This window comes from Dermochelys coriacea, chromosome 1 (genome assembly GCF_009764565.3).
Source record: "Dermochelys coriacea isolate rDerCor1 chromosome 1, rDerCor1.pri.v4, whole genome shotgun sequence".
In the NCBI taxonomy this organism is placed as follows: domain Eukaryota; kingdom Metazoa; phylum Chordata; order Testudines; family Dermochelyidae; genus Dermochelys; species Dermochelys coriacea.
This window is the reverse complement of record NC_050068.2, coordinates 302,523,631-303,677,063: the sequence shown is the minus strand read 5'-3', so window position 1 is coordinate 303,677,063 and position 1,153,433 is coordinate 302,523,631. Positions and strand designations below refer to the sequence as shown.

General features: G+C 41.7%; 9 protein-coding genes, 6 long non-coding RNA genes and 1 pseudogene across 30 annotated transcripts; 7 read left to right on the top strand and 9 right to left on the bottom strand.

Annotated features, from left to right (window-relative positions):
* Positions 1–17,831: 17,831 nt before the first annotated feature.
* SMIM30 (small integral membrane protein 30) lies at positions 17,832–20,696 on the top strand. Its single transcript, XM_043495157.1, has 3 exons — positions 17,832–17,895; positions 18,217–18,298; positions 19,473–20,696. Exon 3 carries the CDS (start codon positions 19,539–19,541, stop codon positions 19,722–19,724), a length of 186 nt encoding a protein of 61 aa, XP_043351092.1. The 5' UTR covers positions 17,832–17,895; positions 18,217–18,298; positions 19,473–19,538; the 3' UTR covers positions 19,725–20,696.
* GPR85 (G protein-coupled receptor 85) lies at positions 17,845–45,144 on the top strand. The gene is made up of 4 exons (XM_038369217.1): positions 17,845–17,895; positions 18,217–18,298; positions 33,811–33,993; positions 42,465–45,144. Exon 4 carries the CDS (start codon positions 42,645–42,647, stop codon positions 43,755–43,757), a length of 1,113 nt encoding a protein of 370 aa, XP_038225145.1. The 5' UTR covers positions 17,845–17,895; positions 18,217–18,298; positions 33,811–33,993; positions 42,465–42,644; the 3' UTR covers positions 43,758–45,144.
* An 85,588-nt stretch (positions 45,145–130,732) lies between these two features.
* On the bottom strand, positions 130,733–152,942 carry LOC119844459. The gene is made up of 4 exons (XR_005289272.2): positions 152,717–152,942; positions 144,253–144,325; positions 131,887–132,003; positions 130,733–130,806 (listed from the first exon to the last, which is right to left on the bottom strand). It is a non-coding gene; the product is annotated as an uncharacterized LOC119844459 (long non-coding RNA).
* A 49,935-nt stretch (positions 152,943–202,877) lies between these two features.
* Positions 202,878–285,779, top strand: BMT2 (base methyltransferase of 25S rRNA 2 homolog). Its single transcript, XM_038368614.2, has 5 exons — positions 202,878–203,162; positions 228,746–228,887; positions 241,774–241,947; positions 277,149–277,263; positions 282,354–285,779. The coding sequence occupies exons 1-5, from the start codon at positions 202,910–202,912 to the stop codon at positions 282,981–282,983; spliced, it is 1,314 nt and encodes a 437-aa protein (XP_038224542.2). The 5' UTR covers positions 202,878–202,909; the 3' UTR covers positions 282,984–285,779.
* A 2,222-nt stretch (positions 285,780–288,001) lies between these two features.
* LOC122456320 lies at positions 288,002–289,216 on the bottom strand. The gene is made up of 2 exons (XR_006275179.1): positions 289,134–289,216; positions 288,002–288,769 (listed from the first exon to the last, which is right to left on the bottom strand). It is a non-coding gene; the product is annotated as an uncharacterized LOC122456320 (long non-coding RNA).
* TMEM168 (transmembrane protein 168) lies at positions 288,783–327,180 on the top strand. 3 transcript variants are annotated; one of them, XM_038387359.2, is made up of 5 exons: positions 288,783–289,333; positions 298,085–299,352; positions 314,571–314,713; positions 316,821–317,095; positions 325,891–327,180. In XM_038387359.2, the coding sequence occupies exons 2-5, from the start codon at positions 298,216–298,218 to the stop codon at positions 326,436–326,438; spliced, it is 2,103 nt and encodes a 700-aa protein (XP_038243287.1). In that variant the 5' UTR covers positions 288,783–289,333; positions 298,085–298,215; the 3' UTR covers positions 326,439–327,180. The 3 variants fall into 3 exon arrangements, with proteins under 3 accessions (XP_038243287.1, XP_043351068.1, XP_043351053.1); XM_043495133.1 differs by having other exon boundaries at positions 289,326–289,635; XM_043495118.1 differs by having other exon boundaries at positions 289,330–289,421.
* Positions 327,181–353,541: 26,361 nt separating this feature from the next.
* On the top strand, positions 353,542–364,489 carry LOC119862920. Of its 3 annotated transcripts, XR_005295429.1 has the most exons (4): positions 359,750–359,887; positions 362,082–362,178; positions 362,384–363,296; positions 364,327–364,489. It is a non-coding gene; the product is annotated as an uncharacterized LOC119862920 (long non-coding RNA). The 3 variants fall into 3 exon arrangements; XR_006275168.1 differs by lacking the exon at positions 359,750–359,887 and adding an exon at positions 353,542–354,017 and having other exon boundaries at positions 362,082–363,296; XR_006275167.1 differs by having other exon boundaries at positions 362,082–363,296.
* Positions 360,866–364,332, bottom strand: LOC122456316. Its single transcript, XR_006275169.1, has 2 exons — positions 364,026–364,332; positions 360,866–363,887 (listed from the first exon to the last, which is right to left on the bottom strand). It is a non-coding gene; the product is annotated as an uncharacterized LOC122456316 (long non-coding RNA).
* Positions 364,490–419,410: 54,921 nt separating the features above from the next.
* LOC122456315 lies at positions 419,411–456,045 on the bottom strand. Its single transcript, XM_043495086.1, has 7 exons — positions 455,719–456,045; positions 455,213–455,302; positions 452,954–453,061; positions 450,915–450,999; positions 438,592–438,653; positions 432,205–432,396; positions 419,411–419,904 (listed from the first exon to the last, which is right to left on the bottom strand). Exons 1-7 carry the CDS (start codon positions 455,869–455,871, stop codon positions 419,836–419,838), a joined length of 759 nt encoding a protein of 252 aa, XP_043351021.1. The 5' UTR covers positions 455,872–456,045; the 3' UTR covers positions 419,411–419,835.
* A 43,129-nt stretch (positions 456,046–499,174) lies between these two features.
* LSMEM1 (leucine rich single-pass membrane protein 1) lies at positions 499,175–508,728 on the bottom strand. 2 transcript variants are annotated; one of them, XM_043495076.1, is made up of 4 exons: positions 508,353–508,728; positions 508,174–508,176; positions 502,344–502,475; positions 499,175–499,690 (listed from the first exon to the last, which is right to left on the bottom strand). In XM_043495076.1, the coding sequence occupies exons 1-4, from the start codon at positions 508,477–508,479 to the stop codon at positions 499,470–499,472; spliced, it is 483 nt and encodes a 160-aa protein (XP_043351011.1). In that variant the 5' UTR covers positions 508,480–508,728; the 3' UTR covers positions 499,175–499,469. The 2 variants fall into 2 exon arrangements, with proteins under 2 accessions (XP_043351011.1, XP_038233806.1); XM_038377878.2 differs by lacking the exons at positions 508,174–508,176; positions 508,353–508,728 and adding an exon at positions 502,594–502,854.
* Positions 508,729–517,433: 8,705 nt separating this feature from the next.
* On the bottom strand, positions 517,434–534,093 carry IFRD1 (interferon related developmental regulator 1). Of its 2 annotated transcripts, none has more exons than XM_038410603.2 (12): positions 533,752–534,093; positions 529,900–530,004; positions 529,133–529,214; positions 528,337–528,461; positions 527,766–527,923; positions 526,079–526,129; positions 525,807–525,985; positions 525,584–525,692; positions 523,099–523,233; positions 520,465–520,593; positions 519,772–519,867; positions 517,434–518,232 (listed from the first exon to the last, which is right to left on the bottom strand). In XM_038410603.2, exons 1-12 carry the CDS (start codon positions 533,795–533,797, stop codon positions 518,143–518,145), a joined length of 1,305 nt encoding a protein of 434 aa, XP_038266531.1. In that variant the 5' UTR covers positions 533,798–534,093; the 3' UTR covers positions 517,434–518,142. The 2 variants fall into 2 exon arrangements, with proteins under 2 accessions (XP_038266531.1, XP_038266537.1); XM_038410609.2 differs by lacking the exon at positions 533,752–534,093 and adding an exon at positions 533,000–533,637.
* Positions 534,094–555,844: 21,751 nt separating this feature from the next.
* On the top strand, positions 555,845–559,496 carry LOC119846972. Its single transcript, XR_005290041.2, has 3 exons — positions 555,845–556,108; positions 557,575–557,647; positions 559,289–559,496. It is a non-coding gene; the product is annotated as an uncharacterized LOC119846972 (long non-coding RNA).
* A 43,720-nt stretch (positions 559,497–603,216) lies between these two features.
* ZNF277 (zinc finger protein 277) lies at positions 603,217–693,020 on the bottom strand. 7 transcript variants are annotated; one of them, XM_038397481.2, is made up of 12 exons: positions 692,840–693,020; positions 644,640–644,838; positions 640,030–640,118; positions 638,651–638,733; positions 625,924–626,015; positions 624,095–624,205; positions 619,569–619,701; positions 610,136–610,203; positions 606,857–606,953; positions 606,291–606,333; positions 605,485–605,659; positions 603,217–603,589 (listed from the first exon to the last, which is right to left on the bottom strand). In XM_038397481.2, the coding sequence occupies exons 1-12, from the start codon at positions 692,880–692,882 to the stop codon at positions 603,418–603,420; spliced, it is 1,305 nt and encodes a 434-aa protein (XP_038253409.1). In that variant the 5' UTR covers positions 692,883–693,020; the 3' UTR covers positions 603,217–603,417. The 7 variants fall into 7 exon arrangements, 6 of the variants coding, with proteins under 6 accessions (XP_038253409.1, XP_043350979.1, XP_038253419.1 ...); XM_043495044.1 differs by having other exon boundaries at positions 692,771–692,986; XM_038397491.2 differs by lacking the exon at positions 692,840–693,020 and adding an exon at positions 667,287–667,655.
* Positions 693,021–693,084: 64 nt separating this feature from the next.
* Positions 693,085–1,090,424, top strand: DOCK4 (dedicator of cytokinesis 4). 4 transcript variants are annotated; one of them, XM_038397418.2, is made up of 54 exons: positions 693,160–693,352; positions 823,744–823,827; positions 827,459–827,499; positions 829,119–829,174; positions 831,397–831,493; positions 843,822–843,970; positions 853,071–853,155; positions 858,851–859,002; positions 889,890–889,971; positions 890,667–890,727; positions 893,299–893,431; positions 895,821–895,909; positions 923,614–923,739; positions 938,321–938,445; positions 940,717–940,879; positions 942,105–942,211; positions 943,481–943,637; positions 947,637–947,734; positions 947,856–947,939; positions 948,072–948,172; positions 949,910–949,991; positions 950,947–951,117; positions 952,905–953,097; positions 967,366–967,493; positions 972,382–972,516; positions 979,354–979,452; positions 997,244–997,338; positions 1,014,531–1,014,606; positions 1,016,428–1,016,528; positions 1,018,201–1,018,259; positions 1,024,483–1,024,631; positions 1,026,231–1,026,316; positions 1,034,416–1,034,442; positions 1,034,610–1,034,705; positions 1,035,766–1,035,826; positions 1,040,570–1,040,663; positions 1,048,970–1,049,118; positions 1,050,421–1,050,507; positions 1,053,385–1,053,489; positions 1,055,814–1,055,955; positions 1,056,546–1,056,712; positions 1,058,391–1,058,477; positions 1,060,123–1,060,299; positions 1,067,809–1,067,892; positions 1,069,769–1,069,888; positions 1,070,263–1,070,384; positions 1,070,684–1,070,804; positions 1,071,330–1,071,411; positions 1,071,639–1,071,748; positions 1,073,384–1,073,551; positions 1,078,458–1,078,530; positions 1,082,393–1,082,506; positions 1,083,564–1,083,625; positions 1,087,359–1,090,424. In XM_038397418.2, exons 1-54 carry the CDS (start codon positions 693,316–693,318, stop codon positions 1,087,776–1,087,778), a joined length of 6,069 nt encoding a protein of 2,022 aa, XP_038253346.1. In that variant the 5' UTR covers positions 693,160–693,315; the 3' UTR covers positions 1,087,779–1,090,424. The 4 variants fall into 4 exon arrangements, with proteins under 4 accessions (XP_038253373.1, XP_038253384.1, XP_038253346.1 ...); XM_038397445.2 differs by lacking the exon at positions 1,073,384–1,073,551 and having other exon boundaries at positions 693,085–693,352; XM_038397428.2 differs by lacking the exon at positions 1,034,416–1,034,442.
* On the bottom strand, positions 701,119–712,248 carry LOC122456297. The gene is made up of 3 exons (XR_006275136.1): positions 712,097–712,248; positions 710,321–710,327; positions 701,119–701,132 (listed from the first exon to the last, which is right to left on the bottom strand). It is a non-coding gene; the product is annotated as an uncharacterized LOC122456297 (long non-coding RNA).
* On the bottom strand, positions 944,985–946,852 carry LOC119861075 (annotated as a pseudogene).
* Positions 1,090,425–1,153,433: the final 63,009 nt, after the last annotated feature.

Below are 1,153,433 nucleotides of genomic sequence, written 5' to 3'. Positions count from 1 at the left end.
ATGGCATACTTCGTATGAAATATCACAACCACATACGAATGATGAATATAAGGGTTAGTGTTTTGAAGTACAGTGTGTCACAATACCACATCTGCTTCCCCCCATCCACAAGGCTTCTTACCCTGTCAAAGCTTCTAGGTTGGTTTGACATGATTGGTTCTTGACTGTTACTTAACAACTTATCTTCTAGGTGTTTGCAATGATTGCTTGATTATTTGCTTAATTGTCTTTCCAGGTAGAGAAGTTAAACTGACTGGTCTTCAATTCCCTGGATTGTCCTTTCCCCCTTTTTATAGATGGAACTATATTTGCCCTTTTCCAGTCCTCTGGAATCTCTCCCATCTTCCAGGAGTTTTCCAAGACAATCACTAATGGTTCAGATCTCCTCAGTCACCTCCTTCTAGGATGTATTTCTTCAGGGCCTGCCGATTTGAAGACCTCTAACTTGCCTAAGTGGTTAACTTGTTCTCTCCCTATTTTCCCTCAGATCCTACCTCATATTCATTGACAGTCACTATGTTAGATATCCAATCACTACTAACCTTTTTGGTGTAAATCAAAGCAAAATATCATTTAGCACTTCCACCATTTCCACATTTTCTGTTATTGTCTTCCCCCGTCAGGTTCCTTTCCCACTCTGAACACTAGGATACAGATGTGGGGACCTCCATAAAAGACCCCCTAAGCTTTTTCTTACTAGCTTAGGTTAAAAACTTCCTCAAGGTACAAACTTTGCCTTGTCCTTGAACCCTATGCTGCCAGCACCAAGCAGGTTAAACAAAACAGGGAAAGAGCCCACTTGGAGATATCTCCCCCAAAAATATCCCCCCAAACCCTACACCCCCTTTCCTGGGGAAGGCTTGAGAAAAATCCTCACCAATTTGCATAGGTAAACAGACCCAAACCCTTGGATCTTAAGAACAATGAAAAAGCAATCAGGATCTTAAAAAGAATTTTAATTAAAGAAAAAGTAAAAGAATCACCTCTGTAAAATCAGGATGGTAAATACCTTAACAGGTAATCAGATTCAAAACATAGAGAATCCCTCTAGGCAAAACCTTAAGTTACAAAAAGCATCTTCAGCATAGCTTATTTACCAGCCATTTAAACAAAAGGAAATCTAACACATTTCTTGCTAGATTACTTACTAAACAGAAGCTCTGAAGAGCATTCCTGACCTGGTCCTGGCAAAAGCATCACACAGACTCTTTGTTTTTGCCCCCTCAAGCTTTGAAAGTATCTTGTCTCCTCATTGGTCATTTTGGTCAGGTGCCAGTGAGGTTATCCTAGCTTCTTAACCTTTACAGGTGAAAGGGTTTTGCCTCTGGCCGGGAGGGATTTTATTGCACTGTATACAAAAAGGTGGTTACCATTCCCTTTATTTTTATGACACGCCCCCCCCCAAATCAGATAGGGTGAAACGCTGGCTGTGATTTCTTCCTGGAGCTCTAGGAGAAAACAGAGTTAATAAGACACAAGCACCTCTAAATATTCTACCAAGTGTATAAAGAATAACAATATTTTCCACATCTCAAGGACTATTTTAACCAATTGATTGGGAAACTTTCACGGGGGAGTGCATCACCCCTTTGTTAGAAGATCCTGAGGTGTGTTGTATGTCGAAATCAAAATCTTCAAGAGCTAAACTCCACCAAATAAGTGTTTTTGTTATTTCCCGTGGCAGTATGAAGCCACTGTAGCTCAGCATGGTCAGTTCGCAGGTGGAAACGCCATCCCCAAAAGTATGGGCGTTTCTTTTCCAGAGTGTAGACAATGGCGTAACATTCTTTTTCATTGACCAGTTGCTTTCCCTCTCAGACAACTTCTTGTTGAGAAACAGTACAGGATGGAATTCTTGATCCAGTCCTTCCTGCATTAAAACTGCTCTCATACCACTCTCAGATGCATCTGTGGTTATTAGGAACGGTTTTTCAAAGTCTGGGGCCCTTAGTACAGAGTCAGACATGAATGTCACTTTAAGCTGGTTAAAGGCTTCTGACACTCTTTGGTCCATTGAATGGCATTTGGCTGTTTCTTTCTGGTTAGGTCTATCAGTGGGGCAGCGATTTGGCTGTATTGCAGTTCAAATTGCCTGTAATATCCGGTCAAGCCTAAGAAGGATTGGACCTGTTTCTTTGACTTTGGGACAGGCCACTTTTGGATAGCATCCACTTTAGCCTGTAGGGGGTTGATAGTTCCTTGACCCACCTGCTGTCCAAGGTAAGTCACTCTGTTGAGGCCTATTTGACACTTCTTAGCCTTAACAGTTAGTCCTGCCTCCCTTATGTGCTCGAAGACTTTTTGTAGATGTTCCAGGTGTTCTGCCCAAGAATCCAAAAATATGATCACATCGTCAAGGTAGGTGACTGCATATTCTCCCAATCCTGCTAGGAGACCATCTACAAGTCTTTGGAAGGTGGTGGGTGCATTCCACAGCCCGAAAGGGAGCACATTAAATTCATACAGCCCGACATGTGTGGTGAAGGCTGACCTTTCCTTGGCAGATTCATATAACGGTACCTGCCAGTACCCCTTGGTTAAGTCCAAGGTAGAGATGAACTGGGCACATCCCATTTTCTCCAATAGTTCATCTGTGCATAACATAGGATAGTTGTCTGGGCTAGTCACAGCATTTATCTTATGGTAGTACATGGAAAAACATCTCCCCATCTGGTTTGGGAACTAGAACCACTGGAGATGCCCATGCACTACCGGAGGGGCAGATTACCCCCCATCTGTAACATATCCTGGATCTCCCATTCTATAGCAGTTTGAGCTTCAGCAGACACTCAGTAAGGTTGGGCTTTAATTGGGTGAGTATTAGTGTGTCAATGGAATGGTATGCCTGTTCAGCCAGTCCTGGGGTGGCTGAGAACGTCGGCATGTAGCTAATGCACAGCTCCTTGATCTGCTGTCGCTGCATACGCCCGAGGGTCACGGAGAGGTTCACCTCTTCCACGCCACCATCGCTTTTCCCTTCATAGTAGACACCTTCAGGCCACTCAGCATCATCTCCTCCCTGGGCTGTAAACTGACAAACCTTTAATTCTCTAAAAGGGCTTTAGAGAATTAATATGGTACACCTTAGGCTTTCGGTTGGAGGTGGGGAATGCTATGAGATAATTAACAGCTCCCAGGTGCTCTTGGATGGTGAATGGCCCTTCCCACGACGCTTCCATTTTATGGGCCTGGAGCGCCTTTAAGTCCATGACCTGTTCCCCTACTTCGAAGGAACACTCTCTGGCATGTTTATCATACCAGGCTTTTTGCTCTTTTTGAGCATCCTGTAGGTTTTCTTTAGCAAGGGCTAAAGGGGTTCAGAGGGTGTTTTGTAGGTTGGTTACAAAGTCCAGAATGTTAGTTCTGAAGAAGGTATAAACCCCTCCCATTGCTACTTCACTAACTGTAAAGACCCCTTAATCTCATGGCCATATACAAGTTCAAATGGTGAAAATCCTAAACTGGGATGTGGTACAGCTATGTAGGCAAAGAGCAACTGCTGTAACACTAGGTCCCAATCATTGGAGTGCTCATTTATAAATGTACATATCATAGCCCCCAAAGTTCCATTAAATTTCTCCACCAGGCCATTTGGTTGCCACCCCTTACCATCAAACAAATGATTCACCCCATGAGCTTCCCAAAGGCTTTCCATAGTTCCTGCCAGAAAATTAGTTCCTGCATCTGTGAGGATGTTGGAAGGCCAACCTACCCTGGCAAAAATGTCTGCTAGTCCCTGGCACACACTTTTAGCCCTGGTGTTGCTTAGAGCTACTCCTTCCAGCCATCAGGTGGCAAAATCCATGAAAGTCAATATGTACTGCTTTCCTCTGGGTGTCTTTTGTGGAAGAGGACCCAGAATATCCACAGCTACTCTCTGAAATGCAACTTCAATGATGGGGAGTGGCTGGAGAGGGGCTTTGACTTGGTCTTGGGGTTTTCCCACTCTCTGGCATATCTCACAAGACTGGACGTAGGTAGAAACATCCTTGCCCATTCCCTCCCAGTGGAATGACCTCCCCAAATGGTCTTTGGTCCTGTTCACCCCAGCATGGCCACTAGGATGATTGTGGGCTAAGCTCAGAGCTTTACTCGGTACTTAGTTGGACTGATTCTGAGGATGCCAATCTTCCTGGTATCCACCAGAAAGAGTTTCCTTGTATAAAAGTCCTCTTTCTACAACAAACCTGGATTGATTAGAAGAGCTGAGAGGCGGTGGGTTGCTCTGTGCTGCCATCCAAGCTCTCTGGAGGCTTTCAGCTGCTTCCTGTTCGGTCTGGAACTCTTCCCTTGATTCTGGAGACATCAGTTCCTCACTGGATTGTGGACCTAGACTTGGTGTCCCCCCCCCCCCGAAGCAATGCAGGTGATAGGGCTGTTTCTGTGACTGTGAACCGCTCTCTGCTGGTGCACTATGTTGGGGTTCAGGCTCCAGCTGAGCCTCTTATGTAGGGTTATCTGATGATGATGATGCAGGTTTGGTGGGGCCCTCTGGTGTTGGGGTTGCAAGCACTGTATTCAGTGCAGGCACTGGTTCTGGTGCTGGTTGTTCCCCCAGTTCCGGTTCTGGGACTGGGTCTCTGGGACTGGATCCACTACTGTTGCTGACGTTGGCATGGGGTCCGGTTCCATCACCTCTGACCAGGTCCTGGTAGAAGTTTCCAGAATAGAGCTAGGTGTGACAGCTTGCTTAGGCTGGCTGCAGGTGACCATTCCCACCCTCTTGGCTAGCTTCACATGATTGGCCATGTCTTCCCCCCCAACAGCATGGGGATGGGATAATCATCATAGACTGCAAAAGTCCACGTTCCTGACCAACCCTTTTACTGGACCAGCAACTTGGCTGCAGGCAAATCAAAAGAGTTGGAATTGAAGGTTTGAATCATCACTTGGATCTCTGGGCCAATTAAATTGGGTAAACTAAGGAAGCATGGATAGCCAACACTCTGAGGGTATCTGGGAGGCATCTGGGCCTGAGGACCTCTGGTGTGATTCTGGGGCAATGAACTGTAATCTGTTGGGGTTCTTGGGGCAGTTGGCCTTTACATGCCCCAGCTCATTACATTTAAAACATTGTCCAGCTGACAGGTCACTGGGGTGAGGTGGGTTCCTGGAGAACAGTGTGGCAGGACTATAAGGTGTCTGGAGTGTTCCTTGGTGTGTAGTTGGGGCCTTGGGCTGTACCTGGTAGGGTGAGGTTAGGGGTTGTCCTTTCTGATCTCCACTCCAACTGCAACCAGGATTGTTCCTCTCTCCTCCCTCCATCTGTTTTGTTCCAGTTTGCCCCTTCTGATGTTTGCCCCAACTGCTACTAGTTTTTTTTCTTTTCTGCCACCTCCACCCATTTGGCTCCAATCTCCCCCGCCTCAATTACAGTTTTGGACTTCCCATCTAGGATGTACCTTTCTAGTTCCTCAGGAACATCCTCTAAGAACTGCTCCATTTACATTAGGAAGGGCAACTCTTATGGAGATTTAACATTTGCTCCTGATATCCAGGCATCCCAATGTTTCACAATGTGGTAGGCATGTTGGGTAAATGACACATCTGGTTTCTAACTTAGGGCTCTGAACCACCAACAGGAATGCTTGGGTGTTAGCCCCATTCTGACTCTCTCTTTGGTTTTAAACGGTTCATACTGTTCATGTGTTCCTTAGGCATTTCAGCCACCACCTCAGCTTAGGGTCCACTGAGCTGCAGCCTCAGCTCTACCATGTATTGGTCTGTAGAGATGCTGTACCCAAGGCAGGTCCTTTCAAAGTTTTCTAAGAAGGCTTTGGTATCATCACCTGCCTTGTAGGTGGGGAACTTCCTGGGATGTGAAGCAGTATCTGGAGAAGGATCGCTAGGGTTTGTTGGTATATTCTGCTGAGCCTTTGCCTTCTCCATCTCCAGTGCATGCTTCCTCTTTTTTTCCTTTTCCTCCAGTTTTTTTCCCCTTGCCTCCGTAGCTCTCCTGTGGGCAGCCTCTTGGGGTTTTTTCTGCCTCCAGTTTTCTCCTGTGGGCAGCCTCCCTTTCCTCCTCAGCATGCTTCCATTCTTTCCTTTATCTCCATAGCTGTCCTGTGGGCAGCCTCTTTGGCTTTTTCCGCCTTGGATACTGTCATCTTAGCCTCTCCTGTTTTTAACTAACTTTACAGCCGAGAGTTAAAAAAAAAAAAAAAACTTGGCTTGTAAAATTTTGCTGTGCTGTAATATACCTATGTTCTCTGATAGCTATTCTCAGCCTACAGAAAAATCCTTTAGCTGCTCTTAGCTTAAAAAAAAAATTCAGGTCTGTGAAAAACTTGTGAACTTCCTGCAGGAAGTTAACTCCCTGCCTTTAGGTAGAGAGAACTCCAGCTCAAAAAGACAATTCCCTTGTTATGCCTGCTGCTTTGGCCCCCAGGCAGAGAACAAAAAACCTCTTACTGCTTTCAGCTTAAAACCTGCTTTCAAGCAGCCCAAAGGGGAAAAAAGTCCTTTTAAAATCCTACTGTGCTTCTGGTTCAAAATGATTTTCAAAAAAATCTCAGATTGATCCCACCACTCTGCCACCATGTCAAGGTTCCTTCCCCACTCTGAGCTCTAGGGTATAGATGTGGGGACCTGCATGAAAGTCCCCCTAAGCTTATTCTTACTAGCTTTGGTTAAAAACTTCCTCAAGGTACAAACTTTGCCTTGTCCTTGAACCCTATGCTGCCACCCCAAGCATGTTAAACAAAACAGGGAAAGAGCCCACTTGGAGACATCTTCCCCCAAGCCCTACACCCCCTTTCCTGGGGAAGGCTTGAGAAAAATCCTCACCAATTTGCATAGGGTGAACACAGACCCAAACCCTTAGATCTTAAGAACAATGAAAAAGCAATCCAGATCTTAAAAGAAGAATTTTAATTAAAGAAAAAGTAAAAATCACCTCTGTAAAATCAGGATGGTAAATACCTTGCAGGGTAATCAGATTCAAAACATAGAGACTCCCTCAAGGCAAAACCTTAAGTTACAAAGACACAAACAGGAATATACATTCCATTCAGCATAGCTTATTTACCAGCCATTTAAACAAAAGGAAATCTAACGCATTTCTTGCTAGATTACTTACTAAAGTTCTGAAGAGCATTCCTGACCTGGTCCCAGCAAAAGCATCACACAGACAGACCCTCTGTTCCCCCCACTCCAGCTTTGAAAGTAACTTGTCTCCTCATTGGTCATTTTGGTCAGGTGCCAGTGAGGTTATCCTCGCTTCTTACCCTTTACAGGTGAAAGGGTTTTGCCTCTGGCAAGGAGGGATTTTATAGTTCTGTACACAGAACTATAAACTAACCTTCCCTTTATATTTGACACCCCCTCAGTGAATAATGGGCCTACCCTGTCATTGGTATTCCTCTTGCTTCTAATGTATTTGTAGAATGTTTCTTGTTTCCCTTTATGTGTCTAGCTAGTTTAATCTAATTTTGTGCCTTGACCTTTCTAATTTTGTCCCTACATACTTGTGGTGTTTGTTTATATTCATCCTTAGTAATTTGTCCTCGTTTCTGGTTTCGTAGGACTTTTTTTTTTTTGAGTTTCAGATCATTGAAGATTTCCTGGTTAAGCCAGGGTGGTCATACCTTCTATCTTTTCTGTGAAGTGAAATAGTTTGCTCTTGTACCCTTAATTGTCATTGAAAAACTGCCAACTCTCTCAAATTGTTTTTCTCCTTAGACTTTCTTCCCATGGGATTTTACCTACTAAATCCCTGAGTTTGCTAAAGTCTGCCATCTTGAAATCCATTATTTTTATTCTTCTGTTTTCTCTCCAACCATTCCTTGGAATAATGACCTGCATTATTTCATGATCAATTTCACTCCTAGCCAGTTCCTTCCTATTTGTCAAAATCAAATCTAAAGCAGTCTCTCCCCAGTTGCTTTCTCCACCTTATAAATAAAAAATTGTCTCCATTCCAGTAATTTATTTGTTTTGTGCCCTACTGTATAACTGATTTATCTGGCTAAAAATCACCATGTAGATCATTGTTGCTACCACTGTTATATAATTGCAACAAATCTTGTACAAAATATGTTTGATCTTTAAATATTCAGGGTAAATAGGCCAATTCCCCTGAGATGGGATATTAGATGGATGGGATCTGAGTTACCCAGGAAAGAATTTTCTGTAGTATCTGGCTGGTGAATCTTGCCCATATGCTCAGGGTTTAGCTGATTGCCATATTTGGGGTCGGGAAGGAATTTTCCTCCAGGGCAGATTGGAGAGGCCCTGGAGGTTTTTCGCCTTCCTCTGTAGCATGGGGCACAGGTCACTTGAGGGAGGCTTCTCTGCTCCTTGAAGTCTTTAAACCATGATTTAAGGACTTCAATAGCTCAGACATGGGTGAGGTTTTTCATAGGAGTGGGTGGGTGAGATTCTGTGGCCTGCACTGTGCAGGAGGTCAGACTAGATGATCAGAATGGTCCCTTCTGACCTTAGTATCTATGAATCTATGTCATGTAAGATGTCAATGGAAAAGTTATGATTTGCTGATTATGATTATCCTATTTGTACGCATGTATCATTTTCATGTGAAATTATGAATATTGACTATATCTTTATTTCAAATGTGTTTGCTCCTCACTAACATACAAAGTAGCTTGCATCCAGTCTAGCCAGCACATTGTGAATGAATCAGTCAAGCTGATGGCCCATCAGTGAACACAATGGGCCATGGAAGAAGCTTAGCCCCACTTGATGGACTTTCCTGTGGACATTCTAGCCAGAATATGGGTAATGGCCCCTGCTACGACTTATCGAAGGGCAAGGGCATGTGACTAGATCATGTGGTACTCCATCTTTGTGACTGTACTTTTTCCACAAAATGTGCTGAGGGCTTTGCTTAGAACAATTAAGTTCCCGCCACATGCCAGAAGCTCTAAAAGTCCCTGGAAAGATCTCCTTTTTGCCTCTTTCCTGCTCTGATATCTGGACTATGGACTTGTACTAATGGGAGCATTCTAACCAAGGGACTGAGGACCCTCCACTTATTTGGAAGTAACCAGAGACTTAACAAGTCAGCAATTTATTCCATCACTACTTCAAGCCTGGTCCAATTTGCAATTGTATATATTTGATTTCTTTAAGCAATTTAAACTCTCACCCAGTGATGAGCTGCCAAAATCTTAACAACCAGTTCCCTCCTCACCCCATGAGGGGGTCATGGTCCACCCCTGCCCCCCAGGGACTCCTGCCCCATCCACCCTCCTCCCCTGTCCCCTGACTGCCCCAGAACTGGGCAGGAGGGTCTCATGGGCCACAGTAGTGGGTGCCCACCTCGCCCCTAAGCCAGAGGGACCTGCCAGGGGGCAAGATGGGGAGTCCCTCCAGTGCTTCCCTGGGACAGCTCCCAGGAGACATCCGGCAAGTCCCTCTGGCTTCTAGGGGCAGGGGAGCATAGCTGGGGAGGAGCAGGGGGAGTGGTCGCTCCCCCCACTGATCACATCAAAAGTGGCACCTTAGATGCCGACTTCTTGGGTGCTCTGGGGCTGGAGCACCCACGAGGAAAATTTGGTGGGTGCAGAGCACCCACCAGCAGCTCCCAGCCCCAGCTCACCTCACCTTTATCTCCGCCTCCTCCCCTGAACATGCCTCCCCACTCTGCTTCTCCGCCCCCTCCTCCAGCTTCCCACAAATCAGCTGTTCGCACTGGAAGCTGGGGAGGGCTAAGAAGCAAGCGGAGGCTTCATGCTCAGGCCCAGGGAGGTGGAGGTGAGCTGGGGCAGGGAGCAGTTCCCCTGTGTGCCTCCCCAGGTTAGCTGCTGCAGCACAAGTGGCCTCATGCCCCCCCACCCCAGCTCACCTCCCCTCTGTCTCCCTGGGTCTGAGCACAAAGCCGCCACCTGCTTCTCAGCCCCGGCTTCCCATGCGAACAGCTGATTTGCAGGAAGCCGGGGGGGGGGGCAGAGAAGCAGAGCGGGGTGGTGTGTTCAGGAAAGGAGGCAGAGCGGAGGTGAGCTGTGGGTGGGGCAGAGAGCTGCCAGTGGGTGCTCTGCACCCATCAAATTTTCCCTGTGGGTGCAGGGACGGAGTCGACATCTAAGGTGCCACTTTTGGACGCTTCTTAAATTTAGAAGCCCTCGCAGGATAACCGGTTCTAAAAGGGTTTCTAAATTTAACAACCAGTTCTAGCAAACCAGTGCAAACCAGCTCCAGCTCACCACTGCTCATCTTTCTTTTCTCTTATAAATAAACTTTTAGATATTAGATCCTAAAGGATGGGCAACAGTATGATTATTGGGTAAGATCTGAGTTATATATTGACCTGAGTATGTAGCTGGGATCATAAGAACCCTTTGGTTGATTAAATTGGTTTTAAATAACCACTCATTAAGTCTAGTATCTGGGTGTTGAAACAAGAACTGGAATACCTAAGAAGGCTCTGTCTGACTTGTTAGCCAGTGTGGTGAGACAGAAGTTTACTTTTGTTGCCAGTTTGGTATATCTTATGGAAGAATAACCACGAGTTTTGGGGTGTGCATGACCTATTTCTCACCAGTTTGTCCTGAATTTGGTATTCTCAGTTGTGACGCACAGAGGCAGTGACAATTACCATGACCCCAAGTCTTTTTCAGAATCCCTGATTCCCAGGATAGAGTCCCCCATCCTGTAAGTATATAGCATGCATTCTTTGTTCCTAGCTATGTAACTTTACATTTAGCCATATTGAAATACATATTGTTTGCTTGACCCAGTTTATCAAACTATCTAGGTGGCTCTGTATCAGTGACCTGTCTTCATTATTTACAGCTCCCCCAATCTTTGCATCATCTGCAGACTTTATTGGTGTGGATTCTGTTTTCTTCCAGGTCATTGATAAAAATGTTAAATAGCGTAGGGCAGTGGTGGGCAACCTGCAGCCCAACAGCCACATGCAGCCTATCAGGGTAATCTGATTGCAGGCCACAAGACATTTTGCTGATGTTGAGCATCCACAGGCATGGCCTCCCGCAGCTCCCAGTGGCCGTGGTTCGCCATTACCAGCCAATCGGATGCAGGGGGCCATGCCTGCGGATAGCCAACATCAGCAAAATGTCTCAGCCTGCAATCAGATTACGTTGATGGGCCATGTGCAGCCCATGGACAGCAGGTTGCCCGCCACTGGTGTAGGGCCAAGAACCAATCACTGTAGAACCTCACTCAACAATGACTTAATTTACAATTACACTTTCAGACCTGTCAGCTAGCCACTGAAATTTAAAGAATGATATACCTAAAGTTCAGGAGGAACCTGGTATGGTAAGTGTAATTTTGATTAGCTTTGTCACCTAAGCTAGTGGGCCTCAGAACTGTTCTCCTTGTTCCCTATAAGCAGATTTATTGCATCCTGCAATGTTGACAGGTACATACTGTGCTGCTCTGCAATGTCAAACATATTTCTTGTAAATTTCCACACTGTATTTGTTGACACCATCACCTATAACCTAAACTTTTCAATGTTTGTCACTTATTCCTACACAGTAGATGTGAGGTGATTGCACAATGGAGTCGTAATTCAGTCGATTACTCCCAAGAACAATAATCAAAATCACACAATGCAAACCCACTTGTGCCTTTTTATAGGGGAAGGGCAGGGGACTATAAACTCAGAGTGGCAGACTGAACAGAGTCGTCTTGCTTCCTCTCCCAACCTCTGAGCAATTTTAATAAATTAAAGACAACTGAAAAAACTGGGCAAGTAAGTTGGGGGGGGAACCTACCATCTTCCCAAAATCTGGGAAACCTGTCAAGTTGTTGTGCAGGCAGGAACACATGTAGTTGCAACAGAGGTACTTTTTTTTTTTTTTAGAAACTATCCGGAAGAGACTCAGATAGTCAGTCAGCAATACTTCCAGGTGTAGTGAGACCTCCAATATCTTCCATCATAGCACCATCTTTAGCCTCAAACTTATGAACCCCGAAAAGCTCAAGAAGGCCTGACTTGTCAGGAAGGGTGATCCAGCAGTTCGGGCCCTACTTTAGAACTTGGAAAATGTGGGTTCAGTTCCTAGCTCTGCCTGACTGACTTCCTATGTGACTTGGAATAAGTTATTTTGGCCTCCTGATGCCTCAGTTTCCATCTGTAAAATGGAGATGATAGCACTTCCCTATCTCACAGGGGTTTTGTGAGGATAAATACATACAAGATTATAAGGCATTCAGATATTACAGTAGTGGGAGCCATATAAGTATCTAAAATTGATAGAATTGCCAACTTGAATTGGAAGGCAAGGTAGACAACAGCAAGTTCCATTCTTGGTCATAAAATGGAAGAACTATTCTGACTTTTTATCACCATAAATTATTAAACCTGTTATGATGCTGACTTGTCTTAGAATTTTGGTTTTAACCTTTTGCATCACTACTGTGAGACTTGTTGACCATATCAGTCACCAGAACAATCTTCTTTCACTTACAACTGGCAAAGACTGTGTTCTTCCTATAAGATAGTTTAGCCTTGATCATTCATGTCTTAGTTCTTGGCTTAATAGCATGCCTTTCAATTCAACTATTGTTTAAAAAAAAAAAAACTACCTGTGACTATCTATGAAGTCTGCTCAGAAGCCCTAACTAATCTAGGATGCCCCCCTCCTGAGTGGTGTTACTAAAGGTGAACACCTCCTTATTGATCGATTGCATGTTCTGGCTCAAAATTGAGTCTCGGAAAAATGACTTCATATATTTGTTTCAGAGTAGCAGCCGTGTTAGTCTGTATTCGCAAAAAGAAAAGGAGTACTTGTGGCACCTTAGAGACTAACAAATTTATTAGAGCATAAGCTTTCGTGAGCTACAGCTCACTTCATCGGATGCATTTGGTGGAAAAAACAGAGGAGAGATTTATATACACACACACAGAGAACATGAAACAATGGGTTTATCATACACACTGTAAGGAGAGTGATCACTTAAGATAAGCCATCACCAACAGCAGGGGGGGGAAAGGAGGAAAACCTTTCATGGTGACAAGCAGGTAGGCTAATTCCAGCAGTTAACAAGAATATCAGAGGAACAGTGGGGGGTGGGGTGGGAGGGAGAAATACCATGGGGAAATAGTTTTACTTTGTGTAATGACTCATCCATTCCCAGTCTCTATTCAAGCCTAAGTTAATTGTATCCAGTTTGCAAATTAATTCCAATTCAGCAGTCTCTCGTTGGAGTCTGTTTTTGAAGCTTTTTTGTTGAAGGATAGCCACTCTTAGGTCTGTGATCGAGTGACCAGAGAGATTGAAGTGTTCTCCAACTGGTTTTTGAATGTTATAATTCTTGACGTCTGATTTGTGTCCATTCATTCTTTTACGTAGAGACTGTCCAGTTTGGCCAATGTACATGGCAGAGGGGCATTGCTGGCACATGATGGCATATATCACATTGGTAGATGCGCAGGTGAACGAGCCTCTGATAGTGTGGCTGATGTGATTAGGCCCTATGATGGTATCCCCCGAATAGATATGTGGACAGAGTTGGCAACGGGCTTTGTTGCAAGGATAGGTTCCTGGGTTAGTGGTTCTGTTGTGTGGTGTGTGGTTGCTGGTGAGTATTTGCTTCAGATTGGGGGACTGTCTGTAAGCAAGGACTGGTCTGTCTCCCAAGATCTGAGAGAGCGATGGCTCGTCCATCAGGATAGGTTGTAGATCCTTGATGATGCGTTGGAGAGGTTTTAGTTGGGGGCTGAAGGTGATGGCTAGTGGCGTTCTGTTGTTTTCTTTGTTGGGCCTGTCCTGTAGTAGGTGACTTCTGGGTACTCTTCTGGCTCTGTCAATCTGTTTCTTCACTTCAGCAGGTGGGTATTGTAGTTGTAGGAATGCATGATAGAGATCTTGTAGGTGTTTGTCTCTGTCTGAGGGGTTGGAGCAAATGCGGTTATATTGTAGCGCTTGGCTGTAGACAATGGATCGAGTGGTATGATCTGGATGAAAGCTAGAGGCATGTAGGTAGGAATAGCGGTCACTAGGTTTCCGATATAGGGTGGTGTTTATGTGACCATCGCTTATTAGCACCGTAGTGTCCAGGAAGTGGATCTCTTGTGTGGACTGGTCCAGGCTGAGGTTGATGGTGGGATGGAAATTGTTGAAATCATGGTGGAATTCCTCAAGAGCTTCTTTTCCATGGGTCCAGATGATGAAGATGTCATCAATGTAGCGCAAGTAGAGTAGGGGCATTAGGGGACGAGAGCTGAGGAAGCGTTGTTCTAAGTCAGCCATAAAAATGTTGGCATACTGTGGGGCCATGCAGGTACCCATCGCAGTGCCGCTGATTTGAAGGTATACATTGTCACCAAATGTGAAATAGTTATGGGTCAGGACAAAGTCACAAAGTTCTGCCACCAGGTTAGCCGTGACAGTATCGGGGATACTGTTCCTGACGGCTTGTAGTCCATCTTTGTGTGGAATGTTGGTGTAGAGGGCTTCTACATCCATAGTGGCTAGGATGGTGTTTTTAGGAAGATCACCAATGGACTGTAGTTTCCTCAGGAAATCGGTGGTGTCTCGAAGATAGCTGGGAGTGCTGGTAACGAAGGGCCTGAGGAGGGAGTCTACATAGCCAGACAATCCTGCTGTGAGGGTGCCAATGCCTGAGATGATGGGGCGTCCAGGATTTCCAGGTTTATGGATCTTGGGTAGCAGATAGAATACCCCAGGTCGGGGCTCCAGGGGTGTGTCTGTGCGGATTTGTTCTTGTGCTTTTTCAGGGAGTTTCTTGAGCAAATGCTGTAGTTTCTTTTGGTAACTCTCAGTGGGATCAGAGGGTAATGGCTTGTAGAAAATTGGTGTTGGAGAGCTGCCTAGTAGCCTCTTGTCCACTTCCTTGACACTACGGTGCTAATAAGCGATGGTCACATAAACACCACCCTATATCGGAAACCTAGTGACCGCTATTCCTACCTACATGCCTCTAGCTTTCATCCAGATCATACCACTCGATCCATTGTCTACAGCCAAGCGCTACGATATAACCGCATTTGCTCCAACCCCTCAGACAGAGACAAACACCTACAAGATCTCTATCATGCATTCCTACAACTACAATACCCACCTGCTGAAGTGAAGAAACAGATTGACAGAGCCAGAAGAGTACCCAGAAGTCACCTACTACAGGACAGGCCCAACAAAGAAAACAACAGAACGCCACTAGCCATCACCTTCAGCCCCCAACTAAAACCTCTCCAACGCATCATCAAGGATCTACAACCTATCCTGATGGACGAGCCATCGCTCTCTCAGATCTTGGGAGACAGACCAGTCCTTGCTTACAGACAGCCCCCCAATCTGAAGCAAATACTCACCAGCAACCACACACCACACAACAGAACCACTAACCCAGGAACCTATCCTTGCAACAAAGCCCGTTGCCAACTCTGTCCACATATCTATTCGGGGGATACCATCATAGGGCCTAATCACATCAGCCACACTATCAGAGGCTCGTTCACCTGCGCATCTACCAATGTGATATATGCCATCATGTGCCAGCAATGCCCCTCTGCCATGTACATTGGCCAAACTGGACAGTCTCTACGTAAAAGAATGAATGGACACAAATCAGACGTCAAGAATTATAACATTCAAAAACCAGTTGGAGAACACTTCAATCTCTCTGGTCACTCGATCACAGACCTAAGAGTGGCTATCCTTCAACAAAAAAGCTTCAAAAACAGACTCCAACGAGAGACTGCTGAATTGGAATTAATTTGCAAACTGGATACAATTAACTTAGGCTTGAATAGAGACTGGGAATGGATGAGTCATTACACAAAGTAAAACTATTTCCCCATGGTATTTCTCCCTCCCACCCCACCCCCCACTGTTCCTCTGATATTCTTGTTAACTGCTGGAATTAGCCTACCTACTTGTCACCATGAAAGGTTTTCCTCCTTTCCCCCCCCTGCTGTTGGTGATGGCTTATCTTAAGTGATCACTCTCCTTACAGTGTGTATGATAAACCCATTGTTTCATGTTCTCTGTGTGTGTGTATATAAATCTCTCCTCTGTTTTTTCCACCAAATGCATCCGATGAAGTGAGCTGTAGCTCACGAAAGCTTATGCTCATATATTTGTGTGAGGATCCAGGCAACAGTAAGGACAGTGACTTGGCAGGGATGTCACTTCCTGTTCTGCAAGGCTTTCCTGGAAGCAAAGGATGACTAGATGAATGGAGTAGTGAAAGTTTTTGGTTGAGGGTATCTGGGGAGGGCTTTATTTTTTTTGGAAGGAAGTTAATTGTGATTTTGTAGTTTTAATAAAGATTGTACATGCATCCATAATGACACTGGGTTAGCTCATTTTTAATATAGGGAAGGATTCAAAAGAGTAATCCTATGTCTCCTACATAGTACAAACAGCTACACCATAATGAAAGTATTCATTTTTAGGGAGATTAAATATTCTAAATATTAGAATATTGTGTGTTAGAATTGGCCTTAAAGTTAGGCTTTCTTTTAAAAAAACAAACAAAGCAAGTTAACCAAACATCAATAAAAACGTGTCCATCCATTCTTTAAAAATGCCAATTGAAACAATATTTTTGAACACACATCTTGCAATGTGCAGCGTTGCCTCAAGCAGCATTGTCCAATAGAGAAAAATCAGGACTAGTTCCTATACTTGACTCTTTCATAGACTTGCTGGATGACCACAAGTAAATCACTTAACTTTTTTGTGCCTTAATTTCTGTTTTTAAAGGATCTATAACGATTTTCACCTTTTAGAAGTGCTTTGAGATCTCTTGATGAAAAGTGATATTTAACTTCTAATTAGTACCATTATTATTTATTATGGCTGGTGCATGAAACTAAGTTGTCCTATTTTCTTTCGCCAAGTTGAGATAAGAGCAAACAGGGATTGACCAGCATGCCAAGATTTTTAAATTATTTCAATTTTAATAAACAAAGGCATTCTTATTTAGGGTTTAAAATGTGTGTCCCTTTAAATAGCTTGTACTACAGTTAGGATTTTTTTTAAATATTGATATTAAGAACTGCTCCTGGATTACGACTTCCATATGTACTTCATGTCTTTTAGCCCTCCCCTACACTAGCATTTTTGGAGAATTCCCCCAACAATACATTACAACACAGCAGCTGCACTGGTGGCAAAATGGTGAAAGTATGAGTGTAGACAGGGCTCTGTGGGCATGTGGAGCTATGCATTATCTTTCCGCCTCCCTTATTCTGTGCCCTGTAGTTTGGCACCCTTTTGCAGAATTGGGTCTAAAATTAATCCCTGATTCTTCAATCTGATCCTCAAAGGCAGACCCCTGTGTCTGTTGGGGCCTTGTGTTTTTGTGTTTCTAGGAGGCACCAAACACGCTTTTGGGTGCTGCAGAAAGAAATAATTATGGTAGTATTAATAGCAGCAATAATTCAATTCTAGTTATCAGGCAGTAGCAAAATTTCTGTTTTAATTATGAACGCTGCAGGGGAATAGTTAGGTATTGGTTGAGGAGATTACGCAAACAGATACAACATTTGCCTGGTATTTAGTTTTTATTAAATGAAAATTATTAATAAAAAGCCACATCCCCTATTAATCACGGATTCGAAGGTCCTGGTTCTTTCAGTTACACCGCTGCAAATCAGGAGCAAAAGTTAGTGGAGTTACACAGATGCAAGAGCCAAATCGGGTCCTAAGAGCCGTATAAAGCAACCCAAAGATTAGTGCTTAGCAGATGGCGTATAGATATAGTGACTGCTGGAGACTCAGTCGGCCATCCATCTGAATTTCTACCGGAAGCAGAATGCCTGAAATTTTATTTTATTTTTATTTTTTTAGAAATCTGCCCTTTATGTGCATGTAAAGGGTTAACTCTGCTCTGCTCTAATGCACTGTGGGAATTGTAGGCAGCACCCACGCTGGGAAACGTAGTCCGTGGGTCTTCCTCTTTCTCTTTCTTCCGCTAATGGCTGCCTCCAGGAAGGTAATGCGCGTACGCCTGGCTTCTAACACAGGGCGAGACTATAAACTTTGTAGGTTAAAGAGATCCGGGGCCGTTCACAGCTCAGGTTCCCCCTTTGCTGTCAGACCCAGAGTTCATATTTTGTGCAAAGTTGTCCGCAGAGAAGCCGATTGTTTGCCAGTCACATGTTGTTGCACATGACTCTTAGCTCTGAGACTTATTTTTTTTTTTTTTTTACACTCCCTTCAGCGCCTCTTCCTCTTTTTCCCTTCCACCGTCTCTAGCTAGCAGAGCTTTTGCATTTCCATGAACGGAACAAATAACTCTCTCTTGATTTGACAGGTGATGACTGAGTGGAGTTCATTGCTTTCTAGATTCCAATGCTAACCAAAAAGGAAATATCAGAGTAATTATAGAGGTTAAGGTAAGTTGCTGTTCTTCTCTTAATAGAAGACAAACAATTGTAGATAATTGACACCGTTGTCCTGTTTTCTCAATCTCTATGCTCATCTGCCCTTCAAACTCCAGTGTTTGGACAGAGGGAACGGAAATCGGGAAAAGTGTAAGCACAGGGACAATTTCATTCAGTTCAAGGTCCATTTTTTTAGGTGGAGTGGGATGTTAATTGTGGCAAAACATAAATGTTATATCACTGATAACGCTAATATTTATAATAATTTAATAATTTGTTAGTCTCTAAGGTGCCACAAGTACTCCTTTTCTTTTTGCAAATACAGGCTAACACGGCTGCTACTCTGAAACGCTAATATAATGCATGGATCACCCTAGCAATGCAATCCATTAGGGGATAATTATGGGAAAACTGAAGCACAGTGAGATTTTAGTGACTTGCCTCAGGTCATATAAGAATCTTTGGCAGAGCCAGGAAGAAAACCTAAGAGCTTGTCAGCATGGGGGTTTTGACCAAAATAGTTCCCCATGTGGACACACTTACTTACTTCAGAATAAGACTGGGTGGTGGTTTTGGGTTTTTTTTTTTTTGTTGTTTTTCTGATTTAGCTTTATCCACTTTGGAAGTAAATTAAAGCTAAACTGGAAAAAGGCTTCTTATTCCAGAATAGAACATCCACATTGGGACCAATTCCACAATAACTTTTCATTTTAAATTCCCACCCTCCCTTATTCCAGAATAATTTCCCTAAAGCTATGTCTTCACTGACCAAAAAGGTGTGTGTTTTCCTGCATTAGCTATCCTGCTGTAAAATCCTAGTGGAGACGAGTCACTTCAGTGTTACTGCAAAATCGACTAGGTCAGATCAACCCTGGGTGAGGAGTACAGTGCTGACCTTGGCTAGCTTCCTCATGATAAACACTATGGTGTCTTCACTTAGGATTTTACAGAGCGATCACTCTCTCTGGGTTTTTTTTATCTTACTCTAAAGAAAATCACTTTTTGTGTCGGTGAAGACCAAGCCTGAATCTCCCAAGTATCATTCCTGCTCTGTGGATCAATCCCACGACAATACATTTCCATACAGATTTGGTGATACTCCAGTCACATTTGTTGATCTAGAGTTCTTGGAAATAAATTTAAAGGAAAAAACCCTGTCATGTTCCTTTTTTTTTATTATTTTTAGATACATTTGAAGTACCAGCTTCTCGTCATTGTTTAACCTCCCTTCCAAGACCACCTGATCAGCAACATGGCTTTTCTTGGGAACACCTCACAACTCTTTTTGGTGTTCATTTCACTGGTGCTTATGCTGCCTGTTGTTGAAGCCCTGGACACTGGAGACGCAATTGCTCTCTTGCTAGGCGTAGTTCTAACTATCATTGGATTCTGTGCCTGTCTAGGCTTGTATGCAAGGAAAAGAAATGGACAGCTATGACTTTTTAAAGAGATGACCCGGTCAAGCATAATCCTAAACTCTGCTTGTTACAACTTTAGGGTTTAAAACTGAGCCTCAGTTCCTGACAACTTTCAAAACCATGGAGCACAATCCTGCAAACCCTTCTTGCTATGCCATCCTTGGTAATAAAAATTATTACTGGTAGAAAGGGTTTACAGGATCTGTCTCCATGACAGTAAGAAAATGATGATTTCATATTCCTTGGGATGAGGGGTTGCATTAAAGTAAAGATGGAAACAAGCTATTTGAAGGAAAAATTGCCCAGATTCATTCACAGTGAAAGTTCATATACTGAATGTAACGTTTCTACAATTCAATTTCAGGGGCTAGTCAGCAGGAAGGCAGCCATAAACCTCCTAGTCAGGGTAATAAAGATTTGGAAATATTGACGCACTCTTAATATGATAACTAAAGAACAGCCTACTTAGACTTCTGTGTGAGTGCAGATGTTCTTTCTAGTTAAAGTTAATCCCCCCCCCTGAAACAGCTCACTTCTGCTGTAATCAGGCTGAGACATGGGCAAAATAGACAAATGTGCAAAACCTTTTCTTCTGTATTTTTATCGTAGAATGTGCCTCTTCTGTAGCTTGGATACCTCTAACAAATTAGAATCAAATTTAATCAATAGCTATGCTTAAGGATTAGACCATGATTTTTCTTTAAAATGTGTATGATACATATGAGAATATATGTAATTAAATCGACCACTCAAACAAGGAAAAGATTTCTGAAGAAAAGATTGAAATGACCAAATATTTTGTGAATATATTTGTTGGTTCATGTACATTTGTTTTAGTTTTCTTTGAGATGCTCACATTTTGGGGGTTTGTTTTGCAACAGTGAAAACTTGCATATATTCAGTGACTGTCTTTTAATTCTGAACAATAGGGTATTAGAACCAGCTGCTTATGTAACTTTTCCCCATGTGATCAATAAACTCAGTACGCTCTTTGATGACATCTAAGTGCCAGTGAACAAGCCCCCTGGACATTCTTGAATGTGCACTGCTCAACACTTGAGTTTACACCCCCTTTCGCTACTCACCAAGGCCTAAATTCTGAACACAGTTGTCCACCTGATCTCTGTGCAAAACCGGAGCTGAAGCTTGTGCCAAAAAACAAAACTAAACCTGTGGTTAGAATCATACTGCAAAGCTAGAGTGTGTTTCTGTAAGCTTCAGGCATTCGCCACATGCTCAGCCAGCTCCTCTGGTATGTTTTGACTTTGATATGCTTTGTGCTGCTTGGCTGGAGGGCTCTGCTGAGAGAGCAACGTAGTTGGCCCTGCCAGACTGATAATGGTGAGGTAGGATCTCTTATGCCACACCCACCCTCTGCTGCCACCAGAGGGGACATCCTTATAGCACACTGATTGTAGTCATGGATTTGGCCCCAAATGTCTGTTAGCAGCTGGCATCTGGCTGCCCTAACTTGACAAAGGGGGTGTAGGCCTGCACAAAGCAGCAGAATGAAAAGTGCAAAGATGAGCTTTATACCATCTGTAACCTCAGCGCACGCACACTGCATGTTTAGGAAGCTCAGAGCAACGGTGCTAGTGTTTATGGGAAGCAGTAGAAAAGGCTAAAACAGAGATGCAAAGTTGTGCTTTTTACTACCTTTCTCTCCTCCCTGCCGCCACCCCTCCTTCCCCTTCTCCCAGTGTCTCTATCAGAGTGGGAGCATAGACAGGGATAAAATGTTCACAAGCCTCACTTGACAACCACAAATAATCAGGCAGGTCATATTTTGACACTTTGGAGTTGTAGGACTTCCAAATGCCATTTGTAAGTGCTTTGACCCTTATTTCCCTCTTCTAAGGAAAACAGACAAGAGAGGAGAAAATGTAATTGTTAAAGCCATGGACTTGTAAATTTTACTTTCTTCCCTTCTAACTGGGCTTCCAGGTACCATACAGGGCTGACATCACAGGAACAAATACAGCTGCTCCCATTAACATCTGACTCTAGGGAGAGATCCCCTTTGATTCCATGATTCCCCAGCTCAAGTGCTGTACGGCAATGCAGCTCACAAGGTTGTTCTATTGACATGCAGGTGTTTCTCTAGCTTCCCTAACATGAACCCCCCCCCAGCCGCGTTTCTACAAGTCTATTTCTGCACACGAGAGAGGTAACATAATGATCTAGGGCCCAAGAGAGGGGAACAAAGTGCTTAAAGCAGCTGCCACCCTCCCGGGCTTGCAGTGTGGGGCCCCTGCCTAGCAGTGATGGATGTCCCGAACATGGCTAGACAGTAGAGCGGATGCTACCACTTCAAACGAGCAAATTTCATTGCAGCTAGCTTTTCCCAAACCCCTCCATCATCACTTTAGCAGAAAATCTCTGATAGCTGGTTCTTACAAAGGAGTTTCACACAATTATGCCATAGCTTTTCCCTGTAGAGCAGCACAACCACCACACAATTCGTGTCATGCTATGGGATACCTCGAGTTTTATTCTTTTGCCTGTAGTGGTATGCGCCTAGCTAAAGGACGTTCACTGCATAATGGTGTGTTTACTGGGTTATAATGGAAATTAATTATTGCTCGAGAATTAATTTGTTAATGGTTTGACTAAGAGCACATCATGGCTGATCTTCCTGTTTTTCCTCAATTTTTAATAAACTCTTTCAAATAGATTCTACTGTTAATTTGATTATTCAATTCTTACAAGCGGGCAGGGGGGAGGATGAGAGAGAAGTGACTGAAAACTGTTTAAATAGATGATTCAGCTCTTGCAAGAAGGGAAAAGGGAGATGAAAAAAATAATCTGATTTAAACAGTTCAAATAAAGGTTTTTTTCCCACATTTTAGTTGATTCAGGGCATCTAGGTAAATATATTTTAGGTTTACTTGTCATAGTTCATGTTTGTCTTTGTCCTATTGCCAAGATACATCAATAATATTGCATTTCATTGTCCACTACCAACATCGAAGCAATTTAAATCCCCTTAAAGGCATGATCCTATTCCTTTGAAGTCAACAACGAAACTCCTGTTAAGTTCGGTGGGCCCTTAATTGGCCGTTGGTTCCTGAGAGACTCGAGTCATTTTTATAAACTCTCAATTTCCAGGATTGTAATGAATGGCTTTCTTAGTACAAAAAAACCCCAAAACCCAGCAGGTAATGGCAGCTTTTCTGATCAGATACCCAAGTAAAAAAGACTATTATACTATTTCCAAAGGAAATTATACAGTAATGTTTTATAAATATTATGAGATGTTTTCATAAAGCAATACAAAACAGGTTCTTGTATGTCAGCATTCCACGGTGAAAACTGTGGTCTAGTTATTTAAATACATTTTTTGACCTCAGTTCAGTGTATGGGGGCTGTTCCCTTTCTGCACACAACAAGTATCATTAGTATTTGTTTCTGTAGTGGAGAGCAAAAACAAACTGCAGGCTTGCAACACCCACCTCTTAGTACACACAATCTACCCCCTAATTAATGTAGAAAGGTTAGCAGCCAGGAGCTACCAGCTTCCAGCAGGTATTTTCAATCTGCCTTAGCAATAGTATCACTCAAGATCAGTAACTCCACCGACCTTTAACAATCTGCATGAAGCCCACCCTGCAGCTGGACAAGACAGAAAGGCCTTCACTCCTAAGGAACGTTGCTGGGGCAATAGCTTCCAGTGCTACATAAGAGCTAAGTATTATTATTACTCTATGCTTTACAGGAGCCCTTGAATATTGGATGCAAATCCTTCAGCTCACTTGCTTAGCACACTTGCCTCCCCTGAGGTGATAAAATGGACTAAGCCACTGCTGGAGCCTTTTGCCCACTCAGATAAGCATTGCTGCAACTGCTTCAACACTTACAATAATGCTTTGGACAACACTTTCTATATGAGAATCCTGTCCTGAGCATTAATGAATAAAGCCTCACAATGCCCTTTTACAGATGGGGAAACTGAGGTACAAAGCAAGACTTGGCATAGTGGTTCACAGGAAGTATGCGGCACAGGTTGTAATGCTGGCAAAGGTCGCTGGAGCAAAGAACGCTTTGGCCACGCCACCTCTTGTTTGTAGCCCGCACCCAACATGCTGCATCCCAAGGAGCGCTCACAGGGTACTATCCCTCTGCTAGCCTAGGGACTCATGCCTTTACTATTACTATTAATGTAATTACTATTACATTACAAGTAATGGTAATGGGGCTCCCAATTCCTACTGGTTCCCTGCATAGTGTTGTTTACCTGGGCTTTGTGGGAGGGAGGTGGGCTGACTTCACTGTTGATTTACAACAAGACAAAGCATGACTAAATAGAAGAACCATAATAAGTCTATTACTATGGTACAAGTGGTAATTATTACACTACAATACTAACAGTTCTATTCACATCATAACTGACAAAGGGTTTTTGGGTGGTGGAGGGAGAGCTTGGGTCTGATTCCCCTCTCTGTTACACAAGTAAATTAGGAGTAACTCCACTAATCAATTGGAGCTGTGGGTTGTTCAGCACTCCTGAAGATCAGGCCACTGATTTTAGAATCCAATTTGGCAAAGCAACTAGAGACGGATTTTTAATGGCATTTAGTCCCATTCAGAATAATAACTAAATTCCAATAAAGATTCAGGTAGGTGCCTACTGGGATTTTCAACAGCACCGGGTATTTAAGGCCCATTGAAATAAATCTTTAAATTCTTTAGAAGACAATTTTTTGAGACTCAAATATTTATTGTGGCAAGAACACTTAAACTGTTAGCATATATTGACAAGGGTGCATTTATGAAAAAAACGTAAGCAGCCTTTAGTTATTTAGGCCTCTTGACATGCATTGAAAAGTGATTAAAATAGACTGCTTAGAGTGCAACTTTCTCAAAGTGCAAGCTAGGGAGAGTACCACAATTCAGTGACATCTCCTGAGTCTGCACTCAGCTTCCAGGAGAGGGAGAAGTAGAAACCATCATAATCAAGGATGAAGTTACCTGGCCCAACACCCACCATCAGAACAAACCAGGCCCCTGCAGCTTTCAGGGGATCTGGGATGGTTGGGGTGGGAGCTTGGGTTCCCAACTAGGTTTTCTAGCCTTTCAGCTACAAGGGTGGGATTGGGAAAAATAATGGTAGCTCTCCAAAATGCCATTTATTTATGGCATAAAAATGAGCTATAATTCCCAAGAGACTGTGCAGCCCACAGACCCAACTTTAGCCTTAAGCCAAACTAGAGCTGAAAGAAATTTTCATAGAGAAATGTGCTTTCATCAAAATATGTCTGTTTTAGGTTCACAAACATTCTGTGAAATTAGAACAACTTTAAATAATTTCTGAACTCAATGACATTTCCCCCAAACTTTCTTTAGAATTAGGATGGTTGTGAAAATTATGCAGCAAATGCTTGTGCTCACTTTTCATACTTCTAACTGAGTTGTTCGTGATTGGTCATAAGTCACATGGTATGAGTTCTTGTTCTCGGATTGGCTGAGCCTCCGCAGGTGATCTGAAGGGTTAGTAGAAGTCATTTTGACTAACGTTCTCAGAAAGCATGGCTGAACTTAATTCACTCTCTCTGAATGTAAGTGGCAAGGAACAATTATGCTGTTCTGTAGTATAGTGTTGTGGAAAGGTCATTCACAGGCAACCTCCAAAAACCATCAAGGATTTGAGGAGATCAGTGATCTTGAGAAGACTGTAGAGGGTCAAGCACATCTACCAAAGATGCAAGGGGGGGAATAGCAGGCCATTTGCCCTTCCTGACAAGAAGAAATTGCCAGGTCAGGGTGATGGGAATTAGTAAGCTTTTCCACTGCACATGTATAGTAGTCAATTTTCAATCATTCCTAACTTAATTAACTAACAGTGTTAAGTGCTGATCAGAGACCTATAGTGGTTGCTGTTAGAATACCACATAGTAACATTATACTTATGGGAGAAACTGTGAATCTCAGATATCTTTGTATAATAACAATTGGCAAATAGTGACTTTTTAATTACAATTTGACTGTAGTCAATGAGGACTATGGTCCTGCTCAAGAAGCCAACTGAGGTCAATGGGAGGCTTTCTGCCTATATAAATGAGCACTAGATCAGGCTATGTTTCCCTGTCAAATTTTAGGTGTCACAAGTTCAATGCTTTTTGATTTATCTAAAAAAAGTGGAAATAATTGTATGAAACACAAAATGTGTGGGGTGGGAGTGGTGGCTGGGTTTGAGAGGAGTGGCAGAAAGGTGGTATCATTTCCACAGGACTCAGACTTGGCTCAAGGGATTTTCTTAAACTCTCCACCCACAAAAATTCACTGCTGGGAGATCAAACCTGGACAATGTAACAGCAAACTCAGATGCATACACAGCAAGTCAGTTTACTCGTACCTTTATGGAGAATCAGCCTGTATTAATGGTGAACAAATCGGATCACAGTGAAAGTCTGTAGGAAAGCTGGCAGCAAAAGCTGTGAATCTATTCAGTCATCATGTAAGACTATGGGGAAACCAGATGTGCTCGCATTCTCCCACTGAGTCTAGTCAGCCTCAGTCCCTGTGTCATTAAACTGTTATGGAAAAGGAAACAAATACAGCATACAGAGAGTAATCCTTTTTTTTAGGCTGGGATTTTGAAGGGGCTTATGGGGGCTGGGGGCTTAACTCCCAGTGAAATTCAATGCTTCAGTTTAAACCCTGAAATGCTAATATCTCATTCCTGACAAAATCAATTTTTTGAAAATAATAAAGGTTGCCAGTCTTGTCCTGCATCCAGAACTCCTACTGATAGCAGTGGAATGATCAAGGGCAGAATATGGCCCTTCACATGTGCCAGCTGAATCTTCTATTTTTAAAATCTCAGGGCCAGATCCCCAGGCAGTATAAACCATTATAGCCTCACTAAAATGGCAGTTATGCTGCTTTACATGAGCTGAAGATCTGACCCTCAGCCTTTAAATTCATTCTGGACAGCAATCGCACGAGGTCTGATTCTGATTTTATGCTGGTGTGTAACACCATTGACTTCAGTAGAATTACTCCTGATTTGCACTGCTGTGAGATTGGAGTTGGCTCTTAAAAGAGCTACTGCCATTTCTCTCTTATTTCTAATATGACCTACATTTTTACACATATTAGAAAAAATATTTCCCCTCACATATGCACACATTTCAGAACCTGTATATTCAGTTTCAATCTAAATGTTTCCCCACTTCCCAGGATTTATCATCCGGGAAGGTAGAAATAATCAGAGAAGCCCAGTATCAAAAACATCTCACTAATGTCTATTGTAAGTTGACCCAGAAATATACACAGATACATGGGTACTGCATATAGATGTACATTACATACTCAAGCTCCTTTTCTGGATTATATTTACTATACTCTCAATAACAAGCTAATTTTATTTCAGAGCTTTTCCACATCACTTTCCTTCACTCAGTCTACCTGACATTCTCTTCATTAAATCTGCAAAGCTTTTTTTATGAGCTTTCTTCTTTTTTCTTCCAGCTCAGATGTAATTTAATGAACTCCCAGTAACAAATAATCATGTGCACTTCATTCCAGATGGATGAACAAATATGTTATTTAAGTAGTGGATTATAAACGTATTGTACACAGAATCAGTACCTCACAGATTCCAAGGGCAGAAGGGACTATTATGATCACCTAATCTGAGCACTTGCAAAACACAGGCCACAGAACGTCCCCCAAAAAATTCCTAGAGCATATATTTTAGAAAAACATCCAATCTTGATTTTAAAATTATCAGTGAAGGAGAATCCACCACAATCCTTGGTAAGTTGTTCCAATGGTTAATTACCCCCACTGTTCAAAATTTACACCTTATTGCCTGCTTGAATTGTCTAGCTTCAACTTCCAGCCATTTGTCTGCTAGATTGAAGAGCCCATTACCAAATATTTGTTCCCCATGCAAGAATTTATAGACCTTAATCAAGTGACCCCCTAAACCTTCTTTGTTAAGAGAATGGATTGAACTCTTTAAGTCCATCACTATAAGGCATGTTTTCTAATCCTTTAATCATTCTTTTGGCTCTTCTCTGAACCCTCTCCAATTTATCAACATCCTTCTTGAACTGTGGGCACCATTGCTGGACACAGTATCCCAACAGCGGTTGCACCAGAGCCAAACACAAAGGTCAAATAACCTCTCTACTTTTACTCAAGATTCCTCTGTGTATATATCACAGGATCACATTAGCTCTTTTGGCCACAGCATCTCACTGGGAGCTCATGTGCAGCTGATTATCCACCATGATACCCAAATGTTTTTCAGAGACACTGCCTCCCAAGATAAAGAGTTTCTTCTGTCATCAATTTCCCAGGGATTTATGTGCTTAAATCCCATTAGATTTTATGGGAATTAACCATTAAGTCCCCTGTGCATCCAGGGGAGTACTGACCCTCCGAGTAGACTAAAAGTCTAGAATACCAGGAAAGCGTGATCACCTTATGCACATCACCTTGTTAAATTAATAGTATATTTCAAGATGAAATCCTAGGAATTTGAAATTGTCTGGTTGTGGCAGAGTTGTCAAAATGCTGCCTTAATGTATTATGTATTCAATTTTTAATAATAATAATAATAATAGTAAATAATTAATGTAATTAATAAGTTGTCAAATAACAGGCTCAATCATAATGTATTAATCAAGAATTATTAATAGAAAATCAATACATCACTATACAGAAAAGATTTTATATGTTACCAAACCAATCTGGTATAGTGATCCCACCGCTCGATCCACTCCCAACTAACTCCAAGAAACTTTCTACCTTATATACTATGTTCAAGATAAAAACTATTCCTTTTCCATAACTGATCTACCCAGGAGTTCCTTTTATGATATGTCATATTTCATAATCAATAAGCTAAAGACAACTGCAACCAAGTCATTATTTCAGAAAACATCCAGTCACAACAAGCAATTCCTATTGAGCTAAAAACCCCTTTCAATAACTCATTATCTCATAATTCACAGAACACATCTGTAATAACAAGTATTCCTTATCAATCACAAATGGTCTTTTCTTGGTTTCCTGGACTTTTGGTCATATTTTCTAAAAGTCAGTGGGGTCAGAGCAAGAGATTACACACCTTCCATCATTGATTTAATACATTCTACCATTTGGTCACACTCTAAGGTTCACCCTTAATACAGAGCTCTTTTCGATTTATAGGTATGGTGCATCAACACTTTGGTTCATTCACAAAAGGGTTCTAGGAACTTTCTGTACAAAGCATGATGGGAGTTTAATATCCACTAACAAATGTATTATTCTGCCAACCAAGCCTTAAGGGTTTAAGACAATAAGAATTGCTTGATCAAATGTTGTGTATGATTTAGCACACAAGATAGGTTCTTGGATTTGATGGCATAGGATAGGTACAGTATGAGTGGGAATACACACGAGCTCTGTTATGGGCAGTAGTAGTGAAGCCCTTTGTATACGGAGAACTCTATATACAGTTGTTGAAGGGCTGGGGTTTTGCTTTTTATTTTCTAGTGATGTAAAACCATTTTCTGTTTTTCTCTTTGTAACAAGCATACTCCGAATTCTCAAGAATTAAGCCTTGAGGAAGAAAATTTAACTGAAAGATTATTTTTCATTGTGATTGGTTGATCCGTGCCAACTGCTTTCAGTAACTGCTTATGGTCTTATTACCAGAACAAGTAAATGTACAGGTTACGTGAGAGTCAGAAATTTCTATAAGGTTTTATTAGTACATATGTTTCTGTAAATTCCCATAATATGTGTGTATGTAGAATATTTTCTCTGGATCATGGTAATAAAGAAAGCTCTAAACTAGAGCTTGGTGCAGTCACTGAGAAAATTCTCACACCACCTGCCAGTACAAACATTTCACTTTCCCCACTATGATTATGGGACAGACACCCAAAAAAAAGCCATTCCCAAGAAACTGTACAATTGAGTTCTATTCACATGAAACCATTCATTAATGTCAAATCAAAGTCTACTGTACTTTTACTTTCCTTTTCTTCATTTCAGCTTGTTGAAAGCAATTGCTGTAATCACAAACCCTCCTTTCATGCTTTCCAGCATTGTTCTAGTTCATAAGCCTTAAAGAGTGACTTGGCATGTAGGTTTTTTCATTAAAGAGAATGTTGGCATTTTTTTAATCACACACTGATTTTAATGTACTTTACTGTATTCAGTTGTTAGGAGCCATGTTTGAATATACATATGGCCCTGTTTCAGCAAAGCACTTAAGCATATCCTTAAGTACAACATTAAGGATGAACTCCTGGCCAAAGTGAAGTCAATAGCAAAATTCCCATTGACGTCAATAGGGCCAGGATTTCACTGTAATATGAAGCAGTCATAAATCTGAAAATGCCATCATTAAGGTAGCCTGTATAATGTTTACTTTGCCCCATTATAGCTCTTGAAGGCCTCCAGCCACACTTGCTAAATCAGTCCACATAGGAGCTAGACTCTGGCACTGCGTCCCTGCCAAATTTCTGGTTCCTATCACTTCCTGCAGATGTGCAAATGTTGTTAAAAAAAATCAGAAAAAAAATAGCAGAAAGTTTGCATATTTTTCACTCTCTGTATTTGAAAAAGGTCTGAACCATTTTATCTGATACTTCCTGGTGGGGGGGGGAGGGAGAAATCCCTCTTGCACTGAGAACAAATGTTCCACATTTTAGCCAAAACAATAAAGATTTGAGAAAGTAATAAGAAAAGGAAAAGGAAAATTTAGAATGAAAATGCTTGGGCAAACCTAACTATATGCAAAGATACATACTTCACCATAATGCAAATATATATGTGTGGGCAAGGGGGTATAAAATGATTAAATATTCTCTGATACCTCAGGTTTACAAAGCATGACACAATGACGCATTACATAATAGGGTATGTTTTACTGGGAGATTGCTACAAGTTGTGGATGTGCTGTGAGGAATCAGCATGTTTAATCATCTGATGAATGTATTTATGGCCAGACACATGTTCCAAAATGTCTGAAACTGTATTATTAAGATTATCACTAATTATTAGTATATAGATCCCATTTTTACATTTCATTTTTTAAGTTACTGAATGTGTCCCAGAGACGAAATATATTTAAGAATAGTGAAAATGTGCAAACAGAAATTTTCTTTTTCTTGATCCCTCCTTGTACACTAGAACCATCCCAAAGAGTCCCTCTTCCTGTCACTCAATGTGCCCGTGCCAAGTCAAATTCTACTTTCAGTTACACCACTGCTTGGCACCTTCTGCAGTTGTGTGCACTTGGGTAAAGTTAGTACTGTCAACCCCAAGAGTTTACAAGTCCCCCCCAAAAAAACATGAGATTGACAAAAAAATATATAATATTTGTGTTCAAAACCACTTGAGATTCTTTATATTGGCCTTATGGTTTCTGAGCCTTTAAGCCTCACATCGTCCAGATTTTCTTTGCAACCATGAGGGCTAGAACCTTGCCCAGTTTCCACCCAAAAAAATTAAGTTTCTTGCAATATCACAACATCCCAGGTGCTGGGACTTTAAGAAAAAGACCAAATATTGTGAGAGTTGTGATAAAATCACAAGAGTGGCCAACAATGAAAGTCATGGTAAAATACTACCATCTCTGGTGAATTGAGTATTCTTATTTGGTAGCATTTTACCTCCATTTTACACTCACTTTTTACTGTGTGTGTGTATGTATGGTACTAGAGACTCAGCTGTAATTTTGTATGTCTACACTTCAACTGGGCTATGTGATTACAGCCCATGTAGACATACCCAAGGTAGCTGTGACAGAGCCAGCTCATTAAAAATCAGCGTAGCCATGGTGATGCAGGCAGTTGCATGGGATAGATGCCCCAGTATGCGCCCAGGGTCCTGGGAAGGAGTGTACTAAGGATGCTATCCCACATTGCTGTGGCTATACTGCCATTTTTAATGAGTTAGCTTGATAAAATCTAGGTATGCCTATACGTGGGTATGCCTTGGGTATGCCTACACGTGCTACAGTCGCTCCTCCGGATTGCAGTGCAGACATACCCAATGCCGTTGGAGTTACCTCAGGATAAGCCACTGTAACTGAGGATACATCTACACTGAATAAGAGGCTGTAATTGCAGCACGTCGGCATACCCAAGCTAGCTTTAATCTAGATAGCTTGTGAAGCCATGGCACGACAGGCTTCAGCATGGACTGCACAAGCCTGTCCAGGACCCTGGGAATGGATTGAAGGCCGTGCTGTCACAGCTTTACTCATATTGGTACCCAAGCTAGCTAGATCAAAGCTCACTCAGGTATGTCTCCATATGCTGCAATTGCACCTAAGACTGCAGTGTAGATAGTAGAGTATGTAGGTTTTATAATACAGAAGTATTTAGCTAGACACCACCAGAAACCTGCCATATTGCTCCTGAGTACCAAAGAAAGAATATGGCTCAATCTTTATTTACCAGTTTGTCGTTTAAAATATCAGATCTCAGACTGGGCATTTTGAGCCTGATCTAGTGCCCACTGCTGCCAATGGAAGGATTTCCATTGATTACATTGGGCATGGAAACAGGCCCTAATCTGGCACTTGGTTAATCACCATTAAATTACGTAGCTCTAGCTAAATTTATGCTTATACTAGTCCAATTAAGCAGCAGTTATTGCCATTCACTATCATTAGGCTAGATTAGTTTCCTGAGTGAGGACCTAGTAAAACAGTTATCCCTTTATACCATGTCCAAATGAAATAGAAGATGCTGTACTATCATATTACATTGCTGTGGTCTTCTTGGAGCTGTGTGGATACAGTTCCTGATGTGCCATCTCAGCACTTCTCCGATGGCTCCACCAGCTTCTGCAGAATTTAATCTAACAGATGTCTAGCCCTCAGCCAAAGGGATTCTCTTGTTTTCTGCATTCCCAGCAAGCATAGTAACATCTAAAATTGTCTCTCCTTGGTTTGTGCTCTAAATCATCACATTTCACTCTTCATTCTGTTTGCAGAATATTAAACTATAGCTCCATGTGCCAGACCCCCCAAGTCTGGGACAGCAGGAAAGGCAGGCCTTTAACATGCAAGTGGTTTGTGACATGTCTAGAGCAGTGCAAAAGAGTGTCCAGGAGAATTCCCCACTATGTAGATCCTAAAACCTAAAGCCACAACATAGGGGATACAGCTGGTACTGGAGCCCAACATCCACATGCTGCCAACAAAGCTGTGGGGCTTGATTCTTCATCACCCTGGATCTTGTGTGGTCGTTTACTCCTGTGCAAACTGAGTGCCAGATCAGAGTGGTGTCCTTCTACTCCTACATTGCATTCCCCCTGCAAAGGTGTCAATAACAGCAGAAGGTAATGGGCAATTGGGTCTGTAGTGTTCTTAACATCCTGAAAACATCAGACAAACTGCCAGGGAACTCAGTTTTATCTAACACCTGGATCTGAACCACTGGCACCACTGAGAGTCAGGGTTTCTAACATGAAGTTTACACCTCCAAGCCTTTGCCATGAGTGGAGCCTGAAAGCCCTACCAATGCGGTGGGTGACAGTCTTCTCCTGGTCAATTGCCTTCTCTGGATACAGAAAATACTATTGCTAAATAGTCCTTTTCTCCAGTGACCTACAGTCCCTTCCCTTCCTTCTCTGCTGATATCCTGACCCTCTCCTATTCCCTGCCACCTCTCACCAGGGTTGTGTGGAAGGCAGTAGACCTAGGATATATTCCCCCTTGCAGTGATGATGTATGTGGGCGCAGAAGAAGCCAAGCACCACAACAATCCTTTGGAGCAGGGAGTACTCCCTTCCTAATTCCCCCCAGTGAGTAAATTGCTCAAAAAGAGATGGGGCCACCACCCCCCTCCCCCTGCCCCAGTTTGCCAGGTGCACTCACCAGGAGAAACACTCAGCCCCTATCCCGGTACACACTAGGAAGCTCCAGGATAGATTGAAGTGTAACATCTCCTCTGTGTGTGGTGTAGCTATGTGTTGCCCCAGACATAGGACTGTTTAGCCTCCAGTTTTTAAACAAAGCTCTTTCTTCATATAGTTAACTAGTGTCCACTGGGCCTATAGTGGTGTCACACTTTTGTCTGCTAGAAGTCAGCCTGTTCGTGTCTCACAACTATTTCTAGGTTCCTTTTTTAAAACCTGTTTTTGTTTCAGATTTGTCACCCCACTACTCACTGTCAACGGGGTTTCACTGGCATCTGAGCTAGTAACAAATGAAGCACCATTGAATGCTAGTGACTGGCACCCTGTAAGGCCATGACACTGAAGAGTGTACCAGCTGCTCTGTGCTTCATCAGTGGCTGGCTTACTTCCAGCTTTGACTTCCCATTTAGCAAGGTAAGCCCAGTGTACTTAATAGTCTCTGAGTAAGCATTTAATTGAAAACTCAATGTTACATGTGGCCTAAACAAAAAAGCTGTCAAACATAATAGTCAAGAAGGGGTGAGGTGGGCAGACGGAACACAAAACAACCAATTGCACTGTTCAAAAATGAAAATCTACTGGCTTTTTGTTGACCGTCTGTTTCTACAGTTAATAATTTAGGCCTTTAAAACCACAGGGACATATCCTCAGCTGATGTAAACTAGCGCAGAGCTGTTGAAATCAACGGTGCTGTTACCTTGATTGGCACTGGCTGGCATAGTATGTAAGTGAAAGAAGATGGGGTGAAATTCTGCCCCACACTCACTCATTCCTGTGCTGTGAAAAGACCAAAGCACAGCAGACCCACTGTGAGGGTGAGAAGGAATGGGAATGTGGACAGATCAGTGGAGATGTGTGGGCATGGCCAGTGTGTCTGACAGGGTTTGTCTAGCAGCATTGTAAACCTTGGGCTGTGGGACCTGGGCTTGCAGACTCTGTGTTTTCAAACCTGTGTTTGAGCACCCATACTGCATGGTAAACCTGGGTTTACAATTGCTGGACCCAGGTCTCACAGGCACATTAACGTGTCCATACTGCACAATGCAGACTGTCTGAATCAGGTCTGTGGCTTGAGCTGCATCCACACTGCAAAATGATAGGGCTTGGACCGGAATCTCAGCAGACTTGGGCTCTGACCCATTCTCCTAGCAGGGTTCTAGGACGTGGGTGATTACCAACTCAAGTTAGAATGATGGAAGCAGCCAGGGCTTGGGCTCAGACCTGAATCAGAGCCAGGATAAGTGTGCAGTGTAGACATACCCTGAGCCATGCATCAGTCCTGTGGGAGTGATGTCATTGGCTGCAGTCACTACAGCCTAGTATCTGCAATGTAACTATGGGGAAGCTCCAAGCCCAGTCTCTTGCCTACTTCCAGCCACCATTTTTTCACATCACCTATGAGACAGACTTTAGGCATGTGTGATGACTATCACCCCTGGGGATCCGGTAATGAACTCAGACCTGTGTTTTGTACAAGTTCTTTTATCTGTATCTATACAGGTTATGGTGCTGCACCCATGATGGTATACACACATTCCTGTATGACACAGAGAACAAAGCTAACCAGCGAATCAAGTATATTTATAGCACTCGAAAACCATGTTCTAATGAAGCTTGTACTAAAATATGTATCAGTAATTGGATTCATTAAACTTTAGAAGAAAACAAATGAAATAAATGAGTCACTCCTGCTATAAGTCTATTTTTAGTATGCATATGTGTGTTTCAGTGCCTCTCCGTTACTGAGTATGATACTGTGAAGAGTTTCTAGGGCTGGGGCAATTTTATTTTTCTGGGGGGAGGAGGAAATGGTGGGGCGAGGTTTTCCTGAGCCTCCTAGTCCTCCCACTACATCTTTAATTACGAATGCCTTAAATAGACTTCCAGACTGAGGGGACTAGATGCAGCATGAATGCTATTCTGAAGTTAGGTTCACTTGAGGATGATGTGAGGGTCTTCCTTCTTCCCAGGAGAGAGGTACCAATCAACATCCCTACAAGGTTAGGCACTCGAGACCTCAGTGCAGATCCTACTGCAGAGCAAGCTGGGAATTTTCCATCAGAAAGATTTCCCAACAGAAAATGCCATTTTTTTCAAAAATCGATTTTCCTTGGGGAAATTTCAGTTTTGCTGAAAAATGTCAACTGGACGTTGGGAAACATCAAAATGATGGCTCCCCAGCTCAGGGCTTGGAAGGCTCTTGTCAATTTCACTGGTGTGATATTTTTAACTTAATCTTCTAATAATTTAATGAGGTAGGCTCCAAAAGCCATATGCAGGCATCTGCCTGACCTTAAAAAGTACAGCGCACTCAACAACTCACACTGCGGTTGTTTTTCTGACATTTTGCCCTAATTTAGGATGATTTTTTGTTTTAAATGTGACATTTTTATGGGAGTGGGATTTCCACTTTCCAACTAGCTCTATCCTACTGTTTTGCAGCATGTTGAGCCATCACTATGCATTGACCATGTTACCTAAAGATAAAGGTTGGAAAAAGATTTGCAAAAATGGGAGCCTACAGTTAGGCTCCTACAGCCATGTTTAAATATATAGGCATCTCCCTCAAAAGTGCTGAGCACCCAACAGCTCCCATTGAGCTTAATATGAATTGTTGAGTGCTCAGTACTTTTGAATCAGGCAGGTGCCTGAATGTGGATGTGGGAGTCTACCTCATTGAATTATTAGCAACGTAAATACAAATATTATATCATTTTAAAAACCTTTACACATCTAATTGATCAGGAATCCAAAGTGGCCACTACTACAGAAATGTTGCAAAATTTGGCTTTTTTTTAAGTGTTGTTATTATTCACTTCAGGCCAGATCCTCAGCTGGTACAAATGTCCATTGCTCTGCTGACTTTAGTGGAGTTACACCAATGTGAAGATCTGGATGGCTGTATCTTTTAAAGACATGAATTTTGAATTATCACTCCAATGTGGCTTTGAAATCATTAGCAAGAGTAACTTTTCAATAAATCACAAGTGAGTTACAGACATTGTGGGCTGTTGAATTTTAAAGTGTCTATGTTGTATATAGACACAAGAAAATAAATATTTTGTTGAAAATAACAAGCCTTGTACTATGTGTGATACTCTGACCTTTCTGCATTTATGCATAACTAAGAGTACGTTGTAAGTTAAAATCAGGGCTTACTCTGTATGAACAGGAAGTAAGCTACAATGAGTTCTCCCTTAAATGTTTTATCTCAATGAAAAAAAAAGTTGCCAAGGCAGTTCTTAAACATTTTAAAGAAACTCATTAAATATTCTTGAGGATTTGATCCTATATTTATTTTTTAAAAACCTATTCATATCATGCAATTGCAATAAATATGTATATACATTTCCCTAGTGGACATGCATGTAAAGAAAGTAAAGGATTCTATAGGTAAGAATAACTTATGCTCCTGAAGTGGAGTACAGTAAGAGATTTTTAGAAAATAGCACAGGATCCAGTTGTGTGTTGCATGTAAAATGTTTGCAAAATAGCATCCCTTTCTGAAGCTTCTACTTCAGATATGTCTGAGACATATGCCTGGAGAGAGACACACTCTTTGAAGTATGTCAGACTGCAGCAGAGCCTTGCCTAGGCGTTTCAGCTTAGCTTACAATACACAAAGGCTGAAAACAGAGATTTGATGCCAGAATTTAGCCCACTGTTTAAAAAGTGTCCTTGTATTTCAGCAATCTCTCCCTTGCACATTGGGGCCACCTCACTGTCTGACCATTTGGCCTTGTCCACCTGTCATTTGTATTTGGATAAGTTCATCACTATTAGTCCCTCATGCTCCAAAACAGGTCTTTCATTGTAGAGACGATGCACATACACACCGACACCACAGGTTTTTTCCTTACACACCTCATGCATTCACCTTGATTTACAACTTCCCTGCCTTCTGCTGCTTGCATAGTTTTAGGATAGAACTGGTAAATTTTACTACACACAAGCAAAAAGTATGGCAAATACAATATAGTACAAGCAGTGTGGAGTGAAATTCATCCCTGTAGCAAGGCACAACACAAGGCCATGGCACTGCTAAGAGCTTACAAATACCAATCAAATACAATAGGGGTGAAATTCACCCCTGTGCAGAGAGCCCATGCAGTTCTATGTATCACATTAGGCCTGATTAAATCTTATTTCTACGTTTTAAACTGGGGCTTGAGTGGTACACTGAGTTTATTCTGGCCTTCTGCGCAAAGATAAAATTTCTCTTGAAATAATTCAATGAGTGGTTTGAAAAGGATATACTTTTGATAACAGCCTATCACAGTCACATAAGCAGTCACCTTGTGCTGGCCCTCTACACTGAGCTGGGTTTCACCCTTGCGGAGCATCTGTGCTATTCTGAAGAAACCCCACAAAATTGCTCTACAAACTGCATTATGGAGAATAAACAGACATTGCAAACATCCAGTTTTCAGGAAGATTAGCCAACACCTCAGTTATCCATATAAGCAAGAGAATGGTGGAATGAAGATTCTGCTGTTTGTGAATTGATAATTTATAGCCATTGAACTGAAATCCTGATCCCAGTGAAGTAACTGGGAGTTTTGCTATTGATTTCAATAGGGCCAGGATTTAACACCCACATTTTGATCCTTTGGCTCCATCTGTCATCTTTAGCAGGGTCTGTCTTCAGTACTGCCTCAGTTTCCACTTCTTCCCATTTAATGAGACTTCACATTGCAGATGGGATTTTTCCCAGTAACTCTCCTCTTTTCAGAAATCTGGTTTATTAACATTAAGCTCAAAACAACGTACCTTCCACTCAGCCTTCCTAACTGCCTCAGACCTTTGATATTGGGTTCTTAGTTCGGTCCCTAGCTGGTTCCTGCTCCTTGCAGACTTCTCTCCCAGGCCTTCCACCTAAGAGCTCTGGAGAGTTACTCAGCCTAGGTCTCCTCCTTAGCCCTTTCCTGACTTTCTTCCCACTTTTTGATGGACCACTCACTTCCAAATCTGCTCTTCTTAGAGTCTTCCCAGGACTGCCCTTATCTCCCAGCCAGCCAGGTTCCTAGTCACATGATCCAGGTACTTTGGTCCCTCTACTAAGGAAGCAGCCTAACCCCTTAAAAAGTCAGCTCACCTTGTGACAAAACATATTCCTCCAAGCATTGATGTTTGGATTCTGAAATTACACATGTGCACTAAGTAGTGTTAATTTGCATTAGACCATCTTTTTTTTATATATTTTCTTTTTGTGTGAACACATTACCAAATTGCTTCTATGAATAAATCCTACCTGTGCGCATATTATAACAATTATATTCAACAATGAGTTATACATCAGCCGACCTGCTTCCTAATCAGAATGTTGAAGATACAGCTGATATGCAATTACCAAAAGTACATCATTTTCAAGCTATTCAAGGAATTCTTCCAGTGTATTTGATCAGTCTATTGCCAGATCATAGCAGGCATTTATTTGTCTTTAAAGTTTCTTTAACCGTAAGTATAAGAAAAAAGTATTGTTTAACAATACGCTTGGGAACGTGTACTTGGATACAGAAAATTAGCTAAGGTGACTATGGAGTAACAATTGTACACCTTGAAGTGATATAACTTTAATAACCTTTTTAATCACCCACAGAGTCAATTATTGAAGGTTAAAATTAACCCCGTGTGCAGTGCACACACATGGTCTCTGCATAAATTGAGTATCAAAGTCCTCAAAATGGGACCGAAGTTGCACATTAGCTTTGTGCGGGCTCTCTTCACAAAGATGAATTTCATCTGAAGTGAATAATACACATTAAGGAGTGGGTTTTTTGTTTTGTTTTTGCTTTAAATAACCACACTTTTCAGTTCCTGCAGTCCCTTTGGGCCAGATAGTATTCCCACTGAAGTTAATGAATTTTGCCATTGAATTCAAGGTCACTTTAAAAGTGAAACAAATCCCAAACAATTCTGACAGCAGATTAACAAAAAGGGCTGCAATCTACTAATGATGTCAAGATAACTGTATTCTGAAAGGCCTGAGCTACAAATAATGAGCTCAACCCTACAAATCCATCCTAGAAAGAGTTCCCTTTGACTTGAACAGAAGTTCATCTCGCGGAAGACTTGCAGGATCAAAATTTCCCCACCAACAATGAGCTGTTCCATAACAGTCTTGAAATAAACTAAATTATTTTTGGTAGTTGTTTTTTTCCCCCCATGCTTCGCTCTTGTATAATCTTGTATAAAATTAAATATGCCAGAGGGCAAAGGGACACGCTCTACGAGGTTTAATCCAAAATCCTCATGTTTTTCTAGTTTTAAGTTGCGATTGATATCCAGCCAGTAGAGTGGATTGTACACCGCACAGGGAGAATGGGAATAAGGTATTGCAATAGCCTTTGGTCAGCAATGCCATCTCATAGCACTTGCATTTCATTCCAGCGGTTCCCGGCTGGGACATCATCAGAACCTCACCAAATGCAAAAAGAAAAGGAGGACTTGTGGCACCTTAGAGACTAACAAATTTATTAGAGCATAAGCTTTGCAGAGCCTTATAGCTCTGTGGTCAGTTTAATATTTCCATAGGCACTGACACGCACACACTGCTGTTTGGATGCTCTGGGGACATGTTGCTGCCCCTCCTAGACATTTGGGGGCCGGGGGCCTGTCGCCTCCCCATGACCCTGTGCTGTTGTCACCGTCAGGGGCAGTTCTGCAACTTTTTCAGGGGAATCCTCAAAACTTGCTCCACGACAAGCAGACCTACAGTGAGGTGAGGGGGGGGGGGGTATTTCCCAATCACCCCTCTGCATCCCTTCCAGCGACTGCCCTCGGCTTGGGGCCCCTCGACCCCTGCGAAAGAGCGAACCAACTGGGGACGGTGGGAGAGCCGGAGGCCTGGGCCTCACCCCCGGCAGCAGCCGCAGCGAACGACAGACCGCGGCCCCCCGCAGGGGCTGCCCCTGTCCCCGCCGGCAGCCGGCGGGCTCCTTCCCCGGCCCCGATCGGGGCGGGGCGGGGCGGGGCCCGTGCGAAGGCACGAGCGCGGAGCTGGGCAGCCCTGATGCCCCGCCCCCTGGCTGGCCCCGGCTCGCCGCTCAGTCCGGCGCGGCAGCCGCCCAGGGCAAGGGGCAGCGGCCTTGGGCTCGGGCGGGCGGCGCTGCCGGGAGAGACGCTGCCGCTGCCGCTGCCGCTGCGACAGGGGAGGACGAGGCTGGGCGCTGAAGGAGGCGCGGCGAGCATGCGCCGCCGGAGCCACTGACTCGGTTCCCGGTGCAGGTCCCAAGGCAAAAAAAAAAAACAAAAAAAACCCCAAACCTGCCCCCCCCAGCAATGTATAGCCAGCCGACGCCGTAGCGTGTGTGGCTCTCCAGCACCAACAGGTAGGAGGAGAGGGGCTGGAGGGGCGGCGTTGGGGGGGGGGGCGCCGTGCTGGTGCAGCTGCTGGTTTTGGGGGGAGGGGGAGTGATCTGCCTCCCCCAGGGTTTTTCTTCATTCTCCTTCTTCTTCTTCTATGATTTTTCAACTCCGCGGCATCATGGCAGTGCCCACAGACAATGCATCTTCAGCTGGGCGGGCTCGGGGCAAACGGGGCTGCAAAGCACCGGCAGCACCCAAGGCGCCCTGGCCACCCAGAAGCGAGTCCCCCCGCCCCGGGCATCGCTGGGCATGTGTGTGCATGTCCATCCAGCCGTGTGCAGGGCAGAGGGGAGAAGGAGGGGGAATCGGGGTGGGGGGGGGGGTTCATGGGTTTAAAACGTTGCCGTGATCCGATCAGCCTCTGTTTACACAGCAGTAATCAGGCGCTTTGTGGATGGTAAGAATGGAAGGATTCTAGTGGAATTCGGTGTGAATCTCCTTTGTACACCCGAGGTGGCATAGGAAGCACTTCGTGTGAATAGCGGAGGAGCCTGATCATACTTGCAGTGGCTCCTGTCCCTGGGCTTTGGAAAAGCAGCAGGCAATTTTTTTATTGAATTTCATTTTTTTTTCTTTTGCATGAAATGTATTCAGTTGCAATTCACCCGGAGAATTGGTGTAAATCGTGGAGTCCTAATTAACTAAAGGAAGATCTGTTCATTATACCTTTATTTAAGCACAGCCAAAGACAGCCATTTCAATGGAAGGGAATTATGTCTTGGGTGTATTTCCTTTCTCTCCTTCCCTCCCCCCCCCCCTTCAATGTTTACATTTACCAGGGTTTAATAATAATGTTGGGGCTTTAAAGATTTGTAATAATAAAAGGGGGAGAGGCAGAAGAAAGACGGGGGAACCTTTAAAGCACAGTGCCGTTGTCTGTCTAGCATCTGTGTTAATTTCAAACCTAAATGACAAAATCATGGTTTACAGGGGAAAAACAGTGAATAGCATTTTCTTTTACAATGTGCATGAGCTAACACTGTGATTAGTGTGCTTTGGTGACTTGGGTTAAAAAACATAAATTCTGCAGGGTTTCTTTGGGTATGATCCATACCAACACAGCAGCTGCCTCTAAAACATTGACAAATATGTAGATGTAAAATAAATGTAGGTAATGTGCAAATATAAGTGGTCTTTTAGGATTTTTTTTTTTAAGATGCCAATGATTATTTCCTGGAGTTATGAACTGGGGATCATTTTATTCATAAAGCCTTTGAGACATGAACTATAAAATTGTATATTCTACCAAATATAAGGTGTATACCAAATACGATATGTTTGATCAGTTCAGGGGCTATAAATACACCAAATCTATGAAATTACAAATAAGCCCAAATGTTATACAATACAAATGTTATACAATGCAGGTCATATAAAAAATGCCTCATGGTATATAAAAACAAATAGTACACAAATTTACAACTTCATTTGGGTCCCCATAAATTAGCATCTATGTTAGCACTTTCTCACATCATTACTTGTTAACTTAAGAACTGATAGCTCATTTTTTTTTTCAGATATTTTGATGACATGACAAGTCAGAAAGAAGAAAAGAGGATGTACTGTATGACTAGACACAAGATCTGTTCTGTTTGTGGATTACGTTTGCAGTAAGATGTATGGATCTATTTTTCCCTTGTTCTTATATATAGATCATAAGACTTGACTGAGGCAATATCCATATCATCCATCCATCTATGGCGAACTACAGCCATGCAGCTGACAACATTTTACAAAATCTCTCTCCTTTAACAGCCTTTCTGAAACTGACTTCACTGGGTTTCATAATAGGAGTCAGTGTGGTGGGTAACCTTTTGATCTCCATTTTGCTAGTCAAAGATAAGACCTTGCATAGAGCTCCTTACTACTTCCTGTTGGATCTTTGCTGCTCAGACATCCTCAGATCTGCTATTTGTTTCCCGTTTGTTTTCACCTCTGTAAAAAATGGCTCTACTTGGACGTATGGGACTCTTACTTGCAAAGTGATTGCGTTTTTGGGGGTTTTGTCCTGCTTCCACACTGCTTTCATGCTGTTCTGCATAAGTGTCACCAGGTACTTAGCTATTGCCCACCACCGGTTTTATACAAAAAGGCTGACCTTCTGGACTTGTTTGGCAGTTATCTGTATGGTGTGGACCCTTTCTGTAGCTATGGCTTTCCCCCCAGTTTTAGATGTGGGCACGTACTCATTCATTAGGGAGGAAGACCAATGCACATTTCAGCATCGTTCTTTCAGGGCCAATGATTCTTTGGGATTTATGCTTCTTCTTGCCCTTATACTCCTAGCCACACAGCTTGTCTACCTCAAGCTGATATTTTTCGTTCATGATCGCAGGAAAATGAAGCCAGTCCAGTTTGTTGCTGCAGTGAGCCAGAACTGGACTTTTCATGGCCCTGGAGCCAGTGGTCAAGCAGCAGCTAATTGGCTGGCTGGATTTGGAAGGGGTCCCACACCACCAACCTTGCTGGGAATCAGGCAAAATGCAAATACCACCGGCAGGAGAAGGCTACTGGTCTTAGATGAGTTCAAAATGGAAAAGCGAATCAGCAGAATGTTTTACATTATGACATTCCTCTTTCTGACCTTGTGGGGTCCCTATTTGGTAGCCTGTTACTGGAGAGTTTTTGCAAGAGGGCCTGTCGTACCAGGGGGATTTCTAACGGCCGCTGTCTGGATGAGTTTTGCCCAGGCTGGAATCAATCCTTTTGTCTGCATTTTCTCCAACAGGGAGCTGAGGCGCTGTTTCAGTACAACCCTTCTTTACTGCAGAAAATCCAGGTTACCAAGGGAACCTTACTGTGTTATATGAGGGAGCATCTGTAAATCTTTAGCCTTGTGAAACACTACCCTTTCTCTGCTAAGCAATTGTGGCCTGTAGCCATGTCTTGAGAAGAAAATCAAGAATGGGAAGTCAGCAGCTATAAGGATTTGGGAAACATTCTGCAGTCTTTGCAATAGCTCACCTATAATCCTATTTGAAACCCAAAAGTGTTCCTGCTGACCACTGGTGAAGGTTTGTAATTAAGAACAAAGGACTGAACCACTGCCCTGAATTTCTTTATGTGGTTGAAATCTAGATAAGGATTGCAGATGCTAAGTATCAGTGCTAAATGCTGTGTATATCACTACATAAAATAAGACCATCAAAACGATTAGCATTGGACATCTTAAGTTAAGTTGATATGAGGTTAATGTGTTGATAAAACTAATTTTAGACATCTGAAGACGTTTAAAACATTTCATACAATTACTGTTTTGCAAAGACTGAAAATTGGGGACTCATAAGTACCGTAATTAATTAAAGATGTGCCATGCATAATTGGATTATCACACTGACAAATCTGTTTGCCTTGTGAGTGAGTTTTGGGGAGCATTCCAAAGCAGTATTTTTGTTCAAATTAGACTTTACTCTTTTTTTCCAAATATATTACTCTTTCTAAATACCATTTCCTTAACAGTGAAACTACTAGCATTCAACTGTATTCTGTGATTTTTGCTGATTTGGTATAAAGTTTATTGGCATCTTATTTATGTTTTTTAAAAAGCTAGATATCAGTCTGTTAGGCAACGTTAGCCTAGGTAATACCCAGTCATAACTGAATGGTCATAATTATACAGAATAAACACATGTTGCCTTAAAGGGTTATCTAGTATCTTCCATTTTGTTTAGCAATGAAGCAAATAAGCAAGGAAAATTGAATCAGTAACTCTGGTCAGTCATTTGGGAGTGCATGAACGATCACATAATCCTCTCTTTCCATTTTACTGCTATGGTTCCCAAAATTGGTATGCACATCACTGGTATGATATATTTTTTCTAGGTGTGCTGCCCATTCTAGTTTGGCTCTGAGAAACACAGGCAGTTGATGTATGTTTATATTTTAAGACAGCTGTCATAGGGAGATCGCAGCCTTGGTATGATATCTTGCACAATTTGTGAAGCATTTATTCTACTGAAGGCACAGTCTTGTTTATACTTTCTGCACATTTTGGTGTATTGGTTGTTTTAAATTATTTAAGTTTTAACTTGTGGAAGCATATAATATGATTTCTAGTATTTTAGAAATACATTAGAGTCTGTGAGTCTTTCCTTCTTTAAGGTACAGATGTGTGGATTTCAATATAAAGTTGCATTTGCCAAAATTTACCCGTGTAGCCTGTTAATTTTCTTGGAATAAAATTTTACATTTTTTCCAGTTTTATACAGTTAACCTTTTTTATTTTGTCAAGTGAGCTAGCATGAGATTTGAGAATGTAGCCATTATGGATTATTATTCTTTGCGGTCACTGTATTTCCAAACTATAAATGCATGAATGATGGGGACCACAGGATTGATAAATGATATAATCTACAATAGCACTGTTGTGTAGTTTATCATAATTATCCCTTTATCTATTCTAAGATGTCAGTTATATTTAAAGGTACAACACAGTATTAGACATAAACTTCACAGTTTAATTTTGGTAAGCGTATACATTTGAAGTACAACATCATGAGTCTGTCAGACATAAAGAATGTTGGTTTTCTTAAGGTTTGAAAGAAAAGTCTAGTGGTTTTAATTAAATATTGGTGTACTCTGTCATTGTAGTTTTATGACCAGCCGGGTAATCCAAATATACACAAGCAGCAGTCAGTAACTGAAATGCTTAAGTTTGTATGATAACATTATACAGTGTGTATGCAGCAATTCAGAGAGTTGTGTCTATATATGATCAGACAACTTGATCACAGATTTTTAGTGAGCAATCTGTTTATTTGACCTCACTTACACTTTATACCAAGGTTGATTGGTTGTGAGACATAGTTTAATATACAGATTTGAAACAGAAAAATCACTACACTAATGATTCGTCATTGGTACAGGAATATTGCAGATCATAATTTGAAATGAGATCAAGAAACTTCTAGCAAAAAGGCTTTTTTATTACACTGAAAAATGCTTTGAAATTAATATAGCTAAAAATTTGTCTAAGATAGCAAAATGGAATTAAAAGTAAATTATATGTTGAGTAAAATTCTGGAAGTTGTCCCACTTGAGTTTACTAAACAGTTGATTGGCAATAACTTTAGTCTGATTTCTATAAAATAGTAACCTTTACAAGGAAAATTGATATTACATATTGTAATAAAGATGTACATATACATAAAGCTGTAAATAAAGTTAGAGTAGTACATATAATAGATTCTGAAGATTAGCCAGATAGTTTTCAAGTAAGATACTTTCAAAAACTGCAGATTCAGGCCTGGGCGTGGCTCTTAAGAAAGTCAATTGGTATTTGGCCATTAACATAATTTGGTAGCAGAAGCACACCCCAACATTTCTAGAACGCTCTGATTCTGGAATACTAAGAAGGCTGTATTTACTCTGCAGTGGGGAAAAAAAACTATTTAAAATTATTTCCCTGGAAATTTTGCAAACAGTAAATGATGTTAATTAAAATAACAAACAACAAGCAAGTCTGAAAGCAATGTTTTTTGCTAAATATTTTTCTTTTTGACATTAATATTTTTTGTTATACAGTTTGAAACAATTCTTTGGACTTTAACCAAATATACACAGTTGTGTTATTACTTAACAAGAAGCCAGAACTATTTTCAAAATTACATTATAAGAGGTCCTATGTCAGAGCCACTTCCTTTTATTCTGTCCCATTATAAAGAAACAAGGGGACATTCAGTGAAATTAAAAGACAACACATTAAGTTATGTTTTATGCAAGATATAATTGCTCTGTGGAACTCATTGGCACATGATGTTAATGAGGCAAATATCTTAAATAAGATTTCTATGAGGATTATATGCTTACATGAATTAAAATAGCATGCGCAGTTACTGTAATTCTTGTCATTTTGATCCTGGTTAATGTATCAACCTCATGCTCCAGGGTATAAATTGATTGGGCCAAGAAGATTCTCTCCATATTACTGCAGTTGTCAGGGTTCATTGCGGGGGCTTTTTGCTTTCCTCTGAAATTCAGGGTTTAGGCCACTGCCAGAGCTATGATAGTAGACTAGAAGAGTTACTGGTCTCTTCTGGTATAACAATATCATCCTATTGTACAGCTGCATTTACCTTTTATTCTCACACATTTAACTTAAAGTTAGCTGTTTTCATTTTAATCTTACTGATGAAGTAGTGGAGGAAATCAGCAGGAACAGGCCCCTTCAATCAAAGTGTCTCCAGCCCCACTCCCTTCCTCCCCCTTAATTGCCCTTCTGACCCCTAGGCAGCCTCCCTATCCACCCCATTTCCAACTGCGTTGTTTCATTTCCTTAGTTTCTCTCTGCTCCCGTTCCTGTGCTCTTTTAGGAGCATCCCACCCAGTCCTCCACCATTCTGCCTACCCCCATCCAAATAGTGGATTCACTTGCCGCAGCAACAGACCCCAGCCGTCTGGATTCCCTTCCTGAAGAAGAAGATAGCAGGCAGTAGGTTCCCTGCAGGTATTGCTAGTTTCGGAGCTGTCATTTCCCATTTCCTGGCTAACAGGATCTGGTCTCTGTGCCATGGGGCTTCATCCAAGAAGTAGGTGAAACAGAAAGGAAAAAGTTAAAATAAAAGTAACTTTTTTCCCCAAAATAAAGGAGACCATAATTATTGTTCTATTGCCCAGGAGACATCTGATTTGTGAAGTCTTAGTTTAAAAACACGTTAAATGGATAACAACATCCAGCTAGCAAAAGAAAGCAACATTTTGTACAACTACAAAATATTCTTATAAAACAGCTTTCAATCAATCTTTAGACCTGGAGGGCATAGGAGACCAGGTGGTGATCCCCTTTGAAGTGTGCTGTGTTTGTTCACTTGCATTGTCTTTGCTCTGCCTTTTATGCATAAGAACTTTTACTTTTATTAATACAAGTCCACTGCTGGAGCAGCATGTTATTACTGATGGGTAAAGAAGCTAGTTCGATGACTTTCACAGAGGTAAATTAGAATGTGTATTTTTACTAGAACATTTGTTTTTTTTATAAATGTTGACTAAAAGTTTTGGGTTATCAAGCCATTACATAGTTATACAATTTTACATATCATGTAGTGAACTTCCTTCTAAGTTATATTCATTGAGCACTATTTAAGTGCATGTTACAGCATTCCTCTAATTGACTTTTCAGAGGAAGAGGGAGGATGTTCATCCTAAAATATTGTTCTCCATTTTTACAAGTCAGTATAAAATCCTTTCCTACTAATTATTGAAGTGACTTTCAGTGAGAAGAGTTCAGTGGGCTCAATTTGATGAGTAAGGGTCATAAATTGCCCTCCACTGATGGGACGATATGGCACTGTGCAATGCATATCCCAATTCCAAATCAAATAGCTTGTATAATATACAACGATTTTCCTAGAATGACTTGGAAGTATCTCTTGTGCTTTATATCCAAAGAAAGGGAGCTTCTGGGTCACAGAGAGTCTTTGGCTAGGTAACATGGAGAAAGCATGTGTGTATGTTATAGATTGCCTCATGATACATAGCAAAGTTCTTTTTTTTTCTTATTTAGCTAAATGGTATCAGTATGTAAAAAGATGTTGACCAAAGAAGCGATGCAGTAAGTAACTTGGATCTTTCTTTATTGTCTAAACAGGAAACATGATCTTATGATAAAAACAATATTTAACCTTTTGAAATTAAATATATCTGGTTATCCATGTAATGCATACAATTGAGATATACCTAGTAACAGAAATAATAATGATCAAGATTTTCAAAAGTCACTAGTGGTTTTGGGTGCCTGACATGAAACACCTTAAATGGGCCTTGTTTTTAAAGGGGGGAGGGAGAGGAAGGGTCTGAATCTACTGAAGTCAAAACCTATACAAATATTAGGCAACCTTCTGTCTCCAGAGGTTGTGCCTAAGTATCCCCAAATGAAGTGAGTAAACTTCTGCTCCACCTTTGTTAGGAGGCCACTTTTGTTAAGCAACCAAATCTTGTTGATCCCTTCACTGGTTGCTTAAAACAAGTTTCACTTTAATGTGATATCTAAAAATCCTGAGTGTGAAATAATATTCTTGACTTTCTATTATTGTGTCACCATTTTGTTGCACTGTTATATTTAAAATCTAAGTCAGATAGCAAAGATAATGACTGAAGAAAGGAGTGAACCATTCATAGAATAAAAACACATGCTTCATGCAATCTCACTCTCCTCTCTCATTTTAAATGAATGTCAAAGTTACACATTCAAGATCAGCTCATACATTCTGTATTCAAGCAAAACTCCTAGTTACAACGGTTTTACTTCAGTGAGGAATGCAGGTTTAGGCTTTGAAAATATATTAAAAATAGTCCGGAAAAGCATAATACTCAAGCTCAGGTTCTCGTAGCAATGAAAAATAGGTTATCTCAGTCATATTACATGTTCTGTATATTAAAGCATGCATTTAAAAGCCTAACAATCCCAACTATCAAGTACCAGCGTGTATGTGCTGTATGGGACTTTAACGTTGTTATGAGAATCTTACGTTTTTTCTGACTCTTTATTTTAACCTTGCAAATTCAGGGCTTGCTAGTGTGAATAGTCAAAGAGGATTGTTCACAATAAAAAGCACTACATTAGTGAGCATTAGCAGGTCAGGCCCTTAAAATGGACACTGATTGAGGCTGCCCTGGCACAGGTGTGCAAGAGAGAAAAGAGGGTGAGGAAGATTTCACCTACACCCTCATCCCTTGTGCAATGGCCAGCCACAATCCCAATCCTGCTGTTCCCATGATGAAATTAATTCCTATGCAGAAGGCCAGCACAAGGCCTGTGCCCCACGTAAACCCCGTTTTGAGGGATTTACGAGGAGCATAAGTCTGGCTTTAGCTCTCTGGATATGGGTGAATGCTAATCTCCCCACAAAGCAACATCATCTCTCCCAGTCAGCCAGTGGCAATATGCTCTACTGTCTGTTGAAAAGTTGAAGAATGGATGCTTTGTGTGCTCTTGTATCCTTGAAACTGCTGGAGAGGACTGCCATCTTCACTGCTCCACCTGGTCCTGCCCTGCCCTGTCCTGCCCTGCTTAGCCCAGCATCACGTTAGCAGCAGCTATATATGTATTTGCTTTTACATCTAACCTCTTTTGCATGTGTGTGAGAGAGAGATGATTTGCCTTTTTGGTTTGTTTTGTTTTATAAAGAGTATAAATATGTATATCTATGGCACTAACTCTCAGGGTATGCGGTGGTGTGTGCATTTGCACATTTCGGTAAACTTCTGCTCTCTTACATACACCCACGCCCTACTTCTGAGACAGTGGTATTGTGCCTTTCCTTCCCTCACAGGCCATTCTCTGTAAGGGCTCCTCAGCTTTGAAACTTGCTCCCACTTAGGTTAAAACATTTCTTGTTTGTTGCTCTTAAGGGCATGCTGCAAGGCACTTTTGCTTCCTTGCCTGGGAGAACTCTGGTGGGAGATCATAAAGATCAGAAAAGGAGTACTTGTGGCACCTTAGAGACTAACAAATTTATTTGAGCATAAGCTTTCGTGAGCTACAGAAAGCTTATGCTCAAATAAATTTGTTAGTCTCTAAGGTGCCACAAGTACTCCTCTTCTTTTTGCGAATACAGACTAACACAGCTGCTACTCTGAAACCTGTCATAAAGATCAGAAATACATACTTAGCTGCTGAGTTATGTTTTATGGTAATTACTGGGTGCGGCATCCAGAGCAATCTGTTTGGTTCACTGTAATTTCATCGGTCAAAGGACACCTACAGCAGAGGATAGTGCTCCTTTTGATGCAATGAGTATATACACGGAAAGTAAACACCAAAAAGAAAAAAAAATCCGTAGGTTTTCAGCTTATGCACTCTGATACAACTGTAGCACTATGGACATAACATAACCACCAACCTAATAAAACAAAGTTTTACTGAGATGTAATTGCTTGCAACCTTTGATCCAAATCTGTTCTTGCTACTCAGTAAAGAATGCAAGATCTTTGTTATTTCAAAATAAATAAATAAAAATGTTCACACTTTCCAATCAATTAGTCCTCAGTGAGGACCAGCCACAGAAGGACTTTAAAAGTTCAGCCATTTTTTAATTTATTTATATGCAAAGATAGTTTGATTTGTATTCAGTGTGTATGTGTGTGTATGTACACAAACAACTAAATGGACTTAGCTGAAACTTTCCAAAATAATTCAGTTTAGCTGAGACCAAGCATGGAAGGTTTGAGCCCAAAAGGAGGACATATGAGCAAGTAAAAACAGTTGTAATGAAGGTTGAGGGGCAAGTTTACCTATAGCTCGGTAATGTCTAATCTGTAAATCATATTTTCAGGCTCTATTGTGAATCCTCCTGCTCCCCTGACTGGATGCCTAAGCGGGTGTAAGGGCTACTTGCATTGCCAGAGGCTGTGAGTGGGCTACGGGGAATGGCACCACCTAGCTGCTCTTCCCCATCCTGCACAGGTGTGTGGGGAGCAGAAATTGCACTCTGCTTCTTGCTTTATTCCTTGCTAAGCCATGCCATCTGAAGCCTTTCTCCACAAGCATTGTTAGGTCACAAAGCAGCTTTTTCAAATGGAATTTTTACAAGTTTTCATAGAAAACATTTCCAATTCTCTCTGGAATTTCATTGAATTGTTTCTATTTTTATTAAGAAAAATGAAAAGTGTGATTAAATAAAATGGGTGAAATTAGTCCCTTTTTGCACTTCAGTGTAGGGAACTTCCTGAGGGTTGAAAGATGGAATCCATCCCCACCCTCTCCAGCTGCCATATTGCAATCGCTCTTGTATTCCACCTCATAGGCACACCACACGTCTGCATAAGTGGGATCCAGTGACCTTTCCCAACAGCCCACTCTTATTTAGGGGTGAGGTGAAACCAAGATACCAAGACCTCACTGCCCAGCTGATCTGTCTTTGTTCCTCTCAAGAGGCACGTCACAGGGTGTAAATGGCAATGTGAGCTCTGCTTAGTTCTTTCATGCTGGGGTGAATTTCACCTATTTTGAATATCTGTCGTTAAAAGCTGTCACCACATAAGTCATCTCCACTCATAAAAACAAATTAATTTGTCAGGAAGAAGAGAGCATCACAAAAGAGTAGCTGGCCCATAATGAGTCACAGAACTGAAAGACTAACTGATAAACACAATCATGGTCGGGCACGGCAGTGTGGTTGAGAATTGATAAAATTCTTTAGGAAGCAATTAAATACTTGCTGATACATTAATTATTACTAAGACATTTTATTTAAAGGTTCAAAAGCTTGAAGAAATTGGATTTCCCCTTTTCCTTTACACTAATACCTTCCCTCCATGCAAGATCGGTTTGGCTAACGCGGACACTTTGCATGATATTGACATCTCTTAAACCATGCCATCTAAGGACAAATACTAACTGCTAAATAATTTATTACTTTAAAGCTCAAAAGAGACAATTACTTCCAAGTCAAACTAACTACAATGGAAACAAACCTCCTGATCTAAAATAACACATGTAATGCATTAAACATTGGCACTGGCACTCTGGGTGTTGTCAGAGTTAGCAAGTATGGAATTATAAGGAATCCAGACAACTGACAGAAGAAGTGAATTAAGCTAAACCAAATTAAGGCCACTTCAGTTCTGAATGAGAGTGACTGCCCAAGAGTTTAGGACAGTTTAATTGATCGACTTTAAGTTCACACCTTTACTGAATTCAGATTAATTTTCTCAAGTGTCTCCAGGTAGGCAAGCCTAGAGTGTCTAGAAACAGGCTATTACTAGGGGATGTTACTATTTTTAACAGACTATAATGAAGTATAATTGATATAGGTGCAGCATCACTGCTTTTTGACACAGTTGTGTTAAAAAGTCAGTTGACATGACCTCATTGAAATTATTTGCAAAACTCCAATGAATTTCAAAGGAACCAGGATTTCACCCGTAATGCCTGACGTTCAGAGATAATGAGTATTGCTACGGCTATAGATGCAGGTGCCCAGCACATCTGCAGACTGTGTCTATAGGGCCCCATATAGCCTTCGTGGAATTCTGGCAGTCTTATCTGTCTGTCTAGGATTTATACTCTGTCTGAGTTCCTATTATTATGATTTATTTGTAGTACCATCAAGCTTAGGGGATCCCTGCCTCCCTTAGGGGATCCCTTATTACACTCTAATAAGACACAAGACAATAACTGGATATAGACAGATAGACAGGGGAGTACAAGGAAACAGTGCGCTAATATGGGTCAGCATGATAGGCAGTGGTCTCAGCACACCAGCAGCCTAGGCATTGTCAAATTTTTTTGTAGGCCTCCTGGCAAAGGAGAGTTTTAAATTGGGTGGATAAAAAGGCTCCACCCAGGCACGAGGGGCAACATGGGAGAAAGCACAAAGGCTCTTGTTTGAAAAAGTAGCCAGTGGGCAATGAAGGCTGGCATCATGGGCCAACCGGAGACAGGACTCAACATCGTAATACTGAATGAGCGGTGACAGGTAGGGTAGGGATGTGCTGTGAAGATCCTTGAAAGTGAAGACAAACAGCTGAAGTTGGATGCAATAGAGAAGGGGGAGCCAGTAGCAGAATGACGGAATGGGTGATGCCGAAAGGGACCAGGTGATGGTTGAGAGATGAGAGAAAGAGAGAGTAGTGCTTGGCGAAGACCAAGCCAAGTGGCCTTATGGTGAGTGGGTGAGTTGCACCAGAGCTGCAGGTTTAATGAAAAGGTGAGGGCGATGAAAGGTGAAGAGGAAGAAGCAGCTAACAGGTTAGATGGGCTATTAACATGGAAGTTGAAATCACCAGGGGTGAGTGGGGGAGATTGTGAGAAGACGAAGAGATAGAGCCAGGAGTCAAATTCAGAGAGGAAGGCTGATGGGAAGGAGTTGGGTGGATGGTAGATTATAGCAATATGGACAGTTTTGGGGAGAAGAGTGTTTTTCGAAAGAGTGGGAAGGAGGATGAAGAAGGGTTGGAACCATCAGGAATGGGAGAGAAGAAGCCCAACACCTCCACCATGGAATGGGAAGTGTGAGAGAAGGAGAGGCCTCCATAAGAGAGCACAGCTGCCGAAGCAGTGTTGGATGAAGGAATCAAGGTCTCCATGGGAGCCAAGAGATGTAGGGAGAGAGAGATGAAGAGGTTGTGGCTGACCTGAAATATTTTTAGATGGGAGTGAGTGTTCCAGAGACAGCAGGAGAAGTAGAGGAAGGAAGGTGGGGGATGGGCATGACATTAGAAATTGTGGACCTAGAGATACTGGTGGGGACAGGTGTAGGTGGTGGAAGGAGGGAGAGAGAGCCAGGGAGAAGGAGGAGGATGCAGATGTAGGATCAGGATTGGGGCTGGCAAGAGCAGCAAGGAAATCGGGACGGAGAGAGACAGAGGAACTGGAAGAGATGGCAGGAGCTGTAGAGAGGTGAGGATGGGGATGGGGAAATGGAGCCAATGGGAGAAGGAAGGAAGAAGAGGACAGATGCTATGATGCAGACAGAGTATGGTGAGAGCCATTGGGGAAGGGCAGGTGGCCAAAATTAAAAAAAAAATAATCATCCGAGTTTGAAAACTGCTGGGAGGTGGGGGGCAGGGAAAGACACTGGGACAGGAGTGGCTTCCAGTGCTTGTAGCAGCTCCTCTTCCCAGGCAGCTAGAATGTGTTGCCTCAGGAAGGAAGAAAAGGTGGCCAAGAGGGAGAATCTGGGTGAGTGGGAGACTCCTGGACAGGAGCGGCTCGACAGCGCTTGAAGCTGCTCCCCCTGCTAGTTCTATATTTGACCTCAGGAGTTTTGGGAATTCAAGGAAGACAGGATTAGACCCATTATTTACTTTCTCTTTTTTCATTTATTACAGCAGGGAATGATATTTCTGTTCTTGCTTTTTGATGTGGTATAAACACTAGTCTACTGACAAACTACAGGTTCTCAGATAGGTGTTCCTATATATTTAGAAGGAGCTGGGCCTGTAATTTTGATACATTTCAAAGTGAATGATAGCTCTTCAGGGCAGTGAAAGTGCTATGTATTTTTGGTGCAGTGTGAAAGCACCTCAACGTTATATGATCATTATTTTGTATAACAGCAACAGTATGGTCCAGTGAACTGATCATTGAGATGAAAGCCAGCAACTCCTGGGTTCTAACTGCAGCTTTGCTACTGACCTAATTTCCAGTGTGACCATGGACACATCACTTAGGCTATTTTTGCAGCTGTCCACTAATTTTAGGCATCTCAGCTTTTGGGTTCCCAACATGAGTCACGTAGGACCAATTCCCAGGAGAGCTGAGCACCCATAACTCCTGGTTAAGTTAATGGGATCTGCAAGTGTTCATCACTAGGGCTGGTTAAATATCTCCTGTTGAAATTATTTTCCAAACTTTCTGCTTTCCATGCAAAAATTCAGCTTTTCAAGCCCCTTTTCAGATTTGATTTTTTGGACTAACAGTCAAAATTTTCTATGAAGAAAACCTATGAAGAAAATTTTCCAACCATCTCTGCTCACCATCTCTGAAACTCGGGCCCCAAGGTGCTTCAAGTTGGTCATACAAAAAATGAGTGGACCCTTCTAAAAAATTTTGGTTTTAGCTTTTTTTTGTATCTCAGTTTGCCCAATCTGTAAAATTGGGATAATAAAACTTATTTTACATGGGTGATGTGAGAATTCATTAGCTAATGTTTGTAAAACTCTGAAAATAAGAAGTACTTAATACTATCAATGTTATTATGGAATATAGATGATTTGGGATGTTCTGATAGTCCTGTCCTGTAAGGGGGTTTGTCAGTAAAATATGACAGCAACCTCATTAAGGTTGTCAAAGAATTGAAATGTATATATTGCTTACTCATCTGTAACATCATAATTGAACAACAGTCGAATTCCTGATCTCTGGGATAATATAAGCTTTTGCAGTTAGAAAAAAACTGATATATTTGCATAAGCAAAAGCTTTTGGAGTAAAAGTGCTTTTATAAAAGGACAGGCAAAAAGCATTTCTGAGAGCTAAAGGCGGCATTGATCCATGGTGAAATGCCCAAATATAAAAATATCTCTCATGGAAAAATAAAAAATAATACTTCAGTGGCACCACAGATTTTCAGCACATTTAATAAAGCCTTTCTCTAGCCTGAAGAAAGATGGCAGCAGTTGAAGTAGCTGAAATAGAGACACTGCCTTGATCAAAATGAGCTGTTTCTGAGGGCTGAAAAAGTAATCTGCATGATTTAAATTATTAAAAGCCTTTTTCAGGTTTCCAGATGTGCTTGCAAAAATGCAAGCTGGCAATTACGCATAGTTTAGGCAGAGTCATCTGGACAACTCCATATCTGGAAAATTGTTGTAAATAAAAGCAAATATCAATGCCTGATTTTTTAAAAATTATAAATATTCCTTTATCCAGGCAGCTATGCTCTCAGAATTTAGAAGGATTTGAGCCGCATTTAGTATTTTAATATTTGAAGCAAGATCATCATGGTGTTCTATTAAGAGCCAGACCTGCAAAAAAATGTAGATTTTTATAGATAATGGGCCAAATGCAATTATTTATTTCAGTCTGCCTTTACTCAGGCCTCTCTCTCTGAGATCCTCATCTCAGTAAGGTCTGAGTGAAATCTGAATGGAGGCTGAACAATCATTCTCCCTTTGTGCATGGGCACATAAAGCAGTGAATCATCTGACTCTGCAGCAACATCCCCTTCTGCCCGGAGGGCAGACTCCTCTTCAGATCAGGGGTGGTAAGGAGGGCCAGCAGGAGAGACTGGCAATGAGAACTCTGACTAGAAAGTAATGCAGTCCTAAACTGTATTAGCTTTCCTGCAGCCGCCTGCATGTAATGAAAGCCCTCGCTGGGGAGCGGGGGGAAGTTCTGGGGGCAGCCAATGGGAAGACACTCTGGCACTGAGGCTCTTGGAGAGGTGCCGCCAGGTAGCAGAAGAGAGCTGCAAGGGACCACAAAGCTGGTGTGGATGGTCCTAATTTCCTGTGGATCCTCAAGATCCATGTGCCTTTTAGTGGTTCCACAAAGTTTAGGGGCTGGACCTACTACTTCTGCCAGCCTCCAATGGAAGAATTTGAATGAAATTCTGTCCGAATGAGCTTGCAGTGTTTTGCTGTCCCAAGCCTCCTCTCAAAGGTCTTACCACAGGAGGACTTCAAGATTTGGCCAACAGGGACTCTTGTCTCTGTAAGAGTTTGCAGTGTCTGATCCTTACTCCAAGTGATTATGCTAGTTTCATTCCATGGGTTCTGCCAGCACCTGCCACAGAACCCAGGTTTCAGTTCACTTGCACCTGAGTGTGCACCAGGAGTCAGGGATTCAATGACACAAGCTGACCACAATCCCCACTGCTCCAGGGGAGCTAGTGTGGCTGGCTCATCCCCCAGTGTGGGCAGGGCCAGCCAGCCAGCCAGGGTGAGGGACCATACTTGAGGGAGATGAGTGATTCAGCAGCTCTCCTGTATAGCCATTGCCAGCCTGCTCCTACAGAACCTTAATTCAAGCTGAAAGCTACCTTCCTCTGGCAGAACTTCCAAGGGAGGAGGACGACAGCACTGCCTCCTGTCCTAGGGATGAGTTCCTCCTTCCCTGCCCATCATGCAGCAAAAGCCGGGTGATCAATATTGCATCCCATTAATTCTGCAAGGTGAATCTGGCACATTTTTACCATAAGCGGGAAGTTTCTTTACTGGATTTAAAAAAAAAATTGAATTCAATGACCTCATCAGCTTTCGACAAATCTTGAAAGTCATTTTATATGCATGAGCAAGTCAGTTTGTTTGTTGCAAGGACCCAGTCCTTGTATCCAAGGCCATTGTGGAATTAAGACTTAGGACTTTAAGCAGGTCTGCATGTGAATAAATAGCATTCATCCTTCTGATGCCCGAAAGGTACAAAGGCAAATCCCACAGAACCAACGCTTTCAGCACAACACTGCCCTCTGGAGCATTGTGAGTCACTCTCCTCAAATACCAAACAAAGGAAATAAGAGGGGAAAATACAAGCAAAAGGCCTTGATCTCTGCTGTCAGAAAGAATAGCACAGTAAGACAAGTAATGCAAATAAATACTGCAGAAGCTCTGGAAATATAAAGACATTCATCCAAGCCACGCATACTGACAAATGCATTTCAGCACTGTGTGAGGAGCAGCATGAACTAGGGCGTTTTGGATGCTGGAGAGAGGAACCTGCAGTAACATCAATGCTTTTAATTTGGCTTAAAGGTCTTTTGGCAGAAAACTAACACAGCAAAATCAAAGCCTGATCTGAAAAAAAAAATTGTTCTCCCAAGCCTGGTTTAGATGCAGCCCTTTTACAGCAATGCATCCCTTCACAGTTTGAAAGTGTCTGTGTCAACTCAAAAATGATATGTTAGCTTGTGCCAGCAAGAGCTTCCCAAAATAAACCTCATCAACAAAGCATTAAATAATATCACCTTTTCCCTGAAGTTTAGGTATTCTCTGTGATGTACTTATGAACATTTTTTAAAAGGAACATAAATTATTGATTCTCTTTCTATCAAATCTGTCTAACCAGTGAAGTGCATGTAGATTGCAGCCCAGTTCTAAGATGTATTAAGGAAAAAGCCACAGCTGCAAACAGAAATCATGAAATTATTAAGATCATGTGAATTTCTTGCGCTTATTCAGGGCCTGATCCTGCAAACACTACCATGAGCAGTAACACTGACTACAATATGATGTCAATGGCGCTGCTCCCAGTAGCCAACAACACACTCAGGCCGTGGTGCTGGAACTAGGGGTGCTCGGGGTACTGCCACACCCCCTGGCTTAAAGTAGTAATAACAAACACCAACTATATGGTTTCCATGGTTTCCAGCATCAGCACCCCTACTATCAAAATTGTTCCTGCACCCTGGCACTCAGACCAGGTCATCAGTATAACTACGTCACTCAAGGGTTGTGAGAAATCCACACCTCTGACTGACATAGTTACACTGACCTAACCCCTCATGTAGACAGTGCTGTGTCGATGGGAGAGCTTCTCCCGTTGATAGAGCTACCACCTCTTACAGAGGTGGATTCACTAGGCCGATGGGAGAAGCTCTCCCATTGGTGTAAGTCTTCACTAAAGTGTTACAGCAAAACCACTGCAGTTTTTTAAATGTAGACCTGCGCTCAGTAATAAGTGTGTGCAGCACTGGGTCCTAGGATATGAGAACCACATCAGAATATCTGTTTCCTCTTCAAACATTCATATATTAATTATTAGGGGAATAAAACATTATAAATAGATATTAGCTGCCAGCAGGAGGAAACAAAAGCCTAAATAATGGCTTGTGAAGAAATGGCAGGATGATTCTGCTCTTACCTCAGTAGAAACAGAGATCATCGGAGGACTATCAAGCTAAAGAGGATGCATAACAATAAATAGGAAAGGCTAAAGAGATGAAGCATTAGCTTCTTACAGAAAAAAAATCATTCTGGCGAGAAGAAGAAAACTCTATTCTGAGCAATGCACTGAAGATCTGATCCTGTGTCCAGTAGGGTTTTCCATAGGCTTCCGGGAGTCCTGAATGAGACCCTAAGATACCTGTATGATGAAAGAAAGCAGACAAATGTTGTTACCTCATGAGATTGAGACAAAAATAACAAAACTCCCATAGGTTTCAGTTGGGCCAGGATTTTACCCCCTGTGGTGATGTTTCTAAGGCTTAAAAATCAAATGAAAGTAATTAAAAAAACAAAAATTGTGACTTGAATAGTTTTGTGGGAGAAAAAAAGAAGGATCATAATGTTCCACTGAGATTTTGGCTTAGAAATAGAAGAGTAGAAGCAAAATACAAAGGACTCATCAGGAACATCATGTGCTTTACCTCTCCCTGTTGAGGTATTGTCTCCTGCATGGTGGAAGAAAGGCACAATAAAGTTGACTATGCTAACATCCTTATGCCAGCTGCATGTCTGCTTGATGGAACTGAGTTAGTGTAAAGCAACAGTACTCCAAAATTAGAATATGGCCCTTTGCTTTGACAACAGTATAGTCAAGGCCTGTACCTTTCTGGTATTGAGATGCTCAGAACTTTCTTGTAGGAGCAGTATTGTTTTGGGATCAATCTCACCAAAATGAGCTGATCAACAATCACATCAACTGGAATGTATTCCACTGGATTTAACTAAATTATCTCTTTGGCTGTGCTTTTAATCTATTTTTGTTAGTTTGATATGATTGTACTATTATTGTTGTGAAGTACAACCAGCTGGCTGAATGGAGTGCTATGTATACCACAGAAGAAAAACGTACATATCCCCTGAGCCTTTGGGAACATGCAAGGCCCTGCAGAATGGGTCGACCTTCCCAGGAAAAAGGACGGTCCCCTGCTCATGGTCAAAAGGAAAAGAGTGCTCATGGTGGAGTTGCTGAGTGTGAGGGAACAAGTTGCTCAGCTGCTGCAGGGGTGGATAGACGAGAGGACAGGATGTGGGAATGTATTGTTTACTCATCTCGTTATAACTCATTTATTGGATCTATTTCTGCACCCTTACATAGGGGCTATATTGATCCATACCCTCACTTCCAAAGGAGATGTGTGGGCTTCTGATCCTAGCTAGCAGGGCTCACTCTTTCGGTCTCTTGCTCTCTTGTTTTTTCTTTCTTTCTTTCTTTAATGAAACCATGCAGAGAGGTAGGTGGGTGAGGGGGAGCCCCTGTGACTAATCTCAGATCTTGGGAATGGCTGGATGCTGACACATTCTTCTGTTGGCTCCGGCTTGTTGTTTGAGGGGGGTATTTTCCCCATTCTAGTTCAATAAATCAATAAATACTTCCTGAACATTAGGACTAGGTGCCTGTAACAGCTGAATAGCCTCATTTTTAGCAAATATGCAACAATCCATTCAGCCATAGGCAATACACAATACATTGTAGAATACATACAGGAACAGGGTGACCTTGATCAGCTATGTTCAAGCAGCGCAACATCTGTCCTTGTCTCCACTTGTCTATGAGAGCAGCGCTTTTCACAGTATTTCGGCACTGGAGCTCAAAAGTGCAGTAGCTTGCGAACGGAGGAAAAATAGGAACTCTAAACCAAACTTTGTCATATTAAATAAGCCTCATCTGAGGTTTGGTTTGTAATTTGGGGAATGGTTCAGACTGACTCTCATTTTGACTGAAGCAGCTTGCCTATCTACCATCATTAGTCTGGAAGTGTCAAGTTCAAAGGGTAGACATTTGCAATGCAACAATCCATGGCAACACAATCCTGCCTTTCTTCCTGGCATTTCCTTTGAAGGCCATCTTGCAATCAATGCAAGCTGGATGGACTTGGAGCACTATGTAGCACCAGATGCAATGATTTCTCACAATAACTGACCTATTGCAACATGCCACCGGTACAGTGTCCTTTCCCCAGCTGTGGCCTGTAATAGAAGTTTTGGAAGAAGATTAATCTGGCAATGTTTTATTTTCTGGTTCATTAAATATAACAGCAATACTGGCAAAACTTCCACCTGATGAAAAGTTTGGACTCCAGAAGAGAAAGTTGACACAACATAGGATAATGTATCTTAATCTAATTTAATTACAGCTGGTGCACTTTTGAATGGAGATATTAGATGGCAAAAGCAAAGGCCAGTTCATAACTTTGAGGGCAGATCTACACTTGAAATGCTGCATTGGCGTAGGTGCACTGATGCAACTGCACTGGTGTAGCACTTAAGGGAAGATGGTCCTATACCGAGAGGCTGTGTACATGGGGGATTAGGTTGGTATAATTACATCATTCAGGGGTGTGGATTTTTCACTGATATAAGTCTGAAGTGTAGAGTAGACCTGGCCTCAGCCAGCAGGGCTGTCCCAGTTCCCAACCATACTATTATAGAACCTTCTACTCCCAACATTTCACACAGCCAGGCCCTCTTTTGGGAAAGCTTTTTAATCTCCCATTTTAAACCTTCATTATTCTAAATGTTGAGCAGTCTGAGGGAAGAGCAAATGGATCATCCTCTTCATGGCTCGCAATAAATCAGGAAGATTCCCTGAAGCACAGGGGCTGAAGTGTCTGCTGTTGATGGTCCATCCAATTTTAAAACGTCTGTTGTTCCCAGTTAAGTATTTTGTGTAGTCCACTTGACATTGAGCTAGGTTGATCTGCAGTGGCCGTTAGCCTCGTCTGGTCACTGCTTAGATATTTACTTCACTGTTTTAATATATTTTCTTTTTTGACATAATTTTATTTGTCTTTATATAGGGCCTTTTATCCTAAAGGATTTTAAAGTGCCATACAAACTATTAATTTACACCACTATACAGCTTTGGAGCTGAAACAGAGGGTGGTACACTGGTTTGAATACTAGCCCGGGATGAGGGAGATCTGGGTTCCATTTCCAGCTGTGCCACAGACTTCCTGTGCGGCCTTGGGTAACTTGCACAATCTCTCTCTGCTTCAGTTCCCCATATAATAAAAAAAAAAAAGTACATTTCCTCATTTGTGCTAAGTCTTTGCCCTCATAGAGCTAGAACGATGGTTAAAACCAGGGCTAATTCCAAGTCAAGGGTGAGCCTAAGGCCAATATTTTCAAAGTCCAACTGGGCTCCTAGAAAGGGAGGCATCCAAAATCAGAGGCCACTTTTGAAAAAAATGTGACCTAAATATCAAAGTTAAGGTTTGGCCCAGAAGCAGTTTGGGAAATATAGACATTTATATTGGCTGTAAATGGCAAGTCAGATCAAACCTCTTACATATTACTTTGCTTCATTGTGAAGCTATGACATTTGGTGATGTCCTTCGCCCCTTGGAAAAACCACTGCGATATTTGTCTGGAGTTTAATCCACAGTATGGGAATCATTTAGCTGTCAGCACTTTTAACTCATCCATAAATAGCTTTTGATGATTGAAATACATTTTTCTGTCACTGACATAAAATTGTTTCCAATAAAAGGCACAGGGTTTGGAGCAGACAAAACTTACACTTTTAATTTCTTATCTAAATAACTTGGGATTGTCTACTATGTAAATAAATTATTTAATATCCAACCAAGCTTGGAAAGAACAAATTCTATTTGTTCTAAGGCACTGGGAGGTGGCGAGGGTTGGGGAAAAGAGATCTGAAGAAAAATAGATACTATTAGTAATGATTCCAACATGGAGCATGTCTGCTTAAGCTAAAAGGAGAATAGTTTTAAATGTATTGTTTACATGTATCTATCTTAAAGACAGTCACTTATAAATTCATTTAATTTGAATTCCTACATGGCCTCTGCAAATAAAAAGAATGAATAACCAAATGGAAAATGTTCTTGCTAACTCCCAGCTCTAAACCTGATTCATTATTGAAAACATTACCATTAAAAATGAATTATTTCTACAGAGAAAATAGAAGAGAGAATTTGTTACAAGCATCCATACTACACAGCTCTGAAAAATGTTAATTTCTACTCCAATTTGCATGCCTGTGTAACATATCCTCAACAACAAACATACAGACATCACATTACCATCTATACCTCACTGTAGCCTTTGATTTTTATTTAAAGTGATTTAGTGATGTTGTATTACACCACTGTGCGTTTGGCTCTGGTGGCTACAGTCTCAAGATCAACAGTTACCTCTGCCACTTGTTTCAGATCTAGAGCTTCTAGGAACACATGAAGACCAGGGAAAGTAATACATAAAATCATAAGAACAATGTCTAATATCTTTTATCAATTTAATTAAAGTTACTAACAAAGTTATGAATATCCAAGCATAGATAAATCCTACATATATCCAAATTAAAGCTACAGTCATACTCACATCATCCTAGATAGTATTAGGATCTGATGGGGCTCGCATGGATTGATTACCAGTAGAGAGATGGTTCCTGCTGGAGTTTTCCTGTAGGGAGCTCAATTTTCCCAATCTGGCCATCCTTTTATAATGTGATTCTGACTATACCTCATATTCTGTGCATGTGCATGGAAGTGTCAACTCTCTTTCTCCTTATTTGTATTGTGTCTTCCAAGAATATTGGGGTACACCATTTTCAATAGGTTGTATATAGTTCCTTTTATTCTCATTAGCACTGACACACATAACCTATATCCTATGGTTAAGGCAGGTTAGAAAAAATGTGCCTCTAGACCATTTTCTGATCAAAAATTAATCTCACAGCAATTTTTTGCCAATTACACCCATTGGCTTATCTTTTTCCATAATCTTACGGTGTCAGGTTATTCTTCAGTCACTTACTTATGTCAAGCATTTCTTAACTCTAAGACCTAATACAGCTAAGCTAAAATCATTCAAGCCTCAGCCTGTAGGCCTTGCATTTCAACCCCACTTATTTAGATACCTAATACATACTTACCTCTTCTAACTACTAATCAATCTTATACTTCTATAATCCTATTACACAACACACAATAAATGAATGATAAAATAATCAACTACAGCTCACATGCAAAATGGGGATAGAACCCAAGACATTTGACTTCAAAATATAAGCTTCTATTTATTGCTTAATCTAAAGAAAATTCTCCTGTTTGACTATAGTCAGCGACAATTTGTCACTGCAACTACAGAGCCACAGAAGTTCGCAGGCCTTACAGCTGCAAAAGCTGCTCTATATTATGAAGCAGAATTACTTCCATAGAGATAGCCACTTAATGAGAGTTTGAGCCTTACACTGCTACCTAAAACTACCCCTTGCCCAAGAATAGAGTCTCTGAGAGCTCTGCTCAATTTCTATATAGAGAAATCTGACCTTCAGAGTGTACTTCTAACTTGCTCATTGCAACCTTTGATGTCCTACCTGAAGATGAGTTCTTACTTGGCTGACTACAATTTGTCAGTCAAGAAGACCTGAAGAAGAGCTCTGTAAAGCTCATAAGCTTTTCTCTTTCAGAAACAGAAGTTGGTCCAATAAAAGATATTACCTCACCCACCCTCTCTCTCAATAACTCAGTCAGTCAGGAAAGAATTCTTAAAGGAGCCACAAAGATTAACTGGAGCAGGGTCTCTCAGTCAGGGAGAGGGGAAGCCACCTCAAGCCACAGTAGTTCTTTCCTACCTGTCCACACAAGGCAGAAATTCTGATTAGAGAAGAGGAGAGACCCTGGCCACCTTCCATTAAGGGTATGGCCCCAACAGTGATGGGGAGTGGATACAAATATATTGGCATCTGTTAGAAAGACTGGTTATAAAACACATACTGGTTAAATTATTTAACAAGTTACCTCTACTAGGGTTCTCACTGTTCTTTGGGTCTGTGTTCCTTAACTAAAATACAGTCTTGGAGAATTATGATGAATCAAAATAGCTTCTAAAGCAGATAAGAACATTAAAGATGGTTAGATTATAGTGTTCACAATGTCAAAACTGAGCTCAACATGGGATGTTACAATTTTAAAGAGATGATAAATCAGTTCAATTCAAGGTGTCATCACAATCTTGTAGTCAAGGCAGGTAATTTTGGTACTAACATAGAACCATGGGTCCTTACATATAGACCCTTATTTACTTCCAGTTAAGCTTATGGGCCAGTGGAATTATTCAACTTCTCTTATCAGTTCTCTTATTCTATTTAAAATTTAGACAAGTTAATTAATTAATGTCCATTTGCTTCAAAATCACCCCTTCCTAATGTCATTCTCATAGCCACATTTTGCCACATATACACACAAACCTAGGACATCGTAAACCCAAAATATAACACACAGGTAATTATTTTTAAGTTATTCTAATTTGTCTGAATTTCACCAGTACTATAAGCTTTGATGCCACTTTGCTGAAAGGTTCAGACAGTGGCAAAATATTTAGCTTACAAGATGATTCGAACCTTCTTCCTGTTTTTATCTAGGAAGCTGTAGATGCTCTTGGCCACAAAATCTGTGCGAGTTCTAGACCAAAGTCTTTGAAATATTCAGGGGTTCTTTTTCATGTTGCTGTACAGAAGCACAGATTCTGTTACAAATAGTACCAAGTTTAGTTAGTATGATGAATTTTCTCCAGCGTCAACAATCTTAACTGAGTCAGTGTAACCTCTAGACAACTAAGACCAAATTTGTTAGTGAAACACAAGCACGCATCATACATTTTAGTCATTCAGAGTGGTTTTAACTCAAGTACAAACTCTTTGAGAAGCATTTAGCTTAACATAACCACATCATCAGGTAGATAAACAATACATGCACAAAAGTCATTTTTCTAAGATCAGTTGGAATTGGCATGAAGGTAGGTTCTCCAGCTTTAGTGACTGGTTTCTCATGCTAAGTTCATTCCAGTGATTCACTGAAGGTGTTATCACACCTGTTTTCCTCTTCTGTTTCTGGATTTCAAGGGGTCTCCCTCAATAAGACTTTAAAAGACAGAGTAAATAATAAACAGTTAAGTTGTTACCAAGCAGGGAGCACTCTCACTGCTAGGCAATGAGAGTTCCATGCACAATCTCTCTCATCCTAATGTCTGGCTTCTGGGAGCAACATATTGAACAACACAGGGCATTTTATACAGTTTCTGCTTGGCTGCATGGCCTGATTTCTCTTCTTGGCAAAGCTGATGTGGACCAATCAGAAAGCGACCCATGCTTCTGGCAAAGAATTGAAAGGTCCAACCAGGATATGAGTTGTGTCCCTTCTGATCACCCAATAAGAAAATGAGGTGTCTCTTTTATGCCTTCTTGAACTTTGTGTGGCCTCTATGCTATTTGCATCAGCACTTTCAATTTCTGCAGAAATGTCCATTTTGAAGTGAGAAAAGTATCTTTGTGTAACATCTCTTAACACTCCTTGATGGGATTGTCCTTGTTTAGTCGTTCATCATGCAGTATTATAATTTGATTCATTTGCTTGGTCAATCACCAACAGTAGATAGCAGTTAATGAAATTACACAAAACAGCCATACACACTGTCATAAATATAAAGGGAAGCGTAACCACCTTTCTGTATACAGTGCTATAAAATCCCTCCTGGCCAGAGGCAAAACCCTTTCACCTGTAAAGGGGTAAGAAGCTAAGGTAACCTCGCTGGCACATGACCCAAAATGACCAATGAGAGGACAAGATACTTTAAAATCTGAAGCGGGGGGAACAAAGGGTTCTGTCTGTCTGTGTGATACTTTTGCCGGGACCAGAGCAGGAATGCAGCCTTACAACTCCTGTAAAGTTAGTAAGTAATCTAGCTAGAACATGCGTTAGATTTTCTTTTGTTTAATGGCTGGTAAAATAAGCTGTGTCTTTTTGTAACTTAAGGTTTTGCCTAGAGGGATTCTCTATGTTTTGAATCTGATTACCCGATAAGGTATTTACCATCCTGATTTTACAGAGGTGATTCTTTTACCTTTTCTTTAACTAAAATTCTTCTTTTAAGAACCTGATTGCTTTTTCATTGTTCTTAAGATCCAAGGGTTTAGGTCTGTGTTACCCTGTACCAATTGGTGAAGATTCTTATCAAGCCTTCCCCAGGAAAGGGCGTGTAGGGCTTGGGGGGATATTTTGGGGGAAGACGTCTCCAAAGGGGGTCTTTGTTTAAAATGCTTGGTGGTGGCAGCATACAGTTCAAGGACAAGGCAAAGTTTGTACCTTGAGGAAGTTTTTAACCTAAGCTGGTAAGAATAAGTTTAGGGGATCTTTCATGCAGGTCCCCACATCTGTACCCTGGAGTTCAGAGTGGGGAAGGAACCTTGACACACACAGCTACATTTGTACCAATACTTGATTATTCCCTACACTTCAGTGATAAAGTTACTAGGATCACTTCATTTGGAAAACTCTCTCTATGCAACTGCCAATCATACAGTTAATGAGCCCTTAAGTTCCTTTAGGCCTTATAACATTTTGGTTGGTTCACTACAAAGATTGACACTTCACATTGGCTTCTCAACATTCCATTTGAATGTATCAGCTTTTAAAATACCAAACCAATACTTTGTAGACATACCTTTGTTATAGATTAGTTGTATATCTTATTGATCACATTTCTGTTTAAAATAGAAAGCATGGTCCAAACTATTTGCAATATTTTGTTATCAGGTTTGCTAAGCAATGAAAGTTCTTCAAACTAAAGGGATCTGTTAACGAATGCTTTAGATAGCTTCAATTTTCTGATATAGTTTCATAAATCTTACTTGACACCTTTTATATTTATTTTATCAAATAACATTATATCTTATACTATATCAAATATTATAGCTTGATCTACTCTATCTCTCTTACAAATTTATAAGCATAAAGCATATTGTTATGATCTGGGTAATTGTTATGGGTTGAGTTAAAACCCCATTGAAACTGGTAGGTGTGAATTCACCCTTCAATTCACATAAGCCCGACCTAATGTGAAAGCTGTGTGTGAACACACCCAGGAGCGTGTCTGTGTGTGTGTACAGAGAGAGCTCACAGAAACTGAGGTCAGACAAGAATAAACAGCATCAGAGAGGTACCTTGAAGGAGCAGCTAAAAAGCATGTGGTTGACCCTGGAAGAAACCCAGGGAAAGGTTTTTGCATCAGGGTACAGACTGAAAAGTGTGCTCTTGAAGATGTGAGGAAAGGAAGCTGTTTCCTGCTATATGATTCCTTCTGCGTTCAGAGACACAGGACTTTTTACATTCTTTTAAAAATAAAATTGTATCAAATAAATACCTGACTACTGACAATTTCTACTCCCAGCTGGAACACCGACAGGCCTCAAACTTTGACTAGCCTCTCAAGTTGCAAAGAGGCAACAATACTAAATAGAAGAAAAGGGTGAAAGAGGAAGGTACTTCACAATTCAGCAAGTGTTTGTGATTAAGCCTCTCTAGTTAGTTGTTTACAATTACTCAACCTACATTTCCTGTGAACCACAAAAGAAGCATCTGGTGTTTGACATGATTTAAAAACTTAGGCCTAAATTATACCAAGATTCAGACCTATGAGTGGATGTCTATAGCATTACTGACTAACAGATTTATTTGGCCATAAGCTTTCATGGGTAAAAAAACACTTCTTCAAATGCATCTAAAGAAGTGGGTTTTTTACCCATGAAAGCTTATGCCCAAATAAATCTGTTAGTTTCTAAGGTGCCACCAGACTCCTGGTTGTTTTTGTGAATACAGATTAACATGACTACCCTTTTGATACTGTATAGCATTACTGTTATTGAAAAGCTCCACATTTTCTGTATTATCACTACACATCTTGTTCACATGATGGGAGTGGGAGCTCCCTCCATCCGCACCCCTCTTTCACTGCATTCATTAACAGAATGTGTTTGAGCCCATCCCATGCAGTGATCACCACAGCAGTATCCCTCTCTTTTCCTAGCAGGTATATGATACTAGTTTTTTAAAGGATTGGGTAGAAACAGATCGGTCCTTCTATGTCCTTCTGGGACCATGGAGCTGGAATTAGGTGACCCTAGGTAATTAGTCATTTTAACAGGTTGTGTGGACCCAATGGTAGATGGAGGGACAGCTCCAAAACAGGAAGTAACACCTACATTAATTCCCCAACCCTACCCCCCGAGCAGCTCTTGGGTACATGAATGGATGCCTTGGGGGTGAAAGTGGGGGAGAGGATTGTTTCATTTGTGGACCTGGCCAGCCTTCCCTCTGAACAAATTGCTCTAGTGCACAGCTGGCTTACATGCCCAGAAGGCCACGCACATTTATTTTTTACTATGACCCTCAGATGCCAGTAATTTTTAAGCCTCATAAGGTCTCCATTGGACAGTTACTAGATAAGAACATAAGAACATAATAACGGCCATACTGTATCAAACCAAACCATCTAGCCAAGTATCCTGTCTTTTGACAGTGGCCAATGCCAGATGCCCCAGGGGGAATGAACAGAACAGGTAATTATCAAGTGATCCATCCCATCACCCATAGTCTTGGCACTCACAACATCCTCTGGCAAAAAGTTCCACAGGTTATCTGTGCGTTGTGTGAAAAAATGGTTCCTTTTTTTGTTTTAAACCTGCTGCCTATTAATTTCATTTGGTGACCCTTAGTTCTTGTGTTATGAGAAGGAGTAAATAACACTTCCTTATTTACTGTCTCCACACCAGTCATGATTTTATAGACCTCTATCATTTCCCCTTTAGTCTCTTTTCCAAGCTGAAAAGTCCCAATCTTATTAATCTCTCCTCATATAGAACCTGTTCCATACTCCTAATCATTTTTGTTGCCCTTTTCAGAACCTTTTCCAATTCCAATGTATCTTTTTTGAGATGGGACGACTACATCTGCACACAGTATTCAAAACGTGGGCATGCTAGGGATTTATACAGAGGCAATATGATATTTTCTGTCTTATTATCTATCCCTTCCTTAATGATTCCCAGCATTCTGTTAATATTCTGTTGACTGCTGCTGCACATTCAGTGGATGTTTTCAGAGAACTATCCACAATGATGCCAAGATCTCTTGCTTGAGTGGTGCATTACTTTGCATTTATCAACATTAAATTTCATCTGCGGTGGCTGGAGAGCTGCAGGAGAGTCCCCCGCCACCCGCAGGGGCCGGGGAGCTGCAGGAGGGTTCCCTGCCACCCGCAGAGGCCGGGGAGCTGCAGGAGGATTCCCCACTGCTGTGGTGGCTGGGCTGCTGTGGAGTGCCAATGTCACAGAGGTCGCAGAAAGTCACAGAATCCATGACTTCAGCAACCTCCGTGACATACTTGTAGCTTCAGACATAAGCAGATTAAGCAGTTGCTCAGGGCCTCAAGCAACGTAAGGGAGTCCCCTATTCACTTTTTATTATGGGCACTACACTACAAAGTTAAGTCAATGTAAGACAGCTTACGCCGACCTAACTATGGAGGTGTGCACACTGCAATGCTCCTTCTGCTGCTTTAACTCACCTGCTACACCAACCTAATAAAACTACCTGGACAAGAGGCATGGAGCTTTTCTCAATGTAATTAGAATGACACAGTTTCAAGGTAAACACTGTGTTGCGTACATCAGGTTAAGTGGCCTCAGAAGGTGTCTCACAATGCCCACCATGACCACTCTGGTCACTGTTTGAACTCCGCTGTCCAGGCACACAGGTGAACACCCCTTCCCCCTTTAAAGTCCAGGGAAGTTTTGAAATTGCTCTTCCTCTTTGCTAGGCTTGGAAAGCAACTGCCAGCTGACCAGGCCAGCTCCACAAAGCAAACATGCTCCTGCCCAGAGTACACAGACAGCGGTGGATCTCCTGGGTCTGTGGGTAGAGGGGCTGTGCAGGCACAGCTCTGCTCCAACCTCAGGAACTTGGATATCTACAGCAAGATCACTTGGGATATGGTGGAGAAGGGCTACGACAGGGACACACGGCAGTGCCACGTAAAAATCAAGGGGCTGAGGCAGGCGCACCAGAAGGCAAAGGAGGCAAATAGACACTCTGATGCGGAGCCACTTCTACAAGGAGCTGCATGCCATCCTCAACGGTGACCCCACCTCCACTGCCAAGAGCCCTGTGGATACATTGGGGGAGCAGGAGTCACTGGCCACTGGAGTGAACCCAGAGGACGACGTGCTGGGCAAGGAAGTGTAGGTGGAAGAGGAGGGTGGACAGGTGACAGGGAGATCCGGTGGCATGGCAAGCCAGGACCTCTTTTTGACTTCTGAGGAGTCTAGCCAGTCCCAACAGTCCAGCTCTGCTGAGCCTGATGCAGAGGAGGGAACGGCTGGTAAGTACTCAGTCTGCTTCAATACTGCAGGAACACATCTGGTCATGTACTGCTTTTTTAATCGGGCTACAAGAGATAATGAAATAACCAACACAGGAACAGTTTCTATCGACTTCTCATTACCCTATACGGCTAGACAGAGGGGACCCTGTGGAAAAGTTTGTTTATGCACAACAGGCTGTCCCGTGAATCCTCCATGGAGATCTCGGCGACATTTTCCTGGAGGTAATCTCCAATCCTCTGCCAAAAAAACAAGAAGAAGTCTGGTGGCACCTTAAAGACTAACAGATTTATTTGGGCATAAGCTTTCATTGGTATTTGAAGAAGTGGTTTTTTACCCACAAAATCTTATGCTCAAATAAATCTGTTAGTCTTTAAGATGCCACCAGACTCCTTGTTGTTTTTGTGGATACAGACTAACAGGGCTACCCCCTGATACTTGAATCCTCTGCCAAAGGTTTCTTGGCGTCAAGGTTCCTTCCCCACTCTGAACTCTAGGGTACAGATGTGGGGACCTGCATGAAAGACCCCCTAAGCTTATTTTTACCAGCTTAGGTTAAAACTTCCCCAAGATACAAACTTTTACCTTTTGTCCTTGAACCTTTATGCTGCCCCCACCAAAGCGTCTAACAAAAATAACAGGGGAAGTGCCCACTTGGAAACTTCCCCCCCTCCAAATATCCCCCCAAGCCCTACACCCTCTTTCCTGGGGAAGGCTTGATAAAAATCCTCACCAATTTGCATAGGTGAACACAGACCCATACCCTTGGATCTTAAGAACAATGAAAAAACAATCATGTTCTTAAAAGAGAATTTTAATTAAAGAAAAAGTAAAAGAAAAACCTCTGTAAAATCAGGAAGGGAAATACCTTACAGGGTAATCAGATTCAAAACATAGAGAATCTCTCTAGGCAAAACCTTAAGTTACAAAAAGACACAAAAACAGAAATATACATCCCATTCAGCACAACTTATTTAATCAGCCATTTAAACAAAACAGAATCTAATGCATATCTAGCTAGATTGCTTATTAACTCTTTACAGGAGTTCTGACCTGCATTCCTGCTCTGGTCCCGGCAAAAGCATCACACAGACAGAGAGGACCCTTTATTTCCCCCCCGCCCCCTCCAGCTTTGAAAGTATCTTGTCTCCTCATTGGTCATTTTGGTCACGTGCCTGTGACGTTATCCTAGCTTCTTAACCCTTTACAGGTGAAAGGGCTTTTCCTCTGTCCAGGAGGGATTTAAAGGTGGTTAGCCTTCTCTTTATATTTATGACAGGAGGGCTGCTTTGTTTCTTTCCACTTGGTAGGAAATTTTGCCAGGCCACTCAGCAATTACTTCAGCAGTCACCATAGCAGCACAAAGGGCTGCAGCATATGGTCCCAGTCTGCAGCCACACGCAAGCAAGAGCTGGAAGTTAACCTCAGCAGTGAGATATCAGTTGCAATCATCCCTGCCCCCCTACCACCTGCGGAAAATAGTGACAGTGTTCAGGACAGTTGCCTTATGCTCTGGTTCTGACACTGCATGACTAACCCTCCCCTTTGTACCAACTACCCACTCCCCCACCAGGCCATGCCCACCATGGCTGGGGCTACCACCGCATTGTGTGAATGACGAGGGGAAGTGAGAAAGATTTACTCGTTACGTGTTTGGATCAAGGGTGTAAGTAATAACACCTCTATCTACTCTATTGCTGTTTCTTTGGCAACTGCAGGTGTGCCCTTGAAGATCTCCCTTGAGATCAGCTTAGCGCCTCTCTCAGATAAGGAAAGAAAACTGGAAGAGTAAAGCAGACAAGTTCAAAGAGGTGCTACAGTCATCTGGTGCTTTGGATTGTGAACAGAGAGAATGGATTTCATAGTAGCAGCCGTGTTAGTCTGTATTCGCAAAAAGAAAAGGAGTACTTGTGGCACCTTAGAGACTAACAAATTTATTAGAGCATAAACTTTCGTGAGCTACAGCTCACTTCATCGATGCATCCAATGAAGTGAGCTGTAGCTCACGAAAGCTTATGCTCTAATAAATTTGTTAGTCTCTAAGGTGCCACAAGTACTCCTTTTCTTTTTATAGAGAATGGAGGGATGCAATCAGTGAGAAATTGCAGAGGGACAGTCAGGACAGGAAACTGGTGCAGGAACAGAGGACAGCTCTGCTCAAGGAGCAAATAGAAGTGCTGCGGTCCCTGATTGAACTTCAAGCTGAACACATCCATGCACGCCTCCCCCTACAACCCATACAGAAGGGCCTTCCTGCATGAATTTGTGAATTTTCTTTTCCTTCCCCTTTAAAGATACTTTCCTTGTGAATTTCCTATTCCTTCCCCTTTAAAGATGTTTTCCCCTGTATGTATGAAGTTTAAGTTACCAATACATGAATATGTTTTCATGGGTGTGGAATAAAACTGAACTTTTGGGAAGTGAATGAATCTTTATTATTCTCCAACATATGGTGACTACTGCTAACTTCAGAGACAGTACCACTGCCTTTGCAGTATTTTAGTAGTGCACACAGTAATCTTTACAAGGGGTAATGTGTGCCATCTATCATCCCACCGCAATTAGGGAATCCCATTTGCTGCAAAACCATCCACTATTCCACTCACATTGCCCAGAGTCACAGTCCTTTATGTGTGGAGGCAATTAATGACCCTGCACACTTCATCACTGCAACACCCCTGGTGGATTTTCCCACTCTAAACTGATTCGCAACTGATTGGTAGGAGTCTGGCATTGCCAGCTTCCACACAGTGATCTCCACTCACTTCTCCACCGTTAGTGATGCTCTCATTCTGGTGTCCCTGTTCCAGAGGGCTGGGGTGAGTGCTGCACACAGTACCAGGAAAGTGGCTTTGCGCACCTGAAAGTTCTGCAGCCACTGCTCATCATCCCATATCTGCATAACAATGCGATCCCACCACTCAGTGCTTGTTTCTTGAGCCCAGAACTGATGTGTGTAGCTGCTCTGTGAATGCCAACAGCAATCTTGAATTGTTTCTATCCATGGCACATAGCAAGGCAGACACCATGGTATCATCGTCATCATCTGAGTTGCAGCTCATGATTAGGCATGTTGTGTTCATAACGCTCACCACAATATTGGAGAGCAGTGCAGTATCCAGAGATGGTAGACTGGCAGTTTACAGGGGCTGTTGAAAAGCGGTGCGAAACATACTAGAAAGTCCATGGAACCCTGGGACGGAGAAAGTTTCATCATGGGCAATGAGCCTGCCCCCATGAGGCATTGCAAACCCTTCCCAGAACACCCTGAGGCAAATGGTGGCCAGTTGCACAGTGGGATAGTTACCTACAATGCACTGCTCTCTGTGTCGATGCAAGAACTGCTAGTGTTGACATGCTCTGCCAACACAAGGAGCATAGTGTGGACATGCACCAGCCCTTTAATTACAGCAGTGGTTGTATGTCGACATAACTTAAATAAACTTAAGTTTGTAGTGAGTCTGCCCCCTCCCTGCCCCTATTCCAACTCCTTCCCCAAATCCCCACCCTGGCCCCACCTCTTCCCCGCCTCCCTCCCTGAGCGTGCCATGTTCCCGCTCCTCCCCACTCCCTCCCGGAGCTTGCTACTGCTGTTTGGCAGCAGCAAGCGCTGGGAGATAGGTGGAGGAGCAGGGATGGGGCGCGCTCAGGGGACGAGGCAAAAGCAGAGGGGGAGGTGAGGTGAGGTGAGGTGGGGCGGGGCGGGGAGCTTGCTTGCCGGTGGGTGCAGAGCACCCACTCATTTTTCCCCATGGAGCTCCAGCCCTGGAGTCACTGCCTATGATGCCAGGCAGTAACCACACCCAGATATTCATGAAGCATATCGTGGGGAATAAAGTGCTCTCCTCTGTCTGACAGTTAAAGGTTTGTGTTTCTTTGTGTGAGAGAGTGGCTACCCAAAAGGAGGATAGACACACAGACCCAGCAGGCTGGGCCATGTGATCTCAGCGATCAGCCTTGGACTAGAGGTTTTTCCAGGTAGAAATGCAGTCTGAGAGAGGAAAAGGCACAAGGTTTGTTAAACAGAGAAGATTCATGAGAGCCTGGAGTGAAACAGAGGATACATCTACACTGCAAAAAACCCCAGGGCAGCAAATCTATGAGCCTGGGTCAACTGACTCGGGCTTGTGGGACCCATGCTACGGAGCTAAAAATAGTCATGTAGATGTTCCCCCTTGGACGGGACCCAGGTTCTGAAAACCAGCTAGGGGAGGTGGGTCTCAGAGCCCAGGTTCCAATCCAATCTAAATAGGGACCCCTACACTGCTGCTTCTAGCCCCATAGCATTAGCCCTGCAAGCCAGTCAGTTGACCCAGGCTCTGAGCCTCACTGCTGCGGGTTTGGTTTGTTTAGTTTAGTGCCATGTAGACATACCCAGAGGTGTAAGACAGCTGCTTCTGGGGGCAGGGTTGACGTGCCTTACCTGAGGCTGCTGCAAGTTCTCTATTTTATAAATAAACAGCATATGCTGAGAAAATATCTGATTCCGCGTCACCAATTTCTGCTCCTACAAGGCTGCAGATTCTGCTACTGTTTATCAAAGGAGCAATATTCTAAAACAAGCTAAAAGTGTTTTATACAACTGGTCACAGGGACATGAGTTGTTAACAGATTCTAGAATGTTACTCAGACTGATATTGAGAGGTTACTAGAAGCACATTTTGTGCAACATTGCACTTATTTTCTGCTGAAACCAAATGTATAATTAACTTCTACAAAGCTTCAATACTATGCATGATATTACATGACAAAGACCAATACTGTGCATGACACAACATACATTTAAAAAGATTTTGGCAGTGGAAATGGCTAATTTGTGGGGATTTTAGTCTCAGTCCACTTGCTATTCTATTCCCAGCAGAGGCAAAGGTTTGAATGGTTGTAAAAAGCCCTCTCACCCCTGCCGTCCCTCCAGAGCAGGGTAGAGACATGTTAGTAGGACGTAGAGCTGTGTCAAATCATCCTAATGAAACCTGAAACCAAGCAGTGATTGGCTTGTTAGAGTTTTGAACAAAGCTGGGCCAAATTTCACAGAGATCTCCCCATCACAGTGTACCTAGCAGTGACACAACTGCATAAGGGATGTTCAGGAGGGACCTGGAGAGAAGGATGCATGAGTCATGGCACAGATAGTCTTTGTGGGTCCACAGACTCTGTGGCTATGCACCCTGAGTCTGGGAGACCTAGAAATGTAAGGAGAATCTCCACACTCACGTCTTCTTTACAGTTAGTTACTAACCCTTTTCTTTATGAAAATGGCTTTGAAACCCTAACTGACATGCACTGATCACTTGGGCTGCTACTGATCAATGATTTTTCCTAAAGATTAAATATGGAATTTTTCATAATCCCCTCACAGCCACCAAGAGATGGTCTTTGGGGTCCAGAAAAATTAGTCATAGATCCACTGATTTCTGGAAAAACTACCAGAGCAGTTCACAGCTGCACGGGGCTGTGCCATCCACACTGTTTGGTTACCAAGCAGCTCATGAAGTAGAAGGGAAAGAAAGTCATTGCAATAAGACATTTTAAATACTCTGTTAGGTATTAATACTGAATAGGAGAGAATACTCATTGATACTTTTGTCCTTGGAAATATTTGTTGTCATACTCTTGCATCAGCGGTAAAATTTTAAAAAGCACCCAAGTGATGCAGGAGTCCATTGACTTTCAATGAGACTGAGTCTCCTAAGTGCCTAAGTCACTTTTGAAAATGGGACTTAGAGAAGTTTGAAAATGTTATCCCATGTCATGAATTACATTGTAAGCTCTTCCAGGCAAGAACTGTATCTTCCTGTACAAAAATGCATCCGATGAAGTGAGCTGTAGCTCACGAAAGCTTATGCTCTAATAAATTTGTTAGTCTCTAAGGTGCCACAAGTACTGCTTTTCTTTTTCCTGTACAATGCAGCTGTCATCCTGATTGGGGCCTTTGGGCACCATTGCAAAAGACATAACATAATAAATTTATCATTATTTTAAATCATGATTTTATCATCCTTTATTATGTACAAATAATATCACAAGACATGTTACCTTTAAAGACAACAGTAAGAAATGTCTATTAGAGACTCATAATAATTGTAAAATGTTTTAAACTTCTGAAGGTAAACATATAAATAAAGTATTTTTCAAATAAAATCTTACAATGAGAATAATCTATTTCTAGGATTGTGATAAATATTTGAGCGTGATAGGCACTGATTCATCACTACTCCAGTCCCCAGCATATTGTTTCTTTTATTATATCCATCAGCAGAAATTTCAGTAGGTTAGTTTTCCCCCACAAAATAGGTCTTTTCCATGTTGGATGAGATGTAATTAGAAAAGACAGACAGTTTCAAGGACCCAATCATGCAAGCTCTCTCCTGGCATAAGTAATCTCAATCATCGGAATTATCCCATTACTCCTAGGGAGAAGCATTTTCAGGATTGGGCCCTCTGTCTCCACAAAAACTGTTGCAAGCACTTGATTGTATATTGGGAATAGGTAAAAAGTTTAGTTTTTCAAAGATGGTTAAAATCACACATGCATTTTGCTTCCTGAAGGGAGGGGAGTAGTTTGCCACCTTCTCTGCAGATTTCTACTTGCTGTTGTATTAACTCAACCTTTAAATGGCCCATGACATTCTTCCATGTCTATGCTACACAATGGTTAAGATATGGTACCTTACATTATTTCCAGCATATTGGAGCTGAAAAAGCCTTTTCCACATCTTTTTTTGTATAGTCTTACAGAAAGCCCAACTATATAACAAACAGAACAAGTCCCATCTCCTCTGAAGAGAACAGAATTTTTTGTTCCATCTAACAATGTTCTCCTGTCATTCTGTTACTTCCAATAAAAGCAACTTAACATAAGACAAATAAACAATAAAGAGACAGTTTATATAAAATTTAATAATTCATGACAAATATCTTTCTAGATGTACTAGATAGGAATTCTGATTTGCATACTATCTACCAATTGCCATTTGCAAATCCTTGGGATGTTTTTCATCTGTGATAATAACAAACCTTTCCATCTGTGAGTGTTTCTATGAGAAATTTTTATCAGAAATGGTCCCAAAAGGCACTATATATATATGCTACAAAACTTGAAATGGGTTCCCCATTCCATTATGGAAAAATAGTATAGAATTTAATAGAAAATGATACCCTTTTTCTATAGGTTTGTTGAACCATCCTTCAAAAATTGACAGATGCTTATACCCTTGCTTTAGAAGTGTATTTTAAAATGTACAGAAAGGTAATTTCCATTAAATTCTACTAGTTTTTTAGAGTAGTTTCCCAGTACTGTGCTTTAATCACAAAACTATTACATTTTTTTAAAGATGAAAAACGAACCGACATAGTAAATCCTGAAATAGTACAAATTGATCTTCATTGGGATGTTCAGGAGGGACACTTTGTAGGACTCAAACAAACTATTCTTCTTGTGGACATAAATAAAGACTATTCTTTTTACATACCTTTAACACAGCAAAGAAAATAGTAGGGGGCAAATCCTGCAATCTCCATCAAAAATTCTCATTGAAGTGATAATTCAGCAAAGCACTTAAGTATATGTTTGAATCTCTCCCTGTTGAGCAAAATAAACGAGATGAGCTTCACGGCTCACTTCAAGACTCATCTTTTCCCAAATCATTTGAAAATAGAGGGGAATAATAACTGATGGGATAGGGGATTTTTCAGGAGAGAGAGAAATTTGTGAGGGAGCCCCTCAATGGCCACTAACAGGGGGCTTACAATACCATAACTCTCATATCAAGCCTGATTACGGTGACCACATGTCCCAATTTTATAGGGACAGTCCCGATTTTTGGGGCTTTGTCTTATATAGGTTCCTATTACTCCCCCATCTCATCCCGATTTTTCACACTTGCTATCTGGTCACCTTGACACACTCACTATTCACAACACATTGTTGTCATGCTATGTACCCAAAAGGTATTATATGTAAATTGATGAGCTGCTCAGCAATATCACTGCATGGCGTATGTAGGAGTTGCTTACAAAGAATTATGCATGTGTGCTAGAAATATGTTCTTAAAATATATTTTGGGGACAGCGTATAAATCAATCTGCCCCAGACAAAGGAAAGTTGATTTACTTATCTGACTGGTTTGATTGCATGCAGAGGACAATGAAAATACATTTACATATAAGGTGAGCAAAGCAATCAAGTTAACAAGCGTAAAAGTGTTTAGTGTGCCCAGCGGAGGACAAAGGTTGCAGCCCAGGAAGTCTTGCTGGCTCTTGAGACAAAGACCATGGACTTTGGGGAAATATACGGGAAGCAAAAAGACATTCTAGTTATGCATCACTTAGTGGACATAGGCTACAGCACCCTCTGAGTCTGTGAAAGTTGGATCCCCTAAACTGGAAGGCTAGAGATGCTGGTAACTTGATGTAAGTAAGAAAAACTCTTAGGCAAAGATTGTAACTTGCTAAAATTAAGTTTTAGGCACTACAAAGTGTGTTTTGCTTTGTTTGTAACCATGCCTGTCTCTTTTTCTCTTGTTTATTAACACTTAAATTTGTGTTCTTTGTTAAAAAACTTATTTTTAGTTTTACAATAAATCATTTCAGTGCTATTATACTGAAGTAGAGAGTGAGACCTCAGCTAACCGAACAGGCTGGTGTGTGCACTGTCGCTCTTTGGAAGCAGAAGAATAATTTCTGTGAGTGGTAAGTAAGAGAACTGGACACTGCAGAGAGACATCTCTAGGGAACTCAGGAATTGGGGTTCACTGAATGTTACCTGGACAAGGTTTTGACTGGCAGAGTCTTGAGGAATTTGCAGGAAAGACAGACAGACAAGATAGTCAGGGAGCTGACATACAGCTTAGCACCAGCAAAACTCTCACTTGCTGAGGCAGAGGGCAACATCGTGGGTTATGGTTCTGCAGTTCTTGTGGAGACCATCACAGGAGGGTTATCCTGAATGGTCCACTGGAATTTTTAAGTAATGACAAGGCCATATGCTGCATGTGGAGGGGTGGGTTTTTTTAGCATGTCCGTAAAATGAAATAGGTAAATCATAAATAAAACACCTAATCAGATTCTTAATTTTAACCATGTGCTTAAGCACTTTGCAGACTAGGGATGGAGTGCTGTTCAAAGGCCAGACTTGGGTGGGAGTTTGCCTGACCATGAACAGGAGGATTTGACTGTAAAAGTCCAAAGGTTGGTTCTAGGCTACTAAATCATGTGGGAAGATACACTTCAATCTGAAGTTGATTTAAAAAATCTCCATGGAGTCAGGCAAGGAAATATTTTCATGTCAGGTTTCCCCATTACAATCCTGTGAGAACATGTTTTCTTGTAATGTGTTGCGGAGATCATAATGACAAGAGCAATGTTAAAATGTACATGGTACCAGAGTTCTTACACCAAGTGCTATCACCATATTGATAACTGCAGAAAATCATTGTAGTAGAAGAACATTCAAATAACAAAAAAATGCTTAAGTATAGCAAAAGCTGGGAGACTGTGAGAGCTGATGGATCAGCTAGATTATCCAGAGTTAGTAAAGGGAACAATCAAGGATAATAATAATAATTAATAAGAATAATTAATAAAGTGCTTTTGATCTATCGATCTCACAGTGTGTTGGACATTGCAGAGAAGCTAAACAATTTCTTTGCATCAGACCTTGTTACAGAGATTGTTGGTACAAAATATCCAGTATTTTCAGGTACTAAAGATGAGGCGCTCTCAGAGAGTAAGGTGCGTGGGGGCGGGGATAGAATAGCCTCTGCAAAGGAAGATCATGCCTCTCCACTCTACTAGAATTATTTTGTATGTGAGTGTAAAATCATGGATAACCGAAAAATGGATGATACTATTTTGTTGGACTTGAAAAAACTTTTGATTAAAGCTACTCACAAGAACCTGCTAAGGAAACTAAATAGTGAGAATTGAAATTCTGTCATGGATTATATACTGGAAAATAGAGATACCTATGAGTATGAATGAATGGTCAATTTTCAACTTAGAAGAAAATTAACAGTGGGACACAACAGAGGTCCATACTAGGAATGTTGTTCAACACATTAGCTAATTATCTGGACAAGAGGCTGAGCAGAGAAGTAGCAAAACTTTTTGATAACAACATTATCTACATTAATCAGAGAGAGAGAGAAGAGACTATGAGGAACTCGGCTATTGGGCAACATGCTTGCACATGAAATTCATTCTAGGCAAATTCAAGGCAACGTACATTGGAAGGAACAATTTGGACTACTCATATACACTGATGGATTCTAAATGAACCGGAACCACTCAGGAGAAAAACTAGGTGTTCAGTTAAAAAATCTGCTCATTGTGCACTGGTAGTTAAAGAAGCAAATAAAATGTTAGGTTGTATTAAAGCAGGGGTGGCCAACCTGTGGTTTCGGAGCCACATGCGGCTCTTCAGAAGTGAATATGCTTCTCCGTGAACAGGCACCGACTCTGGGGCTGGAGCTACAGGTGCCAGTTTTCCAATGTGCTGGGGGACGCTCACTGCTCAACCCCTGGCTCTGCCACAGGCCTTGCCCCCACTCCACCCCTTCCCGCACCCACCCCTGAGCCTGCCATGCCCTCGCTCCTCCCCTTGAACCTCCTGCACACCACAAAACAGCTAATCGGGAGGTGTGGGAGGGAGGGGATGCTGGGAACAGGGTGGGGAGCTGATGTGGGTCTGCTGACATATTACTGTGGCTCTTTAGCAATGTACATTGGTAAATTCTGGCTCCTTCTCAGGCTCAGGTTGGCCACCTCTGTGTTAAAGCATAGAGAATAATACGGAAAATATTATAATGACATTATATAATACCATGGTGTGACCGGGGTCCTAGTGGGGAACCAGCCAGCTGTGGTCACTCAATTAGGGTGAACTGCAAAGAATGAGGCAGAGAATCTGCATAAAACTGGTGGATATTCCAATACCTAGATTTACCAAGCCGCATAAAACAGCTTCTTTATGACCTCACTGCTTACTTAGAAGTCCAAACAACACAGTTCCCTTAAAGTGATCCAGCCTCAGGCCTCCATCCAGATACCCACTTCAAATATGATGAACATTTCTGTAAATCTTATTTCATCATATAAAAAAAAGGTTCTACCAATCCCAAAGGATCAGACACATTACCTTCCAGGTTAATGAATATTTCAGATCTTACCCAAGTATATGCTGCAGCCAATTCTTATTAACTAAACTAAAATGTATTAAAAAACAAAAGAGAGAGTATGGTTAAAAGATCATTGTACATACAGACATGAGTTCAGTTTATTTAGGTGCAGATTCATAGGAGAGATGGTGAGCTTCGTAGTTGCAAAGAGTTCTTTTAGAATTCAATTCATAGGTCGTAGTCCAATGTCCAAATCTCATATTCAGGGCATACCAGCATAACTGGGACTTCAGTCTTGCAACTCAAACTTCCCCTGATGAAGTCTAAGCAGATCTGAGATGACAGAATCAGGACCTAAGGATCTTTTATACAACTTCATGTCTTTTGACAAGTTAGGAGTTCCTCAGGGAACAAAAGGTAATTACAAAAAGAAAAGGAGTACTTGTGGCACCTTAGACACTAACAAATTTATTAGAGGATAAGCTTTTGTGAGTTACAGCTCACTTCATCGGATGCTGTAGTTCACGAAAGCTTATGCTCTAATAAATTTGTTAGTCTCTAAGGTGCCACAAGTACTCCTTTTCTTTTTGCGAATACAGACTAACATGGCTGCTACTCTGAAAAAAGGTAATTAGGATGATTTTGAAGGAGGTCCATCATCAGCACTTAGCTATACGAATTAACATAAGGCCATTTGCTTTTTCCTCCACCATTCACAGTACATTTCAAAGAGAGGAATACTGAGATATCCCATGTTTACAATTCATTTACATGATAGGATGTTCTTTTGACCTTTTGTTCTTTGAATGATCAGAATACAGCATAGACAGGGACTGCTGATTACATTATCCACCCTCATACATATGTAAATATACAAAAACACAAACATTATCTCCCCACCTGTCTTCTGTGGATTGCTTATTTTGCAGGATGTTTAACCCTTTCTAGCCATGCATCACACATGATATACCTTCACCCTGACTACTTTTATTACAGAACCAGTAATTAAAACAACTTTAATTTTCAAATTCATATCACAGACCCTTTACAGTGAGAAATGAGTGTGCACATCAAAATTTCAGAATGCTGTACAAAACAAACTAAGGAGTTTTCTGTTAAGTCTGCTTACAGTAGAGCAATTATTGGCATTACAAATATTAATATAGAGCTGAAATTTAATGGGCTCATAATTCACTCTTGGAACTATTCAAAGTCAATTCCAGATCTCCCAGTGATTTCAGTGGGACAGGACCATAAACACTACATCGAAGCACAAAGAAAATCAAGAATTAGGGTGATCAACTATCCCCTATTTTAAGGGGTGTGCTTCATTTTATGGACCATCCTCTGGTGACTAATGTAATGAATCAAGTCAATACAGGATGCTTTCTGTTATTTCAGCAATAATCATGCAAAGGATCATGCCCTGTATTACAAATCAGACAAAGCTGTCCTCTGTGTCTTCCATAGGCCTTGGCTACACTTGCAAGTTAGAGCACATTAAATCAGCCCAGGGCACCCTAACTCCTGAGGTGTCCACACTGGCAAGGCACTTAGAGTGCCTGGACTCTGCAGCTGGAGTGCTCCTGGTAATCCACCTCCACAAGAAGCATAGAGCTTGCAGCACCCTGGCTGAAATGCCGGGGTGTCAGTGTGGATGACGTGTTGCATTACTGTGCTGTGATTGGCCTCCGGAAACATCCCATAATCCCTTGAAGTCAAGTGGCCACTCTGGTCATTGTTTTGAACTTGACTGCAAGCATGTGGATATCCCCTTTCAAAGCTTCATTTCTGACAGCCGGCATGCTTATCTGCTCCAGGACACAAAGCAAACCATTACTGTGAAATGCTCCTGCTGCAGAGGCAGGCATGTGTGCATCTGTGTGTGTGAGAGAGAGAGGCGGGGGTGCGGGCTGATGTCGGAGTTTCCCCCTTTCCCTCCGGCACTGTTTGAACTTACAAGTCAGCATGCTGACACACTCTCTGCCCCCCAAAACACACTGTCTCTTCCCCCACATACACACAACACACTCCCTGTCACACTCCACCCCCCCCCATTTGAAAAACACGCTGCAGCCACTTGCACACTGGGATAGATACCAAAATGCACTGCTCTCTGTGGTGTTGCAAGAGCTGCTAATGTGGCCACACCACTGCGCTTGCAGCTGACAGTGTGAACACACAGCAGCGCTTTCCCTGATGTGGTCTCTGAGGGCTGGTTTAACTCCTGGCTCTCTACATCTGCAGTTGTAGCCATGCCCATATAGTGAGTTCATAGGTTCATAGATTTTAAGAGCTGGAGGTCATTGTGATCATCCAGTTTGACTTCCTGCATAATACAGGTCATAGATTTCTTTGAAACATAGATTTTCTTGTCCATCATTTCCTTGAAACATAGGTGGCCACTCTACGATGTTTCTTCCATCCTTACTCATGTGAGCAAGTCCTTATTCACAAAGTAAAGAGACTCCAATCATAAAAAAAAGTGTCTGGATTATAATGAAAGAGCAGTTAATCAACCAGGAGTCTTCCAGTTTGACAGCCTCATAAAGCAAATGAAGACTATGAAAATTCATGTCCTATTAAAAGCCATTGAGAAGTTGTCTTAAAGACAATTCTACTATTATATTTTAATTGTTTTGGTTAATTTAACAGCTTGATAAACACTTTGTTGCATTATCTAAAAGCTTTTTAATTGACAGAATTGACCTTAAAACACCTTTGATTTCTCCAAAATCCTCTAATAGGATATGCATTTTTTCAGTCTTAATCTCTTTCATGAAGCTCGGCATTCTGCTGTAAAATACAATTCGGCATCCATGAGACAGAGGCTTCCAGTGAGTGAGAGACACTAGCCCCGTTCTCTGAATAAAAGCCCTTTCTATAAATCCCTATTGGAAGTTCATTTTTAATATACATATTCTTATTTGGCAGATATTTATTTAGTTCCCTAGGATTCTAACACACCACTGACATTTTCCTTTAAATGTTTAGTAGTGTCAGCATTCCAAGTTACTCTGGCTAAAACGCACTCATTTTGTCAGAATTTATTATAGCATACGTTCAAGTATGTCCAAAAAAATTGCTTAACTGAGAGGTACAGGCAAAGGGATTTAGCATGAGACATTCTCAAAACTGCTACCTTTCCCAGAAATTAAAAAAAAATGTTATCTTAGAAATTAGCACTTAATCTAAAAGCCTATATCAAACTGGCAAAAAGCTAGACTGAAGTCAGGTCCCCTTGTTAAAATAAAGCAATTAAATGTATATGCACTGCACAGAATAGCAGAATGACAGAAGGGAAACATGGTTACTTTGTTAAGCAGTCTGTTTTGCTTAACTGGGGCAGATCCACCCCCTTGGGTGCAGTGTGCATGCAAATTGCATCCCTCTGTGAGCAGCTGTGCTTGGTGGCGAAGGACTCATCCTGGAGAAGGGAGGCAGCAGCAGTTCCGTCACTACTCAATGGGGTTCCCCGGGGGGAGAATAGCTTCAGAATCTGCCTCAAGTTCCGTAGGAGTCCTGCCAATGAATCAGTACATCTCCCCTCCTGGGTTAGTAGCACCCCCTGGAATGATGCAACCTACTTTTTCGGCTGCACTAGGTATTTCTGGACCCCAGGCAGAGCAGAGCATGGGAGCTGCCAGTAACTTGGGCTATGCACCTCCTTTGTAGAGGACTTCCCACTGTCAAAGGCCCACAAATAGAACTGCTGGAGCCTATGAAATGAATCTGGCCTCTAATATGTAGAGCTGATTCTTAAATTTTAACCAATGGATACCTGCTTATCCAGTGTCATTCAGTTCCTCAGTACCTTTTCTCCTCTTTTGTCATCACAGAGAAAGGGCACCACTGCAATAATTGGTCAAAGGCAGTGTTTGTGCAGGTGTTGACTTAGCTTGAAAGAAGAGAGGCAAACTGTGTTAGCTACAGAAAGATTCACCTCAATCCCATATACAGCAGAAGTCTTACAATTCTTGCATTGAAACCGTGACTTTTCATAAGTGGACATTAATTAATGTTAAATTACAACAGAGCTCTGAAAACAGTACTTACAGTTAGGCAGACACACAACCACAATCAACATGATAAATGTGATCTCAGTGGATATAAAACAATTAAAATAATTACTAAAAACATCACCGTTGTACAAAATATTTTTGGAGTAACAAAAACAGCACAAAGAATTGGCTGCTGCTTTCACAAACAGAACGTATGGTATGAAATCTAAGCAGCCTGGAGTAAAGTTATTTTGAAGTCTTTGCCTCTAGGTAGGATCAGATTCAAAAATTTGTAATAAATGGAGAAAGAAACTACAACACAGCAACGTTTTCAAAAGCAGCCTCTAATTCTGGATGTCCCACTGTGTGGAAGCCCAGTTTTAGACACCAAAATGCCCATGTGATTTTTGATCCCTCCCTCCATGCCCCACCACTTTCCAGCTATCAGTCCATGTGTTCCTCCCCCATGCCAAAACTAAGTAGCATGGCTCCGTGCCACCCCCATGTGCTCCGAGATCTCTATACGCAGTCCATGTCCTTCTGAGACCCCTTTCCAAACTCCTTCCGAGGCTCCTGCCTCTCCACATTTTCCCCTGATCTTCTACCTTCCTGCTAACTCCCAAGCTCTGCCTAAGCCCAGTAACTGGAGTCAGAAGGTCAGCTTTTATTTATAAATTTTTCTGCAGTTAACATTGCTCTTTATACTCTTAGAAAAAAATCTTGAGATTATTTTACTCGGCACCATCCCCATTTGCCTTCCCGAAATATTAATCGGCACTTCTCAGAAAGGCCTACAAAAATAATTGGAGGCTACAGACCATGCCAGTTCACAGATATGGTGAAACAAAACACCATTACAATCAGTTGAAAAAGTAAACGACAACTACATTTGTCAGCACCAGGGATGAAATCCTGGCTTCACTGCAGTCAGTAGCAAAACTCCCCTTGACTTCCATGGAGCCAGGATTCATTCTGGCACTTTTTACAATGATTTTTCTAATTTTTACCAAACTTCCCAGGAAAACTGTTCTCTAGGAAGAGATGCAAAATTTTAGAAAAATCAGTTTCTTTTTTAGAGAAATGAGGCATGGGGTGAATGAAAATCAGGCTTATAGTGGAGAGCTGGCTTCAACTTTAACTATGAAGCAACTAGTACTGGCATCATGGGAATAATCTAACTGCTCTCTCAACTGATCAATTTTAACAAGCTATAAAACTCAAGTTATAAAATATATTATGCCAAAATGATAAGGGCTACATTTCATTATATTTTCAAAGAGTACATTTATTTTTAATTAATTTAATTAATGAGTTAATGTTAATGAAAGTGCTTTGAGGATTAAAAGTGATACGTAAGCACTCAGTATTATTATTTCTGTTAACAAGATGACTTTTTTTAATAAGAGCAAGATCATCGCTGTATGTGATACCAGATATGCGGAGGGCCAGTGGAGATTGCAGCTATCTAGTTAATTTATTTGCTTGTTTATAACTGAACATTAAAATTAAATTAAATTACATTTTTGATAGCCACATATTCCTGTGGCTGGGTTTCTCAATCTTCTCTCACATAATTCCTCCTGCAGGCTCCAATACAGGAAAGTATCCCCTTTCAGGATGGCACTTAGGCGTATGGTAAATTGAACTGAATGAGATTTCAGCACAGGCTTAAAGTTAACCAAATACTTATGTGCTGTCTTAAAGACAGGTGGATTTAAGCATGTGTTTAAGTGCTTTTATGAACTGGATGCTTTTATGAACTTGTTGGGTCTTGTCCTAGGCCCCGATCCTGCATTTAATCTCTCTGGGAATACCTATGTGCTACGGTGGGGCTCTGCATAGGTGTAAAGATTAGATTGTAAATTAAATCAGATTATAAACCTTTGTGACTGAGGTCACAGGTAAAATTCCAGTCCTATTGAAGTCAGTGACAATGGGAATTTTGCCATTGAGTTCAATCTGACCATTATTTCTCCCCATGAATTTCTTTATGTTTGAACATTACCAGTCTAAATGGGATCTCAATCCTGATTGAGGCATCTAGATGATACTGCAGTGCAAATATTTAATTCAACACTATTATTACTACAATATTATGAGATTTGTCCCATTCACTGTGTCTGTGATCTTTCTGACATTGAGAAGGATTGTCAAGTCCTATAGGATTTTTATAGGAATGAAACCAATAGAGATTACATAAAAGATAAATAGGGTTCTATAGACATTATTCTAAAATCCTTTACTATTAAATAGAGAATTATAACCCCACTCTAGAATTCCACAGGTTGGTTAAAAATGACTGTAAAGTTGATCATTGTCTATTTAATTCTATAGGACTTTTCCATAGGGTGCAACACTGGTCAGAGTTGCAGAATGGTAGTATTAGCATCTATTAATGCTCCTATACAAACATGGAAAAAGGCAAGAAGGGACACTGAAAATAGTCCTATTGATTTCAGATACAGTACAGCAGGTAGCTTTTAACTATATCTCTATACTGCATGATTGTAAATATCTGGTAACTCCCTTCCCGCACTCATATATGTCTATGAAACTCGTCCTTACAACATTCATCCAGAATCAAGTAGGTAGCTTTTATTCTGAGGATGATGCAGGGAAAATGAGTCATGACCAACATAGCTTTGCATTTTTTCCCTCTAGAGGACCAATCATTATCCATTGGTTCCTAGAAAAGAGGCAGATTGTGGATGGTCCTAACACAGACAAGCAGGGGTACAAAGAGGAGTGAGATGCCCCCTCCAACTCCACTGTACAGCCATCCCACATTTTGACTACAGTTGTGAGAGCTGCATGAGCACACCCGCTGCTTCCTCCTGTGCCGGTGGATGCGGGGGTGGGCAGAGCCTGGCGGGAAGTAATCTGAACCTGGTAACGGGTGGACTAGGTTACTCCCCACTGCAGCAAGGTAGGGGTCAGGGAAGTAATATAACTGAGGGAAATTTTATTTGCTGGGCTACTCCTGGGGAGCCAGGCTTAGCTGCATGCCCCTCTTTTGCAGAGGAAGATATAAATTCTCAGTCTAGCCCAGAATACAGGAGAGTCAGGCAACCCACAGAATTAGGTTACTATGGATCATAACAAAAACTTATCTTCCATTAGAATATGATATTCTCAGAAAAATGAAAAGATCCATTTACTTTCCAAACTGACTGTAATTTTCAGATCTGGCACATATTAAATTGGTTTATGGTATATATGTCATATTTAAGATGAAGAGACATCTGCAATATAAGCTGATTTGAACAGTTAAATATATGGCACAGAAGTTACAGACTTCATTTTATGCCACACAAGTTGATTATGCTTCTTTATCTGTGTGCCATAACTTTCATATAGAAAATATGGAATATGGTTGAATTTTTAAGGAGAAGATTTAAGCAACTGTAGTGCAAACAAGAAGGAATAAGCCTAACTTACTTCACTTATTTTTAATACTAAAAAGGAGACAGAAAGATGTATCACTTGAAAACTATTAACACCCACAGCCCACACCCCCACACGCATACATACACACACACAAATTCTAAGGCTGGATGTGTGAGACTAATCTAAAGCTGGACCTGATCCTCAAAAGTGCTAAGTACTTCTTGGATGGTGCTCAATATTCTTGACTCCTCCAACTAAAATCAGCTCTAAACAAGAAAGGTGTAAGAATTGTCCAGATCAAGAGACAAAATTTGTGGGAATGGAAATTGGCTTGTGCCCAGTGTAGTTGCTAACGAAGTAAACAGATAAAAAATATCACAGATTTGTCTGAATTTCCAAGTCTAGTTATGTTGTAACCTAGATCTAAAATGAATATTTATTCTTAGTTCTAAAAATAAGGAATCAAATTCCCACTAAGTGATAAGTCCACAGCAGTGCTTCTATTATGTACATAATAGACTTAAAAACATGAGAGTGTGATGATTTTAGCTTTTGCTCTTTTTTCTAATCCAAAATAAAATAGATATCAGCTTATTTGGTCATGAATATAGTAATAATAGACTCAGTTCTGCAGCCCTTTTGCATTCATTCAGGAAACGCTTGGTTTCATTGTTGAGTAATCATGCTCAAAGCACAGTTACAAGCACAGTTTTTAACCTATTTTGTAATCTCTCTGGATACCTTTTATAACATAAGGAAAAGTAAACTGTGAACTGGATTGTAAAATTCCACTAAAAGCCTCAGGCTGGGGGCTTTATCTCTATTTGAGGATTTGATGCGTTTTACACATTTTAGTAAAGGTAACTTCAGGTCTCTAGGTTCAGTTTTTGTTGGTCCTCGATACAAGCTAATGAAAAAACTTTTCAGTGTTATTATCTCTGTCTGCTACACTGCCCTTGTTATCTAACCTATAAACTAAGAGCTCAGGAAAGTTTTAAAACATTCTGAGTAAAATCCTGGTCCTGTTGAAGTCATTGGAAGTTTTGCTATTGACTTCTATGAGGCCAGGATTTCCCTCTTGTATCTATTGGCATTTTCAATGACAGTCTTCTTAACTCTACCTAGGTATGTTGTTACATTTGTATGTATTCATTTATATATATTAAAAATGAAGGTGTTTTATTGAACAATGATTGGCTAAGCTGTTGTGACACAGTTTTATCCTTCTAGGCACTGTTATGTTGCTCTCCAAATGGATTATCATAAATAGATTTCTATTTTTGAATTTCATCTCTTTTGTCTTGCATCAGAAGCTTAGCCAATCCCCCTTTTTCCATCTATGGTGCTTATATGGCTCTCAGTACTGTAGTATCAAAGCACATCACAATACCCTTGTGATGTAGGGACCAGGAAATACTCTTATCCCCATTTCACAGATTCATAGATTTTAAAACCAGAAGACACCATTAGATCATCTAGCCTGATCTCTTGTATAGAATCATAGAAATGTAGGGTTAGAAGGGACCTCCTGAAATCATCATGTCCAGCCTCTTGCACTGAAGCAGGATCAAGTAAACCTAGGCCATCCCTGACAGGTGTTTGTTCAACCTGTTCTTACAAACCTCCAATGCAGGGGAATCCACAACCTCCCTTGGAAGTCTATTTCAGAGCTTAATTACCCTTATAATTAGACATTTTTCCTCATATCTAACCTAAACCACCTTTGCTGCAGATTACGCCTATTACTTCTTTTCCTACCTTCAGTGAACATAGATTCATAGATACTAAGGTCAGAAGGGACCATTCTGATCATCTAGTCCGACCTCCTGCACAGCGCAGGCCACAGAATGTCACCCACCCACTCCTATGAAAAACCTCACCCATGTCTGAGCTATTGAAGTCCTTAAATCATGGTTCAAAACTTCAAGGAGCAGAGAAGCCTCCCTCCAGTCAACCATGCCCCATGCTACAGAGGAAGGCAAAAAAACCTCCAGGGCCTCTCCAATCTGCCCTGGAGGAAAATTCCTTCCCGACCCCAAATATGGCAATCAGCTAAACCCTGAGCACATGGACAAGATTCACCAGCCAGATACCCAGGAAAGAATTTTCTATAGTAAATCAGATCCCATACATCTAATATCCCATCTCAGGGGATTTGGCCTATTTACCCTGAATATTTAAAGATCAATTACTTACCAAAATCCCATTATCCCATCATACCATCTCCTCCATAAACTTATCGAGTAGAATCTTAAAACCAGATAGATCTTTTGCCCCCACTGCTTCCCTTGGAAGGCTATTCCAAAACTTCACTCCTCTGATGGTTAAAAACCTTCGTCTGATTTCAAGTCTAAACTTCCTGCTGGCCAGTTTATACCCATTTGTTCTTGTGTCCACATTGGTGCTGAGCTTAAATAATTCCTCTCCCTCTCCTATATTTATCCCTCTGATATATTTATAGAGAGCAATCATATCTCCCCTCAACCTTCTTTTAGTTAGGCTAAACAAGCCAAGCTCCTTAAGTCTCCTTTCATAAGACAAGTTTTCCATTCCTCGGATCATCCTAGTAGCCCTTCTCTGTACCTGCTCCAGTTTGAATTCATCCTTTTTAAACATGGGAGACCAGAACTGCACACCGTATTCTAGGTGAGGTCTCACCAGTGCCTTGTATAACGGTACTAAAACCTCCTTATCCCTACTGGAAATGCCTCTCCTGATGCATCCCAAAACCGCATTAGCTTTTTTCACAGCCATATCACATTGGCAGCTCATAGTCATCCTATGATCAACCAATACTCCACGGTCCTTCTCCTCGTCCGTTACTTCTAATTGATGCGTCCCCAACTTATAACTAAAATTCTTATTTATTAATCCCTAAATGCATAACCTTACACTTCTCACTATTAAATTTCATCTTATTACTATTACTCCAGTTTACAAGGTCATCCAGATCCTCCTGTATAATATCCCGATCCTTCTCCGAATTGGCAATACCTCCCAGCTTTGTATCATCTGCAAACTTTATTAGCACACTCCCACTTTTTGTGTCAAGGTCAGTAATAAAAAGATTAAATAAGATTGGTCCCAAAACCGATCCCTGAGGAACTCCACTGGTAACCTCCCTCCAACCTGACAGTTCGCCTTTCAGTAGGACCCGTTGCAGTCTCCCCTTTAACCAATTCCTTATCCACCTTTTGATGTTCATATTGATCCCCATCTTCTCCAATTTAACTAATAATTCCCCATGTGGCACGGTATCAAATCCCTTACTGAAATCTAGGTAAATTAGATCCACTGCATTTCCTTTATCTAAAAAATCTAAACATGGAGAACAATCGATCACAGTCCTTCTTATAACAGCCTTTAACGTATTTGATGACTGTTATCAGATCGTCCCTCAGTTTTCTTTTCTCAAGACTAAGCATATGCAGTTTTTGTAACCTTTCCTCATAGGTCAGGTTTTCTAAACCTTTTATCATTTTTGCAGCTCTGCTCTGGACTCTCTCCAATTTGTTCACATCTTTCCTAGAATGTGGCACCCAGAACTGGACACAGTACTCCAGCTGAGGCCTCACCAGTGCTGAGTAGAGCACGACAATTGCCTCCTATGTCTTATGTACAATATTCTTGTAAATACACCCTGGGATGATATTAGCCTTCTACACAACTGCATCACATTGCTGACTCATATTCAGTTTGTAATTCACTATAATATCAGATCCTTCACAGCAGTACTACCACCTAGCCAGTTATTCCCCATTTTGTAGCTGTGCATTTGATTTTTCCTTCCTAAATGAAGTACTTTGCACTTGTCTATATTGAATGTCATCTTTTTGATTTCAGATCAATTCTCCAATTTGTCAAGGTCATTCTGACTTCTAATCCTGTCCTCTAAAATGCTTGCATCCCCTCCCAGCTTGATGTCATCTGAAAATTTTATAAGCATTTTATCCACTCTATTACCCAAGTCACTAATGAAAATAATGGATAGTGCTGAACCCAGGACTGACCCCTGCTGGACTCCACTAGTTATGCCCTCCCAGTAGGGCAGCGAACCATTGGAAAATACTCTTTGAGTCAGATATGGGGTTAGATATGAGGAAAGATGTCTAACTATAAGGGTAATTAAGATCTGAAACAGGCTTCCCAGGGAGGTTATGGATTCACCTGCATTGGAGGTTTGTAAGTGCACCCACTTTATAGTAATTTCATCTAGACCTCACTTCCTAATTTGCTTATGAGAATGTCATGTGGGACTGTGTCAAAAGCCTTATTAAAATCAAGATGTAGCATGACTATTGCTTCCCCCCATCCACTAAGCCAGAAACCCTGTCAAAGAAGGAAAATCGGTTGGTTTGGCATGCTTTGTTCTTGGCAAATCCATGCTGGTTCTTCCTTATAATTCTATTATTCTCTAGGTGCTTACAAATGGATTGTTTAATCCTTTGTTACAGTATCTTTCTAGGTAACTAGGTATCCTCTTTATTTCCTTTCCAAAAAATGACACTATGTTTGCCCTTCTCCATTCCTCTGGGGACCTCACCTGTCTCTCAGGAGTTCTCGGAGATACTTGCTAATGGGTCTGAGATTGCTTCAGCTAGTTTCTAAAGTACCCTAGGATGAATTTCATCAGGCCCTCCCAACTTGAATACATCTAACTTATCTAAATATTCTTTAACCTGTTCTGTCCCAGTTTTGGCTTGCTTTCCTTCCCCCTTTTAATTCCCCAATATTAATTGTTTGAGTATCTGTTCACCATTAACCTTTTTCCTGAAGACTGAAGAAAAATAGGCATTAAACACCTCTGCCTTCTTGATGTCATCAGTTATTAGCTCTCCTTCCCCACTAAGTAAAAGACCTGCACTTTCCTTCATCTTCCTCCTGTTCTTAATGTGTTTAAAGAACCTCTTCTTATTGCCTTTTTGGTCCCTTGCTAGGTTTAATTCATTTTGTGCCTTAGCCTTTCTGATGTTGTCAACACATGCTTGTGCTATTCGTTTGTACTACTTTGTATATGAGGTATATCATAGGCCATTAAATTTAACCCAATTAAACCTGTATTTAGCCCAATAATTTGTCTGACTAAAGCATATCCTCCATAACGGCATCCAGTTGTGATATGAAGACACCAAGAGATAGAGAACTAAGGCACAGAAAGATTAGGTGACTTGTCCAAAGTCACACAGGAAGTCTATGATGGAGCAGGGAACTGAATGTTGGTCTCCCAAATCTCAGGGTAAGTATTCTAAACACTGAACCATTCTCCCTATTCTGACAGTGAGGCAGCTTCCCACAGACTAAGAGAGAAGTTCCTTCAAGAATTTAAAAAACACTGGAGTTGATTTCGTGTTCCTAATAAAACACCAAACTGGCAGGCTGGATGTTTAGGCCAAAATTTTCCAAGCTGGTTGCCTAAAGTAATGCTTCTAAATACAAGTGACCTAATTTTTAGAGGTGCTGAGCGCATGGAGCTCCCATGGACTGATTTTTAAATGATAAATTGATTTTGGGGAGAGCTACACATGCTCTGAAAATCAGGCTGCTTTTATTGAGAAGCCTAAGTTTAGACACCCAGGTTTTAAAATGTTGGCCTTATGTCTTCTGATTATCCACAAAATAGGTATGTAGGGTGAAACTTACCCCCAATGCCTCTGCCAACACGTAACATTCCAAACCTAGAAGAACCACTTCTGCAGGTCAGAAAGTAGTTCAGTTTTCATGCCTATCTGCATTGACTTCCATTTCCAATTACAAGAAAAAGATGTCAAATATAATCTTGGGAGTGCGAAGTTGTTTGTTATATGGGCATCTGTTATTAAATATTGAAATTAGAATATAGCAAGAGCATCATGCTGTATAGCTGACTATCTGCATCTCACACCCACATCCAGAACAACACTTCTTAGATGTATGAATCTAAGTGATTTGGAGCATGAGTGCCATTGGCAGACATGTGGGTTTTTTACCCACAAAAGTTTATGCCCAAATAAATCTGTTAGTCTTTAAAGTGCCATCGGACTCCTCATTGTTTTGTGGATACAGACTAACACGGCTACCCCTCTGATATTCACTCTTAGAATCCATTATAGCAAATTCACTTGGCTTGCACTAAGTACATTCAGGCTAAAAGAAGTAAATATGCAAAAAGTGAGAGGGAGTCATAATCTGGATTAGTATGGAAAAGGTTTTACCACCTTCAGTAGTGTTATGGTGTTACTATTATGGCTGCATAATCTTACTTCTTTCTCTCTCTTTCTAAGGCCAAAATCATCTGTGCACATAGCCTGAGAAACTCAGCTGGACCATGGAGACCTGCCAGGGGATGAGAGAAGACTCCCCTCAGAGGCTGCCCTGTAGCTGCTACTCCCACTAAAAAGCCCTAGCATTCCCCTTCACTGGGGTGTGGGAAGGAGGAAAGTCAAGCTGATTCACTCAGAAGTAGATCTTCTCACTTGTGGTTTCTCCCTTGCCCAAAAGTGTGCTAGGAGCCCCTGTGGAGATGGGCTCCCTGGCATGTCGAATTTGTGCTCCTATTGCTGGTCTCCTCAGTTCCTACTCCTTCTTGCCCTCAGTTCCTGATATGTGGGTGCAAGAATTCTAGCACTCTAATCTTCCCATCGGGTGACATCTGTAGAATGGTTTTTGGGTTCTGCAATTTGAGGATGGTGGATCACTAGCCTTAGATTGCCCTTTTCTTATTTTATTGTTAAACAAATTCAACTCTTACCAACAAACCACACTGGAACTCTGGATATGTGGCATTATAGCATGCATCTGTGTAGCATTTATTTTTATCTTGCTTTATAGCTCCTGGGTCAAGACTTTCTTTGCAGGCAAAGTCAAATGTGTAAATTTCCATTGTATGGGGGCCAAGTTTCATTTTGAGCAAAAATCCAGTTTCACAGCCCAGTGCATCAGACAGTGCAATCTGTCATAGTGGAGAGAGGATGAACCAAGTAGAGTCATTCTGGGCAAGAGATAGGTAGGGAAGAGATGCAGCCATTAACAACTTGGTAGGCTCACAGCAGTAAAGGGTTCATTCTCTGGATTGGGGTGCCAGTTTCCCCACTATTGAGCACTCAAAGCTGACACATTTCAAGTATCATCAGTTCACTGAGGTAAGCAGGCACAGGGACTGTATTCTTCAGTTAAATCACCACATATAGTTTAGGTTCACAAAACGGTGCCCTTTGAAATCATTGCAAGTAAGTAGATACAGGGAGAATTAAAACAGCTGAGCCCATATCTAGATGGCGGTTTTCCTCCCGGGATCCAAATGTCAACTGAGCAAATGAGTTTATAAAGAGGGTGAGGTGATCTGCAATTATCTACTCTCAGGACAGTAACAATATGGACAATGGACTTGATTCTCCATGCACTTACATAGGGTTCACACCAGTGTAGCTCCACTGACTTCAGTGCAATGACTCCTAATTTACATCAGCACAAGTGAGTATCAGAGCCAAGGATTTGATGTATCTGATTTCAGGAGTGATAACGATGATGCTTTCCAGGCTCTAGTCACAAGACTTGCCTTTCCACACTGATAACAAGGGGCGTTTTTTTACAGGGCATCCTGTGTAGCTGACTATATGTGGTATAGTTCCATATGACTTAGGTCGATGTAATGGAGGATGCTGAGATGCACAGTGCTTGTTAGATATATGAACTGCATTACATGTATCTCCATCTTGTCTGCCAGTCTCTTTTGCTATACTGCACAGTAAGGCTGCTCCTACAGTGTCTAGTACAGATTGCTGATCCTACCTTCTAGGTCCTCTCTGCCACAGATTCCACATCCCTCTGTCAAAGTACCCCACTGTGAAGTCTAATGCCGTGCTCCAGCCTGCCTCCTGGAAACCCTGAGCAGCTGTGGCCAGGAGGAGTCCCTGTAAACCTAAACTCCCAAGTTGCTGAAGGAGGCTAGATCCTCTGCATAAATGACCATGAGAGCCTATAGATCTGCCAGATCTGGAGATGGGTCCAAAGGCCTACTCCAGAGCTGCGTGACACCCAGCCCTCAATGGAAAGATAGGTGAGGAGCTCTTTGAGGGCATTCTTATGGAGATTTCTTCCTCCAAAGCTCCCTAATGTGGGTTTTACTGCAGGAGGGGATGATCCAGGCAGTTGTGAAACTTCTATTCTTCCAAGTGGGAATGTTTTTAAATTTTTTGAAGGTCTTCCTTCCGTGAAATATTTAACATATTATTGTTCACCCCACACCCGTGGGAAATACTCCGTATGCAGGAATTGTTCACTAGCCGATCTATTACTAGGTTCTTATCTCCTCCTATGAACACTCATATATCTTTTTTCTGCTGTTAGAATCTCAGTTAAATTTCCAATGAGATTAGAAGAGCGGCCCTGGAAATGATCAATGCTATTTAAAATAATGGGAGAAGGATTGAGAAGACAGTGCTATCAAAATATATCTACCCTCCCTATTCTGCTAGGATTTGGTTATACTGAAGGATACTTTTTTTGTCGATAAGAATAACACATCACTGGCTTTTCAAATGATCTGAAAGCATAATAGCTGCCTTCTTCTCAGTCTCTTCTGAGTATTGGTGTTTCATTTTCTTCCAAATGAGTTCCTTGTAAAATATGTCACATCCCAATGCTACTCAAAGGCTACTTAATATTCGTCTTTTCTTAACAGAGCTATGGATTCCTGACATCTGAGGTTTCTTTAATCAGCTCTGATGATAGCCTGTCTCCCATACTGTTTTCCTTACTACATTAAAAGAAAATGCACCAAAAGTGTATTGTCCGGCTGTACTGAAAGGAGGACAGGAGACATTTGATGGTTTTAATCAGGCCACAACTTTATTATTAGATGTCTGGGACTACCCAGCAGATAAAAGTTCCTTTGTTCCTTTAATCAACACCCTTTTACTTCCTTTTCCAAGCTGTTTATCCAGTCATTGTATACCTTTCCTATGGAGTACCTGCACTGGATATCCACCCCACACTTATATAATGAGTTGCGACATATGGCCTGCCACCCTTCCTGCCACACATGAACAAAGCCCTTCCTGAACCCGCTACGGGGAAGGAGAAGAAACCCCAACTGCACTGAGGCCAATCTAGTAGTAAGGGAAAAATTCCTTCCCAGCCCCGCTAAAAAAAGGGCAGCCAGTGCAATGCCCCACCTAGTCTTGACCAAACCTGGTATTTCACCATCAAAAGGGGAGGGACGGTGGGTGCTGCCTCAGTCTGCTCCGTATAAAAGGGGGGCTTCACGCACAGGGCTGCCCCTTTTAAACCCTTCCTCCCATCCAGTTCCCAGGGGATGAGTCAGTGTCACCCTTGTCCCCTTTTGCAGCAGTATGACCTCTCCCCCACACCACCCCCAGCCATAAAACACTGTTCCCTTCATTCAGCTAGCCAGTCAAATTCCCTCCTGGTTAAAGGTGCATTGTGGTCAATCTGTACATTTCTTATCTAAGTGAAACAACAAGCTTTAGTATGCAAAGTTTTTTCTGTCATTTCTAAATACATAGACACACACCCAAGATGAAATAAATGAGGCTACTTACATGTGTAAACAATATTCACAGAACTAAGGGTTTTGCAGAATCAGGCCTGATGATAATAAAAACAGAAGTAAAAGAATGAGGATTGTCCAGATATCTCACACAGTAATGCATTTTCTTACTTTGTCTCTCTTGTGACACTTCATAGTTTTGAAAGAGGAAAGTATAAGATAATGATTGTGGTTTTATTATTAATTATTATTATTAATTATTATTATTTAAACTAATTCAATATCGTGGAGCTAACAGAACAATAAGCAATTGATTATGGACTGTCTGTTAGTCTAATGCATCAGCCCCCGGCTTGCAATTAAATGTTAGTGATAGTCCCCAAAAAAGAAATAGAACTGGTCAGAAAACTGGGATTTTATTTTTGAAAATTGTGTTCATTCCAAATAGGAACAAAAATATACAAATTTTTGAAACTTCTTGTGAATCAAAAATTCCAAATCATCTTGATTCAGAACTGTTGAAACATTTTGCTAATTAAGAGCTGTTGAATCATTTTGTTTTGATAATGTTGGAAACAATATAAAATATAGTAAATATAATGTATGTTATATAATATATATATTAAAGTTAATATTTTAATCTAATATAAACATCAAATCTAAATTAATCAAAATGCTAAATTAAATCAAAATATTTTGACATTGAAACAAGAAAGCAGAAATGGTTCATTTTGGCTTTTTTCTGCCTACATTTTTGTCAAAATCAAAATGTTGAATCAAAATGTTGTGATTTCGATAAAACTGCATTTTCAGAGAGTAAACTTAAGTCAAAATATTTTTGAGTAAAATGCAAAGTAAAATGATCACACAAATATCTGTTCATCTACAAGTTTCAAAGGGTAAAGCCTGAACTCATGAAAGCTTGAACTCATGTCCACATGCATCATTATAAATTAATCTTCAATGGAATGGCCTTTATCCCTCTCAATGCATGTCTCAGGTTTATGAAAGGCAAAGTATTGCAATTTACAACATATCTGATATTCATTAGCAAAGGGACAGGCAAGGATACAGAGTATATTTGACCCTGCTTTATGAAGCAATGTAAGCATTGCTGGAGCTGTCCTTTCTTCTAAGGATTTGTAGAGACAAGTCTAACCAAAGAGTGCCAAGCTTTCTCTCGGTTCCACACACCTTCTGTGGTTGTAAATAGCATTGACTAGGACAATGAGTGATTGCTGGGCCTCCATACAGGCTGCTTACAGCCTCTAAGCATTGGGAGTTTGCTTTTAAGGGCAGCAGGATGAGTTCCTTCCTAATTGTTGAGTGAGATCGTTATTCTGAGGGAGGTTTGTAAAGGCATTTTCACATTACATAATATACCAAAAGTCATTTGAAGTCAGAGAGTGTGCTAGATTATTGTAACCCTTCTGCCGGGGGCAGTCAGCAGTAACTAGAGCCAGGTCCAATACCTAGGGGTTCCTCTTCACATTACAAAAGAGAACTGGTCAATCCCCCACCAAGTAATCGAGGAAAACTAAACATCACCCCTGGGCAGCTCTAAGAGACAATACTTCCCCACTCACAAGCACTGAATCTGTTTATAACAAAAGAAAACTTTTATTAAAAATTAAAGGAAACCCAGCATTAATTTGGGAAAACACTACAACCACCTTCAAAAGCATGTAACCATAAAGGAAACGCCCACCCTACAATAGGTTGGCAGTGTCCTGTGCCTCAGTTTCCCACCTTGCGGTGTGAAAGTCCGGTGAAAGAATATCTCTTTAACATACCACTCCCTGTTCCATCCATTGTACCCCTCTCAACACTCGCTTGTTACTGGGTCCCATGCACCCAGGGCTGCAACGATCAGTGCGTGTGTTTGAACCTGGTAAACCTTAACTCTCAAGGTTTTGGCCAGAGGGGTGTATTTCTCCACCTTTCAATCTCAGGCATTGCGGAAGGCCAGGGTCCTGTTCTTGAAGGGAATTGAAATCCAAAACCAACCAAAGTGATCACCTTGAAAAAGCAGGTCTGTCTACCAAACACCTAGGCAAAGTAGGTGTAAATGCAATCTGCTCCTGAAGTCTTTTCCCCCCAAGTGTTTCATTAGATGTCAGGGGAGAGCTCATTCAGACTCTGCTTACATCATATAGAAATAGATTATAGAACTAGATACAAACAGACTTCTTCCTTTTGTTGAAGAATCAAATCACATTGGGCTGAATTCTGGTTTATAGTAAGGCTCCTTTACACCTCTCTGGCAGTACAAAGGGCCCTAGTGTTATTTAGAATATGCCAGTTACCTGTTTAAATGTGGCATGGCCAAAACAGTAACTGTAAAAAATGGCAGTTATCTCATTTTCTACTCCTTACACCCTGTTTAATTATACAAACCAACTTATTCTTCTATCAGCATGGCAGAGACATTATAGCAATAAGACATAGTCTGCTTTATATATGATCAGAATAATTGGCAGGCAAATTCTGGATTTAAGTTTTTTTATACAGTTTGACAGTAGTTGTTGATAGTACCTGATGCAGATGAACTCATCTTTACTTTCTGATCTAAAGTTACGCTTGCAGTGCTAGAATTAGACAACTCTTGTTTTGTTATTTTGTCCTATAAAGTGAACAAATTTGACACACAAATTCTGAAGGTTAAATATGAAACACTAATATGTCATTTTTACTGTCATTTTGTAATTATAAACATACTTTGTCTGATTTTCATCAAATGTTGCATTCATATAGAATTTTTCATGGATGGAGAGAAGGCTTTATTTTGAGCATTGTATCTAAAATATTTAATTATCTTTTCTGTGCCAGTGCCAGACATTTGTATTGTATTCATGTGACTCCATCTGGTGGCTAATTTAACAATTCTAAATATGGTGTCAGATTTTTTTTGAACACTCTGTGTAGCTAAGTGGCTAGGCTACTAGACTATAATCTGGCATGTTAGAGGTTCAAATCTTGATAAGGTGGTTGTTTTCATTTTTTAAAAACTCATTTTCCTCTTTGATACCAAAGACTACATTTTGATAAACTGCTTTGCCTGAGTCAAATGGAAAAGTAAGTACTACCTAATCTGTTTTTCATTCAAAAGAACCCAACGTTGTCAGAAAATAATTCATTAAAGGTTCGTTATCTACACAAAATCAAAGCCTTCTTATGTATCTATTTATGTGGACCGTAACACAGTCCTCTATAAATGCATCACAAACATTCCTAAATTCATCCTCCTAACACTCCTGTGAGGTAGGAAAGTGTTATTCCAATTTTAATGGTAGGGAACTGAAGCTTAGAGCTAGGATTGAGAGCTTGGTTCTAATTTACCCAAAGGCCATTTTATACCCCCTTAGTCATGTAAGGAGGTTAACTGAATGAATTGAGAAGAGTGCTTATGATTTTGCTTTACCTTCTAAGGACAGATTAACACATTTTTAACCTCTTTTTTTATAAAACAGAATACTATTTCATAAAGGAAGAATTGTCATTTTTTCAAAATATTGTACAGCTATGCTCATTATGCAGTTTCAAGGCCTTATTCATTTATAATAAAGCATATACAAATAGGAAACCTTGGTTTTGATTTTTTTATACATGAATCATACCTACTGTGGATCCTATTAAATGCAGACACGCACACCCTCACTGGCATGGAGTCACAACGACGCAAATTGAACATAAGCATATTGTGTACTTCTGCTGTCTGGTATAGACAGTTCCAACTATATGAGCCCATACCACGCTCTGCTTTGTTGTTGTCTGACCTGTATTGGGCCTGCTGTGTCTTCACATTGGAGGCCAGACTGAAAATGAAAGCTGCGAGCACAAATGAAAGCTGCTTCGCATACAGGATCGGGGCATTGATTTATGAAACCTTTCCACCCAACAGTGTTCCACCTAAGACCTGATCTATAGCAAAGAAAGTGTGCATGAAGTGTTGCCCTTAGACACAATTGAGTCGAGTTGTGCCCATTCACAAATTCAAGCCAGGAATACAGGGACCTGCACAGCTTTGGGGATGCACCCGATAGCCTGATTTTCAAAAGCTGTGTGCCAACAATTTTAGGCTTAGTAACATCCACTCAAGGCTCATTGGTAGGTGATAACAGCTTGCAGGTCTTTGGGGGAAGATGGGGTGGAGTGACCAGCTAATAATATTATTCGGCCAGGTTCTTAGCAGGTATAAATCGATGTAGCTCTGTCAAAGCAGTAAAGTCACAGATATACAACAGCTGAGAATCTCCCCCATTGGCTCCCATGATTCTGTGGAAAAATCCTGTGACTATAAATCCTAATATAATAAGTGTATGGTAACAATAGGTACATCTACGCTGGAACTGGAGATGTAATTTCCAGCTCAGGTAGACATACCTGTGCTAGTGTTGATTGAGCTAGCACACTAAAAATAGAGTGTAGCTTTAGCAGCACAAAAGAGGGGATGGGCTAGCTGCCTGAGTACATACCTTGGGTCCTGTGCAGGATTGTACCTGACTGGCTAGTCCATCTGACTGCTGGTACTGCCATAACTACACTTCTATTTTTAGCACACTACTTCGATCAGAGTTAGCAGGGTATTACACATTTCAGCTCCAGTGTGGACATGCCAAATAACTATGGGAGTCATAAGAACATAAGAATGGCCATGCTGGGTCAGTCCAATGGTCCATCTAGCCAATATCCTGTCTTCCAACCATGGCCAGTGCTTGATGCTTCAGGGGGAATGAACAGAGCAATTATTGAGTGATCCATCCCCAGTCATCCAGTCCCAGCACCTGGCAGTCAGAGATTTAGGAACACCCAGAGCATAGGGTTGCATCCTGACCATCTTGGCTAATAGCCATTGATGGACCTATCTTCCATTTACTTATCTAATTCTTTTTTTGAATCCCGTTATATTTTTGGCCTTCACAACATCTGCTGACAACGAATTCCACAGGTTGTGTGTTGTGTGAAGAAGAACTTCCTTATGTTTGTTTTAAACCTGCTTGTTAGGATATTGATATTCAGGCCTGTCTGTAAAGGCCTATACTCTAAGAATTTAGGTGTATTCTTATCACTTAGCTAGTCATGGAGGTATAAAAGAAAAGAATCAAAATCACTGTCTGACTGTATAAGGCCTTTTCTCACTGTGACAGTCTTAGGCCCTGTTCTTAGGCTAAGGCCTCTGGCTAAGCAGCAGAGGCAGCCATAAGCTGGGAAGCGACCGGTCACATCCTCACATTCCAAACTAGTCTCATTGAAATAAGGTGCTATTGAACTGTTGGGAACACAATCCTGTCCTGATAATGCCTATCACCTCCAGAGAAAGGGAAGTGCCTAGAAAATGTAAAAGGAAACTTAGTTTGATAGCATCCTGTCTGGCAAGAACTCACTTATCAATAGACACAGCTGGGAAACACTTATGTCTTTATAAATGTAATAGTGAAATCCTCATTTCTGTGTTGTTCTATCATTGTAGTCCCCATTTCCCTATTGTTTGTCTGTATAATCTCTGTCTGGTTCTGTGATTGTTTCTGTCTGCGGTATAATTAATTTTGCTGGGTGTAAACTAATTAAGGTGGTGGGATATAATTGGTCACATAATCATGTTACAATATGTTAGGATTGGTTAATTAAATTTCAGGAAAATGACTGGCTAAGGTATAGCTAAGCAGAACTCAAGTTTTACAATATAGTCTGCAGCCAATCAGGAAGTAAGGGGGGAAATGGGAACAGGGAATAGGGGTGGGGAATTGAAATCATGTTTTGCTAAGGGTGGGAATGGAAACAGGGACACAGGTAAGGCTCTATGGTGTCAGAGCTGGGAAGGGGGACACTAAGGAAGGAAACTGGAATCATGCTTGCTGGAAGTTCACCCCAATAAACATCGAATTGTTTGCACCTTTGGACTTCGGGTATTGTTGCTCTCTGTTCATGCAAGAAGGACCAGGGAAGTAAGTGGGTGAAGGAATAAGCCTCCTAACACTGCTGCCTATTCCTTTCATTTCATTCACTTTCTCCACACCATTCATGACTGTATAGACCTCTATTATATCCTCCCTTAGTTGTCTCTTTTCTAAGATGAACAGTCCCTGGCTTTTTAATCTCCCCCTGTATGGAACCTGTGCCATACGGCTCATCATTTTTGCTCCCACTTGCTGTACCTTTTCCTAATTCTAATATATATATTTTTGCAATAGGGTGACCAGAACAGCATGCAATCATAGAATCACAGAATCATAGAACTGGAAGGGATCTCAAGAGGTCATCTAGTTCAGTCCCCTGCACTCATGGCAGGACTAAGTATTATCTAGACCATTCCTGACAGGTGTTTGTCTAACCTGCACTTAAACATGTCCAATGATGGAGATTCCACAACCTTCCTAGGCAATTTATTCCAGTGCTTAATCACCCTGACAGTTTGGAATTTTTTCCTAATGTCTAATCTAAATGTCCCTTGCTGCAATTTAAGCCCATTGTGTTTTGTCCTATCCTCAGAATATTCAAGGTTTAGGCATACCATGGATTTATATAGTGGGATTTATGATATTTTCTGTCTTATAGGGCCCTACCAAATTCATGGTCCATTTTGGTCAATTTCACAGTCCTAGGATTTTAAAAAAGCAAATTTCATGATTTCAGCTATTTAAATCTGAAATTTCATGGTGTTTTAATTATAGGGGGCTTGACCCCAAAAGGAGTTGTGGGGTGTCAAAGTTCCTTCCCCTCTCTGAACTCTAGGGTACAGATATGGGGACCTGCATGAAAGACCTCCTAAGCTTATTCTTACCAGCTTAGGTTTTACAAACTTTGCCTTGTCCTTGAACCCTATGCTGCCACCACCAAACGTTTTAAACAAAGAACAGAGAAAGAGCCCACTTGGAGACGTCTTTCCCCAAAATATCTCCCCAACCCCTACACACACCCTTTCCTGGGGAAGGCTTGATAAAACCCTCACCAATTTGTACAGGTGAACACAGACCCAAACCCTTGGATCTTAAGAACAATGAAAAAGCAATCAGGTTCTTAAAAGAAGAATTTTAATTAAAGAAAAGGTAAAAGAATCACCTCTGTAAAATCAGGATGGTAAATACCTTACAGGATAACCAGATTCAAAACACAGAGAATCCCATAGGCAAAACCTTAAGTTACAAAAAGACACAAAAACAGGAATATATATTCCATTCAGCACAGCTTATTTTACCAGCCATTAAACAAAAGGAAATCTAACGCATTTCTAGCTAGATTACTTAGTAACTAACAGAAGTTCTGAGACTGCATTCCTGGTTTGTTCCCGGCAAAAGCATCACACAAACAAACCCTTTGTTCCCCCCCCCGTCCCGTTTTGAAAGTATCTTGTCTCCTCATTGGTCATTTTGGTTAGGTGCCAGCGAGGTTACCTTAGCTTCTTAAACCTTTACAGGTGAATGGGTTTTGCCTCTGGCCAGGAGGGATTTTATAGCACTGTATACAGAAAGGTGGTTACCTTTCCCTTTATTTTTATGACACAGCCCCCAAATCACAGATAGGGTGAAAACACTGGCTGTGATTTCTTCCTGGAGCTCTAGGAGAAAACAGAGTTAATAAGACACATGCACCTCTAAATATACTACCAAGTGTATAAAAACTAACAATATTTTCCACATTTCAAGGACGATTTTAACCAGTTAATTCTGGGTAACTTTCACGGGAGAGTGCATCAGCCACTTTGTTAGAAGCTCCTGAGATGTGTTGGATGTCGAATCAAAATCTTGGAGAGCTAAACTCCACCGAATACGTTTTTTGTTATTTCCCATGGCAGTATGAAGCCACTGTTGCGCAGCATGGTTGATTTGCAGTTGGAAACGCTGTCCCCAAACATATGGGCGTAGCTTATCCAGAGTGTAGACAATGGCATAACATTCCTTTTCACTGATTGACCAGTGTCTTTCCCTCTCAGACAGCTTCTTGCTGAGAAACAGGATGGGATGGAACTCTTGATTCAGTCATTCCTGCATTAAGACTGCTCCCACACCGCGCTCGGACGCATCTGTGGTTACTAGGAACGGTTTGTCAAAGTCTGGGGCCCTTAGCACAGGATCAGACATGAGTGTCGCTTTAAGCTGGTTAAAGGCCTTCTGACACTCTTCAGTCCACTGAACTGCATTTGGCTGTTTCTTTTTGGTTAGGTCTGTCAGCGGGGCGACGATTTGGCTATATTGCGGTACAAATCGCCTGTAATATCCAGCCAAGCCTAAGAAGGATTGGACCTGTTTCTTTGACTTTGGGACAAGCCACATTTGGATAGCATCCACTTTGGCCTGTAGGGGGTGATAGTTCCTTAACCCACCTGGTGTCCAAGGTAAGTCACTCTGTTGAGGCCTATTTGACACTTCTTAGCCTTAACAGTTAGTCCTGCCTCCCTTATGTGCTCGAAGACTTTTTGTAGATGTTCCAGGTGTTCTGCCCAGGAATCCGAAAATATGGCCACATCGTCAAGGTAGGTGACGGCATATTCTCCCAATCCCGCTAGGAGATCATCTACAGTCTTTCGAAGCTGGCAGATGCATTCCACAGCCCAAAAGGGAACACATTAAATTCATTCAGCCCAACATGTGTGGTGAAGACTCACCTTTCTTTGGGGGATTCATCTAGCGGTACCTGCCAGTACCCCTTGGTTAAGTCCAAGGTAGAGATGAACTGGGCCCGTCCCAGTGTCTCCAATAGTTCATCTGAGCATGGCATTGGATAGTTGTTTGGGTGAGTCACAGCATTTAGCTTACGGTAGTCCACACAAAAACGTATCTCCCCATCTGGTTTGGGAACGAGAACCACTGGAGATGCCCATGCACTGCGGGAGGGACGGATTACACCCATTGTAGCATATCCTGGATCTCCCATTCTATAGCAGTTTTAGCTTGAGGAGACACCCGGTAAAGTTGGGCTCTAATTGGGTGAGCATTACGTGTGTCAATGGAGTGGTATGCTCGTTCAGTCAGTCCTGGGGTGGCTGATGATGTCGGCACGTAGCTAGTGCACAGCTCCTTGATCTGCTGTCACTGCATACGCTCAAGGGTCATGGAGAGGTTCACCTCTTCCATGCCACCATCACTTTTCCCTTCATAGTAGTCACCTTCAGGCCACTCAGCGTCATCTGCTCCCTGGGCTGTAAACTGACAAACCTTTAATTCTCTGGAATAAAAGGGCTTTAGAGAATTAATATGGTACCTTAGGCTTTCGGTTGGAGGTGGGGAATGCTATGAGATAATTAACAGCTCCCAGGTGCTCTTGGACCATGAATGGCCCTTCCCATGACACTTCCATTTTATGGGTCTGGAGCGCCTTTAAGGCCATGACCTGGTCCCCTACTTTGAAGGAACGCTCTCTGGCATGTTTATCATACCAGGCTTTTTGCTCTTTTTGAGCATCCTGTAGGTTTTCTTTAGCAGGGGGGTTGCAAGGGTATTGTAGCGGGGTGTTGCGATACTGCTACCCTTACTTCTGCACTGCTACAGATAGTGGCACTGCCTTCAGAGCTGGGCAGCTGGACAGCAGCGGCTGCTGGCTGGGAGCCTATCTCTAAAGGCAGCAGCACTGCCAGCAGCAGCGCAGAAGTAAGGATGGCATGGTGTGGTATTGCCACCCTTACTTCTGCGCTGCTGCTGGTGGAGCGTTGCCTTCAAAGCTGCGTTCCCAGCCAACAGCCGCCGCTCTCCGCTCGCCCACTCTGAAGGAAGCACAGAAGGAAGAGTGGCAATACCGCAACCTCCCTGCAACTCCCTTTTGTGTCAGGACCCCCAATTTTAGAAACTCTGGTCTCCCCTGTGAAATCAGTATTGTATAGACTAAAAGCACACAAAAGACCAGATTTCATGGTCCATGACGCTTTTTTCACAGCCATGAATTTGGTATAGCCCTGGTTATTACCTCTCCCTGTCTTAATGGTGCCTCATATTGTTAGCTTTTTTGACTGCCACTGCATCCTGAGCGGATGTTTACAGAGAACTGTAGATTGGGTAGATACCAGTGCATGTCATGTATTGCTCTATGGATATTTGCCTTTGCAGACTTGACCCAGTTCATGTGATTGGATTTACAAATAAAGCTTTTATTTCCTGATAGCGCTGCTATGTGTCGGATCTATATTACAGCAGTAACATTACCCACTAGAACCACTGCATCTGACTCCCAAGTCCCTTTCAGGTCTTCCCAGGGGTGATGGAATGTTTGTTTGTTTGTTTGTTTTACAAACCTATGCCTCTGGTTCACTTGCTCCTTAGTTATTTCTAGACAGTTGGTGTGTCACCTAAATTGTGTAAAGGCACAATTCTCTTCAAGAATGGTTAGAACACAGTTCATGCACATTCCCTTTGCAGGGCACAAGCATCTCATCTATTTCACCTTCACTCTATAGGTATATCTGTTGACCAGGGGTGCCATTTCAGATTTTGGTAGGGAGGGGAGAAACTTTAACCATGATTCTAAAGGCTACTTGGGCACCTGAAAACTCTTGGTTTTTTTGCAAATAATAACTTAGATACAGTGCTCCTGTCAGATAATAATTTATAATTCCTATATAAAGAAAGAAAATTATATAAACATTAGACCCACTCATCTCTAATACTTGTTCTGACATCTTGTGTCAACTCACTTAAGGGATATTGATTAGGTTTAAAAAAATAATGTATTTTCTTACTTTGTTACTCACACTTGAATACAACAATTGAAACAATTGTAGAAAAACCTAGATTACTTTCTATCACTTTTTTGCAGTTCACCAAGCTTGGAATAGATCATTTAATTTTTGGAAACATCCTATTAGGGCAAGGCTCCGTGAATTTATACTGCACCTGCCTGGAGCTCTAGGGGTGTAACCCCACTACAAATAATAGGCTGGAAAATGACTTTAAACAGGAGTGAAACTGATACTTTCATGTCACTTTCATAATATTGCCAACCCCAAATGTTCAAAAATCAAGAATCACGCTCACCAAAAATCATGAGATTTGCTTTAAAATAATGAGATTATGTAAAAATAATAGATTTCATATTTTTTTTGTTTATATTCTGCTTTTTGAGCCTTTAAGGTGTGTTGGGGGTCACATTTTTAAGCTTTCTTCACAGCCACAAAGGCTAGAAACTTCATTTTTTAAAGAATGAAGAGTGAAATCATCACATATCACTTGACTCCAGGAGCTGGGACTTTTAGGAAAACAATAATTATCATGACACTCATGACAAAATCATCAGATTTGGCAACACTGCTTACACATCAATTTAAAGGTTAGTTACTTTCCAGAAGGCTCTTAAACACCACACCACAGTGATTGAGTTGCAGTTTTCACAGGAGAATATTTTAAATCAAACACCAAGAAAATTCCACACTTTAAAGTTGGGGAAAAAATTGAGACTTCTGAGGTATATCAGGGCCACTGCAGACAGGAAAGGAAAATAAACAGGCACAGGAGCTCTGGGCAGCTCTTCCTCTTGAAAGAAAGTTGGAGGGTCAAATCTTCTAGTCCTTAATCAAGTAAAACTTCTATTGCCATCAGTGTCTCCACTCACAGGTATAAACATCACAGTGAACATGTGATAACAGGTCTGGTCAATAACTATACACTTCATACTTAAATATCTGAGCCATCTTATCCAGAGTTACACATCTTATATGTATTGGCTCAGGAACTGGATTTTCTGGCATATTCTGAACAGTGCTGAATACACAGATCATGCCCAGTGAATAATACAAATCATGACAATAATGGTTAACTTTATGGACTCTATGGATGCAATTTCTGTTCTTTGTTCTGGAATTAGTCTCAGTACAGCTGAAACCCTAAGAATTTGATGTATAATCACATCTGATACTCATATGACACTTTCTCATTCCTTCCTTTTCTCAAACTCAGAACAAAAATGACAAAACAAAATGATTTTCAGTTAAAATCGCATGGCAGGCATTGCTGTACAACTCAGCCTAGGGCAGAACCTGTCACCCATTGGCAGTTAAGTGCTCTCCTCTCATCTGACTCTCATTCTCTTTCTTTCTTCATCCTTCCTGACCTCTGTGCTGCTTTTCATACTGTCAGCCATGACATCCTTCCCAATCCCCTGGGACCAATTGCTGGAATCTCAGTGAACAGGCCTTCTTGGTTTTGCTCCCATCCATCAGAGGCCTCCTTTTTGCAGCATGCAGCAGAGCGAAAGGCTGGTCCAGTGGATGGGGAGTGAGACCTGAGAGACCTGGGTTCTACAACCCTCCCTCCCCGCCCAGGACTTCCTGTATGACCTCAGGTCAGTGCCTTAGGGACAGAGTTTCAAAGATTTTTAGGCACCCAAAAATGCAGCCAGGCTAACAAAGCACCTAACTTTCTAGGCACTTTTGAAAATCCCACTAGATGCCTAAATACCTTTTAAAATCTGGCTTAGTCTCTCTGTGCTTCAGTGCCCCATCTGTACAATGGGGATAATAGCACTGCTCTACCTCACCAAGGGGCTGTGATTTGAGGTGCTCATATACTGCAGTGATGGGGCCACATAAGTACCAGAGGTAGAGGGGAACTTCTCTATACCACTGCTGTCCCTTCCCTGGATTTTGGCCCCTTCTTTTCACTTATGTCCCTCACATCTTCCTCTTTTCTGAATGTAATGTTGGCTCAGAAGGCTTGGCTGTATTTCTTCTGAGTCCCCTGAGGTCTCTCTTCAACCTCCACACCTTCACTCCCACCTGCAAAGGGATTCCTGTTTTACAGGTTCATCTAAAGACTTCCAGATCCTTAATGTAATTACCAGCCTTTTCTTATTTTAATCACCCTGCCTCTGTTTGTAAACAAAACACTGACTCCCTGCCCCAGGGATCCAGGCTGGGAGAAGCACCTCTCTGCAGAACTCATATTCCACACTCATGCTGAGCAGTTCAGAGCTCTGCCTGGAAGCCCATCTCCTGTATGAAACTGCAGCCACCCCACCGCTTCCTAACTGGCACCCTTGCTATTGACCAGTTCAGCATTTCTCCTTGTGGGTAAGGATACTAACTCCCGTCTGTTAAATTCTCTGTGTGTTCTGTCTCAGGTCAATTTTTTTCTCACAGCCAACTGAAGGTGAAATGCACACCAATTGCAGCTAATCTGTATATTGTCCAATGATGACTAGCAGAGGGTACTCTATACATTTATGGTGCATCCCTATCTGCTTAGCTGTGACCAGAATGTCACAGTGAACCAGACAGCTATGGATCTGATGCATGAACCTAGGTTTAATTTGGATGGGTGCACAGCTGGATTTTATATACACAATCTTCTGAAACTCTAGCCCTCTACGTTCTTTTGGATATAGACTTATTTGTTTGGTACATTGCTTCAATTGTACACCATCATGTACATAAATAATAATAAGGGCACAAAGAATATCACTTGTGTGGAACGGACACACTTTCATTTACCAGCATGGAATCTATATTATTAACTATTATTTATCCATCCATGTTCTTAGAGAACCCATGCCACATTTTAGCTTAGAGTTTATACAAAAGAAGCGGCCACAACAGCATGTAGAATCTAACTGACCAGAGCATCCTGAAAGAGAAGAATGCCAGATACGCTGTTGCTGGAGAGCCTACTGCTGTACTGAAATAATATTATAGGAAAATAAGCCAAAAAAACGGCAGTGCAAAATATTCTTTGTTTTTACTGAAGTGAAACAAAATGCTGCATCAAATAAAAATAAACAGACAAATCAATAATTTAAAGACAGTAATTTAAATGAGCACAGGATAAAACAACTAGAGGGTGAAATAGAGCCTGTGTTATATTGTGCAGCTGTTCTGGTTATTGTGTGCTGTAGGGATTCAACCCTGCAAAATGTGCAGTACGCTCATCTCCCTGGCAGTGGAGGGTGCATAGCAACCTACAGAATCAGGCCCTTGACTTATGCACTGTGTTTTCATGAAGCCTTCTCCTCTTGGTCTTGCAGAAAGCTAGCAACATCATGAGGGTTTCATTCTTTTTGGTTTTTGTACTGGTTTTCAACCCAGCATTCCTAATCCTTTTGAGTCAGATTCAGTCCTCATACACGCAGTTGCAGTAGGGATGGATGGGTACATATATACATCCAAGAACAGAATCTGGCCTTTTCTCATTAATGCCCATCTTTTCATGGGCACTTTTGTCAATGACAATTTATTCACACAGGTTTAACTGCCATAAGGTCTGCAACTGGAGCAAAGAATTATAGTTACAGACAACGTTTTCTTTGTTATGCGTTTGCTGATCCAGGGATTCTCAACCTGGGGAGAGTATAGGGTTGCAACCACCCTTCCTTTCTTTATGGCTACTTGGGAAAGTGAGTCCCAAAACTTTTTTCTATTGTCACCTGGAGGCATGGTGTGGGAAAGGTTAACATGACTGATCACTCTCGTTACAGTGTGTATGGTAACACCCATTGTTTCATGTTCTCTGTGTATATAAATCTCCCTACTGTATTTTCCACTGAATGCATCCGATGAAGTGGGCTGTAGCCCATGAATGCTTATGCTCAAATAAATTTGTTAGTCTCTAAGGTGCCACAAGTCCTCCTTTTCTTTTTGCGGATACAGACTAACACGGCTGCTACCCTGAAACCTGTTAACATGACTGTATTCGTATGTTGGTTAATTCTGTGAGTGGGCGTGGCTTGCAAGCATGGTCAAGGAGGGACTTTAAAAAAAAGGATGTTTTTTTTAAAAAAATGCTTGGTTTGATAATGAAACCCAGGTCTGGTAGTATTACACAATGTAGTTATGCCTGGTAAAATCCTTAGCCATCAAACAAATTATGCAAAGGGAAGGTCAGGCGGTAAAAACAACCCCCATCATATATATTTTTTATATAGCCAGCATGTCCCTGCAGCCTGTGCTGCTTCCCGCAGCTCCCATTGGCTGGGAATGGCAAACCGTGGCCACGGGGAGCTGCGGGCGGCTGTGCCAATGTAAACAAATTGCTTGGTGGCCCGCCTGCGGATTACCCTGACGGGCTGTGTGCAGCCTGTGCATCTCAGGTTGCCCACCACTGGTCTAAAAAGCCCCAGACTTGTACTGCTGATTGCAGCTGTGGGACATTTATAGGTGCTGGTGTAATGTCTTCCAGACAGAGTTGCCAACCTGCAGGTTCACTCTGGGGAAACAGTCTCCAAGATGAATAGTACAGTTGTGATGCTGGTAAAGTAAAAACTGTCTATGCCAGTAATAACAAGTATTGAGTGGTGGTTGAAGATGCCAACTTCTGGTATGGACCCAGGGAACTTTATTTTAATTGGCCTATGTTCTGTTTCACACCTAAATTTCCCATGGTAATAAATGAAAAGATTTTTTTATATTGTATCAGTTTTTTATAATGTAATAAAAGCAAAGTTAGAATTGCAGATGGATGCTTTAAAGGCAAAGCAAGCTTATAATGTGAAATTACATCCTGGTGGACTATACCATAGGAGGTCAGCTTGCACCCCCTGGTTCGTACTTTGAGTCTAGTATTAATGGTGTTCAAATGATTACAACTACTATGGTCTTGGGAATGTATTGCTGCATAGTGAACTTAAAAAAAGAAAGCTCGGAAAAACAGGAATATAATGCAAATATAAAAAAGAAAAACAAAAGCAGCGGAATGTACGCCAGTCTTGACATGAGTAAAATTGACATGGGTGAGGCCTCATTTCCTGGGAGACAGGATTGGGAGGTAAATGGAGCCACAGGCTGGAAACAAAATGTTTGTACTAGTTAAGATAAGAGAGAACATCCAGGGAACCATTTACAATGGACAAGATAACAATGGATAAAATAAGGCTGGAATGTAAAATGAGGTAAAAGAGTAAATTGTGTACAGACAGTGCATGCTGTACAGGTGTTGGTTCCTACAAAGTGACCAAGGCTATCCCAAAACGTGACACAATGTATAGTAAATGCAATGTAATGTGTAAATGGTATATCAAAGAAGAGGTTTGCTGTGTAACTCTGGTTGTGTGGTATGCCCTATTCCCACCCCCTACGCTTGAGTCTGATCAACTCAGGGTAGCTTTGCTGAGTGATGAGAGTGGAGTCAAACTGAGCTTCTAGAGACCCAAGTAGAAGGAGTATCGGGGGAGCACCAATAGTTATGAACTCTTGGTCAGAGTAACATATAATTATGATGCCACATATGTAGGGGAAGATCCTGTTATTTCAGGTTGGAACCAGTCATACTGATCTAATTTCTAAACAGGAGTAGTTAATTCTGTTTGAAATATGATTTCATATTTGGAGAAATCACATCTGGACATAAAAACTAACATACAAGTCTATGATGTTTATAAGATGTGCTTTTCATTATCTCTCAGTGAAGAGAAACTGACAAAATTGTTTTGATGTGTTAAGCAGGGTGACATTAAAGGTGACTAATAAGAGTATGCTGCCATTACAAAGTTTCAGGTATACTTACTGAAAGCAACAGACTATCCTTTTAAGAATACCCCTCTGAAGAAACCCACCTAAGGCAAAACTTCAAAGGAAGAGTAGAAAAATATATTTCAGGCCAGGATTTTGGAAGTGAATCAAAGAAATATGGATAGCATTAAACCACAAAGAAGATTAAGGAAAACACAAAAAACAAACAAACTGGATTCAATATGTACAAAAAAATATTGCAATGGATATAGATGAAAAACAAGCCACACTATCTGGGGAAACCAGTGAAACAAAGAAGGCTTTAGAAACACCCTAAGGAAAAAATTACATACAATGTAAAAATATGTGGATGTACAACCTAACCATGAAACACTTTTAACGTCCTCTTTAGTACTTTATCACTCCCACTATCCTCAGCTATCTAGGCCCTTCCGAGCCCTTTTATTTAAATTATTCAATTCAGTTTTTCATTGTTTAAGACACTTCCCAAGACCTCACTAGCTACTAAATTTGGAGACTGTAACTCTTCTATTTTATCTTCCAGACTAACACATTTCTTTTTCTCCAAAGCTCTAAGCTTATCTTTTATGGTTTTTGCACTTATTTCTTAACTTGGTATACTAGGACTGCAAAGCTGTACTTGGTAAATACCGTCCTTGAAGGATGGCTGCTTTTTACTTTGAATTTATGCAAAATAGGTAATAGACACTGTGTTCTCTCCTGACCTTTCAGGATTTTTTTTTTTTTACTTTGTTTTTTCTTTACAACTTTGATTTGCTCTTTTTGCTGTTTATCTTCTTCTCTCAAGGTGGCACATTTTATTTGTAAAGTTTTAGCCATGAGAAATAATTCTTGTAAAACTGCTGCTTTGATTTGGGCTTTCTTTCCCTTAGAATCAACATGGTTAGTAAAATTTACTTTTACAAGCACAATTCAAGCAGGTCTTTCTACTAATTATGTTGGGGTTTTTTTCCCCCTCTGTAGTCAGGAATCACTGATTTTAAAGTATTTAAAATTGTAATTTCACCAGGATGAGTAGGTGTCTTCATAGCATATACAGGTCTCATTAGTCCAGAATCACTGTTACATTGTGTCACAGTTTAGAGCAACTGCACCATACTTCCCCTCAGTGGTCAAGAAAGGGCACCCACTCTGAAGTTACCAGATTCCCAGTCATTGCCTTTCTTGGGTGGAGATCCATGTCTCTCTCCCCCTCCTGACTGGAATATATCCAGGCTGCATAGTTCCCTGCCTTCACTCTGTTATTCCCAACAGAGACAGGTGACCTAAGCACACCTGCTTGCTTTCTCTTCAGAGGCTGATAACTTGTCAGCTGTCTAAATAGGCCATCTTGATCATCACTACAAAAGTTTTTTTCTCCTGCCGCTAATAGCTCATCTTAATTAATTAGCCTCTTACTCCACCTTTTCATGTTTTCTGTAATGTAATATATATATATACACACACCCACACACACACACACACACAATATACATATACATACGCACACACAATCTTCTTACTATATGTTCCATTCTATGCATCCGATGAAGTGGGCTGTAGCCCACAAAAGCTTATGCTCAAATAAATTTGCTAGTCTCTAAGGTGCCACAAGTTCTCCTGTTCTCTTTGCCGGTACAAACTAAACACAGCTGCTACTCTGAAACCTGATAACAGAATGATTCTCAACAGTTATAAGTTATCACACAGCTCTTTTTACACAAGCCTATTTTATTTTTAAGGTAAAAGCTTTAAAGAAAACATTAAAAATACAAGAACCTGCATGCATGCTAATAAGTTTATCAGCCAAATGTGAATCCCAAACGTGGTCTCTGGATGAAGCACTTCTTCCAACCCTTCCCCCGCAAGAGATTTCCTTGTGGTTTCAAATTCATCACAGCTTCAGCTCAGAACAAGCACACTATGTATATAAATCTCCCCACTGTATTTTCCACTGAATGCATCCGATGAAGTGAGCTGTAGCTCACGAAAGCTTATGCTCAAATAAATTTGCTAGTCTCTAAGGTGCCACAAGTATTCCTTTTCTTTTCACTCAGAAAATGGTTAGTCTCCCCTTTATACAGTTCAGAGCTCTTTGAACTGGACTTTCCAGGAGCAGATAATTAGCACACAATGAGTTTTCCTCCCCAGGGCATAGCTTCAATAGGGTCAATTCAAAGTGTGTGATTTGCATTCCTTTTACCCTGAGGAACTTCTTAGGAATTCTACTTCAAAAGGCATTGTTCCAAAAAGCCCTCTGAAGTTCCTAATACCTTCCAGACATTGCATTAGTCACGGTATGTCTACACTAGAAACATTACAGTGACATTGCTGCAGCACTTACTACAGCAACAGAAGGGGCTTTTCCATCCCTGAGGGCTTGTCTACATTTAAAACGCTGCACCAGCACCACTGTAGTACTTCAGTGATGACACAACCTACCCTGATAGGACGGGTTCTCCCATTGCATCCGATGAAGTGAGCTGTAGCTCACGAAAGCTTATGCTCTAATAAATTTGTTAGTCTCTAAGGTGCCACAAGTACTCCTTTTCTTTTTGTGAATACAGACTAACACGGCTGCTACTCTGAAACCACTTCCCTGAGAAGCAGGAGCTAGGACAATGGAAGAATTCTCCCATTGACCTAGAGTTATCAACATCAGGGATTAGGCTGGTTTAACTGTATTGCTCAGGAGTGTGGATTTTTCACACCCCGGAGTGACATAGTTATACCAATCTAATTTCCTAGTGAAGACCAGGTCTGCAGTAAATTCTCCTCTCAGTTTCAGAGCTGTAGCCAGGTTGATGGAAGAATTCTTCTATCAACCTAGCAGTATCTACATCAGGTCTTAAATTCGCTTAATTACATCACCCATGGTGTGACAATTTTTCACAGCTCTGAGCATGTAGTTTAGATGATTTAACTTTGTAGTCTAGAGAGTTAGACTACCCTCAGTGGCCTAGAGAAGTTATGTAGATACAATTCCACAACACATACACAATGGCATTTTTAATTCAATGGTCCCCAGAGGTATTACACCTAATTCAATAAGCTTTAACTGAATTCAGTAATGTTCATTCAGGATATTGCAGGAAATTATCAGTCAGTCACACATTATTCATGCTATTTCAGACCTGAAATAGAATAATCTTTCCCACAGGCAAATATCTCCCAATTGGAATAGTTCCACATCCAGAGCCCACAGAAAAGGGCACTGGTCAGAATGCTCCTTAAGGTTAATTTGTTTGACATTGTTTTGTCTGGCTCTATGCTGCAATGCAAGAAGCCTCTTGTGAAATCAATATATTCAACCATTTGCCATAGTGTATGGTACAACTCAGGCCAGTAAGAGATTTAGGAATTGATCCTGAATCATTTGGTACACCAAAACGCTTACTGACTTAATGTAAGTATGGGGGAATGCAAGAAATGCAGGTCTTGGTCCCAGTTTGGAAGTCTGGCTTTTTCTCTGTAAATGTACATTGAAATGGTAGCTCAGGCGGCACATAAGTGTCTGACATTTTCTGAGAAGGTAGTGCATATTTTTTCTACATGTAGTGCTTAGCATATATTTATAGATAGTGATCATTTTTCAAAAATAAAAGTTTACTCATCTATCAGAGCTGTTTGTAGTATTAGGTTTCACAAATGTGCACTGTTATAACTCATATGTGCATTTCAAAATCCTAAAAGGGAAAGCAACAATATTTCTGTCTCTAATTTTAGCATGATCTGCTTTTCTTCTGGTTGCCTTTCCAAACACCAAAGGCCAGAAACATGAGTAAATTAGATTATGCTAAAATGCATATTAATGAAGCTCAAGCAATGGTTCCCCAAAGGGACAGTAAACCTATATATAGCTCTTTTTTTTCCCCTCTTGTTAATATGCCTTTCAACACATTTAGCTCCTGCTAAAATCCTTCAGTTCTAGAACTGTAAAGGAAATACTGGGAAATGATCAAATAAATGAGCTTCTGATTTTTTTTTAAAGCATGTAAATGATCCCCTTGTATAGTATTCTTATTTAATGGTGTGTTATTTCAAAAGAAATATGCTAAAAATGACCTCTTTTTCACCTGATGTGTCCTACATGGGAAACTCAATATCAGTGCTCCAGGAGTGGGGAAAGAGGACATGTTCTCCACTAGTTCCTTACCCTCATTTCTGTATTTCCCCACAGTAAAAAATAATAGCTATTTTTGTAATTAATAATAGGAGGGTAACAACCACATAGCATATAGCACTCTGCACAACAGAGTGCAGAGACAAAGTTCTGGTGAAGGACACCGGGATAAATTCCCATTCTTAAGAAAAGAGACATGGAATCTTAAATATCCATGCAGTGCACACACAACCTCAGTTTTTTAAGGTTGCGTGTAAAAGACTCATATGCACTAAACAGGGAACTCAGTTTTATCAACCACATATGAATAGGGCAGAGTCAGCCCTGCCAGTATTCAAACCAGCAGTATAGGAAATCAAGTTGTTTCAAACCTAATACATGGACCGCTAATTTTGTAGTTGATTGTGCCAGTTGGTCTAAGTAGCTATAGTTAATCAGATTATAAATGGTTGTGGGGTTGATCACCTTTTATTGGTCACATATCTAACATTTGGGTTTGGGCTGAAATTTTTCATACTTGGCATTAGGGAAGTAATGATGGACCACTGGACCGGGACTTTGTGATCCAGTTTCTATTTCTGAAAATAGAAGAAATATTAGCACTATATAAGAGCTAGGTTTTATTATTAGACAAAATATAAATGAATTAGGCCATTTTTGAAGTGAATGTTTAAAAAATGTATGTATAGGTTCCAGTCTATGACTAGGGCTCCTAGGCTTATAGTAAAAAATAAATAAATAAATAATAATAGACCTCTCACTGTAAAAAAAACAAAAACAAAAACTGTTTTAGAATGAGGACTAGTGTCACTGCTAGGCCTGAAAAAGAACTGTTTGGAAATGTTGAAAGGAATGCTTATCTGAAAACAGCACACTGCATGTATACAGTAGAAATGTCCACTGTCCGTGCGGGGGCACTTGTAAATATGCAAACAGATTTCCAAACATGGCTACTGATTTGGGTGCCCAATTTAAGGCATCTCAAGATCGACACAACAACAACAGTAACATCCAAAAATCAGGGGCTGCTCTTGAAATTGTTCGCTGAAGGATACTTGTATGCACAGCTCAGAGCGGGGTGATAAGAATTCAACAAACAGCCACAACAGTATAAATACAAAATGTAAGATCTACCTCTATTTAATTAAAATTGTTCCTTTCTCTGCTCGCCATTTCTTTCCGACCAGCCCATTGACATTAAATTCCTTAGCATTTCAAATTCTTGCCCCTCCCATAATGCTATGCAAATGACAATGAAATGTGAATGTTTTTAAGTTTCATTCTCAATGTTTTGTTTTGTTATTTTTAATTATTTTCCCACAATTAAACACGCTAAATTCCTTTCCCTGTCCTCCCGCCACTGTTAGTAGTAGAATTATTATAACACCTAAGAGCTGTAGTCATGGCTCAGGACCCCATTGTGCTAGCGGTGCCTTCTCCACCCACACTGAGCCCAGCCCCCATTCCAGAATCATTGTGCTCTCCCCCCACCCCAAAACACATCCCCTTCCCAGGCACAAGTTTGCAGCCTGATGTTCTAGATTAGCACCAAGAGTTCATGGGTTGAGAAAGTGTGCTGAAAAAGGTCTATTGTTTGCTTCAGATATGTGAGAGGTTCAGTCCAAACCTCTTCCTCCCCCCAAGTCCTTCCTTTCTCTCCTATTGCTACTGCATGTCTAGGAGCAACCAGAGTCTCTCTCTTGCACGGGCTCAGGCTCCAGTTCAGTGGGGGTGCGGGGGGTGGAGACATAGAATTGTGTGGCTCCTGTCTAAGTAGCTCCAGGATGGGAATGGCTACTTGACTTAAGTCACTCCCAGTGCTTACTCTGGAGCCAAGGAGGTTGGGAAAACTTAGCCCAGCCCTGTAACTTCCATCTTCCAGCATTAACTCTGGCTCTGTGCTGGCACACACACCCCAGAGAGTAAAGGCTTTGTACAGATATAGGTGACACTGGCAGCAGTCATACTGATAGTGGGAGATGAGGAAGGGCAGTTGGCAGCCTGCGCATAGGGGTGGAGTTTCCATTCCAGGAATCTACGGGGGTTGGAGGCTACAAAAGGAGGTTGGTTCTATGACTCAAACTCATTCCCCTGAGAGGACTATTAGTTCATGGCTCTCACTTTAGTTGCCTGGGACCTCTGACCCTCTTCTCTATGATTTACTATAGGATGGTTCAGTATGGCCCTGAAAAGTTAAAATGCCAAAAATTAAGTTAACACATCATCAAGGTGTCAAATATAAAGGGAAGGGTAAACGCCTTTAAAATCCCTCCTGGCCAGAGGAAAAACCCTTGCACCTGTTAAGGGTTAAGAAGCGAGGATAACCTCACAGGCACCTGACCAAAATGACCAATGAGGAGACAAGGTACTTTCAAAGCTTGAGGGGGGGAAGAAACAAAGGCTCTCTCTGTCTGTGTGATGCTTTTGCTGGGAACAGAACAGGAATGGAGTCTTAGAACTTAGTAAGCAATCTAGTTAGATATGCTTTAGATTCTGTTTTGTTTAAATGGCTGATAAAATAAGCTGTGCTGAATGGAATGTGTATTCCTGTTTTTGTGTCTTTTTGTAACTTAAGGTTTTGCCTAGAGGGATTCTCTATGCTTTGAATCTGATTACCCTGTAAGGTATTTACCATTCTGATTTTACAGAAGTGATTCTTTTACTTTTTCTTCTATTAAAATTCTTTAAGAACCTGATTGCTTTTTCATTGTCCTTAAGATCCAAGAGTTTGGATCTGTGTTCACCTATGCAAATTGGTGAGGATTTTTATCAAACCTTCCCCAGGAAAGGGGGTGTAGGGTTTGGGAGGATTTTGGGGGGGGGGGGGAAGACGTTTCCAAGAGGGCTCTTTCCCTGTTATATATTTGCTAGACGCTTGGTAGTGGCAGTAATAAAGTCCAAGGGCAAATGGTAAAATAGTTTGTACCTTGGGAAAGTTTTAACCAAAGCTGGTAAAAATAAGCTTAGGGGGTTTGCATGCAGGTCCCCACATCTGTACCCTAGAGTTCAGAGTGGGGAAGGAACCTTGACACAAGGGTAAAAAGGTAACTAATAAATTAAGAGGTGAGAAAGTGAAAGTCATAGAGCCATGTTATGTTGTCTGCATGGCACAAATAGTATTTTTGTTTCCATTTTCCTTTTTAAATGTAATCCTTAAATATTACTTGACATTTTAAATGTTTAGCACAAAAAAAACAAAATATCTAAGTGAAGGTTATTTGTAAAGCCTTTAAATTTTCATCTTTTTATAATGTAGCATTTAATTGTGCAGTATTACCATGCTGATTAATTTTTGTGGGTTTAATTTTATAACAGTTTCCAAAAGTCAAACATGGTTTTAAAACCACACACCTTGCATAGCAAGCAATAGTTCCAAACACACAGCAGAGGAAGTTGCCACACAAAAAACCTTTATTAATTCTATTCTAAATTACTGATCTATAAGTATAGTTGTGATAACAAGTTATTGCAATGGCAAATGTAAAACTTTAGTTGTATGTTTACTTACTGATCATATATAACATGCACCTCAGCTAACATCTACCACAATGGGGTTGCTTAGGTTTAATCAGATTTTCCCATCAATCATATTAATAGTGTTCAAATTAAGAGGAAAAAAATCAATTTTGAACATTTTGGGGAATAAAAAAATTACTTTTGAATAAACATTCATTATTAAGGTCTTCCCTACATAGATGTCCAATTGAAAAATAAAGTGTCAAACCTGCACTTTCATTTAAGCCATGACACTTGCAGTATCTAGTTGTTTAAGATTTCCATTGTGGAAATAACCGAATGCCTTTTCTGAGTATGTGTTTGACTCTGAGGTGAGCAGCACTCTTTTCCTAAAGCATCAAGGTGTAGAAAACTACTACTACTTGTGTGTTTTTGCTTCTCAGTCTATCTATTGGTGACAGCATGGTAATTGTTTTTAGAATGACATACGGCTCTGGCAGTTTGAGCCACTACACAATGGAGACCATTCACTCAGTAGCTCCTGAGCATTTCTAATAGTAAGAAATATCTTACTTAATGGTATATCACTAATCATCTCAGACTGGGTGAATTTAAAGTAGATAAACTACCATGGCAAGTGTTAATTGAAAAGCCTCCGCATACAAAGACCTGCTCTGTTTTTGAGATCAGCTTATCCTCTCTCTCTCTCTCAAGACTCTAGTTTTAAAAGCAAGCATATTTGTCTTTTGTTTTGATCTCTGTGGCTTATTATGGAATAACTTAGTTGTTCAACATCCCACCTTCAGCTGAACAGCAGAAAATATGTAAAAAGGTTATTGATTCCTTGGATTTCATGTCACACTGGGAATGACAGTAAAAAATTAAAAGGGATTTTTACAGTGAAAAAAATCTATAGTAATGGAAGGATTCAGTTTCCATATAGTAAAAGCTCACATCTGCCATGTCACTATGAAAACGGCGAGTTAAACACACAACTAGTTTAAGCAGAACCATCAAGCTGTTACATATCTTTGTGTTAACACATGGTAACTGCATAGGTGCTGGAGGTGTTTCCATCATATACAGGATTTACAGTTTGGCTCAATGGCTCTCAGCACCCCGCACTATATAAATTTTTCCAGCACTCCTGGATAACTGTCCCCATTCTACTCAGCACTGGTGAGGCCTCAGATGGAGTAGTGTATCCAGTTCTGTGCAACACACTAAGAAAGATTTGGACAAATTGGAGAGAATCCAGAGGAGAAAAAAAAATGATAAAAGGTTTCCTATGAAGAAAGGTTTACAAAACTGGGCATGTTTAGTCTTGAGAAAAGACGACTGAGGAGGGACCTGATAACAGTCTTCAAATATGTTTAGCTCTATGTACGTGATGAGTTAAGGCATAAAGTTAGTGCATATATTTTTGTGACTTTTAGCATAGATAAGTGAGAATGAGCGAGTTAGAGCTTTGGCATAGACAAGTTCATGCCCTCTTTAACTTAAGAGGTACGCTGCAAAGAACATGGAAATAATTGATGTGAGAATGAGCTAATGGCCATTAATCATAGATCTGGAAGGAACCTTGAAAGGTCATCCTGCACTCAAGGCAGGACTAAGTATTATCTAGACATTCCCTGACATGCGTTTGTCTAACCTGCTCTTAAAAATCCCCAATGACCTAGAACCCTGTTTTCGACGTCTCCGACTCAAGGAATATTTCCAACACACCTCTGACCAACATATTAACCCACAGAGACCTTCCTACCAACACTACAAAAGAAGGATTCTGGGTGGACTCCTCCTGAAGGTCGAAACAGCAGCCTGGACTTCTACATAGAGTGCTTCCGCCAACATGCACGAGCTGAAATTGTGGAAAAGCAGCATCGCTTGCCCCATAACCTCAGCCATGAAGAACACAATGCCATCCACAGCCTTAGAAACAACTCTGACATAGTTTCAGAGTAGCAGCCGTGTTAGTCTGTATTCGCAAAAAGAAGAGTACTTGTGGCACCTTAGAGACTAAAATTTATTAGAGCATAAGCTTTCGTGAGCTACAGCATCCGATGAAGTGAGCTGTAGCTCACGAAAGATTATGCTCTAATAAATTTGTTAGTCTCTAAGGTGCCACAAGTACTCCTTTTCTTTTAACTCTGACATCATAATCAAAAAGACTGACAAAGGAGGTGCTGTCGTCATCATGAATAGGTCGGAGTATGAACAAGAGGCTACTAGGCAGCTCTCCAACACCACTTTCTACAAGCCATTACCCTCTGATCCCACTGAGAGTTACCAAAAGAAACTACAGCATTTGCTCAAGAAACTGCCTGAAAAAGCACAGGACCAAATCTGCACAGACACACCCATAGAACCACGATCTACTACCCAAGATCCATAAACCTGGAAATCCTGGATACCCCATCATCTCAGGCATTGGCACCCTGATAGCAGGATTGTCTGGCTATGTAGACTCCATCCCCAGGCCCTATGTTACCAGCACTCCCAGCTATCTTCGAGACACCACTGACTTCCTGAGGAAACTACAGTCCATTGGTGATCTTCCTAAAAATACCATCCTAGCCACTATGGATGTAGAAGCCCTCTACACCAACATTCCACACAAAGATGGACTACAAGGCGTCAGGAACAGTATCCCCGATAATGTCACGGCTAACCTGGTGGCTGACCTTTGTGACTTTGTCCTCACCCATAACTATTTCACATTTGGGGACAACGTATACCTTCAAATCAGCGGCACTGCGATGGGTACCCGCATGGCCCCACAGTATGCCAACATTTTTATGGCTGACTTAGAACAACGCTTCCTCAGCTCTCGTCCCCTAATGCCCCTACTCGCGCTACATTGATGACATCATTTGAACCCATGGAAAAGAAACCCTTGAGGAATTCCACCAGGATTTCAACAATTTCCATCCCACCATCAACCTCAGCCTGGACCAGTCCACTCAAGAGATCCACTTCCTGGACACTATGGTGCTAGTAAGTGATGGTCACATAACCACCACCCTATATTGGAAACCTACTGACCGCTATTCTTACCTACATGCCTCTAGCTTTCATCCAGATCATACCACACGATCCATTGTCTACAGCCAAGCTCTACGATACAACCACATTTGCTCCAACCCCTCAGACAGAGACAAACACCTACAAGATCTCTATCATGCATTCCTACAACTACAATACCCACCTGCTGAAGTGAAGAAACAGATTGACAGAGCCAGAAGAGTACCCAGAAGTCACCTACTACAGGACAGGCCCAAAGAAAACAGAACGCCACTAGACATCACCTTCAGCCCCCAACTAAAACCTCTCCAACGCATCATCAAGGATCTACAACCTATCCTGAAGGACGACCCATCACTCTCACAGATCTTTGGAGACAGGCTAGTCCTTGCTTACAGACAGCCCCCCAATCTGAAGCAAATACTCACCAGCAACCACATACCACACAACAGAACCACTAACCCAGGAACCTATCCTTTGAACAAAGCCCGTTGCCAACTCTGTCCACATATCTATTCAGGGGACATCATAGGGCCATATCAGAGGCTCGTTCACCTGTGCATCTACCAATGTGATATATGCCATCATGTGCCAGCAATGCCCCTCTGCCATCTACATTGGTCAAACTGGACAGTCTCTACGTAAAAGAATGAATGGACACAAATCAGACGTCAAGAATTATAACATTCAAAAACCAGTCAGAGAACATTTCAATCTCTCCGGTCACTCGATTACACACCTGAGGGTGGCTATCCTTCAAGAAAAAAAACTTCAAAAACAGACTCCAACGAGAGACTGCTGAATTGGAATTAATTTGCAAACTGGATACAATTAACTTAGGCTTGAATAGAGACTGGGAATGGATGGGTCATTACACAAAGTAAAACTATTTCCCCATGTTATTTCTCCCCCCCACTGTTCCTCAGATATTCTTGTTAACTGCTGGAAATAGCCTACCTTGCTTGTCACCATGAAAGGTTTTCATCCTCCCCCCCCCCCCCCCCCGCTGCTGGTGATGGCTTATCTTAAGTGATCACTCTCCTTACAGTGTGTATGATAAACCCATTGTTTCACGTTCTCTGTGTGTGTATATAAATCTCCCCTCTGTTTTTTCCACCAAATGCATCCGATGAAGTGAGCTGTAGCTCACGAAAGCTTATGATCAAATAAATTTGTTAGTCTCTAAGGTGCCACAAGTACTCCTTTTCTTTTTGCGAATACAGACTAACACGGCTGCTACTCTGAAACCCAATGATGGAGATTCCACAACCTCCCTAGGCAATTTATTCCAGTGCTTAACCCCTCTGATAGTTAGGAAGTTTTTCCTAATGTCCAACCTAAACTGCTATTGATGCAATTTAAGCCCATTGCTTCTTGTCCTATCCTCAGAGATTCAGAACAACAATTTTTCTCCCTCCTCCTTTTAACAACCTGTTATGCACTTGAATACCATTATTATGTCCCCTCTCAGTCTTCTCTTCTCCAGACTAAACAAACCCAGTTTTTTCCAATCTCCCCTCATAGGTCATATGAATACATATGAACATGCCAGCCTATAGAGTAAGCATATCCTGATATTTTGTGAGTGAGGAAATTAAGTTTGGATATGGAAGGTGGAAACAGTGCTCAGGTTCAGTAAGAAGAGCAATACACGATGTTAGTTTTAGTCAGGCTTTAAATTAGCTTCTATAGCCTTTCAGCTCTCTAGCTTCTCCTAAATTCTGTGCCTCTCACTCACTCGAGTATTGAGGAACCTGGTCCATCAGACTCTTGTCATGCCATAAGCAAGGCTGGTCCTTGGAAGAGTGTGAGTATATTAATATACAAAGTTTTATCATATATAATACCACATGCATCTCTAGAACAATGTTATTTCCTTTGTAATTCTGATTGATTACTTTCCCGTTAGATTATTATTTCATTTATCTCAATAAAAGTCTTTAAGGTTGTATTTTTGTTCAGTGTAAGTATCCTTGTCATATATCCCAAGGATCCTTGCAAAACTCTGTAGCCCAATTCTGAGACAAGAATATTCTCTTCTGATCAGATTAATCTGAGTCTATAACCCATATTATATAAACAATATTAATCCTCTAAAACCAGGCAACAGAGAGTTAAAAGGAAAGTTGTGGAATTCCCATCATTGGAGGTTTTTAAGAACCAGTCAGACAAACGTGTCAGAGATAATCTAGGTATGCTCGGTCCTGCCTCAGCACAGAGCGCTGGATTAGATGATCTCTTGAGATCCCTTCCAGTCTTACATTTCTATGATCTTACTTTAACTGTTAATCTTTCTGCCCTGATCTTCCAGCTCTCCCCCAACCCCCCTTTTCTGTTTAAAATACTCACCATGTGCCATGTCTGAATTTAGGCCATAAGGCAAATATTCTCAAGGATATCCACTGCAGGGGGTGCCTCCTTTTCAGATTTCTGTGGCCTGGATTTTTAAGATATTTGAGCACCTGCAGCTCACTGTTGATGTCAACAGGCATTTGGATGGCTCTGTACCTTGGAAAACAGGAGGGAGGGGGATGAATTGTCTCAAAGTGGACACCCAGGGGTGTTCAAAACTGGCTGCCACTTTGGGAAGTTGGTCTCTAAGCTGTTTGTGGGAGGGACTGTGTCAGTTTCTGTGCAACATCTAGCACACTCGTGTGTTCACTATTCAAACATGGATTCTTGGCACCACTTGCAACAGCTTTGTGCTGACAAAGCAGGGCAAAGAAGTCATAATGTTGTCTTAAGGGACAGTCAAGGATTCTCCTAGTAGAGGGGGATCTTTGGGTGGCACAAGCCAGCATAGCTCGTTTCTATCCTATCCACTTAGCAAAACACTCTAGCTGGTGTTCAGATATTCTGAAGATGGGCACTAGTATAAAATCTTAACAAAAATAACTGCTGGCTCATTCTGGTTTTGTAACAGGTTTCCCAGAGGTTGCTGTAAATAAGGACTAGAAATATGGCACACTTTTTAAAAGTGAGGGTAATTGAGCACTAGAACAATTTACCAAGGGTCATGGTAGACTCTCCCTCACTGACCATTTTAAAATCATGACTGGATGTTTTTCTAAAAGACAAACTTCCCCATATTAATTCCTAGAGTGTATGACCTGTGTTATAGAGGAGGTTAGACTAAATAATCACAGTGATCCTTTTGGCATTGAAATCTATAAGTCTTATATTTGATACATGGAAAGTGTTTTAATTTAATGAATTACACACACACACACACACACACACACACACACACACCCACCCACCCCATGCCTCAGGTCAATTATTGCATCTTTCCTTTTAATGCACCGGCAGTTAGTTTGTTTATTAAAGCTTACTCTTTTTTCCCTTTAAGTTAATGCCTGTATTTCTACATGTGCTTGATCTCAAAGAACTAAAGATGTGTTTTAATACATTTAATTCAACAGCTTCTATTCTGTCCTTGTTTCATCTAGTTCTAGGCAGGGGGAAGAGAGAAAGGAAGTTAGTTAAGGAAAGACTCATCTCCAGGAGATCCAAGAAGAGGATCTGTCAAGACTTCATGCTTTCCACATCTTATATTTTATTGCAAGCCACTGGGGGCTGAAGCAAAGCCTTTAGTTTCAGAGCTCAGCCTTAAAGTTCCAGAATACTCAAAAGTGGATGGGAGCTAATGAACGAGTCTATAAGCTGGAGATTCACAGGAATAATAGGAGAATTAGGAAATGCAACATATTACGCACAACTGCACTTGATAGCATGGGAAAGGGAAGATAATAAAATGATGTGTGTGGATAATTAGCTAACACTGTTGTAATCTTCAATAGAAAAATAGATCCTTTAAAAAGAACTCCCACCTGATATCATCCTGCAGTATTTATCACTGCATGTTGTATTTAATGTTCCTTTATGTGTTCAGATACTTTATGTACACTTAAGATGCAACTGGTATTTAAAATATGTGAACGAATCATCCATTTTTCTTTAGCACTGTAAGAAGCTCTGAGGACAAAGGCAATTTAATCAGAAATATGGGATGATGAGAAGAGGCAGCAAGGGAGTGCCTCTTCATTGCTGCATAAAGAAATAATTACTCACAGAATGTCTATTAAATGAAACAATTAATTGCTAAACAGTGCAGCCATATATACCAATTTCTGTACCATGCTGGTATTACTGTACATTGTTAAGCAAGATGACAAGCTGAAATTCACTGACAGTGAGTAGGGGAGCAAGAATTTCAAACACCTTTTTTGCTTTGTTAGATCCCACACCAAACTGCTGCAAGTCAATACTTCACTTACATCAATGCTTTGGGGGTTTTCTTCTTCCCTTTTTAATTTCTGAAAGTGTTTATGTCAACAAGGCAATTTATACAGCACTGGGGAGTGGATCCTATTTCAGACCTGAAAAATAAAGAATTGTTAAGAAGTTATTAGTCAGGTGCAAAGTTCTTAGAAACTTAGTTTTTCTGCTGGAATGAAATACACATCATCACAAAAGACCAAATAGTTAAATAACCGACAGACAAACACTGTACTAAATACCATAGTGACAGGAGGAAAGAGGGACAAGCAAGAAGTGACAGATTAGATACATACAGTAACGGAGGCTTTTTGAAAACCTTTTGTTTCCATAAACTGGATATTCAGTTACATCAGGGTTGGCCTTAGGGAAAATGGTGCCCTGGGACAACTTGTGTTTTGTTGCCTCAAGCCCCTGGTGCCCCCCCCCCGTATCTATCTTCCCATCACTGCTGACCCCAGCTCCCTGCCTGGGCTTCCCACCAACCCTCTTGCTCCCTCCCCAGGCTTCCCACCCATTCCCTGGGCTCCCTTCACATCTTCCCAACCCCCGATGCTTCCCTGGACTCCCCACCCACCTCCCTACCTCCCCAGTTTCCCCACCCATTCCCCCTGCTGCCTCTCCAGCCCCCATCACCCCTAGACCCTGCTATCTCCCTGGGCTCCCTGTAGGGGAGAAAAAACAAAAAACAAAAACAAAAAAACAAAAAAAAAGAAAAACACCACAACTTTGGTGTGCCGTTTTGAAATGCCCAAACAACTAGGAATCCATTGTGGCTGCCCTTCTTCCCCCTCCTCAGGTGCAGTTTCCCACCCTTTCTGCTGAATAGTGGGAAACCAAGCAAATCATGTGACCTATGATCTGCCCTGTAACAGCAGGGCATGCACTGCTGAGGGAAGGGGCTGCCCTTCCAAGTGTCAGAGTCTGGAGGTGCTGCTACTGCAACCGTTGGGAAGCACAGCAGACACCTCAGCCCTCTAGATTGCCTCAGAGGAGTATGCTGAGCACTGTGAGCTTTCATCTGTTGCAGGAGGGTAATTCTCACTTGCATGCAGAGAGTGTCACCAGCTGCCACTCTTCCACTTAGGACAAACACACCCCCATGACATCGCAGGGGGAGTACAAGCTAAGTCATCATTGGGGAAGAGCTGTCATTGCCTTATCCGGAGGTCCCTCCTTACCTGTGGGTTCCTCCTACCTGGACAGAGTCCAGAGCTGTCCTGTTGTCATGAGGGTCCTTGGAGCTGCAAGATATGGTAGTGGTCTGTTGATCCTCCATTCTCTTACAGGGTCCCATCCTAGGGGAGGAAACGTCCCCTCAAATCACAGTCAGCACGCTGCCAGTCCTTTATTTACCTTATATCAGTTGTTGTGGAGGTCCTTATCTGTGTTCTTATTCATTTGGTTTACCTCGTTTAGAATTGTTGATAGTTTAAATAAATACCTTGATTGTTTACACCCACACATCCTAGTTGATTTTAATTTTTTTAAGGGGCTAACAACAACCCTGATGATAGATGCAGGTATTGGGACATTCTTCTAGATTGATGTGGGATGGGTGGAGATGTTTAAACCACTCACAGGCCCCACTGCATTGCCTCAAGCTCCCTTCTGCAGCCTCACACCCCAGGCCCACCCTACTCCTTGCTTCTTAACCACAGCACCCCCTAACAGTGACCAGGATGGTTGCCCATGTCACCCATCTGTAAGGCTGGTCCTGGAGGTCTGTGATACTTTAGAGTTTTCTGTTTCTCTCCCTTTCCTGGGAGCTCTGTGCATAATGTTTTTAAATCATTCTGGTTATGATGGTGAACCTTTATCAAAGATGTATTACTGTCCAAAAGAACAGAAATCCACAACTGAAGGGGAATGGGCTGTCAGTGTTGTGGAATAATGCAACCTCCTATTCATTTATAGTAAAAAATACATGGCATGAACTATGTAATACAAAACCAAAGACAGTTCTAACACTGCAAGCAAAGGCACTAGTTTATCCTGACAGTTTAATAGCTGACATAACAATGAAAGCCACCTGTAAGCAAGACAAAGGGTATAGGGAAGCAGATATCTGATGATTACCACATAATGATAGCTAACAAAGAGCAGGGAGTGATTCCAAATGCAGATCCTATAGTACTGAAAAAAAAAAAAAAAAAAAACAAACAGTCTCAGCTCAGGCTGATAAGGAGACATTGCAGAAAGTGGAAACCGCATGCTAAGGTGATTATCTCTAAGAATAAAATTGCTGAAACACAGTTATGTGTTAAGGATAGGAAGTGTTGCAAAACATCAGCAAGATTTTGAGTTTCTGTGTATTTACATTTCTGGGGATCTACTATCTAAAGAGGCAGCTGCATGGTCATTATACAAAGTAAAACTATTTCCCCATGTTTATTCCCCCTCCTCCACCCCTCACTGTTCCTCAGACGTTCTTGTCAACTGCTGGAAATGGCCCACCTTGATCATCACTACAAAAGGTCTCCCCCTCCCCCCCCCCCGCTCTCCTGCTAATAGCTCACCTTAAGCGATCACTCTCGTTACAGTGTTTATAGTAACACCCATCGTTTTGTTTCATGTTCTCTATGTATATAAGTCTCCCCACTGTATTTTCCACTGAATGCATCTGATGAAGTGAGCTGTAGCTCATGAAAGCTTATGCTCAAATAAATTTGTTAGTCTGAGGTGCCACAAGTACTCCTTTTAACACTAAAAATATAGTTTTCTATTTTTCAGCACGACCACATAACAAATATAGAGCTACCATCAATTTTGAGCTACGATTCACATTCATTCATTTTTGAGAGCCTGCATAGATCAAGAACTGTCTGAGTATGTTGATGTATGAAAAGTAACTTGTTTGTACTAAAAGGTACAAAAGTTGGCACTCTTAAAGTGACTTAGAAAACCTGAGAAGCCTGCAGTTGAAATGTATTCTCTCATGGAATGAATATTTCTCCTTTATTTTATACTGCTTTGTTATTTTAAAGGTTGCTTCTGAAGCCTAGGGATTTTTTTCTTTGCTTGTTTTCAGAAACATTTGTTCTGAAACCACCAACACCAAATGACGTGAAAATGAAAACAGGTACGAGTGGTTATATTTTGGGCCTGCAGCTTCAACAAATCTCTAATCATATGCTAAAGAGAATAAAATTAGATGATAGCACAGTAAATCTGATATACATAAAAGACTTATCCATATTGAATCACTTTGGAAGAAGACAGTAAGGACTTGACTACACATACAGTGCTGCAACAGCGCAACTGCAATTAATGAAGATACTACTTACATCGGCAGGAGAAGCTCTCCCGTCAGTGTAAGTACTCCATCTCCTTGAGAGGTGGTAGCTAAGTTGATAGGAGAAGCCCTCCAGTTGACATATTGCTGTCTATGCCAGCAGTTAGGGGTGTGAATTTTCCACACCCCTGAGCAACAGTTAAAACATAAGTCTGTAGTGTGGACCAAGCCTAAGTACACCCTTTGGAAGGAGATGAATTCCACATCTAAAGCAGACCGAGTGCTTTATGAAAAGGAGTATGTTCTCCCCAGTTGAAATACAACATCCAATTTTGAGATGAAATAAATATCAGTTTTCTTCTATAAGATATGAAAACCATAGCAATATTATATAGTTTTATTACTACTGAAATATTACATTTACTATATAAAGAGACTTTAGGGACATTGTTAAAGGTATTCAGGTGCCTTAATTGCAGAGAGGCACCTAGTGTAATTTTCAAACACACCTGGACCCGACTGCTGTTGAAGTCAATGGCATCCACTGCTTTTTAAAATCCCAGCAGACTTTCATCTGCATCTTTAGGCACCTGAGTACCTTTAAACAATCTGTCCTTAAGACAACTTGGGAAATGTGTTATATATGAAGCCCAATGTCATTGCATTCAGTTTTTTTCATCTTCTAGTTTATCTACTTTTCTTTGTATGCGCTTGCATGGTTGAAAAGAAATGCTGACCAAGTAACAGACAGACTAAATATGCTCAGTCTTTTTCCTCTGAAGAATATAGGGCAATAAAGATTATTAAGGATGACACTGAAAGTGCCCATAAAATGAATGAATTGATAGAAAGATTACAAATGAGTAAGAGGCATACGTCTTTACACATTAGTACAAATCAGACTAGGCCTACACAAAACAAGATTTTTTTTCCCTTCATCTCATTAGTCTGTTTTAGCTCTCAATTCCTTAAAGGAAAAGGAAATTATAGCACTCTACATTTTAGTAGAGGATTCTAGATTAAAATTTTCTTAATATCCACTTTTAATGTTAGCTAGAAGCAGAAAGAGTAGAGGCACTACAGTTGTCCATTTCATTTCTAATAGGGCTCATTTTCCCACCATGCAAAGAAATTACCAGAACGATTTGTTTCTTCATAAAGAATAATTTTATGCAATTAATTTAATCTGTTTCTGTTTGCAAATTGTCTGAGAAGAGCTATTTTCTTTAATGTGTTACTCAAATTATTCAGGGATTAATTTCAGATAATAATTCACACCCTGAACTTCATTAGTGAGTAGTTTATTGCCAGTAGTCGATATTAAAAAAAATTAGCTGTTTTGATTGAAGATGTATCACATGGTGTTCTTCTGCCTTGATTGCATTCATGTAAATCTGACAATAAATTTACCCATGTGCAGATGAAAAAAATCAGCATTTACTTTCCACTAATGTTTTGCAATATTCAGTTAATTCTCCATTCCTGCAAGTAAACTCATTTGCTAGCTTTGCAGAAAGTGGACACCAAAGTGCACCTGTGTAAACTGAGTGCAGGCCGACTATAAGGCAGTACCAAATCAGAATTCTTGCCACCAATGGTGACAGCGTTTTTAATACTCCTCCCACATACCTTTTATAACCTCCTTCTTGCACAAGAATAAGTTACCACATACAGAGCAAGCTAATGGAGAAGCATGCTCCTAGGGTCTACATTTGCAATCCACGAAAGAATTATCTAAAGCTGAGCACAGCTATGTTATTAGGACCTCAAGGGCAATGAAGGTAGCTCTGCAGTAATAGTAACTCCCCAGTAGCAACATATTCTATGAAATCACTTTTAGTTTACAGAAACAACTTCTGCATGTAGACAAAAGAGGCAGGAGTTAAAGTACTTCTCCCCACCCCGTTGCTGATCCAAAGGGATAAAGGAAGAAAGGTCATGCTGTGTCTTGATGGCATGATCTGGCTCCTGAAGAGACATGGAATATTTAGAAGGACATGCCATTATGGACTTAATAGATTCTGGATCAGGGAACCAGAACCTGAAATGTGGAATTTATTAACAGAAATACAGTGCGGTAGCTTCTATTATATATGGACATTTTACTCATCAGTAAGTCATGGCTGGATTAATACATATTGAAACAAACCTGACTTTTCAGATGGAACAAAGGTCTTAGTATCGATCTGTGGGCTTCACAAATTATAAAACCACAAAAAAATTAGGCTAAGTGAAGATTTTGATCATACAGAGGTTGTTTATGTAGCTAATGAAAGGATCACACCACACAACTGAATGTTCATACTACAGTGTATTTTCCTACCTGTCAACTGGCCACATTTCACACAACTTAGAGATTAGTATGATCACTGAGGTCTTGCAAGCTTTAAACACAGTGGTTGCTTTGTCTTCTCATAAAAAGAAGTTAAAAAGAAAAAAAGGAAGGAGGTTAATATGATCTTGCTTAAAAGATTACCACCATCTAGCAATCTGTAATAGGGCAGAGGTTTAGATTTCAAGGCTAACAGACAACGAGAGTGTTGCCAAATTCTTAGCAAAAGAGCAGTAAGGTTCTTTGTGTATCTCCAAATTAGGCAAGGGCCCGAACCAAAAGATCAAATTCTAGCATTCCTGGATTACTGGAATGTAGAGAAAAGATGTCATCCTGGCTTCAGATCCCGATTTTGCAGCTCAGCACATCTCTATTTATTAGAGAGGAGCTGCAAAAACAGTGTTTTGATCCCTTATTCCTCCTTTTTGATAGTGACCATCTTGCTTCCATCCCTATTTTGGTAGAAGATACTGGCAAGATCTCTGGAGAACCTAAATACTGATGTCATACCAAGCTGAAACCCGAGTTACAGTTTCTCCTCCACACAAAAGAGAGGCTGTCCCCCTCATGGGGGAGGAAGGGAGAACCGCAGTCCAGGTTACAAGACTCATTTGCCACCTCTCACTTTGCTAAAGGGCTGCAGTAGCGAAGCAAGTATCCGACCTTTCTAATTTAAAAAAAAAAAAAACGACAATTTCCTTTGATGAAGGAAGGGTCTGAAATTTGACAGGAGAGCACCTCACTTGTTTGCCTGTCAATTATGCATGCAGGTAGAGTCTTCTGGCAACTACACATCATGTATCCTTCAAAGTGATCTCTTAAATTAATAGCATCAAGGCCTTAATTAGTAACAACCCCTTTCTGCCTCCCCCAGAGGATTATAACAATTCAATTAGTCTCAGGTAAATCAGTGAGATATGTTCATCTTAACCCGGCACTTTTTATGCAGGCAAAGCTTCCAGAGAGATTAGATGAGTTTGACAAGTACAGGATTGGGCCCACTTGATTCAAGTCATAAATCAATCATAGTCTTCCCTAGGGCCGGCTACCATCACACAATGCCTTGTCTCTTGGGTCTGGTCTATACAAGAAATGAGCACCTATTTAACTAAATAGATTTAAAAATAAAATTCATTCATCTGGTCCAAACTCTTACTGTAGATACCCTTGAACCAGTTTAAATGCTTGCCTATATTGATTTTGTTTAAGTCAGTAACTTACTAATACAAGCAAAAAACTGATTGATTCTATATTAAGGGTCTGCACATATAACTAGATTGACTTTTAAATTTGATTAAAACAGGTGCACATTTCTAGTATAAAAAGAAAAATGAGTATTTGTGGCACCTGAGAGACTAACAAATTTGAGCATAAGCTTATTTTCTTTTTGCAGATACAGTCTAACATGCTGCTACTCTGAAACCTGTCATTTCTAGTACAGATAAGGCCAACGACTGACTGACTCCTCCAGACATTTAACAGGTTCCCTCTCAACAGCTGCATTATTTCACATACCATGACTTTCCAGGAATGTCAGTTATAGTGCAAGCTGCACTGCAGACACTTTTCAGTCCCTCTCAAGTGCACCCTTTTGGGGACAATGTTTCACTATTGTCATCCCTCTCTGCTGAGAACTACACCAGTGCTTAATTTGTAATTAATTAAAGAGGTGCCCAGACTCAAGAAAAATTTAAAAATCATAACTGATGCAGCAAGCCCAGAGGTGCTGGGGCTATGAACTGCCAAGCCAATAGGTGCTGGGGCTCAGCCTGGGCAAGAATTAAGCACTGAACTACATGGTCCTTCCATGCAGACTGGAAGTCTGAGCTGCAGTTCCTGATTCTCAACCATGCTAAGCCGACTGACCCAATTGTGTAAGCCCCTTTCTCCGAGAGCCTGTGACTAGCAACTGATAATGGTGATTCAAAAACCATTTCTTCACCCAATGGTACATACCATGCAGATACAACACTAATGGCCTATATGCATATTTCTCCTTACTTAAACCTTAATCTTTCCTTGCAAACTGTAGCAAATTCCATTCAGTTCAGATACATCCAGCTCTGGCTTAGGGGAAGCAGACTGACAAGAAGCAGCATGCTCTCCATGCGTCTGTCAGCACCACCTAACGCTCCCTGGGCTCACCCTACAAACTCACTCAGTGTCTCTTCTTTTCTGAGGCCCAGTGTCCTTTAGTGGTTTAATATCCCTTCTGTAGCACCCCTATACACCCAGTTGCCTCCTTTAGTGCTAATCCCTTTACAAGTTTCAGTGGGCAGGCCTGCGTTCATCTAGATCCCGCTTCCAGCTCAGCATGACATAAATTTACTTGATGGTGCCTCCCCCACACTTGCTCCTTCCTGGCAAGGTCACCAGGGCAGCTTGGAAGGAAAAACTAAGCACTGGGTAACCCCAGATAGTTGGAGACTCTGAAGGAGTCACATAACACAATATAATCACAGGAACTGTATTAAACAGGAAGTAAATGACATCATAGATTAAATCAATACTCTCAGGGTCATCAGTGCTCACCCCATGCTGGCAATACCCATGAATTTCCCCACATATCTGATAGAGTAGGAATAAAATTTAGTTCTGTTGGTATGCTTACTTCACAGGGGCTCTTGATGACCTATGACAATGATCTCTTCTGTAGCAGCAATAGGCTGGCAGTACAACTCAAAAAGACTGATGTGGGATAAGATGGCAAGTTCCTCCACAGGTTTAATAGACAATAGGTAACTAAAGCCCTTACCCCATGGCTTGGAGGGCAAAATTCAGGGAATCTGAGGTCTTCAAACAATTTCCCTGACTATCTGACCAAAATATGGTGCATTCCCAACTCCACGAAGGATCCTCAGGTTCAGAGCTGAATCAGGACTCCCCAGCAACTGTGGAGGGGCTGACATTCACTGTTGGCAGGTATCTTCTTCATGCAGAAGACAGGCTGCTTCTAAACCTGAGATTTCCCCTCACCATAAAGGGATGCAAGGATCTGTTAACATTTTATTCTACTTTGCATGAGTGTAAAGATTTATGCATGGTGCACAGCAGTGAAGATTCAAGCCCAGTTATTTTAGTTGGAGTTAGAACTCCAAACAGAGTGATAAAATACATTTCTCACCAGGTCCCATATAGAAGCCAGGATTATCTTACATCTGTGGTTGCATAGACTGAAGAGAGCCAAGTCAGGTACTAGTGAAGCAGCAGAGCATGAAAGTATGGGGACTCAATCCTCAGCTGTGCCAAGTTCATATTCAGCCCAGAGAGGAGAACAGTAAAGAAATATGGGTCTAAGACACCTGTCTACTCTCCTGGGCCATCCAGGGGCCAGAATTGTCTCCAGCATAATTTAGAGCAACTTTAGGGAGCACTGTGCAAACCAAGGAGTAGCAGTTTGCTTCTCCTCTTATATTGAGGCAGAGCTGAACCTGGTGATATAAAACCAGCTGTCTACCATCTCTTCTGTGCTATGGAGACATTGACCCCCATACAGGCTTTGCCACTGATTCCAGATTTAATTACCCATTTGTCACATTTTCAAAAAAAAAAAAAAAAAAACCACCTTCACTGTGACATTGCAGTCATTCCTATGCTGCCTTTTCTCTTGATACCCTTCATGCATAGGAGGAGCTCCACATAAACATCTGCAAAGCCACATTATCCACCTTCAAATACCTCCCAAAACTCTTCCACTGTGAGGCCTCCAAAAAGCTTAACATTTAGACAGCTGGTATGCCAAGACCACTTCCTATCATGCCAACTAGCATTTTCTCATTGGTAACCTGCAGTCTTATATCCACCTATTTAATCTTGTCTCATACATAGATTATAAACCCTTTGGAGCAGGAATGTATTTGTTATGAGTTTGTATAGCATTAAGCACAGCAGGATCTGGTATGGCCAGTGCAATACAAATAAATAAAAATACACCAGCTCTGTACTACCCAAAGATTTCCCTATGTAAATAGGAATACTCAGCTGCTCCTTTAGTACCAGAGTTAGGCCTGAGGAATGAACCTTTACAGTCTAAGAACAGCAGCAATTGTTCACACAGCTTTTTGCAGGAGAACTGTATGCCAAGTAAGAAGTCACTAAGTAACAGTTCTTGTATATCCACAGTAACATCACTCTGACCTTGACACACAAAATATTAACTACAGGATACTGGTAAATTCAAATTTGCCTGCATGGTTTCATCAAGGTTCCTCCCCAGAGACAGGCTCAGAGCTTCCATTTTGAATTATTGTACGGTAAGGCAAATGACCATATTTGTAGTTGCATTTCTGATCACTGCCCTTCCCAAACAGCCCCCCAAATAAAAGCTGACATATATACTGGAAGGTCACAAAGACAAACTCACCATGAGATTTCACACAGCAAAATATATTTGGTAAATCAAACAGTGAACTTAATCTAAACCTTACTAGTCATAGATAGCCCTGCCACAAAGCTGTTCAGATCCCTGAATTCATCACAATGATTACACTGATATGTTGCCATTGCCAAACTGGCCATCTCACTACAACTCAGACACTAATGTTGCATATTTATCTAACCTAACTGCTGATTTCCAGTGCTCTGATAAAGGTCAGGAAGAGTTTTCTAATATGATCCAAGAGAAATCTTTCAAAGAAATACACAAGCAGCCTTGTTTCTTAACTTTATCCATTTGCCTTGCCCCCAAATAATCCCAGTCTCTCCCTACCCCAGCCTCCTCAGAGATGGCTTCCCTCAGCATCCCTTAAAGCACTGAGCCTTATTCTCTTGCATCAGTTTTACACTCATGTCACTCTGTGGACTTCAGTGGAGTTGCTATTGATTTACACCAGCATAAATGAGATGACAAGCAGGCACAAGCCCTCTAACCAGTGACTCAGGTGTTTTTGGCTTGATGTCCTGTGCTGGAAGTCTTCCCTGGGCAACATCCCATGGGCAGTTTCTTTTCAGAGCAGGCCTTTGGAATCTAACCACAATCTCCCCTGCTTTTGAGACCCTCAAAATGTTAAATTTTTTTTTTGGTCGTCTTCAGTATGTTCATAGAAATCATCAGTATTTAATTCCTTGCAGATGTAAACTGATCCCTTGGGTACAAAGTGTGCCACTTTAGTTTTCCTTCATACAGTTGCCCAGGGCTGATAGTGAAATTTATGGCTGCAGTTCTCTCCATTTTTGGAGACAGCTTCTAAAACAGTTAACACCAATGAGAGATGCTGCTCCCTGGGTCCCACCATGAGTTCCCTAACCCAGCGGCCAATGAGCTGCTTGCAACTAAGTCAGCTCCTCTGCATTGGCTTCTGACCAGAAAGAGCTCTCAATAGTATAAGCAGTAGCACAGCCTAGTAGTACAAGCCTGTCTTTAGACTAGAGGAATCCCTTATTCCTAATCTCAAATTTGACATTGACCATGACCAAAATACTGAAATCACCACCTCAAATTTCCTCATAAAATATGATTAGCAGCTATCAGTTTAACTGTGGTGTTGTGACTTGTGACAGGTTGGGTCACAGAAACCCCCTTTGGGACTGCCACCTGATGTGTCTAGACTACCTCCGAGCCCGTTTTCCCTGCCAGCTTGGGACTTCAGTCCCTGCCTGGTTTGAGCCAGACACTCTTGCCTGCTGCAGACACAGATCCAAGTCTGAACCATGTCCCGCACAAGCTGCAGGCTTAACTGAAAACAGTTTAAGTGCTCCTGTCTCCAGCACTCAGATACCCAACTCCCAATGGGGTCCAACCCCCAAAATCAATCAGTTTTACCCCATATAAAGCTTATACAGGGTAAACTCAAATTGTTCACCCTCTATAACTGATTTTATTAAAGTATGTACAGCTGTGCATACCTCTTATCAATCAACCCAGATACAAAAGTAGGATTTAAGTGGTTCCAAGTAATGACAGAACAAAGTGAATTACCAAGCAAGGTGAAATAAAAATACACAAGTCTAAGCCTAATACAGTAAGAAAACTGAATAGAGGAAAATCTCACCCTCAGAGAGGTTTCAATAAGCCTCTATCACAGACTGGATGCCTTCCTAGTCTGGGCCCAATCCTTTCCCCGGGACAGGCCTTGTTCCAGCTCAGGTGGTAGCTAGGGGATTTTTCATGACTGCAGCCTCCTTTGTTCTGTTCTACCCCCTTATATATCTTTTGCACAAGACAGGAATCCTTTGTACCTTTTTGGGTTCCCACCCCTCCTTCTAAGTGGAAAAGCACCAGGTTAAAGATGGATTCCAGTTCAGATGACATGATCATATGTCACTGTAAGACTTCATTACCCACTTGCCAGCACACACGTATACAGGAAGACTTACAAGTAAACAGACCCATCTACAGTCAATTGTCCTGGTTAATGGGAGCCATCAAGATTCCAAGCCACCATTAATGGTCCATACTTTGCATAATTACAATAGGACCTCAGTTATATTTCATATTTCTAGTTTCAGATACAAGAATGATACATTCATACAAATAGGATGAATATGTGCCAAAAAACAACTTTTGCACAGATGTTACATGGCATATCTAGCATAAGACATATTCGAGTTATGTCATTTACATTCATAAGCATATCTGTATAAAGCATTATGCGGTGCAACATCACATAACTAAATATGGTAGATGATGGATCAAAATCTGCCCTGACACACTCCCAGCAACTTGAAAGACTTCAACAGGACTGCAAAAGGTGTACATCAGGGCAGAACTTAATTTCACATTTATAAAATATATATAAGGGCTAAGTATTATAATTAGAAAAGAAAATATCCAGACCTGATCTTGGAGAGAAGGTGAAAGATGATTAAAAAAAAGGGGAGGTGGTGTTTTTCAAAGAGCATAAAAATAAGAACATGGCATTCAAATGAGAAAATGAAATTTGGGAAAGAGAAATTGTTTTATAGAGGTCTACTCTGAATCACCAAGGTCAGCTCTAATAACTCCTCATGCCCATTCCTGAAAATACTTTTAAAGTTTGCTATTTTAACTAACCTAATATAGGTCAGCCCTATGCTAAATGCATCCAACAAAGACACCCCCTAAAACTCATAGGACTGATCTGACCCGACACACAGTAGCCCCCTAAACGCTAGGTAGTTTAGACTTTGTACAAATTCGGCCCATAATTATTCTCTTCTTTGCTTACTACCTGACCTGTGCCATGAGAATCTTTTACTCTTTATTCTGAGCAATCCTTTAAATACAGCTTACTTGGTAAGATACCTCTATTAGCAATTGCTTTAATAGCTTAACTGTGCTGAACTCTCAGATATACTGGGTTAATATTTGATGCTAATGCTCTATAAGGAAGAAATTTATCATTTTTAAATAGTCGCTATGAGGTTAATATAGAAATTGGAGTTGTCCTCCCAATATTAAATGATGAGGTTAACATTTTCCATAGCTCCTCTTGTTACCCACTTACTGAATGTGGGCTAATAGTTGTGACATGCCATAGATATCGTGTCCTACTTTCTATTCTATGTAGTAATTCGTTTCTTCCCCTAGTGACAAAGTTATCTTTGAAAGTTACTGATCTATACAGTACATTGCACACAAGTCAAAACAATTTTCAGTTTAGGTTGCAGGCTCCAGAGGACCCTGCTAGCATCTGCCAATTGCACACAATATACATGAAATATACATTGCAGCTATTGATATAGTGCACAGGGTTTTTATAGCTTATTAACTGCTTATAGAGTACTCCAAACGTGCATAGCGCTTAACATGTGAAGTGACTTGATCCGTGCCTTCTTGGAGGATATAATCTAATTTAGACAGGATAGCTTCTCCAGAACAAAGAAGAAGGTGTGGATATGCTGTTTGCAAAGAGATAAACAATGGAAAGCTTCAAAGACATGTTTAAGATCTATGCTTAAGATGTGGACATTGATAGCCAGCAGTGAGTGTAGCTATATCAGTGCAGACACCCAAGTGTAGAAAAAGGAAAGTCATGATTTACACCATTTGAGCTTACTCACCAGTGTAACTTGATGTTTACATGGGTGCTGCAACTCCAGTTGCTGGCCACCAACAGCTGAACTGGAGCTAGACCTAAATATAAACAAGGCCTAAATTACATAGGATACAAATCTTACGAGCTAGAAAACAATGACCACAAAGATGCCTTTTTGTTTCACTGTAAAGAATGGATTGGCATCAGGGAAATTTAACACAGTAAGAAAGGTGTTGCATTCCAAGAAGCAAATTTTGGGGGACTTTGGAAAACATAAAAAAATTTGTTAATGCCAAATATGTTAAGATTATCATCAAGGGCTTTATCAAGTACATTGGGGAAAAAGTAGGTTCAGGGAGGGGGAGGAAATGAATGATAATTCAAAACTGACAGATAATGAACACTGTTTGAACAATTGGTAAGAAAGGATGACTGTATAAAATAAATATGATAAAAGGTAAATAAGAGTATACCTGGAAAATGTTAGCACCCATATATAAATTGGTCTGGTTGATAGGATGGATTAAGAACATTATCCAATGCACCAAACCCTCTCAAATCCTGAGTCTATAGCAAAATAATAAACAGGCTTTTAAAAGTTAGTGTCTAAAGGAAAGTGACAATGGTAGCTATAATCCCATTTCTATCTTTATTATATGGTTATGCTGGAAGGTATTAACAGCTGCCATCAGTCACAGGCCTGGTTAAAACTGATGGGTGAATTGAACACTCTTCATTCAGGCTAAATGAAGATGCAGTTAAGTGTCCCTTTGTGTGGTGATGGCTTCTGTTGGTTCAGCTACCACCCAAAGCTTGGGCAGCATGGGCTTAACAGAAGCTAAGGTCTTGTGGTCTGAGGGATTTCCTTGGACCAGGGTTGTCCCTGCCCACGTGGAAAGTATGCACCTGTGCAGCTGCATGCTGCTCCAGCCCCTGTTCCACCTCTTCCCCATGGCCCCTGCCCCACCCCAGCCAGCCCTTCCCCTGATCAGGCTCCCTACACTCACCAGTAGTGGTAAGTAGAGCAACCCTGACCCAGCCTGCTCCACTCCCCTGGCTCTCAGTCACACCACTGGCCTGGGGCTGCATAGGGCACCAAGATGGCTAGGAACGGCCCTGCCTTGGAAACAGATTGCAAATGCAGGGCTGGGGAATTGGTTACAGCTGTGTCTGAAGCAGAAAGGAAACAAAGCCAAGAGAGAGTGAGCAGATAGAGAGAAGCAGTATAGAACATGGCTCCGATAGGGAGTAGAGACAGAGCTCCTGGTGGCAAAGGACCCACTGGAAAGAAACTGCCTGCAGTTGTTTGTTCCTACTGAGTTCTGGGAACAGGACTTTGTGTACATTTTTTGTTAAATGAACAGGATTGCACCAAAGAAATACCTGGCTCCTAATCAATTTCTCCTCCTACTGGGAATAACCTGACAAGGCCCTGAATATTAACTAACTCCTCAGGCTAAACAATATTAATGTTATTAAGCTGGTCCTTGAGACACGTGTGGGCATTAAATCAAAGAAACAGAATGATGTGGGCCCTGATACTGAACATAATAGGCCTCCCAGGCACACAAGGCCCCCTGTAAACCCTCTCTCCCAACTACAGAATCTGAAGGAAAACAAACTTCCCTGGGGCTTGGGCCAGCCCTTGAGGGGAATAAAGTGCTCCATCAGCCGCCACAGCTATTCTGCTGTATTCAGAACCATGCCCATCACCACAGTATGAATGCTCTCTAGCTATGCCTCAAACAATAAGGGGTGTGGGGAGGAGTTGTGTATGTATTCCTTGTCAGAGAAGGCAAGATCAAAGTGCTTTTTGCTCTTGGAACAGAAAGTTGTGAGATTAAAGGTGGCTTGTCATTCCTTTGAGAGGCAAATAGCATGGACTGAGACCAGCCTCCAAGAAAGCTTTTTCTCCTGCACAGTCTTTACTCTTTTGATGATAGCCAGATTCGTTGTGCCAGAGCTGACATCAACTCAGAAAAATGTAGTGATTTTTGTAGTCTCCTAGGCCAAGATCTTTAAGAGCCCTGAAGATGAGAACTGAGATCTTGAATTTGACATAGTCAGTGAGGACCAGGTATAATGAAGGAAAAACAGGTTCAATGTGCTCCCAGTAACTTGTATTCCTGAGGATTCCAGCAGAAGCTCTCCCTTTGTCTTTTCCACCGCTGGACAAATATATCACTGGGACTTGACATTTTACAGTTTTGCTCCTGGGTTATCTGTGTGTGTGTGTGTGTGTGTGTGTGTGTTTGTTTTGAGGGAGGGGAGACTGGTATAAGATAGCAGAAGGATCAAGAGGCAGCATGCATCTGACATTTAGTATGGTTTCTCTTTTTGCCAATTAAAAAAGTTTTATATTCTTCCCACTACTGAGCTACATTTTCCCTCTTGCTAGCCTCTATTACGTTAGCAAAAATCCAGTAAACTGAATTGTTAAAAGTTGCCTCCTGAAATTTCATTCCAATGTGAAGTGTGCCGAGGACTGCTGCTTTTCTAAGGTCTGGTCTACGCTCCAAAGTTAGGCTGGCATAAGATACCTTGCATCAATCTAGTTGTGCATGTGTCTATATTAAAATTTGTCTCCCACTGACATAAGCACCCCCTTACAGCGACATAGTGACTACCTCCCTGAGAGAAAAGGAGTACTTGTGGCACCTTAGAGACTAAAATTTATTTGAGCATAAGCTTTCGTGAGCTACAGCTCACTTCCTCCCTGAGCAACATTGAGCCACGGTTGATGTACTGAGGACGATACAGTGCAGATGTAGACACCATGTTATGCATGTCAATCCTAATGCTCCTCCAGCTGCTGTCCCACAATGCCAGACACCGACTGCTCTACTCACGATTGTGCATTCTACTGGCCAGGTGTCATGCAGACCAGAAGACCCTTCCAATCCCTTTTAAAGCCCTGCAAGTTTTTGAAATGCCTTTTCTTGATTGTCCAACTTGGCAAGCACACCTAGAAGTTCTCTCGTGTATAACTGCCCAGCTGACCATGCCAGCCACATGCTCCAGCTAAGAGTAGACAAAAAGATATTAGATCTCCTGGGCCCATGGGGAACAAGAGGCTCTGCAAGCCTTAGAAAAGTGGACATCTCTGAGCAGTTTGCACACAGAGGATGCAGGAGAAGGGGTACTACTACAGGGACCAGCAACATTGCCACATGAAAGCAAAGAAACTGAAGCAGGCTACCAGAGGGCCAGGGAAGCAAACAGTCGATCCAGTACCAACCCTTAGGCTGGCTGCTTTTACAAAGCGCTGCGTGCCTACTTGGCAGACAACCCATCACCATACGACAGATCACATTATCTGTCTCCAAGGAGCGTGAGTCACAGTCCCCTGTGGTCAAGGAGCAGAAGAAAGAGCCGGAGGATGGGGGACATGCAACCCAGAGGGTGTGGATCCAGCTAAGCCAGGACCTATTTGAGACTCGACTGCAGTCCATTCAGTCCCAGCAGTCAATCACAGGCAAGTCTGATGCAGGGGAAAGAACCTCAGGTAACTGTGCAAATGTATTTCCCATTACAGTGATGTACAGTTGGCACCCCCCACTTAACAGCTATTGACTTTTCATTAATTTACTCATACCAGAAGAGTTAGCAGTACAAAGAGATGCAGTTGTTTGCTTTTCATCCCCCTGTACTGTTGGCAGTGGGGTGCAAAAAATTTACACCGGGATCTTCCCGAGAGCTCTCAATGATGCTTTGATGGAGTTTCTTGGCATCCTCTCTCAAAAGGATCGAGAGATAGCAGCCTTATTTCTTCCTCCTACATCAGTCAGCGATAACTTCAGCAGGCACCATTGCGGTATGCAGGCTAGCACAATACAGGCCTGGGTGGCTTTGGGATGACAGCAGCAGCTGTGTTCTGTGCTTTGTCACCCTCAGGAGTGACAGATCAGCCAAAATCACCTCAGCCTGTGGAAAATGGGGCCAGTATTCAGTGTCATTGCCCTGTATTCATAGAGTCATGCACCTGAGAAATTCTCCTCATTTCCCTCACCCCAGCAGACTGCTCACTCTGGCTGGTGCTGTGCACAGCCCTGTGCACGCGCACTCCAGAGCAGAAGTGTTAGGAATCATGTCATGGTTAAAGCTTTAGGGGAGCAAGGGAAGGGAATCCTGAATTTTAAGTTTCACTTTTTGTTGTGGCTATACTGACAGTGGTACCTCTGTGTTTATTCTCCAGCTGTTGCCTTTGCAGCCCCTCCACACCCACGGAAGGTCTGAGCCAGATACCGAGGAGAAAGGAGGACTGGGGATGACATGCTCAGCAAGATCATGCAAACTAGTGCTGCATCAGACCAGGAGCAGAGGGCCTCAAGGGTGAATACTGAAGACTGTATGGCAAAGAACGAGCAGACACAAGAAAGGTACAGGAAAAGGAGTGGTAGATGCACTGGGACATAATGTGACTTCTCCAGGAGTAAACAATGATATTGCAGACTCCTGTGGAACTACAGGTTCAAAAATCCTGGACTTGCCTCCCTTTGTAGTTGTGATGGGATCCCCAGGATTCAGCCTGTAACCGAGTACTGCTTTGCCCCCTTATCTGTCTCTCACAATGCTTTGCCAGTGACATGTAGCAAACCCCTCTAGGTGGTTATCACTTAGCTGGATGTGGGGCTCCACATGCTGTTGTGTTTAGTGTGAATGCTCCCTGAGCTACTCACAAATCACAGAGAAAGGCACTAACAAATGTCCCAAGCCCCCAGCCTTGCACCCCAGAACTGTACAATTTTGCACTAGTCCTGGTCAGAAGCCTGACAAGTTCATCACCCAGTCCACCATCTCTCGATGGGAGAGGCACACACTAGCCTTTGTAAGTGGAGCTGAGTTTTTCAAATCACTTCAACCAAAATGCACACTTTTAGGTAAAAGATAAAATCTTTCTGTAATCTGTTTTAAGAGATAAGTGGTAGGCACAAGAGGTCAGAGACAGTTACCAAGTATGTAGTCTAAATTTTAGATATTAGACACGGCAGTATTTGGATCAAGCAGTTTCTCACCCCACTGGATGTTGCAGGTAGGTTAGTTCTTAATATAGGCTTCCCTTTTAAGCCTGGAACCAGTCTCCTCAGTTCAAAGTCTTTGTCTTCCCAGCATTCTTGTTGCTTCCAGTTTAGGTGGTGGAAAAGAAAGGTAGAAGCATGCCACTGTTCCTTATTTTATATTCTCAGTCCAGGTGCCAGGAAAAACACTAAGCCAGACCTGTCCTGGTGGGCTTTGCTGGGTCAGAGTTGAGCAATCCCTCATTGTGTGATGCTTGCGCAGCACTTACAGCATTGTAAATCCCTTGTTTACAACCACCCTGCTGATTAATGGTCATTTAACAACCTCCTGGAAGTGGATCCCCTCCTTTGGGGTCACTGGAGAACTGGCAGTGGACAACTCTCAAACTTACTGAAATATGTTGTAACAACCAGATGGCAAACTCATAACTTAATACACACTAACGATAAACCTACATGGACAGAACAAGGGATTTCAGCAGATCATGACCTTTCATACATCTTATATTTCATACAAAGAATGCTATGCATCATTATATGACAGGGTTAATACGGGAGTTCCAGGGTGCTGCTTTGAAGTAGAGTGCCACAGTAGTCCATGGAGAACTCTATTATAGCACCTCCGTAACATTCTATGTGGCATCAGGGGCTGCATCCCTATCTATATCACTACACCCCAGGGGGGCATTAAGGACAACCACAGATTCATATGTATTGGCCTGTGAAAGCCCAGATAGTTTTATTTGTAACTAACATTGACATGAATGTTTTCCCTTTGTTAAGTTGCATTCCATTAATTTCTTAAATTAATGTTTTGCTTTTAAGTTGCATAAAAGTTTCTTTGCAGTGTGTTTGTTACTCAATTGAATTATCTTTGTTTGTTCACAACATATGCTGCAGAGTACATAGCAGTTTTGAAAGCAACCAATTATACAAGAAGAAAAGGAGTACTTGTGGCACTTTAGAGACTAAAATTTGAGCATAAGCTTTTGTGAGTTACAGCTCACTTCATCAGATGCATTTAGTGAAAAATACAGTGGGGAGGTCTATATACACAGAACATGAAACGATGGTGTTAACATACACACTAACACATAACCCATCATCAACCTCAGCCTGCACGAGATCCACAAGTACTCCTTTTCTTTTTGCAAATACAGACTAATACAGCTGCTACTCTGAAAATTATATAGTGTGACAACTCAGAGGATCAGTGACAGTGTAATAAACATAAGTGTACAGAAAGCACCACAACATTAATAGGTGCATTGACAGTGTTATCTTCATAGATGCATACCAAGCACCATACAATTCCTAACAAGCCCCAAAACAGCATGGTTAGGTAAGCACAGGTCACCATACTGCATTCCTATGGCTCACTGTTAAAGAGTCTTTCAAAGCCTCCCCAAGACCAATAGCTCCACACTGAGTTCTTCTAACAGCCCTAGTTTCTGGCTGTTCAAACTCAGCAGACAGCTGCTCCACCTCCACAGCAACTCCTCTCCTTGCCCCCCTCCCCCCATTCCTTGACAAATATTATGCAGGGCACAACAGGCAGCTATAACCATTGGGATTCTCCCCCCCCCCCCACACACACACTGAGATCAAATTTCATGAGTAAAGAACATCTACCAAAAGTACATTCAACTGTCATTTTGCACCTGCTGAGCCACTAGCTGAATCTTTCCTTGGTGCTGTTGAGGTGGCTGGTGTACAGCTTCATGAGCTAGGAGAGCAAGGGGTAGGTTGGGTCCCCCAGGATCACTACTGGCCTTTTAACATTGTTTCCTGACTGGCAGATTGCCAATGGCAAAGTCCCTGCTTGTAGCTTTCTGAATAGTCCTGTTCTCTTAAAGAAGAGAGATGCACCTTCCATGACCAGCCAACACTGATGTTGGTGAACCATCCCTGGCAATCCACCAATGCTTGCATAATCATAAAAAACAGCTGCCCTTTCATTTGATAGGCTCTGTGGCAAAGGTGGTCTTGTGCCAAAATAGGAACACTTATGCCTTCTGTTGCTCCACTGCAGTTTGGGAACCCCACAGCTAAAAATCCATCCGCTATGTCCTGTACATAGCTGAGAGTCACAGTCCTGTGTAGCAGGAAACAATTAACAATCCTGCATACTTGCAGAACAGGCCCCACAGTGGATTTTCCAACTCCAAAATGATTTCCCACTGACCAGTAGCAATCCGACATTGCAAGTTTCCACAGTGTTATCACCAATTGCTTATCCACGGCCAGCGCAGTTCTCATTCTGACATTCCTGGCGGAGGGCTGGGACAAGCTCAGCACACAGATCCAGCAACGTGGCCTTGTGCATCCAAAAGGTCTGCAGCCACTACTTATTATCCCAAGCCTGCATTATAATGAGATCCCACCAGTCAGTACTCATTTTTTGGGCACAGAAGCAGTGCTTCACCATTTGAAGTTACTTTGTAAATGCCACCAACAATCTTGAATTGATTCTCTGTGTCCCACAGCAATCTATCCTCTAGCAAATTGTCATGTTCCTTGCGGCTCTTCTTGCAGCTTTGCAAAAAATGCAGGATTGCGAGTCCTATGCTTGCAATGCTTATGACAATAGCGCAGACCTGTGCAGGCACCAAGCGTCTGTCAGAGATGAAGAACAGTGAAGAGGAATATATGGATTCATGGGATTTTTTTTAAAGTAGCAAAAATTATTGGATACAGAGGACCTTATGGGATGGAGACAGTTGCATGCTAGGATATTAACCCCTTCCTCCCAGTCACCCATACATGACTGGTTTTTGCCCCACCATCATTGCCAAAACTTTCTAAAGAGTGCACTGGACAGTGGCAGGTTGCACATTGGGATATCTACCCATTGTGCACTTCACTGTGCATCCACACAAGGACTCCCAATCAGAGGCCAATTAAGGTTTATTGGGGCCCTCGGCCCAAACAACATTTAACTCACTCCACATCCTGCCACAGGTACCCACCCCCGCCAGAGAACCCCACACTCTGTACCTCTTCTTCCCTCATAGCCCTGCCTCCTGGCCTGACCAGAAGCTGAGTGGTGGTAAGAGCTGCCCAGGGAGCCTGGACTACTCAGTGGAGCCCTGGATCCTCCACCTGCCCTGGGCAGCATATCCCAAGGGGCAGGGACACAGGCAGGTGGAGGGTCTAGGGCTCTCCAGAGTTACCTGAAGGGCTGAAAGTTGTTTGTAGTAGGGTGTGACAGAGCTCAAACCTCACCACCATGGCACCTCCTGCTGGCGGTTCTGGAATTAGCTCACATCCTTCTGCAAGGTGCCCTCCTCCAGTGGTGTCTCACTCACCATTACTCCCACTTTATGGTCTCCACTACTCTGGGAAACATCACACCCCCACCCCCCCTTTGTCCTCTTCTGGGTACAGCCCTCTAGCTGTGCCCTGCTCCGCTCTCTCCCTGGCTTTTGGGGGGGGGGAGAAGAACCAGCAGTCTATAATCCAGCCACTCACCTCAATGGCCTGCTGCAGTCACTAGTCCCTCACTCCAGGTGCAAGCAGCAGTCTGCATTAGCCACTTCCCTCAGGGCAAGTGCAGGCAGCCCTAGCACTTTATTTGCTTTTCCCCCAGGGCCTCAATCTAGCAACAGCCAGCCAGCCAGAAGCACCTACTGCTCTAGCCATGATACTCCTAGGCAGCCAATCCTTCTCCCTCACAGACCACAGAGAGACTGGCCTCTGCTCTGTTGAGCAGCCCTTTATATATGGCCCCTGCTGGCTCTGATTGGTTGCTGCAACAAGCCACCTCCCGATTGGCTGACTTAGTGAGCCCTCCTCTGGTTGGAGGGTTCTGCACAGGCTCTCTCTGGCCTGCTTTAACCCTTCCTCTTCCTGGTGTGGGGCAACTGCTCCACTACATGGGGGCTGATTGAACCTAAAGACTACCTACTCTCTAAGAGCCTATTTAGCCAACTTCCATATGTATCATCCAAAACTAGGGTAGTAGCTTATCTAGCTGCTTTTGAAAGCCTTCTATTGTTGCTGCCTCGGTGTATGGCTACACAGAATTTTTTAACTCAAGTTAATTGCCAGTTAATTCAAATTAGTTAATATGTTTGTATGTGCTAGTCTGGATTACACAAACCTTTGTTCCTGGACACAAATGTTTAGGTAAACCACAAATGTTTGTGTCCTGGATTCCCAAACATGTTACCTTACTTCAGTTAATTGGGAATTGATTAATATGACTTAAAAACTTCTAGTATAGACAATGCCTTAGAGTGCATCTTCACTTGAAAAGAAAAGTGTGTTCATAATTTGTGTTAGCTGGTAACTAACATGAGGTAAAATCCTAGACAAGGCAGTTGGTAGTTTTAACATGAGTTAGCAGATGAAGGTAAAGATTATGGGGAAGCCTAGGGTGTATCTCAACCTGCTCATGCATCTGACAACCACAAATCTTTTCTCCTAGTGAAGATGAGGTCTCATTGGCCTGTCATAGCAAGTCTGGTCTTTTCTGAAATGGAGCAAACAAACAACCAAAACATATTTAAAGTTGGGTATTAGGAAAAGTACTTTGATTTCAGGGCACTTCCCCTAAGTTTATTACCAGTAACCATCTTCAATACCTGAAGAATTACATAGACAATCACAGCCTCATCTTTGTAATCTTTTCTCTGCAATATGCATTTTAAATTCCTTTATTCTCCCTTCCTTAATCATATCCTCTAATAGTTAATCATCATTGTCACCTTCCTTTGAATTCCATCCAGTTTATCAGTATCCTCATAATGGGAGCCCAAGTCTGTATACAGTACTCCCAAGTGTAATTTAAACAAAGTTGTATTAAGTAGAATTACCTTTCTTGTCCATATATATAATAGCCTATTTTGAGGTCCCAGTTAAACCCTTGCTTTTTGCAAGCACATTGTGAGCTCCTGTCTAATTTGCTGTCCATCATCTGCAAGTCCTTGTCTGTATAACTGAATTTTTAATCTGGGCCTTAAATAAAAAGAACTGTAATGAATTAGACCTTTCCCAGGATTTTTAAATTAAGACAATATACCTCTTTCCCCTCCATCTTCTCCACTATCTCCAGCTGGATTCACAAAGGGATATAGGTGCCTAGAAAGTCACTGGAACAACAATGGGATCCACAAAGCCTGAATTAGGCACTAAGGCTCCCCATACAATGAATGAGGAGAGATAGGTGCCTTAGAACTTGAACCCACAAAAGCCAGCACACTAGCGGGGAGCTGTTTAAGCTAGCCAGTGGGAGATGCCAAGGAGTGTGGTGTATGCTAAACCCAGTCCCTCTTATAGAATTCAGTGCCTAAGTTTGGGCTGCAGGGAGGTGCCTATCGCTGCTTGCGATCCACAGCCAAGAAACCCTCTCCTGGAGCTGAACAGCTTAGACACCAAAGCAATTCTTGCAAAAATTGCCAGAGAAGGCACCTCCCTTTCAAACCAGTGGTTAAAGCATGCACGCATAATGGGCAAGACCAAAGTTCAATTTCCCCTCTGCCTGATGGGGAGAAAGGATTTGAATAGAAGGCTCTCACCTCTCAGGAGAGCACCCTAACTACTGAGCTATAGAATAGTCTGATCCCTCACTCTCTCCTGTTGAAGTGGTTCCACTTTTTATAAATATTTAAATAGTTACTGTGTCAGAGAACAATTAAGAGTGACTCTCTAGCCTGATGGTTAGGTACCCACCTGGGAGATACTGTAGACCTGGCTTGGCATTAGTTATTAAACATAAGAGAGGCCTCTTTTTTTTCTTTTTTTCTTTTTTTTTGAAGACAGTATTAGGGAGGAAAATAGATTAGCAGGCTGAAAACAGAAAGTGTATGCTAACTAAGATAGGTCAGGGAGCTAAGAAACAGAATGTCTGAACTAGCTAAAATAAAAGGATGGAATTCCCATGGAACCGTTTACAAAGAACAACATAACAATGGACAAGGTATGTGGGGAATGTAAAGATGACTTAAAGAGTAGGTCGAACATGGACGGTGCATGGACAGAGCATGCTGTAAAGAGATTAGTTCCTAGAACATAATCAAACCAATTCCAAACTGTGTAATGCAATGTATAGAAAATGCAATAAAATGGGTAAATGTATATGAAAGGAGAGAGTTTCTATGCAACTTTGATTCTCATGTACACTGCACCCATCCTCTTCATTTGAGTCTGATCAACTCAGCCTAGCATTTCTGTATGCCAAATAAAGATACCCTAGTGACAAAGCCTGAAGTCAAACTGAGTTCTTGGGAAAACAAGTAAAAACAGGTCTTAAAAGGAATCCAAATAGATATGAAACCAGCATCCAGTCTTCTTCATCCAATGGCTATTTATCCAAAATGGAATGGCTTCATAGAATCATAGAATCATAGAATATCAGGGTTGGAAGGGACCCCAGAAGGTCATCTAGTCCAACCCCCTGCTCAAAGCAGGACCAAGTCCCAGTTAAATCATCCCAGCCAGGGCTTTGTCAAGCCTGACCTTAAAAACCTCTAAGGAAGGAGATTCTACCACCTCCCTAGGTAACGCATTCCAGTGTTTCACCACCCTCTTAGTGAAAAAGTTTTTCCTAATATCCAATCTAAACCTCCCCCATTGCAACTTGAGACCATTACTCCTCGTTCTGTCATCTGCTACCATTGAGAACAGTCTAGAGCCATCCTCTTTGAAACCCCCTTTCAGGTAGTTGAAAGCAGCTATCAAATCCCCCCTCATTCTTCTCTTCTGCAGACTAAACAATCCCAGCTCCCTCAGCCTCTCCTCATAAGTCATGTGCTCTAGACCCCTAATCATTTTTGTTGCCCTTCGCTGTACTCTTTCCAATTTATCCACATCCTTCCTGTAGTGTGGGGCCCAAAACTGGACACAGTACTCCAGATGAGGCCTCACCAGTGTCGAATAGAGGGGAACGATCACGTCCCTCGATCTGCTCGCTATGCCCCTACTTATACATCCCAAAATGCCATTGGCCTTCTTGGCAACAAGGGCACACTGCTGACTCATATCCAGCTTCTCGTCCACTGTCACCCCTAGGTCCTTTTCCGCAGAACTGCTGCCGAGCCATTCGGTCCCTAGTCTGTAGCGGTGCATTGGATTCTTCCATCCTAAGTGCAGGACCCTGCATTTATCCTTATTGAACCTCATTAGATTTCTTTTGGCCCAATCCTCCAATTTGTCTAGGTCCTTCTGTATCCTATCCCTCCCCTCCAGCGTATCTACCACTCCTCCCAGTTTAGTATCATCCGCAAATTTGCTGAGAGTGCAATCCACACCATCCTCCAGATCATTTATGAAGATATTGAACAAAACGGGCCCCAGGACCGACCCCTGGGGCACTCCACTTGACACCGGCTGCCAACTAGACATGGAGCCATTGATCACTACCCGTTGAGCCCGACAATCTAGCCAGCTTTCTAGCCACCTTATAGTGCATTCATCCAGCCCATACTTCCTTAACTTGCTGACAAGAATGCTGTGGGAGACCGTGTCAAAAGCTTTGCTAAAGTCAAGAAACAATACATCCACTGCTTTCCCTTCATCCACAGAACCAGTAATCTCATCATAAAAGGCGATTAGATTAGTCAGGCATGACCTTCCCTTGGTGAATCCATGCTGACTGTTCCTGATCACTTTCCTCTCCTCTAAGTGCTTCAGGATTGATTCTTTGAGGACCTGCTCCATGATTTTTCCAGGGACTGAGGTGAGGCTGACCGGCCTTTAGTTCCCAGGATCCTCCTTCTTCCCTTTTTTAAAGATGGGCACTACATTAGCCTTTTTCCAGTCATCCGGGACTTCCCCCGTTCGCCACGAGTTTTCAAAGATAATGGCCAAGGGCTCTGCAATCACAGCCGCCAATTCCTTCAGCACTCTCGGATGCAATTCGTCCGGCCCCATGGACTTGTGCACGTCCAGCTTTTCTAAATAGTCCCTAACCACCTCTATCTCTACAGAGGGCTGGCCATCTCTTCCCCGTTTTGTGTTACCCAGCACAGCAGTCTGGGAGCTGACCTTGTTAGTGAAAACAGAGGCAAAAAAAGCATTGAGTACATTAGCTTTTTCCACATCCTCTGTCACTAGCTTGCCTCCCTCATTCAGTAAGGGGCCCACACTTTCCTTGGCTTTCTTCTTGTTGCCAACATACCTGAAGAAACCCTTCTTGTTACTCTTGACATCTCTTGCTAGCTGCAGCTCCAGGTGCGATTTGGCCCTCCTGATATCTTTCCTACATGCCCGAGCAATATTTTTATACTCTTCCCTGGTCATATGTCCAACCTTCCACTTCTTGTAAGCTTCTTTTTTATGTTTAAGATCCGCTAGGATTTCACCATTAAGCCAAGCTGGTCGCCTGCCATATTTACTATTCTTTCGACTCATCGGGATGGTTTGTCCCTGTAACCTCAACAGGGATTCCTTGAAATACAGCCAGCTCTCCTGGACTCCCTTCCCTTTCATGTTAGTCCCCCAGGGGATCCTGGCCATCTGTTCCCTGAGGGAGTCAAAGTCTGCTTTCCTGAAGTCCAGGGTCCGTATCCTGCTGCTTACCTTTCTTCCCTGCGTCAGGATCCTGAACTCAACCAACTCATGGTCACTGCCTCCCAGATTCCCATCCACTTTTGCTTCCCCCACTAATTCTACCCGGTTTGTGAGCAGCAGGTCAAGAAAAGCGCTCCCCCTAGTTGGCTCCCCTAGCACTTGCACCAGGAAATTGTCCCCTACGCTTTCCAAAAACTTCCTGGATTGTCTATGCACCGCTGTATTGCTCTCCCAGCAGATATCAGGAAAATTAAAGTCACCCATGAGAATCAGGGCATGCGATCTAGTAGCTTCCGTGAGTTGCCGGAAGAAAGCCTCATCCACCTCATCCCCCTGGTCCGGTGGTCTATAGCAGACTCCCACCATGACATCATTCTTGTTGCACACACTTCTAAACTTAATCCAGAGACACTCAGGTTTTTCCACAGTTTCGTACCGGAGCTCTGAGCAGTCATACTGCTCCCTTACATACAGTGCTACTCCCCCACCTTTTCTGCCCTGCCTGTCCTTCCTGAACAGTTTATAACCATCCATGACTGTACTCCAGTCATGTGAGTTATCCCACCAAGTCTCTGTTATTCCAATCACGTCATAATTCCTTGACAACACCAGGACCTCCAGTTCTCCCTGCTTGTTTCCAAGGCTTTGTGCATTTGTATATAAGCACTTGAGATAACCTGTTGATCGCCCCTCATTCCCAGTATGAGGCAGGAGCCCTCCCCTCACAGACCTTCCTGCCTGTGCTTCCTCCCGGTATCCCGCTTTCCCACTTACCTCAGGGCTTTGGTCTCCTTCCCCCGGTGAACCTAGTTTAAAGCCCTCCTCACTAGGTTAGCCAGCCTGCTGGCAAAGATGTTCTTCCCTCTCTTCGTAAGATGGAGCCCGTCTCTGCCCAGCACTCCTCCTTCATGGAACACCATCCCATGGTCAAAGAATCCAAAGCCTTCTCTCCGACACCACCTGCGTAGCCATTCGTTGACCTCCACGATTCGACGGTCCCTACCCAGGCCTTTTCCTTCCACGGGGAGGATGGACGAGAACACCACTTGCGCCTCCAACTCCTTTATCCTTCTTCCCAGAGCCACGTAGTCCGCAGTGATCCGCTCAAGGTCATTCTTGGCAGTATCATTGGTGCCCACGTGGAGAAGCAGGAAGGGGTAGCGATCCGAGGGCTTGATGAGTCTCGGCAGTCTCTCCGTCACATCACGAATCTTAGCCCCTGGCAAGCAGCAGACTTCTCGGTTTTCCCGGTCAGGGCGGCAGATAGATGACTCAGTCCCCCGGAGGAGAGAGTCCCCGACCACCACCACCCGCCTTCTCCTCTTGGGAGTGGTGGTCGTGGAACCCCCAACCTCAGGACATCGCATCTCATGCCTCCCAACCAGCGGAGTCTCCTTCCGCTTTCTCCCCCCAGACATATCATCTGGTCCACTCTCCGCATTGGTACCTGTGGAGAGAACATGAAAGCGGTTAGTTACCTGTGTCTGTGTTACTGGAACCCGGACATTCCGCTTACCTCTTCTGGAGGTCACATGTTGCCAAGCTTCTTCACTGGCCTCTTGGCTCCTCTGTGCAACCTGCTCTACATCTTTAGAGCTTTGTGCCCCTAGAAGGCTATCCTGAGTTTGGTCCAGAAAATCCTCAGTCTCTCGTATACAACGCAGGGTCGTTACCTGTTGCTCCAGACCTTCAATCTTCTCTTCCAATATGGAGACCAGCTTGCACTTTGTACAGACAAAGTCGCTTCTGTCCTGTGGAAGAAAGACAAACATGGCACATCCAGTGCAGGTCACAACAGCTGAATCCCCCCCTTCCATATCACCTACCTACTATGAGCTTCCTCAGAGACGTTGGCAAGATGTAAGCCTCACTGGGCTCACTCCAGGCGAACTCCCAGGCAAACTCCTGCTGTGAGCTGCTCTGCTGTCCCCGCTGCTCAGCTGCTCAGCTGGTTCGCGAGGCTCTGGCTATTTTTAAACAGCCAGGCTTCCCTGACGCAAACACACAGACACCCTAATGCCCGCCCCCTGCAGGCTAGCAGCCAATCAGACACTCACTCAGGCTCCCTCCCAGCAAACACACGCTCGGATACTTCCTCAGCAAGCAAACACACACACTCGGATACTTACCAGTCCCAGGCAAACTCCTGCTGTGAGCTGCTCTGCTGTCCCCGCTGCTCCGCTGGTTCGCTGCCGCTTCAATAGGAGAGACTTCAATATGAGAGGCCAGTGGTTAGGGAACTCTTCTGAGATGTGGGAGAACCCTTCTCAAAACCTCTTGCCTAATCATGCAGTGGGGGGAATTGAGCCTGGGTGTCCCACATCCTGGCTGAGTGCTCTAACCACTGAGCTAAAAGTTGAAAAGGAGACACCTCCCTACCCAGCCAGATTTTGAATGGGGCCCCAGGTCAGGCCCCACAGGAAAGTTAGGTGGAGGAACACCTGTCTTCTCCTAGTTTGAGAATCATGTTGGGCTTAGGCATGAGATAGGCTAAAGAGGGACAGCAGTGTGCATGTTCCAAAACAGAAACTTAGGCACTTAGAGAACTTTTACAGCAAAAATTTAGGTGCCAAGTGAGTTTACGCACCTACAGAGTTTAGGTGACAGCCAAGTGGAGGGGCTTTGTGGACTGCAGTGGCGCTTAAAACTAGGACTTAGGCACCTAAGTCTCTTTGTGGATCTGGGACTCCTTCCCCACACTCTTGATAATCCCACGGTAACTACCTCTGAAAGATGCTGTTGTTGATTGAGCAGAGAAGATGAGGGGGGATTTTCCAGCATTGTTTCCTCTCCTCTACCAGGGCTCCTGAAGCACTATGGAGAAGGGACAAAGCTGATTATCCCTCAGAAGTTCATGTACAAGTCCACCAGTTCTTCAGGCTGCCTGCTGGAACCATGGCTTGATTCTTCTTCCAAATTACACCCACTACGGCGTTTCTCCATCAGAGGCTGACAGTACTCATGGGGGCATTTCTTCAACCTCTCTCCTTCCTTTCAGAAACTCACATTCTCCCACATAGCTTGAAAACTCCATTCATTACTTCCCTAGTGGGAAGCTTTTCTGGACTAGAATGGGTCCCTAAGCTATTAATTTATGTGGAATGTAAGATTTCATTGAAAAACAATTAAGTTTGTAGCCATTATAATATTGCCAATCCCAAGCATGCAATTATTATGTGAACCCCCCCAATCCTAAAATTGGCTTGAACATCAAGAGATTTTAAATAAGTGCATTTAGTGCGGAGGTTAACCCTTTCCTTTTTGAACCTTCAGAATATACTCAAGTCACAGTTTAAAGCATTTCTCCACAACCATGAGGGCTAGGAACTTATTTTTTTTCATCCATGAAAGCCAAGATTCTCATATTCACATGAATCCAGGGGCTGAAGCTTTAAGAAAATGCCCCAATATACTAAGAGTTGGCAACACTGGCAGATCATTTATTTCAAATCTGGAAGGTCAACTGATGCAACTGATGCAATATTGTCTTTCTGGTGGCTCCAGTCTATCCATTGCTGCTCCTACCCTTTCAAAGCAGCAGCCAGTGAAACCAAGACATGGATCGGTTTCTCTGTTGTTGTTCAGAACCACACAGGCAGCTGTGGAACTGTCAGGAAAGTCAGTTTTATCTTGTTGCTGCTTGGGGAAACAGGCACTGGAATTATTCGCAAAGAAGGAAAACCAAAAGAAATAAAAGTCTGGGGGATGGGAAAAGTAGAAGAGACCTTATTTATCCCTACCTCTAACAGCAGCCACAAAAATCAGAAGAAGACAGAAAGCAGTTCCTCTCTGCCCCCCTTTTCAGTTGTATGGGGTGGATGAGTGACAATGTAGTTACTGGATACTGATCCATGTCAAAGCCAGGTACATTTGCTAAATAGGCCAGATGTATTTGCCTTTAGGGTCCTGACCCAGGCCATGTTACTGTGGCCAAGAAATAGTTTAAATTTCTTTCCCACAACCCTGTGTGTACAACAGGATGCACGAGGGAGATGACTGGAGCTGCAAGTTTGTAATACACTGATTAATCATCTGGAGAAAAAAAACATGTTGATGGAAATCCCATCACTCTCCCCCTTCCCAGCAGTGTGGGTTGCAGGAGAGGGGTTTTTTCCTCAGGGCACTGACCCTGCAATCTCACAGAGCACCTATTTCCCATTTGTCTATATCTATCTACTTCCAGTTAGTAGGTTTTGGGTATATATCCTTCCATCTCTCTTCAATCAGCTAAGTTCAACACTCCACTATTGTAAGTTGCAATAGTGATAGTTCACAAATAAAAAATAACATTAAAAAAGCAGAGCTATCATAAAAAGTGTACAGAAAACAGAACCTGAGATGGTTCTGATATAACCTTTGTTGCTATCTTTAGCCATGCTATGGTTTCATGTAACCTTTAAGGAACTGATGGCATACTTTATTTACCCTGTATGCCACTGTACATACTTATGGTACTGTATATATAACTAGAAATGCTGTTCATACACTTTCAGACTGATGGGAAGGTGAAGTCTTTCATGAAGGACTGGTCTTCTGAAACTTCCAGCTGTGTCTTGTAGATCCCAAGAGTTTTGGATAATCACCCGCATGTGGTATTACATTTGCTTATAATGGGTAACATGGAAGGTCCAAAAAAGTTAAAATTACACTTAATTTGACCCGCAGCCATGGATAATAAGCAGATGAGATGGTTCAGATACCTCCATTTTAAACATTTGCTTCTCTATTTAAATGGATTTTTTTCATAGCTCTTGTACCTAAAGACGATGAATATTCTGCCTGTAACATCAGCTGCAGAAGCAGCTGTGACTCCAACTGATTTTCTTCCCAGAGGTAAGTATAGCAACAAGATATTTAGATTTGGTTTTTGTTTCACCATAAGCACTTACAAATTCCTGACTTTTAAATAAGTTCTATTTCTCAGGACACAACATTTGAGTAGTATCGTTAAGATACTAGCTTGCTTAAAGAACAAGATGTCTGATTTTCCAATATCTCTTGTACCTGGTGTCTTTATTTATGCCTGCGCAAATCAGAATGGTAGATTTCTACACCCACTTTGCATAAATGTAAATGAGGACATACAGTTCGAAACCATGAGGAATCAGTCCTGTTGCATCTGTTCCTATACCACTGAAGTCAGAAGGAGTTTTACAATTGACTTCAACAGGAGAAAGATTGGGGCAGTTGTTCATTTAATAGTAAATTTAGGACTTGTGGATGGTGATATGTTCATAAAACACTGGAAACAGGCATTTTCTAAGGGAAAATCTACACTACCGGGCTACATTGATGCAGCTAGAGCAATGAAACCGTGCCACTGTAGTGCATCTGGAGAGAGAGAGCTCTCCCATCAGCGTAATTATTCCACTTCCGCGAGAAATGGAAGCTATGTCGACGGGAGAGCATCTCCTGCCGACCTAGTGCAGTGTGGACAGCACTTAAGTCAACGTAACTTAAGTCACTTGGGGGGTATCTTTTTCACATCTCTGAGTGATGTAAGTTAAATTTACTTAAGCAGTAGTGTAGACCAGACCTAACCAGATAATAGGGACAGTACAGGCAGTGGCAGTCCAAGTTCCCCCACATTTTGCTGTTTGTGTGCCTCAAGTGTTCTAAAGAGTAAAGTGTTTCAGGAGTGAGAAAGTGGTTTATTTTCCATGCTGATAAACCCCTTGCTGAGACAACTAGAGATGGCAATTGTTCATCTTGGTTTGCAATACAGACACCTGTCTAGTAGGAATCATCATTACTAGCTAACATCAAAGACCATTATAGAGCTATCATGAAAAAGCTAATTTAAGTTAATATTTATTAGGAATAAATTTGAATGACTGACCTCAAGATGAAAGGTAGTAAATCCCCTAACATAGTCAGTCCTGGGAATGGCTACCTTAGGTTAACAGTTGATATTTTTTTTACATGAGATTCTTTTCTAGATCAGAAAAGAGGGAGCAAGGGAACAGGAAAACAAAACAAAAAATAGGGAAACTGCTTAGGGGAAAAAGAGAGACAGCATGGACAAAACTACATGATCCTTAACTGGTATGAAAGGAAAAGTCTGCCCTTATCTCAATCAATAAAGATGCAAACATTACATTACTAATTAGATGCATCTGTCTTCTATATTCTGCTCTATTACTTTGTCACTGCTCCAGATTCTGGACTGCATCCCCTAAAGGTGAAACTATCAATACATCTCTCTTTCCTATGCCCTCTAATTGCTCATCTAATTTGCTGGCTAGTCTAAAATCTATGTTCCCAATACATGCTTTTCCATGTTTTGGTCCCTCAGTTTCCACTCCTTATAGTCTTAAAAAAAATATAAGAGAGCAATTTAGAATTCTCCACTTTTCTGATTTCTTACAACTTCATTAGTATCACACCCTTTTCATGTTTTCTTAACATATTGTGAGTTTTTAGCAAAATATTTTGTTCCTCTGTCACGATGTGTAGAATAATGACCTTTTTGATCTGATTAAATGTTGCAATCCATTCCAGTGGATTGGTAGCTGGTTCCTACAAGAAATCCAGACACCTGCTAATTGACCTATTATCTGCAAAACTCCTCCAACTTACTAATATTCAGCTTGAGACACTTCTAAACCAAACAATCGTTGAGTAATTTCCACCTCACTGATCCTATCTTATGCCTTAGGGCTGGTCTACACTAGAAAGTTAGGTATGAAAAATTCAACCCCCTGAGCGACATAGTTAAGATGACCTAAGCCCCAGAATAGACAGCTCTAGGTCAACAGAAGAATGCTTCTGTCACCCTAGGTACCACCTCTCAGAGAGGTGGATTTATTACAGCAATGGAACAACCCCTTCCGTTGCTGTAGTAAGTGTCTACACTACAGCATTACAGCTGTGCCACTGTAGCACCTTTAGCGTAGGCCTACTCTTAGCATGTAGTTAAGCGTTAAAACCAATTTGCTGAAACCTGAGAAGATAACTATTTAGTACTAGTTTCAATTTTTGGTTATGTTATGTGATCAACTTCATGCACCTACCTCTTCCACCATTATATGTAGGTAAATCTACGCAAAGAATTTTTTTTTTTGGTCAACTGAGAGTAAATACTAGACTGAAATTACCATTTAAAAGTACTTATTCTTCAATTAGTAAGCATAGGAAGAATGATCTTGTGGTTAAGATATTGGAATGAGAATAAAAACATTGGTTTCTATTCTTCACTGTGCCACAGATTTATGGCCTGATTCTCCACTGCCTTGCACCTTGTGGGGCAGATTTACCCCTGCGCTGGCAAACAGACATAGAAGAGGCAGTTTGTGTCTCTTCTATTCAAGGTCGAGGGTGTGTGTGTGTGTGTGTGTGGGAGAAGCAATCCGGTCCTCATTGAGGCTAGGCCCCCAGGGAGCTTTGCAGGAGTGAAGAATTACTGGAGCACTCCAATCCAGAATAGCTCCTGTGCCCAGGATGGCTGTGGAGGAAGCCTAGAACCCTCCTGCACCACAGATATTCTGGGCACCTACATTCAATCTAGCTAGATACAGGGACTGCAGGGAAACAATAAATTGGTTCTAGATTATTTATATCCACTTGTGAAAAGTAGGTATAACACACTACAAAATCAGAAAGATAAATTGTTTTATACCACTTTGCACAGGTGGAAATGAATACACAAATGTACCAGACCACAGAAAATCAGGCCACCTGTGTTTCCTTGACACAATAATGTGACAGATTTTTGTTACCAGTTTGCCTGAAGCGTCAGGTGATCAGGCTGAGGCCACAGGATCGTTAAGGGAGGAGATGACGGAACACACCAAGTGTTTTAATTTTAAAGCTTTATTGATAAAATAATAAAATAACAGCAGAGAGTGCTGGAAATGCTTCCACCTCACTTAAAGGAAGGAAGAAAGCATTAGTGCCCCAAGCCCTAACCCACTTTCATACTCACATACGCCCAATCCAAAGCTGGCCAAGTCTGAGTGCAACGTAAGAAGAAGACAGGGGGAAGGGTGGACAGGAGAGCTGTACTGGGCCCAGGTCGTCTGAGTATCTGCTGTGATCTTCAAGTTGCTCCAGCTTTCAGGAGGGTTTTAAGTCCCAGGCTCCTTGGGGGGGGGGGGGTGCTTAGTTCAGGGACCTTTGCTTCTGGTGCTCTCTGTGCCAGTTCAAACTGGCTTTCCATGGGTTTTTTAGCTTTTTTAAAACACCCCAGCTCCAGGGACGCAAGACTTGGCTCCCCCTCTTGCCATTTTGCCGGTGTTTTTAATTTTTGCAGTTTTAGACCTTGGTTTTTTTTTTTTTTTTTTTTGCTGGCCTGACTTGCCTTGCTTGTTATGGGCTGGCTTTGCAGGCCTGTTTAGTTTAATTTTTCTTTTTTACGGCTGATTGGTGGATTCCAGGCCCCCCTCTTTCTTGGCAGGCAGCCGAGAGTCAGATGTGTGCCGTGGCCTTGAGCTGGCTGGAGTCAGCGTCTTATTTTCGGGCCTAGCAGGAGCGTGGAGTTAACCTGTTTTTTGCTCTTTTCCATCCCCCGTCTCCCCCCCCACCCCCCGGCCTCTCGTGACCTGCAAAAAAACATTTCACACTCACTCACACCTTTGACCCTTTTCAAAATATCCTACAATGCTTGCAACAGCGTTAGCCATATACAATGCTGATCTGCCTTCCCCAGGGAACCCTCTGAGGGAAGGGGCCATCAGGATGTGACAATAAAAGGTTAAGGCTTAGACCCACAAAGAGACTTAGGCATTGCAATGTTCAGTGTTTCAGCATATAACTTTTAGGTGACTTGAAAAACTCTGCAATCCAAAAACCCTGTGTTAGGCACCTCGGCTCACTATACAATGCATGAGGAGAGAGAAGTGCCTGAGAATGGGATCCACAAATGCTAGTACGCTAGGCAGAGAGTCTGCTACACTAGCCAATGGGAGATGCTCATGAGAGGGGTGTGACCTAAGCACCAGCCTTCTCATAGAGTTAGGGACCTAAATCCAGGCTGCAGGGAGACATGTATCTTTGCTTGCGATCCACAGACAGCAACCCCCTTTCCTGTAGTCAGATAGCTTAGGTGCCATTTCTTACAAGAATGAATTAGATGCCTGCCTTACTTGAGACCTGAAGCAAGGCAGGCATCTAATTACTTCCCAGAGCTTAAGAAGAGCTTTGTGTAAGCTCAAAAGCTTGTTTCTCTCACCAACAGACATTGGTCCAATAAAAGACATTCCCTCACCCACCTTGTCTCTCTTATTTCATACAAAACAGCTGCGGGAGGGAGGAGACAGTCTCCTTTATAACTAGGGGTCTACTTCAACTGAGGAGAAATCACACATTTTTTGCAGGTTGGACACAACATAAATAGCAAATTTCGCAGATGTTTTCATACAGCATACATACACAAGTATTGTACTTTAATACTGTTACCTTTGTAAGTCACCCTGAACAAGGCAGTCTGGTAAATAAATATATTAACAATTTATTTATTAATAAAGTATAATACTCAAAATTGCATGTAACGCTTAGAAATAGACACTTATGCTTACCTAAATAAAAGTATGTTTTATTTGTTAAAAGTCAGCATGCAAAATCCACCAGCAGTTGCAGTTGACAGCTTCTGTCTCCATGGGGTGATACCTATCCATACATTGAGATCATATGTTTTGCATACATGGAATTGGTAGGAATTGTAAGGCAGCATTGTGCTGGCTTGTAGAGATTTGGGAACTGATCAGAAACAGGCATCTAAGCATTCTTTGACAAAGGTCAGAAAAGCAGTACGTTTGTTGTCATGATCTTTCTTCCATCCAGGAGATGCTTGAATTAGCTCAGGGCCAAAACACAGAAAAGACACCCGATTTGGGTCAAAAATACAAATAGCACTCAAAAAATAGGCAGCTGGTTGTTTAAACCGAGGTTGTGACTGATCATACCTGTAGTATTAGTTTAACTTTTCTGCTATTGACTGGAGCACTTCTGATCAGCTCTATCACTTTGTTTTATGCTTTGTGAATCAAAACCTGCCAACTTTCAAACCATGTTAGAAGCTGTATGAACTGGATTGCATTCTCAGCCATGAACTTCACCTGGTCTTCAATGATGCTCTGTTTTAAACAGATCAGGGACTTTAAGCAAAGACTGTACCTGGTGTGATTTCAAGCTCCTTAAACACAAAATTGCCAGTAGTATTTAATATTCTTTGCATGGTAAACAACTGCATGCGTCCGATGAAGTGAGCTGTAGCTCACAAAAGCTTATGCTCAAATAAATTTGTTAGTCTCTAAGATGCCACAAGTACTCTTTTTCTTTTTGCAAATATAGACTAACACGGCTGCTACTCTGAAAAAAATTCTACCCTGTAATCACTGGTTCAGGTGGAAGCAACACTGATTGGCTACCATTTGATTGTCCATTGACTCCTTGAATCATAGTTTACGGCTTGGACAATGCTTGAATATTTTTTTGAAAGAAGAAACCAGCATATCCACATCAGGGAAATGTGTGTGCCGAATATCACTGGCCATTGAAAGAATGAGTGCATTACAGGTAACTAATTTCATTGGGCATCATTCCTTGTAGTACATGAGAGAAAGTTTTGCACACGTATATTGCATTGTCAGAGAGAAATGCAGAGACCTTGTTGAAATCTAAGCCATAGTTTACAATAGCCTTTATTACAGCTTGCGATACAGTTGAAAAATTTACCGACTAGGAAAATGGGCGTAATCATCTTTCCAGGTACAAATAAAATATGGAGTATGCATTTATGCTTTGTCAGCTACAATTGAAATGGAATCATGTTCAGCCAGCACAGATTTTGTAGACTGAACATGCTTTGCAATTACTTTTGTTAGATAATCTTGGTGAAGTCTGTTTGCACACAGGAAAGTGTCAGCATTTGGTACATCACTTAGTTTTGGTTTATCCATTTTTTCTAAAGGTATATTGGCAGCAGCGACCAGTAGCTCCACTGTAGCTTCTGTTTTTGGTAAACTACTTTCAGTTGTTCTTTTAAACGTTATGGACACTGTCTCTTGCTTTATGTTCTCCTGTAGCCTTTGCACATGCTTTTCATTCAATATGCGATTCAGACTCAAAATGGAGATCGGTCGTATTTTTCAGAACAAATCCAGAGTCACGTTGCAAGACGAACAAAACAAGTTACCAGCGTCTGCATGTAAGGTTCTTACTTGGTACTGCTTCACATGATCCAAAGCTGAAATGTTTTTTTCTTTTTTGATTTATTGTCAGCCATCTTTATATGCAACGATCCTTTCATTCAACCTGATAACTGTCATGCTCACTTATCTTCATAAATGTTGACACACTCTCAATCAACGATCGACTGTAATGACTGCCGTGCCCTCTTTAGTCTATATCATGCAACTTGGCAAACACTCTCAATCAGCTATCCACTATGATGATTAGAGTGATATCACATGATTATAGTAAACTGTTTTTTCATTGTGGTAATCACAGAAGTTTTGCAGCATATTTTATGAATAATACATATTTTTATTTTGAAGGTTAATTTTGCAAATGATCCCATATTTCATGAATTCCACAAAATCCATAAAATCGCAAATTAGGTAGGCCTCTACTTATAATCAGTAGACCAGTGATTAAAGTATTCACATGGGATGCATAAGACCCTGGTTCAATTCCCCTCTCTAGCTGCTGAGGAGAAGGGAGTTGAACAGAGGTTTCCCACCTCTCAGCTGCACTATAGTAATTCGCTCTCTCTCTCTAGCCCAGTGCATGTTTAAATTAATGATTAATTAATTATTTATACAAAGTGGAACGGCTTCAACAAGAGACATTGAGAGGACCCACATCTGAATATCCTATAGCCTGGTAGCTCTGAGCATGCCTACCAAATCAGGCCCACCTATATCAGCAGGTGAAATAGGTTGGTCAACACCTATATCCTCCTGGTTTGAGGAGTGCACCAGTGTTTAGGCATGAGATAGGCACCCAGATGCAACTGAGCAGCATTTTCTCAATCACAGTAGTACCTAAATCTGGGTTATAGGTGTGACGGGTTACCCCCCATTCCGGGGTGCCACATGATGTACTGGGGTACCACTGAGCCCATCGGTTTCACCAGTCTAGGTTCTCTTACACTGCTCTGCTGAGCCAGGCCTTCAAACATTCTCCAGCACACATGCAGGTAGGGCCATACTCAGCTACAGAAAAACACAGACACTGAGATCAGCTCTGCGTGGGAAGACTCAGCTTGGGAATTACCCAGCACTCAAGTGCACACAGTCTCTGGAGTGCAAACCCAAAATTGTATTGTCTTGCGCTGCACAGACAATGGTACAGTGTAAGCTCATGAAATGTGCTCCCTCCCTCAATGTGGAAGAAGATATGCACAGCTTTCCCCCGCCGTTATGAATTGCACAAACTGGTTTAGAGAAAACAAAAACAAGTTTATCAACTACAAAGGATAGATTTGAAGTGATTATAAGGGATAGCAAACAGATCAAAGTAGATTACTGAGCAAATAAAGCAAACACGCAAACTAAGCTTAATGCACTAAAGAAACTGGCTATAAGTAAAAAAATGAAGAGTACTTGTGGCACCTTAGAGACTAACTAATTTATTTGGGCATAAGCTTTCATGGGCTAAAAGCCACTTCATCGGATGCATGCAGTGGAAAATGAAGTAGGAAGATATATATACACAGAGAACAGGAAAAAATGGGTCTTACCATACCAACTGTAATGAGACTAATTAATTAAGGTGGGCTATTATCAGCAGGAGAAAAAAAACCTTTTGTAGTGATAATCAGGATGGCCCATTTCAAACAGTTGACTAAAAGGCGTGAGTAACAGTAGGGGGGAAATATTAGCATGGGGAAATAGTTTTTATTTTGTGTAATGACCCACCCACTCCAGTCTTTATTCAAGCCTAATTTAATGGCGTCCAGTTTGCAAATTAATTCCAATTCTTCAGTTTCTCGTTGGAGTCTGTTTTTGAAGTTTTTTTGTTGGAGAATTGTGACTTTTAGGTCTGAAATTGAGTGACCAGGGAGGTTGAAGTGTTCTCCGACTGGTTTTTGAATGTTATAATTCTTGATGTCTGATTTGAGTCCATTTATTCTTTTGTGTAGAGATTGTCTGTCTGGTTTGGTCAACCCTGTAGTGTCAAAGCAGCCATAAGTTCTCAGGAAGACTTCCCAGGAAGATGGGAGATTAGCATCTTTAATGTCCTATTGTTCTCCCTAATGGCCCATCCACACTGATTGTATTCTGTCTAGTGAGCGTTCCCCAGATGTAAACCCACTTGTAATTGTTACATAGTCAATATTCCTAACTTTAGATACATAAATGATACAAGTTGCAGAGTGGCAGCCATGTTAGTCTGTATTCGCAAAAAGAAAAGAAGTACTTGTGGCACCTTAGAGACTAACTAATTTATTTGGGCATAAGCTTTCATGGGCTAAAAGCCACTTCATCGGATGCATGCAGTGGAAAATGAAGTAGGAAGATATATATACACAGAGAACAGGAAAAAATGGGTCTTACCATACCAACTGTAATGAGACTAATTAATTAAGGTGGGCTATTATCAGCAGGAGAAAAAAAACCTTTTGTAGTGATAATCAGGATGGCCCATTTCAAACAGTTGACTAAAAGGCGTGAGTAACAGTAGGGGGGAAATATTAGCATGGGGAAATAGTTTTTATTTTGTGTAATGACCCACCCACTCCAGTCTTTATTCAAGCCTAATTTAATGGCGTCCAGTTTGCAAATTAATTCCAATTCTTCAGTTTCTCGTTGGAGTCTGTTTTTGAAGTTTTTTTGTTGGAGAATTGTGACTTTTAGGTCTGAAATTGAGTGATCAGGGAGGTTGAAGTGTTCTCCGACTGGTTTTTGAATGTTATAATTCTTGATGTCTGATTTGAGTCCATTTATTCTTTTGTGTAGAGATTGTCTGTCTGGTTTGGTCAACCCTGTAGTGTCAAAGCAGCCATAAGTTCTCAGGAAGACTTCCCAGGAAGATGGGAGATTAGCATCTTTAATGTCCTATTGTTCTCCCTAATGGCCCATCCACACTGATTGTATTCTGTCTAGTGAGCGTTCCCCAGATGTAAACCCACTTGTAATTGTTACATAGTCAATATTCCTAACTTTAGATACATAAATGATACAAGTTGCAGAGTGGCAGCCATGTTAGTCTGTATTCGCAAAAAGAAAAGAAGTACTTGTGGCACCTTAGAGATTAACAAATTTATTTGAGCATAAGCTTTCATGAGCTACAGCTCATTTCCACTGAATGCATCCGATGAAGTGAGCTATAGCTCACGAAAGCTTATGCTCAAATAAATTTGTTAGTTTCTAAGGTGCCACAAGTACTCCTTTTCTTTTTATAAATGATACGTGCATACAAATAGGATAATCATATTCAGTAAATCGTAACCTTTCCAATGTTAACTCACAAGACCCATCTTCCATAAAATACATCCTAGATATGCTATAATACTCTTATAACAATATTTCTCTGAAGAATATGGGGAGTAGCATCACAATAGGCCTAAGTGATTGGTGCAGTTACCCATCTGTGCAGTAGGGATAATCTTTTTACCTCATACCCATGTTCTGAGGAGAGTCAAATTAAGCCAGAGGTACTATAGGCCGCCTTACACAGAGTCTTACCTCCTGGGGTCATGTGAATGGATCAGAATTTAAGCTTTCATTTAAAAATTTATTTATTTTTCATTTAAAAAAAATTCTAGCCCTTATTATAATGAAGAAAAGCCTCAAAATGTGAGTGAAGCACAATCAATATATTGATGTTTGCCTGTGCTGCAAATAACCTGAAAGAGTAGCTCTGAAGGGGTGAATTGCCTCCTGGAGGAGTCTCTCAGGGACATGGTATGCTTACAGTCCCATTTGCCTTTGTCAAGCCCTAGTTACGAGGCTACATTCATCAGAGTTTGTGAAGTGTTCCAATATGAACACCACAAGACACCTAGATAAATGAATTATTAGAAAATTCATTATATTACAGTGATGAACTCATCATATTATAGTTAAGGTTGTGGAAATGATACTTTATGTTCAGGCTTTATTAATTCGGCTGCAATATCTGCTTTGGTTTGAGGATTCAACTATGGGGAGATGTTTAGAGAGAGAGAAATGTACACATACCTACTGGTGTTTTTGTAAGAAGGTCAACACATACAGTGAGAGAGGAATGAAAAAAGTCTATTACAGACATACTGACTGATATTGCTGCATCCAAAACTGTAGCCATTTTCAAAAACTACTCAACCATTTTACTCATTCATCAGTATTTCCACACTGACATGTCAGATGCTAACATTTCAGAGTTACCTAAGAGCTATTAGTGTATTTGTATTAAAGAGATAAAGACCTGAAATATTAGATTAGAACCAACTGCGCATTTGTAAAATTACTGCAGAAATAGTGTGTGCAAAGCAATAGTTACTGAAAATTGCTTACTATGTGTATTGACCCATATCTTGCCACTGAGCATAAAAGAGTCAAAATCAGACTTGATAAGCAACTACTGTCAGAAATTATAGCTGCTTATGCCATTCACTTCTGGGACATAGCAAGTACATATGCATTCAGCAATCCCCAACAGTGAAAGCCAAATTCAGATTATAGTAACTTGCTTGTCATCTTCACTTAGAGGACAGGTTTTATAGGAAGAGAAGACTAGTCTTAAAGAATTCACCCATGGCTTGTTAACTTGAAATTTCAGAACAGCAAGCAAGACAGAGTCACTGAGCAATCCTTACGTGCACTCAAGTACGAAGAGGATATAGAAATTTATTTATTTTAAATAAGCCTTCCCAAAACAGTGAAATGAACCAAGTTAGGCACCTAGGGGCCCAGATCCACAAAAAGAATTTTAGGTGTCTAGAAATTCCCTGGAACAATAGTGCAATCCACATAGCATGAGTTAGGCACTTAGCCTCCCTATACAATGAATAGGGAGAGACAGGTTTCAGAGTAGCAGCCGTGTTAGTCTGTATTCGCATAAAGAAAAAGAGTACTTGTGGCACCTTAGAGACTAACATATTTGTTAGGGAGAGACAGGCTCCTTAGAATGCGATCCACAACAGCCTGCATGCTAGACACAAAACCATCTAAGCTAGCCAGTGGGAGATGCTGAAGAGAAGGTTGTGTCCTAAACCCTTTTTCTATCATGGAGTTACGCACCTAAATCCAGGCTGCAGGAAGGTGTCTATCAAAGGCGGTGCTAGCCCACTGGGGGCCGTAAGCAAGAATATTTATGGGTGCCTCCTCACACAACACATACTAAAAAAGCAAAGGGGTGGGGGAAGGCTTGAGCTGCTTGGGGCCATAAGAAATCGCTTAGTCTGCTTATGCCTAGTACCGGTTCTGATGCCTAGCTTTGCTTGTGATTCATGAACGGGAACTCCCTCTTTTGTAGTCAGGCAGATTAGGTGCCTAAACTGTTTCTTATGAGAATGAGTTAGGTGCCTGCCTTACTCCAGACAAAATAGCTTGAGGTGATAGTGCTTAATTCTCCTCTCTGCCTGAGGAGGAGAAAGGGTTTGAACAAGGTTTCCTGCCTCTCAGGAGAATTACGCTAACGACTGAGCTACAGGATAGTCTGAAAGAGAAGGGGGGCTCCATCAGTCTCTCTTGTTGAAGTGGTTCCACTGTGTATAAATAATTAGAGTCATTGGACTGGACCCTAGGTCATCTACCTCCCGGGGGATGCCCTGACCCATGAACTATAGATACATTTTCTCTCTTTCTCTCAGGGCTAATGACTTTTTTATTAGACAAAAAATGGTCTCAACCACTGATATTATGGCATAATATCATGCCCACTATACATTTATTATGGCCCACTATACATTTAAGTGCTAAAGACGTGATGCGGAGATTACCATTTTAGAACATTTAAAATTCAGCTTCTTCTAATAAGAAAAGGAGTATTTGTGGCACCTTAGAGACTAAAATTTATTTGAGCATAAGCTTTCGTGAACTACAGCTCACTTCATCGGATGCATTTGGTGGAAAATACAGTGGGGAGATTTATATACACACAGAGAGAACATGAAACAATGGGTTTTATCATACACACTGTAAGGAGAGTGATCACTTAAGATGAGCCATCACCAGCAGCGGGGGGGGGGGGGGGGGGGGGAGAGGAGGAAAACCTTTCATGGTGACAAGCAAGGTAGGCCATTTCCAGCAGTTAACAAGAACATCTGAGGAACAGTGGGGGGTGGGGGGGGGGGAGAAATAACATGGGGAAATAGTTTTACTTTGTGTAATGACTCATCCATTCCCAGTCTCTATTCAAGCCTAAGTTAATTGTATCCAGTTTGCAAATTAATTCCAATTCAGCAGTCGCTCGTTGGAGTCTGTTTTTGAAGCTTTTTTGTTGAAGGATAGCCACCCTCAGGTCTGTAATTGAGTGACCGGAGAGATTGAAGTGTTCTCCGACTGGTTTTTAAATGTTATAATTCTTGACGTCTGATTTGTGTCCATTTATTCTTTTACGTAGAGACTGTCCAGTTTGACCAATGTACATGGCAGAGGGGCATTGCTGGCACATGATGGCATACATCACATTGGTAGATGCACAGGTGAACGAGCCTCTGATAGTGTGGCTGATGTGATTAGGCCCTATGATGGTGTCCCCTGAACAGACTCCAAAGAGAAACTGCTGAATTGGAATTAATTTGCAAACTACCCACCACCCTACCCCCCACTGTTCCTCAGATGTTCTTGTTAACTGCTGGAAATAGCCTACCTTGCTTGTCACCATGAAAGGTTTTCCTCCTTTCCCTCCCCCCGCTGCTGGTGATGGCTCATCTTAAGTGATCACTCTCTTTACAGTGTGTATGATAAAACCCATTGTTTCATGTTCTCTGTGTGTGTATATAAATCTCCCCACTTTATTTTCCACCAAATGCATCCGATGAAGTGAGCAGTAGCTCACGAAAGCTTATGCTTAAATAAATTTGTTAGTCTCTAAGGTGCCACAAGTACTCCTTTTCTTTTTGCGAAGACAGACTAACACGGCTGCTACTCTGAAACCCTTCTTCTAATAGTTATTCTGCACATTCAGCATGCATATCAAAGTGGGATTCAAAACAACAAGAGCACAGACATCTTCTTTGCATCCCTCTTGACAGACACCCCAAAGATTTCACACCACACTTGATCATGGAAAGTCTCCCTCCAGCATAAGATAATTGGCTGGGACTTTTAACAGAGCGACAAATTTCTCCTTTTGTCCCACCCTATTAGAAGTCTAGGACCCTTACAGAGATTTTCAGGTTAAACTAAAGCTAATTTATTGGGGTAAGTGTGGATTGATAGACTCCACCCTGGCTCTAAGGAAAGGAGCGTCACCCTCTACCATAAGGAACTAGAATCTGGAATACTTTCAACTATAAATTACAAAATTCCTTTTCATGTATGTTTTTAGTACTGACAACCTCAATGATTCATATTCATGAGATGGGCTTAAAAATGAGATTCTTTAAAAAAATAATAAATTTGAGGGCTTCTTAGTTACTGGCATGGGGGCTTGTAGGGATAATATTATCAAGCATTTCTCCACAATTGAGAGGCCTGGAAACTTACCATTTTAAAAAAAATAAAGCTGAGATCCTCATGTAATAACATGAGAAGCTTTAAATACTATGAGACTTGTGATAAAATTGTGAATAGGCAACACGGCCTTTTCTTTTCACCTCTGCTTGGTATAGACATCTTTTTCTCGAATATTGCCTTGAATGATTGTTTGACTCCCAAAAGCATTCGAAGTTGTGAAAAGGGGAGGAGGAGAATACTTCCATGACAAAGCTATTAAGCTCTACAACATGGGTTTCATTTGCTAATGCCATACTAAAGGTTCCATGCTAAATATCAGAATTGACTACTTCCCAACACAGCCATGCAGCACAGATCACCTAACATGTTTTGATATGCTGATATTTGAATGTAGTGGGGAAGTAGGGAGGAAAAAAAGAGGTGGATGTGATCCATGGATTCTGGGAGATATATGTCATTGACAAGTAAGCGGCAAGTTGACATAAAGAACATAAGCATACAATTGCTATGTTATGGGGGCTCGAGGACTGCCTTTGGAAGACCAGCCTCCTTTGTTTCAGCTATCTGTTTTATCTGATTCGCCATCTTTAGGCCTGATCTATATTACCAAAAGAATGTGCTAGGAAAAAATTTTGAAATAGGGTCAGCCAGCACAGTTTTGTCCCCTTCCAGAGTATATAACAACAGTAGGACTGTCAAGCGATTAAAAAAATTGTGATTTATCTTGCGATTAATTGCACTGTTAAACAATATAATACCATTTATTTAAAATATTTTTGATGTTTTCTACATTTTCAAATATATTGATTTCAATTACAACACAGAAGACAACATGTACAGCACTCACTTTATTTTTGATTAAAAGTATTTGCACTGTAAAAAACCAAAAGAAATAGTATTTCTGAATTCACCTCCTACAAGTACCGTAGTGCAAACTTACAAATGTAGAATTGTGTACAAAAAAACCTGCATTCAAAAATTTAAAAAATGTAAAATTTTAGAGCCTCCAAATCCACTCAGTCCTATTTCTTGTTCAGCCAATTGCTCAGACAAACAAGTTTGTTTATATTTTCAGAAGATAATGCTGCCCGCTTCTTGTTCACAATGTCACCTGAAAGTGAGAACAGGCATTTTCATGGCACTTTTGAAGCCGGCATCACAAGATATTTATGTGCCAGATGCGCTAAAGATTCATATGCCCTTCATGCTTCCACCACCATTCCAAAGGACATGTGTCCATGCTGATGACGGGTTCTGCTTGATAACAATCCAAAGCAGTGCAGATCAATGCATGTTTATTTTCATTATCCGAGTCAGATGTGATCAGCAGAAGGTTGATTTTCTTTTTTGGTGGTTCAGGTTCTGTATTTTCCGCATCCAAGTGTTGTTCTTTTAAGACTTCTGAAAGCATGTTCCACACCTCATCCCTGTCAGATTTTGGAAGGCACTTCAGATTCTTAAACCTTGAGTTGAGTGCTGTAGCTATATTTAGAAATCTCACATTGCGTTTTATGAAATCTGCAGTGAAAGTATTCTTAAAATGAACAACATATACTCGGTCATCATCCGAGACTGCTATAACATGAAATATATGTCAGAATGAGGGTAAAACAGAGCAGGGTACATACAATTCTCCCTCAAGGAGTTCAGTCACAAATTTAATTAACACATTTTTTTTTAAACGATCATCATCAGCATGGAACATGTCTTCTGGAATGGTGGCTGAAGCATGAATGTTTAGGGCACGCATGAATGTTTAGCACATCTGGCACGTAAATACCTTGTAATGCTGGCTACAAAAGTGCCATGCAAATGCCTGTTCTCATTTTCTGGTGACATTGTAAATAAGAAAAGGATAGCATTATCCCCTATAAATGTAAACAAACTTGTTTGTCTTACCGATTGGCTGAACAAGAAGTAGGACTGAGTGGACTTGTATGCTCTGTTTTGTTTTTGAGTGCAGTTCTGCAAGAAAAAAATTCTACATTTGTAAGTTTCACTTTCATGACAAAGAGATTGCACTACAGTACTTGTCTGAGCGGAATTGGAAAATATTGTCTTTTGTTTATCATTTGTTCAGTGCAAATATTTGTATTAAAAACAACATACAGTTTAATTTCACAAAAAGAAAAGGAGTACTTGTGGCACCTTAGAGACTAACAAATTTATTAGAGCATAAGCTTTCGTGAGCTACAGCTCACTTCATCGGATGCATTTGGTGGAAAAAACAGAGGAGAGATTTATATACACACACAGAGAACATGAAACAATGGGTTTATCATACACACTGTAAGGAGAGTGATCACTTAAGATAAGCCATCACCAGCCGGGGGGGGGGGGGAGGAGGAAAACCTTTCATGGTGACAAGCAAGGTAGGCTAATTCCAGCAGTTAACAAGAATATCAGAGGAACAGTGGAGGGTGGGGTGAGGGGGAGAAATACCATGGGGAAATAGTTTTACTTTGTGTAATGACTCATCCATTCCCAGTCTCTATTCAAGGCCTAAGTTAATTGTATCCAGTTTGCAAATTAATTCCAATTCAGCAGTCTCTCGTTGGAGTCTGTTTTTGAAGTTTTTGGTTGAAGGATAGCTACTCTTAGGTCTGTAATCGAGGGACCAGAGAGATTGAAGTGTTCTCCAACTGGTTTTTGAATGTTATAATTCTTGACGTCTGATTTGTGTCCATTCATTCTTTTACGTAGAGACTGTCCAGTTTGGCCAATGTACATGGCAGAGGGGCAATGCTGTCACATGATGGCATATATCACATTGGTAGATGCGCAGGTGAACGAGCCTCTGATCGTGTGGCTGATGTGATTAGGCCCTATGATGGTGTCCCCTGAATAGATATGTGGACAGAGTTGGTAACGGGCTTTGTTGCAAGGATAGGTTCCTGGGTTAGTGGTTCTGTTGTGTGGTGTGTGGTTGCTGGTGAGTATTTGCTTCAGATTGGGGGGCTGTCTGTAAGCAAGGACTGGCCTGTCTCCCAAGGTCTGTGAGAGTGATGGGTCGTCCTTCAGGATAGGTTGTAGATCCGTGATGATGCGTTGGAGAGGTTTTAGTTGGGGGCTGAAGGTGATGGCTAGTGGCGTTCTGTTATTTTCTTTGACAGAGCCAGAAGAGTACCCAGAAGTCACCTACTACAGGACAGGCCCAACAATCTGTTTCTTCACTTCAGCAGGTGGGTATTGTAGTTGTAGGAATGCATGATAGAGATCTTGTAGGTGTTTGTCTCTGTCTGAGGGGTTGGAGCAAATGCGGTTTTATCGTAGAGCTTGGCTGTAGACAATGGATCGAGTGGTATGATCTGGATGAAAGCTAGAGGCATGTAGGTAGGAATAGCGGTCAGTAGGTTTCCGATATAGGGTGGTGTTTATGTGACCATCGCTTATTAGCACCGTAGTGTCCAGGAAGTGGATCTCTTGTGAGGACTGGTCCAGGCTGAGGTTGATGGTGGGATGGAAATTGTTGTAATCATGGTGGAATTCCTCAAGAGCTTCTTTTCCATGGGTCCAGATGATGAAGATGTCATCAATGTAGCGTAAGTAGAGTAGGGGCATTAGGGGACGAGAGCTGAGGAAGCGTTGTTCTAAGTCAGCCATAAAAATGTTGGCATACTGTGGGGCCATGCGGGTACCCATCGCAGTGCCGCTGATTTGAAGGTATACATTGTCCCCAAATGTGAAATAGTTATGGGTGAGGACAAAGTCACAAAGTTCAGCCACCAGGTTAGCCGTGACAGTATCGGGGATACTGTTCCTGATGGCTTGTAGTCCATCTTTGTGTGGAATGTTGGTGTAGAGGGCTTCTACATCCATAGTGGCTAGGATGGTGTTTTTAGGAAGATCACCAGTGGACTGTAGTTTCCTCAGGAAGTCAGTGGTGTCTCGAAGATAGCTGGGAGTGCTGGTAACGTAGGGCCTGAGGAGGGAGTCTACATAGCCAGACAATCCTGCTGTCAGGGTGCCAATGCCTGAGATGATGGGGCGTCCAGGATTTCCAGGTTTATGGATCTTGGGTAGCAGATAGAATACCCCAGGTCGGGGTTCTAGCGGTGTGTCTGTGCGGATTTGTTCTTGTGCTTTTTCAGGGAGTTTCTTGAGCAAATGCTGTAGTTTCTTTTGGTAACTCTCAGTGGGATCAGAGGGTAATGGCTTGTAGAAAGTGGTGTTGGAGAGCTGCCTAGTAGCCTCTTGTTCATACTCCAACCTATACATGATGACGACAGCACCTCCTTTGTCAGCCTTTTTGATTATGATGTCAGAGTTGTTTCTGAGGCTGTGGATGGCACTATGTTCTGCATGGCTGAGGTTATGGGTTAAGTGATGCTGCTTTTCCACAATTTCAGCTCGTGCACGTCGGCAGAAGCACTCTATGTAGAAATCCAGGCTGCTGTTTCGACCTTCAGGAGGAGTCCAGAATCCTTCTTTTTGTAGTGTTGGTAGGAAGGTCTCTGTGGGTTAATATGTTGGTCAGAGGTGTGTTGGAAATATTCCTTGAGTCTGAGACGTCGAAAATAGGATTCTAGGTCACCACTGAACTGTATCATGTTCGTGGGGGTGGAGGGGCAAAAGGAGAGGCCCTGAGATAGGACAGATTCTTCTGCTGGGCTAAGAGTATAGTTGGATAGATTAACAATATTGCTGGGTGGGTTACGGGAACCATTGTTGTGGCCCCTTGTGGCATATAGTAGTTTAGATAGCTTAGTGTCCTTTTTCTTTTGTAGAGAAGCAAAGTGTGTGTTGTAAATGGCTTGTCTAGTTTTTGTAAAGTCCAGCCACGAGGAAGTTTGTGTGGAAGGTTGGTTCTTTATGAGAGTATCCAGTTTTGAGAGCTCATTCTTAATCTTTCCCTGTTTGCTGTAGAGGATGTTGATCAGGTGGTTCCGCAGTTTCTTTGAGAGTGTGTGGCACAAGCTGTCAGCATAGTCTGTGTGGTATGTATTTTGTAATGGATTTTTTACCTTCAGTCCTTTCGGTATGATGTCCATCTGTTTGCATTCCTACAATACCCACCTGCTGAAGTGAAGAAACAGATTGACAGAGCCAGAAGAGTACCCAGAAGTCACCTACTACAGGACAGGCCCAACAAAGAAAATAACAGAACGCCACTAGCCATCACCTTCAGCCCCCAACTAAAACCTCTCCAATGCATCATCAAGGATCTACAACCTATCCTGAAGGATGACCCATCACTCTCACAGATCTTGGGAGACAGGCAGGTCCTTGCTTACAGACAGCCCCCCAATCTGAAGCAAATACTCACCAGCAACCACACACCACACAACAGAACCACTAACCCAGGAACCTATCCTTGCAACAAAGCCCGTTGCCAACTCTGTCCACATGTCTATTCAGGGGATACCATCAGAGGGCCTAATCACATCAGCCACACTATCAGAGGCTCGTTCACCTGCACATCTACCAATGTAATATAGATTCATAGATACTAAGGTCAGAAGGGACCATTCTGATCATCTAGTCCGACCTCCTGCACAGCGCAGGCCACAGAATCTCACCCACCCACTCCTATGAAAAACCTCACCCATGTCTGAGCTATTGAAGTCCTTAAATCATGGTTCAAAGACTTCAAGGAGCAGAGAAGCCTCCCTCAAGTCAACCATGACCCATGCTACAGAGGAAGGCGAAAAACCTCCAGGGCCTCTCCAATCTGCCCTGGAGGAAAATTCCTTCCCGACCCCAAATATGGCAATCAGCTAAACCCTGAGCATATGGGCAAGATTCACCAGCCAGATACCCAGGAAAGAATTTTCTATAGTAACTCAGATCCCATCCATCTAATATCCCATCTCAGGGGATTTGGCCTATTTACCCAGAATATTTAAAGATCAATTACTTACCAAAATCCCATTATCCCATCATACCATCTCCTCCATAAACTTATCGAGTAGAATCTTAAAGCCAGATCGATCTTTTGCCCCCACTGCTTCCCTTGGAAGGCTATTCCAAAACTTCACTCCTCTGATGGTTAAAAACCTTCGTCTGATTTCAAGTCTAAACTTCCTGGTGGCCAGTTTATACCCATTTGTTCTTGTGTCCACATTGGTGCTGAGCTGAAATAATTCCTCTCCCTCTCCTGTATTTATCCCTCTGATATATTTATAGAGAGCAATCATATCTCCCCTCAACCTTCTTTTAGTTAGGCTAAACAAGCCAAGCTCCTTAAGTCTCCTTTCATAAGACAAGTTTTCCATTCCTCGGATCATCCTAGTAGCCCTTCTCTGTACCTGCTCCAGTTTGAATTCATCCTTTTTAAACATGGGAGACCAGAACTGCACACAGTATTCTAGGTGAGGTCTCACCAGTGCCTTGTATAATGGTACTAAAACCTCCTTATCCCTACTGGAAATGCCTCTCCTGATGCATCCCAAAACCGCATTAGCTTTTTTCACAGCCATATCACATTGGCAGCTCATAGTCATCCTATGATCAACCAATACTCCAAGGTCCTTCTCCTCCTCCGTTACTTCTAATTGATGCGTCCCCAACTTATAGCTAAAATTCTTGTTATTAATCCCTAAATGCATAACCTTACACTTCTCACTATTAAATTTCATCCTATTACTATTACTCCAGTTTACAAGGTCATCCAGATCCTCCTGTATAATATCCAGATCCTTCTCCGAATTGGCAATACCTCCCAGCTTTGTATCATCTGCAAACTTTATTAGCACACTCCCACTTTTTGTGCCAAGATCAGTAATAAAAAGATTAAATAAGATTGATCCCAAAACCGATCCCTGAGGAACTCCACTGGTAACCCCCCTCCAACCTTTCAGTAGGACCCATTGCAGTCTCCCCTTTAACCAATTCCTTATCCACCTTTTGATGTTCATATCGATCCCCATCTTCTCCAATTTAACTAATAATTCCCCATGTGGCACGGTATCAAATGCCTTACTGAAATCTAGGTAAATTAGATCCACTGCATTTCCTTTATCTAAAAAATCTGTTACTTTTTCAAAAAAGGAGATTAGGTTGGTTTGGCACGATCTACCTTTTGTAAAACCATGTTGTATTTTGTCCCATTTACCATTGACTTCAATGTCCTTAACTAATTTCTCCTTCAAAATTTTTTCCAGGACCTTGCATACTACAGATGTCAAACTAACTGGCCTGTAGTTACCTGGATCACTTTTTTTTCCTTTCTTAAAAATAGGAACTATATTAGCAATTCTCCAATCATTCGGTACTATTCCTCAGTTTACAGATTCATTAAAAATTCTTGCTAATGGGCTTGCAATTTCAGGTGCCAATTCCTTTAATATTCTTGGATGAAGATTATCTGGGCCCCCCGATTTAGTCCCATTAAGCTGTTTCAGTTTCGCTTCTACCTCTGATATGGTAATATCTACCTTTATATCCTCCTTCCCATTTGTCATGCTACCATTATCCCCAAGATCCTCTTTAGCCTTATTAAAGACTGAGGCAAAGTATTTGTTTAGATATTGGGCCATGCCTAGATTATCTTTAACCTCCACTCCATCCTCATTGTTAAGCGGCCCCACTTCTTCCTTTTTAGTTTTCTTCTTATTTATATGGCTATAGAACCTTTTACTATTGGTTTTAATTCCCTTTGCAAGGTCCAACTCTACTCGACTTTTAGCCTGTCTCACTTGATCCCTACATGTTCTGACCTCAATTAGGTAGCTTTCCTTGCTGATCCCTCCCATCTTCCACTCCCTGTATGCTTTCTGCTTCTTCTTAATCACCTCTCTAAGATGCTTGCTCATCCAGCTTGGTCTACAACTCCGTCCTATGAATTTTTTCCCCTTTCTTGGGATACAGGCTTCCGATAGCTTCTGCAGTTTTGATTTAAAGTAATCCCAGGCCTCCTCTACCTTTAGATCCATAAGTTCTTCAGTCCAATCCACTTCCCTAACTAATTTCCTTAATTTTTGAAAGTCAGCCCTTTTGAAATCAAAAACCCTAGTTGCAGATTTATTTTTGTTAATCCTTCCATTTAGTTTGAACTGAATTAGCTCATGATCACTTGAGCCAAGATTGTCCCCTACAACCATTTCTTCTATGAGGTCCTCGCTACTCACCAAAATTAAATCTAAAATGGCATCCCCTCTAGTCGGTTCAGCAACTACTTGATGAAGGAATCCATCAGCTATCGCATCTAGGAAAATCTGAGCCCTATTATTATTACTAGCACTGGTCCTCCAGTCTATATATGGGAAGTTAAAGTCTCCCATGATCATGCAGTTTCCATTAGTATTTACTTTATTAAAGACATTAAAAAGGGCTTTATCCATATCCAAATTAGATCCCGGAGGTCTATAGCACACCCCAAGCACTATCGTAGGAGAGGCTTTACTAGTTTTCTTCCCCAATGTAATTTTTGCCCAGACAGACTCTGTCTTATCCATTGCATCGCTTCTTATTTCTTTACATTCTACCTCATCATTGATATACAATGCTACTCCACCCCCTTTACCTTTGTTTCTGTCTTTCCTAAAGAGCACATACCCTTCAATACCTGTAGTCTAGTCATGACTACTATTCCACCATGTTTCTGTTATCCCTATAATATCTGGTTTCACTTCCTGCACCAGTAGCTCTAGTTCCTCCATTTTGTTACCTAGACTCCTCGCATTGGTGTACAAACATCTTAATTTTTGCCGTTTAGCCTCGCTCACATTTTGTACCCTATTAGGCACAGTCATTCTACATCCAGTATAACCTATTAGACTAGTATCCACACCGCCCTCACTCCTTATATACATTCTCCTACCCACAGCTGTATCCATTCTTACTTCATCTTCTTCCCTCTCAATGCTAAAATCTGGCGTGGAGATTTTCTGGACATCTCCCATCCATCTCCCCCCAATTCCTAGTTTAAAGCTCTCTTTATCAGTTGTGCCAGCCTCGATCCTAGAAGTCTATTTCCTTCCCTACTCAGATGAAGTCTGATATGATATATCATATGAAGACAGCTGCAGCGGCACAGGAGCTAGCAAACAGAGCTCTAAACAGGGGAGTTTGAGTGGGAGTTCTGTTGGAGGAGAGGGTAGTTGTACTTGGTTTTGTATTTTTAGTATTTTTAGTATTTGTGTGTGTGTGTGTGTGTGTGTGTGTGTAGGGGTTTTGTGGACACAAAATGTGGACACATTGAGGATGACTGGATGTGGAAGCTGTGGTATGTACATGATCCTGGAGGGGGGAACCGGTAAGAGTTTTTTCTGCATGAAATGCCGTCTGATAGAGCTGATGGAGGAAAAGATCCGAGGTTTGGAGATGCAGGTGGAAAGTCTGGTTGAGTTTAGGAAGGGGTTTGAGCAGATGATGGAGCAAAGATATGAGGTATCTGAAGGGAAAAGCTCAGATTCACAGATGGAACCAGGGCTGGGGAATTTTGAGGAGAGACTGGATGAGGAAAGTGGTCAGTGGAAACATGTGACTCAAAGAACCAGGCAGAGAAAAAGACGGGCTAGTGAAGGAGAAATAGAGCTTAGGAACAGGTTTGCAGAGTTGGAAAACGAAGAAGGGGCTCAGCAGGTACTTGTTGAAGGTGGAAGGGTAAGGAAGAAGAGAAGAGAGGCTAGTCCTATAGAAAAAGGGGAAGAGTCAAGGGAGACTACACCAAATATGAGCCCCAGGAGGATACAGGATGGGTTGAAGAAGATTGTAAGGGAAAATAGGAATGGAAAGAACTTGCAGCCAGAGGGAACAGGGGAGAGATTGGAGAATAGCACTGTCACCAGGAAAAGGCAGGTCTATGTGATCGGGGACTCTTTATTGAGAAGAATAGACAGGCCTGTAACTAGAGCTGATCCTGAGAATAGAAGGGTGTGCTGTCTTCCGGGTGCTAAGATACGGGATGTAGACCTGAGGTTGAAAAGGATCCTAAAGGGAGCGGGAAAGAATCCCCTAATTATCCTTCATGTGGGAACAAATGATACGGCTAGATTCTCGCTGGAAAGTATTAAGGGAGACTATGCTAGGCTGGGGAAGACGCTTAAGGAAATTGAGGCTCAGGTGATCTTTAGCGGGATCCTTCCTGTTCCTAGAGAAGGGCAACAAAGGTCTGACAAGATTATGACTGTCAACAGATGGTTTAGGCAGTGGTGCTATAAGGAGGGCTTTGGGATGTATGGCCACTGGGAGGCATTCACGGACAGAGGTCAGTTCTCTCGGGATGGACTTGATAGATATATGCCATCATGTGCCAGCAATGCCCCTCTGCCATGTACATTGGCCAAACTGGACAGTCTCTACGTAAAAGAATGAATGGACACAAATCAGACGTCAAGAATTATAACATTCAAAAACCAGTTGGAGAACACTTCAATCTCTCTGGTCACTCGATTACAGACCTAAGAGTGGCTATCCTTCAACAAAAAAGCTTCAAAAACAGACTCCAACGAGAGACTGCTGAATTGGAATTAATTTGCAAACTGGATACAATTAACTTAGGCCTTGAATAGAGACTGGGAATGGATGAGTCATTACACAAAGTAAAACTATTTCCCCATGGTATTTCTCCCCCCCACCCCACCCCCCACTGTTCCTCTGATATTCTTGTTAACTGCTGGAAATAGCCTACCTTGCTTGTCACCATGAAAGGTTTTCCTCCTTTCCCCCCCTGCTGCTGGTGATGGCTTATCTTAAGTGATCACTCTCCTTACAGTGTGTATGATAAACCCATTGTTTCATGTTCTCTGTGTGTGTATATAAATCTCACCTCTGTTTTTTCCACCAAATGCATCCGATGAAGTGAGCTGTAGCTCACGAAAGCTTATGCTCTAATAAATTTGTTAGTCTCTAAGGTGCCACAAGTACTCCTTTTCTTTTTGTGAATACAGACTAACACGGCTGCTACTCTGAAACCAGTTTAATTTCAGTTACAACAAAGAATAGAATATATATGAAAATGTAGAAAAACATCCAAAATATTTAATAAATTTTAATTGGTATTCTATTTTTAACAGTGCGATTAAAACTGCAATTAATTACAATTAATTTTTTAATTGTGATTTTTTTTGAGTTAATTGCATGAATTAACTGTGATTAATTGACAGCCCTAAACAATAGCTTTCAAAATTGTGCCCTGCTCACAATGGGGGCAAAGCTACCAGCTGAAACAGCTTTGTTTTTATTAAAAATGGTATATGCTTTGTAGTGGAGTCATCCACACATGTCAAAAGGTTTTGCACCTGCTGGAAAGTCTTGCTGACAAGGAACATCTATAGATGATGCATTTCAAGCAGCATGGCTGCAAATAGAGACTGATATTCCAGTTGTGGGCTAAAAGTCTCCTCATTAAGCATGCCTTAATTTCCAGGTCCAAGATGGGTATAATGGCTATAGTGCTTTAACAAGTTTGGCAGTGCCAAAGCCTCTAGCATCTGGCAGACCAATGCTAATATCTGATCAAGTAGTAGTCGTGCTTGTAACAATCTTGGGGTTCACTAAATAAACCAAATGAATGAGAAAGGACTAAAAATTTTAATAAAACAAACTGGAGAACTTCTGCAGTGAGCGGCTACACACAGCCATAGGATGTTCCCAACCCCTTGCACATCTCCAAATTCCCACACTTACAACACTGTCTTTTATGAGGAAGCATCTCCAACTCACAATCTTCCATAAACATATCTCTGCATCTTCCCTCTTAAAGAAAAATGAATTAACTCTTATATGCATATATATTAACAACTATCTAATAAAAATAGAAACAAAAAAACATAGAAAACAAAACATTAAATTCTCAACCCATCTAGCAGATTTACATAAACCTAATGTGTCAACTATTTAGAAAGGGGAGGTGACCAGCTTGAGGATCTCCAGCTTGCTGATGGAATGCTGTAGTGTTGTGCCTTTGTTGGTGATCGGTGATTGCACATACTCAGGTCCTCCACTTTGCTGGACATGGTGTACAGCAGAGGTGGGCAAACTACGGCCCACGGGACACATCTGGCCCGTGGGACCGTCTTGCCCGGCTCTTGAGCTCCTGGCCAGGGAGGCTAGCCCCTGGCCCTACCCCTGCTGTCCCCCCTCCCTCATAGCTACGCCACCGTGCTGGCAGCTGTGGGCTGCGAGCTCCTGCCGCTCTAAGCAGCATGATAAGGGAGTGGCGGGATTGGGTAGGGGGGTCCCGTGGGTAGTCAGGGGACAGGGAGCAGGGACGGTTGGATGGGGCAGAGGTTCTGGGGCAGGGTGGTCGGGGTTGGGGAGCAAAGGGGGTTGGATAGGTGTGGGAGACCCGGGGGGCCTCTCGGGGGCAGGGGTGTGGATATGGGTTGGGGCAGTCAGGGGACAGGGAACAGGGGGGATTGGATTGGGGTGGGGTCCCGGGGGGGCAGTTGGGGGCAGGGGGTGCTGGGAGGGGACGTCAGGGACAAGGAGGGGGCTAGGGGGTTGGATAGGTCTGAGGTTCTGAGGGGGGCAGTCAGGGGGGCGGGAAGTGGGTGGGGGCAGATAGGGGGCAGGGGCCAGTCTGTTTTGGGGGCACAGCCTTCCCTACCTGGCCCTCCATACAGTTTCGTACCCCAATGTGGCCCTTGGGCCAAAAAATTTGCCCACCCCTGGTGTACAGCATGTTCTGCAGCTCTATCTTGTCTGTCTGCAACACAGACTCTTCATCAACCAACTCATCTGATTCTGCCAGCATCTTGATAGCCTTGGGCTTGAGTTTGTCACAGAGTGCAAATGGCACTTCTCTACATGGATGGATAACTGGAGGGGCCTGTGTGTTTATCCGGATTGTATTTTCACCTGCATGCAACCCAACCCTTGAAACAGGTCATGATATTCCCGAAAGAGTGCCTCATAGCCAGGTTCAGTATGACTTTGTAGTGAGAGCACCCATGTTATCAGGTTGAATTTTTCACATGAAGCCAGGCCTAAAATTGGTGTCACCTCTTTTGATACTACAATGAAAGGGAGACCGTACCTGATGTTTTTATGGTTTATGCTAGCAATGCACCTCCCCTTCGCTGGTATATTCATTCCAGAATAACCAGTTACTTTTATTTTTGTTGGTCCCAGTTTTGGTCTTATTTTCAGTCTCTCATAATCTTGTTCAGAGAAGAATATTAACCTGAGCTCCTGTGTCCCATTTCAGTGGAATAATTGTTCCATTCACTGTCAGAGGCAGTATCCAGTCCCTCTGATTGGGCTTGCTAGATCCCAGTACATCTATGAAAAACTCCTCAACCAGATTGCCTTTAACTGAATGCACTTGACTTTTCTGCATTTTGCAAAATGATTATTTTCCCCAAATTTGTGACAGTTTCCCAAAGGCAACACACGATCTGAAGCCATGCTGTGATCCACCCTTCCACATAACCGTCTGCACCCCGGTCTTCCCCTTTGCTGTGGTTTTCATAATGAGTGGTTCCACTTTCTGATTTGACCTGTTCTGGCTACAGTCTTTAGTATGTGGATAACCCTTTCTGGTACATTCAGCTCTTTTGCTTGTGCTTTCACAGTTTCTAATGCCCTGCATATTTGGAGAGCTTTTTCTAAAGTTAAATCTCCTTCATGGAGCAATGTCTCTCTTAACACATTGTCTTTAATGTCAGAAATGATTCTCTCTCTCACCAGAGAATCTGTCAGCTCACTAAAGTCACAGATTTTACTGAGTTTCCTTAATTCTGTGACATATTGCTCAATCATCTCATCAGTTTTTTGCATGCATGTTAAAAATTTGTGTCTATCAAAGGTTTTGTTCCTTTCTGGCATGCCATGTTCTTCAAATTTATTCAGTATTTTACTTAACTTCATGCTTTCACCTTCTTCGAACTTAAAGTTGTTATAAATATCCATAACAACATGCAAAAATATTGATGATTTCACTTCATCATTTTTCTCCTCTACCCCTATCGCTGCAAAATACAATTCAAAACTCTGTCTGGAATTTTTCCAGCTCTCTTCAATGTTGCCTGACAATTGCAGACTAGAAGGAAGTTGCAACACACCCATTTTGGGCTTTCCCTCCCTCCCCTATTGTGCTCACCAAATACATGCAAAAGCCTCTGTGACCGCGGCTCCACTTGCTTCCCTGGTGCCTCCCTTTGTTTTTGCTTTCAGTTGCATCTGATGAAGTGAGCTGTAGCTCACGAAAGCTTATGCTCAAATAAATTTGTTAGTCTCTAAGGTGCCACAAGTACTCCTTTTCTTTTTGCGAATACAGACTAACACTGCTGCGACTCTGAAACCTATCACAGGAGTTAACTTCAAAATGTCAGCAGTTTCCTTCTCACTTCTGACACCACGTAATGATTTTGGGGTTCATTAAATAACAAATAAAATGAATGAGAAAGGAACAAAAAATTTAATAAAACAAACTGGAGAATTTCTGTAGTGTACTGTAGAGTTTTGAATTGTAATGGCTGCACAGAGCCAAGCAATGTTCCCAATCCTTACTTCCAGGGCACATCTCCAAAATCCCACACTCACAACACTGTCCCGTATGAGGGAGTGTCTAATCACAATCTTCTCTACAGTTCTCCTATCATTGTAAATTCTTTTTAGCTAAACCGTTTAATCTGAATAGGAATATGAATGTCTATGATGCTGCTATTCTTAGAGACACACTCTGTACTGTTTTAGGTACTCTCAGATTTATTGGCAGCATGTGACTGAATCAATCACAGTATTCTTGATAGCTCCAAATATATAGTTATTTTTCCCACCATTCTATATGGTAAATGTTCCAGAATACTTGGCATTCTATTCTTCTACAGTAAACCAAGATGTTATATTCTCTCATCCACACGTCAGGGCTGCAGCTATCAGAACAGTCTTAAAGCACACAAAGATTCTAATCCATAGCAATTGGGGATCAAAGAATTGTAGGAATGAGTCTAGTGTGGAGAATGCTAAATTAATTGTCTCCATTTGTTTAGTAGAAGCAAAAAGAGATACTGTTCTTCTAACCCTAACATGAACATTCTATAATCCTGCATGTGGTGCAGTTACAGGAAAACGACAATGATTCTCTATGTACATATAACCAATAATCCTGAAGTACCACTCCTACTTGCTGTTTCATTTGTCATACCACCATCCTTCACTGTCATAACTCCCAGTCTCTTAAATCTATTAAGAGAATAACATCTGTCCTTGAATGCATCCGATGCATCTGAATGCATCTGATGAAGTGAGCTGTAGCTCACAAAAGCTTATGCTCAAATAAATTTGTTAGTCTCTAAGGTGTCACAAGTCCTCCTTTTCTCCTTCATCCTGTCCTTGGACATTACAATTTGTTTATTCTCAATAGCTTACACCTTAAAGTGTTAATGAGGGCCAGAATTATCCAACTTTTAAAAAGCTGATCACAGGAATTTTCCAAACCTTCTAAGACACTGAGTTCCTCATGTGGGGTACAGTATGTAGGAGATATGTAAAATAGCATTTCTGTAATTTTTTTCAAAACATATTACCTTTTACTTTCCTCGAATGACCCCCTTTTTGATGCTATATAAACAGAGCAGTCCTGCTTCTATTTTTCCTCTCTCCTTTTCAGCATTAATAGGGAACCACTTGCACCTCGCTAGAGTTCAGAGCGCCAACACTCAATATCATATAATAGAGGATATGAAAAGGAATTGGAGAACCTGAGAGGAAAAATCAGACAAAGGAATCATTAATGCATACCAGTGGCAGGCATTTCTTATGAAGCCCATCCCTAATGAAAGCCAAAATATATTCCCACATACCTCTTGAGGCTCAGGGAATATAGACAGTGGATCTACACCCACCACACTTGCTGAATCTTCTCTCTAGAACCACCAATAGTTTGAAAGCTATCAGAGGTCGAGCTGACACTCAGCTCCATTTGTCTCTCAGTGGTTACTGCACCTGCTGGAAAGATTCCCTCTCCCAGTTCTTTCTGGCACTTGTAGTTCCCAAAAATGTGTAAGGTCAACTTATTCAATGAGTCCAGCCTGTCATATCTGCAGTACAAAAAATGATGCAGTACACAATAGTAGAGAGATCCCAAATTGTACTGAAACAGTGGTTGTCACTAGTTGTAAATTGGTACCAGTCCTAACATTTCTACACAGGTGTACCTGCTTTTCTACACTGGTGAACCGGAGTCTGTATTAACTGACTCACACAACGTGCCTACAATTTAAAGATGCTCCCAATTTTTGGGATACTAATGCTGTCAACTCCATTATTCATTATTTTAGATATTTTTATGCTCTCTCTTATTCATCTCATTTCAAAGTAAATAATCCAAATCTTTTCAATCTCTCTTCATATGAGAATTTTTCCATGGTTCTAATAACTTGCTGAAATCCATCTATTTCTACACTATCCTTTTTTGAGATGGGATGACCAATACTACACACTATTCTAAATGAGGCAGAACCATTGATTTATGTAATGTATTTGTTTAATGCCTTATTGACATACAATATACCTTTACAGTTTCAAAGCTTAAAGAAAAGCCAGAAACTAAAAGCATAAATAACACAATAGACTTATGTTTACATTCTTTGACCTGATGTCAATAGCAAATTGTTCTATTAATTTACATGTCTTATTCTTGTTCTTGTATTTTTTTTAATTAATTGAAAATGAGAATATCTGACATCTTCTCACCAACAGAAAATATAATGGTACTGGTGAGAAACCTACACTAGTCGATTCAAAATACCTAAGCAAGACTGAAACTTTTTAGACATCTACTGAGTAAATCTAGATCAACGCCTTGATCTATAAATCAGCACCCTATCTTCAATGGTGGTTGGGTGCAGGTACATGGGTCTGCCTTGACAGCCCTCACTGTAGGATCAGGCCCAAAAGGAAGAAACAAAGGATGTCGCTGAATTATGAGACACTTGCGATGAAGGAATTCCATTTGGGCAAATTCAATTTGGTATCCATTCTTCCAGCTTTGTTAATGCAGAAGTTTATCACCAATACTAAATTATATTGACAGGTTTCAGAGTAGCAGCCGTGTTAGTCTGTATTCGCAAAAAGAAAAGGAGTACGTGTGGCACCTTAGAGACTAACAAATTTATTTAAGCATAAGCTTTCGTGAGCTACAGCTCACTTCATCAGCACAAGTACTCCTTTTCTTTTTACTAAATTATATTGTCTTCAGTGATTAGTTTTAAACTAATTCCAATGTGCTGCCAGAGTGCTGATAAGAGACCAATAAACCATATCATATGGAGTCTATTTCATCTCTAAGTTAACATTAGGGGTGAAATCTTGGCTCTAATGAAGTCAATGTAACTTTTGCCATTGATTTCAGCGGGGCCAGGTTTTCACTTTGATGTTTAGAAGCATTCCCAAGTAAGAAAGATAGCTTATCCATCACAGCCGGTGACCCGAAGGAGGAGATATGAAGCAAACATAAGAGGAAAAAGTTGAGGACAATAGGCAGAAAAGCCTAGTTATAAATCCAGAAACATGAAGGCAACAAAGAAACAAAGGGGCTTTGGGACAGATATTTCTCTGCTATAATACCAGACTGAATGTAGTTATTTTAGTAATTTTTTTTTGTTTACTATTTTGAGGCATCTTGTTTATTATTTCTTTTTCAATTATGTAAAAAGGAAAAATTTAAGAATAATCAGGATAGTTCTGCAACATCAGAAAATAATGACCTTGATTCTGGGTTCTGCAATGGCGTTTTACACTAGCATGAAAAGGCCACCAAGCCAGCAGAACTGGATAGTAGGAAATATCCTGGCATAGGCGGTGTCTCCTCCTCCGCATGCTTCCTCTCTTTTTCCTTCTCCTCCAGTTCTTTGTCCCTTGCCTCCATTTCTCTCCTGTGGGCAACCTCCATTTCTTTTTCTTTGGCCGCGTGTACATCCATCTCCATTCATCTGAGTTCTATCCATCTTTCATGTTCCTTTTGTCTTTTCCCAGCCTCAAAGCTGGCTAATTCCAGCTTCTGTTGAACAGTGCAGTCTGTTATCCTAACCTCTCTGTTTTTAAACTAACTTTACACACGAGAGTTAGACAGAAAACAAAAAAAAACCCAAAACTTGGCTTGTAAAATTTTGCTGTGCTGTCCCGATACCTATGTTCTCTGATAGTGATTGTCAGCCTACAGAAAAATCCTTGAAAAAAAAAAAAAACCTAACATCTTTGTCTCCAGGTAAATAGGCAGAAAACTCCTCTAGTTGCTCTTAGGTAAAAAACGACTTCAGGTCTGCGAAGACTTGTGAATTTCCCTGCAGGAGGTTAACTACCTTACCTTTAGGTAGAGAAAACTCCAGCTCACAAAAGACAATTCCCTTTTGTCTCTGCTCTGGCTCCCAAGCAGAGAAAAAAAAAAAACCTCTGCTTTCAGCTTAAAAACTGCTTTCCAGCAGCCCAAAGGGGGAAAAAATATTTCCTTTTAAAATCTGTGCTTCTGGTTCAAAAAAATCTCAAATTGATCTCAAAATGATTTCAAGTTAATACCACCGCTCTGCCACCATGTCAAGGTTCCTTCCCCACTCTGAACTCTAGGGTACAGATGTGGGGACCTGCATAAAAACCCCCTAAGCTTATTTTTACCAGCTTAGGTTAAAACTTCTCCAAGGTACAAACTATTTTACCTTTTGCCCTTGTACTTTATTGCTGCCACCACCAAATGTCTAACAGATATATAACCAGGAAAGAGCCCGCTTGGAAATGTCTTTCCCCCCAAAATCCTCCCAAACCCTACACCCCCTTTCTTGGGGAAGGTTTGATAAAAATCCTCACCAATTTGCATAGGTGAGCACAGACCCAAACCCTTGGATCTTCAGAACAATGAAAAAGCAATTAGGTTCTTAAAAGAAGAATTTTAATAGACGAAAAAGTAAAAGAATCACTTCTGTAAAATCAGGATGGTAAATACCTTACAGGGTAATTAGATTCAAAACATAGAGAATCCCTCTAGGCAAAACCTTAAGTTACAAAAAGACACAAAAACAGGAATCTACATTCCATTCAGCACAGCTTACTTTCTCAGCCATTTAAAGAAAACAGAATCTAACGCATATCTAGCTAGATTACTTACTAAGTTCTAAGACTTCATTCCTGTTCTGTCCCCGGCAAAAGCATCACACAGATAGACAGAGAAAACCTTTGTTTCTCCCCCCCGAGCTTTTGAAAGTATCTTGTCTCCTCATTGGTCATTTTGGTCATGTGCCAGCAAGGTTATCTTAGCTTCTTAACCCTTTACAGGTGAAAGGGTTTTTCCTCTGGCCAGGTGGGATTTTAAAGCTGTTTACCCTTCTCTTTATATTTATGACAGCTTCCCTCAATATAGGGCTAGCAGAACTGCCCTGTGCTGCTACACAGTAGTCTCAGATGCAGAGAACCAAGGGTATGAGGTTACATTGTTGGAGCACACTGTACGCTAGCTACTCACTGCTGCTGAATGGCACTTAGGGAGTTATTGCAGGCAGCCATAAATCAGAGCAGCCCAGGCAGCTGCCTACAGAAGCTGCCTACAGAAGGTGGGGAGGGATGGGTTGCCTACAGACATCTTGACTTCCACTGTCCTGAGCTGCACTGAGCCCTGAAGCAGGAATGTTAGTTCTATAAAGGCAGAATGGATATTTGCAGAGTGTTTATGATGGTCAGAAGGTTCAGAGTAAGGAGACAGACCTGCTAAGGCTTACTCTTTAGGAGAGAGATTCACTTATTTTGAACTGAATTATTTTTAAAGGAGTTTTTACAATTTTCTCCACTGGGGAGGACCAATTTTACCAGGCCTATTTCAGTGAGATGTAAAATTTGACCCATTTAAATTGTCACCGCTAAAGAAGCCTGCTTGTCTGATCCTTGGCACTTGGGTACAATCTGAAAAGTCAACGGTGATGTAAAGAAAAGAGGGGAAGAGAGCCTAGGGAGAAAGAGACAAGGTCAAATCTGCAGAATGCAATTTGTCAGAGTGTATTCACTATTATGGCCAACATTTGTCATCTGCTCTCTCTGGCTAGGCTGGTAAGTATCATGGAAAGATCCTCTCCAGAAGATCTGAGTGTACTTGTATAGAGACAAACCTAAATCAGTCAACATAAGATTATGCCTTAGAGTTGTAGGTTCTCTCAAGCTATGACCACATACAAAAAAGGTGCTGCCTTTGGGATGGAGGGTAGAAACCAGTTTGGCCACAGTAAGCCGCAAGAGTTAGGAAGGGGTGGTGGGAGTGCAAAACTTAGCCAAGGAGCTCAGAGCAAGCTCCACCTCTTGTGAAAACTGGTTTGGGATCTTTAAAGTCTCTGTAGAGCAGTCAGTACAGTGACTACAGAGGTCTTGTCATCAGAAAGCAGACGCACAAGCTTCATGAAACATGTTGTATCTCCCTTGGAATTTGAGGGGCTTCTGGAATTTGAACTTGCAGCTCTGGGAATTTTACAGCTGATGCTGAAACAAGTAAGTTATTCTCAGGGGCCCCAAGAAAAGCCTTCAGATGATTGCCTGAAAGACCCGGGCATTCCCACTGAAGTCAGTACAGAACTCCCACAGGGTGTGATGGTGCAGGATCAGGCCCCACTGAATTCAGTGAGTTAGGCTGGCTTGAGAGACAAGGTGCATGAGACAATATCTTTTATTGGACCAGCTTCAGTTCATGTGAGAAACAAGTTTTTGGGCTACACAAAACTCTTCTTCGGGTCTGAAAGGTACTAAGGGCAAGCCTACACTTAAAATGCTGCATCAGTGCAGCTTCACCACTGTAGCGCTTTAATGAAGACTTTATAAGCCAATGGGAGAGCCCTCTCCCTTTGGTTTAGTTAATCCACCTCCCTGAGAGGCGGTAGCTATGTTGGCAGGAGAAGCTCTCCCACCAGCATAGCACTGTCTGCATGGATTTTTTACACCCCTGAGCAATGTAGTTATACTAACATTGGTCTATAGTATAGACCAGACCTAAGAGTGTCAGAGCTAAATACAAGATTGAACAAAAAGTGTAGTGTAAGTAGCTAGCACGTATTCTAAGGCAGCGTTTCTCAAATGTGGCCACCGTGACTGTATGCGGCCACCAGGGGCTTTTCTTGCAGCCACACCTTCCTGGTCAGTGATGGGGGGGGGCGCAGCTGCCCCCCTCCCCCCAAGGGCCACCAGCAGTGGTTAGGCCAGGGATGGGCAAACTTTTTGGGGTGAGAGCCACATTGGGGTGTGAAACTGTATGGAGGGCTGGGTAGGGAAGGCTGTGCCCCCAAAACAGCCTGGCTCCCGCCCTCTATCTACCCCCACCCACTTCCCACCCCCTGACTGCCCCCTTCAGAACCTCCAACCCATCCTACCCCCTCCCCCTGCTCCTTGTCCCCTGACCGCTCCCTCCCAGCACCCCCCACCCCTAACTGCCCCCCCAGGATCCCACCCCCATCCAATCTCCCCTGCTCCCTGTCCCCTGACTGCCCCAACCCCTATCCACACCCCTGCCCTGACAGGCCCCCAGGGTCTCCCATAACTATCCAATCCCCCCTGCTGCCTGTCCCTCTGAGCCCTATCCACACCCCACCCCCTGACAGGCCCTCCGGGACCCCACCCCCTATCCAACCACTCCTGTTCTCTGTCCCGACTGCCCCCCCGACCTCTATACACACCCCCGCCCCCTGAGAGGCCCCCCCAGGACCCTGCCCCCTATAGAGCCCTCCCTTCTCCCTGTCCCTGGACTGCCCTGACCCCTATCCACACCCCTGCCCCCCGACAGGCCTCCCGGGACTCCCATGCCCTATCCAACCCCCCCGTTCCCCGACCCCTGATTGCCCTGCCCCAGAATCTCCACCCCATCCAACAGCCCCCTGCTCCCTGTCCCCTACCCACCGGGACCTCCTACCCAACTCTGCCGACCCCTTACCATGCCGCTCAGAGCGGCAGGAGCTTGCAGCCCTGCTGTCCTGACGGAGCCAGCCATGCTGTCCGTGCGGTGGGGTAACTATGGGGGTGAGGGAACAGCAGGGGTGGGGCTGGGGGCAAGCCTCCCTAGACAGGAGGTCAAGGGCCTGGCAGGATGGCAGATGTGGCCCGTGGACCGTAGTTTGCCCACCTCTGGGTTGGGCCCTGCCTCCCTCTGGAGACACACAAGCTGGAGCAGCAGGCAGCCAGTAAGTTCCCCACCTTCCTGGTGTTGGGCTTTAGCTCTGGGATGGCTGGTGGAAGAAGCCATGGAGATTCAGGCTCCCTTTCCCAGGCTGTGTGACGGCGGGCTCTGGCCCTGAGCTCACTCGCTACCCCACATCACCCCTGGCCTCTGCTGCCTCCCCCAGGGCCCGATTGCCCCTGACCTCTGGTGCCTCCATACCCCCCTCCCCCATCCAGGGCTTAATTTGTCCCTGGACTTGCCGGGACTGAGTAATTCTGCTGTGAAAAGTGATATTTGTATGTTTGCTAATATCACTTTTCACAGCAGATTTAGTACTTAGCGAGTTTTAAAAAAAACAAAAAAGCAAAAGAAACAACAAACAAGAACATGCAAACCACCTTATTTGTGTTTCTATTCTTTTTAGGTCCAGTAAAGAATAGCGACAACTGTACATTATTTTTATTATTGAGTCTATCCTACATAAATAAATTACAATGATTTGGACACGAATATGTGCATATTTGTTTTTCATAAAGTTAATTAAGTATTTTGGGAAAAATTATCAGACTGGCCACTAGCAAGAGTTGGTAGCCACCCTCTGAGGTCATCAAAAATTTTATTGTGAGAACCCCTGTTCTAAGGGACCATACAAGGTGAACTGGCCTGTTAACACCCCTGTGGTCACAGGACAAAAATGGGGGTTAGTGAGTTACAGATTGTTATAATAAGGCATAAATCTAGTGTCTTTATTAAAACCAGGATTCTTAGTGTCTAGCAAAGTTATGAATTTAAGCTCCCAGGCTCATCTTTGAAAGTGTTGTGCAGGTTTCCTTTGAGGATTAGGACTGAGAGGTCAAATATAGAGTGATCACTTTGTGAAAAGTGTTAACCCACAAGTGATCATTTTCTTGTGCGAGATCATTCAAGAGTATAGTGATTGTCTGGTCTCACCCACATTGTTCCTATTGGGGCATTTAGAGCACTGGATGAGGTACACACATGTTGTGATAGGCACTTATAAGACCATGGCCCATACTCCATGGGGAGCCTTGTGACCGGGTGCTGGGGCTGGACCACACTGAGAATGCTCTCAGGGCAGACAGCAAGAAATAGGAAAGACAATATCCAAAGCTGGTGATTTATTCTATAATTAGATTCACCAAGCCAGTAACAAAAGAGCTTCTGCAGTACTACACTGGTTAACCAGAAGCCAAATGCAATCCCCTTTAGGCATTCCAGCCCTTGGCTCCAATGCAGACAACCAATATAGTGAGATGTTATTAAAAACTTATTTCACCATATGTGAGGTTCTTACTAATCCTAAAGGATCAGATACTTACTTCAGGTCATTATGTATTTCAGATCTTTCCAATATCACGCTGGCAGCCAATCCTCAGTAAACTAACTAAAGATTTATTAATAAAAGAAAAAAGTTATAAATAGTTAATAGATCATATACATACAAATGATTGTAAAGTCCTTATATCAAGGTTTGTAGCAGTATGGAATAGACAGCTGGCTTGCAAAAGTCTCTGGTAACTTCCAAAAGATTGGAAGGTCCTCTGTCCATAGTTCAAGATACTCCTTTTAGTTGTAAATCCACACTCCAGAGAATGAGAGCAGGAAAGAGACAAAATAAAAGTGCTACAGTGGTCTTTTATATCCTTTGCCATATGCACAGAAATTTACAGTCCCAAACAGCCCCTGTATAGAAAGTTACAGGTCAAAGATGGAATCCAGGGTCACATGAGCATAAAACATGCCCCTAAATGTTTTTGCTAAATTACAGGGGGTAGCCATTGGCTCCTTGCTGTCTGAGGCATCTGGAAGAAGAACTGTCTGGACAGGATGAGTTTCTTCAATGACCCATTGTAAGAGTGGAATGTCCTTAATGGGCCATCAACACATAGCTGTCTAGTTCTGATGTAAATCTATGGGGGACGGGAGGGTGCATCATCCAAGCAAATAACACATATGTGAGATACAGATACATAACCAATATTCATAACTTCAGATACATAGATAATATAAGCAAAAAAACAAAAAAACAAAAAACAAGGAGTACTTGTGGCACCTTAGAGACTAACGAATTTATTTGGGCATAAGCTTTTGTTGGCTAAAACCCACTTCATCAGATGCATGCATTGGAAAATACAGTAGGAAGATATATATATACACAGAGAACATGAAAAAATGGGTGCTGCCATACCAACTGTAACAAGACCAATTAAGGTGGGCTATTATCAGCAGGAGAAAAAAACCTTTTGTAGTGACAATCAGGATGGCCCATTTCAAACAGTTGATAAGAAGGTGTGAGTAACAGTGGGGGAAAAATTAGCATGGGGAAATAGGTTTTACTTTGTGTAATGACCCACCCACTTCCAGTCTTTATTCAAGCCTAATTTAATGGTGTCCAGTTTGCAAATTAATTCCAATTTTGCAGTTTCTCGTTGGAGTCTGTTTTTGAAGTTTTTTTGTTGGAGAATTGCGACTTTTGGGTCTGAAATTGAGTGACCAGGGAAGTTGAAGTGTTCTCTGACTGGTTTTTGAATGTTATAATTCTTGATGTCTGATTTGTATCCATTTATTCTATTGCATAGAGATTGTCCGGTTTGGCCAATGTACATGGCAGAGGGGCATTGTTGGTACACGATGGCATATATCATATTGGTAGATGTGCAGGTGAATGAGCCTCTTATGGCGTGGCTGATGCGATTAGGTCCTATGATGGTGTCCCTTGAATATATATGTGGACAGAGTTGGCAACAGGCTTTGTTGCAAGGATAGGTTCCTGGGTTAGTGTTTTTGGTGTGTGGTTGCTGGTGAGTATTTGCTTCAGGTTGGGGGGTTGTCTGTAAACGAGGTCTGGCCTGTCTCCCAAGATCTGTGAGAGAGAGGGATCGTCCTTCAGGATAGGTTGTAGATCCTTGATGATGCGCTGGAGAGGTTTAAGTTGGGGGCTGAAGGTGACAGCTAGTGGCGTTCTGTTACTTTCTTTGTTGGGCCTGTCCTGGAGTAGGTGACTTCTGGGTATTCTTCTGACTCTGTCAATCTGTTTCTTCACTTCAGCAGATGGGTATTGTAGTTTTAAGAACGCTTGATAGAGATCTTATAGGTGTTTGTCTCTGTCTGAGGAATTGGAGCAAATGCGGTTGTATCTTAGAGCTTGGCTGTAGACAATGGATAGGGTGGTGTGGTCTGGATGAAAGCTGGAAGCATGTAGGTAAGTATAGTGGTCAGTAGGTTTCCGGTATAGGGTGGTGTTTATGTGGCTATCGCTTATTAGCACTGTATTGTTCAGGAAGTGGATCTGTTGTGTGGACTGGTCCAGGCTGAGGTTGATGGTGGGATGGAAATTGTTGAAATCATGGTGGAATTCCTCATCTGGACCCATGGAAAAGAAGCCCTTGAGGAATTCCACCATGATTTCAACAATTCCCATCCCTTGTGCTCCTTGGTTTTTTTTGCTGATACAGACTAACATGGCTACCACTCTGAAATTGTCACCATGATAGATAATATATGCTTATAAACAGGTTAATCATATTTAGCAAATCATAACCTTCAACTTTGTATAAAGATACACTTTGTATAAATTTTGTTGCGATTGTATACATAGATAGCAACACTGATACAAGTGGTCATTTTCAACCATACAGCATCACAGACCCCGCCGTGAAAGAAATCTTACCTGAACCATCTCTTCTGCCCTTCAACCCCCTAACCTCTCCAAACTGATCATAAGAAGCAAGCTCCCCATAGACCAGGACACAGCAACTCAAAGTGACAGCAGACCCTGCCAGAACAATAGATGCAAAACCTGAAGACATATCTCCACAGCTACCATGAGCAACACTCTCCCCCGCCTCCACCACAACACACCTTTCAAGATCCATGGGTCCTATGCATGCCTAGGTGTGGTGTACCTCATACAGTGCACTAACTTCCCCAATAACAACTATGTGGGTGAAACCAGACAATCGCTAGGCTCTCCAATGAACTCTCACAGGAAAATAATAGAAGACAAAAACTCTACCCCCTGTGTGTGAACACTTTTCACAAAGCAATCACTTGATAGCTGATCAGTCCTCATCCTCAAAGGAAACCTGCACAACACTTTCAAATGATGAGCCTGGGAGCTTATATTCATAACTCTGCTGGCCACTAAAAATAATGGACTGAATAGAGTTTTCGGATATATGGCTTATTACAACAATCTGTAGCCCACTAACTCCCCCTTTTTGTCCTATGACTACAAAGGTGTTAATGGGCCACTTCACCGTGAACCATCCCTTACACCATGTGCTACCAATCTGTTCCACTTTGCATTGAGCTGTGACCTCGGAGTACCTGTCCCAGACCTGAAGAAGAGCTCTGTGGGGCTCAGAAGCTTGTTCCTCTCACCAACAGAAGTTGGTCCAATACACGATATGATCTCACCCACGACGTCTCTCTAATGTCCTGGGCCCCACACCACTACACTGCAGACCAGGCTGGCTTCAGGCAGCTCCGCCTCCGGCCCTGGCTTGGGAGAGCCCCCGCGCTGCGCTGTCAACGACTGAGGACTACACTTCCCAGCAGGCAAGGCGGGAACATCACATGACCACGCATGCCCAGTGCTTGCTCGGACCTGCCCTAGAGACAGAGCGGAGCACTCTCGCCTCCTGGCCGGGCTGCCCGCGGAGGGGGAGGAGCCGCGGCAACACCATGGAGCCCGAGCCGCGGCCCGGGGTTGCCGCCGCCGCCGCCGCCGTGACCCAGCCCCCGGAACAGGAGAGGAAGCTGGAGCAGGAGAAGCTCTCCGGGGTGGTGAAAAGCGTCCACCGACGGCTGCGCAGGAAGTACCGGGAAGGTAAATGCCGGGGCACGGCTGGGCCCGCCCCCTCACCGAGCCCCTCGGCGGCCGCGGGTGGGCGGTTAGAGCTGCCCGTGGGGCCCAAGCAGCCGCCCCCTGCACGGGGCCCGGGGGAAGGGAAGGGAAGGGAAGGGGAGCGGGGCGGGGCCGGGCAGCCGCCCCCTGCTCGGAGCCCGGTCTTGGGGAGCTCCCTCTAGGTGTAGCAGTTGGGGCCTGGAAGGGGGGGGAGCTAGATCCTCCCCCAATGCGGGGAACCGGGTCCCGGTTTCCTGCCTCTTTTCGTGGCGCCCCCCCCTTCCCCAATAAACAAGGGGGCGGGGAGCTGCAGCCTTTGCATGCAGCTGTAGGCGCTGCTCAGAGGCTGGAGCGTTGTGTTTGTGCCCGTAAGTGCCCACGGTACTTCATCCTGCAGAGCCCCGCTCCGCTGCCCGTTGGGCTGCTTACAGCTGGCAGTGTCCCTTTGTCCAGCGGCCTGTCGTGTCTCTCGCTCCCCTCCTTACCCCCCACCACAAAGCTGCTTTTCCTGGCCCAGGAGTGCTCAAATTTCTGAGCTGCTTCCTTGGGGTGTGCAGACAATAGAAGTGCTATAGCAACTTCCACTTTCTCTCTCTCTCTCTCTCTCTCTCTCTCTGTGTGTGTGTGTGTGTGTGTGTGTGTGTGTCTATATATAAAATCTTATTATATGTTCCATTCTGTGTATCCAATGAAGTGGGCTGTAGCCCACGAAAGTTCATGCTCTAATAAACTTGTTAGTCTCTAAGGTGCCACAAGTCCTCCTGTTCTTTTTATGTAAATGATACCCTGTGATGTAAAAACAGACTGTTATATCAATAACCAAGTGCATTATAACCTGTCTAATCTGCATATCATCAGTCCCGCTCATCGTAAGACTTAATAGCTGATGTTGTAGTGAGCTCTTGCAACAAACTTTTATATTATGAAGTATATTATCTCACCTGACCCGTAACCCCGGACATATGATCCAGGAGGTCACTGGTAAGAATGCTTGCCATCAGAGTTTCAAATGTATGCACGCTGTTGCGTGGGATTGGGATAGCAGAAGCATCCCAAAAATTAGACATACCAGTTTGAAGATTTAAAATATGGCAAACTGTAAAGTTGAGATTAATAGATCTTCATAACAAAAAGGACTATTATCCTCTAGTCTGACCTCCTGCAAAACAGAGGCCATACTATTTCATCCAATAATCCTTGCATCAGGGCCATAATTTCTGATTGAGCTACAGTAAATATCTTTTACAAAAATATTCATTAATTTATTTGAGCATAAGCTTTCGTGAGCTACAGCTCATTTCATCGGATGCTCAAATAGAGCTGTAGCTCACGAAAGCTTATGCTCAAATAAATTTGTTAGTCTCTAAGGTGCCACAAGTACTCCTTTTCTTTTTGCAAATACAGATTAACATGTCTGCTACTCTGAAAAATATTCATGGAATGGAAACTGTTCTTATAATAATAAATAATTATAATAATTAATACTTAGCTCTTATATAGGATTTTTAATTGTTAGGTCTCCAAGTGCTTTACATTTCAAACTAATTCCTGCCTTTTAGTCCGTGGCTGCTTGAAGGCCATCTTGCTGCAGAACTGATACTATGCTGCTCTCTGTGGGGTCTCCCCAAATTCTGAGAACACGTTTCTTCTGCCTCTTAGCCCAAATTTCCATGTGATTTGGTCTTAGCTATCCACTGGATAGATCTGTCAGCTCTTCATGCTGGAGACCAAGGAGCATTGGTTACTCCAGCCCTTCTGGGCATGTCTACACCACATCTGGGAGTGAGCCTCTCTGTCTGGGTCTACAGAGTAAAAATAGCTGTATGAATGTTGCTTTGACATTAAGGCTCAGGCTGGCACTCGGGCTCTTGAGCCCACACCTATTCCCCTCAGTCTAGAAAGCCCAAGCTCCAGTCCAAGCTACAGTGTATATAGCTATTTTTGGTACACTAGCGTGAGCCCCATTACCATAAGTCTGTCAACTGGGGCTGGGAAGCTCATTCCCAGATACAGTGTAGGCATACGCATAGTGGCCACACAAGCTTGAAAGGATTTCTCTCATCTTCCAGGCTGAGGAACCATTACCAACACATACAGCTTAGTTGCTCAAATTGTGTTCTGTTGCCAGGACTTGTGCTTTTGGCAGTTCACGCTTTTCTGTTATTTCAGCCTGTCTGCAGATTAAGAAAGACAATGCTGGATCACACTTAGGGCTTTTCTACATAGAAACGTCATGGGGAAGTTCGTGTAAAATAGCTAGGTTGTGAATTTTAAGTGCAATAATTATTTGGCACTTAGTCTCTGTGTGGACACTCTTATTCTGCACTAAATGTGCCTTTTTGTGGATTAGTTTGATCCATTCAGCACTAGCTATTCTGCAGTAATTATTCTGGGCCTTTTCCCTTGTGTGGAAAAGCCCTTAGCTAGCATTTTAATAATTGTCATAAAATAAATTTTTTTTATGAAAGCTTAAATTCTGCAGAAATCGGGGTAAGCCTGCCTCTGCTCAGGAAAAGATTATTGCTTGCCACTGGCAAGTGAATATGTTGGGAATAATTTACTGGTATTAATACTGGTGGTCTTATTCAGAATGCACAGTTATTGTTTGATTTTTTTCCTCATGTACTGTATCTTGCACATTACTGAGAACTTCAGTGTCTTGTATTTTGGGGTGGGAGTGGGGAATAATAAAACTGTTCAACAAATCATACTTCTACAGCATGGAGCCTTCCCACCATTATAATCTAATCAGTTGTAATCCTCATGAGTTACTAGCTATCGGTAGTACTGATTCAGTACTATTAGTTTTTCACATTGAAATTGGAATAATTATCTTTTGTTCAGTTATCTTCTCCACTACACCCTAACCTTCCAAAAACATGCTTGGGAATCTTCCTCTCTAGAGTTTAACATCTTATTGAACTTACAGTACCTGAAAATGCTTGCTTTCAGAATTCTATATTGCCTTCTTAATCTGCATTTTATTCTGTATAACTATCTTTATGAAATCCAAAATGGCAGTTTACTAAAGAAGCAAAAGGCTACATTTATTTGGTAGTACGCCAGCATTTCAGTTGTCATGTAAGTGTGGAACATTCAGAAAACAAGGCAAAAGTTAAATCCTTAAACATGTACATCCAACAGGTAGACACAAGGTAGTGCATCCAGCTGGCTTTATGCAGGAAATAATGAAGGTGCTGATCTTTTTGATAAAGGCATTAAGATCTAAGAGTGACTTGGCTTTTTTTTTGTATTTTTTTACTTACATTTGTCAAGCCTTGTTCTGTAAAGCTAATTTCCATCTCATCTGAATGGTATCTAGCAAACCACGCCAAAGTTGCTGTTTCATGGACTTTCCAACAGTACTTGACTTTTAATATATGAAATCACAAGTGGCGCTGTACTATACAATGAACTACCAGTGAAAAAGGGAGTATGCGCAACTTCCTCAGAGAGAACTGTATAATTACTTGACATAATACAGGTGATTCTCAGAGAATGCACTTTCATACTGTCCTTGCAATTTTAATAGTTACTTTGTTCTGAGAAAAGTATTGAATTAGTACCTTCCCCAAGGTGTTTAGATGAAATTTTTTGCAGTTATACAGACTTATTTCTAATAAGCAGATTTCAGTGCTGATGTGACTGAGACCATTACTGGAATTACTTACTATTGGGTGAATGTAAAAGGCAAGTTCATGCCTTACCTGATTTGCTTACAGCTGGCATCACAGACCTCACTTTGATTTATTGTCCACCATGACTTCCCCCTTTTTTTTTTTTTTTTTTTTTTTTTTTTTTAAAGAATGAGTCGGTGTAAAAATGACGTTGGCATCCTTTAATACTACAGGCTAATGCAGGTCTCAACCAGTTGTAAATGTTTGTGTTTAAATGTGAAAGCAATGTTTGTTTTAATGTGCAGTTCCTAGTTAAAATATAATCTGGTCTAATAGGATGAACATAACTGAAGAAAGGCTCATTTAACAAAAGGTCGTCTCGAGAGCCAGGCAGTTCTTTCAAAAGTTGATACTGTTCTATGAAGTCACTTTGCTCAAAGTTGAATCTTGGCTTATTTCCATATTTTCTAGGCTTCTCCCATCTTCAGCAGCACAATTGCATGTTAGATCACCCACATTTTGGCTATTTTATTTGTAATGTGACTAACCTCTAGGATGGTTTACCATATTAGTTCTAATTTATTTAATTTTCTTTGTGGCAACATGTCAACCTCTCATTACCTAACTTGTGTTAAAACCTGTCACTTTAATCTGAAAATGAGACTGGAAAACATGGTGGTTTCTCTACTGTAGCTCTGAAACGTTCACCACAAAAAATGCATTTTAATTTTATTTCCAGATTATTACTTTGCATCTCTTCACCAGTACTTCCCTTTTCTGTTTACAGGGCATGGTCAGTCTGACCCACTTCTAGTGCAAGTGTTGGGTTTGCCTTTGGCTTTCATTTGGTAAATGAGAGGGAAAAGTTGTTTGCAGAAAAATGGATAAGCAAAAATGGTCATAAGTCTGCTTTGTGATTTATACTACCCTTCATCCCTGTCCACACTCATCTCTGAACCATATTTTCTGGTTCATTATTAAACAAAGCTTAAAATAGCTTCAGTCTAAAATGGCTTTTTAATATTGGATAGTATCTTGTTTAAAATTCTCTTTTTAACAGTTGTTACGTGGTTGAATCCTATCAACAGTAGTTAAACACTTCAACCAAATTATCTTAAATTCTTAATAAACTATTTCAGGCCAGTGACTTTTGCACAGTGTAGATAATTTTTTTGAAGTTTTTAGATGAAAGAGCTGATAGATGAAATCTTCTTCTGAAACATCAGAGATGACCAAGGCTGGAGATGGGATGAGGAGGGCCAGGGCTTTGAGGTGGCACCAAGCATTTTCTGCCAGCTGCTTAGTTGGCTGGTTCTTGCTCATGTGCTCAAGACCTGCCTGTTAACCTTTATGGGATCAGAAAGGAATTTTCCCTATAGATCAAATTGGCAGTGACCTGGATTGGCGAGGTATTCACCGCCTTCGGCAGTGTGTGGGTTGGATCACTGGCCAGGATTATCTGAGTTTCTCACTTAATCATTTTCCTGATGTTGCAGGGGCTTCGGGCACTGGTTCATCTCGGTCCCTCCAATTCTTGCCTGTGACACATAATAGTCTAGTCTTTGGGTTGTGATACTTTGGTCTAATTTTGGTTGTTGGATTTAGTATACAGGTGCTGGATGATGATGCTGACCTGTGAAATACAGGAGGTGAGACTACCTGATCAGGCCTTAAACTCTGTCTCTAAGAAAATCTAAAACTTCTAACATGTTTTCTCCTACAAAAAAAGGAAAAATAAAATTAGATACAAAACACTTGCTTTCAAAAAGCAATATAAATAAAATAGAAAATGAGGAATGAACATTATATATGCATAAACTTCAGTTATTTTATAACTTCATTTTGTATTAATGTAATCTTGTCCTTAAACTCTTCTTCTGTTCCCTGTCTGAACTGTTTATCTTAGATCAGTGGTTCTCAACCTTTCTAGATTACTGTATCCATTTCAGGAGTCTGATTTGTCTTGTGTACCGCAAGTTTCACCTCACTTAAAAAACTACTTAATTATAAAAGGAGTACTTGTGGCACCTTAGAGACTAACACATTTATTTAAGTATAAGCTTTCATGAGCTGCAGCTCACTTCATCGGATGCATTCAGTGGAAAATACAGTGGGGAGATTTATATACATAGAGAACATGAAACAATGGGTATTACCATACACACTGTAAGGAGAGTGATCACTTAAGGTGAGCTATTACCAGCAGGAGAGTGGGGGGGGGGGGGAAGGAGAACTTTTGTAGTGATGATCAAGGTGGGCCATTTCCAGCAGTTGACAAGAATGTCTGAGGAACAGTGAGGGGGGAGAATAAACATGGGGAAACAAACATGGGGAAACAGTTTTACTTTGTGTAATGACCCATCCACTCCCAGTCTTTATTCAAGCCTAAGCTAATTGTATCCAGTTTGCAAATTAATTCCAATTCAGCAGTCTCTCCTTGGAGTCTGTTTTTGAAGTTTTTTTTGGTTGAAGAATTGCAATTTTTAGGTCTGTAATCGAGTGACCAGAGAGATTGAAGTGTTCTCCGACTGGTTTTTGAATGTTATAATTCTTGACGTCTGATTTGTGTCCATTTATTCTTTTACATAGAGACTGTCCGGTTTGACCAATGTACATGGCAGCGGGGCATTGCTGGCACATGATACTGGCATATATCACATTGGTAGATGTGCAGGTGAACGAGCCTCCTTTTCTTTTTGCGAATACAGACTAACACAGCTGCTACTCTGATACTTGATTATACAATCAAACATAAAAATACAGAAATGTCACAGCATGCTCTTATTGAAAAATTGCTTTCTTATTTTTATCATATAATTATAAAATCCATTGATTGGAATATAAATATTGTACTTACATTTCAGTGTGATACTTGAGCCTGTTTTTCACTTGTGAGCCTTGTCTGAAGCCCAAACCGAGGCCGTGGGACTGAAGCATGTAACTTAGCTTAATGGTCAGTTGCCCTGCTTGTCACCCCTAATGCCAGTCCTGCACTTGTGACCCCCCCCAAACCAATCTCTCAACACCCCTCCCCCCCCGGAAAACCTTTTAATACTCTCTGGTTGAGAACCACTGTCTTAGGTCCTTAGAATAGGAATGTATTTTGTTACATTCAGGTTTTAATACCATGCTACTCACTGTAGTATCGGAGCACCTTGCAGTAGTGTAGTAAGCAATGTGCTTACACATCTGTCACGTCTGTTCTCTCATCCTCTTACCAGAGGGAGAAAAATGGAATGGAGTTTCTCGCTATGGTTGGGTAGTGGTTGCTCAATATACCTGTTGCTATGTGTTTATATTTGAGAAGGTCAAAGAAATGCACCTTGCACTTGGAGGTGAAAGTGGTGAGGTTTATGATAGTCCTTAGTTCCTGGGGGAGTTGATTCCACAGTCTTGGACCAACCTGAGGAAGATTCTGTCTTCTGCCCAGATGAGCTTTACTCTTATAATGGAACTCTCAGCAATGCCAGAGGAGCAAAGTTGTTGATCAGCATCTTTATCCTGAAACTTTAAATGGTCTTTTAGGTATCCTGGGCCCAGGCCAGAAAGCGCTTTGAAGATAACAGCTAAACCTGAACTTGATACATAATACTATGGGAAGCCAGCATAGAGAGCGGGGGACAAATGTGATTTGCTTATGATAGCCTGTGTTGCTGTGGAGCGCACTGCAGTATTTTGTATCGGTTAGAGTTTCCTAAAACCTGAAGGTTTCACCCCCAGGTATATTGGATTGCTGTAGTCCAGCTGAAAGGTGATGAAGGCATGATTAACTAAGGCCAGGCCTTTCTGCCAGAAAGGGATAGTGTCTCCTAGCTAACCAGAGATGGTAAAAAGCATTACTCATGTTGGTTGCTTTGTGAGAGTTTAAGAGTCAGCGAGGATCCCAAGAGTACTCCTAGACTGTAGACTGAATTGACCAATTGTGGATGTGAACTTTTGATCAAACAAGATGACACTGTGGCTGCAAACTCCTCAAAATACTTTCCTCTACCCACCAACATCAGCTCTATTTTGCTCAGGTTCAGCTTGACCCAGTTGTCTTTCATTTATGAGCTAATTTCATCCAGGCACTGGGCCATCTTGATAGTGGTGATGTGGTTGTATGTGATGAAGGATAGCTGGAGCTGTTTCATTATCTGCATATTGCTGGCTCTTGAGTCCATACCTGACCAATTTACCTGGTAATTAAAAAGTAACATCTACGTGCAACTATCCTAGACCTCTGTGGTTCAAATAAATAAATAACTATGAATAAATCAAACTGATAACTAAAAACACCCTCAGCTCTAATCTGTGAAATTTAATGTATAAACTGCATCCCCAAAAACTATATTAAAAGAATGCTAAGGTTGCAAAGTCAAGGCACTCAAAAGTTAGGAAATAGAACTAGGGTTACCCATGTGCTCTAATTCTGCCCCCTCCTGATTATGCATTCTGATCTTAAATCACATGATCACCTACTTCTTTTTCCACAGCAAAGAAAGGAGGGGACAGTGAGAATACAAGAGAGACATTTTTCCTGTTCTCTTTTCTGGTATCTGGCACCACAGCCAGGAGGAGCAGTTGTAGGGAAAGTCCTGCTCAACATTTGCATTCCTCAGTTGCTCCATGAAACTTCACAAAAAAATTCAGCCTCAGGCAGTCACTAAGCATAGAAAAATTTAGCCCAAACAGTTTGGCGCAGTTTTATAAGCTGCTGCAAACATTGCTTCTAAAGGAAAGTGTTGGGCAATCTTAACTATAAGTGGCACTACCAGCGTCACCTATAATTAATATAGCGCTTCTTGGCAATGCTGTATAGAATCAAAATGTCATCACTTCTGTTTGAGTTCATCTATCATTCACTGAAGCTTTTTTATAGCTCTGTAGAGCTTATCTTCACCCTTCAGTTTGACAGGTTTCAGAGTAGCAGCCGTGTTGGTTTGTATCCGCAAAAAGAACAGGAGTACTTGTAGCACCTTTAGAGACTGACAAATATATTGGAGCATAAGATTTCGTGGGCTACAACCCACTTCATTGGTTGCATAGAATGGAACATATAGTAAGATATATACATACAGATAAGTTGGAAGTTACCATACAAACTGTGATAGGCTAATTAGTTAAGAAGAGCTATTATCAGCAGGAGAAAAAAACTTTTGTAGTGATAATCAAGATGGCCCATTTAGACAGTTACTAAGAAGGTGTGAAGATACTTAACTTAGGGAAATAGATTCAATATGTGTAATGACCCAGCCACTCCCAGTCTCTGTTCAAACCCAAGTTAATGATATCTAGTTTGCATATTAATTAAAGCTCAGCAGTTTCTCATTGGAGTTTCAGAGTAGCAGCCCTGTTAGTCTGTATTCGCAAAAAGAAAAGGAGTACTTGTGGCACCTTAGAGACTAACAAATGTATTTGAGCATAAGCTTTCGTGAGCTACAGCTCATCCGATGAAGTGAGCTGTAGCTCACAAAAGCTTATGCTCAAATAAATTTGTTACTCCTTTTCTTTTTTCGTTGGAGTTTGTTTTTGAAGCTTTTCTGTTGCAAAATTGCCACCCTGAAATCTTTTACTGAGTGGCCAGAGAGGTTGAAGTGTTCTCCTACCGGTTTTTGAATGTTATGATTCCTGATGTCAGATTTGTGTCCATTTATTCTTTTGCATAGAGACTGTCCGGTTTGTATGGTAACTTCCAACTTATCTGTGTGTGTGTGTGTGTGTGTGTGTGTGTGTATCTCTTACTATACGTCCCATTCTATGCATCCAATGAAGTGGGCTTCAGTTTATCTGTTTTTTCAATCTCCTGACTTCACAATAAAATCAAAACATTTTCCCCATTTTTTTAAAAGGATTTCTTTTAACAATGTTAAGTCTTTAACAAAGAATATAAAGTGTATATTTTACCATTTAAAAAAAATACTAACAGGAAGGAAGGATTATGTGTACATGCTAGAATCTTTCCTCCTCCTCCCCCAAAAAAAACCCAACCAGCCAAAAAAACCCCAACCCTAACCAAAAATCACTTTTGCAGTACAGATCATTCTTTCCGTATCTTCCCCAAAATAACTGTGGGGGAGATCTCCTCTTTAAGTGAATTGTTCCTTTTGTAGCAGTACAGTCATGTGAAGCTTCTTAAGTAAGTGTCTTCTGTGCGACGTTATCCGTGGACAAGCAGGTTTTATACACAGTTTAGACGGGAAATTTACAAGTGCCTTACTTCCATCTAAATCCAGTGGAGTTGAGTGCCTTTGAAAAACTCCCCCTAGATACTCTTTGAAGAATTAAAAAGATATTTGACCATGGTAAAAAGCAAAACAGGAAATTGCACTAAAATACTGGGCTGTCTGACTTTCTTTAAAAAGAAAGAAAAATGTCTGTAGAAATCACCAATATCAAAGCCACTTAAATTTTCTATAGCTAACATATAACATCAATCTAATAAGCATTACTGTTTCTATATTCTTTTAAAAAAACTTAATTTAAATATCATTATAGAGCCAGTGCTATTCATCATTTTTTTTTAAATCTCACACTAGAAAGAGGGAAATACTTGTAGATACCAACAATTACATTTTCAAACAGTAATAGTCATCGGATTCAGAAGTTCGTTAAGGCTTTAATTTTTTAGTAATAATGTCATGTAATTAGCCCCAAAATGTGACTGACCTTACAACAATAAACGTTTGAGAGCTGGAAGGTGCTTTCCTAAGAAACAAGTTGTTGTTTGTTTGTGCTTTGCTTGTACCCCCTTTTCTGGATCTGTAGAAGTTAAATAACAAACTATGTTATTGGGTTTCTACCAACCTGAACAGTGGCATTACAGATATAACTGCACAAAAAAGGAAGTGACCAAACAAAAAGCCTCTTTGAAAACGGAGGGAAAGTACATCTGTAACTGTCAAAGTATGTTTGGTAGAGAAATGTATTCTAAATTGAGATGGAAAAAAAAGCACATATATCTGTGATTCAAACAATTCTAAAAAATCCCCCATACCTCCTGTTAAAGACTCCAAAAATGGACAATAGGTGATCATATGATCCTTTATGTACTTTTCAAGCATTACTTTTAAATAACAAAGATTTTTTATTTTTGGTATATTTGTATTGTTTCATATATAGTATATCCAAAACTGATGTTGCATGTCAATGCATGATATCAGTTTAACAAGTGACATCATTTGCTTTTGTATTCTTGGGTCTGTACTGTACACTTATTTATGCAATGTGAGCTGAATATGCATTTGAGGCCCAGCATAAAGTAGTCTGACTAGGTCTCTCGTTCAAATACCTTCCATTTGAGCTTATAAGTAGTCTATTATGAGACATTATAAACTAGAATTTGCATCAGCCTTGGATAACATAAGCTGTGCAAAGTTTTTAGCGTTGCTCTAGTAGTAGCAGAGCTATTGTATGTAGGGATGTAAATAGCACTTTAAAAAGTTGATCAGTTAAAAGATTAAAATTATATTTAATTGTTTAACTGTGTACCGTGGTAGCTCCGGTGAGCCTGGCACGGATCAGGCTGGAGTCACTCTGGCTGGGCCTAGGTGCCCACTCCGACCGCTGGGGTTAATGGGTTACCGGTTAACCTTTTACATCCCTAATTGTATGTTTAAAGATGAAATTTTTGCTCTTCTTTCTATGAAGATCAAATTAAAAATAAATAAAATATTACGTCAAATTTAAGTGAGGGAGTTAAGTAATGTGGTCATATCAGCTATGAATTTTCTTCTGAAATTTATGGGATAACTTACTGCATAGCCTCAAAAGAGTTTTGTGTTGACAGACGGAGGAATGTATAGCTAAATGGTAGTTTGCTCATATTTCGTTGTCACTATTAGTGGAGTCATCCTTTTTTCAGATTGGATCACAAAATGCAAGTTAAAGTTTGTAAAGCAAATTATTTCACTTATGAGAAATAATCAATATCTAATTACCCTTACTTTTCATGTAAATAAGTCTTAAAGTATATTCCGTTTTGGACAAATATAAAATTAGACAAACTAGTCTTGCAAAATAGTTTGAGCTCCATTGAAATAGTAAGTATGTTGTGTGAGAAGAAGGCAGATGATTAGTAAATTTCTAGAATTTTGAACATGCTGAATGTTTTAAGTGGAATAAGATAGTGGGTAGCATTCCTAATTTAATTAACTTTTTTTTCTGCTTAGCAACAGCCACATCTTCAAGTACTGTAGCACCAAGAGGACATACTTGTTGCATAATGCAGCACTGGGTATTTTTCCATCATCGCATACCAGAGTCTTACAGCAGAGAATTGGATAAGTTGTATGTTATCCAACTTATGTTCCTCTGATAATGGGGATAGGATGAGAGAGAGTCAATTAGTGGACTATAATGTAAGAATATATTCCATTTTAATTATTTAAATTGTATAAAATGGTGTTGGTACAGTAGGTGGATGTATCTGAAGTCTAGAGTCTGATTTGATAGTTTGGCAATAATAAAATGAGTTGTCCGCTCAGACATTAAGAACAGTGTGGAATTTGTCATTTGGAGTTTTTCTAGGAATTTTTTAACCTAACATTGCCCTCACTCAGTGGTTCCCCACCTTCTTTCATATGCAGATCTCAAAAAAATTTCTACGGGAGGTGCGGATCCCTTTGGAAATCTTAGACATAGCCTGTGGACCCCCAAGAGTCCATGGACCACAGGTTGAAAACCCCTGTTCTATGGTAATGACAAACTTTTGTGGACCCCTTAGATAATAGTCTGAGGTCCCCCAGCTGAGAACCACTGCCCTAGTTGACAATGTTTGTTCCCATTTATTGCTGTTCAGCATGTTGTGTAAACTGATATACTATTTCAGTGAGGAACCAGAGGTATTTTTACGAACACTTAAATTGTTCCTTATGTGGAACACTGAGGCATGTTAAAAATTAGTCTATTGATTGCAACATATTCTAGTTAAAATCTAAGCAGAACTTTTACAGTACAAATGGGATGTTGCCATAGCTAGGCTTTTGACGTTTGGAATCTTCCAGCAGTGTCATTGTATCCGTGCAACTAACAGATGTTGCTTTCCTTTAAAAATGGAAGATTAAAGGGGTGCATCTGTAAGCATCTTTGTAGAAACATAAAAATGTTTTTAATGCAGCAGTAGACAACATGCTATATTTGAGTTTTCTCTCTGGGACCAACGAAGATGCACAGTTCTATGAATTTTTTTTGCTAAATAGAGAAGAGCAGCATGGAGAAGCTCACGCACTATGTTTTGAATCAGCTTAATTGTCACTTTATATTTCTCAGTGACATTTATGGATTTTTTTTTTAAAAAAATAGATGATTCTTGAGGACAGTGCCGCTCCAAATTCTATCCAAATCTGTTTTGTTTTACTATTGTTATACAATGGTTTGCATCCCTTTTACTAAAATTAAAACAAAAGCATAAGTATAGTAACATGACATATAAAATGAAATAAATGTGTATTACCCTTGTCTATAGTTCTGGATTGCCATAGCAAACTCTTAAAAATACTTCTATCAACACTATGCCAGTATTTATTTATGGAACACTATCCTGGCAGCAACATTAATATAACAAAAATTTAATAAACTCCACTAACAAAACCTTTACCAAAGTTGCCATCCTCAGTTTTGCCCAACTCGCATCTTCTTTTTTGCACAAAGGAGGTTTACCATAAGTTAAGAAAATTCTTGTTGTCAAGATTTGAAGTTGACTTTATGTGGATGGTGTAATTATTCAGTTTTTTTGTTTAAATCTAGAGATTTGCAGGGAATGTATTCTGTTTCATAAAACATGCCTAAAATGGTGAATAAGTAATATATTTCTAGTGAAAGAAATATCAATTTAATTACCAAAACACACTTAGCTATTTATTGTTTTTGTTTTGTACTTTTTAAAGGACTTCAAGGCACTCTAAAATTATTAGTGACAACTTCTTACTTTCAATTTCTTTTAAGTTATGTTCTGTGTATACTTCAGACTTTTTTCATTTGAATGGTCTGTTTTGTGTTTAATAGATAGGGTAATGTTACAGTGCTGTATCTAAAAGGTTATTGTCTGAGTATCAGTTTTTACTATCTTTATTTCAAGCTGATTAACTTTTTAGTTTATTCTACAGTTTACATCAATTGAACCTTCTGAGAGTAGAACACCTGATGAAATTAGTTACAACAGGGGTGGGCAAACTTTTTGGCTGAGGGCCACATCTGGGTGGGGAAAATTGCTTGCAGGGCCATGAATGTAGGGCAGGGAGTTGGTATGGGGGACGGGGCGTGCTGTGCAGGAAGGGGCTCAGGGCAAGGGGTTGGGTCAGAGCAGGGGTGCAGCGTGTACAAGGGGGCTTGGGGAAGGGGGCTGGGGTGCAGGAGGGGTGAGGGATGCGGCAGGAAGCTCAGGGGGGCTGAGGTGCAGACAGGGGGCTCAGGGCATGGAGTTGGGGTGTGGGATGCAGGAGGGGTTTGGGCTCTGGCCTGGCGCCGCTTACCTGGAGCAGCTTTGGGGTGGCAGTGGCGTGCACTGGGGTCAGGGCAGGCTTCCTGGCCCTTGCCCCGTTCCGGCAAATGGCCGGCACCACGTCTCTGCGGCCCCTGGAAGAAGGGGTGGGACAGAGAGCTCCACATGCTGAACTTGCCTGTAGGTATCTCCTCCCAAGCTCCCATTGGCTGCGGTTCCCCATTCCTGGCCAATGGGAGCTTCGGGGGTGTCAAGGTTCCTTCCCCATTCTGAACTCTAGGGTACAGATGTGGGGACCCGCATGAAGACCCCTTAAGCTTATTTTTACCATCTTAGGTTAAAACTTTCCCAAGGCACAAATTTCGTCTTGTCCTTGAACGGTATGCTGCCACCAAGTGATTTAGACAAAGAACGGGGAAAGGACCACTTGGAGTTCCTAATTCCAGAAAATATCCTTTCCTGTGGAGGCTTGAGAATAAACAAGATGAGCATAAACCAGCTTTGGATTTTTAAGACCCAAGAAATCCGATCAGATTCTTAAAAAACAGAACTTTATTAGAAGAACAAAAACAGATAAGAGAACAACTCTGTAAGATCAGAATGGAAGATAATCTTACAGGCAGTCAGATTCAAAACGTAGAGAATCCCTCTAGGCAAAACCTTAAGTTACAAAAAGACGCAAGAACAGGAATACACATTTCCTCCAGCACAGCGAATTTCACAAGCCAAAACAAAGAAAACCTAACACATTTTCTAGCTAGATTACTTACTAACTGTACAGGAGTTGGAGGGCTTGCATTCTTCTGTTCCCCGCAAAGGTATCACACAGGCAGACAAAAGCCTTTTTTCCCACCCTCCAGATTTGAAAGTGTCTTGTCCCCTCATTGGTCATTTTGGGTGAGGTGCCAGCCAGGTTACCCGAACTTCTTAACCCTTTATAGGTAAAAAGACTTTGCCTCTGGCCTGGAGGAGTAGCACTGTATACAGAAAGGTGGTTACCCTTCCCTTTATATTTATGACAGGGAGAGGTACCCACAGGCAGGAGCAGTACCCCTGGTCGTGGTGCTGGTCACTTCTGGGAGCGGGGTGGGTGTGGCAAATCTGCGGGCCAGATCCAAAATCCTGAGGGGCTGGATCCAGGCCGTAGTTTGCCCACACCATCTTACAACATGTTACAAATAAAAGTGCATTAATAAAATAGTTCAAGTCCTTTTTTAAATGACTGTTTTCAGTATATTTAATAGTAAACTGTATATTTAAATAGTAAAAAAGCTGCATATGTAACGTGACATGCCAATGCACTCAGTATGTACTAATGAAGTGAAATATAGCTGAGGTCAAAAAATTAAAGTAATCATATTTCTTAATTGCCATTGATAATCCTAATTTAAGAATGCAGTTTTTATAATTTTTAACTTGTGGAAACCGATACTGTATATTTGGGTAATCAACACCTCTCTGTTCTCTTAAAATAAATTAAAAAAAAAATCAGCTATTGGTGTCAGGCAATAAGTCATTCCATTCTAGTGTGTGGCATTTTTTTTTGAGTGAACTCTGCCGTTTCAGTTGCCAATTAGAAAGGTACTGTATATACTTGTTCATAAACCGAATATTTTTTGTAAAAAAGTGATGCATCAAAGAGTGGGGGTTGGCTTTTAACGGGTCTATACCAAAATTTGATGATTTTAAACTCTATGAAATTATTGAATTGAATATTTAATACATTGTTGTTTTGTTTATCTGGAGCATCTGCAGGTATGGAGCCTCTCAGTTCCCTGTACCCGTGGTTTGCCGTTCCCAGCCAATGGGAGCTGCGGGAAATGGCACCACTTCCCGCAGCTCCCATTGGCTGGGAATGGCAAACTGCGACCACTGGGAGCTGAGGGGCTCCGTGCCTGAGAAAGCTCCAGGTAAACAAAACATACCGACCCACCAGCAGCTTACCCTGATGATGGGCTGGGAGCTGAAGTTTGCCAACCCCTGAAATATAGGGTCGCCTTATGAAAGGGTCATACAGTTTTTACCATTTTTACTTATCCATCTTGGGGGGTCGGCTTATAAACAAAGCCAGTTATGATCGAGTATATACGGTAACTTTGTAGTCATTATAGGCCAGAACTGCATCTTTGGTTCCATTTTAAATATGCTGAATGGCAAACGAAGCATGATTGATCATAATGACTACACACATACTTCATACAAAGAGCTGATGTGCCCCAATGGAGTCTTCTGTGAACGGGGACTTGCATTATAATTTGCACATACATGACACCTTTTCATCTAAAGTTCTTAAAGCACTTTACATTATTGGGTAAGAAATACCACCATATGTGTTGTGTTATGAAGACCTAGTATAGGTAACTCTCAGAATATGATATGAAGTGCAGTCTATTGACTGTGTAATACTTGGTCAGATCTGTGAGTTTTCTTGTTTACTATTAGCTATGATCCACTTGTGAAATGTAGTTGGAAGCACTATAATGGGAAGAACAATATGTGCTTGTGAGTTTACCTATAGAATCTATCACCACCTGACAACTATGTTCAGGAGATGGATGACAAAGACTAGAAACCATAGTCAGAATTCTTGTTTTTCTTGTGGAAGTTGTTACAGTGAACTCTTTTAGTCTCAGTTGTGCCTGGATAGTGCTATTGCTTTTTAAAAATGTTTAACTTATCACTCTTTCCACTGACTCTTGAAGCACAAATTAAATCTCCGTACCCTCCTGAAAGGAAATAATGCATAAATTTGGGCTTTGATTAAAAATATCACAGATTTCATGATCCATATGTTTAAAACTGATGGTCTTATTGTTTGGTGCAACAATAAGGCTCTGATTAATCACCAGAATCAGTGCCATAGTAGGTGCAAGGATGACGCCTTTGTCAGGGACAGATTATCCCACAGTTGCTTTCTGCGATAGTTCTTGCGTTTTCTTTTGAAGCATCTGGTGCTGCCCACTGACACATCCTGAGCTAAAATGCAGAAGAAACTGAGGAAAAGAATCGTGCTTAATCAAATGAAAGACTTATATAGAAGTATCCTCTCACCTTTGCTACAGGGATCCTGCTTCTCATTCTTTATGGTGCTGTATATAGTCAGAACTTAGATATTAAGTCACTTGTTCATCTAAAGTTGTTCAAATAAATCACTTATTTCCGTTCCAGTTTCAGAAACTGGAAGTGGGAATGCAATTTTCTTTAGACTGTAGCCTCACTGCCCTCTCTAAATACAAATAAAAGTTTTGTCTTTGGCTGGGCTTCTTTAACTTTGTCCTGTCAAGAATTTTTTTCTAACTAAATGTAATTTCTTCTAAGAAATTACCCATTTAATTGATTATAGTTACCTTTTCTGAAAACTTAGCACTACTTAAAGGTGAATGTGTGAAGGACTTTATTTAGGGGAAAAAAGAGGGTGGGGAGCGGGGTAGGACAACAAACTAAATACTTTTTTTTGTTTAAGCCTGAAGAAGGCTTACATGGATGGAGAGCATAGTCTGGGAATGCATTTTAGCAAGATACATGGGATTGGACTTCTGCATCATATCCTAGAATATACTGCTATAAGGACTCTCTCCTGGATCATCAGTTGTTTTTGCATTCAATGACAGAATTGCAAGGACAGGTAAACAAGTAACTGCTTAAAGAATTAATCTTCCAGGACATACAGAACTGCTAATACATTATTTTTAACAACCCTGGAGAGAGGGAACCAAACAGAAACACAATTTTTTTTAAAGTAGAGCTGCTGCAGGGACCTGAAAGGCTTGTAAAACTCATATTATGAGCGGTCATTATAAATCGGAATCTCCCGGGTCTGACGCTTGCATGACTGATATCTTTTATGAGAGGAATGGGGTATAGAACAGCTTTTTTTTTTCTTTTTTTTTTTTTAAAATAGGATTTAAATTGCATGGGAGGGTAGAGATGGAGACAACACTCACATCTGTACTTGACACCCTATGATGAAATTAAGGAATCCCTATGGTAAAGATGAACTGGAGGCAATGATTATCTGAAGTGCAGAGCTTAATATAAGGGACACGAGAAAATATTATTCAAGGAAGCCCCCTGGACCAGTCCACACAAGAAATCCACTTCCTGGACACTATGGTGCTAATAAGCGATGGTCACATAAACACCACCCTATACCGGAAACCTACTGGCTGCTATGCCTACCTACATACCTCCAATTTTCATCCAGACCACACCACACGATACATTGTCTACAGCCAAGCTCTACGATACAACTGCATTTGCTCCAACCCCTCAGACAGAGATAAACACCTACAAGATCTCTATCAAGCATTCTTACAACTAGAGTACCCACCTGCTGAAGTGAAGAAACAGATTGACAGAGCCAGAAGAGTACCCAGAAGTTACCTACTACAGGACAGGCCCAACAAAGAAAATAACAGAACGCCACTAGCCATCACCTTCAGCCCCCAACTAAAACTTCTCCAACGCATCATCAAGGATCTACAACCTATCCTGAAGGATGACCCATCACCTTCACAGATCTTGGGAGACAGGCCAGTCCTTGCTTACAGACAGCCCCCCAACCTGAAGCAAATACTCACCAGCAACCACACAACAGAACCACTAACCCAGGAACCTATCATTGCAACAAAGCCTGTTGCCAACTGTGTCCACATATCTATTCAGGGGACACCATCATAGGGCCTAATCACATCAGCCACACTATCAGAGGCTCGTTCACCTGCACGTCTACCAAGGTGATATATGCCATCATGTGCCAGCAGTGCCCCTCTTCCATGTACATTGGCCGAACTGGACAGTCTCTACGTAAAAGAATAAATGGACACAAATCAGACATCAAGAATTATAACCTTCAAAAACCAGTCTGAGAATGCTTCAATCTCTTTGGTCACTCGATTACAGACCTAAAAGTTGTAATTCTTCAACAAAAAAACTTCAGAAATAGGCTCCAGCGAGAGACTGCTGAATTGGAATTAATTTGCAAACTGGATACAACTGATTTAGGCTTGAATAGAGACTGGGAGTGGATGGGTCATTACACGAAGTAAAACTATTTCCCCATGTTTATCTCTCTCCTCCTTCCGCCCTCCCCCCCCCCCCCCCCGGCTGTTCCTGAGACATTCTTGTGAACTGCTGGAAATGGCCCACCTTGATTATCACTACAAAAGGTCCCCCCCCCCCCATTCTCCTGCTGGTAATAGCTCACCTTACCTGATCGCTCGTTAGTGTGTATTGTAAAACCCATTGTTTCACGTTCTCTGTGTATGTAAATCTCTCCCCACTGTATTTTCAACTGCATGCATCCAATGAAGTGAGCTGTAGCTCATGAAAGCTTATGCTCAAATAAATTTGTTAGTCTCTAAGGTGCCACTAGTACTCCTTTTCTTTTTGCGGATACAGACTAACATGGCTGCTATTCTGAAACTTCTGATTTTATGTAAGAATTCCTGATTAATTCTAGGTTATTCTCAAACATAAGCTTTGACACCTCATGATCAGTCTTTAGTACATTCTTTTTAAATAGTCCATGAGACATTTTCATATTGTATTTTTTATTTCCAGTCATCCATGTAGCTCAAATTTGCTATGCAAAGTCCTTCCTGTAAATTCCACTGCATTTATCGTTACCTAAGCTTTGATTCATAAATCAGTTTCTATCCCATCTAGATCTGAAGGTTCATTAGCTTATGTTCTGTAACCAATGTACTGCAGTCTGCATTTCTATTATAACTCTGAAACTTAAGCAGCAAGCCCAATTAGGTACGAAGTTTGAATATATTAATTCACCATTGGTGCTGACTTGAAATCCAGATGTGGCAAACACTTTTTGGAGTTTGTCCACAAATAGTGAGTCTTTTCAACACTTTGCTTTCAATTTAAAGGACATGTGAATGTGATTGTTCTATCAATATCCTATTCAGTTTGAAGTGAAAAGTATGCTTTTAAGCATATTCAAGTCAGTTGAGGATTTTTGTTGTTAAGGTGGAATTCCAGGGGATGGTTTGAGGTTTATAGAATCATAGAATATCAGGGTTGGAAGGGACCTCAGGAGGTTATCTAGTCCAACCCCCCAATTTTTGCCCCAGATCCCTAAATGGCCCCCTCAAGGATTGAACTCACAACCCTGGGTTTAGCAGGCCAATGCTCAAACCACTGAACTATCACTCTCCCATTTCAGTTTGCACTGTGAATATATTACTTGTCGGGTGGGTAATTGTCTTGCTGCATATGAAGCCTTTGAGAGGAATGGGAGTGTCTCAAAATGAAGTGCCTCCTCAGTGCAACAATACTAGAGTAAACATGATAAATATGAAAAGAAATATAGAGGAGAAAGGGGAAATTGTGTTTTAAGGAGTTCAGCTATGCAGTATTAAATATTTATCACTTAAATCACATCTTAAATTTATGCTACCAGGGAGGTGTAGGTTAGGGAAATAAGACATGGCAATAAGGTAGACTTTAAAAGCTAGTTTTTAGTTTTTGCCATACTTGAAAGGGGCAGAAATATAATTTCTCATTTCTTTACAATTTAAGTAATGTCTTCGCCTATGTCCTTTTTGGTCTTTTCTTTTTGACACAAATGTAACCCATCTGCCCATCAGAGTTGGCAGCAACAAGGGCCGGGTTCAGTATCTAGGGGTTCCATTCCAATAATACAATGCAAAACCGGCTCAAGCCCCCACCCAGTGACCTGGGAGAAATATATACCACCCCCGCTGGGCGCCTCCAAGAGGCAATACTTTCCCTCTCGCAAGCACAGAGTCTGAGTGTAGCAAAGCCTTTTAATAACTGAGAGAAACAATGTGGCATTATGTTGGGGAAACACCACTAACAGGATTCCTAATGCAACCCATGAGCAAAAACCCACCCCAAGCAAATTCGGCCGTGTCCTTTTCCTTTAGTTCTTGAGTCCAGCAACCTAAAGTCCCAAAAGTCCAACACCCCAAAAGTCTCTGTCCCTGGTCAGTGCAGCCCCAGAGTTCGAAAGTTAATCTGCAGAGTTTTACCTCCACACCTGGGTGGAGGTTGGGGTGGGGGTTAAGGGGCACCTTACGTGGTCCAAAGCCGATTGCCCCACCTCTCCATGGGGCTCCGCTCCGCTCCACCAGCTATTCCACGAATTGCTCCACTCTGCCAGCCACCCCCATGAGCTGCTCCAGGCATCCCACAAACTGTGCCGGTCTGCTCTGCCAGCTGTCCCATGAGCCGCTCCAGCCGTCCCGCAAACTGCTCTGCTCCAAGAGCCGCTCTGCTCTGCCAGTTGTTCCGCAAACTGCTCCGCAATATATCTTCAGGCTCCCCCACTACTTAACACAACACTCAGTGATTTCAGCTCTTAGTAAGTTTAGCTCTTTTGTGATTTCAGCTTGTAGTAGGGGAGCCTCAGTGCTGGTGCACCATCGGCCCAAAGTGAATTCAGCTCAGCAGCCTGTAACTAGATTCCTAATAGAATCAAAATTAGCTCTGATATGCCACAGTGGAGAGAGGAGGAAGTGCAATTAGCATGTAAGGCCCTCACTGTAGGACCCATACCACCAGGTATTAATACCTATCCCCAGCCTTTCTCCATTCACTGTGTTTTGGAACCCATGACCCTTGCCTAGCGCGTGCTGCTTAGTTGATGGTGAGTCCCTCCATTATAACAAAAGTCCAAGTACAGTTCCACTGTCCTTGATTCACATAATCAGGATAATAAGTTTATTCCTGCCCCAATAACAGAGAAACTGGGACTCCTACAGCAGCCAAAGTGACCACCTAGGCAGGATGGGTGTGCCTATGCAAATGAGATCAGCCCCTGAAGTTCTTTTCCACAAACCACCATGACTCGCCATGAGATGTCAGAGTACAGCTCATCCTGACTCTGCTTACAGAAGGAAGCTCAGTCCCTGGAGCAGCAGGAGGGCTCCCAGGGCAGGTGAGAGTGGTTAGGTTAGTCCTGCTTTGACAGCCCCGAGAAATGGTGACAGCAACAACAACTTCACAGATCCAGCTGCCTTGGGCCAGCCACTTAAAGAAAACCACAAACACAGCTCAGACTTCCTCTGATGCTGCCTAATTTAATTCATTTGAATTCATTATACATCTACTCTAGACAAGTGTTGTTTTTTCGGGTGAGGGAGAAAGTGAAAGGATCACCAATAAAAGAGTAGGTGAGGGCTCAGAGTTGGGAAAGGGTTTGAAGAGGCATCATTACAATGTTGGGGGCAGGGGTGGGGGAATGCCTAGGGTTAAAACCTTAACATATGGGAAAAAAGAGGTATGACAAGGCTAACTAGTAAGGGGGAAAAAATGGCAGTTAGGAATGTGGTCAGAAGACAGTGATGAGTGATAATGGTAGAGAGTAAAATTGAGTGTAGTACCGCAAAGCTAACTCATCTTCTATTTGTAATCTTTTTTTCTTTGTATTGTTCCCTTATTTTTTTTTATCTTGACTCATCTTCTTGTCCTGATTCTACTTAGACTGTAAGCATTTCAGGGCAGGAATTGCCTTTCTTGTGTTTGTGTGTAAGGTGTCTAACATACTTCTGAATGCTCTGTAAACAAATAATAAACTAGAGCAACTAATCAAAGCACCAGTAACTTTTAGATAAGCTTCATCCAGGAGTCTTGTATTTATCATGTGGGGCCTGTTAACAGGAGCCCAATTTAGCAAGATTCAGAGTATTGTGGTGAAACAGTTGCAAGACCGCAGTTAAGGTTATGTTAGAATTTATTAACTATCAAGTTTATTTATACCCAAGCTTGGACTGGTCAGTGGTTGGTATTTCTTAAATTGGTTTTGCATAGCCACAAACATGCTTCATTAACCCAACAACCAGGAGAGAGAAATTACAGGAGTTGTGTTAGTGTCTTACCAGACAGTGGAGGGTGAAGAAGTCTAGGCTATGGCTACACTACATAATAAGTCAACACAAATTATGTCACTCATAGGTTTGAATTAGCCAGCCCCCTGCGCTACATAACTTATGCCGACTTAAGCGCTGGTGTGGACAGCGTGCTGTGTCAGTGGGAGAGCTTCTCCCACCGACAAAGCTACGTCTCCTTGTGAGGGCTGGAGTAATTAAGCTGCCAGGGAGCTCTCTCCTGTCATCTTAAAGCGGCTACACCTGGGATGGCCAACCTGAGCCTGAGAAGGAGCTAGAATTTACCGATGTATGTTGCCAAAGAGCCACAGTAATACATCAGCAGCCCCCCAGCAGCTCCCCCACCCCGTTCCCAGGGCCTCCCACCCATTGGCAGCTCTGCCGATCAGTGCTGCCTCCTCCCTTCCGATTAGCTGTTCATGCCAGAAGGCCTCCACTGCAGGAGGCTCAGGGGGTGGGGAGGAGGAACGAGGGCACTGCAGGCTCAGGGGAGGGGGCAGGCAGGGGCAGAGTGGGGGCAGGGCCTGTGGCAGAGCCAGGGGTTGAGCAGTGAACATCCCCCGGCACATTGGAAAGTAGGTGCCTGTAGCTCCAGCTCCAGATATGCGGTACACCTGTACAAGGAACCGCATATTAACTTCTGAAGAACCGCATGTGGCTCCAGAGCCACAGTATGCCACCCCTGGGCTACACTAAAGAGCTTGCTGCACCACTGAAAGCTCTCTAGTGTATCTATAGCCTTACACAGTTTCTCGTTCTATCCCCCAGTGTCTGTTCAGTCCTATGTTGGTACTGCATGAAATGCCTTTTCCAAGGAAACCCAGCAGGAGGAACAGAGGTTGTACCAAAAATCCTCCTTGGGAGTGCTTCTGCATCTCATCCTACTCAGGCATACTCCCAGGCTGTTGCTGTAACTGCTGATATCTTTTATTGCCAACTACACAATTTAACACACACGCACCTCTTAATTCAGTGCTTTTGGGAAATAATGAGAATGAAAGGTACCATATATATGCTTTCGAGTGTTCTGATCAGCCAGCCAATTTACTAATTGGGGTAGAGTGACTTTCCTGCCGTGTACTAGTCACGAAGCAGACAGACAAATCTGTGCTAGAGCTTTTTTTATTTGCCCTGTTTCCCCAGTCTCTCTTTGTTGGATTTAGACTGTATGTGGTCTGCTTCTTGGCCATATGGCATGAATGCCATCTCAGATGAGAGAATGCAAATGCCAGATTGGAAATGTGCCTTATTCTGTTGATATCTGTCATTTTATGCCTTCTGAAACCTTTCCAAGGAAAGGAAGTTGGCTTAATATCCCTGAACCACACTTGGACAGGCAGTCTGACTAAACAAGGAGCTAAGCTGCTTGCCTTAGATTTCTAAGTTATGCAAGTTAGCAAATTTTTGTATAGTAACTCCTCACTTAACGTTGTAGATATGTTCCTGAAAAATGTGACTTTATGCAAAACAATGTTAAGCAAATCCAATTTCCCCCATAAGAATTAATGTAAATGGGGGGGGGTTAGATTCCAGGGAATTTTTTTTGCCAGACGAAACACCTTATACACACATACAGTATAAGTTTTAAACAATTTTAAACAAATAGTTTAATATTGTACACAGCAATGAATGATTTGTGAAGCTTGGTTGAGGTAGTGGAGTAAGAGGGTGGAATATTTCCCAGGGAATTCCTTGCTGCTAAATGATGAACTAGCACTTAGCTGAGCCCTCAAGGGTTAATACGCTATTGTTAATGTAGCCTCACACTCTACAAGGCAGCATGGACTGAGGGAGGAAACATAATAGATTCAGGGCAGTAGCTGCAAATGCTTCACTGCAAAAACTGAACATGATGATGAACCCACGCTATCCAGCTGGAGCATACCACTCCCTCCTCCTGACAGCAATGCAGAAAGCTCCTGGGAGCAGCTCCAAGGCAGAGAGCAGGTCAGGAGCAGCAGGGCAGTGCAGGGAGGGCCAACCAAACTGCTGCCGAGCCACAAACCTTACAGGGAATTTAGGGGAGCTGATTGGGGAGAGGGGGGAGAGTGGACTGCCAGCCCCCTGGTTCTAATCCCTGTTAGGAGGGGCTGCTCTTCCAGAGAATCCTGCAAGCAGTGGACAAAGCAGGCAGCTGCCAAACGACATTATAAGGGAGCATTGCACAACTTTGAACAAGCATGTTCCCTAATTGATTAGCAATGTAACCATGAAACAGTGTTAACCAGGACAATGTTAAGTGAGGAGTTACTGTATACTCACACCTGCTGCAATCAGAGGTCAAATGGGGGAGGGAGAGCAATGGTAATGCTTTGTCCCTTCATGACACCAAAATAAATTGTTATTCAAGGTAGATTATGCAGTTCTTCTAATCATCCCTCTTCCTTGTTGGCTTTGATTAGCAGTAAATAGCTAAGCATATTGACATGTAAATTGTCATAAGTAGATTTAATACATTAACGCTCCTATTGATATGAATGGGAGCAATTTTGCTGCTATATTTTTAGGGTGCCTTTAGACTTAGGGAAATATCACTGCATCAATTTATGCTTGGATCACACTTTAAATGTCTTCTTCACAATCTTTAGACCTAGATTCTGCTTTCTGGTGGCAAACATTAAACACGTATATTATTCTGCTAACACTGTTTTTGTTTTTGTTTAGTGGGAGACTTTGACAAGATCTGGCGTGAACACTGTGAGGATGAGGAAACTCTATGTGAATATGCTGTGGCAATGAAAAACCTTGCAGATAATCACTGGACAAAATCTTGTGAAGGGGAAGGTAGAATTGAATGGTGTTGCAGGTAAATCTTTGTGTGGTTTAACAAGATAGGATTGTAAACTCTGTTTCAAACTGGCAATCTGAGTCTTCAGTGCAGAGCATACTCTTGCCTTCCGTACTTATCTCCAACACTCATGTTTTAATGTGTGGTTATTTTTAAATAAACATCACATTTCCCATTATTCTGTTTCACTATTCTTAGAATTTTAGCATGTGATGATCTGAATTTTGATCTTAAATCCAGATTAAAGCATTCCCAACTAGGTTTAGCAAAACTTTAATGTGTTGAAACTGTTAGCAGCTAAACTTGTTCTAAAGGACATGATTAGTACTTGGTTCTAAATCTAGATTTCTCAAATTGAGGTAATCCTACAACTGAAAGGGACCTTGAGAAGTCATCTAGTCCAATCCCCTGCACTCAAGGCAGGACTAAATATTATCTAGACCATCCCTGACAGGTGTGTTTGTCCAATCTGCTCTTAAAAAATCTTCAATGATGGAAATTCCACAACCTCCCTAGGCAATTTATTCCAGTGCTTAACCACTCTGACAGGAAGGTTTTCCTAATGTCCAATCTAAACCACCCTTGCTGCAATTTAAGCCCATTGCCTCTTGTCCTATCCTCTGAGGTTAAGAAGAATAATTTTTCTCCCTCCTCCTTGTAACAACCTTTTATGTACTTGAAACCCATTGTCATGTCTCCTCTGTTTTCTCTTCTTCAGACTAAACAAAACCCAATTTTTTTCAGTCTTCCCTCATACGTCATGTTTTCTACACGTTAAATCATTTTTGTTGCACTTCTTTGGACTTTCTCCAATTTTTCCACATCTTTCCTGAAATATGGTGCTCAGAACTGGACACAATACTCCAGTTGAGGCCTAGTCAGCATGGAGTAGAGCGGAAGAATTACTTCTCGTGTCTTGCTTACAGTACTCATGCTAATATATCCCAGAATGATGTTTGCTTTTTTGCAACATCATTACACTGTTAACTCATATTTAGCTTGTGATCCACTATGATCCCAGGTCCCTTTCCACAGTACTCCTTCCTAGGCAGTCATTTTCCATTTTCTATGTCTGCAACTGATTGTTCCTTCCTAACTGTAGTACTTGCATTTCTCCTTATTGAATTTCATCCTATTTATTTCAGACCATTTCTCCAGTTTGTCCAGATCATTTTAAATTTTAATCCTATCCTCCAAAGCACTTACAACCCCTCCCAGCTTGGTATCATCCACAAACTATAAGTGTACTCTCTATGCCATTAGCTAAATCATGTATGAAGATATTCATAGATACTAAGGTCAGAAGGGACCATTCTGATCATCTAGTCCGACCTCCTGCACAATGCAGGCCACAGAATCTCACCCACCCACTCCTACGAAAAACCTCACCTATGTCTGAGCTATTGAAGTTCTCAAATCGTGGTTTAAAGACTTCAAGGAGCAGAGAATCCTCCCTCAAGTGACCCGTGCCCCATGCTACAGAGGAAGGCGAAAAACCTCCAGGGCCTCTTCCAGTCTGCCCTGGAGGAAAATTCCTTCCTGACCCCAAATATGGCAATCAGCTAAACCCTGAGCATATGGGCAAAATTCACAAGCCAGATACTACAGAAAATTCTTTCCTGAGTAACTCAAATCCCATCCATCTAATATCCTATCTCAGGGGATTAGTCCTATTTACCCTGAATATTTAAAGATCAGTTAATTACCAAAATCCCATTATCCCATCATACCATCTCCTCCATAAACTTATCGAGTAGAATCTTAAAACCAGATAGATCTTTTGCCCCCACTGCTTCCCTTGGAAGGCTATTCCAAAACTTCACTCCTCTGATGGTTAGAAACCTTCGTCTGATTTCAAGTCTAAACTTCCTGCTGGCCAGTTTATACCCATTTCTTCTTGTGTCCACATTGGTGCTGAGCTTAAATAATTCCTCTCCCTCTCCTGTATTTTTTTCCTGTGATATATTTATAGAGAGCGATCATATCTCCCCTCAACCTTCTTTTAGTTAGGCTAAACAAGCCAAGCTCCTTGAGTCTCCTTTCATAAGAAAAGTTGTCCATTCCTCAGATCATCCTAGTAGCCCTTCTCTGTCCTGCTCCAGTTTGAATTCATCCTTTTTAAACATGGGAGACCAGAACTGCACACAGTATTCCAGGTGAGGTCTCACCAGTGCCTTGTATAATGGTACTAAAACCTCCTTATCCCTAGTGGAAATACCTTTCCTGATGCATCCCAAAACCGCATTAGCTTTTTTCACAGCCATATCACATTGGCAGCTCATAGTCATCCTATGATCAACCAATACTCCAAGGTCCTTCTCCTCTTCCGTTACTTCTAATTGATGCGTCCCCAACTTATAGCTAAAATTCTTGTTATTAATCCCTAAATGCATAACCTTACACTTCTCACTATTAAATTTCATCCTATTACTATTACTCCAGTTTACAAGGTCATCCAGATCCTCCTGTATAATATCCGGATCCTTCTCTGAATTGGCAATACCTCCCAGCTTTGTATCATCTGCAAACTTTATTAGCACACTCCCACTTCTTGTGCCAAGATCAGTAATAAAAAGATGAAATAAGATTGATCCCAAAACCGATCCCTGAGGAACTCCACTGGTAACCACCCTCCAGCCTGACAGTTCGTCTTTCAGTAGGACCCGTTGTAGTCTCCCCTTTAACCAATTCTTTATCCATCTTTTGATGTTCATATTGATCCCCATCTTTTCCAATTTAACTAAAAAATTTGTTACTTTCTCAAAGAAGGAGATCAGGTTGGTTTGGCATGATCTACCTTTTGTAAAACCATGTTTTTACAGATTCATTAAAAATTCTTGCTAATGGGCTTGCAATTTCAGGTACCAATTCCTTTAATATTCTTGGATGAAGATTATCTGGGCCCCCGATTTAGTCCCATTAAGCTGTTGACAGGTTTCAGAGTAGCAGCCGTGTTAGTCTGTATTTGCAAAAAGAAAAGGAGTACTTGTGGCACCTTAGAGACTAACAAATTTATTTGAGCATAAGCTTTCGTTTGAGTTTCGCTTCTACCTCAGATATGGTAATATCTACCTCCATATCCTCATTCCCCTTTGTCATGCTACCATTATCCCTAAGATCCTCTTTAGCCTTATTAAAGACTGAGGCAAAGTATTTATTTGTTTAGATATTGGGCCATGCCTAGAATATCTTTAACCTCCACTCCTTCCTCGGTGTTTAGCGGCCCTACTTCTTTCTTAGTTTTCTTCTTTTTTATATGGCTATAGAACCTTTTACTATTGGTTTTAATTCCCTTTGCAAGGTCCAACTCTACTCGACTTTTAGCCTGTCTCACTTTATCCCTACGTGTTCTGACCTCAATAAGGTAGCTTTCCTCGCTGATCCCTCCCATTTTCCACTCCCTGTATGCTTTCTACTTCTTCTTAATCACGTCTCTAAGATGCTTGGTCTACAATTCCTGCCTATGAATTTTTTCCCCTTTCTTGGGATACAGCTTCCGATAGCTTCTGCAGCTTTGATTTAAAGTAATCCCAGGCCTCTTCTTGATCCTTTAGATCCATAAATTCTTCAGTCCAATCCACTTCCCTAACTAATTTCCTTAATTTTTGAAAGTCAGCTCTTTTTTGAAATCAAAAACCATAGTTGCAGATTTATTTTTGTTAATCCTTCCGTTCAATTTGAACTGAATTAGCTCATGATCACTTAAACCAAGATTATCCCCTACAACCATTTCTTCTATGAGGTCCTCGCTACTCACCAAAACCACATCTAAAATGGCATCCCCTCTAGTCGGTTCAGCAACTACTTGATGAAGGAATCCATCAGCTATCGCATCTAGGAAAATCTGAGCCCTATTATTATTACTAGCACTGGTCCTCCAGTCTATATCTGGGAAGTTAGTCTCCCATGATCACACAGTTTCCATTAGTATTTACTTTATTAAAAACATTAAAAAGGGCTCTATCCATATCCAAATTAGATCCCGGTGGTCTATAGCACACCCTAAGCACTACTGTAGGAGAGGCTCTACTAGTTATCTTCCCCAATGTAATTTTTTCCCAGATGGACTCTGTCTTATCCATTGCAGCACTTCTTATTTCTTTACATTCTACCTCATCATAAATATACAATGCTACTCCATCACCTTTACCTTTATTTCTGTCTTTCCTAAACAGCACATACCCTTCAATACCTGTAGTCCAGTCATGACTACTATTCCACCACGTTTCTGTTATCCCTATAATATCTGGTTTCACTTCCTGCACCAGTAGCTCTAGTTCCTCCATTTTGTTACCTAGGCTCCTCGCATTGGTGTATAAACATCTTAATATTTGCTATTTGGACTCGCTCACATTTAGTCCCTATTAGGCACAGTCGTTCTACAGCCATTATAACCTATTAGACTGGTATCCACACTGCCCTCGCTCCTTATATACATTCTCCTACCCACGGCTGTATCTTTTCTTACTTCATCTTCTTCCCTCTCAATGCTAAAATCTGGCGTGGAGATTACCTGGATATCTCCCAACCATCTCCCCCAAATTCCTAGTTTAAAGCTCTCTTTATCAGTTGTGCCAGCCTCCATCCTAGAAGTGTATTTCCTTCCCTACTCAGATGAAGTCCATGCCGAGAGAACTGTCCTCTGTCCATGAATGCCTCCCAGTGGCCATACATCCCAAAGCCCCATAGCACCACTGCCTAAGCCATCTGTTGACAGTCATAATCTTGTCACACCTTTTTTGCCCTTCTCTAGGAACAGGCAGAATCCCACTAAAGATCACCTGAGCCTCGATTTCCTTAAGCGTCTTCCCCAGCCTAGCATAGTCTCCCTTAATACTTTCCAGCGAGAATCTAGTCGTATCATTTGTTCCCACGTGAAGGATAATTAGGGGATTCTTTCCTGCTCCCTTTAGGATGCTTTTCAACCTCAGGTCTACATCCCGTATCTTAGCACCTGGAAGACAGCACACCCTTCTATTCTCTGGATCAGCTCTAGTTACAGGCCTGTCTATTCTTCTCAATAAAGAGTCCCCGCTCACATAGACCTGCCTTTTCCTGGTGACAGTGCTATTCTCCAGTCTCTCCCCTGTTCCCTCTGGCTGCAAGTTCTTTCCATTCCTATTTTCCCTTATAATCCTCTTCAACCCATCCTGTATCCTCCTGGGGCTCATATTTGGTGTAGTCTCCCTTGACTCTTCCCCTTTTCCTATAGGACTAGCCTCTCTTCTCTTCTTCCTTGCTCTTCCACCTTCAGCGACTACCTGCTGAGCCCCTTCTTCATTTTCCAACTCTGCAAACCTGTTTTTGAGCTCTCTTTCTCCTTCAATAGCCCATCTTTTCCTCTGCCTGGTTCTTTTAGTCACATGCTTCCACTGACCACTCCCCTCAAAATTCCCCAGCCCTACTTCCATCTGCAAGTCTGAGCTTTTCCCTTCAGTTACCTCATGTCCTTGCTCCATCATCTGCTCAAACCCCTTCCTAAACTCAACCAGGCTTTCCACCTGCATCTCCAGACCTTGGATCTTTTCCTCTATCAGCTCTATCAGACGGCATTTAATGCAGAAAAAACTCTTACCGGTTCCCCCCTCCAGGATCATATACATACCACAGCTTCCACATCCAGTCACCCTCATTGTGTCTTCCACTACAGGAGTCGCTCCCACAGCTGCCTCCCTATCTGTCATAGCCCTACCACCTAAATCCTGTTAATCTGGGAAACACAAGCCACACCAAAAAGACCACCCCCCCACAGCAAAAACAAACCCCAAACAAGCACCACAGTACAAACTGCACTCAAACTCCCCTGTTTTCAGCTCTGTTTGCTAGCTCCTGTGCCGCTGCAGCTGTCTGAACCAACCCCTGCGGGACCCCACTCATTATGCCCTTCCAGCATCACTGTGAACCACTGATAACTACTCTCTGGGAACGGTTTTCCAACCAGTTTTGCACCCCCTTATAGAAGCTCCATCTAAGTTGTAAAAAGAAAAGCAGTACTTGTGGCACCTTAGAAACTAACAAATTTATTAGAGCATAAGCTTTCGTGAGCTACAGCTCACTTCATTGGATGCATTTGGTGGAAAAAACAGAGGAGAGATTTATATACACACACACAGAGAACATGAAACAATGGGTTTATCACACACACTGTAAGGAGAGTGATCACTTAAGATAAGCCATCACCAACAGCAGGGGGGGGAAAGGAGGAAAACCTTTCATGGTGACAAGCAAGGTAGGCTAATTCCAGCAGTTAACAAGAATATCAGAGGAACAGTGGGGGGTGGGGTGGAGGGGGAGAAATAACATGGGGAAATAGTTTTACTTTGTGTAATGACTCTATTCAAGCCTAAGTTAATTGTATCCAGTTTGCAAATTAATTCCAATTCAGCAGTCTCTCGTTGGAGTCTCTTTTTGAAGGTTTTTTGTTGAAGGATAGCCACTCTTAGGTCTGTAATCGAGTGACCAGAGAGATTGAAGTGTTCTCCCACTCGTTTTTGAATGTTACAATTCTTGACGTCTGATTTGTGTCCATTCATTCTTTTACGTAGAGACTGTCCAGTTTGACCAATGTTCATGGCAGAGGGGCATTGCTGGCACATGATGGCATATATCACATTGGTAGATGCGCAGGTGAACGAGCCTCTGATAATGTGGCTGATGTGATTAGGCCCTATGATGGTATCCCCTGAATAGATATGTGGACAGATTTGGCAACGGGCTTTGTTGCAAGAATAGGTTCCTGGGTTAGTGGTTCTGTTGTGTGGTGTGTGGTTGCTGGTGAGTATTTGCTTCAGATTGGGGGGCTGTCTATAAGCAATGACTGGCCTGTCTCCCAAGATCTGTGAGAGTGATGGGTCGTCCTTCAGGATAGGTTGTAGATCCTTGATGATGCGTTGGAGAGGTTTTAGTTGGGGGCTGAAGGTGATGGCTAGTGGCGTTCTGTTATTTTCTTTGTTGGGCCTGTCCTCCAACGAGAGACTGCTGAATTGGAATTAATTTGCAAACTGGATACAATTAACTTAGGCTTGAACAGAGACTGGGAATGGATGAGTCATTACACAAAGTAAAACTATTTCCCCATGTTATTTCTCCCCCCCCACCCCACCCCCCACTGTTCCTCTGATATTCTTGTTAACTGCTGGAATTAGCCTACCTTGCTTGTCACCATGAAAGGTTTTCCTCCTTTTTCCCCGCCCTGCTGCTGGTGATGGCTTATCTTAAGTGATCACTCTCCTTACAGTGTGTGTGATAAACCCATTGTTTCATGTTCTCTGTGTGTGTATATCAATCTCTCCTCTGTTTTTTCCACCAAATGCATCCGATGAAGTGAGCTGTAGCTCACGAAAGCTTATGCTCTAATAAATTTGTTAGTCTCCAAGGTGCCACAAGTACTGCTTTTCTTTTTGCGAATACAGACTAACGCGGCTGCTACTCTGAAACCCATCTAGGTTGTATTTCCCTAGTTCGTTTATGAGAAGTTCATGCGAGACAGTATCAAAAACCTTACTAAAGTCTAGATCTACTCCATGTACTGCTTTCCCCCCTATCTATAATGCTTGTTACCCTGTCAAAGAAAGCTATCAGGTTGGTTTGACACGATATGTTCTTGACAAATGCATGCTAACTGTTTATCACCTTATTATCTTCTAGGTGTTTGCAAATTGATTTCTTAATTATTTGCTCCGTTATCTTTCCGGGTACAGAAGTTAAGCTGACTGGTCTGTAATTCCCTGGGTTGTCCTTATTTCCATTTTTATAGATGAGCACTATATTTGCCCTTTTCCAGTCTTCTGGAATGTCTCCAGTCTTCCATGCCTTTTCAAAGATAATTGCTAATGGCTCAAATATCTCCTCAGTCAGCTCCTTGAGTATTCTAGGATGCATTTCATCAGGCCCTGGTGAATTGAAGACATCTAACTTGTCTAAGTAATTTTTGACTTGACATTTCCCTATTTTAGATTCTGATCCTATCTCATTTTCACTGGCATTCTCTATGTTAGATGTCCATTCGCCACCAACCTTCTTGGTGAAAACCGAAACAAAAGTCATTAAGCACCTCTGCCATTTCCATATTTTCTGTTATTGTGTTTCGTCCCTCATTGAGTAATGGGCCTACTCTGTCCTTGGTCTTCCTCTTGCTTCTAATGTATTTGTAGAATGTTTTCTTGTTTCCTTTTATGTCCCTAGCTAGTTTAATCTCGTTTTGTGCCTTGGCTTTTCTAATTTTGTCCCTACATACTTGTGGTGTTTGCTTATAGTCATCTTTTGTAATTTGACCGAATTTCCACTTTTTATAGGACTCTTTAGATCATTGAAGATCTCCCGGTTAAGCCAGGGTGGTCTCTTGCCATACTTCCTATCTTCCTACGCAGTGAGATAGTTTGCTCTTGTACCCTTAATGATGTCTCTTTGAAAAACTGCCAACTGTTTTCAATTGTTTTTCCCCTTAACTTGCTTCCCGTGGGATTTTACCTACCAACTCCGAGTTTGCTAAAGTCTTCTTTTTTGAAATCCATTGTCTTTATTGTGCTGTTCTCTCTCCTACTATTTCTTAGAATCATGAACTCATCATTTCATGATCACTTTCACTTAAGTTGCTTTCCAGTTTCAAATTCTCAACCAGTTCCTCCCTATTTGTCAAAATCAAATCTAGGACAGCCTCCCCCCTACTAACTTTCTCTAGCTTTTTGAAAAAAAAAAAAATCTCCAATACATTCCAAGAACTTGTTGGATAATCTGTGCCCTGCTGTGTTATTTTCCGAACAGATGTCTGGATAGTTTAAGTCCCCCAGGACACCAGCAAGTCCTGTGATCTGGATGATTTTGTTAGTTGTTTTTTTTTTTTTAAAAAAGCCTCATCCACCTCTTCTTCCTGATTAGGTGGTCTGTAGTAGACCCCTACCATGACATCATCCTTGTTTTTTACCCCTTTTATCCTTACCCAGAGACTTTCAACAAGTCTGTCTCTTATTTCTATCTCAACCTCAGTCCAAGTGTGTATATTTTAATATACAAGGCAAAACCTCATAACAGTAATACACTGTTAAGAAATAATTGTTTTATTTGCAGAGGATTTTTAAAAGTTGGTTGCTTGCTGCTTTTTATAGCTGTTTTGATTTTTTTTTATTTATTTATTTTTTTAAATACAGGTCTTTGCTATGTAATAGTCACATGTTTTAATGACTTCCCAGTGGCTTTGTAAGCATATCAAGTTTTGCACATGGATTTAATTAAAGATGTAGAGTATGAAAATCCATCTCTGTTACTTCTCATACCCAGTGTTCTGTATATAAAGTTTTTCTTGCAGAAATTACTTTCTTTTTGTCTGAGACAAGGTGGATGAGGTAATATCTTTTACTGGGCCAACTTCTGTTGGTGAGAGAGACAAGCTTTTGAGCTACACAGAACTCTTCCTCAGGTCTGGGAAAGGTACTCCTTTTTCTCTTTGTCCACATAATCCCAAACTTCAAACAATATATAACAGTGCTGAGAAAATATTTTGCAATTCCTCACTTCATCTCTAGAGGCCAGGAGTTCTCAAACTTTTGTTCTGTGTATCACTGATCTGCAGAGAGGTGATGGGTCACATGGTACTGGCCCTTCCTGTGTCCTGCTGCTTAACTGAATGAAAATAGTTTTAAAAATAAATACTTTGATTAAATAGAAAAAGAAATTATTGTTGGTACAGTTAGGTGATCATAATTTTCTCTTTAGAAGTGGAAAACTCTGAAAATGTTGGAGAACCCCTTCAGTAAGCCTTATTTTGAGGACAGGATGGCTTTTGGAGGCACATTTTGGGTATCTGCAATGAGGAAAGAGATTTTTACCCAGAAGCTAGAAGAAAACCTGTATATCCATTCTACCTTCATTTTCTCTTGCCTCCATGCAAACTTTTCTAACCAAATACCTGAAAAGCAACTATCTCCAAATTATTTAGAGGGTTAGCCTACATAATACAGTACAATAGTTAGAGCAGGGGTGGGCAAACTTTTTGGCCTAAGGGTCACATCAGGGAATAGAAATTTTATGGTGGGCCATGAATGCCCACAAAATTGGGATTGGGTTCTGGTTGGGGGTGCAGGCTCTGGGATGGGGCTGCAGATGAGGAGTTTGGGGGGTGCTCTGGGCTGGAACCGAGGGGTTCGGATGGTGGGAGGGGGATCAGGGCTGGGGCAGGGGCTTGGGGTGTGGGGAGAGGCTCATGGGTGCAGGCTCCGAGTGACGCTTACCTCAAGCGGCTCCTGGAAGCAGTGGCATGTCCCTTCTCCTACTCCTATGCAGAGGCGTGGCCAGGCAGCTCTGCACGCTGCCCCATCCGCAGGCACCACCCCTGCAGCTCCCATTGAAGCACTGGAGGGGGCTATTGGAATGTGTAGGAGCTGGAGTGGGGCCATGCCGTGGCTTTCGGGAGTCACATGGTGCGGCCCTGCCCCTGTGCCCTGGCTGGAGCACTGGAGTGGGTCCGGGCCGTATGGACAGACCTTGCGGGCCGGCTTAAAACAGCTCATGGGCCGTAGTTTGCCCATTTCCACATTAGAGAAACCATCTATACTCTTCTTTGGTATTAAGAGTGACAGTTTGCAGATTATTTTTCAAACTTTTTCCGTTGCCTAGTTGGGGAGACTGAAAAATATTTTGAGATTAATTCATAAACTAGATGCTATGTCTGTCTTTCATTTTTGATTATATAATGTTTTTGTTCCTTAATTGAAATATTTCTTCACGGTTTGTTTAAAAAAAATATATATGGTGGTCGATACTGACCAGCTTTAAAATAAGGAGACTGCCTCACCCTGTATATGTGATTGTTTCAGGTAATACCTTGGAAACCTTTGGTTATAAGATTGATACAAGATTTGTCTACTGAATTCCAGAAGCATTTCTGGACCCCATGACCTTAGAGTGCTATTGCAATAAGCTTGAACAATACATTAACCCTGCCTGTGCTTTCCTCAAACTCTACTTTTTTTGTTGTCTTCCCACTTCTCTTTTGTATTTAAGACTATAGCTTTGTAATATAAAGGGAAGCAGAAACACACATTTTGGAAAATAACTCCAAATCAAAGGTCATGTCTTCACTTAGAGGTTTTGTGATTATAGCAAAATCTTCCTTGTGTATAAATAGCGTCTACTGGAAAAAGAATGCTTTATCTTTTATAGCTAATCTGGTTCTGCAATCAAAATAAGTTATGGCAAAAGCACTCTTTTTACTGGTATAACTGCATCTACACTAGGGCGTTTGCTAGCATAGCTATGTGGTATCTAACATAACTATGCTAACAAAACTTTTAAGTATAGATGCTTTGGCTGGTTCTAAAATTTACTTATGTTCCTTCAAGAAGGAAGGGGTGAAGTGGACCCTAAATTAGATACAGATGGAATTCCATGTTGTCTTGTTCGTCTTTTTTTTTAAATGCCAGTCTGGATTTTCTCTCACTTGTAAGGTTGTGATCAGCAGAACTATCTAAAAATTCTTCTGTCCTAACAAAATCATAAATTGCTTTTCTAATGCTTGAATAGAATCAGAACATTGAATTTGTGGTAATTGATAGAATAATCTCACAATCTCTCTGTTCTAGTGCAAACCTTGGTATCTTCAATGGGAGAAACTTCATCCAAAGATGTTCCTCCAAAAAAATCTCTGACATCTGTCTCAGTTCAGAATCTGTTTTAAACATTATAACTATCTAAGAACCTGAAATTAGATCCCTATATCAAAACCAATTATCTCTCTCAGTAAGAAGAGATGCAAAGCCTCTGATCTATGAAAAAACAGATTGTAAATGTTTAGCTGCTTTTTTATTTTGTTTATATCATATGAAACTTGAAGTTGAAAAATCTTCAATGTGTTTTAGAACAAGATTCCTATTACAAACAAGGCTTTATATTATCATATATGCTGAGACAATTCCAGCCTTTCTAATCTTAAAATGGGAGCCTACAATGACGCATGACACAGTCAACAATAGCAAAGCTATATAATAGGGGGAAAAGCTCTGTAATCCAAAGGTGAACCCCTTCTGTGCTCTGGTTGATATTGCTAATATATGCTTATAAACAGTTGTATTCTTGCCCTCCATGGGTCTTGATGCTTATAATTTAAGTCTTCTCTGCTTTCTGGCTAGTTTACCTACACCAGTCCTTATGATTGGATTATATTCCTCCTTTCCAATAAGTGTTTTACAAGTACTTGCTAAGCCTCCCATTTCTGGAGACTACAGAGCTAGTACGTAAGTGGGGGGAAAGGTTGAATATTCTTCTAATTGTAGCTCTGATAAGGATATCTTCATTAGGTCCATATTCCCTCTCCTTGAAAGTTAGGATCCATTTATGTATAGATAATATGGAATTTATCCAAAAGGGAAAAAAATCCATATACCTCACATTAACTTAATCTAGCTTTTGACTACTGCCTCTGGATCAAAACATCTGGAATCAATTAAGCCACTCCTCATTTCATGTGTGATCTGAATGAAAGATAAATGGCCAAAGACGTGAGGATAATAAATGCCTTATGAAAACTATTGGAAATAATGCATTCTACAGGTAGCATTGTGGGTTTTCCTCTTTGAATATGTGTTGTAGCTTTAATATGGGACTTTGTTATGAAACTCTAGTTATTAAGTGTTTTGTATCCTTTAATGAATTCTATTTAAAATTTTTTTCCTTCATTCTCAGTTTGTCATGCTGCTGCTGAGTTCAAATTAATATAGGTAAACCCCAATAATAACTTTTACAAAAGTCTTGATCATCTCGAAGCTTAGTATAATCAGTTTTTAATAATAATGTACCTGCAAGTTTTAGATAACGTGTAAACTCAAGGTACCTATAGTTATAAGTATTGTTAACCCTCATTACCCTCATTACTGGTCTGCTGAAATATTACTTCGGATATTTTCTTTTTTAGTGTATGCCGAGAATATTTTCAAAATGGCGGAAAGAGAAAAGCACTTGAAAAAGATGAGAAAAGAGCAGTTGTTGCATCTAAGACCACTTCAGCCTTAAATGTTCTCCAGAATCCCAAAATTGAAGAACCCTTATCCAACTTCAGCTTTACAAATCATGAAACCATATCAGAGGAGTAAGTTGTAATTTTTTTGCTATAATAAAAAAAAGTTTGCAAAAGAGAAGTTTTTCCCAATCTTATAACATTGACTTCTGTGAAATTGCATTGCCCTAATGTATTTCCAATGCAACTTTTTATAGTTTTTAAAAAAGGAAAAAGTTTTTTAAAAAAAGTAAGCATATATTAATATGCTTCAGAAAATATTTTTATCACATTTTTTTGAAGCTAATGTTACAAAAATAGTGGCCCATAATTTATTCTGAGATTGACAATAGTCTTTTTTTTTTTAATTTAAGGAAAAACTCTCATAACAATCACTTGTGGAACAAATCTATCTTGTTAATGTTCTTGGTGTGATTTTATAATACAATTTGGGTTTGGACAAAGGGAATATTTAAGAGGAAAGTGCTTCAGTTGGAAACTGCTGAGTATTCAGCACTCTTGAAACTCAGTCCACTTTACCTGAATATGGACTAGGTGCCTAAGATTACACTCCTTTTACCAAAAAAAAAAATGGGCAAAGTTCTTTGACATTACCTATGTACTTCCAAATGACTTCTTGAAGCCTAACCTTTTTGGAACTTCTTGGTTTCCTGATTTATTTATTTTTAAAAGTACATAAATAAATAACAAATGCAGTACTTTTCTAAGGTATTTTTCCCTCAAGATTCTGACTTGTTTTCAACCTTAACTCAAATTAATAATTTTTTTTTAAACTTTTGGTCTTAGAATAGCACTAACTTTTGTACTTTTTATTATAGTTTAAATTTCTGCCACCTTATTTTAATGGGAAGACATTCATACTGTACAACAAATATAGTAGAGTAATGAGACTATATAAATGTAATCGTTCAATTTTAATATGCTTATAAAAATTAAATTAGTAAATTTAATTTATGTTCTTAAATTCATGGGTCAACTCTTATGACTGCTTAGCTGCCACAGTATTTTGTTAGCAGTTTCAGGAGCGTTTCTATATCTTGCTTCTGTGCCATATCTTCTGTGAACAAGTTGTATGTATTATTAATTAGGGAAATGAAGGGCAGGTTAGTAATGTTGTTAATGAATATCTTGTGTCCACATCAGTTAGTATCTTTGTGCCTTTAACTCTGTTAGAATAACTTGTAAATGTCCTAAGTGTGTCTGTACAAAATGGTTAGAAACAAAACAGAAAACGGACAACTTGTTCTCTAATATTATTTTGCATTATGGAGATGTGCAGTATCCACTACATAATTGAGGTTGCAACCTGAGTTCCCATCAGAACCCTGATTTCTCTCCCCTTCTTCACTCCTCCCCCCCCAAATTCAAACTAGGAATTATTCTCTTCAAAATTTTGTTTACTCTGTCTGAGATGCACTTGCTCATTAGTAGAAGATAAGTTAGTCAAGGGGTTAATACATTATAGCATATAAACTGAAGGGATGTTCACCTAACTTTAAAAAAAAAATCAAGTAGAAATGAATCCTGGTTCATTGTATTTATCTATTAAATCCAGTGAACAGGGCCAAAGATTAGGTGTTTAGACACTTACCTTCTAAATAACAGTTTAAACCAGTGGTTTTCAAACTTCTGTACTGGTGACCCCTTTCACATAGCAAGCCTCTGAGAGTGACCCCCCCTTATAAATGAAAACACTTGTGTGTATGTTTAACACCATTATAAATGCTGGAGGCAAAGCGGGGTTTGGGGTGGAAGCTGACAGCTCGCAACCCCCCTCCCCCATGTAATAACCTTGTGACCCCCTGAGATCAAGTTTAAGAACCCCTGCTTTAAACAGTAATATTGGCAGGTGACTTTTGGGGGGGGGGTGAACAAGTTAACTGTTGACTCTTTATCAGCTCCAGAGACAGACTAGAAAGCAGGAGGAAATGGGTCCCTCTCCAATTTTCTTGCATAGGTTTTGGGATGGAAGAGGTGTGAACACCTGCTTTACTCCATTCTTCCCAGGGCCCCAGCTCTGTTCTGTCTCCTATTGTGCAGCAGTGTGTGCATGCATAATATTTAAGGTCAGTAAGAATAGAATCTTTCATATATTAAGAGGTTTTCTTGGTGTTGAGGTCCTAGAAAGAACAGGAGGCTTGATTTAGTATCTGAATTAAAGGCTGTTTAATAATGTGGATGTTAAATGAGATTATACCTACTTGTATCATCTCCTTGATGCTCCCTACATCTAGCTAGATGCATAGTTGTTTGTCATTACTTTCTTCTTATGGAGTGATTTTTTTCTGTCTTCATATCGCACACAATTGCATTTCCATTTGTGAGGATACTATGAGTTGCTCCTGTCTGTCCATCAGAGCTGCAAGAAGTTAATGCATAAGAATTCAGGATTCAGTGCTTGATATCATGTGGCTCGTAAATGATAAGAAAAGCACTTTACCAGGGAAAGTCACTCAAAATGCTGGTAAGAGGGGTAATAGTAGAGGCAAATCTAAGAACAGTGGGAGTTCAGCTAGACAAAGTACTTCAATTATGTGGTCACAACAAAATATCAACTTCCTGTAATTATGCACAATAGATAATCACACACGGATCCAGCACGCGGTTTTTGAACACCCAGCGAGCGGTACCAAGCCAGCCAGTACAACTTATCTGAACAGGCAGTTTGGCAGGATAATGGAAACAAGAGGCACCAGTCTGAATCAATGGTCCATGACACTATTAAGCTGAGTAGAAAGTTGCATATACTCTGTGATTGTCAGCTTTGCACTTAGGTGACCTCGGTGTGACAAACTAAGCAGGTGACTGTGCGGAGAGAATTAAGCTTGAATGTATGTGTACAGTGGGTACATTTAAGGTTTCTAATGATTAGAGAAAGGAGCAGTTCTAAGTATAATAAATATAAGAATCTCAGTTTGTGAGGTTCTTTCAAAAATGAAGAAACTTAAGTACCAGCACTGTATTCTGAGGTAATAGAATGCAGCTGCAGACATCCTGTTGTAGGAAGTTTTAGGGTATGTCTACACTACGAAATTAGGTCGAATTTATAGAAGTCGGTTTTGTAGAAAGCGTTTTTATACAGTAGCGCGTGTGTGTCCCCACACAAATGCTCTAAGTGCATGTAGTCGGCGGACTGTGTCCACAGTACCAAGACAACAGTCGACTTCCGGAGCTTCGCACTGTGGGTAGCTATCCCACAGTTCCCGCAGTCTCCACTACCCATTTGAATTCTGGGTAGAAATCCCAGTGCCTGATGGGGCTAAAACATTGTCGCGGGTGGTTCTGGGTACATATCGTCAGGCCCCCGTTCCCTCCCTCTCTCCGTAAAAGCAAGGGCAGACGATCATTTTGCACCTTTTTTTCTTGAGTTACCTGTGCAGACGCCATACCACGGCAAGCATGGAGCCCGCTCAGCTAACCGTCACCGTATGTCTCCTGGGTGCTGGCGGACATGGTACTGCATTGCTACACAGCAGCAGTTCATTGCCTTTTGGCAGCGGACAGTGCAGTATGACTGGTAGCCGTCGTTGACATAGTCCTGGGTGCTCTTTTAACCGGGCGCCTGGGCAAACATGGGAGTGACTCAGCCAGGTCATTTCCCTTGTTTCGTCTCATGGCGATTGAGTCCTACCGGCAGTGCGCTGTCTTTTAATCTGCAGGTAGCAGAAGATGATGGCCAGTAGTCATACTGCATCGTCTTCTGCTAAGCACCCAGGAGGTGACGATGGCTAGCGGTCGTACTGCACAGTCTGCTGCTAGCATGATGTATAAAGATAGATGAAGTGGATCAAAACAAGAAATAGACCAGATTTGTTTTCTATTCATTTTCTCCTCCCTCCTTCCCTCCCTCTCTCTGTGAAATCAATGGCCTGCTAAACCCAGTTTTGAGTTCTATCCTTGAGGCGGCCATTCAGTTTTTTGCAAAGCCACCCCCTTTGTTGTTTTTAATTCCCTGCAAGCCAACCCTGTAAGCTATGTCATCAATCGCCCCTCCCTCCATCAGGGCAACAGCAGACAATCGTTCCGCACCTTTTTCTGTGCAGACGCCATACCACGGCAAGCATGAAGCCCGCTCAGATCATTTTGGCAATTAGGAGCACATTAAACACCACACTCATTATCCAGCAGTATATGCAGCACCAGAACCTGGCAAAGCGAAACTGGGCCAGTAGGCGACGTCAGCGCAGTGACGAGAGTGATGAGGACATGGACACAGACTTCTCTCAAAGCACGGGCCCTTCCAGTGTGGGCATCATTGTGCTAACGGGGCAGGTTCATGCGGTGGAATGCCAATTCTGGGCTCAGGAAACAAGCACAGACTGGTGGGACCGCATAGCGTTGCAGGTCTTGGACGATTCCTAGTGGCTGCGAAACTTTCGCATGTGTAATGGCACTTTCATGGAACTTTGTGACTTGCTTTCTCCTGCCCTGAGGCGCAAGAATACCAAGATGAGAGTAGCCCTCGCAGTTGAGAAGCGAGTGGCAATAGCCCTGTGGAAGCTTGCAACGCCTGACAGCTACCGGTCAGTCGGGAATCAATTTGGAGTAGGCAAATCTATTGTGGGGGCTGTTGTGATGCAAGTAGCCAATGCAATCAATCAAAGATCTGCTGATACCAAGGGTAGTGATCCTGGGAAATGTGCAGGTCATAGTGGATGGCCATAACTAACTGTGGTGGGGCCACAGATGGAACCCATATCCCTATCTTGGCACCGGAGCACCATGCCAGCGAATACATAAACCGCAAGGGGTACTTTTCAATAGTGCTGCAAGCACTGGTGGATCACAAGGGACCAGAAAATAATGGTTGGGGATGTTGAAATGCCTATAGTTATCCTTGGGGACCCAGCCTACCCCTTAATGCCATGGCTCATGAAGCCATACATAGGCAGCCTGGAGAGTAGTCAGGAGCTGTTCAACTACAGGCTGAGCAAGTGCAGAATGGAGGTAGAATGTACATTTGGACGTTTAAAAGTGCACTGGCGCGGTTTACTGACTCGGTTAGACCTCAGTGAAACCAATATTCCCACTGTTATTACTGCTTGCTGTGCGCTACACAATATCTGTGAGAATAAGGGGAGACATTTATGGCAGGGTGGGCGGTTGAAGCAAATCGCCTGGCTGCTGGTTACGCACAGCCAGACACCAGGGCGGTTAGAAGAGCACAGGAAGGTGCGGTGCGCATCAGAGCAGCTTTGAAAACCAGTTTCATGACTGGCCAGGCTACGGTGTGAAAGTTCTGTTTGTTTCTCCTTGATGAAACCCCTCGCCCCTTGGTTCATTCTACTTCCCTGTAAGCTAACCATCCTCCCCACCTCCCTTTGATCACTGCTTGCAGAGGCAATAGTCATTGTTGCTTCACATTCATGCATTCTTTATTAATTCATCACACAAATAGGGGGATAATTACCAAGATAGCCAGGAGGGGTGGTGGAGGAGGGAAGGACAAGACGACACTGCACTTTAAAAGTTTAAAACTTATTGAATGCCAGCCTTCTGTTACTTGGGCAATCCTCTGGGGTGGAGTGGCTGGGTGGCCGGAGGCCCCTCCACTGCGTTCTTGGGTGTCTGGGTGAGGAGGCTATGGAACTTGGGGAGGAGGGCAGTTGATTACACAGGGGCGGTAGCGGCAGTCCATGCTCCTGCTGCCTTTCCTGCAGCTCAACCATACGCTGGAGCATATTAGTTTGATCCTCCAGCAGCCTCAGCATTGAATCCTGCCTCCTCTCATCGCGCTGCCACCACCTTTCAGCTTCAGCCCTCTCTTCAGCCCGCCACCTCTCCTCCTGGTCATTTTGTGCTTTCCTGCACTCTGACATTGTCTGCCTCCATGCATTCGTCTGTGCTCTGAGTGTGTGGGAGGACAGCATGAGCTCAGAACATTTCATCGCGAGTGCGTTTTTTTCGCCTTCTAATCTTCACTAGCCTCTGGGAAGAAGATGATTCTGTGATCCTTGAAACACATGCAGCTGGTGGAGGGAAAAAAAAAAAGGGACAGTGGTATTTGAAAAGACACATTTTATGGAACAATGGGTACACTCTTTCACAGTAAACCTTGCTGTTAACATTACATACATAGCACATGTGCTTTCGTTACAAGGTCGCATTTTGCCTCACCCCACTGCATGGCTAACAGCGGGGAACATTTCTGTTCAGCCATAGGCAAACAGCCCAGCAGGAACGGGCACCTCTGAATGTCCCCTTAAGAAAAGCACCCTATTTCAACCAGGTGACCATGAATGATATCGCTCTCCTGAGGATAATACAGAGAGATAAAGAACGGATGTTGTTTGAACGCCAGCAAACCTACACTGCAATGCTTTGTTCTACAGTGATTCCCGAGTATGTGCTACTGGCCTGGAGTGGTAAAGTGTCCTACCATGGTGGATGGAATAAGGCTGCCCTCCCTAGAAACCTTTTGCAAAGGCTTTGGAAGTATATCCAGGAGAGCCACGAATGCCAGGGCAAATTAATCATTAAACATGCTGGCTTTTAAATCTTGTATACTATTTAAAAAGGTACACTCACCAGAGGTCCCTTCTCCGCTTGGTGGGTCCGGGAGGCAGCCTTGGGTGGGATCGGGGGGTACTGGCTCCAAGTCCAGGGTGAGAAACGGTTCCTGGCTGTCGGGAAAACCGGTTTCTCTGCTTGTTTGCTGTGAGCTATCTACAACCTCCTCATCATCGTCTTCCTCCTCCCCAAAACCTGCTTCCGTGTTGTCTCCATCTCCATGGAAGGAGTCAAACAACATGGCTGGGGTAGTAGTGGCTGAACTCCCTAAAATGGCAAGCAGCTCATCATTGAAGCGGCATGTTTGGGGCTCTGACCCGGAGCGGCCGTTCGCCTCTCTGGTTTTCTGGTAGGCTTGCCTCAGCTCCTTAAGTTTCACGTGGCACTGCTTCGGGTCCCTGTTTATGGCCTCTGTCCTTCATCCCCTGGGAGATTTTCTCAAATGTTTTGGCATTTCGAAAACTGGAACGTAGTTCTGATAGCACAGATTCCTCTCCCCATACAGCGATCAGATCCCGTACCTCCCATTTGGTCCATGCTGGAGCTCTTTTGCGATTCTGGGACTCCATCATGGTCACCTCTGCTGATGAGCTCTGCACGGTCACCTGCAGCTTGCCACACTGGCCAAACAGGAATTTGAAATTCAAAAGTTCGCGGGCCTTTTCCTGTCTACCTGGTCAGTGCATCTGAGTTGAGAGTGCTGTCCAGAGCGGTCACAATGGGATAGCTCCTGGAGGCCAATACCATGTAATTGCATCCACAGTACCCCAAATTCGACCCAGCAAAACAGATTTCAGCGCTAATCCCCTTGTCGGAGGTGGAGTAAGGAAATCTATTTTAAGAGCCCTTTAAATTGAAAAAAAGGGCTTCTCATGTGGATGGGTGCAGGGTTACATCGATTTAATGCTGCTAAATTCGACCTCAACGCCTAGTGTAGACCAGGGCTTAGAAGGCTGTCTGGGTCGAAACCGCAATGACAAGTCAATTGGGTTTAAAATATGGTTCTGAGCTATGAAAGTAAAAATATCATCTCCCTAAACAGGCCCTGCGTGTTGAGTCAGGCCTGCTGCTTCAGGGTTTTGCTACTTACTTTTTACAGCTGTTAGCTCTGCAGACCCACTAAGGCTAGGGAAGAGTGGGATGGATTCTTCTGCTTCATGAATCAACAAAGTTCCTACTGTAAAATTTTTATTATCGGTGATACATGTGTTGGAAAGAGTTTTGCTAAGATTCCATGTTCAGAGTCTCTTCTCCCTTACAAACAGAAGGAAGACTTAGGGCAGAGGTTCTCAAACTGGGGGTTGGGACCCCTAAAAGGGTTGCAAGGTTATTACATGGGGGATTGTGAGCGGTCAGCCTCCACCCCAAAGCCCACTTTGCATCCAGTATTTATACTGGTGTTAAATATATACAAGTGTTTTCAATTTATAAGGGGGGGAGGTTGCACTCAGAGGCTTGTTATTTGAAAGGGTCACCAGTACAAAAGTTTGAGAACCACTGACTTAGGGGGTAGGGAGGAAGGTAACACTGAGAAGACCACATTAATTTACACACCTAGAAGTCAAGTAACAACAAGCGATGAGGGAGGGAAAACTACTCTTCCGTTTCCATTTAGATTTTATATGTTTTATATGTAGCACTTAAAGGATGTTAAATATTTTTCTGATTTTATTTGTATGTTCAATGGCAAAACACTTTAGTAACAATGACAAAGTTGCTTGTCAGAACGGTGAATTGAGAAAAACTCAAACTTCTGAAAACTAGGAAATGCATGGTTAAGGTTGCCATGCACATAGATGAACATGATTTGTTGGGTAATAGTCAACATGTTTTTTTTAAAGGGAAATCATGCCTCACCAATCTACTAGAATTCTTTAAGGGGTCAACAAGCATGTTGACAAGGGGGATCCAGTAGAGATAGTGCATTTAGATTTTCAGAAAGCCTTTAGCAAGGTCCCTCACCAAAGGGTCTTAAGCAAAGTAAGCAGTAATGGAATAAGAGAGAAGGTCCTCTCATGGATTGGTAACTGGTTAGGAATCAGGAATTAGGAAGATAGGAAAACAAGGGTAGGAATAAATGGTCTGTTTTCAGAATGGAGTAAGGTAAATAGCGATGTCCCCCAGCAGTCTGTTCTGGGTCAAGTCCCATTCAACATATTCATAAATGATCTGGAAAAGGGTAAACAGTGAGGTGGCAAAATTTGCAGATGATTCAAAACTACTCAAGATTAAGTCCCAGGCAGACTTCAAAGAGGTACAAAAGGATCTCTCAAAACTGGGTGACTGGGCAACAAAATGGCAGATGAAATTCAATGGTGATAAATGCAAAGTAATGCACATTGGAAAGCATAATCCCAACTATACATATAAAATGATGGGGTCTAAATTAGCTGCTACCACTCAAGAAAGAGATCTTGGCATCATTGTGGATAGTTCTCTGAAAACATCCGCTCAATGTGCAGCGGCAGTCAAAAAAGCTAAAACAGAATGCTGGGAATAATTAAGAAAGAGAGAAATAATAAGAGAGAAAATATCATATTGCCTCTATATAAATCCATGGTACGCCCACCTCTTGAATACTGCCTGCAGATGTGGTCGCTCCACCTCAAAAAATATATATTGGAATTAGAAAAGGTTAAGAAAAGGGCAACAAAAATGATTAGGGGTATGGAATGTCTTCCATATGAGGAAAGATTCATAAGACTGGGACTTTTAAGCTTGGAAAAAAGATGACTAAGGGGGGCATATGACAGAGGTCTAAAAAATCATGACTGGTGTGGAGAAAGTAAATAAGGAAGTGTTATTAACTACTCATAACAAGAACTAAAGGTCACCAAATAAAATTAATAGGCAGCAGGTTTAAAACAAACGAAAGGAAGTATTTCTTCACGCAACACACAGTCAACCTGTAGAACTTTTTGCCAGAGGATGTTGTGAAGGCCAGGACTATAACAGGGTTAAAAAAAGTAAATAAATTCATGGAGGATAGGTCCATCAATGGCTATTAGCCAGGATGGGCAGGAATGGTGTCCCTAGCCTGTGTTTGCCAGAAGCTGGGAATGAGCTACAGGGGATGGATCACTTGATGATTACCTGTACTGTTCATTCCCTCTGGGGCACCGGCCACTGTCAGAAGACACGATACTGGGATAGATGGATCTTTGGTCTGACCATGTATGGCCATTCTTATGGACGGGTCATGGGCCGTAAACAAAAATTCATGGGCCTGTGACCTGTCCATGACTTACTAAAAAAAATACCTGCCGTGACCAAAACTTGGGCAGGGGGGCTGTGGGTGCTCTGGGTGGGCACCTGGTCCGGGGGGTGGGGAGGGAGGGAGCTGCGGCGTGCAGCCTGGGTCCCCTCCTCGTGCTCCAAGGCTGCAGGGGCTCAGCCTATGCTGCTCCTGCCACAACCACCGGCTGCCACAGCTCCTATTGGCCAGGAACCACAGCCAATAGGAGCTGCAGGGGCAGGATCCATGGGCAGTGCATGGCATGGAGACCTCTCTACCCCTCCACTGCAGCCAATAGGAGCTGCAGGCGGGTCATGCCAGTGGGAGCTGGGGAGCCCCCCACCCCGAGCTAAGTGCCTCCCTGCACTCCCCAACCCCCTGCCCCCATTTCTGAGCCCCCTCCCACACAACCAAACTGCTGCTGCTTGCCCAGGGGCTGCCTGGCTCGGGCAGCCCCTGAGCCAGCACCGGCCGCTACAGAGGTCTCAGAAAGTCACGGAATCCATGATCTTCTTGGCAGACTCGCAGTCTTAGTTATGTTAACTGAAGGGTGAGTTCACATCAGTCTTAATGAGGTTTCTGATTTACCCAGCCATTAGAACCTCTCAGTCTAACAGTACAAGGCAGCAGAAGGAAACTCCTTTTGTATGGGTTTTTTTTGGGCGAGGGTACTCAGTAACTTGGGAACTCCTTGGTCATATGTCCCCAAATCTGGATCACTAATGCTATCCCGTTCCCCTATGTGTCACACCAAATACTGAAGCAATCCAATTAACTGATCAGATTTTAGAGCACGTAAGAGTTGAGGTTTAAACCATATCAAATGGCAGGAATGGAAATCCTCTAGCTTTTTTTTTTATTGGCATATTTGCAGTGTAAAAAAGTGTGTGTTTTTATAAATATTGTTTCATTTGGGTCCCCCAAAGATTTAGTGGATGCCATGCACTGCATTGGGTAAAACTCCACAGATTGAGACGTTTTGACCCACATCACATCAACAGTTTGATCTCAAGCTCTGTGCAAAAAACCCCACCTGGAAACATTTTGAAAAATGGGTATGGGGGGTGTGTATCTCTGCAACCTCTAACTCAAAATACCCCGAATTTGGGTCATCTACCCTACTGTGCATCCTCTTGAGGCACATCAAATTTCAAAGGAATCCAGCCAAGCATGTATATTTTAGAGTACTTAAAGAGCTACGGGTGTGCTTTCTGGGGGAGAGTTGAGCATATTTTCAACAATGTACACCATATCTGCACATGCTGCCGCTGATTTGAATCTCTTATCAGACATGTTAAGTGTCATATTAATGTCTTTGCACTTTATCTAGTGACTGAAGTACAGCTATAATTTTTTAAAAAGTTTTTTTATAAACATTGGAGTATTCATTCTCCCTGCTAGCTGTTTTTGTGTATTGTGGCTATAAATTGTTAATCTTCTGGCATATAAATGTGCATTGTATGAAGACAAGAAAATGGATAACTAAACCCAGCCTCACTGAAGCACTAATAGGCAGAAGAGAAGGATTTTTGGATGGATGGCTCATTAGAATGCTTGTGATGAGGAAACTTGTATTTGATAATTCAAAACAATCTTTCAAGTTTTTAAAAGCTTCCTCTTTGCCTACCTAGCTTGAGTACTGAAAAGTATGAACGTGTGTGCATGTAGAAATGCACTGATTATGGTAACCAAGCAAGAGCAGCTAAGAGTGATAACCAATGGAGATTATAAACTGAAACATGTAGGATAAATTCTTATCACTGGAATGTGAAAGCAGATTTGTTTGTACAGAGATTTTAGAGCAAGGCCTGAGTCTCTCTATTAATAAAATGGGGGGAAATACTAGATGGAGTATCATGGTCTGACCCACCCTGTAAGGCCTGAACTCAAAATGCAAAAAAAAAAAAACAAAAAAAAAAAAAACACCTTTGACAAACATTCCAGGCCTTCTTAATACCAGTAATGAAACAAGGACAAAAGTAGTCTTCCCCGCTATTTTATTTCTTTGCATGTCCCCTATAACCAGGTTCTTTGGCAATGAATTACCTTTTAGCTTTTAGAAAGCATTTCCTTCTAATACAGAATATTTTTCACTGTAACAACATGTGACTGAAGATTATAGTTCTTGAAATATAAAACAATTAAGTAGAGTCTATAGTCTCCTTTGATTACCAAATGGTTCAGCTGGTAGTTTACAAATGTAGCTGTTTGCACTAGCAAAGTTTGCAGCCTCTTCGAAAACTGTCAACTGGTCTGCTCTTGTTCAGATGCTGAGGAGGCTTAGTGCACTGGGGCATGAAGTGGAAGAGAGCTGCTTCCTCATCCACACCTTTTAAGGAGATTTACATCCAGGAGATCCTGTAGGAAGCAGTGCTCTATCAGTTTGACTTGTATGTCTGTAGGGAAGAGTGGGAGATGGAAGGAGAACCCTGACAGTTCCTTAATGGTATTGCTGATATCATATTAATGACATTGAAACTAGGAATAGAATCTTGAGAAGTGCTGAAGAGGATGAAGATTTTCACAGACCATATAGGAAAGGAAGGGAGCGGGGAGAGAGAAATGATCATTAGAAGCAAAAATATTAAGATTGGATTTCTGATTATCACAATAACCAATAATCAGTCTACATTCTGAAGGCTTATATTACAAGCAACACTTTTTTTCATTTTTTTAAAATGTTGTCTCCATCAGGCCTCTGGCTCATGTGAGAATCTTTAGTCCCATTATATGAACGATTGTGCAGAACCATCGTTCTCACTCTCTCACAATAGAGCCTGAAAGTTTTGACTGCAAAAAAATTCTACAGAACACTTAGAGGATGAGGTGCTGTATTCAACAAAATTATCACCTATCACCAACTTCTCCATACCCAGGAGCGATTTCCCTCCTCACTAAGCAACATATGTTGAATATCAACTGTACATCATTCTTCTTTTCTGCCTAAAGAGAATGCTGTGTGCTCACCCCTTAATCTGCAAAAGGCTTTGAAAGATGATGCATCGACACTAACTAATAGCTGGTTATTATACTGTAATAGCCAAGGGGGTTCTCCAGGTGTTTTTAAGAAAAGGGGAACAAACAAATTATTCAATGGTATCTCTGCCCCTTACGATGAAGCTTAAAAATGTGAAAATACAATTTGAATCATTTCACTTTTGATTCTGTCATAGAATGTTAAAGGTCAGTGAATACATGAGCTATATAAAATAAAGGTACGTCTTCACTACCCATCGGATTGGCGGGTAGTGATCGCTCTATCAGGGATCGATTTATCGTGTCTCATCTAGACATGATAAATCAATCCCCAAATCGACGCCTGTATTCCACCTCGGCAGGAGGAGTAAGCGGAGTTGATGGGGGAGCCGCCGTGGTCGACTCGCAGCCGTGAGGATGGCCAGGTAAGTCGAACTAAGGTACTATGACTTCAGCTACGCTAATAGCATAGCTGAAGTTGTGTATCTTAGTTCGGAAACCACCCCCACCAGTATAGCCCAGGCCTAAGTTATTTACATTCTTTACAATGGAGCAAATACTGGTATTTATATTTGTCCAAATATAGTTGGTTTCAGATTCTGTTGTGCAGAAAAGCTCTTTGGTTTTAGTTTAGGCAGCAGGTAGACAGAGAACACTTTCTTCATTTGGATTAGTTCATTCAAAGTTGAGAAACTGACTGGGAGTTGGAAAAGCTAGAAAGCTTACTTTTCCAATAAAAAGAGGTGGAAGAGGATAAGATCTACTATTTCTAAAAATTTGAGGGAAACTGGGTCAGATTTTTAAAGATATTTAGGCATCTGAAAATGCAGATAGCTACCTAATCTGTTTAGGTGCTTTTGGGTGGGGGGGAGGAAGAAGAGGGGAAGGAATCAAACTAGGAAATCTACCTTCATCTTTAAGTACATAAAGACCCTTGAAAATCCTTCCCATGACTACCAGAAACAGTCAATTCATCAACTACTGTTAATATTTCTTTAATCAGTTTGAAATGCAAAATGTATTTTGATTAAATTTTATTTTTTCTTATATATCCAGCACATTTTAAAAGGTACTTGTGTTTAACTAACAAGAAGCCATTTTAAAAAAAAAATCTGCTTTTGTAAAAAACCTGGAAAAAAATATAAAAAATACATTTATTCAGGATCTTGATTTTCATGTTAAACTATATAATTACTTACACTGTATCTACATGCATTTATTTATCCTCCTGATAAAGAGTAATGTAAAGGCTATATCAGGTTAATTCTTGTTGATTTGCAACCAGTCTTTAGGAAAGTAAAAGTACAAATGCAAATCAATTATTAAAATCAAGTTTTCCAACTTGCTGATTCACATAATTACAATTTTGAATTCAAAGCACTGATTTAAATCAATCCACCCTGTTAAAAAATTTAACTGTCCATCAATCTTCACTGAAATTTTTTTTTAATGTCAGTGTCGACTCCGCTCACTCCTCTTGCCGAGGTGGAGTACAGGTGTCGATTCGGGGATTGTTTTATTGCGTCTAGACAAGACACGATAAATCAATCCCGATAGATCGATCACTACTCGCTGATCCGGCGGGTAGTGAAGATGTACCCTCAGATACTAATGAGGTACCTGACATTATGACGTATTTATAAACTTGACCTCAGAAAAGAATGTTTTCGCTCTGATTCTTTATATAATTTTAAAAAAGCAGCGCCCTTTAACTCATTAAAATTTGAGGAAGGCTCATTGATGCAGCATACTTTATTTAAATGATTTTAATAGATTCTAGTAACTTGAGGTCTTAATATAACTTCAAATTTAATTTTAAATAGTTTATTTTTAGAAAATGTATTTAAATACAAAATCTGATTTTAATCTTAATTTTAATCTTTAATCTTTAATTTAATTTTAAATTTTAATCAGTTTTGTTATATAGGAGAACAAAAAAATCTTAATATCTGGGGTGTTTGTGTTTCTGCATGTCTATCAGTATTTTGTGGGAGAGCACTTTATTTTTGTGGAAATTTCTCACCAACTGAGAATTTGTCACTTTCATTTTGGAGTGAATTTTTACCATCTAGCCATTAAAGCCAATGGAAAGTTTCATAGGACCTTAACTGATGGGACTATGTGTTGTATTAATTCTGTTTTAAAATGTTGTTCTTGGAGTCCTGCAGTACTAATCATACTGGCAACAGTTGCAACCAAAAAAAAAAAAAAAAAAAAGTCTAGAGACTGACGTGCTGTTGTGCTGTAAAGTTGCTGCTGTTACAGAATTGAACCCTTCTTGTATTGTAGATACTTGCAGGGGAAAAAAGGGCTGACAGATGCTATAGTGATTCTTATTGACATGCTGGATAGATAGAAAATACTTTTAAAAGACTGAGAATTCATCACGATTTTGGTCCACTGGGATGCTACTAATATTAAAATTGATTTGCTGTATCTCATTTCTCAGATCTTTTACAGGCATTTTTAAGGAATGTATGCATCGTCTAAAAAATGAACCGTAGTTTACACTCCATAATGTAGTTAAAATGCAATTAGTGCAGTTTATCTGTACCTCAGTTTTGATTACTGTATTTTTACTGTAGTTTTACTGTATTTTCTAATAGTTTTAGAAGTAAACTTTTATGAACTAGTGCCCGGGGGAACTTATTTCAACACTAGTAAAAATACTGAACTTGTTAAAATTCTGCCTTAAAAACAGCTTAAATTTCAATCTGGATCTGATGCAGATAACATCACATACAGGCAAGAAGCATTATATGGTGCTGCAGTGGTTCTTTTCGTGTGTGGCACTCCCAGATATTCCCAGTGCACCTGGGTATAGTGTTAAAAATGTAATGGAAAATCATACTGTGTGCATAATATGTACTTTTTGAAACCATAACTTTATTACCAAATCAAATTTCTTCAAACATGTTAGACTTTTCTCACTGAGAATTAAGTACTGCACCTGGAAAGCTTAGTTTTAAAATCATCCTACAGTTTTTGGCTCATGTAGTACCTGAGCAATATTCTTTGCATATTGTGCAGAGCTCCGACCTTGTCCCTGTGGGTCCTGCACTTCATGCTAGCTTGAGAGGCTCACTGCAACCCTCCACGTAGTCTCTAGAGCCAGGGGTACAGTCTACTGAGCCCTTTTCATCATAAGCCAGCAATGGAGGTTGGTGAGAGAATTCCCACAGTCTTTATTGCTCCTATGGCCTCATGCAAAAACAGTTTAGCCTCCTGTTCTGACAGGGGCCTGTTTTCCCATCCCAGGAGGTGTTTCTGTAGTGGTGGGTTGAGGGGAACCCAGGCCCGCCCTCTACTCCAGGTTCCGGCCCAGGGTCCCTAATGATAGCAGCTGTTGGCAGCCAGCCATTTTGATTAAGAAGTTATGGATACAATTATTAAACTTATAGTGAACTAAGTATACTAAATTTTACCTAACATGGGGTACAATAAATGTTACTGTACAAAAATAAAATGGTAGGGATTTTTTATCTGCACGTCTCCACTGGTGCTTCAGAGTTACGATCTATAGGATAGGTTTTCCTCCAAGGTGCTTTTCAGCTTAAAATCAGAATATTAAATGCACCATTCTGTCTTGGTGATGCATTTTTTTCTTCCTTAGAAAAGGTTGTGGTTAACTTAAACCAGGGGTCGGCAACCTTTCAGAAGTGGTGTGCCAAGTCTTCATGTATTCACTTTAATTTAAGGTTTCACATGCCGGCATTACATTTTAATGTTTTTTAGAAGGTCTCTCTCTATAAATGTATATATTATATAACTAAACTATTGTTGTATTGTAAAAGAAACAAGGCTTTCAAAATGTTTAAGAAGCTTCATTTAAAATTAAATTAAAATGTTGATCTTACGCCACCGGCCCGCTCAGCCCGCTGCTGGTCTGGGGTTCTGGGCAGCGGGCTGAGCGGGGCCTGCAGCTGGGACCCCGGCTGGCAAGGGGCCGGCAGCCAGAACCCCAGACCAGCAGTGGGCTGAGCGGTTTAGCCCGCTGTCGCTCAGGGGTTCCATCTGTTGGCTCCTGCCAGCCGGGATCCCGGCTGCCTGACCCACTCAGTCCGCTGCCGATCTGGGGTCCCAGCCCTGCCCACATACAGTGGGTACTTACCTTCTCCCTGGTTCTGGCCATTCTCTTCCTCTCTCTCTCTGCACTGAGCTGAAGGTGGACGTGCACTGAGCACAGGACTGGGGGTGAAGGAGCAGGCTGGGGGTTGGAGTGTAGGGTCTGGCCAGGAGCTAGAATGAGGGAGAGGCTCAGGGTTGGGGCAGGAGGTTTGGGTGTGGAGCGCTTACCTGGGCAGCTCCCATTTGGTGGGAGGAGTGCAAGTGGGAATGTGGGTATATGGGGGGTGCAAGAGTCGGGGCAGAGGGCAGGAGGCGTGGGGGGGCCTGGGTATGTGTGGGGGTACCAGAGTCAGGGCTGGGGTCATGGGAGAGGGTGAAGAAGTCAAGCAGAGGGCTGGGTGTGTGTAAGGGGGGTACAGTGCTCAGGGCAGGGGCCTTGGGGGTGTGCAGGGCTCAGGGCAGAGGGCTGGGTGTGGAGGGGGGGTCAGGGCAGAGGGTGTGGGCTGGAGTCGTGGGGTGCTCACGGCAGAGGGCTAGAGGGGATATGCCCAGCTTCCCCAAGGCCCTGCCTCTGCTTCTCTCTGCTTCTGCTGGGAGCAGTGAGCACGCTGACTCTGCTCCTCCCCCACCCCTTCCCTCGCAAGGGCCATCAGCTGATTGGCCAGAAGGGAGGGAGGGATGGGGAGGAGGAGGAGCAGGAACCCAGCACGCTGTGAGAAGAGGCAGGGGAGCCAGCAGGACCAAGCTTTTGCCCCTTGCCCCTGCGGGAGGGAATGGGGAGCGGAGAAGGCCGGGCCGGGCCGGATTTTTAATGGCACGTTGCTGCCTGCCAGGACCTTGGCACGCAGCAGCATGGCATTAAAAATGGGCTCGCGTGCCAAAGACGGCATATGGCATAGATGTGCCATAGATTGACAACCCCGACCTAAACCATTGCTTCCTCGCAGTGGAGTAAAGCATTCATGTCTTGCTTCAGCTCTTTGAAGAGCAATCATTGGCAGGATGAATGGAGTATTCTTTCATTTGTGTAAAACAACTTGATACATATTATCAGGGCATGATTATTATTATTATTTATTATTATTTTTTCAGAGATGCTCAGTACCCACATCTTCCATTGACTTCAGTTGGAATTCTGGGCACAATCTTTGTAGTTTAGAGTGGGCAACAAGTACAATTCTAATAGGGTTGTGGCACAACTTCATTCTAAAGTTTAATCCCCTCACCCATCCGCAACATCACCCCTCCAAATTTTTTTTCCTAAGGGAACTCTTTTTGGGAGAGTGTACAAATGCTGTCTGGCTCGGTGTTCTGGATCCCAGGATATAGAAGCTTCCACTCCAGCAATCCCTCAGTTTCTGTCTGACAGCTTGGGTGGGTGATGAATCCAATTCTCTCCCTTCATCAGGATTTGTTAGGGTAGTTTAAAGCATTTGTCTAGTACCAAGCTTATAGTTTGTAGGTGGGGGGGAGGGGGAAGGTGGTGTAGTTTGACTTTGTTCCTTCCATTTAGAAAGATGGGGGAAATAAGTCTGATCCAAGACTTGTTGCTCTGGCAAAATTCCCCCAAGTTGTTGTCACAGAGGAAATCTTGGGGGACTGAACGTTTTTAGAAGAGAAGGGCTCTGATTCAAGAGGGCCTCCAAGTAATGTTGTGTGAAATGGCTCTTTGGGTTTTTGCTTAAGAAAAAGTCTTAAATCCACCAAAGGAGGATCCCCTCATGGTGTTAAGTAGCTTTTCTGGTCTAGTTATAAGGAAATTCTTGCATCCATCAGGACAGGAGGCTTTGGGATTCTTTTCTTGTCAGTAGAGCAGTCATTTATTTAGTTTGTGGCACTCTTTTTTAAAATAGAACCAGGTAGATCCAAGAAGTATAGGGACAAACAAGAATCCAACAGTGTGCATTAGTCTTCTCAGTCAGAGATTGGATTCAAACGTTGGTTCTGATTATGACCTGGCATAAACAGAAGCTGTAGGGCTTCTTTGGATTCAAGCTGTTCACATCGTCTCAGGGTGATGGGACCATCTCTATCCAGGTGATTCAAATCCTTCATGCAGAAGACCTGTGGAACAGTCTTATCTCTACAAAGCTTTCTCAGGGAATAGATCTGTGGAAGGTCCTGCCATCGCCTTCCTGCTCCTGCCAAAACTTCCACCATTGTTGCTAGGACCTTTTTAGTCAAAGTTGAGAAGGCAAAAAGTGCAGTGAGTCTTGGTTAGATTTCTTAACTCATTTATAAAAAACAAACAGTAAATTTAAAGTGTAAGGAGAATGTCTTAATTGACATTCACTATGCTCCTTCTGTAGTCAAAGAAACAGAAGTACTTAAAAGGCAATATTTAGACTTTCTGGTAAACAACCTTTGGGTTCATGAGGTTCCAGAAATCAATTTTGAAATAAAAAGTCTAAATGACAGGCTCATTTGAGTATTCTTTTCTCACCAGCAGATGCACCTTTATATGCAGGTCAGTATAGGTATCAACTTATGGTCACCACCTGAAAAAAAGAGCAGCTTATATTATCTTGGCTGCTGATTGCTATAGAATGGGAGAGAACAGCTTGTGTTACTCAGTTGACCTTCATGCTAACTCACAATGGCACTGAAGGACATGCTGAAGACTTCCCCCCCCCCCCCCCAACTACTCTTTGCCAGAAGATAAAACTATAGCATAGGGCTCTAGCAGATTGCAGAGTGAAAGGTGTGTGAAAGTGAAATTACGATCAGGGCTTGAACAATCCTCTTTCCTTCCCAATCCACAAGAAGATAAATTTAGGATAAGATTGTCAAAAGTGAGGGATTTGGGTGTCTAGATCCCTTAGACAACTTTAAAAATCTCCACTTTAATTATGCAATATACTCCAAACTTTAAAGTTTGTATTTTCAGAATTTTAAGGCAAGGTTTAGGAACTGTCCAGGGATTTCACTTGCAACCTTGCTTTCCTCAGCAAGAAATGAGATGACTTTAAGCAGTGCATATTAAAGTAGGTTTTTGCAAAGAAGTTGCTTCCTATTTCAGTGTTGCACACAGCACAACCCCACCAAGAGAACAGAGCAAAGATTTACTGTGCTTCAGTAATTAATGTTTTAAGACTGGCATCAGAATAGAGTCCCACTGTCAACACTGAAAACTGCATTAATCAAGAAGATGATGGAGCAATGTAAGAGGCTGTGACCAAAGAGCCAGATTCCTGTGTAAGTTGAGCCTTAGAAACTGGTAAATCCTTCTCCTTATCCATGCTATACAAATAGTCTAGTGGAGAAAAGAGGAAGTCCAGCAACTGAGAAACTTTACAGTTGCTCAAGACCTAGAAGAGAGTACACACAACCGCAAATCCTGAGATCAAAGGGAAAATTAATCCTCTGGAACAGAACAAAAGAAGTAAAGAAGTTTTTCAAAGAGGCCATTTTCAGGGAGCAGCTTTTGGGCTCCTGCTATTTTAGTCATTACTTATTTTCTTCTGCCCTTATTCTGCAGCCCTTTTTAGGCAGACTATACAAACGGAATAGTCTATGGGAAAGTCCCTTTTCTTCTTTGAGTAGTGAGTGTCCTTATGGGTGCTCCACTGTTGGTGAGTGTGTGCCCCCCACACCACTGATCAGAGAGCTTCAATAGCAGTCTGTCCTGCTCACATGCACAAGTCCCCGCCTGCCACAAGGCCATCCAACGTGCGCGGGCATTCCCTCCTCAGTTCCTTCTCAAGCATCCCTGGCTAGAGACTGAGGTAATAGCTATCCGTTCATGGGGATCGTTAATTCCATATAGTTTCCAAATTTTAGCTTCGCTTAAAGCCTTTTCCTTTTAGTATCTTGTTTCTTTATAGTTGGTCATTTCAAAAAAAAAGAGAAGAAAGGGTTTGCTTCCCACAAACCCCTGTGGAAGGGAACCCTCCTAGAGAAGGGTATGCCTGGCTGTCCAGGCTTCAAAAAGTGCCTTAGCTGCAAAGAATCCATCCCAGTGATGGATGGATGCTTTCAGTGCGTTCACTGCCTGGGGGAAAAGCACAATCCACACAAAGAGTGGTTGGTGCCAACAACTAAAACCCAGGTCCAGGAAGGTCAAAGAGTTAAGGCTTAAACTCTTGCTCATGAAGTTGGCCCTCCAATCTCCAGAATGTCAGCAAGAGCTATAACCGCAACCTTGTACTTTGAAAGCAGGTGATCCCAAAGAGATGAGCCACTCACTCAAATCCACTAAGAAAAGGTCTGCAAGTCCCCATAATGAGCCCCAATCGAGCTGGAAATAATCTCCAGCTCCATCTGCATCATTGATACCAATGGTACCAAAGCTATCTAGAGTTGTTACCCAATTCACGTGCAGTACTGAGCCAACAGAGCAAGTTGGTCTGGCCAAAGATCTGATTGACACAGGCAAAGAAGTATCAGTACTGTGGGGGTATGAAAAGCATGGAAGATCTGCCCTGGGGAAGGCAACGACGATGCAGTCAACACCAACCTTGACCCTGCTGTGCTTGGCACTGACGGACCATGTAGTTAGGTATGCTTCTCCAACTCTGACGCTATGAGCCTCTTGTCACCGACAACCACCAGCACCAATGCCATCCGCACCGGCATATTTCCAGTGCGCAACAGGTCTTTCAGTATCAGATGCACTAGATTAGTCTCTACTCACTACCAGGGCTGTGGTACAGAGTTTTCCCAGTGCATTAGACTCAACATCATCTCCATTCTGCATACCGCCTTTCTCTTCATCAGAGTCAGATAGCGAGGGAGAGGATTTGGGTTCCCACCACTTGTCCTACCCGCCCTATGAGTCCCAATTTCATCATGGACACTAAGCGTACCACTCGCCTGACCCTCACACTTCATGGTTTGGACAGCCATTGTATCAGACAAGAAGTCTCCCAGGCCCCTAGTGTAGCATACCATCCTCCTCCAGCTGCAACGTCAAAGGGGTTGGAACCTCCTGAACAACTGGTGGAGGAAGTTGAAGCTGAGGCAGAAAAGGAAGACACCCTTTAAACTGTCTTTCATCATCCTCGCCTGATGAGGTGGTGATGCCCTCTCCGCCATCCATGGTGGATGATTTCAAATCATTCCAGGACTTTACTCAGAGGGTGGCAGAAGCCCTGCAAATACAGCTGTATGAAGTGACAGAGCCTCACCACAAACTGGTGCACATTCTACACTCTTCCACCTCTGCCAGAGTGGTGCTTCTGGATCCTGCCAGAGTTATATGGCAGACCCCTGCATCCATCCTGCCAACATGCAAGCAGGTGGACAAAAAGCATTATGTGCCTGTGAAGGGAACTGAATTTTTATTGTCCCACCTACCTCCGAATTCCCTCATTGCGGATGTAAAGTTAATTGGAGGGGCTGTCAATGCCAGTTTAAACCCACCCCGTATTACCAAGATGGGAAACATATGGACCTGTTTGGCAGAAAAACATATTCATCAGCCACTCTTCAGTTCCAGGAAGCAAATTACCAGGTCTTGTCAGCCACATATGACTACCAGAATTATGTGAAACTAGGTTCCTTTATTGATCAGCTCTTGGACTCCTACAAGGACCAATTTATGGCCACAATTAACAAGGGACAGCTGGTCGTGAAAACGTCTCTCCAGTCTACATTAGATTCAGCAGACATGGCCGCATGTTCAATTTTCATGGCCATGGTTATGAGAAGGGCTTCATGGCTACCTTTTATACAGCTTCTGTAAAGAGATCCAAAGCATGGCGGAGGACCTTCCATTTGAAGGAAAGAAGCTGTTTGCCAAAAAGACAGATGCATCCCGTCACACGTTGAAGGGTTCTTAGGTGACTCTTCAATCCCTAGGGATATACATAGATTCATAGATACTAAGGTCAGAAGGGACCATTCTGATCATCTAGTCCGACCTCCTGCACAGCGCAGGCCACAGAATCTCACCCACCCACTCCTACAAAAAACCTCACCTATGTCTGAGCTATTGAAGTCCTTAAATCATGGTTTAAAGACTTCAAGGAGCAGAGAAGCCTCCCTCAAGTCAACCATGCCCCGTGCTACAGAGGAAGGCGAAAAACCTCCTGGGCCTCTCCAATCTGCCCTGGAGGAAAATTCCTTCCCGACCCCAAATATGGCGATCAGCTAAACCCTGAGCATATGGGCAAGTTTCACCAGCCAGATACTCAGGAAAGAATTTTCTGTAGTAACTCAGATCCCATCCATCTAATATCCCATCTCAGGGGATTAGTCCTATTTACCCTGAATATTTAAAGATCAATTACTTACCAAAATCCCAATATCCCATCATACCATCTCCTCCATAAACTTATTGAGTAGAATCTTAAAACCAGATAGATCTTTTGCCCCCACTGCTTCCCTTGGAAGGCTATTCCAAAACTTCACTCTTTTGATGGTTAGAAACCTTCGTCTAATTTCAAGTCTAAACTTCCTGGTGGCCAGTTTATACCCATTTGTTCTTGTGTTCACATTGGTGCTGAGCTGAAATAATTCCTCTCCCTCTCCTGTATTTATCCCTCTGATATATTTATAGAGAGCAATCATATCTCCCCTCAACCTTCTTTTAGTTAGGCTAAACAAGCCAAGCTCCTTGAGTCTCCTTTCATAAGACAAGTTTTCCATTCCTCGGATCATCCTAGTAGCCCTTCCTGTACCTGATCCAGTTTGAATTCATCCTTTTTAAACATGGGAGACCAGAACTGCACACAGTATTCTAGGTGAGGTCTCACCAGTGCCTTGTATAATGGTACTAAAACCTCCTTATCCCTATTGGAAATGCCTCTCCTGATGTGTCCCAAAACCGCATTTAGCTTTTTCACAGCCATATCACATTGGCAGCTCATAGTCATCCTATGATCAACCAATACTCCAAGGTCCTTCTCCTCTTCCGTTACTTCTAATTGATGCGTCCCCAACTTATAACTAAAATTCTTGTTGTTAATCCCTAAATGCATAACCTTACACTTCTCGCTATTAAATTTCATCCTATTACTATTACTCCAGTTTACAAGGTCATCCAGATCCTCTTGTATAATATCCCGATCCTTCTCCGAATTGGCAATACCTCCCAGCTTTGTATCATCGGCAAACTTTATTAGCACACTCCCACTTTTTGTGCCAAGGTCAGTAATAAAAAGATTAAATAAGATTGGTCCCAAAACCAATCCCTGAGGAATTCCACTGGTAACCTCCCTCCAACGTGACAGTTCTCCTTTCAGTAGGACCCATTGCAGTCTCCCCTTTAACCAATTCCTTATCCACCTTTTGATGTTCATATCGATCCCTATCTTCTCCAATTTAACTAATAATTCCCCATGTGGCACGGTATCAAATGCCTTACTGAAATCTAGGTAAATTAGATCCACTGCATTTCCTTTATCTAAAAAATCTGTTACTTTTTCAAAAAAGGAGATTAGGTTGGTTTGGCACGATCTACCTTCTGTAAAACCATGTTGTATTTTGTCCCATTTACCATTGACTTCAATGTCCTTAACTAATTTCTCCTTCAAAATTTTTTCCAGGACCTTGCATACTACAGATGTCAAACTAATTGGCCTGTAGTTACCCAGATCACTTTTTTTTCCTTTCTTAAAAATAGGAACTATCTTAGCAATTCTCCAATCATTTGGTACTACCCCTGAGTTTACAGATTCATTAAAAATTCTTGCTAATGGGCTTGCAATTTCAGGTGCCAATTCCTTTAATATTCTTGGATGAAGATTATCTGGGCCCCCCGATTTAGTCCCATTAAGCTGTTTCAGTTTCGCTTCTACCTCTGATATGGTAATATCTACCTTCATGTCCTCATTCCCCTTTGTCATGCTACCATTATCCCTAAGATCCTCTTTAGCCTTATTAAAGACTGAGGCAAAGTATTTGTTTAGATATTGGGCCATGCCTAGATTATCTTTAACCTCCACTCCATCCTCAGTGTTTAGCGGCCCCACTTCTTCTTTCTTAGTTTCCTTTTTATTTATATGGCTATAGAACCTTTTACTATTGGTTTTAATTCCCTTTGCAAGGTCCAACTCTACTCGACTTTTAGCCTGTCTCACTTTATCCCTACACGTTCAATTAGGTAGTTTTCCTTGCTGATCTCTCCCATCTTCCACTCCCTGTATGCTTTCTGCTTCTTCTTAATCACCTCTCTAAGATGCTTGCTCATCCAGCTTGGTCTACAACACTTTCCTATGAATTTTTTCCCCTTTCTTGGGATACAGGCTTCCGATAGCTTCTGCAGCTTTGATTTAAAGTAATCCCAGGCCTCCTCTACCTTTAGATCCATAAGTTCTTCAGTCCAATCCATTTCCCTAACTAATTTCCTTAATTTCTGAAAGTCAGCCCTTTTGAAATCAAAAACTCTAGTTGCAGATTTATTGTTGTTAATCCTTACATTTAGTTTGAACTAAATTAGCTCATGATCACTTGAGCCAAGATTGTCCTCTACAACCATTTCTTCTATGAGGTCCTTGCTACTCACCAAAATTAAATCTAAAATGGCATCCCCTCTAGTCGGTTCAGCAACTACTTGATCAGCTATCACATCTAGGAAAATCTGAACCCTATTATTATTACTAGCACTGGTCCTCCAGTCTATATCTGGGAAGTGAGTCTCCCATGATCACGCAGTTTCCATTAGTATTTACTTGAATAAAGACATTAAAAAGGGCTCTATCCATATCCAAATTAGATCCCGGAGGTCTATAGCACACCCCAAGCACTATCGTAGGTGTACATTACATTCCGGCCTACAAGAGAAAATACAGCCCTCAGCCGCAGTTTAAACCCCAGTCATCACAGTACACATCTCAATACTCATCACAGAGCTCTTATGAGCCACAGAGAGAGAAATCTAAGTTCCCCAAGCAAAAGCAATCGGGACCACAACTGACTTAGTTTCAGCCCTCAACCTTGAAGCCACAGTTTTATGTGTTGGTCAAGGTGTAGAATACTCTTCTTGCTATCTTATCCCACTCCTCCTTTCGGAGACTGCTTTATCTTTTTCTGCAGCACCTCGGAACAGATAATCTGCAACAAATGGGTGTTGGAAATGATCTAGAATGCATATGCCATCCACTTCTCCCTTCCCTGTCCCTCTTCAGGGACCCTTCTCACAAGAGTCTAACTACATCAAGAGCTAAGCCATCTCTTCAGTGTAGGAGCTATAGAGCCTATGCCGGTACATCTTGTTACCCGTTCTTGGACCAGCCAAGAAATAACCACAAACAAAGGTGAACTAGAGCAGTACTGAGGGTTGATTTATTGCTTCTCTTATTTGTGCAATTATACTCTCAAACAATGTATTCATGCTGACAGGCTGCAGGTGCAGGTGTTGGTTTCGATATTGCAGTAGAACTTTCTGGTACCAAAGAGAAAGGGAGGTTGGAGACCCATATTGGACCTCGAAGTGCTCAATAGATACGTCAAAGCACAAAAATTCGATCAACGATCATCCCAGCATTAGAAGAAGGAGATTGGTTCTCGGTCCTCAACCTTTAAGATGCATACTTCCACATTTTCTTTCATACCAAGTCACAGGCGTTACCTTAGATTATGCTGGGCCAGTACCACACACTTTTGGCTTCTCATCGGACCCCAGGGTGTTCTTCCAACGTCCTCTCAGTAATAGCAGCCCACTTACGTTCTCAGAGCATAATGTTTTATCCTTACCTGGACGATTGCCTTCTCAGGGTATGGTCCTACATAGAGATCCAATGGGTCACTCAGTCACATGCGACCTGTTTCTGAATCTGGGTCCACAGATTAACAAACAAAAATTGATGTGTAATACCAGAGCAGATCCTAGATTTCATAGGAGCCGACCAAGACTCCATTCAGGCAAAGGTACTCCTCCCACATCACAGATTTCTCAGTCTCTCTTCTTTGATAGAGACAGTGCAATCCAGGCCCCAAATTTCAGCCAAGCATTGCCTCCAACTTCTTGGACACATGGCCACAGACACATTGATTATTACTCATGTCAGACTATGAATGAGATGCCTTCAAGCATGATTCAGTTCAGTTTACAAGCCAAAGGGAGACAACATAAACTATCCCATAAGTGGTGGAAGAACCTGATAGACATCTTTACGAGAATTCCGTTTATTCAGTCCTCCCCATCTCTACTCCTGATTAGTGATTCATCCCTCAGAGGATGGGGCGCACATCTCAATGGTCACCAAATACAGGGCAAATGGTCTCTTGTGGAGACATATCTCCATATCGACCTGCTCGAGCTCCGAGCAGTCAGAAACATGTGTGCTCGCTTTCTCCCACCGATTAAGGACAAGCATACAAAGGTCATGACAGACAATGTGGCCTGCATATACTATATAAACCAACAGGGAGGTGCAAGGTCTCATTCTCTGTGCAATGAACCTATGGAACTAGTGCATCTCCCACAGCATCTTAATATCAGCGGCCCACCTACCAGGAATATACAACACGATGGCTGACCATCTCAGCCACAAATTCCCACATGAATGGGAGATAGTTGGCGATTCTACATGACATAGTCTGACAATGAGGGACATCAGTAATAAATTTGTTAGTTATCAGAACAAGAAATGTCCCCTGTACTGCTCCAGGGCGGGAATTGGACAATGCTTCTTGCGAGACGCTCTCCTTCCTTGGGTCAAGGGCCTACTTTACACCTTTTTCCCCCATTCCCTCTATTACCAAAGGTCTTGTTCAAGATAAAAAGGGAACAATATTATTCTCACCACCCCCACCGTGGTCACTCAAACCGCTGCAACTGGCATTTTGTCCACCAATGACTCTACTGGTCATTACTTACCTCCTGTCGCAGAATGAGGGAATCCTCCACCCCAATCTGTGGATCCTGTGCCTCAAAGCGTGGCTTCTTCATAGATTTGGCACATAGAGACATCTCGCTCTGAGGAGGTACAGGAGGTGCTATTACACAATATAAAGAGCACTACTCATTGTACCTACCTCCAGGAATGGAAGAGGTTCCAGATCTGTGCCAACCCAAGGGTGTCACACCTAATACAGCCACCCTACTGGTGGTCCTAGACTACCTGTTAACCTTAAAGAAATCGGGTCTCTCTATTAACTCGCTGAAGGTTCATTTAGCAGCAATCGTCGCCTTTTACTGGTGGGTAGAAGGCTATTCAACCTTTTCCCACCCAACTACAAAGAGGTTTCAAAGCAAACCTCTTCCCACAACTCAGGCCCCCACTCCCAATGGAACCTCAGTCTAGTGTTTAAAAGGACTGACTAGACGGCCATTTGAACCCATGGCCGTCTAGTGTTTAAAAGGACTGACTAGACGGCCATTTGAACCCATGGCCACTTGTTCACTATCTCACCTTTCCATGAAGATGGTGTTCCTCATTTCCATCACTTCAGCCTTAAGAATAGGGGAGATGAGAGAGCCTTGATGGCGCATTCCCCTTTTAATGTGTTCTTCTCTGATAAGGTCACACTCAGACCACATCTGAAGTTCACCCCTAAAGTGCCTTCTGCATTTCACATATATCAACTTATTCACCTTTTAACGTGTTATCCCAAACCTCATGAGGACAACAGGGAAGCCATCCTCCATATGCTCACCTTGAGAAGAGCCATGGCCTTCTATTTGGACAGGACAAAGGCCTTTAGAAAATCTCTAAGACTCTTCCTCTCTGTTGTGGATAGATTGAAAGGTGCAGTTGTCTCAGCCTAGAGGTTCTTCATGTGGATTTCTGGCTATATTAAACTCTGCTACCAACTACGTGGGGTGATACCTCCATCTTCAATATGCACGCATTCCACCAGGTCAGTCTCCTCGTTGATGCCTTCTCAAAGGGTATCCCTATATCTGAGATCTGCAGAGTAGCTACCTGGGCATCTGCGTATACCTTTGCAGAATATTGTGCTATTCTAGGGGACCTGGCTACAGATACCCAATTTGGTGCCATAGTACTGTCATCTCTATCAGCCTCTACTCCAAAGTCCCAGCCTCCAGTGGTGGGTACTGCTTGGGAGTTACCTACAGTGGAGCACCCATAGGAACACTACTCAAAGGGTATGTCTACACTACGAAATTAGGTTGATTTTATAGAAGTCGATCTTTAGAAATCAATTTTATACAGTCAATTGTGTATGTCCCCACTAAACGCATTAAGTTGGCGGAGTGCATCTTCAATACCATGGCTAGGATCGACTCATGGAGTGGTGCACTGTGGGTAGCTATCCCACAGTTCTTGCAGTCTCTGCTGCCCATTGGAATTCTGGGTTAAGCTCCCAATGCCTGATGGGGCAAAAACATTGTCGCAGGTGGTTTTGAATCCTTCCTTCCCACCGTGAAAGCAACGGCAGACAATCGTTTCATGCCTTTTTTCCTGGGTTACCCGTGCAGATGCCATAGCATAGCAAGCATGGAGCCTGCTCAGCTCACTGCTGCTGTTGTGAGCATTGTAAATTCCTTGTGCATTATCCTGCAGTATGTGCAGAACCTTGCTAAGAGTTGCCAGCACGAAGATGATTGTGAGGAGGACATGGACACAGACATTCCTAAAAGCATTGGCTGTGGCAGTTGGACATTGTGGTGGCAGTGGGACTGGTTGATACAGTGGAATGCCGATTCTGGGCCTGGCAAACCAGCAGAGGTTGGTGGGACTGCATAGTGTTGCTGGTATGGGATGATTCACAGTGGCTGCGAAACTTTTGCATGCATAAGGCCACGTTCCATGAACTTTGAGTTGCTTTCCCCTGCTGTGAAGTGCAGGAATACCAAGATGAGAGCTGCCCTGACTGTTGAGAAGCAAGTGGCGATAGCCCTGTGGAAGCTTGCAACACCTGACTGCTACCGGTCAGTCAGAAATCAGTTTGGAGTGGGTAAATCTACTGTGGGGACTGCTGTGATCCAAATAGCCAATACAATCCCTGACGTTCTGTTATCAAGGGTAGTGACTCTGGGAAATGTGCAGGTCATAGTGGATGGCTTTACTGCAATGGTGTTCCCTAACTGTTGTGGGGCAATAGACGGAACGCATTTCCCTACCGTGGCACCGGACCACCTTGCCAACCAGTATGTAAACCGCAAGGGGTACTTCTCAATGGTGCTGCAAGCACTGGTGGATCACAAGGGACGTTTCAAGGGACATCAACATGGGATGCCCGGGAAAGGTGCATGATATTCGCATAGTTAGGAACTCTGGGCTGTTTGAGCAACTGCAAGAAGGGACTTGCTTCCCAGACCAGAAAATTACCATTGGGGATGTTGAAATGCCAATAGTTATCCTTGGGGACCCTGCCTACCCCTTGCTTCCATGGCTTATGAAGCTGCACACAGGCACCCTGGACAGTAGTAAGGAGCAGTTCAACTATAGGCTGAGCTAGTGCAGAATGGTGGTAGAATGTGCCTTTGGACGTTTGAAAGCTCGTTGATGCTGTTTGCTGACCTAGGTTAGACCTCAGCATAATCAGCATTCCCATTGTTATTGCTGCTTGCTGTGTGCTCCCTAATATCTGTGAGAGTAAGGGGGAGACGTTTATGGTGGGGTGGGAGATTGAGGCAAATCGCCTGGCAGCCAATTTTGAGCAGCCAGGCACCCGGGCGATTAGAAGAGCACAGCTAGGCATGCTGCGCATCAGAGAGGCTTTGAAAACCAGACTATAGTGACTGGCCAGACTATGTTGTGTGTGTTTCTCCTTGCTACAAACCCGCCCCCTTTGTTGATTTTAATTCCCTGTAAGCCAACCCCCTCCCCCCTTTGATCACAGCTGGCAAAGGAAATAAAGTAAGTTGTTTTGAAACCATGCATTCTTTCTTTATTAATTTAAAAAAGAAAATTGAGAACTGACAAGGTAGCCCGGGTGGGGTGGGGAAGGAGGGAAGGACAAGGCCACATTGCTTATTGTAGCCACACTACAAATCCAAACTGTTCGAATGGCAGCCTTCTGTTGCTTGGGCCATCCTCTGGAGTGGAGTGGCTGGGTGCCCGGAGCCAGCCAGCCCCCCCCCGGCGTTCTTGGGCGTCTGGGTGAGGAGGATATGGAACTTGAGGAGGGCAGGTGGTTATACAATGGATGCAGCAGGCGTCTGTGCTCTTGTTGGCTTTCCTGCAGCTCCAACTGACACTTCATCATGTCCATTTGCTCCCCCATTAGCCTCAGCATCGCCTCCTGCTTCTGCTCATCGCAGTCACTTAATGCTTTCCTGGCCTCTGCCACTGAATGCCTCCATGCATTAAGCTGTGCCCTATCAGTGCGCGAGGACTGCATGAGCTCGGAAAACATGTCATCGCAAGTGCATTTTTTCCGCCTTCTAATCTGTGATATCCTCAGGGATGGAGATGATAGGGGGAGCATAGAAACATTTGCACCTGGGGGGCAATAAAAAGGGAGAGTAAAATTTTAAGATAATACGTTTCTGAGAACAAAAGGGAGACTCTTTCACAGCGAATCAATCAATTCACAGTAGACCGCACATGTGCTTTAGGTACAAGGTTGCGTTTTGCCTTTTATATTGAGCACCTGCCAATATGGTGACACATCACCTAAGGCTGGGCAGCAGAATTCGGTTTCCAGGCAGCCATGATAAGCCAAAGGGTACGCTGGGTTGTCGTCTTATGTCTTCATAACATGTAGGAATGGTTTCAAACTGCAACGCCCTCCTTTCCCATAGCAAGCAATGCTAGTTGGGTTTCACATTTAAAAGGAGGGGCTGTGGTTTTCGGGTGGATGTGCAGCGCACACCTCCCCCGCACCCCACTGCATAGCTATTCTCTGGGATGATCCCTTCACCCCTCCCCCGCCGCATGGCAGTTCTCTGGAATGATCCTTTTTAGACAAGCGCAAACAGCCCAGCATAAACGGGATCCTTTTACTGTTCCCTTACAAAAATTCAACCAGGTGTCCATGAATATCACTCTCCTGAGGCTAACATAGAAAGATATAGACCAAATGTTGCTTGAATGCGACCAAAACCCAGGACCATTTGCTGCCATGCTTTGTGCTGCAGTGATTCCAGACTACTTGCTACTGGCTGGGCATGGTAAAGTGTCCTCCTGTGGAGGACAAAATAAGGCAGCCCTCCCCAGAAATCTTCTGGAAAGGCTTTCAGAGTACCTCCAGGAGAGCTTCAGGGAGGTGTCCCTGGAGGATTCCCGCTCCGTCCCCAAATACGTTAACAGACTTTACCAGTACTGGCCACGAATGCATCCCAATTCTTCAGAGCAAATCAAACATTAAACACTATTGCTTTTAAACCCTGTACTTTAGTTACAAATGTGCACGCACCAGAGGTGCCTTCTCTGGCTTGAGGGTAAGGGATCCCACTTTGGGAGGGTATTGGCTCCAGGGTGATGAAAAGATCCTGGCTGCCGGGGAGAACAGATTTACCACTTGCTTGCTGTGCATTCTCCTTCTCCTCCTCCTTCTTCCTCATCCACACAATCCTCCTCCCTGTTGTGTGAGACTCCCCCATTGCAGGTATCCATGGACAGTGGTGGGGTAGTGGTAGGGTCCACCCCTAGAATGACATGCAGCTGATCACAGAAGTGGCATGTATGGGGCTCTGACCTGGAGCTACCATTTGCTTCCTTTGTCTTTTGATAGGCTTGCCTGAGCTCCTTAACTTTCACGCGGCACTGCTGTGTGTCCCTGTTGTAGTCTCTCTCCACTATGCCCTGTGCGATTTTGGCATATATATTAGCATTTCTTCTTTTTGATGAGAATTCGGCCTGCACAGATTCTTCTCCCCATACAGCAATCAGATCAGGTGTCTCCCTTTCGGTCTATGCTGGAGCTCGGTTGCAATTCTGGGGGGACTGCATGGTCGCCTGTGCTGCTGAGCTCACCACACTGACCAAACAGAAAATGAAATTCAAAAATTTCCCAGGGCTTTTCCTGTGTACCTGGCTAGTGCATTGGAGTTCAAATCGCTGTCCACAGTGGTCACACTGGAACACTCTGGGATAGCTCCCGGAAGCCAATGCGTCGAATTGCGTCTGCACTACCCGAAATTTGACCCAGGAGTCTATTTTAGCACTACTCCTCTCACCGGGGAGGAGTACAAAAGTTGATTTTAAGAATCCTTTAGGTTGAACAGGATTGGTTTGTGACTGTAGACGCATTCATTTTAAAATCGATCTAATGTGGCTAAATTAGCCCCGTAGTGTAGACCAGGGCTAAGAAGAAGTTGTTGGTCACCTTGTTCAGTAGTAATGGTTTTTTTGAGATGTGTGTCCGTATGCGAGCTCCACGACCCACTCTCCTCCCCTCTACTTTGGAGTTCCACTAATTGATTCTGCAGTAGAGAGGGAACTGAGGAGGGAATGTCTGTGGACGCTGGCCGGCCTCGTGGCGGGCCGGACGTACTGCTGTTGAAGTTCTCCAATCAGCAGTCCAGGGCCATGCACACACCTACAATGGAGCACCCATAGGGGGACACATCTTGAAGAACCAATGTGGAGAGTAACTTCTTCTTTTGTTCTCCTTTATTTCAAAATGTTGTTTTCTTTTGATGTGGAAGGAAGTGAAAGTACTGCATGTCTCTATTAAAATTCTGATATTTTTTTCTTGCAAGAGCTCTCTGCGAAAAGGATGATTTCCCCCCCCCACCCCCCCAAGCTGTGAGGCCAGTTGTCTTTTTAGCCCTTGCATAATTGTTTGATCACACTAAACTCATTTTTCTTAACTACAAATTTGTCAGAGACTGTGGAATCATTAAGAGTGAGGTGTTTCTCTAATTATCTAATTTGTAGATGCAGCTACTCTGCTTTCTTTATACCTCTAAAAGTCCTTCTTATCATACCAGCCGAAAGAGTGCCAAAGCCAAAATCATTTAAAAATAATGGATACCTGCACGGTGATGAAGGTATGACACCTGGGCTGATGCTTCATAAATTACAAGTACATAAATTAATTCCTTTTTTATATTGCAGGTTCAGACTGGGACCGAAGTATGGAAATATGAAACACGTGGTCCAGTCCCCCAAAAGTTTACTATCTAACATTTTTAAACAATAGGTGTGACAAAAAGCCCACCCCCAGTCAGTGATCAGGGTAATTTAGTACTAACTGTGTTAACTTTCTCTTCAAAATATTGTGAGCAACTTTAGTCAATAGTAAAAATGTTCATCTCTAGTTTAAAATAAGATTTTGGATTACCGTCAGGTAGTAACTTTAGTAACTTTATCACCGGTTTGCTATTTTTCCTTGGATGCAAATTTAAGTCCTTTTCTAAACATTAAATTAACTTTAAAAAAATCTTGAATTGTGTAAGGATGATACACACATTGACAGATTCTGTAATCTGAAGGGCTGTCATACAAAGATATATCTGAATAATTTATTTAACTAGCTTGTAATGTACATAGCAAAATTAGTTTTAAATGCAAGTCTAAAACTATTAGACTTATTGGTGGAGGGATAGCTCAGTGGTTTGAGCATTGGCCTGCTAAACCCAGGGTTGTGAGTTCAATCCTTGAGGGGGCCATTTAGGGATCTGGGGCAAAAATTGGGGATTGGAAAGGGTTGGACTAGATGATCTCCTGAGGTCCCTTCCAACCCTGATATTCTATGATTCTAATGCTATATATTTCTGATAAAACAGCAGTGTATTCAAATAATAATCCAAATTATGTGAAATAAAAATTTAAATTCTGCAATTAAGAGCACTACTGTCATTTTGATATATATATATATATATATATATATATACAGCATTGACAATGAAGCTAACATTGGACATTTACAGTGGCATGAGTTCTGCCTATAGACATTGAGACAACACAAATAATAAATCTCACTGTGAGGACACTTTTTTCGTGAAACACTGTATACATTTTTTCTTTAACCTCACTACTTCTTGTGTGTGTGTGTGTGTGTGTGTGTGTGTGTGTGTGTGAGAAATTATTAGTGTGATGTGTGCATGGTTCTTTACAAAGAGAACAAAAATGCTATATGTGAAATAATATTTAAACCTTTATGTATTTACTAGAGATTTTATTTATAGTCGTTTGTTTGTTTGAGGTATTTTAACCATAGTATGAAACTAGTGCAACTACTACAGAAATCAGACCAACAGAAACCAAGTTATTCAAAACATACGCAGTATTCCTAAATCTCTTTTTAGTTATTGTAACATGTTGGTGTAATATCATCCTCAGCCTTTTCATTTTGATAATTCTGGTTCAGTCAGTGCCCTCAGGAGAACTTATGTTTGAAAAATTGATTCATAGCATCAGGGGTAAGCATCAGCCACAAAACTCAGTATTTATCATGCTGATCAGAATTGTTGCCTTGTGCTCCTTACCTGGTCTCTCTGTTGTGTTCAGCTGTTGTCTCTCACCTTATGATTAGGTTGTACCGTCTTCAGGGCATGGACCATCTTCTTAGCACAATGGGCCACCTCTAGGCAACTTCAGAGTACAAATAATAAATAATTTTGCCCTCTATTTAGTCAGCACTTAATGTTCTACATAACCGTCTTTTGCTCCAATTGTCTAATTCCAAATATACCTTTTAACAAATAGCATTTGATAAAACTGAATTTCTACTTTCTTAGGTTGCTGCCCCCCTCAGGAAAAATTAGATTACTTGATGTTGGCAGCTGCTTTAATCCATTTCTGAAGTTTGAAGAATTCTTGACGGTTGGTATAGACATTGTCCCAGCTGTTGAGGTATGTAATGTTTACTGAATTTATTTTTAGTTTGAATTATGTATTTTAGGGGTACTTTCTAAAGTGTAAGACTTAAGGGAATATGGGCCTGTTTTAAAAGCAGGTATTCTGTTAGGGTTCTGGAGGACGGGGGGAGTGAGGAAGGAAATATCTCAAGTTTGTTGAAACAATCCAAGTTTATCAATCTTATCACATTGGTCAAGCCTCTATATTATGAATTTTTAGTGTTAAACAAGAAAAAAAATGGCAAATCCCGTAGACATGCAGTATATCTTTAAAGGTTGTTTCATTTTTCACTAGCTAAGAACAAGAAAGAGAAGACAAATTGCTTTTTTTCCCGATTTATAACATGGTAAATGTACTATAATCAAAGCTGTTGGCTGGATGCAACAAACACCACAGAATTTATGGCTGAAGTTAACATTTGTGGCCCCACACAAAATTGCACTAGCTTAATTAAATCTGTGCAACACACAATATCCTTAATTAAATCAGTACAACTTCTGTGTTTTGGAAAAGTCCTGAAATGTTTTTAACTTGCTGTAATCATTATGTACTGCTTTTGTCTCCCCATTTTGGCCTTACTTATGTTAGCGAGGATTAACCAGACTCTAACAGAATAACAGTGCCTTCAACAAGAGTGAGTCACAAGAGAGTGGGAGGGAGATGAGAAGATACAGAAAGGCATAGATTTTTATTTTATACCTGTAATCACATCCACTGACTCCAAGAATCCTGAAGTGAATGAGCAATTTCATATCTTTTATTTTAGAAATGTAATTGGAAGCTAATAAATATTACAACTAATCTTTGTGAAGACAAAGTAAAAATGTAAAAGCAGCCACTGAGGATAGTGCTAGTCAAATCAATAGTATGACCAAATTTGATTGAAAACAGAGGAAGTTGTCATATTTAAACACAGTAATATTTCAGTCTTCATATTCTTTGATACTAATCGAGACAGTTCACAGTGGGTGTTTAAGTCAGGAATATATAGGATAGATGTAGATTCAGTAATATTAACAGCTTGAGGATAATGCTGTCCTTCAGCAAAGATGTACATTCCATTGTTTGCTGCTGCTTTGTGTGAAGACTTATTGTTTGCTGCTGTATAGCACTATTTAGGCAGTGCATGCACTGCATGTTGATGTGATCACCAGACTCGATGCTGGATCCCTAAAAGGATTTGTGCCTAAGTCAACATTTAAGCACTACTGAGATTCTCAGCTCAGTTGTTGCCAAACTGCAGGTGCTTAAGGTATGTTATCCCAGTGAGTATGTGCATAGCTGCCTCAGTCTAGGTGTCTGGGTGCCAATTTCATGCCTAAGCCCCAGAAGGATCCTCTAACTAGGCATTCCCTATCTATCTTACCTGTAGGACCCAATCCGATTGGTGTGCTCCAAGCACTCCTAACCCCCACATAACACGGATTGTGAGGACAAGTGGGAGGTATGCCTCACTCAAAAGGACTTGCCCACACAGAGACTTGGTGCTTGGTAAGACAGGGTTTAATTCTACAGTGCACTAACCTGCCGCACACTCAATCACTGTGTGGACCCTGTTGCTGTATGCTAAAAGTTCTGTAGTGTGCTTTTACCTGATGCTGGTAAACTCTGATGTCTGTTACAGCAGTAGGTCAGATTGCACTAAGGAACTTTAGTGTGCTGCAGCAGCGTCCACATAACGACAATGTGCAGCAAGCTACTACATTGTAGACTAAGGTTATGTCTACGCTACAGCTTATGTTGGCATAATTTATGTCACTCAGTGCTGTGAATAAATCACCCCACTGCGTGACACATGTGCTGGTGTGGACAGTGCTATGTTGGCAGGAGAGCTTCTTCCTCCAATATAGCTACCTCCTCACACGCACTGCAATGGCACTGCTGCATCTGTGCAGCTGCAGATATAGACAAGCCCTCACACTGTGGCTTGTCATGCACTAAATCTCTTTATAGATGAGCTCTAACTTTTAGCCCAGTAGTTAGAGCACTCTCCGTGGATGTGGAAGACCTGGGATTCAGTTCATTTCCCTTCCACCCCTGCCTCATGTGGCGAAGTAGATTGAACCTGGGGTCTCACCTCCCAGGTGAGTGCTCTAACCACTAGGCTACAGGCTAGAACCACTAGGCTCATTTCATCTCTCTGCCCCCATACAATATCTAAATCCCTTTGTGGATCTAGCCCTTGGTCCATGAACCCTTACTGTTTTTTTTTTCTCCATTTTTAAAACTAATTAAGGTTATCATAGAAAAATTTATCTGTGCAAGTCCTAGATGTAATATTTTTCTGTACAATTTAACACTAGTATCAGCTAGTATATAAAGAAATATAAATTTCCAGACATACTTAGCAAAACTAATTGCACAGTCTGAAAATAATCATACATTTTTAATAAGATCATAGTTCAAGTAAGGTTCTTTGTAATTGCATAGAAGAATGTAAGATCAGATAGCAATGAATAACTATTCTTGAGAGGATGCCTAGATGACTTATAAACTTTAAGATGCTACTAATGTAACTCATGGATCTTAATCCATGTCAGGCATTAGGAAATGGAGATGTTTAAGTACTCATATGACCTTCATTATTTGACCCATAAAAGTGTAAAGAGGCTACTATGGAAGCTAGTAATGGGGTGAAGAGTAAACTCTGTCGTGGAGTAGAAACTAGCAGAGACACAGCAAACAGAGCAGGAATTAAAGGTCAAGTTTGTAAATTGCAAAAATCTTAAATGTGGATGCCATATTCTGAGAAATAGGGTTTTTAGGATGTTAGAATTTTGTTGCTGTATTTATTACTTTTGTAATAACATTAATAGTAATCGGAGTTCAGTTTTCCCCTATGCCTGAGGACTTGACTTTTCTTTCTGTACAATACCAAATGAAAAACAAAAAAGGGCAGGGAAAGGTGAAGAGTGCAGTTAAAAGTCAAAAGATCAAGTAAAGCTTCTTGTTGATCCATTTTCTTTCTTTTTTGGATCAAGTTTTTTAAAGGCAAAATCTTTTTGTGAATCTGTCAGATGGCAGAAAATGTGCCTGGTGGGGGAAAAAAGGTCAGTTGTAGGTGGTAAATTGAAGTTCTCCCGTTCCGTTAGTTTTATGTCTCAAGACAAAACAGAACATGGCGGTGAGGAGGAAATCACAAGATAGGAAAATGCATTTTTGTTCCCTGGATTGAAGTAAAATTGCAGGAAGAACCTAGAGGTACAATACAACACCTAGTTGGATACTCTGGGAGCTGACTCTATGTTTGGGGGAAAAACTGTTGCCCAAGACGTTCTTGTGTTACTCTTGTTTTGTGAGGGAGATTTTTTCACTGAGATCATACTGGCAGCTCAGCAATAATTTTTAGCTTGCCAAACCCGTCCCACCAAAGAACTGCAAAGTTAAATTTGCCCTGGCTGGTTATATCAGACTCCTAAGGGTTGTCTGCATGGGGGAGTTATTCCAAAATAGATATTTCTGATTAACTCCCATGTATGAATGCTCTCATACTGGAATAGGAGTATTCACATATGGCGTTAAACAGGAATAGCTAATCTGCTTTAAATTCATATTTTGCTTTATACATGAAAATTAATCCAGTATAGACAAACCCTTAAGGCAGAAAGAGGAAACCTAATATACAGGTGGCCTTGCTATTCTTGTTGAGTAAAACCCACCCCTGTGAAGAAATCCAGGACAAGGCCTACGAATCATTCAGTAAATTTAAGCCTTGCACTGGTTGTCTGCATTAGGGGGCGGGGAAGAGGTGGAAGACGCTTTTTGCTTTCTCTCCTCATTTCTGTCCAACATATAAAAGCACAGTATATTCGGAACTTCTCATTTAACACAGCACAACAGTAGCCAATGTGGAAAATCGTATGTACATGCACCAGTCCGGCAAGCAAGGTAAGGAAAACAACAGTGGTTACTGGCTGGCTTTTTTTTTTTTTTTTTTTTTTTTGGTAAATCCAGTTTGATAAAGCACTCTTAAGTAACAAGTCCTGAAAATGTTTTAAAATTTCTTTCTCTTTTTCCCTGTTGGTTTATAATGAGTCTGTCTTTTCAGCATCTGAGACTGACAGGCATCAGCAAATCTGACTAAAGCGCTATTTTCACAGATGTATTTTGCTAATTTTTTGCTAGTGATCTTATGTGTTACTTGAAGTATGTACAATTTTTAGATGGAAATACACTGAAAATCACAATGGGGTTATTTTAACACTTAACAACAAATACCATGCAGTTACCACAGTTGCATCCTATTCTAAATATACTGTGGTAGAGAATATGATATCACAGATCCTGTAATGTGGCTACCTTGGCAAAAGCTGAGATTTTAATTCCAGTTACTATATATTCTCTGTTCACTTCATGCCACAGTGCAAGTCTGTGAAAAGCAGCTGAAAGATTCCTGTAGCACTAATGACATTTTATAACTTTATATACATTCTCTGAGGAAGAAATGATTCTAGACAGACGCACAGAAAACCAGAAGAGGAAAAGTCTAAATGTAAACAGTGACAAGTAGCTTTATAACAGTATGGTTTCTCTAATTCACACTTTAGTAACTTTTACAGTGTTTACCATTGAAAAGCGAGCCGTGAATGGTGAGGTCTGTCCCACATTTTGTTTAATATGCCGCAATTTTTGTATTGACGGTGTGCAGCTACATTGGGAGAAAGAGAAAGGATTTTGGCAACTGAGTATGAGATATTTGTGGATTTGAACATTTGGAGATGCAAGAAGACAATGTGGAATGAGCACATTAGATGAATGTTTCTACCAAAATTATCAGCAGCAACACTTTAATCTGCAACTTTAGGTTTCAAAGATGACCTCAACTGAGATTAAAATGAGTAGCTCACATTTCTGAGCTATTGGGTGTCAATGCATTGATTCACATTTTGAAGGCTTTCTGTGCAACTATGATAGCTGGCACTCTTACTTTTTTTTGTAGCTTTAGATTCTACAGCACAATTTAGTAGCAAGAGAATTAAAAGGCTGCTGAATATCTAGGGGCCTTTTCATAATCATCACATGCGTTTGCATAATGTTTGTTACTGAGCATAATCTTAATCTATTTTAATATTTTCTCTCACCAGAGTGTCTACAAATGTGACTTTTTAAACCTTCAAATTCAGCAACCTCTCCAGCTTGCACAAGATGCTATAGATGCCTTTCTTAAACATCTGAAAAATCCCATTGATTCTCTACCTGGAGAACTCTTCCATGTTGTGGTTTTCTCACTTCTCCTTTCTTACTTTCCATCACCTTATCAACGATGGATATGCTGCAAGAAGGCCCATGAACTTCTGGTGCTGAATGGCTTGTTGCTTATAATCACTCCTGACTCCTCCCACCAGAATCGCCATGCTATGATGATGAAAAGCTGGAAAATTGCCATAGAATCCCTGGGCTTTAAACGTTTCAAGTATTCAAAGTTTTCTCACATGCACCTGATGGCATTTAGGAAAATCTCCCTGAAAACTAAAAGTGACTTAGTTAGTAGGAACTACCCAGGGATGCTATATATTCCACAGGATTTCAACAGTGTAGAAGATGAGGAATATTCTAACACTTCCTGCTACGTCCGATCAGATATTGAAGATGAACAGCTAGCTTACAGCTTCATGGAGCTTCCTGATGCCCCTTATGACTCAGACTCTGGAGAAAGCCAGGCTAGCTCAGTCCCTTTCTATGAGCTAGAAGATCCTATATTACTTTCAAGTTAATGTAACAGTTAAAATGCCCTTTAAGCCCAAACTTCTTTATTGCTTAACAAATTTTGCTATACTAACATGGGCTTGTTACATAAAAATGGTTTGCATAAAGAAAATGCAAAGGTTTACAGAGTTTGCTATTTTTTTCTACTTTTGAATTTTAAAATTTATTCTTGTACAAAAAGTGAAGAAGAATAATACACATTTTATGCAAAATGACTCATGTCATGGCATAAATTGCTGTTACTTTCTTTAGGACTTTTCAGAAAGGTACCATTCTTTTCTTCAGTGCTGTGAAGTGTGAATTCTACTTAATTTTGCTAAATATCTGGTTTCAATCTTTTTAATTCTTAATACAGTTGGGTTTATGACACTGGAGTTGATGGATTTCTGAGAAGTAATTTGCATTTTGACAGTAAATGTGCAAATAAGTTTGGAGTAAGCTGTTTAGTGGTTAAACTTGTCCATTTTTTTTTATTGAACAACGTTTGTTCTGTGTTGTAGGAAGTGGTTTCATTCTGGCTAAACTTGGGCTGAAGAAACTTTAATACTTGTACATTTGGTTTTACTTAAAGATCTTGTTGATCTTCTATTTCAGTTAATTGAGGTAATGCCAAAATACTGTATTGGGGCATACTCTCCCATCTGTATACACATACACTGGCATAAGAGAAGTTAGACTTGTGTTGATGAGAGACTAGCCCTGACAAATGCTATAGTACGGTAGGTTTAGATACCTTTTTTTACTTCAAAGCTGGAAAGTGTTTGCAATTTTATGATTCTAGTAGCACTAACATGTCAGTATTGCCCACATTGGATAGTTTTCTGTATTCTCCTGAAATTCTATTTTGCACAGTTTTAGAGCAAAATACTTATGGGTGGGGGAAAAATGCTAATAAGTATTCTTTTATAATTTCAGAATTTCCACACGGTAACTCTAGTAGGCCAATTTTGTAAATACTAGGACCCCATTCTACACATATTTAAGGATGTACATACATTTAAGTGACTAACCTCACTGACCACTCTCTCAAATGTGAAGTTAAGCACATCCTTAAGTGTTTGCAAGATTTGGGCCCCATTCTAGATAAGGCATTCAGCTGGACGCTCTTCTCGTGACTTTCTAAGAATTGCTCTGCAATTTGACACAGACAAAATCTGCTTGGTACACATTCTCAACTATTTTGTTTAAATGTATATAGTAAACCTACATCCTTCTGCAGACACATTTCTGTACTGATGGAGAAACAATGGTTATTTTTGATGTGTTTTTTAAAATACTTTTGCTCTCCATTTAAAAAGAATTGCCAAAAATATCAAACCTGGGTACCTGAAGTTAGTCTTAAATCCTTCTACCTAACTAGAAGTAGCTTGAATTAGGTTCTGAAGTGTGGGTTTTAAGACCTTAACTTTAGAGTAGGCTTGGAAATTTTTATCCAGTGTTATAAATGTAGTTTCACAAATGATAAAAAAATATATATATATATATCTTTAGGCCATATAAAATTAATCTCGTATTCATCAGTCAGAAATTACCAATTGCCATTTCTAGTGTGAATTTTTAGGTTTATTATTTTTAGTTTTGTTTTTAAAACACTTCCATGGAAGTTTTGCACTGAAGTTTCACAATTTCCAACTTCTTGATTGCTTTTTCTTTGTATTCTGTACCTTCTTGGCAATTGGTCCTACTTACACTAAAAATTTCACGAACTGTATTAAGTTGCTTTATTCTTCAGCATAAGCTTTTTGTACATCTTGCACATCACAGATTAAAAGAATTCCCTATCATCCAAACTTGATTGCTATAGTTAACTATGAATGGCACAGTTTATTTATAAACAAAACAAGAATTATATTTAAAAATTTAAACATCTTAAAACTAGATGGAAGTGTTAAATTAGAACTCATGGTAAATTAAGAGAATATTAAAAATTTAACAGAAGGCCCCTAATCAAAATGAAATCCACCATGTATTTTGAATTAAGTTAAATACAGCTTGATGTTCACATGTAATGCTTAAAAATTCACTTTTGCTAAACTAAGATGCTTGGAATCAAGACTGCATTCTTCTCAGTTGAGCATTGTTGGAGTCAGTGGTTATGTTAAAGCTAAATGTTGGTGCTATAAATTTCTCAGTTGTTTACAGAAATTACTGATTCTGCTTATACTCCAAAGTGTGCATGAGCTATTTTAATTGGTACTCCTTTTAAGAAACACAAAAAAAAACTATACAAAATTTATTACCACCTAGCATAAATGTATTTGTACTGGTTTAATGTAAATTACACTCCATTTACCATTCGTTCAGATGGGGGTGGCTTGGAATTCAGACCAAGGTATACTCGACAGAAATAGTTTTAAACATTGAATGTTTGAATTCAGCCTACCTGACAGCTTGGTGACATTATGGTTGTGAATCAGGGACCCCAGATTATAATAGAAGCTGTGGTTCTTTTTGCTGCCCAAGATCAATACCTTAAATGCTTTCCAGAAATGGAGGGTTTGGGCTGGCGTGAGGAAAAGTGGCTTTTTGCTACCCGGGCCTCCCAAGACAAGAGAGAGATGTCATGGTCTTCTAGAAATAAAGTGTTGGAGGTTGAAGAAGAATGTCGCTAGGTTTTGAAACTCCACAAAATTATGACTGGACAGGATATGGTGAAAGAAGATCTCCATACTCCAGGTGTCAGGGGGAGGGGAGCAGGCATACCACAAAATATTTGTTTGCATTTATGTTGTCTTTATTTCACTACTTTTGTGAACAAAGCACATGTATTAAAAAAAATAATAATAAAAGCCTTTTGTAAAGTGTTTTGTTTCAGTGGAACTGTTCTCTTTTCTTGCAAGCTATTTATATTTAGATTGTCATTAGTGACATTACCACATAAAATTGATTACTTATAAAACACTTTTGAAGAGGAGTATTGAGTTAACAACATTTTATAAAGAAATAGTAACTAAAATGCAAAATTTGGTACCTCTAATTTTTTTTTTATAATTTTGATTCATAGTTAACGGAAACAAACGTAACTCATTTCTTTCCTGTCCGCTACATGCCTCCCCTTGGTTTCTCCCTTTCAATCTCTTCCTCACAGTAGATCAGAACACATTGGGCTTTCCTCCACCACTCTGCCCCTTTTACAGAGCACAACCTTGCAGCACCTACAATAGGTGTTTCCTCTCAGCCATTATCAATCACAGAAGCACTTTCTGAGATGTTTTCTACTGCAGCTAACCGTGCAGAAGGGAAAGAATGGCAGTGAAGAAAGCAGAATGTAGACCCAGAAGATTGAAAATGCAGGATTCCAATACCATTTCAGGAAAAATGTAACGAGTCTTGTCTCTGTTAATACAATGGACTCCACTTAAGAGTTTTTTTTCTGTGGAATTTTAGCAATTCTCAAGCTAAAAGGTGCATAGAAAATGTTTTGAGTGTCCATCTCCTTTCTCATACTCACTTGGAAATAGGCTCCCATAACCCACTGAAAGGGAATAAACTGTAAGCGTTGGATACATTGTTGGGGTTTTTTTGAAGTTTAAAAGGCAAAATTATGAGAGCTGCTCATACTGCCTTGTCCAAGCATAATACATAGCTGAAGTACAAAGCAACTTCTAGTGATGTCATTTAAGAATCCATATGAAAGCAAATGCTGTTCCCACCCTGCTAACCTGTAACTGGGTTTTCCTTCACTGTTAAACAGCAGCAAATGTTCTTTGGCTGCTCTTAGTGTTGCTCCCTGCAAGAAACTTTCCATGCATTTCTCCCTACCTGAAAGAGGGGTTTAAACCTTTTAAAATAAATCTCCAGTTGCAACTTTTAAACAGCATGAATTAGCAGAATAACTCTTTTATAATAGGTTTCAGAGTAGCAGCCGTGTTAGTCTGTATTCGCAAAAAGAAAAGGAGTACTTGTGGCACCTTAGAGACTAACAAATTTATTAGAGCATAAGCTTTCGTGAGATACAGCTCACTTCATCGGAAATGCATCCGATGAAGTGAGCTGTAGCTCACGAAAGCTTATGCTCTAATAAATTTTAGTCTCTAAGGTGCCACAAGTACTCCTTTTCTTTTATTATAGGGGCCTAGTACACAACTTGTTTTAAGTTTTGGAGCTCAAATCACTCCAAAGTAAATAGTCTGGTCAATTTTCTTTCTTCTGTTGATGTTTGTTTTACTTGTGAATGATAGTCTGCTAGTGTAACATACCAGAGGGAGAGGTTGTAAGAGATGGGTTCCTTGAAGAACTAGTAATTTTTAAAGAGATTTCAGTCACTTTTCTCCAAAAATTTCAAGGGTATTCCTGGAGCTGAGCCAAAAATAGGGATAGGGAGTTCCTTTCTTTTGAGACTTCTCTTAGGAACTGATTTGCTTTCAATACAGAACTATCTTTTAACTTCTCTGCCAGTTTTAACTAATAGTGGGAATGGTTACCATAGTCTAGTCTTTCTGCTACACAGTCTCACTGTTAAGATTCACCTTTTTCAATACAAACTCAAACACCAGCTTTCTGTTCAAAGGCTGCAGTTATTGCCCACGCTCTCCAGGTATTAAAAGTCCATGCACTTTCTCTCCACTGCATAAATTCCTTATGGAATTGAGAAATCATAGCTATATAAACTATACAGAACTTTTAAAAGAAAACAATATTCCTTTGCTCAAAACTTGATATACTGTTTTGTAAGCCCAAATAAGTTTCAGACCAAACAACTTTTGCTACATTTTATTAATGGTGGTAGGTGGTAGTATACTGTTATGCAGCTTTCCAGTAAATGTCATTCTACTCTTTGAAGGAAGGGCAGCACTTGCCCCCCAGCAGCCGTGGGCAGAGTAAAGGGGGACTGGGCCCTGTGCTTAACCGAACTGTAGCAAGCTCCCTGAAAGAAAGAGAGAGGGCGGATTTTTCTTCAGATTTTATGTGCAGGAATACATTAAAAGCTTTCCTTATAGAGAACTTAAATTATTGGGTGCTTATTGCTTGAATGTTTGTGTCAGCATAGGACATTTCTAATTTGCATCTTGTATTTAGTTTTTTGTTTTCTCGATTTTAGAAAGCAAATTTATTTCTGTAACGCTCACAGATGGCAGACTGATTTAGACTAGAACACATTTTCTCCATTTGAAGTTGTATCCAGTGAAACAGGTTGAAGCATGAAGTATCACCATGATGTTATGAAATGTTATAAAAACTCTTACGTTACAGCTACATTATACGAAAAGGCCCAGTTTTCTAACAACCTTTATCGTTACTAAAATAATTCATTTCCATGTTGAATACCAAACTCTATTAGATCGAAGCCACTCAACCTCTCAATATGATCATGGGTTGCGTAAACCTTGTTTTCTTGAATTCTACACTTGTACATTTACGTATGTATGATTTGAATACACAAGCTGCATTGCATGGTGATGCTGAATGGGCAGCTGCTTGCATAATATTAGCATGACAGTGATGTTTTAAACCTCAGGGAATAAATACATCCGTGAGCTAAAACAGTCTCTGCGCCCTCAGAATCCCACTGCTGAGCCAAGTCGGAGAGAGGTAGTTACAGTATGCAGTGTTGGTCCCAGGGTATTACAGAGACAAGGTGGGTACAGTAATAGGTTTTACTGGACCAACGTCTGTGGGTGAGAGAGAAGCTTTCGAGCTACATCCATCTCTTCAGGTGGTAGTATACTGTTATGCAGCTTTCCAGTCAATGTCATTCTACTCTTTGAAGGAAGGGCAGCACTTGCCCCCCAGCAGCCGTGGGCAGAGTAAAGGGGGACTGGGCCCTGTGCTTAACCGAACTGTAGCAAGCTCCCTGAAAGAAAGAGAGAGGGGGGAGATTTATACTGTATAGCAACGAGTGGGGGGGGGGGCTGCAGGAGCAGTTTGACCTCGCGAACCCCCCCGCCCCCCCCCGCATGCCAGGCCGGGAGGTGGCGGCACGGGGGGGGGGGGGGAGAGGCAGCACTGCTCACGCCGTCAGCCCGCGTGCTGGGTCCCTGCCCGGCCCTTGGCCCCCGAGGCGCGAGGGAGATGGGATTTCTCGCTCCCCTGACACAAGTGTGGCGCCCGCCTTCCAATCTTCCCCGAATGAGCGGGGCATGGGGCGGCGGGGAGGCTGCTGCTCCGATCGGGGTGCCCGACTACGGGGTACCCCACCAGGCCCCGGCCTCTCTCACCGCTGTTTCGGGGACGGGGCGCCACCCCCCCCGCCTCGCCTCGCGCTGCCCGCGCGCCTGCCAGTTGTTGCTCGTGCGCTAGCCCGTGCCGTACTGCGCCGTTTGAACCCTCACTCTCCCCGTCGTCTGGGAGGTGCTAACATGGCGGCGGCGCTGCGGGTCTTGTGGGGGTGGAGAACTTCCCGAGGAGCCGGCGCAGGGTGAGTCCGGGGAAGGGGGAGCTAAGCCGCTCCGCGGGGCTCCCGTTGCGGGGCCGGGTGGTGCGGGGCCGGCGAGAGGGAGGCCGCGGTGCGTGTGGACCGGAGCGTGGGCGGGGCTAGGGAGAGGCCGGGGCGCGGGGTTACTGGGTACCCCTGTTCAGAGCAGGGCTGGGTGACACAGTAGCTACAACGCCAGCGGCCGTGGGCGCCTTGCGGGGGGGGGGGGGGGGGGACTCTCTCGCCCATGGAGCTGAGCCTGGGCGAGCGACGGCGGGAAACTTTAGGGGAAGTTTGTTTCCAGGGCTAGGCGAGGCCTGTGCCTGTCTGACGTGTTTTCCTTTCGGGTTTACGTTGCTTCTGTCGCCGCGTTAACGCAGCGCGGGAGCGAGCCTCGGAGCACCGCGTTCGCCTCAGCAGCAGCCCCCGCCGCAGAGCTGCCTGCGCAGGGGTGTCCGTTCTCAGACGGCAGAAGGTGCCGTGGCACCTTAGCGCCTGATGATCCCTTTGGCTTGTCTGCCCCATGTGAAGCCCAAGCTAAAACACCAGCCCCGCTGACAAGTGAGAGACACTTCACAATGACAAGCTGTTGTCAACCACTTAACCCTGTCTCCCTCCCTGAAGAGAGTAGGTCATTACCCTACAGATTCTCCTGGTGGCTATTCAGGGGTATCAGGAAGGATATGCTCGCACCCTGTTGCTCTTCAATATACTGTATTGTTCAGACATCCTTGTAAGAAGCCTTTGATTCATGCATGTTGTCTGACTAAAATCTAGCCAACACACAGTACACCATTTGGAAGGTGTGCTTTTAAATCCGTGCAAGAGCCTGTGCAGACTCTTAATTTTATTTCAACCTGGATTATGTTGGTTTAATTTTAATTTGTAAATCGATAGAAAAGTATTCGCACAGGAGTATTTACCAGATTAACTAAAGCTTTGTATAGTGTAGGTGTTATAAGCATGTTGTTAGCAGTGTTTAATTTCTGTTGAAAGGTGCCAGGGCTCAAGCAATTGTTTTACATTCATAACTGATGTATTTTTGACAGGTTTCAGAGTAGCAGCCGTGTTAGTCTGTATTCGCAAAAAGAAAAGGAGTACCTGTGGCATCCGATGAAGTGAGCTGAAGCTCACGAAAGCTTATGCTCTAATAAATTTGTTAGTCTCTAAGGTGCCACAAGTGCTCCTTTTCTTATAACTGATGTAGCGAGCCCAGAGTGCCAGGGCTATGGACTGCCAAGCCTAGAAGTGCTGGGGCTAATCCCTGGCACAAATTAAGCATTGGTTGTTAGTATGCATTCTAACTAACACATTTTAGAAGTCTGGTGTAGACAATGCATACTTGATTTAGCGTGTGCTAAACTGGTTGTGTTAAACCTAGTAAGAAGCGTAGGTCAAACTTTCCAACAAGACACCTTAAAAGCCTTGTCTAGATAAGGCCTAATTTGGTTTGAAACCAATTTTAGTTAAACCTCTTCAACTTATATATATAGATAAGGTCTAAGTCAGAAGTCTCCAAACTGTTGGGCGTGGTCCCCTAAGAGGGCCCGGAAGAACATTTGCGGGTGGGTGCACCGGGGCCCAGGCCAGCCCCCACAGGGGGTCATGAGGGAGTGCCACTCAGGTCCACTGTGCCCAGCCACAGCCCCGGACTACAGTCCAGCCATGGCTCTGCACCTGGCCCCGCCCTCAGCCTTGGTCCCTGGCGCTGACTCCATTCCAGGTCCCACCCCCAGCTGCAACCAAGCCTCAGCCCTGTTATCCCCATTCCCCAGAGCTGCAGCCTCGCTCTTGGCCCAGCTTGCAAAACCTGATGACTGTAATAGAAATGTTTGCATTAAAAAATGGATGCAAACATTCTGTTTTCTTTGGATTTAAATATGAACTGCCTGTGTTTCCAGCTCAGCCATTGCAATAGTTCACTGGTGATGAGAACTGGATACATTGAGGGCACTATGTAAATAATTAAGTTATATTAATTAGCCTAGTTTCACAGTCGAAACAGAGTGAAATACAAAAAATAACCAACAGTATAAATATTCGCAAAAAGAAAAGGAGTACTTGTGGCACCTTAGAGACTAACAAATTTATTAGAGCATAAGCTTTTTGCGAATACAGACTAACACGGCTGCTACTCTGAAACCTGTCAGTATAAATATTGATGGATAAATGAGATTTTGAAACTCTTCCAATTTTAATACCCTGAAGTGTTAACACAGATAAGGAATATTAAAATACGTAATATATTTAACTTGACCATGTCCTTTTAATAATGAGAATGCTGCTCTTTTGCTTTCTCTTCCAGAGAAAAGTTGAAAACCTCTGCTACTTTTAACCTACCTAATTAAATAAATGGCATTAATAACATTGGGATAGAAAGGAAGTAACATCCATTTGTACTGGGGATCAGTATTATGACTGGGCAGTATATTTTATTAATAATCTGATTGGAGGAGAGGCAATAGTGAGGAGGCTAAATCTGCTAACTATTTAACACCCTAATTTAGACACATGCTTAATTTCATACACATTAATAGGTTTCAGAGTAGTAGCCGTGTTAGTCTGTATTCGCAAAAAGAAAAGGAGTACTTGTGGCACCTTAGAGACTAACAAATTTATTAAAGCATAAGCTTTCGTGAGCTACAGCTCACTTCATCGGATGCATTTGGTGGAAAAAACAGAGGGGATATTGATATACACACACAGAGAACATGAAACAATGGAACAGTGCCGCTGATTTGAAGGTATACATTGTCCCCAAATGTGAAATAGTTATGGGTGAGGACAAAGTCACAAAGGTCAGCCACCAGGTTAGCCGTGACATTATCGGGGATACTGTTCCTGACTGCTTGTAGGCCATCTTTGTGTGGAATGTTGGTGTAGAGGGCTTCTGCACCCGCAGTGGCTAGGATGGTGTTTTTAGGATGATCACCAATGGACTGTAGTTTCCTCAGGAAGTCAGTGGTGTCTCGAAGATAGCTGGGAGTGCTGGTAACGTAGGGCCTGAGGAGGGAGTCTACATAGCCAGACAATCCTGCTGTCAGGGTTCCAATGCCTGAGATGATGGGGTGTCCAGGATTTCCAGGTTTATGGATCTTGGGTAGCAGATAGAATAACCCAGGTCGGGGTTCTAGGGGTGTGTCTGTGCGGATTTGTTCTTGTGCTTTTTCAGGCAGTTTCTTGAGCAAATGCTGTAGTTTCTTTTGGTAACTCTCAGTGGGATCAGAGGGTAATGGCTTGTAGAAAGTGGTGTTGGAGAGCTGCCTAGTAGCCTCTTGTTCATACTCCGACCTATTCATGATGACGACAGCACCTCCTTTGTCAGCCTTTTTGATTATGATGTCAGAGTTGTTTCTGAGGCTGTGGATGGCATTGTGTTCTGCATGGCTGAGGTTATGGGGCAAGAGACAGGCCAGTCCTTGCTTACAGACAGCCCCCCAATCTGAAGCAAATACTCACCAGCAACCACACACCACACAACAGAACCACTAACCCAGGAACCTATCCTTGCAACAAAGCCCGTTGCCAACTCTGTCCACATATCTATTCAGGGGACACCATCATAGGGCCTAATCACATCAGCCACACTATCAGAGGCTCGTTCACCTGCGCATCTACCAATGTGATATATGCCATCATGTGCCAGCAATGCCCCTCTGCCATGTACATTGGTCAAACTGGACAGTCTCTACGTAAAAGAATGAATGGACACAAATCAGACATCAAGAATTATAACATTCAAAAACCAGTTGGAGAACACTTCAATCTCTCTGGTCACTCGATTACAGACCTGAGAGTGGCTATCCTTCAACAAAAAAGCTTCAAAAACAGACTCCAACGAGAGACTGCTGAATTGGAATTAATTTGCAAACTGGATACAATTAATTTAGGCTTGAATAGAGACTGGGAATGGATGAGTCATTACACAAAGTAAAACTATTTCCCCATGTTATTTCTCCCCTCCACCCCACCCCCCACTGTTCCTCACATATTCTTGTTAACTGCTGGAAATAGCCTACCTTGCTTGTCACCATGAAAGGTTTTCCTCCTTTCTCCCCCCCCCCCCCCCGCTGGTGGTGGCTTATCTTAAGTGATCACTCTCCTTACAGTGTGTATGATAAACCCATTGTTTCATGTTCTCTGAGTGTGTATATCAATCTCCCCTCTGTTTTTTCCACCAAATGCATCCGATGAAGTGAGCTGTAGCTCACGAAAGCTTATGCTCTAATAAATTTGTTAGTCTCTAAGGTGCCACAAGTACTCATTTTCTTTATACACATTAATAGTTCTTTTGAATTCAGTGGGACTACAGTATACTTTTGATTATCCAAATAGCATGGGGGATATGGCTTTTATTCAGATAATTGGGAGTCTGGATAATTGAGAGGGCAGGAACAATTCGGCAGCAGAGGGCCTCCCCCCACAACCAGGGGCTCATGCTTCTTGCAGTTCTGGCTGGGGGTCTCTGCTCTGTCTCACCAGGACTCTTTGTACCTGCAGGGATCAGGAGTCACCAGCTCTGTGGCAGTGCAGGAAGGCCTCTGCAGCCTTGTTGCCATGGCCCCACTCTCTCACTCCCTTTACAGTGGGGCTGCAGACAGCTCCCTGTGCTGCCACAGGGCCAGTGACCTCCCACCGGGACTCTGCTCTGCCCCACCAGGACCAGAGCCTTCCCTGTACCTTTTCCCTGCAGGAAGTGGGTGACCCCAGACCTGCAGCTGTGCAGAGAGACTTCTGCAGCTCTGTTCTCATGGCCCCGTTCACTCAATCCCATGACAGCTGGGATGTAGTGGACTCCCTACACTGCTACAGGAGCCATTCAGCATTAGGGTGGCCTCCCCTAAGTCTGGATCTCATCTTCCTCCTTCTCCTTGCAGTCCCGGCTGGAGGTCTCTGCTTTATTATCCAAACGTTGTTATCCAGAGCCCTTCCTTGTCCCCCAATATGAGATGCATGCTGCAGAGGGCTTGTTTCTTGTGCTGGGGGACAAGGAATGGATTTGGATAATTTGGAGGTTTGGGTAATAGGTTTTCAGATAAATGGGAGTATGCTGTACTTGGCTCCATAAATGTTTTCAGGTTCAGCTCCTTAATTGTGAGGCTAGTGAGGAACTCCAGAAGGACTTAACAAATAACATGGGAGATGAAATTCAGTGTAGTAAAATATAGGTAGTGCACATTGTCAGGAAACATTTAAACTGCTCCTACACATTGTTGGGATTTGAACTAGTGATAACCTATCGGAGAAAAAAGATATAGGCATTAAGGTAAAGAGCTCAGTGAGCTGCCCAAAAAATGAATGATGATAGGTTGTATTAAGAAAGGGATAGAAAATAGTCCAGAAATACTATAATATCATCTTCATCACTGGTACTTCCTCACTTGAAATATGGTATCTTACTTTGGGTCACTTCATCTTAAAATACATAGCAGAAATTTTAAAAAAGGTCAAGAGGGCCACCATATCAATAAATTAAGGGTAAAAATTTACAAGGATTTTATAATTATCCCTAAATTAAGCACTACAAATCCAGGAAATTCAGAGTTAAGGTTACATTTAACAGAAATCCAGTCATGTTAAGCTATTGAAATAAATAGTTAAGACATCCAAACAACCTTAACTGTACCTTAGAGAGAAAAGGTGGGTAAGATAATATCTTTTATTGGACCAGCTTCTGTTGGTGAGAGAGACAAGCTTTTGAGCTACACAGAGCTGCTCTTCAAGTCTGGGGGTCCCGTGTAGCTGAAAAGCTTCTCTCTCACCAACAGAAGTTGGTCCAGTAAAAGATGTTACCTCACCCACCCTGTCTTTCTAATATCCTGTGACCGACAAAGCTACAACACTGCATTAACTGTACTTTGTAAGGCATCAAGCAAAACCGTATGATAAAGCCATAGAAATGTAGAGCTAGAAGGAACCTTGAGAAGTCATCTGGCCATCCCTCCATGCTATGGTGAGACAATATTATATTAAATAAGGCATTGCAGTTTAAACTGATTAAAGACACATTTCCCCCGCATGTGCCCTTCAGGTCATTACTTTCATTATTGGGCATGCTGCTTTGATATTGCCAATGATTTAAAAATATGCAGTATCAACATTAACATTTTAAAAAATGATTGATCTTTTAAGGCCTAATTCATCATCAGTACACCAAAATAGCCAGAGTGCACTTGCTAGTTAAACTGGGTTTATAGTGGCTTTACATCGCAAAAACAGCCAAAGTATATAGGTGAATATGCCCTTCAATTTGCAGTTGACTTTAGGGTTATGTTACAGAGATTGGTGCTGCAGGAAAACCCAGTTCCTGAGTCCTGATATCTCTGCACTTTAAGGGCTCCCTCTTATGTTGCTGCTTCATTTCTTCCAGTAATGCTCCCTCATTGTTCAGGGGAGCCATTCAAGTCCTGATGCCCAAGCTACCATGCAGCTATGGAACCTTTAAAGAGTAGTAACAATTGGGCCAGTCATATACCAGTGACTCTTGGCACATGTCCAGTCTCTCCCCTATGACTAACTCATTACAAACTCTTGAATTGTTGCTAATTAGCTATAGAGGAAGGGTGCATATTGGTTTAATTACTGATGATGTCTCTGAAGTCCCACATGAGAGTTAACCTATCTGTTGAGCTGATCCTGCCTGTAACTTACATAGTCATAACAATTCAGTGCTTGAGTCCTGCCAGAACATTCTGGGACACTTCTCGTGATGTTTTGGGTAGCAATGCCAATACTTGTGTTCCGGTATTTCTTGAGTGCAGCACTTACCTGCTATACTTAATTAGATATAATTTCTTCATATGCAGCCTATATTCAAGATTTCTATGAGTTTTAACTGTATGGGCAGTTGGAAGAGTCTATTCTATTAAGATCATTTGCGACAAAGGACTGACAGATGTTGGCTTTCTCAAAGAACCTAGTTTTTAATATTAATCTCCTTTGCCATGATGCCTATTTAAAAAAAAAAACCAACAAAAAAACATGACCGCTGTTAGGCATCTGTTACACTGAGACCACTGGCTGTCACACTGATCATTATTGTGTTTTTGTGCTCCCTGGTCTGTCTGTATCCACCCGTTGTCTCTTGTCTGATACTTATTTTACATTAACTAACACAGTGGCACTCTGGTTCTTGACAGTACAATAAAAATAATTAATTATAACTCATAAACTAATCAATTTACTTGTAAGTTCTCAGAAAATTCATTCTCACAGAGTAAGTGCGGTAAATTTAGAAAGAATACATATTTTCATACATAGCATGGATTCAGCCTCAACAATGCTCAATGGAATTCAGCTTTAACTATGGAACCTCCATAATATCCTTTTAGTACAAATAAATGCAGTAAAAATAAGACAGTTTTAAAATACAAAGAAATACATTTTTACTCAAAATATGATTAAATTAATAGATATTGAAACAAATAGCTGTATTTCAATAGTTACATTAAAAATATAATTGATATTTACTGTAGGTAATAATATTACCTAAACTAGCTAGGATTCAAAATTTAAAATGTTACACCAATCCTCTTGTTTCAAGCAACAAGTAGATCGTCACTCAGGATCAGGAAGAAATTTTCACTATAGAATAGTAGTGGTCTCTGCCAGATATAGGATGTCCAGGGTACCTGGATCATTGATCAGTTTTAAGAATCAGTATGTTCCAAAAATATTTACAAGTTTCCCCTCACAAAATGTCTCATTAAAATATCATATTCCCATTCCCCAACAAGATTTAACAAATTAAATTGGGCATGGAGTCAATAATGCAATAGTTTACAAAGTGGTGAAATAGTTAGCAGATTCTAAATATAGCAGTCTTTATTCTGGGGAAATTTTTCATTTAATAGTGGCAGATAAGTAGAACTTAGATTTTTGTGAACTCGATCAGTTTGAAAGACATTTGATGGTTATTGGTCTTTTCTCAGGGAATTTAGGGGTTAAAAAGATGGTTTTGTGATTAAGGCCCTGGACTTGGGCTCATGCTTGTGCTCAGGAGGTCTGGAGTATGTTCCTGACTGTGACATTGAGCAAGTCAATTAATTTCACTGTGCCTCAATTCTCAATCTTTGAAATGGGGATAATGATACTTCCCTGTCTCACAGAGTGTTGTGGGGATAAACTTACTAATATTTGTGAAGTGTCCAGATACTTCAGTAATCAAGAAAACCTATTAAGTACCTATATAAATAAATATTGCAAAGTTTACTAAAAATATTTAATAAAAAAGTAGGAATTTAGTTTTGTTACCTGAAATAATGTGGAGTGATCATACTGGAAACAACAGATCTGGGTTATGGATTTAGCAGGTTTAATAAAATTTTATTTTTAATATTTTACTGGAATAAGGAGATTAAGAAGCTGTCCATTAACAGATGTTAGAATTTAACAGAAATATCACAGGAATATTCTGAAATGTGTTGGTGATTCATGGAAAGATTGTATTGTCAATTAGGGTTTGATTAGCTAACATTATATTCCTCATTAATTTATTCAAATTACAGAGTAATTTTTATGAGATGAGACTGATGAGAATTTCAATTCATATTGGTTTTGAATAACTTTCAATGATCCACTAATTATAGAACATATACTTAAAAAAAACCTTACACATTGTATAAAGTTGATATTTATTGTATGTTTTTAATTTAGATTGTAAACTCTTTGGGACCAGGAGTGTATCTAATATGTTAGTAAATAAGTTTAAAGTTTATAATTTAGCACTGACATTTCTATTCCTTCTTCTTTCAGGATTTCTATAATCCAGGAATGTTACTGATGAAATGACATTACAGGAGGTTATTGCTGCACTGCATTTCTTGGATGAAAGCCAAACAGTTACTTTCTGTAGAGTGGGTAAAATCCCCTAATTGCATATTTACATGTGTAGATCACTGCGTTACTGTGTTAGTCACTGTCTCTATGCAGCAATGACAAGGCTGGAAGAAGCAAATAGAGAAGTGAACATGCATTCATCGGTCCGATACCTTGGCTATTTAGCCAGGATCAGCATATTGGTTGCTATATGTCTGGGCCTTTATGTCAGGTGGGAGAAGACTTCAGATGCACTAATACTGGTAATATTTATCCTGGGACTTTTTGTTCTTGGAATTGCCAGCATACTTTATTATTATTTTTCAATGGAAGCAGCAAGTTTGAGTCTCTCCAATCTTTGGTTTGGATTCTTGCTTGGCCTCCTCTGTTTTCTTGATAATTCCTCTTTTAAAAATGACGTGAAAGAAGAAACAACCAAATACTTGCTCCTTGCCTCCATAGTTATAAGGATATTGTGTGCTTTGGTGGAGAGGATTTGCGGCTGTGTCCATCATCGACCAACTCTGCTGACAACAGTTGAATTTCTGGAGCTGGTTGGATTTGCAATTGCCAGCACAACTATGCTGGTTGAAAAATCCATGAGTATCATCTTGTTGGTTGTGGCTTTGGCCATGCTGATTATTGATTTGCGGATGAAGTCTTTCTTGGCAATTCCAAATTTGGCAATTTTTGGAGCTCTGGCATCTTTATTGTTTTTTCCTTCCCTGAACATTCCCACAAACCCATTTGCCTTGGCCTGTTTCTTTAGTTGCCTGATTTCAGACCCTCTTCTTGATGTCTATTTCAGCGGACTTTCAGTTACTGAACGATGGAAGCCCTACTTGTACCGTGGTAGAATTTGCAGAAGGCTTTCAGTCATCTCTGTTGGAGTAATTGAACTTATCTTTTTCATTCTAGCAGCATTTAAATTAGGTGACTTGGGTCTCTGGTATTTTGTTATACCTGGTTTTTCCATTTTTGGAATTTTCTGGATGATCTGCCACATTATTTTTCTTATAACTCTTTGGGGGTTTCATACAAAATTAAATGACTGTCACAAAGTCTATTATACCCACAGGACAGAGAATAATAGCCTTGACCGAGTCATGGCTTCTAAAGGAATGCGTCATTTTTGTTTAATTTCAGAGCAACTAGTATTTTTCAGTCTCCTTGCAACTGCAGTTTTGGGTGCAGTAACTTGGCAGGTAAATTATAATATATTATCTCTTTACCTCCTCTGATATTATAAAAAACTGTTTTCTAACATTTATGATATCCAATACTTAGAGCCCTGTTAAATTAACAGCCGTGAAAATCCACCATGAACCGTGAAATCAGACCTCCCCTGTGAAATCTAGCTATTGGAGGGAAGGGGCAGGGCTGGGGGTACCCCAGCTGTGGGCTCCTCCCATTCACTGGACTCCAGCTGCTAGTCAGCTGGGCTGGGATGGGACAGGACTTCCCCTTCCCCTGAGAACAGCCATGCGGGGGAGATGAGACCCTCTTCCAGGTTCCTCCCCCAGATGCTGGAAGTTCTGTGGCTGCTCTGCCTTCAAAGCTGGGCTCTGAAGGCAGCAGCCACGGAGCTTCCTGCAGTCGTAGGAGGTTCCGGAGGTGGGTCTGATCTCTGTGCTGCTGGGAGCACCCAAGCCAGGGGCTCCTATCTGCTAATCCAGGCTGGGCTGGAGAGGGACAGGACATTCTCTTCCCCTGCAGGGCTGCTCGAGGCGGGGACGGGGGAGAAATCAGCCAGCAATTAAGGCAGCACAGCTGCAGAGTTTCCTGCCTCTGAGAGAGGTACTGGGAGTTGGGTCTGATCTCCCCGCAGGGGCCATGCAGGGGAAGAGGAAGCCCTGTCCCTTCCCAGCCCGGCCTAACATACATGCTAGGAACATGTAAACATCTGAAAACTTGAAATTGACCAATTTTAAAACCTTTTGGCTGTGAAATTGATCAAAATGGACTGTGAATTTGGTAGGGCCCTACTAATACTGTACTAGGGCCAAGACACAATTGAGCAATTCAAATTTTAAAGTGAAACTGCTGGTTTCAAATGCAGATTCTTTTACTCTGGCACTTTTTTCTATCTGACTATGGCTTAGTGAGGCCACTGAATCTAACCTAATCTGGTATGATTAAACTGACAGGAGGTACTAATTAAAGGATGGAAGAAATATTAAAATAATTTAAAATCTGAATTTATTTAATTTACAAAGCCACTGTCTTTATTGCCAGAATTTTCACAGCAGACAGCATGCAAATTTCTGTAGCCCTATAATACGAACTGAAATATGTTGGTGCGTTGGTCTGGGGACATCTTTTGTATGGGGTAGTTTTAATGAAACCAATAAAAGATAACATTTATGTATAAATTTTTCAAGAATTTAACCGTATGACTCTTATTAATCTCAGTCGAGGACAAACTTCTAAATCCTTACAAACTTCTTTGCAAATGTATCCTTTGCATCTGCCCCATGTGGAAATATATTTGAAGATAACATTTATCTTCTAATTATTTCCTCAAAGTACCCACACACTTTTCAGTTTTGTTTTTTTCTTCCCATTTGACTTTCCTGAATGGAGGAACATGCCTTTTTCCTTAGCAGGCTGAGCCAGTGTATATTTGTCTGAAATATTTAGCCAGGTCCCAAACTGAAGCATGCTGAGTGTTACTGGTACCGTAGCAATTTGGGAGCTGGTTTAAGGTAGATATTTTTAAAAGTGGTATTAAAATGGCCGTTGTTTTTTAAGTCTTCAGCCCCATCCCAAAAGAGCTTATGACTAGCAAGTCCCATATGCAGAAATGCCCCTACAATGCTTTCAAAATCATTTTGCCATCTATTCAGGAGGACCTTGTGATCCTAGATTACCTCTTGCTGCTGACTCATGTGAAATGCTTGATGGAGAGGGAAGCAGAATTTTTTTTTAATCAGAGAATCAGTTTTCCTCTGCATCAAGCACATTTGTGGTTTGCAGAGGGAAGCTGGCTAGAATCCTGGTTAGTTTTCCTCTGCAGCACTTCCTTCCATAAATCATCAGTATATAACTACAGGTGCAGACTTTGAAGAGAAAAAGGGCGTATGGGAGCGATTGGGAAGGGATTTAAAAGATAGAGAATGGGAAAAGTGTCAATTTAAAAAGACAACGAAAGAAGAAAAGAGGAGAAAGAAATGCACTGACAGAGATGAGATGGTGTTTAGGAAGAGATAAATACACCGGCCGCACAAACATTGGTGACCAATGTAACTTTTCTATTGAGGATTATGCAAGGCACCAAAGTTTAGAGGTGGCCAGTCCAAAGTTTGAATCTTTATAGACTATTATTCGATAAAAACAAGTTTTTCATCACTGCTGAATAATTTCTGTTCCCACCTAGCCATCTGTGTATTTTGTGGAGTGCTAAGACAACTTTTGTCCTTTCTTAAAATCTTAGGGAGCGCTACATGGTAAATGTAATGCTACTTTAAAGTGTCTTGTTTTCTTAATTTGAGTGTTATAAAAAGTTTCTGTGTTCAAAGTTAATCTGAGATAGCTATGTTGTATTTATTCTTGAAAATAATTACAACAGTTCTGCAGTTGCACATTTTCAGATACCTGTAATTCTTAAGAGACATGCTTTACTCTTTTATCCTGATAACATTTTGTGCTTGTGAAGGTTCATGAGAACCAAACAGACCTATTTTTTCTTAAAATCTTTGTATTTATTTTTAGTGAAGTTAGTAGAAATTGAAGGGTATTTATTTCAGTATGGATCAGTTAATCAGATGCACATCACTTGTATCTGGTAGAAGAAATGTGTACTTGTCTATTCAGTTGGGGAAGGAAGGAATAACTGCAGTATCAAAGGGAAAGATAGGTTTCAGAGTAGCAGCCGTGTTAGTCTGTATTCGCAAAAAGAAAAGGAGTACTTGTGGCACCTTAGAGACTAACAAATTTATTAGAGCATAAGCTTTCGTGAGCTACAGCTCACTTCATCGGATGCATTTGGTGGAAAAAACAGAGGAGAGATTTATATACACACACACAGAGAGCATGAAACAATGGGTTTATCATACACACTGTAAGGAGAGTGATCACTTAAGATGAGCCATTACCCACAGCAGGGGGGGGAAAGGAGGAAAACCTTCCATGGTGACAAGCAGGTAGGCTAATTCCAGCAGTTAACAAGAATATCAGAGGAACAGTGGGGGGTGGGGTGGGGGGGAGAAATACCATGGGGAAATAGTTTTACTTTGTGTAATGACTCATCCATTCCCAGTCTCTATTCAAGCCTAAGTTAATTGTATCCAGTTTGCAAATTAATTCCAATTCAGCAGTCTCTCCTTGGAGTCTGTTTTTGAAGCTTTTTTGTTGAAGTATAGCCACTCTTAGGTCTGTGATCGAGTGACCAGAGAGATTGAAGTGTTCTCCAACTGGTTTTTGAATGTTATAATTCTTGACGTCTGATTTGTGTCCATTCATTCTTTTACGTAGAGACTGTCCAGTTTGACCAATGTACATGGCAGAGGGGCATTGCTGGCACATGATGGCATATATCACATTGGTAGATGCGCAGGTGAACGAGCCTCTGATAGTGTGGCTGATGTGATTAGGCCCTATGATGGTGTCCCCTGAATAGATATGTGGACAGAGTTGGCAACGGGCTTTGTTGCAAGGATAGGTTCCTGGGTTAGTGGTTCTGTTGTGTGGTGTGTGGTTGCTGGTGAGTATTTGCTTCAGATTGGGGGGCTGTCTGTAAGCAAGGACTGGTCTGTCTCCCAAGATCTGTGAGAGTGATGGGTCGTCCTTCAGGATAGGTTGTAGATCCTTGATGATGCGTTGGAGAGGTTTTAGTTGGGGGCTGAAGGTGATGGCTAGTGGCGTTCTGTTGTTTTCTTTGTTGGGCCTGTCCTGTAGTAGGTGACTTCTGGGTACTCTTCTGGCTCTGTCAATCTGTTTCTTCACTTCAGCAGGTGGGTATTGTAGTTGTAGGAATGCATGATAGAGATCTTGTAGGTGTTTGTCTCTGTCTGAGGGGTTGGAGCAAATGCGGTTATATCGTAGCGCTTGGCTGTAGACAATGGATCGAGTGGTATGATGTGGATGAAAGCTAGAGGCATGTAGGTAGGAATAGCGGTCAGTAGGTTTCCGATATAGGGTGGTGTTTATGTGACCATCGCTTATTAGCACCGTAGTGTCCAGGAAGTGGCTCTCTTGTGTGGACTGGTCCAGGCTGAGGTTGATGGTGGGATGGAAATTGTTGAAATCATGGTGGAATTCCTCAAGAGCTTCTTTTCCATGGGTCCAGATGATGAAGATGTCATCAATGTAGCGCAAGTAGAGTAGGGGCATTAGGGGACGAGAGCTGAGGAAGCGTTGTTCTAAGTCAGCCATAAAAATGTTGGCATACTGTGGGGCCATGCGGGTACCCATCGCAGTGCCGCTGATTTGAAGGTATACATTGTCACCAAATGTGAAATAGTTATGGGTCAGGACAAAGTCACAAAGTTCTGCCACCAGGTTAGCCGTGACAGTATCGGGGATACTGTTCCTGACGGCTTGTAGTCCATCTTTGTGTGGAATGTTGGTGTAGAGGGCTTCTACATCCATAGTGGCTAGGATGGTGTTTTTAGGAAGATCACCAATGGACTGTAGTTTCCTCAGGAAATCGGTGGTGTCTCGAAGATAGCTGGGAGTGCTGGTAACGAAGGGCCTGAGGAGGGAGTCTACATAGCCAGACAATCCTGCTGTCAGGGTGCCAATGCCTGAGATGATGGGGCGTCCAGGATTTCCAGGTTTATGGATCTTGGGTAGCAGATAGAATACCCCAGGTCGGGGCTCCAGGGGTGTGTCTGTGTGGATTTGTTCTTGTGCTTTTTCAGGGAGTTTCTTGAGCAAATGCTGTAGTTTCTTTTGGTAACTCTCAGTGGGATCAGAGGGTAATGGCTTGTAGAAAGTGGTGTTGGAGAGCTGCCTAGTAGCCTCTTGTTCATACTCCGACCTATTCATGATGACGACAGCACCTCCTTTGTCAGCCTTTTTGATTATGATGTCAGAGTTGTTTCTGAGGCTGTGGATGGCACTGTGTTCTGCATGGCTGAGGTTATGGGGTAAGCGATGCTGCTTAGAAGTCACCTACTACAGGACAGGCCCAACAAAGAAAACAACAGAACGCCACTAGCCATCACCTTCAGCCCCCAACTAAAACCTCTCCAACGCATCATGAAGGATCTACAACCTATCCTGAAGGATGAGCCATCGCTCTCTCAGATCTTGGGAGATAGACCAGTCCTTGCTTACAGACAGCCCCCCAATCTGAAGCAAATACTCACCAGCAACCACACACCACACAACAGAACCACTAACCCAGGAACCTATCCTTGCAACAAAGCCCGTTGCCAACTCTGTCCACATATCTATTCAGGGGATACCATCATAGGGCCTAATCACATCAGCCACACTATCAGAGGCTCGTTCACCTGCGCATCTACCAATGTGATATATGCCATCATGTGCCAGCAATGCCCCTCTGCCATGTACATTGGCCAAACTGGACAGTCTCTACGTAAAAGAATGAATGGACACAAATCGGACGTCAAGAATTATAACATTCAAAAACCAGTTGGAGAACACTTCAATCTCTCTGGTCACTCGATCACAGACCTAAGAGTGGCTATACTTCAACAAAAAAGCTTCAAAAACAGACTCCAAGGAGAGACTGCTGAATTGGAATTAATTTGCAAACTGGATACAATTAACTTAGGCTTGAATAGAGACTGGGAATGGATGAGTCATTACACAAAGTAAAACTATTTCCCCATGGTATTTCTCCCCCCCACCCCACCCCCCACTGTTCCTCTGATATTCTTGTTAACTGCTGGAATTAGCCTACCTGCTTGTCACCATGGAAGGTTTTCCTCCTTTCCCCCCCCTGCTGTGGGTAATGGCTTATCTTAAGTGATCACTCTCCTTACAGTGTGTATGATAAACCCATTGTTTCATGTTCTCTGTGTGTGTGTATATAAATCTCTCCTCTGTTTTTTCCACCAAATGCATCCGATGAAGTGAGCTGTAGCTCACGAAAGCTTATGCTCTAATAAATTTGTTAGTCTCTAAGGTGCCACAAGTACTCCTTTTCTTTTAAAGGGAAAGATATTGAATCAAGTAGTAATTTTCCCTTTTAGAAAATCCAGTTAATTCTAGCCATGAATCAGAGCAAGGAGAAATAACCAGTCATTTATTTATGATAAAGTAACCAGTAAATTAGTCTAAGATTATAAATGCATGTATCACCTACTAGAAATATTTCTACCTTTGTAGTGTGAATGTTTCTTGATAGATCAGTATGAGCTGTCCCCAAGAAGTCAAATATGTGCTTCTGTTTGCTAATTTGTGTTACAGCAAGATACGATAAAATATCACTTATTGCAGTAGTTCCCAGTGATTTCTGTAGTTTTTGAGGTTGTACATATTTTCAAAGTAATTAAAAACTGTAAAAGTACACCTGTATAAACACACCACTTACACCTGATCCAGCAATTCAGAACTCTTTGCTGGAATATTGTGCTGCTCTTTTTTTTTTTTTCTTTTAAAACTTCGTGTTTAATATAGTTTAGGTAAACTCAGTGGCAATATAGCAAGTGAAGTGCTACAGCAGATAGGTACCTTCTTTCTAACCAGTTATGTTTAGCCTTTAGCTTTTAGCCTTTCTAACAGGTTTTGGGCCTTTATGGTATTTAAAGTTCACATTCAAGTACCATTGTACACATATTAGTTCAACATAAAAGTAGTCGCTGATGAATATTTCATCAGTGAAATGTGTCCTACTTATAAATTATAGTTTGATGTTAAGAAGTCAAAATATTTGAGAGGCTCTTTAAAAGGTTTAAAATAAAAGAACAAACTTCCACTTACATTTTAAAGAAATCCTTGCATAGATAAAGGCCAGTACTGTCAATATGCATTCTCTTTTTTAGTTACGTTTTAATTTTCTGTGTATATTCTTCTTCCTTCCTTGGAATTCTCAACTCCTCACTGTCAATGACTCCTAAAATATATTTAAATTATTATTTTAAGACTAAAATAATTTTGATAACTTCATATGACCAATGAAATTTCATTTAATATTGTTGGCTAGTTAGAATAATTTGGCATCAATTTTATCTGTTTCAGTATAAAAAGGTGGCAACTTTGTTTGAAATTTGGTAAATATAAACTAGAAAATGCAACATTTCAGTATAGAACTCCCATATAAAACTGTACTGAAAGTTTGTTTAATAATTTAGCATTTGATACAGATATGTCTCAATGTTTGCCTTTTGGGCTCCTGCATAATGAATAGTACAGATTAAAAATTCAAATCTTGGAAACATATTGAGTTGTCAAAATAATTTGTTATCGATAATTAACTCTAGCATATCCGAGATCTAGCACTATTGCATGTAGTTGTTAAAATTTGAAAGGGAAGCCATTTTTCTAAGTGATTGAAGAGCTTATCCTGTAAAAAGCACATTAGGTATGCATTCTAAGGGTATGTCTACACATCAAAGAAAATCTCTCAGCTGGCCTATGCCAACCAACTCTGACTCGCAGGGCTTGGGCTACAGGGCTGTTTCATTGCTGGACTGGATCCCAAGCTCTCGGATCCTCCCACTTCACAGGAAACCATGGTCTGCTGTTTATAGTTGGCCCCATTTTGGAGGTGAGCTACTACATGATGAACAGGCTGCCGCTTTCAGATAGGGCATGTTGCAGTAGTTTAAACTATAGCAAAGACTCCTTCTGAAAGGAATTCCCAGCTAGTTTAAGAAAAAAGACACTCTTGACTACTGTTGTTATGTCCAGGAGCAGCAAGTTTGTTAAAGATCTACTTGCTTATAAAATCTTTAGGGTCTGTTCCTGCACAAACTTACACTTCAGTAACTTTACTCGCACTTCACACAGTTCCTGTGACTTTAATAGAACTTATTCACAGAAGTAACTTTACATGTGTGAGTAAGTGTGTGCATAATTGGGTCCTTAGGTCCACGGCCAGACTAGCACATGTAAGTGATCCAGATAATCTAGCTTATTGCAACCCACAAAAAGTGACTAATTTGTAAACAAACGTGCGCCTGGGTGAATCTTTTCTTAGAAACTCTTGAATTTATATGCCAGACATTGCCATTTGTTCTTTCCCAAAGGCAAGAGATTGCTCTTCAGAATTTTTTTATGGGCTTGAGATAAATGTTATCCCTAGAAGGGATGAATTTAATATTACCAGGATTCAGAAATAAACTCCCTTAAATAAAGGGAAGTCCTTGCATCACCCTGCAAGCTAATCTACAGACTTTATAGTCCATATGCAAAAATGTCTTTTTCTCAGAAGATTTGAGTACACAGTGCTATAGTTAAGTTTCATATTACTAAGACTGAATTATTTTTACAACATGTACTACAAGGCTCTGACTACTACATTACAGAGTAGTCTAAATAAAGCTAAGTTTTGATTTCCAGATTAATGGAATGAAGTAAATGGTTATACATTATTCTTGTTTAAGTATTTATTAATTTACTAATTTACAAACTTCAGTAACTTGCAGTATATCTTCCCCTCTCTAGTGTGAATTAGCAAGGTTGTATTGTGTGTTTGTGTGTGTGTGCGCGCGCACGCGTGCATTTGTTCATTCGTTCCTACCAGCCTTGCAAAACTGCCATGAAAGCTTGGCATGAAAATATTTCGATATTTTACTTATCCTTCAAAACACATTACTCTCTTGGACTGAGTTGTTGAGTTTGCAAAGCTAGACTATACAAGTATTTACAGGTGTTTTTTGCATTAAATTGTCAACTTCACTTTCTTCCTAGTATGTGTTTTAGTATATCTTTCCCTCTGGCTTTTTCAGTCATTGGTTCCTTTCCATTCCCTCATGTTTCTTACCCTCTTTTTCCCTCACATTGTGATCTCCTCCTCTTCCCCTTCCCTCCCCTCCCTATTTTGCCAAACTCTTACTTGATGCACTCAATAGCGCAAAGCTCTGTCTTTTTTTTTTTTTTTTTCAGGAATATAGGGTCAGAATCTAGTTTCTGGGTTGCATGGGTGTAACCAAGGGCAGAATTTGGCTCATATGTCTTTCTGAGTCCCCTGTGTTGCCACATGTTGTGTTATGTGTTATTTCTTTAATCTATCTATGCATTTCTTTTCCTTAAATGGTAGTTCTGTGTATAGTTCTTTGTAGGGTGACCAGATGACCTGTTTTTAAAGGGACAGTCCCATATTTAAGCCCTCCTTCAGGTGTCCCAACTGTTTTTTTAAAAATAGGCAAATTGTCCTGTATTTTCTGCCTTGCCTTCCCTTCCCCCCCCCATCAGTACTGGTGGGTCCAGCAGTGGCGGGGGGGTCTCTAGTGATGGACGATGGGGATGGGTGTACAAGGCTGGTGGCGGGGCCAAGTTGCAACGTGCAGGGCTGCTCCCCCTGCTGGTCCTTCAGTCCAGCCCCTTATGTACTCCCCCTCTCTCTGTCCTCTCCCTGCTTTGCCTGTTCACCCCCTCCAGATCTGCTGCTCCTCCATACTCCCCTCCCCTCGCGGGCAGGGCACGTCCTGCTCCCAGTGCTGTGCGGAGAACCAGCCCCTGGTAGGAGCATTCAGCTGACTAACAGCCTGGCTAGCAGGCTCCTTCCTTCCCCCACTGCCTTTGTCTGGGTCAGCACCCCAGAAAAGTCCAAGACCTTCTGACCTGGGGCGCTGGCCAGGAGGAGCCAAGCCTTGCATGTGCCAAGCTACCCTGCACAGCGCTAGCACAGAGAAGTCTCTTTGCCGTTCAGCTAAGCTCTGGAGTGGTGAGGAAGCAATTTCATGCCCCAACCCTGCAGGATCCACAGCACGACCCAGGCAGGGGCTTAGCGCCCTCTCTACCCCACACACCTCCACCCTGGGTCCTGCCCCCAGGAAGCGCAAGGCTGCTCTGTCCCCTAGGCATCCTCCCCTGCTCAGCCACCTCTCTGGCTGGGTTCGCTGAAGCCCCTGCTGTCAGGTTCCCTGGGCCCTGGTGCACAGAGCATCTTTAGGGCTTAACCCCTTCCTGCCTGCCATGTAGCCGGGGGACAGGAGGTGGCTAGGTTACATCCATGGCCTGTAGCAGCCTGAAGGTGTTAGCTATCTTTCGGCACTGTGCGGGCAGGAAGGGACAAGCTGCAGGGGTTAGAAGAGGTGAGTTCTGCAAAGATACTGGCCAGGTCATCACTCCCTCCCCCTCCTTTCCTGCGACTGGAAGCAGCTCCTGTCTCTTCCCTCCCACGCAGTGCCAAAAGGCTGCCGCTGGCCACGTTCTGATGTGAGCACCAGCAGGAATCTGGGGAGTGGGGGCATTTGACCCTGAGTGCCCTGCCACATGTTGCCTCGGGAAAGTGGGGCGCCAGGTACCAGGAGAGGCAGGTCTGTCCCGGTGATCCAGTCAGGCATGGAGGGCTGAGAGTGCCTGGTAGGGAGGGTTGGGTTGGTTGGTCACCCCCTTGTGTGAGGGAGGTGTAAGAGAGTGTTTGTGTGTGTGTGTGTGTGTGTGTCACCACTCCCCATGTGAACCCTAAAGCCTTAAAGATAAGGTAAATAAATAGAATCCAACTATGCAGTATTTCTTTTTAATAGGGGCTCAATCAATTTGATGTTAATTTGAATGTTTGTACTGCATAGTTCTGATTGATTGCCATTGAACTCGCTTGAATATGAGTAATTTTATCAGGTGTCCTGTATTCAGCAAAAGGAATAATGGTCAGCCTATTTCCTTTTGACATACTGTATATACTCGTTCATAAGCTGAATATTTTTGGTTAAAAAAGTGATGCATCAAAGAGCGGGTGTCGGCTTATAAATGGGTCTACACCAAAATTTGATGATTTTAAACTCTATGAAATCATTGAATTGAATATCTAATACATTGTTGTTTTGTTTACCTGGAGTGTCTGCAGGCATGGAGCCCCTCAGTTCCCTGTCGCTGGGAACTGTGAACTGCGGCGGCAGGGAGCCGAGGGGCTCCATGCCTGTGAATGCTCCAGGTAAACAAAACGTCCCGACCCACTAGCAGCTTATCCTGACGGGCCGGGAGCCAAAGTTTGCCAAACCCTGAAATATAGGGTCGGCTTATGAAAGGGTCATACAGTTTTTATTATTTTTACCTATCCATCTTGGGGGGTCAGCTTATAAATGAACGGGCTAATGAACGAGTATATACGGTACTTTCTGTTTAGCTTATTTCCATCAGTTAATGCTTTCAGACTCTTCTTTTTTCCTGTTACCAACCTTTTCCTGCTAATACTCTGGTATAGAGTACTTTTCTGGTTACTCCTCTGGCACTTTCAATAATTGCTTGCTCCCTTAGAACTAGAATGTCCCATCAGTAAATATCAACCTTGTATGTAAAATGAGCTTTGCTGTTAACAAAGATACATCCCTTACTTATCATTAACAATGTCACCTGAAAAGATTTAGAATATTTTAAAGTAGAAAGATCATGTTATTAGGAAACATCACAAATGTCTTATTGTCTAACATATCATCAGTTACTCAGGAGAAAAGCAAATGGGAATTTTTACCCAGTTTGCACATTGCTTGAAATGAGCGCACACTAATTATATGCATCCTAAATGTTCAGGAGAGACTGTCAAAGTAAAAAAGAAAGGCAGCAAGAGAAAATGCCCGTTGATGATTTCCCCCTGCACTCTGTTCGCTTCCAGAGTAGTTACTTAAAAGAAAATGGGTACTTCAAGGTCATAGATGTACTGAGGGCTAAGGCTGCAAGACTTTATGTGCCACTGCACTCCAAACAGTGAAAATGGGTAGAGCAGATGAAAGAACATAAATTGTTTCTGGCTCCACTTATATGTGTATGCCATCTGTTCTTCTGGGTGCCACAGTCATCAAGTCTTTTGAATTTAGTGATGCAATGGTACATACTCCAGCTGCATGTTATTGAAGGTGTTCCTGTCTTAAAATTTTTACTGTCATTATTAAGCTAATATTATTTTGTTTTTTCAAATGATCACAAGTATATATATTAAAATGCCATCAGATCATAGAGATTAGGAGTGTCATTGTACCAAAAAGAATCCATAGATTCCCGTGAGAAAAATTTCACAGTAAAATTTTTAAGGATACAAATTCCAAATAGCATACCAATAGGGTTATCAGGCCTTTGATCAGCTTTGAGTGCACAGTGTTGAGGGAAATCAAAGGAATAACCGAAATCTAATAAGCCAGTAATAATGAGTGACTGTTGCAACTTGCATGGATACTAGTCAAATGTCACATGACGTAAGGTTTAGAGAAGCAATTTTGTAATACCTTAAGTGATTGCTTCTAGGAAGAGATGGCAAGTTGTACAGTTCGGTGAAAAATCTCTGCTTGCTGCAGCTGGGATTGGAAAGGCAAACATTGTTCAGATGGTTAAGGAATGGAAAGGAAAATACTACTGACATTGTTGTAATGCGTAATATAAATCAACATACTTGAATCCCAGTGGTATAGCAGAAACAAAAGGGGCTCAGAGATGAATGATGAAAATGCTCAGGCATGGAAAGGCTTCCATTTAGAGACAGAGTGAAAAGATTGGGATTGTTAAATTTCAAGAGGAGAAGATTAAGAGAGAACATGATATAGGCTTACAAAATAATGATTAATATAGAAAAGATAATTTAAGTGGTCACATTCACCCCTTCTCATAATAAAAAAGGAAGGCTGTAAAACTGAGAAAAGGAAATATTTTTATACTAGGTATAATTAACCTGTGGAAGGTATTGCCGTAGAACATCATTGAAATGAAGAAAGTAGTAGTAATAATACCACTTAGCACTTATGTGAAACTTTTCATCCGTAGATCTCAGTACTTTTACATAGATAGAATTCAGAAGTGGATTAGACATTTAAATGGATAATGAGACTATTCTTGATTACATTATATAGGATAAATAGATATCTTACATATATATTTTTAAGGGGATAATATATACCTTTGTGCGTCAGAGCATAAGCTGACCACAAACTGATGGGGGTGAGGAAGAAACTTCTCCTATAGTCAGGTTATTTCATAATAGTTCCCTAAGGGTTTCTTATCCTTTCCTCCGAAGAATCAGGTACTGGCTACTGTTAAAAACAGGATACAGGACAGAATAGATCATTGGTCTGATCCAATACAGCAAGGATCATCTTTTTGGTTTGTGTTTGTATAGCACCTAGCATGATGAGGTTCTGGTTCTTGACCAGGCTTTTAGGTCCACAGTAATATAAAGAATAATAATTCCTATGTAAGCCCCTGATTGTGCAAACATTTACACATGTGTTTAACTTGATTTTGATGGGACTACTCATGATAATAAAGGTAAGCATATGTGTAAGTGTTTGCATGATTATGGCCTAAGAGTCTTAACTAATATTGCCAGAGATGTGCACTGGGAAGCAGCATGGTAAATTGTCAATTCTCCATTGGATCACTGCCTCCCAAAACACTACAATAGTGCATTTTTTGGTGTTTTGAAGAAGTGGGGAGGGATGTGTTTAAAAAAGTGTTGTTTTTTCAATGTCCAAGCATGTACTGAATTGCTTGAATAGAAATCCACATAAAATAAAATTGCTCCATTATGATCTGTTAGAAACCACCAGATGTTGCCTTTTGGAAGAAGGAGTGTTTACTGTAAGCCAAAAATAATTTTTAAAATGTTAAGTTTTAAATAATACAAAAATAACAAATTATGTAAAAAAAATAAATTCAGTAGAAGTGCAGTTCTGAAAGACAGTTCTGGCTTAGACAGATCCAAGGAGAGTGCATAAATGGAGAACAGGCCTAATCGGTGTTGCGTTACAGATAACTGTCTTAAAACCTTATCTTCCAAACTATGCATAGCATTATCTGAAATCTTTGTTAAGCTGAGCGATCAGGGTCCCAACTGATTACTTGAAAGATCAATTAGTAATGGAATATCCTGGTCAGTTATTAAATAACTAGTATTGCAGCATTACGCAGTGGGGAGTGAATAATTTTATGTCATATACCCTGTCACACTTAGAAGGCATTTCACACATACATTTTGGCTACCTGATAGTAGAAGGCCACAGCTGAAAAACTTCTCACTTCACTGACATACCGAAAAATAACGATAGCTTTCAAATTGCTTATAATGGCTGCATATTGCATGCTGACTCTCACTTTGCAAAAGCACTTAATGCCTCATTAAACTCAGTCTACATCATATTTAAACAATTACACAAAACATGTAGAGATTTCTTTATCTCAGAAACCTCAATTTTCAGGGACCAGTGTTGATTTATTCATGCTAACGGCTGTTGCTTAACTTTTGAAATATCAAGGTGAAGTTTCTGATGAATATGGGAACACACATATTTCAAAATAATGAATATTATTGAAGTAATATGTGCAGGGGCTGTCCTCATCCCCTAAAAGGCATAAAACTACCTTCTGGATATCTGCAGTGTGGGTGCTATAAGATTCCAGTGAGTTTTAAGAGCCAGATATTGCTTTTCTGCATCCGATAAATAATTACCATTTTCAAGTAGAGTGCTTTGAAAGTACCCATAAATCTTCTGTTTAGTACAATCATATAGTAGAGTATGATACTGAGATATTAATACCAAAGGAGCTTTTAAAATATCAATTAAATAGGCTGATGAATAGTTGAATTTTATGGGTTTGGCACGTTAAGCACAGTCCAGCCAATTATGCAAGTAAGAGAGTCCAACAGATCAAGACTGAAGGAAGAAGATAGATAGGCTGACCCAGGAAGAAGTAGTGGGATATCATAAAGGAAGACTTTAGCATGTGTTGTGATAGAGAATATGGCATTGAACAGAGCACTTTGGAGGGAGTGGATTTATAGAGCAGACCCCATTTGATGGGATTTATGCAAGGAAGAAGAAAAATAATAGTTGAATTTTATATTCCTATTACATGATACAGTGTACTGTCATCTAATATTTGGTATCTAATATTCTCCATCATGTTTACCTAGGTCCCAAATTCTGCAAACACTTATACGCGTGCTTAACTTAACACACATGATTAGCTCCATGGAAGTCAGTGGCTGTAGTCAAGAGCTTAGAGCTAAGCATGTACCTAAGTATTTGCAGGATCAGGGCTTTAGGATCAAAATCAGTACTCGCCTAAATGGTACAAATGCATATATTTCTGTGGAGTTGCTCCTGCTTATGCTACCAATAAAATTGGCCCAAAGTCTGTTTTTAGAATGCTACACTGTGTAATTAGGTTTATCTTTGGTTGTCTGTAACATATAATAATTTGCACCTCATGTTTCAGCACCAAATTAGATTTGCTCAAATAATTTCCACAATTCACTGAGTTTAAAAAAATAAATCGTAACTGAAATCTGAATATAACTTTTTTCATTGAATTTGCAAATGGCTATCATCAGACATAAATATATCTGTTTTCTTTTTAGCCAAAGAATGGGATCTTCATGAGTGTGTTTCTGATTGTTTTACCTCTGGAGTCCATGGCTCATGGGCTTTTTCATGAACTGGGGAACTGCTTGGGAGGAACATGTGTTGGATATGCTGTTGTGATTCCCACCAATTTCTGCAGGTATAGTTACCATGGTAAATGTACGCACATTGCAACTTCATATTGGAATTAGTGCAGCTGTTTCACGAGAGGCAATTCAGTGGTGTAGCTTTTCTTTTTCAACTATTAAATACTAGTTTCAATATTAGATGGCTGTGTTTGAATGAGCATTCTCCTTACCTATCCTCACCTTCCAAAAATAATAATTTTAATTATTTATACAATACAATACAATAATGATATTGTATTTACAATACAACTTCAAATTCTGTATACATTTGACTTGCTTTTAACAAGCCAATAAATATGCTAAACCCCAGTCCTACAATGTACTGCATGAAAGAACCTGCTGATTCCATGTGTTGTATGTTTCAGGTTCAGGGCCTTAGATTCTGGAGTCAGTGCAGATATTTTATGTAAAGTGATTTAATAATCTAAGCAGGCAATGAACTCATGCTCAGAACAATTTTATAAGCTATATTAGAATGATTTAACTGAGTGGCCATACTAAAAATAGGTAGACGTGAGAATGATTTTGGATTACTTACAAACTACATGTTATCTATGTATTTACAGCAATTCCTATTTTCAAAATGAAGGTTGCAGTAAAAATTATTTTCTTTGATACTAATCATTTATCTGCTCATCCAGCTACAAAAAATACTGGCAAATGTCCAAGGTGGTGTCTGAGGCAGCTGTGGTCTGAGAAACACAAAAGACTGTGGGGGCTGAGTGGTAGCTTGGAAGAAAGATATTTCTCCATGGATGCCACTTATGGCCAGTAGAGATGCACAGGTCTGTAGGCTTATTGATGAAACCACAGAGGATTAAATGACAATTGTTCTGTCTAGATGAAAGAGATGGTCCAGTGGTTTAGTCCTCTCTTCCCAAGTGAAAACTTTAACACCAAGAGAATTGCCAGGACTATAAGTGAGTTAAAACTGCTAGAGCTCCTGTGACAGAATGATCGTGATAGGAGTGAATTTGTCCCTCTTGTACATTATTGCATCTTTTCCATTTAGAATGCAGAAGGATTTATATATTATCCACAATAAAATTATCTGTGTCACATCAACTTCCTGAGCTATGTTCTTTTAAGGTCCTTAGCTGCCCACATTTTGCAGCCACCAAACTGAGGGCATAATATCCTATTTGGTCCATTATTGTGAGGGCTTAAAAAGCAGGTTTAATACGCTTACATTGCAATATAAATAATATTATCTTTCTTGTCCTAGATGATAATCCAATTCCTGCATTGTGCTCAATTATTCTGTCACTGGCAGTTTAGTTTCTCCATGGAGAAATTGTAGTAAGGTCGAGAAAAACAGTGTGAAGCACTGGCAATGTTACCCTTTCTTAATAATAATAATAATAACAATAATAATAATGAAGTTCAGTTAATAAGCCCTTTCTCTAATTGTTCAGATAAAGTACAGGCAATATTAATATTGTATTTACTGTAATACAATTATATCAATGCAATGTAAACCTATTTAGATCCTATAAGAGTGAGGAGATGTAGAACCAAAGCAGTTTGGCCATAAAAAAGGAAACTGGTATAATATTATATAAAAGACATATTTCAAACGAAAGCAATGGGAAAAAGTGCCCAAAATCACTTTTCTTTTACTTGTTTTGTTATGGCAAGGGTCTTTTGGGACAGAACACCTCACATTTCTACCCTGCAGAGTCTGTGCATCACTACAATCTTACTCAAGTGAAAAGATTTGATACAGCTCTCTCAAGCCCTCCAATTCCAGTTATTGAAGTGGTTGAAAGGCATTGCTGGAAAATGATGACTGATGCTTTTTCCCACCTAGAGGCTGAGCACAGCTTCTGGAGTGCTCCCAACCGTTGCTGGCTTGGGAGACAGAATCTGAGTCCCTTTTATGATGTGTTATTTACTGACATATAAACCCTAATGATTTACAAAATCACCTTTATATGCAGTTTGCAATCTAGCATTTAGATTTCAAGCCTTGCAGTGAGTATTTCATCAAAGTAGTTAAACACTTAAATATCAATAGTGAACAAAATATTCCACACAAAGAGAACTGATTTCACCAGTTGCTACAAGTATGTGACGAATACAATAATAAAACAACTAAATATTTTTTCTTCTGTTTAGTCCTGATGGTCAGCCCACGCTTCTTCCACCTGAGCATGTGCAAGAGTTAAATTTGAGGTCTACAGGCATGCTCAATACCATCCAGAGGTTTTTTGCATATCACATGATTGAAACATATGGCTGTGACTATTCTACAAGTGGACTTTCTTTTGATACACTTCATTCTAAGCTGAAATCTTTTCTTGAACTTCGGACTGCAGATGGACCCAGACATGATACCTATGTTTTGTATTATAGTGGTCACTCTCATGGCACTGGTGAATGGGCACTAGCAGGTAACGAGCATTTGGAGCTTTTGATAATACTTTTTTCATTGATAGAACCTACAAGTAGATAATTATTGCTTTATTCCTATGAAATCATACCATACTATTATTAAAACTCAGAAGTTTCATATGTGACAGCTACATATGTACATGTGAGCATTCTAGTTCTAAGAACAGGAGGTGTAAAACACAAATGGCTAAAGTTAACCATATCAAGCTTTCAAATAAATTGAATTCCTTGTTGCTTAGTCATCTACAGACTTGAGAGTACTTATGAATTTACAGTTTTAATAACCACAATAAAAATGAAAAATAAAATGCTTATGATAGCAATAACAAAGTAAAATATATGTAATTAAATGGAATGTTCAGAGTTCATCAAGAAGCTATATGAAACTTAATGAATTCAGAAGTCTTAGATTAAAGTGGTAATCTTATCTCATTCAATTCATAATGCCCTGGGAAGATGATTTTGTTCAACATTATTTATGAAGCATTTAATACAGGTTTTGTTGGCCGAGCTTGCAAAGCCCTACGTATGCTCACATTGGTGGCATTTGTGTATCTAACTTTTGAATGCCGCATCCAATCAATTTCAGAATTTCAGGGAGTGTTCTAAGCATTAATGGCCAGAACCCTCTTGATTTTGGGAAGAATTGGAAGGGGGGAAATGGGAACACGTGATACCTCTGCCATCTGTTTTAGCAGAAAGTTATCTTCCAGCACCTCTCTAATTATAGATCAAAGAACTGTTTGATGGCAGCCATTAGTGTCATGGAAGTAGGCTATTGAAATTGCTGTGTTGAGGTGGGGAGCAGAATTTTTGGTGCAGAATTCGGATCCCTGTAACACTGAGGTCTAATCTACACCTAAAACTTAGGTCAAGCTAGCTACATCACTGAGGGATGTAAAAAATCCACATCCCTGAGAAATGTAGTTAAGCTGAAATAAGCTCCAGTGTAGACATGCTAGGTCGATAGAAGAATTCTTCCATCAGCCTAGCTACCATCTCTTGAGGGAGTGGACTTCCTACAGCAACAGAAAAACCCCTTCTGTTGCTAAAGCATGTGTACATGGTGGCGTAGCTGCAGTGCTGTAGCTGTGCTGCTGTAGCACATGTGGTGTAGATATACCTTAAATATTTTTTAAGTTTTTAAAGCTCTTTTTTTCTTGGAAGTCATTGCCACTTAATTTTTTACACCTGTGTCAATTTGTGCCATAGGACCTTCCATAGGGAAGTTCTGTCTTCATGTTACAATAAAGGCCAATACAGAGAGAGTGCCGCTTTTACAAAAAATAGAGAGGAAACATGATAAAAAATAAAATATAGAAAGAATAAAGGATTTAAAAGCCATGACAACATTTTTCAGTGGATTTGAATTTTCTTGAGAGGAAGTTCCTCCTAGGTTACCCGTGAATGGTTTGCATATTGGCACACCTCCAGTTTTTTCTCACAGAGATAGTATAAAGCCACACAAAGAAAAGGAGCAATCGGTATTTGTCATGAATCACTTTCATGATCAGTTTCCCATTGTGAGATCTAGGCAAACCATGGTGTGTAGCTTGATTTTCCCACCTGATAGAACTTTTTCTGAATGCATCTAGCTGTATAAGCTGAAGGGTATTTGATAATATAATTGTGCATAGTTTATCCGACAGTGATGTTTTGTGACAGATGGAACAAACAGTCATTAGCTCCTCTAATCTGTACCATCCTCTGACCTCTGGAGCGGATTCATAGAGATGACAACAATGAAATGTTAACATTCAGATATAGAAGAGAAAGCAGTGTCTTCTGGGGGCTTGAACAATGATGTAGCAGAGCAGTAGCACTGTAGTCTTTGTGCTGTAAGGACATCTTTAAGGGAGGCTTACTGTATTTATTAGCTCACTAACGTTGTTTCCTCATTGTTGGAAGCTTGGAAGTAGCACAGTGGTGTATAAAAAACTGTTAGTTGGTCATGCATAAAGTATGAGCAATAAAACAGCCTGGGAGGTCAAGTTCACTGCGTGAATTCAAAAGGCAAGAATCGGGCTCTAAAGCTTTGTCTCTGTTACTGGAGCTGTCAGTTTAACTGCTTGTGAAACTTACCGAAGGAGTCAGATGCTGCTACATATCCATAGGTCTCTTCCACAGCTTGGTGTCTAGCTCTGGTGTTGGCTGATCTTGACATATGTTTGAGGTGTTAGCACTTGTATGTATAGGAAGGTCAGAAAGACTTAAGTTGCTCTCTTTTGGTTAGGTCCACAGTACTGTGTCTTCTGAATTATCTATACCTCCACATGATCATGCTGAAATGTAGGAAAGTCATTCATGTGGGCTTTGAAAATGTGAAAAAGTAAGGAATACTTTTTCCTAATTTACATTTAGGGCTTGTCTAAATTAGGGAAATTTTCACCAGTGCAAGTCCCAAAATCAGATACACTACACTGGAGCAAAGTGGAACTAAAAGAGGTATAATTTACTGGGTAAATTACACCACTTTGCACCAAACTAGTGTGTATACACAATAGGTTTCTGTTTTTTATAAGATGAACCTGACACTGAATTTTCTGGATTTATCTTCTTTGGTTTAAGATGATTCTATCCCTGTACATTTGTACTTAAAATATGTTCTCTGAACCTTAACTCCATCCTTAATGTAGTTTTTTCTCTGGAAGTAACAGATTACAAATGCGTTTTTGCCATCTATCAAAGATAGGAATCTGCAGACAGCTATGATATCCTATATACTCTTGGGTCTCACTTGACATTCACTACTTTAGAAGAACACCTCTTCTGGCTACACGTCTCCATGACTAATAATAAACTGCCACCTTCTGATAAGACTAATTGGAGTTTAGTTGACCAAAGAAATGGGAGATGTAAGATTTGAACTCATAGCCACATATTCTAGCTGGTGGTGGTTCTTATTGGATTTGTTTCTTTTTATTGGATGCACTTTGGACTCTGCATCAGGCACCTTACAAATGGATGAAATAAATACATGGGTGGAGGAAGAAATTACTATTTGCAGCAAAATTTATTTTAAAATATTCTAAATCAAGCATCTGAGCAGAATTTTTTTGGTCGAAATTGATCCAGTTGTATGAAGACAGTAAGTAATTAAAATTGAATAGAATCAAGCAAATATTATAAAGTAAATATGCTCAGATTTGTAGCTATAGTAAGTCTTATTTACAGCCACTTGAGCTTCACATTCATGATTTATATTGTCACTAGAAACTCTTGATTTCAAATGCAACCCTTCTCTAAGTTAGGGTATGGTGACTCTATATGTTGACAGTAATCATAGCATTAAAAGGAAATGCTATTCAGATAACAGCCTGGATTGCTGATTGTCCTATGGAAGTGAGCAAAAGTCAGGATTTGTTTTGTTATAAAGTTGCCACAAATTAAACACTTTTGAGTGTCTGGTTTGAGTCAGTCTATACATTTATTCAGAGTCTACAATAAAGTTTCTTCATCTTTATCACACATTTTTTCTTGGCTTGAAATTGTATCCACTTTGCACCCACAGCTAGATTGTAAGTGAATTGGCTTGCTCCATGATAGATTACCTGCATCCTTAATGTAAATCCTGAATGTAAAACCTGTTTAGAAAGAAGATGGATGCCACTTTTTCTGACTGAAATATGCTTGTAAACAGCGCAGATAAAATTACTTTGGTGGCTTTGATCATATCTAACAAAGCATTAAATAGAGTCTAGTTTAAATTGCTGTAAATTCTTATACAACGAATGTGCATATTTCAGAAGACAAGTAAAAACCATGCTGTCAGGGAAGAACTACTTCCAAAATAAGATCTAGACCAGGGGTGACCAACCTGTGGCTCCGGAGCCACATGTGGCTTTTCAGAAGTTAATATGCGGCTCCTTGTGTAGGCACCGACTCCAGGGCTGGAGCTACAGGCGCCAACTTTCCAATGTGCCAGGGGACGCTCACTGCTCAACCCCTGGCTCTGCCACAGGTCCTGCCCCCACTCCACCCCTTCCCCCAAATTTGCTGTGCCCTCTCTCCTCCGCCCTACCCCCCAGAGCCTCCTGTACATGCAAAATGGCAGATGTGGGGGAGAGAGAGGTGCTGGGGGCTGGAGTGGGGGAGCTGATGCAGGGCTGCTGACATATTGCTGTGGCTCTTCGGCAACGTACATTGGTAAATTCTGGCTCCTTCTCAGGCTCAGGTTGGCCACCCCTGATCTAGACTTTCATATTTTAGCCTTCAGCCTTTAATACATGAACTTGTTGCCTTCTGTCTGATGTACCAAATGCTTTATCTGTTCTTCCAATTGAGAAACTTTGGTGATACATATTTTGTATATAAATTGAAAGAATTTAAACACTATTAAACGTACTCAGATTCCGTGGTGCAAATTGTCTCTAAAGGTACATTGCTAGGTTAAAATTCATATCTGCTTTAAAAATCTAATTTCCTTACCTCTTCCTAATAATGTCACTTTAGATTATTAAAAAATAATCTTTTTAAAAACTAGACCAAAATGTTCAGTCTTGGGTCCTTAATATTGTTTATCTAAATCCTTATTATAGCTTCAGTCTGCAAACATTATAGGTGTGAGTGAAGTTCATCATGTGAGCAATCCAACTGAAGTTAGTGTTATCAGGATTTTTTCCTTATGCTCCTCAATAAGTAGCCTGATTTTTCTTAGGTACTGTGTACCAACAGCACCCATTCAATTTATTGGGCCAAAAGTGATCCAAATTGTTAACAACGTTTCCTAATTACAGTCTGTTTTCTTCAAATATAGTTTGAATTTTCAGGAGATGAAACTATACTGAAAGTTTGAAGCACTAATCAGAAGTAGTTTTTGAGCTAGGGGGAGACAAACGTTAGATACAAATCAAAGTTTCAAATCATGGTAACTTTTTGATGACTTGAAACTTAAAATCCATTTAAATTTTCTTTAAACATCACAGAAACATTCTCTTCTGCCTTTAGAGTAAATCTATCAATGTTCAGGCCAAATGACTTTTCCAAGGCAAAGGTTATGGTGGTGTGGAATCAAGTGGCTTACTAATTCTACTCTGAAACAGGCAGGACATATTATGTCGGTTTAAAACATACCCTATTCTGAGGTTTGAACTTATTAACATAAAGCAAACAATGTAAACTCCAGCTCAAGCTTTCTGCCCCTGCTTAGCTGTTCTTCTCCAAGTGCTTGCACATGTCCATTCCATTGTAGGTATGTGCATGCCAGAATTTTTTCCCCTAACGGTATCCGTTGGGTCGGCTCCAGCTCTCTCTGGTGCCTCACACTCCTCATGGAGGCAGCCTTAAGCCTTGAAGCCATGCTCAGTCTCGGCATCGAGCACCAAATCCTCAGTCAGAGAGCTCCTCCTAAAGGCTGCTCAGTTAATTTATTTCACGTTAAGATAGGGTTTTGCTCCTACTTGCCTTAATACAAGGATGAGTTAATGACTGCATCTGCAGCATTGAGTTGGCTGGGTTAGTTAGCATCTCTGCAGTGGAAAAACCTTTTCACCTTCATAAAAGGTGCTAAAAAAAGCTTGCAATTGGAAACTGAAAATTTAAGGAGTACTTGTGGCACCTTAGAGACTAACAAATTTATTAGAGCATAAGCTTTCGTGAGCTACAGCTCACTTCATCGGCTGCATTTGGTGGAAAAAACAGAGGGGAGATTTATATACACACATAGAGAACATGAAACAATGGGTTTATCATACACACTGTAAGGAGAGTGATCACTTAAGATAAGCCATCACCAGCAGCAGGGGGGGGGAAAGGAGGAAAACCTTTAATGGTGACAAGCAAGGTAGGCTATTTCCAGCAGTTAACAAGAATATCTGAGGAACAGTGGGGGGGTGGGGGGGAAGAAATAACATGGGGAAATAGTTTTACTTTGTGTAATGACTCATCCATTCCCAGTCTCTATTCAAGCCTAAATTAATTGTATCCAGTTTGCAAATTAATTCCAATTCAGCAGTCTCTCGTTGGAGTCTGTTTTTGAAGCTTTTTTGTTGAAGGATAGCCACGCTTAGGTCTGTAATCGAGTGACCAGAGAGATTGAAGTGTTCTCCAACTGGTTTTTGAATGTTATAATTCTTGAGGTCTGATTTGTGTCCATTCATTCTTTTATGTAGAGACTGTCCAGTTTGACCAATGTACATGGCAGAGGGGCACTGCTGGCACATGATGGCATATATCACATTGGTAGATGCACAGGTGAACGAGCCTCAGATAGTGTGGCTGATGTGATTAGGCCCTATGATGGTGTCCCCTGAATAGATATGTGGACAGATTTGGCAATGGGCTTTGTTGCAAGGATAGGTTCCTGGGTTGGTGGTTCTGTTGTGTGGTGTGTGGTTGCTGGTGAGTATTTGCTTCAGATTGGGGGGCTGTCTGTAAGCAAGGACTAGCCTGTCTCCCAAGATCTGTGAGAGTGATGGGTCGTCCTTAAGGATAGGTTGTAGATCTTGATGATGCGTTGGAGAGGTTTTAGTTGGGGGCTGAAGGTGATGGCTAGTGGAGTTCTGTTATTTTCTTTGTTGGGCCTGTCCTGTAGTAGGTGACTTCTGGGTAACCTTCTGGCTCTGTCAATCTGTTTCTTCACTTCAGCAGGTGGGTATTGTAGTTGTAGGGATGCATGATAGAGATCTTGTAGGTGTTTGTCTCTGTCTGAGGGGTTGGAGCAAATGCAGTTATATCGTAGAGCTTGGCTGTAGACAATGGATCGTGTGGTATGATCTGGATGAAAGCTAGAGGCATGTAGGTAGGAATAGCGGTCAGTAGGTTTCCGATATAGGGTGGTGTTTATGTGACCATCGCTTATTAGCACCGTAGTGTCCAGAAAGTGGATCTCTTGTGTGGACTGGTCCAGGCTGAGGTTGATGGTGGGATGGAAATTGTTGAAAGGATGGTGGAATTCCTCAAGGGCTTCTTTTCCATGGGTCCAGATGATGAAGATGTCATCAATGTAGCGCAAGTAGAGTAGGGGCATTAGGGGACGAGAGCTGAGGAAGCGTTGTTCTAAGTCAGCCATAAAAATGTTGGCATACTGTGGGGCCATGCGGGTACCCATTGCAGTGCCACTGATTTGAAGGTATACATTGTCCCCAAATGTGAAATAGTTATGGGTGAGGACAAAGTCACAAAGGTCAGCCACCAGGTTAGCCGTGACATTATCGGGGATACTGTTCCTGACTGCTTGTAGGCCATCTTTGTGTGGAATGTTGGTGTAGAGGGCTTCTGCACCCGCAGTGGCTAGGATGGTGTTTTTAGGATGATCACCAATGGACTGTAGTTTCCTCAGGAAGTCAGTGGTGTCTCGAAGATAGCTGGGAGTGCTGGTAACGTAGGGCCTGAGGAGGGAGTCTACATAGCCAGACAATCCTGCTGTCAGGGTGCCAATGCCTGAGATGATGGGGCGTCCAGGATTTCCAGGTTTATGGATCTTGGGTAGCAGATAGAATACCCCAGATCGGGGTTCTAGGGGTGTGTCTGTGCGGATTTGTTCTTGTGCTTTTTCAGGGAGTTTCTTGAGCAAATGCTGTAGTTTCTTTTGGTAACTCTCAGTGGGATCAGAGGGTAATGGCTTGTAGAAAGTGGTGTTGGAGAGCTGCCTAGTAGCCTCTTGTTCATACTCCGACCTATTCATGATGACGACAGCACCTCCTTTGTCAGCCTTTTTGATTATGATGTCAGAGTTGTTTCTGAGGCTGTGGATGGCATTGTGTTCTGCACAGTTGAGGTTATGGGGCAAGCGATGCTGCTTTTCCACAATTTCAGCTCGTGCACGTCAGCGGAAGTACTCTATGTAGAAGTCCAGGCTGCTGTTACCCTCTGATCCCACTGAGAGTTACCAAAAGAAACTACAGCATTTGCTCAAGAAACTCCTTGAAAAAGCACAAGAACAAATCCGCACAGACACACCCCTAGATCTGGGGTATTCTATCTGCTACCCGTCACTTTCACAGACCTTGGGAGACAGGCCAGTCTTTGCTTACAGACAGCCCCCCAATCTGAAGCAAATACTCACACCATCATAGGGCCTAATCACATCAGCCACACTATCAGAGGCTCGTTCACCTGTGCATCTACCAATGTGATATATGCCATCATGTGCCAGCAATGCCCCTCTGCCATGTACATTGGTCAAACTGGACAGTCTCTACATAAAAGAATGAATGGACACAAATCAGATGTCAAGAATTATAACATTCAAAAACCAATCGGAGAACACTTCAATCTCTCTGGTCACTCGATCACAGACCTAAGAGTGGCTATCCTTCAACAAAAAAGCTTCAAAAACAGACTCCAACGAGAGACTGCTGAATTGGAATTAATTTGCAAACTGGATACAATTAACTTAGGCTTGAATAGAGACTGGGAATGGATGAGTCATTACACAAAGTAAAGCTATTTCCCCATGGTATTTCTCCCTCCCACCCCACCCCCCACTGTTCCTCTGATATTCTTGTTAACTGCTGGAATTAGCCTACCTTGCTTGTCAGCATGAAAGGTTTTCCTCCTTCCCCCCCCCGCCCCCGGTGCTGGTGATGGCTTATCTTAAGTGATCACTCTCCTTACAGTGTGTATGATAAACCCATTGTTTCATGTTCTCTATGTGTGTATATCAATCTCCCGTCTGTTTTTTCCACCAAATGCATCCGATGAAGTGAGCTGTAGTTCACGAAAACTTATGCTCTAATAAATGTGTTAGTCTATAAGGTGCCACAAGTACTCCTTTTCTTTTTGCGAATACAGACTAACACGGCTGCTGAAAATTTAACTATACTAAGGTGTAAATTTTTCTGCTTTCCTGCAGGTGGCGATGCATTACGGCTTGACACGCTTTTGGAATGGTGGAGAGAGAAGAATGGTTCTTTTTGTTCGCGACTTATAATTGTGTTAGACTGTGAGAACTCCCAGCCTTGGGTTAAAGAAGTAAGAAAAGTCAATGATCTATATATTGCAGTACAAGGAGCAGAATTTGCCAGAGTGGAAGACATTGAGGAAGCAGACCCTCCGCAACTTGGTGACTTTACCAGAGAATGGGTTGAATACAATTGTAACCCTGACAATAGCATCAGCTGGTCTGAAAAGGGCCGTGCGGTGAAAGCAGTGTATGGTGTGTCAAAACGCTGGAGTGACTATACTCTACATTTGCCGACAGGATGTGATGTTGCCAAACACTGGATGATGTACTTCCCTCGTGTTACCTATCCCTTGGTGCATTTGGCAAACTGGTTTTGTGGTCTCAATCTGTTCTGGGTCTGTAAGGCTTGTTTTAGATGCTTGAAAAGATTTAAAATGAATTGGTTTCTTCCCACAGTGCTGGACACAGGACAAGGCTTCAAACTTGTCAAATCGTAACTAAAAACCAAAGATGAGTAAAAGTGAGAGCTCTGGGAACTTCCTCGCTCTCAAATTTGATTGACTTGCAATTTTTTATATGTAACAGTTTTCTCTGTTGAAGAAATCTTGCTACTTCAGTAGCTATACTCACTGTTCATCTTTTTGAGCAATTACAGTATATGCAAAGGGTTGGAAGCTTCATTCTAAAATGAGAATAGGGTTATACTATTTGAATTTTGTTACTGAGTTGTATATAAACATGTAAAAGATTTATTAAATATGACCATGCACTTTTGAGACAAAAAGCTGCCTGTGTTCAGAACCAACAAATTACAGGCTTTAATCAGCTATGGCTCATATGATGATACATGGCAATTATATCCCTCTCAAACTTCAAATACAGGAAAGGAAACAAGCCAGTGTTCAAATCATTTTATTATGCCCTCACGCTTCTATGATGGGTTTCAGAGTATTATAGAACAACACAGAGTCAAAAAATAAAAAAACTCAAGAAGCACTGTAGGTAGGTAACTGCAAGGATATATAAATTAATTTACATTAGCATTCTCAGTCCCTGCCTGCGGCCCCCATTGACAACAATAGGAGTTGCCCACACAGAGTGAGGGAATGAAATGGGTCTTTGTTAGAATATTTTGTGGTTCCAACCATGTTCTTGTTGACAGCCAACAAAGAGAGGTTTTCAAATGTGATTTTTAAAATGTTCAATATTTTTTCAAAATAAATTCAGTCTCTCAGGTGATATTTTCTTTTAAAAAAGAGTTAATAGGTATAAGACATAATAAATGTGTGTGTGTGTGTGTTTTGTGTGTGTGTGTGTGTGTGTGTGTGTGAGAGTGCGCGCGCACTTGGGGGCGGGAGGGAGGGGCCGTCCCATCAGATCTCCTGGACTTCCATCAGCTTGGCTTTTGAAATATTTCCTCTGCAGAAAAACTCAAAATAAAGGAAGCTACTTGGAAAGAAGTTATGCAAAGTTTACATAAAAAAACTATGTATGAATAACAAAATGGGAAGTTCAGAGGTAACCTTTCCCCCAGGTTTCTTATCTGAAATCTCTGCTGTGCCTACCAGTCCTGTGGAGTGCTGAGTATAGGATTGGATCCAGGGGGATGATTATCTCTTTTTTTTAAAACTGAAACCAGACAGTTTGACAGGGAGAGTTGGGTTTTCCCTTTGTTCCCTCTTTTTGGAGGACCTGTCAGCACTGCTACTTCAGTCAGAGATGTTTGTCATTGAGCTGTAGCTCACGAAAGCTTATGCTCTAATAAATTTGTTAGTCTCTAAGGTGCCACAAGTACTCCTTTTCTTTTTGCGAATACAGACTAACACGGCTGCTACTCTGAAACCAGTTAATATGAGGTAACACTCCCTCCAAAGGCAGAACTCTCTGGCACCACAGTACTTTAAGCCTTTGTTCACCTGAAGTGCAGGAAACCAAGAGTTGGGTGGATCCACTTAAAGTTGTTTCAGAATAAGTGTAAGTGTGTGTGTGTGTGTGTGTGTGTGTGTGTGTGTGTGTGTGAATAATTTATAAGATTTTGGATTTACATCATTCGTTCACCAGCATTTTATAAATAAGACATTAGCTGAGGAAGTTGCCTGAAATGTAGCTGCAGTTTAAACATCTGAAAAACAATGTTATAGTTGTGTAACTCTTTGACTTCTGAGGGCTCGTAGCCTGCTGGGTTTTTAACGTAATGGTCAACTCATTTAGATAATCTGCCAATCTTGGTATTATTAATTAATTATTAATTAAATATTAATTTGTAAACCCTACAAGAGAGGAAATATTCTAGTAGTAGTTGCTGGGCACGCCAGTAATCCCAATAGCTCATTGTTCCTTCAAACTGTCAATTCCAACCAGTTAAATTCACTGGCAAGTTAAGGCTCCTTCCCTAAATTTCCTTTATTATCCTGTGTTGTGCAAGTTAGTTTAGCAAGAAAATCAGCACTCCCGCCCTGCCACAAAAAGAGAGGGGGAGTTAAGGTGGGTGAGAGACAAATCAAGTCATATAAACTGTTAAGTTTCATTCCATTCAACCATCTCAAAATAACTACTGAGCTAATGGTAACTAAGAGAAAGCAATACAGGAACCGAGAACACTGTGTTCCAAAAAAGGGAAGCACTATCTTGATCTTACAGGGCTGGTCTACAAAAGTATTTTTCAGCTATTTCTGAGTGACAAACCTTGGGTCTGGATGGGAGGGATCTTCAAACAGGCAGTTATTAGTCTTGATAAAATGATCATTATTTTGGCTTCAGTTTTGGTAACAATTAATTTAGTTGCAATAATAGACTGCTCCATCTAGATGGCTCATAGTACCCAGACAAATCTGTGTATAATGTAATATAAATATGTAATGACAGATTTAACTTGTTCACTATATCTCTTTAAAGCCCCATTATTAGGACATATTAGTTACAACACAAACTTTTACAAGTCAAGAAATTAGAACATTGTAATTCAAGAAAACATAAACATGAATCTGGAAATACTGTTGATTTCATCACCAGCCTTAACTCCTCCCCTTGCTTATTCACTATGGACTGGTGGGCGATCCTTTAATCTCTAGTTACAACTGGAGAAATCTTGTGTTTATATGAACTACATCAGTATATTCTGCTGTTGTACAATGATATAACTGGCTTTCATCCTTGTAGCCAGTACTGGTTGCAGAGAGAGCCCATCATTGGAGAGTTTATTAGAGGTCTGTGGCCTATATGTTGTGAGAAGATATAAAAATATTTTGTCTGCATATGAAAGTGTGAGATCTCTGACCTATGCTGGAAGTGTGAATGGCCTAGTGTGGGGAAGCCAGTCCATAATATAATCATGGGCAGAGGCAGAGGGTAATATGTCAAATAATGTCTGCTGTGGCATGTATGTGAAAGGCAAGGAAGGGGCTGATCCTACAGCCTCTCCTTAGTGGATGGGTTTATGGTTTATCTACTGGCCAGCTGCATTATCTCTAGGATAGTGGGGATGGTCTTAAGTCTTTAGTTGAGAGATGGATGGGGGATATTGCTATTGATTAAGAAGGCAGAGATAAAGTTTTTGGAAACTTAAATGAGTATCTCTAGATTTTCTCATGTATTTATTTAACTACAACATTCTGATTTCCTGAGTTTCAAATACTTGTGTTTTAACCTGAACTCAAAAGTCCCTCACTTTCAGACTTTTAAGAATAACAATAGTAATCTAATAATACTATTTTAGATGTAAAGATCTGTTTATAGCCATACTAACTGGACTTTTTGTCTGGAATCTTCCTTTCCCATTGTCCAAAAGAACATGCTGTCTATCTGTTTTTAATTAAAAAAAAAAAAAAAAAGAACCACAGGGGTTGGGAGCCTACAGAACTCAAACACATTAATTCTGAGTGGCACTAACTTCCATGCTCCATTGTCTAGTAGCACGAATGACTGCAGAACTCCATACTTCTGTGGCTAGCTCTCTGTATAGGTGCCATAAGATCAGCAGGGATGCAGCTTGAATTCTCTAGAGGTGTTGTGGCATCCAAGCAATTATAGGGCCATGCCCCAACTTCATGTGGCTGCAAACCCCTCTGGAGTGGGTAATACATCAGAAACCTTATCCCTAAGGTTGGTCAGGCCTGGACAGACAACATTTAACGGCATCTCAAGTTATTGATTTTGTTGACAAATACTGGAGCATAGAGGACATGGTGACACTCCTGTGGAACTGTGACCTGTCTAGTGTTAAGCAGAAGTGATTTTAAGAACATTTGCAGTTGCAAGATCCAGCCCTGCTCCAAGGTCCATGCAGGCAGACCTCAGTGAGACTCACTGACTTCAATGGAACTCTGCCTAAATTGATCCTGGTGTAGGGTTTGGGCCGTATTTGAATCTCAGTGCCATAAGGTGCTATTTAAATCTGATTCCAAAGAGTATCTCATTTGAGCAAATGCTTAGGAATGAGCAGTATGTTGTCAGCAGGTGACTCAAGATTTGAACTTATTTTGCAGGTACTTGACTTCTGCACTGTACATTCAGCCACTCATTCAAAAGGTGTGTATTTTTACCACAGCTGTGAGCTCACTTTATATTGGCTTGGTTTACATTTCAGTTACCTCGTTTACAGGGCACGCCTTGCTGAAACATACAGCTGCACTGATTCCTGAAAACAATTGTCTTGAAATGGACTGCATATTGAAAATGTCCAGTGATGTTTTTCTCTGACTAAACACAGGACGAATCCATTTTCTTTTTTAAAATGTTTGCACTATCACTTCTGTATCTCCACCTTTTTATTTGTGCTTTGGGAGTTTGGGTTTTGTTATCTTGTCTTCAGCTAAAACATTTCCTAGGATATTTTTTTTTAACTTATAAATTCTTCTTCCCTTCAGCTTGCAAGGTGATGATCTAACGGGATGATACAGTTGAGTAGTTAGATGGCATTTTCAGTTTGTTGCCTGCGCTGGATAGTGTAATTGGGTGAAATTCCTTGTTTATAAATGATTGATAGAATTTTTGTTTGGAAGATTTTTTACATATTTGGTTTTAGATTCTGAAAATGAAATCTGTGTTGTAATATTGAATCTGTGTTGTAATATTATTGCTCAAATATATTTTGCTGTTTTGGATGCTCATCTCCATTTCATTTTTTTTCTTTTGTTTTGTTCGTGGCTTGACACTTTAGTTTTGTTTTCATGCATTAATCTTCCATTTACTGTAATCTCCTGATGTACATGGTTTTTAAACATGGCTTGTTTCAGTGCATTGTAGATAAAAATCACAACTGAACTGACTGAAAATATATCACTCAATGATGCGCTGCAGTTTGATACTTGAAAAGAAATTTAAAGTAATATTACTAGATTAAATCATGGACACAAGAATTTTTTTATCTTGCACTATTTTTTCTCCTCCTTATCTCTCAGCCTAATATGAATGCTCAAAGGCTATGTCTGCATAAGCATTTTTATTTAGCTTGATTGATTATTCCACCTCTTCTTCACTAACAACCTATCCCAACTCTCAATTAAAGTCAATGGAGAGACTCCTATTTGAGTTGGATCAAGCCTAGGAGACTGAGTGGAAATCATCAGACAATGGCACTACAGAATGCTGAAGAAATCAAAACAGTGTACGTACCACTCTCTCAATATCTACTGATGAGATTCCGACAGTAATTTTGTAACATAGATCATACCACATTGCTCGTTGACAAAAAACAGAGTTGAGCCAGGCTCTGCTTGGATGGGAGACTTCTATGGAGCCTGTAAGTGCTGCAGGATGTATTGCTGGTGATTTAGCAGATTGCACAGCACTCTACCTTCTGAACTAATACTAAAACTATCCCCAGTATGAGGTTAAAGGTGCTGTGTAGCTGGAGGTGCCATGCTTCAAAGAGATCTATAGCTAAGACCCTGACTACTTGTGTTGTTAAAGATCTAATGGCATTTCTTTATTTTTGAAAGATTTTAATGTAGGTTTCATGACTAAATTCCAACTCAGGTAATCACATTCTGCTATCCTTACATTGCTTTTGTAATTTCAGTTAATTATCCTTCACTACTTATCCTAAATTTCTGTTTAGTATTGCTGACTACTGCATTTCAATGATGACATGATCTCTACAGTTTGTATTTTAGGCTTTTACATTTATTAAAGAACTTTGGAATGAGAGATCCTACGTCAATATAAGAAAAAGAAAATAGTATAATCTAACTCAAGTCTTCTGATCATGATTCTGGTAGGAAGTGGCACATATTTAACCCTCCTTAATTCTTATTTGAACTTTAAAATTGTATGTTCTTCTTCGAGTGCTTGCTCATGTCCATATTAGGTGTGTGTGCTCGCCACGTGCACTGACGCCGAAAGTTTTTCCCTTAGCAATATCCATAGGGCACCGGTTCTGGCACCCACTGGAGTGGCACCCGCATGGCGTGGTATAAGGAACGCTGCTGGCTTCCCCCTCCCAGTTCCTTCTTGCCGCCAGTGATAGCACTGGAACTTCTGCTGCTTCAGCTAGCTTTCGCTTAGTTCTGTGTGTCCCACGAACGTTTCTTGTAAAATAGTTGGATATAGTTTAGTAATACCCTTAGGGTTAGCTTTAGTTAGTTGGCCCTGGACAGACTCAGTCTAGGGACAGGGTATGCCCCAGTCGCCAGGCTTTAAACCATGCGATGGTTCTAAGAGGCCCATGCCCATCAGTGACCCGCACATTAGCTGTTTAAGGTGTCTAGGAGAAGGACACATAAGCAACAAGTGTCACATTTGTAAGTCGTTCAAACCCAGAACAAAAAAGGAGAGAGACATCAGTCTCGGGGCACCCCTGATGGAGTCTGCTTTGACCCTGGAACTGGAGCAGAGGTCCAATTCGGCCCCGAGCACTGCAGCATCGGTACGGAGCACTCCGCTGGTGCCATCTACAAGCCAGCACTGATCCCCCCCACCCCAGCCAAGAGGTCCACGAGGGGAAGATCTCCCACTTCCCGTAAGGGAAAGGAGAGGACCGGAGGAGAGCCAAGACCCAAGCTGGGCGGCTCAACACCTCCGTCAGGGAGTCAGGCCCCAGCTACTGTCGAGCCCCTCCAGTGCTATGCCTACTACATTGGACAGTGATGAGGGCTCTGTCAGCTCAAAGTTCCATAAATGCCCGAAGCCCTGCAGGCAGCACAGGAGATCCTGACGCTACCGGTGCCACCTACACTGACAGTACTCAAGCCCAGGATAAACCCGCCTTGGGACCATTCTGAGTGTCCCCGCCTCAGCAGTGCCACTCCCCATCATGGGGAACATCCTACCAGCGCTTGCCCACATGGAGCTGTCATGACTTAGACTTTGGGAGGCAGGCTCAAAGAAGCCCTCTTCGGTCTCCAGACCTTGGGCACTGACAGCGGGATTCGAGGCGCTGCTCACCAGTAACCTTGCTCAGACCTGAGGAGGCACACACGCCCCCAGCTTGAGAGTTGAGATTGACCCATCATCTCTCCAGTGCCTCAGCAGCGGAATGGGATCATCAGTCATCCGCCCACTGTCGCCGAGGTCCAGATCCCCTCGATCAGGGAGATTCTACTGATGACTGGCCCACTCTGAGTCCTGGTCCTGCTCTAGATCCCAGTACAGGTCAAGTAGCATGAGGCATAGATTGCCAGTCTACTGACGCAGATCCGCTGAATGCCAAAGATCCCCGGGATCCTGTCGGAGGAACTCATCCCGATCGGACAGGTCGATGTTGAGGCACAGCAGCTGGCACTGTAGGAAGGAGGGCCGCCAGGCCAGCTGGTCACGGTCACGGTCACGCCGCAGCATCCGCTCCTCTTACAATTCTGGTGCTGATCAGGAGTCCCTGGCGCTGGCACCAGTGGTACCATCAACCTCATCAGCACCACAGTTGACCCCGTCGCCTCCGGGCCAATGGCCGGCAGCATGGTACCCCTGGAATCCATGGGGGTTCACCCAGCCTTCCCAGACTGCCTGATCAGTGGCGGGGGGCCTCAGGGAAAGGCCATCGACCGCAGCATCCCACCCTCCTCCAGAGGTGGAGGCCTGACAGGGAAAGACACCCATGCCCCTGTGAGGAGCTAGGGGAGCAGCCAGTTGGACCACCAGGGGATGTGGTGGATCCCTCAGTGCTGGTTTCATCCTCCTCATCGCCAGATGAAGCGATTTATGAATCCCCCACATCTGCAAGATGGCTCATCAGGATGTCAAGGCTCATCAGGAGCTTTTGAAGACGGTTGCCTCTAACCTGGGGCTCCAGGCAGAGGAACTTGAGGAGCCATCGGACTCACTGTACGACATACTTTGCTCCACAGCACTCGCTAGAATGGCTTTACCCCTACATGAGGGGGTATCAAAAATAATTAATACCCTTTGGCAAACCCCCTCCTCCCTGCCACCCATCTCTAAAAGGACTGAGCGCAAATATTTTGTGCCAGCTAAAGGCCATGAGTATCTCTATGCTCACCCGGCCCCAAACTCCCTCGTACTTGAGGCCATTAACCAGAGGAAGAGGCAGGGTCATCCCGGGGCTACGCCCAAGAGTAAAGACTTGAAGAGACTGGATCTGTTTGGGTGAAAAATTTATTCATCTTCCAGCCTTCAGTTGAGAGTGGCCAACCACCAAGCCCTCCTTGGCTGCTATGACTACAATATGTGGCAGTCTATCGCCAAATTCGAAGTCTCAGTGCCCAAAGGATCCAGGAAGGAATTCCTGGCGATCCTCAAGGAGGGCACTGCTGCAGTGAGAGCGGCCCTCCAAGCAGCCTTGGATGCAGCAGATTCCGCGGCTCACAACATGGCCGTGGCCCAGGATGGATTTGATTTAAATCAAATAGCTTTAAATCACTAGTCAGGAAGACTCAATTTAATCATGAATTTCTACATAAAAGTACATTCTTGTTGGTTGTTATAACCTTAATATATATTTCTCACAACTCAGAGATAGACGTAGGTTTCATTTTTAGAAGGTACACACTATATATTTTTAAAGTGATTTATTTTAAAAACTTTTAAGATTAATTTTACAGCTATGTCAGAAAATGAATGATTGGTTATTTCATTCACCAAAGTTAATTGAAGCAGATATTTATGAAGTCATTGGGAGGTGAACTATCTCCAATTCAACAGATTAATCATTAATATTTGGAAAATTTTCTTGCCATGTTGTATTAGGAGGAGAACATCACCAGACAGACATTTAAATTGTTTTATTTAACTAAAACAACGTTATGTATTCTGGATTTTTTCTTCAACATATAATAATTTAACAAAACAAGCATATCAATTTTTGAATTTAAACATTCAAGTTTTTTAAAATCAGGTTTGTTTTTGTTAAAATAGTTAACTAAAATAGTTAAATGAAATTTAAAAAAAAATAAATTAAATCTACTATGTCAGCCAGGTCAACATGAGAAACTTAAAATTTTGGCTACTGTAGCTAACTCAATCGTCGTCACCTTCATTTTCCTGTTTGTTGTTCATAATCTGGAAAAAAAATCAAGCTTTCCTGCTTTTTCAAGTTCCAAACGATTTCTCAATTTGGAACGAATTATTCCAAAGGAAGAAAATATTCTTTCTAAACCGGCAGAAGAAGCTACTGCTGTTAAAAGTGAGATTATCACTTCAACCGTCTCTGAATCCAAGTGCTTAAGTGACGTCCACCAGTTCACTGGTTTGACTTTCTTTAAAACATCATCAGCAAACCTATATTTCTTGAATGGTTCACCCTTAGCTCAGAAGTTTATTATAGTTGGCATTATGGAAAGTTGATTGCTGAATATCCATGTCAGAGCCAGCTCCTCCTCTTCAGCAGTTAAGGTTTGACCCTGGTACTGAGTATTGAGAATATCTGCAAGAAAATGAGCTGGAGATAGTGCTTGTCCCACTCATTTTTTTTAATGCTTGTAATTTAACTCTGTCATTGCATATTTCTCTTTTTAAGCTCTCTGTCAGTTCCTTCCAAATTTCAACAGCATCAGCAATAAAATAGCTATTTCCCTGCATTTTGTTCAAGGCTACAGAAATAAGTTTCAGGGTACTCAGCATATGTTCAACATTTTTCTTAAGCCCAATGTTGAAAACTTTGGCTGTGACAGTGCCATCTAATTTTTCACGATTTTGTTCACAAATTGTCATCAGATTAGGCCAGTTCTTGATATAGTGCTCAAAACAGTCCACTACTGAGTTCCATCGCACGTTTTTTGGGAGAATTAGCTTGGTTCCTCCCACTTTTTTCAGAGCAGCTGCTGCAAAGTGGTTGTTATGGAAGTATTTTGCAATTTCAACAACATTTGCCTTTATTTCTGGAACACTAAAGTCTTTGGCTATGAGATGCATGAAATGAGCACTGCAACTGTATGTTAGCTTGGGTCTCTCTTCTAAATAATTTCTTCTCATCTTGGATACATTTGCAGCATGGTCTGTGACCAAACTGCATACTAGACATTTGAATTTTTTTTCCAGTTTGTTATAGCTTTTACTGCTACTTCTTGTAAGTATTCTGCTGTGTGTGCATTTCCTGATGTATCAATTGTTTCTGTAAGGAAGACATTCCCTTCTTCTGTTGTCACACAAGCTCATATAACAGGATCCTTGTGGACTTTGCTCCACCCATCAACACTCAGGTTAACAATTTTACCATCTAGACCAGTGGTTCTTTACTGCAGCCCGCACCTCTTTGGTTCTCAAAATATGTTCTCTCACCCCTTATCAAAAATCGTTGAAGTAGGTCAGTTCTTTAAACCTAGAACCAGAAATGGCATCTTGCAGGTTAAGAACCACTGCTCTAGACCTTTTGCACACTGCTCAATTTCTCTTTCATACACTTTATCCAGCAATTTGCCTGTGACATCTGCTCTGTTGGGTGGACTGTATCCTGGTCTTAATGACTGAACCATGTTAATAAAGTGTGGGTTTTCAATCATATGGAAAGGAGAGTTTGTTGCATAAACAAACTGGGCAATTTTTTCATCAGTTACCTCGTTTTGTAATCTGCTGGTTCTTATCACAAACTTATCTATGGTTGTTTCTGGATGATGGAGATTTTTTTTTCTTTTTGCTACAGGTGATATACTGTGGCTATGTGACATTCATGATGTGACTGAAACACTGGCAGATAACCATCATTTTCTATAGTTTCAGACTTATCTTGAAGGTGGATAGTTTTCAGAATCCTGTATGTTGAGGATGGATTCTCCTAAACAAAATAAGTCAATGCAGTTATTTAATTATGATTACCATACTGCTCATTTAGTATTACTCATTGCATTCACTGGTACTCAGTACTACTTTAAAGGTGAAATCATAAAAGGAAGATCTGCCTATTTCAGCTATTTATTTTTTATCACAACTGCATCTAAAATGATAGTACCATAGAGTAACAATTATATTTTTTGCTCAAACATGAGAATTCAAGAATAATCCAGAAGGAAGACAGGCAGTCCTTAAGAAAGAAATATGAAATAAAAAAGTTTTCCAACCTGAAGATCCTGCATGTTCAGACATGTTCCTTCCATCATCTTCAACGCAGCTTCCTCCTGAGAAGGAACACTTCTCATGATGATGTTTCATTCGGGCAACTAGGCCTTACATTTCTTGGTTGCACTGTTTGTATTTTGCACGCATGACTCTCTTACCCACAGGTAGAGGAACTTCATTAAAATATTCCCAAACTGTCTCTCTTATAGCCTGCTGCCATTATAGGTTTTTCCTTCGAGTGAAAGAATGGTATGGTAGATCTCAAATCAATGAAGGCTACAATCAAAGACCTCAAGACTTCTGGAATACACTGCTCAAACAGTTTCACTTTTGTTTCTGCTGCCTGTCCCTCCTTTCTCACATTTATCTCCAGAATACTTCTTGTCCAGATCTATTCCGCCCCCAACAATCTTCTATTCAGTGAACTTTTTGAAACTTTGCACTTTTAGAGAGAGGTAAGGAATTGACTCTGTACACAAATTTGCAGAGGGACAATTGAGGTCAGTTATTTCTCACCTCTATATATTTATTTATTTATTTATTTATTTTAAAATATTTTTTCTGTTAACAAGCATGTTATCTCTGGAGACACAAATCCAGAGTTTGAGAACTGCAAAACTAAGCATATTTGATGGTATCTTCTAGACTGAGCACTGAGTCCCTTTGGGTAGATAGAAAGATTAACCTAAATAATCTATACCGAAGTCCCTGGAACCCCGTAAGATTGGATCTCTAATCCATGAACTATTAGAACTCATTTACAAAACTTTTCTTAAACATTATAATCTACACATCCATGAATTCCTACCTGCCTCCAGGGGTTCTGCTTGGGAGTCACCGAATATGGAATGGACATGAGCAAGCACTCGAAGAAGAAAAGATTGTTACCTTTTCCATAACTACTGTTCTTCGAAATGTGTTGCTCATGTCCATTCCATAACCCGCCCTCCTTCTCCACTGTCGGAGTTTCCAGCAAGAAGGAACTGGGGGGGGGGGAGCCCCTTATACCATGCCCTGCAGGCACCACTCCAGAGGTCGCCAGAGCCGGTTCCCTATGGATACTGCTAAAGGAAAAACTTCCGGCACCATTGCATGTGGTGAGCACACACACCTAATATGGAATGGACATGAGCAACACCTTTTCCATAACTGGTGTTCTTTGAGATGTAACTCTTTTCTTCCTTAGATGTTGTTAAATGTATTCTGCAGTTGGAAAGCAAATGTATTCTTCACATAAAAGCATACCCAGCTAATAGCACAGTAACGTAAATAGAACACTAATGTAAACAGAAATGACTTTCAGGAAGAGCATTCAATTTGAACAGCAGGTTAAAATAGCTCTGCCCTTGTATTTCAGAAAAGGCAGTTGAAATAATCCAGCTGTTGATTAGGAAGTTAAGACACTAAAAAATACAGAAGAAGCATGCAAAACTCGCATACGTTTTTCAGAAACAGCTATATTTTATTACACCTAGATAAAATGCAAGATGCATAAAACCAAACAATATTAATATATAGAATAAAAGAGGGGCAATGAAGAGTTCTGGATTTTTTTCATGAGCACCTTGGGGCTGAATATGCCTGTTCAAGAAATCATACAGGGAAGAAAGGAGAGAATGTGCCAGAACTTTGAAGTGTCATAGACTAGGGATGACAAAGACTGTACGGACACATGGACACCTTTGGCAGTGTTACCTGCTTTCCTTGACCCTATCACCGTTGTATCTGAGCATCTTATGATCTTTAATAATTTATGCTCACAACACACCTGGGAGACAGGAAGTATTATTGTTCCTGTGTTGCAGGTAAAGAGAGACTAAGTGACTTGCCTGCGGTCTCACAGAATGGCTGCAGCAATGCACGAACTGACTGTGGGGCTAGTACTTATACCATCCAGCCATCTCGCTGATAATATTGGCCATCTTCTTGATAACGTACACTGTGGCAGGAAAATCTACTCCCAGCATGAAGGGCTCAAAAGACATTTTAAAAAGTTAATAAGGCAAGCAAAAGTAGTGAACAATTGCGGAGACAAGAGTAAGTTAAGTGCTTAACAAGCAAACAGGTGAGAAACGACTGAGTCATTCAGTGATCCTTGTCACGTTCAGCTGGCTGGGAGGCTGTACTCCTTTAGCAAATATGGACATAGGCATGGTAATCAAGTATTCATCAATTCTAGGCTAGACTACGATAGCATTCTCTCTCTGAATTCTCTCTCTATAGCTCCTTCCTGTCTATTAGACAATATTGCTATCCCAACCAGTGAAGAATCCACTGCAAGATCCTGAAACTAATCTTTAAAGACATCAGTGTCCTGGTTTGTTCCCGCAAAAAAACACCTCTCTGAGCTTGCCCAGACAGCTGTGATCCATGACAATGCTGAAGCTCACAGCTCAACCAAGAGAGGGACAGGCAGTGGAGATGGCGGGGAATTCTACAGCCAGTGCTCAGCGTGAGCCTGACTTCTGTCCCCTTGAGGCTGCAAGGCTCCAGCCTTTGTACAAACTTCCTTACAGTGGGGCACCAATGGAACATGCCTCCCCTGCAAACAAAATAATGGCCCTGTCTAGAGTGGCAACACCTATGGAAGCATAAGGAGAATAAACGTTTTGGATGAATGCTGCTTTATAAATTGTGTATAGGGCCCTAGATGCAATTGACCCTGGGTGCATTATAAATGCATAAGACGGATGCATTAAGAGATGAAAGTGTGTGGGGGTGGCAAACTACATTCATATGGCTGAAAGCCCTAACACTTCCTTCTGCTTTACAAAAAGAGGCTAAAGAGCTTAGATAAAGGTTACAAAGTTCTTCAGCCTGCGGGAGGGGGCAGGAAATATAGGAAGAGGAAGTAGAAAAAGAAATGTAATCAAAGGGCCAGATGCTGAGCTGTGGCCAAAGAGAGATCGATACAGTGTGGGAGGGGGATGCAAATGTGGGTTTAAGGTATCTTTGTGTTCTTCCAATCTTAGCTACAGCTGTATTCGGCCAGTGGGTCCTGTCCTATCTCCTCTCCACTGCTAAGGTTCCGCAGGCTAGTGATCCCTTTGCTATAAGGACATCCTGTCCACACCATCTGTGTTGGCTGTTGAGGGAGGAGACATAGGCTCTGCTTATGATGGCTTTATAAGACCTGAGGTTTACCTTACCCTGGGAAATCCTCCAGGGGCTACTTTGTACCAGCAAAGGGACACAAATCTAGCCCTCTAGCCTCTACTTTCTAACATTATGTAGGCAAATGGCTTTTAAAGCCATATATATAGTAATTTCCATACATAAATCCAGCCTCAGAACATAGCTGTAATGTAGGTAAATGATACCCATTTTAAAGAGGGATAAATTGAGGCACAGATTGGTTAAGGACCTTCCAAAAGTCACACAATGAGTTGATGGCAGAACCAAAATGCAAGTCTTTGCTCCCACCTCTGCTCCACATGTTCTGGACCACACTACACGGTAAAGAGAAAACAAAAATGACTGCTTGCTGCTGGCAAGTATTCCAGTAACTAGGAACCATACAGAATTCATTCACCTTCAGAATTAATTGTGCTACTAATTAAATGATGTTTTACAAGCTTAAACATAAAGCCCTGCACAATGCACCAACTATCTCATTTGGTATCTCGGTACCACTGGGGCTAGAATGTAATTTAGTTCCAAGCTTTGCCATGATGTTTAGATGTAATTGTTGTCTTCTAAGCGACAAATGGCTTGTCCATGCAGAGACTTAGTGCACGGCAAGCCAGTGTGTGAATGTTCACCGCACTAGCCTGGTAACGCACTAACTCACCATATGGACCCTGCTACAATGTACTAATAGTACCATAGCGTGCTTTGACCTAAAACACTATGGAACTTTTAGTGTGCAGTAGCAGGGTTCGAAACAGCAGTACGTTACAGTGCACTATTGTACTGTTAGTGCACAATAGCAGGGTTCACATGGCCACTTAGCGCACAGCAGGCTAGTGCACTGTAGCTTTACACCCCTGCTCACTGCTTGTAAGCTGACCACATACACAAGCCCTAAGGCAAGAGATATCGAATTAAGAGTTTAAGTGAGGATAGATTTAGTACCTGTGGTTATGTAGGCCAGGTTATGTTGGGCCTTTTGTCAGGGCGAAGTGAAGAATCAGCGTTGTTTAGGAGAACATCTGATGGCAATATTTCAAAGCTATAGATAAGTTCATATATGCCAGTCTTTTAGAGTGATGTAGGTTAGGTCTGTGCTAAATAGTCTTGCGTTTTCTCTGTTTTACATTAACCTGCTTGAACAATAGTAGCAAATCTCAGCCATTAATGGGGCTGTTGTACAATTGTGCTTCAGTATACTTCTCCTAACCATATGTCCTCACTACCTTAAAATGCTTTCAGTGACTTAAAGGCCCTCTTTTGGTATCTCCCCCCTCCATCAGCTAATAGGCATAGGTGGTATTTTTCTCCCAGCTGCTTCATCGCTAGCTTCTGGTGTACATTCACCTACTACCCTTTCTATCTGCAGCAACACCACTCTTTTTTGTTTTAGCCTCTCTAACTGAAGCAAATCAATGTTGCCCCAAAGCTTCTGTGTTTTGGGCTTCTGGCTTATTTTTTTTTTTTATGCAGAGTAGGTATAAAGTCTCACTATACAGTGGACACCCTTACAAATTCAGCGTTTACCTTGAAAGCATGCCAACTTTCCAAATGTAGGAGATAGGGTATCACTCCATTACTATGGAATGGCAACTGCTGAGATTTTAATGTAATTCATTATAACTTCTTGTTGATCCTTTTCCTCTGTTTCCTGAGCTGCAGTTAAAGCTCGAAGAAGTCTCATATCTACTTTTTCTTTAAGTTCAGCTTCAATATATATTTACTAAGGAGATGAACCATTCGTCAATCTTTTCAAGTGTTCTGGAGGGGACTTGCAGAAATCAGTCATCAGGGAGACCCGACACACTTGCTTAAATCTGTTTGCTCTAGGGCAACTAAGGACATGTCCACACTCAAAAGTTTAGTTGACGCAAGTTATCACGTGCATGCATACTTGGCTGTCTCAGCTGGCGCTGTGTGCACTCAGCAGGAGGGCTTGTGTTGATGCAAAGCTTGATGTGCCATAAGTACATATTCCAGTGTACCATGCACTGCTATCCAGCACCGGGCCTTTTGGGAAATGTTTGCAAGTTGTTGTGGGATAAAAATGACTCATCCAGGAATCTCTGGAAGCAAGGGGTCATGTTCCCAGCATGCAAGTTTCTCCATCTCATGCCCCCTATAGCCCATAATTTGTGTCTTTAAAAAAAAAATCCCATAAATCTGCACCGCATTCCTCTGTCTCTGATAGAATAGAGCCTGTGGAGCTCCGTCCTATTTTATGAATGTTGCAAATAAAGGACACACAATCCTGTATTTGCAGACCCACAGGAACAGCTGCAACAAGGGTCAGATTGTAAGGAATGTAGCAAAAAACAATTCCTGGGGGTTGGTGGCTTTCACTTCGTTTCTAAAGTATTTGCTGGGTTATTACTGTGCCTGTAGCCAAGCAAGTAAAATAGGAAGTGGGTAGCAAGGCATGAGTGCAGCAAAAAAATAAAGGAGAAAATAGCAATAAGAAAGTGACTCAGTTTCAGTGTGATAGCATGGCAAGCTGCCACCATCAGAGTTCCCAGCAGTCAGCCGCACTAAGACAAGAGGAGCAAAGCTGTGGTAGCTCCACTAAAAAGATTGCAATCGGCCCGTTTGCTGGGTTCCCTTCAAACTCCCAAATTTCAGACCTGTCCTAAACACGAGATCCAAAGGTTGCTCAACAGTATGAATTGAGCTTGAACCCACCCATGGAAATTCTGTGGTTGTTATGAAGACAAAGGGACTGAGTGAAGGGAGAGTCATTATTGATGTGTATAATGAAATCCTCTAGAGACAGAAGCTATTACAGTGTGGAACAGTCAGTCTGGTCCCTGGAAATTATTGACTTCTCTGAAAGTAGGAGGTGGTCCATAGTGAGTAGTGGCATTTAGCAGGATGCTGACTCAGTAGCATCTAACATCTTTGCCTTCATTTTTGAAAGCATAATTGAGTATTATTTCTTATGCATTTAAGAAATTTAAGGTCAATTTCCTTTAAGATATCTGCCAACCAGTTAAAAAAGTCTCAGTATCATAGACTGTCAAGTTATTATTGATGATACCCTTATTTTGCCCAACGGGAAAATGAAGGTTTCAAGCCCACATTAGACCTGAAGAGACAGTCACTCTATTAACAGAGAAATCATCAAAATTGCACCCATAATGCTGGTTCAATCTACTACATCAGAATTATCATGGGTAACCAAAAATGAATTTTATTCACTGATGAGTCAGTACTTAAAAACTCTCACTGTGTTTGTTATCACTTCTTTTGTTTGTCAGTTACAGCTGCTGTCCTTTATAATTTCCCAAGGTTTTAGGATATTTACAAGCTTATGTTAGTGATTCATGCTCTGTCTTTATATCAGACACAGCCTTAGATCACAAACAGAAAAGTCATTCTATCACTAGTCATTGAGCTGTTAGTTATTAGATCATTCTGGCTCATCCATCTTTCATTTATGCTTTTGTTTCTGCTGAGTAAAATTCTTAGTTCTACATGTCAGGTTTCACATAACAATACAATCCCTAGTTCTGGCCGTTAGGTTTTACCAGTGTAAAGTGTTCAGAATGATAATGATTATCAGGATAATATTATCTAATGTATAGGACTGTTGACATTCGGTAGTAATGTACAAGTCATTAGGGTCTAGAAAATTAGCAAGGGTCTAATTCAGCAGCAAGTGTATAGCAGAATGAACTATAGTTTTCATGCCATAGCCACAAAATTCAGGATATTTGCTTTGACAGCCTGTGAAGCATTTTTGTCAACCAACCTGCTCCATGATACCAGTCACTGTTTTATTTCTGTTTCAGCTTTATGCAAACTTCACTCCAAAGGGCACCTAAGATATACATTTAAAAACACATAAAGTTAGGCAATGCAAAACAAAAACATACCAGAACAGCAGCATTTCTTCCTGCTGCACATCATTTGATCACCAGTCACTGTAGCTTAAAACCCACCCACTAAGGGCTAGATTCACAAAGGGGAAGCTAGGTGCCTAACTGCCACGAAGTCCAGCATTTACTGACATTCCCAAAACCACCTCTCAGCTGCCACCTAACCTTGTAGATGCCTACAGTCCCCTGGACACCTCAATTTCTGCCCCTGGTCATGCACACAGCTACCTAAGTCCTGCCACCACCAAGCGGCACTAACTCCTGGTGGGATTTACAACTAGGCGTTCCCTGCCTATCTCACCTGCAAGGTCCAGTCTGGTAGGCATGATCTGAGCAAGAGCCCAGTGGTTAGGGCACTCACCTGGGACACCCAGATTCAAATCTCTTTTCTGCCGGATTCATAGTAGGAACTTGAACCTAAGTCTCCTATATTCCAGCAGAGTTTCCAACGATCACACTAGTGCTTATTCTAGGCTGGTGGGGGTCGGGAGGGGGGTGGATGTTGAAGATGATCTACATTGTATAAATAAATACCTATTGGAGCAGGGATTTAAACCTGATTCTCCTACATCCTAGGTGGGTGTACTAATTGAGCCATTGGCGATAGCAGGATGGTAGCTCCCTTGCTCATGAGAAAGAGCTGAGTGCCTAACTCCAGGCATGGGTTCATGTATGTGAATCTAAGTGGAAATAGGTGCCTCCCTCCGGCCTGCCAGTCAGGCACCTAAAGTTGAAATCAATGGGAGTTAGGTGCCTAAATACCTTTGAGGCTCTAAGCCCTAAGTCCTGCCCTTCCGAAACTGTCACAATCTTCCGGCCAGGCACAGGTAGGAAAAGCCTTCCTGGATACTGCTGCTGTGTGACAATCCAACAGCAAATGGGGCCTCGGGATGGGCACCTGAGTGACAGCTGACAGGCAATAACCTGGGCAGAGCTTCCAGTTTACCAGCATCCCCTCTGTCTGCTCTGCACAAAGTGAGTTGGGTCAGCCATGCCCCGTCTACTTACCTAGGCATTTCCACTGCACTCCTCCCTGTGGTAGCTGAGCACCAGGAGTCATTGTTCCCTTTTTCACAGCATGTCTCCTAAGTTCAGTCAAAGGAAGCACTAAATTCACCAGTATTCAGAGCAGGGAACAGTGCTAGAAACAGATTGTCTCTGTCCAGTCAGTTCTGTCCTGTACGTTCTTTTGTAGGTAGGAGTATGTGAATGTTTACTTACCTTCCTCTCATCTCAGGAAACCATGCATGTGTGCCAGGGCAGCAAGTAGGGGGTTAAATATCACAATTAGCTTTAACAGGCTGTTGTTGATGAGATTTTCCAGCCCAGAAAGAGCCCCCAGCATCAAGAATAATCTAATTTCAGAAGATATTAAATTACTGCTGGTATTTCTTTCTCCCTTTCCCGAACCACACACTTCAAGTCAAGCACCAAATACTAATGCCTGCCTCTCCACTGGCATTTTACAGATACACACTATGAAAAGCCCATCATTTTAGCTTTCATTAGCATTTTAATTAATCAAATACATTTCATCTGATGATTAATGATACTACACAACTGACATTCGTCATCCTCTCTAGTGTGACACAGCAAGTGTGCTCCTAGCAGCTGCCAGCTGGTGTTGCTTTGGGGACTGATAGTACAGTATGCTGATCTGTGCAAACACCTTCAGAGTAATCAGCGTGCAAAGGCACTTGGCCAAATCTGTAACTGCTATAACTGCTCTGTTGACTTCACTAATGTTACACCAAAGATGATATTAGCCCAGTTCTGAAATGATGTGAATATTTGTTTATTTACACATAACTAAAGCTGTAACATAATTACACACACACACACACACAAAAATCTTAGCAAGGCCAATTGGTTTCCTTCCCTGCACTTCTACAACCTTGCACTCTAACTAACAGCCATGGGCCAGCCACCCGTCTTAATTCATCCCACCATCACAAGTTATGGCATGTTATAAACAAGTTACCATTTTATTTCCCAATTCTATACAGGTTCAGAGTTATAGCTGGCTACTTGGGGTTATAACAGTGCTTAGCACTTACTGTATAGTGCAGCACTGCAGCACTTGAGAGACACTAGTTAACGCTCATGGGGAGTCCCCTCGTGAAGTCTTATGCCCAGTGTATGGATGAGGAAAAGGGCACAGAGAAGCAAACACAGGCCTGGCACAAGTGGGTGCAATGCCATTCAGTTTACTGAACTTAAACCTGCTTAAGCCAGGCCTGAGTTTGGCTCAGGTAGTTTAAGTGAGTTGCTCAATGTCAATTTTAGAGCCATGCTTAGAACTCGGCAATTCCTAGTTCCCTGTTTCTCTAGACAATGTGCCATCACCAATCTCTGTCACATTTAACTGAGATGTAGTTGTTGATGGGGGATGAGGACAAGAATCTAAGTAATCACTGTCCTTTAACGTCTAGTATAGAGCATGACTTGCTGTTATCCAACCCATCAGCTCATTGGCTAAGCTAATCCTCTCCACTAAAAGACAGTGTCCTTCTTTGCATGGACCAGCTTCTTGAGCAATAGTTCAATGCATAGCCAGAGTTTCCTGGCTAGAGGTAGACATAGGAGGCTTGATTTTTCGGAACTCTGCTATATGCAGCTACCCCAGCCCCGTCAAACTAGGCATAGCTGCCTCCTTGTCAGAAGCCACAGACTGAAGAGGCATGGAGACTCTCACCCAGGCCTAGGGGTTGCCCCTTCAAGTCTGAGTGGAGGGACCGTCTGGGTAAACTTACACTACCATTGCTGTTCTGTGGATAAATCCATGCCTTTGGTCTCCAGGGCTGTCAATGCCTCTCTTTTCAAGAGCATGACAGTCACTTTAGGAAACAAGCCAAACCTAGAGTGAGTAGTGTACTTCAGCAAATGCACTACTGGCCATGTGTTTATTTCACTGTGTGTGGAGAGAGTGTATAATGACAGCTATGCCCTGTGCATCATTAAACATTTAGAGGAGAATCTCATGTACAGCCCACATGACTCCAACACTTACAACTTTGTGCCATATAAACTACACTTTTCAAACATGTCATAACTGAGGACTAAGCCCATGGCAAGTATGAATTTTTAATATGAAGCTATTTGATTTGCCCACGTGCAGAAGGGTTAAAACAAAAAACATTTAAGCCTGAAAAATATCTTCCGATACTCAAATAACTGGAAACCTGGCAATGGAAGATTTATGCACCTGAAAATGGGCTTAGAATGAAATACTTCTTTAGATGTAACCAAAACATCACGACTGCCCTTTATTTGTACACTGATGCTATTCCCTGAATGGCGCATTTCTTTAAAAAAAGCCCCACACCTTTATTCTTTATTCAAATAAGGGTTTTGGTTTCTAAACTGATTCATAGTACAAAGCCATATAATTACATAATCTGCAAATTCACTTCTTGCCAAGAGCCGTACGGTGGCTAATTCTAAATAAAATCTAATTTGCACCAAACACCCTCACTGAAACCCTCTAATCAGTATTGTAAAAGGACTTCACAGGGACATCTTGTGAGCAGCAGATTCGTCAAGCGAACCGGCTTACTTAACCTCTGCCTAGGGCCCTTCCCATACATTCTGCCTCAGCTCTATTATGCCCAGAAAGATAGTGTTGTTATTATAAAATATGTATGTTGCAGTAGTTATACAGCCCACCATTTTCCACTAATAGGGAAAATGGCAGGCAATGTAGACTCAATTCTGCACCACAGAAGTCAATGACAAAACTCGCGTTCATTTTACTGGTGCAGGATAAAGTCTATAAAAGGAAGAGTGAAAACCTAACAGTGCCTTGAGTTATGTGGGCTTGATTCCTTAAGGTGCTGAGCACCTTCCACAGCCATTAATATCAGTGACTCAGCCAAATCTTGAGGTCCTTATTTAGTTGTTAGCCAAACTCCCATTGCCCTAGGAAAATCTGAGAACCAAGCTCTTTGGGCAGTTAAGAGTTGAGTTCAGCCCTTTGAAGGAGACACTTGGACACCTCACCAAACTGGGAAAGGCTCCCTCCTGTCAGGAAGCCCCAAAAAAAGATGACAAACCACACCACCATGTTCCATTGGTTCTGTCCCTCACCACAGGCACTGACTCCATGGGTGCTCCAGCCCCGGAGCACCCACAGGAAAAAAAGAGAGGGTGCTCAGCACCCAGCGGCAGCCACACCGATCAGCTCCTCTCTCCCCCCCCCCCCCGTACCTCTCGCCTGCGGGGTGGAAAGAGGCAGGGATGGGGCTTTGGGGGAATGGGTGGAGGGGGGGTGGGGCCCAAGGCAGAACAGGGGTCGAGCACCCCTGGGGAAATTTGAAAGTCGATGCCTCTTCCCCTCACTGTAAGCCAAATCCTGAGACTATTCATCAAGCAAACTCCTACAGAGGGAGCTTTCCTGAGTAAGGACTGAGCAAACTCAGTAAGGACCTCTAAGAGTCATCCCTATAGTATCTAGGCACCTGTAATGCTTCCTCTTACTGGCAAACCTGACTCTCTTACTGATTTAGCACTGTGTGCTTAGTATGACGTTCAGAATTAGTTACACAACATTTACCATCCTGCCTGGCACAAACTGTGCGTCATGGAAGCTTTGTATAGGACGAGATTTTGAAAAAAAACCAGCAGAGAAAATAACCGAGAAGAAAGCGTTTAACCCAGGATTGTCATAGTCAAATTACTGCTGTGCTGAAGGAAATTAGCTATTGTAAAATGATAATCGGAATGGCACTTTTAAGCAGTTATATAGCATATGGCATGCTTGACATATTTTGCACAGTCAATCTTCAAAACACCTTTGTGAGGTAGGAAATGTAAACAAAATGGGTGCATGTCAGCTAGGGATTTCCCTCAAGAGATAATACGGTACCGGAAATCAAAAACAGGTTAACATAAGCAAAGAATAACAGAAAACTCCTTGGCCTGGTTCTGGATCCCTGCTTTCCCACAGCCTTTCTCCCTTTTCCATCTCCCAAGCAACCTGAGCGCCTGTGAAGGGGCCCAGGAAGCGACACCTCATTGTAGTTTTATGATCGCCATTTTTAAGATGGGGAAATTGACAGTCAAGTGACTCAGTAGCAAAGACGTAGGACCCAGGATTCCCAACTTCCAGTCCCTTATCTAATCTACTAGAACACATTGCCTCAGTATCTGACAGTGGTTTAAATTGCCTGCAAAACCTGTATCATGAAAGCTTATGCTCTAATAAATTTGTTAAGTCTCTAAGGTGCCACAAATACTTCTTTTCTTTTTACGGATACAGACTAACACAGCTGCTACTCTGAAACCTGTGTCTTTTTTGGCCATTAGACACAAAATATAGCACTGACACTTGAACTATAGTCCAACCCAATATATATCTAACTGAAGGTAGGGATTTGACAATTGCTCTGTGTTGTCAAGCAAAGTAGATTAGGCTGACCCAGAGAATACATACATTTCGAAGAGAGGTGTTCTAGTAAGCTGGTGCAGCGTCTGGAGAGTGACCCTGCTTGTCTTTATGGCATTTTACAGTTTTTCCTCTTTAAAGGTACAACAATTCACTGCAGTGAGGTAAATAAAGCTCAGTCACAGATACAGACCTTTCTGAAGTAAATGACACCATCTGGTAAAACTGATAAGGTAAATTGCACTGCTATTAAATCTTCAATACCTTGTCTAAAAATGAGTCTTTAGTAATTGCACTGAGTCAAAGCTGCTCCTGAATTCATTAGTCAGAAGGGGGGTCTGTTTATCTCTCCCTGCCATGTCAGACTTAAATGGGATTTTGCTGTTCTCTTCTGTATATGCTCTGACTAGATTGTGCTCCTAGCAAGTTCCCCCTAACCTTTTAACACAAAGCTGTCTTGTTAGGACACAGTTGTGTGTGTATAAGAGTGAGCGAAAGCTAGTTTTACAGCTAAGTAGGACATTTGCATCTATCTATGTTCAGACAGATATGCAGAGATGATATAATGAATAGATGAAACACTAGATGCCATTAGTATTTCTTTAACTGTCTCTCAATTTACAAATGTAATCAGTACTTTCTCAATGGGTGCTGTAGAACATCCAAAACTGAAGCCCCATATTTAAGTGCCATGTAGCACACAAATGTGAGAATTTAGGCTTAAATTAGTTGCGGAGTTTTAGCTCATCATACTAGACAATCATAAAATGCATTGACTTTGATGTCCTCTCTGCTCTTCAGAACAGCACAGAAAGTAGTTCAGGTAATACTGTACTAGTCAGAGTCAGAGTTTCTTCCGTACTTTTTCTACATTTCACCGCAAAATTACTGTCTCCCTTTAGGTTTGAAAATGGTGACCTTAGTTCATTGCTATCTGCTAACATAGATCTTACTTAGTCTCGGGGGAGGGGAGGGTTGGGATACTATGAATGCAATACTGAATATCGCTAGAATCAGCATGGATGTGCCCATTTTCGTTTCCCATTTCCTCCCCGACCCCCGGGGTGTGTCCTATGGCCACAGCTGACAGAGGAGCCCTGGCAACACAAAAAATCTTGCAAGACTCTCCAGCCTCGTCATTTCTTTCCCATAGGAAAAATATGAAGGTCACTCTCTGAGAGCAAGGTGGAGGTTACTTTGTACTGTGCAGTAACCTCTCCATGACAATGACTCCCCACTCTTTTCCCTCAGAAGGCCCCATAGCTTCGGAGTCCACCAGCATGTAAAGATGTGTTATTTTTGCCAGTGTAGTTACTGACCCAAGTTGAATTTAATCTGCCTTTTTGGTATCACTCTCCCAGCATATAGTTAATATTAACAGTAGTGTCACTCTGTGACATAGTTTAGATATGTTTCTCTCTCTCTCTCTCTCTTTCTCTAGTTTCTATAGTCTCTAACCATAGCTCTGCTGAAGGGCTATAAACAATGTCTTAAAGCTTCAGTAAAGCTCTCATTTCTCTACAGGTGATACAATTTTTAATGTAATTTCTAGACGGGTTCCACTTTTAATTTTTGAACTGCTTACGCATGACAATCAGAAGGAGGAAAAAAACTAGATTCTCAGTCATGATCGGCTTGTTTTATAAAAAGACTAAAGGACTTAACATAAAATCCTGTGTTTCAGTCCAATTAATAAGAGAAGCAGACAAGTTGCTGGTCTCTACCAGGATCAAGCATATCCCACAATGCAAAGTATCCTGCAGACAACATGTGCAAGCAACTCAACACCTCAACCCCACTCAATCAAAAACTTCCCAGCGAAATGCAGGTAGGCCTAATGACACTAGATTCCTATTAAAAGCACCGTGATTCTTCTGGTTCATCCACCTGTAAATCTGCAAGTTGGCCACACGGCCAACCTCCCCAAATCAGCTTGTGGCAACAACAACCTGGCTTCCAAAGGATCCTAAGTAAATGAGCCTGGTGGGGCAGAGTAAGGAAAGGAAAGGAAAGGAAAAGGAAATCATCTGGTTCTTACCTCTGGTTGGCTTCTTTCCCAAGCTATGCTGTCATTTGCTAGTATTAAAAAGTCAGTTTTTGAGTGATGGACTCACTCTTGTATTGCCAAGATGAGCTTATGTTACATTGGGATAGAAAGTTGTTTGGTTTTCTAATCAATGGCCCTGCTATGCGCTGTAAGTATATGATAGACATTATGTAGATAGGCATGAACAAAATTGTATCTTTAATGAAAGTGAGTCACTTTCAGACTGCACACAGCAGGAGGAGCCATAATACCACTGAGCTCCTTCCATATGCCACTCCTATCCCATGCAGAGACATCAGAATGGTTTGTTGGAGAAAGCTGAATATGGATCTGCGTTCTGCTTTTCAATCCCACCATTTTGGAAACGGCCACTTTTTGGAACCAAGGGTTCTCCAGCCTGTGACATATAAAAAATGACCCATGTGGCTGAGCTCTTATATCATTATGATTTATGGCAGTGCCCACTATGCACTGGGTGCTTTCCAGGCATTCAGAAGAGGGCAGTCCTTACTCAAAGAAGCTCATAGTCTAAGGACAAACACACAAGTAAACAGGGGTTAAGGGAAGAGGAAAATAAGGAATTTTATACAGGTTAACAAGACCCACTGTAGGCAGCATGACAGTAGTGGGTTTTTAAGAGGGACTTGCATGTTGGCAGGGTTCAGGCCTAGTGGATGAACTCAGCGAGGTCACATGGTTTATAGGAAGCCATAGGAAAGAAGGCATCTTATTGTGTGTTTATCTTTATATATAAATATATTTGAGTATTTAGAAATTCCAGTTAGTATTCAAATATACTTTCTTTAAAAACAACGTTTCTACGTAGCAGCAGCTGGGCTTGAAGCCATTATGAGTGCAGTGCCAGTGTACAATTCTTGTGATGTCACTAGCTGCCTGGAAACGAATGGCAACATTTCCATCAACTTCAATGAGACCAGGATTTCACCCTTTATGTTCTTTCTCTCAATAATGCCTCATTAAATTGACAGGCCTTTACTGTTTAATTTAGGTTTAGATTATGCACTTACATTTTCATCCACCACTTTTTATTTCTGCATTTGGCCCAACCAGAGGTGGAAAGCATGGATTTTTAAACCAACTGGCATAAATTCAGTTCTGGGAGATTACAAAACAAGAGGTCGTTTTAGAAAATTTGGCTTTGTGGTTATTATAGTAAAGTGGTCATCATGGGGTTAATTGGATTACTCAGAGTATTAGAGGATGGTGCCGTGCTCCATCCCTTCCTATTTCCCTGTTTGTCACTGGGAGTTTCCCCACTACACACATTCAGTTTGTCTATGATGCAGGTGAATAAAGCAGAAAGTTGCCCAACTTACAGTTCTGTGAGTAAAATATTTGTGTTGCCCTGAGCCATCCCTACTCAAAAAGTATGCCCTTCTCCAGTCATAGGCTGTCATTACCACCACTGGGAGAAACAAGCTTTCAGTTTTCAAACCAAAGTACAGTAAATCCTTGTATTAGAAAATAAAATAATGTTGCAAAAATGACCAGTACGACTAACACTTCAGGCCAGCTAAAGAAATTGGTCAACTGAGTCACCTGATATCTCGTAGATGCCCAGACAAAGTTAGCATGACATTCGCTGCCCCTAGCTTCACATCTACTTTCCTTTACTGTGTAATAAACATAGCTTTGCCTGAAGAGTTCTGGAAACTTCCTGGTCTGATAAGTCTGTTAAATCCAGGTTCTGAACACGTGAGAATCAGGCCACTTACATGGGTGCCTATCTTTAGATACCCTCGGTTTGAAAAACCTGGCATTACCGGCTGAGAAGTACTATTAAAATATAAAAGGAATTCCAATGCAACTCTGTATAGGGCTCTTGAGAATAATGTTATGCTATAAACTCATGATGCTACAGCAATTTGGATTGAAGACTGAGAGTCCTTTAAATATAGCAAAATAAAAATTCAACGTAAAGCTTTACTGCTGCTAAAAAAAAGCAGAAATTGAGTATCTCAGCAGCTTGCAAGAGGTACGCAGCAATTTGCAGGATTGGGTTCATATATCACATCAATCTGGTAAAATATTCAATGAAAAAGGAGCCCAATCCTGCAGGTTTTATAGCTGGGATAATCTTACTGATGTCAATGGGATTAGTCAGGAGTAAGGGCTGTAGGACTGGTTCCCCAATGTACTCCAGTAGAAACCAACTCACAAGAATGAAGCAGAGTGGGTGAGTATTAATCTATAAGTAAGCAGAGTCAGAATGGGCTCTACCCTGACAGCTGGTGGTGAGCTGTGGAAAAGGACTTCAGGGGCTGAGCTCGTTTGCATGGGCACACCCACCCTACCTAGCATGATGGATTGCTTGCCCAAATGGTCACTTTGGCTGCTGTGGGATTCCCTAGTCTCTTTGTTATTGGAGCGGGAGTAATAAAGGGATAACCTGGTTATGTGAATCAAGGACAATAGAACTGTACTTGGCATTTTAAGATGGAGGGACTCGCCCTCAACTAAGTAGCACTCGCAAGGCAAGGGACATGGGTTCCAAAACCCAGTGAATTGAAAAGTGGAGTGGAGTGGATCTTTCTTCTTTGGGCTTTAAAAGCTACTTTGACATCTGCTGTGTAGTAACAGAGCTAATTTTGGTTCTATTTAGAGTTTTATTACATACTAGATAGCTTGAAGTCACTGATACCTAGGTCTAAGCATTAGATCTACTTTGGGCTAGTGGTGCACCAGCAGTAAGGCTCCCCTACTGTGAGCTAAAAATCACTAAAGAGCTGAAGTTACTGAGAGCTGTGTTAAGTGGGGGGGGCTTGAAGACAATTTGGTGAGTGGACAGCAGGATAGCTAGTGGAGAGTGGAGTGCATGGCTGGCAGAGAGGAGTGGACAGCAGGATGGCTAGTGGAGAGCAGAGTGGAGTGGATAGTAGGGTGGCTGACGGAGAGGAATGGCCAGCAGGACAGCTGGCAGAGCGGTGCAGCTGGTGGTGAAGACTGCAGCAGAACCCCATGGAGAGGCATGGCACTCGGCTGTCAACCCAAGCAGTGGAGCATGTAAGATGTCCCCCATGCCTCCCTCCACTTCCACCCAGGCTGGGAGGTAAATTCTGCAGATGAACTTCTGGGCGGGGCTGCACTGACCAAGGACAGAAATTGTTGGGGGGTGACTATTGGATTGCTGGACTTAAGACCCTGAGGGGAAAAGGACACTACCAAACTTACTTGGGGGTGGGTCTTTTGTTCATGGTTGGTGTTATGAATCCTGTTTGTGATGTTTCCCTAACATAATGCTGCATTGTTTCCCTCCTTTATTAAAAGGCTTTTGCTAAATTCAGACTCTGTGCTTGCAAGAGGGGAAGTATTGCCTCTTAGAGGCGCCCAGGGGGGTGGTATGCAGTTGTCCCAGGTCACAGGGTGGGGGCTCAAGCTGGTTTTGCATTGTGTTATTGAAACGGAACCCCTAGAGCTGAATCCGGCCCTTGTTGCTGCCAACTCTGATGGGCAGAAGGGTTACATATACCTTCAAACAAACCACAGTGACACACTCATACTTTTGATTGATCTAAATGTAAGTAGCCATTCTTGCTGGGCCCAATCCACCTCCCACTGAAGTCCAGGGGAGTGCTTTCAGTGAGATCTGGATTGGAGCCTTGATTGCATTTAATATAATTCATATGAACAAATCCAATCATATCACAGTTGTATACAGAACACAGATCACATCAATGCAATCACCAAGTGCCTTTTATAAACAAAACTTCCGAGAAATGATTTTCAATCCTATTAGACATAAAAAAGGCAGGGACAGTTGGCTCTGTGAATGAGACTGTTTTCTAAACAAACAATATTGGAAAAATGTTCAATTACATGAAATCAAGGAAACAAGAAAGGTAGCACAACATTCAACATTATTTTTAGTAAATTAACTTTTTTTATTTAATCAATTTTTATATCAGAAAAAAAGAAACACAATATAGATAGTAAAATTCTATGAAATGCAAAGATAAAATAATGCAAAACAAAAATGAACTCATAGATCCATTCTCTTGTGTTCATAATAAACTTATATAGATGCATCTGATGAAGTGAGCTGTAGCTCATGAAAGCTTATGCTCAAATAAATTGAAATTTGTGATGACAAATTCCACTGAAGTGCCCTCTGCTGTCTCAGAAATTAGTGGGTACTGTTACAGACACACTAATGACTGGATGAACTTTGACATCCCCCACTGCAAAACAATTTACATTAATCTCTAGTTAAGACGACCTGTCTGAGCACCACTGAAACTGATAACTGCTGGTGATATAAATCTGCCAGAACTGTTGAAGATATGTGTTGCCTTTATTTAGCCTGATTCTCTCTCCAACATGTAATGTAACTCTTCCATTAGAAGTTTGCTGATGATCATTCTGAAATGCATAATTGTTTGAAGTTTTACATGAAAATTACTATCAAGATGGAGAGGTTCTAAACCACCAACAGTATTAGACTAGACTAAATAAGAGACATTCTGATACTGAACTTAATGAAAGAGAAGCTGTAATACTTCAAAAAAATATAGCAATACCCACTTAGCTACATGATAATAATTTACTATGTCATATGCAGGAAAAACAATTTGACCTCTCAATATATAGATACAACCCTGGGGATCTAGTTCTGCAAGGTATTGAGTGTCCTTAACTGTGGACAGGTTCAGGACTCAAGATTAGCCTAAGCCACAAAGTTCAGATCCTAATTTCCACAAAGTTGATGTGTTCCAATCCATTCTTTGGGTACTATAAAGATAAGGGCCAGAAATACAATAACCACCCTCAGACTTTGGGGAAGTTAGGATCATTGGGTCCACTGAGAATATAAATATGACAAAACACGAAACAGCCTCCTTTGCTACGCAGAGAATTGATCAACAAAGGTTAATATAGAAACAATGTTTTATTTTCTCATTAATGACAAGTGACAGTTTTACTGTGTATGAGACTGAATGTTAACATATAAAAAAGCATAACTTGCACAAAACCTTTTGCTCACCAAATCATCTGCACCACCCTGCTAGGTAATCTTGAAAAGTTACATGACCAATTAACAAATATTACTTTGTTGGCTGTTGATTTCATATCTCACAAGTGTTCACAAGTTCTGTACTTCAACTACAAAACAAATCAGGTCTATCTAAACCAAACATAAATAGATTTAATGAGTTTCCAAGAGCATTATCTAATTGTGAAAATGAGGACATATAATGCTAAATCTATGCAATGATAATGAAGGAAACATTTCCTCTTAATAGATGATATTTCCTAAAGATAATTCCATTAAAGCTACCAGACTTATCAGTTCTCTTTAATGTAATTTCTCCCCAAAAAAGGAGCAAACATAGAGACCAACTTTTGTGTAACACAAACAGAGCATCTGAGCCAAACCTCTATCGACAGAAGTCAAATGGAGTTTTGCTGCTGATTTAAATGGGAGCCCGACTGGACCTAAATGTACAGTGTTTCCAAGTGCTTGAATCTGCAATAAATGTCTTCACTGTAAAATTTATTAGAGGGATCAAAATGTCTAATGCTGAGTAACCACGTACTTGAGCTAAAAGAGAAAACACAAATAAATTCCAAGTAAATATTTAACCAAAGAATAACAGTGGACAGTACATTTACAGTATGAAGGACACTCTTTGGCCTCACCCTACAAAGACATATGCACATGCTTAACTTTAAGAATGTAAATAGTGCTTTTGAGCATAAGTCTTTGCAAGATCAGGGTCTTATGCTGAAATAAGGGAAGTGGAGCATCAGCATTTGGTTACCAAACTCCAGATTCAATTTGTTCCACGTTACAATTATATATAAATGAATTTGAATGAAGCAAAGCTTCTTTTGATAATATTGTTTACTAAGTCAATAACGATATTTTAATAGAGACACTTACAGACACTGAATTTCAAATCATTCATCTGAGACTGGAAGGCTGGATGTTGTATTAGCAGAATTATTTGGAATAGGAATCTACAGGATCTGATTTAGCATGTAAGCCATAAAATCTCAAAGCCCATTTTTTCTGAGTAATAATAAGGACAGGTTTTTTCTAACTTAATAATATTCACAGAGAAGGAACAAAATGTTTAACATACTGCATAATTCCAAGCATAACACTTTGTTATGGTGAAATTATGGTTATAGGTGTGTATCCATGTTCTTAGTGTACAATATCCTTCAAGAACTGTGGAGTTATTTTAGTAGAAATGGTTTGACCCATAACAGTCAGGGGGAGCTCCTGAAGGGTCTGGTCTTGTCCAGGGAGTATGAAAGAACCCTGTCCAAATCAAGAGTGTGCAGTTGGCTTTCCCTTTTGATTGGGACTTTGGAAAGAACACTGGGAGGCAACTCAACTGATTTAAATGAAAATCAGAAACAACCTAGGAAAGAACTTGGAGTGAGGCCTAAGAGTCACCTTATCTTTATGGAATACTGTGTAAGATGGACCAGCCGTAAAGGCCTGAATTTCCCTCTACCCTCCAAGCTGATGGAGGAGGACGAAGCAGAAGGCCTTTTGCATTGGAACTTTCTTCTTTAGTGGTTCCAACTGTCTTCTGGAGGTTTTAATAATAAGTAGAGGCCTCTAGCTTTGTGGTTTGCTTGCTTCCTCCTCAGGGCTGGAGTGTATACACTCAACAAGTGAGAATATCTCTTGAATCCTGTGACAAATGAAGGTCTTCATTGGTTTGTGCATTAAATAGTTCACAACTTACAAGTGGCAGGTTCGCAATGGTCATTTGGACCTCACTGAGTATTCTAGAAAATGGGAGCTATGAAGCCCTGCATATCACAGTGGAGAGATGTTCATGCCACTAACTGTCCTTTAGACACTAGAGACTTCAGCTCCTCCCTATGTTCCTCTGGAAGCTCCTCTATGAATTGCAACACTTCGTTCCACTTCAGATAGTCACTATTTTGACAGAAGTGCCTGGTAATTCAAAATGCACATCTGAAGACTAATGGAGGAGTAGACCTTTCTGCTGAACAAGTCCAGTTTTTAGGGTCCTTTTTCCTTGTTTGGAGGCTTTTGCTTTTTAGATCTTTCATGCACCACTACCATCACCAGTTACCTTGGGACAGGGTGGAAGTAGAAATATTGAAATGCTTAAGAGGGAACTTGATAATGTCTGTCAGCTTTCTTGGACATGGGTGCCATGGATGCTGGAGTCTGACACAGAGCCGGAGTTAGTTCCAGCAACCCTGCGTTGATAGGCATGGCAAGCCTACCAGGTGATTGGGGGTGGGCATGAAAAATAATTTAGTAGCAGTAATTTAAGGGATTTTTATTGCACTACCTCCACTAGAATCTCCAAGGTGTCTGCCATGCATCACAAGAGGTCTTGGAAGATCCTAAAATCATCCTCCTGGCTAGTAAAAGAGATAACTGCCTCTTCAGGCAGGAAAGGAAGATATTGCTGTTGGAATCAACTGAACTTCTGCCCTGTCCTGGTGCTCTTCATTGCTCTGATGCTCCCACTGGAGCAGACCATGATATAGTACAGGAACTCCTCACTTAATGTTATAGTTATGTTCCTGAAAAATGCGACTTTAAGCGAAATGTTGTTAAGCGAATCCAATTTCCCCATAAGACTTAATGTAAATGAGGGGGTTAGGTTCCAGGGAAATTTTTTTCACCAGACAAAGGACTATATATATATATATATATATGTACACACACACCGTATAAGTCTTAAACAAACAATTTAATACTGGTACACAGTGATGATGATTGTGAAGCTTGGTTGAGGTGGAGGAGTCAGATGGTGGGATATTTCCCAGGGAATGCCTTACTGCTAAATGATGAACTAGCAATTGGCTGAGCCCTCCAGGGTTTATCTAACACTCTACAAGGCAGCAGGAAAGAAGGGAGGGCAGACAGAGACAGAGACACACACCCTGTGTGTGTTTGAAAGATAGAGTATTAAGTATGAAGAGTGAGGTCAGAAGTATATTGCCTTGTTAATTAGATCAGCAAGCTGAGACCGGACCGCAGCTGCAACTGCTGCCTAAGGCAGCGGCTCCCTCTGTCTGTGTGTCCCCCTGCTCTATGGAAGATGGGTAAGTGGGGTGCAGGAGCAGGGGGACACCCTGACATTAGCCCCCCTCTTCTTCCCTCCCCCCCACAGAAAGTAGGAGTCTCGGGGAGCAGCTCCAAGGCAGAGGGCCGGAGCAGCAGATGGCAGTGGGGGGAGGAACAGCTGATCTGCTGGCAATTGATAGCCTGCTGAGCAGCTGCTGCACAGGGAACTTAGGGAAGTGGGGAGCTGATAGGGGGCTGCCGGTCCACCCTGGTTCCAACCACCCACAAGCTAGCTGCAATGGGCTGCTCTTCCTGCAAGCAGTGGACAAAGCAGGCGGCTGCCAAATGATATTAGAAGGGAGCATTGCACAACTTTAAACGAGCATGTTCCCTAATTGATCAGCAACGTAACAATGAAACAACATTAACCAGGACGACTTTAAGAGAGGACTTCCTGTACCAATAAACCCTCTTGAGTAGACCCATGATAACTTGTCTGGGAGGGAGCTCTAACTCTGGAGCAGAGGCAGTGAAGGAAGGATTTCTAGTGGGTTTCACACTCCAAGGAGTCCAATTTGTTCAAGACTGTATGTTGTAAGTGTAAGGGGATGGGGATCATGGCAGTGAAAACCAGAACAATTATTCCCCATTAGATCTCTCAGGTCTGGTTTGTAAGGGGGATTGCTGGATACCCCAGTATGTTATACTTATAAGAAGCACATGGGATCTTTATAGGGGACAAGGCAGCACGCCGCATTTATTGAGAATACAACAGTTAGCATATGCTTTTTGATCACACACACACACACACACACACACACAGTCCTGCCAGTTGATGTTTATAGTTATCAGTCCAGAGTCTGGATCAATCTAGTGGCCAGCCAGATTGGTTACAGAGGGGAGCAGGGCTCTGTCAGTTGCGATCCGATACTCCTGGAGTGTGGCAAGATGAACCCAAAGTCCCATAGCCAAGCACCCAGTTCTTATAGTCTTTTTTCTCTGTTGAAGTCTATGGATTTTGCTGTGTCAGTTTGTGACTGGTTACTTCTTAATTGGTGTATCTTTTGATGTAAACATTCCAATACACCTCCAAGAGGGTCATCCTGTCCTGGTTCCGATTTAATCAATGGTCCTGTCTTTAGGGGTGTCAGCCTTCTCCTCAGGGTCATCAATCTGCCCTTCCTTCATTATGGATGCACATTGATGATTCTCTGGTGTCGTTAAGTCTCTTCACTCCTTCTTCCTTGACCATCTGGCTATAACAATGGCCTTCACACCTTACCTTTTCCTGATGCATACATTCCTCATTCACATAAACAGTCTTTTACAGAGACCTTTGAGAATACAGCAATTTTTATTTTGAGCAAGAAAGGCATAGTAAATTAAGCCTTCCTCTAATCTCTTTGACACAGACAAATACAAGATCTTGTCTCTTACTTACTAAACCTTAAAACAAAGAAATGTATATTTAACTAGAGTGCCTAATTTGTAATACATGTAGGAAACCATAGTAGACATTATAACTTATCCTAAAACAAAAGGATGACTATAATCAGTCATAAGGTTTGTTCTGGTTTGTCCCTGCCTTAACATCAGTACAGACACTGGCAGTCTGTCAGGATGAAATCATACATTAATTCTCATAGTACAATTATAAAATCCTGCAAGTAGACCAGTATGGCTCATATGAAGAAGCATGAGGTGTATGATGAAGGATAGCTCCCTGCTATGTTTGGAAGGGGAGGTGAAAAAATATATATACTCAATTCATGGGGGAGATACTCTACCTGGTGTGCTAGGGAGCTCTTGAATACCACTCAAAACCTAAACAGGAAAGCTCCTCAGTATAAGGGCTGTATAAGTGAGAAGTACCAAGTTAGTAGCACTTCTAGAAGAACAGCTTAGAACAGCAGATAAGGACAACAAGGGTGATGTGCAGTCACTGAGTGGATCACTAGGAATACCAAGAACATCTTTGATACTGAGAAAGGCAGGCCAAGAAACACCTACATACACCTACATACACACACCTATGGAGGCTTATGCAGGCACTGAGGTTTAGAGCACAGGTACTGAGGAGTTAAAACCAAGAGAAGTGTACAATTTCAGGCAGTATCATCATGAGTACTTGGTGAGCAGCCTGTGCTGAGGCATCAGAGAGACCTGATCTGAGTCATGTGCTGCCCTCCACCTGAACAGAGATATGATGGGTCTTTTGTCTTGTTTTACTAGGCACCAATGAAAGGCTGTGTTCGCTCTGGGAGCGATGTTCCTTCTTATCTCCTTCTGATGATGACTGAGCAGAGAAAGTCTTGACTATTCTGCTGGAGTAAGTAGTCTAGAGGTTCGATCTCTTTGAAGAAAAATGAACTTAGGAGTTCAGTGTTGAGCTGCAGCTCACAGGAGCACTCATCAAAACTGACTTTTCAGGCTTGCTGGGATCTTTTGTCTCCAGCTCTGAAGAGCCCTCATTTGAGAGCTCCTGTAGAGAAAAGCTGAGGTGGGCCTTTCTCACTTTCTGTGTCCTTTTGTAGAAAGAGCAACACATGGAGCATCTCTCAGGGATGGGTCTCCTGCTGAGGTGAAAGAGGCATCTAGAGTGCCCATCGTTGATCAGGATAGTAGCCTCACAAAAGTTTTAAATCTCAGGGATTTTATTTCAGCAAGAGTGGCTAGTGGCCTGGTACCATGGGTACCTGGTACCCCTAAACTTTTCTAATTTTTATTTATTCTTTGTACATATTTATTTACTGCCAATGGGTGGAACCAAAGAACTAGTAACTATACTGTGAGGATCTGGGGAATCTGTTTGATGTTATGAACTACGTGTATGTTTATGCCCTTATGGGCTGCCTGTACTGTAGTCTTGCATCACACTTCTTGTGTTAAGGAGAGGGAGTGTGGCCAGCCTCAGAATGAATGGCCATTAAGTACCATCAACAACTGAATAAGCCTTGCCCTAGCAGAACAATGGGGTGGCTGCAGTCTGTCTAGATCCAACCAGTTATCTCCAACTTGTCTGCAGAGGAGCAGAGAAAGAAAAAACAAAAACAAAAAACAAGAGAAGGAACAATGAACCCAAGATGTTAGTACTAGGTTTTAAGAACATAAAGTCTGGGAGGGTCAGAAACACAAATAGAATTTAGGGCAGGAGTGAGAGCAGACTCCATGATCTGGACATGAACACAGTTGGAGGAGTAATGTTCAAAAGAGACATGAGATCCTGAAAGGACACTGATCAAATCTCAAAGAATGCTCAAGACTGATGAGGAGACTGAGGTAAGCCTGTCTTTTAACAGCTTTTAACAGCCCGGTCAGCAAGAGCCGCCAGAGTCCCTTTTCAACCGGGTGTTCCAGTTGAAAACCGAATGTCTGGCAACCCTAGACCAGACCAAGGGAGCAGAAAATCTCACAGATCTAGTGCTTGGATCCAAACACAGCAGCGTGGTGAGTGTTCAACACGGGTCTCATTCCTGACTCAGACAGACACGGATGGCCAAAATAATCCAATCTTCCATGCATGGGGCTTGTGCGTACCAGAAGTGGAATCCATGTGGATAATCTTTTAAAGAAGAACTAGCAAACATTGTGGGTGGGATTTTCAAAATAATTTTAATGGAAATTGGGCACCCAAATCTCTAAGGAAGAGTTGATAATAGTTTCAAAGAAACTGAAAGGGAACAAATTACAACTGATAAAAGGAACTATTCTTTTACCCAAGGCATATTTCACCCATGGAACTCATTGCCACACTATAACATTGAAACCAAGAGCTTAGTAGGTTTTAAAGAAGGATTATATATTTATATGGTAACGAGAACACCTGCATTTACTTTAGAAAGGCTAAAAAATTGTAAGAACTATAAGCCCTCATCCTTCAGGACATAAATTGGCCACTAACTGATGGGGATTAGAAGGAAACTTCCCCGATGGGTAGTTATTCCATCACTGTCCACTACTGGTGGTCTATAATTCATTTTGGGAACCTCTGCTCTAAAGCGTTTGGCCTTAAGGACTACCTTTCTTCTTCCGTGATACCTTGCATCCGATGAAGCGAGCTATAGCTCACAAAAGCTTATGCTCAAATAAATTTGTTAGTCTCTAAGGTGCCACAAGTACTCCTTTTCTTTTTGCGAATACAGACTAACACGGCTGCTACTCTGAAACCTGTGATACCTTGGTCAATGATATCAGATGAGGTGCCCAAGCCAACAGCTCCTTATTAAATAGGAAGAGGGTGGGAACAGGCGATTTCTGATGAGTGGCCCTTTACTTTGGAACTTGTTCCTCCCACCCAGAGCTACAGTCTGTTCATCTGCAAGGCCTGCTGGGTTTATTCTCTCTCTTCTTCTGCTGTGACAGCAGAATCCAGATTTGTAGTGCTAGGGGAAATGAAGCTCATATCAGGTTGTACATGTCAGTGAGGTGAAAGAAAATGGACACATCTAATCTGTGCTTCTTCCTTTCATCATTCTAGTTATTCTCCTCACCACGCCTTGTGACCTTATTGAAATGAACTGTGACTGTATACATCATTGTTGCAACCAGAGTCCTATGGTTGCACCAGGTCTTGTACAAAGGAGGTCAACTGGGGTGTCTATGGAAAGGCTGTAGTTTGCTGATTATGATTATGCTGTCTGTATGTGTGTATCATTTTTGTATTTGAAGTTACGAATATTGGCTATGTACTTGTATTTCAATGTGTTTGATTCTAAGTAACCTCAGTGAAGCATTTGGTCAGCTTCTTGAGAAAGGACTATTCTCAGTAAGTGCCAATTAAGAAACACTTAACTGACAATGGACTTTGGGAGACACCAATCCACATCTTAGCTTTCCTGGGAACATTCAAACTAACATGTAAACAATGGTGTCAGCCTGCAAAAAGCTGAATCTTTCATGGACATATGACTTGCCCAGATGGCTATAAACTCCATCTTTTTGCTGTGATTTTGCACAGGGGACAAAAGGGCTTTTTGCCCACAAGAGAAAGAACATAAAATGCCCTGGAAACTGCTCCATTTTGTCTTCAACTGGCTCAAGAGATGGCCTCTCCACCCCAAAGAGATGCCTGAAAGAAACTGGAACAAAGGACAGTAACTACGGGGGTGGAAGTGATTGCTGGACTCAGGCCATAAACTACAATGTTGGTCTGAAAAGTATTGGGCCCAGACTAGGAAGGAGTTTAGTCTGTGAAAGAAGCTTATTGGAACATCTCTGAGGATGAGATTTTATCTGTAATCAGTTTCTTAATGTATTAGGCTTAGACTTGGGTGTTTTGTTTTATTTTGTTTGGTAACTTACTTTATTCTGTCTGTTATTACTTGAAACCACTTAAATCCTACTTTTTATACTTAATAAAATCACTTTTGCTTATTAATTGACCCAGAGTAAGTAATTAATACCTGGGGGAGCAAACAGCTGGGTATATTTCTCTATTAGTGTTATAGAGGGTGGACAATTTATGAGTTTACCCTATATAAGTTTTATACAGAGTAAAACAGATTTATTTGGGGTTTGAATCCCATTGGGAGCTGGGTGTCTGGGTACTAGAGACAGGAGCACTTTTTAAGCTGTTTTCAGTTAAGGTTGCAGCTTTGGGGCGTGTGGGTCAGACCCTGAGTCTGTGTTGGAGCAGACTGCCATGTCTGGCTCAACAAGACAGGGTTCTGGAGGCCCAAACTGGCAGAGAAAACAGGCTCAGAGATAGTCTCAGCACATTAGGTGACAGTCCCAAGGGGGTTTCTGTGATCGAACCCGTCACATGCCTATCCTGAGATGAATGAGCCCGATATAGAAACATAGATTGATGGAAAAATGTAGCCTTATTTTTTGGCCAAACCACTTCTTCTTTTAATGATCTGATGGCATCAACATGGACTTGGTAAGCAGGCTGTTGAAATCCCTGTTCAGAGTATGGAAGCATCTGGAGAAGCCATGTGTACTGCAACAAATCTAAATTCTCATCATTTACGCTTATGCTTAATCTGCCCAGCAGATGTGATGGGATGATTCTGTCATAGATGTTTACAGTTTGAGCCCTGACTCATAGTAAGGTGTCAATTATATTGGAGTTAATAAGAAAATATTTAATTTACTAACTGCAAGATCCTATTAAATGGAATATCAGCAATTCAAGCAATAGGATTAGTTAAAACATCAACAACAATAATTGCCTATAATTTTTTTTAAGGAGAAGACAAGTCTACAAATATAAAATCTGGCTCAGCCTTATTTTTCCATGCAAGTCAGATTATTTAAATGAATAATGGATACATCTTTTTTATGATATCTCATTGCTTTTCATAGTACAAGAAGACTAGTATTATGCAAATGTAATGTCTTGAAAATGGTCTCTTGTCAAATAGGCATCATTTTCTATTTCTCTGTTGTTAATGTAATTGACAAAACACTCTATACTACTGATTATGCCTTTTCTTGTAAACCACTTATTTTATAGGCATAAACAGCTGTGTTTATGCCTCTATGAATTTCTGATTTCATTATGAAGTTGTCACCATGCTGTGAAAGAGCAATAGGCAGAGTCCTAGATACTCCACTTACCAGCTGGCAAAAGCAGTTCTTTAGTAATAAAGGTATAATTCAATCAACATTTCTAATAGCACTGGAAGGTTTCTTTTTTTAATTTAAATAGTTGATCCCACATGAAATGTGCTTGGATTTAACAAGTTGATCTGAATTCATGTACTCTTGATTTACATGAATAATACCTGTCCTTAAACCTTCAAGCAGATGCTATGGGTTAAGTACTTGAGACCTACCCTGTGAGGACCTAAGCAAACTCAACTCCCTTTGAAGACTTCTGTGGTACCATTGCAGCTGCCATAAAGTTATACCAGGGGACATTTCATCCACCGGTGGCCTCAAGATCACGGGAGTGGAAAGTTGGTTTACAGCTACTGCTGCACAAAGGGTGTGGTCCACAGGATCTGATTCTTCACTCTGTTACAAGTTTTATGCCAATATAACTTGACTTATTTCAGTGGGGTTACACTGTACAAATCTGGTGTAACAGAGTGAAGAATCCAGCCACTTTTGTCCAGGAATTTGTGCTATATGTTTGTTATTCATCACTAGAAATATACCAAACCTCCTATACAGGTGAACAGATAAATTTCACAATATTATTGCCGTTTTTCACACTGAGCAGCTAGTTAAATTTTGGGGCCCTGGGGATGTTCCAGTTGGAAGCATAAATTGACAGAGTCTGTCTTTGATGCCATCTTGTTTATTTACAAGTAATGTACAAAGTCGTGTTCCTTAAACACATGAGGAACCAAAACCAAAAGAAACAATTTCTTAGCTTAACGGCCCCAAGCCTCTTTAGCCAACAGAACCAAAAGCTCTCTCTCTCTCCTCTCCCAAGCAGGGTCACACTATGCTCACAGGCTACTGCTTGGCTTTCTTGCTTTTTGCCTCTGTCCCTCTCTCTGTTCTTGTCTGTCCCCAATTTCTGTGTGTTTTCTCTCACCCTCACCATACAAACACCTGGCCATCATACCCAGTGGAATTCCCAACCCATATGGTGCTAGTTTTTGGGCAGGCTCTATTAGGCCTTGTTTTAGCCCCTTGTGTGTGTCTTACAACTACCTCAAGTGAAGAACAAGTTAAGGTTGCCAACCCTCCAGGACTGGCCTGGAGTCTCCAGGAATTAAATATTATGTCATGTGATAAAATCTCCAGAAATACATCCAACCAAAATTGGCAACCATATCAGCTTGAATGAGATTTTAACTCAGCCTGTAACAAGGTTTAGCTCAGCTCCCAACAACTCCCCCCGACCCTCCATTTGTTTTGCCCATCATCTCTATGAGGCCTAAAATAGTGACACCCCTACAACCCATCCCAAACAGAAAGAAAAGAAATAACTGAACAAATTACAAATGATACAAGCTTAACTATTTACATATATACAGTATCAGGGGGTAGCCATGTTAGTCTGGATCTGAAAAAGCGGCAAAGAGTCCTGTAGCACCTTAGAGACTAACAGATGTATTGGAGCTAGTCTCTAAGGTGCCACAGGACTCTTTGCCGCTTTTACATACCTACAGAGTCTTTCTGTCAGGATAGTTTCACACCACCAGCATAAAATAAATTTATTCCCACCCAAATCTCTTTGGGGCTTTTCTCTCTCTGATGGACTTTTTTTGAACTACCAAGGAAGGGTCCCCTTTCAATCAACTCCTAAGAATGTCTGTTGCTTCTGTGGAATTTGCTGGCTAATGCAGAAACTGCCCATTCTGTTTGAGTAGGACACTCATTATAGTCACAACTTTTCCAGCCTCAACTTCTACACCTACATTCTTAGAGTCAGGGGACAGCCAAGATGAAATTCTGTCCTCCTGATAGCAACTCAAATGGCTCTTATGGATAACTTTAGGTCTAGTCCTCAAACCTAAGTGTATCCTGTACACCATTTAATTGATTTGGGTCAGTACTCCAGGTTCTCTACCTTACCCAGTTTAGGGCTCTTACCCTTCTTTCCCCTAGGATTGTGGAACCAGACCAGGCCCCCTCTTTTAAAAATTCCCCCATATGATCTTACATCATACAGCCTTTTCATTTTGTCAGAGACTATCTTTGAATTTTCCCTGGCAAAGGTGTGAACATTTTCAGTTTTGGATTGTAGGCCTTCTACATAATCCAAATGGTCCAAGTCCCTCTGTTCCTCTTCAGGAACTCCACACCAGAGATTTGCTGGGGTCCTTAGCTCATGCCTAAACATATGGAGTGCTGGGATATGCTTTGTACTCTATTAGCCATCAAAAGGAATGGGATATGCTAGTGCCACAAAACTAGCTAACTGAACCCCCTAAGTCCTATTGAAACTTCCCACCAGCCCATCAGGTCATGGGTGTGTGAGAGTGTGCAGTAATTTCTCTCAAGAGAATTTAGACTTTTGCTATAATAACCAGCTACCCTCTCAAGTCCCCTGCATTACTGTGTCAATACTGCCCCCAAATCATAAGCACTAGCATCTGTGTCCAATATGAAAGGGGGTTTGAAACATGGAGAGGCCAAGACAGGTGCAGTCACAAGATTCTTTTTCAACTCTGAAAGTGCTACATCATGCCCTGCTGTCCACTGAAATGGTTTCCCTTTCTCACCCAACCTATGCAGCGGTTTGGCAATATTGGCAAATCCACAAATGAACCTTCTGTAATAGGAGCAGAGCCCTATAAAACTGTGCACATTTGTGACTGTCTGGGGAGTTGGCCAGCTCTGTACAGCCTCAATTTTCTTTTTTGTCAGTGGAAATTCCCTCTTCACTAATTGTATGCCCAAGTAGATTAACTCTTTTTGAAACAGTTTCAAAGTGTCCACCTTCAGCTTATCACAGACAATTTGTAAATGTGTTAGTTCCTGCTGAACTGTTTTAGCATGCACCAGAATATCATTTAGATATATGGGCAGGTTGAGAGGGCTGTGCCATATAATACATTCCTTTATCCTCTCAAATGTGGCTGGTGCATTACACAAGCCAAAAGCTATTGCTTTAAATTGCCACAAATCTTTTCCTGCTGTGAAAGCAGGTTGGTCCCTGTCTTTTGGATCTACTTCCACTTGCCAATACTCACTTTTAAGATCCAGTGTGGGAAACTAGACTGATTCTACTACAACATCTGTCTCATCCCTTTTTGCTACTGGTAAGGTGACAGTTTAACGGGTTGATTTCCCCTAGTATCACTCTTGTTCTGCATCAATGCAGTACAACCTATATTTTTGTTGGATCTGAAAAACATCTCCTGATTCCTAACCAGAAAGTCTCTTACCCTGTTCTTTTGCTCCCTAAATAAGTGTACAGCACTGCATTAGAACTTGTCCAATAGAAACTCTGAGAGCTCACTTTCCCTCTCGTAGTTTTCTTCTATACTATAAATTTACCAGATCCTCTGGCTTACATTTTGCTACTGCAGTTCCCTTTTTTATTATTTGCTCTTTGTCAGAAACATTCAGCAAATGAATCAGTTCTTGTGTCAGATCCACAAAAGCTTTAGCAGCTAAGATTTCCCCAAAACCTTGGGTCTCAAAACAGATTTCAACTAATCCCCATCTTTTCTTTGCGGGAAAGCAACCACAACATGTAGCTGGTTTCTGCTCCCAGGAGCAGGATAATTAGTTCACTGCAAACCAATTACCTACAAACCATTTGTCTCATTTGTGCCCTATCTTTAAAGAAAATTTCCACAGACTGAATATCCACAGATGTCCACAGACATCTTTCCTTTTTGGCACTAATTACACAGTTATTAGCCAAAATGAATCCAAGCCAATTATTATCCCATCTAGCCTTCTTGCTCGAATTTCAGAGGTCCAACCTTCAAAACCACTTTTTCCAGTTTTTGGAGAGGTGCCCTGGCCTCAGACACTGTCTCTATTTGAAACCAAATAGGTAGTTCACTTTTTTATCCCCTATTCCCTAGCCTTTTTAGTGTGTCTGGTGTAATAACTTACATTTGAGCCTGTCAACTGTCCTTATACACATCACAGATCCTATTATACACCAGTAGCCAACCCCCCAATTACTGTTATTTAACTGCCCAGATCTATACAAAACCTGTGGGGTTGATTTGTGCTTGCACCAAGCTTTGCCCCTTCAGCATGATGTTCTACCATTTCCAGAACTGGGCGAAACACTTGCACTAGACACTTGCAACAGTCTGTTATGGCCTGCCTTAAATTTATAACTATCTTTCTTTTTGAGGCCAGTTTTGTCACAGTACCAGAATTTAACTGAACTGAGTCCTTTAATTTTTGCATTATTACCAATTTTCCAAGTGTTACAAACTAAAATTAATATTTTTTTCTAATACATTTAATAAGGTCATGAACGAGATTAGAATCCCCTCTTTCATTATACATATTAGACACAGAGCTGTACTTACAGGGCTCACAGTGATCAGCTTCCATCTTCCTCAATACCAGCTGCTTCCTTTCCTGGTGTACTACTGCAAGGAAAGGTTCAAGTTTTGTGGCAAATTCCACAGGCTCTTCGAGCGTCTCTGGCCTCCTTTCACTGATCTTGATTTGCAAGTCCAAGTTCAGCTGAGCATCGATGAATTGGTCCATTGCCTCATATCCTGATATGCCAGTAACAAGTCTCCACAGGTTCTCTATCAGTTCAGGTGGGGTTTCTTCTAGCCCCACAGCCTGAGCCTGAATCAGCTGACCTGGGCTAGCTGTGGCCGTGCCATGGTTATTTTATTGCAATGCAGACATAGCCTTTCTGTTCAGCTATTCATTTGGACTATAATGTTGAACTGAGTCAAAGAAGCCTCTCAGGGAGCTTTTCCCTCAAAGTTTTTGCATCACTGGATCTGGAATACCTGGCATTTCCCCCTGGGGCTCTGTGGGTTGCAAAAAGGGTAGAAAACCATTGTAAATGTCCAGTTGTATCCATGTCTTCTGGCTGGCTCAATTCCTCATCCAGGCAGCTACCTTCCACTGTGATTTGTGACCCTTTGAGTTCCTTAAGGAGTTGAATTTTCAGCTCCTTGCATCCTTGCTGCAGCTTATCTCTGTTAGCAAGTTGCAAGTTGGCTAAAAATTGCCTGGTCTCTACTATTTCATGAAAAAACTTCTGGTCTATGATAGTCAGATTGCTGGTCACCTCTTAGAACTGTCTTGCCATTTCAGCCTGGGAGTTTTGCAGCTGAGCTTCCCAACTTGTCTGGATTCTTTGAAATTATTGCTCCAACTGAGATTTGATTACCACTGGAGGTCAACATTCAGTCCTTTCTGGGAATCCTCCACATACTGCCTTAGTTTCTTTTGTGAAACCTCCAGGTCTTGGTTTAAATTCTTTTGTCCATCCTTGATTTCTGCAAGCATCACCATTATTTTCTCCATCTTGGCTCAACAAGAAGACCAGCTCACAATTTCTGTTCTTGAAAATGGATCACACCCCTAACTTCAGTGTTTCCCCTTTTTGACCCCAGTGGATAGTCAAATTTTGGACCCTGGAGACATTCCAATTAGAAGTAGAAACTGATGGAATCTGGTATTTTCTTTGGTGCAATCTTAGTTATTCACAAGGAATGTACAAAGTTCTGCTCCTCTAAATGCAGGAGGAACCAAAAACAAAAGGAGCAGTTTCTTAGATCACAGCCAAGCCTCTTTAGCCAACAGACCCAAAAGCTCTTTCTTTAGCTTTTTCCAGGGTCACATTGTGCTAATAGGCAGTTGCTAGGCATTCTTGCTTTTTGCCTCTGTCTCTCTTTGTTCTTGTCTGTCCCGTTTGTGTGTTCTCTCATCCACCCACCCAAACCCCTGGTCACAACTTTTTTTACAGTGGTTTGAACTTTGGTGTAAGAACATCCTTTGAAGAACCAGTCAGCAGGAAGACAATCACTCTCCATTGATGAAGTTGTGCGGCAATCACTGCCATGGTAACTTTTGCAAATACCCTAAGGTAGAGAAAAACCTAAAGAGGAGCACTTGATATTGAAAGTATTCCTGGACTTATAACAAATTACAGAACCTCTTGTGAGAAGGATGTATCGTGATATGAACGTTTGCGTCTTGTAGGTTGAGAGTTGTGAACCAGTCCCCCAGATCTAGAGACAGTATGATAGCTGCAAGTATCACCATCCTGTACTTTTGTACTTTGATTAAGGTATTGACCATCCTGAGATCTAGGACTGGTCTCTATCTACCTTTCTTTTGGGGGGAAATGAGGAAGTATGTGAAATAAAATTCCTTTCTTCTGTACTGTGAGGGAACCAGTTTCACAGCTCCTATTGAAGAAGGGACAGAACCTCTTTTTCCAGGAGAGGTTCATGAGATGGGTTCCTGAAAAGGGATGAGGAAAATGTTTGGGAGGAGGGTGTAGATTGGAAATGGAAGTAGTTTCCTGATATTACAGCCTCCAGAACCCATCTGTCAGAAGTAATCTACACCTGTGATTTGTGGAAATGGGAGAGAATCTCGAAAAGGTAGGAGGGTGTGGGTAGCATGGTGCAACAGCAAATCTGGAACATGGGAATATTCATGATCTTTGATCAAGGTGTCAAAATGAATGTCTGGCTGATGAGGACAGTTGAGTTGTCACAGATGGAGCAGTCAAGGATTTTTTTTTCTGAAACCTAGGTTTATTTTTAGGGGTTCTGACAAATATGTAGGAAGAAAATTGAGATGGACTAGATCATTGAGCTGCCTTTTTCTTCCTCTTCAAATGATTCTTTTGTGGTGGAGATTGATATGGAGGGACGGAGGGGACAGGAGAGCACTACATCCAAGACCTAGGTGCCTTGGAGAACTGCTGGCAGTAGGCTGCCCAAGGATCCAAATGTGCCCATTGAATAGAGCCGTAAGGACACAAAAGAGGCATCCAACTGCAGTCATACCACAGAGGATGTGGAACAATTTGAGACTGTTTCTTGCCTCAAGGAGACAAGTTCAGGGGAGTCAAGCCTGGGTTGATAATCAAAGAAGCCTTGGATGGAAATTTGGGAATTAGCAGAGCTGCCATCTGCATTGACAATAAGGGGAGGCACAGACAATGGTTGGGTTTTGGGTTGTCTGTCCCTCCCATGTGTACCAGGGAACCGTTCAGTACCAATGATTGCCAGTACCGATGAGGTATTGGAGATAACACAGGCTGCAGTACTCAGTAAAGGGGAATTCAGTTTCACTGAAGACAAATACATTTCTGGAGAACCTAAAACTACTGCAGTGCCAACTGTATTTGTGCAGAAACCTGGTAAGTCTGATCCATAGGAGCCTGCAGTACTGAGGAGCAGGCAGATTGCTCCGGCACCAGTTGAATGACTGGTCTGGGTACCAAAGAAGCAGTTAAGCACCATCTTCCTTGGTGCAGAATTGTTAGAGTCTCCAGCACCTCAATCATGCTTTGATGGTACTGAAATGTGCTTTGGTACTGAGTGATGGGATCGCTTTTTGGAAGTCCTTTTGGCCGAAGACTTTGCACCATCACCTGCCCATCTCTCTCTCAAAGGTAATCAAGCTGTTGAAGTTCACGGGGCACTGTGGTCACTTGAAGACCACTATACTAGTGGAGAGGGCATTGTCTCTGGATTAGGATCTGATGTGGGATGGAGGGAGCATGCCATCATGTGGAGACAAAGCTTTATATTCCTATATCGCACTGAATGACTCTTGAATCCAAAGCAGATTTTACACTTCAGTGACATGTGAGTATCCTCTAAACAGTGAATACAGTGTGAGTGGCTGTAACTCACTGAGAAGGACTCTGAGGAAGTGAGACAACGTTTGAATCCTGGGGCCAGGGCTGGCCGTAGGGGTGGGCAGACTGTGCATGCCCTATGAGGAGGCACCTGTCCCTCCTCCCCGTGCTGCTCTTCAGCCGTCTGCAGCTGTTTCTGCTCCTGTCCAGGAGCGACAGAAGCTCCCTAAAAGTGTGCGTGTGGAGGGCTACCAGTGCCAAAACAGTGCCCCTGCTCCCCCATGCTACCCCTTCCCCTGAAGCACAGCCCCCGCCATCCCTTCCCCACAAGCCCCTGCCCTCACACTGAGGCCCTGCCCTCACTCACTCCTCTCTGCCCCCTCCCCACCCAATGCTCGCCCTTACAGCTGGTAAAAAGTGGGAGAGCATAACCCTCCCACTTTTAAAACTGATGGGGCCATGGGCTCCCTGGTCCCCCCTATTCCAGCACCCCTGTTCCTACCCCCTCACCCACGCTTAGAGCTGCCCCGGCCAAGCTGTTCTCAAGAGCCTCCTGTCTGCTGTTCCTGGGGGGGACGGTGTTGATGTCAGAGTGTCCCCATCCCTCTGCTCGTGTACCCAGTCTCCACTGAGCTGGGGTGAAGGGACAGGAGTTTGTGCTGCTTCCTCTGGGTCATGAATGGGAGCTGCTGGCCTCTGCTGCTGGACTGAACCAACCTTCAGACTAGTGAGTGCTTAAAGTGACAGTGTGCTGTCTCCCACACTCTCCCAACACATACTCTGTCTCTCTCTGATACACACAAACACAAAATCTCTCAAACTCCCCCAAACCAGAAACCCCATCTCTTTCACGCACCCACTCTCTCAACACATTCTATTTCTCTCACACTCACTGTCTCTCACACACTCCTCCAACACACACTCTGTCTCTCTCTCACACCCCCACAAATACACCCACACTCTGCCTCTCTCTCTCACACACACACACGCTCTATCTCTCACACTACCCCAACACACACTCTGTCTCTCTCTGGTGTGCGCACATGTGCGCGTGTGCGCACCCCCCCAACACACTTGTATTATTGTTGTTGTTGTTACTTATTAGTATTTCCTGTTGAAATGCACATATATTCTCTGTAATTTTATTCTTTCAAAGTTTGTTAAGGATTACAGTGCTGTTATTTTAGATTTTTGACTAGTCTGTGCATTTCATAATTTTATTTCTCTCTTATGCTTAAATTTAATTCTTTGAGTAGTGAGATCTAAAATGCCTAACCTGTCTTGGCTGGAGTAATTATCATGATTACTTTTATTATCATATTGTGCTTTGTCATTCATTATTGAAAGTGGTACAATCAAATAATAGTATCCTACTAGAATGTAAATTTAGCTTGTACTCACTTTAGTAGTCCCAGTTTAAAAAAAATTAGCTAAACACATAACTTCAGACATTGTGCAGATGAAGGTAACTTATTTTCAAATTGTATTTTTAATTATATCTGTAAAATAACTAAAAATTCATATGAAAATAAATGCAGTTTCAAGTATGATACTAATAGCAATGATGGAGTCAAATGTTAGTGAGTCACATACATGGTTGTGATTGGTAAACATAAATGCCAAAATAATTACAAAAATAAATTCCCTTTCTTAATAAAAGAGAAAAAACCCTTAATCACATATGTTAAAAATAAGTAAATATGTTTTTAGTGGAGTGAAAAACAATTGACTAAAATAGAGGAGATAATGGCAGTAACAGAGAGTGTCTGTTAGAGAAAGTAAGCAGATTTTAAGATTTTATTTATTTTTATTTATCTCTACTAAAGATAGAGTACAATGTATCAAACTTGTATTTCTGATATCTGTGTTAAAGCTTCATTACTGACACCTCAAGGTTTGGGATTGGGAATATTTTGCTGTATTATCTCCTGATTGTTCTAAATTTATATATAAATTTAAAATGTGGCTTTAATTGGAGTTTGTATATATTTTTTCTTTCTTTATATAGGAATTAGATAGTGTCCCTGCCAGCTAATTCCTAAGTTATTATCTGCAAAAAAACCCTAGAGTTTTCAGGTGCCTAAGTAGCTCCTGGAATCACACTTAAAGTTGCTCCCCATCGCTCAAAATCTGAAATGGCGCCCCTGGTGAGCCAGAAGTGGCCAGAGGGCTGGGGGAGGGCCATGGCTCTGGCAAGATGCAACCCCTGTGTGACAGCACAAAGCCCACCTTGAGCCAGACACTGAGCGCCAGGCACCACAAGCCACAGCAGCAGCGCAGAAGTAAGAGTGCCCATACACCACATACAATGCCATCCTTACTTCTGCACTGCTGCTGGCAGTGGTGTTGCCTTCAGAGCTGGGCGCCTGCCCAGCAACCACTGCTCTACAGCTGTTCAGCCAGTGCTTAATTTGTGCCGAGGCTGAGCTGTGGCACCTTTTTCAACACAAATTAAGCACTGGAGGGAGGCAGCAGGGCCTAGAGGTGATGCAGGATGCGGATGGTGAAGAGCCTAGAGAGCCTATGGGGACCAGGGGTGATGGGGGGGAACCAAAATACAAGTTCACCCAGAGTGCCATTTTCCCTAAGGCCGGCCCTGCCTGGGGCTTTAGGCATAGCCCGAGGAGAAAAGAAAGCCCCTTCAGAGAAGGAATGTTCTTCTCTCAGTGGAGGGAAGGCTAAAAGCCTCAGTTTATTGACCCCCCCACACACAAACCCCCCAGCTAAACTAAACTGGTAGAGAAAGCAAACTAAACTAAACTACAAGGAACAAGCAAGGTAAGTAGCTGTACAAGCTCTACTGTTTCAGGCCAACGCCGCTGATAAGAAACTGTGAGTGGTCTGTCTGTCATGGCCCTTTATACCATTGGTGTGGGGTACAAAAGTAGCTAGGGTGTATGCAGATGCGCATGGCTGCTGAAAATCTCCAATCGAAAGCGCATGGGGGCATCCACACTTTAAGTGGATCACCCATAGGGACATTACTCGAAGAAAGAAGTTTTAACTCAACCCATAACAAGGTTTAACCCAGCTCACAACAGTGTTATATCCTGGAAATGAAAGGCTCCATTCTGAAAAGCAAGTCTGAAAAATGGCATTGTGATATTTCAGATTTATTGATTCTTGGTGACTTCCAGATAAAATCTGCTCACATTACAAGTAAAATGATGGGGGGATTTCTAACTGGCAGCCCTGTGGACTTAACCTGGGTTCTGAAAGGCAAGGTGGGTTCTTTTCTTGTCCTGCATCATCAACACTATAGATTTTGCAAGCCCAATAACGTCCTTGACTACAGTTATGCAATGCCATTGTCTTTACTGGATTTGTATGGTCCCATAATTGGAACTGAGTAAACTTTTCTGTAATTGGAATGGAGTAAATCTCTCTTGATTCACAAGAAGGACTAGAATCCAGCTCACGTTCTCAGCTGTGTTTATCCCTGCAGGGATAACAAGATCAATAAATCTTATTTTTGTCACTGAAGAAAACAAATTTGGTTCTGAATACCCATAGGAAAGTTCAAAGTAAGACAGTGCCATTTTTACACAGTCACTTTTCAGAACAGAAGAGAAGGTTACTCACCTTGTGCAGTAACTGAGGTTCTTCAAGATGTGTGTCCCTGTGGGTGCTCCACTTTAGGTGTTTGTGCGCCCCTGTGCTCATAGTCAGAGACTTTTAGCAGCAGTGCCCGGTTGGGTCGCACATGCGTGGTCCCTGCTTCGTGCTGCTGCAGGCAGTTAACCGATGCTGTGCGACCAAACCCCACTCAGTTCCTCCTCTACTGCAGAGACTAATTAGGAAACTCCGAAGTAGAGGGGAGGAGGGAGGGTAGTGGAGCACCCATAGAGACACACATCTCGAAGAACCTCAGTTACTGCACAAGGTGAATAACCTTCTCTTCTTCTTCGAGTGCTGTCCCTGTGGGTGCTCCACGCTGGGTGACTTCAGAGCAGTGCCCTCCGATGGGAGGAGGGGCTTCGGAGTTGAAGTCGTGACCTCCGATAGTAGAGAGCATCCGAAGGAGGTATCAGCTGTTGCCTGTTGCTCTAAGGGACAGTGCTGTCTAAAGGTATGGGCTGTGGCCCAGGCAGCAACTCTACAAATGTCTGTGACAGGTACATTGTGCAGGGAAGCCATGGAGGCTGAGAAGGCTCTAGTGGGATGTGAGCGAATCCCCAGGAGGGATTGGCAGTCGCACTGATGATAGCAGAGTTTTGTGCGATTATGGATCTACGTGGAAAGTCTTTGTTTAGAGATGGTGCTCCTTTTGGAGCATTCAGTGATGGATAGAAACAGTCTGGGTGACTTATGAGATGGGTTAGTCCTGTCTATGTAAGAAGCAATGCCCTCCGAACATCAAGATTATGAAGTGTGTAATGTGTTCTATCTGTGTGGGGTTTAGGGGTGTGGTCTGAGGGAGGCTTTATTCTCAAAGAAGACCACGTATGGGGGTTCTACCATGAAAGCTCACAGTGCTCCCTTATGTCTGACAGATGTCATTACCAGAAGAAATGCTACTTTCATAGAATGGTGTAGTAGTGATTATGTCTTCCTGGGTTCGACCGGGAAAGAGGTGATGATCCGAAGGACCACGTTCAGGTCCCATGGTGTAGTAGGCTCACATAGTTCAGGGTAGGCATTATTGAGTCCTCTGACGATACACTGGGTCAGTAGATGGGTAAAGACGGAATGGCAATCCACCTGGGGTGGAATGTTGTGATGGTAGGTAGATGGACTTTTATTGAGCTCATGGATAGGTCTGACCATCTGAGTTCTAATAGGTAACGCAGTATAGAGGGTAAAGTCCCTGGGATGGAAGTCATCCGTTTTAGTTGGCACCAGGTCTTAACTCATCTCCCCTTCAGCGTGTATGGGCGACAGTTCATTTCTGTTCAACTGTGTAACTATATTTTTGTATCTCATCTGAATAGGTCAGCTCAGGTTCCGTGAACCATGGAGGAGCCATGCTCTGAGATGGAGTTTCTGTGGATCCAGGACATGGCCTGAGTCCTGGCAGAGTGGGTGAGACAGAAGTGGGAGTGAGATTCATGGATTCAAATAGCCTTGTCCTTGATGAGTGGCAGGAATTGGGAGCAAGCATTGCGGACAGCTTCAAGTTCCAATAATTTATATGTCAAAGGGATTCTGCAGGGGATCAGCGGCCCTATATAGAATGTGGATGCAGGTGTGCTCCGCATCCCAGGAGTGAGGCATTTGAGTTCTGAATGAAGGGTGCCCCTGTGCATTCGTTGGTCGGTTTTGCCCACCAGAGAAGTGGGTCCTTTATTTTGCCCAATATCGTGGGGTGCATGTTTATGCCATGCCTGAGTGGAACACAGTTGATACATAGCCTTCCTTGTAGGCAATGGATGTTTAATCTGGTGTGTCTGACAGCAAATGTGGCTGCCATGTAGTCAAGGAGTTGGGGGCAAGTCCTGGCAGATACCTGTGGGCTATTTCACACAGTGGGTATGAGGCTGGTGAGAGTGAGAGAATGGTGTCTCAGTGGTGAGGTTATAGCCTTGATAGAGTTGAGGTGGGCCGCAATGAAGTCCAGCTCTTGCACTGTTGTTAGAGTGGACTGGTTGGTATTTATTAGGAAGCCCAGATTCGTGAAGAGGGTTACCACCTTTTCAGTGGCTTGCAATGCTGTCTACTGGGTTGACACTTTTAGCAGGCAGTCGCTTATAGTGTATAGCGTGGCCATCTTGAATCATTGTGTTTCTGACAAACTTGTTGAATTATTGGAGGTCAAGCATTGGTGTCCATCCACCGGAGTTCTTGTTAGGGGAAGTTGATGGTTGGGATGCAGCAACTTGAGAAGTAAATTGTTGCCCCTCAGGGACTGTATCTGAGACCCTGTGAGTCAAATCACCCTGTTGTTGTTTGAATACATTGGCCAGTGGTATCATTGGGATGTAAAGTAATTCCTCTGTTTCCTCTTCAGTTTGGGGTTATAGGTTCCCAAGGATCAGAGAGTCACTCGTGAGTCCGTAAGTGAGTCGTCTGTCTTTTTGGCAAATAATTTGGGCTGGCAAGTCTTCCACCGTGGATTGCACCTCTGCGGGGAAGCCAAAAAGATAGAGCCATGAGGCCCTTCTCATTACAACCACCATCGACACAGATGTTGCAGCCCTGTCCTCAGAATCAAGTGCTGCAAATTGTTCTCCCTGGTCCTTGGCAATAAAGTTAATCAATTTGGACATTTTTGTGTAGTTTGTATAGTTGTATTTTGTTAGTCATGTTGCATAGTTGGCTATGCAGAGGTGAGGGATAGCCAAGGAGTAAGCCTTATTGCCAAAACTGATCAAGTCTCTTCCAGTCTTTATTATGAGTTGTGTTTCAGGGCTGTTGTTGCAAGCCATGTCGTTGGACTGCGTCTATCACTAAGAAATTAAGCGCTGAATCCACGCCCTTTGTTGGTACACACCTCCCGTTGGACTTCCCACCAGATGGAGGGGCAGCCATAGGAGTCCACAGAATGACCCTTAAAAGGTCCATCAGTGCCTCATTCATGTGAGGGGCAATTTTTTTTTAAACGAAGCAGATGTATGCAAAAATTCCACTAGCCTATGCTGTATCACGGGGACCTCCTCAAGGGAAATGTCCAGAGAGGGCCACCCTCTCAAATAAGCCATGGAACCCCGTTTGAAATCATCCCCACTATTAGCGGGAGGAGGCATAAAGGTGTCCTCTGCAGACAACGATGGCAAGTGGGTAGGTGATGTTCCCTGCAGAGGTGGAGGTTCTTCCTCCTCTTCCGTGGTACTACTGAGGGTGCTGGTATAGAAGCTGTGGGGAATTACTGTGTGCTGGGTCTGGCCATGGTGGGCAGTTCCCCCTTGTGTGGGGCATATGACCCATGGAGTCCAGAATGCCCATTGGGATGGGAGAGGCATAGAGGGTCTCCATACCACTGTAAGTACCCAGGGACAGCATAATATGCCCCAGGCGAGACTCCTGGGTTGACTGACTCCTGATGGATAGGAGCCGATGGGGGGATAGCTCCCTGTTCTTCCACATCTTCCTCCTTCAAATAAGGAGTGAGACAGTGAGTGAAGTTGGGGACACAAGGAGACTTGGTGCCGAGGGTATCATTCTCGTATCAGTACCGCGGATAGGAGGGCAGAGATGAATACCAGAACCCTCGTCTGAGAAACTGCTGCTGTGATGGTTTGATTGGCCCCTGGGGCTCCCTCCTTGTCAGTGCCAGGGCTGCGGAGGAGAAGGTGGCGCTGCTGGCTGCGCCTCTGTGCGTGTTGGGCGCACCTTTGAAGAAGCTTCCTTTTGTAGTGGCGCCGCGCCACCGTTTGTAGATCGCAATGCGGAGGCACAGGGTTTTGGTGTCCCCTTAGTGCCTGTGTCGGAGCCGGCTCTTGTAGAGTCTCTGGCTCTAGCGGTGCCGGGAATTTCCGCTACTTCGGCTCCTGGTGCTGACAGCACAGCCAGTGCCAGTACTGGATGCCTGCTTGTGGAATGAACGTACATCGCAGTGCAGAGGCATGGGGTTTTGGTTTCCCCTTAGTGCCTGCATCGGAGCCTGCTCCTGTAGAGTCTCTGTCTCTAGCAGTGCCGATGGTGCCGGGATTTTCCATTACTTCGGCTCCCGGCGCTGACAGCACAGCTGGTGCTATTATTATTCATAGGAAGGCTGCGGGGTTTTTTTTATTATTATTATTCCTGCGGTGGGGACCCAGATGCTTCCTCAAGTGATGCCCGGCAGGGCACTCCAATGTGGGGTTGGAGAAAGCACTCCTGTCTGAAGCTGCAGCTGGTGAAGTGGGGGGAGGTCCCAAGCCTCATGCTGCAACGCAGATCCGAGAGACCTCTCCACTCCCTGCCTTTCTGTGAGCCTGAGGCAATGCAGCACTTTGTTAGTGCCTGCTTTGGAGGCACTAACACACAGGCAGCAAACACATCAACCATGGCTGTCAGGGACAGGCACTCCGAGCCTGGAGGCAAGGCGTTGAGAACCTGGGAAACCGGGCATTCCCATTGGGGTCGTGGCGGGGGGACTTTCACCCTCAAAACAGCTGTTTTTCTGAAGTTCCTGGCCGAGTGGTTTGTGTTTTTTTAAACCAAGGAGAAAAGAAAAGGGAAACAAGCTAAGTAGCTGCTAACAAGGAAACTAAGTAACTGCCTGTAACTGACAGGTTTCAGAGTAGCAGCCATGTTAGTCTATATCCACAAAAAGAACAGGAGGACTTGTGACACCTTTGTTAGTCTCTAAGGTGCCACAAGTCCTCCTTTTCTTTTGACTGTAACTAATTCACTACCAAGTAGTGAGGCACTGCTGATTGCTCCGACTCGTAGCCCAGGGCGGTAGAGAAGGAACTGAGTGGAGGTTGGTCGCACAACGTCGGTTAACTGCCTGCAGCAGCTTAAGGCAGGGACCACGAATGTGCAACCAACCGGGCACTGCTACTAGAAGTCTCCAACTGTGGGTGCAGGGGCGCACAAACACCTAAAGTGGAGCACCCACAGGGACAGCACTTGAGGCAGAACCATAGTTTAAAGCCTAAGAAAAGGCTAGAGGTGGCATCTTGTGGGGTATCCATCCACTAAATGCACAGAAAGAAAAATTTATGCTTGGACATGGATGCTATATTAGAAAGAAAGAAATTATAATTCAACCTAGTTTAGGACCTCAAATTAAACTATGAGAATAAGCATATTCTAGCCCACATAATTAGCTGAACAGCCTCCCATATGTCACACTATTGAGCTATTGGTGACTCATAATAGCTATGGTGCATAACAATGACTGCCTCATTTTAGAATATTTTGACAGTTGTACTTTACAGTATGTTGAACATTATGCCTAATATTTTGAAATGAAATTTTTAAAAGAAAAGAGTCTGAGAGGCCCACCACCCCTTTTAATTCATACTGGTGCTACTACCTCACCATACAAAATTTCACTCAAGTGCTCCAGGAAACTACTGTTTGAGGTGACAGAAGTACTGGTGTCAGAGAGGAATGTGCTACTTAACGTTTTATGGGCACTCACAGGAAAACTGGAGGGAAAGATTCTCTGTCCCAACAGGTAGAAAAGTAGGACTCAGGAGCTGCATCATAGTCTAGAGACTTTTTTACTTTAATGACAATGTCCTTCCAGCCTAGGTTTTGGAGGTAAGGAGCATGGTTCCTGCAGTTTTTCTGCTGAATGAACTATTTTGAGTAGGAGGTAGGACAGGAGAGACTGAGTTGTATTAACAAGAACTGCTTTTAGCTACTTTTTAAATTAAAAAAATGTAAACACAAATACATTTCATTGGGATAAGATGCACAGCCAAGTCACTGAGTTACTCCTACCGCTTGAGTAACACAGTAGACTGGTCTCATACAGAATATACTGTAATTAGCCAGGAAGCCTTTTCATTTGTTTCAGCTAGTTATGGAATAATGGTGAATGGTTTCCTTATCCCCTTCCACAATTACATAGTATAAGATGCAAAAAGAAAAGGAGTACTTGTGGCACTTTAGAGACTAACAAATTTATTTGAGCATAAGCTTTCGTGAGCTACAGCTCACTTCATCGGATGCATCCGATTTTTCCACCAAATGCATCCGATGAAGTGAGCTGTAGCTCACGAAAGCTTATGCTCAAATAAATTTGTTAGTCTCTAAAGTGCCAAAAGTACTCCTTTTCTTCTTGCAAATACAGACTAACACAGCTGCTACTCTGAAACCTGTCATAGTATAGGATGAAGGACCTGGCTAAAACAGATCTCCAGGTGCTGCATTCAGTGCATCAGGGCAAGCTGGGGCATAGGTAGACTAAGTTCTTGGGAGGTAGAGAGAGCTGAGGATCTGGGTGACAAAATTTTCAGAAAAAGCCAGTGATTTCTCTACAAATGGACTGGCCAAATAGCCAAATGTTTGACAGTTTCATTCTGGATGCTTTCCTCTGTGAAATACAGGCACAAGGGGCCTCTAATACATACAAAACATTAAAAAGTGAAATAAAAATGACAGAATCTCATCAAGTTAGCACTGGAGCTAATTTTGTGAAAGGGAAAAGCTAATTTTAAAACCTGTGTACCACAGAAAATATCACACATGATCTTATTTAATGGGAAACACAAAGTGTGCCCATTGTTTGAAACTACACTTACAGAGAAACCTTATTTATTGGATTTGGTCTTGCTGGCTTCAGCTTTCTTTTGCTCTGGCTTCTTCTTACTAAAGAAATGGAATAGAAAGTGCAATATGTCATTTTCACCTGTCAATTATTAACTCAGCAGTCACAGCATTATTCTTTATATTGCATTGCTTTACACTCTGATATCAAAATTACAAGGAAATGTTATTCTCATACTTAGAATGTCATGTGTTGAACTTTATTTCTTAGTTTCACTGTTACAGTAGAAGATAAAAGAGAAGTTTAAGTAACTGTCAGCAAGTTTAGGTACCACATGTAGTTTTCCCTGTGCCTAATGGACTCCAAAGTCTTGCCTCTCATAGAATGGGATGCTTTTGTTTTTTTGTTAAAAGAATAAAAAAATTCTTGGTAGGAAAGTATTATGTATGAAAGTATTGGCGGCTGTGATTGCAGAGCCCTTGGCCATTATCTTTGAAAACTCGTGGCGAACGGGGGAAGTCCCGGATGACTGGAAAAAGGCTAATGTAGTGCCCATCTTTAAAAAAGGGAAGAAGGAGGATCCTGGGAACTACAGGCCGGTCAGCCTCACCTCAGTCCCTGGAAAAATCATGGAGCAGGTCCTCAAAGAATCAATCCTGAAGCACTTAGAGGAGAGGAAAGTGATCAGGAACAGTCAGCATGGATTCACCAAGGGAAGGTCATGCCTGACTAATCTAATCGCCTTTTATGATGAGATTACCGGTTCTGTGGATGAAGGGAAAGCAGTGGATGTATTGTTTCTTGACTTTAGCAAAGCTTTTGACACGGTCTCCCACAGCATTCTTGTCAGCAAGTTAAGGAAGTATGGGCTGGATGAATGCACTATAAGGTGGGTAGAAAGCTGGCTAGATTGTCGGGCTCAACGGGTAGTGATCAATGGCTCCATGTCTAGTTGGCAGCCGGTGTCAAGTGGAGTGCCCCAGGGGTCGGTCCTGGGGCCCGTTTTGTTCAATATCTTCATAAATGATCTGGAGGATGGTGTGGATTGCACTCTCAGCAAATTTGCGGATGATACTAAACTGGGAGGAGTGGTAGATACGCTGGAGGGGAGGGATAGGATACAGAAGGACCTAGACAAATTGGAGGATTGGGCCAAAAGAAATCTAATGAGGTTCAATAAGGATAAATGCAGGGTCCTGCACTTAGGATGGAAGAATCCAATGCACCGCTACAGACTAGGGACCGAATGGCTCGGCAGCAGTTCTGCGGAAAAGGACCTAGGGGTGACAGTGGACGAGAAGCTGGATATGAGTCAGCAGTGTGCCCTTGTTGCCAAGAAGGCCAATGGCATTTTGGGTTGTATAAGTAGGGGCATAGCGAGCAGATCGAGGGACGTGATCGTTCCCCTCTATTCGACACTGGTGAGGCCTCATCTGGAGTACTGTGTCCAGTTTTGGGCCCCACACTACAGGAAGGATGTGGATAAATTGGAAAGAGTACAACGAAGGGCAACGAAAATGATTAGGGGTCTAGAGCACATGACTTATGAGGAGAGGCTGAGGGAGCTGGGATTGTTTAGTCTGCAGAAGAGAAGAATGAGGGGGGATTTGATAGCTGCTTTCAACTACCTGAAAGGGGGTTTCAAAGAGGATGGCTCTAGACTGTTCTCAATGGTAGCAGATGACAGAACGAGGAGTAATGGTCTCAAGTTGCAATGGGGGAGGTTTAGATTGGATATTAGGAAAAACTTTTTCACTAAGAGGGTGGTGAAACACTGGAATGCGTTACCTAGGGAGGTGGTAGAATCTCCTTCCTTAGAGGTTTTTAAGGTCAGGCTTGACAAAGCCCTAGCTGGGATGATTTAACTGGGACTTGGTCCTGCTTTGAGCAGGGGGTTGGACTAGATGACCTTCTGGGGTCCCTTCCAACCCTGATATTCTATGATTCTATGATTCTATGATTCTATGTTTCTGTGCGTATGTGTGTGTGTGTGTGTAAACGTAGTGACTGCACAAGTCAAGGGAGTTCTCTCTGCTCTAACTGAGCATCTAAGAGGCACCCAACAAAAAGTGCCATCAAAGAAGACAAGCAATTACTGCCTCCAGAAACCTGAAGTCATCTCCTGAAGGGTGCACAAGCAACCTGTAATATGGATTCAGGTGGAGATGGAAAAGTTATTACATCCTCAACTAAGAGGTAAATCTGGAGAAAAATGAAATTGGTGAGAGTGGCTGCTGGTTGATATTTATGGTTATATACACATTACATCCCCAAACCCCTTTCACTACCCATGTAGCCCCTACATACATTTCCAGAAGCAGTAGCTACTTCCCTCTCAATCCCCTACATAACATTTTAAAAACTTGGTTTCAACCTCAGTTCTTTCTTGCCTCTCAAAAGACATAAAAGCTGTTGAGGACCAACCCATTCTGTTATCCTGATCTGTTTTACCCCATTTCCCCTCCAGTGATAATTCCAGCTAATTCTCAAAGCCCCCACTTTCCCAATGTCCTCCAACTTATTAGATTTGCTCCCCAACATACCACACAGCCTAACAAATTTCCCAGTTATCTCCTACAACAAGCCACAGCTGGATAGATACCAGAGGACTGCAAAAAGGGCAAATATAGTACCCATCTATAAAAAGGAGAATTACAGACCAATTAGCTTAACTTCGGTACCCAGAAAGATAATGGAGTAAATAATCAACCAATTTTTAAGCACCTAGAAGAAAATAAAGTAATAAGCAACAGTAAACATGGATTTGTTAAGAACAAATCATATTAAACCAACCTAATATCCTTTTGTGATAGGATAACAAGCCTTGTGGATGGGGGAGAAGCAGTAGATGTGGTATATCTTGACTTTAAAAAGGCTATTGTCTTTAGTAAGGATACTGTCTCATGTGACTTGCTCATCAACAAACTAGATAAACGTAGCCTACACAAACCTGTGATAAGGTGGATGCGTAACTGGCTGGAAAACTGTACTCAGAGAATGGCTGTCAATGGTTCACAATTGAGCTGCAAGGGCATATTGAGTTGGGGCCCATAGGGATCCTGGGTCTGGTTCCATTCAACATCTTCATAAATAAGGCTAAGCTTATGTCACAGAAGTCATGAAAGACACAGATTCCATGACTTCCAGAGACATCCGTAACATTTTCCATTTCAGCCCCAGGTTGGTGGGGCTGGTGCTGTCAGCTGGTAGGGGCCCTGGAGCTCTGAACCACCGCGGGCAGCAGAGGGCCTCTACAGCTTCCAGTCGCTATGGACGGCAGGGAGACCTGGAGCTCTGAGCCACCACGGGCGGCAGGGGCCCTCGCAGCTTTCAGCTGCCATGGTCAGCAGGGGGACTCTGGAGGGAGCTGTCATACACAGTGGCGGCAGGTGCTGGTCCCCCCCTTTATCTCCCGCAGCAGGGCTCAGGCTCTCATTTTATCCCGCCCCCAGTCAGCCCCATTTTGTCACAGTTATTTTTAGTAAAAGTCAGGGACAGGTCATGGACTCCTGTGAATTTTTGTTTATTGCCCATGACCTGCCCGACTTTTACTAAAAATTACTGTGACAAAAATCTTAATCTTATTCATAAATGATTTAGCTAATGGCATAGAGAGTACACTTATAAAGTTTGTGAATGATACCAAGCTGGGAGGGCTTCCAAGGGCTTTGGACGACAGGATTAGAATTCAAAATGATCTTGACAAACTGGAGAAATGGTCTGAATTAAATAGCATGAAATTCAATAAGAACAAATGCAAAGTACTACACTTAGAAAGGAATAATTAATTGCACAAATACAAAATGGGAAATTACTAGGAAGGAGTACTGCAGAAAAGTATCTGGGGATTATAGGATATCACAGTGGTCTTCAACCTGTGGTCCACAGACCCCTGGGAGACTGCAGACTACATCTAAGATTTCCAAAATGGTCTGCACCTCCATTTGAAACTTTTTAGGGGTTCTCAAATGAAAAGAAGGTTGAAAACCACTGGTGTATCACAAACTAAATATGACTCAAAAATGTAATACTATTGCAAAAAACATGAACATCATTCTGGGATATATTAGAAGGAGTATTGTAAGCAAGACAGGAGAAGTAATTCTTCTGATCTACTCAGCACTGATAAGGTCTCAAATGTGAGTACTGTACCCATTCTGGGCACCACACTTCCAGAAAGATGTGGAAAATCGGAGAAAGTCCAGAGGAGAGCAAGAAAAATTATTAAAGGTCTAGAAAACATGATCCATGAGGAATGACTCAAAAAACTCGGTTTGTTTCATCTGGAAAAGAGAAGACTGAGGGTGGACATGATAACAATTCTCAAGTACATAAAAGGTTGTTATAAAGAAGAGGATGATACACTGTTCTCCTTAACCACTAAGGACGGGACAAGAAGTAATGGGCTTAAATTGCAGCAAGGGAGATTTTTGGTTAGACACTAGGAAAATATTCCTAACTGTAAGGATAGTTAAGCACTGGAACAAATTACCAGGAAGGCTGTGGAAACTCCATCATTGGAGGTTTTTACGAACAGGTTAGACAAACACCTGTCAGGGATGGTCTAAATAATATTGAATCCTGCCTCTGTGCAGGGGACTGGAATAAATGACCTTTCAAGGTTCCTTCCAGTTCTACATTTCTATGATTCTATGTTAATCTAGGAATGCCCATATGGTTAGTATGCTAGGACAAAACATGTATAGTTGGGATTATGTTTTCCAGTATGCATTACTTTGCGTTTCTCAAGTTGAATTTCACCTACCATTTTGTTGCCCCAACACCCAGTTTTGTGAGATCGTTTTGTAACTCTTCAGTCAGCTTTGGACTTAACTATCTTGATTAATTTTGTATTGTCTGCAACTTTTGCCACACCTATTTACCTCTTTTTCCAGATCAGCACAGGTCCAAGTACAAATCTTTGGAGACCCTCCTATTTATCTCTGTCCACTGTGAAAACTGATCATTTATTCCTTCTCTTTATCTATTAACCAGTTAGTGATCCATGAAAGGACCTTTCCTCTTATCCCAGGGCTGCTTACTCCACTTAAGAGACTTTAGTGAGGGACTTTGTAAAAGGCTTTCTGAAAGTCCAGGTACATTATAGCCACTGGATCACTCTTGTCCATATTTGTTGCCATGCTCAAAGAATTCTAATAGAATGGTAAGACAGGATTTCCTTTTACAAAAGCCATGTTGACTCTTCTCCAACATAGAGGGAGTCCTCGGACTTGCGACAAAATTCATTCCTCAAAATTGCATTTTAAGTCAAAGCGTAATTCGAAACTGCTTTTCCCATAGGAATCAATGGTATGAAGGGAGATTGGCTCCTGAACCAAGGCTTGATACACTATTTTCACCACAGTGACCCAGATTTTTGTACTAAATGAATTATAGATGACTAATGTTGCAACATCAATGTATTTACTGTATACTGTATTTTGTAAACAGCATTCAAATAAACATATAAACTCACATATACTGCTCAGAATGCTGTCAACAGAGGCTCAGAAAGCCAGGGAGAAAGGCACATATGCTGAGCCTTAGCCAATCACTGTTCAAGCTTTCTGATTGGCTCCCAGCCCTGGGCTCAGCCAATCAAAAACAAGCGGCAACCCCACCCGGCAACAAGCTACCCTGTTGCCTTGAAGCCAATCATAAGTGACCCCTTCCGGCTCCATACCAGTATAATGCAACCAGGAAGTGATTTCAAGTGAACTTTATGTAAATAGAGCGTCATAAAGGCAAAACAAGCATCGTAGGGGTGAAATGGGCAGTCAATTGAAAAGCGTTGTAAGTGGCATCCGACGTAAGTCAGGCATCATAAGTCCAAGGACTACCTGTATTGTGTTCATTTATGTGTCTGATAATTCTGTTCTTTACTATAGTTTCAATTCATTTGCCTGGTACTGAAGTTAGACTTGTGAGCCTGTAATTGCCAGGATCACCTCTGGCACCTTTTTTTAAAATCAGCATTACATTAGCTATGATCCAGTCATCTGGTACAGAGGCTGATTTAAATGATAGGTTAGTAGTGCTGCAGTTTCATACTTGAGTTCCTCCAGAACTCGTGGGTGAATACATCTGGTCCTGGGGACTTAGTACTCAATTTGTTCCAAAACCTCCTCTGCTGACATCTCAATCTGGGCCAGTTCCTCAGATTTGTCACCTAAAAAAAAAAAAAAGGCTAATGTGTGGGAATTTCCCCACACATCCTCTTCAGTTAAGACTGTGACAAGAATTCATTTGACATCTCTGCAACGGCCATATCTTCTTTCAGTGTTCTTTTAGCACCTTGCTGTTAGTTTTTGTCTTTTGCTAGTTGCTCTTCAATTCTTTTTTTACCTGCCTAATTAAACTTTTACACTTGACTTGCCAGAGTTTATGCTCCTTTCTAGTTTCCTCAGTAGGATTTGACTTCTGATTTCTAAAGGATCTCTTTTTGTCTCTAACTTCTGCTTTTACGCTGTTGTTTAGCCATGATGGCATTTTTCTGGCCCTCTTACTGTTTTTTTAATTATTATTTCTGGTGTACATTTAGTACTATTACGGTGTTTTTAAAAAGTTTCCATGCAGTTTGCAAGCATTTAACTTTTGTGACTGTTCCTTTTAATTTCCATTTAACTAGCTTTCTCATTTTTGTGCAGTTCCCCTTTTTGAAGCTAAAAAGGTACTGTGGTGGGTTTCTTGATATTTTCTCCCCTATAAGAAAGTTAAATTTAACTACATTATGGTTGCTATTACTGAGTGGTTCAGCAAAATTCACCTCTTGGACCAGATCCTGTGCACCACTTAGGACTAAATCAAGAATTGCCTCTCCCCTTGTGGGCTTTAGGACTAGCTGCACCAAGAAGCAGCCATTGTTGGTGTCTAAAAATTTTACCTCTGTATTCCATCCTAGGGTGATACATATCCAGTCAACATGGGGCTAGTTGAAATCTCTCATTATTATTGATTTTTTTATTTTTATAGCCCCTCTAATCTCCTTGAGCATTTCACAATCACCATCACCATCCTGGTCAGGGTTTCAGTAGTATAGTCTTATTATTCAAGCATGGAATTTCTGTTCATGGTATTCTGTACTGTAGATATTCTACAGTAGTTTGATTCATTTAAGACTTATACTATATTTGACTATATGCTTTCTTTCACATATAGTGCCACTCCCCCACCAGCACAATCTTCTCTGTCATTCCTAGACATTTTGTACTCAGGTATTACCAAGTCCTGTTATCATTGTTCCACCAAGTTTCTGTGATATGTATTATATCAATATCCTCATTTAATATTGGGCATTCAAATTCACCCATATTAGAATTTAAATTTCTTGCATTTGTATACAAGCACTTGTAAAATCTGTCAATATTTAGTTGTGGGCCTTTATTTGATGTAATTGAAATAGGACTCCTTTTCATGTGATTTTCTGTTCAGTTCCTGCATGTACTTTATCAACTTCTATACTCTTCTCTTTACTAAGATATAGCGAATCCCCTTTAATAAATCTTCCCCTAAGGGATGTCTCGGTCCATACCATATGCTCCTCCGCACCTGTTGTTTTTTCCCCAGACCTTAGTTTAAAAACTCCTCTACAACCTTTTTAATTTTACATGCACTCTGGTTCTCTTTTGGTTTAGGTGGAGCCCATCCTTCCTGTATAGGCTCCTCCTTTTTGAAAAGGTTCCCCAGTTCCTAATAAATCTAAATCCCTCCTCCAAACACCAATGTTTCATCCATGCATTGAGACCCTGCAGTTCTGCCGGTCTAACTGGCCCTGCATGTGGAACTGTAAGCATTTCAGATAATGATACCGTGGAGTTCCTGGACTATAATCTCTTACCTAGCAATCCGAATTTGGCCTCCAGGACCTCTCTCCTACCTTTCCCTATGTTATTGATACCTACACGTGCCAGGAACATTGGCTCCTCCCCAGCGCTGCACAAAAGTCTATCTACATGTCTCATGAGGCCCGCAACCTTTGCACCCAGCAGGCAATTCACCAGGCAGTTCTCCTGGTTACCATAAATCCAACTTTCTAGTAATCAAATACCCCATTACTATTATCTGTCTCCATAGGCGCCGACTTCCCCTCTGCCCCATGGGTGTTCGACCCCCTCATACCCTGGCCTTGCTCCTGCCCCACCATTGCCCTCCCCAATTCCACCCCCTTCCCCCAAGTCCCCACCCCTGCTCCGCCTCTTTACCCCCTCCTCTTCTGAGCACACTGCGTCCCCACTCCTCCCGCTCCCTCCCAGAAAGCGCCACCAACAGCTGTTAGGCGGCGGGAGGGAAGCGCTGGGAGGGGGAGAAGCAGGGACGCGGCATGCTTGGGGGAGAAGATGAGGTGGGGGAGGAGGGAACTTGGCTGCCAGTGGTTGTGGAGCATACTCTAATTTTTCCCTGTGGGTGCCAAAGCCCCGCAGCACCCACGGTGTCGATGCCTATGTCTGTCTCTTCCTATTAACTGGGGTACACTCCCCCAGAGGGGTATCCTCAGTGTGAGAGGATACCATGACACCATCATCTGGAAGATTGGTCCCAACTATGGGATCATTTCCCTCTGCTGCAACTTGATGTTCTCCTTCCCCGAGACTTTCATCCTCCTCCACAGCATAGAGGTTATCAGGCTAGGAGTGGGACTGCTCTATTGTGTCCTGAAAAGTCTTATCTATGTACCTCTTTGTCTCCCTTAGCTCCTCCAGTTCAGCCACTCTGATCTCAAGAGCCCGAACTCAGACCAGGGCTACACTACAGACCTCTATTGGTATAACATTGTTGCTCATGGCTGTGAAAAATCCATACCCCTGAGCAACATAATGACAAGTTTCAGAGTAGCAGTCGTGTTAGTCTGTATTCGCAAAAAGAAAGGGAGTACTTGTGGCACCTTAGAGACTAACAAATTTATTAGAGCATAAGCTTTTGTGAGCTACAGCTCACTTCATTGGAAGCATTTGGTGGAAAAAACTGAGCAACATAGTTATATTGACCTAATCCCCTGTGTAAACAGTGCTATGTTGATGGGAGAGTTTATCTCACTGACATAGCTACCATCTCTTGGGAAGGTGGATTAACTATGACAACAGGAGAAGCTCTCCTGTCAGCATAGTAGCATCTTCACTAAAGCGCTACAGTGGCACAGCTCTGGTTCAGCTGCACTGCAGTAATGCTGTACATGAAGACAAGCCCACAGTCCCTGAGAGCTCTGAGTTGCTTGCAGCAAATGCACACATACACCACCTGCTCACAAGGCAGGTAATCTTACATGCTGCATTCTGTGCAATAAATCGGAGAGCCTTCACTCTGCTGCTGGACTTCTACCAGCACTATTTTTACTCTGGCATTTTTTGTTTGTTCTTTGGGCTTTTTGTTTGATTTTTCTAGGGGGAGGGCTTTATTTTCCTGTGTTTAGAGAATTTTTGTTAGGTGTATCTGGCTTTAAACTCCCTCACAAAACTCCCCTGTTTGCTATCTCCTCTGGTTGTTAAAGAGTTGGCTTTTTAAACCCCTGTTCTCCCTGAATTAGCACCGTCCCCTTATCTAATAATCCCAAAGGGATTAGGGACAAAGGATACTAGACCCTCATTAGGAAGGTCTGCTAGGCTCCGCACAGAGCCCTCCAAACAGACTACACTATAAACTTCAATCAAGCAGTCACATGGCAAGCAAGCAAGCACCCAACAAAGAAACTTTCAATGGAGTATGTCTTAAAAATCCAAATGTACTTTCTAGCCTTTACTTAAAATTTGAATTTAAACAAAGTCTTCTCTCCCCATATCATATATTTAGCTAACTGGATATTTTTAGTTTTCACATTCCTTGTTTATCAATTAGTTTATAAATAGTCTTGCAATTAGACTGGGTCAAAACTCAGCTTACATTTTTTTGTGAAAGGGGCTGGTGGTGTCCGTTCAGTCCCTAGTGGTCAGGTGTCCAGTAGGGCAGTGGGATGGCCATTCATGAATTTTGGCCCATCCATGATGTTTCCAGGCTCCCATATATCATGGCAGCCTGTCTTCCGTGCTGCCACTGGCTACGCACCCAGCAGCCATGCACTCCTACCCAGCCCTTCTGTAGTATAATAAAGTTACAGAAATAGACTGTATTGTAGCTTATGCTGCCTTGAGAGGAATATGACACTCCTCTCCAACTTCATTCTCGTTCAGCTGGTCATTCTTCTCTTAATCTGCAGCTTACTACTTCTGAGGCCTGTAGCTTGCATCATCTTGAAGACAGCCTCTGAGTCTAAACTATTTAAACAGCAGGAAAGAATATTGCTACTCTTCCCCTTAAGACAACCTTTCCTTACCAAATTTTGATAGTTTTTCTGGAAATTCACTCCCTTCTGCACCAGGGAGCAGAAGGGAGAACATTGTCCTCCATCACTTCTTATGCAATGCCAATAAAATGGGCCCAGTCTCCCCTTCAACCACATATTCAACTCAGTGGGAGTTCTTTCCCTATACCAAAGGGGAGAATTTGTTCCAACAGCCAGTGTGGTCTAGCGACTAGGCCAATGGGCTGAAGCAAGAGATCTGAATTCTATTTTTTCTCTCCAGTGCTTGGCTGGTTGGTTCTTGCTCACATGCTCAGGGTCTAACTGATCACCATATATGGGATTGGGAAGGAATTTTCCTCCAGGTCAGTTTGGCAGTGACCTTGGGGATTTTTTGCCATCCTCTGCAGCATGGGTGGCCGGGCTATCCCTCGCCCCCTCCCCTTGTGCCCGAGGCCCCTCCCCTCCCTTCTACTTCTCCCTCCCCCGCAGGAGCCCAAAGCACCCCCACTGCGGCCCTAGAGCCGGACAGCTGGGGGCTGTAGGGAGGCGAGGTCCCAGCCCCAGTGCACCGCAATCTCAGTGCCCACAGCCCTTGGGCAGTGCAGTCGCCACGTCCCCAGCCCTGGTGCTCAGGCAGCCAGGCAGTGCAGTCGCTGTGACCCCAGTCCCAGTGCTTGGGTAGCCAGCCCCGGAGTGCCGGGCATGCAGCGCGGCCCAGCACCAGACGCCCTGGCGGCCCTGAGTCCCTGCAGGAGGCATGCTGGTCTGGAGGCGGGGCCACAGTAGGCTGTTTGGGGAGGCACAGCCTCCCCATGCTTACGATACCCAATGCCCATGCTCTGCAGCATGTCGAGGCATGGTCACTTCCTAAGATTATCTGGGTATTTCTCACTTAATCATTTCCCTGCCATTGTGGGGGCCACAAGCACTGGTGTATCTCAGTTCTTCCTATTCTCTGCCTGTTGCACACAATAGTCTAGTCTCCTGTGAGCTGTAATACTTTGGTCTCATTTTGGTTGATGGGTTTAGTGTGAGGGTGCTGGTGGCCTGTAATATACAGGAGGTTAGATTAGATGATCTGGTGTGATCCCTTCTGGCTTTAAACTCTATGAATCTATTCCAGGCTCTGTCATGTGACCATAGGCAAGTCATTTTCCCCTCTAGGAACTGAAAATAATGACATTAACCTTTCTTCATAAAGCACTTAAGATCTACGTATGAAATGCTCTACAAGTATAAGCCAACCCCCTCTCCACCCAAGTCTTGTGCACAAATACATAATAGAAGTAACTATTTAATCAATTTGCACTTGCCCACAGAGGTATTTAACCATACTTCATATTCAGAGACAAGGGATTATTTTTACCATGCAAGGGTGCCAAATGTTGATGCTTCTGTTGTCTCTGAATCTTCCTTCACAGGTTTACAAGATGTCCTCTTTTCTGACCATTCTGAAGCTGCCCGTGTAATTCTTAGAATCCTCTTTAAAATCTCGCTGTCTAAGGAACATATAACCATGTGCAGGATTCAGCTCATTTTCGTAATTTCGTACTTTTGGTTTCACATTTGTGATATGCTAGTTGCAGTGTTTTCTGAATTTTCTCATATAATTCTGAATGTATTCCACCGTTAAGCTAAACTGTAACCTTTTTCTGATTACTTTCACAGAACATAATAAAGCTCCAATTGTATTTATATGAATATGTTTTCTAATCTAATCTAAATGTAAACCCAGTGACACCTATTGGCAATGATAGCACTGTTACAGCAATAGCTATGAAGGCAACTTTGCTTCCCACTGCTATCGGCAAGGTCCTTCACATTTGCTTCAGAGATGAAATTATAATCTAAATAAACTAGCATATTGATTCTGAATCTAATTCTTACATGCAGCCTGGGCTCCTGTTCAAAATCTCCTTGTGCAGCATTTTAGTCTAGATGTAATCTATGGGTAAAATGGGGCCAGATCAAAAGTTTAGGATCTGCCTGCAGAAAGGACCATCTGCACATGGATCTCTCCCTCTCTGTGCAGAAAAGGGTCAGCTGCTGCCATGGCAGTATTTGCCCCCTTCTCTTGGACTCAACCTCTGTACTGTTTCAGGAATCCATGAGGGCAGGGCTGGGAAGTGAGCAGACGGAGTGGAACTAGGGTGGTGGATGCACATAAACTCACACGCCACACAGCTCAAGCCCAAACATCCATACCACAGTTAAACAGGCCCTTAGCCCAATCCTCACAAGCCTGAGTCATCTGACATGGGTCAGCCTCAGGTGTTTAATTGTAGTGTAGACATACCCTTAAAGGGTGGGGAGCGAGGGGCCAACTAGGGAGTCCCTTGCAGTGCAGCTCCACTAAGGCTGGGACAGAGATACAGGAACCCAGAGTTGATTCAGAGGCCCAGAGTTCCTCAAAGATGCCCCTGTGACCTGGAGGACCAGCACTGATCTTGGAGGTTCATGGTATTTGTGAGCTTTACCCTTGTTTGTTCCACATTGGGGCAAACCCTATCTCTCAGTGGAAGAATTCAGGAAAACTGTGGAAGGCAAAGTTCATGGAGTTTCCTGGACCTACATGGGCATTTCCTTGTAAGCAATGGTGGATTAACACATGGGACAATTTGGGGGCCCTAGGAGCACTGGAACCTGTGTAGAAGGGGGAGTGCCACCAGCACCGGAACTGTGGCCCAGCCTCTGATCCTTCTCTTCTCCCTGAGGCCCCGTCCTCTGGCCAGCATGGAAGCTGGAGCCTGACCAAGGAAAAAGCTGCCCAGGGAGCCCAGGCCACTGTGCAGAGTCCTGGACCCTCCATCTGCCCTGGCAGGGGGGCCTGAGAGCAGCCTCCATCCCCTGTCTCTGCCCCCGGCGTGTGCCACCCATGGCAGATGGAAGGTATGGGGTGGCTCTTAGGGGTCTTGGGGGGGAAGAGGAGGAGCAGGGCCCACTGCCCTGCACTGGGAAGAGGCTGGTGTTTCGCGGTGGGGGAGCTAATCACCCCAGCATGCAGGGTCACATGCTCCCCCCCCATATTTCTCAAGATGCCCAGCAGCAAGGAGACAATGCTCCCCTGGCAGTGGCATTTTCCCTGTGTCCCTGCAGCGTGGAGAGGGAGGAAGCAGCAGGGCAGCTGGCTGAGCTCTTCCCCTGTCACATGTGGTTGATTCGCTTTCCCTGCTGCTCCACCCCAACTCACCTCAATGGACGGCCTGCAAAGGAGGCAGCAGCAGGAGGGTGGGCATGGCATGGTTCTTGTGCCCCGGGCCCTTGTGGTGTGGAGAGCCCAAAATTTCTTTGAGCCCAGGGCCCCAGTAAATCTTAATCCACCTCTGCTTGTAAGGGCTCAGTCCAAGCCTTTCCTGGTCATCATCAGTTCATCAGTATTCTCAGTTTCCGCATGGTCTGAAGCACTAATGTGGTGCAAAGATTTTCATCAGCTGCTGCTCTCAGTTTTGCACTGATGAGTGGTAAATAGTTTTTTCTCTTAATAGAATTATACATTTTTTAAGTCTCCTATAAGAGTGTTCACGTGTTTTTTAATCACAGAAACAAACTTCTCTAATTCCTTATATTTTGCTAACTATTAAAAATAAAATACTACTATGATAAGAATAAAAAGTTTTATGAAGGAACTCTATAGTTAAGAATTAACTTAGATTTTCACTTCAGGTAGGACTTATGGAAATTCCTTCTTCTATTTCACACTTTAACAATTGAACTTGGGCTTTGTCTACATTAGCACTTTTGTCGGTAAAACTTTTTTCGGTCGGGGTGTGAAAAAAACACATCCCTGACCGACAAAAGTTTCACTGACAAAAGCACCAGTGTGGACAGCGCTATCGGCAGGAGATGCTCTCTTGCTGACATAGCTTCCACTGCTCATTAGGGGTGGTTTAATTATGCCTGCAGGAGAGCTCTCTCCCACTGGCATAGAGCGGCCACACAGGAGACTATATAGCGGTACAGCTGTGCCACTGTAAGATCCATAGTGTAGATATAGCCGAGTTAAATCTATCATGGGCCATTCAAATTTTCTAGTGTTTTTCATCAAAAGAAACATTTACTAATGAGCTTTTTTAAAAATTTCCCCTGAAAAAATATCATTTGTCCTTTGGCTCTTTGAACAAAAAAAATCATGATCACTCTTTAAGCACAAAAAGAGTTATACCTCTAATTTAGTATAACCAATTTGACATTTGCAAGAAAATACCGGACTTTCTCACCAGTTCTGCTTAGTACACAGAGCCTCTGACCTTTCCTGCCAGCACCCCAACTCACCCACAAAGGATTGTGAGAGTTAGGTGGGTTCCAGCAAGAAACAGACTATGGTCATGGGTGAAAAAGAGCTGAGAATCACTTTTTGTCCCTCACTTCCAGCTATGATATTTGCAAAGTATTGCAGCTGTAACCCTTTAAGCTGATCACTCCCAAATCTACCTTTCTCCCCCTGAACTCCACCCACTGTAATTTTCTCCTCTCTCACCTTACCATTCCATCCTCTCCAATCTCCAATCTATTAAAAAGTTTTTTGGGACAGGGACCAAGAGTTATTCTGGTTTAAATTCCATAAAGCACCATGTACATCTGCAATACTATATAAATGATTCATAAAAAATAAGAACAGAGAGTGTTATAATGGAAGTAGAACTGGGCTGTGGGAGGGGGCAGCGGTTATTTTTAGCCAGTAAGAATTTGTATAATCATTACCGTTCAATTTTAAATCAGAATCCTTCAATGCCTTTCCATATGATGCCCTCCTTGCAAAGGCAGTGTTGTCAAGATAACTGGTTGAAATGCTACAGACAAAGGACCCCACTCTCTGCCCGGGAAGTAAGTCCATTCTCTTCTTTCTGTGAAATGCTGATTTGGGAAGAAGAGATTTTCTAAGAAACATGAAGTTCTATAATTCAACTGGTTTTAGAAGAAAGGTTTTGGAAACTCATATGTTTCTTGAAAAAGTGCATGAGCTGCTTTATAAAATCACTAGTGAATTCAGAACAAATATCTGAATTTAAGTAAACTTAAATGTCCAGTATATTGAAAAACATAACTTACTCTCTCTATCTTACTTTAAAGTGGTTTCATAATGGTGCTGATATTCAGACCAGGGTCTAAAATTATGTTGCACAAAATACTCAGAGTGGAAATAATGATAACTAGTTTACACAGTAGCAGAGTCAGCATTTAAAATAGTAAGGGGGAGTCCTCTGGAGAAAGAGAGAGAGTTTCATCTTCAAAAGGAGGAGATTATTCTTTGGAAAATTCACAGGATTGTGAGGCCTCAAAGATTTTCATTATGACACAGTGTGCAGAGACTTTTATCTTTTATTGTTGGAATATAGTTTCCACTGCCTAAAGTGTGGTCCTGTTCCATTGTGGGGGAAACTGACTTAGAAAGGACTGCCCAACTTGCCTTTAACCCAGAATTTGGTAATATCAGTTGCAGGATTTGTAAGGTGGACATATCAAATTCTAGCTACTGACCCTTCACCCTTCTCCATTCCTGCACATCAACATGCCCCCTGTGCTGGGGACTGCAAGAGAGAGAGGCATAGATGACAACTATACAAGCTCTATGCCCACTGGGGATTAATGGGAGGTTTCTGATCCCTTTATGCCAGCTGGGTGACACAAAGGGAACTGGAGAACCTAGCCCAGTATCTTTGAATCAAAAAATGTTTGATGGTTGATTAGTTTAAACTTGATTTTAACTTGGAGGACATATTTCATTGTAATTAGTCACTGTATTGAAAATAAGTAGATAAGTAAAAACTTTACGCTGAAGTCCACATAGGTATCTATAACTATTTGTAAATACTGTGGTGAAGTCAGGGCTTAATGGTATATTTCATTGTCAGGCAACAGATCATTGTGCAATGCCAGGTCTCTCACAGTCTAGCAGGTAGAGACTGAGAGTTCCGCAGTGGTAATATGCTGAGTCCTGGTAAGAAATGCTCCATGTTTCTCTACAGAGAACCCTTTGCTTAAAGGAGATCTGAAAGGGGCTTTCTCCAGCCCTCCTCAGCTGGAATAAAGGTGGCAGCAATAAAAATCCTTAGCAATGATGAGGTAGAGCTGGGGTGGGGGTGGGGGGAGGAGATCATCAGAGACCTTTGAGGAGAAAATTACGATTTCATTGAATAATTAGCAATAAGTAAATATAATGTTACATTACAAAGAAATATTGTCCTTTAAAAATAGTGATGCCTATTGTAGGGCTTGTGTATACACAAAAGTTGTACCACTTTAACTATACCGGTACAGTTAAAGAGGTGCAACCCTCTAGTGTGGATGCAGTTATACAAATACAAATGTGCTTATACCAGTATACAGCTTATTCAGATACTGCAATATGAGGCACCATTATAACAGTATAACTGCATCCACACTAGGGAACTGCACCAGTATAACTATACAGGTATTGGCAAAAACCCCACATCCCTTACTAACAGTTTTACTGGTATAAAATCTGTGTGTAGACAAGGCCAACAAAAATGTTCCATTTCTGACATGACTGATAGCACCATAAATATTTTTTTATATTTTGTACTATAGGAAGCAAATAAATATTACTTTTCCATCATCATCGGCATATTAGTCTTGAGCAGTGGCCAGCCTAGTTAAACTGAGCTGTCAATACTTGATGGCTGATACAAGTTCCTCCCATCGTGAGGAAATTTCATGTTACACTGCAGATCAAATAAAAAGGATTTGGACCATCTGCTTTGGGTGGATGCCAGGCCATATCTGGAGGGAATGTTTTAATTTGAGGGATTTTGAGGCAAGGGGATGCTGATGGCTTTATCTTTTATGTCACTGTGCTTTTAATAATGTCAAAGGCCCCTACAACTAGAGCTGGATGACATTTTTCAAATAGTTTATTTGCTGACAAATATAGTTTTGAGTCACCTGAAACTATTCATTAATTCATATTGAGTTCACTGAATAGTTCTGACCAAACAAAAAAAAATTGAAATGTTTTGTTAATGTCAAAATGAAATGTTTAGTTTCACCCTGAAAATTTGTATCAACTTTCAGTCATTTTGATTAAAAAAAAGGAAAGGAGGACTAACAACATGGCTGGAGGAGGTGAAGTAATATTAAACAAAGAAGGCGCAATAGACAGGTCATTGCAGCAAAGTAGTTAAAAACATTTTCAATGCTCTTACAATCAGATGGTAACTGTGCAGTGAATGAACTTCCAGCCAACAAGCTGACTTTCATTATTGTGTGAGGAACACTGAGGGACCACAGGAATCTGTAAGACATCAGAAAAGAAAAAAAGCCACTTAATATTTTTCTTAGGAGTTACTGTCATTATGTGGGTTCAATTCCCTCCCGTTCTCCCCACAAGTTGTCCCCAAACCAGACAAATTATGTTATTAATTTTACACAAAGAAGTGCCAACTCAGATATATGGAGTCTCATTCAAAAAAGAATTAAGTGCTACTAAAAGCTGGATTAATATTTACTTTGATTTGTTATTAATTTATAAATGAATATTATTTTATTATATTCTCTTTTCAGATTTTAGCATGTTGTAAGCCATTACACAAATATTCTACATATTTGGCATTCTTTATCATGTTTTATTTATTTGTGTGTGTGTGCATGGCTCTTAAAGTACAACTCTAAAACATACATTTTTAGAATAAACTTACATGTGCAATATCAGACTAACTCTCCTGGAGGTAAAAAGAAAAGGAGTACTCGTGGCACCTTAGAGACTAACAAATTTATTAGAGCATAAGCTTTCGTGAGCTATAGCTCAATGCATCCGATGAAGTGAGCTGTAGCTCACGAAAGCTTATCTCCTGGAGGTAGTCATCTTTAGGTTTTAAGTGTCATGCACATCAACGTTCTAACATTATAGTGAAACAAAGATTGCAATTAAATAAATTGTCACCTATCAGAACTTAGAAAGAGAAAAGACCTATTAGTCAACAAGTCTCTTTCCATGCTATAGCAGAACTTTCTCTACAATTCATTCAATAGATTCACAGTTCAGACAGAAAACAAGATCAAACTACAATATGTGTACCTTACCTAGTTACAAACATCCTTTATACTTTACTACAGTGGTTTGCAACCTTTTTTCATCCCTAAAAATTTTGAATGGAGGTGCAAACCCATTTGGAAATCTTAAACATAGTCTGTGGACACCCAGTGGTCTGAGGACCTCAGGTTGAAAACCACTGTTCTATGGTAACAACATCATTTTGTGTGGCACTTACATAGTCTGCAGACCCCCCAGGGATCTGTGGACCACAGGTTGAAAACCACTGCTTTATTACATCAAGCAATTCTTCCTGCTTATATCAAATGTTGCACTTTCTGTCCTGACTATTCACTTTCATTAATCTCACTGTTTAATTATGGAGTCTCTGGAATGAAAATGTTAATTTATGCTCTTTGGTGTGGTCAATTAATTTAACTTTTGTATTAAACTAGATAGAAGATAGTATAAATCATGCTTATTTTTATTTCCCAGATGAAAAACTTGGCTAAATTGGAGTTAAGGTTAACAGACATATCAATAACATAAGGGTTAAAAAAAATTAAGAATTTTGTAGTAACAAAAAAAAAGGAGAAAATCAGGAATTTCAGAGTTAAAAGTTAAAAGAAATCCAACCATTTGAAAGTATGGACATGCACACTTGAGGTAACCCAAACAATTTTAACTGCCTTCTTTGCAGTGCTGGCCTTCCATCTTGTAGTCTTCATGGCACAAACATGCACAAAGTGTAAACCAATGCAATGTCATCTTCTCGAGTTTGCGGACAGGATGAAAAACAGTGCTGAATGGTGTGAACTACATCATTATATTATTTTTTCATATTTTATTCAATAAAAACCTCCATTTTAATTTTTTTTTTGAAGATGCCACAGAAATTTCTGCAAGAGCACTGCCACATCCAGTGACTTTGCACAGAACATAGGTCCTGCTGGCTAGAGAATACTTGGACCTTGCACTAGACTCTTAATGAAGATGCTATTTGTTTAATTAGGAATTATACATTTTTGTTTGACTGCACATAGCACAACTGCTTCATCTTTAAAAATAAGGCATTCTAATATTTGAGGTTACTGATTAAAGTGTCATCTTTTTTATGGTGGTAGCCGTGTTAGTCTGTATCAGCAAAGTACAAGTACACCTTATCCTTTTTATGGGTAAGATTGTCACAGATGGTATGTCTATACGCTAATGTAAGCCCAGCGTTTGAATTCAGGCTCAAGCCTAGCCCTCTGCTTCCTTCCCCTGTCTACAAACAAATTGCACTAACTCAGGGCTGGGATTCAGGGTCCCAGGACCCCACAGGGGTGGAGGATCCAAGCCTGAGTCAAGCTGGGACTAGCCCCCAGCCATGCCCCTTCAACCCAAAGCCCCCCCTTTAGCCCCCACCCCGTGGCTGTCAGCCCCTGCTCCAGGCGTGCTGGGAGGACCAGGAGGGAGGGTGGTGTGGTCGCAGCCTCTGAAGCACTGGGAGGGAGGGCAGGCAGTACTGAGTAAAGAATACCCTCTGGATTCCCCAGCTGTGCAGGTTTACTGGACCATGTCCCAGCCACCTATATACCCCTCCATGCAGAAGAAAGAACATAAAACTTCCGTGAGTTTTCTGAATCCTTTGTTCCCCATCTCTGGGATGTTACCAAGGAAAGGTACATTATTTATTAATTATTATTATTATTTATAGGGCCCAATGGCCCCAGTCAATGATCAGGGGTCACATTTTGTTAGGTACTACACAAAGTAGTAAAAACCCAATCCCTGCCCAAAAAGCTCTGGTCCAGAGTTTTTATTTTCTAGCTGCAGTTCCCAGTGGAGTGTATTTCTTCCATAACTGCAGAAAGGCCAGATGACCCTTCAACACTGAAATATTTAGTAAGATTTAATGCTTCTAAATTCACGGACAGGCTATTGGGAAATAGCTTTAAAGAACCTGGCCACTTTGAACCATTAGATCAAATCTGAAGTAATGAAGGAATGAATCATATTCCAATATAATGAATATATTGGAAAAGAAGAATGTTTCAGCTCTTTGATACTTCTATTATTAGTCTGATATAAGTATGAGCTCTCCTTTTATAATAGCTTGGTTCACCAAAAAACAAATGACCCTCATGTCAATGTACCATCTCAGGAGCCCTATTACTGTGGAATCAGTACTCGTAAGCCCTGCTCAAATACAGAGACAGAAATAAATGTTTTTTAGACCAATGTTAAATTTGCAGATTATTCATTCCCTTATTTAGCTTTATTGTAATTGTTCATAAAATTACTAGTTTCTAGATAGAGCAGTAACCATAGCAACCAGACATCATAAATTATATAGCAATCAGAAGCAGGACTATCAGCCATAAGCAACAATTTCAGGCTGGCAATGTGGAAAAAACAATAGTTATGAAGTATTTGTGCCTCAGCCTTGTCATATTCAGAAGCCGAATTCACGTATGTTGAATTTGCAGTCTGTACGTACAAAGAATTGTTGCACGTTACTGCAATGATCCGACCTGCAAACAACTGCTAGCAGTAATAAGCAAGAACAACTGAGATCCAGAGTTTTCCTTGGAGATTAAACATTGCCTGGGAGGAGTTTCTGATCTCTGGCCAAAGTATTTCTGACCCCGTTGCTGGTTAACAGCCATCTTGCTTTAAAAAAAAAATAGTGATAGGATACTCCAGGGTGTAAGACACACAAGAGAGGGGCTGTGTCACTCTTGCTTTGCTGCTGTAGTTCCCAACCTGGGCCCCTCAGAAACAGCAAAACAGCATGCAGGTCACACCCTGAGTATCTGTGTATAGCTGCAGCCTGCAATCCAGTCACACTTTGATTTTCACCAACTTAGGTTACCATTTGCAGGGTGACCCCAACATGCTCTCAATCCCAAATCCTCCCCACTCCCCCCCCCAAAAAAAAGTGCGTTCTGCACTGTTCAGCCCTCTCCTGGACAGTTCAGATATTTTGGGTCTGTTGCTCCTGTAAGGGGATCAATATACAATAGTTTGCTACTTTACATAGAGTTACCCAATTCACAACACTGGATTAGTTTTGATCTAAGAATAAAACAAATTTAACTAGAAAAAGAGATTTTAAGGGAGTACAATTAAAAGGCATTAAAGTCAGAAACGGTTACAGGAGAAATAAAGATAAAGCACTTTCTACTGCTAAAACTTAAACTACACTTGGTTCAAGGTGATATGCCTTATCATATGTTCCCATTAACATTGCTAGCCAAATGTTCAGGCCAGAATCTGCTCACAACTGAACACTGAAGATTTCTTCTGATTAGTAAATCTGTTACTTTGTAGCCCCACTTTAGTGGCAGTCAGGGTCATTCTGTGATCAAAGGTTTGCAACATTTATCCACTGCTTGTCTCTCCAGCATCCAGCTTCCCCAGTTTGCATCAGATAGAACAGCTGTAGCTTCTCACCCTGCCAGCTAGCCTGACTCAAAACCAGGGCTCATCTTCCCTGCAACTCTCCAATATGACCTGGCAGCACCTCTCTTTTCTCCTTCCTCATGCCCTGATCTCCCCACATGTGGCACTTATGTTCTATCAACCTCTGTCCCAGAGATCTTTGCTTCCTCTTCAACTCTGCTCCTCTTTTCCTCAAGCCCTACATCATCTTTATTCCTAGCTCTCAAATTATCCTCTGCTGAAATCTCCCCTCTGCCCACCTCCTAGTTTGTGCTGTTTCTAATCCATTAAAATAACTTTTTAAAAAAAGATCAGAAATGGAAGGGCTAAACTGTGGAAACATTACATAAATAGTTGGTTAAAACTTTCAAAAGTGCTTAAAGTATAAGTCCTATTCTCTTAAGTGATTTAGGCAGTTGCCTCACTGACTTTTAATAAGATTTAGGCTCTTAAGAGTCTAAGTCACTTTTGAAAATTTTATCCAATATCTCATACTTTCTCCCATACTGCCCATCACATTTTTAGCAAAAGAGATCAGAAAAGGATTCCTGCCAGGTCCATTTTACAGTTTATTCAGATGGTCAGATGTATTTTTATCTGGAAAATTCAGACTGCTGGACTAAGGAAAGTGGTGGGAGTTTTCCCTTAAATAATATCTGTTTTGTCTTGAAGCATAAAATGAATAGCTAGTTTTTAAAAACAGTCTCTGACATAAACAAGAAGAAAATTACAATTATATTCATCTTTATCAAATATGCTGTTGCAGATTTAAGACTTCAAGATTTAAACAGAAAGACTTCCCACTTTTTGAATCTTTGCAAGTGTAATAGCCTTGCTGCTTATCTTGGTAACAGTCCTGCTCCCTCACTAGATGCACTATTCATTGCTCCATTCTGAAACCTGTTTGTTGCCTTGTAATGTAATGCACAGCTACCTTCAGCATTAACTATAGAACCATTCCATTTATATAATTCACTGACCTTTCACTTTATAGGGCTTGGTTTCAAATCACTAGTCAAACAGCTTTTAGCTGAAGCATGTGCTTGGACTGCAGCATATGAACTCTCTTACAAGCCATCCGCACCAGATAACTAGACACACAATAGCCCTTCCTGGAACAGTACTCAGCGCTTGAATGGCTGGAAGTTATAAGGTCTGACTTGAGAGCATGACAGAACTGAAGAGGATCACAGCCTTTTTTCACTACCCACTAGATTTTTATGTCTCTGCATGGTGCCCTTTCTAGAATTACTTAGACTCAGGGAGCAGTGACCCTGAAAAAGAAGGTTTCAGAGTAGCAGCCGTTTTAGTCTGTATCCGCAAAAAGAAAAGGAGTACTTGTGGCACCTTAGTCTCTAAGGTGCCACAAGTACTCCTTTTCTTCTTGAAAAAGAAGCAGATTATTGACAAAGTCATAACTTACATAGAGAGGTTTCTGTCTCCTGTTTTATTTGTGTGTGTAAATTTGCAGTCATGTTGCACGTCTGTAATGGGGCATGCTGTTTAAGAAACAAAGTTTTCAAAACAGCATGTTGCTCTTCCTCTCAGTCTTAGCAGACAACTATTTATAAAGCTTATCAAGCTCATCAAATGACAGGTGATATTTTAGGCTCAAAATAAAAACCTCTAGAATTAAGCAACAATAATTCTCCTTGAAGGTGGTCTATTCAGGTTTAAGGAGAGTTTTAAATTTGGTTCCAGTTTGTGGCTTTTATTTCCACACCCCTAGAAGCAAACAGGATGATTTGAGAATGTAATATTCCCTTTCAAAAAGCTTTGAAAAGAAAATAGATTGATAGACAGCTAAAACCAGCTTCAGAGCTGAAATGAATCTTTTTTGGAGGGAAAGGAGATTTTGAAGGGGTTACTGTATATCAGGTGAGCAACAATGAACAGATTCCACTCCCACCCCAACTTGGTGGTATAACAGCAGAGATCTGTGTTTCTGTCTCTAGGAATGATAACTTCTATTTAAATTTCCCACTGCCACACACACTTGAGCCAACTTTTAAGTAAGCTTTTTTTCCTGCCCAGCATTACTGACCATAAAAGGAAGAGAGTCATGATACATCACTGCAAACTGAAGACATCAACTAGCTCATCCTGCCTAATTTCTTACAGGAGAAATCTCCAAAAAAATGCCCCAGAGGGAGCTTATTCTGTTTCAGAGGTGGAGTTTGCCTCCTGGCAGAATGAGCTGGGATTTTCACCACCAGAATCTTCAGATTCTTTGGGATTGAACAGAGGTCTGTTGTATTAATTTAGATGGATTAAAGGGCTCAAAGGTGTTAATGTAACCCAGTCACTGTACAACATTAAACAGTTTTAAACAAAGTTCATAGTTTGGTATACAAAGACCTCAGCCTACTTTTACTAGAGCAAACACACTAAAATTCATGCCAAAGGTTAGAAATTTATTGAAACATACAAAAAGAAAAGAATCAAAACAAGGCAAAGAGCACTGAAACTGACTGATTATGCAAAATAAATTTACTCAAAACCTGTCAAAGACTCTATTTTGAGACACTGAATATTGGCTAAAGTCTCTCATTCAATTAAACAGTCCTTCATAGCAGGGAAGAAAGGGATTAGTTCTGTTGCTCAGATTATAAAATCACATCTCTAAAAAATCCTTGCACAGATTTTCAGATGCACAATCATCTTTAGGCTTATATGAAACAGAAATTCAGTCTGTCTCCTTCTCACATCTTTTCTTAACTAGTTTCATACAACAGACCATTGTGACAATTCATGAAATTTTACCCACTTTTCACCAAGTAGGCTAACAATTAAAGTAGGCCTGATAGACCACAATTATTACAACAGGTCCTGTGGGTCCGCTCCATCTACAGGACTTCTTGCCCCTCTTTCAAAAACTGGCAGCATTTCCCCTTTCTGGCAACTGCCCTTAGAACCCCACTTCAAGAGGAGGAACCAGTATGAAGGAGGCTCCATGCAAATACAGGCTGAATGCACTTTTTAATACATTTATCATTAGTTATCAAAGAACACTTATGTCACCCGAACCTCACTTTTGCTATTTCCCCACAGATGAACCCTTATCTATGGAGTGTCTGCTGCAGGATCTGTAGTGGGGAAATATGGTGCCACAAAGGTCAATACAGGAAGAAAGATATCCACATGTTGATCCTGGGGAAAAAGTTCCCCCAAAGAGATGCCATTAAGACTTCTTATTGGCTGAAGCTTTTGATGACACAGCTACTAGGAAAAAGAAAAGCAGTACTTGTGGCACCTTAGAGACTAACAAATTTATTAGAGCATAAGCTTTTTTTTTTTTTTACTAGTTTTGTCCAGTTTATAAGCCTATTGAGAAGAAAAAAATGTAACCGTTGATAGATCATCAATAAATAAAAGTCTAATACAAACATCAGTGACATTTTGGGAGACATGAGCAAGTTTGTATGGTCTGAGAAGCTAAGGGAATTAGGATTTCAAACAGTCATGATTGGTTTGGATGTATTTATCTGGGGCAGTAGATGGCTTGAGGAATCAGTCACAGAAAATTGGGCCAATCTAGGTTGCCAGTCAGGGCTGTCCTTAGGCATACGGGGCTGCATAGGGCACCTGAACGTTTGGGACACCACTGGGTCGTAGTGTCCACTGTCCCGGATCTTCCTATCCCTGTTCTGGCCTTTCCTGCAGGCTCCCACAGGCAGCTGCAGCAGCCTGGTGACTCTTATTCTGGAGGGGATCTTCGTGCCTGCCAGACCTATTAGCACAACATTGAAACTGTTAAAGAGCCATTCAAGTGGTAATGAAGCCATTTAACAGGCATTTGCCAATCTCCAGGTATATACTGTCAGTTTCTGAATTTACTGACAAAAATAGTTGTGCATTACTGTAACATTTACTCAGAACATGTCTACAGGACCTTAGTTTAAAATCTGCTTTAAAAATATTTCATTAGTGAGTTGGTGAAAATTATAAAATCACAACTCTAAAAAATCCTTGCACAGATTTTCAGATGCACAATCATCTTTAGCCTTAAATGCTTGGATCTTCAGACATATATTTTTTTAAATAAATCCTTCAAAAGACCACCCTTATCTAAAATACACATTTTAAATTTAATTACAATAGAAAAAAAACTTGCTTCCAAAGACTTCCTGTCCATCCCTTCTTCCCTTCAACCCTTCCCCCACACTCCGTTGAAGAGAGCCCTTAAAGGGATAACACCCCTTTCCTTCAGATAGCTGAACAAAGAGTTTCACTTTCTTTACTTCTGACTATCAGATGAACTGGTTTTAAGAGAACCCTCCAGCAAAATCAGTACCTAGTAAGATATAAAATCCTTTGTTATGCCTAAAATCTTTGGAAAATATTTTTTAAAGTTGGTGAAATTTTATAAACATGTCTATTGTTATGGAGATCACAGAAAGTAAATTAGTGATCCCTTTTCCTAAAAGCAATGAACATTGTTATGAACACACTAAACCTCTGTGACTGATTAATTTAAAATAATGTCTTTGTTTCAGTGAGTTAAATATGTAGTAATCTGAAATGATTACTTTATGAAGGTTTAAGAGTACATTTAAAATATAAAATCAGCTTAGAAATACTGATTAAGAAAATGTAAAACAGAGAAAAGCTACATCATGTATTCCATAATATTTAATGTTGTATTCAGCAAGACAGCTGACTCGCTCTTACTATAAAGTTTTTGCAAATAAATCTCTGACAAACTTCAGGGCATATCAAAAAACCTGTGACTGACATTTTTTATTCCCAAGTTTAGTGCTTTTAATTAGATACCTTCTGCATGTCCATTCTTCACCATCTGGCATGCAGTGGAAAACATGCTCCATTTTCTTTAGAAAGAAATTGCAGACAAGTGTTTTTTTCAAATGTAATTTGCCTCATTTGGATTCAGGGATTTGACTGGAAGAGGGTGAGCAGGGTGAGGGAGAGATGAGAGGAGGGAGACAGTGGGGGAGAGGGCGGGCCGTGGGTGGAGTGGGGCGGAGGAGTGGAGTATGGGTGGGGCCACAGGCAGAAGAGGTGGGCTGGGGAGCTAGCCTCCCCAAGCGGCAGCTTCATCCACTGTCCATGACATCAGGTAAGAGAGGGTTGGCTCCCGCACACCCAGCATGCACTGCAGTCTCCTTAGGCAGGGGCCGTATTCACAGAGCTGAATGTGCCGGCACCACACATTCTGCGTGATGGAGAAGATACAGGGGGTCTCTGCAGGGAACTGTGACTCTCTTCCACCAGGAGGCTGGCCAGGTGACTCGGTATCCTTTGCTGCCTTTTCCTCCTGCCCCTGGGTTGCAAGCCCGGGCTGCCATCAGACATAGGGCCCCATAAATCCTAAGGACAGCCCTGTTGCCAGTCATGATGCAGCCCATGTCAGTAGTGATCAAAAGTTGTTACCATGTGAAGGCTGTTTGGTGGCCTGTGGAGATCAAGTGTTGGCCTCTATCCAGTTCCCAGTGGAGCCACACATCACACAAATCACCACTATAACTGGCACTTTTGGGCAGCCTCCACAGAGGCGCCAAGGATTGAAAAACACGGAGACTGAACTATCCTTTCTTTCCCAAATGTGGCCACTCCAGGGCAGGATTGAAACACATTGACATGGCAGTTTCAGGAAACTTGCACTACTGTGGCCTATGTTGCATCTGTTCTGTGGAATAAAGGGGAACTGCATTCCCTAGGGCTGATAATCTAGCTCTATACTCATACAAAACATTTAAAATAAAGTGTTCGTTTACTGTTACTAATTGTACACTAATTACTACAGTGTTTAGTATTATGTTGGATCATATTAAAGAAGTTCTGTGTTAAAATCACAAACGAGTTTGACTCCCCATAGTTTAAATTCCAGGGTATTACTAATTAAGAGGTCTCTGGGTTTTTGGTCCCTTGTTTTTATTGTTTCTCTCCCTCTCTGCGTGAAACTTGCAAGCTGCTAATTGTGTTAGTATATCCTAAAACAGAGTCTGTTCTCAAAGCAATACTTTGTAACAACAACTACTCACACAGAGAGAGACTCAAAGCAATACTTTGTAACAACAGAAACAGCACACAAAGACTCCCCGCCCTTTTGTTGTATTTATCTCGCTTTGTTAACAATTGTGATTAAAATAGAGATAGAGGATGTATGTGGATGGATGCTTGGTGCAGATAATAAATGAATGATCAGGGAGGTGCCAGCCTAAGAATCCAGTGTCCATCGGTCAAAGAAGGCGTCAAGTGGAAATAACCAGAGGACTCCCGGAGGGCAGACTGGAATCCACCCAACAGCCTCAAGGATGGGAGAACCGAAGAACAAGATAACATCCTGCAGCATGGAGCGGTCAGGAATGTGCCATCTCCTGATTGATTCAGCAACAGCATGATGAAGCAATTCCCATAGACTGGCATAGGAATAAATTCCTATAAAAATGGACTCTAGAAACTGAGAACTTTGGGGTCTGATTCTGCAAACCAACTTCCAGGAGCATCAGATGAGCATCTGACAAGGCCCTGCTCCTTCCTCGTGTCCAGGCCTCCTGGCCAGCGGCTTGCCACGAGCAACTCTAAGGCTGGTAACTATGATGATAACTTTGCAGAACCTGTGTGTGTGTGTGTATGAATGAATGAATGTGTGAATAAATATGAAATTGAATGGAATGTTAGAGCTATAACTAACTGCTTACTATGATTCTTTCTGGATTCACAATAAATGTAGCATTTTGCCTTATTCCCTTGAATAAGATCCTGTTGTTTTTTATTTTATTGGTATAACATTAGCACATGTTCTTATAGTGCAAACAGCAGCCTTACAAGATTACAAGCACTCTAGCAAATGAATTTGAAGCACCTGAATTGTGAGAATTCAGTGATTAGACATGTCAGACACAGATTTTATACACTTCCTTCCTCTCTCAAACAATTTGTCAAATATTTACAAACATAGAAGAATAAAAGAGAAACTGTTTCATTCCACAGGGAGAGAGAGAGATGTTAAACTTCAGATACCAGTGGTGATGTTTTAGGCTCTAATTCAACAAAGCACATAAGTACATGCTCAATTTAAAGCACATGGTTAATCACATTGAAGTCAGTGGGATCACTTGTGCTTAAAATTCAAGCACATGCTTTAGTGCTTTGCTCACTCAGGGCCTTACTTTGGGGTCTAACTATCAAGCCTGTTTTAGCAAAATTCCCTGGAACTACACGTTCAAATCCCATCCAGCAGAGTGACTTCAGCCATTCAGTTTCCCAAGAGAGAAACTGAATTTCATGCAGTTTGTTGTGTTTGGGTTTTACTGGTGACTTAAAAATTGAGATCTTGTCTGCTCTGCATGGATATTAAAGAACCAGTGGTACTTTTTGTAATGGCAGGGATTTATCCTGCTGTCGGGCACCATGCTTTCTCATGATTCTAAAAACTATTTAAAATCACTTATGCATATAGCAAAGCAAGTAGAACCTTTGGTAAGTCTGAGAACTAACCTCAGGTACAATTTTCAAAATTGTCTAAGTGACATAGCCCTGGTCTATACTCGAGTTAGGTCAACACAAGGCAGCTTACATTGACCTAACTCAAAATGTCACTCCAACCTATGTAACTCATCTGCTACACCAACTTTAACTCCACCTCAGTGAGAGATGTAGCACTTAGGTTGTTGTAGTTAGGTCGACACAATGTCAGTGTAGACACTGTGTTACTTAGGTCAACTTTAGTGGCCTCCAAGAAGTGTCCCACAATGCTCTACCTTGATTGCTCTGGTCACTGTTTAGAACTCTGCTGTCAAGAGGCCAGATACACAGATACATGCCCTCCCCTTTAAAGACCTACGAATTCTGAAATTCCATCTCCTGTTTGCCCAGTGTGGAGAGCTCACCTAGCAACTGTCAAGTATGCGTAGCAATTGCCCAGCTGACCATGCCAGCTCCATGCTGCAGACACACTCCTGAGTGGAGTACACAGGTAGTGGTGGATCTCCTGGATCTGAGGGGAGAAGAGGCTGTGCAGGCACAGCTTCGATCCAGCTGTAGAAACACTGATATCTCCCAGCAGATCGCTCAGGGCACAGAGGAGAAAGGATACAAGAGGAACCTGTAGCAGTGCCACGTGAAAGCCAAGGAGCTGCGGCAGGTGTACCAGAAGGCAAGGGAGGCTAATACTTGCTTTGGTGCAAAACCACAGACATTCCACTTTTACAAAGAGCTGCATGCCATCCTTGGCGGAGACCTCCCACTCCCCCAAAGCCCCATGAATACTTCGGGGGAGCAGGAGTCACAGCCCCCCCTGCCCCAGGAATAGTGATGAAGAGGAGGCGTATGGGGGACAGGTGACTGAGGGATCCAGTGGCACAGCAAGCCAGGAACTGTTTTTGACTCTGGACAGTCCAGCCAGTCTCTCCAATCCAGCACAGATGAGCCTGATGCAGGAGAGTATGCAATTTGCTTGGAAATTGCAGGGACACATCTGTTTATTTACTCTTTTTTACTTATGCTAGAAGATGTAGTGAAATAACCAAAAGACGTAGAGTTCCGATCTGCTTCCCATTCCCCTGTACAGTTAGAGAAGGCCACGCAGAACAGTTTGTTTATATGCACTTGGATGTCCCATGAATCCTCCATACCTACCATTGCTGGGACTGCCACCATGCTCTATGAATCCCAATGAGAAGTGAGAATATACTGCTTGCAAATTGTGGGGGTCAAGGGGAGTGAGTTCAGTATACTAAGTTGCCATTTATCTCATGAATAGTACCTCTGTGCATTGTACCTTTTCCAGCCAGAAATGTGGCCTTGAGGGTCTCGCCATCCACAATGGCGGAGCAACTCAGTCAGATAAAGAGGAGGGGGGATGACATAGCCAAAGATATCTTGCAAGTCTTTGCTGCTTCAAATACCAAGCACAGGGATTGGAGGATCACCCATGCAGACAGCAGGGGCAGGGATAAAGCAGAGAGGGGAAAGGCACAGGGAAAGGAGAGAGACATGTACCAGGAGATACTACTGCTTTTCAAGAAGCAAACAGATATGTTGCAGACTCTTGATGGCCTTCAGGTTCAACAGACCCGTGCTCACCTCCCTCTGAAGCCCATTCCACGTGGCATGTAGGGTCACTACATTACCCTTACCATCTACCATTCCACCCTGGGGGAGAGTACAGGCAATCACAACTGCACATACACGGACCAATGAAAGACGCAGTTGGTGTATATGTATGGGAAATGGAAATGACTGTTCTTTCCCCTGTATTTATAAAGTTCCATTCAGTTATAAATGTGTCTGTTTGCATAGGTTTGGAATAATAGTCTATTTATGGAAACTTAATTCATCTTTATTAACTCACAATATATGCTGCCTGGGGCTGACATCGTTCACAGATAATAGCAATAGGTGCATTTACAATGTTATATTGCTACACGCACAGCACTCATTACAAGGTTTATACAGGGGTGCAAAAAAACAATGCCAGGCACAGCATACTACAGCAACACATATTACCATAACACACTATTAAATTGGTCTTTCAAAGCCTCTGTGAGCTGAATAGCTTCATGTTGAGCTCTTCCTATAACCCTGGTATCCAGCTGCTCCAAATCAGCAGACAGCCGTTCCACCGCCTCCCTGGCAGAAATTTTTCTCCCTTTGCTTCACAGATTTTATGAAGGACACAGCAGGCAGCTATAACCATTGGGATATTTTTTTCATTGAGGTTCAATTTCATGAGTAGACAGTGCCAGCGGCCACTGAAACAGCCAACGGCATATTCAACTGTCATAATGTATCTGCTGAGCCTGTAGTTGAAGTGTTCCCTGGTGCTATAAAGGTGGCTGGTGTATGCTTCATGAGCCATAGAAGTAAGGCATAGGCTGGGTCTCCCAGAATCACTATTAGCATTTCAACATCCTCAATGGTAATACTCTGGTCTGGAAAGGAAATCCCTGCTTGCAGCTTTCTGAACAAAGCTGTGTTCCTAAAGATGTGCATGTCATGTACCTTCCTTGACCAGCCCACATCGATGTTGGTAAAAGATCCCCGGTGATCCACAAGTACTTGCAATACCATAGAAAAGTAGCCCTTTCTGTTGATGTACTTTGAGGCACAGTGGTCAAGTGCCAAAATAGGGATATGCATGCCATCTATTGCCCCACTGCACTTTAGGAACCCCATTGCTGCAAAACCATCCACTATATCATGCACATTGCCCAGAGTCACAGTCCTTTGTAGCAGGAGGTGATTAATGGCCCTGCACACTTGCATCACAGCAATCTCCATGGTGGATTTCCCAACTTCAAATTGATTCCTAACTGGTCAGTAGCAATGTGGCATTGCAAGCTTCCACACAGCAATCCAGGGCCAGCCCACAACATTTTGGCATCTGAGGCGGGGAGTTCAAATGATGCCCGCATACCCCCTCGCTTGTGCCAAAACTTTGAAAGGTCTCAATTCTGCCTTCTTCCTGTTCTACTCCTCTCATAGTGCTGCTCTGCCAAAATAAAGGAGAACAACTTAAAATGCCTTGTTCCAAAATTTTAAGTAACACTTCACTTTCAAACGTCTGAACACCAAATGTAACTTTTCTTGTCTGCATAGTAAACACTGGCATTTTTATCTGTTTGAATAATCAAAGTGGTGCTTTCCATGCCTTCTTGGTTGCAAAGATTTGAACTGCTTCCTGAAGGTCCAGAGTCTGGGCCAGCTCATGCTCTATTGAGACGGTTGCAAGGCCGACCAGCTTCTCCTGTGTCATTGTGGAGCCTAGATGTGTTTTTATTAACTTCAGCTTGGAGAAGCTGTGTTCTCCACTTGCAACTATTACAGGAAGTGTTAGAAGTATGTGCAAAGCAACAAAAGCATTTGGGAAGAGAGTGGTCATCTTATTTGTGCACATATATTTCAGAACAGCCTTTGGAGTTGATCCTGCTGAAATGTATCTTGAAAGAGCTTTCACTTCATCACCTAAATCACTCGCATCAATATCGTGCATGTCATCATGTGTCAACACTGTCTCTAGTGCCCTGCATTGCTGGTGTAGGTCTTCTTCAGGTATAGTGAGGAGTTTTGGAATATCATACAACATCCCAAATATACTGCTGTGTTCCTTGAGCTGCATGAAATGTTCTTCAACTGACTGTATTGCACAATCTAGCACCTGGTTAAAGAATTCAACTTTGAATTGTTGTTTGGGATCTCTTATGGGATTATCCTGTGCCTCATAATCAAAATGTCTTCATCTTCGGTGACTCTTGTATTCTTGAATGGGTGGGAAAATAGCTTGAGTGTGAAGTTCCTCTGCCAACTTCTGTGCACTCTTCAGAACGTTTTGAAATCCCTCTTCTGACCATAGGTATGACTTTGCTTTGTCCAGTTGTTCCATTGCTCTAGATATATCAAGGTCAATACCTTGGAGTTTCTTGCTTACAACGTTTATTTCAAACAGTATGTCATGCCACAACACTAAACCACACAGAAATTTGAAGTTATGTATGTTTCTGGTGATTCCATTTCCCTCTGCCACTGTTTTCCCACGAACAGTTCCTGTCATAGCATTATCCTCCATAGTGGCAACTATGGCATCATCTTTCTTCCCAGTTTGATGTTTGATAGGCTTTATCACCCCCACTCCACTTTCCTATTGTGTGGCACTCAGTGGTTTCAGTGTCAGAGAGGATGTTTCCAGATGTTGCTTCAAAATTTGCCATCGATGAGTTGATGCAGAGAAAAATACTTGGATGCTTTGAATTACATTAAAAAATTCAGCAGCCTCACTAGAAGCTGATGCAGCATCACTGACCACCATGTTCAATGAATGAGAACTGCATTGGACAAAAAAAGCTGGAGGGTTTAATTCTCAGACCTGTGTCTGCACTCCTCTGTTCTTTCCTCTCATGTTGGCACCATTATCGTAGCCCTGACCTCTCATGTCAGCTATCACAATTCCCATATCTTCTAGCTTTTTTAGAAGCACATTTGTCATACTAGCTCCTGTAGTATCATCAATGTCAATAAATTCTAGAAAATGCTCTCTGATAGTCTCCATTGCAGGGACATTTTCACTAAGTTCTGTTGTTGTTACAAAATGCACCAGTAAAGTAATTTGTTCCGTATAGCTCATGTTAGATGTGCAGTCCAGAATAACAAAGTAATATCTTGCGGACTTCAGATCTGCCACAATCTTCTGTTTGACTTTTGTTGCCAGTAACTGTGTGATCTCATTTTGAATTGTTTTTCCAAGGTAGTGGTGTGTGTGTACATTTCTTGGGTGTTGACTCTTCTTAGATGCTCCTGGAGTATAGTATCAAACTCAACCATCAGCTGCACAATTTTAAGGAAGTCTCCATTGTTTGGCACATATAGATGATCTGAAGTGCCACGCAGTACTAGGTTTTGGATAGCAAGCATTTTCACAATGGCAATGAGCCTTTTCAGAACATTTTGCAGTAAAGAGACTCTGATGCACAATCTTCTCTTGATGCTGATCATCTATGGTGGCCTTTAACCTTAGTCTCATCTCAAGCTCTTTCCACCTATGGAATGCTTTTTGGTGATTTGCTGCTTTCTCATGGCATGCCAGATTTCTAGCCAGATTTTTCCAGTCCTTTGTTCCTGTAGAACCCAGTGTGGCTGGAACATTAGACTGGAAGAGTTTGCAACAAAAACAGTAGGCAGCATTCTGGGTTTTTGAGTACATTTTTGAGCCTCTCCACTTTGTCACCATTGGGGATTTCACGCCAATAATGTTTTGGATGGAAACTTCTATTTTCATTGTCTTTGGGGAACATTAAGTTTTTCACTTGCTGTGGCTCATGCCGTACAAGGAAGTCCCTCAGGCTACTGCTCAAGTGGGTCCACAGTCCTGGATCATCTAGACATAAGGAACTAAACTCAGCAGCAGCTGTTTCTTGTGCCTTCACCATACTCTTCTCTGATCTACACTTTTCTTTGGGACTGTGCATGGTTACATCCATTTGAGATGGAGATATGGATGCTGCAGTAGCTGCCAGGTCACCTGCACTCTGACTAACTGGAAGATCAGGCATCTCCTCACCACTCACATTCTCACTGGGGCCGGAAGGTCCACCGTGAACATTTGTGTCTATGTATCTCAGGAAAGCTCCTTCCTGCTTACATAGAAAAGCTTCCTTTACTTTATTTCTTTTTCTGAATGCTGCCCCAAAGGGGTGTTTTCTTCTTTCATTCATAACTGCTGTTCTGTGCCAGCTATAGTGGCTCTCAACACTCAGTTGAAGGGGACAAATAAGCAGGCTGGTAGCAGGGCCTGAGTGAGGGAAGATATCAGCGTCTTAAGGGCCTAGCTGGCTCCTACTACTTCAGTTGACTGCCTGTTCTCCTCAAGTGGATTCAGGGAAGCAGTAGGAAACAGGAAGCTCCCTGAGAAGCTGGTGTTAATCAGTCCAGACTCCGGGGGGTGCTAGAGAGGTACATAAGAGGCTCCTCCTCCTCCTCCTCCCCCCTCTCCCAGCAACTCCTGCTGCTTTCTGTTATTCCCTCTAACCTTTTCTCTTGCCTGCCTGTTATGTCTCTTGTGCCCTCCTTCCTCCAGCACAGCACTCCACCATCTCTGCATCTAGAGCAAAGAGAATACATATGCACCAGCAGCAGACACAATTTTCTACACTCTGGGTTCTAGTGACACCCCCTCACAACGTGGCACCTGAGGCAGCCACCTCAGTTTGCCTCATAGTAAGGTCAGCCCTGCAGTGATCACCCCTCACTTCTCCACTGTCAGTGCAGATCTTGTTTTGGAGTCACTGAGCTGGAAGGCTGGGACGAGCTCCATATACTGATCGAGGAATATGGCCTCATGCATCCAGAAGTTCTGCAGCCACTGCTTGTCATCACATACCTGCATAACAATGCAACCCCACCACTCAATGCTTGTTTCTCAGGCTCAGAACCAGCTCTCCACTGTCTGCAACTGTTCCGTGAATCCTGCCAACAATTCTGAATTTATTCTTTCTATGTTCCACAGCAATCTAGCCTCCAAGGAATTGTCATGTTTCCTGGTGGTCCTCTGGGCAGCTCTGCAAACTCTGCATGATCAGGCGCCCCATGCTCTCAACGCTCATCACAATAGTGCAGACCTGTGCAGGCTCCAATTCTTCTCAGAGAGATGGGTTTCCAGGGCTTTTGAAAAGAGGCATGAAACATTATGGAATGGAGAACACTGCATTATCGGAGTTGAAATCATGTTCCCAGTCACCCCTGCATGACTCGTTTGCCCACATGAGGCATTGCAAAAACTTCCCAAAACACCCTGCGCTAGACTGTCGGAAGTTGCACAGTGGGATAGCTACTACGATACACTGCTCACTGCTAGTGAGGATGTGCACTGCCGACACAAGGAGCGTAGTGTGGACATGCAACAGTGATTTAATTACTGCTGCGGCTGTATGTCGACATACTTAGGTCAACATAATTTTGTACTGTAGACAAGCTCTTTGGGAGACCAGGTGGGTGCGGTAATAATATCTTTTATTGGACAACTTCTGTTGATGAGAGAGACAAGCTTTCAAGCTTACACAGAGCTCTTCTTCAGGCCTGGGAAACTTACCAAGGCCAGGTCTACACTACAGACTCATATCGGTATAACTACGTCGCTCCTGGGTGTGAAAAATCCACACAACCGAGCAGCATAGTTATATCAATCTAACCCATCGACATAGAGGTGGATTAACAACGCCGATGGGAGAAGCTCTCCCATTGGCATAGGAGCGTCTTCACTTAAGCACTACAGTAGCACTACAGTGGCAGTGCAGCTGCGCCGATGCACCATTTTAAATGTAGTCCTGCTTTAGGACCGCAGCTGCATCGCTGTAGCACTTCCATGAAGATGCTACCTATGCCGCTTCTCCCATCAGTGTAGGTAATCCACCTCCCCAAGAAACAGCCGCTGGATCAATGAGAGAAACCCTTTCATCAACACAGCGCTGTCTTCACTGAGATTTAGGTTGGCATAACTGTGTCGCCCAGGGGTTAGGAAAACTGTTTAACATAAGTAGTTAACACACATTTCCAGGGAACATTGAAGGTGAAGTGACCCGTTAGCACCCCTCCAGTCATAGGGAGGAAAGGAAGGGGGTGGGGAAACAGTTGGGGGCATTGTTAATGGGTTAGAGACCGATTTATGGCTCGTTACAACAATCTAACAATCCCCCAGCTGCTTCCCTCTTCCTTTCCTCCCTATGGCTGGAGGAGTGTAAACAGGCCACTTTGCTTCTACTTATGTTAAACAATCTGTTCCATCTTGTATTTAGCTGCAACACTCTGAGGCTTGGTCTACACTAGCAACTTATGTCGGTATAACTACGTAACTCAGGGGTGTGGAAAATCAGCACTCCTGTGTCACTCAGTTATACCAACCTAACTCCTAGTGTAGCCAGCGCTATGTCGATGGGAGGGCTTCTCCTGTTAACATAGCTACCCTCTCTTGGGGAGATGGAGTACCTACACTGAAGGGAGTGCTACTCTGGTGCAGCTGCACCAATGCAGCTGTGCTGCTCTAGGCTTTTAAGCGTAGATAAGCCCTGAGTACCTTTCCCAGACCTGAAGAAGAGTTCGGTCCAAGCTCAAAAGCTTTCCTTTCTCCCAAACAGAAGTTGGTCCAATAAAAGATATTTCCCCAACTTGTCTCTCCAGTATCTTGGGAGCAGACATACCAACTCTCAAGAACTGAACGTGAGAGTTGCAATTTCTGAGTAAAATTAAGTCTCGCTCATGATCTCATGAGAGAACTCAAGTGTCAGTGTTTTTTTCAGCCATGGCACAAATGTGTTTGCAGTCAAACAGGAGTTACCTCACCCTAAACAAAGGAAAAAATGGTTACTCCCTTCTTTTAACTGTTGTTCTTCACGATGTGTTGCTCATGTCCATTCCAATTAAATGACTCACAAGCCCTACCCAGGAGGTGGGGTTGGAGTTCACGGAATCGCTGACTGGAGCACTGCTCTACCGAATGGTGCATTGTCTCTGGCGTGCTGGGTAATTGCGTAACGAGAGGTAAAAGCGTGACCACATCACCGCCCTGCAGATCTTCTGTGTCGGGACCTGGGCCAGGAACACCTCCAAGGTGGCCTGTGCTCTTGTGGAATGTATCGTTAGTGTGGAGCCGGTACTTTGGCTAAATCATAGCATGCCCAATACAGGACGTGATCCACAATGAGATCCTCTGCAACAAGACCGGGAGTTCTTTCATCCAGTCTGCGACTGCCACGAACAGCTGGTTCGACTTACGCAATGGCTTCGTGCATTCAATGTAAAAGGCCAGCACTTGTTGAACATCCAGGGAGTATAGCCTTTGTTCTTGGTTATCTGTGTGAGGCTTAGGGTAAAAGACTGGCAGAAAAATGTCCTGGTTGGAGTGGAATTGAGATACAATCTTTCGAAGAAAAGCCGGGTGAGGCCTAATCTGCACCTGGTTCTTATAGAAAATGGTGTAAGGAGGGTTGGAGAGGAGGGCTTTAAGCTTCGACACCATCCTTGCTGAAGTAATGGTGACTAGGAAGGCCACCTTCCATGACAGGTAGAGCAGCGAACAAGTCACCAGGGGTTCAAGTGGGGGCCCCATTAGTCTGGAAAGGACCGGGTTGAGGTCCCACACCGGGATTGGCTGTCTGATCTGGGGATATAGCCTGTCTAGACCCTTCAGGAAATGGCTAACCATCGGGTTGGTGAAGACAGAACACCCAGCTGCTCCCAGGTGGAAGGCAGAGATAGCTGTCAGGTGTACTTTGATGGATGATGCCACTAGGCCCTGCTGTTTTAAGTGCAGTAGGTAGTCCAGGATAAGCAGTATGGACGCCTGCATTGGAGGAGCGTGACCCTGAGATCACCAGATTGCAAACCTTTTCCACTTGGCCAGGTAGGTAGCCCTGGTGGAAGGTTTCCTGCTACCAAGTAAGACTTCCCTAACAGACTCAGAGCACATGAGCGCCATAGGGTTTAGCCATGAAGACTCAAGATCGGAATGGTGAAGGCAACCGTGGTCTTGGGTGATCAGGTCTGGGACCAGGGACAATGTGATTGGGACATCCGCTGACAGCACCAGGAGCATGGTGTACCAGTGCTGGCAAGGCCATGCTGGTGCTACCAGTATGACTGCCACCTTGTCCCTGCAGATCTTGAGCAGAACCTTGTGGATGAGTGGAAATGGTGGGAACACTTACTACAGGGGGTCCATCCAGGGGAGGGGAAACACGTCTGCAAGGGAGCCCGGACTGTGATTCCGGAAGGAGCAGAATTGAGGGCACTTTCCGTTGCTCCTTGTGGCAAACAGGTTGATCTGGGGAACTCCCCACCTCCAAGAAATGCTGTGTATTACATCCAAGCAGATGGACCACTTGTGATTGTGGAAGGATCTGCTGAGGTAGTCCGCCAACTCGTTCTGAGACCTGGGAGGTAAAACGCTTCCAGGTGAATAGAGTGGGCTTTGCAGAAGTCCCACAGGTTGAGGGCTTCCCGACATAGGGGAGAGGAATGAGCCCCTCCCTGCTTGTTTATGTAAAACACAGCAGTTGTGTTGTCCGTCATGACCCCCATGCAACTGGGCTTGGAAGGTTTGATATGCTTGTCGGACCACCCTCACCTATTTGGCGTTGATGTGGACTGAGAGCTCGTCCTGTGACCAGAGACTTGCACTTGTAGTTCTCCCTGGTGAGCATCCCATCCCAGCACTGACGCATCTATTACTAGAGATAGAGAGAGCTGGGGCTTGTTGAAGGGACACTCCCGCATACCTCCTGCGGAAATGTAGAGTATGTAGAGACTCAATAACCTGCACCGGAAGGCTGACCACTGTGTCCAGACTGTTGTGGCCTGGACAGTAGGCCAACACCAGCCAAGCTTGGAGAGGCCTCAGCCTCGTGTGCTGTACCACATATCTACATGCTGCCATGTGGCTGACGAGCCTCAAGCAGCCCCTTCCCGTGGCAGTAGGGTAGCATCTGAGGCTTTGTATGATGTCTGTCATTGCCCAGAAACGAGCCCCCAGCAGGGATGCCTTGGCCTGGCCCGAGTCCAACACTGCTCCTATAAACTCTACCCTCAGTGTCATGGATAGGGTTGATTTGTGCTCTTTGAGTAGGAGATCTAACCTGTCGAAGTGGACCTCACAAAGTTTACCTGTGCCTCCACTTAGCCCCTGGAATGCTCCCTGCACAGCCAGTCGTCAAGGTATGGGGGTATACCTGCACCTGCCTCCAGTGGAGGAAGGCAGCCACTACCAACATGCACTTGGTGAACACTCATGGGGCCATAGACAGGCAGAAGGGGAGGACCTTGAATTGATAATGGTTGCGGTTGACCACGAAACTGAAGAAACTTCTGTGGGTAGGACATATCAAGATGTGGAAGTACACATCCTTGAGTCGAAGGCGGCATATCAGTCTCCCGGATCCAGAGAGGGGATAATCATACCTAGGAAGACCATGCAGAACTTCAGCTTCTTCATGAAGCTGCTGAGGCCTCGCAGGTCGAGGATGGGTCTGAGACCCCCCTTGGCTTTGGGGATTAGGAAATAATGGGAGTAGAATCCTTTGCCCCTTAGCTCCTGAGGAACCTCCTCCACTGCCAATGCTGTGAGGAGCGTTTGGGACCTCCTGTATAAGGAGGTGCTCATGAGAACAGTCCCTGAAGAGGGACGGGGAAGGGTGGTGGGAGAGAGGAGAGGAGCAGAATTGAAGAAAATATCCCACTTCTACTGTGCAAAGGACCCAGTGATCTGATGTTATCTGGGACCAAGCATAGTACAAGTAGGACAGACAGTTCAGGAAACAGGGATGAGGATCCAGTACGTCGACTGGTGTGCTGTCCTTGGGTGCACCTTCAAAAGGCCTGCTTACAACCTGACAAAGACTGCGCTGGGCCTTGGCCAGGTGGAAGCTGGGAAAGCTTACACCAGCCATTCCTGCCACGCTTCCTTGAAAAGTCCCGCCTGGGCAGGAGAGAATAGAAGCACTGCGTGGTCTGCAGCTTAAAGTATTTGCGCTGGATAGCAGGGATATGCACGCCCAATGATTTTAGTGTAGCCTGCAAATCCTTTAGGCTGTGTAGCCTGGAGTCTGTTTGCTCTATAAAAAGGCCTGTGCCATCAAATGGCAGGTCCTGCAGCGTCTGTTGCATCTCTGGGGGAAGCCCGGATGCCTGAATCATAGAATATCAGGGTTGGAAGGGATCTCAGGAGATCATCTAGTCCAACCCCCTGCTCAAAGCAGGACCAATCCCCAATTTTTGCCCCAGATCCCTAAACGGCCCCCTCAAGGATTGAACTCACAACCCTGAGTTTAGCAGGCCAATACTCAAACCACTAAGCTATCCCTCCCCCCATCCTCGTGGCAATGCCTGAGGATGGGGGGGTGCAGCTGCGTCTGCAGCGTCTAGTGAGGCCTGTAAAGAGGTCCATGCCACTGCCTTGCCCTCATCCACTATGGCCCCAAACTCTGCCCTGGACTCCATAGGTATTAGCTCCTTGAATTTCAACATGGAGTTCCATGAATTGAAATTGTACCTACTCACGATTGTCTGTTGGTTGGCAATCCTGAGCTGGAGCCCCCCCAGTCTAGCAGACTTTCTGGCCGAAGAGGTCCAGCTTTTTAGAGTCCTTGGACTTCGAGGTTGGACCCTGATCCCCCTGCCTCTCTCACTCATTCACCGCGGCCACCACCAACGAGCAGGGCTGCGGGTGAGTAAACAAGTACTTGTACCCCTAAAAGGGGACGAAGTACTTTCTTTCCACTCCTTTTGCAGTCAGCGAAATGGAGGCGGGGTCTGCCACAGAGTTTTAATGGTGGTTTGGATTGTTTTAATGAGGGGCAAAGTCACCCTCGATGGCCTCTCTGGGGCCAGGATGTCCACCATTGGATCCTCTGGCTCAACGACCTCCTCAGCCTGCAGCCCCATCTTGCGAGCCACCCTGCACAGCAGGTCCTGGTGCACTTGACTGTCAATCAGGGGCAGTCTGGAGGAGGAAGACCCCGCCACCACTTTGTCTGGGGAGGATGCCAACGAGGTCAGAGGAGGCACAGGGCATTCCTGGACCTCCGGATCTCTGGAAGCGTCCTGCTTGGTATGTGGTCCTCGGCACTGACTGTGGGCTCAGTGCCGGTAACAGGCTCAAGATCTGGATGCTTCTGTTTAGCCCGCACTGATGTTGTCTCTCAACCTCGAAGAGTGGAACAACTTGCAGCTGTTGGGGCACTCACAGTTCTGATACCACCGAGTGCAAGCCCCTGGAGTAAGTGCCCTGGGCTTGGTGATAGGCCCAAAGTGTCCAAAAAGGCCACTGCACAGGCCTAGGCCACTGCACTTGCCATGGTACCACCCCCATCTCCTGCCTCTTGTGATGGTCCGATCTGCGTCGGCTTCGCCATGAGTAGTAGGACTCTGCCTCTGAGTCCAATGATGTGGATCTAGAGTGCGAAGATCACAGCGGTGCCGAGCAGAGCAGTGCCGTGGATGGGTGCCATGAGTGTGGTGCCGGAGAGGGGTGCCGTGATGGAGAGCGGTGCCATGATGGAGAGCCGTGCCGCATGGCCGGTGCAAGGGAACGGTGCTGCTGGGATGGTGCCGCAGTAGCACCAGGGCACAGTGCCACAGAGACAGAGTTGGGGACCGGCGCTGCAGAGACGGAGATGGAGACTGGTGCCGTACGAAGCAGTGCCACAGGGAGCAAAGCCTGGGGGATGGTGATCTCATCATCTCTGCAGAGCCAGAGGTCTATTTCAACTGGCAGGGGACTGTTGAGCCTTCATGGCAATCAAGTCCCGAGTGGCCTCAAAAGCATCTGGGTTGGAGGGGAGTTCTAGGTCCTCTACCTGGCACTCATGCTCAGGAGAATCCACTGGCACCAGACTCAATGGCTCCCCTTGCAGGGCCAAAGTTGATGGTGCCGACTCCTGTGCTGTCAGCGCCGGGTGCTCCTGCGTAGGACACACTCCTGCAGCACTGTCCTATGTGGCAGCTCTCGGTGTGGGCAAGCACCCCGTTTGTCTTCCTTTGCAGCATATGAAGCATCAGGGAATGAGAGTGGTGCCATGTTGCCTTCGATGCTGGGGAGCATCGGTGCCGAATGCCTCTATGGCCAGAGTTCTTCCTTGGCACCGTCTCACGCATGGAGGCTGGGGCACTCTGCATGGAGGAGCTCAGTGCCGGATCCTGCCGGCCCAGGGATGGTCGAGGATGAAGGGTTGTCACCATCAGGATCTGTTTGAGCCTGAAGTCCTTCTTCATCCTTGAACAGAACCCTTTGCAGATCTTGCACTGATCTGTTTGATGCGCCTCCCCGAGACATTTGAGACAAGAGTCATGGAGGTTCCGCAAGGCTCAAACTCTTGGGATCGAGGCATGCCCCAAACTCCAAAGGGGAACAGGAATTTGGAGTGGGGGAAAACCCCCACTCCTACAACTGACAATTAACACTACTAACTAAGAACTTTAGATATTTACAAAAACTAAGCTAAGACTACAAATTAGGGGAGCACTTGTGAGAGCAAGCAACTGTCGTTCCAACGACCGTCACTGGCAGTAAGAAAGAACTGAGGAGGCGGCAGGTCGGCAGGGACCTATATTCACCGCCATGAAGGCGCCACTCCAGGGGATTCCACAGACAACCCAACAGGTGTTGCTAGGGGAAAAACCTTCTGACACTGTGCACGCAGCGCACGCACACCTAATTGGAATTGACATGAGCAAGCACTGGAAGAAGAATGTGGTTTCTCCTTCCAAAGTACTTTGAAAGATAATGAGAATTCATTTACATATCAGATAAACAAAGCTATCAAGCTAACAAGAGACGGTGTGGCTACATCCCAGCAGGGAAGAGAAACTTCATCTGAGACAGAAGGGGGGAGGGCCAACCCTCAAATAAGCAAAGGAATCAAATGAAAAATAAATCCTGACATTTGAGAATTATAAAAGTGAGCCTTAATTTTACTGAGAAATTCTGTCAGCTGCCCCAAGCACGGCTGGGGCTCCACTCCAGTTGTCAGCCCCAGGGCAGCTGCTCCCCTGCCAGCCTGGGAAGTATGAGAGGGGACTCCACTGCAGGGAGGAGGGCTGCAGAGAGGTGAAAGCTGATGGAGAGGGAAGGCTGTATTGATGGCTGGTTCCGAACAGATAAGGTGAGTGCTGGGAGGGTGAACTGAGGGCAGTGGGGGTCGATGGGGTAGGCGGGCTGAACTGATGGGGTGTGATGATGGGAACTGGGGGACTGAACTGGTGGGGACTGAATTAAGGGGGGTTGGGTAGGAAGAGAATTAATGGTGGACTGGGAGACAGGATTAATTGCTGGGCAGGAAATGGGCAGATATGGGGAGGGGAGAGGAGAGCTCCTGCAACACGAGCCAAAAATCATCTTATCCAGTACTTGTGGGAGAGTGGGCAACACTAACTGTCACATGCACGTGCCCTGGGGATGGGCAGGGGGAGTTTAAAAATCAAGAGACTGACCTAAAAAACACATTATCATCCTTTTTTTTTAAAATGTCATGATTTTTAGGCCAATCTCATGATTTTGGGGAGTCTGACTCATGATTTTTGATCTCTTGACGTTGGCAATACTGTAGGAACAAAACAGCTATAACAACACTGCATACAAGTGTCTTAGGCACTTCTGAAAATGTTATCCTGTGATTTGTATACAGACCCAACTTTAATTTCTAAACTAAAATAAACAGATTCACACACTGCATCATAAAAGAATTGACACCAAATACAAATTATATTGAAAGAAAACTATGGTTCTACTCTAAGAATACTAAAGAAATGGGGAGGGGGGAGAAATCAGCAGAGGATTAATCCTCATCTATCAAATCAAATCAGAGCACTTTCTCTTAATGTGGTATGCTGTGATGGGACCGACATGTTTGATACTTACCAGATCATTTCCTTTACTTTGTGGGCTTGAGCAATATCTTTAATATTCCTTTAATGCTATTTTGCTAAATGAGTTACGTTGCACATATCATGCTCAGTAAATGTAAGTAATGTAAATGTGTAATCTACACATAAAAATGTCAGCCATTTTCAATGCAATGCTTTTAAAAAATATATTACATTTTCTATGCTTTCCTCCCCACCCATTTTTAAGTAGTCTAGTATTCATCTCCTGGTCTTCTCTTCAATAGCTCCTTTCCATTGTTCAACTGTTTTCTGAATTCAAATTTGAATATCACTTCCATGCAATAACATTCAACTGCAGATCCCTTTTACTGCTTTGGCTGTTTACTATCCGCCTGTATTAACCTCATCATTTCTTTGTTCCATTATAATTTACTTCTATTCAACACTTCAAATATTTATATCCCACAAATTCTCCATAAGAACACTCTCCATCATTTCACTCCTCCTCTTCAAAAATCAAATAGTACATTCAGTTCTATTGCCAGGAACTAAGACTCACCCCCAGTTCTTAGGAACTTAAATTTATCTTCAGTACTCTTATCTTCTACCTTTCCTAAGTTTGTAAGTATTCCTCTTATCTCCTCTGAAACAACTTCCACATCAGAAAATATTTTGACCACTCCTTGGAAAAAAACTCAAATTCAAATTTTCATCTCCCTTTGCCTAGTATCATTTCATCTTTTACATTCTCTCTAAATCCCAACTTTCCAGAGTTTAATCAGTTCAAAATGCAGTGGCTCATCACACCAATGCATCCTGACAAATCATCATGGATTTCCTATCAGATTCAGAATTTAAGAAAGAAAAAAATCTCCTTTGAAGAGCTCCATTCATCACAGGATCAACAATGGCTTCCTTCTTCTTTTGGAGATGGTTGTGGCAGTAAAAAAACATGTAACCTCTTGTCAGCCAAGGACACCTGTCATGGGGTCTATACACCCCATCACGGTTCACCAGCTAAAGAGTAACAAAGCACCTGCCTGCCTGCTCAGCCAGACCTGACTAAGACCCATAGCAGCTGTAAGGACAAGAGGGCTGCAAAGTAAGAGGGTGTGGTGGCTGCTAGAGGGGCAGTGGGACTGCAGAGAGAACCCCTCCAGTAGACTGTGAGAAACTGTCTGAGAAGTCAACACTCCAAAGAAGGAGATGCAGGACAAGAGGCTGAGGAAGCCTACAGAGGAGGAGAGGTAGGAAGCAGTTCAGGTAACAGCAAGGGACTGAGAAGGACTGGTTCTGGCTGTTCCAAACAAGGACCCTGAGCCTGAACTCTGAGCCTGGGTTCCCCTACTTATTCTAGCCAGTAACTTTTGGAGAAGAAGGCCCTTAAGTTAAAGCCAGGAGACGTAGGGCTGATTAGCCCTTGCTAGAGCCATGGAATTTCTAAGTCCCTACTATTCTGAAAGTACGCAGCTCTGATAAATCTTGAGTTTGGTTTTGGTGTTGTAAGTTGATAATTTCAAGACTATATTTAAGCTCCTGAAGGAGTTCCTGGCTTTACTGATTTTGTTCCGGATGTCCTGGCTTGTTCCACCATCCTGGCTGATGGTGCTGCCCAAGTATGTGAATGTTTCTACATTGGTGAGAACATAATCCTCTATACATACCTCTGGTGATGGTGAGGCAATATTAAAGGTCATGATATCTGTCTTATTGCAGTTGAGTTTCAGTCCAATTTGCTGGCTGAATGCATTGAGTTGAGTTGTTTTTTCTTGTATATGGTATGTGATAGGACAGCGACATCATCTGCGAAGTCCAGGTCTTTAAGGAATGAGAAGAGTGTCCCTTTAATGCCTCTTGGCATGTCTTCTGTTGTATGCCGCATTACCCAGTCGATGGAAATGTTGAAGAGGATTGAAGACATGACACACCCCTGATGTACTCCTGTTTTGACTTCAAAACTGAGCTCACTGTGATCAACACCACATGTAAAGTTGGAAGCTTTTAGAAGCTTTTGATGACGTTGATTATATGGAAAGGAATTCCATACGCCCGCAGAATGTGCCATAGGCTGTCCTGTGAATGCTATCAAAAGCCTTCTCAAAGTCTATGAAATTTATGTAGAGTTGCCGTTGCCATTTTAAGCACTGTTCTATTATGTTTCGTTGAGTGAAGATCTGGTCTGTGCATCCACGCACTTTCTGAAAACCAGCTTGCTCTTTTCTGAGAACACTATCAACTGCCTCTGATATACGCTGGACTATGATCTTACACAATACTTTGCTTGGCACAGATAAAAGTGTGATACCGTGCCAGTTATTACAATCACAGAGTTCCTTTTTGTGGTATCTTCACTATAACCCCATTGGTCCACTCATTTGGCACTTTTTCCCTTTCCCAGACTCATGTAGAGGGGCCAGGATAGATGCTGCTAATTTAGGAGTTATCCTTTATAGTGCAGAATGCTGGGGAATGAGAAAGTATGACATGTCCAAACTGTCTTTGTTCCATACAACCTGCCTCAGAAAAATCCTCCAGATCTTTTGACCCAGAACAATCTCAAACCAAGATCTATTGACACAGTGCAGCCAAGAGGATCTGACCACCATCATTGCCAGGAGGCGTTGGACAGGGATTGGTCATGTGCTTCGGATGGAAACTGATTCCATCACCAGAATAGCAATAACATGGACACCTGAAGGCAAGTGAAAATGACGTCCGAAAACAACATGGCGAAGAGCTGAGGAAGCCGAGCTGAAAAACCTGGGGCACAGCTGGGGAACCACTGAAAGACTTGCCAGAAACAGATAGGAGTGGAGGAGCTTCGTCACTAACCTAAACACCAGAGGCGTAATAGGAACATGATGATGATAATGACCATTCTGACAGAGACTATTGAGAACCCAGTCAGGAGGGTCGAGTCATAACAAGGACTTGATAAACATAGAATTGCGTGTGGTGGCATAAGGGGGATGGAGCCAGGTTGGTGTGGCTCCCCATTTTGCCACAAGGGGGCACTAACAGACAAAGACCCCATATTACAACACCATAGTAAGTAAAGTACATTCAAAAAGTGGATGGTGCTGCCCAGAAAAGGAGTGTGGCCAGGAATAGGATAATTCAATATATCCCACTCAGCAGCAATTATATATTTTCTTTTTATGTAACTGTTCTGTTCTATGTCGGTTCTTATACCGTGGCTCATTGTTGCAGTATCTGAGCACCTTCTACTAATGCATTAAGTGACATGATTAATATCTATCACGTTGTTTTCTCATCATCTCCCTAGGGAAAGAATGTGTGTGGGTAATGGAGCATTTCATCTTTGGCAGGGTTTGTTTTTTAGAACCAGTGTTAGTAGATACTGCAGAGAAGATGCAGAATCAGGACTGAAAGGTGGGAAGGGCGATGCTCTGTCTTAAGTAGTCAACAATATGGGACCAAATTCAGCCTCAGAATTAGCACTGACAGCAATAAAAGAGCTGCATCTGCTTTCACCATGGCTCATTTCGGTCCCATGTCTGAGCCACAGTCTTTTTTTTTTTTTTTTAAAACACAATATGAGACAGATAAGTTAAAACAGATGTCTCTTACCTTTTCATGATCTTTATTCTTCCCTAAAAACTGTGGATCCCCTGTTGCCATAAGAGAATTTTTAATAATTCCCTTTATGATCAAAGTGGAAATATGACAAGGCTTTAGCTTCTGGCTGCAGTTTAAATCAAAAAGCGCTTTCTTCTTTTCTTTCATTGTGTTCCAAACAAGAGCACGAACACAATATACATCCTAGAAAATAGAAAGAGCAGCAGTGACTTCAGTTTTCTATAACCTGGAAGACCACTCAGGACTAAATTATGGCTGCACTAAAAAAGAGAATGGGAACAAGGGGCCTCTCCTTCCAATTTCTCTGTAGTTAAGCGGTCTGAGCTAGCACAGCTAGTTAGTTATTGCCAGCAGACGGTATATGTCTGTGCAGAATAGGGAAGCATGATGCAACATTAACACCATGGGAAGCATCTTTTCTACTAGCAGAGTAAAAGCAGATGCACACTGCACTCCTCACAGCACTTCTGGATGCATTATACCTTATGAAGTTGCTCTTGCTCAGGAGATGCACCTACTCCTCTCATTCTCTGTATGGCTATGCTTTTATGAGGCATAATTTTGTTGACAGCCTCTAAACTCGGACTACTGCATAAAAGTTATACCAGAGCCTTAGAGTTCTTCTGTATGTTTGAATTTTACTGTGTGTACTAACCCTTCATTACTGATAAAAGTTTTAAAAAACTGTTGGAAACCACGTCACTAACAGCAAGGTATAGTTTTAAAAATGGGAAGTATGAACAGCTGATCTCTGGCTGAAACACAGACCAGGTCTGCTCTCTAAGGCAATCAGAATGAAGCAGGTCCCTGATGAGGATACAGAAAGCAATGGTCATTGCAATAACATCCATCAAATACATTAATTACCTACCAAAAGAATACAGATAACAGAAATAAATTGTAACAAAACATTTTCCCAAGACCAATGTCTCTTGTTTTAAAAATAAAACTTCCAGCTCTGCTGTGACAGTTATTCAGAAACAACAGACCATACGGAAAACTGCCATCTGATAACAGTAAAACAATGTGAAGTTATGAATTCTGCTATTGATTGGCTAAGAATTATGCACACAACTAGACTGTGCTAAAACACTCTGTTTTTGTTACCCCATTTCTCCCTTTGATGTGTTCCCTTGACTTGTTTGTTCCATCTACATGTTGTTATATTTGTCTTTCAGACTGAAGGCTCTTTGGGGCAGGGGCTGTCATTTGCTATTTGTTTGTACAGAGCCTAGCACAAAGGGGCCCTATTTGGTTAAGGCCTGTGTGACCCTAAGAGTCCCTCAATGCCCATTGGCAGAGGGCCAATACTCTGCGGTCATAATATGTACCTAAAAGTGTCAGGGAAGGAATCATATGTAAACTGATGATGCACTGGTCCTGAAAATTATTGTGGGATGTATCTATGGATTGTATGTGTGTGCTGGAAATATGTTCTTAAAGTGTGTTTGGGAGGCAGTGACTGCACCAAGCCTGGACAAAGGAATGTGGACTTGCCTCTCTGACCGGCTTGATTACAGGCACAGGACAATGAAAGTATATTTACATATAAAGTAAACAAAGCAATCAAGCTAACAAGCAGAGGAGACAACTTAGTGAGCGCACCAGGGCACCTTCCTGGCTCTTCAGGCAAGAGACAGGCTCTTAACTGACAACAGACTTTGGGAGACGCCAAACCACATCTGAGCTTTCCTGGGAACATTCAAACTAACATGTAAACAATGGTGTCAGCCTGCAAAAAGCTGAATCATTCATGGACATGTGACTTGCCCAGGTGGCTACAAACTCCATCTTTTTGCTGTGATTTTGCACAGGAGACCAAAGGGGTTTTCACCAACAAGAGAAAGAATATAAAAGGCCCTGGAAACTGCTCCAGCTGTTGTCTTGTCTTCAGCTGGCTCAAAAGATGGCCTCTCCACCTCAAAGAGATGCCTGAAAGAAACTGGAACAAAGGACAGTAACTATGGGGGTAGAAGTGATTGCTGGACCCACACTAGGAAGGAGTCCAATCTGTGAAAGAAGCTTATTGGAACATCTCTGGGGTGAGATTTCATCTGTAATCAGTTTCTTAATGTATTAGGCTTAGACTTGCATGTTTTATTTTATTTCGCTTGGTAACTTACTTTGTTCTGTCTGTTTTTACGTGGAACCACTTAAATCCTACTTCTTGTACTTAATAAAATCACTTTTGTTTATTATTGAACCCAAAGTAATTAGTACCTGGGGGTGCAAACAGCTGTGCATCTCTCTCTATCAGTGTTATAGAGGGCGGATAATTTATGAGTCTACCCTGTATAAGCTTTATACAGAGTAAAACGGATTTATCTGGGGTTTGGATCCCAGTGGGAGCTAGGTGTCTGGATGTGAGAGACTGGATCACTTCTTAAGCTGTTTTCAGTTAAGTCTTCAGCTTTGGGGCACATGGTTCAGACCCTGGGTCTGTGCTGGAGCAGACTGGTACGTCTGGCTCAAAAAGGCAGGGTTCTGGAGGCCCAAACTAGCAGAGAAAAAGGCTCAGAGGTAGTCTCAGCACATCAGGTGACCGTCCCAAAGGGGTCTCTGTGACCGAACCCATCACCAACTTATTCTTGTTTTGTTACAAAACCATGTCAGTGCTGTATATTAAAGTGTAGTGTGAGTCTTCAACTAATCTAACAGGTTGGTGTGTGCTCTGTCTCTTTAGAGGTAGCAAACTCAATTTCTGTGAATGTCCAGTGAGAGGGACTAGGGAGAAGTCTCTGGGGCATTCAGGAACTGAGGTTTCACTGACTGTTACGTGCAAAGCAAGGTTTAGATTGGCACAGTCTCAAAGAGGCAGACAGACTGGTGTATCAGAGAGCTGACAAAGCTTAGCAGCAGCTAAACTCTCACTTGCTGAAGCAGAGGGGTAGCAGAGAGGCTTATAGTTCTGGATATCTTGAACAGAATGTCTCAGCCTGTAGGTGCTACCATAATATAAATGTTAAATAACAAATATTAATAATACTCCTTAAAAACATTCTCCACTATTCAAAGTGGCCTTGATTCTGTCAGAGCAGTAAGTGGAAGAGCTGCACCATTGGGCCCATTGTTGCTTAAGTAAACATGATGTTGCTCCAGCTCAGTTTTAAAATATTGAGCTATACAGAGACATTTTCCAAAATACCACTCAATTTGTCACTTAAAATATTCCCAACATTTTACACAAATACCTCCCAACTGAAATGTCACTATTTAAAAAACAATGCTGCATGGAGGCACATATTAAGATGCAGGCTCTTTCATATATGTCAAATTTGACAGTTCCTACACCAAAAAGCTAGGGCCCAGTACCACAAGGGGACTTAAGCATTGTTAAGCCCTAGCTTTTAGGCCCTTAGAAAAATCACAGGAGCAACATTGCAATCCACAAAGTCTGAGTTAGGTGCTTAGACTCCTTGTAAATGAATGGGGAAAGGAGAGGTGCTTAAGATTGGAATCCATACAAGCCAGTACACGAGGCATGGAGCTGCCTAAACTAGCCAATGGGAGATGCTGCGGAAAGGGGTTTGCCCTAAACCCCACCCCTCTCCTGGAGATAGGCACCTATTTCTGCTTAGTGATCCACAACTGGGAAAACCTCCCCTGGAATTAGGCAGTTTAGGGGCCCAAGTCTTTTCTTGTGAGACTGACTAAGGTGCCTTCCTCTCCACACAAAATAGCCATAGGAATATCTGATGATAGTTATGCTGCCTTTACCCCACACCTTGTAACTTTTATGCAAGTGATTTGAACGCTCATCTAGGATGGGGGAGATCCAGGTTCAATTTTCCCCTCCACCTGTGGGGGGGGGGGAGTATTTAAACAGGGTTCTTCCACATCACCCCAAAACATGTTCTTAACCACTGAACTGGGGATATTCTGATGATACAAAATTATTAAAGATAGTTAAGACCCAGGCAGATTGCGAAGAGCTACAAAAGGATCTCTCAGAACTGGGTGACTGGGCAACAAAATGGCAGATGAAATTTAATGTTGACAAATGCAAAATAATGCACATTGGAAAACATAATCCCAACTATACATACAAAATGATGGGGCCAAAATTAGCTGCTACCACTCAAGAAAGAGATCTTGGAGTCATTGTGGATAGTTCTCTGAAAACATCCACTCAGTGTGCAGCGGCAGTCAAAAAAGCAAACAGAATGCTGTGGATAATTAAGAAAGAGATAGATAATAGGACAGAAAATATGTTGCCTCTATATAAATCCATGGTACACCCACCTCTTGAATACTGCAGAGGTGCAGATGTGGTCACCCTATCTCAAAAAAAATATATTGGAATTAGAAAAGGTCCAAAAAATGGAAACAAAAATGATTAGGGGTATGGAAAGGCATCTGTATGAAGAGAGATTAATAAAACTGGGACTTTTCAGCTTGAAAAAGGGACAGCTAAGAGGAGATATGATTGAAGTCTATAAAATCATGACTGAAGTAGAGAAAATAGATAAGGAAGCGTTATTTACTCCTTCTCATAACACAAGAACTAGGGGTCACCAAATGAAATTAATAGACAGCAGGTTTAAAACAAATAAAAGGAATTATTTCTTCACATAACGCACAGTCAATCTGTGGAACTCCTTGCCAGAGGATGTTGTAAAGGCCAAGACCATAACAGGGTTCAAAAAAGAACTAGATAAATTCATGGAGGAAAGGTCCAACCTGGCACTGGTCACTGTCGGAAGATTGGATACTGGGCTAGATGGACCTTTGGTCTGACCCAGTAGGTCATTCTTATGTTCTTATGATGTGGGGCTCCTTCAATCTCTCCTGTTGAAACTGTTCCATTTTTGATAAATACTTAACCATTGCAGCATGGGCCAGGCTCGCTGATGGGGGGCAGGAAATGGGGCAATTGCCCAGGGGCCCAGGCCCTTTTAATTCGTCCGGGCGAGCCTGAGGGCTCCTATGCGTGCAACCACACTGGCCAATTGTGCCGGCCTGGGGGCCCCCACAAAAGAGTGGGGCCTGGAGCGGTCACGTGCACCTGGGAGTGACGGGCAGTCCAGAAAGTGATGGATTCGCCCTGGGCTCCGCCCCCACAGGGTCGGTTCTGGCCCTGGCCCTGGCCCTAGGGCCTGGAATTGCTGTCGGCAGGCCTGGGAATGGCCTGTAGGTCTTCCACCTCCCAGTTGGGTGCCCTAACCACCCAGCTATAGAGTCTCTCTCTTTTTCAGTGATGATTTAAGTATTTATCCAAATTGGAACAGCTTCAGCAAGAGACACTGGGTAGCCTCAAATCAGAACACCACATAGCTCAGCGATAAGGATATTTTCCTGAGAGATGTGGGAGACCCCTATTCAAATCCCTTCTCTCCATGAGGCAGAGGAGGGAACTGAATTCAGGTCTCCCACATCTCAGGACAGTTCTCTAACCACTGAGCTAAACATTGTAAGGTTGGTTTGCACATGCATAGAATCACACACGATATTTTGAACGGGACCTGATGCAGTAAGCAGCCTCTGAGTACATCTACCAGATTGTGCTCCACAGGTGACACCGGCAGAGGGGTGCCTATCTTCCTGTGGTTTCTGGATCATTCTGTGGCTTTGCAGGAGACCAGTATCCAGATGCCTTGAGGGAGGTGGCAGTGCACATGCCCAGAGGCAGAAACATAGGCACCTAGGGAACTCTTACCCAGAATCTTTAGGCACCGACTTTAGATGCCTACTGGGCTAGATGGCAGCTGAGTGGAGGTTTTGTGGATCTCAGTGAAACCTAAAACAGACACTTGATGGCCTAAATCTTGGGTTTAGGCACCAAAATATCTTTGTTAATCACGTTTTACAGCCTAAGAGATAAGCTATAACAAGTGGATGAGACAAGTAAGTCAGCACAAAGTTCCAAGGGGAAAAATGAGGTAACAGGAATAGGATATGATAGGACAGGAGTGGCTGGGTCATTACATATATTGAATTTATTTCCCTAAGTTAAGTATCCTCACACCTTCTTGGCAACTGTCTAAATGGGCCATCTTGATTCTCACTACAGAAGTTTTTTTCTCCTGCTGACAATAGCTCATCTTAACTAATTAGCCTCTTACAGTTTGTATGTAAACTTCCAACTTCTCTGTATGTATATATAACTTCTTACTGTATGTTCCATTCTATGCATCAGATGAAGTGGGCTTTAGCCCATGAAAGCTTATGATCTAACAAATTTGTTAGTCTCTAAGGTGCCACAAGTACTCCTGTTCTTTTTGCAGATACAAACTAACACAGCTGCTACTCTGAAACCAGGAACAGGATATGTTAGCACAGACTAACTTTGTGCACAATTTCCAGATCAGAGGAAAATTACATATGAATAAAATCATGTACAATGTGTATTAGGAGCCAGTTCATGTCACTATTACTTACAGGGTTCAAAGGGTCTAACTCAACAGCCTTGTTAGCATCATCTATTGCTTCTTTCAAACAACCTAAAAACGCAGAAAAAAAGAGCACAAAATAAAAGTTTAAGAATCATTTCTCTATGACCAGCTATATTTCATAAAGAACCCAAAGCATTAAATGCAATAGCACCATTATGTAGTACTGATATGGTTGATTATGACATCTTCTAGACATGATCCGCTGGAATCCTTCTTCTTCTATGCCCTTCCAAAGACTCTGCATTGCTCTGACCTTGCCTAAGAATGAAGAAAGCTTGATGTGGTGGCTCCTTCAACCACCTGTCCAAAGCTACTCCTGTGGTTGGCCAGACATATTCAGTAGACAGTGATATGAGACACTTATCCCTCCACAAGGGCTGAGAACACCGTGTCCACATATTACATTTCTTGTCCTTGCCCACCAGAGCACTCAACAGTGAACTCAGTCAGGACACAAACTCAGACTCCCTGTGGGCAACTACAGTACAATACCATGAAGCTGTCATGCTGGCCTTGAGGCCACAATTTGTGAGATTATATGGAGACACATTAGACTCTATTATATATGGGGAAAGGTTATTATTCAGTAATTAAAACTAAAATGACTGCCAGGAAAACTTTTCTAAAGTCTCTAGCTTTTAATGGTAGTTTGGTGAGTAATATTTCTCTCAGTATTGAGCAGAGATGCAGCCTACTTATTTTTAAAAGTGTAACTCGGATATCAACTAAAATTATGATCCACATAATCAAATGGACACATGAACGGTAGTGATGTATAGCTGTTAGAGCACAGAACTAGGAACCAGAACTCCTGGGTTCTATTAGAAACGCTGCAAATATCTCACATATTTACCCAGTAAGCAGCACAAAACACTTGTAAGATAGGTAAGAAAAACAAACCACGTAAGAATAAGAGGCTTATGTGAGCATATGTCCTGATATAAAAGTACATCCTGGGTGCAAATAACAAATGCATATGTGTACAATTTTCAAATGGGCTGGTTGGGCATGTGCATGTTGAAGGATGGGTGCTTACAAAGGAGCAGGCAGTGAGCACAGTCAGAGATGCCCATTTTCAGAACTGTGTGGGATCAACAACTAAAGTTGTAATTCCACTATCTGGAGCACTGATCGGCTGTTATCTTCTAGACAAACAGCCAGTAGAGAGGGACATAACCCACACTCTGCTAGTGTATTACATAGACATAGGTGGAGAAGGTCTCTACTCAGCCATCCACTTCTGCTGGATTACCCACTCCTGTTCAAAATATGCAACTGCTAAGAACAGGGGGTTGTATGAGAAGGGTAACAGGGTTTAGGGTAAGAGAGAGTATTAGGCAGAGTTTAGGAAGCTGTTGCAGAGAACAACAGACGGGGCTTGAGAGATGCACTGAAGAAAAAAATAAAAATATATAGAAGAGTTAAATGATGCTTAATATTGCTTTGGTATAGTACAATCAAACATTTTTGCATCAATCCTGAGGAATTTAAAGCTTTTCCATTAACATTTCTCCAATGCATCCTTATGAACAAGGGCGGTCTGCCTTCAGAAACAAAGAGAATACATTAAAAAGTAATGAATTTGTTTTGAAGGCATAAGCTTGGCTTCAGAACTCATCTTCACAGCTATGACCTTCTCTGCTACAGAAAGAAATTAAAGAGAAGTGGTGTAACAGCTGAAGTGTTAGGTCAATTCCACCTATCACAAACTAATTCACTTCTATTTAACTGAACAAACCCCCTTTTTTAAAAAAGGACAAAAATCAGGTATGCATCAGTTTACCAATACTAAATTAAAGATGCTACAACCCTACCCCCACTCCGCCACCGCCAATATTCCTCTATTATTTACCCTAAATTTTCATCAGACACCAAGTGCTAATCTGGATATCACTCAGTTTTTGCAAATCTTCAGCTGGGTGTTTTTAAGGCAAAATTAATAAAAATAACTACCATGTGTTTTGAGAGATGAAATAACACTGCTTATCAGTGTTTTAAAAGCCAAATCACAGCATATAGAGTACTAAATTCATTCAGAGATCAAGTACAACATTTCAGAGGAAGATTAGACCATTTGTGATATTTAAGAATTATACTGAATGTACTAGGACAGGGGTCGGCAAGCGGCCCACCAGGATAATCCGCTGGCAGGCTGCAAGACATTTTGTTTACATTGACTGTCCACCGGCACGGCCCCCGGCAGCTCCCAGTGGCTGTGGTTCGCCGTTCCCGGGCAATGGGAACTGTGGGAAATGGCGGCCAGCCGATTACCCTGATGGGCCACGTGTCGAAGATTGCTGATCCCTGCACTAGGACATGCCAAACTCTCAATTAAAGAAGTGCTTACATAAGTTTTTAAAAGGTAAGACCTTAAGTACTAGCAAGTTACATCCTAATAACGTAAGGCTTTCTACATCCTCCAGGAGCTATCTGCACCTATGATCATATTAGACACCCTAAACAATGCTAAATGGCATCTTACATTATACAATGATGAGCAAAGTTTCAAAGAAACATTGCAAATGGGAAAAGATTTTGAGTTTGATAGAATTTTGTTTTCACCACTCTTCAGCACGAGCTACCTGTGGCAAACTGGTCTCTAATACGTATAAAGAAAATTCCCTTTACACTGAATTTCATTAGATGGAAGATAGGAAACTATCCATAGCTTCTCTTAGTAACTCCAACATGCTTTTAGTATTTATTCTGACTTCCTTTAGAGGTTGCTAATTAACTTGTTTCTCTGAACTCTGTTTCTACTGCATGCTGTCCATTCTTGGCTTTTCTGTGCATGTTTTCCTTCAACCAATGTCAAGATGGCAGATATTGCAGCATCACACATCATCAAGGCAAATACCAAAGGGGGACAGCCTTCTTGCAGATGGAGCATACCCAGATTGATCTCTAGCTCAGTTGTTCAGACAGTCTGGCTGGATGTTCAGACCATCTGTCACTGGCAATCTTATCATACTACCAAAGCTTTTGGTAACCCTGTGATAATCTACCATGTGGCAGAATTCTTTGGTAAACACTTCACAATTCGCTGGTCTTCCATCCTAATAATATGTCCCTATCAAGAAACTGCCAAAATTGAAGCAGTGCTGATGGGGGTGGTTTCTGGCTTCGGCTATGAATATCCTCGCTGCTGATCTTGTCCTGCCACTTAAGTGGAGCAGCTGAAAAAGATGACAAAAATAAAAAAAAACATAAATCTGCCACTCACCAGCCTTCCTCCACGTTTACACTTCATTGCCTTATAATAAAGTTGGTAAAACTATAGTTCTATACATCTGCAGCTTTGCAGTAAGCTTCATGTCCCACTGCCTCCGCAGGAGCTACCAAAGGGTTCAGAATATGTTGGTGGCTGCTGCTATACCAGCACCAACGTCCATCGTGGGCTCTCTCAGAACTAAATAAAAATGCCTTAAATTGGGCATCTAGCATGTAGGAAACTGTATATCTTTGTTCTATTTCAATGTTGCTGAAATGGAATCTAAAATCTAGATTTTGATTACTCTGATACCAATTTTCAGAGTAGCAGCCACGTTAGTCTGTATTCGCAAAAAGAAAAGGTGTACTTGTGGCACCTTAGAGACTAACAAATTTATTTGAGCATAAGCTTTCGTGAGCTACAGCTCTCTTGCATGTGTATATATAGGAAATCATTTGGGTATCACCCCTAGGTCGGCTGTCAATGCTCAAACTGCAGGTCTCACAACAGAAATACAGGCTTGACAGGATCCAAGACAAAAATTACAAAGACGAGCCTCTGTGAAGCTCCACCAGATTTTGGGCCTGTGTGGAACACTAGGAACTTCTGAACAAAAGATGCAAGAACCTGTTCATAGTCCTGAAAATATCTAAGCATATTGAAAGTAGAATTCTCCTGGGTCACACATCTTGAATCAGGTAACAGGCAGTTTTAATTCCTGTTAGATAAAAACTTGGACACATCCAGCTCTGCAGTGCAGGTAGGAGATAACAGAAGAGGCATATGAGAAATGGATAAACAACTTCCTGTTGACCTTAAGTTCCCCATGGATGACTATTTAATACTGCACCCTGGAGCTGGGTGATAAAAAAAAAAAAAAAAAAGGATGGTTGTTTTTTAAAAACCTGTTCTTTATTATTTAAATACAGGGATTTTTTTTAAAATAAACCTATTTAAAATTAAATTTGAAATAGCTTGTCAATGTCAAGGGCTAAATTTATTGTAATCTATTAAAAACATTTAATTTAAGAACACAAGAATGGCCAAACTGGGTCAGATCAAAGGTCCACCTAGCCCAGTATCCTGTCTTCTGACAGTGGCTAATGCCAGGTGCCCCACAGGGAAAGAACAGAACAGGTAATCATCAAGTGATCCATCATGTCACGCATTTCCAGCTTTGGGCAAACAGAGGCTAGGGACACCATCCCTATCCATCCTGGCTAATAGCCATTGATGGACCTATGCTCCATGAACTAATCTAGTTCTTTTTTTTAACCTTGTTATAGTCTTGGCCTTCACAACATTCACAACAACTCTGGCAAGGAGTTCCATAGATAGACTGTGCGTTGTGTGAAAAAATACTTTTTTGTTTGTTTTAAATCTGCTGCCTATTAATTTCATTTGGTGACCCTTAATTCTTGTATTACAACGAGTAAATAACACTCTCTTATTTACTTTCTCCACACCAGTCATGATTTTTTAGACCTCTATCATATGCCCCCCTTAGTCGACTCTTTTCCAAGATGAAAAGTCCCAGTTTTATTAATCTCTCCTCATACGGCAGCCGTTCAATACCCCCAATCATTTTTGTTGCCCTTTTCTGAACCTTTTTCAATTCCAATATATCTTTTCTGAGATGCGGTGACCACATCTGCACACAGTATTCAAGAGGTGAGTGTACCATGGATTTATATAGAGGCAACATGATATTTTCTGTCCTATTATCTATCCCTTTCTTAATTATTCCCAACATTCTGTTTGCTTTTTTGACTGCCGCTGCACATTGAGTGGATGTTTTCACAGAACTATCCACAATGACTCCAAGATCTCTTTCTCGACTGGTAACCGCTAATTTAGACCCCAACACGTATAGTTGGGATTATGTTTTCCAATGTGCATTAGTTTGTATTATCAACATTGAATTTCATCTGCCATTTTGTTGCCCAGTCACCCAGTTTTGAGAGATCCCTTTGCAGCTCTTCGCAGTCTGCCTTGGACTTAAGTTTTTTGAGTAGTTCTGTATCATCTGCAAATTTTGCCACCTCACTGTTTACCTCTTTTTCCAGATTATTTATGAATATGTTGAATAGCACGAGGCCCTGTACAGACTCCTGGGGGACACCACTATTTACCTCTCTCCATTCTGAAAATTCACCATTTATTCCTACCCTTTGTTTCCTAACTTTTAACAAGTTACCACCTCTTGGACCAGATCCTGTGCTCCACTTAGGACTAAATCAAGAATTGCCGATCCTCTTGTGGGTTCCAGGACTAGATGCTCCAAGAAGTAGTCATTTAAGGTGTCAGGAAACTTTATCTCTGCATCCCATCCTGAGGTAACATGTACCCAGTCAATATGAAGATAGTAATAATGGGGGATTTTAACTGAGTTTTTTATTTTAATAGCCTCTCTAATCTCCCTGAGCATTTCACAGTCACTATCACCATCCTGGTCAGATGGTCGGTAATATATCCCTACTGCTATATTCTTATTATTAGAGCATGGACTTACTATCCATAGAGATTCTATGGTACAATTTAAACACAAAAAATAACATGAAGCAGTACACACTTGCTGCCAAAGTTTTAAAGAAAGTCACACCACTGAACTGGTGGAAAACATTTGTTAAGAACCTGGAATCAGAGTTCGTTTAACTGCTAAATCAGCTTTTGACTGCAGCAGCCTCTTCTGCAGGAGCAAAGAATATTTTCTTCATTTCAGTTTATTCAGCTAGTTCAGATTAATCACTTTGATCTAATTTTGGTTGTTGGGGTTAGTGTGCAGGTACTAGTTGGTGTTGATGGCCTGTGATATAGAGGAGGTCAGATTAGATAACGTGGTCCCTTCTGGCCTTAAACTCTATGATTCTTTTTGCCTCTGAGAACAGATTTTTTTGGACAACATATGCTGCCATAACTCCCTAAAACATGCTGGAATGGGCTTCAATGGCTATTTTAAATCAATGGGGCCAGATCAGAATACCTAGATCTATACAAGGAGGGAAGCTCAGGGTGCAAATCTCCCCACTTCCACAGGAAAGGAGGACCTCAGTTCCCCTTTGGCATCTTCCTTTCCAAACTTGCAGAGCCCTTTTTGTGCAGCCTGGGATCTCGCTGAGCTAAGAGAAAGAGTGAATGAGACAAAAAGCTGGTTCCAGATCACATGCAGAGACACAGGGAGAATCCTTGAGGATCTACCAGATTTGAGATTAAATTCAAAGCTTTTTCCACAGGAAAAACCCCATACTCCATGAAACAATGTGCAGGGGAGGCAAGGGAAAGTAACCTGTCTGTGAGAAGATCTTGCAGAGATTTCTTCCCCTGAGCTACCTCCTGTTGCTTTTTGATTGGAGGAGATAACATGGATAATGGTGTGGCCTGCTCCACTGCAGAGTATGTTACTAAGGTTATGACTACACTAGACAGTTTACAGCAGTGCAGCTGCGCCACTATAAGCTCTCTGGGTAGCTGCCCTAAGCCGACCAGTCAGAGCTTAATTACTCCAGCTCCCGTGAGCAGCGGGGCTATGTCAGTGGGAGAAGCTCTCCCGCCTACATAGTGTTGTCTACACCAGCACTTAAATCAACATAAGTTATGTCACTCAGGGGATTGGCTAATTCACATCCCTGAGCGACATAACTTACATCAACTTAAGCTGTATAGCCTAATCTTCGTATTACTTAAAAAAATAACCCTACCACAATAAATCACTACAGTGCACACACAATTCTCCCACAAGGGAGAAGATATGTGAGAGAGAGAAAGCCACACATGACATATGTTAGTCACATTGTTTAAGGCACTATTGGAAGATATTCAGACACTACAGTGATAAGGGAGATATCAAAACCTGAATTGCAAAGAAGAGAATGTGCCCAATTTCCACATGCACCTAGATGATGTGGAGTTGCCAGACACTTTACTGCCCAAGAGACTGGGGTGGCAGGGGAGGGAGGGTGTTTTGTTTTTTCTTAACATATTCTTCAGTGATCTTTAACTGGATTCAAGTCACAAAGAATAATTCCCAAATAATACTCGTGTTGTTTTTGCTCGCTCTATCCCAACCAAAGCAAAATATGGATCTTTGAACCCCAACTGGCTATTTTTGAATTCAGAGACACCAGTCACAGGACAACTTGGCAAATGAGACCTCAGTCTCAGTTTGGGACCTCTGGTCATTACTGAAATACAAATAATGAATAATGATATAATTGTGTTATGTTCTACTGTGTTAGTGTGCTATACAAACACACAGTAAGAGACAATCCAGAAAAGTGTACAATCTAAATAAACAAGACAGATGAATGGTAGGAATGGAAACAGAAGTACCAAAATAAAAAGCGAAGCAACATCTTCAAAGTCACAAATCAAGTTCATAGTAGCGGTAGATGTAGAACCCAGGTCTTCTGAGTCCCAGTCCAGTGACCTAACCACAAGACACCACTGCCTGTACATTTCATCAGGACCTCATCTGACAATCAGTTACCCATATAGTCTCACAGTATTTCGGAGTGCATTCGCTATCACTGGGTTCACCTCAAAAGAGAACATGGTATTTAGCCAATGAATGTGACTGTGGGTATCTGAATATGTATGTGTTACTGAGCTGCTATATAGTTTCCTTTTTGAAAGCAAGGCAACCCCAAAATTCTGTTGAGACTGTTAGCTTGTTTGATGCCATTCTGGTGTTCACTGTGAGCTGAAAATACATTGAGGGTTATGCATTGTTTTTAAGTTTATGTTTTGTTCAACTAAAACAATCAACCACAAGCCTAACTGTGCTTGCAACAGGACTGTAATATTTTCAATAGGTGGTGCTGGTGAGCCAAGAAATTGCTTAGGCCCAGATAGACAAAGGTACTTAGGAATCTAAACCCCAGATTTAGCACTTAAATCCCAGGTCTGGCTCCACTGCAATCCACAAAATTCTCACCGAACCCTGTAGGTGCCTAAACTCACCCGGCACCTATATTTTCAGGGTAAAAATTCCCTCTGCCTGTTTTTTTGCCTCTTGGCATGTGCACTGCTCCCTCTTTCTACGCATCTGGAACCTATTTCCCACCTAAGCCCCCCAAAAATTCCCAAACCAGGGGAAGATAGGCGTTTAGCCACCTAATGCATGTGCATTGCTATAGGCATGCTCAGAGGCCATCTACCAGCATGATAACTCTTAGCCCACTGGTTACGACTTGCCTGGGATGTGAGAGAACCAGGTTCAATTCCCACCTCAACCTGAGAGGAAGAAACATTTGAACAAGGGTCTCACATCTCAAGAAGGCACTCTAACCACTGAACTATGGGATATGGGGCTCCCTCAGTTTCTCCTATTCGAAGTAGTTCTCCTGTGGATGAATAATGAAAAAGCAACTGGAGCAGGAGGACTGGACGCTGGGTCTCCCACTTCCCAGATGGGGCCTTAACTACTGTACTACAGAGTGAATGTGTGCGTATCTCTCCTCCCCGCCAGTGAACGTTACACTGTGGATAAATACATAAATAGTCATTAAGCCAGAGAGAGAGAGAAGCAAAACTAGAAATCTATAATGGAGGGTGAAGTTAGGGATGAGTTGAGACCTTGTTTGCAAAATTTTTGAACTGCTTCAGTCCTTTTTAATTCCCTTATATAATCTACTATTGACGTCTTAAATCAAACACAAACCAAAAGTTTGCCCGCCATCCTTTTTACAGAGAATGTTTTAACTATTTTAGATTTTTTTTTACTTGAACCTTTTTTTAAAATCAAAATTTTCTGAAATATGGTGTCATTTTAAATAATGGCATGACCACCCATGTTACAAATGATACATGTTTACATCTTGTTTTAATACTAGTTCAGTAATCATTAAGAAAAGTACTAGAGACAAATTTTCTGAAGTGGTCCTAAAATCATGCCTGCAATTTAGTATGTATGTTTTCACACCTAAGTTTTTGCACAAGCAGAGTACACTTTTCAGTTATGCAATTTGTTTTAGTGCACTTTCCCACACATGCCTCTGATGGAAAAGTATAGCTGTTGTCTTCAGTTTAATAAAATACATCTCTATTTTGTAACATTACTAAACCTTTTATTTATGTATGCATCAATAAAAATGCTATTAAATCTTGCTGAATATGGGTTTCTTGGAACAAAGATCCTAGAAAAGGATCCACACATGGACTTTATGCCTGCCTCAATTCACGCTGAAATTAATAGGTCTAGGGAAGGTCCTCCTGTCTGGATCCCTTTGTATTACACAGGTCTTGATTTGATCCTTTGAGCCCAGATAGTTAAATTTCTTCTCTTTTTTTTCCCCCTCAATAGCTCCTGCCTTGAAACGGAGAAGCTCCTTTTTGCTTTACTTTTATTTTAATTTGAAAATTTTGTAGGTGGGATAAAACTTGGATTAAATTTACTGTTTACTTAGTCTTTTGGGATTTTTTCCCTTTGTTCCTGAAAACTGTAAAGTATTTCTCAATAGTTAATATGCTCCGTTTTCTAATTACTCAATCACATTTGTACAGGTAAAATGCATAAGTCCTTACAAACTTTTTAAATATTTCTTTTTTAAATTAATTGTTTTCATTTTACCTCAAACTTGCATTTTTATTCCTTTGCTGACCTGCAGATGATGAAGCGGCTGGACTGTCAACCAGAACCGGTCTTAAAAGAGAAGCCTCATCTGTACTTAGCAGTGGAGCAAGTAGGCAGCTGGCCACTAGGATCCCCATCTATCAAAGTCACACTGTGCTCAGAGGATTTGGAGACTGCAAGTTGCTCTAAGCCCCCTGCTGTCCCTTAAAGTCCACCCTGCTGTCAGCACATATATCTTTCCTGGAAGGCTGCAAAGCTAAGTGAATGTATATTTATCTCCAGACTCACCCAATATTTCCCATATGCTGTCAATTATAATAAAAGTGCAAGGCAGAGCAAAAGTATTCCAGAAAAATCTTTCTCGGTTTGGAATTTCAATGTTTATTTAAAGAAAAGGAATACTTGTGGCACCTTAGAGACTAACAAAATTTATTAGAGCATAAGCTTTCGTGAGCTACAGCTCACTTCATCGGATGCATTTGGTGGAAAAAACAGAGGAGAGATTGATATATACACACAGAGAACATGAAACAATGGGTTTATCATACACACTGTAAGGAGAGTGATCACTTAAGATAAGCCATCACCAGCAGCGGGGGGGGGAAAGGAGGAAAACCTTTCATGGTGACAAGCAAGGTAGGCTATTTCCAGCAGTTAACAAGAATATCTGAGGAACGGGGGTGGGGGTGGGGGGGGGTGAAATAACATGGGGAAATAGTTTTACTTTGTGTAATGACTCATCCATTCCCAGTCTCTATTCAAGCCTAAGTTAATTGTATCCAGTTTGTAAATTAATTCCAATTCAGCAGTCTCTCATTGGAGTCTGTTTTTGAAGCTTTTTTGTTGAAGGATTGCCACTCTTAGGTCTGTAATCGAGTGACCAGAGAGATTGAAGTGTTCTCCAACTGGTTTTTGAATGTTATAATTCTTGAGGTCTGATTTGTGTCCATTCATTCTTTTATGTAGAGACTGTCCAGTTTGACCAATGTACATGGCAGAGGGGCATTGATGGCACATGATGGCATATATCACATTGGTAGATGCACAGGTGAACGAGCCTCTGATAGTGTGGCTGATGTGATTAGGCCCTATGATGGTGTCCCCTGAATAGATATGCGGACAGATTTGGCAACGGGCTTTGTTGCAAGGATAGGTTCCTGGGTTGGTGGTTCTGTTGTGTGGTGTGTGGTTGCTGGTGAGTATTTGCTTCAGATTGAGGGGCTGTCTGTAAGCAAGGACTGTCCTGTCTCCCAAGGTCTGTGAAAGTGACGGGTCGTCCTTCAGGATAGGTTGTAGATCCTAGATGACGCGTTGGAGAGGTTTTAGTTGGGGGCTGAAGGTGATGGCTAGTGGCATTCTGTTATTTTCTTTGTTGGGCCTGTCCTGTAGTAGGTGACTTCTGGGTACTCTTCTGGCTCCGTCAATCTGTTTCTTCACTTCATCAGGTGCGTATTGTAGTTGTAGGGATGCATGATAGAGATCTTGTAGGCGTTTGTTTCTGTTTGAGGGGTTGGAGCAAATGCGGTTATATCGTAGAGCTTGGCTGTAGACAATGGATCGTGTGGTATGATCTGGATGAAAGCTAGAGGCATGTAGGTAGGAATAGCGGTCAGTAGGTTTCCGATATAGGGTGGTGTTTATGTGACCATCACTTATTAGCACCGTAGTGTCCAGGAAGTGGATCTCTTGTGTGGACTGGTCCAGGCTGAGGTTGATGGTGGGATGGAAATTGTTGAAATCATGGTGGAATTCCTCAAGGGCTTCTTTTCCATGGGTCCAGATGATGAAAATGTCATCAATGTAGCGCAAGTAGAGTAGGGGCATTAGGAGACGAGAGCTGAGGAAGCGTTGTTCTAAGTCAGCCATAAAAATGTTGGCATACTGTGGGGCCATGCGGGTACCCATCGCAGTGCCGCTGATTTGAAGGTATACATTGTCCCCAAATGTGAAATAGTTATGGGTGAGGACAAAGTCACAAAGGTCAGCCACCAGGTTAGCCGTGACATTATCGGGGATACTGTTCCTGATGGCTTGTAGTCCATCTTTGGGTGGAATGTTGGTGTAGAGGGCTTCTACATCCATAGTGGCTAGGATGGTGTTTTTAGGAAGATCACCAATGGACTGTAGTTTCCTCAGGAAGTCAGTGGTGTCTCGAAGATAGCTGGGAGTGCTGGTAACTTAGGGCCTGAGGAGGGAGTCTACATAGCCAGACAATCCTGCTGTCAGGGTGCCAATGCTTGAGATGATTGGGCGTCCAGGATTTCCAGGTTTATGGATCTTGGGTAGCAGATAGAATACCCCAGGTCGGGGTTCTAGGGGTGTGTCTGTGCGGATTTGTTCTTGTGCTTTTTCAGGGAGTTTCTTGAGCAAGTGAGCTGTAGCTCACGAAAACTTATGCTCTAATAAATTTGTTAGTCTCTAAGGTGCCACAAGTACTCCTTTTCTTTTTGCGAATACAGACTAACACGGCTGCTACTCTGAAAAATGTTTATTTACTAAGTTAAAAAAGGGATCTAGGGTCTCTTACCACATTTTACATATGCATATGCTCTTCTTGCAAATAGTGGTGTATGAAGGAAAGTTCTGGAAACACAGCCAACTTGACAGGCAATCTGGAGAGAAGATAGTACATGAACTATAATAATACGATCTAAAAAGCAGCTTTACAGTACATCCAGCATTGTTACACCAAACAAACCTGTCATTATGAACTTAATGATATTCTTGAGCCATCCACATTAGCAACAATTGGTCTTTTATTTATTTCAAATTACTGTTCTTATTTACCTCAGCAGGGCTCTATAAGATTACTCCCCAGACTGCTCAGACTCCTATGGGGATGATTTATGTCATCATTCCAGTGTAACGTTTCCCATAATTGTACTGAGTTTAGAAAACATTAGAACCCAAGGGGCTAGACAAGGAGCTATAACATTAGCAGCATGCTCGTATAAATCAATTTACTCCCTTAGAGGAAAAAAAAAATGAAGGAATTTAATGAGATTGCACATGAACCGCAAAGCCAATGTGCAGTTACCATTAAGTGTGTTTAATCCAAAAGTACAGATGTATCTATCGCACAGATAAATTCAAAAAACAAAAAAATGCAGGCATCCATTTCTATACAATATTATCTGAACAAAGAGCAAGTGAACTTAGAGCCTATGGTGCCAGAGGATTTTAATGGTCTAATTTTCAGTTTGTTCATCAATTTTATGACTATTTTTACTGCTTGTTACTCACCAAATTTACAAAATCGTTTATTATTATTCCTTAAAATATAATTCAATTGCTGTCAATGCCAGTGGTAAAAAAAAAATTATGACTAGCATGGTAAGATTGTTTCCAATTACCTTAGATACAATTTATCCTGCCAATCAAAAATTTCTACATTGGAAAGACTTTAGGGTGCGCATGAAATCTCAGACATTAATCTGAACATTGTACTTTGACCTATATATTCACATGGAATAGAATTTAATCAACTATTTCACAGAAAAAGTTTCTGCTTTTTCCATGCGATTTTAAATTCAGTCTAATTTTAAAATATTATGAATTAATAAGCTTTGACAAACGGTGGATTCCTGTGCAATTATAACATGCCTTAGAGTATATAAAGCACCAAGGGTCAGATCCCAATAAATTCTAAATGTCTCCTGCAAGGGGCTGAGAGGCTGCTATTTCCATCAAAGTTATCAGGAGCTGAGGATTGAGCCCCCTTGACTAATTATCCCAGAAACAAGTTAGTCACCCTGTCCAGAATGTTATATTGCCATTAGGAAATGGAATTCAGACATCAAAATTAGGAAAGCAGTTACTTATCTTTATAGAGCTCAATCCTGTGAGGTGGTGACCATCCTCAATGCCTATATATTCCAGCATAACACCTCACAGGAGTGTTCAGGCCTCATAGGATCAAGTCCTTAACTGACAGGGCATTAGATGTAGGTCTGGCATCAATGATTCATAATTATAAAGGAACCCAACATTTGAAGCAGTCAAGGTCCATCCCACATTTTCAAATATAGTGACCACTCAGGATTAAACTAATGAGTGGAGGTTGTGGGGGTAGGAAATGGGAAATTTTAGCTTTTTCCTCCCCCCCATTACCTAAAACTCCCTCTAATTGTATTCGAAGATGTCTTACAGGTCAATTTCTAATATGCTTAATGCAATGTGCAAGCATAAGATAACCTAATATATTCAGAAAATGGATTATTTGTGGCTCTGTCTGATCTGAGTCTCCAAATGCAGTGGTGTTTATTATACTGGATGATCTCATTTTGATGTACAGTAGCTATAACTCTAAGATGCAGCTGTCATTCACTTTGGAATAAATATAGCATAATAAAACCACAAGGTAGACACATTTCAGAGTAGCAGCTGTGTTAGTCTGTATTCGCAAAAAGAAAAGGAGTATTGTGGCACCTTAGAGACTAACACATTTATTTGAGCATAAGCTTTCGTGAGCTACAGCTCACACCTTTGATTTAACCGTTGGTTAACTTTTTACATAAAAACACTCATTACGTAATGTACATACTAAAAATACTACTGCAGTTTTACCTTACGGATAGATGCAACGTCTATTGCTTTCTTAAGCTCTTGCACTGCTTCCTGATGATGATTCTGTCTTTGGAAAGCTACAGCTAAATGATAATGGGTTTCAAATAGCTGAAATACACAATGAGAATCTCAAATTATTATTGAAGTTTTAGTATTGCTGTGGTTCTGAACATGTTTAGGACCGGTTTTTTATTTGTTTCAAACCAATGAAACTGCTTTTTTACCATTTATCTTGGGCAATCATTATTTTACATATTTGTATTCTAAAATAATTTCAAATTTATTCCCTCAACTACTCCCTAGGTACTATTTACTTTGGGCTAGATTCTTAGCTTAACTCCATTGAAATAAATGCCACTTTACACCAGCTGAAGGTCTCGCCCTTCAACGATTATCTGGAATGTTAAAATACATTGTCCAGAAGAGAACTATATCATCATTAATATTTCACATTACAAAATCAGTAGTCCCTCTAATAAGCTACAATAGAGATATTTGTAGATCACCTAAATTAATTTAAAATACCGCAAACTGAACATAAAACTAAGCAGGCCCCATATTAATGAAATGACACAGTTGTAAATCTGCAGAGGTAACAACAGGTGCAAATTGCCTCTGTCCTAAAATTCTGCCAGATGCAGCTGTCTCTAAAGCCTGGCTGAGCAAATGATTTAATCCTCAACTGAACAGCATAACCAACACACATTAATTTATTTCTAAAGACAAGTATTTGTAGTTGCAACGAAGAAACATATGGCAGCTGCACACTGGAGCCAATGTTACAGACAAATAAGGCTACATCATGGTAAAACTCTGGCCCCAGTGAAGAACAATTGCCAGGTGTCCAGTTTTCGACCGGAAAGCCCAGTCAAAAAGGGACACTGGTGCCTTTGGTCAGCATCACCAAGCGGGCCATTAAAAATCTGGTCGGCGATGCTGCAGATCTAAGGCAGGCTAGTCCCTACCTGCCCTGACACTGCGCAGTGCCCCGGAAGCAACCAGAAGGTCCAGTTCCTAGGCAGGGGGCCACGAGGCTCTGCATGTTGCCCCTGCCCCAAGCAGCAGCTCTGCACTCCCATTGGCCCCTCCCACACCCTGAACCCCTCATTTCTGGCCCCATCCCAGAGCCTGCACCCTGAGTTAGAGCTCTCACCCCCTCCCGCACCCCAACCCCCTGCCCCAGCCCAGTGAAAGTGAGTGAGGGTCGCGGAGAGCAAGCTACTGAGGGAGGGGGAATGTCGTGAGCAGGGGACAGGTCTTACAGGAAGGGGCAGGGAAGGGGGTGGGGCCTTGGAGAAAGGGTGGGGCTAGGATGTTCGGTTTTGTGCGATTAGAAACTTGGCAACCCTACAGTGAAGTCATTAGGAGTTTTACCATTTACTTCAATGGGATCAGAATTTAATCCTATTCCTAGGAAGACCTGCACAGGGAATGGGGGAGGAGGTGCAGCACCTGAGCAGTGGTGGCCAGGGGATACTTGAGGGAATATTACTGCACCTTTTGAAGGCTGTAACCAGCTCTCCCCCAAATACTCTATCTGGTGCACAAAGGGCCCATCCCATCAGACATGTCAACATGGCGAGGATGACAACACTGCCAGTAGCACTGCTCTCCACCACTACCTTGTGCTCTCCAGCGCAACCATGCATCATTAAGCTAACAGATCTGGTTTTCTCTTTCCTCTGACCAGACAGTGTGCTCTCTCAGCTTCCCTGGCATCCAGTCAGATAAATGTGGATCAAACATGTAATTCAGTTATATGTTCTTAAAATATAATACATTCACATGTTGGTGTTATCCAAATGAAGGCTCCAATCCTGCAACGAGATCCAGATCCTTGCACACATATAGTGCCCTAGTGATATCGAGGGTCCATCCACAAAGATCTGATTGCCAAACTGGAGCCTGACATTGTATCATTTTGTAAAACAACATTTGTCCAGTACTGTCAATCTTGAGTGTTCAAAAGTCACGAGCAACGTCTCCAAAAATCATGTGATTTAAAAAAAAAAAAACTCATGACTTTTAATTCATGGTTCTTTTTATTTGCCTGCTGGTTATTGAGCCTTTAGGGTTCCCATTTGCTTGGCAAATGCGATGGTTAGAAACGTTTTTTAACAAATGAAAGCTGAGATTTTCACATAATCACATCACTTCAGAAGCTGGGATTTTAAGAAAGACCATCTATTAGGACACTTGTAATAAAACGGCAAGAGCTGACAATCCTGCTTGTCACTTGAGGAACGTTTTTAAAATTACCAGTTGTGAATAGTAAGGACCAGGCTCAAAGTCTTTGGGAAGTTCCTCCTTGCTCAAAGTTTTCAAGAGTGCTGTATAACGTTCAACAACCTGAAAGCAAAAAAACATAAATGGCAAAATGATCTGAAGCCAGCATCAGACTGTGGGAGGTTTTGAGAGTCAGAGATGAGAAGCACTGCAGAGCGCAAAGCTGAGCTCAGCTCCTCTGGACACCAGGCTCAACCTCATATGCCTAGGAGAGCAAAACCTCAGAGCGCGAAGAGCCACAACTTAGTGCCACAGCAAAGTTATCATCGTACTGGGGTTACTTGCTGTGGCTGGGATGAAGCACACGCTTGCTAGTTGAGGGAGTCGGCATAGCTAAATGTGAATAAGGCACCCCTCCCCACGGGGGCCTCCCACCCCTGCCCCGACCCAGCCGGGCGCTGCTGAGCCTTGGGGTGGGGGGTTCCCCCAATCCGCCCGGCCCGGGCCCAGCGCCCTCTGGCGGAGGCGGGCGGAGTCACCTCGCTCCAGCGCATGGCCCGCTCGCCGGCCACCGCGGAAATCAGCTGCGCCTCGGCCCGCGCCCGCGCCCGGGTGAGGACCGTCGCCGCCGAGGAAGAGGGGAAGGAAACGGCGGGGACGGGCGGGCGGGAGCAAGGCCGGGCCGAGGCCATGGAAGGCAGCCGGACGTGGGCCAGGGCGGAGGCCCGCGCGGCGCCAGGCGGCCCGCCGCCCTGGGGCCAACAGGCCGCGTTTCCATGGCACCGGGAGGGTGGGACCGCAGGGCTGAGGGAGGGCGGCGCTGAGGCCTCCCCGCAGCCGCCTCTTCCTCCCCCCGGCCAGCGTGCGCCGCCTCCGCGGAGCTGGGCCCCGCCTGCGGGGACCCCCTCCCAGCCTCCCTTACAGGGAGCGTTTCAACCCGAGTTTGCCCCGCAGCCCGCGCCGCTCCCCAGTCAAGGGGCCGGGCAGCCTGTCCCGTACCCCGGCTGGGGAGGCTGGTCTGTTACTGGCGGGAGGATGCCGCGAGTTTCCTTCCTTCGGGCCGGGGTCGGGGAGGGGGAGCCAGTCTCGTGCTGGGAAGGCCTTTCCCCCGGGGCAGGCCTCTAGTGCTGCTGCTGCTGCCGGGCGCCGAGGGTGGAGTCCCTTGATCGCCTCGGGAAGGCGGCTCCATAGGCCGGCCTCCGCAGTCGCAGCTGGCTTGATCCCCTCGCTTCCCGCTGAGCTTTGTGGTCTGCCTTGTCCACAGCGTGGCGGGAATATCCAAATGCGGATAAAGAAAAGGAGTACCGGTGGCACCTTAGAGACTAACAAATTTATTAGAGCATAAGCTTTCGTGAGCTACAGCTCACTTCATCAGATGCATTCCGATGAAGTGAGCTGTAGCTCACGAAAGCTTATGCTCTAATAAATTTGTTAGTCTCTAAGGTGCCACCAGCACTCCTTTTCTTTTTGCGAATACACACTAACACGGCTGCTACTCTGAAACCAAATGCGGATGTTACCCTCCTTCTCCTCTTCCTTCCCCCACCCCCCAAACAATCACTCAAACCATCCTTCCCGGAAGTGCAGGACTGGGTCCCAGGTACTTCTGAACCATCGTAAACAGGATACAGTCCTATGCAATAATGAATACCCCACATCATCCAGACTCCTTCTTTCTAAACCTTTGCAAAACAAGGTTCTTGCTGTTATTTATCAGGCGGGCTTTGGCAGACCATTTCCTAAATTTCCATAACTGTCTCATCCACTTCATCCCATGCATCCGATGAAGTGAGCTGTAGCTCACGAAAGCTTATGCTCAAATAAATGTGTTAGTCTCTAAGGTGCCACAAGTCCTCCTTTTCTTTTTGCGAATACAGACTAACATGGCTGCTACTCTGAAACCTGTCTCATCCCACAAACCCAAACACCCTTGCCCTGCCCGCTACCCAGAGGCCACGCCCTCGGCCCCACCCCTGCTTGGAGACCATGCCCCCTCATTCAGTCCCATCCACCACCCATCACTCACTCACTTTCACCAGGCTGGGGCAAGGGTCTGGGCTCTGGGAGGAAGTTTGGTTGTAGGCTTGGGCAGGGGGTTGGGGTATGGGGAGGTTCAGGGTGCGGGCTCTGGGAAGGACTTTGGGCGCAGGCTCTGGGCTGGGGCAGGGGGTTGGGTGCAGGAGGGGGATGAAGGGGCGGGCCCTGGGAGGGAGTTGGGGTGTGGGTTCTGGGCTGGGGCAGAGGGTTGGAGTGCGGGAAGGGGTGAGAGGTGCAGGTTCCGGCCAGGCAGCGCTTACCTTGGGCAGCTCCCGAAAGCAACCGGCACAGGCCTCTGACAGCAGCTCCTAGGCTGGGAGCCACAGGGGTCTGGATGCACTGCTCCTGCCCAGAGGCACCACCCCCATAGCTCCCACTGGCTGCAGTTCCTAGCCAACGGGAGCTGCAGAGTCAGGACTGCCCCCTCTCCAGGGGCTGCAGGGACATGTGGCCGCTTCTGGGAGCGGTGCAAGACCAGAGCAGGCAGGGAGCCTGCCTTAGCCCTGCTGCAACACCAGACTTTTAGCATTTTGACATTTTCCAGATTGGCTGTAGCAGGAGATAGAGCCCAATTCCGGGAGACTCCCGGCAAAACTGTGAGTTAGCAACGCTATTACTACCGTGTTCCAGGGAAGAAATGGAGAATTAAGCTGTTATTCTGAAGGTTTATCTCTGTTCCATCATTACTTCTCAGCCTAATAAATAACCAGCATGAAGAAAATGAGTTGGTATGCAGAGTTTTCTTAGAAGAATTTAATCTATCATTGTGCATTATTACATAAAAATTGTGTTTTTAATTTATGCTGTTGAAATATTACAGGGATATTCTTTGTCTTTGTTTTGTTATATGAGCAATAGGTGTAAGTGCCTCATTTGTTGGCTGCCTCTATCTCCACATTGTTAGTAGCTTGAAGTGAAAGTGGTAATATCTGGAATAATTATTCTTTTACATATCTTTTTTCTTTTAATATCACAGTATTAATAATATGATCCAGAACACATTCAGGACATTTTAGTGACAAGCATGATGATGACTCATTCACTCCATTCTGAGCATAACTTTTCTAAACATTTACAAGTTATCCACCCCACTCCAGCTGCAAAATTGAAAAATACTTAATTGTGGGGCGAAAAATCAGTAGGTTGTGACAAAGCGTTTGAAGTACTCCACCATTTTTTTTCAGTACCTGTAGCCTTGACAGCTGCTCATGTGACACTTTAAAAGGCAAAGTCATCATTTAGGACTTAGGCCTGGTCTACAGTATGTGGTTATTTCAGAATTAGCTGAGTTAAGTCAAAATAAAACCGATTCCGTCCACACGACCAAACCGTTTTTTCAATTTAAAGGGCTCTTTAATCCGATTTCTGTACTCCACCTCAGCAAGTGGAATAGCACTAAAATCGAGATCGCAGTTCCAGGTTACAGGTACTGTGGACACAATTCAATGTTATTGGTCTCTGGGAGCTATCCCAAAATGCTCCCTTGTGACTGCTCTGGACAACACTCTCAACTCTGATGCACTAGCCAGGTAGGCAGTAAAAGCCCCGGGAACTTCTGAATTTCATTTCCTGTTTGGTCACCATCAGCACAGTCCACCATCACAGGCGACCACGCAGAGTCCACGATCACAAGAGACCACGCAGTCCCGGATTCGCAGACAAGCTCCAGCATGGTCCGAACAGGAGGTACTGGATCTCATCGCATGTTGGGGAGACAAATCTGTTATGGCAGAACTACATTCCAAAAAAAGAAACGCAAATACGTATACTAAAGTCTCCAGGGCCATGACGGAAAGAGGCTACTCCAGGGACATAGAGCAGAGTCATACAAAAATCAAGGAGCTCAGGCAAACATACCAAAAAAGCCAGGGAGGCAAATGAGCATTCTGGGTCACAGCCCCATACATGCCGCTTCTACCGTGAGCTGCATGCAGTTATGGGGGGTGACCCCACCATTGTCCATGGACACTTGCAAGGGGGGAGTTGCACGGAGCAAGGAAGATGAGTTATTGGAGGAGGAGGAGGACAGTGCACAGGTGGCAAATGGGGAATCCGTTTTCCCCGCTAGCCAGGAACTATTCTTAATGCTGGACCCAATAGCCTCCCCTCACTCCCAGTGCAGGCTCCTGGACCACGACCCTGGAGAAGGCACTTCTGGTGAGTGAGAGCCTGATCGGAGCCGGGGGAACCCAGCTGCGCTGGGCTGTTCGCATTTAGTTTAAAGGGCTCATCCCTGCTCAGAGCCTCATTGGAGCCAAAGGGTGAGTGTTGGGGGGGGGCTCTCTTCATCCCAGAGAGCCTGCAGGCCCTCCTTTTATATGGCAAACTCACCAGGCATTGCTTGCTGTGGGAAAGGGGGCCTAGCAGTTTGAAAGCATTGAAATGAATGCGGAAGAAGCAGAACCCCGCGTGCCCCTAGGGCTTACCATGGCTGCCTGCAAGCTGAATTCTGTTGCCCAGCTGCGTGTGATGGCTTACTTACACCAAAGTGGCAGGCACTTCAGTATAAGAGGCAAAATGCGACCTTGTACAGAAAGAACATGTGCTGTGTACTGTGAATTGCCTGTTTCACTGAGAAAGTGTCCCCTTTGTTCTCTAAAATATATCTTTTAAAATACTACTCTCCTCCTGCAGGTGCAAATGTTTCAACGCAGCCCCTATCCACTCCATACCAGAGGCTGGTCAAGATTAGAAGGCGGAAAAAATGAACACGGGACGACATGTTTGCCAAGCTCATGCAGTCCTCCTACACTGATAGGGACCAGCTGAATGCATGGAGGCAAACAATTGCGGAGTTCCATAAAGCGTTAAGTGAACTCGAAGAGAGGAGGGATGCACACAATGAGAGCAGGCAGGATGCTATGGTCAAGCTCATGGGGGAGCAAACTGACATGCTCCGCTGTATGGTGGATCTAATGCGGGAAAGGCAGCAAGACCACAGACTGCTGCTGCAGCCCCTGTATAACCGCCCTCCCTCCTCTCCAAGTTCCATAGCCTCCTCACCCAGATGCCAAGAACACGGGGGGTGGGGGAGGCTATGGGGACCTACACACTCAACCCCAGAGGACTGCACAAGCAGCAGAATGCTGGCATATCCAAAATTTTGATTTGGTTTCTGGACTTGTCTTTCCCTCCTCCTCCACCCCCCACCCCCGGTTTACCTTCTGATTTCTCTCAATGTGTTGTGTAACAAATAATAAAGAACAATTGTTTAAACAATTGTGACTTTATTTCCTTTCTTATATATAGGGGGTGGGTAACTTCAAGGGAAACAAACACAACTGTCACACTGTATCCTGGCCAGTCATGAAACTGGCTTTCAAAGCTTCACTGATGTGCAGCGCGCCCTGTTGTCTAGCTGTGTGAAATTGGCCGCCAGGCGAATTGCCTCAACCTCTCACCCCACCATAAACATTTCCCCCTTACTCTCACAGATATTGTGGAGCACACAACAAGCAGTAATTACAATTGGAATATTGATTGTGCTGAGATCTAACTGAGTCAGTAAACTGCGCCAGCGTGCTTTCAAACATCCAAAATCACATTCTACCACCATTCTCCGCTTGCTCAGCCTATAGTTGAACTGCTCCTTACTACTGTCCAGGATGCCTGTGTACAGTTTCATAAGCCATGGCATTAAGGGGTATGCCGAGAATAACTATAGGAATTTCAACATCCCCAACAGTAATTTTCTGGGCTGGGAAGTAAGTCCCTTCCTGCAGCTGTTCAAAAAGACCAGAGGTCCTGAAGATGCGAGCATCATGCACCTTTCCCAGCCATCCCACGTTGATGTCAGTGAAACGTCTCTTATGATCCACCAGTGCTTGCAGCACCATAGAAAAGTACCCCTTGCAGTTTACATATTGGCCTCCCCGGTGTTCCGGGCCAAGATAGGGATATGTGTTCTGTCTATCACCCTGCCGCAGTTAAGGAACCACAGCGCATTAAAGCCATCTACAATGGCGCATTAAAGCCATCCAAAGTCACTACCCTTGATAGCAGCTGGTCAATGATTGCGTTGGATACTTTCAGCACAGCAGCCCCCACAGTATATTTGCCCACTCCAAACTGATTTCTGACTGACCAGTAGCTGTCGGGCGTTGCAAGCTTCCACAGGGCTATGGCCACTCGCTTCTCAACTGTGAGGGCTGCTCTCATTTTGGTGTCTTTGCTCTTCAGGGCAGGGGACAGCAAGTCACAAAGTTCCATGAAAGTGGCCCTACACATATGAAAGTTTCGCAGCCACTGGGAATCATCCCATACCTGCAACACTATGCGGTCCCACCAGTCTGTGCTTGTTTCCCGGGCCCAGAATCGGCTTTCCACGGCATGAACTTGGCCCAGTGCCACAATGATCTCCCAATCACCACATGCCGTGCTTCTAGGAACGTCTGTATCACTGTATCTGTAATCTGTATCTGTAATCTCGCTGTCGTCGCTTCTCACCCGGTTTTGCAAGTACTGCATATACTGCTGGATAATGCGCGAGGTATTTACAATGGTCAGAACTGCAGCAGAGATCTGAGCTGGCTCCATGCTTGCCATGCTATGGCGCCTGCACAGGTAATCCTGGAAAAAGGGCGCAAAACGTAGGAGAGCAGAGTGGCAGCGGAAGAGGTGCTGTTCAGTTCATGATAGCCGAAAAAAGGCGGGAAATGGTTGATTTCTGTAGCTTTCACGGAGATGGGAGCCCAGGACAGACAACAAGGAGAAGCTCGGTAGCGCAGCAAGAGCGGGAGAGCAGAGTTGGCGGCAGAAGCTGTGCTGCTCGGTTCATCATAGCCAAGCAGAGTTGACACCGGAAGCGGTCAATGAGGAAGAGAAACAGTAGACACTTACAGAGATTACATAGAAAAACAAGAGGAAATGTGAGGTGGATTCAAAGTACCAGGAGAGAAGCGGTGCACTGTACTGCACCGTCTGCTGAAAGCAGTATGGCATCTGCACGCCAAAAAGGCACGAAACGATCATCTGCCATAGCTTTCATAGCAGGAGAATCGACTGACGACACACACCCAGAAACACTCACGAGAATGTTTCTGCCCCATCATGCACTGGGAGTTTAACCCAGAATTCCAATGGGTTGCAGGGACTGTGGGATAGCTACCCCCAGTGCACCGCTCTGACATTTGATGCTAGCCTCGGTACTGTGGATGCCGAATTCACGCACTTCAGTGGGGACACACAAGACCGAATATATAAAATCGCTTCTGAAAATTCAAATAGAATAATTTCAAAATAATTTCAAACTGTAGACGTACCCTTAGTCCTGCCGTATTAGACTAAGGTACAAAGTAATGATCAGCACAGAAACAAAAGCCTCAGCAAAAGAATGGGAAGGCTTCAGGAACTTCCCCAGTACCACTTTCCATCCCAAAAAGGGATCATTACAATGTAGTTGTGACATGTAGTCCCTTCCCATGCTAGCATCCTCATTGGTGCTAGATGCCTGCTTAGTGAAAGGTATAGGACCTAAGAAAGAAACGTGGGTAAGTGCTGCTTTAGCAAGATGAGAATTTTTCTTCAGCCCATTTCTCCTTAGACACACTCATTCTCCTCTATCCAGGTGCTTTTTATCCTGCCTACTTGTAGTAAGGGCCAGATTTTAAAAGGTATTTAGGCACCTAAACATGCAGGTAAGTGTCAACAGCCAGGCTGTGGGTGTGGTCTGAGCTAGTGGTGAGAGTCAGAGCCAAGAGTTGGAGTCTAAAGTCAACAACCAGAAGCCAGTAACAACAGCCAAGGGTCAGAGGTGGAATCAGGAGCAGAATAGGAATGAAGTAGAAGTAAGGCTGGAGCAAGACAGGCACAGGAGTAATCACAGCTGCAGGCATACGCTTTGAACAGCAGCCAGTGACCTGTTGCTGCTGGGCTTAAGAGAACACCTGCTGGTTCCTTCAGCCAATCAGGCAGTTCTGTTGTAACTCGTCTGTGTTCATTAGTCTGTTGGAGACAGAGCTAGCTAGTCCCAAGATCAGCTGCAGGCCTTCATTTGACAATAGGGGTGTAGTGACTTTGAAAATCCCTCTAAGTGTCTGTCTACATCTTTAGGTGCCTAAATACCTTTACAAATTTGGCCTTCAGTGAATAGGTGAGCAGGGCGCTTGAGAATTATCTGACAGGTTTCAGAGTAGCAGCCATGTTAGTCTCTATTCGCAAAAAGAAAAGGAGGACTTGTGGCACCTTAGAGACTAACACATTTATTTGAACATAAGCTTTCGTGAGCTACAGCTCACTTCATCGGTTGCATCCGATGAGGTGAGCTGTAGCTCACGAAAGCTTATGCTCAAATAAATTTGTTAGTCTCTGAGGTGCCACAAGTACTCCTTTTCTTTTTGAGAATTATCTGTGCTTAGTGCTGAGAATCACACTTCATCTTACTTGTATGTGCACATGTCAGGAGTGGTCCTTATGGACCTGACACTGAGCATGGTGATGGGTTGGAAAAGACTCCCAGGAGCAATCTGATCTGCTTCGGGAAGGTTGTTCTAAAAACTACAAGTCAGTGTGTCGTGGAATAGTGTTTCTCCACATGTTTCAATCTCTTTTCAATGGCTTCAATTTTCCATCAAATTCATTCACTTAATAAGAATGTGATCCAACTCTTAGATGTCTGGACCACCAACGTTTCTCATCTAGAGTGTTTTACATCTTCTCTCATTTGGCATTTAACTCCTGCAATAAGTTTATTGCTTGGTCTCATTGGGAAGTGGCAGACTGACTCCGCTCAGTCACCCTGCTGCTTAGCTGTTGGGGAGTTTCCTTAGAAAGAAAGAAACCTGAAAAACCATATTTTTCAATCACTTCTCTGCACGATTAAGTTGTTCATAGTTTTATATGCCATGAGGTTACAAATGAGTTTAAAAATGTGGCCAAATAAGATTGTCTTTTAAATTGTTTGTAGGCATTTCCTTAAACTGTGGCTGTCTCAGCTGATTTTCCAGCTACCTCTCTTCTCCTTATATCCAATCATGCTTTCTAAAGAACTGGTACAATATTAATAATCCATATGAAAAGAAGGTAATGTACATATATATTGGCTGCTTTTCAAGGGTAGGTATCTTGGCCATTTTCATTTTTCAAAATATCAAAGTTCACATGACTTAGATGCCTATCTACATGTGGCATTCCTCACAGCAGGATCTGAGCTTCTTCCCAAACATTTAAAATTAAATCAATTTATAAGTTACATAAACATGGATGCATCATTTGAGAATGTGCCCTTCTGTTTATTGAGTTTTAGACATACAGGTCTGGGATGTCTTAGCTTTTTTATGTTTTTATTTTTACACATATGTATTTGAATTTGTGCCTCAGTATTGTACACATACCACTTAGTTGGTCCGGATAATTTAGATCTTAAATGTCACAAAATTAGCATTAGCTGATTTGTTTTATATTTCCACATTAGCTATTGACACTCACTTGGGCCCAAAACCATAAAGGGACTCTGGAATTGCAATGCATAACTTTTTGGCACCTAGCCACCCAGTGGAAAGGCACTCAGCTGATTTAGGTGCCTAGGCTTTCTATGTAATGCCTGGGGAAAGTTAGGTTTCAGAGTAGCAGCCGGGGGAAAGATAGGCAACTAAGAATGGGATCCATAAAAGCCAACACATTAGGTGGGAACTGCCTACACTAGCCAATAGCAGATGCCAAGGAGAGGGGTGGTGTTTGCTCAGCCTTGCCTTTCCCAGGGAGGTAGGAACTTAAATCTGGATGAGAGAGAGGCACATATCTTTGCTTGGGATCCACAGACAAGAACTCCCTGCTGGAATCAGTCACCTAAGCTGTTTCTTGCAGGAATGATGGTGGTGCATGCAAAATCCTGCATAAAATGGCCAGGAGATGGCAGCTTCCCTTATAACTTTAATCCCAGTAGCTAGGGCACTAATGTGGGATGTTGTAGTGTAGGGCCCAAAACTGGACACAGTACTCTGGATGAGGCCTCACCAATGTCAAATAGAGGGGAACGATCACGTCCCTCGATCTGCTGGCAATGTCCCTACTTATACATACCAAAATGCCATTGGCCTTCTTGGCAACAACGGCACACTATTGACTCATATCCAGCTTCTCATCCATTGCAACTCCTAGGTCTTTTTCTGCAGAACTGGTTTAATTTTCCCCCTGTCTGATGAGAAGGGATTTGAACGTGGGTTTCCTCCTCACAAGAGTGCCCTAACTACAGGAAGATGGGATCTTCTGATACAGGTGGCTCTCAACCTTTCCTCTTGAAGTTGTTGCACTTTGTATAAATAATTACGTATGCATTTGGCCAATGAGGATGATTCTATAGTCCAGTGGTAAAGGCACTCAGCTGAGAGATGAGAAACTCATGTTCAAATCCCTTTTCATCAGGCAGAGAGAGAATTTGAACTTTGGTCTACCAGCTGAATGCCCTAACTATTGAGCTACAGATTATAAAGAAGGCAGCTGCTGCTGCCGCCTCCCCCACCAGCTGTTTTGTATGGAGTTAGGCAGGTGTGCTTTGAAAATGTTTACTAGATCAGGCAAGCTAGGCAGGGGAACACCTTGGTTTGAGCATCCCACTGGGGCCTAGGTGTAAGACAGGCACCCAGGCCTCTATACCAAGTCACTGTGTGCATGCCCAGTGGCAGAAACTTAGCAGCTAGGGAAATTTTACAGCAAAAATTTAGTCACTGAGTGATTTTTGGCACCTCTAGAGTTAGACAGCAGGGGTTTTGAGGAACTCAGTGGTACTTAAATTTGGGAGATTTAGGTGCCTAAAGTGTGAGAAAGGCATCTAAGTCCTATTGTGGACCTGGGTCTTAGTTACAAACATCTCAAAATTACTTTATTTACATGGTTCTGTCTCCAGCATGAACACACACATAGATCAATATCTCTTTAAAATCAGGGAACCAAGGTGTTAGAATGCTATGTGGATCTGCTTCTCCAGTGTTTTCTAGCATCAATCCTCTTCTTCCTGGCAGCATAGTATAATTATGTGTGGTACTGCCATTGGTTCTCCCAAGGGCAGCTGCACACTTTTATCTACTTTGTAGTGGATCATTTCTCAGACAAGTAAGTTTCATTTTCCTGTTTCGTATTGTTAATTGTATATCTTGGTGCAGAGTTGACTGGTTCTGCCCTGTCTTGACTGAAAGTATAATCCTGTTTTTGTTTTTAGTTTGTGATGCTCTCATGTGACCTAGTTACAAATATCATGTGTCAAGCATGCTTGTGCGTCCACACTCACTTGACTAATTGTGTTTCTATCAGTGCAATTAGGGACAATGTAAGTGGCTGTCCCATTTTGTCTAAATGGGGGAGAGAGTGCTAAGAGGACTCACCAGCACTCAGAGCAGCAGCAATAGCACATGGGACTGTGTGCTTTTGGATAGTCTACTACACAGAGCTGCAGAACTGGCCAATTTGGTTTCACGGAGCGTCCTGTACACACTGGGGACAAAAAAAGAGTGTAAAACCAATTACATAAAGACAATGTTGTGTTAGACTATGTCAGTAGTTACAGCAAAACACAGTTATCTGCCATGATTGCTGAACAAATATTAACCATGCTGTCGGTGGACAAAAAAGCTAAGCTAGAGCCAACTAGGAACTGACTACTTACAAATTTAGACCCCAAGCCTCCAAACACTCACCTGCTTAACTTTAAGCACAAGAGTAGCTGTGCAAACTTCAGTTTGTCAGACCAGCAGTTATAATACACAACAAGCCAACACTAAACTAAATCCACTTAGGTTACAAGGCAAGAAACCAATCCAGACAATTGGCAGAATACAGTTCATTCAAACTTACTCCAGAGTATGTGGAAATTTAGTGTCATTGTGTGAAGAATAATCTTAATTTTAGCTGTAATTTTCCTGTCCACAGATGGGAACTAGAATTGCCTACAAATGAGGTTGTTCAAATGGAGTTAATCAAAAAGTGAGCACTTAAATACAGCAACTACCTTTAAGATGAAAAGGAGTACTTGTGGCACCTTAGCGACTAACAAATTTATTTGAGCATAAGCTTTCGTGAGCTACAGCTCACTTCATCGGATGCATTCAGTGGAAAATACAGTGGGGAGATTTCTATACACAGAGAACATGAAACAATGGGTGTTACCATTCACACTGTAAGGAGAGTGATCACTTAAGTGATCACTTAAGATGAGCTATTACCAGCAGGAGAGCGGGCGGGGTGTGGGGGGGGAAGGAGAGGAAGAAAACCTTTTGTAGTGATAATCAAGGTGGGCCATTTCCAGCAGTTGACAAGAACGTATGAGGAAGGACGGCCCATCACTCTCTCAGATCTTGGGAGACAGCCAGTCCTTGCTTACAGACAGCCCCCCAACCTGAAGCAAATATTCACCAGCAACCACACACCACACAATAGAACAACTAACTCAGGAACCTATCCTTGCAACAAAGCCCATTGCCAATTGTGTTCACATATCTATTCAGGTGGCACCATCATAGGGCCTAATCACATCAGCCACACGATCAGAGGCTCGTTCACCTGCGCATCTACCAATGTGATATATGCACCTGCCCCTGATGGCCCTTCACAGAAATACCCAGATAACAGTTCTTTCTGTTTTATAAGGTGGGGACTACCACTTGAGCACCCTGCTGTTTCAGCCATTACAGTACTGCACCGGGAAAGGTAGACAGATCCCAAATCATTTAGGACTTTATAGACCAAAACCAATACTTTAAATGAATGAATAGGCAGCCAGTGTAAATTGTGAAGCACTGTTTTCACTGTTGTCATTTGCTCCTGGCAAGACATATCACTTCATAGGTGGACTGCTGAACACCAGCTTCTGGGTCTTCTTTGATCAGAGGTGTAACCCAATAAACAGTACCTTGCATAGTCTAATCTCAAGATGACAAAGGCATAATGATGACAGCAACATCTTCCTCTTAAAAACAAATCAGACCTTTCTGTCCAGATGAGGATGAAAGAAGCCTCCATAGAAACTGCTGCTCTATGATTGTCTAGCAGGAGCTGGGAATACAACAATTCCCACACATCGTGAACTTTAACAACAACCAGCAATCACACATTGAAGGCTTGTGCTGGCTTGTGCTGGCTCTCCTCCTTGTTTCCAGGTGCTAAATTGCATTATAAGACAGCTAAACCTACATCAAATACTATTCCTGAGAGAATTCTGCACCAAAAAAAAAAAAATTATGTGCACCAATATTTTCAAATTCTGCAAAATTCTGCATATTTTGTTTTTCAATACATAAATGTGGCCCCAGCTTGGCCGGGGGGAGCACAGGCCACTGACTGCATTGAGGTGGGAGATCACCTTAAAGCCCCCCTGGTACAGGAACTCGGCAGTGAGGCTGCACCTGACCCTAACACAGTGCAAGGGCTGGGCCTGCCCCAGAAACTCCCTGGGACCCTGCCCCTCTGTGCCAGGTGCACCAGGTATGGGTGGGCAGGCTCAGCCCAGAAGGATCCAAGTGTGGAGGGGCTTAGTGTGGGGGGGATCCAGGTGTGGGGTGAGAGGTTTCTGTGTGGGGCAATCTGGGTGCAGGTGGCTCAGTGGCAGATCTGGATGCACAGGATCTCATTATCGGGTTCCAGGCGCAGGGGCAATGGTACTCTGCAGGGGATCCAGGTGAAGGTGGTTGAGGCTCAACAGTCTGGGTGCTAGGGGACTGGGGCTTGATGGGGTGGGGGTCCAGGTGCAGCTGGTTGGGGATCAGTGGGATGGGGGTCTGAGTGTGGTGGGCTCGTCAGAGGGGTCCAGGTATAGGGCGATAGGGCTTGTCAGGGTGAGGGTTGAAGGGGCCTGCTTAGCAGGAAAGCCCCAGCTGCTGTCGGGGGATGCCGCATGCCGGGCTCTCACTTCCTCCCACAATTTCCCTATCCCCTTTTCTTCTCCATCCCCCTCCCGTCACTCCCACATTCCCCTTCCCCTGCCCTATTCCACCCTCTTCCTTCCCCCACTGCCTCTTCCTCCATCCCCTCACCCCCCTTCCCTCACTTCCCACAGCCCCCCATTCCCAGCCCCATCGCAGACACTCTGTTGCACAGAAAGCAGGAAGGCTCCCAGCACACAGAAGGGGAGACCAACTGGCACTAGGACCCAGGAGGCGGCATTCAGCGGCAGAGGGAGTGGAGCAGAGAGGCAGCCTCCTTTAGCTGGGCAGCTCTGCACTTCCAGAAATGGGGGGGGGGGCAGTGGCAAGTAACCCCATGTGACCCCCCCATGCCTCACTTCTGTTTGAAGGGGGCAATCCCCCACACACACACACACACGCCCCGAAATTGACTTTTCCATGTCAAGGAACGCTCTCCTCTCTTGAAATTGGTCTCAACTCTGAAACAAGCTTGAGAACCCCTCCCTTTCTATAGCTAACTGTTCTTTCTTAGGTGATACCCAGTTTTCCATCTTGTGGATTAGGGTAACTGGTTTTTAACTGAGCGTTAAGTTAGCTCTTGAAAATTCTAGCAATGTAGACATCTCCTTGACCTTTTCTGCTGTACTCTGGGGGTGAATGGGGACAAAAGATTCTTTTGGGCATTTCAAGGCTTCCCTGAATTGTTGGTTCCTGAGAATGGGAATTCCCTAACAACACACAATCCTTCACTACTAGTACCTTTATTTATAGCCCAGCCTTATTTTCTCTGTTCCTCTGACAATAAAGTTTCAAGGTAGATAGGTTTCCCTTCCTGGCTGCCAGCCTCTCCTCTGCCAGATAAGTTAAGAACAGCAATGTATGAAATAAAGCAAATAAGCAGACTGGCCAAACTATAATTTTAATGTAAGATTGACACATATATAAACACAAAATCATTCAAAATTCAACCTACTCCATGAGGTATTCTGTTTGTTTATAGTGTACATTGTATTTGGAAATGATAATCTCTATGCTGTTCCAGTCCCTTTCGTGTAAGTGGTAAGAGGAGATCTGTCCTTTGATGATGTGGGGTTTTTCTGTTGTTTTTAACCAAACCAAAAGAATAAAAAATACAGCCTGCACCCTACAGGACAACTAAGCAATAAATTTATTTCCTAAACTTTTATAACCTAATACAATTACTCCATTTCAACACAATCCCAATTTTCCATTATTGTTAACTCCAGATTGAACCATTGGAACAATGAACAGCAAATTACTTCTTCAGATTACTTCTTCAATTTTTTTTCACATCTCCAATTCCACTAATACTGTCCTTTACCCTTTGCCAAGCAGCAGATTTTTGGTCTTCTAGGTAAGTTTCCCATCAGAAGAGAAACTGATGATGCAGAGTCAGGATATTTTCTTAGGGTAACTTGTTTATTTGCATCAGAGGTGACCAATGCCCAGCCAGGTGTTAAGCTACCATCATCAGCCATTCACCGGCAGGGGCGTTATAAACAAGAAATTTACAATTCACATGGAAGACAATTGCTCGAGAAGGTACACAATGGGGCTGCCTAAACCCCATGACACAGTAAAGATCTTTCCAGTACCTAGAGGAGAGTATTAAATAAGGGACAATGACATCACTCTTCACCTCTCCTCTCTCACCTACACTGAATGCAGCAAGAAGGTCTGGAAGACAAAGAAACATTTGAATTGGGGAGCATGGTCCTAACTGGAAAAGCTTTTCAGTTAGCACAGACTGATGTAGGTTTTGGGGTAAGAGAAACCTTCTTACTTCACATTTGACTTAGCCTGATAAAGTTTAGGAATTAGATTGATTTTTATCTTTTATTTCTTTTTGTAACCAATTCTGATCTTCTACGCCAATGCCACTTAATCTGTTAAATCTCTTTCTATATATAATAAATCTGTTTTATATTTAATCTAAACCAGTGTGGTTTTGGATGAAGTGCTTGGGGAATCTATGGTTTCAGAGCAGCAGCCGTGTTAGTCTGTATTCGCAAAAAGAAAAGGAGTACTTGTGGCACCTTAGAGACTAACAAATTTATTTGAGCGTAAGCTTTCGTGAGCTACAGCTCACTTCATCGGATGCATTTGGTGGAAAATACAATGGGGAGATTTATATACACACACAGAGAACATGAAACAATGGGTTTTATCATACACACTGTAAGGAGAGTGATCACTTAAGATGAGCCATCACCAGCAGCGGGGGGGGGGGAAAGGAGGAAAACCTTTCATGGTGACAAGCAAGGTAGGCCATTTCCAGCAGTTAACAAGAACATCTGAGGAACAGTGGGGGATGGGTAGGGGGGAGAAATAACATGGGGAAATAGTTTTACTTTGTGTAATGACTCATCCATTCCCAGTCTCTATTCAAGCCTAAGTTAATTGTATCCAGTTTGCAAATTAATTCCAATTCAGCAGTCTCTCGTTGGAGTCTGTTTTTGAAGTTTTTTTGTTGAAGGATAGCCACCCTCAGGTGTGTAATCGAGTGACCGGAGAGATTGAAGTGTTCTCCGACTGGTTTTTGAATGTTATAATTCTTCACGTCTGATTTGTGTCCATTTATTCTTTTACGTAGAGACTGTCAGTTTGACCAATGTACATGGCAGAGGGGCATTGAGGGCACATGATGGCATATATCACATTGGTAGATGCGCAGGTGAACGAGCTTCTGATAGTGTAGCTGATGTGATTAGGCCCTATGATGGTGTCCCCTGAATAGATATGTGGACAGAGTTGGCAACGGGCTTTGTTGCAAGGATAGGTTCCTGGGTTAGTGGTTCTGTTGTGTGGTGTGTGGTTGCTGGTGAGTATTTGCTTCAGGTTGGGGGGCTGTCTGTAAGCAAGGACTGGCCTGTCTCCCAAGATCCGTGAGAGTGATGGGTCGTCCTTCAGGATAGGTTGTAGATCCTTGATGATGCATTGGAGAGGTTTTACTTGGGGGCTGAAGGTGATGGCTAGTGGCGTTCTGTTATTTTCTTTGTTGGGCCTGTCCTGTCGTAGGTGACTTCTGGGTACTCTTCTGGCTCTGTCAATCTGTTTCTTCACTTCAGCAGGTGGGTATTGTAGTTGTAAGAATGCATGATAGAGATCTTGTAGGTGTTTGTCTCTGTCTAAGGGGTTGGAGCAAATGCGGTTATATTGTAGAGCTTGGCTGAAGACAATGGATCGTGTGGTATGATCTGGATGAAAGCTAGAGGCATGTAGGTAGGAATAGCGGTCAGTAGGTTTCCGATATAGGGTGGTGTTTATGTGACCATCGCATATTAGCACCGTAGTATCCAGGAAGTGGATCTCTTGTGTGGACTGGTCCAGGCTGAGGTTGATGGTGGGATGGAAATTGTTGAAAGGATGGTGGAATTCCTCAAGGGCTTCTTTTCCATGGGTCCAGATGATGAAGATGTCATCAATGTAGCGCAAGTAGAGTAGGGGCATTAGGGGACGAGAGCTGAGGAAGCGTTGTTCTAAGTCAGCCATAAAAATGTTGGCATACTGTGGGGTCATGCGGGTACCCATCGCAGTGCCGCTGATTTGAAGGTATACATTGTCCCCAAATGTGAAATAGTTATGGGTGAGGACAAAGTCACAAAGGTCAGCCACCAGGTTAGCCGTGACATTATCGGGGATACTGTTCCTGATGGCTTGTAGTCCATCTTTGGGTGGAATGTTGGTGTAGAGGGCTTCTACATCCATAGTGGCTAGGATGGTGTTTTTAGGAAGATCACCAATGGATTGTAGTTTCCTCAGGAAATCAGTGGTGTCTCGAAGATAGCTGGGAGTGCTGGTAACGTAGGGCCTTAGGAGGGAGACTACATAGCCAGACAATCCTGCTGTCAGGGTGCCAATTCCTGAGATGATGTGGCATCCAGGATTTCCAGGTTTATGGATCTTGGGTAGCAGATAGAATACCCCAGGTTGGGGTTCTAGGGGTGTGTCTGTGCAGATTTGTTCTTGTGCTTTTTCAGGGAGTTTCTTGAGCAAATGCTGTAGTTTTTTTTGGTAACTCTCAGTGGGATCAGAGGGTAATGGCTTGTAGAAAGTGGTGTTGGAGAATCTAAGAACATAAGAACGGCCATACTGGGTCAGAACAAAGATCAATCTAGCCCAATATCTTGTCTTCTGACAGTGGCCAATGCCAGGTGCCCCAGAGGGAATGAACAAAACAGATAATCATCAAGTGATCCATCCCCTGTCACCAATTCCCAGTTTCTGGCAAACAGAGGCTAGGGCATAGACAACTGATGCCTCCCCACACTGGGATGGGAGAAATCTAAAGGGGAAGACACGTGACCACCCCATGTATCTCCCCTGCCCAGTGATCCCCCACTCTGCCCACAGCCCAGGGCTGCCAAGCTCTCCCTACCCCATGTTACCTACGGGACGGAGGGTGTTCTGTCCTTCTCTCCCTGTGCCTCCCCCCTGGCATGTTCAGCTGCTCTCTCTGGCAGCCAGGCGGGGAGTAGGACAGAGCTGCTTCTGCCTGAGAGAGCTTGGTTGGGAGGCTGCAGCCCACTCCCTGCCTGGGCTCAGCTTCCAGGGACCGGGGCCGAGCATGCCAGCAAGAGAGGGCTCTGGCTCACTCAGCCCCTGTCCCTGGCAGCAGGGCCTGAGTGGGGGGCAGTCTGCTGCCACCTCAGCTGCCGGGGACTGGTGCCGAGTGAGCCGGATTCCCCTCTTCCTATCTCCACAGCATGCTTGGCCCCTGTCCCTGGCAGTCAAGCCCAGGCAGAGAGCAAGCTGCTGCTGCCTCCCAGCTAGGGTCTCTCAGGTAGAAGCGGCTCTTCCCACTCCCTGCCTGGCTGCCAGGGAATGCAGCCGACCATGGCCGGGTGAGCCACAAGGAGATAAGGACAGAACCTCTCCCTGCCTGCCAGGCCATGCTGCCCCTAAGCGTCACCTTTGATCTAGGGACACCATCCCTGCCCATTTGATTAATAGCCATTGATGGACCTATCCTTCATGAATTTATCTAGTTCTTTTTTGAACCCAGTTTTGACCCAGTTGGTCTTCACAACAACCTCTGGCAAAGAGGTCCTCAGGTTGACTGTGCGTTGTGTGAAGAAATACTTCCTTTTGTTTTTTTTAAACTTGCTGACTATTATTTTCATTTGGTGACCCCTAGTTCTTAGTATTATGAGAAGGAGTAAATAACACTTCCTTATTTACTTTCTTCACACCAGTCATGATTGTATAGACCTCTATCAGATCCCCCCTTAGTTGTCTCTCTCTTTTCCAAGCTGAAAAGTCCCAGTCTTATTAATTTCTCCTTTTAAGGAAGCTGTTCCATATCCCTAATAATTTTTGTTGCCCTTTTTGGTATCTTTTCCAATTCCAATATATCCTTTTTGAGATGGGGTTATCAGAGCTGCACGCAGTATTCAATCTACACAGCTTAACAAGGGCTGGTGCATATCCATTTCCCTTTGATGGAACGGTGAGCTAATTAATGAGCTTGCATTGATTAGGAAGTCTTGAGCAGTATCAGATGCACATTTCTGGGGTGCAAGGCTAGGACTGGGGGAATTTGCAGGTGTCTCCCTCTATACAGTTCATGAGTGGCTGTGAGAGCCTTCATGTACTTTGCTGGGTGTGCCTCTACACGCTGATGGATGAATGAACAGAGCCTGGAGGGGTTTGCATTTCACTAGCATAGCAGTGTAGGAGACAGCCTGGGCGAGAGAGTTAAAGTGGTCACAGTGGTTCCACAGTCCAGATTTCACCCTGGGGATGCCACACATGGACTGGTAGGTAGGGCTGTCAGGAAATAGTGTTCATGTCCATCTCATAATTACACTGCATGAGAGAAAAGTTGCAAGGGCTTTAAATGCAGAAAAAGATTAATTAAAAAATCACTATAAATCAAAACACTGAGGAATTATTTTACTGTATATGCCATCAGCAAACACTTCCCCATGCATTCATGTGCAATATTCACCAGTTAATGGGTGCATCACTCCAGACAGGCAAAATCCATCCTGGAATACCGGGAGAGCCCGCTTCCTACAGTCTCTTTCAGAGGGGGCAGCAGCTTGCATTCTCTCAGGCACAGTGCCAGCTCCTCCTCAGGCTGATTTGTGCTGCTGCTGCTGGTGGTGCTCAGTTTACTGAGTGAAAACCTGGTCCCATTGAAGTAAGTGGCAAAACTTAATTGACTTCAGTGGAGCCAGGATGAAGTGAGCTGTAGCTCACGAAAGCTTATGCTCTAATAAATTTGTTAGTCTCTAAGGTGCCACAAGTACTCCTTTTCTTTTTGAGAACCATAGAGCTCTGTACTCAGTGAGTATAGCACTGCAATCAAACCAACCTCTTCTGCAGGGATGCAAGGAAGGGAAGGTTGCACCATCTTGTGGACCCACACAGGAATGGATATAATCTGGCTGTTGGCATCACTAATAAGAATCTTGATTCTGACTTTACATGAGGGTGGCTTACACATGATCGGAGCTTGCACACAAAGTTCAAGACATCAAATTATCACTGGTAGTATTACAGAATTAATGGAGCAAATTTGTCCCTTGTGCAAATCTGTTGACTTAAATTGAGATAAGGCAGGGATGACTTTAGCCCCTGAATATATGGCTCCTGAGTTTTTCATCCTTCACTTGCATGGTGAGATTAAAACCAGGAGTGCTATTAAATTGCAAAACGTTGATTATTCAAGTTGGCTTCATGGTAGCAAGAAAATTAATAGAAATTGAGAAAGTGCAGGAGCTGTTTTCACTACAAGAGTAGGTGAATCTCTGTCTTATAATCATTATTTAGAAGGCATGAGATGAGATTTATGGGATTTTGAACCTTGAAATATAGATACCAGGAAGGAAACTGTTTATATAATGTGTGCAATCTGCAGTTTCTCATGGAATATTAAATTAAATGTTAGACATTATAGTTATCACTTTGAATCCGCTTCATGCTTACCAAGCCATCTCTCAGACTAATATAAAATTATCAGTACTGGATAGAAGCAGTATTGTATTTTTAATAAAAATAAAATTTGGCCATTTCTGCTAAAAACACACTGTAAGATTAAATGTCTATGTCTATGAGAAAGTACTCTGGGTTTTAATACTTCTGTATTTGCTGATGTAACTGTAACCCTTCTGCCAGGTGGAGTCAGCAGCAACTAGGGTCAGGTTCAATATCTAGATGTTCCTCTTAACAATACAAAACAAAACTGGCTCGAGCCCCCACCTAGTATTCTGGGATAACTTACCACCAGCCCTGGGCACCTCTAAGAGGCTTCCCCACTTGTAAGCACTGAGTCTGTGTATAACAAGAGAACTCTCACAGTCCAAGTGTAATTACCTAGAGAAAATGCTGAAGATGACCAACATTAATGTCCTCACCCTCCAGGAGACCCACATAGCAAATGAAGAAAAAGCCCATGGCTACAAATTCAATGGCTATAAATTCATAAACTGCAATTATTCATAGCCATCCAAAATATGGGCTGGCAATTTACATAAAACAGCAGATCCATGAATATGTGGTTCTACTTCCAACAGCACACAAAAAACACAACTACAATCTCTATGTGCATTGGCATGCTAACCATCATTAATTTATATAAATTACCTGATGCACAGTGACCTCAACCAGCTCTGGAGAATGCACAGAACCATGCTGTATTTGTGGGCAACTTTAATAGTCACCACACACAATGGGGCTATGCAGCAAAAAACATTGCAGATGAAGAACTGACACAATGGGCATCAGCAAATGATATGCTCCTTCTTTTCGATGCAAAACAGCATATCAATTTCCTTTCTGCAAGATGGAGTAGAGGATACTGCCCTGACCTTACATTCATCTCTAAAGATGATACTGGCACACTGACATCTGCATTGCATCCTCGAGGACTTCCTGAACAGCCAGAACTGATCCCAAATCCCAGTGCTCTACTCAAAACCAGCGCCATGCTGGAACTTCACAAAAGCAGACTGGGCCACTTTCACTATGACTGCGGACGATACAATCTCCTGCATTCCCCCAACACAGAATACTTTGACCATTTTACTGCACTCCCAATCTCCGCTGCAAAGAAAAACATCCCCCAGGGAAACAAGTCATTGTACACTTCTTGCTGGACTGCAGAGAGCCAAGAGCTCCTCCACAAATACTATAAGTATAGAGACCCAGACATTGGAAAAGCCCTTCTGGTGTCACTGGATGCAGCAAGGCAGAAATGGTGGCTTAAATGTGTAGAAGGTCTCAACTTCACACACACATGAGCAGAAGCAGCTGGAACCTGCTAAGACACCGGGGGATAAAAATACCACACATGCCACTAGGCTGAAGTTGAAAGCCAATGCCATCGCTGCTAAAATTTGTGGACATCAAAACAGCCAGTGGACAAACAGTACTGCAGAGAAGTCCAGCATGAGCTTCAGCAGGTAGTGTCCACATGCGCTCGAGCATCCCAGTGGTCTGGATTGTTCACAAGTAAGGAGATTGATGCAGCCATTGTAGCCATGAAATTGGAAAATACAGTGGGAAAAGGTGGTGTTTATCCTGAGTTCCTACATAACCTGGGTCCACCGGCACAGAAATGGATGATGCAGCTTTTCCTCAACATCCTGGAGGCTGGTGAAATGCCCTGTATGAGGAGAGAAGCCAAGGTCATTGCACTCATAAAGCCTGGAAAATGTGCAGATCACCTTTCTAGGTATAGGCCAATCTCTCTCTTGAGCTCCATCTATAAAATAATTCTGAACCAAATCAGGCCCACTGTGGAGGTTAGCCTACCCAAGGAGAAAACTGGTTTTCGACCACACAGAAGTTGCTCTGACCAGGTCCTGGCCCTCAGTACAAACATTGAGACTGGATTCCAGTGAAAACTAAAGACCAGTACTGCTTTCATTGATCTGTCATAGGCATATGACACAGTCTGGAAGGATGATCTGCTACTGAAGTTGGCCAAAGTGATCCCCTGTATACAGATTATCAAGCTGTTCAACACCAGGCTTAGCAGCCAAAGAAGGCATGTATACCTCAGAGGTCAAACCAGCAAGCTGCACACTTTTGAATAAGGGGATACCACAAGATTCTGTACTTGCACCAACACTCTTCAATGTGTACACAAGTGATATGCCTGAAACAATAGCACAAAAGTTTACATGTGCTGATGATTTGGCACTCGCACCTCAAGCCCGTAGCTTTAAAGAACTTGAAGTGACCTTTACATCTGACCTTAAGATGGAGAAATACTTTCAAAAGTGGCATCCAAGACCAAATCCAAGCGAACTGGCAGTCTCTACTTTCTACATTGACAATAACATTACAAAACATGCTAACTGTTGAGTTTTATGGTGAAACTGTGCATTATGACCCAAAGCCAACATATCTTGATGTCATTATTAGCCTCACACTGACCTTTCATGACCGCCTCAAAAAAGTAACCTCTAAAGCACACTCGCATCAACATTATTCAAAATTTAGCAGGAACAAGTTGGGGATCACTTGCCCTGGTTCTGAGAACATTGACCTTGGCCCTAGTGTACTCATTTGCAGTGCATTGTGCACTGGAATGGACAAGAAGCTGCCATACCCAACTTGTGGAAAGGCAGCTGAATCAGACCATGTGAATCATCCTGGAAAATTTAAAATCAACACCCTTACCATGGCTTTCTGTATTAGCAAACATCAAACCTCCAGCTATCCACTGAGATATAGCCACAGCGCGAGAATCTGCTGAAGACTCCCAGAAAGAACTTCCCATCTGGCATGTTATGGATAACATACCCCAACAGTGCCTGAAACTGTGAAAACCACTAAGGACCACACTGGACCACCTCATGTCTCTGTGTCTGGCAAGAGAATAGCAAAGTGTCCGGACCTTATCTGCTGTTCCAAACAAGCACATTATTACTGAACCAACCAACCAAAACCCTCCTGGTTTTGAACTGCCATGCAGATTTTGGACCACATTAAACTGCATTCAGACAAACCATGGAGGATGCAGCTACTTATAATTCTGAAGAGGGGACTCTTATTCTGGACTAAGGCCATGTCTACACTTACCAGGGATCAACGCTGCTGCGATCGATGCACCGGGGGTCGATTTAGCGGATCTAGTGGAGGCCCACTAAATCGACCACAGAGCGCTCTCCAGTCGATTCAGATACTCCAGCTTCCCGAGAAGAGTAAGGTAAGTAGACACTGCAGTAAGTCAACCTAAACTACATCGAATCCTGCTACGTTATTCACATAGCTGGAGTAGCAAAACCTAGGTCAACTTACCCTGGTAGTGTAGACAAGGCTTAAGAGTGCCCATGCAGGGAGTTATTAGCTATTCTGGAATAACTCACCATATAGACAAGCCTTCAGAGGGAAGAATGCCACCTGTGTAACACTAATACCATCTTCTGAAGTGCCTGGGGTTTTCCTTGGAAATCTCCCCTCCAAGGACTGACCAAATCGAAGCCTCCTTTGTGTGTGAGACATGAGGAGATCATACAGTGAAGAGGCATGTCTGTAGTTAAACCAATAACTAAAGTTCACCCCCCCTCCAAAAAAAGAGAGAGAGACAGAGAGATGTTTTAGTGTTGTTATACTGCATCTTCATGACAGGAAACATTTGGAAAGAAGATATCAACTCACCAGGAATGTTTCTGGGTAAAAAAGTTGAAGGAAAATACAGTAACTTCTGAATTTTAATGACATTGTACTAGGTGGAGCTCTGTGTGCAGAGAGGAAATGGTCTGGATTGTGAATACAATTGTGTGTAATTAGAAGCCACTAAAAATAACCTTTGTGTAAAGGATACTGAGTTTCTGAGGATAAAGCATAACATTGTAAAACGAGAGACCTAAAATTAGGTGTAATGCCTAATGAATAATAGATAGCTGGAAGGTTTTGAACAGTGCCTGTGGAATGCAGAGTTTCTGTTTTTTCTATAGGTTTCAGAGTAGCAGCCGTGTTAGTCTGTATTCGCAAAAAGAAAAGGAGTACTTGTGGCACCTTAGAGACTAACAAATTTATTAGAGCATAAGCTTTCGTGAGCTACAGCTTGTAGCTAATACAAAAAAGAAGTTGTCTTCAGTTCTTCAAACAACCTTAACGTTTTGAACGACACTTCAAAAATCAAATAGAAATGGGAAAATCATCTCCCTTATTAACATTTGTGGTGCAGTGTTGTTTGCTGTAGTTTAAAACTCCAAACAGCCAAGGGAACGCACAGAAAAGGCTAAAGTGCATATAAAGCTGTTAATTAATAGAAGAAAACTAAACTCATTATCTGTGTATCTGTCTATCTCTGTGTATTGCTAACTAGCTAGCTCAGGGCTTTCTATAGCACCTGTCACCAGAGTATCCGAAGTCTGATCTGAATTAGTTACTATAATACATATATCTGAATTTGTGATCAGCTAAATATACATACTTGGTTAAATATTAATTGAACAATGACCACTTATTCAGTTCAAATACCCCCAAAATATGTACAGTGTACCTAAATCTGTGATTGACCAAATATATACACCTGTGGAAATGCCTTGTAGAGGAATTTCATACTAGTTTCAGAATAAACACAATACAGTATATTAGTTACCATGCTGGCAACCAGCAGGGGACAACTGAGTTCTAACCAGATGCCTTGATTTGACTGTATTTGTAAGTTAGAAAGGGCTTAACAAACCCTCTGCAGGCATCAGCTTCTGAGGTTTAAGCTAATCATGTTCAGTGGAACTGAGCTCAAGACCACTCCCTAGCTCTAAAAGTGTTTTTTTAACCCAGCTGTAACTCAGCTTTAAAAAATTCCATTGAGGATACAAACCATATTAACCACTAAATACAGGTGTCTCTCCACCCACTGAGCAGCACCAAGACCACAAAGAAGAATTATGAAGAAAATATGTTTTAAAGAAGTCTCATTATTGTAAGATTTGTTAAATATTTTTAAAAATCTGTAGTCAACTTGGAACTTCACAGTAGTCAGTGTGCTGCACAACAAGGACACTAGGCATTTCATGGTCACAGTGGGGATAGAATTCAGATCCGCCTGTTCCAAAAGCACCACTAGAGCTAAGGCAACTCATCATTAGCTGTTAGCACGGTGGGGCCTATGACACACAGTTGAGTAGTTCTGATTTCATCTTACAAAGGGCAGAGGTACACAGAGTACCTTGTTCATTACAATATTCTAAATTGCTATACTTATTGTCAATAGCAACATTGAAAGTAAGTTTAAAACAAATGTGATGTACATGTAGAGGACTGAGAGAAACTGAGACTGAGGAAAAATCCCTTGTCCAGGCAGCTATCAAAGAGGCTGATAATGCAGACAGCATTGTTCCCTTTTACATGAATCAGAAAAAAAGATTGTTTATATTTAGGGAATGTAAGTTACATTTTAGAAATGAACAGAGTTCTACTAATACTTTATTTTTATAAATTATCTTTAAAATATTAGCAATATTGCTCACTCCAAAAAGACAATCAAACCTTTGTCTGCCTGTATATAGATTAGGACATGTAAAGTATAGCCAAGTGCAATACCTTATTGAATTTCTAGGGAAAATTACCTTTCCTATGATATGGAATGACCTTCAATTGCTAAGAGTGCAGGCGGAGTTAAAGGCTGAGCATTCATGCAGTCAGAATGCTCACATTTTGCAGGGCTTGACTTTCTGACGTGCTGAATGTACACAACACCAATTGTTGGTGCCGGGAGCTGTGGGCTCTCAACACCTATGAAAGGTCCATATTGTACGTAGTTGTCACTTTCATCACATAGCATGAGCCATAGCATATGACTCACAGGTAAGGTATGCAAAAAAAGCACTGGAGAGAGGGCATCATGGATTTCCTGCTGGTCTTGTACAAGCAGGTGGCAGGTAATGCACATTGAGCTCCTGCTCCTTCTCTCTTGTAATTGCCCCAACATGTGATTTGTTAGTGCTGTTCCAGTAGCAGCTGTGGGTACATAATGCCAGTGATACCAGAAAGCTCTCTAATTAACAAATGTGGTTCGGGATGTTAAATAATGTATAGTCTTGCTGCCACCATCCGGATGCCTCTAAAAGCAACACTTGCATCCCTGCCAGTCTTGGGTTATGGGAGATCTATGAAACGACATGTTAATTAAAACTCTACCAATTTAAAATATGTATTTTGTCAACGGAAGATAAGTAAGTGCATAAGAGATTTGTTTCCTGAACTGCTATGGTCGGAAATTACAGATGACAGTCCCTCTGCAGAGGCTGAGAGAATTCATTTAGATGAAATTATCCCTTCATTTCCTTTTCTAAAACATCTGAAAACCTCCCTAAGTCACATTTGTGCCTCTGTGTCAGGGATAGTATTAAGAATAATTTTCTGTGATTGTCTCTTCTGCTGGCAGAGAACTCATTTTAATCGATACATAGTAAGCTGTTATTACAGCTATTTTCTATCTTAATTCAGCCTGCCCTTCATAATTAAGTGAATTTTTCTGTTTTTTAAAAGCTACGGTTGATGACAGATTTCCACCACCTAGTGGAAAAAATCTATATTTTCTACTGAAAAATCCCTGTGCAGTATTTCACCCTTACTGGGGTCTGCTTTAGACTTTCCCATCCCAACAGCCTTCAAGCTCCCCATCCAGTCAGATAAGAAATGGTCTTTTTTAAAGCACCTTTCTGTTTACAATAAAAATATATACAACTGGCTTTGAAGAGGTCACTATATTACCTACCAAATAGACCACATGTGTTGGTATCTAAGGAATTGCATGTCCATTTATTCTTGAATTCAGTGAGTTAGAAATTAAGAGCCAAATCATGAAGTCTAAAGCACAGCGTGGGCTAGGAGTGAGCAAGCTTCCCCACACAGCTCTACGTATATACCTCATTGCTAAGCTGCAGCGTAGTTGCTATTCTGAGTCCTGGGTCTCTCCTAAATGCATGCTGCCAAATGGAGTTAAGGGGTAGATATGGGCTGCTAGATGGGAGCGGACTAAAGACAGTGGGGCATCTGCTGCTGGAAGCATTCTCTCTCTCTCTTCTCACTCAGTTCACACAATCACACCATTCTCTCTCAGTGCTACCACCAGGGTCTTTACCCCCCCTCTAGACCTGGGGAACATCTTCAGCTACCAAGGTTGAGGAAAGAGACTCTTCACCTCCACAGGCTCAAGTCACCTTCTAGCACTACTTCTGAGTGTGAACTACAGTAGGGAAGAGTGACAGCCATAGGAAACCTTCCTCCCCTGCACCCAACCCCACTGGGCTGCAAGGAGATGGAGTCCATGCTCCTTCAAATGGGAGCCAGCTGGTGTGGCTGGTGTTTACAGTGATAAGTCACTAGAAATAAGGAACCTTGACACTGCTCGTGATGAATAGCTAGATAGGCTAGGTGCTGGAATCTGTTACCTTGCTTACCAGAAAGGCAGCATCAAGGAGACAAGCCAGAAATTGACTCAAGGGGCCACACCCAGTCAGAATCACCCAGGACACAGAAGCCAAAGCCCTTGGCAATTGTCTGTCAGAACCAGACCAGAGTAATCCAGGCATGAGGATGGACACAAATGGAGACTGGGATCTCCTTAGAGGGAGAAGCAGAACTGACCAGACCCAACCTGAGTGGAACCAGATTAGTCTGGGATATTGGCGAGGACAAGAGGAGCCTGCTTATGCTGGACACCTTTAAGGAGATAGATCTTCCAGAGGGAATCCTGTATTTGGGGACGTTATCATAGATACTATATTAGGGCAATGCTGAGTCAAGCCACAGCTCTCACGGGCCTTAGTAAGTGGGAAATGTTGATTTGTAAAATATAATATTCCTATAGATAAAAAGAAAAGGAGTACTTGTGGCACCTTAGAGACTAACAAATTTGTTAGAGCATAAGCTTTCATGAGCTACAGCTCACTTCATCGGATGCATGATGCTGTAGCTCATGAAAGCTTATGCTCTAATAAATTTGTTAGTCTCTAAGGTGCCACAAGTACTCCTTTTCTTTTTGCGAATACAGACTAACACGGCTGCTACTCTGAAACCATTCCTATAGATAGTTTCTTTAAGGCTGTTTATTGAATAAAATGGGCGGATCTTCACTAACCCTACAGAGTGGTTAGAAGTGTCCTCAGGGTGACTTAAGAAATGTTGCCTCTGTGAAGGGGTGGATAGAGTCTGATGTGAAATTGCTCTGTGTAGTATAATCAGTTTCAAGTGGTCCCACATCCCCCCCGATCAATGACTATGCCTAACCCTTGTTAGATTAATGACTTAAGTGTGCATGTCTGTGTCAGTGATGGCCTAATCAGTTCAGTTGTGCATCTTTCAATCGCTAGGAGCAATGGCTCTGTGATTGGGAAGATGTCACTGTCTCTCAGATCTGAAAGGTGGCAGCCTGCTGGGATCAGCCCGGGCACAAACGGTGAAACTGAAATGGAATGTTTTAAATCTAAGGGACTTTTAAAGATCATTTCTGTTTCCTTCCTTGTTAGTCTTCACTCAGTGTGGATGCTGGCTGTGAACCTGGGCTCCTCGGGATATAGTCAGTGTCCCGTTCCGGTTCTTGAGCCTAGGATGACAAACACTATAGTATTTGGGGTGCAGACACTGAGGACAGTCACATCTTTAAAAAAATACTGGACTTTTATTGTTTTTTTTAATCATAAACATTTCTCATAAGATGAAGTTTTCCAAACCCTCTCTCTATAGATGTTCTATAGACGTAAACTTGGGACCCTAGAGGACTTGTCAACCTGCCATAAAGATCCAAAAAACCATCTAAAACCAAAGGAAGCCACTCCATCGGTGTCTCTGGAAAACATACTTAAAAGAAAACAACTAAAACCAAACCCTGATCTTGATGGTAGAGTCACAGATTCTAACTAAGGGTGTTATTTCTGTGCTTGGCTCAAAAACACACTCTATCTTTTTACAATATATATTGATCATACTTATATACCCTCCATCCAGTATCTGGCAGTCTGTGGGGATTGGATGTGGGAAAATACCACTCCCTGTAGATTAGGGTGGACACGATACATTTTCAGTGTATCCTGTGACTGACTTGGTCATAGGGGTATCATCCCAACAGACAGTGCTTTTATCCCTGAAGAGCCCATTTGTTCTCCAGGATCCCAGTGAGTGTTAGAAGAGTGTTATCATCTATTTTACAGATGGGACACACAGAAGCTAGGTAACTAACTCAAGGACACACAGAAAATCTATGGTAGAACAAGGAATTGAACCTGGGTGTATTATTCTCTAGTCTAGGCCACTGCCCTAATCACTGGGACACCTTTCCTCCCCTCCAGTGCCTTTAGCCCTTTACATTTCCCCTAATTTGTAGCTCATTGTGTGATCTCCACAATACATTCTATGATGGTTTCCAGATTTCTCTGTTTCCAATAGTAAGGAATTAGAGTGCTGGCAGTTTTCATATTATTAAAATAAGACACTTTTCCCCATCGCCTTCATTTTCTTTCCATCCTTTTCATTGCTTCAGCTGCCCCTTTCTTTCTCCCACCCATTGTATTTCATCATTTCCTTACTACTATCTCATCACTTCCATTGCTTTCCCAGCCCTTCACTCCCTAACTCTAGACAGTTCTTTTCACTTGATCCTTCCTTACCATCTTCCTTTTTTCCCCTAGAGCTTCTCACGCCCTCCCTTCAGTCAGTTTTTATAAAGCATGGCTCTGATTCCCCCACTGTATAAGTCAGGAGTAACTCTACCAACTCAATGTAGCTACACTGAAGCAGTCAGAGGAAAATCAGAGCCCATGTCTCCTTGATTACAAATTACTATGTCTACCACCAGGTGTCCTTCTTCCCTTAATAGTGAAGAGCCTTTTACAGTAATGATGGAAGGGGTGGCCAGTTGACAGTTTTCCTCACACACATACATATCTTCCTGCCCATATCACAAAGGGGCACTTTTCAACAGGGAAAGAAAGGAGAAGTCTTGAATAATGGAGCACCATAAAATGGTAGAATTACTACTATAAATACTGCAGACCTACCACTTTTCCTGTGGGTCTTGTGGGGATATGCACTTCAACTTCCTGAACAAGAAGCTGTATGCTATTTTATTTTTCATGAATATGCTTTTTTACATTCCCTTTTAAGCAGCAGTACCCCAGGTCCATGGAGATGGGCTGATGCCTATCTCTTCAGTACAGTTTTGCAATTATTAGCCTGTTCCTCCTGCTCCTCTCCTTTTTCCTTACACATCACCACTTGCATCCATCGTCAGTATCCTATCTGTATCTTATCCTTTATGGGACTTACCCTACTACAAGGCAAAGGCTGATTCAGCTGACTGGATCGGACAGTGCAGGGATTCTGTAGAAAGAGTATGTCTGTTACCTCCAGCCACAGCTCATGTGTATCCTCTTATGAGTGTATGTTGTTATCCTGGAATTAACCTTATAAAGCAACAGAAAATCTGTTGTCAATTTCACACTGTGAAAGACACTCACACTCCTAGAAGGCTTTCAAATGGTGTATGTTGGTACATAGCATTTCTAGAGTACAATAAAATATACATTCTAGTTTCCTTTTGTCTGAGCTCTTTTAACACTCTTTCCAGGATGACAAAACTTATCTGCCAACAGGATATTTGCAAAACTTTGCTAAGAGGATTTTTAAAAAATGTTTATTAGTAACAAACATGCCTAGGATTCTGATCTTGCACTGTGCATATATTAGCACAATGGGGAAATATGCTGAGCAGGCTGAAGAGTTTAGGGGAGCCTGATACTAATGAGAGTTTCCCCTTCCTTTTGCAGAGATGCTTAAAGTAAATACTGTAAATTGGCTGCTTGGAAGAAGGAGAGATAATACCTATGGGAATATAGGGAGACACACATAGGAGTGCTTTGAAACCCAGGTTGTAGGGCTTTCTGATTTCTTTTTTGCCTGTCAGTTTATTCTGATTTCTTGTTATAAACATTATCCCTTGAGGAAAAAGGCTAACTGGCTGTTACAGTACATTTTTCTTGTGTAGAGTCATTTCACTAGGCTTCATTCATCCTCCAAACCTTTTTACAAACTGATTATCTTGTGGGCAGCAACTCAATTGCTGCATCAATTGCCTACTCCCATTGGCTCGGGTGCAGCATCTACTCTGCAGGGGAGGAGTTTGTGTGCAGGCGGGATACACATTCGTACAGCTGACGTTGGACCAGATCTCTTTGGATTGCTTCCTTGGGGCACTTCACTTATCCTAATGAACGTAAATCATCAAATATATGCAAGTCAGAATCTAGCTAAAGTCAGGGCTTCAACTGCGGTGATCCATTCAGAGTTAAACCCTAGAAGTGTGATTTTATAATAAGCTCTTCTCCAGTAATCTCTACTTGCTCTCTCACCTCCCAACTAGTTGGAATTGTTTTTTAATCCCTTCAAGTACACTGAAAACTCTGTAAAACTAACATTGTAAGGTTCCTTATGTTATGTTTATAAGAAGAAAATGTTTTCTGTAACTTTCAGCCCTGCAAGATCAGCTTGGGATCTGAGCGTCAAGCTGGGTACGTTTCTTCTCACTCATCATAACCACAAATTAAGGTTCTCCAGGCTAAACAATACCATCGACAACACCTCTTTAACTCCCATGGTTTCTGAGTTGAACTTAGTAAACAATTACATTGATGATGCACATGAAGATACAGACTCCCCCTGACTTTCCCATAGCTAGCTGAGGTCTGTAAAAGTAATAAGCGGGAAACACTTATTTTTGTCATACACATCTGCCGCTATAACTTTGTCTAAACACAGGAAGATCTTCTAGGTAAAAAGATATTTTTTTTACAGTCACTGTTCAGAACAGAACCAAACTTTAGCTAGTTTTTTGGCAATTAAAAAATTAACCACAAACTTTTGCTGAGTAGCAAAGAGCTTGGAGTACTTCTTTGAGCCCACTAAAAGATCATGTCCCCCTGCAGGTATTTTTCAAAGTCAGTTGTGTAATGAAAAAGTTATTCAGATGAAATGAGCAGTATCGAATTTGAAAAGCAAAACCATAATTATTAATAGGGTTTTTAATTGTCCTTCCACCCCGTTTGTATGACTGTTTGCTTCTGAATTGGCAATTAGCAGCATCACAGTGCTGAGAGTATTGCTACTGAATGAGCTCATTATCATTCAGAGCTTTTTGCTGGCTCATCAGAGAGTCGTGAAGTGCATTTCAACTTCTAAAATGTGGCTCAGAAACCAGAGAAAGGATAGGAAATAAAGAGAGTCTATAAAATTCTTTCCCTGAATTTAGGACTCTGGAACTGATTCTGATATCAAACCACTGTCATCCCATTGACTTCAGTGTCATTATTCTTGACTTTAGCAAAGCTTTTGATATGGTCTCCCACAGTATTCTTGCCAGCAAGTTAAAAAAGTATGGATTGGCTGAATGGACTATAAGGTGGATAGAAAGCTGGCTAGATTGTCGGGCTCAACGGGTAGTGATCAACAGCTCGATGTCTAGCTGGAGGTCAGTATCAAGCAGAGTGCCCCAGGGATCAGTCCTGGGGCTGGTTTCATTCAACATCTTTATTAATGATCTGGATGATGGAATGAATTGCACCCTCAACAAGTTTGCAGATACTGGAGGGAGAGGTAGATACGATGGAGGGTAGGGATAGGGTTCAGAGTGACCTTGACAAATTGGAGGACTGGGCCAAAAGAAATCTGATGACGTTCAACAAGGACAAGTGCAGAGTTCTGCACTTAGGAAGGAAGAATCCCATGCACCGCTGCAGGCTGGGGACCAACTGGCTAAGCGGCAGTTCTGCAGAAAAGGACCTGGGGATTACAGTGGACGAGAAGCTGGATATGAGTCAGCAGTGTGCCCTTGTTGCCAAGAAAGCCAATGGCATATTGGGCTGTATTAGTAGGAGCATTTCCAACAGATCGAGGGAAGTGATTATTCCTCTCTATTCAGCACTGATGAGGCCACACCTGGAGTATTGCATCCAGTTTTGGTCCCCCCACTACAGAAGGGATGTGGACAAATTGGAGAAAGTCTGGCAGAGGGCAACAAAAATTATTAGGGGGTTTGGACACATGACTTACAAGGAGAGGCTGAGGGAACTGGGGTTATTTAGTCTGCAGAAGAGAAGAGTGAGAGGGATATTGATAGCAGCCTTCAATTACCTGAAGTAGGGTTCTAAAGAGGATGGATCTAGGCTGTTCTCATTAGTGGCAGATTATAGAACAAGAAGCAATGGTCTCAAGTTGCAGTGCAGGAGGTCTAGGTTGGATATTAGGAAACACTATTTCACTAGGAGGGTAGTTAAGCACTGGAATGCATTACCTAGAGAGTGGTGAAATCTCCATCCTTAGAAGCCCGGCTTGACAACACCCTGGCTGGGATGATTTAGTTGGGATTGGTCCTGCTTTGAGCAGGGGATTGGACTAGATGACCTCCTCTAATATTCTATGATTCTTGATTTACACCAGATTCAGCCTCTGTCCCTAGCTCTAAATCCCAGTATCTCTGTTAATCTATCAGAAGAATAAAGACTGTAGAATGTAATGGGTTAAACATCACATTGTTCATTTGATAAGAACAGTTCACTGCAGAGCTGGGCTGCAATCTAAGGATGTAAACATAAAGCATGCTGAACTCTCCCAATTCCCAAGAACTGCAGTGAGAGCAGTAATCGCTCAGCACCTTCCAGGATCAAGTACATTAGCAGTTACAGTGAATACCAAGTGAAAGGCTTTTTTCTTGAGTCACAAAAGCACCATATGATTCTGAAATAATAGCCAGGAACTTAAATTCCATATTTGGTTGATGCTGTATGTTTTTTTGTTTTAGACATTTCTATCCAGGCATTGCTTAGTTCTAATTAGAGCTGATCTAAATATGCTCAACTAGACCCTTTTTGTCAAGATATATTGTTTTGTCAAAATGGCAACATTTCAACTATGTGTATTGATTTCAATGAAGTTTTGGTTGGGAAGGTTTCTGAGGTCCAAGGTGGGTTCTCCCCAATGGGAGGATGGTGGGGGGCAGGAAGGAAAAGAGAGAGAGAGAGAGAGAGCTCAAACACCTGACATTGTCAAACCAAAATCAGACATTGACACAATTTTATTTCACAGCAAACTTTGAAAAGTTTAGTTTTTCATACCAGTATGGAACAAAAGCAAATTTCAAAACCTTGAAAACTAACAAAAACAGAACGGTGTTGTCATTCTCTGAACAGTTACACTTTTTGGTTTTTTATTGGGGTGGGGAAGGAGGGACAGGTTGGAAATAAAGAGGGTATTTGAATTGTGAGCATCACTTATAGTAGAAAGGCCTTCTCAAAGAGGAAGGCCCTGCAATATTTTCTAAAGCTGGTCAGACAGGATTCCTCTGATCTCCTCTGGAAGAGTGTTCCACAACTGGATCCCCATGACAGACAATGCTTTGTCCCCAGCTCTCACATGTTTCATCCCGGGCTTTGAGATCTGCATGGTCCCAGAGGACTGCAGCTGTTACGGTGGTTCATAGATCACAATTTGGTGTTTGATGTAGTTGGGGCTTGATCCATTCATTGCTTTTAAACTTAGGATCAAGGCCTTAAACTGGCATCAGAATCTGACTGGGAGGCAGTGGAGGGACTTGAGCATGGGCCTGATGGCTCATGGTAGCCTAAGTCATAGAAAGGACAGGCATCCACATACTGTACCAGCTGGCGCCTGTGCATCATCTTCTTAGTCAGCTTCAGCTACAATGAGTTACAGTAGTCCAGCCTGGAAGTGACAAACACTTGGATCACAGTGGTCAGGTTCTCGTCTGAGACAAAGTGACAAAGAAAACTGGAGGTGAAAGAAGGTATTTTTTTAAACTCGTGTACCTGGTCATCCAAGTTCAGTGAGGAGTCAAGCAGGGGTCCCAAGGCTTTGTACCACTTTGATGAATGGGGGTTGTGTGCCTTCAATGTCGTGGCCAACTCATTGAAGTGTTTCCCCTTTCCAGTGAGCATCTCTTCAGTCTTGCCTGGGTTCAGCTTGAGCCAGCTGCTCTTCATCCAGGAGTTGATTACCTGTAGACAGTCTCACATTTTAGTAGTGGTGGTGGTTGCATCAGTTGTGAAGGAGATAGATATATATTGTTGATAGCTGAAGATGGCACTTCCCTATCTGTCCCAGTACTCTGATGTAGATGCTGAAGAGAAGTGGAGATGGTATGGATCCCTGTGGGATTCTGCAGGTGAGAGCTTTCAGAGAGGAGGAGCAGTAATCCATCACCACATTGAGTTCTGCTGGAGAGGTGCAATTGGAGCCACTGTAGTGCTGGGCCATCTACCCCTGCTATGTCATGTAGTTGGATTTGTAGCACCTTTGTAGCCAATGTGTCAAAGACTCCAGAGGGGTCCAGCAGTATGAGCAAGGAGATCTTATCTATGTCCATGACTATGAGAAAGGCATTTTTAGTATCTTTAGAGTCATCTCTGTGCTGGGCCCCGGTGTCATCTGGCATAGCTCCACCTGCTCAGAGAGCTGTAGCCTCTGTAGCTAGACTACCTGATGGATCACTGCACCTGATTGGTCAGAACAATCAGCAGACTGGCTCTTAAGCCCAGCAGCAGCAGTTCAGTGGCTGCTCAAAGCAATAGCTTCTGTGACTGCTTGTTCCTAGCCTTGTCTCACTTTGGGTCACTCAGTCCTGATCCTAGGCTCTGGCCTTTGAATCCAGTTTTGACCCTTGGCTCCAGTTCCTGATCTTGGACTGCAAACACTAGGCCTGACTCTGGATCCAACCACTCCAGCCACCTACAACCTCATCTGCTGACACCTGATTTCAACCTTGATTGTAAGGTATCCAGGATGTTGGCTGAGGTGGTTGCTCAGTTATTTTGCCCAGGAAGTGTAGGTTCAAAATGGGAAGATAGTTGGAGAGATCTTCAGGGTTGAGTGTTGGCTCCATGAGGATTGGGCAAACTACTGCATTTTGCAAGGAGTTTCACAGATGGGCTTCTCTGAAGGAGTATTGACTATTTCTATGAGTAGTGGGCATATTCTTCACTGGCTTTTAGCAGCCAGGAAGTGCAAGGGTCATAGGTTTTCTCATATGAAGTACTTTATGAAGAGCTGGTTTGATCTAAATATGCCCACACTGACAGAGATTAATCATGAGAAAGTAAGAATAAAAAAGGTGACCTTGACAGAAGGTTGGGTGTGGGAGGAGGAATGGAAAATCACAATAGGTCTTAGAAGCAACAAGTGGGGAAATAGTGGAGGAGTCTACTCAACGTCTTAGATGTCTCTACACAAATGCAAGGAGTTTGGTTGTGAGGGGCTGGGACAAGTGCAGTCATGCCTAGTGGATAGTGCAGGAGTCAGTAGCCAGGAATAGGAAACCAGAGTCAGAAGCCAGAACCAATGGTCAGAACTTCAGTCAGGAATCGGAGCCGAGGGTCAGAGCTGGGTTACCTGGAGTGAGGTAAGCCAGGAGCAGGGCTGGAACATGGCAGGGGGCTAGGAACAAGAAGGCACACGAGCTATTGTAGCCAGGGGCAAAGGCTTTGAGCAGCCAGCACCCTGCGGCCACTGCTGGACTTAAGAGATTTGCTGATCTTCTCAGCCAGTTAGTCTAATTAGGCAGCTCAGTTGGGTCCTAGCTGCACTCATTAAACTGCCTGGGGGTTAAGCTAACAGGTAAACATGCTCTCTGCAGGTTCTTACTTCTGACAATGGGAAATAAACAGAAAGAACTGAAAGTCTTCGTACACACACAGCATTATGATGTAATTGACATCAGAGAGAGTTGTGGGGCTAAATCTCACGACTGGAATACTGGTACAGAGGTGTGTAACTTGTTCAGGAAAGACAGACCGGGAAAAAAGGAAAGAGGTGTTGCATTACACATCAAGAATATATACACTTGTGCTGATATCCAGAAGGCGGTGAGAAGCAAACCAACTGAAAGTCTGAATGTGAAGGTAAAAGGGGAATAGAAGGGAGGACATCGCAGTAGGGGTCTACAAAAGGCCACCAAATCAGGAGGAGGAGGTGGATGAGGCATTTCTAGAACAGAGAACAGAACATCCAAAACACAAGATTTGGTAGTAATGCGGGATGTTACCTGCCGAGACATCTGTTGGACAAGTAATATAGCAAAACTAGTCGGTTGGTTATACTCACGCGATTAACTCAAAAAAATTAATTGCAATTAAAATAATAATCACAGTTAATCACAATTTTAATCGCCCTGTTAAACAGAATACCAATTGAAATTTAATAAGTATTTATTGCAGTTTTTCTACATTTTCAAATATATTGATTTCAATTACAGCACAGAATACAAAGTATTACAAATATTTGCACTGTAAAAAAAACAAAAGAAATAGTATTTTTCAATTCATCTCATACAAGTACTGTAGTACAATCTCTTTTTCGTGAAAGTGCAACTTACAAATGTAGATTTTTTTTGTTAAATAACTGCACTCGAAAACAAAACAATGTAAAACTTTAGAATCTACAAGTCCACTCAGTCCTACTTCTTGTGAAGTCAATAGCTAAGAGAAACAAGTTTGTGTACATTTATGGGAGATAATGCTGCCTGCTTCTTATTTACGTCACCTGAAAGTAAGAACAGACGTTCGCATGCCACTTTTGTAGCTGGCATTGCAAAGTCTTTACGTGCCAGATATGCTAAACATTTGTATGCCCCTTCATGCTTTGGCCACCATTCCATGCTTCCATGCTGATGATGCTCATTAAAAAAATAATGTGTTAATTACATTTGTGACTGAACTCCTTGGGGGAGAATTGTATGTCTCCTGCTCTATATTTTGCCTGCATTCTGCCATATAGTTCATGTTATAGCAGTCTCGGATGATGACCCTGCACATGTTGTTCATTTTAAGAACATTTTCACTGCAGATTTGACAAAATGCAAAGAAGTTACCAATGTGAGATTTCTAAAGATACTCGACCCAAGGTTTAAGAATCTGAAGTGCATTCCAAAATCTGAGAGGGACGAGGTGTGCAGCATGCTTTCAGAAGTCTTAAAAGAGCAACATTCCGATGCAAAAACTACAGAACCCGAACCACCAAAAAAGAAAACCAACCTTTTCCTAGTGACATCTGACTTAAATGATGAAAATAAACATGTGTTGGTCTGCACTGCTTTGGATCATGATCAAGCAGAACCCATCATAAGCATGGACACATGTCCTGTGGAGTGATGGTTTAACCATGAAGAGACGTATGAATCTTTAGCGCATCTGGCATGTAAATATCTTGCAACACCGGCTACAACAGTGCCATGCAAACTTCTGTTCTCACTTTCAGGTGACGTTGTAAAAAAGAAGCAGGCACCATTATCTCCTGCAAATGTAAACAAACTTGCTTGTCTGAGTGAATGGCTGAATGAGAAGTAGGACTGAGCGGACTTGTAGGCTCTAAAGTTTTACATTATTTTATTTTTGAATGCAGTTATTTTTTGTACATAACTTTACGTTTGTATTAAGTGAATTGAAAATACTATTTCTTTTATTTTTACAGTATACATATTTATAATAGAAATAAATATAAAGTGAGCACTGTACACTTTGTATTCTGTGTTGTAATTGAAATCAAAATATTTGAAAATGTGGAAAACATCCAAAATATTGATATAAATGCTAAATAAATAAATAAATATATTCTATTGTTGTTTAACAGTACGATTAATCACGATTCATTTTTTTAATTGCTTGACAACCCAAGGCAAAACACAAAATTGTTCTCCATTTCCACTGTAGGTAGGACAAGGAGTAATTGTCTCAGTATGCAGAAGAGGAGATTCAGGTTAGATATTAGGAAAAACTTTCTAATTATAAGGGTAGCTTAGAACTGAAATAGGCTTCCAAGGGAGGTTGTAGAATCCTTATCCTGGGAGGTTTTTAAGAACAAGTTAGACAAACACCTGTCAGGGATGGTCTGGGTATACTTGTTTCTGTCTCAGCTCAGGGGGCTGGACTAGATGGCCTCTCGAAATCTCTTCCAGCCTTATTTTCTATGATAGGGTGATTTAAGGCTCAATCCTACATGGTGTTGAGCCAGAAAAGCTACTGTTAAAGTCAATGGAAGTTAAGGTTGCTCAGCATTTTGCTAGATAAAGAAAACAGCAACATATTTAATCTACCTCAGAAAGGCTGTAGCGGTTGTATTTTGGACTGCCATTTAGTTACCAGATGAGCAGTAACTGAGACCTACATCACAGAGAAGATGAAGTGTTTATTTCCCTGGGGACTGGTGTTGGTAAAACATATGTGATTTATGTTCTCTCTTGCCAGAAAAATCTATAGGTTAGAAGTGTCAGTTTCACGTGAAACCACAAGCTGTCCTAATGACTGCAGCGCTTGTGACTAGAGGTTTGACAAATCCACATGTATGGGAATGCCAAATACTAGCATTTTCCCCCACTGGTTTGCACGATGGATGTTTGTCAGCAAGAGAGCAGTCATGGTAACGAGAAGATGAGTGGGAGAGATTGCATGAGAACTTCATGGTCCATTAAAAAGCAACTGACAGCTGCAGGGAGGATTTGAAACAACTTTTGTGAATGTCATATTTTCAGAGTGTTGGGAAAGTTTCTCCTAAATCCTTTATCACTAAAGACATTTACAGAAACATAAGATTTTGGTTCCTAGGGTTCATCTCATCACACAGTTTATTTCTCACTTGCTGGTATAATTGTCTGTTGGTGTCATTATAGATCTTCATAGCAACTAACTGTGGTGTCCAAAAGAGACAATTATGACTCCAGCTGGGGAGTTAGCAGCAGAAGCTGATGAACTCTTTAAAAAAATCTTATTTTCATGTGAATGTGTTAAACTAAGTAACTAAAGAAAAGAAAAAACTGGAACAGGAGATAAAGAAAAGTTTATAGCATACATAGGTGTAGTGTATAATGTTCCCTTCCTAGGGGCTGGACCACATAGCATATAGGGTGGTCCAGCCTATCAGTCAGCTACCACTACTAGCAGAAGAAATTACTACTGTAGCTCAAGTAGTATAGGCCTGTGTTTCTAGTGTTAAAGCTATGGGCTTCGGTCCCCTCTGATGATTCCAGGTGAAGGTTATTATGTAAACACACACAGATTATATAGAAGTAGAACTGTGTCAAAGATATTTTAGTTTTCCATGATGCAATAGCAGGTCTTTGTGACCAGCATACTCTTTTTATTTTGCACTTCAACTATATTATGCATCTTTTTAAAAAAGTTAAAGTCTGTTTAGTGTATGTGAAAGGTGCCATATTGAAAACCCTGAGGGCTGAAATCTACTGTTTATCCACGGAGCAGGTATGGCAAAGGTAGCAACAGTGCAATTTCTCTCCTTCCATCCTTGCTATTATCATTTCAATGGGCATCAACCCTAAACTGGCGAGACCACATTTGGGATAAGAGGGCACTTCAGGCTCCAGGTTCATCCTGTGAAGTTCTGCACACTTCCTGGGATTGCCTCATAAAATCAGTTGCTAGTACTTGGTCTTTCTGCTGAAATTGGTAACAAATACCACTAAGAATGGCCAATTAATGCCCTTTGTGCGGTGGACATTAGTCTGCTAGGAACCAAACTAAGTCCCACCAGCTCATTGATACAAGAGGCTTTTAACTGCTCTATACCATGTAAGAAAATCAGCAGCACCAAGAATAGCACCCAACCATGTAGCTGAAAGCATGCAAAAAGGGGCAGAAAACATCGTAAAATTCACCTCCCCCAATTATCATAACAAAAGTGGTGACAGGATCATAATGCTTAAACATGCATAAAGATGTAGTTAGTGAAAGATTCAAGGCTTTTGATTAAATAATAAATAGTAATAGGTTAGAGTAGGTATCGCTAGAAATCTAAAATGATAACAGTAATTTTATATTAGAAAAATCAAAATGGAGGACTCAGACCGAATTACCAATAGCAGACAGGAGACTGGGGTGAAATAAAGTTCAGCAGGGTAAGGCTGAGTTCACTCCAAAATACTTGAAGGAAGGGGTCAGGAGCAGGATCTCAACTAGGTTCAGCTGGTTCATGACAGGTAAAGCTTATTGGCTAAGCGGGGATTGCCCCACTGGGAGGATCTATGCTGATAGCTGGAATTGAGAAAGCAGCTAATCAGAGAAGGCCAAAAATCGTATATAAGGCCAAGAGCTGGCTGGCTGGCTTGGGTGTGGGTGTAGGGCAGAAAAGGCACAGAAGAACAGCAGTGAGCAGAGAATACACCAGCACCAGCAAGAGAGACACAGAGCAGAAGGACCATAGATGGTACGGAGGGATTCTAGAAGGAGAGTAAGTGTAATTCCTTCTTAATTATAAAGAATGCATGGGTATGATTGTAAATAAAGCTGGATGCCTGTGTCTGAATGGATTTTACTCCACCCATGCTATGATTGCATGATCACCACTCATATAATGTTATTATTTAGTAATGTTTTTAAGGTGTAATGTTGCTTTATACCTATGTATAAGGGATCTGTGTGTTACATTGTAATAGGTTTAATATTATATCGCAGCACTGTATTAAAGCTTGATACATAGGTATAAGGGGTCAATGTGTACCATATCATGCAACATTGTATGTGCTATATGGTTTGTGTAGTCTATTGCATTACCTTAGTATATGATTGCATAACACAATTGTGTTGCATTTAGAAATGTGTCATGTTTCACAGTATATTTTTTCTTGATTATTATGTGTATTGTAACTGATTATTTCCTTTAAAATAAATAATATTTTGTTTTTAAAGAATTACTGCTTGAGTGCCAATCCTTTGAGCAGAAGACTGTATCTGTATCCTCTCATGGGTTAACAGAACTAGTCTGTTCTGGGGAGTCCTCTGAGGGTCAGAGACAAACTCCCTGGTAAAACCCCAGCAATTCCTCTAGGGCAGGCCACCTCCTGTTACCCATTGAAGTGGGCCAAATTAACAATTGATTTACAGTTATAGGCAGGCAATTATTGGGGGTGCCTTTGGTCCAAATTTTGGGATACATCATTTCACACATGAAGCCACAAACAATTGACAATTGACAGCCACTTTCAGTCATTACCAGCCTGGTCTGGATTTGTCATGTTACAGAATCTATTTTTTTAAAGGTTTTGATATTTTAAACTAAGCAGCATGTTGATATTTTTAGTGAAGCTGTAGTAAAACATCAGGCCACATGGCAGAATCAGGTATATTTTAGAAGTTGTGTCATCCTCTTAATACAAACAATATACAAGCAAATGTAGAACTTACTCCAGATAAAAAGACCCACTGAACAGGATCTGAGTTGAACCACTTCTTACTGAAAACTGAATTGTTTTCTAATAGAAAAACAGCAATTTGCTTTTGTGGGTAGTAAAACCTAGAGGCCCTGACCCTGTGACCAGAAGGAGACCCATTGACAGTCCACCCCATTCATTGTAAATTCCAGGAGCCAAGCCTAATAGACCAATCCTGCAAAACTTTACACATATAAACCAGGATCAGGTACTATTTTCTGTGTTAAATTTAGAAACTATTAGAAATTTGGGCCCAGATCCTGCAAGATACTTTGCTCACATAGAGTTATTTGCAGGAATGGGGCCGTAGTGAAGCATTTCAGAGTCAAATGCCAGAGCTAAACATGTTTCAGAGTAGCAGCCGTGTTAGTCTGTATTCGCAAAAAGAAAAGGAGTACTTGTGGCACCTTAGAGACTAACAAATTTATTAGAGCATAAGCTTTCGTGAGCTACAGCTCACTTCATCGGATGCATTTGGTGGAAAATAAAGGCTTATGCTCAAATAAATTTGTTAGTCTCTAAGGTGCCACAAGTACTCCTTTTCTTTAACTTCAACAAAAAAACTTCAAAAACAGACTCCAACGAGAGACTGCTGAATTGGAATTAATTTGCAAACTGGATATAATTAACTTAGGCTTGAATAGAGACTGGGCATGGATGAGTCATTACACAAAGTAAAACTATTTCCCCATGTTATTTCTCCCCCCCCCCCACCCCCCACTGTTCCTCAGATATTCTTGTTTACTGCTGGAAATAGCCTACCTTGCTTGTCACCATGAAAGGTTCCCCCCCCCCCCCCCGCTGCTGGTGATGGCTTATCTTAAGTCATCACTCTCCTTACAGTGTGTATGATAAAACCCATTGTTTCATGTTCTCTGTGTGTGTATATCAATCTCCCCTCTGTATTTTCCACCAAATGCATCCAATGAAGTGGGCTGTAGCTCACGAAAGCTTATGCTCAAATAAATTTGTTAGTCTCTAAGGTGCCACAAGTACTCCTTTTCTTAGAGCTAAACATGTTGTATCATCCATATATTCAAGCTAGGTGGATGTAAATCTGTGCAGTGTTAATGGCTCCATTCTCTTTAGGTTGCTCTTCAAGTGTTATGGCACCTGCTAAATCTGAATAATTAAATAACCCACCTGGTTACATAGGAGCAGAGTTGAAAGCAAATTAATAGACTGAGAGAATAGTTTTCAATCCACAGGGGATCTACTGCACTGTTGCTTCCAGCTTTGAACGGGGAAATAAATAGTTACGAAGATAAGGAGTGGGTGGTTTTTGATCTGTGAAGAGATTTTCTTCCTTCTCCATAATTCCTGATTGGTTTAGATGCTTTAATATCATATTGTTTATATTCTTAAGATCTTCTGTGTTCTTCCTTTCAAATGCTAGTCTGTTTGATATTTCATCCATCTTGTTGCCAGTGTGAACTTTAAAAGGAAAGGACATTATGTTTAACTGGTAACATTTAAACCAGGTGGATCATTGTCACTTGGTGCATCCCTGTGGGAAATTGAATGGGAATTTATTCAGAGACATAACATGATAGCAAGTTCAGAAACCTAGTTGGAAAAGGTTGTGTATGGAGAAGTTATGAGCTGACTGAATTCTCTTACAACCAATTTTTGTTTTTATTCTGGTGTGGTATAATGCAATAAAATATACTGCTTAAGAGTCAGCATATACAGTCTTCAGGTGTGCAACCCTCTCATTACCATCCATATAAGATTTTCTTATTTAAGTGTTGTAAGATTTATCCCTATGTCTGGACAGAAAACATTCATAAGTCCCTTTGGGCACAATCTCTAAATAAATCACAGAGATTTAGGATTAGAACCAGAACCCTTCATTTCCCAGAACATAGGCCTCTACCATCTGAGTTAAAAGAACTCCTACAGCTGTTAGTATTAGTAGCCTCTCATCTTCTCTATGGAACACAAGAGGATGATATCACTCATTCATTTTTTCTATATATATCAGTCCAGTACATTATATACTTGGGCCTTCTCTAGTTAGACAAAACTTTCCCCAAGGTTCTGAGTTTGATAGGAGCTTAAATCCAACAGCAGGGTGCCAATCCTTGATGACTCTGTCTGCGGATTACAGACATAACCCTAGCTAAACCTCATAGCTGGGAGAAAAACCTTGGAACTTCAGCTCACAAAACACAGGCCTCTATCCCTTTGGGTCCATGAAGAACTCCTGTAATTAACTGTAATAGTGTGTCCCTTACCCTCTCTGACACCTAGTCATTACACAGCAACATTATGCTTTGAGTTATACATAATATAAAGCCAATACTTGCAACAGGGACACATCCTGTTTAAGCAAATTTGGGGTCATCATAAAGCAATTTAATTGGACTTCCGAGGTACAACATTCAAGATTCCCTGTGCAGCCTTTACTTCCCTGACAGCCCTCTGCTTTGCCAGCAGGTGCTGTCATGAGTCCAGAAGGTGGACAGTGGAGGCAGTGTAGGGCAGAGTGGATGAAAATTTCCTGCTAAAAGAAGAGAGTGAGGAACCTGTGATGTGCCCCAGCTAGAGCCATGACATGGGGGGGAAACATCCTGCTGTCAAAGGGCCTCAAGTTCTTATCACCACATCATCCTCAGTTAGCAGAATGCACCTCATCCTATCTAATATCTTAGCCTGAGCAGTGAAAACTAAACTGGCAGGTCCCTGTGATTCAGGGGTAGCCTGTGGCTGTTGGCTTGGCAGCATTAAAGGCCCTACAAATGAATAATTATCCCCACAGAGGTGATGCTATTAGCCAGTTCTGCTATCGCATCTGATTTTTCAGGCTCCTTTTAGTTGGGGAATTCTTGTTCCAGATTATTTCCACTCAGCTGTTAGCACTGGAACCTGAAGCCCTCTCTGAATAATACAGACTGAATTATCTCCATTTCAACTGAGCTTAATTCACCCTCCCTCCCTCCCGCATGTTACTCCATCAGCCTTAATGGAATTACACAGGAACAAAATTCTTCTGGAGAAGAAAAGAAAAAGGATGTTTTCAAAACATTCCCCAACAATACAATCCACTAGAAAAGGAAGCACTCTGCTTTACAGTCAACATTTCCAGGAACAAGAGCCTAGCACTGCTGAGCTATATTTCAACTACTGTTCTTATCACATCAAGGTTAAATGCAGGTTGTTTAAAATCCTCCTTTAAGGTATGGGTCACACTGATAACCTGTTGCTGGGCTTGGCTGATGAAGTAGCATGGAAAGATAAACTAGCTTTTTAAAAGTTGCCCTGTCAGCCTTGCTTAATTCAGATAAATTGGCACACAGCAGCAGCCCCTCCACAAGACATTTTTAGCTTAATTAATTTCTATACCTTGTACTGAGGGAATGGGTTCAAGGTTGACACTGTTGCAGTGCTATGAAGAGAGCCAGTCAGATCCTTGTTCTGGGGCCAAGTAAGCAAGGCTGAATAATTCTCTGGCCTCCCTGTCAAACCTAAGATACATTACAGTGAACATCTGTCACTTCCCATCTCAGGAGGTATCTAACTCTCCCATCTTGGGACACCACTTATCCAGGTTTTAGTTTGTAAGAAACATCACTAGCCTTCCCAGTGCAGGGCTGCATTGCACAGCCATTCAAAAATGCAACCTATTTAAAGGATCCAATACAATAGTATAGCTCCTGCTTACACAGTGTGGCTCAAGTAGTTGGATCGGAGAGGTTTGTAAGTTTGTAGCCTCAGAAGTGGCTTATTGTCCCCTTAGCTCAGGGACTAGAACAATGGTTCTCAACCTGAGGCCCACAGGCCACTTGCCACCCAATCAACACAAAGCTGTGGCCCATGTGGCATCCTCAGAGCCATACAGGTAGTATTGGATGCAGCACACATAAAACATGGGCTGCATATAAGTCCCACAATTGTAAATAGGTTGAGAACTACTGGACTAGAAGCTCGTGCTTTTAGATCCAGAGGTTCCACAGAATCAATGCATAATGCCAGTTACCAATCCAAGTGTTACAATAGCTTGTTACAATGAAGCCCAATATATTCCAACACTTCCTTCCCTTTACAGGCCATGTTATTTACAAGAATTGTAGCATGCTTTACTTACTTGTTAAGAATATTACAAATGAAACAAGTACCAAACTGACAATCAAAATAATGATCAGTGTGACGAAGAACAAATGTTGGCAACTTATGCTACTCCATGTCATCAAACCTCCAGTGTTCTCTTCCTCCTGGGCTGTAATGGAATGAAAATAATATTCTAATATGAAATTGATTGAAGGTTATTAGGAAAATGAATAACAAAATGCCTCTGGCTCTAAGCAGAGAGAAGCCAGAATACAGTAACTCCTCACTTAAAGTCGTCCCAGTTAATGTTGTTTTGTTGTTACATTGCTGATCAATAAGGGAAAATGCTCGTTTGAAGTTGTGCAATGCTCCCTTATAACTTTGTTTGGCAGCCTCCTGCTTTGTCCACTCCTTGCAGGAAGAGCAGCCCATTGCAGCTAGCTGGTGGGGGCTTGGAACCAGGGTGGATCGGCAACCCCCGTATCAGCTCCACACTCCGCTAAGTTCCTTGTGCAGCAGCCGCCCAGCTGGCTATCAATTGCCAGCAGTTCAGCTGTCCCTCCCCCCTCTGCCATGTCCTGCTCCTGCCCTCTGCCTTGGAGCTGCTCCCTGAGCCTCCTGCTTGCTGAGGGGGTGAGGTGAGAAGACGGGGGCTAATGTCAGGGTGTCCCCCTCCCTCTTGCTCCTGGACCCCTCATACCCCATCTTCATAGAGCAGGGGGACACATGACAGGGCTCAGGATGGAGGGAGCTTCCTGGCAGCAGCTCTGGTCTCAGCTTGCTGATTAACTGAACAAGTCAGTGCACTTAAGAGTGGGTCAGCATACTTAAAGGGGAAATACGCATCTTTCTCTCACACACACACAAGATGTGTGTCTCTCTCTGCCATGCTGTCTCCCCTCCTTCTATTTGTGCTGCCTTGTAGAGTGTGAGGCTACATTAACAACAATGAGTTAACCCTTGAGGGCTCAGCTAATTGCTAGTTCATCATTTAGCAGTAAGGCATTCCCTGGGAAATATCCCACTGTCTCACTTCACCACCTTAACCAAGCTTCACAATCATGATTGCTGTGTACAGTATTAAATTGTTTGTTTAAAACTTATACTCTGTGTGTGTGTGTGTATACATATATATAGAGAGAGAGAGTCTTTTGTCTGGCAAAAAAAAAATTTCCCTGGAACCTAACCCAGCCGTTTACATTAATTCTTATGGGGAAATTGGATTCGCTTAGCATCGTTTCGCATTTTTCAGGAACATTAAGTGAGGAGTTACTGTACACCCAAACTTTGAGAATGCTCAGAGCCAAGTCCGCCCTTTCTGACTTGGCTCCATCTCTGTTTCTGAGCAGGATACAGGCACCATGTTATTAATAACTTTCGCCGTTTCCTGTTAAATTGCAGTCCTTTTCCAAAAAGGAAATGTGTAATAATGGCAGTGCTTACTTAACAGATCCACTCCCTTTATGAATTTAGAGTTATAGTGGCTCATCTTAAGCAGCAAAATATTTTTTGTCACTTTCACTCCTGATAACCACAAGAGCCATACAGCTAAGAAAGAGTGAGCAACATTCCTTTCCAAATTGTGAATCATCAACTGACTGGCTGGCTAACTTCCCGTCAGTTACACCTGTGCATCTCTGCTGACAGCAATGGGCCTGCACAGGCTGAAAGCCTAATTTGGTCTGCAGAACCCTTATTTCTTGCAATGTAACATGAGAATGAGAAGGGAAGAATCCAGTTTTACTCTCCCAGGTTCAGGCTGAATGGGCAGGGGAAGTTAGACTATATTAGAGCTTGATGGGACATTTTCTTTAAATATACTGTTTCACTGAAATGGAAACCTTTTTTCAGAGATGTATGGAGTTTGGTGAAGTTTTTGCCTGCCGGGTTTACAAGGTCCAGGATGGACTCTCTTGACCCTTCCAGGAAAACAGAGAACGGGAGATGCAATAGCAAACTGACATTTTGGGGATCTGCAAATGGCCTTTTTTTCCAACACAATTCCATTTTGTGAAAACATTCAGAATGTTTTGGTTTGTTCCTATGCAAAATAAAAACTATTGTTGAGACCTCAAAAGTTGTCATGAAATGGAATTGTCCTTCTCCAGCTAGATCTGAGCACATAAACTGAGCACATTTGGCATCTGGATGAGAAGTAAGCCCACTTGCCACTCCTCCTGCAGATGCATGAGGGACTAAAGGACAACCTGTTAGCCACTCCTTCCCTGAAATTTGTGGGGCAAGCCAGCTTGCTGCTCTTTAGAAACATTGGTGGGTGAAAGGACAGGTCCTCATGAAAAACATAACAGTTAAGTGTGGGGTGGATATGGGCCTAGGGATAAGAAGGATAGTGGGAACCAGGGTCTGAATCCTCCTCAGAGTTCCTGAACACAACTGAGAGTTTTGTGTGAAACTTAGTTTCCCATTTGGGCAGCATTTGCTCTAGGAAACCTTCTGGGGAAGTTCTGTGGCCTGTGTTATACAGGAGGTCAGACTAGATCAGTGGTAGGCACGGCCCACGGCCCATCAGGGTAATCCACTGGCGGGCCGCGAGACAGTTTGTTTACATTGACTGTCTGCAGGCACAGCCGTCTGCAGCTCCCAGTGGCCCATGCAGCTTCCTGCAGCTCCCATTGGCTGGGAATGGTGAACCATGGCCACTGAGAGCTGCAGGTGGCCATGCTTGTGAATGGTCAATGTAAACAAACTGTCTTGTGGCCCGCCAACAGATTACCCTGATGGGCCTCATGCGCCCCGCGGGCCACAGGTTTCCCACCACTGGACTAGTTGATCACAATGGTTCTTTCTGGCCTTGAAATCTATGACTCACAGTCTAAAATCCCTGTCTGGAAAGAGGACAGATGTGCATCTCTGCTCATAGACAGCTGAAGGCTAGAGGCATGAGACTGGAGCAGGCAGTCCTTGAACAGACCACCGAGGGGAGATTAAAAGTGGGGTTACACAGAAGCTGTGACAGAAATCACAGCTGCATATGATAATCTCCTATGAAAAATGTATTTCCAAGTTTCCATCAGTGTTGGTAAGACTCTTGAAGGGCATTGCAATTAAGCTGATGGTGATACAGAAGAAAAAGGATTGTGTATGCCATAACAGCACATTGATGATGAGTAAACCCGCGGTTTGGGAGTTCACTGAACTAGTCAGAGATCCCTGGGAGTATTTTTGCTGTCCTTTACTGCATTTAATGTGTTCCTGCCTGTGGATAAAGTAAAGCCTGCAGCCTTTTAATATTTGTTTTTTATTATTATTATTATCATGGCCTCAGCCTTCATAACAAATATAATTTGTACTAAATGCCCCCACCAAAGATATTGCTTCCTAGCCAGAATAATAAGGATGGGGGAGCTGCTTTCACAGTCTCTCAAGCATTGCCAGCTATCAGTCGAATTCTCATAAATGCCACTTGTCTGCTCTGCCTAATGAACGCTTCTTACTAGCCAACTGGCCAAACGTGCCAGCTTACGCTATCGTAAGTGACCAGTGAACAAGGATTCCTGCCAAGCTGCAAACAATGAGAACATTTTATGTTGTGAAACAAAAAGTAATTGGTGTGGAGTGCCTACCAAAATTAGAAGCCCTTTCTTTTTAAAACTACTTTAAAATTATGGCTAATGTATTGCCTTAGGTTTGGTTATGTCAGGTCACATTAAGCTACTGAACTAAAGGAATGCCATGCAAACTGCAGCACAAGCATTATTGAAATATCTTTTTTTTTTAAACCCAGATCTGGCATTTTCTGTAGAAAATGGTAGCACTGTCCCATTTATTTTTAATGATTACCAGAGGGTGAAAAATGCTCACACAGTCCAAAGGGGTGGAAGCAGTAGATATGGTATAGCTTGACTTGAGTGAGGCTTTTGATACAGTCTCACAGGACCTTCTCATAGACAAATTAGAAAAATATAGCCTAGATGAAGCTACTATAAGGTGGGCGCACAAGATGTGGACAAATTGCGGAAAGTCCAAAGGAGAGCAATAAAAAGGATTAAAGGTCTAGAAAACATGACCTTGGAGGAAAGACTGAAAGAACTGGAGAAGAGAAGACTGAGAGCATGACAACACTCATCAAACTATGTAAAAGGTTGTTATAAGAGGGAGGGTGATAAATTGTTCTCCTTAACCACTGAGGACAGAGCAAGAAACAATGGGCTTAAACTGCAGCAAGGGAAATTTAGGTTGACATTAGGAAAAAATTCCTGATTGTAAGGGTAGTAGAACAAATTACCTAAGGAGGTTGTGGAATCTCCATCACTGGAAGTTTTTACGAACAGGTTAGACAAACACCTGTCAGGGATGATCTAGATAATACAGAGTTCTGCCTCAGCACAGGAGACTGGTCTAGATGACCTATACAAATGGCATATACAAATAGTGCAGTCTCTTGGAAGATATTCTACTGGTGTGAGGGCAATCAGATACTTACATAAAACTCCAAGCATTAAAGAAACATCTAAAAAAAATCATAGAGAAAGAGCCAAATTGGTGTACAAACTATACATAGCACTGCTTTCATTTTCTGCTGAAATGCAGCCACCTATAGGTAACCATTTAACAGCACCAAAAGTACTGTATAATAATTTAGTCCAGAAATGAAGAATAACATCCATTAAAAAATACAGGGAGAATTTGGTAGGCAAAAGAGAAATGATCTGACACTAGAACTGATTCATTCTGTGCCATTTCTTGTTCTTGTTAAAATGAGGATAGCCTACATTAGACAATACTATGGCAGGTTTCTATCATTTTCAATAAGGGATCCTGGTGTGTGGCAGCTGTACCACCGTAGTAATTAACAGCAGAAAAATGTTCAGCCCCTTGGCTAAGATGTTGATGTTTTTCTAACTCCTCTTGCCTCACAGCTCAAGTGTCACCTATGATATTTCTCCCAGCATTATCTATAAGATATAAAATCAGTCAAGGTAGTGGTGAAGTGGCTATCTGCATTTTTGTCCTATTTGAAGCCTAGTTAATTATGACTCTTAATGTACAGCTACTCTTCAGCCAAATTTCAAAAGTACAAATTGTGCTGCTAAACTAAGGAGAACACTACAGAATACTGTACCTACTTAAATAACATAATGTGGAATGCTGCCAAGAAACTGCCGCTTGAAAAGTGCTTTCAGATCACAAAAGAGTCAAACACATCTCAAATATTGCTGGCTAAAAATATTCTTGTTGCCATGTGTGAGTCAAAGATAAAAGTACACAAAAGCAGTAAAATCAGGAGGATAGTACAATTCTGAATTTGTTTGAAATAAGTTCTCTGAATTAAGATCTAAAGAAGGTTCATCGAATACCTCAGGAAAGTGGCTGGGATCATCAGGTGATAGTCATTCCTTAAAAGCAAAAACAGGATCACAATAATTTTAGTTGCTGCTTATTTTTTTCTTTAAGCTTTTATGTGTATTTTAGTAATTGTGAAAATTGCCAGACAGAAGAGAGAGGTCATCATTTTTATTCCCAGAATAGATACATATTGGGAATGACGGTGCAGGCTTCCTACAATGTTCCACCCATGTGCCTCAGACATGACGTGAAGGGCCTAACTAGGAGTGGAAGGGTAGCTCAGTTTCAACAGAGAATCCTTAGCCATACTGTGGATGCTGCCAATCTGCTACTGGCAACTGTCACAGACAGGTTACCAGAGTAGTTAGACCACTGGTCCTATGTGTTCTGTGCACATGATTCCAGTTGTGCTGGTCATTTTTATCATAGCTATCTCTTATCAGAATTCAATTTTCTTTAAATGCCTGAGTTGAAGTGCACTTATTAAGTCAGATCCTTGGCTGTTGTAAATTGAAATAGTGCTGTTGACATCAGTGGAAATACATCATTTGGATTTACACCAGCTGGGAATCTGGCCCATTTTGTTAAAACATGTAGTGCATGTGTTTATATGGTAAATAAATCACAGAATGATAAGCGTTAGTTTAAATTGTCAAATACATCTGTACAATAGTTTCTTTTTTTTTTTTTACCTAGTGTATATTGAGAATAGTTGCCAACCATTATCTGGCATACATACTCAGCAGGTGTTGTGATCCATCAGAACATAGATGCAGTTTGTTTAGGTTGTTTAAAGAATCAACCACATAAAGTTTTCCTTCTTCATTGGTATCAAGTAAGTCAATTTCCAGAGAAGAACGCTCCATTGTACCTAAAAGAAAACATGAATATTGGAAATAATGACGACTGTTAAGGGGCCTGATCCTGTGAGGTGCTGAGCTCCCTTAACTCTCACTGAAGTCAGTGGGAGTTGAGGATGGTTAGCTCTTTGTAGGAGATATTCAGAACCTTTCAGGATAGGACCAATATGAGCTGTGAGTAATTCACTAGTTAACATTTCTAGTTTATTGTTTGAGATCTCCAAGTGTCAAAGTTCATTGCCACATCAGAATTTTGTCGTATACTGTTCCACCTTTCTAGCTCCTGCATTGATTTAGGTGTAAATTATTACTTATTTGTAGAACATCCAAAGCTTGGAAGGTACTTTACAGACCAATAAAATAGGGTGAAATCCTTGCCCCATTGAAGTCAATGGCAAAAGTCCCTAGTCTCTCCCCTGATTATCTCACAATTTAAGTACCAGAGATGTGAGATGATAAGTAAAAAGTGGGTAGGAGAGTGAAGGAGAAGGGTTCCCCAGGTTTATTTTTTCCCCCTACTGTTCCTCACACGTTCTTGTCAACAACTGGAAATGGCCCACCTTGATTATCACTACAAAAGGTTTTTTTTTCTCTCCTGCTGGTAATAGCTCACCTTACCTGATCTCTCTGGTTACAGTGTGTATGGTAACACCCATTGTTTCATGTTCTCTGTGTATATAAAATCTCCCTACTGTATTTTCCACTGAATGCATCCGATGAAGTGAGCTGTAGCTCACGAAAGCTTATGCTTAAATAAATTTGTTAGTCTCTAAGGTGCCACAAGTCCTCCTTTTCTTTTTGCAGATACAGACTAACATGGCTGCTACTCTGAAAAAATGACAAGCTCGTTCATTTGCTTATAAATACTGATACATCACTGTGGCTTGTTTTTTTCTTGGTTAAACAAATGATTGGGGTCAGGGTGGTCAGGGAAAAGTTATAGCTTGCCATAATTGCTCTTCTTTCTTTATTTTAGATTTGCTTGACACCAGGACCTACTTTGAAAAGGGTCTGTGCTGGTAGTATAGGCGTATGCCCCTCCAAAAAAGGCGAGAGATTTCTTGAAGAAATCACAGACTATTTCCATGCCTTAAGGTGATTGTTCTGGTATTCTCTGATATACAGCTTAACTTTGGATAGGTTTACACTGCCTTTAAAAACCCATGGCTGGCCCATGCCAGTTGACTCAGGCTAAGAGGTTCTTTAATTGCAGTGTAGACATTTGGGCTCAGGCTGGAGCCTGGGCTTTAGGGCCCAGTGAGGTGGGAGGTCTCAGAGCTTGTGCTGCAGTTAGGCAGCCCCTTTATCTGAACACCATATGCCTGAGTCAGCTGGCACGGGCCAGCCATGGGTTTTTAATTGCAGTGTAGACATACCGTATAACACCTCCTCTTTGCCATGGGCTTAGCTCTCAATGTGCACAAGTCCCTTGGAAGTGTTAGAAATTTACATTCACAAATTAGCAAAATGACATTTAGAAATCACATCCTATGTATATAGTGTGGATTACTTCATTTCAATTTTCAAACACCCAAAGGTGTGAGGCTCAGCTCTATCTCTGCTAATAAGAAATTTGAAACTGCAGCTACCAGGGCCCAAAAGAGGCTGCTAGACCAGGGATCCGCAACCTTTGGCACATGGCCCTTCAGGGAAATCCGCTGGCGGGCCAGGACAGTTTGTTTACCTGCAGCATCTGCAGGTTCGGCTGATTTCAGCTCCCACTGGATGCAGTTTGCCATTCCAGGCCAATGGGGGCTGCGGGAAGCGGCGGCCAGCATATCCCTGGGCCAACACCACTTCCCGCAGCCCCCATTGGCCTGAAACAGTGAACCATGGCCAGTGGGAGCTGCAATCAGCTGAACCTGCAGACACTGCAAGTAAGCAAACTGTCCCAGCCCACCAGCGGATTTCCCTGACATGCTGCAGGCCAAAGGTTGCCGATCCCTGTGCTAGACTAACTACGGACCCCTTCTGATGTCATTGCAGAGGATAAAAACTCTTATTCCCCCTCACCTTTAAGAAAGAATTAGAAGGGATTTAGTTCCCCGATGGCTTCTCTGCTGAGTCTGGGTTAGAAAGCCCCATTGCTTGGAAAATGTGAATCACGTGTGTGTTTTAACAAATATACATTCAGAGTTATGGAGAAAGATGTCTATAGAGGGAGTAAAGCTGGCCAGAGTCACCCAGGCATACAATCTTTTATCAGGCTTTTACCATACCAAAGCCCGTAAAAGTCTCCTCAACATTACCATTTATGCTGGTAACCTTTCAGGACTGGTACCCACACTACTCTGGGTAATATTCAACAGTACATTTCCTCTAGGCACATGAGACCTTTTCCAGCCCCCTCCTTCTTGACTCAGTTACCAAACCCAACTGGCAAGTTTCCTGACTCATCCTTTCCATTGTATGACATCATGAAGAGCAGGTTCCCTCTGTACCAACATTTTAATAAGTGCTGTGGGGAAAACTGGGGCTGTTTCCTGTCAGGCACGCGCAGGAGCAGATACTCATAGCATCATGCCAACCCACGCTACTTTAGGTCGCTCCCAAAGTTGGGGACACAGCCAAATAACTACTCATTGACTTTCAGTGAGACTTAGGCTCCTAACTAGCTCAGGTGCTTTTGAAAAGGGGACTAGCATTCGTAAAGGAAAATAAGACTGATGGCTCTGTAAATACTTGAACAGAAACAGTAAAGTCTTTATTCAATTGAGAGGAAATGACATGAAAATGAGTAGAGCTCCTTTTTCTTTTGTCATTCTGAGCAGTTACTGAAAAAATACAAAAATAAGGTGAAAAAGCTAGAATTGCAACCAATCAGCTCAATCCAGCAGCTTTTATATATGCAGCAGTAATTTCAGGACAGATGGCTTCTATGCACTAGAATGTATAAGGTAACAAGTTCTAGTAGCTATATCATTACTATCTTTGGTATCTCCATATGACCACATCCATGCCCAACTGTACTTCTTATGGGACACAGTTATGCAGTGTTATACAGATTCACCACCTCTCACACACAAGGGCCTCCCACTATTTTTAGCTTCAGAAGGGCAGTTGTTTTCCCTGAACATTTTCCATTTTGGTTAGACTTCCTTGCAACAACTTTAAGGAAGACTCTCCTAAAGACTTGAGCTCTAATAAATATAAGTAACTGATCTGATAGTTTTAAATATGTGTTAAATTCACAAGTTGTAGATTTTTGTAATTAAGTATTTAGAACCAATTTCCCCACTGTACACTCACTTTCTACATACAAACAGCATGCTATGAATGCTCTGTTTTATGATTTATTTCCACATCAGCATCTTGAAACAAACAAGATGCGAACACAGATATCAGCGTCACTGGCCTCCTAACTATTAATTAGTTTCACAACAGGGCTAAACTAACTCTCATAGCTTTTAAATTAGTCATTGTAATTTGTATTTTAATATTGCTTAAAGGCCAACACCTCATAAGCATTAAAATATCATTACTTAATACTTTTAAATGCAAGTTATTTTTGGTAATGTAAAATAAGTACCTAAAAATTCTTAACAAAGAATAAAATCAAGACTAAATGGATTAGCAAAACAATAGAATGAAGTGTAAATTACTTACAATTTAACTATAATCAGCTAAAAATTCAGGATGGAAAAAGTCATCAAGTATGAGAAGAAAACTTGCTTTGTAGTTTCCCCCCTCACTTTTAGACCCTGTAAACTCCCACAGGACCCATAAATACAGCTATGAAACTGACTATCCCTTTCAATCTATATTTAGCGTTCATTTTGGCCAAGAAGTCTGGTTTCTATTTAAAACACACACACACACACACACACAGAGTTCACTTATTAGAGCAGAGTCACAATGGAATTTTAATATTTACTATTATTATGGTGAGTTTTTAATATGCTTTTGACATGTATCATTTTACTAATATTTTGCATTGAGTGACTTTTTTAAACAGGCTTGATAAACTAATCTAACCAATATTCTAGTTAATGAAATATTTAGATACATCTCAAGATACACAAACTACATCCATTTAATTTATCTTCATAACAAAGTGTGATTTTTTAAAAGTACTCCATACAAAGGACTCTAACAGATTTTTCTGATGTATTGGTTAAGAACGTGAAAAATACTTGCAATGCAAATTTCCATTTTTCCAGGGAACATTACAGAAGGTTGGATGTATTTAACAATTGCCAGAAGTGTGGTTGATGCCAATACAAAACCAAATAGGCTCAGAGAGTTGATCTATGGAGTAGTCCCATATTTCTATAATACCATTTTGCTGTTAGTCTGCATTTTAACTGTGTGAAATTTACGTCATGACAAGTGCCTAAACCATGTAATCATTTCTGTAAATGAGGCATGACAAATACTAAAAGTCAGAAGACACATAGTTACACTATTCTCTAACAAACAAGGCACTCAGAACTAAAGGCAATAAACAAGTGTGTAATCATAGAATCATAAGAGTAGAAGGGATCTCGAGAGGTAATCGATTCCAGTCCCCTTCACTCAAGGCAGGAATAAGTATTACCTAGACCAGAGGTTCTCAAACTGTAGTCCGTGAACTGAGCTCCATTCAGGTGGTCCGCAGATAGTTCCCTCTAAGGTGCGTGCCTGGGCAGTCACACAGGAGAGAATGGCGGGCCAACCACAGGGGTGAAAGTAACTCCAGACACTTACCAGTCCCTAAAAGGGGCGGAGCCTCAGGCAGAAGGGGCAGGGCTAGGGGGTCAGCATCCCCCAGCCAGCCCTTCCAGGCTGCCTGGCCTGCACTCGCTGGGGCTCCAGTGGCGATTTAAAGGGCCTGGGGCTACTGCGGCAGCAGCGTCCAGAACTCCAGGCCCTGTTAAATCGCTGGCCCTGAGCAGCTGCTCCTTTTGCCCACCCCGCCCGTCGACAGCTAGTGGGGGAAGGGACGTTGAAGTGCTGCAGGGTCCTTTCCTGCGCGCCCCTCCCCCTCCCGTCGGTGGCCCTGCTGGTAGGGTCGCCGATGGGGGCGCAGCACAGGACCGTCCTTTTGCCTCTCCTGTCAGCGGCCCTGCCGGCACAGACCCTACCAACAGGGCCGCCGACGGTGGTGGAAGGGACAGCAACGTTAAAGCGCTGCAATGGCAGCTTTAAGGACGGTGCTTTGCTGCAGCAGCACTTTAACGTCACTGTCCCTTCCCCCGCCTGTCAGCGGCCCTGCCGGTACGGACCCTACCATTGGGGGAAGCAAAAGGGGCAGGGACATTAAGCGCTGCTGCACCAGTGCTTTAATGGGGGCTGCATACAGGGCGGTGCGGGTTCTTTCTGGCACACCGTACCGGCTCACTTTCACCCCTGGCCACCCACCTGAGTAGTGGAGTCGCGCAGGTGCCTGGACCATGGAGAAGATGCACATGTAAGGTGAGGGGGTGGCCTTGGGGGAATAGGGGGCAGTGGGATGAGAAGAGGGAGTGGAGGGGATTTGGGACATGCAGGGCTGCAGCGGCCAAAGAGGCGACTTTCCCCAGCTCCAGGGCTGGGGCTGCCAGGGAGAGACAGGCCACCTTCAGCTTTGTGGCGGGGGAAGAGACCCCTCTCTTATCCAGCCCCAGCTTGGGGGGCTGCTGCGGCAGGGGAAAGAGGGCACATCCATCACATTAGAAAGGTAAGACTACAGATATTAAAATATGAGGTGTGCTTTTATTTGTAGAACAAAAAATGTTAAGGTTTTTTTTTTTTAATATAGCGCTATACAATAGCTAGCTGACAGTACAAACAATATTTGGAAAGATCATTAAGTGGGCCACTAAGACCCTTAGCAATTTTCAAGTGGGTTGTGGGAAAAAAAGCTTGAGAACCACTGATCTAGACCAGTGGTTCTCAACCTGTTTATCATTGTGGGACGCACATACAGCACACAATATGTTATGTTGGCAGCAGGTTGAGAACCACAGCATCACTCCCCCAAAAGCACACACAGTCCCCTATGCCCAGTGCCCTTGCCCACAGCGAGGTCAGGAGCAGAGCTCCCGGTGTGGGTTGACAGGACCCAAGAAGGGGTGCCAGAAGCAGAGCCTCTTAAAACCTGAGGGTGCTACAGCAAACCCCTAGTTCCCAGCACCCCTCACCCAAACCTATCCACAGACCCACTCTCCCACCCCCTGCTGCATCCACCAGCTCCGTTGGCAGGAATGCTAGTAGGAGGCTACAAGACACTGACTCCCCCTCAGCCAGCCCTGAGCAGTAAATTTTAATATTTTTAGCACACTGCTGTGTGCAAATTGGGCTGCATGCAGCCTGTGGTTCACAGGTTGAGAACCACTGATCTTGTCCATCCCTGACAAGTGTTTGCTCTAACCTGCTCCAAAAAATCTCCCATGATGCAGATAGTTTAACTACCTTGATAGTTAGGAAGTTTTTTTCCCTAATGTCCAACCTAAACCACCCTTATTGCAATGTAAGCCCATTACTTCTTGTTCTATCGTCAGAGGTCAACAAGAACAATATACCTCCCTCCTCCTTGTAACCTGTTATGTACTTGAAAACCATTATACCCCCCCCCCCTCAAGTCGTCTTCTTCATACTAAAATCAAATGTTTTCAATCTTCCACCATAGGTCATGTTTTCTAGACCTTTAATCATTTTTGTTGCTCTTCTCTGGACTTTTTCCAATTTGTGCCCAGAATTGGACACCATACTCCAGTTCAGGCCTAATCAGTGCAGAATAGAGTGTCTTGCTTACCAACAGCCCTGCTAATACACCCAAGAATGTCTGCTTTTTTGGGGGGGGGGGGCAAGTGTTACACTGTTGACTGATATTTAGCTTGTGATCCACTATGACCTCCAGTTCTCTTTCTACTCAGTTTCCCATGTTGCATGTGTGCAACTGATAGTTCCTAAGTAGAGGTTTCAGAGTAGCAGCCGTGTTGGTCTGTATTTGCAAAAAGAAAAGGAGCACTTGTGGCACCTTAGAGACTAAAATTTATTTGAGCATAAGCTTTCCTGAGCTACAGCATCCGATGAAGTGAGCTGTAGCTCACAAAAGCTTATGCTCAAATAAATTTGTTAGTCTCTAAGGTGCCACTAGTACACCTTTTCTTTTTCCTGAGTATTTTGCATTTGTCCTTATTGAATTTCATCCCATTTCTCCAGATAATGTTGCATTTTAATCCTGTCCTCTAAAGCACTTGCAACCCCTCCCAGTTTGGTATTGTCAAAAAGTGTTCTCTCTATGCCCATATCTAAATCATTGATGAAGATATTGAACAGAAACAGTCCCTGAGGGACCCTATTCGATGTGCTCTTCCAGCGTGACACTCAACCACTGATAACTACTCTGGGACATTTTCCAATCAGTTATACACCTACCTTATATTAGATCCATCTAGCTGTAGATCCAACTAGTTTTCCTAGTTTGTGACATTCAAGACCAGTATTAATAGCCTTACTAAAGTCAAGATATACCACATCTACTGCTTCCCCCCCTCAGCCTTGTTACCCTGTCAAAGAAAGCTACTAAGTTGGTTTAACACAATTTGTTCTCGACAAGCATATACTGTTACTTATAACGAACAACTAGTATAGAACACAATGTTAAAGGCTATTGAAACAAATTGCTCAGTATGACTAAAGAGCCAAAGAATAGTATCTGCAGTTGGCAGGAAGCAGGATAAAAGTCAAAGACCACCAGCTTGTCTGCTTTGGGGCACAGGTAGATCTGCAGGCAGTATCAAATTTATCACAAAAAGATTTGATAAATAAGATGGATCCAGTCTGATGCTGTCAGACAGGACAACACTAGGCAGACATTTTTCTAATATACTATTTACTGTGATTAGTGACAAGGACTTGAGCCCTTAAAAACTGATTGAGGATCCAGCACTGAATCCATCAGTCAGTCACAGACTATTAAGAAAAATCATGAAGCAACAACCAGTTAGGTCTGCACGCTAAAGAGATTTATTCTCTAAAATGGCTATCATGACCACTCAACTAGAAATGTAGTACAAACCTATGCTAATCATGTGAAGAATGCAGATAAAAATCATCATTCACAGGTTTCATCGTAACTTCCCCTACAGTTGGGCTGATATCTTCAGTTATACTTAGAGAGCCTGCTAAATCCAAGTTTTTCCTTCTGATTCACTTATGGCTGTTTGCCAGGTTCCACTTTTCACCAGCCAATTTGAGTTTACCCTCTGTGCTCTTAAAGAATCCTTGATTTCAAACCCTCCGCACATAGATGCAACTTCTATAAAGTGTTTTCAGGTACAGCTTACATTAATTCTCTGAACCATTTTTTACTCATGTATTTGGACTAGGGTTTTTTTTTTTTTTTTTGACAGTATAAAGGATCGTAAAAGTCACTCCCAGACATAACAGCTTGAGTTTTTAATGTAAGCCTGCCCTAAGTGTTAATGAGTTGTTGGAAAGGCAAACTGTGTCAGAATTTAGAGTTAAATTTGCTTTTATCTAGTTGGACTGTTTGAACACCAGTCATTACTCTATAGCAGGTGAATGTAATAAAGGCAATTGATGGGAGTTCTCTTTGCTATTCCTCATCTTTCTTCAATTATTTCTTTAGGTAAGGTGAACTTCACCCAATAACCATATAAAGGTTTCCACAGTATTGTTGTGATTAGGATTCTGTAAAGCATCTATCCTGCTACTGCAAGCACCATATTTTACAGAAAAAAAGACAATCGTACAGCTGAGGTTATTGATATTGCCCTGGATCCTCCCAGTTGACAAGTTAAACAAATTTAAGGCACAAGATTGAGTGGACAGAGTCATGACTGAGCTTTCAGACTAAGTTTGAGCACTCAATCCTGAAGCCAGGTCATGCCAATGCTAGTTGTGTGAAGCATACTTTTTCAATATATTTTATAGCTACTATATCATTTCTAGCGATAAAATGAAAAAAGTGAGCAGTTATCTGATCTCGTTTACTTTTAGACAAAGTGTATAACAACCACATTGGAAAAGACTTCAGTGAGAAAGATTTTTTATTCCAAAGATGGAACAGTCTTATACAAGTAAATATGTAAAATGTGTCACCACTTTTAAGTTAAATGTAGTCAAGTATATTTGTACTATTTACTACTTCATTTTAAGTGCCAACAGCAGGACTTCATGGCACTGGTATAATACAGTAAGGTTATATCTTCTGCCATTTGTCAGCTCATCAGCCAGTTTAAAAAAAAAGTTAAAATTACAGGGTATAATTGAACAAAGAAATAGCAGCCGTTCCAGAGGCATGTTTGTTCTTGTACTCTGCTCTTCTTATCAAGAAGACTTGTTCTACGTAATTTCATTACTGTATTAATGCCAATCCAAGATGAGCTGGGTCAGACAATTTTGGCAGTTTAATACATATATAGCCTTCAGAGCCATCTAACAACTGAATTGTTGCTATATTTACCAAATTCATGAGTGATTTTGATCCAGCATAAGTGCTACAAGTTACATTTCCACCCAATTTTAGATCAATCCTATATACAACAGTACACACACAACTAAAACAATTATAACATGCATAACATTTACAGATACTATACATTAGATATTATCCCTGTGCAATGAAGTGTAAGCTATGTGGATATATAAATTAAATCTCAAATTTCAAGGTTACAACAATTACATTTATAGAAAATTATGAAATTACGAGTCTTCAACATTGGAACCCACATGGAAGATCTAGAAAAATTCTCCCACATCTGTTCTTTTGTCACGACATTTGCTTCTAGCCTTTGTTCGAGCCTTGAATGCTGCAGAGTTGTACAAGTGCTACAAAGTGAAAGACACTTTAGTCAGATGTTTGAAATATCTACGCCTGAACTAGTTTAAGTTCTTCACATAATTAGGACGTAAAGGATTTTAAATTGATTTAAATATTAGATTGTGTCAAAATTGTGGTACAAAACGAACACAAATTTTATGTCAAAGGAAGGTCACAGGTTCCAAGATTTTAGCACATAATGACCTAACAGATTAAACGAGAACGAACACTAGATAAGCATGATTGTCACCATATGAAATAAGATTAAATTTTTTTCAAAATAGAAAAGACAACAGGAGTCTAAATGAGAGGAACTTAAATTCCTAAATTTCACCGAAAGTGACTTGGTGCTTTTGAAGTTTTACTCCTTGTCTGGATTCTAGCATTTAATAGATCTGACTATTTCTTCAAGGCTCCCAAACAGGTGTCACTCATCCTGTGACAAGGACAAAATTCAATTTTTAACTATGGTCCACAGGCCAAGGAATGATTTAAGACTACATATTGTCCTCAGTGCACAGCAAATTCTCCCAATGTCAGTCATTTAAGCTTTAAAGTTAAAGTTAGAGTTAATTCCCCTACCAAGTTAGTTTCAATCTTCAGATTCAGGAAGACTCTGCTGTTTTACACTGTATACACTGGGAAAGTGATCTTCAGAACCCACAAATCTAGGAAGTATTTTAGATGACTTCTGAACATCATGCAAACCACAAACGTGAAGTTTGACTGATCTGACCCACAGGCTGGGTGTTTGAAAACACTGCTCCATAACACTGTGTTCTAAATAAATGTGAGTAAACTGACTACAGCTAGAAAACATCTATTCTTAATATTTTAGTATTAACTGGCAAGAAAACCCTCCTCCTGCCTCTGAAAGGTTATATTATACATCCAATTGATGTGGATCCTAGTCTGTTGTAAAAGAGTTTTGGACACATAAAATGGTACAGTCTAAGTTTTGTAGGCATAAATATAAGATGGTCACACTGTTGGAGAATGCCAAAACAAGGATTAGCCAATCACCCTAAAGCCATACAGTACAAATCCTATATTCCACATCACATCATGCATTCTGGATGTTTTGAAGATCCTGTCAGGACCATTTTTCATATCTCCTCATGAACAGCTAGGTCTCCTAGCTGCCATGAGTCCCTCTATACAAGCTTTACGGGAAGAGAGTTAAACTTTAATGTCTGAGGTAAGCAGCTTTTCCATAGGTTTCAGTTGTCACACTCCAGTGTAACATCTCAGGACCATCTAGGGACAGCAGCAAGCGCTGTACCCCCACGCAAAAGGGTGTTCAAGTCTATACAGCTCTCATTACTAGTTCTTCAGTCACCAGGGTGAACCTAAAACTTGATCCAGGACAGAATATGTTTGTGAAGCACCCCACACCAGCCATTTTTCATTAAGCCAAACATTTGTAGCAGGTTGACTCTAAAATGGCAGCTGTTCAACTGTTCAGTTTTTGAATGTTATTTAATTCTCAAAGAGAATATGATAGCATGGTAAGAGCAAGTGATACAGTTAAAGGTGTGATAACATACCCTTTCAAAACGGGATATCTTCATTGTTTTAAGAGTTGCAGCATCAAGCATTACTGGTGGTCCAAGTTCAAACACATTCCGAAGAAACTCATTGGACTGAGTAAAAAAATTAACACATCAGTAACCAAGGTTCTATATGGAATACTGTATCAGCTTTAATCTTGAGATTTAAATTACATGAGTCCATACAAGTAATTTACACTTGTTGAATACAGCCCCCTGCCATCATTTTATTATAAGTAATCAGGGCTCAATTCTTGCTTACATCAGACAATCAATGCTCAACACAGGAGTTATCAGAGGCAGTTAGAGTCCTGATTCTGCAATGCCCTGATCTCAACATCAAAGGTTCTACGCTGCCATATTACCCACACTGGGGTGGGCTGGTGTAAGCCACACCAGAAGTGATTTCCCTTCTGCAAGGGGAATTTTCAGCTGGCTATTTATGATTGATTACACTGGTCCAGTGTAAAATAACCCTTCGTTTTCTCTTTACAAAATTTGAATTAAAATAGAAAGTTACTTTGAACCAGTTTACCATAGCTATAATCAAGACATGTTGCTTTATTCTTAAATACTTCTATTGGGAAACAACAAATCATTGGCTAAATTCCAATAGAAAACAGGAAAATTTCAAAAAGGCAATAATTATTCAAGTGGCCAGATAGGAAATAGTGTGAAATAACAGCTCACCTGCAAATGATATTGCATCCCTGATCCCAGAAGCTCCTTGAAGGTATCATATGTTTGTTTCTTAACCCAGCAGTCAATATACATGCGCTCAGGTCCAAATTTGACAGTCTCTGTAGGAAAGTCACGCTCCTGTCCAAAAACCAAAGACAAAACATGAAGACTACATTACCGAAACCTCGGTTTAGAAAGAGTCCTAAGCAGACAAAAAGGTTATATAGAAAGCTTATGCATGTTAAGAACTAGTGTAGTTTTCCTTTCACTGAGTGATCCTATGTAATAGGGACAAGAATCATTTAGTGAGCTGTAGCTCACAAAAGCTTATGCTCAAATAAATTTGTTAGTCTCTAAGGTGCCACAAGTACTCCTTTTCTTTTTGCAAATACAGACTAACACGGCTGCTACCCTGAAACTCGTTATTCTGTAAAGTAACCTACTATGTATGTATAGTACATTTGCAAATTTTACAGGTTGATTCAGGACTGAACCTTAAGAGTATTTATGCTGCTACAGGTAACCTCAGAAGGTACAATGAGTTAAGTATGAATACCTAAGTAGAATATCAAAAGAAATGTTCACTTGGTATGGGGCTTTGTCCAGGGGAATTTGATTCACATCTCTAAATCAGTCAGGTCTCAGTGGATCTTTAAAGATCCAGGCAGGGTCTTAACACTGTTGAAAGGAAATTTTTATAAACCCCTTTAAAATGCTGTGTTTTGATGCAAACCATACTTATGGGTATACATTTCAGATAATGCAACTATATAAGACCTTAAGTAAAGAATGTTCTCTAATTCATTTTTGGGGCTGTTAGTGACTAAGTCACATGTATTCTTCTGTATTTATGTAACTGGTAATTACTCCAGACTGTACAAGTCTAAGCATCCCACCCTATTAGTAGTTAGTTTCTTTCTCAGACCAATGTTCACTGCTGAGAAGTTTTGACTGTTTGAAAGTACAATTATTCCATTTAGCTGGAATTTGCCTGATTTTACACAGTTAAAGATTCAGTGACATCTAACCTACCAACACCCTTTCATTACAAAATGTAAGCTTATTTATGTGGCTTAGTGACTTGTGAACACTTTTCTGGTGTAGAGCTGAAAGTTACTGTACAGAGCTTTTAGCAATGGCACAGTAGCTCCTCATTTAACATTGTGGTTATGTTCCTGAAAAACGCTATGTTAAGCAAATCTAATTTCCCCATAAGAATTAAGGTAAAAAGGAGGGAAGGGGGGTTAGGTTTCAAGGAAATTTTTTTTTTTGGCCAGACAATATATATAAAGTTTAATACTGTACACAGCAATGATGATTGTGAAGCTTGGTTGAGGTGGTGAAGTCAGAGGGTGGGATATTTCCCAGGGAATGCCTTACTGCTAAATAATGAACTAGCACTCAGTTGAGCCCTCAAGGGTTAACATGCAGCCTCACACTCTACAAGGCATCATGATGGAGGGAGGGGAGACAGCATGGCAGAGAGAGAGACACACACCGTGTGTGAGAGAGAGAGAGAGAGACACGCATTGCCCCTTTAAGTATGCTGACCCGACTAAGTACACTGGCTTTTTAAGGAGATCAGCAAGTTGAGACAGCAGGTGCTGCCAGCAAGCTCCCTCCATCCAGAGCCCTGTTGTGTCCCCACCCTGCTCTGTGGAGATAGGGACACCGTGACATTAGCTTCCCTTTTTCTCCCCCTGCATAGCAAGCAGGGGACTCCTGGGAGCAGCTCCAAGGCAGAGGACAGGAGCAGTACAGGGCAGGGGTGGAGGGACACCTGAACTACCCAGCAATTGGTAGCCTGCTGGGTGGCTGCTGCACAGGCAACTTAGGGGAGCTGATAGGGAGGGGGCTGCTGGTCCACCCTGGTTCCAACCCCACCAGCTAGCTCCACCGGGCTGCTCTTTCTGCAGGCAGTGGACAAAGCAGGCGGCTGCCAAACATAAGGGAGCATTGTGCAACTTTAAATGAACATGTTCTCTAAGTCATCAGCAACGCAACAACGAAAAATTGTTAAATGAAAAATTACTGTATTCTGTACAGTTCTCTACAGCAATGTTAAGCTAAGCACAGAGATATGCTTTAAGGGATGTAATTCTTTAAGCCCTTGGAGTGGAGCAATTATAAACTGAATCCACACAACAGCTGAATAATGCAGGCTGTTTCTTGCTTATACTGCAAGGCACTAATTCTGCTAATGAACTGATAGATTTTAGAATTCCATAATTCAGAAAAATCAGAGTTTGGCTGTAAAGGACAAGTCTCAACAGAAAACTCAGTACATTGAATAAAGGGGCACTTAACATTTATATTGCAATATTTTATCCATTTTATAGAAAACCATATATCCAATATGGAAGTCAGGTTTGTATTTCCAATCTAAAATGAGGTTTTTCAGTTGACCTTTGAATCCTTTTTAGATTACTAAGCATGAACCTTTGAAAGATGTAGTTAACACAAATCCTGCCTTAATTCTTAATGAGTTAAGAAACTCAAAATTTAAGTTATTTGGAGCTTATGTTCAAAATTCATCTAAAATTGTAACAGTTTTTCAATGGTCCAGTATTCATACAACTGTTTTATAAATTGTTTGCCACTTTTTGCTTTACAGATCAGTATTTTCAAAGCAATCAAGAGTACCTCTACTGCTCGCAAGACATCTCTAAAGACAGATCGCTGCTTTCTTTTGTCTACTTTGGCACGGTGCTTGTTTCCATCTGTAGCCAGGTCCTTTAGTTTCTGTGTTAGAAGTTCCATGTCTTCATAAAAGAAATCCTAGTCAGACAAAAGATATTTCAATTTCTGGTCTTTACACCCATTTTCTTGAAGTGGTAATACATCAACTTTTCCCATGGTATTGTCTGTCACTTGGATCACATGAGGAGTTTATAACATAAAATAAATGTATTAACTGTACTTGAATGGTTAAGTGATCAGGGTCCAGGTTACCCAAGCATGACCTGTGTGCACCTGCTGGTACAGTTATCAGCTGAAGCATTCAATGTGGAGTTCCCTCAATATGAAAGCAGCCACCAACAAGGTCTCTTGTAAAGCCCTTGGATTATGGAACAAATCCCCCACTTAGCCTGCTAGCTAGTGCCTAGATTTCTTAACCCTGTGAACATGCTGTAGCATTCCGTTCTCTAGCACTTCAAGTCAATGAGATGTTTATTGGCATAGGATAATTAAGTTTTGGGGTGGACTGCAGAGATACTGACAGCTGACTTAAGAAGTTAAATTAATAGTAAAACATGGCATTAAAGTTTTGCAAAGGGAGCCTGGAGCTTACAAGGGGGACTTCTAATATTTTTAAAGAATAAATCTGAACCGTTTTTGGAGGTCAGATTAATTCATAACTGATTACAAGCATATCAACTGTTTTGTCCTTTTATGGATTCCACATTATTTACGTTACTCTTTCAAATGGTAGTGTTTTACTTTGATAGCATGCTATTTGTGGCATGGACCATCTGTTAATTTTTGACCTGTGCCTAGAACCCTGCACCTTAACTGACTCTCCGAGGCACAACTGTATTTAATAGCTGTCTTGTGTGTTTCCATTTCCTTCGTAATTGCAATTTTTAAATCGCATTTTACCTGTCCTCCCAGTCTGCCCCATATACCATACCACACAAATATACTTAGTGTCATCTGATCCTGTGATTAAGCTGGTAAACTTAAGTGAATACTGCATGTATTCTTTCATGAATGAGATAATATTAGCATCAGACATGTTACAAGGCCATTGGGATAATCCTTTTGTCATAAATTCTGCTTATTATACAAGCCACTGAACTGGGTAACTTACATATGAACTGAAGAGCTTTTCTTAAAGGAAGTGTTAAGATTTTTAAAGAATGCAGATTTATATTTAATCAAAACCAACTACATTCAAACCAAAATTTAAGTCACTTGCAGCCACAATCCAAGTGATGAAAAGAGTTCAAGCTCTGGACTCATCTTGCCAGGACAACTTCACTTTCACTGTCAAGCCCTTTCAAAGTAGGCTTCCATAGCTAGAATCTTGCAGTCTCCTGTATTTAGAAGCACTACAAAAAGCAGCACAATTTAGGTACTATGTGAAGTTAGTGTGCTTGGTATGCTGACTCATTTACAATTACCCTTCCCTCTCAGACCATGTTCTAGCTTGGTCAAGGCTGATGTGCTTTGCCAGGAGCACTTCTGGCAGCCCTCCCAAGCTGTGCCCATGGATAGTTGAAGACTATTTTCTTCAGTGCTATCAAAAATACATTTAAGTTAATAAAGCACATTACTGAAGGACAACAAAACAGCTTAAGTCTGTTGTAAAGCAAAATTAAACGTTATTTAAAATTTCTAACCATCTGATGCAAAGGTGAACCACTAGGAAAAAAATACCTATCAACCTCAGTAGCACAACATATATAAGTAACTCCTTAGAAGTCTTCCTCCAAAATTGCAACTGGCAAAATGCAAAATCAATCTACTTTCAGATGCCAAGAAATTGTTCAAAAGAATCAGGCAAGTCCCATAATGATGTTTTACTAATCTCTTCATCATTGGGTACCCCCTTTGAGGCAACATAAGGAAACAGAAAACCCCCTACTAAAGATACTGTCTAAACTCAAGAGTGAATTGCAACTGTGACAGCACACAGTGATGCTTTCTGGGAGTCCTTGGAACTGGCAGATTTGGGCAAGCTGAAAAGGGTAAGGATCTGTACCAAATGCCCCCTTTACCATGGTTTGTTGGGGTACAAGATGCCAATCCACATTCCTTTTCTTTGCAGTTCTTTAAAAAAGAAAAGTTATTTAGATGTTGGTATCTGATTTTGTCAACTCTAGCATTCCAGCAGCCCTGGAGTTATCACCGGGAGATAAAAGGAGGTCTAGCACAAGTAAGTTTGTTTTAATTGGAGTAGCTCTAATTATCTACCTAAATTTCATTCTACTGTTTAGATACCTTTTCTTCATTATCTTAAATTGTGGAGTGTTTATATGCAACTTTCCCACCCAGAATGTGCACATGGATACAACTAGACTTTAAGATCAGGGATGCTATGTGAAAGAGCATTACATACCACAGTGTTTAGTTTGCAACAATCTCAATGCAAGAAACCTGTCACAGCTAAATCCATTATACTTACAGCTTCTGTTTCTCGTGCCAGTTCAAACAGAAGAGCTAGTGTTTCTCCAGCAGCAATTCTCATGTTGACATCATCACAAGATAACAAGTTCGGAAGTTTGTGTAAGTGCCTAGAAAAAAAGAGCCACATTTTATTAATCTGTAAAGAGTGATTTTTACAATAAAGCAACATTAAGGAAAAGTAACAGATCATTGTAAAAGCTGCCTTCATGAAAGGAACATACATTTCAAGTTTTTTCTTCACTTCGCTCACTGGACAGATGGTCAGCAACAGAGTCCATGCTAAAAGTGCACTGACGTAAAGCACTGTGTTGTGGGTGCTAGAGATGCCATTAGCATCTCTCTCTCTCTGATAGAATTTTGTGAATATGTTTTCCAGACACTCCATAGTTGAATACAGTTCCTGGTTTAAAAAAAAAAAGCCGTGTAAGTGGCTAAATTCCATCATTAAAATTTGTGTAAAACTTGATATAAAGGGTTAAGTGTTTATCCTTACAGTAATATCATCAGTGACTATGAAACAGCAAACTCCCAAGCAGGTTGCACACTAGAAATGGGAAGAGAAATAAAGCAAGTCAGTATTTCATAATTTATATTGATTCTACCAGACCTGACAAGATTCCCAAATTTTAAACTTTCGTCTTTGTTACTCCAACTACTTGTATAAATAAGTATTTAAGTTATACATTGAGTGCCCATGGAACCATTCCTTAAGCAGAATTAACTCAGACTGAACTGTTCCCTCCTATTTTTTGCTTTTTTACTTGATCGCTATATCTGATCTACTTTACAACATATGCTGCTCTGCATAAGTATTTGCACTTCTGATGATATATGTACCTCTAAAGATAGATATGTTGCCAGACTGAGCTGTTACAAAAACTGTATATAGCCTGCCTTTCACCTGATTAGCTAAATTAGAAGAGCTAGTAAAAGCTTACTACTATGAACTACAAGTTTCACAATGAAATAAAAGGGATGGCTGGTGTCTACACACTGCTGTGGGAAGGATTTTCCAGAATCTGATTAATGGCATTTTAAGGGTCTACTCTACATGTAGTCTCACCAGCTCAATGTGGTACATTTTTCCAGTTTCTCGTGGGTACCATTTTCTAACACCCAAAGGGCAATTCAAGCTTCTCCTAAACACTTGTATTAAATACCAGGTCTGCTTTACTTTTAAAGCAGTGTTTCAGTTGTGCTTTGATTCAACCGTAGTCAAGCTAGAAACCTTTGTTTTGACACTACTTGAGGACAACAAAACAGGCAAACCAGTTGTACAGAGTGAATGCAAGAGTTAAATGGTATTAGATCAAAAAACTCAAGACACTAAAGTTACAGAACAACCCAGTATCATTAGCAGCCATGGCTACTACTCTGAAGGAGCTTTTAGTTAGTAGTTTGGTAGGTGCAGGAAACAAGGCACAGGTGGATTCTCTGAACTGGCTTTGAGACTACCATCCCTCCAAAAAGGGACCTTGACTTGAGGAAGGCATGCAGCTTTAAACACTTTCCTGCTAGGTTTAATTATGCTTATCCCACAAGTTTTACAACTTGCATAAATATCTGTGGACTCAGTATACAGTTTCAGGAAACATTTAAAATAATCCCAGCAGACTGGCAATACAATAGGAATTCTAGAAGTGAAAGGACCATGCATTGTCTTACACCTAATTAATGGTAGGAGTCATATTGATCATGAACAGAGTCTCTCCCAGGACAGAGCTATTAACAGTCCAAGCTAAAGGAAAAACTGACTGACCAATGCCTAGTCACATCATAAGATGTAACCAGAGTTTTGGGATGGAAAAAGCACAAAGGAACCAAGATACTTTACATGATGCCCCATTTCCCACAGAACATGGCTCTCCATGACTGATAAAAAATGCTTGGGTACTGAAAAGAATGGTACATGCAGAACTTGAAGTTTCAGGTTAAGTGAACATCAACATGCACCTCTTTCAAGCCAATTAGTGGAACACCAATTCTCAAATCTCATGCCATCACTGAAAGCTTCTGGCAGCCCAACACATGTGTACATTAGGGCCTGAATTAAATTATAGGCTTGAATTAACACACCTATAAAGTAATCTGTATTTTGGAAGCAAGGAAAGAGCAAAGTACCAATAGCTTTAAAAAGTTGTACTACCTCTCTTCTATAGCCCAGTACGTTTTATACTTACAGCCTGTCTAGCCTGGATACTAGCTGTTCCATCACAGATTATCTTCTTGAGAACTGGTCCAAGGGTTTTAAGGATTTCTTCACTTTCAATTCCTGACCCCAACTGCACACAGAGAAGACATGCCAGCCTTGCTGCTGCAGACTGTTCATCACTCTTACCTACAGATTAAGGAAATTAATTGAGTGACTGATCACCTGCGGATTTTATCCTGCACTGAATTACACATTCGTTTAGGGGCTCATAAAGTGAGATCCAGCAATGAAGCATGCTGGATCTTAAACAAAACCCAAATGAAGAAAACAGCACTGAAAATGGTACTAGGTTGTCATTAATTCCTGCTAACAGGAAGGAAGCAAAAGTCAAGATAATTTTGTAGCCCAATGATCAAAGAACAATACATGCTCACATCTCACTTAGGACGAGAGAAGTTTAGCTAAGCTTAGCTTGTGATCTATTAAAATTTTCTGTAAAATACTAAGTCTCATCAGATCAGTTAACACTACTGTGCATGACAAATCAGTCCCTATCCTATAGTTTTGTTACCTTCCAGTAGTGTACAAGCATTTATTACCTTTCTTTATGCAGCGTTCAATGCTATCAGTTAAAGTCATTCTCCTTTCCAGGATAAATTCGTATAGTATTTTAGAAGTCAGAGCATTTTTAAGACCTTCAAGAGCTGCTTGTCTTGTCTTTGCACTGTTGGAGGAATAATACAGATTAATACAAAAGTTTTCATGTAAGCTAAAGCTGAAGGCTTTGCTTTAGTACACTTTTATAGCAGTCTACATTACACATCTACCTGGTGCTGTCAAAATCTATGGAAGACCTTTGAATTAAGTAGAAACATTTGGTAGAGATTTGAACAAATCTTCTGGACAGACCAACTCCTCAATTACAACTTGTTTTATTTTCCTTCACCTCTTTCCTCAGCTAGAATGCAGAGGCATAAAAACTTTGGTTGAAGGCTGTGGCATATGCTTAACACAACACTGCAAAAATCATGGTAGCTTACCAGCCCAGAAACAAACTCTAGTCACCCATCCTTTATCATGTTGACATTGTGTGCAATTAATTTAAGTTGCTTTTCTGAGGCAAACAATTTTGCAAGACCAATTTACTTGAACAGAGCATCTGATCTGACAATACACAAGCATTTTAAAATTTGTATTAGTAAAAAAAAAGCCAGGCCTACTTCTCTAGTTTGAATCAAACACCACTGAACGCAGATTACTAAATTGTGATTTTAGTTACTATGCAACAGAAATAAAGATAGGTTAAGTTTCTATGGGGCACATCACTACTTTGTATTAGAGAAGTCAAGTGAAGATTAGTGATGCTTAAGTGCATTGTTTCCAAACACCCTATACCTCTTGTCCAAGGTAAGGTCAATGAATCCCTTTAACTTGTACTCGAAGTCTTCTTGAGTTGCTTCTTCATCGACTTCAGGTCCTATTGTATACGAGATAATTTAATCCTAATGCACATTACAACATTCGTGTTTAGATCACTAAAAACATAGTATGAGAAGTGACCACTGTATTTAAATATCACAACATCATCCACCTTTTTTCAGGTAACAGGACCTTAGCAACAAGCGTGGGATACTACAACAGTAGAATGACACCCAGGAGTGGGACCTGGTTATATCCGACTAACACTACGGAAAAGTATTTGGTTTAATTAGCCAATTTATTCTGACTGAGTTGTTTGTACATCTAGATTCAGAATGAAGCAGTTGTCATGAATGCAGGGGGGCTGATGTCTTAGGTCCTCTTATTGTTCCTGAGACAGGTGGTGAAAGTTACATGTGAATAAAGGCTTTATCAATTTCTGATTAAATCTAAAATTTGTTTTAGAAATTACCATAGTATAGTCACAGAATAAAGAAACCACAGGAGGTTTAAAAATCTTATGAAACATATTGTATATTTATCTGTAAATACTTGAATGGGTACCTCTTAAAGTATCTATAATAATGGGGGGGTCAGTAATGCCCTGAGAACCCCAAATTTTTGGTTATTTGAATGATTATTGCACTGTTTGTGACTGAAGAATAGATAAGATACGTGTCAAAACATCAATTTTGTTTCTGAAATTCTTTCACAAGATGCATAGATCAAAATCAAAAACATACCTTCTTCAGTCAAGCTAGCAGGATCACTAAAGCCACTGCAGTGGCTCATAGTCTCAATTGATGCATCCTCATCACTGAAAGGCTGCACATTTCTATGCTGACCACCTTTAAAAAAAAACAAAACCACGATTAGTGACTACTTCCATATTTGGAAAACACTGCAGCTCCACATATTGTTGTCCCACCCCCTGTTCTCCCTGACCCCATGCAAAAAGTAGGGAGAAATAAGGGACTCCCATGTCAAAGGTTGTTTATTCTCCCTACAGACCCCAGCTTCCATCTCTTCCTGGCCCTACTTAGGGGTCCAAGGTATAAAAGGGTGTTCAGGGAATACTTTCCTAGGCTTAAAAGCTACTTATACACAGATTTCTACCAAGAATAATGAAAAGATATGATGCAGCGTATTCAGTGTATTGCTGGAATTTAGAATTATGGAGGAGCAACACCTTCTGTCAAGGCTGTGTCTAGCTATTGTATTTGATTGGGCTTTCAAACAGCACATGTCTACATTTAGAAAATGTATTCCGCTCACACAGATCTAACACCCACAGTCAAAGACAGTGGAATTTTATTGGTTTTAATTTTTTAATCTATTTTAATCAAAATTAAATAAGATACAATTAGTTTTTTTAACAGTGGATTAACCACTGAACAAACTACTAAGGGAACTGGTGGATCCTGCATCTCTGGATATCTTGAAATCAGGGAAGGATGCCATTTTGGAAAATATGCTTTAACTAAAGTTATTGGGCTCCATACATGGGTAACTCGATTAAGTTTAGTGGCTTGTGATATAAATGAGATCAAACTAGATGATCTAAGGGTCCCTTTTGCCCTGAGATTATGAAATTATGAACATTTTGGATGAAGCCCTGAAGCAACCCTACAGCCTTTAAAAGTTTTGCCTAGGAATATTTTATCCACATTCAAACATACACAATAGTCCTTTACATACAGAGGCAGAACACCAACAAATGCACTAATATGATGGCAAAATGTACTCATTCAACAGAAAAAACTGGGAAAAGGTTGGAGATGAATTTGCCACAGAGTGGTCTGGATACTACTGGAAATACAGTACACCAAAAACCCATTATCTGCTGCTCATGGAACATGTAAATAGCAACACCGAGCCATAAGCCAACTAGAAAGATGTTTTTGGTATAGGCACAGAGTGCTGTCCATGCCAACACATGCAAAGGGAGGCTGCATTCATGGCGGATAAGGCTGTTGCGATTTTCCCAAAAATCAAACCCCCCCCTTTTCCTTGGAAAAAAAGCAGTGAAGATACCCAAGAGATCTTATGACACAAAATACAACTCATTATGTAATTCACTGCAGTTTCTTTCTTCAGCACCTAGCATACCATACTACAAGATTTCAGCCAAATGCAGTTAAGTGCACTAAATATGACTGATACTGAGCTGGCTGTACAACCCATGACTTTCCTTGCATGATTCTCTTTTTTTGTACTCCAGTAGTGCTATCTAAGTAACATTCAGTCTTAATGTTACCAGAGGAGGACAGAATTCAGGAGTATATCTGAGCCCCATTTAAGCTTCCTTTTGTCTTGGTTCAACCAAGACCTTCACATTTGATGTCAATAACAGTTTCTATAGCATGTCCCCCCTCCGGTTTTATTCTTGTTCAATTCCAATTTTATGAGCAGCTCAAGCCATATTTCCTCCAATCAAGAAGTTACTAAATAATGATTAGCCATTTCCTTAAATTACTCACTGTGTGCAATAATGAAGGCAATGTTAGCATAAAAATTGCAACTTTCCTCAAATGTCCATCTTTACCCTGTCTCTTTTTATGGTATAATCAGACTGATGATCTTTTGCCATTTGTAGGTGCAAAAGGTAACTGCAATTATTCCTTAATTAATCTGATGCTGAAGTGCTGCTGGAAACAGTGGAAAATATGCATACTTAAATTACTGTGACTAAGTTTCTCTGACAGCTTAAGTGTTTCATTTGCAGGATGCTCTAAACTCAATGTTTGTTCTTTCAATTTCAGAGAAAGTTTACTTTAGTGATACAGTTGAGTCTGACTGCAATTTGAGATGAACCTTTTTTTTAAATCTGACTACCAAAGCCTGAGAAAATATTTAAAATTTACTTTAGGCAGCACTTCATTTCCACTGTTCTTACCATACACTTGAACTTTAGGTACATTGAGTGAAATTCACATACTATTATTTGGTCGTCATTACACTTAAATCAGCTGCTTCCAAGTTGTCGCAGTGATCTACATTGGGAAGTTATATTGCCATAGCTATGTCATGCCCCATAGACACTTAGTGATGCTGGCTTAATCCCCAATGTAGACAGGCCAACAGAAGAATTCTTCCATCAACCCAGGTGTCACTTCTTGGGAAAGTGAATTACCTATGCCAACAGGAGAACTCCTTCCTTCCATCAGCATAGGTGTCTAAACTGAAGCACTAGAGTAGCATAGCTGCAGCTGTGCCTCTACCGCAGTTAAGTGGAGACATACACTCAGAGTGAGAAACTACCACTAGAAACTAGTGCAGGGGTCCCCAACCTTTCTTGTGGGAATAGCATATTGCTATTCCCAGAAGACTGTGGTGGGTGCCAGACACCCCAGCAACAAGAAGCGCTGCCACCAAAACGCCACAGAGAAACAGCAATGCTTCTTGGCAGCATTTCGGTGGGTGGGATGTCCTACGGGTGCACAAAAATACCCCGGTGAGCACCATGGTGTCCGTGGGCAGTGTTGAGGACCCCGATCTAGTGCATGGATTCTCAAGATAGCAAGTCACGAACCCCAAGACGGTTACAAACAAGTATTCGGAGCACAGCCACCTTGTCACTCCCATATTCCTACATAGTCTCAGCATGGAAAAGACTGAGAACCCCCTATCTAGTGAAAATTAGGATGAGACACCAACTTCAGAAAAATCAAATGCACTATCCACCTTCTGGAAGTTTTTAAACAATTCATAGCTCCACAATCACGGCTAGTTCACAATCCCCAATGATCAAGTCCCTCACCAATCACGAATGCCTCCTCTGCCCCCCAGCTAACAGACAATTTTGGGGCGCTCATTTCCTAGCGGGCATAACAAGGCCCTTACCAGTCTCCCTGGGCTTTTGAGGGGCCGAACCCTGAGCTTTCATTCCCAGGGTGAAACTGAAGCCCAGCAACAAGAACTCTCGGGCACCGTCACTTAATTCAGGGTGACAGATCTGCACATAAAGGGCCCCAGGAACCCACTGAGCATTTTCTCGAGCGTCCCCAGCCCGGGCGACAAGTCACGTGCAACACTCCAGCCACAGGGCGGCGACCCCGGCTTGCAGGCGGAGGCAGCTGGCCAGCGCCGAGGCTGGGCCAGGCCATTAGCGGTGACTCCAGCCCTGGGGGTGCTCGCTGGCTCCGCAGAGGTGACCTCGGGCACGCCAGTCTCTGCTCAGCGGCCGCCAGCGCTCTGCGAGGGGGCGGCCTGGCTGCCACGGGGCCCTGCCGCCGGCGCCGCGCGGGACACGCAGTTCGCCGCCCGCGGCCCCTGAGCAGAGGAGGCTGACGCACGAGTTCAGCAGCAGGCTGTGCGCATGCGTCGGCTGGTGGGTGAGGTGGCGGTTTCCAACCCCGCGGAGATGGGGCCGCTCGCTCAGTCGGCGCCGGGGACGGGGACGAGCAGGTGCCGCCCGCCCGGAGAGCCCGGCCGCGCAGCCAGACAGGGCGGCTCCGCTGGCCGAGGCCCGGCTGCCCCCCACCCTTCCCTCGAGCACCAGCGCATCATGGGAAATGTAGTTTCGCGTTCTCAAAAGAGACTGGGACAGGCGGCGGGAGAAAACTTCCTCTCCCAGGATGCCGCGCGGCTCCTACCTGCTCCGCGCTGGTGGTTGCTCGCTCGCTTCTTTGACTTGGGCATGGCCACCGGCGGCGCGCAGCTCCCCTCTGTGGGTCTCGGTCTCTCAGTTCCCCCCCGCCCGGGTCTCAGCGACAATCAGCCGATGGAGGAGGAGCGCTTTTTACTACAGCGTCTCTGCGGGGCTGACTTCCCGGACCGAGGCAGTGGAGGGGATTGGCGGAGGCAGGCGAAGGACAAGGCGGTGGTGGCGGTAGAAATCCCCGTGAAGACCCGTGAACAGAATCGATGCATCTTTCTCCTCTCAGACACCTGGAGCTAAAGGCGAAGAGACGGCGCCGACGCCGCTTTTATAGCCAAACGGGCTAAGGGGGCGGGCAGAGGGACGCGTTGTGACGTCAACCGGATATGACCAATGACCAGCTCTGGTTTACTGGACTCGTGACTCCAACGCGAGAGATGCCGCTCGTGGTGGCGCGTTGCATGTTGGGATGTGCAGTCCCCGAAGAGGTCACCATTTCCCTCAGGCTCATAAGGACAGTCTCCCGCGGCGGCCCTAGTAGCGTGCAAGGGCATCCCAGGACCCCGTTGCATGCTGGGAAATGCAAGCGCAGCCTCTCTGGGCTGTGGTAGGACGCCGTGGAGCGCACGTCGGCAGTCCCCTTACAGGCGTGTTCCCGTCTGACCAGCTGAGCGGAGCGCACGCAGGCCCGGGACGAGAGGTTAGGGTAAGATCGGGCTGAGACTCACACCGGCGCTTGAGTCAGGTCAGAGCCTTCTGGTGCTGCTAAGGCACCAAGGGGAGGAGAGTATCAGCGGGGTAGCCGTGTTAGTCTGGATCTGTACAAGCAGCAAAAGGGGAGGAGAATAGCCACCGAGAATGAGGTGAGCGGAGCGCTCTTCCTTTCCGTGGCTTGTAGCATGGTGTTATGTGTCTTAATTTAGCCCCACAACCTAGCAGTTCCCAACTATAGTACATGTACTGGAGGGTGGTGGAGAGAAGTCTGGCTCTCCTCATTTCCAGTTGCCATGTCGCATTAAAGACAGCTAAAAATACATTGAATATTTAACTACTAATCTGCTATGGGATTGCCACAGAGATATTATGTGACCGTGAATGGAAGGAAAGGCAATCCACGCAATTGTGAATGAGAGAGGGTGGAGGCATCTAAAAAGGTGTATAAAGCAAAGGAGTACTTGTGGCACTTTAGAGACTAACAAATTTGTTTGAGCATAAGCTTTTGTGAGCTACAGCTCACTTCATTGGATGCATTCAGATTTGTTAGTCTCTAAGGTGCCACAAGTAGTCCTTTTCTTTTTGCGAATACAGACTACCATGGCTGCTAGTCTGAAACCTAAAAAGATGTATGCATGTGACTGTTCCACCTTGCATTTTGCTGTGACACTGGGAGTACCTTTCCCAGATCTGAAGAAGAGCTATGTGTGTGACTCAAAAGCTTGTCTCTGTCACTAACAGAAGTTAGTCCAATAAAAGATTTTACCTCGCTTTATATCATCTTGTCTCATATCCTGCGACCAACACAGCTTCAACTACACTGCACACATACAAGAATCTCATAGAGCAATTATAAATGTATCTTGATGTTTTTAATGCAATGTACAATAGTTATCCAATGGAAGTGAAATGTAAATAGAATGTTAGTTATGAATAAAGATTACAAAAGGCACAGATCTGCTGGACCAGACAAGGAAAACATCATTATTGTGTTTATTCTGCCATTAAGGTATCTACAGTCTATTCTATTCTACATATGGTTTTATACCGAACATCACTGCAGTATCTATAATTTCTATGCCATTTGGGGATGTAGTTGGTTATGTAGAATTTAACATAATTTAAATTAATATTCTAGTTAAAAATAACTTTAGATCAGTGGCAGACTAACACATGGGCCCACAGGGCCTGTGTCCAGGAGCCCCAGCCAATTTGGGAGCCCCCAAGTCTGGCCGTGGGCCCTGGAATCCAGCCACGGTGGAGGTACTCTGGCCCCAAGTTCACCCATGTGCCATTGCCATAGCCCCCGTTGCCTCCTCCAACCCCAGCCCCAGGCTTTGGCCTCACAGTGGCAGGTTCTGTCCCACAGCTGCAGGCCCCAGGCTCATCACCCCTCCCACCCCGGCCATACCCTTGCGGCTCCCAGTTTCTCATCTCCCTCCACATTGCCCTGGCCCTCACTGCCTCCCTCGGCTCCCTATCTATTCCCCCATCACCTCGGCCCCCACTGCCTCTCTATCCACCTCCCCATCCAGGGCTTAATTTGTCCCTGGGCTTGCTGGGGCTGAGTAAGTCTGCTGTGAAAAGTGATATTTGTATGTTTGTTAATATCACTTTTCACAGCAGACTTAGTAGATATCTGGGAGGCTGTGAAAAGTGATATTAACTATAAGTATCACTTTTCACAGCAGCAGACATACTAGCTAGCAAGTAAAAAGCGACCACAAAAGCCAAAGAACTAACAACAAAAAAGAAAAAAACGTGCAAAGCACCTTATTTGTGTTTCTATTCTGTTTAGGTCCGGTAAAGAATAGAGACAACTTTATATTTTTATTACTGAGTCTGAAAAACCATACATAAATTATAATTTGGAAATGTATATATGCATATTTATTTGCCTTTTCTAAACTTAATTAAGTATTTTAGGAAAAAGTGTCAGAGCAGCTACCAGCACGAGTCGCAGCCTTCGTGAGGGGCTCCCAATACATAATGCTCAGGTTTAAGAAAACTAGGGGAGATGAAAGAACCATTTCTTGACCTGTGAATGATTGATTCTTGTAACACTAATGTTGTCCAAATTATCAGTGAACACCTTTGTGTGATGCTTATGGATAATATCTAGCCCTATTCATTTTCAATGGAAAAATTGAGCAGTTAATTTAGGCATAATGAACTGGGATATGATTTGCTTCATTATTAATGCAAAAAGAAAAGCAGTACTTGTGGCACCTTGGAGACTAACAAATTTATTAGTCTCTAAGGTGCCACAAGTACTGCTTTTCTTTTTGCGAATACAGACTAACACGGCTGCTACTCTGAAACCTGTCATTATTAATGCAGTGTGTAAACACTGAATGGAGTCTTTTTGTATTAATTTTGATACATTTATATCAATTTTGTTACATTTGTGTTTTTAATGGGGCATGGGGAGCCCACGTGTTCTTTGTGCTCAGGGCCCCAATAAACCTTAATCAACCTCTGTGTAGATCAAAGGTAAAACATGGAATCTTCTGCAATATTCATCTTGTGGAAAATTCTGGTAAAACTCAAATGCTTTACTCAGCCTCTTAACTGTACATAAATAGACAGCAGATAACTTTTTTTTAGACACAACATTTCTTTCCCGCACAAACCTGGTTTTATCGCATGCTTATTTCTAAGTATTTAGATGATAAATGTGAAATCTTGAAAATGAGGCTATGCAAATATTGCTGCAGGTTGAAGAAATGAACCCTTCATTTCATGCTTGCAAATCAGTGGGGGTCTTTTTCACACATTAAAACGATTTGTGTGGCACATTTGGATATAGAGACTGTGTTTCAAGTGTGCCTGATTTTTTTTCATGCAGATTTGTGTATCTACTGATCTGCCACTAATTGTAAAATGAAAAAGTAGTCCTCTGTGGACTCCCCAGGCAACAACAAAGGATAACTATTCTGATTTTTCTAAAACAAGACTTTAGTTTTTCAATCCTGAATGCTTTGAATGTTTACATCCTCATTACCCATTTACTGTAGCAGTATTGCAATGTTTGATATAAGGAAACCAACTGCTGCAGAACATGCTGAAAAGTGAAGTAAGACAGTTAATTACAACATATCTATGAAAATCTTTTGCTAAATTCTGTTTTTTTCCATTTCCTAGAAAAAATGTAACTGCGGTTCTTTGAGAGAGTTGTCTCTGCATATTCACACATATGAGATCCACTTCCTAGCATGCTGAGCTCTGGAAGCCTTCTGGAAAGCTGTGGCTGTTGGGGCTACATGAGTGCCTCCTTGCAGATTCAGAACTAAAATTATAACATGGGCTGTCTGGCTACATCCACTTCAGTTTATTTTAAAGCACTATGAGAGTAGAACAAAGAAGAAAGGAAGGTTGGCATGTAATGTGAATATACAGAGGCAATACTGCCCAAGAACCTCCGATTTTATGGAGGGTAACTATTTCTTCTTTTTGAAGATGACCTCTGCATATTTTTACATGTGGAAATCTAGGTGGCAGTACAATGCCAGGTTTCATTAAACAAGGGTTACAAAACTACCCTCCCAAAGTGGGCATTGGATCCGAATGGTATATCAAGAGGGTAGTATTGGATAAATGTGACACAGAACTCTATGTATCAGCCCTGTAGATTTTTATTCTGGAAACATTCCAGAGGTAAACCATCTTAATCTGGTAGGTGGACAGATCTTTAGGTACTTTCTGCCTACTAATGTATTACAAATCTAAATGCCCAGTCTAATCCACTTGGACAGGCATTGCTTGAAAATGGCATTCTCTTTCCACTGATCCGCAAAGTCTACCACAAATCATGTCTATTTTCGAAATGCCTTAGTCTTATCCAAATAAAAACCCGGAAGACCTCTTGACATCTAGGGTAGAGAGTCCATTTTCTACTAGCTGAGGTTTTCTGAAAAACAACAAATTGGTAGTATGATTCAGAAGGAACTCAGACTTTGGCATAAATTTAGCAGGGCAACTCTGTACCCATAGAATATGATGAAAAGAAGATCAGCTACTAAAGCCTTCAACTCTTTTGCTCTTCTGTCACAGATGTAATTACAGCTGAAAATGCTGGACTTGATCATCAGCTGCTGCAAATCAGCATGGCTCCACTTGAGTCAATGGAGCTAAGTTTCAGAGTAGCAGCCGTAGACTAACACAGCTGCTACTCTGAAACCTGTCATTATGCAAATCACTGAATTTAGCTGTATGGAGTGGAATGGAGCTAAGGTGATTTACATCAACTTGGGCTCCAGCCCAATGTCTTTAGTCACAGAAGGAACAAAGTGCAGTCTCCCAAGGGCTCAAAAGATGATATAACCTTCTCAGCACCAGATTAAGATCCCATAAAGGAACAGGTTCTTTAAACAGTGGGAAGGCAATTACCAGACCTTTCACGAATAATATGATGGAGAAATGAGTGAAAACAGTAGAACTGACACTGATGGATCATATGCAAAGATGACAGTCAGATGAACCTTGATAGGAGACAAAGAGACTGAACAAACAGTAAATAGTCCACAATACACTATATAGATGCAGAATCCAGAGAAAGATTTCAGTGTAGATTACTTTCATGACTACTGCAGAAACTCTTGCGTTTCCATGGAGTATGGCAGGTCAGACATTGTCAGTGTTATATGAACCAAGGCACAAGGTGCAACACTGGATTGGGATATCAGATCTGTAGATGGTGGTAGGCTCACATGACACAACTAGAGATCAGTATGTCAATACTATCCAGCCCATGCTGCAGCAACCAGTATGAGCTGGGCTCTGTTTTAGTGTATCTTTTTGATCAATAGTAAGATTGACCTGAAAATAGCACCAAAACATCCATGAAATGAGACAGAATAAAGAAACTCCTTTCCCCAGACAAACAGGAATGCATCTATGAATGAATTTCTACCAGTACCTGTTCTGGAGAGGACCTCCACATATCCAGAGTCATCCCCAGATAATGTTCTCTCAGAGGCACGATCACATGCTCTGATGACAATGCTAAGAGCTGCAAAGCAGATAGAGGTGGAGGAGAGGAACCAGAAATTGTAGGAATTGCATGGTGCCTTGATCTCCCTTGGTGGTGAGTTTTCCTCTTCTGGTATGATATTGCTGAAAACTTAATACTGAAAAATTCTTGGCATTTCTCTTTTTCTTTTTGTTGAATTTGAGGACAGCCAAGAATGGCACCAGAGCATCCTTGAAATAAACACCTGCTTGAGGCTTAGAAGACATGGAAAAAAGTTCCCTACACCCTGAGTAACTGAGGCAGCTGTGGCCATGCATCCCTTTTATAACCCTAGCTCTGAATGTTTGGTGCTGTGAGGAGCTGTACATGCAGCCCCAAGAGGCACTGCTTTCCAGAAGGTTCCCCAACTCAGCAGTGCCTGGGGGCACATACAGCAGGTAGAAAGATGCAGAAGCCACTTTGAAGGAGAACAGTGCATCTCACAGAGAAACAGTCACAATTATAACAGGTAAGAATAAGGATGCAGTCAGTCTAGCATGGATATCATGTATCTGCCTGCTTAGGGGCATGTCCACTAATCACTTCAGCAGCCAACATGCGGTTTAAAATATCATCCTTTTACAAGGCTTTGTTTACTATATACACAGCACGAGAGAAATACATGGTCCCTGCCCTGCTGCATTTACAACCTGAGTTAATAAGCATTTCTGCAGTACTTTATGCATGTGCTTTATCAAAGGTTGAATATTTTACTCGGATGAGATGCCCAGGTGTTTTTTTCTGCCTTTTATATATAAGATACACAGCTTTCCCCTGTTCCACATTTGCACTTGCTCAGCGCCTGCAGACCTACTTTCCAAGGTAGGAAGGTTCAACTAGGATCATGGCACAATCATTTTATATGTGTAAAGGATTTTACACTGGCACACTTATTTCCCCCAATCCTTCAGTCCTTATTCACAACTTATACAGGCAAAACTTACTTAGACTTCAGTGGAAATATTTCCTGAGTAAGTGATAAGTAACCACTGCAGGATTTAACTCTTTGTGTATACACCATTGTAAATTTCATGTCCGAATTTGGCTTTAAGAAATTGCCACAGTCAATATCAATCAACCAAACTTTCCACCTAACAATTACAGATTTACTGCAAATATCCCTTATATCAAAAAGACTGCACTGAATCCTGAGGTCCTTACTCAGTTTTTACTCGGTATTAAACAAAATCTCATAGCAGTTAGTAGGATTTTGTCTGTGTAAGGGCTGAATACGTTTGTATGAAAACTGAGTAGGGATCTCAGGACTTGGCTCTGATTTGAAATTACTTGTGGTGTCTTCTTAGTGGACAAAGAACACCTCTGCTGTTGCAAAGTTTGTAGATATGTTGTCACTATGTGTCTTATTTAACTTTGCTTTTCAGCCTGTTTTGCAACTGTTGGTTTCCTAATGTCAACCACTGTGATGTTGTTAATTGTTCCTGAAGATACTTAAAGATTCTCAGAATGGAACAAGGGACAGTTTTAAAGCTCAGAATGTTTCTGTTTTGTACATTTCTTAGACCCTTGCAACTATTTAATGGCATTTACCAATGGCTCATGCTCAGTTCTCAGCTTTCCCCAGTAACTGTGCAGAGAGATTTCTGCAGAGTGTGGAGAAATGTGCATATCTGAACCCCTACAGGATGAAGCTAGACTACAGACACTGAAGTACAGATTTCCCAGTCTTGGCTGGCAACTGGCCACTCCTCATACTGTGCTACTCTTATACTGTAGTACTTAAACTTCTTTTTTGTAGATCATCCAAGTTAAAGTTTGAACTCGAAAGCTTTTAACTTCCCTGCCTCAAAATAAGTTATTGCATTGTATATATTATGTATAATATTGAAAGTAAATAATTACAATTTGGAAAAACTGTCTAATTAACAAACATACAATTCCCTATTGATATTTGAATATGTCTATCAAGGGGATCCTAAGGGATAAAAAGGAAGCGCAGGCTGTGGGAAAGGAAGGAAGAGAAACAGGGAGAGAACAGAGCTGCCGTATGTCAATATCAGTCTGACTGGTCAGGCATGTTAGTCTCAGTATTGGACATAGGTTCACTTTCCTGCATAAGCCATGAGACTCAATGTGTGGAACAGCTTCTAAATGAAATCATGTCTGCCTCCTTCAAATAGAATGTGTGTCGTCAGACTGAGAAAACCCCTTTGTAATCTACACATAATTAATTTTTAATTGTTTTTAACTACTGTCAGAAGAAACTTTCTTGAACATGGGAAAGATGAATCACCTACAAATTCCTGGGGGAAAGGGAGGGGCGGCGTTTGAAGTCCCATGCAAATGCACTTCTAATGGATACAATCATATGTACGAAGGCAGAAAATACAAATGGAAATAGCAACAAATTTGGTGTCATATGAACTGAGTCACTAAACACAATAATAGCAACAAGTAATTCAGCCAAAATTCTTTCACCTCTGAGATCAACATATCAAATCAGTCAGACTGATATTGGCATCTAACCATACCTACTGACCGTGTTGTTAAAGCCATATCCTGACGCCTTAGAAGTCAATGGCAAAACCCTACCAACCTCATTGAAATCAGTATTAGAACCAAAGAGAATAAAATGATTATGAAAAAAATAGAAATGCTGTAAAACATACCTTCTATTAATGTAAGAATATTGGATTTGTCTAATGAAGAGGAAGGAGAGAGTCTTTCTTTTTGTTTTATTTTCATTTTGAAGTGATTTCTGGAGATTTCACGACTATATATAAAGGCAGATCCCCTTTATCTCATAGTGCTCAAGAGAACTAACCAATCTCCCAGCCTGGGCAATACAATTATATTTAGACCAAGTGTTCTCAGTCCTTTTCACAGTGTGTTTCATCTTAATAGAGTCTTAGGCTGAGCTTCTGTGCTGCACCTCTAAAAGACATAGCACACGACTTGCAGCTCAGATGGAGGGGGGAACTAAAATGACTTTAAGCAACCCTTTCACGCCTTCCTGATTCTGGGCTGCTCTAGGGCCTGGAGATGCCTGAGAGCGATTTAAATTATAGCAGCTGCTTCAGGCTGCTGCCCAGAATCTACTAGGGTGACCAGGCATCCCATTTTTAAAGGGACAGTCCCATATTTAAGCCTTCCTGCAGTGTCCCAACTTTTTCTTAAAAATGGGCTAGTTGTCCCACATTTTCAGTCTGCACTAGCAGGTCCTGCTGCTGGCCAGATTGCTGCTCGCAAGCCGCCCTCCCACCAGCAGTGAATGGTGGGTGGGGCAGGGGGGAAACTATGGGGTGGGTCTGCAAGGTTGATGGTGGGGTAAAGCTGCAGCACAAGGGGCCAGCCACTCCCCCCTGCTGGTCTGTCAGCACAGCCCCCGTTGTGCGCCGGGTCTCAGCCAGCAGGGCCCTGCCACCCATCCTGTTTCTGCCCCGCACTGGCTGCACTCTGTGAGCTGCGGTGGCTGGTGCGTGTGGGCAGGTGCCAGGCAGTGGCTGGTTATGTGTCGCCTCTGTTGCTCACCCATCAGCCCTTTATGTGCTCCCCCTCTCACTGTCTTCTCCCTGTTTTTCCCCTTTGCCCCCCTCCAGCCTGCTGCTCATACATATCCCTCCTGTAGTGGTGAGTCACACTCCCAACGCTGTGCAGAGAACCAGCCTGTGGTTGGAGTGCTCAGCTCACCAACAGCTTGGCCAGCAGGCTCCTTCCTTCTCCCACTGCCTCTGGCTGGGCAGGCACCCTGGGAAAGCCCAAGACTCTTCAGTCCATGGTGCTGCCCAGGAGAAGCTGAGCCCTGCATCATGTGCTAAAGCCCCGCGCAGCACTGGCACAGGGAAACCTCTCCACTCCTTAGCTAAGCTCTGAAGTGGTGGCGGGGAAGCGATTTGCAGCCCGTTTTCACCCTGACCCTGTAGGTGCCACAGCAGCCACCCCACCCCCACAACCACCCTGGGTCCTGCTCCAGGAAGCGTAGGGCTGCTCCATCCCCTAGGCACTCTCCCATGCTGAGCCATCTGTCTGTCTGGGTTTGTTGAAGCCCCTGCCATCAGGTTCCCTGGGCTCTGGTGCAAAATGCATACTTAGGGCTTAACCCCTTCCTGTCTGCACGCTAGCTGGGGGGACAGGAGGCAGCTGGGTTATGTCAATGGCTAGCAGCAGCCTTGAGGTGTTAGCTGCCTTTCAACACTGTACAGGCAGAAAGGGACATGCTGCTTCCAGCTGTGGGGTGGGAGAGAAGAGATGAGCTCTGCAAAGACACCGGCCAGAAGTGTTCCCTCTAATTTTTTACGTCCATGTGTGGAATTAATTTTGTTATGTGTACCAGTATGCAGGTGATGTGTGGTGGGGATGGGGCCGAGGGGTTCAGGGTTGGGGCAGAGGGTTGGGATGAGGGGTTTGGGAGGGAGCTCAGGGCTGGGGCAGAGGGTTCAGTATAGGGGCAAGGGCTCAGGCTAGGGATGAAGGCTGTGGGGCAGGGCTGGGGATGAGGGGTTTGGGATGCAGGCTGCCCCAGGGAGAGAGGACTCCCCCCAGCCCTCTCTCGCCAGAGCAGCTCAGGGCCGGGTCAGAGGCACCTTTCCTAGGCCACGGCCGTTCCGGCGGGGCTAGGCTGGGCCAGGCCCAGGGCGGGGCTCCTCTCCCTGGCAGCTGTGGTGGGCCTGGGTTGGGCTTGGCCGGGCCAGGCCAGGGACTCTCCTCCCTGCCTGCACAGCCCTTGATAGCCAGCTGCATGGCCACGCAGCTGCAGAGCTTACAGGGAACTTAGCTGGCCAGGTCATCCCTTCCCTCACTCCTCCCCTACAGCTTGAAGCAGCTCCCATCCCATCCCTCCCACACAGTGCCAAAAGGCTGCTGCCGGTCACATTCTGGTAGAAATCTGGGGGGGTGGGGAACGTGACCCTCTGTGCCCCTCACCCACATGTTGCCTTGGGAAGACACAGCGCCAGGTACCAGGAGAGATACCTTTCCAGGGGCCCCACCAGGCATGGAAGGCAGAGAGCACAAGGCAGGGAGACTCAGGTCAGTCGGTCACCACTCCCTGTGTGAGAGGTGTATGGGGGTGGAGGGGGTGTCACCCCTCCCTCTGTGAACCTTAAAGCCTTTAGGGTAAGAAGGTAAATAAAAAGAAAACAACTACTCCGTATTTCTTTTTAACAGGGGCTCAGTTAACGTGATGTTAATTTGAACTGCATATTTCTGATTGCTTGTATTAATGTGAATTCAATGGCAATCAATTTTACCAAGTATCCCATATTCAGCATAGGGAAATATGGTCATCCTATTCACATTGCACTGCATGATGTAGCCCTGCTACTGTTATACCCCCTCCCACCCCTAACCACACCTCTGGCATTCCCCCTACATTAGGGCTTGGGAGGAGGTCCTCAGAGGACAATCTGCCAGTGTCTTCCTCAGTTCCTGCACATGGGGAATTCTCCCCCCTCTGGCTCCAATACTATTAGAGCCCCTTTATGCCAGATAAATGGTCTGAAGAGGATTAAAGGGGCCAGAGTTGGAGTAAGAATTTCTCCAGTTGAAAAGTCTAAAATGAAGTTAATCATCTGAACAGAAAGATTGTCTCCTGAACTACTTCCCTTTCCATTTCTGATTACACAACATCCCTCAGGCAGTTCCAGGAACATATTGGATGCTGCTTTTTAATGCAGTTTAGCAGCTGGAAATAAGGAGTGGTGGGGAGCCTGATTTACATTTCAAAGTACCACAGACCCAGATAGGATCTTCAGTGTAGTTTAAGAGAGATTTGATACAGGTAATAATATTCTGGTCCTCAGAGAGGGCCTTCTCATCCACACCAATCATATGAACAATTAGAGATCCAAAACTCCATTTCCCTGGTGGCAGTATGTGCCCTCCAAAGCAGAATATACTGAATTAAATTTCTATAGAGGCCCAGAGATTGTTGTCTTTGTTTTACTAGATAGCCAGCCTCATGGATACAATTTTTATGTGCCTCATTTAGACTTCTTCTGAGCTGTAATTCTTTTAGATCAGGTTACTTCACATTAAGATAATCAGAGACCCAGTTTACATAGGGGAATCTCCAGGCAGTAATAGTGAGATTTTTGAGCAGAGGAGCCCATTACATCTAGATGCAGGGTTGTATTTTTCACTTTTAGAAAATAAATTGCTTTAAGACATCTATGGTGCTCATACAGGAATGAGGGTTTGGTAGGTCCTCTTGACACTGATGCCATTCTGAAAATATTGACATTTATAAAATCAAGGTGAATTATAACAGCAGAAGTTGTTTTTAGACGTTATTAACCATTTCTCACAAAGCATAAAGGGTGTTGTCCCACTCAGATTTACTTCCATGGACCTGATTAAATGTAGCTCCAAAGATTGATATATTTGGTAGAGGATTCTTCATCAGTGGCTGCTAAATAATGCTGATAATATAGATCTAACGACTATTTGTCCTGTGGGAAATATGTATTTAATATTTTTCAATGTAAACAGTCCTTCATGTAAAGGAACACCTAGCTACTGCTCCAGCTGCTCAGACACATTTAAAATACAGGTTTCAGAGTAGCAGCCGTGTAAAAGAAAAGGAGTACTTGTGGCACAGTTATATAAGAAGGTTACTCTAGGATCTGTCTCTTACTTGATCACTAACTTAAATCATATTACCATGATATGGATGCATGATATCACCGCTTGTCTAGCGCCTCCTCCTGGTCACTGAGGATTATCTCTAGGTCGATGCTGACACCCTTTCACATGCTGTCACACTGTCTGTTACAGGTCTGCCGCTCCTCTCATCTCAAGGACTGCAGCATCCTCTTTGTGACTCAGCCTTCTGGCTAAGTCATTCAGAGTTTCCCCCCTTCTGGGGTACAGTCCTCCAAATGCTCTGTTGCTCCCACAGTGAACTAGGCAGTCTTCCAGTCACTGCCCCGCTGGTGCCACTTCCCCAGTGGCAGGTAGGGGAACCTTGTCCTGCCCTCTACTCCAGGTTCCAGTCCAGTGACCCTCAATCCAGCAGTTCCAGGCTTTCCTCTCCCAGCCCTCACTGCTCCTTCCCTGGACTGCTTCCTACAAATCCTGGTTCCCCTCCTTTCTCTGGGTGTATCAGGTCCAAACCTGCCTCCCTGTTCCCAGGAAGTTAATGCTCTGGCCTAGCAGCTGCACCTGTCTGTTGCCAGCTTCCTGGCTTTATAGACCCCGCCTGTTCCCACAGTGTTGAATTTACTTGCAAACAACTCTGCTCCCTGGCTTCTCCTTCAGATGCCGTCTGTGGAGTTAGACTTACCTGGCCACCTTAATCCCTTCTAGTCCTGGGTGGGGTGGACACTCCATCACAGTCATCCTGCAGCTAGAAGCATAGTTCTGATCTTTGTGACCTCCCACTCTCAGTCAGCTCAGGAAATCAAATGTCCCTTGCTGCATGTCCTGAAGATTGCTAAACTAGGAGCTTTGGACTTTTTCAACCAAGATGGGAAGCTCATGACATCCAACATCAGTAGTTATTAGCCCCAGTGTTCCTGACCATCAGAATGTAAACATTTAAAAAAAAAATCCAGAGCTTCCAGTTCTAAAAAAAACAAATAATTTTAGCAACATTTTACATTTTTTACTTCCCATGTCACTGTAAAGGTGGTATTGCTTGGGCTGCTGTTTTTACAAAGTTATTAAAATAATTCCTCTAGCACCACCATCACCCCTGCCATCATTTCAGTGATTGACTTGCTCAGTGCTAAATGAATGGCAGGTGCATAGTAGTTTGCATTGCTGCCATCTACTGTTGTATAGGGTGAACTTCATGTACAACAATTACAATCTTTAAAAAGAAAAGGAGTACTTGTGGCACCTTAGAGACTAAAATTTATTAGAGCATAAGCTTTTGTGACCTACAGCTCACTTCATCGGATGCATTTGGTGGAAAAAAGAGGGGACCAAATGCATCCGATTAAGTGAGCTGTAGCTCACGAAAGCTTATGCTCTAATAAATTTTAGTCTCTAAGGTGCCACAAGTACTCCTTTTCTTTTTGCGAATACAGACTAACACAGCTGCTACTCTGAAACCAATCTTTAAAAAGGGTTCAGAGAAGCAGCTGTGTTAGTCTGTATCCACAAAAAACAGGAGGACTTGTGGCACCTTAGATTAACAAATTTATTTGAGCATAAGCTTGTGAGCTACAGCTCACTATCGGATGCATGAAAAAGACAGTCAACTGGTGAGTTTCAAAAGCGAGTTAAAAATAATTTCAGACATTACACCTGACTGTAGCCCTCAGCCAATTTTGGTGGTTTTACATTTACCTAGTTTAAAAATTGTTTTTCCCGCTCTTTTGCCTTTTGAAAGGTTCATACAAACGAAAGGGGACAGTGACTATAGTGAAACAGTAAAACTGACTATACAAGCAGTGCTGTGAAATGTTTTCCAAAAATACACGTACATTTTTTTCTAATCTCTTTCAATTATAGGCTTCTTATATGTTATTACAATAGTAGGCAAAAACATTTCCATGGACAAATGTGATTTTTCACTGACCGTGTCTCTTCAGTGTCTTTAGTATATGTCCCCTGCAACATTTTTCTCTGGCATCTCACTGCTGCTTTCAGGAAAATTTATTTTCTCATTTATGGCTTGTTAGTTTTTTAATTGTAGTTATTTCTCTGTTTCATATTTCTGTATGAACTAGGAAGGGTGGGGGAAAAGGAGTCTGCATCATCCTATGGGTTAGTGTCAATTGAGAGGATATTGATTGCAGGATTAGGGCTCCAGTCTGAATCCAAACTCTTACATGCATGCTTAACTTTGTACAAGGGAGTTCTCCCAATAATTTTGGTAATGAGAGAGAATGTTGTCTAGTAGTTAGGGAAAGACCTATTAGTAAGGACTGTCAAAGCCTGGATTACTCCTTCTGTGGAAATACCTATTGGTGGGGAATGGAAAACCCCACAAGGAACCCCTCACTGAGTTTTCCCCTCAATCATTTAATCAGATTTTGCTCCTGGATTCCCCAGAATCTCCCTGGGCTCCAAAAAAAAAAAAAGACCAGAATCCTCTAATGCAGGGCCTCCTACAGCTCTTTCTGACAACCTAGCTCTTCTTGTAATCTGAGATTACATCAATAGACCTAGATTAGGCTTCAATAAAAACACATATTAGTGAGACCTCAATAAATTGTAATATATGTGACCCAATTAATTTCAGTTGGAGGAGCACCTGTTTACATCATAGCTGTATACAGCCCCTTGCCCAACTACATCCTGCCTCAGACATCCTGTATAGTATCATCACACTGTCCAAATGCTCCCTGGAACTAAAGAAACATTTGCGTAGAAAAAGAAAGATTTTTCTAACTGTCTGCTACATGCTTAGGTCCCTTGTCAAAGAACCCATGCAAGTAGGTAACCAGAGAGATTAGACAGGTGCCTTCAAATGTATATTTGATTCCCCATTCTCAGAGCTTGGCTGGAGTGCAATGTGTGGAGGAACTGGTTGCTGCTCCCTGTTTCAAAGCTGGCTGGTACCAGTGCAGATGCCAGACACCACAGATATCAAACCACACCTGCTAAGCAGGACCTTAGCAGCAGAAACTTCCCAGCCACTGTATCTTGGTGGTGCAGAGGCTAATACCCCACACTGGAAGCTACACTCACAAACTCAGCAGGGTCAAATGACTAACAGACTGCTGATTGGACACCACTGGGTATAAAGCTTCCTGTTTCTGTCCCATGCCTTGTCTGAGCAACTAATTATTAGGTCTGTTGTTGCCTAGACCTTGGAAACCAAGTCTCTGCTTCCTTGCCTGAATGCTGCTCCTTGTTCTTGCTAATCATCTTGTTCCTGCTGCCATGCCTCATCCCTGTTCCTGTTATCACACCTTGATCCCTGTTCCTGCTTCCTTGCCCTGGATCTGTATCCTCAAACTTCCTTACCATGCTTCAAATAGCCCTCTCTAATGATCTTTTAAACTTGTAACCTCAGACACAGGAGAACTTCATGCCACTAAATCTCCTCTTCCACATCCTGCTAGATGAGTGCCTCTACACAGGGAAACCTGAGGTTCTGGTCCAGTGAGTTTTAGTTTTGAAGCTGCACTGCACTCTGCAGCAACCTTAGTTACTGGGCTATACTGGAGATTTTATTGATTGAAAAACCCCAAACAAAACTAACCCCTAGCCTTTATTTGCCAGAAGCTGGGAACGGGCAACAAGGAATGGATCACTTGATTACCTGTTCTGTTCATTTCCTCTGAAGCATCTGGTATTGGCCACTATCAGAAGAGAGGCTACTGGGCTAGGTGAACCATAGGTCTGACCCACTATGGCTGTTCTTATAAGACCTTGTCCAACAAAGAAACGCAATAATCTGAGTGTTGCTTTGTGCCTTCATTCATGTTCTAGGTCATGATTGTTGATGCAGAACACATCATGGGTCCTGTTTAATCAGTATTACTTTTCAGAGAGTTCTGCATTCCAGTCACATTGTACTAAGGTACCTCACAGTCAAACCAACCCATGTGAAAAGATGGGCTGAATTAAAAATGCTGGGAGTGGAGTTATAAGAGATATGAATCGAGACTTGAAAAAAAAAAAAACCACTGACTGCCTCTCATTAGGAAGAAACTTCCTCCATAGGCATTTATTGTATAACAGTCCATTCTAGGGGGTTTCCATTTTCCTTTAAAGCATCTAGTACTGACCATTTTCATAGACAGGGGACCTGCATCTCCTCTCACCCTACATCAACACAAGTCCACTAACATCTGTGGAGTTACTCCTCCCTTACTCCATGTAAATGAGAGGAGAATCAGGTCCTGATATTGTACTATATACACCATTGGTTTAGTATGGCAATACCCATGCTCCTGTGTTAAAGGAGCTGTTGAACCTTGTCTACTAAAGAACGTGATTGCTATGTACATCAAACAGCAGAAAAATGAAATGCCCTCAGATTTCCTGAGTTTCATCCATTTCAGCTGATGATTCAGAAGAATCTCATTCTCCTCACTTGCATCATCCTAGTTTGAAGGTACTATCACAAAACACACACAGTTCCCTTTCGAAATCAAAATAGCATGTGCTTGTTAAAAAAAGGCTCATTGTGATTCCAGTAATTGTGGGCCAGCTCTAGGTCTTCAATACCTATGCTAAGCTCTGATGTTTAATGAAGTATGTGACAGCAATAGTAATGTTAGCTCTGGGGTTTTACAGACAAAGGACTGGGTGACTTCAGTGAATTAAATGTATTACAGAGCCTTTCACCTCACACTTTCTGGTTCAGGTTCCTTGCAGGTTGGTTGTGAATAAAAGCTTCTACTTCAAGTTGCTATTGTGAGGTGAATTAGTCGCCTCAGTTTAGTTGTGATACCTCAGGTGTTCACATCACAAAAAAATACCCCAACTGGCATCTGTGCATCATTAAAATAGGCTGCTTGTTATTGGTAGATCACATCTGATAGACCCAATCAGCCCAAGAGTTGGCAGCTGTTGATGCTTCATATTTTACTAAAGGCATCATTAGGACAGAACAAAAACAAACAATGGGTCTGATTCTATCACCTGTACTCCTGCTAAGTAGGATCTTAAGGCTTGTGTACGCAAATTTTATCACTTTAACTGTACCAGTGTAGTAAAGTGGTACAACCCTCTCTAGTGTGGATAAAGTTATACTGGTATAAAGATGCCTTATATGGGGATATCTATTCCTGTAGGGAAGGGGAATGAGTTGTAATGGTATAAACACCTTTATATTGATGTAGCTACTTCCACATCAGAGGCTGTAATAGTATAACTATATCAATAAAAAAAATCCACACCCTTAACCGAACTAGTTTTACCAGGACAAAAATCTGTATGTAGACCAGGCCTCAATCCTTAAGTAGTTCAACTGAAAACATCAGGCCTATTTCTTGTGTAAATTACTACTTAGCACAGAGGTGGGCAAACTACAGCCCATGGGCCACATCTGGCCCACGGGACCCCTCTGGCCCGATAGGAGGCAGGGGCTGGGCCACACCTGGCTGTCTGGGGAGACATAGCCTCCCCTAACTGGCCATCCATACAATTTTGGAATCCCAATGTGGCCCTCAGGTCAAAAAAAGTTTGCCTGCCCCTAACTTGCATGATGGCAGAATTGGGCCCCATAATGAATCTGCTTCTCCATTGCCTGACACCTTGTGAAGTCATTTATGACTGTGCAGAGTGAGTGTGAAACATTACCAGTCCAAGTTGCTAGCATTTTACATGTGTAAATGACTACAGTGTGCACAGCAGTGGAGAATCGGACTAAAGAGCTGCAGCTGTAGGGAGGATGCTGTGTAACTAGCAATTATTGTCTCATTGTTTCCTTGTGCTCCCCCAACCAGTTTGTTGCATCTAGCTGTCATCTGTTTCTTTAGGTCTTATCCAAACCATTTTTATACCAGTTTAACTATTTCAGTTAGGATTGTGATTTAATTACCAAAATAGTTAAACTGACATAGCATCTAGTGCAAAAGCAGCTATAATGGTGCCTTACACTAAACATAGCTTATTCACACTAACACCTAGCCCTTATAGAGAGCATTTGATTTCAAATCACTTCTCAACCTTTTATGCACTTAACACTCCTATTTGGTGTCCTTACAGATGCAACATTGAGGCACAGAGGTTAAATGACTTACCCATGGCAAGTTTGCAGTAGAGGAGGGAATTGAACACTAGCCCCTGAAGGCCTAGACTAGTGTTTTAACTATTGCATCATCCTACCTCCACATTTAGTCCCCTTCCCAACAGGACTAGCTATGCTGGTACAAAACTTATATTTCTGTAATTGCCTCTACACTAAAGGGGATTGTACAACTTGAACCCCATATAGTTAAAGCAGTCAGTCAATTTGTGTTTACACAAGTCATGCTACTTAGACTGTAAGGTATGGGATAGGAGAGGGTGTGTTAAGGTACTCAAAAGTACTCGATTTATAGTCTACAGAAACAAGAAATGATACGACAAGTCTTAATAATCGCAACTCTTAATGCCTGTTCAGGGATGTCACTCCCACTGTTTGACACATTGGATTCTTGCCTTCCATAGGGGGTACCACAATAAAGACAAGCAAATTAATCATAATTAACTAGGACTATTTGATTATTAAAGAAAAGAAAAAGCTACAAGCAGTAAACAATTCAGTTACAAATAATTAATATTCTCTGAGACAGAAGAAATTGTATTAATATGATGCTTAAGACCCCATTGTTCTAGGCAGTGTTCAAACAGAACAAAAAGACAGTCCCTGCCCCAGAAAGCTTACAGTCTACATACAAGAAAAGAGAAGCAAATGGATACAGAAAGGTGAGAGAGTACAAAAACAATGAGACAATATTGTCTAATAGATAAGACAGCAGGGAAGGGGTATAACACAAACCAAAGTTAACAATATGTTGATGGCAAAAGTTATTAGTTCCATGATTTGGAGGGGGGATTTTGGGGTGGATTTAGATAGGGGGGGAATAAGCTAAATGGAAAGAAAAGGTAAGGATGTGAGGAGGACGGGGCAGGGGAGGAGAGGTAGGCGTGAAGTGAATCTAAGGTGGAGAGATTGAAGGAGGGGAAAGGTTGAAGCAAACAGCCAATCAGCACAGGGCTGAGAAAGTCAGAACTTACTACAGTTTTGACTGGTATGTTCAGAAGTCCATGTGTTGGCTGCTTCTGCTTCTCCTTGCTGGAATCTCTGGCTGGCTGCTCTGACGTTGATCTCCAAAGGCCACATGGTGGGAAGAAGAGACACCACCTGAGTGCTTTTAACAGACTAGCTTTCAACAGCTTACACCTTAAGATTCCGGTGGGGACATGCTTCTATAAGTTAGACAATCAAATTATATTATCCCCCCAACCAGTATAATAGATAACTGGAACAGTGTATAGATCGGCAAAGGAATTTCATTGAAGTCCAGTGAGTCCTGCTTGGTTTATCAGGGGTAACCAACAGTTTTTAAAATGGGCAAAGGTGAGTGATTTTAAATTAAGTCCTATGGAACCAAAGGAAGTATTTAAAAGAAGCCATTCAAGAAGTGTTCTTTTCTTTAGTGAATTAAATTAATATTAAGAATCTTACATTCAAATTAAATGCCACCATAGATTTGTTCACAAGAGCTTTGTATATGTGAAGCTCATTTTTGTTCAGTGTTTGGAGAAGCAGTTCTGTCATTCTTTGATGTGATGAATCACTAATCTTTGAGAATCCAAAAAGGTGCTCCTTGATATTTGTTGAGGTGACACTTAACTCTAACTGCAGGTCACAACAATTCCTAGCAATTCATTTCATGATCATCCAAGTTGATGGAGTACTGTTTAGGTTTGTGATCTCTGCCACGACTGTTCGTGCTCATCACAGTGCTAACTAGCTGTAACTATTCAGTCTGAATTCTCTTTCCTTATCTAAGCAGCCCTGCCATAAGTCTGCATAGATAAGATACATTCTACTCTTCCCTTGCAGATGTTACCATTTCAGTGGTTATACTATACAGTCCCTTAGCAGAACAAAAATCATGTGGTGCCAAGTTTCCTTTGGCCAAGAAACAGCACTTATGATTCTGATTTTTTTTTAGAACTTATGCCAGTAATGTACATCCCCCATCCCCAAGGACAGAATCTCTTTGATTCATGTTGCCTGCCAATCTCTCCCAGTTTGAGTTCAGTGAGTTTTCCATATGATCATGTGAAGTTATCCTGGCAGTGTAGATAACTTCACAGTGTGGATAAGTTCACAGCACTCTCTGGACTATACTTCTATACAGTCTCCCTGGTCACTCAATAACATACTTAAAAGTGGCAATTCTTCAACAAAAAACACTTCAAAAACAGGCTCCAAAATGAAACTGCAAAACTAGAATTTGCAAACTGGACACCATCAAATTAGGCCTGAATAAAGACAGAGTGGATGGGTCATCACAAAAGCTTATTTCCCCATACTAATTTCCCTCTACTGTTACTCATACCTTCTTGTGAACTGTTTGAAATGGGCCACCCTCATTACCACTACAAAAGTGATTTTTCCTCCCTTGGTATTCTACTGTTAATTCAATTATCTTGTTAGACTGACCCCCCCACTTGGAAAGGCTACTCCCATCTTTTTGTGTACTATGTATATATACACACCTGCTACCGTATTTTCCACTCCATGCATCCGATGAAGTGGGCTCTAGCTCACAAAAGCTTATGCCCAAATAAATTTGTTAATCTTTAAGGTGCCACAAGGACTCCTCATTGTTTTTGCTGATACAGACTAACACAGCTACCACTCTGAAACCTATACTTCTATGTTATACAAACATTTTACATCAAAATAAACCAGAACTCCTGAAAAGTAACATAGTATGAGCATAAGCTACTTTTCCTATTAGAGTATAATAATCAGGTGAGGTAAAGCATTCTTTATGATCATCTTACCAAACTCACATAATTAGGGGAGGTTTTCCTATCACTTTCAAAAGAGCTGGTCAGGAATTTTTCAACAAAATTGTTTTTCAGGAAAAAATTTCAGTTTATCAAATCAACATTTTTTTTGTGAGAATGTACCAATTAGGACAAAACTTTCACTGTGAAGATTTCTCAAGTCCAGGATGGACTTTCTGGTCCAAATGAGACAGAGATAGAGAGGCACACCCCAGAATAGCCCATAGCCTAGCCCTAGAACCTGGGTATCCCACACCTTAATTGAATGCCCTCACTCCCAGGCTATTTATGATCTAGGAGCTCTTTTCCCCTTCTCTGATTTTTTTTGCAAAAAATCAAATTAGAAAAAAAAGTCTCAGTTTTATCCCAATGTGGAATGGGAAAATGTTTAAAATCTCAGAAAGTTTTGTGGGATGGGAAAAAACCATTTCCTACTGTGACAGGGTTGAGACTCACCACCACAGCACCTCATGCTGTTCACTCTGGGAATTAGCTCAGTTCATGCAGAGCATCCTCTGCCAGTGATGTCCCATCCATCTCTCACCCTAGATTGGAATCTCAACCCACATTGCTCCCAGCATCCTCTTCAGGACACTGCCCACTGCTCCAGTCTCACCCCCTTCCAGAGGTTTGGTGTTATCAGCAGCCCTTCTCTTTGCCCCAGCCACAATGGCCAACCATACCCCATAGTCTAACCCCTTTTGGCAGGGGTCTGGTGCAGTCTGTGATGACCAGTCCTAACAGTCAGGTAGAAGTGCAAGGGGGGACCTAGACCTACCCTCTACTCTGGGTCCCAACCCAGCAACACTTTGGCAGTAGTCTTCCTGCCCTCTTTCTCTCCCTGGGCCATTTCCCCTTCAGCCCCTTTGCACCAGCTAGGCCCTTTCCTCAGGGCCCATATCCCAGCAGGTGCAGCAGCAGCCTGGGAGAAACTACCTACTCCCTTCCTGGGCAGCCTTTATATAGGGCCTATCCTAGCCCTGATTGGCTGGCTGTAATACTGGCCCTGATTGGTTCTCTAACAGGCCCTCCCTGATTGGCTGCCACCTTGAACAGCCACTCTGGCCTGTTGAAGCCCAATCTGGCATGGGGTGGGGCACTGCTGCACCACACCTACCCCACTCTATTTTCAAGATGGAAAATGCTCAACAGGCCAAATCCATTCTCAGTTACTCAGGTAGAGCTCAACTGACTCCAATAAAATTGCATAAGAATAACTGAGAGCTGAATTTAGACCTCTTTTTTAGAAGTGGTAAGTATTGTAGTTGTATGGAATATGCTAGGCAAAGTTATATCATCTTTATTGTATAAATTATTTTCTTAATTCATCTATGACATGATTGAGTTGTTTTAAAATATGTGTAATAATAATAATAATTAATTAATTAAAACCCAGATATTATCTGGAGATAAATGAGATCTACTCAGTAGTACACAAAGCACTACATTGTAAACAATAGAGTGAAAATAAATACACATGCATGATGCTACTCTGATGGTCGGTACCTTGTCTAGTACAGTTCAAGGCAAGATATAGTGATGGACATCAGAATCATAATTTTCTTTTAGAGCAGATGAGAATGAAGAGTGCACAGATATAAAATATTTATGGAATCTTTTTGTCATTTCATGTCACTAAGTCTTTGCTGCTGACATCTCCTCTTGGTAAGAAAGCTCGCTTTATCTTGTGCAGACACAAAAAAGAGGGTTAACTATTTCTATGCCAGATAATATTTGCTGATGTGAACAGTCAGAGTGAAATGCTGCAGTTAGATGTGCATTTGTACATCTTGGAAAAGAGGAGTAAATGAAGAACATGTGTTGTTAATCAACAAGGATTTTCTATAGGGAGTCTCTCCTAAATTACTAAAAAGCAAGAGCACCATATGACTTCCACATAACTTCACAGAGCAGCAAAAAGGGGCATCCTGCATTGGCTCACTAACTGCTGTTCCTCGGGCCATAAAGATTTGCGATATTTAGTTGTGTGGCTATCAATACTACAAAGGACTGACCCAAATCTCTCTACTTTGTGTGTGTCATTGTAGATCTAACAGGGAACTGAGGAATATTTCCCCTAGTTCAGATAGTTAAATCTCTGCTTTCTGGGGTTATCCAAGGAATAAAATATCTCATCTACCCTCCATCTAACTTGTTTATCCTGACTAATACCATTAAGATGATAATCCCTGCCCTACCTATTTTTTCGTTCACACTGGAGTTTCGTTTAATGAAGCTATAACAGGGCAGCCCTGCCAGTATCACAGAGCAGGGTGCATGACAGCTAAAGTTGCAGAAGTCAGTGACTCAAGTGGCTGCTATGTGGTATTTAGCTGACTTGTAAATAAAACCTCACACATTTTGGATTTAGAATAATCATCTTAAAGTTTTAAGGGGCAATGCAATGACACCATTTAGGCTACAGTTTAAAACATGTTAAAGAGAAAGATAAGGGTAAGGTTCTAGATGGTTTAGTGATTTATTTGACTGCAATCTTAACTGCCATGATTATTGTGACATTTGAGATCTAAGGCATTTAACAATGTGACATGTGGAAGAAAGCTCTTAGAACATTAATATCCAATCATTTTGGTCCTTTCTATTTTTTTAACATTTGTTTTGCATGCTCCTCCTCTTGTTTAATCCTTCATGCTATTCTCTTTGGAGATCCTTAGGATTGATACAGTAAGGTCTCACTGTGTTTTGTTCATTAATAAGGTAACAGTCCTTGAGGATTTACCCTCCCTCAGCTGTCCATGTTTTAAAGAAGCCTATCCATCCATATAACAGGGTAAGAAGAGTTGCCATCTTTTTGAAATCTTATTTGACAATGGGGACCTAAATGACCCAGAAGCATGAGCATGGACTCTGTAGCCTTCCATTCTACATCACTAGTTTAAATCCAGCCCGCATTATTAGTGGCTGAAAATTGCTACCAACTGTTGGCTGTGTTGTGGTCCCAATTCACTTCCCAATGGACCACTGTCCAGAAAATACATCCACTACTACTATTATCAGTCTTATAACCCTGTGGTTATGCTATAACAGCCTTATTGTTTGTCCCAGCAGAGAAATTGAGAATTGGATGGGCCTGAAGAATGAACTATGCTCTTGCCCTTAGAGATGGGGAAGACATACATTGGGGGTAGATGTTGAATTGCAGGTGTTGAAATGTCCATTATGCCTTTCCTTGGATAAATCTGGGATGTCAGTTACCAGGGTTCTTAGCCTAGCAACTTTGATACACACACACACACACACACACACACACACACACACATTTTATCTAAAAGCTAAAGTATATTGGAAACTGGATCCTAAGGAGATGGGTTCAGCTGACCAATATTGTCTCATTGTTTCCTTGTACTCTCCTGTCTGTCTGTATCCATCTATGGTCTTTTGCCTTATACTTAGATGATAAACTCTTTGTACAGCACCTAGCACAATGGAGTTCTGATCTAGCGCTCAGTTTCCTAGGTGTTATGGAAATACAAATGATAAATAGTACTAATAATTAGAAATTTGAAAGATTTGATTAGATTAATTCTACAGGACTAATACATGTTACAAAAAGTTTTAGAGGCTGTTGTGAGATGGGGCCAATGACTTTAGACTTCCTTTATGGTTTTAGGTGCTTGAAGATGCCGTCAGAACACTTCCCTTACTGTGTTTACTCCCCTAATAAAACATTTATTGCTGCAGCATTTTGACACAAAGAATTGCAGGACTGACATTCAAAATTAGAGCAGGTTGACTCTGAGGTTGAAGAAAGAGCATGCCCCTCACTAGCTCTCAAAGTGACAGGTCATAAACAAAACTGTACTATCAAGCAAATGGTATAGTCTCTGAGCAATGACAGATTCCGCATGTGACATGTTTAGTCATTCTGATGCTTTGCTGGAGTTTTAAAATATAAATGTGATGTAGTGAGACAAAACCTGAATTCTTAAAGCTACTTGGATCTGTCCAGAATTCCCTGCAAATATGCACACTAACAACAAAAGGTCACATGCTGTTTGACTGCACTGAGATGGTGTTAATACTAATCATGAAATAATAAAGCAAGATAGGTTGTGTTCATCAGGTGATAATCACATATCCAGGGTGGAATGGAGCAAGATGGAGTGATTGAAATATAGCCTTAATATTCCATGCTTGGGGGAAAAGACAGACATTTTAAAATAATGTGTCAGTTTAATGTAGTTATATTTCTGTCCTCTGAGTCAGAATGCAAGGGTAGATGATTGATACAGCCCATATGTCACAGGAGGAACAAGAAGATCTAGGTTAACTCACACAGGAAGAAACACAAATATTGAATATCTAATCAAGACTAGTAAATGTGAAACGCTGAAAATAGACTATAGTAACACTATTATCAGAGGCTCAGAATACACTATGTTGAGCTAATATTGTGAATACCATCCTGCAGGAGAGACAACAGACTTGCCTGCCTATGATGGATGGTCAAGTGGAAGTCCCCGTGGTCCTTTTCAAAAAGAATAGAAGATAACCTTGCTCCTGGACCAACTTTCCCACCCTCAGTGGTATAGGTTCCTGTGCTCTAGACTGCTTGTAACATGTTACTTGATGTATAATGACTGCTGCCTTTGCATAAAGGTCTCCTTCAATCTGCACAGTCATTGTCCAGATCTGCCCCATGAGAATTCAGACGATAATGGAGAATATGGATGAGGGCTAAAATCAGGGCCCTGGGCAACACGCTGGAGCTGGGGAGTTTGGATCACATGCACTTTCATGAAAGCTCTATTTTTTTGCCTTATAAGCATAACAAACCCTTTCCCTGTATAGCTACCTTCCATTGTGCTATGATTATCTTTCATCTGAACTCAGTAAATGCCACTGTTGAGTGATATGTGGTGACAGAAAGAGATAACAGAAGAAGGTTGAAGTAAGGGTTAGCTATCCAGTCATCTAACTGTCTGGCATCTGTTGCATTTCCTGTTGTAGGATTCAAAATGTATAGGCGTAGAATTCAAATACTGCATTGTGACAACTGTAAGCCCCTAGAGGAAAAGTCCCATGCCATCTCCTATCTATGAGTCCCATGCAGGGCTGAGGGATGTACTGCCTTGAGCTGGCTTGTAGTGCTTGAATAAATATAATCGTTTTTGACTCTTAATAATGAAAGGTAGAGGGAGCTGTCATTGTCAGTTCTGATCATGAGCACAAGTGATTTGTCAAGGAATCCCCCTCAGATAAACTTAGCTGTGACAGCATATGGGGCACGTATGCAAAGCCTGTCCCCTCTCTGCCCCTCGAGTATGCAAAACTGTGTACAGCAGAGAGAAATGTGCAGAAAATTGCACTAAAATGTTTACACACAAGCGTCATCCCACCATTCCTCCATGTCTCTATCTGTTGATCTAGGGTGTTTCTATAATGTCCCTCAGTGTGGTATCTAGGTGCTTTCTGTTAGTGCTCATTTTCGCAGCTGCTGTTCTCTTGGTTTCTGGCACTGCAGCTGCATTTTTATATATGCACTTTCCTTGGGTGCTCTGGTACATATTCTTTCCAGCAGCATAGGTTAAAGCTGCCAGAGGCTGTTGTAACTTGTACTGATTCTGTCCTCTCCCTATGCACATGCAGTAGGGGGTGAATATAAGGGCACAACTGTGCCCTTACTGACATGCCCATTTTCTTCACATATTATATTCTTAATGCCCCCAGTGCTCACAGGTGCTCACAAAAGGATCTACGCTTGGAGGGGCATTATGCCAGTGCTATGGTTAGGGTGATCAGACATCCCAATATTATCAGGACTGTCCTGACATTAGGGGCTTTGTCTTATATGAGCACCTATTACACCTTCCGCCCATCCAAAAAAAGTGTCCTGATTTTTCACACTTGTTAGCTAGTCACCCTAGCTGGGGTCCGTGTGCAGCTTTCACTTCCTTGAGTTCTATTTGGTGAAACATCAACCATCTGCTTCTCTGTGTGGCACACAGTTGATGGGACAAGGCAGCCTCCTGTGGGGAACTATGTGCAAGAGAAAATAAGAGGTGGGAAAGGCTGTACTCCATGGAAGGTAGTTACTGGACCGTAAATTTCTCGGAGCAGGGATTGCACCTTCCTTTATGTGCAATGCTGAGCTATCAGCACTTACCAAATTGTAAATAATAATCATTAATATAGAATGTTAGCTAGTGTGAAAGCTGCTCCAGGACAGCTGACACATCCGCTGCATCACCAGTGTAGTCATAGAAACTGTATGCAGACAGTCTCCTTTCCCAATCCCACTCCTCTCTACTTGTTAGAAGTAATTTAGTTCTGAATTGCTCTCCGACATGGATTAACAGCTTTGCCAGATTATGTGCAGCAGTCAGTAGGGTGGTCTCCACCCCACTGTTAAACTCAGTGAGTTCAGACCTATATAAGTTATTTTATACTGTTCACCAGTTTTGATTTCAATTAAGATTTCAGTGGAGAGAGGATTGTTTGATAGCTACTCAGCTGAAACATATGTTTAAAGTACAATAAAATAACCATATTTCTATGGTGAAAGTCTCATCTTCTGTTCTTCCCCCCACCCCAACAAAGGTAAGGTACAGCATAGTTAAAATATAGCAATCTGCACCTATTAAAATGGTGTCAAAGAGACATGCTAGGAACCAAATATTTTTTTAAATTGCAAATAACAAAGCATCATCATTAAGGCACCAGTTCTTTGCTGAATCAGAACTGAAAACTAGTGGTTACTGAGGGTAAGGGTCGTATGTTCAGACCAACATTGATTAAAACAGAGGCAAAACTGAAACAAGAGTGTTTTCAGTGGATTTTTAAATATGGGAAGGGGCAAGCTGAGTCAGAGGAATGGGGAATGAATTCCACACCTTAGTGCCAAAAACAGTAAAGCCTCAGCCATTTGTTAATCTCAGGAGTGATGGTGGAATCCCTAAAGGGCAGGTGGCAGCAGAGCAGAGATACCGATCAGGACAAGACTTAGGAAGAAGCCTTAAATAAAACCTGATATATGCAGGTACAGTTAAAGGCTAATATAACTCACGGTTAGTGAGTCATTTCTTCCAATATCAACATCTTATAATATAGCTTTATTGAATTTATTGGCAAAGGGAGGAAATATTCTCTACACAGTGCTTGGCTATACCATAAATGCCTACTAATGGATTAAGATGTAAGGGCATATCCTCTGCTAGGATAATTGGTAGAGCTCCATTGAAGTGAACAGAGCCATGTTGAAATACACTAGCTGAGGAACTGGCCCTAAATCTCCCTCCTGGTTTAAAAAAAAGTTGCATAATGTCTGACTCTGCTATCCATCTCCTTAGCTCAGATTTTTACTTTGTTCTCAAGACCAGCATCTTGGTGTGACCCTGTTGCTGCATGCTCTGACTCCTCCCCCATCTGCCTGCTCAGTAAATGTGTATGTCACCAGCTTCAGGCTATTTCCAGAATTTATCCTTACTTTAGTTTTGTCTTGTGGCCTTCTTAATCCCTAGTGTCTGAATCAAAGTGAGTCCAGAAGGCTATGGTCAGGCTACCCTCACCTGAGGGAAGTGGACCTTATCAGCCTCGTCCTTCACTGGTTTTCCAGCCATCTCTGACATCAGTTTCAAAACTGCCCTCTTGATTTTTCTGAACTTACCCTATCACATTTCTCTGACCCCATCTCCAAATACCCCCTTGCCTGCTAAACCTGCCCTGTTCATTTGGAGAAAGCCCCTCTCCTTTCTCTCACCCTCAACTCTCTCCCCAACCAAGCTAATGAATAACTTCTCTCCCTTGAATTAAATTGTTTCTTTTGCATCAGTCTGTGACTGGCACAAAACTCCCATTCATTTTGCCTTACTCATTATTGTATTGTTCCATTGATTTCCCACCTCCCCACACACACTGTAACTAGCTAGTACGCACAGATATTTGCATCTTTTCTGCCTTTAAGCTTCAGCTTTTTCTTTTTTATCCATCCTGTCTGTATTTGTCATATTCATTTAGTAAAAACAGGAGTGGCTTCAAAGTTTCTGCTCTCTTTCCTGCCTTTCTTCGCACAGTGTCGTCTAATAACGTGTTCAAATGACAGAATCAATATCAAAACGAAATTGTATTGTAATGCACTTTGGGATTCTATAATGAGGCAGACCAATAGGGTGCAGTACCACATTGCACTCTTCTTCTCCCAGACATGGCCAGTATATACACAGGCACTTTCCATGGGAAAAAAGTAATTTTCCATTCCAAAAATATGAAATTCAATTGGCTGTCACTAGTTCCACATATATTTCTCAGGCATCTATGGGCCTTCTTAGCTAAACAACTCTGAATTGCACACAAATAAAACAGGGCAGCCAGAGAAATTTTTTATCTATTCAATATACTATGTAATCCCATTTAAAACAAATACTTTAAGAGGCAGCCATTTTACATGTTCCAATGAAACCCTCACAGCAACAGTTACTGACAATGTGTCCTTGTGGCTTCAGAGCCTTAACAAACAGCTATCAGTCTTCAAATAACATGTATGTGTCCTGACTGCAAAGTGGATTTAAAGAGAGCTCTTATAAATAGCTAGTACAACATAAATAGCACATAAAGAAACAGACTTTCTAAGCAGGAGTTAGAAAGGTCTCTTATTTATGAAAGAGACTTGCAGTCAGCCTGAACTCTACACACACACACACTACCCACACACACTACGTCTAATTTCACTCATGGCTTCCCACTTCAATCTTCTCCCCCTCTGCTAATGCCAGTGACTGGAACGAACAAACAAAAGCTGCAAGCTCATAGCTGTCATTTGCATTTTAGTGTGCTGCAGGCCAGGATGCTGAGCTGGTGTTAACCGGCATAACTCTGTTGAAGTAAATGGAGCTGTGCCCATTTACTCCAGCTGCGGATCTAACCTACTGCTCTATGATCAGAATTCCAGTATCCCTGCCTGGTATAGTGTACTGAATGGCTGTAAATCAGAGAGCTATTATTCTAGATTTTCCTTCTCATGATGCAAGCAAACACAAGCCAACGGTGTTTGTCTCTGTGTGCAACTTATTGTAGTTTCTCCTCCCAAAGCCACTTTATTACCTCTAAACGTTCTTAGAATTGATACTTGATTTCATCTGCCAAACTCCCTTTGTTAAACATGTCCATAAATGTCTAGCTGGCATATGCTGAAGCAGTGGGAATGCCCTGTACTGCATATTTTTTGCATTGAGAAATTTGGCTTTTTTCCACTGCCTGTGTACCAGCCCTGTCTGTGAGAAATAGAATTCAGTGTGGCAGACCACCTGACAGGTAACTGCAGTTTGAATACACAACTGCATTATGGGCCAAATCATGCTCTGACTAGAGCTGTGGAGGGCCCTGGCCTAGCAGATTCACTTTTGTCCTGATGTAGATACAATGCTGATAAGCTTGGGGATCTCCCTGCCCCCAGTGGCGCCTGAACAGTCTTTAGAGTGGGGGTGCTGAAAGCTATTGAATCCAGCTGTAAACCCTGTATATGATGGAAACTATTTCAAGCCAGGGGGTGCTGCCACACCCCCAGCACTCATAATTCCAGCACCTATGCCTTCCCCCAACATTCAGAAGGAGTTTGTAGAGAGGGAAATTCCATGACTCTGCAAATCCAATGGCTATCCTCCCCTGTGGCTATGGATTATACCAGGCACAGTGGGCTACTACAGACCTGAGGCTTCAGTAACAGCCATGGAGAGGCTCAACTACTACTCCGTGGCTAGAGGGAGACAGTTTCTTCCTCCGCAGCCCTGCAGATACCAGCATGGTTTACTTGGGATTAGGCACTAATTCCAGGATTGGGCCACCCCTGCATAGCACATTTCCTGTCTCTCCTCATATGTACAGTGAAGTCACAGGAGCCAGTTCTGCTTTCAGCTAGACACATGCAACAAATACTGAAGTCAAAGAGAATTGCAGGAATGTATCTTTAAGCAGTATAAGAATTTCTACATCAGTCTGTTGCTTAAAGGCTGGTTTTAACACTATTTGAAATACATCCTTTGTTTTAAATTACTAGCAGGAAGATCAATTTTAGGTAATTCCATGTTTTTAGAGAAATAACAATGGCTGTTACTTAAAAATAACAATGGCTCTTACAAATCATCCCAGTGCAACAAAGCCTGTCTCAGGTACCTCCCTAGTTGTTAGGTTTACATTATTCTAATAATAAGAAACTTTCAAAAACATATTTACTAGTAAATATTTTTGGTTTTGTGGGGTTCTTTTAAGTCTGAAATATTCTTAGAGATTTGAAAATAAATTTATTTTTCCTAATAGATTTGTTCTTTTCTGTTCAATAAATATATGTTCCTCTCCCTTGGTAAAATCCACAGGCAGTGAAAGCGTAACTTGAAATTTCAGTGTCTTTACAGTTGTGGGGAACTTGATAATCCTTCCTTCCATGTGAAGGTGTTTGTAGCAGCAAAAAGGAGGCTGAGGAGATGGCCAGGGAGATTAGGCTCCAACTCTTCATATTCCGGGTCATCCACAAGGAGAGCCTGCTCCTAACTGTTGCTGCCTGGCTTCCCCATCCTCTCTGACATCCCAGATCCATTTGCCATCTCCCCAAGAGCTGTGCATCGCCCACTTTTTGAGGTAGAAAGAAACTATGGAGAAAAACTACATGTTGGCTCTATTCTACAGGTTCAGAGGCCTTTCCTATCCTTTGTCCTCTCCTTCATTCCCCTCCACACAATGTAATGAAGCCAATAACCAGCAAATCCTAAAAGTTAGGAAAGTAGGACTGTAAGAAAGTGGGGAGTATCAAACACGCCAGTGGGTGCCTCAAACTGAAGCTTTGCCCATCACATTGTGCACAGAGGTGTTCAAATGAGCGCACTGGGGTGTGGAGTAGAAAGATGGAACCAAAAACATAACATAGGAAGGGAGAGCCAGGACCCAAACCCACACAAAACAATTACCCACAGTGTGTCCGTATAGCTCAAAAGAAAGCTGCTGCTCACTCCTCATCTCATTGCCCTTACTGAGAAAACCCTCTCACCCCTGCACATAATGTCACTTGACCAGCTACACAGAACGTGGTAGTTAGACATGTCTAATATGTTTCCAAGGAAGGCAAATGTAACAAGAGGTGTGTGTCATTTCCAGGAACATCTTTCTGGAAACTGATGAAGGAGTTAACTGAGGAAAATGCTGTGATGGTTTTTGGGGTACCCAAGACTGTGAGTCATTTTGTTACCCCTGCCTCCAGCATGAGGAAGTCTAACTGGGTACTAGCTCCCTAACACCATTAGCCTTTCAGAACTCACACACTATCGTCTGGACTATGCCAGGCCTGTCTTCACCTTGCAGGTTAACAACAGGTGCACCCCAGATCCCAAGATATGTGTTTGGTACAGTGAGTTGGTCAGGTCTGAGATGAGAATTGTTTGCAAAGAACAGAAAACCCTTTGCCAAAGGTCCACATACAGTCAACACACAGAAAAGTTGGACTGAAGTACATTTTAAAAGGCTTTGCACCATTCCTAAAATGACTTGTGCACTTGCATCCTCAGTATTGTGAACTCCAAGCATTCAAAAATCATCAGTCAGGTCCAAAAAAGTCATAATATTGGATTTAGAATTATGAGATTTAAAAAACAATACATTTCAGGTTATTTATATTTGCCTTAAAAGCAAGGACAACCATACTGACTCTGGCCATTAGGCCACACATCCCTGAAAGCAAGGGCAACCCACTGACTCTGGCCTGTCGGTCACACAGCCCTGCAGGCAAAGGCCGCCATATTGACTGTGGCCATTCAGCCACACAGCCCTGAAGGCAAGGGCAACCCTATTGGCTCTGGCCATTAGGCCACACAGCCCTAGAGGCAAGGACAGTCATTCTGACTCTGGCCATTGGGGCACACCAGCCTGAAAGCAAGGGCGGTTCCACAGAGACTTTGGCCACTCGGTCCCTGCTACCCAGAAGCAGAGGATAGCCTGCCATGCTTACCAGCAGGGTTGCAATGCCCCTACCCTGCCTCAAAAGGGGAACAGGATATACCTGTCCTGAGACATTATACCTCATTTTGGGCCTTGGCAGGTTGAGAATTATGAGTTTTTGTTCATTTAAACCAGGTCTGAATCTTTCTGTGGAAGAATCACTCAATTGGTAAAACTTCACATGAATGATTTGATTTTTTCAAATTTGTTTTTAAGATGTCAAGTAGTGTGCCTTGTTCGATGTAATATTCCAATTCCTACTGTAGGGAGGACAGAGATTATAATCTTTCAATGTATTCTATTGTATTAGTACTACCCACAGTACCAATGATGACATAGATGTGACAATTATGCTTAGTTGGCATATGGCAATAGGGATACAATTTCTAATTCATGGAAACTCTGTAAGGAAATCAGACCACGTGGAACAGATTTAAACCAGATTGTGAATGGTGGTGTTAAAGTAGATTAGACAATTTTAATACCAGCTCCCAAAAAAGTAGTGTAAGTAATTATTATACACAAGCCCAAAGAGACAATCATATTCTACACTGGGAGTAACTCCATTGATTTCAGAGGTGTTACTTCTAAATGACACCAGTGTGACTGAGATCAGAATCAGGACCTCTGAGTTCTGAGATGAATACAGCTGGTTTAATTGCTCCTATATTAAGCATTTGAGCCAGTTTGTTCCTGACACACTATGATGTGCTTATTTTATGATTTGACCAATTGTGACATTTGAAGAGCCCTATTGTTATTTATATGAGCAGTTCTTTCAGTAGATCTGGCTTTGAACTTCTCTTGGAAGCCAGCTGAAAATATTTCATTCAACAGAGGATAGCAGGGGGTGGGGAGGAGGAGGGGAAACTAGCCTTTCATATTATTTATAAATTGCAGCTGGGTGCTTTTAGCTGCCAATAGTCAATATATGCAACACCTTTAATATTTTAGAAAAAAATAATTGCTATGCAGAACATAGTAGTTATATTTGGACCCAGCAGTGAAGGAGATAGATACAAGAGGAACTGATTTAAACATGGCTATCTGCTACGGTATCTTTATTGTTCTGGCAACATGCAGAAGTAATGCTTTGCACTGAATACAGAGTGTCCAACCATTTAAAGGGGCAAGACATCACATTCCTCCACCTTACTTTAAAATACTTTCCACATATGTATGCATTATTGTTTGCATGACTAACATAAAACACTACATAACTTAACTAAAAATTGCAGGTAGACTACTGCAGACTTTCAAGTTGCAAGGGATTATTCTGTCCCAGTACAGGAACTCACTAGCTAACAATGTATAAATATTGTTTATATTGTATTATAAATATTGTAAGGCACACCACTTATTTTCATACCCTCTTGGGATCATGTGGTGACGGTGGTACAGCATTGTCAGGTGAACCAGAAACAGTCAGTGGTAAGGAATCAACTGGATCTAGTACCAATTTATTCCAACAAGAGATTCAAAATAGGAGTTGTAACAGGAAGAGATTCCATTGAAGGAATAGAAAATCCTACTGGAACATTCCCAGATGCTGGTACTTGCTGAGGCTACAACTGGTCCATAAGTCATTTCCATAAAGTACCATTGGATAGTTTTACCAAGAACGACAGGTCCTGTGCATTTCACAAGTTCTCCGGGTATCTATTTCACTCCATACCCATAGCTACGAATCCACACAAAGTCTCCTATTTGAAAATAGCAATGATGAGTTTTACATCATTGATCAATTTGCATAGCCTGGGATTTGGCTACAAATCAGGCAAAATCAGGATGTAGCAGGTCCAATCCATAAAGCAGTTTCTTTGTTGATGTCTGTTCTAGTGGTGGGTAACACTTCATCAGTTCTTTGAGTTGATAGAAGCTTGGGCAGGGAAGGTGTGACAGCCCATCAACATTGCCATACTGAGTCCTTTACGGAATTAAATAGCATAAGAATGAGTTGAAAGTAGCAATGCCCATCATTGCATATGAGCAGCAGATAAAGTATTCAATGTTTCGGTCCAAAAATTTAAATTAATGGGCAGTGATCCATCAGCAGAGAAGTCCCTAGGGCAATGTTTCCCAAACTTGGGATGCCGCTTCTTCAGGGAAAGCCCCTGGCAGGCCTGGCCAGTTTGTTTACCTGCCGTGTCCGCAGGTTCGGCTGATCACGGCTCCCAGTGGCCATGGTTTGCTGTGCCCAGCCAATGGGGGCTGCGGGAAGTGGCGCGGGCTGAGAGATGTTCTGGCTGCCGCTTCCCACAGCCCCCATTGGCTGGGCACAGCGAACCGCAGCCAGTGGGAGCAGTGATCGACGGAACCTGCAGACATGGCAGGTAAACAAACCAGTTGGGCCCGCCAAGGGCTTTCCCTGCACAAGCGGGGTCCCAAGTTTGGGAAACACTGCCCTAGGGGATGTCGAATCAGTGCAGCCATCCCAGGCCCCACACTTTGGGGGCCCCCATGGTGGCCACCCTGAATCACCGTACCCTAGGGACTGCTCTGTGTGCGTGTTGTGCGGGGAGCACTAGGCTGGCCCAAGGAGGGGATGGGGTTAAAGTGTGGGGGCCAGGCTGGCCCGGGAGCTTAGAGGGTGGCCTGGCACCAGCAGTGGGGATCGGGCCTGCACTCACTGGTGTGAAATGGTAGCAGCGACCCCAGCCTGCTCTGGTCTGCCCCGCCAACTCCTGGCATTGCTTGGAGGAGGGGGCGGAAGCCAGAAAGAGGTGGGGCAGGGGCAGAATGGGGGTGAGGCGGAGGGGGGTGCTTTGTCCCAGGCCCAGCACCCCCTAGGCCAGTGGTTCCCTAACCTGTTCTACCACTTGTGCAGGGAAAGCCCGTGGCAGGCCGGTCCGGTTTGTTTACCTGCAGCATCCACAGGTTCAGCCGATTGTGACTCCCAGTGGCCGCGGTTCGCTGCTCCAGGCCAATGGGAGCTGCTGAAAGTGGCGCGGGCCGAGGGACGCACTGGCTGCTGCTTCCAGCGGCTCCCATTGTCCTGGAACAGTGAACTGCGGCCACTGGGAGCCGCGATCGGCTGAACCTGTGGACGCGGGAGGTAAACAAACTGGCCCGGCCCACCACGGGCTTTCCCTGCACAAGCGGCGGAACAAGTTTGGGAACCACTGACCTACATCAACAAAACTTGTAATCTCATCAGAAAAAAAAAAAAAGTGAGTTAGTTTGACAAGATCTATTTTCCATAAACCCATGTTGACTGGCATTAATTATATTACCCTCCTTTAATTCTTTATTAATTGAGGCCTGTGTCAACTGTTCCATTATCTGTCAGACTGATAGGCCTACAGTTACCAGGGTCATCCTATATACCCTTTTTAAATATTGGTACAATGTTAGCTTTCTTCCAGTCTTCTGGAACTTACCCAGGGTTGCGAGACTTGTTGAAAAGCAACATTAATGGTCCAGTGAGTCCCTCAACTTGCTTCCAAGTGTTTTAAAAGAGCTGGTTATCTGTTCCTGCTGATTTAAAAATATTTAATGTTAGTAGCTCCTGTTTAACCTCCTCCTGAGGATTGTAGAGGTGCGGGTTAGTTAATTACTGCTGCTATAGACCAACAGCAAGCTAACTGATTGCCTGTACTGGCTTGGCTGTGCTGACTAGCAGTCCATTCCGTGTCATCCAGCGGTGGGTAGTGGGGAGAAAATAGCAGTGCATGCTTATGCCAGTGTGCCAGGACCTCAGATCTGGGGGCTTTTCTTTCCCTGTATGGGTATGTAGCCCAAGTCATGATCTAGTCCTAAATTTGGGATACTTGGGAAAATTTCTCTTACCTGGAAGAAAATTAATTCTTGCCAAAAGGAAGATTCCCAGCTTTAACAATCAACTGACTCTTCTTTAAAAGTGACCTGAGGTGCTACTTTTTTTTTTTATCCTATGTGTGTATTTGGGCAAAGGCAAAGGCAGAGCATGCAAATTACATTTAATCAGATTTCCCCACTATTCAGTCTTTTTAATAAATAAATATTCTTGAGCCACATTTCTGTAGCTGCCTGCTGAGAATTTAATTTAGTGCCATGTGTATCAATGGTCTTACCAAGCATTTCAGAGGTTTCATAAGCATTATCCAGCTGTGACTGAAACAAAAATAGTTGGACCCTATCTATCTTCTCAAGGGAAGAATTGCTGCATGCATTTCAATACTATCCCCTTCTCCTGTGATGGCAAGGTAATAAGTATCTGGGGTGCTCTGAGAAAGTAAATAGCTAGTAAATCCACTGGTCCCAGCAGCAAATGCCGGTGCAGGAAGTTTGAAGCTGGCTGGGGAGCCCCAAGGACACGAATCAAGAGGCTAGAATTGTGGATGCTGATGGAGCTGCTAAAACTCCCCTGCTGTTGCTCCCATGTCTGTGCTTCCCTATGAAACAACACAATGTTCAAAGAGAAAATGTTTCAAAAGAAGCAGAGGTAGATAGTAGAGCCAAACGTGAAAGGACAACACAGTAGAAAAGGATATGCTGGCATAAAGCCCTGTTTCAACAGAACAGCTTAACAAACAACCATCCGGCCTGCCCCCAGCCTCAGCTGTTTTCTCCTAGCTTGCTTCTGGGCTTTTAAAGCCTGATTTGCAAATCATCTGTGTGCACAGTGCACCTAGCTTGCATGCATGATTTCTGGAAATACCAAATCTGCGAGGAGGTCACAACGACTGAGGTTTGCCATTCTGCATGCATTTTTTGCGTGTGGCCCTGGGCTTCTGACGATGGGGTGTTTTTCATATCTATCGGAATTACTATTTCTCCAAATGCAGTAGAGAGCTTGCTAGGATTATTACACAACATGTTTTTCAAGAGTGACTTAGTCAAAGTATGATCTAACAATCTGTAACACACTTCAAATGTATTATGTCTTCTTTGCAAAACAAGGGAATATATACTAGTAATAGGATAAAAGTAATATGTGCCATTTGAATAAAAGGTAAGATCTGTGGAGGTAGGAAGTCAATTGTAGAGCTGTCACATGTTTACAATGAAAGGTAAACCTGGGCTGAATGTACATCTGTAAATTTGCTTATTAAACCATTTCTCTTACCCTAATCTCTGCCTATCTGTTCTTAGATTGTGCAAACCACAGAGAAGAGGGGTATTTGGAAAGCATGTAGACCTACAGCCACAAAGGGACTTAGGCATTGCAGTGCTGAGCATCCCAGTGCCTAACTTTTAGGCACATAGAAAATCACAGGAACAGCCCTGTGACCACAAAGCTGAAGTTAGGCACCTAGTCTCCCTGTACAGTGAATGCGGGGAGACAGGCACCTTACAGTGCAATCCACAAAAGCCGGCATGCTAGGCAGGGAGCCACCTAAACTAGCCAATGGGAGATGCCAATGAAAGAGTGTGTGCAAAGCCCCATCTCTCTTAGAGGTAGGTGCCTAAGTCTAGGCTGCAGGGAGGTGCCTATCTCTGCTGAGCAATCCACAAATGGGAACCTGCTGGAGTCTGGTAGCTTAGGTGCCTAATACATTGCTTGCAGACATTATTTAGCCACCTGCCATGTGCCACCAAAAGAGCTGGAGGAGGAGCCAACCTTAGAACTTTTAGTCCAGCTGTTAGAGCATGTGGCTAACTTAGGCCTGGTCTACACTACAGCAGTAAATCGATCTAAGCTACACTACTTCAGTTATGTATGAATAACATAACTGAAGTCGAAGCTCTCCCGCCGACTTACCATACGTTTCTCGGGGAGGTGGAGTACAGAAATCAACGGGAAAGCACTCTCCCTTTGATTTAGCACATCTTCATTCTACCTGCTAAATCGATGCTGCTGTATCAGTACTGATTTAGCTCCATAGTGAAGACATGGCCTCAAGTTCAATTTCCCCCTCTACCAGCAGAGGAAACAGGATTTGAACAGGGGTCTCCCAAATCTCACAAGAGTAGTCACACCACTGAGCTGTGAGATATTTTGAGGGCAGTCTTCTCTGCTGAAGCTGTTCCACTGTGGCTCACTAATGAAAGAACGCTTGGAGCCAGGGGCCCATTCTTGGGCCCAGTGACTGTTCCACTGTTGATAAATAGTTAAATAGTCATTGGGTCAACAAGAGACTAACTATCAGCAAGTGGTTAGGGCGCCTTGAGGGAGACCCAATGTCCAGTCCCTGGCTCCAATCACTGTTTCATTATTTATCCTCAGTGGAACACCCTCAGCAGGAGAGACTGAAAAAGCTCCCACATCACAATGTCCAGGGGTTAGTTATACCATGCTCCTGAGACATGTGGGAGAGGCCCATTCAAATCCTTTCTCCCCATCTGGAAGAGCGGGAGCTCGAAGCTGGATCTCTCACATCCCAGACAAGTGTGCTAATTACTGGGCTAAAAATTATAAAGTGGGTACCACTACTTCCCCTGCCCAGATTTTGAATGGGGCTGACCCAATAGGCAGCCTCTGAGTGTGCCTACTGGATTGGTCTTTGCCCACAACGTAGGCAGACAAACACCAGTCTTCCCTCTGTTTGTGAATCATTCTAGGGCTCAGGCAGGAGAAGGCATCTGGATGCCTAGAAGGAGGAAGCAGTGTGCATGTCCAGAGACAGAATCCTAGGTGCTGAGGGAACTTTTACCCTGAAAATCTAGATGCTGAGTGGATTTAGGTACCTTGACAGTTTGGTGCAAGTTTTGTGGATTGGAGGGGAGACAAAACTGGGATTTAGGCACCTGAATCTGGTGTTTAGGTGCCTAAGTACCTTAGTGGATCTGGGCACTAGTACACTGTGGTGCTGCTGTAAAAGGAGTCTTTAATAAGGGTAGCTCAATTTGCATACATTTCAAGCACACCTGTTCGGAGCCAGACTTCTCACAAACCATAGGAGCATCTTTAAGCGTCTGTCCATTTATAAGATGTTCATTGCTATAGAACATAGGCTTGGTGAAATTCAGTGGTTTCAACTTTGAATGGTTTGAAACCTAAACTCAAAACAAAACCCAGGGGCAAAACAAAGACAAGGCTTCTCTTTAAAAAAAAAAAAAAAAAAAAAACCTAGCAACTGTGTGACAGGGAGCTGCAGGCTAACAAGTGAGCTAGCCTTCTGATCACTTAGGCACCAGTTAGTTCCCCTAGAGAAGGCTGAGTGGGGAATATGTGGCTAATTAGCTGACCAGTCTGGGGTCTGACAAACCAGTTAGTCATCAACTGAGGGCTATAAAAGATGACACAGGACAGAAGTGAAGGAAGAGAGGATTGGGTTGATTGAACTCAATATGCTCTGAGATCCCAGGGGAGGGAGTTTCTGGCCCTGTGGGAAAGGACAAGAAACCACTGTAAATACTTGGCTGCACATGAGTGTATTGAGAGTGGTGGTGGGAATATAAATAATGTGGAAGTGCCATTCATTGGCGAGGCTGAGAAGTTTCTGGACATGAGTGGGTGTGAATGGATTGTGCCCCAATACAGGCAGGCACATCTATGTTTTCACAGCTCTAGTAAAGGGTACATTTATAGAAAGATATGTGGGGGGCAGATATGAGATGTATTTGTAAGCCCCTGTACATTAGGCTGAAAATGGACTAAGTAATGATTTCAAGCTTATTCCTTATTTCCTTTCACTAACTGTAAATCACATTAATCCCCTTACTCATGTTGAGCAGTATTTTTAGTCTGCAAAGGAAGGTATAACTCAGTGTTAATAAGGATGGCAGAATGTGAGTGTACAGAACAGTGTGTCAGGGAGGGGACAAGACTTATTGTATAGCATCCAAAAAATTCCTTAAAACACAAAGCAAGCCAAAATGACAGGCAGTGATCACGTGTATTGCTTGTAAATGATTCCATATGGTAGACTAAGAATCTGAATTTGTATCAGCAATTTTCACTGGCTGTTAGATTGTAAGCTGATTGTGCATAATATCCTTGACTTTTGTCCAATATTAGTTATAAGTGGACAAAGTGCCTTTTTAGTTCCAATATTTGAACATTTTAGTGCCTTTTATTTAAAGATCTCAACACACTGTGAAAACCATGAACTTATAATGACAAGCCAGGTTCATTCCCTACAGCCAGCCCAACTAGGATGTTGGTACAACTGCACAAACACTATTGAATTAACCCTTACACCATGTTTGTGAGGAAAGTGGTATTAGTTTCCCTATCTGATTAACGATTCAGAGTACTTAACTTATGTCCACAAGGTCAGGCTGTGGTCCAAACTGTCTGAAGGGCAACCTACCTTCTGAGAACACAGCTCTGCACCTGAATTTTTACCAAGCATAGAGCCCTGATCCCTAACTTATAGACCTGTGTTTTAACCATCATGTTATTCTTCTTTAAGTCCCTGAAACTGCCATCAATGAAGTCACCACCTGAACTTCAATAATTTCAATGATGCACAATTGGGCCTATTCTAGGAAATATCAGTTGTTGGATAAATGTAAAACATTTGTGCAATAACTCAGCAGGGTGTTGTGTCAAAGTTAAGTACATTTTTAATAAAGAAATTAAGAAAATATCCTTTACATAATTCAGATGAGCCCATTTAACTTGCAATAGACTGAATGGAGAAATGCTCTGGCATCAGTCACCAAAACATATTGCAACTTTAGGAAGCTGTAAATTATTTGAATGATCAAATGGTTTTTTTTAAAATTATCCATCTTGGGAAGTTTGGATTTAACATTCTGTGAGATACAAATAAATAATTGTGTAGTGTAAAGCCCACATTTGCACACTTTTATGATACATGTAATCTTGTTTTCTTTCCTCCAGTTTGCAGAAACCACAAACTTTGTTCTTTCTCCATCTGGCAGAAGATGGACCTGTGGGACTAATAACATACCTCATAGGCCATATATGTCAGCTGTGTTGTGTGTGTAGCCTCTGCTAGCAAAGTAGCAGAGTCTAATTATACATTGATGATACCTGGGCATCAATGAATCATAGGACGGGAAGGGACCTTGAGAGGTCATCTAGTCCAGTCCCCTGCACTCAAGGCAGGACTAAGTATTATCTAGACCATCCCTGAAAGGTGTTTGTCTAACCTGCTCTTAAAAAAAAAAAATCTACAATTATGGAGATTCCACAACCTCCCTCTGCAATTTATTCCAATACCTAACTACCCTGACATGAAGTTTTTCCTAAAGTCCAACCTAATCCACCTTTGAAGCAATTTGAGCCCATTGCTTCTTGTCCTATTTTCAGAGGTTAAGGAGAACAATTTTTCTCCCTCCTCTTTGTAATAACCTTTTATGTACTTGAAAACTGTTATCATGTCCCCCCTCAGTCTTCTCTTCTTCAAACTAAGAAAACCCAATTTTTTGAGTCTTTCCTGTAGTGTGATGGTGGTCATCCCTCCCCCTCAGGCTTGGAGAGAGGCCACTCTGCCTCACTGTGTCACAGTGGTCAAATTAATTAGCAAGGGAATTAGCAAAGCACCAGTCTGTAGCCCTGGCCCTTTGGACAGGGCCCAGCAACATTCAGTAGTCTCAAGGTCCTGGCTCTCTGGACAGGGAAGAACAATAAGCTATTTAAAGGCTTTGACTCTTTGGGCAGGGCAGAGCAATAGACAGTCTATCACCCAGATTTTGGGCTGGGGAAGAAAGCAACCAAATACAGTCAGGTTCAGCCCTTTGGGTAGGGCAAAGCAACAGCAGTCTAAAGCCTAGCTCTCCAGCTGGTCAGACAGCAGACAAACACAGGCTGTTCGACCTAAGGTGAATAGGCTGCCACCCCAGGGGTGGGATTGGCAGCAGGGGGTAGGAGGACCCAGGCCCACCCTACTCCACCAGATCCCAGCCATGGTCCTAACAGTGTCAGGGAATCCCACCACTGGGTTGGCAGGGATCCTGCCAAAACACACTGATTGCGCTCCAACAGCAAAACCAGACTAACGTCTGGTTTCCCTGGGCTACTTCCTACCACAGTCCAGGGATAGGACTCAGTAGTCCAAGGGTCCTCCATGTCTTCGGGGTTCTCAGCAGCAGGCATTCCTAGCAGAACCTTGGGGTACTCATCAGATGGCAGTCCCAGCAGCTCTTTGGGGTACTCCTCCATGGGCAGGGGGTGGCACCACTTGGTCCAGGGGCTAGCAGCAAGACAGAGGTGTCTGACTCGTTCCCTGACTCTGGCTCAACTGAGCTGGAGGCTCTGCCTCTTATACTTCCTCTTCCACCTCTTTCCAGCATGAGGGGTGGGCCTGGCCTGGCTCTGCCCCTTCCCCCCCCCCCCCCCCAAGGCTCCCAGTCTTCGAGGGAGGCCATTCCGCCTCACTATATTCTCTCAAAGGTCATGTTTTCTAGACCTTTAATCATTTCAGTTGCTCTTCTCTGGACTTTCTCCAATTTATCCACATCTTTCCAGAAATGTGGCACCCAGAACTGGACACAATACTCCAGTTGAGGCCTAATCAGCGCGGAGTAGAGCAGAAGAATTACTTCCCATGTCTTGCTTATAACACTCCTGTTAATACATCCCAGAATGATGTTTGCTTATGCTACATCAACTGTTTGACCAGGGAGGAGTTTGGTAGCTAATATTATTTGCTCATTATTTGTACTAGGTTAGCACCTAGCGTCCAAAACTATGGGGTCCTAAACCATTGTGCTGGCCACTGCACAGATATAAGAGTTCCTGCCCAGAAAGCCTAGAATCTAAATAGGAACAAGACAACTGAAGTAGAGGACAAAGGTGGCAGTAATAAATAAAAAAAGGTTGATTATCATCAAATGTAATATGAATGCTTCCTAGGATTTTTTTAATGAGAATAGTGACTCACTAAAGAGGCCAGCTGTCTAGCTAGAGAAAATAGCTGTTAATTCCCTAAGACAAGTACATAGAAATGAAACGCAAACAAGGATTTCATCCAATTTATCTCGACTCATCTATCTAGAGATTCTTATAATACATCCATAACTGTAGGATCTGAGGAACTGCAGTCATGATATGCAGAATCCTCTCTGGTGGTGTCCTAGCTGAGCTGAGAGACTGCTTCTCCTTTTAAGAACATGAACTCCCACAATAGCTATTGTTCCAGTGGGACAATGAAGCTGCAAAGCAAAAGGGAATGCTTAGGAGAGTGTAAAAAAGAACGCACCCATGAGCAAGGACTAGATTATGGAACTCATGCCACAAGCAAAAATGACGACCAGGGAGCTAACCACTTAGAACTAAATGGAAAAACTCCATTGCTTCAACCAAGTCTTCTCTCAATAACTTCTTCCAATACTCACTCACTTGCACATTCAAGCAAACAAAATAATCCTGTAAATTCAACAAGCTATTTCTCCCTCTGTGTGAAAAGAAAGACAGTTATAACTGTTAGTTCTGTCTTTTAATACTGAAGGGGCACTTGAGGAGATGCAAACATACATACACTTCATGCTCCTATTGCAACTTTTTTGGGGATCTTTTTTGTTTTGTTTATCCCTTAATATAATATAAATGCTATTCAGGGTATATGGAAAAACTGGACAAGGATGTGATAAGCAGCCCTGAATTAAGACAGGATACCAAACATTGTTCATACAAAAGGACTCTTCTAAGAAGGGTTTTGATAGAGCTTTAGTGTGAGACCTTGAAAGAAACTTGCTCTACAGTTCAAGAAAGCACCACTACAAACTTGCCACATGGAGGCAGGAAGGTCCCATCAACTGATGAAGATAATGCACCAGAAATACTGTTCAGCTTTGCCTTGCCAGTCACCCAGAAAAGGCAATGACATTGGTTTACCATATTGTATTAATGTGTTCTTGGCTTGGTACCAGCAATCTTATCTAATACTGATTGCATAATGCCCTCTGCTCAACCCAGTCTATTCACTGTAAAGAGTTCAGAGCCACTATCAACAACAGGAGGCAGACTTTGGAGGCTGTATCTAGAATAAGCCACAAAGAGTCACAAACATTAGTAGAAACCTTCAATCTTTTATCTTAAAAAGCCTTGTCAGTGGTAAAAAAGGAAAAGAAACCGTGGCTGCTTAATGCTTGTTGCTCTCCTAGGTCACGTGCCCTGCATTAAATTGTATTGCACTGAAGTAAGTTAGAGAAAGATTGCCTGACTTGTCTCCTCACACAAATGGGATGTGTATCTTATGAAGCTACCACAGTGAGCAGAATTCTAAATAGATAAAAATAAAACACGTGCCTGATCTACTACTGCAAGGAAAGACACTGGTGTGCGATACAGGCACTGACACTCTCCAGACTCTAAACTAAATAATTCCAAAGAAGCCAAAGGTTGGGGAGGGAAGAAGAAACTAATAATTCCCAGGAAATAAAATATAATTATGTAAATGTATTGCTCAGAAACATGCTGGGTTGATGGCACTGGAGTTTAATGTCTAGTTAGAGACTATATACAGCTACAGGAAGAGATCCCTAATACTGCCCTAGCAGGTTCAACCCTGACCTGAAGAACCACCTGTATGATGAGAGGCGTGTTCAGAGTCCATGCCTCTTACTTTGCCCATTGCCTCTCTACTGAGCACCAGCAAAGAAGCCAAGGAGTACAGTGGATGGAGACCACAAAACTCATTTCACATAGGCTATAAAGCAGCCATCAGATGCAGCAACTTTTAGCTATTGTTACCTGGAATTGGATTTGAACTGGTAACTAAAGACAACCAGGTCTGAGTCATAATCCATTGAATCTTACTTAATACTGTTGGACTAAATGGATCAAGAAATTGGTTTCAATAACTTCATGACTCAGAATAGTATCCTTTTAAAAGTTTACTGCATAAAATACTACGAATGAGTAACTGAATCTTTGCTTTTTGCATTGCACATGATAAAATGAAGCATAGCATAGCTGGATATGTGGTATTGGGAACTGAGCCTTTCGGGTCCGAGCTTCCCAGACAGAGACTTTAGGTGGACCACTGTGAAGCTCTTGTTGTCATGCACAGCCAGTTGGAACCAGACACCGAATAAAACAGGTGTCTTACAAGCAACATAAGCACTGAGTGATCACTGAACATCATGTGGAGTTAGAAAGGAACTAAGAAAGACCCTGAGTGAAAGAATGGAGCAGGTTAAAGTTCCATCAGAGTTGAAACTCCCTGGACAACTGGAGGTGTTTTAAACTGCACTTCACTCTAACTGCAAGCAATGGGTGCCAGCAAAAAGGAGGACAGCCAGAAGATAGCCTTATTTCTGACAACAGGTGATACTGAAGCACTTGATGTGTTTAATCGTTTTCAGTTAACTCAGGCAGAGAAGGGCAACTATGAAACTATAGTACAGAAGTACTGAGGAGTGCTAGTATTACTTTTTAATCATAGGCCCTAAACTCATGTATATGCACACAATGTGAGCAACATGTACAAGAAATTAAAAACCAGTAATAAAATGAATGGTAGGTAGGTAATGCTAAAGGGCATTTTAAGTCAGAGACTAGAAATTAGATTTATTGGATCATTATTTAATCAGATGGCTACCTGATCATCATCATCATCATCTGTCTAAACTAAACCTGCTTCTACAGCTTTCTAAATACAGTGAACCAAAGAGTCGAATAGGTGACTTTTTACAATTATGTACAATGTCCACTATTATCACCTGGCTAAAAAGATCCAGTCTCTTGGACAGATGTAGACACTTTTACAGGCTAAGATGAAAAGTTATCTAATAACAGGAAAGAAGAAATAATTAGTTCTTTGACATTAGCAAATTCCAGATTCCCTTTACCATCTTGAAACTGCCAGAACATTAAATTTGCAGCCTGAAGAACAGATAGAAGATGACCCTACAATCATATGTTTATGTTATGGTTAAATACCACAGTATCAAATAGGTTAATAGACATTATTGATTCATAAAACTCCTTTCATGTCTTTCAACATGCTTAATTTGTACTTTGAAAAGGAGTTCTCTTAGATTCATAGATACTAAGGTCAGAAGGGACCATTCTGATCATCTAGTCCGACCTCCTGCACAGCGCAGGCCACAGAATCTCACCCACCCACTCCTATGAAAAACCTCACCCATGTCTGAGCTATTGAAGTCCTTAAATCATGGTTCAAAGACTTCAAGGAGCAGAGAAGCCTCCCTCAAGTCAACCATGCCCCATGCTACAGAGGAAGGCGAAAAACCTCCAGGGCCTCTCCAATCTGCCCTGGAGAAAAATTCCTTCCCCACCCCAAATATGGCAATCAGCTAAACCCTGAGCATATGGGCAAGATTCACCAGCCAGATACCCAGGAAAGAACTTTCTGTAGTAACTCAGATCCCATCCATCTAATATCCCATCTCAAAGGATTAGGCCTATTTACCCTGAATATTTAAAGACCAATTACTTACCAAAAATCACATTATCCCATCATAGCATCTCCTCCATAAACTTATCAAGTAGAATCTTAAAACCAGATAGATCTTTTGCCCCCACTGCTTCCCTTGGAAGGCTATTCCAAAACTTCATTCCTCTGATGGTTAAAAACCTTCGTCTGATTTCAAGTCTAAGCTTCCTGGTGGCCAGTTTATACCCATTTGTTCTTGTGTCCACATTGGTGCTGAGCTGAAATAATTCTTCTCCCTCTCCTGTATTTATCCCTCTGATATATTTATAGAGAGCAATCATATCTCCCCTCAACCTTCTTTTAGTTAGGCTAAACAAGCCAAGCTCCTTAAGTCTCCTTTCATAAGGAGACTTTTCCATTCCTCGGATCATCCTAGTAGCCCTTCTCTGTACCTGCTCCACTTTGAATTCATCCTTTTTAAACATGGGAGACCAGAACTGCACACAGTATTCTAGGTGAGGTCTCACCAGTGCCTTGTATAACGGTACTAAAACCTCCTTATCCCTACTGGAAATGCCTCTCCTGATGCATCCCAAAACCGCATTAGCTTTTTTCACAGCCATATCACATTGGCAGCTCATCGTCATCCTATGATCAACCAATACTCCAAGGTCCTTCTCCTCTTCCGTTACTTCTAATTGATGCGTCCCCAACTTATAACTAAAATTCTTGTTATTAATCCCTAAATGCATAACCTTACACTTCTCACTATTAAATTGCATCCTATTACTATTACTCCAGTTTACAAGGTCATCCAGATCCTCCTGTATAATATCCCAGTCCTTCTCTGAATTGGCAATACCTCCCAGCTTTGTATCATCTGCAGACTTTATTAGCACACTCCCACTTTTTGTGCCAAGGTCAGTAATAAAGATGAAATAAGATGGGTCCCAAAACCGATCCCTGAGGAACTCCACTGGTAACCTCCCTCCAACCTGACAGTTCACCTTTCAGTAGGACCCGTTGCAGTCTCCCCGTTAACCAATTCCTTATCCACCTTTTGATGTTCATATTGATCCCCATCTTCTCCAATTTAACTAATAATTCCCCATGTGGCATGGTATCAAATGCCTTACTGAAATCTAGGTAAATTAGATCCACTGCATTTCCTTTATCTAAAAAGGATCTGTTACCTTTTCAAAAAAGGAGATTAGGTTGGTTTGGCACGATCTCCCTTTTGTAAAACCATGTTGTATTTTGTCCCATTCACCATTGACTTCAATGTCCTTAACTAATTTCTCCTTCAAAATTTTTTCCAGGACCTTGCATACTACAGATGTCAAACTAACTGGCCTGTAGTTACCCGGATCACCTTTTTTTTCCTTTCTTAAAAATAGGAACTATATTAGCAATTCTCCAATCATTCGGTACTATTCCTGAGTTTACAGATTCATTAAAAATTCTTGCTAATGGGCTTGCAATTTCAGGTGCCAATTCCTTTAATATTCTTGGATGAAGATTATCTGGGCCCCCCGATTTAGTCCCATTAAGCTGTTTCAGTTTTGCTTCTACCTCAGATATGGTAATATCTACCTCTATATCCTCCTTCCCATTTGTCATGCTACCATTATCCCCAAGATCCTCTTTAGCCTTATTAAAGACTGAGGCAAAGTATTTGTTTAGATATTGGGCCATGCCTAGATTATCTTTAACCTCCACTCCATCCTCAGTGTTTAGCGGCCCCACTTCTTCTTTCTTAGTTTCCTTTTTATTTATATGGCTATAGAACCGTTTACTATTGGTTTTAATTCCCTTTGCAAGGTCCAACTCTACTTGACTTTTAGCCTGTCTCACTTGATCCCTACATGTTCTGACCTCAATTAGGTAGCTTTCCTTGCTGATCCCTCCCATCTTCCACTCCCTGTATGCTTTCTGCTTCTTCTTAATCACCTCTCTAAGATGCTTGCTCATCCAGCTTGGTCTACAACTCCTTCCTATGAATTTTTCCCCCTTTCTTGGGATACAGGCTTCCGATAGCTTCTGCAGTTTTGATTTAAAGTAATCCCAGGCCTCCTCTACCTTTAGATCCATAAATTCTTCAGTCCAATCCACTTCCCTAACTAATTTCCTTAATTTTTGAAAGTCAGCCCTTTTGAAATCAAAAACCCTAGTTGCAGATTTATTTTTGTTAATCCTTCCATTTAGTTTGAACAGAATTAGCTCATGATCACTTGAGCCAAGATTGTCCCCTACAACCATTTCTTCTGAGGTCCTCGCTACTCACCAAAATTAAATCTAAAATGGCATGCCCTCTAGTCGGTTCAGCAACTACTTGATGAAGGAATCCATCAGCTATCGCATCTAGGAAAATCTGAGCCCTATTATTATTACTAGCACTGGTCCTCCAGTCTATATCTGGCAAGTTAAAGTCTCCCATGATCACGCAGTTTCCATTAGTATTTACTTTATTAAAGATATTAAAAAGGGCTCTATCCATATCCAAATTAGATCCCGGAGGTCTATAGCACACCCCAAGCACTATCGTAAGAGAGGCTTTACTAGTTATATTCCCCAATGTAATTTTTGCCCAGATGGACTGTCTTATCCATTGCATCGCTTATTTCTTTACATTCTACCTCATCATTGGTATACAATGCTACTCCACCCCCTTTACCTTTGTTTCTGTCTTTCCTAAAGAGCACATACCCTTCAATACCTGTAGTCCAGTCATGACTACTATTCCACCATGTTTCTGTTATCCCTACAATATCTGGTTTCACTTCCTGCACCAGTAGCTCTAGTTCCTCCATTTTGTTACCTAGGCTCCTCGCATTGGTGTACAAACATCTTAATTTTTGCTGTTTGGCCTTGCTCACATTTTATACCCTATTAGGCACAGTCATTCTACAGCCAGTAGAACCTATTAGACTAGTATCCACACTGCCCTCACTCCTTATATACATTCTCCTACCCACAGCTGTATCCTTTCTTACTTCGTCTTCCCTCTCAATGCTAAAATCTGGCGTGGAGATTTCCTGGACATCTCCCATCCATCTCCCCCTAATGCCTAGTTTAAAGCTCTCTTTATCAGTTGTGCCATCCTCGATCCTAGAAGTCTATTTCCTTCCCTACTCAGATGAAGTCCATCCCGAGAGAACTGTCCTCTGTCCGTGAATGCCTCCCAGTGGCCATACATCCCAAAGCCCTCCTTATAGCACCACTGCCTAAGCCATCTGTTGACAGTCATAATCTTGTCACACCTTTGTTGCCCTTCTCTAGGAACAGGAAGGATCCCGCTAAAGATCACCTGAGCCTCAATTTCCTTAAGCGTCTTCCCCAACCTAGCATAGTGTCCCTTAATACTTTCCAGCGAGAATCTAGCCGTATCATTTGTTCCCACATGAAGGATAATTGAGGGATTCTTTCCCGCTCCCTTTAGGATCCTTTTCAACCTCAGGTCTACATCCCGCATCTTAGCACCCGGAAGACAGCACATCCTTCTATTCTCAGGATCAGCTCTAGTTACAGGCCTGTCTATTCTTCTCAATAAAGAGTCCCCGATCACATAGGCCTGCCTTTTCCTGGTGATGGTGCTATGCTCCAGTCTCTCCCCTGTTCCCTCTGGCTGCAAGTTCTTTCCATTCCTATTTTCCCTTATAATCTTCTTCAACCCATCCTGTATCCTCCTGGGGCTCATATTTGGTGTAGTCTCCCTTGACTCTTCCCCTTTTCCTATAGGACTAGCCTCTCTTCTCTTCTTCCTTACCCTTCCACCTTCAACAAGTACCTGCTGAGCCCCTTCTTCATTTTCCAACTCTGCAAACCTATTCCTAAGCTCTATTTCTCCTTCACTAGCCCGTCTTTTCCTCTGCCTGGTTCTTTTAGTCACATGCTTCCACTGACCACTTTCCTCACCCAGTCTCCCCTCAAAATTCCCCAGCCCTGCTTCCATCCGTGAGTCTGAGCTTTTCCCTTCAGATACCTCATATCTTTGCTCCATCATCTGCTCAAACCCCTTCCTAAACTCAACAAGACTTTCCACCTGCATCTCCAAACCTCGGATCTTTTCCTCCAGCAGATGGCATTTCATGCAGAAAAAACCTCTTACCAGTTCCCCCCTCCAGGATCATGTACATACCACAGCTTCCACATCCAGTCATCCTCAATATGTCTTCCACTACAGGAGTCACTCCCACAGCTACCTCTGTATCTGTCATCGCCTTCCCACCTAAATCCTGTTAATCTGGGAAACAGAAGCCACACCAAAAAGACCACCCCCCAGCAAAAGCAAACCACAATGCAAACTCCCCTATTTAGAGTTCTGTTTACTAGCTCCTATACTGTTGCAGCTGTCTGTGCTGCTTCCTGACTGGCTGGCTACCTTTATAGGACCTCTAGTCAGAAGCCCCACCCCCTAATCAGGGCTCAGCTGCTCTCCCAGCACAAAGCCCCACCCCCTAATCAGGGCTCAGCTGCTCTCCCAGCACAAAGCCTCTACACACACACAAATACTAAAAATACAAAACCAAGTACAACTACCTTCTTCTCCAACAGAACTCCCACTCAAACTCCCCTGTTTAGAGCTCTGTTTGCTAGCTCCTGTGCCGCTGCTCCTCTTCCCATGTCTCACCGAAGCTGTAATAGTAGTGTTAATTGACCTTCATTCCTGGGTTCCCATAAGACTCCATTGTTTTTACAAAATAAGACCTGATCTTGGGACTGGATCTGCATGGGAGGACCCCTGAGTCAAGCTTTTTTGAACTCAATCAAGTTCTGTATGGGTGCAGAGGTCTACCAGGGAGGATTCAATTGCAGGATCAGGGCCTAAGTTGCAGAACATTTACCAGTAAACAGTAAATTATCCAAAATAATTAACAATAGATTCCACTTTTACTCTCTTTTATTGTTTGTTCATTTGTTCACTAATTTGCAAAATTCAGAAATCAACAACTTGGCTCCCACTGAGTGCAAATTACTGAGGTTCTTTTGTGTATGTTTAGCATATTACTTACTAATACATACAGAAAGAAAGGCGCCAGGCCAAAGTTTGATCTTAGTTACACAACTGAAAATCCAGAGTAACACCACTGACTTAAATGAAGTTAGTCCAGATTTACACTGAAGAAACTGAGATTGGAGTCTCGCCCTATGGCTCACAATGACTGAGTGTATTGGCTGAGCAATGATTAGTTTTGTTGTGTACCTCAAAGATCATAAAATATTCTCACAGTAAAGAAACAGGATAATCGTTTGGGAGGGTAGAAAAACTGAGTGGCATGAAAAGAAGATGTCAAGGTCCAATTTTTCATTTAAAGGAACAGCATGCTATTAAAAACAGTTAGCTGAGTTAATATTTACTATTATATATTATTTAAAAAAACAGAGGGCCTCACTTATGCCAGGGCTGAATTTAGCCAACCCCACTAATTTCAATATTAACTCCTATTTACACCAAGCTCTGATGCCTTGGTTTTCTAGGATTGTCATACTTTTAGGATAGCCCAGTTGATTTTAAACCACTTTTTTTGGCCCACTCACAGCCTGGGTGAGGGTGCTACTATGATGGCTTTAGCCCACCTTTTATCTTCCTGGATATGAGAGTTATGGCCTCCATCCAGTGCCAGGCTATGGGCTGCAGCTCTGCTCAGGATTTCCATTCATGTCTTGCTCCTGACATGCCCCCCCGTGCTCCCAGCATGCCTCCTATGCCAGAGTTTGCAAGGAGAGTCCTCAGGAGGCAGCCTTACCGCTTCTTCCCTTGCCCAGATATTGGGCTTTTAAGGCCCTTTTGTGCATCATAAATAGGGCAGCTAGGGGATGAGGCCACCATAGCTCTGGGCATGTTTTTCCCCAGGTGAGAGGATTTTATCTGGGGCTGGAATCTAGTTGCACGATGACATGAGAAGGTCCAGCATGCTAGTGAATTCAAGCCATCTGATTGGCTGCCTGCCCCACCTCCGGGGAAAGAACAACCAGTCGGAGCTGCTGCAGTCAGCGCTCTCTCCCCCTCCTCTCAGCAACCTTAAGCCATTCTCATAGAGAGGTGGGAGCTAAAGAGCCCAGAAGCTCAGGATGGCTCTGTTCCCTCCTCTCCTGTGGGCAACAGGGACAGGATGGTGCTTCTGTTCCTTCCCCTGCAGCCCCTAGGCCTTGGAGAGAGGGTGAAGAACCTCCGAAAGAGCATAGGTGAGGCTGGGAGGAGGGGTACTGATCTGAGGGGGGAGTGAACTGCTGGTGGTGGGGGCTGGGCAGGTGGGGCAGGGGCGATGGGCAGAACATATAGGTGGTAGACCAGATGAGGCAAATGGGCCGGGAGCGCAGAACTGATGTGGGGATTGAGGGGACAGGTTTTATTTGGTGGTTGGGGGAAATAATTAATTACTGGGCAGGGAATGGGCATATGTGGGTATGAGAGTTCCAGCAGTAGGGGGTAAAATCACCTTTCCCAATAAATTAGGGAGAGTGAGCAACACTAATTGGCCATACACCCACACCAGTCCCTCCGCCCTCACACACATACTGGAGGTGGATAGAAGGAGTTGAAATGAAACAGGACCAAAAAGGGCAATATAATCTTTTTTTAAAAAAAATCTCATGTTTTTTGATCTCTTGGGATTGGGCAATACTGTAGAGGATCGCACCTCAAGACTTTTTCTCATTGTTTATGTTTACAGAAACAGACTAGTGGCTTATTATTTATTAATACTTTGATAGACTATTTAACTGAAAGCCAGCCTGACTGCACTTCATGCATTTCTCCCCCTTCACTTCCCCCAACTCCATAACAAGTGGAGCACTGCAGCTTCCACTTAAAAAGAGCAAATCAAAGACGGTAGCACTGTGGTAAATTTGAGGAGTGACCTTCTTCCAAGCAACAAGTGTGAGAGAAAGAAAATTCGGGGGTAAGTCTCCTTTTACGTAGCATCCACTAGAAAGAGAGCCCCTTCCCTCACAGCACTTAGGAGATGAGAGACGGGACACTGGATCTCGTACCTCAGTGCCCTAACCACCAGGCTACAGCGTCATTCCCTCTCGCTTTCTGGTCCAATAAGTCTTTAAGTATGTGTGAACAGTAGAACAACTTCAACAGGAGAGACGGAGGGAACCCTAGCTCAGAGTATCCTATAGCCGAGTGGTTAGGGCACTCACCTAAGAGAGAGGAGCTGACTGTTCAAATCCTTTTTCACCATTAGGCTGAGGGGAGAATTGAACCTGTAACTCCCATGTGAATGCTCCAATGGATGGGCTAAAAGTTAAAGGCAGGCTTTGACTTCTGGGGCTGTTTTGTGTGGAGTTAGGAAAGTACCTAACTCATTCTTGCAAAAAGTAGCTTAGGTGCCTAAGCCACTTGACTCAAGGAAAGGAGTTGCTGGCTGTGCATAGCAGGTCATGATGGGTGCCTCCTGGCAACTGTGACTTAGGCAGTGAACTCATTGAGAGTAGTGGGACTTAGGACACACACACCCTTTGTCAGCATCTCCCATTAGCTAGCGGGGGGGGCTTCCTACCTAGGATCCCAGCTTTTGTGGGTCCCATTCTTAGATTCCTCTCTCTCCCCTTTCATTGTACTGGGAGTCTAGGTACCTAACTCAGACTTTGTGGATCCCATTGTTGTTCCAGTGATTTTCTAGGTGTCTAAAAGTTAGACATTGCAATGTCTAAGTCCCTTTCTGAATCCAAGCCTTTTAGTCACCTCAGTCTTCTCATTGATAAATTAAAAGATGAACTAAAAGAACTTCTACAAGCTGAATGAATTTATTAAGGAAGTGCTAGAATTCTATTTTATCTATCAGGTTTTATATCTGTGAAGTAGCTACTATAATCCAATTCCCCTTTTACAGATCAGGAAATTGAAACACAGAAAAGTGTTTCAATTGTAAGTCAGTGGCAGAGTCAAACTAGAGGATTCCAGACATTGTCATATGCTCTAAGCACTATGTGCCACTCTCTCACCATTCCCAATCCTTGTCCTTTTAAATTTAGATATTAATGTTCTCTCATCACATCTTCTCAACAACATAAAATGATGCCTTGTGCAATTTGGAAATATTTTATCACTGTTGAGTCAAATCTTTGTGTGAAGGTCTGCAAACTGAATAAATACAGATATATTTCAGAAACAACCACAATAGGCAAACCTCAACAACAGACTTGAGATGCAAAACCAACCAGAAGTTCAGATGCTTATCTGACCTGATCAACTCTGCAACGAGGTGGGCCTGTTGCAAAAACAGGCTCTCTCATGAGACATCCAGTAACTCCTGCAGCTGTCTGTGCTGGAAATATTACAAATCTATCCTTTCCTGCACGCTGTTTTAGCACTTCCAGGAAATATAAAAATGAAAGATAAATTAACCCAACTTTCCCAAACCTCAAAGAAGGTTTGCTTTGGTATAGAAAAAAGTTTGTCAGTAGTTTACCTAAACTGGTTTCACTGCATCATAGAATCATAGAATATCAGGGTTGGAAGGGACCTCAGGAGGTCATCTAGTCCAACCCCCTGCTCAAAGGAGGACCAACCCCCAACTAAATCATCCTAGCCAGGGCTTGGTCAAGCCTGACCTTAAAATCCTCTAAGGAAGCAGATTCTATCACCTTCCTGGAAAGGTAACCCATTCCAGTGCTTCTCTACCCTCCTAGTGAAAAAGTTTTTCCTAATATCCAACCTAAATCTCCCCCACTGCAACTTGAGACCATTACTCCTTGTTCTGTCATCTGCTGCCACTGAGAACAGACTACATCCATCCTCTTTGGAACCCCCTTTCAGGTAGTTGAAAGCAGCTATCAAATACCCCCTCATTCTTCTCTTCTGCAGACTAAATAATCCCAGTTCCCAGTCATAATATACAGTATCAAAGAATAAGAGGAACCTGCACAAATTAGCCAGTCTCTGAAATGTTGATGTATCTGATTGTTCTTTGTGAGAAACACCTTTGGCGTGGACTTTGCAGTTATTAATTGCTCAACCTCAGCACAATCTAAGTCTTGCACTACAGACCTGCCACATTCCGAACACTCTTCTATTGTAGATGTTGAAGAGGGTTGATGAAGTGTTGCTAGAGCTTCATATTTCTGATAATGCGACGTCAATATTTTAAACCATTTTGGAATGAAACCTGCCTCGATCGTGAGAGCCTGCCAGCGTTTGGACCCTTGAGTGTAAAGTCCATGTGAAAGGTAGTGTTTTTATTTAATTTCCTTTCCATGATGGAATGATGTTCCTTGCAGCAGCCATGGACCACACTTTCTTTGTGATATAAACTGATAAATGATTTGTCAAAATAACTTGCTCAAATGTGTGTATTTTAAAATAACAATTAGAGATTACTAATCTCTTGCTTTGGTTTCACACCTAACCTTCTTTTACTTCACACTTAAAGGTTTGTCACATCATAATTTCCTATTTTACGTTCATACTTTAAGAGGGGTGTTAGGATACTGGTCACACTTAAATGAGGGTCTTTTTCAGTCCTATTTTTGAACAGATTGCAACCTATTTGCTTTGCAAATACTTCCAGAAGGGAAATACCTGTCATTTTTAGTACTTTCTAATACCTTCTCTGCCATAAATTATAACAATCTTTGTACTAACTTATGTCAAGAGCCATCTTAAATTAATGATAAATCACAATTCATTTTCTGAAATGTCATTCCAACAATTATTTATACGATAGTTTCAATGCTATCAACGAGGGTGTCATAGTTCCGCATTTCCACATTTAGTAAATTAAAACCCATTCTTATTAAACACTTCTGTATTGCAGTAGTTGTCCAGAGGCTTCAGCAAGTTTGGGCTCCATTGTGCTAAGTGCTGTAAATAGAAAATAAGAGTTCTTGTCCTAAAGCAATTAGAATCTGAACAGCAAGACCTGATGGGGGGATAAGACTACAGGGTGTATGTCATGGAAATAAGGAAAGGGAAGATGGGACAAAACCCACAATTTAGCCTCATGACTCTCAATGAAATTAATGAGCATTGTATGGCTGACTCACCTAGTTAGCAAGGAAAAGTTCATCCCTTTTTTCTGCCATATCCAACTTTTAGAGGCACTTCCAGGTCAAAAATGGGGACACGATAATCTAAGGGTCAGAAAAATGACCCAATCTGCTAAAGGTATTTCAACCTATTCACGAGACACACCCAGCTTCTAGAAAAGGAGTACTTGTGGCACCTTAGAGACTAACAAATTTAAATTTGTTAGTCTCTAAGGTGCCACAAGTACTCCTTTTCTTTTTGCGAATACAGACTAACACGGCTGCTACTCTGAAACCCAGCTTCTAGTTTACTTCAGCCTGGACACCCTCCATCTACTCCGTTAAAGAATTTGTGAGATTTAAGCTGTTATGCTTTTTAACTGAATGTATTTGCAGTCAAAGGTTGTAGTTAATGCTATAATGTGATATGCCTTCTAAGAGAGCAAATAAACAAACAAGGTATATTTTAACAAATTTATTAGAGCATAAGCTTTCGTGAGCTACAGCTCACTTCAGCTCACGAAAGCTTATGCTCTAATAAATTTGTTAGTCTCTAAGGTGCCACAAGTACTCCTTTTCTTTTTGCGAATACAGACTAACACGGCTGCTACTCTGAAAGGTATATTTTGTGATACATTACCTTTGTTTCTTATGGTTTGTTCACTTAGGACTAGATCCACAAATGGCTCAGCATAGCAGCACCTAACTTTTAGGTGCCTAGCCACCCAGTAAAATCCACAGCTCTCGGTGCTCAGACTCCTTATACAATGCATATGAAGAGATAGGTGCTTAAGTATGGGATCCATAGAAGTCAGGCTGTTGAGTGGGGAGCCGCCTAACCTAGCCACTAGGAAAAGCTGAGGAAGGTGTGTGGCCTAAGATCACCCCTCTCAGCGAGCTAAGCTTCTATCTGTGCTTGGGATTGAAGAGGAAGATGAGGGTAGCACCCCCCTTATAACAATTAGCTCAACGGTTAGGGCATTCATCCTGGATGTATGGGAACCAAAGTAAATTCCCCCTTCTGCCTGCTGTAAAGAAGGAATTTGCCAGATAAGTATAATATAGGAACATGACAAATATAATCATATCTTTAGATGAAATGATTAAAATAAAGAACAAATATTAACATCAGAAATCATATTACATTTACACAAAGTTATCAGAATAATTTGTTGGTGAAATACTTTTTGTTAATGGTGTCAAGAGACATCAGATATTTGTAAATGTGGCCTAAGTCCACAAGCCTAACTCTCCCCTCTCCTAGCATAGGTGCTTTGGGAAGAGTTTCAGCTATATAAAGGGCAGCTGCAGAGACAGAAGAGGAAGAATGCATGGGAAGGTAGGGTATTCTATCCAGCTGCTGAGTGAACCCCAGGCTATGGAATCTTTTTGTTATGTTTATGGTAACTGAGTTTGATTTATGCTGATAATGAAATGTGGTCTTGATAATGGAAAAAAAATCCTGCCAATTACTGATATTACTGTCAAGTCACCCTACTAGCCTTTGGTCTTCTGACAAAGTTATCTGCACCTTTTCCTGCTTTTTAAAAATTCTTTTGTTGAGGGTATGTGGTAGAGGTATTAAATTATTAGAGAATTTGCCACAAATACGATTATGTGCCAATTTTAGTGTAATCTGTTCTGCAGTAATCCCTTTGAGAATTTACTGAGCAATGAAAGTGTTCCAATGACACCTGTTTTGTTGTCCAGTATGCATATTTGCAGTAAGAGGTTGTGACATTAGACTTCATATAATTCTAGAGAGAAGTTATAGAAAAGAATTCTCCAGTGGTCTGAAGTCCACTTCCTCTCTATTCAAAAAAGCAGCTCTAAGCCACAAAATAGCTTCCTAAAATGTGCTTCTTAATTCTACAAATTGCCATTTCAGATTTCTCTTAGAATCAGGAAGAGCAGCACTCTAGTTTTTCTATCTCAAATGTTATTGATTTCCATTTTGTACAGAGTTGGGTGACTCAGTGTCACATTCCTCCTGATTAGGTAATATTTTGCAATTTCACTTTGAAGCATTTCAGTAAAGTTCTCCTCTTTTCATTAATTAGTACTTTTGATAGCCTTTGCTGTATGTTATATTCATATGCTGTTGTTTAACCAGTCCTTGCTAATTTTTCCAGTACTTCAACATCCACTTATCTGTCATTAATGCAAAATCCACCAACATTTATTCTCACTTGAGAGTGAACGTATGATTGATCCCACAACCAGTTTTCTCAATTTCTATTTTGGCGGGGGGAGGGAGAGAGAGAGAGAACAGCAATTTGAGAAGAGAACTCCAAACTAACTACCCCGAATGTATGTAATGTTATTGGTGAGATTTCAAAAGCACACACAAGAAACAGAAGTTACAGCACTCATTAATGATGGCCAGATGTCTCAATTTATCAGGATGGTCATCGTGTGACAGCCGGTTCTGCTGGATTTTGCTAGCAGTTTCAGTAAAACCAATGCAGAGAATATGGTTGAATCTGCTTTACCCTTTGTTCCATCCCCTTTGACTCCTCCCAGTCTGAGTCCCTCCCCTTTCCTCCTATCAGGAACAGAAATTGCCTCTGTGTTTGGCCCATTATGCAACCTGATAGCTGGTGCCTCTCAATAGCCTCTTCCTTTTTGTTCCTTCTGTGCTACTGTTTCAATTGTAGACTGAGAGGAGAGACTCAGAAAGAGGGACTAGTGGATGACAGGTCAGGTCAAGTGAGCTGCTGCTGCAATCCAATTAAATAATAAGATGGAAGGAGCTGAAGTAGGCATAATGTGGCAGGGAGGAGAGCAGAGAAAACTGGAAGAAGATAAACTGGAAGCAGAGCAGCTCACAGCAGGAGTTTGCCTGGGACTGGTAAGTATCCGAGTGTGTGTGTTTGCTTGCTGAGGAAGTATCCGAGCGTGTGTTTGCTGGGAGGGCAGGGAGAGAGCCTGAGTGAGTGTCTGATTGGCTGCTAGCCTGCAGGGGGCGGGCATTAGGGTGTCTGTGTGTTTGCGTCAGGGAAGCCTGGCTGTTTGAAAATAGCCAGAGCCTCGCGAACCAGCTGAGCGGCAGCGGAGCAGCGGGGACAGCAGAGCAGCTCACAGCAGGAGTTTGCCTGGGAGTTCGCCTGGAGGGAGCCCAGTGAGGCTTACATCTTGCCAACGTCTCTGAGGAAGCTCATAGTAGGTAGGTGATATGGAAGGGGGGGGTTCAGCTATTGTGACCTGCACTGGATGTGCCATGTTTGTCTTTCTTCCACAGGACAGAAGCGACTTTGTCTGTACAAAGTGCAAGCTGGTCTCCATATTGGAAGAGAAGATTGAAGGTCTGGAGCAACAGGTAACGACCCTGCGTTGTATACGAGAGACTGAGGATTTTCTGGACCAAACTCAGGATAGCCTTCTAGGGGCACAAAGCTCTAAAGATATAGAGCAGGTTGCACAGAGGAGCCAAGAGGCCAGTGAAGAAGCTTGGCAACATGTGACCTCCAGAAGAGGTAAGCGGAATGTCCGGGTTCCAGTAACACAGACACAGGTAACTAACCGCTTTCATGTTCTCTCCACAGGTACCATTGCGGAGAGTGGACCAGATGATAGGTCTGGGGGGAGAAAGCAGAAGGAGACTCCGCTGGTTGGGAGGCATGAGATGCGATGTCCTGAGGTTGGGGGTTCCACGACCACCACTCCCAAGAGGAGAAGGCGGGTGGTGGTGGTCGGGGACTCTCTCCTCCGGGGGACTGAGTCATCTATCTGCCGCCCTGACCGGGAAAACCGAGAAGTCTGCTGCTTGCCAGGGGCTAAGATTCGTGATGTGACGGAGAGACTGCTGAGACTCATCAAGCCCTCGGATCGCTACCCCTTCCTGCTTCTCCACGTGGGCACCAATGATACTGCCAAGAATGACCTTGAGCGGATCACTGCGGACTACGTGGCTCTGGGAAGAAGGATAAAGGAGTTGGAGGCGCAAGTGGTGTTCTCGTCCATCCTCCCCGTGGAAGGAAAAGGCCTGGGTAGGGACCGTCGAATCGTGGAGGTCAACGAATGGCTACGCAGGTGGTGTCGGAGAGAAGGCTTTGGATTCTTTGACCATGGGATGGTGTTCCATGAAGGAGGAGTGCTGGGCAGAGACGGGCTCCATCTTACGAAGAGAGGGAAGAACATCTTTGCCAGCAGGCTGGCTAACCTAGTGAGGAGGGCTTTAAACTAGGTTCACCGGGGGAAGGAGACCAAAGCCCTGAGGTAAGTGGGAAAGCGGGATACCGGGAGGAAGCACAGGCAGGAAGGTCTGAGAGGGGAGGGCTCCTGCCTCATACTGGGAATGAGGGGCGATCAACAGGTTATCTCAAGTGCTTATATACAAATGCACAAAGCCTTGGAAACAAGCAGGGAGAACTGGAGGTCCTGGTGATGTCAAGGAATTATGACGTGATTGGAATAACAGAGACTTGGTGGGATAACTCACATGACTGGAGTACAGTCATGGATGGTTATAAACTGTTCAGGAAGGACAGGCAGGGCAGAAAAGGTGGGGGAGTAGCACTGTATGTAAGGGAGCAGTATGACTGCTCAGAGCTCCGGTACGAAACTGTGGAAAAACCTGAGTGTCTCTGGATTAAGTTTAGAAGTGTGTGCAACAAGAGTGATGTCATGGTGGGAGTCTGCTATAGACCACCGGACCAGGGGGATGAGGTGGATGAGGCTTTCTTCCGGCAACTCACGGAAGCTACTAGATCGCATGCCCTGATTCTCATGGGTGACTTTAATTTTCCTGATATCTGCTGGGAGAGCAATACAGCGGTGCATAGACAATCCAGGAAGTTTTTGGAAAGCGTAGGGGACAATTTCCTGGTGCAAGTGCTAGGGGAGCCAACTAGGGGGAGCGCTTTTCTTGACCTGCTGCTCACAAACCGGGTAGAATTAGTGGGGGAAGCAAAAGTGGATGGGAATCTGGGAGGCAGTGACCATGAGTTGGTTGAGTTCAGGATCCTGACGCAGGGAAGAAAGGTAAGCAGCAGGATACGGACCCTGGACTTCAGGAAAGCAGACTTTGACTCCCTCAGGGAACAGATGGCCAGGATCCCCTGGGGGACTAACATGAAAGGGAAGGGAGTCCAGGAGTGCTGGCTGTATTTCAAGGAATCCCTGTTGAGGTTACAGGGACAAACCATCCCGATGAGTCGAAAGAATAGTAAATATGGCAGGCGACCAGCTTGGCTTAATGGTGAAATCCTAGCGGATCTTAAACATAAAAAAGAAGCTTACAAGAAGTGGAAGGTTGGACATATGACCAGGGAAGAGTATAAAAATATTGCTCGGGCATGTAGGAAAGATATTAGGAGGGCCAAATCGCACCTGGAGCTGCAGCTAGCAAGAGATGTCAAGAGTAACAAGAAGGGTTTCTTCAGGTATGTTGGCAACAAGAAGAAAGCCAAGGAAAGTGTGGGCCCCTTACTGAATGAGGGAGGCAAGCTAGTGACAGAGGATGTGGAAAAAGCTAATGTACTCAATGCTTTTTTTGCTTCTGTTTTCACTAACAAGGTCAGCTCCCAGACTGCTGTGCTGGGCAACACAAAATGGGGAAGAGATGGCCAGCCCTCTGTAGAGATAGAGGTGGTTAGGGACTATTTAGAAAAGCTGGACGTGCACAAGTCCATGGGGCCGGACGAATTGCATCCGAGAGTGCTGAAGGAATTGGCGGCTGTGATTGCAGAGCCCTTGGCCATTATCTTTGAAAACTCGTGGCGAACGGGGGAAGTCCCGGATGACTGGAAAAAGGCTAATGTAGTGCCCATCTTTAAAAAAGGGAAGAAGGAGGATCCTGGGAACTACAGGCCGGTCAGCCTCACCTCAGTCCCTGGAAAAATCATGGAGCAGGTCCTCAAAGAATCAATCCTGAAGCACTTAGAGGAGAGGAAAGTGATCAGGAACAGTCAGCATGGATTCACCAAGGGAAGGTCATGCCTGACTAATCTAATCGCCTTTTATGATGAGATTACTGGTTCTGTGGATGAAGGGAAAGCAGTGGATGTATTGTTTCTTGACTTTAGCAAAGCTTTTGACACGGTCTCCCACAGCATTCTTGTCAGCAAGTTAAGGAAGTATGGGCTGGATGAATGCACTATAAGGTGGGTAGAAAGCTGGCTAGATTGTCGGGCTCAACGGGTAGTGATCAATGGCTCCATGTCTAGTTGGCAGCCGGTGTCAAGTGGAGTGCCCCAGGGGTCGGTCCTGGGGCCCGTTTTGTTCAATATCTTCATAAATGATCTGGAGGATGGTGTGGATTGCACTCTCAGCAAATTTGCGGATGATACTAAACTGGGAGGAGTGGTAGATACGCTGGAGGGGAGGGATAGGATACAGAAGGACCTAGACAAATTGGAGGATTGGGCCAAAAGAAATCTAATGAGGTTCAATAAGGATAAGTGCAGGGTCCTGCACTTAGGATGGAAGAATCCAATGCACCGCTACAGACTAGGGACCGAATGGCTCGGCAGCAGTTCTGCGGAAAAGGACCTAGGGGTGACAGTGGACGAGAAGCTGGATATGAGTCAGCAGTGTGCCCTTGTTGCCAAGAAGGCCAATGGCATTTTGGGATGTATAAGTAGGGGCATAGCGAGCAGATCGAGGGACGTGATCGTTCCCCTCTATTCGACACTGGTGAGGCCTCATCTGGAGTACTGTGTCCAGTTTTGGGCCCCACACTACAGGAAGGATGTGGATAAATTGGAAAGAGTACAACGAAGGGCAACGAAAATGATTAGGGGTCTAGAGCACATGACTTATGAGGAGAGGCTGAGGGAGCTGGGATTGTTTAGTCTGCAGAAGAGAAGAATGAGGGGGGATTTGATAGCTGCTTTCAACTACCTGAAAGGGGGTTTCAAAGAGGATGGCTCTAGACTGTTCTCAATGGTAGCAGATGACAGAACGAGGAGTAATGGTCTCAAGTTGCAATGGGGGAGGTTTAGATTGGATATTAGGAAAAACTTTTTCACTAAGAGGGTGGTGAAACACTGGAATGCGTTACCTAGGGAGGTGGTAGAATCTCCTTCCTTAGAGGTTTTTAAGGTCAGGCTTGACAAAGCCCTGGCTGGGATGATTTAACTGGGACTTGGTCCTGCTTTGAGCAGGGGGTTGGACTAGATGACCTTCTGGGGTCCCTTCCAACCCTGATATTCTATGATTCTATGATAAGAACGATCAATGGTCCATCTAGCCTAGCCCAGTATACTGTCTTCTGACAGTGCCAATGCCACGTGCCCCAGAGGGAATGAACAGAACAGGCAATCATCAAGTGATCCATCCCCCGTCACCCATTCCCAACTTCTGGCAAACAGAGACTAGGGGCACCATCCCTGTCCATCCTGGATAATAGCCATTGATCGACCGATCCTCCATGAACTTATCTAGTACTTTTTTGAACCCTGTTATAGTCTTGGCCTTCATAACATCTTCCAGCAAGGAGTTCTACAGGTTGACTGTGCATTGTGTAAAAAAAATACTTCCCCTTGTTTGTTTAAAACCTGCTGCCTATTAATTTCATTTGATGACCCCTAGTTTTTGTGTTATGAGGAGTAAATCAAACTTCCTTATTTACTTTCTTCACACCAGTCATGATTTTATAGACCTCAATCATATCCTCCTCCCTAGTCATCTCTTTTCCAAGCTGAAAAGTCTCAGTCTTATTAATTTCTCCTCGTACAAAAGTGGTTCCATACCCTTAATAATTTTTGTTGCCCTTTTCTAATTCCAATATATCTTTTATGACATGGGGCGACCACATCTTGAATATGGCATGGAGATGTGGGCATACCAGGGATTTATATAGAGGCAATATGTTATTTTCTGTCCTATTATCTATCCCTTTCTTAATGGTTTCCAACATTCTATTCTCTTTTTTGACTGCTGCTGCACATTGAGTGGATGTTTTCAGAGAACTATCCCCAATGACTCCAAGATCTCTTTCTTGAGTGGTAACAGCTAATTTAGACCCCATCATTTTATATGTATAGTTGGGATTACGTTTGCCAATGTGCATTACTTTGCATTTATCAACATTGAATTTCATCTGCCATTTTCTTGCCCCGTCACCCAGTTTTGAGAGATCCTTTTGTAGCTCTTCCCAGTCTGCCTGGGACTTCACTATCTTGAGCAATTTTGTATCATCTTCAAATGTTGCCACCTTACTGTTTACCCCTTTTCCCAGATAATTTATGAATATGTTGAATAGGACTGGTCCCAGTACAGACCCCTAAAATTACTGTTTACCTCTCTCCATTCTGAAAACATTTATTCCTACCCTTTGTTTCCTATCTTTTAACCAGTTAACAGTCCATGAGAGGACCTTCCCTCTTATCCTATGACAGCATACTTTGCTTAAGAGCCTTTTGTGAGGGACCTTGTCAAAGGCTTTCTGAAAATCTAAGTACACTATCTCCACTGGATCCCCCTTGTCCACATGCTTGTTGACCCCCCTCAAAGAATTCTAATAGATTGGTGAGGCACGATTTCCCTTACAAAAACCATGTTGACTATTACCCAAGAAATTATGTTAATCTACGTGTCTGACAATTTTGTTCTTTACTATAATTTCAACCAATTTTCCCGGTACTGAAGTCAGGCTTACCAGCCTGTAATTGCCAGGATCACCTCTGGAGCCCTTTTTAAAAATTGGTATCACATTAACTATCCTGCAGTCATTTGGTACAGAAGCTGATTTAAACGATACATTACAGACTACAAAAAGAAAAGGAGTACTTGTGGCACTTTAGAGACTAACAAATTTATTAGAGCATAAGCTTTCGTGAGCTACAGCTCACTTCATCGGATGCATTTGGTGAAATTCCACCAAATGCATCCGATGAAGTGAGCTTTAGCTCACGAAAGCTTATGCTCTAATAAATTTGTTAGTCTCTAAGGTGCCACAAGTACTCCTTTTCTTTTTGCGAATACAGACTAACACGGCTGCTACTCTGAAACCTGTCATTACAGACTACAGTTAGTAATTGAATTCCTTCAGAACTCTTGGGTGAATACCATCTAGTCCTGGTGACTTATTACTGTTTAGTTTATTAATTTGTTCCAAAACCTCCTTTAATGACACTTCAGTCTGGGACAGTTCCTCAGATTTGTCACCTAAAGAGAATGGCTTAGGTTTAGGAATCTCCCTCGCATCCTCAACCATATAGACCGATTCAAAGAATTCACTTAGTTTATTTGCAAAGGCCTTATCATCCTTGAGTGCCCAGTTAGCATCTCAATCATCCCGTGGCGCCACTGGTTGTTTAGCAGGCTTTCTGCTTGTGATGGACTTAAAAAAAATTATTACTTTGAGTCTTTGGCTACCTGTTCTTCAAATTCTTCGTCATTCCTAATTATATTTTTACATTTCATTAGTCAGAGTTTATGCTCCTATTTTCGTCACTTGGATTTAACTTCCACTTTTTAAAGGATGCCTTTTTGTCTCTCACTGCTTCTTTTATTTTGTTTAGCCATGGTGGTACTGTTTTGGTTTTTTTACTATGTTTTTTAATTTGGGGGTATACATTTAAGTTGAGCCTCTATTATGGTGTCTTTAAAAAGTTTCCATGCAGCTTGCAGGGATTTCTTTTGGTGCTGTACCTTTTAATTTCTGTTTAACTAACTTCTCACTGTGAGATGATACCACATCATCATCTGGAGGGAGGGTTCCAGCTATGGGATCATTTCTCTCTGTTCCAGTTGGATGTTCTCCTTCCCTGAGGCTTTCATCCTCCTCAACAGCTCATAAGCTATCAGACTGGGGGGTGGCACCGTCTGGACTGGGGTGGAAAGTCTCATCTATGTACCTCTCTGTCTCCCTTAGCTCCTCCAGTTCAGCCAATCTGGTCTCCAAAGTCCGTACACGGTCTCTGAGGACCAGGAGCTCCTTGCACTGAATTCCCATATATGCCACCTGCCCATAGGGCAGATAATCATACATGCTGCATTGGGTGCAATAAACTGGATAGCCCCCACTCTATTGCTGGACTTCTGCCTGCATTATCTTTTTACTCCTGACACTTGTTCCTTTGTTGTTGTTTTGGTTTTATAAGGGGATGTTTTGGCTTTAAATTTAAAGAATGTTAAGTGTATCTAGTCTCCCCGCCTCACATTCTCACCTGGAGAACTCCCTCGCAACTCCCTTGTTAGTCACTCCTTTTTTCTAGCTCCTCCGATCGCTTAGGAGCAGGCTTTTTAAAGCCCTAGTCTTCATGAGTAGCCCTGCCCCCTTAAGAGTTGATGGGTGCTAAAGGGGTTAGGGATCAAAGCCTTGTTAAGAAGCTCTCAGCCTTGCCTAGCAGGCTGCTAGGCTCAGCACACACATGGTCAGCACATGGTCCACCAAACAAACAGACCACACGGTATATTTCAGTCAAGCATGAAACACACCACAGACACACGCACTGTAGACAACAAACTTACCCCAAGGATCATGTAATCACTTCTCCTCCAACTGGAGAACTCTTCGCGAAGCTCCTGTTAGCTGCTCCTGTTCGCTAGCTAGAGAGGAGATATGTCCTTCACCCTCATCTTATTGAGCATTTCCACCCTCACCCCCCAAAAGATGCATTAAATCCTCCTCCTGTCACCCAGACACATCACCTTTCCAAAATAACTGTCTTCCCCTTGCCAAAGTAACTCATCTCGCACCCAAACACACTTACTCCAAAACTCTTCCACCTTACACAACCAAAAGGACAGGTTTCCCTGCAGCAAGTTGCCAAACCAGTCTGCATGCCCTCTTCCTGGTGAGCAACTTCTCTTAAGCATTTCTAAAGTGTCTGCTTCAATAATACAAAGTGCCATGGTAGCATCTAGGTACTTAAGAAAGATGTCTTGGTCTGGGGGGATTCAGAAATCTGGTTATGCAACTTCCATCATAATTATAATTTTGCTTACGTATAGTAATTATCACACACAGTCACACAAAATGTTGCTTATGTGCAAGGAAATAGAGCATCTATGGTACTTCCTATGGCCCCCATTACCATAGTACTTGAACACCTCACCATCATTAATGTAATTACCCTCACAAAAACCCCTGTGAGGTAGGTAAGTGCTATTATCCCTGTCCGTAAACTGGGGCTCTGAGGCACAGAGAGGCTAAAGCTCAGAATCTCAAAGACACCTAGTTCCCATTGATTTCAAATCCCTAAAACACCTGCAATAGTACACTGGGTATGTTAACTATAACTGGATTTCTTGACTTGTACATTTAAATTCTCAAACCATAATGATGCATCAGTATCCTCTTGCATTTAATAGGCTTGTCTCCATTAATCATATGCCTACTAAGATGTGTATGTTGCTTTTGTTACAGTAATTCATTTTCATATAACTGAAAGAACTGTAGAGCCATAATTACTATGAGCAAGTGGCAAGTTTGTAACTGAAGAATGGAAATAGCATTTTAAATTATTCTAACTGAGCCAGAGGGACTCTTGATTTTCATTTTAAAATAGCAAAAGAAATCTTATACATAAGCCTAGATATCCACAATTGGGGAAAACCTTCAACTCTGGATTATAGAATCAAAGAGCAGTAAAAGAGGCTTTTGCAAAGCTACTGAACATACTATGTAAACAACTGTTCAGTGCACATTATACCCACCGTGCCTCAGGTATAGAATATGTGAGAGTTTGTTACAGCTCTCAGCTACAGAACTTCAGGTTATGCTGAAGCAACTCATGCTTTTAATTCTTGAAATCCCTGATAACAACCAAGATGGGCGTCATTACAAATGCAAACCAAGGCCCTGATCTTGCAAGCACCTCCACATATGCAGATGCCTGTGCTCATGCAGAGCTCTACTGAAGGTGCTGGGACTCCAAGCAGACAAATGAGTTTGCAGTTTTCAGGACAGGAACCCAAGACTGTAAAGTAAAAGCCATGAGATGTACTAGCGACGCCGATTAGACCTTAGAAGTGAAAAATTATCTCTATCTATCTGAAGTTAAATATTGGCATTTGTTTTAAAGAATAGTTTTGTGATTAGGATTCAAATTGAAGTCAGTTTTTTTTATTCATCTGACTTCTAACAGCAATATATAATATAGCAAAGCTTCATTCATTCTTCATATGGCGATCTGGGTTCTCTCATCTCTAGCACCAGATGCTCATCAAATGCCAGCCACCACGAATTGCTACACTGCAGATTTTCAGATAAAATAAAACAAAACTGTGTATATAAACAACAATATGCTACGGAGAATTAAATGGAGAAAAAACACAGCATGAATTTAAAAACAAAGTAGCATCAATCAAGAAAAAATATAAGTTTACACACAGTTTTTATTGCCTATTTTCTTTATTTGGTACTCCCATTCATTTACAGTCTGTGTTTATAGCAATCATGGGCTAAATCACACTAGCATGTAAGTGAGATCAGAGTTTTCCTTTTAGTCTTGCAGGTAGAATGCCTGAAGATTGGTAAACCTCTCTCTCAATGTTTAGGCTTTCCTTAATTGTTGTTTTATTCACGCAGAAGTTGGTTTAAAACACTGCTTTGTCTCAGAGCCTCTAGGTCGGAAATATCTTCACTAATGATAGGGACATCTTCGATTTGATCCCTGGCTGTCAGTTCATCTTCACTGTCTGACAGTGTACATAGGAGTGTATCGTTTTCATAGGTAGGAAAATAATACCTGAAAGTGACAAAATGTAAGAATAAAATATTACTAGAGGGCCACACATTGCATTGAACATGTAGGCTGAGTGCTAGGAGTTAACTGTAAATATCCAACTTAAGTGCAAATGGAAGCCTGATTGGGAGGAGACTGGCCGTCCAGGTGGGGGAGAGGAAGAGGAGGAAATGGCTGGGGGAAGGCTTTAGTGGTAGACCAAGGGAAGACTGGCTGGAGTGGGGGTGGGAAGGGTCAGTCTGGAGGGGGGCAGTGAGGGATGTAGCTGGGTACACAGCAATGAAGCGTGTAACCCTTTAGTAAGCTGCTGCCTGTGATGTGCAGACAGCAGCAGAGGGCTCCAGAGAGATTCCTCTGCCCATAGCACCAAATGGATACACTGTGAGCCTGACTTTAATGGAAATCAGGCTTTTCTGGATTTCAGTCAATAAGGTTCTGACCACTGAGCCCCCTCTGAAGTTTTGGAATTGATTAGTTGCAGCATTCCAAAGTTATCAGGCTCCATACAGACAAATGGAGAAATGCCATCAAGTGAAGCGTAGTGTCACATTTCAATCGGGCAAGAAGTTTGACTCACTGTACCACAAATGGTCAGTCATAGCATATTATGCTGCATATACCAAACAGCTAGACGCTTGTTCACAATTGCTGGAAGCTTTTTACAGATCCCATGGGACAAAGCCAATGCCTCATTATAGAGATTTCTGCAAGATTTGCAATCCCTACCTGAAGGATTCTGCAGGGAAAGATTACTTTTTAGTTGATTTCACTATATATTTTCTCATGCTCTGGTTTTAAAGGGTGGTTATACTCTTATCGCAGCATAGTTGGATTCGTGAGAGTAAAATCTCAATATTTTTTCTTCCCTTGATACCTTTTATTGAAAATACAAAACAAAAAAACCCCTTTTTTTTTTTTTTTTTTTTTTTTTGCTCATCACTCCATTGCCTGGCAGAAGGCACAGGCTGGGGTTACTGTTGCAGCTGTCTGAGCAGGAGGAAAGCAAGCAGATGAGAAAACAGCATCCTAGTGGAAGCTAAGCTGTTGTGTTAACTAGACCCCTCCACAACCAGAGCCAGTATGATGAAGCATAGGAGATGGAAACTGAAAAGTTAGGTTGACCCAGCTACATCACCCCAGGGTTTGAAAAATCCACACCTCTGAGTAACATAGTTAAGCCGACCTAACTCCTGGTGTAGAGGGTGCTAAATTTACAGAAGAATTCTTCCATCAACCCAGCTACTTCCTGGGAGGTGGATTCACTATAGTGAAGGGAGAACCCTTCCCATTGCTGGAGTGAACATCTGCACTGAAGCGCTGCAGCTGTACCACTGTAGTATTTTAAGTGTAGATACAGCCATATAATTCTAAAGTCCAGAACTTTACAGCTCCCAGTAGAGCCCCTGCAGATGTTTTGGGCAATTAAGCTGTTTTTAAGCAGACTTCTAGCGGGCATGAATCTGCTGGCTTTCTGGGATGGGAGTTATAAAGCATGAAGTGGAACAGAGTATTTGAAAAGTCAAGTTGCTACTGTACCTTATAAGAGCCACATAAGGACATGGGGAAGTAAGTGTTCAGCTGTCTGAAGTCAGTTCCTTCTTCCTGTTTTTTTACCTGTGTAGCATGTTGTCCCTGACTGTGGCAACATAGCGTTAAGGCATCTGGGACAGCAGTCTGTGCCAAAGCCCGGTAGTTTCACACAGTGTGGGGACTTACAATTTTGGCTAGGCCTGAGGCAGCTTGCAACTGTGCTCATACCATCACTTGGGCCTGCAAAGAGCTAGGTAGCTCTGGGTACCATAGTATTGCCAGAGAATGGACCTTTCAGACCATACTCATCTGGGGCAGTATCAAATAGGAACATAAATGCTGGAGGAAAAACACAAGTTAGCACGTACTGTGGTTGATCCCATGTAGACCTGGTTGGCAGGAATGTAATGTGTTTGGTCACTTCCATGTGACTTATTAATTCAGTCTTAGACTGAAACATCTCCTTGCAGTTGTAACATCGACACTGGTGGATTTCCCTTCTGATGAAGTTCACTAACTTCACTTGCTGATAAAACTTCAAACCTGGCAAATGGCAGAAAACAACAACCTAAGAAACACAAAATACAAAGAAGCACTTGTAATGCAAAGGAATTTTACTGAAGGCATACACAGGCAGAGTCCTATAACTCAGCAAAAGTTTATCCCTGTAGTTTATCCTATAACTCAGCAAAAGTTTATCTTGTAGCTGAAGCAGAATTGGTCAGTAATACAGTTTAAAAATTAAGGACACTTTGACCTTCACTGCATGGCAGAGAGCCCTAAGGCTTTGAGCACAGGGTGCACTGTGCTTTCTGCCATGTAAAGTGAAAGAAATCCCAACAGCATTTTTGAAATAATGATTGAAGGGGTCTTGTGGCAGAATCTTAGACCCTTCGACTGGGGATCTGCAGAAGTTATTCCATGAAAGAACCCAAAATGTCAAGAGACAATATCAAATACCCAGAGATAGCTATTTCATGGGAAGTATTAGCAGCAGTTCCAAAAAACAGAATAGACTTGGCTGTCCTTTGTCAGCTGGCAAGGCAGCGTTTCCGTAAAGGAAAAGTTAAAATCTGAAAAAATTAAAGTGATGCAGTTGTTTTCAAGTAGTCTTATGCTGTGGTTTTCCCCACACTAATGACAGATGCTGACAATTACAGTATCTCTTACTCACCATGCTCTGCCTTTATTTTAAGAAGGTCAAATCCATGTGCTTCCTGGAAAAAAACATAGCTTATTATTATTACCACTACTTCTAGTATTCCAAGTTGAAAGCAGCTCGATGTTTATATAGTCAGGCTAACACAGACAGATAGATTTGTGTTTGCCAGAAATTTTTGTATGTGGTTAGTTTAATTACCATTATCTGTTTAACATCTAAGTTTCAATTTTGTAGCATGTTTAACTATAATAAATGCTAAGTCAGCAAATCATTGTAGTTAATAAAATTTTATTACTGCCTCTATTATCTTACCATGTAAACTTGCCAGAGATGGTGATTCACATTCTCATTGTAAAACTTGGCTTCAATGAGTTTTCCATAAAGCAGACACTGGAGATGCAATGACTGTATTCTGCACTAAAGAGGGCATTCTCCGACTGCATTTTGCATCATTCTGAATGCATGTTGTATATTCGTAGAGCAACAGAAGACCCTGATCTCAACAGCGCTGCCACAATCCTACTTTTCACTTCAAACTGATAAAAAAAAAATGTGATTTAAACATATTTGTACCTTACCTTCATGTGGAAACATAATTTTTTGGTAGTGTCTGCTTGCTTTTCACAAAACAGGCAAACTGCACAGACAGGATGCTCCTCCCAATCAGACCAGTCTCTATGATGAAGGAGACAAAGTGTTTGTTTAATTGAAAAGGGCTTGAAGAGAGTTTTTGTGAAAGGTAAGATGATGTGAAAGTGTGAGCCAAATTTTCCTCTCACTGAACTACAATAAGTGAAGAGTAAGTCATTTTCCTTCAGTTGAGTTACCATAGTTTGGTTTTATTATTAATTCTATTATTATAGCGCCTAGAAGCCCTAGTTATGGACCAAGATGCCAATATGCTACATTGGTAGAATTTAGTCCCTTGACTAAAAAATACAAAGGTAGAGGTTATCAAAAGGTCAGATTTGGCTTTTAGTTACAAAATTGTAGATTCAGAGTAACTCTACTGACTTCTATATGGCTATTCTGAGCGCAAAATATAGCCAAACATGAATATACAGTGTTGCTGGAATTTGGCTCTCAGAACCTGTTTGGGCCACTACTCTAGTGAACTTCCCTGAAGAGAAGTACTAGAGCTCCTTCTTGGGCTACTGGGGCTCTCAACTGCTGTACAATTAACTCCATTTACAGTTAGGACCATGTGCAGTGAATAGCAGTGCAGGCAAATTCTGTAATGCTTAATCGAGTAAGTAAATCGAATCTGGTAAGCCACAGCAAATTGCTTTTTAACTGAATATTTCCATAAAGTCTTTCACACCCTACTGTGCCTCTCTAATCTTTTCATATACTAACAAAAGATACAAATGACAGGCAGCTGGAGTTTTCTCAATTTTATGTACCTATCAAACATTATTATTCCACAGAACAGATTCTTGTTTCTGCTACATTTAGTGCAAGTGCACACACGTTTTATATAAGCAATAAGTTACATCCAGATGTGTAGCGATACTCTGAAATAATAATACTTAGCACTTATACAGAGCTTTCACCTAAGGATTTCAGAGTACTTTACCTACGCTGATTCATCAAGCTTCACAACACCTATGTGGGGTACAAAAGTATTATTATACCCATGTTTTACATGTAGGTAAACTGAAGCTAAAATCACAGGCAGAACCAGGAACAATCATCAGTAGTTTTGATGCCCAATCCTGTGCTTTAACCACTAGAAAATGCTTCCTACCTATTAATGATTTCCTTATTCACCTAAGTAGGGTTGAGCATTTGCCAAGCTCTAATAAGTGAAAAGCAATTCAGCCATTTCTGAGTATTAAGAAAAAGAGGAGAAAATATGCTTTACCCCCATTATAAATTTTTTTTGATGACCCTCATTTGAACAGTTTTGCAGTCAAAACAGCTTCAGGTTGAAAGACTAAATGTGGCTTGGAAGTAGCCCTCCCTGAGAAGTGCCTTTGATGAAGTGTTCCTATTTTTAAGAAAGGTAAAAAATGCGATTCGGGTAACTACAGGCCTGTTAGTTTGACATCAGTAGTATGCAAGGTCTTGGAAAAAATTTTGAAGGAGAAAATAGTTAAGGACACTGAGGTCAATGGTAATTGGGACAAAAATACAACATGGCTTTACAAAAGGTAGATCGTGTCAAACCAACCTGATCTTCTTCTTTGAGAAGGTAACAGATTTTTTACACAAAGGGAACGCAATGGATCTAATTTACCTTGATCTCAGTAAGGCATTTGATACGGTTCCACAGGGAGAATTATTAGCTAAATTGGAAAAGATGGGGATCAATATGAAAACTGAAAGGTGGATAAGGAACTGGTTAAAGGGGAGACTACAGCAGATCACATTGAAAAGGGAACTGTCAGGCTGGAAGGAGGTTATTAGTGGAGTTCCTCAAGGATCGGTTTTGGGACCAATCTTATTTAATCTTTTTATTACTGACCTTGGCACAAAAAGCAGGAATCTGCTAATAAAGTTTGCGGATGACACAAAGCTGGGAGGAATTGCTGATACAGAGAAGGACCGGGATATCATACAGAAAGATCTGGATGACCTTGTAAACTGGAGTAATAGTAATAGGATGAAATTTAATAGCAAAAAGGGAAAGGTCATACATTTAGGGATTAATAACAAGAATTTCTGTTATCAACTGGGGACGCATCACTTGAAAGTAACAGAGGAGTAGAAGGACCTTGGAGTATTGGTCGATCACAGGATGACTATGAGCTGCCAATGTGGTATGGCTGTGAAAAAAGCTAATGTGGTCTTGGGATGCATCAGGTGAGGTATTTCCAGTAGAGAGAAGGTGTTTGTACCGTTATACAAGGCATTGGTGAGATCTCATTTGGAATATTGTGTGCAGTTCTGGTCTCCTATGTTTAAGAAGGATGAATTCAAACTGGAATAGGTACAGAGAAGGGCTACTAGGATGATCCGAGGAATGGAAAACCTGTCTTATGAAAGGAGACTCAAAGAGCTTGGCTTGTTTAGCCTAACCAAAAGAAGGCTGAGGGGAGGTATGATTGCTATCTATAAATATATCAAAGGGATAAATATCAAGGAGGGAGAAGAATTATTTAAGCTAAGTACCAACGTGGACACAAGAATAAATGGATATAAACTGGCCATCAGGAAGTTTAGACTTGAAATTAGATGAAGGTTTCTAACCATCAGAGGATTGAAGTACTGGAACAGCCTTCCAAGGGAAGCAGTGGGGGCAAAAGACATATCTGGCTTCAAGACTAAGCCTGATAAATTTATGGAGGAGATGATATGATGAGATAGCCTAATTTTGGCAATTAATTGATCTTTGACTATTAGCGGTAGATATGCCAAATGGCCTGTGATGGGATGTTAGATGGGGTGGGATCTGAGTTGCTACAGAGAATTCCTTCCTGGGTGTCTGGCTGGTGAGTCTTGCCCACATGCTCAGGGTTCAGCTGATCGCCATATTTGGGGTTGGGAAGGAATTTTCCACCAGGGCATTGGCAGAGGCCCTGGGGGTTTTTCGCCTTCCTCTGCAGTGTGGGGCATGGGTCACTTGTTGGAGGATTCTCTGCACCTTGAAGTCTTTAAACCACGATTTGAGGATTTCAATAGCTCAGACATAAGTTAGGGGTTTGTTACAGGAGTGGGTGGGTGAGATTCTGTGGCCTGCGTTGTGTAGGAGGTCAGACTAGATGATCATAATGGTCCCTTCTGACCTTAAAGTCTATGAGTCTAAGCGTTCTGATGAAAACTAGCTTGATCTGACTATGTTATGAGTCTCTTCAAATTGCATACCAAGCAAAAACTCCCCATTAACTTGTATAAAATGGCTATATAACTCTTACTCTTCCAGGTTATCTAGCAATTCTCGGTCATCTTCCGACTGAACTTCCTCCCAGGACTTTCCAAATTCCTGGAAATGAGAGATAAAGGAAAAAAATAACTTCCACACACGTGCCACATGTTAAGAAACAAATGAATGAATGTAAAACTTCTTAAGCCACAGTCAACATCTTATTTTGGATTTACTCTTATATGTTTGTGGATTTAAATTAAAGTAATTCTTTTAAACATAATTTTATTCACCTTATTCATAATAAAAAACAAGTGAGAGGTCCCAATTTAAGGGAAAACCATGTTTGCCTAGAGATTCACATTTATGTACAATAAGTCAAAGCTGACCTTCAATGCATACTATGGTTTCCAATTCCACCAACTTACTGGAAGCCCTTTTGGATCTCTGAAGACAGGAGTACATCACAACAGACAACCAGTATTAGAACTGGTTGAAGATTTTAATTTTTTAGTAAGTTTCCCCACCCCCAATGCTGTGATTATGATGAAAACCCCCCTCTCTTTTCTGATCTATTGTTTACACAGGAGCAAGTCAACATCATGACTATAAGTGAGATGTGCTCCAAAATGCACTAACACAATGGTATTCAATCTTTAACAGTTGGAGGATCACTTCATCATCTGATAGAGTCACAATGCAATCATGACAAAAGTGTCTTAAGAACATAAAAACGGCCATACTGGGTCTGACCAAAGGTCCATCTTGCCTAGTATCCTGTCTTCCGACAGTGGCCAAGGCCAGGTGCCCCAGGGGGGAAATGAACAGAAGAGGTAATCATCAAATCATCCATCCCCTGCCTAGCACAATGGGGCTCCACTTTCAGCTCAGACCACTAGTGCGACTGTAATATAAACAATAATTATAGCGCCTAGTCCTAGAAGACCACTGTTCTATATCCAAACAGTTATGCTTTAACTTTCTCTCTCTAGTGTTTCTTTCTCTGAAAGAGTCTTGTCGCCTTCAAAAATAAACCAGAACCAACAATTTAAGTAGTTTTTTTTGTACTCATACTTTCTACACTTGTGGTTTACACACATCATATTTAATTATCTTGGCCCCAACTTTTTGACACATCTCAGATACATATGGGAAACTTTTAAACAGGGAGCCTAAATATTTGAACATGCCCTGTTCCCTCTATTAAAATACTCAGTCACTCTAATAAAGATATTCATTATTAAGTATACCCTGGTAACAAATGCTATTATTGTCAATGTGGTTTTATTAAAAAAAAAAGAAAAAGAAAAGAAAAGATATCCACCATTTAACAGTTTAATGAGAATTTCCAAAGCTGTTACAATCTATCAGGTAAATGGAGCACACATAAACATCTCTGATAGCCCTTAACATGATGCCATTACCATTTACAAAATGAAGATTCAGTAATTAATTCAGAGATGTTATGCTCTAGTGTGTAAACTCTCCAAGTTACAGTGGAGCCTCATTAATGTCACCATTCTTCTGAGATAATGTGCAGCTATTAACACCTCTCCCTACACATTGTCACAGCTACACACCACCATTTCCTATGGAAACTGTGGCTGCCAACACCACAGCCTGTAATGACAGGATAGCAGCTCATGACTGCAAAATTAACAGATATTTTCACAATTTTTCTTCCCTGCTACCTTGAAGTCTATGGGCACAAGAGAACACCTTCAAAAGAAAAGGAAAAAAAAAATCAAGCTTTACCTTTTGGTTAAATGTGAACTGCAAAAAGGGGAAGGGGAAAATAATTGGGTACGAGCTTTTGTTTCTTTGCAATGCTTATATAGAAAGCAAAGTACATAAGAGGGGCTTTTGTGTGTGTGTGTGTGTGTGTGTGGTTGGTTGACGGCTAGCTTTTTTACATAAAAATTCAGGTTTGATCTTCCCTGGTGAGTGGTGAACTAGTGAAGCTACAATATCATAAGAACCAAGAGACTGGGGGGGGGGGGAGACAGTGACTTTTAGTTAGATTGTTAAAAATTCTTTTTTTGGCTTGTGTGCACATTTAAATGCTAGTGTCTAATGAGCATCTGGCACAAAGGGATGTCTTAAAAAAGTTCAACATCCCTGCCTCTTCATCTGAGATGTGAGAACTCTATAAATATCTCCTGAGACCTCTCTACATTTTTTTTTTTTTTTTTTTGCAAAACCAGGGGAAAACACTAGACTTAACATTATTAATAGTTCAAAAAGTAGAAAATACACATTTTAAAACAGCATTCAGGCCTTTTATTATACCATAAAGAACCAGCCCCCAGCTCCCAAAACCAAAAACCAAAACCAAAAACCCAAACAAAACAAAAACACAAGAACAGGATTTCAAACTTTCTTTGCAGGTCACCTTTAAGGGTCTGTGTAAAATGAGTTCCGTAGATAAGAATGGCTGCATATTTACTATTCCCTTTCCCCAAGATACAGCATGAATCCATAAAGATGGATTTTTCTGCCATTGCCTATCACTTTCAGATTTCGACAGATGTGGGACTGTGTGCCTAGCTGAGGGAGCATGCACCATCATGAGGAGGAGGGGCCGAAGCACTGGCTTGGAGGGCTTACAGAAGCTGTCAACTGGCATCCAGGGGTTCTGAAGCCACACACTAGTGGAACTCTGCATGGCAGGCACCTTCCCTAAATGCGCAGCTCCTAAGACGTATGGAAACGGAGCCCTTCAGTCCCTTCTTCATCTGCATGCCAAGCTCTGTGTGACCCCCTTCTCCCATACCAGATTTCCCCATTCTTCCCCCCACACCAGAGGTTGTGTGTGTCCCCTTCCCCCATTCGAGGATCCCCTATCATCCCCCTCATGGTAGGGACTCTATGTGCACTCCTATTCCCCTGACCCCTATACTGGGGTTCCCCAACTTCTCCCCATCTAGCCTTTTGTATATCCTCACATTCCTTCTTCCACCCATTCCATGGTTCTCCATTCTCCCCCCATGGCAGGGGCTCTCCGTGAGCTCTCATTACCCTCTCTCTACCCATTTATTCCCATGGCAGGGGCTGTCTGACCCCCATACTCCCCATGTTAGAGGCCCTGTGTGGCCACTTTTCTCCCTTTCCCTGTATCAGAGTCCCCCAACCTCCTGCCTGTCAGGGGTTTGTGTGTCCTCACCACCTCCTCCCCCATGCCATGGGCTGTGTGCATACCCACATACCCATGGCAGACCCACCATAATTCTTCTCTCTGTTTGGGAGATAAGTCATTCAGTGTGTCAACATGTTAAAATTCTATTGGGAGAAGAGACAAGAGATGAGATAGGAGTGTTAGGATGGAAGGGGTAAACGGATGCTATCAACCAGTTGCAGCTGGCAGAGGGTTCATCCTATTTTCCCCCTTTTGGTCTTCCGATTTCTCCACAAATCAATCAGGTCTGGCCACTGATGCCTAGAACATTCCCTAAAATTTTGGAATTGACTGGATGTGATGTTCAAAAGTTATCACATTACAGACAGAGAAATGCCATCAAGTTGAGCACAAGTCCTTCCCAAGCTCAGCCAGCAAGTAGCCAGAAAACAAAACATACAGGGTAACTATTATTTGCAGTTTGGCCGCAAGAAAAATAGATCAGTTTACTCTTTAAGAAAATATATCAAAAATGACTTTAAGAAATAAAATTCCTGTGAGAGACATGTATGCATTTCAGCAAATTTTTACAATTTGAAAATAAACCCATTCATTAGAGTGCCATTGCTTTACTCTATGTTAGAGCCCCTGCGAGGGACTAGGGTAAAGCCCTGCAGCAGGACTGAGATCCTGTGGGTCCCACAGCACCTGCTGCCATAATAGCAGGAGCGGGTGGGAGTGGTATTAAAAAATAGTCTCACGCAGGGCTCTACTCTATGGCCTATTATCAGCCAATTTAAAATTAAATGTGTAACTGATTAGGGAAGTGCATGCCCAATATTTCCAGTCCTCCTGGCCACACTCCAATGGATACACTTGGAGTCTTGTCTGTTTATACTGTAAGCTCTTTGGAGCAGGAGCCCTATCTAATGTGCTCATATAATGCCTACAGAGAGTCCCTGATCCTAAAGAGAGCCTCTGGGATTTTGAAACATGCCTAAATGATTCAGAAGCACAAGTCCTCTTGATTTTCAATGGGATTTGTGAGCCTGAGTCTCCTACCTTTTGAAAAACTCACCCTTATGCAACAAGAATATTGAATACATCATAAATAATCTTTTGATTGTTGCTTAGAGCTGAAATTACAAAGCTAATGAAGTTTCAAGAAAAGCATCTATCCTTATATAGCTAAAGATCACGTGTACTACTGTATAGTACTATGAAGCAGAACTCAACAAAATATGTGATTAATTATCATGGCAGCATAACAAAAGCCACTTTTAAGTGATGTCAGACAGCTAAGGAATCTTGGTAAATCAGAAGATGACTTATTGATATATGACTCTACAGTTACATAATTCCCTGCAATGTCAAGTAGGCTACTTAAGGCAGGAAAGGAAGAATACACAGAAGAAGTAAGCCATAAAATGCAACTTCTCAGTTCAGAAAGGAAATCCGCGTAATTAATTACACTATAAATGCTAATGAAGCCAAAAGCATAATTCAGAAAAACAAAGGATATATTCCTGTTCCAACTGAAGTCAACGGGAGTTTTGCCACTGACTTCAATAGGAGCAGGAATGGGGCTGAAGTTTGTGAAACAATTCAATAAAAGCTCTCAATACATGTGAACAAAAAGACCTATTTAAAACACCCCCAGAAAAACAAAAAAACTCCGGCTGTGGCCTGACAATAACCATAAAGACCATTTAAGTGCTCTGTGAAGGTTCATATGTAAAGCAAAATTATAAAAAGAGCAGGGACACAGATACAAGTCTGCTTTAAAAAGGAATACTTTTAATTACAACAACATATAAATAAGTTTCCATGTAAATAGGTCAAGATCCAGCTACCATTTCAAGAGGTTTATTGTGTGTATTTAAAAAGGGCTGGAGATTATAATGGCGCTTACTACTAAAGACACATTTTTAAAACACTAAGCTTCACAGAACTGACATTTGGAAAGATAAGATATTTGTTGTTTCATTCTGAAAACTCTCTAGTTTGTCTATTAAACAGAACAAAAAAAAAAAACTACTCCAAAAACCAAGTCACTTATCTTTATATCAAGCAATGCTCTGTAATGAATGACCGACATGTAATAGCCACATTCTCCTAGCTATATTGAAAGCTGTGAATCTCCTGGACATTTCAAGTACAGCAAAGGGAAAGAGCTTTCACAGGGGATGAGAAACCATAAAAGCTTAATATGGCTTGCCTTAAACAGTTAAACATCACTACAAACAATGCAAAAAGTTGCAGAACAGCAACGTATGTCATGTCATTATGGAAAACAGGCCCTGGGCAGCTTCAGCTTCTGGTGCTGAACCTGGATTCAACTCAAAAACAGCTTCATCACATTAACATTATCACCATGGTCCAAATGTGCACAGTAGGAACTAACATTATGTCTTCGTGAGTACAGGGTAATCCATTGAAACCCCATTGAACGTATTACAGTCTGCATTTCTCTTTAATCTCATTGCCTCCTCTGTGTAAAAATAAATAAAAAGGCACCAGAGAACATTAAGAGTGCAAGCACCCTTCACAGTGTAGGAGACGTTCTAACACTTCAGACTGATGCTAAAGGAAACCTTTATACCATCCTACACTAGTCTGTCATTTGTCATTATGTCAGTAAACTGATTTACAAATGTTTCACAGGGTTTTTTTTTTTTGTTTTTTTTTTTTTAAACAGTAGCTGTACTTTTTTGTATCCTTTCACCTAGAAAGCCAGGTGACATGGGGTATGTCTACACAATCCACAGCAGCAAGCCTCCCAGCCTGAGCTGACAGACTTAGGCTAGTGGGCCTTGCGCTAGCACTCTAAAAACAGCTGCGTAGATAGCACTTTGAAGTTACAGCTCGGGCTGGCACTGAGGCTCTGAAGCCAAGAGGGAGGGGTGAGTTTTGGAGTCCAAGGTCCAGCCTGAGTCGCAACTTCAAAGCCCTGTCTACACAGCTATTTTTAGAGCGCTAGCACAAGCACTGCTATTCCAAATCTGTCAGCCTGAGTTAAGAGGCTTGCTGTGGCATCTTTGGACCCTTTGGGTTCAAGCTACAAGGGCTCAAGTGTCCAGGATTTTGAAGGAGAGAGATTTTAGAACCTTGTAATAAAACCGAAGGCAGTTTTTCTGTGCACAATAATGGCACAATTACAAGGTCAGATATTTGAGACCTTGAATCAAGTGCTGTGTAGAAGTCAAAAGATATTGACTCTGCATGTCATTGGGCCTGGGCTGATTATGACATCTTGCACTTCACACCAATGTACTTTTAAGGGGAAAAAGGAAACCACTGTGTGGTTGATTTTTGTTTTTAAATATATATATATATTTATTAAATAAATATTTTATATATATATATTATTAAAGAATTGTAGATATTTGGCAGCAGCTCAAAGATTTGAAAGGTTATAAGTATTGGGGGTAGGGGTAGGCTAGTGGTTAGAGTATAGTCAAAGATAAATCCTAAATAAAAAATTCATGATGTTAAAGTATAGATGGTATAGAGGTTTTCTTGGCATGGGTATGGGATGGCTGCATTTACCGATGAGAGGCAGAGTCAGGGTAGAGTTATGGTCATTCAAAACAAGTGTCAATAAAACCTTGTTAACACACCATCATCAATATTGTATATGTCATGTTATTGAAAAGCTACTTAAAATATTTGAGATTTAGCGTTTTTACAGGACTACTTTTAGTATCCCTCACCCCTAAAGGGCTTGCTTTTTAGGCAATGTCTTCAATGCAGCATTAGCCTGGGTGATGGCCAAGCTTGGGTATGAGCAGGTACACCAAACTACTGTGTCCTCATTAGTGCTGTATTTACCCACATGTGTTGCTAAGACTTCTGGAGACACATCCATGGTTCTTTGTGCAGCAGAAAACTGTGACACTCCATGAGTCTTTCCCAGAGAATTGTGGGAGAACTCATCTATCCTTCTGGGCACATGGGGGGACTATGGGAAGGCACTGGAGGACTATTAGTACTCCAATTATTTACCTGGCATCTTCACTGCCAAGTGGCACCCATGCTCAAACCATATCTCCAGCTGGCCCAGCTAAAAAATCACCAAACTCAGATGAGAAGTTTTTGTGTGTGGATGGGAAGGAGGTAGGGAGAACACGCAAGTAAGAACCCCAGCTAACTGCAGTGAAGACATGCTCTTATATTTACAGGACTGTGAGTAAGCCATGAAACCTCTAAAATGACCTAACGTAGTGCCTTTAAAAAAAACACAATATCATATTTAAGTCTGATATTTCAGGATCTTGCAGAGCTGGAAGCAAACACTGGGCCTGTTGGGAGCCTGGGAACCCCTTCTTTCCAACTAATAGAAAGCTCTCATTTCTCTAGCCCTGCAGATCAGACTTTAGAGCAGAGGTGGGGAACTTTTTTTGACCAGGGGCCACTGACTCACAGAAAAAGTCAGTCACGGGCCACACACAGCCCCATGAGGCTGCAGGGGGGAATGGAACTGCACACGGTGGCTCGGGGCTTCCCCTAGGCTCCAGGGTGGGGTCAGAAATGAGGAGTTTGGGATCTGGGAGGGGGCTCCAGGCTGGGGCAGGAGGTTGGCATGCAGGAGGGGGTGAGGGCTCCGGCTGGGGGTGCAGGCTCTGGGGTGGGGGTGGGGATGAGAGGCTTGGGGTACAGGAGGGGGCTTTGGGCTGGGGCCAAGGGTTTGGAATGCGGAAGCGGGTTCAGGGCTGGAGCAGGGGGTTTGAGGTCTGGGGTCCGGAAGGGAGTTTGGATGCTGGAGGGGGTTCAGGATTGGGGTGGGGGGGGTTAGGATGTGGAATCGGGGAGGGAGTTAGGGCGTGGGAGGGGGTTCCGACCTGGGGCAGGGGATTGTGGTACAGGGTCTGGGAGGGAGTTAGGGTGTGGGAGAGGGTTCCAACCTGGGGCAGCGAGTTTGGGATGTGGGCTCCGGACAGGTGGTGCTTACCTTAGGTGGCTCCCAGTCGGAGGCCCATCGGGACTAAGGCAGGCTCTCTGCCTACCCTGGCTCCATGCTGCTCCCAGAAGCAGACGCCATGTCCGGCCCCTAGGCGGAGGGGCCAGGGGTCTCTGCGCAGTGTGCACTGCCCACACCTGCAACTCCCATAAACTGTGGTTCCTGGCCAATGGGAGCTGCAGAGCCAGCACTGGGGGCAGGCAGGGGCAGCACGGGGAGCTTCCCTGATCGCCGCTGCTCCTAGGGGCCGCAGGGGACTTGCCAGTCGCTTCTGGGATTGGCAACCCCAGCTTTCCTCCACAGCGGGGCGAGCTGGCACTCGTGACTCCAGCCCCAGGGGGCAGGGGTGGCTCGGGGCTTTCAGTTAGCAGCGCGGACAGTTGCTGTGGGCCGGATTAAACAAAGCAGCAGGCCGCATCTGGCCTGCAGGCCATAGGTTCCCCACCCCTGCTTAGAGCAGTGCCATTTTTACATCTAGAAAAGGCATCACTGCTCCTGGGCTGAATCTTCCTTGTCCTAGTCCTTAGGCCTCTGTGGTCTTTAGCAGTGAAAGGGAACAAGGGAATGAATTTCACACTGGGGAGGAGAAGGAAATAAATAAACTTGCCAGAGAATTAGAAACAATGATGGCTGTCTGATTACTAGCATAAAGTTTGGGGAAAGAGGGGGAAAGGAGGAGGATTAAGGGGCAGAGAGTAGGTGAGGTAGTCTGAAAGATGCATAAAAAATAGTTTATCACATGGATATCAACACAAGTGTACTATAGATATAAAAACACTTTACCCACAACTGAAATGCAGCAACTTCTGGGGTAGAACGTGGCAGATTTTGGAACAGCTACTCCACACAAAAGTTAAGGATGGAGCGAAAAACTGCTGTATATACACAGAAGGAGATTTAGACCAAATGTAAATACCTAGGTGGAATTTGTTAATACCTATCACAGACTACACATCACCTTGGGGAAAAAATTCAGCCTATTTCTATTCCACTTGAAAGCCACTGATTAGCTTCCTTGCATATACTGTGTAGTCTAAAGAATATTTTCAGCTTAAATCTACTAGAAAACAAACTCCAATCCAACAACATTCTAATTAGCTCTCCCTTTATTTCATTACTGTATTTAAATTTCCCTCCTGCTTATTAAAGCTGAGATTGAATGCTAATGACTTTAATCATAAAGTGTCTTCAAACTGAGTATTCCTGAGTGTCTTAGAATTCTAAAACATTTATTATTCTGTCATTCAATAATTATCCAAAATATCATTTTATAATTAAGCATATTTCTTAAGTGTCCTTCACTTGAATTTTGACCTTTATGCTAACTGCTTGTTCAGAATTATTCATTCTTAACAAGATATTTTCTACAGCTCCACAGTCAATTTACTAATTATATAAAAAACCTCTTACCAAGTAATTAATGATATAAAATCTGTCATATTCTGTATTTTTGGCATTGATTCTGCGATGCTGCTTTTTTCTCATGTGATCTTTAAGTGTATTTTTGTCTCTGAAGGTTTTCTCACAGTATAAACACTGCAAACTAAGATAAAAAGGTAAACAGATTAAAAGACAATTTAACATAGACTGGGGTTCTCAAACTTCATTGCACCGCAACCCCCTTCTGACAACAAAAATTACTACATGATCCCACAAGGGGGGACCAAAGTCTTAGCCTGTCCGAGCTCCATCGCCCCAGGTTGGGGGGGGGGGGGGAGAAGGGGAAGGGAGAGGACGCCAAAGCCCAAGGGCTTCAGCCCCAGGTTGGGAGCCCATAAATAGAGCCCTGCCACCCAAGACTGCAGCATTCAGGTTTCGGCCCTGGACGGTGGGGCTCGGGCTCATGCTTCATCCCCGGGGAGGCTGGACTCGGGCTTCAGCTTCGGCCCTGGGTCCCAGCAAGTCTAATGCCAGCCTGGTGACCCCATTAAAATGGGGTCACACCCACAGTTTGAGAACCGCTGACATAGAATATTGCAAAAGTATGTACTGAGAGTCTGAATGATAGCCATACAGTGGAAAGATTTTGCGTTAAAACAATACAATTTAATAATATTTAATTAAACTGAAGAGATATACGGTAAGATTAATCCTAAGAATGTGAGAGCAAGCTAAATGAAAGAGATATTCAAGAATTTATCTTGAGGTATCTTAAAGTGGTGCAGGACAGAGTCAGACCATGGCATAGTCAACCAAACACACCCAGATGACAAGCCAAGAAACTATTAAAATACATACATACAAAAAAAAAGGATTTTATTTATTTATTTTTATTTATCAAAAATTTCCTCTTTGTGAAAAAAATAAGTTCATTTTTGGGAAAAGGCCAGGTCTGATTGAAGAACCACTTTACCATTGTGGAATATGCAATCTGTTCCTCAATAGATAATACCCCAAGCTCTGACACCCTTCAAGTGATGGCAATGTCTACCAGGAAGATCATCTTGATGGAGAAGAAATATCTGGATACCTTCCTGAGGTGCTCAAAGGGATGTCGGGACAGGACTTTAAAAACCAAACTGAGGTCCCATGGCAGCCCTTGATGAATCTTAGGAGGATAAAGATGCAGTTGGGAGAAACTGCTTGAAACCCCGGTATAAAGAGATCCTCTTCCTGCCTGTGGAGGAAAGTATGCTAGGCAATGCAAGCACTTCACCTTTTACCATTGAAACAGTGAAGCCCTTAGTCAGGCCCATCAGTAAGAATTCCAAGATGGCAAAGGAGAGAAGCTATGTTTCCTGCACCACAGTTTGAACTTCCACCAAGTTCAGTAATGGGAAGAATTTGTGGAAGATTTTCTAGATGCCAGCAAAGTGGAGGTTACACCTTCTGAGAGTCCTTCCTCTCATGTGATATCACTCAAAACCAGGCAGTTTGTTTTAGGTGTTCTGGCTCTGGGTGACAAATTGGTCCCTTAGAGAAAAGGTCCTGCCCCTTGATGACTTCTCCCAACTTCCCTTTTTGAGGTCTCTTTAGCCCTCTTCTGCCTCAGGTGCTTCTGGGAAGAGGGAAGGGAGCAGGGGATGAGCTGCCTGGCCTGTGTGACAGCTGGGCTTGTGTACTCCACTGCCAGCTGGTAGGGCAGGACAATGGGGTCGGAGTGACCATGTTGAGGAGATCAGAGGACTTGGCCCTCTCAGCCAGTATAGAGCCATCCATGCTACCAGTGCCCTCTCCCTCCTGACCTTCTGGATAGTTCTGGTTAGCGGGGGAAAAGGATGCCACCTCTAGGAGACAGCATCTGTGCCTACTGCCCTTGGATCCCTCTTGGGAGAAAAAAAGAGGAGATCTTGAAGTTCACCTATTGCACATAGGTCTATTGGGTCAGCACAGTAGGTCTATTGGGCCTCCCCTGGAGAAGAATTGCTATGCCAGATTTGAGTCCATTATGGTAAATCCCAGAATCCACATTTAACTGAGGCTGGTAGTGACAGAAAGTGTTCGGGAGGGATCAGGCTCTAGTGGGAGGGAATACCCTAGGACTGAGAGCTGTAGGAAAACCCTGTGATGGAGCAGCTGGAAACACACTGACTGGGTCATTGCTTACATGAGCTGATAGCTGGCTGCTATCATGGGGGGAAGGGAGGAAGAAGAGTCTGTGCTGCCTACCCCTTGAGGACCTCTCCTAAGTCCTCTTTTGAAGCCTCTCTAGCCCTTTTTAGTCTCAGATGATTCTGGGAATAGGGAAGAGAGCAGGGGATGAGCTGCCTGGCCTGTGTTGCAGCTGGGCTCGTGTACTCCACTGCCTGAGTTGGGGGCAATTATATGTCCCAATTTTTTTAAGAAGTTTTTTTGTTCTGAAGCAGAAGTCTGGTAAAACTTCCCACACCTATGGATGCAGAACAAAAAACTGGTGGGCTCTTCACTGTGGCTGGCTATGTAATTACATGAAGGCTGAGAGGCCACTGGTTAATGGACCTTGAGACCTTGTAGACCAAAACTGTCACTGGTTTAGTAGGCAAAGTAAGGGAGCTATTGGGACCATGCTGAATCTGCTAATGGAGTAACCCTGAATGTTGAAACATGGCTCATCTCAATGAGTGTTGTCAAAAGTTGCTTATTTCAAAGGGGTCTGACAGGCTTATGGTGTGGATGAACATTAGATGTATTCTAATTTATTCTAATATATTAATTTAGCTGCCACTAACGAGGTTCTCCTATAGATCTTATCACTTGTAAAATTTATGATGCACAAATTTTTCTAGCACTATAATATTTAGATAGATTTATCTGTGGTTTCCATTGGTAGAATATTAACTAATATGGGATACTGAGTAGTCTCTCTCTCTCCATCTGGGTTGGTCACACACAAAAGAGCGCTCTGACTCTGAAATGATGCCAACTCCTACTTATGTGGAGAACAAGTAGCCAAGGCTGGCTTTTGGACTCAGATCTCTCACTTTGCAACACACAGAATTACCACTTAGTTGACAGCACAAGGTTTTCTGATTCAGAATCTTTTAAAAAGCACATGATTAAGTCATTTTCAATCAGTGAATCATCAATTACTTCCTAAAACTGTTCCGGTTTCAAATCAAATTTCTTTAAGTAGCCATGGATACAGTAGTTTTACCACTGAGCAACTGGCTCAGCTGTCTGCTCTCTCACCCTTGCGTGCCACGGGAAACCAACAATTTCCATATGTGTACATGCCTGGTAAGAACATTGCTTGCAATGAGGCTCACTTTCGATGTGTGTAGCAACAAATCCCTTACTAGCCATGGTTGTCATCTACTTTCTCAATACTTATTTGAAAGGAGAGCTAGGGTTTACAGATACCACAGTGATCACATCTACATAGCTTTCTGGTTTGTATCACCACAGATACTGGACGTATAGCAGAGAGACAGGTATCCTAGAGGAGCTAGGAGGGAGTATGAAAAATGCGTAGGAGCATGCAGGAGGCCAGGGCCTGCACCACTGGTACACAAAAAGAGAGAGATAACAGGAGGTAGACAGAGGAGTGCTGCCTTGGGTGATGTAGGAGCTGTTTAGCCAAAAGTAGTTTAAAATGAGAAGTATGAAAATCTAGCAGAGAAAGGTATAACATGATCCAATGGCTGGAAGCTGAAGCTAGACAAAATCAGACTAGAAACATGGCGTAAATTTTTTTAACAGTGAAAGTAATTAACCATTGGAACAATTTATCAAGTGTTGTGGTGGATTCTTCATCACTGACATCTTTTAAATCAAGATTGAATGTTTTTCTAAAAGCTCTGCTCTTGGAATTATTTTGGGGAAGTTCTATGGCCTGTCAGACTAGATATGGGGTTCTCCAACTTCACTGCACCACGACCCCCTTCTGACAACAAAGTTACTACATGACCCCAGGGAGTGGGGGCACAGCCCGAGACCTGCTGCCACAGATGCGGGGAGAAGGGGCCGGAGCCTGAGCCTGAGCCCCACCACCCTGGGTAGTGGGAGAGGGGCTGGAGCCCAAGCCCCACCGCCCTGGGTGGGAATGGAGCTTGGGCTTCAGCTTCAGCCCCAAGTCCCAGCAAGTCTAATGCTGGCCCTGGTGACCCCATTAAAATGGAGTTGCAACCCACTTTGGGGTCCCAACCCACAGTTTGAGAACCACTGGACTAGATGATCACAATGGTCTCGTCTGGCCTTGGGATCTATGAATGCATGTAGGCTCTGATACTGTAGCCCTTATTGCACACAAATCTCACTGAAGTCAATGGGAGCTCTGTGTGCATAAGGGTTGAAAGATCACACCTATCACTTAAATCAATGTACATAATACAAGAAATTATGAAATAGCCAGAATGAAATGTGAAAAGAAAACAGTAAATTGTCTAAGATTACACCTGAGACAGCAACATCCTAATTTTTAAAGTCCTCCTGAATGCTCACTTACATTTTAGCCCAAATTGCTTTCAAGACCAACAGTAAAATGACTTAAGGCTATTTTTTCCAAAAAGATTACATACTTGTCAAGTTTCTTCTGTAATGCAGCCAAAAATTCATTACAATTTACAATGTTATCGGGCAGCCCAACATTAAAAGCATGATCTCTTGCCATGTGATTGAAAAGAACAGACCTACAAAAGATATTAAAGAACATTGGATATATTTGTGTAAGCATGTGAGAATCATTGAGTTAGTGCTTTACCATACACTAATAGCATTAAAATGTAGACAAGCCAGCATCAAATAAGCAGCAATAATAACGTTTCTGTTGCTGGTAGGGATGGAATTAGGTTGACTTACTGAAGTAGAAAATTTTAAATTTCAGCCGTACTGCATGTTTCAGTAACACTTCAATTACTTAGTCCACATGCATGAAATCTGAGCCACTAAATGAAAACTACAACACAATTTTATTTTTGACTCACATTATTATTACAGTTCATCTACTAATTTGTACAGGTGTTTTGAGAAACATGATAAGAGGTCATTTCTCAGCTTGCTCTCTGCTGGTTATCTAACAAAAAAATTAAGGCTATATTTTAAAAAATACTACTGTATATACTTCTCAAGTTTCTTCTGTAATGCACCCAAAAGTTCATTGTGATGTAAAGGGGCCTTGGTGAATCAGGCACTATGTCTTTGGAATGGAAGAAATTAATCAAGATGCTCCCTATAAAAGGTCAGCTGTATTTATTTTTTAATCACCATCTTTTCAAAATATTTAGGAGGATTTCCATTTAATTTTTAAATTTCATGCAAAGGACTTGTTAAAGTCTTTCCACCTCTCATTAACAGTTCCACATTCTACATACATTTATTCATATGACGATTGATATTTCCTTCTTTTATATATTCCCATATAGCTAGACCAGAGATGGGCAAACTATGGCCTGTGGGCCACATTCGGCCCGAGAGCCGATTTAAGCTGGCCCCTGAGCCACACCAAGTGGCTCGGCCCTGCTCCAGCCGGGGCACTGGGTTGGGAGCTGAGCATGTGGTGCGGCCCCACTCCAGCTGGGGAACTGGGTCCAGGACCGCACCACATGGCTTGGCCCTGCTCCAGCCAGGGCACAGGGTCAGGGCTGCACCACGCGGCTCAGCCCCACTCTGGTGCTCCACCTGGAGCGCTGGGTCGGGGGCCGCACCCCTGAGCCTTTCCCCATGCTCCAACCGCCTGCCCTAGCCCTGATCCCCCTACCACTCTCTAAACCCCTCGATCCCAGCCTGGAGCACCCTCCTGCACCCCAAACCTCTTATTCCCAGCCCCACCCCAGAGCCCGCACCCCCAGCCAGAACCCAAACCCCTTCCCGCACCCTGCCCCAGCCCTGATCCCCCTCCTGCCCTCCGAACCCCTTGGTCCCAGCCCAGAGCACCCTCCTACACCTCAAACTCCTCATCCCAGCCCCACCCCAGAGCCCAAACCCCCTCCTGCACCCCAACCCCAACTTTGTGAGCATTCATGGCCCTCCATACAATTTCTATTCCCCGATGTGGCCCTGGGGCCAAAAAGTTTGTCCACCCCTAAGCTAGACAAACTGACTTTCAACTTCCATCTGAGGATTATTAGATGAAGATCCCTTCAAATGCTGATCTTTAGCTTTGTCAAATCTGGTGTAAGACGGTTTCACAGGCTCCCAATCTCTGGGCTAAACAACACTTCCAGCTTTACAGTATAGGACACAGAAGTCTGGTTCCAAGAATCATATCAGAATCCTTCCCCAGTTCCAGAGCTCTACTGTTATCCACAAGCCAGCTCAGTGGCATATTTTAAAACCAGTGAACAAAGGACATGGTCAATTAACAGTTAATTAAGAGAAAAACAATAGTAAATATGCTCAAACTACAAACCTGTTTCCTGTGAATTCTTTATCGCAAAACATACATATGCTATGAAAGCTCGTATCATCTCTTTCACGCTGCTGTTGCTCCAGAATTTCTCTCTGGGTAAATAGAAAAAGTATTTGAACACTCAACCTTAAAAAAAAAAAGCAAGTCTAGCTAAGATCATTCCATCAAGATATTTTACATTTTGGACTACTGTATCATATCATATCTTAATAATTAATCGTTAAAGCACAATAATGAGAACATGCAGCTGACGTTTGAAAGTTAGAAAGATTTCAACAGCATACATAATGGTAGTGTACAATCCAGAGAAGCTCTGAAACGCAAATAATGCAGTACAGATTAGATTGAAAGAAATACCATTGACAATGAGATTTTTTTCCTCAGCTGGTTAAATGATCTATCAAGGAACATATTAACTGGAAACTTAGGGCATGGCTACACGTGCAGATGGAGAGCGCTTTGAGTTAAACCAGCCTTCGTAGAGCGCAGTAGGGAAAGTGCACTGGTGCACTTCAAGTGCACTGGTGTGGCCACATTTGCAGCACTTGCAGTGGCATTAGGAGCGGTGCATTATGGGCAGCTATTCCGGCATGCAAGTAGCTACAACATGCTTTTCAAATGGGGGTGTGGTAGGGTGGAGTGTGACAGGGAGTGTGTTATGTGTAAGTGGGGAGGAGAGAGAGTGGGTTTTTGGGGGGCTGAGAGCATGTCAGCCTGCTGTCTTGTAAGTTCAGACAGCAGCAGACCCCCTCGCCCCTCTCTCTCACACACAAGCATTCCACACTAATGGTTGCTTTGTCTCGGACGAGATAAGCAGCCGGCTGTCGGAAACAGAGCGTTCACAGGGCATTTCCGCATTCCTACAGCCGATTCCAAACAATCACAAGAGTGGCCACTTGACTTAAGGAGATTATGGGATGTTTCCCGAGGCTGATCAGAGAGCAGTAAAGCAACATCTCATTCACACTGGTGCTGCAGTGCTCCAGTGAGGGCGCAGCAAATGTTATTCCACTCGCCGAGGTGGAGTACCAGCAGCACTGTAGCCGCGGAGTCAGAGCGCTCTACGTGCCTTGCCAGTGTGGACGGGTAGTGAGCTAGTGCGCCTGGGGCTCCTTTATTGTGCTGTAACTCGCAAATGTAGCCAAGCCCTGAGATCTGGTGTAAATAAGTGCAATGGAGTTGTATATGCTTAATTTAAATTTGATCCTCAATTTCCTAACATAAGCACAGACAAGGTGAGGACATTTTTAATACAAACAGATATCATAAAAGTAGTCTGAGTTCCTACTAGTAGTTATGGGGTTAAAGGAACACATTGGAAAAGTGAAGCTTGACTATCCTTGCCATTAGCCTCATCTGATTTAGAGTGACAGGCTGGAAATTTCAGAACACTGTGCTCACAGAACTTTGCTAGCAGAAAAACAACAACCACCACCACCTCATAACAAATCATACTGTGCCTAAAGATAATTGTTATGTTGTTTCACAGTAGCAATATGGTAGTTACACTTGAGGCAGCACTTTCATTCTATGCATTTCAAGACCATAAAGTTTGTCATCTTCTGGAAAACCTGATCGTTGGGCTAAAATTTCTCAGGCTTTTTCTCAGCCCAAATGATGTATTGGCAAGGTGCTCATTCTCTGTGCAAAGTGGAGCTGCTGCATTCTTTAGAATGCTTCCTCTCTATGGACAGCCAGCTCTGCTCTCTGGAAAGTGCAGGGATTGTGAATTGACAATGCAAAGTAACTTAGTGTATTCAAACCTCTTTATCAGATATAAGCCAGGGGAAAATATTAAGGTTTTGCCGCATATCCTGGAAGCCAACTAATTCAAACATTATTGGACCAACAGGTGAAACACATTTGAAGTCTAGAGCCTCACTGAAAACACCCTGTCTCCATCTCCTCAGAGACTGGTCAGAGTGTCTCATAGCTAATCTCAACGGTTGGAATGATGCATGGAGAAAGAGAGAGAGAGAGAGAGAGAGAAAAAAAGAGTATGATTGTCAGGATCCAAAACACATATGGAGCTCAAACATTTTACTGCCAATAAGAAGAAACCCTCTCAAGAATTCCAAACTCTTTTTGATTGCTTGGAACCTGGGACAATAGTGTCTTCTTACTTCCAGCCAACCAAGCCTCTCAGAGGTTGCAGATAGTACATATCAGCAACCTCGGCTCAAGAGTCTGTCACATCAAAAAGTTGCAAAATGAAAAGCATTCACCACATCACACCATTAGGTGATAATATCTTTCAAAATCAAAACCATGCTCAATAATGACTCCTTCAAACAGGAAGAGGATGGAGGAGGACAGAAATGACCTGGAGGTCTAAGCATCACATGTGAAATGCCTTCCACTAGACTCCCTAAAACCACCAATTCACATCCCATGAGTGCTGACTCCTGAGGCAAATAAATGGAGTACAGTATAACATTAACGGTTGGAGTCTTTCAGAGGAGACTATATGAAATGAAAAGGCCTGTCTGCTTTGCATGGACACAAAATGTCCCATAGCACATGTCATAGGAGTGGACACTGATGTCCTTGGCCAACATGTCCTCCTCCACCCAATGTCGTGCCCCATGATGTCTGGCTACTAGCACTATAGAACTTTTAAAACATATCGGTTGGGATCTGTTAGAATGAAAGATGCTATGTGCATTTTAAATGTTTTAAATAAATTATTAAATAAAAGATTTGAGTTTAAAAAAAACAAACAGAATGAATTTCCTAGATAGCTTCCTAACTGTACTCTACTACCAGAAAGACACGGTTATGCAATATTTGATGCTTAGCTGGATAAATCATGATTCCCACATCACATAAAATTCCTTTTTCTATCTCCTTCAAAAGATAACATACTTACTATTCTGCAGCACAAATCTCGTTTTCTCCTAGATAGGCATGTTTGGCAGCTCAAAGGCATTATTTGAATATGTGAGATATAGCCATTAATACAGCATCACTGTTCTAATATTTTCACTCCATGAACTTTTTTAAAATCTCATTCAAATCATCCAAACAAAGTATTCACTTTATCATTTTCTTTTATTATTCATTGTTAGACAGTTACTTTTAAAGCTGAGAAGTGCGTTTAGTGCTTGCGAAAGTGAGGGATTAATAGTATTGGCTTGAGTCACATATAGTGAGGACAAGGAGTTGTGCAAGATTTCCCTACAACTCTGCCAATGCACCCTGTTTTTACAGTCCTGGGATTCTGCTGAATAGAGAATAGTGATTGTACCAAACTGTGTAGCAGTTCTGTGATCTGCATGAAGAACGACTTTTTTGTTTTGTTTTTAAACTTGTGACAAAAGCCAAGGTTTGAACTCAGGTTATGAGGAAAAACATCAGTGCAGTAATGCATTTCACCAGCTGCATTAAGTTTTGAGACAGTTCTAACTCTTTAAAATATATTTCTGCAATTAAATATGTGTCTTACAAACAGAAGTAAACAACATATTTTAGAAATGTATAAGAATGTTCCAAGACAATTTCAGTATACTATCATATCAGAGTGATGAAGAATGTTTGGGCAATCAAAGTTACTGGAGGAAAACAGGAGAGAACAGATTACAAAATAAATGGAAGTTACAAAACTATAACAAATAAGAATAAATAAAGATTTCAAGCACAGGCAAATGGGTAGTCCAAGATGCCAAAACCAGAAATATTATTTTCAGGCAATTTATTTACAATATAAATGCCAAACCCACATGCCAAATGGCAAACATATGGATTTTAATGGAGTCCCCCTTTCTCTTCATTGATTCGTTGTATTAAAGAGACAATGTCAATCTGCAATCTAGTCAATTTCAAAATATGCATTAAAAATAACTTCCCCAAGTCCCCCCAGCCATTTTTTATGATTTTTAGACTCCCTCTCTCTGCTATCGCTGAGGGAAAGACCCACACAAACAACATGGAAAACTGAGTAAATAATTTAAGGGACAAACAGATATACATGCAAGGTGCTATCAAATGCAATGTTAAACTGGACAAAGATTTTTTCTAATCTCTTTGTGACAGCAATCCTATGTAGTGTGACACGTCAGGCTAGATGGCTATAGGAGAGTAATAAAAGGCAGATATATTAGCCCCAGGCTAAGTGGGTCCCTTTTCCTGGGTCAGGTAACAGGGAAGATTCCAGAACAATCAGGAACCTTCTGGAGACAATTAAGATAGGCTGGTTAGAACACTTGCAGACAATCAAGAAGCTGCTAGAATCAATTAAGGCAGGCTAATCAGGGCACCTGGGTTTTAAAAAGGAGCTTACTTCAGTTTGTGGTGTGCGTGTGAGGAGCTGGGAGCAAGAGGCGCTAGGAGCTGAGAGTGAAAACGCAGAGTGTTGGAGGACTGAGGAGTATAAGCATTATCAGACACCAGGAGAAAGGTCCTATGGTGAGGATAAAAAAGGTGTTGGGAGGAGGCCCTGGGGAAATAGCCCAGGGAGTTGTAGCTGTCGCACAGCTGTTCCAGGAGGCACTCTAGACAGCTGCATTCCACAGGGCCCTGGGCCGGAACCCAGAGTAGAGGGCGGGCCTGGGTTCCCCCCAAACCTCCCAACTCCTGGTCAGACACAGGAGTCGTCGACCTGGACTGTGAATTCAGAAAAACGGCCAAGCTGAGGTCTGCTGTGAACCTCCAAGGCGAGCAAATCCGCCAATAAGCGCAAAACCCACCAAGGTAGAGCAGGAGCTTTGTCACAGTAGCTTGTAAGAAATGTAAAAAGTTTCAGACAAAAGTAAACATTTTTAGATAGCAAACTCTTTAATTATATGTTTATATTGAGACTTGCACAATGAGGTGCTGATCCTGAGTGTGGTGTTTGAGAATTAGAGTCATACAAATAAGACAACAGGTTTCAGAGTAGCAGCCGTGTTAGTCTGTATTCGCAAAAAGAAAAGGAGTACTTGTGGCACCTTAGAGACTAACAAATTTATTAGAGCATAAGCTTTCGTGAGCTAGAGCATCCGAGGATGCTCTAATAAATTTGTTAGTCTCTAAGGTGCCACAAGTACTCCTTTTCTTTTTGCAAATAAGACAACAGACAGTAGAAATGTTACTCAAGTTGATAGAAGCCTTTTAAGCCTTCACCTTCTCAGTCTATGCACAGGAAAATTCCTGGATATGTTTTCCTCATCACCTACGAACAAGGAGGCTATAGGTAAAAGAAAGATGCAAGTCATATAGAACATCTAAAAATCACCTTTAACAAAGAAGCTAATGTATTCAAAAGTTGACAAACATTTTCAGTTCCAGTTCCCTCTTTTCTTGGTCTTTTTGAAAAACCTTCCTAAAGCTCCTACTACATATTGCTCTCAATAATGCTGATCTGCCAATATAGAAAAATTCAACCAGATTATGAGCTAATGTCCACTTTCCATTTACACGGAAAGGATCAGGGTAATAGCATATAACTGCACAGACCAGGGCAACAGTCTTCAATTGCACCAGTATATTAAACTGGGAATACAAAAGAAATTTTATCACTGAGAAGAAATGTGAAACTTGGAGGTTAGAAAAATGTCACACTTCCATGATGCTTGCTCCATTTGAGGTTGTGAGAAGTTCAGAGTCTCTGGCATAAAAACTGCAGTCTCTCAAGGGAGTCTGAGAAATTGCAAGTGTTTCTCTTCTTGGCAGCATTGTTTTGGTAGGAATTATCAGTTTCTCCCAGAAGCACTTAAAATAGCTTTTGTATGGCTAGCAGCTTACAGCATGTCTATGAATGAATGACTTTTCCATGTCGCTCAAATGCAATAGTCCTGACCTTAACAAAAACACTAGGAATTGTTGAATTAGAAAAGACAGAAGTCTCAGACTAATGAAGAAACATGTGTCGTCTTATACTCTCCTTCTTAGTTCCTGAGGATAGATAGCACTGGAGGCCTCAAAATTCTAAAGAAAGAGCTTCAGAAATTCTGAAAAACAGATCTTGACAAACATTAGGAATAGGGGACAGAAGGTCTGTCTAAAAATGTAAATGACCGTATCACTATAGAGTCTGAGAAAATTACAGTCATTAATGGGTTTTATCTTCACAGCCTCTCTGTGAGATACGGAAGGATTTTATCCCCATTGTTGCAGATGGGGAATTGAGGCACAGGGTGCACTAAATGGGACTAGGTCACACAGGGAGTTTGTGAATAGAGTAAGATTTCAGCTGTTCTCTGAGTCTCAGTCCAGCATCCTATCTACTAGACTACCCAATTCCTACAGTTGTGGTTAAAGCAAAGGAATGGAGGCTGTTCCTGGTTTTTCCCCAATAAGATCACTCTGTTCGTCTGTTTCCCAGTTCATAAAATAATGATACTTATCCTCCTTTGTAAAGCCCGTAGAGAGTAGAGGTGCTATGACTGTTATGGGGCTTGATCCTGCAAGGAGCACTCTGGCCCTGATCCAGCAAAATACTTAGGCATGGACAGTTTCATTGTTAAGCACATGCATAAAAGTTTTCTTGGACTGGGGCCAGAGTGCTCTGAAGCTTGCAGGTTCTAGCCCCGTCACATGTCACTAGATATGGCCCCTCAATCAGCTTCTCTCTAGACTGAGGCCATGTCCACTTTGAAAGTTTGGTCGATGCAAGTTGTCAGCGAAAGCTCCCAACTTCTGTATATTCCTTGGGTGCATGAACTCTTGGCTGCTTGGTTGGTGCCGGGAGTGTTCACCATGAATGGATGTATTGAGAGAAAATGCAGCACACCATGTATAAATAAGCCTGTAAGCCCCATGCCTCTATCCAGCACAATGCCTATTGTGGAACATTTCTGCAGTGCTTTGTGGGTTACCAGCAATTCACCCAGCGATTTCACAAAAGTAGGAGTCAAGTTCCCACAATACCACTTTCTCTATCCCATAGTGTTTGTTCCATTCCATAATTTTCATGCCATTTTTAAATTCTCATCATTCCAGGAGCCACTTTTCAGTCTCCACTATGTCTCTGTCAGCAGCTCTTCAGAGCTCAGCATTATTTTACTCATTGCCAATACAAGACACACAATTCTTCTGTATTTCAACAAGCACTACTATAATCAGGTGTGTGAGGAGATATTCAACAACGACTGGATGCTAATGGACAGTGAATAAAAATGCCAGGTTGCTCCTGACATCATGGAGCACCTCCACATAGTGGTTTGCAGTTTCTGGGCCTGAGAATGGAGTGCTGATTAGTGGCATCACATGATAATGCAGATTTGGGATGACAAGCAGCGGCTGCAGAACTTTTGGATGCGAAAGGCCACCTTCCTAGATCTGTGTGCTGAGCTTGCCCAGCCCTCCTGTGCAGGCACACTAGATTGACAGGTGCATTGACATTGGACAAGCAAGTGGCAATTGAACTCTGGAAGCTTACAACACCAGACAGCTATCAGTTGGTGTATAGTATATAGTTAGTTGTCATGGGACAAGTTCTTATTGTAAAAAGTTCTTATCTTACCCTACTGGGAAATTATTTTGAAGTCTATTTGTTTAAATATGCCATGTTTTTCACAGAGGAGAAAGCTACTATGTGGTTGTTATTGATAGTGTGATAGCATTTAAAAACCCACGTCAGCATCAAAGTCCCATTATGCTAGGCACAATACAAATTCATAAAAGTGATTGCTCTGAAGAGCTTATATTCTGTCACCCTTACTTAGAATGAGAAGTAATTTACTCCTTGAGTAGGCTATTGATATCCACCTGTCTGCTTGAGGAATAAGATACTGCTCAAGATTAGCAAGGGTGGCAGAATCTGGTCCTAAATAATATTGGTTAAAATCTTCACAGGCAGAATACATATTTGAAATCAAAATCCCCAGCAGATCTCTCACAAACTCACCAAGTACCTCTATGTCTAGTGTCTTTCTATTTAAATAAAAGTTACATTTCACTGCTGACTACTTAGAGAAACTAGCTGTCTATTGCTACAGGCAAATGAACTATGTAAAACAGCTTCTAGTAAAAAAATGCAGAGACCGCAACAAGAAGTCATTGGCAGTTTTTTATACTTAATGAATAGGAGTGGTATACTACTTCATGGCACAGACTAGGACTGGTAAAATGGGATGCACTAATTGTCAGCCATTCTCTACCAGTCTGGCAGAGAAAATTAATTAGGAAGTATATGTAACACCAGGCTTAATTATATTCCCAGTTGCATTAGTATAAATACAGAGGCACAGAATAGAATTCAGCCCTCTGTCTACAGTTTCAGCACAGATTAGTTGAATGTACTTTCGTGTATTGTGTTTATAACTGGTGGGGAGAGAAGAAAGGGCTACAAAGGTGGAAATATAAAATGCTCAAAATTATAAATATCAAAACCCTCACAACACTATGCAAACTTGCAGTCTCTGGCCTACATCTCAGCTTTCATTGTCTCATACAACTATGCTAATCTCTGCATCCAGCCCACGCCCCTCCTCCTTACTACTCACTTTGTCTTTTTCTCCCTATATCACACCATTCTCCATGTGTCCCATGATCTTGAAACAACCTGCTAATAATTGTACACAAAACACCTCCCCTCTTCTTCAAATCATCTGTTAAGACAGAACCTTCTGTACCAATGTTACAGGCAAACAAAATCAGATCAGCCTCAGATTTTCAGAGTCCCTGTCATGGAAAGGTGAGAAAACCTCGGCCTGAGCATTTATGAGGAGTGTGAGAAAGAGCAGCTCCACTCTCAGATTTGGGACTCTCTACTAATTAATAAACAGCCATACACAGAAGTTTTCAAACTGGGAGTTTTCAAACATACTTCACAAAGTGAGCCAGAACAGGAGTTGCTTAACTAATGACAGTAGGCATGAAAAAAATCTGCTCGAGAATGCTAAGCAAACAGCAAAGGAATTTGATTGGCTGAGAGAAATCGTTGCTGAGCACACAAACATAGCTAATGAGGGTCAAGAGAGGCAACAGAGAGGAGCTGGCTATCTGCCAGCATATTAAAGGTCAGCCTCATAGCTTGTTTGATGTCCAGAGTAGCCAGACTCCATAAGGAGGGAGACAGTATTTGGAAGACTACTGGGAGAAGGGCAGAGGGACTTCTGAACATTCAAGCCTACCAGTTTTTCACACGATTCCCAGTTTGCCATCAATTTAAAAGGAAACTGCAATTATGCATTTCAACTATAAGAGCCACAAACGATCAAGACAAGGAAAGAGTAGGCCCATTACTCAATGAAGGGGGAAAATAATAACAGAAAATTGTGGAAATGGCAGAGGTGCTTAATGACTTCTTTGTTTCGGTTTTCACCAAGAAGGTTGGTGGCGACTGGACGTCTAATATAGTGAATGCCAGTGAAAATGAGGTAGGATCAGAGTCTAAAATAAGGAAAGAACAAGTCAAAAATTACTTAGAAAAGTTAGATGTCTTTAATCACCAGGGCCTGATGAAATGCATCCTAGACTGAGTCTGGTCAAGGAGCTGACTGAGGAGATATCTGAGCCAATCAATTTGCAAACAGCTTGAAGGTAATTAGTTGATAAGTAACAGCATGGATTTGCCAAGAAAAAATCGTGGCACACCAACCTGATAGCTTTCTTTGACGGGGTAATAAGCCTTGTGGCTACGGGGGAAGCAGTAGATGTGGTATATCTTGACTTTAGTAAGGCTTTTGATAGTGTCTCACATGACCTCATAAACAAACGAGGGAAATACAACCTAGATGGAGCTACTATAAGGTGGGTGCATAATTGTTGGAAAATCGTTCCTAGAGTGTGGTTATCAGTGGTTCGCAGTCATGCTGGAAGGGCATAATGAGTGGGGTCCTGAAGGAGTTGGTTCTGTTCAATATCTTCATCAATGATTTAGATAATGTCATAGAGAATACACTTATAAAGTTTTCGGATTATACCAAACTGGGAGGGGTTGCAAGTGCTTTGGAGGATACGATTTAAAATTCAAAATGATCTGGACAAACTGGAGAAATGGTCTGAAGTAAATAGGATGAAATTCAATAAGGACAAATGCGGAGTATTTCACTTAGGAAGGAACGATCAGTTACACACATACAAAATGGGAAATGACTGCCTGGGAAGGAGTACTGCGGAAAGGGATCGGGGGGGGGGGGGAAGCTCATAGTGGATCACAAGCTAAATGAGTCAACAGTGTAACGCTGTCGCAAAAAAAGCAATCATCATCTGGGATGTATAAGCAGGAGTATTGTAAGCAAGACACGAGAAGTAATTCTTCCGCTCTACTCTGTGCTGATTAGGCCTCACCTGGAGTACTGTATCCAGTTCTGGGCACCACATTTCAGGAAAGATGTGGACAAACTGGAGAAAGTCCAGAGAAGAGTGACAAAAATTAGTAAAGGTCTAGAAAACATGACCTACGAGGGAAGACTGAAAAAACTGGGCTTGTTTAGTCTCCAGAAGAGAAGACTAAGAGGGGAAATGATAACAGTTTTCAAGTACATAAAAGGTTGTTACAAGGAGGATGGAGAAATATTGTTCTTCTTAACCTCTGAGAATAGGACAAGAAGCAATGGACTTAAATTGCAGCAAGGGAGGTTTAGGTTGGACATTAGGAAAAACTTCCTAATGGTCAGAGTGGTTAAGCACTGAAATAAATTGCCTAGGGAGGTTGTGGAATCTCCATCATTGGGGATTTTTAAGAACAGGTTGGACAAACACCTGTCAGGGATGGTCTAGATAATACTTATTTCTGCCTTGAGTGCAGGGGACTGGACTAGATGACCTCTTGAGGTCCCTTCCAGTTCTATGATTCTGAGATGCTAGCTGCTTGCAGAGGTATCACGGGTAGCATGAGGCATTTGAGGGTGCCATATAAGGAATGAGCATGGACAAGGCTGGAGTGCAGGATTTGGTGTGACCACCAAAGAGATGGCATAACTATAAAAAGGAAATGGAGTCTTGGAAGACATGACAGTGTTGTCAAAGACCCATTGATTGCAAGGATCAGAAGAGACCAGGCTAAAGCAAGGGGCTAAAGCAAAGATTGGAGGCAATCTTTAAGATACTGAGTGAAGAACAGTAAGTACTGCTAGCAGTAATCACTTGGGTTTTTTTGATCCCAAAAAAGTGATATTTAACCCCACATAGGATTCATTGCCCAACTGATGTGTGACAATACAACTTGCCCTATCTACACTAGAGTTTTAAAACATGTTAAATAAAATGTATTTGCTTATATATCTTAAAACAACTTTTATCCTATTGTGGACAAACGCTTGGAGACAGAAGGTTTGAATTGAGAAGCAAGGGAAATCAATGGAAGCCATATGAGTTCTGATCTTTTCTTTTGTACAGCTCACACAAACCTATTTGTCAGCTGACCCTTAATTGTTGGATTTATTCAGAGGCAGAAGGCTTCGCAAAGCAAAATAACTTTTACCTGCAAATCAACACTCAGATTGCAGCAAAGGGAAGTGAAAAACTGGACGCCTTTATTGCTGAAACCTGGGCTGTGACTTTCTTAGCCCCAGTTGCGGCTTCAGCTCAGGGTTCAGCCTCAGTTTTTCAATAAAAACTAGAAAGTCAGGATCTGACATTTCTAAGATTCAGAAAAGGGCAGAAAAAATTATGGATTCTTTAAGTTTCATAAAACAGCAATAAAGGGCACAAACACTTTAATTTTTTTTTTTTTTACTTCACAGTTAACCTTTGATAAAAGCAATGTTTGCTTTGGGCTCAATCCTGCACTTCTGGCTGCAGCCGAGGAAATCCCTAATTGCAGATGTGCTGGTGTGGGTCTCGTGCAAATAAAATCCAAACCCCACCCACAGCAGACTTCCTGGGCTATTTTTATTGTGGTATCGCACAAAGGCCCTGATTGGGAGTGGACCTGATTGTATGTAAGCACTGTGAACACATGCTGGAAGACATGGACCCTGCCTCAAAGAATTTACAATTCGGTGTACCCAGGTTCTGGGGACAGATCAGAAGAGGAGCAGGATAGGGACCAAAGGATTTACTATCTGTTTCCCCCTTCCCATCTACCCACCCACTGGTGCTATCACAGCAGTTCCACAGGATGTACACACCAATGAAGATTTCACATTGTAGGGCAATTCCTGCTTCCTCCTCTGAAGGCACAGAGAATCCCTGGCAGTGAAGCTAAAGTGTGTGGGGGGAGGAAGTGGGAAGGGAAAGGAGGATTTGAAGTACTGTGCCAGGGATACACATATTCCATAGGCCCAGAGGATTCATTGTGGCCCAATCCTCTGGTGCGCTCTCATGTGACGGTGGGGTCCACTGGGCTACAGAGCACTTCTTCAGCTAGTGGGCTAATATCCCTCTGCAGAGTGGCTAAGAAAAGATACAGCTTCCCTATCATCTGCCAAGCCAAAACTACTGGGTCAGGTGGGGAAGGGGGGCTAGCAAGAGGATTTGCCTTTGTAAGTCCTCAAAAAGCCATTCTGTTATTCCCATTTTTTAAACCACAGGATTGGTGTATTATTATTACACACAGGAAAATTTGTGCCAATGCATGGCACATTCTTGCGAGAAAAAATTATTCAGCACATTCAGCTCTTTTTTTGCTCGGCATATTTCCCACTGGAGTGGAACACTGCCTGCAGGTAAAACTACTCCAAGAAAATGTGTTTTGTTGTTTTTTTAAACTGGCAAACAGGGAAACAAGCTAAAATCAAGATTTATCTCTGCAGTTTAGCATAAAATGCCTTCCTCTAATTCCATACAAATGTACATATTTGATTTTACATTATGTTGTTTCAGTTTCTTAAGGTACTTAGTCCTCAAAATAATTACTTACCAGTCTCTTTTGCTGGAGCTGTTCTCTTAGTAATCTGTCTTCTGGTAAAACATCACATAAAAGAAAATAATTGTCCTGTTCCTCTGTTAAGAGATTAGAAAATAAATGTAAAGGAGACATTTGCAGCTGTTTTGCATATATTTTGCCCTGTAACATGCTCAACCTTAATTTTTCCCCCCAGCCTCACATATAATTAGACTGTTTCAGTTAAATATTTAAAAAATTAAAGTAATTTTCATTTTAAGAGAACTACAGTTTTATTTTACACTGCTGGAGTTATTTGTTGGTCAAAGGCAGGCCTGGCTAGGTAAAATCCCATTAATATAAATGGACTTGCAGCCATTTACACCACCAGTCAATTTATATAAGGCATATATATGTGCATAGCCCTTGCATAGCCTCCCCACTGCCTTGTGTCCCCTCTATTATATATAGGTTCTTATATGGCCCTTGTCACTGTCGTAGCTGAACACATTCTAATTGTGTATTTAATGATGCAACTAACATCTGTAATGTGTGGTTTGCTCTCTCTCTCTCTCAGCAGAAGGAGAATTGTGTGTGTGTGGGGGGGGGATTGTGTTTTATTTTTATATACACACTGCTATGAGTTTATATTAGAGAAAACAAGACTGAAGAAGTTTGATCTGAACTGGGAGATAAAGCTGGTGAGGTTTGTGATGGTCCTTAGTTTCTGGGGGAGCTCATTCAACAGCCTTGGACTGGCCCCTGAGAAAGATCCGTCTCCTGCCCAGAAAGAATGTTCCATGGTGCCAGAGAAGCAGAGCTGTCAACCACAGTGTTCATCCCGAAGCTTTAGATGATCTTTTGCAGAGGCCATCTTGGCACTCTTAGTGCACTGAATATTTCCTCCTGTGGTAATAGTTCCCACTGAGTGGGAGAAGAAGTGAGGCCACGACCCAACTTTGCACAAGAGCTGGCCATAGAGGCAGGGTGTGCGGAGCTGAAGTATTTCAGTGGGTGTCCTTCCCTGCACATTGGGGCAGCTCTGTGAGAACTGTGCCTCCCATTCACACAGTTGGTACCTGAGCTCCCTTTGCAGAGCCATGCTGCTTCCAAGGCTTGATCCCGGAAGTTGCTGAGCACCCTGGCCCAGATCCAGCAAAACACTCTACCATGTACTTAGGCTCATTCCTATTCAGCCAAGCATTTAAATCCCACTGAAGTCAGTGGACATAAGCATGCATGTAAGTGCTAAGCTGAATAGGTAGGAGCTTAAGTACGTGCTTAACTTTAACCACAAGTGTAAGTACTTTGCTGGACTGGTACCCGGATGCTCACCATTTTAAAGGACTGGCTGTAGTACAGGCCACAGTGTATCAGGTAAGGAAATGAGCAGGGGAGATAAAGAGTACACTTACCTACTGGAGCTTCTGAATTTGTTCTTATCACACTACAGAAATCTGTGATGGGCTGCTCCGTGAACTTCTTCTTCCAATATAAAATGTATCTTAAAAAAAAAAAAGTGTGTGTGTGAAGGAAGAACCTTTACCATAAAATACTGTATTTCGTAAACTACTGGTCCACTATATCCTACTCCCATCCTTTTAATTCTTATTCCAAAGAGTTTTTTGAATGTAAAATTATTTATCTAATGCTGGTTCTGTAGAGCTGCCATGTATTGCGAGACTATATTTTAATAAAGTGAAATTGCTCTCCAATTTATGAAAGTTATTCAGCTTCACTGAAGACGATTTCAGCAAAAACAGACCTGATCCAAAGTTCACTGAAGTCAGTGAAAAAGACTTCTACTGGCTTCAATGAGCTTTGGATCAAGCTTCACATAAGTAATGGGAGTTGGTCACATCTTTAGAAAGACCCATCACTTGGTTACATTTTTACTAAAAAGAAATACTTAGGAATTCCCAAAATACTAGATATAGATGGGAGCTATATGTGATATCCATTTACCATTTCCATTTACTTTGGAGCAGGCCCTAAAATAGGAAGATATTCTCATGGTTTTTTTTTAAATTAGTGAACTTCTCCTACTCTGAAGTTCTAAGGAGAATGATGCTGCATACCAAGAAATCAGGATAGAAGTTCATCTTACAAGTTTGCATTAACAGCACTCCAGTGTTTACTCTTTCTGGAACAGTTTAAGACTCAGAGTTATTTGAGACACATGCAAAAATACAAGACATGATGGAAGCATCAACTTGAGAAACTTGAATGCTTTTAGACCAAAAATTTGGTAATGGGCACACAAGGTATAACAATATCCAATGGCAGGAAATTGAAGTTGGACAAATTCAAGTTTTTAACGGTGAGGGTAATTAACCACTGGAACAACTTACCAAGGGTTGTGGTAGAGTCTCCATCACTGGCAATTTTAAAATCAAGATTGGATGTTTTTCTGAAGGATATGCTCCAGTTCAAACAGAAACTGAATCAGGGAAACTCTATAGTTGGTATTATGCAAGCGATCAGACACAAGAGCAGAGGTCCCCAAACTGGGGCAGGAATGTTTGGGGGCGCAGTGGAGCCCAGGCCACCCCACAGAAGGCAGAGAGGGAGCGCCACCCAGCCCCGCTCTGCTCCCAGCTCCGCTCCAGCCCCACCCCCAATCCAGGCTCCCTGCCCATCCCCACCCGCAGCCTTGGCTCCTGACAGTAGCCCAGCCGGAGCTCTGCACCCAGTCGTGGCCCCACCATCGGCCCCTGGCTGTGGCTCCGTTCCTGGCCCTGGCCCTGTTCCCGGCCTCAGACCGGCCTCTAGCTGCATCCCCAGCCTTGGCTCCCATATCTCTGTACATGTCCCTGCTCCCGACTCCAGAGGAAGAGTGGGTCGCAGACAGGGGTAAGGGGGGCACGACACTGAAAAGTTTGGGGACTACGACACTAGAGGATCACAGTGATTCCTTCTGGCCTTATAATCTGTTAATTATGACTGCATTCATAGGGAAATATGGCAATCCAAGGGCTTGTCTACACAACACTTAGTTTCCAGCAAGCTAGGGTGTTAATCTGCCCTGCACTAAGTGTCCACACAGACAGTGCTGCGATGCTAACAGTTCCGCAGTGAGCTTTAATTTATTCCCAAAGCAGTGTAGGTCAAAGTGCACTATGGAAATGTTCGTGCACTGCAGCAGTGTCCACATGGACATTTAGTGTGTGGCAGGATAGTACAGGGTTGATGTATACCCCAGTCTACCATGAACAAAGTATTCGTGTAGAGAAGCTCCAGGTTACTCTGGTCAGAAACTGAAAGGACTCTCAAAATATCATAACCACATCTCAACTTTAACAAAGAGATAATTAATGTCTCTGCAAGAAATTTGGAACAAAAAATAAAAATTATTTATTACTTGAATTACAGTAGGACTAACAAGCCCCAACCAAGACAAGGGCTCCCATATGTTAGGAGTGACTGTACAAACAGATAAGGGACAGCCCTTGTTCCAAAAAGCTACAGATTTGGCCGGGGTGCGGGGACGGGGGAAGTAAACCAGAACAGTCTACCTGCTAGTTATTTGGAATACTAAAATTAAACATGATCCTGAAAACACTTATATATGTGGTTAACTTTACTCATGAGGTGACTCAATGGGACAACTCACGAGCATAACGTGTAACTGTGTGCAAGTTCAAAGCTCAAGTTGTCAGTGGAAATTATATTCTGTTAAGTAGATGCTATCAATGTTTTTAAAAATCCACATTGGTAAGTTAAAACATTTCAGATACTATTGTTGTAAGGATCAATTGTAATTCTTACAACTGAAAGACAGGAGAAAAATGTTATTTTTCAATAGGCCTAATTAAGGTATAACAATATAGGCCTAATTAAGGTAAATTGATATGATTTCTTAGGCAACCCTCCCATCACTAAATTCTAAATTACTCACGCCGGATGATAGAGAACAAGGCAAGACAGAAAGAAATAGCTAGAAAGTAGACATGAAGAGATGGGAATAAGGCCTCAGAATGAGAGGAAGGTAGTCAAAATCAGAAAAAAGTAGATAAACTAAAATGTGTGTCTAACAAGATATTTGGCCCTTTAAATAAAATCAGGTCCAGCTCTCTTCCTCCAGTCCAGATACACCCTAGTTTGGTGTAATGAGGACTACCGGGGGTCCCTCGGAAGCTATACATGAGAGACACCCCAAAGGTGAGAGAGAACATAGAGTCCAGAAAGAGAGAGTTCAGTACCCAGAGTCCGGAGAGAGAGCTCAGAAGAGCAGAGCTGGGCTGAGAGTTTCATAAGAACAGCCATACTGGGTCAGACAAAAGTCCATCTAGCCCAGTATCCTGTCTTTCAACAGTGGACAATGCCAGATGCCCCAGAGGGAATGAACAGAACAGGTAATCATCAAGTGATCCATCCCCCATTACCCATTCCCAGCTTCTGGCAAACAGAGGCTAGGGACACCATCCCTGCCTATCCTGGCTAATAGCTATTGATGGACCTATCCTCCATGAATTTATTTAGTTCTTTTTTGAACCCTGTTATAGTCTTGGCCCTCACAACATCCTCTGGAGTTCCACAGGTTGACTGTGCCTTGTGTGAAAAAATACTTCTTTTTGTTTGTTTAAAACCTGCTGCCTATTTATTTAATTTGGTGACTCCTAGTTCTTGTGTTATGGGGAGAAGTAAATAACACTTCCTTATTTATTTTCTCCACACCAGTCATGATTTTATAGACCTCTATCATATCCCTTCTTAGTCATCTTTTTTCCATGCTGAAAGTGCCAGTCTTATTAATCTCTCCTCATATGGCAGACATTCCATACCCCTAATAATTTTATTGCCCTTTTCTGAACGTTTTCCAATTCCAATATATTTTTTTTTTTGAAATGGGGTGACCACATCTGCACACAGTATTCAAGATGGTGGCGTACCATGGATTTATATAGAGGCAACATCATATTTTCTGTCTTCAGAGTGGGGATGCCTGAAAGAGAGAGCAGTGAGAGTTCTCTTGTTGAGCAGGGGAGCCAGATCGGGTGGGTGAAAGCAGAGGGCAGTCAGGGTATGGGGGGTTCACCTACAAACTTCTCCAGGCCAGAGAGCCATGGCCAGAAAGGGCTGGAGGCTGAAAGCAGCAAAGGGAGATGCCTGCTGGCTCTCCGAGTCAGGGAGTTGAAGCTGGAGGGCAGAAGGCTGGGGAATGATGGAGGGGTGAATCTGTTGATGTTTCCAGGCAAGAGCTGAAATCATAACTGGGAAGGAAACATAGCAGAGAAACACCGCATACAGAGGGGCTGGGGTGAGGTGTGGTGCAAAACATCGGCGCTGTACCTGAGAGCTGGAGGCATGGTGAGATGCTGGAGCTGTATTTGGTGTGTGGATAGATTGTTCAGATTTGAAAAAGTGCATGTAGAGGTTGGACTGGCTGGGGCAACTGGACTATGGTTGAGGGACTTTCTGTAATAAATTTCTCTCTCAAAGGGCTATTTCTATTCTGAAAACTGGTGTGGAGTTACTGGGACTCCAGATGAAAGGGGAAAGTGAGGCAGACACGTCTGTTCTGTAACAGCCCACTAGTGAAGGTGTGCCAGAAGGGCTGCCGTACCACATAGGAAAATGAATGTGCGCAGGTGAAAGGACCCTGGGAAGAGGGGAACTGTAAGTGCGTGGAAGAGGGATATTGAGGCATAGGACTCCTTGCAGGACCCTTTCTAAGGCTACGAGGGGACACCCTGGAGATGTCAGCCCTTTGACACAGTGTGCTTTATGAAATGAACAGAACTTGTCAATACAACAAAATAACTTCATCTGAAGACACATATTGCTATTGATTAGCTGGACAACTGGTTTCTTGCCAGTTGGCAATTCCTATGTCCTAACTACCAATCACAATTACCTATTTGTATGTTCTAAGTAATACACTACAAATAACATCAAACCAACACTGTTAGATAACAGTTTGCAAATGTTCCAAAAAAGTATCAAAAAGTAACATACCAGGTGATCCACAGTACACATCTTATTTACACATTTGCATGATCTAATCTAACTGAGAAAAATTTACCTTCTGAAATCTGCAACCAGCTTGACATCTGCTATGACAAGCTTGTGTTCAATAATCATGTGCTTCAGAAGTTGGTCTTGTTCTGCTTGTGGAAAATATTCTTCACAGAAAATACAAGGCACAGATGGAGACTCTTCCACAGCAGCTACACCACATGGACTTTCTGGCAAAGACAGCGGCTCCAAAATACACTCACTATCTGAAGGGAAAAAAAGAAAAAAAATTTGTTGGACTTCAATTTATCCTTTAATCTCCAAAATAATCTTAAATAAACCAACATTCTTTCAAAAACCTATTTTGTATGGATGACTCGTAAGCAGTGTAGGTAGAATCAGGAGCAAGGGAAAACAGCTTTTGTTGCTTTAACATGGCTTCTGCCAACAATAGCAAGGAGCAGAATTATTAGCAAGGCCACCAAATGTTTCTTCCTCAAAGCCAGCCAATGGCACCACTTCTAGAATGGGATGATGAGGCTCTGACGACACAGGGGAACAAGCTCTAACTGTGATCCATGACTGACATTAAGGCAGGTTGTATGTCATGTAGGATGGTCTGGGTGATATGTGTGTTGGTTATTAGTGCAGGGAAGTTTCTTCCCATAAGTTGGACCCACTTTATTTTCTCAGAAACTAGCCCACATGCTGGTGTGTGTGAGGGATGCCTCTGTGTTAGGATGACAAGGTAGGTGAGGTAATATCTTTTACTGGGCCAACTTCTGTTGGTGAAAGAGATGAGCTTTCAAACTCTTCCTCAGGTTAGGTTCATCACCCTGAGGGTTAAATTGCATAAGGTGGGCTGTTTCTGCATGAGGATTTATCCCTGTTAGTACAGACCATCTCTTGTTTATGGGAACCTTTTAACACTCACTCACTTTTGTATGATTATATAAATAATTTGTCTTGTTCCACCAGGCATCTGTTAGTTTGACTGTCAAAACGTTTCTTGTCGCTCAGACATGGTTCTTGCTGATGGAGAGGCCTCCGCTGAGGAGCTGGATCTGCTGAAACATTTCTCAGCTGTGCACGTGCTGGGAAAGGAGCTATTATGACCCACATATTAAGTATTACCTATCAGCTCTGTGTTCTTGGGGAACCAGGGCGCAGTAGCCAGCCTGTCTGAGTCATGAAAGACCTTCCTCCCCCCAAACTCTGCTTGAACCAAAACCGATCAGCAGAAAGACTTACAAAAAGCTATGAAAAGGCAGTGGGAGACATAAATAAACCCCTGGGATAAGGATGACAGGATTAAGGAAACTCCCCTAGCCTCATTTGCATCCAAGATGGGACAAGGAGGAATCTCCATTAGCATACAAATGGAGAACAGAGATTGCAAGGCAAGAACCGCACAGAACTCTGGGAAGCACTGCATGATGGGGGATCTCTGCTCCAGGTGTTAATGAACCCACACCTGCATACACCCAGCTCAGTAGTTATCAGACCAATTCTAGTAATAAATCTTTATTGGTATCCAAAATAGTGAAGCTCCCTAATTGCATTGTGAGCTCCCACGAAGCAACACCACCCTAGCCAGGAATGATCAGCTCCCATTGTCTAGCCCAAACAAAACAACTTTGGTATACTCCCTTGAGCCATCAGTTTACACATAAACAAATCTAGTGTTCTCCCTTGAACCATTGTTGTTTCTCTACAAAAACCCCTAACCATGCTCAAGTTAATGTCCTGATGCCTGGATCCAAAATCTGCATCAGTTCCCTTGGGACTTCATCTTCTCCTGACTGAACGTGCTGTCTCCAATGCTCCAGACCCCCAACTGATTGAAGCTTCATGCAGTGGTGACAATCCAACTCTCTCTCTCTCTAGGTATAGTCTTCTGACCCTGACTTGTGTGATCAGTTATAGTTTTCTAAACCTGACTTTTATACTCAAATTTAGGTTAGATTTAATATTATAACTGTTTTGTTTGTTTGTCTCCCCTATGGTTATTACCTGGCAATAAATAACTTTCATGATTAAGCTGGTTGCTTCTCTCTCTCCCCCCCCCCCGCCCTGTGGGTTTTTTTGTTTTCCTCATTCGCTCTGTAGCAACGCTCCTTGTACCTAAGCTAAAAGATCCCTGTAGCGCCCAAAAATCCTGTGAGATTTGCTCATCAAGTGGGTTACTACCAGAACAATTGTAACGTGAAAATTGGGATAGGGATGTGCTGAACCTGGGTCATATGAGCGTGGCAGCAGGGAAGTGCTGCTCAACCCAGTCTGCTGAATCCAGAGGCATATGAGGGTGGCAGACAAAGTGTTGCTCAACCCAGCATTCTCAGGTATACTCTATTCCTGTTTGGTGTCCATGGCATACGAGGGTGACAGCTTAGAGGTTCTGCTCAACCCAGCCTACTGAGTCCAGGGACATATAAGGGGTCAGCTTGGGAGTGCTGATTAACCCGGTCCTCTCAGACATGTTCTGTGTGTGTGTGTGTGTGTGTGTGTGTGTGTGTGTGTGTGTGTGTGTGTGTGAGAGAGAGAGAGAGTGAGTGAGTGAGTGAGATTCTGGGGCTGGAAGAACCCAGATCCTGCAGGATAGCTTCAGTGGGAGGGAACTTGCAGCAGGAAGAAGTAGAGCTCCACATGAGAACACGTGACACAAGCAGTATACTGATAGAAGATAGAACCGCCCCCCCCCCCAGAAGAGTAACCCTAATAAATGAGCATAACCCAAAGTAACGGGCAAAGCTGGTAACATAAGGCATCACTATTTCCAGTGGCCCAGTTTTGTACAATAGCAAATGGGAACAAGAGCACAGTTAATCATTTATTCAGGGCTAAGTCAATGACTAACCACCTCCTGGTTCATGGGGGTTTAGAGTTCATGGATTGCTCTCAGTAGGTGGATAGACTGGACTTGAAGAAGGGCTGCCTCTTCTTCCTGTCCCACAGCAGATTAGTGATGTGCCATAAGGCCAGCATGCCCAAATTTATTGTCAATGGGATGATGGTCCAGATCTTCTGCTGGTGTAAATAAGTGTACCTTCACAGAAGCCTGATATACAGCAACTGAGGCCTATAGCAGCAAGCCCTAAGAGTTTAACTCAATAAAGGACATCTCAATAAGTTCCACTGGCTTGGAACTAAAAAAAACATGGCACTAATTTTCCAAAGAAATCTTCATGACAGAAGAACACCACTTTCAAAGATGCACAAACCATAGGCTTTAAGCACATGAACATTAGAAAGCAAAGTTAAGTAAATCAGACAGGTTTCAGAGTAGTAGCCGTGTTAGTCTGTATCCGCAAAAAGAAAAGGAGTACTTGTGGCACCTTAGAGACTAACAAATTTATTTGAGTATAAGCTTTCGTGATCTTATGCTCAAATAAATTTGTTAGTCTCTAAGGTGCCACAAGTACTCCTTTTCTTTTTGTAAACCAGACACAGCTCCTGTGTTCTGGCAAAATCAAGCAGTCTTCTTGACCCTTTTGGCCTGAAGCCAACTTTACAACTTGTTCAGCTGGATGAGCAGGGGAAGAGGGAACAAACCATTTTCTCTTTGTGATTCACACTACTGCAGGAACAGAACACTGGAAAATGATGCAGCTGTATTTGTGAAGCTCTCTTGATGATTCAGAAATTAATAGATGTATTTATCTCAAAGAAAACTTGCTTTAACCCAGCACTTCACTCTTACATAATACAGAGCACCTTTTATCTGAAAATCTCCAGGTGGATTGGAAAAGTGTAATTAACAAGACTAATAATACTTCCTGATGACATGAGTGAAGGTCCCTTAAGCTTATGAGTGACAAATTTTGGCCTGCACAATAAATAGTTAGTGATTGCATAATCCTAAAGTAAATTGGAATCTGGGATTGTAGACAATCTGTCCTTTTAATAATGGCAAACTGGCAAGAGTTTATATTTTGCTTTTTTAATTTTTTTTTCCCGACTCATGATGTTCAAGAAGCCCAAACTTTCTGGGAATGCACCAACAAGTGTGGCTGAAGAAAGACTGACAGTGAATATGCATTGAATTCAGCTCCCATGATACAACCACACAGCCCAGGACAAATTGTAAGAATGCAAACACATCCACTATAACATCCCTAGGAGCAACAGCAGAGCTAGCCTAATTCTATTCTGAAGTAATAAGAAAGAAATTTTGGAGTATAATGTACCTGCATGTCAGCCCATCTCGGCCTCATCCTCCTCAATCTTTTTCATAGCTGAGTTGGAGCAGTACCAAATGTTTTCATTTTGTAGTTTTCATTCTTTTAGGGACAACACTGTCTACATTAAATGGAGTAGCGTTTCTAGTTTGCTCTCTTTGCATTTACCTGCCCTTTCTGGCTCTGCAGACTAACAAGGAATACGCTCCGCTTTCCTGACCAAAAATAGTGATTCTACCTGCAGCATGAAAGTTTCTAAGGCTTGTGAATCTTTATAGTAAGTATTGTATTATAGCCTGCAAAATCAGTGAACTGTTTCTGTGGAGGAAAGCAGAGCAATTCCATTTCCTCTGCAGCTGCTCATTCTCACGGATGTCAACAGAGCTAAAGAAGATAGTCTGTCAGCCAGTTAATTTGTGTCTCGGGTGGGCTGACTACTGATTTGTTCTCTGCTGAGTTGGATCTGTTGGAATGCCGTATTTCAACAGCTTGGCCATTTATTTATCTGGACTCTTACCTGATGAACTCCATTACAAGAAACCTGTTTAAAAAGATACATTAGCATGTGGGGGGGGGGAGAGAGAGCGGGAGAGAGTTCTTGACATGGACAAGGAACTGACCTCGTTACTGAGAACAAGGGGTACTTATGTGTGGCAACTGTCTGGGTTGGAGGGAGGTGATCTGTCGGTGTGCCAAAGGGATCATTAGCTGTGATGCTCATCAGTGAATTGCAGGAGACAAGAAACAAAGGTGAACAAATATGCTCATATATAACTGAGAGAGTAGACTATATAGAGGAAAGGTAATTAAAAGTAGACTGCTAGACTAGAAGCATGGGCAACTGAAGTAGTTTATGGAATTTAGTGCAGAGGAAAATAAAGGAAGGGAACTAGAGATAAATTGTATGAAAATATCCTTGGTACTTCTCTGCTGCAAAACATTGAGCAGCAGAATAAATAGGTAGTACAGAACAAAACTCTACAGCTTTCAGCACAGTGCTTAAATGGATTAAAATGTAACCACCACAGGGCACACACATAGTAGTACAAATAAATATTATTCAAAGCTCAAAGGAAGCAACTACTGTTCCAAATATGGTTCCAGGGGGGTCACCTTATTATAAAAGAGCTGTTAGAGAACCGTAGACTGGGGCGAGGGGCAGGGTGTCGCACACTCTGAAGCGTGTGTTAGCTGGTCTCACCAGGGGCTCTTTACATCCCTCTATTCTCCACTGCCCCACAACTCCCTGTTTGCCATCCTCTCGTCCCCCTGTTTTTCAGGGACTCCTGCTACTCCCCCCAGTCTTCCCCCTGCCAGGGGTTCTGTCTGATCCCCACTTCCCCCTCCTATACCATTCTCCCACCACATCAGCAGCTGTGTGCACCCCCATTCCCACTTTCTTCATATGCCCCCCCATTCCACTCCATGGCAGGAACTGTGCGCACTCCCATTCTCCCCATACCTGGATTTCCCTTTGACCCTCCTAACAGCAAGGGCTGTGTGCTTCCTTGATCCCTTACTCCATGTCCCCCATCCCCTCCTTCATCCACAGCAGGGCTCCCATGCCAGAGGCTCTGTCTTACCCCCCACCTCAAACCAGGGTCCCCTAATCTCTCCCCCCATCAGGGGTTCTGCATGCCCTACTCCCCTCCTCAAGCCGTACTAGATCTGCTCCCCATGCCAGGGTCTGTATGCATACCCCTATGCGTCCCATTATTCTTTTTTTCTGGCTGGGACACAAGTCATTCAGCATGTCGACATACTAAACTCTATTGGGAGGACAGGCAGAGCTGAGATGGGAGTATTGTTATATGGAAGGCACTAATGGGTGCCATCTACCAGTTGTTTAATCTATAGAAAATAGCAGAAGTGCTTGAGGCTGTGGCTGTGCTAAAGAGCTGTGGTAAAGAACTGGCCCCCCAGTTTCCCCTTTTCAAAACACATGGCTGAGGACAAGCAGGGAAATAGAAATCCCCTCTGCCCCTCCAATTCAGAATCATGGGAAAACTCCATGGCCGTAGAGTTTCTACCAAGTCATCCAGCTGGTGGGGTTTCCTGCCTCCAAGTGGGCAGACAACACATCCCTCAGCCCACACCGCTTCCCGTAGCCCCCATTGGCCTGGAACAGCGAACCACACCCAGTGGGAGCTGCGATCAGCCGAACCTGCGGACACTGCAGGTAAACAAGGCGTCCCGGCCTGCTAGCCAATTCCCCCACAGGCTGTGTGCCAAAGGTTGCCGATCCCTGATCTATAGAAACAAGAGTTAGATTGTAGCTTCTCTGGAATAGCCTTTTTGTTATATGTATGCACACTACTAGCACAATGGGACCCAATCTCCACCTGGAGCTCGTGGGCACTACAATAATACAAATAAGTAGTAATAAGAGAAGAACCATAGGAAGGAGGCAGAGGCGGATTAAGATTTATTGGGGCTCAGAGCACAAAGAACATTGGGGTCCCCCATGCCCTCCCAGAGCCCCAGCACTTGCTTCTCCCGTTCCCCCCATGGCCCTGCCTCCTGGCCTGGCTGGAAGTCAGGCCATGGTAAGAGCTGCCCAGAGAGCCTGGGATGCTGGGGGGAGCCCTGGACCCTCCATCTGTCCTGGATGTTGTGCCCTGGAGGGCAGGGACCCATGCCGGAGGCTAGTTTTGGGCACTCCGGCTCCTCACCCAGGACAGGTGGAGGGTCCGGGGCTCCTCACAGCTGCCCGGGCAGCACAGAAGTAAATATAAATGAAAATAAATTGCTCGGTGCACTAAAAATGTGGCTATCTTAAAGATGTCACCTTGTCAATAAATTGTTTGGTTCTGAATGAATAACCCTGCTGATACTTGTGGCAGTAGTTTTGGAGCCTGTAGATTCAGGTGAGTGAGAGTGGACAGCTGCAGCTGTCTGTACACATAACACAGCATTATGCCAGAGAACTCTGCCTAAGTGCCAAATATTGTAACGACTAAGACATGAGGGTTTCTATTAAAACAGTATCGTCTCATGGTTGTGCTGGAGACCGGCAGTCAGGACTCTTGAGTTCTCTAACTAGCAGTGATACCCGATTCTGTTTGTGCTTGACTGTAGGCAATTCACTTAACCTTCGTGTGTCTCACTACACCCATGTGTAAAATAAGGGGAAGGAGAGGCGCTGGGTGGGGGGCAGCTCCGGGGAGGAGGGAAAGAAGGGGGTTGGGGGACAGCTCCATGTGGGAGGAAGGGGAAAGGAGAGGGACTCGGGGGCGGGAAGCTCCGCATGGGGGAGAGGGGCTGGGGGCGCTCCCCACAGGAGGAATATGCTCACTGCTCACCCGACCACAGCTCCTGCATCCATCTGGTCTGGCCAGGGGGTGGGGGTCTCAAGGGGGAAGGTAGAGGAAGAGCAGGGTGGTGGGGTCCCAGGGAGAGGGAGAGGAGGCACGGGGGAAGGGTCGAAGTTCCGGCTTGCGGGGGCTCCCCAATTGGCCGAGGTCCCTGGCACTGTATGGTAATCCGCCACTGGAAGGAAGTGATAGTTTGGGTTTGGTTTTCCTTGAGCAAAAGCTATACAGAATAGCCAAACCTCAGCTGCAAATGGTGCAACAGCTGTAAGAAAGTTAATTCATTTTCCTTACTGGAACATTTTTAGTTCCAGTCACGCTAAGTAAAAGCCATTATGCAGATAAAAGAAAATGATCACCTATTACAGAATAGGTGTGTTTTATATCAAGTGTTCCAGACAAGGTATTCTGCCTGTGTAATCCCACACTAAATCATCAGCAATACCTATGGTATTACAATCAGGTGATTTTATGGCTGTAGATCTGAAATAATAGTAGAAAATAGGCAGAGATTCATCACTCAAGAGAAGGTCAGCTGCAAATGGTAAAGTCTTTAAGCATTTTCTACTTATTTGTCAGTTAAAGCCCTTATCTACACTACAGAGTTATGTCGAATTTAGCCGCGTTAGGTCGATTTTAAAATGGATGCGTCCACAACCAACTCTGTTCTGTCGACTTAAAGGGCTCTTAAAATCGACTTTTGTACTCCTTCCTGGCATGGGGAGTAGCGCTAAAATTGACCTTGTGGGTCGAATTTGGGTTATGCGGACGCAAATTGACAGTATTGGCCTCTGGGAGTTATCCCAGAGTGCTCCAACGTGACCGCTCTGGACAGCGCTTTGAACTCTGATGCACTAGCCAGGTACACAGGAAAAGCCCCGGGAAATTTTGAATTTCATTTCCTGTTTGGTAAGCGTGGTGAACTCAGCAGCACAGGTGACCATGCTTTCCCCCCAGAATCGCAAATGAACTCTAGCATGGACCGAAAGGGAGACACTGGATCTGCTTGCTGTATGCAGAGAAGCATTTGTGCAGGCAGAACTCTGTGCAAAAAGAAGAAATACCAATATATTTACCAAAATCTCACAGGGCATGATGGAGAGAGGCTACAACAGGGACACACAGCAGTGCCGCGTGAAAGTTAAGGAGCTCAGGCAAACCTACCAAAAGACAAAGGAGGCAAATGGGCACTTCGGGTCAGACCCCCATACATACTGCTTCTATAATCAGCTGCATGGCATTCTCGGAGGGGATCCTACCACTATCCCACCACTGTCCATGGACACCTGCAATGGGGGAGTCTCACGCAACAGGGAGGAGGATTTTGTGGATGAGGAGGAGGAGAATGCGCAGCAGGCAAGCAGTGAATCTGTTCTCCCTGGCAGCCAGGACCTTTTCATCATCCTGGAGCCAATACTCTCCCAAGGCGGGATACCCGAGCATGAAACCAGAGAAGGCAGCTCTGGTGAGTGCACATTTGTAATTACAGTACAGGGTTTAAAAGCAATAGTGTTTAATGTTTGATTTGCCCTGAAGAATGCTTTCGTGGCCAGTACGGCTACTGGAAAAGTCTGTTCACTTGTCGCTGAAGGATTCTCGCTGCATCCCCAGACATCTCCATGAAGCCCTCCTGGAGGTACTCTGAAAGCCTTTGCAGAAGGTGTCTGGGGAGAGCTGCCTTATTTCATCAGCCACAGTAGGACACTTTACCACGGCATCCCTGTAGCAAGTATCCTGGAATCATTGTAGCACAAAGCAGGGCAGCGAATGGTCCTGGGTTTTGGTCACAGTCAAGCAACGTTTGGTCTATATCTTTCTGTGTTAGCTTCAGGAGACTGATATTAAGATGATTTAGTTGGGGATTGGTCCTGCTTTGAGCAGGGGGTTGGACTAGATGACCTCCCAAGGTCCCTTCCAACCCTGACATTCTATGATCATTCATGGTCACCTGGCTGAAACAGGGGAATTTTTGTAAGGGAACAGGAAAAGGACCCCGTTCATACTGGGCTGTTTGCGCTTGGCTAAAAGGGATCATCCCGGAGAATAGCCATGCAGCGGGGGGAGGGTGAAGGGATCATCCCAGAGAATAGCCACGAGGTGGGGTGGGGGCAGGTGTGTGCTGCACATTCTCCCCAAAAACACAGCCCCTCCTTTTAAATGTTAAAACCCAACCCATTGCTTGTTATGGGAAAGGATGGTGCAGCAGTTTGAAACCATTCCCACATGTTATGCGTAAGAAGCCAACCCCGCGTACCCTGTGCCTTACCATGGCTGCCTGGAAACCGAATTCTGTTGCTCAGCTGCATGTGATGTGTCACCATACTCAATATAAAAGCCAAAATGCGACCTTGTACCTAAAGCACATGTGCTGTCTGCTGTGAATTGCTTGATTCACTATGGAAGAGTCTCCCTTTTGTTCTCAGAAATGTATCATCTTAAATTTTACTCTCCCTTTTTATCTCCCCGCCAGGCACAAATGTTTCTACGCTCCCCTATCATCTCCATCCCTGAGGTTATTGCAGATTAGAAGGCAAAAAAAAAAAAAAACCCAAAAAACGCACTCGCAATGACGTTTTCTGAGCTTATGCAGTTCTCCCGCACTGATAGGGCACAGCCTAAGGCATGGAGGCATTCAGTGTTAGAGGCCAGGAAAGCATTAAGTGAGCATGAAGAGTGGAGGCAGGGGCGCGAAGAGCGGAGGCTAATGGGGGAGTGAATGGTCACGATGAAGCGTCTGGTGGAGCTGTAGAAAAGCCAACAGGAGCACAGACCCCCACAGCATCCATTGTATAACTGCCTGATTTCCTCCCCAAGTTCCATATCCTCCTCACCCAGATGCCCAAGAACACAGGGTGGGGGGCAAAAGGGGGGAAGGCTCCAGGCACCCAGCCACTGCACTGCAGAGGACGGCTCAAGCAACAGAAGGCTGTCATTCAAACAGTTTGATTTGTAGTGTGGCTACAAAAAGCAATGTGGCCTTGTACTTCCCTCCTCCCCCACCCCACCCAGGCTACCTTGTCAGTTCTCTCACTTTTTGTTTTAATTAATAAAGAAAAAATGTATGGTTTCAAAACAATATAGTTACTTTATTTTGAAGGGGGGGAGGAAGTGTGGTTTGGTTACAGGGAATTAAAATCAACCAAGGGGGGCACATTTGCATCAAGGAGAAACACACACAACAGTCATGCTGTAGCCTCGCCAGTCATGAAACTGGTTTTCAAAGCCTCTCTGATGTGCCGTGCACCTAGCTGAGCTCTTCTAATCGCCCTGGTGTCTGGCTGCTCAAAATCAGATGCCAGGTGATTTGCCTCAACCTCCCACCCCGCCATAAACGTTTCTCCCTTACTCTCACAGATATTATGGAGCACACAGCAAGCAGCAATAACAATGGGAATGGTGGTTGCACTCAGGTCTGACCTAGTCAGCAAACAACGCCAGCGAGCTTTTAAACGTCCAAAGGCACATTCTACTACCGTTCTGCGCTAGCTCAGCCTATAGTTGAACTGCTTCTTACTACTGTCCAGGCTGCCTGTGTAAGGCTTCATGAGCCATGGGGGCAAGGGGTAGGCTGGATAGCTATTGGCATTTCAACATCCCCAACGGTTATTTTCTGGTCTGGGAAGCAAGTCCCTTCTTGCAACTGCTCGAACAGCCCGGAGTTGCTAAAGATGCGAGCATCATGCACCTTTCCTGGCCATCCCTTGTTGATGTCGGTGAAACGTCCCTTGTGATCCACCAGTTCTTGCAGCACCATTGAGAAGTACCCCTTGTGGTTTATGTACTGGTTGGCAAGGTGATCTGGTGCCAAGATGGGGATATGCGTTCCATCTAACGCCTCACCACAGTTAGGGAATCCCATTGCAGCAAAGTCATTCACTACGACCTGCACATTTCCCAGAGTCACTACCCTGGATAACAGAAAGTCATTGGCTACTTGGATCACAGCAGCCTCCACAGTAGACTTGCCCACTCCAAATTGATTCCTGACTGACCGGTAGCAGTCAGGAGTTGCAAGCTTCCACAGGGCTATCGCCATTTGCTTCTCAACTGTCAGGGCAGCTCTCATCTTGGTATTCCTGTGCTTCAGGGTGGGGGAAAGCAACTCAGAGTTTCAGGAAAGTGGCCTCATGCATGCGAAAGTTTCGCAGCCACTGTGAATCATCCCATACCTGCAACACTATGCGGTCCCACCAGTCTGTGCTTGTTCGCCTGGCCCAGAATTGGCGTTCCACTGTATCAACCAGACCCACTGCCACCAGGATGTCCCAATTGCCACAGACGATGCTTTCAGGAACTTGTGTCCATGTCCTCATCAAATCCTCTTCGTGCTGGCATCTCTTAGCCCGGTTCTGCATATACTCCAGGATAATGCACAAGGTGTTTACAATGCTCCCAACAGCAGCGGTGATGGTGAGCTGCACAGGCTCCATGCTTGCTGTGGTATAGCACCTGCAGGAGAGCCGAGTTGCAGCGGAAGCGGTGGATGACATCAGTTAGGGGTCCTACTGCACCGTCTGCTAACAGCAGCACCCAGGACAACAACCACTGCGGTGATGGTGAGCTGAGCTGAGCTAAGCGGGCTCAATGCTTGCTGTGGTATGGTGTCTGCATGGAAAAAAGGCGGGAAAAAATTCCCTGCCGTTGCTTTCACAGAGGGAGGGGTGACTGACAACATATACCCAAAACCACCCACAACAATGTTTTTGCCCCATCAGGCATTGGAAGCTTAACCCAGAATTCCAATGGGCGGCGGAGACTGCGGGAACTGTGGGATAGCTACTCACAGTGCACTGCTCCATAAGTTGATGCTAATCAGGATAGTGAGGATGCACTCCACAGACTTAATGCGCTTAGTGTGGACATACGCAATCGACTGTATAAAATCGATTTCTAAAAATCGACTTCTATAAAATTGACCTAATTTTGTAGTGTAGACATACCCAAAGTAAGAATTAGCCACAGAACTGCAGCATACACTTGTGACCTAGAGTCAAGTCCTGTGTGCAACTGCTCCCATTGTGTTACGCAGGCCAAGAAGAATAGACTCCGTATATGGAAGGATATGTTGCACGTTTCCAATGAGGGAGAACACTAACCTTGCCATATTTTGCTTTCCTTTGTATATCTGATAATTTCCTAGGGAAAACAGTCTTTGGGTAGTGCACTGGAGTTCAAAGTGCTGTCCAGAGCAGTCACACTGAAGCACTCTCGGATAGCTCCCGGAGGCCAATACCGTCGATTTGCATCTGCACTACCCCAAATGCAACCCAGCAAGGTTTAGTGCTGCTCTGCTCACCGGGGAGGAGTACAGAAGTCGATTTTAAGAGCCCTTTAAGTCGACGGAACGGGGTTGGTTCTGATGTGGATGCATCCATTTTAAAATCGACCTAACGTGGCTAAATTTGACCTAACCCCGTAGTGTAGACCAGGGCTCAGTTACACCATTTGCCTCTCCATTAGTTTTTACTCATGAAGCGCATAAGTGTGAACACCAGCTCCTTTAGCTAATGGGAAGAGCCAAAGATACTGGAGCCGCCACACTCCTTTCAGAGTTTACACACCAGGCCTGATTCTCCTTGGTGTAGTCATTTAGACCTGTACAAATTGAGTGTAAAACACTGCCACTGGTGTGCACAGAGTGCCTAATTCAGCTTTGGTAGCAATTTATACCTAAATGCTCAAGGGTAAAAGGTCAGATTTTACCAGGAGCAAGGGAGTAAAGCATCAGATTCTTTGGCTCCCATTACTGAAAAATTGCTTACTTTCCCATTTTTATCAAATAGTTATAAAATAAATCAATTGGAATATAAATATTGTACTTGCATTTCAGTACTTGCATGTCTAGTATATTGTGCAGTATAAAACAAGTCATTGTCTCTATGAAATTTTTGTTTCTATTGACTTTGCTAGTGCTTTTTATGTAGTCTGCTGTAAGCCTAGGCAAATATCTAGAGGAGCTGATGTACCCCCTAGAAGACATACAAGGGCATGCATACTCCTGGTTGAGAACCACTGGACTACATAATCACAATGGTACCTTCTGGTCTTCCAGTCTATGAACTATCATTTCACCTACTTTGCACAAAGGGGAGATCATCATCTCAGATGCATATAGTGGGTGCAATTCATTAGGAGTAAGGTTTAGCAAACACTTTTGGCATGGCTACACTGGAAACTTCGAAGCGCTCCCATGGGCGAGTGTGGTCACACGTGAGCACTGGGAGAGAGCTCTCCCAGAGCTCCTGGTAATCCACCTCCATGAGGGGATTAGCTCCCAGCGCTAGGAACACGGCTCCCAGTGCTCTGAGCCCATTTACACTAGCGCTTTAAAGCGCTCTGACTTGCTGAGCTCAGGGGGATGATTTTTCACACCCCTGAGCCAGCAAGTTAGAGTGCTATAAAATGTAAGTGTAGCCAAGCCCTTTAAAGCAACTTTACGCAAGTATAGCTGATTCCTTTGCCGTGCACTACAGGTAGCCTACTCAGTGTTTATCTAGACTTCAGTTTTCAGTCATGTTAACTAATTGCTAGTTAACACATATTAACTAACACAAGTGTAAGGTCTAGTATTCACAAAGGTTTGTTCTAGGACAAACATCTGTAGCTCAGAAGACATTACTAGAAATAAACACATTTGAGTCCTGGAACAAAAGTTTGTGAAGCATCTATATTTGATGTTACAGATGTGTTAATTTATGCTAGAACAGCACTAAAGTCAAGTCTGGAGAAAATTCAAGAAAATGAACCTCACAGTCGAACATAAATGATAAAACTCAACCATTTTATAGGTTTAATGTCAATATTTTGTTATTTCTGGTATACTAAGGTTTTAGGTTTAAGTGTATATTATGTAAATAGAGGTGTACAGTATATATTTATAAACCCTGTGTGAGAACACAAGTATAAATGAAACCAAATAAGAACATCTGCTGGAATGTTTAGTGTCTTTCTAATTAAATTCAGCAGTTGAATAAATCAATTCATGAGCAACAAGCCTGGCTTATTATCTCATTAATACAGCTGGTTAATATCATGAGGAGATTAGTAGGAGAACTTGAAATGACCCTAAAATAAAAATGAATGCAACAAAAGACACAGGTAAGTAAATGAGTTACCACAATGGGCACAAGGTAAGAGCAGAGGAAAACAAAAACAAAAAAACCCAGATGCATTAAACAGCCCCTCCCCCGAAAACTACCACCTCACATAAGAGCAGCAGACATCTATGGAAGAAGTGGAAAAACTATCTTTTTCTATACAGTGAGATCATTAAGGTCTTTGTCATTGCGAGCGAAAGTATTTAAATAAATTCACTAAAGTAAGTTGGCACCAAATGCAAACCTATGCATTAGACACTCTTCTAGAAATAGCTACATTAAAAGTTTTAAGAGGAGACAGAAAAAAACAAAAAAATTATAATAGGTTAGCAAACACATTGGCTCTACATATGTCTTATACATATTGCAACTTCTCTCTGCTGCCGACTTGCTAATACTGAACTGGCACAGCAACGTTCTTACATTTAATTTATAGTGATAGCCTTGGAAAAGTTTTTCCATTTGTTATAGGATTTCCTTTTTGTTTTACAGAGTATCAAAGATAGATGATTAACAACTGCCCAACACTATTTACAACTAATTACACGCACAGCATGCTATTCCCCCTCCATCCAAACAGCACATGAAAAACATGTTTTCAGTGAAAGAAGAATCACAATACACAGAACAATTTCCCAGCTAGCTATTGTAAAAAGCTCAAGCACTCCTGTCATAAATATAAAGGGAAGGCTAACCACCTTTAAATCCCTCCTGGCCAGAGGAAAAAACCCTTTTACTTGTAAAAGGTTAAGAAGCTAAAGATGACCTCACTGGCACCTGACCAAAATGACCAATGAGGAGACAAGATACTTTCAAAGCTGGAGGGGGGGTGGGGAAACAAAGGGTTCTCTCTGTCTGTGTGTTGTTTTTGCCCGGATCAGAGCAGGAATGCAGGTTAGAACTCCTGTAAAGGGCTAATAAGCAATCTAGTTAGATATGCGTTAGATTCTGTTTTGTTTAAATGGCTGATAAAATAAGTTGTGCTGAATGGAATGTATATTCCTGTTTGTGTGTCTTTTTGTAACTTAAGGTTTTGCCTAGAGGGAGTCTCTATGTTTCGAATCTGATTACCCTGTAAGGTATTTACCATCCTGATTTTACAGAGGTGATTCTTTTACTTTTTCTTCAATTAAAATTCTTCTTTTAAGAACCTGATTGCTTTTTCATTGTTCTTAAGATCCAAGGGTTTGGGTCTATGTTCACCTATGCAAATTGGTGAGGATTTTTATCAAACCTTCCCCAGGAAAGGCGGAGTAGGGTTTGGGAGGATTTTTGGGAGGGAAAGAAGTTTCCAAGCCGGCTCTTTCCCTGTTATATATTTGTTAGACGCTTGGTGGTGGCAGCAATAAGTCCAAGGGCAAAAGGTAAAATAGTTTGTGCCTTGGGGAAGTTTTAACCTAAGCTGATAAAAATAAGCGTAGGGGGTTTTTCATGCAGGTCCCCGCATCTGTACCCTAGAGTTCAGAGTGGGGAAGGAACCTTGACAACTCCTATTAACTTGAATTACTATTCAGTCTTAGTTCATGAAGGATTATTTGGCCATTATTTCTGCTCATTAAAACATTATCAATGATAAATGGGAGTTAGTTAAAATGCCCATGTGCTCTAGGAGACAACACATCTCCTAGCTTCCCCAAGATCAATCAGCCTCTACCCTTTGCAGCATTTCATTGAATGCAAATTAGTACTTCAAAAGATTACTTCATCCTACAGCTAAACCTTGTCAGTTTTATAAAAATTGTATATAGTCTGGAGCATCCAAAGCCTAATAGGAGACTTCATTCCAGTCATAATCAGATAGGTTTAAGAAGAGCAATAAGTCACTGAATCCCGATATCTCAGGAAAGAGTTTCCATATAGCAGGAGCTGGAACTAACAAATACAACTGTGTTTAATAGCCATATTTAACAGGGCTGCTCCGTCGGGGAGCTTAACATGTTGCAATTTCATTAGCATTAACAAGTGTTGCTATGGGTACCAGAGTGGAGGCATCAGAAAAAAAAGTGAATGGAAAAGGCAGAAAATTGATTAATAAAAATCTTAACTGTTAGAAGTAAATAAAACAAAACCAATGTGCCCTCCAATAAGACTATATTTAAAATATAAATGCTATTTATTAATATTTCTGCCTAGTTTGTTGACTTGCATATGCCAATGCATGTCATAACTTTTTCTTTTTAATTAAAAAAAAATCTACCTCAACATAGAATAGAATATCAGGGTTGGAAGGGACCTCAGGAGGTCACCTAGTCCAACCCCTTTGCTCAAAGCAGGACCAATCCCCAATTTTTGCCCCAAATCCCTAAATGGCCCCTCAAGGATTGAGCTCACAACCCTGGGTTTAGCAGGCCAATGCTCAAACCACTGAGCTATCCCTCCCCCAACATAGACAAAAGATACATGTCAAAACAAAATATCATGGGATCTCTTAAGATTATATATATTATGAACATGTTTCACCCTTAAATGAAACTGACAAATACGTCTTTATAATAAATATTATCAGCCCAACTGTAATCAATACACAAACATTCTTATTTCTTCCATTTATGGTATGTTAAATACTTCTATAGACAGAATAATACTGTGCAAATCTGGAGTGCCATAAGTCCACTAACATCAAGGTAGTTACTTAGGATTTACACTAGTGTAGCTAAGCGCAGAAACTGATCCCTAGAGAGCAAACAGGAAACAATGCTAAACTGCTCTCACTAAATCTGGAGTAATGCTACTGTATTCAGTGGAGTTACTCTGGTTTTATAACATCATGACTGTGGAGAATTAGACCCACATCAGTTTAATGTTCAAAGTATTAACAATCTAATACTGATATTTAAGAGACATTTATACCGGAAAAAATTAAGACGTACTGTACTCAAAACACATCCTCCTATTACTTTTAAAATAGAAGATATTCTCTTTCCTCTTTTGCTAATTATCAAAGATATTTGCTTTTAAATTTTCTCCTTTCATAGCTCCGAAGTCATAGTGCAAAATGTGCCATGACAAACCATTTCCAAGCACAATACACTGTTGTACCATCTATCACAGTTCAGAACACCTGAACCTGTATTCCCCCTTCATAGTTCAGCAAGGGCACCCAATTTCAGGCTTCTAGCTTCCCTCTCCCCATCACTTCTCTTGGGCAGAGACAAACATCTCTCTCCCGCTCCTGACCAGGGTATTTCTAGGATGCAAAGCTCCCTGCCTACATTATGAATATCCCAGCAAATCACACAGTCTCAGCAGGCCTGCTTTGCTTTCCTTCCTCAGAGGCTATAAACAGCATAATTGCCCATAGTTGAATTACCACACAGCTCTTTCTAACCAAGCACATTTATTCTTAAATTAAAAAGCATTATATATAAAACAATAAAAGAACTTACGCACATGCTAATAAGCTTACCAGAGATCAGCCCAACTCCAACAATGGCTCTGGCAGGTGAAGTCCTTAAACCCCACCAAGAGGTTTTTCCTGTGATCACACATTCATAACCGCCTTGGCTCAGGACGAGCATACTCATGAAAAGTTTAGTCTCTCCTTTGTACAGCCTGGGTCTTTGATCTGAGACTAGGTACAATGGATCTCTTCTCAGGGGATAGCCTCCAAAGGCTGGGTTTTTCCATAGCTGGAGAAGTTACATTTGCATACACTTCCCTCTAGAGATTTCCTGGGAAATCCACTTTAAACGTTTACATTGTTTCAAATAATAGAAAGGTCATAACATTTCCCAGGGTTTACATTAGCCAGCTCTCTCCTCTTCAGACCTTACACAAAATTCCACAATAATACATTCACATTTACCTTTCTAATACAACAAACTCCTAAAAATACTTAAGTGAAACTGAATTAAGTTCAATTCAATAAATGTAATGCCCAGTGGCTGAGGCGAGCTCAGGGACAGTCCAGTCAAGCCAAGCATATGCAGATGGTTGGATCCTGTTGGGTTCCAGGAAGTGGGTGGGCAGAAGACTGCCTACTGCTAAAAGACCCACCCCCAGCCTAAGGGGAGGATCCACAGGTCTGGGATTCCAAATAATTGCGGGGGACAACTAAGGAGATAGAAACAGGAACAGGAGTGAGGTCACAGGGCTAAACAAAGGGAACCTGACGGGGACACTGAGCAGAGAACCCCGGACAATGCCCACTGCTCCTAGAAGGTGTCAAGGGAGCCAGCGGACGCTGTCCAAAGGAACTCAGCCCAGATGCGTGAACGGACTGAAGAGTGGAAATAGTCCCCAGAGTCGCAGGAAACCCCACCGGCCAAGCTCCTCTCTCTGATTTTGTAGATGGCCAGGGCTAGGAGGAGGTTGACAAGGAGGTCCCGCGACTTTGTGGGGCCATGGATAGGAAGTGCAACCAAAAATGTAACAACATATCCAAGAGGAGCCGGAATAGGGGCTGCAACCACTCTTCCATAAACATTACATACCTTCTTTTTTCCAATAATCTCTCCACAGCTGTCCTCTTCTTGAACTTTGGTTTTAGGTCTGGCTTTTGTTTATCTTGTTTATCTTAGGGCCCAAACTTGCAAACAACTTATGTGATGTGAATAACTTTACCTACTTGAATATTCCAGTTCCATTAAATTAAATGGGTCTATTCAGGTAAGTAAGGTTATTCATGTCCATAAGAGTTTTGCAAGTTTGGGCCCTTACACTGTAAATTCATGAGGCAACTTATCTTCAAGGTTATGCAAAGATGGGACTGGAACCTGGGTCTGGGTGACAACCAGTATCTCTGTTCCATTACCTGACAGCTATGGTAGGGCCACATGCATGGTCACAGAAACCCTCCGGAGATAAATAGTACAGGAAGTACCCACTCAGAAGGTGGACTAACTGCTTCCCTCATGGTCCCTGATTGGTCCACAAACCCTATTTCAGCCCAGGAGGAGTTCCAGGAAGTGTTTGTGCAATGAGATACATCTCTGTCAATCATAGTGACAGACCTGCATCTCAGCTCACTTTTGACTCCTAGCTTTGACTCCTGCTTCCTGGCTTGGGCTCTGACCACTAAGCCTGACTCCTAGTTCCACCTGCTAGGCCAGACTGCCCATATCCTGCTTGTGACAATATCTTTGTAAAGAATCATGTATGTTTTCAGAATTCAATAAATCTGATCAAATGACGACAGAATTATGGAGATATACAGAGGAGTCACTGGCTCTTCCCTATACTGGTTCCTACCAGTGATGCAGGAATTGTGCAATTCTTATCCATCTCCCCAAAAAACCCCAAAACAAATGTTGAGCCTATGTTACCTGAGAATACTGTGCAGAAGTGTGAAGAGGAAGGGTAGTTTTCATCTACGGTATCTACCTGAAGTGGGGGAGGTGATATGGGTGGGCAAACATTGCCCACACCCCCAAAAGGAAGAATTACAAGCAAACACCCCAAGTTGAAACTCAGAGTTCCAGTTTCCTGACATAGGAAAATCCTACACACCAAAAATGTGGACTCTCCCTCCCCCCACCACGCTCAATTTGGTTACTTTTGATTTTTATATTCTATTTCTGATTAGTCAGAAAGTGGTACAGTTCCCTCTTGTTTATTTCTCAGTTAGCGCACAAGCGTCACCAACTATGTCATAATAAGGAATATGCACAGCTCAGGTTAAAGTGAATGCAAAAGTTACCTTTTGCAACAAAAGCAAGCTCATATTGGTTTTCGATGTGCTGCAGAAAAATTGAAGTAACCACTCTTTTCTTAAAAAAAAAGTTTAGATTCTTGCTGACCTTCCTCATGCAAACTAATATTAAAGATGTCATGGTTTGGAGAGTATTAAATAGTTTATCACCTTGTCAATCTCTTAAAAGCGATCTATTTACTTTCAAATTGTCTGAAGAAGAACACCGTCTCTGGTGGTTAAACCAGAGACTGAAGTTAGGACTAGAGTTCAATTACTGCAGCTGCCACCAACACACTTTGTGACCTTAGGCCCCGATTCAGCATGGTATTTAAGCATGTGCGTAACTAAGTTTATGAGCAGTCCCATTGCCTGCACTGGATATTCCTACGTGTGTCAAGTTTGTCACATACTTCCCTTAGGGCCTGATTTTCAGAGGTTCCAAGGATCAACAGTTTCCATTTACTATAACTGGCGAATCAGGGGTCTCAACCCTGTACTAAATAGGGATAACAACACTTGCTGATTTTTTAACGGCAGTTAACTGTGAAGATTAATTGCAGCAATTAATAACTGCAAAATATTTAGCCATCCTTGGATGAGAGGTGCTGTTATTAACAAAGTTCCCCCTGAATCCTTCATTTAGTTTTTACGAGCTTAGTGGAAAACATCCATTCCTTATAGTCAGGAAAATATTTTCATTTTCTTCCCAACTTCTTTACCACAATTCCCCAGCAGCATTCGCCTCCCAGGCGCACTGAAATTATACTCAGAAATGTCAAATGCCTTCTGTCTTGGTTACAGAGTTCTTTACAGTTGGTTCAGGAACTGCTGTGTCATTTTTCTCCAAAAGAGTAATTTGTTATTGCTGACTCCAAAGCCTATTATTTGCAGTTTCCATAAGAACACCCCAATAAGAATATAGATATTCACACCACATAACACCAACCTATCCAGGCATGTTAATAAGATGTCTCAGTCTCTCTCCTTTTCTTTTTCCCATTAGCAGAATTTCTTTTTTCTCTGTTAATACTACCGTTGTGAGAAAGCTAAATTGAAAATGTGAGTTTGGCATTTTAGGCACTTATTTTAGCTGGTGTAATCTCTTATGGAAGAGAGTTCCAATTTTGAGCTAGCTGCTGAGAAGTCCCTGTCTTCTGCACTGCCCTTGTGGTTGGTAGTTTGATTGTTCCTCACTCAATACAGCCGGTGTGTGTATTTGGGTCATGGTCATGGAGCAAGAGATGGTCTCTCAGGTATTTAAAAACCCTCCAAAGACTGAAATCTGGACTCAAGCTTTGCATTTAATGAAGAACCAGGGCAGAGAATAGACATTGAGGGGGTAGGCTCTTGGGGATCTCTAAGTCAGCTGCTCCTGCATTCTGAGCCAGCTGGAGTTTTTTCAGAGGGAGGCGAACAGAGAGAGGAAGTTCACACCTCTGCTGGTTTTACTGTTTCAAATCAATCCATCTTCCATGATCATCATTATTCAAATTGGATAAAATGGTGAGTGGAAATGGCAGTTCATTATAACATGCAGCGATGTGTATCACTATGGTACAGCATAATTGCTACTGTAGTTTAGGGAACAAAAGGCTTGAATAAATTTCAGATATTACCTTATTTGTATTCTTCAGAAATATACCTAGAAAATAATTTTCAAGAAAGACGCCAATTTCAAAGCACAAAATGTTAACAATGTTTTGAAAATATGGGGGATAATCTCTGCAGGCTGTGTCAAGTTTCCATCGATGTCTTTCTACTGTTCTACTGTGTCACAAAGTATGAAATAAATATTTTTGTAAGTTGTACAATAGTTCTTTATTGCTCTTGCACTTTATAAATTCACTAGATAGAGGAATCTTGCCTGTTTGTCCTAAGTATCTATTATTGGGAGTGGACTACATCCACCCTGATCGAACTGGCCCTGTCAACACTGGTTCTCCACTTGGGAGGCAACTCCCTTCTCTACATGTGTCATTACATAATGCCTGCATCTGTAATTTTCACTCATGCATCTGAAGAAGTGGTTTTTTACCCACGAAAGCTTATGTCCAAATAAATCTGTTAGTCTTTAAGGTGCCACTGGACTCCTTGTTGTTTTTGTGGATACAGACTAACACAGCTACCCCCGATACTTGTCCTAAATATGGTAGACATTTACAAATATTACAGCTGGTATGGCTCATGGACTGGAATGCTAAAACAATTTAGCTTGACTTCTTCAGGAAACAGCAGTATATTGTGTTAACATTTAGTGATAAAAATTCTGTGGAGATTTTCCAAGCAATATTTTGTTCTATAAATAAACAGAGGTTGAGACTCCTGAACATTAAATGTTAGTAATAATACAAAAAACTTTCATACTACCATGAAAATCTTCACAGACAGCACACCAGGTTGTACATTTTCATCACAGGCAAAACAAGATTAAGCTAAAAACTCAAGAAAAACATTTTCTGTGGCTTACTTATATACTTTGGTGAAACAAAGACGTACCATATATTGATGCACTACTGTTTTATAGCATATATAATCCTGTATTGGCATCCCAGTCAAGGCAAATGCTAGTAGTGTGCCAAAATGACAGCAACCTTGATTACTCCTCATGCTGGTTTCATAGCCATTGTCCTTGTGTAGTGGCTAAAAGGTAAGATGGATTGTGCTTCCACTATTTGGGGCTTCAGGGAGTGTGACTGTCTTTGGTGCAGGTTATAAACTGTCACAAAGATGCAGAATTCTGAGGAATTCTTCAACCTGTTTCTGATCCATCCCTTTCCTCTTCTAGACCATCCCCAGCACATACACTGTATTGGAGTCTGTTGTAGAGCGGAAACAGAGCGGTCAGATCCAGCACTGCACCTAGTGTACAGGCCTACTAGGAAGAGAGGGACTTTATGTCAGCTAGTATAGTCTGCAAAGAGCTGACTGATCACACAGTATAACTCTCCTCCTTGGGTGCTTGAAGAAGTTCCTGGAGACAAGGAGAAGGAACCAGCTTTGCTGCCTCCATTAGAAGCCATTACTACCAGACAAAAAAACAAAAAACAAAACAAGTCAAAAAAAACACAGCAGCCACCCTAAGGGACTGAAACTGCCCATCATCCTGCACACCCTGAAGGAAGGAGATGGTGTGCAGGCTGTTTCTCCTTCTGGATCCCTGGATTAAGGGATGTGGGCAGTGATGAGCTGCCAGAAGCTGAAGAACCGGTTCCTTCAGTCACTCCGGGTCTTCGGCGGCACTGAAGGGCCCGCTGCCGAAGTGCCGTCAAAGATCTGGAGCGAGTGAAGGACCCGCCGCCGAAGAACCGCAAGGTGAGTAGAAATTCTCAGGGGAGCCTCCCCAGCCAAGAGTTCAGGCGGGACGGACAGGACGGTCCTGAAGGCCACATGTGGCCTGCAGGCTGGACTTTGCCGAACCTCTTTAACAACTGGTTCTAAAACAGCTGCAAAATTGAACAACTGTGAACCGGCTCCAGCTCACCACTTGATGTGGGTTTCTGGACTGGGGGAGTCCCCATGGCTGGGCTCTGGGGAAAGAGGGGGAAGAATGTCTGGCCAGGGGGGCCTGCAGCTGGGCTCTGGGGGCTAGAGCATATAGGCTGGGGGATTCCCCAAGCCTGGGCTCTGGGGTAGGGGATGCAGGTATCTCAGTTGGGGGAACACCCCGCAGCTGAGCTCTGGGCGTAGGTGGTGCAGGTATCTGCCCCCCCCACCCAGCTGGGCTCTGAGTGGGAGGAGGCAGAGAAACAGGGGTTTCTTTAACTCTCTACTCCTGAGGGAATATTTTTGTGTTTGTATTGTTACAAACACAATTGCTGACAGGTATTTTGAAATAAATTACCAAAATAATTGAAACCGGTGTGATTATATAATTTATTTTGACAAATAAAATATGCATAATTGGCAGAATTTTTATTTTTTTGGTGCAGGATTCCCCCAGGAGTATTATTCTGCTTCAGTCTTCACTAATAAAGTTAATGGTGACCAGATGATTAACAAAATTAATATTAACAACAAGAAAAAGGAAAAAGACAAAATAGGGAAAGAGTAAGTTAAAGAATATTTAGATAAGTTAGATGTATTCAAGTCTGTAGGGCCTGAGGAAATGAACTCTAGGATACTGAAGGAACTAGCTGAAGCAATCTGTAAACCATTAGCAGTTATCTTTGAGAACTCATGTAAGACAGGTAAGGTCCTAGAGGACTGGCGAAGCGCAGACATTGTGCCTATCTTTAAAACAGGGGAACAAAGAGAACCCGGAAATTATAGACCAGTCAGCCTAACTTTGATACCCAGAAAAATAGTGGAATTATTAAACAATCAGTCTGTAAGCAGCCAGAGGATAATAGGGTAATAAATAACAGCTGAGATAGATTTGTCAAGAACAAATCATGCTAAACCAATCTAATTTTCTTCTTTCACAGGATTACTGGCCCCGGGGGGGAGGGAGGGAAGGAGCTGCAGATGTGACATCTTGATTTTATTAAGGCTTGTGACATGACATTCTGATAAGCAAAACAAGAGAAATGTGGTCTAGATGAAATTACTCTAAAGTGGGTGCACAACTGGCTGAAGGACTGTACTCAGAGTAGTTATCAATGTTTGCTATCAAACTAGGATGGCATATTTAGTGGAGTCATGCAGAGTTCAGTCCTTGATCCAGTACTATTCAATATTTTCATTAATGACTTGGATAATGGAGCAAAGAGTATGCTTATAAAATGTTCAGATGACTCCAAACTTGAAGGGGTTGTAAGCACTTTAGATGACAGGATTCGAATTCAAAAGAACTTGGACGAATTCTCCCATTTGTCTGAAATCAATAAGATGTCATTCAGTAAAGACAAGTGCAAATACTCAACTTAGGAAGGAAAAAAATCAAATACACAACTACAAAATTGGGAATAACTGGCTAGGCAGTAGTACCAGAGAAAAGGATCTGGGGGTTATAGAGTATGACTAACTGAGTAAGAGAGTCAACAATGGTATACATTTGAAAAAAAAAAAAAAAAAAAAGGTAATATTCTAGGATGTGTTAACATAAGTGTTGTATGTAACACCCAGAAGGTAACAGTCCTGCTCTACTAGGCACTCGTGAGTCCTCAGCTGGAATACTGTGTCCAGTTCTGCATGCCACACTTCAGGAAAGATGTGGACAAACTGGAGAGATTCCAGAGGAGAGCAACAAAAGTAATAAAAGGTTTAGAAAACCTGAGCTACGAGGAAAACTTAAAAAATCTGGGCATGTGTAGTCTTAAGAAAAGAATACTGAGGGCAGACCTGATTACAATCTTCAAGTATGTTAAAAGCTGTTATAAAGAGGATGGTGATCAATTATTCTCTATATCCACTGAAGGTAGGCCGAGAATGGGCTTCATCTGTAGCAAGGGAGATTTAGGTTAGATATTAGGAAAAACCTTCTAACTATAAGGGTAGTTAAGCAGTCTAGAGTAGGCTTCCAAGGGGATGGTAGAATCCTTGTCATTGGAGATTTTTAAGAATAGGTTGGACTACCACCTTTCAGGGATGGTCTAAATATACTTGGTCCTGCCTCAGTACAGGGGGCTGAACTAGATGACCTGTCAAGGTTCCTTCCAGCCTCACATTTCTATGAGATCCTAGGTTTGTAAGCTTCACACTGGTAGAGGGGAAAATTTATGGAGCCTAATTAATCCTATACACTGTGCTATGTTCTGATTAAATATACATGCTAATTAGTATAGTGTCAATGATTCTGATAAAGCTTCTTTTACTTCTTAAAATTTTATTATGGTAGTTTACCAAGGGAGCTAATTTAAGAATGAAAGGGAACACATTAAATTGCTACAATCTTGTTTCTTAATTAAGTGGAAAGTACTATTGCATCTTTTTGAAATAATGGGCTGACTCTCCAGAATTACCACTTTTAAACAAAGGCAAGATTAGTAGGAAGAAAACATAATAGTACAAAAATATAAGTATCACCTGTATTCAGAGATACTTTGAATTAAACAGGATCTGTGCTAGCTTCAAACTATGAATGAGCCACTTTGGCAAGGAGATGACACAGGTTTATTCTGCACAGTGTACTTTTAAAATTTATTTTTGGAAACAAAGCCAAGTATCACCTATTGTCATTTGCAAAAGCAAAGAAATCTTGGAAAGATTAAAAGAAATACGGGGAGGAAGTATTCCTGTGAAAGTGATGGTTTAGGTAAGGAAGATGAAACACACCACACTGAGTTATCAAAAAGAAAATAAAATGAGGTAACAAAACAGCTCAAGAAATTCAGTTGCAGTACATCACTAAAAACAGATGGCAACCATCTGAGAGTTCTGGGGTCTCTCAGCCACTAACAAAACTATGTACTGTTAATATTTTACAAAGAGGAATTACTATATCAAAAGATGAGAGGGTGGCAAATGTGAAGGTAATGGTGATCATGGGAAAAAATGGTTACCTACCATTTTGTAACTCTTGTTCTTAGAGATGTATTTCATAGATACTAAGGTCAGAAGGGACCATTCTGATCATCTAGTCCGACCTCCTGCACAGCGCAGGCCACAGAATCTCACCCACCCACTCCTATGAAAAACCTCACCTATGTCTGAGCTATTGAAGTCCTTAAATCATGGTTTAAAGACTTCAAGGAGCAGAGAAGCCTCCCTCAAGTCAACCATGCCCCATGCTACAGAGGAAGGCGAAAAACCTCCAGGGCCTCTCCAATCTGCCCTGGAGGAAAATTCCTTCCCGACCCCAAATATGGCAATCAGCTAAACCCTGAGCATATGGGCAAGATTCACCAGCCAGATACTACAGAAAATTCTTTCCTGGGTAACTCAGATCCCATCCATCTAATATCCCATCTCAGGGGATTAGTCCTATTTACCCTGAATATTTAAAGATCAATTAATTACCAAAATCCCATTATCCCATCATACCATCTCCTTCATGAACTTATCGAGTTTAATCTTTTGCCCCCACTGCTTCCCTTGGAAGGCTATTCCAAAACTTCACTCCTCTGACGGTTAGAAACCTTCGTCTAATTTCAAGTCTAAACTTCCTGGTGGCCAGTTTATACCCATTTGTTCTTGTGACCACATTGGTGCTGAGCTTAAATAATTCCTCTCCCTCTCCTATATTTATCCCTCTGATATATTTATAGAGAGCAATCATATCTCCCCTCAACCTTCTTTTAGTTAGGCTAAACAAGCCAAGCTCCTTAAGTCTCCTTTCATAAGACAAGTTTTCCATTCCTCGGATCATCCTAGTAGCCCTTTTCTGTACCTGCTCCACTTTGAAGTCATCCTTTTTAAACATGGGAGACCAGACCTGCACACAGTATTCTAGGTGAGGTCTCACCAGTGCCTTGTATAACGGTACTAGAACCTCCTTATCCCTACTGAAAATGCCTCTCCTGATGCATCCCAAAACCGCATTAGCTTTTTTCACAGCCATATCCCATTGGCAGCTCATAGTCATCCTATGATCAACCAATACTCCAAGATCCTTCTCCTCTTCCGTTACTTCTAATTGATGCATCCCCAACTTATAACTAAAATTCTTGTTATTAATCCCTAAATGCATAACCTTACACTTCTCACTATTAAATTTCATCCTATTACTATTACTTCAGTTTACAAGGTCATCCAGATCCTCCTGTATAATATCCCGATCCTTCTCCGAATTGGCAATACCTCCCAGCTTTGTATCATCTGCAAACTTTATTAGCACACTCCCACTTTTTGTGCCAAGGTCAGTAATAAAAAGATTAAATAAGATTGGTCCCAAAACCGATCCCTGAAGAACTCTTGTTCTTCGAGATGTTGCTCATGTCTGTTCCATTTTACATGTGCACGATTGTCAGAGATTTGAGCCTTAGCGGTACCCGTATGGTTAGCTGTGGCACCCTCTAAAGTGCAATGCTCACGCCTCGGTATATCAGGTGCTGCTGGCCCTATGCCCTCTCAGTTCCTTCTTGCTGACCACTCCAACAGAGGGGCAGGAGAGCGGATAATGGAATGGACATGAGCAACATCTCGAAGAACAAGAGTTACAAAAAGGTAGGTAACTGTTTTTTCTTCTTTGAGTGCTTGCTCCTGTCGATTCCATTCTAGGTGTCTCACAAGCAGTATACCTGGAGGTGAGCTCAGAGTTCACAGCCTTGCAGCATTGCCCTGCCAAAGGCAGCATCATACTGAGCTTGCTGGGTAAGCACATAATGAGATGCAAACATGTGGATGGATGACCAGGTGGCAGCCTGACAGATTTCTTGGATTGGCACCTGCACCAGGAAGGCCGCCGATGACACCTAGTCTAGTGAGCAGTGACAATTGCCAGCGGGGGCACCTTTGCCAGCTCATAGCAGTAGCGGATGCAGGCCCTGATCCAAGACGAGATTCTCTGGGCAGACACTGAACAACCCTTCATCCTGTCTGTGACAGCAACGAACAACCATGCTGACTTACAGAACGGCTTTGTTCTATCTATGCAGAAGGCCAGCACCTGTCCGACATCCAGGGTATGTAGCCTGCATTCTTCATCCGTTGCACGGGGCTTTGGACAAAAGACTGGAAAGTATACGTCTTGACCAGTATGAAACTGAGAAATGACCTTCAGCAGAAAAACTAGGTGTGGACGCAGCCAGACCATGTATAAGGCGGCCCCAACATGAGCCCCCTGATCTCAGACCCCTATGGACCAAAGTTATAGCGACCAAGAAGGAGATCTTCCAGGAGAGAAGCAGGAAGGAGCAGGAAGCCAAGGGCTCAAAAGGGGGACCCATGAGCCTTGACAGCACAAGATTCAGATCCCACAGGGGAACCGGGTCCCGGACATGCAGGTAAAGTCGCTCCAGGTCTTTCAGGAACTGCACCATCATGGGATGGGCAAAGACCGACCTACTTACCTTGAAATGGAGGATGGAACACCGAAATGGCCGCCAGGCTGCAGTCCCTCTAAGCTGCCCAGGAGCGACTGAAGTGCCGCACAGTTGACTAGCGGAGACGCTCATATCCAGACTTCCCCAACTCACACTCACAGAGTCTGTGTCTACACACACAGTCTTTCACACTCACCTCCCAACACATACTTGTGTTATTTTTGTTTGTTGTTACTTCTTGGTCATTCCTGCAACGCATATATATATTCTCTGTAATTTTATTCTTTCAAAGTGTGTTATTGTAGTATTTTGACTGGTCTATGTATTTCATAATTTTTATTTCTCTCACACTTAAATTTAATTCTTTGAATAGTGAGTTCTAAAATGCCTAACCTGTCCTGGCTGGAGTAATTATCCCTATTGGTAACTTTTTAAAAATATACATTACATCTAGGTTTTTTGTTTCTACTGGTGGCGCACATCTGTACATTACCTCAGTGCACATAACATTTATTCCGCACATGGATGAAAAAAGTTAGAGAGAACACTGCCAACAGGTGTACGCTGGCTGAAGATAGCAATAGGTACTGGTGCTTAAGGTGCAACAAATAGTCAATGTCCTGCAGCGGGGCTTCTTCAGCATGAATGTGTCGATCCGAGGCCCAACACGAGAACCGCTTCTACTTCGCCACGTAGATAGCCCTGGTGGAGGGTTTCCTGCTGCCCAGGAGGACCCAGTGGACACCAGTGGGGCATTCTCAGTTGTCTATACTTAGCTATGCAGTAGCCAAGCTATCAGCTACCTAGCCAAGTTGCCAGGTTTTGATGCAACAGATTGCTGTGGTTCTGAGACAGCAGATCCAGCCGAAGAGGCAGCTGCAGCGGGATAGCTGCTGAAAGACTCAACAACATGCCAAACCAGCGTCGGTGAGGCCATGCTGGGGCTATGAGGATGACGTTCGCCTTGTCTTGCTTCACCTTTAGCAGGACCCTGTGGATTAAAGGCATTGGTGGGAAGGTGTACATCAGTGCTCCCAACTACTGAATCAAAAAGGCGTCTGACAGGATCCCTTCCCTGCAGAGAACAGAACATGAGGCACTTTCTGTTCTGTTTGGACATGAACAGGTCCATTTGGGGAGTCCCCCACCTGTGGAGGATTAGGCTGACCACCTCTAGATGGAGTGACCATTTGGGGCAACATGAGAAGGTCCTGCTGAGGTGACCTGCCAGGACATTCTTGGTTCCAGCCAGGTGAGTGGCTACCAGATGAACGGCATGCTGCACACAAAGGTCCCAGAGGCTGAGCACCTCCTGACAAAGGGCCAAAGACCTGACACCGCCCTGCCTGTTGATAGAATACATCGCAGCAGTACTGTCCATCAGGACCTGAACCACCTTGCCTTCCAGGTAGGCAAAAACACTTGGCAGGCCAGGCAAACCGCTCTGAGCTCCCTGACGTTGATATGAAGGGCTAAGTCATGTTGAAACCACTGGCTCTGAGTGCTGAGCTCACCCAAATGGGCTCCCCAGCCCAGATCCAATGCATCCGAGACCAGGGTAAGTGACAGGGATGGGGACATGAAGGGAACTCTTTGTCGCACCAACTTGGAATCCAGCCATCAGTCCAGGGACAAGAGGACTCAGACAGCTGCAGCGGCACAGGAGCTAGCAAACAGAGCTCTAAACAGGGGAGTTTGAGTGGGAGTTCTGTTGGAGGAGAAGGTAGTTGTACTTGGTTTTGTATTGTATTGTATTGTATTGTGTATGGGGGCTTTGTGCTGGGAGAGCAGCTGAGCCCTGATTAGGGGGTGGGGCTTTGTGCTGGGAGAACAGCTGAGCCCTGATTAGGGGGTGGGCTTCTGACTAGAGGTCCTATAAAGGTAGCCAGCCAGCGGCACAGACAGCTGCAGTGGTACAGGAGCTAGGAAACAGAGCTCTAAACAAGGACGTTTGTATTGTGGTGCTTGTTTGGGGTTTGCTTTTGCTGGGGGGTGGTCTTTTTGGTGTGGCTTGTGTTTCCCAGATTAACAGGATTTAGGTGGGAAGGCGATGACAGATACAGAGGTAGCTGTGGGAGTGACTCCTGTAGTGGAAGACATATTGAGGATGACTGGATGTGGAAGCTGTGGTATGTACATGATCCTGGAGGGGGGAACTGGTAAGAGGTTTTTTCTGCATGAAATGCCATCTGATAGAGCTGATGGAGGAAAAGATCCGAGGTTTGGACATGCAGGTGGAAAGTCTCGTTGAGTTTAGGAAGGGGTTTGAGCAGATGATGGAGCAAAGATATGAGGTATCTGAAGGGAAAAGCTCAGACTCACGGATGGAAGCAGGGCTGGGGAATTTTGAGGGGAGACTGGGTGAGGAAAGTGGTCAGTGGAAGCATGTGACTAAAAGAACCAGGCAGAGGAAAAGATGGGCTAGTGAAGGAGAAATAGAGCTTAGGAATAGGTTTGCAGAGTTGGAAAATGAAGAAGGGGCTCAGCAGGTACTTGTTGAAGGTGGAAGGGTAAGGAAGAAGAGAAGAGAGGCTAGTCCTATAGGAAAAGTGGAAGAGTCAAGGGAGACTACACCAAATATGAGCCCCAGGAGGATACAGGATGGGTTGAAGAAGATTATAAGGGAAAATAGGAATGGAAAGAACTTGCAGCCAGAGGGAACAAGGGAGAGACTGGAGCATAGCACCATCACCAGGAAAAGGCAGGTCTATGTGATCGGGGACTCTTTATTGAGAAGAATAGACAGGCCTGTAACTAGAGCTGATCCTGAGAATAGAAGGGTGTGCTGTCTTCCGGGTGCTAAGATACGGGATGTAGACCTGAGGTTGAAAAGGATCCTAAAGGGAGCGGGAAAGAATCCCCTAATTATCCTTCATGTGGGAACAAATGATACGGCTAGATTCTCGCTGGAAAGTATTAAGGGAGACTATGCTAGGTTGGGGAAGATGCTTAAGGAAATTGAGGCTCAGGTGATCTTTAGCGGGATCCTTCCTGTTCCTAGAGAAGGGCAACAAAGGTGTGACAAGATTATGACTGTCAACAGATGGCTTAGGCAGTGGTGCTATAAGGAGGGCTTTGGGATGTATGGCCACTGGGAGGCATTCACGGACAGAGGACAGTTCTCTCGGGATGGACTTCATCTGAGTAGGGAAGGAAATAGACTTCTAGGATCGAGGCTGGCACAACTGATAAAGAGAGCTTTAAACTAGGCATTAGGGGGAGATGGATGGGAGATGTCCAGGAAATCTCCACACCAGATTTTAGCATTGAGAGGGAAGACGAAGTAAGAAAGGATACAGCCGTGGGTAGGAGAATGTATATAAGGAGCGAGGGCGGTGTGGATACTAGTCTAATAGGTTATACTGGCTGTAGAATGACTAATAGGGTACAAAATGTGAGCAAGGCCAAACAGCAAAAATTAAGATGTTTATACACCAATGCGAGGAGCCTAGGTAACAAAATGGAGGAACTAGAGCTACTGGTGCAGGAAGTGAAACCAGATATTATAGGGATAACAGAAACATGGTGGAATAGTAGTCATGACTGGACTACAGGTATTGAAGGGTATGTGCTGTTTAGGAAAGACAGAAACAAAGGTAAAGGGGGTGGAGTAGCATTGTATATCAATGATGAGGTAGAATGTAAAGAAATAAGAAATGATGGAATAGATAAGACAGAGTCCGTCTGGGCAAAAATTACATTGGGGAAGAAAACTAGTAAAGCCTCTCCTACGATAGTGCTTGGGGTGTGCTATAGACCTCCAGGATATAATCTGGATATGGATAGAGCCCTTTTTAATGTCTTTAATAAAGTAAATACTAATGGAAACTGCGTGATCATGGGAGACTTTAACTTCCCAGATATAGACTGGAGGACCAGTGCTAGTAATAATAATAGGGCTCAGATTTTCCTAGATGTGATAGCTGATGGATTCCTTCATCAAGTAGTTGCTGAACCGACGAGAGGGGATGCCATTTTAGATTTAATTTTGGTGAGTAGCGAGGACCTCAGAAGAAATGGTTGTAGGGGACAATCTTGGCTCAAGTGATCATGAGCTAATTCTGTTCAAACTCAATGGAAGGATTAACAAAAATAAATCTGCAACTAGGGTTTTTGATTTCAAAAGGGCTGACTTTCAAAAATTAAGGAAATTAGTTAGGGAAGTGGATTGGACTGAAGAACTTATGGATCTAAAGGCAGAGGCGGCCTGGGATTACTTTAAATCAAAACTGCAGAAGCGATCAGAAGTCTGTATCCCAAGAAAGGGGAAAAAATTCATAGGAAGGAGTTGTAGACCAAGCTGGATGAGCAAGCATCTTAGAGAGGTGATTAAGAAGAAGCAGAAAGCATACAGGGAGTGGAATATGGGAGGGATCAGCAAGGAAAGCTACCTAATTGAGGTCAGAACATGTAGGGATAAAGTGAGACAGGCTAAAAGTCGAGTAGAGTTAGACCTTGCAAAGGGAATTAAAACCAATAGTAAAAGGTTCTATAGCCATATAAAAAGAAAACTAAGAAAGAAGAAGTGGGGCCGCTAAACACTGAGGATGGAGTGGAGGTTAAAGATATTCTAGGCATGGCCCAATATCTAAACAAATACTTGGCCTCAGTCTTTAATAAGACCAAAGAGCATCTTGGGGATAATGGTAGCATGACAAATGGGAATGAGGATATAGAGGTAGATATTACCATATCTGAGGTAGAAGCAAAACTGAAACAGCTTAATGGGACTAAATCGGGGGGCCCAGATAATCTTCATCCAAGAATATTAAAGGAATTGGCACCTGAAATTGCAAGCCCATTAGCAAGAATTTTTAATGAATCTGTAAACTCAGGAGTAGTACCAAATGATTGGAGAATTGCTAATATAGTTCCTATTTTTAAGAAAGGAAAAAAAAGTGATCCGGGTAACTACAGGCCAGTTAGACATCTGTAGTATGCAAGGTCCTGGAAAAAACTTTGAAGGAGAAATTAGTTAAGGATTTTGAAGTCAATGGTAAATGGGACAAAATACAACATGGTTTTACAAAAGGTAAATTGTGCCAAACCAATCTAATCTCCTTTTTTGAAAAGTAACAGATTTTTTAGATAAAGGAAATGCCTTACTGAAATCTAGGTAAATTAGATCCACGGCATTTGATACCGTGCCACATGGGGAATTATTAGTTAAATTGGAGAAGATGGGGATCAATATGAACATCAAAAGGTGGATAAGGAATTGGTTAAAGGGGAGACTGCAACGGGTCCTACTGAAAGGCGAACTGTCAGGTTGGAGGGAGGTTACCAGTGGAGTTCCTCAGGGATTGGTTTTGGGACTAATCTTATTTAATCTTTTTATTACTGACCTCGGCACAAAAAGTGGGAGTGTGCTAATAAAGTCTGCAGATGATACAAAGCTGGGAGGTATTGCCAATTCAGAGAAGGATCGGGATATTATACAGGAGGATCTGGATGACCTGGAGTAATAGTAATAGGATGAAATTTAATAGTGAGAAGTGTAAGGTTATGCATTTAGGGATTAATAACAAGAATTTTAGTTATAAATTGGGGACGCATCAATTAGAAGTAACGGAAGTGGAGAAGGACCTTGTACTATTGGTTGATCATAGGATGACTATGAGCTGCCAATGGGATATGGCTGTGAAAAAAGCTAATGCGGTTTTGGGATGCATCAGGAGAGGCATTTCCAGTAGGGATAAGGAGGTTTTAGTACCATTATAAAAGGCACTGGTGAGACCTCGCCTAGAATACTGTGTGCAGTTCTGGTCTCCCATGTTTAAAAAGGATGAATTCAAAGTGGAGCAAGTACAGAGAAGGGCTACTAGGATGATCCGAGGAATGGAAAACTTGTCTTATGAAAGGAGACTTAAGGAGCTTGGCTTGTTTAGCCTAACTAAAAGAAGGTTGAGGGGAGATATGATTGCTCTCTATAAATATATCAGAGGGATAAATACAGGAGAGGGAGAGGAATTATTTCAGCTCAGCACCAATGTGGACAAATTGGCCAGCAGGAAGTTTAGACTTGAAATCAGACGAAGGTTTTTAACCATCAGAGGAGTGAAGTTTTGGAATAGCCTTCCAAGGGAAGCAGTGGGGGCAAAAGATCTATCTGGTTTTAAGATTCTACTCGATAAGTTTATGGAGGAGATGGTATGATGGGATAATGGGATTTTGGTAAGTAATTGATCTTTAAATATTCAGGGTAAATAGGACTAATCCCCTGAGATGGGATATTAGATGGATGGGATCTGAGTTACTATAGAAAATTCTTTCCTGGGTATCTGGCTGGTCAATCTTGCCCATATGCTCAGGGTTTAGCTGATTCCTTCCCGACCCGAAATATGGCAATTTTCCTCCAGGGCAGATTGGAGAGGCCCTGGAGGTTTTTCGCCTTCCTCTGTAGCATGGGGCATGGTTGACTTGAGGGAGGCTTCTCTGCTCCTTGAAGTCTTTGAACCATGATTGAAGGACTTCAATAGCTCAGACATGGGTGAGGTTTTTCATAGGAGTGGGTGGGTGAGATTCTGTGGCCTGCGCTGTGCAGGAGGTCGGACTATATGATCAGAATGGTCCGTTCTGACCTTAGTATCTATGAATCTATGACATGGCTCAGCACCATGACCATTTGGTCCAGGGTGTGCCTGCTGGGGATATAGGCCGAGACCAGACACATTTGCAGAGGTCGCAGATGAAGTCAAGCATGGCTGACCATGTACGCACATGCGGCCCAACAGCTGAAGGCACGTGTGGGCCATGGTGAGCGGGTGGCTATTTATATGGGAGATCAGGTTCAACACGGCCCGAAAATGCGCTTTTGGAAAGAAGGCTCTGGCCTGCAAGGAGTTGAGAACCACTCAGATAAACTCTGTGTGTTGGACTGGCAAGAATGTGGACTTTTTTGTATTAGCAGACCCAGGTTGATCCCAGTGGAACCCACCAGATCGAAGCTCCTTTGCACCTGCCCTGGGGACATACACTTGATGAGCCTGTCATTGAGATACGGAAGATCTGGACCCCTCAACGTCTCAGGTAAGCCGCCATCACTGTCATGCAGTCCATAAACACCCTGGGAGCTGAGGACAGGCCAAAGGGCAACGCCATGAACTGGAAATGGTGCCTGGCCACTATGAAAAGCAGAAAACGCCTGGGTCCCAGGAATATGGAGATGTGAAGGTAAGCATCCTTTGAGTCGAGAGTGTCATACCAGTCTCCCAGTACCAGGGAAGGGATGATAGAGGCCAGAGAGTCTATGCAAAACTTCAACTTTTGAGAGACTTGTTGAGGCGACGCAGGTCCAGGATGGGTCTTATGCCCCCTTTGGCCTTCGGGATTAGGAAGTAGTGGGAGTAGAATCCTCTTCCTTCCATGTCCTGAGGAAACTCCTCCACAGCAGCCAAGCCCAGGTAATTTTCGACCTCCTGAACGAGGAGTTGCTCATGAGAAGGATCTCTGAAGAAGGATGAGGAAATGGGAGTGGGGTGGGAGGAAGGGGCAGCCAAGAATTGCAGGGAAAAGCCTCAAGCTATTACATCCAGGGCCCAATGGTCTGATATAACCTGCAACCAGACTCAACAGTAGGGAGAGAGGTGGTTCAGGAAAAGGCAGGAAAGATCTGGGTGGCTGACTGGGGCGTCACTCTCGGGCAAACCCTTAAAATGAGCACTTTTGGCCCCCTATACGTTTGGTGGGCCCAGGTTGTGCAAGCGAGTGGGAGGAAGAAGGGCGTCCATAAAACTCACATCCCTTCTTCTTGCAGAGCCCTGAGAGATTGCCAAGGTCTTGGTGGCAGGGGCGGCCGGAAGGGCTTTCTAGCCGACTATGGCATGTGCATGTCCAGTGAGTATTAGGTGGCTCTAGTGTGCTTCAACCCGTGCAGCATGGCATCCGTCTGCTCAGAGAAAAGACCAACCTTGTTGAAAAGGAGGTCTTGAATGGACATCTGCATCTCCTGGGAGAGGCCCGTCTTTTAGAACCAGGCACTGCACGGCAACACAATTGCTGATTCGACCACCTGAGCCATCAAGTTTGCCGCGTCCCAGGCCATCTGCAGAGAGCATCTGTCCACTGCAATACCCTCCTCCACCAAGGTGCCGAACTCTTGAGCTATACCCTGCAGGAGGGACTCCTGGAACTTTTTAAGACCATCCCAGAGGTTAAAGTTATATCTGCCCAACAGGGCCTGAGAGTTCGCCATCCAAAATTGTACGCTGGTGGAAGAATAAATCTTTCTCCCAAATAGATCGAGACTTTTGGTCTCTCTTCTTGGGAGTTGAGGAGGTGTGACTCTGTCCTCCTTGTTGGCTGCAGGCTCCTGTGAGCAGGGAGTGGGTGGGTATAAAGATAGTCAAAACCCTTGGACAGAATGAAATACTTTTTCTAGGTTTGTTTTGAGGTGCGAGGAATGGAGGAGGGGGTTTGCCACTGGGCCTTGGCTATCTTGAGAACCTTTTCATGCACAGGCAGGGTGACCTGGGTGGGCGTAGAGGCTCAGAGGACATTGAAAAGGGTGTCCTCTTTCTCCGCCATCTCCTGCACCTCCAGCCCCAAGTTCTCGGCCACCCGCCGAAGTAGGGCTTGATGCTCCCTGAAGTCATCCAGGGGGCTAGCCCTCGAAGGTCCCACGATCGCTTCGTCTGGGGTCGAGGAGGAAGAATCAACTGCTCTGGGGGAGGTCCTGGGGCATCAATTGCCACTGGGGATGGAGGCTTCAGGGTAGACCCAAGTTCCTCCACTCTGGTCTCCAAACAGGCCCCTGGAACCGAGCCCAGTGCCACTGGTCGATGCTCCGACATAGCAACTGAGGAGCGCTGAAAAGGGGGCATCGTCATGACTAGTACACTCCATGTGCTCCAATAAGGCCACTGTGCTGGCCACTGGCTGCGCTGCCATTGCGGTGCCACAGACGACAGTGCAGGTTCTGGCCCAATCTTGCCGATGGGACCTGTGGGGTGGTCTCAACTGGCCCTCCGTGCTGGAGGATTTACCTTCTGGCGACCAGGGAGGGACCGTTGACGACTGCATCTGTTCTCTGCTCTTGGCTATCGATGACCACTGACCAGACATGGGAAACTGTTGTCAGTACCGGGGAGAGCGGTGCCAGGAGTAGTATGGGGAGTGCCAACCCCATACCGGTGAGTAATGCCGAGGGAATCTTGACGTGGTCTGGGCGACTGATGACATGTCTTGGACTTGTCCTGGGACCCTCAATGCGGTGGAGAGGATAGTTGCTTTCTGTCCAGCGACTGGCAGTGTTCCCCTGTCCCTTGAGGGGTCTTAGTGGCTGGCTTTTCCTCTTGGGGAGCCATAGCTGAGTTCTGCAGCACCAGAGTCATCAACGGAACTGGAGGAGAACTGTGTTCTCTCTGCGCCTGGGGAGCCTGGAAGGATGATGGTGCAGGCAGGGGTGTGGGTCCCATACCGCTCCCAGGAGTCGGTGGCGAATCTTAAAAGGGGTGGGAGCCCCAACCAGGGAGGCACGATCACTTGGCTCTGGAATAACCTGGCAGGCAGGCCCGGGTCCTTTGGTCGACGACTCTTGGGCCTTCTTGCTTGGTGCTGGGAGCACTTCTTAGCTTTCTTCTTCAGCACCGACGATGTCAAACAGTGCCAGGAGGAGCTGGGTGCTAGCGGCACACTGTACACATAGGCTGAAGCACTCGGAGCAAACTGCCTGGACGGCCGGAAGCCGGGCAGAGGGCAGACTCCATTACGAGACCCTGAGGCGGATATCCCACTCCTTCTCAGTGCGGAGCCCAACAGTCTTACAAATCCGGCACTGATCCTTAACGTGTGACTCCCCCAAGCACTTTAGACAGCTACTATGGGGGTCACTCACAGCCATAGCCTGTTGTGGTCTGAGCAGGGCTTAAACCTGGGAGACTGGGGCATGCCCTACCTGGGGCAAAGTCCATGCTGGGACCCTAAGGTAACAAACATTTAACTGCTATTTTACAACTATTTAACCACTACTGTAACCAAACTATGTACAAAGGCCCTAAGGCATGAAGTTCATAGAGAAAAAACCACTAGCTCTTACTTACGCAAAGAAGGCACTCCAACTAACCACCACAGACGATAAGAAGGAACTGAGAGGGCATAGGGCCGCTGGCGCCTGATATACCGTGGCATGAGTGCAGCACTCCAGAGGGTGCCACAGACAATCCTATGAGTACCACTAAGGCAAAAATCTCCGATGACCACACATGTGGGAGTGTGCACATCTAGAATGGAATCGACATATGCAAATATAATGCCAAAAGACCCTGGTCATCAGCGGGTGGGATCGAACCGGGGATCTTTGGAGTTTAGTGCATAAGCCTCTACTGCATGAGCTAAAAGCCAACTGGCTGTTAGCTAAGGCTGTAGAGCAGACTAATTTTCTCTCTCTCTTTAAGGGGTCTCAGTGCCACTAGATGGGACAGAATACCACACCCAGAAGATGTGTGGGTTACACAAGCATTTGAAGAGAATTAAAGATTAGGAAACTATACTGCAGTATCCGTGATCAGACATGAGCTCCAACTACTGTATCTCCTCTAGTTCTAACATTTAAAGATGAGCATCACTGTTTCATACTAATGAGCTGGAGCCCATTCTAGTGAACAAAGCCAATCAAAAATACCCAAGCATAATGCATTCATTTACTTCACAAGTATACTTTAGCTTTCATAACTGTAGCAGATTTTGTAACAGCAATGAAGTATTAATGTGAGACCTCATTATAGCCCTCTCCTATTAAATCTTTGATAAAATGTGGTGAGAGATCGCTTTTATTTTGTATATGAATTAACAGGGGTGAGGATTGTTGCGATTCTACAGTACACATGTTTTTCTTTATACTTCAGGGCATAAAGTGATCACAAGCTGGGTCAGGAAAGTTTCCCTGCATGATACAGAATTGCATAACTGGTGGAATGCATTACTGGAAGAAGGCTTTGCATTCTTATGTAGCACTTTGTATAGGTCTATGTTCCTACTGTTATTGCAGACAAATGCTTTTAGAAGTTTTGTACACTTCAAGAACTGATGCTTTGTGTTACCATGCAGAATAACCAGAGCTTTTGTTATTACAAATTATGTAGTATAGTATTACTGCTCAAACTATTGACTGATTCAAACTATTATAACTGTAATCATTGTTATTGGGGATAGTATATATTTCATTCTCCATTGGTTATAATGAATGAACATATTATTGCTTGAGGTGCCAATCCTTCCCCTCCCTCTCCCCCAAAACAAAAACACATCCCATAAACATGGACCCTTACTCGCATATGAGCCCCACTGACTTCAAAGGGATACTGTGCAGAAGTACAGGACCAACTCCCAAATGAGGCATGCCTGCCTTAAAGTAGTAGAATGCAGTATTTTAATCTTCCCAGATCTAAGGTTTTAAGCATTTAATGTTTTCCATGTGGACAAAAATCCTCGTCCCCACTGTACACCAGTCCCAGGAGGAGGTTCAGGGTGTGGGCTCCAGGCCATGCTGATCTCAAGTGGCTCCTGGGAAATGGCAACATGTCCTTCCATCGTCTAGGCAGAGGCACAGCCAGGGGGTTCTTCCTGCTGCCCTCCCGCCCACAGGTGCCACCCCCACAGCTCCCATTGGCCGCGGTTCCTGGGTTGGCGCCTGTGGGTGGGGGCAGCATGCGGAGCCTCCCTGACCGCCCCTTCACGTAGGAGTCAGACATGCCGGCTGCTTCCTGGGAGCCATGTGGAGCCGAGCAGGGAGCCTGCCAGCCCTGCTGTGCCGCCAACTGGACTTTTAGCAACCTGGTCGGCAGTGTTGACCGGAGTCGCCAGGGTCCCTTTTTGACCACGTGTTCTGGTCAAAAACCCGACACCTGGCAACCCTACTGTCCTTGTTGCTCAGGAACTACTGTATGGTAGGTAACAGAAGTGAAGCGAAGACCTGAAGCAACTGAATCGCTAATAAGTAAATAACAATGTCCCAGATTGCTGAAATTAAGTGTAATTGCATGTCCATTAATAGATATTTAATATATTATATTTAGAAGGATAGTTGACTTACAGTTTATTTTTTAAGCTATGGTTATACTTTAAATTCCCAGAGCTTTCAAACTGTTTGGTCTCAATTGGCTTTTTCACAGAACATAACAGTCCGTGCCTAACGTTAATGGGAGTTATGCATACATGCTAAGGCACGAGGAGATCCCCCATTGTTTTATACAGGCATGTCATCAGAGCAGATACAACACACATTCATGCTATACAATTATCTGTAGAATTATGGTGGGATCATAGACAACACAGACTTGTTTCACAAAGTAAAATAATCCATTACATATTATATTTAAATATTTAGTCTCATTATGTTCTCCTGTCACTCATTCAGTTATACAAAAAACACATTGTGGAAGAATGTAAACTAGCCTTGTTGCACTAAAATTCTGTTACTGTAACAAACATTTATTTAAGAGGATGATGCTGGTATTTTGACAACTCCACATAGAAAAGGGATTTATTAAACCAATCAGTTTCCATTCTATTAAACCTACTTTCAGTCCTCTATAAAGATCAGTGTGTTCAGCAGGTAATAACGTAAGAAAACTTTACTAGATTCCTATAAATAATTTTAAAAGGCTTTTGAAAAAAATATGAGCTAGTTTAATATAAAGAAAGTGCAATATTTTTAAAGGTCCATTTCTGTAATTATTACTTTAACTTAAATACAATAGGCTGTATATTATTAATTAGTAAACCTATTTCAGCAGCAATCACTAAATGTTGCTGCTTATAATGTTTAACATGTACCACTGTACCAAACCAGTGTCCCGAAAGGTTCTGACAGAGGCTATAGGTAGGAGGGCACTGGTCTGTCTCCCTTCTCAGGAAGGAGGCTGAGAAAGGTACAAGTTTGGAAATGCTTCAAACTGAATGAGATGTAGGCACAGAAATAAGAGAAGTTCCCAGAGAATCAATAGCATTTTGGATGCTTAAGATTAGAGCCCTGCAGTGGGATTGGGATCCTGTAGGTTGTGCAGGACCTGCTGCCATAAATGCCATAGCTGGAACAGATAAATGTACTTTGTTGAGGGCGGGATTGGGTGGGGGAATAAAACAGGCTGCAGTAATTTGTGGAAAAACACGAAATCTTCCATCAGTCTGTCACAAATAGAAAAACTTGCTTTCCATTGCTGAAATTCTTTTTTTTTTTTTTAAAATAAATGTTTTAATACTTAAAATTTAAGCGAGGGATAGAAAGAGATTTGATGTCTATTATAAAGGAATTAAAGTTTTTTTCACATGGTTTAAGCAAAATTTGTTTTATTCTTTTAGTGGTAAAGTTGTGTTTGAATTACATTTTTATTAAATATATATAAAAATAAATAAGCCAACTTTTTAAATTATTTTTAAGTAGCATGGTGCAATCTGTCTCTCTTGTGGGATTTGCGGGGATCTCAGGTTTTTGCTGGTGGGAGCGGGATAATATTGCAAGAAACAATGCAGGAGCGGGTGGGAGTGAATATTGTGGGGTAGGACAAGAGTGGGATAAAAAAATAGTCCCGGGCAGAGCTCTACTTAGAATCCCACATGGCATCAGTAATGAGGTTTAAACAATTAAGAACATTTGGAGTGTTCACCAAGAGTCTGGGTGAATTATGATGTCACAAGACTTAACAGGGCATTTGGGGTGCTTTGGGTACAGCAATTTAAAATCCATCAGCATTCAAATGCACAGGGCAATGGGCTTGGGTACTCTGGATGTTCCACCTTCCCTCAGATAAAAAGAAAAGGAGTACCCGTGGCACCTTAGAGACTAACAAATTTATTAGAGCATAAGCTTTCGTGAGCTACAGCTCACTTCATAGCTCACGAAAGCTTATGCTCTAATAAATTTGTTAGTCTCTAAGGTGCCACGGGTACTCCTTTTCTTTTTGCGAATACAGACTAACACGGCTGCTACTCTGAAACTTCCCTCAGATGTTATTCATCAGAGTTCTATTGACCTCACAAAAAAGTGACAGTTGTGTGCCCAAGGCAAAGACCCATCAAGATAGCTGCAATGTTTTATGCAGCTTCCTGTGTGAATTTCTCACCAGTGAGAAAAAAAGTCACTATTTCTTACGCCCACACACATTGTGCACACTGGGAGAGGAAGGAGCCCTCCTTGCGTCCCTCTGCAGCAGGTTGGAAGGATCCAAGCCTACAGGAGTTGGGAGACTTGGGGAAGCGAGGTGAGACTGTCAGCCAGAAGGGCATGATGGTTGCTGGGAAGATGAAGGGGTTGTCAGAGTGGGCCTACGGTGTGTAGCTCAGGAGTGGGGGCTAGAGGTTTCTAAAGAGAAGAGGAGAAACCTGCACCAGTTTCCCCTAATTTCAGCCATCGCCCATCCAATCCCCCTCCCCAGGTTGTCCCCACTCAGCCTTACCAGTGCATAGATGTCCCACTCAACCCACATTCTGTGCCACTAACCCCTATTACCCGTCTGTCCCCCCAGTCCTGCTCTGCCTGCACCTGAGCCCTTCCCCCTCCCTTCACTTCTAGGGAGCTTCTGGCACTTTCACCCAGCCTCCCCAAATGCAGGAGTCATGCACTGCCCATGGTGGGGAGATACAAAGGAACTGGAGGTGGCAGAAGATGTGTATGTGTTTGGGGCGGGAGGTGAGGGAGGAAGAGCAAAGCGGGAACATGGAGTGGCAGAAAGTGTGTGTGAAGGGAGGGAATAGAGAGGAGATGGGGAACCCAGGTGGGACAACGAAGGAAGAGAGGCATAAGAGGAAAGTATTGGGGGAGGAGAGAGAGGAAAGAATAAAGGGCATCAGGGAAGGTAAGAGATTGGAATAAGTAGAATGAAAGGATTTGTGGGAAAAGAATAAAAAAAAAGGGGGGGCTATTGGAAGAACAAGCAGGAATGTAACAGTGATCCCAGATAAGAACATTCAGGCACACACTTGAAAGAAAGCGTGAGAAGCTATTAGCTTTGAGCATTCTATATCCCGTCTCCTACAAAGTGACACAGCTGTTCTGCCAATGCTTGGAATGAAAAGATCAAAAGAACATTAAACAGATAAAAAGCCCTTCTCAGGAGAGAAGGGAGGTGTCAACTGTCAGGGGGACAGGTTGACAGTCTGCAGAGGAGCCTGAACGAGTTGGAGCTTTCCCTGGATCCAGGGAATAGTAAGCCTTAGGAAAGGCAAACATGTGGACAGTTTAGTTTATTCTTTTTAAGATCTGTTTTCTTAAATCAATTGGTTCTATATAAATAGTTTGCTTTAAGAAGACAGTTTGGTTACCAGTTACCAATCTCAGTGTATTATTATTTGTGTTATCATAGCACCTATGAGCCCTAATCCTGGTTCAGGACTCCACTATGCTAGAGAGTCATGATTAGCACAATCACAAACCCTGAAGAAAAAAAGATAGACTGTAAGCTCCTTAGGGCAGAGGCTAAGTACAAGACTTTAGACAAGAGACAGATATAGACAGACTGACAAGGGAATTCAAGGAAACAATGAGACAATATTGGTCAGCATGATAAGCAGTGGCAGTAGAGTCAAGTCTTTTGTAGGAATCATGGTGTGATGATTTTTGGGAGTACCCAGGGTTGTGAGACACCTCGCTATCAACTGCCCTTAGCATGAGGAAGACTTGTCTGTGCCTACTGGGAGCAAATGCTCCAAATCCACCAGCCTTTGGCAACACAAACAGTTGCTTCTAGGCTTCTGAAGGCCCTGCTCTCGCTTTACAGGTTAACAATAGATACACTCCAACGTTCGAGTCCTCAGAGCTTCCTTCTGGAGTGCCCAGCCTCTGATTGATTCTCAGATTTGGCTAAGAGGAGGTCATTAGTGACTTCAGTGTGAATGTTGAGTTCTTAGTTGAGAGCAAGGGGTAGAAGTCAGATTGGAGATGTTGCAGGATGGAAGTGGAGTAGAGAAGCTCCAGACAGCAATTATAAACAGCAGGTTCAATGAGTTTAGAAATGAAAGGGAGATGAAGTGGTAGCTGAAGAGGCAAGTGGGGTCAATGGTGGGTTCTTTAAGGATGGGTGATACTACATGTTTATACTGTGAGAGGAAGAGTCAGAGGAGTAAGAGGTCAACGAGAAAAGTAAGGGAGGGGATGAGAATGGGTTCAAAGGAGATCAGGAGATGAAATGGGGTTACTGGGAGAAGTAGAGGGGTTAGAACAGATTGGAAATTTTTGCATCTGTGACCATGGAGGAGGACAGAGTTGGGACGGGAGGGAGAAAAAAAGCAAGGAAGGAAGGAGAGTCGAGGGGAGAGGGAAGGTCATGTCACAAGCTGTCATGAAGGTCCTCTCGTGAATTGGTAACTGGTTAAAAGACAGGAAACAAAGGGTAGGAATAAATGGTCAGTTTTCAGAATGGAGAGAGGTAAAGAGTGGTGTCCCCCAGTGGTCTGTACTGGGCCCAGTCCTTTTCAACATATTCATAAATGATCTGGAAAAAGAGATAAACAGTGAGGTGGCAAAATTTGCAGATGATACTACTCAAGATAGTTAAGTCCCAGGCAGACTGCAAAGAGTTACGAAAGGCTCTCTCAAAACTAGGTGACTGGGTAAGAAAATGGCAGATGAAATTCAATGTTGATAAATCCAACATATTGCACATTGGAAACCATAATCCCAGCTACACATATAAAACTTATAAATTAGCTGTTACCACTCAAGAAAGAGATCTTGGCATCACTGTGGATAATTCTCTGAAAACATCCACTCAACGTGCAGCGGCAGTCAACAGAATGTGAACAGAAGGTTGGGAATCATTAAGAAAGGGATAGATAATAAGACAGAAAATATCATATTGCTGCTATATAAAACCATGGTAGGCCCACATCTGCATGCAATATTCAGGATGTGGTCACCCCATCTAAAGAAAAAAGATATATTGGAATTGGAAGAGGTTCAGAAAAGGGCTACAAAAATTATTAGGGGTATGGAACCGCTTCTGTACGAGGAGAGATTAATAAAACTAGAACTTTTCAGCTTGGAAAAGAGACAACTAAGGTGGGAATAAGGTCTATCAAATCATTACTGGCGTGAAGAAAGTAAATTAGGAAGTGTTATTTACTCCTCATAACACAAGAGCTAGGGGTCACGAAATGAAATTAATAGGCAGCAGGTTTAAAACAAACAAAAGGAAGCATTTCTTCACACAAAGCACAGTCAACCTCTGGACCTCTTTGCCAGAGGATTTTGAGAAGGCCAAGACTATAACAGGGTTCAAAAAAGAATTAGATGAATTCCTGGAGGATAGGTGCATCAATGGCTATTAGCCAGGATGGGTGTCACTAGCCTACGTTCGTCAGAAGCTGGGAATCAGCGACAAGGAAAGGATCACTTGATTACCTGTTCTGTTCATTCCCTCAAGAGCACCTGGCATTGGCTACTGTCGGAAGACAGGATACTGGGCTAGATGGATCTTTGGTCTGACCCAGTATGGCCGTTCTTATGTTCATCTTGACAATCTTCTCTTGAAAGAAATCAGCAAGATATTATGCTGAAAGAGAAGTAGTGGCAGGATGTGGGGAAGGTTTCAGAAATGAGTCAAAGTTGGTGAAAAGTCAGCTGGGATTGAAGGAACAGAATGGCAAGATCTGAGTCTAAATCAAAGTTTCTGAGGAAACCACAGTGAATAGCAGGTGACTGCTGCCCTAGGCCCAGTCTGAGAGTGGGAGAACTGTGTGATTCCACTCCAAGAAAGGTAATGGCTGAAGGCTTGAGACCTTAGAGGAGGAAGGGATACACTCAAAGAGACCAGGAGGGGTCAAAGGTGCAGTTGGGTCCTGTCACAGTTCTCAGGCTTTCTATACTGGACAGAAGGAGCCATTTTCAATGATACCTATGAATGTGTGAGAGAGACAAACTGCAGTGCACCTGCTGTTAAGAGGATGTGAAGAAAGACTGAAAGTCCTGAACACAAAGCATTGTGGTTAAAAACAAAACTCCTCCTCATTGGAGGAGCTAGGGTACTTTGACTTCACCACGAGAAAAGAACTTACAATAAACAGAAAAAATATCTAGGTTAGATCTCCGAACCCCAGTGGGAACAAACTCACTCCGCAGTACGGTAAGTGACTTTAGATCTCTTCCACACCAGAGATTTCAGGCTAACTCTCCTTTTACCAGAGCGCTGTCTGGTTCTTAGGCCTGGTCTACATGCAGTTTTGGTAACAATATAACTATTTTGGTTAGGGGTATGTTTTTTTCCCCCACACATATTGTTATATTGGTACAACACCTAGTGTGGATGCAGTTATACAGTATAAAGGGGCCTTATAGCAGTATACCTTATTGCCCTTCCTGTGCAGTAATAACTATACTTATATAATGTACCTTTTAACCAATACTAGGTTAAAGTGCATCCATACTAGGGGTTGAGTTTGTGTAGGGGAGCAAGAGGAATGCATCACCTTAACTACCAGTATATATAATGTGATACAGCTTTTGTGTTTAGGCAAGCTATATATGTGGTGTGATAGGTGAAGGATAAGCTTGCCAGTGGTACCTGTAAGTTCAAAAGCCACAAAGTTAGAATGTTCTACTACATAGGTTAAAAGCTGCCTGCTCTGACCAAACTGATTTCTCACTCTATTGGCATCTACCTTTCATAGTGTGCTTTCTTAAATATACAGTATATAGTTAGCGAGGTCAACATTGGCAGGGTTTCTATGCCCATTACCTGCTGTAGCATTAGAAATTTTTTTTTCTGTACTTTTCAGTTAAGCTTCCATTCTCTCGCATGCTTTCTGAACAGCGTATTGCCAGTGGTGCTATAGACGGCAGCTGTTTTCATATTCTTTGCTTGCCTATCTTTGTAACGTGTTGTGATGAAGTATTAATAAGTACAACAAGGAGTCCGGTGGCACCTTAAAGACTAACAGATTTATTTGGGCATAAGCTTTCGTGGGTAAAGAAAGCTTATGCCCAAATAAATCTGTTAGTCTTTAAGATACCACCGGGCTCCTTGTTGGTTTTGTGGATACAGACTAACACGGCTACCCCCTGATACCATTAATAAGGAACGATGATAAGGCTCTGGGACAGAGATCGGGTCTAACTTGGCCCAGCGACCCCCAACAAAGGTCTGCTGCAGTCCCACTCGCGCTTCCCCTGTAAGCACCCAGCCTCACTAGAAGGGACAGGACGCTTGAACAGGAGAAGGGGGCCCGACCCGACACTCAGGAGCGCACCACACTCACCGCCTCTGTCGGCCGCAGCGCCAACGCCGGAGGAAGCTGCCATGCTACTGCTCGCAGATGGACCCAGGCGTGACGTGCGCGCATAGGAACGGCGCCTAAACCAATAGGGAAGAGCCTTGAGGGCTCCAGCCCCACCTCCGGAACGCGGAGCTCATCAGGACTCGCAGTCTCCCCCCCCCCCCAGGAAGCAGGCGCCAGAAGGGGGCAGGGCTATGGTTGGGCCCCGCCCCCTGCCGCTGTCCTCCGCGGGGAAACTACACTTCCCGGCAAGCAGCGGGGCAGGGGAGGCGGGCGGCCGCTGTGAGTGGCCGGCGGGGGAAGCGGGGCTGAGTCAATCACAACAATGACTTCTCCGCTGGAGCCCGAGCCGCGCGGCTGAGCCCCGCCGAGCAGCGGCAGCGGCGGCGCTGGGCAGAGGGGCGCGCTGGGCGCCGCTGCTCTCATTGTTCGCCGAGGGACAGAACCGCGCTGTGAGCATGTGGATCCCGACCGAGCACGAGAAATACGGCGTGGGTGAGTGGGGCCGCTGGCACCGGTGCCCTGCCCTGGTGGGGCTGGCCCAGGTGGGGATATGAATGTAACCCGCCCCGAACCTCCCGGGTGGGGCCATGCCTCTGGTTCTGCCGCTCTCCGAGGAGTTTGCAAGCGGGCGCTGCTGGTTCATGTGTCAGGTGGGGAGGGAGGGAATGGATTCCTGTTATCACACCCCTCCCCTCCCAGTGCAACGAATAGCTGCAGTGATTGAAAATGTATGTGTGGGGGGGGGGGAGAGGGGGTCCTGTTATGGACAAAAAACAGTTGGAAAGCATAAGTCTCCCTATAGCCTGATCACCTCTGCACCGCGTCTGTGAGGGCTGAATAGCATCTCAGGAAAACAGCCCCGTCGGGAGACTCCTCTTCCCACCAGCCTCAACACCGGAGGGAGGAGAGGGGGAGAGAAACCCACACAATTGTTTAAAAATGTATTCTGCTTAACGGGCACGCTCAGTTTAAGCTACTGCCATCTTTCGAGACAGGCACCAGTCCGCAGTTGTATGTGTTTTTGTTTGTGTGTGTGTGTGTGTGTGTGTGTGTGTACAGTGTTTAATCAGGACAGTAGCTTACTTCCTATGCTAACGTTTTGTTTGGCTGTGAAATGGAGTTTATAAAGGTCTGGATTACACAGAGGCAGGGAAATGTGTTTCAGTATTTGAAGTTCAGGATCCTATTCGTGAGGAGGAGAGACAGCGTAGCATCGTCCTGTTCGAAAGGTGAACAACAAAGGACGTTAGATATTTGACTGATGGATCTGGGTTTTCTCATCTGTTTTCTACCTCGGCCCCAGTTACAGAATAGGGAACATTTCCTCCTTTTTCTCTCTGCTCCCTCCTCTTAGTTCCATACTTAAAACTCATATTTTCCTTTTCAACTACTGAATTCAGCCTGATCCCCCTGATACTTTTTGGAAGGGATAAGATTTTCTGCCAGCTATATAAACAGTCTAACACCAATAAAACAATTTTCAAATCCTAGAAATTTGATAGGGAAATAACCCACTATTGTATCTATAACACTTTTTATTAAAAAAAAAAAGCTTACTGTATAAATGTTGAAAAAAATCTATTTTACTTTCATATGGTGTGTGTGGTTTGGGATTTTTTGTTTGTGTGTGTGTGTGTGTGTGTGTGTTTTTTTTCAAAGTAAAAACAAAACAAAAAACAGTGACATTCATGGAAGTCATTTGCACTCGGCTATTATTTTTTCAGCTCTGCCTGAGGGCAGGACTCTGGAGCCCATTAAACTGACTTATGAAGCGATTAAAGAGACTCATTGTAGTTTTTGACACCATCTATTAAAACCACTAATACTTGATCGGCTTTGGTGACTCGTCCCGGACAATAGCTACCATTTCACACAAATGTAATTGAGTTGCTTCGCAGATCATTGGCATTGCAAGAAACTGTCTGTGTATCCAGGTTATATTTGTACATTGAGTTGTATATGTTATGGAAAATCCACGAGGAACGTAAAGACTTTGTCTTTGTGTGTGTGTAATCTCTCTCTGTTTAACAATTAAAACAGGAGCCAAGACTCATTCAATGTGACTATGTTCCATTTGGAGTTGATCCCAGATGTTGCTGTCTTCCAAATGTTAAATCCCACTGATGATCTCTATAATTTATTTTCTTGAGTTCTTTATGTGCCAGGTCACAGCTGGGTTGCTAGATATCGATTAGTCCTCCAGTCCGCTTTCTTTATGAGGATGGGCAGAGGCTTAAATCCACTCTGGGATTTCCTGGAATGGCATGTAGGATATTACCAGTCAAGTATTTCAAGCTGCAGCACTCCCCTCATTTTTTTTTTTTTTTTTTTTGTTGAGTGAAAGAGAATATTCCACAGCTGAAGCATATCTTCCTTTTTGTTGTTTACAATCTGAAAAAATGATTTAGTAATCTGCTTTTTTATCTACTCCCCCCACCGATAAAACTCAAAACAAAATCATTCCCCCCGTTATTTGAATAATTAGCCTGTGGCTGCTGAACAATTAAATAGTATCCTTCAGTTAAATTTTTCTGTGCTAGTAAGTCTTGCTTGGGTACTTAACCAAGAGCATCTAGTTGTGAATGCCAGTATTTGCAGAAATCTCATGACTGCTGGAGAAGTATCTTTGTAATCTCAGTAAGTGTCCCGTTTCCCCCACCCCCTTTGGATGACTCAAGAACAAATATAAAGATCTTCAAGCTTCCTTTGCTGCTTATATGTAATGACCAGTTCGATGTTTCTTTTTCACTTGCCTCCAAAAATCCATCCAAAATACTCCTCATCCAGTTTGTGCATCATCATTACAAACTGCTGAAATATTAACTCAGAAACCATTTCACTTGCTTTGGGAACTGTATTTTACAGTCTACATTATATAATCTTTATCCTTGCAAGAACAGCACTCTGAGACAAATTTTTGTACTTAAACTGCAGTTGCAACACAAAGTGATGATGTGGTATATGGGAAAATAGTATAATATCCTCCTATGTGTATTTCCTGAAGCTTCTTAGGAAGATGATTTTTATATATTCAAAATCTAATATCCTACCTCAATGACTTGTTTAAACTATTCCTTTTCCGATCACAGGAAATGGTATATTTCTGAACAGTTATTCTATGTTGCTTTGGCATGTTAAGCTGCCTTGGTAAAATGGGTACATTATTAAATCCCCTTGAGAATCCTGATTAGTTGTACCAAACATATGTATCCTTTGTATGAGCGCGCAGGGCTCAGATCAATGTCAAATCTCATCTGCATTTTCAATCTGAATTTTGCAGCACATGCTGTGTGATCCATGCTTCTACTGTGGCATACCAAAATGGATGAATAACCAAGCAACAGCCACCTAGTTGCAATGAGGAACTGCTGGTAACCAGGTGGCTGTTGCTCACTCGCATAGCCTGGCTGACTCTCACCATAAGGAGTATTTTATACATGAGTAACACAATCTTCCCCATCTTCTATGTTTATGAAACTACTGCCGGCTAGCTGCAGAGAATTCTTTTTGATTCCTTTTCATTGACCAGGTTGCTTTACTCTCAATTCAACAAATAATGGGTACTGTATACTGACTTGGTTAGGAGCATGTCAGTTATGAGTGATAGAACCTTTGCACCAAGGTTTACTAGATATAAACTTGCAGAAAATCTTAATCTTCTGCTGTGAGTTGGACATTGTCTTAAGGTTTACTCCCAGTTTGGTATGGGGCAGTTTTATCTTTCTCATATTCTGCCTTCATGTGGAATCTGCAATATGTTGTCCTCCAGGATGCTGTTGATGAAGATATATGCAGTATATTTTTCATTCAAGACGTTTTTCTTTCTTGTTTAGGGAGGGGAAACTCTTTTCTGTTTTCTCATGCTGCTGTGTCAAACGGATAACAATACTCAATAAAAGAACATTGTCCAGTTACAAATAACACTTAAAGCCTAGTCTGAAGAGAGGGTAGGAGAGGTGCAACTTCAGAATTTTTGTGAGTATATCTGAAAGTGCTAGACACACCTGGTAAACATCTTACACAAATCACAAATGGAGTTGGATCCCACTGGACTTTCATGAACCACACTGTATAATCTGCTGTAGAAGTATCAGAAGTAGTTTGATCAAGACCATACAGCAGGGATTGGCAACCTTTGGCACGCGGCCTGTCAGGGAAATCCGCTGGTGGATCCAGATGGTTTGTTTACCTGCAGTGTCCGCAGGTTTGGCCAATCACAGCTCCTACTGGTTGCGGTTTGCTGTTCCAGGCCAATGGAGGCTGCGGGAAGTGGCAGCCATCACATCCCTCAGCCCACGCTGCTTCCCGCAGCCCCCATTGACCTGGTACAGCGAACCACAGCCAGTGGAAGCTGTGATTGGCCAAACCTGCGGATGCTGCAGGGGGCTTACTCCTGCACCCGCTTACTTCACTGGTCCTTCTCGCATGAACAAAGAGCAACAATACCCGAAGTCCAAAGGTGCAAACAATTCAATGTTTATTGGGGTGAACTTCCAGCAAGCGTGATTCCAGTTTCCTTCCTTAGTGTCCCCCTTCTCAGCTCTGACGCTACAGAGCCTTACCTGTGTCCCTGTTCCCACTTCCACCCTTATCAAAACATGATTCCAATTCCCCCATTCCCTGTTCCCATTTCCCTCCCCCCACTTCCTGATTGACTGCAGACGATATAGTAAAACTTGAGTTTTGCTTAGCTATACCTTAACCAATCATTTTCCTGAAATGTAACTAACCAATCCTAACATATTGTAATATGATTATTTAACCAATTATATCCTACCACCTTAATTAGTTTACGCCCAGCAAAATTAATTATACAGCAGACAGAAACAATCACAGAACCAGACAGAGATTATATAGACAAACAATAGGGAAATGTGGACTACAATGATAGAACAACACAGAAATGAGGATTTCACATCCCAGCTATTGATAAGTGAGTTCTTGCCAGACAGGATGCTGTCAAACTAAGTTTCCTTTTACATTTTCTAGGCACTTCCCTTTCTCTAAAAAGAAAAGGAGTACGTGTGGCACCTTAGAGACTAACAAATTTATTAGAGCATAAGCTTTCGTGAGCTACAGCTCACTTCATCGGATGCATTTGGTGGAAAAAGCAGAGGAGAGATTTATATACACACACACACAGAGAACATGAAACAATGGGTTTATCATACACACTGTAAGGAGAGTGATCACTTAAGATGAGCCATCACCAGCAGCAGGGGGGGGAAGGAGGAAAACCTTTCATGGTGACAAGCAGGTAGGCTAATTCCAGCAGTTAACAAGAATATCAGAGGAACAGTGGGGGGTGGGGTGGGAGGGAGAAATACCATGGGGAAATAGTTTTACTTTGTGTAATGACTCATCCATTCCCAGTCTCTATTCAAGCCTAAGTTAATTGTATCCAGTTTGCAAATTAATTCCAATTCAGCAGTCTCTCGTTGGAGTCTGTTTTTGAAGCTTTTTTGTTGAAGTATAGCCACTCTTAGGTCTGTGATCGAGTGACCAGAGAGATTGAAGTGTTCTCCAACTGGTTTTTGAATGTTATAATTCTTGACGTCTGATTTGTGTCCATTCATTCTTTTACGTAGAGACTGTCCAGTTTGGCCAATGTACATGGCAGAGGGGCATTGCTGGCACATGATGGCATATATCACATTGGTAGATGCGCAGGTGAACGAGCCTCTGATGGTGTGGCTGATGTGATTAGGCCCTATGATGGTATCCCCTGAATAGATATGTGGACAGAGTTGGCAACGGGCTTTGTTGCAAGGATAGGTTCCTGGGTTAGTGGTTCTGTTGTGTGGTGTGTGGTTGCTGGTGAGTATTTGCTTCAGATTGGGGGGCTGTCTGTAAGCAAGGACTGGTCTGTCCTACCACCATCTGTTCCTCTGATATTCTTGTTAACTGCTGGAATTAGCCTACCTGCTTGTCACCATGAAAGGTTTTCCTCCTTCCCCCCCCTGCTGCTGGTGATGGCTCATCTTAAGTGATCACTCTCCTTACAGTGTGTATGATAAACCCATTGTTTCATGTTCTCTGTGTGTGTTTGTATATAAATCTCTCCTCTGCTTTTTCCACCAAATGCATCCGATGAAGTGAGCTGTAGCTCACGAAAGCTTATGCTCTAATAAATTTGTTAGTCTCTAAGGTGCCACACGTACTCCTTTTCTTTTTGCGAATACAGACTAACACGGCTGCTACTCTGAAATCTGTTCCCTTTCTCTGGAGGTGATAGGCATTATAAGGACAGGATTGTGTTCCCAGTAGCACCTTATTTCAATGTGACTAGTTTGGAATGTGAGGATGTGACCGGTCGCTTCCCAGCTTATGGCTGCCTCTGCTGCTTAGCCAAAGATCTTAGCCTTAGAACAGGGCCTCAGACTGTCACAGTAAGAGAAGGCCCTTACACCGGCAGATAGTGATTTTGATTCTTTCTTTTATACCTCTTTTATAACTAGCTAAGTGATAAGAATACACCTAAATTAGAGTATAGGCCTTTACAGACAGGCCTAAATATCTATATCCTAACAGTAAACAAACCGACCTGGTCCACCAGCGGATTTCCCTGATGGGCCACATGCCAAAGGTTGCTGATCCCTGCTATATAGCTATGGCTATTTTGCACACAATAGATCAGTGAATAGGCACATCTTTCAAAGCCAATTCTTACTGCTTGGTGCAAATCTGAGACCTGTAATTGTAATAAAGAAAATGCACTGCTTATTCTGTACATGCTGCTTAAAGAGGAGAAAGGAAGTTCAGCTGATTGCTAAATGAGTAGTTCAAATATAAATAATAGATTTACTCCTCCCCCCCCAAAAATAATTCCACATACTGCACAATGCCAGATCTGTCAACATTTTAGTTTGATAAATCCTGTATCTGAGAATATACTTTCGTTTTCTAGAACTTGATAATTTTATATTGATTTAGTCACTGAATGCTAATGTTAGCCTCGGGAGTTATGGGGCATGAGTGAGAGAGGAAGGGAGAGTTGGAGAAAAATTAAGAATAGCTGAACACAGTGTATCACTTACAAGTAGCATGTTCACCCAGACAGTGCAGTCATTCGATATAGCATGGTGCACTTTTTAAACTCATACAGAAAAAATAAGTCCAAAGGGACTTGACGTTTATATTGTGCTGTTGAGCTATAAATCACAGTGCTTCACAAAGTGTGCAAAGGGTGAATGTCTCCATCTTATAAAGGGAGGAGCTGAGGGGGTTAAGTGACTTGTTGAAAATCACAGAGTATGGCCAAGGCAAAACTGAGAACTGAACTATCATTCAGTGTAGCACGAAAGAATTAACACAACAAAGTTAGTGTACAAATAAAACCAATGACCAGAATTCCTCATTCTTATATCCACGTAGTATCTCAAATTTCAGATATGTCCATAACTCAATAATTTACGTTTTTAAAATATTTTCATCTTACTTAATGTCACTTCATTTGTTGGGCCCCATCAGGATTTTCTAAAGTGCCGTTGCCCAGTGGATTATTCATACAGCACCCATGCTCTGTCAGACTTAAGTTTAACCCATAACTTTCTGTATTTAAAACCATTTTTTACTGATCCAAGCTTAAATAAACTTTTCAGCTCAGAACATTTTCAATCCATGATATTGGTGAAGGACAAAGATCAGGGTTGAGATTTTCAGAGCTGGCTAGGAGATTTAGCCACACAATTCCCATTGAAATTATAGAAGTTGTGTTGCTAAATATCAAAGTCATCTTTGGAAAATCTCACCTTAGGTACCTGTGCTAATTCTGGAATTGCTTAGCAGCCTTCAATACTGTTGATGAGACCCAGATTAACAGATCACTGGGCCCTAGGCAAATCCTGGCTCCCGTCTCCTGACCAGCTCCTGTCGTGCAGGCACTCATTGCAGTTCCTCGTCCAAAGCTCTGGCTGAGGTACTAGTGCAGGTGCTGGCCGCACAGCAGTGATGAAGAGGAAAAGCACGGCCTGCCCTCTGTCCATTTGGGTTTGGCTCTGCCCATCCTCTGTCATGACAAGGGTTAGGGTAGTGGGGCCAAAACTGAGGGAGTGGCATTGCAACCTGGTGCATGGGGGTCACAATGCCATTCACTCAGTTTTGGCCCTGCCACTCTGTCATTACACCAGGCTGGTTGGCCAAACCTGAGTGCACAGTGGGACAAGTAGCACTGCTATGGGGCTGGCTCCTGTAGCAGTAGTTGAGCCAGACCTGCCAGAGGTGTCTAGGTTGCCTATGCCTTAATCCCGCCCTGCTGTTGACCCTGAAGTGTCTGTGACAAAACAACCCAGAGAATAGTATTGGGTGATAGCTCATCAGTAAGGCTACGATTTAGTCTCAGGTATTTTTAGTAAAAGTCACGGACAGATCATGGGCAATAACCAAAAAGTCATGGCCAGTGATCTGTCTGACTTTTACTAAAAATACCCCTAACTAAATCTTACCTGCTGGTGAGGGGGGAGAGGGTGTGTTTCAGTGGACGCTGCCGCTCCTGGGGGTGAAGGATGTCCCGGGACCTGCGGCTACTGCTCCGGGGGTGGCGGCGGGGGAGGCGCGCGGGGGCTACCGGGGCCCTGCTGCCACTGATGCTGCTGCTCCTCCGGGTGGGGGTGGCTTGGGGCGTTGCTGCTGCTCCCTGACCACTGCTCTGCGGCAGCACCCGAGACCAGCTTCCTGGGACCGTCAGAGCAGCTGCTGGGGTGGCCTTGGGGTCAGCCACACCAGCCGTTGTAGCTGCGGAAGTCACAGAGGTCCTGGAAAGTCATGGAATCTGTGACTTCTGTGACCTCCATGAAAGAATTGCAGCCTTAGTCATCAGGCTTGAAGCATCTGATGCGGGGTGTTGCAGAGTTCTCTTCTGTCATCTTTTCTGTTCACGGTATGTGTAAAGCTACAAAGGGAGATCATGGGAATGTTTTGGTTGCAGTGCCAAAAGTACACTGATGACGTTAACCTCTGTCTGTTTCATGGAACCTGGTCGGTGCCAGTGCTGAACTTTCCAGTGCCCAGGCATGGATGGGAACTAACGGGTTAAAGTTTAATCCAATATGAGTGAGGTAATGCTGGGTTACATAACCCAAGGCAGTGGCAGAAGTGATAACTCCCTTCTTGAAATTACTTTTCTATTACGAGGTCTTGTTGAATTCTGGATATTCAAATAGCAGGTGTGGCTACAATTATTTCCTCCCACCTTTTCTGACTAATAGGGTGTGAGCTCTCTTAATTAGATGTGGCTCTCACCATGATATCCATGTCTTTGTCTATCTGGTATTTCATGCAAAGAACATACATCTCCCATGTTGCAGCTACTGCACTGACTTCCAACTTATTTCTTACTATAATTCAATGTTTGTTTTGGTCTATAAAGCTCTTCATGATTTGGGTGCTTGTGTATCTTAGGGAAAACTCAGGAAAGAGACAGTCTTCCAGTTAAGATCAGCTGGAACGCTTGAGCCGACAATCCTTAGATTTGAGCAGTGGATGACAAGGTATTTTCAGTAGAAATTCAACTCTGGAATTTTCTTCCCTTTCTCCCCCTGGGTCTGACAGCCAGAACATTTTGATCATTTGGGTTCATTACAAGGCCTATCTGTTTATTCAGGCTTCTTCTGTGGCGAAGGATTGAACTGGGAAGGACTTGTTTCCTTTTCTGTTGGTCTGGGAGTTCTTATTGTGTTCTCTTGTGACTGTTAACAAGAGTTATCTTTGCATGTGACTGCATCAGTGAAAGGTTTATTTGTTTTGGCTTTTAAAATAAAGCATTCTATCTATATGCTCTTCCTCACTTTGCTGGGGCTGCCTTCATGTGATTTCTGCCTCCCGCATTCCCAGGTATCAAAAATCTTCACATTTTGGGGAAATTATTCTCCTTCTAGACAACTCGTGTCTTCTGGTTTCTCACATTGGTGACAGAAGCAGTATTAACCACATAAAAACCATACAACTCAGTCCCTAGTTTTATCATGTTTTATCCCCTTGGTCACATAAGCAGCTTGGAAGCATCTTTGCCTATAGTCTCTTTCTTAGAGAAACATATTAGGAAACATAAATGTTGGCAGAAACTATGCACAATTATCAACTGAAAGACATGTGGATGGCGTATGGAGAATGAAAGCTCCAAGGAGTGCCACACTGACCTGACACCTGTGTCAGAACTTTGGATGTCAAGCTGGTACTGTTTCAGATCTCTAAGTGAAAAAGATTGAAGGGGCTAAACTAGTTAGAGCTCCATGAAAATAGGGTTTCTCCATAATAATTATAGTTCTCCAAATGAAGGAGAAGGCAGGGATCTGATGTTTCTAGGGTCTTGGCCACTTGAAACTCTTCACTTGAAGATCGTGCTGATCCTTCTTCCAGGTGTTGCAGAAGAGTCTGTCCAAGGATTTGGGAGCTACAAATATTAGTCTGCTAAGTGACTAGCATCAGGGACAAGGAAAGGTACCCTTAGATCCTGTAATTTGTAAAAAGGTTTTTCTTGATGAGAAAATGAGGCCACGTAAAATATAATTTATGCAGTGAAAGTGATCATTGCTGCTATGGAAATAGAGGCAAAACTATGCTCTTGAAGGAGCCCTAACTCTACTACAAACCACCATGACTGGGTCAGGAAAAATAGCAGCTGAAGCTGACTGGATGTTCCCCATTCTGCTTCAGTTGTTGAGGAATACTGTCCGCTTTAAAGATCACACTTCTGTCGGAAAATTGTTACCTGCTTTGTTTCATGTAACAGCTAAGATTGTTACCTGTGAATGAGTAGAGGGGAAAATATCTGTTTACTTTTGTGCTCTGATGTATACACTGAGTTACATTGTTTTTTCATACAGCAACAATAACGGGAACAAACAGTAGGTAGGAAAATGTGACTGTAAAATCACAAAAACGGACAGGAGGGCATGGAGGAAGGTATAGTACTTAAACTTATTTCTAACTCCCTTTAAAAAAAATTGACTGGATCAAGTATCTGTGTCTTTTCAGTGTTTGGGGATTTAAGTGGTTGATCTCATGAAAGTTAATGCTTAAGTGATAAGCTTGTCTGTCCCCATCTTTTTCCCCAGCAGAGGAGGAAAGGGTATGTGAGAAATGGACTTGAGTGCCTTTTCAGGTGCTTTATTTTGATGATGCTGTCACAGCTTGTCTGTGTTTGATGTTTTTTTATCTAACTGAGCCACTGATAGTAGTGTTCCATTAAACACTGAAAACAATAGTGAGAAAGAAGAAAGTATTCGGTACGAGCAGCTTTCTCTTTAAATGTGTGATTGGTCTGTGTTCTAGGGAGCAGAAAATAGGAAAGAAAAGCATTCTTCTTTAATAATTTGTATTGAACTCACACAAGCTCATATAAACTAACAATTGGAGCTGAGCCCCACCCGCTGAAGGAGTAAACCCAGAAACAGCTCCTACAGGACTGTCCAAAAATGTAAGTAATCGGAACTATGTGAAAATTCTATCCATAGTGACACAAATCACCAGGGTAGGGCTGGTATCGCTGTTGGTAGGGTTAAACTGTATCTAACATCTTTTACTCAAAAATAGGTTAGCTTTGCAAAAAACAAACAAACAAAAAAAAGTAGTCTGTACTTTATTCCACTTAGGTAGGGGTAATGAACAGAGAATATACAAGACACTTTCTCTAGGGAAAACAAGTGTTTATCACACAAGAGGCTGTAGTACTGAGTATAAACTAATCAGTGTCCTTACATGAGCTATATGAAAGACAACTGCCTCAATCCAGACTCTCTTCAGAACACAACAGAAACTGCTTTGTATTATACAAACAGTAATGAAAATCAACTGGTTTCTCTTATAACATGATCTAGACTATGACATTTGTTGAATAGTTATATTATATTGTGTTAAAATATTGTTAATATTGTTTGTTTTTATAGATAACAGAACAGTTTAATAAAAAGAGGAATATTTTTTAAAAAAGTGAGTTGAGTCCTCGGTAAAGGCAATGATATGAATTCCTCATTGTAATAACTTCGTATTTTTGGATGAAGTAACTTCTCTTTTATACTGTCAATCTGTAGAGTTCCTAATGTTATCTCTGATTTCATGAGCAATAACCTGTTCTCCAATTCATCCCATTAAACTAAATTGTCCACAGATGGATGGATGGATGTAAGTTGTAACTATACATTTTTACAGGTAATAAGGATGACTGTTATAAGGAATAATGCTAATTAACAATGATCATTTTTCTTTCAAGGACCCTTCCTGCAAATAAAAATGTACCTGCTTTCTAGCAATGATGCATGCAGCTCAACCAGGTTTACCCATGATTTCTGAAATGGTGCTGCTGATGCCTTGTCCTCGCCTACATTTGCAGCCAGCCATGGCCAACTGCATCCATTGTTAACACCCATTCTGAGCAATGGGCACTTCTGCTAGCACAGAGAGGTTAAAGAGTTTGATTTGCAGTCCTCTTTGCTAACTGGAAGTTCAAATTGCTCCATTTATTTTATTTGTGTAAATGACAGTGGTTTTATTTTTGTATTTCTAGTTTGTGACAGAAAACTAAACAGTAACTACTGAGTTTGGTAGTGTAGCAGAAACTTGAAATTCATGGGCATGTTATGTACTGCATTTAATTCACTGAACCTCTATTAATAAGGTTAATAAATTAGGGAAAACACATTATTCACTATTAGTGATGTTAGAAACTTTTGAACCATTCTTCAGTTATTTTATACAATTTTTTTCTTGTCAAATTTGTAAAATTTCCTAGACAAAAATAGAATAAGAATCATTTAAAAATATAATTTACAGAAGAATTGGTGGTTTCCTTCTTACATTGTACTGTGCAAGGCAGATTAGAGTCCATTCACTATCTGCACTTATTTTCCCAATAAGAAAAAAATGAGAATAATTAATCATTGTAACAAGAGCCAAAATGTCATCACTCTGTGATATCCTTTCTTCCCCCTGGAACAACAGAAGACTTTTAAAGCAAACAAAATTCCTCTTTTACGGGGCCAGATATAGTTCTACATATTCAGCTGTGTTGAACAAATGGACTGCCCTACCCTTTCCCTCCCCACCTAAATAAGGGAAGGCATAGTAGCTGACCACACAGACTTAACTGTAGTTTTTCTCAGCTGAATACGTAGTAAAATATTTTTAGCATAATTGTTAGATTCTCAAGAGACTAGTCATTTCTAATTACTAAAGTAACTGGAAATGTAGCACACTTAATTATTCAGGAATTGAATTCATAATCTTGTGGCGTGAACTTCTTCAAAAAATAAAAAGAAACTTAAATATTTTTCAAAATTACATTAAAAGAAAAAGGTAGACAAAGTATTCAGTTGTGTTAAATTAATCTGGTGTGTAGTTAAGATAGTTAAGACTGCATATGCACTTGTTAAGAAAATAATCATTTGAAAATTTATTTCAATCCACTGGAGAAGCAACATTGTTCAAGATGTAGAAAAATGAAAAAATTGAGTTATTTTCTGTTGTATGTCCCTTGTAAATCTTCAGTAAAGCATAAGTGCCAATTTCCAAGTACAAATAAATTGATCTTTGAAGGCATAGCAGCTTTGTGATCTATTAAAAATTCTCTTACTATTGTTTAGATTTTGCTGGGTATGCTTCTAGTTTTTTTACAGAATCTAAATCAGATCTTGACAAACTTACTCGACATTTAATAGCATTACGATTAAATCTACTAATCTGAGGCTGATATGAAGGAAGGGCACCCACCAGTTAAGTCCAGAGGCAGGATAATATTGAGAACCATTTGCTGGGATTTTTTTTTTTTCCAAGATGCTCTCCATGGACTCTGCTTGAAAGCTTTATTTTTTACTTCACCTTCTAGTTACAAATTATTTGTTAAATCTGCAATCCCCTCTTCTGGCTGTGGAAAAGGAGAAAGTTCTCTCTGAAACACCAAAGACTCAAGCTTCCTCTGAGATGTAGCAAGGAAGAAGCTCTGCTTCTCCATTGCTCCTGCCAACCATTGTTTTTTAGGACCCTTAATCTCAGTGAGGAGTGTTGGCCTCTGCTGCTGTTCATGCCTCTCAGCGGAAAAGGTGGTGTGACTGCTGTCCATTTTGCTGCTGCTGCTGCTGCTTGGGCTTAGCCATGAGCAATAGACAGCCCCTAGTTTGGTCTGTCTGCAGATTCAAGAAGACTGTTTACATTTGGTCATGTTCAGAAACTTCTTTTAAAGTCTGAAGGCTAGAAACTTTTTTGGGGGGGATGGGGGGGAGAAAGCTTACATTCTGCAGAAACTGATGGCACAGGCCCCTCAACTCAGCAGGGAAAAGGTTCCTACTTGCTACTAGTGAGTAGCTGAGTGGAATTTTCAAGCCTGGACTAAACAACTTATAATTGCAATGTTTAGTTCACTTCTATCAGAAATTTCAAAGGGTCACTGAGACAGGTTAAATTTGGGCCTATATCTTCATTTACTCCTTCCTAAACAAATGCCAGTTTTTTTTTCCTGCTCTTGCTTAATAAAAATAGAGCTAAACTTCAGAACACTGGCATCATTCATTATGCAAGCCTATGGTTTTTTTCTAAGAAGAATTTCAGTTTGAATGAATATGTATTCATCCTCTTGTCCTCTTTTGAGTAATCTCATAGTTCTGCATAATGATTGGGATCTACTAGTAGCTCAGCAGCTTGTAGAGACCAGGAACAGCAATCTGCACCAATATCAGGGATGCCTAACGATCTGGATTCATCAATAAAAATGTAGTGGATGGGTAGAGTGAGGTTGATAAGGAAAGGTCACATGGTTTGAGACTAGCAGTGGTAAAGGAGCAAAGCAAATTCATTGAACCCATTGCTGGTCAACTAACACTTGCACCAAAAATTCTCACTTGCTGGTTAAATGTATTAAATAGGCTTTTAGTTACACATTAACATTCCAGTTGAGCTCTGTATGTCTTTGGTTCTCCTAACTCCCTATACAAAATATCAAGAATTAAATTATTTAATACCCTTTAATGCACAATCAGTGTATGTAGTCCAAAAACACTTTACAAAGTACAGATAGGGGATTTCCATCACTCATTACTGATATACAACAACTCTTGGGTGGAACATGGAAGCTTTCGCACAGTTCACTTCAGCACCATATGGTACAGTGGTTCAGGAAATTCAGAATAGCTTATCATTATTATATTATTGAATAAGCAGAGAAAAGTAAATAGTCAGAATGTAAATACCCAGTAAGAGAAGTTGTTACACCAAGGGTAACATGCCTACTTGTGGGTTGGAAACAAAACAATGTTCTAGAGTATCTTTAATGACCAAAAATGGACAGGGTCTTAATTTTGTAACTTCTCTAAAAGAAAAAACAGTGCCATATGTATCCTCTGGCAGCAATGACTAGGGCTGTGACTCTTTCACGGAGGTCACGGAAGTCACAGATTCTGTGACTTTCCGGGACCTCTGTGACTTCCGCAGCCACATAAGCCACTGCTCCAGTGGCCCCAGGCAACTGGTCCCGGTGCTGCTCTGGAACAGTGCTCTGGGAGCAGCTGCGGCGCCCCAGGCTGCCCCCACTCAAGAGAGGAGGAGCAGTGGTGGCGGGGCCACGGGCCACCCCCACCTGGAGTAGCCATGGCAGGACCATGGGTTGCCTCTTCCCCCCGCCCCCTCCAAGAGTAGCAGTGACAGCAGGGCCCTGGGACACACACACAGCAGGTAAGATTTTGTTAGGGGTATTTTGAGTAAAAGTCACAGACAGGTCACTGGCCATGACTTCTTGGTTATTGCCTGTGATCTCTTGGTGACTTTTACTCAAAATACCCATGACTACATTGTTGTCTTAGCAATGACTCATTGGATTGAGTGCTGCCTACCAATGCATCTTTTTGCAGCTGTGACAGGGTCGGGCCAGATGGCTACAGGAGAGTAATAGAAGGCAGATATATTAGCCCCAGGTTAAGTAGGTCCCTTTTCCCTGGATAAGGTAACAGGGAAGGTCCCAGAACAATCAGGAACTTTCAGAAAACAATTAAGGCAGACAGGCTGATTAGAACACCTGCAACCAATCAAGAAGCTGCAAGAATCAATTAAGGCAGGCTAATCAGGGCACCTGGGTTTAAAAAGGAGCTCACTGCATTTTGTGGTGTGTGGGAGGAGCTGGGAGCAAGAGGTGCAAAAAGCTGAGAGTGAGAAGGCATATTACTGGAAGACTGAGATGTACAAGCATTATCAGACATCAGGAGGAAGGTCCTGTGGTGAGAATAAAGAAGGCGTTGGGAGGAGGCCATGGGGAAGTAGCCCAGGGAGTTGTAGCTGTCACACAGCTGTTACAGGAGCTACTGTAGACAGCTGCAATCCTCAAGGCCCTGGGCTGGAACCCGGAGTAGAGGGCGGGCCCGGGTTTCCTCCATCCCCCCAACTCCCTGCTTGATACCGGAGGAGTTAACTTGGGCTGTGGGTTCCACCAGAGGGGAAGGTCTCTGGCCTGTTCCCCGATCCACTAGGTGGATCAGCAGAGACTGCGGGGATTGTTCTTCTTCCTTTTCCCCATGCTGGCCAGTGATGAGGCTAACTGAGTGAACGACAGATTTGAGCCACGAAAGTGGCCAAATTGAGGGCTGCTGTGAATCTTTGAGGCGAGCAAATCTGCCAATAAGCGCAGGACCCACCAAGGCGGAGGAGGAACTTTGTCACACAGCACTTGGAGTTATTTCTTGGTGGCTACGCGATTCAGGTACTGTCTCAGTCTTAAGCTGTTCAGCTAAGTACATCTGAGAAAATCACTTTTTGAGTAGGTACAGCAGTAAGCTCCTCACTCCTATAAATGGGATGAAACTTACACTAGAGATGAGGGTTAGTAGACAGTCTTCTATCTTAAGAAACTGCCTCCAAGTGTCTCCAGATGTCCTGAGCACAACTTTGTCCTAGCTCTTATTTTGAATGCTAATTTAGCAACTGTTTTTTGTTGGTCACTAAAACAGGTTTCACTGTAATGAGACTGTGACTGATAAAATAGTAAGCTGACAAGTAACCTGAAAATTAAAACTTGTGAATCTGTTTAATTTTAATGATGTGGAAATGTTTTGTATTCTCTTAATGCAGAATAAGTTATGTGGAGAGATATCGACATAAATCTCCACATTAAAGGTCTGACAGCCTGTCAGCAATAGCAAGGGTTCATAGAAATAATGCAAATAAATTGGGCAGAGCCAAGTCAAAGTGAAGGCAGCATGGGTTTAATACTCCCAGCACCTATCATCTGTCCACATTTCACCAGCATATCCTGAGTTGAAGCACTTTTAAATGAGCTGTCCTAGTCTTTTGAACATGGAAGGTGGAGTTCATAGTTTTTTCCCATTGCTTTCTAATTAAATTTGATTTTTGCTGAGTATGCAGTAGCTATAAGAAACCTTGAATAGTCAGAATTGCATCTTCTCACAAGGTGAAGCTTGCTAGGCATTATTATTGCCCAGTAATACCTCCATAGTTCTGGAAGGGATCTCTCTGTCTACTTTCAACTCTTCCTCTACTACCCTTGTAATTACCCCATGCCCTTTCTCTGTCATGGATGGCTTGTGGCAATCCTCCTGGAGCCTGTCAAGAGACTTTGTCTGGTAAGGAATTTGTAGATTGTAATGAGACACTTCCTTCTTTAATTCTCTCAATCCCCTTGTCTAAATACATTCCTTCCACGGCATTTTCAGACCCTCTTGGCCCAAGATCTAGGAACTGAGCTTAGGATAACCCCTATTTTTCCTCAGTATATTCGCCTGTTGCTAGACCACAGTGTTAGTCTAGACAATCCTTAATTCTCGTGGTTGTTCCATGATTTACAGTGGAAGCTGGCCCGAAACCCTTGTGGAAGAGTGGAGACGTATGGTATTTATTATGAAATATCAATGTGATTAGCGCTTGTAACTTGTCTTTCTCTGAAAACAAATAACAAATTCCTCCCCCCAAAACAAATGCTAAGGTTCATCTATAGTCTTTCTCTTTCTGTGGGGAATCAAGATTTCCTTGTTTGTTTGTTTTTGTTGATTAAAAATAAATTCCATGACTCATGATGGCGAAGTGTATAGTACCCTTTTGTTTCTCTTGCCACATAGACAACAAATTACACTGCAATCACAGGGCTAGTAAGACACATCTAGCTATTTTGTAGGGAACTGTTTCTGTTTTATTGACACAACTTCTTTTTTAGACTACTTATGCAACATCTTTTTGAGATGTTGACAAAAATTCAAACAGGCATTAACCTATTCAGTGTGTGTGTGTGTGTGTGTGTGTGTTCTTCCTTGGGGGAATTAACATTATAGAATGAGGGAAAAGCAGGTAAGATAATGCCAGTTGGATCAGTGCTAACTTTCCTACTAAAACCATGTAGATTTGGGAGAGAGTAGATACTTTAGAGTAGCTGATTATCTTCCCACATCTTGTCATTGCCTCCTGCATGGAGAAGCCATGCCCTCACTTGCTCTTGGATTTAGTGGCTTTTCATCCCCCCGCCTGTGATTTAGTATCTGAGGGCCACATGTCGGGGATGTTAAAACCCCTCAAACTGACTCGCTGCTCTTTATGTAACACACTTTGTAGAAAGTGTATCTGATAAAAAAAAAAAAGTGATCATTTGCAGTATACAAGTCAGATATCAGATTTTGATTAATTGCCTCCCCACTAAAGCTATAACACTACAGATTTACATTTTCTTGATTGCATGTGGTATGCAGATGAAGACTTGTTGTTTAACATTACTGTCTTGGTCTCTGTAAGGAACTGCACAGGGAGCGACTGTGTGGTTCGGGGTAGTATGATAGAGAGGTATTCACCCCTTGATCTTGGGTTCAAATCCAACCTAGGCCAGTAGCAGCCTAAAATCATTATTACTGGGTGAAGGCTGTTGCTAAGTTATTGTGTGGTATCTGTCCATCTCCTGTTGTGCAAGAGTGTGATACTTCCTCGGAGTACCATCTGCCCTTAGTGTGGGGAAGCCATGTGTGAGCCTGGTGTGGGTCAGCTCCCTGACTCCACCGGACACTTAGATATGTTTATAGTGAAATCAATTATATATCTATTTAACCAAGCATAGAGGTTCAGGTGATAGCAAATAGAAGTATTGGAAACAAAGGGTTACATATAAAATAATACCATAACATGCATGCTAGAATCTGGACTTACTTAACTATATACTTTCATGTCTGAGGGCTTGTTTACACTAGTGCGCGGGGTTGATCTAAGATGAGCAACTTCAGCTATCTGAATAGCATAGCTGAAGTCAACGTACCTAGATCTACTTACCGTGGTTTCTTCACTGCAATAAGTCAACAGCTGATGCTCTCCCGTCGACTCCACTTGCACTTCTTGTTCTGGTGGAGTACCGGAGTTGATGGGAGAGCGCTCAGTGGTCGATTCATTGCGTCTATACTAGATGCGATAAATCGACCCCTGCTGGATCGACTGCTGCCCACTGATCCAGCGGGTAGTGTAGACAAGCCCTTAGAGAGCAAATATCACCCAATGTCTTTCCAGTTTTTTACAGACAGGCTTGGCCTGTGAACTTCTACTCATGAGACAAGTCATACTGTCAGCTTGCCTCTTTTGTGAAAGATGCAGGATGTCTGTTTGCATCCTCAGATATATCTGAACAATTCATTGTCTTTATTCATAAACAGGATGCCTTCCTGCTTGTTGGTTTTTCTTGCATACTCCTTTCTTGTAGATTTCATAGTCTCTTAATCTGCATCTGGCTCAGAGGCCTACACAGTGAGACGCACAATACACAAAGACCAGTCAGGGAGGTAAGTACCTGTTACCCCCTGCCTGAAAGGAACCTGTCTGAGACTTGTCAGCTGCTGATTATCTGCCCTAAGAACATGATTTTCAATATAGACACACAATTCCTTAAATATTATCTTTACTTACATTTCATAATGATTAGGATGACCATTAGGCTACTGGCTCTTGGCAGAGACCTCAGATGCCACCCTTTAGTGAATTATTATGTATATATCTGACCCACAGGATCCCTGTAAAACTCTAGACGCAGCTTATGCCATCTGCTAGTTGGGACCAAGTGGTCCTTGGATCACAAAGTGCCCACATAACGAAAACCATCACCATCATTTGTATTAAAGCATCGCCTTTATCAACCTTCTCAATAGAGTGAAAAAAATTACATAACTGCATGGAAACGAAAAAAAATCTTTTTTGCCCCTAAAGTCTCACCAGAGCTAAATTGCCAAGTGACCACTTTTGCATGCAGCATATTCTCAACTACACAAACACTTAGCTGACGACAAGTTGGGGTGTAAATGTATCCTTTACCAACCTGCCGCACACTAGGTGTCTATGTGAATCCTGCTGTGTCACGCTAAAAGTTCCATAGTGTGCTTTGCTCTACTCCACTTCAAAATAGGAATTAATATTAGAAGGGGGAAATGAATCCAAGTTAAAAACAAACAAGGCAAATGAAATGCCTCCTATATCCTGGCTGGTTAGAAAGGAAATTTCTGTACCTTTTTTTAAATTTTGCTTAAGAAGAAAACCAATGAAAAAACAAACCCACTTAAATATCTTTTGAAATAGTTAACCAAGATATTGCAATACTGTCACTTTTTATTGTACAGATAAAGCATCCTTTTTTTTTAAAAAAAAAAATTCTGTCAATGGCTAATTTTAGAGGCTCTGTGGTTTACCTGTAGAACACGTTGTGCTTACATGTACAACAAATTTTAAGACTTTTTAAAAATCCAAAACCTCTCCTATTGAAATGTTTGTAAATTATCTCTTCCTGGCTTTTAAATAGAATATTATTCAAAGATTTTTTGTACTTTATACAAAATGATTCTGTAAGGACAGTAAAACAGTCACCACTTTAATTATAAAAGAACTGCCCCACCACTAAATTCTTGGTAAATTATAATAGAACACAATTCAGAAGAGCAGGAGATATTGTCCAGAAGTGACGCTTGTTTGTTGTATTGAGTTAATATCAGTTACACTGTACAACTGCTGGAAAACCTGGGATTTCTCTGGGATGCGCAGTTGTACTTGGCTCCATTTTCTCAGATCTGACATGAGGGGAATTGTGCTCTTCTGTGGATTATACTTTTAAAAATGCATAAAACTGTTTAACTCGTATGTAAAACAAGAAAACTTACGTTGGACCCAGCACAATGTTTGAGCTACTGAAATACTAGCTATCTTGAGTATCAGTATAAAATATCATTTTAGAACTAAGATTAGAGGTTCATAATTGCATATATTTTTATCTTACTAAAAGACTTTTCTTTCCTTTTAATTAGAATAATTTGTAAACTGAGTTTCACATATATTCAAAAGCATCTTTGCCCTCCATTTAAAATTCCTTTAGAAGGCAAACGTTTTCTTTTGGTTGGTGAGGTGTGAGAGAATTATAATGATGATGGAAACTGGTCTACAATCCTGGCAGGTATTATCCCAACCCGTCTGCTCTACCAGTCTCAACTGCTGAACTTGCTTCCAACCCATTATCATACTGAAATTTCAACTTGATGATCCTCCCTGCTGTTGAGCCCCATCAAAAAGTGATTAGCCAGATGTGGAAAAGAGAGGAACCATGATAAAATTGACTAAAATGCAGAAATCATAGAAGAGGGCTAAAATCTTGGATTCTGTTATGTAATGATACTTTGTGTAGCTGAGTTTGAAAATATATAATCTTGTTTTAATTTTTCTGATTTATTATTTTTACTTGAAGGTTTGTACCTTGGATCTCTGAAACATTTGAATGTTACACATTTAAGTGGCTAACAGTAGCGAGTGTTGTTTTTGCTTTCCTCTAGAGTGCTTAAAAAAAAAATCAGCTCCGTATGTCTGCATCGCTTTGGATGATGCAAAAATGGGCATTTTCTTTTCATAGCTAAACTACTCTCTCTGAAAAGAAAGAGAGGGAGGTAATTTAGTGAGCCTGGCGTTACAACTGTTTTTTCAGAAAGGAATCTCTTGAGCCTTTTTAGATATGTGTCTAATACAAAGCTGCTTGACTATGTGGGTCTTTACACCTATTTTTGTTCCAAAGGTTAGAAGTAGTACTTTACCACATGGAGAATTTGTGATCCTCTGCAGAGAACTTAATCTCAAGATACCCATGAACACATAATTTATTATAAAAATAATTATTTTTCAGCGATAGTATTGATGCGGATCTTAAATTTTTTAGAGTATCATGATTCTGAGTGGAAGTTGACTTACCCTATGTGAAAGAGGGTTCATGCAGTCTGTGGCACATCATGCCAGCCCATAGGAAGTGAAAGTGATGTCATGCTAGGACTTTAGATGTGGCTTTGAAATGCTGCTACCATTACTATAAAATGTTGTTTGTCATTGGCACTGCTGAACTATGTGTATTCTTACTATAAATTGGGAGATGGAAACAGGAGGCTATATAGCCCATATTGTAACCTCTTATTTTTCTAACTGTTCCCTCCTGAAATGCACTTTATGCTCTTAACTGGCATGCTTTTGTGGCTCTTGACCTGCAATCAGGACAGCAGAATTTACCATGGAGCAGAGTTAGCTCTTCATTGGTATGGTTGAAGCAAGCTTCCCATTTTCTCTCTTTTAAAATTAGGCCACATACCAGTTCCTCCAAAAAAATAGACTGATCTTCCTAGAACTTTACACACAGCATTTTATTGAAAGCTTGGTAAAATTTGGAAAAGGAACTTTAACATTTATGGTGATCTGAAAATGTACTGAAGAGTTTTATTACTCCTGGGGGCATTCTGCGCCAAAAGATTAAACATTCTGCACTCAACATTTTAAAATTCTGCAAATTTTATTTGTCAAAGTAACATTACATAATCATGCCAGTTTCTATTATTTTGGTAATTTATGTAAAAATACCTGTCAGCAAGTACGTCTGTAAAAATACAGACACACACACAAATTCCCCCAGGCGTAGAAAGTTCAAGAAACTCGTATGACAACCCGGTTCCTGTTTCTCTACCCCTTTTCCCACTCTCCCCCAGAGCCCACCCAGAGAGCCAGATACCCACAATCCCTCCCCCTCAGCCAATATACCCAAACCCTCTCCTCCACAGAACCCAACCGCGGGGCCCCCCCCAACTCAGATACCCACACCCCGCTCCCACCAATAGCCCATCTGTGGGGCTCCCTGACCCAGGAATGAGTACCCCCCCCCAGAGCCCAGGTGCAGGGCCCCCTTACGCAGACACCTGTCCCCCTCTCTCTCAGAGCCTAGGGATTCAGAGGGAGAAACAGCCTAATGCTCAGTACCAGGCTTGCACAGAGTTTTCTGCGTGCCGCGTCTCCTTCCCTCAAAGCGTGCTGGGAACTGCAGCTGCCAGGAATCCTCTAGCTCCCTCTCCCTCCCCACAACAATGTCTTCTATGTGCAAGCTGGGCTTTGCTGAATGCAGTGGCCCCTAGTGGCAGCTATCAGCACTGCAGCCCGTTTCTGTAGGGGAAAGGAAATTCTGAGTGCACAACATTAATTTCTACAAATTCTGCATTGCGCAGTGGCACAGAATTCTCCCAGGAGTATTTTATGGATGTGGGTTTTTTTTTGTTTTGTTTTTTGTTTTTGTTCATTATGTAAACAAAATGCCTTCGCCTAGGAACAAAATGACTTGCCTTGCTAAGGGAAATTGCCTATAAATATTTTTAGAAGGATTAGTAGGGGACTTAAGCCGCAAATGTAAAAAGTAAACTAGTAATATTATCAGTTAATGTACATATCAACACCTATAATATAAATTGACCTTGTGCTGGTTTCAGGCTTGTTGCAGCAGCTACAGAGCTGATCCAGAGGTATGGGGGGCATGAATTCGGGGGTAAGAGACATGGGAAATGTGAAGAGTCAGGACCATGGACAGTGGAATTGGTGGGGGAATCATTGGGGCAGGAATTGGGGTCTAAAGATGGATATAGGCAGGGTTAGACGATGAAGGGGTATGGCAGGGCAGCAGTAAACCCCTTTAAGGCCCTGCCAAAATGCTGGCTGCAGCCTGCTCTCTGGCCAGAAGGCCAGGAGTAGAGATGCAGGTACTCAGCAGGGAGCCCAGCTGCAAGCCCTAATGAGGGCTGGCTCAGAGGAACATGCTGAGCTAAGTAGTGATAGTTGGGCTGAGGCATGAGAGGGCTATAAAAGCCCTGGGCAAACCTCAGTGAGGAGGCTGGCCTGGAAGGAGACAGGAGGGTGGTATTGCCGTCTCCTTACCAAAGAAGGACGCCTCAAAAGCCGGGAGTTCCTGGGGATGGTCTGTGGGGCACTAGCTGTTGGGGGATCTGGGAAGTGCACAAACACTGTAAATAAAGACACTCGGGTGATCCAGCAAAAGAAGGCATAGAAGATTCTTTATTATACCAGCCTAAACACAGGGCACAGGCTCAAGAGGGAGAAAGCCTGTGGGGACCCTGTGACACAGGGTCACAGGAGTGGCATGCAGTTATATTTGGACATTGAATGGGAGTGCTTAGGAGGAGCTCATTGCGGGACTCAAAGGAGGAGAGAGGAGTCTGGGAGGGTACATGGAACAAGGAATATGGTGACTGAGAGAAGGTTACAGGATGTGGTTGCAGGATACTGGGAGGCGTGGAGTGAGAGTGGTGGACAATGGGGGCTGTGGCTAGAGTGTGTTCTGATAGACTGTACCCCCTGTGGTCCTGGGAGTTGGGGAAGGGTGTTCCAGGATTGGAGGGGAATCCACAGAAGTTTGACGAGTGCTTGTGCAGTTTCTCATTTCTCCTCCATACATCATACCAGTATTCGTCCTCACTTCATTCACTGCATGAAGAGACAAAGCCCTGCAAGTCTGGCCAACCATTTGGACCTTACTGGATCTGAGGCCCACCCTGTGAGTGGTCAATGTCTTCTTCTTTCCTTAGTTTCCAGCTTGCTCTCACCTCCTGGTTCCTGCACCTAACTAGATCGGCCGCTCTTCTAGGGCCCTCTCCCTTGGGGGCTTTCTCTTTGCACCTGCTCCTTCCCCAACCCACATTCTCTTTCAGACTCCTCAATCCCACTAGATGGATTCGTCCTCAATGGACTGTCTTTCCTGAGGGCTGCTTCTGCCCCACCAGTTCTCTACCTTTTCATGCTGCCTGCTGCTTTCTGGCTCTGCGTTGCATCTCTTGTCTGCCTTCCTCTAATACCCATCCTGCCTGGGTGGTGTAATTCAGACAGGGTGACAAATGGGAAGGATTATGTGGCATTGGTGGAACTGGATCTCGAGTGTTAATTTCCAAACAATCTATCACCTGGGGTTTCTTTTTTTGAGTGTTTTAGAGAACTAGCTAGACATCATCGAAACACAGTCAGTTCTTGACTTTGTGTTTTGTTTTTGTTTGGAATACCTGATTCACTTCTGATTTTCGTGGCCCTGTGCTTAGCTGTGGATGAGGTTCCAGATTTGCACATTTTGCCTGTCAGGTCAGGTTTAACCAGTTCATGCGTTCATTTATATTGAAGGTACAGTTAAATTGTAGGTACAAGCAGTTTTCAGTCTGCTGTATGGTAACTCCAACCAAGAGTTACTTTTGTTTGAGTACTGCTAGTGTACTTAATGTTGATCAAAGCAGAGAAAGATATGATCCTTGTCCTATGGAGCTTATGGTGTAAGGGACTTGCATTCTTTTTCTGGTTCTTCGATACTTAACAATGCAAAATTCTCACTTCTCAGAAGTCACCTGGGAAATTTTGCCTGAGTAAGGACTACTGTATTGTGCCCTAAGAGTGGCAACATGAAGAGAGGCAAGGAGATGGTCATATTTCCAGGTTGTATACTCAATTGTTTTTTCATTGGGTGTCTATGATTTGCATTATATAAGGAATAGACAATATTTAATTGACATTGCAGGATCCAGAGAGTTCACCTAACATATACATGACAACGATACAATGTTAGGGTTGATGTGTTTAAAAAAAAAAAAAAAAAAAAAAAGTGGTGGGGAAAGTGAATATTCTTTTACTATACTGACTGCCTCTTAACCTGAGTAGTGGGGTACTTTAGAATCCTAGTGCTAATGGAAAATCATTTGCAGGTCAGCTTTGAAGTGGTGCAAATGATCCTACTGAAACATGTTTTGTTTATTACAAGAAAAACTTCCTGTTCAGTGCGCAAAAAATTATAACTCCCTGACTACTCATAGAATACCATGATGCCTTTCTGGCCTTATTTCAAAACTGTGAAATATAGGGGATTTATGCATCTTGTATGCCAAAAGTAGGAATTATAAAATAAAATGGGGTGGGATGGGGTGCTTAAGGTGTAAAATATAATGAATGGGCAAGTTGAACAAGGATTGATTATACTCGGCTTGTAGGATTTTTGAGGTCATACATTCACTAGGCTGCTGTTTAGAGAGAGTGCTCTGGAAGATTAGAAAGCTCTGGCAAGCAGTTTTATTTAGAGAACAGAGAGGGGTGTGTGCCTGTACGTATGTATGTAAACCCTTGGTATTCAGATGCTACCACAAAGGGCCTCTGCAGAGAATGTGATGTGAGATGAGAACTTGCTTTAGCATGAATCGTGTGGAAACAGTGTAACAAATGCCCATAACATTAGCTAAATAGCTTTTTCACTGATGAATGACTGTGGAGAACTTTTAATTGCTGGAATTGTAATTTTTGAAGTCTATTCTGGAGTTAACCTTTGTGAATTTAAATACGCAGTTTAATCTGCTTTGAGTTCTGTCTTGTTGCAAACATGTTTTAAAAGTTTAAAGTAACCATAATACAGCTGTGTGCATTGAGGGAGACACTAGTGACCTCAGTGAGGATTGGATTCAGGCCATTTGGCTACTGTCCAAATACTGCACCAGCTTAACTACTTAACCACCTGCTTCTGTTTTTCTGTTCCGTTTGCAAATGTAGGCTATTAGTTCATCTTCTGGCTTCTCAACTTTGATGTTTTTTGTAAGAAGAAATTAAAACGCTCGAGCAGAGTCTGCAGTCTTAGACTACTTCAGTTGCTATGCATTTTGTGTGAAACAGCCATTTGAACTTCCTATAATGCATTTGTCTGATCAGATCTTGATGGTAAGCATAGCTAGGCAATATCGTAACAGTGGCCATCCGTTACTTTAGTACAGCGGTTCTCAAATTGTGGGTCCGGACCCTAAAGTGGGTCGGGATCCCATTTTAATGGAGTTGCCAGGGCTGGTGTTAGTTTGGCTGGGGCCTGGGGCTGAAGCCCAAGCCCCACTGCCCAGGGCCAAAGCCCAAGCCTGAGCCCCACTGCTTGGGGCTCGGATTTAGGTTTCAGATGGGGGCATTGGGGCTCAGGCCCCACGCCTGGGGATGAAGTCCTGGGGCTGCAGCTTTTGCCCCTCCACCTGGGGCAGCAGGGCTTGGGTGGGCTCACGCTTCAGTTCCCCCTCCTGGGGCCATGTAGTAATTTTTGTTGTCAGAAGGGGGTCAAAGTGCAATGAAGTTTGAGAACCCCGCTTTATGCAATTACATTCTTTAAACTTTCAAAACATGCAGTTTAGCGATAGCGAGTGTTCTTGTCTTGTCAATATGAAAAATTAAAAGGCAAAACAAAATGTAAATCGTAACAGGCATTGTGGTTATACATTGCACTCTCTTCACTTGGGAGCCCACCATATGTAGTGGCCAGAGCAGGGAGTATGGAGACCCATGTTCTGTTCTCATCTAGGCCGCTGACTTGTCCAAGTCACTTAACCTCACTGAACCACTGAGTGTAAATGATTATTGCTGTAACCCTAGGCCTGCATGCTCCCCAAGCTGGCATAGCTGGGATATTTCTGGAGGTAGTATGACTAGATATTGCAGAATTGGGGCAAGAAGTAAAGAAAAAGTTCTGTGGTGGATAACAATCACCCTTCCCACTCTTTGAAGACTGATATTGGCAGTTCCTGAAGAGCATTCTGTCTTGCCCTCATCATCCACAAATATGAGGGTGTATATATTTGAATACAATGTGGGAGGAAATGGAGAATCTTCAAGGCTTTGACAGGTAAGAAAGGCCCCTGGGTAAAAGTATACAAAATGACAATGAACTAGGCTTTATAGTTCATACTGCTGAATTGATTAGTTGGGCGCACAACTTGAGTACAGAGATGAATACCCAGAGTTTTGGTAATGACTTTATTAAATAAAGATCCCGTATATATGAGCTGCCTCCTTTAGCTTCTTCAGTAGAAATTTGTCTTTACAAGTCTGGACTGTTTTAATTTTTATTCATATAGCACAAGCGGTGTGCTTGGAGCCAAGGACCTAACTTCCAATCTCCCCATCTCCCTTTTTTTCTTTGTAAAGGAACCTACCACATAATGAAACCACAACAATAAAACAATAAGTTATTAATGAATCTGATCCAGAGCAATTAGGGGTTGTGGGATTGCTTTGAGTGCAGTGCAGATACAGCTGCAAAATTAAGCAGTGAGAACAGATAAACCTAATCCCACGCCTGCAATTTTTATCCTTGAACAAACAGTGTCATCTGGTACAGAGAAGACTTCTGGTATTGTGGGCTGTTAAAGGATTCTGCTTTCTGAGTGATAAAATTTTGTGAGTTTGATAACCTAACGTTGTTCCAATTAAGAAGAGCATTCGTTCCTAAATTGGAAAGCATGAATAACAGACTATTAGCAGCTCATTCAAGTTGCACATAGGATTGCCACCTCTGAGGTACAAAAACTGGAACATCTGGGATGACCCTGAGCTCGTAAAACTGGACAGCTGGCAGTGTGCACTGAGCACCCTTGCAGATTTCCCTGGACAGCTATCTCAATCAAGGGACAATCTGGGAAACTTGGACCAGTGGCAACCCTAGGTGCACACTGTCGGCTACTTTTTAATAGTTTTCATTCTGCACAATACACATTGTGTTGGGCATGTGACTGAGGAGTAGGTGGATATATACCAGTCATTTACCTTTGCAGGGTGGGAGTAGTATTTGGCTTTAAGATTACAAGTAAACTGCTTGTCTTGATTTACCCTTAATAGGTAACTGTTAGAGTATCTCACATTTCCAGAGGAGGCATGAGAATTAGTCTACTTGGAATCTGAGACATATGACTGCTTAGGAAGAGGCGGAAAGGTGATAAGAGATTTGATTTTCTGTAAACAGTAAAAATAGAACCCAGGTGCATTGCTTGTAGATAAATTGGTGACTTCTAGGCTTCAAAATAAACTTGAAGCAAAAAAGAATGAGAATCCAGCTCTACTGTTCATGTCTTGCCTTTTTAATCACCCTGATGTTTGGACTAGTGACACTGTACAGTATCATGAGATCCCCTATTCTTCCTTCAGCATTGGTACTGTATTCAGTTGTTAGAAAGCCTTAAGAGGTTAGGATTTATTTTTGTGTGTGTTAGTAATAAAACTTCAATTTTCTTTACTAATGTCAAATAACACTTAGAGAGAGTGAGAATAGCACCATTAAATAGTTCACCCGTGTTGTCAGAGAGAAACAGGAGCAATGCTCTCCATGCCATTCCTTAGTTACTGTTATTGGGAAAAAAATTACTTTGGCTTAAAGGTTCAGCAGTTTATTTTGTTTTGTCGCATTAACCAGGATGGAAAATGTCATAAGTGAACTACTGATATTATTTACGTAGTCCAGAGAGAGTTGTCTCAGTTATCAAGCTGTTATACCCAGAGGAGTCTAACCTTCCTTCACTGCATTAATAAATGATTTGTTCTGTTTGTGCATTGTGACAACTTTTATTCAGTGTGAATGGACAGTAATCTATTGTGTGTGTGTGTGTGTGTGTGTGTGTGTGTGTGTGTGTGTGTGTGTGTGTGTAAAAATGGTGGAAGCGATTCTATTACTTCAATTATTTCTAGCATTTAAGCTTCTTTAAGGTTCATAGCTAGAAATACCTCATTTTAGAAAGCAGACTTCATGGTAAACAGATTGATCCCAGTACCTAAACAAACCCAAACCCTGTGATTACCCATTTCTGTCAGTCAAACTCAAAGTTTGTCAGCTGTTGGGGAGAAATGTTCCTTGTTGAGTTGCAGGATAAAATTGCAGTTTCTTCAATTAGATGTTCTGTGCCAAATGGAACCCCCCCACCCCCATATTTACCTTCTCTTCTCAATGTTTGAAAGACAGTGTTTATAGCCAGGTTGCAGCATATTGGGAATAGCATTACAGTCTGAGGAGATGGAAGGTTTTTTCTTATTTAAAGAGACTGCAGGAGGTAGAAAAACGGCTTAGATTATATACAACTTCTGAATTCAGTGATGCATCTAAAAGGATGAAATTTCTCAATACTAAGTCTACTTCTCAACAACGGACAACTAGCGTAAGCTGTTTGTGTTTACTTCCGTCATTATCAATATAGGTAGTATCTTTATGGTTAAAATTGCATTGGGAGCTGCACTTAAGGCAGGACTAAAATTTCTCTTTTCAGACTTTAATGCTTGACTTTAGGCCTTGCCTATGCTATGGGCACTGTAAAAGTAAAGCTACAGTGCTGTAACTGTGCTGGCATATCAATGTAGTGTAGACACAACCTACCAATACTGAAGGAGAAATAGGGTATCTCATGATACTATACAGTGTCACGAGTCCAAAAAGGCATGACATGAACAGTAGAGCTGGGTTCTCCTTCTTTTTTTTCTTTAAATTTATTTTGAGGCCTAGAAGTCACTGATTTAGCTACAAGCAAGGCACCAGGGTTCTATTTTTTACTGTATTACCACACAATTTCCAAACAAATTTGACAGCTGCTTCTGTTTTCAGATGCTGTCAATCTAGCGCCATGATTATTGTATGATTTGTGTTACCATAGCACCTAGGAGCCCTATGACTGGAAGGAAAACTTTGACAAAACTCCTGTATTTCTGTTTGTTTGACTTTGGGGGGGGGGGTGTGGGGGAGAGGGGAGGTGGACAGAAGAGATGAGTTTGAAGTTTCCCAACCAGCTTTGTCCCTGGCTTATTAGCTGTGCTCTGCATGCATGCCTAGTGACCAGAGAAGCAGGCTGGGTGTCAAGGAGCAATGCATGGAGGAGCAGGCTGAGAGCAGGAATTTGGGAGGCGGGGAATCATCAGGAGTCAAGTGGGAGGTGTAGGTGGGGAGGAAGGAGTGTTGAGTAGATATGGGGCTGAAGTGGGGATAGGAGAGCGTAGTGCCTCTGTTGCCAGGCATTGGCACTTGAAGGATTCCCCAGGCACTGTTTTCTTTGCTTCTCAGCACACAGAGGTGCAGCATGTGGGGAGACAAGTGACTGCATTGAATCACTGGAGCATCGAGGGCTTCCTTTGGCGCTGCTGTTAGAGAGGGGAGACAGCAGTGTCAGGCAACAGAGACCTAAAAATAAATCCCTCCTCCTTATCCCAAACCCACCAGCTCTTATATCAGGGGTGGGCAAACTGGCCTGTGGGCTGAATCCGACCCACCGCCATTTTAATTCGGCCCTCAAGCTCCCTCTGGTGAGCGGGGTCTGGCGCTAGTCCCACTCCAGCCGGGGAGGAGGGTCGGGGGCCGCTCCACATGGCTCCTGGAAGCAGCGGCATGGCCACGCTCTGGCACTCCAGCCAGGGAGCAGGGTTGGGAACCACTCCATGTGGCTCCCACAAGCAGCAGCATGGCCCTGCTCTGGCTCCTATGCGTAGGGGCATCCAGGGGGCTACGCTCTGCTTGCTGCCCCTGCCCCAAGCGCTGTCTTTGCAGCTCCCATTGGCTGGGAACTGCAGCCAATGGGAGCTGCAGGGGTGATGCCTATGGACGGGGCAGCATGCAGAGCTGCCTGGCCGTAGCTCCATGTAGGAGTCGGAGAAGGGACATGCCTCTGCTTCTGGGAGCCACTTGAGGTAAGCACCGCCCAAAGCCTGCACCCCTGAGCCTCTCCCCGTGCCCCAACCCCCTGCCCCAGCTCTGATCTCCCTCCCACCTTCTGAACCCAGCCCGGATCACCCTCCGACACCCCAAACTCAGCCCCACCCAGAGCCCGCACCCGCCAGCCAGAGCCCTCACACCCCGCTGCACCTCACTCCCGTGCCCGGAGCCCCCTCCCAGACCCCGAACTCCTCATTTCTCATTTCTGGCCTCACCTTGGAGCCCACACCTCCAACCAGAGCCCTCACCCCCTCCTGCATCCCAACCCCAATTTTGTGACCATTCATGGCCCGCCGTACAATTTCTATTCCCAGATGTGGCCCTGAGACCAAAAAGTTTACCCACCCCTGTCTTATATAGTGCTTTTCTTCAGGACATCTCAAAGGGCTTTATGAACGAGGTCAGGATCATTATCCATATTCACAAATGGAGAAACAGAGGCACAGAGATGGGGATATGACTTGTCTCACATCACCCAGCTGGTCGTGGCAGAGCTGGGAATAGAACCCAGGACTTCAGAGTTCCAGCCCTGTGATAGATCCATTAGACCACAGTACTTTCAAGTAGCTCTACTTTGGTGCAAAAGTACTGGGGTGCCCCGCCCACCCCCATCCTGGAAGCTTGTGCAGTGCTAGACTCACCTCAACCCAAATCTTGCTTCCTTTTCCCACATCCTCAATTGCTCCCTTACTATCCTAACATCCTCACTTATCCTCCTGCTGGGTCCTCTGGGCATACTATGCAGCAGATCTTCAGAGAGGGCAAAGGGAAGGGGAGGGTCAATGGCAATATAGCATGAGCAGGCCTGTTTGGGGTGGGGAGTGCATGAGATAAAAATGGGAGTTGGGCTTGAAAGGACCTGGAAAGGGAAGAGGTAGCAGACTGACTGACTGATTGCTAGGCAGGTGACCAGTTAGTACTACTGATACTGCTATGTTTGTTTCTTTGTATATGTTCCCTCTCTCCCAGAGACATTAAATCTCACTGCATACAAACAGCACATAGCCTGTCTGTGAAAAACCATACCCGTATTACTGCCACTTTCTCTTGCAGCTGTAGCAGTGAAGGAACAGCAGCTGTTGAGAGTGCTCCTTACTCTCGTAAGAGCTGATCCTGCACCTGCAGTGGAAATGATGCAATGCATTGGGGAAGGTAGTGCCCCCTACTTCTTCCCCAGACTGATAAGGCTAATTCAAACACTTGGATTTAAAATTCACTATATACAGCTCAGAGGGCATACATCAAAGTCATAACCAAAAACGTCATACCAATAACCCTCAAGGGCCACAATTTTAAGTCTTAAAGGAGTACAGGGAGCCTCTGATCTGCAGGTTGGAAATCCCTGTTTTATCTATTTATACAGCGCCTTGCTCAATGGGGTGGTGATCTATATGGGGCCTCTAGGTGCTAGTTTAATAAAAAAAAATATTTCAAAATAACTATCTCTCTTCAATAGCCTGCAAATCTTCACTCTGGTCCAGAGCCAACATGCAAGCCTTAATTTGGGCCATCAATAATACCACTCTGCGCACACATTCAATTCTGCAGTTTCTACATAGTCATTCTAAATTGGCTATGAATTTTTAACAGGAGTAATCCTTGCACATTTTTTCTGTAATGTTTGGGAGAAATTCTTGGAGCCACCAACTGCCATCTGACCACGTTCCCTTGATTTGCATCAATACAAACCATGTATGATAGAGCCCTGCAACCTGACCAAACCTGGCGGTACAAGTATTCGGTCTGGATCGGGTGGGAAAACAACTGGACCTTCTATATGTTGGGTCAGGTTGGCTCTCTTCCTCTTGCACATAGGGTCAACATGGCAGCGTCTGGGTGCCCCGCTCCTGCTGGCTGCCGCCTTGCTGCGCTGCATGTGCCACGGTCTGGATTAAGCCTGCCTTTTGAAAGATCAGTACAGATAACCTCCAGAGAGAATGCTGACCAGGATAGTTGCATAGCACCTTTCACACTGCAGCATGTACACACACAATGCAGCTGAGGGAGGTGGATGGCAGGAGCAGGGCATGCAGCCACTGCCTCTTAAATCCTGGGCAGAAGGAGGAGAGCCAACTCCAGGGGCGGGAGGTGGCAGCGGTCACTCAGGTTTGGGGGAAATAGTCTGTCAGATACATCTTGTACATGGTGGGTTGCAGGACTGCTATTAACAAGTCAGACTTCTGGACCAGATATGGACTGGCCACAGAGATTCCTTCCCAGAGAGATGGACCAGATATGTTCACTGTAAGATTCTTTAATGCACTGATGGGTATGTCTGTTGTATGCTCAGGTAAGGTATGTTACACATGATGCCACCTAGTGGCTGAGTAGTATACTGCAGTTTAACATACTATTACATAAAAAGAAAAGGAGTACTTGTGGCACCTTAGAGACTAACAAATTTATTTGAGCGTTAAGCTTTCGTGAGCTACAGCTCACTTCATCGGATGCATGCAGTGGAAAATACAGTGGGGAGATTTTATATACACAGAGAACATGAAACAATGGGTGTTACCATATACATACCATACAGTGTATGTTACATTACAGTGTGTATGGTAACACCCATTGTTTCATGTTCTCTATGTATATAAAATCTTTCCACTGCATGCATTCGATGAAGTGAGCTGTAGCTCACAAAAGCTTACGCTCAAATAAATTTGTTAGTCTTTACGGTGCCACAAGTACTCCTTTTCTTTTTGTGGATACAGACTAACATGGCTGCTACTCTGAAACCATTCTTTTACGTCTCCCTCTAAGTTTTACGTTCCTAACATTTACAAAATGTACAGTGGCACACTATCTTCAAAGTTCACTATGGATCAGTCTGTTAAGTGTCTCTGAATATACTGGTTTTCTAATTATATGACCCGGACCCTTAACAGCTTGGTCATCAGGCTGGCCATTAGTTGCAACCTCTGGTTGGTTTGGAATCCTGGAGTTGGCTTCTTGTTCTGCGTCCGCAATCTGTAGAGTTTGTTTTGTTGTTTGTTCATTCTAAGGAAAAATCTCTAGATGTCGATGGTTTCTGTTGAACTCTTCATTGTTGGTCTCAATCACATAGGATCCAGGCAATTTGAATTATTTTTTTTTACAACAGCAGGAGTTCTTCATCCTTTTTCTCCATCCAGTTTGACACAGTCACCAGGTTCTAGATCCTGCAGTTCTCTGAGTGATATCTGTTCTAAAAATGATCATAAACGCTCTGCATTTCAATCTGATTTGGCTTCTCTCTTCATGTCTGGCCACTTTGGTGATAGTTTCTTTTCCAAAGTTGGAACAATAACTCTGAGTTAGCTCCTGATGGGATGATGTGCTGGAGTATATCCAGTAGCTATTATCAGTGTTGTTCTGTAGCACAGAAGAGCAAGGAATGGATCTTCCTGCTGTAGCATTTTCTTTGCTGTCCATATAGCTCTCTCAGCTTCTCTTATTTCTATATACTTTGGAAAAATATTATGACCTAGTAATGATGTCCTGATGAATTTCCATGAATATGCATCTAGTTTCTTCAACGGTCTGTCTGGTAGAGGTGTTTGTACACTGTACAGGTCGGCATTGTCTCTTGAGGTTATTTCTACTGATCTCCTTTTAAAAGTTCAATATCACCAAATTTGCTACTGAGTTCTTTTTCACTAGGCCCATCATGGCTGCCTGGCTGCAGCTGAGAAGATTGTTGGTCTTAGATGCTTTGATCATGCGCACTCTGAATGTAAAGCTTTTGACTTAGTTAATTGTTTCAGTTTCACCCTCCAGCCAGGTTCAGTCTCATCACATGTGATAGATCCCAGAAACAATGGCTTTTGATTGTCTGTAATATTAGTAAACTCCCTGAGTGCTTTGGTATAGCAAACAGCTGGAAACGTCCACCTTTTTTGCGTTTATTATACCTTGCACCTTTGGCTAAACATATTGGTTGAACTATGAATTTTTCCAAATTTTGTACGTTTAATCTGACATCTTTGTAGTTTGCCTTGAACTGCCTCATAGCCCAAGGGCTTTTATGATGATGAAACTTTTAGCACTTCTGCTGAATGTTTACAGCTTCTAAGCTAGTTTCAGGTTTTTCAGGTTGCGCCTGCCTTTTATTTTGCTGTTTGACTAGTTCAGTCTGCTTTGCTATCTGTATAGCTGTGTGTAGACTTTATTTGTGTAGTGTTCAATTGTGTGAGAGGTTTGTGATAACACAGTAATCAGTCTGTCTGATGTTTTCATGATTTGTAGTCCCAAAAGCACAGTTTTCAGCCAATGCATGCCCGGCTCTTACAAAAGATTCAGCATTTTCTCTTGGTTCCTGAACTCTCTGGTGAAACATATTTTAATAAATGACATGTATCTGAGGCATAAAGTATACATCAAACATAGCCAGAACTCATTCATAGTCATCTTTTTGACTGTCTTCAGTAAAGTCAAAGGATTTAAAAATATACTCTGCTTGCTTTCTTGTAACATAAATTGAAAATACCTGAATATCGCCAGTTTCCATATGAAGTTCTTTAGTAATGGAAAGTGTGCAAAACGTTGCTTCCAGCCTGTCCGTTCTGAAGGTCTATCAATGCCCCAGACAACTTCAGCTTTGAAGAGTGGCATCTTGATGAGATCTATCCTGCAACCTTTGTTGCTTGTGTTTGCAAGCTTTGTTGCTGTTTTCCTTCTGTTTCTGTTTTCCTCTGGCACTAGTTTATTTCTGACATCATGTCATGAACACTGTGTACATGGTGGGTTGCAGGACTGCTACTAGCAGGTCAGGTGTCTGTACCCTATATGAACTGTCTACAGAGCTTCCTTCCCAGAGAGATACACCACATGTGTTAACGATAAGATCCTTTAATATGCTGCCAGGCATATCTGTTGTATACTCACATAAGATAACTTACACATGGCATGACCTAGTGGACAAACACTATACCACAGTTTAACATTCTATTGAGGGTCAGGTTGGAAAACAACTTGACCCTACTAGGTTCAGGTCAGGCCTAAAAATTAGGCCTGAGCAGATCTCTAATGTATGAAGCTGCATATAATGTAACTTATAAGAGCCACATCCAAACTATATCAATCACCAGAACTTACGGTCTGAGATAAGGCAGTATGTTGGACTCAGGACAAGGTTAGAGAGAATGTGGTCTGTCGGTGGTATAGTGGAGAACTTTGAGTTTGATGAGGGGAGCATAGATGAGGTAATGAATGATTCATAAGCTTGTGTCCTTGCTCTTTGTAGTATTGTGGGCTATGCAACTAACCACCTTTAACTCCAAGTTAACAAAATTCTTGTGCATGAATATAACCTTTAAGAAGTCCTAAAGTTGCACTGATTGTTAACATACATGTATTAAACTGTACTGTATATGTAGAAACTCTAAAAGGATTTACTTGTGCACTATAAATAACTGAAGCTGCTATTTTGGGAGAGGGAGGCTATTTTGATAAGTCCTTATGGCACCCCTAAGACACAAGAAATTAAGCACTTATGTTAAGACTCAGGGAGCCTGTTACCTTGCACATGAGATTGAATCCAACAGCATTCAGATGAGAGTTTTAAATTAGCTTGAATAAATCTCTTTAGACATGTACATGTTCAGTCAAATTATGTTTTCCATTAGTATTGTTGTAAATCTCAAGCAACTCCATTGGAGATATTTACAGTTATGTAACAGAGAGAAAAATTTTGCCCATTAATGTAAAAACGCTTCTAAAACATGTTCATGCGTGTGTATCCTAATGCTTTTAAGTTCTACTAGTAGACTAGTCAATGTTAGTATAATTCATAGAAGGTGACGGATAAGCTGTTGGATACTAAATTAAAGAGCAATTTTTTTGGTATTACTCTGTTATATTTAACACAAGATAATGTACTGTTTTAACAGGTCCTTTTCTTAAAGTATCGTAATTTGTAAATGCCACCTTGTCTGTTGATTAGCAGACAGTTTTTTACTTTATAAGTGGCACTTTACTGAATATAACATTAATCACAATGTCAAAGTACTTTAGAAAAACAAGGCAGACTAGCAAAAGGGAAGATAATTGATAAGAGCTATGGGACTCAGAAGATACTTGGAATTCTCAGCTGATTTAAATGTCTGCACAATGTACTCCTGAGACACTTGTAAAATGAGAGCTTTGAAATGGTTTTTTAAATTAAAATATACTTGCATTTCTGCACATGACAACATTTTTTCCCTGTGGGTACAGTATTTCTCCCGATGGCAGTGCTTATAGAACCAGTGCAATATTCTGTTATGTGGCCTATGGAGATTCAAGAGATTGACAAGTTGAAGTATATTCTTTGTATTTAGGAACAGGAACCCTGATACAGATCAGCTGCATTAGAGTCTTCCATTTGTGGGCATATACAATCTGTGCCAATATTCCTGGGAAATATGAGAGAGCCTTTATTTTTATGGAGGAATAAATACCAGTCTCCATCTTGGCAAATTCTTTGCAGAGGATGGTTGTCTTGGTATGGTAGACAGTACTTCATGAATTGAGTGATGATTTTTATTCATGAAACAGAGAAGTTGTCTTAAACTTTGAACAGCAACAACTTGAAGGAATGTGAAAGTGATGCTACAGCATTCATATATAAAAAGAAAGGAGTACTTGTGGCACCTTAGAGACTAACAAATTTATTAGAGCATAAGCTTTTGTGAGCTACAGCTCACTTCATCGGATGAGCTGTAGCTCACGAAAGCTTATGCTGTACTAAATGTGTTAGTCTCTAAGGTGCCACAAGTACTCCTTTTCTTTTTTGCGAATACAGACTAACACGGCTGCTACTCTGAACCTAGCCATTCATATTTTCAGAAATGCAGTACAGATAAAGTAGTTTGTTTAGAGAAACCATTTACCAAATACACATGGTGAGCCCTCTCAGAGATGTCTCTCTCTTCTGGTATTCTGTTGCAATGGAGTGCTTTCTCCTTTCCCTCTTAGACCACTTTTATACTACAGATATCATGCCTTTTTAACAGGGCAGTTTTCCCAGAAAATTAGTTTAGGGACAGGGGCTGGTAACATACCGATTTCATCAGAAAATTAGGAAAAATGAAATTATTGAAATATACTAATGAAAATTACAGACATTTAACAGTTTGGTAATAGTTATGCAGTATACAGTCTGTTAAATTTTACTTAAAGGAAATAAAATAAAACAAAAAATGAAACTAAGTGGTGTTGCCTCACTTACCTCACTCAGAATCTGGAACTTCTGAATCTGGGAATTCCCTGTCCTTTGTTTAGAAATGAAAATTTACATTTTTGTTTAGCAAACAGAGAAGTGGAATTCTCAGACTCAGAAGTTCCAGTTTCTGTGTGAGGGTAACCTGCTAAACTAACTGTCTAGTCCAGCCCCTGTCTCTTGATCAGAGTAGCTGGCCTGACTAATCAAAAATATTTCAACATGAGTAAAGGTGGAAGACCACTTCACTTGACACAATTCATGGCGATTTTGATGAAGTTCATTAAGATGGCAAAGAAAAAGTAAATGGGAAGGCAGACCGTCCGAGGAAACACTTTGTAACATGAAGTGGAAAAGAGCAAAGAGACACCGAGAAACACTGACTTAACTGACATAAACACTGACATAAACATATGCGAGTATTAGAATCAGACTCTGAGGCTGAAGGTACTGATATACTGCATTACCACTGCCAATTATATTGAAAAAAGCCATATCTAGGTCAGCCCAAAGACAAGGAGGAAGTATCACTGCTTTTCAACCCAAATGGATATGTTTGTGTAAAAAAACAACCAAAACAAACTCACTCCAGAAATTGAAACAAAAGGTAGACTTGAAAATTGTAGATTTTTTTTATGACTGTAATATTTCCTTTTCTGTTACTTGATTGCCTAGGCAATGATCAGTTGCTTAAGGCCAGGCTACAAAGCACCCAGATGAAAGCAGCAGCAGTTGAAACTGTTAGACACATTTGGTTGATGGCTAAAGGTGGAAGAACACACCAAACTACATTGAAAAGCAGCTACATTAATACAAATGGCTGGAGGAACATGCATAATGACCCAGTAATAGCAATTGGGTTATGTATCAGTGGTTGATACTGGAAGCAATAAGAAGACTGGAAAGACCTGTGCTACCTGGCAAGAGAAGCCAAGGCATTAGAAATGAACGATGTGGTTGTGTTAACAGCTACCTGATAGATGCAAAGTATGAGAAGTGATCTGGAACAAGATGATGGACACTTTGGTTACATATGGATATGCATCACATTGGGCTAAATCTGCTTGGACAAGATCTTACATCAAGTGCTTTGATGAAATATGTTGTAGATTTACAAAACGTAGTTTTTAAAAAAGAAAAGGAGTACTTGTGGCACCTTAGAGACTAAAAAATTATTATAGCATAAGCTTTCGTGCGATCAGCTCACTTCATTGGATGCATTTGGTGGAAAAACACAGAGGGGAGATTTATATACACACACAGAGAACATGAAACAATGGATTATCATACACACTGTAAGGGAGAGTGGATCACTTAAGATGAGCCATCACCAGCAGCAGGGAGGGGAAAGGAAGGAAAACCTTTCATAGAATCATAGAATCATAGAATATCAGGGTTGGAAGGGACCCAGAAGGTCATCTAGTCCAACCCCCTGCTCAAAGCAGGACCAAGTCCCAGTTAAATCATCCTAGCCAGGGCTTTGTCAAGCCTGACCTTAAAAACCTCTAAGGAAGGAGATTCTACCACCTCCCTAGGTAACGCATTCCAGTGTTTCACCACCCTCTTAGTGAAAAGTTTTTCCTAATATCCAATCTAAACCTCCCCCATTGCAACTTGAGACCCATTACTCCTCGTTCTGTCATCTGCTACCATTGAGAACAGTCTAGAGCCATCCTCTTTGAAACCCCCTTTCAGGTAGTGACAAGCAAGGTAGGCTAATCCAGCAGTTAACAAGAATATCTGAAAAGGAGTACTTGTGGCACCTTGGAGACTAACAAATTTGTTAGTCGCTAAGGTGCCACAAGTACTCCCTTTTCTTTTTGTGAATACAGACTAACACGGCTGCTACTATGAAAAGAATATCTGAGGAACGGTGGGGGGTGGGGTGGGGGGGAGAAATAACTTGGGGAATAGTTTTACTTTGTGTAATGACTCATCCATTCCCAGTCTCTATTCAAGCCTAAATTAATTGTATTCAGTTTGCAAATTAATTCCAATTCCGCAGTCTCTCGTTGGAGTCTGTTTTGAAGCTTTTTTTGTTGAAGTATAGCCACTCTTAGGTCTGTGATCGAGTGACCAGAGAGCTTGAAGTGTTCTCCAATGGGTTTTGAATGGTCTAATTCTTGAGGTCTGATTTGTGTCCATTCATTCTTTTACGTAGAGACTGTCCAGTTTGGCCAATGTCCATGGCAGAGGGGCATTGCTGGCACATGATGGCATATATCACATTGGTAGATGCGCAAGTGAACGAGCTTCTGATAGTGTGGCTGATGTGATTAGGCCCTATGATGGTATCTCTCATACCTTGGGAGACAGGCCAGTCCTTGCTTACAGACAGCCCCCCAATCTGAAGCAAATACTCACCAGCAACCACACACCACACAACAGAACCACTAACCCAGGAAACTATCCTTGCAACAAAGCCCGTTGCCAACTCTGTCCAATATCTATTCAGGGGATACCATCATAGGGCCTAAAGAATGGAATGGATGGGAATGGATGAGTCATTACACAAAGTAAAACTATTTCCCCATGTTATTTCTCCCCCCACCCCACCCCCCACTGTTCCTCAGATGTTCTTGTTAACTGCTGGAATTAGCCTATCTTGCTTGTCACCATGAAAGGTTTTCCTCCTTTCCCCCCCCTGCTGCTGGTAATGGCTTATCTTAAGTGATCACTCTCCTTATAGTGTGTATGATAAACCCATTGTTTCATGTTCTCTGTGTGTGTATATAACTCTCTCCTCTGTTTTTTCCACCAAATGCATCCGATGAAGTGGGCTGTAGCTCACGAAAGCTTATGCTCTAATAAATTTGTTCGTCTCTAAGGTGCCACAAGTACTCCTTTTCTTTTTGCGAATACAGACTAACACGGCTGCTACTCAGAAAAAAGTATTTTTGTAATTACAATCAGCCTGGAGCTGGTAAAAAGAATGCCAGGTCTGTAAAACCCCAAATCCCTGGTGACACATGGTGTCAGAACAGTCAAACAACATGCCTGGAAATGTATGTTTAAAAATTGGCCGTATTACCTCAGGATTGTGAGTGATCATGAAGCAGAGCTTGAAGAGTGGTCACTATAATTAATAATCAAGGGATTTACAGGGAAGATATAACTTGATCAGTCAGCTGAAGTCAGTTGCTTGCCACTTGACACTCTCCAACGGGACATGTCAACAATTGCTGTTGCATGCAAAGTATGGTTGGATCTACTGATCAGTAAAGGTTTTACACCCACAACAAAGCAAAAGTACAAAAGAGATTTCATGAGGCAATTATTCCTGTACATGTTGGCCAACCTCTTTTATCCAAAATAGGCAGAAAGAAGTTTGCTCAGCTGAGCAAGAAGAATTGCAAGGTTGCTCAGCAAAATCCCAACTTTCTGCCGTATTTACTTACATCTAAAGTAGATGTGCCATATCCACAATCATTTCATCCACTATTAAGGAAAGAGTTTCCCCTGCAACTGGTGGAAAAATCTGAAGAATGCTGATATTCCATCTGATTTCTACAAGTTGATGGTTGCAATTGTATCAGCGTCCACAAGTTGAGCAAGCATAGAATCTTAGAATTTATAGAATGAATCTTTTCAAACATTGATACATCCATTCTAAACTGAGGAATAGGATGTCTATTCACTACATCAGAGTTGGTCCTCTGCTACAAAAGGGAAGTCTCAAGTCAAAGCTGGTTGTGACACTAGTCATCAATATCACTGTAAAAACGCATGTCCAGATGTGGTGTAAGGAGTTGTGTATATTTGCGCTGAAAGTTATGTTCTTAAATTCTGTTTCTAGCTACTGGTCACAAGCAAAGGTGAAAACAAATCTGCTGTCAGACAAAATGTTTATCTAGCTTTGCTATTTACATGTAACATTAAGTATTGTATGTTTCATAATGGGACACCATTCTGAACTGAATGTAAACAAAGTATTGCAAGAAAGTTAAAGAAATGGAATTTCAGAATGGAGAGAGGTAAATAGTGGTGTCCCCCAAGGGTCTCTAAATAGTGGTGTCCCCCAAGGGTCTCGAGTCCTATTCAACATATTCATAAGTTATCTGGAAAAAGGGGGTAAACAGTGAGGTGGCAAAATTTGAAGATGATACAAAACTACTAAGATAGTTAAGTCCCAGGCAGAACGCGAAGACCTACAGAAGAATCTCTCAAAACTGGGTGACTGGGCAAGAAAATCGCAGATGAAATTCACTGTTCATAAATGCAAAGTAATGCACATTGGATTATATTTTCCAAACTATACATATAAAATGATGGGGTCTAAATTATCTGTACTTTCTCAAGAAAGAGATCTTGGAGTCACTGTGGATAGTTCTCTCTCTGAAAACATCATCCATGTGCAGCAGCAGTCAAAAAAGCGAAACAAATTGTTGGGAATCATTAAGAAGGGATAGATAATAGATGGAAAATTCTTATTTCCTCTATATAAATCCATGGTCCGCCCAATCTTGAGTACTGTGTGCAATGTGGTCACCCCATCTCAAAAAGATATATTGGAATTGGAAAAGTTCAGAAAAGGGCAACAAAAATTATTAGGGGTAGGAACAGGTTCCGTATGACGGAGCGATTAATAAGACTGGGACTTTCAGCTTGGAAAAGAAATGGCTAGGAGAGATATGATTGAGGTCTACAAAATCATGACTGTTGTAGAGAAAGTAGGTAAGGAAGTGTTTTTACTACTTCTCATAACACAAACTAGGGGTCACCATATGAAATTGCAGCAGATTAAAACAAACAAAAGGTAGTTTTCACACAATGCACAGTCAACCTGTGAAACTCCTTGCCAGAGGATGTTGTGAAAGTCAAGACTATAAAGGGTTAAAAAGCACTAGATAAGTTCCTGGAAGATAGGTCACCATCAAGGCTATTAGCAAGGATGGACAGGGATGGTGTCCCAAGCCTCTGTTTGCCGGAAGCTGGGAATGGGCGACAGGGTGGTCGATCACTTGATGATTATCCGTTTTGTTCATTCCCTCATTGTTCACTGTCGGAAGACAGGATACTGGGTAGATGGACCTTTGGTCTGACTCAGTATGGCTGTTACGTTCTTATGACTCACTAATCTTTGATGATAAACTTATTTTTGTTTTCACTATAAGTCTAAGTCTGTGACGTTAAGCAAAGTGATATCCTGTGTTGAATCTTACAAGCTGGTATGTGCTGTTCCTTTGGGACTGGCAGACCTGAAATTCTTGTGAGTGTCAGTGGCGAAAGGGCTGGATTGCTACAGGAAACATTCTGAGGATTCTGGGGAGTTGGTGTGTGCAACAATTGCCACCGGTACAGAGAGAGCGAGGTGGCGGAGGCCGATAAGGCAATGATTGTGTTGCCAGAAGCTGGTGGTTTCAGAGAGCTGATCCACAGCAGGCACAGACAAGATTGCCTCGTGCTAAGGACGGATGGTGGTGAGGTGTCTCTCAGCCATGGGAGAGCATCACAAACACTATTTGGTGCCTTTAGATGTAGACTCATGACAAATAAGTTTATTTTGTTAATAATGATACATCATTAAAATGTTCTGTAATAGAATTCAACTTCATTTTCAGGCTATATGATTCCCTAAAAATTCTCCCAACATTGTTTAAGAACATGTTTTACTTAAATTGCCAAAATGAGTGATCTGTAGTAACTAAAGCATTATTCCCCTAGCTAATCTAATCTCATCTTCTTAAACTGTTTCCACTTAAAGAAACACTGCTGATAAAACTGTGAAGGTAGTACTTATGTGGATATGATTCCTGTTCTGACAAAGGTGAATATAAGTGTCTATGAAGGAAGAATTAAGCATGAGGAAAGCATATGTCTCCATCTGTTAACAAAGATCATGCTCTTCAAAGTGCCATGGAAACTAGCATTGGTATTCATATTATTACTAATCTGGACATGTTACATGTGAGCATTTGAACGGATTTTAACTTTAGCAATTTAACCGTTAAAATTTGTTGGACAAAACACTTTCCTTCCAATCACTATAAATCCATAATATCTTGATTGCATTATATGTTTGAAGATTTTCGTAACTGTTTTTGTATGGACTTCTCCTTTGTGTTACCTAGAGAACTGAATTTTGCATTTTAAAATCAGATTCATTCTTCAGAAACCAGGCTGGATGTAATGGGAAATCTAATTAGTATTTTCACTGTTAAAAATATTGTGGTGGTTCATTATGATTTCACAAAATCGTGGAATTGGAGATGAGCGAGGACTTGGTATCTGATCCTTCTGCATGTTAGGGTCGGATAGTTTCTTATATTTTAGTATAGTCATTGTTCAGAGTCACTTTTTTATTCTAGGGGCGGGAATCTAATTTCATTAGTTGCTGTAAGGAGGAGAGTTTTTTGCCAACTAAAAGTTCATAGTTTTGTATTGTCTACATCAGTATTTCTAGTCTTACATCGCAGTATTATATCTTAGGTTACATGTTGTACTGCATGTTGATCCAGTTTAAATTCCATAACTGTCACTTGGTGGAACATTTGTTGTAAAGCACTACCAAAAGATTACATATATTTAATAAATATTCAAATTATTCTAAACCAGCTGCTATGAAAATTAATGCATTTTACAGACGTAGACCACTTTACTAAAACTGAAAACATTACTGCGTTGTGATTGTCTAAATCCTGGGCTCTGTATCTCCAATAGAGTCATCTGAAACCGCATGGCTTAGCGTGACTCTGCAACTGTGGAGATCTGAGGCAATCTTGAGGCAGATCACCACATGCAGCGCTGCTGTGTAGTATTCTGCGTCCACTTGATCTTGTCCTGTGTTGAGCAGCTGCACTCAGGAACTTAGGGTTAACATGGAAGTGGCATTAAACTTCATGGTGTTGCCTGGACTCTCTAGAATGAGGCTGGAGAGAGTAAATTTCTCTTCACATGTCAGTTGGTAGAGAACACTGTAATATGTCATATTCCTCTAGAGAAATCGGGTATGGTAATGAGCCAAAAAGTAGAATGGTGGTGCTGAAGAACCTCTCCTTCTATAGCATTAAGTGGGGAAGGGGACAGACCCCTCCAGTGAAGGTCTCACACTTACCAAGAAACCATATGTATTCATGAGCACCTTTCCTGGCAATCCCTTTTCTCCCTATAGCCATGTAGCAATAGTTCTTGGCAGCATGAGAGCCACAATCCAGGGAAAAGGGTAAGTAACAGAGGTAGCAAGGTTTTTCTTTTGATCCAATGTGTTAACAGGTTTGGACACTCCTGGGAGTTAATTTATTCCTGTTGCATCACAGGGGCAGCTTGTTAATTCTACCCTGGATGGAAGAGTGGAAGGAATGATCCTGGGGGATCTAGAGTCTGGGACAGAAGTTCTACAGAATTCTAGGAATGATCCAGTCTAAGGAAAAGGTTTAGGCAGGCCTCTGTTGTATACTACTTTGTTAATAAAGCTAAACCCCAGGAAAGTAGTGAGTTTGACCATACATGTAGTAAACAGAGCAATAAAATAATAGGTTTTTTCTTTAACAACAAAACCAAGAGAATTAAGCTGAATCCAAATGGTGGTGGTCAGGTCCTTAGCAATATAAGTCACTGAGACCACATCACTCCTGTTCTCTACTTACTCCTACAGAATACTGAGTTGAATCTAAGTTAGTATTCTTATCTTCAAAGCTGCCTCCAAGCATTGCTCCAAAGAGATGGTTCTCATCAGTCTGGTTCCTCTGGAACTATGGGGTAGTTGACACAAGGGTGAAAGTTGTGAGTACAAGAAGCAGAGTTTCCTCGTTGTGGCCACGGTACATTTGTCTCCTGTGTGTGCGTCGCTTACAATGCAAGTTCTTCAGGATGGAGATTGTCTTTCCATCCTGAGCATGTGGTATTTAAATGACTAATTTGATTTGTCACTTTGCAAGGTGACATATGATAAATGAGGCAGTTAAAATATAAGATATCAACTCCTGTAGAGAATAGATACTGTATTGTATGGTGTATGGAACTGACTACAGGAGAAAAACGTTCTATATTATGTATAGTCAATAAAGATGACAGGAATTAATAAGTAGAATAGCAGTCAAACAAATGTTAATGGAGCCACGCAGCTGAAGAAAGGAACCAAAAGTGGGAGGGAATTGTGTTATCAGAAATTGTTATTTCTTGAGTCTTATTCACAAACATATGCCTCATATATGGTCAACTTACATGCATACTGAAGAGAAAAAATCCTCTCTACATGGCTATAATGTATTTACATGTATGTTTAGTTAAATCTGGTAAATTGCAGCCAGAGTCAGGCTGATAGCTCTGGCTAAAATATAACAGTGTTTGTAATAAATAAATTTCCACAAATAGCTCTGCCAACAGTATCTCATCTTTGATTTGCTATATTTCGGCTATTTAATTCCATGCAATACTGAATTGCTACAGTTGTTTATTGTATCAAAATCACAACAATTACTGTCATTTAAATGAATAATTGTAAATGAATTGCCAGGTTAAGTAACACCTATTTTTGCTGATCAACAGTTTAAAAATTTGTGGGGGATAATTCCCTTGTCTTGTTTCAGGCTAAAGGTCCATGTATTTGGATAGCAATAAATTCCTTTAAATCAACCAAATCTAGAAAGATCAAGGAGTTAACAGACATTTTATAAAATTAATCATCCTCTCAGCCTTTTACTCACAGTCTGCTTCCATTTTAATGTAATGTGTAGAAAACTCTAAGCATAGTTTCAGTTGCCTCTAGGCTGAAATGATAACAAAAGCTTGGGAAGGTCCATATTTATCACCCTGCTTATTCTGAATTTATTGGCAGCTCTGAAAGTTCAGCAGGACTATTTATTATATTAGGTTAAAAGACATAGATTCATAGATACTAAGGTCAGAAGGGACCATTCTGATCATCTAGTCCGACCTCCTGCACAGCGCAGGCCACAGAATCTCACCCACCCACTCCTACGAAAAACCTCACCTATGTCTGAGCTATTTGAAGTCCTTAAATCATGGTTTAAAGACTTCAAGGAGCAGAGAAGCCTCCCTCAAGTCAACCATGCCCATGCTACAGAGGAAGGCAAAAACCTCCATGCGCCTCTCCAATCTGCCCTGGAGGAAAATTCCTTCCCGACCCCAAATATGGCAATCAGCTAAACCCTGAGCATATGGGCAAGATTGACCAGCAGATACCCAGGAAAGAATTTTCTGTAGTAACTCAGATCCCATCCATCTAATATCCATTTCAGGGGATTAGTCCTATTTACCCTGAACATTAAAGATCAATTACTTACCAAAATCCCATTATAGCCCTCATACCATCTCCTCCATAAACTTATCGAGTAGAATCTTAAAACCAGATAGATCTTTTGCCCCCACTGCTTCCCTTGGAAGCTATTCCAAAACTTCACTCCTCTGATGGTTAAAAACCTTCGTCTAATTTCAAGTCTAAATTTCCTGGTGGCCAGGTTATACCCCATTTGTTGTTGTGTCCACATTGGTGCTGGGCTTAATAATTCCTCTCCCTCTCCTGTATTTATCCCTCTAATATATTATAGAGAGCAATCATAGCTCCCCTCAACCTTCTTTTAGTTAGGCTAAACAAGCCAAGCTCCTTAAGTCTCCTTTCATAAGACAAGTTTTCCATTCCTCGGATCATCCGAGTAGCCCTTCTCTGTACCTGCTCCAGTTTGAATTCATCCTTTTAAACATGGGAGACCAGAACTGCACACAGTATTCTAGGTGAGGTCTCACCAGTGCCTTGTATAATGGTACTAAAACCTCCTTATCCCTACTGGAAATGCCTCTCCTGATGCATCCCAAAACCGCATTAGCTTTTTTCACAGCCATATCCCATTGGCAGCTCATAGTCATCCTATGATCAACCAATAGTACAAGGTCCTTCTCCTCTTCCGTTACTTCTAATTGATGCGTCCCCAATTTATAACTAAAATTCTTGTTATTAATCCCTAAATGCATAACCTTACACTTCTCACTATTAAATTTCATCCTATTACTATTACTCCAGGTCATCCAGATCCTCCTGTAATATCCCGATCCTTCTCTGAATTGGCAATACCTCCCAGCTTTGTATCATCTGCAGACTTTATTAGCACACTCCCACTTTTTGTGCCCGAGGTCAGTAATAAAAAGATTAGTCCCAAACCGATCCCTGAGGAACTCCACTAGTAAACTCCCTCCAACCTGGACAGTTCGCCTTTCAGTATGGACCCGTTGCAGTCTCCCCCTTTAAACCAATTCCTTATCCACCTTTGATGTCATATTGATCCCCATCTTCTCCAATTTAACTAATAATTCCCCATGTGGCACGGTATCAATGCCTTACTGAAATCTAGGTAAATTAGATCCACGCATTTCCTTTATCTAAAAATCTGTACTTTTTCAAAAAGGAGATTAGGTTGGTTTGGCACGATCTACCTTTTGTAAAGCATGTTTGTATTTTGTCCCATTTACCATTGACTTCAATGTCCTTAACTAATTTCTCCTTCAAAATTTTTCCAGGACCTTGCATACTACAGATGTCAACTAACTGGCCTGTAGTACCCGGATCACTTTTTTTTTTCCTTTCTTAAAAATAGGAACTATATTAGCAATTCTCCAATCATTCGGTACTACTCCTGAGTTTACAGATTCATAAAATTCTTGCTAATGGGCTTGCAATTTCAGGTGCCAATTCCTTTAATATTCTTGGATGAAGATTATCTGGGCCCCCCGATTTAGTCCCATTAAGCCTGTTTGAGTTTTGCTTCTACCTCAGATATGGTAATATCTACCTCCATATCCTCATTCCCATTCGTCATGCTACCATTATCCCTAAGATCCTCTTTAGCCTTATTAAAGACTGAGGCAAAGTATTTGCTTAGATATTGGGCCATGCCTAGATTATCTTTAACCTCCACTCCATCCTCAGTGTTTAGCGGCCCCACTTCTTCTTTCTAGTTTTCTTCTTATTATAGGCTATAGAACCTTTTACTATTGGTTTTAATTCTCTTGCAAGTCCAACCTCTACTCGACTTTTAGCCTGTCTCACTTTTCCCTACATGTTCTGACCTCATTTTCCTTGCTGATCCCTCCCATCTTCCACTCCCTGTATGCTTTCTGCTTCTTCTTAATCACCTCTCTAAGAGGCTTGCTCATCCAGCTTGGTCTACAACTCCTTCCTATGAATTTTCTCACCTTTCTTGGGATACAGGCTTCCGATAGCTTCTGCAGCTTGATTTAAAGTAATCATCCAGGCCTCCTCTACATTTAGATTCATAAATTCTTCATTCCAATCCACTTCCCTAAACTAATTTCCTTAATTTTGAAATGTCAGGCCCTTTTGAAATCAAAAACCCTAGTTGCAGAGTTGTTTTTGTAATCCTTCCATTTAGTTTGAACAGAATTAGCTCATGATCACTTGAGCCAAGATTGTCCCCTACAACCATTTCTTCTATGAGGTCCTTGCTACTACTCACCAAAATTAAATCTAAATGGTGACAAAAAAGACAGCCTACAAAATGTTCATAATCTTCTTAACTAGAAAACAGTTGGCTAATAAGTAACTGAGTTTGTTTAGTCAGGCTGTAAATTGCAGGAGGTTTAATTACGTAGATGTGATGAGCTATTATTTTTCGCCTCTCATACTCGAAATATTAATAATCCAAGAATTAACCAGACCTGATTTCTCCTTTATAACGGGAAATATGTACTTCGTTGGCAATAAAATAACCACTATCTCAATATGGAAACAGAATTCTCTACCTACATAGCACGGAGAGGAAAAAGGATTTGAGAAGTTGAAGTGAACAAATATATGACAAAAAGATAAACTGGTGATGAAATTGTTCATGACTGTTAATAGATCAATGTTGAAGTAAAGCTGCTCTTATTTCAGATGCTCTTTAAAATACATGAACAACAGTTTTTTTCCCTTGTTTTCATTAGTGTACATAATTAACTTGTAAAATCAAATATTATCTCTTGCTAGGAAATGCCATGATCCTTGTATGGGAACATAAGAATTCATCTTTTGAATAAGACTAAAGGTTCATCTCTAACAGAGACCAGGAACACTGCTTCAGGAGGAAGGTGCAAAAAGCCCTATTATAGACAGTTACAGAATAAGATGCCTTTAGCGCAAGGAATTATTATGTGATTGGAATAACAGAGCCTTGGTGGGATAACTCACATGACTGGATACTGTCCATGGATGGATATAAACTGTTCAGGAAGGACAGGCAGGGCAGAAAAGTCGGGAGTTGCATTGTATGTAAGAGAGCTGTATGACTGCTCAGAGCTCTGATATGAAACTGCAGAAAAACCTGAGTGTCTCTGGATTAAGTTTAGAAGAGTGAGCAACAAGGTGATGTCATGGTGGGAATCTGCTATAGACCACAGGACCAGGGGGATGAGGTGGACGAGGCTTTCTTCCGGCAACTAATAGAAGTTACTAGATCGCAGGCTCTGTTTCTCATGGGAGACTTTATTTGGAGGGGGAAATCCATTTGAGAGGTGCCTATTTCATTTCTTTGGTTAAAGAAAATCCTTTAACAAAGCTGATAATTAGTCTTTATTGATATACATTATTCTGCCCATGGGAGACTAGTGGATTGTTTCAATTAGCAGTCTAATACATTTGAAACAATAATTAAGGAAAGTGAAAGAATGTTACTTCATGCACCTGTAGCAAATCTGACTGGTGCCATATACTGAAACAGACCCAGAACTGGAGACAGTATATTCTTAGGATTCATTCTTGGCACTATGTTCCACTTTATCCTCTCTTACTGCAGTCTTTAGTTGCAACCTGATTCTTGTCATGGGGAACATTTTCAAAAGCATGAAAGTGACTAAATCCTGTGAGATTTAGGCATCATACGTCATTAAGGTGTTCTTGAAATTCCGCCCCCCCCACCAAATCTTCATAGTTCTGTTTCTCAGTTGCATGATTATAAGGCAACTTGGTGAAGGTTAGGAATGGAACTTTTGATACTATATTTATTAGCTACCATTTTGTAAAAGGTTCAACAGTTTCTCCCTGAATTCCATAAAGAAGTCCTGCTAGCTCTTAGAATAGATTCTTGAGGTTACCTTGCCTGACCAAGGATCAGATAAAATAGCCAGTGATATACCCACTTAATCAGTGATACAAAAGGGAATTATGATTAACTGGATTATTCTGGTTTATATAGGAGGATTGTAGAAGAAAATGTCCTATATGACAATATTTGGAAGTTAAATTCCAAGACTGCCTACTAAAATAAAAAAAAATCCTGTTTTAATCAGACGTAGCTCAAAATGTATCCCACATAAAGACAAAGGATTTAATTTTTGCATTTTCACAATATTGGAATGTCACATGTTTATTCAGCAATCAGGCCAGTGCACAGCAGAAGCTGTAATAAAAATAAAAGGCAACAAGATATTATGTTGTACTGATGGAGAGAATACAAAATAAAAGGTAAAGCACTGGTAAGACCCCATCTGGAATATTGTTGACATTACTGGATACTACACCACAGTAAAGATATTATTGTTTTGGGGAAAGATCAAGAAAGAAAGAAAAGGAGACTTGTGGCACCTTAGAGACTAACAAATTTATTTAAGGTAATACCATCTGTGAAAAAAGTAGTTCATGAAGTTGTGTTTACTCTCTAATCAGTTTTTAAAATTTATGGAGATCCATACTTTTTCATAGTGGTTAGGGGTTCAAAACAGGGAATGCCGCAGCTTCCACAGGAACCATCCATAGTGTAGGAGTGAAAACAGACATTCTTCTTGACAATAAACAAATGTTGTGAATGAGGGTGATATTGGTAGTATTTTATATGAATCTTATATGTGTGTCAGTTTCCTTGCTCAATATTATTCTGCTGAATGCATGGAGTTTGAATCAAAGAAGGTGGAGGGGGAGAACAGGCAGGAAATGAAACAATGACAGATCTTGTGGACCAAGTGGATTAAAAATGGATAATTTAAAAAAAACAGATTTTTTAATGTAAGCAATGCTTTATTTTTAAGCATAACCTATTTTAAATTAATTCAATTATGGCAAGCTATATTAAGTCTTAAATTTACTACAACCTACTAAATGATTTAAATTAAATAAAAAAAATCAAGCATTTTGCTGCCATTTTTTAAAGGAAGTCAAATCACTGAACTGATGGGAGTCACTGTCTAAGCCTCTGGAACTAGAGTTTGTTGAAGTGCTATACAGTTTAGACAGCAGTCGCCTCTTTGCACAGAAATATTTATTTCATTTGGTTTATTTAATTAGTTCAGTTCAATGACTAGTTCATTCAAAGTTGAGAAACTGATTGGGAGTTGAGAAGATCAGAAATCTTGTTTCCTCTTCCAATCTATGATAAAAACAGGGGTTTTTGCGGGTATGAGATCTACTAGTTCTAAAATCTTAAAGGAAATGGTGACCAGAAGCAGTTAGTTCAGTTCACTAACTACAGATAATACTTCCTTTGTTTAATAAATCAGATAGATAGTTATAAATACAAAACATGATTGTGAACTTACTGTTTTAATTAATGTATCCAGCACTTCTAAGGTAGTTTTATTAACAAGTAAAATAACCCCAGTTTAAAATGCTACTTTTGTACATTAGAATTTAATTCCCATTTCCATCTAAATGCAACTTGACATAAATCACAGGTAAAAATTAATATTAATCTAGTAAATAAGAAATGCATCCTTCACCATTTTCTACATAATTAAATATAAAAATTAAGACTGAATAAATGTATGTTAAACAATATAATTTCTTACAACTATATCTCTATATATTTATTTATCCTGCCCGGTTAGCAAAAAGACCTGAATAATAATTGATTTATCAGACTGGTGTACAAACAAACACAAAAATTTAGTTTTTAAACTGAAATTTCTCAGTTTTGCTATCTGGAAAAAAAAACTGAATTTTTTTGATCAAGTTGAATGAAACATGTCATATGTCAATGTGAAGCCACATTTTCTAAATGAATTTGTGAAGTTTCAGAGAATTTCATATTTTAGTGAAAATTTATCTAGCTCTAGTACCAAATCTGGTAAGAAACCCACAGAATCAGAATCAACATAGCAGTAGAGAATTCCTTTAAAATAGAAGCATCATCTGCTAACTAGGGTGAGGTGCCTCAGCTGAAAACTTAGACTTCTGAAAGTTTCTGAAGGATATAAATTGTTAGGTTCAAATCCCCAAGGTAATTAACCTCATAGACAAATGAGAGCTGAAGGGTAGCATACAGATAGTAAAAGCTGGCCTTCAGCAGGGACTGGGAAGCTTTTGAAGGACTCTAGGATTTTTCAGCATCTAAACACTTGGTAGGAACGATTGAAGCTCGATGCAAGAGGTGTGGGAAGTCATTTCTAAGGAGACGAAGCTGCCATTGGCTATGTTCATCAGACGCATTCAGATTTTTCTAGCAATGTCCTGCAGGCCTGTACCTGAAAATTCCTTCTTTTCTGAGGGAAATGCCTGCCCTGTAGGATGACTTCCATTGACGTCACACACTGTTCCTGCATTTAAAAATATGGACAAAGGTTCTCTCAGGACAGGAGGAATCAAAGGGGATAGGAATGTGTGGCTTTTTCCTGCTTAGTTCCAGTGGTGGTGGCGTGGGAGGGGAAGATTTTTTGTACAAGACTAGACTGTACCTTGCATCCTTTTAGCTAATCAAGAGATCAAAGAAAGGACACTTGATTTTGTCAGGAAGACAGTGGAACAGGGGTTTTGAGAAGGGAGGGATTTCACAAGATATTGTTACCTAGTGTGCTGACTTCTCTAATTACTTACAACCGTTAGTGCATTAACATCAAAGTTGCTTTATCAGACTGGTGAAAGGGTTGTGTCTTTTTCCAAAAGAATGGCAATAGTAATGAAATTGGTTCTAGAAATAATTGAATGGATACACCATAGAGCTGATAGGAACACAAGGATGCTTTCCTTGGCATAAACAATCCGTATGAAAGGAAACCCTAAGACACAAGTGCCACCTTTTGCTAGGGGAAAGCTAGAATATGTTCCAGTGAAAGAACTCGCTGTAGTGCGGGAGATCTCAGAAGGAGCCCAAGCTCTACTCTCCCTTCCTCCCCTACAAAAGCAAAGCAAAAACAAAAACCCAGTCTCAACCATTCAAACCGTTCTGGATTGTATTCCTACTATAGGACTCTCATTTATTTCTTGAAAAGGATCCTTTTTTTTCCCCCTGTAGGCTTGATAAAACTAAATTGTACATTCCCATAGTGATCTTTCTTGCTTCTTTCTGCTCATTCTCATGGTTTACAGTATCTTCATACCGAAATGTGTGTGTGTGTGTGTGTGCGTGTGTGTGTGTGTGTGTGTAATTTTAAAAAATGAGTGATTAATATATTTTTAAGTGTTTGAACATGTGTTCTGGAAAGAAAGAGCTCTAATCCTTTTGACTAGCTCATGTTGCATGATACTCTGACTTGGATTAATTCAAACCACTGTTGGCAGAAAACTCACTCTAAAACTGAGATATAAAATAAGATTTGAACTAGATTAGTTTACAAGCTTGTTTTATGATGTCAGCCACCACTTTGCTCCTATTTTTTATGGGTAACCATATTGGTAGCATGAAAAACTTGCACACTTTTAAAAGCGGTTTGACACGAACACATCTGATTGGATATTTAGAGATTGAAAAGGTTGTGAAAGATTTAGTCCATCTCCCTGCCCCTTAGTCTCCGATCAACATAGATCTGTTCCATACAGTACACATGTATTTATAAAGCCTAGTTTTAAATGACCTGCATTAAGAGGCTTCTACCAGTTATCTCGGGAAGCTGTTTTACAATCTTAGAACTCGCAGTTGGAAAAATTTGACTGATAACGTGCCCACACTTTTCCCTTCCTTAGTTTCTTTTCATTGCTCCTAGTTATCCTGTAGCATCACCCTAAAAATTCCTATCCTTCACTTGTATTTACACCTTTCACATGTCTGTAGACACTCATTGACTGCTCCTACCCTTGTCTTGCCTCACAAGGCAGGTGATTAGTACTCAGTTCTTTTAGTCTTTCTTCCTAAGGAAATTCCTCCAGCCCCTTGGTGATTTTGTTGCCTTTCTCTTTAATTTGACTTTATTAAAGATATTTAATTACAATACTATTGCCTTGCATTTGGATTAAAGGATCTTTGATTGCTTTACAGACAATTCTGAATGAAACTTCACAGCCACCTCTGTAGGTGAGAGTAGGTGTTTCTCTACCTCCTCTTCCTCTGTTTTATTATATTTAGAGTACAGAAGGAGTATCTGAGGCACAGTGAGATTGTGACTTACCCATGGCACATGATAGAGCCTAGAACACAATTCAGTTTGTCTCGATTCCCAGTTCAGTGCTTTAATCATACTGAGGTGAATAAGTTTTGCACAGGTTCTCCTGAAGAAATGAAGGAGAGAGACTACTTTGCACACAGTGATTTGTGGGATTAGAAATCCAAATGCACTCTGGAATTGAGGTACAACAACAGTAGTTTGCTGAGTAAAAATAATTAGATGCTATGGTGCCAGGGAAAACTGTACTGGGAAATGAAATTAAGGATCTAGCAGAGTCACTTAAAATTCAAGAAAAGTCAACAAAAAGCGGTCCACCAAGGCTAATTGGATTAAGATACATGGTATTAGGAATGAGCTGGAGGGTATACGGTGCAGCAGAAGCATTAATATATGGGGAAAGAGTATTTGAGGGATGAATGCATGCCTTTTCCATCCTGCCCTAGCACCCAAAATCCAAAAATGTTTAAAAAAAAATCATCCCTTCTGAGGTTTGGCTTTATTAACATAACAAATTTCAGCTCCAGGTTATTTTCCTTTGCTTGACTACTCAGCACATTTCTTAGATCCTCTCTGTGTCTGGAATGCCACTCCTTTATATCTGAATGGGGATTGAGCCACTTGCATCAGCGAGTCAGCAGTGTCCACTTAACCCTTGCTAATAGGACGGATATTTGAGGCAAATTGCAAGCTGTTGGAGGGTGAAAGCCAGAATTGGTTGGTACAAGGAATTACTGAGAGACAGAAACAATAGGTGTTGAGACAAGAAGGGCCTCTGACAAGACTCAGGAAAAAAATACGTGATTTAGGGCTTACCATAAAGATCTGTATCTGCAGTGGGTAAGAAGAGGGGGAAGAAAATTTAGGCATGGCTATTTTGTCTAAACTGATTATTCAAAATAGGCTCCTAATGGGGGAGCGGGAAGTCAAGAAAAGTCTGATAATTTAAGTAGTCCCCAGGGTGTGATGGACATACCTTTTGAGTTCTGTTTTAAGAAAAAAAAAAGTTTAATCATCAACTGACTCCATTTATGGGGAGTGCTTTGAACCATATATGTAGAGTAGGAATGCTGCCTGAAACCACAAAGAATGCTGCTGTATCCTTATATTTAAAAATTCAAGTATCTCTTAGAATTCAGGAACTATATACACACACCTTTTACAGTGCAATTGTGAACTGTTAGCACAATTTTGGCTACCCCATGGACCAGCTAATTTGCTTATATCAAGTGGGGTTGGTCAAAGGGTGCTGACTTGTGGATGATCTACGGAAGACATTAGAGAGAATAACAAGCAAAATCTAGGACCTGTGTTAGCTGTCTTATGTTTTATCACAGAGTGTATACCTTGTTCATCAGAGTCCTTCCACTGACATAAAAGCAAGCTTTAAAAAAAGGAAAAAAAAACAATTATAGAGACCGCTTAGTACAATTTTATGAGTCACTAACCTCAGTTCTGCGTGGTGCATCCTAAAACATTCAGCCTCCTTGTCTTTGTCTAATATGTGTGACATACTAATCCCCTTCCAGAAAGCGGAACTGGTTAAGTTATGTTCTTGTGCGTACTTGGTTTACAGTGTGAGATCATTAGAAGTCTCTTACTTCAAGGAACTGTTAGTTATATGGAAACTTTGTTTTCTCACATTGTTTTCCCCACTCCAAATCTATAGAATGTTATGTTGGGTTTGGTAGAGGGAAACTTCTGTTGAGCTTTCCCACCATTACTAAATTCTTATGTTTATGGTGTATTAACTTTTGATTTAATCTGTACCTTTATTTTATTTTGCTGTTCTACTGTAGAAGTTGTATTATCTTGCAAAATTATTCCTGTCTTTCTTGGCTAATCTATTTGCAATGTCTTTTGTTGCAGTGTTACATTCAAATGAGCTTTTGAAAAATGCAGTATTTCACACAGTACTATGCTGGAGTTTACCTAATAGAAATATTTGCATATTGAAAACTACCTGATATAATTAAATACTGGTTGCAAGTAACTTACATCCAAGTAAATGCCTTTCAGTAGTAGGATGATCAGAATATCATACCACTTTCAAATCCTGCACCGACTGCCAGATTAGTGTCCGGTGCATCTGGTGTGCAGAGTAAAGTCACTTATTATGTCCTTCAGATTTTGATATTTTAGTGGATACTTTGGATGATGGAGGCACATTGTGTTACAGAATATTACTGTGTTTAACTATCAAGTTGAAACAGTTATTGTTTGCTGTTTCACTTCTTTTCTGTCACTTGCACGTGCAAAGTGTTGTGAGAGCCTGAGAAATAGCCTAACATTTAGTTTACCCCTTCCCCCCATTTTTTGGTAGCAAATCATATTGTACTTAAAACTGTGTTCTGCTTTATAAGTGATTAATGACAGTGCTGATGTTACTGAAGGGGAGGCAATATAGTCTGGTGGACAGGACACAGGGTCAGGTGTCTGGAGACAAGCACTCTGTTCCTTTCTCTATAACTGACCTGCTATGTGACCTTCGGCAAGTCATGCCGCCTCTCTGCCTCTTATCCCACCCACACTATCCTTTTAGATTATAAGCTCTTGGGGGTGGGGTCTCTCTCTCTCTCTCTCTGTTTGTACAGTGCCTCACACAATATGGACCGTATCTCATTTGAGGCTTCAGGGTACTACAGTAATATAAATAAGTGAAGAAAATCCTTCAGATGCAATAGAAGAACTACAGAAAAATATGCAATAAAATTATGTGTAGTCGTTACTTCTAACACAGACTAATTGACCAAGTCTAAGAAGGAAATATGGTGTACTCTGTGAGGGGTTCTGAGTCTAGCACAGGCACGTGGCGCAAAAGTGCTGTATACATAATGTCACTCCCACCAAGAGGCCCCTTCCTACTTTAATACAGCAGTTCTTTAGTCTTTTCATTCTCACTTGATTTGAAAGAGTCTCCTGCGGACCCACCTCTACCTTCCAGCACCCCAGTGTTCCCTCGGTTCGGTTCTTATATTGCTCATTCTGCAGACCACTAGGAATGTCTCCATGAAGGAATGTTCATAGAACAGAGTTTGAGATCCACTAGCCTCTACAAACTGTTATCCATTGGATGTCACCATCTAAAGATTTCTACAAGTATGTTTTGGGGGTGGTTATGTTCGACTTGGATTCAAACCCTGCATTTTTTTCTCAGTTGCTGTTTCAACACTTAAACACATACTTAATAGGACTTCTTGTATGCATAACTGTTTTGTTGAATTAGAGCCTAAAAAACCAACCACAAGAAAAGGGGAAAAAACAGATTAAATTTATTTACAAGTCTAACGAAACTGTGGGGTAACTATTTAGATATAAACTAATAACAAATAATCACCATAACATAAAATAAACAGTAGTTTAAAAATAACTACATACCAGAATAGTTAAACCACAAACTTGTGAACAATGAACATATATTTATTTCCTGAGCTACAGTCACATATTAAGAACAATTCTTATCATAGCCTTGTCCCTCAGGAGGCTTGTACTCAGTTTTCTTGTAGTCTACCAGTGCAGATGCAGTCAAAGGCTCTATCAGTTTGGGCCGATTCCTCTGCCATACAGAGACCATTTCAGGCCTCGCACATACACAAGAACCCATCCTCTACTATTGCATTATTTTGCATGGTTTTCCATCCCTGGCTAATAGCCATTGCCAGATTGAAGCCATAGTTTATTCTTTCACCAGGTTAAGATAATCACATCTACCCTCTTTCCAAGATGTGTTCATTCGTCAACCCGCAAGCCTGGACACCCGTCTCTATTCTTGGTAAATTCCAGCCGCAGACTTGTTTTGCTAGTGAAGAATCTAAACCAGTCCAAAATATGGCTTCTGTGTCTTCATCCTTGTTTGTTGCTACTCTGCTGTGAGGCCAATTAAACTCTCAGTAGATATGATGCCTTTTAATATAGGGTATGTGCCTCACACTTTAGGGGAGGAAGAGTATTTAATTGTCTGAAAGATTTTAAAAAAAGACAAAAAATTGAATTATATAAAATCAGGTTTCAGAAAATACAAACCATTTGGGATCTGAGGAGTAATGTGTGCATTCTTGCCCCAATCCCAAGAAGTTTACAAAAATTTACTAGTTCGGATTGTCATGTATTCTTGCTATGTAATGCGCAAGAAAACAAAACTATGGTTAGAAGGATCATTGTCAGAAAGGGAGGAGCATTTGGTCAGGAGAGTGAGATTCATCTGTGTGGAGAGGTGCTCAGTGGTGGATGTGAAGGTGTAGATGGGACTTGAGATTCTGATTCAACAAGGATTTATGGCCTGATCCAAAGCCCATTGAAATCAATCACCTTCCATTGTCTTCACTGGCTTTGGATCACGCCATTAAGGTTTGATCTTGCAGGTTCTCGCCCCAATCCAGTAAAGCATTTAACTGCATGGGACTACTCATGAACATAAAGTTAAGCACATACTTAATTTGCAAACTCGAATCAACCAGAAGCAATGAATTAAGGCCTCAATTCAGCAAGGCACTTATTTGTCAAACTATAGTTTTGGCTACATAATGATTGCAGGCTGTCTCAAAATTGACAGAAGAACTCTGCATAGCTCAAATCTAAACTAAAGATAGTTTAAAAAAAAATTAAAAGTCAAAATTAATATATAACATTTTCAAATTATCACATCAAAATATTTTGGTTGATCGAATCTACATATAATTTATATTTTAGATTGTCAGTTAGTGAAAAAGTTTGAAATTTTGACATCCTAATTGGGAATGGGAAATTTTTTTGTGTTCTTGAAAATTCACCAAGAATGGCAAAACCATTTCCTGTTAGCTCTAGTCTCCACTTCCCTGGCAATAGTGTAAATGACTCTCAGTAAGTTAGCATCCCACAATTCATCCGCCTTTTCCATTCAGTCTTGCTCTTTCTGCCCCCATGTTCCCATATTCTCTTTCTCCTCAGTGTTGGTAATGCATGAAGTTTTGAACCTGGGTGGGCCTCTAACTTTCACGTGACTTGATAGCTTAGGAAAGTATGATGCAAATCCATTAATTGGCTCTGATTTGTAATAGATTACGAATTGCTACGTCTTTGTATGATGGTGAAATACGGTTTTGTTTTTGTTTTTGGTTTTGTTTTTTTCTCAGCGGAAGGAATCAGGAGTCATTTAGGGATCCTGCCATTGGCTTTCCCTGAATTATCTTCTCTTCTGGTGGGGAGGATGAATTGGGCTATCAGTGGCTTCCGCTGAAGATCCTGTGTTTTGTTCTGAGGTGTGACATGAAACATAGCACATGGTTCATTAATGCAAAATGAACTGTGCTTTTAAATCTGAATTCTAACAAAATGGCTCAGAAGTGTGAATTAGTAATTACTTATAACAGTGCTTTGTAGTAATTTACACATTTGAAATCTGCTATGATCTAATTCATTAATTCAGGTTGCACATGAACTTGGAAGACTTCACACTGAATATTTTCTAAATGCAAACAAAGCGTGATGTATAAAGAAACTGCACTGCGCAATTCAGGCTGAAGTCCAGAAGTGTGTTCAAAGGTTTGTTTGGGGAGGGAAGAGGATGGGTGCACATTTATAACAGAACATTTTTATTTATACTTTGCCTAGTCACTGACATGTAAAGAGAGGTAAATTGACTGAAATTGTGAAATTACAGTTTTTCTCTTGGTACTACCGACCATCCTATTTTAAAAGAGCTGAGCCAGGCGATTCTGGAAGGAATGCAAATAAATGAAACCTTACTTGAGTGATTTAAAAAAGTGAGGGAAACAGTCTTCTGTATAAACTGCAGCTACTGAAAATTTAATAACCTAAGGCAACTATTTCATAACAATGAAAACAGATATTTCTCTCCCTTTGGTAAATGCCATCCAAATGCAAGCCCAGAAATAGATCATGATCTAACTTCCTAAAAAACCCAAAGCAAAACAGGAACATGAATATGAGAAAACAGAATTCTAAATAAGAGATAGACAATAGATTTACCCTATTTTACAAGAGGGTTCCCTTGGTTTTTATAATCATTGTAAAAAAATCTTTCTCTATATAATAGATCAGGGTGGGGAAACTTTTTGGCCTGAGGGCCACATCGGGATTGCGAAACGGTATGGAGGGCTGGGTAGGGAATGCTATGCCTCCCTAAACAGACTGGCCCCCTGCCCCCATCTGCCCCCTTCCTCTTCCCACCCCCTCACTGCCCCCTCTCAGAACCCCTGACCCATCCAACCCCCCCTGCTCCTTGTCCCCTGACTGCCCCCTCCCGGGACCAACCACCCGCAGGACCTCACGCCCATCCAACCCCCCCCGTTCTCTGTCCCCTGACGGCCCCGCCCCCATCCACACCCATGCCCCCTGGGACTCCCGACCCATCCAACCCCCTCCCACCCTCCTTGTCCCCTGACCACCTGCTCCCCGGACCCCCATCCCTAATTGCCCTCCCAGGACCCCACCCCCTATCTGACCCCCCCGCTCCCTGTCTCTTGACCACCTCCAGAACCCACTGCCCCATATCCAATGCCCCCCGCCCTCTTACCACGCCGCTCAGAGTGGCAGGACAGGGTTATTGGAAAGCCTGGGAGGTGGGCGGGCGCAAGCCGCACTGTCCGTGTGGCAGTGGGGCTGCAGGGGAGGAGGGGTGGGATGAGCCTCCCCGGCCGGGAGCTCAGGGACGCGGCAGGACGGTCCCGTGGGCCGGATGTAGTTTGCCCACCTCTGTAATAGATACTCTGGAGACTAAAACTCAGGCCATGTGATTTGTTGAAAGTACATCACCAAGTTACACAAGCTTTTTTTATATAGACAAGACTCCCCACTGTGGAACATCCCTTTGGGGAAACCTGTGTCTCACTGTGACATAATAATAATCATGCCTGTGTGGGAAGAAAAACTACCAGCCTGGAGCCCACTTTCTTTCATGCAAAAAGCCTTCTGTGAGAAAAGGTCCATTGCACACATGTACATACAGCTCAAACCATCTGACTCAGAGTCTAACTTGTCCCTTTCTACGTACTTCTCCTTATTTTGAAGGTACTTACTTCCAGTGTATATCTGTAACTTCCCTTTGTTGGCAGGTATTCTGTGTATCTTTTATTTTGTTGTTCTTCTTTTGACTTCAAACATTCACTGCATCTTGGTAGGTAGGTGCTTCCCTGGGCGAGTGCAGTCAACATCTCAAGAACTGACTCTTTCATTTAAAAATATATGAGGAATGTAGTGCTCAGCTACTGTGTTGCATCCCTAAGGGAACAGGCTTTGCAATATCTTCAAAGACAAAAAACCCCAGGCACATCTATGTATATTGGTTGGTTGGTTGGTTTGTTCTGTTGCTTTTCCAGATAGGCCATTGGTCAGTTCCGTTAGACATACTAAAGCCATTAATAGACAGATGATCTAGCATTTAGGCTGTCTTGAAAATATTTTACTGTAGTGTGTGTGCTATTTTTGTCATATTAGCAATATAATGTTGGTTATGGTTGTGTATTATACAGTGTTTATAACTGCTATATGGGATGCTGGGCACAAAGGTCTAGTGCAAAGTGTTAATTTTCAGGAATTAGTACTATTTACCAGGATCACAACTTTCAGTGTGTGATGATGCAGATAAAAGCAAATGATACTACTTATTACAACCAACCATGAAATATATTGAAAAATTTTGAGAACATCATATGGGTCCCATCCAGTTGTGGAATCATTGCTCACGACTGTGGCCAGTACAATGAGGAAAAATGGGAGAGATAAAGGGGAAGAACATTAAAAACATACCTTTTTGGTGTCTTTCAGGCACTACTAGCATCAGAAGACCTGTTGCTTTTCATCTTAATATAGCAGGGAATCTGGGAATCTGTTGCATTTGTGTGCTGAGGAAAAATGTTAGTTTCTGAAGTTCTGCTGCACTATCTAAATACTCTTAATTGAAAACACATTTTGGAAATACTTTATTTCATATCCAATATTCGTAGAACTTATGTTTTTAAACATCCCCATAAATGAAATGGGGACAAGCAGGACTGACTAATCCCTTTGAAATTCTCACTTTTTGTCATGAAAGCTTGGAGCTGCATCAGGACTAGCAAGTGTATGCTAAATGGTGAGAGGTGATCCTGTACCAAACCTGTCATGAGTAGTTTGGTCCTGCACTCAGATATGTGAGGTCATACCCTTGCACCTCTGGGGAGTCCGTTGAAGACTGATTGTGGGACCTGGGCCTAAATGGTTAAATAACAAATGTGACTGTATTTTTGTCATAGTGTGGGATATTTGTGACTGGAAGGTCATTTTTATAATTTGTGAAGGCTGAATCCAGGATATGTCAATTTAAAGCTGCTTTTGAGAGTAGCTAATCTCATCCTAGAATTGAGCCTTAAAATATGGCTAAAATGATATTCATAGTTTTATTAACAGTTACTCCTAGGGGAATTTTGCACCAAAAATTAAAATTCTGTGCACAGTATTTTAAAATTCTTCATATTTTATTTGTCAAAATAATGCTATATAATCACACCGGTTTCAATTATTTTGGTAATCTATTTCAAATTACTTGTCAGCAAGTAAGAAATACAGACGCACACAAAAATTCCCTGAGGAGTCGAGAGTTAAAGAAACGCCTACAACAACCCAGTTCCTGTTTCTCTGCCCCTTTCCCCCAACAGAGCCCAGTGTGGGGTGCCCCAGCCCAGACACCAGCACCCCATCCCCCTCCAGAGCCCAGCCACAGACTCTCCCTAGCCCAGACAATTGTGTCCCCTACTCATCAGAGCCCAGGGATCCAGATGGAAAAGCAGCCTGATGATGGGTCCCAGGCTTATATGGAGTTTCTTGCGTGCCGCCTCCTGCCTTCAGGGAGTGCTGAGAACTGCAGCTTCCGGAAACCCTCCAGCTCCCTCCATCTTCCCAACACTGTCTTTTATTTGCGAGCTGGGTTCTGCTAGGTCCAGAGGCCCTTAGTGGCAACTGGCAGCTCTGCAGCCCATTTCTGTCAGGGGGGAAAGGAAATTCTGCATGTTCAACATTAATTTTTGTGCAAGTAGCGCAGAATTCCCCCAGGAGTATAACAATATAGTAGCAGCTTGGATCAGCATATAAGGGGAAGGCACATCAGTACTTAGGGAGAAGGAGACATTTTGAAGGTCATATTTGATATTATCTTTATGCCACCGTTATCTTGGTTAAAGTAATCTGGATGCGATAGGTGTACTTTTTGAGCTAGTTTCAGAGTCATATATGATATGTATATAATATTTGTGAAGCTGCCAAAGGTATTAATCTGTGACCAGCTGTGTTCTGGTAAATACATCTAAGATGATGGACTGATCCTACAAACCCGTATTCAGGTTGCAAGGATTAGGGATGTAAAATACTAAACGGTTAAACAGTTAACTGGTAAGCATTAGTCTTACCGATTAACTGATCCTAACTGTTAATCACCAGCCCCAGAGCGGGCCGGCCGGAGCGGTCCCAGCTGTTCCGGTCCGCCGACCCCAACCCAGCCATCCGGTCTGCCCACAGCTTCAGCTGTGCCCACTGGCTGGAGCATCCCAAACCCCTCTCCCTTTAATTGGTTAACTGATTAAATGACATAATTTTAATTGTTTAAACGGTTAGCTTTTTAAATGGATATTCACATCGTAAATTAATTTAAATCGTAAATGAATCAAACTGTACCATAGAATCTCTATGGATAGAAATTCTATGCTCTAATAATAAGAATATAGTGGTAGGGATATATTACCGACCACCTGACCAGGATGGTGATAGTGACTGAAATGCTCAGGGAGATTAGAGAGGCTATTAAAATAAAAAACTCACTAATAATAATAATGGGGGATTTCAATTATCCCCATATTGATTGTGTACATGTCACCTCAGGACGGGATGCAGAGATAAAGTTTCTTGACACCTTAAATGACTGCTTCTTGGAGCAGCTGGTCCTGGAACCCCCCCAGAGGAGACGCAATTCTTGATTTAGTCCTAAGTGTAGCTGGTCCAAGAGGTGAATATAGCTGGACCGCTTAGTAACAGTGACCATCATATAATTAAATTTAATATCCCTGTGGCAGGAAAAACACCACAGTAGCCCAACACTGTAGCATTTAATTTCAGAAAGGGGAACTACAGAAAAATGAGGAGGTTAGTTAAACAGAAATTAAAAGGTACAGCACGAAAAGTGAAATCTCTGCAAGCTGCATGGAAACTTTTTAAAGACCCTATAATAGAGGCTCAACTTAAATGTATACCCCAATTTAAAAAACATAGTAAAAGAACCAAAAAAGAGCCATGGTGGCTAAACAGCAAAGTAAAAGAAGCAGTGGGAGGCAAAAAGGCATCCTTTAAAAAGTGGAAGCTAAATCCTAGTGAGGAAAATAAAAAGGGGCATAAACACTGGCAAATGAAGTGTAAAAATACAATTAGGAAGGCCAAAAAAGAATTTGAGGAACAGTTAGTCAAAGACTCAAAGTAATAGCAAATTTTTTAAAGTACATTAGAAGCAGGAAGCCTGCTAAACAACCAGTGGGGCAACAGGATGATCGAGGTGCTAAAGGAGCACTCAAGGACGATAACACCATTGCGGAGAAACTAAATGAATTCTTTGCATCAGTCTTCATGGCTGAGGACGTGAGGGAGATTACCAAACCTGAGACATTCTTTTTAGTTGACAAATCTGAGGAACTGTCCCAGATTGAGGTATGATTAGAGGTGGTTTTGGAACAAATAGATAAATTAAACAGCAATAAGTCACCAGGACCAGATGGTATTCACCCAAGGCTTCTGAAGGAACTCAAATGCGAAATTGCAGAACTACTAACTAGTCTGTAATCTATCATTTAAATCAGCTTCTGTACCAGATGACTGGAGGATAGCTGATGTGACGCCAAGTTTTAAAAAGGGCTCCAGAAGTGATCCTGGCAATTACAGGCCTGTAAGCCAGACTTCAGTACTGGGCAAACTGGTTGAAAGTATAATAAAGAACAATACAGTCAGACACATAGATTAACATAATTTGTTGAGGAAGAGTCAACATGGTTTTAGTAAAGGGAAATCATGCCTCACCATTCTACTAGAATTCTTTGGGTGGGGGGTCAACAAGCATGTGGACCAAGGGAATCCAGTGGATATAGTGTACTTAGATTTTCAGAAAGCCAATTGACAAGGTCCCTCACCAAAAGCTCTTACGCAAAGTAAGCTGTCATGGGATAAGAGGGAAGGTGCTCTCATGGATTGGTAACTCGTTAAAACATAGGAAACAAAGGGTAAGTATAAATGGTTAGTTTTCAGAATGGAGAGAGGTAAATAGTGATGTCTCCTAGGGGTCTGTTCTGGGACCAGTCCTATCCAACATATTCATAAGTGATTTGGAAAAAGGGGTAAACAGTGAGGTGGCAACATTTGAAGATGATACAAAATTACTAAAGATAGTTAAGACCCGGATAGACACTGAAGAACTACAAAAGGATCTCTCAAAACTAGGTGACTGGGCAACAAAATGGCAGATGAAATTTAATGTTGATAAATGCAAAGTAATGCACATTGGAAAGCATAATCCCAACAATGCATATAAAATGATGATCTAAATTAGCTGTTACCTCTCAAGAAAGAGCTCTTGGCATCATTGTGGATAGTTCTCTGAAAGCATCTACTCAATGTGCAGCAGCAATCAAAAAAGCAAACAGAATATTGGGAACCATTAAGAAAAAGGGATAGATAATAAGATAGTAAATATCATATTGCCTCTATATAAATCCATGGTACGTCCACATCTCCACGCAGTATTCAAGATGTGGTTGCCCCATGTCAAAAAAGATATATTGGAATTGGAAAAGGTTCAGAGAAGGGCAACAAAAATGATTAAGGATATGGAACCGCTTTTGTATGAGGAGAGATTAATAAGACTGGGACTTTTCAGAGATGACTAAGGGGAGGTATGATTTGAGGTCTATAAAATCATGACTGGTGTGGAGAAAGTAAATAAGAAGTGTTGTTTACTACCTCTCATAACACAAAAATTAGGGGTCACCAAATGAAATTAATAGGAAGCCAGTTTAAAACAAATAAAAGGAAGTATTTCCTCACACAACACACAGCCAACCTGTGGAAATCCTTGTCAGAGGATGTTGCGAAGACAAAGACCATAATAGGGTTCAAAAAAGGCGTAGATAAATTCATGGAGGAAGGGTCCATCAACAGCTATTAGCCAGGATGGGCTGGAATGGTGTCCCTAGCCTCTGTTTGCCAGAAGCTGGGAATGAGCGGCAAGGGATGAATCACCTGATGATTACCTGTTCTGTTCATTCCCTCTGGGGCACCTGGCAGTAGCCACTGTCAGAAGACAGGATACTGGGCTAGATGGACCTTTGTTCCGACCCAGTAGGACCATTCTTGTGTTCTTACATCTCTAGTAAGGATTCATATAAGTAAGGATTGCATGATTAAGTCATAACTCAGTTAACATTTGCCTACATGTCCTGAAGTTAAAGGGGATTGTTCGCATGGGGAGTGATAAGCACTTGCAAAAAACTTTGCAGGATTGGGACCTATATTTGAAATATGGCAAATTTTGATATTTATATGTTGTCATAAATATAAAAGGAAGGGTAACCACCTTTCTGTATACAGTGCTATAAAATCCTTCCTAGCCAGAGGCAACATCCTGTTACCTGTAAAGGGTTAAGAAGCTCAGCTAACCTGGCTGGCACCTGACCCAAAGGACAAATAAGGTGACAAGATACTTTCAAATTTTGGGGGCAGGGGAGGAGGCTTTTGTTTTGTGCTCTTTGTTTATGTGGTTGTTCTCTCTTGGGACTGAGAGAGGCCAGACAGAAACCCATCTTCTCCAACCCATCCTAATCCAAGTCTCCAATATTGCAACCAGTATAGGTAAACCAGGCAAGGTAGATTAGTTTATCTTTTGTTTTATGTGAATTTTCCCTGTGTTAAGAGGGAGGTTTATTCATGTTTTCTGTAACTTTAAGGTGTTGCCCAGAGGGGGATGCTCTGTGTTTTGAATCTGAATACTCTGTAAAGTATTTTCCATCCTGATTTTACAGAGATGATTTTTACCTTTTAAGAACCTGACTGATTTTTCCATTGTTCCAAGATCCAGGGGTTTGGGTCTTTGATGATTTTGTAACCAATTGGTTAGGATATTATTCTCAAGCCTCACCAGGAAAGGGGCTGTATAGGGTTTGGGGGGATATTTTGGAGGAAGACATCTCCAAGTGGTCTCTTTCCCTGTTCTTTGTTTAAAATGCTTGGTGGTGGCAGCACACTGTTCAAGGACAAGGCAAAGTTTGTACGTTGGGGAAGTTTTTAACCTAAGCTGGTAAGAATAAGCTTAGGGGGTCTTTCATATGGGTCCCCACATCTGTACCCTAGAGTTCAGAGTGGGGAAAGAACCCTGACATGGTGGCGGAGCGGTGGGATCATTTTGAACCAAAAGCACAGACCTGAAGAGGTGGTTTTTTTTTTTTTTTTAAGCTGAGAGCAGCTAGAGGGTTTTCTGTCTATTTGCCTGGTGACAGAGGTATTAGTTTTTTTTACAAAGGGAGTAAAAACTTTTTTGAGCTGGAGTTTTCTCTACTTAAAGGCAGGGTGGTTAACCTCCTGCAGGGAAATTCACAAGTTGTTTTTTTTTTCCCCCTAACTCTCGGATATAGCTAGAGTTAAGCACAAGAAATCAGGAAAATGACTACCAGTGAAGCAGCTAATCAACTAGAGCTAGCCAGATTTGAAGCTGAATAGAAACAAAAAGAGCATGATAGACAGATGGCCTTAAGATGCTTGGAGGTGGAGGCAGAGGAAGCTGCCCACAAGAGAGCTGTGGAGGCAGAAGAAGCCAGGGTGGAGGCAGAGGAAGCTGCCCACAGGAGAGCTATGGAGGCAAGGGAAAAAGAAATGGAGGCAAGGGACAAAGAACTGGAGGAGAAAGAAAAAGAGAAGAAGCATGCACTGGAAATGGAGAAGGCAAGGGCTCAGCAGAATACACCAACCAACACTAGCAATCCTTCTCCAGGTACCGCTTCACATCCCAGGAAGTGCCCCACCTACAAGGCAGGCGATGATACCGAGGCCACCTTAGAAAACTTCGAAAGGGCCTGCCTTGGGTACAGCATCTCTACAGACCAATATATGGTAGAGCTGAGGCCACAGCTCAGTGGACCCTTAGCAGATGTGGCCGCTGAAATGCCTAAGGAACACATGAACAGTTATGAACTTTTTAAACCCCAAGGGAGAGTCAGAATGGGGCTAACACCCGAGCATTCCTGTTGGCGGTTCAGAGTCCTAAGGTGGAAACCAGATGTGTCATTTACCCGACATGCCTACCACATTGTGAAACATTGGGATGCCTGGATATCAGGAGCAAGTGTTAAATCTCCAGAAGAGTTGCCCTTCCTAATGCAAATGGAGAAGTTCTTAGAGGGTGTTCCTGAGGAAATAGAAAGGTACATCCTAGATGGGAAGCCCAAAACTGCAATTGAGGTGGGGGAGATTGGAGCCAAATGGGTGGAGGTGGCAGAAAAGAAAAAATCTAGTAGCAGTTGGGGCAAATATCAGAAGGGGCAAGCTGAAACAAAACCCTATCACCGGGGGCAACCCAAGGCCCCATCTACATCCCAAGGAAAACCCCAGACACCTTATCGTTCCACTACACCAGTCTCCAGCAACCCACCTTGCCCCAGTGACCAGTTAACTGGGTGATGTTTTAAATGTAATGAGCTGGGGCATGTGAAGGCCAACTGCCCTAAGAACTCCAACAGATTACAGTTCATTGCACCGGGGTCACACCAAAGGTCTTCAGGCCCAGATGCCTCCCAGATACTCTTAGAGCGAAGGGAAACTGTGAGTGTGGGCAGAAAGAAGATTACAGTGTGGAGGAACACTACTGGAGCACAGGTGTAGCTATCCATCAATCCTTAGTGGACTCCAACTTAATCAACCCAGAGACCCAAGTGACGATTCAACTCTTCAAGTCCATCTCTTTTGATTTGCCTACAGCCAAGTTGCCTGTCCAGTACAAGGGCTGGTCAGGAATGTGGACTTTTGCAGTCTATGATGATTATCCCATTCCCATGCTGCTGGGGGAAGACTTGGCCAACCAGGTAAAGCTGGCTAAGAGGGTGGGAATGGTCACCCGCAGCCAGACTAAGCAAGCTTCCATACCTATCCCTGTTCCTGAGCCTTCCATGAGGGCCCTGTCTGTGTTACCAGAGACCCAGATGGAGATGGTGGAACCGGATCCCCTGCCAACGACGGCAACAGCCGTAGTGGATCCAGTCCCGGAGACCCAGCCTAAGCCAGTCCCAGAACTGAAACTGGTGAAGCAACCAGCACCAGAACCATTGCCAGCACTGAGTCCAGCGCTTGCAACCCCTCCTACAGCTCCAACACCAGAGGGCACCACTGAGCCTGCACTGGCAGCATCAGCAGATGACCCTACACAAGAGGCTCAGCCAGAGCCTGAAATACACCATAGTGCACCAGCGGAAAGCGGTTCGCCATCAACAGAAACAGCCCCATCACCTGCATCGCTTCCTGAGGGACCAAGCCCAGGTCCACAATCCAATGAGGAACTGATGTCTCCAGCATTAAGGGAACAGTTCCAGGCCAAACAGAAAGCAGATGAAAGCCTCCAGAGAGCTTAGACGGCGGCACAGAGCAACCCACCACCTCTCAGCTCTTCTAATCAATCCAGGTTTGTTGTAGAAAGAGGACTTTTATTCAAGGAAACTCTTTCTGGTGGGCACCAGGAAAACTGGCATCCTCAGAGACAGTTGGTAGTTCCAGCTAATTACCGGGCCAAGCTCTTGAGCTTAGCCCACAATCATCCTAGTGGCCATGCTGGGGTGAACAGGACCAAAGACCGTTTGGGGAGGTCATTCCACTGGTAGGGAATGGGCAAAGATGTTTCTGCCTATGTCCGATCTTGTGAGGTATGCCAAAGAGTGGGAAAACCCCAAGACCAGGGTCAAAGCCTCTCTCCAGCCACTCCCCATCATTGAGGTTCCATTTCAGCGAGTAGCTGTGGATATTCTGGGTCCTTTTCCAAAAAAGACACCCAGAGGAAAGCAGTACATACTGACTTTCATGGATTTTGCCACCCGATGGCCGGAAGCAGTAGCTCTAAGCAACACCAGGACTAAAAGTGTGTGTCAGGCACTAACGGACATTTTTTCCGGGGTAGGTTGGCCCTCTGACCTCCTTACAGATGCAGGAACTATGGAAAGCCTTTGGGAAGCTCATAGGGTAAATCACTTGGCTGCCACCCCTTACCACCATCAAACAAATGGCATGGTGGAGAAGTTTAATGGAACTTTGGGAGTCATGATACATAAATTCATAAACGAGCGCTCCAGTGATTGTAAATATGGCTCCTAAAGTAATTTAAAGTAAATGATGACCATAATTTTAAAAATGCTGAGCTCAGCTTGAATTCTTTTATTTTATTAGCATAAAGACGCTTGAAGAATTCAGTCTGTTTTTTCATTTTAGTTCATTAACGTTTTCCTGTGGACTGAGGCAGAGAGTTTGTCTTTAATGGGGGCTTTGCCATCTTTTGTTGAATTGGTTCTTTTCAATTATACCTTGGAAACTTAGGGCATTATTCTCTACTCTCTACATGGCTCTTCAGTTGCACAATGTGTGGTAGTGTTAATGAGAGTTGAGACTAATGTTTTCTCTCTAGTACTTTAAACTTCAGTTACCATCATCTGCTAGCAGAAATGAGCTGTGCTCATTAAATAACTTTAGAGCTGGTATTCTGGAGTAAATTTATCAAATCCATAGGACTTTGCCAGACAAAAACTACAATGAATTGTTTATACCTCCAACCACTGACGCACCTTTCCCTGAAAACGCTATCTGCCTTGGCTTTTCACTCCTTTCTCTTGGGTTCTCCCCTTGATTATTTTTCTCCCCATCTCCCACAGAGATCCTCTAATGCATCCAGATACTTCTCCTAATATGTGCATTGCTCTCACTCTGCTTCTTGCTTCCCCTGGGGAATCTCTCTTCACAAGTGAGAAGACTATTTTAAAATGAAGTACAATACATAATATTTAAAAAATTGGCTTTTGATGTGATTTATCCCAATATTTCATATCAGAAGTGTTACAAGTTACAAGTTTTTTTCATTAGTAGAGGAGGGAGGGAGAAGCTGACTTCTGCTTTGTTTGGTTTGTCTAGGATTTAAAAGTGTATTGTTGGATCATAGAATCGTAGCATTGTAGGGCTGAAAGGGACCTTGAGAAGTCATCAAGTCCAGCCCACAGTGCTGAGGCTGGACCGAGTGTATCTAAACCATATTTGACAGATATTTGTCTAACCTTTCTTAAAAACTGCAGTGCAGGATATTCCACAATCTCTGTGGTATCCTATTCCAGATCTTATGCCTTTATGGTTAGAAAGCTTTTCCTAAGTGATATTTCAGTTAGATTTTGCTGCAGATTAAGCCCATTACTTCTTGTCCTACCTTCAGTGGACATGGAGAACATTTGATCACTGTCCTCTTTATAATAGCCTGTATCATATTTGAGGACTGTTAACAGGTCCCTCTCAGTCATCTTTTCCTGAGACTATTTAAGGGGAAAAGGATTTCAGGAGGTCTGGCAGTTTCTTCAGGAGACAATATTAAAGGTCCAACTGCAAACTATCCCAATGCAAAGGAAAGACAGGGAGAACGTGGCTTCACTGGGAGATTTCAGCTAGGCGTGCAGAAGTAAGGATGGCATGGTATGTTCTTGCCACCCTTACTTCTGCGCTGCTGCCTGCAGAGCTAGGCCCTCAGTCAGCAGCTGCCACTCTCGGGTTGCTCAGCTCTGAAGGCAGCAGTGCAGAAGTAAGGGTGGCATGGTATGATATTGCTGCCCTTACTGCTGCGCTGCTGGTGGCGGAGAGCTGCCTTCAGAACTGGGTGCCCGGCCACCAGCCGCTGCTCTCCAGCCACTACTCTCTGGCCACCCAGTTCTGAAGGCAGCACAGAAGTAAGGGAGACTTCCTACAGTAACCTTGTGACACCACCCCCCCGCCGCACCTCCCTTTTGGGTCAGAACCCCCAATTTGAGAAATGCTTGTCTCCCCCGTGAAATCTGTATAGTAGTGGGTAAAAGCACAGAAAAGACCAGATTTCACCATCCGTGATTTGTTTTCCATAGTCATGAATTTGGTTAGTACATACTAATCTTCTCAAATCACAAATTAGAGGGGGAGCTTAGGTTTTAACTTTCCTATTTTAGCATGGTAGCTAATGCAATCTAACGCACCTTTTTAGATCTAGTCAGGACAAAACTTATGTTTATTCCAAGTCGCATCTGATTACTTTATTGACAGATTGTTTTACTACTTCTTACTCATAATAATGCCAACAAGTTATGGGAGAGCAAGCTGAGTTCTAATCGTGGTGGAACATAATGATCAGAATTGAGACGGTTCAATTAAAGGGCTGAATTCTACCCTCAATTGTACTTTGGAAGACTTTTTAAGATAGGTAAAATTGAGAGCAGAATTGGACCTACTGAATCTTCTACTGAAATGCAAACCAGAAAGAATACAACTTAACTTTCTGGTCTTGGCTTGGATTTGCTGAGCTGTCAGTTAGAAATAACGCTACATATGACTTACATCACGTTATTAAACAGGATAAATGTGATTTAGTAGTCACTATCTGTCTTGATTAAAAGTTCAGTTTTGTGATTAAGAAACATCAACTCTGGGCACTTAGTTAGGGGTAACCTAGATAGTTCAGTCTTCATGGTCCATGAATTTCTTGGCCTCTCTGCTCTGTCTGCTAATTAGTGGACAGCATGGTGGCTAGTTTATAGTGTGGAAGGTAGAACTAAAACCCAACGAACTTCTCGCAAACATCCATTAAATGGGAACAGCTTTCTATATGCTTGCTGAGTTGGATGGGATTCATACTGGTAGAATAAAGGCCGTGGAGGTCATTAGCAGTATCCTGAGGCTTCTAGATCCTTAATTAGTGCTAATTTTACACCTCTAAGAGTGCAGCTTGTTTTCTGGAAGGCTACATTTATTACATCAAGTTTTGACCTTTCTATAGCTTGTATGGACAAAGGTCTGATATTCTCTGCACATGCTGTTCTGTCTTCAAATAAAATTGCTAATATGTGTACCCCTGTTCTTAAAGAGATAGGGCCCATTGACCAAAATATAAACACTAAAATAAAACAAATTATCACATCATCAAAATTCAGATCTAAAAATATTTTTGCAATATAAAATCATGTAAGTATAAAATAAAATATAAATATATGTTTTCCTCTGTTGGACCCACAACTTTCAGGCCTAGAGCATAGGTTTCTACTATTCCAGCTAAAGCAGAGGCAAGTTATTACCCTCTGTTAGGGACAACCCATAGGAGATGAGACAACAGCCATATTATGGCTGGGTTATCTAATTATTTGTTAACTAGCACTAGAATGTTGAGTTCTGTCCCTGGATCTGGTAGTATGTAACAACATCCTTGTTTGGATCATCTGCGGGGATTGAAGGTGGAAACTCTATAACTAAAATGATAAGCTTCTACCACCCAAGCTAATGCATAATACAGATCAGCATGGGGGGCCAGAAATAGACTCGTAAACCCCTATATTTATTCTAACCAGTAGAGAGGAACAAAGATCCACACTTGGGTTTATGTGGTTTAGACAAGCACATAATTTGGACCCTTTCTTTTGAAAGGCAGTGTGGCAAAGTGGATGAGATTGGTATACCATATTAAATATGGATTCTGCTCCTACATCAGCTTGCTGTGACTGTGTCTACCTTCCCAGTTTTATAAACTGCAAAATAGGTCATTGATAGCTGCCTTCCCTTAAGGTTGATGGATGAGACCTTGGATAATAAGGATTGTGCAGTGCTCAGAAATATTAAGAACAAACAGCAGAAGAGCTAGGATTAGAACTCAGGGGATCTTGGCTTGTAGCTGAATGTACCTTCCCTTTAGGCTGTCATGTGGGATAATGTTTCTCTGTGTGTGACATTTCAGCAGTTATGTGGAAATGCATCACAGACCTGCAAAATGTATGAGTGTCATTGGCATGTCCAATAATGCTATAGTCACCTACATTTTTAATCTGAAGTTAAAAAAAATTGTTTTGTATTTGATTGGCTTATGAAAGTATGTTTGCAGTGTGGTAGTTGGGTTGGCCCCAGAATAGGAGAGACATGGTAGGTGAGGTTATACTATTTATTGGACCAACGGCTGATTTCCTTCCCCAGACTTGATGAAGAGCTGTGTGTAAGCCTGAAAGCTTTCACCTTCCACCAACAAAAGTTGGTCCAATAAAAGATATTATCCCACCTACCTTGTCTCTCGCATGAAAGAATATCCATCATTAACATTTTGTTATGGAGGAACACTTCATTTTGGGAAAAAAAAGGTTCTGCCTTAGGTTTTTTGTTTGACTTAACCTCTATTATATGTTTAATTCAATATTAGTATTGTTCTGTTAACTTTGCAGGTGAAAACATTCATTTGAAAATTAATCCTGTTTCATTTTTAGAATAGTTTATGAAAATAGAAGGTTTGGCCAGTTAGAAACCAGTTTCATTTTCTGATCGTGGTAAGAGCACTATATAGCCAGAATGTTCAAACTAGCTGCTTTAATATTTACTGTGATGCTACAGCAAAGAATGATGCTTCCCTGTGAGACACCCTTTCTTTTAAATGCTCTCTGGAGTCTTGATGAGTTTAGAATTGGAAGTTATTCTTATGCTCAAATTTCTTTTGTGCAGCCCAGCCTAATTAGAAAAGAGGCAGTGACAAGACATGATTTGTCTTTTTTTTTTTTCCCTCTCTCTCTCTATTGGTCATGAACTCAAGAGACAGAGTAAGATCCTTGAAAGTCATTTTCACCCTCAGTCTAGACAGTGTTCAAGAATAATAGCTTCTGAAATATTATTCCAGTCTCTGAAGCAAAATATTCCATGATTGGACAGACCTTTCATATGATGATACCTCATTTTGTTAAGAATCCCATGATGAATATCTGGGATCTGTACTAGCACTAGATTCCGATATTGCCGAGTATCTTGTTTAATGGATGTGATAACGTCTGTTTTCCTTTGCCTACTCTGAGTTGTGTATCTGAGTAACTTCTTGACTCAGAAGAGATTTTGTTTTTAAACAAATGTTTTATTTACCTGGAGTTTGTGGTGGAAGAAACAAAATGGTAACAAAAGATCTAGCACAGCACCTTGCATTCTCTTTGGAAGATAAGCACAAGTAGTAAGAGATTGTAAGATACTTAAACAAAATGTGTGTGACATAGGCAATGTAAAAGTAGCAGAAATGGGGGAGAAAGCTTCTACTACAGTGCATTCTACACTAAGAAAACAGGGCAATGATGCACCATAAATTTTAGTGTAGTTGCTAGGGTACCTTAAATATTATGGGGCTTCCCAGCTAGAATGGGTTCACTGGGAACACTGGCGGATTTTCTAGCTACCATGCTGAGACAGAACCCCCCAAAATAAACCATCCCAGAAAAATTATTAATGGATAAGTAGATTTATTTATATTCCACTCCTTACCATGGTAGCTGGCTACTTAACCCCCCTCCAGTAAGTCTTGGAGAACTTGGGAGGTCCCCAGGCAACTGGCAAGGGTTACTCACATGTGTTTATTCCTATTTTGCCTAGTTGAACACAAGTCTCATGAATTCAGTCGGCTTTATGTGTTTGCCTGTACGTATTTCATCCCCTTCACTCAGACTTGAAGACGCACTAATTTTCTCTTCTGCATACCTACTTCCTGACTAGAATAATCACTGTGAAGTGACTTCTAAGACACACTTCCTGTAATACATAGCAGGCTTTCGGCAACTGATTTAAGTGCAGATTGGATAATAATCTTTAATTCTTCTGTAGTTAATTGAAAAACTAAAACCATTCATTGCTTTAAAGGCACTGAAGTAAAATCTGCAATATTGTAATTTATGTAGGTAACACTTAGATATTCATCATAAATTTAGTTTGTGTAAATCATGCATTGATTGTAATTGAGCATAATATGCATCCTCTCAAATGTGTTGTCATGCTATTTTTAGCATTACTCTCACTAAAGTGATCTACATATCGTTTACTTCATCTGAGATGTCAAGGCTTAATTAATTGATGTTTGTAATTTGAGATCCGTGGATAATAGAGTTTCAGAATGCACACTTGTTGATTTTACCACTACAGTTGCTTAATCTTAAAATGATCCATTAGCCAATTATGGTCAGCGGCAATTACACCACTCTCAAATTGCAATTGCATGCGATCAAACTTCATTTTGGTCACAATTGTTGAGTAAAACGTTGTCTGGCTTCATTTGACACCTAAACATAACAGAACAAAGCAAGACAATAGCACCTCCCGTGTAAGGTAAGTGTGTCAATGCCAGGATAGTTGAAAAAGGTAGGTAAACTTTCCTCCTGTCAAGGCTTGTTCTACACTTAAAAATTATATCAGCAAAGTTCTGTTGGTCAGGGTGAGGGAGAAAAATCACACCCCTGGCTGACATAGCTATGTCGACAAAACACCCAATGAGAAAAAGTGCTTCTGTCAGTGTTGTTTGGGGAGGTGGTGTTCCTGAATCATAGAAAAACTCCTGTTAGTGTCCACTGTTTCTATGTTAGGGAGCTGTGCCATCATAGATATGCAGACGTAGGCTCCGTATATAGACATAGCCTAGGATTGCACATAAACCTCTGCTGTTGTGAACTGCCATTTGGCACTCACAGAAATATAACAGGTAAATAACTATCTAGTTGGACCAAACATTTTAAAGGTATATCCTGCCTCACCTTCCTCTGCATAGCACAGATATATTTAAAAAAAAATCTTTGATTTATGCAAGAATTATTTGCTGCTGCTGGTTTAATGTTTAGAATGGCAAGATCATAACTTTAATTTTTTATAAACGTGACTTGAAAACACCGTGTATGTTTAATATCATTGAAGAAAACTATTACTGCAGCCAGAGACTTCTCACTTTGCTAACTTCTTGCTTATAAAGCATTTCTTCTATAAAACTGCATTGCTGAATCCGAGCTCCACTGAAGACGCATTAATTCCACAACAAATTGCTCTGCTCCCTAGAATTGTTAGAACGTATCAAAGGTCCACTTGGTAGTCATCACTGGACTCTACTGTAGTGTTAATACATCAGTTTTCCATTTAATTGCATGATCACTGTTAAATTAATCTACAACAGATCAATGGTACTGAACTATGGAGTACGTTATTTTTAGTAAAAAGAAAAGGAGTACTTGTGGCACCTTAGAGACTAACAAATTTATTAGAGCATAAGCTTTCGTTAGCTACAGCTCACTTCATCGGATGAAGTGAGCTGTAGCTCACGAAAGCTTATGCTCTAATAAATTTGTTAGTCTCTAAGGTGCCACAAGTACTCCTTTTCTTTTTGCAAATACAGACTTACACGGCTGCTACTCTGAAACCTGTTATTTTTAGTGAGTAGTAAGTGAATGGGGTGATTACACTAGCTTAATGTTATGTTGAATAGAAGAGAAATCAATTGGCCTGAAAGAATTAACTGCAGAGCAACAGTGTAAAATGTGTGACCTTTCTCCCCTTCCCAAGGAGGTATTTTGTAAAGCTGTGGTCATTCTGCACATTGCATACACAATCTGTGCAGTTATCTCTACATGGCTGTCAGTGCTAAAATGTAATTCCCATTTTGTGAGAACAGAGCTGATAAATCTATTTACTGATTTGCATCTGAAGAAGTAGTTTTTTACCCATGGAAGCTTATGTCCAAAAGGAGTACTTGTGGTACCTTAGAGACTAACAAATTTATTTGAGCATAAGCTTTCGTGAGCTACAGCTCACTTCATCGGATGCATGTGGTGGAAAATACAGAGGTGAGATTTATATACACACACAGAGAACATGAAACAATGGGTTTTATCATACACACTGTAAGGAGAGTGAGCTATAAATAGCCTACCTTGCTTGTTACCATGAAGGGTTCCCCCCCCCCCCCACTGCTGGTGATGGCTCATCTTAAGTGATCACTCTCCTTACAGTGTGTATGATAAAACCCATTGTTTCATGTTCTCTGTGTGTGTATATCAATCTCCCCTCTGTATTTTCCACCAAATGCATCTGATGAAGTGAGCTGTAGCTCACAAAAGCTTATGCTCAAATAAATTTTAGTCTCTAAGGTGCCACAAGTACTCCTTTTCTTTTTGCGAATACAGACTAACTTGGCTGCTACTCTGAAACCTGTCATTATGCGCAAATAAATCTGTTAGCCTTTAAGGTGCCACCGGACTCCTCATTGTTTTTTGTCAATACAGACTAATCTGGCTACCCCTCTGATACTATTTACTGAATTGTGACTCAAGAGTTCAGACATCTTATTGACATGTTTAGTTTTAGATCTGTAAAAACCTTAGATTTCTCTTTGTGTCTCTGTACTCTCCTAATAGTGAGGATACAAACACTTCAGCATTTTTTAGGCACACAAGTATTCATATAAAAAGCTACCCTGAGCATGTTAATTAATAGTCCTGTTTCCTTATGACAGTAGAAGGTAGTAACTTTAAAGTGTAAAATAGTGATAACTGCTTTCTAATATGCTTTCGTCAGTCAGGTTTTTGGATGGCATTTAATGTAATCCAGTTTTCTTTCAACATTTGTCTAAAAGCAATTTCCCTTTTTGAATGACTTAAAAGTGCTGCTGCTTGCTGATTACTTTACATTTTTTGATATATAGGCTCTGCACCCTAGTGCTACTGGTAGTATTTCTAACTTGATTTCAGATCGCAGGGGTGGTGAATGGGATGTTTCCAGTGTTGAGGGATCAGGAGGGCCTGTTCCACATCATCCTCTCTTAGCAGATCTGAAAAGTAAAGTTTATAGTGGGGGGGCGCTGTTTGTTTGGACGGTAACCTGTTACCTCCAAATGGATAAAGAAGCAGTGAGATTAGAGCAGTTAAGGGGAGAAAATCTCATCTACATGACTTTGAATCTTCAGATGTAAAGAACAAGCATGATTCTGTTTCTTGAAGTCCATTAATACACAACTAGCTGTCAATAGGAGGTTAGAAAGAAATACAAGGGGTAAGGGGTAAGAAGGGGCTTGCAGCATGGTTTGAACTAACGCTGCAAAGGAACATTCATTTTGTGGGTACTTGGAGTATTTATTACAATTGACTCAAACACTGAAGAAGTTCAAACAGGCTAGAAAATAAGGTTATTTAAAGCAGCAAAAATGGTGTTCAGTATTTAGGCTCGGACTGAACTTATTGCTTTGTAATACACAGAAGTCTGTAATAGGCTTGAAAAATGGGTGTTCGGAGACTAATTGCTGTTTGGTATTTGTCATTATTTTGAAATTACATCAAAGGAGCACATAATAGTCTTCTGCACTAGCACCTTCATAATGGAAATGGTTTGTAATCCTTTGAAATCCCAGGGCATATATACGTCCTCAGAATTCCTTTGTGTAGCAAAGGTGATTGCATTAGGTTAGAACATTTTTTATCATTTTGATAAGAAAGCAATGAAAAATGTTTTAATGAGACCTGTGCAAAGCCTTTGATACAGTAAGAAAGATCTTCTCAAGAGTTCTGCAAACCTACCTTAAGTGCAGTCCACTCTGCAATGTAAATCTCTAACACATTGTGTCCTTAGTGAATTGGCATGAATGCCACTCACATTATTAGGTTTCAGAGTAGCAGCCGTGTTAGTCTGTATTCGCAAAAAGAAAAGGAGTACTTGTAGACTAACAAATTTATTAGAGCATAAGCTTTCGTGAGCTACAGCTCACTTCATCGGATGCATTTGGTGGAAAAAACAGAGGGGAGATTGATATACACACACAGAGAACATGAAACAATAGGTTTATCATACACACTGTAAGGAGAGTGATCACTTAAGATAAGCCATCACCAGCAGCAGGGGGGGAAGGGAGGAAAACCTTTCATGGTGACAAGCAAGGTAGGCCCCAATGACCAATCTTATGCAAATACTCACCAGCAACCACACACCACACAACAGAACCACCAACCCAGGAACCTATCCTTGCAACAAAGCCCATTGCCAACTCTGTCCACATATCTATTCAGGGGATACCATCATAGGGCCTAATCACATCAGCCACACTATCACAGGCTCGTTCACCTGCATATCTACCAATGTGATATATGCCATCATGTGCCAGCAATGCCCCTCTGCCACGTACATTGGTCAAACTGGACAGTCTCTACATAAAAGAATGAATGGACACAAATCAGACGTCCAGAATTATAACATTCAAAAACCAGTTGGAGAACACTTCAATCTCTCTGGTCACTCGATTACAGACCTAAGAGTGGCTATCCTTCAACAAAAAAGCTTCAAAAACAGACTCCAAGGAGAGACTGCTGAATTGGAATTAACTTGCAAACTGGATACAATTAATTTAGGCTTGAATAGAGACTGGGAATGGATGAGTCATTACACAAAGTAAAACTATTTCCCCATGTTATTTCTCCCCCCCTGTTCCTCAGATATTTTGTTAACTGCTGGAAATAGCCTACCTTGCTTGTCACCATGAAAGGTTTTCCTCCTTTCCCCTCCCTGCTGCTGGTGATGGCTTATCTTAAGTGATCACTCTCCTTACAGTGTGTATGATAAACCCATTGTTTCATGTTCTCTGTGTGTGTATATCAATCTCCCCTCTGTTTTTTCCACCAAATGCATCCGGTGAAGTGACCTGTAGCTCATGAAAGCTTATGCTCTAATAAATTTGTTAGTCTCTAAGGTGCCACAAGTACTCATTTTCTTTTCACATTATTACGTAGATGAGACTAATGCTACCAGGACCATTTCAAGTGTGTATGTTGTTTAGACTGCATCAATGGATATGTTAACAAACTAAATTAAATTAGGTAAAAATTTACTGAGCTCACAATGTCTCTGAGCTGCTTATTTAACTTCTTATCTGTTCCCTCTTACCTTTCTGCCTTTTAACTTGGTAGAAAAGAACACTGTGGTTTCATATAGAAAGCCTCAAAACAATGAGTTGTGTGCTAGTGGTATGTATGCATATAATGCCCTTAATATCCTGTATACAGCCATCAGGAATACCCCTTAGGCATTTTAGACAGATTCCACAGAATTTTAAAAAAAAAATCCTTTTCAGGAATAACAAATTAAAACAGTCAAAGGAGGGAGCAACAATACTAAGCAAATATGAAAATGCAAGAGTGAGAACAAAAAAAAATCAAATGGTGTTGAGGAGTTGAGTGGTGAAGAGCACACATGTGCATGCATACACACCTACAAAAATCAATTATTGCACTGTATTTATCTGGCTGTTTTGAAGGGTTATCTGGTTAGATTCTGGGGAAAAGAGGCCATTTTCATGGAAGTCTCAGAGCTCACTGACTTTTACCTGCTCGCACTGTCTGTGGGAGTGGTCCATAGACACCTACATTTAACTTCAATGTCTCATGCCTAGAACAGATCTGTGGGTAATGTAGCACCTTTGTTTAATGCTACATGTCAAAATAAGGATTGGACTTTCTGATGTATGATTGCTTAACAAACCTAGATTTTTGGACAGTGATCATTACAGTGTAATAACACTTTGTTACGCTAATGATTCTTTGAGTTGGAAGATAGCGACTAGATAAATAACCAACAGAATTGAAGAAAGACTTGGTTTTGGGTGCAATAACAAGGTGAAATTAACCTAGAAGAGTTCTGTAAAGATGATTCCCTAAGAAGAGAGGAGATTTCTGCAATAATATGTCTGTGTTTTTTGAAACAATCAAGCATTAATTCCTGTTTAGGCAATAGGTACACGTTGTTGTATAAAACTAAGTAGATATCCCTTATAATATGGTACAAAAACCCTACTTTACCATTAGTATAGGTTTTCTTATATCCATATTCTGATTTCCATTAACACTTAAGCAATTCATGATAAAGATCCACCAATTTTTTGTTCAAGCAACAATTTTTGTAGACTTTTTCTCCTCAAGCTGTGTCTCAAGCACATCTTACAGTTACCTCATAAGTCCATCTCAAATGAGATAATGCTGTGGCAAATTGTTCTTTCTGTAAAGCATAGGTGGTTTTCTATTTGGATTTAAGATAACTGACCACATCATTGTGTTTTGGTTTTGATTTTTCCTTTCTGAAATAGTAGTGCAAGTAGGTGTCATTTTCTCTGCTCCAATGATCACTTATGCTTTTTTACTGCTTTCAGTTATGATTGCTATGATATCTTTTTTCACAACATTAATTCTTTTGTTGGTTTGATCAAATACTGTAATGCAAGCCACCAGTGAGATGTATTTTAGCAACTGGACTGTGAAAGATAGAGAAGGGTTCTGCAGTACTTAAAAAAAAAAATGGCAGTATAGTGCCACTGAAGTTTAGTTCAACCCAGGATGGCAAGAACAAAGTCATTAATTAGTAGTTATATGCCGATCTTAACTGTGTTTTCCAACTACATACTACAGCAATCAGTATCGTATGAAGAATACTTTAGCTAGATAGTTCTATGTGGAATGCGTGTGTGTGTGTGTGTGTGTGTGTGTGTGTGTGTGTGGTTTGTTGTTTGGTTTTTTGGTCAGTGGTGAGGAAATATTCAAGCAAATGTTGATGATGTGTCATTCATGATTAAAGGCTTCGAAGAGCAGATAATAGTGCTGAATTATATTACAGTAGCATCAAATGGTGATAAGTGCTATATGGACATATAGGAAGATCCATAGGAGTTTATGGCCAAGGTTTTCAAGTGACTAGTGATTTTTGGCCATAAACTCCCAACTTGAGGCATCTTAAAAAGCCTGTTTCTCCTCCTCCTCCCCCCCCCCCCCCCCGCGGACGGTGAGTGCTTTGCATTTCTGAAAAGTCAGACCCCTTAAAGATGTTTCCAATCTGGCACTCCTTGCTCTAGTCACTCTTGAAAATGTTGGCCTATGATCTAAAAAAATATAAAGGGAATATGCTGGCACATGCCTTGTCATTTCCATGGTTCTTAACCAGAAAAATCATATAAACTATCCCCACATGTCCATCTATTTAGCCATTGTTAATTGGCTTATTTGTGGTAGGTATTGCATCAAATCCTTTTTTAAAGAAGGATTTGAATGAGAAGAGATAGTGGCCTTATGGACTGGCTCAGGGGGCTTTTTCACTTGTGTAGTTCATTCTGTTTTCAAAGTACTGTGTCAAGCCCAGTTTGTACATTGAATGAAATCAGAGTCAAAGCACTAGTGCCAGTATTGGACGTTGGACTGGAGAACACTAGGGTTCCTGTGTAATGTGCATGCATTATTAAAAAGTACTGCAGTGAAAATGCAAGAGCAAAGGCAGAAAATATATTTCTGATGCTTCTATCTGGGCCTTCTCTGCTTATACTTATGGTTCTGGAAAACCCAGGGAAATGCTGCTCAGAAGATATACAGAATGGCCCTTGAACTGAACCAGTTTCCTTTTTCCCTAGATGTTTCTGGGAAGGCTTGGCCCTCTGTCTTGCAAGGGAGATAAAACAATGTTTCTACAGTTTGAACCAGTAGTCCAGGACTGGCAGGTTAGTTTCCGACTTTCCTAGTAGGCAGGATTTCTACAGTAATTTATAGGCCAAATCATTTTTGCACATTGTCAAGGTTCCTTCCCCACTCGGAACTCTAGGGTACAGATGTGGCGACCTGCATGAAAATCTCCTAAGCTTACTTTTTACCAGCTTAGGTTAAACTTCCCCAAGGTACAAACTATTTTACCTTTTGCCTTTGTACTTTATTGCTGCCACCACCAAGCGTCTAACAAATATATAACCGGGAAAGAGCCTGCTTGGAAACGTCTTTCCCCCCCAAAAATCCTCCCCAAACGCTACACCCCCTTTCCTGGGGAAGGCTTGATAAAAATCCTCACCAATTTGCATAGGCGAACACAGACCCAAACCCTTGGATCTTAAGAACTATGAAAGAGCAATCAGGTTCTTAAAAGAAGAATTTTAATTGAAGAAAAAAAGTAAAAGAATCACCTTTGTAAAATCAGGATGGTAAACACCTTACAGGGTAATCAGATTCAAAACATAGAGAATCCCTCTAGGCAAAACCTTAATTTACAAAAAGACACAAAAACAGGAATATACATTCCATTCAGCACAGCTTATTTACCAGCCATTTTAACAAAACAGACTCTAACGCATATCTAGCTAGATTACTTACTAAGTTCTAAGACTCCATTCCTTTTCTGTTCTCGGCAAAAGCATCACACAGACAGAGAGAGCCTTAGTTTCTCCCCCCCTCCGGCTTTCAAAATATCTTGTCTCCTCATTGGTCATTTTGCTTAGGTGCCAGTGAGGTTATCCTAGTTTCTTAACCCTTTACAGGTGAAAGGGTTTTTCCTCTGGCCAGGTGGGATTTTAAAGGTGTTTACCCTTCCCTTTATATTTGACACGCATCCAGGGTGTCTCCAGCTTCGTGCCACCACTCTGGCTTTACTTTTTTAGGGAGTAAAGTTAATTTTTTTCCAGTTTTTTCATCCCTTGTCCCTAGCTGGCTCTGAGACTGTTACCGTAATGTTCAGTCCAAAAAATTTAAATTACAATCAAATTAATCATTGTTATGTTATTCATATTGTGGTACTTTCCGGGAGCCTGAGGCCTGGGCTAGGTGCTGTATAAACACGGAACAAAAAGATGTCTCAAAGAACTTACAGTCTAAATAATACTTGGACTGTCCCGTAGCAGCAAAATGAACAAAATACCCTCCCTACCCAATCACGGTAACCTGAAACCGGGGGGAGGCTTTTTTCACTCTGCCCAGCCATAAGCATGTTACCAGTTTTGACTCCAGCTCTGAGGAGAGAAAATTCTCTGATTATTTCAGAGAAAAAGCAAGAGATTGAAATCCCGCTGTAGGCGTTTACTTCATGCTACTCTGACTGCTTCTAGCTCATCTACTTTAAGCGCATTTGCATAGTTTTCTCACTGCTCCCCTTGTCAAAACACTCCTAACTGTGGGCGGGAGGGAGAGGACCAAGAGACGGGAAGGAAGGTCTTGCATGTATCCTACATGCAGATATAGTGAATAGGCACGGGTTCAGCCTCTTCAGCTTCCCAAAACCCCATTCACTCTGTGGTGCCAATATTGTTAGCAGGCCAACATTGCCATGAAGTGGGGAATTCATCCAGACCTGTATGTTACTCTTGGTTCCTTCCTGGCACTAGTGCTTTATAATGACTTACTGGGCCAAGAGGCCTGATTGTGGAAAGCTCCGCAGAAGGCAAGAAAATTTTCTTAGCTGACAATTCAGGAGATGAGATGTTCCTGTTATTAGTGTCTATAAATAGGTGAAGGGAAGGCTTTTAATGCCCTCTAGCTCTAGGAATATAGGAATTCCATCTAGCCCAATATCCTGTCTGCAAGAGTGCCCAGAGCCAGATATTTTAGAGGGAGGTGTAAAAAGCCCTGCAGCAGGCACTGTGTAAAACCCAGTAGATCATTTGATCTGTTGCAGCACAAGTACAGAGAGTATGTAAGGGGATAACCTATTGGTCCCAACTTCCCTTTTCAGAAGCTAATGAATTCTTAGAATGGTGGTAATCGTAATTTTCCCTTCCCTGTTAATTTCAGCTAAAGGAGATTGCTATGCAGATCCCAATAGTGCCCTGGACTGGTGAATCTGAAAATGTAGAAAATAGGATTTTACCTGATAACAGTGACCTACAAAGGAGGTAGAAATAGGGATTGTTGGCCTCCCCCTGAATTCCTGCTGTATGATGAATAAGGAAGGCTTAAAAAGTTTGGCTTTTTTTACTTCTTGCAGTTTTATCTTAAACTATCAGGAATGTCAAGCCTGGTTTTCTGTGGCTTTGTGGGATGTTTTCTTAGGGGATTCTGTGTAATGGGAGCTTTTCAGTCTATGATTGAAGAGACAGAGGATGTTGAGCCTCCCATCAAACAGATCACTTACACTATCAGGCTTCACTTGATTGATATCTTACCTGTTCTCCTGCCATCCCTAGAGACTTGCAGGAAAACAGGGTAGGCAAAATCTGAATTTCTTGTGTTTGTGTTTTTAAAAGCATGTGTGTGAACACAGCCCACCACCACTGAGAGTCCTCCCCCTACCATTCTTCTTTGTTGGGGGTAGGAGAGGGAGAGTTGTAACCAAAACAGAAAACCTGTCTCATTATACATTGTAAAGAAGCCGAAAAGGGGCAGAGAGACCGTCCTCTGCTTCCCATCCTTTATGCTGTCTCTGAATCTTACATACACCAATTTGGGATGATGGCCCTCTATGATCATGCATTATTTCATTTCCTCCTCCTGTCTTGGAATAAATCCTGGTGAGCAGTGTAAGTGTTTTGGAGTCCACTTAGTTTATTTCCTTTATTAGCTTCCTAGCTAATTTTCTTTATAAAATATTGTAGATGTGTAATGGGAAGGAAGGCGAAAACTGGTCAGTGATCCATAGGCACCAAAACTCTTAGGCTAGCCTATGCTGTACATCAATTAAAAATGTCTGAATAAAATCCTAATTAGTGTGAGTGAGATTAAAAAATCATAGTTACACTTAATCTTTCCTTTGTATATTGTCTCCGAATTAAAGAATTAATTCTCCCTCATTTCACCTGAATGTAAACAGGATATTAAGCAATATTATTCTCCACTTTGTTTCTGCTTAATTAAAGCCTTCACACAAAGTATCTGGAAAGTTTCAGATGTAACAATCTTAACTTTCCCTGTACTAGAAAATATTTTTTATTGTATCTGTGGCAATAGCTCCATTGTGAGCCAGGTAGCACATGCATTTTATTTTGTTTTTTGAATTACCATGTTTTTTTTGGTGGTTCTGTTTTTGTTTTAGTGAACTGTGAATTGTGTTGGTTGTGAAGGTGTGGATTGATAACCCAGGAAACTGAAGTCTTTTTTCTCCAGGACAGGTAAAGTACAGGCAGCAACAGTCCAAGCTCTCTTCCTTGCCAATATGCCCAAACCCTAACCTGGATGGACCTTCTCTAAGGACAAGAGGTTACTTCAGTCTCCATGCCTCTTTGAGACTGCCAATGTGGGAGCCAGTAATTGTTTTTGTGACATGAGTGTCTGTCTGTTAGGAACTCATTCAAGATCACCAATTCATTTTGCACAGGTTATTGAACAGCCGTCATGAGAGGAAAATTAATTACTGTTAATCTTGTAGCTTTCAAATTGATGACTTAGAGGTGAAAAACTCGGTCTTGTTACTCGGGCTCATACAGCCCCACTAGACAGATTTTTTTGGGAACTGAGCACTTGGTCAACCAGTGCATTTATAATCATTAAATTAATTTACACAAACTGTGGGGGGGGGGAAAGTCCTGTGAATTAATGGTCTCCTAAATCCAGTTAACTCTCTTTTAAAATTATTTTTCAGTTTATGATCCTGCAGGGCGCAATTTCTCTTTTTCGGCCCAATTCTACAATGTGCCAAGTACCCTCAACTCCCATTAAAGTCAATAGGAATTGAGGTTGCTCAGTGCCTCACAGAATTGGGCCTCTTGCATCTGTCTTCAGTTATAACAATAGCTACACAGGTGTATCATCAGGAGACTATAGCTTTCATTATACATGCTAATAAGTACAGAAACTAATGACTATAACCTTTACAAACCTACTGTAGCAGTAATAAACCTTGTAAAAAAGTTTCTCAATTTAATATTGTATTCAGTAATTGCGTTGTCATGGGTTTTGCATGCAGAGGTGATTGTGCACTGAACAATTGCAGTGAAACAAGATGGTGATAGAGCAGTTATTCAAGGTCTGGGATGGCACTGCTTCAACTAAAGTGTACTTCCCTAGCTCCTTGCTCAACATTGTTCAAGGCAAAGTACTTCATGCATCATTCATGCTTTTATAGATCAATTGGAGTGTACGCAAAGTTTGGTGCACTTATGAGCAAAATTGTTGATTGTGTTTCAGTTATGGTGAGATTTAAGGGATTTGGTGAAGACAAAGCATTACTGCTGACATGACTAGTGCATTATGCTATACGTGCCTGGTACTGGCAGTGTCTGTGTAATGTATGACAAGGATGCTTCATAAGCATATATTGCATAGAATGGACTGTGTACAGTAGAATCTCAGAGCTATGAATGCCAAAGTTACAAATTGAGCAGTCAGCCCACACACTTCACTTGGAACCGAAGTACGCAATCAGGCAGCAGCAGAGACACGTTTCCCCCCCACGCCAACCCCCCAAAAAAGCAAATACAGAACAGTACTGTGTTAAACATATAAAGTACTAAAAAGGGGAGAGAGGGGAGCAGCGTTTTTCTTCTGCATAGTAAAGTTCCAAAGTTGTATTTAGTCAATGTTCAGTTGTAAACTTTTGAAAGAACAACCCTAACGTTTTGTTCAGAGTTCCGAACATTTCAGAGTTGGGAATAACCTCCATTCCCAAGCTGTTTGTAACTCTGAGGTTCTTCTACTGTTTTTTGTTACTGGAAGAGTTCTTTCTTTATAAATAATACTTATAATAATATAAGCAAGATACGAAAACACATACCTGCTTTGTGTGTGTGTGTGTGTGTATATCTGGAAACTGGTCTGTTCAAACATCTTTTTTGAGGATTTTTAAAATATTGAGAAACAAAATCAGTTTCACTTGTTACATCTTTTACTGAATATTCCCTATGTAGATTATATATTACCTTTCCTTGTAAGTATTCTCTTAACATTAATCACTAATTTCACTTAATTCTTTTAAACCTATCTGTTCATGTGCAATTACTATATAGGTAATATAGCTACCTAGGGTTTTTTAATTGGTACATTAATAGCTTGGTTGCAATTTTGGGGGGGGAACGAGGAAGGTGAAAAAGTCAAGCAGACTTTAAATGCTGAAAAACTTTAGTAAAGAATTTGGTTTCAGAGTAGCAGCCATGTTAATCTGCATTTGCAAAAGAAAAGGAGTACTTTTGGCACTTTAGAGACTAACAAATTTATTTGAGCATAAGTTTTCGTGAGCTACAGCTCACTACATTTCCACTGAATGCATCCGATGAAGTGAGCTGTAGCTCACAAAAGCTTATGCTCAAATAAATTTGTTAGTCTCTAAGGTACCACAAGTACTCCTTCTTCTTTTTTTTTTTTTTTTTTTTTTTTTAGTAAAAAATGTTTGTTTTTGGCTGTCAACTTTACTAACCTACTTTACATAGAAAATGGGACAGAGTTCAGTTGTTCAGCTCCCTCCTTGCACTGCCCTATTGATTTTTTTTTCCCCATCCTCCTTTCTCACCAGATTCACATGCAATAAAATCAAACGTGTCCATCTACTGCACATTCAGTGGTGTCAGGCATGTTGATCAAATGAGAAAAAGATGTCCAAAGTCTTTGAGTACTTTTGGAAATAAAACAGCAGCATCATATCCAGTCATATTTTTGTTAAAAATATTTTGCATTCTCTTTATGGAAGATCAAGACATTGAGACTAACAAATACTTTGGGCAGAAAAGATTGTTTAAAAGAAGCACAGACTAATGTATGCTGTTAACAATCTTCAAAGTACCAATATCAAATCTCCTTCTAAGTGAATGTCTATTAGCAGCAACTATTTGACATGGAAAATGGGTTTTGATATTCTTTTAATCTTATTTTAGTAACAAAAGAGTGTATTCTCTTAATTTTTATTAATTCATCTGAGACTTAAAGAAATCTAAAGTCAATATTCACACTGAGATTGATTTTTTTTTTTGCAAGTGTGTCCAGAAACAAGACTAGCTTGGCATATTTAGATTTTTCAAAACTTGTGTGCAAGAACCTCATCCAGAGGGTCTTGAAGCGGAGTACTATAAATAATCAAGGAAACCACATGTCTTGGATCTGAAAGGAAGCATGAATGAAAAATGTGCAGAACTAGTTCAGACTTCCCTTCTTGTGGTATGTAAGCTATTTAAATAAATCTGCCTGCTAATATCTCTGTAGTGAAAGGTAATTTTACTAGCAAGCAGCCTAATGGTGGAAATGTGTTCTTTGTGCTTTACTAAGATGTCATTATAATCACAACTTGATAGTGCTGAAGATGAAAGAACTGATTTAGTGTGGAATGGTATGTTTGGCTTTTGTCTTTATTTATCCTGTGCTAGAATATACATGAAGTTCAGGTTTCAGAAACTATCAAGGAAACTACATTCTTAAGTTTGATCCAGTGATTTGTGTGCTGCCGCCATACCTAATGCCAGACTGAATAATTATTAGCTGTGGGATGCTGGCTCTAATTTATTGAAAGTTACATGGCATGCTGAATTACGTTATGATGAAATAGAGTGACCAGGTGTCTGGTTTTTGACCGGAACAGCTGGTTGAAAAGGGATCCTGGCAGTTCCAGTCAGTACCATGGGCGGCGCCATGCAGCGGGGCTGGCAGGCTCCATGCTAGCCTCCATGCCGTGTGGCTCCCGGGAAGGAGCCAGCATATTCCTCCTCCGACTCCTATGCGTAGGGGCTCCCAGGAGGCTCCGCATGCTGCCCCCGCCCCAATTGCTGCCAATGGGAGCTGCAGGGGTGGTGCCTGTGGATGGGGCAGTGCACAGAGCTGTCTGGCCGTGCCGCTGCGTAGGAGCTGGAGGGGGGACATACCACTGCTTCTGGGAGCTGCTTGAGGTAAGCGCCATCCAGAGCCTGAACCCCTGACTCCCCTCCCATGGCCCAACCCCGTGCCCCAGCCCTGATCTCCCTCCCACCCTCTGAACCCCTCACTCCCAGCCTTGAGCATCCTCCTACACCCCAATCCCCTAAAACCCACCTCCAGAGCCAGCACCCCCAGTTGGAGCCCCCTTCCCCAGATCTGAACTCCCTCCCACCCTCCAAACCCCTCAGTCCCAGCCCAGAACCTCCTCCCTCATTACTGACCACACCCCAAAACCTGCACCCCAGCCCAGAGCTCATACCTCCTCCCACATCCCAACCCCCTGCCTCAGCCTGGAGCCCCCTCCCATACTCTGAACCCCTTGGCTCCACCCTCCAGCCTGGAGCCCCCTCCAACACCGCAAACCCCTCATCCCTGGCCCCACCCCCAGCTGGATCCCTCACTTCATCTTGCATCCCAACCCACTGCCTCAGCCTGGAACCCCCCTCCTTCACTCTGAACTCCTCATTTCTGGCCCCACCCTGGAGCCCATACCCCCAGCCAGAGCCCTCACCCCTTCCCACACCCCAGCCCCGAGCCAGCCTAGTGAAAATAAGCGAGTGGGTGAGGGTGGGGAAAGGGAGCGACGGGGGAGGAAGGGAGGATGGAGTGAGTTGGGGGTGGGGCATCGGAGACGGGGTGGGGCAAGGTTGTTCAGTTTTGAGCGAGTAGAAAATTGGCAACCCTATGATGAAAGCAAGCTTGTAGCTTCCCTTTAGACCTGAGGGGAAAAGTGGCTGCCCAGGGAAACGTGAGACTGTAAATGACAGTTATTTTTCCTGTGTTTAAAAATGAAATCCAGTCTTATGTAAAAATAAATGCACAACAGGATGTGAAAATATTCCCTCATGAAGGGAAGCAATAGCTTTGTGCCTCTGCCTACAGCAGTCTCTGTTGTGTTGTAACAACAGCTTTGCATGAGTATTAGCTTTATCACTAAAGAAAAAGAGTTAAGCCTTCAAGAAATTCCAATGTTGGCTTTTAGATTTTTTTTTTCTACAGTAAAATGGACTGATAGAAGTGTATGTGGAATTGTATGTGTTAAGTACTGGTATCAGCTAAGAAAATGTACCTGAAATTTAAATAATCAGAGCTGGTTTTGTTTCTATTGTCCCTTTCTCTGATCCTGGATATTTTGGAAGTCTTTATCTACCTCTTCTTGCAGAAGGCTTGAGTGGAAGAGAATACTATTTAGTAGCTAGGATTCAGTATGAGACACTACATCTATAATATGGGTCTGAATGCTGCAAGCATGTTAGCAACCTTCTATAAGATATTTCACAGAGTAGGTTAAGAGAGTCTTGAAAGGGAATTTTTGGACAGAGAACAGATTTTAAAAAAATGGAAAAATACACTTAAACATGTAACTTTCTCCTGCTTGTGAGATATGCAACACAGATTAGTCATGCAAAGACTTAAGGTTTGTCTACACTAGAGATATCAATTACTGGTGTAGCTGCACCAGTGCAAAACCTCTGATGTAGATGTGCTGCACTGGTGCAAGTCAGTTTTCACCAGAGCAGAATGTGTGCACTAAATGTTTGTACCAATGCAGCTACACCAGTGGCTAAAATCGTAATGTAGACAAGGCTCAAATATTGCTCCTGTTGTAGGAGGTAGGTTAGTCTGACTGTGTCTCAAGTGTAAGAGTAGAAAGACAAACTGGATTCACTGTTGTGTGTCTACTTCTTTTTCTGAATAAATTCCTACTTAATTATCTCTTTCTCTCTGCCTGGGTAATGATGTTTTCTATAAAGCCTAAAGCCAGACTGATCGTATTGGGTGATATGTATGACACTAAAGATCTGCCCAAGGATGCAAAGAGCTGTCTCAGAGTGATCTTCTGTGTTGGCTGTTTTACACTCTCTCCCTGCTTCATGTCTTCCTCAATCTTGAGGGAATTAGTGTAACTGCAACTTTAGGTGCTTAGGATGGAGGAGGGAATGTCTGTTGTAGGCAATATTAACTCATAATGAACCATGGGTTTTTGGGTTTTTTTTTGGTAGACTACATTCTGTCTGACTCAGTTTGGGAAATCTCTAGTCACCAATGCTGCTCATCTTGTATGTGCATATAAATCAAAGTTGGTGACATGGCAAGCATTTTAACATGGTAGAGAATGCAATTCAACAAAAATAAACTTCCAGAGCACCTGAAGCAAGCTTTTGTTGTTGTTGTTCTTTGTTTAAAGGAACAAGTTTTCTCAGAGAGCTTTTATTATTTGTTACTGTTTGTATTATGGCAGCACCTAGAGACCCCAGTTAGGATTCCCATTGTGTTAAGTGCTGTACAAACATATATATAGTGTCAGCGGGAAAGAATATTTATTTTCTTATTTCTTCAAGATATTGTTTTGGAATATCAGACTCCAATATTGGCCCTTGATCCTGCCTGAGGTATCTGGACATTATTATAATATATAAATGGAATAATAATGATGATTTCTTGTAAGGATGTTTTCTTTATATATGGAAGCCCTTTTCAGGGAGGTGTGCTCCGAAGAGGTGAGCCTTAATGATGCTGTGTTACTTAGTGGACTGTACAGTACATTTCTTCTGCCTAGGTGGGGGGACAGCATGTACGTGAGGATTCATAGGTGTCAAGTGTTTCGTAGGTGGTGAAGGGCAGCCCAACAGAATGAAACCTTCTATTTATTTTGCAGGGCAGGGACAGGGCAAGTTTCCAATACATACACACTTCCCTGCCAGCATGACTCATCCCTGATCTAGGGGCCAGGGTGGAGGCTTCCGCTTGGGATAATGAGTTGTTCTCTCTCCACGACCCATTGAATTATTGAGTCTATCAGTTAGTGCAAAGCACAGTGGTGAGTTAGTGCTGCAGTAGTTGGACCTAAGAACCCACCTAACCCCTCTCAGATAAGGGCCACCAGACATCAAACTGGAGATGTACAGGTGTAGGGCCTTGTAACCTTTTAGCCATTCCCTAGTACCTAGTGTCCCCCAATACGTGCTAACTGTAGGAGGGTTTTTTTATTGTAATCTCACACACACAAACTATTGTAACATAACATGAAGTTTGCAAAGTCACCTGCTAGAAAGTTGGAAAATGCCAAACCTAGGTTGGCTGTGCACTCTTAATTCTGTGCCCTTCTACATGCATCTATTATGATACAATCTTTAAAGACATGATCCTGTGCTTTTTCCTCCTTCATCCCCAAATGGATCATTAGCAGGAAGCTTAACAGCCACAGCACAGACTTCTTCCACTTGCAGTGAAGAAATAACTGGTACAGAGAGAGCCTGGCACAGCCCTGAGGGCTGTGGTGCACAGACAGTGAGATATTTGAGGGTGTTGAAAGTGTGGAGGACTTAGGGCAGCGCCCCCCATTCTATTCCATCCCTTTTTAGCCCTCATATTCTGCATTCTGTCCATTATGAGACCGTGCCATACCTCTTCTTCTCCCCCCTCCCCCCCACCAGCCTTCCCCTTCCCCAGGATTGTGTTCTCAGCTCTTCATTCTTTTTTAGCTCTTCATTCTGCCCCCACCTTGTCAGAATAGCCATGGCTCCCACCTTCTCGCCAGGAATCAGGAACCCTGCACAACAGCAGCCTCTAGCAGTCAGCCAGAGAAACTGAGGCTCTTGTCCATAGCCTAAGGATGTATGAGGATCCACCTGGGTTATGGGAATGTCCGACAGGATGATCAAGTGTGTGAGTATCACATGAGATGTATGACCCTTGGCAGCCTGTTTCAAGACCATATTATCTTCTAGGAAAGAAACTGGATAAACCAAATTGCACTTTCGTGGTACATTGATAACCCATGCAAGGCTGCTTGCAGCAAAGCCAAGAAAAAATGTCTAGGGTGTCATGAGGGATAAAACTAGAAATGATGGTTTGAAATTAGAAACAAAAAACTTAGGCTGAACCTGAAGAAAGAGTTCCTAATGGTAAGATCTCTTTGTGTGATTAATCATTGCAGGAAGGTGACTGATTGGCATTTAAACAAGACTGGAAAAAGCACTATAAAAGTATACTGTAGGAAATAACCGTGCATTGGCAGGAGGATTGTTGATTCTAGATGACCCAATGAGTCTCTTCCTTCTCTAACTACTATAATTTACTTGAGATGTAGACCTGGAAAGTGCAAATTTTTCCGAGAGGGGTAATTTGGTAGCAGAGACAGCAAGCCATTTTCTCAGACTTGATTATAACTGTTGGATTGGGTGGCTGTTTAGTCTGATAAAAAAGTAGTTCGGTACATTTAAATGTACAGTTATTTTTAGGCTAATCAAAGGGCCTCAGATCATCAGTATTGGAAGTTTGTGGCAAACACCTTGTTAGCCAGTGTCTCCATAATATTACTCATGTTATTTACTAACTAAAGTGAGAGGAATGTGAAAAAAAATACAGGATGGGAGCAAGGAGGCTAAAGAAGCAAATGATGAATGCAGAGCAGTTCTTTTAGGTTATTGCCCTGTTTTGCTCTTCTGGTTGAGTGTTGAATTAAACTGTATCCTTAATTTTCCACCTCCCCATTTCTAGGCTGATTTAAGTAGTTGATAAAAAAACAAATGAAGGAAAACTGAAAGTGCTCCAGAGCAGATTCAGTATATTTTGTAATTGTTCATGTTTTAAAGTGACATGTCCCCACAAAAGAATAGGTGCAAGCCCTTGTCACTCTGCTCTTGATTTAATGTCTTGCCAGTAGAGGAGAGGCAGTTAAATCTGCATCATAAAGCAACGAAGGGAAGAATGTTCTTGTGGTTAAGACACAGGATAGGAGTTTGGGGCCCAGGGATCTATTCTTGGCTCAGTCACAGACTGCTTGTCTAACTTTGGGCAAATAACTTAGCTTCCTCATTTTTAATCAAGGATAATTTTCCAACCTCACAGGCTTGTTGTAAGATCATAGTCATTACTTTTGTTTTGTTTTTTTATTTTTTGTTTAAAGAGCTGGTGTTTGCAGTGGTATTGATGAAACCCTGTCTTTTAGGTCTACAATGCAGTGCATATATCCATGCCTGTTAAACTCCTTTCCCTGTCTTTATTTTCATCTTCAGTCTCAATTTTGAGATTATTTTGAGACCAATCAGTGGTATCCTTAGCATGTGCAGGACTGCAGATGTAATTTTGATTGCAACTTTGAACTTCTCCCTGCCCTCCCTTCATTTTAGCTTGTTTCTTTGTTTTATGCCCTCTGCATTTGGTGTGCTCACAAATGATTGTTTTTGGGGATAGACCAGATGATAACGCTAGCCTGCCTTTTCATACATTCAGCTTGTGTTTTATTCTAAACTTTATTTTTTCCATGAAATAACCTCTATATTCCTCCTCTTCACCAATTTTATCCAGGAATGATTTGCAGTGGATTTACTGTAGTGGGCATATCTCTGATTTCAAAGCTAGTCTAGAGTGATTTAAAGAATTGTTAACGTCCTCTCTCACTTGTCAAACCTCGTTTTGGAGGGTTACGGGGTTGTAAATCATCTTGTGAACCAAAACAGGGGGAATAGAGGTTCAAGATCAACTTAGATATGTGTCCCTTTTCCATTTAATTGTCAAATTATTTATCTTCTTTTTTACCCAGGGTTTGACACAAAATGTGAAAGTTCACAATTTCTTCAGCGGGAAGAGGACAAGGAGATATAAAAATACCAAAAAGAAAAGGAGTACTTGTGGCACCTTAGAGACTAACACATTTATTTGAGCATAAGCTTTTGTGAGCTACAGCTCACTTAATTTTTCCACCAAATGCATCCGATGAAGTGAGCTGTAGCTCACGAAAACTTATGCTTAAATAAATTTGTTAGTCTCTAAGGTGCCACAAGTACTCCTTTTCTTTTTGCGAATACAGACTAACACGGCTGATACTCTGAAACCTGTCATAAAAATACCAGAAATTATCATTCTCAATATTTGACTGACTGGTCTCCTGTAACCTGAAGGTTAAATAGCTGATCCCTAAAATGAACGTGTAACAGGGCCTGGATAGGGAAAGAGGGCTCTTCAGAGTCATCCTGTCATGTCTTTAACTCTTCTCTTCACATAAGGTTCACTACCTTTGAGAGAGAGTGACAGAATCATCTTGTAAACTCCAACAAGGATACAAAAGGGGTTGGAACAACTCTATCGGAGGCAAGAGAGCTGGGATCCAGGAGGTTCTGCAGAAGTTAAAAAAGGAGAAAATACTTTCTCCACCTCCTTTCTTTTACAATTCCCATCTTTTTTCTTTCCATCTTGCCATTTTCCCTCATAGTCTTTTCTTTAGTCCTTCTGTTTACTTTCACTCTCACCACCCCACACACTCCACTGATGTCAGTAACTTGCTACTTCCTTCTCTGTCTCCCAACTACCTTTTGTTAATGATCTGTATGTGGACAAAGCAAAGAGAATGGTTTAGTGGCAGCAATAAAAATAAAACATATATTTTAAAACATTGCAATGTAAAAATAGGAAGCCTTAATACAGATGGCAGGCATGGAAATATCCTGCGGTTTCATTTTGTGTTACTTTTTAGGAATGATATAACATACATGCTGAGTATGTGTGTTTGAAAGATCGTATTTGAAAGACGTCAGAATACAATTGTCTATCATTTTTTGCTGTCAGATGTTTAAAAAAATTAAAAAGGCTCTCCAAATAGCTTACTTTAATAGGTGAAAAGCAACAGTAGGCACAGAGTTTAATTCTGGGTTATGACGAGCTGTATAATATTCCATTTACCTCACAGAACATCTCACAGTAGTTCCTTAATTCTACATTGGAGGATATTTTGTAGAGTAAAAATCAGAGAGATTACAGAGTGGTATGCATAAAATCAGAAATCTGCTTTGTCACTCAAAATTCCAAAACATGATGGAGGCTTTAAAATTGTGGATAAATGGAATCTCATGGATTGCCTCTTTGAATATTACAAAAGCTTTTGACAGGTCCCCTCAAAAGAGACGGTTGAAGAAATTAAATTACCTTGGATTAAAGGGTAAAGTCTTGCATCAATTAGAAACTGATTGTACGGTTTAGAACAGAACTCATCTCAGAGTGAAGAGAAGTCAATAATATGGTGTCTCAAGCAGTCAATTTTGGGGTCAGTGTTGTTCCATGTTTTCAATAAAGATTTGGTGGAAGACACAGAGCAACTTCATGAAATTTGTTGATTTCACAATACTATTAACATTAGTAAAAACTACAGTAGGCATTACCAAACTCTCAGATCAACGTAGGAGACGGTAGCTAAAACAGCAGAAGGAATTAAATAGACAAGTGTAAATTAATACACATTAACACAAATTAATTTAAACTCACACACACACACTATGCTCTGAACTAAATGGATTCTCTGAGGGAGGAGAAAATGGTTTGGGGGAGACCTCTTGAATTGCTCAATGAATGATTATCCTATTTGCAACATCGTTTTAAGAGCATATAAGATTAGTGAATACACTTCAGAAATGACTAGAAAAATCACAAAATGTTGCCATGAAGTGGTTATTCACCTTCACTTGGAGTAGTGTTTAATTTTGAATCCTCAACTCAAAAAGGATACACACTATAGGTTATTGATTCAAATCCATCTCTGCTCAAAAGTAAAGTTATGGAAATTGGTTATCTACTGATTCTTTTTGGTGGAACTGTGTGAGATGAGTTGGTGATTCAGCTCAGATCCTAGTGGGCATGTGTTTACATCCTAAATGCACCATCCCATTTGACAGAAATTGACATCCTCTTTGGTAATTTTAACAGAGAAGCCAATAAATATTTGGGAACCAAATTATTCTTTCCCTTTTTAGCTGGTCCCTGTAGAAGATGAAGATGATTACTAATCACTTTGCCCCATAAAACGAGCACCAGGGGACCTTTCAAGAATCTGAAAAAAAGTTAAAGGGTCATGGAAGATGGCATTTTATGCAATATATAGTTAATCTATACTACAGAGGCTACTACAAGAAGTTATTGAAACAAATAGTTTGACAAGATTAGTTATTGATTGACAAATAGATTGACAAATAGTTAAATAGATTGACAAATATAGATTGACAGATAGTTAAAAAGATTAACAATTTTATGAATATTAGTAACATTTGTAGCAATAAAAGCTACAGTTAAATCAGATGCAAGAGCGGTCAAGCTTCCTGCTTTATGGCACATATTGATTGCCTGCGTGGGTTAGGTAAATACCCATGCCCCCATTTCTGATCATTATACAATGATTTTTGTGTGGTATTTTTGTTGTTACTTGCCTCCAGAGCCCCGGTATTGCCAACTGCAAGAAGTCTGATACCAGTTTGGTTCATTCAATGACAGTGCCCTGGTCACTGAGAACCAATAGAAAATGCCATGAGTTTATTTTCTTCTGCAAAAGCCGCTTTTGATATGCAAATATGTAAAACTCATTTCATGAGAAAAAAGAACATATTTAGATTATTTAAGTCATCTTTTTGACCCAGCAGAAATGTGACTTTCTGCTGTACCATATCCTGTTTTATTTCTGCACTACAAACCGTTGAACTGGATCCAAGGAAGAACTATAAAAATACTCAAGTTGTAGTTCTGCATTATGCTATAGCTGGTTAAAACTCTGACCCATGTTTAAATTTTCTGTTTTATTGCTAATAGGAAAACAGAATCTCTTTGTTAGCGGGATTTTTTGACTGATTAAAATAGCTCAGACTCGTTACACATTAATATGTACTTTAGTTATGTAGTGCATGAATTCCTTTAATTTATCTCAATTAATAAAGTAATAAAATTGGAAGGGAGGGATTGGGGTCAGATTGCTGTGACTGATGTTTTGGAAAATAGCAACAACTATCCCTGTGCTGAATGAGGGGGGTTGCTCTAAACACTTCCTGCCTTTGTTCAGGTCGTTGCAGCAGGATCTAAAAAACAGACAAAAACGTAACAGATGGCAAATTGGCATAGGAACCAGACAGACATAGTCTAAGCACAGAACATATAGCTAAAGTGCAACTGCTTTATATTTGTTTAAAAGTCAAGCCACCCATGTGTGCATTGAGTGCATAAAATATTACAGAAGCAGAAAAGACTATCCAAGGAGTCAGAAGGTTGGAGTAGGGAGATCCTAATGGCTAGCTTGACTAAAGGCAAATTTGGTGAAGGTAACTTAATCTTACAATGTAATAAATAATTAACATAATTGTTAAATTCACAAAAGCTTTTTTCCTCCCCATCTCTACCCTACAAATCTACCTGAATGTAGACCAGCTGCTCTCATGCCTTCTTCATCCCAACTAAAGGTCATTTTCAGGAATGAATAGTGCTTTTGTTGATGGGATGTGACTATGACCTACAGAATACTAGACTACAGCTCTAGGCCTTGTTTGAGATTAGAAAATTCGCCACAGATGAAAATTTATTTTTCCTTTAATGTATATACATCTTGTCATAAAGTCTTGTCTTCATCTGGAATATGTAAATTATTATGTGCAAAAATCTGGTCAGGCTGAGATTTTAGTTACATATGTTAGGAAACTGAGAATTATAGGACCAAATTCTCTGGGTAGGGAAAGAGAGCAGGAAAGTAGGTGATGGCCCCAAAATGCTGTGTATGTAAAAGGAGCTCGAGGAATGACCGATGGAAACTTCCTTGTAAGGGAGAACCTTGAATTGTGCTCTAGCCAGGACTGCAATAAAGTGGAAGACATTCTAATTCCTTAGAGGATTCGTGTCATCAACACATAGCTCCCAGTATAAAGCTATTTGTACTGCATGTCTTGTGACACTTGTTGTAGAATAGACATCACACTAGCATTTGCAACTTGTCCATGGTGGATGAGCTATGCCACTGACTCACTGTGTCTTAGGGCTGGTCCTTTTTCTCATCTTTAAAAGGGGGAGGATACTTGTCTCTTACAGGAGGGCTGTTAGGTTGTTCCTTAATGTTTGTAAAACTCTTTGAAATCCTCAGACAGAAAGCCTTATAGAAATGCAAAATATCGGCATTATATTTTTAGAAGGACAAAGTCCATGTGTTCTGGTTTGTTTTTAAACCTGGCTGGATTGTTGTTGAAGATGGAGATTTTTTCTGTTTACCAGGCCTAATGGGACCTGTCAGATTCTGTACAAGAGGATAAGATCTTTCCAATTGATCTACTAGGAGAGATGATTTCAGATGCAGAGACAGACTGATACTGATGCAGAACCTTTTGGGGGTTTTTAGGTAGATGACATCTTCAAATTCCAGGGCTCTGCTGTGGAATCCAGAATGTAATCAGAATTAAATAGCAGATAACTTTGTTTTTGTGCTGTTTATTATGAATAAAAATGACTGTGCTTTACAAATATGAGCTTTGCTGGGTCCTGGGCTTTTCCATCCCTTGTTAATTATCTGTAGACTGTCAGTCTCTCTCTTCATCATCCTCCCAGCATCTATTATACCTCTAAGTCATCTCCTGAAGCACTTTCATCCTTCCTATGAAAACCCCTTGAAAGAACCTTAATGAAAAATGTTCACTCATAGGGCCTGATGTGAAAAGTACTTTTTTCTTTCCTTGCCCATTGATTGAAAGTAATTTTAAAAAAGTAAAATTTGTGGCAACTGCTCTCCAAGGTCTCACTTCCAAATAGATCCTCTTCCCTCCTCCCCCTCAAAAGTTAATACTTCTGAAATAGGGAGTGGGAGGCTTCTGTCAGTTAAGTGTTATATATCTACCTTGTGTGTGAAACTCACTGGGACTTTATCTTCACTGTAGAATCATAAGGACTGCATACTCTGAAGACCACTTCTGTAATTGTACTTCTTTTCCCCTCCTACTCCATGGGATAATATTGCCTGGCTGAGTGCATGGCCACTTATCTCAATGCTGAGCAGGGACCTCTTACAGGATGGCCGTTCAGCTCTCCAGCCAATCAAGCATGGCCATGGGAGTTCCGGATTCCCAAGCTATCCAGAGCCACTCATGCAGCTCTACAGAGTCGCTTGGGGCAGTAGTCCATCTCTGGCCCCACCCCTGCTCCTCACATAGAAAACAACTTTTTCTTTCTAATTTCCCCCCAAAACACCCTCCATACTTCTTATGATCTTAGACCTTGAAGCCCTTTTCCTTCCCATTAGTTCTGTGCATGGCTCCCTTCATCTTCTAGTAACGCAGATGCCACCAGCCTGTTAACAGAGAGCAGCAATGCTAAAGGGAGCTGTGCTATATAGTGGCTGGAGGAGGCAGAAAGATTTGGCTCTGGACCTTGCAACAGAGAAGTCCTGTTGCTTGCTACCCTGGAAGGCTTAAAACCCAGGAACGTCTGCCATCGCTGGGCACGAGAGGGAATCTGAAGGGAATAAGGGCCAACAGATTGGGGAAGTGAGTGTTTCCTGGCTGGCAGAGGAAAATTAGGCTGAGGTAGAGGCAAAAGAAGGGGATGGCAAACTGTGTTCTAATCACTTACATATGCAGCATGGTCTAGGGGACAGAGTACGGGACTGGGACTCTGGAGACCTGGATTCTGGTCCCAACTGTTCCATTGGCCTGCTTGGTGACCTTGGACAAGTCATTTCAACTTATGCTTCAGATTCTCCCTCTGTAAAATGAGGTTATGATACTTCCCTCCTTTTGTACAGCACTTTGGGACTTATTCATGAAAAGCACTATATATAGCAGTAGCATTATATGCAAATCTCTTTCTCACTACCAGTTCAATAACACTTTGTTGGCATAACAAGATATTCAAGTGTTGTCATCATGTAAAAAGAAGACATGTCTGTCCAAGTTAGAGTTAGACAGTGTGGATGGGGTTTCTCTCCTGCTAGTTTGTTGTTGTGCATCTCTGATTTGATGGCAGGTTGCTATCTAGCATGAAGCTATTTCTGCTCCAGGGTTATGTACAAGTTATCCTCTGTTTTACAGAAGTCTTTGCTTTTTCTAATAACTGGAAGAAACACCTTTCTCAGACTTCCTTGTATTTAGATTATGAATTAGTAAATGTCTGTTTCTATTTCCCCTCTAAAAGAAAAGGAGTACTTGTGGCACCTTAGAGACTAACAAATTTATTAGAGCATAAGCTTTCGTGAGCTACAGCTCACTTCATCGGATGCATTTGGTGGAAAAAACAGAGGGGAGATTTCGTATATAAATCTATTTTATATACGAAATCTCCCCTCTGTTTTTTCCACCAAATGCATCCGATGAAGTGAGCTGTAGCTCACGAAAGCTTATGCTCTAATAAATTTGTTAGTCTCTAAGGTGCCACAAGTACTCCTTTTCTTTTTGCGAATACACACTAAGACAGCTGCTACTATTTCCCCTCTGTTTCATTCACTTCACAGCCATCTCTCCCTCAGTTTGTCCTGTGCTTTGTGTCTGCTAGTTTCCATCTGTTTTCTAGCTGTCGAAGCTGTATTTGTTACCAGTCTGCCTTAGTTTTGTACAGTTCACTGTGATGACAATAATCTACTGGTGTGTCCACTTTGTGAAAGGATCTCTCATGTTTTGGTTTGACCTTAGCAGCAATTCCTATTTGTGCCTACATGCTATATTGAGTATTCTTCAGTTTTGTGTAAGGTTATTTTCTTCACTGGCTGGGAGGTTGATATTGATAAGACCTGGCAATGATATAGAAAAGTGTACTAGATTTTCATTGAGATTTGGTGTTTTGATCCTCTGCTGCTATGCAGTGAGGGGAACGTTTGTTACAGGAGTCTGGGCTTGAGGAAGCCCCCATTTCTTTGCTTTCCATCCCAATAGAAGTGAAATGTAAATCTCTGCTCACTAAAAGTGCTAATAAGGAAGCTCAGTGGCTTAATCATGTCTGCCAGCAGTGATAACGGCCTTTCATGGTGTCTATGCTGGGAATTTGCCCTTGTTACAGCCGTCACTGTAGCTGCTTGAATTGGTATACCATTTTGTATGTCATTATAAACTATACCAATTGGTGCTTGTAGTGGCTTTGTCTGTCTACAAACTGGACACTGATAACTGAAGCCCCCAATGAGGAATGTGCAAAAGGATGGTGGGGGAGCATAGTATCCATAGGTCAGTAGCTTAAGCAGGATGGGAAGAGAAACTCTCCTAGAGAATACAATACCACCAGCCATAACTTATCAGAAGCAAGATCACTGGAAGAACCCCCTGACCTTATTTTCCTATTTGTTGCCTGAGCTCAGATTTACTTAAAATTTCTTTGCAAGCTATTATGCCCAAATTTCTGATGCCAATTCAAAGATTAAAAAGTTGAAACTGATGTGGAAGTCTCTTGGCTGTTATAGCAAAAGGGAGTTACCCGCCGGGGTTTATTGTGAAGAAGTTTCCACTTCAAATTCTTCCCTTAACTTAGCTCTCCTTCCTCTCTCACTTTTTTCTTTGTCCCTTTTACTTTTTTTGCTAGCTTACCATTCTAAGCTTCAACTTTGTCAGACCTAGACTTCTTTGAACTACAGGTTCAAATTCCACCTCTACTGAATCTGCCTTTTTCTCCATGAGTTTATGAACTGAGTACTATGTGGTTTACTCTGGTTCAGGTGCAAATTTAAAAATCAAGAGCCAAATTTTCAAGTAGTTACTGATTTAGGTTTTGGCTGCCCAGTTTGAAATACCTTGGGTCTGATTAATGGAGGTGCTGAGCTCTCATACAGTAGTTTTGGATCTTAAAAAACACAAACAAACAGTGTTTAAAATACACAAATCATTAAAAGTTTTCTGATGATTTATTTTGAGATCTCAGTTTAAATCTCTGCTGTGGTGTTTTGAGGAAGTTTTGAGATGTGTTGAGCCCTCATTGAAGCACTGTAGCCTTTATTGCAATGGAATTACCAGAAAGCACGAACATATCATGAATGTCCAGTGCAGAGAATTATAATGTTGCTTTTTGTGTAACACACAGAAGACATGTACTATGAATTTAGAAGAAGTGGCTAGGCATCTCCTCAGTAGCCGATGTGCATTTCATCCCCAAACTGTGACATTTTAATTTTTCCCTTTTATATGAAAAGACACTAGTGCACATGAAGGAAAATTCATTCCTTAAAAGTAGGATCTATTTTCATGAGAGAAAACAGTGCCTAAAACTGGAAATCATTCTTTTACAAAGTGAGACAAAAACATAAAGACAATACTTTTCTTCAACCAAACTGTCATATGGATTATAAAATCCATTTAAAAGGAAATAAACTACCCATTGCATGCTAAGTGTTTTCTACTTTTTAAAAATCTGAACCAAATTAAAACAGCAGAATATTTAAACCACTCAGTGGTGACTTGTGATCGAAATGGGACCTCACCTTTTAATTATGGTGTCACGAATGGGATGCTGTAATAGACAGAGCAAAATCTAAAGCTTTGGGAAAGTTATGAACCTTCCAAAAATAAGCACCGCGAAGGGGGCTTGATCTTAGCAAGGGATGAGTTTGGTGTCTCCAATGATCAGAGAGGGCATAAAAGGACAGGGCAGGCTGGGTCCCTACAAGATTTCCAGACCCTACAGGACTTCTGGGTTGGGCTGACAATCTCGTAGGATTTTGCATGAGATTTGGAGCCATAAAAGGAGCCCTATGCTCAGGGCCACTTCGTGTTTGCTGGTTTTTCCAGTAGTTAACCCGTCTTCTCTCCCATATCTAGGATACTGCAAGCTATCTTAGTTGCACACTGAGGCTGGGAAGGATTTTTTTTTCCCATACCACCAAATTAGCCAAGGTTAGTTGGGGGGTAGGGATGGAGGGATGAGTTTTTCCTACCTTGCAGCAAAACTTTTAGAGCTTGGGCAACCAGAGGGCTTGGATTCTCTGCCTCCCGGAGGGCATTATTTGAGTTTATGTGAGAATCATTTAGTTGTCGCAACTCTTATTAGATTCCCAGTGGAGGAACTCACTGATTGAGGCTCTAGATCCAAAAACAGGTAACAGAGTGGACAACCTGAGGGCATCTCCTTATGAGATGGGGGCAACATATCTAACTTCCTAGGGTCCGGGACCCTACCTATGGGGAACTGCCCCCTCCAATGCACTTTGCGGCAGTGCTGGTGGGGGAAGGGAGAAGAATCCCCTCTTGCCTCAATCCTCTGAAAGGGGTAGGGATGCCAGTAGATCGGTGAAGGTAGCCAGAGAACCTCCTAATCTGATGGTTGGTTTCCTGGAGCACAATAAGAATTGGCAAAGGATCAAGGGGGTACGAATGACTGCATTGGGCTGTCCCCTAATGGAAACGGTGGATGTAATTTGACTAATAAAGTTGTGCCTGCTTAAAAATCCATACCACATATCCTTGCCTTTTTAATATGTGGTAAGTACACCAAGAAAAAATCCTCCAGTGGCGAAAAATGTTATACTGAGAGGCTGATCTTTTTGAGAAGAGAAAATCCATTTAGGATGTTTGTATCTTACATTTCCCCACTTTAACCCACTGAATGCAAGGAAGACAAGTTATTGTATTTACTTAATTGTGGCATATTAACAATACCAAAAGTGATGTTCCAAATATCAACCTTTTGCAGTGCAACTCCTTATAGTTCTGAAAGGTAATGATGCTTAATTCTTCTCAGAATTTGTTTTGTTTTCTTGTTTTATCATTCTAATCTTATGTTGATACTCTCTCAAGGATTAGTTTTACCACATAATGGTACTTGTTTTGTTTTCAGGATGCACTAAAATTTGAGGGAGAAAAAAAAAGAGTGAATACGCTATTTCATTTTAAAAATTTTTGTCTGCAAATAAATCCCTTTGCCTCTCCTTCCCCACTCTGCAGGAGTGTTTCCTTTACTTATAAAATGTTTAATTGATGAAAGATGATCCCATTAAAACTTGGAAAGAGTTAATTGAGAATTTAATCTGAGTTATTGTCATAAATATAAAGGAAAGGGTTACCACCTTTCTGTATACAGTGCTATAAAATCCCTCCTGGCCAGAGGCAAAACCCATTCACCTGTAAAGGGTTAAGAAGCTAAGGTAACCTAGCTGGCACCTGACCCAAATGACCAATGAGAGGACAAGATACTTTCAAATCAGGAGGTGGGGGGGGGGGGACGACAAAGGGTTTTTCTGTCTGTGTGATGCTTTTCCGGGAATAGATCAGGAAGACAGCTTCAGAACTTCTGTTAAGTTAGTAAGTAATTTCCTTTTGTTTAATGGCTGGTAAAATAAGCTGTGCTGGATGGAATGTATATTCCTGTATTTATGTCCTTTTGTAACTTAAGGTTTAGCCTAGAGGGATTCTCTGTATTTTGAATCTGATTACCCTGTAAGGTATTTACCATCCTGATTTTACAGAGGTATTAATAAATTTGTTAGTCTCTAAGGTGCCACAAGTACTCCTTTTCTTTTTTCTTTTAAGAACCTGATTGATTTTTCATTGTTCTTAAGATCCAAGGGTTTGGGTCTATGTTCACCTGTAGAAACTGGTGAGGATTCTTATCAAGCCTTCCCCAGGAAAGGGAGTGTAGGGCTTGGGGGGATATTTTGGGGGAAGATGTCTCCAAGTGTCTTTCCCTGTTTGTTTAAAACGCTTGGTAGTGGCAGCATACGGTTCAAGGACAAGGCAAAAGTTTGTACCTTGGGAAAGTTTTAACCTAAGACTGATAAGAATAAACTTAGTGGGTTTTGCATGCAGGTCCCCACATCTGTACCCTAGAGTTCAGAGAGGGGAAGGAATCTTGACAATTTTTATTTCAATTATTTCAATACTTGAAATTTTTTTTGTTGAGAGTTTATACTGATCAATATATTTAGAATCAGGATTTAAATATATTTTATTTGTTCTCTTAATACCTTCTAATCAGTGCGTTTAAATTAAATTAATACTGACCATCAGTAAGTCACTACAGAAGGGAAAATAAAAACTAGAAGAATTTTATATTGATTAAGGGTGGTCTAGAAGCCCTCTCCATTTGCCACCACTCATCACATACACATTGTAATTTCTGCATAAAAATATTCTTCTGTTCCAAAGTGTCTGGAGCCTTTTACAGTTGAGGTTCATCAAAATCATGAAAATGTGTACAAACTTTTCTTCAAGGTGATTTGCATAACTTTACCCATCATTCTTTGCTTGCTGTCAAAATTCTTTAAGCTTGCAATGACCTACTTAAGGGTCTTATAGAAAGATTAACATTTCCATTGATTTCTTTGCTTCAAACTGCAGTACTTTTTAACATTTATATTTTATATTTTCCCCTTTTCTTTATGTGGTGATAATGGATAGTGTGTCACCATCGGCCAATAATTAACATTTGGGTTTGTATCAGTTTGCTTTCTTTTGACTCCTAAAAAAACCCATTGTTTATAATTTAGCATGTCTGATACAGCATTTCAGAAGCGGGTTCATCTTCCCTATTATTTCTTCCTGTCAGCATTTCCATTACAAACACCTACTTTAATGGGTTAACTCAACTGTAAACACTTCCTCTGGGCTGAAAATAGCCAAACAGCCTTTCCTGAAGCATAAGTTCTCATTCCTTCTTCCACCCTCCTTTCACAATCAAATTAAAATAAAATGTGAAGTTAATGTGTTAAGAATTAAAAGACATAATAGTAAAAATCAGTTTAAAAATAGTAAGCCCACGTGCATTTGCTTATTTTCACACATTGGCATATAATTTGTCCTGAAGTATTATAAGCAATTGGTTCAATTTCCCATTTGAAAAATGGAATCCAGCATGGAGCTCTAAGAGAACAAAAAAATTCATCCATAACAAGAGAACTTCTGTAAACAATAAATGAGTCAAAATGAGAGAGAATAAAATCATGAATGGTGTGGAGAAAGTGAATGGAGAAGTGTTATTTACCTCTTCACATAAAACAAGAACCTGGGGGGTGGGGAGTGTCACTGAGTGAAATAATAGGCAGCAGGTTTAAATTAATATGAGGAAGTACTACTTCATACAATGCACAGTCAACTTGTGGCCTTCACTTGTGCAGGCCAAAAGTATAATTGGGTTAAAAAAAAGAAATAGATAAGTTAATGGAGGATAGGTCCATCACTGGCTATTAGCGAGATGGTCAGGCACACAACCCCATGCTCTGGGTGTCCCTGACCTCTGAGTGCTACAACTGGATGATGGGATGAATCATTCGATAATTTCACTGTTTTCATTCCATCTGAAGCATATGGCACTGGCCACTGTCAAAAGACAGGATATTGGGCTAGATGGACTGTTGGTCTGACCCAATATGGCCATTCTTAGTTTATCCACACATCGTGCCCTGAAAATTATGGGGAATTGGATAGTATAAGAGCCAGACCCAAACCACCGCTGGCTTTGATTTGGTAAAACAAAACCGGATCAAGATTTTGCAAAAGCAAAGATCCCACAGGTTTTATTAATTTCAAATTGATAGGCAAATGTACATCTTAAGAATTATTTAAAAGGGAAAGAGACGGGAAAAAACCCCCTCCCAAAATAAAACCCTCCTATTTTACATTAATATTAATGGTGATAGAAACAAGTCAAAACCTGAATATTAAAAATGTGAACTAGCATGTGTGCATGTGAAACATCACTCCTGAAATAGCATGTGCATGGGCATAGGAGCCCACCCACCCAGAGTCACTTGCAGAGTCAAGACCTTAGGCTGATGTTGTCAGGGTGGTTAAGCACCAGAATAAATTGCCCAGGGAGGCTGTGGAATCTCCATCATTGGAGATTTTTAAGAGAAAGTTAGACAAACAACTGTCAAGGATAGTCTAGAAGATAATACTTAATCCTGCCATGAGTGCAGGGAATTGGACTAGATGACATCTCAAAGTCCCTTCCAGTGCTATGATTCTAGAATTATTATCTTGATTCTACCAACATTTACAGTACTCTTGCACTAGTGTAAGGTCAATGGAATTACATCCTTGTAAGACATCAGAATTTTAATATGTGCTTAACTCTTGCTATCATCTTTTTAGGGTGTTGTCAATTAAGATCAGTTCAGTTTAACTTGGAATTCTAGTGCATCCTATACTTTGGTATTTGGTTACCAGTTTCACTGGGTTTTGTCTGATTTGTGCCCAAGGTGGTGGTCTTATTACATTTTTTAAAATGTTTATAATAAAACAATAGTAACTTGAATTGAAATTAAACATCTGATTTCTTAACTGGTGCAAAAAATAAAATAAAATAGGATCCCTTTTCTAAGGCACAGAAAAGGTGAAGTGTAAGCAGTGCTATTTCCTAGTAAAATTTATAGCTTGTCTTGCCTGTGTCTAATCCAGTTGAACCATAAAGGCTGCATATTCTGCCAGACATATTTGAATAAGAACATCCTATTCTGTCATCCTTGAGACCTTCAGTTCTTTTGCAGATTGCAGCCATAAAATCTTCTAATTTCCATATATTTTGGAGAAAACAGAAGTATGAAAAATCATGATACTTTACTTTGCTGATTTTACTTGCACGTAATTTCCTTTCTGTGATGCATCAGTGGTTTACACATGCACCTTCCAAGGATTAGATAGTCTTAGGCTGGTCACATCATGGTATCTCCTTCTGTCACCCCAAGCAACCAAACCACCCAGTGAGTGTAATTATTATATTAATTAATGCTGTTGGTTTTTGGAACTAATGAATTTCAATGCAAGTCCAAGAGTGATTGTCGGATAACTCTTTTAGATAACCCTACTGAAATGGAAAAGTAGTTCCTTTTATTTGCTTAATTGGAGGTTTAATAAACTGCATATATTTGATGCTCAAGTCAAATATAGTAAATGTATGTTGCAAAGGCAAATTAGGTGCTTTGTTATAAGCACCAGTTTCTCTTGCTTTCTTCCTGATTTATCTGTATTTATTGGTAGGTGAATACCTTAACAGCATATGAAAATGTCTGTCTGGAAAACTCTTCCATTATTTAGTATACAAAAAAAGGGAGCAGGGACACTGACTATTTACAAACGCATCTGAATTTTTCTAGCTGTAATAGTTTAACAATTGCTTAGTGAGCTTATGCTTGTATTTGTACCCTAAATTCTTTATCATGTCACGGTGGGGACACTGGTTAAGAAGCTGTCCCATCCATTCCTAAACCCCTCTTTATCCATGTGAAATGTACTCACAGATTTTGTTTTGGACTGAAATCTTGGCTAAGTGAGCCCATAGCAGTTGGATATATTGGGGGGGAGTGGGGGGCAGGGAGGAGGACTGAAAAGGGATTGTGGAAGGAAATGGAGGAAAGGAGTTAGATTAAATCTGTTCGGAGAGCTACTTTTGTGATTAATGCATAGATTTTATTTGTGCTCACATAACTTCAGGTTTGGCATATGGTTTGCTCTTGGGAAAGCAGCTATTGCTGAGTAAGTTTGAATATTTTTTGTACAGAAATAAGTAGAGTTGCCAACTTTCTAATCACACAAAACTGAACACTCCTGCCTCGTCCCTTCTCTGAGGCCCCAACCCCTGCTCACTCCATTCCCCCTCCCTCTGTCACTCGCTCTCCCCCACCCTCACTCGCTCATTTTTACAGGGCTGGGGCAGGGGGGTGGGGTGCAGAAGGGGGCGAGGACTCCAGCTGGGGGTGTGGGCTCTGGAATGGGAATGAGGGGTGCAGAGTACGGGAGGAGCTCCAGGCTTGGGTAGAGGATTGGGGTAAGGGCTCTGGAGTGGGGCCAGGGATGAAGGGTTTAAGATGCAAGATGGGGCTCTGGACTGGGGAGTTGAGCCGAGGGATTCGGAGTGTGAGAAGGGGCTACGGTTTGAGGCAGGGCATTGGAGTGTGGGAGGAGGTACGGGCTCTGGGCTGGGGGAGCAGGTTCCGGGGGGGGCTAGAAATGAGGGGTTCCTGGCCAAATGGAGCCACTGAGCAGGTGCAGGGACAGCGTGTGGAGCCCCCCTGGCTTCCCCAGTGCCTCAGAGTTGCTGAGACACGTCGATGCTTTCGGGAGCTGTGCAGAGCCAGGTAGGGAGCCTGCCAGCCCCACCAACCGGACTTTTAACAGCCCACTCAGCAGTACTGACTGGAGCCTCCAGGGTCCCTTTTCAACCAAACATCTGGCAACCTGAGAAATAAGTGATTAAAAATTGTATACAGCACAAGCACAGAGTTATCTGCCTTATCAGTTTTAAATGCATGCTTTATTTAGCTTTAGAGCCTACCATTGCAGTCCACCAACCATTCTTTCCACTATCAGGCTCATGCATTTCCACCACTGTCCCTCATTGCCTAATTTAAAGTTGGCATCAGAAGGTCCCCAATAGACCTGGCAAAACTTCGTTGATTTCTACAACTTTTTATATGCAAGCTCTGGGCTTGTGCCCTACAGAACGCATTGATATGTAGGCATCAGTTGCCAGACTTATTTGAAAAGTCCAGTTTCAAAAATGGAGAAATACTGGAAGATTTTTATTTTATCTGGATTATTTTTCATGCTACTGTTGAAGGGTTAGCTGTGGTCTCTGGACTGTCAGTGAAAACTGTTGAGAAAATGCAGAAAACTGTCTCTGTGTAAATGTGTTACAATTGTTCCTCGTATACTGTATGCTGACTATTCAATTTTGTATGTCTTAGTTACTGGCCCAATGACCAGCCATTTTGTGGTATGGTGGATATACAATTATCACTTTGATTTTTTTTTTATATTGAACTGTTCACGTGCTTTGTGATATTTTTCTAGTTAGTTTTAATCAACATATCACTAACTATTGGGGCAATTTACCAAAAGGACAGAAAGGCCTCAATGAATGTGAACCTTCTGAAGGCAGATAACTCTCCTTTTGTTTAGACGTCAGTGCTACAGGGAAGATCAGCGCACACACCAGTGCCTGACCAAATATTTTATTTTACCACACACCAATAATTAAAACTGTGAACACAGCGGTTTATGACTTTGAAGAAGAGACATTTCTACAAATAATGCATTTTTCTCAATTTATTTCTAAATTATCTTGTTAGGAGATTGTCTAATCTCTTCTTCCACATTCTTGTCTCAAGCAACAATTGTTTTTCTCAAAATCCTATTAATAAGCCCGACGATTAAACGTAAGTAAAATGTACCTTTGCCTTCCACTTACCACATCAGATATTTGGATAAATCCTTTGAGGCCCCTACTGTTCTGTCTAGACTAATTTAAAACTTACCATGAGAATTTATGTGGCAGATAAAGTCCAGTGCTACAACACATGAATGATTTCATATTAGGGTAATAGTGGGTGTTACCCTGAAAAATGGATTTTGGGACTTCTAGAATAACCTGCCTATCGCCCCCTTAATATGTCCCTCGGAGGTATGGGTTTCTGGGCAGTTAAGGAAATGCTAAAGGATCAGATATAATCTTCCAATAAAATGGCAGTTTTCCCAAAAATGAAGTATCTTTTATGAATAATCCCTATTATAGTGTATTCCTAAGAATAAAAATCAGACACAAATCCCTTATTGCAAGTTAAGGATCATCTAAACTACAGTAGCACACAGTCTAAATGATGTGCTCTGCCACAGATGACCAGTCTGTGACAGATCACTGAAAGCAGTTCTTAACTTACACTTTAAATCCTACATGAGAAAACACACATCTCAAGCATACACTTACTAATACTATTCTACATTATGCTTATGCTACAGTATAATTAAAACTAACAGGCTCACTCTGTTTATTGATTCTGCTGCATTGTGTGCTGTTTGCTGCTGCTTGCTGCTCTGTGAGCTCTGGTCAGTCAGCATGGTTTCATGTCAGGTCTCTTCAGCAGCCTCTCAGAACTTTCTTTCCAGCAGTTCTTCTCACTGGCTCCCAATTGACTAACTCCCTGCCAGCACACTGCCTTTTATACAGTCAGATCTCTACTGAGCATGCTCACCATCAAACATTACCTCATCCCTGTTTGTTTATTGCACATGCTCACTACTACCGGAAAAAGCAGTCCCAAATCAGTCCAGGCTGGAGCTGTTTGATCTCTCCCTACTCTACTACTGCACATAATTGCTAAGCATTATCTCATTCTTCACATGCTCACTTGAATTGTTTTACCTCAGACTCATGATTACCTCATCTGACCTTACTGCCCATGCCCCAAATCCAGCTTACTCTGTGGCCATACCTCATTTTATATAACTTTTGCTACTGGGCCTACTCAGCCCATAGATACTTCATGGCCATACCTCATTCTACGCTCAGCTTTGGTCATGTGAGTTACAAAGTCCAAGGGTAAGGGACCTTCAGTTTACAGTTGGTGAAGTGGTTCTTGCTTATTCAAGAGGGAAGCCAGTGACCCAAAACGGAGTTTAGGAGTACAAAATGGAGTTCAGTATTTCTTTGGTATCATAGAATCATAGAATCATAGAATATCAGGGTTGGAAGGGACCCCAGAAGGTCATCTAGTCCAACCCCCTGCTCAAAGCAGGACCAAGTCCCAGTTAAATCATCCCAGCCAGGGCTTTGTCAAGCCTGACCTTAAAAACCTCTAAGGAAGGAGATTCTACCACCTCCCTAGGTAACGCATTCCAGTGTTTCACCACCCTCTTAGTGAAAAAGTTTTTCCTAATATCCAATCTAAACCTCCCCCATTGCAACTTGAGACCATTACTCCTCGTTCTGTCATCTGCTACCATTGAGAACAGTCTAGAGCCATCCTCTTTGAAACCCCCTTTCAGGTAGTTGAAAGCAGCTATCAAATCCCCCCTCATTCTTCTCTTCTCCAGACTAAACAATCCCAGCTCCCTCAGCCTATCAATGGTACCAAACTTGCCCAATTCTCCAGGCTCTACATGGTGGTCCTCTTGATGGTCACCGGCTTATGACCATGTCTGATACTCCCTTGGATGGCATCAGACTGTCTTTATCTTGTTTCTGAAAAGGTTCTGCTATTCCCCTTGCTACTAGCTTGTTCCTACCTCCCCTTTTTTGGAGGGGGGGGTTAAATTAAGTTTGGCAGCATCTGGTCTGGGACAGGCCTGTAAGTCTTAAATCTTTGTTCCTCTTTCATTATGTAGCAGTTACGTACTGGTCTGGTCAGGGCCCTGGATTGGCATTTGGAAGACCTGGTTTGAGTTCCTGGCTTTACCACTAACCAGCTGTGAGACTCTGAGCAAGGTATTTGACTTCACCTCTTTGAGTCTCAATTTCCCCATTTTTAAAATGAGCAGAATGCTACTTACATTATTTGTAAAGCTTTGTATAAGAGCTAGATGTTCACACCTTGTGGCAATCTTGATTCCTGAGTGGGTAGGAGGGAAATCTGCTTAAATAACCCAGTGCCTACATATTATACCCAATTCCTCCCAACCCTGATGCTAAAAATCTACCCACCTTAGGGTGACCAGGTAGCAAATGTGAAAAAATGGATGGGGGGGTAATAGGTGCCAATATCGGGATGGTCCCAATAATATTGGGACATCTGGTTACCCTAACCCACCTAGGCATGGACTAAAACCCATTCAGGAGATATCTCATACTACGGAGTGCTAGTCCATGTAACGGAATGACAGTTGGGTCAGTATTACTTAACATGGGACAGCTCTCTCTCTCTCTCTCTCTCTCTCTCTCTTTCAGTTGTTTGTTTGTTTTGTTTTTTCTTCTCAGCCACATCCTCCTGGACCCAAAGAATCCCATATATAGAGTCACATTTCTGCAGATGTGTTTGGGAGAGAATTGTTATAATCGTTGTTTCTGGTGACTCCTCCAGCATGCTAAGCACTTATTTGTTAGTCGCTAAGGTGCCACAAGTACTCCTTTTCTTTTTACAAAATGATGGTCCTCCTTCTCTGATACTACTACAGTGACAGGCACAGTATAAAAGAGGGTAGCTGTGGTGTTTGCTCAAACCCTTCCTTTGACAGAATTGTGGCCAAATTTGATCATCATCTTCCTTATACCCTAGTGTCATAAAGCACTATTTGGCCCTTGATCAATAAGCTTCCCTTGTACCTTTCTGCCTATATTTTAAGGTTCTGTCTGTCTTGCACGCTCTTGGAAACATTCATTTGGATCTAAACTCTCTTTCCGGTAGTTTTTGATTAACCAGTAGGAATTCTTCACAAAAATTTGAACCCCATCTCCTCCAAACTTGGGTTACTAGAAGTTAAGGCTCCAGGTTTTTAAAGATGATCTTACAGTTGTTTTTTGAAAAACATGAGAGGCTAACAGTAAAACAAGTATATATCTAGTTTTGTTTTAGGCTAGATGTATACATATGAGAACAATAGCCATGTAGTACACCTTTAGAAGAAAAACTGTGTGATCGCCTCTTTTAAAAAAAACTGGAGCCCTAAGTTTTTGGAAGATGTGCTTCAGTCAAACACAAGTTACAAGGCTCAATACATGAGTAACTGGGTGAAATACTATGGCCTGTGTTATACAGGATAAGACTAGAGATCCAGTAGCCCCTAGTAGCCTTAAAATATATTAAACAAAACTTCTACTTAAAAAAAGAAGTTGGATAGATATAGTCCAGTGCTAAAGAGTTTTGTATCAGAAAATATCACTATGTTAATCATGAGTGATATTTCCAGTGCAGTTTTACTCCTGTAACTGATAGCAAATCAAGGGAGAGCTGGCTCTGTTATCTGAGGTAAAACCTGTCCAGAAGTACTTTCTCTCTCTTAGAAACTTCACATCAAAGTAAAAAGGCTTTTATTTTGTCACTGTTATACTTGAGAATAATTAATTGTAAAAAATACTGTTGATTCTTATAATAGAATTAATTTGCTCTTTGAAGTGCTGTTAAGTTTTGAAGGTGGTTGTATAGTAGCTAAGATCACAACTAGAGGTAATTGGTACAGTTGACTTAATTATGTGACTTGCTATGGAGACCCACAATTAATAGTCATATTTTATTTAAAAATATTACTAAAACACTCGGAAAGAAGAGCTTTAGTTTTCAGTAGTAAATAAATGATTATTTGCTAGTAGAGTTGTAGTGGGTATATAGCAAAAATTACATGTCAAGTGTGTAACAACCTCATTAAGGCACACAGTTACTTATAGCATGGAAAAAGAATAATACAAGCTAAATAGCTTCTCATGTTATAAATGCAATGGAAAGGACTGCAGATGTGTAGAAATCCAAAATGACAACAAAATCACAAATAAACCATGCTGCTGACAGCACTATGAGGATTAAAGAGAGCCTCTGTCAAAAAAAAATTGCTTTTTTTCTGTTAAGTGACATTGTTTGTACTTTATAATGCAATAAAGTTGAGTGTGAAAGAGATAAATACAGCCAAGTGTGAGGGGTGAAGTCCATGCTAAGAAAAATGATACCTGGCAATGCTTGAAAATATTATCATTCAGAAGTGTATAAACTGCTGATTCTCTCTCTCTCCCCTCCCTCCCCCCCATTAGTATTCCAGTGACAGTGTCCCAAGTACAGAGTTAAGACCTGCTCTTTGGAAGGGAAAAATAGAGCTTGAAACTTTTTTTTTTTATATCCAGATGATATGAGCTCATTTGATGGGCTTTTGTCTTATAAAGATTTTACTCCACAAGATAGGTGTAGTGCTTCCTTGCTATTAGAGAGAATACAATATTTACTCATTTGCTGTGATTGCCCTTCTTGGATAATCTTTACTGCTTGAATGGGAGTAAACATGGAATTTTAAGGGGAAAAACAGTGTCAGTAGCCAAATTTCTCAGCATCAGCTTAACACAAACCACATGGAATTTCACAGCTACTGTGCCACTGCTGTTTAATCACATGTTCCCCTTGAATGACTCTGTTAAGTGAGTAAGGAATAATATTGCACTGTAACTCCCATGGCAATCTTCCTTTCCTTTCTTTCTTGAGTGCTTCCAGATTTAGGCCTGATCTACATTAAATTGGCTTAAGTATGTTCTTCAGGGGTGTGATCCTGAGCAGAATAGTTATGCTAACCTAACCCCCAGTGTAAACAACACTAGGTTGATTGAAAAATTCTGCCGTTGATCTAGTTAGTGTCTCTCAGGGAGGTGGATTACCTGCGCCAACGGGAGAACCCCTCTTGATGCATAGGTAGTGTTCAAATGGTTTGCTGGCCTGTCTTCCTCAGACAATAAAGGACTACCACGTCATCCAACTCTCTTTCAGGCTCTTCCCTCAGTGTATGGTTTATTAACTCAAATAAAAATCTAGCAAGCTAACACAAAACAAAGTTATTCCCCAACCATCACAAGCTGCAAGGACTCAGAGGCCTTTCACTCCACAACTGTCTTCTCCTGTTCCACGGCCTGCCACAGCCAATCTCCCTCCTGTAGCGCTCACGCGCTGTCTCTCTACTGAACCACTTCCTGCCTTTTATAATCATTTGATCAGCATGACCTGGGAGGTGGGTAATGGATCAGTAACAGGTCAGGTGGGCCCAATACCCCAAAAAGTGCCAGCCACCCTGTGACATGGTTCATCCCACATAAGTCTCCATCAACATCAAGGGTTCCAAGAAGGCCAGAGTCAATTAGGGCTTGCTGCAGCCTTATCCAAAAGAAAAAGGTAAGGAGTGGCTTGCTCCAGCCCAGCCAGCCCTGGGGAAAACCATCTTGGGTGTGAATATATAAAGTAATATAACCTGTCCCTATTACTACTTATTTCTCACCCAGTTACTTGGAGGGCCCTTTAATTTGTAGCTGAGGCTTTTCTTCTGGGTTCTCATGAAGAACTTCCCTTCCCCTCCCCTTTTTACTCCTCCCTTTAGTCTCCTGTTCTCTAAATGTAAAGGTATAGGTTATTGAGCCAGCTGGCTGCCATGAGTTTTATTTAGCCACTTTACTGCCTTCAAGTTGCAAGGGGTCTCTGCTCTCGGTTGCATCTAGCTCACCTTAGAAATCTCTGAGATTTTTGCATAGGCTATAGTAATGCCTGCTGTTATGAAGGAGATTGATCACAGGCAGACTTTCCTCCTGATGAGCTTCATCAACGTGCCTGCAGGCTTCAGAGGCTGTTTGAGTGCTCAGGCCTGTAAGGAATGTTGTTTTATCTCTATTTCAGGAACAAATATAAACCAAGAAATTTGTCTTTCACAAGCTCAGCAGGATTAAAATGCTGACTTCATCAATGGTATGAGAAGTCTAAGTGAAGTAAAAGGCTTTAAAAATACTAATATACTTGCCAGCATAAAAGTCACGGTGGGTAGAATTTCACTATTGGAAACACTGTTGATGCATGTTGAATTATGCCATATGTGATGTTGTAGGCTGGCATCCATTCCTTTTGGGTTAACAACTGAAGCAGGATTTCTACACTTGATGTTATGCTAGAGACAGCGGGGAACTCATTAGTTGGGGGAATCAGAGGGAAAAGTTGGTAAAAATTCTAGCGATAAGCAAAAATCTTGAGGGAACCGACCAAATCATTGTGCACGGGGTTTTCTCTTGTCCTGGAAGTTCCTAAAAATGCTTTGATGAAAAGGAAAAATTGGTATGTATAAGAGTGAATGAAGTATTCTAACAGTGTTTGAAAAATAAGGAATTGATGCGCTGTATCTCATACCTTCTCAGTTTTATAAAATGGATACAGGTATTTAGGCATCCAACTTTCACTGGCCAGATCCACCCCACAGGTACAAGATGGATATAATTTGTATATAGCTCTTCACTTTTGGGGTTAAGATGTGCCAGAGAGAGGGTGGAGGAGATTCACTTGGCAAAGAGGCTATTTAGAGTCAGGTTAGGACTTAATAGGAGCTCTGCTGGTGAAAGTTAGTCAGAGAAGTGCTAAACTATTGCATTTCCAGGCCAGGAGGGCTTGACCTCTCCTGTATGAGCCTTGTCCTCTCAAGCTCTGTTGACTTTAATGGACATCAAGTGCTAACCACTAACAAATGGAGAGGTCAGCACTTACTGTATGGGTTAGAGAACAGCCTTTTCTTCTCTCTCTACTTCCACCAGCAGATGCGAAAAATTCTCTTGTCTAGTTCAGAAGTGAGACAAAGACTGACTGACTGACTGCGGTTTATTTGATTGCAGCACTCTGAATTTTCCATCCTGGTTAGAATGGTCTCTAGAACAGCTTTTTATGTTTGCTTTTAGCTGATTCCAGCTAGAAACAGCCGTTGTGTTTATGTCCATCAGAATTTTAGCCAAGAATCTGACAGAAGATAACCTTGCTGAATTAAAGTAATGAAAGGGGGCGGGGGAGGGAATATTCTAGTCTCAGCTGTGTATTTGTGCGTGTGCCAGATTTAGTGCTAAACTCATCTCTATAGGTAGCCGGTGCTCCACTAGCATATGGGGAAGATGCCATTCAGCTTTTTCAGACAATCAGATGAGATTTTGGATAAAGCTAATGACTTTGCCTACATATTATTTTCGAGTCCTGACAGCTGATTAGGGTTGCCAACTTTCTAATCTCACAAAATCGAACACCATTGCCCTGTCCCTTCTCCGAGGCCCCAACCCCCACTCGCTCCATCCCCGCTCCCTCCATCGCTCGCTCTCCCACCTCACTCACTTTCACTGGGCTGGGGCAGGGGATTGGGATGTGGATGGGGCTGTGGGCTCCAGCTGGGGGTGTGGGCTCCAGAGTGAGGCTGGGGATGAGGGATTTAGGGTGCAGGAATGGGATCAGGGCTGGAGCAGGGGTGAGGGTATGGGCTCCAGGGATGGTGCTTACCTCAGGTGGCTCCCAGGTGGCGGCATAGTGGGGCAAAGGCTGGCTCCCCTGCCTGCTCTGGCTCCGTGCTCCTCTAGAAGCAGCCGGCATGTCCGGCTCCTAGGTGGAGGGGTCAAGGCGGTTCCTGGCTAATGGGAGCTGTGGAGACAGCACTTGGGGCGAGGGGCAGCATGGCCGCCCCTGGACCTAGGAGCCAGCCAAGCTGGCCACTTCTGGGAGCCGCATGGAGGCAGGGAGCCTGCCTTAGCCCTGTTGCACCGCCAACCAGACTTTTAGTGGCATTCCAGTTAAAAACAGGACACCTTGCAACTCTACAGCTGATACAGCCTTCTTTTTGATAGTATTTTAAGTGGTTTGAAGTATTTGTGTGAGCAGATTCTCATCATTCAAAGCTAATATCAGTTCAATATATTATTATTTATTAAAATAACACAGTTTAAGGATTGATCCTGTAGAAACTTCTGAATGTAATAATTCTGAATAGGTAAATGTTTGTAGGATTGGGCTCTTACTTTGTAAAGAGTCTTTCAGACACGTTCTCTGAGTGCCTTATAGAGCTGAATACAGTTTTAATAGTTGGGCCCTGATCCAGCAAATGGATCTGTGTGGGTGAACCCCTGCATGTCTGTTGATCTACCCATGTGGATCCAGTTGCAGGATCAGTATCTTAAAAGCAGACTGGGAGAGAAAAGAAGAGGTGCAATGGAAAAGAAAGAACAGAATCTTTTTTCATGTGACTTGAATATGTGGAGCAGGGTGGACACATTCACATTTCTGAGAGTTATCTGAGAAACCAAAAGGCTGGTAAAACACGGTAAATGAAATCAAACCCTAGCAACAGAACAATCAGTCGAATAGCCACAGTATGTGTTAATACAGCAGGGGCATAACAGTTTTTGAATAGACCACAAGGAAATTTTGAAATGTGCCACCCAGTCCTGCTTCAAATCCATTGATCGCTTCTCCAATACAACAGAGCCGCTTCCTCCAGTCTCAGGTTTCAGAGTAGCAGCCGTGTTAGTCTGTATTCGCAAAAAGAAAAGGAGTACTTGTGGCACCTTAGAGACTAACAAATTTATTAGAGCATAAGCTTTCGTGAGCTACAGCTCACTTCATCGGATGATGAAGTGAGCTGTAGCTCACGAAAGCTTATGCTCTAATAAATTTGTTAGTCTCTAAGGTGCCACAAGTACTCCTTTTCTTTTTCCTCCAGTCTAAGTCCCCCACAACTTCTCACCAAATCAGTATTTTAACACTCCCACTGCCTCATCAGTCTCAAATATCTTTCAGCTGCTCCATTTGCTCCTGTTCTAGGGGAGGTGGTGTTCTTTGGATAGGGCACTGAATTGGGTTCTGTTCCCGACTCTGCCACAACCTGCTGCATGCCCCTCTCTGCCTCTGTTTTCCCTCCCCCCTTTTGTCCTTTTCTGTTTAGATGTTTGGGGCAGGGACTGTCTCTTACTCTACAGTGAAACCCCTGGACTGTGCTACCATAATACAAATAATCTCTGCCAGGTTGCTGCTGCCACCACCATTGCATCTCTTGTCATCTGTAGTTGCATATACACATGCTCACAAAGCTAAATTTAGACTCGTGCAACACTGCTGTTTCCTCAACATGATGCTTCCTTTCTCTATTCCCTAAAAACAGAGCTAATTGGTGGAGAGGAGGCAGAAGAAGTTGCAGCTAAGATCACAGGAAGAGGAGGCAGCTTCAGCCTCCAGTGGAGGGAAGTAGTGGTGCATGGGCAGGCAGCAGATGTTCAGTATTGTGGATGGCCCTCTGCTGTGCGAAGCCACCAAAGGCCATGAGAGGTGATTGAACCAGATTTGCACTCCCCCAGGCTACAGCATTTAAAAGTAGGGCACAGTGTAGTCACCAGAGGTATGTAAGTGTAGGTAAAGTGGTATTTAGGGGATTTCTTTTTGGGGGTTGAGGTGCACATGTAGCAAGAGGGAAGCCTTTTAAAGCTGTGAAGACACAGCAAAGAAGTTCTCTCTCTCCCCGCCTTTCTTAATTGATGGCATTAACTGAAACCTAAAGAAGCTTTGTGATTTTGGTATTTGTATCTCAATTGCATTATTTTTGTCAGTGCAGACTCATGATTTTCTCAAACAACACACACACAAAATACATACACCACATTGGAAATTACAGTAGATGCTTCTCCCTCACAAACTTCTTAGAATCGATTTAGGGAAACCTATTTGGTTTCTCACACAGTTTATGAAGTAAAAGTTGCAATATCAGCTAACTCCCCAACAAAAAGGAAAGGCATTACGTGTCAGCTAGGGCCCAGCCCTTACAGCTTTAGAAGGAAGAGGGATTCCTTCCTTCATTTTCCCTGGTGCATGAGACAAGGGCCATCTCCAGCAAACATGTTGCAGTGCATCAGAGAGGCTGATACTTTGTGTGTGGTGTTCTCATCAGAAATGAAATGTAGCATATTTTGCAAGTGATTCTTTTTTAGGCTTCTACAAAATGCTTAGCAGCTTTTTTGTTGCATTTTATTTCCTTCAAATATTGACAGTTCGCTCTCTGTCAAATGTGCCTCACTTAAGTTTCAAAGTACTGACTGCAGTTAAACTATGAGTTTTATTTATGACAACTCATTGTAGGTACTTTACAAAATCATATGGCAAATTCCTGCCACAAAGAGCTTATATGCAGCAAGGAAAGAAAGGGTGATGCATTAAAGCTGTACCATAGATTAGTCAAGACTCTTGTGTCCCTGCCTCAAGACACTGAGCACCTCCTTGGCATAATCCTTACATGAGAGTCTACTTTTTAGGGACGAGCCCAAGGGCTCTTTCCACAAATGCCTTCACATTTTATATATTTACCACAAACATAGAACGTTAAGTGGTAGCCAATTCTAAATGACAGAGAGGACTATAAATGTAGCAAACAAAGCTAACCTTTTTAAAAGCAGATTGACTTTTCTGTGTATAATAGTTTAGGGATTTTTGTGCTTTACTTTAAATTCTCTAAAAAAAGAAAAGGAGTACTTGTGGCACCTTAGAGACTAACACATTTATTAGAGCATAAGCTTTCGTGAGCTACAGCTCACTTCATCGGATGCATTTGGTGGAAAAAACAGAGGAGAGATTTATATACACACACAGAGAACATGAAACAATGGGTTTATCATACACACTGTAAGGAGAGTGATCACTTAAGATAAGCCATCACCAGCAGCAGGGGGGGGGAAAGGAGAAAAACCTTTCATGGTGACAAGCAAGGTAGGCTAATTCCAGCAGTTAACAAGAATATCAGAGGAACAGTGGGGGGTGGAGTGGGGGGGAGAAATACCATGGGGAAATAGTTTTACTTTGTGTAATGACTCATCCATTCCCAGTCTCTATTCAAGCCTAAGTTAATTGTATCCAGTTTGCAAATTAATTCCAATTCAGCAGTCTCTCGTTGGAGTCTGTTTTTGAAGCTTTTTTGTTGAAGGATAGCCACTCTTAGGTCTGTGATCGAGTGACCAGAGAGATTGAAGTGTTCTCCAACTGGTTTTTGAATGTTATAATTCTTGATGTCTGATTTGTGTCCATTCGTTCTTTTACATAGAGACTGTCCAGTTTGGCCAATGTACATGGCAGAGGGGCATTGCTGGCACATGATGGCATATATCACATTGGTAGATGCGCAGGTGAACGAGCCTCTGATAGCGTGGCTGATGTGATTAGGCCCTATGATGGTATCCCCTGAATAGATATGTGGACAGAGTTGGCAACGGGCTTTGTTGCAAGGATAGGTTCCTGGGTTAGTGGTTCTGTTGTGTGGTGTGTGGTTGCTGGTGAGTATTTGCTTCAGATTGGGGGGCTGTCTGTAAGCAAGGACTGGCCTGTCTCCCAAGATCTGTAAGAGTGATGGGTCGTCCTGCATCATCAAGGATCTACAACCTATCCAAATGCATCCGATGAAGTGAGCTGTAGCTCACGAAAGCTTATGCTTTAATAAATTTGTTAGTCTCTAAGGTGCCACAAGTACTCCTTTTCTTTTTGCGAATACAGACTAACACAGCTGCTACTCTGAAACCTATTTCCCCATGGTATTTCTCCCCCCATCCCACCCCCCACTGTTCCTCTGATATTCTTGTTAACTGCTGGAATTAGCCTACCTTGCTTGTCACCATGAAAGGTTTTTCTCCTTTCCCCCCCTCTGCTGCTGGTGATGGCTTATCTTAAGTGATCACTCTCCTTACAGTGTGTATGATAAACCCATTGTTTCATGTTCTCTGTGTGTGTATATCAATCTCCCCTCTGTTTTTTCCACCAAATGCATCCGATGAAGTGAGCTGTAGCTCACGAAAGCTTATGCTCTAATAAATGTGTTAGTCTCTAAGGTGCCACAAGTACTCCTTTTCTTTTTGCGAATACACACTAACACGGCTGCTACTCTGAAACCTTTAAATTCTCTGCCTCTCTGCAATGCACTTTTAGTTTCCTTTGAGCAATGCTGTTAGGAACACACACTGGTTGTATTGAATCTGACCTTGATGCAAGACCTCTGTTAGAATTCTGCCAGCATTCTGGGAATGGAACAGGCAAATGTGCTGGCTCAGTAGGACAGGTGGTGGCCTCATTTCTTTCTCTCTTCTCCGTGATACTTTACAGAATACCCCTTTGCCAGATGTATCAAGGTACAATTTTGTTCCATCTGTGTTCCAAAAAGATTTGTTTTTTTTTCCACTACATATTAGTTTTAGTTGTTACTTTTCCTGAAAAGTTTCTAATGTTAAAACTTACCTATTAAAAAAAATTAAGTATTTCTCCCCTCCCCAAGAATGTATGACATCCAAGAAATTTAGTGTCAAACAAAATCAGTCACAATAATAGAACAAAACAAAAATGTGACAGGATATGTTGGTTTTTGAATAGCAAATTACAGTCAGTACTATTTGTTACTATTACACTAAAAGTGAAAAGATCAGTATATTCCTGCAGTTATTGTCTTTGTGTTAATTCCAATCATACTCTGATTTTTATTTCAACTACACTGTAAATGCAGAGTCAGTTTTGGTAGCCTTCGTAACCTAAGGATACTTCTATTAAACAAGTGCCATTGACGAAATGGTCCTGGTCATTCTAGGGGAGGTTTTCAAAAGCAACAAAGGGATTTAGGAGCACAAGTCCCATTGATTCTCAGTGGAACTCATGCTCCTAAATCCCTTAGGTGCTTTTTGTAATATCTTCCCTACTTAATGTTTTTGTTAGCCCCACATCTTTACAAAAGAATTAGTTGAAAAATAACTCAACTCATTTGCTTTGGATGAGTAAGCTATCATTAGCAAATTATTCTCTTACTCAAATATTTATATTAGCCTTCATCCTCTTGCAAAAAAGACAGTTATTTGAGTTTTTATAGCTCTTTTTCTTGTAATAGACCTAAATTAGCCTATGTTTCATATAGGCACTCTGTAGAAAGAGTATAAAATCACTAAATTAAACTTCAATATATTAATTACATTTCTAAAAATAATAAATAAAAGTATATATGCTTAACTAGTGTTCACAGTGCTACAAGTTCAGGGTATGTGGTAACCTTCTGGGCTTGCCTTGATGGGCACCTAAGCTCACAGGCTGTTTATAGCGGGAGAAATTATGGTTCTTGGGAGCCATATAACTCAGTGAATCTGGGAACATTAGAGTTTTTTAAAGAGAAATTTGGCAAGAATTTAAACTTTAGAAGTGAGATTGGGTGTTCTATCTGTGCAAAGGCCACAAAGCATACAACCTGTCCCTCCAGCAATCCAGCATATAGGACTCCGAAAGACCTTATTCTATAGAATGTGCTTGTGTATATCCAACTTCCACTGAATCCAATGAGTTATGTGCAAAGCAGAGGGTGGAATATGTAATAATATGCCATTGACACAAGTTTTTTTTCAAAAGTTTTAGTCTCAGTCTCTCTGTGTGTGGGGCAGAATTTTTGAAACTGATGCTGTTTTTAACCACTGAAAACTTGAACCATGTATTTTTCCCTGGGACAATTACTACTACTACAACAACAACAACAAGAAAGCCCTTCTTAAATTTCTGGTGTGTGAAATTATACAAGCAAATAGTTTTCTGAATTACCAAGTTAATTCCATTAATGTTCCATCCCAGTCTTGGTCATATAATGAAACAGCAGTTTAAGCTCTGATTAATTCAATATTTGTATGTTTCATTTTACCTTTGATTTTCTTAGTTACAATATAGAACATAACTAATCTGAAGTGAAACACAGTATTTCTTTTGTTTTTACAAATACTTTAAAACTTTGTGGGCTACAGAGTTGGGTAAATCTTGTTAACTGATGTTTAGTGCTGGGGGCAATTCTTGTATGACCTTTTAAAATGGGCATGAGATCAAAATAAAATGTTTCCCTAGGCTAAACTATTACTACTTGATGTATCTGTTCTAAAAGATAGGGTTTGTCATGCTGCTTCAGAATCAAAACCTGGAACTTTTAGGTGAAGACTCAGAAATGAATTTTAAATTCTAGTGGTCGTTTATAGCTAATCACTTCTGAAGATAAGTGCAATAAGATCACAAGGCAGGACAGTACATTATGTCCTAATTGGATATGTTCATTGCCTACAGGGAACCAAACAAATAAGTGTAGTCGAGAGGCTGTAAAATGGACACTTAATTTGCAGTTGGGATTTAGAGATTATTGCAGTTCTTTGGCTGGGGTAGTAGCTCATCTATGTACATGTGGTTTCCTTTTTCCTTAGTGTCGGTATCTTTTGTTACGTCTGCCTCTCTGACTTTTTTTGTTCTTTTCTACACATATTAAGATTCATGCTTTATGACTACTATTCTTGTAAGTAGCCTTCTGAAATGCCCCACCAGTCAATTGATCCAGTAACATGTTCTGGTTTAGCTGTATCCTTATAAATTTCTTATGGTTTTCCTGTTAGTTAATGGGTTTCAAAATCAAGCCCTGAAAGATTATTAGCAGTTCAGGGAATCAAATCAGTCTCCTAGGTTAATAAGCTAGTGTCACAACCTGTTTGATCTTACTTGGCATGTTAATTCAGGACCTAGAATCCTGAGTGCATAGGGTGATCTGGAGCCCAACTGATATCTGCTGTGTGAGTGAACGTCTATTTTATTACTTCTGGATAATTGGGGTTTCTCACTATAGGGCTTTTGATTTAACTTTTGGATTTTGATCTCATTTTGTTTTTGTCAGGCTTTAACAACTTTTTTTAAACTGTAAATATGACACTAAGGGCTAACTTGTGCCTTTAGGCACAGCCTAAAGCCGGCACATTTATGTGAATAGCATCACCTAGGAGTAGCTCTGGGGGAGACACTGAGATTCTGAGGTACAATTTCTTCCCTGTTTCTTCTGAGGGAAAGTACTTCACTGTATCCCTTCCCATGCCAAACCCCTTATACTTATTCTAGGGTGTGTGTGGGAAGAGGAGGGGCCTAGCCCAGTCGCTTATATCAGAGAGTACAGTATACAGAGAGCAGGATCTGTACTCCACACCAGATATGGACCCACAGTTGAGGCGGAACTTATTCACTGCTGCAGAGGGGTGAGGTGTCATAACTTCCCACCTCAATGAAGTAAGACATGGACGCTGTCCTGTTATTGTATCTGTGAATATACTTTGAAGGTTGTTTTTTTTTAAATCCACAATAGAGAATACAATCCTTTTTGATATTGTGCTTCACAAAATGTTACTTGTTTCAAAATGTGCGTCTAACATATCCACTTTGCAGGGCTTGAAAATTTAACAAACATAGTATTAGCTGGAGGATTACCTGATAGCTAGAGGTAGAGGCTTAAGACCATGAGGGGCAGAGGGCTATTAGCTAGGTCCAAGAACAACACACTGGTGAGAAGCTGTACTCCCCTGATTACAGCTGGTACTAGGAAGAGGAAGGATGCAAAGGTTTCTAACTGTGTTGTCTGTGGACCATGTTTGGGGCTCCATCTCACATATTTCTAGTTAGTAGGTGCCCTGTAAATTGGAAGCCCGCCCCTTCTAGCTGCTAGAAAATGTCTTTCTTTTCTTCCCTCCATTTTGCCAGAGTTGCAATGCTACTGTGAGGCTAGAGTCTTTACTCTTGGCTGAGGTGGAGAGGGATCTGAGAATAGGAAAAAGGTCTCTTTCTCTTTCCCATTCTCCATTTTTGGATCTCATCCTTTGTGAATAACTTCATTACCTGCTTTTGTTGCTTTTCCAAGCATTTCCTATCCACTGGGTCCTGAATAGCTTTAGTTACATTGACCAGATATATGTTAATTTCATCTTGATGTTTGGCAAAGGTAGAAGGAGCAATACAAGCACTGGTTGTGTCTGTCTTGCAGACTCAGGAAGTCTGAAATGCATCAGTTCCAATTTGAAAGGATATTATAACAGTAGTAAAGGCTAGAAACTTTAATTTAAAAATTAAATTATCCAGAAATCAGTGGATTTGGCTTGAGGACAGCCTTTCCACTAATTTTTTTTTATGAGTGAGCAAGTGGATTTTTCAAGTTCTGCATTTGGAATTCCATTAACAAAAATCACATGCTTTGGTCTTTGTGTATTTGAGTCAGTCAACAACTCCATAATTTTCATTAAATGTCCAGGTTAAACGCATTCCTTTTCCCTGCTGCATAAAAGTTTTAATAACAAGGAGCACGTCTGATTTTTTTCAATGTTGTGATTAACTAGAGTATAATATCTCTTTCAGTGATAGCCAGTTTTCGAGGAACAGTCCCACATGGCTTATCATTGGAGATTGGAGACACAGTTCAAATACTAGAAAAATGTGATGGTAAGTACACAGGTTAAAACTCTAGGTTTTAATGAATTGTTACTGTGCTAATGTGAATTTGAATCCCATCACTCTTTGTTTAAATGAAGCAAAAATGTACATCTATGCTTGCATGTGTTTAGGCTTGAAAGGATTCAGTTTTTTTTAAATGTCAGTAAATATTGATTTAACTCTGCACAAAGAAACCTATGAAAAAGTATTTCCATTGATAAGAATTGGTAAGAACTGATAACGTTATCCCAACTATACATACAAAATGATGAGGTCTAAATTAGCTGTTACCACTCAAGAAAGAGGTTTTGGCATCAGCGTGGATAGATCTCTGAAAACATCTGCTCAAAGGGTAGGGGCAATGAAAAAAGTGAACAGAATGTTAGGAGCCATTAAGAAAGGGATAGATAACAAGACAGAAAATATCATAATGCCACTATATAAATCCATGGTACGCCCACACTTAGAAGACTGCGTGCAGTTCTGGTTACCCCATCTCAAAAAATATATTAAAATTGGAAACAGTACAGACAAGGGCAACAAAAATTATTAAGAGTCTGGAACAGCTTCTGTACGGGGAAAGATTAAAAAGACTGGAACTTTTCAGCTTGAAAAAGAGATGACTAAGAGGGGATATGATAGAGGCAGGGCCTTCCCTAGACCAAATGGTGCCCCAGACAAGGAGAGTCTTCGGTGCCCCCCCTCCATTTGTTAAACTTTTGGAATATCTTATAGCACTATGAGTCCGGTGCACCCCAAACCCCCTAAACCCAGCACCCCTGGGGTTGCCTGGGTCAGGTCACCTGCCCCTAAATCATGCCCTGGATAGAGGTCTGTAAAATCATGACCGGTGTGAAAAAAGTGAATTAAGAAGAGATATTTACTCCTTAACACAACACAAGAACCAGGGGCACCCAATGAAATTAATAGGCAGCAAGTTTAAAGCAAACAAAAGGAAGTACTTCTTCACACAATGCACAATCAACCTGTGGAACTTGTTGACAGGGAGTGTAGTGAAGGCCCAACTATAAGAAGGTTCAAAAAAGAACTAGATAAGTTCATGGAGGATAGGTCCATCAATTGCTATTAGCCAAGATGGTCAGGGATGCAACTCCATGCTCTGGGTGTCCTTAGTTTCTGATTGCCAGAAGCTGAGAGTGGATGACTAGATTGCCTGTTGGGTTCGTTCCCTCTGAAGTATCTATATGATGTTCCCTTCTGGTGTTATCTGGACCAGTGATATGCTAGATCACCCCAATCCTTGACCCTGGGAGCCAGACTTACCCTGCTCTGCTGTGAGAACCCCGACTCCTGAGCTGTTCACGCATAGCCTCTGTCATGTAAGCTGTTCTTTGGATTGTGCAACTGAATGACACTAGCCAATATCTCCGGTCCCAGACACAACCCTAGGAACCTCCATCTTGCAGTGTCCAGTTATGCCCGCTGGATGTTGCAAGCTTATAGGACTTCATCAATTTAACAAAGAAATTGATATGTACCTGGCTTATTATCCCAAGGGGAGTCTCTGACACACTTTAAACCAAACACACTGCTTTAGGTAGAATAAACGAACAGATTTATTAACTACAAAGATAGATTTTAAGTGATTATAAGTCAAAACACAAGAAGTCGGATTTGGTCAAATGAAATAAAACCAAAACGCATTCTAAGCTGATCTGCACACTTTCAATGCCCTTACAAACTTAGATGCTTCTCAGGCTGGCTGGCTGGTTGTCCTTCAGCCAGGCTCTCTCCTTAGATCAGCGCTTCAGTCACTTGGTGGTGATGTCTGTAGATGAGGAGGAAGAGCATGGCAAATGTCTCTCCCTTTTATCATGTTCTTTCTTCCCCCTGGGCCTCCCCCCCCCTTCAGAGTTAGGTGAGCATTACCTCATCGCAGTCCCAAACTGACCAAAGGAAGTGGGGTGACTCACTCGAGAGTCCAGCAGATTCTTTGTTGTTGCTTAGGCCAGTGTCCTTTGTTCCTGTGAGGCTGGGCTGGGTTTGTCCCATACATCCCTGAGGAGGTGAGAACTTCCCCTCTGCTCTTGGAAAGTTTTTTCCGGGGCTTGCTTTAAGCCATGAGGACACATTCTCAGCCTCATAACTATATACAGGAAATTACAACCTATAACATTACTATAACCATGATTACTATAACATTATTATAACAACAATGCTCAGTGTATCATGAGCCTTTCAAAGACACCCGACATGACAAACTTTGCATTAGATACCACACAATCATATTATAAGGATGAACATGGGGGTGCTGGGTGTTCCCCCGAAGTACAGAATGTCTCAACCTAGTATTGGCCACTGTCAGAATACAGGATACTGGGCTATATGGACCATTGGTCTGACCCAGTATGACCATTCTTATGAAATTTTCAGATAGACAAAGTAGAAAAAATGGTATTTGAGAACTTATTAGAATTTTATTTTAAGAATACTTACTTTGTATATTGATATGTAATGTTCACAGCTTGTGTTTTAATAGTGATAAAGCTTTTTGAATCTGTGTCTGCTGTGATTATATAATTATCTGACCACCATAAGCTCCCACAACTGTGAAAATTAAAATCAATAAAAATAAAACAATGCTTAAAACCCATAATATTTGCGCAATTGTGAAAATTTAAATTGATAATGAGCTAAAAATAAGCTTACAAATAAATATTGATCATATCCATGAAAATTATAATAAAAATTAAATTCTTCCAAGCCTACATGTTTCTGTATGTCAAAGGAATTCTAATGACTCGGTTTTATCTTTGTAACTGTATTCCTTTTTGTTTCTTATCTATGTTTAATTAATATCCAGGGAGAAAATAATTGTTAAGCAGTAGGGAGGTCTCATTGTGACTTTTGTTTTTGCTCTCTCGGTTGTTTTTCCCAGGGAAGCTTGACTTTCAGCAGGAGGCTTTTAAACTTCATGCCAAATCACAAGTTTAAATCCTAGAGTAGTGTTAAAGATTCCTGACCTACTTCTGTTTTGATATAGAGGCTCCTGGAATAAAAATATTTTTGGACTTGATTTTAATGTATGTACAGAACTAGAATAAAGGAAATAAAATTGCATTTCTTCCATAGAATTTCCTTAAGATCCTACATAAAGTCAGTTTTTCAAAGCTATATTTTTGTTGTTTAAGATAACATACATTTGTTGACAGAGATGTGGGGGGGGTTAAACAGCTGATCTAGTTAGTCATGAATGATTAATCTTTGTCACAAAATGCATTAAATCTGCTTTAATATTTTGAATTTGGTTCTTTAGGATTTTTAGAATAATAATGTAGCTAATAGCCCTAGCCTGGTCAGCATAATCATAGTTCATAATAGCAGTTAATGGTACTATCTACCTTTTAATATTCGACATGTTGCTTGATACAAAAAAAAGTAAGATGCATGGTTGGGGTCATATTTGGAGAATATAGCCGAAAATAACCATAAAGCAATTTCAGTTGATATTTTAACGAGTTAAAAAATTATTTTTCAATGCACAGAATGTACTCAAAATGACTGTAGTCTATTACACTGTGGTATGTAATAGTCATAGCATTCCAAAAGAAAAATATACAAGTTTTTGAAAATGGCAATGGTTTGCATGTTTAAAAAAACAAATATTATTTCTCCACAGGCTGGTACAGAGGATTTGCCTTAAAAAACCCAAATATCAAGGTAAAAACCCAGATGTTTCTCACTATAGTTTGAATTCTTTGACAAAAATGTAAATTCAGTCAAACATGTTCATAGCTGAGTGTAAGAATATGATAATCACCATTATGGGAATGCCACAGTTTGATAAGATACTATGGTATTTGGTGTTATATGTTTTAAAATCAACGTTGACAGAAGTATCCTTGATCATGGATTATATATAGATAGATAGATAGATATTTTAATGCTCTCATGTTAATACTGTGAGCCCCTTGGATGTCAAGACCTCTTGGCAAAATTAGGTTTTGTTTAGGCAGCATAAATTAAGCCTGGGGGCTTTAGGGAGAGCTAAATGAAATTATAGAGAGCTAGCTATCATGAATGCATGGTGAAAATAGTATTGATCAGATGCTTTGACTTTAATGTGCAGACTCAGTGTAGCCTCAGAGCCCAATTAGATAGCTATTGTACCTCTTGCAAATGCACATGACACTTCTTGATGCCAGTGAAAGTCATAATGCTAGAGTGAGATCCCTTATTCTTTCTGATTTTTACACTTTTTTGCATTAAAATAGGTTTGGAATTAGATTTTGGTGCTGTTGGGTTCTCATTTTTGTATCTTAATCTGTTTTGTAAGACATTTGCAATTACCCTTGCACCGTTTTGGATTTGAGCTACAGCCTAAAGTGAATATTGATTGCATTTGATCATCATGTGCTTACTGTCAGTGTAAGTTTGTACCCTACCAGATGTGTCAAAAAAAGTTATGAATGGGACATCCTAAATACAACTCAAGCTCTGTGAGGAAATGAGCTAGCCATTTGTGCAGTGTTGTCACCTTTTGTGGATGAAGGTGATTTTCTGAACTTGACCTTGAAAACTAGTCTTCCTGAAGGCAGCATGGTCTGCTAGCGTTGCTCTGCCAGACTTCTTCACTAGCTATTCTACTATCTGTCTCATAGCAAAACAGGGCACCATCAACTCTTCTTAAACCACGAAGGATTTATTTTTAAAAATTTTCCATTGAACATTTTTTTAAAACTAGTAACGTCCTTTTTGGAAAACTCATCATGGCTTTTTCTTGCAGTTGTTTCTTTAGTGTAAACTTGCCTGCTTTTGTTTACAGCCCTGCTTGTGAATCACAGTGCTCTGTAAGGAGTGCTTGGTGGTAGTTAATTTTCTGCTGCTTTGCTACCAGAGAATATAAAAGAATACTGTATTCTTGAGTAGATCCCAGATAAACCATGGAGTCATTAAAAATGCTGTGTTTTGAAAATCCATTCCAGATGTCAATTTTAAGATGTCATAGATAAATGTTGGCCGCAGACTATTTGACATTGTTCCCTTAAAATTGGACTTAGTAAAAATGTTAACTATCAAAGAGCTATGCTGCAATGTTCTATACATTCTATACACAATTTTAGCTTTGTATTTGAAGTTTCAATCATTTAAATCTATATAATATATACTAAATAGTCGCAGTGGGATTTTTTTGTCACAAGTAGTGTCACTGATGAAAAGAATCCTTTCTACATTGTGCAAGGTTTTCTCTGAAATGGTTAGCCTAAACCAAGGTTCTCTCCTAACAGTAGGCAGCTTGTTAAAACTTTGTGCATTTATTAAACTATTTTCTCTTTCAGGGTGTATTTCCATCCAACTATATTCACTTGAAAAATGCTTGTGTTAAGAACAAAGGGTAGGTTGTTTTTATATTCAGCTATTTAAGGAGGCTGAAAAGAAGGATCTGAACTTTTACAGATTTTTGTAACATGGGTTCTTTTCAGGCAGGATAAAGATATAATTTTCACTGGTGTTTAACACTGTAAAACTTCAGCTCACTGCCCCCCAAGGATTTAAATGAATGTCCTTAACCAGCCTGGCACTTTCATTCAGGCAAAGATAGAAGTCACTTATTCTAAAAATACATGGGCCAGAAATGGGGAAGTAATTTCTGTGTTGTCTAGCATATGCAGAGAACAATTACTTGTTTTAACTTCTGGTGTTACTCAGACTGAGTTTAATAGGCTGGCTCTCTTATTTAAACACAATAGTAGCTCCCTACAGGGTTCTGCATAGAATAGTCTATTAGCCATTGCTGAACATTGCTCATTTTATTTAGTATGTCAGCTGCTTCATGACAGAACTAGGTTGCCATTATTTGAAACAATCTCCTGGCATTCACACACAACGTTGAAAGGGACATTTTCAAGTCAGTGTATGAGTTATAAAAAGATTTTATAAATCTAAAATTTATAGAATTGTTTTCATGCTTTTTGTTTTTAAATTACAATAAAACATTTTTTGTTTTAGTTTTGGATGTCTGCTAGTCTATTTTCATTATCAAAAGCAGAGTTAGTAAAAACCAAGAGGTTAGAAATTCTTTCAATTAAAAAAATCCTAACATGTTAGTAAAAGAGAGAGTGACATTTTGTTAAGGTGTCACTTTTAACTTGACAACAACCCATTTAAAATATCCTGTTTATCAGTGGTTATCAGCCAGCACAGGTTTTTTCCTTAGGTGTTTGCACAATTCCTGAACATTTATTTCCTAGAATTGACCTTTTGTTACATGCATTAACAGAGGAATTATTGATTAAAATTAGCAAAAATCATTTGGAATTACTCATCATGGAAGAGTTCTTGTTTTCAGAGTCCTTTTGACCTGAAAGGATCTGGATAGCATGTATTACACAAATGCTTGAAGGTTTAAAACTACATTTCCCTTATGGGAGGGGAGAATAAGAAAGTGAGTAGAAGATCAAAGCTCCATGACTGGCAAAAAAATCTTCTTCCTGTTTGGCATCCTCTAACAACTGGAAACCTGGTCAGGACAAGTGAAATTGAATTTCTTATTGCCTGCTGAATGAGCCACTGTCTGCTACATTTCTAAATTACTATGCAATCTCTGCCCAGCCAGTTAAGCCATTCAGTAGGGCTGGTTGAAAATTTTCCACTGAAATTGTTTGTAGACAGAAAATTGGGTGCTTGACAAAATAAAACCCTTTGTTGAAAGTGCACAAAAATGGTTTTGTGTGGAAAATTTCACCTGCTACATGCCCCAATTTTCCTTTATGGGTTCTGCTCTGTAGCCAAATTACCTCTCCCATGATGCTGTGTGGCCAGGGAATCACATGGTGCTCCACAACAACTCAACAAAAGGGGAGACTGTGGTGTATCATGGGAGATGTAGTTCAGCCAAGAAGCCAGGCCATAGTTAACTATTGCAAACAGCCTCTTCCTCCTCCTCCTGATTGGACCTGATCCTCTATGGTGTGTGCTGTTTTTACATCTGTGTAACTTTGAACTAATGGAGCTGCACTAGTGTAAAATCAGTGCAACACAATGGAGGATTTTGTCCACAGGCTTATTTGAGAAACGTATTGTTTGTCATTGGACAATAACAAGTCAACTTAATACATTTTCCTAACTAAGGCAGAAAGTCACAACTCCTGTTTCCACACTGAACAACCTTGCTAGCTTTCTTTCCTGAGTCCTTGCTTCAATTCTATCCCCTCTTTTTATAGGAATTGCATTTCTGGAGTAATTTACGTAAAAGGAAGTAAAAAAAAGGGGGGGGGAGCATGTTCACTTGTTTAGTCACTAAATTATAATAGCACCAACAAACTTTTCTTTTAGCTAAGGAGATGTATGTTTAGCATGTACAAACGTGCTTGAAATAATTATATTGATATAAAGCTATGGGTTAAATCCTGCCTCCTTTGAAGACAATGGCAAAACTCCCATTGACTTCAATGGGACCAGCATTTCACCCTATGTTGTTTTTTTTTTTTCAAGTAAAAAGAAAGTCCCAGGGATGTTAATAAATATCAACATTTGTAAGAGAGAGGTTTTATGTTAGCAATAGTAGTGTGGTTTATATTGTTTGTGTAATGCCATATATTCTTCTGGATGCCACAGGCAGTTTGAAATGGTTATTCCGACAGAAGACTCCGTTATCACAGAGATGACATCAACTTTAAGAGACTGGGGGACAATGTGGAAACAACTTTATGTGGTAAATACTATATAATATTGCCTCGCTTGAATGCAGTTTAAAATAGATTCTGTCACCTTACAAATAATAAAATAAAGTGGTTTGTATTTAGGAAAAAACAAAAGAAAAAAAGTTTCATCCAAAGATCATATTGTTTGTTTTTTTTTCTCTGTGCAGGATTTCATTTAAACCTTTTTTTTCCCCCCCCCAGTTTTTTTTAATCCAATATGGTTTTCTGCCAGAGACTAACTAGGACATCTGTTCACTGTGTAATTGATAGTAACACAGAAGAATAAATGGGAAAGGCTTGATTAGTTATCAAAGTCTAGATTTAAAAATGGTACAATTTGGGACCTGTGACTGCAGAAATCTGAATGACAATATTAACATGGCTATTAAAAAACAAAGACCAAAAAAAGAGCAAGAACAAGAAGGTCAAATGGTTCTTTTTCAAATATAAACAATCAAAAGCCACAAACAGTAGAGTGAAGGAAATAATCTAGAACATAGTAACAAACAGAAGGTAACATGAAAGAATTGCAGTTTCAGTCCATAATATTAATCAAACAAGAAAGTAAAGTGCCACAGTTAGTTGCAGCTATTGTAGGAAGAAAAGGACTCGGGGGAAAAGAGGGAAAAACATTCTTCCAAAATCTGACACCTTTACAGCAGCTGTGGCTTTGATTTGACTTTGATTTTGGAATGGGAGGTTAAATTTTGCACAGATTGTTTTAAAAGAAAAATTTTTTTGGCGGACAAAAAGTCAAGAACCTACAAGCCTGACCTTGAACCTCTTTTGAAAGAAATGCTGAACAGCCGTGGAAGGAAAGCAGCTTGATACTTAAGTAAAAAAGCATCAGCCACACTATTAGAGGCTTGTTCACCTGCACATCTACCAACGTGATATATGCCATCATGTGCCAGCAATGCTCCTCTGCCATGTACAGTGGTTAAACTGGACAGTCTCTACGTAAAAGAATAAATGGACACAAATCAGACGTCAAGAATTATAACATTCAAAAACCAGTCGGAGAACACTTGAATCTCTCTGGTCACTTGATTACAGACCTAAAAGTTGCAATTCTTCAACAAAAAAGCTTCAAAAACAGACTCCAACGAGAGACTGCTGAATTGGAATTAATTTGCAAACTGGATACAATTAACTTAGGCTTGAATAGAGACTGGGAGTGGATGTGTCATTACACAAAGTAAAACTATTTCCCCACATTTATTCCCCTGCCCCCCACTGTTCCTCAAACAGTGGAAACGGCCCACCTTGATTATCACTACTAAAGGCTCCCGCCCCACTCGCGCTCTCCTGCTGGTAATAGCTCATCTTAAGTGATCACTCTCATTACAGAGTGTATGGTAACACCCATTGTTTCGTGTTCTCTATATATATAAATCTCCCCACTGTATTTTCCACTGAATACATCCAATGAAGTGAGCTGTAGCTCACGAAAGCTTATGCTCAAATAAATTTGTTAGTCTCTAAGGTGCCACAAGTTCTCCTTTTCTTTTTAAGATAAAATGTGTTTCACAAAGTAAAAGCGTGATTGCCGAGCTGAAACAATGACATGCTGCCAGACAGAAGAGAGATTTAAAAATACTAGTACTGAAGGTTGTCAGTTACATAATAAGTACAGCATATAAGTTAGTTTTAAAAATATTGGCAGGATGGGAGAGAATAGCTTTTATTTTGGCTTGCTGTACTTTTTCCTTTTTTCTTTCTTAGCAAAGACAATTTTTGGTTGCTTGAGTCAATTGTCTTGTTTATACTTAAAACCCTGCAAACTCAGCATGGGTCAGTCTGTGATCTGAGAGCCCTATTATCCTGTTTGCATGGGTTGCAAAGAAACCAACCCCTGTAAATTAACGTGGAGGTCTGATTATAGATTAAGTCCAGCCTCCAAAGAGGGCATCCATTCTTACTTACCTCAGCACCTCCTGAGTAGAGCCCAAATTTAGCAAAGCATTGACTTAAGGCCATTCCTATTCAGCAGCATCGTACCTAAACATGTGGTTAAGTCCCATTAAAGTCAATGGTGCTTAAGTACATTCCTAAAGCTAAGCATGTGCATAAGAGTTTCGCTAAATAGGGATAAATGTACTTCTGATGTGAGGTCTAATTAAGGAGGATTGTAAAAGGTGAAATCATGGCACTACTTGTAGAAAGGAGGCTGACTCAAAGGATAGTTCCCATGGATTCACAAAAATTTGTAATTGTGAACATCCTCCATCCGTTTCTATAAAATCTATTGAACCTTTACTACTGAAAATTTGGAGAAAAAAAATCTGAAAAGGAGTTTTAAAGTTACTGTGTTTCAAGGATTTGGTTCATACTTCCAAAATGCCTTGTCCTACACACTCCAAATTCGCTTTGTTGAGCAAAAGTACCATTTTAATACTTTGATGCTTGGGTGGTAGGAGATTGATGGTTGGGTGTCAGGGGAGCTATTCAAAGTTGTATATGATTTAAAGAGCTTGTGATAGGATGTACATACATCTGGCTAAAGTAGGCTGGAGTTAGCTAGGGGTTCGTTAGAGCTAGGGCATAAAAAAGAGGCTAAGGGAGAACTCCTAAAGGGAAGAGGAAGTGCACTGTGTCCCCAAGTCCAGGGAGGAAACACTATCATGTCCCAGACCAGGAAGCAAGGAGAATTTGGGAAATTGACTGTCATGTTTAAGCAGAAGAAATATATTGCTTGCTGGGGATGATGTAAGATAGGGACTATTTCAGGGTTGGCCAAATTGTGGCTTGTGAGCCACATCTGGCTCTTTTACCCTTAAAGTGCGGCTCATGGAGCCGCCCTCCCCCACCATTCCCCACCTACCAGACGGGGGGAGGGGGCGGGGAGAGATTTGGGACCATTGCCTTGCACCAGAGTAGTGGTGTAGGGGCTTCTTCCCGGTGGGGAGGGGAAACTCGGGGCTTCAGCAGAAGTGGGGCTGAAGCCCAACCCCTTTCAGGTGCCTTCCATAAGGCTGAAGTCATGAGCTGGGCAGGTGTGCCCCGGCTCTTGAACTTCTGAAAATTACCCTATGTAGATCAGAGGGTCAGTAAGTTTGGCCATCCCTGGACTATTTGTTTTTTCCCTTATTTGAAGCAAACTATCTTTTGTTGCTATTTTTGGACCCTTAAGAAAATTGACTGATCTGCTGCTGATTCCAGAGTTGGTCAGAGTTCAGTAGCATGTTTTGGGGGTTTGAAACCAGGAAGGGGGCCCAGCAAGGAGTCCAGAAAGGGGGATAGGGGTGTGGAAGGGACATGGACTCATTCTTCCCTGACTACAAATGTGGGGCTTCTGGGGAGGTGGGCAGGACTTATGGGGCATGGAGAGGGGGAACTATAGGGCATAGTGGATGGGCATTGAGAGAAGCAGGGAACCGCAGGGAATAGAGACAGAGGACCATAGATAGATGCAGCCTTTTTATCCACATTAAAAGATTTGTAGATACACTAAACTGATAGAAGCCCTCCACTTTGCTCATCCCCTCCGTTCCCTCCACCATTCTTAACCCTGTACCCTACCCAGCTTGAATTCCCTTTTCTTTCCTCCCATCACCTCTTATGAATTCATAAGTCAGTAGAAGAAGAAGAATGCCATTTTGGGCCTTATAGATCTGTCAGACCAGGACTCCCCACCTGCAGACGCTATACACAAACTCCATTTAAATTTCAGGACCTCATTTTTAAAAAAGGGAAATCTTCCCCCAAAGTTTGTTCGATCCAGCAGAAAGTGTTTCACTGGCATTTATCTAGCATCTTCCCAGAATTACATTTTCTTCATGACAGTTCCACAGCTTTATAAAACTCAAATGTTGAATCTGGAAATGACCGATTAATGGCTCCAGCCAGTTCTCCATCGTTGACTATTGCCAGGTCTAATTTACATAACCCACCCAACATTAATTATGCCCCCTATAATTAGCTAAAATATAAGCAAGGGTCAAAATAACAAAATACTAGTACATCGTAAAATCCCAATTTCCGGTGTAAAGGATGCACTTCCAACATGCCTTATTAATAACATGTTCATATGTGGTAGTCCAGTAAACAATGTTCTAATGTTGACTGCAAAAAAAGAACTATATGGGTTAGTTACTACATAATATAGTTTATAAATATGAACTTGAAAGGTCCTGCATACGCTTAAATGTCATATAATCCACAGACTTTATAGCACTAAATAAATGTAATCATGCTATTTCTGAGAGTAAAAAATTTCTTCTACTGCACCCACACATCAGTGAGAATTTATACAACTGACCTATCTGAATGTTTCCTGGAACTATGTTCCTTTCACAATCTTTGCATGCTAAAATGATATATAATATCAACAGTGTATGTCTAACAGCATATTTTCAATGCAGAACAAAACAAGGGGCAAAGTTAAGGTACGTTGGGTCATATTGAGTCACAGAATATTAGGGAAATTGACTGGATCCCTTAATTGTTCATTTCTAAACTTTACATTTACATTTTATTTTTACTAAGGGACCCTATTTCCAAACAGTGCTGAGTAACTGCCCTCTGAAACTTTAAGATAACTCCAGCTGGACACTTAAAAATGGAGATGTCCAAAATCACTAGTGATTTTTAGAAAATTTAGACCAGGAAATTTTGAGAAGAAAAAATTGTTTCTGTAGACATCTACACGCATTGCATGGTGCTTTAAAGAACCTGTTTTATTGTAGTTAGCACAGACCAGATATGAAGAGAGGGCCTGTTGAAGTTAATAGAAAGACTACTCTTGTCTTAAGTGTTTTGAGTCAGATCTGTAGTGTTGTCTTTGGATAAAGTGGTGCTGCCTAGATGGCTTCTATCTCTCGATATGTGAACCCTCACCACTCCAACACTTTGAGCAGAGTCATTTTGCAAGTGTATTTCGTTTTCAGTATATTTAAACCCACAGACAGGCCTATTAATATTTTTATAATACAAAGTACATCCTCCAAAGTGTACATGGACCTTTCGCTTTCAGGAGTAAATTGCAGCAGTGATTGCCACTTGGGGAAAGTTTGTTTAAAAAATATGTTTGCATATAAACATAGTACTTTTACAGTGTGTTAAACTGGCAGGATGAACTGCAGGATTTTGCAGATACGCTCTGGGGACTTGCAAATTTCCAGCCAAACAAATCCCAGGGGTAGCATTTAAAACTTCCAAAGCTTTATTTCTTCTGCATAGTTCCAGTTGTGGGATCAAGGTGCCTGCAGTGAAAGCTTTTGGAACCTTCTGGAACCTTCTGGAAAGCCACTTGCCCCTCCCTTCCCCTGTCATCCTGGTGGGTTCTGAGGGTATAAAAGGGGGAGTGGCTCCGACTACCCCTCAGTTCCTTTCTAAACTCAGATTGCACATAGTGTCCTTGATGCTTGCCTCTTGTTTTTTTTCTTTGCCCTTTTCTGCCCTTTTGATGCAAATGTTGTTTATAGTTTGTCAGTCAGATTTTTTCTTTAAATGACACAAGGCAATTTCCATCCAGCCTGTGCTTTGTCTGGACCACATCACACACCTTACTAGAATGCATCCGATGAAGTGAGCTGTAGCTCACGAAAGCTTATGCTCTAATAAATTTGTTAGTCTCTAAGGTGCCACAAGTACTCCTTTTCTTCTTACTAGTATGGTAGCTCACCAGACCCAGTCAACTAAGCTGACGCTTCACCTTCAAAGAATGTCCCTTAGAAGTGGGTTTGGCTGCTTCTTACATCCCTGCACAGGGGAGGCATCTCAGGCCGGTCACTGTCAAGCTCCCTGGGCCTGTTCAGGTGACCTAGGAGACTTGGCTATGTGCCTAAAGTGGCTCTCTTGATGTTGGATACAGTTTCCAAAGGATCTTGATCCGCAGCTTTCAGATTGTGCCACCCAGTGTGGGTATGGAGCTACAAAACGCACATCTGGATCCAGCAGCCTAGTGTGGATCTGAGGCTGCAAAACATGGACCCACAAGAGAGCGCTGATCAAGTGCTACCAATCCCCTCCCCCCCACACACAAAAAACCCAACTACGTATATACAAATCCATGTCTGATGAATATTGCTTTGGATCCATGATAAGAGTCTGAATCCAGATTCTACAGTTAAACATGAAGAACTGCCAAGCATAGTTGCTGAGAAGGGATCCTGTTACCTGAGATCCAGCCAGCATGAGGATCTGACATCTTTGACTATTGGGTCACTTGTTTACAGGCTCTGTACCACTAAGGCCCAACATCCACCCAGGTCGGTGGAGTCTGGTGCTACATTTCCAACACCATGATCTTTGCAGAACTGCTTGCCTCACTCAGTGGTGCTGGCACTATGGGTGCTGGGGGTGCTGCCACACCCCTGTGCTTGAAATAGTAATAACAAACACCAAATGCATGGTTTCCATCATCAGTACCCCACTATAAAAATTGTTCTAGCACCCTGGCCTCTCTGATTCTGTGCCCAACAGAGTGGCGTAAAGAAGCAGATCAGTGTGGAGGTCTCAACACTGGAAAAAAGAAATGATCAGATCTGGAATGGTGGATCCCTCAGTTTACAGGACAGTGTTTACACACTGTATTTCCTGTCTGGCTATTTTCAGATGCACACACTCGATGCCCTGCTTGTCTGGGAGTAAGTTTTCCCCTTCTGGTGTTCCATCTGTCAGACATTTGCCCTGTTGTAGGTGAGAAGGAGGACTGTCCATTCTTAGGCTTTCTTACTATCAGAAGCTGAAAAAGCCAGTTTACTTAGTCCTGGGCCTGTCAGTTCCCTTAGTTCTGGGTGTGAACTCAAGTTTTTCTCAGGAAAACATGGAAAGGTCTCTGCAGCAGGAAAAGGCTCTGGCAGGGAGAGACTGCAGGGACAGGCTCCAGCAGCTCCATGCTGCCTCCTCCTCAGTCAGTGCCTCCCCCCAGCTGCACATAGTTACATGCCGCAGTGTGGATGCAGTTTTCTCACTGCAGCATGTAGCTGCACATACTGCACACACTACCGCCAGTGTAGACAAGGCCTAAGTGTTGAGACATCCATAACCTACACTTAATGGTGCATAAGGTTTGTTTCCTGGCCACAGTGTGAATGAGATATAGTGTGTGTCACTGGGCAAAATTTGTCTGGCTGTACTAACTCCCTGAGGTTCATTGTATTGGTCTCTGGGTCCCAGAGACAGAACTCTCTCATTTCCAGAAGTATTCCAGAGTTGTTACTCCTTCTATGTCATATATTTGTCTCTTTACAAATAACTCTGATGGGAGTCAAAGAAGACCTCTGTCAATAAAACTGTACCTTACTACTTGGCTTTTCTGTGGCAGCAAGAGTTCTATTAAAGGCCTGGCTGTCATGACTGTTCTCCACAAATTATTGGGTATCGGTCTTCGCATAGGATTGTCCATTAGTAGTGTGTCCAGAGGGTTCTTCACTAATAGTTTGCCCAAACAAGGGTACCTATTTAGGAGATGCATGCTCACTGAAGCCTTGATATATTCCAGACTTAGAAACTTTCCGACAGTGGACAGCTTCAGTATTTTTGCTGTGATGTGATAGCTTGAATACCAGGCTATATTTGAGGCCTCGGTTAGGCTATTTGTGACTCTACCATCTTTTCTTGAGACTAGGAACGCCTGAACCACAATGTCTCAGTACTTTCCAGTTTCCTTATTTTATAAAACTGGGAAGAACGTGCCCTCCAGGGAGTTCCCTTATCACCTTCCTGCCATCTGCAGTAAAAATCCTAGAGGATGTAAGGGATTCTTCACCTTGATATTCATCCACTCCAATGTTTGTGATTTCAGTGGAAGATGCAATCAGAATTTGTCTAAATTCTGATGGGATAGCATTATAGGAATGCATTATACACATCACCAAAAAGAAGTTTGTGCTAGCCAGTTGTCAGTCAAATTTCCTGTTCGTAAAGGTCAGACCTCATTGTTATGGGTCCTATATCTCATCTACCAGGGGAAAATGGTGTATTAGTAGATTATTCGAGAAGAGCTTTTCACTGGACGGTGCAAGTACTCTAACAAGGGCTCCATTTTATATTATCTTGTTCTACAAGTGGGGTAAAATCAGAAAGGGTAAGGCATAAACTGTGTTCTACCTAGCAAGGGACATAAAAAGCAAGAAGAAGAGGTTCTGTAAGTACTTTAGGAGTAAGAGAATGAGAAAAGAAAGTGTAAGTCCTTGTAGCGGGGTGGTCACCCGCTCCTGCCTTAAAAGGCTTAAAACAGCCTGGTGAGAGGACTGTGGCAGGGAAGGAAAAGTGGGGCTGATTGAGAGAAGCAGCCTCAGCTGGGGGCCATGCCCTAATCAGGCCATGGCTGGCTTAATCAGGGCCCAGCTGGCCCTTATTAGAGGGCAGTGGGCCAGGAGCACACAGAGTCTGTTACCCGGGGTTCTTTCAACCCAAAACTCTTGGTAACTTTTACTCTGTGTGAGGTGGTGTCAGGAAATAAATCAGGGGAGACACGGCTGTCCGACCGATAGATGGCTGGCACAAACAGGACAACACAAAAGTGCTTTCACTTAAAGCTAAACTTTACTTAGTCTCAAGCACTTATACACACGTCCACAACAAGCTGCCCTCTCTGGCACCCAAAAAACCCTTTCCCCCCCGCCTTGGTGAAACTGAGACTGATGAATGGCCAGTTTACAGCCTGCTGACTTGTCTGCTTTTAGCAATAAGCCATAGTGGTTTCAGGCATTTTACTGGTTTGTCAAAGTCTCCCCATACAAGTCTCCTCTAGCTGTGGAGGGAGACGGGCCTGGCTGCTAGGGAGCATACCAGGGTACCTAAGGTGAAGCAGGGCTGGGGAAGGCCAAAGGTGCTGGGAGGTTCCAGACTGGAAAAGCCCCAGGCTGCAGGCCTGGCAGACAGCCTAAGACAGGGTACTGGGGTTGAAACAGGGCAGCCCAAGGGTAGGCGGAGGGAGCAGGTCCAAACCCCCCTTGCCTCTGATGACTGGCTTATACAGACTGCGGTCGGCCCCAGTGAAAGAGGGATAGATGGTGATTGGCAGTCGCTCATAGGCTGAGGCAACGTGGGGATAGAGGGTGGGGGGTTCCCCAGGAAGGGGAGACCTAGATCTGTGGGGTATTGCCTGGAGGGGCAGCACCCCAGGTAAAAGGGCACCGGGGTCCGGGAGGGACATGGGGGCCAGCAATGGTAAGACACCAGCAGAGGGCACTACGGAGCTGGTAAAAAGAGCTAATTCCCAGACAGCCAGCAGGAGGCACTGCTGGGTGAGTCTCCACCCCGTTACAGTCCTCTATGTAGCCTACTAGGAGAAGTAATAACAGATGACCTTAAGAAGGCTGAAGTATTTATTGCCTATTTTGCTTCAGTCTTCACTAAAAAGATAAATTGTGATCAGATACTTAACACAATTAATATTAACATCAATGGGGAAGGAACACAAGCCAAAATAGGAAAAGAACTAAGGCTAAAAAAAGGCTAAAGTATATTTAGATAAGTTATATGTATTCAGTTTGGCAGGCCCTGATGAAATTCTGCCTGCGGTACTTAAGGAAATAGCTGAAGCAATCTTGGACCCATTAGCGATTAGCTCTGAGACCTCATGAGGAACAGATGAAGTCCCAGAGGTCTAGGAAATACAGTATCTCTTTCTGAAAAAGGGAAGCCAAGAGGACCTGAGTTACCTCCATACCTGGAAAGATACTGGACCAAATTATTAAACAATCAATTTGTAAGCACCCAGAAGATAATAGGGGTAATAAGTAATAGCCAACATGGATTTATGAAGACCAAATCAATGCAAACCAACCTAATTTTCTTGTTTGACAAGGTTACTGTCCTAGTGATTGTGGGAAAGCTGCTGCAGATGTAATATATCTTGATTTTAGCAAGGCTTTTGATTTGCTTTAGTAAGGCACATTGCACTCGCATAAGCAAACTAGGGAAATGTGGTCTAGATGAAATTACTATAAGATGGGTGAACAACTGGTTGAAAGACTGTACTCAGAGTACTGTAGTTATCAATGGTTCTCTGTCCAACTGGAAGGACGTATCTCATGTAATCTCACAGGGGTCTGTCCTGGTCCAGCACTTTTTAATATTTTCATTAATAATTTGTGTGATGGGATGTACCCTCCTCCAGGGTGAAGTCTCAAAGCCTTGGAACCACTGTTCGCCCAAACCATTCAGCTGGGTTGGCCTGCAACACTGCTCTGCTCTGCTCCGGGTACTGTTATCTCCCAGCACGACAGCAGGTGGTGCCACACATCCAACTGAGTCACCTGAGTGCTTTACCTAAGCCACTCATGGACTGACAATAGCAATTGAATTTGACAGTGAAGCTGTAATGAAACTGTATGCACTACTTCTTAATTTGAGATTGACTCGCATTAAATAATGAAGCATTGAAGCCTAACAAAGAGATCTCCTTAAATAAGGCTCCTATACATATTTAATATGACAGGGATGTGGAATCTACTCCTTTTTGTAGTAAGATATGTGGGCTCTAATTTCATAACATATATGATTAGTTGAATTAATGTATCACTGAATCATCTGTAGATACAATTATTTTAAATGTACTTGCTTATCAAGGTGTTCTTCATTATTTTAACTCATGAGAATCTTTTTTCTCTGCTAATTTTTATTTTTCGATCATGGATTTTTCCATACTACATTTCTAATAAAAGTGAAATTAATACATCTCTAGGGGCTTTCTTACTCCTCCTTCGTCTCCTGCCCCAAAACCAAAACAAAAAAATCCCTCCTTAAGTTTATAATTTTGTAGGCAAAAACATTTTAGTACATCAATGTATTCAATAATACTAGGATAGCCTTTGTACCAAAATGCAACTATGAAGCATAGATTTGGTTAATATAATGGTTATTTTAATTTCTCAGCAATAGTGACAATTGGAAAAACAAGAAGTTCTTTGGGTCAGGGACCATATTTTTGTTTTGTCTCTGTACAGCACCTAGCATAATGAGTCCTGATCCAGGATCAAGGCTGCTAGGCATAACGGCAATGCAGATAATTATAAAAATCCAAAATATTTATAGAGCTTGGAAGATATTGAACATCAGACTAAAATAATTGTGAGGAAGGTCACATTTTGTGTCCTGTGGTGGTGTCCATTTTCAGTGGCATAGCCTATATTTCATATTGGAGTTCAGCTATTTGAAAAAGAGTATATTTCTGTAACAAAATTAGGGTCTGCTCCTGCTAACACTTACTAAAAGGAATATTGACCAACTGGTGCCTGATAGAATGTTTTTCAGAGTTTTCCATCTGGAAGCAGTTCTGTGTCTTCTAGCTATTCTGGTTTTTCTGTTTCAAGGGACTTGTGCATGAGGATCAAGACCTGTGTTACTAAGAAGTTCATATGATCCTGTTGCTTAATCTTCTTCATAGCAACTAATTATGATTATTTGTCACCAAAAGTGGCATAGGTGCCTGCTTTATGCTGTAAATGAAATAAATAAGAAAGACAAAACAAAGCAGTTGGGAGGGGTTCTTGGGTTCAGAAGTTACAGATACAAGGTAGTGATGTGACAGAGGATTTTGACTTCTCATGGAGATTGTGCAGCAGGGGCAGCTGATGTTCCTGTTTTTATGAAGCTGTTCATAGTAACAAGGAAAAGGGGAAGAGGAGATACCATGCCAGGATAAGAAGAACTAGCTCTGAATGTTTTTCAAAACTCTGTATGTTACATCATCAGATCTTAAAGTTTCAAAGCACTTCCTCAAAATAAGATTCTCCAGACAATATAAAAAAAAGATTAAGTTAATTAATGAGAGTTGGAACTGGTGAGGGAAGAGGACTGTTGCTGTCCTTGGTTTTATGGGAAATGAAATATACTCTGTACTCCTAGAGTGAATTGTACCCTTATATAAATATACCATTGTGTAACTATGATGGGAAAGTGTGGGGTGAAGAAGTCATAAGGCAATTCAGTTAATTCCCCGTGTTTGAGAATCAAGTTAAGCAGAAGGTGCCTGTCAGGAAAGATTTAAAAACATGTACTTATAGCTATTTGCAGTTGACCCATGATATACACTACCAGTAATCAGGCATGCCTAAATAAGGACTGAAACGGATTCCTTGCTCTTCAGGCCGGCAAGAAGTAGCAAAGGCTATGGAGGTAGTAGTTCAAGAATAGCTTTTAGTGAACACAAGTAGCTTGTGCTTGAAGTGATGTTGAGTCTCTGAATGGATTTGTTCCTACCCTCCTCACCTGTTCTTTGAGGGTGGATCACAGTATGATGGGGCAAAGAGGAAATGAAGCACATGAGGGAAAAGTTAGGGAGGGTCCTAGAAGAGCTTTTGTTCACCCCTCACAATGTACCTGTTTGCATTGTTGACCTCCTCAGTTGGTGTATACATAACTGTTTGTTTGTGTATCTGACAGAGAAATGAAGGGGATCTTTTTCATCGACTATGGCACATAATGAATGAAATCCTGGACCTGAGAAGGCAGGTGCTTGTTGGCCATCTCACCCATGACCGGATGAAGGATGTAAAACGGCATATCACTGCTCGCCTGGATTGGGGCAATGAGTAAGTAAGAGTTAATAATAGAAGCAGTTATGGTAACCCATGATAAATGAATCACAGTGCCACAATTTTATGGTCATGGTAACGTGTTAAAATAAGGAACTGGTGTGTAGCAGAAATGGTGAGTCTGATGTCAGCATTTTCTGAGGACTCTTCCCCTCCCATCGATTCTTTTCTGTAAGAGGAGTGGATTTGGACCAGCACATTTTATACTTTGAAAAGAAATGATTTGTAGCTTCACTTTATTTAAAAAAAAAGAACACCCACAAACCAAAAAATAAAACAAAAAACCCAACAAATATTTGCTTTGTCTTGGCACTTGCCTAGCAATCCTAGAAATGTAGGGCTAGCAGGGATCTTGAGGTGAAAGGTGACTTCCTTTTTAACACTTTATCAATACATGTAAGCCATATCCTCAGATGGTATGCTGATTCATGCCAGCTGAGGTTTTGGTCCAAGATTTTTAGTTTGATTCTGTCATGGGTCAGTTTTTACCTGGGCAGCTTCAAGATATATTAAGAAACAAATAAAAATTATTAAAGAAAACCCATCAGATTCCTGCATTTTGCTTTTAACTGAATATTATTTAGGAGAGCTAAGTAAATCAGATACGCTGTCACCGTTTTGATAGTAAACAAGTATTTTTCTGCCTTTGATTTTGGCTAAACTCATACAATATCAAAGGCTTTCACTTCACTGTTACTAACTGCATAAAAACATCATAAATTCTAGAAATAAAAAATTAATAGCTTAAAGTTTTGATGTTGAATGTGGTTTTAACTTTTCCAGACACAGCTCATGCTGATCTTGACGCTATCTTACACAGTTTGAAAGGCCAGCAAGCTCATCTCTATTCCAGACACGTTGCACGTAGGAAAAATAAACACAATAGGCTACTCTCGACTCAATATTACTTTTGAAAACAGCAGCATAGATTAAAAGCACATTGGTGCTTGCATTCAAAATCAAGACTTATTTGATGTCCTGTTCTTATAGTTGGCAATGGAGCATAAGGCTCTTGTGACCCTTTTCTAGAGAGGTGCCAACCGTTGTCACCTGGCTTGGGCCATGTTTGGCAGCTGAATAGCACAGATGCCAGGAAATAAAGTGTACTCTTAGAGTGATGACATCTGTGTACGTATCTAGCTTTTTGCCTCTAGCTTTGCAGCATGATTTTGAAAAATTGAGATTGTGGAGGAGAGGGAGAAGACAAACTGCACTGAGATTAACCTGCAGCTGACCTGTCATACATTACTCGTCTTTTGCTACTGTCTTAATTACAAGGACTTTCTAGCCTGATTTTTCAGAAGTGCTGAGCCACATGTACTCCTGTTAAAGTCAACAGAAGCTGTGACTGCTCAGCACCTCTGAAAATGAGGCCACTAGTTTCTAAAGCAGTGTGTCAATTTCCGCTACAAACTTAACAGGTCATTGGACAGCTTTTCTGCCATTATGTTTGTTCTTTTTGTGATCCATGAGGAATGAGTTGGTCTGACTTGAAATTATTATGTGAGAATATAAGGCCTGATCCTAAACTCTTTGAAGTCCAGTGGGAGTTTTTCCAATGACTACAGTGGATTAAGATCAGATCCACACTTTAGAGAATTTGAAAGAGATAAAGTAACAGGTGATAATTTTTAGGATTAGGGATGTTGAAAGATTAATTAAAAATACAGTAAAAGGGAGCAAAACAGAGAAAATAATTAAGAGAATTCGGGAGAAGGAGAAGGAAGGAAAAATGAATCCTGATTTACAGGTGGAATCATCTGTTGTAATTTTCTACTGTCCTTTTACATCAGTAAATAATTTGCCTACCCATTGCTTAGAAACCAAGGTGATAGGCATCTTAGAAATACTTAGGAGTGGTATTTAGTTTATTACTAAATCAAAGGAGGATATTATACACTTTACAGATGTTCATAACTACTTAAGTATTACTGCTGGCTTTGATAGAGTAAGCAGGTGAATTCTAGAAACAGACACCATCTGCAGAGGGAGGAAATCAGCAGCAGCTAGTCTTTATGAAGAGAGAGTGTTTTTACTTGGGTTGCTAATTTCATTAGTTTTGGGGTGAATTGGAGAGATGGGAGGAAAGAAATAAAAAGGGAAGAGAAGAAGCATCCTTGTTCATAAGGTGCTCCATCCTGCCAGGCACAGAGAAGTGCTGAGTGCCCTCAACAATCATTGAAGCCAGCTCACATTGAGGGTACTCTGTACCTTGCCAGATCATTTCCAAATAAATTATTGGTTTTTATTACTAGATTTTTTGTCCCATTGACATAATTTCCTGTTACTTTTCTTTACCTGTCTATATTCCATCTTATCCACTTCCCCTTCTGTTTCTCAAGCTAATGGTGTGTCAGCTTCTTGCCACACCGGTCTCTCTGCATCACCAGCAAACTCCCCAAGACTCTGCCAGTCTTCACCTTGCCTTGCAGATAGCACTCCTGAGTTTCCCAGAAACATGTCCATAACATCCAGCCCCTATCCCTTGTCACTCATAGAAATTACCAAGTTTGCTGCCACCTAAGAGAGAGTGCACACACCAGCCTGTTAGTCTAGCCAAGGACCCACACTTGGGGGCATTCTGCGCCAAAAAAATTAAAAACTAAAAACTATACCAAAAAAATTAAAATTCTGCACTCAATATTTTAAAATTCTGCAAAATTCTGCAAATTTTATTTGTGAAAATAACAATACATAATCATACCAGTTTCTATTATTTTGGTAATTTATGTCATAATACCTGTCAGCAAGTATGTCTATAACAATACAGACACACACAAAAATTCCCCCAGGAGTAGAGAGTTAAAGAAATCCCTATAACAACCCAGTTTCTGTTTCTCTACCCCCTTTCCTCCCAGAGCCCAGCTGGGGGGCCAGGCAACCCACAACCCCTCCCCCCCAGAGCCCACCTGCGGGGCCTCCTCAGCCAATAAACCCAAACCCCTTCTCCCCAGAGCCCAATTGTGGGGGCCCCCTAGCCCAGATACCCCCCTGCCCAAACACCAGTCCCCCCCTTCTCCCCAGAGCCCAGGGATCCACAGGAGAAACAGCCTAATGCTTGGTCTAAGGCTTGCACAGAGTTTCCTGCACACCATTGTCTCCTTCCCTCAGGGTGTGCTGGGAACTGCAGCTGCCAGGAACCTCTAGCTCCCTCTCCCTCCTGCCAGGAGTGTCTTCTATGTGCAAGCTGGGCTCTGCAGAGTCCAGTGACCCCTAATGGTGCCCAGCAGCACTGTAGCCCATTTCTGTGGGGGAAAGGAAATTCTGCGTGCACAATGTTAATTTCTGCAAAATTCTGCATTGTGCAGTGGCACAGAATTCCCACAGGAGTATCACTTACATCAAGCTTCTGCCATTTCCAGCCCCACAGGCAGGAGGATCCACCATTGACAGACTCAGAGGGTGCTGATCCCTTTGTCCCCTAAGTGATGGATAAAAAAGGAGTTTGCTTTCTTTCTTTTTATAGTCTTTTTATAGTTTTGAAATGTATTCTTTAAAAAGTAAACCCACACAAATTTCCTCTCCCCTGCTGCAAATTCTTTGGGGTACAAGCTCCAACCCCCTTTTTCATCATCTGGTCAGCTTTCTTTCTTGATTGGCTTGATCGCTTTGTTTATCTTAGATGCAAATGTACTTTCATTGCCCTTGCTTGCAATCAAGCCATTCTGTTTTCTCATTCGCCTGTTAGTGTGATACATGCAGACAGGTAAATCCACATTGCTTTGTCTAGGGCAGGCTTGATTTATCAACTGCCTCCAAAAGATATTTTCAGAACATTTTTCCAGCACACACACACACACACACACAAGTCTTTATACACAACCCATATATACAATCACACAATGGTATTCATGACCATAGAATTATAGAAGATTAGGGTTGGAAGAGACCTCAGGAAGTCACCAGCATGTCACCAGTTTTTGTATGATACCTTACAAACCATTGATTGGTTAGTTATTCTGACAACAATGTGGCTGGGTGTGCCCTTTGCTAATTGGCATAAATGGGCTCCTGGGGTCACAGTGTCGTATGTCTGGCAGTGGTCTGTACTACATTCTATAGGAAGCCTTCTCGATTATGTACCTAGTTATACAGTGCTGTTCATGTATAGTTGGGAAGTTCTTCTTGACCTTTTCAAGACATTGGCTTGCACTTTGATGTATGTGATTTGAATAGTTAGGTCACTCTAAATTGCATAGTGCAAATGTTTTTAGTAGGAATAAAAATGATCAAACCCTTTGAAGCTTTCAGCTACAAAACAATCTACTCTATAGCAGTAGATTCCTTTATTTACCCTTCAGAGTCATGTTCTTTCTCCCACCCATTTTCTGCTCCAACAAAGCACATATGGAGGTAGAAAGGAAAAAAGAGGGAAACAATCAGCCTTCATGTCTATGCAGTTCTTGATGCCACTACTGAGAATGCCAACATGGGTGTCAATTGTGATAATGAGTTTTGTAATAGGAACATCTGTCCACTGAAAACTGGACAAACTACCAAACCTAGACTAGATTTGAACCAGTGACTTAAGTCTAAAGCTCCATATTCCATGATCAGAACCTAAGCCATCTAGTTACACACACCTTTTTTCTTTTCATATTTAGCCTCCTTAGAACCATTACCTCTATTTGAAAACTAAAAGGTTTGATTTATTAGCTTGGATACTTAAGGAAAAGTAAGGCTCGGCCAACGGAGGGTTCCTTGTGAGTGCAAGGACCGAGGACACACATTCAGAGGCAGATTTATAATTTGGATGCAGGTTTTGGGGAGAACAAGTCAGGGACCAGCTATAACAACCATCATCAGCACCAGCCTCAGAGAAGGCAAGATGAGAGTAGGGCTGTAGCATCGCTTCACCTCCCCTTCACTTTATATCAGTAGGCCTGCTATACCTGCTGAACAGGTGTTCCAAATCCTGCTGACCAATACACAGGCTCCATCTACACAAAGATAAAAGAACCACGGCATAGCCACAGCTCACTAGGTCAGCAGACTCAGACTCATGGGGTTGGGGCTTTGGGGCTAAAAATTGCTGTGTAGACATTCAGGCTCCTCCCTGGCAGGGTCCCAGAGCTCAGGCTCCAGCTCGAACCCAAATGTCTACACAGCAATTTTTCAGCCCCAGGGCCCAAGCCAGCTGACCCAGGCCAGCCCTTGCTTTTTTATCCCTGTGTAGATGTACCCTCTGTGGTCTCCATAATAAGCCTAACTGAACACATGGTTTTGTATTTCAGTGATGTGCGTAGATAATTCCAGAAACCCTTTATGTGGTGATGAGTGGACACAAGTCACTGTGTTTGTCCCCCACACCCTTTTTCTTAGCAACAAGGGTAGTGCTTCACGTCTATATTGTAATGGACGATGGAGAAAGAACTCTGAATTCTATTTCACTTGACAATACTTCATTTGTTGTTGATAATCTTCCAAACCTTTTAAATGTAAGTGAATCTTGTCTTTCTTCCATAAGGGCTCCTTCAACTTTCATAATTGAACTTTGTAGCCATTTCAGTCTTGATAAGATCTCTCTTATGCATTAGAGTTTATTGATTACTTAATATTGCAATATGTGAGAAGTTAAATTCCCATTGAGTATAAGGGTAGGATGAATAATGCTTTTTAGTTTTCTCTAAATGCCAGACTAACATGTAGATTAAGACCTTAAATACAAGTATAAAAATATTGAGAATGATACAAAAGTTGTGTAAAATACAGTGTTTGTTTTTTATGTTGTTAAAAAAAATTCATACAAAATAGTAAGTCCACGGAAAACTTAACCAGGCAACATTTTGTATAGCAACACTAGATCTACTTAATAGTTAGCACATGAATAAAATGAAAAACTTCACACAGTGGTCACAGTTAAAAATTTCTGTGATTTGAAAGAGATTAACATTTTTCATTTTAAGTACAAGGAATATTTTACAAACTAGAATAATCTTTTAAGTACAGCCAGTGTATATGATTATAGATTAAGAATCCTTTTTACAGTACATCTTTTGCTAGTAGATACCAATATTCTGGTAAAACAGTGATTTTTTTTTTCCTTGCCCCTATATATGAATTTTTAAAATGTAGCAGAATAAGAACTCCCATTAGTTAGGCAAAAAAACTTTGGTGGTACCTTTAGTGTGCCACAACTTTTCATTGCTATATTTTCCTCTGTAAGGGTAAGAGAACTTTGGAGCAGATTTTAGTACTTTCTGCTCTGTTGTTTGTCATAATGTGTACTCTAAAACATCTTCCAGTGGATATTATTCTTAAGGAAACCAGCTGCTTTGGAGAGTGAATGTGTGTATGTTTTCTTTTATTAACTTGAAAAAAGATAGAAATGAGTAAAAGTGTTTGTTATATAAATTCTTTTATTTTCAGTTTTCCCAATGTGCGTGAAAATGGTTGCTCTTCCCAGCAGAGCCAGCAGTGTATACTTTGAAAGTACACTAGCTTTGATAGAAAATGTCATGGGACTGATTTGTAGGTGGTCGGAGTAGACGGAGTTTGAATGCCAGAGTCAAGGGGCAAGACAGGATCAAAACCAGGAACCAGGGCCGAACATCAGAACCAAAGTCAGAGTCCAAATGCCAGAGCCAAGGGTCGAGTCAGAGCCAAGGGTCAGAACTAGATTACCGGGAGTCAGGAAAGGCAGGAGCAGGGGTGATTCTGAGGCAACAGAAAGCCTGGGACAGGATGTGAACAAGGCTGGGTGCAGGGCAGAGTCTATACTGGAGCTGTGGAGGAGATCATCAGGAGCAGAGCTTGAAGAGAGACGAGCACAGGAAGGCAGAGAATCCATGAGTGTGGGCTTTGAGCAGCCAGCAAGCTACTACTGCATCTGGGTTTAAGAACTGGCCTGCTAGCTTCCTCAGCCACTCAGGCAGGGCAGTCCATCAGGCAGGCTAGCTGGTTTGTTAGGGTTTCAGGAGCACTGAGCAGGCGCAGCTGCAGGGCCTTACTCCTGGCAGAAAGTGACAGTGTGTACTAGTAGGCTGGGCCCTTCCACAGTGATCATAATACACAAGGAGATTGGCATGGACAGGGTTCCAGACTGAAATGCAACAGGATGCACAATGTGGGTGACAGCAGAACAGAAATTATTACAAAAACTGAGTGGTGTGTGAAGCAGTTTGTGTCAAGGAGTATTGTAAATGTGAAAAACCTGTAAAACAAAATAACTTTTTAATTCTTCCCTCCCCTACTCCATTATCTTTCACCCTTTATTTTTTGTTCTCATCATCCTCTTTCTCTCCTTCCGCTCCGTTGTGTTCCATTTCCACGAGCCAAGTGTGACAATTTCATTTTTTTAAATTAGTTTTTTAAAATGTTTGCATCAAGCCCCAAATTTCACAATGGATCCCCATTAGACACTGCTAATAAGACTGCATGTCAGCTATCAGGCAAGCTATCTGACATTGCCTTTTCCCATCTCAGTGAGAAGGAAGACTGGGAGACAGAGGAGAGAGAGCTTGTGCCCAGACATGCTGGAGCCTAGCCCCTCCTAGTGCCTTAAAGCCCACACGGGCTTGAGCCAAGCAGGGGATTGAGGAGCAAATTGGCACGCGCACACACACACCATTTCTGCCCATCCTGGCTAATAGCCACTGATGGACCTATCCTCCATGAATCTATCTAGTTCTTTTTTGAACCCTGTTATAGTCTTGGCCTTCACAATATCCTCTGGCAAGAAGTTGCATGGATTGACTGTGCATTGTGTGAAAAAATATTTCCTTTTGTTTGTTTTAAACCTGCTGCCTATTTATTTCATTTGGTGACCCATTGTTCTTGTTGTTGTTATGAGAAGGAGTAAATAACACTTCCTTATTTCATTTCTCCTCACCAGTCATGATTTTATATACCTTTATCATATCCCCCCTTAGTCATCTCTTTCCAAGATGAAAAGTCTCAGTCTTATTCATCACTCCTCATATGACAGCCGTTCCTTACCCCTAATCATTTTTTTGCCTTCTTCTGTATCTTTTCCAATTCCAATATATCTTTTGTGAGATGGGGTGACCACATCTGCATACATTATTCAAGATGTGGGCGTACCATGGATTTATATAGAGGCAATATGATATTTTCTGTCTTATTATCTATCCCTTTCTTAATGATTCCCAACGTTCTGTTAGCTTTTTTGACTGCCACAGCATATTGAGCAGATGTTTTCAGAGAACTATCCACAATGACTCCATGTACTGATTAAACACAGAAATCTCCAACAACTGTGCTGTAAATTACTGAATTTGTAGGTGTATCTTCAACTATCAGAATCTTTGAGGAGCCCTATAACAAAAAAATTAAGAAAATTAAAAATAAAGAACTGTGTCCTAAGAATTTTATGCTAATCGGAGGGACACAGACCTGACTTACTTTGAATGTCTCCTGTTCCTGCTTACATAAGAGATTATCTTTTTCAATAGTTGGCTAATATTTTAAAGTGCAGCTCTCCTGACTGTTTAAAATGTCATCACCTTAATTAAGCACATCTGCACCATGTGTGTATTCAATGTCGTAACTTCTTACATCAGTGACAAAAATAAGCTGCTGCTACATTTTACTTCTGTTAACTCAAGTTTGCTTCATTATTTAACAAAGGCCAGAAATTCAAGTGCAGTTGATGATAAAGTTGGGTCTATATAAAAAGGAGTTAACGCTTTCACATCTGCAGGATTTTTTTTTTAAGTGTCTCTTTGGGTTTCCATCTGACTTGACATTACAAATCACCTCAAAGTGTGCTATCTGCACAAGAGTCAGGCTGGAATATAAATTAACAATATTATGTAATACTAAAAGCTGTGATGGAACATATCCCAGTGTAAATGTTACACAGCAAAAGGGAGGGAGAAATTATCAATGAACTTATAATTAATTAGGTACCTTCACAAAATGATTTTTAAAATGTATTAGTGGCCAGCTGGAATCCAGGCGTGACACCAATTAACATGCACATTATTAGACATGCTGTTTCCATCAAAATTCTAATATAGGGAGAAACAATGAGTTCAAAATATGCACAAGCAAATAAGGAAAGCAAGAGTCCTAAATACAATTTTTTCATGTGCTCTGGAATGTGTCCTCATTATTTCCATATTCTCCTTTGCAGGCAATTGGGGCTAGACTTGGTTCCAAGAAAAGAATATGCTATGGTGGATCCTGACGAGATCAGTATTACAGAACTCTATAGGCTGGTAAGTAGATAGCAACTGTGCTTCCCAGGGGCACCCAGGATTGTGAGAGCCCTTGCTACCACGTACCCTTAGCATGAGGAAGCCTTGTTTGTGCCTCCTGGGGTCAGCTTCCCAAATCCACTGGACATGGGCAACACAAGGACTCCCTCTAGGCCTATGCAGGCCCTGATGTCACTGTACAGGTTAGCAACTGGCACACCCCGGCACTTGAGCCCTCCGAGTGTGTACCTGGAGCATCCAGCCCCTGGTCTATTGGACCCTTGCAGTATTTACAGATTCACTGCTTCCAAAGCAGTAGTATGTACCAGCTTACCAGTTCCACTTCAGATCATTGCCCAGTTATAAACATATCAAAGCACTTAGATATGTTTATAGTGAAATAAAGTCTAAGTTTATTTAACAAAGCTAGAGATTCAAGTATTAGCAAATAGAAATATTGGAAACAAATGATTACATAATAAATAAAATCATAACGTGTGTTCTAGATTTAAGACTTAATTAACAAGATACTCTTGTGCAGGGGTCAGCAATGTGTCTGTACACGGACACAAGTGTCCACTGTAAAAATTTTGAGGTCCGTGGAGGGCGCTCATGGGCGGTTCCCTGCAAGCAGCTCCCCGTCCTTGCTATTGCTGATGGAAGCGGGGCCAGGTGACTCTGTACGCTGCCTACGTTCCCCCTCCCCGAGTGCTGACTCCCAGTCCATTGGCCTTGAACTGTGGCCAATGGGAGCTGCAGGAGCTAGAGTGGGGACATGGCACTGCTTGAGGTAAGCTCTGGGAGCTGCTTGAGGTAAGCACTGCACAGAGCCTGCACAACCCCCACCCTCCCGCCCCAGCCCTGATCCCCCTCCCATCCTCCGAACCCCTTGGTCCCAACCTGGATTATGCTCCTACACCCCAAATCCCTCAGTCCTACCCCAGAGCTTTCACCCACAGCTGGAGCTCTCACTCCCCCACACCCTGCCCCAACCTGGAGCCCCTTCCTGCACTCCAAACACTTCAGTCCCAACACAAATCCCTCATCCCCGGACCCACACGAGAGACTGCACCCTCAGCCAGAGCCCCCACACACACATCCCAACCCCCTGCTCCAGCCCAGAGTTCTCTCCTGCACCCTGAACCCCTCATTTCTGGCTGGCTGTGACCCTGTTTTCATGAGAAACACTCTGTCAGTTTGTTTCTGCCAAGGACTGTGTGTGTCCTCTGGCACTCCAAGAAAAAACACATTCCTTTGTTTTTATTCATAAACCAGACACCCCATCCCTCGCTATTTGTTTATTCCTGTAAATTTCCTCTCTCATAGATTTCCCAATCTCTCAGTCCCCCCTGGCTCCATATGCAGTACGCATTGTGAGGAATATAATACAAAAATCCAGACAAGGAGATAGGTGTCCAATACCTCGTGACTGAAATGAACATTTCCAAGGTGTGTCGCTAAGGTGACTGCCTTAATTCCAGGACCTTAAGAACACAATTTTTAGTATAGATACATAACTCCTTAAATATCCGTACATACATTTCACAGTGATAATGATGACCAGCGGGCTATCGGCCCTCGGAGGAGATTTTACATTCCACCCTTTGGTGAACTGTCACGTAGATATCGCTCCCAGAGTATCCCTATAAAACCTGACGCACGCCCTGTGCCCTATGACAGTTGGCATTAAGAGGTCCCTAGGTCACTGTATCTAATTATCTCTGAGTTTATTGTCTAATTCGGCTGACATTTCAATGGCAATTTTCACTCTTAGTTAATGCGTTCAAAGTAAAAAATAATTCTAATGTCTGGGTCAGTATATTTCTATTGATAACATAATGGAATTTGTCTTTATTCAGAAATTTCTTTGGGGCTATTTTGATATGTCTGTAGTTATGAGAGATGCTTTCATTTGAGTTAAACTTTCTAATGACTCTGTGCGTATGCGCGCGTGCGCTCCACATGTTATTTGGATTTCATATATCATCAGTGAAACCATTACAATTCTGGAATGGTTCCATAAAAGTTTAATCCTGAGTAAAATCATCTAAGATGCTTTCTTTAATACTGTAACTGGGCCCTTAGTTGCATTAAAAAGAAGCTTACAAGAAGTGGAAGATTGGACAAATGACCAGGGAAGAGTATAAAAATATTGTTCGGGCATGCAGGAGTGAAAAGAGGAAGGCCAAATCACACCTGGAATTGCAGCTAGCAAGAGATGTTAAGAGTAACAAGAAGGGTTTCTTCAGGTATGTTAGCAACAAGAAGAAAGTCAAGGAAAGTGTGGGCCCCTTACTGAATGCGGGAGGCAACCTAGTGACAGAGGATGTGGAAAAAGCTAATGTACTCAATGGTTTTTTGCCTCTGTCTTCACGATAAAGGTCAGTTCCCAGACTGCTGCACTGGGCAGCACAGCATGGGGAGGAGGTGACCAGCCCTCTGTGGAGAAAGAAGTGGTTTGGGACTATTTAGAAAAACTGGACGAGCACAAGTCCATGGAGCTGGATGTGCTGCATCCGAGAGTGCTAAAGGAGTTGGCAGATGTGATTGCAGAGCCATTGGCCATTATCTTTGAAAACTCATGGCGATCGGGGGTAGTCCTGGATGACTGGAAAAAGGCTAATGTAGTGCCCATCTTTAAAAAAGGGAAGAAGGAGGATCCTGGGAACTACAGGCCAGTCAGCCTCACCTCAGTCCCTGGAAAAATCATGGAGCAGGTCCTCAATCAATTCTGAAGCACTTAGAGGAGAGGAAAGTGATTAGGAACAGTCAGCATGGATTCACCAAGAGCAAGTCATGCCTGACTAATCTAATTGCCTTCTATGATGAGATAACTGGCTCTGTAGATGAGGGGAAAGCAGTGGATGTGTTGTTCCTTGACTTTAGCACAGCTTTTGACACAGTCTCCCACAGTATTCTTGCCAGCAAGTTAAAGAAGTATGGGCTGGATGAATGAACTATAAGGTGGATAGAAAGTTGGCTAGATTGTCGGGCTCAACGGGTAGTGATCAATAGCTCCATGTCTAGTTGGCAGCTGGTATCAAGTGGAGTGCCCCAAGGGTCGGTCCTCGGGACGGTTTTGTTCAATATCTTCATAAATGGTCTGGAGGATGGTGTGGATTGCACCCTCAGCAAGTTTGCAGATGACACTAAACTGGGAGGAGAGGTAGATGGAGGGATAGATTACAGAGGGCCCTAGACAAATTAGAGGATTGGGCCAAAAGAAATCTGATGAGACTCAACAAGGACAAGTGCAGAGTCCTGCACTTAGGACAGAAGAATCCCATGCACCGCTACAGACTAGGGACCGAATGGCTCGGCAGCAGTTCTGCAGAAAAGGACCTAGTGGTTACAGTGGACGAGAAGCTGGATATGAGTCAACAGTGTGCCGTTGATGCCAAGAAGGCCAATGACATTTTGGGATGTACAAGTAGGGGCATTGCCAGCAGATCGAGGGACATGATCGTTCCCCTCTATTTGACATTGGTAAGGCCTCATCTGGAGTACTGTGTCCAGTTTTGCGCCCCACACTACAAGAAGGATGTGGAAAAATTGGGAAGAGTCCAGCGGAGAGCCACAAAAATGATTAGGGGACTGGAATACATGACTTATGAGGAAAGGCTGAGGGAACTGGGATTGTTTAGTCTGCGGAAGAGAAGAATGAGGGGGGATTTGATAGCTGCTTTCAACTACCTGAAAGGGGGTTCCAAAGAGGATGGATCTAGACTGTTCTCAGTGGTAGCAGATGACAGAACAAGGAGTAATGGTCTCAAGTTTCAGTGGGGGAGGTTTAGGTTGGATATTAGGAAAAACTTTTTCACTAGGAGGGTGGTGAAACACTGGAATGCATTACGTAGGGGAGGTAGTGGAATCTCCTTCCTTAGAAGTTTTTAAGGTCAGGCTTGACAAAGCGCTGGCTGGGATGATTTAGTTGGGAACTGGTCCTGCTTTGAGTAGGGGGTTGGACTAGATGACCTCCTGAGGTCCCTTCCAATCCTGATATTCTATGATTAGGCTGTGCCAAAATTAATGGAATTGAAATAATATAGCCATTGTATGAGTATTGTCACTCTTAATCTTATTGGGTTGTGAGGTTTCTTCAGCTAATATAATAACATGGATGTCAATAAAGCTATATGAGACAACTCTCCTTTGGGCTTCTCAGGACACAGAGAGAACAGGAGTACTTGTGGCACCTTAAAGACTAACAAATTTATTTGAGCATAAGCTTTCATGAGCGTGAGCTGAAGCTCACGAAAGCTTATGCTCAAATAAATTTGTTAGTCTCTAAAAGATGCCACAAGTACTGTTTTCTTTTTGCGGATACAGACTAACATGGCTGCTACTCTGAAACCTGTCAGGACACAGAATGATCCATTTTATTTTATGGGAAATTATCATAATTATTTCTCCATTATTTCTGGCCTGATCCATACAAACTCCATTGAAGTAAATGCAAAGACTCCAATTGACTTCAGTAGGATTTGGATATGACCTATGGTAATAAATTGCTGCAGTAATACAGATCAGAGTCTTATCTGCTTAAGTTTAAAAACTTTTTTTAAACTAAGTTTTACTCTTGTTAACGCAAATGTATTTCAATAATTAACATGGGCCATAGAATAAAGCACATATGATAAGATTGGGCCCATATAAATGTGAGCTGGCATATTTACATTTGCTAATATTCTTTTTTTACTATATATTCTGATTTGTCATTTGACTTGACATTACAGATCACCTGTTTCATTGTGGTGTCAGTTCAGTATTGGGGTTACGTGTTGAAAACACTGGGCTGGTCTTTCTCAAAGTTCAAAACTGTATGTAGTATTACAGAATCATATTTGGACACTTAATATGAAATATTTTTCTAATTATGTGGAAAAGAAACTAATCAAGTGAAGAAAAATGAAAAATTAAGTGAAAAACGCTGAGTACTTCATAAGGTTAGCTAAATTGGATAAGAAGAATAAAAGAAATAAAATTAGCTATTGCTAACGTGGGCAATCTTACTAAAATTAGTTATCAGCTAAGAGACATAAATTTTAAAAATTAAAAAAGGAGAAAAGCAAAAGATGTTAGCTTACATTGAGGATTAAGTACTTTGGAAGTGTCAGCATTTAAAATTACATTTTTTTTATCACAATGTAAGAGACAGAAATAGTACTACTTGATTTTCCAATCCTGGGTTCTGTTAAAATGATCAAACTATAAACTGATAAATGAAGTTATTAAGGGAAAAAGCAACTCACCTACAGAGCAGTCTGGCACAGATTATACAATGTCAAAGTGAACCTTTTGGTTTTAGAATAATAACTACAAAGCAACAGTATAGTTTATTTTAAAGCTTTTTCAGGAGGAATACTTTAAACCAGATTTTGAATAAAGCGTGCGTACATACCTGCTTACGGTGGTTTTGGGTTCTGGTGGTTAGAAGAAGGAGCTGGAAGTTTAGAGGTTAATGGATTCTAACAGTCCCAACTGAGACAGTGTGTAACCCTGATTAAGTCACACCAGCACCTTATTCCTATTATCTGGGAAATAGACAAAAATCAGTTGGCTCATTGCAGAACAGGTGCTACATCTAAAATGAGGGGTTTGGGATTAAGTAGTTACCCCCACATTTAGAATTTTTAACTATGTTTAATGTATTGGGCTTTTTTATAAATATTTGAACCTGCTGATACATGTGGTGGTGGTTGATGCCAATATGTAGATGGAGCATCGTCATCGAAAGAAAGACACTCCTGTGCCAGCAAGCAGCCATCATCTTTTTGTGCAGATGAAGAGTCTGATGTGTTCCAATCTAGGAGAGGAACTGGAAGTCATCTTCTCACTGTTTGATAGTAAAGAGAATCGACCAATCAGGTAATAACATCAGTTTTCATGTATATATTTCAAAACCACAATTCAGAAGGACTTAGATTAGTCTTACATGATGGAGGTAGTTGTGATACATTTAGGACTTGCCCTACACAGTGTAGCAATGCTGAGTATGGGGGTCTGATTTCTAAAGTGCACTGATGAGTTGCACATTAATTGGTCCATATAGACCCTGCTGATGTGCACTAAAGGTTCCCTAGTTCAGGGGTTCTCAACCTTTTTCTTTGAGGCCCCCCCACCATGCTATAAAAACTCGATGGCCCACCAGTGTCACAATAATTGGATTTTTGCATATATAAAGGCAGGGCCGTCTTTCTGCCCTGGGTCCCAGCAAGTCTAATGCTGGCCCTGCTTGGTGGACCCCCTGAAACCTGCTTGCGGCCCCCTCAGGGGGCCCTGGACCTCAGGTTGAGAACCACTGCCCTAGTTGATTCTCAGACTAATTAATGCACAACATGTTAGTGCAGTTTAGAAATCACAGCCCTGTAGTGTGCAGCACCCCACTGTGCAGACAAGCCCTTAGTTATACTTTCAGAAACAGATATAGGATGGCCTTGATTATTAGAGGAGCATTAGTAACCTTTGTAATACCATCCTAGTTTCAAATTAATTTCTTTTCTCCACCAAGTTCTTCACTTTTTTCAAATATTATTTTGTTTTTGTGTGAGAGGTTGGAGGTGTGTGCCTCCACGTGCACGTTTGCACATATAGTATTTACTTCGTAACCTGGGGGTCATTTTTAGCTGCTCCTTCTCTTCAGCATTTAGATTGCATCCGTATTTTGCTGCCGCTTCCTCCATAATGTTTCTAAGATCCATTTGCTTTATGTTCAGACAGCCAAAATTCTGTCCAGGCCCTTATTTCCTGTTTTGATTACTGTAACCTTCTGTGGACTCCTTAATAACCATGCCATCCCTTTCCAGTTCATACAAAATACAGTTTCTAATGTCATCCTCCTTTGTCATCACTGTGACAATATGGTCTTCCCCCTTCCACTTGCAAAACTGGCTTCTATGGTTCTGTGGGGCTCATATTTTTTAATTCCCTATGTTTTCTTTTTTAGTCACCTTTTGAATCTGGATCATCAGTATCACCAATGCTGGTAGTGGTGGGCCCCAGAAGACAGCAAGCTTGTGCTGTATGTTTCTCAGAAGGACACAAGAGAAGGGGATGGGGTGGGACAACACTGTTGTGTTGTGGGCAAGATGGGGAGGAGCAAGGGATAGGCATAGAGCCATGGAAGTGTTGTACATTGCTCACCCCCATCCTCTGCACTCATCTGGACAGGAGAGAAGATAATGGGGGGATAGGATCATGCTGCATTTTGTCCACACTTAATATATGTGAGCATAGGGAAGGGAGCCCGGTGTGGAAGAGTCTCAAGGGTCTGGTCTGAAAGGAAGTGTGTCGAGGACTCTGGGAATGTGAATCATGAAATGCTTCCTGCTCTCCTGGGTACAGACAGAGTGTAGGATGGAAGTGGGCAATGTCTTTCTACAGTGAAGGAATTTTGAGACCAGACTGCAGGGTAAACATATCTTAGGTAAGATGGCACAAGACCTCATGAAGAATTAAATAAGTCACTGGTATGGGATCATTAATAGGATAATAGTTGTTAATAGTGTGAAAACAAATGGCTTTATGTGATATCTGTGAGAATCTTTTCATTCATGGCCGAGGGAATATTTTAGATCAAGTGGAAATCATGACAGAATTTGACAAAATGACATCTGACCATTTTTGGTAGAAAAAGGGTAAGGAGATGTCTGCCTGCTATTTTGGAGGAAAACCACCCAGAATAAATTGATTCTTGTTGCTAGTGAGATTGCACAAACATCTGTTTCTAGGGTCAAAACTGCTAGGTACAATTATGTAATCCTAGACAGCACATCTGACATTAGTCACCTAAAACAGTTCACTGTCATATTGAGAATTGTGGCCACCTGTGAGTAGGAGGCATCAAGGAATATTTTCTGGAATTCATTCCAGTGAATGGCAGAACAGGTGAAGGGTTAATTGAGAGAGAGCTTCAGAACTTGAAGGAGCATAAACTGGACATTTAGGACTGCTGAAGGCAAGGGTATGGCAGTAGTAGTATGAAATGCAAGAAACTGAAATGCTTTTATGAGCACGCACAACTTCTAGAGTTATCAGTAACCCATGTGCCTGCCATGATCTGAACCAGGTTGTTACTGACAGTCCATTCCTCAGAAATTGTGGAGTTGCTCTATAGCTATTTAGAGTTGCTTTACAATCTCTGTGCTTTCTCATCACCTCACTGGCAAATCTTAAAGCATGTTGCCATGATTCAAAATAGCGTGGTGGGAAAGCAGGATAAACTCTGTGAAAGCAGTTTCCTATGCACTGAAGCGTTTTTTGAGATGCACTACTAAAGAATGCTGAAAATATTGAAACCAGTAGAGCATGAACTTCTTGTAGATGTTGCCAAACTGGTAAATGAAGTATCAGTCCTACACAACGTTCCTTCTAATTTTTTTTCCCTCCATGTGCGGAATGAATTTTGTTATGTGCACCGATATCTAGGTAATGTGCGGATGTGCCACCAGTAGAGACAAAAAACCTAGATGTAATGTATATTTTTAAAAAGTTACCAATGGGGATAATTACTCCAGCCAGGACAGGTTAGTTATTAGAACTTACTACTCAAAGAATTAGATTTAAGTATAAGAGAAAAATAAAAATTATGAAATGCATAGACCAGTCAAAACACTAAAATAACACCCTTTGAAAGAATAAAATTGCAGAGAATATATGTGAATTGCAGGAAGTACCAAGAAGTAACAACAACAATAATACAGGTATATGTTGGGAGGTGAGTGTGAAAGACACTGTGTGTGTGTGTGTGTGTGACGTGTGTGTGTGTGTGTGTGTGTGTGTGTGTGAGAGACACACACACACACACAGACTGTATGTGTGTGAGACAGAGTGTGTGTGCAGTAGTTGCTGGGGAAGTCTATGAGAGACGGTGCATTGTCTCTTTGAGGCACTCACTCACCATGTTCGTTCAGACCTGTCCCCCTCCCCGGCTCTGCAGAGATGGCATACATGAGTGGGGGGGACACCCTGACATCAGCACCCCCCTGCTCCCCACTCTGTACTGCAAGCAGGCAGGGACCTGGAGCAGCTGGCCAGGGGCTCCAAAGCAGAGGGCAGCAGCAACATGGCTGCAAAGCAGTGGAGGGAGGGCACCTGAACACACGGATGTGCGCAGCTCTACTAATGAAGTGTGTGGCGCTTGATTCACTCCTGGGCAGCTGCGCAACCATGCAGCTTATAGGGAACACAGGTCCTACACATTCATTATGTGCATAGAAGAATGATACGATGTGCTTGTTGACCCGAACTATGTCTGCAAGATATTTCAGAATGTTTCAGCTAAGGTGTCTGTCTAATTCAGGCTTCTTTGTGCAAGTCGTGGTGTGTTAGAGAAAAAACAGTGGAATCTATTCTGATCAACCTCGTGTTAATACCGCTAAGGTAGTTAAGGGGCTAGATTTATCATTTTAATTCCTTGAAACAAGAAAGAAAAATCTTTGATTAGGAATGGCAGGATGAGAACATGCACTAATTCAAAGTGGATTTCTTCAACAATTTGCTGGGTTACAGCATTAGCCTCACTTGTGTTTATAGCTACTTTATGAGTTCCAACAAAAATGTGGATTTTTCCATTACATCACATTATGCAGTAGTCTTTCAGAAAATGTACTGAGAGTAAAGTACAGAGCTCTGAAAATAAAATACCAGTAGACAAAACAAATAATCATTCTTACAAAGAAGTTGCAAAGTCTTGCTGAAATGATACAGACCTCACCTTGATCATCAGTTTTCTTGTGAAGAATAGACTGCAGCAGGCTTGTTTTCACACCTGTGGTGCACTGCATGTTTTTGCATTTCTGCCTGTTAATGTAGCTTCTGTAGAATGAAACTTGACAAACTTAAAATGGTCAGGACATATTTGAGGTCTTAAGTGAGCCAATAAAGACTCTCAGAATTTGACAGTGAAAGCGGTACAAAATGAAGATTCCAGAAACCTTACCTATAATAGTCAGATAAAGCAATTTGTCCCTAAAAACTGTGAGAGATCTACCAGACAACTGAAGACTATGGCGCTCCATGTGTACACAAATGTCTGTCGTGCAGATCGGTTTGCAACACATCCATTATACATTTGTTGCTGTTTTGCTAGGGCTGTGGAGTTATTTTTGTTTTTTAAATTGTATTAAAACTCAGGATTTGCTATTTTGATGAGTAGCACAAATTAAAATAATGAAGTGACAGCTGTGTGGAAATAGCAAAAGCCCTGTGAAACAGGAGTGAGTAACAGCTGTAGAGATGTGCTTTTTGTCACAGCTGAAAACACTTCTGTAAATGTTCCTTAAGACAAAATACCAAACTATTTGGGGTGTTTGAGAAATTATGTTCATAGGTGTGGAAATGGCAGTACTTGCAGGGCATTGCTGCTTATCGAGTTGAAAGACATTAAAGGCATTAGTGGAATTAAACTGTATTATAACCGCTACTTCCCGATAAATGGGCTCTCCATTTGTTCAGAATAGATGTGTGTGTGAATTTGGTAGGAAGAGAAGATGCTTTCTGCTATGAATAAATAATTCAGTGGGACTGTATGAAGGAAGAATCCCCATCATTACTATATTAGGTGGGTAAGGATAGTGTCTTAGCCACTACTACCCTCCAGAAAGCATAAGAACCACGTCATCTGTACAATGGAATGAAAACTACAGATGCAGAGCACGGATGCCTTCTCTGTCAAAAACAAGGCTATACACTGGCATACTTTTCTTGTTAGCAGCAGCCTATGCACCTTGTGTTAACTAACTGATGCTCGTTAATCAATTTCAGAGTAATGAGTAAATATTTAATAGGATTTTGAAAAAAATACCATTTTATACAAATTGTAAGTAAATAATTGATTGGTAGTTGTTTGTTCATACAAATGTGAATATTTAATGGTAGTAAAGTTCAGAAAACATTTTAATTACTTTCTTTTTTAGAAACATCAGCAGATTTTAGTTATCATTTTACTCAAATGTAAAGTAAGCCCTTTACTTATATGAATAGTCTGAAGGAATGATTACAGGGGGATTACTTATTGAAGTGTAAGTCTTTTGCAGATTGGGACTTATTACTCCGAAGTTGTGAGATCAGTAAACTTAGTAGTAATAAAAAGTACATTGATTCATAGATTCATAGATACTAAGGTCAGAAGGGACCACTCTGATCATCTAGTCCGACCTCCTGCACAGCGCAGGCCACAGAATGTCACCCACCACTCCTATGAAAAACCTCACCCATGTCTGAGCTATTGAAGTCCTCAAATCATGGTTCAAAACTTCAAGGAGCAGAGAAGCCTCCCTCCAGTCAACCATGCCCCATGCTACAGAGGAAGGCAAAAAAACCTCCAGGGCCTCTCCAATCTGCCCTGGAGGAAAACTCCCTCCCGACCCCAAACATGGCAATCAGCCAAACCCTGAGCACATGGGCAAGATTCACCAGCCAGATACCCAGGAAAGAGTTTTCTATAGTAAATCAGATCCCATCCATCTAATATCCCATCTCAGGGGATTTGGCCTATTTACCCTGAATATTTAAAGATCAATTACTTACCAAAATCCCATTATCCCATCATACCATCTCCTCCATAAACTTATCGAGTAGAATCTTAAAACCAGATAGATCTTTTGCCCCCACTGCTTCCCTTGGAAGGTTATTCCAAAACTTCACTCCTCTGATGGTTAAAAACCTTCGTCTGATTTCAAGTCTAAACTTCCTGGTGGCCAGTTTATACCCATTTGTTCTTGTGTCCACATTGGTGCTGAGCTGAAATAATTCCTCTCCCTCTCCTATATTTATCCCTCTGATATATTTATAGAGAGCAATCATATCTCCCCTCAACCTTCTTTTAGTTAGGCTAAACAAGCCAAGCTCCTTAAGTCTCCTTTCATAAGACAAGTTTTCCATTCCTCGGATCATCCTAGTAGCCCTTCTCTGTACCTGCTCCAGTTTGAATTCATCCTTTTTAAACATGGGAGACCAGAACTGCACACAGTATTCTAGGTGAGGTCTCACCAGTGCCTTGTATAACGGTACTAAAACCTCCTTATCCCTACTGGAAATGCCTCTCCTGATGCATCCCAAAACCGCATTAGCTTTTTTCACAGCCATATCACATTGGCAGCTCATAGTCATCCTATGATCAACCAATACTCCAAGGTCCTTCTCCTCTTCCGTTACTTCTAATTGATGCATCCCCAACTTATAACTAAAATTCTTGTTATTAATCCCTAAATGCATAACCTTACACTTCTCACTATTAAATTTCATCCTATTACTATTACTCCAGTTTACAAGGTCATCCAGATCCTCCTGTATAATATCCCGATCCTTCTCTGAATTGGCAATACCTCCCAGCTTTGTATCATCTGCAAACTTTATTAGCACACTCCCACTTTTTGTGCCAAGGTCAGTAACAAAAAGATTAAATAAGATTGGTCCCAAAACCGATCCCTGAGGAACTCCACTGGTAACCTCCCTCCAACCTGACAGTTTGCCTTTCAGTAGGACCCGTTGCAGTCTCCCCTTTAACCAATTCCTTATCCACCTTCTGATGTTCATATTGATCCCCATCTTCTCCAATTTAACTAATAATTCCCCATGTGGCACGGTATCAAATGCCTTACTGAAATCTAGGTAAACTAGATCCACTGCATTTCCTTTATCTAAAAAATCTGTTACTTTTTCAAAAAAGGAGATTAGGTTGGTTTGGCACGATCTACCTTTTGTAAAACCATGTTGTATTTTGTCCCATTTACCATTGACTTCAATGTCCTTAACTAATTTCTCCTTCAAAATTTTTTCCAGGACCTTGCATACTACAGATGTCAAACTAACTGGCCTGTAGTTACCTGGATCACTTTTTTTTCCTTTCTTAAAAATAGGAACTATATTAGCAATTCTCCAATCATTCGGTACTATTCCTGAGTTTACAGATTCATTAAAAATTCTTGCTAATGGGCTTGCAATTTCAGGTGCCAATTCCTTTAATATTCTTGGATGAAGATTATCTGGGCCCCCCGATTTAGTCCCATTGAGCTGTTTCAGTTTCGCTTCTACCTCTGATATGGTAATATCTACCTCTATATCCTCCTTCCCATTTGTCATGCTACCATTATCCCCAAGATCCTCTTTAGCCTTATTAAAGACTGAGGCAAAGTATTTGTTTAGATATTGGGCCATGCCTAGATTATCTTTAACCTCCGCTCCATCCTCAGTGTTAAGCGGCCCCACTTCTTCCTTCTTAGTTTTCTTCTTATTTATATGGCTATAGAACCTTTTACTATTGGTTTTAATACCCTTTGCAAGGTCCAACTCTACTCGACTTTTAGCCTCTCTGACTTTATCCCTACTTCTTCTGACCTCAATTAGGTAGCTTTCCTTGCTGATCCCTCCCATCTTCCACTCCCTGTATGCTTTCTGCTTCTTCATAATCACCTCTCTAAGATGCTTGCTCATCCAGCTTGGTCTACAACTCCTTCCTATCAATTTTTTCCCCTTTCTTGGGATACAGGCTTCCGATAGCTTCTGCAGTTTTGATTTAAAGTAATCCCAGGCCTCAACTACCTTTAGATCCATAAGTTCTTCAGTCCAATCCACTTCCCTAACTAATTGCCTTAATTTTTGAAAGTCAGCCCTTTTGAAATCAAAAACCCTAGTTGCAGATTTATTTTTGTTAATCCTTCCATTTAGTTTGAACTGAATTAGCTCATGATCACTTGAGCCAAGATAGTCCCCTACAACCATTTCTTCTATGAGGTCCTCGCTACTCACCAAAATTAAATCTAAAATGGCATCCCCTCTCGTCGGTTCAGCAACTACTTGATGAAGGAATCCATCAGCTATCGCATCTAGGAAAATCTGAGCCCTATTATTATTACTAGCACTGGTCCTCCAGTCTATATCTGGGAAGTTAAAGTCTCCCATGATCACGCAGTTTCCATTAATATTTACTTTATTAAAGACATTAAAAAGGGCTCTATCCATATCCAAATTAGATCCCGGAGGTCTATAGCACACCCCAAGCACTATCGTAGGAGAGGCTTTACTAGTTTTCTTCCCCAATGTAATTTTTGCCCAGACAGACTCTGTCTTATCCATTGCATCGCTTCTTATTTCTTTACATTCTAACTCATCGTTGATATACAATGCTACTCCACCCCCTTTACCTTTGTTTCTGTCTTTCCTAAACAGCACATACCCTTCAATACCTGTAGTCCAGTCATGACTACTATTCCACCATGTTTCTGTTATCCCTATAATATCTGGTTTCACTTCCTGCACCAGTAGCTCTAGTTCCTCCATTTTGTTACCTAGACTCCTCGCATTGGTGTACAAACATTGATCTGTTATCAGAGACATGATCTGCGCTAATCTCTTAAGTATGAAGTGCATGTGGAGGGAAAATAAAAGAGAAATGGGTGTACTAATGGCAGTATATAGACTATAACAGAGTTCAAAAAAGAACAAGGTAAATTCATGGAGCAGAGGTCCATCAATGGCTATTAGCCAGGATGGACATGGATGGTATCCTTACCCTCTGTTTGCCAGAAGCTGGGAATGGGCAACAGTGGATGGATCACTTGCTGATTACGTGTTCTGCTCATTCATTTTGAAGCACCTGACATTGGCCATTGTAGGAAGACAGGTTACTGGGCTAGATGAACCTTTGGTCTGACCCAGTATGGCTGTTCTTATGTTCAGTTTCATTCCCTGACTCTTTTTTGTCATTCATGCAGCACCCAGCTCCCTTTTATGTGGTTTGCAATAGGTCTGTATTTTTTAAAATTTGTGTTTTTTCTCATAACCTCAAGATTTGACAGACTGTATGTAATTAAAATACCAGTTTAAAAAAGTAGTCAGAGAAAATTAATACCTTTAATGTTTAACAGAAGGGGTTTGCTCTTTTTCTATGGAACACTTGATTTTTTCATAAAATATTTTCTCCCCTCACAAAATGTAGAAAATGTTATATCAGAAGTTTCATTTTCCCATACTTTATGAGTAAATTTGATTAAAGGACATTCATTGGGCTAGATTCTGTACTGTGGCAGTGATTTGCTGAGCACAGCAAGGATGAGTGGAATTTAGGGAGCTGATTACTGCTCCTCTCTTCTCTGCCCTGCTGCAACCTGGAGTAGCTTAGAGCAGCCTCTAGTCTGCAAGCTTCCAGGTTGCTCTTAACTAGGCCAACTGGCAGCAGTCCTCAAGGAGCCATCTTCCAGCTGAGAATAGATGGAGCATAGCATGCTGCAGCTCTACATTCCCTTTCCTCCCTTGACATGCCCAGTATATTGGGGCTTTAGAAGGCAGTGACAGAAGAACTGGCTATGTCAGCTCTATGCACACTGGAAATCCCCGGTTGGAGCAATGCAGTTTGTTTCTACTCTCTTTGTGTCACCTGAGTGTCACAAAGGGAGCAGGACAACGAATCCTCCCCATTGTTCATCGATAAAATCTTAGGCATAATGAAACTGAATTTTTTGTTGCATTTTACTAAGGGGAAAAATACATTGTCCCACTAGAAAGTAACTCAGGTTGGTATTGCCTTATTTTTTCCACAAAGTGAATTGTGGTTTACGAGCTACAGTGTTAGTTATTTGCACATTTTTAAAGCATTTTGATATACATGGATAAGGTATATAATCTTAGACTTTGATACATGTTGATGATTTGATCTTGTATGATCATGTCATTTCTGCAAAATTCATAACTGCTGATTTTCTAATCCACAGTAGGTAGGACCTTTAAATTTCAGAATAGTGCTGGAAGGGTTTGATGTTATCTTCTTTCTTTCCTATGGGGATACTGAAGTGATTCATGGTATCTCTGTAACATTTCTATGCTTTGAAAATGAAAAACAAACCAACTTAGTAATATTGGAAAAATGATGGTTTAATAAACTGAGTTTCATATTAAGGTGCAAGAAAGTTTGTCCTCTGTCCATAGTGAAGTTTAATTTTCCTCACAGTACTGTCAGAAGCAGAACAGATTTACAATTTAGCCTTTGCACTATGAAAGGGAATGAGGGGTTGTTCCCATGACAGGACTGAGAGATTCTCATTGACACAAGTGTATCCTAGCAAGCAAGCCAAACCAAACAATGGACAGATAGAATAATGGTGTAAGAGCTTTAGTCATTGACTTCATTGGGGAACAGAATCAAGCCCCACATGAATAAATAGGAAATCACCTCATGATGCACTTCTACAGTGCGATACTGAATTTATATTGTATACTGTATATACTGAGGAAATTATTTTTATTCTATCAAGGTTGAAATTTTGTTAATTTTTTTTATGATTTAGTCATTGAGAGTTGTCTCATTTCAATACTGTGGTTGTCAGCCTATACATTTATGGGATTCACATCTTAACAGCTAAATGTGTCCTCAGATAATGGGTAGCTTCTCAGGGCCTAGCCCGTTTCATTGTTCATAAACAGTGCTTGTGTGCACACACACCCTGGACCCAGCAGGAGAATGAAATTAAAAACTATATTGATTCTTCATAACTTCTGGCTTGTACTACTTTGTAGTCTTGAGTCAGTATTATTAATCAATTATTCTTTTTGTATGTTATGTTTTTTATAAGGCAATATTGTCAAATCATTGATAACAATAGTTAACATTTATATAGTACTTGTCATCTTCAAACAACTTAACAAATATTAGCATATTAATTTTCCCAACATACTCTGTGAGATAGATAACTAAAATTCTTCCCATTTTATAGATGGGAGGGCCTGAGGTAAGAATAGGTAAATTGAGTAGCCCAGGATCAGAGCAGGAGTCAATGTAAGAACTTAGTAGAGTTCGGGAGAATCCTGGTTTCTAGTAATTTGAAGTGACCTCATCATGACAGTTCATTGGAAAATTGTTTTCCCATCCTGCAAAATGTTTTGAGATTTCAAACATATTCTCATTCTGTGATGGGATGAAACTAAGACTTTTCAAAGTTTCTTTTTTGTGAAAAACGAGAGAGATGCCCCAGAATAGCTGGTATCCCAGTGGATAGAGCACTCACCTGGGATGTGATAGTCTCAGGTTCAAGTCTCTGTTCTGTCTTATTCAGACCAGGAAACTAATGCAGTCCTATTTAGAGAAGACTATGTTAATATGAAGTAGGAACCTTTTAGTTCATGCCCATAGTGTCCACAAAGGGGGATTTCAACGCGGCATTTTGGCGCACATACCCATAGTCGGGATTGCGAGGCAGTGTAGCCATAGCCTTGGAACCTTGTTAGCATAACACACTGAGGTTGAAAGAATGCAACAGTTCGTTTTCTGGGTTGATGTAAAATGGTGGATGGTAGTATTGATAGGCAAATATTCAGAACGTTGAATTGTCCTTTAGCCTTGTGACATTGCCTTCAATGGGAAACATGCAGTATTTTGAATGTGTACTGTTAAGTCTGCATATGGACACTCCTCCATTATGGTGCTAAGTGTTCTGTGGTTATTTGAATTTGTTTTGGGGAGTTTTTGCCCTCATACCAGAACAAACAGATCATTTAAATTAACCTCTATTGTAATTAGGTCAGAATGACAGAGCTAGTAAGTGTTTAACAGGTTACATACACTTAAGAATCCATGACAATTTTGTGATTATTGCCCCTTTATTTCTCTCTGAATAAATCTGACATCTGATCATAATGTGTTTTCCTCCCCTTTTGCGACTTGCCAGCTGTGGTAGTTTGTGAAACTGTGTGGCCTCAGCATAGCCAGAGGGACCAATTACATTGAAGCTCTGATAAGACTGATTGTTTAATCAAAAATACATTGATTTTTTTAATCAGATCTTGGAAAAATGCAGCTTATCTGTTTTAATTCAAATTGGTTTTATAAGCAACAAGGGATACAGTCATAAGTTGGGTGACCCTCTGAACAATTTAAATTATCTACTGTGACTTGGTTAACTTTATGTCTAGTCATCAAAACGTTCCATTACTGCCAAGAATAAGAGACATACATTTGTGTAAGTAAGTTATTTAGTATATCAGTCATTGAGAGGCACTGTTCCAGTGGATAGGACGTTGGACAGGAAGACAGGAGATCTGGTGTGTGTTCATGGTTTGTCTGACTCATTGCATGTCCTCTGTTAAGGCCTTTTAGCTTTTCTGTGCCCAATTTCCCCATCTATAATATGGGGATTAAAACACCTTCTTTATTAAATGCTTTGAGATCCTCTGATGAAAATAGCTATATCAATGCTAAATATTATTAATTATGTACAGCACTTAAGAAGAATACAGTTTGCCCAGTAGAACACTATATTAATTGTATATGTATATCAGAGTGAATAAAGTATAGACATTTTTCTTCTCAACAGCACTACATCCATCTAGTGTTATACTTCACATTGCTACCTGAAGACTATAGTTTAATTTACAATAGCATGTGCCAGTTTATTGCAGCTGTGATTGATTTAATGAGTACAAAGTGGATGCAGATAGTGTTAAACGGGGTCTTCCAAATAGTTGTTAACATTTTCTGAGGCAAACCATACCAAAAGCTGAGCTGTGTGTGAGAGCAGGGTAATCTTGGTTTTAGTATTTTTAGGTTCTTCAGTCTTGAAATTGCAGACCAGAAGTGCTTACATACTACTGTGGTAAGTGTTATAGAAAATCCTAAATTAGATGGTAAGACCCTATGCAGACACAGATTGAGATTATATCTACTTTCCAGATAACTGCTTTATCCCATTTTCCTCAGAGGCTTTTACCTGTCGTGTGTGGAAACTACTAACACAAATTTAAATTCATAACACATTGCTAACTAGAGATCTCTCTGCTTTTTTATTTAAAACACATCATCTCAGCTGCCATCATCTCAGAAACGAAAAAGGGAATAGAGCGTATACACACCCTAAGTTTGTTCCGATCACAAGTGTTCAATTCTTACATAGATTGGTATGCAAGAGAACAGTGCACCAGCACCTTCCTAAAATCCCAGTTGTTTTGCTGACCTTTAAATCTCTACAGTATCGGTGTCTTTGTATGTTATACTTCATCTGATACATTGCAGCAGAACATGCAAGTGATTTGTCTCTTATGATTTAGTAAAACTTACATTTGCTAACAAGGCACAAAGCTTCCATCTAATCATGCCTTTTCTAAACCATTTGGTTTATGGGGTTAGCATTGTCCAAATAAGGTCATCTATTAACACAAAAATTATAAGGTAATTATAATTCAGAAGGGTGGAGATGTGTATACTTTGTGACTGTGTCAATATGATATGAAAGTCTTGCCACAAATGACTGATACCTGTGGACTCGTACATATGAGGAGCAAAGATAAATCCCCCTCTTTCCATCACCTTGAACTCCCTTGTTTTATAAATATCATATTGTCCTCAGAGGAGCACACATTCATAAACTGTATTAACAAATAGGGGTAGATCATTTATCCTAGGCTAATGAGAGCAAGATGTATTATGCATTTTCCCTTTTGTGCCCTTAGTTATATACTTAAAGGTTACAATACACTTCCTTTCACAACCATGTAAAAGAATAAACCAGAATTATCATTTCATTATCTCTATGTAGTACTCTCAACTTCACCTTTTTAAGTGGCATTAATATAAATAATTAATTCTTTTCACATTTTCCTCATTCTATTTTACAGTTGCTTTCAAATAGTACTTTTGAAAATCCATTGCAACCTATGAACTGCAGTCTGTCCATTTATCAAAATGTTTCCTTCTTTGCATGCGTGTTGATTTTTTGGTGTAGGATTACTCAAGGGCTGGGCTGCTACCATTGATTTATTTCAGAAATAAAAAAACATTTCAGCATCTGTGATTAGGGAGGGAAGGATGTGGAGTACTGCATAAAGAGTTGCATGGATTTTGGAAAAGGAGGAAAAGAGTGTGTTGTTTCCACAAAACCTGGTTCAAACTTCCAAACTTTGAGATCCTTCACCTCCCAATAAAAGCCCTAAGAATCCCATTAAATCAAATTTACACATTTTTCTGAGTGAGTATAGGCTGAGAATACTGCCTCCCATGGCCTCAACTGAGCAAAAAGTCTAAGTATGTGTATCCCTTTAAGCTTGTGAGTCAAAGGGACTATCTTTAAAGTTACATATGTTTAAATATCTTACAGAATTGAGGCCTGTGATCCTAGATCGGGTTTGGCAACCTTCGGCACGCTGCCCATCAGGGTAATCCACTGGTGGGCTGTGAGACATTTTGCTGACCATTTGTTGACATTTGTTGACCATCCACAGGCATGGCCCCCCCGCAGCTCTCAATGGTCGCAGTTGGCCATTCCCGGCCAGTGGGCGTGGGCCACAGGGCCATGCTGGCCACCACTTCCTGCAGCTCCCATTAGCTGGAAATGGTGAACCACCGGCCACTAGGAGCTACAGGGGGCCCTGCCAGCGGACGGTCAACGAAAACAAACTGTCTCGCAGCCCACCTGCAGATTATCCTCATGAACTGCATGCCAAAGGTTGTCAACCCCTGTCCTAGACACTGCCATCTGTGAATGCAGGAGAACAGAACAATTCAAACCTGCATAACAGTACACAACACTTCCTGAAAGTCAGCAGAGGAGATGGGCTGTGGATAGACTGTCCTCAGAAGGTCATTGCAAGATCTCTGGAGCTTATTCCATAGAGGGCTGAGGCAACTCCAGCAGAACTCTTCTCCAAAGGGTTTTTATGTGGTAATAGCTCCTGGAGAATTTGCTACCAGTGCTCTGTTGGTTCCCCAGGTTGAGGGGAACATTAGCCGGATGTCCTGACATCACTTCCTCCCATTATTTTTGAAAGGAGGGAGATTCAGTTAGCTGCAACCAACTCATGCGTTAATGGCCAATATTTCTGTTTTTTATATACATTTCCTTCTCCAAGGAGAGATTGCTTAGGCTACCAAAGGGCAATTAGAAAGGGTCATTAGCAGCATGGTGACTCTTACAAAGGTGGCCTAGCAAGGAAGAATGTCAAGATTTGGTGGTAAAGAATTTAAGGATACAGCTGTCCAGTGTCTTTGATGTCATTTAAATAAGAAATTTACGGTAGAGAAACACAGCAATTTGAATATTTCCTCATGGTTAGTTGATGATGTGATCACCAAGCCCAATAACCAACCAGGAATTTTATTTTGGTCCTCTCTGATGTATGTGGGGAATGTGGTTACTGCCCTTTCTAGTCTTTTGATATCGTGGCTCCTCTCTCAAATGGTAAATAAGAGAACAAAGTAATACCTCAAAAGAGAGGAAAGAAGACAACTGCATTTGAGATTATTTTGTAGGTCTAAAATCCAGTTTTGGAAAGCTGTTTACGTGGATTGTGTATCTAAATTTGGGCAAGGAGCAGAAAATAAGTCTATAGCTAATATATTTTTAACAGCAGATAATATTTGTACGTGCTTTGACCATGTAAACCAGCATCTAAGTGCTAAGCATTGTGTTAAATCCAGTGTTTGTTGAAGGTTGTGAAAATTTGGAAGAATATATTGGTTTGTTAATAAACAGCAATAAGATAGGTATTGAAGAGAAGGATTGGTATCCACCACCATTTAAAAGAACTAATGCCATTCCCCCGAGGTAACACTGAAGAAGTTGTACACTTTCAGTTGTCTAAAAAGAGGCTTCCTGTTTATCATCTTTAATTATCTGATTCTAGTGGAAAAAGATGACTCAACTGGGGTGAACTCTGATTATATAGACACAGTTTAGTCTGAATGTATTTCTTGCCAGCAGAAGTTTGCATATGGTTCGGTATTGGTTTTGTGCCTTACCTGTCTCAGGGTGAATGTGTGAATATGATTGCTCGTAGAATACAGCTTGCTATAATTAAGAAATGTAGGTACTTTTTATTACCCATCACTTGGTCCATATTTATTGTTGCTTAAATATTCCTTTTTCCATATAAAGGATTAAAAGTCTCCCTTTCCTTTCTTCTTTGCTCCCTGCCCCCATAAGTCTGCATTAATTCCTTGTGGGCACCTGCCTGAGACAGAGCATATCTTGGGATTTTTCTGCAACTGGGGAGCTGGATATTATTTGGCTATGTGTGTGCTGTAGCATGAAATACTATTGTGATAGCAGACAGCTCAGTTTTGTCTGCAAGTTTCTCTGCATTGTGCAAGGAGTTTTCATTTCATATATCATTTAGCATGTATTGCACTGAGACTCCACAAATTCAGCAAATATACTTAGCACAAAAAAAGAAGAGGGGAATTTTTGTTGTTGTGTTTTTCTGAGAGTTAAACGCATTAATAATGGATTATATTTTAACTGCATTATCATAGCTGCACTAATTGCAAAATCAGATAATCTTAATCCTTTACAGAAAGTGAAGAAAAAAGAAAATGTCTGTAGAGGTTTGTGAAGGGCACAGATGACATTTGGAAGCTTAGAAATGTAAAGCAGGCTAGTTTGTTTTTTCAGACTTTCTAAAAGGGTTTTTCGGTGGACTCATGGATGAAGTGATGAAGTGAGCTGTAGCTCACGAAAGCTTATGCTCAAATAAATTTGTTAGTCTCTAAAGTGCCACAAGTACTGCTTTTCTTTTTGCGAATACAGACTAACACGGCTGCTACTCTGAAACCTGTATAATGAATGTTGGTTAAGAAAAGCTGGGCTGTGCATAACATGATCACTTGTGACTCTATTCCCAAGCTTCCTGCACCACGGGCCCCTCTTGGTCTCCTTGAGTGTACCCCTGGTAAGGTTTCAGCCTAATGCCATCGCTCTTCTTTCTGGGTAGAATCACAAGATCCTCTGAGATCAGGTCCTGACTGCCGTCCCCTATGATGACTTCAGCAGGTCTGACTTACCTTCAGCCTGCAGTTCTTTCCCTTCCAGGGGCAATGGTAGTGGTATCTAATAACCAAATAGCCTTCTTAAAGCAAAGTATTAGAACAAAAGCCATCTAGAGAAAACAGATCTTAAAACAATAAAACAGTCTATATACATGCCTTCCTCTCTCTAAGGGTTACCCCTCTCTCATTCCCTGGATCGGTGGAAGGCCCAACTCTGTCTGCCTATTCCTCTGGCCAATTCCTGACAGTTAGTAACCATTAATTTCAGCATTAATCAGCTGACATTTCCCCCCCCCTTCAATTGGGAAGGAATGATTTCAGATGTCCATTATGTTCTTATACATGCAAATTTGAGAACTGTAATGCTCTAGCTTAAAGAAAAGGAGTACTTGTGGCACCTTAGAGACTAACAAATTTATTTGAGCATAAGCTTTCGTGAGCTACAGCTCGCTTCATCGTATGCATTAAAAAGCCCTCTTCTTCACCACAGATCCCAGCATTTCCCTGTTTGAGACTCATTATCTATAAGCTTCATTTCTGTGTTTCAGTCTGGACCAGTAGTAATTATGTGGGCTTGGTCTACACTAGGAAAATGAGTTGTGAGTTGTGCTGGCTAACATGCTTTGATCAATATAATCTCCATTTGGCATCTGGTGTAAACACACTTGTCGTTTTCGACACTGGATGCTAAATGGTATTTACAATATGCACTTAAAACATAACTCAGCACACATACCTAGTTTACAGAAAACCATAGTCTTAAGATGCAGGCATGGTCAGAAAAGTGACTATGTAAAAATAACGCTTTATCATGCAATGGCATGTTCCTGGGTGTGTTTGAATGGCTACTTACTTTCTAATACCTGGTTGCACTGCAGAGCCAAAACAACTAAGTGAGAGTTAGCTAGATTCTGTTTCACCTTTCACAATAAAAAGAGAATTGCTAACCAAGATCCAGTTGCAGAATCTTTAGTACTGATGAGTGAGCCAGAAAACACACAACTGAACTTTCCGAACTTAGACTGAAGTTGCAGTGCTAGCTCCTAGAAATAAAAACATTTTTTTACTTGTAAACAGAGCAAATTTGATGTGGAAGTCAGGGGAAGCAAATAATCATAGAACTCCATGATGTAATTTTAATTCACTTTTCTGGTTACAGCTGCACTTTAAATATCTACTGGCAACTCATGGAAATATTTTAAAACCCTGCTATTTAGAAATGAGTATGGTTGTGTTTTTTGGTATTTTTCATGCTCTGTTTTTAAGTACGTATGACACTTGCATGAAAACCAGGATCTTTGTTTCTTAGAAGTTAATCGGATCCTGCTGTTTATTTCTTACTTTAAATCCACATCCTTTGTAACGTTGCTGGTAGTTGCCTTGGATATGACTCTGATGTCACAAAATGGGATTTTGACTTGAAATAAAACAGCAGGATGTGATGAATTCTTGAGAAATAAAGGTATTGTTTTTTGGTGGGAAGGAAAGAAAAAACAAAATGAATCAGCAGAACCATTTCTAAATACATTTTTAAAGATGTATATGAGGCATCAGCTTGAAGTTGACCACAGTGTTTGATATAATTTCAGACAGGTGCCTCTTAAAACACAGCATCACTTCAAAATGTTTTCATCCCAAAAAGCCATTCATCCCATCCTGAAAATATGCATAGCAATTGTATGTTGCCAACTCTTGTGATTTTAATGCAAATCTTACGACATCTCTTAAAGACCCAGGTTCATGTGATTACAAGAGAAATATAGCTTTTATATTATATTATATTATATTATATTATATTACAATCATGACTTATAAGCCAATCTCATGGGGTTTTTTTGGCACCAGACTCACAATTTTTGAACGCTTGGTGTTGGCAATACTGCAAATGAGACGTGCAGTTTTCTCAGTTCTTGATATTTTTTTAAAGTATAGAGAGAATACTGCCTTTCTTTTTGCTTCAGCTAAAAGTTGAGAATTCATAGGATCAGCTTGTACTTGTGTTGGGAGGAGAGGAGGAGCTGTGCGATGGTGGCAGTTGCAGGAGGAATTCTAGTTGGCTCAGAAATTCTTCCTAAGATTCTGGGAGACTCCATGCTGAATCATCAGCTCATCCGCTCTTCGAAAGCGCACAGTGCAGGCTCCCTCTCTTGTTGCATGGCTAGTACTGTAGGCTGGTGGTTCGGCCACATAGGTTTTGTCGATTGTTTTAGACACCAGTGTGGAGATTCCCAGGCTGTAGAGGTTTTTAGGCCTGGCAGAGTTCTCGCATGCCTCTGTCTGACAGGCAGCTCTGCTGGAGTTGTGAGCTATTTCTTGAGTGTCCCAGAATATTGGCTACCATCTTTGCCTGCGACTACACTTTGTTTTCTACACAGACTAAATGGGTCTCTAACACTTCCATTTAACATCCAAGTTACAAATTCTAGTTTCCTTCGGTCACATTTTCTGTTCAAAGAAGGGAAGGAACCAAACAGCCTCCCCCATTTGGTTTTCAGTATTTCCTGCAGATCATATATCTGCCCCCATTTATGGAAGAAGTTTGCCTGGTATTTGAGCAGGGAAGGGCAATCTAGCCTTTTTTGCCCCTTTGTCATCCTTGATGTAATTGATTTGGAGTCGACCCAGTAGGTGAAATTCACCTGAGATGTGGAAGGCCAATGCAGGTTCATCTGCACCCTTTCACCCCATGTACAGGCTGTACTGGGATGTGGGAAGTGGGGTCTGTCTGATGAGTAGCTGTAGAGGGTACCTGCTCTCACCCTGTGCACAGTGATGCAGATCTGTGCACTAACCCTGTATAGGCCAGCATGGAAGACCACTTGGGTGCCTCAGGGAGAGGTTATGGATGCATGTTTATGCAGACCACAGCGCTGTGTGCTACCAATGTGGAGGGGCTGCCATCATTATTCCAACCTTTAGGCTACAATAGAAGGTGTGTGGCAATTCCCCACTGTTGTCCTGGCTAGAGAATGGACTCTACCATCCCTCACTCTATCAGCTTAGTGTGGACACTTGTACTTTGTGGGTAGAGTGAATTTCAGGAAAGCATAAATTTAGCCTTAATGTTCAGTAATTTTACCTCATCCATAATTATTTTTCCTGTCCACAATTAAGGGTTATAGTTTACCCTCGATCTTTGCATTCAAAAAAATTTTACAGATGGCAGTGGGTTATGGCCTTTGATATTAAGCGTCTTTTAAAATTAAAATACAGTCGTACATTGTTTTAATACATAATGACTGTTACATAGGTCACAGTCATTGGTGTATTTGTAACTGTTAAAGATGTGCAACACGCAGTGATCAAACTGTATGCTAAAGCTTTTCTGAATCTGGGTCAAAGTGCTGTCAAATGCATAAAGTTAGAGGCTCCAGTGGGCCCAGCTCTGCTCAGGTGCAATGAAGATTGAGATGGGTCAAGAACTGGTTACAGCTCACTGATTATCAGCCGTCGAGCCCTGGCTCAAGTTGAAGATACAAGGGGGCAGTTTTAACTTTAATCTCTAATGCAGGTTCCCTCAGGCACTTTACATCAGTGGAGAATTGGCCATAGAGCAGCCTTGCTCCACCATATCCATTCCCCTCTCCTTTCTGCCATGTCCCCTAACCACTCTTTCCCTTACGCCTGGTATTGGAGGGTGGTGTCTGGCACGGGAGACTGCAGGAGAGTGTTATGCCATTGGGAGAATCCTCCAGTTACAGCGCCTTGAGAAACATGGTGGACTTTAGAATCCAGGCCAAAGAGAGTGGTGTGTGTTTCTTCCACCATACCCCCATTTCTTTTTATCTTAATTAACTATTGGTAAAATCAGTGAGATTTTTACACAGAAATCTACTTTTTTTTGTCCCTTCTCTTTCACAACATAAGCTGCCATGCCAATAATTAGGTGATCTGAAAGTCCGTTCCATCTCTAATTAGTGGTATTTGTTTTCTGAGCACTTACATGTACAATAGATCAATATTATATTAACTTATCTTCTAACCCAAATAAGAATGTTATTTTAGTGATGCTTATTGTGAGAGTCATACATATGTATGTGCACATGCATACACCTTTAATCAGAATAGTGTGTTTATTTAACTGTTATGGGTAAGTTATTTTTTGCAGCTCAACTTTGTACCTGTCAACAGTTATCGTATAAGCAGAAATAATTTATATACCACGAAAGAGTACATATGTGTATGTGAAAGGAATGTTTGGCACAGCTGCCTACTCCAAAAGCTATTGACCATGTGCTATTTTCTGTAGTAAATGTGTATGCTACAGATTTGAACAATCAGTCATTACTGGTTGAGCAGGAGGTCTTAGCTTTCAAATGTTTTGTATCTGCTGGAAACACATTTTTGCAATATGCTCATTTGGGTCTGATGTTGTGTACCCAAATACAATATTGTGTAATTTTCTATGGAATGTTGAGATGTGTTTAAGAAATGACTATTAAATAGTAACCCTCTCTAAGTTACCGCAGGAAAGTGTTTCAACTCAAGGAAGTGTCCCAAATATTTTCTGCCTGTTTTGGATTCCAACAACTCCATCTATGCTTGCTTTCCTGGCCAGAGTCTGTCAGATTCCTCAATAGCTATGCTGAAGCTTGTGCATATGTTACTTAAAACTATACGTTACTTAAAACTATTGCATATTCTGTTAAGTTCTGAAGGACATATTTTGCAGGTACTTTATGATAAATGAATACCCTGCTGTTGTCAGTGCAGTTTGAAATAACTTCATGAGAGAGGATTCTTGCTGCTTTCTGTAGTATTTCAAGGAATTGTCCTTTCAGTGTTTTGTTTTGATAGAGTGTAAAATGAGGATATTGTTATTTCTCTGATGGAATGTATAGTTGCTTTTGTGTGAGAATTCAGTGAACAGTTTGGTTTCTCATCGGATCTGAACCATGTTAATAGTACTAATAGTCATGTAGTGGGTATACAAAATTTTTGAAGCTCTCAGTCAGTGTAAAGAGTGCAAAGCTGAAGAAATTCATGGTAGGCAAAGTGAAACTTATTTTTTAAAGAAAAACAATGTAAGCTAAACAGGAAAGTGCCATTGAAAGATCTTTTAAATAGTTCTGTATATTGCATGGCCGTGTGCTTTATATTTTTAAATTATGATCTGTAATTCACACTCAAGACCAAAGTGCACAAATGAATTTTTCCCAATCCAAGTGCATAACCGTAGATTCCTGGTCACATTCAGTAATGCCTATAATCAGTCAAGTATCTGTGAACCTTTTAAAGGTTTACTTTAGGGGTCAGATAAACTGCTTGGGTTTGTGGGCTGTGCTCCGTTGTGCAACTGAGTTGTGTCTCTTCACGCCAGTGGTGAATTGTTTGCTTTTAGCCTGAAGAAAGGCCATGTTCCAGAAAAACAAACCCTGTTATTTTAAAAGCAAGATTTGAAATGATTACATTTAAATACACTTAACAAAACCTCATTTAATTTTAACCACTCACAGATAGTACTACTACGTTCATGGAGAAATTACAAAATATGCACCTACCACACAAGTGAGACATCCTCGTAATAATTAGTGCAGGGATCTGATTTAAGTATCATCTGCTGCATTGGAATTGCACTGGCATTTTCTGAACTATTTCCTTTAAATTGATGCTTGCTAATTTAGGGCCAAACTCTGCCAACCTTATTACTGTTGAGCAGTACTGTGCTATTTAATGGTCAAATTGATTTAAATGGCTCTAGTCTCAGAAAAAGATACTACTCATCATGAGTAAAAGTGGCAGAATCTAGCCCTTAGGTATCAACTAAAAGTTGTATTAACTTGTAAAATAGTTGAAATACCTCAAGAGCTCATTAAGGAGTTAATTTTCATAATAACTAGGAAATCTAATAGAGAAATCTAATATTCTACTAAAATCAACGGTATGTCCAAGCCCTATTTACAATATCAAGTGTATTTTCTCATCTTAGGGTACAAATTGAATCCGGATGCTTTTATAACTAAAATAAGATTAAATCAGCGGTTCAATAAAGAATAAAAGTATCATATTAGTGGACACTTTTTCAAAGTGACGAACTTTGTACATCCTCGCAACCATCTGAAATTGAATCAAGTATCGCGGTTGTTGTCATGGTCTCCTTTAAATGTTGGTGAGCACAGTCATTGGCATCCTTGAGAGAGCTAACAAAATAACACAGGCATGAGTATATTCACTGCTGCTAATGTTATGTAGTCAACATCAAATGTATGGCTTCAGGTGGGGTATAAAAGGCAGGAGTCTCTAATCACTGATAACATCAAATTAGTTGCTTGCTGCAAAATTCAGTAGAACAACAGTAGAAGCAGATGAAACTAAACAGCATAAATTCTGTTTTACATACAAATGTCGTGGGTGATAAACATAGGAAGACATTTGTTTGATATTTCACCACTGACACAAAACAGGTACCTGCCTCTTTTGTTTCTACAATATTATGGACTGTATTTCTACTCCTTTGATTGGTTCAGGGTGGCAGAATGTGTCATTTTGAGTAGGGTGGGGTAAAAAGATGGATTTGAGCTGGATGCCTATGAAAACAAAGGTGGATGACTGAGTTTTTTCTTTTTGTCTTAATGGCATGAATGCTACAGATCTAAGGACTGCCCATCTGGGCTGGAAGATCATCAATTCCATAGAGCAGATTCAGATCAGGACATCTTGCTGATCTTGGTTAAGAAGATGATTACTGCTGATACCATTAATTCAGAAAACAAAAACTTATCTGCTTAGATTGGTACACCAGGAATGGATTTGTTCTGATGGCAGATAAATAATAAAATGGTAATAGATTTGTTCTTTTTAGTCCTCTGATTGGCATGAACTTTGTTGTTTATATTTAGAAGCTACTGTAAGTGCTTAATTACAAATCTGAAAAAAATAAATTACGTAAACCCGCTCACAACAGGTAGCAGTAAAAACTTTGCATCAGATCCTGCCTGGCTCCTGCTCCATGCCCTTTGTGGTGGTGTGGTACAAAGGGGGCAGAGAGCTGGCTTTCGCAATGAGCTGGAGATCCCCCAGCATAGTGGGCATTCCAAGGGCAGCAGAGGGCATGACAGTCCTGAGCTCAACCAGTTTTGGGCCAATGGGCCAGTCCCTTTGGGGCTGTCAAACTGCTGAAAGCTAGAGCTTCGCAGTACTAAGCCTGGTTTGATCCCTGGCTCCCCGCAGGATGGGATGGGAGGTGAATAGAAAGCCGCTTCTGCGCACCCCTGAAGCTGATTTTGTAAGTGAACCTTACAAGAGAGCAAATACCAGAGTCAGGGACCCTCATCTGAGGGACCCTGCCAGTAGTTATAGAATGTTTTTAAAACTGGGAACCAACAGCAAATAGTTTTTAGCTATTCTTAGCTGCCGTGAAGGTGTACAGTATGAGAGGCAGCCGCTCTTAGATAGCTGGTGCCTGACCATTCAGTGCTTGCAAGAGTAAAACATTTTAAATTATACCTGGAAGTGAACAGGAGTCAGCACACAGAGATTCATGCAAGAGGCATTATGTGCTCATTGTAATGTGCCCTGCTCAGGTGATGAACTGCATTCTTCACTAGCTGGAATTTAGGGAGGGTTTCAGGGTATTCCTAACCAGCCAGGGCACATTGCAGTCACCCAGCTGAGTGCTGACTGTAGCAGAATCTGCATGAGAAAAACAATCAGTCTTCTGGCACTGTGGACCACCCCAGTAAATCCACAATCACTGTGAATTCAGTGGGTTGATACAAGATAAGTATATATCCTTGGATTGTGGTATAGATAACTGCTGCCAGCCTTTCTTCTGAACTCTTCCTGCTGTCTTCAAGTTTCATTTCCATCTTATTGATATTGAGTCATAGCAAATTTGCTTCATCCAGACCCTTATCTCAGTGAGGCACTGGGAGAAAAACTGAGACTGTAGAATTTGGGTTCAGCGTAAAGGAGATGTAGAGCTATGTATTGATGACATCACAACCCAAAATATCTTTCTCCTGTGGTGCCAAGCTAAGCTTTAAATAAAAGCTTACCATTTAGTAAGGCTCCAGCCTGGATTGTACATTTGTTTCTTTCATCATAAATTCCCTGTTACCTGGTTAAACATACTTTGTCTTCTGAAGCTATTTTTGTATCTCTCTGACTCATGGTTTCTATCTGAAATATTAGTGAAAAATAATTAGTGCAAATTATTTATGCTAAAATCATTTTAGTTGTTCTAAAATTCATTTCAAGATACCAAAATCCCAGCCTAAGCCTTCAAAATGTTGCTGCTTGCAGGCTAGCACACACAGTTGTGTAGTCTCCATGACTAAGAGTCAGCAGAGCCATGAAGGTCTCGTTGAGAATTACTGTATGTTTTTGATTTCCCTCTCTGGATTCGTAGCCAGGTTTCAGTTTATACCAGTAGTTGGCATGTAATCTTAATTCAGAATATTCAGAAGTTGTTCTTTTCTCTCACGCACCATTTAATATTCTTAGTTAGATTCTTGGAGTTACATCAAACTAAAGATTCTGGGCAGGCACCATTTTGAGAAATGCTTAATTGACTTAAAAGTGCAAGTCCCATTTGAAAGGCAGTTGGACTTATGCTCCTGCATCACTTAGGCATTTTTACAGGTTTCAGAGTAGCAGCCTTGTTAGTCTGTATTCGCAAAAAGAAAAGGAGTGCTTGTGGCACCTTAGAGACAAACAAATTTATTAGAGCATAAGCTTTCGTGAGCTACAGCTCACTTCATCGGATGCATTTGGTGGAAAAAACAGAGGAGAGATTTATATACACACACACAGAGAACATGAAACAATGGGTTTATCATACACACTGTAAGGAGAGTGATCACTTAAGATAAGCCATCACCAACAGCGGGGGGGGGGGGGGGGGGGGGGAGAAGGAAAACCTTTCATGGTGACAAGCAGGTAGGCTAATTCCAGCAGTTAACAAGAATATCAGAGGAACAGTGGGGGGTGGGGTGGGAGGGAGAAATACCATGGGGAAATAGTTTTACTTTGTGTAATGACTCATCCATTCCCAGTCTCTATTCAAGCCTAAGTTAATTGTATCCAGTTTGCAAATTAATTCCAATTCAGCAGTCTCTCGTTGGAGTCTGTTTTTGAAGTTTTTTTGTTGAAGTATAGCCACTCTTAGGTCTGTGATCGAGTGACCAGAGAGATTGAAGTGTTCTCCAACTGGTTTTTGAATGTTATAATTCTTGACGTCTGATTTGTGTCCATTCATTCTTTTACGTAGAGACTGTCCAGTTTGGCCAATGTACATGGCAGAGGGGCATTGCTGGCACATGATGGCATATATCACATTGGTAGATGCGCAGGTGAACGAGCCTCTGATAGTGTGGCTGATGTGATTAGGCCCTATGATGGTATCCCCTGAATAGATATGTGGACAGAGTTGGCAACGGGCTTTGTTGCAAGGATAGGTTCCTGGGTTAGTGGTTCTGTTGTGTGGTGTGTGGTTGCTGGTGAGTATTTGCTTCAGATTGGGGGTCTTCAAGAAAAAAGCTTCAAAAACAGACTCCAAGGAGAGACTGCTGAATTGGAATTAATTTGCAAACTGGATACAATTAACTTAGGCTTGAATAGAGACTGGGAATGGATGAGTCATTACACAAAGTAAAACTATTTCCCCATGGTATTTCTCCCTCCCACCCCACCCCCCACTGTTCCTCTGATATTCTTGTTAACTGCTGGAATTAGCCTACCTGCTTGTCACCATGAAAGGTTTTCCTCCTCCTCCTCCTCCCCCCCCCCCCCCGTTGGTGATGGCTTATCTTAAGTGATCACTCTCCTTACAGTGTGTATGATAAACCCATTGTTTCATGTTCTCTGTGTGTGTGTGTGTGTATATAAATCTCTCCTCTGTTTTTTCCACCAAATGCATCCGATGAAGTGAGCTGTAGCTCACGAAAGCTTATGCTCTAATAAATTTGTTAATCTCTAAGGTGCCATAAGTACTCCTTTTCTTTTTAGGCATTTTTGAAAACCTTTCCCAGTGTCCATTAATTACATTCCTGTGACCTCCATTTTGGAGGTCTTACTATCTATTTATACCAGGCATCTGTGACATTCTGTAGAACATCTTGCATGTGTACTATCGTTAAATGTAATGGTAGTATTTTGGATTTGATTTTATTGTTGTTATTGTTATTATTGTTATTATTACTGAAGTCAATGAACCTTTTGCAACTGTTCAGTGAGTACACGATCGGGTCTGTAATGTATGCACATTGTAAGTGTGATAAAATATAACTAACTTTACTCTTGAAATCTGCGTTTTGTTCTAAGAATATTTTAGAAAATAATCTAACACTTTTTTTCTGCGTATCTATTGTGTTCATTGTTTTTCCTTATTTGAACCTAACCTTACATAGTCTCTACCTAAATATGTCTAAAACCATGTTATACTGAGGAATTTGGCCAGTGTATAAGGAAATCTTTTATACTATAACATATTATGTGGCATGATATCAAAAAGACAACCAGATTTGTGTTTAAAAATCATATAATAAGCAATCTGTCTAGAATAATAACACACAAGTAGTAATATAAGTAAAGAAGAATCAGTTATGAAAATAGAACAGTTTGTGGCAGTGTTGCTTTTAAAGGCTATCGGTAAACTGCAGATTTGGAGCACATCGTTACTTCAGTATTACAGAGGACCTTTCAGTACAAAAATCCCTTGTTGACCTGCTTAAATTAATCTCTTCAGTGTTTGTTATTTCTGTATTTCTTGTCAGAAGACAGCAGAGCTAGAATGTGCACAGCATATTTTAGTGGCGAGATTAGCACTCATAAAAATGCTTAGAAGTCTAAGCTAAAATCAAATGCCCTGAATACAAAGAAAAGATCCTTCTGCTTTGGGTTATTGCTGAGCATATTTGCCAGGTATATTTACCAGTGACTGACTGACTGAGAAGTAAAACACTAGCCCCAGCTTTAACTGTCTGGAGTTTTGGCTGATTGAAGCCAAGCTGTTAGATCTCAAAAATTCTGTATTTTCTTTTAGTAAAGTAGTTCACTTTTCTCATTCATTTTCTAACTTGGTTTCTATGAAGAAATCCATGAGGTTTTATGAACACACATGCCCTCTGTATTTAAAAGTAACTGAATATCAACATTTCCTAACATTTTAAAAGGCTGACTGCTCACTTCTGCTCTCTCGTAACGTATTCTAAAGTTGTAGTCGGAACTGTAGCTTTTGCTTCATTTTTGTTTAAATCATACCAAGACACCGAACAAAGATTTTACTGTGGAAACTGCATCTAGAGTTTTTTTCCTTCAATCATATTACATTTAAAATGCATATGAGAAATTTAGCTCTGCATCACCAATTAAGTGTCTGTCGCAATCGGTATATTTCTGTGTGGCATGACAGTGCTCACTTGCTGGCTTTTAATAATTGTATCCTGAATTACACTTGCTTAGCCTTGCAGAGAGTGTGTGTAATCAGGACTTGAAAAATCCACACACCTGTGGCAAGTAGGAAGCATTCCTGGGGCAGTGCCTTCGACATGTGCAGAATCTAAATGTAATTTTTTTCCTAAAAATAAATTCCTAGCTCTTATGTTTATGCAAGCAACCTTCCAAATGTGAGCTAAGTGTCTTTGGATATCTACAGGCAGGCAGCCCATTGTGTTCTTACTTGTTGATTTATATCTCAAGCTATGAGGTGCTGAGTAAATTTTTCAAAAGTATGTAAGCGATAACAAGCCGTTTAGCTATATGACAAGGAATAGAGCGGAATGAATGGAACATCTGAAAGATGAAGTAACAAGTGAATGTACAGTAAGCTGTTACAACAGGCACTGGGTTTTGGAGGGCATGCATATTCTTTCAACATTTGACAGCCTATAAAAACTGTTTGTAAACACCATAAGTCTGCCAAAGATCCAGTTTTCTGGAAGCTGCTGTTCTTGTTTGGGACAATCATTTCCATTTGCCTGCTTTAAGCACAAATCATGCAGTGAAACATCCACAGCTGTTGATACGTATGACTGATGGACAGGTTCATAGACTGGAGATAAGGCAGTGAAATTCAGAACGGCCTTGCTGGTTGCCTGGACTAAAATTGTACAGTTCAGATTCATTGCTGGTTGCAGATCATAGAGACAGGCAATGTAGCCGATGTGGGATAAGAACCCTCTTTTTGTTCTGTGCTTGTATGGCATCAGGCACAATTAGATCCTGGCCCATGACTGGTGCTCCTAAGTGCTATATAATACACACACTAATATTCTTGCTATGGTGAGTGCTAACTTAAAGTTTATTTAGAGCTGGGAGATCAACATCTGATATAACAGCACTCTCATAGTGTATTTTATTTGTATTAAAATGAGCTAATTTTTTTTATAAATTTTGAAAAACACTTCATCTTTTAAATTCATATGCAGCAGAAAACAGTTGGGTTTTGCACAGAATGTTGAGTGACCTTATTTTTAAACCCTCTTTTAAAGTTACCATGGAGACTTCGGCTGCAGGAGATGGCTATATACTAAAGTATGTGTATGTGCTTGAGAAATGGCATTTCCAAGACTCTGCCTATGAAATATACAAAAGTTTAGACTATCCTACGCTTAGCTTCCACTTATTCTGCCATCAAATGGGAAACTGGATAGCTATAAATGGGGAATGTGGTTTAAAGTGAACTACTCCAATAAAAAGTCTAAGTACCTGGGGATTCAAACTGCCCAGGTTGGCTGACTTGTACAAATTAAACCAACCCCCAAAGGTAGCTCAGGTTAAATATGATTTTGATTAAATGATTGGTCTCCAGATTTTGTGAATGGGGAATGACAGCACGAGAAAGAATTAACTCATCTTCAGGATTTTGTACCTCATCTGGCATATTCCTATAAAAATTCCTACTGCTGATTTTAAAAGATATATATATATATAGATATAGATATAGATAGATATATATTGGTATAAAACATTAGCAAAAAATTTTGGGCTTCGGCCATAGTCAGAAGAGATGGAAACAGCTGAGAAAGCTGCAGTTAAAAATGTATGTGCAGGATGATCTCTTGGTAATTTATTTTATAACTTTGGGGTATACAGACAGCTGCTTGGCTGGGGTGTGGGGAAGTGTGGAAGAAAAAATAGATTTTCTGCACATCGTACTATTTGTGACCCTGTTGCTCCCTCCCTTTAAAAATAGGGTTATGACACATCCCATTAGAATTGGTCCAAAGCATGGAGGGTTCTGACTCTCTTGTAAAGTTTCCCCACACATGAATTGCCCGTTTCATAAAGTGAACTTTCCTATGGGCCTGATCCAACTCCCATTACAATTCAATGGGAGTCTTTCCTTAATGTAACGAATGTCCTTTCTCCCAGGTTCTGTCCCCTCAGTGGCTCTAAAATTCTCTCTTTCTCTCAGCTTTAGCAGAGGCAGTCTTAAATTTCCCAAGCTTTGTTTTGATACTTGTTTCCACAGGAACATTTAGCAAATACCGACAGATTTTAAAGGCAGAATTCTGGAAAGAATGCTTTCCTGACTGCTTCTATAAAGGCTCTTATTCCATAGTATACTAAAATCCATCCAGTCTAGCTCCATTTGGGAGGGTGGAAGTTAAAGTTTAATAGTATGGACAAATATCATCAACATCATCTTACCTATTACCTTTTCCTCTGACAATTTTATTAATCTGTGAGAAAGATACTGATTGAATGCCAGTTTTTGTAATTATGCCAATACATGCACATTTAGAATCCTTACCAACATATTACATAGCTCCTGTAATAATGTCCAGTGTACCTAGATTTTATAGTTTTCATATTTCTATGTACCTACATCATTTCACAGGAAGTGAATACAATTCTACAAAATCACAGCCCAAAAAATAATAATATTTCATATCGGATTTGTTGCAATTACAAGCAAAACATCAACATTCAGTATATTTTTTTTGTTATCAAGTTCTTAGAAATTTCATTGCTCTATATTGTGAGGAAGATTTCACCTTGAAACAAATTCAGAATGAAGTCTCATTTGCCTTAACATTACTCAGCATACTTTATTTTCTTGCAGCGAAAGGTTTTTTTTAAGACTGAATAGGAATGGTTTGCCAAAATGTCCAGAGAAGCCAGAAAGACATTGTTCTCTCTTTGTGGTGAGCTTTACATATTCTTTATGCTCATTTCGTGCAATTGTGTTGAATATTTTAAATAAAAGATGGAGTAAATTAACTATTGTGTAATTAAATAGTTCAGTCGGAGCTGTTTGATTGGCTATTGATTTGAATCCTAATGAAAGATTCCGTTGTATCATTGTGGCACAGGCCAGTGCTAAAGGTCTTGCAGAGCTGCACCACACCTGGGGGAACAACAGAAAGAATTCTGCCTATTTTCTGGTGCTTTCCCAGTGCTCAGGTACAGCATATTCCTCCCTGCAAGGCTGGCCAGCCCCTCCTCCTCCTCCTCCTCCTTATCTCTCCTGCACCGAGGGGTTGCTTGGAGACAGCAATCCTTGTGCTTTAAAGAGTGTAGGGACTGCAGTCATGCATCACTGATGTACAGGGGCTCATGAGGGAGCTCCTTGCTCCTGCCCCTCTGCAACCTTGATGCAGCAAGGCACAATCTGTTCCATAGCATTTTAGGACAGAAGTTGCCCATACTCCAGCATGGCCACAAATTTAAAGTGTTCAAGAATGTAATTTTTCAATATTGTATTGTAACAAATCATCTGTTAAAAGTGCACTCCATGTTCATTTATCACTTTCATTGATACATAGAGTAATATGCTAAGATCTTTAAATGTCATATTTTAATTGTGGGTCAAAAATAATGAGACTCTGACTCTCTGCAGGATTTGAGTAGCAGTGAACTCAGGAAGGACATCTACATCACTGTGCACATTATCCGCATAGGTATGTACGATAGCCTGCCAGCATCAACTATACGTTTGGAAGGCATTGGGTAGTAAATAAAGGAAAGACAATGTGCTTGAGTTTTGCTTATGGCATCTGTCACATTAGCTGATTGTATGTCTGTATAAGCTTTGAAAAGAATGTGCTTACATTCTGATGCACAATAGTAAATAATATGTGCCTAGAACTTCCCAGCATTGCTCTCTGCTAATATTTTAAACACTTTAAGAAGCTAAGTTTATAATCCCTTACAGACACAGGACACCCATAAAATATAGGATACTATTCTCATTAGTACCAAAAAACACATGCATACCTATTGTATGAACTGTCATAGCATAATGAATGAGTTTATAAAGAGTTTTAAAAACCCGCTCTTCTCTCAGAGTAATTTCGGGCATGTTGCACTAGAAGAACAACTTGTCTGGAAATTTAGTAGACCTAATAAGTATAAATGGACTGATGACAATGTGTACTCCGTCTTTTAAATAGTTCAAAGAAATTCAGTGCCCTTTTTGTGGGATAAGGGAAAAGAAACTGCAATGGAGGAGATGTTGTTCCTTTTAAGAAAATTTTAACATATGATATGAACAAATATGATTTCCTCCAAAGACGGTGCTTAAGTTCTGTAGAAGTGAAGAGCGTGTACTTTATTTAATCTATTCCTTTAAGAAATTGTCTTGTGGCTATATTGAGTAACTCAAATAATCTTCACATCTTTCCTGAATATTTCTCTTCTTAGAGATATGCATTGTTGCCTGTAAAATAATGGTATAGTTTTTGTTGTAATAATCATCTGCACCGCACACTGGGTTTGGATAATGCAATACACACCTGAATAAGCAATGTGTCTCAGATCTTTTCTGTATACTTTTTTCTGTTTTATATGGTTGTGTTGTGTCACCAGGACTTCAAAGCTGGGAGATATATACTCATTTAATGAGGAAGGTGTAGGAAATTGGGTGGTAAACAATTTTGAGGAGAAAATGGTGTAAAATGTTAACTTTTGAGCCAACCAGCCAAGTTGGTAAGAATAAACCTTTAAAATAAGGGCAAGGTAGAGAATCCTCCTTGTTTCACCATTTTTCTGAAATATTGACAATCCAGATTGCAAATAAGAGCCTGCCATTGTGTCAGCAGAGTTTCAGGAGGAAGGTGGAAGGAGGAAGCTAATTCTCTGTTTTTCCATTTGTTTAGAGCAAGGAAAAAAACCTCAAGTCTTTGCATTTAGATCAGGTTAAGATTCCAGAAAGGATGCCTATGAATTTTGAATGACAGTCTTGATATTCTAGTCATTGCATATGCTATTTGAGTTGCATGAATTCAAATGTCTCTGTCTTCTGATTCTGTAAAGTTGAAATATGTTCTATATGTTGAAATAGTTCTATATGTTTCATAGCTCCACAATCAGACCTTTTGAAAGGTCAGTGCAGTTTTTAAGGGCCTTCAGTAGGGAACCCAGCATCTTTTTTATTCCAAAGGAACAAGGAACACTGCAGAGTCATAAATAGTTTGCCATTTGTCAGTGCATAAACATAGCGCTGATGTGGGATTATGAGAGAGAGCTATTGAAAGACCAAGGACGCTTGCTGAAATATTTGAGATTAAAATAAGATTTGGACAATGTACTTGTGAAAATGAAAGATTACTCTCCTAGCTGCTGTGATGCAGGGAAATGTTATGGGGAGGCGTTTTCCAACAACAGCTGTGATCAGGTGCTTTTCATTTCAGAAATTGGCATCAAATGCATATGCACCTGGTAGAAAAGGGGCATAGCTGTCATTGAGCAGAATAGGTGAAGGAAGGGATTTCCCTCTATTTTCATGCAGGACATGCAGCTGCATGTTGGGCTATTGCTTTGTTCATGCAGTTGGGCTATTGCTTTTTGAATAAAAGGGGAAAGAATGTTAGAAAAAGGTCTGGTTTTCATTACTACTTCCTTTTTGGTTCTTTGTTTGTTTTTTTTATATTTATTTGCTTTCTTATGCTCCAGCATCTTTCCTCTTCTTTTTGTTCTCTCCTCATCTTTCATCTTTAATAGCTGCTCTTGCATTAGTCCATTTATCCCCATGCTACTGAATTGCCTTTTATGGTGGCAGCACCTGTCTGCTTAATTGTTATGGCCAGAGATATCAATCACAGGGCAGAAGACTATTAACAACAACTGTCATGAAATAATATTTACAAATGTGATAAGACCTAATGTCCGGTAGTACATGATACCTGAATGCTAAATTTGGTGCAGCATTGCCCAATCGAATATAGCTACTGGGTATTAAACAAGAAGTATATGATGGGGAGTTCAGGAGAAGGTAACCAGTGTCCCCTCAGTTTTGGACCTTACAAATGCACTATAAGTGTAATGCACTTTTCATATTTTCTACTGTTCTAATTTAAGTGGAAAATAAGGAAAGATGGAAAAGATTTGTAACCACTACGCTTGCCATAATCTCATAAAAACCATTAAGTTATTTACAGGTATCAGCTGAGCTGGTCTCTCCCTCCTTTTCTGTGGCTTTAGAAGGAGGCATTTTAGTGGATTATGCATCATATTTGTGTTGTATTTGACAGGCCGAATGGGAGCTGGAGAAAAGAAAAATGCTTGCAACGTACAGTACCGACGGCCCTTTGGCTGTGCAGTCCTCAGCATTGCAGATCTACTGGCAGGAGACTCAAAGGATGACCTTATCTTAAAAGTATACATGTAAGAGATTGTTTCCTTTTAATTTTTTAAGAGGTTTGGAGTCCATTTATATCGTCTGTACCAAGAAGCAATGGCTTTTAATTAGTGTAAGTAAAGGGCTTTAGTCCTCTAAGGTTGTTTAAGCATTTCCATTCTAATCCCCCATAATATAAAATAGTATATTTTTGAACTGGTCAAAAATAGGGAAAGGGTTTCATAAAAAAATCAGAATTTTTCACCATTTTTGTTGCAGCTTGAAAAATTTCCATCAACTCTTCATGTTTGTTTTTTCAAAAATGAAAATAATATGTCAGGAAATATGTGAGTTTGGGGTGCATGTGTTACTTTAATCTGGCCCTGATTGCATACAATTATCAAATAATGCAATAGGATATCACAAATTTTTTCTACGTCTATAGGCCTTCATCAAGCAGATACTCAGGCAAACAGTCCTGTTAAGTTTGCAGGATCGAGGCCTGTGTAATTTTATTTAGTGTGCCATTTTACACGAAACACAGTGAACAATTTGCTGCACACTCTCACTGGAGTTTTCACTGTGCAGGTAAACCATGCATTCATCTACAGACAGGTCGTCTTTAGTGCACGCTTTACAAGTTTTGCAAGAGCTCCCTGAAAAATGTACTTTGCTTTCCTGTAGTGTGATTTTTCATTTGTTCATAGTTCGTATACACACTTCCTCTCCCTGTTGAACTGCCGCTTTCTACCCATAGGTTTTCAATGTCTGAGCAGTGTTTTCATAATCATGAAGTGTATTTTGTCTTTCGCTCTACTCATACTCCAAAATAGCTGAATTGTTTTTGCTCCAGCTTTCCAAAATGATTTTCCTTTGGGCAAAGCCTAAACCTGGAAGACTTGAGCTTGAGAGGGGTAAGTTTCAGAAAGTTTTAAAAGTCACTGAAAATGGAGGATTAGAATAGAAATGCTTAAACAACCATAGGCAGAGAAATTGCTATAATAATCTTGTATGGCAATGTGAAGTGTTTTGGGGACTTTTTTGAAGTTCTTTGTACTGTCCAAACATCTGCCAAGAGTACTTTATCACTCCAGAAAGAAGTAGGCAGGGCAATCATTTATATATAATGATGCAAAACAATTACAAAACTGCAATAGCAAAAAATGTAAAATATTAACAATGCCATAAGTGCAGGGGACTGGAAAACCAAAACATCTCACTCAAAATCTAATTATTTTAAATGCATGGGTTTATTAAGTGGCAGATGAGATTTTGGCTGATAGTAGATAGAAAGAAAGTTCAATTTCCTGGATGCGGTGACACAGAACATAGAATTCCCTGCTGACCTTGGGCTCGATAAGTTAAGAAATATTTTATGGGATAGTCTATTCTAAGAGTACAAACTGAGATACACTAGTCAGACACTTAGGGGATTCCTCTTCCAGTGAAGTTTAGTACTTGAGTCTTGAAGACATGTCAGTCTCTAAAAAGCCGCCCTTCACCTGTCTCTTATTCCCCACTGTGCTGAATTAGAACTGCTGGAAGCAGTGCTTCTGACGACAGTTTAGTATGACGGTGAACAGGTGGCTGACTTTTATCTTACTTTAATTTTCTGTCAGTCTAGATTGAAGTGCTCTCTGTTGGATACCATGCTGTTAAAAGCATTTGTTGGACAGTTGAATTTCACTTTCAAAGTCTGTGGTTGGTAAAGATAAATGTGGCATTAGTACTTCGGTTAGATAAAACAGAACACATTTGATACTGAGACTAACTTTAGTCTAAATGACAAGAAAAAGTTCTGTGGAATATTTCTCAAATAATGGTCAGATTATGGAATTCAAAATTTTTAATTAAAGCAACTGAAAATGCTATATTTTAAAGTTGTGGCAAGATGCTTTTGCACCTACAGCATTGTTTAATCTTTTCAAATGGCTTTCTCCTATAGGCAGCCTCCTATCCCTGTGAGACTAAAAACATAATTTCTTTTGCCCTTTAGTTAAACATCATCTCTACTAGATGTCCTGTTTCTGCTGAGCTCTTGAATGGTCACGTTAGGGAGGTTTCTCTGTAATTTAGAGTTGAAGAAGAGATTAATACACATGAGTAATTCAGCAGTAGCTGAATTACTGAGTGCCACCAAGGACACCCTTCCACTCAAATTTCCCAGGCAAAGCAAGCATTCCTACAGTGACATCCTCAACCAATGCATCTGAGTGCTGCCATGACACTGCTCCCAGTTTTGACAAGCTGTTTCATTGGGCATCATGTCAAAACCCACATTGTGCCAACAATATGACCTGCTGATTTAGATAAATTTCAAACTGCTAGTTGGTGAGCAGAAGAGAATTTATTTGGACAGGCCAGTTAAGTTTGTTACAGTGGGTCTGACAACTGTGAGCTCTCATTTCAGATTTAAGAATGTTACCATTTTCATAGGTGCAACACAGAGAGTGACTGGTATCAGATCCATGAAAACATCATCAAAAAGCTAAATGTTCGTTACAACCTGACAGGCTCCAATGCTGGTGAGTGTATGTTGCAAAATATTCTATTGCATTATTTTAGTTATTTTTTAAAGTTTTACAAATAAAGCATTTTCTTTTTGAAGAGTTTGATTGTTATTTTCTGCTCACGAAAAAGGAGTGCTATTGCTACTGTTATTGTATTGGTTGAAAACTTGAGGGGTGCCACAGCAGTTGCACATCCTGCCTTTCATCTGCAACTTAAAAACCTAAAAGCACATCACTGAATTCCCTTACAGAAGCAACTGATTAATAACTTTTATTTTGAAGGGGTGCCAAGTTGCTGTGAAACCTTGATTACAGTCAAGTCTCTAGATGTAGTAGTCACGTATAAGGTTAAATCTTCAGCTGGTGTGAGCTGGTGTTTGGTATCCAACTGGAAGTGCTGCCTGGTCAATAATACTGCTGATCTTGAATTATAAATGGAAAACTGATCATGTTGTTGACATGATGTATCAAAATCTCTAGGCAAGGGAAAGTGGGAGGCCACCACACTGTTCGCAGAACCTTTTGCTGAGTAGGTGAGGGACATATATTTTGTTGGCATCTAAAGCATTTGCTATGCCTCCATAGCCAGCATCCATAGCTGTCCTAGAATCATAGACTCATAGAATCATGACAGGTTTCAGAGTAGCAGCCGTGTTAGTCTGTATTCGCAAAAAGAAAAGGAGTACTTGTGGCACCTTAGAGACTAACACATTTATTTGAGCATAAGCTTTCGTGAGCTACAGCTCACTTCATCGGATGCATTCGGTGGAAAATACACCAAATGCATCCGATGAAATGAGCTGTAGCTCACGAAAGCTTATGCTCAAATAAATTTGTTAGTCTCTAAGGTGCCACAAGTACTCCTTTTTTTTTTTTTTTTCATAGAATCATAGACTTTGAAGTCAGAAGGGACCATTATGATCGTCTAGTCCGATCTCCTGCTCAATGCATCATGAGAATGGATAAATTAGGAAGAGCAATAAGCAATGTTAAGGGACAGAGACGGTTGGCCTAGTGGTCTTGTAATACTGTTCTGTATCGCCAGACAGGAGACTCTGGGATTTACATGCTTCCTGGAATTGGCAATTTTTTTTTAACCACTGTACTCCAGGAAAGCAATCAAACCTCTTCTAGCTGGAAAGAGAGGGTAAGTCTATACTGCAATTAAAAACGTGCACCTTGCCCTGTGCCAGCTGACTCATGCTTCCAGAACTCAGGCTGCGGGGCTTTTTCATTGCTGTGTAGACTTCTGGGCTCAAGCTGGAGCCCACACTCTGGGACCTTCCCGCCTTGCAGCATAGGCTACCTTTGGGTGTCTAACTGTAGCGTAGACAAATCCATAGAAATATACTACAATGACTTGGGGCTTGTCTATATAGTGGGGTCATGCACTCCTACAGGCATGTGATTTATAAAGTGCATGAATATGATGCACTTTAATTGATCCATGTAGTCCCTGCAAGTGCACACTAAAGGTTCCCTAGTGCACTTTAACAAGTACAGTGCTACTTTTAAGTGCTGTAGGGAACGTTTAGCGCATACCAGCAGGGTCTATATGGACCAATTAATCCATAGCACATTGGTGCGCTTTAGGAATCACACCCGTATAGAACGCACTACCCCACTGTTCAGATAAGCCCTTAGTTTTTGTTTTCAAATCCTATTTCTTCCATGTTGGTCCTGAAAACACATTCTTTGAAATTTAACTGCAGAATAAACTCAGGTGAGCTAATTTTCAATTTAATGTTATGTTTCAGTGCAATCTTTTATCATTTGAAGTTGTAAACCCATAAATTTAGTAGATTAAGTAGGCCTGTACAGTTCAGTTAACTTGATTTGTGAACGTGAAACTTGTATTGAAAAGTTACATGAAAGATGGTCTTCAGAAAGGTGTGAGGAAAAAAGCTCTAATGCTCCATTTCATTTTTAAATATTCAAATTAATTGAATTAAAATGACACTAATTAAGGCTCTATAATTTAATATGAAGCCTGGCTCGGATACCCGTAACTTGTCATTTAAATTTTTTTGCAAAAAAAAAATGCATTATGATGCAAAAAGAATATTTGTTTGTGAATTCAGTGTATATAATAAGAAACCTACTTTCTGGGTTCCTCAGATACCGAGCATCACCCCTCTATGGAGGTGGAAGGAAAAAATAGTAGCACCAAAGGATTTTGCACTGATACTGGACAAATTGTATTTAGGATGGTGGGCTAGAATTTGGCATTTAGAATGCAATATGCCCTCTAGGACAAATGTTCTTTGAGATGTATAGGGAAAAACATTCTGAAAACAAGAAAAGAATATTTACTATTGATGCAAATGTGAATGCCTGCTGCTTGGTAGTCAAACTCCCCAGGAAGATTTTATTCTCCAAACAGAATTGCCTGGGTATATTCCTGTGGTAAACCCTTCTGATTGTTCATGTGTTTGATATTGTGATTTGTGGTCTCCCTGTATGTTTCTGGACAGGGTCCACTTTAAATACTGGAGTTTGTTCAGCTGCCGATAAAAGTAATTTACTTTTTCTCAGTTTCATTTGTGCATGAGCAGCAATTTACATTTCACATCAGAGCCTGTTAACAGAGTAGGAAAGGAATAGCTATTACAGCTAATGCAGAAATTACTAGCACCACCTATTGGAATAAACTGTTGAATTGAAGTTGAAGTTACTCTGAGTTTTGAATATACAAATTAATTTAGAAGAACCCAGGTATCTTGCTCTTTGTTTGAATTATTTCATTTAAAAATGTTCACAAATATGCGACACATTTCGACCATTAAAAATAGTAACCATAATATTATGATCCATAAGCCGCTGGAAAAAAATGACATTCGGAAAATTGTATGCAGTGTAGTTGTAGCCGCGTTGGTCCCAGGATATTAGAGACACAAAGTGGGTGAGGTAATATCTTTTATTGGGCCAACTTCTGTTGCTGAGAGAGACAAGCTTTTGAGCCACACAGAGCTCTTCTTCAGGTCTGGAAACGGTACTTCTAGAGTCAGAGGCGATGTGTTGTGGGGAGAGGGCACATACGGGGTCACGTGCATCCCCCCCCACCAGATTTGCTGCTTGGCTTGTACTGTGCATGCCCACACGGACTGAGGATGCTCAGTAACACTGCTGAAGCCCATTAACACTTCTGCAAAAGGGAGGGTTAGTGTTGTAATAAGCCATAAATCCAGTGAGACTGTTCAGTCCCTCATTTTTAGTGTCTAGCAATGTTATGAATTTAAGCTCCCAGGCTCATCTTTTGGAAGTGTTATGCAGGTTTCCTTTGAGGATGAGTACTGATAGGTCAGATATAAAATGATTGTTTTGAGAAAAGTGTTCACATACACGTGTTCAGGGTGTTTGTGTCTTTTATCATTTTCCTGTGTGAGTTCATTCAAAAGCATAGTGATTGTCTGGTTTCACCCACATAGTTGTTGTTGGGGCATTTAGTGCTCTGGATGAGGTAGACCACATCACATGTTGTGATAGGCATGTGTAGGATTCATGGATCTTGAAAGAGATGTTATGGGGGGTGTTGATCATTGTAGCAGTGGAGATACATCTGCAGGTTTTGCATCTGTTGTTCTGGCAGGATCTGGTGCCACTTTAAGTTAGTGTGTCCTAGTCTGTGGAGAGCTTGATTCTGATGATGAGCTTGGAGAGGTTTGGGGTTCTTTGAAGGTCAAAAGTGGAGGTTCAGGAAAGATCTCTTTCATTAAGGGGTCCCCATCAAGTTTGGGTTGTGATTGATGTTGCTCCATATGTGTTCGTGTGGGGTGGTAGGTGATAACTAGGGGTGTGCAGTCTGAGCGGTTTTTATTTCTGTATTGAAGCAAATTTTCTCAGGATATGTGCGTGGCCAGTTCCATGATGTGGTCTATTTCTCTAGTTGAGTGTCCTTGTTGATGAAGGTGGTTTTAAGTGTATTAAGGTGTATATCCCGGACTTCCTCCTCAGAGCATATTCTGCAATAACTGAGTGCCTGACTGCTTTTTTGGTGTGTTTTGGGGTCATTACTAGATCTATGAATGTAGGTGTGGTGACAAAAACACTCTATCACCTGTGGGTGAATACTTTTTCCAAAACAATCACTAGGTATCTGACCTAGCCAGTCCTTATCCTTAAAGGAAACCTGCACAACACTTTCAGAAAATGAGCCTGGGAGCTTAAATTCATAACTCTGCTAGACACTAAAAATCATGGATTTAACAGAGGCACTGGATTTATGGCTTATTATAACAATCTGTAACCCACTAACCACCCCTTTTAGTCCTGTGACAGCAGAGATGTTAACGGGCCACTCGACTTTGAATGGTCCCTTACAATTGTGCTAACCACCTTGCATTTTGCTGTGATGTTGGGTCTACCTTTCCCAAACCCAAAGAAGAGCTGTGTGTGGCTCAAAAGCTTATCCTCTCATCAACAGAAGTTGGTCCAATAAAAGATATTACTTCACCCACTGGTCACTCAGAAAACTGACATTTGTCTTTAAGTTCTTAATGGGTTGAGAGTGACTACTTATGTAGAGGGGATGTATATTGTTATCAATCCTGGCATTTTTGTGGGCTATATGAAAATATTTATTGTTCTACAGAGCTGTCTTGATTTTGTTCTGTTCTGTTCATACTTGCCTGCATTTTAAAAAAAATAAACCTTAAAACCATGTATTTTTGCTAAGATGCATTAATTTGAAATCCCAGGAAAGATGCAGGAGCAATGGTTGATGGGATACCTTTCAGCAGCCCATTTGAATCTGTGGAAAAAGCTATTTAAAATATATAATTCATGATTAGTTTAATTAATTCCTCTTGATGTTAAACAGATGGAAGATCTGATATGTTTACATTTTAATCAGTGAGAAAACTCGTAGACATAAAATGAATATAAGCAATAAACAGTTAATTTCAGTTTCTAAAGAGGTGGTATGCTTCTAAATAGATTTGGATAAATTCACAGTTTACAAAAGGTGGTTTGTTTTAATAAAAGTGGGTTGCTTAAATATTGATATTAACATGAGATATGAGTCTTAATATTGTTTTCAGTTCCTTATCTGAAGAGCGAAATTAGCATTATTTGGTAATCACTGAATCACTCACTAAGCAATAGGACATGACAAACAGTGCTCTTCTGGGTGGTTATTGAATACCTTGGGTAGTGGTATGATTTGAGACACAAGGCTGATGGCAGAATGATTTTTAACCATCTGAGATCCACTGTAATCCTCAGCATATGTGCTTCATGCAAAGCTTTCACTCTAATAACAAAATATATATCACTTTTAAAATGATAAATCAGACCTAACCTTTTACTGGATATTATTGACATGAGTATGACATTAGTGCAAGCCAAACAGTCAGCTCCCTTTGTATTCAGAATCAAAAGTTTGGGCTGTTTTACAGTATACCACAAATATCCCTTCAAATGTAGCGCCTTGAAAGTGAGATGTGGGAAGTTACTGCATTGTCTCTTTGCTTATTAGATTTTGGTTAAAATAATGGCTTAAGTATTCTCAGTGTCTTTTAAAACTTCAAATTATCATAATCAATAATATTTGGGTGGGAGGGGGGAAGCTGTCTTTACCAGTCCTATTTAATAAAATATTATGTAATTTGCTCATTTTAGATTACGTTTCCAATATTATGAGTTGAGCCAGTAACTACACCTGTAGTTAAGATTGCCTCACGCTTTGTTTTAAATCCGTTTTAAGTTGCTTATAACTTTGCTATACTTTAACCATTCATACTGAAATGTTCCAAACTTGATCTCTCTGCTTCAGTCTCAGAAAAGTGAAAATGGTTCAAGGCTAGTGCAAAATGGATAATTTTGGCAATGATTTTTTTTTAAAAAAAAATCCAACAATTTCTTTGAAGTGCTCTTGTGATTCCATATTTGGGACAAGAATTTGAAATTAGGCAGGGAGATAGTTCTGGAATCACAGAAGTGCCTTTTGTTTTCCCTGTGAAATTGGACAAGTTTATAAGCCTCTGAAAATCACTCTCTGCACATATTCATATAACTTGTGAAAGGGATGCTGCTAAAATCTCCACGGAACATGCCCCAGCCCCGGAGAGTTCCCTGCGTGTCCACACCACTGAGTACGATCTCTGTTCCTAGTGGGTAGGTAGAGCTAGAATTCTGGATGGGGACATGTTGCAGTAGCTGCAGACATTGCCCACTTTGGCCTAAGGGAAGGTGCACTGGGTTGAGAGACCACCATAAGTTTCAGTCTCCGCTCTTCCACTGACTGGTGTTAATTCTGTGCACTTCACAACCCTTATTGAACAAGGTCTCATACCCCTACTTTAGGAAGCAACCAAATCCCTTTCAACATTTAGCTACGGTTTCTAATATGGGAAATCTCATCAACATAGCCCCATTGCCTTTCAGAATGATTTTGCCAAATCTGAGTGCTTGGCTATGCTTTCTGTAACTATTAGAACACACTCACTTCCACAACCTTCCCGATTCCCATATTCCTCTGCTGTCTAGCAAAACAGTTAAGTACTCTATGAGCAAGAGGTGGTGTCCCATTTTAGTAGGTGATCTGCTTAGTGAACAAGTGTGTTACTGCTGCCAGTTACTCTTTTAGCTCAAGTGATAGAAGTCTGCACAGTCCTGAGTTCCAGCCTGCTGATCATCCATTTGCACGGATCAGTATGGCTCCACATGATGTAATTTGTTTTTCAAAAACCTGTTAAAACAACATTAAGGAGGCACAGTCAATTATTCAAACTTTAGGTAATGCCAGAATGAAAACAACAAGGAGTCCTTGTGGCACCTTGGAGACTAACAAATTTTGTGGGTTTTAGCCCACGAAAGTTTATGCCCAAATAAATTCATTAGTCTCTAAGGTGCCACAAGGATTCCTCATTGTTTTTGCTGATACAGACTAACACGGCTCTGAAACCATCACCAGAATGAAAGTTACCTTTGTATATATTTTGATGCTAATGGGCATTAGGTGCCCAACTCCCCTTGACTTTTAATGGGAAATTATTATAATGCATGCACACAAGGATATGAGCAACCAGAATTCTGGCATTTCCTTACTTTGAGTCCTTGACTTTGCAACCATAATGTTCCTTTAATACATTTTATTTATTCTGTTATATAGTTGTGGCATTGGCGTGCACGGTGATTTACAGGCACATAAAACAATGGGCCAGATTCATCTCTAGTGTATCTTCTTTGCTAGTGAAATTACACATGGGATTAATTCGACCCAAGGATTTTGCCTCAAGGATCTTAAAATCTCAGTGGGATTGATTACAATGAAAATGATAATCCCAGGGTGGGTTGGAGAGGCACAGGATGATGAATGATAGAACATCAGGGAACAGAGGAAAGGGAGTATGATGATCATGATGGTTTCTTCTGGCATTAAAGTCTATGAGATTGAGTACTGCTTCCGAGGAGCCAGAGTATCTGAATGAGGAATAGAAGCTGTTCTTTCTAGTAGCCCTGTTAATACCAAAAGTACAGTTGTGAATACATTGTCTACTGCACTGTGCTGTATGACCATCTTATTACAAGTTATGCATACAGCCAACTGAAATAACTGCAGGTGCATTTTACAATTAAACAAGTTGACAAAAGAGATGTTTTCTTATTTTATTTCAGATCAGTTCTGCTCATAATTGGATGAGTGAAAAATTCAGTAGATGGCATACTCCTATTCAGTGAGCAAAGCCGTAATGCTCTTGCTCTGATCTGAAAATCTAGTCATATTATGCAGCTACATAAAGGGCCTGCTCCACCAGTCCTCATTCACGCAAGTAGTTCCACTTGAATCAAGGCAACTACTCATGTGAATAAAGATTACAGGATCAGGCCCTTTATGTAGCTGCAGCACCTATAGAGTGTAGGATTATTGTGAATACCAAGGAACTGCAGTTCTTCCAGGCATTATTACTCGCTCAGGATCCTTATCCTTACAATGCCCTAGGATAATGGTATTCCTGATCATAGTTCAGCCCTGCAAAGAAGCATTTATATGGCTCCAATCGTGTGTCTTGTACACCTTTGAGGAAAAACAGATTTACTATTTAAAGATATGATCCAACGTGTGCTTAGTGGAGAAAGGAGACTCAAAACATCAAATATAATAGTACAATCAGAAAATTGTCAACTTGAAAAATGTTAGGGTCATGATTTTGCATCACAATACAACTTATCCTGTTTGTTTACTCAGATATATTGTATATTATATTCCAGTCTCATGAAGTAATGTGGCTAAGATGTAATTATTCATGTGCCCCAGAAGACCGTTACCAGGTTTGGATGATATAATTATATGAATTTTCAGTGCACAAGATATTGGGGGGCATGAACTTGTTACAGATAACAGGAAGGTTTGGTAACTGAAGCCTGCATGATTGATGATCAGCCCTGTTTTGAGAAATCCATGATCGGGGGGGGGGGGGGCGGATGGGGTGAAAGAGAGAGTTGGACATGTAATTCAAGCAAGAATGAGATAATTTTAAGTGGAGTATTCAGTAGCTGTACAGTAATAGTAAATTGTGAAATTTTATTTCGTTCACATTAACTAATGAAATTAATTCCTCTGTGGTTGCTTAGCAGCCAGGAAAAATCTTTTTTAAGAGCTTGCCAATATGTTCAGATAGATTTGCTGACACCTCATGGAAAATATTGTTGTTGCATTCCTGTATGCGGCGTATAATACGTATTCTGTTGCTTCAGTCTTTTCCTTCCAAAAGCTAGCATGACAAGATCTGAATCCCCTCACTACCACCACCAGATTTTGATGTCTTATACTTATCAAAAGAAGAGGAAAAACCTGCATTTGAATCTTCCTCTTTCTTGTTCAGCATCATTATTTATTTAAGTGCTGATGCTGAACAAAGCAACAAGACTTCTTTCCTCTGTGCAAAAACAGTTGTCTATTGCATCTCCAGCTGAAGTCTGAACTGCACCTTAACAACCAACTTATAGTTGTTTTGTAAACAATAGAAGGAAAAGTGTTCAGTAGATTAATGCTTTGAATTTCGTTCATGAGCATGGTTTGCTACAGAACTAAAACAAAACTTGAAACACAATGCTACCTCTGAGTTTAAGAAAACAATACATCTCTAATCCCCAAATAAAACTTTTCATTTGAATAAAAAGTTTACTGTTGTAGATTTAGGACTATTAGCCTATAAAGATTTACATGTAATAATTGGACCATACCATTTCAACGCATATACTTTACTTCATCTTTTTCTCCTGTTTTTGTTTTTTAAAAACTTTTGTACTTCCTTGTGTTCTGAAATGTATTCTGAGACAGATTTTTGTTTTCTTCCCATTTTAGTGTATCAAATCTTTAAACCATTATCTGCTAACAGCTTGAAATGTTTACGTGGTGGGGGAGATTCATCAGTACGTTCAGAAGTGCACGCACTTCAGAGCTTGTGAGCGCGCCTGTTTGTTTATTGTGTGCAACTTCTAGACTATTACATAGCCTTACAGGCAGCTTTGCATATACACACACACTAATGTATTATCATAGTACATGTATCTCATGCAATGTATTGTATTTTCCTAATAAAATAAGTTATTTTTATATATTTGAATGATTCAAAAGTAGGGTGAAAATAAAAAAAAAACCCTGAATAATACTTTTTGTAAAACATGGGAAATTTTCGGTAAAAATCGGTTTACACAGAAAACAAAGGGGCTTAGCTATCTGGTAGTAATACCTAACATAGTGCTAATGCAACACAGGTAACAGAATGGAGATCAAAGCTCCTGCTCTGCACCTGCCCTGTGGCTGCTGTCAGGAATCAACATGCTGACCAAATTGCCTAACATCTGAGTTCAGGCCCTAAAGATAGGGGGCAAGTAGTTACCTTACTTTCAGTTATGCTATTCATGGAGTAAGTACTACTCAATATGGGTAATGGTGGAACAATTCAGCACTAAGTAATTAAAGAAACCCAATTGTACCAATTGCCATGGAAGGGTTAATTATCAGAAAGTATTTTGGTTGTAATCCATTTCCTGCATTAAAAGTAGCAGATGGTTTCTGCCCAGATTTGAAACAAAACATCTTTGAAGGAAAGCAGGAGCTTTATGAGGAAACCATATCTATCCACATGCTCAGTCTTACATGATGTATCGATGAAGATTACAAAATTAATATTTATCTATGTTTACTACCAGAAAAATTTGATTTACTTACTGCCGAGTCTTAAATCATATACAGTTTTGCTACTTTTTATTTTCTGTTGTGTTTTGCCTTTTTATGTTATCTCTTCTTTATCCGCGCAACCGCATTTCTTCAGTTTTAACTTGCATAGCTACTTGGATAAGGCCGCTGTAAATATACTTTATAGAACATTAACATGATTTTTCAGATCATTTTAGGAGTTTGCCTGAAGTTACAAACATGAAGCATCTAGTAAATCTGGAAAAGGAGACTACACTTTACCTAAGTTTTAAATATTAGTATAATAGCCATAAAAAGGAATAAAAATGTATAATAATTGTAAAGTAACACACACAATTATTACCGTACTATCAAAGTATTAGACAATAGTATGTTTCAGATGATAGAACACTAGCCTCTCGTCAAGAAGGTTGACTATCATACCAAGACTTAGTATCAGCTTTTGATTAAAACCCCTCTTTTCAATGCTAGGTAAGGTGGGTAGAGCTGTTGCAGATGTTACTCTCTGTATGAACCAGACTCCCTTAAAGAACAAGGGAGAAACTTTCTAATGCATTCACTAACTTTTCTCTTTCCTAATAAAAGTCACTGATACCCAAGGGCCCAAGTAACCTGCTACTGATCAAGTAGCTATTTTAGCTATATTTTAGCTATTATAGCTGCCTCATTTTACAACAGAATCACTGCACAACCAGTGAAATTGTTGAATTGTAAAATGGCTTGAGATGCAGTTAATATAAAAGATGTGCAAAACAAAGCCAAATTCTGGTCATAACTAAAGCTGATTTTAATATAGAAGAATAACAACACAATTTGTTCCAATTTATAAATATTGATTTTTTTCCCCCTCTAACAGTAACACCTTCACTTTGGGGTGAGAATATACCATATAGTACTTTTTTCCTGCCTAAAAACATTTGATGTTTTCAATCCATTAATAAACAGTTACATATGATCAGCTTTTAAAAAATTGATATGCACCAAGATGAAAGGAAGGATGGTCCCATCACCAAAGCACTGGCCTGGGCTGTGGGAAACCCAGATTTACTTCCTCTTCTGCCAGAAGCTTCCTGTTTGATCCTGGACAAGGCACTTAATGTGTCTCTGCCTCAGTTCCTCATTTCTAAAATGGGGATAATAACACTTCCCTACCTCACAGGGATGGTGTGAGAATAAGTATACTGAAGATTGTGAGGCATTCAGACACTGTGGTGACAGAGGCCATGTAATGACCTGAAATAGCTAGATAAAGAGAAACAGAAATAGAATAGATTTGATTTGACATTTTTCAACATACAGTTTAAATCTGTTTAATGCTTTCATTTATCAATGTGAAATAACTCAGCAAGTTCTGAGGTAGACTATTACTTTCATATCTCTCCCTTACACAGACTAAATCCATCTGCATGCAGAAGACAGAAATGGATTGCCTAGGATCAGACAGGAAAGGTTCAACAGTTGTGTAGATGCCAACTTTGATGCTCTAATAAAAGCCCCTTAAAATTCCTATGCTCTTGACGCAATATTTTTGCTCTTGAGAGATAAGAGTAGGGCACAAACATACACAGTCAATTTTTTACTTGCTAATGCCAAGAGGAAGAAAATCAATTTAAATCCAATACAGATTAAATTACTGGTGGTGAAGATTATAAACTTAACTAGCTACTTTATAACTGTGGCCTCTGTCAAAGGGATTTCACAGAAATTGTGAGTATGGGGGAAAGATCTTTTCCTATCCCAATATCTTGGAATGCTCTTAATGAGATTTACAATGGTGAAACAGCTTAATTGCATGTTTACTGAGAAGCAGCATGTTATTTTGTGGCAGTAATGCAATGACTACATAGTAACTGTTGAAACAGTGTTAACTATACTCTAACTTGAATTGATGGGCAGACCTCAAGGTTTAGATCAGATAAAAATCAAAAATTGTAGGGTTTTCCTCCTCTTTTCAGCTTGAGTAGGACTCCTTCCCAATTTTTTTTTTCAGTCTTCTGGCACCATCTATCTTCAAAGCTGCATTGTGGGGTCAAGATGAGGGTTTTTCTTGAAACCTCCAAACAAATATTTCACCCTTTTGCATGAGTCTGGGGCATACATAGCCCAAGACCAACACGAGAAATGAACGTCAAGGGCCAGGATTAGGCAGAACCCTGAAAATCATCTTTAAATATGGGGGGCAGGGGAGAGAGAGAGAGAAATGGGAGGGGCAAGGTGTGAGACCTAAATGGGGAAGTGGCCTATGTTGAGGGAGAAAGCCAGGATTTGGTATGGTTGAGTTGTGGAAGAGAATGCACCAACCCCAAACTTTAAAAATTTGATTTGACAGAGAGGGATGAGATTCAGGTTCTTTCTTACAATGCCTAGCTCACCATCCCTAGTAAATTCTCTCTCTTTCTCCTGATAACTGTGAAGTAACTTGATCCTTCCACTGTAGGGGAAGTAGAACATGAATTGGGTGATACTGTCTTGTTTTGTCCTCAGTTGTCTCTGTTCAACAACGAGACATAATGAATAAGGAAGCTTATGAACAAGAGAACATGTTAGAGAAATTGTTCAAGTATCATTCATTCTTGTGGAAAGCATTATTTCCATATTGCTGTCAAGGTCAGATAAAGGTGTATGCATTTGTTACACTAGCTTTTGGACGTTTTCCTCTTGTGCATCTAACTTTTAAGACTATTTGTACTTTTTTTACACACACGTTTATGTAGGTAGATTCTGAATATAATGGTATTATTAAGTATTATATCAGTTTTAGCCTGTTTACTTTATCCTCTCCCACTCTTTAGTTTGTGCACCTTGTGATAATGTATTAGTTGTTTCTCTTTTTGTGCGCATGAGGCCCTAACCAGGGAGGTGATGGGTACCCTCAGCTCCCACTGAAGTGGATAACTTATGGGTGTTTTGGGTACCATTCATGATTGATCCCCTAGTGACGTGTGAGTCACTCCCCTAGTAAGTTACACCAGACTTGCTAACAGAATTCATTAAGTGGCCCCTTAGTTACTTGGAGGAGGAATTTTACTAGGTTTTGCAGCAGTCAGAAGAAATTGTATAATTGATACAACTGAAAATCTGGAGCTCTGTACAGAGTACATCAGCAAACTGAATCAGTGTTCACACTGAAAACCCTGCCCAGATTATCCTCCAAAACAAAGACACTGCTATCTTGCCTTCTAGCATCCACTTAGTCCCTGCCATCTCTTCCCCAGAAAAATCTTGTTCGAAAAGACATGCATTGCAATGTGATCTAAAGAACAGCAAATTCTTGCTTTTTCAAACTAATCGGAGAAACTTGAATGTGTAAATTGGAAGACCCTTCTTTGGAAATATCCTGTCTCTGGGCCCTCCTATTTAAATTGGGAGACTGTTAAGTTAAGTGGCTCCATTGAATTCTGCTTCCATGGTATCATATGAGGAAAGATGTGGAATCATAGAGGATTCATGGAGGAGTCTAGGATCTAAATCATTTAAAGACGGAGGAGTCTAGGATCTAAATCATTTAAAGATGTATAGGTTTCATAGAATTGAAAACCTGAAGGGGCCATAGATTACCTAGTCTGACCTCCAATATATCACAGACTGTTAAATACCACCCAAATACCACCCAACATTAAAACTTAATACCTTAAACTGAATCTAAAACAAAATCTGAAGCTAGTCCTGCTCATGTAGTACAGGCATGACATTATCCTAACTATAGCAAGACTGCTTAACAAGTGCGCAACTTCATGCTGCACCATCTGAAGTTTGAGTGGCTGAAAGGCCCAGCTCTCAGTAGGGTGTTTTACAGGTACCTAATTTGGAGATGGCAAAGGCTTAGGTCATATTGGGCTACAGAAAGGGAAAGTATAAAAAGGAAAAGGTCACCGCATTCTGGTAAAAATAAATAAATAAATATGTTCTTGGGCTTGGATACTATCTTGGCATCCAGAAGCAGCTGAGGATCCATGGGATCAGCAATTGCAGAACTGAGAAACTAAAGTAGAGCAAAGTCCCTTGATTTGGGAGCTGATGTCATCTCAGTTCGTTTTGTCCTAATTTATCAACATCACCTTAGTCTTATTTGCTTTAAATCCCAGCCAGCTCACTCTCCTCTAAACCCCAGTCCAGGAAAGGCACTGGGCAAACCAGTCTGCTGCATCAGCCAGGTCTGACAAAGTAGGGATTGCCTACGCTGCAATAAAAGACCCATGGCATGGCTGCAGCTGGCCTGGGTCAGCTGACTCGGGCTTGCAGGGCCCAGGCTGCAGGGCTATAAAATTGCAGTGCAGGTGTTTGGGCTTCGCTTGGAGCCTGGGCTCTGAGTCCCCACAAGGGAGGTGGGTCTGAGAACCCAGGCTCCAGCCTGAGCTTGAACGTGTGCACTGCTATTTTTAGCTCCTCAGCTAAGTCCTGTGAGCCCAAGCCAGCTAACCTGGGCTATTAGCGTTCGTGCAACCGGGCTTTTATTGCAGTGTAGACGAGACTTAAGTCCCAACTGTGCATTGTTTGCTTCTGTGCTGAGTGCTGTAACTGAGGGGTTTGGGTGGCAAAGGTGGCTCTGAGACACTTGAGTGGTTCCATTTTCTGGGGCAGTTGATATGCCCAGTCCCCACCCACCCAGTGTCAGAGTTATCACACACAATTTTAAGTTACACTTTGTTTCTTGTCACCACATATAGGCAGTGGGAAGCAGAGAATCACTGGAGAGCAATGTGCTCCAGCTGTTCCCCCTCTTCTCCACCAAAACTAATCCCTTGCTCATACCTGATACTTGCAGCAAGGCTAGGAGCAGGAGAGATGAATAAAGCGACATTAGGCCAGCTGATGAGGCACCTCCTGCACTCCGGAGCAGCAGCTTTCCACCCCTTGTATGACATAGAGGCATGCAGGTGGCAGAATACAACAGAGAATCAGACCCTTATAGCTCAGTGTCATTCTCCTATTGGCTAGAGACCCTGTAACCCATACTGTCTCCTCTGATGTCCTCTCGTACTCGTTAAACAGAAAAGATGATACAAGAATTTAGTGCACCATATAAAATAGCCCTTTGGGCATATGAGTAATCGTTGAAATCTACTCTCTGTGTTCTCTCTCAGCTAAAAGAACAGAACTACAGCAGTGAGTCTGACGATTCTTGCCAGGGTTCATAGAGCTCCTGAAGCTTATTTTGTATTGACACATTGCTAGTGCTTTTGTTTAATTTTAATTTTAGTGCTAGTGTAGAGTGCTTTTGTTTAATTACTTGCCATTTCTGTGGCAGTTTATTAATCTGCCAGTTTAATCCTTCGTTATATTTTGTGACAAGGGGATTATGTATATGATGTTTTGATGTGTTTAAGAATTAGTTGTTGCTGAAGACTGCTATTTGAAATACGTTTAAAGTAGGAGCAGTGCTGAGATATTGTGCTTTGATATCAGTACACAGCGCATAAAAGCATCTTTCTTTGTTCTCAATAAATGTGAAGGCTGCAAGATTGAATATTTATAGAGAACTTTGCCAGGAAATTATTGCTAAATTAGCTTGAATGATAACTTTGCAGAAAAAAGTTTGTAGAAAAAAGCCACATTAGAGCTGACGGGTTTTAGACAGGATTTTTAGAGTACTTTGTGTCCCTTCATTTTTTCAAGTAGTAGATATAGCTTTACAACTAACAACAAATAAACTAGTATCTGAGTGCAGGAATAGTCAAAATAAATATTGAGAAACCATAGATTAGTCAACTGAGGGATCATATTTCTTGTGAGACAAAGATGATACTAATTCTTCAAGGCAGGTTCAGAGAGCCAATCCTTGCGTTATTCTGGTAATACCAACATGTTGTGCCTGAAAAGGTTAAGGCTGCTTGTATACTAAAAGTGATTTTCAGAAGATGCATTTAATGTACCCTTGCTGTGTAGAACGGCTCCACTAATAGGCTGCTGGGGGGAGATGGGCTTCAATAATAAGTGGTTTCATCTTGAACTGCACGCTTAAGTATTTGTGAGTATGCTTTTTCTTGCTTCTACCTATGGTGAAAAATGTGTGCCTTTATGTGAGATTTTAAGGGGCATCTCCATAATAGCGACACTGGATGGCTTACTGTTCACCTCCGCACTGCATTGTACCTGTGATTTACCCAGCCCTGGCTCCCAATTTAAAGTCTAAAGTTTTGTGATAAGGTTACAAAATGAGAAAAGCTCATTCCCATTTTCATCCCTGCCGTTCTCCAGCTTTTCAATAATTGACAATGCCTTACTGGTGAAGTTTTTTAAGCCTTTTCATTTCCCAAATTCATTCTGCTGGATACTATTGCATAGTGCTGCTGACTTGCTTAACTTTGTCTATTGAAGGAATAGCTAGCACTAAGGAAGCTTTAAATGATCAGTTTAATGAACATGCCTATAAGATTTTAGCTCCTCCAGGGGTTATTACCAAAAAATCTCTGGGTTTGCTTGGCTGCGGGGATATGTTTCTAACTCTTTCCTTGGGTCTCAGTTAAACCTTGACTGGACTTTTATGTGAAACAAAATATTTAAGTAATAACCGGAGATTAAATAGCTTCGTATGTTATTTCTAGTACAATGATATTAAAGCTGACAGAGCTTCACTTAATGAAGGAGAAAATAGCAGATATTTCCCTTTGGGCCTTTAGTATCTTAATTGCAATTGAAAGATACATAAAGTATTTATAAATGTAAGATTGGGTATTTTGTAGATTAGGTATAAATTTTAGTTAACATAAAATGCATAAAAACTCATTGTAAATTTTAATGTTCAGTTCAGATGTCTTGACTTTGTATCTCAAACAATAAAATGTGAGTATCAGACTTTACATCCTGTAGTTCTCATTAAAAGAAAAGGAAGGTCTGTAATCAGTAGAGTAAGGAAGACAATGAGGAAAGCAGAATACTACTCGTGAAATTAGCATGGAAAAATAAACCCACATGGTTCCCAGATTGGAGTGAAATGCCTTGTTTTAAAACATGTCTGCTAACATGTTCATTAACACATTTATCACATAGGACAGATAGACATTAATGTTTAAAAATGTGCTGGCTCCTCAACTCTAGGGAAGTTTTCAGTGATATCACCTGTGAAATACCGCTTTATCTGAAGAAAAGATGCCACTGATCCATTGGAGGTATAAGGAGGAGTTCCTATCCACCTGGTCATGTGCAGCTGTTCTCAGCAGGATTTGGAGATAGTTATATCAAGTGACCTGGATCACTTGGTAACAGGGGCACTGTTAATACAACCAGATACAAGGTCATATGTCTAGGAACAAAGAATGTGTGTTGCACTTACAAATGGGGTACTATATCATGGAATGCTGTAGCACTGAAAAGGACTTACGAATCATGGTAGAAAACTAAAAGGAACATGAGCTCCCGGTGCAGTGCTATAATTAAAAGGCCAAAAAAAAAAAAAAAGATTCTTGGATGAATAAACAAAGGAATATCAAGTAGAAGTAAGAATGTGGTTTTACCTCTAAACTTTGCATTAGTGAGACCATTACTGGAATACTGTGTCCAGTTCTGGTGTCCACACTTCAAACAGGATGTTGAAAAATTGGAGAGGGTTAAGAAAAGAACTACAAGAATGATTTGAGATCTGGAAAATGTGCCTTACAGTGAGAAACTAACATAACTAATTGGCTCATCTAAGACAAGGTTAAGAAGTGACTTGAAGATGATCTACAAGTACCTACGTGGGGAAGAGATTTCTGATAATAGATGGCTCTTGAATCTAGTGCAAAAAGGCAGACTGAGATTGTATGGTTGGAAACTGAAGCTAGACAAATCCAGACTAGAAATAAGACACAGTTTTTTAACAGTGAGGGTAATTAATCTGTGGAACAAATCTAGGAACATGGTGGAGTCTTCAGTATATGAAATCTTTTAAATCTGGATGTTTTTTCTAAATAATATTCTTGCTCAGACAGAAGGTATGGGATCTACTCAGAAAAGTTTGAATGGGAGAAGTCCTTTGCTCTGTATGCAAGAGTTCACATTGGATCATCCTAATAGTCCCTTCTGGCCTTGAACTTTATGAAGATGATCTTCCAGATCCTAATCAGCCAGTGCTTCTTGCAATTAACAGGTGGTGAAATAAGGCTCCACCATTTCCAGGGTGAAGAAATGCCAGGCATAAACTCTAGTTACAGTGAAACACCACTTACATGGAAGTCTTTGTTTTCATCTACATTAATAAGTGAAAACAAGCAGATTAACCTAAAAAGTCATGAAGAACCATAGAAGATAAAGGAAGGCACAATAAATAAATATACATTCATATGACAGCAGGGCCATCATTCTGTGGGGTTAGGAAGAAATAGAAAAAAATAGAAGTAGAAAAAAAACTACTTCATTTTAAGAGGACTTGACAGTATTCACATCCAACCTCAAACCAGTTGAAACCAAGCCTTAGGTAAAAGTATTCAGCTAATTTATGAGCCACAGGCCATGTGGTCAAAAGTGTAATTGGTAAGCCAATGAACCTCCCTTCCTGTACCAGCGATTTGAAGAATCCTCACTCAGACATCATAGGCTGGGAACAGAGGAAAAGCTGTTGGACTTTTCCTTGATAATTCAGATTAATCAGACTCATGCCTTCAAGTGAATTTGCAGGGGGTTGGCTGGCTCCCCCTCCCACTTCCCAACTTGAACAGTTTACTTTAGTTTATGAATTCCTTTGTGAATCAAAACTCGCAGGGTTCATACACCCTCTGTTTTCCATTGTTTTAAACTGCAATGAATTGACACACCGTTAATTTTAGTGGCAGGATAGATACCGACTGTGCTCATTGTTATCTGTGCCATTGCAATGTGGACACTTTAAATACTGTCAGAAATGCAAACACCTGTGTGCTTTCAGAGTTATTTTAAAATCTTTTGAGAGTTTTGTTTGGACAGATGCCTGATTTTATTACTTTTCTAAAAAAACGAGTGGAGCTGGTTAGCAGTCTGTCCAAGTTTTTCATGTCAGCTTCCTGTGCAGCTGCTAGACATTCTCCTCTTAATATTATCCAGGACTTTCCGTTGCTTGTGGATAGAAATTGAATGTAAACACTTTTTATTCAGAAAACCTCAAATATAAGTGAATAGGCTGTGGGCATAATGAATACAGTTTTCCTTTCTCTCCACTTCACAGCTACACACAGGAATCAATACTGCAGAATCAGAGCCAGCCTAATGTAAAATGACAAACCTAACAAAAATGTAAAAATGCTCATTCAGTAACTTATCTATTTTATACATCATCTCTGTTCTGAATGGGAATAATAATCTATGGTAAATTGTAATGCAACTAAATGGAGAGAAATCTCTTGAAGCTGAAGTGACAGGTGTGAAAAACTTTGCAATACCATACAATGTTTATTTTTAGTATTGTTCTTGCAACTGGATATTAATTAAGGACTGATATTAATTTGCATTTATTGTGTTAAATATTATGAGGATAAAAACCTAAGAGATTTGGTTTAAGGAAAAAAAATGTGTACTTGATTGTTAAAAAAAAAAATTGAACTAATTGTTTGCAGGCGGATCAGTTGGTTTCTTTGCAGATTTTAGTGACCATTTTTCTAAGAATACCAAATATATCGTTTATATATATTTTATGGGGGGGTTACTGAGATACTGATTGTGTTAGCTAGAGCTAGACACATTGCAGGGATTTTTGTAAAATTTGCAACACCCTGTTGTCAATGTGCTTCTGTTCTAACAGGTTCACTCCAGTTTTTACTAACACTGAACCTCTCTGGACTTGACTGATAATTGTGTGGTTGGAGTGGGGGTGAGAGGGGATAGGGACATAGATTAGTGGGGATTGATATGAAGCCATCAGATACGTGGCATTTATGATCTGAGATAGAAACGAACTCAAGTTTTCAGAGGTGAAATTCTAGTATTATCATATTATTATGCCCCAAGTTCTTAACATGACTGCATTCTTTTTCTTCTGGTATCTTCCTCACCTCCCTCAAATCTACTGTTGACCACACTCTTCTTAATAACCTGCGTCACCTGAAGTCTGACACATTACTGTCCTGTCACTGAAACTTCCTTTCACAGAAAAGTAATATTCTCTCATCTTTTTAATCCTTCCACATAAAACTAATTTTGATAAAATGCAACTTGAGTTTCCCTCTGGCAGCGGTGTGCGCAGGAATTTAAATTTGACTACTTTTAGAGGGGCGCGTTCTGTGCCCTTGCTGTGGCCCTGGGGCCGGAGGACCTCTGTGCCTGTGTTGTGGCCCCGGGGTTGGAGAAGTTCTGTGCCCCTGCCAATTATTGGGGGAGACACGTGCCCCTAGTTGCTCCCCCTTGTGCACGCCCCTGCCCTCTGGCCATAGCATGGAAACAAACAACTCTATAGCATATTGTAGTTGCAGTTAAAAATCTTGTTTCTTCCAGCTACTCATGTAGCTACTCATTGTCTTGCACCATGCCTAGACTAGGACTTAAGGTCCTGTTGTAATTAACTAGTTATAATGTTTTAAAATGTTAATGTCCTAGAACAAACATCTGTGGGGTGCCTAGATTATAAAAGGTGGTGGCTTGAGTTCACTGACAGTCAACTAACTTGAGTTATAACAGGACCCTATATTCCAGTTCCTTCAATACTGTGCCGCAGTCCATCCTCCTAAAGTACCCCCAGAGCTATGTGCTAATGTTTGTTTCCCTCCTGTCATTGTTACCATCATATTGATCACACTGCTTCCTCCTTGGTGTTTGTTCCACCTTTGTATTAAGATGCCTCCTGAGTGGAAATCATAAATTTTAAATCTCAGCCACTATGCTTTTTCTATCTTGCTTCTCTCCTTCATAGTCTTATTGAATGTACTGTTCAGATACTGTGTAATCTTATGATGCCTTTGTTCACCTTTCTCTGAGTGACTTAATAAGCTATGGAAACAACATGGAGTCTGGTGGCACATTTCAGGTGCCACCGGACTCCTTGTTGTTTTTGTGGATTCAGACTAACACAGCTACCCCCGATACTTAAAGCTATGGCTTTGCCATCAACTTTTTCAGCTAAATATTTAGAGGCATCTCCTCCTCTTCTCTCCCATGCTTGTAAATCAACTTATCGCAACTTTCAGCTGTGTTGACCATATATCTTATCGCCTTGACTCTCCTTCTGAAATCCTCATTCATGCCTTATTTTTTTCTTGCCTTCACTGTTGCAATTTATTTACCTCTAACCTCTAAGGAAGTAGTTCTCAAACTTTTGTACTGGTGACCACTTTCACAAAGTAAGCCTCAGAGTGCGACTCCCCCACCTCTCCTATAAATTAAAAACACTTTTTTATATCTTTGACACCATTATAAATGCTGGAGGCAAAGTGGAGTTTGGGGTGGAGGCTGACAGCTTGCAACGCCCCCCCCCCCCATGTAATAACCTCATGATCCCCTGAGGGGTCCCGACCCCCAGTTTGAGAACCCCTGCTCTAAGGGTACATCTACACTGCAGCTGAGAGCATAAACAAGCTAGCCACTGGAGTATGAACCCAGGGGTGTGGGCAGGCTTATACTTGGGTAGCTAATCTGTGCTGCTGTCCATGCCACAACATCCCCACTGCTTTTTAGCACTCTAGCTTGAGCAGAGCTAGGGTTGTCTGCCTTTCCAAGCTGGGAGGCATACTCCCAGCTGCAGTGTTAGACGTACCCTAAAAGTCTCAGCTCTCTAGACTATGCATAATGCTTCAGTTCTCCTTTACACCATATTTCTGTCACTTCTGTCTTCATGTGCATTAATTGCAGTGAACTAGTTCAAAATTGCCTTCCTTGTGTTTAAAATTCTCCATGGATGTGTTATAGTTTACCTTGCTAATATTTCCTCTTTCTTCTCACCTTTCTACTTCCTCTTCTCATCTATCAGCTGAGTCCCCAGTATAAGCTTATTACACTTGTCCTTTAGAATTCTTCCATTTGACCTACCTGTATCTCTCTGCCTTATCGCTTCTTTTTTCAGATTTTATCTTAAAACATATTTTCCTCCCATCTATCTATGCCTCTTATTTTTTCTCTTTCTCACTGGCATTTACTGCATATTTGAATATATTTACCATCCAATGTCTTTACTGTTTTTAAAATCTCTTCCCACATATAGTGCATGATTTATGTGTCTATATACTATCTTTTGCATTATTTAATTCTAATATATTTTGGGGTACAGTTTATATGAAAGATCCTACACAAAATAAAAATATTGAATTGTATATCTTGGTATGTGTCTAAATGATAGATGCCTTAGAGAGTTTTTCTTTAAGCTTTTGTAGATCAGAAGAGGATTCCTTCAGTTTTAAACAGTGAACTCTGTGAAACACAGAGCTGTACGTGTCTTCTTTTGCAGGAAACAGTGTATACACTCCTTTGACAATCAGTTCCATTCCCAGGTTAAAACTGCTTTTGCCATTGATAGTTTTTAACATCTAATTTTTATGAGCAAAATAGAATTCTCCAAAGCAAATCTGTGAGATAAATGAAAAAGAAAGATTGCAGAAATCTTTATATGCTAATTGGATTCAAGGACTTGACCTTTAATTTAAAATGTTTAGGAAGGATAACAACTTTACATGACACACGGCAGTGTACAATATCTGATTATTTTTAGCACTGTTCTTCTACTTGATGTGATCTGGGTTCATAGTAAATATCTCTTAGGTTTTCCAGGAGACAGCATTGTAATTTTTTTAAAAACATCTTTGATAAACTAGTGAAATATTTCTTAATATATAAAAAAGAATGAGGTTTTGGTAACAGGCTAAAAATTTATGTCTCTAGGTCATGGTTTGTCATGTGCTCCAGGTTGATGGTAACTGAAAGTCATTACCCCTTCACAGCTGTTCAGTTGCTTATATGAAATGAGTTGGTCATCTCCGTACAGTTCCTAGAGAACAAATGTCTATGACCGAGACAACCAATTCCTGTAGCTTTGTTGTGAATGGGAGCAGTACCTTAGAAATGGAGTGGATGTCATCAGTCTTTTGTGGTGGTGATTTGCAAATGAAATCAAAATAAATGAAAAGGCCCGTTGGTGAGCTGAGCATATTCATATTAACCATTTGCTATTTAGCGAGATGTAACAACGTAAGGTGCAAGTGCACTTTTACCTGAGGGATTTAGTCACTCATTGATACCAAAATGAACTACCATAAATATTAATGAACAAGGTGGATGAGGTAATATCTTTTATTTGTCCAACTTCTATTGGTGAGAGAGACAAGCTTACACAGAGCTGACCTGAAGAAGAGCTCTGTGTAAGCCCAAAAGCTTGTCTCTCTCACCAACAGAAGGTGGTCCAATAAAAGATATTACCTAACCCACCTTGTCTCTCTGGGACCGACACAACTACAACAACACTGCATAAATGTTATTGAAAATTGTCTGCTCAAAGGTTTCAGAGTAGCAGCCGTGTTAATCTGTATTCACACTGTAGTAGGTAACTTCTGGGTACTCTTCTGGCTCTGTCAATCTGTTTCTTCACTTCAGCAGGTGGGTATTGTAGTTGTAAGAATGCATGTAAGAATGCACCTACTACAGGACAGGCCCAACAAAGAAAATAACAGAACGCCACTAGCCATAACCTTCAGCCCCCAACTAAAACCTCTCCAACGCATCATCAAGGATCTACAACCTATCCTGAAGGACGACTCATCACTCTCACAGATCTTGGGAGACAGGCCAGTCCTTGCTTACGGACAGCCCCTCAACCTGAAGCAAATACTCACCAGCAACCACACACCACACAACAGAACCACCAACCCAGGAACCTGTCCTTGCAACAAAGCCCGTTGCCAACTCTGTCCACATATCTATTCAGGGGACACCATCATAGGGTCTAATCACATCAGCCACACTATCAGAGGCTCGTTCACCTGCACATCTACCAATGTGATATATGCCATCGTGTGCTAGCGGTGCCCCTCTGCTGTGTACGTTGGTCGAGCTGGACAGTCTCTACGTGGAAGAATGGGTGGACATAAATCAGACGTCAAGAATTATAACATTCAAAAACCAGTTGGAGAACACTTCAATCTCTGCAGTCACTTGATTACAGACCTGAGGGTGGCTATCCTTCAACAAAAAAACTTCAAAAACAGACTCCAATGAGAGACTGCTGAATTGGAATTAATTTGCAAACTGGATACAATTAACTTAGGCTTGAATAGAGACTGGGAATGGATGAGTCATTACACAAAGTAAAACTATTTCCCCATGGTATTTCTCCCCACCCCCACTGTTCCTCAGATGTTCTTGTTAACTGCTGGAAATGGCCTACCTTGCTTGTCACCATGGAAGGTTTTCCTCCTTTCCCCCCCCCTGCTGCTGGCTCATCTTAAGTGATGACTCTCGTTACAGTGTGTATGATAAAACCCATTGTTTCATGTTCTCTGTGTGTGTATATAAAACTCCCCACTGTATTTTCCACCAAATGCATCCGATGAAGTGAGCTGTAGCTCACGAAAGCTTATGCTCAAATAAATTTATTAGTCTCTAAGGTGCCACAAGTACTCCTTTTCTGTCTGCTCAAAGGCACTACTTCATGTAGCTGACACTTCATCAAAATAATAACTTGTTATTGTAAATAATAAACTACAGAAGAAAGATAAAAATTTCTGTACTGGATGAGACCAGTGGTCTATCTAGTCCAGTATTCTGACTGACCATAGCTGATACCAGATTTCTAGGCAATGGTGCGACAACCACAAGATGATCAGTTACAAAATAAACTGTTCAGTGGGGAAATTTCTTCTTAATCCCACAGAATGATGGCCCTGCTGTCATATGTGTGTATATTTATTTATTTATTGTGCCTTCCTTTATCTTCCTAAACCTTTTTAAGTTTATCTGCTTGTTTCTACTTATTAATGTAGGTCAGGAATTTGTCCCTATCTGCATCTGTATGTGTCTGTTGACACACAAAATAAATTCAAGTATTGCTGAGATCAGGGAGGATTAATCCTTACAAGCTGTATGAACCTGACACTTGTCTCAATGATTATATTGAAATTACCGAAAAGCAAACATATCCTTTTTGTTAATTTCAGTTATGAAATTTTGCTTCCAGTTACATTGTATACTGAAATTGTCAAAGGTGAGACACTCCTTTCTTCTAGAACCATTATTTCATTGGAAGGGGAGTAATATATTGTACTCATTAACCCTTGAGTACCATGTCTTCCAGCAGACACAGAATGGAGCCTTTGTTAGAGTGAATCAAAAATGCTGAAAAAATGATTGTTTATAACTTTAGCCATTATGAGAGTTAGTGTGTTCAACATACAATGTTGTGTTTAAGCAGAAAAGTAGCAGGATTTGGTTTTCTAACATTGTTCTTCTAATTTACCTTGAGCTTTTGGTTTTAATAGCAAGAGTTTCCTAAGCTTTGCTGTGATTAGAAGTGCACTGGCGATGTAGCCATACCTAATGATCTTCATTGAGACTCCCACATTCTTCCACTAGGTAGAACCACTTCAAAACCACTATACCTTTTGCTCTGTATCAGACAAGACAGTATTTTGTTTGCATCTGCTTTTCTATTAAAGGTTCAGGACCACTGCAAGCAGTCATGTAGTTTTTCTCCCTTTGTATAGTACTTTCTTAGACAATTAATGCCTTTCAAGAATAATGTTGTCACTTCTTATTTTGTAAATGTTGAGATCAGAGCTTTTTTTTTATTTTGATGAATATTCAAATACCTTTGTGACATGTCATGATAAAAACATTGTTTAATTATAGAAATACCTCTGTAGAACCTTTGTCAAGATGGGTATTTTTGTGACTCTGCACCTTAATTTTTTTTTCTAATACGTGCATTTTTTCTTGGGCTCTCCAACACCGGCTACCTATTGGCAAAGGGGAGACTGATGCATTTGTCCTACTGCTTTAAGACACACACTGAATTCTAGTTTTTTGTAAGACTAGGTGGTGATTGGTTTGATAAAGAAGCAAATGAAAAGATAAAGTCTCAGCAAAGTATTACTAATTGACATTTCCCAGAAGTGCATGTGACGGGTTCAGTCACAGAGACCCCCTTGGGACTGTCACCTGAAGTTACCTCTGAGCCCGTTTTCACTGTCAGCTTGGGACTCCAGAAACCTGCCTTGTTGAGCCAGACACGCTAGCCTGCTGCAACACAGACCCAGGTCTGGTCCACACCGCAAAGCTGCAGACTTTAATCAAAAATTGCTCAACAGGTCACCTATCTCCAGCACCCAGATACCCAGTTCCCATTGGCATCCAAACCCCAAATAAATCCATTTTACTCTGTATAAAGCTTATACAGGGTAAACTCACAAACAGTCTACCCTCTCTAACACTAATAGAGAGAGATGCACAGCTGTTTACTCCGCCAGGTATTAAACACTTAATTTATTTGGATAAATAAATGGATAAATAAATAAAAACACTTGGATTTATTAATCAACAGAAGTGATTTTATTATGTATAAAAAGTAGGATTTAAGTGGTTTCAAGTAATAACAGACAGAACAAAGCAAGTCACCAAGCAAAACAAAGCCAAAACCACGCAAGTCTAAGCCTCATACATTAAGAAACTGATTACAGGTAAAATCTCACCCTCAGAGATGTTCCAATAAGCTTCTTTCACAAACTAGATTCCTTCCTAGTCTGGGCCCAATCCTTTCCCCTGGTACAGTCCTTGTTAGTTCCAGCAGACATCTTAGGTGGAAAGCAGGGGTATTCTCATGACTGGCAGTCCCCTTTGTTCTGTTCTACTTCCTTTTATAGCTTTGGCACAAGGCAGAAATCTTTTGTCTCTCTGGGTCCCCACCTCCCTTTCTAAATGGAAAAGTACCGGATTTAAAATGGATTCCAGTATCATGTGACATGGTCACATGTCCTATGAGACCTCATTCTTCATTACCTGTAGGCTGGCCCACATGTACACAAGAAGGCTTGCAGGTAAATAAACCTATTCACAACCAATTGTCCTAGTCAATGGGAGCCATCAAGATTCTGAACCACCATTAATGGCCCACACTTTGCATAATTACAATACAACCTCAGGGTTATACTACTTATTTCTAGCTTCAGATACAAGAATGATACATACATACAAATAGGAGGAATATATTCAGTAGGTTATAACCTTTGTTCTGATATCTTACAAGAGACCTTTTGCGTAAAGCATATTCCAGTTACATTATATTAACATTCATAAGCATATTTTCATAAAACATATGGAGTTCAATGTCCTAGTGCATTCTTGTAAGGTCTTATTAGATCTGCTTGTCTACGGTTTGAGCTGCTGTAATTGCCTCAGTTACAGACCAATGGTAGCCACCTTGTTACTGCTTGTGTATGGCTGAATGGCTGTCTAGTGCTTACCTGGCTCTCTACATGGAGGATTTTTGTACAGTGTTTACCCTTCCCAAATGCATACAACTTCTGAGATGGTTTAGAGTTATAGACCTTTGAATTAAAAAGATCATAATGAATTATGTAAACCTTCTAATATTAAATATTGTGTTTTTGTTTGAAACAAAATGTTTGAATGGATTTTAGACATAATGTTGCATTATACCATTCTTATGTCTCTTATTTCTTCTCTTCATTTCCAGGTCTGGCAGTTTCTCTTCAACTGTTTCATGGAGACATTGAACAAATTAGGAGAGATTACACATCCATGTTTACTCAAGGGGTATCAATAACAAGAAAGCTGGGTTTTTCCAATATTATCATGCCTGGTAGGTTAAAAGAAAAATAAGAAAGAAATTAAAAAAAATTGAAATTATTTAATTTTAGATTCCTTTCCAAAGAAATTCTGTACTTCAACAATTCTCAAATGTCAGCCCACTGGGACTTTAAAAACAGGTCTGTTCACATTAATGAAATTCAAGTTTAAAAAATGGTCTTTTTTCAATGCCTTGGAAGTCACTTCTGCTTATGCCTAGTTATTTGGTGAATTGGTAAAATTTAATCCTAACTTTGCACAGGTGCAAATGATTAAATAAGATGAAAAGCAGTGGAGTATCAGGCTTTACATTGCATTTCAGCTCCTGCCATGAAATTGACAAGACAGCCAATAGCCAATGTAAGTAACACAGTGTCTACACAGATAGTGTGTCGCCCTCACTAAACCCAACATAAGCCCTACGCCGCTTGTGGAGATGGAATTACATTGGTGCAGTAAGGCACTTAAACCGGAGAGAGCAAGGCTGTAGTGTAGATACTAACATAATTAAGGTTTCAGAGTAGCAGCCGTGTTAGTCTGTGTTCGCAAAAAGAAAAGGAGTACTTGTGGCACCTTAGAGACTAACAAATTTATTAGAGCATAAGCTTTCGTGAGCTACAGCTCACTTCATCGGATGCATTCAGTGGAAAATACAGTGGGGAGATTTATATACATAGAGAACATGAAACAATGGGTGTTACCATACACACTGTAACGAGAGTCATCACTTAAGGCGAGCTATTACCAGCAGGAGAGTGGGGGGGTACCTTTTGTAGTGATAATCAAGGTGGCCATTTCCAGCAGTTGACAAGAACGTCTGAGGAACAGTGGGGGGTGGGAGGCGGAATAAACGAGGGGAAATAGTTTTACTTTGTGTAATGACCCATCCACTCCCAGTCTCTATTCAAGCCTACGTTAATTATATCCAGTTTGCAAATTAATTCCAATTCAGCAGTCTCTCACTGGAGTCTGTTTTTGAAGGTTTTTTTGTTGAAAAATTGCAACTTTTAGGTCTGTAATCAAGTGACCAAAGAGACTGAAGTGTTCTCCGACTGGTTTTTGAATGTTATAATTCTTGACGTCTGATTTGTGTCCGTTTATTCTTTTACGTAGAGACTGTCCAGTTTGACCAATGTACATAGCAGATGGGCATTGCTGGCACATGATGGCATATCTCACATTGGTAGATGTGCAGGTGAATGAGCTTCTGATAGTGTGGCTGATGTGATTAGGTCCTATGATGCTGTCCCCTGAATAGATATGTGGACACAGTTGGCAACAGGCTTTGTTGCAAGGATAGGTTCCTGGGTTAGTGGTTCTGTTGTGTGGTGTGTGGTTGCTGGTGAGCATTTGCTTCAGGTTGGGGGGCTGTCTGTAAGCAAGGACTGGCCTGTCTCCCAAGATCTGTGAGTGATGAGTCGTCCTTCAGGATAGGTTGTAGATCCTTGATGATGCGTTGGAGAAGTTTTAGTTGGGGGCCGAAGGTGATGGCTAGTGGCGTTCTATTATTTTTTTTTGTTGGGCCTGTCCTGTCGTAGGTGACTTCTGGGTACTCTTCTGGCTCTGTCAATCTGTTTCTTCACTTCAGCAGGTGGGTACTGTAGTTGTAAGAATGCTTGATAGAGATCTTGTAGGTGTTTGTCTCTGCCTGAGGGGTTGGAGCAAATGCGGTTGTATCGTAGAGCTTGGCTGTAATCAATGGATCATGTGGTATGGTCTGGATGAAAGCTGGAGACATGTAGGTAGGAATAGCGGTCAGTAGGTTTCTGATATAGGGTGGTGTTTATGTGACCATCGCTTATTAGCACCGTAGTGTCCAGGAAGTGGATCTCTTGTGTGGACTGGTCCAGGCTGAGGTTGATGGTGGGATAGAAATTGTTGAAATCCTGGTGGAATTCCTCAAGGGCTTCTTTTCCATGGGTCCAGATGATGAAGATGTCATCAATGTAGCGCAAGTAGTGTAGGGGCATTAGGGGACGAGAGCTGAGGAAGCGTTGTTCTAAGTCAGTCATAAAAATGTTGGCATACTGTGGGGCCATGCAGGTACCCATCGCAGTGCCTCTGATTTGAAGGTATACATTGTCCCCAAATGTGAAATAGTTATGGGTGAGGACAAAGTCACAAAGTTCAGCCACCAGGTTTGCCGTGACATTATCGGGGATACTGTTCCTGATGGCTTGTAGTCCATCTTTGTGTGGAATGTTGGTGAAGAGAGCTCCTACATCCATAGTGGCTAGGATGGTGTTTTCAGGAAGATCACCGATGGATTGTAGTTTCCTCAGGAAGTCAGTGGTGTCTCAAAGATAGCTGGGAGTGCTGGTAGCGTAGGGCCTGAGGAGTAAGTCTACATAACCAGACAATCCTGCTGTCAGGGTGCCAATGCCTGAGATGATGGGGCGTCCAGGATTTCCAGGTTTATGGATCTTGGGTAGCAGATAGAATATCCCAGGTCGGGATTCAAGAGGTGTGTCTGTGCGGATTTGTTGTGCTTTTTCAGGGAGTTTCTTGAGCAAATGGTGTAGTTTCTTTTGGTAACTACACCATTTGCATAAAATATTGCATATTTCTGGCATCATTGGATATTAGTAGATATTTAGCTTTCCCTGAGTTCTAAAAAAGGGCATATTTCTTCTTATTGTATTCTGTGTCATGACTTGCGTGAATTAAGCTCAGTATTACCTTTTACTGATTCAGGCTGATTAGTGGTTGGTTTTTGTTTAGCCGATTCATTTTATTAAACTCTCCAAACCTCTCACATTTTTCAATGAAAAATCAACACAGTCTCTGTGAGAGTAGATTTTATATGAATGTGTTGAAAATACTGTGTAAGTCAAGGATTTATTTGCAAACTAAACTGGCCTTGGCAGCTGCAGCTATATTCACAATTGCAAAGCTGTAACAAAGTGTCAGGAAGAGGCCATCACCTGCCTAAAATACAATCAATTTGTGTTTGCCTCCAGTAGCAAATATTAAATTGTAGTTTATTTCACTAAAAAGCTTTCTCCAACGTGGTTAGAACTTAAACTATCTTTTCCTTTTGTTGCAAAAAATAACTGCCTTTGGACTTCGACTGCAACTTATAGCTTTTAAACCTTACTCCCCATCTTCAAATCACCTCAAATACTGTCCTGTTACAATAAGTTTGCAAGGCTGTAAAAGTCGCTCTACAAGCTGCTCTGGAAAACTAAAATGTTTGCTTGCTTTACTGTCAAAAATAATGGTGTTTGCACTACTTTCCTGTAGCAGAAAACCACCAAACCAATCCCTCCCTCTTCCCGCTACCCAATTGTAATTTGGATCATATTTTATATTAAGGTTCTATTTATAAATGTTAATAAATTAATAGATGTTTTAATAAAAGGCTAATTGAATGCTACACATTGCGATAGAGCCTCAAAAAGTCAATATAGGTTGCTTATATCCCTGGATAATAATATATAACACCATTTTCTGCGTATAACCCTCAATACCATATATTGGTGGTATCTGTAACATACTTATAACATCTTCTAGTAAACTTTTATTAACTCTTTATCATTGAATCCTTAATATAAAACATGGCTAATATTTGTTTCGAGCACCAATAGTTATCACTTTTGAATGGACACTCAACTGTGCACTTCTACCTTGGTCCCACTCCTTCCTCCCTAGCCATTCCATGTGTGATTGAGATCAGCTAGGCATATCCCCGCCTGACCGCCACAGCTCTTGTAGGCTCAGTTCTGCTTCTCTAGTCAGTTATTTCTCTTCCCACTATGACTTACTATTATTTTCATTTTGTAGCACCTCTGTGCCTTATTTATGAACTAGGACCCCAGCATGCACAAACCCAGAACAGAAAGATGGTCCTTGTCCCATAGAGTTTACACTCTAAGCCTATAGAAATAAGATGGATAGAGGCAGTCTGGAAACATTGAGACAATATTAATCAGCATGATAGGCAGCTGTCTCAGTACACCAGCAGCCTAGCCATTGTAAATTCTTTTGTAGACTGATGCAACCCATACTCTTTTTCTCCACTCCCACTCAGCCCCTTTAGATACTTTTCCCTTTGACTGGCTGGTCAATGCTATCTTGTTTGATGTCATTAAGCCTTTCTCCAGGATCCTGTATCCTCTTTGTTAGGCAGGCAGGAAATCCAACAGCTTTACTTGATCAGATAGCAATTGTACTTGCCCCAGGCTCCTGTGCAATAAGATTTTTCTCAGCCTGACAACTAAGCTCTGGAGGTGTTTTCTCCACATCGAGGTTAACATACATTTTCAGGACCATATGGAGCATCAGGCATTGCTACCGCCTGTGCTGTGCTGTACTGTACTGTACAAGTTCTGACTTAATTCTCCAGTTGTTTCAATTCAGTGCCTTTCACATACAATAAAATTCATTTAAAAAAGCAAATGGCCCTACAGTATGTGCAGCAAATACTCAGGATACATGGGAAAGTTAAGGCTGAATCATAGACAGTATTATTGCAGTTTCCCTACCTTCTGTTAATTTAATATGACCGTACCATAACTTCTGTATTTTCAAAGATTTGCATGGAGAAGTAACCCCACAACTCCTATTGGAAGTCCATGTGAGAATGTTGAGATCTGTAAGTTCTTCTTCGCGTGCTTGCTTATGGCAATTCCATTCTAGTTCTAGGTGAGTGCGCGCTCATGTGCACAGTTGTCTGATATTTTTACCTTAGCGATATCCATAGGCTGGACTGTAACGCCCCCTTGAGTACTGCACTCATGCGTTGGTACATTAGGCGCTGCCGATCCTACACCCTCTCAGTTCCTTCTTACCGCCTGTAACAGTTGGTCGGAGTGCTTTGTTTTGCATCACAAGAGCATTAGCGGTTCTTACAGTTCATTGTTCTGTCTGGGGCTGTTAATAAACAAGAAAAAAAATGGACCTTAATTCCAGTAAAATGCATATAGTTCATTGAAGCAGTCCTCAACTCTACTCAGACAGAGTCTTCCTCCCGAGGTTTGGTTCCAAGCCATGACAGACCTGATCTTGTGCATGCAAGCCCACCCTCTCACAACCTCTCACATTGCCTGCTATGGTTAGGCCACATGGAAGCCTGCATTTGCATAGTCTGGCACGCACGGCTCCACCTCAGGCCCCTGCAGATGTGGCTGGCATCGGTCTATATCCCCAACAGACAGTGTGAACCGTATGGTCAGAGTCCCGGACACATACTGCCATCACCCAAATGATGGTGGAATCCTGCATCGATGTTGGAGAGGGTTCCCTTCGCAGCTCTATCCCCATTGGTGACCCTTTCATCTTTGAGGTCCACTTCGCTACTATTTTGGTCTTCCATCCGCCGCTCGAAGGTAGGTTGGTTTTCACCCAGGATATGACTGCCAGGTTCCACAAGGGACTCAAGCACCTCTAGCCACACGTTTGGGACCCCGTTCCACCATGGGACCTGAATCTTGTTCTGTCATGGCTCACAGGACCCCACTTTGAGCCTCTGGCTTCCTGCTCTCTCCTTCTCCTTTCCTGGAAGGTTGCATTCCTAGTTGCGATATCATCTGCCCTCCAGGTCTCTGAGATTAGGGCGCTTGCCTCGGAACCACCCTATATGGTCTTCCATCTGGCTTTCCTGCCCACGGTGGTCTCGCAGTTTCATGCGGGCCAGGACATTTACTTGCATTTTTTCCAATGCCTCATTAGTCGCAGGAGGAGCATAGATTGCATTCCCTATATGTCAGGAAGGCACTAGTCTTCTACATTGAATAGACCAAGCCATTCTGCAAGTCGACGCAATTGTTTGTCACGGTGACCAACAGCATGAATGGTCGTCTGGAGTCTGCTCAAAGAATTTCTTCCTGGATCACTGCCTACATTCGCTGCTGCTATGATCAGCAAATGTGCCCCCCTTCGGCAATTGTAACCTCCCATTCAATCAGGGTGCAAGCCTTTTCGGCAGCTTTCCTACCCAGGTGCTTATACAGGACATCTGTAGGGCAGCCACCTAGTCGTCCATCCACATATTTACGTCCCTTTATGCACTTACCCAGCAGGCCCGGGAGAATGCTGGCTTTGGTAGAGCAGTACTGCAAGTTGCTAGACTGTGAACTCCGAGCCCACCTCCAAGGATACTGCTTGTGAATCACCTAGAATGGAATTGACATGAGCAAGCACTCGAAGAAGAAAAAACACTTACAAAAAGGTAGGTAACTGTTGTTCTTCAAGATATGTTGCTCATGTCCATTTCATTACCCGCCCTCCTCTCTGTCGAAGTTGAGGGCAAGAAGGAACTGAGAGGGCGTATGGTCGGCAGCACCTAATATACACATGAGCATGGCACTCAAGGGGGTGCTATAGCTGACCCTATGGATATCACTAAAGTAAAAATCTCCGACAGTGCACGTTGGTTTGTACGCAGCTAGAAATAGAATGGAATGGGCTTGAGTAACACATCTTGAAGAACAACAGTTATAAAAAGGTAGATAACTTTTTTTTTTAGTGTTTAGGTTTTGTTTTGGTTTTAAAAATATATTTAGCTATTTCTTCACACAACTCGCAATCAACCTGTGGTATTCTTAGTCAGAAGATGTTGTGAAGGCCAAGACTGTAGCAGGGTTCAAAGAAGAGCTGGATAAATTAATGGAGGATAGGTCCATCAATGGTATCTGTTTGCCAGAAGCTGGGAATGGGCAACAAGGGATGGATCACTCGATGATTACCTGTTCTGCTCATTTCATATGAAGCACCTGGCATTGGCCACTGTCAGAAGACAGGACACTGAGCTAGATGAACCTTTGCTCCCAGCCAGCGTGGCCGGTCTTATGTAGAAGAAAAGGAAAAATGTTCTGTTATCTTTTGGCCAAGTGGTGCCAGATTTTCAGGGCCATTCAGGCCAGTCACCTGTTTGATGACAGAGAGTCAGGGTGCTTTCTTTGCATAATCTGTTTGTTTTCTGAAACAGGAATGGTAACAAACAGCAAATTCCCTTTAGCAGAAACCTCAAGCCTTGCACCTAGGCCCTGTCCAAGAAATGACCATGTTGCCTCTGTCTTTTCCAAGGACTGACAGACTCACAAGCCAAAACTGTCTGCTAGTTTCTTTTGACTCTCATCTCATGATTCCACATCCACACAGAGAAGCAGCTTTTAGCCCTGCTATAGCTGTGTGGCTGGTTATCAGACCCTGGTCATTATTAGCTTCATTAGTGACTTTGTTGATATATACCTGATATATACCCTCCTCTTTCTACAGAGTTCCTCCTACATCAAGAGCCCTTAATGGTGGGCCATTATAATACCAGCTGTGATCCACTGGAGTTTGTGATAACTGGCAAATGTTATCTATACACACACAATTTTTGAGGAGATGTACAAGTCACATCTGTGTTTGTATTTTTTATACCCAATATGTATATAATAGGTAGAGCTGGTAGTGCCATCTATACTTAAAGTTGCTTGACACTACCCATTAGAAGATCCTGATTTCAGTTGCTTATAATTTTGTGAAAATTTAACTTCTTGGGCTTAAATTTACCATGCTAGGTGTCTGCCTCAGGCTGCCTTTAAAAATAAAATAAAATAAAATAAATACTTCACCCAAGGAATTCAAATATGAGATGGGGGAAAATACATTTTTTGCCCATATTAAAAACAAACAAAACCCATATGCTCATAAATTTATTAATTTGGCAGCTAAATTTTCTGAAGATTCCATTTGTACTGATCGTGCTTCATCTCTGCAACTATTACTCCTAATTTCAGCTGCCTTCCTTATTACACAGCCCTGATTTGTCCCCAGAGAACCATCCACTCTGTGTATGGAATGAGGCAATGGGTCCTATGGAAAAAATTGCATGGTATCATAATTTAAACGGTCGGATAACACATATACACAAGGATGCCAAATTAAGATTGCACACACAACCTTAATTCTAACATTTACTAATTTAGGAGTGCTTTACTTTACAACTTTAACATTCTTTTAACCTATTTTTTTGTGTACAATATATAGACATATAGAAAATGCTAAAGATTTCTTGAGAGCTTGGCTTCAAGTACCGTAGCATTCCAGCAGTGTTATGTCTACAGTATGTATGTGTTTTGTTGAACTAACTGTATCATCTAATAGAAATAAATATTTAATAGAAATAAAATGGGCTATGATGCAATAAAAGCATCAAAAGTATTGCATTATAGTGCTTCATATTTGATATTGGCCTTGTGAATAGCAGCTTGTTGTTTTATCTGCCTGACATTGAGCGTATATTTGCTTTATATGGATATTTAAGTATAGCATCCATTCTATATGATTCATCCTTCTGTGTGATTCAGTCATTTCCCCTTGGCTTTTACCCATCTTTTACCTTATAAAGCCATGTTGTTCCTCCCATAGCATGAGAGAGATGTATGCTCTTCATTGTTTTAATTCCCATTGGATAATACTGAAAAAATTCCATGTTTTCTCCAGTAAGTCAACCCAGATGACTTGGTTTATCTGAGATGTCAAAAACAGGGTAGAGTTTCCAGAGTGAATTTAGATCAGGAAGTGTATTGTCTAAATTATACACCCCTCTGCCCCACTAAAGTCTGCTGTGGCTCATTCAGCTGATAGCACGTTGATGTTATGAAGGGAACATCCTCCTCTTTTGTCCCTTCTTCCCTGCAATTAGAGCTCTGTGGGCAACAAAAAAAAAGAGTTGGTTTGGCATTTAAAAAACTGAAACTTGGACCATGGCTTTGAAAACTTCACAAAAGTTTTTAAAGCTTTTGAGCATGCCAGAATTGCTATATTGTTTTGCATCAAACTTCTGCACAATTTAAAAAATAGAATCAGGAAGAATTCTGTGATTTCAACTGAGTTACAGATTCATTAGGACCTAACATTTCTGGAACTTGGTGGTATGTGTTTTTATGGAGACAACATACAAAATATGCACAACTCCTTATGAAGTGGAACTGCTGAATTTACAGCAGATGCACCTAGAATTCAAGTTTATCCTTGAAGGAGATGTATCCATAGCTCCCACTTCCATGCCAAAATTCCTCTTGCAAATCATCTTTTTAATTAAAAAAAGATGAATTTTTAACAATTTCTCTGAATTTAAAGCTTTTCAAAGTGAGAGACTAGAACCAATACTTGAGTAAATGTGTCCCACACAAGGATCCCACGTCACATGTTTCTGTTACTTAGCATCCTATCGTGTTATCATTTCTAGAAAATTTTATTATAAACTTTTTTTTAAAGTAGACAAAGTTTCTGTAAAATCCAGAAATAGCAAGATGTTATATTCCTGGTTTGCTTGCCACTTGAATAACATAATTTAGACCCCCATCTTCATCTTTGTTATGGCATAGTCCTGAAGGACTGAAAGGAAATTGGTCGTGTAGCAAAAAAACAAGTCTGTACCTTTGTTCATCGGGCCATAGTTTGGATTATGTTTTGGTGGGATGATTTTATTAACAATCTCACATGTATCAGCTGACTAATGTAAAAACACTCACTCCTATCACAGTGTCAGCATTTCTGCTACTTGAAAATCGTTAGTCACATGAAGTAGAATGTATGCAAGGAAAAGTGACATAATATGATGCTATCCTGCAAAGTTTAAGTTGATTGAATCTTAAGATGAACTATTGTAATGATGTGTCATCATTATCATTATTTATAAAATATTTATTTGAATATTTATGACTCTACAATAAAAAGAACACCTATGGGCGTCCTTGATGATTTTTTTAAAAGTACATACATATGGCTTTGTCGTATAGCCCCATCTGTGTACAGCAAGGTCATGAACAGATGTCATATAGGAATGTGTAGGCTCCTACTGAAGACTTTGAATGACTCTTGGCTCTATTTTCAGTCAGCTTTTTGCATCTGTCTTTTTTGAAGTATTTACAGCCTTTATGCATAGTTGCTCTCCATTCAGGTCTGTCCTTGGCTGTGTCTTTGAAGTTATCCATATTTATGCCACACGAGTTGACATGCAACTTAATGGTATCTTTGAAGTATTTAGAATGATTACCCTTCCTGCTCTTTCTGAGTTTCAGCTCACCAAAGAGGACTTTTTTGGGAGTCTGCCATCACCCATTATGATAACATGACCTGTCTGTGTCACTCTAACTCAGTCGCACCCTGGAACCCCCATATTCACCACTGTCATGTAATTATGATATCTTTTGTACAAAGTATTCCTTGTGAGGTATCATTTTAAAAGTCTTGAGCCATTGGATTGTATGTACTATCTCTGTATGTGAAGTTAGGAAGTTTTGTTGTGTATATTACTGAAATATGTTGTGAGGTTGGGAACACCCACAACCAGCCTTTGAGGTACAACTATGGAGTAGCCAGATGCTCTAATGGCCAATTAAAAGGATTCCACTCTCTCAATGGCCATCCTAGAAGACTTCTCAGAGGGAACATGTAGTCAATGCGGACTGCCTGATTCTCAAGTCAAAAGCTATAAAAGAGGGGAAGTGATATAATCACTTGGCCTCTCCCCCCCCCCTTCGCAACTCAACACTTGGAAGAAACGTCTGAAGGACAAAGACCTGGAACTGGCTGAGGGTGGTCCTGGGCTGGAAGGCAGTTCCAGCCTGTGTATTAAAGATCTGTGACCTACCTGGACCATCTGCCAGGGTGAGACACTGCTTGATTCAAATCCTATTTCATCTGTAGAACTCAAACTGAGAATTTTTACTTTTATTTCTTAAGTAACCAACTTTTGATCTCTATGCTTGCTACCTATTATCACTTAAAATCTTTCTGTATCTATTTATTAACTATCTTTCTGTAGTTAATAAATCTGTTTTATATAAAACAGTGTGTTTTGGTTGAAGGATTTGGGAAATCTCAGCTCAGTTTACCAAGCCTAGTATGTGTCCTCTCCACATCGAGGGAGGGGCAGACTGGGTAATGGACTTACATTAGCCAGGCTTCTGACCAGTGTAAGACAGTACAGCTCTCGGGTGCAAAGCTGGGGAGTTGGGGGGAATTGACTGGAGCCTCTCTATTGATGATTCATGAGTGGCTGAGAGATCATTCATGTAACTCAGTTGTGTGTCCCCCTGCCCGTGGATGTCTGAGTAAGTTCAGTGCCTGCCAGCGTTTATGGCTCGACACAGCATTACAGTGTGAGAGGGATACTCCAGGTTGGTGGGACAGAGGGCTCAGTGGTCCCACAGTCCAGGATGACCATGGGGACCCCCTCATACTGTCCATCGAATCTGAATTTCAATAAATCACTGCCTCAGTGCTTATTGTTTAGGTCTTCCAAGAATGTGAATGTTTGAAACTTTGTCTTGCCAGAAAACCTTCAGCAAAGACAATGCATGTGAAATTTTTCAAGTTGCTTGATGTTTCTGTGGTAAACTCTCCCAACTTTCACACATGTCACTGCTGCATTGTGCCACATCAGTTTTGTTAAGACTGATGGTATGCTGGTTGAATATCTCATGCCAAAGTCTTCTGAAAGCCTGGCTTTCTGTTTGACATTTCTTGATCCAGGAAACTATCACTTTAGATGGTACTGCCAAGCCATTCTATAGTTTTGTACCATCAGTGGTGATATTTGGCTCAGTGGTCGTGGCTGAAGGGGCTGCTTGGAAGAGTTCATTTTTTTTCCCCAGGCTGATGGGGAGTACAAACTGTTTAGATTTGGGGAATGGTTTTGTGAGACTATCATCTGAGAATACTTGATCAGTTGTGTCTTTGTGGAATTGACAAAGGATATTAATAAATTTGGTGGGACAGTCAAATATCTCTAGAATTTTCCAGAGACCATTTGTGCTGACAGTGTTGAATGCTTTTTTTAGATTAATGAAGACAGCATACAGTTCCATGTTTTGTTCAATGCAACTTTCCTGAATCAGTCTCTCTCTCAAAAAAAAATCATATCCGTGGTGCTTGGACCTGATCTAAATTCACATTGGGTCTCCGCTAGAAGTTTCTCTGATACTGTTTCAACAAGCCAATTGAGCAAAGTACAAGCAAGGATCTTACCACCCTGCTGACAGAAGAAGAATGACCCACTCTATCTTTACAGAGCATGGTGTACACGCTGATGAGTTTTGGCTGCTGAGTCTGATGCATCAGGGACAGTCCCATAGGTAGGGCATACCCACACACTAGCAATGCTCTGAATCCAAGCAGCAGATTCTTTCCTCCTTTGATGCTGGTCATCACAAAGCATGATCCAGTCCTCCTCACAATGCCTTGCTCCATCTACAAGCTGACTCCACCAACTAGAGCTGCGTTCTGCACTCCTTTCCCAGTCATCCACAGAGATTCCAAAGGATACTAAATCATCTTTGCAAGCATCCTGAAATCTGGGCATGGTCTGCCTGTCTTTCTAGACTTTTTGTGAACTTCAGAGTACAGCTGTACTCTGTACTGTGAAGTTCAAAATCTTCAGGATCCTGTAATCTGGCATTTGCTTGACTTGTCCAAGCCACCTGAGTTTTTTCTTACTAATCAGCATTCCCATGAATGACTGACATACCAGCACGATTTAACACTTCTACATTTGTCACCCTGTCTTGCTATCTTATTTGAAGAATTTTTCACAAGCATCTGATATGAAAACTATTTAGTCTTTTGATAGGTTTGGAATAAGTCGTCCATGTTTCTGAGCTACATAGAAGAGTGCATAAAATGCATGTCTCATAACTATGGATTTTCATATTAGTTGACAATTTGTTACTGTTCCAGGTTCTGTCTTGGAAAAGACCAAAATTCCTGACTGCTTTGCTGATTCTACTAGTGAGCTCAGCATCAAGATCTACATTGCTGGTAACAGTAGAGCCAAGGAAGAGCCTTGATAGCAGGGAAGCCCTGATAGTAGAGCCCTGATAGCAAGAAAGATAACCTGATAGTTTTCACAATCAGATTTATTGCCTTTATTTTTGTATGGTATAATTATGCTTGCATCTTTTGAAATCTTGCGGAATTTTCCAATTTCCAGAATATCCTTAATAATTTCATTTAGATAGTTGACAGTTTGGAGGCCTTCAAGTTTAATGATTTCACCTGCTGTTCTGTCTTTCCATGGTGATTTACCTGTCTTCATTTGTTCACAGCTTTTTGCACTTCTTCATCAGGAGATAACTTCCCAATTTCTTCATGTTTGAGGTGCTGTGTTAGTTCCTCTAGCACCTGTGAGTTGACAGTAGAGGGAAGGTTCAGTAACTCAGTAAAGTGGCACACATCTTTCGGAGTTGCCTGTCTTGTCCTTGATTAAGATAGATCCATCTGAACTCTTTAGTGGACCTGATTTCAGTGGGCCATAAATGGCTTCAGGGAGTTATAAAACAACTTTGTGTTGTTACTATTGGCATAATGCTGTATTTCTTTTGCTTTCTTTTCCCACCAGTTATCCTGTAGAACACAAAGCTGTTTTTGTGCCTTGGCTTGCAGGCACTTGAATTTATCTTTGTTTCGATGTTGATTCTTTATTGTTTTTTCAAGCCATAAATGCATCTCTCTTTTCCTTTAGGATTTTTGTTTTCATCATAATTTTCATCCAAATAATCCTGATGTCATCTTTGATTTTTGCCTAGAGTTTCTTCTGTTGCTTGGAGGATGGCTGATTTCAGTATATACCACTTTGAGTGTGTTTTTGGGTGATGTAATGCTATCACATTTTTTCCTCTCAGTTTTCCCTGATGAAATGGACGTTTCAAGTTTGCTATGTTCAATTTTAGTTTGATCTGTTTGGCACTGTTTCATGAGTGAAATACCACATGTAAAATGAAAATGGCTCTGGTCATCCTGTGATCAGTCCAACTGTTTGCTCATCTTGATGTCCCTAATGTCTCTCTACTGTATAATGACATAGTCAATCAGGTGCGAGTGCTTTGATCTCAGATGCATCCATGAAGTTTTATATTTGTCAGCTTTCCTAAAGATTGTGTTGATAATAACAAGCTCATGTTCAGCACACTTCCTGAGCAGGAGAAGACTGTTGCTGATGATTTTTCTGATACCATAGTTCTTTATTAGACCAGCTGGAATCTTTTCCAGCTCTGGAAGTAAAGTCTCCCTAAGGTATGAGTTTGTCTTCACTGGGTATAGATTTGATTGTGTCATCCAAATCAGAATAGAACTGTTCTTTTAGTTCTTCTGTATTCTTCATGGTTGGAACACAAGCACTGATTATAGATTAGAGTAAACTTTAAATAAACTGACCCACAAAAGTATTGTGCCTGATGTTCACTAAACCCTGATAGACAATTTACTGTACTATTTAAGGGACGATGGAACATATTATGGAACATATCTAACTTTATTCTACAGTTTGGACTCCACTTGCTATAGGTTTGTAGCGTCAATTTGACTTCTACCAAACCTAGAGGTGAGACATGAAGAGGAAGTTCCTAGGTTGTGGCCCCTAATTGTTGACATAGTTTCACTGGGAGTTCTGTCCATTTGCACCTAAACAGCTCTAATTAATCCTGTCCCTAGAGAAAGCCAAAGCCAGACTGGCTTTTACTTTGAAACATACACTTAAAAGGGATTTAGCATTCTCATATGGAATTTGCTTCTCTACTTCCTTCCCACAGAATTCAGGTTGTATTAATGTGGTTTGCATTGCCCCTTATACTTTTGGGTTTTATGTTTTCTTTCTATAGGCGAAATGAGGAATGATTTGTACATCACTATAGAAAGAGGAGAATTTGAAAAAGGAGGAAAAAGTGTGGCCAGAAACGTGGAAGTGATGATGCACATTGTGGACAGTTGTGGCCAAATTTTAAAGGTACTACTTTGACGCTGACCGTGAAAAACAAAAAGAGAGAGTGAAGGCTTGTGTTTAGTGTTGATGCTAAGCAAATATTGTTAATTTAAACTATTAACTATGTTTTTTCTCAAAATCCTTTTTTATTTCCTGACAGATATTATAATTTGTCATATTAACCTTTACCTGAACATCCTATTAACAGGCCATATTGCTAAACTGCATATTAGCAAAAGATATGTGATAACTGTCCTTAGAGCAAATATTTTCACTTGTACTGTGAGATGTAAATTAAATTTGAATTCTTTCTCCTTAGAATAAGCTATTTGCTATCCCAACTACTGTAATTTAGTCAATCAGTGATAGCTAATACATTTTTGCAAACCACTCATACTGTCTTCCATTTTTGTTTATATTTTTGTTGCTGTTTATTTGGTCATAGGTTTTCTGGATATTTTTGTGGTAGCTAACTTTTAATGTTGCAATACTTTAATATTGAGGAAGGGTTTTAAAAATAAAAATGAAAACCTCTGATAAATATGTTCACATTCAAATATATCCTTCAGTTATTTGATATTTAGAGAAAAGGCAACAAAGATTAGCAAATGAAGTAATTTTAATTAATAGTTATTACTGTGTGGAAATTAATCTATTAGTTTAAGAGCATAATTAGTGCACTTAATTATATTGAAAATAGACTTGCCAATTTAAATAGATGGGCCATTCCCAGACTCACCCACTTATTTCTACAATCTCTTAAAAGCATATAATGGATTTTACATTCCAAAGTGCAAATACGGGAAAGTATCCCTCTATGGGAAAGTATCCCTCTTCAGGAAAGTATTTAAGCATGTATTTAAAGTGCATTCTTAATTCCCATTTAAGTCAATATGCCTTATGCACATGCTTATAATGAAGCATGTGCTTAAATACTTTCCTGAATTTGTAGCATAGGCACAGATTCAGCAGAGCACCATGTGCTTATATTTTAAGCATATGAATATTTCAGTTAAGTGGAAATACTTATATGCTTAAAGTTGAGCATTTCCCTAAGTTCTTTACTCAAATGGAACCTTAAGTACCGCCTGTCTAAAATGTTCATAGGCACACAAGTGTCCTTGACTTCCCAATATTTTCACTTACAATTCCAGGTACATTTCTTTGAAAATTACCTTTTTTTTGGTGATGAATACAAAATGCAGTCTGATGGTGTCTTATTGCTCCCAGTAGGACTTGGATTAAGATGCAAGGCAGAGATGGCTATGCCTCAGCCTGCAGCTTTTATTGTGCACTTTCATTATCAATCAAGACTCCTAATCATTATCCTTCCTGTTTTGTCCTGTTCCATTTAAATCATAGCCTGTTAGTTCTACATGTGTTGAATCACTTTAATGTTTGACCAAACAGACTGAAGTCCCCTATATGGTCTCTCACCTTAGAGGAGAATGAGAGGCCACACATGGAATGTGCTAAATCTCTGTACAGTATTAAATCTGGCTCCCATTTACACATTCATGCCACATCAGTGCATATCCTACCACCCACTTCCAACTACGGTCAGGGTACGGTGAGATGTGACCCTGCTAATGCACCAAATCAGAATGGACTCTTGCCAGTTGCAAAGTTGGGACAAAATGAATAAGGCTAAACCTCACCCTCATGTAATAACACTAGGTGAAGCTCAGACATTTGCAGAGCCCACAGCTATGGTACCTGCTAGCTGCTCTAGAGGAAATCCAAAATCACCACCATCTTATCACACAAAAATTGGGCAAATATTCCTTCCCTTCTCCAGATTTGATGGCCAGCTCTTGCCCTTAGCATGCTAGTAAGCACAACTTATGTCCTATATGTAATGATAGATAACCTGAAATTTCAAAGTGAAGAAACTTCCAAAACAAATGGCCCATATGACATGTAAAAAAGTGATAGGGTCATGGGTACAAAGGATGAAGGGTGTGTTCCAGCTTACTGATGGTAATTTATATTACCCATAGGAAGCGTGCAGCCAGCACAGAGACTAGAATAATAGAAATCAGCATACCCTTCTGCTACCCTACAGAGAGGAATCCATAGATCACAAGGCAATCCAAACTCTGCTAACCACCTTCAGGGAATACACAATTGCATTCCCCATGAATGCAGGGACATAGTATTACAAGAGAGAACAAGTTTATTTTAGATTATTCTGAAGATCGTGGAGCCTGGAGAACACCAATTTCAGGGCTGTTCTCATGTCAGTTTATAGTTAATCCATCTTTAAACCTTTAACCCAGTTGTTTTCTTCATTAGGATTTTATCTCCTTTGGCTCTGGAGAGCCGCCAGCTAGCAAGTTCCATTCCTTTGTGCTTTATCACAACAACAGTCCCAGATGGGCTGAGCTGCTGAAACTTCCTATTCCTGTGGATAAATTCAGGGGAGCACACATCCGCTTTGAATTTCGGCATTGTTCTAGTAAGCGTTGTTCATGATTTATTGTAGTGCTTTGTGTTACAGTTGCATTAGGGTATTGAATTTCATAACGTCTAAACAGCGGAGAGACATGGGGTAAATGTTCTTTACCTATAAAGCTTCATGACAGAACTTTTCAGATTTTGCAGTCTGCTTTGGTGAAATAGGAAAAAAATTTAATACCTTGAGAAACTGACTTCATTTTATTAAATGGAAAAATGCAACATGAAGGATGCAAATTTGAATACAAATTCAGGACATACAAAATCCAATCCCAGAATTAACTTGGCCAATTGCATAATGATATTTGTTCACTTAGACATGTTGCAGTCTAACCTTGTAAGAGAAAGTATTGCATATACCTGTAGTGTAGCCATGATAATGTTGTTATTGGAGGTGGACATTTTCTGACTTTCTGGTTTTTATATGACATTAGTAATAAAAAAAAAACACTCAGGGCTAAAACACAAGGCATACGCACAGTTTGTAAAAACTTTGAGCTGCAAAGCTCAGGTGTGGATCTCAGCTTCCCTAGAATCTCAGGATGTTGCGTCCAAGGTTTTGAATTGGGCCCATCTGCAGTAAATTACATCAAAGAAATTACAGGTTCATCGCATATCCTCGAAGTAACTTTTTGGAATTTGGCAAAAACAACACACTTATAACCTTAGGAAGGGGATTTATTTCATAAACAAACATGAAACGAGACATAAGCTGTGCTGGTGCTAACTAGATGTAAATGGATACTAAATATACACATTCACGCATTGGATTATTTTCAGTTGCTGTTTTTAAGGGCTTTTCTTCCCTGCAACGGTTAGCGTAAATGCACTCAAGTTACTCCACTCTACTAGCCTAGCTCAAGTGAGAATAACCATACTGGGAAACAACACAGAAGCTACACAGAATGATTGCATTAGCAGTTGATGAGTTGTTGTAACTGGAGCTGCCGCATCTCTATAGCTATAGCACTATTAGCAGAGTGTCAGCAGCACTTAATCCTCAACGACCCCCTTTTTCCACCCCCTTACTCCTCCTAACTGGCCAGCTAGCTGAAGTTTAAAGAACCACTTAACACAAGCTAGAGATTTGTATGTGTGGACAGGAGTTGGGTTGGGGCAACACTCAGGTTATACCTCAAGCTAACAGTGCAGTAAAGAAAAATGCTACGCCATACAGTATAAACCTAAGTCCAGAATGTGAGTGATTTATTTATATATGTTTTCAGCAAAAGAAAAGGGTGAGAAGAAGTTGTTTGGCTTTTCTTTCATGCCCCTGATTCAAGAAAATGGGAGAACATTGCCAGATGGCACTCATGAACTCATTGTGCACAAGGTAATATCGGTCAGAAATCATTCTGTGATTCCTCTGAAAAGTACTCCAAATGCCCACAGGCATTAAACAAAAAAAGACTGAACTGATAGCAAATGAGTGATAGTCTTATTGTTAAAATGTCCTCTCAACATTCTGTTTATAATTGCAGTTGAACCTAGTTATGTATTTCAGTGCTGCATGTACTGTAAAGTCACAGTATCTCAGAATGTAGATTTGAAGAAAACCTCAGTTGCATAAAGAATTCCATAAAGCTAAAAATTGTCACAATGTAAAAATGATAGCCACTTTTGGAATATATTTGACCAGGTTGACCCCTCCAGGGCCTGCTATTCTGCAGCAGATGTGCTATGTGAGGTCTGTTTAAATTTTTTCATTCAAATGTGCATTCAAGATTTTATCTCTGTTGAGATGGAATTTGATCTACTCCTAATAAATAAAACAACTTGCAATATGTAGGTGCTGCTCTATTCAAAAAACTGTGGAGACTGATTAGTGTTTTACACCAGATGTGTGGGTACCATCTAAACGCACAGATCCAATGAGGATTTTCCCATCTATAACAAGAGCTACACATGAAAGCTCTTGTATAGGCAAACATTCTTGTTATGCTGAGATGCAAACTTAAAATTATTTCTAACTTTGCTATTTGAAAACTCTATTCATTTTTAATTATGCAACAGACAGACTCATCTTGTCCAGAGTTGAGCCTGCTCTGGAGCCTGTCAGTGACTGAGAAGGCCAGAGACAGACTCTGCTGAAGAGAAGACATAAAGACTTGTAAAAACTTTTTGTTGTGTTAGACTCTAGTACCAATAACATACTAGATGTTTAAGTATATTGTTGAAATAGGATGGTTTAAAATATCAGGTGCTCAGTTTTTCTGCTGTTTTTCTGTGCATTTATAATGCAAATCTAATCTTTGGACATTTGAGCTGTTCTTATAAATGTTTAAATATCTTTAAGAGACCTGTCTGGTTGGTTCATAATTTATTCAATGATTTGTATGTGCATTATTTTAAGTTGTGTGTTTTGAGAAGTGCTTGATGAAAGATTGTAGGGTATCTATATATAATAAAGCAGTCATCAACAAAGACAATGCAACATTTTGCATGTAAAGTTTTTGAAACAAAAAAATACCGTTTCTAAGAGATTTGGCTTGTTGCAATGCAGTTTGGGTGAGAGCCTCCACTAGTGAGAATTATCATAGCTCCATTGACTTCAACAGAGTTACCACAGTTTGCAATGATTTTAACTTGGTTATTTTCACAGTGTGAAGAAAACACAAACCTTCAGGATTCTAGTCGCTACCTCAAACTCCCATTTTCAAAGGGAATTCTCCTAGGGAATAACCACCAAGCAATAAAAATCACTAAAGAGTCTTTCTGGATTACGTCTTTTCTCTGCTCCACGAAACTCACGCAAAATGGTAGGATGATATGTTGATTATTTAAACATGATGATCTCAAGTGAATTTGATGGGTGGACTTTTCAACACCAAACGGACACTAAAGCACTCGTGTTATGACATAAAAGATAGCTGATGCTCTCCTTGGGGCTTTAAAAAAAACATATTTTTTCCTTACTTTTAATGACCGGATGGAAACAAATGGTACATGGTGAACCATTGATTTTATGCAGTTCAAGGATGATTTTAAATGAACATAATATTGGAATTACATACGTTATTTTTAGAATGAGTCATCAAAACCCAGCTGCTTTGAAAAATCTCTTAATCTGTCAATTTTTTAAAACATGCTTATTGTAGGCTTCAGGGTAAAGCAGTTTTTATTTATTTGGATGGTTATTGCTTTTCTGATATGACATTGCTTTCCCCTCCTTTTTAAGTCAATGATCATTTAGCAAGTTATGATTAATTAAAATAACCTTATATTCCTGATAGTGTTGTGAATATAACAGGCATACAGGAAGATTTGTGTTTTGAGTTCTTCCACTATACCACATAAGATTCTTGGCTTGGTTCCTGTATGCCTAATAGTACAATTCATGATGGCAAGGAAGTGTGGCAGAATACCTTCTTCATCTCGCCACACTTAGCGTTTCCCCTTCTGGCGATGGTGGGCCTGGGGTAATCAGCCCCACTCAGGCAGGGTTTACCTTCCCCCTTCGGTTCTCCCTTGGTCGTATTTTCAGGGTAGGACTGAGGGTTGTCCTAAGGGGTTATCCTCCACCAAACAAAAAAGGAAACAGACTCAAAAACAAACAAACAAAACCCAGGGTGGGTACCTTTCGTTGTCTCCTAACTGGTGCAGGGTGTCACCCTGTTGGTTGCTCTGGGGTGTCAGTCCTTTTCCTGGCAGGCACTCAGATTTGGCTCTTCCCCCTATGGAAAGGAGCACGGTCTCTCACCCTGGAGATGCTTATTTCCCTATTGCCACTAGCCTGTCAGCAGCTTCTCTCTCTCTTCCCCCTTTCTCTCACCAGAGGAGGGGTTTTTAAAGGCCTCAGGCAGCCTTAATTGGAATCAGGTGTCTCTCATTGACCTGAGGCAATGTCTCAGCTAGTAGGGAAGAGGGCCTTTAACATTCTGGGGCTAATGTATCTACCTTCTAGCACCCTCTTGCAGCCATCCATCCTGATTTTGTCAGAGAAACTACTCACAAACAACCAGATCTTTTCTTCTCATAAATATTCTTTATGTACACTTGAGACTGTTCTTTGATATCCTCTTTTGTTTTTGTGTTGTGTTTTGTTTTTGTGTTTAGTGTTTTGGTTTTATTATTAGTTTTTGTTTTGAGTGCTCTGAAACCAGTTATTACAGCCAGTTTTGTAGAGGTGCTGTGGTTTCCCCATGGTGCCTGTTCTGACAGTTGGTGTTCTGCAGGAACACCAGGAAGTCAATGACGAGTTGAATGCTGTAGATTAGCTAGTCCTCAGTCGTTTTTACATGTCCCACAGCCTTTTTCATTTGAAATTTGATAGTAGACATAACTTCATTGACCTTGGCCACCATGTTCTCAATGTGAACGAGGAGAAAGAGGAGGAGCTTTATCAGCTTTGTTCAGACCTAGACCTGGATACGAGGAATCTGTTAGATCAGTGACTCTGAAGCCAGGAAGGCAACATACTTTTTTAGCCAGCTTTTTCACTAGCTTCTTTTTCTTGTTGAGTTTCTTCAGAGCCTCTGTGTTTGTGAGGGATGTTGACCGCTTTGGCCTTATCACAATGTTGCTGGTCTCCTAGCACACAGACTGAGAATTTAGGACATGGGTAGACTTAGGCCTGACTTTACCAGAGAAACACTTATCCTTCTTTCAGAGTAGCAGCCGTGTTAGTTATTTGCAAAAAGAAAAGGAGTACTTATGGCACCTTAGAGACTAACAAATTTATTTGAGCATAAGCTTTCGTGAGCCACAGCTCACTTCATCGGATGCATCCGATGAAGTGAGCTGTAGCTCACGAAAGCTTATGCTCAAATAAATTTGTTAGTCTCTAAGGTACCACAAGTACTTATCCTTCTGTGGGTCATAGTTTTTTTAGATTGATCTGCAAATCTACAGTTTCCAAGAACTTGCGTGGTTTCACTTGAGTCCCTTTGCAAGACCTCCCTCAATGCTTTGTGGAGGGTGTTGCTGTAAAGCTTCTCTCTCCCAAGTATCTTCTTTAGGGAGGTTCATATTGTGAGTTTCCAGCCCCTCATTCTGAATAAACAAAAAAATGCTTAGGAAACGAATGCAAAGGACGTGGATATTTGGTCATGTGAGCATTAACTCTGTTGGGATTCTGCATGTGTATTAAAAATAGTTCACAAAATTTAAATTATACATAGATTTATTTTTATCCAGCAAACAACTGTATCAAATTAACTAGTTCAGACTTTACTAAGTAGGTCTGTTTGTTTGTTTGTTTGTTTTTCAAAGTTATGAGAGAGCCAGATGTGCCTAGACACAAAGGGTATCTACCCTGTCTGTAAATAGGAGGTGAGGACATTTTAGCCAATTGGCCTGCATTCAGTACTGATGCTCACTACCCATTGAAATGAGCACAAAGAAGCAGCTGTTCCACAGTGAAAGGACATGTGATATTAGCGTGTGTGTATTTCAAGTGATGGACCTGTACTTAAAATTAGTCTATCCATATTCCAACAAACAACATTCAATATCTGATGATAATTAATAAGAAAACGGGAGTGAGTGTACTTGGGAGATTCTGAAATTCCCAGAACTGAACTTTTCAGAATATTATACATACTATATATGGGAATTTCATATTTCATTTGGGAGAATAGTAGGCCACATGACTTCCATCACAAGAAAACTTTAGAATTTATGGGAGAAGGACAGAAAGTTAATCCCAAATGCTTTCCTTATAAAAATGATCATAAACCTTTTTTTTTAAACTCAAGAAGTTAGATCAAAACCATTGCTCGTAGTGCCAACGGGTTTTTTTTTTAAACTAACAAATCAGCTCATGTTTAAAGAATAGGCCTGTGAAATGTGAGTTTTTCTCTCCTCTTGGGTGTAATTTTTTTTCACCACCACTGACCTTTTTTCCTGTTCAAACTTCCATTTTCCTGAAGGGTTTGTTATATTCCCATATCTCTGTTGAGAACTGTTTCATTTTCTGGTTTCTCTTGACATGTGAAAGTGGTTGTCTCTTTTCCCGGTCACCTGGGATTCTCATACTTCATATTGTTCTTGTACTCAATTCATTTCATTTATACTTGAACTATTCTCTAGTTGTATTTTGCTCCTTAAATGATTTCTTTGAAGTGAACGTCTTAGAGTTGCAGTTGCATTACAAATCCTTTGTAATGAGAATCAACCCTCCATCCATCTAGTTCCTTCAGAAAAAAAGTGAAAATAAATATTTTTCCTATTACATCTTTAGTCAGTCTCACTACTTGATGAGTCAAAGATGATCCACGAATCAAGTTACATTGCTAGTTGCGCCATCCAAAAGTTGCATTTAATCAAAGATATGGTGCATAGTTGTTTGAAGAAGAAAGGAGTAAGGAGAGAGCTGCAGTCTGGCATTGGTCCTTATATGCATGCAGAGTTCCATTGAATTCTGCATGGGGGCTTAAGGGTTCACCTGCATGGATCCCTGCTGCACCCTCTGACTTGAAGTGGTTTCCATCATACACAGGGTTTACAGTTTGGTTCAATGGCTCTCAGCACCTCCCCTATACAAATTGTTCCAACACCCCTGTCCCTTTGTGGAATGGGGTCCTGAGGCTTGCCTTAATCAAGCATGATCTCTTCGACAAGTGTTCTTCAGAATTATTAAGGGAGCAATTTCAAGTTGTGGGTGAACAAGCTGGCCAGATCATGTTACTGCAGACCATAGACAGTTCCCTTATGAGATGATGCAAGGTCAGTTTTCATATATGGGTTGCAACTGAAGAATTTTAAAATCTAAAGTGCTGGCATTCTTTCAGCTTTAATCTTAAGTGTATTTTTTGCAGGAGATATGCTTGATCTTCTTAAGTGGAGAGCGCACCCAGATAAAATAGCAGGTTGCCTCACAAAATTAAAAGACATTGATGGTTCAGAAATAGTAAAGGTATATATTGTTCTTTCCTTGTTTCCTTTGCAATTAACCAATGTAAGAAAAATAATTTCTTTACATCTTACAAAGAAGTATATTTGATCATAAATTCTTGTTGTTATTCCTCCACTTATAGTTTCTTCAAGACACACTGGATACTTTATTTGGCATTTTAGATGAAAATTCCCAAAAATATGGGTCAAAAGTATTTGATTCTTTGGTAAGTTGTACTTTATGGTTCTGCATAACCATGCTTACAATAAAGATACTTGATAATTTTGAAATAAGATTGTATCACTTTTAAGAAATGAGAAAAGGGCATTACAATTTTTCTTTTTCCTTTTTTCTTTAGGTTCACATAATAAATTTGCTGCAGGACAGCAAGTTTCATCATTTTAAGCCAGTAATGGACACTTACATTGAAAGTCATTTTGCAGGTGCACTTGCATACAGGTAAGGTCCTAACTTTTTGTAACTGTTTGGAATTTTGACAATTATAGGTACTAAGCAGAGCCAGCCATAAAATTAAATTAATAAATGTGTTGAAATTAATTTCTTCTGATACTATATTTTAATCTCCAAAACAAAGTCCAATAATAGCTGAAATAATTTTAAATGATCAGAGAAATGACTTCCTTCAGTTCTAATATTGGAATAAGAACTAGATTTTGAATAATCTTCTATCTTTAACTTGAGCATAATGGGTGAAAACCAGATATTGATCTTGGATTTGAACATCAAGTAAAAATAAATAAAGAAATTGCATTCCTCTTTATGTAACTTGCCACCACACTATGGCAAGCTAGAGCTTAAAACTAGAGCCAATTGAAATTTTTAAATGTTACATTTCAAAAATCTTGGGGAAAATTTTGCAAAATATTCTGTCCGTCTCTCACCCTTCTGCTCCCCTCAACCAGCTCAACTTAAAACCCACTTTTTCCCCCAAACTTTTCCAATGCTGATCTCACCAGTGGTGTCCTTTTATTCAGGCCCACCTGAAATGTGGCAATTGGTGTCTGGCTTTTTTGGACTGTAAATTCTAATAACCTTATTATTCATGTCATGATGAACCACAGCCACCTGGAGGATATTGTATGGCTATATAACTGTTTAGGGCACGAAGTGAAGATCATGGTGCGGATTCTGCAAAGACTTACATACATGTTTAAGTTTATGCCCTGAAAAGTCCAACTGACTTCAGTGGAACTACCCACAGTACTTTTAAAGTTAAATATGTGCATGGGTCTTTGCAGGATCAGGTCTTTGTACTATATCCAACTGAAGATTCTTAGGTATTCAGAATGCAAGCATCCACACTGAAATTTGGCCCGGACGCTATGGCTCATAGCCCTACTATTGTGAAAAATACCATGGGATCTTTAATGACTGTAAATGGTTAGGAGGACATTTCTTATACATCTAAAATCAAGAGAGACTGCTTTTAGCAGTGCAGTACCCCTACCGTCATGGTGTTCTACTCCTTCTGAGTATACAGTACTGAATCATGAACATCACTTATTTCCATACTCTGCTTAGTCATTGTTGATTTACCATCTAAGGGTTTGTCTACACTTACTGGGGGGTCAACACACGACGATGGATGCATCAATATAGCATAGTGTGGACCCCACAGAAAGTAGATCTAAGTATGTTGACTTCAGCTATGTTGTTCACGTAGCTGAAGTTGCGTAACTTAGATCGATCTCCCCCCTAATGTAGACAAGGCCTAAGTACTGCTCAGGTCCAATGCTGCTTAGTTTTTGTGATCTAATGAGATCACAATCCAAAATCACATGACTACAGGGAGAAGCAGAGACTATTTTAAATGCAAATTGATTTGTTCTTATGCATTAAATGAGTTTTTGCATCTTTATCAAAAGCTATGTAAGTGTTTATACTTAATACTACAGTCAAATTGTTCATTAACAATCAGATGACTTTGTAGCAGATCTACAATTAAGTGAAAGTTTGGTCCTGTAATTATGTCAATAGACTGCATTTTCAAGTTGAGCAAACTGGTAATTGCTGGAAGAAGACACCTTGTGTTACCGAAACTTTTTTTGTGTTTATTTTATGAAAGCTATTTGTTCACATTTCAAATCCTAAATTAGTATAGTCCATACTAAGAAATTTGTTAAATAACACTTTCCACGCTTCTGCACTGTAATCATTTTCCTTTTTATGTTCTAGAGATCTTATAAAAGTACTTAAGTGGCATGTTGATCGAGTAACAGACATGGAGATACAAGAGCATATCCATGAAGTGTTAAAGGTAATAGAAATCATCAGAGACAATAACATACCTGACCAGTGCATTTGTAGAGCAGCACTAATTTAAATCAATTGATTTCACATGAATTGTATGTATGAGCGGTAGAATTACAAAACCTGTTCAGTGTACTCACACACCTGTTGGGTACAATCAGTCAGTTTATTCGCCCTTAATTGTGAAAAGAGTTGATTCATGGTGTTGACTCCAGTAGAATTAGGGAACTGAGGACTCCTTTGTTGATTGCAATACGGATAGTGGTTGGTTTCAAGAAACCTTATGTAGATTACACATGTGGTAATTAAGTCTGTGATAAAATAGAAGACTCCTGTGACCAGAAATAGCAATTTAATGAGACAGTCCTTATGTCCCAGACAGTTCTATTAAAACTGGAGTTTTGGTTTGATTTCAGTCCACCCAAGTTACCATCAGTCACCCTTTCTATTCCTTTTCGCTGCCTCTCTGTCGTCCATTTCCCTCCTCACTTGCAGCTGTTTGGATAAGGTCTCACCTCACCTCTTACTTGTAGTTGAACATTGTGTTATATTATCAATCTACTTAGTATATATTCCAGCAATCTGCAACTTAAGATCAGCTTGTTTTGTCTCTCATGTTGCCTCATTCTCTGGTTATTGTTAAGAGGAAAGACTTTTTTTTAAATGGGAAAACAAATAACTAAATTTCCTAGTCCTCAGTGCCACCTCTTGATGAGCTCCCTGGTGTATAGATTTTATTAAAGGAAAAAGAGTAAAAAATGTTGAGAGGCCTTATTAAAAGATTGGCAGTAAATTGCTGCTAATAAGATTAAAAACTTTCCAGAATTAAATGGCATGTTCTCCATACTGACAAGTGCTATAAATAGGTTTGAATTATATAATTTCGCTATGTTTTATATTTTCTAATTTTAAAGAAGAATGAGTTTAATATGATTCAGGATCTTGTGTTTTGACATTTGTAGGCACAAGAATACATCTTTAAATATATAGTTCAGTCTCGGAGGCTGTTCTCACTTGCCACTGGTGGACAAAATGAGGAAGAATTCCGCTGCTGTATTCAAGAGCTGCTTATGTCAATACGATTTTTCCTTTCCCAAGAGAGCAAAGGGGCTAGCGCTTTAACTCAATCACAAGTAAGTATCATAGTTTGCTGTGTTGGATTATCATTACCAATATTCAATGGGAAAATGTGTGTGCACGTGTGTTTGTTACACAGAAGGTCAAATTCATGTTGTCTGTAGTAAATTGATAGTTCCAGTTTATGCTTGAACCGGTTGTGGTTTATAACGGAAATTTTCGGTACCTCCAACTTCTGAATAGCAGAACTAGGGTTACCTTAGCCAGACTGTTTTGTTCTGAATTGGAAAAGGATTGTGGTCTGTTAATACTTGCTTCAATGGTTAGAAGAAATCATAACTGCAAAACAGAAATTGAATGGTGTCTCCACATGATTTTGAGTATTCAGTGTTGCATCATTGCCCAGCTTGTTTAAGCACCTTGAAACCTGATCTCTTGAACCCGCAAAAAGATTTCTCACTTTTAAAGATTTAATATAATAATCTTGCTAATGTGCACATTGTGCTTAAATCAGATTCTTAAGTTATACTGGGCCTATTAAAATTGACCAAAACACAATTGGTCAAAACACATTGAGAACAACTCTATAAATCCAAAATTTTATACAATGACAGAGCTCTCACTTTGGAGGAAAATATTGGACGCTAGGTATCTTCAGAAAATGTTTGAGTGCATCCCCAGCCCACTCCATGACATATTCTCCTGACCAAAAATCTGCTTTTCCATGATAGTTCATCCCTTTGAGCTGCACAGAAAACTATGACAGGTTTCAGAGTAGCAGCCGTGTTAGTCTGTATTCGCAAAAAGAAAAGGAGTGCATCCAATGAAGTGAGCTGTAGCTCACGAAAGCTTATGCTCTAATAAATTTGTTAGTCTCTAAGGTGCCACAAGTACTCCTTTTCTTTTTACAGAAAACTATGTTTCAGGAAAAGACAAAATTAGTAGGCAAAGAGCAGAGAGATGATTAGGCCAAATTCTTCCATCAGATCTCATATGAGCAGCTTAACTGAAGTATTTTGGGCAAAATCATATAAATGAGCAACTCTGGGATTTTCCCACATCCCAAGTAGTATCTTTAACCCTCCAGCTGTTTACATCATCCATACTGGGATCAATACTAAAAGGAGACGAGGATTGGCTAGAATAAGTGATTTTCATTTCAATGAAGTAGGGTAAGAAAGGTAGAAGAAAAGATACTCCAAATTGTAACTATCTTTATGTAACATAACTTTATTTTTCTTCAGTATTTCTTGTTTATCTTCCAAACCCATTTCTTTCTCCAATGAACTACTAGCTCTATTTTTAGATTTCAAAGTGCTGTTTCCATCCAAAATAACCTCTTTAAATACTGGAAAAAAATAAGAGAGACACTGTTGTATTCCTTACCTAGAGGAACCTCAGTGTCACCTGTTCGTGGCATCTGCCAGTTTCTGTTGTCCTTGTGAGCAAATAATCTAGTCTTTCTTGTGGCTCGTGTGAAGCCTGTAAGTGATAAAGTATCTGTAATCAAAGTTCAGTTGTTTTATTTGATAAAAGTTGAGATGTTCATGAGAGAGAAAAACAAAAAAGCCTTAAATAATAGGCTGAATCGTGTTTTAAAAGGAAATAAATATCTAGCTTTAAATCTGAGTAACGTAAGGATATTTCTTCTGAAAATCTAACAAATTGATTTGAATGTTTCAAATCTGTATCACATTTTATAACTTGAAATTGAAACATGAAAATAGGTTTCCATGACTGCTAAAAGTGTGTGATGCTCTTGTCACTGGTCATTCTGTAAATGTTGAAAATTTCAAGTGTGTTTTTATGTATTTAATTGGTATTTTTTAACCCTTTTCTTTAGGCTGTTTTTCTCTACTCCTTCCCCGCTGTATATTCTGAGCTGCTGAAGCTCTTTGATGTGCGAGAGGTGGCAAACTTGGTGCATGATACTCTGGGCAGCTTGCCAACCATCATGCATGTGGATGAATCCCTTCAAGCAGTTAAACTGCAGTGCATTGGTAAAACAGTGGAAAGTCAACTATACACTCATCCAGGTAAGGTGATAACATCCTGAACTGCGTGCAGTCAGAAAAGCCTTAATGACGTCTCACATGCACAGGTCAATAGAGGCGGGGTAAAAAACAGGTTTCATAGTCCTGTTTCTTGAAAGTTACAATTCCCAAAGCATTGTTTTGCAAAGACAGTTACACTAAAAAAGTCGTCTATTTTACACAGTATGGTTAGTAAGATTCCAGTTGTAAAACATGAGACTAGTAATGGCCAAAGCTGTGGTTTTGTTTGAATCATGAGCTAGTGTTGGATAGGTGTAGGCATGTGGAGTTTTTGTTACATTTTTAGCTCCACTAATGTGTCTTTTTGTGCAAGTTATAAACTTTTTTTATCTTAATGGGAAGTCTCGGAGTCTAATTCTTACACACCCATAAAAGAGTTTTGTCTCTCTAAGTATTGCAGGTTCAGAATCTATGATCCTCTATTGCCCTACACCATTTTTATGCTGTTGAGTCTCCACTGAGATGAATGGAGTCACGACAACATAAAACTGTAGTAACTACCTATATCTGTGGTGCCAGAGTATCTATGTAATAGAAAAATCAGAGGTTTGTAGAAAGAGCAGACTTAGCACTGGAAGCAGTAGTTTATGAGAATGGAACACAACCGCTTCCTTATTCATACTGCAATTTCTTCTTGTACATTGTGAAAGTGGCCAACTCTCAGAGTCTGATCCTCCAGCAGCCCCGTAGCTCCTTGTCTGCTTTGGACCACTTCAATAATGCAAACCAGATAGAAATCTAGCAGATCCAGCTACTTGGGGACCCTCTTAATGTAAGAAGTATGTCACAAGTAGGGCCAGAATATTGCTGTGTTCTATCTATCCCTGGACACCATAATTGGACTGCTTTAAGTTACACTCATGGATGAATCAACTCCAGTGTCCCTGAATGCAGAGGGGCTTAAAAACACCTTTGTCAGGGTATACTCTACCCCCTTCTCCCTTTGGCTGTTCCGAGCAGAGCTCTGCTGCAGTGAGAATTTGGCCTATTATTTTATGTACATGGGAAGGACTGAATATGTGTATTTTTGGCTGCATCCTAGCCAGAGAGACTTAATCTATCTCTCTTTATTAGTACAAAGTTGAGATGACAATGATACTGACTTGTAACACAGCAAACTTTGGAAAGGCAAAACAAATGGAAGAAGTGGTAATTGGAATTTTCAAATGCACCTCAGTGACTTAGGAGCACAAGCCCCATGAAAGATGAGTAGGTGTTTTTGAAAATCCCACACTTATAGTAATTTCATGATAAAAGAAAATTGGAACACCAACAAAAGTGGCAGAATATTTCAGAATGATCTGGGTAGAGTAGGAACATTAGTAGTTAGTGCCATGCTATTCAAAGTAGAGACATTAGAGTAATGAAGCCAGAACAAAAAACATAAAACACCAGAACATAATATATATTTTCAATGCTTTTGAGCTGCAAAACATAGGAGAAGCTTTTAGGACATTATTTTTAATAACCTTAGTACTTTAAGCACCATCCTTAAAAACGCTTAGGAAAACAAACAAATGAAACATAATTAGAGATGCTGGAACAGGTCCTAACCTATATACCTTCTGCTTTGCTTTGCTCAGGAGGTGCAAAGCAGCCAGAAAACCAGCCAATCTGACCCCCCACCCAATGGATTCTCCCAGTTTGCCATAGTGGTTTCTAGGTCTCCCCATTACGTGCCCTTGGTGGAAGGGGAGAGACCAGCAGATAATGGGTGTGGCTGGGCTATCCCTGTAGCTGCCAGAACAGACTTTAAGGAGCCTTTATAGCAATCTTGACATACCTTTGTAGCAATCTTAAGGCTGCTCTAACATACACCTTCCATTTTCCAGTCAGCTTAGAACATAAGAACAATCATACTGCATCAGATCAATAGTCCGTCTAGCCCAGTCTCCTGTTTTCTGACAGTGGAAAATGCCAGATGCTTCAGAGAGAATGAACAGAACAGGCAATCATCAAGCAATCCACCCGCTGTCATCCACATCCAGCTTCTGGCAGTCAGAGGCTAGGGGCACACAGAGCATCGGGTTGCATCCCTGCACATTTTGGCTAATAGCCATTGGTGGACCTATCTTCCAGGAACTTATTTAATTCTTTTTTGAACCCTGCTATACTTTTGGCCTTCCCGGGCAATGAGTTCCACAGGTTGACTGTGTGTTGTGTGAAGAAGTACTTATTTATTTTTGTTTTAAACCTGCTCCCTATTCATTTCATTGGGTGATCCCTGGTTCTTGTGTTTTGTGAAGGATTAATTAACACTTAGAATCATAGAATATCAGGGTTGGAAGGGACCTCAGGAGGTCATTTAGTCCAACCCCCTGCTCAAAGCAGGACCAATCTCAACTAAATCATCCCAGCCAGGGCTTTGTCAAGCCTGGTCTTAAAAACCTCAAAGGAAGGAGATTCCACCACCTCCTTAGGTAACGCATTCCAGTGCTTCACCACCCTCCTAGTGAAAAAGTTTTTCCTAATAGCCAACCTAAACCTCCCCCACTGCAACTTGAGACCATTACTCCTCGTTCTGTCATCTGCTACCACTGAGAACAGTCTAGATCCATCCCCTTTCAGGTAGTTGAAAGCAGCTATCAAATCCTCCCTCATTTTTCTCTTCTGCAGACTAAACAATCCCAGTTCCCTCAGCCTCTCCTCATAAGTCATGTGTTCCAGTCCCCTAATCATTTTTTTTGCCCTCCGTTGGACGTTTTCCAATTTTTCCACATTCTTCTTATAGTGTGGGGCACAAAACTAGACACAGAACTCCAGATAAGGCCTCACCAATGTCGAGTAGAGGGGAACGATCACGTCCCTCGATCTGCTGGCAATGCCCCTACTTATACATCCCAAAATGCCATTGGCCTTCTTGGCAACAATGACACACTGTTGACTCATATCCAGCTTCTCATCCACTGTAACCCCTAGGTCCTTTTCTGCAGAACTGCTGCCTAGCCATTCGGTCCCTAGTCTGTAGTGGTGCATGGGATTCTTCCATCCTAAGTGCAGGATTCTGCACTTGTCCTTGTTGAACCTCATCAGATTTCTTTTGGCCCAATCCTCTAATTTGTTTAGGGCCCTCTGTATCCTATCCCTGCCCTCCAGCGTATCTACCTCTCCTCTCAGTTTCGTGTCATCTGCAAACTTGCTGAGGGTGCAATCCACACCATCCTCCAGACCATTTATGAAGATATTGAACAAAACCTTCCCGAGGACCGACCCTTCGGGCACTCCACTTGATACCGGCTGCCAACTAGATGGAGCCATTGATCACTACCTGTTGATCCTGACAATCTAGCCAGCTTTCTATCCACGTTATCATCCATTCATCCAGCCCATACTTCTTTAACTTGCTGGCAAGAATATTGTGGGAGACCGTGTCAAAAGCTGTGCTAAAGTCAAGGAACAACACATCCACTGCCTTCCCCTCATCTACAGAGCCAGTTATCTCATCATAGAAGGCAATTAGATTAGTCAGGCATGACTTGCTCCTGGTGAATCCATGCTGACTGTTCCTAATCACTTTCCTCTCCTCTAAGTGCTTCAGAATTGATTCCTTGAGGACCTGCTCCATGATTTTTCCAGGGACTGAGGTGAGGCTGACTGGCCTGTAGTTCCCAGGATCCTCCTCCTTCCCTTTTTTAAAGATGGGCACTACATTAGCCTTTTTCCAATAGTCTGGGACCTCCCCCGATCACCATGAGTTTTCAAAGATAATGGCCAAGGCTCTGCAATCACATCCGCCAACTCCTTTAGCATTCTCAGATGCAGCACGTCTAGCCCGATGGACTTGTGCTCGTCCAGCTTTTCTAAATAGTCCCAAACCACTTCTTTCTCCACAGAGGGCTGGTCACCTCCTCCCCATGCTGTGCTGCCCAGTGCAGTAGTCTGGGAGCTGATCTTGTTCATGAACACAGAGGCAAAAAAAGCATTGAGTACATTAGCTTTTTCCACATCTTCTGTCACTAGGTTGCCTCCCTCATTCATTAAGGGGCCCACACTTTCCTTGACTTTCTTCTTGTTGCTAACATACCTGAAGAAACCCTTCTTGTTACTCTTAACATCTCTTGCTACCTGCAAGGTGTGATTTGGCCTTCCTGATTACACTTCTGCATGCCCGAGCAATATTTTTATACTCTTCCCTGGTCATTTGTCCAATTTTCCACTTCTTGTAAGCTTCTTTTTTGTGTTTAAGATCAGCAAGGATTTCACTGAGAAGCCAAGCTGGTTGCCTGCCATATTTACTGTTCTTTCTACACATCGGGATGGTTTGTCCCTGTAACCTCAATAAAGATTCTTTAAAATACAGCCATCTCTCCTGGATTCCTTTCCCCCTCATGTTATTCTCCCAGGGGATCCATCAGTTCCCTGAGGGAGTCAAAGTCTGCTTTTCTGAAGTCCAGGGTCCATATTCTGCTGCTCTCCTTTCTTCCTGGATCCTGAACTCAACCATCTCATGGTCACTGCCTCCCAGGTTCCCATCCACTTTTGCTTCCCCTACTAATTCTTCACGGTTTGTGAAGAATACAAGAATACATTTTTTTCTTCACGGTCTGCTACTGTTTGGCGCTACCATCTCTTCCAGTACTTATGAAGCTAATAGATTCATGACACAGACTCTAGGACTTAGCTGTGCCATGCCATCGTTCATGAGATCTTCCACTTTTGTCAGTGCAGCTGCTGCAATGGTCTAGCACTTCTGTTTTTTCCTTTTACACACACAGCTTTTACAGCTCACTTTGGGAAAGAAATGAGCCTCCTTGCTCCAGCTGAAGGTATGTGATTAGTGAGTATCAATCTTGGAGCCGCACATATTGGATCTTCCCTATCTCAGCATGGTGGAGTAGGTGAAGAAGGTAAAGCCCAAGGCCATCAGCAAGAAGAACGTATCAGGGTCTCTGAAGCTGTTTCAAGTTCAGATCTTCACGTAGCCATAAGAAGGGGTAAAGAGTATAGCTGGTACAGAGTGGACTGAGACCCATTAGGAGATGGTATGGACCAGCAGTTTTCAACCCACAATCCAATTAGCACATAGCTGTGGCCCAGCTCAGCTGTGTGCTAAAGGCTGTGGGTGTGCCTGGGATCCCAGGTTCCCAACTGCCCTGGGGGCGGGGTCCTGGGGAGAAGGACCCCACCACCACCTCGTGTGGGGGGTTGAGCTTCTAGCCGGCCCTGTGGGGTTGGGGGTCCAGGACTCCCTGCCAGCCCTGGGGTGTCGTGAGCTCCGGGGTCTGGGGCAGCCGCCTGGGCTGCACTGCACCGCCCTGCCACCCGGCCCCTGTGGCCCAGGATAATTTGTAATATATTGAAAACCACTGTATGGACCAAACAGGTCAGTTGTCAGCAGAAATCAGGCTACATTAGCAGGAACTGCCCCCTTGTGGAGAGATTCAGCAGGAGTAAGTCAAAGAACTCTTTCAAAAGTAAAGCTACCATCTTACTCAAGGAGAGTGTATCTAATGTCCCACCCCACCTTCTCATGTACGTGATTTACTCACAAGACAAAGAGTCTGGCATCCTCCGAAAAGAAGGAATTGGGCCCTTGATCTGACCTTCCCCGTTGTTTTCTCCCCAGCTGTGCCTCAGAGTAGGAAAGCCCTTTCAGTCCTAGGGAAAAAAATGTTTCAAACAAAGTCTTCATGTCTCCTACTTCACAGTTTACTGTTGGATGACTCTTTGGGGAGATACTGCAGCAAGTGGTTTGCTTTAAAAAAGAGAGAAATCTAAGCATTCTCCATGCACTCCAGATTAAACCTAATTGTGCTACAAGTCCTCACACAGAACCAAGCATCCTGTCAGCCTCTCAGCAAAGGTACGAGAGAAGAGACTCCACCATTCCGGAGGAAAATCATGGAATTGCAAGCCCAGAGGGAAACTTCATAGAGGCAGTAACTTCTCCTCTTCCCAACTGAAACTTTCAGCGTGACTGCAGTGGGTACTGCATTCAACCAGATATCCTCCTGGGATCCTGTAGACACTTGGCTCCACTATACATCAAACAGATGGGTACTGGAGATCCTGAAGTTGGGGTTCACCCTGGAGTTAGGCTTCTTGCCTCACATCTTCCTCATCACATCAGAAGTATCGAGAGACACAAGGATCTCCACAGGATGGTGCCTAAATAGATTCCTTTTCTTGCTTCCCTACATTCTATTTCTCTTTGGTGCTCATTGTATCATTACAGTCAGAAATTAGAGGACGACAAGGTACAGAATGGAAAATGTATTACCCAACTGTTTCCTTTTTGGGACTGATCTTTTCCCTCAATCCATCCCACTGTGGATAGGTTTATCTGAGATTACGCTGCCCATCAAAAGAGCATTAATTGTGTACATCATTATATTTGGTTGAAAACCTAAATAAATTTAGAGGTAAATCTTTCAGTTATGAAGTTTGTGATGAAATTTGAATATATCTATATCTTTGTAAGTACCTGAAAAAGAGCTCTCTGTAAGCTCAAAAGCTAACCTTTTTCATCAGCAAAAGTTGGTCCAATAAAAGATATTGCCTCACCCATCTTATCTCTCTAAGTACTTACCTGGCAAACAATCAAACACACTTTTGCAACCATCTGACTAATGCCCCTTCAATTCAAAAAAATCATTTTTCCCCCAACAGTGTTTCTTATTCTTCAACCTATCTAGTACAACTTTTAAAATGAAAATAATGTTTTATGAAAATTGTCAAATTGGAAATTGAAATGCTCTGTTTAGACAGACCAGAAATGTATGTATGTTTTTTTTTCAGAATTCCAGTGGGAATTTTTTTTCTTTTTGTGCAACTAAAGATTCCCACACAGTGCTTCCAATCTAATAAATGCAAAATTGAGTGTGTGCAAATGAAACTGCTTTAAAAAAAAGTGAATGGCTGCCTTGATTTTCATGCTCAAGCAGAAGGAAAAATAAAATACAAACAATGCATACTGAAAAGTTAATTGAATTTTTAAATTTCATTCAGTCTACAAGATCTAGGTTGTAATTAGTAATGTAGCAATGAACTAAAAATTCTGCACACAATATTTTAAAATTCTGCATATTTTATATATCAAAATAACACAATATAATCATGCCAGTTTCAGTTATTTGGGTAATTTATTTCAAAATACCTGTCAGCAAGTTTGTCTATAAGAATACAGAAAACAAAAAAGATTCAGCATATGTTTTTTGTCAAGTAGATTCCTTCCTAGGCATGTTAATACAGAACTTTGAATAATCATTCATTCAAACTACAATACAGAAACGTATTTCTTGCACGTCTCAGAAGCAGTGCAAAGGCTTGGGGGAGTCGGGGATAATGGAGAAGCAGAGGGAGAGGAAAGTAAACACTGGGAAGGATCCTGGGAGTGAACCTGGAGGGTTGCTATGTGTGGATGTGAGAAGTATGGAACAGGTTTTGTTTGGGAGGAGGAATTGTTAGGGAGTTGGGGATCCTCCCTTATGCAAACCCTGGCTCTAGCCTCTCCCATTCAGTCTGGCACATCTGCCTCATCCCTGTGTGTGTCCCTGCACCCCCCTTCACCCTTTCTCTATGTGTCCCTGCACCCAACTCCCATTGTCCCCATGTGTCCCTGCACCCCACTCAGCCCCCCCCCCCCAGCTCCATGTGTCCCTGCACTCCCACTCTCATGCAGCCCCTGGCTCAATGCTGTCATCCCACTAGTTCCTGTATCCACACCCTAGTCTGTCCTTCCCACTAGCCCTTCTGAACCCCAGTCTGTGTGACCCCCAGCAGCGCTGTGTGTCCCGATCTGTTCATATCCTGTGTCTCCTCACCTGGCCCTATGGGCAGGGCACTGTGAGGAAAGCAGCCTATGACCCCTTCCTCTCCACGGCCCTGAGCCCGCTGCCCTCTCTTCTGGCACTACAGCAGCCTCTGGTGGGTGAAAGGTGTAACTGCAGCACCTCCTGGCAGAATGTATTTTTTGCTGAGAATGAAAAAAACTGCAGAGAACCTGAATCGTACGTGTGTGCAGTGGCGCAGAATTCTACCAGGAATATTGAAGAGAAAAGGCACAGAGATGCCCTGAGGTTTTTAATCATCGATTTGGAAAGATTGACGTCATAAAAATTTTGTTTTTCCAATTTCTGTATAATATTTTTAAAAGTGAGTATTAGCATTTTAAACAGTCAGCTAATTTGGTTTTTGGAGCAGATTGGGGAAATTAGGACAGAGTGACCAATGGCTAAGGCCTCTAAATATTGTGCTGTACCTGCATTCAATAATTTGACTATCTACAGTGGCTGACATTGTACCTGACAGTTGTTGAGAAAAAAGTAAAGCCTGTAGGCAAAACATACACATTGCTTTGTCTGAATTTTCACAAATAGGTTTTTGTGTGTGACTCAAGAGTGGAGATGATAGTTATTTCATCCTGTTCAGTGATCCCATCAAATCTCACAGCCTAAGGAGATTGTGACAGATCAGTTTTCGGGTAGACATTTTCAACGAACTTTACGTGGTGCAGGAGTGATCTGAGTAACTCAGTAGATGCCACTATTCCCTCTCTCCCTGAGTCAGCCACAGTAAGTCAACATAGTATTAGATGGCTCTGTGCTTTTGGTGGTGTCATCTTTTATTTGAGGTGTAAAACAAAGGTCTTGGCCATTTATGGCACTTTAGATTTCCAAGGCACTTTTGCAAAAGTAAACTTGTAAAGAAGTCTACTAATAAATAAGAAGGGGAGTCAAATTAAAGATGGCTCATAGACGGCTGATGTACTAAATATTGCTTCCACATAACACATGAATAATTAGCAAGGATAGAAGATTTTATAAAACAGTTAAAGAGCAAACAAGGAGTACAGTACTTGGAAAATGGGTTTTCAAATCCATGGGTCCTTATGACACTTGTCTAGTGGTATGTCTACACTATGAAATTAGGTCGAATTTATAGAAGTCGTTTTTTTAGAAATCATTTTTATATAGTCGATTGTGTGTGTCCCCACACAAAATGCTCTAAGTGCATTAACTCGGCGGAGTGCTTCCACAATACCGAGGGTAGCATCGACTTCCGGAGTGTTGCACTGTGAGTAGCTATCCCACAGTTCCCGCAGTCTCCGCCGCCCATTGGAATTCTGGGTTGAGATCCCAATGCCTAATGGGGCAAAAACATTGTCACGGCTGATTGTGGGTACATGTCGTCAGGCCCTCCCTCCCTCTGTGAAAGCAACGGCAGACTATCGTTTCACGCCTTTTTTTCCTGAATTACCTGTACAGATGCCATACCACGGCAAGCATGGAGCCTGCTCAGCTCACTGTCACCGTATGTCTCCTGGATGCTGGCAGACGTGGTACTGTCTTGCTTCACAGCAGCAACCCATTGCCTTGTGGCAGCAGACAGTGCAATAGGCCTGATAACCATCGTTGTCATGTCCGAGGTGCTCCTGGCTCCATCTTATGACAAGCAGGCATGAGATGAGGATGGCTAGAAGTCCTTTTGCACCATCTTCTGCCAAGCAGGCAGGAGATGAGGATGGCTAGCAGTCCTACTGCACCGTCTGCTGCCAGCCAAAGATCTAAAAGATAGAGTGGATCAAAACAAGAAATACACCAAATTTGTTTTGTATTCATTTGCTCCCCCCTCCCTCCTTCCGTGAAATCAACGGCTGACAATAGTTTTGGTGGAGTCTGTCGGGGCACCTTGAAAAGTTTAGAGGAGATTCAGTCCTGCCTGAAATACCAGGGGATGGGATATCTCAGTGGGTTGAGCACTGCCTTGCTAAACCCAGGGTTTTGAGTTCAATCCTTGAGGGGGCCATTCTGTGTGACAGTTGTTTTTCTTTCTCCTTGATGTAAAGCCACCCCCTTCGTTGATTTTAATTCCCTGTAAGCCAACCCTGTAAGCCATGTCGTCAGTCGTCCCTCCCTCCATCGGAACAACAGTAGACAATCGTTCCACGCCTTTTTTCTGTGCAAATGCCATACCACAGCAAGCATGGAGCCCGCTAAGATCACTTTGGCAATTGGGAGCAAATTAAACACCACACACATTATCCAGCAGTATATGCAGCACCAGAACCTGGCAAAGCGAAACTGTGCAAGTAGGCAACGTCAGCGCGGTGACGAGAGTGATGAGGACATGGACACAGACTTCTCTCAAAGCATGGGCCCTGGCAATGTGGGCATCATGATGCTAATGGGGCAGGTTCATGCAGTGGAACGCTGATTCTGGGCCCGGGAAACAAGCACAGACTGGTGGAACCGCATAGTGTTGCAGGTCTGGGATGATTCACAGTGGCTGCGAAACTTTCGCATGCGTAAGGACACTTCCATGGAACTTTGTGACTTGCTTTCCCCTGCCCTGAGGCGCAAGAATACCAAGATGAGAGCAGCCCTCACAGTTGAGAAGCAAGTGGCAATAGCCCTGTGGAAGCTTGCAACGCCTGACAGCTACTGGTCAATCGGGAATCAATTTGGAGTGGGCAAATCTATTGTGGGGGCTGCTATGATGCAAGTAGCCAACGCAATCAAAGATCTGCGGACATCAAGGGTAGTGACCCTGGGAAATGTGCAGGTGATAGTGGATGGCTTTGCTGCAATGGGATTCCCTAACTGTGGTGGGGCGATCAACGGAATGCATATCCCTATCTTGGCACCGGAGCACCAAGCCGGCAAGGACATAAACCGCAAGGGGTATTTTTCAATAGTACTTCAAGCACTGGTGGATCACAAGGGACGTTTCACCAACATCACTGTGGGATGGCCGGGAAAGGTACATGACGCTCGCATCTTCAGGAACTCTGGTCTGTTTCAAAAGCTGCAGGAAGGGACTTTATTCCCAGACCAGAAAATAACGGTTGGGGATGTTAAAATGCCTATAGTTATCCTTGGGGACCTAGCCTACCCCTTAATGCCATAGCTCATGAAGCCGTACACAGGCAGCCTGGAGAGTAGTCAGGAGCTGTTCAACTACAGGTTGAGCAAGTGCAGAATGGTGGTAGAATGTGCATTTGGACATTTAAAAGCACGCTGGCGCAGTTTACCGACTTGGTTAGACCTCAGCGAAACCAGTATTCCCACTGTTATTACTGCTTGCTGTGCGCTCCACAATATCTGTGAGAATAAGGGGAAGACATTTATGGCAGGGTGGGTGGTTGAGGCAAATCGCCTGGCCACTGATTACACACAGCCAGACATCAGGGCAGTTAAAAGAGCACAGGAGGGTGTGGTGCTCATCAGAAAAGCTTTGAAAACCAGTTTCATGACTGGCCAGGCTACGGAGTGATAGTTCTGTTTGTTTCTCCTTTCTCCTCCCACATGCTTGGTTCACTCTACTTCTCTGTAAGCTAACCACCCTCCCCTCCTCCCTTCGATCACCGCTTGCAGAGGCAATAAAATCATTGTTGCTTCTCATTCATGCATTCTTTATTAATTCATCATACAAATAGGGGGATAACTGCCAGGGTAGCCCGGAAGGGGTGGTGAAGGAGGGAAGGACAAGGCCACACAGCACTTTAAAAGTTTAAAACTTATTGAATGCCAGCCTTCTGTTGCTTGGGCAATCCTCTGGGATGGAGTGGCTGGATTGCCGGAGGCCCCCCCACTGCGTTCTTGGGCGTAATTCTATTAGTAACATACACTGCAATGCTTTGTTCTGCAGTGATTCCCGACCATGTGCTACTGGTCTGGCATGGTAAAACGTCCTACGATGGAGGATGGAATAAGGCTGTTCTCTCCAGAAATCTTTTCCAAAGGTTTTGGGAGTACATCCAGGAGAGCTTTATGGAGATGTCCCTGGAGCATTTCCACTCCATCCCCAGACAGGTTAACAGACACGCTTGCTTTTAAACCATGTATACTTTTTTAAAAGGTACACTCACCAGAGGTCCCTTCTTCGCCTGGCGGGTCTGGGATGCAGCCTTGGGTGGGTTTGGGGGGTACTAGCTCCAGGTCCAGGGTGAGAATCGGTTTGTGGCTGTCAGGAAAACCAGTTTCTCCTCTTGCTTGCTGTGAGCTATCTACAACCCCATCATCATCATCTTCCTCGTCCCCAAAACCTGCTACCATGTTGCCTCCATCTCCATTGAAGGAGTCAAACAACACGACTAGTGGTGGCTGAACCCCTTAAAATGGCATGCAGCTCATCATAGAAGTGGCATGTTTTGGGCTCTGATCTGGAGCGGGCGTTTGCCTCTCTGGTTTTGTGGTAGGCTTGTCTCAACTCCTTAAGTTTCACGCAGCACTGCTTCGGGTCCCTGTTATGGCCTCTGTCCTTCATGCCCTGGGAGATTTTGACAAATGTTTTGGCATTTTGAAAACTGGAACAGAGTTCTGAGAGCACGGATTCCTCTCCCCATACAGCGATCAGATCCCGTACCTCCCGTTCAGTCCATGCTGGAGCTCTTTTGCGATTCTGAGACTCCATCATGGTCACCTCTGCTGATGAGCTCTGCATGGTCACCTCTGCTGATGAGCTCTGCACTCACCTGCAGCTCGCCACGCTGGCCAAACAGGAAATGAAATTCAAAAGTTTGCGGGCGTTTTCCTGTCTACCTGGCCAGTGCATCTGAGTTGAGAGTGCTGTCCAGAGAGGTCACAATGGAGCACTCTAGGAGAGCTCCCGGAGGCCAATACCATCTAATTGTGTCCACAGTACCCCAAATCAACCCAGCAAGGCCGATTTCAACGCTAATCCCCTCTTTGGGAGTGGAGTAAAGAAATCAATTTTAAGAGCCCTTTAAGTTGAAAAAAAGGCCTTCATCATATGGACGGGTGCAGGGTTAAATTGATTTAACGCTGCTAAATTCGACCTAAACTCCTAGTGTAGACCAGGGCTCAGGTTATATGGGTAACTAGCAAATGAACTTACTGACTCAGTGACAATGAGGGAAGACTGGAGGAAGAGCAGAGCAGCGATAATTTTCAGAGTAGGAAAGAAGCTTAATCCTGGCAGAGACTACTATCCCGTAAATCAAACTTCTATACCCTTTTAAAAAGTAGATTAAAGAGTAAGAGGGAAAAAAAGCATTGATCATTCAGAGGTTAATGGAATCATAAGCACTTGACAGCATTTGTTTATAACAAACGTTCTGGCTAGACCAGGGGTAGGCAACCTATGGCACTTGTGCCAAAGGCGGCACGCGAGCTGATTTTCAGTGGCACTCACACTGCCCGGTCTGGGGGGCTCTGCATTTTAATTTTATGTTAGATGAAGCTTCTTAAACATTTAAAAAACCTTATTTACTTTACAGACAACAGTAGTTTAGTTATATATTATAGACTTATAGAAAGAGATCTTCTAAAAATGTTAAAATGTATTACTGGCACACGAAACCTTAAATTAGAGTGAATAAATGAAGATTTGGCACACCACTTCTGAAAGGTTGCCGACTGCTGGGCTATACAAACTTGCTTCCTTTAGTGAAATAATGACAAACTTAATGAATTAATGGCAGTAGAGGGTTTAGTTTTTAATAATGCTTTTAAAATATCTTAATAGAAATACTAACTTGAGTAGATTTAAAATAAAAACAGTGTCTCATATTTGTGTGTATGTATGTGTCTAGAGTAACTTTAAACAAAGGATAACAACAGGTTCCATCTATCAGGAAGGGAGGTGGTATCTAGTATGGCACCACAGAAATCAGTGTTGGGACTGGTCTCATTTAATATCTTTATTAATGATCAGAAAAGGAAGTAAACAGCACATTAGTGTAATTCACAGCTGATACTAAATTGGGAGAAGTCAAAAAAGAAAAATCATAACGAAAGGCTGTGGGCAGAAAATGAGATTCAGCTCGGAAAAATGCAAATTAATTCCAAGAGAGTCAAATAATCTGTATTCCACATACTCAGTAGGAGGGAGAAATCTGAAAAGCAGTAATAGTGAAAAAGAACTGAGGGTGGTAGTGGACAGTAAATTAGATCTCAATTTGGAAAGTGATATAGTTGCAAAAAAGGCCAGTGATAAACCTGGGAGGTAGGAGAGAATAGTTTCCATGTCATTTTGTATACCTACGTTATTATGCTAACGTTTTCTGCATGAAAGTTGTATAAATATGTAGGTTAATTTTACATATTTAAAATCACACATAGTAATGTGTATGTCTAGAGGTGATTTCTTCTTACTCAGCAAAAGATAGTACATCAATTTTTGTTTTGGTTATGATATGGTATGAAGCTGCTGAAAGAGTCTGATGTTCTGGAATATTTGTATGGATATAAGACACATTTACAGTTTATATATGATTATATTTTATTAAAAGATATATAAAATGAAAAATGAAAGGAGTCCACTAATACCCTTTCTCTCTTCTTGCAGATTCCAGATATATTCTTCTTCCAGTAGTTTTACATCACCTCCACATGCATTTACAAGAGCAGAAGGATCTTACAATGTGTGCACGTATCCTTAGCAACATATTTTGTTTCATAAAGAAAAATAGCTCAGTAAGTAAATCCAGGTTATGAACAGTAGTGTTTTTTTTTAACTTCATTATTTGGCTCCTCATAATAAAATAAACTGTCGCTTGAACAAAAAGTGACATTTAGAGCATTCTCTAGGAACTGAACCTTGATGAATATGTCCGTTAGATTTTTCATCAATTTTTTGGACTGTTGCAAGAATATTTTTAATCTAGCACTCTGTGTTGTACTGAGCTTTGACACTGTTCCAGTGTTCTAACATACAGTAATTTAGATATGTTTTTAAAGAGAAACAGAGAAAGATTGTCTGGATTAAGATATAAATTCTGTTGTAAATAGCATCTTTTTGTCAGGCCTGTGTTTTAAGGTTAGGGGCTTTAAAAGAGGCCACCTCCCTGTTTCAGCCCACCTGGACTTGAGGAAGCTTGGGGTCAGAAATGCTTCTTCATTTGCAGCCTGCCCTACCTTTTTTCCATTCAGAACAGGAAATTAGGGCGATTTTTTAAAAGGGACACTTATTACAGCCAGGCAGGAATTGGGGACCTAGGACTGCTTCTCCACCTGTAGCCTGGTCTACCCCTTATTATTGACCTTGTTTTGGTGGGTTTGTTGGAAGTTGACATTCTGAAAATAGTTTTTGTGTGTGTAATGGATGAAGGGATTGAGTTGGATGATCTGTTCATGGAGAGTGGATATGAAAGGGATGTACTAACTGTGAGAAAAATGATGTTTTTAACGAGTTCATAGAAGGAGGATAAGAGGACTGTTTAAAAGCCCGGGCATTGAGTGGAGTAAGTAAGGAGGAGATTTGTGGAAGGGTTTAACAGGATTGATCATTTGTGTTGGGTTACTCTTCTGGTACTGCTGAACCACCAGTTATGATGGCCTGTCCTAATAGCCAAGATCTGACCCTCAGCCCTGACTGTCCTGCCAGGATCATTGTGCTGTCAATGTGAAGGTTGACACACAGTGGTTTGGAAGTGTGTTGGGATTAATAGACCACTTATTCATGTAGGATAAGTGAAGAGGATGTGCTGTGGGCTGATCTATGCACTGTTGGAGAGGGCTGATCTGATGTATTTGGAGATGGTTTGTGGGACTGTTGGTTATGATGGACTTTGCAGATGGGTCTCGGTGTTCTTATTGGGGCACCTAGTTGTGATGGCTGCACCCTCTGAGGGCCATCTTAGGTTGGTCATGAAGGTTCAATGACAGTGCTGCATACTGGGGATAGGGGGAAGTATCTTGACTGTGAGGGTTAGGTCCACTCAATCCCTGTGGTAGAGAGAGACAAGGCAAAAAGAAAGGAGCATCATACACTAATCGGTGTAGTAAGTGTGAACCATGACCGGCATGGTTAGTCTCAGTTCCTTTGGTCTCACATTATAACAGTTGTCAGGAATGCAAGACATTGGATCTGGATCTTCATTTCATGCTGTTAAATAATACCATATAGGACTTAACATGGGGCTGTTATTTGACACATTTTTGTTGCAGTTTCCCTGGAAAGGTATATTGTTCAGCATGAGGAGAAACATGATCTAGGCTGGTGGGTAGCTATGTTTTTTTTCATCTGACCTCAAATACAAGAGATCTTGCACCCTGAAGTTATGTCACATTGAATGTGGCCAGAAAGTCCAAAGATGGACATAATACACAATTGGTGGTGTAATGTCCCTCTGTGTTATGTTCCTCTATGTTATTTGTTGTCCCTCTCTAATTCAGAGGCTGAGCTGATCATGTTTCTCACTTGAGTCATTGAGATTGATAGTACCTAGACATTTCAATCACTGTGTGTTATCTGTGATGAATTTTCTGGATCAGCTCACAGATTCACAGCTGCCAAAATAAACATTGGACTTTAGTCTAAACACTCTGGCCTTGGAGTCATGAGTGTAGATTGGAAAGATATTACCCCTCAGCTACAGACTAACCACTGTCTCTTTTGGTCTGAAGTTGGAACATACTTGTCTTGACAGGGCAATAGAAATGTTTTGATGGTCTGCTTTCAGAAACTGTTGAAACCATTTCCAGGCAGCTTTGAAGAATAAGGTTATTCTTCTGTTGTCCACTCTAACAATAATTTGGTAGGAGTTCATAATAATAATTTGTCCTCCCTTATTGATACAGGAGCCCCTAAACACACAGTGTGCTGGCTCTGTCTTCACAAGTCACCTGGATTTACAGGTGGAGAGAGAGAGGAAATGGCTAGGGCCCCAGACTTCTACTGTGTCCAAACAGTAGCAACATAGAGGATTTTTTTTTGAGTCTTTTAAAGAACACATGCTCTGGCTGTGAGGGAGGCAAAGACAAATTTCTTCACTTCCATCTTAGCATCTGCAGAGTCCCATGCAAAAGAGTTAATTCGACTGTTTGGTGAATGCTGGCTGTCTCTATTTGGTTACAGAGTCAAGTGTTTGTTGCTGTGAAGAAATGTCACGTTATTTTGCAGATAAAATTGCTCAGATAGGGACAGAGCAGTCTACTGCCATGGAAACAGAACAGTGTGTTGCAGGGGAAAAAAGCTTCAGTTTCAACTCATTGAGTGCAGAGAGGTGCACATGTGCAGCTTTATGCTACAATTTTGTCTTTCCAGGGTGGTGAAAGAAAAAAGAGAGCAGTTGTGAAGTACTGCTCCACAGTTAGCTGAGGTTGTCAGCATTTCCCTGTAGAGGATGAGGCACTAGAAGTCATAGGGAGATCAGTGTTCAAGAAGCCAGCTCTTTACTCTGGAAATAAACCAATATCCAATCTCCCATTTTGGGGAAAGGTAACAGAAAACTTGGTGATTCTTGTGAGGCAGCTGCCTTAATTTATGATTTTACCATAGCAATGGATAGAGATAGTGTTTGCAGACTCTATATGCAGCTATCTATAAGCAGCTTTTGATACCATTAACTATGAGATTTTGTTGACTTGCTTGTGGATCCTAGTATGGATGCATGAACCGCTCTTAAATAGCTCCACTTTTTGGCCACTAGAGATATTGCCCAGGGATAGTTGTAGGCAATTGTTTCTCTGCCTCGAGGTTCTTACTTGCAGGGAGTCTGTATTGTCACCCCTTTTGCTCAACTTGTAGCCCTGAGAGAGTGAGTGGTGAGACAGTAGGCCACACTGCATTCATTATGCTGTGTCTCCATGTTTGACCAGGCCAGAGAAGTGGAACAAATAACCCAATGTTTATACTAACTTTGGGCTTGGATGCAGGCTAGCTGTCTGTGACTAATCAAACAAAATAGAGACGATAAGTTGTTGATTTGAGAGAAGCCACCCCACGATTTATCAGAACTTGTATTTGTGTCCTTGCTTGAGGGAATACATCTGGCAGTTGTAGCACAGGTGCACAAAGAATAACTGGGACCATTCAAATGTTAGCATTTACTATCGCAATAAGCTCCTGTTTGTAAAAATCAATAAAAGAAATCAACCTCCCAAACTGACATTTAAATTGTGACGTTAAGAATGTTGAGTAAAAATAAAATCAAGTCAGCAAGTGCAAAAGTTTACAGAAATATTAACTAAATTGCAAATCCTAGGAATATGGTGCATTTATTAAGACGGGCTCTTATCCCTTAAAGGGCTTCATACAGGTGCAAGTATGCACACCCATGAATTACCGTCAAGGACCGGGGCCATAAACATTAATATATTGTTCTGACAGGGATCACTAGATGGTGCTGTTTCCACATAGTCCTACAAGTTCTTTTTCTTAGTATGCGAACAGCATACAATCTTTGAAGAAATGCAGGGTTTATTTTGTAATGGGGGTTCTCTTAAGGGAGCTGTTGCCTTACAGCAGAAGAGTTTGTTCCCTTCCTTGACCTCTCTAATGAGAGGTGGAATTCTTGGACCAGAGTGTTTGGGCAGAGATTACTGGAAGATAGGATTGCTTATGTGTCACATGTGATCACCTCTGTTCAAGGACTGGTGTATGAAGTGTAACTAAAACAAATACCCAGATTTTGTGGTGTTGCTTTCTTCTCCAATAGGAAATTGACCTGCAAGACCCAAAATCTGCTGCCATTTGGCAAATGGGTGAAAATGTAATCAATGATTATATAAAATAAAAATAAATCAATAGGTACATTAATTAAATAAAATGAATAACATGAAAATAATAATATCAATTGAAAACTAAAATGGGGAGATTGCTACATATGTGTAACGTAGCAAAATTAAAATATGTATTTTCTGGATTTTGTAATAACTGTGCAACTTTAACACTGCACTAACTTTGATCTTCCTTGTTAGTTAACATTTTATGGTCATGTTCAATGGTCTATACTTTGGCTCCTTTGCATTATTCTGATGATGCAAATCAGCAATAAACTAGCATAACTGGCCAGAGATACGTTTGCTTTCTGTCATCAGAGTGGCGCAAAGTAGCTGGACGTTGCTGGGGTATTTGGCCTTAAAAAGTTGCTATACTTAGTACCCATCTGTTGGTTTTTGGTGGTAGTTTCTTTGTTGATCACATAAAGTATTCAAATAGAATTCTCTCTGCTTTAGATTTTAAATCTCCTCTGTCAGTTTCTATGGCTAAAATGTATGAATGTTGACTGTAAAAATCTTGGCCAAATAGCTGCCAAAAATCATGTACTACTTTCCTTTATACTGTACCTTGAAAAAGAATGATGTTTAATGATGAGTACTTAGGCTCATGTTTTTAATAACTGTCTTCTATACATCAGTAACGTAATTAATTTGAGGACAGTGGATTCAAGTAAATGGAACGACTCTGGTATCTTGGGTGGAAAATATTACCAAGGTTTATAAAGTGTGGCTCTGATGAAAACTAATTCTCACCTCAACTAAACTAATTCAGGTGCTAACACTGTCCTAGGGAAAATTCTGCATGTGTCTATTCCTTTTTCAGTAATAGCAATCTGAAAAATATTTTTCTTTATTTTAGGAAAAAACTGTCTTGGAAGAAATAGATGTGATTGTGAACAGCTTGCTAGATATACTGCTGAGAACCATATTAGAGATCACAAGCAGACCTCAGCCATCAGGGTCTGCGATGCGCCTGCAATTTCAAGACGTGACCGTAAGATTTTCATCGTAAAACAGACCCATACCAATTTAAGAATGTCACTGGGCTCTTAACTCATCCCACTGTGTTTAGGTGGATTGCCTATGTGTTGTAATGCTCATTGTTAATCAGATTACCTGCTGTTTTGAAAAGATAGCATTAGGCGGGCAAAGGGGATGTGGGAAGTGAAGTAGATTTTACTTGCTTTTCTGACTTTCAATGGAATTATTGACAGGTTTCAGAGTAGCAGCCGTGTTAGTCTGTATTCGCAAAAAGAAAAGGAGTACTTGTGGCACCTTGTAGACTAACAAATTTATTAGAGCATAAGCTTTCGTGAGCTACAGCTCACTTCATCGGATGCATTTGGTGGAAAAAACAGAGGAGAGATTTATATATACACACACAGAGAACATGAAACAATGGGTTTATCATACACACTATAAGGAGAGTGATCACTTAAGATAAGCCATCACCAGCAGCAGGGGGGGGAAAGGAGGAAAACCTTTCATGGTGACAAGCAAGGTAGGCTAATTCCAGCAGTTAACAAGAATATCAGAGGAACAGTGGGGGGGTGGGGTGGGAGGGAGAAATACCATGGGGAAATAGTTTTACTTTGTGTAATGACTCATCCATTCCCAGTCTCTATTCAAGCCTAAGTTAATTGTATCCAGTTTGCAAATTAATTCCAATTCAGCAGTCTCTCGTTGGAGTCTGTTTTTGAAGCTTTTTTGTTGAAGTATAGCCACTCTTAGGTCTGTGATCGAGTGACCAGAGAGATTGAAGTGTTCTCCAACTGGTTTTTGAATGTTATAATTCTTGACGTCTGATTTGTGTCCATTCATTCTTTTACGTAGAGACTGTCCAGTTTGGCCAATGTACATGGCAGAGGGGCATTGCTGGCACATGATGGCATATATCACATTGGTAGATGCGCAGGTGAACGAGCCTCTGATAGTGTGGCTGATGTGATTAGGCCCTCTGATGGTATCCCCTGAATAGATATGTGGACAGAGTTGGCAACGGGCTTTGTTGCAAGGATAGGTTCCTGGGTTAGTGGTTCTGTTGTGTGGTGTGTGGTTGCTGGTGAGTATTTGCTTCAGATTGGGGGGCTGTCTGTAAGCAAGGACTGGTCTGTCTCCCAAGATCTGTGACCAACATTCTCTACACCAACATTCCACACAAAGATGGACTACAAGCCGTCAGGAACAGTATCCCCGATACTGTCACGGCTAACCTGGTGGCTGAACTTTGTGACTTTGTCCTCACCCATAACTATTTCACATTTGGTGACAATGTATACCTTCAAATCAGTGGCACTGCGATGGGTACCCGCATGGCCCCACAGTATGCCAACATTTTTATGGCTGACTTACAACAACGCTTCCTCAGCTCTCGTCCCCTAATGCCCCTACTCTACTTGCGCTACATTGATGACATCTTCATCATCTGGACCCATGGAAAAGAAGCTCTTGAGGAATTCCACCATGATTTCAACAATTTCCATCCCACCATCAACCTCAGCCTGGACCAGTCCACACAAGAGATCCACTTCCTGGACACTACGGTGCTAATAAGCGATGGTCACATAAACACCACCCTATATCGGAAACCTACTGACCGCTATTCCTACCTACATGCCTCTAGCTTTCATCCAGATCATACCACACGATCCATTGTCTACAGCCAAGCTCTACAATACAACCGCATTTGCTCCAACCCCTCAGACAGAGACAAACACCTACAAGATCTCTATCATGCATTCCTACAACTACAATACCCACCTGCTGAAGTGAAGAAACAGATTGACAGAGCCAGAAGAGTACCCAGAAGTCACCTACTACAGGACAGGCCCAACAAAGAAAATAACAGAACGCCACTAGCCATCACCTTCAGCCCCCAACTAAAACCTCTCCAACGCATCATCAAGGATCTACAACCTATCCTGAAGGACGACCCATCACTCTGACAGATCTTGGGAGACAGACCAGTCCTTGCTTACAGACAGCCCCCCAATCTGAAGCAAATACTCACCAGCAACCACACACCACACAACAGAACCACCAACCCAGGAACCTATCCTTGCAACAAAGCCCGTTGCCAACTCTGTCCACATAGCTATTCAGGGGATACCATCAGAGGGCCTAATCACATCAGCCACACTATCAGAGGCTCGTTCACCTGCGCATCTACCAATGTGATATATGCCATCATGTGCCAGCAATGCCCCTCTGCCATGTACATTGGCCAAACTGGACAGTCTCTACGTAAAAGAATGAATGGACACAAATCAGACGTCAAGAATTATAACATTCAAAAACCAGTTGGAGAACACTTCAATCTCTCTGGTCACTCGATTACAGACCTAAGAGTGGCAATCCTTCAACAAAAAAGCTTCAAAAACAGACTCCAACGAGAGACTGCTGAATTGGAATTAATTTGCAAACTGGATACAATTAACTTAGGCTTGAATAGAGACTGGGAATGGATGAGTCATTACACAAAGTAAAACTATTTCCCCATGGTATTTCTCCCTCCCACCCCACCCCCCCACTGTTCCTCTGATATTCTTGTTAACTGCTGGAACTAGCCTACCTTGCTTGTCACCATGAAAGGTTTTCCTCCTTTCCCCCCCTGCTGCTGGTGATGGCTTATCTTAAGTGATCACTCTCCTTACAGTGTGTATGATAAACCCATTGTTTCATGTTCTCTGTGTGTGTGTATATAAATCTCTCCTCTGTTTTTTCCACCAAATGCATCCGATGAAGTGAGCTGTAGCTCACGAAAGCTTATGCTCTAATAAATTTGTTAGTCTCTAAGGTGCCACAAGTACTCCTTTTCTTAATGGAATTATTAGTGCTGCATGGTTTTATTTATATATATGTATATGTATTTATACATTGCAGTAACCAAAAAATTAAGGGGATGAATTCTTCCATTTGACATTCTGTTAGGTCAGTGGCAATTTCATTATGCTGCTTTTATTGACAGTTTAATAGCTTCCTGAAAGGACTAGAACACAGCACTCATGAAGATGAAATAGTGTGGCAAAACATTAACATTTTTACCTCCCAAAAATCCAAATTTTTGACGGGGAAAACAATCTCAAAACACACTCACACACTCTGAAGGTATTTAAATCAAAATTAAAATAATAATAATAATAATAATAAATAATAAAAATAAATAATAAAACTAGCAACACTTATCTGGGTCTGCGCTTCAGTTCTAACATGCTAACTAAAGTCAAGAGATCAATGTTCTGCAGGGAACATAAGTGGTATTTAGGTCAACACTATATAATGGCTGATGTGCATTAAAAGGTTTTAGTGCAGTCACTGGGATTTTCTCTAAAAGTTAGTGTTCTTGAAATAAAACGAAACTACACTTTGCTCTGCTTTCAAGGAAGTTGTATTGGGGAGAATAAAATCTTACACAGCAGGGGAAATGTAGTGGCCTTACAAAAGAGCACCTGAGTAAGAGGAGCAGGTCATTCAGCAGAGTTTTCTGTGAAAAACTTAAAGTACCAGGACATTCCTTCTTTTTGATTTGCCATCTCATTAGACCAGCTCCTTACACAGTTACTTTTTATTTTTCCAATGATATAGGTATTCTAGCCTTTCAACTTGAATTCCGTCTGAGGACAAACATTGTAAAAAGTATTTAATACATGTGGAAAATATTTTTCACTTTCTCCCACAGGGAACAAAATTATTGGAAGCATTTGTAGAGTTAACCATGAGTTGACTATCTTATGTTTTACAGTAACACTGTGCTCCAATTCATTATGTATCAGAGGGATTGTACTTCTAAGATTTCACATTTCTTTAATTTTAAACTGCAAAAATGTTCTCTGAAGTTCAAACGTCTTGCATAAGAAAGTTCTGCTTTATCTAAATAAAGGTTGTAGAACTGGGTCAGAAGTGTGGCAAAACTCCATTGTAATTGGTTTCCATTAAAATATCCAATTGTTTGTGGATACTGTTTTTTTTTATAAAGTAGCATAAAGGGCTAATTCATCACTCTATCAAAAATTAGACTCTGAAGGTCCTTGCAAGTTATAATGGCAAGTTATAAAGTATTCATTAGCTCTATATGCATCACTAAGGCTTGTCATCATTACTACATGCACCTCACAGAATACTTAATGTGGAAGTGACTCACAGCACAGCATAAGGCAATTATATACATTTATGTGAGAACATCATGCAGTACGGGCTTATGGCAGCGCACTGAGCCAGGTTCTTGGAACTATTTGTGGACCACCCAACATGAGTACAAATGGTGGAATCTGGCCCAGCATGTTGCCATGAGTCAATCCTGTATCATTAAATGCTCTTTGTGAGGTGGGATATAGGCTTCATGGCAATACAATCGGCTAAATTCTGTCACTCTTCGTCTCGTTGGGTACTGCCCCAGTCTGCAAGTAGTCTCAAAACTATGTCTCAGTGAGTTGCCATAGGCCCATCCTGCATTGTGTTTCTGCATATATGTATATTCTATCTCAATCTTACCTTATGTTCTGCTGTGAATTATTTAGTGCACTCTGTGAGATGGATATGTGGGGCTTGAAGCTGTGTGCCTGAAAGAAAACTTTATAATTTCCAGGGCCACTGATCTCAGTGAAATTACACCAGCACGAACTGGAGTAACGCAGTGATGTCAATCAATTAGCCCTTTAGGTTGCTTTATGAGAAATGTATCTGCACACAATTAGATTGCTGAAAGAAACGAATTAGAATGAAGTTTTTCACATTTACAAAATACTTTTAAAATTTAAATTAAAGGAATGTGAAATCTTAGAATTACAGTCCCGGTGAAGCATAATGAGTTACAGCTGAGTGCTAGTGCAACACAGTCAGTGCTATATGTGTTAAATAGTTTTGTTCTTTATGGAAGAAAATGGAAAATAACTTGATGAGACTACTTGTGGAAGTAAGGTGACTTAGGGTGGTAGACTCTACCCCTATGCTTTTTAGTAGGAGAGGATGAGACGTACAGACTATGCTTTCAATCTTACTTACAAACAAAGAAATGAATGATGTTGCTTGCACTCCCTGGTTCTGGGAATGACATTGGCAGGAAACTGGGCCAAGATTTTCAAAATAGGTACCAACATTAATTTTAGTGGGAGGTACTGAGTGCTCATCACATTTAAAAATTAGGCCACTTTTTTAGGGGTCTAAGGCTGAACTAGGAACTCAGCTTTAAGAACCCATTAAAAAAATCTTGGCTACAACTACTGTCTCATTTGAAAATCAAGTTGTGTACCATATAGTAACAATGTTGAACTATATAATGTAATATTGATGTTGTAGTGTATTATTTTAACTTCAGTGTGTTATCTGTAATATAAAGTTAATATGGGGTCACAGAAGATATGCAATATAAGTGATTAGAAGGGTCTAAACATAGAAACAAAAAGAAAGAAGTTTGCACAGTTCATTTTATTTAAAGAATGTGTATTTGAGGTTCATGTTCAAATGTGTTGATCTAGCTGTGATTAAAGTAAGATAAGGCCATTTTTACTTACTCTACTGTTTATTTACACTAAGTAGCCTAATGACATACAGGGGTCTTGGCTTGTAACTGAAGGAGAACAGCAGTCACAGAAACGTGTAGTAGTTTTTTTAAACAGCTAATCTAATCAGACCACCATTTTTTCCTTTTGTACACTGTACTGAGATACATTATATTCAGTTTGAATCTCTGCAGATATAATGAAATATAAAATATTTTTAAATATTATAAAAGCTTCACGATCAGGGAAGATCATCAGCAAGGATCAGGAATATAGGATATAATCTGATCATTTAAAGATGATTTAAAGGATCATTTAAAGATGCTTCCTTTTAAAAGGTACTAGTGGTAGCCTGGGTGATTATGCTTGGGGGCCGAAGATTGAGAAACATACTATCCCAGGCTAATTAGTATAATAATCTGAGGCCAGATCTTTCTGCAAAAAAAGGTGTTTACTATCTTGAGAGCCAACTCTGTGTAAAATTCTAGTAGAGACAAGGCACAGGTATTTTTTTTTATGTTGGTGTCACTAGTCAAGATAAAACAAATAACTTTCTCTCTCCACCCCCTCCCAGCCCCAATGGGGTTTATCTCAACTAGCAACATCTAGGTAAAAACTATAGTTCCTTTGCACTCTCAATGTTAATTAGCTATTTCATTTTGCAGTGAAGATACAGTATTAGTATTTCAAAAATTCAAATTTTAAATGAGAGGGAAAAATCTACCCAAAATATATGGGTGGCAAACTACCAAAACAGTGTTTAAAAATACTTTAAAATTTTTTGTCCTTCCTTTTCTCCTTCCTATGTTCTCCTTCCTCATTTCCCTCCCCACAGGTAAACAAGAGTTCTTCCCAGAATTGTTGCAATATATTTTTATTTATGTTTTCTTTCAAAAGCAAATTGTCAGGAAGAGATGGAATTTTTGCAATGTAAACTATCTGCATAAATGTAGATGCAAGGGAAACAATTCATTATTATGTAAACATACTATCAGCTTTTATATTGATTACTTTTTCACGTCATGCTTGTATTGTTTTAGTTGCTTTTGAACTGATTCACGTAGAGGAAATTGCATTTGGAAAACAAAAGTATGTAAGTGGGAAGAAATCCATAGGTAAAATATGACATTTTAAAATATTATAGCCCTATTTTTATTAATAAGAAAATACTACAGAAAATATCAAGAAATGTCTTTGAAAATTGTTTCAGACTTCATAGTGCTCATTTTCTTTAGATTAGTAATTTGTTTTTAAGAGTTTCATAACGTGATTGTTCTGATGTTTTCTATATTTTGGGCTTGAGGTATAAAATTTCCTCTCTTGGTTTGCATTAGGGGGAATTTGTTTCCTGTCTCTTGTCACTATTACGACAAATGACAGATAGACATTACCAGCAACTTCTTGATAGATTCAGCACAAAGGATGACCTGAGAGTAAGTAACAGATCTTCAGTTTTATGCCTTTAAATGTTTTCTCTTCTTCTTCTTCTTCTGCCTCTGTTCAGGAACTCCCCTGTCTCAGTTAAGGGGTGTGTTGATGTTTAAATATAATCTGTTTCTCTGACACACTGATGACAACTAATAGCTACATAAGTTTTTTCATTCATGTTTACTCAGGGGAATTTTTATGGCTGTGGGTAAGATTTTGTTGTTCCTGTACTTAAAGCTGGTAGGAATGGGGAAAGGAAAACTACAGAATAGTGTTATAGCCCTTTCTTCATTCTCTAACCCCATTGCAGCGAATAAACTAATCACAATCCAAGTAACAAATATGAAAAACTTCCATCCAGGGAGACAAAACTCTCCTGGATTTTTCCTATCAGCCACAGTTTAATTGATGTGACATGCTGCAATGACAGACTGGCAGCTTAAAGAAAATATACTCACACGAGTACCAGATTCAGAAAGAACAGACCTCTAAGTATAACTCATGAAACCCTGTAGATCCCTGATACTGTCCACTAAAAGTGCCAGGACCCTCCACAGTGAGTAGTGTGACAAAGTTCCTCCTCTACCTTGGTGGGTCTTGCGCTTATTGGCAGATTTGCTCTCCTTGGAGCTTCACGGCAGCCCTCAGCTTGGCTGTTTTTCTGAACCCACAGTCCAGTTCAACAACTCCTGTGTCTGACCAGGAGTTGGAAGGTTTAGGGGGAACCCAGGCCCACCCTCTACTCTGGGTTCCAGCCCAGGGCCCTGTGGAATGCAGCTGTCTAGAGTGCCTCCTGGAACAGCTGTGCGACAGCTACAACTCCCTGGGCTACTTCCCCATGGCCTCCTCCCAACATCATCTGTATTGTCACCTCAGAACCTTCCTCCTGATGTCTGATAATGCTTGTACTTCTCAGTCTTCCAGTAGTATGCCATCTCACTCTCAGCTTCTTGCACCTCTTGCTCCCAGCTCCTCACACGCAAACCACAAACTGAAGTGAGCTCCTTTTTAAACCCAGGTGCCCTGATTAGCTGCCTTAATTGATTCTAGCAGCTTCTTGATTGGCTGCAGGTGTTGTAATCAGCCTGTCTGTCTTAATTGTCTCCATAAGGTTCCTGATTGTTCTGGAACCTTCCCTGTTACCTTACCCAGGGGAAAGGGATCTACTTAACCTGGGGCTAATATATCTGCCTTCTATTACTCTCCTGTAGTCATCTGGCCCAACCCTGTTACACATCCCCCTCCCACCCCACTCAACACTAGGGGGTTGGGCAACTCAGGACGTCAGGCAGTGTACTCATGACAAGCCATCTGCATTGCCATGGTGGCTTCCAGCCCGGTGTTGTATGGTGAATTGGAAAGGTTGTAGGGACAGGACCATCTGGTCATCCTTGCGTTCGTCTCTTTATTTCGTTGCATCCACTGGAGGGGTGCATGGTCGGTCACAAGAGTAAACCGTCATCCCAGAAGTAGTGTTTCCATGGCCCATTTCACAGCGAGGTACTCTCTTTCAAGCATAGCATACTTCTGCTCTCTCAGGAGGAGTTTCCTGCTGAGGTAGAGGATTGGGTGTTCTTCATCTCTGACCATCTGCGATAGGACAGCTCCCAATCCTACTTCAGATGCATCTGTTTGTAAAACTTTGTTGTAGTCTGGGGCTATAAGCACAGGTTTACTGCAGAGGGCTGTCTGTAGATCCATGAATGCTTTCTCTGCGGAATCTGTCCGCTTCACTGTGTCTGGACCCCGGGCTTTTATCAGGTCTGTCAGGGGACTCGCTCTGGTAGCAAAATGGGAAATAAATCATCGGTAGTACCCCACCACACCCAGGAATGCCTGGACTTGCTTTTTCCGATTCAGCCAGGCCCAATTTTGGATATCCTCTAGTTTGTTTAGTTGGGGCTTGACCATGGCCCTTCCTCCAATGTAGCCAAGGTATTTAGCCTCGGCTAGCCCTATAGCACACTTGGCTGGGTTGGCTGTGAGGCCAGCCCGTCTTAGCGTGTGCAGAACTGCTTCCACCTTTCCTAAGTTGGTTTCCCAGTCGGGGGTGTGAATAATCACATCATCCAGGTATGCCGCTGCATAACTGATATGGGGCAGTAGGAACTTGTCCATAAGATGCTGGAAGGTGGCAGGTGCCCCATGCAGTCCAAAAGGAAGAACAGTATATTGAAACAGACCCTCTGGTGTAGAGAATGCCGTCTTTTCTTTCGCATCTTTGACAAGGGGAATCTGCCAGTATCCTTTTGTTAAATCAAGGGTGGTCAAAAATCAGGCATTGCCCAGGCAGTCAACTAACTCATCGGTATGGGGTATGCATCGAATTTGGATATCTCATTCAGCCGGCGAAAGTCATTACAAAACCTAGTGGTGCCATCGAGTTTGGGCACCAACACAATCGGGCTTGACCACTGACTGTGGGACTCTTCGATGACTCCCAGCTCCAACGTCCTTTTTACCTCTGCCTTGATCTCCTCCCTTTTTGCTGCTGGGACCCGATAGGGCTTTAAAGTTATCTTTGCCCCCAGGGTCTGTAATAATGTGGTGATATGCTTCGGTGGTCTGACCTGGTTTGGTTAAAAACACGTCCTGGTATCGGCTGATCATTTCAGTTACCTCCTTCTTCTGGTTTGGTGTCAGATCAGTGGATATCCTGATCTGCGCCTGCATGTTATTTCCCTGGATCGGGGTCTCTTGGGCAACTACACATGCCTCTCGTTGTTGCCAAGGCTTTAAGAGGTTAATGTAATAAATTTGTTCTTGTTTCCAGCATCCTGGCTGCTGCACCTTGTAGGTTACTTCGCCCAGGGGTTCAACCACCTCATAGGGCCCCTGCAATTGGGCCAAAAGCTTGCTTTCTGCCGTGGGTACCAACACCATCACCCGATCCCCTGGTTGGAACTGTCAGACTTTTGCCTGGCGATTGTAATGGGTTCGTTGGGCCTCCTGCGCCTTTTCCAAATGTTCCCGTACAATAGGGGTGACCCGGGCTATCCGTTCTCGCATCTGCAACACATGATCAATTATATTTCTCCCCTCATTGGGGTCCTCTTCCCAGATTTCTTTTGCGATATCTAGTATGCGACGGTGGGGGAGGGGCGTCAGTATAATAATTCAAAGGGGGAAAACCCAGTTGAGGCCTGAGGTACCTCCCAGATTGCAAACATAAGGTAGGATAGTAGGGTGTCCCAATCCTTCCCGTCCTGACTTACCACTTTCCTTACTATTGCCTTGAGGGTTCGTTTAAACCTTTCAACCAGCCCATCGGTCTGCGGATGATAGACTGAAGTTCTCAGGGTATGTATATGGAGCAGTGTACAGAGGTCCTTCATTAGCTTCAACATAATCGGGGTACCTTTGTCTGTTAATATCTCCTTTGGTAGCCCCACTTGGGCAAAGATCCCCACCAACTCTTTAGCTATCGTTTTAGAGGCCGTGTTCCGCAGGGGGACAGCTTCTGGGTAGTGAGTAGCATAATCCAGAACTGAGAAGTATATATTGGTGGTTCCGGGCTGTCTTCTCCAGGGGTCCCACTAGATCCATGGCTATTCCCTTGAAAGGGACCTCTATGATGGGAAGGGGTACTAAAGGTGCCCTAAAGAGGGGACGGGGACTGTGCAGCTGACACTCTGGGCAGGACGCACGGTACCTCGGCACTTCTTCATGTACTCCGGGTCAGAAGAATCGTGGCAGGACCCGTGCCAGGGTCTTCTCTACCCCCAAATGCCCCCCCAAAAGATGACTATGGGCCAGACTTAATACAGAATTCTTGTATTTTTTAGGTACTAGGATCTGCTGTACCTTCTGCCCCTGTACTGGTGCAACCCGGTATAAGAGATTCTTCTTCATTATGAAGTAGGGTCCTTGTCCCTGGGTTTTCCCTTCCATGGGGACCCCATCTATTTCGGTCACCTCCTTCCTAATGTTGTTGTACCTTGGGTCTTCAGCCTGGTCCCATCCAAAATTTCCTCTCCCAGGGCTAATCTGCCCGAGATCTAGGGGGCCAATCTCTGTTGCCTCTACTGGTTCAGAGGCGTTAGGGCGTGGGTCAGACTCAGGAGCTTCTCCCCTTGGGTGGCCTCCTTTTCAGCTGCTCGGGTCCACCTACCTACGAGAGCGACCCTCTCGCTTTGGGCCAGTATTCGGGTTCCCAAGGACTTAGCTGCCCTTCTTTCCCTTTTCGTCTTTTTACCCTGTCTGGGAGTGGAGAACAAATCTGCGGATATTTCAGTGAAGATTGGGGGTTGACAGTCTACTGTGGATGCCTCACTAACTTCAGGGCTTCCCCCTTTCTCCAATTCCTCTACTGGGAGTAAGTCTTCAAACCCTGGGAAGTCCCTCCCTATGAGCACCGGGTATGGGAGTTTAGGGTCTACCCCTGCGGCTACCTCAGTAGTGTTCCCCTGAATCTCGATTTTTACTGGGATGGTGGGGTAATAACCAACTGTCCCATGGACACATGTTATCCCCGTACGCTTAGCCCACAGTAGCTGACTACGCTTCACGAGCTTCTCCGAGACAAGTGTGATAGCACTCCCTCAATCAACCAGTGCTGTGGTCTCTACTCCATTTAGCTTCACTGGTCTGGTGTATGTATGTGGGGTTAGTGAGACCCCGACAAGGTGGATTAGGGAGCATGGGTCTGCCCAGTTCCCCAGGTTACACTGCATAGGCTCCTCGGCATTGGGACACTGTGCAGCTATGTGTCCCCACTCCCCGCAGGCGTAACATCTGTATGGAACCCTAGGTATTCCCTGGTCTCTTGGTTTGGGCAGTCTAACATCACGATCCTCTTTCCCCAAGTGCTCCTACTCTTTGTGGCTTCTGGTGGGCCTTCAGCCCCTCTCTTTTTTCACCTGGGGTCTCCTGGCGGCCCAGTCACCCAAGCTCTAGGGCTTGGTGCTGCTAGTTTAACCTGGGGTGTTTCTTCCTTAACTGGTCAGGTCAGCTCCCTCGCTGTCTTTGCCTTTCTACCAGTGCGACAACCTCGTTGTAGGTGGAGGGTGCATTCTGGCTTACCCAGGCACGAAGGTCTGGCGGTAGTCCTCTCATGTACTGATCAATGACCGGAACCTCTAGTATTTCCTTCAGACTCTGGGATTCAGTTCGTAACCAATTTTGTGCGAGATGGATGAGGTCATATAATTGGGACCGTGGAGTTTTGTTTTCCTGGTACCTCGACTCATGATATCACTGGGCCCGCACTGCGGTCGTTACTCCAGATCTGGCCAGGATCTCTGCTTTCAGCTGGGGGTAGTCTGCCGCAGCCTCTTCAGGCAAATCATAGTAGGCCTTCTGGGCCTCCCCACACAGGAATGGAGCAAGGATGCCAGACCGCTGTTCTCTCAAAGGCCAGGAGGTATGCCTCTACATCATCCTCCCGCATCATTTTCTGCAGCCAATTGCTGATCCGCAGGATCTGCGTCCCATCCTGGCCGTGGTTCAGCTTGTAAGGGCCTTTACCTGCTTTACCAGTTCCCACAACATAGCCCGGTCTTGAGCAGCCTGGTCCACCAGCAGGCGATTAGTCTCTTGCTGCAGCCGCACTACCTCCTGTTGGGTGGCTGCCTGGACACGGGTAGCCTGCTGCTGGGCAGCCATGGCTTGTATCAGTGCCCGCACTACCTCCTCCATTGTGGTAAAAAAATAAAAATAGACTCTCTCCCTTTTTTTTTCCCCAAACACCATCCCTCCGTCACGCTGTCTACACCAAATCCCACTGCTGACACCAGTTGTAACAAAGTTCCTCCTCTACGTTGGTGGGTCTTGCGCTTATTGGCGGATGTGCTCGCCTTGGAGCTTCACGGCAGCCTTCAGCTTGGCCCTTTTTCTGAACCCACAGTCCAGTTCGACAACAACTGTGTCTGACCAGGAGTTGGGAGGTTTGCGGGAAACCCAGGCCCACCCTCTACTCTGGGTTCCAGCCCAGGGCCCTGTGGAATGCAGCTGTCTAGAGTGCCTCCTGGAACAGCTGTGCGACAGCTACAACTCCCTGGGCTATTTCCCCATGCCTCCTCCCAACATCATCTTTATTCTTACCGCAGGACCTTCTGCCTGATGTCTGATAATGCTTGTACTTCTCAGTCTTCCAGTAGTACGCCTTCTCATTCTCAGCTTCTTGCACCTCTTGCTCCCAGCTCCTCGCACGCACATCACAAACTGAAAGTGAGCTCCTTTTTAGACCCAGGTGCCCTGATTAACCTGCCTTAATTGATTCTAGCAGCTTCTTGATTGGCTGCAGGTGTTGTAATCAGCCTGTCTGTCTTAATTGTCTCCAGAAGGTTCCTGATTGTTCTGGAACCATCCCTGTTACCTTACCAGGGAAAAGGGACCTACTTAACCTGGGGCTAATATATCTGCCTTCTATTACTCTCCTGTAGCCATCTGGCCCCATCCTGTCACAGTAGATATTATCCTAGCATCTTCCAGTACGATGGCTGACTTCAACTCATGTGCACAGGGAGATTAGCATGTTCCTTATGTTTACATTATTTTAATGTAAGCTCTTATACTATTGGTAGAATGCTTGAGTTACTTTCATTTTTAATTTTGATAAGGAAAAAACATCATTATTGCTGTTTCTAGTTTCGTCAGACACAGTGGAAGTTTTTTAGGGGATAGTAGTTTATGCGTAGAGGGTAATATTCACCCCTTCTCCTTGTAGCACAAAGCCTGTGTAAACTGTGGCTGTCTGAGGACAGAACTTTTATTATTATTATTTATTATTAGTATCCTCTTGTCTATGAGAAATTCTGGAAATTGCAGCCTATGGTGTAGATGGTTTTACAATGTCTCATGTGACTGAATAGTCCAATCCAAGATTTGCATGATCTTTAACAGTTATTTCAAATGTTTGTGTCTTGGAAGGGAGCTGCTGGCTTCTTCTTTATGGGCTCTTTTTCCTTCAAGCTGTAGGATCCAGCTTCTGTCATGGACTTTGATACCCTGTTGGAGATGATGACAGCACTTGTTACGATCGCTTGCCAAGATTTTCCATTGGTCAGGATCAATTCCAAATTCCTTCATATCTAATTTGCATGTGTCTTTATAACGAAGCTTGTGATGTCCTGTTCTTGTTCCATCTGATAGGTCCCTGTATAGCATGTCCTTGGGTATGCATCCATCTTCCAACATACTCAGATGGCCCAGCCTGCACAGTCATCTTTGCTTGAGCAGGGTTGTCACAGTTGGTAAATTTGCCCTTTGAACCTCTGCATTGGTGACTTTATGGTGTTGAGTATGCAGTGGAAACAGTGTAGGTGGAAACTTTTTAATCTTTTCTCCTTATGAGCATAAGTTGTCCAAGTTTCCCCATCATACATGAGAGTGCTGAGAGAACACAAGCTTGGTACACTACCATTTTGGTCTTGATGGTAAGCTTTGAGTTGTTCCATGTTTTTTTAGTTAGTCTGCTAAAGGTGTAGCAGCCTTTCCAATGCAAACAGTTAGTTCTTCATCCAATGAGATGGATGGTGGTCACTGTAGAACCTAAATAGCTGAACTTTTGGACTACTTCTAGCTGGTTTGCATTTAAGGTGATTGAAGGATCTTGTGGAACCCCTTGTCCTAATACAACTATTGTCTTAATGCTGATGGTGAGAGCAAATGCCTGACAAGCACCTGAAAGGTGGTCCATGAGTTCTTATGGTAGATCTTCATCATGGGCTATGACGGCAGCATCATGAGTGAATAGAAGTTCCCTGATTAGCACCTTTTTAACTTTGATCTTGGACTTTAGTAAGGACAGGTTGAAGAGTTTCCTATCCAATCTTGTGTGGAAATACGTTCCATCTTTTCTGTCTTTAAACACACAGTTCAAGAGTACTGAGAAGAAGATTCCAAAGAGTGTAGGGGCAAAAACACATTCTTGTTTCCCTCCGCTTTCCATCTCAAAGCTGTCCAAAGTGGACCAGTCAAACTGGACAGTTGCTCTCATGCTGTTGAATGAATTTATAAGACTTAACAGGGTTGGTGGGCACCCTGTCTTTTCTAGTATTGCAAATAGACCTGCTCTGCTGACTGTGTTGAATGCTTTGATTAGATCCACAAAGGCAATGTACAAAAGGCGGATGAGCAAATTCACTCAGTGCTTTTGCCAACCACATCCACACAGGATAGATTGGGCCCTTCAGCTGTGGCTGATAACCAATCTAGGAGTAGAGCTCCAAGAGGAGGGCATAGGGAAGATCTCCTTTGCTGTGGGAGAGGGAAGATCTCCTGCAGCATAGCTTTCAGAGTAGCAGCCGTGTTAGTCTGTATTCGCAAAAAGAAAAGGAGTACTTGTGGCGGGAGTTGATGTATTTGGAACCAGCTATGCTGCAAAAAGAAAAGGAGTACTTGTGGCACCTTAGAGACTAACAAATTTATTAGAGCATAAGCTTTCGTGAGCTATAAATTTGTTAGTCTCTAAGGTGCCACAAGTACTCCTTTTCTTTTTGCAGCATAGCTGGTTCCAAATACATCAACTCCTGTCATTCCTTTGGTACAAACCATGAAGTCAAGAGGAGGACGCTGATACATGGGCAAAGAAGCCAGCCTATTGCCGCCACATCACATGGAGAGGATACTCCATCCTTTCTGACAGCATGGACACAACATGGAAGGTGGCAGTTACGGGTTATAAGCTCTCACTTGATTGGCGTAGAGGAGGGCTCCACAGGTCACCTTCAATGTGGGAAGAATCACTGCGTTCCATTGGTCAGCCCCGCCCACCACAGAGCTGGGCAGCTCCCAGACAGTTAGGTGCTGACCCAGTATGGTCTGTTTGCCTTATGGAGCACATGGGACTAGACCAAAAGTTGAAAGGCAGACCAAAATCTTGCACCTGGCAAAAATAAAAAAACAAGAACTTTCCAGCTTGGAAGCTGGAATGTCAGGACCATGTGTCCAGGATTGACAGACAGTCATGACCTACAATATAAAAGCAGCATGCAGAAGTCAGCTTTGATAGACTATGTGCTGTACAAACTCAATGTTGACATTGAAGCACTCCAGGAAACAAGACTTGAAGATGCTAGTTCTATCCAAGAGACCAATTGTACCTTCTTTTGGCAAGGTAAAAGCAGTGAAGAAAACCGTCTGCATGGTGTCAGTTTCGCTGTGAGAAACAATTGGGTAAAGCTCCTAAAAACACCCATTGGGAAGTCAGAGCATAACATCTCCCTTAAACTTCAGACGACCATCGGCTCTGTGAACATCATTAGTGCTTATGCACCAAAACTCAAATCAAGCCCCAAGGAAAAGGATATATTTTACGACCCTTTGCATCAAGTCATCAAAAGAATACCATCAACTGAGGACAGAATTTATGGGCAGAGTATTTGGCATCCTTGCATCCTTTCTGTATTTGCCTAATCCAGGCCATGGAATGGGACAGGAACTGGAACCCCCCTACATAGGAGCTTCTATCAATTGGATCCACATTATTGTGGACTTATTTGCCACACTCCAAACGCCTCCATTCTGGGCCATGGGGAACTGGTGAGGAGCCCTAATTTCTGGCATGCAAGGAGTGTGGAGTGTTCTTACACATCCACTCTTCGACCACTCACTTGCTGTGCAGCCGTGGGGGGTCCACTGGTGAGCCTTCTTGGAGTTAGTATATGTTCCTACTTGGAGGACTTCAGTTCTGTACTGAAATGGTGAATCTCCTGTAATGGTGAATAATAGCCAGAGAGTTCAGTAAACTTTCAATAGCATTTTACCAGTAATTTCATTTACAATATCTTAGAGTCTAATTCTAGTAAATTTTGGAAAGTCATACTATTTCTGTATGCACTAGTTACTATATGGTGCTATAATAGTTGGGATCCCTTAAGTGTCAGTTCTACCATTCCATCATGCTGCTCAACCCCCAGACTCTGAAAAGAATGGCAGTAACCCTCAAAATGAGGGACAGCTCACCATGAAATATGAGAGAGAATGAGGGACATAAAATTTTTTATTCCTTAATATTTTTTTAAAAATGTACACCCATGCAAAAGGTCTGGAACATATTATAATGAAACTAAATAATGATTCTGTGAACTAAAGCATACATTAGGTAGAAAGGCATGATTTACAATAAAATAAAAGGTCACAAGGAATAGATGCTTTGAGAGGAATGATGCACACAATATATCGCTTGGTTGTTTCTGGAGCATGGGAAGGAAGGGAACTCTCTACAGAGTACACATAGACAAATTACTCAATTACTATTGCCCGGCGGATGGCAGGGATATTCTGTTGCTCATCATCTTCTGCCTAGTGGGGGTGTGAAGGGTGTAACCCACACAGTACATTACTCTGTCTATCTTCCCTGAGGTGAGATGTATAGCATGCAATGTATATTTCACAGTATCTGTTCCCTGGGAGATGTCATTGTCTCCCTTTGCAATGGTGTATCTCAGGGTCCCCTGATGAACCAATACTTTTTGAGCAGGGCTTTGTGCAGAGACTACCAAGCAGGAGGAACAAAGGAGAAGGCAGAGGAGAGTGGTGGTGGTGGTGGCATGGTGCATTCTGTGAGTAGTAGTTCCACACCACTCTACGATTGCTTGGTTTCCTCTTGTGGGAGACTTCATCTCTTAGGATGCTGTGGGCAGAGGGAAGTCAAATGCTCACGGTTGGGCCAACGGCCTCAGAATCTCATGTCCACTTTCAAGAACTTCCAGTCCTTCGGTAAGGGACATCAGCCTGCCAGGGACTTTGCAGTTGCAATGCAGGACTGTGGGACTGCTTTAACAATCAGGGCCAGGTGCTGGAGGTCCCAAATAATGCCTGGCCCTTGAGAGGTATGCACCACATTCTTGTGAAAAGTACTATGTATTCTTTAATGGGCACAGTCCAGACTGAGATTAAAGTTTATCAAAATGTATTTTGTTTACAGTTAGAGATGTCTGGATGAAGTTTTCTCTGTTCCATGTTATATTTGTAGAACAAATAAGATGATGTTGAGAGATCATCTCTAGGATGAATTAGTTCAGAAAGACATTGCTTTCTTATACTGAGATATTTTCTGTGACCAGTAATCTGTATTACATTTCTTGATTTAATACAATTTTTCACCTACTATAGTAGCTGTAATTAGTCCAAGGTGGTAATTAATGTATATTGTGGCGAATTGGGCAACTAAGTTGGGTATGAATTTTGATAAAGTTTATATTCCTACTTAATTTTAAGACACTGTTTTTTGTTGCTGATTCCAATAAAGATTTAGTTTTAGGAGTTTATTTCCAGAGGTTTTGAGTCTGCATGAAATATCAAAATGTATAGTTTATAAGTATTTACTGGGCAAAATGTTTTTGAGTTTATTCATGCTTCAGGAATGCAAAATTGAAAATATCTAGGATTATTGTTTGAGTGGTGTTTAGTTCTTGGTTTGAAACACATTTGTATTCCCAACCACCCTCTAACCCCCACTCCCCTGTTATTATACAGAGACATTTAGGAAGCAGCCATAGTCGGCTATGTCAGTCCTCAAAGTGAGCAGGTCCCAGGAACTTATCTCGAGCATCTTTTATTCTCCAAGAGATGAACCCTACTCCCATCAAAGTCAATGCAAGTTTTGCTACTGATTTCACTGAGAATATGTTCAGTACACATGAGCGGCATACCTGCACTTCTGAAATTGAAATAACCCCACAAGTTTTTTGTTTTGTTTTTTTTTTTATAATTTCACTTGACTATGACAAATGTAACACAAGAAGTTTATAACTCAAAGGAAAAAGCACAGATAGGAATCAGTATTTTGTGTTAATCTTCTCTCTTTTTCTCTCATTTGATATGTTAATAATTTTGTTTGACTTAAGTGTGCTTTAGGCCAACACCCATCTAAACTACATCATTACCTCTGTATTCTTATGTTTGTTTTATTTTGGCCATTGAATTTTCATGATATGCTGTTTGTAGGGTTTAAAAAAAAAAGACAGCATCAACATGAAATCAAGTTTTAAAAAGTAAAAGCACTTATCACCTGATGACATTTCGTTGCTATGTCCTCACTTCCAGCTTATGGTAGGTAAGTGCACAAGATGGATGTGGGTTACATCAAGTCCAGTTCTTTCATAACAACTGGAGACTTATACAGTCAGTTTGATGTATTTTGTGCAGAGTGGGTGGCTTGGTAAAGACATCAATGATAGTAGACATCAGATGATTGCATTGTGGTACCAGCTCATTAGCACCTTGGCCAGGTATTTGAGCAGTGTGCTCTCCTAAGGTAATTTGAAAACCTAGAGGGTTTGGGAGTTTATAAATGTAATGTAATATAATGTAAACATATTCTAGACTTTGTATTGCTCTCACTGTGAATATTGCTTTCAGTATTCTGTCTCTGTAATTTGCTATTTGTGCTGAATGATTAGTCACCTAAACTACTGATTTCCAAGGTGACCATATGAATACTTGCAGTATGAACATTTGAATGAATATGTTTGCACAGTATTTGACATTTTCTCTTTTCAAAAATGCTTGTGCAAACAAAAATTCACATATGTGGACAATTGTGAAAAGGGAACCAATGGTGTTGTTGGTACTATCAAAGTGGAATTTTATTTTTAATGGTACAAAATTTTGTTTACATTATTCACCTAACTCTATTAAAGACTCTCTGCACAGTTCATTAATTACTACATAACATCCAAGATAATTTAAAGGAAACCATCAATTTAAAAGTAACATTTGTATTTAACTTTTTTTATTAAATGCAGCTACAATTAATACCTCAGATTGTTGTAACTGAAAGAAATGTGTATATAGACAAATATTTCCTACATTTCTTCAGTTCATTTTGTGTACCTGACAGTGCTTTGAATATAGTTATTGTTTCATTTTGGTCAGTGCTCCAAATTGTTTATGTGGTTCTTTCATCTTGCAAAAGGGAAAAGAAAAAAATATCTTTTGAACGGAAATGAGGCTGTAAAATGACAAGAAAGAAAATGACAAAGGCTTCAGGGACAGAAATATAGCACTTGAAACTCCATTTAACTCAGTTTTTGAAACTGACTCAATTTCATTTGACAGCATCACTTTCAAGTATATGTAATTAAGATTATGTATGTCTTTTTGTTTAGCTTTCAGTATAATTGTATAGTAGCAGAGCTACTACTTTCTTTCTCTTTTGGGGGAGGGGTGAGCAGGGAGGAGGGACACCAGTAAGTACAAACTAATTGTATATATCTTTTAATGTATATATTTTATAATAATGCGTAGGGGCACCAGTCCGGTTCAGAGCACTATTGTGGAAGGATAGTCCCTGCCCGAAAGAGCTCAAATCTAATTTAAGATGAAATGGAATGGTGGGAATTACAAAAACTACGAAGGAGTGGGAAAGAGGAGGAGGAATAGGAAACAGCAATACGAGCAAGCCAGCTATGTGCACAGATCAGAAGTCCCTGCTGGCCATCTACCTAACCTTTATCAATTCATAGTTTACCATGGACAAAGTGACAGAGTGGATATACAGGAGAGATTTGAAGGTAGACAGTATAGTAAGTTTACAGACTATGGGTGAGATCTTCATCATTGCTCTGGCCTCTCACACAATGGGTAAGAAGGCTGGAGTGGTAAAAGGGGGTCTTAAAAGTCCCAGTTGCAGCCTGGGGAGGATTCTCCCCAGCACAGGCACTGTGGAAGACAGTTCTCACACTGCCTTGCAAGTACCCCATCACAAGCCCAAGTGGAGAGGGCTGGACTGGGGGAAGGAGTGGCATGTCAAGAATAGGGATGCAGGATGTAGCATTGTTGCCTATAGGACAGCCATGCTCTAGCCCCTAGAGCAGCCCATGATTGGAAGGGTGCAAAAGTGGTTTAAAGCCAATTTACTCCCTTAGCCTGTAGGCTTTGAGTTCTGTGCTTCCCTAGTTTGGGGAGGTTTTTTCCATGTAAGAAGACTATATGGACCAAAGCTCAAAGGCACTTGTGGAAGAAATCAAAAAATGACCTTCACTATTTCAAAATAGTGCATTGAATCACAATAGTACACATATTCCATTTGTTGGCACAAAAGAATATTCCTGCTGGAAGAAATAGCACAAAATGTCACGTTTGTGAAGTGGCTTGAATCTTGCAGTAAAATATGGAAGAGTTTATATAAATTTCAGTTAGGATTATTAAGAGACAGTGTTTGGTTGCCTGGAGCATAGAAAAAGAAGAAACTACTCCCATGCTGCCAATTAAAATCTGAGATATACGAGACATTAATTATAACTATACTCCAACCAACCAAATGTTACTGCAGTTATACTGCCAGCTGAAATGCTTTTTAAATGTTAAAATCTGTTCCTGGATCATTATGATGTGTTCACTGGGACTGGTACAGCTGTGTGAGACAATAGCTTATGGAAAAGCAAGTGTATTTGGAATTTTAGATTATGAAATTGATTTGCAGTGAGTAGTACCTGTTAGTAATGCCTCATAAGGATTTTGGAATATAGGGACGATGAAACAGAAATGAGCAATTCCATCATACTTTTCTATCCTATGTCTCCTGGAGGCATAATTCTGACAAAAAATGTGCTATGGAATTTATTTTAAAGTGATTATAGAGTTAAACTGCTTGGCACTAAGTATTTGGGGAGGAGTAGTGCTGACATATGGATGGATTCTAGCAAACTAATGCCCCAGACAGTAAAACACCAATAGCTGAACTGTAACTAAATGTATACATGTACCTGTCCATTTGCCCACAAAACTGTAATGGATCCTTGCGTAAATGTGTTACCAAAATAAACAAACCTAAACAAAAACTAAAACCAAACACTGTATGATTTCTAAAAAATAAAATAAAATAAAAATTATCTATGGATTATTTACGGTCTTGAAGACATTACAGTCTATCAGCAAATATTACAAAAAGCTCAGTTTTGGAAAATATTTCTCTCCTCCTGCTCCTCTCCCCTTGCTTCACCTTTCTCCCACTTTTAGCTGTGAATTATTCTGGCTTTATATCTATATATTAAATTTTAAAAGTGCATTTAAGGTGCCCAGTAATTAAGGTTGTTTGGAAATTTGCAGTTGTGCTTTACATATATATATAAATCTGCAAATTTACAACTTTAAGAGTGTGTGTGTGTGTGTGTGTGTGTGTGTGTGTGTGTGTGTGTGTGTGTGTAAAAATACAAAATAATTGCATTTGTATAAAATCACAACTGCAAATTTCTATTCAACCTTAATTACTGTATCGGGCACCTCAAATGCATTTTTGTTTTAATATAATTTGTCACTGGGTTTATGAAACAGATTGCAATATTCTTGTTTTTTCTGTTAAAATTATTCAATTTAGGAAATAATTGTTCTGGTGTAGTTTACCCAGATTGTAATCAAGGTATCTAAATATGTTGTTATTTTAAGACCTCTTGAAATCCAAGGCTTATGTGGCTTTTATGTTTTTTTTAATTTGCTTGTTTGTTTTAGGGTGTGATTTTTGTTGTTAACTTAAACATATTTAGAGAGGAAAAAGCTGCATTGAACAAATTTTGACCAGAAATGGTGTGACAAACTAGGAAAATATCTATATTATGTTATGTGTAACTCTGTTTTCCATGGTGTATGACTGAATACAGAGAGCAATATCAAAGAAGGCTGTAAAGAGATGGCTACAGAAGCTGGCGGGAAAGTAAAACAGTGAAATGGATAAGTCAGCCTCACATACACAGCTTCAAAGGAATTAAGATAACAATGGCTGGGCCATCAATTGGTGGGAAAATTCACCTAGCTAGCTCAATCCATCTTTACTCTTCCCAAGGCTAAGCCTGGCATCAGGAAACCTAGCTATTCAAAGACTGTAGAATAGGGAGGGATTTTTTGGATGATCTGAGAGACTGGCCAGGATGTATCAGTGAAAAGGCTGCCAATCTGACCAAGATACAGACAGAGGGAAAAGGCTGCAAGCAGTTTCTCCCAATTCAGAGATGGGGAATAAACCAGACCCCCTGATCTCTCTCTCTATGCAGAGAGATTAAGTTTAGGGAGGAGAATATGCATACAGGTCTCTATCATTGTAAATATAGTTTCCTAAGCGTTGTCTCTTTTGGTCAAAATAAATTGGGTTTTGTTCTGAAGAAGCCATTTCTGTCTCACTGCAAACATATGCTATCATAGGATCCCAAAGAGAAATCCTGGCAGGACCCATCCCCAGTTGGACTTGCTGAATTAGTTATGATTAGTATCAAGAAGCTATAGCCAAGGTCCTACTCTGAGGGTATGTCTATACTACCCGTTGGATCAGTAGTAGTCCAACGGGGGTCGGTTTATCGTGTCTAGTCTAGTCTAGACCCCCAAGCACACTCCCATCGACTCCTGTACGCCACCGGAGTGAGAGGCGCAGGTGGAGTCAACAGTGCAGCGTCAGCAGTTGACTTACCGCAGTGAGGACACCGCGGTGAGTAGATCTAAGAACGTTGACTTCAGCTACATTATTCACGTAGCTGAAGTTGTGTAACTTGGATCCATTTCACACCACCCCCAGTGTAGACCAGGCCTGAGAGTGGATAAATTCAGAGAGCTAAAGGCCCAAGGCCTGACCTCTTTGAGGGATGCATTCAGAGAGATCCCAAGAAGGGACAGCTAGCCTGGTATCCCTGACAGATGATGCTCTCCATACCATAAACACAGAGAGTTTTTCAGCATGCTGCTGCGGGGTGGGGGTGGGTAGGTGGGAAGTCTGGTCAGTATAATCTGCTTCCAGATTTTTGAGCACTGGAATCTTGAATGTCATCCTTAGCTGCTGTACTCCCCTTTACAATGCTGCTCTCAGGAACCATCTCAGCCTCAGGCAGTGTCCCTCACCTACAATTCAGTAAATATTGTGTTTGAAATATACATTTGCGCATTCAGAACTATTGGATATCCTGAGCCTGTATCTGCATCAAATCTATATAGGGAGTTAATTCAATAAAGTTGAGATAGGCAGAATCAAATACTATCGTCTCAAGGTCATGTACTGCATTGATTCTGTTCAGCCAATAATATCCCTCGCATCACATTTTTCATGATGTGATGCTCACTTTGCTTACTAGAAAAAATACAGTCAGTGTTAAACAAAAGAAGAATGGGCCATTGGAAGTAATGCCCTGTCCAGGAATTTTTTATTTATAAAGATTTGAAAGACTCTCTACAGTGGCTGTTTAATTTTGTCATTTCATTTATCTCACTGATTTAAATTATTTGAGATTACTTAGCTCAGAAATGGTGCTTTGTATCCTCAAAGCAGTTTACAAACGTTAGCTATTTTTACAAATGAAAAGAATGAGGCAAAGAGGTTAGTGACCTGACTAAAGCAAGATAGCTGGGGTAAAAGTCTCTGACCTAGTCATCACTATTGTCCAGTCCTATAAGTGCCTCCCTCTGTTTCTGACCTCCTGCTGCATACAGTGGAGATTTGCTTATACATTTTAGGAGTGATGAAAACTGGACATGATCATGGAGGCATTAAGATCTCTCTAATACTTGGGAAATGTTGTTTTGGCTTGCAAAATGCTCTTGGGAACACCTCTGTGGAAATGTATATGTGGGAAACTTGGAGTATCTTTGAGATTTTTCCCTTCTGTATGTCACTGTCACTCAAATAACACATTAAATCAATATCACTATTTTTAGGAAAAGTGAGTTAACAATCTATTGACATTTCCTTCGGAAGCAAATAAAAAGTGTGGAAAAGAAGTACTCCTGGAAACAAGTGTCACAATATGTTTGTGGTTCTGTTCTTTGTAATTGCTTTTATCATGGTTATGAAAATATTTCTGCAGTTCATTTTTCTTTTTCTTTTTTTTTTTTAACAAAAAGATAGTGAGGTTTCCTCTCTTCCTTCCCTAGGATTTCCTGCTGCAAATTTTTACTGTGTTTCGAATACTCATACGACCTGAGATGTTTCCAAAAGACTGGACTGTGATGCGTTTGGTTGCGAACAAGTAAGACATTTTTAAATACAGTATAATTAATATTCAGGAGGAGTGAATGTACTTGTGTGCTATATATAATAAATATGCAAAATTTCCTTTAAATCTTTCCATTTACAATATTTGATGAGCACAAAATATTTTTTATAATTCTCCTGATCCTTTCAGTTAATTAATTGCGTCACATAACAAATTCATGACCTAACTGGTATCCTTTATACTGCTGATAATGAATTTTAATCAGCTCTTTATAACATGGAGCCCTCTTAAATATGTTTACAGAAAGGCAGTTGTTAATAATTACTATCTTTCTTTTCCAAGTTACAAATGACAAATTATTACAGAACTTCATCTAAATAACTGTTTATTAAAATAATAACTTGGTAATGATTCAGCTCTGCTTGTTCCCAAAAGGAAATCAAACTGTTGCAAGAACATTTTTAAAAAATTAGGACTTGTGAAAGTGCCCAAATTGATCTTCTCTGTTCACGTTACCAGGTACAGGTACAGCAATCATAGTGTAGGCTTCCATCCACTGCCCTGCCAATATGCCTCAAAGACTGAAATGAAGCCACGTCTTTGCTTATTCCGTTGTTGCACCTAAGAGACTGCCAACAGCATGCCAGTTTTTCTGATGTGGATACTGATCACTGGCAGCTGGACTGAAACCACCAAACAATTTCACCAAGATCACTAAACAGCAAAACATTTTGTTATAATCCCAAGGGTGGCATCTGACAGGAATTAAACCATTGCATCTGATGAAGTGAGCTGTAGCTCACGAAAGCTTATGCTGAAATAAATTTGTTAGTCTCTAAGGTGCCACAAGTACTCCTTTGCTTTTTGCGAATACAGACTAACACAGCTGCTACTCTGAAACCTGTCGTCATTATTGTTATTGTTACTTATTTGTATTGTGGCAGTGCCTGTAGGCTCCAGTGATGCTGTACAAACTCATTATAGCAGTCTGTGACGTTTCCCTCTGGTGTTATCCGGATCGGTGATCTGCTAGGTCACTCTAGTCCTTGACTCCAGGAGCCAGCCTTACTCTACTCTGCTCTGCTGTGAGAACCCCCACTCCTGGGCTGTTCACATACAGCCCCTGGCATGTAAGATGCTCCTTGGATTGTGCAACTGAATGACACTAGCCAATATCTCTGGTCCCAGACACAACCCTAGGAACCTCCGTCTTGCAGTGTCCAGTTTTGCCCACTGGTTGCTGCAAGTTTATATGTCTTCTATAACACAGTTTAACAAAGAAATTGATATGTACCAGGCTTGTTCTCCCAAGGGGGGAGTCTGACATGCTTCAAACCAAACACACTGCTTCAGGTAGAAAAAACAAACAGATTTATTAACAATAAAGATAGATTTAAGTGATTATAAATCAAAGCATAACAAGTCAGATTTGGTCAAATGAAATAAAAGCAAAACGCATTCTAAGTTCATCTGAACACTTTTTAGTGTCCTTACAAACTTAGATGCTTCTCACCACAGGCTGGCTGGTTGCTCTTCAGCCAGGTTCTCCCCTTTGATCAGCGCTTCAGTCGCTTGGTGTGATGTCTGTAGATGTAGGTGAGAGAGAACGAAAGCATGGCAAATGTCTTTCCCTTTTATCATGTCCTTTCTTCCTCATTGCAGTTCCAAACTGACCAAAGGAAGTGGGTGACTCCCTTGAGAGTCTAAGGGCTTGTCTATACTGGCAATTTACAGTGCTGCAACTTTCTTGCTCGGGAAAAAGCACACCCCTGAGTGCAGCAAGTTTCAGCGCTGCACAGCGCCGGTGTAAACAGTGCACCAGCACTGGTAGCTATGCCCCTCGTGGAGGTGGTGTTTTTAGAGCACTGGGAGAGCTCTCTCCCAGCACTGTGCTGCAACCACACAAGCCACGTTAAAGCACTGCCGTGGCCATGCTTTAGAGTTGCCAGTGTAGACGACCCCTAACAGACGCTTTTGTTGCTGCATAGACCAGCATCCTTTTTCCTGTGAAGCTGGGCTGGGTTTGTCCCGTACCTGCCCTGTTGAGGTGTGAACTGCCTCTGTATTCTTGGAGAGTTTTTGCCTGGTTTGCTTTAAGCCATGAGGATTCATTTTCAGCCTCATAACTATATACATGAAATTATAACCTATAACATTATTGTAACAATTGCTATAACATCACTATAACAACCATGCTCAGTGCATCATGAACCTTCCAAAGACACCAACATAACAAATTTTGCATTGGATCCCACACAATCATTTTACAAGGATGAACAAGGGGTGCCTATTATGGCTCAATTCAGCAATATTTGATGTCCAATGACTGTGTGTCTGTGCGTAAGCATTTGTCAGCTTTCTTGTGATTTAGGAGGCAAACATTTTCCCTCACTTATTTTTCTCACCTGATTTAATTCTCCTCATCTTGCTGAATTTAAATTCCAGAGAGAAATGCTCATAATCAAGAAATGGATGTGATCATTTAATTCTTCGTGAGATATAAGAAAGATGAGTCTGAAAGGGAGAACATGCGTCTGAGTAATCATGCTGAGGAAATAAATCGAGAAACATGAAAGAGAGAAAAACACAAGAACCTTCAAAAGGAGAACATAGTATAAGAAAGTGTTACATATTTCAGAAACAGCTGGGTTGGCAGATGGCTTGGCAACAGCTGACATGTAGAAGACTGAGATTTAGGAGTGACCTTGACATTCATTCCCCAGGCTGGCAGTGATCAGATCAGCTAAAGGTGAAGTTTTTGAGCTCTGCAGGGAGGCTATTGGCCCCACCATTATCCTAGTTAGCATCAAGCTTTGCTGTTACTGAATTCACACCATGCCATTGATGACTGCCTAGGTGGGAACCATGTGCCCAGCTCCATCACGAAATAAGATAGATACTGGAATGATGATAGCTTATGCTAGGAATTGATGCCATGAGGGAGAATAAGGGAGATAAAAATTCACTTTGATGCTATATCATGTGGTGATTTGTGAAGAGAAAAATATTCCTGTAGAAAGGGGTTTCTGGATCATGGCCTTCCACCATTCTGATAATATTGGCCTGCACTTCTCTCACTATAAATACCAGAGGCAGCTCTGGTTTGTCTGTGAAACTGCGGGATAGGGAATTTACACTGTTGTGCCTCTGACAGGGCAATCAAAGTGGATTTTCAGCATTCCAACCCTATCCATTGCAATCCTATCTTTTATACCTGATTTCAAGGGCAGCAGTGAGCCCCCTCTCTCTCTGTTCTGGCTTAGGTTAAAAAGCCCCAGATGTATTGGTTTCCTAATTGGAACCACCTGCTGAACTCCTCCTCTCCATTTCTTAGTCATGCAGAGCAGGGCCCCAGGAAAAGCCCAAAGCTAAGAACTTCTCTTCCCACAAGGAGCCACAGAAGAGTAGCTGAGCCACAATTGCTCACAGCCTGAGTACCTTCCTGAGTCGGGGAAAGTACTGAGGGGTTGGGTGACATTCTAAGGCTCTAACATCACCAAACAGTAGATGAGATCACTACAGAGATGCCTCTGAAGTTGTGGGGCAATCCTCTTTAGCGCCTATAGTTCAGCAAACCCAGCTGTTCTCACTGATCAAGGACTCTTCTTGAACTCATTATTCCAATTCACCTCTAATGGGAAGAACTACAAGATCCTAAGCCAGGTTCTTAAGAGCATAATTGTTGAGAAATCTGGCATCTTTTCTGACTCCCTTCTTTCCAGAAGGAAAATCTGGGCTCTCTAAGGGATCTTCCCTTGTACTTTGCCAATTAAATATTGGCTGGAGAGTGGTGCCAAGAGGCTAAGACATAAAAGGAAACATCAGACAAGGAGAGGCTGGTTCTTCATCAATGACAACCATCTCCACCAGAGGGAAAAGTAAACCAAATGCCCAAAAAAACCAAACCACTATCCCCCAACCCACCGGAATAAAGCTTAAAAGCATTCCAGAGTCTAATTTTTCTTTCATAAACTGTGGTTCCTCCCCTGAAGAAGGGAAACTCTTGGTTTTGGATCCTGATAACCCAAAACTGGAGAAGCAGGTGAGAGGCTGTGATGCTTCCCAGGGGAATCTAGGGTTGTGAGGTTCCTCGCTGCCAACTCGTTTTCACGTGAGGAAGCCTCTCATGGGTCAGGTCCCCAATTCCACTGGCCCCGGGCAACCTAACCACTCCACTGAAGGCTACAGCCCTCACTGTCACTCTGCAAGTTAGCGATTGGCGCACTCCCATCCTCAAGCCCCGAGTGCCTCCCTGGAGCATCCAGCCTCTGGTCCACTGGACATTTGCAGAATTCACAGATCTGCTGTTTCTAAAGAAATAGTCTACCTCATCTTACCAATTTCACCTCAGATACCACTCCCCTCAAGACACAGCACTTAGATAGGTTCAGAGTGAAATTGAGTATAAGCTTATTTAACAAAGCAAAGAGATTGATGTAGTAGCAAGTAGAAGTATTGTAATGAAATGGTTATATATGAAATAAAATCATAACATTTATTCGGAATCCTAGGCTTAGTTAACTGTATACTCTGATGTCATGTAAAGTAATGCTCACCAAAAATCCTTGTACTACTTTGCAGCCAGGCTGGCTGTGATCCCCTTTCAAGAGACATGTATGCTGTCAGTTTGCATTCCCAGGTGAAGGACTCTGTGTGTTTCTTTGCCCTCCAAGATATACCAGTCCAGTCCTTTCTTTATTCATATACAGGACACACCTGTGCTGTATTGTTTATTCCTATCAGTTTTCTCTCTTGTAGATTTTGCAATCTTTTATATAGGCTTTGGCTAATGTGCAAATAGGATACATTGTATGGCATATGATACACAACTGCCTGGACAGGGAGATAGGTGTCTATTACCTCCTGCCTGAAAGAAACATGTCTGAGATATGTCACCTCCTAGTGATCTGCCTTAACTCCAAGACCTTAAAAACATAATTTTAGTATAGATAGATAACTCCTTACATATTATATGTGCATACATTCTACAATGGTTATGATGACCAGTGGGCTACTAGCTCTTGCTAGGAACCTTGCATGCCAGTTTACGTTCATGTATCAGACTAAGGGGGTACATGTAAAACCCTGTGCATGCCCTCTGTGAGTTAGCACCAAGGGATGCCTGACTCACAAGAGGTTCTTTCCCCAAACATGTTTAAAGCAATAGAGAGGAAGGTGGTAGCCGCTGTCATGAGACAATCTGCTCATTCTCTTTCTCTGGCTAACTCCAAGGCAGGTAACACTTGTCCAAAACTGAATAGAATTTGCCATCTTTTTAATTCCTCCTCCTCCTCCAGAGAGACTTTAGGGAAACTTGGAAACAGAGGGAAAAACCTTAAGCAACAAGCCCTGAAACTCTGCATGGTTCTAGAGTACAAAGATTCTATTTTCCTTCTCCAAGGAGGGTTCAACAAGATTCACTCATCTCTCAGTTCAGACACTTATTGTAACTTTGAGTGTCATTTTATCCATCTTTAGCTTGTAGATCTTCTGGTCTCATTATTCCATGGGGGTGAGAAAACTTCAGAGTTTCCTCTTAGGGCATGTTTACATTTGGGGAGTGTGACTGCAGTACTTATGGGAATGCCCGAGTTCCCTTTGATCAGGTCATGTCGCTAAAATTAGCAGTGTAGCTGTTGTAGCATATGCAGTGGTACAGGCTACCTGCTGGAGAAGGTACTCAAAGTCCTAGGTGGGATTACACTCAGCCACAATGGCATGAGCTTGCCCTTTTTAGCAAGTATCTTGATCAGGTATGTCTAAGTGTGCTGTAGACCACCTTCTCTGTTGCAGTGTAGACATACCCTGAAAGGGCCTGAAACTGTTCCAAACAGAAGGAAAAGGAGAATGAAGGTATCCTCCAGAATGATTCAGTCCCTCAGTTTGTGGTGATCGGAAGCCCAAGTGATGGGAGAATCAGCCCCAACTGGACCCCAAATCCTAACAATGGATAGCAATCTGTCAGGTTAAGGAATAGCTCCAGGACAGGAAAATAAATAAGGAATGTGGTCAAGGTCAGAAAAGCTCCAGACTATCAACTTCCTAGGGATGAGCAGTTGGGACTTAAGATCACTTGAGGAAGAGGCACTTCCTAGTTCAATCAGACAGAAATTATAGTTGGAGCAGCTGCAGCACCATGGCTAGATAGGCCCTCCTTCAGCTATGTATGCTTGTGATGGGAGGGGGGAAGGTAAAGGGGGAGGTAAAAGCAACAGCTCCCGGGGAAGATGTAGCCTAGAGATACTCCCTCAGCAGCAGTCAGATCACCACTGGGGACAGGTGGGAGTCTTATCTTCTCACCCTCCTGTCCCCAGAGTCAAGTTTGAACTGTATCTAGTATTTTCAGGAAGAGGTATGCAACCACATTGTCCGAGACTGGGGGAGAGGTGTACACATAGAGAAGCTATAGCACATTACAAATATGTGTCTTTCACTTACTTTTTCCTCTTTACACATGCAGAACTTCTATTAATTAAAAGCTTCTTGGGACTTCTGATGCTGAAGGAGCCATATCAGGATATATTATTATTTTGCTGCCCTGGCTCCTGTGAGATTTTTCTTTTTTCACTATCACTGTGATGTGTGTTTCCAGATAAGGTCATCTTTAGTTGGATGCTGTCTGCTATAAATCAAAAACAGAGAGGCTTAGGGAGGAGTAGGAGTACTTGTGGCACCTAAGAGATAAGGTGCATGAAGTGAGCTGTAACTCACGAAAGCTTATGCTCAAATAAATTTGTTAGTCTCTAAGGTGCCACAAGTACTCCTTTTTCTTTTTGCAAATACAGACTAACATGGCTGCTACTCTGAAACCTGTCATTAGGGAGGAGTGTTCTGTACCTACAGAGCCAAAGATGATGATTTATGATCAAGCATCCTTTGTATGACAGCTACTACAATTCTTAGTGCTTGAATGTCCATCGCTGACGAATGTCACTGATTAGCTCTGCAAAATTGCCAAATGTGCACCACCAGAATTGCTGACATATATTAACTTTGAGAATAGGTGGCACAAAACATGAGTGAACTCTTCCAAAATTTAAGAAACTGAGAAAGTTGCAAACAAAAAGAGAAATAGTATAAAAATAGGAGAAATAAATATTTTTCAAATGTCATGGGACAGAAATGGGGACATGGAAAAGATCTTGTCGCTTATATCTGTCACTTCTAATGACTAAACAATGGAATACAATAAAAGCTCTCATTTGATAATGTCTTGTTCTGTATAATTTATATAACTACTCAGACATTAATCTATAATAGACAAATCAAGACTCCATAATTATATATGCAACAAAACAGGGTAATTACTTATAGCTCCTAAGCATTATTGGCAAGAATGTTGCTATTACAAGTATGTTTTATTCTTCATAATGGAAAATATTATCTTCATGTTTCTATTCTTCAGTATATCATCTGTTTACTACCTAAGTTAACTGAAACTAAGTGCCATTTTAGCAATGCTTCTAATCATAAACTGCAATGGAAGACCATGTGGTTGAAGGACTCCTAAATCTATTATCTACTTCCACATAGGAATCCAAAATTCTGTGACATGAATGCCATACTATATGAATGATGTTAATAGATGGCAAGTTTGTAGTGTCTGTCAAAAAACTGGAAATAACACAGTATTATTCATTTAATTAAATAATCCTTAAGTTAGAATAATTTCCCTTGTCGGGATGATTCAGCTGGTTGGCATCTTTCCAAGGCATTGAACAGCCTTGCCTGAATTCCAGAACTGTCATGTTTCGTTAGTAATGAAGGACAATATTTCTTGACAATAAAGTGAGTTTTTTGTTACACGTTAAGCAGAGATTTGATATTTAAATAATATTCAGGTATAGTATGATATAATTGTGCAGTCATCTTTCCACTCCTGATAAACAAGTCGCTTTCATTTAAAAGATTAGTTAATTTGCAGAAGTCTCATTTGTCTATGTGGTATTAACCAATGTGGATTCTTTCAGAAGTTTTCTAAATGTTAGAAATGCTAGGCATCTGTCTCTTAAAACCCAATGGGCTATTTTTTAGTACGTCTTCAGCACTTACGAAATATGGCAATGGAAGTTCATATTTATAGTTAAGCAGGTGCTCTGTGAAACAAGCTTTGATATATTCTGTTTTTATGTATATTAAGATCCCAGATATATCATTTGACAACCGTATACATTAACTTTTAGAAGACTCTCTTGGTTTACTCTGAACTTAATATGGCAAGGACTGTAATGCCTTTACAAAACCTTCCTTTCATTAATGAAAGCAGAATATACACATGACCCAAAGCACCCAGGTATTCACACACTAGACACAATTGTGATAATCTGTGTACAGAATATGCCATGTAAATATCATTTAAAAACTAATTCACTGGTCAACAATATCACGGTAAAATGTATGATTATATGTAAAGTTTATGAATTCCTCCTGAATGATATTACAAGAACATGTTCAAGAACAGATGGCTTTGCCTAGGTAAATGTGTAAATAGGTCTGTCCTAAACAGAGGAATGTGGGTTTACCTCAATTTACATATACACAATAAACAGGAAGATCAAGACAGCAGGGGGAGAAAATTGAAAGAAACAGAACAATTTACATTTCGGAAAACACCAGTTGGGGAAAAGAACAGTATAAAGCTTCTTTCACTATAAGATTCCATGTCGCCTTCCTCACAGCTTGAAAAATCCAGTTCAAAGGTTCACTGGACCTTAAAAGAAACGGTCAGAGAAACCCAAGTTATCTCTTCCATTTAAGAAGACAAAAGAACTAGCACTTTTGGCTTCTGGGAAAGATTCTGACTGAGAAGGTAGAAGACTGTGGGTGAAAAAAAACATCTTCAAGAAAGTCTGTATCTTGCTAGGGTTAAGTGTTTAGTCACTAGAAAGCATTTTTTAAATTGATCTCACTTAAAATCCTATTTTCTTTTGTTAATAAACTTGTTTTACTTTTAATTTAAACCAACAATGCTGCTCTTGAATTAAAGTGTTAGATAATCCAATTAAAGTGATAAGCTGTACATTTTGTGTGTTTTAGAGGAGTAAATGAACCTTATTATTTCTTTGAATGGTCTAAGATGGAGCTGAATACTTCAGGGAACATGGTTTAGGGAAATTTGGGACTGGGAGTGTGTTGGAGTCATTTTGCTGGTTGTAACCAAAGTCGGTGGAAGCCAGAGTGGGAATGTGGGACTGTGGACAGACTGCTGGGGTCAGAGTTGCTGATCCAGGGCTGGCTGCATAGTACACAGACACTCAGGGTGTGACCTACGTGCTTGTGGCTGACTGAGAGTGTCCCAGGCAGAAAGCAACAGTAGCAAATCATTGTGAGGCACTTAAGGTTAAGCGGAGACACAACTCCTCACTGGTCTGGATTGCTCCCCAAAGTGTGATACTGGGGTAGTTGGCAGGATTTACACACAGCTGGCTATTTTAACTGAGTTTTACACTTCTAAGTAGTTTTAAGTGATTCTCAAGTGAAAGGCTGGGAACAGTCAAAGAAAGGTTACAGTTATATTAATTTTTGTTTGATTATTTTGGGCAAGGGAAATAGAACAAAGGGAAGAATAAAGATGAGTAATCAGCACAAAAGACAAGCTGGGAGCCACAGCAGCAAAAGCATTGTAAGGCACTCAGTACTGCATGGCAAGTGTTGAAACAACCGCTTGCTGATCTGGACAGCACATTCCAGAATGCCATGATGATACGCAAGAAAGAAACATGTCAAATTAGTATTAGTTTCTTCATTATGGCCACTTAGGATCATCCTGCTTGCTCACATAGGCTATGGTGCTGTAATCCGAGAGATGTACAATAAATTCTTCATAAAATTATGTTTTGTAATACAACAATATGGCTTACACAATTAAATATATGAAATACTGCTCCACAGTTTTAATTTTGTAGCATGTATGCATATAAATATATATACATGGGTCTGTGAGAATGTAATTTTTTTTCCTTGAGAAGGAAGGTTTCTCTGCTGAGGATTTCTGTACTTGCATTTCATTTTGAAATAATAGAGCACCAACTGAGAATCAGAAGTTGTACTTGAAAGTGGATGCAAGTGGGTACTTGTGAGAGTCATCAGAATAATGTAAAATTGAAGTTCTGAGTTCTTGATGTGTGTCTGGAAAAACTCAATGGATGAGAATTGGAGTATTTTCTTGTAAAATGATTGGCAGTTCTGAACATATCAATGGCTGGTGATACTAAAGAATTAATATTTTAAATTATTTTTTAATTATTTTAATCATAAAATGAATATTTTGCCATATTTCCATAAGAATTTATATTCAAATTAATGCTTTTATTTTAAGATCATAGGCTGGGAAGCTGTGGGGTTATGTGATTCCCTTGCTATTGTATGTCGTTTTGGCTATGGATAGCATCTACACTGTGGGACAAAATTCCCCATAAACCTGGGATCCTTCGCTTCTTCCATATTCATCCAGACTTCGGCCTTGTCTACACTACAGGGGAAATTTGATCTAAGATACGTAATTTGAGTTACATGAATAGTGTAACTCAAATCAATGTAGCTTAGATCTACTTACTGTGGGGTCCACACTACACGATGTCGACAGGAGACTCTCTCCCATCGACTCCCCCTACTGTTCTCGATGCGCTGGAGTACAGGAGTCAATGGGAGAGTGATCTGTGGTTGATTTAGCGTGTCTTCACTAGACCCACTAAATCGACCGCCAATGCATTGATAGCCACTCATCGATCCCCCGTAAGTGTAGACAAGCCCTTCCAGTGGAACATGTAACAATGTGTCTGAGTCAGAAACTTGGCAAGGAACATAAAAGGCAATAAAAAGAGGTTCTATAAATATATTAGGAACAAGAGAAAGACAAAGAAAAGTGTAGGCCCGCTACTTGAAGGGGAAGGAGAGCGCATAATGGATGATAAGAAAACTCAGGTGTTAATGCCTATTTTGTGTCATTCTTTACTAAAAAGGTAAATTGTGCCCAAATACTTAACATAATTAATATTAACAATGAGGGGAAAGGAAGGCAAGCCAAAATAGGGAAAAAGCAGGCTAAAGAATATTTAGGAAAGTTAAATATATTTGAGTTGGCAGGGTCTGATGAAATTCACATCCTTGGTTACTGAAGCAATCTCAGAACGGTTAGCAGTTATCTTCAAGAAAATATGGAGGACAGGTGAGGTCCCAGAGTATTGGAGAAGTGAAAACATATTATATATCTTGAAAAGGGGAACAAATAGGACCTGGGGGATTTCTCGACCAGCCAGCCTAACTTTGATACCTGGAAAGATACTGGCACTAATTATTAAACAATCAGTTCTTAAGCACGTAGAGGATAATAGATTAATAAATAATAGCCAATATGCATTTATTAAGAACAAATCATGCCAAACCAACCTAATTGCCTTCTGTGACAGGGTTACTGGCCTAGTGGATGGGTGGAAATTGTAGATAGAGTGACCAGATGTCCTGATATAATCAGGACCATCCTGATTTTTTACACCTGCTATCTGGTCTTCCTGGTTATAGATGTGATCTATCTTGATTTTAGTAAGGCTTTCATATGACATTCTTGTAAGCAAACTAGAGAAGTGTGGTCTAGATTAAATTTCTAGAAAGTGGGTACAAAACTGGTTGCAAGCTTTACTCAGAGAGTAGTTAGCAGTGGTTACTTTAGGGAGGCCTCCCTTACTTCTCTGCTGCCTTCAGAAGTGGGTGGCCAGAGAGTGGTGCTGGAGAGCAGCGGCTGGTGGCGGGGTGCCCAATTCTGAAGGCAGTTCCCCATCATCAGCAGCGCAGAAGTAAGGGTGGCAATATCATACCATGCCACCCTTACTTCTGCATTGCTGCCTTCAGAGCTGGGCAGCCGAAGACTGGCGGCTGCTAACATACCATGCCATCCTTATTTCTGTGCTCCTAACTGAAATCTCCCAATGGAGCCATGCTGGCCTCTTCTTATTCTCCCTATCTTTCCTTTGCATTGGGATAGTTTGCAGTTCGGCCTTTTAATATTCACAGAATCATAGAATAATGGGGTTGGAAGGGACCTCAGGAGGTCATCTAGTCGAACCCCCTACTCAAAGCAGGACCAGTTCCCAATTAAATCATCCCAGCCAGGGCTTTGTCAAGCCTGACCTTAAAAACCTCAAAAGAAGGAGATTCCACCACCTCCCTAGGTAACACATTCCAGTGTTTCACCACCCTCCTAGTGAAAAAGTTTTTCCTAATATACAACCTAAACCTCCCCCACTGAAATTTGAGACCATTACTCCTCGTTCTGTCATCTGCTACCACTGAGAACGGTCTAGATCCATCCTCTTTGGAACCCCCTTTCAGGTAATTGAAAGCAGGTATCAAATCCCCCCTCATTCTTCTCTTCCGCAGACTAAACAATCCCAGTTCCCTCAGCCTTTCCTCATAAGTCATGTGATTCAGTCCCCTAATCATTTTTGTTGCCCTCCACTGGACGTTTTCCAATTTTTCCACATCCTTCTTGTAGTGTGGGGCCCAAAACTGGACATAGTACTCCAGATGAGACCTCACCAATGTCGAGTAGAGGGGAACAATCACGTCCCTCGATCTGCTGGCAATGCCCCTACTTATACATCCCAAAATGCCATTGGCCTTCTTGGCAACAATGGTGCACTGTTGACTTATATCCAGCTTCTCGTCCACTGTAACCCCAGGTCCTTTTCTGCAGAACTGCTGCCTAGCCATTCGGTCCCTAGTCTGTAGTGGTGCATGGGATTCTTCTGTCCTAAGTGCAGGACTCTGCACTTGTCCTTGTTGAACCTCATCAGATTCTTTTGGCCCAATCCTCTAATTTGTCTAGGGCCCTCTGTATCCTATCTCTACCCTCCAGCGTATCTACCACTCCTCCCAGTTTAGTGTCATCTGCAAATTTGCTGAGGGTGCAATCCATGCCATCCTCCAGATTATTTATGAAGATATTGAACAAAACTGGCCCCAGGACCAACCCTTCAGGCACTCCGCTTGATACCGGCCGCGAACTAGACATGGAGCCATTGATCACTACCCGTTGAGCCCGAACATCTAGCCAGCTTTCTGTCCACTTTATAGTCCATTCATCCAGCCCATACTACTTTAACTTGCTGGCAAAAATACTGTGGGAGACCGTATCAAAAGCTTTGCTAATTCAAAACAACCTTGATAAATTGGAGCATTGAGCTGAAATCAACAAGACAAAATTCATTACAGACAAGTGCAAAGTATTCCACTAGGAAGGAAAAATCAAATGCACAACTACAAAATGGGGGATAACTGGCTAAGCGGTAGTATTACTGAAAAGAATCTGAGGTTTATAGTAGATCACAAATTGAATACGAGTCAACAACGTAATGCAGTTTCAAAAAAAAAGCTAATATAATTCTGGGATGTATTAACAGGCGTGTCGTACAAGGTTGTGAAATCTCTATCATTGGAGGCTTTTAAAAACAAGTTAGACAAACACCTGTCAGGGATAGTCTAGGTATATGTGGTCCTGCCTCAGCTCAGGGGGCTAGACTAGATGACGTCTCAAGTTCCCTTCCAGTCCTATATTTCTAAGATTCTATGGTTTCATCTTCATGTACTCCACTCAGCTGAGTGATTTTTATCTAGTTCCCTGTTGATATACGCATACAGGCTATTCATAGACAAACCTTTCATCAACCACTGAGAATGCACATAGTATCATTGGTTTATCATGTAAACAACTGAGATGTCAGCTATCGCAACAAATATTTGCATTATTACCATTCTGCTATCTCAGGAAATCTTAGCAAAAAGTCTTTGAAATGGCATTTTAAAATTCTTCTCTAATGTATATTAAAAATCTTCTGAGTGATGTAAAGAAAAATTCTTTCTGATATAAGTACATATATGTAGTATAGACATAGCAATGTACTTGCATTCTTTGTGGCACTGTGACTAAATTATAGTTTCCTTTTAAATCACATTTCTCAAGGATTTATCATTTTGGATTTAAGAATTTACTAGAAGCTGAAATTTTACTTACATTGTAAGCTCCTTGGTGTAGAACTGGTCTTTTTGCTCTGTGTTTGTACAGCACCTAGCACAGTGGGGTTCTGTTACATTAACTATGGCTTCTAAGCATTATGGTAATGCAAATAATAATAATAGTAATTCATATGTAAGTATAGTTACCCAAGCTTAATTATTTTAATCATTTCATCCAGTGGAATATCCTCTTTCTCTCAAAACTTCTTTCTTCCCAGTTGGTGAAACATCTCTAAAATTTAATAGAGTGCAAATACAAAAACGGCAGGTTTGGCTTTTTTCCCCTCGATGCTTCTGCTCTGACCTCTGATGGTTAAGCACCATTTTCGTCATCCATTAACAGGCTCTTTAGCATTCTCTTCCAAAGTAATACAGAGATTACTCCACTGGAGGGGAATTTGGATGAGCTACACAGATGAATGACAAACATGAACGATATCTGGACAAATAAGCCAGGATGCAGTACAGTTATTGAGAAAATAAATAAATATGGTGATTAGAAGTTGTCATAAAATTAGTGAAATTTGAGAACCAAAGGTAGTGTTCCAAAAGAGATTCCAGATGTTCTGCCACTTCACAGATTGAAAAAAAGGAGTTGGTATTATTGGAGGACCAGTCTGCAAGTTAGGAACTGAAACCCAAATTCTGTAACCAGTGAAGTTCTGAGCTATACTTAGAGTAAAATGTCTTATTCCAAGACCTTAAATCCACCAATAAGGGCACAAAGAAAAATTGATAATTCTAGAGAGAGGTTGGGTGAATATTTTGGGTGGAAATGTATGAGCATCTGTGTGTCATTTTGCTTTGTCAAACTCTCTAACATGAAGAGGTTGATTTAGCAGATACAGCATTGCAAAACAACCCAATGCATTACCATGTTGCACTGCGTATGAGGCCGCCAGCCAAGAAGAGCCATGAATGCCAATAGCCCATATGGAGATTGCAGGAAAGGGCCTGCTGAGTCTTTGCCCTCTAGGTTCCTATAAAGCATAGTCTAATGGTCAGAGCACAGGATTGGTACCGAGGAATTCAGGAGTCCCAGCTTTTACACTGACTCCTCCTGTGATCTTGGGCAAGTCACTGAAGTTCTGTGCTTCAGGTTCCCCATCTCTAAAAAATGGACATTAATATTTATGGCACCTTAGAGACTAACAAATTTATTAGAGCATAAGCTTTCGTGAGCTACAGTTCACTTCATCGGATGCATTTGGTGGAAAAAACAGAGGAGAGATTTATATACACACACACAGAGAACATGAAACAATGGGTTTATCATACACACTGTAAGGAGAGTGATCACTTAAGATAAGCCATCACCAGCAGCAGGGGGGGGAAAGGAGGAAAACCTTTCATGGTGACAAGCAAGGTAGGCTAATTCCAGCAGTTAACAAGAATATCAGAGGAACAGTGGGGGGTGGGGTGGGAGGGAGAAATACCATGGGGAAATAGTTTTACTTTGTGTAATGACTCATCCATTCCCAGTCTCTATTCAAGCCTAAGTTAATTGTATCCAGTTTGCAAATTAATTCCAATTCAGCAGTCTCTCGTTGGAGTCTGTTTTTGAAGCTTTTTTGTTGAAGTATAGCCACTCTAAGATCTGTGATCGAGTGACCAGAGAGATTGAAGTGTTCTCCAACTGGTTTTTGAATGTTATAATTCTTGACGTCTGATTTGTGTCCATTCATTCTTTTACGTAGAGACTGTCCAGAGACAGTCATTACACAAAGTAAAACTATTTCCCCATGGTATTTCTCCCTCCCACCCCACCCCCCACTGTTCCTCTGATATTCTTGTTAACTGCTGGAATTAGCCTACCTTGCTTGTCACCATGAAAGGTTTTCCTCCTTTCCCCCCCCTGCTGCTGGTGATGGCTTATCTTAAGTGATCACTCTCCTTACAGTGTGTATGATAAACCCATTGTTTCATGTTCTCTGTGTGTGTGTGTATATAAATCTCTCCTCTGTTTTTTCCACCAAATGCATCCGATGAAGTGAGCTGTAGCTCACGAAAGCTTATGCTCTAATAAATTTGTTAGTCTCTAAGGTGCCACAAGTACTCCTTTTCTTTTTGCGAATACAGACTAACACGGCTGCTACTCTGAAACCTATTAATATTTATCTATCTTCAATAAGCGATGGTGGATTAACTATCCAATATATTTTTAAGTTCTCTGAAGATGAAAAATGCTCTATCCCAAATTCTAAGTATTATTTTTTTAGAACTGTATCACTGTTTTATCAGATACCCCATTTAAGGGCCTTTTACATATCCTATGTATTTGCACTACTTCAGTTTCAATTTCTCATGTCTTTTGCAGTTAGTTCACAAACTGTTGTGTGATTACAAATGAGAACAAAGCACTGCAGCCCAGTGTAGTGAGATGCATTGTGACAGAGGCACAGCAGGTGTCAGCTAAATCTATGTATTCAGATGGTCCAGGAATATGTTCCATCTTCATAGAGTTCAAAACCTGCACTTTTGTCTCTGTCGCCTGTTCATTCAAGCCAGATTAGCACTGTAGTGGCCAAAAGTTTCTAACATCTGAGTACTAATCATAAATAATTTGAAAGGAGTTTGGCTATCTCAATCCAGGTAGGATAGATTAATATCCTCAAGGTAAGTATCAATATGGTAAAATATCATTATCATAGTATCACTACACTCTTGTTGGCAGTCCAAATAGAGAGCCATAGACGTAGTTCCTTCAGGTATTGTTGATGCAGATTTGCAGTGGTTTACACTACTACTGCCTGTGTTGTGTCTGTTCTGTCAATAAATAATGTTTGAAAATGGTGCAATATTAAATATTCTTTCATGCACAGACTAAAAAGAATGTTTAGAACAAGTTGTTCTCATTGCATACGTAATCATTGATAGAACCAAATGTAGATTATAATATATCTATGTGATTTGGGTTGCACAATAATGTGGTATGTGTTTTTCTTGTTAATTTTATCTTGCCACAGCTGTTTTCACAAGCACAGTCCATACAGCTGCACCATACATATTGTCATCAATTTGTTTCTTGCCATATATATTTTCTGTCCACAGATTGTATTGGTATCCAATTATTCATATATGCTTAGAATGTAGTATTTACTCTAGTTTATACATGGTCCCTTGCTTTAGTTTATTGAAAAATGACCTAGTACTTAAAGAATCAAAGTCACATTTTTCCAATTAATGAAAGGTAACACTTCTTTTTCTGTTACCAGTGTTATTATTACAACAGTCCTATATCTTTCGGATGCCCTTCGTAAGAACTTCCTAAATGAAAACTTTGATTATAAGGTAATGCACTCCTCCAAATTATATTTTTGTTGACATAAGTAGTGCAAAAATTTGTCAATCTGTGGCTCTTTTGATTTTGCATTGTTACTCTTAGGATTAAATTTATCTCTAAATTCTGAGGTGTTAGAATGCCTGCGGTGTTACCAATCTCAGCTGTTCAAAACTTATGAGATTGGTTTAAAAATTATATAGTTGTGTGTTTTGTGTTTGGGATTCTTTTTGTTTGACTTCTCGTTTTAAGTCTCTAGAGTGCACTTCTGTCATTTTTTGGATCAAGGTTTCTTGATTACAGAAAATATTTTCTGTTCTGCTCGTATTTTAAGATTCTCAGAAAATAAAATGAATTTTATTACTTATTCTCTGGCATATTTATCAAAAATATGGCTTTAGATTTTTTTAAAATTCTCTCAAGACCAATTAATATGGCATGTACTGTTAAAATTATAATGCTATGACATGTCATGCTGGATATTGTTAAAGATATTAGCCTGTGTTCAGTGAGCTCTGGTATCTGTAATAACCCCTGGCCAGAGTGTTAAATTGCAGTTATAGAATGATATTCAAGGGATTAAAAACAAAAGGCTCTGTGATGGCTCCTAAGAGGTTTACTCATAGGGAGAGAGAAAGTACAGTCCAAATACAGTCCAAGCAGTGGTGATTGGAGGCATTATTCTAGCTGTGCCATGTTATAAGGCAGAGGGTCTGATTTTCAGGGGTGCTGAGCACCCAATGCTGCCAGTGATTTCAAGTGGTGGATGCTCAGCATCTCTGAAAATCTAGGTCCATGCTATACCTCCAGAATCATTGGAGAGAATGTTGGCCTGAAGTACTAGATACTATGAAACTATATAGCCAGTGATCCCTTGTGTAGCTCTGCCAATGTGCAAGAGCTAAAGCCCACATCATTAACTGCTAACTGACTATTCCCCAGGCTTTTAGCAGTTATTACTGTCTCCTGCACCTATTTTCCTCTCCTGCATACCTACATTGGAGCAGCTATAATTTGGCCTAGAGCAGGGGTTCTCAAACTGAGGGTCGGGATGCCTCAGGGGGTCACGAGGGTTATTACGTGGGGCGTGGCGAGCTGTCAACCTCCACTCCCAAACACTGCTTTGCCTCCAGCATTTATAATGGTGTTAAATATATTTAAAAGTGTTTTTAATTGATGGGGGGTTGCACTCAGAGGTTTGCTATATGAAATGGATCACCAGTACAAAAGTTTGAAAATCACTGGCCTAGAGTTGCTGATATTTAAAAATGTCATTTCATTGAGAAATCTTTACTTCACAGAAGTTTCAACAGTTGATCCTCCCAGAGCCATGTGCATGGAAGTCAGTTATGGGGCAGTATGCTAACAAACTATTTTACCTTGCTTTTCTTCATCTTTGCCTTGCTGAGACACTCTAGCTATAGATGCTTGCAAGTTGTATCAGTAATGAGTAGAGCTGTCCATTCCACTTAGAGAAAACCAAATTCTTTTGAAAGTTTTCGCAAAACAGAATTGTGTCAAAATTTCTGTTTTCAGTTCAAAATCATCAGGTTTTAAATTCTGTTCTCTTTGTCTTTGTGACTGGAGAGTCCACCATGGACCCCAGAAACCTTCCTGACAAAAATATCGTCAAAATTAGATATCTCTGCAAAACATTTCAGCATCAGCCAATCAGAATATTTGGTTGAAAAAACATTTAATCAAACATATTGTAACCAGCTCTACTAATGAAGAGTAAGACAAGAGATCCAATGAAAATTTGCATCTAGAGAGGACATAAAATGTTAGTGCTGAGAAATGGAAAATAACCAAATACCTTGTGTTTATTGTAGATCTGGGATTCCTACTTTTACCTTGCTGTCATTTTTATAAACCAATTATGTCTACAACTGGAGATGTTCACACCTTCCAAGAAGAAAAAAGTGTTGGAAAAGTAAGTACCAGTCAGGTTCCATAAAATTACTGCAGATCAAATAATTATTTTGTTTAAAAACAGGCTTTATGCAGCATATGGACCTGATCCAAAACCCGATAAGTAGATGAGTCTTTTTGCTCACTTTAATGGGCTTTAGATCAAGTCCTATGTTAATTCACAATGCCCCAAGAATAAAATTGTTGACCCTAAGAGCCCCTCAATGCCCACTGGCTGAGGGCCCACTCTAGTGTAGCTCGTATCAGACCTGATGCACTCACTACCCCAAACACACTGTTGTGATAACATATTTAAAATATGTTTTGTTAGGTATCATATGTAAACTGGCAGAAGGCTGGATTCGAAAATCATGTGTGTTGTATATATGGGTTGTATATAAAGAATTACGTGTCTGCTGCAAATATGTTCTTAAAATGTGTTTGGGAGGCAGTGCATAAATTAAGCTTGCCCTAGACAAAGGAATGTGGATTCTCCTGACTGACTGGCTCTATTACAGGCCGGGGACAATGAAAGTACATTTACATATAAGTAAAACAAAGCCATCAAGCTAATGAGCGGCGAAGAGAGTCTGCACCCCAGGAAGCCTTCCTGGCTCTAGAAGAATAGACAGTGGTTTTAGGGTAATATAAAGAGAGCTAAAAGGCATTTTAGTTATCCATCACTTAAGGGACAAAAGAGTCAGAGCTCTTGGAAACCGTGGAAGGTGGTTCTTTCAGCCATGTGCGTTGAAGTTTATGAGAGCTGACTATATATGAAAGATTTGCCTGAGACCAGGATTGTACTTCAAGCTTTAGACACTAGAAAGTGTGTTTTGTTTTGTTTGTAACCATACCTGTCTCTTTTACTTTTGCTTAGCATCACTTATATCTCTGTTCTTTATTAAAAAACTTATTCTTGTTTTATTACAAAACCAGCTCAGTATGAGTATTAAAGTAAAGTTTGAGTCTTTAACACTAACAGACTAGTGTGTGCTCTGTCTGTTTGGAGGCAGTGAACTTTATCATGTCTGTGAGTCACAGTAAGAGGGACTGGACACTGTAGAGAGACATCTCTCAGGAACTGGTTTGAGTGAATGTTACTTGTAAATCAAGGTTTAGGCTGGCAGAATCTCAAGAAATTTGCTGATGAGTTAGATAGATGATGGTGGCTGTCACCCTGTCTATTTCCAGTGAAGTTCACGCTTGCTGAGACAGAGAGTGCCTTATCGTTCTGGGTGTCCAGAAAAAAACATCACAGGGTAAAATAAAATTATTAGTTATCTGGGGTGGAAGAGGAGGGAAAAAATCTGAGGCATATTAAGAGCATAGATTGGTATCACTACTTTGTTGTATCATTGTTCCTGTTTGTACCTTTAGGGAGCTTGCACTAACAATATGCGGAAATTAATGTGTCTTTATGAAACAAGCCATTTGATTAGATACGTATTGGACATTACCAAACTTCCTTTTTCCTTTTCTGTGTACTACATCCATTCTAAACTTGGGAAAAATCATTACTGAATGCATCCGATGAAGTGAGCTGTAGCTCGCGAAAGCTTATGCTCAAATAAATTTGTTAATCTCTAAGGTGCCACAAGTACTTCTTTTCTTTTTGTAAATTATAGTATGGAGCTTGTAAAATTATTTCCTAAATAATGTTCTGCTTAAATGTTGTTTTTTTAAACATTTCACAGATATGGTGACATGCGGGTAACAATGGGATGTGAAATCTTCAGCATGTGGCAAAATTTAGGTAAGGAATTTAAAAAAATCTCCTCAATAAAGATTAACAGTGAAACAAAGTAGCACAAAAAAGTTGAACAAAATTTGTAATGAATTTTAGTTAAGACTCCTGCATTATATTACTGGTTCTGCCAGTTTATCCGGGCAAGCCACTACCTCTTTGTTTGTTGGTTTATTCTCCTGGAAAACAGTTCTAATTCTTTTCAGAAATGTTAAGAAGTTGAATTAATTGTTTGGATTTGCAACGTGTTTTCAGATCCTTTGATGAAAGTAGTTTGTTTGACATACACCAATCCTCTTGATTGAAACTCACCTAATGCTTTGGACACAAATGTTGGCCACTAGCTCCAATTCTTTTTATTTCTTGAAAAAACTGAATGAACATAATGCTCAAATTAAAGAATTATCATCATTGTGATGCCTTCTTTCCTCTATGGGAAACTGTTGTTTTCCAAGATACTGAAAGATAAGAAAAATCTAAATGATAGATTTTGTTTTTTGACAAGGGGGTTACATTTGTACATACAAAAATTCTTACCTGTAAGTAAGTGTGTATTCCTCATCTGTCCATCCCAGTAATGTGGGCACTCTTGTTTATTAATTAAAGCTAATACTTTCTCAAAACCATCATCTTCCCGTGACTTGTAAGTCAAAAATACCCACTGATAGGTAAAGTATCTGGGAGGAAGGTAACTCAGGAGAACACACCGACTGCTCACAGAACTCCTGTGTGGAGCCATAACAACATCATCAGAGAAGCCAGGAGAGGGAACATCAGTTGCCACTACAATCCAGCAGCATCATCCAGGAGCTCTACCAGTCAAATGGCCCCAAGACTCTAAAAGAGAGATCCTTGACAGGCGATTACTGTGCAATCCCATCTAAGAGACTATTCTCATACTTCAAAGGTGTGTTTGACTGTGTAGCTCAGAGCGACACACAGCATCCAGGGTGCATTCATCCTCTACCCCAGATTGACTATGCAAGGGGCCTGGAAGAAGACTTCACATCACAGGAAGTAATGACCAGACTTACAAAGACCAAAAACGCAGCTCCAGGAAAAGATGGCATTCACTGCAACTTCCTGAAAAAATGAGCCCCCAGTTGCCTGGTATTAACTGCCATTTTCAACAAATGCAACCCGTTCCACCATGCTTCTAGATCCTGGAAGAAATCTATGATGGTGCTAGTGTACAAGAAAGATGAGTGAAATGACCCCAGCAACTGAAGACCCATCTCTCTCTGTTCCACTAAGTACAACTGTATGCCAGCAGCCTCGCAGTTAGGATCACAGACTGGTGAACAGAGGAGCATCAGCTCCATCCAGAAAGGCCATCTTTATTCCACTCGCTCCTACTTGTTAAGGTTAAGAAGCATGGCAGGGCTCGGAAGGGGTCAAGCCAGTAAGCTCAGCACTCCAACTGATCCTCAGACTGTGGCACATCTCACAGGGAAATTAGCTGGGATGTATGTTGGATTGCAGAGGTTGGAAAGTTGACATAATGTCACCTATATCCCATCCACTGACGTGCACTGAGCTCAGCTTAAGGATTGAGCCACCATGACCTGTATTTATTGCATGTCATTTCTAGTGTATTTTTCCTATTATTGTTTCTAAATATGAATGGAAGATTGCAACGATTGTGATCGGTGCAATCTATATGAGGGCTGAAAGACCAGTTGATCAAGGTGATCAAGGTATAGAGATAAAAACACTTAAAAAAAAAATTCAGATTCAAGATCTGCGTGGCCTGCCACTGGGCTTCAAAGTGTAACATATCACAATCCTTTCCTCAACAAACCCATCAATCTCATGAATTCAGGCTTCCAAGATTCCAAGGCTTCATCATGGATTGTTCAGTGAGACCTCAGTCCAACCCCAGCCTGTCAGACCCACCTCTTCCCCCTCCCTTCCCCCCGCCCCCCAAATACATCGGACACAGGCACTGAGAAGTGCACCTTTGAGCACAATGGTTTCTGACTCCAGGACTGCTGAAGACAGTTCAGACTCTAAGAAACAGGGGAGACCTGAGGCTCGTAAGACCAGATTCTCTCACATGAAAAGTAAGAAGTCTCCCTCTAAGTCCTCATCCAAGAAGATGACTTCTTTTCTGCTCCTGTCTTGCACCAACCCCGCCTTTAAGTTGGGTGAGATTTCTTGCACCAGAACAGGTGCATCAGGTGCTTAAAAGCATACCTGTCAGTGACTGGGATGTGGGCGGTCAAGCCTAGTGATTAGCACAGGCATCTGGCCTAGTGGTTAGCGCAGGTGTCGGTAGCCAGGAATTGGAGCCAGAGTCAAAGGCAGGGCTGGGTGCAAGACAAGAACAGAGCTGGAACAAAGCAGCAATCAACCTGAGAATAACCAGGAGCAGGAGATACCTCAGAAGTGGGTGAATACTTTGAGCAGCTGTTGAACTGATACTGCTGCTAGACTTAAGAGCCGGTCTGCTGATTATTCCAACCAATCTGGCAGTGTAGCCATTTAGGAAGCCAGCTACAGGTTATCTGTGCTCATTAGGTTGCCCAGAAATGGGAACTGCTTCAGTCCCTGAATCCTGACAATATTCGTTACAGAATACCAAAAACCTGATACTGCCCACTACCAAAGGGGCAGGGCTATCCACAGCACCAGCAGGGGAAGGAAGTGAGTGGATAATAAATGACTGATACATACAAGAGTGCTTCCACCCAAAAATCCTTCTCTTTACTGAGTATAAAGCACACATGTAAAGTAGCAATAATATAGTGCCCCCCAGATCATAGTTACCCAAAGTCTGAGATGGTGTTGAGTGGCATCAGCAGCAGATTTCTAGTGGCCAGCCTTCCTCCTATCTATTGGGGAGATTAATGGCAGTGTCTTCTTACTCATAGAAAATCCAAACTTATCCAAAGTACACTCTCTAACTTATCTTTTTATAGATAACTCAAAGTAACCCCTTACGGGCTGTTTCTCTAGCAACAGCAAAAAAAACTCATAGTTTCTACTTATCAACAAAGCAGCTCTTGCAAGAAACTTAGACACAAGCATCCAGACCATGGTCAGCAATCCTTGTTAGTAACACTGCAGCTATGCAGATGTTTTTGTCTGCCTAAGCAAGGCCAAATTCTTTCTCATTAGGTATCCTCACTTCCCGCTTATGGTGGCTCAGTCCACAAGATGGCTGTGGGTTATGTCAAATCCAGTTCTCTCAGAAGAACACCAGTGGTACCAACTTGCAGAAAAAAGGAGTCATTGGTACTTAAAGATGATGTAAGTAAGCAGGCACATCTGGTACCACCAAGGGACAGAAACGCTATCCATTATCCTCCATCAGGGGTAGATACATTATCCTGGAGGACCTTACCATCTCTGCAAACCCAGAATTGCCAGTGTGTCAGATTCAGTCCTACCCAGAGAGGTCAACATATCATCAGTTTGCCACTCACAGTATCAGTGACTTGCTGGGACATAGTTAGACCGCCGGTACTGATGGCACCACATGCATTGACATAGAGTCTTCGTTCTTCATTGATGAATGTGGGATCAGTTGGAGAACCTCACAGCCCTTGTCAAGATTGGAAGTCATCCCTGACAGAGGCTTCAAAAAATCATGGGCACCTTCCCACTCCTACAAGAGAGACTGACCAACCCCGGGACCAATGGTACTCCCTTTCATGAGCATAGGGTGCTCCAGGGCTCAAGCATCCACTGAAAAAAATAGGAGGTGCACAGCAGCCGCAGGGCTGGATTAATATTTTATGGACCCCAGCACCTGGACTATAGTCCCCCCCCCCCCACTGTTCCACCTCCATTCCACCATGAGGCCCTGACCCCACTCAGCCTGTTCCCCCGAGACCCCACCACCACTCGCATGGCGGGAGGGGTGGAGAGCAGCACCCACCAGCAAAAATAGAAGTCAGTGCCTGTGTCCAAGAGGATCACCCCATTACACCAGTGATGCCTTACATTAGAGTTCCTGAGATCCATATATAAGACATTATGTCTATGGAAGGTCAGAATGGAGTCAAAATAGGCATTCCCACCTGAGGAAGAACTTCAACCCATGCAGGTATGCTCTGAGAAAGAGGAAGAATCTCACCAGGCTGAGCCACAGCCCCTGCAAGTTTATTGTTGTCTTCACCAGATAAAGTGGTCACACCTGCTTCACCATCACCACCTGATGACTGTTGGCAATGCTGGGACCTCCTAAGGAGAATTGCAGACATGCTCCAGAACCACCTGGAGAAATTACAGGACACTCCTCGTAACCTACTGTATATCCTCCAGAGTATGGAGGAGATTGCTCCGCCAAATAAAAAGGTCATCATGCCATTTGTCTGTACTCCGCTGTCAAAAGATTGATTACAGATATCTCCTTGCTACATTGAGAAGCCCACCTTGACAGATAGGGTACCTGGACCCACCAAGAATCCAGCTGCAAACAATTCCTGCTGTTTGTTCAGAACTTTCATAGTCAGATCATGCCAGACAACATGACAATATGTTGTTATATTAACAAACAGGGAAGAGCAAGGTCTTTCTTTCTCTGAATAGAAGCTGCCTGTCTCTGGAATTGGTGCATTCACCAAAAGATTACCCTCTCAACAAGGGAATTGCACAACTTGGTGTAAAGAGCATCTTTCTTGTTATGGGAATAACTTTTTGTCTCAAGAGAACAAGAAATGTCCAACTAATGTCCACCAACAAGGTGACTCACAAGCAGTATTCATTGAGGAAGAGCATATAAGGAATCCTGCTGTATCACAGACTGGAGGACTGCTCTGCTGAAGGACACCCTACTGTAGAAGCTTATTTGATTTAATTATACCTGTACAAGTGGGTTTGTTCTGGATGCATGCACTTGAGTTTTCTAAGGCCTGGAGAAATGGATGTAGTTCTTTAAAAGTGTACAAAGTTCCTAGAGCCATGGCATTTATGCACCTTACAGTTAATATAAAAGCAACAATAATTCATGTTAATTTCCTACTCCAATTAATTAACAAACCTGGTGCAACCAAAGAATGATTTAATAAACATTTCTGTAAGTTTATTGTAAAATTTTAAACATTAGAGGTTGGTTTCCCATCTGTGTAACTCTAGCTAAAGTCAGTGGTGTAAATTGGAGAAACACAATGGTGAACCAGGTGCTGGCGGTGTATAAGGTGATTACTTCAATTGTATATAGACATTCGATAAATCGTATTCTAAAGGGGTTTTGCTCTTGAGTTTGATAGTTCACTACAGAATTGATATTCATAAGTAGCCACATGACCTAGGAGCACAAGTCCCATTGAAATGAATGAAAATATATTACAAGCAATTTCAATTTACATTGGGACTTGTGCTCCTAAATGATATAGGTGCTTTTGAAAACCTTGCCCTCTACAAAATGTGTTGTCTTTTCTTTCACTACGATTGTTGGTTGCTTTTTTCCCCCCTTCTCAACCTCTTTGCATGTCTGGCAATTGTGATAGACCAGAATTCTCAAAACAGACAGTATAATAATCCAAAAATCTTTCTTCAAGTGACAGAAGATAAATAATTCAAAGCTACATGTAAATCTCCCAATTTAACCTCACCTCCTTATGCAACATATTCCATGGGGTATATAAATTTACCTACTATTGGGAGACAGTCTACAACATCCAAGTAGAACATAGTAAGTTAATGGCAGAGGCATCAGCTTTTTTTCTAAAGGGAAACATTTTGAGAAAAACAGTCCAAGCATCCATCTTTTGCAGGCAAATTTATACTCCCATTTCTGTGCCACAAAATGAAGGGTGGCTGCAAATCTGAGTACTTGTGCCTCCATCTATTGTGAATACACTCTCAAGTAGTAAACTGTATTTGGAGGCACAAAAATGCAGGAGCAATTTGTACCTGCAAAAGGGAAAAACCTTTTTGCAAAAGATGTTCTTAAAGTAGTCTTAAATAAAGCAATGTCCATTGAACCCTTTACTTCTTCCTCTTCCCCTTCCGAAAAAATTGCATCGGGAGTGAACAACCCAACATCATTCATGAGCTCAGAACTCCATTGTAAAATGTGATGCATCAGGCTGATCCTCTTTGGCTCTTTTCTGTGGCTTTTCTTCTTCCTTTTCCTGGTGTTTGTTTGAGAAATCAGCCAACCAAACTGCAAACATTTAGAATGCCATTTCATAATTCTTGATACAATATTGTTTAATTTGGATTGTTTGGTAACTCACCCAAGAGTGAACCCAATTCACATTCAGCTTCCTTTTAATTTTAGGGGAACATAAACTTCACTTCATCCCAGCTCTCATTGGCCCCTTCCTAGAAGTGACACTGATACCTCAACCTGACCTGCGGAATGTAATGATTCCCATTTTCCATGACATGATGGATTGGGAACAAAGGCGCAGTGGCAACTTCAAACAGGTACCATGTGTGAAGCTGTTTAGCAGGGAAGATTGACATTCAAATTTTTCTCAGGCAGCCTTGGCACTGAACTATTAACTTGTTATCAGAATCTGTGATGGAGCAGGATGGAGAAATGACAAACTTCATTTGAGGGAAGATGGTAGAATTATAGGCTAATGGCTTAGAAGACCCTTTGGCCCTCTAAGCTCTCCATGGGTTTGTCTGTTCAATATTTTTATGTACCTAATTTAAGATGGGGATGGGATATTCTAACCCCATTGAAGTCAATGCCAAAACTCCTGTTGACTTCAATGGGGTTGTTTTTTTTCCACTTTAGTAGTATATATTGTTTAAAAAAAAAGATGATGAAGAAGAAACTCAAGAATGATACCGTGATGGCTTACTGACATAATGTCTGATATCTGTTCACCCAGCCATCAAAAGACTGACTTTTAAGAGAAACCAAGTTATGCAAGTATCCAACTATTCTTGCCTCTCAAGTACTAGCTTAGGCATCAAGTAAGGAACTGCTAAATATGCCATCTGCTCTTTTGGCTCCCACTCAGTTCTTTCCGGCTGCCTCAAACCACTTCACTGTGTTCTCCTTCATGCTGTTTCAAATGAAGCAAAGCAGAAGCATTTGAAATAGTTTCAGGCAATGATAAGGATTGGAGTGGGAGCTGTAGGAGCAGTTGGAGTATTTGGAAACACAAAACAAACTATGCGAATGGAGATGCATGTGATGTAAGTGTTTTTTTCCCCTCACATTTTTTAAACACATTGTTAAAATAATTGTAAAAATGATAATGAAGACTAGTTGAAAAACAGATTCTGCATAAGCAAAGCACTGACTTTCTGATTCGCTCTGTATTGATCATTGGCTTAAAGGTACACTGTAATTATGATTCATGATTTAATAGAGCAACTTCAATAATAGACTAGTTTCTCCTCTAGTTTTTCAGTCACTAAGTATCTCTATTGCTGGAGGGGAGGTTATTCTCTTCTGATGCATTAATAAACAAAGCAACCTGGTCTACATTTTCTCAATAATCAATACAGTTACAAATATTTTATGCAATGATTTTCAGCTATAAAACCTTTATTCTCCAACTCTTCTTGACAGATTATTCGGAATTTCAGTGCATCTGCTATATACATTACATTGGAGTCAGGGTATATTTTCAATAGCAGCAGGAGTAACTATGAGCCCCAAACTGTTAATCCCTGGATTTAAAGAATGGGATGAGGGAATCGGAGAGATTTGGTTTTATATTAAGGTCCAAATAATGGCTTGCTCTTGCAGCCCTGCAGTAAGAATTCAGGCAGTCTCGTTGGGCTGCCTGCTTTTTTGTTTGACTCTATAAATAGATAGCTGCCTTAGCAGCAGCAAATGCTGCTCAGCCTGTAGTTTGAATCGCATTGCTTCATTTAAATTAGTTCAAAAAAATCCTCAGGGATGACACAAGATGAAGTGACCTATCCTGAAATGTACATTTCTTAACGATAATACTAGGGAATCCATTTAACAAAACCTCTTAGAGAAAAAAATCATTTTTTTTTCAATTTGCTCAAACCTAATTTAAGTACAAAGAAGCCTTTTATATGCATATGTTCCAGGTGGAGGCAAAACTGATTGACAAATTGGATAGCTTGATGTCAGAAGGCAAAGGTGACGAAACGTACCGAGAGCTCTTCAACAGCATGTGAGTAATAAATTTGCTTTTAATTCATTCATTGTGTTCCATTTGATGGATTAGCTGCTAAATATCATTGTGGACAAAAACTGCAGAAAGAGCTGTGATCTTGGAATGCTTTTGTCTTTTTTGAAACCTGTGAAATAAAAGCTAGTTGCCTAAATAAAGTAATGTATCTTATTGTATCTTTGATGACTAGTTGTGTCTATTTTATACCATAAACTGTTCTCTAGTATCACTCATACTAACTTTAAAACCAGAAAAGCCAAAGATGCTTAGTAGGTAGGTGGGATGCAGTTAGAACATAAATTTTTTACATCACATTTGTAAAACATGACCTTAATAAACAGCTGTTTTGTTGAATCATTCTCATAACTAACCAAAATTTGCTATTGTTCAAATAATGTTTCACTTGTTGATTTCCTGATGGATTACAGAATGACTGATAAGATTAATCTCATATAATAATTTTATTTACAAATGATTTTTAGACATTGCATATGTTTTAATAATTGGTTCATAACATCAGAATCTAATGGTGAAAGAGGATAAATGCTTCCTTTATAATGGAACTCCTAGGACTGCCCATGTATTATCCCTGCTGACTGAAATTGGTGACCATCACAGACACAAAAACATGAACTGTTCCCCCCCCCCATTTCAACTTCAACTATGTGGGAGACCTATTTATAGTCACTTTAGAACAAGATATATTGTTCTTCCACTGGATTCCATTTTACATGTGTATTTCCCAGTGCTATTACACATACAATTTTTTTTCTTTATTAGGTTTCATCCTTTTTAGTGGAAGAGAAAAGTGATATTTTAGCTTTATTGCTCTAGAATTAAAAACAATTGCATTTGTCTTTTTATTGGTACATATGCCAAGCACATAATACTCCTATAATTCCATAGTGGGGAAAAAACCTATAATACCAAATGTTTCTGCCCATAACATACAGAGAAGGAAAGGGAAGTTAAAGGTGAAAGTACAGCTGAAGAGTATAGTAAAAGATAATTTGTGTAATAATCGTTCTTTAAATTTTAAGATAGATCAAGTAAAAATAATAAAAGCTAAGAAAGTTTTCAGAAATTTTAGTAAGAGTGTAATGTGATTTTAAGACAACAGTATTAAAGGAGAAGTTCTTTTATGAAGTAATAAAGCCTGCATTTACTCCAGTGCACAAGTGTGTCATTCACTGATTGAAATGACTTCTAATGATGTCAGAAAATATATTGGTATCTGAAGTATAATTCTTGAAAAAGCTGAGTGTTGATTTTGAGATAGATTTTAAAAAGTAGTGGAAGAATAGATAAAGCATTTTCTAAATGCAGTTACTTAAGAATGATTATGTGTAATTTAATTCATAAGAAGTCTCATATTACTTTTCCTGACTGGAGGGACTTAGGTGCATATGGATCTAAAATTGAAGACACTACTGTAACAGGTAATTTGAAGAAAAGGAATCCTGAAAATGTTAAAAGCTTTGACGTCATTATTTCAAGTATCAGATTCTTAGTGTCAAGGAGTCTGAGATTTTCTTCCGTCATCAATTTAAGCAGCTATTATTGGAGGATTTTGTCACATGCCTCCTTGATTTAAAAATAGTGCACATATGATTAGCCTGAGGTGAAAATAAAATGATGGGAAAAAGTGGAAAGCACTAGCATGGTTTTTAAGTAGTCATAGCTTTGTTTTGGGAAATGGAACTACATTCATTTTACATGAGCAAATACGAGTTTTCAGATTGCCCTGTAATTTGTAGATGTATGAAGTCATGGGGACACAGATAATCTTCATGCATTTTCTGGACACAGCATATCAGTTTAAATGGTATTTGTCCTGTTCTCTCCCTCTCTCTGGAGATATACTGTTTTCTGATTCATGCTATCTCCACGTTCCCAGGTTAACTTAATTTTTCTGAGCAATCCATAAGCACTTTTCCACTGAAGAAACATCTTTCTTTTATAGCCAAATTATAGATGTCATTGGACATCTTTAAAATGTTGTATGCTTGGGATTTTGATGTTTATAATGAAATATCCTATAAAATGCAAAGGTAGAAGCATTGCTGCTATTTATCTTTTGGCAGGCATCATCCAGGGAGATTTAGAAGTGACTGGAGGGCTGTCTCACAATCACCAACGTATCATTACTAAGGCTCAGATTTTGTCAGGGATAAACAAAAATTCATGAAAGCCTGTGACCTGTCCATGATTTTAACTAAAAAATCCCTGACAAAATAGGGAGGGAAGAGGGTCCAGCACCCACGGTGGCTGGGGACGCTGGAGTCCACTTGCCCTCCTCCTCTACCTCCGCCGCCCCAGTGGCTGAGTCACTGCAGAATCTCCTTGCTGTCCATCGTGGCTGAGCCACTGCAGGCTTCCCTCACTGCCCACCATGGCTGGGCAGCTGCGGGGAGCCCCCCCACCTGTGGGAGCTCCGGGGACCCACCCACTGCCCACAGGGGCTGGGAGCTCCAGGGGACCCCCCACACACAGGGGCTGAGAGCTCTGGGGAGTTCCCCCGACGCCCACAAGGGCTGGGAGCTCCAGGGTCCCCCTGCTGCCCAGCAGATAGGAGCTGCTGGGGACCCTCCGCAAGCAGTGTCTGAGGGCTGCCTGCTGACAGCTCCAACCCCAGATCAGAGAATGTCATGGAGGTCTCTGGAAGTCATGGATTGTAGGGCTTAGTCATTATTGAATGGTACTAAAGAACAGGAGCTGTAGATGTTTTGTTGTAATTAAGGGCCAGTTGCTGTATTTGCTGTCTAATATTAGCCAGACAGAAAAAGACCCCCTGATCTCCCTTTAAATTGTTAATCTGAAATTAAAAATAATTGAGGGTTCTAGCTGAATAACATGGAAATACATGTTTATGTTTTACGAAAAGGTTGACAATTAGAACAAAATCTTTGTGTTGTGCTGCACAGTTGCTCAGATCAGAAGCTTACTTTTAGTTTTTAAGTAATGTATGACTTTTACACAGGCCCTTCCTTTCTCATGCTAAATAACATGTAAAAAATTACTGCAACCTTCTGAACTTATGGGCAAGCCATTCATTTTTATATGATATGCATTGCAAACCGCAACAGATGCGCTCCAGTGGTATTAAACTAGAGGGCCACACATACTAGAGGGCCAGTTTATTGTACATGTCAGGCACTCCGTATGTCTCCCTATTCTCCCACAAGGTCCTTGTGTGCCACCTTCCCACACCCTTCTATTTCAGGGACTCCCTGCAGCTCCCCATCCCCTCCTTCATACCAAGGCTCTGTGTGTTTCCCATTCCCTCCTGCCAGGAACATTGTATACTGCCCCATTCTTTGGTTCCCCGTTTCCCACCCCAAGTGCCAAAGGCTTTGTGTTTCCCCATGTCTCCACTCCTCCCATGCCAGGAACTCTGTGTTCTCCCCCTGTGTCTCACTGTGTTCCCCTATTCCTTCTCCCTCTCATACCAAGCCCCCCATTTTCTCCCCATGCCAGGAGTTCTGTGTGTGCACCCCATTTCCCCTGCCTCTCATTTCCCCATGCCCCACCAATCTTATTTCTTTTCTTTCTGTCTTGGTGATTCAGAATGTCAACATTTTAAACTATATTAGGAGGATGGGTAGGGCTGAGATGGGGTTGCTATACTGGAAGACGTTAATGCCTACCATCAACCAATACTTTGATCTATACACAATTACCGAGTGGTTGAAGTTGCTGGGTCTGCTAAGCAGATACCAGGAGCTCCATCTATCCCCATTTCCCTCTTCTGGCTTTCTGAATCTCACCAAAATCAATAGGTTTGCCTACTGATGCCTACAACAGACCCTAAAATTGTGGAATTGAGTTGTTGCATCATTCAAAAGTTATTGCTTTACAGAGAGACTTGTCAGATAGTAATGCCTCACATGCTCAACCTGTAAATTTAGAGGGAGAAGCTTGAGTAGTGTAAGCTTGAAGCAGGATTGACTTCTGTCACTACCAGGGCATGAGTGGTCAGGCCTAGTGGCTGGAGTCAGGAGCCAGGAACCAGAATGGAAGGACAGAGTCAGGAATCAGGAGTCAAGCCAAGTGTCAGAGCCATAGGTAGGAGCAAGCAGGAAAGTGGGGCTGAAGTGGATCGGAGCAGGTACATTACAATTGAAAAAAGTACAGAGAAGGGCAACAAAAATAATTAGGGGTGTGGAACAGCTTGCATTTGAGGATAGATTAAAAAGACTGGGACATTTCATCTTGAAAAAGAGATGATTAAGGGGAGAAATGATAAGAGGTCTGTAAAATCATGAATAGCGTGGAGAAAGTGAATAGGGAAGTGTTATTTACCCCTTCACATAACACAAGAGCCAGGTGTCACCCAATGAAATTGATAGGAAGCAGGTTTAAAACAAACATAAGGAAGTATTTCTTCAGACAACGCACAGTCAACCTGTGGAACTCATTGCCAGGGGATGTTGTGAAGGCCAAATATAACTTGGTTCAAAAAAGAATTAGGTAAATTCATGGATTATAGGTCCATCAATGGCTATTAGCCAAGATGGTAAGGAACACAATCCCATGCTGTGTGTCCCCAAGCCTCTGACTGCCAGAAACTGGGACTGGATGATAAGGGATGGGAATCACTCAATAATTGCCCTGTTCTGTTCATTCCCTCTGAAGCACCTGGCTCTGGCCATTGTCAGAGGACAGGATACTGGGCTAGGTAGCCATTGGTCTGACCCAGTATGGCTGTTCTTATATTTAGGACAGGAGCAAGATTAGGACCAAGGGAGGCACAGAAGTGATGGTGACTGTGGGCATACACATTGAGCAGCCAGCAACCCTGCTGCTGAGCTTAAATGGCCTGCTGCTGGCTCCCCTCAGCCAATCAGGTAGGCCAGTCAATCAGTCCATCCTACCACAACCCACCTGACCTCATTAATCTGCCTGGAAGCGGGGCTGGCTAATCCTCAAATTCAGCTGAAGGAGCTCACTCCTGACAACTAACCTTCAGTGCCCAAATCAGGTGGGGAAATATCAATTCCTTCATCGGTAAGAATTAATATGGCAAAGTGGTTGTGTACAAGTCTGGCTAATACCAGGATTCAGGACTGTGCGTGTTCTTCCACACTCTGCAGATCTAACTCATTTTAGCACCCATTCTTTTGTTTCTAAGAGCACAGAGTAAAAAAAGTGGTAAGGATGGTGCTGAGGTATCGAGTATCATACTCCCCTTTTTAGAATTACTCTAGCTATGAGTAAGGAGTAATGAGGCCAGGCAGAAGTGCTCTCAGGAATGCAGAGTCAGGTTCCACTGCGCTGCCTGTCCTGTTCATCATATTTGCACAATATTTCACAACGCTCTTCACCTGTGCTGTGCATAAAGTCCAATGTCTAACAAGAACTGAATGATGAAAGCAGGCATTCTCCAGGTCAGACAAAAATGGGGAGGGGCTGGAAAGCAGTGATAAAAAGATCACAGAGAAGAGGTATTAAAATTAAGTGTGTACAGAGTTTCTGATACAACATGCAGGAGAGGACAGAAGCTTAACTGAAATGCCAGTCATCTCTCTCAAATTTTATCTTGATCTTGCTGTGAGAAGCCAGGGGATGTGTTTGAGTGGCTCTTTTGTTATGAATGTTTTCTCTGTGCATTATCTGTGAAAGTAGAATGATGCAAAGGAGAAGACAGTAAGTTGTCAAATTGAAAAGGCAATTTGTTTGTTGTTTAAATAAAGATATTTAATATATTCATACATTCTCAAGTAGAAACTGTATAGTGTACATTTATACATATAAATAGAACTTTTGTAAGTCAGATATAGACTCATCCTTTTTTAGAAAGGTTAGACTTCTGCCATTTTTAGAAGCATACTAAATATTCTTGTTTTTAAATTTAATTTGAAATACCTCATTTAAAGTAAGGATGAAAAGCAATGTGAAGAGAGAAATGTAGTCAGTATTGTCTTCTGGCTATACAATAGCCTTGATTCTCTTGTTTCTTACATACAAAAACTGGTGTTAAAAGAATGTTATGATACAAAGGAAAGTATTCAAAAGTTAGGAAATGCCAGAATTAAGTTTGCCCGTGCATTCATTCTGAAAAGCAGTGTGGCTAGTGAAAAAGACATGGATTTGCCATATATAAGAATTCTAAGGTTCAACAAGGTTTCCCTTGTTGAAATTGGGAGAATGATACCTGTTCCTAAGCCCTGGTTTACACTGGAGGGGCGGGGGAGCATCGATCTAAGTTACACAACTTCAGCTACATTAATAACATAGTTAAAGTCGACAAACTTAGATCGACTTACCGTGGTGTCTTCACCATAGTGAGTCGACTGCTGCCACTCCCCCGTCAACTCTGCCTGCGCCTCTCGCAGCACTGGAGTATAGGAGTTGACAGGAGAGCGCTCGGGGGTTGATTTATCACATCTAGACTAAACGCGATAAATCGATCCCCATTGGATCGATCGTTGCCCACCAATCTGGGCATCCCTAAGAAGACATCCCTAAGAGAGAAGTGTGAGGCCTTGCTCAAAGATATGGGCTGTGAAGTGCACAGAATTGGCACCAGACAGCAGTAGGTCTCCTCCTAACTCCCAGCCCTGTATACCTTCCCCTATGTCAAAGGATAGGGAGCACTGTGTATATAGGAGTTCAATGAGCGCTGAGAGCATGCTCAGTGAAGTTGGTATATAAGAGTTCTGTGGTGCTGAGTATGCACAGTGTAGTTGAAAGTGAGTGGAGCTGGTCGCCTTCCCACTGCAGATAGAAATGTTCTGAGATTTTACCTATTGAGCACGTGCAAATGGCAGTTTTTTGAGGCTCCTAACTCAATCAAATATTCATCGAGTTTCATGGAGACAGGATCCACTATCATGCTAAATTTTAAATCTGTGTACCAAAGCACAGAGACACTAGAGCTCTTCAGATAAATAGTTTGGGAAAATGTTTTCGCATTGACAAAACCTCCTATTTTACCCAAACCTCAGTCTCTGAAATGGCTGAACAATTTTTGCTGAAAATTTTAAAAATCTTAGCTTCAGGCAGAGAGGAAATGTGGAAAATTTGATTCCAAATGGTTGAAATTTGGCAGCGTTATAAGCAACCAAAACCAGGGGTTTATAAAGGAAAATATTAGGGCACCTTCATTATAAGTGTCACTGCCAGTTCCCATACAATATTACTTATACCCCAGGAAATCAGTTCACTTTAGTGTGTAATCCTAATTTACCCTAGTATAAGGAGAGGAGAATTAAACACAGTACATTTACCACACAAAATCCTTTGGTTATTTAATATTTAAAGGAATGAAACTATCAGTGCACATAAATGGTATGTATTGAGTGGGCAAATGTTAAGTTAAAGAAGAATATTTTTAAGACCCACCTCTCAATAAAAGGTTTTCCTGTAACAATTACGCTACAGTTAAACTGCGTGGGTGCAGAACTATTGTAGAGTGAGTGAGGAAAAATCTATGTTAACAAGTTGGAGGTCCCATTGAAAGAGAATTTAGAGATGCTGGATGTTCTTTTCTAGGTGACAGTCTTCAACAGAGTGGAGCAAAATTTTTCAGTTAAGTAGTACATTTGCCAGAAAATGCAGTTTTGGAGAGACTGAAACTATTTATGAATTCAGGTTGAATTCGGTGAATAGTTTTGGCTGAATAAAAAATAAGAGGAAAAATTTGGAAAAAGTCAAGTTTGTTTTGACATTTTCTAAATGAACGATTTCAATAGTTCATTTCTAATTGACATTTCATTTAGAAAATGTCATTTTGAATATACTCAAACTAAATGTTTTAATTTTTTCATTTAATCGAGAAAACCTAAAAAATTTCAGTTTCTATTGGAAACAAATCAATTATTTTGCATATATTTTCTTTTTGCTACCAAACTGGAAAATCAGTTATTCACTCAGCTCTAGTCTTCAGTTTCTTTTTGGTTTCTGAAATGTTAGCATGTAACCCATGCAGTTAGCATGTAATGAAATGTAAGAAAACCAAAAACTATTATAAATCTGGGGATGTATCAAGGTTTTAAAATGTTTATACATTTTATAAATCTGATTATATTTGTATGCATTTTGATTTTGACATGGCTAACCTAGAAATCCATTTGCTTTGTCAATGCTTCCTGGATTAGAATTCCACTCTTTGGTCCCTATCCTAGGTAAGATATTGTTTGTAAATTGTGCTGCTTGTGAGAAGAGTCCAAAATTAAATCTCTGAAAATTGCAGACATTGCCAAGGCATTTAAGATACTGTTGAAAGTAAAGTGGTTGCCATGGTGACAGATAAAAATAAACATTGAAATTGCTTTGGGTTTCTTCTTTCCAGCCTACTGAAGAAAATTGAGCGGGAAACGTGGAGAGAAAGTGGTGTTTCATTAATCGCCACTGTAACTCGACTAATGGAAAGGTTACTGGACTACAGGTGAGCAATTGTCACATGATTTATATTGAGAATATGGAAGCATTCAAAGTTCTGACAACAAAATTATCCTGCAGGGTTTTGATAACTGGAACATGGAGACTTTCACCACTAGGTTACAGGTTCAAATCTTTCTCTGGGTTGGGAGTGGCCAAAAGTCATCATCTAACAACTGTTTCACAGCCTAAGTGAAATTATTAATATGATTTTAGTAGTGTCTAGAGGCACCATCCAAAATTAGGCCCATTGTGGTAGACACTACAGGTACATATAACAAGAGACCATTCCTGGCTGAAGAGTTTAAATCTAAATAGACAGCACAGAGAAAGGAGGGAGAAAGGAAGTATCATTACCCTCATTTTTATTGATGTGGAACAGAGGCACAAAGGATGACTTGCCCAAGGTCACCCAGGAAGTCTGTGACAGAACCAATCATTGAATCCAGATCTCTTGAGTCCCAGGCCAGTGTCTTAACCTCCAGAGCTGATATTGTGTTTCCAGACCCTAAGGCAAAGGTCCACACATCAAAATCTATCATGGTTGTCATCCTTATTTACAGTTTGAGAAAAGCTGAAGGATTTAGTTGTCATGGAGACTGAACTCTTAACTTCTAGAGAAATGCCAGTGCTACATCTCTTCTGTGGATAAATAGAACTTCAATCTCCTGGATTGTCAGTCCAGCACCTTTCAAAGCACTGCATTCACTGGCAGTTTTATTTTTCCTTAGTAACTGTGTGGGGGTAATTTCCATCATTTTAATGCAAGGCTGTCATGCTTATACTGTTTTCCTTTATGTGTTGTCATTAGTGGCCCTACATAGCTTTATCTTAACTTTTGATCTAGAGGTGGAATATACAGCCCGTGCAAGCAAGAAAAAGGAGACGTGAGGTCAAACGCATCTGGATCTGCTTTCTGGCAGTGCAGAATGCCCTGAGGCTGTATTGTTTTAATTAGCTTGCTTCTACTTAATTCTGTTTTATGAAATGTGTTTCTTGTTCAGAGGGGAAAAACTGTATTGTCCCATAGTGCAAATGTTCTGACTTTTGTTACATTTTATTTTTAGGGACTGCATGAAAATGGGAGAAGTGGATGGTAAAAAGATTGGCTGCACTGTTAGCCTGTTGGTTTGTATAATAATCTTTATCTCTCTCTTATACTCAAGCAATTAACCTTACATAGTAAAAATCTATACATTGTATGAGAAATATATTTTTACTAACCTACTCCTCAATGCACGGTGCACTCCAAACGGCAGGTGTAATTAATGCCAGTAAATTCATAAAGTACATTTATACCATCAAATATGGATGGTATTTAAATACATACTGTTATAGTTCAGAATAATATAATTTGATGGTCTGACTACAAGTTGCTGGTATGATACAATAGTTTAGAGCCTGATAGAATAGAATAAAGTTCAGGATATTTCAGAATGAAGTTGATACAGTTTTCTTGTGCTTTTTTCTCAGTGTTCATAGTGAGACTCCCCCTAGTATCAGCTCTAGGAGTTTAATAAATCTTACTAGAAAGTAACTTTCATAGAAAATTCAAACCAAAGATTTGTAGATTCCTGCAAAACTGATTAATTTCTGTGGCTTGTTTAAAAATACACAACAAAACTTGCTTGTATTCCTACCTCTGTCCTCTCATTTTCTCAGCAACAGGCCTCAGCTACTCATATATAAAAAATATTTTTGAGGAGTTGATATACCTATTCCCCTCTCAATAGAACTAGAAAATGTTTCTCTGGGCCTGCTGTTGTCACTTCTCATGGACCTTGATCTCATTTTAGATTTGAGATACACCCTCCCACCATCCAATATGCCAAGAATGTACTGTGCAAATTGTGAATCCCTATTAATATTTTTTATTAATTCTAATAACCTATTAGTGAGAGTTTTGATCCTAGGCCAAGATTCATTGAGAGGCTTTGAACTTCTGTGAACTTCAGAAAGTTTCAAGTTTTGTTATGGAACCATGCAACTGTGCTGATTTAAGTGGTAACTGAGAATTATAGGGCATAAAGACAAATCTAATTATTAGTTATTCCTGGAGAAGTTTTTGAAGGATAAAGGATTTCTTCTATATGAGCACAATACTCTCCAAATAGTAACAGTATACATAACTTGATTATGGGACAACTTGCTTATTATCAGGTTACCCAGCATGGTTTAAAAGGAAGTAAAAACATTTGGTTATTTGCATTCTAAAGTCAATTTTTACTACAAGAAATGACCCATAATTTGTATAAAATGAACACACAAAAATAGAGCAAAGCAAACATGGAATACTCTAACAGCATCCTTGAATGGGATTTCACAAACTGTAGTGATCTCTTGTCAGTTTAAGAAATATTTTGTGATTCCCTTCACCAGGACAACTTAAGCCTAACATCAGTAGGCAAAACTATGTATCTCTAACATACTCCAAGAATTAACTAATTTTAGAGTATGAAAGGTGAACCTTCATTATGCAGAAAGTACACAAATTTTAAAACACTATGATGGATGAGCCTATCGTGCTTTCAGAAGATGTTCCGCGCAAGGTGAAACTGAGGAAACACACTGACTTTAATCGCTGTCAGTCAGCAGGAGGCAATGGCACTTAATTTTTATCGGCACTGTTGAAAAGAAACCTGACTTGCAAAAGCAGGAGGGTGGAAATGGCATGGAAATTGAGCTTTCAGGGTCCTACACTGAACTTAGGTCCTACACCTCCAAAGAAACATCCAGAATCTTCTGAGTTCCTGCCTAGAGAAAGTCCATTGCAGCATCTTGTCACAGGAAAGGTCTGTCATTTTGCCTTTCAGTGGCACAATCAGTGCTGCCATGTCAATTGTATCTTGGATGAAGCAGTTAATAATCCATTTATTTCCCCTCCCCATCCCCCCAAGGGTCACCTGGATCTGAAGTTCTCTAAGATGCTGATGGTTCTTGAACAGCTGCCCCTTTCTCTTTGTGAATGGTGAAACAAGGGAACAGCTACAAATTTTTTTTGTGCCCAGGAAGGCCAATTTCCAAGTTCTGATGAATGTTCCCACCCTAATGTGCAGAATAGTTATATTCCAACCACAGAGAAGGTTTCAGCTTGCTTAAGTGCCCTGAGATGTCAGCACAATAGGCTAATGTGCTACACAAGATGAATTTCTAAAGATTGCTGAGGGAAGCCTGCGCTTCTGCTCTTAATCTGAAAAGTCAAATTGTCACTCAACTGCATGAGAGCCACCCCACTTCAACTTAGAAGAGGAGTTGCTGGTGAAATAAATTCATGTCCACCACAGAGCAATGCAAAAAGTCAAGAATTTACTGTATGGCCTTCAATGAAGCTTGCTCCTTCAACAGCTTCATGAAGGATTAGGTATTTTTTTCAAATATTTTCTTAGCAGAAAGAATGTGACTGATATACAAAATTGTAAAGCCATGCATCATTAAGTGCAGTGTTTTCGTTTTATGTGACCAGACTACTTGCTATTCTTAAACCTCACTAACTTGATATTATCCATGTAGATTGTAATACACCATTCCCACTGAATGTGGCAATTTTGGACTGTTTCCTAAAGTGTCTCAAATTAACATTCTCCTGAAGCGCACACTGTCACAGTTTTACAGCACAGCAAGTTGTCTTCAGCAGAATTATCGGTCATGTCTGATGAACTCTAAGAGCTTTATCACACCAGACATGCTGTTTGACTCATCAAGTTGAATCGCTAAGTGCTTTTTTTAAAGGACTTGTTCTGAGACATCCTGAACCATGTCACTAATATGGGACAAAAACCAGTTTTATTTGACAAAAGTACTTTTTTTTCAGTTTGGTAGGTGCTACAGGCCCTATGAATTTTGAAACCATATCTACTGTGCAGGGAATTATAAGATTTTCTGCAGGGGTCTGTGCTTCACACGTCATGTGATTCATAGAGATACTACCTGAAAAAGGACATTTTTGTTGACATTGCTGCTTCGAAAAAGTAGTGTTGAATTTTTCAAGCTCTCTAGTTTTTGCTGGAAAAAAATGTCCCTATTAATGGCTGTCTAATTACTAAATATTACCTTTTTTGAAGGTGTTATACTCTTCATAGACTGCACATTATGGCTTAGAATGATTTGATGAAAAAACATGTCGCATATTTCTCATTATATTTGCACACATTCTTTTTATTTTCTGAGCTGTTAATGGAGCAACTTGCCACTGTCCATTCCACAGAATGTTCTATCTCCAGTCAGAAATGAGCTTCAACAAAGACCTGAGTAACTTATGCAATACTGGTGCGTGAGGAGCAACAGAGCTCTTAGTCCTTAGCAAGTAGAGCCAGTCTGGTATTACAGTTCAGTGCCACGTCTTGTCATGATCTGCATGCATGGATACTTGCACTTCACTGGTGTTCTAATAACATTTTTTAATGGGCCTGTAGCTGTTTTACATTCCAGGCACACATGCAAGTACAGCTTTAATATTTTGTCTTTTTTGTATTTTATCAGATGCTCCAGCAGCTGCTGCCCTGCTAGCTGTGCTTCTCAGACTATAGTAATATGGTGGCCTTGAAGGAATATGCAATTGCAGAGCTCGTGTTGTGTCTTCATTTTTATCAGTTTAAAAATATACACTTATTTTTGTAACATTTTACATTTTTTATCTGACTTCCTACAACAACTTTCTCTGAGATTCGTTGGCAATGCTCCTTCCCACCTTCCTCACTTTAGTGATTGTAACCCACGGTTTGGGAATCTGTGGTCTAGAACAAGAACATTCACAGTTTATTCCAACAGAGGGGCTCACTGGCAACTTGCTGAGAGCCCAGAAGAAATGCACAATAACGTGGAACCTATCACAATCTTGAATGTGCAGGGGCACCCTGCAGCATCAAGGTTGTAGCATGCAGTGATATCTTGATCTGAACAGACCAGTCACAAAATTAAGCGTTGCATGCTGGGACCTGTATGTGCATGCTCTGCAATTCTATCTTCAAGATGACAGCATTTACGGTGTATGGCGTAAGACACCATTCTCCTATTGCTGGCCTTGGAATACCTGATTTAGGGCCTATACTACTCTATGAACAGAATCAAATATTGAACATCATGGACTAAAGTTTCAAAACTGCATGCAGGACTTTATTTACGTGACACCCATGTCAATCACTAACAGTGACACATCTAAAAATCCCCAGTAACTCTGAAAACCTGATTCTACATCCTTCAACATTAGTTCAAAATAGAACTTTTTTTATATTTAAGACATGGTATGCAATAGCCATGCATCAGTTACCAGTTTCATGAGCATAAGCCAGAGCTGAAGAAATCACATTTTCTTTCAGGGTTATTTTGGTTTTTACACTTGAATAGTTCTTTGCAATCCTGCCATTGTGCTATCACAGTAGCATAGGTATTTTGTTAAAATATGAATACAAAAGCCAGAGTGCTTTCAATTGTTTAAATCAATGTAGAGCTTTCAATGAGACATTAAATGGCTTCAGTGGGGCTTGATAGAAGTACAGATGTATTTTTTAGATAGCTGAATTGGTATTTTTGAGTAAAATGAGTCAAATAGATAAAACATTATGGGATTTTAGTTCTATCAGATTCTGACTCTTGTGCAGAAGAATAATTTTAAAAATATTCTGGATATTATGATTGTTCTCAACAAAATGTAAGAGGCTTATTTATAAGGAACTACATGTACTGACCTTTATAGTTTGCCCTTGTAAACATGCAACTTCTTGAAATTTGCATGTATTTCTGCAACATTAGGTTTGATGTGTATGTTCTGTACACTTAACAATTACTTCCAGCACCAATTTTCAGCTATTTATTCTACCATTTTACATTTTCAGAAACATTTTGTTTAACCACCTATATCATTTTTTATTGCAGAATTTTTATAAGACTGAACTGAATAAGGAGGAGATGTATATTCGCTACATCCATAAGCTATATGACCTGCATCTGAAAGCACAAAACTTCACAGGTAATTTTTGTATATGCAACCTAGGAAAAAAAATATTTAGAGTTAGATTGTGACTTATGCCCTTTCACGGTCATAGTGAGGTCATAGGCAATAAAATACCTCCTTTAACCCCTTTGCGGGTCACCTGGATCTCAGATTCAGACAAGTAAAATAGGAAGGGCTATTCGCCAGCTTACTGTCCCCACAGCAGGTGGGCAGCGAATATGCAGAGCCTTGGCTCTATTTCATCCACTTCCCCTACTTGCTGCCCGGAGTAGCTGTGCTACGTGGGGTGGACAGTAACTTACTGTTGGTATAAGACAGCAATAAATTTATTACTCTTTCGCACCCAAGAACAATAGGATTGAAAGACAGAATTGTGATTGACCTGTCTCTCTCTGAGTCACAGTGCCTCTTGGCATTACTGCTGGGTTGATGTGGCTAATACCCACTCCAGATTGTGTCTCCAGTCACAGTTTAGCCCATATTGATTCACAAAACTGGCTTGGAGTTAAATGAGGCAACTTATTTTTCATTCTTTCTGTTTAATCGTTCAAAAAGAGTGTGAAGGGTTGGGCTGGTCAAATCACACGTGTTTGTGCTCTGAGCCTTCACATGTTTCTGTCATGAATGAAGAGTGGAAATACCAAAGTTTTCTTTCCTGTTCAGATGAAGTTCTTTGAGCCAATACAATTCGGACATGTATTTCCAGCTGTATTCCATGCACTGCTGTGATTCCATGCAGATAAGAAAAAATGGGGACATTTTGCATTCTTAACACATTTAAATTGATTGTAAAACAGAGAGAGAGAGAGAGAGAGAGAGAGTTTGGATTTTCTCCAAGTGGTGTATTTCCCACTATTTGGCACCATTCATTCATTTATAGATTTTAAGGCCAGAAGGGACCGTTAGATCTAGCCTGACCTCCAGTTCATACATCACAGGCCATAGAATTGTACCCAGGAAATTGATATTAGTGCTGGTTCATAATGCAGTTATGTGGTCACTTCAGTGACCTGTTATTTTTTTGAAGTCCCTACATAATTGCATTCCAAAATCTAAACTTCTGTTTAAAAAAATAAAAAATCTTTTCACCCTTATGGTTTCAACAATACCCTTAAAAATGTGAAGGAATGTAACCAGTGCCATTATGTCTGCCAGAGTCTTCATGCATCTCATACAGCCATTGTTTCAAGCAGTCTGAACTGCTTCAGTTCATCTGAATGGGGAATTAACTCTGAAGCCTGATATGGTCATTTAAATGTCAATGTTGTTAACTATGTTGCTGTTGGTTTCAGTAGACGCAAAAGATAATGTATTTATCCATTGTTGTACATACAACATTGGATGCACAACAGTGGTATTTATTATTGTTTGGCAAGTAGATGCTGTAAAGTTACTGGAGTGGGTAACAAAATATTCTTCTTCAAGTAGATGCAGCTGTGTATTCTACTTAAATATGGGCACACCCAGCACTCCATAGCCAAAGAAATTTGCCTAGCAGTACCTGTAGGGACAGTGCTCATGCCCTGCAGCTCAAACCCCGCCCCATGATCTCGTCAGTTCCATCTCACCATCCTTGACTAGAGCTGAAGCTCTGTGTGATGTTTTTATCTCATGCTTTCAGTCTGTTTTCTGATTAATTTTTTTTTTTTTTGTGTATAGTAGTTAGGAGTATCTTAGGTTAAGTTTAGTGTTAGTATAGTACGGGCATTAGCTGGCCTGTGCAGTGACTTCACCGGGGTTCAAGCATTGCCCATTGTGAGGGGCCATTCCCCAACAGAGATCCTCACATGAGGGGCTTGTTGTGTCTCAGTGAAGGACACGTTAAAGGCAGATGAAGCGCTGGTAAGTAGTTCATGAAAAGGACTCAAGTGGCGAGACACCCAGTATTTCATGATCCCCAAGCCCAAGGGAGGGATGAGACATGTCTTCAACCTTTGCAATCTCAATAAATACATCAGATACATGAGATTCTGTAGGGTAATCCTATTAGCTATCCTCCCTGTCTTAAATCACAACAACTAGTTTTCTGCCCTGGACCTTCAGGACACATACATAGCAATCCTGCCAATCTTCAGGAGGTTCCTCAACCAATACATCATGCTGCCTTTCGGCCTGTCTTGCACTCCCTGCATTTTTACCAAGCGTATGATTGTAACAACATACCTCAGGAAGAGGGTAATTCATATCTTCCTGTACCTCAACCACTGGTTATTGAGGGCAAGTCCAAAGAGGAAGTCCTCTTTCATGTTCATTTTACACTACCTTTAGTTGATCATCTAGGTCTCATCCTAAAAAGTGGGAAATTAAGGTTGGTTCCAACTTGAAGAATTGAGTTCATTGGGGCCCTGCTAGACTCTGTGAGCTCAAGAGCATTTCTGCCAACTGACCAATTCCAGGAAATTCCCCACCTATGTCTGGAGCTGCAATCTCAACCCTTAATCACAGCCTAGGCTATATGGTTGCAGATCCACAGCTAGTCCAATATGCCAGACTACACCTTCATCCTCTTCAGAAGTGACTGAAGTCAGTCTGTCATCTGATTCATCATCCCTTGGACAGGCTTGTCCACCAATCCTGGACTCCTTATGGTGGTAAATGATTCAAGATAATGTGTCCCAGGGCATTCCTTTTGCTCAGTCCCCACTGACCAAGACTGTAGTCACCAATACCCCCTTAATAGGTTGGGGAGCACATCTGGGATTGCTGAAAGTTCAAGGTCTGTGGTCAGAACGAGAAGCTTCTCAGCATATCCATGTCCTGGAGCTTCGAGCCATCTACAATGCCTGTCAGACCTTTCAGGATCACATCAGGGGCTCAGTGGCACTCATCCTCACCAACAATACTGGTGCAATGAATTATGTGAACAGGTGATGGGGGAGAACACTCCAACATGCTGTATCAGGAGGCGATTAGGCTATGGCAGTTTTGCATTGGGGAAGATGTTACCTCCACAGCCAATCACTTCCCTGGGATACAGAATCACCTGGCGGATCACCTCAAACAAAATTTCTCCTGGAATCATGAATGGTCCCTGAAGCCAGTGTCGTGCAGTCCGCCTTTGCAGTTTGGAGTATTTTGAAGGTCAGCCAGTTTGCCATGAGAGAAATAAGAAATGTCATCTGTTTTGCTCTCGAAGGGGTCTCCGTTCAGGCTCTTCTAAAATCAAAAGTAACCTGCAGCTGCACCCTAAGTTTTTATCCAAAGCAGTTTCCCAGTTTCACTTGAACCAGACTATATATTCACCAGTGTTCTTCGCCAAGCTGCATTCAACCCCAGAGGAAAAAATGTCTTCACATATTGGATGTCAGGTGATGTTTAGCTTTTTATCTGGAAAGGACCAAATCTTTCCACGCCTCATCTCATTTGTTTGTTTCCTATGCAGACCAAATGGAAGGTCAAGTGGTCTCTTCACAGACAGTCTTCAGGTGATAACTTCCTGTGTTATGACAACATACGAAGTAGCCTGGGCTATGCTGCCTCAAGAGGCGTGAGCCCATTCCACAAGAGCCCAGGCGACATCCATGGCATTTCTAAGTGACATTCCTATGTTGGACATTTGCATGGCTGCAACTTGGTCTTCTGTGCATGCTTCTACAAACTACTATGCTATCATTGCTGCATCCAGGTCAAATGGCAAGTTTGGGAAGGCAGTCCTGCAGATTGAGTCCCACCTCCTCTTAGTCTTGCTTGTGAGTCACCTTTGTAGAGTACATTGCTGCATCTATTAAAAAAAAACAGTTACCTATCTGTAACGGTTATTCTGTGATGCAGATGTGTATTCCATGACTGACCCTCGGTCCCCTCTGATTCTGAGTCTATATATCTGAAGTTCGATGTGAAGGAACGGAGGGGGTTGGGGTGGTGCTCCCTTATAACGCCAGCGGCTGGGCTATGGCCACAAGGCGTGAGCACTGCCCCTCTGGTACTGTTAGGCAAAGGTCTCCAGCTCCAATATGCTGGGCATGCAGACACCTAAGTAGAATACACATCTACATCACATCACGAAGATCTGTTTTTTCAGTTGCCTCACTCTGAATTTAATGTCACATTAGCCTCTGTCCAAAATGAAGAAGGAAATAGATCAATCACCTCCCCTGTATTAAAATACTTTGGATTTGCAAAATCCCAAACTGACCTTCTGCCATATGGGTACTAGAGGCCTCAATCCAGCTGGCATCCACTCAGCCAAAAAAACTCCAGCTTTTCTTCAGTAACTTTTGCACATTGTAATTATGAGTGTTTAATACCAAAACCTGTAGTACATTAAAAAGTCATTAGGAGACCAGTTGGGCAAGGTGGAGTTGTGAACAGGATACATGAAGCATGGACTTCCAAAGGTACAAAGGAGAGAGGATTTCTTTAATTCCACCATACCTGTATGGCCTCTATATATATTTAGAAGACTGAGAGGTTGTATTGAGGAGAGTTTTTGGTGACCTTGCTGCATAACTTCAGGGACCTTCTCATATAATTTGGGCATAATTACCAACTAGAAATATATGGTTGCCACAGACATGATTTTTGTGACACAACTGTGACTTTTAGGTTTTTACATAACAGGTTTTAATAACCCACTGAGCAAGGCATGTCAATGGATCCTTAACACACTAGTTTCTATATGTGTGTCCAATATAGTGTAAGCACTGATTGTGCCCTAATTTTTTTAATGTTTTTTAAACTATTCATTTCTTATTTTAAGCAATATTTTGCTCAAAATAATGCCTCCATGGCAGGTTTTCATTTTTTTATAGATCTTTCTTTCTTTGCCATGACACTCAGTCAGTCTTATTTAGTACTACGTGATTAAGGAACGATTGGCCTCAGTCCATGACAAAGAATAGAAACAGTCCTTACATTGAAAAGCAAAGGTTCATTTAGTCCATTCCCTTGCCTTACATATTGATGTTCGGTGAAAAGAACACACATCGAAGGGTTAGTTTAACCTTGACCCTTGTCAGTTGCATGGGGACAGGAAGTAAAGTTCACTCTCTTACCAGCACTCCAGTGTGTTACACTTTTAATTTATCTAGTTGTATAGTTTTGTTCCAGTGATGAAGGCAGCTTTCTCTTATTCTCATTTATTTTATCTGTCTTCACAATATGGTTTACAAGACAGGTTCACATTCTAATGATTCTTTGTGAGAAAAGGCCTTTTAAAATCTAATATCTAGCATAAATCTTTCCTTCCACAGCTTCCAGTCATAGTTACACGTTTAATCCCCTTGTGGGTAGAACATGTAATGTTCTAGTTCCTTGCGTGTCCCCTTCAGAGACCTCAAAACTGGAATGAGATAACCTTTCAGTTTCCATTACTTGTGGAAGTGTTTAACTCTTTGAACCTCTTCAGAAAGATTTTTCCATATAATAATCAGCCCCTCTTGTTTGCTTTCTTTTGGGGCATGGGGAATTTATACACACGTCTGCCAATGGTGTTAATAAGTTACTTATATATAATACAATTTGTCTAAGAACTCACTAATACAGATTTGTACTACAGAAATCTTCCGAAGCTAAGTCATTCCATGATGTAAATTGAAAAGGAAAGGAACACTAAGAAGTTTTCTTTGTAGTGCGTATTTAGATTGAGTAGTTCATTAGCAATAAAGTCAAGCTGTATCAATCTTATGGCAATTAGTTTTAAATACAATTATAAATAAGTATATTGGACACCTTAAATATAAAATTACATGCAAAAATTATATTAAAGTAACATTTTTAAGTTGCAAAGACAAGCACTCAGAAGTTAAGAAATGCCAGAACTAAGGTTGCCTACCTTAGGCAATCACTACGCACCTTCCAAAGCCTACAACAAATGAAGCAGGGGGTCCTACAGACAACAGTTTCCTATACTTCACAACCCTTATGCATTCCCATAGCATGGTCCATCATGTACACTGAACTAGGCAGAGGAAAAAAATAGTATGTGATCATGTAATTAAAGACTGTATCCTAATGCATACATACAGGAGGGCCAAATGAAGATTGCACAGACAACCTTAATTCTAGCATATCCTAACTTTTGAGGTTTGACTTTGCAATCTTAATAATGTTCTTTTAACACAGTTTTATGTGTGTGTAATTTCCTAGGTTTTTAAAAAAGCAAACCAAAAAAACAGATTCCACTATGAGGATCATCAACTGGGTTAGAACCTTTAGATCCACAGCCAGTTCTTGCCACTGAAGCTAACAGAGTAACTGATAGAGGATGACAGGTTTCAGAGTGGTAGCCGTGTTAGTCTGTATCAACAAAAAGAACAAGGAGTACTTGTGGCACCTTAGAGACTAACTAAAACAAAGTGGGTTTTAGCCCATGAAAGTTTATGCTCAAAGAAATTTGTTAGTCTCGAAGGTGCCACAAGTACTTCTTGTTCTTTTTGCTGATAGAGGATGACAACTTATTACTGCTATGTGGACCAGCAGTAGAGGAGAATGAGACATTGTGCCAGAGGGTTTCACTGATATTTTTGACACCAGGGGAATGTTGAATCTTGGGTTTCATTGCAGGCTCAGGGGAGTGTGTTCTAGTGGGCATAGTTCCCTCGTTCCTCCCAGCCCTTATCCCTTCTGCCCTGTACCCTTCAGCCTGCCCCTCTACATGTTCTGGTTTTTTACCCCAGCTCTTCATGCCAGTGACCTCACCACCACCTTCCAGTCCTGGTTTCTTTGTCTAGACATTGCCAGTTTCTGCCCCTCCTCTTGTTTTCCAATCTTTTATATACCCCTTCCCCCACACTGGCTCCCAGTCCCAGTTTCACTCCTGTTTCTCCCCCCTTTCCTAGTTCCTAGTCTTCTCCTTTTCTCCCCCGACTCCTTGACCCAGTCTTTTCCCTCTACTCTTTCTTCCCCCAGGCTCAGCTCCTCACCCTTCTGCATTCTAATCAGTTTGTTCCTCCTCCTTCTCCATGCTGCTGAGGGAACATTGAGAAAACAGGAGAGGCAGTCTCCCTGCTCTCCGTCCAGGTGCCTGGCAGCAGCCAGGATTAGCAATTGCAGGGATAGTCCTGCTTAGACTTTGTAGTGAACAGTGTAGATAGAATCTTTGAAGAAATTAGGTGCTACACTCTAACAAGTCTCTACGGAGCATCTAAGAGTTTTCAGTGTCTTATAATTTGGTCATTTTTATGGGAATGGCAAAAGACACATATCTGACACAAAGGCCCATCCCTCTGCCAAATTCCAATCCATACTCCAAAGCACAGCGAACCTAGAGCTTCTCAGCAAAACAGTTGTAAGAACTTTTTTAACATGGGCAAAACAACATATTTGCCCCTAATCTCATTCTCAGTAATGGCTGGGCCAAAACTTACAAAAATATTCAGCCTGAGGTAGACACCCAGCTTAGGAAATTTTATCCTGAGCAATTAAAGTGTGGCAAAGTTATAAGCAACTGAAAACAGCATATTATCATGGGAAGTGTAGAACAACCTTGTGCTATTAGCGCCCCTTATGATGGTTTAGGTAAAGTAGTTGTTCTATGCAGAGGTATAACTTTTTGAGAATATTGTGTGTGACAAGGCTCTGTCCTTGCCTCCGTGGGTCCTGCGTTTCCTAGCGGATTTTGCTAGCCTCAGAAGCTCACTGTGGCTCTCCACGTAACCCTTCTCTCACTAGCGATAAGGGTCACAGTCTACTGAGCCATTTTCATCATAAGCTAGCGAGGGAGGTGAGGAGAAGTTATCCTTCCTTGCACAGTCTCTGTTGTCTCCCAGTCTCAGTGATTAAACAGGGGGCAAAGGTGGAGGAGGGGAGCCCGGGCCCACCCTCTACTCCGGGCTCCAGCCCAGGCACCCTAATAGTATCAGCTATGGTAGCTGACCTTTTAGAAACATGAAATGTACAATTCCCTGGGCTACTTCCCCCACAGCAGCCCCCACTTCCTCAAGCTCCACTTCACCCTTACCTCAGGGCCTCCTTCCTTGTGCCTGATATGGTGTGTACTACTCAGCCTCTCCAACAGCACAACTTCTTCGCACAGCTCCTGACATGCACACCAGCCTGACTGGCTGGGAGGCTTTGAACTAGTTTCAGCCAGCCCCTGATTGGCTTCAGGTGTCCCAATCAACATAGCATTCTCCCTGCCTTCTGGAAAGTTCTTAATTGGCCCCAGGTGTCTTAATTGACCTGGAGCAGCTGTCATTTCCCTTAACCTAGTATCAGGCATTTGTTTATCCTGGAACTAATATATCTATCTCCCACTACTTTTCTATAGCCATCTGGTCTTGCCCCATCACATATGGTAGATAGTGGTTTAAATAACATGGCTTTTGAGGTATTTTATATTTTTCATGTTTACATATAACACTTTGTAACTTGTCTGACAGAGGCTGGCTACACACTATTGCTGTACGATGAGTTATTAGAATGGTCTGATCGGCCATTGAGAGAATTTCTAAACTATCCCATGCAAACAGAGTGGCAGCGCAAAGAGTATCTTCACCTTACAATCATCCAGAACTTTGACCGGGGAAAGGTAAGTGGGTTTAATTATCGATTTTTATCCTGAGTGGGTAGTAGGATTGTAAAATCACCTCCAGTTTTGCAGTGTTTATTTCTTATATCCAGTGACTGCCATTTAAAAGTTAGCATTTGCCATAAATTACCACACATGGTGTCTGAAATACTGTTGATTAGGACTTCCATAGTGCTGTTCAACTGGAAGTCTCAGAGAACTTTACAAAAGATAGTGTTTCCCCATTTTACAGATGGGGAAACTGAGCCACATAAGGACAGACACATGCTGAATTCACACAAGTCAGTGACTGAGTTGGGAATAAAACCCAGGTCTCCTGACTCTTAGGCCTGTCCTCTATCTACAGAACCATGCTGGTTCCCTTGAATAGCAACTGCAGCAGCAGTAATACTAATGATAATATTCAGATGTTGCTGTTGGTAAGTTTTAATGGTGACCATAGCTTTTGCCAATATTCAGAAATCTTATCCCAAATTAGACAGAAACCATTGCTGATTGGTTTGAAGACTGGCACAAATATTGGCCGCCAATATTATCTGGTTTAAAATTATACTCTCTGCTTAATTTTTTACTTAAATCTCTCTCCTCGATCGTTGATACACAAGTACAGATAGGTACACTGTAATTTTTTGTAACTGGTGTAATATCCATGTCAATTTTTGTAAGCAGTAGAATTAAAACTAATGTTGAATGCTAGTTAGCAATGAGTCAAACAATTTAAGGATACTCTGAGCTTGTGAAATTGAAAACTTGTTTTCAACCAGATTGTTCCTCTCCTTACTCCAAAAAAAAATCAAGGAAGGAATGTTTTTCCTAATTTTTCTACTCTTCTATATGTAAAATACATTTTATATAGGAACATATTAACCAGTTGAATAAATCCTATGTGCAGTGCTGGAGGAGATGGATATCATTTCATTCGTGATCTCCACCTTCTGCAGTGGCACAATGTGTCTTATCTCAAATGATTCCTTCTATCTGCTAACTCGGGAAAGATACAGTTTGACGCCTCAAAGAGTCCAGAAATTTAGTTAAGGAGTTTTGCCCTTATCAAGATACTGCAGACAGTGGGTATTATGTTCAAGTGTGTTCAGTAACTGGCAGTGCAGTTCAGTCAGCCTACAAAGAAGGAGCTTTAATAACATATTGTGAATTGTCACACAACAGGGGTTGTCTGCCTTATATTTGTTGGCTACTGGGAAATTGTATCAATAATAGAAGATACTTGGAAAGCTATTTGAAATTGCCACAAAGCATGATTCCTCTCTGTGTTGAGTATTTCTGTAACCTGTTTGTCTACAGTGTTGGGAGAATGGCATCATCTTATGCAGGAAGATTGCAGAGCAGTACGAGAGCTATTATGACTACAGAAATCTCAGCAAGATGAGGGTAATGTACCCGGGTGCATTTTGGTCATTCAGAATAAAGAGCTCCCTTTTGATTAGAGTTAAACAAAATGATTCTTAGCATATTAAGTTTGGCCTTGTAAGCCTAATACGACTAGTATGCAATCCTTACCTTTGATTCTTATTTGTTCCCTATAATGTATATATCACCGGTGGCCAAACTTACTGACCCTCTGACTGAGGTTCTGGACAATCTCCAGAAGTTCGAGAGCTGGGGCGTACCTGCCGGGGCTTGGGGCTTCAGCGGAAGTGGAGCTAAAGCCCTGAGCCCTGGCAGGTGCTTCCCACAGAGCTGAAGCCCCGAGACCCCCTTTCCAGCTAGGCAGAAACAGGAGGCGATGTATGGGGGGGCACATGGGTTCACACCTCCCCTTCCCATTTTTTCCCGGGGTTTGCTGGCTCCGTTCAGTCACATTTTGCCTCCCTCTCCCTGTGCGACAGCTGCTTGAGCCAGCAAGCTGGGAGCTGAGGCAATGGCGAGAGGCAGCGGTAAACAGCTGGGAGCTGCAGGGAGAGCTGCTGCTTTTGCTGCTGCCTCTCCCCATGGAGCTAACTCCTGGGAGTTCGATGGAGGGACCACTGAGGGTATCGGGGGGCCTGACTCAAGCTGTTGGGAGGGCCTGAACCTTTAAATTGTGTTCCCCCAACACTCAGCAGGCCCCAGTCATTTCTGGCAGAAGCCCTTAGCCCCACCACTCTACCTCAGGGCAGAAGCCTTGAGCCCCTTCTCCCCCCAGTCTGGTAGATGGAGAATGTGGAGGACATGAGGGTGCTCCACGACCCACATTTTAACTTAAAAGAGCCGCTGGTTGGCTACACCTGGTATATATGTATAAAGTATTCTGGGATATTTGCAGAATAACAGTAAATGGATAGATTTTAAATGCTTCCATTTTGGACAGCCATCCAAAACATTTTTAACACACGAGTGAGTACAAAGCTGTACTTTTGTTGTAGTCATATTTCTAGCTAACACTATATACAATCGCTCTGTTATGAGCAGCTGCCCACCTTCATTATTCTAATTGCTTGAAAAGCCAAGCAATGGATCGTTAGTTCTGTATAAATATTTTTCTGAGAGCCATGATATTTTTTTTAAAATGACAATTTAACAATTCAGAACCTAAATAAGGGTTTTGTCGTCTCTCCTATTAGAAGCTTCCTGTTCCACTAAAAGGTTTTTTTAGGAACTCAAAAACATATTTAATGTTTAGTTTGCTCTATTGGGTAGATAGGGCCAAAGACATAAGAAGAAGCAAATTGAGTACTACCATAAAAATTTTGCCCTTAGTAATGCCTAGGGCTGCAGATTTGTCACATCATTTTTTATCAAACGTCATAGAGCAGACACAGTAAATTTAGTAAAAGTCACAGATCACTAAATTTACTGTGACCGCTCCATGATTTTCAATAAAACATCTCCTCCTCCTCCTCACTTTGACAGTTGGGCACTGACAGTTCGTAACAGTGCCCCTCCATCCAGACATCGCAACCCTAATCCTGGCCCAATGTGGAAAGTGGTAGGCTGGGGGATGAGGAAGAATAGAGAGGTCACTGGGATGGAGCACTACATTACAATTGAGGGGCAGCCAAACCTGAACAGCACTGCAGCCCCATGCACCAGGTCCCAATGCCACTTACTGAAGTTTGGCTCCACCCCCTCCACCTCCTCCTACCTGATTCATGACAGAGGGACAGCTGGGCCAAACCTGACCAGTGCTAAAACCCTGTACGCCATGTCACAACATCTAAAGTGGGCTGCCACGTCCAGCCCTGTGGGACAGGAGCCACCATTGCGGGGTGAGTCACAGGCACACAAGAAAAGTCACAAATAATGGGAAGATTATGCTATCTGCCACACTTTTTCCCATCATGACAAACCTACATCCCTAGTCTTGCCTATTTAATTGGTTCTTGACATATCTATGTTGTGAGTATCTGAAAGACTGAAATGCTGAAGTCTTCCAGTACATATACACTGTTGATGTTAATCTGACTTTGTATAAAAATGAGGTTTCTTCATGTAATTTAAGTAGGGCGGCAATTAATATTACTTCTGATTACATTTCCCCCCAAAGTCTTCAATATTAGCAAATTAACAAAATTATATCAATAACTGACTAATGTTGATCCTTTTCTTTTTATCACTATTTGTAAATATTGACAGAGAACCTGTCTCTTGAATCACATCAAGACAAATAGGAAACTTTGAAACCAAGTCACTTTGTGCCAATATTTTGAGTGAAACAACAACTGTATATATTGGTCAAAGAAAGGATTTTTATACATTTTCTAAACTGGAATTTTCAAAGGAGCCCAAGGAAGTTTAGGTACTCAGCTTCTATTGATATTAAATTAGATTTAGACACCTAACTTCCTTGGGCAGGATTCTTTGAAATTCCCAAACCTTAATGTCCTGTGCTTATGAAAATGCCCATGTTATAGCTAGATACTTGAGTAATCAGCAGAATACTTGGGATTATGTTTCAAATTGGGTGTGTATGGGTATGGTGGTGTGCGTCTGTGTGTGGGTGTGTGCATATAATCAGAATGGAGATGGAAAATTAGGAAGATTATAGAAGAAAAACATGCACATCTTTATTATTCTAAGAGATTTGTGTGTTGTGATTTCTCACCCCAAAACAAACAAAAACAAAAGGTAATATCTGTTCTTCCTAAGTGAAAATAACTGCACAAAAATTCTTGGAAGCTTTCAATCCACTGTAGAAGAGTCGTCTAGTTCTCCTTATTGCTGATTAAAACTGCAGTGTGATTCTAATTCCCTGGGGCACTGAGCAGCCTCTTCTCTGTAAAAGCTTTAAGTATAAAACATATATTTCTTCTTCTCAATCTTATTCAGATGATGGAAGCCTCTTTGTATGATAAAATCATGGATCAACAACGTTTGGAGCCAGAGTTTTTCAGAGTTGGATTTTATGGGAAAAAGTTTCCATTTTTCTTAAGAGTGAGTAAATTCAGAATCAAGTTAATGCACTAATTCTATCAGTCATGCTTTCATTCATCTTCTCTTCCCCTACTTGAGAACTTGATTATGTCTTATGCCAGTTCTTCCTTTGTAGGAGATGGAAAACTCCAGGTGTTTTGTCTAATGGGGTAGCCTCTTAATATTCTTTTAGGGGAGTGAGATGTTTGTTCCCACAGAATGGACAACAGCTTCTCCAAAACCATACATAGCTTGAGCTCCAACTGTGTGTCGGTATACAAATGGGAGATCAGGCCTCAGCTATGGGCTACTAGGGGAGCAACACTTCCTCAAGAACCTTACTCCCATTTTGCTTTTATTAGTGACTTCCCAGAAACCTGTTGGGGTATGTTTAGGGGTGGGGGCGAGGGTCTACTGAGCAAAGGGGCAATTAGGGAAAGTAATCAACACCACCCCTTTACCAAGTACAGATTAGGGATAACTTTTTCAAAGCTACCTATGTCTCATTTGTCCTCTTGACTTTTAATGAGACTTAGGCTCCCAAGTGCCTGAGTCACTCTTGAAAATGGAACTTAGGTGCCATTGACTATTTTTACCGTAGTTTTCCCCTTTTGTTGATCCAGTTGTGCTGACTGGCACAGCAAAGACTCCTTCCACTCTCCACAGCATCAATCTCATGGAGTCTGCTCCTCTGTATTCCCCGGCTCACACACTCAAACAGAGCAGTGATCTGGGTAGCCTGCAAGGGAGGACTTTTTGGCCTTGCAGACTGGTAGGGGAAATCACAGTCTTGCTTTTAGTAGGTATAGTATGAAACTCCTTCCCCTTAAAAGAGGTGACACAAAACACATCTCGTGGGTATATTATTACTACTTGGTTCAAGCCATCTTCACAAATTTATTTTAAAATCTTAGGTTATAAAGAATTTAAGGTTTGGAAAATTGGCAAAGTTTGTCAATTGGTAGAATAAATCTTACTTAAAAAAATCATTGCACGATAGATATTCAGTTGTTACTGATCTATACATTTGTTTCAGCCTTTTTTAATATACTTTTCCCTGTGAGTTAATTACAAATAACACTGCTAAAGTACAGAGAACAGTGTTACTCTCTGTTAGCTTTGCAAGCATGCTTCAGGACTTACTATTTATATCTGCCTCAATTTTTTTAAGGCAAGTGGCTTGTTAATTATTGTGGTGAAGTCCCTAGCTATGTTTGCTGTGGAAAGGGCTTCACTTTTTCAAATGCAAGTATCCTCAGCTATTATTTGTATTTGCACTCAAAGAATATCAGAGTTTATTTCACCAACAGCTATTCACAAGAAAGGCTGGCGCTCTCAGATGCATATGATATCTGTTTGTGTTCTCATGATTTTACAGAGATGATTATTATATTTACCAAACATTGCTAAACAAAACCACTGCAAAAATATAGATAAAACAAGTGAATTTATTTAACATTATTGCTTGGGAAATGATGAATGTGCATATTTATTACTGATAAATTGGATAAAATCCTATAATATACAAAGATGAGGCCCTGTCTAAAGTCCTATGCCCAGGGTTATAGGAAGCTGATGAAGAAGAGTATTTCCATAGCACTTGTGGGTATCAGCACAACCATTGTAAATAATAAGTGCTGCTTTGGGAATTCCAGCTCCTGGCATCTAATGGTTTATGTGAGGTTCATGTTGCACACACAAATGTTTAAGAAAGCCAACCTGACCTGGTGCTGCAGGGGAACAGTGAGCAGCCATGTGGAAGATTCAGAGTTGGAGCAGGCTCAGTTACCCTCATTCTCTCTTTCCCCCTAAGGCAGGGCAGGCCGAATATATCAGACTGGTGATCTGAGCAGTCTTCAGAGGGAGAGGCAATAGGGATGCATTCTGAAGGATTCTTATCCCTTCCCTTTCTCCAAGGTGCATATCTATAAAGCAAGATTTAGGACTAACCAGCAAAAAAAATTCAGTACACCACACAAAGGATGTATGACTCTCCTGTTTCCTTCACTATCCATTACTTTACATTACCCGTGCATACTTTCAGCTAGTAAAAACAATGTTTGCCTTTCAGATCACGGCTTACAGAAATATGTAATGATTAGATTTTTCAGAATGCCTCAAGCAATAAAATGTATTTTATATGGCACAATTACATTTGCTTTCCTTTTGACTAAATCACTTTTTCCCTCTATATATTTTTCTGCTTTTGCCTTTTGTTACTTACCTTTTTCTTTGTTCAAATAGTGCAATAAGCATCCCCAAAAGCCCTCTTTTAAAAGTGTGTCTTTATTTATTTAATGGTACTCAGTTATTTTCATGTAACTAGCTCTGTTTCTTCTGTACAGAATAAGGAGTTTGTTTGCCGAGGCCATGACTATGAGAGACTGGAGGCTTTCCAACAGCGAATGTTGAACGAGTTCCCACATGCCATTGCTATGCAACATGCCAATCAGCCAGATGAGACCATCTTTCAGGCAGAAGCACAGTGTATCCATACTTTCACAAGATCATACTCTGCAGTTAATTTTTGCACACTTTTAAAAAAAAATTATATTGTTACAGCCAAATTTACATGTGATGTAATTTCACTGAAATAATTGGAATTACATCAGGAAAGAATTTAACTTCTAACACTTTTTTTTATTTCATAATTTCTTCAGGTAACTATTTCCAGTCATTCTTTTATGCTTCTACGTGTTTTTGTTTGTTTATTTAAAAATCCTTGATAGGAGATCACTGGTTAAACATTTTGATTTCATTTAAATTACTTTGCAGAACTGTCAGACTTTGAGCACTAGTATGTCAGTTTAAGTTGCAATAATTCTAATTCTTGATTTACAGAGCATGGTATCATAGGCTATGGGTGAAATCTGAAGGAGTATCCATAGTTAAATATTATAATTTCCATATACTAGATAGCTGCGTTTTAGAAGTAAATGTGACTTGTTAAAATAAGTTAATGATCTGGAAGCTTAAGCATGTGAACTTTCAGAATTTTTATTTCTTCATGCTTCAGGAACCAGTCTACTTGTTTTGCTGGTGATAAGTTAGTTTGGCCCTTAACTTTTTACATGTAGATCTGCAGATCTATGCAGTGACACCAATTCCTGAAAGCCAGGAGGTCCTGCAGAGAGAGGGCATCCCTGATAACATCAAGAGTTTTTATAAAGTGAATCACATCTGGAGATTCCGATACGACAGGCCATTCCACAAAGGGACCAAAGACAAGGAGAATGAATTCAAGGTACAGTACCATATAGTTTCCTGTACTACTGGTGCTGTATAACATTGTTCATAAGATAATTTACAGTTATGTGCCCAATGAAGTAGATAAGAGTAAATTAAATGGACCCTGCAAATAATGGTAAATCAGGCCATTCCACAAAGGGACCAAAGACAAGGAGAATGAATTCAAGGTATGGTACCATATAGTTTCCTGTACTACTAGTGCTGTATAACACTGTTCATAAGATAATTTACAGTTATGTGCCCAATGAAGTAGATAAGAGTAAATTCAATGGACCCTGCAAATAATGGTAAATCAAGTGTCATTTCCATACTCTTCAGATTTTAATTAAAATAAGGAAGACAAACATAAGGCAAGTTGTCACTTGCCCTACATATCTGCACAAGTGAGTGAGAATGCGTAAGAAGCCCACTTACTTCCCTTCACACGCTACCTGCATAAGCTACCTATATAGCTTTGCAGGGGGAGAGTAGCATCCACACTGTTTGCTAAAACAGTTAAACTGGCACAGACTGGGAAGTAAAGTAATCTGCGCCAGGCATAAGGCACAGGTGATTTCTCCTGTAGAAGAAGGGGGAAGCAGGAACCAACTTGTGACTCTTTAAGTTACAATATGGTTCCTGGTCTGAGCTTGTGATATGACAACTACATGCTATCTTTTAATCCAGGGCCAAGCCACAAATTAGTCCCTAATAAATAAATTATAATTAATCCTATTAACAAAAATATTGGTGTGTGGAAAATTCACTCTTGCCTTTTTCAGTACCAACCTTAACACTGACCCACAAGACACTTGGAAACTCTTTCAGCATATGCCTGCCTATATATATATGTACCTAGTCAAAGATATTCATCTCTTAGTAATGTATATATGAAATACATTTGTATATCTTGGGCTTCAATAAGGGAATTATTCAAATGGATAAAGTGCATTATCACATGTTGGTATTGCTGTAAACTTAGAGTAAGAACTATAAGGGTAATAAAAAGCACCATAAAATGAGCTTAATGAGTCAGTTCTATATTCTCATCAAAGTTTAGGATTCTTTAATTGTACTACTCTGATGTATTTTATATAAGCATTATATTATATACTGTAGGAACCTTGTAATTCAACAGAATTTTGTGTCACAATAATGCTTTTAAATTACTTTAAGATATTTCCCTAAAAGGCACTTAATAGTATTATGTGTTTGTGGGTGATGTATGCAATACACTTTGATATATTGTAGGACTTGATAAAGGAGAGTTAGTCACTCTTTTTAAACATAAGTGTTTTCCCATTTGTTCCTTATCTCAGGAATACAAAAACTAGAAAGTGTCCTTTTTCCCAATAGATTAGGTTGTGAGTAGCTTTCATCTGTAGTCCATTTAGAGAACAGAGACCAGGATAAAAAGAGTATCCTCCACTCATGAGTTCAGCGGAAATTAATAGTCAGTCCTAGACGGTAAAGGAGAAAAATGTATATTGTATTCTTTTGGGTGGTCATTTGAGAAGATTTGGCTATTACCAAATTACTGTCATTCAAAATCACAAGAATGAAGAAATTAATCAGTTAAGAAAAGATCAAACAAACCACTGAAAATAGGGCAAGGTGGCAGAAGCAATGTGCATTCTAGATCGCGTGTCTCCAAAAGAACAATACACCAAATAATTTGCTTTTGTATTTTGCAGAGTCTATGGGTGGAAAGAACAACACTGATCTTAGTGCAGAGTTTACCTGGGATATCCCGTTGGTTCGAAGTGGAAAAACGTGAAATAGTAAGTATGAAGAGATCTATTAATAGACTCTTGCTTCCAAGTTCATTTTGGATACTGGCTTAGCAACTAGGTTACTTCTTTATATGTACAGCATGTAATAAACCAGATTTAAAGATTTACTAGTAATATCTAGTGTTGCTAGTGGCAGGAATCCATCTCAGCCTGCTTTTTATGCTGAATAAAGCTCATAAATGATTTTTAAATCCTTCTATGGTATCTAGTTCCCATAAATAATTGAATAGCACTGGTAGGAGCCACCAACCATCATTATGATTGAGTCAAACAATTCAAGACAAAAAAACAAGAAAAATATAGTCAGAGGTGACACTGAATGTCAGCAAGTTATTTTCTTAGAACCTGGTATGACAGTGTTCCCTGCTTAGAATATTTATGGCCTAACATGTCTCTTGGTATACTTGAAAGGTAATCATTCTGAGGGCCCCCATTCTGCTAAAAGTGCCATGGGGGTGGATCCCTCTCTCTCATGGAGCTCTGTTAAAGTCACTGGGTCTCTGCATGAGCGCAGAAACCTGCCTACATGAAGCTCATTGTAAGATCCAGGTCTAAAGTAGCAACCCATTACTAACAGCTTGTAATTTGTTTTCTTCATAGTTAAATTTCAGGGAAACTTCTCTAATACATTCAAAACATATTCTGGAAAATAATTCTTCTTGTTTAAAGTTCTCTAGCTAACCTGGCAAGTTTCAGGCCCAGAAGGTTGGCACATGCAAATATTCTCCTTCTTGCCAGAGAAGACAGTCCAAAACTAATAGGAAACTATAATGCGTCCCCATTGAACGCAGGGTTACTGCTGTACAAATTATTTCCTTTTAAAAATCTACTCTTTTTTATGTTGTTATTTTGTTTGTCAGTCTTTCTCTCATCCTTCTGGTATAGTCCTAACTGAAAAACAGCTACTCAATTTAGTACAAATCAAATGATACAATTCTGTGTAAAGCAAGAGAAAATCTGCTAGTTGTTGGTACTGTGGCTGCTGCTCCAGTACACATAAATTCCCAGATTAATACAGCACAGCCCAATATTTTGCATAAAAAATGTCACCTCAAAACAGCAGGAGACCCTCCCATAGGTACCTTTATCACCATTACAGTCAGTTTTTGCCAGCAATTATAGCTGAAATAATACAGTTTCCTCTATGCTTAGCATAGCACATACTTGCGTTGTCTCAAATACCACTGGGTGGTAACATTTGGTAAATGATGACAGCTATAGAGGCCATAGAAGTCTATTCTCTACTCTAGCTACTGAATTATAAAATTTCTTCTGCCTTTCCTGTCTTCTTGCAGTATATATTATTATCTGACCCTTTAGTAAGGCACAGAAATCACTCCGGGCCTGATAATGAGTGCCCTGTTAATTTCACCAGGAGTTAAAGGGCTCGATATTTTGCAGGAGGTGTTCACCAGCCGTGCAGAGTCAAATAATATGAATTGCTGATGGAATTTGGTCCTTGCTTGTGTGGTTGAAGTCATTCTGTCTTTGACCCCATATCTCACAAGGCAACCCAAGCATGTAGGAATTAACCTTTTTTTAGAGTCTAGAATTCGGCAAAAACAGCCTTTAATAAATTATCTGTTAAATATTTGAGAATTAAGCATGTTCTTGGTGATTTTTTTTCCCCCAGGTGGAAATGAGTCCCCTCGAGAATGCTATTGAAGTGCTGGAAAATAAGAACCAACAGCTGAGAACTCTGATTAGTCAGTGTCAGACCCGACAGATGCAGAATATAAACCCACTCACAATGTGTCTGAATGGGGTCATAGATGCAGCAGTTAATGGTGGAGTTGCTAGGTACCAAGAGGTAAGCAGTTTATTTATAAAATATATATTACAGATCTGTTGTATTATCTGTTTCATGCATAGTTTTACTAATTTTAAGCTTTCAGAGTAGCAGCCGTGTTAGTCTGTATTCGCAAAAAGAAAAGGAGTACCGGTGGCACCTTAGAGACTAACAAATTTATTAGAGCATAAGCTTTCGTGAGCTACAGCTCACTTCATCGGATGCATCCGATGGACAGAGTTGGCAACAGGCTTTGTTGTCCACATATCTATTCAGGGGATACCATCATAGGGCCTAATCACATCAGCCACACTATCAGAGGCTCGTTCACCTGCGCATCTACCAATGTGATATATGCCATCATGTGCCAGCAATGCCCCTCTGCCATGTACATTGGCCAAACTGGACAGTCTCTACGTAAAAGAATGAATGGACACAAATCAGATGTCAAGAATTATAACATTCAAAAACCAGTTGGAGAACACTTCAATCTCTCTGGTCACTCGATCACAGACCTAAGAGTGGCTATACTTCAACAAAAAAGCTTCAAAAACAGACTCCAACGAGAGACTGCTGAATTGGAATTAATTTGCAAACTGGATACAATTAACTTAGGCTTGAATAGAGACTGGGAATGGATGAGTCATTACACAAAGTAAAACTATTTCCCCATTTGTTAGTCTCTAAGGTGCCACAAGTACTCCCATTCTTTGATGGTTACTGATTTTTTTCCATGAAATGTTAAACCGCTCTATTTAAAATTAGTTTTATCACTCTTTCCTACATTGTGTCAGCTTCTTTTTAGGTCAGGAGATAGTTTTGAACAGGTTTCTATTTCTTAATGAGATTGTTCTGCCAATAACACTGTTACATTTATTCCTTAATAAGAAAGGGTGTCTGTGACAACTTGTTCTCCTAGATCTTCTCCAAGTCTTTCAAGAAACTGATCTTCCTGGGAAAGTCTAGAAGGAAACAGTGTGTGTAATTGAAAAGTATTTTGTCACCTCTTACCTATATTCTTGTTGAAGAATTGTTCATGATCATCATCATGCTTGGGCCACCTTCATGATTACCTTAAATTTTTGGAATATTATCCCTGGGTAGAGTTCTGTGGTATGTTGAAGCTGCAGCTCTGAGTAAAAAGAAAAGATGTGGGCACTACAAGTATTAGCTTGTTCTTGACATTTTCCCCAGAAGTCTTATAAGATATTTCTCTGTATGTTGGAATCCCCCTACCATAGTATGAGAAGGTGAAGAAGTTGAATAACAGGCTTCAACCTACCCTGGAAACAATGGTCCACACTTAGCCATTTCAAAACATCTCATTTCAGATGCTGTCATCTCTTCCACCGAGTGCATCTGATGAAGTGAGCTGTAGCTCACGAAAGCTTATGCTCAGATAAATTTGTTAGTCTCTAAGGTGCCACAAGTACTCCTTTTCTTTTTGCGAATACAGACTAACACAGCTGCTACTCTGAAACCTCTGGTAGTGAGAGATAACACAGTCACAAACACCAGTCACAAACTATGGACCCACTGTAAATTAGTGCCCACTTTGATCATTTGCTGCCAGCATCTCAGACTTACACAAAGCCCTTCCAAAGGTACTCGCTGGCTCAGTAATCTGCACTTTGATATTTGAATGTTGCTAATCACCTCTCTTGCCATGCAAAAGAAGAAGCTGAATACCACTCTGCCCACTTGACCGAAAGGTCAAAAGCAGTTTAAAGAGTCACTGCTCACTCAGTGTGTCAGATTTTTGAAGGCAGCAACTGAAGTAAGATGAAAGAAAATGAACCTGACACATTGTTGGGATGTACTGCTAATGCAGAAACAAATCATGAATTGGTAAACTAAAAGTTCTAGCCTGCTGCCTATTCCTCCCCTGTTCCTGTGATCTATGATCAACCCATATATTCCCCTCCACCCTGGGTGATACATAGTTGGTCCCTACCCCTTTTTCAGCTCTCCCCCTCACACACTTTTTTTTTTAAAAGCTGGGGGAGGTGAAAGAAAATCTAAGACCATGAATAAATGAAACTGCTCTCGTTCTTTCTTTTCTAAGAAATAAGTGATCAAGGTAATATCTTTTATTGGATCAACTTCTGTTGGTGAAAGAGACAAGCATTCAAGCTTATAGAGAGCTGTCTTTGGGTCTGAGGTATTCAGTGTCACAGCTAAAATACAAGGTGAAACAGATCTCATTTTTTCATCTCATTATTTTTTCTCTTCTTCCTCCATTTCCCAAAGGCATCGCTCCATAATTGCTTTCCCTTCCTTTCTCTTCTCTTCCCTTCTCTACAGGGCCACACACTCAATGTGTCTGTCCCCTTTCCAGCCCTGGATCTTCAGGCCTAGACCTGAAGTGTGAAGTGAAGTGAAGGGTAGACCTGAACTGTGAATACAGGCTCTTCAACAGATATCATCCTCCCTATTGCAGCATTTTATTGCAGGGCAAGCCAGGACCCAGAAAAAAGATTCTTCAGTCAACCCCTTCTTCTTGCAATGTAACTTCCCTCCGCAGGGCCAAAAAGAACCCATCTCCTATTGTCCATGCTGTTTCTTAACACTCCTCCTTCTTTGGGTGCTTCCTCATGTTGATTCCATTCTAGGTGTGTGCGCGCCCACGTGCAGAGTCGTCGGAGATTTTTGCCTTAGCAATATCAGTAGGGTCGTCTGTGGCACCCCCTTGAGTGCCGCGCCCATGCACTGGTATATTAGATGCCACCATCCCTACGCCCTCTCAGTTCCTTCTTACCGCCCATGATGGTTGGTTGGAGCATCTCTTCTTGCATTGCAAATGCGTTAGTGGTTCTTTACAGCCCATTGTCTATCTTCTTTGTATATAGTTTGTAGGTACTTAGTTAGCCATTAAGTTAAGTGTTAGGTTAGTTTGGTAGTTAGACTCCCAGCTGGGACTTCGCCCCAGAGCAGGGCATGCCCTGTTCCCCTGGCTCCAAACCATGCTCGTCATGCAGCAAGCCGATACCTATTAGTGACCCCCCAAGACAGCTGTTTTAAGTGCTTGGGGGAGTCCCATAGAAAGGATAAGTACAAGAATCTGTAAAAACTTTTGCCCTAGAACCCAAAAGGAGCAGGATATCCACTTGAGGGCCCTCCGCATGGAGGCTGCACTTCTTCCTGTGTTGGAGCCCTCCCGCTCAGACCCCACGCTGAGCACCTCAGCATTGGTACGGAGTGCACCGCCAGCACTGGGCTCCACTCAGCACCATTCCCCCCTCGCCGGTGCCTAAGAAGCAGCAAAAGAAGAGCTCCCCAGCACCAGAGGGGAAAGGGGCTTCGAGCAAAGGATCTATGTCAGGCCAGGTGCCCATCCCGGAGCTTACTATGGATACTGCTGCAGTCGGACTCTCTAGCCTGGCCAATGATCTGCCTCCTACTCCTGGAAGCGACAGGGGACCCCGGCTTCTCCTAGGACACTCGTTGCCCAAAGCAGCCCCAGCAGCTAAAGAACAAGCAGGCCGTCTGATACTGCTGCGCCAGACTCAGCTAAGATCCCAAAATTTAAGGGCAAGCCAGTCATGGATCAACCACATACAGCAATGGAGCATCCTCTCTGGACCTCAGGCTTAAATCCCCATCTCCACAGCCTAGGACCCCGGCACCACTCTCTCCCTACGAGGCATGGGACACTGGAGTCAAGGCACTGGTCAAGGCCATGGTACTGGCAAGCTTCACACCAAAGATTGCTGTGGCACAGGTCACCTTCGCCTACACGGTCTCCCAGACGTCAGTCCCCACATGGGTGGGGTAACTCCCTATCATGACACTAGTCTCAATCTCCTTGGTACTGTTTGTCAAGCAGGCACCAATCCTTGCCTGCATCTTACCGGTCGCTGACTAGATCAGTCAGCAAACTCAGGCCTCAACAACTCCGCCTTGGTTGCCGGAAGGGCAATGGTCGGAGTCGGATTGGGAGTTCAGCCTCTTGCTGAGGAGGGGAGATTCATTGCCGACCTGCGAGACCGGTATAGCAGCTGCAGCATGGCAGCAGGGACCGTGGCCCACTCAATGGCCATGCTGGAACCCATGGGGCTTGTCCATAATGCTGGTCCCATATTCCCACCAGTCTTCCCTGGCCGCCTCGGACAAGCTGCCTCTGGCACCACTGGCACCGGAGTCAGAACACGACACCGACTCCAAAGCAGGGACAGTGCAGCAGGCTCCAACACCGAAGGAGCCATCCCCAGAGCGGGAAGGTGAACCCGCCCCTCCCCCAGCAGTACAATCGTCGTTGTCTCCAAATGAAGTGGTGGCAGGCCCCTCCCGAACAGGCAGTACCCTCGACAACTTCCAGGAGCGCCAGGCCCTCCTTAAATGGTGGCTGCCAATTTGAACTTAAAAAGTAAGTTCACGGAGGATTCCAACAACCTCTTTAATGTTATATCCTCCTCCGGTGCCTGTCCACGCAGTGGTCCTTATGACTGCCAGATTGCTGTGGCAGACGCCCTCTTCCATTCCGCCTACTTCTAAGAAGGTGGAAAAGAAGTATTACGTCCCTGCAAAAGAGTTTGAATATTTGTGCATTTACCCTCCAGTGGCGTCACTGGTTATGTCCACTGTTAATGAAAGAGACAGGCACAGCCAAGTCAGTGGCACACCAAAAAACAAAAAATGCCAAGAGACTAGACTTGTTTGGCAGAAAAGTTTATTTGACGACAAGCCTGCAATTTTGGGTGTTTAACCACCGGGCCCTGTTAGGCAGGTACAATTTTAATAGCAAATTCAAAGAGGCCCTCCCACAGGACCAAGCCCAGGAGTTTGCCGCTTTGGTGGAAGAAGGCACAGCAGTGGCGAGAGGGGCCCTCCAGATGGCCTGGGATGCTACGGACTCACCGGCCAGGGTGGTCGCCTCGGTGGTGGCCAAGAGGCACAGCTCCTGGCTGCAGTCCTCCAGGTTATTCCAGGAGATGCAGGTCACCATTCAGGACTCCCCTTTGAGGGGGCAGGGCTCTTCTCCATGCTCACGGATACAAGGCTTCACGGCCTTAAAGACCCCCGGGCCACCCTCTGCTCCTTGGGCCTTCATACCCTCAGCAGACCAGAAAGCTGTTCGGCCCTCCGCCTCCCCAGTCTAAGTCCTGCGGCACTCCTCAGCTGGGCACATACAGGAAATAGGATAGAGACTAGGGGTCTAAGCAGCGTTACACGTTGTTTTCCCGTTCATCTGCTGAGCCTGGCCCTTCCAGAAACCAAGGAGGCCAGAAGCAGTCATTTTGAGGATGTGCTTGAGGATGGCGCCTCATTCAGTTCCCAGGATACACCCTCCCACTCTTTCCTCAACCACTGCACCCCTTCCGGTCAGCCTGGTCATGGCTGACCTTGGACCGTTAGGTGCTCGAAGTAATATCTTCAGGGTACACCCTGCAGTTCGTGGCTGACCCTCCCTCCCACCCCTCTTCCCCATCCCTCTTCAGGGACCCGTCTCACTAGCAACTCCTCGTTCAAGAGGTCGAGAACCTCCTGCACCTGGGGGTGGCAAAGGAAGTCCTTCGGGACATGAAAGAAAAAGGGTTCTACTCCCGCTACTTTCTAATCCAGCTACTTCCTAATCCTATGTCGCCTCAACAATTCTCTCAAGAAGTTGAAGTTTCACATAGTCTCCCTGGCCTCCATCACCCCCTCTTTGGATCCGGAGGACTGGTACGTTGCCCTCAACTTGAAGGATTTTCATATTTCCATTTTCCCAGGGCACAGGCACTTTCTCCATTTTGTGCTGGGCCAGCACCACTTCCAATTCACAGCGCTGCTCTTTGGTCTCTCGTCAGTCCCAAGGGTATTCACAAAGTGCATAGCGCCAGTGGCTGCTTACCTGAGGGCTGGGGTGTTCAAATTTACCTGTACCTCGTCAACTGGCTGATAAAAGACTGGTCCCAGGATCAGATGTCGTGGCATCTTGATCCGATTTGCTCCCCCTGTCGTGACCTGGGGCTGTTAGTAAATGAGAAAAAGTTGACCTTAATTCCAGTGCAATGCACAGAGTTCATTGAAATGGTCCTCAACTCTACTCAGGCCAGAGCCTTCCTCCCCGAGGCTCGGTTCCAAGCCATGGCAGACTTGATCTTGTGCATGCAAGCCCATCATCTCACCACCAGTCACACATGCCTGCGATTGTTGGGCCACAATGGCGGCCTGCACTTACATAGTCCGGCACGCATGGCTCTGCCTCAGATACCTGTAGGCGTGGCTGGTGTTGGTCTACGTCCCGAACAGACATAGCATGGACCATGTGGTCAGGGTCCCGGACCTGTACTATCATCACTCACTTGGTGGCAGAATCCTGCATTAGTGTTGGAGGGAGTTCCCTTAGTGGCTCCGTCCCCATCGGTGACCCTCATCTCCAATGCCTCAGACCTGGGGTGGGGAGCCCATCTGGGCGATCTCAGCATGCAAGGCCATTGGTCATGTCACGATCGCTTCCTACACATCAACGTCAGGGAGCTCAGAGCAGTTCTCCTGGTCTGCCAAGCTTTCCTACCTCACATAGAAAGCAGGGTGGTCCAGATCCTCACAGACAATACAGCTGCTTATGTTCTATATCAACAAGCAAGACGGAGCCAGATTGTGTGCCCTTTGCCAAGAAGCCCTCAGGCTCTGGGACTTCTGTACTACATGACATTCATCTCGTAGCTGCCCATCGGGGCCAGAAACGCTTTGGCAGATTGCCTCAACAGGACCTTCTCATCTCACCACCGATGATCCCTCCATCTGGAAGTGGTCAGCATCATCTTCCAGAGGTGAGGGACTGCCCAGATGGACCTGTTCACACCCAGGCAGAACAGGAAATGCCACGTTTTCTGCTCAATTTGGGGGGTCGACAGAGGCTCCCTGTCGGACGCTTTTCTGCTCCCATGGTCAGGGGCTCTGTTGTACACCGTCCCCCCCAGTGCCTTTAATTCACAGGGTCCTTATGAAGACTAAGCAGGACAGGGTGAAGGTGATCCTCATATGGCCAGCTTGGCTGCACCAGCGCTGGTTCAGCATGGTGCTGGAACTTTCGGTGGCTGCTCTGTTACAGCTGCTGCTCAGGCCAGACCTGCTGTCCCAAAACCACTTCTGCAGCAGAACCTGGTGGTTCTGCACCTAACTGCTTGGCTGCTGCATGGTTAAATGTGGAGAAGCAGGCGCACTTGGCCAGTGTTCAACAGGCCCTGTTGGGCAGCAGAAAGCCCTCCACCAGAGCTTCCTAAATGGCCAAATGGAAGCGGTTCACTTATTGGACCTCGGATAAAGGCTTTTCATACAAGAAATGGTTGCCATTTATTTGTGCAGGTGATCTCTGTGTATAAGTTGCATATCAGTTTGCTCAAAAAGAACGGCAGTACTTTTAAATGGGTCTATAACTGTGAAATGAAAATGGGTCTATAACTGTGATACATGATTTTATTATTCTGTACTGCTGTGGGAAGAGTTGGGGTATTGTTTTGAAAAACCTGGTGCCTTAAAGCTGTTGTAAACATATCCATCAAAATTTGTTGTGACTTTGTGCTGTGATTATGTTCTGCTCAGGCATTCTTTGTGAAGGAATATATCTTGAACCACCCAGAGGATGGGGAGAAGATCACACGCTTGAGAGAGCTGATGCTTGAGCAGGTAAAATGGAGAAAAGACAAAGCAGAGAGCCTGCTGTGTATTCTAGCTGAAATTGATATGTTCCCAGATAAGATATGAAATTGCAGTGTTTAGCTGCTCAGTGGCCCTCAATATTTGCTGTATAAGTTTTCAGATAGCCTGCAACTCCCTATAAGTAGGTTTAAAAGTGTAGTTAACTTAATCTCTCTGATCCTCTTCATCCTGTTTTCCTCTGTCCAAAAAAATATAAGTGGACCAGTAAGAGGCAGAACTTCCTTTCATATGATGGCAAGTATTTGTTTTATTTGCATGTTGTTACATATTTTACCACTGCAACAGACTGACACTGCTAAGACTAAAAAGTATATTGTAGCAATAATACAACTTGTATTATGTTAGTTAGTTAATTAATTAATTAAATATTTTTAAAAAACATTCCACAAATACTTGCCTGATTAGGAAATAAAAATAGACTGCAACTAAGGAATTGAGAGGTTGCACTTTATATAACAACTTAGGATCACTATTTGATCTTTGAACTGTTTTTCTCCTTTTTTCCTGTTATATTTGTTTTTATTGTGTGGTTTGAATTACTTAATGTAGAAGTTACTATTTATGGAAAATAAAGATAAATGAGCTGCATAGTTTGTGATGAATTGAAAGGAAGAGAAGTGCTGGGAAATGACATTATTGACTATGTCTACTTTTTATTTTGATATTTTATAAGGAACTTTAAATATTCACTTGGTTAAGTGATAAGCCGGATAAACTTTACCTACTTGGTAGGATGGTCAAAAACATCCAACAAAACATTTTCCAATAAAAAAAGGTTTTTTTTGTCAAAATAGAAATTTTCTGCAGGAAAAATCAGTTTAGGCTGAAATTTTCATTGGGAAAAACCTAGATGAAATGTTTTGTTTCTACATGTTGACCCCATAGACTCCCATGATGCACTGCAGTGGCTCGGTTGCAGGGAAAGCCATGATGCATCATGGAAGATGTAGTCCAGCTGGAGAGCAGGGCCCCTACGAGAGAATGGGGCACAAGGGATCCGAGGGTAAACTCCCATGAGGCACCACAACACCTCTAGCTGAAGCAGAAATTAATGTTGACCTGCACTGAAACAAAATGGTCATTTTCACCTGTGATGGTGAAGTCAATGCAGCTCTGCTGATTTACACCCACTGAGATGCTGGCCCAAAATGTCCACAGGATGCTCTCATTCAAAGATATTACAGCATAATGTAACTATTCTATTTTACATTAAAGTTTATTTGGCTCGTCACTTAACCAAGCCAAAGTTTTAGATCCATTTAAGTAAATCTGAACAAGATAATAAGTGATATGTTCTGGTGCTATTACTCTCAAGCCTGGTGGATTTTTGTCCTTCATATAAACTCACCACATTAATTATCACTGCTTAGGAGATACCTGGTAGTGGAATAACATGGGTTCTGTAGTCATAGCAGGATGTGCATTCCAAGAACTGTGTTTGGACACATCCGTGTTGTCTGCCCCAGTCTACTGGCTCCTTATCAGAGTTGTCATCTCTCACGTTTCTATGCAGTGACATTTCCTTCCCAGTATTGTTTGGGGAAGGTCTTCATTCTTATTTTTAGAACTGCTTATTCACACATTTCACACCGAGTCAGGTTTTCTCTACACATTCAACAAAGCCGCTGGTATCAAGCCAGCTAAGTTCTTCTGCAGCACAAAGAGGAGAAAAGTAAATGTTTTTGACTAGATGCCTGGTTTTGGCCTTAGGCCTTGTTTAATATCAAGGTCCTTTTAAAATATGTATTTCTGTGGATTCATAGCATTGTAACGTGGTGGTTAATGATGGAAAGCAAAAATTAAACTGAAATGCAATGTCTTTTTCTCCCCTTTTTTTGTGAAGGCCCAGATTCTAGAATTCGGATTAGCTGTACATGAGAAGTTTGTGCCTCAGGATATGAGACCTTTACACAAAAAACTGGTAGATCAGTTTTTTGTGATGAAGTCAAGTTTGGGAATACAGGTATGTGAGCAGATGCACTGACAGGCCATAGGACACAGCTTAGCCGCAAGGACTGCTTCATTTGAACATGGTTGTTAGTTCTGCTAAGTGACAAATAGTGACATCTTTTGGTTGCTTGGTTGCATTACATTGCTTTAGCATTGGAGCTTCACTTCACTTTTTAAAATTATCATGTGACTTAAAGAAAAATAATGATTTTACTTTGTCAAAGGAAAATGTTTAACATCACTGCAGAAAAAATACTTTAGCTTCTTAGATATGAATGCACCTAATTCACAATGAAAATGTACAGATAGTAAATTGAAAAGGTATGTCAGAAAATGCTTGACGGTGCTTTTCCTATTCTAATTAACCTTTTTTTAACCAATAATTAGGAATTCTCTGCATGTGTGCAAGCTAGTCCTGTTCACTTCCCTAATGGAAGCCCTCGTGTATGTAGAAATTCAGCTCCTGCTTCTGTGAGCCCAGATGGTGCCAGGGTTATTCCTAGACGCAGGTAAATCAAAGATTAAATTACCAGGAATTTCTAGTTTTTGGCACTTTCATACGATGTACTAGAACAATTTTTCTCTGTAGTGTAGTTTATCATATATATGCTTCTTAATACATCAGTCCACAGGCATCTGCAGACATCCATAGCTGATAAAAATCACAGTATAATAAATAAACCCAAATTAGAGTGGATGAGATAAGAGTGTTTGTTTATTTTCTCTTGGTACCCTATTGATGATTAATACATAGGAAAACCTGAAAGAGAAATTGACTAAATCAATTTTTTATTTTTTTCTGTAACAGTCCATTAAGTTACCCAGCTGTAAACAGATATTCATCCTCCTCATTGTCATCACAAGCCTCTGCTGAAGTCAGCAATATCACTGGGCAATCGGAAAGCTCTGATGAAGTTTTCAACATGCAGGTACAAAGTATTGCCATAGCTAAGCTAAATACGATCTTATTGTGAGTTTTCTCACAAGAAAGCACTAGATTTATTTACTCACTATCATCTTCTATTTAATTTAGAATTGTGATTGAAAGAATGTTAAAAGCTTTTATAAACAGATCTTCATATTCTATATGCTGTCAGCCTTCATTAGTTATAGAGAATGATTATTATTTACATAACTATAACAGTCCAATTTGAAGATATAAATGCATGTGAGAAAAGTTATTTAAAGCTACACAATCTAACACAAATCCATTTCTTTTCTCTAATCAGACCTTTCGGTCTAATTGTCATTAACACTGCAGCAAGTTCAAAATGTAATAAATTATATTTATATTATTTACATCTGTTTGCTGCTTAGAGCTCTTGGAAAACTAATGTAACAAATTATAACTCTCTGCTCTGAGCAAAACATTTTGTAATAGATATGCAGTGTATTTGTATTTTTACAAACTTGTATGTATGATGTGATCATAAGAGTGTCTCATCTACTTCCAGCCAAGTCCATCTACCTCAAGCTTGAGTTCTACTCATTCCGCTTCACCTAATGTGACCAGCTCTGCTCCATCCAGTGCCAGAGGTTAGTGTTTGTCCACTGAGAAAATGGCTCTCAATACACTAACCCATTGATTCTCAAATTATTGCCTGTGTGACACAGAATGCAGTTTATTGTCAGAAGAAAGTGAATTATTGGGAGGGGAACAATTGGATGTCTCTCTCTGTGTTATGAAATTGGCCCACAGAATTTAAGTATTTCAATGCATTTTAGTGCAGTAAGTTATCTTTTGGGTTTTTTTTATATTCCAGCTTCTCCTTTGTTATCTGACAAACATAAGCATTCCAGAGAAAATTCTTGCCTGTCCCCAAGAGAGAGGCCATGCAGTGCCATCTACCCGATTCCTGCAGAACCTTCACAGGTACCCAGTTTGTTAGGGAGATCTATTCATATTTACTCTAATGCATATGATGATAAAGCTTCTTTAACTTCGTCTCTAATTCAGCAGGAAAATTTTATTTTAGAAGAGATGAGAGAAATCAGTAGGAGAAAATTTGGGCACTTCCTCATTTGTTAATGTTCAGATGTTTGCAGATAGGACAGATAATTGCCTACCACTAAAACCTCTACCCACTGTTGTTACTTTTGGTAGGTTGCCTCTGACCTGGCAACATCATGAATACAATGGGAAAAAGGAAAGGTTTTCTGCATATTTATAGGCAATATTAGTTTAGTAAAATATACAGTACATACTAAAGAGGGGTTTCAGAGTAGCAGCCATGTTAGTCTGTATTCGCAAAAAGAAAAGGAGTACTTGTGGCACCTTAGAGACTAACAAATTTATTAGAGCATAAGCTTTCATGAGCTCACGAAAGCTTATGCTCTAATAAATTTGTTAGTCTCTAAGGTGCCACAAGTACTCCTTTTCTTTATACTAAAGAGAAGAAGCAAGAACTGAAATGTGAATCTGCTTAAATTTAATCTACTCTGTGGTTACCATCTGCCCAGTTTAGACCTGGTTTTGATATAAAATCACAGAGGAGGGAGATGCAAAGGTCATATATAGTCCATCTCCCGGCCATTATGTGACTGTTCTTGTGTGAGGTCAGGAGCAAGGAAAGTGGAAGGGCTGTTACAATAGCAGTTGTGCACTGTGAGTTTCCATTCTCCTTCCTCTGAAATGTCCTAAATACTGGCCATTGTCAAAGGCAAGATACACTACTAAGCCAATCACATATGGCAATTCCTAAATCCTTATGTCATTTCAGAAAGGAAGGACAAATAGGAAAGGGGAGGCATTTTTTCTAGCATGGGGGTGAGAAGGGAGGAGAGAGAGGAGAAATGAGTTTTCACTTTAAAATCACCATCTTTGAATCCTAAATCGGAATATCTCTATCCTTTTAGTTCTGTGGATTAAAAAGGCTTACAAAATGAGTTTTGTACCAGCCAATTTTGAATCCTTATTAATTAAATGCTTTTTATTAATAGGCCTACTTTCTTTCCAGTACCTTTTCCCTTGTTATACATGTAAAAGCACTTCTAGTCCATTCCATCTCCACAGCATGGCAGTCATTATTGCAGAAACTGGGGGAAACTGAAGCACTTTGACAGGGAGCCAAATGACAGTGGCAAATAACATCCATTCTTATTCTCCCCAGAAATTCTGCCTCTGACAGCATGATACTCAGTAGTTCTTTAGAAATGACTTGTTGCTTTCTCTCAAATTTTAGTTCTGCCTCTCTCTCACTCACTCTCCACCTCTTGGCTATTAAGGTGGTTCTTGAAGAGAAAATATTCTCCTCTTTTCTATTTAAGCTTTTATACCATGCCCATCATCATGATAGCTGACAATCTCAGAACAAATACTTAATCTTAGCCAGGCTGAGAAGCAGTTCTCAGAGACTACAAAATGAGTACTCTCAACTGTTAGCTTCCTACCACTCTCAGAATGGCAGAGCAGCCAAAGCTGCATAGAGCAAAGACCTGCAGATGTTCTGTATATAAAGTGGCTTTTCGATCAGCCATAAAGAAAGAACTGTGCCATTTTTGCTCCCAGCCTGTAAACTCTTGCTTTGCCAAGTGGAATGTGGCCTCCATTCCCCGCTGTACCAGAGATTCACCAAGAGAGCGTGAGGAACTGCTAGGCCCAATCTCCACTCTCCCAGAGGCTCACCTGACAGAAAAATCTCCCAATCTATCTCTATCCTCAGTGTCCCCAGACAGGGTAAGTAGAAAATTACTTTTCTCATGCAAAGAAGCATATTTCAAAGGCAGGAAGTTTCAACTATTCCCTCTTCCTCTCATGTCCTTAAAGGGGTTCTAACTTTTTTCTAGGAAAAGGGGCAAGTATCCTTCTCAGAGTCCCTTCCTTCCAGGATAGCAAGAATGGGTCATATTCAAAAAATACAGTTCTAACCCTCTATCATCAGAAAAAATATTCACTCTTGAGAGATTTTAAAGGCCAAATCATCACACTCCTTACAGAGATATCCTTAGCACTTTATAAAAATTAGATACTGATGCAGTCACTAGTCCCTACTACTTTTATTCTAGCACTAGTTTGCACTCAGGGTCTCCATCAGAGCATTCATACTATACTCCCTGGATTTCTTTGTCACCAAGTGAAAGAGTAATTTATACTGTTGTCTTTCAACCTGAAAAGAAGAGGCACAAAGGGAAATGCCTGCTCTTCAAATCCAATGCTGCCAGAGCACCTCATTTGAGGAAGTTACAAGGACTGAGTAGGACCCAAGCTACAGAAGTATTGGACAAGTACTCCTGCCTTGAGTGGCTGTTTAAGACTACATCTATCCATCTACTGACTATCTTTCAGTGCTAGCTGCTTGGTCTCTGGCTGGGTTGTGATGCCTTGTCTCTCTTACCTGTTCTCCATATGAAGAATGTGAAAGCCTATTGTTGGTTGAAAAGCTCCGTAGACATTTGCCCCTGTAATTTATTTATTGTCTTTTTTAGTCCTCATTTGCTCCATGATTGGAGTCATTCTCCTACATAAGAGAGACAAGGTGAGTGAGGTGTAATATCTTTTATAGGACCAATCTTTTATAGGTTGGTGGAAGAGAGAAGTTTTCAATCTTCACAGAGCTCTTCTTCAGGTCTGGAAAAGGTAACCAGATTGTCACAGCTAAATACAGGGTGGGACAGATGAGAGGTTAGCACATGTTGCAAGAAACTCCTTAAAATGAAGTGGGCAATTAACACCTCTGCAGTCATAGAAAAAAAGAAGGTTAGTAGGTTACAAAATGTTTTAATGATCCATAAACCCAGTGTTTATTGAGACCATGATTTTTATTTGTTTACCAGAGTTATGAACTTCAGGATGAGGACTGAGAGGTCAGATATGGAGTATCACTTTGTGAAAAGTGTTTGCCCAGAGGTGGTGGCGTGTTTTTGTCTTTTATCATTTTTTGTGTGAGGTCATTCAAGAATGAAGTGATTGTCTGGTTTCACCCACATAGTTGTTGGGGCATTTGATGCATTGGATGAGATACACCACGTGTTGTGTTAGGCATGCCTAGGACACATGGATCTTGTGTTTCGTGTCAGGCATTAATCATCTTAGCGGTGGAGATAAGTCTGTGGGTCATGGCAAATTGTCCAATGGACCCAATGAGCCTGTATCCAGGGGCCCTGGCCAATTGGGGGGGGCCTGGAAAAATGGGCACCCCAGCAGAAATCTGCCATGGGGCAGCAGAAGCTAAGAGCCGTGGCAGAAGCTGTAGGGTAGGCAGGGGAAGCCCCAGCTCTCCGACCCAGGTCCCTGGCAGAAGTGCCAGGTGTGAATAAATTGAACAACTGTCTTGTCAAGCTTGAATGAAATAGAAGTATTGCAACTGTTAGGCCTCAAACTTCCATATACTTCAAAATGTAAGCCTTGCAAAAACAAAGCTAAAGCTTAAGCTTGTGGCTTGTGGTCAGGACACGCTGCAACCAGATAACAATTTATGCTGACTCCTATGTACTTATCAACCCCAAATTACCCATATTCAAGATCTAATTGGCTACAGAAAATAATTAAGCCTCAATTATACGAACAACTAACAATTGGACATAAAAATTAAATATGCATCAACTATACAACTATTATACAACATATAATCAATGTGGTCTGTTCTAAAACACGGCCATCAGATCAGATAAAAAGAATGAAGGCACGGGACTGCCTTCCCGTGTGTGTGTGTGTGTGTGTGTGTGTGTGTGTGTATGTGTGTGTGTTTTCGGTAAACCTGACCCACACCCCCTGAACCAAAGGGACGTGCACGTCTCGACTGTCTATACCTCACCAGTGCGGAAAACAGCCGACTGAAGGGTAACCAGGAATATAAAGCTGGTAAATAATAGCTTTACTTATGCTTGTCTTCGGGCTTTGATTATAACCTACCAGGACCAGCATATGTAAAGTCACTGTTCAGAAACTCGCAAATGGTCCACAATATTACATGTACTGGCACTTGTCTTCAATATAATCTGCCTTTTGTATTAATTCTCATTCAGTGCTGGGCTTTGCTTTTCCTTTTTTTATTTTGTTTATGCTGTTACTGTAGTCAAAAATCATTAAAAGCCTTTCTTGAGGAATAATTAGTAGTTCTTACTTACTTTATACAGACACCACTTAACCTCATTACATCTGTCTTGGGTGATGGGAAGTAGCGAACACCCCGGGGCGAAATAGGGCCCTGAGGTGTGCCTCCTTCTTCCTTTATCTCCACACCAAGCAGGTGGGGTGGGGCAGGGGAAGCCCCAGCACCCGGACCCTGGTCCCCGGCAGAAGGACTGGGGGTCAGGGTGGGGAAAGTCTGAGTGCCCGGACCCTGGCTGCAGCCCCAGGTTTGGAGGAGCTCTTGTTTCCTGCCGCAGCCTCAGGGCTGGGGCTGTGGCGCGGGGATAGAGCTTTTATGGTCTTCGGGCTTCAGTGAAGGGGAGCCAAAAGGAGTGAACAGGGGGATGGAGCCACAGTGGGGCGGGGCGGGGCGGAATGGGGTGAGATCATGGGTAAAACAGGGCTAGGGCCACAGGGGAAGGGGTGGAAGGGGTGGGGCCATGGGTGGAACAGGAGAAGGACTCCGGGGAAAGGGGCAGAATGGGGTGGGACCATGGGCGGGGCTGCAGGCAGAAGGGAAAGAATGGGGACGGGACCACAGGCAGAAGTGGTGGGGCGGGGCCACAGTTCTGCCACCGGAGCTCTTCCACTTGCTCTGGCCCAGGGCCCCAGGAGATCTTAATCAGCCTCTGTCGGTAGGTTTTACATCTGTTGTTCTGGCAGGGTGTGGTGCTGCTTTGAATTGGTGTGTCCTGGTCTATGGGAAGCTTGTTTCTGATGATGAGGTTGGGGATTTGTTTGAAGGTCAGAAGGGGGGTTTGGGAAAGATTTCTTTCAGGATGTGATCAAGTGTGGGTTGTAATTGTTTGATGATTCCCCGTATGTGTTTGTAGGTGACGAGCAGGGGTGTGCATTTGGGGTTTGGGGGTTTGTTTGGGTGAGTTTTCAGTTGGTGGGGAGTTTTTGGGGGTTTTTTTTGTTTTTTGTTTTTGTATCAAAGCAAGTTCTCTCGAGGTATTTGGGTGTCCCATTCCATGATGTGATCTACTTCTCTGATGGAGTGTCCTTGTTTGATGAAGGCAGTTATATGGATTTTAAAGGTCTATCTTTGGAGCATATTCTATGGAATCTGAGTTCCTAGCTGTAGATAATAGATTTATTGGTGTGTTTGGGATGGTTACTGGATCTGTGAAGGTAGGTGTGGTGATTCGTATGTTTCTTGTATATAATAGTCTGTAGGGTTCCATTGTTGAAGCTGATTGTGGCATCCAGGAAGTTGATGCTGGTTATGATGTTGTTCCTGGATGCCCTGATAAGTTTCAACATCCTGGACATAACCAAATATTAGTATCTTCCACCAGTAAAAGTTGGGCCAAATAAAAGTTACTTCTTCCACCTTGTCTCTCTCTTATCCTAGAACCTACACAGCTACAACAGCATTCCAAACTACATAACTGTCATTCTTTGTTTCAATCTATCCTCTTTCCTTTGTGTTTCATATGAATTTGCTTCCTTGATCCCTACTAGTGACTTCAGTGCTTTTTCAGCCACTGGGCTTTTCCTTTAGAAAGGAAACCAGATTTTTTTTTACGTATTGCTTCACTCTCTTGGCAAAGGGCAGTAGTTAATGCTGGAAGAAGATGTGATAACAGGCTTGATTTGGCTTTCCCTCACTGATTGTTGGTCTGATCTGCTTTTAAATTGCAGAACACAGCACTCTATTTAGATTTTCCTCAAAAATTAGATCCGCGTTATTTGTGAGAATAGCTGTTTATTTTATTTTCCTGTTATTTAATGTCAAAAAAGATTTCCAAAAAGTGATCAATGTGCTGTGTGAATGTTGCTAATAGAAACACCTAGGAGCTTAGAATAATTTTATAGCATTGTATTCCTATGATTTCTGTAGTAATCAATATTCAGGTAGGAGGGAATTGCCACAATGCAGGAGATAATTCTTACCCACTATAAAGCTAAGGAACCCTGCTAGCATGAAGAGTCAGATCTTGGGCAGAATTAGGAAAATACCCTATACCAAGGAAATAGCAACATCCTAGTCATCACCAAATAGTGGTATCCAATTTAGATCCTGATACTATAATGAAATCTTTGCAGATGGACCTCTATACCATTTGGTTTCCAACTGAAGTCAAAGCACACAGATTTCACTTCAGGACAGGGCCTTAGGTTGTAATTGTAATGGAGCAGGGAACTGCCTTATATACTGCCAAAACCAATAAATAATAACTGTCTCAAATTATTCCAATATGTACATGTTTATGAAAAGGAAGAATTAATCTCAATTTTTTTCTACCCATTTCCATACAATTTTAAGTTCTCAGGGGGGTTACCCCAATATGCTCTTTAATAAACAAAAAACAAACATACAAAAGTACCAACTCTGTAGACATATATTTGGATTACCTCAGTTTTCAAGATCGTTTTCCTTATTTAAATAATTTGGGCCAAATTCTTTTGAACCTTTTGTTTTTGCAGAACTAATATAATTGTATTTTAAAAGGTTATTGGATTGCCATTGTCTTTTCCCATAAAATGCACTGTTCTGAATTTCCAGAGAATGCTGTTTAATCATATCGGAGATGGTGCTTTGCCCCGAAGTGATCCTAACCTGTCTGGCCCTGAGAAAGGTGAGTAGAATCCTGTACCACTGCCCATCTGGGTATCAGTGAAGATACAATTAAAGATGTCACTCTAGACATGCCACTCCTCCTGACAGGCTGGTGAATAATAATAGTTCCTAGATCTCATATAGCACATCCCATTCATACATCTCAAAGAGCTTCACAAGAAAAGGACAGGTTTCAGAGTGGCAGCCGTGTTAGTCTGTATCAGCAAAAAAAAAAACAAAAAAAACGAGGAGTACTTGTGTCACCTTAGAGACTAACAAATTTATTTGGCCGTAAGCTTTTGTTGGCTAAAACTCACTTCATCGGATGCATTCAATGGAAAATACAGTAGGAAGGTATATATATAGAAACACACACACACACACACACACACCATGAAAAAGGGTGTTGCCATACCAACTGTAACAAGACCAATTAATTAAGGTGGGCTGCTCTCAGCAGGAGGAAAAAAACCCTTTTGTAGTGATAATCAGGATGGCCCATTTCAAACAGTTGACAAGACAGTGTACCTGTGATCTTAGCCTTGCATTCAGAAGGACCCAGGAGATAGGAGGGAGTCAGAGTCAATGATGGAGCAGCAGATGGCAAGGCATTGCTGCTGGCTGTCTGCCTGCTAGCATGGTCTTGAGCTGGCTGGACTGGCTCACTTGGGAGGAAGTTTAAAGGCTCAGGAGTGGGAGAAAGATACATGTTCATCTGGAGGCTGAAGGGGAGGTTGAGATGATCTTGCCTTGGGATGGGAGGCAACCCTGAAGTTTGATACATCCATTTCCCATTTAGCCATACATAATTCATGCTCCTCCCCACGTATAGTTAGTAATGTTTATATCCGGAATGCTACTGGAAATAGATCTAATTATCTTTACCATATTAAAGTAAATAAGAAACATCCATTATTTGCTATAAAGAAAATATAAATGAGGGTGCTTCTGTATTGTTGGCATAATTAAACAGAGCATTAACCTTTACACTAAAATCACTCTGGAATACACAGAGACGCTCCAAATGGTTTACAGTAAAACAGATTAATTCAAATCAGACATTTCAAAAGAAAATTATAACTAGCACCGACCAGGAAGTAGAATTTCCACCCTGCAAAGTAAACTGAGTTTTCTAATATTTTTTCATTTTGAATCAGGATGAAAGTTCAAAAATCAGAATTTTTCATGGGACCAAAAAATCCAAAATGTCCAGGCAGCAGAAATATTTTGGTCTTTACAAAATGAAATATGCTGGTCTGGGAGCTGAAGAACTGGCCATCTTAGGAGTCCACTCAACCACGAGATTGGAACCTAGGAAGCTAGTTAGCAGGGGTCATGCCCACCTAGTCACTTTTAAAATAAGGACAGATCATGCTGCTAGATGGAAGTAACGTATTACCATCAATATGTTAAATGTCTCTATTACATATTAGGAAATAAAAAGACAAAATGGTCTTTTAGGAAATAGGCTGATTACTGTGTCCTGCTCTCAGAGTCAACCCTCTACTGTAGAAGCACTGCCCAGGAGAACTAGTCAAAAAGATTGATAAAAATGTTCTCACTGGAATGCATTTTAAATGGTACCTATTAAAAGCATAATATATGTTATGTGTACTTACGAACAAATGAATATTAAAACGCAAATGGTAAGTTGCCAGGTAAACCTGAATCCTGGGTATTAGGACTAGAAAATTAAATATACAAGGAATCTTATTTTGGTGCTTTAAATACATTTGTTTTAATTTATTTCATGAATTAGTTGTTCTCCAAGCAAACAATTTCATTATTTAGCCCCCCTTGAATAAAATTGTTCACTCATCACAAATTAGTTCTTTGTAATATCTACAGGGAACATTTTATAAAATGTTTCTGCTTTAGAAAGTGTAATAAAATGTCCAGGAAATTTTTGTCATTGTTTTGTTTTTTAATGTAGTGACAGATTGTGAGTAATATTTCTGCAAATGGATTACTGTCAAGGTTGGTTCATACCAATATCAGATTGGTCATTATTTTCTGGGCACGTGAACATCTGGGTACATATGACTATAGAAACCAATTGGATACTGGTTTAAACACACCTCCCTCTCCCTCTTACCTTGTGCTCCCCTCATTTGTGTATTTATTCCCTGTTATGTATTTTCTAAATTGTAAGATCTCTGGAGTAGGGACTATCCTTGTGTTGTTTGTACAAATCCTTGTGTTATTTGTACAGTGCCTGGTATAGTAGGAATGTGGTAGTCCTTAAATGTACTGCAATAGAAATAGTGAATAACAACATCAACACTGTAGTCTGACTTTCACTCCATTCTTGTAAATGAGCACAAGGTCCTTCTGTGTTTCAGTACCATGTTTGCACACAAGTATGGAGGACAGGCAAAGAGAAGAATGGTATAGATAGAGCTTGTGTTCCCTATATGTTAGAAGCGCTTTGAATGTATTGTCAACAGATGGTTCAGCTTAAAAGGGCTTCTACCAATTCTGTAGTCCTTATTTTTTTTGAAGGTCATAGATTTTTCATTAATTAGAGGGTAGCTTTAAGGAAAACTGAAATTTTTAAGATCTCTTTTGGACTTGCCAGTGTTAAATGTCTTTTTGTCAGACAAGTGTGGAGAACATTATAGTATGAGACCTCTCTGCTTCCCTTCATAGAGAATATTCCATGCTTTGTGCAGTAATCACTATTCCAGGCACTACAATTCAATTAAAGATGCACAAGCCCTGAAAAGTGACACCGATAAATACCAAACAGTGATCTTATACCAGTCAAGGGTGCCAAAGTCATCTGTGACCAAGTAAAATTGCATATTTAATTAGAATCTTTGGACCATGGATACAAAGTAAGGGTCATATGCTGCCCTCGTTCCATTTTTTGTTTTGTGCTATTTTTAATGTATTTTAACCTTTTTTATCTCTTCTCTTCATCAGCCTATGTATTTTTGTTCAGTTGCTCTCCCCTTCCACTGCGCGCGCGCGCGCTCTCTCTCTCTCTCTCTCTCGGATGCTTTGGTTTGGGTTGGGTTTTTTTGTTTGTTTGTTTTTTGTCTATACCAGAGCAACAGAAGTGTGTTAACATTGAAGATATTCTGAGGGAATATTGGGTGGAATTCTAGTCAGTTTCCTTCTCCAGTCTTTCCATATATAAAGCGATTCAGAGGAAACTGCCTAGGAACAGTCCGTTTCATTCCACATAGAACTCTTTAAAGAGGGAGCCTGTTACAGAGGGAATCTGAGGGCAGGTCTACACTATCGCTTAAGTCGTTGTAATTTACCTTGATTAGGGGTGCGAAAAAGTCACCCCTCTGAGCGACACAAGTTACAGCAACCTAAGCACTGTCCACACTGGCGCTGTGTCGGCAAGAGATGCTCTTCCACTGACTAGCTTCCACCTCTCAAGGAGGCGGAGTAATTATGCTGACAGGAGAATGCTCTCCCGTCAGCATAGAGCGTCTTCACCAGATGTGCTACAGCAGCACAGCTGCATCGGTGCAGCTGCACCTGATGTAGTGCTTCTAGTGTAGACTAGCCCTGACTGTATTCATGGGATCGTAGTCTGTTTCTCTCTGTAGCTGGATCTGTGTGTACAAAGCACCAGAATGCTCTTTCAGCTACTATTGCTGATAAGGTCCAAATTGCTGTACAATCTCAAATTCACGTAGCAGCCAAATACATACATCAAGCAGGCCAGGAGTCAAACATGCATGATTTTAAGTGCTTTTTGAAATGCTATTGTAATCATGCAAGTTTTTTCAGGCATGCTGTTAAGTTGGTTAACATTTTAACTCTACATATTTGTAATCTTCATGGATCTAGAAAAGGTGGAGAGGTTGGAATTGAGAGCTGGAAATATTAGCAGATGTGTCAGCATTGTCATTCTCTTCCAGCTGTAAACACTACCCCCAGCAGCTGGAGCCTGGACAGTGGGAAAGAAGCCAGGAACATGTCAGAAAGTGGAAAGCTTATGTCTCCCCCTGTGCCACCAAGACCCACACAAACTGGTGAGTATATGAACATTTCAGGCCAACCTCCAATACAAAATGATTTACTTGATAGTTTTGACTCTTTCCACTGTGATTAACACTTAACTCCCTGGGCAGGATAATTTATCAGTTTATTACTGTGGATGGAAGACTGTAGAACTGAAGTTGTTCACCTTGTTAACATTCTGTACTCTTGTAACATTCCATTTTCAATATCCTGCATCTTCATTGAATGACTTATTAGAGTCAAACATGTAGATACCAAAAGAGAGTATTGATTTTTTTTTTTGTCTTTTGACCTTACAATGATTGGAGATTAGTAATCACAAACTGGGCACTATGAAAAGAAGGATCTTATTGGGTAGTGCCGTATAGGCTGTCATATAAGTCCATGGTTTCAGTTTCATTAACCAGTTTGCCCTTCAAAAATCATTTTGTCAATTTAAAAGAAAAGATATTTAAATGCTACTTTAAGTATGATTATTTTCAAGTGATTGAAGATATTTTCCATTTATCCTCATGCCTCACAATACACCATGGACCTTCAAGCTTCTGACAGAAGCATGTTTTGTCATGTGTTGTTGCTTCTTTAACACATACATTTAGAATTTTGTCCTTAAAAGAAAAAGCAAAGGGAGGGTAAGAAAGCATGATAAGGAAATTTTTTCAATCACGTTGCCAGTTAGTTTAGAATGATGTAAAAATTGCCAGGGGAGATGAGTGCATAAATATTTCATGCTGTACGTATTCTCTTGTAAGATAACCTTTGCATAACTTTGAAAAAAAATGAAATCTTCTAAAGCATACACAGCCTTTGAGCAAGATGCACAGAATGGAACAGGGAGAGCTATTGGGTAGTAAAAATTGGATCATCTCTTTTCCATTAACAAAACTTCCATTAACAAGAATACCTTTGTATCATTTTTTTTTTCTGTGAACCATCTAAACATACTGGTGACCTTTTGAATCTGGTAGAATTTCTGTGATAAACTTGATTTACAGTTTTCATGAGGGTGGCATTCTAAAATATGTCTAGTTTCTGTGAAATTGAATTGAAACCTTTCTAATTTCACAGCTTCACCAGCAAGGCATGTGGCTTCGGTTTCCCCTTCTCCTGCTGGCAGATCTCCAATGAAGGTACTGGCCTATTCCATGGGGTTTGTTAAGTCTATGTTGTGTGGTGCATACTTTTAATTTATATTGACTGAAGGAAGCAGTTTATTAGGATTTCCAGAATGCACCAACTTTCTTAGCCCGTAATGATGATTAAGTAAAACCCACTTCATTTTTCCCCTGCCATATGTTGGACTCAATCTTTGGTCCTTCTTCCAGCCCCTTCACATTGCCTGAGGAAGCTGCCCCTAAGAATCTAATCTAAATTCCATTGATGTAAATGAAAATCTTTCCATCTTTCCAATGACTTCAGTGGGCTTTGAATCAGTCCCTAGATGGGCAGCCAAGAATTCCCCCGACATGGGGTGGGGGTGCATAAAGCCAGCTCTAAGCACCTGTCTCCACTCCACTGCAATGCTCACAGCTGTCTGATCCTAGTCTGGAATAGAGCAGCTGAGCACCAGCCAGCCCAAGATCAGGGGAACAGAAAGTTGTTTTAGATCCACATTCCCTCCACGACTATTAGCTGAGGATTGAGTCTGCTGTGTCTGGATTGTCTCTCAAACTAGCTAGCGTAAGTCTAACATATTTAGTACTTAGCAAAACCTTTTGTATGTGTAACGTCTTTTCTTATCTCTTCAGTTGTTTGTTGTTGTATATTTCTTGCTTTAATACTAATATGTCCTGAGTTTATGAGTAAGTCATAATTAAAAACTAATAATATTTCTTAAAAAAGAAAAGGAGTATTTGTGGCATCTTAGAGACTAACAAATTTATTTGAGCATAAGCTTTTGTGAGCTACAGCTCACTTCATCTAGTGCATCCGATGAAGTGAGCTGAAGCTCACGAAAGCTTATGCTCAAATAAATTTGTTAGTCTCTAAGGTGCCACAAGTACTCCTTTTCTTTTTGCGAATACAGACTAACACAGCTGCTACTCTGAAACCTGTCAATATTTCTTACAGTTTTTCAAACTCAAGCTTCTTTCATTCCTTTCTTCATCAGAATAGTGAGCCTCTGGCCTGTAGTACTGTGTGGCCTAGTAACTTCCAGGACATTCAGAGAAGAATAAGGAGATTCTAATGGACAGTATACTACTGGTGCCTAATTATTGCAGTGATGGGCATTATATAAAAATGCTTAGGATAAACCAAGTTTTCAGCAAATCACTAGAAGTCTACACCTTTTCTAACGCGTTCAATTCCTCACAATTCAGTACAATTGCTATTCTACTGTAAAGAAATCAAAATCAAAAAGGGAACATTATTTTACTGTGATTCTGCTTCTCTGAAGATGTTCTGCTAAAATTTTCCTTCCTCTCTCTTAACTCCCTAGTATCAGACCAACAAAACTCTGTTGGTTCATGAAGAATTTTGGATAGCAGTAATGGAGCAGTGTGTGTCATGTCCCCTCTTTGACCATTGTGCACCATCCCCTGCCTGGTATTAATGCTGCCCAACAAACATTGCAAGTCCGATCCTTCACTTACGTTGGCGGCAGAGTTCCCAGGAGAGGCCAATTAAAAATATTTAATCATCACTGAAAAAATTGCTCCAGAGAAAAAACAGAAACAAAGTACAAGCACTAAGACACTTTAATAAAAGATCTCTAGAGCTGAGGAGAGAAAAAACTAAAATTTTCACAATCTCTTTTTTACTGTTAAACAGGTTTGGTTTTTTGTTTTAGAAAAAAAAGAAAAATTACAACCATTTCTAAAAATCCCCAAATTCTATGTGGGGTAAATGCATAAGAAACCTATCGGAGTAAAATCTACAGCAAACTATAATTATAGGTATTTTTCCCTTCTCTAAGGATTCTCACTCCTGGAAGGTAAGAAGCTTAAGACGTGTCCCAGTAGAAAAATGACATAAGGTAGCACGATATAGGCTCTGCATCAAGGCTAGAACTTCATGCCCCAAGAACACGCAGGTTTGAGTGTCATCATCAGTGCAAAAACCGGTCTGTCTCTGCCAGCAAATCCTATATCTGTCAATAAAAAGAAAAGGAGTACTTGTGGCACCTTAGAAACTAACAAATTTATGAGAGCATAAGCTTTCGTGAGCTACAGCTCACTTCATCGGATGCATTCCACTCTATACGGCTAAATTCAGTGCCTTGCATAATGACAGGTTTCAGAGTAGCAGCCGTGTTAGTCTGTATTCGCAAAAAAAAAAAAAGGAGTACTTGTGGCACCTTTAGAGACTAACAAATTTATTCGAGCATAAGCTTTCGTGAGCTACAGCTCACTTCATCGGATGCATTTGGTGAAATTCCACCAAACGCATCCGATGAAGTGAGCTGTAGCTCACGAAAGCTTATGCTCTAATAAATTTGTTATCTCTAAGGTGCCACAAGTACTCCTTTTCTTTTTGCAAATACAGACTAACACGGCTGCTACTCTGAAATATATCTGTCAATGTAAGACTCAAGCAGTGCCTTGAAGTTGAGTAGGCTTCATAATATCCTTGCAAAAGATTGCAAGTGAACCAGCAAAGCTGAATTCACTCTCCCCACTTCTACAACATGAATGTAGAAAGGGGAAATCTGGAAACCATAATGTGGAGCTGCCTTTAGTTGGAGGCCTCAACAGGAGTACAAGGGAGAGATCCTGGGGGCTCTCTCTCAGAACCTGTTGTCTTCATCCTTATGGGGGATGCTTCGCCTTTTCTGAGGACCAAGAACTCAATACCTCTGACTTCAGGTGTCGACAGTGGCACATGACTCCCAATAGAGGGCCTGTCTTATATTCTACTCCAGTACTATTGTTCTTGAGTATAAATATTCTTTAAGAGTTGAGGGAGTTCTACCAATCTTGTGCTGAGAAGCTAGGACTCATGAGTGAGAATCTTAGTGGATAATATCTTTAGTAAATAATATTTATCACATATACAATAGCTTGAGCTGCCTCATCACCACTTGGCTTAGGGCAAACAATACTTCTAAACCAGGCTGGTGATGGTGATTTGAGTATATTTCCAATCCTGGAAATCCTGTGGCTTTTACAAGCAGAAGATGCTAAAAATTTTAAATAGCATTGATGCACACTGCAGAATTTGAAGCTACCTGCACTGTTAATGGTATCTGGTAATAAGTTACGGACCTGAAACCAGACACCGCACTGATAAATGCAGGGGAATTCAATAAAAGTTTATTCTCACTTACACAGCTATCATTCCTGTGTTATAAAATTATTAAGTAGTTAATTTTAAAAAAATCATACATGTAATATTAGATATAATACTGCTTCATGTGTGCTCTTTTTACAGCATGATTCATTGCAAAAAATGGGAGGAAAGCTGTAAATACATTCTAAACTGGAGACTGAAGTAGCAGAAGTACTGAATGTGATGTAGATACAGTGTTCTGTCAGTAGGGGGCACAGTGCTACTAGTTACACTGCAAGCTATGGATATATATTCTATTGTCAGTACTATGAACGTTTTCTTTTTAAACACTGAAAGATTTTTCCGGAGACTGATGATAGGAATACATCATTTTAATATAGCTTACTTCCACTAAAATAAATTGTTGACATGAACAGTATTTGATGTCTAGTTTGAAAATATAAGCATTCTATAGACGAGCTTTGACTTGTTTTTTACTGGATCTTAATTCAACCATAAATACATGTTCCATCTATCAAGCCCCCATGAATCTGTGCAAAAAAAAAAAAAAATCTACCTGGGTTTTTAGTGTTCACGGAGAAACATTGCTCTTAATTCTCCTTCACATGAATTCTTCTCTTTTCTTCTTTGCAGGGATCCATGCAATCATTTACCCCATCTCCAGTGGAATGTCATTCCTCGGGGCTCATATCCAACTCCCCGGTCTTGTCAGGAAGTTACAGCAGTGGAATCTCTTCGCTTAGCCGATGTAGCACATCCGAAACTTCTGGCTTTGAAAGTCAAGGGAGTGAACAGACTATTCCAAACTACAGTGTTTCTGAGGAGCCAATGAGAAAAGAAAGTAAAACTCCACCACCTTACAGCGTTTATGAACGAACTTTGAGACGGCCTGTTCCGCTACCTCACAGCCTCTCCATCCCTGTCACTGCAGATCCACCAGCACTGCCACCTAAACCCCTGCTGGCGCGGCCAAACAATCAGGAAACCAGTAGCCGGAGGACTGAACAGGTTCCTCGGCCCAGACCCCTTCCTCGAAAAGTGTCTCAGTTATAAGAAGTCACTTTTATATTTACTTGCAATGAATTCTTTACTGTTTATGAAATAATATTTAAAAACAAATACATTTAGTTAGGCACTTTAATATTTTACCCAATTTTCTTTTAAATGCTTATTAATATTATGTTGCACATTATTAAATAAAATTAATAATTTTGATTGCCAGGTATTACAGGAAGCATGAATGAGAGAATTCTGTTAATTTCAAGGTGGTAAATATGGATGCATAGCTTTTTGATATCTTATGTGCATTTTTATAAAATATAATTTAATTAAACCTAAAATCCCACAAGCTCTCATTTACATTAGTTGTATGCTTCTTACAAAATGTAGGCTATGCTAACTGAGCTAATCACTAGAAAGAAATGCACGCTTTCTAACAACATTGTTTGTAGGCTAGGACATTTCTGCAAGTAGGCTGAAGGTTGTTCCCCTTTCCCCATGAGCAGGTTGGTCAATTTGGTGGTGGTGGTGGTGGAGGATGAAGAGGGGTGTTAATGCAAGTTACCCCGCAGTAAAAAGTTGTAAGGTTAGAGTGAGTTCTTGAAACAAAATACTACTTTTGTGTTGCTTTTTAGGAGTCACAAATATCCACCTTAAGCTACTCTTAAGCTACTGTTATAGGACTAATCTTCTGTATCTGGTGCACTTCTTTCTTTTTGAGGTGCGATTTACCTTTACTCTTTCAGTTAGCCCATACAAAAAAAAAATCTCATTAACAGTTAGTTGGAGGTTTTCTCCTATCTTTGAAAGTTAACTTAAAAAAAAAAAAAACAACCCTCTGTACCAGAAGAACAAATATCCAGATATTCTAGAGGCACAAATGAATGTGTCCCGTTAATAAGGATACACAAGAATCAATACTGGTTAGTATCAAATCAATGCAGTAAGTGAACAAATTTAAAGAATATAAATCACTGGGTATGTATCAGTAAATTTTTAAAAGATAAAGGGCATTAATTCACAGTTCTGCACAAATTATGCAAAATTCCTAACAGCTCTTCATGTATATTCTCCTAGTGGAGGTTTTTGTTATTGTTTGTTTTGTTTTAACTTAGTTGATCATTGTTGTCTTTACTGAAAGAAGATGTAGTAGGCGGTTCTAGGTTGAATTTCACTAGATAGCATCTGTAAAGCTATGGAAAGCCAATGCCCAGTTGTAGGAGTGTGGAAAAAGCACCTTGTGTATGTACTTTTTGTAGCTCTTTCTTTTCCTTACTGTTTTTAACGCTTGGTTGACAACAGATTTATGAACTGTATTTTAAATCATGTTGTTAAAAATATTCTCCTTTTTTGGGGAATCTCATGTTGATTTTAATTGTTTGCTTTGTTGATAGCTTAACTGGAAGAAAGTGACCACTTTTTATATTCTCTCAATGAAACCTTCAGCAGGTATGTGCTGTTGATGGTAGCTATAGAGGTTTTCTATAATAAATGTTCAAGTATTTTTGTACATAACTGGTTAATTTTAATGAGGAGTGTACCATTATGTGAAAAAAGAAGCAAACAGTTGTGTATGCAGTAAGATTGTTATAATTATGCCAAATACTTTATGTATGGAAAAAAGAATATTTGTACATATGTGCTTTTAACAATAATTCTGCCATATTGACTTTACAATTTTGAATGTCAGAAAAAATTAATATATGTTAAAATATTTATGTTTTAGTGAAAGTATTCATAACTGAAAAAGGAACATATGAATTTTAGCTTTGTATCTTGCCTATTTTGAAGTCTGAAATTCCTTGAACTAGCTCTTGTTTTTGACTATAACATTTTTGTGTCTGTAACCACATTATAAAAGATGTAGAAGGCTACATATTTATGCTGGTATAAAGAGGTAATGCCTGAGATTTAACTAAGGTGTCACAAGTAAGATAACAAAGCTGCTTTGATTTTTTTTCCCCTGTGTAGTTTAATAGATTGGTTGTCTTGTGCTTGAGCACAGTATGAATCAGTGTTGTTTGCTCCTCAAGCCATTTATTTTATTTCTGGCAGTGAGTAGAATTGTTGAATTTATCATTTGCATATATTATTGAAGTCAGCTTTGCAGCAAAACATTTCATGAGGTTTCTGTTTACCCAGATGCTCATATAGGTTGCTGCAGAATAAAGTTACTTGATTAATCTTTATAGTATAATTTGTTTTCCACTTAATAGTTTAATTTCATGACAAACTGATTTATAACCTACTTTCTGCCTTCTTTGCTTCAAAGATCCAGCTTTCTTCCTTATAAAAATCTCCTGGATTGAGTTAGTCCTTTCCCTGCTCGGATCTGTAATGGCTTTGTGAGACAATTGCCAAGACAGTAAAGATTTGGAGGGCATTCACCTCACTTCTGATCAATGGAGGACTGTAAAATTTACTGTAAGAGTTAGGTTAATTTATGGCAATTTGAACTCCCTGTTTTTATAACCAAGACATCAGGAACGTTCTGAACAATAGGAGACCATAAAAAAATGACAGTGAAGTGCTATAAAAAGGAGCTGACACATTTTCTGCTTTGCCAGGTTTGACAAATTGTTTCTGTAGATCAGCTTTTCTTTCTGGCTTCTACAGAAATGTAGTCTGAAATTTGTTACGTATGCTACAACAGCCAGAGCTTGAAAGGCTACTGTAAATAAAGCTCTCATCTCAATTTTATGCATTATGAATGAATGTACTTTTATGACTTATTAGTGACATTAAGCAGTTCAGAAAATAATGCAGGTGATGAATAAGAACACTCCCCCATTACCCAATAATGTATCTGTCATGCTGTCTGGAATGACTCTCAAATGTGAGTGCCTGTCTCAGGGCAGACTGTCAGAAAACAAGGGCAGATACCCCAAAATGTAGACGGACCATATTTCCAAAAGAGAAAATGGGACACCCCCAGCTGCTCGCCCGAAGGCCCCCCCATGCTGTTGCCCATCACTGTAATCCTGTGTCGTCGTCTCCCCCACCATGTGCCAGGCTGTTTCCCGGTCACTGGAACCCTGAGGGGCCCCCCTGTGCAATGGGGGGTCCCCCACATATGCTGGAACACTGCTTCCCCGACAGTCCTGCCTCCCCACTGTGGGGATCTGGAATCTCTTCTCACCCCCTCCACACCCCACTTTTTTGACAAAAGTGGGTATTTGTCCTGTTTGCTCTTGCCAACTGATCAAGTCAGCTAGAGCAAACAGACAAATTCCTCCTTTTGGGAAAAAAATCAGGCCATCCGAGACAGGGCTTAAAAAAGGGACTGTCCTGGCCAAAACAGGACATATAGTCACCCTTCCAAAATGGTGGTATGTTCTATAATTAGATTTCACTAAACCAGTAACAAATGTGAATGCCTGGATCATTATACCAGTCTTATCGTGGTGCCACAAACAGTCCCTTTAGGCCAGTTGTTCCCAAACTAGGGGCGCCGCTTGTTCAGGGAAAGCCCTTGGCGGGCCGGGCCAGTTTATTTACTTGCTGCGTCCGCAGGTTCAGCCGATCACAGCTCCCAGTGGCCGCGGTTCGCCGTTCTCTGCCAATGGGGGCTGCGGGAAGCAGCGTGGGCTGAGGGACATGCTGGCTGCCCTTCCCACAGCCCCCATTGGCCTGGAGCCGTGAACTGCGGTCACTGGGAGCTGCGATTGGCCGAACCTGCGGACGCAGCAGGTAAACAAACCGGCCCAGCCCGCCAGGGGCTTTCCCTGAACAAGTGGCACCCCTAGTTTGGGAACCATTTCCTTAGGCTCTCCAGCCTGTCTTGCCACCCAATAAATTGGACTTAGTGATAATGGTCACATAAACCAAAAATCACATCACCTCAGGTTGCTCCCAGTCCCAAGAGACTAGTCACTTACCCCAGATCAACTGGTATTCCAGATCTTACACCAAAGACAACGCTGGCAGTTTATTCTATAGTAAACGAACTATAGGTTTATTAGCTAAGAAAAAAGAACTAGAGTTATTGAGTGGTTAAAGCAGGTAAAATATAATAACATGTGAGTCAAAGTTTGTAAGTCCAAAATGATAGCAGAGATGTTGCAATCTGCCAGAAGTCTCTCAGGGATACCCAGAATAACTGGGGATCTCTGTCTTCTCATTCAGTTATTCTACCCTGTTAGAATCCAAACAGTCCAAAGATAAAGGATCTCTCTTTGAATCAGTAGTTATAGCTTCTTTTCACAGGCAACAATCTGAGAAGTGTCTGTACCCACACAATGGCCAGTTTCTTTGAATTTAGCTCTCTTCATTTGCATTCAATGAGTTATTTAGTTACAGGGAGATACATAATGGAAATGCTTGTCATTACATTATAATAGGAATAGATAAGTGAAAACAATACAAGTAACATTCCATTAGTTTTCATGAAGTTCTAACACCTGATATACTCTTACATTAATATACAGGTTGATCTAGGGTTATTTAATTACTAGGTATGCATAATGTAAATGTAATATAATAGTAAACAACAGGATAAACATAGGCGAAAACAATACAATTAACATTGCCTCTGATCTCTATTAACACACAAGTGAATTGGCCTAAAGCTCTGGCCTGAGCTGGTCTGTCAGTGTCACAGTACCAACACCCAGTTAAAATTGTCGTCAATGGTTTCATGATTGCTTTTCAATATTAACCAACATCTGTATAACACTTGTGATGGTCTTACTTCCAAATAAGGCAGTCAGAGTGTATCTGGGATCCCATAGTGGTAAGTGCAATATGAACTGGCTAGTTTTTTAGCAGTGCAGTACACTGCAGTTCAGAAGCTAGCTCTCTGAATTTCCAGTTATCAGAGGGGTAGCAGTGTTAGTTTGTATCCACAAAAACAACGATGAGTCTGGTGGCACCTTAACAGATTTATTTGAGCATAAGCTTTCCTGGGTAAAAAACCCACTTCTTCAGATGTATAGAGTGAAAATTACAGACACAGGCATAAATATATATTGGCACATGAAGAGAAGGGAGTTACCTTACAAGTGGAGAACCAATATTGAAGGCCAATTCAGTCAGGGTAGATGTGGTCCACTCCCAATAATTGATGAGGAGGTGTCAATGCCAAGAGAGGGAAAATTGCTTTTGTAGTGAGCCAGCCACTCCCAGTCCCTATTCAAACCCAAATTGATGGTATTAAGTTTGCAAATGAATTGTAGCTCAGTAGTTTCTCTTTGAAGTCTGTTTTGTTGAAGAATGGGTACTTTTAAATCTGTTATTGAATGTCCAGAAAGCTTGAAGTGTTCTCCTACTGGCTTTTGTATGTTACCATTCCTGATGTCTGATTTGTGTCCATTTATCCTTTTACGGAGAGACTGTCTGGTTTGGCCAATGCACATGGCAGAGTGGCATTGATGGCAAATGATGGCATATATCACATGAGTAGATGTGCAGGTGAATGAGCCCCTGATGTGGCTGGGTGTGGTACTATGATGGTGTCACTAGAGCAGATATGGGGACAGAGAAGGTAATGGGGTTTGTTACAGGGTTTGGTTCCTGGTCTAGTATTTCTGTGGTGTGGGGTGTAGTTGCTGGTGAGTATTTGCTTCAGGTTTGAGGCCTGTCTATAAGCGAGGACTGGCCTGCCTGAATTTCCAATGAAAGGGATGTTGATGGGCCTTGTGGTGGCTCTCTGCACTGGAGTGAATTTCACTCATAAAAATGTAGCCTTAGCTTTAAATTTAATGTAGATCCTGCCCTCTAGATCTGCATAAAGAGGGGGCCTGCTGCAAATAGAATTTTTGCCCTCTACCATATGGAAATGGGGACTCATTCCCCTTATTCCCAGACCTCACAGAAGCCTCTTTAAATGGTACCAGTGTTTGGTGCTGAGAGAATAGGCAAAGCCTGAGGGGGCCAGGCAGGAATGGTGGACAGGTATGTGTATGTGAGTGGGCCAGGAAGGAATTTGGGGGGCGGGGGATGGTGAGTGAGTGAGAGAAAGAGAGAAAAACACATCACATCATTCCTCTTCAGGCCTTAAGGAACTTTCCTTTAAAAAAAAAAAACTACAGCCTGGACTTTATTATCTTTTCTGCACAGCCTCTCTGATCCAGAGGTGGCAGGGTCAGGCATGGCCAGGGTGGATATTTGGAAGCATCACTCCAATACACCCAGGGTACTGGCAGGCCCGAGTTCATGTGGAAGCTTAATACCTCATGACATAGTGATTAAAAAACTAGAATAGCACACATTAATTGGATTAAAAGCTGGCTAACTGATAGGTCTAAATGTAATGTAAACAGGGAATCGCCATCGAATGAATGTGTTTCTAGTTGGGTCCCCCAGGGTTTTTGCCCTATGCTTTTTAACATACGTATGAATTACCTGAAAGAAAACATAAAATTATCACTGATAAAGTTTGTGGGTGACTCAAAAATTGGAGAAGTAGTAAATAATGAAGAGGACAGATCACTGATGCAGAGCAATCTGGATTGTTTGATAAACTGAGCACAAGCAATCAATTTGTGTTTTAATATGTCTAAATGTGTAAATGTATACTGTTGGAACAAAATGTAGGCCATACTTACAGGACAGGGACTCTATTCTGGGAAGCAGTGACTCTGAGAAGGATTTGGGAAACATAGTGGATAATCAGCTGTACATGAGCTCCCATTGCAACACTGTGGCCATAAGGGCTAATGCAATCCTTGTATGCATAAGCAGAGAAATGTTGATTAGAAGTAGAGAGGTTATTTTACCACTGTATTTGGCACTGGTGCAACCACTACTGCAATACTGTGTCCAGTTCTGGTGACAACAATTCGAGAAGGGTGTTGCTAAACTGGAGAGGGTTCAGAGAAGAGCCACAAGAATGATTAAAAGATTAGAAAACAAGCCTTATATACTAATGAAGTTCAATCTATTTAGCTTAACAAAGAGAAGGATAAGGGGTGACTTGATTACATTCTAGAAATATCTAGATGGAGAACAAATATTTGATCAATGGTTCTTCAAGAAAGGTGTAACACGATCCCATGTCTGGAAGTTGAAAGTAGACAAATTCATACTGGAAATATTGTTAACAGTGAAAGTAATTAACCATTGAAATAACTTATCAAAGGTTGTAGTGGATTGTCCATTTCTGACAATTTTTAGATCAAGATTGGAAGTTTTTCTCAAAGATCTGCTCTACAAATTCTTCTACAGCCTGTGTTATATAGGAGATCAGACTAGATGATCGCAATTGTTCTTTCTGCCCTTGGAATCTACAAAATAAAAGATCTCTGCATAGATGGCTATGGCTTCCCACAGATCCCTGTGGATCCAGGCAGACCTGGCAGCTTTGGTTGAAGGCTTCATGGCTTTTCTACAGTGGAGGGACTAAAGCCCAATATGAGAATATGAATAGAATTCTGCAAATGGATTCTCAAAGACAGTTCCTCCCAGCACTATCCTCCACACAGGATATAGTATGAGACGGGCTAATCTGGGCCACCATTATATACCACAGCCATAATTTTTTATTAGGTGTCCTTATAAGGTCCCTGTGCTTTTAACCCAGTTGTTTACTGATATTTAATTCAGCAAACTACATTGACTGGTGGTTTTTGTAAACATTAACGTTGAACCTTAACATTAGATGGACCAAACATTTGAGAGAGGTCTGGGAATCACCTACTGAAGGTTTAGACCTGCGTGCCTCAATATATGTTCAATCATCGTCAGCTACATATTCCTTGGCAGTGGCATTCCTCTCATGCTAATGGTGAAGAAAACAGTAAAAATTCTCAGTTGTGGATTATTTTAATATGGAACTCTTTGCATCTGATAGCATAGGCTGCCACCTCCGCAGACTGCTGTACATCCAGCGTGCCTGGTGCAAGCCTCCATAGTATGGATGGATAAACTTTCTGTGCCTAATTTAGAAGCCACAATGACCAAAGGAGTTTGATAGTTCTAATTTGATGCTCTGGGTTTTCCTTTCATAAAAGAAATTATGGGAAGAAAGGAAAGGAAGGGAGGGAGAATTGGAGGTGGAGGGTCAAAATAAGGAGCAGATAAACTCACATCGAAGCATTAAGGATGCAGGAACAACTTTGAATCTGGGAAGCCTCACCCCAGCTGGACATGCTTCCGTTGGGGGGAAGGGCTTGCAAGGGAATCTCTTCAGCACAGCAAGGTGGCAGGTGGAGAGAGTTAAACCTTCACTCATTGCCATGGAGGGACTATGTCAGAAGGGTATCCCCCAGGAGGAGGACTGCTGCATGAAGCCAGGACTCCCCAGCCTGCAGAGGCCCAGGGGCACCCCAAGGAGGAACAGTACAGTAGGAAGAGACCAAGGGGGGGGGGAATTAGCAGGACCACAGGTAGCTTTGTACAGTTGCCCAAGAGGGGCCTGGGTCAGAACCTGGTGGAGTGGGAGAGCCCAGGTTCCCCTACCACTAGATGAGGCTGCCACCTCAGACTCTAACTGCTAGGTGGGAGCTCACCCACTCACAGGTGGATAACGAAATAAAGTATTTTTTCAGTCTGTTGCTGCTAGCAGGCTGGCTTACAGGACAACTGACACAGTTGCTGGTAAAAAGCACTTTATTTCCTTTCCCACAGCAATATATATACAGCACTTGTTTATTCCTTTTCTGTTGTTTATCACCCAATGTTCTCATCATTCTTATCTTTGGGTTCCATTATCTTGTAGTGGTAAAGACTCTCAGGTGCTGCTTATCTCATTAGTCCTTAGTTCAGCCAAAGTTTAGTCCTTCAACTTGCCACCTGCAGCCCCACCTCTTGTACTGTTATTTTCCATTACATGGCACACATTTCTAAAACATCTGATACTCAGCATTTCCCACATCTCCCCCTTTTTGTTAAAAAGCAGCTTGAATCATCCATGACATTCCCCAACACATACATTGAACTATATATGGACCACACAAATAAATTATACCAATACAGATACCAATTAATAAAAGTGTGCTATAATGATGTTATTCATATTTTGTTCTAATTTTGCAAGTAACTCATGAACAGAGTGAGAATGATCTGACAAATTAACACAACACATACCCTCAAAATCTTCACATCCGTGTCCATGTGCTAATAACACTCGCAGCACTATTATATAAAACTGCATGGCAAATGCTATCTACATCGATTAATAACTCAGTTAATATTTTAAAAATTAGATTAAACTGTTTAATACTCCAACACACTAATTTCTCTAAATTAAAAGCATTTTCCATAATAGCAACACCAGGGATGCTTAAGCAATAGAAAATCAATCGCAGCTCGATTATCTAAAATGGCATCTCTTAATTCCTGTTGTTCCATACTTAAAAGAGCAATTGCCTGTAATATAGCATTAAGCGCTTTCACAGCAAAACAAGCTAATGCATTCAAAGTTTGCACCGTGTAATAAGTTGCAAAGCCAGAAATGCCTGCAACAGCATTCAGCAAAGCCAAATATTCTGAGTGACTATATAAGGTAACATCCGCGGAACACCTATTTTGCAGGGCCGTGCTTCGCTGATTTCGCTGCTGATTCTTTCCGGGCAACAAAAGGGTCATTCGGCTAAGACTGCACAAGGTATTATGACTTAGATTGGCAGGAATATAACTAAAGGTTCGTTCGCCGCAGGTAAAACACCAACCAGACGGCAAAATAATATGTCCATAATTAAAAAACATTAACCGCATTAGTACAATTCAAAAGGGGGGCACTTACGGTTTGGCAGCCCATGGGTACCTTTGCGCGTGTGCAATTAACCACTCGTGCACACGTTACATTATCTGCCCCGGCTGGGGTATGTAAAGATAGGGCCCCAGGGAGCAAGGAGTAATTGGTGGGGCCCCAATTTGCCATATTCGAATACTGTGAAGACAAATTGGCATAAGCTGCAAGCATGGTGTGACTGCCAATTTCTTCGGGATGATGACATATGGGCACAAGACAAGTGCCCAGTAGTTCCCCGGCTGCTACAGAATCAGACAAACAAAAGTGTGTGACATTGGCTATCAATGCTAGACGTTCCCATAGGTTATACGTCATTCACACACGTAGGGGTACAAGGAGTCCCCCCTGTAACCCAAGCAATACCACTATAACAATATCGATAACCCACATCCTCATTCTGGAAATAAACAGGATATGGCCACAAGCACAACCTCCTCTGATGCTTCCCCTCCAAGCGCGGGATCTTGTTCTCCAGGGGCTCTCCCCCCTTCTAATAAGGGAAGAAGAGGAATTATATCCTGATCTGTGATGCCACAAAGGGGGCAAAGCCATTGCAGTTCACCTAGCAGTTTCTGTGCATCATACAGTGTGCGAACATGAGGAGAGATTTTCAACTGCTGGGGGCGTACGGTGCAGTCAGTGATCCGAAGTCCCAAATACAAAAAAGGGGCTTTAGTCTGACCTCTTTTCTTGGGGCAATCCCGTTTTAAATGACCCATCTTTCCACACTAATAACACACCCCCTCCCTTTCTCTACGCCAATTTGACTTGGAGGTATTTAAGGCTACCGCCAAGGCGTGTGCATGAATCTTTGCCTTATCCTCCTCCTCCAGCAAGGGGGCACGAGTGCAGGCTTCAATCATGTCAACTAGAGAGGCCGATTTTGGTAAAGTCACCAAAATCTTCTTACAAGTGGGGTTAGCATTTTGAAGGGCTAAATCTACCCCCAATGCTGATCTGGCATCTTGTGTTAAATTAGGGGCCCTATCCAATGCCGTCCTTAGGCGGTCCAAAAAGAGGGCAAAAGATTCGCCCACTCCCTGCGTGACTTTCAAATAGGGAGGTGACGGGGCGCCCAAATCAGGGAGTTCTTTGAATGCCTCCAATGCTAGAAGCTGAGACTGTTGTAATATTTGGGGTACCAATCGCGCCTGTAGCTGAGGCTCTTCAAATCGCCCCTGTCCCAACAACATGTCTATACTTGCTACATGGAGAGGGTCGTCCTGGGGTCTATCTAAATTAAGCACTGCCGCGTGCTCAGCCTTCTTTCTCCATGAATCCTTCCATAATAATCTCTGTGTGGGTGTTAACAACATATCTGCAAATTTCTGGGCATCAAAGGGACACATCGCTTGCCCTGAGAATATTTGTTCTAATAACGCTTGTACATACGGGTTTTTCAAGCCGTACGCCACAATAGTTTTCTGAGCCTCCCTCATCAATTTCCAGTCTAACGGCACCCAAGATTTAACCCCCTCCCTTGATACCGATACCGGGAAAGTAGCTGGCATGGCATCCAAAAATTCCCCTTCAATTATAGCATCCTTTATCAATCCATGCCAGCGCTTAATTGGGTCAGGAGATCCCGCTCCTCCCCCCCCATCCCTCCAAATCACCCCCGTCCCCCGTTCTTCTTGCCCTCGTCCAATTGAAGAACACGTAGGTGGCGGAGGTTTCACTCTTGGTCGAACCAGTTGCGTAGCGGGGGCATAAATTTTGCGATATTCTTCCTCTGCTGTCGGTCGCAACTCTCCCTCGGGAGTGAGGTGCTCCATACAACCATAATACCCACACAACCTACAAATATGGGGCAAACGTGAGGGGTCAGGTATGCCGTGCTCTTGACGCTGTTGCAGCAAATGTGATCGTGACGATCCTTGCAGTCTGTTTTCCTTTCTATCCAGCTCATCCATCATCTGTTGAGCTGCAATACCTTCCTTATATAACCACTGAATTATCTGGTCCTGCGTCAAGTTATCAAACTCTCCAGTTTTAGGCAAGTCAATAATCCGAATGTGTCGGGGAGGGGCTGATGGCACAACCGCGGGCGGCAATGCTGACTCCCCTTGTAACGGTTTCTCTGGATTGCCCGATGACAATTCCCCCGACACAGGCTGATTCCCGGCCATCGGTTCGCCCCGATCTGAGTCGTCATCCTTCAAGGGCAACGGTACCTCATTGGGGTCCAACGGCGCCAAAGGAATCATAGGCGTTGTTTTACCAAAAAAGTCTTTCGCTCCTACCATGAAGTCCCCTTTCGCTGATGATTCTAATGCCTCGCGTAAGGCAATACGCGCCCCTGCCTGAGCCGCTGCGGTGGTAACGGCTCGATGAACAGTCCGCCAGATAGGGCTCAAGGCAGCAGCTTCTTTATTTCCGACCCCCACAAAGTCCCACAGGTCTTCCCCCACTGTTTTCCACACCGAGGAGTCAAACACATTCTTTGCATTAACCAGGACACCCCGTCGCTTTCCCCACTGAAGCCATTTTTGAAGAGCTTCTGGGGAAAATTTTTCTCCCTGGTTATTAAGCAGATTGCTTAAACACGGCCTGCTCATCTGCTGATGCTGCCACTCCCATTATGAGAGATATTCCCCACCGCTCACCTTTCAGTGGGAGCTCCCCCCGCCTCAGTTGGGCGTCCCGGTTCCTCACCCGAACGGAGGACACCGGCAGCGGCGGTCCCTGCTATTTCTTCCTCTGTCCGTGGTATCAAATTCACAGAATTCTATCACGTCGGGGTCACCATTTGTTGCTGCTAGCAGGCTGGCTTACAGGACAACTGACACAGTTGCTGGTAAAAAGCACTTTATTTCCCTTCCCACAGCAATATCTATACAGCACTTGTTTATTCCTTTTCTGTTGTTTATCACCCAATGTTCTCATCATTCTTATCTTTGGGTTCCATTATCTTGTGGTGGTAAAGACTCTCAGGTGCTGCTTATCTCATTAGTCCTTAGTTCAGCCAAAGTTTAGTCCTTCAACTTGCCACCCGCAGCCCCGCCTCTTGTACTGTTATTTTCCATTACTTGGCACACATTTCTAAAATATCTGATACTCAGCATTTCCCACATCAGTCAACCCAAAAACACAGAAACAGAGGATGAAGCTGTGGAAAGAGTTGTGGGGATTTGGGGGGGTCTTTGGGGGGGAGGGGAGAAATAATTCTAATGAAAAAAAATGAACTCAGTATAGTAAAAACTGTATAGTGTCTATACTATAGTAGAGTAGGCCACCCACCTTGTTCCATCTTAAATGCTTCTGAGAGGGGGGTAAGGTAATGGCCCTAATGAATAATTTTAGCTTCATGTTTTTCTTTACATTGAATTGTCCAGGGAGTGGTGACGAAGAGGTGATCGTCATAAATTACAGGAGAAAAGAGTCCAAGCCAGTTTTATGATGTTGCCTGTCACTGTTAGAGTTCTTCATTCCATGAATGAGCTATGTGCTTGCTCGCTCGCTCTCTCACTCACACACATTTTGCCATAACATTCTCCTCTCAGGGTATTTTAGAGAACAATTCAGCCTCCAAATACAACAGCAAGAAATGGCTGCTGTGATACAGCTCATAAACTGTTGAATTTTCTATGGTAGATTTAAATACATGTTTTATATCGTTGATTTACTATTACTACTGGATCCATTGGTGTACTTTAATTTGCTCCATTTGTTTGAAAATGATATAGCAGGGTGACATATTATACCTCTGCATATTTCTGAAATGTTAGTAACCCTGTTATTTTTTCTCACTGTTCATGGCTTCCCTAGAAGTGTCTATTCAAGGAAAGACTCTCATTTAGCAGCAACCCAGACTAAACTCTACAGTGTGTGTTTCTGAGGATCATTTTTGTGGGGGATGCTCCCAGTGCTTAATTTATAATGAAAGAGGTGTCGGGGCTCAAGCAATTTTTACTTTCGTAACTGATGCAGCAAGTGGCTAGAGTTGCCAGGGCTATCGACTGCCAAGCCAGGAGGTGCCAGGACTCAACCTTGGCTAGCCCTGGCACAAATTAAGCACTGGATTCTCCACAGGCATGTGCAGTCTCCTAGGATGATGATGAAAAGGATCTTTTAAAACATCAGCCAAGGGAGGCAGGGGATGTTTGCCTGTAGAGCACATGCATTTAAGAATGTGTGTGTTGAGAGAGAGACTGCTCAAGGGACAGGGATTCTAAAATATAACAGGTCAGTAACCTAGTCAAACAGGATAACGTGGTCAAGGTTCTGCACAGACAGTGCTTAAACAAAGAGTAAGCTCAGTGCAAAGTGTGCCCTGAAAGTGGAAATATTTGCTCTTACAGCCTGTTATTCCCCAGGCAAAAATACCTAGGGGTGGGGTGGGGATGAAACAGTTTTCAGAGAGAACACAAAGGAGCTGAGCTCAGAACAAGCTTTCTGCACTCCCTTCACTCTTGCCCTCCTTCCTAGTCTTCCGGCCAGTGCATCCTTCATGAGAGGCAGTACTTTGCAGGAGTGCCCAGCAGGGGTGAACAAAAGGGTTTCATAGAACAAACTGTCGTGTGTGCTTTGAAGCTCATTGCCTGCTTTAATCCAGAGAAGCTTTACTCTCTGCTGTGACAGGAGGATTCACTGCATGAGCACTATCTTCAGTCCAGATGGTAACTGAAGCCCACTGCTAGTGATGGTCTGACCAGTATGCTCCAGATCATGAGACACCCCTTCTTTCTGAGACATGCAGTTGACCTGCATTTGTACTGTGGCTGCAATAGAGCAAAGGGGTCTGATCCAGTGCTAATTAAAGTCAATGGAAAGATTCCTATTGACTTCAGTGGGGGCTGGATTGAACCCATGGTGAGTTGGGAGGAACCAGCTGCTACATAATAAACAGGCCTCCCAGTTGAAGGAAAGGCACAGGCTAATACTGAATACAATACACTTTGTTACTAACATTTAAAAAAAACAACACACTAATGAGCTTTTTTAGCTGATGTATTACTGGAAGAAGCAACAAATACTTAATGTGCCATGCTGTTCTTAGTCTATTATGGAAGAGGAAGATTGGACAGAAGTTGGACAGAAGCCTTTTCAAATAACCAAAGAAAGCTTTCACACATTTGCTGTCCCTTCCCTCCTTCCCTGGATCTGTACTGCAGAACTGAAGTAGGTCCTGTCAATAATCCTAAAGCCGTATTTTCAAATGGATTCCAGTCTGAGTTTGTTATAGTAGTAAAACCTGACCTGCATGATGATAAGCAAGCAAAAATCAAAGCAGGGCAAAAACAGGTCTTCAGGCATATAAACAGAGTCATCCTCAGTGTAGGGGTCTTTTTGCAATCTCTTCACAGTAATAGTTTACTTCCGGCTGACTACAGTGTTTGATACTTTCAAAGCAGTGGGGCGTGACTGTGTTCTCCAATAGTTTCAGATTTTTCAAAAGAGTTGGGAAATTATAAACATCTTGTTAATTTTTGCCGCCTTGTAGAATTATATCAAAGAATGAATATTGTTGTCCTGATTTAACATCTTAAGTTATTTCTGTATCCATGGGTTTGCAATTTCATACATTTCCACTTCAGTTAAAATTCACGTGATAGATTTTCTCCCACCTCTACAGGAGAAAGAGGGAAGGTTTCCTCCCATCTCTAAGTGGGCTTAGATATTTGGTTGTCTTTTCTCCCCAGAGATGCAGGGCAAAGGGTTGTTCTCAATTCTCCTCACAGAAGATTGGAAACTGAGACGGGGGTCTTCTCTCCGTTGGCCCCCACTTGCACAAGAGGTGGGAAGGTTATCTCCCGAGGCCAGCAATGCATGTGAGCCTAGCCAGGGCTGCTTCAGATTACAGTCCAGAACAGTTGTTTTGCAAAACCTAACTCTGGGCCCTTGAAAGGTTCGAGTTCAGTTACAAATTCTTAATGTATAAAGTAGATTTGAATTTAGGAAAAATGTGCCTGCCTAGCCCTAGTAATAAGTAGCTGGTGTCTAGTGCAAGGCAGGGAAAAGTGTTTGCAACTGAGAGGTTATCCCCTTAATGCCTTTTAGTGAACTAGTTCATCCCCTCCTGCATTAAATGCATCCAGAGAGGGCTCTGTGGGAGGAGATGGGTATCACAGAGATTTCATAAGAACAGCCAGACTGGGTCAGACCAAAGGTCCATCTAGCCCAGTCTTCCAACAGTGGCCAATGCCAGGTGCCCCAAAGGGAATCAACAGATCAAGTAATCATCAAGTGATCCATTCCTTGTTGCCCATTCCCAGCTTCTGGCAAACAGAGGCTAGGGACAACATCCTTTACCATCCTGGCTACTAACCATTGATGGACCTATCTTTCATGAATTTATCTAGTTCTTTTTTGAACCCTGTTATAGTCCTGGCCTTCACAACATCCTCTGGCCAGGAGTTCCACAGGTTGACTGTTTGTTGTGTGAAGAAATATTTCCTTAAGTTTGTTTTAAATCTGCAGCCTATTAATTTCATTTGGTGACCCCTAGTTCTTGTGTTATGAAAAGGAATAAATAAGACTTTCTTATTTACTTTCTCCACACCAGTCATAATTGTATAGACCTCTATCATATCCGTCCTTAGTCGTCTCTTTTCCTAGATGAAAAGTTCCAGTTTTATTAATCTCTCCTCATATGGCAGCTGTTCAATACCCTTAATCATTTTTGTTGCCCTTTTCTAAGCCTTTTCCAATTCTAAATATCTTTTTTGAGATGCGGCGACCGGATCTGCACGCAATATTCAAGATGTGTGAGTACCAGGGATTTATATAGAGGCAATATGATATTTTCTGTCTTATTACCTATCCCTTTCTTAATGATTCCCAACGTTCTGTTTGCTTTTTTGACTGCCACTGCACACTAAGTGGATATTTTCAGAGAACTATCCACAATGACTCCAAGTCATTCTTGAGAGGTAACAGCTAATTTAGATCCCATCATTTTGTATGTATAGTTGTTCCAATGTGCATTACTTTGCATTTATCAACACTGAATTTCATCTGCCATTTTGTTGCCCAGTCACCCAGTTTTGAGAGATCCTTCCGTAGCTCTTTGCCATCTGCCTGGGACTTAACTATCTTGAGTAGTTTTGTATCATCTGCAAATTTTGCCACCATTTATTCCTACCATTTCTTTCCTATCTTTTAACCAGTTACCAATCTGTAAGAGCCTTTGTTGAGGGACCTTGTTCAAAGGCTTTCTGAAAATCTAAGTACATTATATCCACTGGATCCCCCTAGTCCACATGCTTGCTGACCCCCTCAAAGTATTCTGGTAGATTGGTGAGGCATGATTTCCCTTTACAGAAACCATGTTGACTCTTCCCCAACTACCATATATACTCGTTCATAAGTCGAATTTTTTTAGTGAAAAAGGGAAGCACCAGAGAAGGGAGTCAGCTTATGAATGGGTATAGAGAGAGAGAGGTGGGACACAGCTTCTCCCCCCAACAAAGGGAGCAAAGAGAGGAAGTACAGCCAGCAGAGCCAGAAGGGAAGAGGCGGGGCCAGTGTCTCTCCATTTCTGGCCACACTGCTCTCCCCCAAGCCTCTGAAGCAGCTGCAGCTCCAGGGCTGGCAAGCTGCAGCCCTGCTGCTCGGCCTCGCCCCCTCAGAGCAGGCTGTGGCTGCAAGGCTGTGCTGCCCGGTCCAGCCTGCTGGAACATGTTGCGGCCGCACCGCCCAGTCTGGCCTGCTGGAGCAGGCTGCAGCTGCACTGCCCAGCCTGCTGGAGCAGCTCCAGCCAGGCCAGAGACATCCTCCCTTGGCCCTCCCCAGATAAGGTAGGAAGGGATGGGATGGGATGGGATGGGATGGGGAGACTGTGGGGGTCCTGGGCTAGAGGTGGGGTCTGTGGGGGGTGGTCACAAGGGTTACCCCCCTGAATCTCAGCTTCTCCCCCCAAAAAATTTCTCCACCGGTTGCTGTCCTGGCCCATCAGGGTAAGCAGGTGGCTCGCCGGGACACTTTGTTTACTTAGGTTTACCTCCATGCCTGGAGATGCTCGAGGTAAACAAACCATCTTGACCTGCCAGCAGCTTATCCTGATGACCCGGGAGCCAAAGTTTGCTGACCCCTGAATTATAGGGATGGCTTATGAATGGGTCATAAAAATTTTCCATTTCTACTTACCATCTTGGGTGGATCAGCTTATAAACGAACCGGCTTATGATCGAGCATATACGATTAAGTTCATCTATGTTGTCTGACAATTTTTGTTCTTTACTATAGTTTCAACCAGTTTGCCCAGTACTGAAGTCAGGCTTACTAGCCTGTAATTACCGGGATCATCTCTGGAGCCCTTTTTAAAATTAGCGTCACATTAGCTATCCTCCAGTCATTTGATGACTGATTTAAATGATAGGTTACAGGCTACAGTTAGTAGTTCTGCAATTTCACATTTGAGTTCCTTCAGAACTGTTGGGTGAATACAATCTGGTCATGGTGACTTATTAGTGTTTGGTTTATCAATATGTTCCAAAACCTCCTCTAATGACACCAATCTGGGACCATTCCTCAGTTTTGTCACCTGAAAAGAATGGCCCAGGTTTGGGAATCTCCCTCACATCCTCAGCCATGAAGACCGATGCAAAGAATTCATTTAGCTTCTCCACAATGGCCTTATCATCCTTGACTGCTCCTTTAGCACCTCAATCATCCAGTGGTCCCACTGGTTGTTCCCCACATCAGTCCTTCCAGGGGCAAGATTTGCCTTCCAATCCCCTTGGGACAAGGTGGCTGACTCTATCCCTAAAACTTGGATGATTCTTGGGAGCTCAGAGCCATATATGCTGAGTCCGACCCCTGCGGGAACTCTGCCTGGCACCCTGGAAGCACAGCTCTATTCAAGCCATACAGAAGCCCCAGGACCACCATGGGGGTTATGCAGAAAAAGATATACGGCCTTGGGGTGATTTACCTTTTCAGGGCAACATCTGGGTGGCCCTCCAGGGAAACTCTCTAGCCTGTCCAGTCTCTATTTTACTCCCCTATGAGCACTCCCATTCATAGGGCCCGTGCATGGGGCAATTGTACCATGCTTGGATCTGGGGGCAGAGGGGTAGGGAGAATCCAGACTAGTGTATGTAAAACTACAACTGTTAATCATCTGTCTTATCTAGTTTATTTTAGTTGTTTTTATTGTAACAGCTATTGATGAAAGCATTTTATAAATGCCATTAACAGATTGTTGGCACAATTATTTGTCATATCATTCATGATAATCGTATTACTGTAACCCTAATCCTTTCCTCACACACCTCTTCCCTCTTTTTTTGCTAGCCTCACTTCTCATATCATACCCAGAATTAGATTGTAAACTATTTGGGGCTGGAAATTGTGGGGTTTTTACTTGTTCTTTAAAGTGCCAACATGCTTTTGGGTTACTGTAATAATAATAATAAACAATAATACGGTATGGTAGGTGAATCCGTGCAGATCGCATCAGAAGCTGTCAAAAATACGGTGTAAAATTATTATGCTCCTTTTGCTTAGGAAATTACTGCTCCTTTTCTTTGGAAAATGCATTTGGCGTCCTGCATTTATTTGGATTTGTGAACTAGGCAGCTCCTCGGATTTTGTTATGGTTCTTTTGATTTGGTTTGGTTATTTTTTAAGAACTCATCAGCCATTCTTTCCAGGTGAGTCTTGAGGAGTCATTTTGAGATCCTGAGGCAGCTACAATGATATCTCTGCAGAAAACACCTTTGGCAATTTTGCTCATTAGTGACATTTTTATTCCACACAGAACTAGCTACAAGTATCTGACTGACCAGGAATACTCTGAGCAGGCAATGATATGCTTTCTGCAGCAATGGAAATGACAGCACATGGCAGGGTCAGCTTGTTAGCTATGTTTCTCGAATTAAAGACTTTACACATAGTGTAAGGTAAAAATTAGCTGTCAGAAATTCCATCTGATCATAATTGATCATCATTAATAAATGTGTTCCAAACCAGACTTCCAAAATCAGCTATGATCATGTAAACTCAACTAATGAGTAAACTAGTTAGAATAGCTGTCCATGACTGGATGCTCTACCTTACACAACTAGAATAGAAATAATTCCTGCCTGCAGGGAGAGATGCAGAACTATCTTGTAACTAGGGCTGTCGATTAATCGCAGTTAACTCACATGATTAACTCAAAAAATTAATCGTGAATAATCACACTTCTAATTGCACTGTTAAACAATAGCATACCAATTGAAATTTATTAAATATGTGTATGTCTTTCTACATTTTAAAATATATTGATTTTAATTACAACACAGAATACAAAGTGTGCAGTGCTCATTATATATTATTTTTATTACAAATATTTGCACTATAAAAATCATAAAAGAAATAGTATTTTTCAATTCACCTCATACAAGTACTGTAGTGCAATCTCTTTATCATCAAAGTGCAACTTACAAATGTAGACTTTGTTCATTGTTGTTATATAACTGCACTCAAAACAAAACAATGTAAAACTTTAGATCCTACTAGTCCACTCAGTCTTACCTCTTGTTCAGCCAATCACTCAGACAAACAAGTTTGTTTACATTTACTGGAGATAATGCTGCTCGCTTTTTATTTACAATGTCTCCTGAAAGTGAGATCAAGTGTTTGCATGGCACTTTTGTAGCTGGCATTGCAAGGTATTTATGTGCCAGATATGCTAAACATTCATATGCCCCTTCATGCTTTGACCACCATTCTTCCATGCTGATGACACTCGTTAAAAAAATGCATTAATTAAATTTGTGACCAAACTCCTTGGGGGAGAATTGCATATCTCCTACTCTGTTTTACTGGCATTCTGCCATATATTTCAGGTTATAGCAGTCTCGGATGATGAGCCCAGCACATGTTGTTCATTTTAAGAACACTTTCACTGCAGATTTGACAAAACGCAAAGAAGGTACTAATGTGAGATTTGTAAAGATAGCTACAGCACTCGACCCAAGATTTAATAATCTGAAGTGCTTTCTAAAATTTGAGAGGGAGGAGGTCTGAACATGCTTTCAGAAGAGTTAATAGAGCAACACTCCAATGTAGAAACTACAGAACCCAAACCACCAAAAAAGAAATTCAACCTTCTGCTAGTGGCATCTGACTCAGATAATGAAAATGAACATGCATCAGTCCTCACCATTTTGGATCGTTATCGAGCAGAAGCTGTCATCAGCATGGACACATGTCCTCTGGAATCGTGGTTGAAGCATGAAGGGACATATGAATCTTTAGTGCACCTGGCACAAATATACCAGCTACAAAAGTACCATGCGAACGCCTGTTCTCACTTTCAGGTGACAGTGTAAACAAGATGCGGGCAACATTATCTCCTGCAAATGTAAACAAACTTGTTTGAGCGATTGGCTGACCATGAAGTAGGACTGAGTGGACTTGTAGGTTCTAAAGTTTTACATTGTTTTATTTTTGAGTGCAGTTATTTTTTTGTACATAATTCTACATTTGTAAGTTGTACTTTCATGATAAAGAGATTGCACTACGGTACTTGTGTTAGGTGAATTGAAAAATACTATTTCTTTTGCTTTTTACAGTGCAAATATTTGTAATAAAAATAATAATATAAAGTGAGCATTGTACACTTTGTATTCAGTGTTGTGATTGAAAACAAAATATTTAAAAATGTAGAAAATAAAACTATTTCAATAAATGGTATTCTATTATTGTTTAACAGTGCGATTCATCAGGATCAATTTTTTTAATTTCTTGACAGGCGTATTGTAACATTGGAATGGTTTATTGGACTGGACTGTCAGGACTAATCTTTTGGCTGTGGTTACAGTTTCAATCTTCGACAGAGGTCCTGTGATTCTGCATGTATAGTGGGTATAATACTATACACAAAGAAGTCAGGACCTCCTCTTTGTCTAGTGCCAGGGGAATCTGTGGCCTCTTCAGATGATATATTGATTTTACATAAAGCAGTAAATACTAAGGTTGGATTAGCCCAGACTGTCTCTGAAAACAATGAGATAAATAACCCTGATAACAATGAGATAAATAAACCTATCTTGCTCTCCCAGGGGAAAAGAGACTTCCATTTGGAAAAACACCAGAGGGCAATGGTAGATTATAAATAAGGTAAGATGGTATGTAAGTATTATTGAATATTTTAATTGTCATAAATTTATTCAGGCAAAAACACTTTTCTATCGTTGTGTTTATATTTCACCTTCCTACGTTCATTTGTCTCTGAGGCCAGTATTGTTTTATGTTTGGTGTTTTATTCTGAAGAGTTTTCAGTATGCAACTGGGAATAACTGATCATTTCCTTACATAATATACAACAGGAATCTCTAGTTTGTATCACTAGAATGTTTTGGCTTTAGGCTAATTTCATTCTACTGTATATTGCTTTCTTTAAGTTCTAAAAATCATCCAATCTAATGGATATATGAAAAATTTATATAAGGCCTGGTCACTCAGAGTGAAATTGCAAGCTGTTTATAACAAACCTGTACCATTCATAACCAGGTAGTTCAAAGGCAATCATCTTCCACAGATTACTCTTGAAATGCTCCATATGAGGTTGAGAAGTGAAGCAATCAAATTGCAGTTAGCACATAATTCTGTTTTTTATTCTTCAAAGGTATATGAAAAAATTCAGAAACAAATTGATATGACAAATTAGAACTTCTAAAATGCTCTTAGGTATACAGTATATCTTAGGGCCAGACAGTCCAAAGTCATTTTGCTGCAATTTACAAACATATTTTCCAGGGAGTAAAAGAATTCAAACCCTTATAGCATGCCACAATCTGCAATGGCTTTTTTCCCCCAGAATGGCTAGTATTCTTCTGGAGTATTGCAGGAACTCTAAAAAATATTGTTAAAGCTTTGAGCATAAAACTTTATAACACTGAATAGCTACATCTCATCAATACAGAATTCCAATTGAAATGTGAACTGTAAAAGCTTCAGAAAAAGAAATCTTTTAAATTTAATGATTAGCCAAATAATCGTTTGAAACCGAAGCACCTGAGTTGTGTTATGTTAGTGTAGTTATACTGGTGAGAGTCCATTGACTTCAAAGGAGTTATTCCTGGTTTGCACTGGGGCAGACTATGAGCTGATATTTTTTTTAAACAATTTCCTCTTCATTTACCATGTAAGTCCTGAGTTTAGTTTTCTCTTTCCCTTGGCATGATTCACAGATTGCAAAGCCAGGAGAGGCCATAGTGATCATGACTTTCTGTATAACAGGCCATAGGACTTCCCTGAATTAATTCCTGTACCACAGATGGCACATGAGTTTGATGTGTCAAGTCACTTCATAACAATCTTTTAAGAAAATGGCACATGGATTGATAAATAGTTATTAATTTTAAGAAGGTATGTAAATTAATGAAGTTTGGGAGTGCTGAACTACAGCACATCTTTTAGAAAAATGTGATGATGTCACAGCCACCTAAAAATTGGAACTCTGTTGTGGGTAGGTATATGTTGATCGGTGGTTGGGCAGACAGCCCCAATCAGACAAGTGGAGAAGTATATGATTTGTAATTATTTTGCTAAATGTACATTGTGACAAAGTTCCTCCTCTACCTTGGTGGGTCTTGCGCTTATTGGTGGATTTGCTTGCCTTGGAGCTTCACAGCAGCCCTCAGTTTGGCCGTTTTCATGAACCCACAGTCCAGGTCAACTCCTCCTGTGTCTGACCAGGAGTTGGGAGGTTTGGGGGGGAACCCGGGCCCGCCCTCTACTCTGGGTTCTGGCCCAGGGCCCTGTGGAATGCAGCTGTCTAGAGTGCCTCCTGGAACAGCTGTGTGACAGCTACAGCTACAACTCCCTGGGCTATTTCCCCAGGGCCTCCTCCCAACACCTTTTTTATCCTCACCATAGGACCTTTCTCCTGGTGTCTGATAATGCTTGTACTCCTCAGTCCTCCAACAGTCCGCGTTCTTACTCTCAGCTCCTCACACACACACCACAAACTGAAGTGAGGTCCTTTTTAAACCCAGGTGCCCTGATTAGCCTGCCTTAATTGATTCTAGCAGCTTCTTGATTGGCTGCAGGTGTTCTGATCAGCCTGTCTGTCTTAATTGTCTCCAGAAGGTTCCTGATTGTTCTGGAACCTTCCCTGTTACCTTATCCAGGGGAAAGGGACCTACTTAACCTGGGGATAATATATCTGCCTTCTATTACTCTTCTGTAGCCATCTGGCCCGACCTTGTCACAACATTTTTAGTCTACATGTATATTCCATTAGGGTGATATTGACTCCTGTGCTATCCAAGGTCTATGTACCTTGTAAGTGCTATTTACATTCTTGAAATAGGAAGTAAATGGCACTTACATGGTGCACAGGCCTTTTGCTAATTCCCTGAAAAGTAGTGAATTTTATCCTTACTGATCTGTGATCTTAAACCATTTTGAAGAAGAACCTCACTAATCTTTACTTTATGAAATGTCACACTTTATAATCAGCACACAAACAGGCTCTCTCCTCGCCTCTCAACAAAGATGTGTCATGAAGTCTCAGATTACTATCATTGCATTATTTGTATGAAGTGTATCACAGAACATTCACTAATATGTTACAAAGTATTATTATGAATGATTAAATCTAAACTTCAGTTGACAAAATACTATGCATGAAAAGTTTGTGTGTTGCCTTTTCCTGGCTTTTTTATTGTTAATTTTTAATTGGCAAGTTATTCACTGTGGGTCTCCCATTCATGACCACAAATAAAGGAGGTTCAATTGTATTTCAAATGCTTTCAATTTCACCTTTATAGTATTGGGGTTTTTTCTGCTGTTGATACACAAACTCCACTCCTAGGGATCAAATGTCATTCGACCACAACAAAAGTTAACATTTCTGATTCTTAAAACAAAAAACATTAGTCTTTTAGTAGAGGTTGTCCGCACACTGCTTTAGTTGCAGGATTGAAGTCAGTCACCCAGATTCTCACCTCAGTGATGCCGGTGTAAATATGGAGTAACTTCATTGGACTCAGTAGAGTTACCCTGGATTTACACTGCTATAACTTGGAGCAGAACAAGGTATAATTTGAAGAGATCTGCAGGACATTGACATTTAGAGAGAAACCCTCAATTAAATCAGCCATCAATGTTAATTTGGAGTCAATAGAATCAAGCAGACGGTGTGAAGCATTTGCATTACTATTACATAACTGGTGTTGGAGGATGGAAATGCTTCATGAATATGGGATAAGAATGTTCATACAACTACAAATTCATGAATACTGCAGAAAGTAGCTAAGGAGACAGCTACCTGGCACTTGAATGGAGGGATTAAATCACTGGATTCTACCCTGAAGACATCTAAGTTAAATAGTGGAATCTTCATATTCGTTTGTGGCAGGAGTAGTAAAAAACTGTGTTGTGTTGTGTTAGAATGTAACCTGGAGGAGTCATGGTAACAGACGCTCTGTTAAATACTCTAACTAGGATTCACAAGGGGGATTTAGGTGCTGACGCTTCTAATTTATCGGTGCCCTGCCATTTACTGGGATTCACAAACCCAAATAGGCACCCAAGATATCTATACAATGCATGAGGAGAATTATTTACTAGATATATGCCCCTCTATTTCATACAGAACATAGGTCCTTCAACACTGTCTTCTATCTTCAGTGAGCTCTTTCTGCAGTTTTAGCTCCTTCCCATATCATTATGATGACTTTCAGTTCTGCTTCTGTTATGCATTTCCAAGTTTTCCTGGGTCTACCTCATTACCTCTTCCCTGGGGATTCCAGTCCAGTACCTGTCTTGCTATATTGTTGTGATGGGGTATATCTCTGCTGGAGGCCCTGAGGTCCTACTACACCCCACCCCAAAAAGGAACAGTGAAGACTGGTCCTCCAGGCCTGTCTAGAAAGGCTCCACAGAAGTAGCTAATTAAAGCCTAGCAGGCTCAGATTAAAAGAGCTGCAAGCCCTGAGTGGGTCAGTTCTTGGCTGGGACCAGAGAGGTTAAGAAGGGTGCTCTGATTAAAAGGGCTCAACTGGCTGCATTTACTGTCCTTGGGAGCCCTCAGTGAACCTGAGAACTGTAACCCTGAGGTAATGGGTGAAGGTAAAGGGACCAGGTGGGAAGATACTCGGGGAATGCAGCAGTGATTAATAAAAGGAAGCTGTATGTGGCTGCTGTTTATAGGTTCCCTGGGTTGGTACCCAGAGTAGTGGGCAGGCCCAGGTTCATAGAATCATAGAATCATAGAATATCAGGGTTGGAAGGGACCCCAGAAGGTCATCTAGTCCAACCCCCTGCTCAAAGCAGGACCAAGTCCCAGTTAAATCATCCTAGCCAGGGCTTTGTCAAGCCTGACCTTAAAAACCTCCAAGGAAGGAGATTCTACCACCTCCCTAGGCAACGCATTCCAGTGTTTCACCACCCTCTTAGTGAAAAAGTTTTTCCTAATATCCAATCTAAACCTCCCCCATTGCAACTTGGTTCCCCCTGTGGCAAAGTGGCCTAAGCCCTGAGAAGGGGACAAGTCTTGTTCAGAAGACCAAGCACATGGCTGGATATTAAAGAGCCCAGAGGGAGCTGAAGACTCAGGTGAGGGCAAACAGTTTGTTGAACCCTTTGCTACCTTGGAAGGGGTTTATTTTTGATTGTGTGACTTGGCTGGAGGGCTGAACCACTGAAGATCTGCCTAGGGAGATTGGAAATCTACAGGGGTGCTAGGAGTGTGGCGGGGCAGGAATTGCAGTACCACACCCAGCTGCTAGGAGGTACTTGAGGTGATTGTTCCTATTACAGTTATTCATTTCTTTCCTCCATGTATGTCCTAGCCATTTCTATTTTCATTCTATAGTTTCCTGTTCTACCAATTTGTTTCCTCCTTCATTTTTGTGTGTGTGGTTGGTTTTTGTCTTTTTTGCCTTTTTTTTTTTTTTAAAAACCCAGGTCTCCCACCTCCTGGATGAGTGCCCTAGCCATTGGGCTAAAATGTTAAAAAGGACAGTAGCAGCAGCTCCTCCTCCAGCCGTTTTGTGTGAGTTTAGGCACGCACTCAGCATGCCTACCAGATCAGGCCCAAAAGGCAAGAAAGGTGGGAGAACACCTAGTTTTTTTTAACCCCACTGAAACATAGGCATGAGTTAGGCACTGAGCTGCTGAGTGATGTCAGGACTCAGGTGGCTGAGCACATGCCCAGCTGCCAAAATTTAGATGCCTTGGGGATTTTAATGGCAGAAACTTAGGTGTCTACAGATGTTAGGTGCCTCCTGTTAGGTAGCAGCTGGTGGGGAGGATTGTGAATGCCAGTGGTGCCTAAATTTTGAACTTAGGTGCCTGACTTCTATTTTAGGCACCTAACTTCAAAATTTAGGCACCACTGGCATTCACAAAACCCGCAAAGTCCTCCTTGTGAATCCCTCCGTCAACATACAGAGAGAGACTGTTGTGTTCACCTTAGGATTTACCCTGACCAGCTGACATGATGATAAACATGACAGAACCTGTCTACAGTGAGTTTTTCAGCCCCCAACTAAAACCTCTCCAACGCATCATCAAGGATCTACAACCTATCCTGAAGGACAACCCCTCACTTTCACAGATCTTGGGAGACAGGCCAACCCTTGCTTACAGACAGCCCCCCACCTGAAGCAAAGCTCACCAGCAACCACACAACAGAACCACTCACCCAGGAACCAGGAAGTGGATCTCTTGTGTGGACTGGTCCAGGCTGAGGTTGATGGTGGGATGGAAATTGTTGAAATCATGGTGGAATTCCTCAAGGGCTTTTTTTCCATGGGTCCAGATGATGAAGATGTCATCAATGTAGCGCAAGTAGAGTAGGGGCATTAGGGGACGAGAGCTGAGGAAAAACCATTTGGAGAACGCTTCAATTTCTCTGGTCACTCTATTACAGACCTAAGAGTGGCTATTCTTCAACAAAAAAAACTTCAAAAACAGACTCGAATGAGAGACTGCTGAATTGGAATTAATTTGCAAACTGGATACAATTAACTTAGGCTTGAATAGAGACTGGGAGTAGATGAGTCATTACACAAAGTAAAATTATTTCCCCATGTTATTCCCTCCCCCCCCACCTCCCACTGTTCCTCAGACGTTCTTGTCAACTGCTGGAAATGGCACACCTTGATTATAATCACTAAAGGTTTTCTTCCTCCCCCCCGTCCCCCTTCCTGCTGGTAATAGCTCATCTTAAGTGATCACTCTCCTTACAGTATGTATGATAAAACCATTGTTTCATGTTCTCTGTGTGTGTGTATATAAATCTCCCCACTGTATGTTCCACTGAATGCATCTGATGAAGTGAGCTGTAGCTCACGAAAACTTATGCTCAAATAAATTTGTTAGTCTCTAAGGTGCCACAAGTACTCCTTTTCTCTTAATAATAAATAATGTCTTAGGAGTCAAAGGTAATAGTCTAGAGCACAGCAGTTGATTTTGAGTCTATTGTAGCTACTGAATCTTCCTACTATAAAAACATAGGTTTCAGTTTATAGCATGTTATGGTAATCTTTGAGATGCAGAAGATATTGCATGTTAAGAGTGTTAAAACAAGGTGAATACATTAACAATGGACATTTTACTGATTTTCTTCCCACCTATGTTCCTATTATATATGGATTTCCAAATAAAATACAGAAGTACATTTGCAAGTAAGGAGAATACGGGTACTCGTGTGTATCAGAAAACTGAGTATTAAACTTGTCCATTTTTTTTAAACTACATACAATTTAAAGAAAAGATAGGCAAATAGTAACCAAATATGAACTAGAAGTGATGGAGGTGCTACCGCACCCCCTTGCTCGAAATGGTTTCCATTATATACAGGATTTACAGTTTGGTTCAATGGCTTTCAGCCCCGCTACTATAAAAATTGTTACAGCACCCCTGCCTGAAACATGTAAAGAAATGTTTCCTTCTGTGGAATACAAAACCCCTTCTACAAATCAGTTTTGGATTAGTTTCCTGAACTAGGTTTCAGAGTGGTAGCCCTGTTAGTTTCTATCAGGAAAAACAATGAGGAGTCCTTATGGCACCTTAGAGACTAACAAGGTTATTTGGACATAAGCTTTTGTGGGCTAGAACTCACTTCATCAGATGTATGGAGTGGAAAATATAGTAGGCAGGTATAAATATACAGCACATGAAAAGGTGGGAGTTGCCTTACCAAGTGGGGGATCAGAGCTAACAAGGCCAATTCAATTAGGGTGGTTGTGGCCTATTTCCAACATGAATCCCCACTCTGGCAATTTGAGTGCAGAAGGTGGGGGCCTGCAAGGATTTTAAAAATTAATATTTGCCACTCCAGGCTTGTATTACACTCCCAAGTTAGTTTTTCTCTGACCTTGGCTTATTAAACGCTGCCGCCACCCAAATGCAAAAACTCCCTTGAACCCAGGAAGGAGCACTTGGGAATTCCTCCCTGTGGGGTACCCTCAAGCTCTTTCACCCCCCACCCCCTCCATGGAAGAGCTGTGAAAGAATATAAAGGAAATTAACCGTTGCTACCAACTAATTAAATAACATATGCACAAACCTTTTTGGACACCAAAAATCCAATCCTGTTCTTAAAAAAGGTAAGTTTTATTAAAACAAAAAGGAAGAAAATACATCTGGAACTTAGGCTTTTGCTAGATTTTAAAAGAGCAATTACAAAAATAAAATTCCAAAATAGCTTTCTTGGATGTTCAGCTTAAAGGTTATAAGGAAACAAAAGCATCTGGGGTTAGCACAGAGGAGATCCAAACTTTCTAAACAGTCTAAACATTCCCTGTCCCAGTGATTCCTTCTAGGTATGGAAGATAATTTTTCATACCTGGTTCAAACCTTACACAGCATTCCTGCTTATAACATTGCTGATCCATGTTCCTGCAGCCCAGAGAGAACAGACAACAAAGGAAAGGTTTTTTTTCCCCCAATTTTAAAAAGTTCTAACCCTCCCATTGGCTCTTTTGGTCAGGTGTCCACTCCCTTTTTTTCCTTCTTTTTTTGTACCTATGGAGGGAGGCTTTTTAACCCTTTATAGGTAAAACAAGCAGAGAACAGCTAACAAGAGGGATTTTACAGCTAACTGGCTTTCTGGATGTCCATAAAAGGGAGCTACCCCCCCTTCATTATCACATGCCCGCCAAATCATAGACAGTGCTTGCCAGCCTGGTTCAAGTCGGATCCAAACTGGCTGGGATTTCTTCCTGGAGGTTTAGGAAACAGAGTTAGTAAGATACATGCACCTCTTTCTTGTCAACTGTTAGAAATGAGCCACATTCAACATAATTGAATTGGCCTCATTAGCTCTAACCCCCACAAAAAGGATAAGCATCATGGAGCGCCAAGCGGATTCAATCCAGGCGCTCGTAGCCATGCAGGCGGAGTGCTACCGCTCCCGCCCCCACCCCCCGCAGCCCTTGTCCCAAAACTCTTTCCCTTGTGCCTCCATGTTACCTCCAACCCACTTTCCCCAGCATCTGGGTTCTTATCACCACCAACTGCCTCCAACACCTGTAGCTTCACCACCCAGCCTTGAAAATTATGACCCTTGCCCACTGCACTCAACTCCCATCATCATGCAGTATAGCCATCCTGAAGTGCAGCACTCATTACACAGCACTCCAGGCAGAAAGGCTGAGTATGATAACAGGACATACGCAAACCTGTGATTGTACCCTTCCCCACCCCTTGCCCTTTGTGTTTCCCAAGCAGTTGTGTTTCTTTTCAATAAATGAACTTTCTTTTCATTAAATGGATTTTTTTGCTTTGAAACCATTCTTTATTATTGCATAATGTAAAAGATACCTTAGCCCAGGAAAGCTACAGGCACTGCAAGTCAGTGTATCATACGTAGCAAACACAGATTCCTACTAACATTGGAACCACTGCACTTCACTCCTGTGCAGGGCACCAGACATTACTGAGGGCTTTCAGCTGCAAATTGCTCCCTCAAGGCATCCCTAATAGTTGCAGCCCCATGCTGGGCCCCTCTAATAGGCCTGCTCTCTGGCTGTTCAAATTCAGCCTGCAGGTGTTGAACCTCCAAGTTCCATGCCTGAGTGAATCTTTCACCCCTCCCTGCACAAATGTTATGGAGGGTACAGCACGCAGATATAACCACGGGGATGCTGTTATCGGCCAGGTCCAACTTCCCATACAGAGAGTGCCAGCAGCTCTTTAAACAGCCAAAAACACTCTCCACAGTCATTCTGCACCACCTCAGCCTGTTGTTGAACCACTCCTTGCTGCTGTCAAGGTTCCCTGTGTAGGGTTTCATGAGCCACGGCATTAAAGGGTAAGCGGGGTCTCCAAGGAACACAATGGGCATTTTGACTTCCCCTACTGTGATCTTCTGGTCTGGGAAAAAAGTCCTGGCTTGCAGCTTCCTGAACAGGCCAGTGTTCTGAAAGATGCGTGCATCATGCACCTTTCCGGACCAGCCTGAGTTAATGTCTATGAAACACCCACGGTGATCCACAAGCGCCTGGAGAATCACAGAGAAATAGCCCTTCCGATTAACGTACTCTGAGGCTAGGTGGGCTGGTGCCAGAATTGGAATATGCGTCCCATCTATCGCCCCTCCGCGGTTAGGAAAACCCGTTTGTGCAAAGCCAGCCACAATGTCATGCACATTACCCGGAATCACAGTTCTTCTGAACAGGATGCAATTAATGGCCCTGCAAACTTGCACCTACACAATTCCAGTGATCAACTTCCCCACTCCAAACTGGTTAGCACTCAATCGGTAGCTGTCTGGAGTTGCCAGCTTCCAGACTGCAATAGCCACCCACTTCTCCACCATCAGGGTAGCTTTCAGTCTCACATCCTTGTGCCGCAGTGTGGGGGGCGAGGTTCTCACAAAGTCCCATGAAAGTGGCTTTTCTCATCCGAAAGTTCTGCAGCCACTGCTCGTCATCCCAGACTTGCATGACGATGTGATCCCACCGCTCAGTGCTTGTTTCCCGAGCCCAAAAGCACCGTTCCACGGTGGTGAGTGTGTCTGAGAATGCCACAAGCATTCTCGTGTTGTATGCATTACTTGCGTCAATATCCTCATCTGAGTCCTCACTGTCACTTTGAATCTTAAGGAGTAACTTGACTGCCAAACATGATGTGCTGACGAGCCTCACCAGCATATTCCTCAGCAGTTCAGGCTCCATTCCCACAGACCGAAAGGGAAGACAGAGCACGTAGTACAAAAAATGTTGAAAGATGGTGCCAATTGTGGATGGAAGTAGAGGAATTGCCGGGATGCAAACCCGATGCCTCACGGGGCGTTGGGACAGCACCCAGAATGCTCTGCCCCCCCCCCTTCCCACAAGCCAGAATGGGAAGAGGTGCTCTGTGGGATAGCTGCCCACAATGCACCGCTTCCAATGCAGCTGCAAGTGCCTCAAATGTGGACATGCCAGTGCGCTTGCAGCTGTCAGTGTGGACAGACTGCAGCGCTTTCCCTACTGCACTCTACGAAGGCTGGTTTAATTTAAAGTGCTCTACATCTGCAAGTGTAGCCATAGCCTAAGTGTCTAAGGTGCCACAAGGACTCTTCACTTGGTCCTAATTGAAAGCCATTTCACACACTATCAGCAGATACTATACTCAGGTGAAAAGAAAAGGAGTACTTGTGGCACCTTAGAGACTAACAAATGTATTAAAGCATTAGCTTTCATGAGCTACAGCTCACTTCATCGGATGCAGCTTATGCTCTAATAAATTTGTTAGTCTCTAAGGTGCCACAAGTACTCCTTTTCTTTTTGCGAATACAGACTAACACGGCTGCTACTCTGAAACCTATACTCAGGTGATGAGCCTTTGATCTTCAGCTCCGAAATATTCTTTGCTAAGCCTTAAAGATTTTATTCTGAATGAATGCTACTCAAAGCCTGCTTTAGGGAGAGCTTTAAAAGCTTTCAAGAAGAAAACTATTCCTGTGGAACTTAACAAATACAAGCAGATTGGTAAAAATGACCTGCAGGTACTGCCATCTTGGTGAATTCTTAATGACAAATCTGAAAGCCTGAGCTCAATGTTTTGTTATTTCTTTGACAACAAGGGTGTGTGTATGTAATACTTCTATAGTTGAAGGTTCCAGAACAGCTTCCAGATGCTTCCCTATTTTACATATATTCTATTCTTATTATCTGATCTTATTGTCAGATCTGTGACTTGGGGTATGACTACACTGGCAAAGTTTTTTATTAAAGCGCTTTAATTAAAAGCACAGTTGAATGTCCACACTAGCTCCCTATGTTGCTGGAGCACATCCACATTAGCAGCTCTTGCAACAACACACAGAGCAGTGCACTGTGGCAGCTATCCGGCTATGCAACTGGCTGCAGGGTTTGCTTTGGGAAGGGTTTGCAATGCCTCCTGGGGCAGGTACAGCCTCACATGATGCAGGTTTCTCAATCCCATTGCCAGCTGCTTTTCAACTGAAGTGGTGGGGGTGGGAAGATTGTGTGACAGCGAGCGTGTGTATGGGGGAGAGGGAAGAGACAATGTGTGTATTGGGGGACAGTGTCTGCATACTGTCTCGTAAATTCAGAAGTAATCAGTCCTGAGACGGGGGAGGGGGAGACCTGATCTCAGCCCCCTGCCCGCCCGCCTCCCTCCCTAGCTCTGCACAGCACAGTCTCTCGCTGTCACGTACACACACACTTGCACCCCTGCCTGCCTGCCTCTGTTCCTATTGTAGGAGACAGCAAGAGCATTCCTCGTTAATTATTTGCTTTGTATCCCAGAGCAGAGCACCACTGCATGCCCTTACTGCCAGAAGGGAGCTTTGAAAGGGGAGGGACCCATGCCTGCATGGCTGCTGAGTTCAAACCAATGAGCAGAGCTGTCACTCCAGGCATTGTGAAGGAGTACTTGTGGCACCTTAGAGACTAACAAATTTATTAGAGCATAAGCTTTCGTGAGCTACAGCTCACTTCATCGGATGCAGCTCACGAAAGCTTATGCTCTAATAAATTTGTTAGTCTCTAAGGTGCCACAAGTACTCCTTTTCTTTTTGCGAATACAGACTAACACGGCTGCTACTCTGAATCCAGGCATTGTGGAACACTTCAGGAGGCCAATTATAGTGATAAAAGCAATCAAGACATTCACACTGGCACTACAGTGTTAAAGCCTCAGTGCAAAAACCTTTGACTCTCTTCGGGGTGGTTTTATTACAGCACTGACACTAGGAGTTTTGACACAAAAAGTGGCTTGTTAATGTGGATACCTCTGTTGTTTTAACTCAAAAAGCTGACTTTTGGTGCAAAAAGTGTAGACCAGGCCTTGACTTCTTCAGTGGGGTTTTGTATGATCACAAGGGTTTCCTTTCCTAGAGCTGATTGCAGGCTTGAGGCCACAGGCTGTGCTTGTGGAAAGTGTGTGGGTGGAGGGTTTTTTTTTTTGTTTTTTTACACAAAGTGAATGGGGAAAAACTTTTACAACTTCAAAAACATGCAAGGATTTCTTTCTTTCTTTTTTTTATCAGCTCTGTAGCCACAACGTTTTGAGAGTTAAAAAGCTAAATTTGGGATGGAAATAGCTCTCATTGCATTTGATTTGTCCATATTTAACATGAGTTTTTGCCAAGCTTGTGAAAGTGTGTGGCAAAAAAAGAGAGTCCTGGACTGCTTTGGTGTGACCATAGTGACCATAATATCATTAAATGTAACATCCCTGTGGTTAGGAAAACACCACAGCAGCCCAAAACTGTAGCGTTTAATTTCAGAAAGAGGGACTACACAAAAATGCAGAAGTTACTTAAACAGAAATTAAAAGAGCCAGCACCAAAAGTGAAATCCCTGAAAGTTGCATGGAAACTTTTTAAAGACACCATTACAGAGGCTCAACTTAAATGCATACCCCAAATTAAAAAACAGGGAGAACCAAAAAAGTGCCACCATGGCTAAACAAAGGAAAAGAAGCAGTGAGAGGCAAAAAGGCATCCTTTAAAAATTAGAAGTTAAATCCTAGTGAGGAAAATAGAAAGGAGCATAAATTCTGGCAAAGATAAAGTGTAAAAATATAATTAGGACGGCCATAAAAGAATTGGAAGACTCAAAAAGTAATAGCAAAAAATATTTTAAGTGCATCAGAAGCAGGAAGCCTGCTTAACAACCAATAGGGTCACTGGTTGATCAAGATGATAAAGGAGCATTCAAGGATGATAAGGCCATTGCGGAGCAACTAAATGAATTTGTTGCATCGGTCTTCATGGCTGAGGATATGAGGGAGATTCCCAAACCTGAGCCATTCTTTTTAGGTGACAAATCTGAGGAACTGTCCCAGATTGAGGTGTCAGTGGAGAAGCTTTTAGAACAAATGGATAAACAGTAATAAGTCACTAGGACCAGATGGTATTCACCCAAGACTTCTGAAGGAACTCAAATGTGAAATTGCAGGACTACTAACTATAGTCTGTAACCTATCAAATCAGCTTCTGTACCAAATGACTGGAGGATAGCTAATGTAACACTAATTTGTAAACTTTCCAGAGGTGATCCCAGTAATTAGAGGCCAATAAGCCTGACTTCAGTACCGGGCAAACTGGTTGAAATGATAGTAAAGAACAAAATTGTCAGACACATAGATTAATATAATTTCTTGGGGGAAGAGTCAACATAGTTTTTGTAAAGGGAAATCATGCCTCACCAATCTACTAGAATTCTTTGAGGAGATGTGATGCATGACCAGAAAGGGTTAAGCCTCCTGCAGTATAAATGACTCAAATTCAACCCTTAAAAACATATGGGGAGATAATGTTTGTGTTTTTGTATATTTACATATATATTGGTAGGGATCAACAATGTAATCAAACAGTCCCCATCTATGCTGTATTCTGTTAATTCAAAAATCAAAAGAACTGTAAACACAGAATATTGCTGTATTCATCTCTCTTTAAAATGTATAGCCAATCATCTGCAAATGGTGTAAAAACAGGCAATTGCCTTATGTTATTTCGTGTAGCAAAGTACTGGTGATGGACCTACTTCAAAGTTGCCCCAATTACCTATTGTAAGTCAAGGGACTCCGACCTGTCAAAGAAGACTTGAAATTGTATAAAAGATTCATAGATACTAAGGTCAGAAGGGACCATTATGATCATCCAGTCTGACCTCCTGCACAACGCAGGCCACAGAATCTCACCCACCCACTCCTGCGAAAAACCTTTCACCTATGTCTGAGATATTAAAGTCCTCAAATCGTGGTTTAAAGACTTCAAGGTGCCGAGAATCCTCCAGCAAGTGACCCATGCACTATGCTACAGAGGAAGGTGAAAAATCTCCAGGGCCTCTTCCAATCTGCCCTGGAGGAAAATTCCTTCCTGACCCCAAATATGGCAATCAGCTAAACCCTGAGCATATGGGCAAGATTCACTAGCCAGATACTACAGAAAATTCTTTCTTGGGTAACTCAGATCCCACCCCATCTAACATCCCATCACAGGCCATTGGGCCTATTTACCATGAATATTTAAAGATCAATTAATTACCAAAATCATGTTATCCTATCATACCATCTCCTCCATAAACATATCAAGTTTAATATTAAAGCCAGATAGGTCTTTTGCCCCCAATGTTTCCCTTGGAAGGCCATTCCAAAACTTCACTCCTCTGATGGTTAGAAACCTTCGTCTAATTTCAAGTCTAAACTTCCCAATGACCAGTTTATATCCATTTGTTCTTGAGTCCACATTGGTACTGAGCTGAAATAATTCCTCTCCCTCTCTGGTATTTAGCCCTCTGATATATTTATAGAGAGCAATGATATCTCCCCTCAACCTTCTTTGAGTTAGGCTAAACAAGCGAAGCTCCTTGAGTCACCTTTCATAAGACAGGTTTTCCATTCCTCGGATCATCCTAGTAGCCCTTCTCTGTATCTGTTCCAGTTTGAATTCATCATTCTTAAACATGGGAGACCAGAACTGCACGCAGTATTCCAGGTGAGGTCTCACCAGGCCTTTGTATAATGGTACTAAAACCTCCTTATCTCTACTGGAAATACCTCACCTGATGCATCCCAAGACCACATTAACTTTTTTCACGGCCATATCACATTGGCAGCTCATAGTTATCCTATGATCAACCAATACTCCAAGGTCCTTCTCCTCTTCCGTTACTTCTAATTGATGCGTCCCCAGCTTATAATTAAAATTCTTGTTATTAATCTCTAAATGCATAACCTTATACTTCTCACTATTAAATTTCATCCTATTACTATTACTCCAGTTTACAGGGTCATACAAATCTTCCTGTATGATTTCCCAGTCCTTCTCTAAATTGGCAATACCTCCCAGCTTTGTATCATCCACAAACTTTATTAGCACACTCCCACTTTTTGTGCCAAGGTCAGTAATAAAAAGATTAAATAAGATTGGTCCCAAAACTGATCCCTGAGGAACTCCACTGGTAACCTCCCTCCAGCCTCAATTCTCCAATCATACAGTACAACCCCTGACTTTACAGATTCATTAAAACTTCTTGCTAATGGGCTTGCAATTTCAGGTGCCAATTCCTTTAATATTCTTGGATGAAGATTATCTGGGCTCCCCGATTTAGTCCCATTAAGCTGTTTGAGTTTTGCTTCTAACTCAGATATAGTAATATCTACCTCCATATCCACATTCCCATTTGTCATGCTACCATTATCCCTAAGATCCTCTTTAGCCTGATTAAAGACTGAATCAAAAAGTATTTGTTTAGATATTGGGCCATGCCTAGATTATCCTTGACCTCCACTCCATCCTCAGTGTTTAGCACTCCCACTTCTTCTTTCTTTGTTTTCTTCTTATTTATATGGCTATAGAACCTTTTACTATGGGTTTTAATTCCCTTTGCAAGGTCCAACTCTACTTGACTTTTAGCCCATCTCACTTTATCGCTACATGTTCTGACCTCAATAAGGTAGCTTTCCTTGCTGATCCCTCCCATCTTCCACTCCCTGTATGCTTTCTGCTTTCTTAATCACCTCTCTGAGATGCTTGCTCATCCAGCTTGGTCTACAACTCCTGCCTATGAATTTTTTCCCCTTTCTTGGGATGCAAGCTTCCAATAGCTTATGCTGCTTTGATTTAAAATAATCCCAGGCCTCCTCTGCCTTTAGATCCATAAGTTCTTCAGTCCAATCCACTTCCCTAACTAATTTCCTTAATTTTTGAAAGTCAGCCCTTTTGAAATCAAAAACCCTAGTTGCAGATTTATTTTTGTTAATCCTTCCATTCAGTTTGAAATGAATTAGCTAATGATCACTTGAACCAAGATTATCCCCTACAACCATTTCTTCTATGAGGTCCTCACTACTCACCAAAACCAAATCGAAAATGGCATCCCCTGTAGTCGGTTCAGCAACTACTTGATGAAGGAATCCATCAGCTATCGCATCTAGGAAAATCTGAGCCCTATTATTATTACTAGCACTGGTCCTCCAGTCTATATCTGGGAAGTTAAAGTCTCCCATGATCACGCAGTTTCCATTAGTATTTACTTCATTAAAAACATTTAAAGAGGGCTCTATCCATATCCAAATTAGATCCCGGTGGTCTATAGCACACCCCAAGCACTATCCCAAGGGAGGCTCTAATAGTTTTCTTCCCCAATGTAATTTTTGCCCAGACGGACTCTGTCTTATCCATTCCATCATTTCTTATTTCTTTACATTCTACCTCTACATTGTTAATAAACAATGCTACTCCACCACCTTTACCTTTATTTCGGTCTTTCCTAAACAGCACATACCCTTCAATACCTGTAGTCCAATCATGACTACTATTCCACTATGTTTCTGTTATCCCTATAATATCTGGTTTAACTTCCTGCACCAGTAGCTCTAGTTCCTCCATTTTGTTACCTAGGCTCCTCGCATTGGTGCACAAACATCTTAATTTTTGCTGTTTGGCCTCGCTCATATTTTGTACCCTATTAGGCACAGTCATTCTACAGCCAGTATAACCTATTAGACTAGTATCCACACTGCCCTTGCTCCTTATATACATTCTCCTACCCACAGCTGTATCCTTTCTTACTTCTTCTTCTTCCATCTCAGTGCTAAAATCTGGCGTGGAGATTACCTAGACATCTCCCAACCACCTCCCCCAAATTCCTACTTTAAAGTTCTCTTTATCAGTTGTGCCAGCCTCCATCCTAGAAGTCTATTTCCTTCCCTACTCAGATGAAGTCCATCCTGAGAGAACTGTCCTCTGTCCATGAATGCCTCCCAGTGGCCATACATCCCAAAGCCCTCCTTATAGCACTACTGCCTAAGCCATCTGTTGATAGTCATAATCTTCTCACACCTTTGTTGCCCTTCTCTAGGAACAGGCAGAATCCCACTAAAGATCACCTGAGCCTCGATTTCCTTAAGCATCTTCCCCAGCCTAGCATAATCTCCCTTAATACTTTCCAGCGAGAATCTAGCCGTATCATTTGTTCCCACATGAAGGATAATTAGGGGATTCTTTCCTGCTCCATTTAGGATCCTGTTCAACCTCAGGTCTACACCCTGTATCTTAGCACCCGGAAGACAGCACACCCTTCTATTCTCTGGAGCAGCTCTGGTTACAAGCCTGTCTATTCCTCTCACTAAAGAGTCCCCAGTCACATCGACCTGCCATTTCCTGGTGACGGTGCTATTCTCCAGTCTATCCCCTGTTCCCTCTGGCTGCAAGTTCTTTCCATTCCTATTCTCCCTTGTAATCCTCTTCAACCCATCCTGTATCCTCCTGGGGCTCATTTTGGGGAAGTCTCCATTGACTCTTCCCCTTTTCCTATAGGACTAGCTGCTTTTCTTTTTGTCCTTGCCCTTCCACCTTCAGTGACTACCTGCTTCATTTTCCAACTCTGCAAACCTGTTCTTGAGCTCTATTGCTCCTTCACTAGCCCATCTTTTCCTCTGCCTGGTTCTTTTAGTCACATGTTTCCACTGACCACTTTCCTCACCCAGTCTCCCCTCAGAATTCCTCCGTCCTGCTTCCATCTGCAAGTCTGAGCTTTTCCCTTCAGATACCTCATGTCTTTGCTCCATAATCTGCTCGAACCACTTTCTAAACTCAACCAGACTTTCCACTTGCATCTCCAAACCTCGGATCTTTTCCTTCATCACCTTTATCAGACGGCATTTCATGCAGACAAAACTCTTACTAGGTACCCCCTCCAGGATCATGTACATACCGCAGCTTCCACATCCGGTCATCCTCAATGTGTCTTCCACTACATGAGTCACTCCCACTGCTGCCTCTGTATCTGTCATAGCCTTCCCACCTAAATTCTGTTAATCTGGGAAACACAAACCACACCAAAACACCACCACCTACAGCAAAAACAAACCCCAAACAAGCACCACAATACAAACTCCCCTGTTTACAGCTCTGTTTGCTAGCTCCTGTACTGCTGCAGCTGGGTCCTGATCCTGTCATCTCAGATCGGCTTAAGCTTCATCAGTTTGAGTCACAAGATTGATATCCCAGTTAAGCTGGTACACCCTGAATATAATATTGGACATTGTACTATAACCTAAGGAACTATTTGCAATTACAAAGCTCACCATCTCTGCTATGAATCTGAACTCATGTCTGTATGTATATTGATCTTTTAACCATGCTCTCTTTTCTTTTTTTAATAAAATTTATTTTAGTTAATAAGAATTGGCTGTAAGCATGTATTTGGGTAAGATCTGGAATATTCATTAACCTGGGAGGTAATGTGTCTGATCCTTTGAGATTGATAGAACTTTTTTATATAATGAAGTAAGATTTTCCTTAATCCTCATCATATCTGACTTGGATACCTGGGTGGATTATTTTCTGCGGCCCACCATCTCCCCATGGCCTCCTCCCAGCATTTACCTAGAGCGGCTCCAGCCCCGGTGCACACCAGGGGCAGAGCAGGCTCCCTCCCTGTGGTTCCCCATTCCCGGCCAATGGGAGCTTCAGAGGGAGTACCTGGAGGAGCAGCTAGGGCAACACCCCTGTGCCCCCCACTTCCCCAGCTCCTGGCCACTTCCTGGAGCAGCGTGGGGGCAGGGCAGGCAGGCAGGGAGGGAGCCTGCCGTGCCCCTGGTGCGCGCCGGGCTGGACCCGCCCCCAAACCCTTACTGCAGCTGTACCCCCTGCCCTGAGCCCCCCACTGAACCCCACACCCCTACTGCACCTCGACCCCCTGCCCTAAGCCCCCTGCTGCACCCCACAAACCTCCTGCATCCCAACCCCCTGCCTTAAGCCCCCTCCTGCACCCTGACCCCCTGCCGCACCCCACACCCCTCCTGCATCCCAACTCCCTGCCCTGAGCCCTCTGATGCACCCTGAACCCCCTGGAGGCAGGGAGGGGGCAGAGTTGGGGTGGGGATTTCAGGGAAAGGGTTGGAATGGGGGCAGAGAAGGGGTGGGAAGAGGCAGGGCAGGGGTGGGGGATCAGGATGATCAGTGGTGCAGCCCTCAGGCCAATGTACTAGTCCTCATGTGGCCCTCGTGGTCATTTGAGTTTGAGACCCCTGGTTTAGAACTTTTCATATAGGCCTGGATAAGGGGTAGCTAATAAAGAACAATACATGGCTAAGAGAAAGCTGGGGTAAACAGATAACCTTGTGTGTTTCAAGTCAGTGAGTGGAGTCAACATAACTCTGAATGTAATTGGGCATCCTTATTGTGAGTTATAGACTCATGAAGTGCTGAGAAAGGCCTCACAGTTAACTACCTAATGCATGGAGAAGATAGCGGTACAATACCCCTCAGATTCCAGACAGAGTTCGGGGAGAGGCCTAATATGATTGACATGAGTTATGACACCCTTCCCTCATAGATGTATGCCAATCCTAGCCCACAGAAATGCAAGAGTAAAATTATAAACAACTGTTATTAAGTACTAATTACTGCTTTTTTGCTTTAAATCTTCAGGAATGTACCTGTTGGTCAACCGGGAGAGCTGCTACCTCATTCCCTTAGACCCCAAACTTAAGATTTAACCTATACACTTTAATAGACATAGTTTGTCGGTAATTACCTGTGTCTCAGTAATATGTTAATTTGAACCCTGGGCGGAGCCATTATGAAATCTTTTAGACCATTGGCTTATTGTGCTTATCTTGTCTTGTTGCTAGAACCTATCCAGGGGCTTGGAAAATCCCATTCTCTCCACCCAATGAGCACCCTATATAATCTATTGTATCAGTTGTTCTGCAGTGTCTCTGAGCCTAATAAGCAAAGTGACACTCTGCCAGTGCTGTGCGTAATAAACTCCTGTGCTTGACTCTACACGGTTCCTTCACAAAGTAAGTTGTAATGGGATAAGAGGGAAGTTCCTCTCATGGACTGGATAAAAGATAGGAAACACAGAGTAAGAATAAATAGTCAGTTTTCAGAATGGAGAGAGGTAAATAGTGGTGTTCCACAAGGGTCTGTACTGGGCCCAGTGCTATTCAACATATTCATAAATGATCTTGAAAAAGGGGTAAACAGTGAGGTGGCAATATTTACAGATGATACAAAACTACTCAAGATAGTTCATTCCCAGGCAGACTGCAAAGAGCTACAAAAGGATCTCTCAAAATTGGGTAACTGGGCAACAAAATGGCAATGTTGATAAATGCAAAGTAATGCACATTGGAAAACATAATTCCAGCTATACATATAAAATGATGGAGTCTAAATTAGCTGTTACCACTCAAGAAAAAGATTTTGGAGTCATTTGTGGATAGTTCTCTGAAAACATCCACTCAATGTGCAAGGGCAGTCAAAAAAGCAAACAGAATGTTGGGAATCATTAAGAAAGGGATAGATAATAAGACAGAAAATATCATATTGCCTCTATATAAATCCCTGATAGTCACACATCTTGAATATTGTGTGCAGATCCAGTCACCCCATCTCAAAAAAGATATATTGGAATTGGAAAAGGTTCAGAAAAGGGCAACAAAAATGATTAGGGGTATGGAATGGCTGCCATATGAGGAGAGATTATTAAGACTGGGACTTTTCATATTGGAAAAGAGACGACTAAGGGGGGAGATGATAGAGGTCTATAAAATCATGACTGGCACGGAGAAAGTAAATAAGGAAGTGTTATTTACTCCTTCTCATAACACAAGAACCAGGGGTCACCAAATGAAATTAATAGGCAGCAGATTTAAAACAAAAGGAAGTATTTTTTCACACAATGCAGTCAGTCTGTAGAACTCTTTGCTAGAGGATGTTGTGAAGGTCAAGACTATAACGGAGTTCAAAAAAGAAGTAGATATGTTCATGGAGGATAGGTCCTCAATTGCTATTAGCCAGGGATGGTATCCCTAGCTTCTGTTTGCCAGAAGCTGAGAATGAGCAACAGGGGATGGATCACTTGATGATTACCTGTTTTGTTCATTCCCTCTGGGAAACCTGGCATTGGCCACTGTTGGAAGACAGGATACTGGGCGAGATGGATCTTTTATCTGACCCAGTATGGCCATTCTTATGTTCTTAAATGCATGCCTAGACAATTAGCGTGGCAGCTGTATGTGGATGTATGCTATGTTGTCTTAGTTTTGTCTCAATTCTGGAACAACATCTAGATCACGTGAAGCTACTGATGTTGCAGAAATTGCCCAAACATCTTTCCAAAGAACAAATGAATTGCACTAGAGCTGCAGGTGTTCAGCATCTATGAAAAATCACATTACTGTTGTTTAAGTGCCTAATGTTAGGCACCGACATTTGACAAATTTGGGTAAAGAGGCTAGAAAAATATTGCTAAACATATAGGATTGCTGTGCTTTGACATGAGCTTTTTTATGCTATTTTAACAAAAGATTTTACTGTTCTACCAGTGTGTGATAAGAATGTGATGTGTTCTGTATTAATAGAAGGCCACGTCGAAAATTTCCTTCGCTGCCCACTCCAGTAGATTATACATCTTAAATGCCAACTGGGAATTAAATATTTCTCGAATTGGCTGTTACTAAGGAATTCAGTTAGGTGAGCTGGCCTTTGTTTCATACTGAATATTATGGGAACAGAAACACACTTGCTTTTTGTGCAAAGTATGAAAATAATAACTATGGATGTTTGTTTCCATTCAACTTCTGTAGCATAAGACCAGCTTACACTGCAGCAATCTTTAGCCTGATGTCCCCTTTAAGTCACATAGGTAGAGGTTGCAGAATTGGGCTCCTGCTCTCCAAGGTTATGGTGAGTCTTATGATTAACTATTTCTGACTCTGTATTTATTTTGGTGATGATGTCATTCAGAAGTGCTGTACATTATGGAAAGGACCTAACACTTAGAAGCTCAATACAGACCCCAACAAATCCCATACATCCCCAAAGCTATAACTGTTCTTTGTATTTATTGGTGCAAAATAGATGTCTCCAATATAGGCTTCTTTCAGTGCCATTATGAAGTGAGCATTTATGGAGGATGTCTCACATGGGAGATCAAAGTTGCAATTCCAAAAATGGTTGCTGAAAGCCATTAGAGGAACTGGGGTTCAAACTGTATTTGCTAATCTGATTTAAAACAGTTTTAAGCAGTTCAGGCTAACTTGATTCCAACAGGAATTTAAATTGGTTCAGCAAGCAGGCTGTGCATAGAGCCAGGATGTTCTGTCACTTTGCATCAGGGCCTAGAAATATCTAGCCTATGGAAATGACAGAATAAATGTAGCTGCCAAGTTTTCTAAGCATGGATTCCAAAGTGTAACATTGCACTGTCATTTATAAATGTAGTGAATTGAATGTATTACAGGGCCTGAATTAAACAAAACATAGGCAATTCAAAATAAATAAAGCCCTATGAGGAATAAATGAGGCTCAACCATCTTTAAAGCACCTTTTTATAATGGCCTTAGCCAGGGCCTCATTGTTGACTAGGAATTTATTATATCTGTCCCCTCAGCTCTGTTTCCTTGGGAGAACACTTGGATTAACTAATATACTATTGTGCATGTGTGAAAGGCACTTGTTTCACATTTGTAGACAACAATATTGGACATGTCACTGCTTTGTGAAATAGAAGAGGGAAGAGTTTGGAGTAAAAGAGGGAGAACTGTTGGCATCCTCCTTGGTATGCAGTACTCAGGATAAGTGTCAATTCAGTAGTTCTACAGGAGTCAAGGCACAGTAGGATTTCATAACTGTACAGCTTAATGGTTCCTGTATATTATGAAAGACTGCTTCAGCCATTTGACTCACCCACACTCTTGGTTATTGCTCCAGTTGCCTAACCCCCACATGCACCCTCCTAATTTTCCCACTCCTATTTACCATTATTTAGCCTTTCAGGTTTCAGTTTTTAATTTACTCATACTTCCACTGCTCAATCTTTCTGTCTCGGTAATTTTCACCTTGCTACCCTTACTCCTATTTTACTCCCACTCTCTCTTTAAAAGCCTTCTCATGCTGATTTTATGAAATACAGTAGAAGTAAAAGTGGTGTTTTTCTCAGAAAAAAAACTTTTCATGGAGCAAAATCATAAATCTTACAGAGCAGCATTACATTTCATAAACACATTTTTAACGAACTGCAGAGGAAATTAATTTCCATTCACTTTTTAGCTTGTTGGAGCTTATAATGGGGCCTACAGGCCTTTTTTTGGCTTAGTCCTCTGGGCCAGTACAACTTCATCTCAGGTTTGCCTGTAAAAATACCTGTGAGACAGAATGTGGAGTACTTGTGGCACCTTAGAGACTAACAAATTTATTTGGGAATAAGCTTTCATGGGCTAAAACCCACTTCATCTGATGCATGTAGTGGAAAATACAGCAGGAAGTTATATAGATATAGAGAAGATGAAAAAATGAGGGTTGCCATACCAACTCTAACAAGACTAATCAATTAAAGTCGACTATTATCAGCAGGAGAAAAAAAACCTTTTGTAGTGACGATCAGGATGGCCCATTTCAAACAGTTGACAAGAAGGTGTGAGTAACAATAGGGGGAAAATTAGCATGAGGAAATAGTTTTTAGTTTGTGTAATGACCCATCCACTCCCAGTCTTTATTCAAGCTTAATTTAACTGTGTCCAGTTTGCAGTTAATTCCAGTTCTGAAGGCAAACCGGACAGTGTCTATGCAAAAGAATTAATGGACACAAATCAGATGTCAAGAATTATAACATTAAAAAACCAGTCGGAGAACACTTTGACCTCCCTGGACACTCAATTACAGACCTAAAAGTTGCAATTCTTCAACAAAAAAACTTAAAAAACAGACTCCAACAAGAAACTGCAGAACTGGAATTAATTTGTAAACTGGACACCTTTAAATTAGGCTTGAATAAAGACTGGGAATGGATGGGTCATTACACAAACTAAAAACTGTTTCCCCATGAAGAAAAGGAGTACTTGTGGCACCTTAGAGACTAACAAATTTATTAGAGCATAAGCTTTCGTGAGCTACAGCTCACTTCATCGGATGCATTTGGTGGAAAAAACAGAGGAGAGATTTATATATACACACACACAGAGAACATGAAACAATGGGTTTATCATACACACTGTAAGGAGAGTGATCACTTAAGATAAGCCATCACCAGCAGCAGGTGGGGGAAAGGAGGAAAACCTTCCATGGTGACAAGCAAGGTAGGCTAGTTCCAGCAGTTAACAAGAATATCAGAGGAACAGTGGGGGGTGGGGTGGGAGGGAGAAATACCATGGGGAAATAGTTTTACTTTGTGTAATGACTCATCCATTCCCAGTCTCTATTCAAGCCTAAGTTAATTGTATCCAGTTTGCAAATTAATTCCAATTCAGCAGTCTCTCGTTGGAGTCTGTTTTTGAAGCTTTTTTGTTGAAGTATAGCCACTCTTAGGTCTGTGATCGAGTGACCAGAGAGATTGAAGTGTTCTCCAACTGGTTTTTGAATGTTATAATTCTTGACGTCTGATTTGTGTCCATTCATTCTTTTACGTAGAGACTGTCCAGTTTGGCCAATGTACATGGCAGAGGGGCATTGCTGGCACATGATGGCATATATCACATTGGTAGATGCGCAGGTGAACGAGCCTCTGATAGTGTGGCTGATGTGATTAGGCCCTATGATGGTGTCCCCTGAATAGATATGTGGACAGAGTTGGCAACGGGCTTTGTTGCAAGGATAGGTTCCTGGGTTAGTGGTTCTGTTGTGTGGTGTGTAGTTGCTGGTGAGTATTTGCTTCAGATTGGGGGGCTGTCTGTAAGCAAGGACCGGTCTGTCTCCCAAGATCTGTGAGAGTGATGGGTCGTCCTTCAGGATGGGTTGTAGATCCTTGACGATGTGTTGGAGAGGTTTTAGTTGGGGGCTGAAGGTGATGGCTAGTGGCGTTCTGTTGTTTTCTTTGTTGGGCCTGTCCTGTAGTAGGTGACTTCTGGGTACTCTTCTGGCTCTGTCAATCTGTTTCTTCACTTCAGCAGGTGGGTATTGTAGTTGTAGGAATTCATGATAGAGATCTTGTAGGTGTTAAAACTACAGCATTTGCTCAAGAAACTCCCTGAAAAAGCACAAGAACAAATCCGCACAGACACACCCCTGGAGCCCCGACCTGGGGTATTCTATCTGCTACCCAAGATCCATAAACCTGGAAATCCTGGATGCCCCATCATCTCAGGCATTGGCACCCTGACAGCAGGATTGTCTGGCTATGTAGACTCCCTCCTCAGGCCCTTCGTTACCAGCACTCCCAGCTATCTTCGAGATACCACTGACTTCCTGGGGAAACTACAGTCCATTGGTGATCTTCCTAAAAACACCATCCTAGCCACTGTGGATGTAGAAGCCCTCTACACCAACATTCCACACAAAGATGGACTACAAGCCGTCAGGAACAGTATCCCCGATACTGTCACGGATAACCTGGTGGCTGAACTTTGTGACTTTGTCCTGACCCATAACTATTTCACATTTGGGGACAATGTATACCTTCAAATCAGCGGCACTGCGATGGGTACCCGCATGGCCCCACAGTATGCCAACATTTTTATGGCTGACTTAGAACAACGCTTCCTCAGTTCTCGTCCCCTAATGCCCCTACTCTACTTGCGCTACATGGATGACATCTTCATCATCTGGACCCATGGAAAAGAAGCTCTTGAGGAATTCCACCATGATTTCAACAATTTCCATCCCACCATCAACCTCAGCCTGGACCAGTCCACACAAGAGATCCACTTCCTGGACACTACGGTGCTAATAAGCGATGGTCACATAAACACCACCCTATATAGGAAACCTACTGACCGCTATTCCTACCTACATGCTTCTAGCTTTCATCCAGATCATACCACTCGATCCATTGTCTACAGCCAAACGCTACGATATAACCGCATTTGCTCCAACCCCTCAGACAGAGACAAACACCTACAAGATCTCTATCATGCATTCCTACAACTACAATACCCACCTGCTGAAGTGAAGAAACAGATTGACAGAGCCAGAAGAGTACCCAGAAGTTACCTACTACAGGACAGGCCCAACAAAGAAAACAACAGAACGCCACTAGCCATCACCTTCAGCCCCCAACTAAAACCTCTCCAACACATCATCAAGGATCTACAACCCATCCTGAAGGACGACCCATCACTCTCACAGATCTTGGGAGACAGACCAGTCCTTGCTTACAGACAGCCCCCCAATCTGAAGCAAATACTCACCAGCAACCACACACCACACAACAGAACCACTAACCCAGGAACCTATCCTTGCAACAAAGCCCGTTGCCAACTCTGTCCACATATCTATTCAGGGGACACCATCATAGGGCCTAATCACATCAGCCACACTATCAGAGGCTCGTTCACCTGCGCATCTACCAATGTGATATATGCCATCATGTGCCAGCAATGCCCCTCAGCCATGTACATTGGCCAAACTGGACAGTTTCTACGTAAAAGAATGAATGGACACAAATCAGACGTCAAAAATTATAACATTCAAAAACCAGTTGGAGAACACTTCAATCTCTCTGGTCACTCGATTACAGACCTAAGAGTGGCTATCCTTCAACAAAAAAGCTTCAAAAACAGACTCCAAGGAGAGACTGCTGAATTGGAATTAATTTGCAAACTGGATACAATTAACTTAGGCTTGAATAGAGACTGGGAATGGATGAGTCATTACACAAAGTAAAACTATTTCCCCATGGTATTTCTCCCTCCCACCCCACCCCCCACTGTTCCTCTGATATTCTTGTTAACTGCTGGAACTAGCCTACCTTGCTTGTCACCATGAAAGGTTTTCCTCCTTTCCCCCCCTGCTGCTGGTGATGGCTTATCTTAAGTGATCACTCTCCTTACAGTGTGTATGATAAACCCATTGTTTCATGTTCTCTGTGTGTGTGTATATATATAAATCTCTCCTCTGTTTTTTCCACCAAATGCATCCGATGAAGTGAGCAGTAGCTCACGAAAGGTTATGCTCTAATAAATTTGTTAGTCTCTAAGGTGCCACAAGTACTCCTTTTCTTTTTGCGAATACAGACTAACACGGCTGCTACTCTGAAACCTGTTTCCCCATGGTAATTTTTCCCCTACTGTTACTCACACCTTCTTGTCAACTGTTTGAAATGGGCTATCATGATCATCACTACAAAAGGTTTTTTTCTCCTGCTGATAATAGCCCACCTTAATTAGTTAGTCTTGTTAGGGTTGGTATGGCAACCCCCATTTTTTCATGTTCTCTGTGTGTGTATATATATATATACTATATTCCTACTGTATTTTCCACTGCATGCATCTGATGAAGTGGGTTTTAGCCCATGACAGCTTATGCCTAAATAAATTTGTTAGTCTTTAAGTGCCAAAATACTCCTCATTCCTTTTGCTGATACAGACTAACACGGCTACCACTCTGAAACCTATGAGACACAGGAGACTTGCACAGAGTGAGAAGAAATGGTGTTGGCTTCCTGAAGGCAGCTCTTAACACATCCTCATGCTGAGATAAACTGTTTCCACATCTCTCAGCTGTTTTTACATACATGAGCAATAAACAAACATGGCAGAAAATTTTGGTGGCACCCAAGTTCATATTATGTGTGAAATCTGGGATCATTCTGAAAATAATATAACCCTAAGTGAAAAATAAATCAATACCCTCTGAAGGGGTCTACAGACCTGTTCACATACAACCCTTTCCACCACACCGCCCCTTGATGGGTCAATAGGATTATGTAACTAAATTGAGCGAGGTTACGTGATTGGGAACAAATTCAGTGGGAACTCATTGCACTCCAAGGTCCAACGGATGTGCAAAAAAGAGGAAAGGAAGGAAGTTGCTAACAGAGTGGGGGGAAATCTGGATACAAACAGTGAAGAACATTTGTTGTTCTACTAACCTCACAGTGCATGGACTTTGCTTTGTGCACTATTCTCACTGAACCAGCGGGTGCAGCCTGTGAAATATATGCCTAAAAATATGTGCTTTGTGGACTATATGCTAACCAAAACATGATAATTTATGCTAGTGGCTTGACAAAGGCCTTGTGCAGAACATTGATTCTGAAAGAGGTCAGTATTATTGCTACAGGTCAGGTAAATGAAGGCAGCTTCTTAACATTGTATTTCAGTTAGAAGCATGTCAAAAGTGCTGTTGGGTGTTTGGGTTTTAGCACCTATTATATTTTGATTAGGGCTCTCTTGGATACTTGGTTTTAATGGAATTTGAGGAATTAAAAATGGCTTCACAAATCATTTTTTAATCTGATGAAGTAAGCAGGGAATGAAAAACAGGCCTGCTGTCATCTCTGTGTGTTTCAGGAAAATTGTAAATAAAGGAACAAGTCAATGGCTGGTTCACGCTTCATCAACTGCTTAATAACTTGTAACCGGTTAATTACACGTCTTTAAAATGCCCATACAAGAGAAATGAGTCATAATTAAGTTTCTCTAATGCGGGCAGGGGGAATAGTGATTACTGATGCCAATCAGGTGAGATTTAACTCCTTAAATAGTCCCTAGTAGGAAAGAATGTGCAATATCTTATAGCAAATTAATGTTGACTATTTTGTAGTAAGGGTCCAGACCACTGGTATTCTAATCTTAGTTCTGACAATGTCTCCTCCCCCATTTGCCCTTTGCTTTTAAGGAAGTCACATCATCTCTCTTCCTTAATGTCCCCAGCTGTAAAACACGGATGATAATGCTTACACAGCTCAAGTGGATGTTCAAGATTAGTGAATTAACATTGGTAAAATAAGACAAGCAGATATGCTAAGTGTCATGTCTGAGTTATGTTCCTATTCCTTAATATTTAGGATATTACCACTCTTTACAGAAAGTCCACACACACTACTCCTTAGGGCTGTGGTATTTATATATTTATCTGCCCTTTGAATTTTGTGGATCTGTGTAATAACTGTGGGTCAAGATTTTCAGATCCATTCTCCTGCCATTTACACCTTCCCCATTTCCCTCAATAAAGAGGTGTTTGCTTACACATTTTTATTCCCCTCTGCCTGAGAATCAACTTCCTAGTCTTATTCTTACCATTTTTTTCTTCAGTGTATACAATGCCCAATATAAGCCAGAGCAGTAAATGTGATAGCCAATAGTTTAGCAAGAACAGAGGAATACAGCTGTACTAAGGTTCTCCCAATTGTATTTTTGGTACTTCCACAGAGAATTTATAACCTACACCAAATCGGGGTGGAATTAGAGTTCTTTTGGCCTGCATATGTTTTTGAAAACTGAATCATAGTAATTGCACCAGTATAAATACCAATGGTGCAGATCCTGCCCTGTGTCTAATCTAGCACCTACTAACAGTCCTGGCTGCCCTTCACCTGCACCCCAGAGAGCCCTGCAGATACAATTTGCCCTTCAGACAGGCTGTATGACTGCTGGTGGCCCTGTATAAAAGGCTACAAGTGTATAGAATTAGCCAGCGAGAAGTTGGGGAACCCAGGCCTAGCTCCCCTGAATGCTAACTGTGGTGTTTCTCACAGGTTTTAATGACGCTTGCAACCTGCTTCTCATTTACACTAAGAGTATGTCTACACTGAAATTAAACATGCATGGCTGGGCCATGTCAGCTGACTTGGGCTCACAAGACTTGGGCTACAGGGTGTGTAAACTGCAATATAGATATCCAGGCTTGGGCTCTGGGACCCCATCAGTGGGGAGGGTTATTGAGGTATATTTTGTTGCATTTTGCTGAGTATGAGGAGTTAGATATACAGCCACATTCATGAAGAATAGTATACCGTGCATCAAGTTTTTTTTAAAAGGAAATAACTTGCTCTTGGGCCATCAACAGCATTATCAATATTTCTTTCCTAAAAAGTAGGGGGTGGGGGGTTTTCTGTAGTGTCTACATAACTAACACCATTGTAAAGTGTAAACTTGTTCTAGTTGGCAGATTAAAACATGATTAGCAGTTGTAAAAACTTTGCAGGATGGGGGAAAGAAACTGCGTGGAAATGAAGAAGAAAAATATGGTCCTCATTAGGGCTAAAAACTACTAGAAACTAGTATTGATCTGCTAGACATTAATATCTCATTGGATTGTATGTGCTATCGTCGTATGTGAAGTTATGAAGTTTGGCTATGTATGTGTTACTGAAACATGTTGTGAGGTTGAAAACACCCACAAGCAGCCTTTCACATACAACAATAAAAAGGCCAAACAATGTTAATGGCATGTTGTGGAAATGCAGACAAGCACAAGGGTTACCCCAAGAACTGTGTACAATGGAAACCTCTCAGAGATAGCACGACACAATGGGAACTGTTTGACCACCCAGGTCACAGCAAAAGAGCTTTCCAGCAAGTGGAAAGAAGATATAAAAGGGGGAAATGACATCATGATGGGACCTCACTCTCCCCACTACAAACCTGGAAACACCTGAGGAATAAAGACTGAACGGGGGGAAGTGATAGTCCCAGGCTAAGAGATTTCTAGCCTGTGTATTTCTTCTTTGACTAGATACAGTTGTGTATTCCATGTGGGTGTGTGCACTCCATGCACCAGAGCCAGAGAACTTTGCCTAGCAGTACTTGTAGGGTGTGGCACTCATGCTATGTGGCCATAGCCACTCCCGTGGCTGTATAAGGATGGTGCCACCCGACCCCTTCAATTCCTTCTCATCACTCAGGGCTAGAGTTGGAGCTCTGTGTGGTGTCTTCATTTCACACTTTCACTCTCAGTTCTCTGGAAGCTTTTCTTGTATAGAGTAGTAGTAATCTCTTAAGATAAAACTAAGTGTTAGTTTAGTGTTAGTAGAGTAGTTGGTTTCTCTGTGTGATGCCCTCACCAGGGTTCAAGCATTGTTCATTATGTAGTGGGGCCATCCCCAGCAGTGACCTCCCAACAATGTGCTTGTTATGCCTTGGCATGGGACAAAATAAAGAGAGGTGCTCAATCTTTAAGTTGCTCACAAAGAGGACTCAGGTGGTGAGAGACTTGCAGTTGAAATAGCACCTTCTGGAGCAGGCCTTGAGGCCCACTTTGGCACTGAGGTCTCATCTGATCAGCAGTTACCTTTGGATCCTACAAGCAATGCTGCCTCATGCTTCGGCTTAGGCATTTCTCCCAAGAGGAAAAGGGGTTGTTTACCTTCCTCTGATATGGCAAAGAAGAGTTTCCATTAAATGAATCAGGACAATTCAAAGGCTCAGAGACACTTCTCCTCCTCCTCTTCTTGGAGGAGGGCTGACCATCTTCCTACTCCCTCTGGCATGTGGGATGGAACAGGTCTGTCCTATTGCTGCCTGGTATCACACCAAGAGCAGCAAGGGCCCATACCATCAACACTAGTTCTGGCTATGGGGCATCTGAGTACGGTACTGACAAAATCAGCACCAGCGCCGACACCATTCCAGGACTACTTTGCCTCTCAGTCCTGGACTAACTGCTGGCTCAGGAGTTCTCTGGTGCTACGGCTTCGACTGCTTCATCCTCCGTTGGGACCCTGGCACCTTCTGGGCATGATACAGAGCTACTAGGTCCATTAGCACTCAGCATTCACTACCTGAGCTATTGACTATGGACTCAAGGCAGGACCTGACACCAAAGGTTCCCTCCATGCTGGTGCATCCTTTGACACCCTCATTGTCTTGGCAACAGATCACCTCTCCCAGTACCAGATAGGGCTGTGCCACTGGTGTTGATGCCCCACTCCTCTTCAGCATTAATTGCACTTCCTCATTGGGTTTCAGATGAGTCTGACTGGCTGTTTGCTCCATCAGGGCTGGTTCCCCCATTGTCACCACAGAATTTCCAGGATTCCTCAAGATCCAGGTCGGAGTAGTCCCTCCTCATCAGATTGGCACCAGAGATTGCCCTTAGATCACTATCAGTACCAAGATTAGCATCTGACCCACAGTTGGGACAAGGGGTCTTGGCCTGGTCACCAATGCCTTGTCTGTATGCCCAGTAGCCTCCATGGAATCCCAGGAACATTTCTCAGTCCCCGAGGTCCCGCTCCTCAACCCACCCCAGAGAGAGGTTACGAGTCCTGATGGTGACTCCTGCTCCCAAACAATCTCAGCTACAAGTGACTGCTGAGTCTGTTAATCCTGGACGTATGGGGCTCTTCTGACTGCATCCTATGGTACAAGAACAGGATCTGTCATTTGTGCAGCAAACCGCCCCCTCATTTTCCCTGGATGACTCTACCATGCTGGAACCTTCCTCTCCCTCAGTGTCTGCTGACTTTAAGGTGTATCAGACCTCCTGAAGTGTATGGCCATTACCTTGGATATCCAGGCAGAATTCCTGCAGGAAAATATGCATAAGCTGCTGGATATTATCCAATCATCAGCCCTCCTGATAAATGAGACTGTCCTGGAGCCTGCAAAGGCCCTCTGGAATACCCCAGCTTCATTTCCCCCTACAGTGAAACATTTGGAGAAATGGTACTTCATTCCCATGCAAGGATTTGAGGGTTTCTACTCCCACCAGATTCCTAACTCCCTGGTGATCACTGCAGCAAATGACAGGTCATGGCGGGGAAGGTATAAATCCACACCAAAGGACAGTGAGTCCAAGACGATGAACTTGATGGGGAAAAAGATTTATACCTCCTCTTCCTGCAGATGGTCATTGCCAGCAGGCGTTACTCTCTAAATATGGGTTTGTTAATTTGGCAGTCACATCTATATTTGTAGACAAGTTGCCAGAAAGAGTTTAAGGTGTTCATTTCAGAAAGTTGTTTGGTGGCCAATACTTTGTTGCAAGCAGCTCTGGACATGGCAGATGTGGTGGCCAGAATTATGGCATTGGCTGTGACCGTGAGGAAGACCTGATGGGTGCAGAACACTGGCATTGTGCCCAACATGCAACAGACTACTGAGGACTAATTGATTGAAGGTCAGGTTTTGTTTTCAGAAAAGACCACCAAAATCTTGCACTCTTTTAAAGGCTCCTGAGCTACTTTACGTGCTTTGGAAGTATGTACTCTGGCTGTGAAGAGAATCAACTATAGTGATCAACAGCTGCAGCAGCAATACTGCTCACATTGTTTTTCCAGACAATCCTCCCTTCTTGTGTGGCAGTGGGACTACACTAGAAAGAGTCACAGATATCAAAGGAGAAGGTTCTCCATTTCTGAGTTTAACTAGTCACCCCCAGCAGCGTCTAGTAAACACCCATTTTGACTCATGTTTCTGGATTTAACTAGCCATCCCCACCAGCGTCTAGTAAATACCCATTTTGACTCATGTGTCCTGGACAGCAATGCAGTGATAACCTCTCCCTTCTCCATCCTCCCATTCAAGGACAGACTGACCTGCTCTTACACTATTAGGCACTCGATTACAACAGACAACTGGGTCGTAAGCACCGTCAGATTGGGTGATGCCATACAGTTCCTCTCCATCTATTCTCCTCAGCCTCTCCCACACTGCTTCCCTCTTCAGGGACCGCTCTCATGAGATGCTGCTTCTCAAGCACGTTCAGTCTCTAATTACACTGGGGGCCCCAGAGGAGGTTCCCTTGCAGCATGAGAGGCAGGGATATTTCCTGGTCCCCAAGCCCAAGGAAGGGATGAGATCTGTCCTTGACCTCCGCAATCTCAACAAATACATCAAATACATGAGATTCCATCCAGTCACCCAACAATTACAATCCTTCCTGTCTTGAATCATGACTGGTTTGCTGCCCTGGATCTGCAGGATGCTTATTTCCACATAGTAATTCTGCCAAAACACAGGAGGTTCCTGAGGTTTGTTGCAGGTGCCTGAAACTACCAGTACACTGTGCTGCTTTTTTGGCTGGTCTTCCGCTCCCCAAGGTTTTACCATGTATATGATTGTGGTATCAGCATAACTCTGGAAGAGGGGGAATTCATATCTTCCCATATCTGGATGACTGGCTATTGAAGGGCAAGTCCAGAGAGGAAGTTCTCTCTTATGTTCACTTCACATTACATCTACTTTATCATCTAGGTCTCATCCTAAACAGTGGGAAGTCAATGATGGCTCTAACTCAAAGAGTTAAGTTCACTGGGCCCTAATAAACTATGAGCTCGAGAGTGTTTCTACCAACCAAGCAATTTCAGGCAATCTGCCACCTCTATCTGGAGTTGCAGTCGCAACCCTCAACCACATCCTGAGCATGATAGGTCACATGGCCAGTCCAGTATTCCAGGCTGTGCCTGCATCCTCTTCAGATGTGGCCAAAGTTGGTCAGTCATCCAAATCACTATCCCTTGGCTATGATGGTCCAACTGCCTCCTGCAATCCTGATGGACAATTTAGGACAAAGTGTGCCAAGTTTGTTTGCTTGCCCTCCACCGACCTGGACAATAGTCATTGATGCCGCCTTAATAGATTGGAGAGTGCATCTGGATTTGTTGGAAGTTCAAGGCCTGTGTTGGACTGAGAAGTTTTTCTGCAGATCAGTGTCCTGGAGTTTTGTGCCATCTGCAACGTCTGTCAGACCTTTCAGGATCACATCAGGGGTTCTCATACTCACTGACAATACCACTGTGATATATTATGTGAACAGATGGAGAGGAGCACACTCCAGCATGTTTTGTCAGGAAGCAATCTGTAAGAACTTGTGGGACTAGAACCATTTCAGCATTGCCACTGGAAGCTTAGGCTGGGTTTCTGCTGGAGGACCCTGTGAAGATAGGATCTGCAGGAAGTACTGTCCCACAGGGCCTGAGTGGCTGCCCCTCACACCCCACTGATTGGCTGAATCTAGTATTTAAACCAGGAAGCAATCATGGGGAGCTGTCTGAGCAACAATGCTGACTGCCTGGTTGATTCCACTCCAGACCTTACTTGCTGTTGACTCTAGACCAGAGATGGGCAAACTACGGCCTGCAGGCTCCTGAGCTCCTGGCCTGGGAGGCTCGCCCCCGGCTTCTCCCCTGCAGCAATGCTGCCGCGCCGCCAGCACTCATGCAGGGCAGCGCAGCAGCGTGTCTGGCTCCGGCCGGGCCGCGTAGCTGACAAACATGCTGCTCTCAGAAGCATGGTAAGGGGGCTGGGGCTGGGGGTCCTGGGGGGCAGTCAGGGGATAGGGAGTGGTTGGATGGGGTGGAGGTTCGGGGGCGGTTGGTCAGGGGATGGGGAAAAACAGCGGGCAGTTGGATAGGGCAGAGGTTCTGGGGGGGGCAGGGAATGGGAAACAGGGGGGTTAGATGGGGGTGGGGTCCCGGGGAGTGGTCAGAGGGCAAGGAGTGGAGGTGTGTGTGAATGGGGGGGTTCTGAGGGGGGCAGTAAGGGGGCAGGAACTGGGAGGGGTTGGATGGGGGCAGGGGCCAGGCTGTTTGGGGAGGCACAGCCTTCCCTACCTGGCACCCCGATGTGGCCTTCGGGCCAAAAAGTTTGCCCACCCCTGCTCTAGACTCTGCAACTTCTTTCTTGCTTCTGTGTCAGAAAACTGCCTTCCCTGTAATGCTAACATCTGCCAGGAGAGTGTGAGAGTTGTAAGCTTTAATGGCAGAGACTCCTTACGTACAATTTTCCCAAGATAAAGTAACCCTGCAGATGCACCCTGGGTTTGTATCAAAGGAGGTGTGGAAGACTTTGTTACAGCCTAGCCAGGGAACTTCCGCTTTCTCGAGTTGAGAGGTTACTGTGGGACATAGATAGCTGCTTCGTTATTGTAGGATAGAGATGGTTCTTGAAGGACACAGCTGCTTTGTTATTGCAGGATATAGATAGTTCTTGAAGGACACAGCTGCTTTGCATGGCCCTTTGCCAGGTAGCGGAAAGCCCCCCTTTGAGAAGTACCTAATTCTATATTCATGAGCTGTTTTTGTGTAAGGCTTATTAATGCTGACTGTCTGCCGCTCCGTTGGACTCTATCCCAGGCAAAGCTCCAGTGTGCTGGGTTCCCTGCCTCCGTCACTGCAACGCTTGGAGTCCCCATTGCGGGTGGGTCACTAACCTTCAATAAAGCCAATAACTCACAGCTGTGTGTAAGCCTTGTTTTTTATCAGAGTACTCCTGACAGACCTGTGGAACTTCAAGCACCTTGGCCCAGAACAGGAGATTTCCAAGTTTCACTTGAACCAAGTTAAATATCTACCAGTGGTCTTCCCTAAGCCACATTCAACCCCTGAGGAGCAATGTCTTCACATGTTGGATGTCAGCCAATGTTTAGCTTTTTATCTGGATAGAACTAAGCCTTTCTTTTCCTTGCCTCATTGGTTTGTTTTATATGCACACCAAATGAAGGGTCAAGTGGTCTCTTCAGTGCATACCTTATATTAAAATCTAGCACAACACCCAGTTGCTATGCTCATTGGCACCAAACATCTACATATTGAAGATTTTTTACACCAGCCCCACTACACATTTAGCATATTGAGGAATATATTCTGTAAAATATAGTGGCTAAGACCATGTTTTGGAAATGGCTTGTGTTCATTTATGATTGCAGTAATTAACATTCATAATGTATTATTTTAGAGAAAAAAGAAAGCACAGGGAAAGTTTTGAGAGGACAAAATTCGGTGAGTGACGAGGAAGAAAGGAAGCTAATAGGATAAGAGAAGAACAGTTAGTTACTACTACTACTACTACTAATAATAATAATAATAATTAATAATAAAAATTGATTCACACAGTGTCCCTGTTCCTAACTAGCTATAACCAAAATGATGTTGACTAGATTCATAGATTCTATGGCCAGAAGGGACCATTGTGATAATGGAGTACTAGTGGCACCTTAGAAACTAACAAATTTATTTGAGCATAAGCTTTCGTGAGCTACATCTCACTTCATTTGATGCATTTGGTGGAAAATACAGTGGGGAGATTTATAAACACACACAGAGAACATGAAACAATAGGTTTTATCATACACACTGTAAGGAGAGTGATCACTTAAGAGGATCCATCACCAGCAGCAGAGGGGGAAAAAAGGAAAACCTTTCATGGTGACAAGCAAGGTAGGCCATTTCCAGGAGTTAACAAGAACATCTGAGGAACAATGGGGGGAGTGGTGGGGGGGAGAAATAACATGGGGAAATAGTTTGATTTTGTGTAATGACTCATCCATTCCCAGTCTCTATTCAAGCCTAAGTTAATTGTATCCAGTTTGCAAATTAATTCCAATTCAGCAGTCTCTCGTTGGAGTCTGTTTTTGAAGTTTTTTTGTTGAAGGATAGCCACCTTCAGGTCTGTAATCGAGTGACCAGAGAGATTGAGTTCTGTTGTATGGTGTGTGGTTCCTGGTAAGTATTTGCTTCAGGTTGGGGGGCTGTCTGTAAGCAAGGACTGGCCTGTTTCCCAAGAATGGGTGGACACAAATCAGACGTCAAGAATTATAACATTCAAAAACCAGTCGGAGAACACTTCAAATCTCTCCGGTCACTCAATTACAGACCTGAGGGTGGCTATCCTTCAACAAAAAAAACTTCAAAAACAGACTCCAACAAGAGACTACTGAATTGGAATTAATTTGCAAACTGGATACAATTAACTTAGGCTTGAATAGAGACTGGGAATGGATGAGTCGTTACACAAAGTCAAACTATTTCCCCATGTTATTTCGAGGTGCACGGGCTGAAATTGTGGAAAAGCAGTGTCACTTGCCCCATAACCTCAGCTGTGCAGAACACAACGCCATCCACAGCCTCAGAAACAACTCTGACATCATTATCAAAAAGGCTGACAAAGGAGGTGCTGTCGTCATCATGAATAGGTCAGAACATGAACAAGATGCTACTAGGCAGCTCTCCAACACCACTTTCTACAAGCCATTACCCTCTGATCCCACTGAGAGTTACCAAAAGAAACTACAGCATTTGCTCAAGAAACTGCCTGAAAAAGCACAAGAACAAATCCGCACAGACACACCCCTAGAACCGCGACTTGGGGTATTCTATCTGCTACCCAAGATCCATAAACCTGGAAATCCTGGACGCCCCATCATCTCAGGCATTGGCACCCTGACAGCAGGATTGTCTGGCTATGTAGACTCCCTCCTCAGGCCCTACGTTACCAGCACTCCCCAGCTATCTTCGAGACACCACTGACTTCCCGAGGAAACTACAATCCATTGGTGATATTCCTAAAAACACCATCCTGGACTCTATCGATGTAGATGACATCTTCATCATCTGGACCCATGGAAAAGAAGCCCTTGAGGAATTCCACCAGGATTTCAACAATTTCCATCCCACCATCAACCTCAGCCTGGACTAGTCCACACAAGAGATCCACTTCCTGGACACTAGGTGCTAATAAGCGATGGTCACATAAACACCACCCTATATCGGAAACCTACTGACCGCTATTCCTACCTACATGCCTCTAGCTTTCATCCAAATCATACCACACGATCCATTGTCTACAGCCAAGCTCGACGATATAACCGCATTTGCTCCAACCCCTCAGACAGAGACAAACACCTACAAGATCTCTATCATGCATTCCTACAACTACAATACCCACCTGCTGAAGTGAAGAAACAGATTGACAGAGCCAGAAGAGTACCCAGAAGTCACCTACCACAGGACAGGCCCAACAAAGAAAATAACAGAACGCCACTAGCCATCACCTTCAGCCCCCAACTAAAACCTCTCCAACGCATCATCAAGGATCCACAACCTATCCTGAAGGATGACCCATCACTCTCACAGATCTTGGGAGACAGGCCAGTCCTTGCTTACAGACAGCCCCCCAACCTGAAGCAAATACTCACCAGCAACCACACACCACACAACAGAACCACTAACTCAGGAACCTATCCTTGCAACAAAGCCCGTTGCCAACTCTGTCCACATATCTATTCAGGGGACATCATCATAGGGCCTAATCACATCAGCCACGCTATCAGAGGCTCGTTCACTTGCCCATCTACCAATGTGATATGTGTCATCATGTTCCAGCAGTGCCCCTCTGCCGCGTACGTTGGTCGAGCTGGACAGTCTCTACGTGGAAGAATAGGTGGACACAAATCAGACGTCAAGAATTATAACATTCAAAAACCAGTCAGAGAACACTTCAATCTCTCCAGTCACTCGATTACAGACCAGGGGGTGGCTATCCTTCAAAAAGAACCTTCAAAAACAGATTCCAACAAGAGACTGCTGAATTGGAATTAATTTGCAAACTGGATACATTTAATTTAGGCTTGAATGGAGACTGGGAATGGATGAGTCATTACACAAAGTAAAACTATTTCCCCATGTTTTTTCTCCCCTCCACCACACCCCCCACTGTTCCTCAACTGCTGGAAATAGCCTACCTTGCTTGTCACCATGAAAGGTTTTCTTCCTTTCCCCGCCCTCCTGCTGGTGATGGCTCATCTTAAGTGATCACTCTCCTTACAGTGTGTATGATAAAACCCATTGTTTCATGTTCTCTGTGTGTTGTATATAAATCTCCCCTCTGTATTTTCCACCAAATGCATCCGATGAAGTGAGCTGTAGCTCCCGAAAGCTTATGCTCAAATAAATTTGTTAGTCTCTAAGGTGCCACTAGTACTCCTTTTCTTTTTGTGAATACAGACTAAGACGGCTGCTACTCTGAAACCTGTCATTGTGATAATGTAATCTGACCTCCTGTATATAACAGGCCACAGAACTTCCCCAAAATAATTAATAGTTCAAGGTTGGTTAATAGGCAGACTGCAGGTCAAATCCAGACCATCAAACTTTCCAATGGATCGTGGGGGGGAAGCCAAGCTGGGGCTGGAGCTGTGCTGTGGAGCTGGACTTTCCAATGGACCATGGGGGTGGAAGCCAAGCTGTGGAGCTGGACCGATCAGGGTTGAGGACACTAGACCGGGTTGTGGAGGGGCTCCGGGAACCACTCAGGGGCAGGGCTGCGGGGTGAAGTTGTGTCCCTGGGCAGCTGCTTGTGCAGCCACAAGGGACGGGGGAGTGGTGACAATGGGGGAGGGGATGTCTCTACAGACACCCCGTGGGGAGCCTAATTTGTCTCCACTACACCCTGCCCTTCCAATCAGGGAGTGATGGCGTGTCATGTGCTCACTCTGCAGCCCATTCAGAGGGCAGTGGCTGTAAGGGCCAGGGAGTTTTGACTAGTGGGCTCTGGGCTGTTCCGGCCAATCCAGCTAGTAAGTGCCCTACTGGGTCTTGCAGCATCCACTTGTATTGGGGCACCATGCGTGGCATGTCCCCAAAGCCCGCTGCAGACCCCATCCCAGCCTCATGCCCTCCCCCGCACCATCCTTTGGGGCCAGTCCCCAGAGACTTCTCTAGCCCCCCCCACCCCAACCAACCTCTTTCCCTAGCCAGTCTGCCTCCAGTTGCCTGCTTCTGCCACATCCCAGTCTCCTCCCCCAACCTCCCCAGGGCTGCTATCTGGTGTCTCCTTGGTCCATCACACTGCTAGCTGGATCATAGTCCAATAGCTTCACCTCTTGGCTCCAAGTTCCAAAGAACTCACACAGACACCTTGCTTTGCTGCCCAGATCCCAGCCCATACACATTCCTTCTCTTGCCAGCCTCCATCTCTGCTCCTTGGCTCACTGGGGGCACAGAGGAACATCTTTGGAGGGGGCAGCAATACCAGATGTCTTGGCCCAGCCCTGCATGTCCTATTTTCAGTTTAGGGAAATATGGTTCTTCTGGATGAGGTGGGCAGGGAGCTGGCAGGTGATTGAGGAGCTGTGATGGGGGGGGTTAGGGGAGGGAAGCTGGGTGGGGGGCAGTTGGGGGGTTATACACCTACACTAATTTTATTTGACAAAACCAAAGTTAATACTCTTTGTAAACTCAAAAGAAATTCAAAACTTAAAACAGTTGTCTGAAAAAGTGTTTTAATGCTATTATTTGCATCGATTGGACATTTTATCTCCATCAAAGTCTCAGATATATTACATCTTTCTTTGAGATTATTTTTAGGTTATACAGTGGTTTCATTCATTAATGCACTAAAAAATAAGCAATAGGCCCTGGATATATTACACATCATTGTACGTGTTAATTGAACAGGGCACTTGTGGTATGACCAATGTTTCTCTGGAGTCTGGACCTTGACAACAAATAATTGACTAACCCCCCCAGTGTATATTTTTAGAAAAAACGTCCAATGTTGATTTAAAAATTGTCAGTGATGGGGAATCCACCAGAACCCTTGGAAAATTCAGGGTTTGCCAGGGATGAGTCCTGGCACCTCTAGGCTTGATGGTTCATAGCCTTGACACCTTTGGGCTTGCTGCATCAGTATGGAAACAAAAAATTGCTTGAGCTACTCTTTCATTAAAAATAAAAAAAAATGATAAATTGTTCAAATGGTTAGTTACCTCCATAATTAAAAATTTTCACCTAATCTCCAGTCTGAATTTATCTAGATTCAACTTCCAACCATTGGATCATGTTATACCTTTGTCTGCTAGACTGAAGAATCCATTATTAAACATTTGTTCCTTAGAGGTACTGTGATGGGGTCAGGCCAGACTTGTATTATTCCAAGTTACTACACCACCCAGATCAGCTTCTCCTTATCCAGTGACGAGGATGATGATGAAATCTACTCCTCCTATCACTCTTTGCTATCCACAGTTACCGGATCAGGTCCACCAGAACACCATGAATACCACCCCGACCTGAAACTCAAGGGTGCTACAGACATCCAGGGATACCACCACCATTGCCATTCCCACCACAGTGGCCTTACTGGGACCCCTGGGTGGCAAACCGCCAATATTATGCTAAGCCTCCCAGTTAACACAGAGAGAGTGGGGCATTCCCCATCACCCTCTATACCTGGACCTTCTGAACCTCTGGAGGAGGCAATTGAGGAATGGGAGGAGACTTCAGTTCAAGAAGTCACCTCAGCTACCAATTTTTCATCCTCCTCTTTGGATGAAGACATCATGCCCCTCCGGCAACAATTCCACCCACATGTAAAAGGGTCGATAAAATATATTAGGTTTCCATTTCCTTAGAGGGATTTTTGTTCTCCCATCCCACACCAAACGCTTTGGTGGTCGAGGCTGTGAATGAAAGAGGGGCAGACAACATCAATCCAGAACCACTCCATATGACAGGGACTGGAAGCAGTTACAACTTTTTGGACATAAGGGCTACTCGTCAGTGACCCTACAATTTAGAATTGCCAACTACAAGACATTGATGGCCAAAAATACACAAATTATTCAAAATGTCTGAATTTATTGATTTTTTCACCCGAGGACAAAAAAGGAGGAATTCAAAGCAAACATCTTGGAGGGCCGCCACCTTGCTTTTACAGCCTTTTACAAGCCTACCTGGACTCAGCAGACATGGTGTCATGTTCCATTGCCACGGCTGTAGTCATGCAACAAGCTTTCTGGCTCCAACTGTCTGGATTGCACAAAGTAGTACAGGTTTAAAAATGTTGTTAAAGCTAATTTAAAAAATTATATAAAACACAGATTAAGAAAAGAGTGTCTGTACATCTGGGTATAGTGCTTAGATTATCCACAAATACGTTCGTTTTTAAAGTCATAAGATATATATATATAGTGCATAATCACCAATAATCCAAAATTTAGGTGAATAAATTTAAGAATATAGTTTAGATATTAGCATCAAAGTCATGAGTGATGAACCTGAATACAAGTTATACAGAGAGTTGGTTGTGAAAAAGCAAATATAGCAATGAGTGAAGATTGTCCCTCAGTAATTGAGAATTCAGGGTAGGTTGTCCAATTAGAAAATACAATCCATGAGGAAAGTATTTCAGTTAGTTTCCCGGCTGTGCTTCTCATCAGCACTCCAGCTCATCCCTCCTGATATTGCTGATGTCCGGTGATGTGATCTATGTAGATGTCCCTCGACCACCTGATGGCATCTGACACCATGAGTTGCCGCATCAGCTGAGCGTAGCCCTGACCAATTATGCATTCTTCCAACACTTGCTCATTACTGGGGTCCCATTAGCCCAGGGCTCCAATGATCAGCACGTGTGTCTGAACCTGGTAACCCTTAGCTCTCAAGGTTTCGGCCAGAGGGGCATTTTTCTCCACCTTTTGACCTTGGGCATCATGGAAGGCCGGGGTCCTGTTCTCAAAGGGCACTGTGACATCCACCATCATGATCTTCTGGTCCTCGTTGGTGATGACGGTATCTGGTTGCTGTTGGCTGTCGGTTCCAAGGATGGCAGAGTTTACTGCCACCTTCCCTATAGGTGACGGGATGGCTCTGACTAGGTGATCTTGGATGGCATTATGTCACAGCTGCCAGACTCTGGAATGGAGCTTGCAGCTACACAGGACATGAGATCGTGTCTCGTTGGCACAGCTGTACTTCCTGCATCACTTGTCCCAATTCCTATGACGGACAGCTCCATTCAGCGGAACACAGTTGAGCCGGGCCCTGTGGATGAAGCTCCAGTTGGCAAATCAGGTGAAGCTGCCCCCAGGGAGGAAATGGTTGCTGGTGTCCCACTTGCACGTTACCTCAAACGCCTTGCCCTGGTCCGTCTTCCACTTCACGTTTTCCACATACTGGCAGCAGATGGCATCCTTCAGGGTCCTCATCAGCATGATTCTGACTCTTGGGGTGATGATTGTGTGGTCCATGTTCTTCACCTGTGGCACCAGGATTCCCAGCTCATGGCGTTCCTCGCACCATGTCCAGCGGCAGGCGATACGCTTCTCCAGTCATCGCATAGCATTGTGGGCATGAGTCCAGAGCCAAGCAAAGTCTCTCCTGTCTCTTCCAAATTTGCCTTCCAGGGAGACACTCAGGTAGGTGACGACATCTTGGTTGGATGGGGTCCTTGCGATTCTATTCTTGATGACATTCTGCATAGCACTTTCTGTG

Bases quoted from the DNA above. Each gene is read 5' to 3' on its own strand.
- SMIM30 (XM_043495157.1), top strand. From the start codon at position 19,539: ATGGCTTTTCTTGGGAACACCTCACAACTCTTTTTGGTGTTCATTTCA.
- GPR85 (XM_038369217.1), top strand. From the start codon at position 42,645: ATGGCGAACTACAGCCATGCAGCTGACAACATTTTACAAAATCTCTCT.
- BMT2 (XM_038368614.2), top strand. From the start codon at position 202,910: ATGACCACGCATGCCCAGTGCTTGCTCGGACCTGCCCTAGAGACAGAG. The intron at 241,948-277,148 runs GTAAGTTGTAAT...CTACTTTCTTAG, and splicing joins CATGAAACCATATCAGAGGA to GTTGCTGCCCCCCTCAGGAA. The intron at 277,264-282,353 runs GTATGTAATGTT...TTCTCTCACCAG, and splicing joins ACATTGTCCCAGCTGTTGAG to AGTGTCTACAAATGTGACTT.
- TMEM168 (XM_038387359.2), top strand. From the start codon at position 298,216: ATGTGTAGATCACTGCGTTACTGTGTTAGTCACTGTCTCTATGCAGCA. The intron at 314,714-316,820 runs GTATAGTTACCA...TCTTCTGTTTAG, and splicing joins ATTCCCACCAATTTCTGCAG to TCCTGATGGTCAGCCCACGC. The intron at 317,096-325,890 runs GTAACGAGCATT...GCTTTCCTGCAG, and splicing joins TGGTGAATGGGCACTAGCAG to GTGGCGATGCATTACGGCTT.
- LOC122456315 (XM_043495086.1), bottom strand. From the start codon at position 455,871: ATGGCCTCGGCCCGGCCTTGCTCCCGCCCGCCCGTCCCCGCCGTTTCC. The intron at 453,062-455,212 runs GTAATTTTAAAA...TGTGTATTTCAG, and splicing joins GTCCTTACTATTCACAACTG to CTATTTGAAACCCATTATCA. The intron at 451,000-452,953 runs GTAAAACTGCAG...TCTTCTCTCCAG, and splicing joins ACGTTGCATCTATCCGTAAG to ATTGCCTGTCAAGTTGGCTG.
- LSMEM1 (XM_038377878.2), bottom strand. From the start codon at position 502,738: ATGGGCTGCTCTTCCTGCAAGGAGTGGACAAAGCAGGAGGCTGCCAAA. The intron at 502,476-502,593 runs GTGAGGAGTTAC...ATTCCATTACAG, and splicing joins ATTAACTGGGACGACTTTAA to CCCAGGAGGAAGAGAACACT. The intron at 499,691-502,343 runs GTAAGTAAAGCA...TTCCTTTTAAAG, and splicing joins ATTTGTAATATTCTTAACAA to TTCACACTGGCAACAAGATG.
- IFRD1 (XM_038410603.2), bottom strand. From the start codon at position 533,797: ATGCCCAAGTCAAAGAAGCGAGCGAGCAACCACCAGCGCGGAGCAG. The intron at 527,924-528,336 runs GTAATAAATGCT...CTTAATCTGTAG, and splicing joins TGAACGCTGCATAAAGAAAG to GTAAGAGTGATGAACAGTCT. The intron at 523,234-525,583 runs GTAAGTATAATG...TTGTCTGACTAG, and splicing joins TGGCACGAGAAACAGAAGCT to GATTTCTTTTATGAAGACAT.
- ZNF277 (XM_043495040.1), bottom strand. From the start codon at position 662,682: ATGAGTATGCTCGTCCTGAGCCAAGGCGGTTATGAATGTGTGATCACA. The intron at 619,702-624,094 runs GTATGTAATCTT...TTTTTATCTTAG, and splicing joins TTACAGAAGAAACTTGACAA to TTTGCAGTGTTTATACTGTG. The intron at 603,590-605,484 runs GTACGTGCTAAC...TGTCACTTTCAG, and splicing joins TCTACATGGGATCAACCACA to GTATTATTTTCCTACCTATG.
- DOCK4 (XM_038397418.2), top strand. From the start codon at position 693,316: ATGTGGATCCCGACCGAGCACGAGAAATACGGCGTGG. The intron at 831,494-843,821 runs GTAAATACTATA...TGTATCTGACAG, and splicing joins TGTGGAAACAACTTTATGTG to AGAAATGAAGGGGATCTTTT. The intron at 1,078,531-1,082,392 runs GTGAGTAGAATC...ATTCTCTTCCAG, and splicing joins CCTGTCTGGCCCTGAGAAAG to CTGTAAACACTACCCCCAGC.